Source organism: Notolabrus celidotus, chromosome 19, assembly GCF_009762535.1.
Source record: "Notolabrus celidotus isolate fNotCel1 chromosome 19, fNotCel1.pri, whole genome shotgun sequence".
Classification (NCBI taxonomy): Eukaryota; Metazoa; Chordata; class Actinopteri; order Labriformes; family Labridae; genus Notolabrus; species Notolabrus celidotus.
In genome coordinates, this window is record NC_048290.1 from 22,414,369 (window position 1) to 23,484,274 (window position 1,069,906).

Consider the following 1,069,906-nt stretch of genomic DNA (forward strand, 5'->3'; position numbering starts at 1 on the left):
GTCTCCATGCTATATCTTGTGCATTTCTAAGCAATAATTGTGTTTCCTTGCAACGCCTGTGTGCCCCCTTGCAACATTTTTGCAGTCTCTTGCAATTATTTTGTGTGCAATTGAAAGCACATTACAAAAGTGAATGTTAATTGAGCTAATTGATAGTTTGTACAAAACAAGCATTGTATCGTTATTATTACTTATATAACTATTATAATTATTAGTAGTAGTATAATCTGATCATCAGACAGTGCATGCTTTTCTGTTTTTTCTGCTACTTTGTTGCCATCTTGTGGACCACATGGGAATAACAAAAAGACATTACAACTGTCGTAAAGCTATTTGCATAGAGACCTTTCTCATGACCTTTTTTTTTTAAATGAAACAAAAAAAAATTCTTTTCCTTTTTCACTTTCGCAGAATACTGCATATTCAACAGGAGGTAACTACACCATGGAAAGACTAAAATGATGGATTATAACTTACTTGAATAAAAGATTATACAGTCCGACAAACTAATTTAATTAATTAATACTTCTTCATTTTATCTGCATTTATTAGACACAGCAAGCAGGACAATCCAATGAACAAATCTTAGGCTTATTCAAGTTAATATTTAACTTAAAGTTGTTATAACTCAAATAAAAGTTCTGCTTTCAAAATGTGACTACATTGAATACTTACTTCAATCTGAAGTTACAGAATGTGTAACGTTTTAGAAATAAAAGTCAAAAACTTTTCTCAAACTTTATGCAGGATGGAACCAGCCATCATTTTCTGAATACAGTATTTGGCTGATGCAATGTCACAGGCTGTTAAAAGCAGGGCCGGCCGTGGCATAGGCAAATGCTAAGGGCGCCAGCCATCCAAAATGGCACCACTTGCCCCCTAAATGGGTGAGGAAGAAAATTTGAAGATAATAGGAAAATTAATATTGTTTATCCAATATAATTTGGGGTTAAATTGTGGAGTGATGCCGGTATACATTTAAAAGCTTGTGATTCACTTTTAGTTTTAAAAATAATGGCTTGCACATCAGTTTTTGAAGTTTTTAAGTGTTCAAGATTTACTTGTATTATTTTTTTTACACTTATGGAGCTTAATTAGATAGAAAAAGTAGGCTAGGCTTAAATAAGCATTATGCTTCTCCCTTCAGTAATCACTTAATACATTACTGTTGCTTTGTTGAAAGTGTCTGTACTGTGACAATGATTGTATTATATAATGACTGAATTATATGAATAATTATACTACTACTACATTGTATATTTTAAAATTGTGTATTTTTGCCTGCTAAATATCAGTGTTATTACCTTTTTATTAATATTCTTTTGGAGGTCATTTTTATTTTAAATGAAGAAAACCTGTAAACACAAAACTTCTTGTCAAATGGATGGTAAATGCACTTGTACTTATACAGCGCTTTTCTAATCTTTTCGACCACTCAAAGCGCTTTTACACTACTTGTCACATTCACCCATTCATACCCATTCCCTCACTGATAATAGAGGCTGCTATTTAGTGATGGACCATCAGTATTAGCTGATCTCATTCGTTCACATTCACACACCTCTGAACAACAGAGGGAGCAATTCTGGGTTCAGTGTCTTGCTCAAGGACACTTCGGCATGTGACTGTCAGTTTTCTTTAAGTGTATATGTGATGTGATTGTTGGTGGAGTTGGATACAATACCAGGGGCACCATTTGAAATCTTGCTTAGGGCACCAAATTGGCTAGAGCCGGCTCTGGTTAAAAGCAATGCAAAGTTGGGCTGTTTTATGTGCAACACATAGGCTACAATTTATTTCTATATTGAGTATGCCAAACCAAAGATATATTTTTAAAGGTTATTATATGTCGATGAAAGAAGTTGGGTAATACAGTATGTATACAGCACTCCAAATGGGCCTTGTATTTACTGCTGCTCATTTAAAAAACATCAATGAAGTAGTAATAAACTCTCTGCTGTTTGGACAAAGAGTCAAAATAAGACGATATCCAGGATTATGCTTTTTTTTATTATTTTATTTTTTATTTTTGGGGGGAATCATTCAATGTGGTTTTCAAACAGTTGTTCGTCATTGGTACTTTTCCATTACACACCCCATGTAAACACAATAGCCGCTACATCAACAGCAGCCAACACAACAGTGTGCTCTGCAGAGCAGGAAAGACACAATTCTTCTAACATTTCATTATAATATTCACATAAAAGCACAACGTAGTGATAGTGCGTCAGATGTATCGCTGTGGTATTTGTGGTCATATGTCAGAGACAATTAATATTTGTATGTGAATGTCATGATTTCCTCTTGATTAGCATTAGCTTTGTAGCCGTGCGTGAAGCTAGATAGAAGCTGATTTAAAAGTAAGCTGCAACCTAGTCCTTCAAAATAAAATAGATTGTCTCTAGTAAGTGGAAATTGTATTAAAGGTACTCTTTATTTGTTTTGTAATTGTAATGAAATTAAACAACATTAATACTTCATGATACAATAAATTTACTTCATACTTAAAATGGAAGGCAGAAGAGATATTAAAAGCCTAATTTAGATCTGATGGTTTTATAAGTATTGCCGGAAATCTGTGTTTTATCAACTTGGGAGGTTTCCCTTCTCCAATTAAAACATTTATCTTATCAAGATATATGAGCTAGGTCTAGTATTGAATTCCCTCAATATGTTTTCATTTGAAGACATTTGAGCCACAAATTTGATTTGAGCCAGAAATGTGTTGAGGATGCTTTATTTAACAATGCTGGTTAATATGAAACCATCAAAACCAAACTTTTGTATTAACCAATAAGACATCAATATTTATGTTCAGTAAAAGCAGCTACATGTAACAGTTATGGAAACCCTAACCAGGCACGTATCCAGTCTATTTATTAGCTCAGTTTTAAATTCAAGCTTCACATTTAAGATGTTTTAATTACTCTTGTTATATTGGAAAAACAGTTATATTTGTAATTTATTGTAATATATTATATTATCATTTTAACAGGATCATTTTCTGGCAATCTAGAAAGCAAAACAATAGACTGGTTACTGTGATAAGTCGGAGCATGGCATGCCATGCTACTTTGTCAGCAGTAATAAGGTAAGTTAAGTCTACTTTTAAGATTGATTTGGGCTTGTGTTACTCATGGGATATGAGTTATGATCACCTCTGATTAAGTTGAAATCTCGAGATCTGAAATTAGTTGTTTCCATGTGAACCAGATGATGAAACCAATTTATCATTTTTTTCTGAATGGTGTAAATATTGTGTATGTTATTGTATTTTATTTTATTTCTTAAGGAGACTCAGATCCTTAGACATCTGCAGAAAGATGCTGCAGATGTTTTATAAGTCTGTGGTGGCAAGTGTGTTATTCTATGCTGCAGTCTGCTGGGGAAGCAGTATAAAACACAAGGATGCGAGGCGACTGGACAAACTAGTGAAAAGAGCTGGCACTGTGATTGGAACCAGGTTGGACTCACTGGGGGCTGAGGTGGAGAGATGCACACAGAAGAAGCTAGAGGCCATTCTAAATTACACAGATCATCCACTTCACAACTTCTTTGTGGAACAGAGAAACAGCAGCAGTGGACAGCTCATCACTATGCGCTGCAGGACTGAGAGATATAGAAAAGCATTCATCCCTGCAGCCATTAGGCTTCATAACTGTACTGAGACTGTACTTCCTCCTCCAGCTGAAGAAGTTCAATCTGCCACAGGAGCTGTTTGTGTTTAGGTTTATAGGCTATATTTATTGTCCTTACTGTCTTGTTGTGTCCTTACTGTCTTGTTATTAAGTACCAGTGTTCCATTCACCACGTCAAATTCCTTGTGTGTGCGAGCTCACTTGGCAATAAAGCTTTCTTGAATCTTGAATCTTGAATAACTCTCTAGCCAATGGGAGATGAGCTGAAAGACACCTGAATTACTTGTTTCATGTGATTTTTATAATTTCATCTGTCAGACACCTGAATTTTCCTTTGGGGATTAATTAAGTACATTTTAAAGTACTATTATATTCTATTCTATTAAATGTATATTGAATGGAATGTAGTTTGGTTTTTTTCCACAATTGTCAGAATAAAACGTTTAATTCATGACTTTTATTTTGAATCTTTGCTTAAACGGAAACGCTGAGCCCTGCATATGTGGAGCTTGATTCGCGTCTTTTTCACCAGCTCCTGGTCCCTCTATCGACCACTACCCAGCAGAGCATTGCAGAGAGCAGTCAGCCCGTCGTGTCTCTACCCGAGGCCGGATGGTAAAATCCAACCTCCAGCGGATCCTAAACAGTCATTGCTTTGCTCGCGAGAAAGAAGGAAAACAACAGTCTTATACTACCATGGCGGACTTGAGTATCTGTGACATGATCGGGAAGTAAGTAAAAAAAACACCGACATGCTAACCTGGTGTGGGGGAGGGGTGGCTAAGCTAATTTAGCAAGCAAACGCGGAAGTAAAACACATAACCCGTGTTTACAGACGTTATGCTGCGGACAGCCCAGTGTTAGTGAGTCATAAAGCTCCTGTATTTGAATTTAATGTAATTATGAGATGTGTCGTATTGAAAGTAACACGGACATTGACTTACTAGACAAACAAGTTTTTCAGCATAAGCTAGCGTTAGCTTTAAAACGACGTCGAACTTCGGTTACGTCAGTGTAGTGAAGTAAAAATGATGATGTGACCTCCGATCATTAATCCAAGGGCAATGCTGAACAATACATTACACTAAACACATTATTATGAAATATATCTACGGTATAAAACACCTGAGTATCTGGATGGTTTACTTCATATTCTCTTTCATGTCAGCCCGTTTAAAACCCCAGCCGACCCCCTCACCACGTCAACGTCGGAAGAAATGAATCTATAAATAAAAAAAATCAAGGAATTAAAAATCACTGTACAGTCAATCACGTGGTTGTGACATTTTTTTTCTTTCCTAAATATTCCTACGAAACACAAAAAAAGTCTCCCAAAATACATGAGACCACTAAGCTATAATTAACCATTTTATCGCGTTATTACGTTCAAAGGGAAACAAAAGTGACTTTGGGGTAAATATTTGTTTGTAAAATTCCTCAGTAAGCACATGTTTCTGGCCACGTTAGTTTTGTGAGCTGAGAATCAGTCACGTTGATGATTGCGTAACTCAGAGGATCCCAAAGTGTGGGTCGGGACCCCCTGGGGGGTCGTGAGATGTCCTCAAGAATGTTTTTTTTAAGTTATCTAAAAATACTAAATTTTACCCAATACAGTAAATAATAGCGACAAAAATACTAGCTAAACTTGAAACAAAACCTTGAAAATAGAAAATGTAATGAGTTTTCTGCCTTTCTTTTTGCTAGATGACTTCTATGTTTAGGGTTAGTGAAAAGTTAATTATCAAAACCATCAGGATAAATCCAAGCGGCAACCTCCGGTCTGAAAATATGAGTCCAATGCAAAAGTGCTAAAAACTGCAGGTCATCAGGATCCACTTGAGGCTGGCTCCTGAGGTACCGGAAACCACATACACACCAATTCAAAAAAGACGATCTCTACTGCAGAAATAAACATTTTCTAACGCGGCAATTTCAAAGATATTTAGATTAGAAGTTTTCCAATGAGAGGCACAGCTGACTTGATTGACAGGCAGGAACACTGTATCTGTTGGCTAAGAGGCTCAAAGCCCGCCTCTTTAGATCTCATTTGCTCGACAGCAGCAATATGGCTGCTGCCATCGTTTGGCTTCAAAACAGCGCTTCAGAAACAGATGGGTGACGGCACGGATACCACGTCCATATTTCATAGTCTATGGTGGCGAGACACAAATGGGGGATCTTGAGATGTCTTCCAGAATGTTTTTCTTTTAAGTTATCTAAAAAAATAGTACATTTTACCCATTACAATAAATTATATCGAAAAAAATAGAAGCTAAACTTGAAATGAAACTGTGAAAATAGAAAATGTAATGAGTTTTCTGCCTTTCTTTTTGCCAGATGATTCCTAAGTTTAGGGTTAGTGAACAGTTGATTATCAAAAGCATCAATAGCAGCAGGTTAATTGATAGAAACACAGCCACATGCTCATATAGGTAGACTTATTTTCTGCAGACCAGCTACATGAAGCCACATTAAATCACTTTGAGGAACAGTGGGGGTCACGAGTCTTTGGCACCTTTATTTTGGGGGTCGCGAGCTGAAAAGTTTGGGAACCCCTGGCATAACTGACAGTAAACGTAGAAGCAGGAGCCCGGTGACGGGAGGACGAGGTTAGAGTTACATTGTTAGTGAGTTTACAGAAAGCTTTGTAAATTAGGGGTAGGTATGTCGCATTACTATATAAGACAGGAGTCATTTAATGTATCTGTGTAAATGAGTCCTCAAGTAAGATATAGAACCCTGAAGTGACAGCTGTTAAAGAAGAGTGTTTTATTATTGTATATGAACCAGATCAAACGGATGCATCAATTATTCAACACAGTATTAAAAGTGCATTTCCATGAAGCTCAATCATCCTGTCATTATCTATTTTTATTTTTATTAACTTCGTATTGTTTTTTAAAACACATGTCAGTCATGTTATAAATCTGGTGAATTATGAATTATTCAGGAAAATACATGTATAATGGATGGGGAATAAAAATTCCATTAGTTGAAGCTGTCTAAGAACCCCACTGTGATCAGCTTACCTACCATATGATGTGTATGAAGACCTGGTACTGTTTTGGCTTTGTTTAGTCCCTGTGATAGGCCACAAGATCAGTTTTTCTCTCCCCAACAGTTCAGTAAACTGCAGCACAACAAAGAGTTCGTTTGTGGACTTTGGTAGATGTCAGGGTATGATAGCTGCTATACAAACACTTGATTTATTTATGAGCTTTAGCAGAACATAATTTCTATTGCTTGACTCCTATTGCATCCTGCTGCGTTAGTGCACTGCTCTTAGAAATGCAGCCAAGCAACACTATGACCACTGTACTGTTGTTTAGACGAATATGGATGGGAAGTGGTTTTACCAGTGTTGTGGATCTAATTATTCCCTCTGTTTTTTTGGTGAATTGAGTAATGAATGTGCATGCACTAATGTAGCTGCTGGAGTTGAATTAAAATAAATTTTATCCCAAACAAAGGCAGGTAGAGTCTACTTTAAATGAGCAAAACACCGATTTGATGTTTTTCAGTGCAAAGTCACACCATTTGAAAAGATAGGATAGAAGAACAAAAGCAAGATTATAATTTGGGATTGAATCCTTTTTGGATCAACATCCAAGACGGGAGTCTGTGAATTAGTTTTGGTACTTAAGTTTTTCACACGTTACCTAAAATAAATATTTCATTATATTCATTGGTAGGTATTTTGTGTGCATTGCTCTACACTATTTGAAACTAAGTTGTTGTTCTTCCTGGCACACATTGGTAAAGCATATATTTGTATGTTTTGTGCCTTCATGATTTTTAGACCATCTCGTATATGAATACAAGACATAAAATAGAAAATCTTTGTCATAAGTAGTGATTTGTGTGTGTTTTTTTATTTATAGTGTCCTAATTCTGTCCCTTCTCTGTCCTCCCCTCCAGCTTGTCCCTGCACTGTAGTAGTACCCGCGGCCCGGGGCCTCTGTGGTGCTCCTGATGCCCCTCTCCCACCCCTGAAGATCCCAGGTGGGCGAGGGAATGGCACGCGGGATCACACTCCTTCAGCTCGGCAACTCTACTCAGTAAGTCAAAGTGTAAAAACACTCATGATGAGGAAGTCAAAGCAGCTGTGTCACAACATATGTCTCTGACAGCAGCTCCTTGCTGAATCCATTTTCTGCTTGAGGTCTGTACTAACGCAGGAAGCTCAACATATCCTGGGTATTTTTTTGCTTACCTAGCTTAACTTACCCTAACATGAGTCCAGAACAAGCAGCCACACAAAGCTGGTTAATGAAAAGTCAACACAGAGTTACTGTGAGCGTGTTCACAGAGAGCATAATGTGATCAATCACTAACATGAACAAGTCTGATACATACTCTGGACTTAAAGATGAAATGATTGGTCAGTCGGCAACATTAATCTCATATCCTGGACATAACTTGCCCTGGAGCAAAAGTTGAGGCCTCAGGTGACTCCGTGTCAGTTTACACAGTACACAGAAGTTTTACTTCATTTAGCCATCCATGAAATGAACAAGCTTGTCTCTTGGCATTTCTTTTGGTCATTTTTATAGCCTTGTGATTTACTATTACAAAGACCAAAATACTTCTTGCCAGCCTCTGTTGTTTTCAGAACTTTAATGAACATTTGTGTTTCCAGGACCGGAAGCTGACGGTGATGGAGGAGCCAGCAGGGAACGGTCGCCCTGGAATACTCCACTTCCTAAGTCGTCCAACAGTCACCAAGACGATTCAGTGGGATGCTGTCCTGAGCAGCAGCGCACTTTACGTGGAGATACCTCTTGACCCGCTTCCTGAAGGCAGCAAGGAGAGGTGAGGCCAGATTGTTAAGAAAGATCACGAGAGTGAGATCGTTGTGATAGGCAGACTTGAGCCCGGTAACTGTAGAACAATATGTAAAAGAGAAGAATGGTGAAGTGGATTAGTCTACTCTAGACCCTCAAGCTTCATTCACCTCTTAACCTAGAACTTGAGATTGGTTCATTTTGAAACATCTGAGGGGGAGCCGGAGCAGATCGGTTTAAAATATTTTGAAATACACACTTGCTTGAGATTAGAAGTGTTGTTTTTGTCGCTGAATGTTAACCCGAGTCGCCTTCTGTTATCCCTGCAGTTTTGCAGCTCTCTTGGAGTATGCTGAGGAACATCTGAAAGTCGTTAGCGTGTTTGTCTGCTTTTACAAGAACAGAGATGACCGTGGTATGTGCTCAGTTTTATAATTCCTTGCACATTTTTTCCATTTTGACGACATGATTATTTTGGTTTCTGTGTTGTTGTTGTTGTTGTTGTTATTGCGTCTTAACACCTGTTATTCTACTTTGTCTTCTTCCAGCGAAACTGGTGCGTACATTCAGTTTCCTGGGCTTTGAGATTGTGAAACCGGGCCATACCCTCGTCCCACCTCGACCTGACGTTTTCTTCATGGCCTACAATTTTGACCGGGACTCCTCGGATGAGGAGTAGCCCACTGGATATCCCCAAACACCCCCACCCCCACAATTATTCCCATTTCACTTCCCCATTATATGTTTGCCTATCCCGTCCAAGCCTACTCACACACACACACACACACACACACACACAGAAACACGCACATACACACACATACACGCACAAAGACACACGCACAAAGATACACACACAAAGATACACACACAAAGATACACACACAAAGATACACACACACACACACACACACACACACACACACGCACACACACACACACACACGCACACACACACACCTACACACACACACACACACACACACCTACACACACACACACACACACACACACACCTCTGTCTGTGTTAGACACCTCCCTCTGTATTGTGAGTATTTATTTCCTCATGCATTCTGAAGGGAATATGTAAGTTGTGCATCTCCTGTTTCCACCACCTATATTTGTCTTTTATTATTCAGTTTCATTGAGGATTAATTAAAGGAGGGAAAGTTTTGGTTCTTTGAATTTGCAATCATTTTGCAGTTGTCATAGGTATAAGCTTAGTTCTGGTATCATTTCCATTTTCAAGTGTGTGTTTTTATTGATTATTGTTTTAAAGGCGGAGGATTTTTCATTTCTTGAATGTACAACAAAAAGGTCATCAGGTTTACACTCGGGTACTCCAGCTTTCTTTTGATTGGTACAGTAACGACTTGAAATTCGTCCCAAATTTTCTTTCTCTCTGAATTGATTAACGAATGCATTTCAGTGGGACCAGTTCTATTTTGTAGCACTAATACCCTCTTTAAAATATTAGGATTTTTTTCTTGGTTTGTCTTGAGCAACAGCCCCATTACTTGGTACTTAACAGCCGAATAGTTAATCCAGTTAGATTGAATTGATGAATGCTGTTGCATGTGTCAGTCTCAGTTAAAGATCCTACGATGAGTGAATTGGTACAAGGTGAGAGGAAAGTGAATTATCCAAAGTGCTTATGCTTTTTATTTTGCCATGTTTATCTGACAATATTGTAGTAGTTTGATTTGGAGGATGAAAAAATGCTGTGATATGATTGGATTCTGTTCTTTTTTTTGTTGGATTAGCATTCCTTTTAACTTTTATTGATAGTATTACGTTGTTCACCTTCGTAGTGGTACTTGTTGTGCTTCTGTGATAATAAAACAAACAAAAAATCATTCAGCATTTTTCTGTTTTCGTCATTGAATTCTGACAAACCCTCTGACTATGAATTTGTTTTATCATATGTTAGCTTTTCCTTTCGTTTTTGCACATGGTCATTTAATCAGTGGTTATGGTTTTGGTATCTTATGCAACTACAGCAATTTGCTGCTAAAGAGGTAGATTCTAAAGTCTTGTATCATTGTGTAATCATGTCGTATAAGATTAATAGTGCGCATTCTTATTTTAATTTTGTTCAATACACAAGCACATTTGTTCCATCCAACAATGTATTCCTTTCAGATTTTTCCCAAGTGCTGGTGCAGTATATAAAAGCATTCCCTGATGCATGTTTTTTCTTAATTTAAAGGCCATGGTCCCACAGTATCTACTATTCAACTCAAAGTCATCTGCGATGCTCTTAATATTTGAAGTTAATCAGGTCAGTTACAAAAGAGCAGCACGGCAGCGATGCAGAGCATGTCCTGTACCATCTTACCACCAGGAGGCTCTACTGAACAATGCACGACAATTCATCGGCTGATTTTCAAGATGCATCTCTGGTAAAAAAAATTCTGAAGTATGACAGTCTGACCTGAAATTTAAATTTTCTTAATTCAGCATTACTGTTGTCACTCAACACCCTAAGTTTATAGCTGCCATTTTGACCTGTCACTAAAGGTAAAGCACTGGTGTTACTAATCACAAACAATGGCTCTGTTGATTTACGAGTCCTCACAGTAAGCAATGATGGAGTAAAAATGTACCTTAATACACAACACAATTCAGATCCTGGATTTTGAGGAAACTAAATAAACTTCAGCAATCTTTTATTTTACTACTTTCAGCTACTTCATCTACTTTGACATGTCACAAGCCCGTCGCTGAAAAAGGGCCATTTCTGTTCATTTGATTATAAGTATAAGTTTTTAACTACATGGCGCAGAAATTAAGGCCTTTGTCCACTTACAGCGTTTTGCACTGGCAGCTCCTATTTTCTGTACAAAAACCAAAACATATCAGCTTTTTCAGCACTCAGAGTCCTTAGTACAAAAAGGCCTTATATATTTCCACCACTGACCAGACAGAATCAATAAGGGGCTGGACTTCTGATATCAACTTTCAACAATTGGAATAAATTGTTTTTACATTTCTTTATAAAAATTCAATGAAATAAAAGCAAGTGTAAAGCATACAGAGCATTTTAAAAAGGGCCTGACCTTCATTACCAAGGAAGGTGGAGGTGTTTGGGGACAACTTTTGCTACCACAGAGCACAAAAAAAATCTTGGCTTGCAAAAAACATTCCACAAGTGGAGATAGGCCCTTAATCTAAAGTTTGAATCTTCCACTGAAAATTTAGAAGTGTTCAGCATCATGAAATCTTTCAAATACAAAAAACAAAAGGCAGTATGTATTTTCTGGAATCCAAATATTTAATAGGTACATATCAAGTATTATTATGACATGTATAAAATTTCAGATCACAACATGAAGCAATGAAACTCCTCAGACTGCCATATGCTGCAAATGTTTGAGGTCGCCACATACAAATGACTAATGATTAAAATAGAAGTAACTAAAATGGTAAAAAAAAATGGCGTACAGACATAGATAGTAGTAAGCATTCTAGAAAAATTAAATGCAACTTTTCAAACTTTTTTCTTCAATAGAGTGCAATAAAAGTTAAAAAAAACAAAAAAGAAAAACAACAAAAAAAAAACAAACAACAACACAGCACTGAAGCCAAGCGTCCACAAGACGTCTAAAAAGTGTTAGTACTGTAGGTTCACGGAAGGGCGGGGGACAGCGAAGAGAGAGAGAGAGAGAGAGAGGGAGAGAGAGGGAGAGAGAGAGAGAGAGAGAGAGAGAGAGAGAGAGAGAGAGAGAGAGAGAGAGAGAGAGAGAGAGAGAGAGAGAGAGAGAGAGAGGGTCACAGTAGAGAAAGAAACCAGAGCTATTAGCTTTGCCAGTCAATGCAGGAAGAAAATAACCTTGGAACAAGGCTGAGCAACAGTGGAAGAAATGCACATCACAGTTAGCGTTAAAGACCATAGTAGAATTTGTACTTGCATGTTGTTGAGTGAAAAAAAACCTGAATGATTGAACAGAAACAAGGACATCACCACAAACAAACAGCCGGCCAATGAGAGAGGAGGAGGAGGCGGTAACACTGAATGTCAACAGAGCAGTAAGAAACTGATGTGTACTGCAGCGTGTTACCTCCGCTCAGCTATGTTCTACACATGGCTACACCTTGAAGGCTGTCACAGATGAATTCAATAATGCTAATAAATGAAAGAAGGGGCTACATTTCCCTTAAACCACCTCAAGAGTCAGACATAAACCATCCAAACTTCAGAAATCCAGGGCCCAGTTGTTCAAAAGTAATCTGATCGGATTAAAGCAATCTGATTGGATCCAAACTTGAAAACCGGTTATTAAAAAGGATTATGGGGGCGCTGTTGGCCTAGAGTTTCAAGCATGCGCCCCATATATAGATGCCATAGTCATCGTAGTAGTGGTCCCGGGTTTGACTCCCGGCCTCGACCATTTGTTGCATGTCTTCCCCTACTCTCTACCCCCCACATTTCCTGTCTCTCTTCAGCTGTCCTATCAATAAAAGCAAAAATGCCCAAAACTATCATTTAAAAAAAAAAAACAGATCATGGAATGTGATTCAGATCAGACAATCCAATCCAAGTTTTTGTTTGTATAAAACTTCCAGTTTATGTTGTGACAAATAAAAGATTCTGTCAGCAGAATCAGTTTACTTCACCAAATACCTGTTAAGATCAAACTTGAAATTAAAAGGAGCTCTGCGGAACTTTCAGTTTATATAAATTTTGGCGCCCCCTATGGACAAAGTTTGTTGTAGCATTTTCAAACCCGAACATTACTTATTGAGATTAAATATTTTGAACGACTGGACCCAGGTGAACAGATCAGGTTTGCTTGAGTAATTGTTAGACCTGCCAACCCTGCACATTTTGTAGTACCATAGCAGTCCTAGAAAAGATGCTACGCAAGATAGAAAAAATAAAAACACTCTCGGAAAATGAATGGCTATGGCTGTATAATATATGTGAATATGCATCAGATCTCACTTATAAATAACAACAATGCCATACATCTATCGGCCTGGTCTTCCAAAAACTGTACCACTGGGCAGCAGCTAGAAATAAGAAAAAAAGGTTTAGAATAATCAAACTCTTCTGATGTACAACAAAGGTTTTATGAACAAACACAAATAAGGAAAAAAGAAATAAAACATGACGTACTGTCATGTTCTTTTAGACTATGATTGTCACTGGTTTTCATTGTTGTTGAAGTACTCTTATTATAGGGATCAAAAAGAGGTTTGATACTAGCAAACACAACTAGCATACAAAATAGACAAGGTCTTGTCCTAGAAAATCAAAGTTGTTTTTTTGGTTACAGCTGCCCATGCTCAGTTTTTAGTTCCATTTAAAATATACTAAACTATGTAGTATATTCAGTAAATGGTCTTTTATTTCTCGCCTCTCATTTGCCTGTCTTATTGTTATATCCATGTGGAGAATTTTAAAACTTGGATTCTGAAAAGTTTTCTTCATATAAAGGTTTTTATGATCATCTTAACTTTGCATCTGTGTTTTATGTAAGTGCTGACTATGGGGTGCAAACTAATATATATACATTTTCCTAAATATAGCCAACTCATCTAATGTAATGCTGTATGATAGTGTATTTAAACATTTCATACTCTATCAATACAAGTACTGAAATGTGTTATGCCTGCATGCACCAATCTCCCCCCCCCCCCCCCCCAATGTGTTGACGTTTGTTAATGTTAAACATTATAGAAACAGAAGTTTAACAAAAGAACTTTGTTATAACAAAACTGTCTAAATCAGGTTTTAAAATCTATTCCTGATTTAAAAGGAACGAGTGAACAACTTTGGTTAAAACGGCAGGCATTTAATGCCAACTTTTGTAAGTGTTTTTCACAGTCAGTTTAACAAGGCACTCTAAAACTCTACAAACCTGTTTGTGTTGTCCTATGGATCTGAAACAAATCATGACATCATCAGACTGGTCATACAGTGGGTTTTCTATCTGGTTTGTAATCTGTATACAGACAGGAGTGCTGCACGTCTTTCTGATTCTCTCATCCTCTGACGGTGTGAATCCACAACAATCAGAATAATCAGAAAGCTCCTTTACAAGAGACAGAACTCAGCCTGGACCGTGACTAACTGAGACAGATGTGTCTCCATTTTCTGACTCACATCATCCTGTCAATGCAATCCCTCCCCTGAATATTTCTCTAAAATGAAACAGAAGCAGATCATGCTGCTCTTCACTTTCAACTACACTAAATTCAGCTGAAAGAACAGAAAGCAGATGAATGTCTGCTGAGCACTATAAACGCTACGCATCTTTGTGTGAAGTCCTGCTTGGTTGTGGTTGCTTGGAAACACCAGGGACAACCACTGTGTGCCACCCTTATGAAAATAACACACCTCACACTTCAACCTTTTCAGGGCGCTGCACTGAAATCTTTGATTTCCATCACACTAATAAGGTATTCCTCTGGATGACAAATGAACAGGATCTGAAGTACATGATAGTCTATGCCCTCTAATTGAAGATGCAGAAGATTTTATGATTTGTATTTTGTTTTTCTTTATTTTTAGCTGCCCTGGCAAATAAGATTGATAATTGGGTAAAGTCCTGTTTGTTACCAAACAAGCAGATGTTTATTTTTACTTTTAGACATGATACCTCCTAGAATCCTTCTTTAAGCAGATTAAGTTAGAGACAATAAAACTCTCGGATTTACTCTACGGCATCTTTACTTTAGTGTGTTTACTTATGAGGTAAATACTTCCTAAATATTAGGGGGAGCTTGTGTATTATCATCATGTTTACTAATCATGTAATGTTGCTTTTTGATTGGACCTAGAAATGTCCTGAAACCATGCAAACAGGACACACCTTCCAATTCCTCTTGACATCTGCTGTGCTGAATCACTCAGGGCATTAAAACGTGTTATACGCAGCTAGCAGGATGTTAGCATGTGCTCTTACAAAATACTCTGCTTGTCATCTATAAAGTGCTCAAAGGATGAAGCATTAACTGCTTAATTTACACATATGAATAGGTTAATTATCAGCTTTCCAGATTTCGTCTGCCATAAAAGACCACCTGCACGGGCAGCTCCTAGTCACCTGCCCTACTTCTTCATACTGAATGTTGAACATGCGGTGTTCTCTGCCCTGTGTGTCTTCAGTAACCTGGTGAAACTGCTAGTCCTGCTGTGCCTAATGACCTCATCAGACTAGCTCTGTTAGTTGCCGGCTGAATTAAAAACTCTACATGGTACACAAAATGTGTAAAGGTTGGCAGGAGTCTAACGATTTGAATGTCGATTCATAACCACTGAGTTATAGAAGAAAGGGGGAGTGGGTAAACGTGGGCTCCTTTTGTGCGTTTGTGGGTCAGGAGAATAAAAAATGTCCTTTGTAATTTCAGGCTGGTGATGTTAATGGAGACAGTCCAAGTTCAACAAGATGAGGTCAGTCCCTACTGAGGTGGTTTGTGTATGAATGATTGTATACATATAAATGGCTGTATATGCAATATACATTTCCCGTGGGTAAGTACAGTATGTGTGCGTGATGCGTTTTAAAGTGGAGCTTTAGGTACTTGCCGGTATACGTGGGTGCACAGAATGACTGCTTATGTGTGAGTCTGTACGTGTTCTACTTATAAACGTGTGTTTTGTCCTCATCGGCCCTTAGTGTAGCCGGGAAAGAACTGGTCGAGCAGCATCTGAAGCGTCACGTTTTGGGTCATGGCGTAGTCTTTTCCCAAGTCGTGACGGCAGGCTGGGCAGGTGTACACCTGCGCTCGGAACGACCGCTGGAGACAACTCTGAGGAGAGAGGACGGCAAGAAACAGTCACACACATATGAGAGGGAGGGGAGTTTTTCAGCAGGCTCAGGGGTTGGAAAAACATCAGAAAGGTTGTCTTTTTTCCCTTCAGAATATCTTTCAAGAAATAAATATTGAAACCTGAGAATGTTTACCCTAAAAGGCCAAACATTAACTTTGTGAATGAAACTTTATTTCACTTTTCCCTCCCCCTTCTCTTAACAATGTGTAGCATCTAAGGTGAATATAGCACATGTTCATTTTTAAATAATCAAAGCCATTGCTACTCAAAGAGCCAGACAGTAAAATGATAAATCAATTGTTCTGCATTTCTTATTTTTATTTATTAAATATGTTAAAAACAAACTATTAGTCATACATACTGGGTGCAGGGCTGAATGTAAAGTGCTCTTGCTAAAAAAAGAAACACATCCTCCTGATACCTTGCAAACATTGTGTGAGCAGGCGGTGGTGATGGGTTGGAAGGCAAGCTCCTGACAGCACACACACATGAAGATCTGCTCCATCTTGCGCAGGAAGTTCTTTATGTGTATGCAGACAAAAAAAAGAAAAGAACATTATGTCAGGTAGGAGGAGGAAGAAATGAAGACAAAAGACAGGAAAATATGTCTATAAAATGCTGTTTCTCCACTCCAGCCAGCTGACACGACAAGGATTATATTCTCTTTTTATATACACATACATTCCACTTTTGTTATTTTAGATACCAGATGTATAACTTAATACGATTTTGGTTCCTTTTTAGATCTCAGGATATTACTGTTGAGAAGGGTGAGATGTGTTGCAGTGTCAGAGATGGAAATATATTCTTACCGGGCCCTCTTTCAGGTTTCCCATGGCTTCATCCCAGAGTTTCTTGTTGGCGGTGTCCTCCTGGATCAGCTGCTTCTGCTGCTCTGACAGCTGGAACGCCTCTTCTATCTTCACCCGCTTAGAGGGCGGCTCTGCTGCTGGTGACAGATCTGTTAAAGACACACAAATAAGACTCAAAGAAAGAGAAGAAAATGACACTGGTGGAGTTTAAAGTGATAGAGTGTTACATATTTTAGCTATTTTCCTGTAGTTTCTCTGTTTACTCTGTCCTCACCTGTCCTCTTCTCACAACCCCTTGTCTGACCTGCTCTGAGCTCCATCTGTTAAAGCACCCACCACTATCTCTGCTCGTCTTCTCCTCTCCATTACTCTGGGGCTCGTCATCATCCATAGGAGCCATCAGCTGCTCATCCTCCTCGTCCGCGTCATTCTCTTCCTTCACTTTGATCTTGCGTTGTCTCCTCTGCCTTCCTCTCCCAGAGAAGTGCTTACTCCGGCCTCCACGACCCGGTCTGGCACAGGCCTCCTTTTTTGTTTTGGTAGCCATGGCGGCTAAGTAACCCGGTGGATACTGTACAGACACAAAGAGAGACCTGAGCATCAAGTGGACTGTTCATTTTGAAGAGGAAAAGTATTTTGCTAATGGGATTCAAACTTCTCAGTAAGACGTTGCATGATCATAGCATAGACTTCAGAAAATATCTGTTGTGTGTTCATAGTGAAAAGTTACAGTTCTAACCTGAATAGCAAGGCTTAGTTTGTTGATCCTCTCCAGTCCTTCAGGTGTCCACGGCGCTGGTTCTAAATCATCTCGTCTCAGCAGATACCGCCACACAAGGTAACCACATTTTCCAATCTCTGGCCAGTACTTTACCACCTGAAATTCACAAACAAAACCAATAAACATTAACTTTATAAGATCAGAGCTGTTTCTAGGCACTGCAGTCCCAGCGGTGTTATAAACAATCCTGCACAAAATCAAATGCTAAAGCAACAAGTATCGACAATATAGTTAATGGTTGTTACGTTGTGTTGCTTGATGCATGTGACAAACTTAAGTCCTAAAGGCTGGAGCTGATAGGGACATGGATTTAATATGAAGCCCATGATATGTCACTGCCACTCAGCCTGCTTCCAGTATTGCTCTAAGGCCACTCATGATATTGCAGTAGGGATTTCCCCTGGAAACCCAAAAGCATTTTCCCAAAGTACCAATACCATAAAAGAGATGTCCGCAAAACATCATGAACTGCAAACAAGGTCTGCTATGGTTCTTTCTATTATATAACTTGAACTATTGGAGGTTAGATATTTGGGAAAGATTCATTAACGCTGGATGATATATACAGGTTTGAGCTTCATATGCTGCCATCCAGACTTTTAGGGAAGACTTTTGCAAATTTCAGCAAGACAAGTAGCAGAGGAGTCCAGGTGCTTATCTGGCCTGCCTGCAGTCCTACCTTGACACTCATTGAAAACATTTGGAGAATCATGACACAAAAATTATGATTAAGGAGACCATGGAGTATAGAGCAGCTGAAATCACTTTCAGGGGTCAGCTGTGCGGAGTCCTTAATGCAGCAGCTGCTGGTTTGACTACTGGCCACAATCCTTATTCTTGTTCACATTTTACACAGCGTCCCAACCTTCTTGGATTTGTGTTGTAAATGGGAATCATCAATGATTACAGTATCCAGATCTTCATAATCCATCTATAGACAGGGATTAAGTTCTTTGCATTTGGCACCCCTGTAATAAAGGCTTCAATCCAGACTCTCTAGCCACCAGGCTTTTCTACATTTCTGACAGGCTGACGTAACATTATGTACTGGTCCATATTGTGTTTTTGTATTCTAAGCTCCTACATTTAAAGTTAGAGCTCCTGTTTGAGACTGTAACAATTAAAAGCATCTGACTGTACCTTGTAAATACCATCGTAGCGGTTTCCCTCTTCGGGAGCATATTTGCTGATCCGTCGACCTTTGGAGCTGCGCACCACTCTCACCGGCTTTCCTGCCCGCCAGTTCCTTGACTCGGCGCCGTCTTTGTCGTTCAGAGGTGCATCACAGTTTAAAGCCAATGCCCTGAAAGATCAGGATAAATTAGTTATGCACAAAACAGGACGTTATTCATATGTCAAATTAAGAAAAAATTATGATAATGATACATTAGTAATTGATTGCCGTTAAGAAGTAAATAACTTAAGTTATCTTAACCTTAAAACAGTCAGTAAACATTTGATCTTTCCTTTATTTATTCAGTATGCAAGCTTGACCATCTGACATGAACTTAACCGACAGAAAAGAAACAAGTGATTCAAGCTTGACTGTGACACTGGCTCCATCTGCTCCAACTTTTTAAATTGAACTGAGGGATCAAGCCTGGTGGGTCTTCTTAAAGTACAAACCTGTTCATATGTGTCAGGGTCTGGTCAAAACAGTGCTCTCCAATCCGTTTGTTTCCTGAGAGGTCCCGACCACCGCTGCCTGTGTACGTGAACTCATCTCCCCGATCCTACATGATGCAATAACTGTTAATAAGTGATTTCCATACAAATAGGAACTCAAAGATGACTCAGTAAACTATCCGTCAAAATAACATTCTATGCACTGATGATGAATAAAGACCTAGTTAAAAAAAACAGAGAACCCACCACTTCATCCTCAAAGCCCCCAGCCAACACCAGCGAATAGGAGCCATCATTACTGCGTCCATGAATACCCCCAACATGCGGCCGATGAACACCTGCCTCACTCACCTGAAATGGAAAAAAAAAATGTGGAGAAGGAAGTAAAACATAACATGAGGAGTTAGATACTAGATTATAAATAACACAGATACAACCATGGAGCGCATATCAAAACATTTTGACAATATGTGAAGTATAGAGTGAATCAATAGAGACTTAACACACTTGTATGGTATGCCTTATTTTCAATGATGCATGCTGAAAAAAAAAAAAAAAAAAAAGCTAACCTGAACTCTGAATTTCCAGGTGGTTCCAACAGGGACACCAGGTATGGGTCCATAGTGGTTTGAAGGAACAATTGTGCACTCCTTGGTACGCCCCACACAGGCCATACCCTGAAATTACAACAAGAAACACAGCATAGAGATGAAGCTGTTAACACAGAAATCCCATTAAATAATAACAGGAGGTCAAATGCTTAAAAACGTATGCTAGAAACCTTGGCACAATCATTCAGAAATAATCAGCTAACAGACAGAACACTAACAAAAATATTTTAAGTGCTTTAAAATTGCAAGTATAAATGCAGAATGACTCACAGCACTTAAATTTGCCCAAACACACAAGCAAAACTGTTTCCAATTAGTCCGGAGAAAGGGAGCATGCTGGTAAAGAAATAAGTTATTTTTCCGTTGGCCGTTCCAGGAAAGTGGCGAAGTCATGCTTAATGGGATTGTTCACATTACACTACGGAGCAGAGTGTCAGACTCACGGCCAGGGCAAGCAGACACTATCTCAATGTGTTGCCATGGAGGAGATTTAAGGAAAGTATTTCCCAGCATGCTCAAAACAGATGCTTTTAGAGGAAATTATTTTAAATGTATGTCAGCTGTCGTATTCTCTGCCTCTGCAGCTGGCATGAGATTATTTTCACTTTTCACTGAGAAAATGATAAAGAAAAATGTGATTTTGACCTTGCAAGAAAAAAATATGCTAATAGGTCAAATCAGGAATAATACAAATGGATCAAAGTTAAAAATATATTAATTATTGTTCACTGGATCAAAATCGTTTTATTTAACTGTTGATATGAGCTAAAAAAGGCTGTTTGTCTGAGCCTTGTGCACTTGCGTTTGCAATCTATAAAAATGAAGGTTGAAGATACAAACTTTTTCTAAGCCTTCACCCTTCCACTGGTTTATTAGTGAAGTTTTCCTGCAGCTTCCAGTCTGCTTTGTCTGTGTACCTGTGGGTGCCTCCGGCTCTCACCTTTCCCCAGTCCCGCTGACTCTCAGTTGTTGCTGAGGGCATCTTTGCTTTCTTCTTGCTGGCTTTGAGCTTCTCTCCAGCCTTTACCACCTCGCTGGTGTCGTTCTTACAGGTTGGACAGTACCTGGCAGGAGGAGAGGAAAACGTTTTTTTGTAGATGTGAGAGTCTGTTGAGAGATGGAACAGAGCTCTGCATAAAAAGATGTACCGGCCGTATTTTGGCACGGTGAAATGAGGAGAAATGTTGACTGAAGATAGCCAGAAGGCAAGCATGATGATTTTTTCAATTAGAAGAGAAATGATGCACAAACTGAACATCAAGAGAGATATTTGAATTTAATATGATCCATATAATTCCTCTAGAATTTGGTTTGGTGAATGTGGTTGGTCAATTCCATATTTCCTCTTCCCTAAGACACTCAAAGCCTCTTCTTTAGAAAGCCTTACACCTATCACTCATTCTTTAAGTCAACATAGACTTTAACATAATCACCACTTAATTATTGCTAAGGTTAACTTTAGCAAAAACCAAACACCATTTAACGACCTTGTTAAATTGTTTGTGAAGAGCAGGATGTTGTTGCTGAGCGGCACTATGCCTCACCAGTCTTCGTCGTCTGGAATGGTGGACAGTGGCGGGTTGAGGCAGTAGATGTGGAACGCCATGTTGCACTCGTCACACAGCAGCTGCATGTGAGCGTCCTGCTTCCCCCCGCACACACAGCAGGAGCAGAAACGGCACTCCGCCTCAGGGTCGGCCTTGCAGTGCTTACACTCTGGCCCACTCTTACCTGGAACCAAAAGAGCAAGTACTTTAGGATGATGTCATGGTACAGGTGTTCTAAAATAAAGCAACAGGGACTGGTCTATCTAATATTTTCTACTATTTATGAAAGAGTGTTAGCTTACGTTTAAATTGTCCCTCTGCAGCTGACAGTGCACGAGCTCCTGGCTTCTCCACCTGGTATATTTCATCCAAAAACTGAACTTTACAATCTCCAATTATATCCCCAGGGCCCCTGGAGGGAGGAAGAGAGAGAGTGAAGAGAGTACAAAGGAAAAAAAATGGGGGAAAACTGAACATGAGAATCAAAAGATCCATTATAATGTGAGTAAGACAAAAGGATTTAGTTCTGTCTTGCATCTTTGTAAGCCAAAAAAAAGGAAAGAAAAAGAAAGAGAGAGAAAAGTTGGCTTGGAGGATATTCTAAGAGCAAAAATAAAACAGCGACCATTCCACTGCAGGAAACATCCAGAAAGGATTGGAGATCCTCACCCAAGAAGGATCTTGACTCGGAGCTCCTTGTTTGTACGGGAGGCTTGGTTTAAAATCTGAATCTCGGCGTCGAACCAGAAACCCCGCTCGTCTGGCGTCTCTATATTGTAGTTAACCAGCACATGCATGCCCACCTGGAGCTGGTCCCACCTCAGCAGGGTTCTGGCACGCGGCCGCACATGACACGGTTGCATTTCCACCACACCATTCTCTGGATAACTGAGAGAAAGAAAAAAGAAAAAGGTTAAGACATGTGCAATCTTTACAGCTGCTATCTTGACACTGCTGTCAGACTATTAAAATCTATTAGTCTTTTGGACTGCAATTATTAACTTAAGAGATCAATGCATTAAATCCCATAATGCTAAATTTATTAACAATATAATCTCTGCATAGAAGGTAAAGCACTCTTATACAAGGGGATTTTGCACTGAAAGCCAAATGCTGATTGTTAGAAACTCCTGCTCTGAGTTTGGCACAGAGTTTCTGAAGTCAGTTGAAATGCTGCCCAGAACCACAACAGATGATGGTGAAAATGACCTGCAGATCTGTATCAGTTTATTCATATATGAATTCACCTCTGAACTGCCCTCTGTCCTGTTCTGAATACTGTGCAGAGAAAATATCAAATATGGTGTTCTTTTCATCCACAAAGTCATGTGGCTACAAGGTTCAAGAACAGGTCAACTAAGAGAAGAGCTGCAAGGCAAAACCAATACATTTGTAGATTTGAATTCAGAGCAGGCTAGTATTATACATAATGTTGACAGGAAATATTCCACAAGAAGACAATGTGACTTTTTTAAACCATCTGTCAAAACCAGTTTAGCGCACAGAAATCTATAGTGGTTAGAAAATATTGGTAAAAACAACATAAATGACCGCTCCTTCTCCAGCAGCTTTTTGGAGTGAAGGGTTAAGCAGGATTCACTACTATGGCCCCCCTCCACCTTCCCGTTAATCACTACAGAGAGTTATGTAACACATCCACCTTACTGCCATTGGAAGAACACTACAAGTTGAGTAACAGTTTAACCACTCCTTTCATAGTCATTCTGTATGTAGAGACTAGGCATGGGCCAGTATGACAGTCTGATGGTATGATAACCTTAAGCAAAAATATTAAGGTTTCACCAAATTGGGCATACCCATAGACTGTATAAATATGGACGTAGTATCCCTGACGTCACCCATATGTTTCTGAAGCTCTGTTTTGAGGCCAATCGCTGAGGCAGCCATATTGCTGCTGTCGAGCAATTGTGAGGTAAAGAGGCGGGCTTTGAGCCTCCTAGCCAACAGCTACAGTGTTCCCGCCTGTCAATCAAGTCAGCTGTGCCTCTCATTGGAAGACTTGTAATCTCAATATCTTCAAAATTAAAAAATTCACCCCATGTACAATGTGTGCCGATCAAGAAATGAGCTATGCAGACTACACTCGTTTTTTGTACCAGGCTGTAAACATGTTTATTTCTTCTGTAAAGATCGTCTTTTTTGAATTGGTGTGTATGTGGTTTCCGGTACTTCTGGAGCCAGCCTCAAGTGGATCCTTGATGGACTGCAGTTTTCTGCACTTCCGCATTGGACTCATAATTTTAGACCGGAGGTTGCCGCTTGGGCATACCTGACAACACTTGAGATTTTACGGGTTTGTCCCGTATTTCAAGGCCATCTACCACCCACCTCCCATATTGCTGTTTCTTGACCTTATTATAAAAAAATCCATATCACCTACATGGATACATGCAGTTTGTATTTTTGATCCCACCTACCAAAGTTGCCAGGTCGTCTTGGGGTTAAACTTAATGTGTTCATTTTAAACTTCCTTCTTTAAAAAGGCTAGTAGGCAGATTTTGTTACATTTGGACAGAGCCAAACTAACAGCATTTCCCCTGATTGAGACTTAATGAAAATTCAAGACGTATCCATCTTCTTATATCACCCGTGGCAAAAAACAAACATATTTGCAACCAGATTAATGTGCACATTTTTTTGTTTTCTGACGGTGGAAAATGTCTTTTGTTTTTTATATGTTCAACATCTAAGTGTCGAACCAAAAGCACATTCTGTGGCATTTAAAAATGTCCTCCTTTTGCCAAAAGAAAGTCTGAACAAGTGTGAAATCTCTTTATGTCTACCAAACTCTGGAGGTATTGAGGTTAACTGTGCAGGTTTCCTTCCTGCCAATCATCATTAACTGTGAGGATCAGCCTGACTCAGAGGGAAAATGACAGCCTGCCTGTCTGCCTGCTTGTCTGCCTGCCAACGGATGGAATTATGCTTACAGACGAACAATGTGTTAGCACTGGAGTTTAACTGCACAACAGCCTGCACACTCAGGTCCGCTCACACAGTGGGAGGTGAAGGGGGAAGTAGAGAATTGTGTGCATGAGCGAGCAGTGTATGTGTGTGTTTTTGAGGGAAAGCTGATCCTAAGCTGGGAACTTTCTCAGACAGTCTGCGCTGACAGAACCAACAATGGCCCGTTCAGCTCAAGCAATTACCAACTTTTAAAGATTTTATTCAGTCAGAATTTGCACTAATTATGCTTTACTTTCCAAGTGGAGCGTATGCTGCATATTCAACTCTGACTGGAGAGGCCTACTGCAGCAGAGAGCAAGAGGTGTAGCACACAACTAGCATACTCCCAGGAAGAGGAGGCCAGGGCACCGAGCAGGGATTTCCTTTTTTAGGCCCAAGGGATTATTGTGGTTTTGGGTATGGTGGGGGTGGGGTTGATGAGAATACAAGTACAACACAAACACTAACAGACATGCACATGCACACACACACTCACAGGAGAGGAATATCAACTTTGGGGCACAATGGGACTCAGCATGGACAGAAGGGGAACACGGAGCAACACAAAGAGAGCAGAAGTACCAAAGTTTAAGACCACACAAGCTTACACAGTGAACTGTTACATAAAGGTCATGCTTGCACCTAGCATCCACGTATGGAGACACCAGAACAATTCTCATAGTATGAAATAATTATACTGCAGGCTCAAGAACCTCATTTAGCCTGATGGGAGAAATAGAATAGACAAGGACTCTGACGTCTAATGACTAGGGATGGACAATTCAAGCAAAGACACCACTCAATAAGCATTTGGCACTATTTGACAATTATTAGTATAGACCCCCTGCCCCCTTCTGCTGGGTCCCATGCTCTCTATGCATAATTGTTGTAGACTTATGATATCCTAGTTTTACCTGGCACTTCACCTTCATTTTGTTTAGTCTTTGCAGTTTTATCCTGTTACTAATCTCACATCTAGGAACACGTTTGCAGCTTTGTACAAAACACAATTTTGTTCAAAGTTTTCATTAGTTTTGAAAACATTAAAGCTAGGGTTTGTAGTCTAGGAAAACTAGCATGAATTTGAATGCAGCATGTCCTCAGAGCTTCGTCTAACCCCTCCCCCCCTCCCCTCGGAGCTCCTCCAAAACAACACCCCCGCTCACATGCACAAGCGCTGGTGCTACGCGACGAAATGATCGTGACTGATTCAAAGTCGGTCCTCAGCACATCGTTTGTGTTTTGCATTACTTCAACGCATGTCTCACTCAGCGGTACGAAAACACCAAACATTATCATATTGAAAGTTAAAAACCCAAACAAACATGAAATGTACGCACAGGAGGCGGGCAGAATGGCAGGACAGGATTTGATTGGTTTTATATTTTTGGCTCCTGATGGCAGGGATTGGTTGGTTTTTATCGGTTTACTGTGGCTGTAGGTGGCGGCTTTTTACTTGCTCTTTTTTTAGAACACATTATGTATTGATTGCCATCGGGACATAAAGATAATTTCAACCAGTATAACAAAAAGTGTATCTAAATCTGACTACCAACCTCAGCTTTAAGGTTATGCGTTACCCTGTAGCTGTTTGCGAGGAGACCAAAGACCTGCCTTAACCCCGCCTCTTTGCATCATGCTGGATTAACTGAAAGTTAGGTCAAGTCAACATTTCCACTATGGCGCCATCGTTTGGCTTCAAAACTCCTCAACAAATGGGTGACGTCAGTCTATTCACTACAGCCCCAATCTAGTAGTTGTACTACAATGTTACTATGCTCCAGTAAAAAAACTGGTCCGCCCCAGAATCACTTGACTGTTAAACGAACAATTAATATTTTTTTATCATTGTTGGCCTGAAATGCCAGTCAGATGTTGTGTCTAAGCTCACCCACCACTTGCCAATGCAGCACAGATGACAGATGGCATCTTGTAGCATGGCGCAGCTTGGCAATATTTTGATCTAGGAAATGCAAATAAAGTTGTATGTAGGCCGCATCAGGTTGAACTGGAATATAACCATTCAATCAGAACAATGCATAACCAGCACATGCATGTGGACAATACCCTGCTGGGAGGACCAAAAGCTGGTGGTGCTAGCTCTGCTATCCCCAGCCACGCTCTGCCAACCAATTTAATATCAATAACCCACATTCTGTGATCCTATGTTCAGCTGTGTCGAATAAATTGTGTTCAATTTTGACTGTTTTTTTTCTTACTTTTTGACTGGTCACTTAGCCGATATTTGAGTTTCAATTCAAAGACAAGGAAGTAATTTGCTTCTGAACAACCCTAGTGTAGGCTGTTTGATTTTTTTTATAAATTAATGACCGTTTAAATATTCAAAAATCCTGACTCATCCCTAATACTGACTGCAACAGAGGAAAATGATCTCTTTGCTTTCGTACACATGGAGAGAGAATCATCATAATAAGGAAACATGACTGGATGCCTTGGATCAACAAAATGAAAGATGACTGTTACTGCAATGTGATGAATACATTAGACAGCCTACCTAGTTTTACATCTGTTATATTGTCTGTATCAAAGAGCTTAATGATCAAATAGTATTATGCTACACTTTCATTACTTGGGGCTCTGTATATTCTCCCACCTAGCTGCAGATGGACAATTGAAACCAAATACATTGTATACAAACTAACAGCATTTGCAACAATGGCTTTCTTCTGAGAGAGCAATACACAACAGCTCCCGCCACTAACAGCCAGACACAGAGGTCGAGAACCTTTCATGGAACATTACCCTACCTTTCGGATACAAAGCAGACAGACTAGAGTAAGTCAATGCAGAGAGATTTCCCAGACTGGCAAAGCTGGCACACCAGTATCTCTGCATACCAGCAATATCAGTGCCGTCTGAGCGTGTTTTCTGTCGCCTGACTGATCATGACCCGGTTGCGCTCCAGACTGACACCCAACCGTGTTGAATAGCTTATTTTTTCCAACAAGAACATATAGGCAGAAAACTAGACAGAGTGATTTTTCTTTTTTTGAGTTCAGTTCTCTCAGTGCAGCGAATCCACATTCAGTAGTTTGAGCCTCATTGTAAATGACGATAAGTCGGTGGAGATCCTTTTTTTTGGCCTGCTCCTCATGTTGATGTTTAGCATGTTAAACAATTTGTAGGCCTCTTTACGTTCCATAGCCATGCAACACTGTCATATCTGTCACTGTCATATATACGTTATATTTCTGTGGAAAATAAATCAATATGATAAAGGGAAAAAATGGCATTTGGTGATGTTTTTGTCACAGGAAAAATCTAGGTTTTCTTTTTTTCTTGGTGAGTAATTGATAAATGATGGCTTACTTTTCCAAAAATCGATTCATGAAATTACTTAATATCCCTGATTCTTAACCAACACAGAACATCCTTACGTTATTAAATACAATGTGTGGTTTTAGGGTTACAACGTTACAATGTCCAGTAGACCAGTAGCTTATCACTTTTGATGATGCTACACTCCAGACTTAAAGCTCCAGTGAGGTACTTTTGATTTGTGTCAATTTTGGTGCCCCCTGTGGACAAACAGGTACCTTTCACCACTTTACTGATTTATGTCCTGGACATAAGTAAGTTGTTTTGCCAGAACGTTTCTCATCACTTCATCTGAAACCTACCCTGTAGAAGCAGTTTCAGACATCAAAAACAACCAAATAGAAACAACATATCCTGTCTTGAAGTACATTTTCTATCCTTTGTTTCTTCTGCAGACCTACTGCTCTCCCAAAACATGTCCTGCTTCCCTAGGAAATATGATCAAAGTCTAAAATTGGGAGCATCAGTTTTAAATCTCGGTGCAGCTTTAACCTGACTACCTGCACTCACACGTTTTAGCTGCTCGACACAAAGCAAGGGATTAAAGGTGAAGTATTACTTTCAGAGGTAAAGCACAAGAAAGTAAAATCTCTCCAAGTAATTAAAAGTATACCCAGACAAAATGTAGCAATATATTTAATCAGCTGTCAAACTGAGGAATGGCTTATCATCAGAGGAGCTCTTAACAGTCTCCTCTGTTATGAAACCATCATTAGCGCTTTGTGTGCTTAGCTGAAGTCCCCGTAAAGAGAAGGAAACACAACAGAGAAAATGAGAAATCCTCAATTTACTGATAAGTAGCCGAGTTAGAACTTACTCTGACACCAAACAAGCTGAAAATAATTGCTTCACAGTAGTGAGGGAGAGTGACTGCAGTCTCTCTTAACCTCTGCTTTGTTAGTAATTGGGGCCAAAATGTGAAGCTGCAGCTTTTTAAAAACTTTGTATCTAAATTACTTTTATCTTAAGATGAGAAATGTTAAAGTTCATGTGGCATACACCTTGAGGTACAAAGGGAGCCACTATGACGAATTTGAACCTGAGTTCTATAATTGTAAAGTGACGGCCGAGCTCTCTCAAAAATATAATGCAATCACATACAACAAGCATAACTCCTAGGTAATACTGACTGCCCTAGAGCTGATAAATCAACACTATTGTTGGTATCAACACTGGAATACTAGGACCCATAGTCAATCTTTTAATGATTTTTGGTCATGTTTTCAGGCATTCGGGTGTAGCCAACAGTCTGTGATAAACAACACACAGTCAAAGCTTCCTTTTCCCTTTGTTCACAGTCCAGTTAGGAACTTGAGAAGTGGCTTTGGGTTCGGAATAAGGTGAATTGTAATTTGCCCCTTCAGATATATCTCCAAAATAAACGCTGTCATTTCTCGGTTCATTTCATCCCCAAGAGTCCGGTCTGTTCATCTTTCTGTGGTGAGTCTCAGTTTCACTGTATATAGTAAGTTACACCAAGGCTTCAGTCTGGCCTACTTCAGCGGTTTAAACAAGAAAATAAACAAAACCTCTTGTAAATTACTTGAATGAATTGATCTTGGGTTCAACAAAAAAACATCATTATGATAAAGATTTGTAAAAAAAACTAAATGCTGGCTTGGTAAGATCTGTCCTACAGAGTGATGGAGAACAACTTCAAGGAAGTTAGGAAACATAAACTGATTAGATTTCTGACCATAGCATCAAGCAGAAACCTTTGATCTAAAACAGATGGTGAGCTTCACAGGCATTAATGTCTCTTCATACAGATTCAACAAATCATTGTGGGATGTGGGCTGCCATTACAGCAGATTTTGTTCCCCTGCTTCTTCTCTCCATACAGGATGTTTTTCTGGTAAATGCTTTAGCCTTCTGATATATGATTGGTCAATACTACAGAGAGAGCAGAAACCAATGGTTTTGGTGGTTTTGGCGTTTTGATACTAGTACTCAATGATCAAACAATGAGAGAGAAGGAGATAGAGTGGCCTGGCGAGAAACCTATTGGACACAGAAATTAGACTTTATCTCATGCTCATTTCATTGTCTCTTTCTAAATTAGTTACCGCCCAAAATGAAACTCTCTCAGCGGCACCCACGTAGCAGCCGCACTCACATAACAGCAAAGAAACTGCTTCTATAGCTTTAGATACTGCAGCTAAGATATCTTCCACTTCATATGTTGATCCTTCTTAATTAGAAGGCAGAGCTGATTTATGAAGCATAATGCCTTTACTTTAAACATAAAAAATCCAATATAATACTTTTAATAGCTAAATATTGCATAGACAAAAAACAGTAGAGATTCAATAAATGAGGTACAGAGCTATGGATAGGCAGGAACTGGCTTTGTCTAAGTGACATTCTGACTGTTAATTGTAAGAATTAGTTACATAGTTGTTACTGAATATGCTAATAATGGCTCCATTAGATCCAAGTGTCCTAGTGAAAATAACAGTGAGGCAATGTCTTAAAGCCAGCTTTCACTCTCACGACCCTGAAACTGAAGCACCTAAATGAACTGAAACACAGTCAGTTTTTTAAACTTCCCACCTGTGCTTTAACATATTTCATCACACGGCTCTCATACTGATCTTCCGTCTGTGTAAGATGCTTGATTCTAATTGGTCAAAACCCCTTGACAAGGGTTATTAGCTTTCACTAACAGAAGCAACGTCAGAGGCAAAAGATCGCACGTCATGTCATGGGGTCTTGTCTCACCCTCTCTGGATTCTATTTCCCATAACTACCTGCTAAACGTTTATTATCCCTTACGTGATGTGCAACCAAGTCTTGCTGACACACAGTGTAACAGCTTTATTCTACCTTGGACAGTCCCTGTTGTATAGTGTTTATTAAAGACTGACTCTGCAGTTTTTGCTTAATACTCTAGAAGAAACAATATTTTTCTAACTAAGCAGTTTGTATATTATATTTTAAATCCGCTTGTGCAAATGACACCGTAATGAGGCAGCATCAAATATACAAGATGCCAAACCCTATTTGCATACAGCAAATGTAACAGTCTACTTCAAAGCTGTATGAACATAAATTGTATTTGTTCTTCTAACGTCTTTATTTGTGACTCCCTCTCGAGAGAATCTCGAATATACGGTTAGCTCAGCCGAGTTAAACCATAACACCATATCTGAAGCTTGTTATGGAGCAAGATACAAATACATTACATAAACATACAAACGCAAATGCAAACACGCCACCTTTGTTCCCTTGGAGCAGCAGAGAGAAGACACATGCCACGCATTGCTTTTGATTTTGTGGCTTATTACGTTCTGTAGAAATGCTGCCCGGCACAAAAATATTCAAAAACAAAGTAGTTCATCATAGTGGGCTGGTTTTCTTTCTCCGACAATGCAGGCAGGTGTTAAAGGGGGGGAGTATACTTGTGTGTATTTCTCGCGTGTGTGTATCCACGCGTAGGAAGATGGAGCTCTCTAACCCACCCTCTAATTTGCTCCTGCAAACAAAATGATGGAAGAAACCTGGGATGGTGTTTTGGTGTAGAATGCGCAGGGGAGCAGCTCAGCGATGCTGCCGCTAAAACAAAAAGCTGACATTTTTGATCACTTTCATTTTCAGTCAAGTCATTTGAATAGCACACAAAATAGAATACTTGACTCAAATGGTAAAGACTGTAATCACATATCACAGTTTACTTGTGGCAAGGCACCTTTGTCACCATTCGAGGCTTCCATCTATCAAATGCCAGAAATAAGGGGAAACAATAATCTGATAAACACGGAGATAAATCACTAAATATGTTCAATCTTCATGAAAAGGAAGACACAAATTCGTGTGTATTTCTGGATTGTCCCTGCAGGTACACTCATTACCCCGCTGCCAATGACAAAACATGGATTTGAAAGATTGCAGACTGTCGAATGGGAGCGATCTCTGCCTCAAACAAAACACACATTTGCTGCTCAACAGCCCTCGGTGCCGTTTCCTGCAGCACAACATCCCATGACAGAGGCACGCACTGGCACACGCACACTATGATGAGCTACAGCGAGGAAGCTGTGTCTCACTGGTGGCATGTTCACAGCAATTACAGACAAAGCTGAGAGAGGAAAGCAAAGAAGTAATGCTCCTGAGAACTCATAAGTTACCATGGAAACGTGGGCTTCTGAATGAATTTGCTGGAAAAAAAGGAGAGCGCGAGAGATAGAGTCCAAATTGTAGCATCAACTACCCCCCACCCTCCCCCTGCATCCCCCAGACTGCCAGGAGAAAGAGGAGGCTGCAATTCCCAATGCACTGGAACACTGATACTGATGCTCGCAGCCACTTCGACCACGCAAACATACACACCATATATTTATCTTGAAGGTACCTAAAACACTTCACAACAGCAGTATGCAGAGAGATACCATAGGTATGAACAACAGCCCCGAAACAAACCTACTTTCTGCTGTGCCGTGACGCAGCAAATGCAAAGAGGAAGGCATATATTGGTACTACGGTGTTAGAGACACAGCACTGCGGATTCCGATCCCATACAGCTTTGTTTACCAGATGAAAACATTTCTGCACTGACTCGATGAAGTTTGCTGCTTAAATGCCAAATGAGATTTCTACTTGGCACTTTTAATGAAAACCTGTAATAATGCTTCCCTGAAACCAAATTCAGTTCAGCTGCAGCAAAAATATTCTTCCATCATAGCGCTGTCACTTACTCGTCATATTTAATGTGGTAAATGACATCCTCTTGTTTCTCCGTGGTCTCTGTAGCTGCTGTAGAGTCTGTCTGAGAGGTGGAGGCTCCATTACTCTCAGTGCTAATAACAACATTATTCCTGTTACTGTCTGTGGTTTGGCCCTGGCTATGGGCCTGTCCCAATTCGGCCTCCAGCTTTCCATTAGTCCTTTTTGGGGGCCGTCCCACCTTGCCCTTAGTGGGTGTAATCTGTCCTTTGGGCGCTCGTGTCACATTTTCGATGCAGGCCTCAAACCAGGCTCCGATGCTAACGTCTCTGCAGTCCACCAACTCGTTAATCTGAGAAGACAAGAGACAAGAAATATAACACCTGGTGTCTCTTAACCAAGCTTAATGTTTATTTCAGCCCACTTGCTACACATCATATACTCTCAATTAAAACAGTGCAAGGTTTAAAATAATTTTCTTGCTCTTGAAAGCCAATTATTTTAATTGTTTATGCATGGTTCAGCTGATTAAAGCAAGCTGTGTGTAGATTTATACTGTAACATTTCACAGAAAACACTAACAGTCAAGAGTGCATCACTAACTACATTAAAATACTAACATGCAAATTAGAAGTCTATGCAGATTGATTCATTATACTACTCACATGAACAATTACCAACAGCATCAAAGACTTATTAAGACCTCACTGGGTAGATCAGAGGTTGAAATTACATAAATTATTGGCAGTTTAGTTATTTGGTTAGGACCATAGACTGTATAAAATATGGACGTAGTATCCGTGACGTCAACCCTCTGTTTTTGAAGCGCTGTTTTGAGGCCAATCGTCGGCGGCAGCCATATTTCTGCTGTCAAGCAATTATGACGTAAAGAGGCGGGCTTAGAGCCTCCTAGCCAACAGCTACAGTGTTCCCACCTGTCAATCAAGGCAGCTGTGCCTCTCATTAGAAGACTCGTAATATCAATATCTTCGAATTTGCCGCGTTAGAAAAAAATTCACCCCATGTACAGTGTGTGCCAATCGAGAAATGAGCTATCCAGACTACACTCGCCTTTTGTACCAGGCTGTAAACATGTTTATTTCTGCTGTAAAGATTGGCTTTTTGAAATTGGTGTGTATGTGGTTTCCGGTACTTCTGGAGCCAGCCTCAAGCGGATCCTCGATGAACTGCAGTTTTTAACACTTCTGCATTAGACTCATATTTTAGACTGGAGGTTTCCGCTTGGTTAGGACATGCAAAAACATTGATTTATACTTTAATTACTTCATTACCTCTTCTTTTAAATGTTCAAATGATTGGCAACTGAAAAACTGAAGGGCGATATTAAACCATGTTTTGAATAAATTTACCCCAAAATACAAAAAACAAAACGCTAATGTTCACCAGAAGCTAATGCTAGCATCCAAACAGCTCCTAGTTAATATAATATCTGTTTGTGTTACAAGGTAGAATAATAAATGTAAAATTTCAACCCTTTGGTGTTAGCTTGCTAATGATGATGTTAGCTTAAAATTAGCTAAATGCCTCAACTAGTTTCGTGACTTAGGTGTTGTAATGAGTTTACAAATGTTGTTGTTTTGACACTAATTAGCTACAAAAATCTATATCACAACAACAAAGCTAAGCTTAAACTTATTTATTGATAATGCCATTGTTAATAAGCTAACAAGGTAATTAGCTACAGCTTCTAAAGGCCTTTTCTACTTCACTGTGAAACACTGTTAAATGATCATGTTAGCAAAGAATTTGATGCTAACGTTAGCAGTACTGCTATTGTCCAACATTAACTGGCAGGTTTCCAAATGTTGTTTTTACTGGATATGTCTAGTATTCTTAACTTCCAGGGTCTTTTGTTGCACTTTAAACAATAAGCAGAGACATTCTCAAGAATTTTCAGGTTCCTGCATTTCCAGCATTTCAGCTTCCTATGCAGGAGTTAACAAAAACAGATGAAAATGGCTGCCATGTAGGTATGGTAAATGACATTGCCTTGGCATTGACTCTCTTTTATGAAAACCACAAAAGATATGCACTAGGCCTGCAGTGAATACTTATAAGCTTGTAAAGGTATAAGACCTTGAAAATCGGAGTAGTACAATTTAAACTCCCCTTCCAAGCTACATGATTGATCTATCCTGTAGGCTGTTTGGGACTTTTGGCATAAAAAAAGGTCAGTTCAGTCCCACGCATGTAATTCTCAGACAAGTCGGTCAGCCAGTCCAGCCAGCAAAGCCCGGTAGAACACAGTGCAAAGTAGATTCACCGATATGTGGGCTGTAGTCTATGACTAGACCTGTTTCTCCGATGTGGTTTGGAATGTGCCTGGTGAGCCTCGTGTGTGTAGGACATTAGTCCTAATAAATTAAAAGGATACTGGACGTAAAGATTTGTCATCTAATAAAAATATATTTATTTGCATGCAGTTTGTGAAATTGAGGCTGCTTTATGGTCTGTGGAGCTACAGCAAACGACAGTGGGTGAAAAGGAATCTCCACCTGCACACTGGAAAGTAAAAATTCTTGTCATATTGTCCTTAGACTCCTAATTGTGTCAATGTCAAATCTAGTCTGCAAAAGTATGACAACCTCTTATTCTGTGAGCTAAATTACGCCAAAGACAAATGATTTTTTCTACGTCTTGCATGGCTCATATTAACAGGGAGGTTTGTAGTATTTAACAGCTGTAGGACAAAGATACATTTGGTCCATAATTTTATATAACGTGAATAAATGCGAGGGCCCTTTTCAGACATGTGACGGTGACTATCTCAAAAAGCTCCAGAACATTGACGCTCTCATCCTCACCTTGTACACACCAATTCCTGGGTCAACTAGTGTGTTTTTGCTGGATGTGTGTGGCTGGCTGTCCCGTGTTGGACTGGGGGACTTGAACCCATTTTTGGTACTGGCTGAATTACTGGTAGCGCTGGTATCCCGCCTTGGTTTCATTAAGAGTGCTGGTATTTACGCTGCTGCTGCTGTCATTGTCTATTTTGGTGGAGGTTTCCATAGCAGCAGGGGAGGCAAGAGCTGAGGAGTTGTGGCTTTCTGATTTAAAGTCAGGAGAAGGGGCTGAAGTACAGGAAACACCAGAGGAGTCTTTGTTGGCAGGGCTGTCTGGAGCATCAGACTGTGAACGAATCAGCAGCTGGACGATGTCATTAAGTCCTACGTTGTAGTCGAACAGTGTCTGGCCATCTTCCATCTGAAAATATGAAAAAAGCAAAACTGTATGAACAAGCACAACCAACAAGAAGAAAAGCAATTTTGACTTAATGAGTTGTGGCAGCAAAATTTGCATCTTTTCAATCCGAGGATCCTATTGGCGGTCATTTGTTGATATATGCCTCCGACAATGGTGGCCAACAATTCAAACACTCTGGTGTAGCCAGCTGTTGGCGATGGATGACTTCCAGCCAAAGCTTCCTTTTCCATTCTGTACAATTGTGTTACAACCCAATTAAACTCAAGGGCAAAACACTGCTCACAATTTGTTTTCTAAATGAACACCAGCATTTCTTGTTTCATTACATCCCTCAGAGGAGCACCCATTCATCTGGTGAGTCTCAGCTTCACTGTAAATAGTAGGCTACACAGCGGCTTCACTCAGGCTTATTTCACTGATATGAACCAAAAAAAAACGAAATATTTGTCTTCTGATTCAGTTGCAATTAGCAGATGTTCAGTTTGCAGAAATAACATCATGATGTAGATTTGTAAAAACTTGCTAGCTTTGACCAGTCTGTCCTCAGGAGGATATAAACTTTTAAAAGGCTTGTTTGTTTACCAGAGATCGGTTTCATCATTTTTGTGCTTTCCAGGAAGTCTTAGCAGTCTAAACAATGATTTGCAAATCTGTGATCCGGCAAATCTGTAACAAAAAGTTGAAATGTATGATCTGAGGCGGACTGTTGGCTGCACTCACTGATGTCTGTTCCTGGAGATAAATAATACAACATCAGATAACTGCCAATGGGAGACAGGATGTCAAAGAAGCAAATTGAGTTCTACCTGCTTTAGCTCTCTATTCAAACTGTTCTTGGTGCATATGCCAAAGCCTGCTGATATTTGATTGGTCATTCTACTTAGACTACAAACAGAAAACAGAACACTTCCCAAACTAAAATCAAAATCCTAAAAATATCTTAAATTCTTATGTGCAATTTGCAAACAAAGATCAGCAGCTTAACTGCAGAGCATGAAATTGATCAAAGAAGATGTGTTTGAACCGTTATTCAATTTTGTCCTAAATGTTTTTCCTAACAGGCATCCATCCAATGTGACACCAAATGCAAACTACTGCACCACACAGTGCCCTCAGTCAATCACATTCAGCTGCTTTTCAAGGACAAAACCAAGATGCACAAGTCCATCATTACTGAGCATGTTCTGTATAACTTCTATTTCCAATCCAATTGCAACAGATACTAAGCATCTCTAATCACATTTATGCTGCAGCAGTTTTCAACAAGAAATATATATTTAAAATAAAGAAAATAACAGAAAGAAAAAATTGATGCATGAGTTGAAGTGATAGGAAGTGTAGCTGGGGGAGAGAAGAAATGACTGGGTTGCTATGGCAACCAAAAGAGAGCACCCCCCCCACCCCTACATTCCAGCCCACCCCCATGAACCTGAATCATGTACACCATCTCTTTCGAGACAAACCCACCACTGCCACCATCATCGTGTTCGTTGCGACTCTGTCAGGCAGCGCGGCTTGTGGGCTCCAGAAAATTACACTCACAACAAAAACAAGCTGTTGGAAAAAACAATGAGGGCCCATTACATTACAAACCCATATGTGCTCCTCTACCGCCTGCCATCTACTATTATTAGGTGTTCTGTGGTACAGCTACTACCTTCGAAACAGAGCTTATGGCAGACACACAAACTCATTACAGACATCCGCTTTGATTTTAAGCCCTCAACCCTACAAGCCCATTGTACTGGAGAGACGAGCATGGCCGCCACTCTGGCTCGCGCTCTCCTCCTCGTCTTCGTTATTTGACAGCAAGGAGGGGAGCAGTCGGAGGCGTAGCAGGAGATTGTAGAAGGGAGCGCAATTTCCCCATCCCTCCCTGTTTTTAATAGTCTCATGAAATTTAGATCAGAGGAGCAGCGGTGCAAACACAGCCGTACAGTGGTTGCAATACTCACCTGTCTTCCTGTATTTTTCTGTTGTAGTCTATCTCAGCATTTCTTTGTCTGTTTTCCTGCCTGAACTCGGTCTTCGATTTAGTCACAGTAATTGCCTATCCTCCTCTGCCTTGTGCTACTTGATACTGCATTAAGAAAAAAAAGGCAAACAAACACAGTGAAGGAAAACAGACTATTGCCAGTAGGACCTGCAGCAAACATTCTCACTGCTGTAAAGGTCAGATGGACGGACAATAAGGAAGAATCCACAACATACTGTCAAAACAACATATGGTAGAATTTCATGCACTGCATCAACCCTTATAAATGGCTGTACATGCTTTGCCCCAGCTTTCAATGCGAGGTGTTGCAGCTCTGACATCAGTAAGGTAATAACCGTCTGAAAACACTAAAAGCAGAACACTACCCTCTGAACAGGCAGTGACAGAAAAAACGCTTCACACATTCATGGAGGTCAAGATCACTTTGACAGAAAAACGGCCATGATGACTGTCCTGAGCATGAAGGACGAATAACATCATCAAAGATGTGGCATTTTCTCCTTCATCATAAATAATGCTGGCAAACAAAAAAAGAAAACAGACACTGCTTCTCGTACCTTCACTAGATGACTGTAACAAGAAAGGTTGAGCACTGCTCCAAAGGGAGATTTCAGTACCAAGCACATCACAACAAAGCTTTACCACAAAACCAGAGGCACTTGACAAAGATTTCTCAAAAGGTTTTAAGAAATCAGAGTCAAAAAACCTTGGCACTGTAATTGTGTGTGTGTGCGTGTGTGTTGGAATAAAATTAACACCTCTCATCCGGGCTAATTCCTCTGTTGCATATCCACAGGCATTCTCTCAAAGACTCATTTCTTACTGTAAGAGGAAACAAAGTACAAGGTCAGACAGAATATCAAAGAAAGACGTGTTGCTGCAGAGATACTGTAAAATCAGAGTGAACATGTAGACACATATATCACACTGCCAACTCTGTATCAGCTTATAGCGGTGAATATTTCAATAAATCCTGAGTCAATAATGTTGGTTGTGAAGCAGAAGCGGAAAATGGGGAGAGATTTGTCCATTGAGTTTCATTTTTTAACCCTCATGCTTTCACGCTGTATCTTTTTACAACGCTCTAAAGGCTTTTGTGCGGGAATCTTTGTATCCACGCCCGTATAACAACACAGATCCATGCCTGCAAGCCATTAAGAAAAGGACTTAGGAACCACTGTGGTCTACCGTCTATGTAATAACATTGAGTTGTGAGAAAAAGACATTTTAAAAGGTTTTTGTAGCAGAGCAAAAATTAGCCTCTTTTGCTCCAGCAGCCATTTCAAACCCTTACTCATACCCGGTCTTCTTCATTTGTGTCCCCGCCCACAGGCCGTCAAAGCAAAGAACTGAGCAAATAGGTCACATTTCCAAAAAACAATAACACGGGGCGGGTCTGCCGTTCACCAAATTTCCATCTCATGTATTTTCTTCCTCGTTCTGCTAACAGTCATGTCTTTTGCAGAAAATGATCCACTACTAATTTGCAAAAATGATCTTGAGACATAAACAATGGCCGTGCAGAGTTTTGATAGTTTTTTACCTTGCCAATTTGTTTTTATCTTGAAACCAGCTGCTTTGGGCAAAATACATTTTCTCCTTGTTCCTTATCGCTTTAAGCAGCATTTTTTTTTAAATGCATCCAAGAGTCTCTTAGAGCTGGTCCTGAACTCAAGTATTAAATAGAGGTTTCTTTACACATTTAGAACACAGTTCCCAGTATGACCATTCATAGAGATACACTGGGAAAGTGTGTTTGCTGTGCACTGTGAGCAGGCATTCTCAATCTTCATGTTAATGTGACCCCGATTCCATTACTGAATAATGATTATGATCCTAGTACACACATAATTATATACCTAAATGTATAAACATTACTGTTAAGACCAATGTCCTTTTCTTGATTCAATTCAAAGTCGTGCTCTGAAAACTTTGATAACATGCTGTAGGGTTCACAGTGTGGCTTTATGCTTTAGTAATAAAATCACTCCGTATACAAATTACAGATTCTGCTCTAATTCTTCAAATGTTTATTACTTTCAAACATATACTTTTGTTGACACGAGAAACCTACAGTCAGAAGAACACGAGATAATTGGAAGCATAATAACCTCAGCAGTCCTTTAGTATCTGAGCACAAAAAAAACAGCCCTATAATTCACAGTGCCGATAGAAGATCGGGTAAGCTGAGGCTATTTGAGTAGGAGCAGTAAAACTATCAAAACATGTGGGAGTGTTAGAAAGCCCGCGGTTGTAGTAGTCTAGGTTTCATGCCTCTTTTGTCTTTGCTCTTTGTCCGGCATATCTGTCGAAGAAGGGTGTGACTGTGTGTACGCATGACTGCAGCCAACTCTACTTTCCCTGAAATTCTTAATGAAATATACAGCTTAGCTGATCAATCGAGGAGCCACAACATCAGAATATGCATAATCAATTGTAGTGATATCTAGGTCACAGCAACAGTCTGCGTGAAAGAGGGCAAGCCAATAAAGCTTTCCTACCGGCCAACAACCGGCAACAGTTCAGAGTGGACGGCAGCAGAACTATGTGAAAATGAACATGTTGGTGCCTCTGTAGAGGAGAATTTAGAGCCTTATTTTGCAGCACACATGCAAATCAAACCAAGCTCTTAACAACTTAATAAGAGGCCAATGTTTTTAAATAGGGAATGAGATCTCTACTGCTAAAGTGAATGTTGGCGTTGAATTGAGAGGCTGCATGAAAGCGTGAAAGGTGTGTGGCAAGTCTGCTTGTGAGTGTATGTGACATAACATGTTGTCAAAGTGAAACAGAAGCACAACGAGTGCAAAGGCAAATTGGAAAAAAAACCCATAAAAAAAAAAAACACTGAGGCAAAGTTGTATGGCTTGAGACCCTTCGACTGAAGGGCAAGCATGACTTTGAATGGGTGAGGCAGCGTGCGCAGTGAGCTGGGGGGGGAAAAACAAGACGCCATTTTGGAGTGGAATTAGACTGAGTTATTCTGCTACAAGTCAAATGTTAACAGAGCGCAGACACCCCCTCCAAGCATGTAAGGGCACTAGCTAGTGTGCGCTACATGTCACTGGCTCATTCCTTGCATTGCTTAACACGTGGAAATCCCCTAATCAACCCTCCCCACTTATTTTCCAGTGAAATGAAGGAAGCACAGGATTCAGTACACGGGGGCCGAGCCTTTGCCACCACATCTGACACGCAGCTCCATGACATCTCCAGCAAACAGCTTATGAATTGTTAACTAAACAAATGTTAATAAACCAGTTTTCCTCCTAGATTTAATGTAATTCTTGAAAATGAGGCTACGGTTGCTTCCTGTTGACTTAAGAAAAGCCTCGACCAGTGAAATCAAGTCATCGGTAGGAGAATGAAAAATGCATCTAAAGGCTTGTGCCTAATGTGTAACACAACACCTCACATTTCCCTTCAAACAATGGCATATTAGGTTGCCAAGTGAGCTATTGTTTTTGTCAGATATATTATATGCCCACCATCTTGACTTAAATACAGCTCCCAAAGAGGAGAAATCCAACCCATTTTGACCTGCAAGATTCATAACGGAAGACTTCATTATCATTCATTACACAACATAGGGTGTGCAGACAACTAGAGGACAAAGACACTAGTGATAAAAGCATTTCTTGCCGTGCTGTGGAAGTCCTAAGGGGACAGGACTCAAAACAGTTTGTTTACTCCATTTCCTGTGAAAACATGTTTCTCCATCTTTTCAGATCTGCACTTATTTATCTCATTATCGCACAAACAACACTGGTTTTACGTGTCTCGTAAAATTCAGTAGTGTGCTCGAGATCTCAACGCATTTTTTCTTGCTACCTTAGGAAAACAAAGCTGGTTTTCCCAATATGACGATTGAATGTGTCTCCCCTTGACATAACAAAGAGTGTCTTCTTGTGATTGGGGATTTGCATGTTTAGTCAACTGATTTATTCTGCATCATCACCCTCCCTAGTCAAAAGCACAATTACTAGTCAGTTAATCCAGTTATCAATATTTGTATTATTATAGGCCTGAAATGCCGGTCATATGTTGTGTCTAAGTTGCAGCATAGCCCACCTGCCACATGCAGGGGTTGTAGCTCTGGTTAATGGCTACTGCAATAATGCTTTAATGCTCTACAACCCAGATGTAGACAGGCTCAGATGACCGATAGCATCTCGTTGCGTGTCTGTATTTTGATCTAGAAAAAAGATACAGTTGTATGTAGGCTGTTTCTAGTTACACTTGCAGAAAACCACTTGACCAAAACATTGCGTAACTAACACAGGTTTGTGTACATTAACCTACTAGGAGGACTGAAGTCTGGTGATGCTAGCTCTGCAACCGTTAGCCACAGTCGGCAAACCAATCTGACATTGTTATCCTGCAGACTCTGTGATCCATGTTTAGTCGTTTTAAATGACGTGTGCTTGTAATTTCAATTTATGTTATTTATTTTCTTTTTTTAATTTTACATTATATTTTGGGGCATTTTTGCCTTAGAGAGGAAATATGGGGAGCAGTGAGTGGGGGAAGACATGGTTTGCAAATGGTCGAGGCCAGGAGACGAATCAGAGACCACTGCGACGAAGACTATAGCCTCTGTACATGCGTAGAGCGCAGGCCAACTGCGCCCAATTTCTGTTATTTCTGACCAGATAATTAGTATTTTCAGGACATCCCTACTCTTGGTAACTGGATAATTATCTGGCCATATCCAAACTAAAACAACAGGCTGGTCACTATGATAGGCCAGCCATCAGGGTCCGGGTAGGTAAGCCTATGTCTGTTTGTTATCTGCATTAAAGCTCAGGAGATGTAGATACAATATAACCACATGATGTTACGCCAAGATCTCTAAAAACAAGTGACGTCAACTCATTAACTAGAAAAATAAAAAGTATGGCTGTGTGTCCACTTAGGGCTTCCGTAGCCTTCAATGACCCATCTCAAATGAATGAATAGGACAAAGTGTAACTAAATGCAAACAATGTGAGATTTACACATCATATGTGATGCTTCTTCTTGCCAGCTTATCCGCCTGGCCGAGTCACACTATGTTATTATTATCTTTGTTATGTTGTGCTGAAACACTAAATAATCATGACACCCGTGTTCTGCGTGCATTTCTGCCTATTACTGATCGAAACGAGGGCTTGTAGGGTCTCACTAATGTTCAGAAATCATCTTGGGAAAGTCTGGCGAGTTACATCTAAGGGCCAATAAAAAGGAAACACTATTTTAAACAGTTCATTTACGAGGAGAGGTTGTAAAAATGTAAGAAACTGTTATATTTTTGTGTACTACGGCTCTAAAACAACACAATCTGGGTGTTTGTTTTTTTCCATTACATAGTATATAGTACAAGTACCAAAGCTTATGAAATAGACAGATATATTGTCATATTTTCAACTCAAATCTGCTTTGAGCGGAAAAAGAGAGCAATGGGGGTCAAGTTACATTGAGATACAGTGAAGAGAAGTGAGCGCCACAGATGAAAACAAAGTAATGAATCCTGAAAATAAGACGTCATTTATCAGTTTGTCAAAAGTCAATCTCTGTTCTTTCTAATTCTGAACCAGCAATGTTTGTAGTGCAGTAATACAAATGCATTTTAACTGTTGTCTCAATGTTTGAAATATGGTATTGTGAAACCCCTATTTGGCACATCTTTAATAGAATATCAGTGTGTTAATGGAATAGACCACAGGCTTAGTGCACACTGAAGACTAACATCCAGGACAGCTTACACTTACCATGCTATTGTCTTCCCTGACTGCAGGCTTTTAATGATAGTATATTTGTGCTTGCTTACATCTGTTCCCAGTAACCAATTCAATCCTTAATAAAATGTCAAATGTCAAACCCACCAGGTCGTGACTGAAAGAATTCAAGTCAACTTGTAGCTTCTCGTTCAGACAAAAGTTGTATCAGTGAGTGCTTTTGAAAGCTGAGTTTGAGTTTTGAAGTTTCCTTGCAAAGAAAATGTAAATTTAGTGCCTGAAATATACTGTAGTTTGTATTACAGACTCCCTGAATCAACTTGTGAGCTGAAGAATGATGCTGATGTAGAAATACTACCAAAAAATATACCTTTAAAAAACATTAATGTGCATATTAAATCTGATTGAAACATATATATGCATTGGCAAAGTGATCAAGTACTTCAAAAGTTTGGTGCAGGCAATGTGAACAAAAGAGGCCTACTGCAGTTAAATTATTAGAGCAAAACAATACTTCCAATATTTTTACATAATAATGTATACCTTTTCGAAAACAATACGCCCAATAGAAAAGGGTTACATCTGACTGAGACATATTTTATTATACTATTACACAAAGATACATCCATATGAATTTGGGTATAAACCCTTGAGCATTTTTACTGGTTATTTAGATAAAGGCTTGTAATTTAGACAGAACAGTGTGTAGTTCAACCAATCTGCATGTCTAAGAATACTGATAAGATTAAAATAAAGGAGACACCTAAAGCTGTTGTCATTTAGGGAGAGTTTCTAGGTGAAATATAAATAAAAAATAATTTCTTTATTTTGCAGCATTTGCAGATATTCCCTTGCTATGAAGGTTGACTTATAACCTCTGAATACTTGTGGATTAAACCTCTGTGTGTTTGTAATGTGTCCTGCACAGCCATATCCGTCCTCACTGTACAGTGTTTACTGTAGTGACGCCATTATGTAAACACAACAACACTGTAAGATGTCAGGGCACGTGGAGCCAGGAGTCCCCTCCTCCATCAAATGATCATTAACATCATCATAATCACACCTCGTGAACAGGTCTGATAGGTCACTGAAGGCTCCCTGAGGCTGCTGCTGCTGCCACATGTGAGAAACACAAATCATACTCCCATGCACTTTGATGAATCTGAAAGGGAAGTTGATGGTGTGCAGATTAAAATGACGTTAATAAAGTCTGTGGGGATGCATATTGTTTGTGTTTGCACTACTTCCAGTCTACATGTGGAAACAGAGGGCGATGTTCTCCTTTTCTCTCTCGCTGCAATGTAAACAAACATGTCTACGGCGGTGAGACATTTGTTGCATGCGGATCTCCTAATAGCAACCTAAACAATGTGACGTGGTTTCATAACAGAACCTAACTTCCATGTAGTATCACCGTTACTCTCAGGGGCTGGCACACCGCGTACCCGGGGCTCTTGCGCAAGAACTATTGGCGAATTCCTATCAAAACAGGAAGCTCGCATGGGTCCGAAACGGCTACAACACCAGAGGACCACTCCACACTCCACCAGATGACCAAACCCTGCCAAAGCTGCAAAGAACGAGGGTTTGCACACTGAGACGACACAAAAATAATGTTTACCTGCTTTCCTCGGTAGAATAAGCGCTGTTGTTGGGGGCTTACATTGAAGATGTCCTGTATTTTCAACCGTAAAGACTCAATTTTGGTCAATCTAGAAAGATCCTCAACGCTGCGAGTCTCCTTCCCGTCTATAGTACGAACCTGGATCCACATTGTTGCACCGCCCTGTTACGTCTCTCAAAAACCGTGAATAAAGCAGGGTTTGGATGCCAATTTTCTTTACGAGATAGAAATAAAAGCAATTCAGGGCTCCATTGCGTTTTCCTCTGCAGAGGTAACGTCGGACTGGCTCGCGCAGGAGGTGTCTCACATGAGGTCGCGGCGCCAAGCAAATCTCGCGAAATAACGTTTGAGCGAACACAGAGCTCTTAAAGGCACAGCGCACTCAGAACAGGAAACATAACCAGCAATCTCAAGTACAGTAAAAAAAAACTACTGTTATTATGAATCCATCAGGTCGTTTTGTTTCTGTGGGAACAACGGACATGGAGATGTAGTTTGTATATATCTTGTGCTGTTTTGGTCTGATTTATTTAAGGGCTGTCAGCAGTGGTGGACAAGTACACAGCTTCATTACTTAAGTCAAAGTATAGATACTTCAGGTCAAATATCACTCCAATACAAGTGAAAGCTTCTCTCTCAAATTATTACTTGAGTTAAAGCACGGAGTACTACAGTAATTATACTTCTCAGAGTACTGTAAGTGAAGCACACAGAGAAAGTGCAAATATACAATAAATTCACCAAACACTACAGAAGACCAATGCTGCAGACTGATGGAAATATTAGTTATTTCTCTCTATATACCCAAATCAGTCAACGTGTCAACATGGAGAATCACAACACAATATGTCCCAGTTTTCATGCTACTATGGTAGTGTGCATAACACTGTAAGCTCAGCAAATATCAGACAAACGTGAAATACTGTATCCAGCTGCAGGTGAACTCACCTGCTGCATTTTTATAATGCTTAAACCTGATTGGTGTGTCTACAATTAAGCAATCATGTGTTTGCGCACCTAATGGCTGTGTTTAACCAATTGGCTCATAGATGTGGTAATGTGACAGTCAGTGCTTTGGAATTGAAGGAAGTGACATCATGATATACTTCTGTATCGTGTGATTAGTGTTTTGCAAATCACTTTGTGTATTGTTTTGCAAGAAGTGTAAGGCTGACATTGTGCTTATAGTGGTGCAGATCTGGGCCGATGTTTCGCTCCTTGAGTGTAAGGTTTTGATAATTGTGTAGTACTTTAATTTAAGTTTTTATTCAGTCGTAAAAAACTGTAATATCCTTTCACTTCGTCGTGATATTATGAACCTCATATGCTCTGGCCCACAGTAGTTTTACAATAGTGACTAGCGACATCTAGTGGTTAAATGAAGCAATGTATATTTCTAAACTTTAGGCCTATAACATGCTCTGACAGTACCCACATTGACTGTAAATATACCGGTAATTTAAAGACACATGACCGCCCACGTTATGAATGTGAATACACTGTTTAGTACTGTTAATTCGTCGTTGTGCATTGCCTTGTCGATAATGTGCTATTTTTCTTAATTTCCGAAGATAGTCATTAGAAGTTACTCCTATGGGTGACAGAAACATTTGAGGTTAATAGAAACCCGTAGAGTCAAAATGTCTTAAAAACAGCTCCCGATTAACAGTGGTGGACAAAGTACACGACTTCATGAAGTCAAAAGGACGGATCCTACTGGTCAAATATGACTCCAATACAAGTGAAAGTTGCTCTGTCAGATTATTACTTGAGTTAAAGTACTGAAGTAGGCTACTTGCTTTTAAAAAAACGTAAGTATTCAAAGTACTTCTTAAAACATCTCAAAACGTTGTATTTTCACAAAGCATAAATGCAGTCAAGAATTATAATAGTTGTACATTCAGTTACATCATGTTATTTAGAAAACATTACTTCAAATCTCTAAAAACTATGCCATGGAATAAAAACAGAACTAAGTTACTCAAGCACAGACAACTCAGTTTGAAATGTTCATCTGGAGTAAAACAAATGTTACGTAGCTCAACACACTTTTTCTGGTTGGACAGTGAATGTTTTTATGTTTGGACAGATTGGGAAACAAGGTGAACATTTCAAATGATACGTATTATTCTTCATTTCAAAAACCTCTAACACGGGCTGAAGATATTGCCAGGGTGCTAAGGTGGAGAATTATAGCCATCATTACCACCTCTACATGAACTGCCTGATCTGTGTGAAATTTGCTCCACATTCAACCGTGGAGACGCACTATAGACAGGTACGACTAAACCACCAGTGGCGTTTCCAGAGGGGTGGCCAAGGGTGGCACTGGCACCCCTTAAAATCAAATTGGCCACCCCAGGGTCCACCCCAATATCCTAAACTATGATTGGCTGTTGCCTTGTCAGAGGGGGGTTTCTGTTACAATCTATAATTTGGGATGAGTTAAAAGTCTGACAGTAGATTTCTTTATTAGTGCCATCAAATGTGACTTTGAAAAAACACATTTTGTAAGTCCTTAAAGAATTATGCGTAGAAGATTTATGCCACTTTGTCATGCTTTTTTTTTTTTTTTTAAGTCAAAGGGAATAAATATAACAACTGTTTAATATTTGAATAAATATAGGTTGTGAAGACAGAAAGGATAAATGTTATATATTTGTAATGCACTGGCCTCCACTGCCTACACTGCAGACTTCACCCACAACACAGCGAGCTGCTACCTGCAAAAGTATCTGATGACTCCGCCATTGTTGGCCTCATCACCAACGGGGATGACAGGGAGTACAGAGAACTGACGCAGGATTTTGCAGTCTGCCAGAGAAACCACCTCCAGCTCAACGCAGGAAAGACCAAAGAGCTGGTGGTGGATTTCAGAAGACGCAAGACCCCTCCTCCCACACCAGTGAACATCCAGGGAACGGACATTGAGATTGTGAAATCTTACAAGTACCTGGGTGTTCACCTGAACAATAAACTGGACTGGTCAGACAACTGCAATGCACTGTACAAGAAGGGACAAAGCAGACTCTTTTTGCCCAGGAGACTCAGGTCTTTTGGTGTGGAGGGGGACTCTTCTGAAGTCCATCTTGACTCTGTGGTGGCATCAGCCATCTTCTTTGGAGTAGTCTGCTGGGGAAGCAGCATCTCTGCTGCTGACAGGAAGAAGCTGAACAGACTGGTGAAGAAGGCCAGCTCTGTCCTGGGCTGTCTCTGATGGACAACACGTCACACCCCCTCCAGGAGACCATAACAACACTAGGTAGCTTGTTCAGTGACAGACTTCTTCACCTGTGGTGTCTCCCGGAGAGATACCGCAGGTCTTTTCTTCCTGCATTGGTCAGACTCTATAACCAATAATATATATATATATATATATATATATATATATATATATATATATATATATATATATATATATATATATAACTAGAGCATTGATAGAAATGTAGTGGAGTAAAAAGTACAATAATTGTTTTCTGAATGTAGTGGAGATTAGTAATCAGTATCCTCAAAAATAATACTCAAGTGAAGAACAGATACTTAAAAAATGTACTTAAGCAGAGTACTCAAGTACTCTGTTGCTGTCCACCACTGCCGATTAGTAATAATTCAACCAGACACGCGACCCGTCAGCTACGTCAGGCTGCGCACATTTGCATTAGGCGCATGCGCAGGGTGGAAGTAGAGTGGACAGAAGTCTTCAAGCGAGCTACACGGAATACCCGGACAACATTACTTACCCCTTTACAAATACCTACAACGTTAAAAAAAAACTCTAAGACTGACACACACGGGTCTCTTCAGTAAACTGGATTATTTTTGAGTCTTATAAAGTAGCTGTCAACTTGCATACCTAGCTTGTTAGCTGGATGGCTAGTGAGAATGAACTGTTATGCATTGTCGGACAATCAGCTAGTGTACTCCGGCTAACGCTCCCCTAGCCATCTTGCTGTCACTGACGTGACTCCGTGAGCTGACGACATGATATGTCTGCATAACTTTTTATCTGCTGGATGTTTAATTTCCACAAAGAAAACACAATGGACAGCGAACGCAGCAACTGCAGGCCCCGGATTGGAGACAATAGCAAGCTAACCTAGCTAGCAGACTGTAGTGGCTGCTCAGCTTGTCTGGTGCGTGTCTGGAGCCCCTCTGACAACATCTAGGTACGTGGTTTAACACACCGAGATCAGCCTGTGGGCAATTTGGTTTGGGTCCTATTTTTTCACGTGATCATGAGACTCTACGAGGTTATGCTGTGCACTGTAGATCCTCAACACGAAAGAAGAAGAAAGTTGTGTTTACTTATTGTTGTTTCAACTCCCGTTAGCTTGTTCGCTAGAAGCTAACTTTAAGTTAGTTAGCCGTTGATCTAAGGACAAGGCAAGGCAAGTTTATTTATAAAGCACCATTCATACAAGGGCAATTCAAGGTGCTTTACAGTGTTAAGAAGAAAACCAGAAAAGTAACAATCACAAAAACACACAGCAAACACTTCAAACGTTAACAATTATATATATGCAGCCAGTTAGTTTGATCTACTCTCTCTTCTCAATATAGTAAACAGTGTTGGGTCTTATTATTTATTTAAATCAGGAGGGATTATTAAAAATAATCAGCCACTTTCACTGCTCTGAAGTCCGTAACTTGCAGTCTTAGAAGGACAGAGGAAAGTTACCAAAATCAAGTAGATGGATATATAAAACCAGTATACACCATCTACAAACAATCACTGAAAACATTGGATAAAAAAACAAGAACTACCACCACTGTATCATCATTACGAATATAACATAATGACAGTGGTGGACAGTAACAAAGTAATTTGCTTGAGTATTATTTTTTGGGGGAACTTATTACTTTTACTCCACTACATTTAGAAGACAATTATTGTCCTTTTGACTCCACTACATTTCTATCAATGCTCTAGTTACTCACTTCTTTGCTTTGAAGTCAGCTCATGAATTTGTGGAGTAAACACAGAGCAAATTTCACTCAGATCAGGCAGTTAATTAGAGGTGGTAATGATGGCTATAATTCTCCACCTGAGAACCACCATGGTCATATCTTCAGCCCGTGTTTGAGGTTTTTAAAATGAAGAATGATAATATCGTTGGAAATGTTCTCCCTGTTTCCACTCTGTCCAAACATACAAACATTCACTGTCCAATCTGAGAAAGCGTGTTGAGCTACAGAACATTTGTTTCATTCCAGACGAACATTTCAAACTAAGTTGTCTGTGCTTGAGTAACTTAGTGTCTGTTTTATTACATGGTATAGATTGAGAGATTTCAAGTAATGGTTTTCAAAATAAAATGATATAACAGAATGGTACTCCTATGTATTCTTGACTGCACATCGGGTATTTTGAAAATACAATGTTTTGAGATGTTTTAAGAAGTACTTTGAATACTTAAGTATTTTTAAAAGGAATTACTTCAGTACTTAAACTCAAGTAATATCCGACAGAGCAACTTTCACTTGTATGGAGTAATATTTGACCAGGAGGATCTATACTTTGACTTAAGTAATCAAGTCGTGTACTTTGTCCACCACTGCTCAATGACCTTTGACAGTTTTCTTTGTTATGCAGATAATTGTCTGATGTTCAAACTTAATTAATGATCAGGCCCCTCCACCACTTAAACAATGTGTGTTACTATGCAGGAACAATCTGAGGGAGACTAGAGCATCAGCAAGAGGAGACTGTTCAGCTAAACTTAGGAAAACTACATTTGGACAGTCTGCATTTTCAGTCAGAGCAGCAGAAAAAATGAAACTCAATTCCTACTCACAATTAGAGACTGTACAAGCCTCAGTGATTTTAAAAGTAAACTGAAATTATGGCTCAAGGAAAAACAGTCATGTGAACACTGTATTTAATCCTCTGAATGAATCAAACTAGAGACATGAAGTGTGATTTTAAATTATTAGTGATGGACTATTGTTGAGAATTTACTGTTCTAAACAGTAGTATGTTAATATATTTTGTATTATACATTCTTTTACATCCTCCTGCCCAGGGATCTCTCTGATTGACAGTTTTGTTTTGCATGGCCCCTGTCAAATAAACTAATAAATCAAATAAAATCAAGTTAACTTCTATAATTTGGACACATTCCCATGAGATTAACATTGCTGTATTACATCACGTGCGTGTAATAAAGTAAGCCTCAGACATTCTTGAATACAAGAGTAAATTTAGCTAAGGGATCTTCAACATGTAATGTATGAACACCTCATCTCAATGCTGTCCATCTATTTGTCAACAGTACAAATGCGTAGTAAGCACTGTTTTTCTCTTTTTCTAGATTTGTCTGCCATCAGAACTATGTTTGGAGTGTTCACAACATCAACGCTCACCATAAGGGAGACCTGTTACCCATTTGAGGTGCCTAGACCAGGTATCGGAAGGATATGTCAGAACCAAATACGGCAACATGTAGCCTACCTTTGTTTCATAACCAACACCAAACGGTTGCATACCAAGACCCAGCATCTCAGCAGCCAAGCTCTGACATCATGTCTTCACAATCCAAATGGATGAACAACAACATTGAAGATACTGGTCTTGTCATATCTGAGGAAGGGCTCAGTAATGGCACTGTGAAGTTGAGACAATGGTAGTATTACGCTGTCATGATGATAGTGGGGATGTTACCGGTTGAGGCTGACCCTGCACTTAGCAATGATGGCATGTCAGAGTTTTCCAATAGTGACCTCTCTCTGCCAGAAGTTGCATTTCTACCAACAGCAATAGTTTTGAAGACGACATGAACTACGAGGTCCAGCAAGGCATATAGAATATTCACTGGCTTTCTCTTGGACAAGCACAAAAGCATCACCACCCCATTTCTCCATCCCATTGGCCACCAGGAGGCCCAGCATGGCATTGGAGGGGTAGGGCTGGGGTCAGGCCCAGCTCAAGCAGTCAATGTGCTTGCGGAGGATGAGGAGAAGTTTATAAACCAAGAGTATGACACCATAACAGAGTTTGTTGCAGACTTCAGGCTATGTTGGAAAACTGTTATCGCTACCATGGGGTGGACCACTGGATCTCCAAACAGGCTCAGAAGCTGGAAATCATGCTGAGCAGAAGCTTACGTTGCTCTCCAGGTAAATATAAAGCAGTTAAGAAGCTGACCAAATTACCCGGCAGATGTTCAAAATAATTACTCCTCTCTTTCATGTGCATCATGAGTTAGTGTGGCAGGGGGACACTGTTTTTTTTTTGGCATTCATGCTCTTAAGAGATTTAGTGTTACCTTCCTGGATTTCTACACAGCACACACTAACTGCTCACAAATTACTAATATTATTATTTCATCCTACAAGCATGACCTCGAAATCATCCTGTTATTTATCATAAATGTCCTAGCTGCAATGTTTGTGCTACTTTTATTGAGCATGTGTTATGGAGCAACTGTTTGGTTGCTCAATTACATGAGTAGTGAAAGAAACTGTTGATTCACGTTCAAAAAAACTAAAAATAAGCCTCAAGTAACTTCTATTAGTCATTGTTGAGAATCATTCTATTTATCCCTCTGTCTTTCAAACCTAGGACGCTGCGAGAGAAGACCACCTTGGCAGTGACTTCCAAGGAGCGTTTTGGGGGCAGAAGAAGAAAAGAAGATCAGGAGGGACTATCCACAAGAAGGAGACTGCCCCTCGTAGTCTGGCTACTATTACTGTAGGTGGGCATGAGTCTCTCATGGTCCAGGCGCTCAAGGCTAGAAGAGCAACACAGAGTCAAAGGAGGATGAATAGGTGAGTGAATTTTAAATAAAGCTGGAAGTTGCGGATAAGATATTTTTTATAATTTGATGTAAAGTAAACTTTTCCATTGAATCTAGATGTATTTTCTGACTTTTTAGGCAACGTGAACTTGAGAAGAAAGAAGCAGAGGAAATGTCAGCCAAAGAAGTGAGGAGTGGGAGCAGAATTTACTGTCACAAGCGTCTCTCCCACTGTGGAACACACTTTGGGAATCCCTGCTACGGGCACTTCCTCTGCTTGCTCAGACTGCCTTAACCTCCAGAGATTGTATTTTCGAGCTTGAGCGTTGTTTGTTGATGCCTCGTTGCAGCCTCCTCCTGTCCAAAATCATGTCTTCCCTACTGTCTCCAACCCAGCGAAGGTGACCCTGCACCGACGGCCTGCTCTGCCTTACCGTCGCTGGGAATCAGAGCTCAGGGCAGCGGGTGATGGGCTGGTATCGAGCTGTCGGTGCCGCTCGGTATCAGACAGGTCGGACAGAGCAGCTGGGTCTCTGCCACCAGTTTTTCAGGCTCTAGGGAAGTGAATCCTTTAACAGAGAAACCCTTTCACTTGCTGCCCTTCTACCAGCGAGTATGGCTTCTGAAGGGGCTGTGTGATCATGTGTATGAACACAGAAGGATGTGCAGGATGCTCTGTTATCCCAGCCCATTCATGAATGTAGGGAGTCTATTTTGGGCTATGACAGTAGGGAGAATGCCTATATACATTTTCCACATTTCTGTGGAGCAGACCTGAGGATCTACCGCCAAAGCCCCAGCACACCCCCGGCATTCCCTTTCACTTCTTCATGGGTCAGAAGAGTTGAAATGGAGCCAGTGACAGAGGGTGAAGAGTCAGATAGCATGAAAGATGAAGAGCTTACAAATGAGAAGGGGTGTTATGTGGATAAAATGGACACTGGAGAGTATGGTGGTTTTGGAAATGGGAAAGCAGAATCACAAATGAGTTTCTCAGGGGAAAATGGGGAAGATGAGGAAGATGAAAAACGGTTTAAATCTTGGTCACCAAAGGAGGAGGTTTCTGAATCAGTGTCCTCTGATGAAGACTCATGTGAAGATCCTAAGTTGGATTTAAACACTAACTCCTTATCCCTTTCGCATGCAAGTCCCATTGGAGGAAGTGGTTTGAAAATGAATTTAAAAGAAGAGACTGTAGAGATGGAGCATCAATCCAAGAGACTCAAATTACGACATGAGCAGTGCTTCACATTGGGCTCAATGCGCACCATTAAAGCAGAGACAAAAGAGCCCTGTCTGAGTGTTGGTGAGCACTGTTACATGGGCAGATCACCTGCTCGATCAGTGAATGTGGCCTTTACTAACAAACCAGCAGGGCTCAAAGTGGAGGAAGAAGTCTCACTCAGGGACACCAAAGATCTTCCTGTTTGGGATATTGTAGACGTGAAACAAGTGATCTCAATTCGGAGGATTATGACTGCTCTTGTGGCACATCAAGTCTAGCAACACAGTTGTCATCTGAGAGTGCTCAAGACTCAAGTGAAGAGAAGTTGAATGACAAAATCTGGAATAAGAAAAAAAAGCGGAAGAAAAAGCGAGGAAGGGAACAGCTGCCGAGGGTGAAAGGAGAGCACAAGCAGCTGCAGCACGTGGACAGGATGAGGCTGCCCCCAGTTGAGACTGCCAAGTCTGCACTGCGGCGTGTTGCAACAACGATCAAAAGAAAGGAGAAGAAGAAGAAACATAAAACAGGTAAGAAAAAAAGATCACAGTTTATGTAAATTCACTGATTTTCTTTTGGCATTGCGTTAAGCTCACCAGTGAGTGTGCATTTATAGTTAAGTTCCATGTGGTGTATTTTCTGAATTCTCTCTTAAGTTTCTTTTTAAAAAAGGTAACTAATGGGTTCAATGACTGTTATCTTGTTGATAGGGAGGAAGAAAACTGAAGATGAACCTTCAGCTGAACCATCATTTAAGGTAATTAAACTCATGCACAGGTATAAACCCTCTTTGGGAATTTATGTGTATTGCTGTGTTATGTATTCCCTTTTCATTGTACAACCCAATTCAAGAAAATTGTTGTTTAATGAAAAAAAATGTTTGTTTGAAACTTGATGCCACTAAAACATATCTAAAAAGTTGGGACAGAGACAACAAATTATGAAAAATGTTGTGAAATTCGAAAGAAAACACATATATACGTTTTGTTATATACCATTTCCTAACTGATTAGGTTAATTTGCAATAGGTTAGAAACATGACTTGGTATAAGGGGAGCACTTCAGAGAGACTGAGTCTCTCAGGGGTAAGATGAGAACAAAAAAATCTGACATTGTTTCAGGAAATCATGGATGTTGTGTCCTTTGTGCTGTCAAATTGTGCTTGTTATCAGCACACAATTTAAAAGCCAGCTTGATGGTATAGAGATGCATAAGTACCTATAGCATGGGTAGGTTACACATCTGGGAAGGCACCATTAAGCTTAACAAACCCATGAAGTGGGTAGTAAACCGGCCTGCCTGCAGTTGCGACTTAACATCTGTGCATTGGGCATTTTTGCCTCCAATGAGAGATAGATTGATAAAGAAATTATTCGATCTCTTAATTTTCTCTCCACAGCTGGTATGCACTAGTCTTGAGGAGTTGCGAGACTTAATCAGTAAGACAGAAGATGAGCTTGATGACCTTGGAGCACCAAAAAGAGACTGGTAGGACAAATTCATAGTTCTGTGACGACGTGTGCAAGATTCTACTAACGTGTGCAAGATTCTACTGTATAAGTTGTTTTGGAATACAACAAGCTGACACAATTCAGTTAATTTTAATGTTGACTGGATGTCTTTTGTTTGCATGTTTCAACTGACAGGGTCGGTGGTATTATAGGAGAGAGGCAGTGAAAGACCTCCACAGCACTCTAATCAGACTGCTAAATGAACTATCTCCCTGGGAACCCAAACTTGTGAAGGCCCACCAAAGGAACAGGTAGAGTTTACTTGACACCGAAGTGATGAATCCAATTGTGGATTTTTTTTATCAAAGTAATTGCTAGTCTCGTCCAGCTGTTTGAAACTGTATACACAGTCCTTGCTGAATCAGAGACAAATCATTGCTTTCCATTTCTGTTTTTGCTTCTACATAAGGCTTCGTTTAAAGAAGGAATTTGATGACTTCAAGAATCACCCAGAGTACAACAACTTGTGCGTGAGGATGTATTTCTACATCATCATCATCTGATGATGACGATGACAGGAGTTATGGGAAGGAGACGTGTTTACTCTCAGATCACTATAGAAGATCAGAAGAGGAAGACCTGGAGCATGTGGTGCCTAGAGGTCTTTGGAGTGGAGGTAAAGTATCTTTAATCAACTCAAACATTTTAACTTTAATAAGAATGATGTTATGAAGATAATTTGCTGGTCTTAAAGGCTGGATTGTATTGAAATAATTTTGAGGTTATCTTTTGTCTCTGATGAACTAATATGATTAAGTAAAAATCAATACTTAGCTATTTAGCCCATATCAATGAGCCTTATTGAAAATACATTTGTCATGTCTTCCCAAGCACCAGGGAGTTTTTGGCTCAGTCTTCCGAAGAAAGAACAGTGACCCACCTGCACTCCAAATCATCTGAAACACCCTCTGGACACAACTGAGAAAGGCATCAATCTGCTGCCAAGAGTTCGGACTGGCATTATTAACAGCACATCTACCCATGACACTGGGCCAACATTTAGATCTGAACTTCCCCCATCAAATCAATCAGGGGATTCAAACTCATCACGGGAAGCAAGGCTGCCAACCCAGGCCTCACTGTCTCCCAGACCCCCATCCTCCATCCCACCGCTGGACTACCTAAGGGCTACACGCCCATCCCCACCCTGCTGGCTAAGAGTGTGGGAAACAAAGTGACCTTAATGAAACGGCCTGCTGATTGTACAGGGTCAACAACATGGACAGACAGAGAAAAGAGTTATTGATGTCCCTGCCTACCTCTACGGTTACAACCACAACATTTACAAAAGCACAAAGCTCTCCGGCCAGTTCTCCACAGAACCCAAAACAAACGCAGGCACCAAGACCACAGCAGACAGAAGTAGTAAGACCACAGGGATCACCATTTTGACGGCAGCTCTTCCTAAATCATCCCAGGCCAAAACAACCCAAACTGTACCAAAAATTCCATCCCAAGTGATTTACAAGGTACCTGAGAGGCTAGGTCACATTGTACAGAAAGACAGCAGCAGCCCAGTCAAGATCTCTGTTCATCCCGTCATGGACCAGAACACTGGGGAAAAGATCATGCAGCAAGTGGTGATTCTACCTTCTAACCTTCTCATTAGAAACACAGAAGAAGTGTCTTCTTTAGATCAACAACAGTGTAAGGGCATTCAGATCCCAGTTTCTAAAGTGGCCGGTCCCCTATGTATGTCCACAAACGTGCCTGGGTTCACCATTCCTGAAAACAAAGTCCCTATTCAGCAAGTGGCTCCCCTAAGAGGTGCCAAGACATTGAGGACACCATCTCCTTCTGCTTGCCCTCATCTGCTACAAGGGGCCACAAATACAGCTGGGTCCAAGCTCACACAAGTCTGCAGTTCTCGTGGTAGCACAACACAAGATATCCCGCCAAAGCCCTCAACCAACATAACTCCTTCTAGTGCAGGTTCCACTGAGCCTATTAAATCGACAGTACCTAAACAGGAGCTGAGGACTGTGTGTATCCGTGACTCTCAGTCCATTTTGGTAACAACTAGAGGAGGTAACACAGGCATTGTCAAAGTCCAGACATCCTCGGACAAGAATGCACTTGGTTCTTCCCCCTCCACTCCAGTCATCACCATCTCTCCTCAGTTTAAAGCCTTTCTTGTATCCAAGACATCACAGACTCCTCCTCTCAGACTCCCTCTTGCACCATCCCAGCAGTAACAGGTATCTCTTTGGGGCAGCCTCAGACGCAAGTTCCTTCAGTATTAAAGTCCCCTTGCAGTGTCACAACTCCCATGCTCACTGCCATAACTGGTAGCCTTCCTGTCACAGCTACAAAATGCCAGTCTTCAGGCACTACTGTTGCTCCAATTCAAGGCTCCATCACCTCAGTTGGATCTACAGTTGCAACAAAGATTAGCCAGCAGGTGGCTGCTGCTGATTCTCATTTTCAAGCCTCATTAGTAAAAAACACTGTTGTTGTCCCATCACTGAGTAGTTCTGGTATCCCCAGCAAGACTGCTGTAAAACAGCAAAGTATGGATGACAGATCCCAAGTTACTAAGTTCATCTTGGTTAGTCCCTCTTGTTCTTCTGCATCAAATGTGGCATCATCTAAAAGTACACTCTCTTCTGCAAAACCAGTTCCTAATTCAAGAGTCATGTTCATCAGCCAGCCCAGTAACATCTCCCATTGCCTCTGTGGGAAGTGACCAAAAGCAAACAAGCAGTAGGGGCTAGTGGACACTTGCTGACCAATTCTTTATCAGGTCATACTTTAAAAGTGGGATTAAGTCCTGGACAGCCTGTTGGTGGGGCCAAGAACATCACTCTGCCTTCAGGTGGGTTTGTTGGTGTGATATTTCATTAATTCTCTTGTTTGCTGTATCTTGATGATCATCTATACATTTTTCAAAAAATGCAACATTATTTATTTGTCATTGAATTATCCACTTGAGCTCTAAAATAAAACAATTTTTTTGGCCTCCCCAGGGGTTCAAATTCAGTTGACAGGGAAGACAACAACCATTGGACAGACAATTGGTGCACTGTCACGGTCACCCTCAAAGAGCATACCAGTGTCTGCCTCAATTCCAAGCTGTTCAACAACCACTACAGCTGGACTTGTTCCCTTCATAACTTCAAACACCCTCCCAAGCTGTTCTGCCCAGCTTGCTTCTTACACTTCTCTGACCACCAGCTCAAAACTCCAGGGTATTCCATCCTTCTCTGGTATATCCCAGTCAAGCTCTTCCACATCGTCATCAACTGCTGCAACACCGCCTGCAGGAAATGTATTCAAGAAAGACATTGGTTTGCATCCAAGTGTACTGTCCAGCAACACTCCTGCTCAGGTAAGCACTACTGTGCAGAGCAGCCCAGCCCAAACCTCCAGTGTCATCTGTCAGCCCTTTAAAGCAACAGGTGGTATTGGTAAGGAATCACTCTCATCTTCCTGTGAACACGCTCTCAATAAAATCCAAGGTACCAATGCCTTGGCAACATCCAATACACCAGTCCCCACCTCTGCTACCGGCACAATCCAGCAGAGAATAGTCATCAACACGTCTACACCCCTTGCTGCAGGAACACAGATCCTCCTCAACAATGCACGGTTTGTAGTCCCTCCCCAGGGTTTGGGTCCAGGCAGCCACGTCCTCATCATCTCTAGCCCATCACCGCAACAAGTGCCTACTGGTAGTGCTACCAGCACTGCTTCACCAGTACCTCCCCAAGGGGTGAACCATGTCACTCTTGCCCCTCAAATGCCAGTTTTACCACAATCCCCAGCTAGGCAACCAGGTGTGCCAGCTGTAAGTTCTCCGTTTGTAGCATCCACACCTGCTGGTGGTTCATCAGTGCCAGCAAAAGCTCCCAATGTCATCCCCGTCCGACCAAAAGGCCTTGGCTCAGCATTACCCAGTAACACAAATGTAGTGTCTGCTTTGCCGAGGTTCCCAGGTAGCTTTGCACCCGTTTCCAGGAAGTCCACCTACTCTGGTCTCATCCCACCCAAGGTTAGTTGGTGTACCAGCACTTGTTTCTCCCAGTGCTCCTGTTCTTGGCTCTGCACTGGCAACGATCAGGTTAGCTGCTGGAACATCAGTGCAAGCTGAATGTTCACCAACCATTGCGCCTACAGTAGCACCCACCTTGTCCAGATTGTCAGCACCTCTATCATCCTTCCCTCTTTTACCCAGCCCTTCAGCTGTTCCCCTGCCTAGCCCACTCATAACAGTACCTGCAACCCTCTCGTCAGCTGCAGGTACACCAGCTTTGCACACTTCTGTTCCTGCCCAGCAGATGGTTTCAGTGTCCAGCCCAGGCATACAGCCCTGCCACAGGGCAGTTGGAATATCAGCACACTCCACTGCTCTGACGCAGGCTTTGGTGCATACAGGGCTGGGAAACACACCTACCAGAAAAACGGTTCCTGCAGGAATGCAACCAGTGCTCGCTGGCGTTCGAACACAAGTTTTGCCAACAGTGACTGTCCCACCCATTGTAAGTGCAGTGTCAAGGATGCAGACACTGCCCATTGCTACAGTTCCACCAACTGGAAGCACTGCCAACACCTGTGAGACCTACCTGTTGTGACCTCACCTTTACCAAGCAGCACTGTAATAATCAGTCCAGCTCAAACAACCTCTACACTGAAGACAAACAACAGCATCCACCCACCTGTAGGACTGACCAATCAAGCACTTGGAAAGGACTGTCTGCTGACCTCATCCTTAGGTATGCGAACTAGTGTTTCATCAAAGCTACTTATTAGTCCTGATGGCGCTGTTTGGAGCGCAGTTCAGGGGCAGGTCAATACAGCAGAGCTGACCACCTGCCCAAAACCACTGAATGCACCGATGGTTTCACCCAACAGTTCAACTGGAGCAGTACACACACATGATTCCTCTTCACAAGCTACACAGGCAGACAGAAAGTGTACCAATTAACTAAGACTGTGCCAGGTATGTGAAGACTTGGACACCTCTTTTCCACTGTTTAGTCTTGGCAGGCATAACCATTGCTTGTAGCAATCCTTGGGGTATTTTAAGAACTGCCTTCCTGCTGTAGTTTGATTTGTAACTTGCATTTAGAATAAAGTTGGTCATCCCCTGGTTATATCATCAGTTAGGTAAACTGTTTGCTCAATCAGACATACTCTGATGTTTTTTCCCAGTAAAAACTGTTGAGGTTGCTCTCGAATGAATGTTACACTCTTGACTTTCCTTTTTATACTTAATGGCCAGTAATGACAGCTGTCGTAAAAATCAGTAGAACAGGATTAGTGATATAACACTTTAAATTCAAGCTTTTGTAATACTTTTCAATACCAGTAGATACTGCTTCAAGAAATAAAATTTGGATACTTTACATCAGTATAACTCGCTTTGCTTTATCCGTCAGTTTGAACAACTGTCTGTATTCAAAGTCTGTCACATGGTCCTTTGTTCAACCAGTAACTGTTTGAAAACTACAATTTACTTTTTGGAAGTATAAATAAACCGATAGAGGAATTTGTACTACATGTTTGAGCCCATATAAGATGTTTTGAAGTCACATTTATTTATTTTTACCATATAGATTTTTCAAAAGTATTTACTAGGTACATTTTCTTGGAACAAATGTGGACATAACTGCATGGAAATAAACAATGCGACTGTCCTCAACAATTGTGTTTGAGCTGCTTCCTTATACACAGACTCTTGTGAGATCAATCTTTATTGCTTAATGAAACATCCTACTGTATATACATTGTGCTCATTCATTTGCATAATTTTGCATAATTCAAAAAGTGAGGGATACAATACTTTCTCTTATTGGTATATTTAGCATAGAATATGCAGAACATAAGAAACCATAATGAAAGTGGCATCAGATTATACACCATCAGACAATAGATAAAATTCAGAGTTTGTTCTCCAGTATCTTTTCCATCTTCAGACATTTGTCTGTCTTCTGCTGAAGTCCTTCAGGGGTATAGGGGGGAGGCAGTGGTACTGAAGAAACCTTTTCATAGGCTGGAGGAGCATTAGCAATCTGTAGAGGAGTCAACAAATAAAAACTAATTAGAAAATTGAAAATCTGAAAGAAATGTGCCTACTCAAGTAATCATTTATATTCACAGAACCTCTTTTAAGTCTCTACATTGTGATGACTGATTATGTATAACTTTTTAACAGCACACAATACAGCACTGTCTTGGAACTTCAGTCACTGGGTTTAAACAAACACATTCTTTGTATTAACAAACCCATCTGTTCATTCAATGGTTGAGTGCTGTTATCTGGATTAGAACTCAGGTCTACTCGAAATCTGCAACTTCCTCTCATATGAGAGGGTGCTGATCTGGTTCATCTCCCTTGACTTTTCCCGCAGACTTAGATACAAATGCCTCCCTTGGGAATGAAACATTTTTAATACCCACCGCTAGTCTGGTGACACAATCTCTTCTTCAGGCATCCATTACATCAGCTTCACGTGCTCCACAATGTGTTCAGAGCTGTGAGGCTTTGTACAAAGTACCCCCCTTTAATGGATTTGAGGTTGCACAGACTTAGTCTGACCTCTACTTAACTGTTGATTGGGGGTGTATAAAACACAGTACATATAGAAATACTTTGAAACAATATCCCTCCAGTGTCCTGCTGTTTGATGTGTTACTAATCTTTTTTCTAACATTGCACAATAATTTCAGTGGAGGATTCAGTGGAAGGCAACTGGGTCCCTCACCGGAGGTTGGAAGCTGCCAAAGTTTGCTAAAGCCATCTTGTTATCTGCAGAAGGTCCTGCCTCTGAGAATTGGCCTCCTGTGAATCCTGGTGACCCTGATCTAGGGTCTTTGATGAAGAGAAGGATGGAGAGTCATGTAAAAGCAGAGTTACAGTATCAAAAATTACTTTTTAGAATGTAAGGAATGTCATTAAAACAGTCATACCTCCATTATAAGACTACAAAATCAGTCACTGTGAGTAAAGTATGGAAAAGGTAACAAATAATGTATGATTGTCTCACCCTGATTATTTTGTATCCACTTCTCTTCTTGAAGTACCAGCAGCCCAGGATGAGGAGAGCTGCTATAATGACCACCAGCAGAACTATGCCCACCGCCCTGTGATGGACAGCACAATTGACACAGAGACATAAAGAAAGGTTGAGTTATCAGCTTTATCATAGCCATACATATTTATTTAATATGAGAGACTAATGGTTACAAGGTAATAACAAAAGAAAAAAACATTATCTCCTTGGCGTTGATCCCTGATTTTAAAACAGAGGAGATTAACATACTCCTCAGCTCTGACGTGTTCTCCTCGCCTGCTGCTGGCAAAATAAATGTTGAAGTCTCCACGAGGCATCCCGTGTGTGTGGTTACACCGCATGAAGCTGAAAGTCAACAGAAAATCACTTAATCGCTTAATCGCACTTGCAGTATAAACTAAACAATGTTGTAACACAATGACTTTCTAAAACTCTTTAATATAATTCCTAATCCTTTTCACAATGTAGCTGAATTTTGAGAATAGCCAATTTATTCATAATACATAACTGAAACCTGCTGCTGTTTTAAACATTAAGGAGGCCTCTATCCAGAACAAGACTCAGCATTGACACCACAGCTGCAGGCCTATGGTCATGAGCAACCAAATGCTGAAGATAATCAAGCTGGACACACTTAACCAACATGAAGTTCTGCTCCATTAAGTATATTTGTTATCCTTTGGAAATCATTTTCATTTGTTTATTTTGCAGATTGCCCAGGGTCATGCCTAATTTAATAGTTGCATACCAAGCATTAAGTCATGTACAGAAACTTGCAGATGCACACAAATGAAAGTTAAAAATGCTTCTTTTTTTGTCAAAATAAAATGATATTGATATATCAATGATAACGATAAATTCTATATACCTCACTGATCACTACCCTGGTGCTTTTCAGTTCCATTCTTTTGGTATGCTTTAAAGAGGGCTGATCAATGTTTACAACTGTTGAAGTTTAACATTTTTAACCACTTTACAGGCTGCAAAAAAATGCACCACCTGTACACAATGAGTAAGATTTGGAATCATCAGGGAGTACAGAGTAATCAATTGGAATATTACCCTATCGCTTTCATAACGTTGATCAGCTCTTCATGATTGCAATGTCGATGCTTTGTTAATGCAAGTGAAAAGCATCGCCAGTTGCAAAGTTTTTACTTGATGTCATGCAAAGCTTTGCAGCATCAGGTTATAACAAACAATTTCAAACATAGTCTGTAGAATTTTACATTTAAAGTGATAGGATTGACTTTTGCACAATGTTAAGTATTCTGGAGTAGACGTGGGTTATAAGAAGGCTGCAAGTCAATGAACAGGACAAACAAACAAAGCATCATCTTACCAAATGAGATAATTAGATTGAAGAATACAGTTCCTCTGTCTGGGATGCCTTCTCACATAGACTGGGTCCTTAGAGCTCTGTGTTACCACAATCCTCAGATATCTTTCCTCAGTTTGCCAACGAGCAGAGAGGGGCAGAAAACCCTCATGACCGTCACGGGTTAGAGGCTCATGGTCTAAACCCATTGAAGCAGAGTAATTACCGTGAAACCCCGCGGTCCTAAACGCAACATTATTAGCCACTCGTGAACGTACAGGCGTCAGCTGGTATGCGAGTGTGTGTGGTGTGTGTGTGTGTGTGGGTGTGTGTGTGTGGTATTGTGTTCACAAATATCCTAATCATATGCTAATCAAACGCCAAACTAAAGCTACATTTCCTAGTTATACCTTCGACCTCACTGAAAGCTAAATAATATCATTGCAAAGAAGCTACCTGTGCTGATAATCATGTGGTCACATTAAAGTATAGAAAACCACTAAACGTAGTCTACCTTTGGGTCATACTCACTCCTTATTGAGCCCTGCAAAGCCTCTGGACATTAAAATGGCGAGCTCTCTGTGTTTTTAAAACTTAAGACATACCTTTTTAATCTAGATTTTAATTTGGAGTAATTTATTTTTAGCCCTGGACTGCATTATTATTTTTTATTATTTTAATTATTATCATTTTAATCATTGCTTTAACTTATTTACTTATTTATTATCTATTTATTTCTTGTATTTATCCGATTTTGTTAACGCTACCTATTTTTAACTTTTCTTTCCACTATGACTTATTTTATTAATTTTACTGTATTGATTTTATTTTATTTTTAAGTATTTTATTTATAACCATGCCTTTTATCTTTTTACCATTGCTGTTGTTTTCTGTCTCTGTCATTCTGTGAAGCACTTTGGGCTGCATGTTTATATGTATGAAAGGTGCTATAAATGAAGTTGAGTTGACAGTTGAGTTGAGTTAATAACCTTTAAAATATAATAAGTTAATCTCTTCATAAAGATAGAGACTTAGATACTGAATTTCATATTTTGTTTTGAAAAACAAAAAAGCCAAATACTTTCAAATCAGTTGGAAAAACTGTAAACAAAAACAATTAGTGTGTTAGTGTGAAACTTATTTGATTATTTACATTACACCAATTTTAAAGTCTCTGCATTGGCTTCCAGTATCTTTTAGAAGAGATTTTAAGATTATTTTATTGTTTTTTAAATCTTTTAATGGTCTTGCTCCTTCTTATTTATCTGATTTTCTTCATATGAGCCTGAGAGCCCTCAGGTCTTCGGGTAGTGGACTTTTAATGGTACCAAAAGTCAGAACAAAGACCCACGGTGAGGCAGCCTTTTACCAACATGTCCCAAGCCTGGAACACCCTAACTGAAGACCTGAGGGCTGCACGAGCATACACATTTTTAAAAGCAAACGCAAGGCCTACCTTTTATCATTTCTTTCAACTGAGTTTTATTCTTGTAACAGTTTTATTTATTTATTTATTTTTGTTATTATTATCAGATTTTAGTCACTTTTGTAAGTATAGCATCTTAGTTTCTTTTACTGGTTAATATTTTAGTGTTTAATCATCTTATTAATTCATTTTATTTTGGTGAGTTTAATTTCCTGTGTTGAGTCATCTTATTCTACCTCCAGTGTTTCCTCATTATTATATCCTGAAAGCGTTTCCTCAGTTCATTCAGCAAATTCTTTTTTATTTTTCATTTATTTTATTATCATTATTTTTATTTGTGTGTGTGTGTGTGTGTGTGTGTGTGGTGTGTGTGTGTGTGTGTGCATATATTATGTTCTTAACCTTAAGATTATGTGATGGGTTTGGAGTCGGGGCTGGGGATGGGATTAGAATGGGAGGGTCTTTTTATTTATTCATATTTTATCTTTCTAATTCATTCTATTTTAAGTTGTTTTATGTACAGCACCTGATAAGCGCTTTATAAATAATGTCTTATTGATTGATTGATTGATTGATTGATTGATTGATTGATTGATTGATTGATTGATTGATTGATTGATTGATTGATTGATTTGTTTCCATGCAAATGAATGATCCTTAAATAATTTATATCATAAATTTGTGCTTATACCTATCCTATTTACTGCCTTGTTCTTTACTGCCAACTGGCTGCAGTCTACTGGAGTATTGTAGATTAGTTAACAAAGCTTCTTTTACTGTTGTGTCTGCAGAACAATAAAAAAAAACTAGAAGAAAACATACAAAATTAAATGTTTTGTTTGAGCACATATAGAAAAGTTCATCCTAAAATATGGAATACCTTGTCTTGTGCCTGTGGTCATTAAACTTATCAGTGCAATCATATGGAGCAGTTGAGTAGCATTTAACTTCACAAAAAAGTAAAGTCAAATTTTAAGGAAGCCTGAAACCCATGTCAGGTTAATGAAAGAAAATGTGTTTCTTAATTGTGTTAACTGCTGAAAAATGAAGTCTTGCACTTTTTTTCAGTGGATAGAAGGACACCATGAAAACTTTTCATTTGTACACTGTTTGAATAGAGTAAGTACTGAAGGCATCTCTTCTAGTCTCCCATATTGTTCACAGTGCACTGTGGTGCTTTTGAATAAACTCTTCCTGAATCATAAGACGCATCATTTGACTTTAAACAAATCAGCCTATTATTACTTCAGGACAATCCATTCATGTGAAACAGTAAGAAATTAACATTTAAGAGTATTTCTTTACAGATGCTCATTCTTGTTTTCCACATTCAGCTATGCACCTACCCTGAACTGTTTTTTGCTCAGATATTTTCCTCAGAAGATCAAAATGCAGGCCAATATCACACTCTTCAGAGGGTTAAAATAATTAGACAACCCGACTCAGGCCTGATACAGCAAAAAGTTTGCCTTTGTCTGCAGCATGTTTCAATTTTGTCCACAAGAGGGCGAGCAATCCCTGTGTTTGAAATAAAGTCTGCTTTGGTCTCTCAGTGCTTAAAATAGCCAACTCAGTATGGATTTGTGGTTTATTTCAATTGACCAACATGTTTTGAAAGGTCTGCATTTCCGAACATTTTGTCGCATTTGAGAAAATAAATAGGGGGGAACTTTTGCTTTAGGCTTAAAGTGATGCCAAGTCAGATGTCCTGTGGGGAGCAATCAGCTGGTTGGCTGTTTCTTACAAGTCTACGTACATTCCCTCTTAATATAAGACCACTCTGAGTGACAACTAAGCAGGGGTATGTTCAGAGGGGCAGCCAAATCTTATTTGAAATCTCATTGCCCCCCCCCCCCTTAAATCTTGAGCAATGATTGACTATTGGGTGTGTCAGGGGCATGCTAAAATCAACTACTAAAGATGTGTTGCAACCTTTTATTTACAGTCTATGGTTGCAACACACTGTTATCTTTCTTTGCATTTCAGTTAAACAAGTATGCTTGCATTGTTCTTACAATTCTAATTTTTGACATACATCTTTTCATTCATCAAGGAATTAGGCTTAGGAGACTTTGGGTAATTATGATATTGAATCATGTTATTTATTTGGTTGTGGCTGCCATCTTTTGGATTTGTATCTACTTCTAAGTAAACCATGGACTCCACTGAAGTCTGCAAGAAATTTTACAAATGTGTCTTTTGCTGGTATTCATATCTACCTTGTCCACAGTCCTTCTCCTTATACTGTGGAGTCCCTCATGATAATTATCGTGTACCTAGGCTTACTGCTACTTTAATTCAGGAAAGGTCACTGAACCTGAAGTTTATCATGTGGCCAGGTAAGTAATCGGCATTTCCTTACTACGTTACCAACTTGCTAGGGGGTTCAAACCAATGGTTATTATAAGGGATGTAGCAAAGTAATGTATTTCTTCACTGTTCAAATGGAAATTTTAAATTACGACCAGCCAACAAGTCTAAAGTTAAAAAAAAGTCAGAAAAAAAAGTCAGTAAAAGTGAGCACATTTATTAAACACAGTTAAACACAGGATCACGAGTCTGCAGGTAAACAATGTAAAATGTGTTTGCTGAGTGTGCTAACGTCCTGCTCCACCTCCTCCAGTCCTCCAGACAGGTTAACATCCTCATGCATGTGTTACACATCGCTTTGGTTAAGTAAATTAGACACAACCTACATACAACTTTCTCTCAAACTTCTAAATGAAATGACTGCCAAACTGGGGGCTGTAGGCCTAGCTGTGTGCATAAATACTCTGCATTGGCTTCCAGTATCTTTTAGAAGATATTTTAAGATTATTTTAATGGTTTTTAAATCTTTTAATGGTCTTGCTCCTTCTTATTTATCTGATTTTCTTCTATCATATGAGCCTGTGAGAGCCCTCAGGTCTTAGGCCTAGCTGTGTGCATAAATACTTCATGCCACCCCTGCATAAGTCAGTGACCCAATTTGGCCTCTCTTTAACAAAGTCTGGACACGCCCCTGCAACTATCAGACAAACTAATGTGCTGTGGTCAGTATTATTGAAAGTAATTACTTTGATCCAGTGTTTGTGCAGCATAATAGGTCTATCAGAAAAATGTGTGTTTTATTTTTCTGGTTATAGCTCCAAATGTCATTTAGTTACTCTATTATATAATCATTCCAGAGCCTGAATTTAAGATTAATCATGGGGGGGGGGGGGGGGGGGGGGGGGATCGTATGTAAAACTGTGGTTACAGATGACAGAGGGTCTTCTGATAGGTTTCAGTTTAATTCTGAGTCTCTTAACATCCACTGAGTAAATGCATTGAACAAATCATTGACTGGACGAGACAGAATTTTCTTCTGTTAAACAAAGAAAAAACTGAAATGATTGTGTTGGAGCCAAGGAAGAAAGGTTGAAGGTTACTGCTCAGCTCCAATCTGCAAAGATGAAATGTTCAAACCAAGCCAGAAACCTTGGTGTAGTCATAGACTCAGACCTTAATTTCAGCAGCCACATTAAGACATTACAAAGTCATCCCTCTATCACCTTAAGAACATATCAAGGATTAAAGGACTTATGTCTCAGCATTTATCTTGAGCAGAATAGAGTACTGTAGCGGTGTTTTCTGACACTAAGACATTAACCATTGGGTTAGGGTTGAACTTTTTTTCTGATTTGTAGTTGTATTTTGATGTTGTGTTTTCTGATTTGCCGTTGTGTTTTCTGATTTGCTGTAGTGTTTTCTGATTTGCCGTTGTGTTTTCTGATTTGATGTTTTCTGATTTGATGTTTTCTGATTTGATGTTTTCTGATTTGATGTTTTCTGATTTGATGTTTTCTGATTTGATTTGGTGTTTTCTGATTTGATTTGGTGGTTTCTGATTTGCCGTTGTGTTTTCTTGATTTGCGTTGTGTTTTCTGATTATCAATTGTGTTTTCTGATTTCTGAATTGTCGTGTTTTCTGAATTGCAGTTGTAATTTCTGAATTGCTGTTGTGATTTCTGATTTAACGTTGTGATTACTGATTTGATGTCGTGTTTCCTATTTGCAGTTGTGTTTCTGATGTGATGTTTTTCTGATTTGATTTGATGTTTTCTGATTTGATGTTGTGTTTTCTGATTTGATGTTTTCTGATTTGATGTTTTCTGATTTGATGTTTTCCTGATTTGATGTTTTCTGATTTGATGTTTTCTGATTTGATGTTGGTTTTCTGATTTGCCGTGGTGTTTTCTGATTTGATGTTTCCTGATTTGATTTGGTGTTGTCTGATTTGATGTTGTGTTTTCTGATTTGATGTGTGTTTTCTGATTTGCCGTAGTGTTTCTGATTTGATGTTGTGTTTTCTGATTTGCCGTTGTGTTTTCTGATTTGATGTTTCTGATTTGATGTTGTGTTTTCTGATTTGATGTCTGTTTCCTATTTGCAGTTGTGTTTTCTGATTTGATGTTTTCTGATTTGATTTGATGTTTTCTGATTTGATGTTGGTTTTCTGATTTGGTGTTTTCTGATTTGATGTTTTCTGATTTGATGTTTTCTGATTGATGTTGTGTTTTCTGAATTGCAGTTGTGATTCTGATTTGCTGTAGTGTTTTCTGATTTGATGTTGTGTTTTCTGATTTGCTGTGGTGTTTTCTGATTTGCTGTTTCTGATTTGATTTGGTGTGTCTGATTGATGTTTTCTGATTTGATGTTGTTTTTCTGATTTGCCATAGTGTTTTCTGATTTGCAGTTGTGTTTTCTAATGTTATGTTTTCTGATTTGATGTTGTGGTTTCTGAATTGCAGTTGTGATTTCTGATTTGCCATGGTGTTTTCTGATTTGCAGTTGTGTTTTCTAATGTTATGTTTTCTGATTTGATGTTGTGTTTTATGATTTGCAGGTGTGTTTCTGAATTCTGATTTGCCGTTGTAATTTCTGAATTGACGTTGTGTTTTGCACTTCGGGCCACCGTATTACTGTGACGTCCATAACCGTAAGTGAGCTCCCCACCGGTTGAGGGAGTTATTGCTTATATCGGTTCTTCCGGTCGGCATTTTGAAAGAGAGAGAGAGAGAGAGAGAGAGAGAGAGCGAGGAGAGAGCGAGGGGCAGAGGGAAGATACCGTGGAGTGGACCCCCTTTCTCTGTTCCTTTGGTGCTTTTAAACCAGTATCCGTGAACACACCATCCAGCGTCTGATAACCCCGTCATCAGATAGGTCCGGTATGTTTCGGGGATGCTCTTTCCCTCCCTGCAGATATGCTCTCCGTGAGAAAGAAGAAAATCCCCACCGGGAATCACTGCCGTTGTGTTAGCTATTATTACTCCGAGGAGCTGTTTGAACAGTGGGACGGAGAGGGAGCTAGAGACTCTTCTCTCCAGCTCCAGCTGCCATCTACTCCTCCTGCTCCTCCCCTCTCCTCCTCCTCCTCCTTCACCAGAACCACTTCTCTTTCTCATCACATCAAGAGGTAAATAAGCCAGATTCATCAATAACAACCTATTTCCAGACATATAGTTCACCTCCCCGGGTGTTTCCGCGGTGTCAGACACATTGGGAACAGCTTACAGGATTAAGCCAAGGGGATAATTCTGATTTGTGATGGGGTCTTTTTTTGCTTTGTACCCCCCTTTGCCTCCCTGGCGTCGGGTCGGGGGTTACGCTTCTTTAGGCAAGTCCGAGGTCACTTTGTGAGCTAAAGATGCGTCGATGAAGGCCATAGGAAGGTGTGAGTTGAGAATATGAACCTAAACACGACCTGTTCGGTGGAGAAATAGCACACCAGAGTAGGAAGCTAACTGTGTTTGATGCACTCCCGGTGATGCTAGCTTAGGCAAGTTACACATCTACCTTAGCATACGTTAGCTAACATCTCCAGTTGTTTGCTAGCCGGCTAACCCTGACTTGATTTTAAGCACTTTTATATTCGGCGTTGTGTCCTTCGTACTCTTTCCTAAGTGTCTACCGTTCCTACAATGTAATAACTGAGTCATAATAGAATCACATTTGATGTTAAGAATGGCTAATATCGCTGTTATGATACAGGACAGCCCGGAAACCTTAAATGACACAGTAACAAAAGAAAGAATATGAGCTGCAACTAGCTTACAAATGTCCTGTTACGCCTTCGTGTTTGTTATTGTCTGCTCGGGAATGAATGTAATATAACTGGAATGAGACGACATTTAAAGGTGGAGGTTAAAATAGACACCTAAATAGACAGATACCTTTATCATGAGTCCTCTGTACATTGCCACAGAGCCTAGCAAACACAGCCTGCTCACTAACTAAAAACAAATTCCCGTTTGAATCCTGTAATTACATGTTTACAGAACATTCGATTTTACACCTTCAAAAAAGTAATTTAAATATGTTTTAATGTTTAACTTATATACAACCTTTAGAGGCTTAACTGTTTTTTTCTCCAATAATTATTTATAACACTAATTGCCATAAACAGTTGCAGTCTTAACCTTGGTTTTGGGGAACCCTCCTGTTTTATGAGTAGATTTGTTGTCACCGTGCAAGTCTGCTAGCAATGCACGATATCAAGAATGAAGAATCAAGAAATCTTTATTGCCAAGTGAGCTCGCACACACAAGGAATTTGACGTGGTGAATGTGGTACTTAACAAGACAGTAAGGACCATAGACTGTATTAAATAAGGACACAACAAGACAGTAAGGACATAAATATAGAAACCTAAAAGCTAACCTCAAAATTCTAAATAAGAATATAAATAATATATGTACAAAGAAAGGTATATAAGTACTTTTAAGATATAAATAAATGAATTAGTCTAAGCCAGAGTGCAAATTTTAGTGGATGAATATAATAATGAAATATGTTATAGAATAATTTACAATATTGCACATGGTTGTTCAGATATTGCACTGGAAATCAAGGATTGCACATGTGTGTGATGTATCACAGGATTCTTTAGTGGTTTATTGTTGATTGTTTATGATATACTGCGAGTCCGGTAGTAGCAGAGCTGAAATTGTCGTTTTCGTATGATTCTGAATCCACTTGCATATTAAACTTTAACCATGTTGAATTATGTATTACGCTACTCAATGAAGGTGCCTGTTTGCAGAGTCAAAGAGGAGCAGTGAATGAGATGGTTTGGACACAAGAAGCTGTCAACAATCAATAACTTATAGAAGACATGCCCAGGCTTGCTATAGGGGCTGGTGTAACGTTGTCTACGTCAGAAGGGTAGTTATTTATGCAGTGTAATAATGCACACTCATGAGTAGACACATTTCTGAAGCCCCAACTCAGAAGAAGCACTCTGTTCAAATAACAGAGGAATCATTTGGCCACCAAGTAATACCTTGTCGACAGTGGACATTCTATAAGAGTGTCTGTCTCTGTTGCCACTTATTTCTTTGTGTTTTCGCAGCATTTCGGAGATGTGAGGAATAGGAAGAGATTGGTGATATTGAGCAGCCTGTGCATTGACACGACCTCTTCACCTCATCTTCAGCATGAATGGTGATATGCCTCATGTTCCCATCACTACTCTTGCTGGAATTGCTAGCCTGACAGATTGTAAGTGAAACAGCATGTCTCTAACAGTCTAAACACTAACATTTAAATCAAGGCTTGCTAACACCTGAATGCTTAAGCAGACCCAAAATGGACCCTCTGTGTAGTGATACCAGATTTTAAACACAGATTGTTGTGATTTGCCTCACTCATGGCAATTTCAAAGCAGTCATAGGGAAGTGGCATAGGATGGGCAGTTGTAGGTCCCCTATGAGAAATAAGAACTCTGTAAAAAGGAACAATATGTATTTCACAAAGTTAAGATTTATATTATAACTCTTGTTCTGGATTGCATTAGAAGAGAGTGCCTAATAATTTGTAACTTGAAGAACGCAGACATATTTGCTGCCATATTTTAAGGCCTTTTAACAAAAAGATACACAATATTGTTTTGGCATCAGTTATGCATGTACCCTAATGCCTTTTGATATATGTATAGAGATTAGAAATGTAGTAAAATGAAATATTTATTCAATTGTAACCTCATGCCAGTGGTCAGTTATATATATAAACACTGGTCATTATTACCACTTAGTGCCCCATTTGCATGCTTTTCAATTTTAATTCTTGCATTCACAAATATTTCAACTACTAACCCACCCTTGATACTGTTAATTACGTGATTTCCCCCCCAGTTCTCCTTCTTTATTCCACACCAAAAATACCTTGTCTTTCCATCACCCCCCTCAGTGTTGAACCAGCTGCCTTTGCCCTCTCCTCTCCCTGCCACCACTGCTAAGAGCCTGCTCTACAATGGAAGGATCTCAGATGAGGTCAGCAGCCTCCTGGTGTGTCGGGACGAGAATTTGGTGACTCAGCTGGCGCAAAGCCTCAACCAGGTCTCCACAGAACACATGTAAGTATCATTCACTCATATGTCACATCTCATGGAGAGTTTACGCAGAGGAGGATTATGATTTAAGGTAAGGACGAGTTGTCAGAAGCTAAAGGTGTTTTTCGACCGCAGGAACTTTACCCCAGAACTAGGGACTTTACCCCTGAACTACATTCGTTTCAACTGGAGGAACCAGGGTCTAAATATAGTTCAGGGATAGATAATTTCCCCCCTGAAAAGCCCCTGCTTGGGGGTAGTACTTTTCAAAGGTCCTGAGACTTTCGGCTGAAACGTACAGTGTTTGTGGAGTTTACACAGTTGTTGAAAGACAGATGGAGTTCCTGGAAATGCATCCTAGTTTAAGATTTCAAATATTATTTAATATACATATATTTTCCATACGTTACTGGCCTGATTTGGACAATCCAGCCTGTGGTCGAAACGCAGACAACAATGGGGGCACAGAACCTTTTAGTTCCGGGGAAAGTAGTTCTGGGGGCTAAAAGACCTCGGAACTCTGGTTGAAATGCACCTTAACAGTAGCTTTATAACGGTGTACTAACTCTGTAAGTTATCAGTATTGTATGTGTTAGAATATGTTGTTTCACTGTTTGTATAAAAGAGACGAGATCAGGTGTAGCTTTTCATTATTACATAGTAACTACCTCAGTAGATACCGTAGCTGATGTTGTAGGTTGCACCCATGAAACACCATTGATGATCAGCAGGTATTCCCCCCAATGTGACTGTGGACCCTTTATTTCTTTGCTTTTCAGAGAGTTAAAGGACAACTTGGGGAATGATGAACCCGAGGGTGAAATGCCAATGCTTCTTCAAACTCTACTGTCCAGGGACCCCAAAATCTTCAGGGACAAAAGTATGTTACCACAGTGCCAGGTTTGGGGTTGTTAGGTGGAGGTCAGCTAAGCGTAGTGCATGCTCTCTCACTGGGTGCATTCCTGGTCCCTACTGCAACTTTACTATTCACCTGAGCTTTTTGGACATGAGTTGGCCATAACAGAGGGTGTAGGGGAGGCGCTGCAGGATGAAAAATGTTGAGTTTGCATCACATTCATAACTAGAACTCCACCAACCTAAATTTCAGTACATCCAGCATTTTTTTCCTCAGTTTGTTTGTCTTCCAAAAGGGGGGATTGAAGAAACAGTTTGGGTTATATTACCAGTGGTTATCTTGACTCTCTGACATTAGTCAGACGGTTTTCTTACCTATCAGCATTTCTTATCTCTGACTGTAAATGTAGCCTGTATTGGCTTTTTGCGTTTATTTTTCAGAGTCAAGGATCAATATTACTACAAGAGCTAAAGAGTAATACAAACACAAAATGCAGATAATGAAGGGTCTGAATATATTTACCTTAGCTCAGAGATAGCTAACTTGTGCAACATTTAGCTGTGTTAAAACAAAAAAAATATAGCCCTCAGAAAGACCACAGATCCATACCAGTTAGCACATGTACTTATTACTTTCATCAACAAGTAAGTCCATTGACTGTTATTTTATAACCGCCTGTCTTTAAACTATGGTGTCAGGTGCACTGCTACCAACCAACAAAACCAGGTGACAGTCTGAGCTGAGAGATAACAGGAAATGAAGGTCCCCAGACATCTTAGACCTCTGTTGATGTTGTTTTTTCAACGACACTGTTCTTTTGCACAACACTGAATTTCCTTCACCTCTATTCTGTAGAAGTGAGCAGAGACTTTTTGCTAAAAGATATCTTAAAACTACATCTAGAGTTTTCGTCGTTTTAGGCTTATTATTATTATTATTATTATTATTTGGTGTTGTTGTTTTTTGTCCTCATATTGATCCGACCCTTTAACCTGCACAGATTAACTCTCATTTAATCTCTTGGTCTGTTTTAAAGCACAATAGGTTGGAATAAAGCTCTGTGTACATTGCCACAGTGTCTAGCAAACACAGCCTGCTCACTACTTTAAATAACTTCCTTTTGATCCATAATTAAATGTTTGCTTTCAGCCATTCACAGAACATTCGATTTTCCACCTTCAAAAAAGTAATTAAAAATATGTTTTAATGTTTAACTTATAGAACCTTTAGAGGCTTTACCTGGGTTGTTTTCCATTCATTATTTATAACACTAATTGCCATAAACAGTTGCATATTCATCTCTTAACCTTGGTTCTGGGAAACCCTCCTGTTTTATGAGCAGCTGCACTAGCCTGCATTACCCATAATTATAAGTATATAGTATGCATGCACACTTCACACTGAGTCAGTGTAGTGCTGAAGATGGCAAAAGAGAGAAAAGATTCATGCACAGTGGATACCGCGGTGCTAGATCAAAGTAAGTCAGAGAGAATAAAGGGGAGACATTTGTGGGAGTGACCATGAGTCATCAGATAGAAATGTAAAATTAAGACGCTCTTTAGGTATGCATACGCTTGTAGAGTGCTGGGTGAAACGTGTCGCAGCACATTTCTAAATAGCTAGCAGTGTTGCAACTTAGTGCTTATGATACAATTAAATGCCACCTCCAAAACTTGTCCCTGGATAGTGTACTCCTGTGACCTGTTACCTTGATAGACCCTTACCATTGCCACTAAATATTCCTCCTTCATCACTCTGGACTTATGGTTGGTACCCGTATAAAAGCTTATTGTCATCATGATAAGCATCATTGCTCAAACTACTGTCTTTCAAATGTATCTACTATATAAGAATATATAATGAAAATGTTATTACTTTACACAATGCAGTAGTTTCTTAGAAAAGCTTCATTTGTGAAGTGGTCAGTTTTTGTTGGCACTTGTCGTCTTTGGCATTGATTTTAATTTTGGAATAAGTAGCTGTAGTATTGTTTTAGAAAGCATTATATTGGCAGTTGCTGTATTTAATAAAAAAATACTCTAAATTCAACACAATAACAACACAAAAGGAAGCCTTTGAATGGGTAATAGAGTTAAAGAACACCTCTCGTGCACACTGTTAATGAGAAATTAGAAGGTAGGGTAAAAGAGATGCTTCTGCTAAGTGATGCTTTTTGAAGTATCCAGAATTGCTTTAGGCAGATGGTGCGTATGGAAAGCTAGAGATTGTAGATACACTTGTGATGTTACTCAAACTCACTTTCACTTTGCAATATTTTGTGTAACTCAAGAACAAGCAGAATCATATTGCATCAATAGCTCCGTGTTTGAGTTGTCTTTCATCTCCACCTTTAGGTGTACTGCAGCAGCCGTTGATACAACAGTATAAGGTGCCTCAGAATCAGGTGCATGGGAGTCCAGGATCCAACTATCAGCAAACCACTGTCGCTCAAAGTCCCTCTGGGTAAGCCAGTGCCAGTATTGTGTCAAGCTACGAAGAAGCAGAAGTGTCTCTTTTTCTACAGTATAAAGACCTCTTCATTCTCTTTCACAGATGCTTTACATCCCAGCAGTCTGGATCAGGTCCTAGGTTCATACCCCAGCAGAACAGCCCTATACCCAGTCCTTACACCCCTCAGAGTCCTGCAGACTTTATGCAGTACAACCCACCGAGTATTCTCAACACCAACAGACTCAGCAAGGTGAGAAGGAAAGGAAGTCGATGAAATATGCTTTTCAGATTCAGATATAATTACTATATTAAGATATCACAAGCAAAAAAGAATGATTTATATATTGTAGCGGGTTAAAATCCAATTTTGATGAACTTTATGACACAAGATACAATACTTATTTCAAAAAATGTATCAAGAATATTTTGCTATCTGCTTTGGTGGCTATTTTACCCATTACAATAAATTAGTATTAATTGTACTGTAAATGTACTAATAATTATGATTTTTTTTGGCTTGTAATATCTTAATGCTCCTCTGAAGAACGTACAGCACCTAAACAATACCTCTTATTTTGTTGCTGATTTTCTCTAAAATGCCAAATGTACATACAGATGTGTCAATGATCAAAGATCTTTGCTGTTAAAGTTAAAAAGGCGGGTTCAGCAGCATGTTGTAAATAACCTCATACCTACCTGTATAAGCAGTTTCCTGGCATTAAAAATACCTATACAAGTAGTGTATGTCTCCTTGTATTAGTTTGTCCACCTGTTATTGACATAATGCGCAAACGTAGATATTTGAATGGTTCGAACCTATGGCATAGAATAGGCTGGTGATCTGGTTTGCTTTAATGGATCATTGATACACATCATTACACATTTCAGCGAGCTGAAAAACTTTTAAGAGAAGCTGTAAAATCAGATTTATATCTGGACTGGTCAGGTCAATGTGGCTTATACTGAGTGTAACAAGATATTTTGCGTAGTCATTAGACAAACACACTCAGTAAGATGTGAGTTTTAGAAAAAGTAACAGAATTCCAAGACCTCATTTTTGTGTTGGCTTAAATCAGTCAAGTAGGATTTTTTTCTAAAAGAAAGCTACATCTAATCAATGTTTTTCTGTGCTTTTCACTTCTATTCAAAGAGGCCTTTCACAAGAGATAGCAAATGTTAAGATGTGCTCTTAGAGGATGTTCCTCACTGAACAGCAGTTACACTCTAACCTTGAACTATTGAATATCTTCAATTTCCTCCCCCTCATTTTGAGAAAACAATAACCCTTTTCAAACGACTCCACGTTTTACGTAAACGAAGCTGCCCACAAGAAAATTCCTCACAAACTTTTAAGCACCCTGATACGGCAAAGAAGAGGTGTTATAATCTGACACCTGCATCCTTTAAAATCATAAACTGCAGCTGTGTCGTGACATTGAAAGTGAGTTAACTGAACATTAATTTTTTTCTCTCTGTTTTAGTTGCCAGTGTTGTGAGGAATTCCCATGACAACAAGGTCTCTGGACAGCTGTCAAGTAATTCATCTCATCATAATGCGAGGACTAGGCTCAGATGAAGACTACATGAACATGGCTCACAGACTGGGACATGAGGTAATGCAGAGAATCAAATAATCCTGAACTCTACCTCAGCAGATGCTGACTCTTCAAGCTGATGATGAATGTTCTCTGCTCTAACAGGAGAATGACCCCTCCATGAGGGCCTCCAAGTTTCCGGTTAAATCACCACAGCCTGTGTGCTCCCTGCTGGGAGTGAGGAGGCCGTGAAAAGTATGTTGTCTCAGCAATCAATCAATTTCGGTCGATGAGTACTTAAAAATATTGCACTGCTGTAGATTACATTCTTTTTGCTAAGACTTTCACTTTCCTGAACTCTCTTTGTGGTTACATAGAGTCCCGGCGTTCTCTCATCATGCAGTCACCTCCACCTGATATGCCACCAGATGCAGCTCCTGACCTGCTCCTCACCTCCCCTGACCGCAAGAGGAAGCAGAAAGAAAGGAGGTAAGAAGAAAACAAGCAGATGGATAACAGTGCTTTTTATGGCATTGTTAGTTCTCCGATAAAAGACTCACCCCGGCTGACTCTGAAACTGACAAGAGTGAAGAGTCCGGACGTGGATCCGTCAATATCAGCTCGCATGAAACCGATTTGGTGAACAACACTGATCAGTTATCTAGAACTGCCCAGGATTTGTCACACAAGTTCGGTGCTGAGAGCAGGCAGAATCTCAGCATGCTCCAGGGCGGCAAATACCAAGGAAGCCGGAGTCATTGCCGTGTTTGATGATGCTGAGATCGACACACTCGTGGAGATTGGAGGAGAATAGAGCGCGAGTCAGCAAATGAGAGGGAACGGTGTTCTAAAGAAGTCCAGGATAAGGTATCGTGTTTCTGCCTTTGCTGGGCTTTCTAACTTTTGTGTTTGTTTGAGGAGCTAAGCTACATTCTTTTTTATGCAGATAAACCACTTAAAAAACGAAAGCAAGACTCATATCCTCAGGAATCTGGAGCTGAGCAAGTGACGGGCCTACTGCACATGGGGGCAACACGGACAGCAAGCTGACACCCAAGAAGACGGAATGCCGCAAGTAATGGTTTCCAGTCGGCCAGCTTTGATGGTCAGTATTGATCTGCAACAAGCTGGCAGACTGATAAGACAGCCTGTAGTGGTCCTGGAGCCCCAGCAGTTGTGTGAGGACCACCTAAGGCGGATAAAGTCAAAGGGTGATGGAAAGGTGGATAAAGTTGTTGAAAGCAGACCTGAGATCATCAAACAGCATTCAGACAAGCCAGGAAGTCGGGCTCAGACGGGCAACTGGAAAACCCCAAACAGAAGCAGGACAGTCGACGCGAATCCAAACACAGGCATGACGGTAGAACTGACAGCAGTAAGGGACACTTGGAGGATGGACGGCCAGACACACCTCGGCAGAGACACGAGAAGCATTCAGACTCAGGCCACAAAGAAGAAAAGAACCATGACGGACACAGAGCCAATGTTGGACAACACAAGACTCCAAAAAGCACGAGAGAGGCGGAGTGTAACTCTAGAAATGGAGAAGAGAGAGCACGTGATAAAGATAAAGATAGAGAGAGGGACAAAGATAAAGAAAGGGATAAGGATAGGGAAAGAGATAAGGACAAAGAAAGAGATAAGGATAAAGAAAAAGATAAGGAGAGAGAAAAGATAAGGAGAGAGAAAAAGATAAGGAGAGAGAAAAAGATAAGGAGAGAGAAAAGGATAAGGAGAGAGAAAAGGATAAAGACAGAGAAAAGGATAAAGAGAGAGACAAAGATAAGGAGAGAGAAAAGGATAAGGAGAAAGAAAAAGATAAGGACAGAGAAAAGATAAGGACAGAGATAGGACTAAGAATGGAGATAGGACTAAGAATGGAGAGAGAGATAAAGATAGGGTCAAAGTTAAGGATAAGGAAAGAGATAAGGAGAAAGACAGGAAAGGGAAAGAGACAAAGACAAAAACCAAGACAAGGAAAAGGAAAAGGAAAAGGAAAAGACCAGAGATAAAGACAGAGATAGAGACAGGGAAAGAAAAAACAAAACATTATCCAGTGAAAACTCCAACAGACACCTCCCTGACCAGAATAATAAACCTGAAAGCGCTAGAATTAAGCAAGATGGAAGCAGAAAATCCAGTGACCTCAATGGCCGACAGAGGACAGACAGTTCCAGCCATCAAAATGCTCAACATAGAGACGAGACAAAAAGTGGGGACCGTGAAGCGAGCGTCCAAGCGTCAAAAAAGCAGGAGACAAAATCCAGCGAGTTTCCCTCATACCTGCTGGGTGAAAAGAAAGGAAGTCTGAAGAACTTTGTGATTCCTAAATTGAGCGGGATGGGAAAGACAAAGATCCTCCGCTTCCAAGCCAGCTGAAAGATGTCTGGGCAGAACCCAGAGTCAGGCTGGAGAGGGTGTCACTGATAGAGAATCTAAACAAAGGAGCTAAGCCTGTGGTGGTGGTTCAGAAACTCAGCCTCGATGAGGTAAAGAGCATCATTAAGGAAAGCAGGAATCCACACAAACCCCACTTTGACAAATCAGGGAGAGGTAGGATTAACTTTACTTATATTTATACTCCAAATTATCTGTGATGGATGTGTTTATTTGTTTGAACTGCTGCCTCTGGAGCTGTTGATGTTACAGCCTTTAATCTAAATATAAAGTGGATAATTTTTCCTCCCCCTGCTGAAATCTCACTCACCTCTTGTGCTTGCAGAAATGCCCTTTAATGAGAAGTCAAACAAGCGAAGGCACAGCATGATCAGTAAGAAATCTAAGTATGCTGAAGTGGACACAGATGAAGAGGAAGAGGAAGGCTCTGGCAATGAGTGTTAGTATTAGAACCGTAGAAATGTACAATGTTTGAACTCATATTTACACAAACACAAGTCCTACAAAATATGTATCCACCTGAAAATGTGCTGCTTACCTGCAAATATTGATTGATTTTGTTTTGTCTCTGTTACAGCTGCAAAAAAAAAGCACAAGAGAGACCATGACAAGACTTGGAAACACGAAGAGAAGAGAGGTTCAGGAGAGCACCGTCGAAGTGGAGTGTTCATAACTCTCGCAAGGGGGGGAGCAGCCGTCACCGTGAATGGAACTCAGATAATTCAGATGACGAATGTCCTACACCAAGCCTTGGTGATGGTGAGTCTTTTTACTTATGCTTCCTAGTGACGGGGGCAAAAAAGCATAACGTGCAAAGAGTACTTTTATTTGTTAAGTTTCAAATAGAGTAGAAGTTTCAGTTTGACAGAATTGGTTTATTTTTCCTTTATCCATAGCAAAATCTCATCGCATATGATTCATGTGACTGTTTAAAGCTCCTGTGAGGAACTTTTATTTTGTGTTCATATTGGTGCTCCCTGTTGACAAAGCAGTACCTCTTATTGCTTTGTTGATTTATTCTGTACTCATGCAAGTAGCGTTCGATGAAAAAACTCATTCAGCTTTCGTTTGATATTGAATTGTGTCACTTATTGCAAATTTTGAAAATGTAATATAGACTCTGTTTCAACTGGTGTTCTATTGATAACATCTTCTGACACCTACACAGCTACAGTGATTCCAGGCATCTAAAATGAACATGTAGAACTTAGCAGTCTTGTAGCTGATGATCTACTTTGCTTTTGTAGGTCAGTATTCATATCAGTCTGTTTCATAACGAAAACGAAACAGGAGCTTTAAAGGAGAATTTGTATCAAAAACACGACTTTAACATAAAAGATAAGATCCATAGTAAGTGACATGTTTTGACCACAGGGGGCGCCCAGATCAAACAAACCAGGAAGTTAAACTCATCAACAAGACAACAATGATCTCTCTTTGTACTAGGGTTGGGCATTTCAACCAAATACTATTCAATAATCATTGGCATCTTTTCAACGATTATTCGAATAATTTCCCCACACACACACACATGCACACACTGTCCCGTCAACGGCCTGTTTCTGTGGCAGCTGTGTTAACCATAAGCAGGACGAGGTGCTGCTAGTAGCGGCCACTTACAGTGTCTGTCTCGATCACCGCGTGGCAGTTGTGTTTACATTTTATAGCTATGCTCGGTCTCTGGAAAAACGTGTGTAGTGGTGTGAGATTCAGAAACAGAGAACATCGCCGCCACTGTCGCAAATGTTTTCCTTCTTCTTTTGTTTTTTAATGCAGTAAGTGTTCTTCTTCTGTTTCTTAATGAGTTAGCAAACAGATGTAAGACGCTCTATAGCCACTGTCTGGTTGGATACCGTATTACAGCCAGGCACTGTTAAAAAACAATAAAAATTTTGACTTTTAAAATGAGAAATCTTCGCAGTAACTCGATTTTTGCTAAGTAAACTAATATCCAAATAGTTCGAAAATCTTGTCCATCCCTAATTTGTACTGCATAACAGTTTCTTATGTCTGATCGATAGAAAACTATCTTTCAGAACAAAACAACGGGAAAAGGCGGAGCAACGCTGTCCATTTTTTTTACAGTCTATGGTCATGACGTTATATCCTTTTTGAGCAGAAATATGATGACAGAAACATGTTTGGGGAACTAATTTTATTTGACAGTTTAACCATCTGTGGACATCGAGGAGGCGGTCTTTATGACTTATGCTGTAGCCAGTCAGTAGGGGGCGCACCAAATGCTTTGGCTTTACCTTTGGGGAGCTGCCATGTCCCCCATCGTTCTATACAGTCCATGGTTGTGTCCTTTTGTTGTATATGACTCATCTCTTTGTTGTTGTCTTTTTGTTTAGTTGCCAAAAAACTGAAGAAACAGAAGCAGAAAACAGGAAAGCTACAACTCTAAGCTGACACACGAAGGTATTGTTTTGCCACTTCGAGTCTTTAATGCTTTTAATGAATCAACACTTTTGATTAATTAATTTTTTACATTCATGTAACAGAAATAATGGATTCCTCCACGTACAAGAGATTCATAGCCAGTGTTGACAACATCCTTGAGAGCCTTGAGGACGTGGACCTCACTGCTGAAGGTGAACATGAAGCGCTGTACAGTTCAAGTTGTTCTCGATATTCAAAAAGTGCTGAGTTGACAAAAGTACTCATTCTTACTCATTCTAACCCTGTGCTCTCAAACAGATGACGATGATGAGATACCCGAAGAGCTTCTGCTTGGAAAGCACCAGTTGAGGCGAGCTAGGCAGTGATTCTGAGAAACTCAAAGCCATGGGTGCCTTAACAAGGTAAGAGGAGCATCTCATCATGATTCACGAGGACCATCAATTTACTGCAGCATCACTTATGAATATCAATCTTTGGTCCACAGTTTCCCTCTGGAAAACTGGTGAAAATCATGAATATCCTGGAGAAGAACATTCAGGACAGCGTCAAACTTTCCACCTTAATGAATCATGTAAGTGGTCAGCCCGATCGTACGTGTCTCCCAAAGAGAGTGATGATGATTACAATCATTTTCACTGAACTTTAAGAGCTTCTCTGCAGGATTTCTTAACATACTTTAACTTGAATGATGGTTTTTGTCTTTCTTAGGGTAACGATTCAATGGATGAGGAGCGTCTGTGGCGTGACCTTATCATGGAGCGGGTGTCCAAGTCTGCTGATGCCTGTCTGACTGCACTTAACATTATGACATCTCCACACATGCCCAAGGCTGTTTACATAGAGGACGTGATCGAGCGGGTGCTGCAGTTCACAAAGTTCCACCTGCAGAACTCTTTGTACCCTCAGTATGACCCGCTCTACAGGCTGGACCCACATGGAGGTCAGTACCTTTCCTCTGGTTGTCCCAGTGTTGAGTTAACCTATAGCAAGCTGGTAGAAACATGTTGTGCAGGGAGTACTGCTTTACTGCAGTGGCATTTCCATCAGAGATTACTATAACTGATTATCAGCTTAAGTTAACTTTCTTGAGTAAAAGTTCTCCATAGGTTGCCATTTTCCTCTTTACCTAGCACTTTGCACATTGACAAACTGTTTTATGAAGGAAAACTTAATCTCCTGCAACGTTATTGGTTTACCTATCTCTTTTAAATCTTTCATTTACTCAGTCCTCTTCTGATGATCAAGTGAGATGAACTATAGATACAATACCAGTCAAAAGTTTGGTAACACCTTCTCATTCAAGGGTTTGTATTTATTTTAATTATTTGAAACACTGTAGATCAATACTGAAGACATCAAAACTATGAAAGAACATATATGGAATTATTTAATTCACAAAAAAGTGTTAAACAAAGCAGAATATGTTTTATATTTTAGATTCTGTAAAGTAGCCCCCTTTTTCCTTCCTGACAGCTTTGCACACTCTGGTATTCTCTCAGTCTGCTTCATGAAGTGGTCTCCTGGAATGGTTTCTAATTAACATGAGCCTTGTCAAGAGTTTATTTGTAGAATGACTTGTCTTAAGTATTAATCTACAATGTCTAAAATAATTAAAAATAAAAACCATTGAATGAGAAGGTGTGTCCAAACTTTTGACTGGTAGTGTATGTTTTTGGGGGCTTTTACACCTTTTATTCATAGAGGAGAGAAAAATGGGTAGTGTAAGAAACTGGGAGAGAGTGGGGGTATGACATGTGGGAAAGGAGCCACAGTCTGGAATGGATACTGGGCTGCCCACTATATGCGCATGCAACTCAACCATTAGGCTAAGTCGGCAACCGAGATGAACTATATTGAAGAAAACATGGTGGGAGCAATTCCAGTTCAGCCACATTAAAGAGACTTGTTAAAAACCTGATGGATATAGGTAGTGTGTTGATTAATCTGTCTCAGAAAAAAAGGTCAAATGTTATCTTCAAGAGTGGCTTGTTTGAGGGACTCATTCTGACATTGTGATCTCATGACTTTGACTTGACCACAAAAAATTGGATGCTATATGTGAAAGGTGGGCTAAACAGAGCCTTCCCTCTTGCTGTGCTTCCTTTAACAAAGGTACATTAAGCAGTCTTCAGGCACTGAAGTAATAGTGAACGTTAAATTATAGTGCGTTTGTTATTTAGTCAAAAGTGTTTGAGCACAACCTGTTGAATGTTTTCATAAGTGCATTTAGGGCGTGCTCTTGGCTTAAAATAATTGTATGTAAGGTTATGGAGAAGAAAATACAAGAGAACTACCAAAAGGAAATTACTATTGACAAGAGTTACTTGGTATTACTAATTACTAAGTATTTCTGAGGAAGGCTGGAAAACTATTGTGAATTTAAGTGGAATCTAACACGCCTAACCTCAGGCAGATTATTGGTTGGATGAGTCTGTTGAATATATTATTCACCATCAAGAATCTCACCATTCAGGTTTTTCCAGCTGTGTGAGAAACTGTGGCTCCCAGAAACTGAATCATACTCATTGTTTTATTTGTGCAGTAATAAGTAAACACCTTTCGATGTAGGATACACAATGAAATGAGGGAAGTAATGTTAGCTTTAACTTTAATATTGGTCCAGATATTAGTTATCGGGAACAACTTTTTGTGAGAACTTTCACACTATGATTAAAGAAACACGGAATACTGAGCATAGCTACCAGGAAGGCAGTAACAAAATAATAGCTAAAGCCTGCTTCCCTTCCATAGAAGACTGCTATAAGGTTATTTATGAAGTCTTTGTAATAGACACCCAAGTATGAGGCACTATGTGAGAAGTGCAAACCTTGTACTAGTACTTCCCCAAAACTGCCCTTTTGGTTGTTGATATGTATCTGTCATCTAAAAAAAACCCTTTTGTGTACGCAAATGTGCATCTTCTTTTTTTAAGGAACAGAAAGTTACACCATGTTATTGTATTTTTTTATTTGTCTTACTTTTAGTTTTGTTTTATAATTTATTTGTAAAATCACTGAGGATTGTATCACATTGGAAGTTATGTAACAAGTGATGATTTTTAAAATCAGCTGTGAGTTTGTGATTCTAAATAAAATGTGATTTTTTTTTTCAATTTAGTTTACTACGGTCTTCTTTTTAGTGGCTCGCACGGTTCAAAGTCCAGGAGAGCAAAATCGTCCTCCACAAAACAGAAAGGTGGTCGTCACACTTACACAAAGTGTGTGATATGTCAGCAACATTGCCGAGCTCCTGGAGATCCAGCTGCTACACAGACACAACCATCCTCCAGGTGAGACTCTCCTGACTAATTCGAAGTTCAAAACACCCGACATTTGAGCTGCTGAAGTTCAAACACTCCTGATTTCTCTTTTGTATGATTTTTAGGTGTCCACTCTGGGGTATCACTCCATTTTTCGTGGAGAATGTCAATGAGCTGCAGCTCTGTGCCATCACACTTGTGACAGCTGTAAGTCTGCGACATTAAAATTTGCTTTTACTTCAGCTGCTGATTATGCTCGTGGTCCAAGTATTTTTTTTTCCTGCACACGTCTGATTTGCTTCTCACTCTTGGACAGGTGTTCTCACGATACGACAAACACAGGCAGCTCATCCTTGAGGAGATCTTCACTTCCCTGGCTAGACTGCCTACAAATAAACGCAGCCTCAGGAACTTCAGGTAATTGAGTCACAAATGAATATCTTGAAATGTTGAAATGACAATTTGATCAATCATTGCCTCTGCATACTTCTTGAAAGTAAGAAACTGTATGTCTCATTTTTCCCCAGGCTGAACAGCAGTGATTCAGAAGGAGATCGTTTGTACATCCAAATGGTGACAGCTCTGGTTTTACAGCTCATCCAGTGTGTGGTAAACCTCCCAACAGAGGACAGATTCAGGGATGAACCTAAAAAGAAGGTAAGTGAAAAGTAAACCAACTTTTAAACCACATTGTCAGTAATTTATGGATAATAACTGTTCTATGCATTGTTTTTTCCCCTGAAGGTGGATATAAAGACGTTTTTATCACAAACTCTTATGAGATGGCCATGAGGACAGCTCAGAACTTCCTCTCAGTGTTTCTCAAGAAGTAAGTCTACGTTTCTGTTATTCCTAAACACACAAATTGTATGCTTGATCTCTCTCACTTATTTTTTTTCCCAGATGAGACCTTAATCTAAAGCCCTAGCTGTCTGTAGACTGAGCACTAGATCCTTTTTTTACATATATGTGGATTTGCTAAATAAAGGATTCAGAGACATTCCAGAACATGAGAGTTGCTGTGGACTGCGGTCCTCAATCTGCTGATTTGTCCGGCTGCTTTTGAGCTGTCTGTGGTTAAAAAATGATCAAACACTTGCACAAAAAGCTCCATCTCTGTAAGAATCGTCCTTACCAGTAGGCCACGCTGTGTGATATCTACATGTACAATAAAAGATGATTCTCTGTCTGTTTCAGGTGTGGCAGTAAGCAGGGTGAGGAGGACTACATGCCTCTGTTTGAGAACTTTGTTCAGACCTGCTGTCTACCATCAACAAGCCTGAGTGGCCTGCAGCTGAACTGCTGCTCAGTCTACTGGGCCGGCTGCTGGTAAGTTGCATCACTCACTTTAAGGTGTCGTTACTCATCTTCTGTCCTGTAGGAACAGCTGCTGATTGTTCCCCTCCACTTCCGTGGTTCTAGGTGCACCAGTTCAGCAACAAGCAGACAGAGATGGCACTCAGGGTGGCTTCACTGGACTACCTCGGCACTGTCGCGACAAGCCTGCGTAAAGATGCTGTCCTAGCAAGATGGACCAAAAGTCTATTGACCGCATCCTCAGAGAGGTAGGCTTTATTTTTATGAAGTTGTTAATAAAGAAAAACATGACATTGAACTGCTTTTGAGATACTATCGATCTCCTTATAGACTAAGGCAACGATGGAGACCCAACAACTTCAACGGCCTTGCTAGGCTACCTGGATGAGAACATTGAGACGGATCCAGCCCTACTAGTGAGTGTTTCATTTTCATATACCAAACTGTACATTTGCAAAAGTCACATTATTGATCACCAAAGGTTTGGACATGTTTGCATGCAGCAGTTAGTGCCACTACTAATTTTATATAAAGCTTTCATTGGTTTAAAATGAGGATGTCATGGTGTTCAAGGACGCACTCCCATCTGCCGTTAGAATAATTGTCCCCCTTCCAAGTCTCATGCGGCCTCCACTCACATCGCTTTCAGGCCCAAACACAATAAGACCAACCTCTTGTACATATGAGAGAGAGAGACAGACAGACAGAGAGAGAGAGAGAGAGAGAGAGAGAGAGGAGAGAGAGAAGAGAGCAGAGGAGAGGAGGAGAGACAGAGATAGAGAGAGAGGAAGGAGACAGGAGAGACAGACGAGGAGAGAGACAGAGCGAGGACAGACAGACAGGACAGACAGACAGACAGACAGAAGACAGACAGACAGACAGAGAGAGAGAGAGAGAGAGAGAGAGAGAGAGAGAGAGAGCTGAGAGAGAGAGAGAGAGAGAGAGAGAGAGAGAGAGAGGATAATCTTTCCAGTGTTTGCAGACATGTAGAGTTATGAATGGTAAATGTCTCCACACTTCATCCTGATTAATGCCGATGGATGCCGTGCTCGCGCGCTGTGGATTCACTCACGCATATTACGCTCAGGCTGACCGTTAAATCCTCCTCTGTCCACTTTTTTTACCATCTTTCTCTGACAGAGCTTTAAGTTCAACTATGTTTCCTCTCATCTTTTTCAACAGCTGTTTTTGTTGAGCAAACTTGACAGCCTGACAGCATTCATGTCCTTCTGTTTTCTCTGTGCCGATGTGACGTGTGGCGCTTTGGTGAAAGTAAAAAAACAAGCATGTGCTTCACTGCACCGTGGTGAACGTATGCTGGCATGAAAAATGATGATGACACTTTTACACAAAGAGGCAAAAGATTAGTTTTATTCAGAGCTATATGGTTGTTATTCATTACTTCTATTCTTATTCCGCAAAGCTGCAGTAGGAGCGTTGCATCGTTATACATCATGTCCATGTTGTCTACTTGTGCTCATACATGTGCAACTGTGCCAAAGCCCAGCTCATTGAACATCGCAAGGCTAAAGGAAATGGACCCTGCCTTAGCATGTTACGGAGCACTCACACTTGTCAAACAGGCTGGACTTAAGGGTTGAAACACGCTCAGGCACTGTACGGTTTGCCTAGTGTGCGTGCGCCCTATGACTAAAGTTCACCGGGGATCCTTGTTGTTGATCACTTGTTTTATTTTCCATCATATGCCTCAAAATATTCTGCAATTTTTGTCTCATATGTGTGCTTTTGTTTTTTGTAGTTTGCCAAGAAGTTTTACATTGCCCAGTGGTACAGGGACACAACCAGTGAGGCTGAGAAGGCAATAAAGTCTCAAAATGACAACGATGAGGACGGCAGAGGTCGACATTACTCTCAAGATGTTGACTCAACGCAGAGATCATGCAGAGGGCTGAGTCAAGAAAGAAATTCCTCCGCAAGATCATCAGGATACCACCATCACAATTAAGCGCTCTAAGGTGAGCTCATCTTCACTGTATCCCTTTATTTGATCTGATGTCTGACTTGTTCACCAACACTTTGCTTCTTTTTGTCCTCCAGATTAAACTCTGACACTGTGGATTACGAGGACTCCTGTCTGATTGTCAGATATCTGGCCTCTATGAGGCCGTTCGCACAGAGCTTTGATATTTATCTATCACAGGTAAGATGATTGTTTTTAAATAAATGTGAGTCAGGGATTGAGTTGTGTTGGCTGCCACTAATCATTTCTCCTATCTTCTATCTTGCATAGATTCTGAGAGTGCTGGGTGAGAGTGCCATTGCTGTCAGAACTAAAGCCATGAAGTGTCTGTCTGAAGTAGTCGCTGTCGATCCAAGCATTCTAGCACGGGTATGTCATCCTGTATTGGTTGCAACACACCTCTAAGTCTGTTTGATTGCTTGCTGTAAACTTAATGTACAGGAAAACATATCTTATATATATCACACAGGAGACTCGCTTGTTGCGATTACACTGGTTATTATAACAGTTGTCTATACTTGACTAACTTCCCCCTCTTTGTTTTTCAGTTGGATATGCAGCGTGGCGTTCACTGTCGCCTCATGGACAACTCCACCAGTGTGCGAGAGGCTGCCGTGGAGCTCCTCGGCCGTTTTGTGCTCAGTCGACCAGAGCTCATTGAACAGTACTATGACATGCTCATAGAAAGGATTTTGGTAATTTCTCAACCCTCCATTAACGTTGTGATGTGTTTTAGACAAATGGTCAAATTTAAAAGGATTTATTATAAAGTGTCCTCTTGGTGAAGCAAAACTTTGTCCCAAACTTTAGCTAACCCTGACCTAAGAGTTCATTCAAAGTGTAAAGGTCAGCTGAGGTAAACTATCGTCTACCCACACTGCCACCTAAAGGTCAGACTAAGAACTGCGACCACTTGGAAGGTGAAATTAAAGTTCAAATTCACATGATTGTGAATTGAAGGAAATAAATTATAATCTGATTTTTTTTGTAGTATTTATCAGGTACTTCAATATGTTAATAAACAAATCAAATAATCAGACAAAAGATAGAGAAATAATAAGCAGTGATGAGAGCCTCGTGTAATGATTGAATGATACTTTCAAATGTAGCTTACTCTCGCTAATTTTTCTGAAGTTGCCTCGCCAAGCTTAAAGTAAAAAGAGAAGAACCCCATGTTTTTGTTGTATGTTAAGTTTTCCGTCCAATTTGATTCTGACAAAAAAGGCACTTATGTACAGTTAATATTGAGTCATCCTCATGTCATTTTTTTCTTTACACAGGACACAGGCATCAGTGTTCGAAAGAGGGTCATTAAGATCTTGAGGGACATTTGCCTGGAGCAGCCAGACTTTCACAAGATCACTGAGATGTGCGTCAGAATGATCCGGAGGGTCAATGACGAAGAGGGGATCAAGGTTTGTTCTCGCTTTTTAACTGAATGGCGCTAGCCTTTCTTTTTTCCCAGGGCAGTCTAAAAATCATGTTTTCCCCCACAGAAACTGGTGAATGAGACATTCCAAAAACTGTGGTTCACCCCCACACCCAGCCATGACCAAGATGCCATGACCCGGAAGATCCTAAACATCACAGACGTGGTGCGTAATATATCAGAGCGATTGTGTAATATTCAAGATTGAAGCATTTTTTTCATAATCTGACACTTGACATTTTTCTATTTTTACCCCAGGTGTTAGCGTGTAAAGATTCCGGCTATGACTGGTTTGAGCAGCTTCTCCAAAATGTGAGTTGTTAATCTGCTGTTTTTTTAACAGCTGCTACAATATCTATCTGAAAGCTTCCTGGTTTCTAATCTGATCTCTCTTTGTTTTCATGTGTACGCTGTTTAGCTGCTGAAATCAGAAGAGCAAGCATCATACAAACCTGCCAAGAAGGCCTGTATTCAGCTGGTGGACAATCTAGTGGAACACATACTGAAATACGAGGAGTCTATTGCAGGTAAAATAAGAACTTTAATACAATTTTTGTGTGAAAAAACAAAGAAATGGTTAACATTGCGTGCTGTAACAAAAGATACTGTTTGTATTGCAGACTGTGAGGACAAAGGGGTCAACTCAGGTCGTCTGGTAGCATGCATCACCACTCTGTACCTGTTCAGCAAGATCAGAGCACAGTTGATGGTGAAGCATGCCATGACTATGCAGCCCTACTTGACCACCAAGTGCAACGTAAGTACATCATGCTCAGGATAATTAACCTGCTTCAAAGAATGAGACATCACCTGCTTAGGCTGATGCCCACATGATACTGAATTAACCAAGTTTTATGTTGTCATGTAGCACCATCTAGTGGCAGACAGTTGAAAATGCAATTTAATTTAGACCATCTGATGGAGGCATAAAGCACACCTCTGGGAACTGAGAGAAGAGTACAGTTAATAAAGTAGTGTTGTTTTCACAGCTCATCTTTGCACTGTCTTTGTTTTCACATTTCAGACTCAAAACGACTTCATGGTGATTTGTAACGTGGCAAAGATCCTGGAGCTGGTTGTGCCTCTGATAGAGCATCCGAGTGAGACTTTCCTCACTACCTTAGAGGAAGACTTGATGAAGCTCATCATCAAATACGGCATGACGGTAAGCCTACAGCTTTTGATTCCTACATCTGAACAAAAAAACACAACATGAATATGAAACTGTTGGCTTGATCATTCATATTTGACTCGAGCGTGATATGTTTTGTGTCTTCTGATCAGGTTGTGCAGCACTGTGTGAGCTGTCTTGGTGCTGTCGTGAACAAGGTCACACACAACTACAAGTTTGTCTGGGCTTGTTTCAATCGGTACTACGGTACGTCTCATTTACTGAAACACAGACTCTGATTTATGCGAGACTTGAAATGGAAAAGTCTGTTATTTTAATATTTTATGCCTACATCATTGTCTCATTTCACGTCCATTTTACAGGGGCTCTTGCAAAACTGAAGACACAGCACCAAGAAGACTCCAGCAGCGCCACTCTGGCTACTAACAAACCTACTCTCCTGCGCTCACTGTTCACCGTGGGGGCTCTCTGTCGACACTTTGATTTTGACATGGAGGAGTTCAAGGGGACCAGCAAGGTGAACACCATCAATCACCCAAACCACTGACATGTGCATACCAGCTGCTGATCACGTCTTGATGACTGACCTGCTCTCTCCTCCTCTGGTGTCTTTTTTTAGATCGTCATCAAGGACAAAGTGTTGGAGCTTCTCATGTACTTTACAACTCATGAAGATGAGGAGGTCCAGATTAAGGCCTTGATAGGTCTAGGTATGTTGAAAATCATGACATCACTGTATAAACACTGCAGTCTATTGGTGTTTGCGGATTTGATCTTATATTTGCCTGTGCCTTAGCTGACTTGTCTGATCTGTGTGTCAATCATTTCTCTTTTCTCAAGGCTTCCAGTTCATCATGCACCCGGAGCTCATGTTTGTGCAGGATCTGAAGGTTCTGTATAACAACACACTGTCAGATGAGAGCAGTTTGGTCAATCTGAAGATCCAGGTGTTAAAAAACCTGCAGACTTACCTGCAAGAGGAGGACTCCCGAATGCAGGAGGCTGATCGCGAATGTAAGTCTAACCAATCATGATATTTTGAGGTTACTTTATTAGATAAGACAGCTGAAGAGGGAAAGGAAATGTGGGGAGTGGAAAGCGAGAGGGGGACATGCAGCAAAGGGTCATGGCTGGGAGTCAAATCTGTGACCTCTGCGATGAGGACTATAGCCTCTGTACATGGGGCACACTTAAACAAATAAGCCAACTGGCACCCCAATCAATTTATTTTAATGCAGATTATTTGTTATGTATTTATTTATTAGGATCCCCATTAGCTTCCACATTGTGGTTGCTAGTCTTTATGGGGTCCACACAAAAAAACTAAAAGAAGAAAAAAAATTATTTAAAATCACACATTATCCATAAAACAAAGATGCAATTGCAGCCAATTTAAAAAAATCAAGAATGAAAATGAAAAATAAACTAAGTATCTAAGATGTATGAGTTTATACCTGATAGTCCTTTATTGTTCATTTCTATTGACCTTGCTTCAAAGGAATAAAGCTGATGTTTCTTTTTCAAACAGGGAAGAATCAATCCAAGCAGGAGGATCTGAAAGAACTGGGAGACATTGCATCTGGCATGAGCAGCTCCATTATGCAGATCTACCTGAAGCAGGTGCTGGAGTCCTTCTTCCACTCACAGTCCACTGTCCGACACTTTGCCCTGAGTGTGATCACTCTGACTCTCAGCCAGGGCCTCATCCATCCTGTACAGGTGCGTTCAGGCAAGACTTAACTTACAGTACCTAACTGCACAGCTGTTGACAGATTCATAACAGTTGTTTATTTGTGTTTAGTGCGTGCCCTACTTGATCGCCATGGGAACAGACCCTGAGCCAACCATGAAGAACAAGGCCGATCAACAGCTGGTGGAGATTGACAAGAAGTATACAGGCTTCATCCATGTGAGTTGCTTATTACACTGATCACTGAATGCTACATTGATGAAACACACACACACACACACACAGATAAAATGTGTTTCTGTATTATCATGTTGTTTAAAACTTAGAGATGTTTATCTCTGTGTCTCCACAGATGAAGGCTGTAGCAGGATTGAAGATGTCCTTCCAGGTACAGCAGGCTATAAATGGATCTAAAGTCTCAGTGGTCAGAGGTTTTCGCCACGAGGACTCAGACGCTGCACTCTGCTCTCATCTGTATTCAATGGTCCGTGGGAACCGACAGCACAGACGGGCTTTCCTCATCTCCCTGCTCAACCTGTTTGATGACAGCTCTGTAAGTTCACTGTTGATTTGTGTTAATATATATATTTTAAACACTTCTCTTGAACAGAAATGGAAGCAGTAATGTTTCACTTGTTTTCCTCAACAGAAAACCGAGGTGAACAGGCTTCTGTTCATAGCAGACAACCTGGCCTGCTTCCCCTACCAGACCCAGGAGGAGCCTCTTTTCATAATGCACCACGTAGATATAACTCTCTCCGTCTCTGGCAGCAACCTGCTCCAGTCTTTCAAAGAGGTGAGGAGCTTCGTTTGTTTATTACTTTGAACTCTTAGATGTTTAGTTTACTTTAAGATCGTCTTGTACGTCCACCGTATTTGTTCTTGAGTGCTTTTGCTCTCCGTGCAGTGTTTGCGGAAAGGTCCCGTGCAGCAAGTGAAGAAAACGATGAAGGCCAAGAAGAAGAAGAAAAAGAAGAAGAAGAAGAAGAAGAAGAAGCAGTCTAGGAAGAGGAAACACAGCTCTGATGAGGAGGAGGAGGCGAGCAGTTGCAGTTCCTCCAGCAGCAGCAGCAGCAGCAGCAGCAGCAGTAGTAGTAGTAGCAGTGAAGAGGAAGTGGAAGAAAAGAAGAAAAAACCCACGGCGTGTGATTCAGACTCTGACTTAGAGGACGAGGATGCAGTGATGGCCCGTCTACCTGAGAACCCGGTCCCTCTGCTGGACTTTGCCAGTGCTTCACAGGGAATTCTCCTGCTGCTGGTGCTCAAACAGCATCTGAAGAACCTGTACGGCTTCTCAGACACGTAAGAGACTGCTCGGTAACAAACCCTTCAATGACTCTTTGTAGTTGTTTGGATGACTGAAGCGATGTTTGTTTGTTTTTTACAGCAAAATCCAGAAATACTCACCAACAGAGTCCGCCAAAGTGTACGACAAAGCAGTGAACAGGAAGTCTAAGGTGCACTTCAACCCTCGCCAGACAGTGGACTACCTGAAGAGTGATGTGTCCAACATGGATCTCAGCGACGACACCAAGAGGAATATTGTGAAACAGTATTTGGACGTAAGCATCCGATGTTATTTTGTACCTTATTTGTTCCTCACCTCTCAGTCTTAGATATGTGTGATAGACAGATCTGAGCCAGTAGAAATCAATATTTAATTCATGTGTTAGCTTGTTGTTGAACGTCCATCTTAAAGAAACTCAGGTTTGTGTTTTAATAAAGAATGTGTGCAAGGCTCTTATTAGCCGCTGTGGTAAGTAAGCACTTAGCTACATTATCATGCACTCACTGTTTGTTTGTGATTTTAGAAGTTAAGCAGAGACATTACTAAGTTGGTTGAAAATATTCACATCCAGGAATTCTCACACTGCCTGTTTTTATCTCATAGTTCAAGGTTCTTATGGAGCACTTGGATCGTGACGAAGAAGACGAGGAGGGAGAAGCAAGTGCCAATGCCAGAAACAAAGCCATCACTTCGCTGCTGAAGGGCCCGAAGCCCGTAAACCACCACCACAATAATCACAAAGCCCCGGTGGAGTCAGACGATGAGGACAGTGAGGATGAAGACCCTCCTGTGGTAAGAATTTTAAACTCCCAGCAGGAGGATTTTCCTTAAGTACATTAAGAAAGTTGATGAGAAAGAGAGGAAACACAAAGGTTATTGTTGCTTCTATGGATTTTAAATCTTCACTTTTTTTTGAGAAGACAAGATTTGTTGATTTCTGTTGATTTTTCTTTTCTTGATGGACACACTCTGCTTCCTCTACCCACAGCGGAAATCAAAAAAAGGCGGGGACTCTGCAGAAGATTCAGGTCATATGAACGAGAAAGTGGAGGCCATGGACGTCATTGCCATCTGCCGTCCCAAATACAAAGACAGACCACAGATTGCCAGGGTCGTCCAGAAGACCAAGAATGGCTACAGCATACACTGGATGACTGGAACGTACTCTGGGCCCTGGACCGTGGCAAAGAAACGGGATGGTCGCAAAAAGGTGCCTTGGGTCGACACAATCAAGGAGTCAGACATTATTTACAAGAAAATCTCCTTGACCAATGGGCAAAAGCTGTCGAACAAAGTGGCACAGACGTTACGGGCAATATATGCTGCTAAGGAGGGGAGTAAGAGTTAATCGACTGGAATGACTCACGCAGGAACCCCTCACAGCCCCAATCCACATTGATCCGATATGTTCCAGAGAGAAGATGAAGCTTCTTAAGATTTCAGGACCTGGTGGAGAAGAAGTATTAAGAAGACCGGTCTGTTTCAATACGGGCATGTTTCAGTTAGACCCAAGACAAAAGAAGGAGATGTTTGTGAAAAAACATTGTGTGGGAGTTCCTTCGCTGTTGTGCAGCAACTTTGTTGTTTGATTTTTACTCCCACTGTATCATAGTTTAACTAAACACATGTTTATATCTGAACATAATTCTGTAAAAATTAAACTGAATGTTGGAAATTAGTGTATCGATGATGTTCTTAATAAAGTGTTTTTGGAGTTTAAACTAGCATCAGTTGGATTTATTCACTTGACCTGAGCTCTGACAACTTTTAATCCTCTTTGTTTCTTGTTCGAGACACTTTAGTTGTCCACCAACACTGTGTAATGGAGTATCTTTGATATAATTTATTTATGTTAAGAGCAGTGCAGTATGTGTGCCTATATGAGGGGGCGATATGTCGTTTTTAATATAGGTTTTGATGTAGTAGAACACCGAACAAGAACAAAATTGATCCCCACGCTCTTCTGGATGAACAAATACTGCAATAAATTTCTTATGTCTTTGTTACCTGGTTGTGCTTTTTTCATCCCGCATCAGAAAGTATATTGTATTATATTCATCTTTTTCGTGTTTATTGCCATCAGCAGCTGAGAAGTAACTAAAACATATAGAACGCACTGCTGAAGGCTGATTTCTCTGTGAAATAATGATGTGATGTGCTTTAATAAACCAATAGTGGAATGAATGGGTGAAGAGGGATTTCAAATTCATAGAACATATAGCTACCATTAAACTATTTATTGAAAAATTAATATGTATTGTTTTGGGGCCATACCGTATTAAGTTAAGTTCCCAGGGGGTCAAAGCGATAGTTTTTTGAGGGCTACTATTGCTTCACAATGTTTCTCATTCTTAATCCATACAGTTGTCCAAACAATAGTACGTTGACGTGGATTCACCTTCACTAGTTACATCCTCATTCCTAATGAGCAATCAAACAATAAGCATACCTAATACTCATTTCAATTCTGTTTTTAACAGTTTTGTTTATTACATTTTTGTACACAAAGAGGTAACAGGTTCACAGTATTTATGAGTGACAGTGTTGAAAGATTTACATCAACAAACAAAAACAGACAACATTATAGAACAGAGTGGTCAATCTGGTTGTACCATGGATCCTGGCTGTTGGTATGCATAGTAATCTCAGTCCTTAAAGCAGAGTAGGAGAGGGAAGACAAAATAAGATATACTAAAGAGGTACATGCATCAATAGAATAATTACAATACTTAAATGACAAACAGAGGCCAGCAGCAGGACAGAGCATAATCTTATTTAAGAACAAGAGGGAAAATGATCCTTTTAATGTATGTCGAATTCTTTCAAATTTTAAGTTATTAAAAATCTATTTTACCCAGAGGGTGTGGGAAGGGAGTCTTAATGCTCATTTTAAAGTAAAACTCATTGAGATGATCCATACCAGTGCGTTGAGCTATGAGAGGCACACAATATATAACACAATATATATCATCCTCAATGGGAGCTGGACAAAAAGATAATAATGCGAGGTAATGTTAAAGTGCTGAAGGAGAATAATAAAGTATTGTGAAGGAAATGCAAAAAGATACTTAACAAAATTCCCGTCGTGACCCCTTGGGGTCCCCATAGAGCAGATCGCCTCAGAAAGTCTGCAGAAAATTACTCAGACGAAGAAGAAGGCGTTAACCCGGAAGTAAACCGTTCACCCTGTCGCGGTGCATGCTGGGTGCATGAGGTTGGCGGGCTGCTAATTTTGTACGTAAAAGTTGTTTTTTTCAAAAATTTCTCCAAAACTGCTGAAGGAATTAAAGAAAAGAAACGCTTTAGCATCACGCCGACTTTTCCAGAAGGGTAAAACAACACGTTCATTTATAAAGACTTTATTTCACTCCTGGTTTCATTTGTAGTTAGCTTGTTGCTAAATAATAAGGTTACAATGTTAGCTGCCAGCTAACTCACCGGCGTTAGCTCGCAGTTGCGTGCTCTGGATTGTGTCCACATATAAGATATTGTGTGATTGTCAGTACATTTTTCTATTATTCACGTGTAACACCTCTCTTAAGGTTTGCTGACTCTGTTCTCGTTGCTGGTCGGTTTGATCTATAGATAAGTTAGAGGTGGTAGCCTCACCATGCCGTCCGGCGCTGGATCCAGCAGTCCCGCAGCTGCTCTCGCTGAAGCGCTGGAAAACTCTTCCCGGCTTATTGACAGACACCTGCAGGATGATCGGCTTTTCCCCGACCTGTCGGAGCTGCTCAGCGTCCCCTCGCACAGTAAGCAGAAGAAAGACACACTACTGGATATTATCTTAAGGTGTTTCTGTTAACACTAGGGCTGCCCTGCCAAACTACTAATGGGGTGACACTGCAGGATGTTGGCTTGTGTTAATATACATATCATCAGAGGTGGATACACAATCTATGAATCAAATAAAGGTAGCCACTGTTGCTTTGTCAAATGTTGACGACTAATATAAACACAATATGAGTAAGATGTGACTACTTGCTCTGATAAAGAAGAAGCATCTACAGTCTGTTTAGAGATCTGTTGTACCATGTAGTTCAAAATCTCATACCAAAAGAAAGCTATTAGACCAAACACCTCCACATTTATTCACAGAATTTAGACACCTTCTCTTTACAAATGTGTCATGCTAAGGCATTTTATGACATTTGATCATCACAACTTTCTCTTACCCTTGTTGGTCTATGGAAAACTGCTTTTTATGAATAATCCTGATGAGTTTTTAAAGAAATGAGATACTGTATATCACTGTGCTTTGTGTTTTATTACTGGTTGCAGCTATCATGTACATCCCTGTTCCTTATAAGCTGTCGCACACTGTCCATCTTTGTCTGGTCGTAGACTCTCTCACTGGCACATTTTTATTTATAAATCTATTCTTGGACTTCTCCCTACATACTTGTGTTTACACATGTGTAGAAACCTCAGCAGATATGGCCTGCACTCTCAGGACATCATACAGTTGCAGGTCCCAAGAGTCAGAACTGAACTGGGCCAAAAGGCTTTTACATTTTCAGCCCTGTTTACCTGGAATGATGTGCAGAAGGACTTGAAACTGACACATCTTGTAACTCTGGGGGAATTCAAGTCACTCATAGAAGATAGAGAAACCTGCTCAATTGGATCTTGTGATTGCACTGTGTAATCATGTAACCATGTTAAACTGTGACCGTATTTTATCTGTGTTTTTTTGTGCTTGTTGTGTGTTGTAACCTGTTTTGTGCAGCTTTCTTGGCCAGGTCACTCTTGAAGAAGAGGTTTTAAATCTCAATGAGTCTTTTACCTGGTTAAATAAAGAAGAAAAAAAGACATGTAAAAAAAACCAAGATCCATTGTTCGTACCAGTTTGCAGTATCAAGATGAAATAGTTGGACAGTGTTGTTGACATACATAACATCCTTTCCTTTATGTGGTTTAAAAGTGTGTATACATGAGAAATCCATGATAAATGGGATACTTCATTTTCTTTTGGAGTAGTGCACAACCCGTCATGTTCATTGTTGACTGTGTTGACAGATATGCCATCCCTCTCTGGCGTGTCGGACATGGACTACCCGCTCCAGGGACCTGGTTTGCTCAGCGTGCCAAACCTTCCAGAGCTCAGCGCGGTCCGCCGCGTGCCCCTGCCGCCCGAGCTGGTGGAGCAGTTCAGCCGTATCCTTTTTACTCATTCAGGAACATAGAACTAAAGGCTTGCACAAGGACCAGGATGTTACCACGTGGCTAAAATCAGAATATTTTTTCCTGTGATTTCAACTTAACCACTTTACAGATATGCAATTTAACTGCATGATGGGGGTTTTCCCGGAGATCTGCAGAGCGTGGCTTACTATTGATAATGACATCTTCATGTGGAATTATGAAGACGGGTATGTATAACAGGCTTATTTGATGTGACTGTGATAATGTTCGACTTCCGTAAAGAGTTCATTATTTCATTTCTGCTTTTTTCTTTTCAGAGGAGATGTTGCCTATTTTGACGGCCTTATTGAAACCATTCTGGCTGTGGGCCTTGTTAAACCAAAACAAGGTATGTGTACACCTTTAAACTGCACAGGGATTTCAAAATCATTCTTTACTTGGGTAAAAGTTAATGGTTGTGTTTTTATTCTCAGGGATTTTACAGCCACACATTCACTACCTCTTGGTTCTGGCCACCTCTGTGGACGTAGTGATCCTTGGTCTGAGTTTCCCCAAGAACACAGCCGGTGAGTTCTGCTTTAAACCGTCACACAATAACACTGCTTCTGAGTTTTAGTGATGTGTGATCAAGTAGACACTGGCAAGAAAATTTTATACTTGTATGTCTGTTTTCCAGTTGATGACATAATAGCCTTGAGGATAGGGATGGGGATTGAAACAGGGTTCTATTAGAGACCCCACCCTGCAGTCAATAAGGTTTGATGCTATCGATACTGCTGTCAAGTCTTGAGGGTCCTATGACGTGGCATTAAATCTGGAGTCGAGTCACATCAAGTTAAATCAATTCACTGCTCCACAAAAACATACATCAGTTATAATTAGGTTTCTGAATTACCAGCCAGCAGCTATTTCAATACAACACAAATAATTCTAGTGGTCAGCTGCTCCAAGGATGGCTGACGGTGCAAAGACGTCCAAAGTTCGTTTTTCCAAAGTCAAAGACAATGCTATCTATGTTCCAAAATAATGTCCTGCAAGGGGGTAACGCAACCTCTGTGCACAAACACATCAGCATTGTGCATCAAATTAAACCAACATGCAGCTCCTTCAATTGTCTTCAGGTTGAATAAAGCTGCTGCAGGGAATCAGTCATTGTCCTCCTCCACCAAAGCCAAAAGTGTTAAATGCATCCAAACTTTGTAGCAAGTTCCATTAGATAAAACCAGTAATCCAAAGTTGAAGTCCATTTGAAATCTGCAGGATAAAAGCTAGTTAGCTAACTGAAGAAGGTAACATTATGATGTGTTCAAGGCCAGGTCAGTAAAATGACTACTAGGCACAGCTAAACAAAGTGTCATCATGATGTGTTCAAGTGAAACGTTAAGAAAAGGGAAGCTTGGACTACGTTGAGAATCTTGAACAAACATCTGTTTGGAGGACAGATTGGTTTGTTTTCCCAGCAACATAAAAAAAATAACAGATGGCTTTACAGACTGTTAAACTTCCCAGCACATGCACTAATGGGGTTATAATACATCATAGGACATAATAAAATTAAAATACAATAATTTATGTCCTCATCACTAAAAAAATGACTGAAAATGAGTTTTTTAATCATGCATTTCATTTTTATTTACCTGTGTGAGTTAATCTGTCTTGTCTTTGTGTCTCTTCTTTCTGTGATAGGCTTGAATGACAGCATGTCAGGCGGGATGCAGCTGCTCCCAGACCCCCTCTTCTCGATCCCCACCGACAACACCTACATCCTATCCATCACCTCCACCGACCTTGGACGCATTTTTATGGCAGGAAAGGACGGCTGCCTCTACGAGATAGCTTACCAGGCTGAGGCGGGGTGGCTGAGCCAGCGCTGCAGGAAAATCAACCACTCCAAAAGCTCCCTGTCCTTCCTTGTCCCCTCCGTGCTCCAGTTCTCCTTCTCTGAGGATGGTAAGGAGAGAGAGAGAGGTGTGGAGCAGTAGAAGTTCTTGATCCAAAACATTACCTTAACTTTTGTTTTCCTTTGTGATCCACAGACCCCATTGTGCAGATTGCTATTGACAACTCCCGTAACATCCTGTACACACACTCTGAGAAAGATGTCCTGCAGGTACGATGATTGGTAGTTTTTCATGTGTGTGTTACTGTTTTTGACGAGCTGAGAAACTTACATCTGTCATGTCTATTAGTGTTCTAAAATAGATAAGTGTTTCTGTTTTATTTTGGCTTTAGGTGTACGACCTTGGCGCTGATGGGCAGGGTATGAGCCGCGTTGCCACCATGTCACAGAGCACAATTGTCGCTGCTGCTGGAAACATAGCCAGGTATGTTTGGATTTGTTAAACATGAAACATGTGTCTTTGATGTCAACTGTTGAATCCTGAAAGAGATGTTACAAAGTCTTCCCTCTCTCTAAAACCTTTCTTTGCAGAACAATCGATCGTTCTGTCTTCAAGCCGATTGTCCAGATTTCTGTGATCGACAGATCAGAGTCCTCAGACTGTCACCTGCTCGCTGTCACTCATGCAGGTAAACTTAATCAGACAGTTGTTGGGATTATTTAAAACAGTTGTGTTTTGTGGATGTCTTCACATCTTCTGTTTCTGCAGGTGTGCGCCTCTACTTCAGCACCACGCCGTTTGCCCCTCCTCACCAGAAGTATGTGGCAGTTCGACCCAGCTTGCTAGCTTTGGTCCACGTCCGCCTACCACCTGGGTTTTCTGCATCCTCTACCTTGCAGAAACCATCAAAGATCCACAAGGCACTACACAGCAAAGGTGAATCTATTTGTCTGAAATCTTCAGCTTTACCAACATCACCCATTGCTGTTACTTTTCAAATTCACTAGGTTTTGGATGTTTCCTTTAATACATCTTTTCCTTTTCTTTGTTTAAATCTCTGCAGGTGTTCTTTTAATGGCTGCTTCAGAGATGGAGGACAGTGACATGCTGTGGTGCATCAACCATGACTCCTTCCCCTTCAAGAAACCCTTGATGGAGACTCAGGTTGGCACACAAGAAACATGAAATAGTGTTTTGCTACCATCACTTTTCATTATTGTGCAGCCTGTTTGTGACTAACTTATTTCTATATTCATTTGCAGATGATCTCCAATGTAGATGGGCACACTTGGGCTATCTGTGCCCTGAATGAGGAGAAGCCGAGCAAGATTTACACTCCTCTCAACAAGGATTTGATCCCCATCACTGATTCCCCTGTGGTGGTCCAGCAGCACAACATCCCCTCGCAGAAGTTTGTGCTTCTCTCTGCAAAGGTTAAAACTGCTGTCATCATTCAGCAAACATTATACAGTCCAAAATGTGTGACAGTAAAATTCCATGGCTGAGTTTACTAAGTGTTGACTCCTTTTTGTCTTCTCAGGGGAGCCATATCTTCCAAAAACTGCGGCCGGTCGACCAGCTGCGCCACCTGCTGGTGAGCTGCGTAGGAGGAGAGAGTGAAGATGTGGAACGCTTCTTCAAGCTGCACAGGGTACAGAGCATGTTAATCACTGTTTCGGATATAGCACAATCCTCCTATCACGGCCCTTTAAGTGAACAAAACAGATTAAAGTTGAGCTTTTTATCTGTAGGAGGAGCAGTCGTGTGCCACAGCACTGATACTGGCCTGTTCCAACGCTGCATGTGACAGAGAGGTTTCACAGTGGGCCACGAGAGCCTTCTTCAGGTCAGATGACTTTGTTTATAAAGGCACAGATTTAAACTCACTTCTTCTGAGTACAAATTGAAAGCAGTTCCTGTGTTTTTGTCGTGATCAGGTATGGGGGAGAAGCACAGATGAGGTTCCCTGCAGCCATGACATCCCCGAGCACTGTTGGACCGGTGATGAGCTCCCCAGCACCAGGTAGATAAGGAAACACTGATCACCCGGCCTGGAGTTACACGAATAACCCAACACATTTGAACATTTTAGAGTCTTTTAAACTAGCTTCAAAATGTTGTAAAAAAAAAAGTGAACATTGTCTTCTTTTTACTCTTCCATTAAGGTGTTATCCCCCCAGCGTTGGCTACGCCTTTTACCCCCATGCACGCTGGCTCTACCCCCATCGCCCCCATGTCAGCAGGCCCAGAGGTGATCTTCTCCGGGAAGCACAATGGCATCTGTATTTACTTCGCTCGCATCCTCGGGTAAGTAACTCCTGTCACTGTTTGTCTCATTAACACATTTTCAATCTGTAAGATGTGTCACTTCAGTCAGACGTGTTAATGCTGCTGTTTTCTCTAAACAACACATCTTCCTGTGTTGCTCTCTGCCAACCTCACTCTCACAGAAATATCTGGGATGGCAGCCTCGCTGTGGAGAAAATCATGAGCAAAGGAAACCAGACTGTCAGTATTGTGAGTATTCAAACAGTTAATGCTGATTTTGGGGGGGGGGATTATAAGATGCTAGTAGTGGTAAGTTAACGCTTTTTCTCATCTGTTGTCTTCACAGCTGGAAAGCAGCGTTGCTTTATTCGAGCTGGAGTCCGTACTTCTGGAGCTCTTCGGCTTACGGGAGTTTGTTGATAAAAACTCTCAGTTCAGTCCGTCCTCTCTTGGTACTGCAAGGTGAGAGCTGTTCCTCTGCTCGCATGGCACTTATCAATGTGTCTTAATTAACTTGTTTTCAAACACATCAACAAATAAGATTCCAGATCAGAAAATCAAGAGTTTAATTAACAACCGTATTCTCACCTTGTTATATTTGTTGGAAGGCTTAAACAATTAAATGCAGCCAACATTACAAATTGCTATCCATTGCACATGTGTGTAATTCTGTCATTCTCAAGCTGTGAGCATGTGTTCAGAATGATCAAAGGAGAAAGTCTACAGAATAAACCCTGGAATAGTCCCTGTCAGCCTTTTCCTGCTGAGTCTCAGTTTCACTGTTAATAGTAAGCCTAACTACACCAACGCCTGGTGGTACATGATTGGTCAATGCTACTTGGACTACAAAAATTAAAGATGGAAACCTATTTGATTCTTCTTTCATTTTTTTGTAACTCGGGAAAATACCTGAAGGCCTCAGAAAGAGAGACACGTATCTTCTGAAGATTTTCATGGCTGCAAGTAAGAAAGCAATAACACGAGGCTGACTTCAGAAGAACCCTCCCACCATTAAACTACTTAAAAACATTATTGACTCTGTTTGCAGTATAGAAAAACTGACTTTTGCTCTTTACCCCCTCAACTAAAGTCTAAATTTTTATGTTGAAACTGCAACCAGACATCACTATTGTGATGACTTTCTACATGAAAGTGGAACTAACAACAGTATCCATATCTACAAAAAACTCTGATGTTACAGACTTTTATTTCCCAAATCCCCCTGAATAACATCTGTTCTGCTCCCTGTTAGTTTCAGCTCCCCTGCCAACTTGCAGCAAAGGCTGCTGGGATTTATGCGCCCTGATGGAGCCAACTCTCAGCAGGTCCAACAGGAGCTCCAGAGGAAATATCACAGTGAGTTATGAGTGCAGGTTTCCACATTTTACTGCTCACAAGAGATTAATAGTCCAAATGTTAGTGACAATGCAACTCTGATCCACCATGAAACGGTGCTTTGGAGCTTTGATCAAGCAAAGTTTTGAGACATGTCTCAGTCTATATTTCTTGTCTCTTTGTGTCTCTGTATTCAGCCAAGGCTCAGGTGTATGAGAAAGTGTCCCTGCAGGGCATCCAGCAGTTAGTGCATCGCTCCTATCAGACTCTGGCCCTCTGGAAGCTTGTCTGCGATCATCAGTTCAGCCTCATTATGTCTGAGCTGCCAAAGGTACGAGTGCACACACACACACCCACACAATTTTATTTTATGTGATAAACGTAATACCTTTTTGTTTCCAGCCAAATAGCTTGTTGTACAGCACCATCACTCACTTGTCACTTTGCCACTTTTGTCTTGGTTCGTAGGAGTTTCAAGATCAGATGAAAGGAGCAAGTTTTAAGGACGTTGTAATCCGGGGCAAGGAGCTGTCTGGAGCCCTGATCACAGCTCTCATTAACGTCTACATCAAAGATAATGCCTCTGTGGATGCTATCAGTAATCACCTGCGAGACATCTGTCCCCTGCTGTACAGCAGCGACGATAACATTTGCTCCAAGGTACAAAAATATGATACTTTCTGAGACCTTGAAAGTATTGGGCTTAAAGACATGAAGAACTGCAGATGCAGCTGAATGTGTCAGTCTTTATTACAGCCTCAGGCGTCTGCCATTTTTCCTTTTTATTGATGTCTTAGTGCTTTCACATTTCCTGCAGTCTTTAGGGCAATTTTGCATTAAGATCATTAAGAGGCATCGATTCACCTGCATTGATTTATGTCTCCTTATAGAATTTGTTGCTTTTGTCTCCCACTTAGGCTAATGAGTTGCTGCAAAGCTCAAAGCAGATTCAGAATAAAGCAGATAAAGAGAGGAAACTGAGGGAGTCTCTGCAGCTCTATCAGCAGATCAGCCAGCACACAGACCTGCCACTGGTCTGCTCGCAGTACAGACAAGGTACGGATGCACAAGGCCCTGATCCACTCTTTATTCATTTACTTAATACCTTCATTAGGCACTTTTTTTATCACGAAAGCTTGTGTTGTTGAATTGTTTTAGTGCGTTTCTACGAGGGAGCCCTTGAGTTGTGCCTCACAGCAGCAGACAAGAAGGACCCACAGAGACTCGGGCCCCATTTCTACAAGAACGGAGAACCTGAGGACGACAGAGTGGGACAGCAGGCCTTCCAGGAGAGGTAACACAAGAAAGAAGGACGCACATCAGAATTGTTGATAGCTATTGAAGCTGATCATCACCATCCATCCTCTCTTTGCTCCAGACTTTCCTGTTATAAGTGCATCACAGACACCATGCAGGAGCTGGTGAACCAGAGCAAAGCTGCCCCTCAGTCCCCCAGCGTCCCTAAGCAGCCCGGGCCTCCCGTCATGACCTCTGACCCCAACATGCTCAGCAACGAGGAAGCTACAGCTCATGTAAGGAAGAAAGAAGAGGGCAGCTGGTGCTTGTGTTGTGACAGCAGTGAACATGATTTGCATTATTAATGAGAATATGTTGCTCCCTCTGCAGTTCGAGCAGATCCTTGGTCTGGCTCAGAGGTCTCAGGACGAGCTCTTTCACATCGCTCTCTACAACTGGCTGATTCAGGCCGACCTGACTGATAAGCTGCTGGAGGTAGCGTGTCTGTTAATCAATGTTTTGCTGTTATTTTCTTCTAGCTCGCGTCTTAATAGGGTTCTTGTTTTGCTTATGGAAGTGCCAACGAGTTCACCAGTTTTGACTGTTATTTATTCATATTTTGGGGCCCTGTGCACACACTGGTGTGTTTGATCTTTTTATAAATGAGGAGACATAACAGATGTTTCCAGTTAATATGGAAATATGGAAAGAATTGCACTCTAACCTCTCAAACTATAAAAGACAAAAACAGATGGTAATGGATTTTATCAGATTGTTCAGTTTCTGTGTTTATCTGAAGTAAGCATGTGATTGTGAAAGTCTTGGTTAGATTACATCCTTCCTCCCTTGATAGCTGTCCTTTATTTGCTCATGCTGTCCAGGTGAATTCTCCATACCTGGAGGAACATCTGATGCACTTGATCAAGCAGGACCAGAGTAAGGTGCACAACATGGACCTGCTGTGGCGTTACTACGAGAAGAACCGTAACTTTGGCAAGGCAGCTCACGTACTGGCGCGCCTCGCTGACATGCACAGGTACGGGCACTCAAGACAACTAAATAAGAGTCATTGTGGTAGATAAATTTTTACTCTGTTATTATTTCCCACACATAGATGATACCTGGATGTGCCACCAAAGTATTCACCGACCTTTTTCCCTTTTTAAAAAATGCATATTAGCATAAGCATTTAAATGCACAGCATAGCAGATGTTCAGAGAGAGAGAGAGAGAGAGAGAGAGAGAGAGAGGTCCTTCAGTATGTCTCTCCTGTTAATGAATTGATTGAGATGCGACGTCTCATTTGAAATATGTGCAGCCGGTTGATGCCATTGTTATTCTGCAGCATCTTGGTTTTGGAACACTACGTTGTTAACAAGTCTCATCCACATGTGGATCACCTGTCATGATAATAGAACATCAAAGTTATTATATGGATATCTTAACTTAACATGTTGCTGATAAATAATGTCAAAAGCTCAGACAAAAAGCAAAGATGGAAGGAGGTGGGTGGGTTCTAGGATGTCAACATTTAATCGAGTATCGATTAATTGATTGTGAAGAACGTACTCGAACACATTTATTGTTTCGATTTTCTATCGCGTGGATCAAACATCATGTGCTCTCATATTTCGTTCAGCTATCAGGGAGGTGTTAAGTTTTAAGCATGTTTCGATGTGAATCAACTGACTGAGGGGGCTGCGGCTGAGTCTCCACGAGTGCTTTTTTCTCTGCCGCCGGACTGATTATGACCCGGTTGCACTCCTGGCTGACACCTGACCACGTTCATATGCTTATTATTCTCAATCAGAACGAGTAGACAGAAAACTGGACATTGTGCGTCTGAAATCTGTTTCTGTTCAGTTCTCTTGTTGAAGTCTGAGCCTTCACCTTTATGACTGTATGTTTGCAGAGATAATGAACCTCAATACGATCCGTAGATATTCAATACTGTCAGTTATGTACATTGTGAGGTGAAGGAAAATCTGATTCAGGTGAGAAAACGCATTTGGCATTGTTTTTTAAAATTATTAATCGATGATTGATCGTTCACTTTTCGAAAGAACGATCACGGAAAATACTTGAAATTTACACCCCTAGTGGGTGCCACTCTCTGCATGAAGAGGAAAGCTATCAGTGTGTGTGTATTTGGGGTGGGTAAGGGTAACAGTACACTAAAGAAAACAAAGTGAGCAAAAGCACATTTAATAAATAAACAAACTTATAACAGAATGAATTGATGGCTTGACAAATAAAAAAGGGTAATGTATTTACATGCTTTTAATAGACTCCCCTCGTCACTTCCCCCATCATTGACACATTGTCTCTTTCTGGGAAAAATTATTATATATTTGAAAATTGTATCTACCTGGTAACAACAAATACATCAAGTAATCTGATATGTTTGTTTGGTTTAAGCTAAGACATGATTTCAAAAAGAACTGTTGGTTCTCCAACCCTGCAGCACTGAGATCTCACTGAAGCAGCGTTTGGAGTACATCGCCCGAGCCATCCTGTCCGCTAAGAGCTCTTCCTGCATCTCAGCTCAGGCATCAGACGGAGAGTTTCTTCACGAGCTGGAAGAAAAAATGGAGGTGCGGAAATCTTAACGTGATGCATTAATGAAATTTGTAGCTGAAACTTGGCCTGCACATTATGAGAACAATATCTGATGTGACTTTATTGTTTAGTATAACTCAGTTTCTCTGTACATCTTCTGTTCTTTATATTAGACACAACACCTGTGTTTGAACATGTTCCTCCTGAATCCAACATAAACACAAAGAATATTCTTATTTCATCCTCTGAATTGGCAACACTTCATCTGAGGGTGGCTGATAGCTAGCTAGAGCTTCATCTGACTGCATTTAAATGGTGTGAAAGCATGGCCATTATACGCAGGCCTCCATCCAAATGTTAATTTTAAATGTACGCATGCTGAGTGGAAAAACATTGCTGGATTTTATATAACAACTTCTCTTTTGGACCGTGTTAAATCCATGTGTTCATTGCTGATGCTCATGATGTGACAATGATGAAATTGTGATTTATCATGTAGCTCTCTTTGTAACCACTCAGTCTCTTCCTCTCGTCCTATCTCCAGCTGGTGCGCATCCAAGTGCAGATTCAGGAGACCCTGTTCAGACAGTACTCCCATCATCCCTCAGTGAAAAATGCCATCTCTCAGTTGGACTCTGAGCTCATGGACATCACCAAGGTAACACTAACAGAAGTTTCAAACCCAGAGCAGGAGATTAAAAACAACTTTCCTCGCAGTTAAGAAATGTCTTCTAACATAGAATAATGTCCTTCTTTGTAGCTCTACGGGGAGTTCGCTGACCATTTCAAACTGTCCGAGTGTAAGCTGGCCATCATCCACTGCGCAGGACACTCTGACCCCATCCTGGTGCACTCGCTGTGGCAGGAGATCATGGAGAAAGGCAAGTGAAATGTTATCACCTTACAAAAGTTGAGCTGCAGCCAAACCCTTTCATCAGTTTCCTTCCCTTGCCGTATGTGATGATTGTTTTGTCTTGGGCAGAACTCGGAGACTCTGTGGCCATGAGCCCGGTGGACAGGATGAGGTCGCTTAGTTTGAAACTGGTCTCTCTGGGAAAGATTTATGCTGGAACGCCGAGATATTTCCCTCTGGGTGAGCGTTTAAACCTTCCTGTAATTATGATCTGTTTTCCTCTCGTTATAAATTTCCACCTCGCTGTTTTCTATTTAAATAACTGTTGTATAATTAGAGTTCCCCTTTGATTCATTTGACACACATGTATGTCTCTGGTGTTCTCACACCAGCATGTACAAACTTGTACTCTCTCTGGAGACAATCATTCATCTCATTTACATTCTGTCCACACAGATGTAAAAAAGTAATGAATAAATTGAAGAGTAAAGAAATGTTAACAGGTGCAGATGTGTCTTTTGATTGCAGAGTTCCTCGTGAAGTTTCTGGAACAGGAGGTTTGTCGGCTGAACTGGGATGTGGGCTTCGTCACCTGCACCATGCAGGAGATCGGAGTACAGCTGCCCCGTCTACTTGAGGTCTATGACCAACTCTTCAAAACTCGGGTACATGAAAAACCTCCTTTAATGAATCTTTTTTAGTTTTAGTAAATAGGATTGATTACAAGCATGAGCAGTAAATGGTCTCTTTTCTAATCCATGAATGTGTTCCCTCTCACCTGTAGGACCCCTGTTGGCAGCGTCTGAAGAAACCTCTGCACCTGGTGGAGTGTATCCATGTGCTGCTGTCAGGTTACGTGGACGATCCCAGCAGAGTACCGACCTATGACAGGTTAGAGCGGTCTGAGGCGGTGCTGTAGTGTTGCCTTTGTTTCACAGAGCATATTGTTGTTTCCTGTTAAAGTGTCAGTGAGCACAGCCAAAACCTCCTCCTATTTCCTCACTGTAATGTAAGCTGCTATAGACAAAATCCTAAACTGGGATTGTGTTGTTAGATTAGTCCTTCCAATTTCCTCAGAGGAGGAGACAACTTTAAACATCATGGTGATGATGATGAAACAGAATGTTATTAATAACAGTATTTCCTGTGGGAACAGCAGACTTTATTCCATGGGATTAAGATCTGATCTCGATCACACTGGGGCATTTTTTTATTCATTTCTGATATAACCCAGGAAAGTGTTGTCTGTCAGTCATAGCAGTTTCATTTAGGCAGTAAAAATATACACTGCCAGTCAAAAGTTTGGACACACCTTCTCATTCAATGGTTTTTATTTATTTTAATTATTTTCAACATTGTAGATTAATACTGAAGACATCAAAACTATGAAATAATCTGGTTTTACCATAATCTGGATTACAACAGCAGTCAAATAGATCCATTGTGTTCTAACCCTACCTCTGAACAACACAACTGATGGTCTCAAACACATTAAGAAGGCAAGTCATTCTACAAATGAACTCTTGACAAGGCTCATGTTAATTAAAAACCAGTCTAGGAGACCACTTCATGAAGCAGACTGAGAGAATACCAAGAGTGTGCAAAGCTGTCATGAAGGAAAAAGGGGGCTACTTTACAGAATCTAAAATATAAAACATATTCTGGTTTGTTTAATACTTTTTTGAGAATTAAATAATTCCATATATGTTCTTTCATAGTTTTGATGTCTTTGGTATTAATCTACAGTGTTTCAAATAACTGAAAAATATATATGGACACGATGCACACCAAGGTTTGTCCATGCTTGATGTCTTGGTCAGGTGGATTTGCATTGCAGCTGCTTCTCACAAGTGGTTTTCGTTTAAAGGATAGTTTCACTTTTATGTATATATAATTTTATCTATACTAAAGCAACAGTGAGTTTTGCATATATATAATTACAGGCTTCGAAAAAGTGTTTTCCCATAACTGGTGAAATTAAATCAAACATAGTCTCTGTGACATCACCAATTGGTTTCTGAAGAGATGTTATGAAGCCCCTAACTATGGCAGGCACCATGTTTGAAATACTAACTTAACCTAACTTTTTAATACAGAAACAGTGAAAGAGGTGGAGCTGAGGTGGGCGTTAAGCCTCCTGGCAAACAGCTGTAACACATCCACCGTCGGTTATTTGACCCAAGCCTTTAATTTGGCAAATGTATCCATACCTCTTTGCTTCAAAAAAAAAAAAAAAGAAAAAAGTTGCCATAAAGAAAAACGAATCCCCTGTACAGTGTGTACACATGAATAACTATTGATTCTCTGATGATATGTTTATTTCTGCTGTGTGGTTTGACATTTTAATATGGGCTGTAATTGGGATTCCTTGGCTTTTGAGGTAAGCCCCAAGTGGACACTTTAGGAACTGCAGTTTTGGCACCTATGCATTGGCTTCATGTTTCAACACAGGATGTTTCCGCTTGATAGCAGCTCTCAACAATACAAATAGAATTGATTTAGATGGTTAGAGTATTCTTAAATATTGTATATAGTTAGATGGCTTTGCAGCATTTCTCACTGATGAATGACCCAATTTGTTGGTCCGTAAATTGAGCTGCTGAGATATTCAAATGTTCAGCTCTTGTGTGATCTCATGACCCATTTCCTGAGTTCACTAAAGGTCTAGGTTTGACATATTGCACCCATCAAGACCTCTCAAATATATTTCTTCCTGTGTGTTACTGAGACAGTCAACACTGTCGACACATTTTGAACATTTCCTCTGCATTTTAATCCCTTGGACTGCTAAAGCCCCGGATTAGCTTCAGAAAGGTGCCTCTCAAAACTTGCAGTAAACCCGCAGTAGACCTGATTTAACAGCTTGTTTTCCCTGCATTTCAGACGCCGATTCACTAACGTGTGCCTCGACAACATCTGCGGATACCTGGTGGAGCTGCAGTCTCTGAGCCCGAACTCTGCTCTTCAACACACCATCGGCAACTTCAAGTCGCTGCAGGCCAAGCTGGAAAAACTTCACTGACATTGTTCATGGTGTTCTATACAGGACAAGGGACAGGTGACCGCCTGGATGTTGCCCTGTGGGCCTTAATGAAACCGCTGATTGTATTTGTGTTGACATGATAACATCAAACACATCTCTATTTAACAGTAGAGTTTGACACCTTATACCTTCAGCCTGATTGGTTGTCTTAGGTGTGCTTATTGATGCACAGTGAGAGATAAGAAGACAGAAGAGACAAGTTTTATAACTTATTTAATACATTTTGTTGTAAGTCGAAACACAATGCTGGAATACAACTTTGAATAGAAAGACACTATCGGTTATTTGCATTGTGTCAGATATCTAAAAATTACAACATAGGGAAGTGTTTTTAAAGCTCTGAAATGCCTCTGAAACTTTTGAGGTTGATTTTCATATTTTGAAAATGCACTTATCACTTATGGATTGAAAATATTTTCTTAATCTTGATATTGAAGAACCTACCTGGTTAAGTACCGTTTGATCACAAGGGAATAACTTTGATTGTTCCATTTTTTGCCTCCAAACAAACAGTTCAGTGTTGGATGTTGTAATTATGTACATAACGTGACCATAATGTCAGATTGTTTGCCAAAGGTGATGATACAACTTAACCTTTTTTCTCATGTATTATTTACAGTTAACATTTTGTGTACCTGGCTCAAGAATATGACTGTGCCCCTCATGTAGGAGTGTGTTTTGTTCATTTGGATACGGTGAAGTTCACAGTACTTCCTCAAAATTTTGACATGCGTTGGTGCAAAACTAAAAATCATAAAACACTTTTATAAAAAATAAAATTTGTCATTGCATTTGTGTTTGAGAATGTGTTGCAAGTACTTGGATATTACAGAGAGTATCTGGGGTAGAGATAAGGGTTCTGTTTTACCAACAATAACCAGCACAAAGGGGGATTAAATTGCTTTGGGTTAATTAGTGTGACTGCAGAGGGAGTCCAATAATGTACTAGTTGTCATCCCTGTTTGTGTTTACATAATTAACTTTAATTAAAATGGCACTCAGGGTTTCATACAGTCGTCAGAAACAGATCAGTAAACGCTGAAGGTCTTTTTCTCCAATTAGCTGTGCACACAAGAACACAATTATGTTTAATTTTTGGCCTCATTAATTCTTTTTTTTTTACTTGACGCTGGGTTTGATGTCACTGTTAACGACTCTGACATACTAATGAAAATAAAGTACACACAACATTTACCAGGTGAGCGCCACCAAATATTGCACTAACCCTCCTATTCCATCAAGCATAACGCTGCTGCTTAATATGCTCATCCAAATACACTCACACTTATCTCAATTATACATACAGTACATTCAAATTAAATAATGACTCAATTAAAGCTGTGGAAGGATCTTTGTTCAAATGGTTTGGCTAGATAAGATTTGTGCTTTTAGATTCTGCTCTGGACTCCTGCTTATAGCATGTTTGCTTCAGAAAGAAAGTTACCTTCATTTTAGCAAGCTGAATATTATGGGACTTACCCAACACTCAGATTCAAAGTCAAGAATTTCTGAAGCCACGCCAAGTGTTCCGTGCTTAACTGTATAGCTTTTGAGAAATCAGTTGCAGCCCCATGCTGCTCATCCTGTTCACTTTGCTACTTCTGGTAACAGAAGCTCCTGTGAGGAGTTTTTAGCTTGTAGTCTAAGGGCCTGAAATAATGATTCCTCTTTGTGACCTACAGAAGCATAAAATATCATCGGCATAAAGACTGATTATGTCTATTTGGTGATTTTTAATGCCCATAAATGCTGCCGCTGGGTAGGTGGTTGACTCAAAAATGCCTATGTTTCCAACAGTTAGATGAGAATTTGTGAGAAAACACAGCTGATTGATGAACAGAGCATAAGCCGCAAAGAGGATCCACTTCGTCCACAGGGGGCGCTAAAATTGACAGGAACCAAAGTTCCTCACAGACAAGTTCCTTTAAGATGAATGCATTATAAACAATATCCACACCATCTAAACAAAGACATTTAGTGACAGATGATGGTAAGTGATGCCAAGTGGAGTCATTACCACTGATGAATCTGCACAGGTTAATAACTTGTACGCACAAGATTATTTTATTGTGTGCACAAAATAAAAACCATTCAGTGCCCCATACAAAAAAAAAATCAGTTACCAATTCATTATGCTTTGATCAACTAACCTATAATACAACTTACTAGTTCAGCTCTGAAGAAGTACCAAAGAAAAATGAACTAACTTTATGGACAGGAGTTTTGGATTAAGCCGTTTGTGCAGTTTATGCAGAAGTAACTTTTGTAAGCTTTTACGTACACACGGGCCATATTTGACAATTAAACAGGTAGAGGAGGAACTTGGGATGAAGAATGAAGAGCAGACAACAGAGAGACAAAAAGTAAAGGAAAACAGTACAATGTGGTTCACAACCACAAGGTCTGTCTTTGAGCAGATATGGAGTCCAAGAGTAAAAGCATGTGTTTTACATAACTCTACCGTTTGCATGAGCAAGACAGCTTTTTCACTCCGTGCAGGAATATATATGGAATAATGCAGGTGTAGGAGGCTGCAACATAACTGGCCACCTCCACCACTAATGACGAGGTGTGGATGTTGTTGGTGATGCGCAGAAGTATATGAGTCAGCCAGCAGACCAAGAACACGCTGGCTACCGCCACCACACTCTTGGCTGCCCTCACCTGAGAGGTTGAGCTTGAACTGGGTTTAGCCGGCATCTGGCTTGGCTTTGAAAGAGCTGGTGGAGCTTCAGCTATGCTGCCAACGATTGGTGCCCTGCTGAGGGGGGAGCTCTTGGAGCTTTGTCCTGTATAGATGCTGGTCAGAGATGCGGATTCTTTAGGGTCTTTTGAGGTGCTTGGACCAGAAGCAGTGCCAACTGATAGGTCAATATTCTTATGATCAGGGCTCTTCTTCTCCTCCTTATCCATCTCCTTGGCAGCGTCAGAGTTGTGACTCTTAATGCGTCGCTGGTTTCGAAGCAGAGTTATGACAATCTGGATACTGACAAACACAATCCCAGCCATAGGAAGAGCATTCGCCAGTGTCAGATAAAAGATATCATAAATCTGACTGGCGATGGCATTTGGGTAGAGGTCTACACAGTCTTCATGGCTGTCATTTGTTGCCTTGACGGTAACAAAGAAGAAGTGTGGAATGCCAAAGACCACAGCCACAGTCCAGCTCCCAGCCAGGAGACATCCAATCAAGCGAAGGCTGTCCAGCTGTACTGGAGCACCGCCTCGTTTTAGGGATCTGACAAGCTTCTGGTGCCAGAAAATGCTGATGAAGAATGTTGTGTAGATGCTGCTGGTTTCTGAGAGGTCAGCGCAAAAACGAAACACGCCACAGAACGTTTCCCCAAGAATCCAGCGTCCAGCAAAGTCTGCAATGGTGTCAGGCAGGTCCACCAGGTAGTTGGTGATGAGGTTTGAGGCAGCCAGGTTGATGAAGAGGACCTCGTTGGTGCGGATGCCAGATTTCTGCCCAGGTAGGGAGCTTATTGCCAGCCAGTTGTTTCCAAGGACTCCTGCCAGAAACATGAAGGCTCTGATGATGGATTCAATCAACTCTTCTGCGTCCATCTTCACAGAGTGAGTCCCTGAAGCTTGTGATGTTGGATGCTTTGTTCTTTGGAGGTTTATCAAGGAGGGAACGAAGCCCAACCCAATTACACTGTAGAGTCCACGCAACCCATCAAGGAGCCATTCTCATGTAATCCCTCTGAGATTCAGTGTGTTTTTCTCATGACAGGCCCTCCCAGGGAGCCCTCTGACTGAATGAGACTGAATGATGTAACTGAGGAAAGAATAAACAGCAGACTCTGATCGTCTACAAAGCAGCTGTGGAAATCTCAGGAGCCACTCATCAACAAATAATAGAAACATTATGACTCAGTAGTCTCTCTACCGCATGATCCATACCCATTTTATCACCCACCATCAGATCTTTTCGTCCCTGCATCATTGTGTCAGATCAAAACTATTGTGTGCAAGAAGTCATTTTATCTCCTCTCATCTGAGCAACGTGAGCACAGCTTCTTTTCACAATGTAGCGGCAGGTGATTTTACAACACACTATCAAGTCATATTTTTAATCTTTCACTTTTTTTCAGTTTGTTATGTTCAAGCATCAACTGAATTTTAGCACAGGGCATGTGTGCCCGCTCTGACAACAAACGTAGATGTGTCTGTCCAGTGACAATGGACCTTTAATCTATTTCCCATCATAGAGGGTGATAAAGTAGTGGCTAGCAAAACCTAAATGATCCATAGAGACTGATCAATATGTTGGTTAGCCAATATCATTGGACAAATACATGTCTGTAGAGCTGTGTCCGTCATTTTATTTATTGCACAAAAGTGCAGAAAATAATGCATTTGGAGAAATTGTTAAAATAATCAGCATTCCGAGTTCCCCGACAAGATCAGTGAGTTTGATCTAAATGTTATTAAACCAGTATAGATCTCTAGAAAATGGGCTGCAGTCAAAAGGTCGTTTACTGTTGTTTTATACATTCTGGCATTACCAAGAAATGTCTGAGAGCCACCAGGACGGCAATAAATCTTTACAATAAATGTCCTGCAGCCAATAGCCTTAGTCTAGTATAGCCTTTTTTTGTAATGTTGGATTCTTGCCAGAGGCAAAACCAACTCAGGGGCCAAGAAAGTGTTTATTCATTATTTATTTATTCAAGTCATTATTCTCTTGGCTACTTTTGCAGCTCGTAAAGAGACAACAGTATTTATTTCAGTATGTTTCATAACTGCTGTAAAGCTCCTCACAGGAGCTTTAAAGAAACATGCCTGATAGCACAGTTAATAGTACATTTAGTAAGTTTCGTCCAAGCAGCAACCTCCGGTCTAAAAATATGAGTCCAATGCGAAAGTGCTAAAAACTGCAGTTCATCAGGATCCGCTTGAGGCTGGCTCCGGAAGTACCGGAAACCACATACACACTAATTCAAAGAAGACGATCTTTACAGCCGAAATAAACATGTTTACAGCCTGGTACAAAAGACGAGTGTAGTCTGGATAGCTCATTTCTCGATCGTGGCAATTTCGAAGATATTGAGATTACAAGTCTTCCAATGAGAGGCACAGCTGACTTGATTGACAGGCGGGAGCACTGTAGCTGTTGGCTAGGAGACTCAAAGCCCGCCTCTTTACAGCAGCAATATGGCTGCCGCCGCCGATTAGCCTCAAAACAGCGCTTCAGAAACAGATGGGTGACGTCAAGATTACTATGTCCATATTTTCACCTCATGATAACGATCTTGGTACAAGATAATGAGTGAGTTTCCTCAACCTGCCATCTAACTTATTATATGATTCTTTAAAGCTCTGAGTTTGAATCATATTTGCGCCCCCTGTGGGCATAGATACCTCTAAGCTCTGTGCTGATCTTGCTTGAAATGTTTTCTGATGAAAAATATCATCCAGCTGTTTGTGATGGAACCACAGTATTAATTTTAGTCTATTTCATTACAAGCTAAAACCTCCCAACAGGAGCTTTAAATATTGATAAAGCCGGTTACTATTAACCTTAGCCTACATAGAGTAAGCTCGTGCCTGGAGACATTTTTCAAAGAATAGGCGGTCTGATACTTTTAGAGAATATTGGCTCAGAAATGAGGTTGCAGGAAATAATAGAGCAAGATATTTTGATCATTTACTAAGAGACAAACCAGCTGTTCATCAGATCACAGTGGGGGTTTCAGTGGTGTGTAGCAGTGTCTCACGTCATTCGTGAGTAAAAGCTCCACCTTTGGGATAAACCAGAGGCGGCATCTGTGCGCCGCTGCCTGCCGGCACAGTCAGGACGGGACGCAGGAGCGGGCAGAGCCGCTGAAGGCTTTAACATTTCCTCTGGTCTTTTTCGACGATGAGTTTTTGTTTCCAGCACTTCAATCTTGACGAAGGGCTTCGTCCGGAAAGAAACGCGAACAACCAGGTACTAGTTGCACGGTGGTGCGTTTACGGTCGCTTCCGTTAGTAGGATGAGACTCTGATGTGTGCGCAGAGGACAGGATGCCCGCCAGCGGCACCGACTCGCTGAAACCCAGCGCCTTCATCCCGGTGTGCACGGCCGCCTGCCTCCTGGTCGGCTCAACCTCCCTCTTCTTCGTCTTTACGTGAGTAAAGTTAGTGAAAGGCACTGTTTGTTTGTTCCACAGGAAATGCATCCATTCCTGAATACATCCTTTGCTCTTAAATCGCCTTGCATCCCTTCATCATCTTCATTTCTGCTTGCAGAATTGAGTTTTTACACCACACATTATTTTAAAAATGTCACTATTTGCTCCCTTCTTACCATTAAACAAAAATATAAAATACAGACTTTAACTGTAAAAAGCTGCTTCAAACCATAATTATATAAGAAATGCATTAAGACCACCGTTTCTTCCTCTTCATCACTCACTTCACTCTGCTGGCAGCCCCAGCAGGGACGGCCAACATCTGACCTGGTTGGCTCACAGTGTGGGCTAGTCTGGGTGCCTGCCCGGTGCACCCTAAGGACTCACAGTAAGCACAGTTTTAGGAAGATAAGCCACTCACAATCAACATCATGGAAACAATAAGTCTTTATGGGCCACATGTGGCAGATGATATCAAATATGTGTTCTACAAAAACCTTAAACCCACTTGGTTTGGGTTATGTCAGGATCAGATATGAGAATACTGATTGAAACCTGAGTTTTGATGTAACATTTGGTGTTGGAATAGTTAATTTTAGCCTCCTGGTTTTGACCTATTTGCGAGGTAAGGCAGAGCAAGTGGGAGGTTGAAAAGACTCAGCTCAAGCCAACGCTGCTGGCATTGCAGAGAAAAAACTGAATACAATATCCCATAATACCCTTGAATCCAATTTAGCTGAGAACTATAGGTTAGTCCGATTTATCCTATATATTTCAAAGCCTCGTGTAACTTAAGAACCAAGAAGAAGAAAAACAAGCAGACTAGTGTCAGATATTAAAGCACTTTTAATATAAACCCCCTCTGATATCCACTGATATACTGAATGCTCCCACTTCATCAGCTCTATGCCACTCTGGTAACCTTTGACCTCTGTAGCTACATCTGTCCTAGATTCCCCTGTATTCTCCAGCCGTGCAACATTTCCACTGGAATCTGACACCAGATTGGGAGTATAGGATTAGGATCCTGTCGCCAATGCCATGTGATCCCCCATCTGGGAAAAATGTCTGGGATCTTTGAATGTACGGTCAGACAGTGGATGTTTACTGTTCTCAATCTGGAGTGACTTCTACTGTAAAATGAATGATTTTAGTGGTTCAGTTACTTTGGCTATGCTCTATTTTCATACAGGTAATACAATATTATGTAACACACATTTGTGGTTCATATTCAATACATTTAAGGTATTCACTTCTCAGACTTTCTCCACCGTGATGCTGAATAATGTAATTACAATGTTATTACTATAGTCGTCACCTGACTTCACAAATTGGTTTAATTCTATTTTAGTTGTAACGATTGACTGTATAAGAAGGTGGATGGCACACCAGCTTCTAAAAGTGAGGCCAAAACACTTAAAGCTCCCCCTGGTGGCAGGTTATGATATAGGTCTGAAAGTCGGCCTGCTCCATCATAACAGATAGAACATAGGTCAAACTAGAGCATTAAAATAAGCATACATTTTTCCTCAAAATTGGTTTCTGTCATGAGATTTAGTTATTATCATGCTGATTTATTATATCAACCTTTATTTATACTTAACAGAGTCATTAAGATGCAATTGTCATTTAATAATAATAATAATAATAATAATAGTTAATTTTATTTATAGGCGCCTTTCTGGACACCCAAGGTCACCTTACAACATAGCAATAATAAAAGCAACACTCAACATTAAATAAATACATACATTAGAATAAAGAATACAATACTAAGAAAATGAAAGGGGGAGGAGAAGTCATTCCAGTGAGAGAGACAGATTAGAGTGCGTATGCTTGGCGGAAAAGGTGAGTTTTTAGGCGGGTGGGTATTTTTGTATGGAGGAGTTCAATGAGGTACTGAGGAGCTAAGTTGTTGATGGCCTTGTAGGTGAGGAACAGAATCTTGAAGATGATGCGGTTTTTAATGGGAAGCCAGCGGAGTTGCTGCAGGACAGGTGTGATGTGGCTGCTGGAGGAGGTTCTGGTGATGATATCGAGTCATTTACAGAAGCAATTAAAAGTCACATTGACACATATTGTGTGGAGACAAAAATAGATCACCAGCAAAATATGTCAGCATCCATCACAGCAGTATTTTGGCTTTACTTTGTTTTATAATGGGAGGAGATAGAGGCACGTTGTCCATGTTTATATACAGTCATGCTTGTATTTATCAATTTGACTCAGCAGCTGTCTTACAACATAAGTTCAAGGACTTGTTCCAAGAAGGAACAGACTCCTTGGCAAGGATAGGTCCAGAAAAACCCTGATGAACTTGAGCTACATTCTGTACAAGAGTTTAAAATAAATCAATGAGCTGCTGGTGTGATAGATTGAAAAGAGACTTCTTAATTGGCACCACATTGCTAAACCAGCAAAACCAGGACACTGCAATTGATTGAGCAATGAATCTGCCTCTTTTGGGATGAGGGTTACAATGGAGCTGAAATGACCTTATAACCTAAAACTGCTTCAAATTATACAACTCAGATTAGAGCTTATCATTTTCTGACGTCATGGCTCAAAACGACCCCAAAGTGAGTTTCTGTACCCTTACGTAACTTGAAAACCCGTACTTGTGAGTGTCTTGAAAACTCTTCTAGCTTTTTGTTTGCCGGTAAGATTTGGAAATTTTACCATAGACTCAAAGGCTATTAATATCAGCGCTCAGCAGGAAGTTAGACACATTTTCTTTTAGGAGGAATTGGCAGAAAGTCAGTATCTTGTCGGCTGCCAGTTAGGCTCACACTTTTCTGTGAGCCATAACTGGTTTCATACCCTGTGTATCTGCCAAGTCAGCAGCTGCAGCTGGACTGACTCACTTCCTCCAAAGGTGGAGATAGACAGGTGCCATGGTCTCTTCTGCCTGGTCTCAAAAACACTGATTCAGAAGGACGTGTCTTGTCATCTACCATAGCATCATCCTGCCCTTTGCCCTGTGACTGTGAATCATGGGAACATTTGTGAATGTCATCCAGTCAGGCCTTTTGTACTTTTGTTTTTCACTTTTGCAGAGCTAGAAGCTTTTATCCCTGAATTTTAATTCTAAACCCCGCAGCCATATAATATACTGTTTAAGTTACAGTCCTTTCATCTGTTTTATTCATGCAATTATAATGACTGTGTACATTTGAAGCATTCATTTCTCAGCTGCAGGTTTGGTAGAGATAGAAAACCACCCTTAAAATGGTTGAGGCTCTTTTGTCTTCCTCTCTGATAAAATTCATTAGTTGCCGGTTTCCTGCTTTTGTTCATCCGACCATGACCTTTTGTTTGGGCTGGTGCTAAAGGTTTTGTGCATTGTTTAACTAAGGTAGGTCGGCTACACCCAACAAAGACCACACTGATAAGAAAGACAAAAAGTGAAAGCCTTTTTAAATTAAGATACCAACTTCTCTGCCCAGACAAACCATTTGATCTACATAGTGAACTTTGATTTCAGAATACAGTAGAAACGGAAAAGGGAACATTATTTGAGGTAAAGTGGGCTCACTTAGGCTGAAACCTAAAGAGAAACCATACCAGAAGGATTATAGTCATAAAATGTAAATTGTTCATGTGTGAAATATTCCATGTTAACTAATATCAAGCATTTTTTTGCTGAATGTTGGCCTCTGTGGTCAGGGGTGTGTCCAGACTTTTTTGACTGGGTAGGCCAACCTGGGGCACCGACATAGGCAGGGGTGGCTAAAGTATTTGAGCGCACATGCACACAAATTAATAGCAATTACCTTTTCTGTTTTCACTATCTACTTTAGCAGCTATTAGAATATCACACAGTCGTTATATTCTTGTGTATAATATTCTGACCTTAAGAGGAAACAAAACAGAGTGGAAACACATCAATCTTCTTAGCTTAATTTTCTTAAATTAAAAAAGCTTCAGTCCTCAAAAAAGGATGTTTTCATTAAGTCACAACTGAAGGTACTAACAAAATAAAATTTGGAACACTTTGCAACACTAATAAAAAAGAAAACTACTGACAGCCTGTTAAAACACACCCCAAATGGTCAATTTAAACACATGTCTGACCAGACAAATAGTCAATCATAGCTTAGGATTTTGTGGTGGCACCTAGGGTGACCAATGGTAACTGCATTTATGTTAAATCCTGAGCATGGTGTCTTTAGCTAACATTAGCCAGTACTAGCTTACATTAAGGTTCCACGTGCTAGCTACTTTACATACTAAGGAGCTGAGAGCCAAACCCAAGGGTTTAACATTGAGCAAATATTACGTTTTATTATTTCTGAGTTTAACTAAAAGAAGTGTTCATTTTTATTTTTCATAAGTAGCATAGTCTCTCTTTCAGGAGTTATAACCTCAGTAAATGTTATGATAATCTCAGATAACAAACGATATCCTGTAACTGTATAAAATATGGACATAGTATCCATGACGTCACCCATCTGTTTCTGAAGCGCTGTTCTGAGGCCAGCCATATTGCTGCTGTTGAGCGATTGTGATGTAAAGAGGCGGGCTTAGAGCCTCCTAGCCAACAGCTACAGTGTTCCCGCCTGCTAATCAAGTCAGCCTCTCATTGGAAGGCTTGTAAACTCAATAGCTTCGAAATTGCTGCATTAGAAAAAAAATCACCCCCCCGTACAGTGTGTGCCTTTGGATTACATTAGCTAGTGCTACCTTATACTAAGTTTTCATTTGCTAGCTACTAGGGATGACCACAATTAATCGATTATCGATTAATTGATTGTTAAGAAATTACTCGAAACACACATTTTTGTTATCAATTTTCCGTCACGTGGAACAAACATCATGTGGTCTCATATTACACTCAGCTATCAGGGAGGTGTTTTAAGTTTAAAGCATGTTTCAATGTGAATCAGCTGTTAAAGATGTTGTGCACAGCGGAGACGCTCAGCTGGCGGCTGCGGCTATGCGTCAGGTTTCCACGTGCGCTTTTTAAAAGAGGATCAATACAAAACTGCTGCCAACAACAACACGGACACAAAGGTTGACAGCTTTAAACAGGATATTTCCCACTTTGGATACAAAGGCAACAGACAGGTGGGAAATTCTGGTACGCTACGTTTACAGACCAGCAACATCAGAGCCGTCTGAGCTTTTCTCCAGCGGGACTGATTATGACCCGGTTGCGCTCCTGGCTGACACCTGACCGAATACACATGTTTATTTTTCTCAATAAGAACGAGTAGACAGAAAACTGGACACTGTGAGTCTGAAGTACTTTTCTGTTAGTATTATGAGCCTTCACTTTATAAGATTATGTCCGCAGAGAATATTTTAATGAGCCTGATCGTTGATATTCTGCGTGTCAAACGTGTGCCCGTATTCAATACAGTCAGTTATATGCATTTTGTTGCTGTAGAAAATAAAATTTAGGGAGCAAACAACTTATTTGGCATTGTTTTTGACGTAAGAATAATAACGTTTTTTTTAATCAATTAATCGATAATTGATCGTTAACATTTCCAAAAATCGATCACGGAAAATACTTAAAATGTACATCCCTACTAGCTACTTTACATACCAGACCAAGGCTGAGACCTAAACCTGAGGGTTTAAAACTAAGAAAATGTAACTTTTATTACCCCTGAATTGAAATTTGCATCTGCTTGAAGTAATTTTATTCAGTGTTAGTGTCTCTCTTAGTTGAAGTCTCTCTTAAATTATCAGCCTTGAACTAAGATGCACAAACTGTGTTTTGAACAGGCTTACTGAAGTGACTTCAAATTGAAACACATACTTCAAACATTTTGTATATCCTTGATTATTTAAAGCTGAAATGCGTCACTTGAAAGTTTAAAAAAAAAGTCCTGTTGTCAAAATCAATCACATTCACAGGCTTCACACAGCAGTGATTCTAAATTGCCTCCATCTGTATTGGGTGGTGCACAGTGAGAGGAGGAATGATGAAATGTGGATGACAGTCACAGATCACATGAAACCACCATACTGTGACCACATGCTATTTGGAGATTTATTGTCCAGTCTGTGAGAATTTATTCACCCCCAGTTGTTTCCTGTGCTGATGGTGGTGTCTACAAATCTGACAGATTACATGGCAGTGATGTCATTTTTCAAACTGTGACAATATTTCACTGAAGGAGCCCGCTCTGCCAGCAGTAGTGAACTTACCGCACGACCAACAGTGTTGCGGGCGTCTGCTGATCCACTGACCCACTGTGGGGATGAGGGCAGTGTGCAGATTGCAGAGCAGCTTACCATTCTGTGTGATTTAATACAGCTCTGCCCGGCTGTTTCATTAGGTGGGGTTTGTCTTTGCCATGCTGCGTTGTAATGAACTGTCTCTTCCTGCGGTCCAGATGGCCTCAGGCCGATGAGGATGGAGGCTTGACGGCTATGCAGAGGCATCCGCAATGTAATCTGTTTTACAAGAAATCGGTCAGATGAACTCTTGCAGGGTTCAGAGTTTCATTTGCAGATGTGGAGCAGGCTGAATTTCAATCAACTAATCAATTTTTTTTTATCAAGCACTAAATTATAATAAAATATAAATCAAAAGCAGGTCTAGACAGTAATATATAGGGACACTACATTATTCCACCATCAGCGAGCATGACGTAAAAGGTGCAACTTCCTTGTAACAGACAGAAACCTTGAGCAGGACCAGACACTTGTTGACAGCCATCTGCTGCAGTCCAATGGTAAATGTTAAGAAATAGATCAAGACAGAATCTACCTTTTAGAAAAGAAAAAGAGAAATGAAACCCTTGTTTCAAAGACTTGGAGCAACAGTTCAAGAGTAAAACAGATTGTTTAACAAATGGTAGGATTTGATATAGTGCCGTATTAATGTGCTCCCCTTCAGAGGCTGTTTTTGTAACTAACCAGCTCGAGTTACACAGCTTATTGTAAGTGATCAGCTGTGACAGTTTAAGCACATGTCAAACATGACCACATTTAGCCAGAAGAACTTGAATACAAATCCTGAATAGCAGCCGAAAGGGGGAGGGGGGATCATATTATACTTCTTAATCTTTTTGTCACATATTCACTGCTTCTCCTTGTAATTTAATTATGTTAAATGTATTCAAATCCACAAAGAAATTCATGCCTAATTTGCAATGTTAATTTGTCTTGTGCTGTAAAAGAGGTACCAGTCAGATTTATCTCACAGTGTACAGTAGCGTGCTTTTTCATATGTGGAGAGCATTGACCACATGCACGCCATGTTTGTAATGAATGTGGGGAAAGCACAATGAACTGAACTGGCAGGAATGGTCTGTAATCCAGAGTTCATAATCCAGGGATTACTGGGTTTGCAGCTGGCATGGCATCAGCAGGCGTTCCTCTTGGGGGGGAAAAAAAAGAACCCCTCCCCCACGGCCTAAAACCAGCCGAGGGGTTTGGGGATTGGAGCTGCTGCTGGGATGAGTGTTTTCACGTTTATAGGATTTAATGTTAAACATCACATATGTGAAGACATATCTGAATCAATCTAAAGAAATTGAAATTTTTTCATGACCATACTGTCGCCACTGTTTTCATTCAACAGGCCTAAAAGTTAGACATTTGGAAATTATCTCCACACCAAAAACTGTAACTTCAAGTTATTGAAGGATACAAATTTGTATGCATTATTTACAGTATATGTAAGGGTAAACATGCAATGTCCGATCAAACACTGTAAATATAATCCAGTGAATCTTTCCCTCTCTATCACTGTAACCTGATTACACTGCCCCTCTCTTTAATCTCACAGCCGAGACATAATCATACTCCCATTCACTACCATACAACACGTACACACACACACACACACACACACACACACACACACACACACAGGCACACACTGAATCTCTCTAAGATTTTTATGGCACACAAACACAGAGAGATACTGGTTCAAATCCAGACAGAATACTCAGCCCAATACTGTTATGCAAAAATAATAATCTAGAAGCAATAACCTTCAACAGAATGGAGCAATTTCTCTCCAATTTATATGATGGAAAATCTTAATTTAAATATGAACATTCCACCAATGTGGATTTATTAACTTTAATAAGTCTTGTTGCTGATACGTTCAGTCAAAATTTGCTTTAATGCTCCTGTGAGGAACTTTTGTTTGGTGCTGTATTTGGCGCCCCCTGTGGACAAAGCTGTACCTGTTATCTCTTGGCTGATTTTTTTTACTGTACATGCATACGTTTTGTAATTATTTTTTAAAATCTCACCATGCTTTATTGTAACAGACAAATGCATGACTTGTGGAAATCTTTGCTTGAGAAACAGGCTGGTTTGGCTGAATGCAGCTAATAACTACTACTGGTACATTCCCCCTGCCAGCAGTTACAGACAGTAATAATGACTCAACAGAAATAGTCAATCTCGATGCTGATGATGTGCTGGTTTACTTTATAGTGCTTATAGAGGCATCAGTATTCATTTATTTCTTCAGATGCATCATCATCACTATAATAACAATTTAATCAAGTCAATTATTTGCATTGTGCACAATCTTCTGTTTTTCATATCTGATAAATCTGCAGATGACTTCCTCAGTCTAAATCACTTGGTTGTCTTTTTGAACAAAAAGCCCATCAGGAAAGAGTTTATCAGATTTTAGGATATAGTCGTGGACGTTTTTTTCATCCAAACCCGTCAGTATGAACCCAAAACTGTTCAGGTTATGATGTTATAAAACAGAAAAAAAGCAGCAAATCCTTCTAGCTTTTTAAAATCCTCAAATCTCAAATCATAAAGCCCCTGGTCCCACCAGTCTCTGCAGACTCTCGTCATTTCAACAAAACTAAGGGTTTATGTGGGGAATTGTTTTTTTCTTATTATCATACATGAGGTTTGAAATGAATTGGTGCCACACTGAAGCATTAAATATTTTCTTACGCTGTTTATCTTGGAAAATATAAAGATATTTTGTTGTTTGAAGGTTCAAAAATGAGTATATGTCATTTCGCTGTTAAATAAAGTGGCTTGGACAGTTTCTGAGACGACACAATGATTTGTCAATATGACATTTGGATGAAGAAACTCACGAAAGCTGTGTTTCTCTTTTTCTGAAGTTCTAAAAACAACATGAGAAATGAAAAAGGCAAAAATCAACAATATTAAAGCATAATGACGATCCTTACATCTCATTAAAAGTCTTGTCCTACTTTATGGTGTAAAACAGAAACAGTAAGTGTCTTTTCTGTCCTGCAGGGTACCCCATCATTTAATCCCTTGTTCCGGGCCCTGGCGAACATGCACTAATACACGCTTATCTTTCGCTGTAAACAATTACTTTTCGAATCTGCTGCTCCCCTCGGAATAAATGTGATGAAGATTATCTCTTACAATCTTTGTTGTGGCCCTGATTTGTGTTAACCTCAACCTCCAAAGGATGGATACGCAGCAGGTTTAGAAACACTCTGGAACCCTTGAATGCAGCTTTGAATGATCACTCTGTTACGAGCACCGGAAACAGCTTCTCTTTTATTTTCTGTTTGGATATTCAGATGTCCCTGGCTGGCTGTGACCATCTGCCCAGCTGTACCACCATGTTGTGCCATCCTCTTCCTTTTTGTGCTGGCCAACTTCACCATGGCAACCTTTATGGATGCTGGTGTGCTCCCAATGGGTGAGTAATCAAACTGATGTTTCTCTCACAGAAAAGAAGCATCCCTCTTTAAAAAAAAAATCATCTGTGGAAGTGTTATCGTAGCAAATCTCTTGTTTTGTTTTCCAGCAAACGAGGACGAGGATAAAGATGATGAGTTCCGTGCTCCACTGTACAAGAACGTAGATGTGAAGGGCGTCCAAGTGCGGATGAAGTGGTGTGCATCGTGTCATTTCTACAGACCCCCACGCTGCTCCCACTGCAGCGTCTGTGATCACTGTGTGGAGGTGAGAGCATGGATTTAAAGAAAAACAAGTCAGCTTTTAGATAGAAGAACTGCATACATAAGAGAGAGAGAGAAATTAAATATGTTGGGGAATTAAAAATTGCAGCAGTGTGTATAGTCAAAGTCAAAAAAGAGGGATTTCTGCAGAGCAAATGATGGACAGAGTGTGGTGGAGGGAGAGAATCTCATTAATCAGGTTAATCCTTTTTCCCAGATCTCTTGTAGTCTCAGTAGAAATCCAATTTGAAAAATGGTTCAGTCCACCGGCATTAAAGAAAACAAAGTGGATATTTAAGTTTGAATGCTTTGATACTCACTGTCTGTTTTCTTTAACACTTTCCCCTCTCAGGACTTTGACCACCACTGTCCCTGGGTCAACAACTGCATCGGGAGGCGAAACTACCGTTACTTCTTCCTGTTTCTGTTGTCTCTGACAGTCCATATGATCTGTGTTTTCACCTTTGGCCTCCTGTATGTCCTAAACCACAAGGATGACCTGTGGAAGCTGCACTGCACTGTCACGTATCCTTCTGTGAGGGTAAATCTGAGCTTTTCTTTGTGTAAATGTATTTGATCTCTGTGTAACCGAGACCAGGTTTCCTTGACTGCGCATACAGTTTGGTTGTGATTAGTATATCAGGGCTGTTTCTGATCCCGGTCCTGGGTCTGGCTGGATTCCATCTGTACCTGGTCTCCAGAGGACGCACCACCAATGAGCAGGTAAGTTTGAATTTCCAAATAATTAACTACTGTCAAGAGCAGAGAAAATGCCATCATACATACATCATATACTAAAAGTTTATCCTTCACATGGAGCACTGACTGGGATTTCAACCTTGATTTTTGGGTTAAAAGAAACCAATGGGCTCCAATGATGTTAATCCCAAACACCTCCCAAAACAGAATATTGCTATTTTGCTTATTTCAGCATCGAAAGGGCATCGAACATTTATGGTTGTAGTGAAATATATATAATCATTTGGCAGTGGAAGATGATATCCAGTCTACTAAAATTTCAACGCATTTTATTTTTCTCGTAAAATTTCAAATAAGGCTCTATGAGAGCTGTGTGATGTGGAAAAGATTTAGAGACATCGTATAAAGAAGCTATTGCATTGAAGATAAAGAAGACTTTGCATGTGCAGGTACTTAGACTGTTCAGCTCTGAAGGTAGACAGACCCCTGAATGCCGATGTAGTTGATTGATGCCTGATAGAAAGACGAGTTTGGAGATAACTTGGTGCCTTATGGGGATGACTGCTGGACATGAAAGCTGTTTATTTTTACTCTATTGGGTCCAAATCTAGCCTCACTTATGCTTGCAAATACTCTGTTTTCATACATAACATTTTTTTGTTTTTGATGACTGTGATGCACCACTCACTTGTACAATTGTTTTCCTATATATGAGATAGCTGGAAGATGGCTGTTTATGTCAAAGATAAAAAGATCCAACCTTTTTAGATACCTTGAGGGTACGGATACGGACACCTAGGCTTCGGTTAAAATAGAATATGCTACCAGTCAAGAATATCCTGGACCAGTAGTCTGGTCACTGGTGTGTGATCTACTTGTGTTTTTAGTCACACTGCACTGTGTGACGTGTAACTCATTTCCAACCAGTTTACAGTTAGACTTCAGAGTGACGGTGGGCAAACGTCTGAGCTCCAGAAATCTGTAGTGAAGCACATCACTGTAACATCTTTTAACTCTGTTGATAAGTGTTTGCAGTGTTTTGCAAGTTGTAGCCAGAGTTGTTAGCAAAAAGAGCAAGTAGTAACACAAAAATGCTGAGTCTCTGTAGCTAGCTCCCTCCATGCTACATTAGCTCTTCAGCTGGCAAAATACACAGACCTACTAATGTTTAATACACATCCTAAAACAACTGGTGCAAATAAAAAAAAAAAAAAAATTCTAGTCCACAGAAAAATATGAATTAGGTCCAGACCATAGACTGGCAAACCTGTAGCCTCCTGGCTAACAGCTACAGTGTGCCCACAATTAGCCGTGCCCCTAATTATACCTAATTTTATTTTTATTTTTATTCAACCTTTATTTAACCAGATGAGACCCATTGAGATCAAGACCTCATTTACAAGGGCGATCTGGCCAAGAGGTCAGCAGCACACGTCAAAATAAATAGCACAACTCAACTGCATGGAGCATATATACAGACAGTGTGTAGAAACAATCAATAATTTAAAAGGGCAACTCATTTGCAAATAAAGTGCAATTTTTGATCACAAAAACAGCATTTAAAAACACAGGCACCTTTCTGGGGTCTGTCCTTCATTTAAGATTGGATTATGCTTAGACATGAAAAATTTTACTCTGCACCATTTATTTTATACTTCCTTTTTACTCATGATATTTTTGTAATGGGCAGGAAGTTCTTTCAGCGTCCTTTCATAATAAAAGCCAGTATATTCAAAATCAGAAAAAATAAACCCCTAAAAGCTTGTGGCAGGGAAACTGCAAAATAAAAGCATACCAATTGCATTTTTTTAATCAACCATACCTCTCTTTTAACAGGCAGAAACCTCAAGCAGCACCAGAATTATAGGTGTACAGCCATCTGTTGGAACCAGCTGATTTTGTATCCCTTGATCTTAACTTATATTGTTGTCTTTTTGTGATCCTAAAGGTAACAGGGAAGTTTCAAGGAGGAGTAAATCCTTTCACACGAGGTTGCTGCAACAATCTGGAGTATCTCGTCTGCAGTCCCATCTCCCCAAAGTAAGAACCATTTCTTCAACTGTATCTCAAACTTTTTAAGAGTTCTTTTCTGACTCACTGGTTTTTCATGTGACACCAGGTACACAGCCAGGCCCAACAAGAAAACAGTGATTCATATTCAGCCTCCGTTCCTGAGACCAGAGATTGACAGACAGATGTCAGTAAAAGTCCGCGACAATGGCGTACAGAGTCAGGATCATCAAGCTAAAGTATGCATAAGCAAAGTACACGCAAAATTCAAAACACACAGTTCTCCCAGTTATAATCTACGGATTGTAACCTCACTTGTCAGATGGATTAGTCTCTCGTGTTTTCTGTTTTTTTTTTCCTACTAGCAAACGTCAGCAGGAGCTGTCGAGCTGTCAGACATCAAACAGATGAAAACTCCACCACCACTGCCACCGAAACCAGAGCACGGCCTGCTGAAGAGCCACTCCACTGCCACAGATGGTACTGTAGTGCAATAATATATACTGTTGTAACCAATCATAGCTTTGAAGCAGTATTTTGAAAGCTAAAGCACTTGTGCTGTTACAAAAACACCAGAACAAATCAAGGAAGCAATTAAGTGCAACTGCAGAGAAAATAAAAGGCTGTGATTGTTCAAAATAACCGAAACCAGCACACTGATCCAACATACACTACCACTCATAAAGCCCGTTTTAGCTTATTTCTCTGCACTATTGTTATAAAAAATACTGTATCAAGTCTTCAGTGAGCTAACACTGCTGCACTTGGCAACAATTTACTTCTATTATCATGAGCAGGAGTTTATTTTCAGCCCATCATCCCACATACAGCCTCCTGATTGCATAATTACATACCGGCCAGTTCAAGCTCAAGTTCTTTATTTCTATATGTTAAACACTTAAAGTGTAGCATTTGCAATAATGTTCTCAAGCTCCCTCTAACAATGCTCAGGCTAGTGTGCATGTAGGAAACAATGTGTATCTAAGACGTAGACATAAAAAGTCTTGTTTGAGTATTTGAACTATTAAACCTTCTTCAAAATGTTAGACAATAACGACCTATTTCTCATGACCAACAACAAGAGGATAACCAATAATTTCACATTGTTTAAAGCTGTGGTTCTCATCGGGTGAGTCAGGACCAAAAAGTGGGTCACGGAGCCATTTTCAGTGGGCGGTGGAACAAAGTTGTGTTGTAGCCTAAAGTTTTTTCTGCACCTTTTTTTTGAAGGACGTGTGTTTGCTATGATGCAGAGTTCCTGCAGTAATAGATTAGTTCACGTTGCAAAAAGTCAAAACTGAGCAAGTGTTTTGTGTTATTTTCAGGAGAGTTATTTCATTATACTCAATAATTTCCAACCCCAACTTCATCAAGGCAGATGGCTGTCTAACATGAGTCTGGTTCTGCTGGAGGTTTCTGCCTGTTAAAGGAAATTTGTCCATGCCACTGTTACTTGCTAAAAGCTGCAAAGTGCTCTGCTCATGGTGGATTAAGATGAGATCAGACTGAGTCCTGTCTGTAAGATGGGACTGGATCTTATCCTGTCTTAATGTTGGGTCTTTGTAAATAATATAACAGAGTACGGTCTAGACCTGCTCTGTTTGTAAAGCGTCTTGAGATACCATTTGTTGTGATTTGGCGCTGTATAAATAAAGAGTGATTGATTGAATAGAAACCACTTTCATGTCTAGATAAACATCATATTTTAAGACATTAAGAGAAAAGATAAGAGCAGAGTGTAATGAGTAAAGAAATCTGCCAATGGAGTAAGTCAAGTTTACTTATAAAGATAATAAAGATAATAGATAAAATATACTAAATCGTTTAATTAATAAATTATAGATAACAGAAAACCATGTGTGCAAATAAGATGTGATAGGCCAACATATTGTGTTATTAATAGGCGCCGTATCCAGTATCGTATCTAGTATTGTATCCAGTATCGTATCATATGGTATGGTATGGTATGGTATGGTATGGTATGGCATCACATCACATTGCATCTAAATGTATCGCATCGTATCTTATCGTGACTTACTCCGTGATTCCCACCTCAAGCTTATCCTTTAAAAACTGTTATCCTAGTGTACTGCATTGTATTGTATCTTATCGTATCATATCATACTATTATGAGTTACACCGTGATTCCCACCTGAAAGCTTATTCTTTCAAACCATTAATCCAGTCATTGCTGAGCTATTTAGTGAATTTCTGTGTCATATGATTGAATGTTTTCTCTTCCAGAAGTGGGACACCACACAAAATCCATCGTCCCTGCATCCATTCCCACTGTGCCACAGTTACGTCCCGTCCTGGAGGCTATATCCAGAGGATCATCACCTATCCCTCCAGAGCAGGTACTTCTCAGTCTGATGTTAATTTGTTACATAAGAGTGTCATCTTCTATACCAGGTCCTGGTTTTATCTTTGGCCCTGACACACTCTGTTGTCTGTTTTGTGCTGTGTTGTTTAGCTGCTGAGGACATCTGAGCATCAGGGGAACAACAGGAGTCCTGACCTCCGCTCTGAGTCTAAAGACAGCCCTCTGAGAGGCAGCCAGAAGGCCGGCTCGCACATCCAGACCAACAGCATCTCCGGTTCGCTGCAGCTCAACTCTCTGACCCTCAACTCCCGCTCTCTCACCCTCAAACACAGCAATCGCCATGGCAACAAACCCCAGATTCACGGCATCCACAGTGACAGTCTGGGTTCCAACGCTGCGCCGGGTATCATCACTCCATCCAGCCTGCTGGCCAATCACAGCAGCAGCAGCTTGTCCTACGACAACCTCATGAACCCTGCGGACTCTCAGTTCCTGCCTCAAAGAGGGGCTCCTCCAGTTGGCTACCATCCCCACTATATGTCTGTGGGTGCAGATGGTACTGTGGTGCAGAGGGCCCCTCCTCACGCCTACAGCCCTGTGTTTATGGGCGTCACCAGACAGTCTCCTCAGCCTCGAGACACCTCACCCTCCCTGCAGGGCCTCACCTCTAGAGATCCCTCCCCTTCGCTCCAAGGATTCATCCAAAGAGACCCTTCCCCATCTTTCCAAGGCCTGATGCAAAGAGACCTTGCCACCCAAAGTGTTACAACACGAGATATCCCCCCTCCAAGTTTGGCATCTCAAAGCCTTCGAGACAGCCTCAGGGATCTGCAGAGTTTGACGCCTCCAAAGTCTGCCGCTGCTCGCTATGACAACTTCTCAAAGAGTATCATGGCATCCCTTCACGAGAGACGGGAAATGGAGGAGAGGGACAGGATGCTTCGTCTCCATGCCAGATCACAGGCTCTGTATGGCCCAGATGTTGGAATCTACGACATCCCCAGCAGGAGGAGCTTACCACCTGACAACATCCACCGGCCTGTGGGCTCCCGTGGACCAACTCCTCCTGCATACGGCTCCAGGGAGTTCCTCATGAGCACCGGCATCCTTGGTTATGGGATGAGGACGTCGCCACTCTCCAGCTCGTCCACATCGTCTCTGACTCGAGGGCCCAAAACGTCCAGCTCTCCTCTGCAGAGCAGCAGCAGCAGCAGCCTGCAGAGCAAAGGAAGGTCTTCCTCTCCTGCTTACTGCCCTGACAGACAGACTCAACCCCTCCCTTCCTCCACTTCCACACTGCCCCGTTTACCCTCCACCTCCGCTTCCTCTGCTCCCTCTTACGCCTCCTACGCCACAGCAAAGAGATCCTCGCTTACGTACTCCTCTGAGGGGAAGGACTCGGTCACCCTGGGAGCCCTGAAATAAAACGAAAAAAAAAGAAGGAAAAAAATACTCCATGTCTCTGGTGTGAATGAATCATCTATGCAGTGTTAGTCTCAGTCTTCACAGCTCTGAAATACTTTGTAAATAAGAGGCCATTTGGGACTTTTCCTGTGTGGGAGGGTGTGTGAGAAACAAACACACAGTGAAGGATAAACTTAGAAAAATATTCTCCCTAAAGTCTTGTCCAAACTTTAAAAACAAACTGTAAATCTCAGGATAGTTGTGCCTCCTCTTACAAACAGAGCGAGCTCTTTAAACTCAGTGGAAGCAGAAGGGCTATGTGAGGAATACAGATGGACTTTCTATCTGCTTTTATGTGTTTTGATATTGCTTTTGTGAAACAATGTAATACCATGCTATCTAAATTGTCTCCTGCTGCAAATGACCCAGTTTAATAAAATTTTGTAGTTGTTTATATGAATAAACATATTTTGTAATTTTTATTTCTCTTTCTACATTATTTCTTTGTGGCTTTTAATTTCAAGACCTGCATAGGTAAAACAATTTTTTAACAAACCTGAGTGAGAATTCACATATTGTTATTGGCTGTGTTAAATACTTGATTCTGATTGGTCAAACCCACAACAGTGAATGATTCTCAATGGAAAAGCAACACAAGGGTCAATTTGATCACAAAGGTTGTATAAAATCAATCCGCAGAAATAGGTCTGGCACATTTCTCCTATTGTCTGTTGACACTGTGGCAAAAATGGTAGTCTCTGTATAAGGAAACTTGAGAGACCAGAAATAATCAGTTTGCGGACACAGATGTGAGAAAAGCCTGAGGACTAGCTACTAGGCCTCAATCATCTCTGATAGGGACAATTGGAACAAGATCCTGTCCTGCATCCAGGCAACGTTTCAGGATCCTGGTCACTTCGTCAGGATTCAAATTTGCATAACCTCCTGTTGACTATACAATATCCCTTAGAAAGCACATACCATTCTCATTCACTAAAAAAAAAACTTAAAAAAATACATTATTTGTGGGATTTTTGTTACCATTATTTGATAGGACAGTTGAAAAGAGACAGAACATGGTGGGAGAAGAGATGAGGGTTGATTTGCATTAAATGGTCGAGGTCAGGTTTGATCCTGCAACATTACATGGAGGACTGTAGCCTCTGCCTCTTTTCCAATGACTGAGCTTAACCTGAAAAATGCATTGCTCTCTGTTTCAAATACAGTGGGGCAAAAAAGTATTTAGTCAGCCACTGATTTTGCAAGTTCTCCCACTTAGAAAGATGAGAGAGGTCTGTAATTTTCATCAGAGGTACACTTCAACTATGCGAGACAAAATGAGAAAAAAAAATCCAGGAAATCACATTGTAGGATTTTTTAAGAATTTATTTGTAAATTAAGATTTCTGGCTCTCTCAGACCTGTAACTTCTTCTTTAAGAAGCTCTTCTGTCCTCCACTCGTTACCTGTATTAATGGCACCTGTTTGAACTCGTTATCTGTATAAAAGACACCTGTCCACAGCCTCAAACAGTCAGACTCCAAACTCAACCATGGCCAAGACCAAAGAGCTGTCGAAGGACACCAGGAAGAAAATTGTGGACCTGCACCAGGCTGGGAAGAGTGAATCTACAATAGGCAAGCAGGTTGGTGTGAATAAATCAACTGTGGGAGCAATTGTAAGAAAATGGAAGACATACAAGACCATTGATAATCTCCCTCGATCTTGGGCCCCACGCAAGATCTCATCCTGTGGGGTCAAAATGATCATGAGAACGGTGAGCAAAAATCCCAGAATTACACGGAGGGACCTGATGAATGACCTGCAGAGAGCTGGGACCAGGCGCCAGGCGTGTCCCCCTGCTTAAGCCAGTACATGTCCAGGCCCGTCTGAAGTTTGCCAGAGAGCATATGGATGATCCAGAAGAGGATTGGGAGAATATCATGTGGTCAGATGAAACCAAAATAGAACGTTTTGGTAAAAACTCAACTCGTCGTGTTTGGAGGAAGAAGAATGCAGAGTTGCATCCTAAGAACACCATACCTACTGTGAAGCATGGGGGTGGAAACCTCATGGTTTGGGGCTGTTTTCTGCAAAGGGGACAGGACGACTGATCCGTGTTAAGGGAAGAATGAACGGACCATGTATCGTGAGATTTTAAGCCAAAACCTCCTTCCATCAGTGAGATCATTGAAGATGGAGCGTGGCTGGGTCTTCCAGCATGACAATGATCCCAAACACACTGCTCGGGCAATGAAGGAGTGGCTCCGTAAAAAGCATTTCAAGGTCCTGGTGTGGCCTAGCCAGTCTCCAGACCTCAACCCCATAGAAAATTTGTGGAGGGAGTTGAAAGTCTGTGTTGCCCAGCGACAGCCCCAAAACATCACTGCTCTAGAGGAGATCTGCATGGAGGACTGGGACAAAATACCAGCTACAGTGTGTGCAAACCTGGTGAAGACTTACAGGAAACATTTGACCTCTGTCATTGCCAACAAAGGTTATGTTACAAAGTATTGAGTTGAACTTTTGTTATTGACCAAATACTTATTTTCTACCATAATTTACAAATAAATTCTTTAAAAATCCTACAATGTGATTTTCCTGGATTTTTTTTCTCATTTTGTCTCTCATAGTTGAAGTGTACCTCTGATGAAAATTACAGACCTCTCTCATCTTTCTAAGTGGAAGAACTTGCAAAATCAGTGGCTGACTAAATACTTTTTTGCCCCACTGTATATACTTGTGTAAGAATACATCTTTTTTAAAGCTCATAATACAACTGATGACATGCAAAATGCTCCTGAATCAATGTTATTTCAAAGCTGCAACAATTCTTAAATGCATATATTTACATGATAAGTTCACTCATGTTGTTAAACTGCTACAATAAATTAACTGTACTGCTGATAGCAGTGCTATAAAATTAAATACAGACTTGTAATTGTAAGGTCTGTGCATTTAACCTAGTGTGGTAGCTCACTTGCTCTGCAAAGACAGCTTCTGTTTTGAATTTGTGAATGTCGCCCTCTGGTGGACGGTTTCAGAATGTGACATGTTTCAAGCCTAGCATTCAGTTCCAGCAGATGATGCTATTGAGTGTGAAATGCTGGAAAACAACATGTCAAGTCATGGAAAGGCCAAGAGAGCTCTGAAATGTGACCTATATTTTCAAAGGTCAATTTTTTACACAACAGCTTTTTATTACAAAGGTAGAAAAAAACATCAAGAGTTAAATATGTTATATGTGTATATAAGCCTGTTTAAAATGAATTGGAAAATAACATCCTTTCCAGTTTTTGAATGTTTAAAAGGGATAAAAATGTCAAACAGCTTCGACAGTCTGCTCCCCTGGCTGGCCGTGGATGAGTTTATATGTCATTCACAGTCTTTGTGGCAGACACTCTAAAATAAATGAACTTTTTTATTACTGTGACCTTTTAAACAACAATATTACATTTGTGTGGAGGCAATAAATGACAAGAGCTGCCACTTTGAGGATGGGACTTTTCATGTGAGTTATTGTTGCACTTGACCTTAGAGCAGGTGGGAGTGTGGATATGATAGCATGACAGCTTGAAAGGCCCAGACTGATTTAAACTGTTGGCAGGAATTTACAAGACAGCCAAATAACTGACAGATCTCTCGACAGACCGGTAAACTCAGTGAGGCTTAGTTAAAGACCTGACAACAACAAAAGACGTGGAGCACGAGCAAAAGAAACAACAAAGCCTCTCAGTTAGAGTGCCAGGGAGCAACAAGTGATGTGTAAACAACATTGTTCAGTAGTAATTGGGGGAGTTGTTCTTGCCAGAAATTTCTAACAAGATTGCAGAATGTGTTACACAGTCTTTGCACTCAAGAGATTGTGAAAAAAACAGAAGAGAGGAAATCAGAGGAGAGAGATGAAGACATTAGGGCCTTTAAAGCATCATTAGAGACCAAGACGGAAATGAACAAAATTCACATCCTCTCCTCAAGAATCACCAAGAGCTTAGCAAACAGGAAAATGTTATTTTATTTTTATTTTTAACCTCTCCGTCAAGAATAAGAATTTATTTTTCCTACTGTTTAAAAGTAGCTTTTCCAAAACGGTTTCCAAGGGAATAAATCTTGAAGCACTTCTTTCTTTGCCAGCTGAAATGAAAATCTTTGTCTCTTTGTTTCTGCTTTGAAAAATGTTGTCTTAATGGAAAATGGAACTTTTCCAAAAAGGCTGTGAAAGAGGAGAAATGTTAAAATTCTGGCTTAGTGTTTCAGTCTTTGACGGATGGTTCGCCCAGAAGTTATAAATAACTTTCTGAGAAACTTAAACCTTTTATATGATTGATCATTTACAAGTTTACTTTAAAGCTGCTGTGAGGAACTTTAGTTTTGAACAGTTTCTGGCGTCCTCAGGGAAAAAATGTAGATGCCAGATGAGGCAAAATAAACAAGTCAGAGTAGAAAAAAATCCCAGTTAGGGGCCAGGACAAAGGTAAAGGGAAAGCTACTTATCTCCTTTCATCCTTTCTCTCTTCTTTCATTTAAATAGGGGAGTAAGGGGAGGTGGAGTGTGCAGCCTAAACAGACAGGGGTGAAATCTAACCCGAACGGACTTCTTGCGATGGCTTTGCTTACCCTGTCCTCTTTCTAACACCTTTCTACAGACTACTCTCTCTACTCTCCTTTTTTATTCCCCCCCTCTGAATGTGAGGATGTATGAGAGCTAGGATGGAGCATGATGGTTGTGGGATGCCCCAAGCTAACTGTTGGGCCTCCTCGAGATGTAACTCGACCAACACGGCGAAGGGACGTGCCCACATGATTGCCCTGGTGATGTACTCTCTCGTACTGCCCATCTTTCCCCTCTCTCCTTCTGTGAGGGTTGTGGTGAACATTAGGGACCATGTGGCAGGTTATGTAACTTACCAGTGAAGCATAAATATTTGGATGATGACATGTGATGGGGTGGGTTTCTTCACTGAGCACTTATCCTTTTCATTAGAGCAGAGTGCTTTGTGTATATTTAAAATAAATGACACCTACCTGGGAGCAGTAGTTACAAACATTACGTACAGTACAGTCCCAATTCTAATATAGTTGGGCTAAAATGTAAAATGTTGATAAATGCTGCCTTGCGTTTTTTTTGCTGAGGAACATTATTCTGACAATGTTAAACTATTGGTGAACATCTTCCCATCTTTACCTTTAAGAGACTCAGCCTCTCTGGAATACACTTTTTATACCCAGTCATGTTACAAAGCTGTTAAATATCAACTTAATTAAGTCAGAAGATGTTCCTCGAGGTGTTTTATTTTTTAGCATACACAACGTCTTTAGTATTTTCTTTCTCTAGTTATCTCTTTTAAAACGTTTTGCTCGTGTCAAACTTAAATGAGCACATATTTTTCAGAACACAATTAAATGTGATGTTTTCTTTGCTCTACTTTCAATTCAATAGAGGGTTTCAATGATTTGCAAAAAATCTAATTTTGTTTTTATCAATAATTTAAATAGCATCGCAACAAGTCAGGAAATCATCAGTTTTGTCCCCAATGGTCTTGTTTACTTTTGTCAGCCATGAAGAAGAATTAGTATAAAATTCTTTCAGTTTCATTACCAGCTAAAAACTTTTCAACTGGGATTCAAACAACTCACAGCACTGCTTTTATCAATAACCTGCATTCATGTTGAAAACTGTTGACATGGTGACAGGATCCTTTTTAAAGATTTAAAGATTTAGTCAGTCGGGTTGTGGTGGTTGTAGTGTACAGTTGTATTGCCCTCCGAAAGGAAGACAAGAAGGAAGAGATAAAGCTTAAATTCATGTGTGTGTCCACGTGTGTGTGTGTGTGTGTATTTGTGTGTGTGTGTGTGTGTGTGTGTGTGTGTGTGTGTGTGTGTGTGTGTGTGTGTGTGTGTGTGTGTGTGTTACAGAGTGGGTAGGGGTCTATGTGAGGATTAGGTTGAATGGCTAGTGTGTACGCACGTTGGTTTCACATCAACAAAGCATTTTAAAATAAGATTTTGTGATACAGACGTCAGAGGCTTCTAAGATCATAGTCAGAGAAGAAAAATAAATCACTGTAGTCATGGCTCCTGCTCCACTTTGGAAAAGCTCTGATGGTCTTCCTTTTGGTCCAAATTTGAGTAAAAACAGACTAAACCACATGCATTTTGACAGAAACTGATTCAAAAGAAAAGTAGACATTAGATTATGTTTACTTTGTATTCATATGTCTGTTTCATGTATAGGCAAAAGTTGTCATATACCACATTCTTGTGACTCTTCTAGTCATGTGTTCTCTATTGGAGTATAGTGTTGTATTACAAGTCTCTGTTAGAGATTCTGTATAACTTGCTATATTGTGGTGTTATTGAAATGACTGTTTTCCTCCAACAGCTGCAAACCTTTTAGTATACAGTGCTCACGTCTACATTCTGACCTCTCCTTGACTTTTCCCTGTTTGCACCCATTCCTTAAATATAAAATACTTTATATCAGGATAAACATTTGGATGGTCCTGTGCTTTTCTGTCTCTCTCTCTCTCTCTCTCTCTCTCTCTCTCTCTCTCTCTCTCTCTCTCTCTCTCTGTGTTGTTTACTTCCTCTCTCCCACCCATTTGCCAGAGGTAAAACGATAATGACGGTAATGACAAGGCTGCTGTGCAAAGAGGGATTTGAAGTCGTTGACGGAGAGTGGATCAAAAGTGCTCTATGAAGACTGTTCTGGTGTCTGAAAAGCCCCACCGTCTTACATCATGCTATTTTTATTATGCATATCCATATCAAACAAGTCTGAGAAGACATAAGTGTCCTCACACTGACACTACATTTGTCCAAAAATATATGTCTCCTGCTGCAAGAGAACTGTGCTTTAAACTTAAGCTCAATAAACTCCTTTGATTTCAGTTGGACTTTGAAGAGTCTGTTGGCTCAAATAACAAAGGGCCACAGCAAACAGTCTTTTCATTTCTCCCATTCTAAGTAAACCTCCTGGACATTCTTCAACATAAATACATTTTCATATTCAGCTCCACGTATATGAGGTTTGATCACTTTCATTTAGACAAAGCAGAGTGCAAAATTCTCTGTTTTTCTTACCCTGGCTCATGTTTGATCAAAGTGTGTCAGCTGTGTTGTAGCAATTAAACAATAAAGTATCCTATCCTTTGTGTCCTAAAATATCACTGGTATTGTATCATATATTTTATACTGCATTGTATTTTTCTGAACTGTATTGTTTTGTACTGTATTGTATCATATCAAATCCAATCATATCACTTGGTATCATATCCTATCCTATTATACTGTATAAAATCACATCATATAATATTGTACCATATCCAGTCGTGCCGCGTCGTACCGTGTTGTACCGCGTTGTATCATATTCTATCATTTTGTGTTGTGCCATGTGTCGTGATTTGTCATGTCATGTCATGTCAGCGGAAGCGCTAAAAACTGCAGTTCATCGAGGATCCATTGAGGCTGGCTCCAGAAGTACCGGAAACCACATACACACCAATTTAAAGAAGCTGATCTTTACAGTAGAAATAAACATGTTTACAGCCTGGTACAAAAGACGAGTGTAGTCTGGATAGCTCATTTCTTGATCGGCACACACTGTGAGGGGGGTGAATTTTTTTCTAACGCGGCAATTTCGAAGATATTGAGATTACAAGTCTTCCAATGAGAGGCATAGCTGACTTGATTGACAGGCGGGAACACTGTAGCTGTTGGCTAGGAGGCTCAAAGCCCGCCTCTTTAAATCAAAATCGCTCGACAGCAGCAATATGGCTCCTGCCAACGATTGGCCTCAAAACAGCGCTTCAGAAACAGATGGGTGACGTCAAGGATACTACGTCCATATTTGATACAGTCTATGGTCGTGTCTTGACGTATCATGTCGTATTGCATCGCATGACATATCATACTGTACTGTGTATCATATCATATCATATCATTTTCCTATCCTATCCTATCCTATCCTATCCTGTCGTGTCGTACCGTGTCGTGTCGTGTTCTATCATGTTGGATTGCATCACATCGTATCCTATCATATTCTATCATGTTGTGTCGTGTCGTATTGTGTCGTATCGTGCTGTGCAGGGTCGTGTCCTTTCAGGTAGTATTACATCACATCGTATCGTATTGGCCTATAAATTCAGTCTTATGTACTATCCTCCTTGTATAGTATTGTTGTATTATACTGTATAGTATCTAGTGTACTGTCTTTTATCAATATGCAACATATTGCATTGTATTGTATTGTGTCATCTTGCACAGTAATCAGTGTAGTGTACATTGTACATCACATTGTAATGTACCGTTATACTTGTATACTTTTTAAATGTTCCTGTTCACACTGTAGCAAAGCTTAGCATGTTCTGGCAGTGTGCTTATTATGTTGCACTATGTCAAACCCTGTTGTAGCATGCTGTATTACATTACTTTGGAAAGTTGTGTATGGTGTCATACTGTAATGTATTATATAAAATCATACTGTGTAATATAATGTTGGAATGTACCATATTATTCTGCTCTGTATTGTATCTTAGTGTAGCATGTCTTTGGAACAATTGTATTGTATCATATTGTATACCCTGATTTAGAGCTCCGGGTTTTCTCTGTCAGCTCTAATCCTGGGCCAGAAAACCAAACCCTATCAGCATGGCTAGATTCCACGAGAAGAGTTTAAAACTCGGGTTGACTGACTCTTCTGACCTACCTTAAATATTAAACAGTGAGGAGAACTTCCCACACAACTTGATCTCTTTTTTAACTTTTTAAAAATGTCTCTTTTTATCAATCAATAAGTGATGATAACATTTTGATGTCAAGAAGAGATGTTACCTCACAGATCAAACCTGATTCTAATTATGATATCATAAATATCATCTGTGCCATGTTCAAGATTCACTACTTTTTTCATTCCTTAGGGTAACAGAGCGGTCTGTGTTCTTGGTTCTTCTTGCATACACATGAATGACATATCAATATACAATGTAAAAAAAGACTAAATCATTCCTAGGAATATGTTCTCATGTTAACCTCTTGACATAAGTTTATTTAAATCACATCAATCTCCCAAATATTTTCAGATTCTTCTAGAGATGCTGCAGACTGACCTACATTTCTGCTGCTGCCTCTCTCCATGGCAGCAGGTCTCTCTCTCTCTTTCTCTCTCTCCCTCTCCCTCTCAGTCTCTTTCTCTGAGCTCATTGATATGCCTGATCATCAGAGGCATCGCTGAACTGGCTGATTGTCATTTTCAGCTGCAGTGGCACTGATGCATTTCATTTCCTCTCGGGGCTCTCTGTCACTGTGATTAAGCACTTGCTGCAGCGACAAAGAGGAGTTAGATTGATAACACACACTGGATGTTTCCCCCCTCGGAGGGGTGAGATATTTTGCAATATTTATGTTATTTGTCAAATCACCATGAAGGGATGCATTGTAGTGCTGGTTTTCTATATGTGTGATGCTGAATCGCAGCTATCAGCGTTCCTGTAGCTCACCCCGGGGATGCATCAGTAAGTCTAAGTGACAGTCAGAACGTCAGGTGTTGCTTCGTCATTTATAGTCTGAGGGCAAACTCTCAAAATGACTGGATCCTTGCAGAAAACATCAGAATTTACACAGATTTCAGCTTCACTTCTTGCAAATAAAACATCACTTAACTTACGAATCTAGACCCTCTTTCAATCTCAGCATATGAAAACAAAGTTGACCTTTCTCCTCTGATGCCAAACCAGTGACCTTTTCTGGTATTTTCCAGTTATATTATGAATTCTATGTGACAGCGCCATCTGACATACAAGGAGCATTCAACACGCTGCTGGCAATGGTTTTGTATTTTCTGTTAACTCTTCATAGATGCTTTGTTTCTGCGATAAATTGAATTAACCTCTGCTGCCTATGCCAGGCTAAACAGAGCAGAGGTGGGCAGTGCGGGGGTTTAATTAGGACAACAATCTGCACTAACTGTGCCTCTGTGTGGCCGAGCACACAGGAAAAGGATGTGAAATGCCCCGCTGAGCAGCAACGGCTGTGCGGGCATTTCACTGCAATTAATACAGCACCATACACACTGAAATGTAATATGTCTTTTTGTATGTGGGTGTTTGTCAACAGATTCTACTCACATTGTAGCCCCCCCCCCCATCTGTGTGCATATAATAGGCAGCAATAATTACATTCATCTCTGTCACACATAGAGGCAATTTACTATCCAGTTACTGTGACTGACAAAGACTTTCGTCATCTGTTCAGGTGCCATGAATAAGCATTTATGGAGCTTAGATGTGTGTTTGCAGAAAAGCTTGCCTGTTTTGCACATTTGAATTTGTCAAAACAATCGAGTAGAACAGACTAATTCTTCTAGTTTACATGCAGAAAATTGTTTCCTGTGTGTGTCCATGTGTGTGTGTGCATAGAATAATACACACACAGCATGCAGAGAAGCTTTTGCAGGTATAATTGGTGTCAAGGTAGACTGTAGAAGAAGATGAAAAACATTGTTAGAGGTAAAACATTTTTTATCAAAACCCTGAAAGTCCTTGGTGGCATTAACTGAGTTTTCAGCGATGCTACTGCTGCTGTGGATTCCCTTGAGGCTTTTTGGCTGTTGTTTTATTGAAAACAGATAGTAAAAACTAAACAGTGCAAAGAAATATGAAAGAAAGAGAGAGAGAGAGGGAAAGAGAGAGAATGATAACATTCAAAAATGCTCCCCAGCCAAGGATTATTGCAGCCCAATGAATACCAAATACACACTGTATCCCAGCTTGCTGATATTACAAAGAAAATCTCACAATTCATCTGTTTGTGCAGAATTAAGCAGATGAATACTTGTTTTTTACTTCCATGAATTCACTGCACTGTTTACCCTCTTATTCCGCACTATGATTGGACAGAGAAATAAATCTTTGGCCTTGAAATCCCTGCATGGTTTTAACTCTTTCAGGCTTTTTATGTCTCCAACAAAAGGACATTTCTGTTCATTTAGACCTCACCCTGTAAAATTGTGATGCCATATTCAGCTGCATTTTTCTGTCAGCAACTACAAATGCCATCAGTGTAAATTAGTATCAAAGAAACACATTAACATTTTGTATTTGGTTGCTTTAAAGCCCTTGTCTATTTGTTCTTCTGAATGCACAGATCTTCATTGTGGATGGAGGAACGTAAAGTGACATGCAATGCCATGATTTCTGCAGTCATGACCGTGTGAGTCAAAGAAAACATAAATTGTCTTCTGCAAGGTGGAAAAATCTCACGGTCATGTGAGTCATACTTCACATCTCCAGCAAAGCAAAAGGTACATTTGATGTGTAACAGACATCAAGCCTTTCACATGTTTAGTTGTATTTCTTCAGTGAAGGACATTTCTTTTCTACATTGTTGCACGGAGTGACAAACAAGACAGTTATCTACAACACTGGGCAGGTTTTATAGAAAACAAGACAGAGAGAGAGAGAGAGAGAGAGAGAGAGAGAGAGAGAGAGAGAGAGAGAGAGAGAGAGAGAGAGAGAGAGAGAGAGAGAGAGACAAACACAGCAAGGCCACAGAAGGATACATGTGGTTATTTTTAAAAACAAAATTAATAGTTGGCTGGCTGACCCTCCTCCAACCACAACTTTCATTAAATATAGAGGAGTTATTAATCCAATGTGCTGATCCTGTCTTCTTTATTTCCTCTACGCGACACATATACATACAGAATAAAACATCTACAGATCCTTGGGGTTCTGAATGCCGTGTTATGATGTTATTTGCTCCTAGTTTAAGACTCTAAGAGTGAATGATAACAGGGCATATGCAGTCATGTTGAATTATATGGGGCGCTTAAATGTGCCACAAGGTGATCATTTCTATCATGTGCAAACAAGTTTCTACCTTGTTCCCAGAAGTATTTATCTTGTGCACAAAACATGATATTAAGGTATGAAAATAATCGATTAAGTAGATTTATTTGTAGGGCAGCCAGCGTTAACAGCAATGCATTTAAAGTGTTATATTTTTCAAATCCTGTGTTATTTGGTCCCTTGTAGCACACTGTAGTTAGGCCACTGCAGTATTTTCCTGCTCCCTGCTGCTGGGCTGGAAAACAATGACACCACTGTGCTTTGCTCATTTAATTTTAAAAAACAATCAGACATCTTAGTTGACAAGTCAAAAGTGATGTGCACTTTGTGTCAGATAGAATTAAAATATCACTGAATTTGAGCTACCAGCTGTAAGCCAAGCATTCTGGTGCAGCTTATTAGACTGATGTTGGCAAGCGACGGCATCACAAAAGCTGGCATGGCCCTATTTTTGAGTGTGTGGATAGCCACTGATCGATGGATGAAACTAAATGGTAGAAGTTGACACAGCACTTGCTAAATGAGAGGTAACTTACTGCAGGTCAGTTAACACCAAGTAACACTCTGGTTTAAGAGATGTCCTCAGCCTGGCATTTTGTAACCAGTCACATGTTTTGTCACTGCAGGAAAAAACAGTTTCACGCATAGAACCTGTTTGACACAGAGACAGCAACTAAACTGGAACTTCTGAAAAGTGCTGTCGTATTAACCAGGGATCACTTGGCTTCAGAGGGTGATCAAAATGATCTACATGGTAAGAATTGCTTTATATTAATATGGACTTAAAAACTATGAGTCATTTGTTTATTTATTTATCTGGAAAGGGACCATTTACAATATTAAATATAAAATTTACCCTTCCAATTTACATCTGCTGTCCCTTGGAAGGTCACAAAACATCATATTGTCATAACACATCATAAACACAGAGCGGTACATTACACACACACACACACACACAGACATGCACGCACAAACACACACAAGCAATAAGAATATGTTTTTCAAGTTAAAGCAGTATCATTAAATCAGTGGTAAGATTGTTGAGTATCTTTTAGCCGATGTTTTAGTTTGATATTAAAGCTGCTGATTGAACTGTAGTTCTTAATGTCATCTGAGTTGAGGCTTTCATAGAGAGAGCTGGTTGCCCAGAGGCAGTGAGAAAATCTCCTAATAAAGACATTTTCAAAGATTTTTTGGAGTCCTCAAAGCGGAAAGCACAATGTTTTGAGGAGCAAAATAACAGAATTTTAATCATGCCTTTAAAATTGAGATTATTGAGATTTAAAAATGGATCATATGAAAGATCTATCTAGTTGTAGTTCAAACATTGCAAAATGTATCTGGCTGCAAAATGCTTTGATTTTCAAAGTACAATGAATGAGAGGGGAATGCCACTTTAAATAGTGCAAGGGGGACGCTAGAAATGCCGAATACATTTCAATTTAAGCCAGTCAATGGACACAGCATAAAATCCCGTGGACTTGAACATATTTTTATCTGATTTATTGATGGAAGGGTGCTTGAGCAGGCCAATGAATTAGCAGCACTTTGAAAAATATGTAAGTACAAGTACATCATGGAACTGCACATAAATCTAAAGCTCAATGGTCTGTCAAGAAAGAGATCAGGGTTCAGCCCAAAATTACGCTGAAAAGCTTAAAACCAAGTAAAGTGAGTAATGTTCAAAATGCACACATTGTGGGTTTAAAACAAGAGATCCCAAACAGAGGAGCAAGACCTGCACTGGTAAGCTTTAATATCAGGAAGACTCTGGGGTACCCCATATAAAGTTCAATAACAGTTTTCTAAAAATAGTTTGTAACACTTTACGATACAGTGCACAAACATGTGAGCTGTATTCATGGGATAAAAGAGGAATGAATCAGGATCAAGCTCATTTTAAATGAACACTAGGAGCAGGTTCTGAATAACTCTGAATAAAGGACTACGAGTGGATGATGATTAGTCACAGGAGAACAGACTGAAATCACTCTATTAATGAATCATTAGGCAATCATTAGTTCATACGTTACTGTCACTCAGAATAAAACCCTCTTACTTTTTTCTGAAAATATGAATCAGCATCTGAAATTATTGAGTTATTCATTCCTAAATACTATTACTCTTTTTAAGCACCCATAGGAAACGTGACACACTATAGTCTATTGATACTATACTTAAATTTGACAGTTAATTCAGTAGTATGGTGACTGATAAAGAGGCAGAGAGCAGTGAGATGTTGTATATCTGACAACATGTTGTCATAAAAGGAGCTGACTGAAGTGGAATTACATCTATCATATTTGGGGTTTAATTCCAGCTGGGCCTCTTAACGAGATGGACCGAGTAATGAGTTCATTGTGTGGGAGGAGATACCATAGCCTCATGCTAATGCCTGAAAGTTAAAAGCAACTAAAGCAGTCGTCTTTAAAGCCTGTAGAGAGGAATCGGGAGGAAGTCCTGGTGGTTTAGACTCATTTAAAAATGAATGAAACGTTCATTTTGGCTCACAGATCCATACGCCTGACATTTTCAAGCATTAAGAGTAATTTCCAAAAATGTGCTCCCTGAGAAAATGTCAATAAATCCAGCACAATTCATTTTGGGTATAAAAAGGTCTCATCCATCATGGGTGACATTTTCAGCTTTCACACAGAGGTGTCATTGGCTGCTATCTCACACTGACTCAGAATCACCTGTGTGGGTGTCTGTTTAATTTCTAACTACACTTATTTTGATGGACCAGTGCCAGAGTGGTGGGAAGAGAAAGTTCAACTAATATATTTGATGATGACTTCAAAAAAAAAAGCAAAATTTAGACAGATCAACCATTTTCACACATTCACTCTTCATAGTTCTGAGTAGTTTTTTTTACTGAGGGCGCATCAGCAGTACAAAAACTGAAGCCAATGTGGAAGTGCTTCAAACCTGCATTTTTTTCTAATAGCCAGCAGGGGGGCAGACTTCAATGGGTCCAAAAAGAATCGACTATTTGAGACTGGGTGTGAAAATTCACAGATATCTAGGTGATGTATTACCACTGTAAACACTTGCAATGACTTTATGTTATTAAAAAAATTCCTCCACCCTTCTTTAAAATAGGATGTTGTTCACTTCATAAACTTGAGTCCTTATTCAGAATAACTTACTGAAAAGCATAGTTGGCCATGAAAAAGTTGCAAACTTGATCACCTGTAAACGAGAATAGAGCTGTGGCACTGGGAATCCAAACTGTTCTCCAAATATGACCACTTTGGCTCTGAACACAAGACAGAGTGACACAAAATGATCCAATGTCCAAAAAAAAAACATTTGCTGACATCATGTTGGCAATGTCCATTTCTTCATTGCAGCCTTTGAACCAGAGTGAAACATCCCAACAACTACTGTATGGACTGCAATGAGATTTTGTGCTGCATTTTATGGTCTCCCGAAGATCAACCCTGATGACTTTGCTGAACATCTAAATGTTCATCCAGCAACCCTCCAAGGTTGAAATGATCTAGTTGTTAATGACACATCTTTACAACTAATGAATGGACTGTCATGAAATTTGGTTATGATGTTCATGGTTCCCAGAGGATGAACTAAAAATACCATCATTTGGCTTACTAATAAATTATATCTTATGTTTAACCTCTTTGCTAGCAGTGCTCACTCTCCTTGTTTTATCTCTATGTAAGGCTCATCTCTCTCTCTCTCTCTCTCTCTCTCTCTCTCTCTCTCTCTCTCTCTCTCTCTCTCTTGTCTCTTTGGTACCTGTCCATTCTATCTAATGCAAAAGTAATACAGACAGTATTATTTTAAAGCATGTTGTATTGAAGAGTATCAAAAAAATCAACAACTTTACTCATAGTACGAATGTTTTCTTGTATCTCTACTTCTTATTCTAAATAGATATGGTGTTTTTAAATGAGGCAAAAGTCCTCCAAAAAAAACCAAACAGCTGTGATGAAGCAGCTCGGAATCTGTCAGTGACCCAAAGCCATTAAGACACTTAATGCTGGTATTTTCCATTTGATGGGACTTGTATTTTTCAAGTGAGGAGATAAAACAGTGGGAGAGCAGTGAACAGCAGTAATCATTTCAGAAACAAAATTGTCCAGTTTTTTGCACATCAGTATGCTGTTCAGATTTAGCTTTCAGTGAAGTTGGAAGGGATAAAGATTGTTTTTAATTAAAGCAGATTTCTCATTTGTGAGGGTTTTAACTGATATACTGATGAAATGTATCCGTGTCTTTTGATGTCTACTACAAACAATTTAAGGTTAAGTGTTGCTTCACTGGTTTTCTGCTGCACTGATGTATACGATCTGAGTTATGTAAACAGTAGGTATCATAAAGAGAGAGATATCAACAGGGGATTATAGAAAATGAAAATGCGAAAAGGCTGAATGGGCTTATCAGTTTAATGAAATAAACCTTAAAAATGCTTACTTGTTAGCTTAAAAAAGTGACATATTGCAGTCTATCAGCAAAGTTTACACAAACCAAGAGGCTGGTGAGGTTTTCTCTAAACCCTCAAAGATCGATGACATTGAAGAATGCTCTTAAATCAATAAGACTGACAGCTGATAGAGAGCACGGGCCTGCAGATGAAAGCAGATCATTTTTTACTTGAATATTGCTGCCTCAGTGCAAGAGGTCTGGTGGCAAATTGGACTAAGACGGCAAGTAAGACATGCACTTTCATCATAATTCAGTATTTCTTAAGTCAAGTGGAGCAGTGGATTTTGTCTTGGTTCATCGGCTGTGATTATTTGCGACCACTTCAGATGATCTTTGTGAAATTGAGTTATACCTGCTACATCTGAAAAGAGCCAGGAGCAAGGGACAGACATCTACAATATCCAGAGAGGACAGAAATGTAGATGGTGAAAAGTATTTTTATAACAAAAAGAGAAAAATTAGCTCAAGTTTAGGTTCATGAGGAGCAGGAGATAATTAAACATCTTAAGAAAAAAAAACTCTGACAAGGTCCGCAAAAACAAGTCAAAATCACTAGAACTATGAAGAAGACATCCATACTAGAAACAAGGTTTGAAGACGAGACAAAAGGCACACAAACAGGGTAAGACATGATAAAAACACAGGGGATGTAAAGTAGTAAGGGTAAACTTATGTCAACTTAGGAGGTGACTATACGGTTGAGGTAAAACAATCACACTGGCAGGAAAACACATGAAGGAATGAGGTAGAGCTATGAACACAAGAAAAGGGTGAGATACACAATAAAGCGATAAATAACAACATGACACTATAACTAATCAAACACATAACTTAACAACTAAAAGAACTCTGATATCAATATCATTATGGATACCAAAATAAATACCAATACTATTACCAACACCAATACTAATGCTCATACCAATATCGATGCTAATACTGAGATGGATAACAATAACAATATGGATACCAATAGTGTTAACGATACCAATACTGATGACAACAACGATACACATGCCAATAACGTAATAGATACCATTGTCGATACCAGTATTGTTATCTAACCCAGTACTGATGCAAAAACTAATGTGGATACCAATACTGGTACAGATACCAGTGCAGTTATGATATGGATAATGATACCAATACAGATCCCAAATACTGATTCCAATGCCAATACCGATTCCAATGGCCATACCAATACCAATACTGTAACCAATGCAAAAAGCGATAAAGATAGCAATCCTGATACTAATACCTACACTGACACCAACACAGATATAGATACCAATTGTGATGCGGATACCAATACTGATACCAATATTGATGCCAACCTGAGAATCTATAGGAGCTGTAAATACTGCACAAAAGTTATAGCAAATACTGATGAGTATAGTCAATACCACTCATCTTGTACCACACATCATAACATCCTCCCTTCCCTTAAAAGCAAAACAAATCAACATGTTTTAGAAAGTTATCATGTGCTATCAGCACTCAGTGGTTTTCCACCAATGATTAGCATTTCTCTATCCGTCTGGCCAGTCCTCAGTATTCTACCAAAGGGAAACTTAGAACTGGCCAATACTCAAATCAAGGTTTCACAGCATCAAGGTATTAGAACATTTCCCTTGACAACAAGGAAATTACATGGCATCCACCCAGTATCTGAACTGGGTTGCATGGGTGGCTGGGGTTGATCCAAACTATCAGTGAGGTGGGGTACACCCTGGGCAGGCTTCCAGTCAATCACAGGGCAGAATCATAGAGACCGACACTCATTCACACATGTATGAACACATCTACAAGCCAATTAGAGTCACCACTAAACCTCCAGGGCTTGTCTTTTGGCTGTGGGCGAAAGCTGAAGTACTCACAGAGAACCCGTGTAAGCGGGGGGCAAACATGCATACTCCATACAGAGAGGCCTCAGCTGGCAAGAGGATTCAAACCAGGTACCTCCTTGCTGCCAGGCGAGAGAGCTAACCAGTTGCTGCTTTAATGTATGACACAGAGTCAGTAATTCAAAGTTTTATGGTGAGGACATCTAAAGAAACGGTTGGAGCACTTATCCATCCTGCTTTCAGGATATTTAATGCCTTTTTTTATTCATTGTCAATGTGTCTTCACTATTGCAATGAATTGAGCAGTTGCTGGGTGAGGATTCTTAGGCAGTGATGGCTGATGAAATTTGTTTGATTTTCTTTGGCACAGTTTCCTGAGTAAAAAGCTGTTGGCTCAGAATGTAGTGTGTCATCCTGCTTTGTGCTGCATACAGTTTTTCATGCACATTCCCATCCCTCCACCCCCCACCCCTCGTCCTTTATTATGGCGCACATGGGTGGACATAGGACCCAACTAGTGCTGCTCCAGCTGCATCTGCCTGTGCACCCACAGGGAATGATCTCTGTGTGTTTGTGTGTCTGTTTGTGAGTGTATATGCGTGTGTTACTGTGTGTGCATATGTGTGCACTAAGGCTGCCAGAAAATATGGGCAAAGCAGAGGGGATTGCAGGGGCTCTGCACTCACCTAAGCCATTCACAGGCTTCAGCATCACACAGTTGATTCAGCACCTTGCTAATAGCGCACACATTAAACTGCAGCACACATCAGAGGAGGAGTGCAGTAATGAGAGAGAGGGAGCCCGCCGTTTATTGCTTCTCAGTGTGTGTGTGTGTTTGAGCGTGTGAGGGAACGTCTGTGTTGAGCAAATGTGTGCATGGTGCGTCTTGTGTGTGTTTGGGAGAGAAAGAGAGTGAGAGAGTGAAAGAGGGAGAGAGAGAGGGAAAGAGAGAGAGAGAGAGAGAGAGAGAGAGAGAGAGAGAGAGAGAGAGAGAGAGGCAGAGAGAGAGCGCGGACGTGTGTTAGTGAGCGCTGGGAGGAAGGATGGCTGCTCATGTTTGAACTGCCTCACATGCTCAAAGGAGGAAGAGTCAAGGCTAAAATCCAGAGAAGAAGGGGACATCTCGCAGAGAAAAGCATCTTGCTCATCATTCGTGGGGAACGGAAAAGGTTTGGCAATGCCTGCTGAAGTGAAAGAGGTAAGTGAGTGTGCTGGAATGGCTCTATTTGCAATGTACCCTCCCTCTTTTTTTTGCCTATCAGGTTTTTTTTTCTGCAGAGAACTGTACACCCTGCACAGCTTTTGCATTCTGCCTCTGTCATGATGAATGAAGGAGGGATCAATCGCTTCACCTCCTTGCCTCTCAATGCTGCTGTTCGGTGCAGTCTCCTTGTGTGCAGGGGGGACACGATGCTAACATCTTCATCAAGTGTGTGTGCGTGTGCACGGGCATGAAAGTGCATGTGTGCAAATGCATAGGCAAGCATATAAAGCAGGGATAATCTTTGATTGTATTATAAGGAGAGGTTGTCCCTCCAGGGGGAAAATGCTGCACACACTGGCAAGTGTATTGCCATGATGTATCAGAGAGACATTAAATCTGACCATGCAGCATTTAACTATTTGAGGATCAGAGGAGTGCAGAAAAAAAGGAGGCTCCTATCAGAAACTTTGCAAGGGAAAACCCATCCTTCCTTTTGTTTTGGGCTGTCATGTTCAATCACTGTGTTCTCTAAATAAACCAGCCTGGTTGAATTATGCTGAACAAGATGTGTTGCATAATGGACGATTGTCTCTCTGCAGGAAACAAGTCTTAAATAAGAATGAAGGATAACAATGCTTAGTGACACATTCTGTGAATTTACACTGACCAGCCTGAGCATGAGTGATTCAACAGATAGTGTAGGGCAGATGAGTTGTGACAAAGTTGTTACTGATGTTTCCTGACATCAGTGGGCTGATGTCATGTTTTATTATCCAGCGGGCACACTACTCTCTCAACCCACATTTTGATAGAGACAAACTGCCAGTTAAAGCTAGACTTCCCTCTAGTTTGATCACTGCAGAGATGACTTCTCCTGGCTGATTTAATTGTAATTGAAAGCCCTCATTTTTCAGATTGTCTTACCTGTCTTTGAAATGGATTTCAGACAAGTTTGAGTCATGACTTGTGCCTGTCATGCCCTTGAGCTGGTCACTGAAAAATCTGAAATCACTCAGCACTAGATCAAACTCTGTGCCTCCCAAAATAATACCCTGGCTGAAGCTGGCCTCGATACTGCAAGTGGAGGGGAACAAGATGCTAATCATGTCATTCTGTCTCCTGCATGGCTGCACCTAACATCTATATCCCGTACCTCCTTTTTTTAAAAGCAAAGTCAGATTCAGAATCATCATCCCGACCTATTTGGCTCTGCGAGCACGCTTACTTAGTGATGGTGCAGTGAGTTATTTAAATGAGCCTTGACTCACAGAGGCCTGGCCTTCCCTGGAGCGCGAATCAGACGTGGGGACAGCGCGCAGGCCGCTCTGTCCAGCCTATTATCATCCTCCAAGTCCTTAATCAAGCTGTCTGTGGAGGACAGTAGGACCCCGTCTGTCTTTTTTTTTCTCGAAAGGCGTTCATTTAAAAAGCCGCCTAACAATATATGCAATCAACCTCCCCCAGAGGTGTTCGAGCCAGGATCGTCTCCTGCTGCCAGTTGCTCCCATGTGACCCCTTTCATCTTCTCGTCCCTCTAACACATTTTGAACAATGAATATGAGGGGCTCTCGTGTTTGGTGAGGTGTTTGAAAGGCGAATCAAGCTCTCTCTCCACATTCACTGCAGCCTGGTTTAATGCAGGGGAGTTAGGCTCTCAGCACTTGTTCGGTTTAATGCCGCAGCCGCAGAAAAAAAGGAGAGTTTAGGGAGATTTAAAAGCTTATTTGTTTTCTTTTTTTCATCTCAGTGCATATTGTGCCCATGTTATTGAGAGATGCATATCAGATGAGACGCATTAGTGTCATATTTCTTTAAAGGAAAATCAATTTGGAGAGTGCATAAGGAATTTATGTAGTAAAATTTGTCGTAAAAGATGCAGCAAAACTGATTAAAATATTTAATTATACTCGCTTATGTTTGGATGAGTTCTTGGTGTTATTGTGTCCAAGATTTTCGACAAATTTAGATGCTGCCATCAGGAGGCCCTCAAGATGTAAAAAGTTGTAACAGATAAAGCAGATAGTGATTAAGATTATTAGAGCAGCAGAGCAGATTGTAGTAGACAGTGAGAATTTTGTAGGAAAATCAGCAGAAGATGTGTTTACAGTTAAATTCTGCCTCCAGTTCTTTCTCAGACCAAGAAGCTGAATAATTAATCCCCTCTGGTTAATGAAAAACATTTTGTTAGGGAGACAAAGATAATTTAAGTTCCACTTGAAAAAACAAGGATAAATGAGAGAAATGTCCACATGTTGTAGAAAAATAACAGCTGGGGTATGGATTAAAGCAGCTGTGGTGGTTAATCAGGACTTGTCACATCACTACATAACTTAAATGACAATAAGCGACAGCTCATGTCTCATAATAATGTTTCTGGGCTTTGTCAAAGGAGCTTTTAATACAGCCTATACTTCAGATCAACAAAAAATTACAGATACAACCTTTTAAAACTATATACTCCTGTAAAAAGACATAGCAAATGTAGCAGAGCATTCATTTATACCAACAGGGATTTACTTAGTCTTCTTTCTTTCACACAGCAGTCTGATCTGTTAAATCCTCCAGGAAGATGTTGTCCGTCAAGTGACATACATCTCTTCCCATAAATAATCAAAAAGTTTAACAATTGCACGGGAAGTTGGACGACAACTTCATCCATCAAAAAAAAGGCTGGAAGCAAAATTTAGACAGGAATTCAGCCTGAAAATTCAGAAATGGCGTGCTATGGTTCAAATAAATGACAGACCACTCCAGTGCACATTATCAAACCATGCATGAATGCATGCATCCATTAAATCTGATGTATCAGGGAAAAAAAAATCTTATTATGAATATCACCACAAATGAAAGTGCAGTCTGGTCTGTGCACAAGGATGTATAACACTTGAGAAACCCAACAGCATCTTTATTAAATGAGAGTTAAATTTCATCTCTGTTATTTTATCATATCTCTTTGTATTCCTTCTTTTCCTGCCTACATAAGATCTCTGGCATAAGTGCTTTGCGCCTGAGGATTGTTTTTCAATAGACAGATTGCCCAATAAGATTACAGCTAACCAAAAAGATTAAACACAGAGAAAGTGCCTCTCATTTTTCATGAGGATATTTGTCTTGTGTGGGTATGTTGGCATTTCTCAGCTTGAACTCAACAGTTTGTGTTTCAAGTTATAAATTATGGGGTTGAAATGAGTCTAGCACTTGACACACAGCTTGTTTTTAAGTATTAAGGGCTGCTCTCTTATCATGTGAGGACAGCCTTGATTACATGGTGGGCTGCTGTATAATGAACATTTTGTACTTAAAGCTCCTGTGACGACTTTTTAGCTGGTTATGAAACACACTGAAATTAATACTGTTGCCTCCGTGTGACCTACAAAAACTAAAGACACCATGAGTGAGAGGATTAGTTCTTTCATACTGTTATTTCTAATTCTTGTAACCGCTGCCAGCAGGGTTGGTGTCAAACGAGGCGATTAACAGCACACAGCAGAAACTGACTTTGTTTACATTTTCCATGGCAGACTTACAGTGTAGTAAGTTTAAGCTTTTGCATGATCATGACTACTTTTTAATATCAGAAAACACTACTTATGCTTGAACGGAGATCAGCAAAGACACAATGCCTCACTTTGACTGTAGGAGTTGGAAAGATCAAGACTAAAGTCCCTCACAGTAGCTTTAACACACATAACTGTTGCTGGAAAGATGACTGTCTGTGACTCTAACTTACTTTTGTGTTTTAGGAGCAGAGTTCAGAGGGTCCTCCTCCTCCTCTGTTTTTGTCCCAGGAGGCTAAAGAAGCGACCTTTGATAACCCGTCCACCAACGAAGAACTGGACACGCCCACCTCAATCGCCTCAGTCATGACCTCCACCAATGAGAGCTCCACAGAGACAGACACCCCGCAGCAGACTGACACTGAGGTTCATGACATTAACTTTTGTCACTATCACCACCTACTTATTTCCTCAAGTTTATGATAGAGTTTTCAGTGTATTGGTGAAAAGTATGGGCACAGTCTTAAGGCCCCTTCAAGAAACTCTTGAGGTCACTTTCTTTCCTTTTTTTTCTTCTAAATGACAATCAACAGATTTTAACTTGTGAACATAACATAATTTGGCATCAAGTTATCTGTGATGTGACTGAAAGTGTCCTGAATATATAATAGATAAGGGACTTAATGAATTAAAACAGCTGATTAGAAGCAGACAGGATTTTTTTTTGTTTAAATCTGAATTAATGCAAAAGAAAAGCTTTAAATCATTTTGTTAGAGTAATTTATACTAACGGATTTATCTGTACATAACCCTGTCATTTCTTTATTAAAGCACCCATGAGGAACTTTTGGGTTCCCCCTGTGGTGCCCCTTGTGGACAGTCTTATCATGTCCATGTGTTGTTATTGTTTCTTGACAAAGAACATCATCCTGCTCTCTTTTAACAGTCAGATTTATCGCTTTGCCATGGAAAGAAGGCTGTATTAGCAGCATACAATCAATCGCTCTGTCCTCCACATACCCCCTGCAATTGATTTCAAACATTTAAAATAACTTAAAAGGAATAATAACACTTCTTGTTGATAGTCTAATTTATTTTCTTAGGTCAACAAGAGACATTGATATTAATTTCAGTCTGTTTCACAACAAGCTAAAAAGTCCTCATTGGTGCTTTAAATAAAGCTGTCTTTGTACACTAGGCTGTAGTTGCATAATTGTCAGACTGTAAGAGACATTTGTCCCTTCTGTTAACAGACAACTTTTTCTTTCCTTTTGTCTATCGTCAAAAATGTTAAAAAATTTGCAACAAATCCCCTCCTCACCTGAGGTACCATCTATGAGTCTCTCCATCACAGACCTTGTAAAACTGTCTTCAGTTTTACAGTTCACTGAGGCCATATCAAAGAGTCTGGAACTATGGAACCATGAAATTCTTAATGTAACTTCTTTTTCACTCTGTTATAAGATTGGCAAACTTTTTAGTCCTTCAATACTTTTCAACATCACATGCTCTAAAACCAAACAATCTGCATTATTTTTATATTACATAGTATCAAACAGTTCCCAAGCTAATGAAAAAGTCAGATCCCCAGTCTTATTTCAGCCTGTAGCAGTTGAGAGCAAAAGAGAGCAGCAGTTGTCAAATTACATAGAGATTAAGTAAAGAGAGTGAGCACCTCTTATGAAAACCAAGAGCTGAAACAGGAAATAAAACTTATTCATCAGTATGTAAAATGTCGGTCTTGGTCCGGTGACTTTTTCTGAACCGGCACAGTTTGCAGCATTGCAACAAAAGAACAATAGATACCCAATTATGGATGCCCAGGAGTTTTAAGTTTGTTGCTGTTGTATTGATTCAGGTATAGACATTATCACATTTTTCCTACTATGGTATCAAAGTTTAGGAATTTGGTATTGTGACAACCCCACTCTACTGCTACATATTTATGTATTTATATGCATAAAATTACAGGTTCTGCTCACGACCTGGAGAGTTGAAATCAAAATCAATTTACTTACCCAGATAATTAAATTTACTCTGCTTCTAAACAGTGGCTGGACCTCAAGTTGTTTCATCAGAGTCCAATCTAAACTCATTTTGAGCGAGGAGAATTCATTATTTTTTGGCAGGAGAGAAGAATTCATTATTTATTTTTTGGCTCAGATGGCCAGAAAAGAGCAGAATTGATGATGATTGATCATCACTATGAGGAATTAGCAGGGGTTGGTCATACACTCTTGATGAGAGATAAACACACACTGTGGGGAACAGTAACACTTTGGTCTATTCCAAGTAAATTAAGACAAAATTGTTCCTGCTCTGACTGAAAACACACCAATTTGGTGGCATTTAATCGAACAGGGGAACCTGAGACCTTTCAGAGAAATGGGATTTTAAAGTCAAAGACTAATTAGGCTTTTGGAGATATAATAGTTGTTGTGCATCAATCTTTGTAGGAGTCCAAGGCTGTGGAACAAGAAGGTGTTGAACAAGAGGCTCCCAGTGAGACCCAGGAATCCCTAGAGACCCAGCAGGAGAACATCCAGACACCAGACACACCTGAGCTCACAACCACTCCAGAGGTTCAGGAAATCACTCCCACTGAGCAGCCTGCTCTTGAAGCAAAAACGGAACCCTCCAAGACTGAAACACTGACAACTACGACCAGCATCGCTACAACCCCGCACCCTGAGGTGGTACAGCAGCCTGGGGAGCCACAGCTGGTGAACCCAGACAGGCAGAGCAGAGTTTACACCCTCCCCGACAGCTACAGAGGCATCAGCGGTGATTTATGTGCTGGGTATGGAAGCCTGTCACGCACCACCCTCCACAGCTACTGGCCCGCCAAGAACTACCAGCCCGGGGCTCACTACACCTTACCTTTCCTGAGGGACAGCTATGCTCCCGCAGGACTCAGCAGCCAATCAGAGGAGGATGTCATCGGAGACAGGGGAGACAATCCGCTGGACATGAAGACTGACCACCCTGCTGCCAGTTACCCAACACTTGGGGGAATCCACCAGTTCAGACCAATTACAACCATGGAGCTCCTCAGGGAGCCCTCGAGAACCAGGTAAGAGGATGCTACATTGGATCATACTTTATTTATAGCACCACAGAGACTGTGTAAATTGATTTCAATGACTCTTGTGGTTTCTATATGATACCCAGATGTGGGTTCAAACACAGATCAGCCCCTTATAGTCTTTCAAAGGGCCAAGGCAAGGTAAACTGGAAAAATGAATGTGCTCTCAAACACATCCTCCAAGGTATGGTTAGGCTAAGATAACCTTGTCCTTTCTAGCAGGTTTGGGATAAAGTCTGTTTATTTGAAATCAATTGTTTTATCCCATTAAACTTTTAGCTTGGTCGAAAGCAGACAGGGAAGATAAAGGGTACTCAATCTGTGTCACTGAAATATCAATATGGTCCCTGATAATGAGCTCATCTTTAGCAAAGGTTAGTAAAGAGACACTAGAAAGCCAATACACACTTGGATTTAATAGCAAGAATAAAACAACAGTCCATGCAGCAGTTTAGTTTTTGTGATGGAGAACAGGAACTAAATGTGTTAAAATTATCTGGAAGGTAGAAATGACCAACTGCAGGAAAATGAAGCTAAGTTAACTCTAAAGTGTACCAGATTTTCTAGCCAATCAGCCAGAATTCAAACCAGAGATGTTTGTGTTTAGTCAACTGAATGTTTAAAGGTGACCCTGACTAATCTGCACCAAAATAAATAAATAATCATTACTTTTTATATTGTAGACCCAAAAGGCTGGTCATATTTTGTGTCTCCAGCTGTAGCTCTGGTTGATGTCTATTACCATAAAACTATAATGCTGTACTACCCGGAAGTAAACATCACAATTGACTGATTGTATCTTGTATAAAATGGAGATAAAGTTCCATGTAGGCTGTGTTAAGCTGTCATATACAATCTGTTTTACAAAGTGTTTTCTCACTTTTAGACCGGTCGGTAAGTCAGAGTTTAAATTTCCATTTAAATTGAAAGCTGATTAGTCCCTTAAGAGTATTCTTAATTTTATTCCAACATTTTTCCACACTATATACAGTTTTAAATGCAGTGAAGTGAGATGTTTTAAAGGCTCAAATGAAATAATGTAAATCTATAAAAAAAAAATCTGTCATATTTCATTCATGTTTGCCAAATAATTTAACTTGAATTACGCATCTGAGATGGGAACAGAGAATTAGGAGCACAGCACCAGGCTTTGAACTACTGATAGGTCTATGGAAAGTACAAATTTGTAGGTCTTCAATGATGCTGCCATAAACTTCTAAACTGTACTAATCTTGCTACAGAGGACCTGCAGTTATAATAATATTTATTAGAGAGGGTAGCCATACAGCTACCAAATAGCCCCCATTCTGTTACCGGGAATCAGCCCGGACAATAGAAAGACAGATGGACAGCAGTTAAGTAGCAGCTGGTATCAATCAGGAAAGGCAGCCTGCTGCAAAGTCAATAAATAAGGAGGTTTCACCTGTTATTGCCTGCCAGAAGCTTTTCCTTTACCCATATAAAGTGACAGAGCTGTTTAGAAAAGCTACAAGCTACGCACTTACGCTGTTAAACTCAGTGAAGCCCAGTCTATTAGACTCACAAAAGTCCTGTAACTGGTTTCATTCAACCTGTGGATATTAAAATGAATAGTTTTACAAATTGGGAAGAAACGTCTCCCAATTTCTTGGGGATCATTAGCTGAGGAGATCACTACTCACATTTGTCTGTTCAATTTAAGAAAACATTGATGTAATGGTTATTGCATTCAGAGTGTTTGTATTGGGAAACAGAAAGAAGACAGTTGGCTTAGCTTAAACACTGGGAGTGCAGGGACAACTTAAGAGACAGTCAAATTAGCATCAATGACTTCAACTATGGGGGATCAGCTATGAGCTGGTTTGCTTGGCATAAATGCTGGAGGTAAAATGAAACAGGTAGGACACAGCTAGCAGAGGGAAGACGGTTAGCTTAGCATGAAGACTAGACGACTACACGACTAGACGACTAGACGACGAGGAATATGAGGAAGAAAGTTAGCCTAGCTTCAATACTGACAGTACAGGGAAACCCTAGGAGACAGTCCAATCAGTATTAAGACTGGAAGCATGGGGAAACAGCAATGAGCTGGTTAGCTTAGCATTAAGACTGGAAGTAAGGTGAAGCAGCTATGAGAAAGTCAGCTTGCGATTATGGCCAGATGTAATAGGAAACTGCTTGGAGACAGGTAGCAAAGATTGAAGACTTTAAGTAGAGAGACAGATTGCTTAGCTTTTTTTTTTTCTCAAAGGTTTCAAAACCTGCATTGAGTCTTTTTGTCCTTGTCAGTACGTAATTGTCCCGCAAGCAACTCATTTGTCCAATAATTGGGCAAAAGAGCCCAGATGTTAAAATTAACCTTGCTGCCCTGCTGTGTGGTTAAGCACATCTTTCAATTCTCATTTGTTCAGTGGTAGTGTGTATTTGTTCAGATACTGTGGCACAGGTGGGCTGCCAGGTTGATCTATGGAGAGCCAGACATTCAAGGTGGATTGGGTTTATGGTGCAGTGTTTCAGGGGGTCTTCAGTCCTATTGATGCTACCTATGTCCATCAGCAGACTGTTTTGCATCCCCGACTTGTCAGTGGAGGGTTTGTGGGGGTAACATCCTCAAGCAGATACTGTGCATTACTTAGTGTGGATGATTTTCTGCCACTACCTCCACAATGCAAATAAAACCTTTGAAGAAGTCAGATTAGATAGGTTGACCTCGTAAAGCCCAACAGCAAGAGAAAATCAATGTATTTCTCATTTTTAATACTGATTAAAAAGACTCTCTCTGTCTCCTCAGAGGTGGCTATGATGATGCCTTCATGGCCCAGCTGGAGGGCAACCTGAATCCTTTCTTCCAAGCAATGTGTCGCGCTCAGACCCTGCAGTTCCCTCACAAACGCAGCAGCATGGTCAGCCTGGACAGCATCCGCAGAGACCCACGCTGGAGAGATCCCAACCTGCATGAGGTGATCTCGATGCTTACCCACCCAATGGACCCAGTCAAGTCCAACGCTGCAGCCTATTTACAACACCTGTGTTATGAGAACGACCGCATCAAGCAGGAGGTGCGCCAGCTGAATGGAGTGCCGATCTTGGTGGAATTACTGGATCACCCTAAAGCTGAGGTCCACCGTAAGGCCTGTGGAGCTCTGCGCAACATATCCTATGGCAAAGACCACAATAACAAAATGGCCATCAAGAACTGTGATGGCATCCAAGCTTTAGTCAGGCTACTGAGGAAGTCTAGCAGCATGGAAGTCAAGGAATTAGTCACAGGTATGGCTTGATTCAGGACTCTACCTCTGCTATAATATGCCACCCGTCGTTTACTACGGCTTTTGTATTCTTTACCCTGCAGGCACTCTGTGGAACCTCTCCTCACACGAGCCACTGAAGCTGCTGGTCATTAACAACGGGCTTCAAACACTGACTGATGAGATCATCATCCCACACTCTGGGTGGAGAAGAGACTCAACCGACCCTTGCAAATTGCTGAGTGCTGAGTGGTCCACAGTCTTCAAAAACACCTCTGGATGTCTGAGGTAACCCAGAAATTTGTAATAAAGCTGTAATCAGCTGGGTCCTCGCAGTTTTGCTGACAAAGTTGTTTTGGCAGGAATGTCAGCTCAGACGGGGCAGAGGCTCGCCAGAGGTTGAGGGAGTGTGAGGGGCTGGTGGACGCACTCCTTCATGCTCTTCAGTCAGCTGTTGTCAGCAAAGACACTGACAATAAGGTCAGTGAAGTCATCACACAACATTGTACATTTTTTAAACATCTCTGACTGAACTCTTGTCATTGTCCTAGTCGGTGGAGAACTGCGTCTGCATCCTGCGAAACCTGTCCTATCACGTCCACAAAGAGATACCTGGAACAGAACGATTTCAGGAGCCTCATTCCCATAATCTGATGAGGTCAGTGGGGCACCAGAAGAAGAAGACTGAACCAGACTGTTTTGGAGGGAAGAGACCCAAAGGTTAGCTGGCCATCATGCATGATGACTTTACAGTCACCACTTTTGGTTGTAGTTTTCCGTTGGTCTGCTTTTTGGCTTCCTCTCTTCGATAGAAACCGTTTCCTTTGTTTGAACTTCTGAACAGTTGTAAATCTCTATAAAACAACTATTTTCCTTGTTAGAAATTTTCATTTACTTTTAGTGTCCTGGCTTGCAAGCAACTGTTTCATTTCTTGGCCCCGTTTAATAGCATTAGCCTGAATATTTCATAATTGTACACATGCAGGAGCTGATGATTTATTTTGCTCGGCAGAGGAGCACCATGCTCCAAATTTCAAAAGCTGGCTTTTACTGATGTAACAAGAAAGAACGGTGTAAAACATTCGGTCATGACGTGAAGTATAACCCATATAGCTGCTGTGTCCATTTCAGGTGTAATCTTGACTCAATGTGTCTTTTCTTCTTTTCTCTACAAACCGTACCCATCAGAGGAGTGGTTCAATCAAGGTCAGTCTGCTGGTTGCTTTTCTCTTTGGCAGTATTATTGTGATTTGATTCAATGTTGAATTTGCTAACATTATGTGCCTGTGTACTGTTGTATTGAAAACTGGTGTTTGTGTTTGTGTGCATGTTTGTATCTGTGATGTACAGGTTGGAAAAATGGATTTATGGACAGAAAATACGGTACATTGGATTTACCAAAACGTACCGAGCAAAATAAAGGTACACTTAAATAAGTAATATCCTCTTCACATAAAATGTAGCATTCAAGAGTTAAATGCTTTTTGAGTGATATTAGGACACAAGCAGCTAGGATACATTAAGCTTATTACAGGGGTAGATAAATAATGAAGACTATACATCATTCATCATTATTACAGTCCAGCATCAGTGGCTGCTTTCTGTTATTTGCTTTGTATGCATGACGTTGGCATGGCCTGAGAGAGAAATCATTGAAATTCAAAGCCACACATCAGCACCTGCACCACTTGAGGAGAGTTTCATTACTAAAACAAAATGACCCACCAACAGAAATACTGATAACATTTTATCAGGCAAAATCTAGAGGGGGAACATTTCCTCTGGCAGGCACTGGAAATTGCTCGAGATAGAGCAGGCGCCATGTCATGGTCCCTGATATTTTTTCATTTTTTCCTGCTAAACTTTTACTCATTGTGCCATCTTATTGCTTTTGATAGGGGTGAAACCATTATTTTAATAGAAGCTTAAAGGATACTGTATACCATATTAGTACTGTACAGCAGAGTAATGTGTATGTGGATGTGGCTGCTGTTGAATTGTAGCTCAGATTTAAGCTTGTGCCTCCCACACTCCAGCTGGTGAATGCAAATCAGAGGGACAAGCATGTTATGGTCCAGGGTCAGCTTTATACTACTCAAAGCTATCCAGCAGCCTCCACTGGCTCAATACAAAATATCTCAGGAGTCTGACAGAGTTGTAATTTTCAGGCATCTATTATTTATTAAGTATTTCTTTTTTGAATATCCTACCTACCTAGTGACCTTAACTTATCTAGATGGAGGAAATTGTTAAACACAGTTAGCATATTTGCATTCACACAAGACAAACCATTTTCTTTAACTTCTTATCACTGGTTCACTCTCGTCACTGACTTTCTCTCCCTCCCTATTTAAGGCTTGGAGCTGCTCTACCAGCCAGAGGTTGTGAGGCTTTACCTGTCTCTTCTAACCTGCAGCCACAACCATAACACCTTGGAAGCTGCAGCTGGAGCCCTGCAGAACCTCGCTGCAGGACAATGGGCTGTGAGTGGATGATGAGTTGTTACTTCCCATTGTCTTTACTTTTTGTGGAGATTTGGAACTGGAGAAGTAAAGGGTTAAATGGTTGTTTCTATCAGACACTTTGTTGGCATAAAATATTGGAGGCTGATTGTTTTCCTAGATGCTTCGACAGAGCACTAAAAGTGAATTGTATTTTAATGTGGAGTAAGTAAGGTTGCCATGGTAGCTGTAATCACGTCCTAGTCTCCTAATGCATCATCTAAGGAGCAGATTGAGGATTTGTCTTCAGATGACAATCCGTATCTCTGCTTTTTGGTTCAAAGCAAGTAAAACCCAAAGCCGAAGCATTTTAACCTTACAATTAAGGGTTTTACTTTAAATGAGGGAATTGAGTGTCGGCTATTCATGGTCTATTTTCATCTGCAGTTGCTGTGCCTCAGTGGAGGGAGTTTAGGTTTGTAATAATATGACTCTAGCAGCTAGAGATTAATGGAATGCTAATCACTTGCGCTGTACCATTAGCTAGACTCTAGCTAATGGTACAGCGCAAGTGATTAGCATTCCATTAATTGTTTGAAAAGGAATAGAGACATCTAAGCCGACTTTGGTTATGTATGCTAACTAGTCATTTCTGAGTCATTTTAAGCATTTGGTGATGTACCATATGGAAACTAGCTGACATGGGTAACTGGATTGAGCTGCTTTTCTGTTGCACCATTACTGAGTACAGAGGAGAGACGAAGAGATATGAATCAAAAAAAGGACTGCCATGCCTACTTTGTCCTGTGAAGCGGCCTAAGCATCTACATTTTAGAACCATCTACTTTCCATGTATGCATTGACGGATATATGGACATGGAAGGCCTCCCATCTCCTCCCACTGTAATAAAATACCATCTCTGTGGGTGCTTACATATTGGGCTTGTGATTTAACTGAAGCCAAGGCATGTAAAGCGATCTGGCTGGTATAGCTGCAGGGTTGATGTCACACCCCTTCCGCTATCCAAAACACATATTTAACTTGCTGATAAAAAAGCCAAGTTCCTTTAAGTTGGCGCAGTGTACAGCAGAACAGATTCTTGTGCTGGTTTGAATCAGACACTCACAGCTATGGAAAGTTCAATGAATCTTGTGTCATGATTTGTTACATTTCTCATTAACCATTCCTCCTCTACTTAGTTAATCAAGTAAAGAACGCTACAGTAGCCTGAGCTGTCATTCATGATGTCAGATCTTCTCTTTAAAAAATCAAATGATTAATGCAAAATTATGTGAACAAGACGTTTTCTCCCTTTACTTCATCATTAGGTCATTAGTCACATGTTTAAAGAGAATGGTGATATACGATGAAGCACATCTTTTATTTAACGCATCTTGTGGAGTGATGGTTTGATAGAAAGTATTTCTAAATTCAGGACAAGTGATCAGCAGAGGTGGGTGGTGTGAGTCTATTGGCGGATTGGTCACAGGCAGTTGGTATGCTCGTACCTCACAGCTATCAACACTACCATGGCTGAGCTCAACCACTGTAATGGTAGCTATTAGTATGGCGTTAACAGGTGGCACGAGAAAGAGCTGCACATCTACATAGAAAGTGCACATTGCTGAATGTGTTGGAAGTCTTCATGCAGGAACAGAGTTTAAACTTTACATCCCTGAGTGAGACCCCCAAGAGTGAAACACTGACACAAGCCCAGGTCCAAACATATTGGTTTCTTTAAAATGCTGTTAATTAATTCAAAAGTTATAAACTTTATTGCAAGATGTTGTGCCTACAGCCTCCCAAAACAGACTACGTTTTATAAACAAGTATAACTTATATTCCAGATTTGAGGGTATTTATAGCTAAACTTCTCTGAAAAATAAACATTTGCACATTAGTCAGCATAATAAGAGCTAACTGCTACGACAGAACTATGTTTGAGAAAAATGTATTAGACCTGTACTTTAGTTTTCCAGTTTCCCCAATGCTCCATATGTTATTATGGAAAAAAGTAGGCTTTCAGACCCATATTGCCAGTCACCAGAGGGAGCTCTAAAAGTTTTGGCTTCACTTTGGGGGATCTGTTGTGCTGTCCATTTTTTAATAGTCTATGTTTTGCTATTTCAAGCCCAATTTCCAGGGGCCTAAATGGAACTTTCTATTTAATTTTGGGTCAGGTTATCCCTCTAAGACAGTCTGCATGGTTCAAGATTAGACAACAGAACCCACTCATGCCTTTACATGAGGGCCTCCATGACCTATGCTCTTTTCCTAACTGGTTGTGTTGTCATGCTGAGGCTGCATCAATGAGTGGAGTGTGCAAAGAGCGATTTGGCATTTGATCATCTTAATCCAACTGGACAGTACAGTTTGACTTTGTCACCAGTCTGCATGATCAAAAATTACTTTACTGCTATGTCCCCATAGAGCTGTCAAATGATGTGCTTTGCCAAGATATACTGGGCCATGAATGTCGGTTTAATTTAAAATCAGTGCTGTGGCTGATCTTGGATTAAAAGAGTTTCAAATTCCTTTGATTTTGAAATCAAGTTGCATTATACATCAGGGAGCAGCTGAGATGAGAGTTTGATTCTCATGGTATATCTGATTATTTTTTGTGTACTTGTGGTAATATGAGTGGTTTTGTAATGATGGACAAATTAGTGGGAGAAAATATGTAGAGAAATCTCACATAACATCGGTCCAGTGTTGTTCATTATGTTTGTTCTTGTAGTGGTCAAGCTACATCCGTGCCACTGTGAGGAAAGAGAAAGGCCTTCCTATCCTGGTGGAGCTGCTGCGCTCAGACGTGGACAAAGTAGTTCGAGCCGTGGCTATTGCTCTACGCAACCTGGCGATGGACAGAAGGAATAAAGACCTAATAGGTACAGTCTGTAACTCTCCTCTACATGGCTCTACACCTGCAAACTAGCTTCAAATTGCATGCTAAGTTTTCAACATGTCATTATAGGAAGCTATGCCTTGAGGGACCTGGTCGGTAATCTGCCATGTGGGCAGCAGCACCCAGCAAAGAACCTCGAGGGAGATACAGTGGTGTCTATTCTGAACACCATCCATGAGATCATCACAGATAGCCCAGAGAATGCCCGAGCGCTCATACAGGGTCATGCTGTGCAGAAACTAGTGGCTATCAACAAGTCAAGGTTCTTAATGTCTTTCAGCTAAATTTTGACATGGAATTTCTAGGTATGTGCACACCAAAGTTAATAATAGAAAACAAAAGCATATAGTGACACAGCTTTCTGAGGAGTCAAGCTATTAATTGGAATCCACAGCTTAAGTCTTCCTGCAGTATCTCTTGCTGCAACTGCTTTTTTGTATCTCTAACACAGCCTTGAAGCAAAAGCTCTTGATATTATAAACGTCACATCCAACGGCAATCAGAAATTGATTTTAATCACCAAGACAGCATTGTCTCCAAGCTGTTCTCGGTTTTCACAACAATGTCTTGTGATTTTTTGTCAGCCAATCAGCACGGGAGATCAAGGCAGCTTCTCATGTGCTTCAGACAATCTGGGCATACAAGGACCTGAGAAACACTCTGAACAAGGCAGGCTGGACCAAGAGCCACTTTAAGGTACTTGATTATAATAGGTTTTTCAACATATCTTTAATTTGTTGTTGCATGAGGATAGAAACCCTGCTTTACCTGATCTGACTCATAATTCATTGCAGGTTATTGAATTTCATGGAGTCTGTGTTTTGCCAAAAAAAAAAACAGTAGGTGAAGTGAAAATTTGGCATTATTTGAACCAAGAAGTTTGTGTGTATATCATTCCGAGACAAAGAAGTACTGATACACATAATGCCCGTTTGTGAAGTGTAAAGTGGAATAATATATTTAAGTTTATAGTGTCCTGTTCCCTCCAAAACATGAAGACATTTAAATGATGTGCTAATTTCCAAGCCTCAGCACAAGTCATCCTCATGTAAAACAGATATTAAGTTTCCTATTAAAGCAAGAAGTACAGGAAAGCTTAAATTCACCCAGTAACAAAATCATTTTTGTCTTTCAAAGCCAACAACCACAGGAGTGACTAAAAAATCCAAGAGCGGAAAGCAAGGCGGCGATGACATCACCTTGCCGCTCATGGACAAAAATCAAGGTCAGCAAATCATTGCACGCATACCTTCTGTCAGCAAAATGATATTAAACCATCATCCAAATGAGAGGAGTGTCCTCTAGCTCAGAGAACAAACACTGCTTATGAACTGATAGGGCTCCTTGTCATGTCAGGGATGGAGAGATGGCCATTTTTAAATCCCAGACCATATTCTTCCGAACATAGCCGCAAACCAATGATGTGCTGCCAAGGTTATCAGTGCACAGACTTGGCTTATTAGCCCATACTGTGTTTTCCCAGAGGCAGGGCAAGCTCACGCATCACCAGTCACATTTCATTTAAACGCTATTCCAAAGGGCACTGACTCCTTCACGTCAACAGCGACCTCTAGCTTACCACTAAAACAACAAACTTCTCTGAGGGCTTCCTTATGAATTATGAGAAAAACTTAAAACGCCCTTTGAAATGAGAATTCAGGGAGACAGGTAGACATTACTTCTAATGAATTATTGACAGTTTTTGGAAATGTGTTTCACTTAAAAGGGCAAAAGGTGCAGATCATGTTTGTGCATTAGGTCAGGTCTGCAGTAGAAAACTCTCAAACAATCAACCAATCTTTATTTACGTTTCTCAAAATCACAATAAATGTTATCTCAAGACACTTTATCAACAGAGCAGGTCTAGACCATATAATTAACAAAGACCCAACATGAAGACAGGAAAAGATCCAGTCCAGTGTTACAGACAGGTCTCTGTCTTATTTCATCTTAATCCACCATGAGCAGAGCACTTTGCAGCATTTAGCAAGTTACAGCGGCAAGGACAAACTTTGAAACCTTGAGCAGAACCAGACTCATGTGCTCCACAAGAAAATTAGAGTTAATCAACCCACCCCTAAAAAGTTAAATACATTACCAAAAAATACTGTAAATATAATTCATGTGGTCCAGCTTCTGTCATTGTTTTGAAGTAAATTGAATCATAAGTGGGTATTGTTAATGAGGTGGTTCAGTATGCTCCCACACTGACCGTACAGGACTAGAATAGAAGAGTTCCTCTTTCTTTCCAAAGGTTTATGTAGCTATCGATCCATGTCTTGGTTTACCATTAAAGCTGCTGTTGGTAGTCGTGATATAAACATCAGTTTCGGAAAGAGATTTCCCCTCCCCCTCCCCTCTCTGCTCCCGTAACCCCGCCCACAAAGATTGTTGTGTGTGTTTCATGAGGAAGTAGTGGCTTCCAAGCTAATCAAGGTGACATAGTGGGGCCAAAACTCAACCAATCAGGACGGAGGATTGGATATTACCTATGATTGGTCCGTCGTAAAGGGAACGAAGGGAATAATAACATTGCTTCATACAAAGGCCTTGGAAAACTGAAATTTCACAATAGTGTCAAATTACTTCACTTACAGATGAGTACTGATGGGTATTATGACCTTTTCTCCAAACCCAGCAGAAAAGAAGTACAGTTTTTGACACCATTCCTACCAACAGCAGCTTTGATACATTTACAACTTGAATTGATGTGGTAATGGAGGGGTTTAGCCAAATACACTAAATGTTAATAATTCTGAGTTACATATATAGGTCTAACTGCAGTTGAGTAGGAAATACCCAACACAGATTTTTTCAGATATGATTGATGTTGGCTAGCTAGCATCGTTCTTAGCCATGCTACTTTCTCTAGAAAAATATATCTGAAAGAAGGTATTACAGTGGAGCTACTTCATGGTGAAACAAACATGATACACAGCTTGGTTACCAATTCAATTTATTTTGAATGTACATTAATGGAGATCTTTACATTTTAGTCCAACAGTTAGTTTTAGTGTGTAACAAAGCTAACTATTTGGGGAGCTAGCATTTTCAACTGAAATATAGCTGAATGCAAGGCTATTACGAGTAAACTTTTTTGTTTAAATGAATCAAATATATTTGGCAAGTGTGCACTGTTATTATTCATTAAGGACTGATCTCACAATGAAAAACATGCTTGTTATTACAGATGACCAGTCAACAAAGCATCCTATCTGAAGTCTTTAAATCCATTCTTTAATGTTTACTACATCTTTTTCCCATATTGTTCACTGCTAATAGAGTATGATTGTTATCTTCCTTGCAGATGTTTATTCCACCTTAGAGCCAAATGATAGAGTTGGGGATGGAAAAGCGCCTGTTGTGGAAAGAGATGCTCTCCAGGTAATCTACAATTTGAATTTACAGACTGACTCGTATGAAAAAACATGACAACAAATGCAGTCTGACTCATTTAGGCCTGGGTGAACTTGATTTCTTATGTTTGGCATGAGAGTGAAGCAAATGGTGTGACAGTTTTGTTTTACGTGATTTTGTTTACTTTCTTGGGATCTGTTTCTGTCGTGTTTGTTGTGTTTCATGGAAATTCACTGACACCAGCTGTTTGCATGTTTCCCAACCTAGGCGATAAGTGAGAGAAAACACTTCATCAGAGCTGGCAGGCCTGCTGTGGGCCTCATGGATAACAAACCTCCACCACTGGACTCATGGGTGTAAACACAACAGCACGGCCAGTCAAGCCTGTTTAATCCTGTAAAGACACTTCCCATTGGTGAAATACAGATTTGTGCCATTTGATCATTCTTGTACAGACAGAGAAAGTTAACCAATTTAAAGAATTTCCTTTATTTACAGGATATAATGTGCCAAACATTTGCATCTATTTATTATGGAGGTTATTTGGAAATAGATTTTATGGATTTTGTCATTTAGGATGATGTTGAGTCTGTCTGAAGAACATGATGGATTAATTACACATGAAATAGCCTAAATATGCAAACTATGGTTAACCATGACTCCAAAGAATAAATTATCCATCTAAGATTAAAATTTTACTGTTAGACAGGTATGAGATCATTTATAATACTTATAGTTTGTCAAATTATTAAGCCTTAAATGACATATGACATCTGTTGATGTATCCCGAGGAGAGATGATGATGTGAAATAATTTTAGAACTATTTTTGGTGAGGGTGTGAGATTATAAAAACATCCAGGTTATTTGGAAATCAGAGAAACCTGCCATCAGATTAGACTGTATGGTCATCAGCAAATCCTCTCTGTTCCATTTGTTTCATGATAGGGCAAAGGGAGTTGTAAATGTGTAACAAAGGACTGTTAATAATCTAAATGAAGGTATTTATATTGTAATATTTATTGTAATACCCATGTTATTAATTCAAGGTTATGGATGTGTATTAGCTAATACCAGTAAGTGATCCTACATTAAATACAACTCTGCTTTGCAGTGGTCCTTTTTGCATTGCGATGTTGAATGACAAATGAAAATAAACGATGCGCATAATTTCTCATTTTCAATTGTATTCTCTTTTTGTGTTACAGGCTAACTTTTATTACCACCTCCATTCTATCACTGAGTGTTACATTAAAGGAGGGTCAGTTAAACAATCTCTTCTTTGAAAAGCTTTATTTAAATGAACAACAGTTATATTTGTGGACCGTTGGTCTTGCTCCTTTAAATGTTTTCCACGTCCTGTTCAAACTGAAAATGTTCAGCATTTGTGTTATGTCATGTGTTCACAACTGAGACTTATTTCCACTACACTACACAGGGTACAAAATGATAAACGTCCCCTGTAGACTTGAACTTTAAAGTGGCTTAATCACAGATACAAACACAACCACAACGCTGAGTCATGTTAGGCTGAATGCCAGTAAGCATTTTTCAGCTGTGATGGAAGTCTTTCAATGGCATGCGATACGTGCAATTTTTTAACCACTTCCCTAACAGATCTCCAAAGAGGTCCAGTCTGTACCAAAGCTCAGACAGCATAAAGCAAACAAACAGTATAACTTAAGGGAAATTGTCTGGAAAATAGACTCAGCTCTCACAGGAGAGAAGTCAAAACTCACAAACAGCAACATGTTTCTGTGATAAATAGAGCCTCTATACGGGTATAAAATTCAGCAGATGTGCAGTCTATGACATGCAATCAACATAATCTTAACATTAGTGGAAGAGCACAGAAGCAACTTTGAAAGAAAATATTTCAAATATTTCTTCGAGAGTTCCTCAAATAACTTTGTCCTGCCTCAGTAACCAGTCCCAGGCAGAAATTACAACATTTCACTTTTCAATGAACTTCTATTAAACTGTGTGCAGAAAACAAATAGTTCAATAAAATACTAAAAAGGCATCTTCACTATCTCATTGGATATTTCATAAATCACAACCAGAAGACACAAGATATAAAAATACACTGCAAAACCTCAAAATCTTACCAAGTGAAATTGTATAATTTTTTGTCAAAATGTCTACTCACTTGATTTAAGATAAATTTACTTAACAAGTAACATTTGATCAAGATGGAGGGACTTGTTTTAAGACAATGCATCTTAAATATCTTGTTAAGTCAAACAATCTTGAAATGATCTTGTTTTGAGTTGTAATTTAGAAGAAACAAGGTTTACTTTTCATTTCATACATTTTTCAAGCTGAGATCTTATTTGTAGAAGACGGATAATCTTGATATAAGACAAACACTTTACTTGATTTAAGTAAATGCATTTTATTGGAGAATCTATCAGAAAGCAGCTCCATTGATAAAAGAAAGAAAGAAAGAAAGACAGAAAGAAAGAAAGAAAGAAAGAATGCTCAAATTAAACTTTGTAATCTTATTTCAAGTACAAGATGGTCTTAAACCTAGAGAAGTGCCGCTATAATACAACTCAAATAAAGGTGAATATATCTCAAATGAAGAAGTTGACATGACACGTATTAGTGCAAAAAAATTTTTTTGAGTGAAAAAATACTATTTGTTAGCATTCCTGGCTTATTCTGAGACACTAAGCTTTAAAATACTGTTAAAATATTGCTTAAAATAAGTTTTCCCTGCTTATTTTAAGTGCACAATTTTCTAAATGTTACGTCTTGTTGTAAGAAATCTTACCAAGCAAATTTTCACTTGTTCTATAGGCAGATTTTTTTTGCTTATTTCAAGATAAAAGTACCTTGACATAAGTTTTTATTCTTGTTTTTAGAGGGGCATTTTTTCAAGTGTACTATTTGATTTAAGTTGTCAATGCCATAAAAGTCTTAAGAATATATTGAATATATTAATGAAATGGTGATTCACTAATGCCTTGTGTGAACCACAGACTGTATAAAACATAGACATAGTCTAAGTGACATAACCCACTGCTTACTGAAGAGGTGTTGTGAAGTAATACAATGGTGGTCACCATATTGGAAATGTTTGCTCAACCTATCCTTTGGTCAACCAAGACACAGAAAAAGAAATTACGTTGAGGAAGGCCTTTGACATGACGCTACAATGCGCCGACCTGTCAGTCAACTCAACCACACCCCTAATTATGCAAATATATTTGTAACACTTGGCCATAATACCGTCAGAACAGATGATTTGTGTAAATAATTCATCCTACGCACAGTGTGTACTACTAAAAAAATGAGTCATTCAAGTGAAAACCAATTTTTGCACCAGGCTGTAAACATGGTTAATGTTGCTATAAAAATAAGCATTTTTAACATGGGGCTTCACAGGCAGCCTCAGGTGGATACTCCTCATTGGCTTTATTTTCCAAACAAATTTTCCACTAGAGGTTGCAACTTGGTTTGAATTCTCAGTTTTCTCCCTTAGCAGTCATTTGATGTTGATTCAAGACAATGTAGATATGTTTTCTGCATTTCCTCTCTTCCTTCAGACTCTTAATTTGCTCCTCATCTCATATATTCAGTAGCAATGGGGAGTGATTATGTACTTTTGAACTTGCATGTCACACACGGCCTCTGAGAGGACTGAAATGTGTTGGCAGTGGTCCTGTTCCCTACTGCAGGCTGCAGAGCTCACTTAAGTGGTTGTGTTTTAGATACAGGCATGTGCTGTGTGTTTATATAATTTATATAATTTATTTATAGAGTGACCTTGATTCATAACATGGTAACAGGTATGTCTCATGGACGTTATCGAAAGGATTTGTATAAAATATCTTTGCATTTTTCTCAATCACTTCCTGTCTCATTTTTGTTTCAGTGGGTGTTTGTTGATATGACGGCAATAATTGCATACGTGAGCTGCCAAACAACCATGATTAGAAACAAAGGCAGTAATTAGCTAAAAGCAAATGCAAATGAGATCAAACCAACCCTTCAAAACATAATGAATAGACATAATTCAATTTAAGACAAGGAGGCAGAACAGATTTAGGTCTACACTGGCCTCTTGTGGAGATTGTAACGCACTAATTAATGATACTATTAGGCGCTTTATTTCATGCATTAGGCACAGAAGTTGCACACACATTCATTTCCAGTTTGATTTGTTGCACATATTTGCATGAATTAATTTCATTTCTGCTTATCTTAATCTAAATGTATTAGTGTTCTTTGAATCACAGTGCATCATAAGACAGTTCTTATTGCTCTCATAATCTGAAGCCTCTGTAAGGAGGGATGACAGTAGTTCATCAATAAAACAATGAATCAAAATTAGACAGTATATCAGAGGAATCACTGAGACTGATAAGGTCCAGGCTGAGAGAGAGAGAGAGAGAGGAGGGCCTAGCAGGGCCTTAGTGACATCTCCAAACATGTCAGCACAGCACATTGGACAGCATGGCCCTGCCCTCACAACCAGACCACAAGATCAACAAGGGCAAACCTGTTGTCCTCTCACCAAGGACAGTGCTTCCATGAAAGGTCCAAACTTTTCCCAAAGGATCCATCACATCCTCTCATCTAATCCTTAAACTTTGGATACAACACTTTCCTCCACTCAAACATGACTCGCTCAGTCTTCTCCAACCTCGGGTTTATCGGCTCTCTGGGGGTCCTGCTTCTGACGATGGCCAGTTTGAGTTTGAGCAGTCCCATCAGGTCTCTGAAGAACCATCATAGAGCATCAGTCAGGAGGGATGTGGTTGATAACCAGCTGCTTGAGGCGCAGGACTTTCTGAGCCAGTTCCTGTCAACAATAAACCTGACAGAGCTGAGGCCCCCACCCGGGCCCCGTGCTGCCCGTAAGGAGCCACCAGACTACATGCTGGAGCTGTACAACCGCTTTGCCAACGACCGCACTGCTGTGCCTTCAGCCAACATTGTGCGTAGTTTCAAGAATGAAGGTACAAATCACTTTTTGACAGTAAAAATATCAAATTATATAGTGAACAAGAAATTTAAATATGTCACTTTCCTTTAAAAGGATAGCCTTTCAGGTCATTTAGATCATGTTTGAAATCATAATTCAATTATTTATTTATTTATACTTATTATTTATAAGTATAAATAACAATGCAGTGTTTCAGTTTTATTCTTTAATTGAAACAATTTAAGTTAAATTAAGATGATCATTTTTGTGTGTCATTAAAAACATAACCAAGAAGCCTATTGTATTGACTCAGCATTGGATAGGACATGTATTGTAAATTGAAACAGTTTAACTTGAGCTTTGAACACTAAAAAGTCAAAATTTCCTTCACAAATATTTCATATTTTTTATTTCAGATCCCTCTCCCTATAGAATAACACCTAGGGGTGTCAGGATATATTCCCTGCTTTTTAACATCTCAATGCACCACCATGAGCACATAATGTTGGCAGAGCTTCGACTATTCACCCTGATCCAGACGGCACAAATACCATATGCTGGCATTGACTGCAAGGTGACCATCTACAAAATCCATGAGGACCTAGTTTGGACAAAAAAGGTGTCAAGAGAAGGGAGAAGGAGGGATAAAGAGGAGGTGGTGGAGATGGATGATTTGGAGGAACTGGTGACAAAGCATATCCATGCCAGAGATAACAGCTGGGTGTCGTTTGACCTAACTCACGTGGTTACACTCTGGAGGAAGTCAGGGTGTGCAAATCCCAGACTGGAGGTTCATGTAACAGGTCTAGGGTCAGAGGTTGTCCAGGAGGGTGGGAGCTCAGTTGAGATTGACATTGAAAGGAGTTTGGATGGGAAACACAACGCAGTGATGATTGTATTCTCAGATGATCAGAGCAGAGACCACAAACAGGATGAACAAGAGCTGAATCAGATGATCGAACATGAGAATGACCCTCCTGAAAATGAGGGCAGGGGCCGACACGCTTTCTGGAATAATCCCAACACCGACCACCCTAACCAGGATGAGCTGGACAAGGAGTCTCTCTTGAAACTGCAGTCCAACCTTATCTACGACACGCCTCCCCGAATCCGTCGCAATGTTAAGAGCGAGCCATGCAAAAGGACCCCGCTCTTTGTGGATTTTAAAGACATTGGCTGGAATTCATGGATCATCCAGCCTCTTGGATATGAGGCATATGCGTGCAACGGCGTGTGCACCCCGACCCTGACCTCCGAGGTCTCGCCCACCAAACATGCCATAGTACAGACACTGCTGAGTGTTAAGAGTCCGGAGAGAGCATCGCGTGCCTGCTGTGTACCCACTAAGCTGGAGCCCATCTCACTCCTTTATCATGATAATGGAGTGATCACTTTCAACCATAAGTACGAGGGCATGGTGGTGGCAGAGTGTGGCTGTAGATAGTCCTAAAAGTGTTGCTATTTATCATATTCACATAGTTGCCATTTTCCTCTGACACAAATCTAGGGGTGGAAAGCTAAAGGCTGTCATAATGTTGTAACGCTTTGTTGCTGTGAAACAGTAAACACTGATATTCTGACTTATTTCTAATCCTTCACCCGTCCCAATTGATCAGCAACTGAAAAGACAGAGTGACTTTAAAATTTAAAAGACACTGAACAATACTGAAAGTTAAAATTAATAAAATAAGGGAAACTGAAGAGTCTGTGTAACAACAGCTAATGTTAGCATTAACCTCTTCCCAAGCCAACATTATAATTTCATATTGGTAAAGGGTACAATGGGAAAGTCAGAAAATATTTGCTAATGGGAATGCTATCCAGCTAACCCTAATTTTAGCCAGGAAACAGTATATTAGCTGAATGGTAGTTACAGTTAGCAAACAATATGTTAGCTAGCCGACAGTAACATCAGCCAGCAAACCGTATGTCAGCTAGCTGAACACGTCATGTAGCTAAATGTAAGGTTAGCTAGCTGAACTCGCCACACATCATGTAGCTAAATGTAAGGTTAGCTAGCTGAACTCGCCACACATCATGTAGCTAAATGTAAGGTTAGCTAGCAAACAGATATAAGTTGTAAAGCAATATGTTAGCAGGCTAGGTTAGTTTCTAATTTGTTGAGGTCTGATATTAAGCTAGAGAGGGGATTAAGGATACATTTTTATAGATTTATAGATTTTTGTTAAGTTTGGATTCCACAAAATTTTATGTTCAACCAGAAAAAAATGCTGGATACTGGCCAGAGAAGAAAATGGCAGGGATGTGGCTACGATGAATTTCACAGTCTGTTAATTGATGAAACTGAGGAATCTATCAATCTATCTATCTATCTATCTATCTATCTATCTATCTATCTATCTATCTATCTATCTATCTATCTATCTATCTATCTATCTATCTATCTATCTATCAATCAATCAATCAATCAATCAATCAATCAATCAATCAATCAATCTATCTATCTATCTATCTATCTATCTATCTATCTATCTATCTATCTATCTATCTATCTATCTATCTATCTATCTATCTATCTATCTATCTATCTAATACAGCCGTGTGTAAAAACACAAGTCTAGACTTAGCTGTAATTTAGAAATGCGCACAAAACTGTAAATCTGTGCTACTTGATGTACATTTGTATAAAGGGAATTGTTGTTATATTAGAAGGGAATTTTTGGAGCATTTAAAATAAGGCTGCACATATTACTAAACAGAGGGATAACGCACAGTTATTAACATGCTTTTATTTTACAATGTTTCAGGGTATGCCCTAAGAGTTAAATATTGACATTCACAGTAACAGGCTGAATAAATAGGCTACAATTACAGTATAATATTAGTCCCATCAGACACAGCAGATAGATAAAAGAGTAAAGCCTTTAAGTTAGATAAATGTTTGAGTATACTTATATGGTAAGAGATCCCTATGTCATAAGGGAGAGTGAAAAGGTTACATTACAATAACAACCCTCTAATTACTTTAAAGCGTTTCTAGGTACAAAATATGAAGCTTGTGCTCGAGGTTCATTTAGAGCTGCTGTTGAAATAGAATGTACATAACAGACTGAACTTTCCACACATCAATTGCATCATCTGAATGTAATGTTGCTGCCTTTTTAATGTGTTCCCTCCTCAAAACACTCTTTCATTCTGGCAAACATTTCTCCTAAGGCATTGGTTTTAAAGCTCAAATGTTATTCTGTTATTACAACAGAAATACAACAAGCTAACAGATCACGCCGATTTGCACTACTGATGCTGTATGTTTTTTTTTAATACAACAAAGTCTCTTAAATTTAATTGTAATTCAATCCTAATTTTGCATTAAAAAAAACCTTAAAAAAGCTTTATAAGTAGAATTACATGCTGCAGATTTGTAAATGGTAATTTGTTTCAGTGGCCTACAGCATGCTGGAGCTGCTAAAATGATTTATATAATGTGACATATTTCCTCTTATTTGCTTGGCAAACTCGCACAAAACGTATTTTTGATGGCTTTTCACCAGAAGAGGATTTTCACAGCATCTTGGAGCTCTTCAGGGCTGTTTCTCTGAAAAATGAACAATTTCTTTTACCTATGAGTGGTGTTAAACTGCTGTGAAATCTTTTCCTTGTAAGCCAGCCATTCATATCCTGCTTTTGGTTCTCAAAGCAACGATAATGTTATAATGGTTGTTAGAATAAAATATTTTCAAAGATAATCATAATTTGGCAACCTTTTGTGATCTCTTGTTTATTGTAAGGTAATCACAGCGCTCCCAAACTAACAACCTCAATCCCTTCAGCGTCACATGCCTGGCGGGCCTCTCTCTGCGCGCTTCCATGCCATAGCGATAACGAGGTGACAGAGCCTGGAGTCTTGTAAACCGTCACTCAGGATGAGACGCCACTCCAAGTGGGCAGCATTTGTGAAAAGGTGGTGTCAGATTCCTGGTCTACAATGCCAACATGCTCCATTGACAACCCTTCTGTTAGGTTGCTCGGTTGCCCTCTGAACCCTCCCACTTCCTTTTTCTAACACAGGCATGCTGATGCCCTTATCAAGGCCACAGCAACAGCACAAATGGAAAAAAAACATGTCACATCATCACCTAGCTTACGCCGTTAACAGTCGGATGCAGATAACAATAATGGAATAACACTGTGGAACTTTCTAGCTCAATGGGATCCTCTCTCAGCACAGATGTACAAAGGCCAAGTGTGCAGGGCAGAGATATCGACTGGGAGAGAACAATTGATTTCTCTGGGTTGAACTTCTATTAAACTACAGTAAAGATTCATGATGTAGAAACTATTCCTAAAACAGCAACATGCAATGACTTTTTTTCACATATTTTTTTTATTTTATTTGGGGACAGAAAAAAAGTTATTATGGTGAGGAAGGGTTTCTGAGTGTTACTAACACCTTTCAATCCAAAGAAGAAAATGAAAAAAAGGCAAAGGACATTTGAACAGGGGCCTGTTTTATTGCTGCAATTTCACCCTCAATTTTGTCCACAAGGGGGAGACTTTATATAAGAGTAAAAGTCATCATGCTACAGAAAAAAAAGGGTTACAGAGCAGCTTTATGACCACTAATGATGTGTTTTGCAAACATCTTCTGGATGTACAATGTTTGATAGATGTCTAGAAACACCAGTCATAAGCAGCCATATCATGATGTGTCGCATGTTTGGGTGAATGAGAAGGTTCTTTTTCCACTCACAATAATTCTTACCCATTCGGTATACATTTAGTAGATCTGCAGGTAAATAATGTAGAAAATGTGACCAAATCTTTACAAAAACCTCATCTCTTTGTTAAAAATCTCTCTGTGCTAAAGTGTAACGATGTGCAAGACACACTTTTGAGGAATCAAAATGAGCTTTTCAAGAAGTTTGTAAAATTATGCAGGTAGGTGAAACTATCTGGAGGGAAGTCCTAGGAGAAGACACCAGTGTGTTCTTCTTTAATTTTAACATTCAATATCCAACTAACTTCTTTGGAAACAAAACTCCCAAATCAGTCAAAGTATGTCCCCGTTTCAAGACATGGCACTTATTGCACTGAGGAGAAGGAGAGGGATTTGTTTTGTGCAAGGTTACAGAGGTAATATGCAGCCTGTGTGGAATCTTATATTGAGTCTCTCTCAGCCTATTACAAATGAATGTGGATCCGGCCAAGTCTACGGTTGTCTGTCAATCATCTTCAATATATTCAGAGCCTAAGTCTTTTTTTCATTTATGAGAAATATTTGGCAGTTCATATGTGATGGAGGCACCAAGAAGAGAATGAAATGGTGATATGAAGTGTTTTGCATTTTGATGCTGTCAGATAAGCGACTCGAGGAAGGTTAAAAGGAAGTGACCTGAGAAGATATGAAATGCCTAATATGCAGATACCCAAAGAAATGTTGGGAATGTACAACGTCTCCTGTAACTGCTGGAGGGATGTTAAAACATGAATCTCTTTGTCCTGCCAAGAAAAATCAGAGACAAGCTGATGCCTGCAGGGAAATCAGCATTTTTGCCGATTGGAGAAAGCAAAGATATCAATTTTTTAATTCCGAGATATTTAGATATGCTGAGCCACTGTGAATAACAGAGTTATGCTTCATATCTGAATTTATCTTATTGGTATCGCAGATGACCAGACTCCATGGCTGGGAGCAAGCCAAAGAATCAATACAGGTCTCTCTTTTTAAGATCAACATTTAATCATAGCCAAAAAGTGACATACCCAGTTGTAAACTATCAAATAAGCCCATGAAAGACCGTCCATATCCAAAGGCAGTTGTAACATCTTCAGCCTCTGTGTGGGTGCTTTTAGCCCTGCCAGATTCATTTATAAAAGGTCTTACCTAAGTCCCAGTAAATTGTTCTAAGTACAAGAAGCATGTGCAAGGGATATAAAACTCAAGGACATTCATCTTGATGAGATTGATTCAGCCAATCTGGGAGAGCGGCTAGTTATGCCAGCATGACATATGATATGCAAACTGGGAACAAAATGTAAGTTTCTACAGATCTTTAAAGGCGCGGGTATTTTTGTTCTTAGAAATTCAAAACCAGCGATTGAACATCTAAAAGGAATACTGTCAAAAATTACTTTAGTTAAAAATCCTAGGCTTCGAATGGCTTTACATTTAATAAATTCATTGAAATCACAAGGTGATTATTTGCTCTGTATTGCCTATCTTTATTCCCCTAACACCTGTATGTAGCTGAATATTTTCAGCTAATGGTTTTACTACTAAGGCATAGAGGATTGTTCTGAGGGGGTGGACACCTCTTGCCACAGGAAAAGGTTAAGAACCCCGTCCATTAGTTATAATAATAGCAGTAGAATGGTATATGGTTGGGGTCTATTTAAGGAAGTCCTCCATAGCCAAAATCTCCCCAATACGCTGAACAGGTAGCTCCACTTAACCCTATTGAAGGCCTTGTCAGTGTCTACAGAGATAGTCTGTAACTTCTGTTTCTGATGAGTAAACTGCACAATATTCAAAAGCCTTCTCTCATTTCTGGTTGAGTGGTTCCCATGAACAAAGCATGTCTGGTCAGAATTAATAAGAGCAAGGAGTAGTTTTTCCAGCCGTCTGGCAAGAAGTTTTGACAGTCATTTGCTATCAATCACTAACTTTTTCTCAACTGCCCTCAGGTGACAAGAAGAGACTTATATGACACATATTGGAAAGAGTATCTGTAAATGTCCTGAAATAGCAACTTAATATGTGATGTGACTTTTAGGAGGAATTACGTTTCCAAGGTTATTGATAAAGTTTTACTTCTCCTTTGACTCTCAGTGTAATCGCTTTGTATCACTATCTCCAATTCACTGTTACTTTATTATCATCATCTATTAAAGTAAACAGAATTTAAAAGTTAAATCTGTAGAGGATGGTAAGACTCATCAATATATAACTGAACTCTATTAGCTGACTTGTTTGTTTCCCATTCAAATAAACCATGACAGTGTTTTCACATTTCTAGAAATACACTAAGATTCACTTACCTCATTGTGTTGCACATCTTTGAAGATGTAGGACCTGGAAACGGAACAAACACGTGGTTAACTGTGGTAAAATTAACTCAAGATAGCCTACTTCCTCTCCTATTGATCTAACCCCTTGACTGGAGTATGTGCACCCTTACATCTTTAAGTAAGCACAGTTCATAAAGCAGAATCACTTTGTGTTGTATAGGCCCAGAACCAAACGTATCATGAAATACAAAGCCACAAGAATCAATGTTTTTTTTTTTATACAATAGTGCCTTAAGATGAAGTAAGAGTATGAGCAGCATTGTGGCCCAGATTACTTCAGATAATAATTTGCTTTTATGGTGCATACTTCAAGCTGGGTAATCAGGAGCACCACAGCAGACCTGTTTGGTCTTTTTGTATTTTTTGAGGAATTTATTCATTTAGAAAATTGCATCAACTTCACTGTCTACACACCCCTGTTAAAATGCCAGGTTTTGTGATGTACAAAAATGAGACCAAGATAAATCATGTCAGAACTTTTCCAAGTTTAATGTGACCTATAACATGCACAATTCAATCCTCAAGGCCTCTGTTAGAAAGCTGAAGATGAAGAGGAATTTCACCTTTCAAAATGACAACAAACTAAAGCATACATCCAAATCCACAAAAGCATGGCTTCAACAGAAGAAGATTAACGTTTTGGAATAGCCCAGCCAGTGCCAAGACCTGAATCCAATTGAACATCTGTGGGGTGGTCTGAAGAGGGCTGTGCACAGGAGATGCCCTCACTATCTGATGGATTTTGAACTTTTTTGTAAAGAAGAATGGGCAAATATTGCCACGTCAAGATGTGCCACGCTAATGAAGTCCTACAAAAATAAATAAAAAGTAACAAAATCAAAAGTTGCTTCAAAATATTATTAGTTAAAGGGTGTGTACACTTATGCAACCACATTATTATTATTATTATTATTATTATTATTATTATTATTATTATTATTATTCTATTTTTCCACCTAAAAAATTTCAATTTTTTCCCAATTGTATTGTGCACGTTATAGGTCACATTAAAGGTGGGAAAAGTTCTGACATGGTTTATCTTGGTCTCATTTCTTTACATGATAAAACCTGCCATTTTAACGGGTGTGTAGACTTTTGCTATCCACTGTACCTGTCAGCAGTAGGCTATTGGAACATCTGTTACATAGCTCCCGCTTTACTGGTGCAACAGTAGCCTAGAATATAAAGGAAATAAACAGTTATTTCATTAAGTTTAAGGAGTATAACTCACTAATTCAAATTTCTGATCTCCATACGTTGTGTTTGATTATTTCAACACACAGCAGCGCCACGCCTGTCATTATTCATGGTGCATGCTCAGTCCTGTGGTGGGTGGAGATCATTTTTTGTTTATTTTCAGGGCAAGCTAGCCAGCGTAGCTGTTAGCTTACAACATTCGTTGTTACACATTTAGTATACAAGTTTTATACCCAAACGAGAGTCCTTTACGCTAGTTTGATAGTGTAACATTTCACGAGGTAACATACCATCACAGGAGAAGGTTAGAGAGATATCGTGAAGCTGGTAAAGGTATTTTAGATATTAGCGTATGTGTTTGCTAGCTAGCATAAACAACACTAAGGCGAGCTAGTGAACGCCAGGTGGAACACAATAAAGCTTGAAAAAGCCCTCACATATCATTTTGTGATACCTTGCCCAACGTTGCAGCGGGTAAATCACAGTAAGTTAACAAATCAGTGCATGTTTGATAAGCAGATGATAGGAAAGTAATGCATTTCAGATTCGCTTTGGCTAACTAATGGTAACGTCATTAACTCAACGCTTCTTGGGCAATAATAGTAACTTAATGCTTCAAACAATAATACTATAACTTAACATGTCTATTAATTTTGATAGGTAGTATTTATAGCCGAACAGCGTGGTTTGGGTCAGCTTGGGGTGCTTATAACGGAGTTATTGTGAGAAAGGAGAGGGGCTAACAGACCTGTTTTTATTAGCTAGCTCTGGTGCACATCAGGGCGAACATCAGCTGTGGAAACAGTCTCTGAAAACGTAACGTTGCCTTAATATTCACATAAAAATCCCATCAAATGTAAAGCAAGGTTTTTTTGTATTACAAGAAGGTTTTGTTTTATATTACATTAGAGTTATTCTAGCAATATGTATAGATAATGACGAGTAAAGCTGCAGGGGCGTCGTAGTCGGGGTGAAAGTGGGACTGACTACCTAGGGCCAAAGTGGGGAGGGGGGCCCTTCATGGGCCTGGAATAAAATGTGTTTTATACAACCCCTTTCTTTTGTTTTGTTATAAGTGCAATAAGATAACTAAAATTGTCTGAATAATTAAACAAAAATTCAGGATTCCTTTCTGAAAAAAAGGGGAGTCTCTGTTTCTGTCAGCAGCAGACACATCCTGGGGTGCTGAGTGGACAGCAGCTGTGAAACAGGCCGTGAGCCTTGATCAATCAATGTGGATGCACGATTAATAAGTTAAAAACGCATATACATTGGGCTATTAGTGTGGCTTAAATAGCTGTCTATGCATACAAAAGCTTGTCATTGTCATATTTTCATAGCATCAAGTGTGGCTGAATCTGATTGAAAGTAAACTGTAGTTTTTAAAGTTTTATTTTACTTCATGAGGTTAGGTTAAACCAAATAATGCACCCTTGTTGTTAATCAACAAGTCACTTGGATTCAAATAATCTTGTTTAAAGAGATGGACGGTCTGAAGTTCAATATTGTGCATACACAATTGTAAAAAGAAAAATAATATTGATATGTTGCTTAGATTTGACTCAGTTAACCAGGATAGTTTTAAGCATATATTTTTGTTTAATGCAAATAAACCAGTATTATAGCAGCAATGTTATATTTTGTAGGGTTGGCTGTGGTGATGGGGCCCACTGAAATATCTTTCCAGGGGGCCCAGAATTCCTGGTGACGCCAATGTTAGAAAAAAGCAATAGTCCCTGTTATTGCCACATTTTCTACATTAGGTTTAATTTATTTATATCTATATGTTGATTCACCGTAATGATCCACAAGTGAATAGCTCCTTGCATCAGGTCAGGTTGAAACAGGTTTTATCTGTGAAGAGTTTGTTTTTCATACATTTTCAAAATCATATTTCTTTGTAATATAGATTTTTTAATAAAGTTACATATTTAAGATACCTCTTTTTAGTAATGACATTTTGACTGAGTAAAAGCCACCCAACTTCATTTAATTGATAATACCTAAAGCTAGTAATAGAAAGAATACGTTTTCTGAAACATTTCTTTAACTTTTTAAAAGTGAGTTATCTGTTTTTGCAAATTAACTCTTCATATTTAGAGCCACTTCTTGTGCTTGAGCAAATATTGGTGAGCCGACTGATCTGCACTCTGTCATAAGACACTGCTCTGTCTGTTTTAGGTTGGCAACCTTGGCCAGCATCTCATCAGCAATACTTAAACTGTGACACTCCCAAGTGCTAAAAGGCATAGCAAACACACCCGGAAAGCCTCCCCAAGGTTGAAACCTAAGGAGCAAGATGTCGATCACAAACACTCCCACCAGTAATGATGCCTGCCTGAGCATTGTGCACAGTCTGATGTGCCACCGACAGGGAGGAGAGAGTGAAAGCTTTGCAAAGCGAGCCATTGAGAGCCTTGTCAAGAAGCTGAAGGAGAAGAAAGATGAGCTGGATTCCCTGATCACAGCCATCACTACAAATGGAGCTCATCCAAGCAAGTGTGTAACCATACAGCGAACCTTGGATGGACGTTTACAGGTATAGGGGCAGATGTGTGCTGCCGAGCTGGTGTAGTGTGACATAATGAGACTAACCTGAGAAGGTTTACTTAACTCATGAGATCTTCCTCCCTGTGTTTTAGGTGGCTGGACGTAAAGGTTTTCCTCACGTTGTCTATGCACGACTATGGCGATGGCCTGATCTACACAAAAATGAATTGAAACATGTGAAATATTGCCAGTATGCCTTTGACCTGAAATGTGACAATGTTTGTGTCAATCCATATCACTATGAGAGGGTAGTGTCTCCAGGTATTGGTAAGTCGAATCACATATTTTTAACATTTGACTGTAAAGTTTAGTGTTGTATTTAGTGTAAATAACATCATATGATGCAGTATTCTGGTTAAATAACATGCATCACATTTTCTTATCCTTCAAAGCACAGACGTACTTGATAATGTGATACATTTGTTCTTTTTCATGTCTCTGCAGATTTATCAGGACTGACCCTCACAGGCTCAGGTAAGTCGTTGTCAGAGATTTCCTGTTTGCTCATATTTGATCATGTAAAATGTCCATTGATTGATTCATATATGTTTTATTGTTCCCATAAACCTTAGTTCCATTCATTGTAAAGGATGAGTATGACTATGACAACCAGCAATCTCACTCAAGCTCTGAGAGTCACCTGCAGACCATACAGCATCCTCCATCAAGGCCTGGTCCACAGGAAACCTTCAGTAGCCCAGCACTACTTTCTCCCTCGGAGGTCAACAGCTCAGCTTCAACCTCTGCGTTTTCCACTATCAGCGCTGGACCCTCAAGTGAGACACGACAAAGACACTACATGTACATTACAGGAGAAGGAGTATATACAATATGTGTTTTTGTCAGTCAGGAGCAAAATAGAAAGTTTATCTGAATGCTGTTTTTAATTTAATGAGACCTTATATTTGGAGAGCTGATGTACAACACATACATACAAGTTTGGCATCTCATTTTCAGTTTTTATTTTATTATTATTATTTTTTCATTCTCAGATGCTGCCCCTAGCTGGAGCAGAAACAGCAGCTTTACTCCTGCAGTGCCTCAACATCAAAATGGGCATCTCCAGCACCATCCCCCCATGCCTCACACAGGACATTACTGTAAGTAGTAGGATGAGTCCCTTAAAACCTTTAATAAATAATGCACATCCTGTCAGAAAACTCACTTATGAAAACATAATTTATGAATAAATCCCCCCTTTTAATCTCGTGGAGATTATGTGCTGTGACAAAAATGAGCTCTGACTTTTTGTTATGAAGCTAAACAATCGTAGCTGTGCCTTGGGGACATTACTAACCACACATTTTGTTCATTTACTGTGGATAGCAGCAGAGACTGAGTGAAGAAATTGTTGATCTGTAATTCATTAAAACTGCAAAAAACACAGAAAAGTGAAGCTGACTAAAATGGATCAAACCTTTTAAGAAGACAAACAAATTAAGCAAGGCTTTAATGTTCAAATGGGAAAAGATGGATACACGAATCACACTCCAAGACAAGACTATAAAGCTAGGATGAAGAATAGATGGATGAATAAATAAATAGATTAAGAGCTCAATTATGAGCCAGATTAAAAGTCATAGTGAAATAAATAGAAGGACTTTATGGCACATTTATCAAAACCTGGTCATTTTCATTGCCCTCCCTCCATGATCTTTGTTTGTCACTGACAAATCTTCCATCTTGTAAGAGCTGCTGTGATTTTAAAATTTCTTTGCACAAAAGTGAATATTGACCTGTTCTAGCAGGGCCGGTCACCAATGAAATTGCGTTCCAGCCCCCCATATCCAATCACCCCGGTGAGTATCGAGCTGTAGATGGAAGAAGATCCACACGTCTAAGATGATCAGTGGGATCTATTTGAACTGAAGTTGCTCATGTGTTTGCTCAAGCTCCAGAGTACTGGTGTTCCATAGCGTACTTTGAGATGGATGTCCAGGTCGGTGAGACGTTCAAGGTCCCATCTACATGTCCAATTGTGACCGTGGATGGATACGTGGATCCATCAGGAGGAGATCGCTTCTGCTTGGGCCAGCTGAGCAACGTCCACAGGACAGAGAACATCGAGAGAGCCAGGTACTCTGCTATTGTCTTGGGAATATATCATACACTGCATGTTAAATGTATGCTTTGTAATGCAAAGTGTCTGTAATGTTTTACTTATACTGTGTTAACCAGCATTCTCTTTCACATTTTATCTGCAGGCTTCACATCGGCAAAGGCGTGCAGCTGGAATGCAAAGGTGAAGGAGACGTCTGGGTGCGCTGTTTGAGTGATCATGCGGTTTTCGTGCAGAGCTATTACCTAGATCGAGAGGCTGGTCGGGCCCCTGGAGACGCCGTTCACAAGATCTATCCCAGTGCTTACATCAAGGTGAGATTGCAACACAAGTACAACACAATGAAATACAGAAAAGAAACATACAGCTTTCTATTGTTGTTTGCATCAGTTGCCGCTTTATACCTATACCCCAGTTACTATGATACATGCTAGAATATGAGTCAGGTTGTTCTGTTATGTAAACATATTCTTGTGTTGTTTTGAGACTAAAGGCAATGTTTATCTTTGCCTTGCATTTTTCAATTATGTCAGGAAGGACAACCAAAACACTGTCAGGGCTCATCATAGCATCACCTGGAGGAATACATTACTCATTGAATTTCACCTTCGTCTCCTGGGATCATGCAGAGATCTTGTCTGCCTGGTCCCTGAAGTCAAAAGTTTACAGTCACTAGAAAGTCACACATTGCATCCAGCTTGATATAGTGATTCTAACACAACATAAACAGATTTTTTTTTTCTGATTTAATAACAAGGGGTTGAAGCGATGTCACAAAAACTTCAGATTTGACAAGACAAAAAGAAAACAACATAAAATGCTCTTTTTAAATTTCTACATTTCTGGAGGAATCCTAGGGCTTCATATCTTTGCATTGGATCTTCATGTGATTGGGTTAGGCTTGAATGTGCCTTACTTTGCATCTGAAGAAATCATAACGGTAAAACATTCTCAGAGTCATCACAATTATGTGGACACATGCAGAGCTTCACATTTTAGTTGCATTTTGAAAGAAAAATACAAACATGTATTTGTAACTCTGAACCCATATAAGCAGACATCAAACCTCTCAGTATTTGGTGACAGTCTAATGTTTGTCTTGTCCCCCGGGAGGTGTTTGACCTGCGTCAGTGCCACAGACAGATGCAGCAGCAGGCAGCCACCGCTCAAGCGGCAGCTGCAGCTCAGGCAGCGGCGGTGGCCGGGAACATCCCCGGACCCGGCTCTGTGGGAGGCATCGCTCCAGCCATCAGTGAGTGTTCTTACTGCTACACCTACCCTTCAGCGAGTGTGTTCTGATGATTGCTCTCCGTTGTTGTCTCTCTTGAGGCAAGAGAAAAGCTGGCGATAAATACAACAGGCTGAGTTTTGTTTATGGAAAGCTGTGAAGCTAAAGTATCTGAATGTCACTGGATATGCCGTGCTTTAGGCAAAGTGCATCTGGTGCACTTTGCTGTGACAGAAACTGTAAATACTGGGTTAGGATGTGGTATCAACATACTATATGTTGAATAATGACTCAGTGTAGTTTAAAAAACAGACTGAGACCTGAATGCATTAAGTATAAATTGGCCATATTACTGAACTTCTTCATATTTTAGAAACTTTATGTACACCTGGCTCCGCTTCATGTTCTCATCGTACTACAAACTGTCTCCCAAACTTCAGCGTTGGTCTAATGCTTGGCCCTGACAATTTTCAATCAATCAATCAATCAATCAGACTTAATTTATAAAGCGCTTTTCATACAATGACATTGTAACACAAAGTGCTGTACATAAGAACAACTTAAATTAAAAATATTTAAAGAAATAAAAAGAGCCCCCCATCCTGATCCCAACCCAGGCCCCGACCCCAAACCCACCCAACAAGCATGAGGTTAAGAACACAATATATGCAAAAATAGTAATTATAATAATAAAAATTAAATAAATAAATAAATAAAGGAAAAATAAAATAAAAATTGCTGAAAGAACTGTTTCTAAAGTTGTAAACCATAAATGTCCAGACATCATTTCAGGATAATAAAGTGAATAGTTTCTATGAGCTTAGGCTCACACACAGCGTATATATGTAGCCTCAGCAGAGTGGGAGATGGGTATACGCCAGAAGTACTTTTCCTACTTTGTCTATCGAATATATACTCCAACTTTTACTGCAAGAGGAACTTCGCCAACCTCATCTCTGCAACGTTTGGCCTATTGTCCCACATTGATCTAAAAGTTGCTGCCTGTACTTCCCCTGCAGGTTTGTCTGCCGCTGCAGGCATTGGGGTTGACGACCTGCGCAGGCTGTGCATCCTGCGGATGAGTTTCGTGAAGGGCTGGGGGCCCGACTACCCACGACAGAGCATCAAAGAGACACCCTGCTGGATTGAGATCCACTTACATCGAGCTCTGCAGCTACTGGATGAAGTTCTGCACACGATGCCCATTGCTGACCCGCAACCTCTTGACTGAAGTGAAAGACATTAACTGCACAAAAACCAGAATATCAGACTGTACTTTTAACAGACCACTTCACCTATAGATCGGGTAAGTTGAAAGATTGCAACAAACATTGATACTGAGTAGGTCAGTATACGCCGGCAGTATACCCCAAACACACTGTAAACTGGAGCGAGACAGCTCTGTGAGTTTGCTGACTTCTACAAAACAGCTGCAAGAACAAGTGAGTCACTCGGGGAGGAGACGTTGTACACAGGCTACCAGGAGGATATGCATGAAACATGAAGACGGTATTCTGATATTGTTCCACAGATGTTCCACAGGAAGTGGACAAGGCAGCTTCTCAAATCTCAAGTTGATACAAAAGTACTTGAAACAAGAGCGTGTCCACTCCAAGATGCAAAGATGTATTAACTAAATCTTAACTGATACACAAAACAGATGCATTGCCACAAGAGACATGATTCATTCATACTTGGCCTTCAGTATTTTTCCAGCATAAACATTTCAATATGTAACGTTTATTGAGCCACAATGACTGACAATGAAAAACTCATGGCTCAAAAAAGTTGATCTTAGCACAATGAGGCGCCTTGTTTGGATGCTAACCATGAATGTGTTTCCAGTTTGGGTATACTGCCGGTCTGTTCCTCCCTGGTGACTCTTTGGCTTCATGTACATGGAGCCCCCCCTCGCCCCCTCCTTGCACTCCCCCTCACAGATCAGGACATTTATGTAAAGTCATGTTATTCATTACTCATGTTTTTGTAAGATGTAATCTTGAATATTTTTCGATGCTGACTGTACTTGTTTTTTTTCATTTATATATTCTCATGTTGGATAGTTGTTTTTAATCGCATACAGAGCCTCTGAGAAGCTCATTTTATCTGAACATGCTTCTCACTCGGCGCCGTAAAGCATTGTAGTTTCATTATTCTTCAACCAGTCAGGGCTGTTGGGAGAGGCGGTGTTTTCTACTGGAGTTTTTAAAGCCTCAAATTAGATTGAACTTCTAAAAGAAAATCAAAAGAATGTTTATTGTAACACATATACGTAATATAATTATAATGTTTATGATTAGATGCCCACATAGTGTCCATTTGCACTTTATTATTAATTTGTCTAAATATTATGTCTTGTTTCATAGTCCCATGTGTGGTTACTTGTTGTATCCATTTGGTCTTTTAGCGTAGTTGTAAAAATGTTCTTGCCAACCGCATTTTTGAGAATCATGAAAATGCGTTTTTAAGTATCAGTTTCATCCCACAGCAGGTTGAAAGGTGTGTTTAGCTCAATCATGACCCGTACGAACATGTGGAAGTGTTGTTTCTCTAATCTGAAACTTCAAACATTCGCCTTTCAAACCTACAGGGGGATACTTTGATACTCTGAAGTTACGTTTTGTGTGGAGAAGTATTTAAATATGATACACGGCCACTCTTTTAAATTGGAGGATGATTTGGATGATTCAAGGTTATGTTTTCAAGACGACAGCCGAGTAAAGGAAGCGAGGACTGAACTGTGAGAGGTGTGAAAGTGTAAGCCATATCGATGCCAATATACATCTATGAAGAAGTGAGAAGATTGTCAGCCTGAAGTCGCGTCAGTGTTAAGTTGCTTGGTTTTAACCTTTTGAAAAAGATTTTCGCTCAGCACTATTATTGAAGTATTTTGGTATCTGGAGCTTTGTTTACCTACAGCTGTTGCAGTATTTTGTACTCTTTTGCTACCTTTACAGCTCGAAACCACTCCGGTTGTTTTTGAAAATGTCAAAGAAAAACAAAAAACGCTGTACAATTTTCAGGAAATGCAACTTCATACTCATCTCTATCTTTATGTCATACATACTGAGTTTGAATGATGTTGGTGTTTACATTTATGATTATGGTTGAATAAAATTTAATAACAACATTACACTGAAGTCGTGAAATCTTGCTTTAGGTTAAATTACGAGAAAAAACACGCAACTTTCAACAAGAAAACGTTTATTACTGCAAAGACAAGTCACAAATTTTAAGAAAACAACACTAAAGCTAGCCTGAGCTGAGATCTGAAATATTCAGAAAACCAAACTACATGTGTCTTTAATAGTTTCTATAATCATCAATACGACACACTAAATGATAACGTCTTTATAAATATAAAAGTCCCCAAATTGTCCTCGTTTTTGATGTAAAATACACAATACAAATCACCCTACACGCATTGGTTCGCTCGCCAAATTTAAGAAGAAAACTTCATGGCACACAAAAGAAAGTCACATGAAATCTGTGTGGATATATATTATATCAGATACTATACATTATCCAAAAAAAAGGAGGAAAAATAAATCACAAAAGCACTTAAGCCAAACATATCTGATAAAGTGTTCACCAAAAAGAACAAATCAAATAATTAGGACACAATAAATATACTTTTTTTCAGTTTTTGATATATACATATTTTTGTCCAGGGTGAATCAAAATAAAAAAAAGAAACAGACTCCCCAAATGCCACTGCCAAATGCTTGTGCTTGCATTAGAGCGTGCTACAGCTGGCCACGACTCACTACACTGTCAAATGGCACTTGAAAAAACATCCAAATACAAATCTCAAACAGGTCACAGCATTCAGAAAATATCATTTGACAAAAGAAATCACGATCATGAGAAAACCAGATCAGAAAGGAGCATTTTTTACTTACAGTACTCCCCTTGTTCAGTAACCACTTCTGTACAATAGAAAGCCGTTTGCAGCGTGTGTAAACCACTGAGTATGTGTGTTTGTGTTGTCACATCCAGTAAATAATAAATAGTCCAGTTTTGAGAACAGGTCAAAATGCTTCCTTGGTGGCAGCACCTGTGAATGAAACGTCTGCTCTGATCGCCTCTATCTGTCGCCCATCAGAGACCCAATAGTCACCCAGGCTGTCTGCTCTGGCCAGGGCGAAGTTAAAGGCACTGGAGTCTGCTATGGGTCAGTGAAGCTGCCATTACGTCCAGCTGGAGAGGCATCTTTAAGCTGTTTTTTCACTCCTATGACAAGTAAAGGATTAGCTTTTGATTCTTCTAACGTCTTCAGGTTGGAAACGGGCTCATTTGCAAACAGCTGTTACATAAACAATCTTACTTTTCGATTTCAAAGACACAGAATAAAGTACAATTGTGTTGGCAGCATTAACGTCAGTCCAGTGTTCACCAGGCAGGCTCGGAGATGCAGAGATTCCAGAAAAGCTGGCTGGCACATTAAGTCTATGTAAAATTTTAAAAAGGGTGAAAAAAAATTGAAGAAACATAAGAAAGAAAATAAAAATCAAGATAGTTTCTAGCAGCACATGGGAGGCGTGCAAGTCCAGAAAGCACTTATGATTCTAAAGCACACATTTAAAGGAAACATTTCATTTTCACTTCAGGCACAAAATTATACAAGTTTACATCTACAATGTTGTAGTTACTTAATATGACAACGGTGCTGAGATTCATATTCATAAAAAAAAGCATTCAGTAAGAAAAAACATAAGGCGAGACCTTCATTTCTTACCCGTACACACTATACAGATTTAAGCATAATTTAAAACACAACAGGACCTCATCACTTTTTACAACTAAAGTCTCAAAAACGCAGCCAGTGATGGGGTAAGGTAATTGAGCTTTTCAGGATGTACTACATCATTTCTTGTAAGTATACGAACATAGTTTTATGTGCAGCTCTGGAGAAAATTTAAAGGAGTATCTAGGGCTTGTGATTTTGTATGAATTCTTTTTTCTTTTAAATCACAGTTTCTTTTCTTGTATTCAACAGTTTAATAAACAGAGTCAGGGAGCTTATCATGGCACAGACTCTTGTAACAAAATGCCTCAGTACTTCAACTTCCAGCTACTTAAAGTTCATTGACCTTTTCTTGCAAACTTTCCAACTGTCCTTAAGTGAAACCATAAGAAAGCCAGATTTGTGCACTTGATCTGGAAATAGACATTACAAGCCTGGAGGATGAGAGAACAGCTACAGTGTGGGATATGTACCATATGTTTATTTGAGGAGGAATGGGTCTTTGGGTCTTTTAACGAAATATCTATGACACATAAAACCCAATTTCCCTAAAATTGGGATGCTGGGTAAAATGTTAAATAAAACTGAGTTTGATGGTTTGCAAATCATTTAAAACCTTTATGGAATTGAAAATAGTGCAAACAACATATCAAATGTTGAAACTGAAAAAAGTTACTGTTTTATGAAAAATATGCTAATTTAAAATTCATTGTCAGCGACACATTTCAAAAAGTTGTGACAGGAGCATGTTTACCATTGTGTTGAATCACCTGAAAACACTGTAAACGCTTAGGATCGGAGGAGATTCATTTCTAGAGTTTTGAAAATGAAATATATTGTCCCATTCTCACCTGACACAGGGTTTCAGCAGCTCAACAGACCAGGGTTTCCTTTGTCATATGTTTTGTTCTGTGTTTCGCTAAATGATTTCAGTGTGTGACATGTTGTAATACAAACAGGCAGTTTAGCACCTGGACTCTCCTACTACAGAGCCATGATGTTGTAATAACTGTGGAATGTGGTAGAAATATGAAATAGGCCTTGTCTGGATGGCAGCACATGTTTCTCAAAACTTTAATATATTGTTCAGCATTAACAGTGCCTTCCCAGTTGTGTAAGCTACCCATGCTTTGGACACTTATACATCCCCATACCACCACGGATGCTGGCTTTTATACTATGTGCTGATAGCAAGCCAGGTGGTCCCCCTCCTCTTTGGAGCAAAGGACGCAGTGTCCATCATTTCCAAAAAGAATGTAAAGTTTTGATTTATTACACCACAGGACAGTCCTCCACTTCGCCTCAGTCCATCTTAAATGGGTTCTGGTCTAGAGAAGTGGCCGGCATTTCTTGATCATGTTAATACACAGTACAGTTTCCTCTTTACAGTGGTATAGTTTTAACCTGTGTTTGTGGATGCAGTGCAGAACTGTGTTCACAGACAATTAAGGGATTTTGAGCCCATGCAGTGACTTCCAGTACAGAGTCATGTCTGTTTTAATGCAGTGCCGCCTGAGGGCTTTCTCCAGATTATCTGAAACTTTTAATAATATTAGATTATTGTAGATGATGAAATACCTGAATTTGTTGCAGTTTTACGCTGGAACCTTAATCTGAATTTGTTGAACCATTTGCTCACGCAGTCTCTCACATACTGGTGAATATCTTCCCATCTTTACTTTGAGATACTCTGTGGAATGCCCTTTTTATACCCAATCATATTACTAATATGTTGCAAGTTCACCTACTTAGTTGGGAGATGTTATTCCAGGTATTTTGTTTTTTACCATTACACAGTTTTCTCAGTGTTTTATTGCCCTGTCCAGACAGACTTTTTTAAACTTGTTGCTGGCATTCAATTTAAAATGAACACATATTTTCCTTAAACAATAACATTTTCAGTTTTAGCATTTGAGTTGTTGTCTTTGCACTTTCTATTAAATTTAGGGTTTCAATAAATTACAAACCATCAAAATTAATATGTACTCTTCCTAGACTTCTTTTCTGCGCAGACACAGCCAGAAAAAATAGCAAAGAGCCTGTATCCTTTTAAGTATCTGAGGGGATTAACTGATTAGTAATAGACCCTAAGTACAGGGAATACAGTGTCAACCCCTTTTTAATAAGCCCAACTGACTTACAATGAAAAAAACAAACAAACAAAAAAAAACATCCAGTCCTCCTGTACAGTAGTTCTGCTGTTATCAGTGGTATACCTCACAATTCATAATCAGTACCCACAGTCTTAAAATGGGCAGACATCTAAACCGAGAACACAATAAATATCAATAAATAAACATTTCCTCACACAAGCCGTTGGATCGTTTCAACAAGCATGAGATAAAGAACAACATAAATGATTTTAGTCACAAATGTTCCCGTTTAGAGGATTAATCTCAGTTTTCTCCATGATACAGAGGGCTAGCACAGTTCAAGTATAGATGAGTCGAACGAATCAGAAGTTAGTTCCCATGCCTTTCCCATTTCACAGTCTAAAATGAACCAATTACAGAGGAGCTACAAAAAAAAACAACAAAGAATCACAAAGAAACCATCAGATCAACCACATAAAAGCAACAAATATATGTAGTGTGTCATCATTATATATACTATACATATATATTTATATATATCTATATCTCTTTGAATATCACAAAATATCTACTTTTGGTCCGCTGTACAAAGATGATCTTCAAACAGGGAACTAAAAGGATGAAAGCATTTGATGGGCTAAAATCTGAAGTGAAAATGTTTCAGAGGTGAGAGAAAAGCGATGCAGATTTTCTCCGTCGTGTTTAGATTTGTGCAGTACAGTGGTGTGTGTGTGTCTGTGAGTGTGTGTGAGTGTGTGTGTGTGTGTGTGTGTGTGTGTGTGTGCAATAAGGTTTGGTGACTGTGCTGCACGCGTCAAAAGGGCTGGCACCACTGGTTTGAGGTAGGGTGACTAATGGATGTGTTTCAACACAAACACGCAAGCACGCCGACACAGACAAACACACAGGCTTATATACACATGTACATCAAAAAGAGACAGTGCAGACCAATGCAATCATACACATACACACACTCACACACACACACACACACACACACACACACACACACACACCCACACACACACACACACCACACACACACACACACAAGGCTAATGCGAGAACAGACCTCAGAAGGGCAGAGTGAGGGCAGGAGCAAGGCTAAAAAACCATGATTCACATACGTAATAAGCTTAGTAGAGCTGATCCAGAGGAAACAACAGGTGAGTCTGTGCCTGTATCCCTTGGTCTCGACACTGATGAGCCTACCCAAATCCAGCCACGAGTCACCAGACAGCCAAAATGTGTGGCTGGGACGATGCAGAGGGGGGCTATGGGCTCTCTGCAGCACACAGTCGGGACTACAAGGACAGCTGCATTTTAAGGATAAGGCACTATGATAAAGCCGAGGTACATAAAATCCCTGACATTCCTTCTGCTCTGCAACATGGCACTGTGGGACAGCAAAGAGCTTGAGGGTGGCCTCAATGGCTCACACTCAGCTTCCTCTAGGTGGTTTGTTTTTGGTCCTTCTTGAACTTAAGAAATTTCATCAAGACAGAAACTGAAGAAAGAAAAAGGAAAACACGTCTACAAAGTTGTTTTAAGGTGACAGCTTGGTCGTGGTAAACTGCACAACTGAACATCGGAAATGAAAAAAGGCAAGCGATATGCACAGAGTGCATAGAAAGCTAGCATTGAGAAAGTGGTTTTGTACAGCCGGACTTCTCAATCTCATTTCGATTTACACACGAGTAGCAGCACAGACATTTTAGGGTTTACTTCTTCTGTGGCTAAAATCTAAAAGTAGGTCGCTATCCAAATAATATGGAACAGAAAAGACAGAACTTCTCCAGGATCTTTTTACAAACATAGAAAGTTGTCCCTTTGTTTCTTTTAGCTACATACCATACTCAAAGTTTTCTGTTCAGCCAAATCAAAAGTTGGAATGCATGTGGTCAAAAAATGAACGTAAAAAAAGAGAAAAGGGTGGAAATCGAAACAACACAATGATAGCACCATGAGTTTTAGGAAATACTAATTAAGTAACGCAAAAGTATTTACAATAAGCAAAGATCTCGATGACTTTGCCCTGCTGGGGACTAGTGACATGGATTTGAGCTCTGAGACATCAGTAGTTTAAAGGAGTTTACCCTTTAAAATAAAATCTATCTTCACAGACAGGATAGAGGCATTAAGTCGGGCCTAGGCAGGAAACATTTACCGGGTTGAATTAGTCCTTCTCCTCCAGCTGCTGCATCGTAAGAGTGAGCAGACTAAAGGGATGACAACAGATCCAGAGTCTGAGCAGTCAGACCCTGACAGCACATCATGGCCAGAGTATCATCATTCCAGCACTCCCCTCACTGACTGAGCATAGAGTTAGAGGAGAGTGTGTCCACACAAGTGCAGAAAGACACAATGCATGATAAAGACGGAAACATCTAGACTTACAGATAGAGAGATATGTGGAGAGGGAGATAGCACGAACAGGTCAGAGCCTCGTGTTAGCCTCTGACCCTCAAACTGAGGCGTAGGTGTTCCCTGTGGCGCTGCAGTGGCGGATGGGGGAGTACCAGCAGACGGAGTGAGGATGTGCTCACTGTGGTCCTGTGGGGGCTGCGGCAGCGAGTGGAGGACGCTCGGCTGGACAACCCCGACCACGGGGTGAGACCCGTCCTCTAATGCCCCGACCTGGATCACCTGTATGACTTCATGTTCTGACTTCTCCCGCTTGGCGAGGGGCTCCCGGACTCCTCTAGATCATCCTCCAAGTCACTGTCCAACCCACTTGTTTCATCTAGACCGGAGAAAGAAACCGATGAGTTAAACTTTACTTATACTTGTGAACAATGATCATTATATTGAAATGAAGTAAAGCTATTGAACATTCATCATTTTTTCCTATATTTCCTTTTTGCATAATAAGTTTATGCATTCACCGATTTTTTGTTACAAAAATAACTGCATTCTCACATTTCACTTTCATTAACTAAACTTCATCAAACATGTTTTACTACAGGAAGGATATTTCCAACCTTAAAACTACCAAATAAATCAACTGAAAATATTTGAATGCATCGTTTGCCAGATTGTTCTTTCCCCATTGTAAAACAATCAGGCCAAGAATGTCAGTCTTTGTGCAGCATGTTTTATTAGTCTTAGCTCATTAAGCACATATTCAACCTTCAGTCACTGACCTAAAAGGCCATTTAAATTTACTGACTAAGGGGCACCAATGGCTGAGCAGTTTAGGCACATGCCCGATCTACAGAGGCAATAGTCTCATGGCAGGGGTCGCTGCTTCAACTCTCTTTGCAGAAATTCTACCCCCACTTTCTCTTCCGCTGTCCTTTCAATAAAGGCATAAATGCCCCTAAACATAACTTTAAAACAGTATAAAATAATTGATATTGGTTGATCTTCTGAGTTGTAAAAATTCATTTTTACTTCAGAGTCACACATGTCAACAACGATCAGATCTCTTTTCTAGACACCGTTTGAATCCTCAGACTCTTGTGCTTCATATATTTGTCACCTACCTTTATCAATGTTAGAGAGCGACAAGGTGTTGAGGCTGTCAAACTGAAACAGATAAGCATTTTCATTAGTCAGGCTTCTGGTCGTTTAAACTGTTTGAATATTGTTGTTTTTAAATCAAGAGATACAACATGACATGCAGTGTATCCATAAATAGAAATAACTTATAACACTATAAAGATAAAGATAAAGATATGATGTTGGAGTTATACCTCTCCCATGACAGCGATGGGAGTTTCTCCAGTGGCCTGAGCCACACGGTGCTCCACCAGGTAGAACATGTACTCGTCATACAGGAGGCGGATCAGGTGGAAGGAGCCGAAGCTGGCTGCACTGCGCAGGGTCAGGTCCCTGATCACCATGGAACGGCCGAGACATGAACAATTAGTATTATTTTTCCCCAAAACAGCGTGAAACTCAAAGATAGTCTCAGTATAACTGTTTGAATTCAGACCTGTAGAAGGACCACTTGAGCAGAACTGTCGGGCCGCCCGGGGAAGCTGGGCCTGTGCTACGTAAGGCTTGAGCACCTGAGTGACCACATTTTCCAGCCAAGCTGCCCACTGCTCTAGAGAGCTCTGCTGCTGCAGTGTGGCCTTGAAGTCCTGCTCCAAGTGCTGAACCACGCCCTCCTCACACTGGCATACCCATGATGCCTGCTCCTGTGCAGCAACAGAGACAAAGCACTTCAAGTTAACATTTGTAGAGTCAAAGTCAAAACAAACATATACTACTACTATCTGTCTCACCACTATCCTCTCTCTCTCTCTCTCTTGTCTCTCTCTCTCCATCTCCCTCTATCCCTCTTTCCTACCCAACCTGGTCGAGGCAGAGGGCTAACATGAGTCAGTTCTGCTCGAGGTTTCTGCCTGTCAAAAGGAAGTTTGTCCTTGCCACTGTAACTTACTAAATGCTGCAAAGTGCTCTGCTCATGGTGGATTAAGATGAGATCAGACTGAGTCCTGTCTGTAAGATGGGACTGGATCTTATCCTGTCTCCAGATTATGGTCTAGACCTGCTGTTTTTAGAACAGAAAAGTAACAAAATCCTCACTGCTTAACATCCAAAGAGCTCTTCTTACCTGAACGTTGGCAAAGTCAACACGGTTGAGATCACTCAGCATCTGGTTGATCTGTGACGTGTTTGCAACACAGCACGTGCCGCCTGAGCCAGGTGGTTCAGAGATGTGTATCTGCGCAGTGTTGCGCAAAGGCACTAACAGCGGCAATCTGTGACAAGAGTGCACACAAAGCCCAGCTGTTACCTACTATAGTTATACATAACTGGTTTAAGATACAAAACAGGGAGCATACATGTGTAAAATCTTCATAAATGTAAACTCTGCATGAAGTCTGCATTCTACCTTGGTCTGGATCATTCTCTGTGAATGGCATTCATGGCATTATTGAGCCAACCTTCCAGGCTTTTGGCAAAGTTGCGAATGGCTTGAGTCAAGGCACCTGCAAAGAAACATAAAAATGTTTAACAACAGGTCATTATTGTGATATTACAAGTTAACAAGTAAATATTAGTGGTGTGTGGACTGTTTCTCACTGGGAATGGGTCTCAGGACATCAGGAATGAGGATCTCCACAAGGGCCTGGTAATCAGATGGTCGCAGGTGCTCATCCATTTGAGCACAGCCTCATTTCTGCATAGAACCATCAGCTGTGCACAAGGGAGCCGGGCTTCAATCTCACTTAAACTGCTGAGAAGTGAACAAACAAGTTTTAGAAAGCTGCCTTCAGATTTCCACATCATCAGAGATGTGATAACATTCAAATTCAACAGGTTAGAATTCAACCTGGATGGTAATACTCACCTGTTCTCTGTTACAGTGTCTCCCCTCTACAGATTCAGGGGGGGAATAACGCCAGAATGTCTGCCACAGCTTCTCAATCAGACCGAACTGGAGGTTGACAACAACATCCAGGATAGCCTGAAACAAAAGCAGAGAGTTAATAAATCATAATCGGTGATGAGTGAGGATTCAGTCAATCGTCAATGTGTGGCATGTGAGGAGGTTTATTTATCACTTCTGAGACTTTAATTAGAAGAAGAAGGCAATAAGTTATGGGTCAGGGCCTGTGGGAGACCTGATCTCTAGTTTGTTAGACATTAGTGGAGCTGTGATTGAAGACTTCACAAGATGAAGAGAAAAATCTGTTCCAAAATACCAGCAGCTGGCATTTACAAATCTCTGTCACAATATGCACACATGACCTTTCCCAGAGTTTCCCCGCTCTCATTCCTGCCGAACTTTTAATAAGCATCGTTTTCTAAAGCTGCAAAACTTTAGCTCCATATTATTAGTCTTACTGACCTTTTCTCATTAGAGAAAGATTAAATAAGATTTAACTGTTAAGTTGTCCTAATAAAAGCTTGGGGATTGAATTGTATATATGAAAGGGGGGGGAAATCTTGGATTGATTCTTGAAAAGCATAAAATTCTACATAAAAAATATGGATTGTGAAGATGGAAATGCTGGCCCTTGCAGATCAATACATGAATATACAGCTACAACACCAGCACAGCCGCAGTGATGGTCTCATATCAATAACTGCTACATATTTAAAGGGATTACTTTGCTTACTGTAGCTCTGAAGAGGGCTCCCTGTCCCCCCTGTGAATACAACTAAATGTATGCACTCCTCTCTCACCTCACAGTGCTCTCTGTAAAGGGACTGTAGAGCTTTCACATCCTCTGAGCTGATGTTTTCTGTATTGCTCTGTCCCAGGTCCAGCTCCATAAAGTCAGGGAGTGCCCGCGATGCATCTGTTGGTTGGGGAAAATATGAAACTCACTGCTTAGGAATGCTCTAAAAAAAAATCACATTTCTGATTTAGTTGGCAGATAAATAGAACGCAGCTGACCCAGGTACTGCTGGTGGTGTTGGCTCTGTGCGATCACCGTCTGCTCTGCTGCACCAGGATGGGGTTGACCTCCACCTGAGTAATTCTCCCCAGAGCAGCTGTCGAACTTCTGCACCGGCTTGAACCTGAAAGCACACACATAGCTCACTTCAGTATCTTTGAAAAAACAGCTTGTGTTACAGCAAGTGGTGCACAGCTTTGATGCATGGGCACCTTTGTTTCTGCTGAACAGGCTGCTGTCTGAGGGCCATGTACTGCATGTCTTCTTGGAGTCTGTTGAGCGGGGAGTCTGGTTTCACTCGTATACCATAGTAATGATATTTGGAGTTCCCTCTGTGGGACAAAAACATGAGTGAACACGTATACAGGCAGTCATGCATACATCCATTGATCAAACTACAGCCTCTGAAATGACACCTTTTCCTTATTTAAGAGAGAGAAATCTGAAAATGAAAATAACCTTGTCCCGAGGCGTCTTGTACGGAGTCCCATGAAGATGGAGCGGATGAGTTTGCCAAAAGAGGCTGCATTTACAGGGTCCAGTTTCTGCTCCTGGCAGTGGCGCAGATAATGATTGTAGAGGGTGGATCGTGGTAGACTTACGCCCTCTGCTGTCTCATAGTTGTCCAACAGCCACTGGAGCTACAAGAGAAAACATGTTCTTTACTCAGGGGATTCACACTGCTCCGCACAAACTGTCTGCCAAGACCTCCAACTGACAGTCTAACTCTTGATGCTGCAGCATCACACCTCTGCACCACTTTTCTATAGCAGCAAGTGAATTAAAAGAAACACTTTAAATAGAGCAAAAGTAAAAACAGCAGGCATTATAACAAACTCAAATCAAGGAATTGAGGGAGGCAGAGTGTTGCACAAGTCGAGCTAAAGCAAGGGCAAGCATTCGTAAAAAAGCAACTTACATGGCTGTTGAGCAGCGAGCTTCTCTGACTGGATAAACCTTCAGATTTTTGGAGCGTCTCAATCGCCATTTCAATCTGATAAACCATGAAGCACAGGACAACAAAATGTAAGAGCGGGAAACTAAAACAAAAGCAGGGAAAATAAAGAGTTTATGAGGATACATTAGTAGCCGCTAGCAAAAAGATAAAAGAGAGTCTAGAAAGGATCCTAAAGCAAGCACCACTAAACCCAAGCAGAGCAGGACTACCTGGTTGAAAAATGAGGACTGGACTAAATAAATCAGTTTTAGATGGATGGCAGAGACACAAGTCTTTAGGATTCCAGCAGCACAGATTCACTTAAAACTACCAGACTTTGTTCAAGTGAGAACATACAAGAGCAGTGTGCAAAGATGATGTTGTTACACCTGGAGCTCAACCTCAGGAGATCACGAAAAGCTGCTTTATTCCTTCGGGGGGGAAGACCGATTCCATTTTTCTATTTATGATGTAATGTTTGCATGTGAATTCTTTAGTGAGGCTACTCACAGTTATCCCTTAGTAGTACATCTTGCACCAGTTTGTCTCATTAAGTACATCACTTGTGTGAGACAAGGATCAACTTTGCACTTATTGATGACACACACAAAAAGCATTCCTCTTTTGCATCGTCATTACTGGATGTTTGAGGCTCCCCATCATTGCTCCTGCAGAAGCATATTCCCAAATCTTTCCTTCCACAGCAATGATTGAGAATTACAGACAGTTTAGGCCAGGGCTGGAAACAAAGCCCTGTATTAGCTGAACATTAAATATTAATGCTTACAATGAGAACAATGCTGGCAGTAGTTAGATCACTACAGAGGCTGCCTACATAGTGCACTGCATACATTTGCAAAGGATTATCGTGACAGAGAGATAAAATGAACCACACACCATCGTGGAGGTGCAGAGAAAGTTGCATCTTTAAAATGTGTCTCAGGAAGGTTTTGGTACATATTGAGGGTTAGCTATGAGAGACACAGATGATTTATTCTAACAGGGAGAGTTTAGCAAAGGCAGGTGAAAGGTCAGTCACTTACAGTAGCCGGGGAAGCTCTTGCAGTCTGAGTGGCCTGGTGGGCTCCGGTGTTGTCCATGATGTAAGCCCCAGGACTGCTGCTGATTACCTGGCCCCCCGCCAGGTTCATGTTCATCCCCCCGCTGCCCCCCTCCTCCGTTGTTGGTCATGCCATGAGATGTCACCACGGTGGACACTTGAGATGAGCTGCCCTGCGTGTCAAAGTAGCTCCCCCCACTGTTCTGGCTATACAGCTGCGGCTCTGAGTACGAGTAGGTTCTTCTGTTTGAAGGGAAGTTAACAGTTAGTCACTGAAACTCAGGAGAGATTAGGACAGTTAAAGAGGACTACTCATGTTGTGTTGATTGTGGTGACCCCTTTTTGGATTAAATCAGTTTTGCTTTACCCTTAAACAGTAATCATGTAAAGGCATCAGTGTGTAAGTATAAGTGACACTATTTCAACATCAGTTAAAAAACCCTCACAGTGGATGCCAAAGTGCCAAGGGGCCGAACAAAAGTCGTTAACATTACATTTTGTCAGATCTGTAATGTTGGGTTGAATATTTAATCCAGGAGGAAAGGCAGGTTTTGTTTTAATACACACAATACTGCAGCTGCAGCAACACATTTCCATTCTACTTGACTCCCTTTAATCTCCAAGACTTAAACAGACTGGGCTTCAACCTTCAAATTCTAAAATGTGCATTTCTTTGCTAAACAACATACATAACTACAGAATGAGCTGAATAGCTTTATGATTCAAAAATGATCTTCTAATGATCCAAAAATGCACTGCAATGCACAGATTGGCTTTTGCTGCATCAACAGGATGCAGGTAAAGCCTCTCATTGAAAGAAACCATATAATATGACTTTTTCCATGTTTATAATCCTTTAATAACTGATTAAAGAGACGCACTGAGGTCGATAAGGGGCCTGATTGAGTCAGCAATCAAAGAAACTTTTAAAGTAACTTTACCACTATGAGTTTTCATGAAATAAAATACTCTAAAGCAAGTTTGGTGTCTTAATAATGCTACATAATGAGCTTATATGCTAAGAATACATTGTGTTCGTTATTGTGTGTAGGCAGTTAAAGGCATCAAATATTGACATATTGGAGAAAATGACATTTTTGTGTAATTATAACAGCCCTTTATGTAGTGTGTATCTTTCAGATTGAGCCCATTATACAGCTCATAATAATAATAATGATAACATTTAAAACAACAATAATAATAAAAAGAATTAAATAATAATAAAAATAACAAAAATAATAATAATAACTAATGAAATAATAGTAACAATAATTAATAATAATGCATTTATTTATACGAGTTTTTTAAAGCACTCAACATCCCCTTATAAAGCAAAGTTTAAAAAAAGAAAAACAATATACTAATTAAATTATGAGTCCTGCTCTTTCATGTATGTAAGATTTTCTCTCATGACTCCAGCTGAGGTTTGTGTCCGCGCATGTGCATGTGTGTATGTGTGTGTTCTCGCATTGGGAAAATAAATCAGTTTGGGCTTTTTAGAGGTATGTGTCGTGACCCTGTTTCTGAGACCCAAAAGGCACAGCGTCAGCACTTGAGACAAGCCCACTTTTGGACATGTTCAGGTGACTGAGCACAATCAAACATTCAACTGTTTTACCCAAACAGCACACAAAAAAACTGGACACACTTCCCCCAGCATCATGTGCTTGTGACATGAATGATGGTGTGAAGAGACTCAAGAGGAGACAAGCAGACTGCAGGGACGCAGCACTAATATTTGTGAAGTGGTGCAAGAGCAGAGCCGGGTGACAGACTGACTGACTCACATGTTGCCGTTGGTGTAGACGCCACTGTTTTCCTCCACATACTGCACCTGTGCTGGGTAAACATGCTGAACCTGTTGAACAGTCTGGGCCTGGCAAGAGTTACAAATAAATGACATTGATTAAAGTCACATGTTGTGATGATCTCACAGAGTAACACACATGTGTTGCCTGCACACACACACTCAAACACACAGAGAAGCTGGGTGTACCTGTTGCTGGACAGGCACCTGCTGGGTGGAGCCAGTAGGCTGCACAGGCACGGTGGTCTGAAGAGGGACAGTGGAGGTGGAGTCAGCGCCTGCTTCAGGAGTCTGCATGGCGCCTGAATGGGACAGAAAACAGTGTCTCACTGATGGACAACAGAAACAAGCACAGGACACAACAAGCCAGGTCTAACTGGAGAGGCAAGAACTCCATAACAACATGATTTAAAAGCATGAAGCTAACAACTGATTGATAAGCCACTTAAACAGAAAGAACATGCACTAATGCAGGTCGGTCTCATCAGAACTTATAATGAAAAATGCATCAAATATAGATCAGATTTTATAACAACATGTGAAACAGTCATAAAATCAGTGACATCAACTTCTGGAAGCGACTGTGTGCACCTACTCCTTACATGTGGCCTTTAAAAACAAATCTATCATATTACATGAGTTCAGATTTGCATAGAGGAAAATAAATCTAATAGTTTCCTCCATGATTTGGTTAGCCAGGGACATAAAATATGCCTTAATGAGAAACTAATCTTCACATAATAGAAGACATGAGGTTTTACCCACAGACCCTTTTCTGTTTGAACCCAAATCAAAGCCTCCAAAGCTGCTTAAGAGTAACTCTACCCGAGCACTCGTCTCTGCCTTGTGGTACTCAATGTACTGAGAGCCTCATGCATCAGCGACACATGGTCTTGTCACCATGTTCACAGCCATAAAACAAGTTAATATTTAACTAACTCCAAATAGATGCTGCTTCTGGCCGCTCCACCAGGCCCCACTTTCACAGGTTTAATGCTACTTGAGATTTAAGGTCCTGGATGAGAACAGGGGGAAGAAACGGAATCACTAAAAGAGCTAGATCTAAGCTGTGCATGCATGCTAACAAGGCTAAAGTTAGCTATTTTTAAAGATAAGGATAGGAGTGTGTAAGGACACAACTCAATTATTGAACCTGTGTTTGTGAGTTAATAATAGTACAGGCATCACCCATACCTTCCAGGGAAGGCCACCCCCCTTCCCATCACAGTTTCCATAAACAAGCCTCTCTTGGTTAATTAAGCTGGGTCTCCTAACAGCTTCAGATCTCTCAAGGGAAGGCCTGCCCCTTCCCTTTATCTTTAATATCACACCGGCCTGTTTCTTGGGATGAAGGCTGTCACTGGATTTGTTTTTATAGAAGATGAATTTCAAACGCGCTGTAGAAAGTTGAGTCAGTCTCTCCTGGTGCGCTGAGACTTTGAGAAATAGTCAAGCAGCAGGAAGCACTGAGATTCATTGACACAAAGCCCTCTGCTTCAGTATGACGATTTCCAACCCTTCAGGGAGGGGATATGTGTATGAACTAACACTGTCAGACATGTCGGTGGGGTTTTGCTAGAGAAGCTTGTGGAAAAAAAAAACTACAGTCCAGTTCAAATATTTACATTCTGAGATACAAGCAAGACAATCGCTACTTCACAAAAGAAACCAACAACCCAGGCTACCAAACTGATAAAAAAAAAGTCATAGCGCACAGTCAAACTGTGGCCTACAGCTCGCTATACCTCACAACCAAAAACAGGAGTCATGAGAAGCAGAGAATTCAGACTTATATTCCACTGAGCAGTTTGAAAGCTGAAGTACGTGACCCTCACTGAGCCCACCTAATCGAGGTAAAGAAGAAACACCCTGCATCACAACACACTCTTGTTGCCTCACCCCAACCCCCTCCACAAACACACACACACACGAACACACCTCCTGCCTCACCATTCAGGCACTCCCTTGTGGCCCACTTAAATACTGTGCTCCACTGAGCAAGTGCAAGCCCCTACAAAGACACAGAGGAACAAAAGCCACCAAGGAGGGCAACATTTTGCCCCTGCGTTTTGCTCCCCTCGATTCCTTTTGCTAGAATTCGGGCAACGAATAGTGGAGGGGTTCACAGATGCAGCGACTGAAAAATAAACAGAGGAAGGATTTGGCTGCCTATTGATCAGGCATAGTAAAGGTGAAGTCTGATGCAAGTTTAAAAAAGAGCTTGTTTGTCAGAGTAGATGTACACAAGCAATGCATGTAAAGCGAAGCAAGACAGGAGCAGAATAAAGAGCTACGACATCAGGGGAACAGGTGGAGGGAGGTGTAACGGGGGCTGAAGGGGGGAAGGTATGTAAAGTGTTTGTTGAAGTTAGGTTTTCAGAATGTAAAGAAAAGTGGGGGATATTTTCAAAAGAGTCCAGGCTGCATCAATGTCTGAGATATTGTTTATTGATCCAGATAAACATTTGCAGGGTTAAAAAAACAATCCTGATTGGAATCCTGAAAAATGAAACATCAGAAGTGCAGAATGTTCTCGAAGCATCCTGACATTTGTTTGCAAACAACTCTGAATGCACCCTCTGCATCTGTTGCAGATAAGGATTTCAGAAGTAAAAAACAAGGACAGTTAGGGTCTCCTCTTTCATCAACAATATACATTATTTCTGTCCGGCTGGGGCAAATAACAAACCAAACATTCTGCATTCTGCTAAGCCATGAAAATGGATGACTGAATAATTGAATTAATCAGCCCCTCTTTAAGTGATTGGAAAGGTAACAGGATCCAGGCAGCAGGTGGCATGGTACTATTTCTGCTCTGCTGGACTACAGGTAAGTGGTAACATGATCTGATAACTAGCAGTTCCCAACATCCTGTTTTGTGTGTTTGCATGTGCAGAGGGGTGTCTGCATATGGCTTTTTTAGGATGTATACGTCAACAAATCAATACATCTGCACTGTTTCAGGCTTCACCTACAGTTTACTCTTGACCTGTCACTTATGCATCAATTGTTTCCTTCAAACACCAAACTTAACATAAAAAGTTATTCATTGTGCACACCTGACATGCAACTTAAATGAAAAACAAATCCAAACATAAAGACGGAGAATCTGATTTTATTTACTGCCATTTTCATCGCCATGGTGGCCACATGTTGAGTCTCATCACTGCTAGTGGTGCACCTGTCCTCCACTCACCTCTTTGTATACACACCTGTTTGCTCCCCGAGCAATAAATCAAGGGTCACAGCTGCACAGAAAACCCAGTGGATCGAAGAATAATTGTGATGCAACATCAAGAAACCAAGTTTGTTCTAATACAAACAACTTTAAGATTAAAGAGTGCCGAAATACAATGTTGCTATTCTAAACCTAGGAAAGGGATTTTGGCATGCAGCATTTTAATACAGCATCTTAACTCAGAAATCTTGAAGTTATATTCGATCAGTCCATGTATTTTGATCACCACATAAAACAGCTGTCCCGGTCATGTTTCTTCCTTTTACGAAACATTGCTAAACTTAGGTCTGTTGTGTCACATCCTGAACTGGAAATGATCATTCATGCTTCTGTTTCATCCCGACTGGACTATTGTAATTCACTTTTCACCTGCCTCAGTAAGTCGTCCCTCCATCGTCTTCACGCTGCTGCAAGGCTTTTGACTAAGTCCAGCCGGACACCTCGCATCACTCCGATTCTATCTTCCCTAAATTGGCTTCCAGTTAAATTTAGGATTCATTTTAAGGTTCTTGTTTTTGTGTGTAGAGCTTTGCATGGTCAGGCTCCTGAATATATCACCAACCTGCTCCACCCCTACCTCACCAGTAGTTCACTCAGGTCTTCTGACCAGGGCTTGCTGGTTGTCCCTTGAGCTCGTCTAAGGACAAATGTTGACCGTGCGTTTGAAGTGGTGGCACAAACATTGTGGAACGTTCTTCCTGTAAATATTCGTTCAGCTGTCTCTGTTGTCACTTATAAAACATTCTTAAAGACACATTTATTTAAACAGGCCTTCGACTCACCTTGTACAGACCAATGTTTTAATTATGCTATTGTCTGTTTCTTTTACTGTTTTATGGTTTCATTTTAATGTTTTATGATTTCATTTTAATTTCAATATTTTTCCTGTGAAGGACTTTGTGATTTTATTCTATGAAAGGTGATATACTAATTAAAATGTACTTACTTACAGTGGCCACCCTGAAATTCTTAAACATGATTGGCTGTTTGCCATGTCAGAGGCATTACTTGTTTTCAAATCAGCTATTGTTTCAGCAAGCGGCAGAGACAGTAGTTTCTGTGGATTTGAATATTGTTTTTGTTGATGCTTTGACTTTAGACAATCATCTTCATTTTGAGTTCTTAAAGATTTCAGTTCAGCAGATTTAAATGTTGACACTCTGTCGACTTACATTTTCAATGTTAACTTTAGAAATCTACAAAAATTTTAACATTTGTTGAATTATTTTATAAAAAGAGGTTAAAGTAGATGTGATTATTGGAAGTAACCCTCCTAGGTTTTGGGTAGCCCCTAATGTTTTCCACACCTGGCCAACCCTTCAACAGTCAGTGCCCCAGTTTGGTCACCCAAGTCAAAACTGTTTACTTACTTACATAGCATCATCCAATTTAAGTGTGCAAAATAATCAATCTGATAAAAATCTGATATTTTTTCAGCACAGTGACAGGCAAGATCCAATGCACTCCTTATTCTTCCTTTCCTGTGCTACCATTGATTTACACATGCACATACAAAAATACAGATATTATCTTTTAACTGCTTATGAATAAGTGTTGTATTAACATGTCTGTCTTGCATTGAAGGGTGGATAAATCTTAATGTTTGTTAGCCCTGTTACAGAATCTGCAGGGCACAATAACCAAACGATTCCTGTAAAAAATGGTGGTAACATTCACATTTTTAAATAAAAAACGTGAAGTGTCATATCTCTCAAAGCTGATCACAGGAACACTTCGTCTTGTCTTATCAGATTGCTTATCAAAGTCATCCGAAGCCACAAAGAGGGCAGATGGAAAGCTAGCAAGGCTATCTTGCTCCCTAAGACAAAAGGGAAAGTAATGGCTTAGCTATTGTCAATAGCAGTTTGTCTGTGAAAACCTAGCGCATTGCACTTTCCCTTCTTTGAGTGCTTTCACTTATTTTGTACCACCGACATGATTTAAACGTCTCGTACCACAAACGTGCAACATTAGCTCCAAAAAGAGGGATCCCAACAGGCATTGTGAGAAGGCTGGCGTTAGCAACAACAGACACCTGCTCCTACTCCAGCTGACCAGCTAGCATCAGGGACTAGCCAAGACCGATGCTGCTACACAAGCATGGTGAGTTCAGACAAATAAGTTGCACAGAAAAACACACGGATCCTGCTACAGTCACCATGTTTAGGTGAGTGTTAGCCATAAGCGAGGACACAGCTAGCTTCAGGACCTCTCTCAGCTGTGTGTATCTACAGGCAACGTTAGCAATCAGGCTACCACGTCACAAAGAAACACCCTCAGCTAGCAAACTACCCTCAGCTCCTCACCGAGGCTTCATCCAGCAGCACAGAGGCATAAACCACAGCTTTAATATCCTCTCTGTGCAAGGATCCCTCAAAGAGAGAGAAGAGTTCAATCAAGGCTTTAAAAAAACAGTATAAGATGTTTCCAAACCTGAGCCGTGGACTGGTGGATGAGATGAGGATGGTGGAGGAGGTGGAGGAGGTGGTAATGATGGAGCGAGAGGTTGTTGTTGGTGGGTTACAGTCGCCAGGACTACGGTGACTATGGCGCTGCCTCACTGGGCAACAGTTGCTATAAAACTCAACGGGAGCGCGCGCAACCTGAGCAGGCAGGTGGGAGGAGATTAAAGCGCACTTATTACACTTCACGGAAATAAGATCAATACCCAAAATTCACGAGACACATGCAAGTATATTGGAGATGTATTAAAAAGCTGATCATGTCATTGAATTCTGACTTATATTGGGACTTTAAATGGACCAATATCCAGTGGTGTACAGTAACAGAGTAAATTTACTTGAGTACAGTACTTCAGAACATTTTTTGAGTAGCTGTCCTTTACTTGATTATTATTTTTTGGGGAAACGTATTACTTTTACTCCACTACATTCAGAAGACAATTATTGTACTTTGTACTACATTTCTATGAATGCTCTAATTACTCACTACCTTTGCTTTGAAGTCAGCTCATTAATTTCCTTCTCTTTTCTGAAATCTGATTCCAGGGGTGTCAAACTCATTTCAGTTCAGGGGCCACATACAGCCCAAGTTAATCTGAAGTAAAATCACAACATAATAGCCTATAAATAACGACAACTCTAAATTTTTCCCTTTGTTTCAGTGCAAAAAAGAACAAGTGCATTCTGTGAATGTTCACATTTAATGAACTATCTTTGAACAAAAACAGCTGTGGTGTTTTTTGCATTGATGATTCTCATAGTGTGCAGAATATTTTACCCTTAAAGCCCTGAAACCTGCTGCGAACACACCAAACACAGGTTACCCATTCACCTGACACAGAGTGTAATGTTAACAGCAAAAGAACAGAGATTATAATAATGAACAAGGTACAGTTGATTATTCTGGACCCCTCAGCTCCAGCATGAACAGTTTGCTTGCTGGACAGTGTTGTATGCAGGGGTGTAGTGCTAGTGTTAGTAGTTAGTGGATCATCTTAAAGTGCTCTAAAAAGTCTTTATAAGTGGTCTCAACCGGAATATGCAAACAGAAAGTAATCTATTTTCTTTGAGAAAAAAGTCCCCGAGCACCGGAGGACACATTTGAAATATTAGTTACTTTTATTGAAAAATTGCAGTTACTGTCTTCTCTGTAATCCTTTCACTTTGCCAAGTCGATCCGTGGGTCAGATTGGAACCACTGGCGGGCCGGATTTGCACGTTTGACATCCTTGCCTTAGACAGTAAAATGTGTTTGTCTAGTTCTGTTTGTCTCAGTGGTTTAGTCGTACCTGTATATCATGCGTCTCTATGGTTGAATGTGGAGCAAACACAGAGGAAATTTCACTCAGATCAGTCAGTTCATCTAGAGGTGGTAATGATGGCTATAATTCTCCACCTGCGCAGCCATGTCCATATCTTCAGCCCGTGTTAGAGGTTTTTGAAATGAAAAATGATAAGTATCGTTTGAAATGTTCTCCCTGTTTCCCACTCTGCCCAAACATACAAAAATTCACAGTCCACCCTGAGAAAGCGTGTTGAGCTACATAACATTTGTTTCATTCCAGATGAACATTTCAAACTAAGTTGTCTGTGCTTGGAGTAACTTAGTTTCTGTTTTTATTGCATTGTATAGTTTTTAGAGATTTCAAGTAATGGTTTAAACATAATTTAACAGAATGTACTCCTATGTATTCTTGACTGCACTTGTGTATTTTGAAAATACAAAGTTTTAGAGATTTTTTAAAAAGTACTTTGAATACTTAAGTATTTTTAAAACCAAGTACTTCAGTACTTTAACTCAAGTAATAATCTGACAGAGCAACTTTCACTTGTATTGGAGTAATATTTGACCAGGTGGATCTATACTTTGACTTAAGTAATGAAGCTGTGTACTTGTCCACCACTGCCAATATCATGTTAAAACTAGAAAAGGCCAAGGGGGTCATTTTGACTGTTTTGACATTTATATCTCATGTAACTTTGTTTAATTAAAGATTACAGAGCTGACGGTTCCTGACTTTTCCTAAAGTTGTATGTTTACGTATTTAAAATGTAATTTATACAAATTGCACAAAAAGCATCAATTATATGATTATTTTTTACCTACTTCGGCCACAGGCAGTCATAATGACTCATGCATTAGATTGATACATTTTCACGCATTTGCCTCTTGGTTGGTTGGCAACTACCATTGAAGTGTACAAAGCAATTTGACAGGTTTTGAATTGAAACTGAAAAAAGTCAACTTTATTTTGGCATTTATGGCAAAGAGAAGCACAAAGAGAGAGATGACTGCTGAGGAAGCCTGACAGTTCCAGGAATTGGTCAGCACAGATCAGGGATCTATCTGAATAAGAAGCAGATAAAAGGGACTCGCTGAGGAAAGTTTCATATAAATATATGTATATTTTCATAAATATATAGTATATCCTTAAACAATAAACACATCATTCTCTTTATTGGGTATTTATCATAACATATAATACAATTTGGAATCTGACAGTCAAAGTGACCTCTCGTGGCCTTCCTAGTAGAGATGGAATTCTGGCCCTTGTATTGTTAAAGGATATTAAAACAAAGTATGACATTTATTGTCATTATGGTCCTCATAGTGTATAAAGATTATGCCTGTAGATCTGTTTCCTGAACAATATGATATCTAAAGGTGCTGTAGGCTTTTTCTTCCTTTCCCCATGCTGATGCTTTTAAGTTTTATTACCCATAGCCCTAATCCAGGACCTTCATAATGTAGAAATAACTTTTGTATTACTTTATGTATACAGCAATAATTATGATTAGGTCTACACAGAGGATGATTAATGGCTAAGCTTGTGATTCTTCTTCAGGTGATTACATTCTCTGCTTCAGTAATGGGCTATAAACTTACATGGAGGATGACAGGTATATTTATAGCACCATCTGGGTGTTGCCCTTTCTTTTGTCTCTCTCTAATGAACTGTTTTTTTGTGACAGTTTTTTGCCAGCTTTATTTCATGAAATCAAGGCCATTAAAAAAACAAAACTTTATTCACTGCTTTAAATAAAGAGAAAGGATGTTATCCATTTGCGTTCATTCAGACATGTTCTGCTTGAACATTAGTATTTATATTAAGAGGACTTATGTAGAAGATGTTACAGCTGTGATGATTTTGAGATTTCATCTTTGTGTCCCCTCCTTTAAAGGAAGAATTAAAGCATCATATGGAAGAAGAATTCGGCACAGATGATCCCATCACACTTACAAACAAATACAGACTGTGTTTCACTAACCTCTTCTACATCGCAGTGTTGGTGTGAATTTGTAACCATAAGTGTGCACAGGCAGTGCCCAGTATTCACCACACCAGATGGCAGGATAGGCCAAGGGTGACTGACTTTCTGCTGTTCTGTGGTGTTATTGACCAACACCAACATGTCCTTCTCTGATAATAGAAAATGAAACCCTCCACATTGCTGTACCTGAAAAATCAAATGTTATTTCAAAGGTTGCTTGACTGTTTGCAACTGTTTTACTGCATTTACACACAAAAAATTGCTGATATGATCTTGTCGTTCTGTCATTGTTCTTTGCCTATGCTGGAAAATAAAAGCTTTAAATATTGTTCATTTTTCTAAGTTGGAAATTAGGATTGGAAAATAAAAATACTAATAACAATAACAATATTATTATTATTATTATTATTATTATTATTATTATTATTATTATTATTATTATTATTATTATTATTAATAATAATAATAATAATTATGATAATGACGATTATAACAAATATAATAATAATAGTAATTATGATGATGATAATAATAAAGATAATAATACTAATAATAATAGTAATAATAACAACAACAATAATAATAATGATAATAATAATAACAACAACAACAATAATAATAATAATAATAATAATAACAATAATAATAATAGTAATAATAATAATAATAATAATAATAATAATAATAATAATAATAGTAATATTTTCTTTTAGGAAACTATAATAAAGGGGTGCTGGTGGCCTAGTGGGCTAAGGGCCCCACATACAGAAGCTACAGTCCTCGTCCCAGGGGTCGCCGGCTCGATTCCTGGCCGTGATCATTCCCTGCATGTCTTTTCCTGCCCTCTACTCCCCGTCTCTTCAGCTGTCTTATCGAATGAAAGGCAAAAAGGCCCAAAAATATCACTTTAAGGATAGTATAATACAAAGTTTAACATTTCAAAGTAGAGCCGAAACAACAACAACAACAACAACAACAACAACAACAACTTTCCAACAGTTAAGGTGAACAAACAAAGCCAGCATTGTTAAGAGACTTCCTACTGTACACAAAGCTTAACCAACCACCTGTGTCCACTGCACAGCACTTTTTTTTTTTTTTGGTTAGCTGAACTAAACAGATGCCTTTTGGAAAAGCTGTAGTTGTTGCTAGGCAACTACTGAAACCCCCATCTGAAGCATGGCACTCTTTTGCTAAAAGAATTATTTTCAAGTAATACAGTTTGTCCTTTCAATTTCAAACAAGAAAAATAGACTGCTGTGAAGTCTGGTGCCTGCTGCTTTTACATACCTCTCAGGTACACAGCAGTGGTTGCTAATTATTTCTGTGGTTTACAGAACGTTAGCTCATGCCCCTGGAATTTCACTCCGTTATTTATACCGCCTAGACAAGGTAGCTGCTTTGTTGGGCCTTTTAAGTTTGTCTCGCTTTCTCAATACTAATAGGGATAATGACTATACACAGATACTGACTGAAGTAATTAAATAGGCATATTGTCACAGTGTGCAAGGTTGCTGCAAACAACGACACATATATAGAAATCCACTCCAACTATTTGTTTAAGCATTTCCACAGCAACAAAAAATATGTTACTGGTGTTGTTCTTTAGACAAAAAACAACAGGCTGTTTAAAAGGCATAAACAACTTTTCTTGCCTCTTTTTGTAAAGCTTGGAGTATAGTTTGTGTAACTGATAGCTGTTGAGTGTCATTGATGAGTACAGGTGCATGCATTTTTACAATTATTGGTGCTGAGACCTTAAATGATCCATGTGGTGAGCCCTACAAATAAGCACCCATAAAGCTGCTACAACTACTGTCCGTCTCGTCACTATCATCTCTCTCTTCACCTCCCTCTCTTCCTCTTTCCAATGCCAACTTGGTCAAGGCAGATGTCTAACACAAGTCTGGTTCTGCTCGAAGTTTCTGCCTGTTAAAGGAAGTTTGTCCTTGGCGCTGTAACTTACTAAATGCTGCAAAGTGCTCTGCTCATGGTGGATTAACATGAGATCAGACTGAGTCCTGTCTGTAAGAGGGGACTAGATTGTATCCTGTCTCCAGAGTATGGTCAAGACCTGCTCTGTTTTTAGAGCGTCTTGAGATAACATTTGATGGGATTTAGCGCTATAGAAATAAAGATTGATTTATAAGCTTTCCCAAAAGTGTTTGATGAAACTTTGTACATCTGAGTAAGATAGCATTTAAATAAGAACAATTATGAGTCAACATTTTTCAAAAATTTTACTTGATGCATTCAAAATACATGGAAGAGTTTAAGGCACTGTTTTTTTATCCCACCATTACTACCAACCATGTTCTTTACGAAGCTCATTATTTTGTACATACAGGTGTGTTATGGTTATGCAGATGAGATCGCAAACTGCTGTTGGAAATAAAAGTCCACCATGCTGCGTTGTTTTTACAAAAGGTCACTTGCAACGTGAAGTGTGGGTAATTTACAGTAGATAAACTAAATCGCTGGCATGTTCAGAGACACAAATCTGCCTCATGATCAAGGACCAGGAGCCCCAATAGCACATTTCTATATTCAACATGTTATGACTATGAGCATTACATTGAAAAGGTAAGGATGTCTTGTTACTATAGTTACAAAAGGTCTAAGAAAAACCTTAATGAATGATTTCTTGCATACTCCACTTTGATTGCAGTATTGGGTACTGAACAAAACCTCACAAGAAACTACTTGAAGTACATAGCTACATGATATTGACAACAGAATGAAAACTGAGAGAGTAAACAGTAAAATCCTTTAGGCTCAGGCATCGCCCTGTATTAGTTATCGAGGCCGAAGACAGTGTTGAGCTCGATACAAGATTTAGAGAGATTGAGTTGACCAGAGACGGAGAAATCAAATTAAGACATAGAACCAAAGTGTTGATTCCCTCAATTATATTTCAACTTGGGTTGCAGCATCTAAAGCTTTGTTTCCACCGCAGGAACTTTCCCCAGGAACTGTGGAGTGTTACTCTGTCCATATCCACAGCAGGAGCTTTACCCAGGAATTTGGAAATGTGGAGGTCTATTTCCACTGCAGGAACCAGAATCTATATAATAATAATAATACTGGGGACTCCATGTAACCTAAAAGGTTCCTATTTTGGGGTAGTGCTTTCTGTCAGAACAAGAATATTGTGGGTAGGCTTTGTACTGCTGATTGATTGAGTTCCTGACACTTGCACTGTCGAGTAGTCAATAACAGGTGAGACAATGACCTTAAGCTTTGTTTCGGGGTTCATCTCACCCTGTTGATGTCCCAAATCTTCTTTAACAACAGCTTCAGTGCATTATCCCGCTTTCTACAAGCCTACTTTAAAAAAAAAAGGCTTTGACCTAGACATTTTTATTTGCTTGAAAACTGAAAATATTTCTTCAACTAAAATATGATCCCCAGACTATCCAGGGCTCAGTTAAATCTAAAGCCCTCTTAAATCTGACAACAGTGCTTAGCTGTTATGACCCCATTTGAAAATTTCCACTAATGATGAAGAGAAAAATGCAAACATTTCAGCAAGAAGCACCACAACAGGTTTTTTGCCTCATCACTTTCAGAGTCTGTTGACATCCTTGTTCTCTCAGGAGTTTTTAAATATTATATGTCTGTTTGGTGTTTACTTCATGTGCTTTCTTTAATTAGTGGTTTAACTGTTTTACTCTCCAGCCTTTTGTATCTCTTAAGCTTTCTTAACTTTTTAAATATTTTTTCTTTTTCCCCCTGGCTTATTTAGTTTTTTATCACACGCCAGCAGAAACATTTTCCTGATCTTCCCTGGTCTTTGAACTTCTGGGAAAACACAGGGAAAAAAACTTAGCTGGATGAAACTTTCAGTCTCTTGACACAGGTCTTTGGACTAAAAGTTCCTGGTACTTCTGGTGGAAAGTGTTTTTAGCCTAAGACTTTTGCTAGATCGGCTATGGAACTACCTGCTGGCTTAAGTAGGATACAAAGGGTTATTTCTATTCATCATTTAACTCTAACCTTTAACAGAACAGAGAAACACAATCATCCCTCAGAATAGATGCAGGAGTCCTGACTTGTGCTGTGGTCCACCACACTGAAGAAATCTTCTCCATGCACCTCTTCATCTGCTTTGTTGTGGACTTGAAATCCTGCAGGTGAACCCACACACACATACAGACACAAAAACATGCAGAGAAATATATAGTTGCTTGTATGCACAGCAGGAGTTGAGAAATCCAATGGCAATAAAATTGCTCATCCTAGAGCAATTGCGGTCAAAGCAGATTTTCATTACCTGAGTTACAGGAAAGAGCTGTTGGTAAAGCAGTCACCCCATTGGGATTATTGACTGCTGGAGCGAGCCTGTCACCAAAGGCATCATCTTGCATCAGGTGACTCGAGCTTGACTGTGCTGTGATCCCAGCATATTGTGGAGTAGAATATAGCATCTTCATCTGCTCTGAAAGCTCTGCCGGATGAATGAGAGAGCTTCTCTTTTTTATCCTTGTTATAAAAAGTCAATCAAGAGTCCATACCCTTTCTCCTCAGATCATACAGCTCAGTTAAAAGGAACATTAGGTCATATGCAGGAAATAATTGTGCTAAAAACCTTGTCTTTAGCTCAGCAGTTAAAGCTCAATAGTGCGTTTCTGAAGACTTTCAACATCAATGTGGCCGTCGACTCTGAGGGTAAAAGAGGTGACATCTATTTAAAGTTACATCAAGTGGAGCTGTGCGATTCTGTCAAACTAGAAAATCACCAGCCACCTACCGCACACTTCTAAGATATTTTGCAGGATTAACGTGCAAAAATATGTTTGAACAGGTTTTTAAACCTCAGAGATATTTGCCTCTATTGGATTTAAATCTTCAGCTAAAAACTGTAAACCATAGCACTGTATTTACATCTGTTTGAAAACACAGAGGAATGCACTCATGATAACTCCATAAGTACCTTGATTGTGATCTGCCAGATCAGGAGGCTGCCTGGGGTGCTTTAGAATGCAGTTGTTCTGCAGGGATGTCCCAATGGGAGGGTGGGGGAGGCAGGTGGAAGAGCAAGGCCCACACTGGTCCCTGGAGAAAAGCTGGTGAGGGGAAGGATCAACACACCTGAAATATTTCAGACTGAATTCAATATTTTGCTTTTGGAATTAAGAAAAGTAACAATATGAGTATCATAAAAAACAAAACTATTTTTATTCTAGGGATGGTAAATATATTTTAAATATAAATATGTATATATAAATATAAATATTAACTCTGTTGCCATATATCATGGCAATATCCTGCATGCCTCACAGAGATACTGTTATTGAAGGGATACTGAGGTGAAATACATCCCACAGGTGCACTGTACATCAGAATCAGACATAATGTAATACAGCTTGTCTTGTCTGTCTGCATATGTGCAAAAAAACTCTAAAAAGCTATCCTCCTTTTTTAAGCACCTCACTGTGGTTGTCAAATAGTTAAGAAACATAAAAGATATCCAAGAAAACGGGCATCATCCTCTTAACTGCCTAAGATAAGAAGTTTATAAAAAAGTCAAGAAACAAGCTCATCCAAAACTAGGAGGACAAGTGCGGAGTTGAGTCAGAGTGTCACTGAACTAAACAAAGAAAAGCACTGCTTGCTCACTGCAGGGCTCCAATGTTCCAGACAATTTAAATCACCAAGTTGGTGATGTTTCGGTTTCGAGCAGACATGCCTTTCATCAGACTGATGAAGAATTGTACATAATTGTCTCAAGGGAAGTGCACAGAGCTCTTGAAGTTTAACAAAGCTGATCATTTTTATCTTGTGTGTTTGTGAAGCAGTTGTGTATGCTGTCTCATGGTATTCAACTATATTCATTTCATTCACATCTGGCTCCAAAACAAGTTTTATTCTGATAACAACATAAACATTTAGGTCTCTCACAGCCGTCTTTGTAGTAGTGATCGCATATAAACAAAGAGAATGTACAATCTCAAGTGTTTTAGTTGTGTATACCATCAATTTACTTCGTCAAACAGTTGGCATAAATTACTAATGAGGCACTCTGGAGGCATTTTATGATGCACTCATTTATTATTGTTATTATTTGTTTTAATCATGCAAACAAAGAGTGAAGACAGCTTCATTTTTTAGAGTCATAAGCTAAAATTAGAAACTTCTTTTACTGAAATGAATATCATTTTTCTCAAAGTCTTCCAGGCATACCAAGACACCATACAGTGAGTCTAAACCTTATCTTTTCATCATTAGATATGTTACTCTCAAATGTATTTAACTAATTGTAAAATATGAAAGGGTTAAACTTGTATATTTAAACATTGTCTCAGCAATCATGGCAGCTCACACCCCTGCTGTTAGGTTTGGCCAAGCAACACGTTTGCAAGGATTATAAACGTAGCCAATGTTTGCTGCAAATGAATGGGAACCCAAAGGAATCCCACTGAAGTGTACAGAAAATGGCAACAAGGATTTCACAATCGATTTAACATCTAAAAAAAGTAATTACAGCGTCTCTCTACTCCCACTGGACTTTAAATGGTATTTTTTAGATTTTATGATTCACTTATTGAATTCCTCAGCTGCTCTTGTCGGTGGCTATAGTATCCATTTATATAAGCAGTCCAGACCAATGAGGCAAAGCAAGGTCTGCTTTCAGAGGCCAATTGTCTATCCAGAATCCCACAGTGAAAGCTTTGGCCTACCGCTGATTCAAGAACAATCAAAGCCAGTGAGGAGCCATGAGCATCTGGCTGCTCAGAACGACAGAAATACTCCATCACATGCTTTGAAGTGTATAGATGAAGGGAAGTTTTTCTATGGGTTGACCAAGGAAATGTGTCGCTGGCCATCCCCAACCTGTAAAGTCTCATGCAACCAATAGCACCAACCCAAATGAACGGGAAAATAAATTCAAAAAAAATCTCCTGAGCAGGGTACAAAGTAGCACTTTCTTCTACACTAATAATTCTAATTATGAGCTTATAGACCTGAAGCCATGGCAACCAATGTTTAAGTAGGTTGGTTCAAGTCATTAAAAGGGAGAAAAAGATTTGTGAATAATTTAAAACAGTCTCTGTAGGACTTCTTAATGTGCAAATGGGAACACAAAATCAAAAGACACAAACAGTTTGCTTGCTGAGAAAAGCTAACCGCTCCAACTTTTGACTCTTATTCCCAAAATTCACACAGCAGTCAATTTAACAAGACTTCACGTTCAGAATGTGAATGTCAAATTCTGTTTTAATGTTGTACGAATGCATTTAAGGTTGTAAATCATATAAATGTTGACAAATTATCCCAACAAATCTTATACAATCTACTGCTTCCTGATAAAGCAATAGGTAAATACAAATTATAATAAAACTCTGGAGTAACATCGGGCCACATTTTAAAACAACACCTACTGTTAGCATTACCCAAGCTGATATTAAACAAGAATTTATGGCTTTCCTTGTGCTGTGTAACACTACTTAAAAAATTAATGAGCTATCTGCCGCTCTATAGCTAACTGTGATGTTAGCTAGTGAGTGGCTGGATGCTAACTTAAGCTGCTGTTTGAGTGTACCTAATGGTTATCAGAAGTGCTGTATTAACTTGGAATTGACCGGATTCAATTTCTTTTAAGTAACCCAACATATTTGGTCTGCTAGCCTCTGTAAAACAACAGCTATTGTTGGCATTCAGCTGATTTCTAGCGTATATATTGTAGGCCAATAATGTTAGGGTTTTCTATTGTTTCATGTTACATACAGTCCTGGCTAACAATAGTATTATCATTTTAGTTCAACACTAAAATACGCTGTAGCTAACAGACTTTCAGATATGCTGTCTGAACCAAGCGCCAACCTCCGGTCTAAAAATGTGAGTCCAATGCGGAAGTGCTAAAAAATGCTGGCTCCAGAAGTACCTGAAACCACATACACACCAATTAAAAAAAGCCGATCTTTACAGCAGAAATAAACATGTTTACAGCCTGGTACAAAGGACGAGTGTAGTATGGATAGCTCATTTCTCGATCAGCACACACTATACGGGGGTGAATGTTTTAGTTTAGAAGACATTAAGATTACGAGTTGTCCATCATGAGATCTGACTTGATTGACAGGCGGGAACTCTGTAGCTGTTGGAGAGGAGGCTCAAAGCCTGCCTCTTTACCTCACAATCTCTCGACAGCAGCAATATGGCTGCCGCCGCCAACTGGCCTCAAAACAGCTCTTCAGAAACAGATGGGTGACATCACGGATACTACGTACATATTTTATACAGTCTATGGTCTGAACTTGAAATTCACATCCAAATAATGCAGTTTATTTCCCCTGTTAGTTACTGTCAGCTTAGCAATATTTGGCACTCAGTTAACATTTTTTAGCCAGGAAATTACAGCCTTCCTGTCATATTTTTACATTTCCTTTCACCCACTGCCTGATTAATAAGTGGCTGAATGCTAACATTTGCTGTTGTTTGTCTAACAGCCTAGCTAAAAGGCAATCAAATCAGTTACTTTAAATTATAGTATCAACAGATTTTCACAGTTTATGTGAGGCAGGCGGGTTTCAATCAGGCAGCTGTGAAATTATAGTAATTTGTAGGATACCTTACTTATAACCTGGAACACAGCAGTAAGACATTATATAATAACAATTCAGCTCTTCACCTTGAGCATGTGGTCAGAGGAAATGGCAGCTGTGTCAGTATGATCAGTTAGTGCACACTGTTGTACTTCTTAGTGTTTCAAATTCTATTTATTTTATACATTAACAGTTAATAAAATAGGTTTTCATTACTTACAAGAGTCACCATTTTTCATATCATGTCATATAGAACTGTGCAACACAATACAAAAACACAAAGACTCTCAGTACCTGTAATTATCTTGTAAGGAGCACAACAGAGCCAGGTGAGGATTACTGGAGGAGTCTTGTCCCTGTGGAGTAGCTGAGGAACAGGGATGACAGACACTTCAGGGCAGTCCACCACAGCCTATAACTAATGAATAAGCCTTAACCTGTTTTGTGAATATTTGTTAAAGCAGGAAATATTTGAATCTACTTAATTTTCATAAGACATTTTTAGTGCAGAGAGCCAGGGCTTTAACATACCACAGAAAGACTCGTGGGATGCACCAGGGGAAGAGTTCAAGTTGCTGTCTATCCTTGCCAGAGGAGAAAGACTTGGCTGTAGCGGGTGGATGGTTAAACAGTCTGTCAGCGTGTCCTGGGTCACACCAGCAGTGGATTTCATCTGGAGAAATGTAGCATGAACATAAACAGCAGGGAACATTCAATAACCAAGAAAAAGTCTTTTGTGTTTTGGATTTTTTGATGTAATGGTGATTTTTTTTTATTTGTGTTTTTTTCATACCTTTAATATAATGATAAAAAAACAACTTAGATTCATTGTTTTTTGATGTGAAAATGGCTTCATTGTTAGAGCTGATCATACATTATATGAGTCTTTTTTTCTATTAACTTAGGCAAATTATTTTCGCATATTTAGCATGTCTTAGATGGGAATATGGGAATCTGAACAGTAACTTTGGTTACATAGCTTTGTCGCTTTCTTTCCACATCTTATTGACGATCTACAGTCTCATTGAACCATCCTGATAAGTTAAACTGTCCTCTTTTAAAATGACATTAATTCAATACTAGGGGCAGGAATCAGCCTTTGAGATAACACTGTTCTTCATAAAGAGCTACAGCCATACCCCTCTTAATCCAATAACCTTTTTTTATTTCAAATGCCCATAGTCAGCTGTTCCAGCTTCCACATTTTTTAACTACAATAGCTATATGTTCCAATCTTGTCTTCATTATTTAGTTAAACCCATCATGTGTTTACTGAATCCCTTCTGCAGGTGTATGTCATTTGTATCAATCATAAGAATCTGCCTTCAACAAACCATTAGAGAGATAATAAAGTGTAACTTAATTGAACATGACTATACCAGAATATATTAAGTTATAGATAATATTAAACACTGAGCTTGACGGTTAAAGAACTAGCAACTGGATGCATGTGTAGGTGGGTGTTATAGAGTACACAAGCTGGGATTCTGCAGAGGTCTTGATAAGAAGCAAAAATACCATGCACTGCATCTGGAAATTAAATTATATTTATTTAGAGTTAGATGAAATATGTTATTCATGTGGGAGACTGTAGAATGTCACTTTTTTTGTAACTTCTCACATTCTTTGTCTGTATCTATGGTGACACCATCCTCAGCAAAACCTACAGATCATACATCTCACACACATGCAACAATCTTAATGACAATGCAGCACCACACGGTGAAAATCTGACATGTTGTAGCTCTGAATGTATAATTAAAGAGGTTAAAACAGGGCAGACATGACAAACAGTGTAATTATATGTATGCTAGTGTAACCTAACTCTGTCTGACAAGACCACTTGTTGGATATTTATATCTGACTGCATGCATGTAAAACACTGAAAGCTAAAGTGTGGTCATTTTTCTTTCAACAGCCACATTGCAATATGTAACCCAGCAGAATGGTACATCCTCATTATATACAGGACAGTCAGATACTGTGTACAAGTTAAATACATTCATTGACACTTTAGAAATGAGGGCATAGATTGCCTTTGTATTTTAAGGAAGTGATGGTGTCAAAAGTGTACCTGGGGAAAGGTGTTCATGACTGCAAAATCTCAGTGATGCATGAGTCTTTTAAAATCAGATTAATTTACAAGCAGAAATATTCAGCTGAAAAAGTGTGTGTTAGTTTTGTTGCACACCTCTCAAGGTTTTTTTCCCTGCAAGGAGAAAAAGTAAAAATGATCGATTGTGTTGCAGATAAACTCAATGTACCTTCTTCCGTAACTGTCGTTCTTTAGTCGAGTGGGATTTCACGTGTTTCCTCAAGGAGCTGGGGTCAGTGTAACGCTTTGCACAGCCCGGCACCTGGCATGTATACGGCTTCTGTAAAACCACACACAAGACTTATTCTCATACTTTAAAACGCCAAGCATGAATGTATGTGTCACAGTGTAAGGCTGCCACTCACTGTTTCCAGGTGTGTTCGCTGGTGTTTGGCTCTATCACTGGAGTTGCTGAAGGCCTTGTGACATCCTGGGTGCTGACACAGGTAGGGCTTCTCCCCTGTGTGGCTGCGCAGGTGGATCTTCAGGTTTTCTAGCCGAGAGAAAGCTTTCTTGCAGCTCTCGAACTGTGATCACAAAAAAAAAAAAAAAAAACAGGTAAAGTTGTAATCCATGCATCAGGTTGCCTTGGGGTCATTACTTTTGAGTTATCTTTTGGATGTTGGTGTATCCAGTACATTCAACTATACAAGCCCAACGTGCGTCTCTAACCTGATGTGGCACCTGAGGCTATGAGCTTGTGGGCTGTCACTGCAGATAAAGGCATGCTGACCTCAGCGTGTGGGTGGGACTGAACAAGAAAATTATATGAAAACCTTTTAAATGGAAAATGTACGGTCATATGGTTTAAACTGTCGCATAGATGAGTTGTCTCGCAGCTCTCACAGCTGTAGTAGTTTCAAGGTTATGGGCAAGAACTTTTATTTGATGGCAAGTTAAACCTAAAGAATTATGAAAGCAAAATGATATGGAGAGGTCCCGCTTATTTTCTTATTTCTTTGAGTGTTTTATGTACTATTAGGAATCGTTTTTTCCCAAAACAATGAGAAAGGCTTCACTGTTAAGGATTGCTGAGGTTTTTTTTTTTAACCTACTCTTTTGAACTCTGTTTAAAACCTTAAAAGAACATACCTGAACATAAATATGGATTTTTTTTTTTCAGGTGACACATTTCTGATGATTGTGTTTGTAACCAGCAGGGGTCAGTGTTTGGACACACATCATTTTGTTGTGATATGTGTTTTCAACCTTGCTTTTTGGATCACCTTGACAGCAGTTTTCACAAAAAAAGACATTACCACTGTTAGAGGAAGTCATTTTAAACAATTCCAGCAAACCTAATGCTAAAAATAAATGATTATTCATACCTGTAAAAGTATCACAACCAAGCCTTGCACTTAATACTGATGCCAATAAACCAGCTACTAATCCGGGAAGGCAAACCAGCAGCAGCTTTTTTTTTTGCAGTATCATGCGACCACAGTGACTTCACCCCTAAAATATGTGACCCTTTAACACTTTTCTTCTGTAGTGACGGGAATCTACTCTCCCCCTTCCTGTTTGCAGGGGGTTTGGAATGTCCTTACTCAGCCTGATGGAGAAAACACTCAAACCACGTCCAGTTATGTTATTTTTTCTATCAAGACAAGATTCCTCACATACCATTACCTCTCAGTAATCACTCAGAAAGCCAAAATTAAAATGTTTTTTTTCTTCTTCCCATTAATAGTTCACTTATAACATTCCTCTGACATTCCATATGGACATGCTTTCCTGTGTTTCTCAACAGCTTTTCTCTGGTATCAATTTATCATAAACTACAATTAGCCTGTGGAAAAAATCTACTCTTTAAAATAACTTTTAGTAACCTCTCCTCTGCAGTAAAGCTGTTTTTAAAATGTTTGTTTAACACCTTTTTTCTGCTTACATCAAGCATGACCAGCACTGAATGTGGCAAAAAGAGTAAACTGGAAACCAGTTAAGTTGAGATAAATGAGAAATAAGCCTCAGTAGGTAACTCTTTAATACTCTCAACCTAAATATAGTTTGTAAAAAAAATAACAACAGACTACTGAGTTATAGTACCACAAGAAAACAGGCCAGACAGAGATAAATAGTCCCTCAGAACCAAAGTGAACAGACAAGCAAGAAGCGGTATAAAGCTGCTGCCAAGCCTGGAGAACCAGCCAGAGCTGTGTAACTGTGTAACTCTCTCTCTGTCTGTCTCATGAAGCTCTCATAAAGCACTGAGGGCTTTTTACTATGTCGCGAGGGACGTTTGGTCTGTGAAAAGAAAGCAGCACGGCTCCTCAGTGTAGATCAGTGTTACAGCCAGCTCCTGACAGGTCCTGGCAGGTACTCATGCCCTGGCTGAACAATGACAGCTGTGGCCTGTGCCAGCAGCGTCTGTGCTGTGCCCAGTCCTACTCCGAGGTCAGCTCACTCTGGACTCCACTAGTGATATTTCTACCCCCTTTGCTCTTTTTCTTTCACCTGTTCCCTCGCACTGAATATTTTTAGCTTCTTAGTCCCTGTCTGACTTATAAATTCCTGCAAGTATATCATATGAGAAATACTCAGAATGTGGGGTAAGTGCCAACGTTTTTATGGAAAACGAAATAACACAAATACATCTTCAATTAATTGAAAAGTATAAGCTGCTGGTTAGAAGCTTGACTCCTACATTTTTAAAGTTTTTTAAATACGTAGATTTCTGGCACAAACAATGCTACGCTATGCTGTAATAATAGTATGAATATTACAGGTACTGATCAAGCAGCAACTTCCGGCTGTGAGAGTTGAAGCCAATGCAGAAGTGTTATTAACTGCAGTCTCTCGAATATCCGCTTGAGGCTGGCTCCGGAAGTACCAGAAACCCCATACACACAAATTCAAAAGATGATCTTTACAGCAGAAATAAACATGTTTACAGCCTGGTACTAAAGAGGTGTGTTGCCTGGATAGCTCATTTCTCGGCACACACTGTACAGGGGATTCATTTTTTCATAACACGGCAGTTTCGAAGATATTAAGATTACAAGTTTTCCATTATGAGAGGCACAGCTGACTTGACAGGCGGGAACACTGTAGCTGTTGGCTAGGAAGCTCAAAGCCCGCCTCTTTACCTCGATAGAAGTTAGGTTGACTTCAGCATATTCAATATGGTTCCTGCCGACAATTGGCTTCAAAACAGCGCTTCAGAAACAGAGAAATGACTTCACGGGTACTACGTCCATTATTTATACAGTCTATGGTGCTGATGCATAATTTCCAGTACCACAAAAAAAAGTAAGTTCCCAACAAACAATTGTTAAGATGACACCTGAAACGTTATCAAACTTGATGACTTAGCAATATCACTAGCAAGGCTTGGATGACAAGCTGCTGATGTTGATTTTTTTTTCTTTTACACAATATAAACTGTACATTGTTTGTTTTATGTGATTTTTATAATTTGATCTGCCAGACACCTGAATTTAATAAAGTACATTCTATTCTATTCTATTCTATTTCATGTTCATGTAGAACAACATAAGCTAAAACACATTTTACTCAGTTATAAATCTTAAATTAATTACATTTTAGCTGTAGACTATCAGTAATGGTTTGTTGGTGTGTTGGTGGAAGAAGAAGCTAGCCACTATATACAAGCTAACAATTGCAATAAGCAAGCAATGTCCTTGTTTGTCTCTTGTTTGAGTTTTGAGCACGTGCTTTATTAAACCTCACCTATATATCTCAAAGTGACAGATGCAAACACACTTGAGGGTCAAGGATATGCTAGCAAACACTTAAATCATCATTAAACAGATTGCGAGATGGCAGGTACAAGCCCAGGCATGCCCTACGTGTTCTCAGTGTAACACTAGAGCTACTGCATTGTTCTGCTGCCCGCTCGCACTGAATTTATCACGCTTCCGTTTATTCACCTGCCAATCATTTCTGAAGAAACACCCAACACCTCGGAGCGTGGTGTTATCTGAAAGATTGGCTCCAGTATATTGAGGTAGCTTCCCATTATTTATGTACTTTACCTATCATAATCTTTCTGTGGCATTCAGACTTTTCAACTCTGGTAATCTTTTTGTTTCAGCATTACATCAAAATCTCAGAGGAAGTTAGAGTAACCACACTGACTCATGCTGAGATCTAAGGAAATGTTCGCCTAAGAGAGAAACATTTCAATTCCAACGAGATTGTCCCCTTTTTGTCATTAAAATGATCTTGTACTTTAAATAGGCTGTTAACAGGCTAAGTGCCACTTTGAATCCTCTTATGTTTTTGACATTACTTTGTGAACACTTTCTATAGTATATTATTTTCTATTATAAAAAAAGGATGAACTGGAACACAGACCTATCCAGCATTTTCAGCCCCATGGCAACAGAGCAGACTTCAACTAATAAGTGAGTATTTTAGTACAAAAGGTCGACTGCAGGTATGCACGCGGTTAATAATTGACTTGTTGAAAGCAGCGGCATGAAGAACGTTTGGCCTGTGGTTTGTCAATTCCTCATCTGAGTCTCAAGTATTTTCACCCTGGGAGTGACATGGTGGGGAGTTAAGGGTTGTGTGCAATCCATATATAATTTTGTGCCCTGCTAATGGATAAACTGATGAACATGCTAGTCTGTCAGTTGTTTGGTCCACTACTGGTCCTCACTCAATATGTCTCAACCACCATTACACTGATGCATTGAAAGTGTGTACACTGAAGTAATGTTCCCTTTGAATCCTTTTAATTTCTGGCTTTACTTCTTGTGCCATCAGCCAGTTGAGTTTTCTTGCTTTTAGTTGAATATTTGACCAACTACATGATACATTGGCATGGGATTTGGCAGAGGCAGTGCCTATGCTCTATTCAAAACCATAAACTGTATAAAATATGGACATGATATCACCCATCTGTATCTGAAGCGCTGTTTTGAGGCCAACAGCTACAGTGTTCCCGCCTGTCAATCAAGTCAGATGTGCCTCTCGTTGGAAGACTCGTAATCTCAATATCTTCGAAATTGCCGCGTTAGAAAAAAAAACCCTGTACAGTGTTTGCCGATCGAGACATCCAGACTACACTCGTCTTTTGTACCAGGTTGTAAACATGTTTATTTCTGCTGTAAAGATCGTCTTCTTTGAATTGGTGTGTAAGTGGTTTCCGGTACTTCCGGAGCCAGCCTCAAGCGGATCCTCGATGTACTACACTTCCGCATTGGCCTCATAGTTTTAGACCGGAGGTTGCCGCTTGTTCAAAACCATAGCAGTTTAGGATCTTCAGAGCTTGGTGTCCTTTGCGCAAAAACGCAAGCAGTGTCAAGTGTTTTTGTTGTTGCGCTCACATGGCTCTAAGCTAAAAATAGTTCAAATCTTCAACCACGCTTACTTCTCCATCACTGCCCAATCAAAATCAAGAAGGGGCGGGACCTCTGGTAACAACTTTGTCAACAGCAGTTACAAAAATCTGTTCAGAAGAGAAGCTAACCACACTTGTTTTTTTAGGTTGAATTTCAAGGTTAAGAGCTACTGCTAATGCTATGCAATCTATTCTATCAACGTTTTTACGCCTTCTTTGTAAATGTCATTGAATAAAAGCAAATATAAATCATACAAAACATTTAAAAGAGACTTAACGGTCACTAAGGGAAGCTAAATTGCAGCGGAACAACTTTTATACCCCGACAGTACGTGTTGGTGAGAGGCGCTCTCACGAGCTTGTGAGTGCTGCCAGCCCAAAACAGTGTTGAAGGACAGAAGCTTACAAAATATAGCTTAATCGCCTTGTCTTATTACAGACTCACGCAACACCAAAATCAAATAACCAAACTTTAGAGGCATTATTGAATGCAACACATCTAAATGAACTACATCATCAATCCAGGACAAACTATTAGTTCATCAATAATCAGGCTTGTGGACAAATGCCAACTCTTTGGTCTCAGATGCAGACCTGCAGAGGGCCAGACTACGGGGCATCACCTTCCCAGAACGACAGCCAAGTTTGTCAGACAGTGGCCTGGCAAAACCTCCTCCTGCTGACAGGCTCAGTAGCTACTGGAGAGCCATGGTGCCAGGCCAGATCTGAAGTGCTAGGCATCCATTGTGCTGATTTAATAACTACATAATTGAGTTAACTCCCATGTCAATTATCAAAGAGCTTTGCTAATTACCCCACAACTAACGGTAAGAGGAGAGAGAGGCTATATTTTTGATCCAAACCTTGGCGGTAAACACAGAGCACATGAAGGTATTTGTCCTGAAAGGGACTTTTTTTCCAGCAGCCTGAGGCTCGAAGCTTTCAAATAGATACTGTGGCTTTGAATGCAACACTGAGAATTGAACTCAGTGGGACCCTGACATTCATCATTTTCCTGCTTTGACTGCATCAATTCAGCATTCTCATAAATGGGTAAAAGTGTATCATTAGAAGAGGACAATCTCCTGTCTAAGAAGAATATATATACAGTATGAATATAAAGTAAAGCTTTTTGTAGCACAAGAAAAGACAAGGCTGTGTTGTACGTGGTGTACCGTGCACTTGTTGGGTTTCTCTCCTGAATGGACCCTCATGTGGATAAGAAGCTTGTATCGGGCATTAAATGGCTTGAAGTTGCGTGGACAGCCCACCCAGTAGCACGTGAAGTCCTCTGCCTTCCTCTGGTCCACATGTAGTTTCTCTATGTGCTTTACCAGCTCCTCCTTTTGCTCGAACACTGCACTGCAGTTCAACCAGCTGCAGCAGTGGGCTCCATAGTCCTCCAGCTCTCCTTCTTCCTCCTCCAGCATTGGGACCTGTGGTAAAAAGCTTAAGCCATACCTGGGAGGAACCATGGGGGCGTGCGTGAGAGGGTCTTGAGAAGGCAGCTTTAATTTACAGTGACGTCTAGTGAGGTTGATGTGCTGGTGTGAGTGGTAGGGTGGTGGAGGCCCCTGTGGAGTTGAAGCTTCTTGGATAGTAGTCAACATGGCTGGCTGTAGCTCCAGAGCTGACAGCAGATTGTTGGTCGTTTGGCTGAAGCTTTGTAAAGTGTTCTCCAGTGCCCCTCCTTCCTCTGGGAGGCACTGCTGCTCCACCACCATGTTTGCCATCTGGCTCTCTAGACCCCCTCCATCTTCGAGCAACTGCATACGACCACCTTCTCCGTGCGGGGCCAGAGCCTGCGATGAGTCTGGCACGCTGTAAGGGTGAGTGTGGGGGATGCAGCTGCCTCTCACACCCAGGAAGTGACCATAACTATCAGACAGGACAGGTGAGAGAGTAGGGTAGGACGCTGGAGAGCTGCGGGGACCATTGATATATGCCACAAGGGAGGTAGGTGAGGTGCGTATGATGGAGTTGAAATCAATGCCCATGACATCTGACAATGGGGACATGGAGAGAGCTCTCTTCTTAGCGCGGGACTGCCTCGGGCTTCCGGCGTCACATGCAAAGAGGTACGAGGGCAGTGAGGCAGAGGTGCTCGTGCCACCAGAGGCGGTGGTGCCTGACATGGCTGTACCAGGGGAGAAAGTGATCTGCTCTCCTCCCTCGCTGGCAGGTGCTAGACTCACTGGAGGGAGCGCACGGTAGCCATACGGCCAGTCATGTCTGCCACTAAACACTGACTGTGTATCAAACAGACTGAGGGTGGTGGATGCCAGAGACTCTCTGGATAGCAACAACCTGAAACACATTGTTGTTATCCTCTTTAGCATCACTTAAGATTAAGTTAGCAAATCATCACATGTTTATACAGATTTTTTCTACCTGGCTTCAGTGTGGGGAATCTGCACACCATGTGGATGTGAGGGAGGATGTGGCACTGCAGGCCCTGCTGTATACCGCTGCACTGGGGCAACTGTCATGGGGCTGCTGGTCACTGTCAGGTTGGGAGCAGCTGGCTGACCAAATACCTCCATTGCAGGGTGGGAAACAGAGCAACCTGCAGGAACAACAAGGAAACAAGCCCAAAGAATCCATAAGAGCAACAACTTTTATCCACCATCAATATATCACCACAGATCAGATGCTTGTGTTAATGTCTTAGTATCACTGAATTGGATGGCTGTCATATCCAGACATTGTTTATTCCAATTGTAGCTAACTCTTTATCTGGATCACTGATATTACACAATGCATGAGTCTTTACTGGTTATTTCTGTGTATCTGAAATGCTGTAACATTTTGGACAGTTCTGGTACAAAACAACAAAATCAAGCACGTTCTGGAAGCGTCTTTTTCAAACAGAGGTGCACTTTCCACCCATATAAGACTGTGTATGATTGGGTACTTTCCAAACACAGATAGTGTCACAGGTTTTCCTTCTAAATATGTCCTACAAGGAGGACTAGAGAGCCAAACATTACCTCTTTCCTTGTTGAGTCTTAATTGCTACAGTCACCTCTTTTGGCTGTAAACCATGTACCAAACAACACAGGACTTCCTCATTGCCTTACCTTGTCTTAGCGTAGACATTGTTCATGTTTTGCCCTAATATGCTTGAGTACCCCTCAGTGCTATCTCATTGCATCTTTATATCACACAAGCATCTTTAAAAGATTTTTAAAAGACCCTCATGAAATTCCGATTCATCATGTTTAGTCTGCTTGAACTAAAGTTTACTCTGTTCATTGTGGACTTTCACTGTCTAACCTGAGCGGGCCAGACTCACTTTCTGCTCTGTTAATCACTAATGAGCATTTCACCTCCTCCCACTTTTTCTCTGCAGAAAAGTTTTATGCTCGGTTAATTCTCAATAAATAAGGTAAGACGTGTGGCATGAGACAGCAAGGTTATGAAGACTGAATCAGTGGTAAAGTGGATAAGCATACAACATCAGTCTGATAGACTTATTGTTGTATGGGATATGTGCTTGTACAATCTGCTCGTTATTCCAAACTCTTCTGGACAGTAAAGTTACAAATTCAAACATCTATTTTAAACATAGATGCCTATTTATGAAATGCTACAAGCTTACCAAAAATAGTTGTGCAAATTGTTGGAGCATCCAACCTTAATAACATCAAGATAAGTGAAATGTGAATACAGTTTTACCCATTTATTGCTTGATCACCATTTCCTTAACTCTGGCTTTTAGATAACAAGAACAAGAGAATTGTCCCATATGTGGAGTCAAAAGAGGTTGTCTTTTCTCATCCACTAAATTTGTATTTTGCTGCCAAATCATGGGCTGATTCAACTATTCCAGCCTTTTTTTTTTTTTTTACCTTTGAAGCTGTTTCTAGAGGAACAGAGTCCCGTCTGTATGTTAGTGGTCCCGGCTGTGGTTGGAGGATGAATAGCAGGCACTTGGTGGTGTGAAGATGCAGTCTGCACATTTGGATTTTTCCCATTGGTCAACACCTGTCTGCGCAGGCACAAGGCAGGAAGGAGGACATGGCCTCCACCTTGTTTCTCAGAAGTGTAGGGGTGGAGGGCCCCTTTTTTCACCTTCTCCATGCCTGAGGAGGGACTGAGACTGGCCTGCTGTGGGGAAGTCATGGGCATCCTGATGGACTGGGGCTGGTATCCTCTAATCATGTTCAATGATGGGGACACCAGGAGCTGACAGCCCTGTCCACTCATGTTGAAAGCAGATTGATCAGATTGATCGGCGGCTCTGAGCTCATGAGGAAGTGGATACAAGTTGTTGCAGTTTGTTAGGTGAGCTTTAAACAGGAGTACGGAGGTTCACTTGTTATACCTAAAAATGATTTAAAAAAAAAAACACAAATACAGGGGTAAAACAACAGATACCTTTTTTAATGTCATCATATAGTGTTATAATGCAATTTCATGATTTATAATTACACTCTGAGTCCTGTCTGTCTTGCAGCAAAGATTAGGTTTTATCTGCATGTCTATACATTACATCAAACATAACACAAACACTGAAATGTTATATTATAACTTAATATATATAATAAATATACACACAGTGATTACTTTTGACACTTCATGAGCTATGAGTCCTTATTACAGCTGATAGTTGAGGTGCCTAAAGGTATTAATAATGCATTAAAAGCTCCAACAGCCAAGTTCAATAGTGGCATCCACAAACACTTCAGCTTCACAGTAACATCTATGATCTATGATGATTTTATGTCTGTTGGTGTAGTGCACAAGAAACACATTATAAGCTTGCATGAGTAAGGCATTATGAATGCATGGGCATCACAGAAAGTGTTACCAAATTTAATATTAGACCAACAACACACAGCCTGTACTTTGGACCTAAAACTTGTTGAAGCACTCTCAACCAGTACCAACTGTGCACCATAGTTTAAGATTATAGGCTAATTTTAAGTAATGATTAAAAAAATCAGGTTTACAAACATATACATGCAAAAAAATGTAGGAAGGTCATAAGGCAGTACACTTATTTTATGTTCTGGTGTCTCAATATTAGAATTTAGGCAATAGTCTACAAATCAGGTTTCTTTGTAGTAGACATCAGTATTCTCACTTGAGTCCTTATACGTCTGCTTTAATCTGTTTTGAATATCTAAACACTGTCCTTAAGAGACCACACGAAGTAAAAGTTCACTCACCTACTTTTGCCGTCACCAACACCACTCCTAAACTGTCAATGGCTCATTCTGTCCACCGATCCGTAAATACAGTCTGGATCAGACCGGGAGATCTTCTGCCCTGTTGGTTTCTCTCGGGGAGTTAGTGATGGGTGCACAGCTGAGCAGAGGAGTCAAGAGGAATCTCTCACTTTGAACGACAGCGTCCAGCCTCACTCCTGTTTCCAGGAACTTCTTTTCTTTCACCCATTAGTCTGCCCCTCCTGCCCTTGAGACGGCTGTTCAGTGAACTACGTCATTTCAAACTAAGTGGACCTGGACTGTGAATAATTCAAGATTCTGCTTTAGAAGTTTAGGTACCTTTGCATCAGCGTGTGCGCACGCATGCTTCAGACTGTATTCGAGGGAGCTCGTGACCGATCACGTCACCTTTGAAAACCTCCGACTTCATATTTGATATCATTTTTATTTTGATAAGAGTTGTGAAACTTTAAACCACTACCCATGCTATGTAGGAAAGTTTACACCAAGGTATATTTTAAATTTTTTTAATCTCCTTTTTCTCGTAGCTATTTTATCCGTTCTTTTTCTGAAAACAGCTTACTTGAAGCATTTAGGTTCATGTTTTTAGGTTTGATAAAAGGTAAAACATTAAAAAATAGCCTACTCTGGTGCCCTCTCAGTGGAAAATGCATGAAAAAGTATCATCTAGATGCCTCTTGCATGTATAAAACACAAAAAAGTGCCCTCTAGGTGCCCCTTAAACGTATAAAACGCAAAAAAGTGCCTTCTCTTGTGCCCTTTCAGTGGAAAATGAATGAAAAAGTAACCTCTAGATGCCCCATCTATGTAAAAAGCGTTAAAAAAAAAGTGTCCTCTAGTCTAGATGCCCCTAAAATGGGGAAAACGTAAAGTGCCCTCTGCTTGGCCCTCAAATTTATTAACTGTAAAGTGCCCTCTCGATGCCCCTAAAATGTAAAATACATTTAAAAAAGTTCTGTCTGGATGCCTCTCAAATGTGTAAATTGTAAAAAAATAAAAGTGCCCTCTTGAGGCCCCTTAAATGAAAAAAACCCCCGCAAAAACAGTGCCTTCTCTGGTGCCCTTTCAGTGGAAATTCACAAAGAAGTACCATCTAGATGCCTCTCTCATGTAAAAAACGCAAAAAGTGCCCTGTTTATGCCATTAAATGTATTAAACGCAAAAATAGTGCCTTCTCTGTTGCCCTTTCAATGGACAATGCATGAAAAAGTACCCTCTAGATACCCCACCGATGTAAACATTTTTTTTTTAAATGGCCCTCTGGATGCCTCTCAAATGTATAAAAAGTAAAAACAAAAGAAGTGCCTTCTGGATGCCTCTCAAATGTAAAAAAAAATGTAGCAAAATTGCCCTCTGGAGGCCCCTCACATGTATTAAACATAAAGAAGTACACTCTGGATACCCATGTAGTTCATTATGTCATGTTATGTTAATTATGTAATACAGTCAATAATAGAAATCTATAGTGTTGTGTTTTCCTTTTTCATAATTCAATTTCCAACACAATTGGCCACAAAAATATTCACCAGAATGCAGGAATTCAGTATTAGCTGCTCATATTTTAAAAGGAGATGCCCTTTTCTCTTTGTTTTCCCCCCTGCCCCTCAAAATAGCCTGAGTACACCACTGTTCATTCGTAAAAGTGAAAATGTTGTGTTTTTCTTAATAGAAATATAAATCATTATGATAATCTTTGAAATGCACCCATCCCATCGCATAACAACTTGAGAGAAAATCAAAATTGCGGGCATTCTTACAAGACATCATAAACCCCCTGATAATTAAAAAGAATGATAATCTGAACCCTAGCTGCAAACTGCTACCTGCTCTGCTCCCCTCATCTCACACCTCGTTGTTCAACACTTTCCTCCTTCCTGCTGCAGTGTTTGCTCTGTAGATCTCTTCTCCGGGTTACCATGGAAACCAGAATGTTTACAGAAAAGGATGGGATGGAGGTTGTTCATGGGGATCATACAGGAGACGGGGATCTATTCTTCTGTCTATAAGAATTATGAATGGTGACTGACAGCATCCACAAAATTGCATTATATGCGTAGAGTATGCTGACAGCTTGGTTTTGGACTATGGATGAAACTCAAGGTCTACAGTCAGTATGAATGATGAGCTGAGTATTTGCATTGATCAGAACTGCTGGGTTTGAGCTATATTAGGTTTGTGTATTTCTATTGATTGTTGCTGTTTTACCTGAACTCAATTAGAGTGATTTGTCTGTCATTTTTCTTTCTTTGTTTGTTTGTTTTACAAAGAACCTGTCTTCATTTTTCAATGAACATTTGATGATTCGGAGTGATCTCTTGAGATTAGATAAAAGAAGTTATGCTTTTGAAAATAAAGTAGTGGTGACCTCTGGTGGGGTAACATTTAATTACTACACCCACAGTCTCTGAGGGCAAGTTTGTGGCCTAATTTTCCACAGATTTTCATCTTAATTTGATCATAATATTACTTTTAACCCTCGTTATCCTAATCAGATGTCTTTAAAACATTTTATGATCATTCTTTAAAAACAGCGATGTACTGCACAGGAGAACACTCTTATCCCCATCTGGTCTTGTGTGAAGTGTTCCCTCTTTTGCCAGCAGGGGATACTATTAGCACATCAGTGGGGCGGTTACCATCTGGTTGATAACACCACAAATTTTCAGATACAGCAAAAAAGAAATAGAGAGGAAAAAAAGAAGACATGTAAAGATGCAAGAAAGGCCAAATTTAATGTCTGTGAAGGTCACAAAGATAAGTCTGCTTCTTGTTTACATGATTATATAAAATACTCTCTATCTTTCAGGGATCTTCCTTGCTTGGAGCACTGATCTACCAGTCCCGCTGCGATTTGGCCTCTTCTTCCCTCGACTGAGTGAGTCACGGCAGGTTTCCAAATGTCAGAGTGTAACAGGGCAGTAAAGCGTCTGAGCTCGAGGCAGAGCACAGATGTAGCCACTTGCTCTTCTTCTCTGCCACAAACACTGACACTTGGAGCACTGCTTTCATGTATGTGCTCACACTGGTTAACATTTACAGTCTACAGGCCTCTCAGTCAAAGTGAAACAACGTGACTTTTATTTTGTAGTCCAAGGCCTCCCTTGAAGCTTCCAAATAAAGTATGCTTAAAGAGAATAACTTGAGGAAAGAAGAGCAAAGGTGCAGCAGAGCAGGGGTGTGTCTAATGAGTAACCTGAGGAGGAATACCCCTCCACGGAAATATAACTGGCTTAAGTTCAAACCATGGACTGTATCAAACATAGACGCAGATTAAATAACATTAATCACTGGTTTATGAAGAGGTGTTATGATGCTCACAATGGCTGCTGCCAGTTTGGAAGTAATGTGTCCAACTAGCTTCTCGCTCATCCAGAAACTGGCAAAGATTTCGGGTCAAGGCCTCAGCTTGGCCACCTTGCAAATAACTAATATGTCCACCTGTGAGGTAAAGTCAGGTAAATTTTATTTATATAGCACATTGAAAAAACAGCCAATGCTGACCAAAGTGCTTTACAAGGTAAAAAGTAAAACCAGTCTGTCAGTTAAATCAGGCACACCTCTTATTATAATTACGAGGGATTGATTACACACCTCCTCTAAATAGTTGTTATAAATAAAGAAATTAGATAGAGAAGCTTTTTTGTGTACCTGTTTAATTCAGCTTTAAAACAGCATTTTAACATGGGCTAATTTGAGGTTCCTACGCTTCTATAGCCTGCCTCTAGTTGACGATTGATGGACTGCAGTTTTTTGCACTCCCACTGTGACTTTATTTTTGTTTATTATTGAGTTTGCTGCTTGGTTTAAACTAACTTATCGGCCTGTGTAGCAACAGACTGCTACTGGCTTATGTGGTATTTTTCTGGTACTTTATAGTAAGTGTTTGATAGACTAATCTTCTCTGAGTCATGAGGAAATTAACCATGGAAGACATATATGGTGCCACACTACTTTTAAAGCTATTGTAAGTAAGTTATGTTTTGTGTTTAAGATCATCTTGTCTCTTTGCTAGTATTTTTGAGAATTGTTACCATGGGAAATTTGGAAAACAGGCTGTTTTAGCTGTGTACAGTAAATGACTGCGACAGCATTTTAAGGTATTCAAAATAACTAGATCCACATCAGTTTTATTCCTGACAGTCTTGATTGCTTTTAGAGCTCATGAAAAGGCATCAATAATCATTTGAAGTCTCTCTAATAACCAGTTAAAAAACTTCACAGAAGTTTTTTTTTTTTTTTAAATGTAAGTTATATTTTTTGGCCTTTTTGCCTTTATTTTTTATAGGACAGTTGAAGAGAGACAGGAAATATGGGGAAAGACATGCAGGAAATGGTTAACCGGCCAGGAATCGAACCGGCGACCCCTGTGACGAGGACTGTAGACTGTGCATGTGGGGCACTGAGACCGCTAGGCCACTAGTGCCCCCACAGGAGCTTTTAATTCATATATAACCAATCACCTTCCACAATAAGAGACCTCCTTTAATTCAATCTCTGCCTTCTCTTGGCCATAAAACTCAGGTTTTGTTTACTTCTTCTCCTATTTCTTGTTTTTTGTTTGTTCTCTGTTTTTTTAATCCTTTTTTGTTTGTTTGTTGTTTGATTTCTGCTCTGATAAGGTCTGACTTTTTTTTTTTTTTTGAGTTATGGTTTGGGGCATGTCCGCCTTTATTGGATAGGAAAGCTGGAGAGAGACAGGAAATGTGGGAGGTAAACAAATGGTAGAAGCCGGGAGTTGAACCTGCAACCACGGCAACAGGAACTATAGCCTCTTTTTATTAGGGCATGTTTGGACTCCTTAGGCCCTGTTTTTGAGCATTATTGCCTTTATTGATAGGACAATTGAAGAGTGACAGGAAATGTAGAGAGTAGAGAGTGGGGGAAGACATCAAGCAAGTGGTAGAGGCCCGGAGTCAAACCTGCGACTGCTGCGACAAGAACTATAGCCTCTGTATATGGGGTGAGCGTTTAGACTCCTGCCAACAGTGTCCCAATGTCTGACTTTATTTTAACACCATTTTTTGTACTGTCAAGGGCTTGAATTGCCTTCACAATTTACACATCAAATTAACAACTTTCACACAGAAATGAAGCCTTTGTGTCAGGATTTGAGTAAATAATAGAGACAGATCTGACACATTAAGTCTATGTGTCCACATGTGTCTTTGAAAACCCTCTTAATGCCACCCCTGCAAAAGTCAATGCCTCATATGGGCCACCTCAGTCAAACCGTCTAAGCATGACCCTGCTGCCAAGCAGCAAAAAGAATAGTAGACGGTGAAAGTGTTGACCACTTGCGAAGAGCTCCATTTGTAGCAGAATGAATGCTCTAATAGACTCCCAGCCACTTATAGAATCCATTTCCACCTTCTTGATGACAGCATTGGCACTCTTGAAAGTAGCAAAACATTCATTCTGGTGTCACAAGGAGAAAGCTGTGGGTGATTTCTCTCCAAGTTATATTACAATAGTCACTTAAGGTAATGCACACCCCCGTGAACCTGTCATTAATTAATCTGCTTTTGATTTGCTAATGACAGTTCAAGTCAAATACAAGGTTAGTGAAGGCTGAGTCAATCCTTTTAACTGCAGCTAAAGAGCAGACTTGTGGAGAGTGTTGGAGATATCAATTTATTGGTATCATCCCTCATTATAACGGTTCCTTTTAGCCCATGGCACCTCACACACTTACTCACAGTGTATTAACAGACAAATACAGAGTTACAGACAAGATTACATTAAAAGTTCCCTATAAACATCCGAATCATTCTTGTTTTTTATTAGGCCAATAGTTTTAGGTGTGAGGACATCAAAACTCAAAGAGGACTATAAATAGTGTTCTCTTACAGATTTGGCACTACATGAAGTACAGTAGGGAGAAAAGACCCATCCATCCGTCTCCTCCTCTGCTCCTGTGCTGTCAGTAGCGATGCTCAGATGAAGATGAGTGTGAGAGAGATGGGCTTCTGAGCGTCTTCCATCTCCATCCGTCAATCCGAGTTGACTTCTCTAATAACCTTTACAGAGAAGTGATGTCTGAGGGAAAAAAGAAAGGGCAGTGGGGAACATCGGTGCCTTCTCTTCGCAGGGTCTGTCTTTTTTTCGAACGCGATGACTCTAATAAAAGATTGCTGACAAAACAGCCCATGAGGCCAAGGGCTTGTTTTTAATTTGGAGCGCAGGTTCAGGGTAAAGCCTTGGGATGTGGGTGCTGTAAGCTTCCTCTTTCCTTTTTTGGATACTATAACAGTGGAGCTCTGGATTCAGGATGATGAGGAGGTTAGTTAACAATAAGACAATGTGACTTCATGGCAAAGTGTAAGGCATTAACAATAACCAATCATAATTAAACTTGTGTAGCTTTCATCTAAGTGATTAACACTTAGACCACATAAGACCTGACCAAAATGGTGATCTCAAATTCAGAAAGACAGAAAGTACAATATGTCTCAATGTGAGACCCCTCTGTAGATATTTTGCATTGTATATAAAAAAAAGCTGCAAGTACATCAGTTATTCTGTTTGAAGATGAAATGCGGAAATGGAACTCTAATGGAATGGAACTAATATAGTAACTGCAATCTAAGCCAAAGTCTGGATTGATACTTGATAATGATTGGCCTCAAGATGTCAGGTAAGAGATAATGAATAGTGAGCAGGAAGTAACAAGGATTAGAATTCTGACAATGTGAGCAAGAGCCTGGCGTAGCTACCAACAAAGCACATTAACAAGCTGATAAAAAGTATCGATCTAAAATGTATTTAAATTGACTTTAATTTGTAAATGATTTATTTTTATGACTAAAAAAAATAGTCCCGATTCCACAAATTAGGGTTAGTTTAAAAAAAAAAAAAAGGAATATGGACTTATGGCTTGCAGAAAAACTTCAGATTTTGATTTAAACAAAAAGCAAAAAAAAAATATGGTGGCTTTTATTTCTTGAGCAGGTGATCATGGCATACACGGAATGATCTCCTTTGATATGTGTCTATTATGAGAAATTTATGGATTCCATGTCGACCATTCAAATCTGGTAATAGACCCCTCCTTAGGTATTGTCAGCTACTTGTTTAAAACATTTTCAACATGACCTTAGGTGAACCATATTTATAAAGAGCTTAGAGTGAATACCTTCAATACCTGCAGCCACCAAAGTAAAGTGGAACATGACTTTTAGGAGTGTGTGAGTGCTGTGAAAGCAACAGTACAGCTCCAGGAGGCCTGTTGGCTTTTCTCGTTGCCAGTGTGTTAGTGAGGACTGACAGGGCACGTAAGGCAACCAAGATGGTCTAGACATAGTAGGCTGTGTCGTTAGACCCCTGCCTTCAGCCCCCCTGGTCAGATCCTCTCAGCATCCATCTTCATTAAAAAGGTTGCTCTCTGAGCAGATGGTCATTAAGAGCACCCCCCCCCCCCCCTCTTTAGCATCCTCTCTGCACTAGGACACTACCTAGAGGACACCCATCGTCCCTCAGGAATCCCAAAAAATAACCTCACCAGAGAAGAAGAAGAAGTGGTGCACTGACAAGGCCACCTGGTAATGATCACTCTGGGGTCTTCATAAATCTCTTTCTGAAATCTTTCAAAATAACAGCGTGAAGTATGGAGATGGTTGTAATAATCAATATGTCACACCCTGTGGCACAAGGTAGAGGTGGTCAGAGTGACACTAGCGATACAAATGGCCCCCAAAAGTGAGTAATATCCTCAGTGTTTTTGTCCCTGTGTTTCATGTGACTGGCATACCAATGCTGTTTGTGGCTACACTGTTGTTGAGGGGTTGTGGTGCTGAGGGGGACATAGTCAGACTTTTGGGGACAGTTGGGGTTGGTAAACACAGTCTGTCAAAGTCACTTTGGTCCTGTTGCTTTGTTGTTGTCAACCTTTTCTGATTGCAAGATTTTATGAGTTGGGAGCCTTTGAAATATGATGTTTTATGATTCTGACCCCAACATTTCTTAACCTGGTCACTAGCAGTGTTTATGGACAGTTTTGACTGGGGTAGTCCTGCTAAGGTAGGGACTTGTGCAAAAGGGGCATGAAGTATATGTTCCAACCAAGCGACAACCTCTGGTAAAAAAAAAAAAATGAAGCCAATGCATAAGTGCAATAAACTACAGTTCCTTAAGTGTCCACTTGGGTCTGGCTCCAAAAGCCAAAGGTGCCCCATTAGAGCCCATACTGATACTCATACTCATTTAACAGCAGAACTAAACATGTTGACAGCCTAATATAAAAACGTTTTTTCTAAGCCCCACCTCTAAATCGGCATCCTCTCATGGATTACAAATTTTGGGTGGCCAGTCCTTTTTCAGGGCCCAGGCCCCCAAGTGCTGCCCCCTGTTCACGCTCCTGTTCGTGTTTCCAAACATAGCACCCCATGACTACTCCCTAATCGCTAAAACGTTACACCAATGAAAATGTACAGTGATACTCTCTGGGTCACAGGTTATCAGTGGTGATTAGTGAAGTTATAACTCTCGGGTCCAACATGAGTAATGTAAATGTTATCTACATTTTACCCGAGATGGCCTCATCATCAGCATCTCCAGCGGCAGCCACCACGGATCCCAATTACCGCAGTAATCACTCCCTAGCTGAGCGCACGGTTTCAGACAGTGCAAAGTGTTATCCATCTTCATCATATTCATTATCAGGCAGCAGACGCAGGTGTCCCGGCCTCCCACTGCTCCACACCATTAGCGACTGACAGACAGTGGGACTGAAGCGCCTTTGCTCCTCAGCACACGCCCACACACCAATTTTTATTTTTTTAAAAAGAAAACTCTTAATTTAAATAAGTTGTTGAAATATGCAGTGGCTTTCCTGATAGCACCTGATCGACTCTTCATCCGTACAGTGATTGTCAGAGACATCATGTGAATAGGCTACAGTGAGAGAGGTCAAAGGTCACGTTGCAGGGGGCTTACAGCACGTCATTTGTTCTCTCCTTATTATCCTCTGCTGTCACTCTAACAAGGAGGGTCAGTATGACAGACATATAGGTTTTCTGTTTCAGGCTGTAAGAGGACAAGAAGGTGACATAGAGCAGTGTCGGATGGTGGTGGCAGGCTTGTCACCCATCAATCCACTTCATACCGACACAGGTGAAAAGGGCAGTCTGCACCCTGTTATCGCCACCCCATGTGGAGAAATGTGCATTTTGTAAGACCAGTGTCTTACTTTCTGCATAACTCAACAAATCACCTCATTAGCCTGATCTTGAATGGGTTATTGTAGCACCAGGCTAACATCGTGTTCACGTGAAAGCTCAGGAGATTTAGAAATTGTAAAAATGATTTTGGGCGGGATCGTTTTCCTATCCTCTGGCACCTGGTCGAGGTCATTCTATTAGGTAGATTGATTTACATATAAATTGAACACGCACCTCCTTAAACTCATCTGTTTCACTACTGTATCCCATTATCTGTCTCGCATACTCCAACAAGCATTTAATTTCAGCTTTCATATTGTCTTATGTTTCATTATGTTTCAGTGTTATTTATTAAAATTCATTTAGCTAACAACGCCCACACGCACTGCCCCCTTTCTTTTTTCCCGTAATGCACCTATTCTAATGTGATCTGAGCTGCTGTGTCCTGAGGTAAAATGGGAAATGTTGAAAATTCACTGGAATATGAAAAGCAATCATATTTTCTGTATCAGTAAGCAGGTCTGCGGTAGCTGGGGGTCATTCTTGCGCTCTGCTGTTGCTTGGGGAGGCATTTTGTGAGAGCCCCCAAGGCTCACCTAGTTAATTAAGTTTTTCTGCCATTAAAACGCTGTAACTGTGCTCCACAAAGCTAATTCTCTACTTCCACCGAGGGTGTGATAGACATTTTTTTCTCCTCTGTATGATACCTCATTTGTATGGATATGTAATGTCTTTCTGACATAATGTATCAAATAGGTTTTTGATATGACTCAAACTTTTTCAGATGTATGCTCTTATAATTAACAGGTCTGTTGTTACTGTATTTTTGTCTTGTTGTTACTAATCTATCTCACTTTCAATCCCCATTTATCCCACTTTTTAGGCCCATCCAGCCTCGGCAGGTGGCTGTTTACCAATCAGTCTGGTTCTGCTTGAGGTTTCTGCCTGTAAATCAAGTCTTTCCGCTGTTGTCAGTTGTTGCTAGATGCTTGCTCATGGTGGATTAAGAGGAGATCAGACTGAGTCCTGTCTGTAAGATGGGACTGGATCTTATCCTGTCTTGATGTTGGGTCTTTGTTAATAATATAATACAGAGTACAGTCTAGACCTGCTCTGTTTAGAAAGAGTCTTCAGATTTTGTTGTGATTTGGCGCCATATGAATAAAGATTGATTGATGATTGATTGACACGGAGTACAGTCCAGGATTGCTCATTTCATAACGTGACCTGAAATAACCTTTGTAATGATATGGCACTGTATAAATAAAGACTATTTGGTCTCTCGACTTTAAGTATAGTTGTAAAAGTGAAGAAAAAGTGTCTGAAGAAAGTGAAAGAAAAATCTTGACTGAGCTGTAGAGTTGTCTTGGTGATGAAGAGGTGGAAAGGAGATCCAGTTATAGAAACACGTGGGTGTATGTCTGTGACTTTATCCACTGTAAAAATAAAAAAAAAGAAGGAAATTAAGCAATAACATTGCCTTAGTGAGGCACTTATGAAAAGAGAAGAAAAAAATTGTGTCAAACCCATGTGGACCATTTTAGCTGAATGGTTTTTTGCAGCAGCAGTGCCAATGCAGCACTATTTTAAGCAGCATCATGTGCTGCACAATATGTGTCTCTAAAACGGAAATAAAAACTAACACATCAGATGCCCAAATTAAAAACTACACAAAAACAATTGATGCCATAACATTTTTAATTATTATCAGGACAATGATAATATTCTTGAGACATCTTTCCGAATCAAGAAATTAGATACTTCTATTTCATTCAAAGCCACGATGCATTTTGCACCAATCAATTTTTTAGAGGGGCTTTATGTTGATATGGTTTCAGGCTTTTCGTGGAGTGTAAAACTGTGGCAGCAGCAGTTTCAGATGTAAGTGTGTAATCAAAACATGATGTGACTGGCATGCTGTAATTAAGCAATGACGAGAGATGATGTAAATAAATGTGCATGGTCTGAATCTAAATGCTGCTTGTTCATACAGTGGATATTCTTTGCAGTTGAGTCTTATTTAAATCTAGAAAACAAACATCTACATGACATTTTTCACTTTTGTGTTTTTATTGCTTGGTGTTCAATTTGTTTGCGATGCCATGTTGTACATGGGTTCCCTGAAGAACAGATCTTGTATCTCAGCAGAGCCTTCCTCGTCAAATCAACGATGGATGAATTTAATAAATAGAAGTATGATTACATAAACTGGCATGATATATAAGGAAGAACATTTTTGCCTGCTTATTTTCCCAAAACCGTGAATGCATAAAATGATTAACGGTCTTTAATGTGTATAATTTGATGTGGAATTGCATGCAGGATTGCCTGATTTACCTGATTCCCCCACATTAAGAATCCCCCCCAAATATGTGCCGTCCTTTCACTGTGGAAAAACAATTATGAGGTGTTTTCAATTTCTTGTAGGACACAAAGGCTTTTTAAGGAGAATGAGATGATTGATTTTTTGACCTCCGTAGGTTACTCACAAATCATATAGAGTAGTTGCTCATTGTCTCACACGCCGTCTCAGATGACAAGTAACTGCGTAAAAGGCTTTCTTTTCAAAAATATTATTATTGAGTATTATAATAGTGTATCATTCCTGCAGATGATCACTTCATTACAGTCATAGCCCCACCTACTGTTCACAAGCAGTACTACCATGTACACTGTGCTTATAACTGCAGAAGTATGCTCACAGTTTCTGCCTAGGCCTCAGTGCAGCACAGCAACGGCTGCTGCACATCAGGCGGTGGCTGCACATCAGGCGGTTGCTGCACATCAGGTGTTTGCTGCACATCAGGCGGTCGCGACAGGCGGTCTTTTTTACATACTCCCTCATACACGCCTACACTACTGATTACAGACCATGATCTTGTTCCCATTATTTTTCTTATCTATTTGGTAACAAATTCCGAGTTACTTTTGCACATCCTCAGAGCCGGGTTGTAACACAAGTCTTACCATGGATATATGGACTTCTGATTTCAGTCCTTTCACAGTGCTCAGTTTGAGGGCCCTATGCCTGGTGGAAGACATTAACATAAAAAAGTCTTCAATGCATGTGCAGGAGTGCTCTGGTTTGCAAAAACATAACTGACATTTTAAAAGCTAGAACTGTTCTTTTTTTGGAAAGTCATCAAAAAAGTGACCATGTGAAAACTGTTCTTTTTTGGTGAGTTAACAAGGGTAAGTCGGTTACAGTTGGAAGATATAGTTATTGATAGTTATATTGAAGCATCTTTGCTCATTAAATCTTAGCTGTCTTGCCATCAAGTAGTTCTGTGCATAAAATACACATAATACTATTTATTTATTGTGGAGTCTGCATCTGCAAATCTGCAGAGTTGCTAAGTGCAGGTGGGTGCAAAGTGTAACAGCTCCAGACTAAGGGCGACCTTACTGTAGTGATTATAATCTGTTCTGTCCCAGTGAAGATGTCACTTCAGAGAAATAAGATGCAGTCTTCCCTTTGCCTTTTAGTTTTACAGAGGGAAAAAAAACCCTCAGTGCTTGAATTCTGGACAACAGACACACCAGCCTGTAATAAATACTGAGCAGGGACCTCAGACCTCCAGTTACAAAGGAAGCTGAGCCTTATACACATACACAATGCAGTCTGCTACATAATATTGCCCCTTTGATGTTAGTGCTGCACACCCAATCCTTGAACTGTGAATGATAATGCAGGCTGTGTTAAATGTCAAAGGTGTTGACATACTCCTCCACAGAAGGACATCTCTCATCATCTCTCCTCAGCAGAGGAAAGCTCCACAAAGCGCTGTCAGCAGAATAATGGGGAGCCACGACTACAAGGTAGTTTCCTCCCCCTGCAGCAAAGCAGATTTAAACACCTCCGCAGCCCGTCTCTAATGTTCGGATCGAATGGGAGATGCAAGCTGAGGGTGTATGAAAAGTGTCTGAAAACAAATATGATGATAGACTTCTCATATCACTATCGTGTTTTTCTGCAAAAGCTAATAATGTGGAGAGATATCAGGTTTCAGGAGGAGAGAACTCCCCCTTGCTTTATGAGATTCACACATCAGACAAAGGCCACCTAATCCCTTTGTTAACTCAGTGAAATTAATAAAGAAGAAAACACACAATCCCACCTTGATATCCTTGAGAAAAAAAAACCACACAGTCATGGATATTTCTGGACAATGGTTGCATGGTTTGTTAATCTATAGCCCACTCATCAGGCTAGACTTGTTTGCATGCAAAGCTCTAGGTGCAACCACGCTCACATTTATAGTGTTAGAGAGGTGGCAGGTAGAGCTGTTGATCAGTACCATGGATGAGAGTAATAGATCCGTTTAGCGTTAATCAATGTCGTTCACAGGCTCATTGAGCAGTGCACTCAGCATCCTGCTTTTGTGTCAGAGAGCCTTTTAATCTAATTGGACATTAAACTCCTGTCATTATTCCTCATGCGCTGAGACTTATTTATGGCTCTCCTGCTTGCTTGTCTTTACCTTTTCATTACAGCATGCCAGTCTACATCAGCAAACTCATTAAAGGGAATGAATCAAAGGAGAAAGCTGATGTGTGGCTGAAAAGTGTAATTTAATAAATGTGTGTTAGGCAGCACTGCTCAGCACATCATTCATGTTGTTTACGGGCTGCAGTGTATAAGCAGGTGAGGGCACTTTAATAATAAAGGCCTTTCACAAAGGCAAACATCAGTGCTGCATTTCAGTACATGGACCAGTGAAGAGTGACAGTATTATCAATAGTATAAGCAGTCAGAAGGACTACTGGGGTGAATCTGATTCAAAATTAGGAACTACTCTTTGATTTCATATTGCTTAGTCTCACTCAGCTTACACTGAAGGCCAAGCACAATTAATCAAAGGGACAGGGTGGAAGTTGTGCAGATTTTAAAAACAAATCACCTTAAAATGAACATGAACAGTAAAACTTGAAATACAAATCATCACCTTTTTCCCTACCACTGACTACAGAAGGCCGTTCAAATATTTTGGGGAATTTTCTGCCTCAGTTTGCACTGATATTTGAAAACTTTTGACGAAATGATAAGGTAAAGGTTTACAAATCAACATATGCATATTTTTGTAATTCAAATTTTGAGAAAACTATCATAACATAAAAAAACAAAAACAAATGTATTTGCAAAATCTGACAGTAAAATGTATTGTTCTGTTAATCACAATAGTTGTATCTTCCTAATTATTCTTGCCAATGTAATATCCAACCCATTTAAATGGATAATAAATTAACAATTAATTAATCACAAGTTAGCAATGGACAATCATGCTATTACTTAAAATTAATCATGCATTTTGTATTCACTGAAAAAGTAACTTAAAAGGATATTTTCCAAGTAGTACTCTTAACAACATGGGAGTAGACAAATGTATCACTGTATTCAAATGTCAGGGGTCAGTAGCATTATAGGGAATTTGTATTTAGTATTAAAATGTGTTAACTTGGACAACCCTAATTAATTAACTCGTTACACTGTTTTTAATATGCGTACATTACTCAATCTGGACAACTGGACTAAAGTATGGGTTTTTTGGAAAACCTTCAAAGCACCAGAATATACAAAAAAAATCTAAGAAATTAATGAAAGACTTGAAATATTGACTAGAGGTGGGCAGCAATTCGCTGTTGACGCGTCTAGCCTGTCATAACCAAAGAAGAAGAAGAAGAAGAAGAAGAAGAAGAAGAAGAAGAAGAAGAAGAAGAAGAAGTCACTGGGGAAGTGTTAAAAACTGCAGTTCATCGGAAACCACATACACAGCCCATTCAAAAAAGGCGATCTTTAAAGCAGAAATAAACATGCTTACAGCCGGGTACAAAAAATGAGTGTAGTCTGGATAGCTCATATCTAGATCGGCACACACCGTACACAGGGTTAATTTTTCATAACGAGGTAATTTCTAAGATGTTAAGATTCCAAGTTTTCCATTATGAGAGGTACAGCTGAGTTGATTGACAGGTGGGGACACTGTAGCTGTTGGCTAGGAGGCTCAAAGCCAACCTCTTTACCTCACACTAGCCTGACAGCAGTTAGATTGAGTTCAGCACCCCTAATATGGCTCCAGCCGACGATTGGCTTCAAAACAGGGCTTCAGAAACAGATGGGTGACGTCACGGATACTACGTCCATTATTTATACAGCCTATGCGAAAATCCCCTATATAACTGCAGTACCGAAAAGCGCCACAAGGTGGCGCTTCCTTTCTATGTTATTTATGGGAGACGCCAATGTCTTCTGCTCTGACCATTGACTGTGGCTCTGACCGAGAGAGGACTGTAGTTGGTCACAAGTTGGAGGAGTTTATACCTAGTATGTTCTTTTCCTCATGTAGGACTAGTAAATATAGTGCCGTGGAGACCTGGCATGGTATGGTCGATGTTAAGTTCTGTATGATAGACTGCCGTGTGGAAATCCCTCACCTGTTGTGATGCTAACCTGCGACCCGGGGGCTAACCGCTAACAGTTGTAGATGGTTAGCAGAAACAAACCTCCTTGAGAAGAAATGGATAAAGAAACGAATTTTGGATAACAAGTTCAGCTTCAGAGCCCTGTGAAATGGCTGTACGAGACAAAAGTTATTGGTGTTTACTGTGGATATAAACGGAGAGTCCACCTGTGTACATGGCTAACACCACCTGCTAGCCGAGCTCACAGCTGACTCAATAGTGCCCCTCCATCTCGCCAAAGCTGTCCAGGAGTCTCTGGTGGAAACTATCCTGCGTGGCTTTAACTTCCCCATGTGAGGTGAGATACAATTACACTGTGTAAGATTATTTGCTTTAAATGTTTTGCATCCAAAGAATGATTATTTTGTGATAGAGACTAATGCACAACAACAACAACAACAATAAAATATGTGTAATTAAAATAAGTAAAAGTATCAAATTAACATTGAGAATATTAATAGTTCAAATAAATAAAAAAATAAGGTAAAGATAAGAGTTGAAGATAAAATGAAGGCTAAAAATATCAATACAAATGAGTAGATCAATAAAAAAGAAATAGCTCAAATTAAAAAAATAAGAAAATATTCAAATTAATTAGCGATGCACCCAAAATTCGGCCATCGCAAATTTTCGGCCGAAAATGGTGCATTTTCGGTTTTTCGCCCAAAAAACTTTTATCACTGAAACAACACGGCCGAAACAGAATGTTGTGATGACGCAAGAAAAAACCTGGAAAACCTGAAAAAGATTTGACCAGTTTTCCAGTACTGGAAAACACCTGTAAAATGGGAGAAAAAGTTAAATGTCCTGGAAAATCACATATAGTCCTGGAAAATTATTCCAACATGACTGCGTGCGACCTTACTCGATTAACAAAACAAATCCCCATTCATTGAAAGTTGAGTGCACGCTGTGCTGGAAAAGACAGCGACACTGCACAACTTTTTTCACATCTTTTCTCCTTCACTTCATAATCATGCATTCACAGAAAACATATTGTTTATGTTTTATGGTACATTTAGCTCAATTACCGTACTCTAGCTCAGTTGTTCTCAAAGTGGGTTCCTGGGACCCCTGGGGGTCCGCGAACCATAGCGTGGGGGTCTGTGAAATAATTTGAATACATTTTTAATACATTATAAAATTGTGCTGTGTCATTAAAAACAGCATATACACCATTGTTATGATACCATTTGGTGGCTCGAAGGGATATGTGAGTCTTGTTACTGTTAATTTTCTGAAAGCGTTGAAGATCAATTACTTGAAAAGTATAAATGCTGTCATGTTGAGTCCACAGGGAATGAAATGACCCTCTGTTTTAAAGTATACAAGTGGTATTTACTTGATTCAAATTGAAGTGTTATCTGTTTATCACTATGGTACAGGTCTGAAGGATTTACATTGATACGTTTTACAATACAAATAGTTCCAAGGGCAACTAAGAGTGCAAATGGTAGTAAGCATGTGCTTTAGTGATGGGACGTTCGGCTCTCTTTTGACTCGGCTCCCAAAGAAGAGCCGGCTCTTTCGACTCCCGAACGGCTCTTAATTTAGGCTCTTATGTAGCCGTATATTTTACCTTAAATTTGCATAAACTAATGGTTTGTGTTGAAAACCCTTTTACGTACAGTGCTTGTATGAAAAGCCTTATAATTGCCCAATTTTGTGCATTTATTCTTTTACAAAACCATTCTCACCCTGATATTAGGGTTAGGGTTAGGGTTGTGATAAGGGTTAGGGTTGTGATAAGGGTTAGGGTTGTGCTTAGGGTTAGGGTTAAGTTAGGATTAGGATTAGGGTTAAATTAGGATTAGGGTTAGGGTTAATGTTATGATTAGGGTTAGGGTAAAGGTAGGATTAGGGTTAGGGTTGTGATTAGGGTTAGGGTAAGGGTTGTGATTAGGGTTAGGATTAGCGTTAAGGTTATGGTTAGGATTAGGGTTATGATTAGGGTTAGGGTTAAGATTAGGGTTAGCATTAGGGTTGTGCTTAGGGTTAGGGTTAAATTAGGGTAAGGGTTATGGTTAGGGTAAGTGTTATGATTAGGGTTGGGGTTATGACTAGGATTAGGGTTAAGATAAGGGTTAGGATTAGGGTCAGGGTTAGGATTAGGATTAGGGTTAGGATTAGGGTTAGGGTTAGGATTAGGGATAGGGTTAGGATTAGGGTTAGGATTAGGGTTATGATTAGGGTTAGGATTATGGTTAGGGTTAGGGTTAGGATTAGGGTTAGGGTTAGGATTAGGGTTAGGGTTAGGATTAGGGTTAGGGTTAAGATTAGGGTTAGGGTTAGGATTAGGGTTAGGATTAGGGTTAGGGTTAGGATTAGGGTTAGGGTTAGGGTTAGGATTATTGTTAGGGTTAGGATTAGGGTTAGGGTTAAGATTAGGATTAGGATTAGGGTTAGGATTAGGGTTAGGGTTAGGGTTAGGATTAGGGTTAAGATTAGGGTTAGGATTAGGATTAGGGTTAGGGTTAGGATTAGGGTTAGGATTAGGGTTAGGGTTAGGGTTATGATTATTGTTAGGGTTAGGGATAGGATTGGGGTTAGGGTTAGAACCAGAACTAAACTTAAGCAAACAGAACCAGAACCAAACTCATGCACACAGAACCAGAACCAAACTCAAACAGAACCAGAACCAAACCCAAGCAAACCCAACCAGAACCGATCCAGACAAGAACCAGAACCGAACCAGAACCATACCAGAACCGTACCAGAACCATAACAGAACCGAACCAAAACCATACCAGAACCGTACCAGAACCGAACCAGAACCATATCAGAACCGTACCAGTTCCGAACCAGAACCGAACCAGAACTGTACCAGAACCGTACCAGAACCGAACCAAACCGTAACCAAACTCAAGCTAACAGAACCAGGAACAGAACCAGAACAGAACAGAACCGAACCAGAACCATACAAGAACCGTACCAGAACCGAACCAGAACCGTATCAGAACCGTTCAAGTTCCGAACCAGAACCGAACCAGAACCGTATCAGAACCGAACCAGAACAGAACCAGAACCGAACCAGAACCAGAACCATATCAGAACCGTACCAGTACCGAACCAGAACAGAACCGAACCAGAACAGAACCGAACCAGAACTGAACCAGAACCGAACCAGAACAGAACCGAACCAGAACAGAACCGAACCAGAACTGAACCAGAACAGAACCATAACCGAACCAGAACAGAACCAAACCATAACCGAACTCAAGCAAACAGAACCTGAACCATAACCAAACTCAAGCAAACAGAACCAGAACCAAACTCAAGCAAACAGAACCAACTCAAGTACACAGAAACAGAACCAACTCAAGCAAACAGAACCAGAAATCAAGCAAACAGAACCAGAACCAGAACTAAACTGGTGCAAACATTATTATTGTCCTTGGTATTGAGAACAATCTGATGCCTCAGCTTGGATGGGCTGATAGGGTTAGGGTTATGATTAGGGTTAGGGTTAGGATTAGGGTTGGTGTTATGATTAGGGTTAGGGTTAGGATTAGGATTAGGGTTAGGGTTCGGGTTATGGTTAGGGTTAGGGTTAGGGTTAGGATTAGGGTTAGGGTTAGGATTAGGATTAGGGTTAGGGTTAGGATTAGGGTTATGGTTAGGGTTAGGGTTAGGGTTAGGATTAGGGTTAGGGTTAGGTTAGGTTTAGGGTTAGGATTAGGGTTAGGGTTAGGGTTAGGATTAGGATTAGGGTTAGGGTTATGATTATTGTTAGGGATAGGATTGGGGTTAGGGTTAGAACCAGAACTGAACTTAAGCAAACAGAACCAGAACCAATCAGTTTGGTATTGAGAAAAATCTGATGCCTCAGCTTGGATGGGCTGATCCGATTTCTCCTCTCAGTGAGTATTTACCCAGTCTTCAAGAAGACTCTCTCTGATGTAGCCACGATACAAAGCCTTCCCTCCATCACCTATATCCTATATCCTCACATGTGATTGGCCACATGGCCGCCATGCTGGGGCTGAGCACTGTGAGAGCTAAGCAGCGAAAGGAAAAAACTGGGAGCCGGCTCTCTCTCGATGTGAGCTGGCTGTTCTGGCAGCCGATGCTTTTGATCATGACACATCACTAATGTGCTTAATCTGTGTTACAATTATGAGGGGGCCATGGACAATTTTCTCACCTGTAAGGGGTCCCTGGCTCCAAAAAGTTTGAGTCCAAACTCCCGATAGTGAAAACAAACGGAACAAAAAGGAGCGACACGGATGCACAGAAACTCCACGTTGTAGACATCCCTGATCATAATAGACATCGCTATGCAGGAAGACAGTTTACATTTTTTTAAATCTCTGAGAGATCTTCAAATACAGAGTGCGTCTTTACACCGGTGCGATTTTTTCAGAGTTTACGGTACTCAAATAAAAAAATGTGACATTTGCTTTGTTTTATATGGACCACTTAGCAGGATGAATATCATGATTAAGCAGGTATATTTTGAGTCTGAGTTGAGTTGAGAAACATTTGTGGCCATTTTTGTCATTCAGTTCTATTTAGGTCATTAATGCACTGATCCTCTGATCATTATTATTATTTAATTATTTCAGCAACACAGCTTCCTGATTCCTTCCATCATCGTTACTTGGTTGCACTAATAAAGTGAAGTGCTGTACATCTGTGGTTGCATTATTCTATTATCAATTTGCCATCATTTTTAAGTATGTAAGAAATGATTTCATTGATAGCCATAGACTACATGTCTTTCAATGTAGACTTCCACTGAGAGGAACATATTAGACTATTTAGGAACTAAATTAGGTACTAAATTTCGACTGTCATACCAGCTTGATCATCAATGAAGATGTCCTGAAAATGTCCTGGAATATGATCTCTGTAAAAGAGTGGGAACCCTGATAGCTGTTGGCTAAGAGGCTCAAACTCTGCCCCTTTATGTCACACTCTGCCTGGTTGTGTACCGCATTTCCAATATGGCTGCCGCCGTTGATTGGCTTCCAAACAGCTCTCAGGAACAGATGGGTGACGCCACGGACACTACGTCCATATTTTATACAGTCTATGGTCTGCATCCATTCTTCCTTTAACTGCAGCACTAGAGCGTCTTCTAAGCAAAGAGGTTGAGACGGACCATGGAGTGAAAACAATGAAAAGTACACTCAGCACACATTTCACTGAGATCTATTCGGATCCTCTGCACTTCATCGTGACTGTACTTGATCCGTGTTATGAAGATCATTACTTGGATGTGGGAATAAAGCAGCATGCACAAGAAATGATCCAGGCCGCGATGGATGTGGAGAACCCGCTTGAAGACGGAGAAGCGCACAGCGGAGGATGGAGAACAGAGCGTAGAAAAAAGAACTCGTCTCTCTCTGAACCAGATGAGGTGCATGCACCCGCCTTGTCTGATATGTTCAATGAGATCCTTGATTTTAGTGAGGTTAGTACACAGTCATAGACATAAATGCAATGGTACTAATAATTGGCATAATAATTTCTTTCTGTGTTTCGGTTTTCTGTCTTAGTTAGACGGAGTCCTGAGGACATGCTACATGATGATTTACCAATATTCGTTCACTTTGCAAAAATTAAAGAGTTCCTTTTGATTATTTTCTCATTTTAAAAGTGCAACTTTTCAGCGTTTTACCGGTGCCTGGTTGTAATACGGTATCCCTGCCAGATGGTGGCTATAAAGCGTCTTGAAGCCGTTTGCTAACCCTCTTAGCAAACATTAAAAGAAGAATGCTAACTACATTAAATAGCAAAAGAAGAAGAAAACAATCGCAGCAAGTTTCTCCGTTTCTGAATCTCACACTATTACACACGTATTTCCAGAGAGGCAGCATGGATGTAAAATATAAACATACTAGGGCTGTCAACGAATATTCTAAACTCGAATATATATTCGAATATAAAAAAAAAAAGGAGATTCGATTGTGAAAATTTATATTCCACTGTGGAAAAAAAACACATCAGCGGCTGCTTTGCGAGTGGGTGCCCTGCATGGCGGGTCAGGGACAGGTCACAGGAGTCAAACATGCACAGCATGAAGCAGACGGCAGAAAGAAATCTTTCCATCCCCGGATCCTCAGTGCGCTCTGAACGCGTCTTTTCCTCCGCTGGGAACATAGTGAATAAAAAGAGATCGGCACTGGCCTCTTCACATGTGGACTGTCTTGTGTTTTTGGCAGATAACCTGTCAGGCCTAAGACCCTACATTGACAGTGGACTAAAAGAGCCAGACAATCAGCGACACTGGGATAATGCTTTTTTTTTATACTAGCGCCAAGAATGTAAGTGGACTACTTTTTCGTTTTTAACTTTAACTTCAATTAAAGTCAATAATATTTGCTTCAATCACTGAATGAAGCCTGCCTATATTAGGGACAAGAATCGGGACATTTAATTGCTCGCACAAGTCTTGTTCAGCACTCACTCAGCGCATTGTGTACAGAGAGGGGAGGGGAGGGGGGCGGGCGAGCGAGAGGTCTACGCTCTTAAAAGTGTTACAGTATAGGCCATTAGATCATTTACTTGTTTTGTAATGTGTAGGTATGTTTTAGGCATGTTATATCTGAAATAAAAATACATATAAAAGTAGTTATGTCTCCTTGTATTAGTTTGTCCACCTGTTATTAACATAATGTGCAAATATAGATATTCGAATGGTTCGAACCTATGGCTTTTTTTTTAGAGCGAATATTCAAAAGTCATTTTGGAGCAATTTTGACAGCCCTAAAACATACGCCATGCCGCGTCACAGAAACACCGACGTAAAGATCGAGACAGACGCTGACAGTGCCAATGATTATTGAGTAGCATTTTGGCTTGAAATGCCCATCCCTAGTTTAGTTTGCAGCATGCACTACTTTAGAGAGTGTTCAGGTGCCTGAAAGTGGCTTTTAAATAAAATAAAACTGTTTCCATTGATAGTAGAACCATTACTCTGATGTCAGTAGTTTTTGTTACCCTAGCAGGAGTCAGCAGTCTTGGTTCCTTTGGCCCATTCATCTCTGTGTCCTCTGGTAGAGGGTGCAGCGTGTCAACCAAAGTGTGGTTGTAATTTTTGCTCTTATAGTAACTTTGAGATGATATCTGGGGGGCATCTGTTCCTTAGTTGTTTGTTGGATACATCAATATTGTGCAAAGCTGAGGTGGATGAGGCGATGCGTTGAGGAAGAGAGCCACGACTCCACAGCTTGAGGGACTTAGGAGACTCCCCGGTCATTATTGTGTGCATACAGCAGCCGGAGAACACCTCTTCATGGGTGTTTAAGCAAGCACTTTAAATGGAAATGTACTTGACACTTTAAGTGATGTAATCATTTGGTATTTGAGTTTGACTCAGTTCTCCCCTAAATGTCTCTGTGTAACTCCATCCTCTCCCAATCTTGCCATTCTCTGATGCGTTCCTACCTTTCTTTTCCTTTTTTTCACTTTATCTCTCTTTTATTTCACTCCTCTCCCACACATCCTCGTTTTGAATTACTCGTGTTCTTTGCCGCATCCTTGCTTTTTATGATCTGTTAGTGTAGTTCTTGATCTCTGTTCGTTCTTGAACTGTGGAGTTGTCAGACTGTGAGGGCAGCGTCTTTTATAGTTGGACGATTGAGGTTATTTATTGGAAATAAATACGAGCTCCTGCTTGCTAAAAGCTGCTGTTTGTCTGTTTTATGAATAGAAATATGGAGCGTTTGTGTTCAAGGAAAGATTTTTTCTACCTTTCATAAAATTCTTTGGGCATGTTTTGAAATGAAGGATGAAAAGAAAATAGATAAACAAGTAAAACATTTTTAAATCAATACTTTTTTAGTCCTTTCTTTAGCAAAACTCTTCCTGAAATCTGCCGATAATGAGCTGTAGTTAAAGGTTGTATGTGTACATTTTTACCTTAGATCACTGCTATCCGCTATGCTGTTCATCCGGTCCCTGGAGGCCTCAAATCTCTCTTGTCCTTCTACACAATCTGTCCACTCATTACAACAGTTACAGCCTGTGAACATTTCATTAACCTAATATGTCTTGGCTGGGACGTGCAGCATTATTGTGCTGAGCCTACTGTTTTCATCACACTCTCATTGCACTAATCCCTCCCCTTCTGCTAACCTCAACCCTCGCTGTCAAACTGAAAAACAACAGAATTAATCGAGTCTTTGTCCTGTGCTTTCTTCACAAATTAACTTTGGAGACTTTCATTGTACGGCCATTAAAGATGGCATTGATTTAGATGCTTTCTTATGCACAGAGTAAGTGCTCTCAAAGTTTGAAACATATGCATTTCCCTTTTAATGGGCATCATGGGACTAAAGGGATTTTTTTTATTTTGAAGTGGGGTTGAATGAGGCAGTAGTAAGTGTATTGGCTACAGGGGATCCTGGCCCTTTGTTAAGAAACCAGCCTGAGAACCAGAACAAAGGCTAGGCCATCAACAGCTGCAGAGGTACCTCCATGAAAGAGTTAATCCTGGTTTATACGTCTGCGTTGACCCTACGCATCAGTGTCCGACATCACATACTTGTGCGTCAATGTGTTCGTGTAGCTCTGCAGTACTTTGTCTGAACTAGGGATTTTAAAAATGAATTGCTACTCGATTATTTGCATGTTAAGAACTTACTCAAACACGTTTTATTTTTTCCTGATTTTCTATCACTTGGAACAAACATCATGTGGTCTCATATTTCATTCTGCTATCAGGGAGGTGTTTTTAGTTTAAAGCATGTTTCGATGTGAATCAGCTGACTAAAGGTGTTGCGCACAGCAGAGACGCTTAGCTGGGGGCTGCAGCTTTTTTTCTCTGGCCTGGACTGATAATGGCCCGGTTGCACTCCCGACTTACACCTGTCCATGTACACATGCTTATTTTTCTCAAAAAGAACGAATAGACAGAGAACTGGACACTGTGATTCTGAAATATGTTTCTGCTCAGTTCTCTTCTTGCAGTAAATCCACATGTTGTAGCCTGAGCCTTTCCTTTATGATTATATGTCCACAGAGATTATGAGCCTGCTCCACACGTTGATGTTCAGCGTGTTGAACATTTTGTACGCCTCAATGTGATCCGTCACTATTCAATAATGCCAGTTATATATATTGTGTCGCTTAGGAAAATTGATTTAGAGGCAGAAATGTCTTTGGCATTGTTTTTGACATTGAACACGTTACATTTTTTAAAATGATTAATAGATAATTGATGGTTAACATTTCCAAAGATCGATCATTGGAGAATACTTAAACTTGACATCCCTAGTTGAAATGCTCTCGGCAGTGTTGTCTCTCTGATGGTCCCCTGATTACAGTTATGCTACATTTCTGCTAGCTTTTTCACAGCGATTCTGGGCGTATTATGTTAATTTAGAGCTGATACATTTTGCTGTTTATCATACAGCAATGATTACAGGGGAGTATAGAGAGGAGACGTCAGAGGAGATGAAAGGTATGGCCGATGTACGGCACTTTCAGAAGTGCTGTAAATGCAGGAAATACAATGCTGTCATTTTTTTACATTTTGGTGGAGGTGCACTTCAGGCTATGTGTGTAGCCTTCTGCTTCTAAAAAAGGCTGTGCAGACCTATTTTTCTCTGATATGTGATATGTTTAAAAAACACAGTGTTATCTGTTAAAGGGGAAGACTGAGCTGAATTAACCAAGTCTACATACATTACTGTGTCTGCTAGATAACAAAAACAGATAATGTTCAGCATTTGTTGTTTACAATTATGTGATACTGAGATAAGAAATTGTCAAAATTCTCAATATATATCAGTGACTCGTACATCATGGACCTGATTAGCTGATCAGTGCACTACAGGCGGAGGACTACGTGTGTCCATAGACTTTATAGAATATTGACATAGGATCCATGACGTCACCCATCTGTTTCTGAAGCGCTGTTTTGAAGTCAATTGTCGGCGGGAGCCATGTTGCTGCTGTCGAGCAATTGTGACGTAAAGAGGCGGGCTTTGAGCCTCCTAGCCAACAGCTACAGTGTTCCCGCCTGTCAATCAGGTCAGCTGTGCCTCTCATTGGAAGACTCCTAATCTCAATATCTTAGAAATTGCAGCGTTAGAAAAAAATTAACTCCCCCTACAGTGAGCCGATTGAGAAATGAGCTATCCAGACTACACTCGTCTTTCGTACCAGGCTGTAAACATGTTTATTTCTGCTGTAAAGATCGGCTTTTTTGAATTGGTGTGTATGTGGTTTCTGGTACTTCCGGAGCCAGCCTCAGGCGGATCCTCAATGAACTGCAGTTTTTAGCATTGGACTCATATTTTTAGACCGGAGGTTGCCTCTTGTGTATGTCCTGCGTCAGAAAATAGTGTCAAAACAAAGTGGCCTACTGACCCCAAAGTAAGGCACTGAAACATGTTTAAATATAGTGTACATATAGTTAGCTAGTGTTTCCTAAAGTTAGCTAAATTACGTGGTAGAGTTAGGTCTGTCTGCAGCGCTTAAAAGCTTAGCTTCCAAGCCATCTGGTTTCTAAAACAAAGAGCCGAGCTGAGTAGTGTCTCCTGTGGGTGATACACTCACTGTCGACAAGTACCTCATACAACCCCACTTCAAAGAGGTTGAACACAGAGGACCTGTTATAGGACAAGTGGTGAGGGTTCAAAAGTCAGGAAACAAAGCTTTACGAAGAGTCTCGAAAACGGAGAGCAAAATCAGACAAACTTTCTCGTGTGCATGAGAAGTAAGCCGTCAGAGCTAGACTCGTTCTTCCTTTTATTCCCCGCCTTCATGAAACATAGCCATGCAGCCATGAATGGTGGTCTTGTGAGAGCTGCTCCTTTGTTCTCCCAGTCATGGCCTGTCATTTGGACTACGTTTGTCAGGAACAGTCTGTTCTGCATTAACTGCTTGAGAGGTCAAACCAGCTTGATCATTAGCCTTCACAAGGAGCTCTGTCTCCCACCCCCACATCTTTGAGATGTACTTTACAGGCTATTTTAAAATCAGTTCTTTGCTTTCCCTCTGAATTGAAACCTCCTTTTTCATTTTTCTTCTCCAAGTTCATAATTTTGGTTCTGTATGATATCTTGATCTTTATAAGGCAGGTGATATCTTCACCATCGTCATCTGAAAGTGAATATTTTATCCATAAAACCTGCCTTTCAGTCAAGTAACAGAAAATTAAACTTTCAAGTCAATCTAAATGAGCGTATATAATATACATTGTAATTAAAATGATGAATCATCTTGAGGAATGCTATTATCATTATATCTATCAGTAATTCATAAATTGAACAATATGGCTAACGGCCTGCTATTTTCTCCTCCTCTCTGCAAATGGTTCTCGCTCTCTCTCTGCTCCCTGTGCATGGTCAATCATATACACTTTGCATGGGAAATTAATTCCATTATTAAACATGCCGCACTTCAGAAATTTCAATTACCCACGGCAGCGTGAGGAGGAGAAAAAAAGTAATGCATGCCTACTCTAATGCATGAATATTGTATTAGGCCAAGAGAGTAATCAGGGCGGATAGCTGCAGAAGTCAAGTGTCTCCAGGTCCATTTATATACATGACTTCTGGCCAGATGGCTACCACAGACAACAGGTTCATTTCTGAGGTCTACTTATGCAGCCATCAGGAATTGAAATGTGTTAAAAGTGGTCTGGATAGCGATGACTGAGAGCTCTAAAACAAAATGGCCACTCCACTCAAGAGGTGTGCTGCTAAATGCTACATGAGCATGCGGCTCAGTCGCACCTGAATTAACACTGCTGACCTGTCTTCTTATTAGAGCAAGATTTTTTGATACAGAGCAACATTTTGGGTCCACAGTCTGTTATCAAAAGAAAATTAAATTCTCTCTCCGTGCACAAAGTGTTGAAAAAAACGCTCAAGGTTTTTTCCAGACGTCTGTTGGGAAATCGGCAAAGCGTAAACACAAGGGAACAAAGCGATGTGTTTTTGACCCCTTGGAGGACAAACACTTACCAACGTTAATTTCCTCACTTGCCATTTCCTCATGTTTTTTTGCGGACTTGAGCACTCTTTCCAGTTGGGTAAAATGTCCCTTGTTGCCATCGAGCCATGAGTCTGAGAGGAAAAAAAGGTCAAAGCAATTTATATGTGACACATAGAGTTTGATCGCTTTGTCATCGCCTCGGGGGCCGAACCTGCCGCTCTCGAAAGTATGCGCCACACACACAGACATGCAGGCATATGAGCACACACACAGAATTGCACACCCAGAGCCCCAGATGTGTGCATTTGCAACACTCACACAACAACTGCCATCTGCATGGGAATGTCAGTAAATGATTTTGGTTCAGCCTGGTTGCGTGCCTTTTGTGTGTCTTTGTGTGTTGTGCATGAAACCAAGCGAAAGCACCATGGTGTAAAAATTGAATAAGAATAAGAGACTGATTTCCTTTTCTTCAAATGGTCAGTGCTGTAAAATATCTCATTGTGTGATTACTGATATAGCCATTTTACGTGATATAAAAGTTGAAACATCATCACACATTGAGGTCACACTCTGGGTCTCATCATGGAGACAATGCCAGCTTTCTCAGGGGCAGACAGAGAACAATGAAAATATTTTTCAGCAAAGGTGTTTTAAAAATTTAAGCTCAAGCAGTCTCCATTATAGTGTGTAGTAGATCTCCAATAAACTAGGTAGCAGATGGTAGTGGTTTTTGGACTATTTTGACATTTTGAGCAATTAAACTTTTAGTGGAGAGACAGATGAAAAGAAAGTTATCACTTTCAAGTCGTACTTATAAAATGAATATCACTAGTTCTATGTAAGTCATAAAAAAAAGAATCACTGAGAGTGCAGAGGGTCAAATTGAAATCTTGAAATGTTCTGTGAGGCCTCACCAAACCTTCAGTTGCACAACTAAGTTGAAGTATTTCTCACTGTGTGTCACTAAGATCCATCACAACAAAACACTTAGGCATTAGGCTGTGGTCTTCGTCAAACAAGACACGATGCACAGCAGTCAACACATCTGAAGGGAAAAACCTGACCTTTCATGTAATGTCTATCCCAGGGGTAGACAGCAAGGGAAGATTGTCTATTGGTTTCTCGATCATTGATGAGGACCTTGTACATAGATATAGAAAAAATATATGTGTATGTATATACATACAGTGGGGCAAAAAAGTATTTAGTCAGCCACTGATTTTGCAAGTTCTCATACTTAGAAAGATGAGAGAGGTCTGTAATTTTCATCAGAGGTACACTTCAACTATGAGAGACAAAATGAGAAAAGAAATCCAGGAAATCACATTGTAGGATTTTTAAAGAATTTATTTGTAAATTATGGTAGAAAATAAGTATTTGGTCACCCACAAACAAGCAAGATTTCTGGCTCTCTCAGACCTGTAACTTCTTCTTCAAGAAGCTCTTCTGTCCTCCACTCGTTACCTGTATTAATGGCACCTGTTTGAACTCGTTATCTGTATAAAAGACACCTGTCCACAGCCTCAAACAGTCAGACTCTAAACTCAACCATGGCCAAGACCAAAGAGCTGTCGAAGGACACCAGGAAGAAAATTCCTGCACCAGGCCGGGGAGAGTGAATCTACAATAGGCAAGCAGGTTGGTGTGAATAAATCGACTGTGGGAGCAATTGTAAGAAAATGGAAGACATACAAGACCATTGATAATGGACCATTGCTTAAGCCAGTACATGTCCAGGCCCGTCTGAAGTTTGCCAGAGAGCATATGGATGATCCAGAAGACGATTGGGAGAATATCATGTGGTCAGATGAAACCAAAATAGAACTTTTTGGTAAAAATTCAACTCGTCATGTTTGGAGGAAGAAGAATGCTGAGTTGCATCCCAAGAACACCGTACCTACTGTGAAGCATGGGGGTGGAAACCTCATGCTTTGGGGCTGTTTTTCTGCAAAGGGACAGAATGTCTGATCCGTGTTAAGGGAAGAATGAACGGGGCCATGTATCGTGAGATTTTAAGCCAAACCCTCCTTCCATCAGTGAGAGCATTGAAGATGGAACATGACTGGGTCTTCCAGCATGACAATGATCCCAAACACACCGCTCGGGCAATGAAGGAGTGGCTCAGTAAAAAGCATTTCAAGGTCCTGGAGTGGCCTAGCCAGTCTCCAGACCTCAACCCCATAGAAAATTTGTGGAGGGAGTTGAAAGTCCGTGTTGCCCAGCGACAGCCCCAAAACATCACTGCTCTAGAGGAGATCTGCATGGAGGAATGGGCCAAAATACCAGCTACAGTGTGTGCAAACCTGGTGAAGACTTACAGGAAACATTTGACCTCTGTCATTGTATGTGTATATATGTGTATGTGTATACTTGTGTATGTATGTGTATATATGTATGTGAATACATATGTTTGTGTATACATGTGTATTTGTATATGTGTATATACATATATACAAATTTATACACATACATATATTTATAAATATATATGTATATATATTTATGTGTATATAGGTGTGTGTTTATATATGTGTTTATATAAATATGTATATATGATAGAAGCTAAAATGGGTCATCAAATATACACAGGTCATTGTATGTGTATTTTAATAGCATGGTTTGACCCATGTTTCATAAGGCAGGTTGAGCTAAGACCTATACTACAGCCAGTCAATAGGGGGAGCTCTAAATCCCCCACAGTCAGTGAACACATATGGAGTCAATTTTAATATACAGTATGGATAAAACATGGATGTAGTCTCAGTGATGTCACCATTTGGCTTTTGAAGAAGTGAAATATAGCTCAAAGATAGTAGATCAGAAATACTGTCGCCAAGTAACTCATGTAGAATCTTGGAACTGGCGATGAGGCGAGCCTGTGGCGTCCTGGCAAACAGCTACAACTCTTGCCTGTCACTCAAATCAGCCACACCCCTAATTATGCCGAATTGTGCTTAACACTTAGTCTCAATTTAATCAAAATGGATGAGATATAAAACAATCTACTCCTGTTTTCAAGAATGAAGTACCCAGTAGAGCTTTAGAGAGCTATGGAGGCTAATTTAAGATAGTTCTTGTTTAAATCTTTCCAAAGCAACACTGCATTTCTTCAGATGTAGACTGTTTTAACTTAACACACTGAAATGTCAAGATACCAGAAGGCAGAATAAAAATGAAGTCCTCAGTTAGCTCGGTGTCTCCTGCAAGTGCTCTGTAATAGATGAAATTGTCCAGATGTGTCATTATTTATCGTACACATCTGCTTGGGTTACAGGCAACGTGGGGAAGATGGGTGAGTGGGAAAGACCGGGAGGCAGTCGTTGCCTCCATGAATACCCATCATGCCAATTCTGCAGTGATTTATGGAGACTCTTGCCAAAGCAGGGGACAAATGACCTTCACACACAGTTATCAGAGGAAGATATCAGTGGACAGGGATTTTTGTATCACATCCCTCATTGCCCCAGGACCCCCTGTCCAAGCAGTGTGTATGTGTGTGTGTCTGTGTGCAGGCGTGTATGTGTGTGTTGCTGAGTTAAACTGACATTGAGCAGCTCCTCGGGGTGTAGGAGCACTGCTGGTTGCATCCCCTGTGTGTGTGGCAGTGTGTCTTTGTGGGAGTGCCAGACCAAGTGTACATGTCGTGACAATTATAGTCAAGAATCTCTGCACAGCCAGAACGATATGGAAATTGACTGACTTCACAAAATGGACACAATTCACCAGCAGCGAGAAAGATTTTGGTTATTATCAGATAATCTGCTCTTTGTGTGGATGTTTGTACTCCATCACTGTGCTGTGTTTTGACACAGATCTTATCTGTGGCTTTTCAGAGATGACACACTCAAAAATAACTCCTTTTTTGGCATTATCATATTTATTGAAATCTCTGTTTACCTATATGATAAACACTTTTATCCATGTATGTCCTTGAGGTGTTCAGCCATGTTTTGATCTGCTAAAATTTTAAGTTATCAAGGAATTTGTACTGCTGATCTTGTGGTGTGTTCAGAACAAAGGCAGAAAAATGATCTGCCTCTGGCTAGGGTGAGTTTGAACATGGGATAAATCATGTGGGTTCAGATCAGAGCAACAGATATGACCATTATGTGTAATGACATAACATTCCCTGGAGTAGATTTTTCTGGGTGGTTTCTTTTTCAGTGAGGAACACTCGTTAATCTGTTTCACAAGTCTCAGTTTCACTGTAAATGGTTAATAACTCAGAGGCTGCACTTTTGTTTTTCTACAGCAGTATGAACCAGATAAACCAGGTATTCTTTTGACTTAGAGTACAACAATACTTCTCTGGATTGGTTTTTGCACCTGTTCATCTCTTTCCAGTGGGTCTCAGTTTCACTGTAAATAGTAATTCACATAGCAGCTGCACTTTTGGTTTCTATAGCAGTATGAAACTAATAAACTAGATTTTGTTTTGACTTTGTTGCCATTAGTTGATCAAAACCTTGACAGATTAACAAATTCATGATGCAGATTTGTAAAAAGCCATGCTTTTTCAGGTCCCTCTTGAAAAAACAAAACAAAAAGAACTCTTGAAATACCATGAAATTCATTGATGAGCTGTGTCGTATATTCAGTCCCTCCAGGATTTTGCGGGATTTTTTTGTGATTGTTGCGGCCCAAAAAGCCTGAATTTGCAACAGCTTTTTGAAAAAATTGCTTTTGTCCCCCAATAACATCTCAGGGACAAGTAAATACGCTAAATTACAGTTGTTTTTAGAAAACATTCTTGATGTGGCCACTGACTGTATTTTGATTCTCTTGATTCACAGAAAAATGCCATGAAAGGACTATATTGCACATTTACGACGGTCCCTGAATGCACCTCGCAGCAACTGATGCACAGTCAGTTCACGGCACTCTTGTAATGAATCTGCATCTTTGATGACAAGGAGTTGATCAAAACTTACTGAATGTGTCTGATGTATCACCAAACTGGATTAAATCAAGCTGTACGCAGAGCTTTTTACGGTAACCACGGCAACAACGTCAAACATCAAATAGTAAACAGATGTCCCCCGGTTGTGTCTTTGGGGGTAAAAATCCTCAATGAAGATGAGACAGATGCATGGAGGTGAGGAGAGCTGGTTCATAAAGCACACCTGCTGCAGGTAGAGACCAAGCTAACACTGAGCCCCTCAATCTATAAATAACAACGTTGTCATAGTCACTTGTCCTGCCTGCCGTCCCCTCTTTTCACCCGTTCTCTGTGCGTGTTTTGTTGCTGAAAAGTGCCGATCAAGGGAGGACTTATGTTTATGTTCCAAGGAAGTCAAATCGATGACAAAACCGATGACGTGCAGGGGCTGAGATTGAGGTAATTGGTCAAATTTGCGGGGAAGTTGCACTGATTGTAAAAAATTGCAGGGCCGCAAAAAAATCGCGCTGATTGGTTGAATTTGCGTTGATCGTTGCGATCGCGAAATCGCAAATTCCTGGAGGGACTGCATATTGGCTGCACCATTGTATAGAAGTATAAAATGTGGAGAGAGGTATTATATCATGTATCTGATTTTACCCAGAAGATAGTGCTCCAGGAAGAAAGGGTCCGCTTTAGTCTTAATGAACAGACTTTTCAAATTAAGAAAACAATTGACAAGTAGAGATGGGTGGCATGAGTCTTGGAGAATTGGTTGTGGGTAGTTGGTATGTTTGCACCTCACGATCATCAATCTGTACTGGTAGCTGGCAGGAATGCAAAAAAAACAATGTCGTTAAATAGAGCTACACCGCTGCATAGAAGCTGCAAGTTGCTGAAGTCCTCACAGGAAGAGAGTTGAACCTTTTTTCCTATGGGAGCCATACTTTGACTTTATTTACATTATTTGTTTTTCGAATGGAGGTTAAATGGATCATTTCTGGTGCATCCCAGGAGGTCAGGGAAATGTAAGCACTAGTAAGCTTTTGTGGCACAGCGTCAAGCTAATTCCCTGGAGCTAACATTCATAAACTCTTCCAAACACGCAAACAATTTCATGTCTTTGCATCATGTCTATTATGTTATTGAGAACATATCACAAATTCCCATCCTGTATCATTGTGGACGCTCAGTTCATGTTTGGTCTGGGCACACCTTCACACAATAGGGGTGACTGGGATGTTTTGTCAAACTGCTCATACTGTTTCTTGAGGCACCATGTGTAACGAATGCTAAAGAACTTTACCCTTCATCTGATATTTGCCCTTTTTTGCACACTCAGCTGTATTAAACATGTGCAGAATGCTGGTGTCTTCAAGGGCAGTAACTCTGGTTTGTGTGTCATTGTGTCGCTTGGTGATCCTGCTGGTTCTGTGCGTAGGAGTTCATGCTGTTTCCTTCACGACTCCAGATGTTGTCTGTCATTATGCCTCTGATTGTTCTCCTGCTGGTCGGTCCAGGCTCTTGGAATCTCTCAGAAATGTTTTTAATCCTTTTTATTCAGAGCGCTATCATCCAAATCAACACGACGAACAATCTTTTCTTGTGAAAGAGAGACACTAGGCAAAGCTAAGAAGTTGTTTTTTAACATTGTATACATCTGCGATATATTATGAATGTTACCTTAAACACTTTTAGCTATAAGATCAACATTGTGTGAAATGTCACGCTGGTGACATCATTTTATCTAATAGTAATTCCTCTGTTCCTCAAATTCTAGAGGCTAATGTTTTACCTGCTGCTACCTAAATCTAAAACACAGGTGTGACAATTAAGACAGGTGAAACTAATCAAGGCAGGGCTCAACCACAGAGGCGGGAAAATAAACACAGACAGGAAGTCAAACTAAACTGGACACACTGGAGCAAGAAATACAAAATAAAACAGGACACGCTAAACAAACAAGGAGAACAGGAACACACGGGTAATGAATGACAATATTTCACAAGTAAAGGATCACCAACAAACAATACAAGGAAGACAGAAATACAACTCGTAACTAATACAGAAAGGAAGGAAACAAGAAAACACAAAACAGCTTGAACTTACAGAATGTAACATGATATGACATTGGAATACAAACTGGGAAAATACAAAACTAAACATTTATTCCCTAGAGAAAAACACTTTGAATCTTTAATTCTTCACATTAATGTTTCAGGCTAGGTACACACTGTGTGAATTGAAGCAGATTCTGACCAGTTTTTTGTGTCAACCAACTGATTTTGAAGTCGGGCCAAATTTCAGCTTGAGCCTGCATCGTTTGCTGTGCAGGGTACAGGGGGGACATGAGGGCCGACCACAGCACGATCAGATGCTTCCAACCGGTTGGATGAAATTCTGGCATGTTAGAAGTTTTGGTTGGCTGATGGCATATTCTCACAAAGTGAAAACAGTGCTGCAGAATCATTATGAAAAAATTTGCCCCACGCACAGTGTGTGCCGATAGAGAAATTAGCTATTTAGACCAAAGCCGTTTATTGAATCAGACTGTAAACATGTTTATTTATGCTACAAATATTGTCTATTTTGAATTGGTGTGTATGTGGTTTCCGTTGTTTCTGCAGCCAGCCTCAAGCGGACACTCAATGAACTGCAGTTTCTAACGCTTCCGCATTGGCTTCATATTTTGAGACCAGAGTTTCCCGCTTGGTTTTAATCGACACATCAGAAGGTTATAATTCAATTTCATATTTATTGTTGTATTCTCTTAATTCAACTTCCGCCTGTAAATTTTCAAATAAACTTTCTTAACAGTTGTTAATGCTTGGTACAGATTTAATAGGTATGATGTTAGCACTCATGTTGTTCTTCACCACCAGACTGTACAGTGTGTGCACATAACTTGTGAGCTTTGGTTGTGCAACGTAAAAGCAGCAACCTCCAGCCACGGGAATTGAAGCCAATTCGGAAGTGTTTTAAACTGCAGTTTTGTTGAGTGTCCACTAGAGGCTAGCTCCAGAAGCACTGGAAACCACATACACACCCATTCAAAGAAACCGATCTTTACAGCAGAAATAAACACGTTTACAGCCTGGTACAAAAAAAGGAGTGTTGCCTGGATAGCTCATTCCTCGATTGGTGCACACTGTACGGAGGGTGAATTGTTTTCATAACGCAGCAATTTGGAAGCTATTAAGATAACGAGTTTTCCATTATGAGAGGACCAGCTCACTTGATTGACAGGCAGGAACACTGTAGCTGTTCGCTAGGAGGCTCAAAGCCTCTTTACCTCACACTAGCTCAACAGCAGTTAGGTTGAGTTCAGCATATCAATATGGCTCCCACCGATGATTGGCTTCAAACAGTGCTTCAGAAACAGATGGGTGACGTCACTGATACTATGTCTATTATATATACAGTCTATGGTTGCTACCTGTCTTTGTTGGTGCTACATACTTGCTGCATTACCACCACCTGTATATGTGTGAATAGTGTGAAACAACTAGTGAGAATGTGAGTCACATTGCTAGTTTACTTTGAACAAAATGTCATGAGGCTCAGCTTTGCTGCACTTTAAATCAGTAGATGTTGTGCAAAGTCCACAAAAATTCTAGTTTATTTGTAATGATTATTTTTTGTGCTATTTTTTCCTCATTGAGAGGAAAGGACAGTGGATAAAATCAGTAACAAGGAGGTTGAGAAGGAATGAGGCAAAAAAGACAAGGGTAAGAGTCCAACACAGGCAGCTATTTAAAGAAGAAGGATCTAGCTTTGGAACAACTTCATATACATAACTACTGTTTCCAAACCTGCACATTTCTCAAAGCTGAGCAGAGCACAGCCAGCAAATGTAAAAACCTTGTTACAGAACTCCTTCTGAATCACATGATTACCTGCCATCACAAGTCTTACCTGCATTGCAGCTCTCTGAAGAAGATCAATAGTAACTTGTTTTAATTAGAACACAAACACTTTAACAGCCCATATGTTCACCAAAATACACGTTGCACTACCTCACAGAAAGAAAAATAATGATTACGTTTTCATGCAATCTCTGAAAATTGTCTGCAGCACAACATGTAATCACTTTTCTGTGTTGTTTACTTTAAAAGATGGAAAGAGTAAGGACAGCAAAGTTTCAGAGTGAGTGATAAATTCAGCAGCCTCTGTAGGTCGTGTCAGATTTTTCCCATTCGGGTTACACAAAGCCACACTCTCACTCCATCTGCAGATGTCTATAATAATTTCTCAGTCTTTATAACTGTATTAAACTGAGCTGGAAACCTGTGCGTCCCATTTGTCAGCTCTCTTTTACTGGAGGCTCCTGACTCTCCAGTCCACAGATCATGAACCCAATTAAAGCAGGCAATTTGTGTTAAATTTATTATGCCAAGACTGCGCTGCTATTGGCTCAGAGCTCATTGGGCCTCACCTTTAACAGAGTTAGAAAGGCGACCCGGCCCCTGAGAGGTCTCTGGTCTTTTTTGTTATTGTTCCTGTGATTTATTTCCTTCCATTGCAGAGAAAGTGACCAGAGACTTCCCACTGAGAGTAAAATAAACTACTGCCTCATTATGAGCGCTCTTATCCTGTGATGACAGTGTTATGAAGGAGGGAGATATACGCACTCATCCAACTGTGGAAACCTGCTCATCTGATAGCAAAATTTATCAATAAAAAAGCTGGTGGAAGAGGACGCACAATATACGGTAAATTTTTACATCAGGTGCTATAAACTATAATCTTCTGTCGTTAATAATACTGTCGTTAAATATTTATGACGCTATAACTTTAGCGTGTATTTTCAAAAAGTAACCATTCATCACAATGCATGTGTCTGTATTTATCCTGTCATAACTTCATGTAATAGACCTAAGATTTGGACCCACATTAGCAGGGATTTTTCACATTCTCTTTGATTACCGCGGGGTAGCTTAAGAGTCAGTGCTTTGCAGCAATCTCATGAATACAAGAGTTATTTAACAAATAGGAAACCAGTCTGCAGCCCAGGAGGGGAGGAGACTATGGTATTGTTCCATTTCAAGCCTGTCAGTCTGACTGATGACTCCTGGGCCCCACATCATCCCTCTCTTTCTTCTCATTGTATTTATGATTTGAAGTAGAGGAATTACAACAGGGAGGGTCTGCAGAGTCGTGTGCATTTATTCTAAACCCTCCTTTAGCTGTCTGCAGCAGGTAGATCCTTTTCTCACAGTAGGATATATGCATTATGACAATGTGAAACATTATCTCTATCCAAGTGCTTCAGTGTTTTGATTCATTTTTGTATTTGGGAAAGCATTATACAACTTTGAAACATTTTTTTAAGCATATCAAAAGGTTCTGTATCATTTTCGTACGCCTCAGGCAGTCAGTCAGGCCTTTTATGCAATCTTGTTTGGAAATCAAAGACCCGAATCTTGCTAAATCCACCACAATAAAGTAATTTTGTGTTACGTCAAGCTTAAACCTTAATCTCAAAGTTTAATTTTCTGATATGAGACATATTGCACATTTACAATTCTGCAAAGCAACACTCAAGAGATACGATGACCCAAAATGACAACAACTACTTTGTGGGGTGTCTTTAAAGAGGATGTAAAGGTGTGATGTAAATAGCATGACTATTTAACACTGACCACAGCAATCACATCTGTATGTCTGAGTACAGTGTCTACTATGATGGATGGGTAAACTCAAACAGACTTCAGTGAGTTAATGTCCACAGATTAGATATTAACTGTTGCCAGAGGCTACCTGAAAGATTAGCAAATACATTAATCTATAAAAAAACACTTTGGTATGACATGAGAATTTGCATATTGCTTGTGTAATTTATCAAAAACATAATACACCAAGCTAAGGTCCTTTTAATTCCTTCTTAAAGATATGTTCTACACTCACTCATCTTGTTCTCTCCCTTCAAACGGCATACTAAAACTTAATGTATGCATTTAGCCTTTGTCCTATCATCTGTCACACCTCCAGTCTCCCCAAAGTCAGTCCGTCCCGGGACAGAAACATGGCACATTTTGCTGCTCGCTTTTAATGTCTCCCCAGACAACATTAATGGGATGTGATGGTCCATCAGGTTTTTGTCCTTCTAATTGTCACCTCTATGGTCCCTCCTTCTTCAAGTCAAACTGTCTCACATTTGTCTGAGCCTCAAGGAGTCCACTCAGAAGTGATTAATTGGTTCAAGGCAAAGTCTTTATGCTATTGTATGCTAGACTGATTCAGATCTAATGGTGGAAAAACAAAACACAAAAAGATATGTTCTGATACAGTTTACTCTTTCCCTATACAGATGATTATACCTTGAGTATTAGCTGACAACTCTGAGTTATAATGCATATTATGAAATCTGTCAAAAAACACTGATTATAATTGATTTTTTGTGCGTATTTGGTTATGGCATTGGATCAATACATTGATTTTTAGGGGTTTGGACAGAAATATCAATATGGCATTGTACCATTGTCCTGACCTATATGATATGATTATCGTATCAATGGAGCATATTATAGGTTTATTTATTAAAAGATAAAAGTGTTGAGACCGCCTTTTTTCCCAGTTTGAATAACCGTGTCACTACTTCATTACACCTGATGGTGGGTCACATTATTAGAATTGTATTATTGTGATATTATCTTTATGCCGGGACATGTTTTATGTATTGTATCTAAACATAGCTTAGCGTAGTGAACGTAATGTAAAGTAACGTAACGTAACATAGTATACCATAGTGTACCATAACGTAGTGTAGTGCAACGTAACGTAATATCTTGTACCATATTGTATTGTGTCATATCATATGGTTTTGGGTCGTATCATAACGATTGATATTAGGGGTGACCCCAAATAATCGAATATTCGCCGAGTCAATATTTGCATATGAAACGTGGATCATTCCATTCAAACCATGGGGGTGCTCAATGTCTAATTTTCATCACCTCTTTGTTTTTGCAATATAGATTTAAAAAATCTATATTGCAAAAACAACCAAATCTAAGTTTTATTGAAAAGGGTTATGTGTAATATTGTAATGTGGTCACCATCATGCAGACTTTGGGTCAGTAAGGAAAAACAACAAACATTCGACTATTCGTCGACTATGGGCAAAATCTGATGAATCAGATTCGACTAAGCAAATCCTTAGTCGGGCTCACCCCTAATTAATATTGTATTGTACTGTATCGTATTATAGTACAATATTGTATCATATAAGAAACCATGTAACCACATCATATCATAACATAGCATATCCTATCTAATTCTGTGGTATTGTACTGCATAGTATGGTATGGTATGGTATGGTATGGAATCGCATCGTATCGTATTGTATTCCACCCCAATTACATAGTGAGAGCTGATTCTGCATTAATGGTGGCCAATATCGGTGCTGGCATTGGTAAAAACTATTCCCAATACTCCTGCAAGTCACAGTGTTCACCATACAGGGATTTTTCTTCAAAGCAAGGTAGGTTTTTAAGTTTGCCACCACAGAAATGTATTCACAAAGCAAATCAGAGCAATCCCCAAAGTCACAGGGGGAGACATGTTTTCTATACACAGCTGTCAAATGAATGATCACACATGAGCACACACATTTACTTTGAAATTGGCAAAATAAATAGAAGATGTTAAGTCATTTTACATACACGAACTCACACACACACGTGCGTGCATTTGTGTGTGTGTGCACCCACCCATTCACACACACGCACACAAACACACACGTGCAAACCAAGGCGTTGCATTAAGGGAGAGACCCATCTGGTAGCTTGTGCAAGTGTAGCACTCAGCGGACCCTGATTTCATTATCTCAGCGTGTTCTCCGTGACCCGGAGAAAAGTGACATCTGATTTACCTCAAGATCAATTTGTATGTAAATCAGTAAGAAACTGGAGGGCAATGGAGGGGTGGCATAACAAAAGCTGTTTTTGAGTGTGTGAGCAGGTTTGTGGGTTTCAGTCGAAGCGGTGGTCCCCACAGAGACACTAATAGAGCTCATTTAAGTAATAGGACCCTTTGGTCTGCAGGGCAGAGTCTCTTAAGAGAACCCACACTGTCACATTACATCCAAACTAGCATGTTAGCGTGAAATTCATGTTATTTGCCATTAAATACTCACAAAACAGATCTGTGTCTATTAATAAAAGCCACTGCAGAGCATCTCAAAGTGCAGATTCCAACAATATTGTGACCTTCTTGTAAAATTTAATGTCATCCCTCAGAGGTCACATGCTAATCACACTAGCGTCCTGCCAACTGCTTGTTGCAGCTGTGCCACTGCTAACCTGACTTTGTCGACACTAAAGCCCCTCAGTGTGGCTGTAAAATATTACAGCCATATGGAGAGAACACGTTTTATCTGCAGATGATGAATGCTTCTGCCTCACAGACATTTTGGCCAATTTCCTCCTCTTTGATTTGAGGCTCTCCTGAACTTTAATGGATCATATAAGAAGTGTCAGTCAGTGTCGCCTGAAGGCTTTGACTTCTGTCTGACAGAAGCAGACACAGACACTGCATTAGCTTATATTTTCATTCTGTTTCATATTAATGTGACACTGTGCCAAGGCAATATCATTCTTTTGTATGATAATGTAACACTTAAGCGGGACATCTGTGGTAGATATTACACTTGACTTCTGTAAGGTACAGTGTTTGTTTGATCATTTAATTATTTCTTTTCTTTTCCTTATTTATTTCTTTAAGATTAAAAAAATAAAATAAAAATATTAAAGGCACAGTAAATTTACATTGATGCATACATACAATAAATAAACAAGTTTTTTTTTGTTTTTTTTTTAAATATAATTTATTTGTACAGTTAAAAATTGTGTACCCACTTTAATGGTCAGTAATGCATTTTAACAGATTCTTACCAACCACTTCTGGATGAACCAACGTTACACTGAACATTTTAATTAATGGTACAATCAAAAAATTACCTGACTTAGTTATTATAAATTATATCCAATTAAACATTTCCACTTAAGGCGACGTTAGACAAGGTGAACGGGACTTCTGCAGGATATCTATGTTGCCAGGTTTGACCTCATTCAGCTTTCCTTCTTAGAGCTTTGCAGCTGACACATCTTGGAACATAAATGATACAAATTGTCGCTATTATCACCACCACTTATGGTTTAATTTACCTTTTAGCGATCAACAACTTAGAGATGCACTCACTGGCTCTGCTGCCATTACCTAGATTGCAGAACAAGATGTTGCCTCATTTCTCCGTATCAAAGATGGTTGTGGTTCAGTAGCTCCTAAAGCTGCTCTTCTATCTGTGTTAGGTAACTGTCATTATTTCTCCACTCTCAAGACCAACCCAAAACAGAAACTACTGCTTTTGCCACAGTGTCAACAGGCAGAGGTGAAATGTGACGGACAATTGAGAATGAGTTAATGTTATGGGGTTTTAACCAATTAGAATCAAGTAGTTAATGAAGCTAGGGATCATCATCATCAAATCTCATTACATTTGAACAGCCTTTCCTTAAGTTCAACCCTTTGACTGATGATTAACTGTTCTTTCAGTTTGTCTCTGCCATTCTTTATTTATTAAAAAAATATCTTTATCTTAGGTTCAAATGAACTCTCTCTCCATAAAAACAACTTCTGAACAGTGGACTCACAAGTCCAGGGTCACAAGTATGTGTGGGAAAATGAATAATGAATTTTATAAAGGTCCTCTGTTGGCTGACACTGAGGAGACCAATAGGGGAGACCCCCTGCAGAAAAGAGACTAGTTTCATACATAATTCTTCTGGTTAAGCTTAAGATCACATGCTATGATCTCTGGTAGCATCATAATTATCTTTCCAGGAAAGGTCATGCAAGGTTCGTGTTGCTCAGTATGAAACAGACTTCTTAGAAATCATATAAATTACAAGTTGCTCAAGCTATAATTCTGTATTTATTCTGTGGTCACTTGTACGCACACACACATACATACACACACACACACCCACCTTCAAAAATTGTCATATCAAATATGAGCGTGGGACTGTCCTGCAAAATTGCATCCATAAATTATGTTGAAGGTAGTTTCATTTTATCTGCAAAGAGAAATGGTCGTGCCGGCCAATCAAAGTCTGCCAATCCCAGGGACACAGTCATATAAAAGCTCTTTCTATTATTAAATGAGTATATCATCTCTGGCTGACACTGACAGTTCAGATGACAATGGCTGCATTACTCACAAAACACCTTTAATTTCTTATGAAGAAGAGATGACTCACTGTCAGGTACAGTTTTCTGATGGACCTTTGGTGATTTCATAACCGAGTTTTTCCTGTGCTTTAAATGAATCCTCTAAAGATTCTCTTTGTTCTCTGAGAACTGATTATTATTTGACATTAGCAACATCATCACACTGTTACTGAATGCTAAGGTATGTGGTCAAGTCATGGCAGCTGTGAACGTTCTTAATACATTTCACAGCTGAGTGGAATACTCGTTTCTGATTGGTCAGTTGGGGCATTCTAAGGCCTGTTAGATCCCTGTAGCGCACCACTGCTATTAATAACAAACCTTTGCCAGGATAAGCAATTAGTGAAGAAACACATCCAATCATCCCCTCATACCAATATTCTCTGTTGATAAGTTATGTAGCCCACCACATGGCTCCAACGTCCCCCACAAGAGGTAGATGAGGACAGATGGGCAGTGAGAGCCAGTACATCAATGAGGTTATAAAGAGGGTACCTCCCTTCACTGGAGTTTCACTAAGTTAGGCCCACGACACCTCAGGGACGCTTAGCAGTTAGCTATGGCATCACAGAGCCACCCCTCTTCAGGTCAGCAGAAGAAAGAGAGAGAGCAAGGAGAAGTCCTCTCTGAAGAAAGAAATAAGATGTAGTGCTGGGTTCACAGGGGGTGCCAAAATCTACACAAAAGTTATTCACAGGAGCTTTAAAGTAAACACTAAACAGAACAGGGTATGGGACAGGACAGTGTTTCAAGACTGGTGAATGATATTTCAATTGTAACAGCTCAGATAGTGAAGAGATGTTAAACCTCAGTTAGGTGTTGTGGTTTATTTTAGAGTTCATGGTTATCCTTAAAGCAATTCATGTACAGACAAAGGAAGTGTTATTTTAGTGGATGAAAGACAACAGTTATTTTAAATACATAGAATTTATTTCATTGTGACATTTCTGTCTTTCTTGCATAATCTGTTGGAGTACATAACAAAATAGCAAATAGATTTTTTTTTTCAAACAAACCAGAGCACTCCTATGCATAAGTTATTGTCTGTACAGTTACTGAGCTGTCAAACTAAGCATACTCACTCGACTAACATCTGAAGTCCATATGTTCAAAGTAAAACCTATGTCACTGAAGTTGTTGGGGATCAGACATTGAATGTGTATAGAGATCACTTTATAGAGGGCAGGTAGGGACTCAGGATACTGATCTCAATTTTCCATTAGCTTGCAAATCCTTTTTGAAAAAGGAGGATCATCAACTTGTGTAAATTCAGTGTTTTTGTCATGCATTGCTTTAACTTTAGGTCGTCTCTTGTAAACTTCCTGTAGTTCTCAAACTGTCATCACGGCACTTTCAGATTTATTGGTGCTGATGCTAGCTGTGGCTACTGCTGCTGCATGATTTTTCAAAAGATCTTTGTTTCGATGATGACTTTTCAGGTGATTTTCTATTCAAATATTCGTTCACTTAGAAAATACGGAAGAGTTACTGCGAATATTTCCTCATTTTAAAAATACAATTTTTCATCGTCTTTACCACTGCCTGGTTGTAATACTGTTTTCCCGCCAGATGGTGGCTGTAGAGCGTCTGAAAGCTGTTTTCTAACCACATTAGCAAACAGAAGAAGAAGAATGCTAACTGCATTAATTAGCAAAAAAAAGAAGAAAACATTAGTGACAGTCGCAGCCATTTTCTCCGTTTCTGAATCTTACACCACTACACATGTATTTCCAGAGACTGAACATGGCTGCAAAATGTAAACATAAACGCCACGCTGCGTCACAGAAACAATGACATAAAGATTGAGACGTACCCTATCAGTGCTCGTTACTCGCAGCACCTCGTCCTGCTGCTGGTTAACGTGACTGCCACACAAACGGCTGTTACACACCGGTTTGTGTTTGTGGGGGGGGAGATGATTATTCGAATAATCGTCGAATAGATGCCAATGATTATCGAATAGTATTTTGGCTCAACATGCCCATGGGGGGGACATCGTTTTATACTCATTAGCTTGTTGCGGCTGCACTTGTTCTCCTTCCTTGTTGGTAATTGCCAATCGCATGCCGCCCCCTACTGTGTCCGAATGTGTTTACTAGTTCATAAGTGAATCAAAGATACTTTCATTGGTTGTTTTTATCAGATAAAGTTGTATCATTGGAATGATAAATAATGATAAAATCAACCCTCATCATCCCTATTGTGCATACATGGTTAATTGTGTTTCCATGCACATCTTGATGCTCGTGTAGGGGACTGTGGTGTTAATGTGTTATGTGATCTGCACCGGTTTGATAGTTATGTTATGAAATATTGAGTGCAGAGTCATTTTAGGTCAAAATTTGTGTCTTGCATAATTCTGTCAGGATTCTTTTCTGCTATCCCAACATGCTCACCTTACATTATGTAAAATAGGATGAAGAGGCAATAATGGTAGGAATAAAGTGAAGGTTGGCAGACTCTTTTCAACATCTCATTTTGTTCATCTTAAAGCTGTCGATGCAGATCTGCATCATTTGAATCTCTGCTACACCTCATACTTTATATATTGTCGTACTCCTCGATACCAGAGTGAAGACTGACTACACACATTTCCAGATCATAAATGCAGCACACCCTCTCTTCTCCTATCCCATTGTGTTAGGCTGTTCTCCAGAGCTTTTCACAGTATAGGCATGGTGGACCGTGTCCTCCTCAGGCCATTTAACTCCTCAGGTACCACTCAGTCTGCACGGCCCAGGGGGATGTAACACTGCTCCACGGCTGCCCTCAGCAGAAACAAGCATATTGCAGCACACATACACACACACAGGCAGGAACAATAAAAGGGCTGAAAGCTGATGATAACCTGTTTCACTTTATATCTTCCATAAATTACTCCATTAATATGTCCATAACAGAAACAGTAAAGGCAGAGAATTGGACGTCTACTTCTCAGGACTGACAGAGCGCAGAGGTTTTGGACCATCGCACAAGAATGTCTAACTGTACCTGGTGAAGACTCTCTCTCCGTGGTTTATTATGTGCTCAGAGAGGCTCAGAGAATGGACTCCGAGAATGAGCAGAAGAGAGGAATGAAACGGTTCACTATCTGAAATGGATGCATTATTAACACAAAGCAAACAGAGTTCAAAAGAAAGGGATTTTTGTTTGCACTGTAAAAAGTCAAACAGTGAACGGAGGCTGAAGTAATTTATTAAGAGGAAGGTTTGTGCTGAGAAAGGTTTAGAGAAGAGAGAATATTTGATGATCTATATCAAAATAAAAGACAAAGAGTTTAGAGAGGCTGCTGTGTCGAGAAAATGTTCGAAAATCCTATTATGGGATTTATTTGACTCAGATAGATTGATGAAAAAACATAAGCACACTTTCAGAAAACATTTTCAGATGAGTCACAGAGAGAAGAATTAGCATTTCCACCACATCTCAGTCTCTTTGATCGTCATAATAAAATAAGGCACTTCAGTCCTCATCATTAATTGTTTTTTCAGGCGTAAACAAAAGGTATTTAGTCAGCTTCCCCCTAATGGTTATGCTTTTTATTCCTTGTGTATACAAATGTTGTTTTTCTCCATGAGATTTCTGTAACGTGGGTTTGATTTAGGTGAAAAATGCAGAACAAAGAACAAAGGAGAGAACAAAAATAGAGCATGTCTATACATTTTCTCCTCCACTCTGCAGAATTAATCTCTCAAACTGTTTTGACAAGTGACCCTGTGGGGGGCTGCTAATGTTATGGCAAGGGACCCTATTTAAAAAGCCCACATCTCTGCTTTTTTTCCCCTCCAAACTGAGTGATCTAATTATTGCATGTTAAATGGGCATCTGGTAAATGGTGCATATAATGATGCGCTTCCACAGAATTAAGTGCCTGCCTGCCCTGCTGCTGGGGCTAGCACACAAATTGGCCTTCTTCTGTTCTCCCCTCCCTTTTTTTCTCCTCCTTCTCCTCCCATCCCTCATTTGAGTTCTGGGGGTAACCTCTCACAGAGACATGCCTCAGGTTCTCCCTGGATTAATGACAGCAGACGGAGGTGAGTTTTGGTCTGCAACCCCTGTCAGTGCGAGTCGGGTGGAGGAGGGAAAATGCAACAAAGCATGAAAGATGAGTGAATTACATAGAGTTCAAAGGAGCATTTTGATTTAACATCTATTTACAGTAAGTTTGTAGGAAATCCAGTAAATACTGTATCGCAATAGGTTTCACAATTCTATTTTTCCTCACTGCTACCAATTTGGATTCATCTACACTTCACTATTTGTCCCTACCAGGTAGCCTTCTAATTCGTGTACCAAATAACTATTTACGGTATTTGATCAATAACACTGTTTGCTTACATTTTGCTAGCTTTGGCTAACATCACAAAGTATGTTAGCACTACGTAATCATTTTTTTGGTATGCATGAAATTCACTGACACCACTAATTTTTTCTGGGTGGCTAAATATAGTATTATGTTACTGCATTTTAGGACATAGTCTAGGATACTTGATGACCACTACCCAGTTCCTGATATCTAGTACCTTTATACCTGATACCCATTACAGCATTAGGCAGTGTTAGTATGAGAACAACTCAAGTAAAGAATGCAGACTTGTTTGAAATTGTAGAGTATCTTTTATGATTGTTTTACCTGGTATCAAACTCTGGACAATAGTTACCATAAAAACAGATACCTGATAACCCGTGATGCATACCCAATACAGCCTTTTAGGCAGTATCCACATTAAAAAACTCCAGTAAAACATTAACATTTAAGGATAGCATGAAGATTTTTCTTGGTATTAAACTCCATTGCTGGACCATGAGAATAGACAGACAAATTATACCCTTTACTCAATGTTCAACACAGCATTTTAGGCAGTATGGGAGTCCGAACAACACTGACATTTTGAGGTTTTTGTTATTGTGCAGATTTCCAAAGAAACGATTGCTGCCACTAACTACACCAAGAATTGTGCATCACTTTCTCCAGCTTTCTGCTCTATCTCAAGGTTAAATCTACAAAGCTTCTGACATTCAAGCACAAAAACACCCTCAGAGTTCTTTGCAGTTTGCTCTTGTTTTGTATTTTATTGTGACTGAGATGAGCTGTAAGCATCTCTTAAGCTGCGCTATGCACTCTTATCCTTATGGCTCTATATTCCACATAGCCAATGTGATGAGCTGGAAGGAGAGGGAAGGTTAATACTATTTTATTGTGGAGTCGATTCATGACTGATGTGACACTAATTTCATCCAACTTACTTCTTCGAGTGAGCCAACAGAAAGCATTTTGTTTAGTTAAAAAAAGAAAAAAAAAACTCTTTCACGTGTAATGGAATCTCTTGTATGTTTGGGGTTAAGCCACAGACGGGGGAATTGTTATTCTAAATACAAGAAGCTCTCAGGAGATGGTAAAACTTTCACTCTAACTAGCTGTTAGTGCCTGTCAGTGAATTAGGTGTGTTTTTGGAATGAGGCTTGTTTGCATAAAGAGAATACTTTGCTCCATGTTTATGCAAACCTGCTCATTTAAAGAGGTGGTATTGTGCTTTTTTCCAGACTTCATACTGTCCCTCTGGAACCTTTGTTGTAACGTTTAGAGGGAAAAAAATATTCTCTATTTTCCCACACTGGTATTTTGGCAAACTTCTATTTCAGCTTCTGTCTGAAACGCTTTGTTTTATCTGCTGTCTCTTTAAGGCTCCCCGTTCCACAAACCCCCTTTCCTCTGATTGGCTCGCCCTGTTGAGGCCTGTCGGGGGCGGAGCTATGGGTGGACCGTTTCCGACGTGCTTTTCTGCTATGCTAGCAGCACAGATGAACCAGTTACGAGATCCTTATGTGATGACCTCATCATTTCAGCAAGTCTCGTGAAGATCTCACAGTATTTTAAGAACAAACCATCATGAGCAGTTTGCACACAAATTCAGGGGTTACTACAACATATGCTCAACGAGCGATTTGAAAAATTGCACACCTTTAGTAAGGACTCCCAACATTGTTAATTCATATTGATGTTTGAAATATGAGAAAGTATATTACCCCCTCTTTAAATTTATGCAAACAACACTGATGCACTAATGACACTATTTGTGCAGCAGAGCAGTTTGTGGAACATTTTACCCTTTGCACATGCTCTGTGAACTGGACGATGTCTTTGTGGTTTGCGCAGGGCACACAGTCAGGCCCCTCAGTTCTTTGTGGTATCAAACTTTAACACCGAACAAGAACTACCATGAAACCGATTGTTGTCAGCGGGCCATGTCTCCCCCCTCATCCGCCATACTTGCCTCTGCTGTGTAAATATCAGCAGTGAGCATCATGTCTGCTGTTTCAGTAAAGCCTCTGCAATGTCTCTGACATTTATCTATATCTGCTGCCAGAGAATAACCTTTCTGAGTTATGAGAGGCTGTCCAGGCCTGCCTGTTTAAATGTCGTAACACGTAAGTTCATTAGCAGAACTCTGGGGACCAGGCTTAAGAGCCTAATCTGTGATCGCAATGTAAATAAAAGGGTATAGCCCCCACCACTAACACAGATTGATGAAAACAATTTTTATTTTGTTGTCGCTACTCAAAATAAAATGAAGGACATATTTTCCAGTCACCGTTAGGGGTTATTTTGGCACCAAATGGATGGGTATACAGCTGGTTGAGCTCATAATACTCATTGGGAGAATGCACTGTGATGTGACTTTGTATGGAGACACGCTTTGTCTTCTTGATTTAGATTCATTATTCATATTTGTGCCTTCAGGGGGAGCTATTTTATCCATTCCCTGTCAAGAAATACTCAAAACTCTGCCCCACAATCCCCTCCTCTTTACAGTACAAAACAAGATGAAAGACCAAACAATCTCATAACTCTGTAAATATGAGAAAAACTATTCCTCACCATAGAAACTATCTGTACATAAACTCACATTTAGTTCCATCATTAACTTATTGTTTTGTAAATTAGCAGTGTTTTTCTACCCTTCCTGCCCTCTCTTGGCTCTCCAGTGTTTCAGAATACAACCCCATCACATAACCTTGGTCTTCGTGATTGATGACAGACACAGAGGGGAAATTGTGTATGCTCATTGTCTCATTAATGGACACGAACATTAGTCATACGTCACACACTCAAATTAGACATCATTAGCCATGACAAGATTGGAGGATAAAGAGGCTTTTGTATTGAGAGCTTTCATTAGCATGCATAAAACACATCCTGTATGTGTTTTTGTCAGCTTGCCTGCTTGAGGAGGAGATTATATGATTATTAATGCATATTTATTTTTGAAAATAACTGATCTTCATGTTGATTAAAGACAAAAGTGGAGCAAATATTTTAAAAGGATGAACTGAACATTTAATAATGTTTAAGTAGCAGTTTCATGCATATCAGTAAATTCAAGCACTTAGAACTGTGCCAATGGCAGATGGGCTATAAAAGCTCCCATAAAACAGGAAGCGTACTATAAATGCTTCACAGTTGTGTTTCTTAACCTTAAGTATGTGTAGTTCATAACTTGTTGGTCTTGTTACAAACTGACCGCTTTATAGGAAAATTTGTGTCTCAACCCAACCCTATTAACTATCTATATGATGTTTTTATTGATTTGTTGTGAAGTAAGTTTTACCGTTCAAATACCCAATAAAAGGAAAATCAGTCATTAAGAAAAACATAATTTTTGAGTACAAATAAGAACAGGTGTAGTTTTTGAACAAACTCAATATGGGGGTGACCAAGCCTGACTCATGTGGTGCTCGTCCTCTGTCTTGTGCCATGTCTAGCCTGGTTGGCGGGCGCCAGCAGCGACTGGGAAACAAGCGAGGGCCGATGAGCGGCAGACTGGAGCTGTACACTCCAGTGCGTCTGCATGCTGAGGGCAGCTGACACGCTGGGATTAAGACAGACACATCAACGGTCCAAAGTTACAAAGAGGTGAGGCTGCTCCAAAAACCTGCCTGTTCCCTTGCTCCCCGTCTCACCTGTCTCCTGCACTCGCAAGCCAAGTCTGCTGGCAACAGGGGACACATGAACATGTGCACGAAAATAAAGGATATACAGCCTCAAATACACACACACACACACAAGGTCATATAGAAAAACAGGCAGAGAGGTAGAAGAAAAAGAGGCACACATACACACCAAACAGCCGATCTCACAGTCTGTTAGTCATGGTCCAAAAGCACTGTTGTCCATACCACATGTTCTGACAACATGTATTGACCATATCTGTTGACCTGAAGAGCTGCTAGCATGGGGTTCAGCGACTGTGCTGCCACACTGGAATGGATTAGCGGACAGCAGGCCTAACAGCTTGGTTTGGTGCTGTCCTGCATGGCTGCCATCCTGCCTTGAGCACTGCAGATGCCACCTCACTAGTGGGTGCTGGGAATGTGTTAAGAAAGGTGATGATACTGCACTGCAAGCAAAAAATAATGGCGTAAAACTATATTTTTATTTTGTCACAACACCCCTTTATTTGGACGGTTTACCATTAATCATACAACGCTTAATGATGCGGTGGCAGTCAAGTACAAACGCTAAATTTGAACCCTTAAACTCCTTGAATGGTCTTTTTCCTTTTCTCTCTTAGAGAACACACAGGCACATCACTGCCATTCTTACGTGCTGTAAACCATACTTATTGTATTCTGGTTCATCTTTATCTCTGATTTTTTTAAGACAAGGTAGGTTGCTAGTTTTCACAGAAGAGCAACTTTCTCAAATATCAGTTTCACTCATAGCAGCTGCCCACTTCTGATTGACTACTGTAGTGTGGGCTATTTTTTCTCATTAAAAATGAAAAGAACACATTGATTTTGATATGCAGTGATTAATAACAATAATAGGACATACTGCATATAAATGTTATGTCACAGTTATTATTACAGTATTGACCCGGATATGAGACAGGTTGTTTTCGTCAAAACACATCTGAAAAGGCAAAATTGACCTATATTTGGGGTTTAGTAATTAAATGCCAATATTCACTGCTGTTACAGTTGCAGGGGGATAAAAGATGGAGAGACATGGTGGCCGGAGAAAAGTGGCACAAAAGTAGGACAATTATCCAACAGCTTAGGCAGAGTTATCATGCGTTTTTTAAGAACACTGTTGCAAATCCAGTAGAGACATTAAACAACTTTCAAACAACTTCAAAATACCAAAAGACGATTTCACCCAGCAGTGTGTCTGAAGATGGCAGGCACAAAGGTAATCTTAAAATGTGCAAATAACTGAAAAACTGAACGAACGTATGACCAATACCAGGCCTGTCATCCTTTTGATAAACTGCAGTTTATTTGAATTATTGCACTATCTAATTTCCAATAACAGAAGTACTTCATTCAGACACTTGACCATATTTAACTTTATTTAAATGTGAGAATTCAATTTGAAAATACATTGAAAACATTGTTTTATTTTTAAAGAATGTTAAAAACTTTATTCAATAAAGTTTGTGTTTCCAGTAAAGGTTAAAATTGTTATCTTTAAAAAAATTATTTGTTTTTTTCTATGATTCTAACTAGTCTTATAAGAACCTTTCCTTCCAAGCTTAGATGACCCCCTGGTGACTTCCCAGGAGGACAGGACTCCCACTTTGAATAACGCTGTTCTAGAGGAGAGTAAACTTTCAGTAATATATCGTTAAATGGCATCAGTTGGTTATTTTGTATCATGAATATATATATTTTTTTATTTGCTGATATCAGAAAGATACTCTGCGTCAAAAAATACTAAAAACTCACCTTGGGATCAGGATTGGGAAGAAACAAATTATACTGTAATCCTTTAGTTCTAGCAACATATCAGTGTTGTTCAAAACTTTTGATTAGCAGACGTCCGGTTTAGGGTCGGGATACAGGAACAAAAAAGGGATTACATTTTTGGGTTAATCTGTATCTGACAAAACTTGATTTTCGCAATGACAATGACCCAGATAAAATGTTTCATTTTCTGTTTTCAGATTGCTTGGTTGTTACTTTGACATGGATGAAAAAGACTGCAAGGTTGTGAAAAAAAATGTTTCAAATAGCTCGTTTTATGAAATAGTTTGTGTGAATTTTGGCACCCCTGTGGACAAAGTATGTAGTGCAGTCTAGGGATGTACATTTTAATTATTTCCCGTGATCGATTTTTGGAAATGTTAACGATCAATTATCGATTAATTGATAAAAAAAACAAAACATTATTATTCTTACGTCAAAAACAATGCCAAATAGATTATTTTCCCCCTAAATTTTATTTTCTACAGCAACAAAATGCAAATAACTGACGGGATTGAATACGGGCACACGTTTGACACGCAGAATATCAACGATCAGGCTCATTAAAATATTCTCCGCGGACATAATCTTATAAAGTGAAGGCTCATAATACTAACAGAAAAGTACTTCAGACTCACAGTGTCCAGTTTTCTGTCTACTCGTTCTTATTGAGAAAAATAAACATGTGTATTCGGTCAGGTGTCAGCCAGGAGCGCAACCGGGTCATAATCAGTCCCGCTGGAGAAAAGCTCAGACGGATGTGATGTTGCTGGTCTGTAAACGTAGCGTACCAGAATTTCCCACCTGTCTGTTGCCTTCCTATCCAAAGGTGGGAAATATCCTGTTTAAAGCTGTCAAACTTTGTGTCCGTGTTGTTGTTGGCAGCAGTTTTGTATTGATCCTCTTTGGAAAAGCGCACGTGGAGACCTGACGCACAGCCGCAGCCGCCAGCTGAGCGTCTCCGCTGTGCGCAACACCTTTAACAGCTGATTCACATCCAAACATGCTTTAAACTTAAAACACCTCCCTGATAGCTGAGTGTAATATGAGACCACATGATGTTTGTTCCACGTGACGGAAAATTGATAACAAAAATGTGTGTTTCGAGTAATTTCTTAACAATCAATTAATCGATAATCGATTAATTGTGGTAATCCCTAGTGCAGTCCCATTAAGAGCACTGGTAATCCTGATTTGGTAATCTTTTAGAGTTTGTATCTGGGTATGATTGATCCAATCCATTTACCTTGAAACATCAGGACAAAAGAGAGGTACATTACCTGGGCTGGGATAGCAAGAAAGTGGATTTCAAAATCGGGCCCAGGATTTCTCAGGCCTCCAGAAAACCCCTCAAACTACCAGGATTATTAGAAAAGGTTGTGATCAAAATGATCCATTGTTCATTATGAAAACATTACAAGATCATATTTAACGTCATATTGCCCAGCTCTATGTCACAGTTCAAATATGTGTGCATAAAAGCCTGTGAACATCGTGTTCACTGCCCTCATAGATATAACACGGCATTAAAAACCCACCAGGGAGCATCTTATAAAGGAATTCACAGCTCAAGGTCGCTCAGGTTTACAGCATACTCAACAATAACCCACGACAAACAAACAAGTCTGACACGGGAACCAATGCTCCACTCTCGCTCCTTTGATACTTCCTCATGGGAGTCTGTATGTTTGCACGCAAGACCGGTAAAGATGCCTTCGCTGTAGAGGTCACCTTCAGCGGCCTCCCTTGTTTTTTTTGTTTTTTTTACCTGCACTCCACCGGTGAACATGAAATCCATCACCTGGCACCACCATGGTAATAGACTCATTTTTTTCTACTGGTTGGTTGTCGGGGGAGATTCACGAGGGACACAGGTGTAGTTCCCGTGCAGTGAATAATTGACCTGATGCCAGAGGGAGGACATGGAGGTCATCGTGGGCAATGACAAAGAGGACGCCCTAAAGTCTGGACCAGCGATGTGTTTTTAACGGGATGAAGAGACGGGAGGGCACAGGGCAATGAGACTGAGGTAGACCGACTGATCATTAAGCCCGTTAGGAGGGAGAACCAGAGAAATGTGTGAGAAGTGATGATAATTCAGGTGGAAACAATAATGCAAATGGACAGATTTCATAAAAAAAGCCTGTATGTCCAGAAGTGAAAAAGATGAAGCGTTGGCATTTATCTTTGTCGCCATCATTTTTTATTTCCTCAGTATTAAAGTCCCAAGACTGTTAAATTTTGTGGTTATTTTGAGGAGTTTAATGTGTGATGCCAGCAGGCTAAAGACAGAAGGCAGAATCACTTGCCAAGCAGCATTACTTCATCATAACTGCCACCACTGAAAAAACTTCATCCATCATTTATCTTTATTAACACATTACACAAAATTGCAAAAGTTATGTCTTTAGTTAGATCCTGTGAGATGAAACTTTAATTATTTAAAACTTGGATTACTCTTTTCAACTCCACAATAATTAATCATCAGCATAGAATCTAATCATCATTTTGTGCTGGTTAAACAAGCATGTAACAATTAACGCCAAACTCCCACTGTACAGAGTAAAGAAGGAACACAGGAAATGGAGAGTCAACAGTATTATTTTCCCAGCAGACCTGGGAGCAGATTTTTCTCTGTGTGTGGAGGATATTAACGTGCAGTCTGGTCGTACGGTTTATTTACCCACAGTGCACAGGGGCCATGCATCTACACATGTCGTGTGAGTTCCAGACCAGACACATTTGTGTGGAAGCAGAGCTGGCACGCCGTCTGATGTATGATGTCAGAGCCATGGTGCTGTCTGACTGTTCACAAATCAGGAAGCAATACTCTTTCTTTCTTTCTTGTCCTTTCTCTCTCTCTCTCTCTCTCTCTCTCTCTCTCTCTCTCTCTCTCTCTCTCTCTCTCTCTCTCTCTCTCTCTCTCTCTCTGTTTTTCTTTATCTTAGAATAATTTTTTCAGAAACCATCTGGAACTTTCCTCAAGAAGGAGCAACACAATTGGTTAACAAAACGTTCATAAATAATCTTCATTTTAAAAACTTTTTGAAACATTTTTTTCTTTATTTCACAATTTCTTTTAAATTTTATTGGAAATTTTAGGTTTTGATATTTCAAAATTGTAAAGAAACTTTCAGATATTTTCCTTTGGTCATTTTTTCTAAACATCCAGAATCAGTCGTTTGAAAACTTTTTAAATTAAATTTTTTTAATTCTATGTGCAACTTTTGGAAAGTTTTAGCTAGGAATGCAAAATCATTTTTTGAAAACGTTACCTTGATTAGAATAACTCTGAAGTTTCTAACACTTTCGGAAACTTTGGGAAATTCTTTGTGAACATTTTCCGGCTTTTAAAAATGTTAATTGGTAAAAAATAAAAAAATTCCATTTGACAACATAGAAACTTTTTCTATGAAACTTTCATAAACTTGTTCCTTCCTTCCTTCCTTCCTTCCTTCCTTCCTTCCTTCCTTCCTTCCTTCCTTCCTTCCTTCCTTCCTTCCTTCCTTCCTTCCTTCCTTCCTTCCTTCCTTCCTTCCTTCCTTCCTTCCTTCCTTCCTTCCTCTTTTTCTTTAGAGAGTTTTTTAAGTGAAAAATTTATGTTCAAGGTGATGTGTTGCATATTTTATACTAAGTCTGTAACAATACAACTCTTTCAACAGTTATTAAAGAACAAAGAGTAATGTATGGAGTTAGATTTATGTCATAACGGGCAAGCTCGTAAAAACATATACACTAGCAGATAAGAATATTTCACACATGCAGATATGAAGTCCTCTTGAGGAAATTCAACAACCGAGAGGTATTTAGGCAGCTGCGAGTGGCATAGAAACATAGGGACAGAGGTAGGAAATGACACTGCTTGTGATCAACAATTCGTGAGAGCACAAAACAGCACTGTGCGGAAACATTTTCTGACCGAGAAAGTGTAGCGAGGCACACTTCATAGCGAGGACTTCATATCTGCATGTGTGAAATATTATTATCTGCTTGTGTATATGTTTTTACGAGCCCACCCGTTATGACATAAATCTAACACCATAGTAATGAATGATGATAACAGTTTCAACGATTTATTGAACTTTGAAATCTGTTGTTTTTGAAGCAACCCTTCTCCAATGTCAGAGCAGGCACCTTCTTCCTTTCTCTTTAATAACATGACATCAGAAGCTTTAAGAACATGCATGCTATCTGCAGAAGAACATAGAGGAAACTTTTAAATTGATGTTGACTTACAGGATAGACATTTACAACCACAGTACTGTAAGTATTCTGTTTTTACTCAGCTGATGAGACAAATAAATACCCCCCCCCTTATTGATCTACACACCCTTTGCTGCTGCTCCTAAAGGTGTTTTAAGCTAATAAGCTAATGTCTTGTCTCGTATCGACATAATCCTATATGCCATTGCTGAAGGTTGTTCTTTATTAAGGTTTCTCTTATTATTTAGATATCAGATAAATCTCTGCATCAGCTTATTTTTTTCACAGTCTTATACAACAAGTTTCCCCTGGTAACCGTAGCATCCTCGCCACATAATTGCATTTGATAAGGAACTTGTCTGAGGTCAGGTGTTGGACATGATAATGAAGGCTTGTTGGAGAACCACCGCTGAGTCTCAGAGGGAGGCCGTGTTTCTCATCCTGATATGAGTCTTTTGCAGCAATTTGTGAGTCACTTGTTAGTCCTTCATGTGTCTGAATGATCAGTTGGCTACATTTCTCTCTTTATATCACACTAAGCTGTGTTTATGGTGCTTTTCCTTAGCTGTAGCGAGGCCTTTCTGTGCAGGGACTTCATTATCAAATGCTCAAGGAGGGTAGCTTTGCTTGGCCTGCTTGTCTACTTCATTTATTACATTGGTACAGTACTTTATGGGGTCAAAACTTAGGGATGAAATTACCTGTGCTGTAATGCTTCATATCTTTAGATTGTCAAATATCAACAGGTCAACACTTGCAGCAGCTCTCAGATCTAGTACACCTTTTGTTTTGTATGCACTGATATCTAAAGAACTCAGACGGTCGCAACTCAGACACTTGCAATTTTAAGTCCTCAGTGTGAATATTACTTTGGATGTGATCATTCTGTCCTGATTTCTGTATCAGAGTAAATCCTCTGAAAATCATTCCTGCATTCTATCTTTTGTCAATTGTTAATTTTTCTTTATTAAAAAACATTTTGCCATTTAGCCTTAACTATTACACAATGGCCAATACATTTGCACACTCGCCACCAGCATTGGCATCTACCAATTAATGCTAGAATTCCCATTGTGAATCTGTGAAGGCAACTAATTTTTCTAGCTCCCCACCAGAAAGATTACAATACAAGGAGTTTCAATTCTCCACATTAATTCACTGGGAAATTATATAATCCGTGACTGAGTTCCATTACATTGTCATGCATAACTGAGATGTGTGGTATATAGGGTGTAAAGCTATACATGCCAACCCGAGGAAGTTCCTTAGACTAGAATCTTTCACAATGTTGATTGGCCACCCTGTGCTTTTACCTTCTTCCATTCAGATTAATCTGCCTGCTTTTGTGATACAGTTTCCTGCTTACATCCGTCTGATTAGCTGCTCCTGTATGCCTAGTTTGTAGGTGGTGGTTCAAACTCAAGTACTCCCGTAAAATTATAACTCTGTTCGACACAAAGTGTGTATTACTTTTGACTTGAGCTGTCTGGGAGTCTTTTGAAGCAAAGTAGTGTCAATATTTTCAATCACAGCAGCAGCAGGAAGCATGAAGACACTGCAGCAGCCCAACTATGGTAGGCCTAAAGGGACAAAATAAGATATATAGAACATTAAAATAAACATATAGATAAGAAAATAAAATGAATTGCAGACTTTCATCGTGATTACTGCGTTAACATTGACAGCCCTAACAGTATACAGTATCTCACAAAAGTGAGTACACCCCTCACATTTCTGCACATATTTAATCATATCTTTTCATGGAACAACACTGCAGAAATGACACTTTGATATAATGTAAAGTAGTCAGTGTACAGCTTGTATAACAGTGTAAATTTACTGCCCACTCAAAATAACCCGACACACAGCCATTAATGTCTAAACAACCGGCAACAAAAGTGAGTACACCCCTAAGTGAAAATGTCCAAATTGGGCCCAAAGTGTCAATATTTTGTGTGGCCACCACTATTTTCCAGCCCTGCCTTAACCCTCTTGGGCAAGGAGTTCACCAGAGCTTCACAGGTTGCCACTGGAATCCTCTTCCACTCCTCCATGACGACATCAAGGAGGTGGTGGATGTTAGAGACCTTGCACTCCTCCACCTTCTGTTTGAGGATGCCCCACAGATGCTCAATAGGGTTTAGGTCTGGAGACATGCTTGGTCACTCCATCACCTTTACCTTCAGCTTCTTTAGCAAGGCAGTGGCCGTCTTGGAGGTGTGTTTGTGGTCGTTATCATGTTGGAATACTGCCCTGCCGCCCAGTTTCTGAAGGGAGGGGATCATGCTCTGCTTCAGTATGTCACAGTACATGTTGGCATTCATGGTTCCCTCAATGAACTGTAGCTCCCCAGTGCCGGCAGCACTCATGCAGACCCAGACCATGACACTCCCACCACCATGCTTAACTGTAGGCAACACACTTGTCTTTGTACTCCTCACCTGGGCGCCACCACACACGCTTGACACCATCTGAACCAAATACGTTTATCTTGGTCTCATTAGACCACAAAACATGGTTTCAGTAATCCATGTCCTTAGTCTGCTTGTCTTTAGCAAATTTGTTTGCAGGCTTTATTGTGCATCATCTTAGAAGAAATGTGAGGGGTGTACTCACTTTTGTGAGATACTGTACATTACTTGATTAGGCCTAAGCAGCCCCAGTAAGCTTCAAGTCAAGTCTCAAAGTTAAGTTCTGTAGTCAGGCTCAAGTTCAAGTTGCAGGACTAATGTCTACAGATCTATCAGTGCAACATTAAAAACCAGCATCTCAGAGAAGTCTATGGGAAACAATTAGCCTTATTTTGTAGATTTGCTATTCCTGCAATATATATTGAAAAGTGTCTCTTAGAGTTTCCTATGAATGTGCTCTTACAGGGGTTAAAGGAAAGCCAGTTGTTCAAAGACTTTTACATGTGCAAAGTAGACCTTAGTAGATGTTAAACACTGTGTCATGTCCTCCACTGTTAATAAAAGGACCAGAATGTGTTGAAACACACACATTACTTTCTTCCTCTGCTGTAGGAGCGACCCCACACTGAGACAGCGCACTAAGAGCACCAGCTTCCCTCTCCTCTTCCACTGAGCCACCAGCTGTAGAAATGAGAGAGGAAGAGCTCTTCACAATGGGGTTATTCCACCAGATTCTGCCAATCCGGGCTTGATAGTAATGAAATCTTTTTAGAGAGGAGGCTGCTGAGCTGCTGCTCTGTGGATATGCAGCTCACACGGGACGGACAGAGCTGGCACGCTGTAAATTGGCCTGATACTGGCTGCAGCTTTATCACGTTCGGCCACAAAAGCCGATTAGTGGATTTCACCCCAGTCTGGCAGAGCAGGGACAGCCGGGCTGTCTTAGCCCTGTTCCCCAAAGAATCTTTCAGAAGAATCCAAAGACCCTGCTCTGTGTGAAGGAATGGGAACATGTGTGGAGTATCAGGGAGGGACGAAGAGGGAGGGAAATGAATCATTCTGACCAAATGGATGAAAGTGGTAGTCCTTCAAAGAGTTCGCACTGAATTTCATTCAATAAAATTCATAAGTGTCAGAATGTCTATGAAAGTACGGGATGACTTCTGAGCAGAGTTCCTATTTTAGAGTAAATGAATAACTGATAACATCACAGCATTTTTCAAAATACATGTCACGTAAAGTATATGTTAGTACCTAATAATGATGGGTTACATCATGCAAAAACAGGGTCAGCCCTTTGAGATGCTGATCCCCATCCTTCTCATTAGCATGTAGACCACACATGTACACTGGCGCCTCAGCACTTGCTTAAACCCATATTTAATGGCAAGTAAATTATATAATTCATTAGTAAACTGTGAAATAGAGGTCATAAAACACTATTGATTTGCATCTTAATGGTATGATAACAGCATTGGTCTATTTTTAACCAAATATACAGGCCTTTATAGCCACTCCCTGGCACCATCTCAGACTGTTAAGTAATGCTGTGTTTGCATGTAGCTTTGGCCTTGCATTGTAATTCCGCCTTAAAATGGAATTGCGGGTTGTTTATTACTGATTATATCCGTGCATTAATGGTCCTTTCTTGCTCTAAATTTTAATGGCACTGTCTGAGGGAGTCTTTGAGCTGTCCCTGTAATGGAGCAGCCACTCATGCTCATTCGTCACTCTACAGATCAGAGTGTAAAAAACAAAATACTAATCTATGGCCATGATGCAAAACAAAGAGAATATTGTGGGGCGTTTTTCATATACTTGTGTCTCATAAATAGTGCCAATAATCAATAAAATAATCAAACCATATACCGTACATGATTAGGCTTCTTATTTTGGGTGGTTTTGTATCTTGCGTACATCCCTGGACCAGTCTGCCCTACAGATTTGACTAATAATCAAACAGATTATTTTTTGGCATTACACAGCTGTATTCCCATCTGCTCATGCTCCCTTAAGAGGAGCTTTAATTGATAAATGCAACAACACATTAGCTATTCTGACAGCAGTGTCTCATCTGCATAAGGGAACACTGTTAGTTTATTTTACCTTAAAACAGATCAAAGGAAATCTATTTTCTTTCACAGTCCTGTCATTTTTTAGCTCAAGGTCAAACTGACCGCAACATTTTTTAAAAATTGTCTTCTGTTTTTCCTTTTCAATCATTTTTTCGTTATTCTCTGACTCTTCTTCGACTCTCACGGCTTGAAACTTACAGTTTAATCTCACACTATTACAGGGTCTTATTCTTCTTTATTTTAAAAGCACATTCACTATATTATTCATTACACTCTATTATATAGGCTTGTTTATGTCAGCTATGTTGGCAGATCTCTACTTCACCCTGAGGCACTTCCTGTACTCAAGCAATAGACTTTGAATGGATCATATCAGTGTCAGTTGTTGTTTTACTATCAACTGCTTTTCATTTTGCTTCTAAATTAAGTTAAAATTCATTGTCTGATTTCTTCTCACTTTATGAAAATCAGGCTATGGAAATTGTGCTGCAACAGAGTGGAACATCCAAACTGTTGTTTTAAAAAATAAGATTTACTATTAAAGCAATCACATCATTATGGATGTGAAAAAATGTAACTTGGATATTGTAGGATACAGCCTGGGGGTAAAGATACGTTTTTGCCAATGTATCCAGAATAGTAAGATAATCTTCAGGTCCATTTGCTATTATTTGTACAGCTCCACCATGCTTAAACATGTTAAAACATTCTTAAAACTACAGAAGCATATTGGGCCTCTCACAGCCACCTTTGCAGTCGTAATAAGCAAAAGAAAACACTTGAACCCATAATCCAGCTAACAGTGGGACAGTGTTGCTACCAAATGGGGGTTAAAGTTCAAGCAAAATATCACATGGTAAGCATTCTTGACAGCTAACCCATATCCTTACATACGTTTTGGATATTATATTTACTGTTTTTTTTGTCATTCTCTCAGTTGTTTTGAACTATGTTGCTGGTATCAAATTTAAAATGAGCATTCAGTTTTTCTTTTAAGAAAATTAACATTTAAGGTTTTCAGTATTTCATATGTTTTCAATTTTTATTTTTTTCCAATTAAATTGGGTAAGACTTAAATGATATAGTAATACAGTGTTCTAACTTTTTCTGAATTGGGGTTGTAAATACTTCAGCTTCAAATATCCAATATGGCTCCCACCGACGATCGGCTTCAGAAACATATATGGGTACTATGTTGATCATTTATACAGTTTTTATACATTTATACAACCTCCAGCCACGAGAATTGAAGCCAAGGCGGAAGTGTTATAAACTGCAGTTTCTTGAGTGTCCACTTGAGGCTGGCTCTGGAAATATCAGAAACCACATACACACCAATTTTAAAAAAGCCGATCTTTACAGCAGAAATAAACATGTTTACAGCCTGGTACAAAAAAACGAGTGTAGTCTGGATAGCTCATTTCTCGATTGGCACACACCGTATGGGCGTTTGAATTTTTTCATAACGCGTCAATTTTAAAGGTATTAAGATTTGAGTTTTCCATTATGAGAGGCACAGCTGACTTGATTGACAGGCAGGAACACTGTATCTGTTGGCTAGGAGGCTCAAAGCCCGCCTCTTTACCTCGACAGAAGTTAGGTTGACTTCAGCATTTTCAATATCAGCTTCAAAACAGCGCTTCAGAAACAGATGGGTGACCTCACGGACACTACATCCGTTATTTATACAGTCTATGATTACGCCATAGATAATGCACTCTAATGACTCAGTCTTATTAATGTCATTACCTTTTTGTTACCACAACATCTGAATTATTTGAATTCATTGTACGTCACACCAAGTGACTTTTCTTGGCTCAACAACACCACTTCAAAGAAAATATACAGAAGCTGTTTTTTTTTGTAAGAAATGTTCAAACTGATCTCTGCTGTGAAAGAGAACAGACCCAGTCTAAGACTTATGTTGGTCTTAAGTGCTCTGTTTGGTTGCAACAGCAGCACATCATTTTTTACAACTGAAGAAACACACGCAGCATTTTATTACCAATTTATCTTCCGTAAAGTTACAAACAGACTTGGGGCTTTTAAAGCTTTTATCTCTTAATGAATTACATTTAATTTCAGTAAAAAAGAGCTATGGACTTTGAAAACATTGTGTGTTGGTATGTGTGTGGCAGGATGAAAGGCACTTACTATTTGTATGTGTTGCTGTATTGATTTTTTCCTACTTTTTCATCTATTAGAGATATTTAGTGAGCAGTGAATGCTTTTATGGAGGCTTAGAGGGCAGCCCATTACAATGCTTCATATAAAGACTTTGTCATTAGCTGGAAATAAACAGTAACACTTTCTCAAACTTGTACAGTTAGAGTGGATTACTCACAGGACTAATGTGGGGTGGATCTCAGAGGTGGATGAGTATTTCAACATTGGCATGTGCTTACATTGTGCAGAGTGTTGTGCAGTGTTACATAATTATTTCCATTCACTTTCAGTGTCAAAGCCAAACCAGTTCAAGCTTTTTCAGATCACAGATAAGATCCCTACACTGAATATAGAGCTCATTGTGGTCTTGGCAGCAGGATCAGGAACGTGATACTGAAGAAATTGCCATTTTTAGGGCACGGACAAAATCACAAGACATCCCTGCTCAGAAGTCAATCCTAAATTTAGACATTCCAACTCTAATGTAATGATACATTGTTCGTTGTACTCAGCAATCAATTCCATGTAAAATGATTCAATATGGATGAATTAAAATGTGTGGTTTGACGTCTTGATAGCTTATTATATGACGTGTGTGTGTGCCAGTGTGCATTGTACGTGCACACATTTGAGATTCTTGACACTGATTGGAATATAAGAAAAAAAATCCATCTTATCACCTTTATTTTTGCCTAACAGACAATTTCCAGAGGATATTTCCATCCAACTTCCTCCATCTCTGCTGCCATTCAGATATATGCGCCACTAATTGATTCTCTCTTGCTTGCTGGTTCTTGTATCAGGCTGACTGTCAGCCTGGGAGACGGTGAGCATTGAGAGGTGCGCTGCTGCTTCAGCAGATCATATGGATAGCAATAAATGTAAAATCTTCCCTCCATGCAGACGTGAAGGAGAGGAAAGTATCCGTGTCATGGAACTTTTTCTCACATTGTGCAGCATTATGTATTAATCTTATTGACGCAGCTCAAGTGTTGGGTGTGTGACTTTCTTGGTAAAATAATCAAAAGTAAATCAGCATCAAGGAAGTTACAGGTTAAGATTTTGATTAACTTACTTAAGTTGTTTATTGATTTTCAGCTTTTCTTTTTTTTAAACCAAGTTTGTAATTAAGCATAATATGCACTTGTACAATAATAGATAGGTATGCAGTTTATGGAACACTTTAAACAGTCACACACCACTGACTCACACTTAAATGATAGATTTGTATCAATTTTGTCATGTATGCATTTTTTGCCAGATTATTAATGCTGACTTTTATGGCAACATTTACAAATCTCCTTAAGATTTGGTATGTTGAGAGCCAATTCAACTAATTGAATGACATTTGGTCTATTCTAAGTTTTGTTTTCTTCAATTTTGCTTATTCTAGTTTTCAGTCCCAGGTTATGAAGTATTTATTGCCTTTTATTACCTGGTTTTCTTACTGATCTTCCAGCTGTGAAAGATTATTGGTTCTGATTGGTCAACACCCATGTGACACCTCCTTGATGATGGTTATTAACTTAACTTTACACTAATATGAGCAACACTAGAGGCAAACTGATCCGTCATGTCAAATCAATCCGTGTAAAAGAGCTCCAGCATATTTGGGTTCTGCTTGTTGACACCATAGACCAAGGGTTCCCAAAGTGTTGGTCGGCAACCCCTGGGGGGTTGCAAGACACAAATGGGGGGTCATGAGATGTCGTCCAGAAGGGTTATTTTTTCTAAAAATAGTACATTTTACCGATTGTAGTAAAAAGTATCGACAAAAAATAGCTAAACATGAAATAAACCTTGAAAGTAGAAAATGTAATGAGTTTCTGCCTGTTTTTTGGCCAGATGATTCCTAAGTTTAGGGTTAGTGAACAGTGAATTATCAAAAGCATCAGTAGCAGCAGGTTAATTCATAACAGCACAGGAAACACAGACACATGCTCATATAGGTAGGTTAATTTTCAGACCAGCTAAATGAACCCACATTAAATTGCTTTGATGGACAGTGGGGGTCGCGAGTCTTCGGCACCTATATTTTGGGGGTTGTGGGCTGAAAGGTTTGGGACCCCTGCTATAGACTGCAAGGTGAGGTAAAACCATTAGTTTCACATAGTATACTAAATCGGCAGGCTGCGAACATTTTCATATCGGACCCTGTCCAGCAGTATTAGTAACAGCAGCGGGCTGGTGACTGAAACTTTAAGTTACTGTTCGCTACAAAGAAACTTAAACCATGAGCGGTCTTGTTTTACACTTTCAGGTTTATTTTTTCCATAACTACCTGCTAACCATACATTATCCCTTACTTGATGTATTTTGGTATATCCTTATGTCTATGTAATCATTCTGTGTATTCCTGTGGTCTAGAGTTAGTTTTCACTGTTTCCCTTTTTAGTTTGTTGTATTCCCCCCCACCCGCTGTGATTGTGTGCCACACCCTGATTAGTTCCACCTGTGTCACACCTGAGCCTGATTACCCTTTGTGTATTTAGTCTCTGTGTTTCCTCCCCTCTATGTTGGATCATTATACGTATGTAGTGATTCCCTCGTGTTTTCAGTTAGACCTTTTTGGATTTAGCTTTCCTGGACTTTAGAAGTAAATTTTTGTTTAAACTTTTACTTTTGTTATTTTGAGAGTAAACCTTCTGGTCTGCACGTGGGTCCTCCCTCCTTTGTTTCTACCCACCGTGACATTGAATTGTGTAAAAACATTATGAAATGTAGAAAAGGACTTCCATTATTCTGAAATGGTGTACTGTTTTCCTCTCAGTGGTAACACCTGAATAAAAAGGTTTTAGGAACGATAGGAAAGATGCTCTGACAGTTAGTTTCCCCCTTTGAAAAGCACACTCCTTTATCTCATGTTATCTGATGTAGTCTGCTTTATGGTGCTGGAATAGATACAAAACAATCAGAAAAAAAACAGTGATAGTGCACGGGGACATTTGCACAATCACAGAGACAGAGTTGTGGGACTCATTCTCCAATCTGAAGTTACTGTCATTGTCCCAAACTTCCCCTGCAGCTTCACTCTGCTATGGAAACTATGCAGATATAACTATAGCAGAAAACAATACAGTTAAAGTAGTGAACCGAATGAATTCCCATACTTTCTCTGAGCTATGGAGCAATAAGCATCTTCAGAGACTTTACTGTACAGCCCTGGTGGCAGTACATAAATTAGCAGGAGAATGCAGTGTTCACTTTAGGACATTATGCAGAGGAAGGCGTCATGGGCTGTCTCTATCGCCACTGCAGCGACATTACTGTGATTAATGTCGCATTTCACCCATCCCAAAGAAGAGAAAGTCCTGAAACTGCCTCTTGTCCTTCTGCTAATGCACCAGCCAGTTTGACCTAATTGTGGCTCATCTCAAACCAGTGAGCTGCTCACTGAGACTGTTATTAACTATCCCATTCCCCTGTCATGAAATCGCAATTGCATCCGAGCATTTAATCTTTAATACTTCTATAAATTTGGCAGCACGCAGTCCTATTAGGTTGAGGCTGAACTTCCATCCTCTGTAACTGTGACATACAGCCAGCCCCTTACCCATCAACCCTCACTCTGTCTGCTACAGAGGAAGGTGCACTATATCTGGGATTCTGTCTGTTCATGGCTAGAACCGTAACGAGGTAAGTCGCAGAGTTATTAAAGTTACACAAGTTACAGGATACTCAAAAAGTTGTGGTATTTAAAGCATCCAGATATAAGGCTTTAAGGAGGAAAAATTAATTAAATATTATATAAAGCAGGTAGTCTGATTAAGCATCCACTAAAATCAGTCTATTTTGGCACCCCCGTGGACAAAACAGTAACTCTTATCTCTAGAATAGTTTTATCCTGTACTACTGTATGTTGTGAGTTTTAAGATAAGATATTCCTTTATTCGTCGCACAACGGGGAAATGTAAAGTGTTACAGCAGTGAAAGACAGTGCTAAACAGTATACAGTAAACAAGAGCATATAAAATAGTAATTATCAAAAAAAATATTAGCAATTATTAAAAAAGTAAATTAGCATATCTTAAGAAAAGTATGTACAGAACTAAATAATTAAATTTACAAATAAAATCAGAGATACATTAAGAAATGTGTACAGAAGTACCATAGTTGGAGAAAAAACAAGGTATAGAACTCTTAGTTCTATAGCTTAGTAAAAAAACGTATTGCACATGTTAGGAGTGAGATGAAGTAATAATTGCACATTAATAAATAAACAATGGATGAAAAACTTACTCTTGCTGTCTTTTAATAGTGAAAATTACAACTCATCAAGAATGTTTGCTGTAGAAAATGTAAACAGGGACTGTTTCGGTAGTGTGTAATTATTAGTGATTGAATCCGTTACCTACCCCGCAGCAGCAGTTTTCAGGGATTAAAATAACAAAAAGGAAACGATGTGTCTTGTCAGTTATGGTCTCATTTAATTATGAAGCTGATAAAGAAATAACAGTATTAATTCCAGCCCTTTTTAAACTAATCAAAAAAGTGCACATAGGAGCTTTAAAATGTAATTTAATGAAAGAGTTTAACAGCTTAAAAAGTCAAATCAATTGATGGTCTGAATGACTTTGACACCAATGATAGAACTAAAAACAGATTCATAAGAACTGATAAAAACTGAACAATTTAAAAAACTAAATTAATGATATTAAAATGCTAGTAAGGGTCATAAATAACAGAGTTAAACTCGTTCTTCAATCTTCCAAGTGAGAGAGGTTACATTCTTCCTCCATACTTGAGTCAGACTAAAACATTTTGGCTGTAATAACTTCCTTTTAATTCAAAGAGTGTAAAGAGTGTTAGGTGGCCTCTTTGTGTGAGTTAGCTGAAGTAGTGTGTGTACTTTTTTTCATCTTCCTTTTGTATGTTGATGCGTAAAATATTATGCGTTTGTGAAATTTAAAGAAATGAAACTGCAGATGTTGCTCGGGAAAGATTACACTTACTTTCATATGATTATTGATCCCCAATTTACACAAAGTTACAGTTATTTGAAGTGTTTTCTGGATGATAAGGTGGTCATGTTGTGGCTCAAGGGCCATGAAAAATATGGGAAGGACACTAGCAATCTTGGCGCCATTGGTAAGCGCGCCCGTGTACAGAGGCTATAGTCCTCGTCACAGTTGTCCCAGGTTCGACTACCGGCCTCTACCATTTGCTGCATGTCTTCCTCCAGTCTCTACTCCCCACATTTCCATTCTGTCTCCAGCTGTCCTATCAATGAAGGTAACAATTCCCCAAAACATTATTATTAAAAATAATAAGAATAAAGAAAGATGTGGATGTATGATCAAGCTGAGTCTTGTCAGGCAAATAAAGACACAAATGTGTAGGTGATGGCTGGGATGAGTCTTGAGAGAGAGAGAGAGAGAGAAAGAGTGAGAGAGAGACCAAAACTTTTTAAGATGCTTACTATGATTTACATAAGAATATACATGACATTAATTGAGGATTACTGAGGAATTAGGATTCCAGTAGCTTCAGGGTTCACTAGTTAATCCTCCCTTCACTGTCTTCTAGTATATGTAACTCTGCTCCATATGTTTATAACTGTCATATTGTAAACAAATGTACTCCATAACTGCAGAAATACATCTGTAAACCTCAAGGTGGCAGCCCATCCACTGCCTTACTCCCCACTGAGAACATCTCATAAACAGTCAAATCTGCAAACAGACGCTGAATCACTGCTCTTGACTAAACACTCAGATAGAAAGCATTTCTGCTTCATATCGTGACCTTGTCTGTTTCTGCTCTCTGGTTTTGGAGCAACATCAGTGTGTCCTTACCCATGAACCACACGAGCTAATGCAGTCTGTGATGCTCTGCACTGGGAATCAAGTTAAGTGGCAAGTGTTTTATTTTTGGACACTTCCTGTGCCACATCCGAGTTCTCTTCAACGCCGCACACACTCCCAGCCAAACACATGGCTCATCCCAATCTGTGCCCAAATGCAGTCCAGCTGCCCGTTGTCTCCTTCACTGTGGTAAGAGGTTAATGAAAGGCTCCAGGATGCATGAGAGAGAGGCACAACCTGAGCTGAAATCCACATTTAGGAAGTTAAAAAACCTTGATGGGGCTGCTGTGTAATGATGATCCACCGCAGTGATACATCTGGTCTGCTCTCCAAAGAGCTGGATACTGTTGCTTTAAGTGCGAAAATGTAATTGAAATGTCTGATTTGACATTTCATTTTTCAAGAAGGATGAACCCTCGAGGTCTCGTTTTCAAGATGGTTTAATTTTGCATTAATGTTTGTGTTCACGCAGAACAAAGAGAGTTTGACCTGGATTGATAAAAAGCCTGAAAGCACACACAACATGTATCATTTAAATACGCTTATGTAACCATCAAACGGTCTCTTTCCAGTGACTCACTGAATGTTGTCCCCAGTTTTTTTCTCACTGACAACACCAAACCACAGCTCGACAATGCTAACAATATGATGTCTGCACATCTAATACAGAGGGTGACAGATACGCAATACACTCACTCCAAGAAATTTTCAATTTTTTTGTTTTTTTCACAGGAAATCCAAGCTGGTGTCTCATCTCAATATTCAGCAGGGTCAGACTGCCAAAAGAAAGACGAACACACAATGTGCCATCTGGAAAATCACAGGCGTCTCATCAGATCTGTCCAATCTGGAGTCTCTCAAAGAATATCATCAATACACGTCTTTGACCGGAGGGTAAGATCTCACACAGTGTAAAACAAATATGAAAGCTAACAGAATGTTATGATATTATTTGAATATTGTAATAAATTCCTTTCATTTCTGGCAAATTTACAATGAAAATAAATTGGAGTCCTCTCATAACCTCAATATTTGTGTCAATATGTTAGTATGACTAGTGGTTTAGATCTTCTAACAAAACTCTACTTAGGTGTCAGATTTCAGTTTTGACTTTATTTTGATTATGTGTCCTCTAGTTATAGTTTTTGATAGGCTCAGGACCAGCATCTTTGAAATAAACCTGTAGTATATTGCAGAGCAGAAGACCCACCCCTAGAAGTAATAACAATCACTAATCAGTTAGACAAGTGACCTTTAATTGACCCTGGCAAAAAAAAGGATATTGAGAAATGGTTTGATATAATTTGAAATGATTTATATATATATTGTTGTTTATTTTAGTTTTGATCTTATGTCTGGTAAGTCCAAGCAGCAACCTCCAGTCTTAAAATATGAAGCCCATGCGGAAGTGTTAAAAACTTCAGTTCATCAAGCCTCTGCTTCAGGATGGCTACAGAAACACCAGAAACCACATACACACCCATTCAAAAAAGCTGATCTTTACAGCAATAATAAACATGTTCAAAAAACGGTTTGGGTCTGAATAGCAAATTTCTCTATCTGCACACAAGGTAGGGGGGGGGTGAGTTTTTTTATAACTGATCATTTTTTTAGGTATTGAACTCAAAAGTGTTGCCTAAATAAGGGCACAGCTGACTTGATTGACAGGCGGGTACCCTGTGGCTGTTAGCAAAGAGGCTAAAGAGCCCACCTCAACTCCATGCCAATGCGTCATACTAGACTTAAGTTAGAATGAGTCAGCATTGCAATAAGACAATCTCTGATAATAGGCTTCCAAACAGCGCTTCAGGAACAGATGGATGACGCCTCAGAGACTACATCCATTTATTATGCAGTCTACAGTGCTACTACTTGGCTACTTTGACCACAGAGGCACATTACAGTGATATTAGATTAGAGTAATACTCTGTTTTTTGTCAGCTGGATTTGAAGGAGTCTTGGACAATGGGACAGACTTTGACACATCTGCTGTGATGCCATGGGTTTTTTTGTGCCCGTTGAAGTATGCAGCTTAGAAATTTGCAAAGGCACTGAATTGAATCTTTAAAATATAGTAACACAGAATTGATTTTATTATTTTTTTTATGACAATTGTAACATTTTATCTTGTTTTTTTTAATTTTGTGGTATTTTTCAGTATAAATACATCTAGTCCCACTTCTGTGCTACTTCATAATAATAATAATCTTTATTTATATAGCACTTTATAGAATAAAAATGATAAAAAACAATTACCTGCAGAGCGGAGACAGCAAAACTAAATAACAGAAAGGAAGATAAGAAAGGTTGAGACCTTGAGGATCTTTTTAAAGTGATATACATTAATTATACATTAATTAACAAAAAGAACACATTATAAATTCTATGTTTTTCTAAAGTACAAGACAATGACTATTAAAAAATTACTATATTAAAATATTTGACGAAATCTGTCATACCGGATGACAGATTGTTATGCAGTATAAACAGTGTTCTGTGATGTGTGCCTTCTTTCAATGCTCAGATATCAAAACTGCATCTGTGCCTGTCGATCTCTCTACATCAGCTCCCCACTGTTCTGGATCCCTCAGTACCTGGATTGGGAGACCATAATTGAACCCCAGTGACTGAGCAGGAGGGGGTCTCCTCGGTTCAGCTGCAGCCATGAGGTGGAAGAAGTGTGAGCACAGCCGATGAAGCTGATTTACATTTAGAGCTGGTAATTGCAGACCTTTCAGTCCTATTACTGGAGTTTTGTACCTGTTTAGGTTGCCAGCCTTGTATGTTCTGCTAGGATCTGAAATTTATGTGCCGTCCATATCGTCAATCATACTGACAGCTCGAGTGAGAGCTCCAGCTGCCATGGCGGCAGAATGCTTTATATTTATCAGTCTAAACACAACTTAAATTATAATTAATAGTTAGCTGATAAAAAAGTTTAGCATGCTAGAAAAATCTGAAAATAAGAGAATACAGAGATACTTTGTGAATATACGTGTTGCAAAGTTTTTTTGCATCATCCCCACTGTATAAGACTCCTTGAAAAAGATCAAGCAAACACACACACACACACACACACACACACACACACACACACACACACACACACACACACACATATTCAGAAAATATGCTCACCTGATTCCAAACCTTTGTGTCTATGCCACTGAGTCTTATCTCCCCTGTCTCCTTAATCCTTGCTCCCTTTCATGTCCCCCGACCTTAAATCTTAACTGATGCTCTTCACATGCTCTGACATGAAATATACAGCATTCACAGATCATAATAAGCTGTCCTCATGCTTCCCCAATGCACAGATGCCCTCTAACTCTATATGTTTCAAGCCACGGTGATCAGAGTCTAAAGGGCTGAGATGCTGCATCAGTGGCCTTCCTTCCTCTCTGCAGTGAAGTGTGACAGAGGATTAAACAGGTAACATGTATTTACAAGATAAGAGAAGTCTGCTGTGTTGTGTATTAGTCCCAGCTTTATTTGAAGCACTCAGTCTGTAATGAAAGCAGAAGACAATAATTAACCCTGTGTGACGTTTAGTAACTTTCACACACATTTTGTGATTCTGATCAAAGCCCAAAATATACAACATGAACTCTAGTAACACAGAGGAACTGCAAAAGCACACACTTGAAGGTGCTGACTTGGAAGGCAGTACAGAAGAGTGTTATCTTTGTAGTCTGCTCCTCATCCTCGCTTAAAGCCTGTGGAAATCTGGCTTGAAATAGTGAAAAATGCATATATGGCATCAAAGCTGAGAGTCTCATTAGGGCATCCACAAAAATCTGAGAGAGTATAAACGTTCATAACCACGGGAAAAGTTTTTCAAAAGCAGCTCATATTGCTATGTAGACCGTGTTTCAGAACCGAGGAAGTGTGACGAAGCATATTTGATTGACATCTGTGTGACTCATCTACTCAGCAATGATGCAAGTGAAAATCATCGTAGTGCAGACCCAAACAGGATGTTTGAGTCGACTGAGTCATGAGGAAGGAAGTGGAACACCTGTCATTTAAAATGTATTACAATTGACCAATGAGTGATGTGTTACTGCTCTGCTCATTATATCATAGGTAGGAGTTGTTCTGTTTGTTTCCTATTGTTGACCTCTGAATGCAAGGATACAGAAAAAAGCTCTAAAGCCTTAACTTGTGCTTTATTACCACAAACACCTGTAAACAAAGCAAACAGTACCACAACCTAATCAACGTTTGCTGTCAGCACTTAATACACGGTCCTAATGATACCTCTTATCGCTGTGCTGATGTTATCCTGCTCATGGGTAATTCAAACATCTCATCCTGCTCTCTTTTAGCAGTGAAATGTTTCACCCACTTTGAATCTTTAATGTGGAAAATACACATGAAGGCTGTTTAAGGCTTCCCTCCGGGCAGCTGTGGATCAGTGGGTAGAGTCGGTCGTCTTTCAATCGGTGGTTCGATTCCAGCTCCTGAAGCCACATGCTGAAGTCTGGGCAAGACACTGAACCCCAAATTGGTCCTGCTCCCAGTGAGAATGGGTGAATGTGACTATAGTGCAAAAGCGCTTTGAGTGGTCAGAAAGACTATATAAGTACAAGTTTTTTTTATATAATATTTACATTTTACATTAAACACATACACACCATAACAAACAAACAAACAAACTAACTAACTAACTAACTAACTAACTAACAAAGAAAAGAGAAACAGACCAATAAAAAAAAAAAACAGATCAACGAACAAAACATGAAAGTCTTTAAAAGAGCGAAGCTTACGATTAGAATACAAGCGCTGGTTGGCTTTTTTACAAACTTTTTTGGGGTTGGATAACTGTACCATTATTTGTGTTGTGCACTGTTTTGTATTAGAAATAGAAATATAATGCATTTATTTTCATTTTACACGGTACAACAAGATTTTAATATAAGTGCTACATCTGAAAAGAGTGCCAAACATAAACACAAATATAAGACACTCAAGCAAAAACATAAACCCAATGAATACCAATAAATAAATAACAGTTGGATTAGTGCACTTAATCTTGTTGAGAGGATCCAGACATAAGGATGTGATCTTGAGATTAGCTAGATTAGATTTAAACGGTAGTTTACAGCAACATGTCCAGGCATGTGTTCAGACTGAGAATTGCAGAGAACCTCTGCTTCTTTTTCTGGCCTTAAACAAACCAGAAAAGACGCTTTTTCCCCAAAGTTTAGGTCAAAGTACTGACTGCTCTTACTACATGACGGATGTCTCTAAAGGCAGGCAGAGAACAGCATGAAGGGCTCTGTGACTTTGGAGGTGGTTGTACGCGTTGAATGACATACAGCAGATGAAGGGAAAATGTGACTGAGCAGCATTTCCCCCAGGACTTCACATCAAAGCCTCACCAACAGGAAACATAGTTAATCTCCCTCGTCTTCCTCCCCCCGGTGTGGTACTCAAAGCACAATGAGGAAAAATGGGCCAAGTGTGCGAGGCCTATAGAAAGATAAACACATATGTGCACAAACAGAAACACCAAAGCGTGGTCTTTATATGTGGATTGTGTTTACAGTGAATACAGCTACAGACCGAGCCGCTCTTATCGTTGCGTACTTTTTCCCATCAAATTTGAACTTCAGAATGCTTGTCTCAATCAACGGGATTGTAGATCTCTGACCAACTCTTGTTGATTGTTTACTGGCACAGTTAAGAAGGAGGAGAATACATTTCACCTTTCCATATATCAGAGCTGAATCCAGCCATGACAGAGTGCTCCACGCTGCACTGAGAGGGGAAAGAATTAAGGACCCAGCCCCTCTAAATGGCCTTCCTCCCCTGAAAGGAAGCTATAATTAAAGTTAAGTGAGCAGATGCTGAAAGAAAAGCTTTTTTGTGATAATAAATGTGGTTTTGAATTTAACACCTCAGGGGTAGAGGAACCCTATCTAAATGACCCTGAGGCCCCCTCCTGCCACTTACACTACAGTATGCCATAATGCTGTAAAGTGCGGTGACACCACCCTCCTCCACTTCCACTCAGACCTCCTCCCCTCCCAGCCCGCCGGCTGAGGTTGAAACCTTCTGTTGCAGCAGGGGATTAGGTTACTGCACTTAAGTGTGGCAACAATGTCCATGAAATTGAGACCAGTAGTGTTTGCATTGTACCTACAAGATAGATAACCCCAACAGGAGAAAAAGGTGTGGGAAGAAGAAGAGGAATAAAACAGCACGTTGGTCTTTGTAGCTCGATAGAACTTTGTTTTTTTGCAGGAAAGTCTCTATGTGGCATACTCTCAGAATGCAAATTATTTATTTGAAATACTTGCAAGCAAGGACACATTTGCATTTTAAACATTTTTCAGAGAGAAAATGGCGTGTATTGAGAATTTGTGCTTTCAAATGGAAATAAAAAAAACCCTCTATTTGCAGTTAAAATGTGGCCGGGAGATTATTTCCACTCTTTTTATCACAGCGCTGCTTTTGATGCACAAAGGATGTGAAGATACAATGAAGCAGGGTTTGTGTTGTTTGACATTAAACATAATTCGATCTGTAGTATAGTTATATTTTATTTAAGTTGTATGCAGACATTATTATCATATTACCTTAAGAAATTAAGCATACATAGATCAGATTCTCGTTTCGTTTTAAGATCAGGATGCTGAGGATGCAGGATGCTCTCAGCAGTGTCGTAGTATTTATGTCCAGGACTCAGACTTAAGTCTGATTCAAGTCCCGGTTTGCAGGACTTCTGTTGGACTTGGACTCGAGTAATGATGCCTTGGACTTGGTTTCAAGCATTGACTGCATTGGGACTTGGAGGATGGAGGGGAGGACTCAGACTTATTTATCAAGGGCTCAAGAGCTGGCACATGTTTACCTGCATGTTTCTTCACATACAGTCTTACTCCGCAACATTTACTGTAAGTCTGCCTTAAGAGGTGCCACGAGTTGTTTTGCTCTCAGAGATTTTAAGGGAATAGCAAGCAGGAAAAGCAGTTCAACATGTTCTAAAGAGAAGACATGGTGATCCTCAAACTTGTTTTTTTTTCCAAGTTAAATTTTGGGGTATTTTTGCCTTTATTGGATAGGACAGCTGAAGAGAGACAGTAAATGTGGGGAGCAGAGAGTGGGGGAAGACATGCAGGAAATGGTCAAGGCTGGAATCGAACCTGCGATCGCTGCGATGAGGACTTTAGTCTCTGTATATGGGACGTGCGCTTCGACCGCTAGGCTGATGGCGCCCCGATCCTCGGACTGACATCTGTCCAGGATGCACCCAGAAAAGTAAGTCTGATGCTAAAGTTAGCCTTTGTGGACATTTGATTAAGTTACTATTAGCAAGCTAAGTGTCTCAACCACTGTGTGCAAGATGCTTGGTTGGTTAAATTTCTGATTAAAAGTGGGAGCGTTGTGGATACTTCAGAGTTTATTAGACACCTGTAGTGATCCCACCGCAGTGGAAAAATTCTCTCCATTATCATCTTATTACCATTATATATGTTGTGTCTGCAGGTTCATTGATATATAGCCTACACATGATACCTCTAGTGTCCAACCCAAGGAATTGCATTTCTTTCTTTGTGGATAAATCCTGATAGATACTACATGCAGCGATGGAGGAGAGGCTAGTTTTGTCTCTCTTTGGCCAGCCGGTAGTTTGGAAATTTGCTAGCTGTATATGATGCATATTATTTTTAACAGAATAGCAATACTGAGTTACATAATGTATTAAAACTAGACAAAGAAGCTCTCTTTAATCATATAAGCTCACTTGACTTTCAACATTAGGCAACTTAATTGAAGGAAATAGCCAGTTAGCTAGTTAGCAGCCTGCTAGCTAAGCTAGCAAACTGTCATGTGGTTTCTCCAAAATACACCTCAAAATGTTATAAACTGAATTTAAGGTTTACTTATATCCTGGGCACTGGTTTTATCTTTACTCTTCTTTCCAAGTCTGCTTGATAAAGTGACATTTTCAGTGTGTTGATTTCAATCATCTTTAATTGAGGTTCATCCAGAGGCTACACAGAGCCCTCGGGGACTGGCAGAAGAGCACCCCCTGCTACAGTCAATGTAACCTGGAGCAGATACAGAGCAGGGGTCCTGGGATATTAGCCCCCCTCCCTGCCCAAAAGGGACTTTTGTCTGTCAGATCCCCTCTCTCCTGTCTTGAGCCTGAAGTGAAGTCTGCCTGTGAGCCCCAGACTCTCCCACCACAGCCCGGCTCAGCAGGGGTTCGGTGGGAAGATCTCCGGGCCCCAATCTGGTGCAGAGAATCGACACAGGAAATGGCATTTGAAGCCGTCTTTTGTTTTCTCATCAACGCCTCCTCGCTGTCTGGCTGCTGCTCCGATCAATAATACGATCCTCTGTGGCAGCTGATTATCTTAATTCTGCTGGTTTGTAGTTCAAAAAACAAAGCGAGAAATGTGGGTACGATTTGTCTGCAGCTTTTCTTGACGTGCTGTCTACAACAGATCATTGTTTCCTCAAAAAAGATATAGAAGCATTTGTGTTGCCTTTTATTGTCTCTTTTTGCTCATTTCCCAGTAAGCACACAAGTGTTTACTTACTGCTATGCATTAAAGCAAAGTACGATTAAGTAAGATTTGTGCAAATAAACACTGCATCTGCAAGGTAGAAAATAAATCTCCACCTAATATAGAACGTTTTTCATTACCACTTACCTGCTGGAACATAAATGGAGCTAGGAACAATTTACACGCCAAAGAAAGATGATTAAGTGAGCCCTGTTTCTCTGTTGGTTGCATATGTTTATTTACAAATTAAAAAACCCTCACCTATCAGGACTGTAAGTGCTTTATGAGCTGAATAATTCAATGCTCTGTGTTTGTGTGTGTGTTTTACGTGCGTGTGTGCATGACCATGGAGCGGGAGGGTGGCAGGGTGGTGGGGTTGAAAATATTTTGATTTACATTTTTCCTGCTTGGTTTGCATATTGTTCCCCTCCGGCAGCAACCTATTAATGAGACAAGCAGGTCATTCCCAGCAAGGGATGCTTACCATACGACTACACACACACACACACACACACACACACACACACACACACACACACACACACACACACACACACACACACACACACACACACACATGCTTCTTATCCTCTTTTGTGTTACATGCACACACGCTTGACTGTACAAAGGCACATACTTTTACTGCACAGCCTGAGACGCACTAGAAACTTTCTCTGCATGCCTCTCTTTCCTCTGGAGAGTAAATCCACCGATCTTCGATTGATCTGACCTTGTTCTGACAGTTTGCAGCAGTAAGGAGCAGTAATCGCCTCACTTTATGCAACAAGGACGTAAAAATCCGCTCCCCATGTCCTCCTGTTTCTCTCTGCCTTCTTTCTCTTGTGTTTACATGATACCCTCCACCTCCTACGCCCGTTTTTCCTCTGCAGCTGTGCAGATCAGATGGCTGATACATTAATGGGACCTGTGCTGAGTAATGGGGCAGGATTGGAGTTTGACACACTGACCCCACCCATCACGGCTGCTCACCACCAGGAACCCCACAGGATGCTCTCTGGGAAATGTCTCTACTGTTTATTGGAATTTCTTTGATGAGTCTGAGTCTCAGGTAACAGAGGAACCTGATCCGTTGTCTAGCAACTGATTTGAGGTGGATCTGTTGGTTTGACCATGATACATGTACATCTTGATGAAGATTTAACCATGAAACTTTGCCTTGAGGCATACAACTGTTTAAATATTAAAACTCAAAACATACCAATTTCTTTTGTTTGTGTTACCTGATACTGATTCTAATACCATACTAAAAGATTGAAATATCTAGCTTTATAAAAAAAATCTGTAAATACAGAAGTGTTTGAGAGACACGGATTAACACAAAGCTTCATTTTTCAGTGATTTTACCTGGTAAAATTGAACAAAGCTAAAAAGGCTAACCATAATAGCTCCTTAACAGATTCAGATCTTCATTTGGAGAAACGTGCTGTAAATACAGAAACAATGCAAATTCACAAACCTGGCACGCACATGCTAAAGATAAATGCTGCAAATCCAAATATGACAATGGAAATGATCCGGCCTCAAGGGGCACACAGCAGAACAAAAGTGACATTAACTGTTTTCCTCATGTGTAGCCCTATTTAAACTCAATGGCATGTGCTGTTTAGATGAGACGATGGTGTTGTTTGACTGGGAGTAACATCGTATACAGAAGCTGAAGGGCTCATTTAAATGTGTACAATTGCAAACTTTGTTTTTAGAGCCTGACAACAGGCAGAGTAAGTTAACAGTTCTACTAGCTGTGTGGCTACATAAGAGTCATAGCTAATTTAAGCTACACTTTCCTGCATTTATAGCCCTTCCAGATTCGCATCGGCCGCACAGAGCCGGCCGTAACCGACTTGGTGCCCTAGGCAAGATTTCAACTGGTGCCCCTTGTATTGTCAAACACATCACATATACACTTAAAGAAAACTGATATCCAGCGTTATATGTTTTAAAATTAGATTGACCTCGAAAAGATAATTAATTAAATGTTAACAATTCTGATATTTAGAAGGAAAAAATAATACAATTTCAAAATACATAATGTAATAGTAGTAGAATTTATTCAGTCATTATATAACACAATCGTTTTCCCAGTACAGACACTTCTAACAAAGCAACAGTATTAAGTGATGACTGAAAGGGAAAAATGCTTATTTAAGCCTAGCCTATAAATTGTGTCTATTTAAGCTAACAGCTTCCAAAGTGTAAAGAAAAAAACAAAACAAGTAAATCATGAACACTTATAGACTTCAAAAACTGATTTGCAAACCATTTTTTAAAAAAAAGGAAAGTGAATCCCAAGCTTTTAAATTTATACTGTCATCACTCTGCAATTTTACCCGAAATTATATTAAATAAAACAATAATAAAATATCCTTCTTTTACCATTTATCTTCAAATTTAGTTCCTCACATACTTAGGGTGCAAGTGGCGCCCCCCATAGACGGCCAGCGTCCCTGTCGTTTGCATTTACTGCCTATGTCACGGGCCGTATATTTCATCTACTCCTATGTCTCCTCTCAAGTCTTCCTTATAATAATAGCTGTATGATCAAAGACAACATGTATTAGCTCTAAATTTACATAATACTCTCTCAATGCTGTGAAATAAAGTAGAAAATGTAGCGAGACCAGACTATCATAGAGACCTCACTGCCCACAAGTGCTTCGACGGAGTATTGCAGAGTGGCTCAAAATAGTCTGGACTTTTTCCTCTCAGCGTCCCTACATACCTGAAGCACCTCTGATGTATCAATTTTCTCAGTTTTTTTTTTGCACGTGCTTTGTCTGTGTATTTCTAGATTTGCATCGCTGATAAATTGCAGCACATTTCTCCTCATGAAGATATCACAGTTGGTACAGTTGCAGTTTGGTAGTCTCATTGTGTACCATAGAAATTGTTGTTTCTACAAACTAAGCTACTAGTAGCACTACCAAGTTTGTACCTCTCCTGCACTGCTGTGTCTGTTGCGGTGTCGGGGTAGTGAGATTTTTAACACTGCTTTATTCAGTGCAGCTCTGACTCATATTCTCTGTCACTGCTACACTGGTGTGGCTTGCTAACCTCGCGTAACAACTCATATATGTCAGCTTTTCCTTGCTGCTCTTACAAACAAGTTACCACTAGCAGCCAAAGCACCTCCAGCACGGCAACAAAAACAAGTTAGCTTTTAGATCTTATAATAATCATAACGAATTGATGCATAGTGTGACTTACACATGGATATCGGATGCTGTATTTTAGGCAGTATTTGTATAATTTCCAATACAGGTACAGGAACAACAGTTTTCTTAATCATCCAAATAATCATGCTCCTGGATTTCCTCTCTTAGCTTTAGGCAGCTCGCATGTGTAGTCAGTATTTCTGTAAGATGTTTAAATAAAGTGTATTATCCCTTTGTTGCCCTGAAATGAGACAGTGTCTCATGCAATATCATAAGAATGTGAAGGGGTGTAATAGATTCCTGTGTGAGCCTTCATTAGGTGTGTTTACAGTAGTTTTCTCAGTCCGTCTGCATTACCGCGACCTGACGCTGCTCCCCCCTCAAGCGTTCATAAATCATTGTTAACAGACAGACCTGACACTCTGCTCATACATCACCACGCCGGCCCTTTACTCGTCCGTAATTCAAACGCTGGATGTACAAACATCCCAGGCTGTGTCATGTCAGTTCAAAACACAGCTGAAACTCACACCCGAACAAGGAACAACAGGCCGAGACGTTCAGACGAGCGAGATGAAAGCAGCTTAAAGAAAGTGGAGAGCTCTCATGCCTCAGAACATTATGCTGCCCTTTCTTCTCTCATCCAACAGGAATTTGGATTTGTGCATGATCCTGCCAAAGTGAGAATGCCAAAAGAGAGTGATTCAGACAACTGTGAAACTATTAATTAGACGGCTGTTGAAAAGAACGGGGAAGGAAATAATTATGATAGAAAACATCCAATAACTTCCCTTTGTGAAAATTATCATGGATTTAATTCTAATTTATGTGGTTTTGAATGATATTAACATACACAGAAATAATAAATACTTATTCTGCTGCATCCTACTACAAGAGAGGCAGATTTTACAGTGACCCAACTGATAAACCATAAAAAAGGTTTTATTTTATAAGCTTCGATATCTTTGAACAAGTTTAACAATGTTCAACTATGACACATCAGTTCAGTAATAAAGCCATTAAAATGAAAACATCTACTCTCATTTTATATGAATTTGTTTTTTCACACACTTGGACACAGTAAGGGAATTTCCAGGCATGCATGGGTTTTATAATAACTTTACTCCAACTCTTTCTCTTTAAATACAGAAACACAAGCACATGAGCTTAGCATGGCTGCATACTGCAGTGCATTCTGGTCTACTGAATGACGCTTGTGCACCAATGCATCCTAAAGACCCCTAACACGGGACTTCCCCCAGATCCGTGTCCGGTCCATCTCCAATCCGCTGCAACCTGGCTCTGTGCTCTCTTATCAGTCAACACCCACCAGTTCTGTTTTCAGAACGCAGCACGGAGCAGGACTGCCAGACTGCTGAAGTCATGTGACCGAGGTGTTCCTGCAGTAATTACTGAATCAATGATTAACTGACTCCTCTCCTCATCCATGATGTCTTGATCGTCCTCTGAAAACCTCCGACCTCATGACTCCAGGCCTGGCTCTGTTCATCATGACGGTATGTTGTTGTAGTTAAGTAAAAAACGATCTAGCAACAACAGTGTTTTATTCTGAAAATTAACCAGATTTTTTAATTTTGTTTTGGTGCCTGACTTCCTGTCCCGCTCCATCTGCTGTGTGCAGCTTGATGTGTCGTGCTCCAGCATCCAACAAAAATAGAAGTCTTTCATATGCATCTTGATTCAGAGGGCTCCTGCGTGCTGGATCAGAGAAGCAGCCGGAACGCAATAGAGCGGATCCAGTGGGAGTTAACATGGAATAGAATAGAAACCTGTCAGATCCGGTGCAGTGACGGATCGGAGACGGACCGGACACGGATCTGGTGGAATTTGAAATATTCAAGATGCTCATTCTTACCGGTCCCACAATGTTCACCTGGGGCGTCTTTAATGCGTAAGCCTAAGAACATATAAAAAGCAGAAAACACAAGATGTTTTGAAATTGATGGAATCTTTTGATTTTAAAGCTCCTGTGAGGAATTTTAGGACTGCCGTGTTCTACGATTCTATGAAGATATAACTCTTTGCTGATTTTGTCTTGTATTTGTTTTCTGACAAAGAGTCTCATCTTTCCTTGTTATGACAATTCAACATGCAACTAAGAATCAATCCTTGGCATGTAAAGAATATAAAAAGGTTGTTACAGTAGTGTGCTGCTAATCTCCTCGTCTGACACCTAGCCCACGGCATGCGTAACAGGCATTTTCAGTAACTAATAGCAATAATCTGTCTTCCACCTCATGGTCTTGCTTGCTTTTTTAGGTCAAATAGAGGCATCAGTATTCATTTTAGTCTGTTTCATTATCAGCTAAAAACTCCTCACAGGAGCTTTAAAGACATGAAAGATAAATTGAAGTATGAAATCTGCTTTTCCCTTCCTTTCCACTTACATCCAAACATTACTTGGCAGCCATCTGGCTGACTGGAAGCAGAGTGTTGTTGCTCCGTTGCCAGGACTCCAGTTGTTGCCCAACTGTCACTTCAACCAAAGCAAAGTGCCCTTAATGCTGCTTACTTCCACTGTGATTTTAAGGCAATAAATATTAGTGTGAAATGTGATCTGATGAAATATGATACTCAGAATTTAATCTACTTTTAGAAACACAAGGGAAGCATTTTCTAATGAAATACATGCAACAACTCTCACTGAGGACATTTTTGTGTGTTTGTGTAAGACAGCACATTTGAATACTGTCCACCAAACGGCCCTCATGACGAATCAGACAAAGAAGTCTCCTCATTGATCACTTACTAGCTGCTTTTAAACCATCAATACCCCTTAAAGCACCACTTAAGATGAGGAACATATGTCTCCCTGCTGTCTGGCTGAGTGCTGTGCTGTAACGAGCTGAACACCAGCTGAAGCTGTAATGGCTGTAAGACATGTAATAGAGCAATTACAACTACCAAAGTTTAACAAACAAAAGACAATACATCATGTAAAGGTGGGTTAATGTTTTTTTAAAGTCTGTTGTACAATAACACATGCACATGGTTAGATTTACAAGTGTTGTTTTTAAATACATATTAAAAAGAGCTCTTCTGTTTAATCTGTCCACTAATCAAAAAGCTGATCAACGGATTAGGATGCAAATAAAATCTCTGAAGCATGCCAGCTGGACAGCTTAGACATAACTGTATTTACATATGTCACATGTTTCAGGTCAGGGAACCAGAGCCTATAGGAAACCTTTAACTAGCACACACTTTACAATAACTGTCAGTTCATTTGGTCGATAACTGCTGATTTATGTATTCACTCACTGACCAATATACCCTGTATAGCTACTGATTGATTCTCCACATCATTACTACTGCTTATCTATCCTTCTGTAAATAACTTTTAATATTCATCCATTGTCAATTACTTAATATTCATTCATAGCACAATAATTGTAATTTAGTTGTAAATGGGGACAAATGTACAAATATTTAAATACATATATAAGCATATCCTATCCTATCCTATCCTATGACAAAGTACGACACAGTATTAGGGTCATATAATATAAGAAAAGAAAAATGGAGATTTCAAGAATAAAGTCATACATTTATGAGAAAAAGCCATCATTTTGGGTTATGGTTAGCCTGTAGCCTATGTTATTTCGAAGGTGAAGATTGTAAAAGAACTCTGGCGTGCACTCAGCTGCCTGCTTACATTGAGAAATGTGGAGAAGTGTTACTTTGGTATAGGTTTCATAAATATCTGAATTCTCATTTTTTTAGCACAAGCATCACCAAATTGTGGACCCTGGTCCAGATCCAGACCAAGATGCTGTCCTAACCAAACTAGCATCTGGTGTTAAATTTTAATAAGCTTGCCTAATCTAACCGGAGTAGCATCCCATGCCTTCACAGTAGTTCAATTTAAATGGCGCAGCTCTTTGTGCCTTTATGGTACCAACATAAACGCTACCATAGTCACGATGTATAAATCCTCACATGTGAAGCTGATTGGCCAATCAAGTCTATGACCAGCATCGGTGTAGTGTGCTACGTAGAGATACGCACATGTAGGATCCGGCGGAGAGGATTGACAGTAGGAGGAAAAAAGTGAGTCTGATAAAAGTAGACCCAGCGTCCTCTAACATGAAGAAGGTTCACAGCTAAATCAGAGCTCAAGAATTCAATGACGTATTATTCTAACGAACAGTTCCCCAAAAAAGTCCCAGATTTAAAATTTCACCGGGCTCACTGCTCTCACTTAAGAAGAGAAAATGTAAAGATTGGTAATAAACAGAGAGGCAGGTTTAAAAACTGTTTCAATATTTATGTGTGAGGATTGTTAAATAGATTTTGATGGATTTTTTGATCAAACTGGTTGTGAAATGTAGGACTAGAGCATATGCCTGATTGTTATTTTACTCTTTAGCTGCTTTGAAATACATAGTTTATGAATCCTCAAGTAAATTAGGCATGATGGTGTTCTGCACCTTTGCTTGAAGACATTTTCTCTCACTTGTCCTCTTGGAATTTTAAATGCAGATGCCTGTTTTAGCACATCAGCGCCACATTGTCTTAAGTATCAGGACTTTGAATCCGCAGTGCCAGAAACTGAGTCTATTCTGAGGAGGGGCAGACTTACTGGCAGACTGTGCACCTTTTTCAATCACTGTTTGTCCTCAGGTGCTGAATTCAACTCCACAAGATGCTCAACGTTCCTCATTTTAGTGCAGGCAGCTGGCTGCTCCTCGGTTATCCCCCAATAAGTTATTTAACACATAGATAAACCATAGCCTGTAAATCTAACTTTTTGTCATAAATATTCTTGTTGGTCTTGTTAATTAATAACTTTATCCTCCTGAATTTATGTTTTTGTCTCTGGAATTTAAGCCTTTTACCTGTAAATGTTAAATCTCCACCATACATAAGAACACTGATCCATGGATATACGTAATGTATTCGGGATTCACAAAGTAAGCTTCATTATACTGGTTATACTCTATGTACACTTTTTGTTTTGCCTTGGTAATGTCAAAGAGCAGCTTAAAGCGTCACCAAAGTTATGGATTATGATATATAAGCATAACTTCATACTGAAAAATCATTGCAACCCATTTGTATTCATCTGGACCACAGTGGTGGACAGACTGCTGGCCATCATTACCATTCATAGAGCTACAGCTCTGGTAAAGCTTAAAGTCAAAACAAAATCTGAATAAGGGAAAAAGGGACAAAATAGCATCAAAACATGTATGTTTATTGGTTTTTGGACATCGTGTGATCAGGGAGAGAATCAAATGGTTTGAAAGAGTCACTCAAGCTGAGGGCAGGATCGATCAAATTTAGGAACAAAACATACTCTGTCCCGGTTTATGAAGCAGTCCTTACTTTCCATTATTCAAATCATCTTCCACTGAATTCTCTTTGAACTTTGGCAAAGATTGAAAGACAGAAAATTGCCCGGGTATTTTGCACCACATGAAAACTAGGATCACTGAAAATCAACTGCTATCATCTAATGTGATGCATTTTTTCTCTGGATTTCCTATCATTTTGCTTGAAGTTCTGCTGATAAAAGTCTATTTGCTGCCAGCAAAAATGCCTCCCTTTGACCTGCATGAATAATTTTCAAAAGCTGTTTTTGGCAAACACAAGGGATTCCGATTTAGAAGCAGATAATGCATAACAATGGTCTGTGGTCATTGAGTGGCATCTTTATGCCATTTCATAAATATAATATGAGAGTTTTTATATCATAAAGCATGCTGGCACCAGAACTAAAGGAAGCCTCTAATGGTAATTTTTGACATTTATTAAGGGTAAATTATCAATTAATCAATTATTAAAAGTACAACTTAGAAGACTGCATCATAACTTTAGGGTACTTCAGATATTTTCTCCATCATAAGGCCCCTAGAGCTGCAATACAACACATTTTCTCCACTAGAAGGGTAATCCTGGGGGTCGTTTATCATGTTATCTTTGCCTGAAGGGTCACTTTCTCATGTGTTCTTGGGGGAACTTTGTGATGTTTTTAACCACTTTATGGCCACCCTACAGGGCTCTTCTCCAGTTTTCTCCACCATAAGGCACCTAGAGGTACACTTGAATACGTTTTCTCCACTGGGTGGGCAAACTGGAGAGTGTTCACAATTTTTTCAAGTTTTGTCAAACAGCAGGCACCTCAAGGTGAATTCAATCACATTTTCTCCACTGGAAGGGCAGACTTGAGAAGATTTTACCAGCAGTCATCTAGAGGTATGCTTAAATACATTTTCCCAACTGGAAGAACAACTGTCATCCAGGGTACTTTATCATGTTACTTTTTCTGATAGAGCATTCAAAAGGGTACTTTATCAACTTTACTCCACCAAAGGCCCAGAAGTGAGATTTGCCACATTCCTCCACTGGAAAGGTGAACAGGAGAGTGATATTTTTTTCTCCAAGTCTTGTCAAATTGCAAGCACCTAGAGGTGAATTTACTGGAAGAGTATTTTACAATTTTTTCTCCAATGTTTTCTCTGCTGTAAGGGTAATCTTGAGGGTAATGTATCACATTTTCTCCACGTTTTATCAAACAACAGGCACCTAGAGGTGAACCTAATCACATTTCATCTGCCGGAAGGGTCAACTTGAGAGTATCTTATCACTTTCTCTCCAATGTTTTCTCCAACAGGGTCCTTGAACTTTATTCATTTTCTCCACACCAGGGGCAAACTTGACTGTATTGTATTACTTTTACTCCAACGTTTTCTCCAACAGCAGACCTCTAGAGGTGAACTTAGTAACATTTACTCTTCTATTCGGAAAAGTCTGAAGGCATTTTTGACCATTTCTTGGAGACTGGGCCAGATGTAGGACTTTCGTTATCTGTTATTTACCTGGTACATTTTCCATGGGTGGTTAAAATCCAAACACACTTATTTTAAGTAAAAGTGTCTTTGTTTAAGTGTTTGTATAACAGTTAAAGTTCAACCCAACCAGAAGCCAATTTCAGTTTTTGTCAGTTTAAAATATCAACATTTATAATATTTATAAGCACTACAAAAAGACACATCTAATCGGGCCACTCAAGAAGAACAAGTCATTATGATTCAAATGGCAATTGTAATTGCCATTCATGGTTCATAAACTGTGTTAGATTGTGTTATTCATCCATCTTAGAACTAATGATGATCAGAGACCATCAAAAACTAACAAATCATAAATATCTGTTGTCATTTAGCTGAAAGGGGTCACTCTTTTTTTAAAGCCATATCCATGACCATTTTGTTAAAAGTCACTTCTGAGTTAAATATCAGAGATTTCAAATGTCAGAGAAGACAAAATAGTACTGCACCCACATCTTAATTTTGTAGGCAGAAGTGGTACACAGTGCTCAGTGGATCTTTTTCTGACATTTACCAGTGAAAGTGTGTAATTTTTTTTCACTCCCTCTCATATTCATGACAGATCACTCATTATTTATGCCTATCCACATGTGCGAACGCCTTGTACTCTCGTGAAAAGGAGAAAAATAGAAACTAAAGATGAAACAAAGGCTCTTCTTGCTCCGGTTTACAGAGTGGTTTACCCAGACCCAAAGTCCCACCTCCTCCTTCCACTGTCCTTGACACACTTACCCAAGGTGGACATGCTGACCCCATCAGCTGGTGCTGTAGACTTCCCATAGGGGGCCATAACACCCCGCACCCCTACAGCATCTATCTCCTGGTCCCATGTGCCTCTGTGTGGCCCCCTTCAAATGCCTTGGGCTGTCCCCTGGACACTTCCCTCTCAAGGAGTGATTAATGCCTGTTTACTTCAGAAAGGCCAAACCATTTCCCCGGATGGGAGGCGGGGACTGTGGAGAAGGAAAAAGAAGGAGTGGGAAAGAGGAAACGAAGGGGGATGAAACAGATGTGTGGATTTCAGACTGTGTGATGCTGCAGTGCTGTATACGCCATGACAATCTGTCCTCTGTGCTGAGGTGAGCTAAGATAATCAGAAGCTTTTATACAGCTCGCAAAGGTTGTAACGTTAGCTGGTGTAGGTGGAGAGAGCTAGCCGCTCCGGATAGCCACTTAGCTCACAGACTCGACAGATAAGAATTGAGGTTTCCCACGGCAGTTTATTAAACAGAGAGATAGACAGTCGACCTTACGAAGCCAGGTCTCCACGGCCCTATAGTTGTTCAGCACACATGTCAAACAGAACGATAGGTACAGCTTACACCAGCTCGTCACTAGATGAGTAGACTGAGAGCGCGTCTCTGTCTCACTCCTCTACAAAACTTCCCGGGCTCAGGAGGAGCAACTCCTCTGTATACCATCGGCCTACTCAGAAAGGTGGCGCCACCTTGTGGCGCTACCAGGTATAACCCAATTATATTCTGACTGTTACATATTCCCCCCTGGTGATAATAAGGCTGTCCCCAGCCGTACACAGCCAAAGAAGCAACCAACCTGCACTTAACATTTTGCTATACATAGACCAAATGAAACGTTAGCAGTTACGCACAGGGTAAAAACATGACATTTTAGCATACCGACACACATCAGCTGTCAGCATAAAATGAGACAAAAATATCAACACTCTTAAAAGGCCAGGTAGAAAAACACATTAGAGAACCTCTCTGTGTCCTGTCTTTTCGCACATCAAACAATTATTCAACAAACGAAGGATACAAAGGTAGCCTTTGAACTCTGTAAGCCAACCCAAACAGTGGCAAAACTAGCTTTGCTAAGAATATCAATGTTAACATACTACCCGGAAAACTTTCAGGAATGCAAAGAGATCCGCACCAAATAACAATTTCAGGGAACATACATGAAATGTCAAACAAAAACAGCCTATTTCAGGTCAAGTCTGTCAGTGTGGAAAGAGTTTGTCCATCTACTGCCTGACCAACCAGAGGTGATCCGGGGGCAGCGTCTCGGTCTTAGGTCATAACTGCCAGATTGGTCTGTGCCTATGTCTGGGTCAGGCACAGCCAAAGTCAAGTCGTTTCCAGAGTCAGAGTTCATTTCCGGAGCAAACACAGTGTCATCAGGTGCTTCATAGTCCATGTCTGCGGCAGGGGTGTGTTCTTGTCTGTCGACCTGGGTGATGGGCACATCCAAGGCGTCAGGGTCGTCCTGCCCTGCAGTCACAGGGACAGCCTGCCTGCAGGAGGAAAGGGAGTCCCAAGTGTGGAAAGGCTGTAAATTGACGACATGAAAAACTCCAGCATCCCCACCACTGTCCAGCTTCGTGAGTCTGTAGTTGACCTCACCTAGTTTCTGACTGACACGAAGCGGACCCGTGAACAAGGGTGCCAGTTTAGCTGTGAAGTTAGCCTGTGCATCAGATCTAGGGTGGGTCTTCACCCTAACAAGGTCACCAACAGCAAAGTTTGCCTCACGGCGTCTCAAGTCATAGTAGCGTTTCTGTCTGTTGTGACTGTGGTCAAGTGCCGCTCGGGCATGGTCATGGGCTTCCTGGAGGGTGGCCCTAAGAGTCTCTGGGTATGGCACGCCGGGGTCATCCACGCCTTGACAGGAAGGTTGAGTTATGAGGTCGAGTGGGGTGTCCAACTCACGGCCATACAACATCATGGACGGGCTGAGTCCTGTACTCTCATGGGGGGCAGTACGCAGTGCAAAACAGATCTGGGAGAGGAACTTGTCCCATGATGTGTGTTTGTCCCCAATGTAGGCACGTATGGCAGTTTTAAGAGTCCGGTTTACTCGTTCCGTTGCATTCGTTTGGGGGTGGTAGGCAGTGGTGAGCCTGTGCACAGACCCAAGGGTCGAAATTACATGCTCAAACAACTCACTCACAAAGGGGGAACCTCTGTCTGAGATAAGGTAGGTTGGTGCCCCATGTCTGGCGAAAATTTCACTGACAAACTTTCCCGCCGCCACCTGTGCATTCGCTTCCCTGACAGCACACACTTCAATCCACTTCGAAAAATAGTCGACGAAGACCAACAGGTAGACATTACCAGATGACGTTCGGGGCAGTGGTCCTACAAAATCCACTCCAGCGTATTCCCAGGGTTTCTGAGGTAAGATCGGCACCATAAGACCTGCAGGTGTCCTCTGGATCGGTTTGGTGAGTTGACAGACTGAACATGAGGTGACATACCGCTTAATGTCTGCAGCCATTTTGGGCCAAAAGAACCTGAGCCGCAGCCTTGCCAGTGTCTTAGAAAAACCGAGGTGACCTGCAGTGGGGTGGTCATGGTAGTACTCTAACAAGGTGCGCCGGAGTGCAGTGGGGGCATAGAGTTTGAGGTGTTTCAATGGATGCAAACCGCACCTGGTTTTAGTGTCCTTGTAGTACAGCAGGCTGTCGTAAACAACATACAGCGGGGTGTTGTCAGTGTCTGCCTGTGGGCTCAGCTCAAGGTCCCTGAGGAGCCGACCTGTGACTGGGTCATCCAATTGCATATGTCTCATTTGTGTTCGATCTCCCAACAGCACTGGGGGCAGAGCGCGGAGATCCAAGCTGCCGATGACAGCGTGCTCTGGCAGCAGATCCGTGGGTGTATCACAAGATGTCAGTAGGGGGTTTCGGGATAGGGCATCAGGCACACTGTTGCGTATACCAGGCTTGTGTATGATGGTGAAGTCAAAATCCTGAAGTCTGAGAGACCAACGGGCCAGTCGGCCGGAGGGGTTCGGGCGGGACATAAGCCACTTAAGGCTGCTGTGGTCAGTGAAGATGGTCACATGGAGGCCCTCAACATAAGGTCTGAAATGTTCCAGAGCCCAGATCACAGCTAAACACTCCTTCTCAGGGGTCGAGTATGGGCGCTCAGCTTTGTGGAGGGAGCGACTCGCATATGCAATGACCACTTCTCTGCCCTCATTGTCTCTCTGCATTAAGGCAGCTCCCAGGCCAAGGTCACAGGCATCGGCATGAACGAAAAAGGGGTTTGCAAAGTCAGGAAATCTCAAGACAGGTGCAGAAGTGACAAAACTTTTCAGCTTTTCCATGGATTCCTGACATTTGTCATCCCAGTGGAAAACGGCATCCTTCCTGGTGAGTGCATGGAGGGGTTCAGCATGTCGCGCATAGTCCTGGACAAAACGGCGATAATATCCCGTCAGTCCGACAAACTGTCTCACCTGTTTCACATTGGAGGGGGTTTTGAACTCAATGACAGCTCTGATGTTATCTGGATCTGGCTTCATACCTGTGGGCGTGATGCGATAGCCAAGAAAGGTGAACTCGCTCAAGCAAAACTGACACTTTTTGAGCTTCAGTGAGAGACCAGCATCCTTGAGTCTCCTCAACACTTCCTCCAGATCAACCAGGTGTTGCTCAAAGGTGGGGGAAGCGACAACAATGTCATCCAGATACACTGCACACGTTTTGTAGACGAGACCAGCAAGGACAGTGTTCATGAGTCTCTGAAACGTCGCTGGTGCGTTGGAGAGCCCAAAGGGGAGCACTCGGAACTGGAAGAGACCGCAATGTGAGACGAAAGCTGTTTTCGGTCTGGATTCCTCTGCAACCGCCACCTGCCAGTATCCATGAGCTAGGTCCAGCGTTGTAATGAACCGCCCTCTTGCCAGGAAGTCGAGAGACTCATCAATGCGTGGCAGCGGGTAAGAGTCCTTAACAGTGGTCTGATTCAAGCCTCTATAGTCCACACAGAACCTTGGATCAGTGTTCGGCCGGTTTATGATCACAACAGGGGCAGCCCACGGGCTGGTGGATGGCTCAATGATGCCATCGCGCAGCATCTGCTCTACCTGCTCTTCGATGACTTGTTTTTTCGCAGGAGAAGAGCGATAAGGCGGAAGATGGATAGGCTTTGCATCACCCGTGTTGATCACATGTTCAGACAGCGAAGTGTGTCCAAGATGACCGTCGAAACTGTCATCATACTGAGTAAGGAGATTGAACATGGCTGCTCTCTGTCCAACATCCAGGTTTGCCTCAGCAACTTTTGCCATGAGAGAAGAATGCAGGGTGTCGAGGGACATGATGCTCTCTTCCTTGACAAAACGTTCAACATCACATTCCTCTTCATCATCCCCCAAAAGGTATGGGACTTCATCCATGAACACAGTTCTGGAGGGGATGTGAATGGTTATCGAGGCTCTGGACATAAAATCCATTCCCAGGATGAAGGGGGACGACAAATCGTGGATTATGGCAAAGCGTTGGTAGAATTGCTTGTCCATGAAGCCGATTGACAGCCAAGTGACACCATCAGGGACACAGGGGGCGCTGTCCGCGAGGTTTACAGGTGGGCCGTCCCACTGATGCGTCTTGGGAGGATATGCACCATTCACCTGGACCAGGTCCGCTCGCACAGCTGAAAGCGAAGCACCTGTGTCAAGAGTGGCATTCACAGAAGAAGCATTAAACTTTACTTTGGTTTTCAGTGGTGCGTTCCATGAAGCCTGAGAATAAGTGTCCTCAACATGGCCTAAAACACATTCGTCTTGTAAGGGAGTGTCCGTTTGGGTATTGACTTTGGGGTGAGGCTCAACTAGCGTCTGGAGGGAGGATTGCCTCTGTGAAATGTCCTCCCTCCCCTGAAGTTTTCCGCCTGCCTCTGGGGTGGTGCGGTGCCTGATGGTGGACAGTTGGTTTCAGCCCTTGGTCCACCTATGTCTGGATGCCCAGTCTCTGGTGGGGTGGGGTCAGGTCTCATTGATGTTTGGCGAGGGGGTGACAAGACATGTGATGGCGCATTGCAGCTTGGGCAGGTGCGAGACGTGAACCCTGGCCGAGAACATTTGAAGCAGTGAGGCTCAGTGGTCTGGTTTCCCCTGAGATGCACAGGAGGAGGTTGGTGGCTACTTGGACCCAGGACCGCATGGACCTCGTGAGCTCGGAGCAACAAGTCCATCACTGAGCAGACAGGCACGCCGTACAATGCAACTCTGTATTTTTCCATAGAATGTTTGCATATCAGCTCAACTTGCTCTTGTTCTGGGGGGGGGCTCTTCAATTTGTTAAATTCACTCAGCATATGGGCCACAAATGTAGGAAGGGGCTCACTTGGGGCTTGTACACGGTCAAGTATGCCCCTCAGGACACGCTCTTGGTTGTCAGAAGGCAGAAAGACGGTTCTGAAGAGCTGGCAGAATTGTGCCCATGTGACAACATGAGAACTAAGCGCTTTAAACCATTTGCTTGGCTCTCTTGCAAGGAAATGTGGCAGTTCATTTAGTATCTGAACATCGGTCAAGTTCATGGAAGATCTGTAGGTGTTGACAGCATGTAGCCATTCTTCAGGATGTATTTTAGCATCACCAGCAAACACAGGGGGCTCCATCCTAGAATGATGTAGTGCAGCTGCAATCATCCTAGATGTGTTGGTAAGATCGTGTGTATGTGGCTGCATATAAAAGTCTGAGTGGCCTGCCCGAGTTTCAGAGTAGGGTTTTGTATCTTGAAACGTGGCTTTAAACTGAGTCTCAGCAGGTGCATATGGAGTCGAAGCAGCCATGGGGATCGGACATCTGTGTAGATCTCCAGGACTGTCAGGGTCTCTTTTATCAATCCGATCCCAGTGTTTGAGCAAGTCCTTTTGCAGGTCTAGTGACTCTCGCAGGCATTTGCGTAGGTCGTCCACCTCTGCTTGTAAGTCCTTAACTTGTAGCTCAAGGTCTGGTGTCCTACGTTTAGGAGTATTTAGTCCTAAGAGAGACTCAATGTCTATGTCAGAGTCGGGGTCAGTCTCAGCTGTCTGTAAGTCTAGAGGAGATGCCATTATATTATGAGAATATCAGAGCTGCACCTTCAAATTCACACTACAGCATTGTTTAAGAGCAAAAGTAACTGAACTAACACAGTGTAGTACAGTAGTAATGTTTCTCATAAACTATAAATCCCGTAGCACAGACAATATCCTTTAAGAGTAAAAACAATTTCAGCCAAACCTATAGTTAAATGCAGAACAAATGTGCAGAAAGTATTGCAAATCAACTCAATACATCATTTGTAATTACTCCGTGAATGTCCTTTTTACTTATTACAGCATCTCATACTCACTCAGACCAGACACTTGTAATAAAGTTCAAAACCGTCCGGAAAAAGGGCATAAAAAAAAATCTCCAGACAGTCAGAAGCGAGCTAAAAACGTAATCCAAAGGCAAAATCCAACAGAGAAAAATTCCGCGAATGGTCCTTTAATCCCAATAGTCCGTGTTATTCCTACTGGTGTCCCTCGCGACAGTTATCTTCAGTAAGAAGGCGATGGAAAAGCAAACACAACTCACACAGCGAACAAGCAGCGGCTCCAACACTCCTTATTTGACGGTAAGCAGAAGGGCAAGGCGAAACGTAAATCCAACGTCGCAAACAGTGGTGCTCCGGGAAAGCAAACGTGCACAGTCACAGTCAATGTAGCTCCAGAAGCTAATACCTTCAGATGTAGCACAATCTCGGGTGAGGAAAACGGCCAAAAATCCACTCACACGGACTCACACGGTGGAGAAATGCAGAAGCCGTCCGGTCCGGTCCGTCCGCGATGTTAGGGTGTTTAATGAAGGTCCAGAGAAAGATGTTCGGGCGCCATTTGTAACGTTAGCTGGTGTAGGTGGAGAGAGCTAGCCGCTCCGGATAGCCACTTAGCTCACAGACTCGACAGATAAGAATTGAGGTTTCCCACGGCAGTTTATTAAACAGAGAGATAGACAGTCGACCTTACGAAGCCAGGTCTCCACGGCCCTATAGTTGTTCAGCACACATGTCAAACAGAACGATAGGTACAGCTTACACCAGCTCGTCACTAGATGAGTAGACTGAGAGCGCGTCTCTGTCTCACTCCTCTACAAAACTTCCCGGGCTCAGGAGGAGCAACTCCTCTGTATACCATCGGCCTACTCAGAAAGGTGGCGCCACCTTGTGGCGCTACCAGGTATAACCCAATTATATTCTGACTGTTACAAGGTCATGCAGAACTCTCTTTGGGTTTTGAGTCACAGCATGCCATGGAAAGAGAGTAAATACTGACTTTAAGGATGTACTTGATGTTTATTAAACAATGAATCACAGGCATCCTGCAAAAGCCACTAGATATTGTTGTATTCTCCGCTTAGCTGAAATACCAACAGTCAAGGATGCTCTTCATGGAGTGAAAAATGAATGAACCCTGCAGCATATAAACAAGTAGTACCAGAGAAGACAGTTGAGCAGATGACAACCTATTGCGTAATGACATGCGTTTACTTTGGAGAAAACAGTTACGCAGCTGACAAACAAGTTTATTTTTATATTCATGGACCAAGCTTAACACAAGTGTTTTTGCTAGCTGCCGCCTAGAGTCTGTAAATCAGCTGTGCATATGTATGAGCGGTTGGTTTATATGTGACCTGCTTATGTTTGCCACTGCGTCTTACATTGCTTTTGATGTTTCCGCGATAAAGAGATATACCCAAGAGGGTATAATGAAGTCCTACTACTACTATGACTCGGCTTACTGCTGCTGTATGAGCAGCTATAGGTCTTTTAGCGAGATTTCTGTTCAAATGTTGATTCCTCCCTGGCTCAGATCTGATCTAAAGGTTTGGATGGATACCAAACAAGGTGGAGTTTGCAGCTTTGATCTGTGGAGGCCAACTACAGCCAAATCTGAGCAGTGGAGAATATAGACGATATGTTGAGGAAGGAGGGTGTCTGGTTGGTGGCACAGCAGGACTCTCAACTTGCTCCAGGGTGAGTGTTCGGATGAGGAGTCTGAACTATCAGTGGTTTGTGCAAGGGGTCAATATCTGGCTTGCGTCAGCAGCCATGCTGGAGCATCACTGGTGGTCTGAAGAGCTGCAGCATGCTAATATAATCAAAGCCAATACACTTAGCTCTGTATATGAGGTACGCACAAACAGCTCTAATGAGCCTTGTTCAGACTCCTCATGGAAGCTCAATAGAAATTTAATTTTAAGTAAAACTGTTTTACATTCAGGTGTGCTGGTGTATTGTGTTTGAATTCCATTTTTTTTCCTTTTGCCCCGAACCATTCTCTCAGCAAGATATGCCCCATGTGAAATATTAAAAACCCTGTGCCTTACTCCGAACATTATCTGGAACAGAAAATAATAAATAAATGAAGCATTCCCCATGCTGACATGTTCACCGGCTGTGTAAAGTTCATTAATTTTAAAAGGCCAGCAAATTATTTCTGAGTTTCTTAACCAAAGAAATTTCAGCAGTGTGACCATGACCTTCACAGTTACTTCCAGATAATAAAAATAGTATAAACTAAACTCAAAATGGGATGCTTTTTTTTACAAAACAATATCATACAATGTGTTTATTATTTTTGCCAAGAGAACTTCCCATCCTCCAAAAGAGCTTGCACACTTCTTTCGTAACCATCACACTGAAACACAACTCTGATGGCAGCAGTGTCTTTGGAGTTGTGTGCTTTACAGGGTGACTCACACCAGTGATGGACAGGGGAATCGATATTTTGACTTTGGCCACTGGTTTTGCTCTTACAGGAGGAGCAGCGGTAATGGAAGAGGACTGTAAATAAGTGGAAGGTTCTTGACAAATGAATCCATTAACATTTGCCTGTGTCGCCTGGCGAGCAGATTTGCTGTTTTATGGAGCAGGAAAAAAGAGCTAGTAAATCTGAGGGCGCTGTAAGGGTGAGGAGCTGAGAGCAGGCCGGGGAACACATCTCCCATGATGCAGCACTTTATCTCCCTCCCAAATGGCATCTTTATCTGCCTAAATTAAGTTTTGATTCCTTGCCACATACGGTGCTGCAAATCACTTTTAATACTGATATCAAGAGCAGCAGTAAAGTGTGCCCAAAGCGATGGAAAGCAGCTTTATTGTGTGGCACACACTGCCATCGTCACCATTCATTGTGTCTCTGTGGCTCACTGTTGTAAAAAAAAAAAAAAATTCCTGCCCCAAACCGCTGCTTTGTGTGCAAATCATATTTTGCCATTTGTCATCATTCATACTCTTCTCTATACTACAGAGTAACTTCAGCTACCTGGGACTGTGGATGAGGGGGAAGGATACGCTTAAAGGTGATATTATTTAAAGCTGTGATTAATTTCCAATCCTATTTTCACTCTGTGATGTTTATCTTTAAAATTAGAAGGATACTGAGGCCTATTTGCGTGTGTGTGTGTGTGTGTGTGTGTGCGCGTGTGCGTGTGTGTGTGTGCGTGTGTGGTGGCAGCAAAGGGGGAAGTGGGGAGAACAGGTTCCAAATAGAAACTGCATTACACTGCTTCTGCATTATCATCAGTCTGCATGCATATCTCTCTGTTTGTTTGTCTGCCTATCAATCTGTCTGACTCTCTGTCGCTCTTTCTAATTGATCAACAGTCTGGCAGGAGAGACAGAGGTCCTGTGAGCGCTCAGCAGGAATACGAGATGTCTGACATGTGCAGTGCCGAGAAACATATCCCTCCAAAGGATGAAGTTTATATTTGGTAACAAGAATAAGAATCTACATCTATACTTGAGGCTCTCTGAGGCTGCACTAGGGTATTGAGTTAAAGCAGAATGCCATTTTTTAACAGGGCTTATGCTTACTACCTTACTTTAAGTTGTCAACATGTTACTACTTTTTTAATAGCACTCATCAGAAGCATTTTCTTGAGTTTCATGAATGCCTGTGTCTAATTTCAGTGCAAGCCAGCCAATAGTTTTTGGGATATTCCACTAAAACAACCTATTATAATTACAAGAAGAAGTTTGGGGATCATAAAACATCATAGTATTCATCATCTGGGAACCACGAATGTGTGGACAAAATGTGGTAACAATCTTTCAAATGTTAGCACAGTATTTCACTATATATGTCTGAGTTGGCGTCCTGTAGATGAATTTCATGGGTCACCAAAGTTAGTAGGGTTTATCCTCTGGGGAGCATTAATGCCTGTACAAATACCATTGCAGTCCAGTGAGTTGTTGCTCAGAGATTTTTGCTTAAAAAACAGGAATTTCAACCTGCCAGTGGCATTACTAGAAAAGTCAGAGGGTTTTAAAATGTCCTTGATTCATCATCTGGGACCATGAATGCTCATACAAACTGTACTCAATCACAAAGCAGTTATTTCACAGTAAAAGTGAGATTTAGCAAAAGAACAGGAATGTCAACCTGTTGATTGCATTACAGGAAAAGTGAGGAGGTCATAAAATATCTTTGATTCATTTGGGACCATGACTATTCGAACAAAATGGCACCACGTGATTATATAGTTGAGTTATGACATTGGTAAAGTGGAGAGTTGTGGCCATACATTAAAGTATATGGTGCTCAAATGTCTTCAGGTTTATCCTCTGGGGAGCATACATTATGTCTGTGGCCTTCTGGTTTGTGCCAGTAAGAATAGAAAGGCATAATCAGAAGAAAAGCTTTTATACCAATCCCTCTCACTTGACCAATTCAAATGACTGTCAGTAAAGGTGACTAAGTATTTGAACCCCATAAGAGGACGTGTGTTATCCTTTTAGCCTTTGAGGAGGACAGAGTACAGTCACATCCTTGTACATTTCTTGGTTGGACACTGAAACATAGCTTCCCATCTCTTTTAAATTAATCTGACAACCCTCGCCTCCTCTTACAAACAACACGGAATGTTGTTCTTTTCTCTGATAATTTAATTTAGATACATAGTTATCTATTTCTGGGGCAATAAAGATGAAATAGAGAGACTTGGTATCTCAGAGGTTCCTTCCAATTTAAGCAGCCAAGTGAGTCAGACAGTGAGTCAGGCGTAAATAAAAGCATAGTTATAAAACATGCAGATAAAGTTCAGGGGTTCAGCTGCTCTTAAACTGAAAGCTAAATTGGGCAAGACGTTTGATTCAAGCGACTCCTCACTTGCTGTGGTTGCCCGCTCCAGACACTCCACTTTGAGCATCCCAGACATGGTTGCCCTCCTGGGGTTGTCATGCACTATACAGAGTCAAGTTTCCTGCAAGACTAAAACATCCATCTAGCAGTAGTCCTCTGGGCAAAAATGCTCCTTTATTTTCTGAGAGGGCCATGTTAACAATCTGCAGGGCATTTACGCCTCAGTTTTTCTGTGATATTCAGGCTTTTCTCTCCTGAAAAACACGCCATATTCTTACTCAGAAGCTTACACAGGTCAACGGTGAGTGTTTAAGGTTGCATGAGTGTTTTCCTCTTATCCATAAAAACTGAGGACAGTTTCCTTCTTTCTCTTGTTCAGAAAAAAAATATCACTCCTTTAGTGTAAAAAAAGAAACTACAAAATATCATGCTGCTCAGCTGCAATGGAGGGCAGTCAAAGGAACACAAATATCTTGACATAATTAGCCACTGTGTCTGGTTCAAGTGTGAGCTGATAGTGTATGTATGTTTTTTGAATATCGTTTTGCAATTTAACTCTTTCAATGTCTCTTTGCGTGTCTTTTTAGGACTTAAAAGAGCACATACTAATGCCAGTAACTAACCCTGACAGTAGTCTGAATTAATACTCACACTGTTTCTTCTCTAAACTGAACAGCTCACGTCTGAACATGACAGATACCATAAAAGAGAAGTGATGCTATTAGAAGACTGAGACCTCAAGATGTGACTTGCTGCCTCTAGAATCAGCACATCAGTGGCTGGGGTGCCAAGTCAAAGGAGAAAGGCAAAACTTGTCCCACTTAATAGGCCACAAATAAATGACAGCTCAGTACAACAGCAGTGCGCAGAAGGACACATCAGAAAGCACACATCATTTAACCTTGAATTGGATGGGCCACAGCAGCAACGGACTATGCCACTTTCCACTCCAGTCGGCAAGGAACAAGAAAATGAGGCTATGTGTGCCATCAACAGAACTGTAGGACTGAGAGGTGGAAAAAATGAAGCTCAATCTGACATGCTGGTGTCAGGGTCAGCGTGTGGCCTTCATGATGTACATGTTTTTATTCAAATGGAGACATGCAACAAGAAATGTGCCATGCCACTTGGCACACATTGCTTCAAGATTTTTTGCAGCATGACAGTGACCCCAGTTTTCCTTCCACAGCTCCTGCACCCCTCATATCTCAAGCAAACAGAGCCTCTTTGGAATGTGTTGATAGCACAGTGAATGCATCACTATGGAGTCAGCATGGACAAACCCTCCCTGGGGAATGTTTACAGCACCTTGTTGAATCCATGCATCTGCTAAATGGCAAAAGGAGCTCATTAAATACATTATGTAGGCTAAACAATTATTTCGGAGACCCAAACCACAGCTTTCAATCCCAACCTGGAAGACTTTGAGTCAAGAATAAAAGCAATTTCCTGCAAATCCTACCTGAAATTGAATTGCCAGCACCATGACAGCTGCCCAGTGAAATCATTATACATAAAAAAAAATGGTGATTGAGGGGAGGAGAATATCATGCTTTTAAATTGGATTCATATTTTAAAAGTTATCACATTTCATTTTCAGTGCAGAGATAGTGTCAAGCTCATATTTCACATTAATCACCGAGTATCAGGGGCATTGCTTTGACATCTGTCATGCATATGTAATTACTCCTCAGCCTTTTATCGGAATCACTGAAACAAGTTCCCCTCAGAAAATGCTAAAATCTTGTGTGTGTGTTTGTGTTTGTGTTTGTGTTTGTGTGTGTGTGTGTGTGTGTGTGTGTGTGTGTGTGTGTGTGTGTGTGTGTGTTCAGTGGTATGTCTTTTAGGCTGAGATCATTATTGATCAGGTTTTGTGACATGCTATTATGACTTCTAAATAACAGTTAGAGTGGCAGAAACAAGGGCGAGTGCAGGGCATAGTCAGATAAATTATGCCTTCCTGTTGCAGTGCCTGCAGTAAATTAATGAGGATTTATGCTCTCAAAATACACAGAGTGACCAGAAACCGAAGCAGCTGTTTGCAATCAAAAGTGGTGTATGTTAACTTCTGTACTGTACTCCAGTTTAGCAGTTGTGTATTTGTATTTGTATTTTGTTTCAGTATTTCCATCAAACTATACTTTATTCCTTCACTTCCTTACATTGTCAAATTTTTAACCCAACTACATTGGTTCCTTTGTCTTGTGACTTCAAATGAAAGCATGTGTCTACTTGTGGCTCCTTGTCCGATATCAGATGTCATTATGTTTATAGCTGGTCCACAAAAGAGACATGACTAAGTAAAAGTTCCCAAAAGACTTCATTTGAATAACCGCTAAAGACCAAGAGAGAACACATCATCCAGTGTTTCATATTGGAACGTTTAAAGAGAGCACCCCTGGAGCATGGTCTGTATAAGAAGAGACTGTAGCCTCTTGTTTCAAAATGTAAAACCAACGTGGGAGTGCTTCAAACCTTCATTCTTTAGAGGGTGTATAGTCTGACTAATGCGCCAGACTGTGAAATTGACCTTACTTATTTGTTAATTTAGTGTCCCATTACACATTTTATTTTGTATATAACTTTCCTGTTAATACTCTGAATTCTTGGTCTTATTTGGTACAGCTTGAGGTACACTCATAGACTGTATAGATAATGGACGTAGTATCTGTGATATCACCCATTTGCTCCTGAGTGCTGTTTTGATAACTAGTCATTGGCAGGAGCCATATTGGCAATGCGGATCTCAACCCGTCAAATTGTGACATAAAGAGGCGGGCTTTGAGCCTCCTAACCAACAGCTACAGTGTTCCAGCCTGTCCGTCAAATCAGGCGTGTCCTTAAATTGGCAAAACTTGTAATCTTAATATTCTCTAGAAAAAAATTCACCCCTCGCACAGTGTGTGCTGATAGAGAAATTAACTACTTAGACCAAAGCAGTTTTTTGCAAGGATTGTCTTTTTCAAAATTGGTGTCTATGTGGTTTCTGGTGTTTCTTCAGCCAGCCTCAGGCGAATGCTCGATGAATTGCAGTTTATAACACTTCCACAGGGGCTTTATACTTTGATGCCGAAGGTTGCAGCTTGAGTTCATTATGTAAATTCAGGTCTAATATTGACTAAAATCAACAATAAATTATGGATACCTTAGGGCTACTGGATATTTACAAAATGCTAACACTGATGCCTGACTATCATGTCAGAAACATGGCAATTCATATCCACCTTGTGGTCCATATATGGTCATATGAGAAAATAACATTACCCTGGCCAAAATGTGGAGCCTAACTCAATACAGGTGTTTGCAATCAACTACCAAGTTGATTACAAACACCTGTCTCGAGTTACACTCCACATTTTGGCCAGGGTAATGTTGTTGGTCAGTAGGCTAAACTAGCTAACTTTTGCCTGGTTAGCTTAAAATGCTATGTAGGTTACTATTCCATACATATTCACAATTTCATTCTTTATGTAGCCTACAATTTATCTGTTACAGGATAATTTTTATGCAGAAATAGTGTATTTTTTAAACATTTTTGTTTACGTCCTTTACTTCTGCCACCAGTGGGACCACAATGAATCATACACTTCTTTTATATTTAATATAGCACATAAATGATGCCATAAGCGTGTTTTTCAGTGGTATGATTACAGAAGAGGATAAAGGTCACTTTAAAAAAAAAAAGAAAAATGAAGGTCAATTTTAAAAATATATATTATTAACCTGAGAAAGAGATCAAAATTCTGAATAAAAAGTCAGAATTCTGACATTAATCTCAGAATTCTGACTTTAATCTCAGAATTCTGACTTTAATCTCAGCATTCTGACATTAAGATCAGAATTCTGACTTTAAGATCAGAATTCTGACTTTAAGATCAGAATTCTGACTTCTGACTTTAATCTCAGAATTCTGACTTTAATCTCAGAACTCTAACTTTAATCTCAGAATTCTGATTTCCGACTTTAATCTCAGCATTCTGACTTTAATCTCAGAATTCTGGCTTTTTCCTCAGAATTCTGACTTTAATCTCAGAATTCTGACTTTAATCTCAGCATTCTGACTTTAATCTCAGAATTCTGACTTTAATCTCAGAATTCTGACTTTAATCTCAGCATTCTGACTTTAATCTCAGAATTCTGACTTTAATCTCAGAGTTCTGACTTTAATCTCAGAATTCTGACTTTAATCTCAGAATTCTGGCTTTTTCCTCAGAATTCTGACTTTAATCTCAGAATTCTGACTTTAATCTCAGCATTCTGACTTTAATCTCAGCATTCTGACTTTAATCTCAGAATTCTGACTTTTTTTCTCAAAATAATAATTATAAAAAATTATAACCTTATTTTTTTTTAAGTGGCCCTAATCCTCTTCCGTAAATGATATAGAGGCAAACTGATGAATTCATTCTTGAACGGTTGCTAATTTAATTTAGAAAGACTTCCTTGGAGCTCTAGCCTTTCCTGACTTCAATGCACGGGCATGTTGTCTGAACCCAGGCTTCCATCCATTCATCTTGAATTTGACAGACGCCATCCATTCCTCGCTGTCGTCCGGGCCAGGTTTTGATGCAGCGCCGCCACTTGCAGGAGCACTTGGATTGGCTGAAGAAGCAAGGTAGCCCGCAGAGACGGCTCCTTCCTTCCCCACGGTTCAGTCCCGTCAGTGGAGCGCGAGGCGCGGCGAACGCACACACAGCTCACACACACTCGCCTACACGCGTGAAAAGGTGCAGAGAGACTGAGAGGGACTCACCGGAGGACTTTGATTTTTGGTGTGTGGGACTAACCGGAGCATGAATTTTCCATCAAGACATCGATCAACACCTCAAGACAAACCAAGTGAAGCTTGGAGGGGGAAAGCAAACGGACGCAGATTTTAATGCAACATCCATTCAGACGGAAGGCGATGCACTCGCCTCTTGTTTCATAAACTCACAATTTGTTTGACTGCAAAACACAGCGTTGGATATATTTGCTGTAAAGCCAGATTAATCCTGCTCTCTTTTTTTTTTTTTACTTACGGGGTAACATTTTACCTGCTGCGGACAACAACGAGGGACGAATAGTGCGTGTTTGAGCGCATTTTTCTCAGAGACTCGGACTTGCCTCAGAGCGGAGTTTGACTCCTCATCATGGGGTACGGTGCACAAACTGATGGAGACAGAGGAAGAGTGCGGAGATCTTCTCCTGAGATGCTGACCGTCTCCTGGGTTTTGATTTGTCTCCTGGTGCACACCGGAGTGGCTCAAGGTAAAGTGGAAAGTGTCATTCTGGTCTGTGAACTTGGCTTTGCTCTGGATAAAAGTTCTGTAAAGTCCTGCTGGCTGAAGCAGGGGTGAAGTAGGCAGAAAGAACCACGTTAACCTTTCTTACTTGCACTGTTAATTTAAACGAATGCAGCTAAACTGGCGTGTGTCACTGAGGTGTTCGAGAGATAAGGCATACATGTAGCTCGTATCTAAGCAAGGAGGCCAAAAAGAACAAATAACAAACCCTCAACGCCTCCATGGAAGGAAATTGGACAAAATGATCACACTTCAATTCAAGTGGCCGAAGGTTGCTTATTTCACTTGTGAAAACCACAACTGGGAGTTGTAAACACCAACACTCCCACTATCACATCTGTCAGCTCAACAGAGCTCCCAGATACCATCCAAATACAAATGAGCACACATTCAGGCTGTTGTTTAACATCTCCCTAAATTAAATCCTGTAAGATTGTCAAACAAGAGCAGATGTACTGAAATAGAAATGACAAAAACAACATGAAAAACCTTATTTAACCTATTCTGAATCAGAACATCCCCCAAAATTGATCCTTTAAGATTGTCATGCACTGGTACTAAAATAGAAATGACTTAAACAACAACAACAAAAAGGCAGAAAACCTGTGTTTAACCTATTCTGAATCATCAAATAGTAGATCAAATACAAGACCCATATCCCCTGTTATTATTAAAAAGCAAATTAAATATAAAATCTGACTCATGCTTAGTTTCTACTGCTGTTAATTTCGTTCCATCCGGACATAAGCACACTGTTAAAACCCTCCAGATGAAGGGCTTAATGTTTCATTCATTCTCTTTTACTGGGCTGCTTGCCTTGAAAATAATTCTCCAAATGATTAATTCTTTGGTAATCTTGTTATGACATATACGAGTAGTTGAATTAAAAAAAAAAGTATATCCTCCTTTGATGATTGGTTTTAAAGTGTAGTGAAGCTATTACAGCTCTTAAATAGTCTTGACCTTTGTAAAGAGGTCTGTTATTTATGAGAACTTAATCATCTGATTTACAAAGTGTGGAAGGTTGGAGATGATTTTTCTTTTAGATGAAGCACTGTATATCTTTTTAATCCTTTAAATATCATCCTTTTAATGTCTCCCTGTATTTAGTTCAACCACTGAGCACATTTTTTAATCTCCAGTTTTTCCTCAGCCTCCTCCTTTAGTGCACAGCCGTCCGTTGAAAGATGTTTTCTGTAAACCAGAGTAGCTGTCAGTTGTGGAAAAGCATTGAGATAATGCCACAACACCTGAAGCCATTTACTTAATCTGCTCTCTCCTGAGTGGGATTGTCTGTCAAACAAAGAGGAGCCCATCTGTGTGAGGGTGGATGTGCAGTATGTGTTTGTGCATGTGTGTCAGATTCCATGAAGTGCCTCTGGAATTACGGTAGGTGGTCCGTCTATGTGAGGACATGAGGGGGAAGTGAGCTGGTTTGGAGGTTTTTTAATGACCTTCCATTTGTACTTTTTTTTTAAATTTAAGGCTTTGCTGCTCATGCAAAAGCAACACAAGCTTACATTTAAGGTCCGAGCACATATTCGAGACAGGGCCGAGGGTCTGTGAGCAGCCTTATCTAGCTGCTCCAGACCTTCAGCGCACTCCTACATAGTTAATGAGCAGAAGAGGAGGAGAGGGAAGAATAAAAAAAAGAAAAACATGCACAGGGCAGGTCTGGTTTCTGAAGGGCAGGGTGAGATGACATAATACCCGTTCCAAAACCCCCCGGAGAGAAGCCGTGTCATTGACTGGATGGGAATACGAACAAGGTCCTTCTCTGTCCATTAAGCAGTCGATACGGCGGGAGAACATTGTTTGAGACTAATTAATGGGCCTCGCTATTTTTGGGCCACTGATGAGCTCTACACATTTCCAAACCGCTGGAGAGTCACTTCTTCTGTGTAAAACTACTGGTGATTAAAGTGGCTCACTTACTACTAACACCATGCTTTCTTGCATACATTTCCCAGCCTTTTCTTTTTACACATATTTTACTGCATTTCTCCTTGCGATTGCAGTTTACTTTTTGCTTTTCCAGTTCGAGGACTTACTCTCCTGTATCTACAGGCAGCAAGGAGTGAGCACTGGGAAATGAGAGTGCTCATTAACCTGCTGAACTCTTGACAAAGGAGACAGGTTGAGACAGATATAAGCTGGGAGCTGCCAGAGAGGTAGCTGCTGAGCGCTCTGTGACAGTAGCCTGATTGGAAACCCTCGGTGCAAGAACAGATGGACTTCTGGTATTTCCAGCACAGCGGCGGAGCTGTACAGTATGTGCAGAGTCTGTGTCTGCATGCATGTTGTTTGAAAAGCTGATGGAGGATGTCAAGTGGTTGTAGGAGTATATGGACTACTTGGTTGTGGTAATATGTGAAGAAGAAAAAAACTAGGAGAGAGGTTTGAAAGAGTGTTTTTCCCTTGGGAAAAGTACATGTGCTACGTTATTTTTGGTTCTTATGAAGAATCTGAAATACATTTTTTACTGGGAACAGACTTACCATTGTTTCTTTGAGAAGACCATTGATTTAATATATGAAATCAGCACCATGGGGCAGTTATTAAAGGATAAGGATAAAGAAGCATTGTTAAAGTCAGCGTATTGAGACATGGATTACATATCAGAGACACATTTTAGATGATAAAAAAAGAAGACTGTTGAAAACATGATGACATATAGAAAATAATTACAATCAAAGCAGATTTTCTTGATTATTTTTGAAGTAAAAGACTTTTAATTAATCATTACATTGTCAGTTATGTATTGTGTCCTTGTGTTAGGCCTGCTTGCACATACTCACTTTTTCCACCATGCTCCTCTTATGTCCCTCTCCTACACTCAGTCCATGCCTCTGCCACCTCACCACTCTCTGATGATGTGTCCACTGAGGACTGTTTTTGGAAGGAAAAGTTAAGAAGGACCTTTGTTTTTCATTCATAAAAAAATATTGTGACGTCGCTAACTTATTGTTCATTGAACTCTGTCTCAGATCTATCTGAGCACTGCTTTGAGAACGCAGGTACCAGTGAATGTTATTTCTATCATTATGATTCAAACTGGCTTCCCTGTGGCCTGACAACGTTCTCTCTCAGGGGTCTGCTAACATTACAACCACTGCGGTCATTCTATAAACAGGGCCTGTGTGCACAATGAGGACATTGTGCGAAAGCAGCAGTTGTTTTGAATCACCTCTTATGATAGCCCTTTTTCCTAAGCATCCATTAGCTTGTATTATGACACACTTACTGTCAAGCTTTTTTTTCTTTATTGAATTAAATTTAGATTCAGCCACACTCTGTGTGCAGGGGAGGAAATAACACGGAGCAAACAGAGTGTACAGTACACTGTGACAGTGCTGAGTAGGGTCAGAGGTGTACACTGGTTGCTAGCCGAGCCACAGAAGGAGCGTGGTTGTGAGTGATAATTACTGTGAAAAGTGGCTGCTGAGTTTGCTTCCCTGCTCCACTTGATGTCATATAGTATTGTTGTGATGGCAAAAATATACAGGGAGCTATTTTAAGGGCAGGAAACAGTTTGCAGTCATCTGCTGGATGTTGTACCGGCAGAGGTGAAGACTGTTTATGTCATTTTTTGCAGGATTTTATTAGAAATACTGACGTCATGAGTGCAAGGTGCCCTGCTGTGTAACTCCAGAAATAGAGGTGCGTTTAGTCAAGCAAACAATCAAATTTTGTCACTTTATCTTGTCAGCACCAGAGTTATTAGTCTATTAAATGAATTATTAATAGTTTTATTATTGAAGACCCGAAATGCCAATCAGATCTTGTCTAAGCTGTAAGACACCCCACCACTAGATGGGGCTGTGGTTTCAGTAAATGGTTGCTGCCATAATACTCCAATGATCTAATATCCAAATGTAAACAAACAGAGATGAAAGACGGCACCTCAAATGGCAGATAGAGGTTCATGTATACTGTGTGTTTTAATATAACATCTGTAGGACAGCAATGCGTACCCAGCACAGGCGTGTGGACTTAAACTTGCAAGGAAGACAAAACGCCGGCTGTGCTAGCACTGCTAACGTTAGCCACACTTGGAAGACCTATTAACACTGTTTACCAACAGACTCTGGAATCCTGTTTAGATGTGTTGAATGTGTTGTTGTGCTCAATTTTGAACTAATCCTAATACAGTCAGAATCATTTTCGCTACTGAAAGTAAAATATTCAATTCAGGACATCTCTTCTCCAAAATGCCTGAAAAGTCATATAAAAGCATTTACATGATGTGACTACTTTAGATTTTTACTTAAAGCTCCTGTGAGGAACTTTTGGTTTGAATTGATTTGGCGCTCCTTGTGGGCAAAGCAGTTTGTCTCTCTTTGTCCAACTTCTCCTGTGTGTAAGAAGTGTTTTATTTAACATAAAAAATCTGCCTTTAAAATGATAATGTGTCACCCACAGTGGGTCTCTGTCATGGAAAAGTGTTTTTTAAAAGCCTGTTTTAGCATGATGCTTTCCATTGTTTTGTCTGACACCTACCCTCCAACATGCATTAGAAATAACAGTAAAGAAATGACCAATCTTGGGATGCCATTTGCCTAGTGGTCCAAGCGCGAGCACCATATACAGAGGCTATAGCCCTCGTCGCAGAGGTCAGCCTCGGCCATTTGCTGCATGTCCTTCCCCCACTCTCTACTCCCCACATTTCCCGTCTCTCTTCAGCTGCCCTGTCCATTAAAGGTGAAATTCCCAAAACATAACTTAAAAAAAATAAAGAAAGAAATGACCTTTTTGCTGATAATCTCTCTTGCTTTTTTAGGTCACGCAGAAACATCAGTATTAATTTCAGTCTGTTTCATAACCAGCTAAAAACTCCTCACAGGAGCTTTAACTAAATAATTGACCTTATCTTAAGCAAAAATCTGTTCATTTTTGTCTCCTTAGTAAGATTTTCCTTTTCACTGTCAGGATAATACTCTGGTGGAAGAAATGCTAAATCCCTGTGTAGTATTTGAGTCTAATTAAATAGAATTAGCCCTTAAATCCTTCAAATTTACAGATAACTGCTCTAATCTCACCCTTTAAAGCCCACTCTGCCCACGGTGCGTATTGAATTTAATATGAACTCTTCCTCAGATTATAAAAACAACAATCTCCTACAAACAACACAGAAAACATAACCATGCGACCTCAATGCATGTGATGTTTAGGTTTCTGATGCTGCTCAACAGATGAGTAGTTAAACCTTGTAATGTAAGTGTTTATGCTGCCTCTTCTTTGTCCTCCAGTAAAGTAAACTTAAAAGCTTTCTTCCCAATGAGGTTTTTGTAGGAGGATGTCTTTCCTTTTTTTATTTGTTTCCCTCATATTCCAGGCAATGTGAAGCCATTTGAAACCAGAGCTTTCAAATAAACTTGACTGCCAGGGAGTGTAATATTGATTTTAGATTCCTGTGTCATCACTATCACGTCCCCTCCTTCTAGAGAAACAGACAGGAAAAGAAGTGAAATGTTGAGAGTAAGAAGAGGGTGATCACAAGGACACAAATGAAGCAAACGGGACAGAAAGATTAGGGGAGAGGAGAAAAAAGAGCTGGAGGTAAAACTGAGGAGAGAGAGAGAAGAGTGAGAGCAAGATATTGAGGGAGCGAGGACAGGGACGGACAGGGGAGGAGAGGAGAGTGTCATAATCACCCGGTGTGACACTCTCAACTACGGGGGGAGCTTCACAGTGCAACATTCACTTCTATTAGCAGTCCATTAGCAGAGCCCGGCACAAGTAGCAGCACTTGACGGGCAGGCCTGTGCCAGAACGGCTGACCTGTGTGTCGACACAATGGATAATGCTCCACCTAGATAGTGCGTGTGTGTGTTAGGAGGACTTTTTCGTGCATGGAGGGTGAGTCAAAGTGCACTGCAGGGCCTGAATTACTCTGAAATACTGAGGCAAGTTTGAGCTTTTTAGGCTGTGGACAGAAAATGAAATAATTGTGTAAAAGGTTGTACTGTCAATTACACTTCTGGATGAGATATAGGGCTGTAATGATTGTACAAATGATGATGGTGGTGGCTGTAGTGGTAGTGGTGCTGCTGACCTGATTTCCCACCTGTGATGCCCCCCTCTGCCAGAAATGGGCTCTTCAAAGTTGAGATGCATTAGAGGTACAGTCATTTCTCATTCAAAGGCTTGTTGGCCTCCGAGAGCACCGTGATTACAGGATCTCAGCCAAAGGGGGGGAAGGAGTGGGTGGGGGGGGGGGGGGGGGGGGGTGGACTACTGCCCCTGCTCTTGATCTACAGTTCATTTATGATTACAGATCAGAGCAGAAAGTCAGGAGTTGGGGTTGGAGGGGGGTTGTGTGTATATGTGTGCGAGTGTGTGCATGTGTGGGGTTAGTCTAGAGGAGGACAGAGCCATAGGGGTACAGAGAGAGAAGTGATTACCAGTTAAGTGGCCCTTCTCATGCCATTATAAGCAGCAGGGCCGACAGAGCACATCATGAGTGAGTGTAAGTACACACTCCACTCCTGCCCTTTAATTTGGCACCATGCCACCCCCCCTTCCCCTTTTGGTGCTCCACCACTAATGTCTCTTTGCATTTTTGTGGTTCTAACCAGAAATAAGTCAAGGATCTGTCATTTCAAACGCAGGTAGAAGTATGAGTAACCTAAATGTGTTCGTTGCAAGAACCTTTAATCTTGCTAATTTTTGCTTCAAATGTATGGTATGTATGGTAGTGCACATTTTCTCATACTACATACATTGCATGACACATTCCATTACTATTATCGGCTTGTCTCCATGTGGTTATGTAGTTGGGTGATAATCGTCAGCATTAACCCGTCATTTAGTTGATGTAATCGTCTGTGGACACAGCTAATAAGTCCTGTACTGTTGCCATACCTAGCAAAGAGGATTAGGCTGCAGAAAAGACAGAGTTGGGGAAAGGGGGGTGGGAGAGGAGAGGAATGCTGCTACTCTTATGTATGCACACAGACACTATAAAAGCTCAAAGTGCTGATGAGCAGTAAAAGGTCGAGTCAGTGGGAACTCTGTTATTTCCCAAATGTCCTCTAACTGTGTTTGTTCCCCGGCCCAGCATGGAGCGTGGAACAGCCTTGGTAACTAACTACTTCATAGCATGCACAGCCCAAAAGCATAGCAAAGCAAGAGGAGAGAACTTCTATGGTGAAAATTTAGGCCAAACATGCCCTGCATGCAGGTGTGTGATAATCCTAGCATGGCACAGTTGTAGCATGGGGCCAAGAGGCAGCACTGGTCTAAGCTTTCTCCAGATATTGAGTGCTTATATACTTTTCTAGCTGAAAGTTAGGTCAAAAGGTTGGCAGAACTCTCACGTGAGTAGCGTAAATATGAAGGTAAGCCCAGCAGTGGTTAGCTTAGCTTAAGGACTTTGAAACAGAGATAGTCGGTAGCTCTGCTCAGTTCAAAGGGACCACATTATGTTCAGTTAATGAGTGTAATGTGTGCTGATACGCAAATTTTGTGCTTCTGGAGAATAAGCAATTTTTTTAGGACTTTTATTGTGAACATTCAAAGTAAGAGAGAACGTGTAACGTGTGTCTGAGAGACATGAAGTGTTTGAGTTTAACTGAGCTAATCTGTTATATTTTCAGGAGCAAGAGTTATATAACTGTTGGCAGATTAAGATATTGGACCTCGATAAATACTGATATATAACCTTTTACTACAGAAAATAATTTAACGGGTCATTTCGAATGTGTGTCATAGTGTAGCTTGTATCCTAGAAAGAAAGCAGTTTTCTGAGTACTTAGGCAAAGTCATAGCTCATATCATCATCGTAGAAAGTGATATCAGTATCACTCCCAAAATTTGATAACTGTCAAGCTCTCCTGCCGACCAACAAATAAAATACAGAAACACACAATTTGTTTTTATGTTGCAGAAATTCTTCACAAAGCAGAGAACAATTCTTTTCATTAAGACATTGTTGAAGATGAGATCATTGAAATAGTTCTCAGATCAGTCCCGAGCATTAAATCATCATCTCAAGGTGCTTTTTTCACTCCTCTGCTCCATCGCTGTCTGGGCACCTTTGATGTTAAAGCCAGGCTATGTTCAGGTCTGACGAACGAGGCTAACGTACCACTGAGGCGGTAATGAGGAAGATGATATCAATGGTGACTCACAACACCTGAGTCACATGCAGCATGAGGAGGCTTTTGGCAATCACCTGAATTTTCATGTCTCTATGGAAATCCAACCCTACTCTCCAGAATGAGAATACAGCTGCTATCTCTCCTTCTGTTCTGACTGTGATTGACAAAGCTAAACCCTTAATCCTGGCTTTGCCCCGTCTTGTGCGCAGAGCCGGAGCCTCACGAGTGGAATGGGACTAGAGCAAATATATAAAAGCCCTCCTGAAGAATAGTATTTATCTGTAATAAGTCATTTGCAGAGCTGGTGTATATATTTTGTCCAACCCTCGAGTGGATTCATCCATATACACGTTTCATGTACCTGCAGATTGGAGCATTTGCTTCATTTTGTTGTTGAACGTGTCACATCTCAGCATGGTGAGGAGGGCTGGTGGTTTCCAGACGCTGCACTAATGTCTGGTTGGGGAGGGTTGTGGTCTATGTATGTCAGCAGAACAGAGACGGGGGTTTTAAGAAGTGGAGGGGGGGCAGGCATGGGACCACTGGTCCCGGCTGAAACATGAGAGTAGCAGACCCACGCTCCCCATTCCTGTCTCCACTTTATCAGCATCTTGCTCTCTGTTATTTCTCCGCTCTTAAAGCATCCGATGAAAGCCTTGCCACAGATAAATGTTTGTGCCTTCTTGTTTTTTACGGGCCTCAAATGAGGGACTTTATCCGGCCCGGCCCCCCCTCCTTCGTACCCCTCTTCTTTTTTGCTCCATTCCTGGTCTGCTTTGAGATGCCACAAGAGAAGTTACAGCCTCTGGTTTACATTACAGTTCCTAGAGATGGGCCTGGGACGCCTTAAAGGGACAATGCTTGTTCTTGTTCTTCTAAAGGAATATATTTTTACAAGGCATTAGAGAAAGGCATGAGCATAGGCGGATTTTTCAGCAGCACCACGTTTTTCTTACTTTGTTAGATATAATTATTTCCATCTATGCATTCATTGAGTTAGATCTGGAATGAAAGGTGATATTCTTCGGCAAAGAAACTCACATTGTGTCCTTAGCAGTCTGCACTCTTTCACCTCTTATCACCTCATACAAATTTTCTCTCCCGCCTCACATAATCCAGTCTGCTTCTGTTTTCTTGAGCATGCATGAGCATATTGTTGTGAATATATGTGTCTTTGTGTGTGCACGTCCTTGTTTGTCTGCATATGGTGGCAAAGTGTGTGTCTATGTGCGCGCATGTGTTTATTCAATAATAACAGAGTCCGACAAAGTCTGTTTCAGATAAATCTGTGTGAATACCAGACCATTCATCCCCAGGAAATCAATCTTTCTCATAATTCCCCTCATTTTTCTTCCATCTGTTATCTACAGGGCTGCCAAACAGACTTTTAAACAGAGCAGACCATTACCAGAGGGCAGAATTAAACGTGTGTCAGAATGCCAGCCTGTAAAGTTGTTGTTTTTACTGAGTTAAATGAGGTGCTAAATTAAAGCCTCACAATCGGTATGCACTGTAAGATTAATCCCTTTTACCTCCCAACCCCCCATAGCCGTCATGTACTCCCGTTGGAAAGGGCAGAGAAGAGTGAAAATGTGCTAAAAACCAAGGACGTTTTCTGAAATGGTGCTATTGAGATAATTCTTGACTTCTGAATGCAAGTGATAAATATTTTTTTCCTCGTTTTTTTCTTTAATTACTCATTTCAAGTCTTAGCAAACATTGTGGCATTCATCACTTATCAGATCTTATACTAATAATTAGTCAGCTAGAGAGGTGCTAATAGCAGTTTAAAGGTTTGTGACTGATATTTGTCAAATTAGTAACTATAAAATATATATATATATATATATATTTTTTAAGATTTTTGAAAAATAAAAAATATCCACTACAGTGTGAGAGAAAATGCTCAGAGGTACAGATTGATATTACCTGATATAAGCTTGATACATGTATCTATACCAGTGTGTGTTTATTTCAACATATGTGTTGAGCTTTGTCTATGAAAAATACTATGTAACAAAATATCCTTTAAAGTCAGACCGATATATCTTTCAGCTGATACAGGCAGATATGTACTGATATTAGCCTATATTGGTTCAATCGAAATATTAATACCAATTATGTATTTTAAATATGTATTGAGCTCTTCTACAGAAAATCTAACAAAATATCTACTAGAGTGTTAGCGAGATATCTGTCAGCCAATAAAGGGAGATATTAGCCAATATCGGCCCAATAGGTACATTTATATCAGTATTTTTCAATATGTGTTTCCCTTTTTTCTACAAAATGTGCAATACAACAAAATATCCACTAGGGTGTGACCAATATATGCCCTGCCAATATTAGGTGGTTTAACTGATATTGGCCTAATAGATATCATATCAGTGGTTTTCATTGTGTGTTGAGCATTTTTTTTTTTAAATTGTATGTAGAAAACACAGTATCACAGTATAGCGACATATAGTTTGTACAGCACAGTTTTAGAGCAACTGAACCACACCTCATAACCACCACCAAATACCCTCCAAACTACCTACTACATGACCTCTTTTTTCTTCATTTTGGGCTTTGTTACTGTGACTCCAGTAATGGTTTGCAACTCGAGATTGCAGTTGGGTGTCAGGCACTTTCCTGTGTTTGTACAAGCGTGTGTTTGTGAGCCTGTGTGTGTGTGTGTGTGTGTGGCCATATCTCCATGATCAGTCCCCGGTGACCTAAGTTACAGGCAGACAGTGTTTAACTGGGGCAAGCCTCAATGGGTCTCATTTAAATGGGGCCCAGACAAGAAGCCCCACGGTGAAGGGTTACTTTATGACTCCTTACATGTAAAGCATGCTGTCGAAGCTACAACAATTTGTGTGCGTTGCCAGAGAAGGCAAACTGTACTTTCTTCTTTTTCTCCTTTAGGAATCTGTCAGGGAACCAAAAGTAAAAAAATCTGCCAAATTAGGGGGTTCCATGTGGAGAATAAGAGGCTGTGCTGTCTTTGATTTTTATGTATTCTTCGGTTAATGAATACTAGGGAGAAGAGGATGATGATGACAGTCTGTGCCGCTCTGAAAGTTCACTGCTGTAAATGTCAGAATTATTAATGAGCTCAAAGTGTCACTCCCAGCTTGTCCGACATGATGTTCCAACATGAAAGGATTAAGCAAAGTCTGGTTTAGCTGCCCTGGCATTCACAATATTTCTGTAGTACATGAATGCATCTCATCTAAAAGGGTGCACACTTTAATACTTTAGGAATTATGCACTGTACACAAATGCAAATTTGTGAGTTGGGTAAGGGATTGGCAGTGGAGGAGCACTTCCACCTGTGCATTTGCCCCTTTCAAGGAGCAAAGCAAACAGTAGGCAGAAGGTGAATAATGGATGTTGTTGTGTCGATCGCTCAGAATTGCAGAGTGAGGGGGAAAAAAGGACGCAGGAGTTTTTCCTAAACCAGGTCAAATGTCTGAATTGGCCCTATTTTGTATACAGATGAGCACTCTCGCTTGAAATTCCCAAAGTAAACACAACTCATGTTTGCTGTTTAACGTTCACAGGCTTCCAAATGCATTCAGGCATAGAAACCAAAGTATTGATGCAGACATTCATTGTTTCATGGATGAAACCTGGAGATTCGACTGGGCCCTCAGTATCGTGAAAACATAATGGTTCAATTTCTTTTTTTTCTTCTTCCGAACCAAACATTACATTCTTAATGGCTTGTCTTAAGTTTTAATATGAGATCATAATTAAAAATTATTAATGGTGCAAATATTTTATTTTGAAACCAATTGTTAGTTTTTCCCACGACCTATACTGATACTGATACCAATACCAATACTGATACCAATACTGATACCAATACCAATACTGATACCAATACTGATACCAATACTGATACCAATACCAATACTGATACCAATAATGATACAGGAATTGGCCTCTGACACATATCATAAAATGCCTAGTACCAGGTTGTAAGCCACTAAAACTACCATTCAAGTACTATACCAATCAGCTCGCCATTAAAATCGACCAATATCGGGTAGATTAGCATTAGCAGATCACAAACAACAACAATTTGTTGATAGCAGACAGAGTGAAATTGTTTGTCAGCTGTCAAATTGTCAGAAATGGTTTTTTTTTAAATCAACAATATGAACATTTTTTAAATGTAATCAGCATCAAAGTAGTATTTGGTGTTGGCATAACACCAGTAGTCACAGTATCCATATCGGTGTCAGTATCGGTATTATTATTGGGATGTTATCAGTATGTTAAGTGTTCTTATCGGTATCATTATCAGTGTCTTTGTCGGTATCGTTATTGTTATCGGTATGTTGATATTTTCAATTTTCTGCATTCACCCTTTGTAACCATTAAAAAGATGTTAATGGTCTGTTCTGCATTTCAAAAGGAGTCCTTGTAAATCGTTAGGGATCGTCTATTATTTCATTTGGCTATTCTTTTTCAGATCATGGTGACTTACCCATTTGTAATGTGGGAACAGAACATTTAGTGTTATTCTGCTTTCCCTCAAGTCAAGCTGATGGAGAAACGAGATCTCCATTTGGAAAAAATGACCGGGCTTAGTAAGATGACAGGCTTGTTTCTCTAATTCCAGCCCTCTATAAACTATGACCCCGTACAGTACACCAGCTGCACTGGAGTCAGCACACTAACTGTAAACTGATACACCATAATGGCCTGCTGCAGATATGCTGGAGCATGTGCAGCGGAAACCGATAATTCAGTGGTGACACACCATGCATAGGGGTTCCCATGGTTTGTAAGGGCTGACGTGAGGTAAGCTGATCCGTCAGGTAAAACCAGAGGGGGAGTTACTCTTCAGGGGGAGGGGGCGACGCAGACTAACCTCTGTTGTTTAAAGGAAGGAGGTAAATCATACCTCCCGATGAGTTTCCTTCGGTAGCTGCTTATTTAAATCCTACTGCAAAGATGCCTTCACATTTAGAAAGCTGCACATTACTAAATCATGCTATTTTTGTTTTTACAAGTCTGCAAAGTCTCACTAGCTCTCTGCTAACGACATTTTTTGTTGTTGCTGTTCTTCCATGCAAAATGTTTTATTTAGCCCGACCGCTAAAGCAATAATGATAGCAGCCAAAGAAAAGGAGGAGGAGAAGAGGAGGTTGAGACAAGGAATTGAAAGAGACTGAGATAATGTTTCTACTTCTGAGCTGCGTGACTTTTACCCACTGGATGAACAAGCTGAGAGCATCCAGTATTTAGGCACATTACCCACAGCTATTCTGGGCTGCAGTTGTGTGGCTTTGTGCGGCTTTGTGTTGACGAAAAAGAGGCAAAAATCTGGTAACAACAATTGTGAAACGGGGTGCAAGGATTGGGCATTACCAACTCACACGTATGATATTCTCATCCTGGTGCGATTTTGTCGTGGTAATCTCAGCCTTATTGTGTTGTATTTGTGTGGAAACACCAGATACCAGCACAACCTGGATTTGGTTTGGTGCCTCTCTTCTGGTTGGCAGTTGTTACTATGATGATTGAACTTGACGGTGAAGGCATGAGAAACTGAAGCTGAACATTTACATTGTAGCTTCTATTTTAGTTTGAGTTTGTTTTAATAAGAACTTGACAGACTGCAGTTACCATCACAGAATTTCAACAGGGCATGTCAAATCCAAGGAGTGTCAGCGGTCACTCTGCTAACACGCGTTTCTGTGTGAAGTAAGCGGCCATGGAGTCAAACGGTTCAGTCAAAGCAGTTCTGACACACACGGGAAAGTAACGATGCTCAACGAGTGGGAGGACAAAAGTGATCGGGCCTTTGATGATGTGTCACATTGAGGGGATGTAGCTGTCTCATATCTATCAGTTGCTAAAGGTTTTCTCTGCTCCGCCTGTCACATCCAACTTTATTCTTCATTTTGCATTCGTCTTTCCCTTGGCTCTCTCTGTTAGAAGATGCTGGGTGTCAGATTGAAAAAAAAACAAAACACTGTCAAATCCTATAAAGCGAGTTTTTGTAAAGGCTTACAGAAGTATTTGTTGCTGAGTGCCCCCTGTTACATGCAGACAAACAACGTCCTTTGAATCTGGGTGGTCTCTCGGGGAGTGAAGCAGACGTTTTAATTCAATCAGCTGCAAACAGCAATAATGCTCTCCTGCTCCTAAAACTCACTCATCTCACTTCACTGATGCGATTACGAGCTGAGCCGCGCTGGCCATCTTGTTGTGATTTTATGTGTTTACATGGGAGGGAGGTGTTTACTGTGGAAATTGCGGCCCCCCTCCTGCTTCCCATTAAGCTACTGGAGGAAAAAGAGCTGCTGTGAGATTTAATTTATTTACCATCTCTGGAAGAGAGTTATAATGATTCTCTAACTAGAGTTATGACTGTTTCTTCCTTTGAGTCCTGTTCTCGAGAGATTAGTGGCTCCAGCTTGAGCAGAAAACGTCCATAATGTCTCCAGACAGAGAGACTAGTTTGCGTAAGAGGAAATCTATAGGGTTTAAGCAATATCAATAATTAAAGTAGCTGGAGTACACTAGGAAACCTCTTGTTGATCTACAGTACGTTGAGATTTCAAACTTGTCAAAGTTAACTCATCCTCTATCAAATTCAAAGCTGCGCCATTCTGAATTATGGATCTATTCTGTAAGATATTTTTACAATAAGTTTAGTAATAAATATAAAGTCTTATCCACAAATATGACAAGTTTGAGGTGGTTAAAAATATAACATTATCATTCTAACATACTGAAAAGAAAGAACTTCCAGAAATCCTCTTGTTTTAGTAATACAAATGTCACTTTATGAATCCCATCACGATTATTTATGTGTTGAATATGATATGCACTTGTACCGTAAGTTTGGTAATAGATGAAAAGAGTAATCACAGAAAATGACTTTCTGAATTTCTCAAAATTATGACAAAATATCCCCCACATATTAAAAAGTGAGGTGCTATCACATGCTAATTTTTGAGAGTAGAGTAGTGTGTGAAACAAGTAGGCCTCCTAATAACAAACCACAATGCAAATGTGTATTTCATACACTTTTGTTATAGGTTTAGTAAGATAATCTCAAAGAGGACTTTCTGAATTTTGTATTACAAAATTAGAAATTACAAAATATCTCTAACATCTAAAATTATTATGCTATCATTAAGCACAATGCTGTCATTTATGTAGCATGAGTGCCGCCTCTTCACACAGTATGCACAGTGCTCAGGGTCTCATTATCTACAGGTGGGGAGTCTCATGTTTGCACTGGTGGTGGCAGGAAGCTACATGCTCATTAGGCTGGTGTCTGCAATATGATTAACATCACTAAGGTAGTGACATCAAGTGTGTGTGTCACTCCCAGGTACACTCAGAAAGCCTAATTATGTTGTATATTGTGAACCATCTTACCTTAAATTATATGCATTTATATGAAAACATGTGCTCTGCTCCTCCTGCCCCTGTCCACTGTGACGGACACACTCTGTGCTGACTCTGCATCCCTCCTGGAAATGGTCAGTGTTTTTGAACCCTCTGTTGAATATCAACATAAACCACTTTTCCGTAATTGCTGGATCTATTGTTGAAATAGCTTTTGAAATGTGTTAATTTGTGACTGGTTTGTGACTCAGACTTCTTTGTTTCAAATTGATTTATCTCAGGCAGAGTATCAAAGTTGCTTCAACTCTTAAACTTTGATCTAAATGAAGATTGTTTGTGATGCACTGAATTTGCGGTGGCGCTGTAGATTTAGTGTCTGTTTAGTCAGCATGTGCTTATAACAAACTTTGTACAGGGGCAGCTCTGTGAAGCATGTACTTTTGTTACAAGTTTAGTAAAGGATAAAGCCTAACTCACAAAAGACGGCTGTCTGAGTTTTGAAAGATGTAACATAAGAACTGCAGCATATTTAAAAGCCTACCAGAGGCAGACTGTTCTTTCATAAACTAAAAATGAATTCCAGCTTCTTTGTGATGTTGCACAAAGTCGTCCATAAAGAGTAAAAAGGAGTAAGTAGTTTTCGAGTGATTGCATCCACAATCAGTCTCTTAAATTGCACAAGACTTTTCAAGAGAGCAAATCCAATCATTTGTTTGCCATTTCATATTTTAAGTACTCATCCACCACTGGCCTTGTACGGTCCCATCACTGCAGCATTCAAGTGATAACATCGCCTCACTAATCTTACTGATGGTCACATTTGCCTTTTCAGGCCCCAGCACTCTGTTTTATTGGTGCAGCATTAAGCGCAGTGTTTCCACCATTGTTTACTCCACAACATGCCACTTGTTATCTTCTGCAGCAAATGGCTGTGTCTTTACCAATCACGTCTGGCTTTTGTCTACTTCCCTGTTTTTCTATTGGATGAGTAGCCATTTAGTGCAAGGGTCAGGGTTGTAATTGACAGCCACTGCTAAACAAATCTGCCCAGCTCGGCGGTAGACCTCCCCGCTGCCCCCCCCTCCCGCTCCTCTAATCTAACTAATGCACCCTGTGTGCGCTGGAAAGTGAATTAAGCATAGAAACTCAATACCTGATCCATATGACAGAGCTGCCTGCGTGCACATTAGCAGTTTCTCTGCAGCCTCTGTAATTGTATTACACAAGTTGGCCGCTCTAACAATCAGGCCTTACACACACTTATACACACTTATACACACTCTCCCTGTTGTCGTTAATCGCCGCCTTCGCTGGCCCCCAGAGGGGGCGTGCAGCAGGGCCAAGAACAGAGCGATCGGGAACGGGAGGATGATGAGGGGAGTAGATCGGCCTCGCTCTCCCTCAAGGCTGACATGAAATGAAATCATAGTCCTTGTGTGTGTATGTGTGTGTGTGTGTGTGTGTTATTCTTCGTGCTCTGAAACTATTATATTTCGCTACATCTTCTTTTGTTTTTCCAGCTCTGATGTGGGACTCTCTGTTTCTGCCTCTTTGCCTTCTAATCAGGACTTTCTGGGCACTCATGCTGTTTCCCTGCTTTTTGAATACCCCTAGTACTGCCCCCTTTGCAAGATACCCAGTGTGATGAGACGAGCTTACACTCTCCTCCTCTACTCCCTAATAATCTCCCTTGACCTCTGCTCACCTATGCAAGGTTAGACAACTATATCCCTGTGAAGTATTTGCAAATTATGCAGTGGATCAGGAGATGCAGATGTACTGCTCAAGATATTTGATCACATGATATCGTAAAACGTACCTGTGACTTTACTAGACTCTATCAGAGCCCCAGAGAGAGAGGAGGAGGAAGATAGGGAGAAGAACAAAGGACCAAGAGGATGATTAAAGGTCTTGTTGTGTTGATTTGCTGTGTGTTGCCATGCAAGCAACCATTCGCTCTGGCCTCACTAATGGAGACTTCAGTTTGAATCCCAGGCAGAAGCTCTTTAAAATTTATTCCCCTCTAACAGGCTGATTTATAATGATGAGCCCCAGACTCTTTCCACCGCAGCAGGACATCATCACAAAGGATCCTGGGAAGCGGGGGAGAACTATATATAGCGAGACCATGAAGGGGACTTGCTACAGGCATGGGAGAATCCAGGAGATAGATGGTGAAAGATGACCTCCCCGTGTAGCTCCGCTCAAGGCTGAGGATGTATAGCTGCAGTGTGTTGTCCGAGAGACCTCTGTGACCTCTGTAACCACTGTGGTCACCCCCCCACCATATTCCCAGCACCCTGGGTCCAGTGACATCCTACCTGCCAGATGACACCCCATGATCGTCCGTGTGAGAAGAGGTCTACTTTATGTTAAAAAAAAAAATCCCTCAGGGAGGACATGTCAGGGAGCAGGTCATCAGATATGCCTGTGTGTGTTCACCGCTGTGAGCGCGCACGTTCACTTTTGTCCGTGTGTGTCAGTGTGTGCGCACACTACAGAATAGAGATGGGATGGGCAACTCCATCATGCTTATCAGAAAGGTCACTCTGTCATTGTCGGACTGCACTTTACAAAACCTCCCTGTGGTCACAAGCTGATCCTGGAGAGACAAAGCGAGGGGACGAGATTAAGTTAGCCTTGAAATGTTGCACCACATGTCTGAAAAAATCAGTTCGATTAAGAGGAGATGCAAATAAAGTGTGTATGCAACAACTACTCTGATAGAAACCAGATTGCATTTTTTAAAAGCTTCTTAATAATCTATCTTGGTTTTCTTCTTGTAAGGCACTTTATGAAACACTGTGGACTTAATTACTGTTTGCTCTCCATGTATTTTGCTGTTCATGCATTTTCAATTATTTTTTTTACATTTCATTTAAAATGCCGGAATGTAAAGGTAGGCAGAAGAAAAATACTGCGTGATCCAGATTTAGTAATAATTTAATTTCAACTTCCTTCAGACTTTGTGGACTCCATTCAAAAATGGGTCTTAGATGGGGTAGAGCACGTTTAGTCAAACATTTATTAACTGTACAAATAGTAAGCTATGAAGGGGTTAATAAGATTTGGAAGCACAATTATCGTTGGAGTGTAAAAGGTGTGGAGCCAGGCACTCGTCCTCCTGTGTCTCCTGTTCACAAGCCAAATCTGTGAGCGACACTAATCCTACTGGTTCTGCTGGTTATCCCTCCTCCTCCCATCCGTCCCTCCGCAGGTATCCCTCCCCTGCCAAAGGTCCCTCTCCTCCATCCATTCCCTCTTTTTTTTCCACTCTTCCCACCTCATCCCTTCTCGCCTGCCTCTCCTCTGTTTGTTTTCGCGGTTGTGTCTCAGTGACATTAGCCGCAGTAATCCAATTGAAAGCTGCTCAGACCCTGAGCCGGGTTCTGTGGGGTTGAGGCGTTTCCATGGGGATCGCATGGATTCCTAATTAAGCTTATTAAAGCTTATTATTAAAGCTCGTTAAATCTCATGCTGACACCGTGGTGCAGCTTCTGGTGTCTAACTTTAATAACTTGTATACTGATATAATACCCTATACACATATACTCAAACCAAGAAACATGCACCAGCACAATAGAAGTCACTTATATACTACAGTTTGTTTGGGGTAATTAAAACTCTCAATACCCGCCTTCATTTTTAAACAAGTATTTAACTGGAGATCTTCAGATACCATTTTATTTCGTCCTGATTTTATTTACGTATATCGGCATATAAGCTGATAGCACAGAGGATTAAAGAAAAACACGCTGTTGATAAGAAAATGTTGATTGCTCACATTACACTCCTTCAGCATCCTCCAGTTGATGTTTGTTAATGTTTTTACATCATAAATGACCTAAGGTAACAATTTTAAGTGCATGTGTGTGTGTGTGTGTGTGTGTGTGTGTGTGTGTGTGTGTGTGTGTGTCTCTCTGTGTGTGTGTGTGTGTGTGTCTGTGTTGGGGAGGGGTGGGGGAATATGTAATATATCAGACACCAATATACGTAAAAGTGTCAGCACTGGTTTCAGTAATGGTATTGGTAGTGGTTAGGGATGACCACAATTAATCGATTATCGATTAATTGATTGCTAAGAAATTACTCGAAACACATATTTTTGTTATCAATTTCCGTCACGTGGAACAAACATCATGTGGTCTCATATTACACTCAGCTATCAGGGAGGTGTTTTAAGTTTAAAGCATGTTTCGATGTGAATCAGCTGTTAAAGGTGTTGCGCACAGCGGAGACGCTCAGCTGGCGGCTGCGGCTGTGCGTCAGGTCTCCACGTGCGCTTTTTAAAAGAGGATCAATACAAAACTGCTGCCAACAACAACACGGACACAAAGGTTGACAGCTTTAAACAGGATATTTCCCACCTTTGGATACAAAGACAACAGACAGGTGGGAAATTCTGGTACGCTACGTTTACAGACCAGCAACATCAGAGCCGTCTGGGCTTTTCTCCAGCGGGACTGATTATGACCCGGTTGCGCTCCTGGCTGACACCTGACCGAATACACATGTTTATTTTTCTCAATAAGAACGAGTAGACAGAAAACTGGACACTGTGAGTCTGAAGTCCTTTTCTGTTAGTATTATGAGCCTTCACTTTATAAGATTATGTCCGCGGAGAATATTTTAATGAGCCTGATCGTTGATATTCTGCGTGTCAAACGTGTGCCCGTATTCAATACAGTCAGTTATATGCATTTTGTTGCTGTAGAAAATAAAATTTAGGGGGAAAACAACCTATTTGGCATTGTTTTTGACGTAAGAATAATAATGTTTTTTTTAATCAATTAATCGATAATTGATCGTTAACATTTCCAAAAATCGATCACGGAAAACACTTAAAATGTACATCCCTAGTAGTGGTATAAGTACAGGTATCTGGAGTGTTGTCAGTACTGGTACCCATAGTGGTATCAGTGCTCATATTGGTCTTGGTAGTGATACTAGTATCCATGCTTGTTAGGTACTGATATAAGTGCTGTTATTGGTCCTGGCATCTGTAGTGGTACAAGTGCTGGAATCTGTAGTGCTATAAGAACTGATATTGTTAGTGGTCTCAGTAGTGATATCGGTAATGGTAATGGTATTGGTAGTAGTATCAGTAAAGGTATGAGCCCTGGCATTGGTCTTAGTTTAAGTACTAGTATCTGTCTTGGTACTGGTATTGGTACTGGTATTGGTGCTGTTATCTGTACTGTTATTGTTAGTCATGGTATTGGTGGTGCTATTTGTCGTAGTATTTGTAATGGTATCAGTATGGGTATCTATAATGGTTTTTGGAGGTGGACCAGTATTGGTATTGGTAATTGTATCAGTATCTGTGTCTACACCAGTATTAGTTTTGGTATTGGTAAATGCCATGGTACTGGTTTAGGTACTGGAACAACTCTAACCATTTCCATTTCCATACACATTCACTTTTTTCCTGTGCACCAGAACAGTTCCCTCACACACTATCATTCATGAATGAAACGTTGGAGCCACTGAACAGGTTTCCGTCAAGTTAAAGTCAAGGGAATAAAGAAAATATCTCACTTTTCATCTCACTCTTACACACACTGAACCGTGGTGCTGCGCGCCCCCTTGACCTCACTCTGAGTTTACACGTCGATTCCAAATATTGTTCTTCGGCTATGAGCAGGAACAGCAAGCCGTGATGTTTTTGGGGGTCTTCAGGGGGCTGAGCGGAAGAGTGTGTGTGTGTCTGCGAGAGAGAAAGAAAGAAAGAGAAAGAAAGAGAAAGAAAGAGAGACTCCACTCACAACCTGAATCAGCCCTTTGATGCTGACTGGCCTTGACATCAACAATGTGGCCTTTCACAGCCCTCAACCCACCTCTGAGGAGCTCACAGGGAACACACACATGTACAGTCTTTCACTCCCTGTCACTCTCTTTTTCAGTGTTTGTGTTTTTGTAGCTTTTTGTTTCTATTCACAAAGAAATGGCACTTTGACTGAAAAATAAACAGCGTAAAAGGAAGAGGATGAAGTTGTTTAGGGAACTGATTCAAGACAGGGAGCATCAGATTCAGGGTAAGACGAGCAGGCTGCATATGCTCTGAAGAACCAATAAAGGCTCACAGATACTAAGTCTCCTGCAGAAATTACGCTGTAAACACCAGAGGAGGGAAAGGATAATGAACCAAGCCTTTAGGAGTGGATTGGTCAAGCCCAAAAGGAGACATAAAACAGTGAATTTCTTAAGTACCCCCTTGTCCTTTTGTGTTTTCATTCATTCCCATAAAAATTGTGCTTTTTCTTCTGCCCCTCTTGTCATTCTTTGAACATAAAAGAGATCTCAACCCTTAGAGTCTTTTTTAAATGCATCCTGTGTCACAAAGACTGTGGTTTAACAGTCAGTCTTTAAATGAAGTCCATTCCACATGAACGTTTGAAAGGAGGCTCTGAAGTATATGGCCTGCCGGTGGGGACATCCATCATTGACATCATTGCTAATTTTGGTGACATACCCGGCAAAACATGACCAGCTGTGTGTGAAAGAAATACATGAACTCAGTGTTTCCATGTAATTTTTTCCTCCTCACTTTTCAACACTATACAAAGGCAGGAGGTTATATCAAACATGTGTTTCTCTAACGCGCAGAAAAGACGTGTGAAAAGAATCGAATCTGATTGCGCTTGACAAATCATGTTTCCAGATGTGTTTGAGGCAGTGGGACAAAACTTCTACGGACTTAATCTGTGTTTACTCAGGGCTGAGAGTGATGGACCTGTTAGCATTAATTTGCATTAACGTTGTAATACTGCAGCCACATCATGCTGCTCTGTGGGCAGAGAGACATTTATAGAGGTTGACACAACTTGACAAGAGGTGGAGATCTGTCCCCAGGGCTGTGGCCTTCTACTTGCTATAATGAGATAATATGAGAGTGCAATGATGACACTGACCCGGGGTTTTGTGCTTCTAAATCACACACCAGTTAACTTAATGGAGATACTTACAAAGATGTAAATTTATGGAACAAAATCATGTACGAAAAGACAGAGGTTTTCGTTTCCACTGACTTCTAGCGGTTAGGACATTTAATCGTCTCCTCCGACGCTCTCAAGTTAAACACTCCTTACAGAGCATGCTATTTCCTGAAGATGAATAGTACTCTGTGATGAGTGGAGCTAAATACATCCAGTCATTTCCCCCTGGAGCACGAGGCTGTGTTTAGGTGATGGGTCGAGCTAAGAATGTGGGCACATGCAGTATGGATGCTTTGGTGCATTGCTGCCTGCTTCCTCAGTAGCTCTGCCACGTGGATGCTAGGCCTTTAAAGCAGTCTGGCTGTTTTTCTTATGTGAATGACTTGTGAGGTCAAATGTTAGCCAAGTAATCTGAAGCTGAGTGGAGACAGATGAAAAGTTTTACCTGTTTGAATTGGAGAATTATCGCTCTATGTCCCTCAGCACACGTCTTTTGATAGTAATGATATACCACCACAGCTGCCTTTCGTGATATGATTTACTTGCCAATTGCCTCGTTGCTTTCGACATATGGATGGAAATGTGGTGTATCTAAAATAGAAACTTAAGATGAAGGGGGGACTTAAACCTTTATTACCTCTAGGTATGGTTGGAGACTTCATTGAGAGTGTTTTGTAATGTTCGCGCATTTTACAGTATAAACAAGTGAATTTAGACAAGCTTTGGTCGTTCATTTACTTTTTCTATTCAATCTTTCCCACTTTCTTGGCCCATTAGGTTGCAGCAGATGGATTTCTACCATTTCTTCTAATAAGCCTTGATTTGCTCAAAGTCTCTACCTGTTAAAGATACGTTTTTCCTTATCAGTTGTAAATTGCCGTAATGTTTTTTAGCATTTTTATTCCATCTGTTCCCCTGTCTTTACATATCCTGTTTGACAGATTGATGTCGCCCAATGAGTCTGGTCTTGCTCAAGGTTTCTGCCTATTGAAGGAAAGTTTTCTTTTCCATTCGTAGATGGTCTGGAATTTTGTTAAATCATTTTGATACATCCTAGCTTTCTCGGCCTGTCTGATCACGAAGGATGGCTGTCAACCAATATGTTTGGTCTTGCTCAAGGTTTCCTCCTTACATGTAAATCATCATCTAGATTCATTTTTTTGTTTTAAGGCCTTTTCTTGCATTTTCTATTTCATCTATTCCCCTCTCTCCAACAATCTCGTTGTGGAAAATAGTTGTTGACCAATAAGTCTGGATTTGCTTGAGGTTTCTGTCTGTTGAAAGTAGTTTTTTCTTACCATGTGTAAATTATCCTGACTTTTTTTTTGTCTACAGGCATCATCACAATATATGCATCTCTCTTTCTGTCTCTTCTCTTTACCACTTTCTTGGTCCATCCAGTTACAACAGATGACTGTCTACCAATGACTTTGGGTTTGCTTCATATTTCTGCCTTTAAAAGGATGTTTTCTTCACCAAGTAATGTTACAAAGAGTTTGGTCTACATCTGCTCTTTGTGTAGAGTAAATGAGACAACTTCTGTTGTAATTTCAAGGCTGTATAAACTAAAACTGATTGATGGAAAGAAAATCACAACCTGATATTTCCATGTATGGTTAATTAGCCGGGGCGATTATTAAGAAGGATAACTGCAGTCAGTGCAACAGTGGATGCGCAATCTTGTCGGCACTGATGATATCGGCAATCTTGTTTTCTCAGCCTGTAAGCTCTGGGTCAAGTCAGCTGCTGTCAAGAAGCCCAGCTGCAGTCTGCCTGCCTGCCTGCATCACCAGCTCCAGTGGTCAGAGCCTCATATTCCAATCTTTCAGACCATGGTGGTTTGCTTTGATAGTCAGGCCTGTTTACCACTCCATGTCCTGGGGGCTAACTGGGCTCAGATCACCCTCAAATGAACTGACGAGTGAGGGAAATATTCAACACAGCTGTGCTTACTCTGAGGGCCGAGGCCAGGGAGAGACATGCTGCTGCTGCTGCTGCTGCTGATACGCTCTCAGGTACCAGGGCAGGTCCTCGCCTCTGAAGCTGCCTTCAGAGAGCCTGTTTGCATTTATAAAAATGTTTGCTTGGATACGAAAATAAGATTTCCCTGGTGATGAGGGGATGGGAACGTAAAGACAGAAAGTGAGCTGGAGGAGATGAAAGATGTATTTTAACAGGTAGAGAAGCAGCTAACCAGCGGCTGCTTGGGAATAGAACAGCAGCTCCGCAGCAAATCAAAGGTAGCGGTAGTCTGAAGACTCTAGCGGGCAAAATATCCTTGAGTAAATCTTAGCCAGTCTCTCCCTTGAAGCTCAGATTAAGAAAAACGCTGTTTGAATGTAGATACTGTACTTTTTATCCTGCCTCAGCCATATGTCTTCTGCAGGCGATCCATGTGGAATAACATTCCCTAATCCTGGTTGTCTTCCTCATTCACTTTAAGATTCATGCGTGACAAGGGAACGTACAGCTTCTGCTCTTTTTCCCACTCTGTCAAGATACCTCTCAGCCTGCTTTGTTGCTTTGACCAATTTACCATCTTTGTGTGTCGGCACGGCAGACTCAAGGCTGGCAACAGCTATACGAGTGGCACATGGAGACTGCCGTGTAATGAATAGCGGGCATGGCTAGCTATTTGGCAGGAGTGGATGGGAGGGGAACGCATATGCTTGAATTCAGGCAAAGTCAAGAAGTATGACAGGTAGTATGGAAACGGCTCCGGTCAGCCAGTAATCAAAGATCATCATGTTTTCTTAACACTTCTGGTTTTGTGTGAAAGAGCCAGCAGCGGAGCAGTAGTCGTTTTGCATGTGCTCATATGTTGGTGCTATTAGACCATGCGTAACAGGCAACATTGATCAACCTAGTTTGACTAAATGAGTGTGGCATTGGACTTAAATGAATATGCAAGTATGCCTAGTGTTCGTTGCACCAAGGATTCATGATTCCCCTCTTTTTTTTTAATGCACATCATCTACTCTTCCCCTTTTGTCCCCGGTTCTGTCTTATGCAACATACACAAACCTAAAAATGCAAAAATATACCATGCACAATGTAATTTATGCACCTAAAATACTAAATTCGTACAATATAGACCACAATGATACATTTACAAGCTTTACATTTTGTCTAATTAATGCAAAACATGGTGCAAAAATGCTAATATTTTCAATTACGTTTTCTGAGCCTTTCAAATGTAAGCAAGGAATAAACCTCCTCGTAAAATATGCAGCAACTGTTGTTAAGAGACACGGAAAGTCAAGAGCCAGCAGTGTGCAAAAACATGTTGTGTATCCACACTGCCCACTGTGTAGCTGGCGCCCAGGCTGGCCCCCTGTTTGCGTGTGCATCCTGCACCCCTCTGCTTCTCCGGGCCCACCCCATGTTTCTCCATATTTCCACAATTTCTTTTCTGTCCAAGCTTTGCCTTAGTGTGAGTCCTGGCATGCTGGCCCTGCCCCTGCCTCTCTCCGCTCTGCTCCACTTCCTCCCCCCGGCTCAGTGGCCTGGCTGCCCGGCGGGTGCAGCCTGCTCACCTCCGGGGCAGCTGGCATTGCCTGATGGTGCCATTCATCAGACCTGAGGGCGAGGGGTTGGGGGGGCGATGGAGAAAAAGAGGGGGGTTGCATGTTTGGTTGACTTTATTGGGATAGTTATTAAATAAGCTATGATGACAGAGGAGGCAGAGGAATGCTTTCAACTCTCTCTGCAGGAGATGTCCTACACAAACTCTCGGACGGGATGGATGTCGGCAAAGGAAAGGAAGGAGGAAGGCAAACAGTAATTTTCTGAGCCTAAACACAGGAGGGGGAGACAAACAGGCAGAAAGATATATTTACTGAGACAGTGACTCTCAAAAAAAAAAGGGATTTATTTGGGATATAGGCAGAGTCTTTGGATGCAGGGAAAGTTTGCTTTTAAAGACAGATGACTTGCCTTGGGCAAGAAGCTGGCGGCCCGCAATGTTGAAGCTGGTGGCTGAATGGCTGATGACTGAATAACAGAACCCCTCCTGAGATTGGCCATTAACACACACTGCACACACACATACACAGGGTCCATTGAGTGTCCCAGCAGGGGGAGAGGACACAGCCTCTGGGCGAGGGGCCAGGGGCCAGGGGAGGGATCCAAAGGGCAGTGGAGGTCTCCCTGCAGCCAGCAGTTAACTATCGGCATGGGAAAATCCAGCCCTGCGAGTCCACACCCTCAGCTGCATTCAAGCCTAACAGTAGCACGTCCTCCTGTGTGCATGTGTGTGCGATTCCCTTGACCCTCACTCTGCTCCACAGCTGTTGAACAAGGGAGGAAGAAAGAAAGAGAGGGACACAGAGAGAATGGACGCCAGAGATGAGAAAGCTTGAATGTAGTCCCAGGGGGTGAAATGAATGACTCACTGACATCCTCTTGGCGAGACTCAGAAGTCTGGTTGTTCGGAACAAAGCTTCAGAAAAAAGTTTCATTTCACTACATTTATTGCCACATTTATCATTCAGCTCTTTGCTCTAGACTTTTATGCTAATGCTCTCAGGCCTGTCTTGTGTACAACATTACCTGAGCTTTACGGTAATAACTCAGGGTATTTTTAGGGAGCATTGAGTGTGTTTTTTTGCAAATGATAGCACCACTTATCTTTGAAATGCAGAGCAGGGCCACAGACTCTTTAAAGACTCCAGCAGCCATAAAAATAATGTTGAAGTTTGTGACGTAAGGTTGACTAAAAGACAGAATCTTATCCCAAGTGTTGCCATGGTAAAATATTCAATGAAGCTCGGCCTGCCATCACCATCCCTGTTATTTACTTGTCAACTTTGAGGAGACTTGTCAGCCAATCACAGAGCCTATAATTGTCAATCCTCAGAATGTAATTCACCGCAATTAAATGAAAAGATGCTGAGATGAGACAAGCTGTCACATGCCAGAAATGTAAAGAAATTAAAGCGATGTACGAGCACTATTGAAGGTTTGATGCAATATTATAGTGCTTATGATAAATGTTAAGAATGAGGAAACTTACAGTCATCACTAAAATTATAGCTGCAATACTGATTTTCTTACAAAAAGGTACTTGACAGCTGTGTTGCAATTATATGCGACAATTTTAAGGGATCTGAAGAAGCTCCTGACAAACAGCCCTTTACCAAAAATATACATTTATTGCATCCCAATCCTCCCACTTGATCCCAACCAACTATTTTGAGTGCTCTTGCCAATGGTAGGGTGTGGAGCATGGTAAGAAGCCAAAATCTTTGCAAAGAAAACCATGCAAACATTTAAAAGTAGTTGAAATATTGTTGTTTTTTTCGTTGATGCTAAGGAAAACATTTTGGATAATAACAACAAGCATTTCAGAAAAATGCATGTTCTCTATGTAAATGAGTGACCGTGCAGGTCTTCCCAAGCTGCATGCAGAACGTTTGAAAAAAAATGGCTCACCAATTGGTGTCCCATTCCAAAGGTAAAGATTAAAACCAATAGGAAGAGAGAAGACTGCAGTTCCCTGAGTGTCTAAGAGAGGCTGGCTGCTAATGCCAAGGAATCCCATTTGGCCCCATGTTAAATATCATTTTTTGTGTTTTCTGCATCATAAAAATATTATGATTTCTACACCTCATAAATGACTTGATTATATAAGGCTAAGAGTTTAGCACAACTAGGGGTGTGGTGAATTTGACCAGAGGCAAAAGTGCAGCCAGCAACCGAGATCAACCTGTCTGCGTCAGCTCCACCTCTTTGCCTGATTCTGGACTAGTCTCACATTAGTTGGAGTCAGCATTTCAAACATGGCAGCAGCCGTCTTTGGCTTCATCACACATCTTCAGAAACCATTGACATCACTGAGTCTACATCCATGCTGAAAGCAATCAATGATTGTAACACCTGCCTGTGTTGAGCCTGTTAATAAGGTCTCTTTCCCAGCGTAAGCTACTCAAAACCTACAGAAAAGGCCAATGGGAATGGACTTGGATTTGGGATTATATCAAGTCCAAAACACTGAGAAGCTTTCACAGCGCACTTTTTATCATCAGACCTGACCCCATGGACAGACTGTGTTGGCTGTTTCAAGCTGGTTCATAATGATGAAATATTTTCATTGCAAAATAAACAAGACATGACACATCTGCATGATTCAACAAAATCTATTTACTATTTATTTTGTACCATTACTTGTCTTGATTAAACCTCTTTCTTGTGGCATTGGCTAAGTGCGCTTACTCACAGCTGTAGATTTGTTTCTGCTCTCGTCATCTTCGTCGTTGGTTATGTTCTCACAATGTTTCTGTGAAACAATTTGGCTAGCTGGGCTGCCGTGTTAGAGGTTTCTGGCTTGTTTGTGAAGGAAAATACAAAAAGTAGCTTTGTGGGAGCCAAGTTTCCCGTGGAAAAAAAATTACCCATGTAGCTGCTCATTACAAATAAACAAATACAGCTGCAGGCATAATGAATTGCACTTCAAACCATGTGCACATGTTCAAGAACCCATGTACCCTCCTGTCTAAAAATGTACTTACCGGCGTGTAAGCACCCCTACATCCTTCGCCTCATTCTTGTAATTATCTTGTCAATTAACCTGAAGGTGGAAGGATAAATGACACACTTGTCTCCGTCACCATTTTTCCTGATGCCTCCCGTTTTTTTTCTGTCTGGTCTCAAATCAATGCACAGCGCAGCGGAAAGAGAGACGTCTGATGTCTGTTTTGAAAATCAGGAGGTATTTAAATTTGACTTAGCTGATAATTTCAAGGTAGTGCTTCTCCTTAGAGATTCAGCTTCTTTAAGGATTTTTTTTGTGTTGCTCTTTTTGCGTCATTTCAAACGTCAAATTGTTGTGAGAAATGAGTCTAGGCAAGCGTTATTTTGGAAGCTTTTTTCCAATTGAATCATGCTGATAGATCTTTTTTCAATGTTACATAACAGCAGCTTTTTCAAGAGTACGTTATTATTATGTGGTGAAGTTTTCATCTCCAACAAATTCTCCTTTCCTGGACTACTTTTGTCATCACATATTTCACACCTTAATGAAAGCAGACACCAAAATGCTTGTTTCATCCAGTTCAGTGAATCAGCCAAATGAATGTAGACTTTTTCACCCTCATTTACTGTAACTTCTGTATGCTTTGTGCTCGATCTGGAGCAGCCTGTGTCACATCTGCACGGGCTGAGCAGTGTAGACAGAGTAAATGAGTCGGGCTGTGCGTCATTGTATTTTGGGAGAATAGGGACAGTCACATCTGAGCAAAGAAAGCCACAGTGATTGTTGGACTCAACTCTCTGTGTAGTTTTTACTCTGCAGAATCCCTGACCTCAGCAACAATGACAATCTCCTTATTGAAACCTGAAAGTAATGTGACAGGAGATGAATAACTGAACAATCTTATTCATTTTTTAACAACACATGTGAAAAGAAATGGCGTTTGGTTATAGGGAATTGGGAAAAAAGGAAGCTCGGATAGAGTTTTGAATGATGAATGCCACATTTTACTCGCCTGTCCAACACGTCGAGAAAATTCAGAGTTTGAAATCTGCTGCTGGTACCCCAAGGACATCCTGAATACCCCATACCTCAAACCTGAAATTGAATAATTCAGGTGTGGGTGAGTTTTATTTGCTCTTGTACTTCATAGCTCACAAACACATTTTTAAAAAAAATATTCTGCTGAGCTTTTCTTGTGTTTCCTGCTTGTTTAAAATAAAACTTTGAATCGTGATGGACGAAAGCATTTGTTCGGTCAGCAGAGGCAGGTAGTCGATAAAAGAAGATGGGCTCAGCAGCTTGTTTCCCCCCCTTCTGCTAAATGACTCATTATTCTGTATCAACTCATTGGATCTCTGCTGTCAAAACATGTTTGTTTACTGACAGGCCGTCACTGACAAATCTGAGAAGCGTTTAATAAGCTAGAGAGTAGTTGAAGGTATTCCATCAAAGATAAAGCAAGATGCACAATGAAATATTTAACATACTATGTGTATTTAAACTTAAAATGAAAAAGCCTGTGGTGCACCGCAATAACAAGGTGAATTAAGGACAAGGATTGGGTGATACCTGCAGTTTTAGATAGGCTCCTTAGGAAACCCAGATAATTGTAATCCAGAAGATCCAGAAGATCAAATCAAATATGCACTCAGCATCTCTGTTGCTGTTGCCCAGATTGCAGGACAGAATGTTGCTCCACTTTTCCCTATCAGATATCATTTTCTTCCTGTAGCTCCTCAGGCTGCTCTCACATCTGTGCCAGGTAACTGTCAATATGTCCCGACTCCCAAGACCAGCCTGAGCGAGGAGACGTACAGCTGTGCTCCTCAAGCTGTGGTTAATGAATCTCCTTAAAGGAGGTTACATTTTTTGCCACAGTATGAACAGGCAGAGGTGAGATGGGCCGGACTCCTAGTACGGATTGATTTGGTATGATGTGTGTGATCAGGTCATCCCTGGCGTTGCTTTTGCTGTTGAGTTAACCCCCCTTGTTATGGGGTTTTGACCAATCAGAATCAAGTATGTAACACAGCTAGGTAGTCGAACAATGTAGTGTTATTACTGCATGATGAGTTTGTAGTAATAAGGTGAAAATATTTTGAAGTAATGTGAAAAAACAACATCTTGTATGAACAACAGAGTTTTCCCATTATACTGTGATACTGATCAGTTTTACTGGTTGGCAGCTAACACCTCCATACAAAAGAAATGGCATTCAGATAGAGGTTTATTTTGGTAGGGGATGAGACCCCCCACCTCATAAAGCAGCCTCCAGCCTTGGCTCTGACAGTGATGCGCACTAAGCCTCTCAGTAATTGGCATTCTAACACTTCGGAGATGAAGCACCGACACCTTGCCCTCCTGACCTCGCATAACAACACTTAAAGTAAACCTCACACTTCACTGAGCAGCCTCCACCACCGCTGGACGTGTGTGAATCTCAGATGGAGACGATGACGGAGGAGAGAAAAAGAAAGAAAAACAGAGAGAAAGAGATATGATCTGCCCATCAGCAGTGTTGGATCTGCCCTGTTCCTGCTCACCTCCACTGAGCACTCAATCACTGGGAATGGTTTCTGTGAATTTTTGTCTGACTTTGAGCGAGTGGAAAGGGTGCATGCGTTCATGTGTGTGTAGCAGGGTCACCCAAGTGGAAGCTGATCAACACACAGTGCATTAACACCAGTGTTGTGTGCGTCTGCATACACCGCACACTCTTTTCACAAATCCTCCAGGTCATGCCACTTGTGCTCAGAGTGAAGCTTTCGTGAGCTCGGGCTTTTAATTTTTCAGAAGCTGCGATGCCTGTTAACTTAACCTCAGAGTGACCTCGCTGTTGTCAGTCTACCATGGCTGCCAGGCTCCGCCCCCCATTTTTTTTCATCTGCCTCTTCTCAACCAACCCACAAAGTGTCTCTGCGATGGATCCAGAGATAGGAATGGCGCTTAATTACAGAAGCAGAATGAAAAGCTGCACCACAGTTGGGCAGATGAATGTGATAGGGATGGGTTAGATAATGCATTGTGCTGTGTTTGCTGTATTTGTCTCCAAGGGCTCCCATTAGCATGTTAACAAGCTTGTAAATACCTTTTTATCTAGAAATATACAGAAAACAAAAGGTGAAAGTCATTAGACTCAGGTTTGTTAAAATACTTAAAGGTCTCAGTCGAATGCATGACTGTCCTGGCTTTCTTCTTCCTGCTTTCCTTTGTTGGAGAATGCAGCTACATCACTGGATGGGAAAGAGGCCGCAAACAGCATTAGCAGCTAATGTAAATGCAGATTACAAAGGATCATATATTTCTCTTAACAGGGAACACATGCTGGTGATGTGACTTTGCATATTGTCTCAGTGGAGGCCCAGCTATACCCACACCTACCCCGCACTCCTCATGTCATACTGGATCAGAATAAAAAGGAAGGAAGGAAGGAGGAGTGGAGAGATTGCATTTGACATTCAGCCCCCCCCCCCCCCAACCTCCCTTCTCTTTCCCCCTCAGTCATCCATTTAACCCTGCCACCGCGGCTGGTGCAATATTAATGCCCTTAAACGTAGATGAGGTGAAAATGTGTCTGAGGGAGCGGATCCCTGTAGGGAGGGCAGCTGCATGCATGCACGGGGTTATGCACACACACACACTCACACACAGATACCACACATGTAGAACCCTGGATTTTCTAACACACTCTCCACACACGCTTGTTAAACTATTCATATAGAAACATTAAGATTCAGTTGTTTTTCAGCCAGATGTGTAGAGTCTGTCTGCTATACATGATCTATGCAGCAGCCGGCCCGCCTGCCTAAGTGTTTGAGCAGCCTCTTTTCCTGCTGTTTGAAACTGAAACAGGCTTAACGGAGATTTAGGGATCAAGGTGTGTTTATGTGAAATCCTAAACCAGCTCAAATGTGGGCTATTCCTCCAGATACCCCTGAATACTTGCTCGTGTGGCCAGGGCCTTTGCACTCTGAGGGGAATGTTGATCTGAGCGGAGGAAGAGAAGTCAGGTGAGAGGTAAGGGGTGAGGGCAGGAAATCGATTTATAGTCCCGTGTAAACTGAATAATGAATAAGGCTCTGTGTCCACAGATTGAAGGCCTAACACTGGACTGTGTAGAAAGAGAGTAGTAGAAATGTGTCTTGGGACTATGCAGCACTGGTCCGATTCTGAGAAATGTTCCTGAATCGGTACGACATCTGGGTAGTTTTGGCATACTGCAGATTTTGCTCTAGTTCACATACTACATACGGAATTTTGGCCAAATCAGTACACGCTACTAGTATAGTAGGCAATTTCGAAAACAGCCATAGAGTAGTCTCAGTGATGTCACCCATTGGTTTCTGAAGTTGAGTTTTAAAAGTCTATAGATAGTAGTCGCAAAACACATCCAGCAGTCAGAGCATCATCAAAAACATTCATCATCTGGGGACAATAATGTGATTATAAAATGGTATTTATCTAATAGTTTTAAAGATATTTTAGTCTCTGAATATAGTATATAACTAGACTCTTAAGAGCCATGGATCTATATATGGCTGAGGTAAAATAGTGAAATAAATAGTGTATTAAAAAGTACCTGTGTTTGTTTCTGTGCTGTAGACAAAGCATTCATAGTTGTTCTACTCCAGCAGAAAGCCTTTGTTGTCAAAGAAATAAAAGAATGCATCTTTGTTCCAAAAGCTCAAACCAATCTGTAAATTTGAAGACTTCTTTTTATTCATATAAAGGTGCTGAATAGGAACACCAATTTTTTTTAACATTTCTTTAGCTGAAATGTCAGATATTGTTGGTTTGGACACATATTGCTCGACGCATAACCATAATCAGGATTACATGACCTCTCTAGCACCGTGCCTCAGGGACCTGCATAGCACAGTACTTCTGTTAAAGTGGGTCACACCTTTTAGCCACCAGCCAATCCCCCCACAACCGTCACCTCATTCCACCCCGAGCAGACTGACTCAGTCCCACATTTCTCTCGAATCTGGACAAATGGGCCACAAACTGCCCGCTGGATGAACCTCCTGTGTTCTCCAAACACTGCTTCAGTAACAGCAAGTGCTCCCAGCGTTTTTGATATGCTGTTTTATTTTGTGAAGAAGCATGCATGAGGCGTCCAAGGAGGGTTGATGGTGATGTTGGTAGAAAAGGGGGAAGTGCCAAACAAGAGAGGAGGGCTTTAGGGAGAGTGAGCTCAAAACTTTTCTGTAACGCTCTGCAACTTCACTGTTGCTGCAGAAAGAACAAGAAGTTATTCTGCTGTACCCCCCAAATACTTTCCAGTGAGTCCCTGTGGGGCCGTTCTGCTGTCACCACCACCCTCAAACAGCTTTTAGGGATTGTTTTGCTTGGGTGTTTTATTGACACGTGCGCTTAGAAAAAGCAGCACATTCAGTCGTGACTTCTGACACTTCATGGAGTGTGAAAACAGAATGTGGAAAGACTTTCCGATTGGGTGGGGTCATGCCACTGTACTGGATGAGGTCAGCTCCTTGGGCCTTGAGCTGAAACCACACAGTACAAATATTTACTTTCAACCCCAAATTCCCAAGAAATCACACACGAAAAGAAAAGACTGAGCGCCTTTTTAAGCAATGCCCTGTGAGTAACCTTTCCCTTTTCACAACCACTGTTCCCGCATGACACGAAAACACATGCACGCACACACACATGCGCTCTCTTGAGGATGTTCCCCGGCCTCTAGTACCTATGGTCTGACAAAGACTAAGGGCTAATATTGGCTCTTAATATTTGATGTGCAGAAAGGAGCTTAGTGTGTGTTTTTCATCTAGATCCCTTTCTCTCTCTCTCTTCCTCTTGCTCTCCCTCTCTCCCTGTGTGTCTCAGGTCAGAGATTGTAAAGAGACTTTAAAGAAATAGACGCTACCGTGTAATCTACTTATATCATTGATTTATCTTTTTATCCAATCCCTTTCGTAACCCTACCCCAGACTATATCTCTTCATAGAACGAAGAGGAAGCCTCTGAAATGTTTATCGACACAGTCTCTGCGTATTAAATTAACAGTCAGGAACAGGTATAACACTGAAATGTATCGCTTGCTGTGTTTGAATTTGCAACAAAGAAGCCCCCCTTTTCATGGAGACTTGTCAAAAAATTCAAAGATTGTTTTTTTTCTTCTTATTTTACTCTTCAAAGATCCCAGAAGACACTTGTCATTGTTTGTAGCAGGGAAAGGAAAGCACTGTGCGCTGTAGCCCAAATAATTGGTGGAGGATTCTCAGCAGGGGAAGGTAAACTGAAAGTGACACCAGGGTGGAAAGCTCGGCATGATGCCTCCTTCCTTTCAGCACTTCAGCTTAAAAAACTACAGACCCCTCTACAGTTCCACAAGTGAGAGCTTCACTTCTGAAAGAAGCACAGACTCCAAACGCTGATGTTACCCCCCTCGCTTCCCATTAATCTTTCATATCCAGGGCTAAATATGAGTCGAGTTGATGTGACGCTGTGTCTGTCGGGGCAGACTGGGTAAAGCAGGGGGGGCCTGCTGAGGTTAAGTGCTCTGGTGTCTGAGACTCGGGGGACGCGATGAAGAGATGAAAAAAAGAAGGGGGGGTAGGAGATGAGGAGACGGAGGACATGTGAAAGATCATCCCAAGAGAGGAGACCTCAAATCTGGGGTAAGGTTTTATGAGATTGGCCTCTGTGCCAAAGCTGTGCATGCTCACACAGATACATGTACGGTGGCTCAAAAGGACAAATGTGTTGCTGGAGCCAAAAGAATGTGAGTAGGAGAAAAAGGCAGAAAAGCTAAGTAGGTTTAACATACAAGAAATGTGTCTGTCTGGTTTATTGCTGAAACTGTACTTCAGAATCAGCTTCAGTAACAAAGAAATTCTTTCACTTGTAGCTCAGAGACAGTGTTAATATTAGGACTCAGTAGAGATTGTGCCAAACTCTGCGGCTGCTCAGAGGGGAATCCACGGCAGCTTTTCGGAGGTGGCTGCGTTCCTGCAAACTGAAATAGCGAGTATTGGACAATTTAAAGGATATTGATGGTATTACCTGCGTGCAATTCAGAGGGGAAATGTTGTATCACACGAGAAAATATGTCAACTTGATTCTGAAGGTGTGGAGATTTGACAGGCGGGGTGTCTGAGATGCAAGTGTTACTGCAACAAAGGCCTGAATACACTGTCGCTCATGGGTTGGTATGAGAAGCTGAAGTCATACGGCTTTGAAAAAAATCCTCCTCCTTTTCTCTTTTTTTCTCTCATCTCTGGCCCTAATATGCTCTTTTGGGACAAGATTCTAAAACAGCAGATATATAGTCAATACAAAGAAGGAAAACAAAACCTAAATCACAGTGACCCCTACAGGCCTGGAGGACTTCTGTTCTCATGACTGGAAAAATTACAAGCAACCCATAATCTTAAGATATCTCAGTTTCTTATCTCAGGATTCTTTTACTATTGAACATCACCTCTTTAGTGTCTAGATCAAACAGTGTGATGTTATACCTGAATCTTGTCATGAGTTTCTTTTGTTTAGTTTTTGTATTTTCATAGTGTTGTATCCGGCTTTGATTTCCTATTTTATTTTGTAGCTTGTTACATGTCTTGTTTCGTTTCCTCCCTGTCTGTATTCTGTAATAGTTATGATTTGTCCTTTTATCTTCCGTGTGTTGTTTATTAGTGATCCATCTCTCTCTCTCTCTCTCTCTCTCCTCTCTCTCTCTCTCTCTCTCTCTCTCTCTCTCTCTCTCTCTCTCTCTCTCTCTGTGTATTTGCACTTGTGTTTCTGAGTTATGTTTATTTTTATATCCTGTTTTATTTTGTAATTCTTGCTCCCTGTGCATCAGGTTTGGTTTTACTTCCTGCCCTTGTGTGTTTCCGTCCACTTTGATTACCCTCATTAGTTTCACCTGTGTCCACACCTGTTGCTCGTTACCTAGTGTGTTTAGTCTCTGTGTTTACTCCCTTGTGTCGTCGGATCATTGAGTCTTTCTTGTGAATCTGTCCCTGCATCTTCTGCTTGTCATTCCTCATGCATCCCAAGGGTGAATTATATGTTTACGTTCAGACCTTTTTGGATTTTGTTGTAGCTGTTGGCGAGGAGGCTCAAAGCCCGCCTCTTTACCTCTCACTAGCTCGACAGCAGTTCCAATATGGCCCCCGACAACGATTGGCTTCAAAACACAGTTCAGAAACAGATGGGTGACGTCACGGAAACTACGTACAATGATTTATACAGTCTATGGTTTACACCAAGAATAAATTTTAATTGCTAGGCTTTTCTTTTGCATCCTTTTTTTGGTTATTGTCTTCCTTACTATTCATTGTCTCATTATATACAGTTGTTATGCAGCTCTTCATGTTGTTGTTTTTAATTCAGATTTTTTTTGCACATTTTAATATGCACAGTTTCTGAATTTATGCTGTCTTTTTAAATGGAAATCTGCTTAAAATTGCAACACGTTTGCCTTTCTAGGCTACCATATTCATGCACAGGTCTATACATACACAGGTGGTAAGCCTCAAATAAAAGCCCTCCTAATCCAGACAGTTCTCATGTTTCTGTCTTCAAAGATCCCTGGGCTCCTCTCAGATAGACGCACAGGAATATTATCCCGGTTATTGTACTCAAGTGAAGTTTGTACATTTTTAAAATTCTCACAGCAGTGGTTTGGATTTCCTGGCTCTAGCAGAGCTTCATGGGGAGCTCCTACCTCTGCCGTTTTTTTTCGTTTCTCCAAAGCTCTGTAGGATTCTATTGTTGGGGAGATTTTTGAAAGGAGTGCTAGGGATGCAGTGGAGCGTACAGTAATTCTCGCTGTCTCTTACTTTGTCTCCCGCTCTGCACCTCTGTGCACACACAGAGAAAACGCGCAACACACATACACACATGGCAAATGTTCCTGCTGTGATTCTGGATTATATGTTCCTGGATGCAGATTGAAGCCTATGTCTATGTCTTCCCCCTGTGTGCACATGAAACGCTGCAGAACACACCCTGATCATCATATCAAAACAATAATGAAAAAGAAAAAGTCAACATTGTTCTCTGCCACGCTCCATTAGCAACAGCAGAATCCATAATAGTATTCATTTTCAAGCTGCTTTATTAAATAAAGTGGAACAGGCTTGGAACCTCCATTACCATAATGCTACTTAACATTAATCCTGGTCATTAAAGCAGACTGACACAATCCCCAGGCATCCGAGTCGAAGGAATTAGGGATGACCTAAGGGAGGAGGACTGTAATAATGTGTTTGCCCTGTTTCCTTCAAGAAAAATCCAAAGATCCTTAATGTATCTGGAAGTATCGACGCTTCCAACCATGACTCTGAAGGTGAGGTTTTGATCTGCTTCTGTGGGTGTAAACAACTCATTAGGAGGAGATCAGATGTGTGCTGACTGGCAGGGACAGCAGGGGTGCCTGGGATAGCTGGGAACACGCTAACTATCTCACCGTTCCCTTTCTCCTCTACTACACTTTTCATCGTTCATCAGCCACCGGAGGCTTACTGAGGAGATGTGGGGGTATAATTGTGTCTTACCCACAATACCCACTCCTCATTTCCCCCCCCCCCCCCTCAGCTGTTTCTCAGCATTTCCTCTTCCCTTCACTCCTTCTTTGAAGAGGATGTCTGTCAGTTCCTCGTGCTGAGACATTTTCATTCAGGTCCATCCCCCTAGAGACGTGACCTCCCTACGGTCTCCCCCCACTCTTCATCTATGGTATCTCTTCATCATGCTTGTTCCTTCAATTCTCATTAGACCACGTCTCTGCCTCTTAATACAGCTTAAGAAAAAAAGAAATTGCATGGTCATCCAGTTCTCTTGTCTCAGCCAGGGATCAGTAAATAACTATTATTTGAGGACTTTGATTGCTTTAAGGAGGGAGATATGAATTTTGCATGTGCTCTAGCGCAGCATACCATACATAAGATCCTAAGCGGGGACGAAATTAATGTATTTAACCGTAAGCTAGAGGAAATTGTTCTCCTTCTAGTCAATTCTTGCAGTTCTCACAGTTTAATGGAGCAAAAGATGACATTGAGAAACAGCGATTCACTTGAGAAAAGACGGAAGCTTTTTTCATAAAGCTTCACATGATGCTAGGATGACATACAAAACCAAGGAGGAATGAAAAACCAAGTGAAATCAATACACATTGGTTGAGAGATGAAATTGAGATGAAATTCAATTAAATATAAATAAAGAAAGTAGCTATTCAACACGGACACAGCTACATTGATGTTGAAATGCAGTAACAAGCTTTTGAGTCATTTATAAACTGGAGCTCTTTAGAATCTGTTCCATAAGTAACCTGAGGCTACTGTTAAGATTTTAAACAGGAGGGATGAACTCTGTTCTCATGGTTCCCATCAGGATCGGTGGCAGCATTTTAAATAAGCTGATTTGAAAACAGTATGCGACCATTACATCTGTTCCTTTGGAAAGAAGACATGATTAGAGCTACTATAAATCTTGTTTGGACGCAAGACCAGTTTGTTTGAGAGGATAAAATGCTGATTTAGTTATTGCCTCGTTTTAGCTGCTCAAGTAAATATCTATATCTACTCAAATACAAACATCTCTGTACTTAATATTTACTCTTTGGGGCTTCGGAAACAATTTGGGGAATAACATAAACTTTTCCACCTCCTTGCCAAATATAATTATTTCTACCTTATCTTCATTTAATTAAAGGTAGCTTTATTGCACCCAGCTTTTCATTTGCTCCAAGCCTCAGAAGGGTGGGTCGAAGGAGCCACAGTCATTGGGAGAGTGCTAAGTAAATATTGGTATTGTCTGCATATGGTGTGATAAGAACGTAGAAGTGAAATAATAGAGGCCCAAGAATTGAACCATGTTGGATGTCCAGTGGCAAAAACATAAAGCCTGTGAGGACTGTGCCAGTTTATACAACCCAGCACCAATCATTTTTTTTAGTACACAGCATCAGAGGCGTAACAAAGATCAGTCACAATATGGAGTTTTACCTGAACTGTATTCTAAAGAAGGTTATTTTACACCTTTCCTCAGGCACCAGTTTGGCTTAGCGATTATATTGTGTACCCCATGTACAGGGGCTAGTTTTTGAAGCAGGCAGCCTGGGTTCGATTGCAACCAACAGCCCTTTCCCCACTCTCCCTCCCCAGTTTCCTCCACTGCAGTCCTGTCTCTAAAAAAAAGACGTGAAAGCCCCAAAATAAACTAAAAATCAAATTTTTTAATCACGAGATTAAAGGGTAAAATAAGAGATGGGTCTGCAAATATTTAATCTTGAGGAAACCCTTTCGTTGGGTTCAATGGCAATTTACATGCTAATGAGTCATCTGATCCATAAAGAGGAGCTTTAAAATGTGAGTTTCACTATATTTTTGTCAATACTGGGCTATCTGAGGACAACACAATGTGGACTAAAAAACTGATCGATTCTCAAGAAGGATGTTTCCTGACTTTTATCTTTCCTCTTTGATAATTCTTGCCTTCAAGTGTAAATTGGACCGGGTTAACACTGACTCTTACTGTCCTGTCTTTCGCTTTGATGTATTTTTTTCCGTCCAAGAGATCTTCTTTCCATCGCACAGCATGTTTAGTTAAGTTGTCTACTGTCTTCTCCACTTTCCAGACCGGTCAGTTAAAGCGGGATTAGTCTCTCTTTGTCCCCCTGACTGGCAGCGCAGACTCTGTGACAGACCTGAGAGGCACCCGAGTCCCATCAGATCCACCACACTAATTAACTTGTTTAAACAAGCTGGGAGCGAGAGTCAGGAGGAAAGCTTTCAGTCCCTCCTCAAAAAAGCCATTAAAAGGAAATGGGGAGGGGGAACTAAGTGACACAGGAGGGGTGGTGTGCGCTTTTATCTTTGGCTTGGAACCCAAGTCTTTGTGTATGTATGTGTGTGTTTATGTGGCAGAGAGGGAAGATTATGTGGCTCTGTGTTTACGACACAGGTCGCTCAGGAATGGGGAGCTTTTTGAAGAATCCCAGACGTGAGCAACTTAACCTTCGACCCCTGTGTACTGCGCTTAATCAGAGATGGCAAACACAGATACTAAAAAAAGGGGAAGGATAAGAATACAGGGAGGATCAAGGGAAAGTCCTGAACCACAGCTCCATTGTTAACTCGTTTTAACTGGGCGACTGACCCTCATTCATACTCCATGAGTCAGCTGTTTTTGTTTCTGTTCCCTAACCACTGAATTACTTCACTTCCTGATGTCTCTCACACAGTAATACAACCAGATTGTCACATAGCAAGCTATTTCTAAAGCAGTGACTGGTTTTGTTGCAGTGATTAGTCCTGACTTACTGATTGAGCTTTTTTTTAAGTGTCATCCACATTGTCACAGCCAGCACTAATGAGCTCAGCTTACCAGAAAAAGCTTGCACATGAACAACTCTTCACATATTTGTGTGTCACCTTCTCCTTCTTCCGTTTTCTCTGTGGAGTGCACGTGTGTGTCTGTGAGTGTGTGTGTGTGTGTGTGTGTGTGTGTGTGTGTGTGTGTGTGTGTGTGTGTGTGTGTGTATGTATGTATGTGTGTGTGATTGCTTGCGTTGTAATTAGACGAAGGGCTATTACCCAGTAAAGATGTTTTCCCTCGCAGACCAGCGGAACACTCGCCTTGAGGATTTTTGTGGTGCTGAGAGTTAATAATAGAAACGTTCAGGTTGAGTAGAGGCAGCTTTTCCACAGGGTTTAGTTTAGTAATAAAAAGCCCCCCCCCCCCCCGTCAGTGTGTAGTGGACATTTAAACACACATACACATAAGGAACATTACACACCCTGTCAGAAAACTGCAGAGCTGTATCTTGGGCTTTGACATTTCCTCCTACAAAGACTCACATCTCCACATAAAATATTTTCTTAAATATCTGCATTTCTTAGCAAAATTCCTCCAACAAAAAGTTATAATATGCATCATATACTACAAATGGCTGGCCATATGGTATCATTACTGCACAGCACATACACATGAAGATGCACAGCCGAGACAAAGCCATGTTAGAGTCGCAGGGTTGCCTCCATGTGATGTATGATCTTCATTCCCCTCCTCTCCATGGGCTGTCTCCAGCTCAGCATCAGCCAAGAGACAGACAGAGGAAATGAACACGGGGGGATTTATCTCCCATGCTGGCATTGTTTCTGCCTGGTGAGCTCTGAATTAACACATTTATTAAAGTGCTGGGTTGAGACCTCTCACTTGTAACAGGGCAGAGATGCAGAGCAGGGGTTGTGTGTTTTTTGTGTTTTGTGAAAAGGGCAAATTGAAATGAAAGCCACAGATTAGCGGATTTAAGATTGGGAAATTAAATGGAGGCTGTAATCAGCAGATTAACCTGAGTATTTACACTGGGACTGGGGAGACCTCCAAAGTGCTCACAGATAGAAGCATTAGGTGTGTATTTGTGCATAGGCCTATATGTCAGCCCTTGATACAGTGCAACAATCGTGCAGCAGTTGTGAAATACAGATAGATTCAAATTATTCACCTTTGAAATTTTTACTTGAACATAAAGTTGCTGCTGCTAACAACTGTCATTTCAAAAGGCAGTGACACTTAGACACAGGGGGTTAGTTTTCTGGCTATGTGGAGGTTTAGTCAATAAACGGGTCTAGTTTGGAGTGTTTTGTGTTTGTATGGGATCATTTCATGGCAGCTTAGTGTGTATTCGTCATAGATGAATGCTGCTGATAATTCACTAGCTACAGTTAGCACTGCCATTAGACAACAGCTAAGGTGAGCATTCTGCCACTTACTCACTTACATTTTTAAAAGAAAGTAAGTGGCTAAAAATTACTTTGGCTTGGACTAAATGTTATAGGATAAGTCAATGCTAACTCCTGGCAATCAAACATGGTTTTCCTTTCCGCGTGTCACAAAAATTATTCACTATCAAATGTCGTTCCTAGTTGTTCGTGAATCAGGACGTAGTGTGTTTGATTCCACCGTTTAAAGAACTTCAAACTCATAATACAATACTACAACATGAGCCTCCACACCCTGAGCTTAATGTCAGAGGAAAATGGCCGCTGTTTGATGGTCAATGAATAGGGAACATGTCTGAACACATGGGCTCAGGTTTGAACCCTCAGGCCCCCCAGCCAATCACAATCACTCTCTCACACAGGCAACTAATTTAGGACCCCTGACAGGACATTAAGTGAGAGCGGTCCGCTTTACAAACATTCAGTCTCTAACCACATCGGAGAATCCCTCAACAGCTCCCAACCAAACAAACGCAGACATCCAGTCAGAGTTCAGAGACGGAGCAGAAAGGAAATATCCCTGATTAATGATTGGACCGGCTCATAAACTCAGCCTGCAGATTTGAATACCAACTGCTCGATTCCTGATCAGAGTCAGATGTTCAGACTGTGACTCTGTATAGGTCCAGTGGTTTGAAACCCCTTCTCTCATTTCCTGTGTTTCCTGGCTTTTTCCTTGGGCTGCTTCTGTCCATCTTGAGGCTAGAAGGTGGAGCAGCAGCTTTGATTTGATGCCTGAGCAGCAGTCTTTAACTTCACCCCCCAGCCTTTCTTTTTTCTCTCTCCTCTTGCTGTGGACTGATGTCTCAGGGGCACCTCATCTCCTGTCTCTCTCACTCCTTCATCCACCTCTTACCCTGCAGCAGCTGGGCTAATGGAGCCACTTACTGCCCCTTTAAATCTTAACGGTGCTGGTTAACCCTTTATTGATGTACCCGGACCCCTTCAGCTGCCTGCAGGCTGACCAGACTGTAAATCTACTACCTGGGCTTGATCAGCTGCTTGCAGGGAGGCTTTGACTGAAGGCAGGCGCGGTCATTAGACAAAAAAAAAAAAACGTAACTGTAACCATTTGTCAAAAAAAAGAGCAGTATTTTTTTTCTTTTCTTAGACTCTTTGTTCTTTGAGGTCTTCTGGTTCCTGCAGCCACCATGGATGGGACATACTGAGCAATTTGTGGTCTCCCAATTTGAACGGTGCTTCGAAAGTTAAAAGGGATCATAAAAGTGTTGTATCTGTATCTAATTTGTATAAGCTTGAGGCTTTTTTCTGTTTATTTTCTCAGAAAATGCTTAGCATGACAAGCTAGCAGTGACTCGTTCCGGCTGAATTCAACTCTTGTGTCTCCTACATCAAATGGATCCCCCTTGGTGGCTGATGGGAAATCTGATCACCAAGCTAAGATGTACACACATTAGCTGCAATCTTATGAGTCCCATTCAATGCAATCTGAGCGAGGGTTAAATGGGGAAAAGAATGAGAAAAGTGTGTTGTGGGAGAACAATGACAGCCATGTAGATCATACTTCTCGGATCATTTCCCATTCCATATTGGAGTTTATGGTTTGTAGATTCTACTGCAGTAAAGAAAGTATTTTCCGAAGCAGATGTTAGGTTTTGATTGATTTCGTCTCTGCCATGGAATATCTCACAGATGCTAACAGATGCTCGCTCTGTGTTCTTTCACTGTTTGGGATGCAGAGATGGACTTGAGCCTTAAAAACCATCAGCAGATCTCCCCTGGGGCATGTAGAGCCTTATGTAGTCCGGAGCGCTTGTCCAAATATCTAATAACCCGTCTTTAGTCTCAGGGTTACATCCCATCTTGATCCTGCTCATCCCTGCTTCCCCCCCGAGGTTTGAAATGAAAGGAAATGTGTTTACCTAAGGAATATGTCTAGAGTCACATGCAATATCGCAGCTCCATTGGTATTCAAGCACCCATGCGGGTATATCCACACGACAGGTGGCTTCAACTGTGTCCCAATTAACTTCACAAGACCGCTTCTATTCCTTATTGCTCCTGCTTCCACTGCCCCCTCCTTCTATTTCCCTTTTCCAAAAGGCCAGCCGGATCCTTTTACCTTCAGGCGTAGTTGGTCCGATGGTCTGGGACATGTTAGCCAGCTGCCAAATGAAAGGGGATAAATCACGCAAATGAAAACAAATAGAGCCAGGTCTGCTTTGCTCTAATTAAAGCCGGTTCTCGTTCTCTCTGTAAACTGGACTGTGTTCTACATGCCTGACGGTGCACCCGGAAACATGTGTTCCTCCTGAATTCCTGCATCCCTGAAACAGAGCCATGTGTGGCTGCACAAGGGGGGGGGGGGTCTGACTCCAGGGGCAACTGCTCTTTTTTTTTTCTTTCATTATTTGATCTGCTCTGTTCATGTTCTGGAGGAAAAATCTATCAAGTGTACAACCAACAAACCGCTCTGTTTTTTGTACCTGTATTTGAACGTACCGCAGTGTATTTATATGAAATCAAAAAACGTGTTTGGGTGCTAATGTCTGTTCTTTTTCTCTCTCTCTCTTTTTCTTTGCAACATGATGTAACCTTTCCTGCACTTCTCCTCCTTCAGGTAAGCATTTTTGAATATATACATAATTTTGGATGATTTTAATCCTTTAAAGCACTTCAAAAAGTAGAATTCTACATGCATGCACTAAAGGACCCTGTAATTGTGGTGTAACTTGAAAGAGAAAAAAGTAAGTTAATGAGTGCTGATTAAGGGGAAACCTCTCGTGGTAAAAAATGAAGCCAATGTGGAGGAGCAAAAACCTGCAGTTCCTGAAGTGTCCACTTGAGGCTGGCTGCCAAAGGGAAAGAGTGCTGATAAGGTCCCATGTTGTAATGCACAACTCTACAGCAGTAAAAATGATACTGATACTGATTAGAAGTAGTTCATGAGACCGATACCCATTTTTTGATACCAATATGCATCAACAGAAACACTTCCTAAATTTAAAAAATTGGAATATTACAAACTCCCACATAAGACTTTGTTTTAATGCCTTTTGCAAATGTTTAATCGAAACTGAAGCTTTCAACATCATGTCCAGGAGTTAACAATTAACCAGTTACAGTACACTTACATCACAAAGTCTGATGACATGTAGCCAATCAGATCATGTTGTGGGCAGTACATTAGGTGAGACAGGGGGACAGCTGAGCTAATGTAGCGCAATTATTTTTTTAAGAGCTATATTTTGGGGCGTTTTTGCCTTTATTGATTAGGAAAGTTAAAGAGAGACAGGGAATGAGGTGAACAGAGATTGGGGGAAGACATGCAGCACATGGTCAAGGCTGGGAGATGAACCAATGACCACTGTGATAAGTACTACAGCGGCTGTATATATGGGCCCCCCCCCCCCTAAACCCAAGGCCAACGGCACCTCAGGTAGCGCAATTTATTGATCAATTAAAAAATTCCCAATAAATTGGTAAAATAAAACGCCAATAATGTAATGTTGAAAATCCCTGATGAGTATTGACCCTTGCTTAATGAAGTGAAGAAATTGAACAAACCAAACCTGCACTGTGTGAGAGATTTGTCAGAAGTGAAATGCCACATTTGGAGGTATTTTTGTTACACATTAGTGAAGCCTGATAATGTGGCGATATAAGAATGATATGCCATAAAAATAATATAAAACAACTCCAGCATGTTGATGTGTATTCACCAGAACACCCTTATTCGTAGCCCACTGGTTAGCAAAAGAAGACGTCTGCAGCTTTCCCCTGCTGTTTACTGAAAGCCTAGAGCATCTCAGTCGTCATACAGCATGAGGCAGAAGTTCCCTCCAGCAATGACGATATCTGTCTGCCAGAAAGTATCTGCACACTCCTGCTCAGGGAAAACAGGAAGGCTCACTGACCCATGGACTAGTTCAATTAGCATTCGCCAACGACACCTGCTCTCACCAGCAATACACAGTTATAGTATGCGTGCATTTGTGTGTGTGTGAGAGTGTGTCTTGCTGGTATTACTGCACGTCGCCATTAAATATTAAAACATAAGGCTTGGAGTGCACTGGTGGAGACCTCTTGTTCCCCTCTCTCATCAAAAATAAAAGGACAGCAACTGTAAAGTATTTGGAAAGTGGAGAAAGGAGAGGGGAGGTTAGAAAAAAGATTTTACAATAGCTGGAGGGAATATGAGCAAAACCCTTGCAAAACAAGTAAAATATTTAAACAAGATTAAAGTATTTATTAAACCAAAATTCTAGTAGAGAACTCAGAAAATTAGGCTTTGTTTAAGCACAGAGCTGGAGACTATACAGCACCTGCTGCCGAGCCAGGTTGCTTCAACTTGAAGTGCTGAGCGGAAAAGACAGATAGAGTGTAGTGAAGTAAGGGTCAAAGGTCAGGAAGTGGAGCCACCCAGCTCGTAATGGCTTTAACCTTTGACTCTCAGCCGTGTCCTGAGTCGTCTCCTAATGCGGTGTGACTGACAGCTCGGCGGCGCTTCACATTCTTACCTCTATCTGTAGCAGCCAAAGAAAAGACTCCACTCACACTCAACTCATCTTTATCAACATATATTCTAATACTGGAAATGCATTTCCACCATGATGCAAAATGCTGTAAGTTCTTTTCCAGGAAGCACCCTACTGTAACAGCGCATTGTGCTTCCTTCTAGCCAGCAGTCCCAGCTTTCTCTCCTAATGCAGCAGATGACTTCAAACGTGACTAATTGTGATCTGTTTGTTTGTTAATGTGCCTCTTGTTTGGTGCTGTTGGGAACAGATGTGCCTGATGAGCTTTGTGAAGTGGCAGAGATATGCTGTGGGATGAGCCTAATCAGGAGCACAATTAGAAGTTGTGGAGTGTGTCATCTGCACGAGTCGAGGATGGAAAATAAAGTTGTTGTTGTTTTTGATTTGCTGTACATGCTGCATCTCGAGCGTGTACTTCTCTTTCAGAGATCTGACAAGTTTTTAAAAGGAGAAGACATGCACGATGTGACCGCTTCACCCCAGGAAACATTAGGAATAACTGGCGTGGGTGTGTTAGAGAACATCTGGCCTGTAGCCTGACCTGCCTGTAAGAGACTGACAGCAGAGGAGGAAAGAGAAGGAGTGAGATGTGATTGAAATGAGGATGAATCTGTTGCTGAAGGATGAAGGCAGGTGACATACTCCCTGACCTCTTATCCGACCCTGTGTGGTGATGCATGAAGACTGTGAAAGCCGCGACCTCAGAGCTCAGTGTGATAGATGCCTCAGGACGTAGCAGGATGATCTGTGTACGAAGTTTGTCAATGTAGTGTAATTGAGATTATTCTTATTAAAGGCAGACTTCCTTAATGACATTGAAATGAGGGAAATCTCAGTGATGAGGCTTAAAAGTAAAGGTTTAATTGAGTGCATTAAGGTTAAGATATAAAACCGTTTAGAATTTAATAATCTATTCCAAATGTTAGACCACCTGTTGGGTTTGAGGTTTGGCTCCACAGTCCAGCTTTTTTGTAGGGCTTGACATGATACATGTCTGCCAAATGTCATAAATCTAGGTTAAACATACTGCAGGGGCTGATTATAAAAGGTTTGTTGAGGTCGTTGTCGAGCCATTTATTTCAAATTAGTTATTTATTCATGATTTTAAAATGACATTTCAAATAATATATCCTTTGGATTAAAATAGTGTCCCTGCACACTTTAGTTTAGCAAGATGTGATAGAACTTTTTTAATCTATTGCCATCTGTTTCATCTGGTGTAGTGCCAGATTTCTACAACATGACAGGACAGAAGAGAGTGAACACATCAGAGCATCAAATATAATTGAAATATAAAGTGGTACATTCAAAGAAATAATGCTACACAACCGATCATTAGAGGTGCAATAAGTTGAGCGCAACACAACTAAATGTTAAACATTGCAATGGAAATTACATCTACATTAATAGTATTGGCGCAGGCGGTAACCTTTAATTGGATACAACACGAAACGAAACGACACAACTAGATATGATATGTTTCAATACGATATGACACAATAAGATGAAATAAATATGCTACAATAGGATACTCAATGATATGATATATTAAATGATACAATATGATCTAGTACAGTACAATACAACAGGCTTTGAAATGACAGGATGGTATTCGATACAGTATGATCCGACACGAAACGTCACAAAACTACACGTCATGACACAACAAGATACAATATGTTTTGATGTGCTATGATACAATTATATATGATTAGATATGCTACAATAAGATGCTTTATGATATATGACACGATTCAATATTGTATAGAACAGTACTATACAATAGGCTTTGAAATGACAGGATGGGATGTGATACGATACGACAAGACACAACACAACACAACACAAATGGACACAACGTGACACGATATATGATACAGTCCGATACATTGCCGGCAATAATGATAATATCACAACACAGTGATTCTGTGATCATTTATAAATTACAAGATATCTGATCAACAGGAGACAACAAAATGCCCATTAAAGGTAAAGGATTGATGTCATCAGGCCCTCTAGGAGGAGTCATGAGGTAGTGACATGCTGAATCATATTGGAAGGGAAATCTGTTCAGAGAGCTGTATTGATTTTAAATTGTAATATGGATGTTTGATGCCAGTGATACGATAATTATACCACTTAAGTTAGGATGAAGATATATTGCTTTATTAATAGTCTTATCCCTAGTATTGGCAGTGATAATAAGAGGTAATGACTGTATAATGCACCAGATAATCACTGTAAAGATGAGGCATGTATTTGTGCATTAACAATACATACAGCATACAAGTCTTACATTTTTTCTCGTGTGACCTCACATTAGCCTTGTAGCTCATTATTTTTTCTACATTTTGTTTTAAATAAAAACAGTCTTCTTTATAAAAAAAACTCTTTTTTATATGTCCACAGCAGACTGTCATGTGACGGTGCTCAGGGGAAGCAGTTTGTTCGTGTGTGTGACTTCATTCTTCCGTCCAGCAGATCACACTGTTTTTTTTTTTTCCCTCTTCATGCGGCCGTTGGCACATTGCGACCTGGCATCAGACTCAGTGTGGCGCCTGAAATGCACAGGGTCTCGAGGTTATGTTAGAGCGGCACACAGCTTGGCAGCGGAGGACATGACCTCCTCTGTCACTGCTGCAGCACAGAAACATACTTAACTGTGCAGTCTCTGATAGGAAACATCAGGCTCTATATTACTCAGATCAGATTATCACAATCTACAGTATTTGTCACATGAACTCCCCCTGAAGCATAACTGCACTGAGATATGTGGGTGGAGTTGTTATTAACATAATATGAGATGCATGTTCTTTGCAAAACTCTGTCCCTTGTGACTTGTCTCTTCCTTAAAATGCATACCATGTAACACTTCAGTCCCAAATGTATTTCACTCAGGAAAAACAGGCGGGATTTATGTGGATTTTTTTGCTTCGGTCTTTCCTGAAAACCCCATTTTTATGCCCTCCATTCTTACTTCCTCATCTTCTATTAACCTCTGAGAAGGAGACAGTCTTAACAGCTTGTAAAAAGGTGATTTACACCATTATGTTGATCTGTACCTTCACCATAGGTGTCTGCAGTGTGTGCTTCTATTAAATTAGACCCAGGGCCTTAACATGCTGTAAAAACTTTAATTACTCTGCCTGGTCTTCATTATATTTCCTAACAATATGGAGGAGGTCATATTTTTTCCCTTTCAGGGTTTTCTGGCTTTGCTTGACTCAGAAAAGTCATTTCCAGTGCAAACTTTCTCCTCTCAGCTATTGAATCAGTCTGTATGTAAAGTGAAAGTAAGTGCTTTCACTTGGGCTAACTCTGAATAAATTCATAACACTTCCATTTAGTTTCTAAGTTGGAATTGTGGCTATGAAAGATGTACGGTTATGAGGCTTTCTATATGTTAGGAGAAGGAACATGAAGTTCTTCCCCTTGCTTTGATTTAATGTAGAAGAAAACCAAAACTGAACGAAAGCAGAGAAAAAAAAGAAAAAAACGGTTCCTTCAATCAAACACAAATCTCAGCAGGCTGGCTGGAAGGCCACACAATAAAAATCCACTTTTACCATCACAAATGTGAGTTTGACTTTCGTTTTGTGCTCTGCATAAAGACAGAAACCCACCTTATTCTGCATGCACGGAAGCCTGTAAGTATTTGTCCCTCTGTAGATGTGTTTACATGGAGTGCATGTTTTTTTTTCTTTGTGTGAAAAGCTCTCTTTGTGGAGTGTGTCCCCAGCAGAGTGTAGGAGATAATGGCGGCACACAGAGGCTAATGTACAGTCCTATAAACAGTAATGGATCCTGTGGGGATACACAGCTGATATGAAACTTGTTGGGGCCACTCTCATGGTATATTGCCTTTAATATGGCACTGTTGACACACTGCACAGCACTTGATAGGCACTGGTGTTTAGAGGAACAGCAGGAATATGACATGACTATATTAAAAAGACATTATGAGAAGACAGGGGAGGCTCAGTGCTGAGCTGCAGTCCCTCTACGTGGAGATGAGTCTTGGGATTTAATAGATCATTCCAGTGTGGAGATGATGGGATGAGATATGATACTGATTTTATCAAGCTTCCTGCAGAAATGTGTCTTTAATTTGCATCTTTTATTCAATTCTTTTATTAACAGACAAACAGATAAAGCGCATATGTTTTCTGTTCCTTGGACTGGGATCTTTACATGCTCTGTGATCGCAGCAAAAGAAAAAAAAGTTATGATAATGTTTAGTGTAGTAAGGGACAGAGTTTCCTGCATGACCAGATACACCATTAATCATTCTGTCAGGGCCGGGCTGGAGATGGGGGAGGGTTCTGAGAGGGGGGTCGACGTTGGGGGCAGTGACAGTTTGGCAAGGTGATATGAGCTGAACCACTAGCCTGTGGAGAAGTCCATCCCCCCACATATCCCTCGATATCACACCATCTTCCCCTCTGCAGCTACCTCTCTCTTCCCCTCTGTCACCTTCTCTTCTCTCCTACCGGTTGTGTTTTTATCGCCTTTATTTAGGCACTGTGTTTACCCCCCGGTGTGTAACTCCTGGGCCCTGACTGCCACTCACTCTGCTGAGTGTTGGACCGCACATGTCATGTGGAGAAAGGATATATTGAATTTTGAGACGTGTGTGTTGGAGGATTTGGGAATAAATCGTTGCACACTGTATACTTTGTAGATACAATATGTTTGAGAAGGAAAATTATCACAATTAATCAAAGCACAGGCAATTATTTTTGTTAAGTAACACTTGAGAAGCTCATCTGCAGGAAGAATAGAGGTCTGAAAGCCTTGAAAATATGAGTGTTTTGATTTATGATGGTTTTGATGGTGGACTCATAAATCAATGGTTTATTTTTCTGTTTGCTAATGCTAATTAAGTCCTAACAATTAATTCCTGTTTTAAAGAGATTAACAGTAAAACTATTCCGGAGGAAACCTCTTTGTTTGAGTTATTCCTAAAGAGTGTAGAATCCTCTAAGACTGAGCATCATGGGATATGAACTATTTTGTTCATAAAAGGTAAGAAAGAATCTGGTCCAGTCACAAACTGCTGACAGATTAGCCTATTATGAAGGGTTCTCACACCTGAATCTAAACATTAACCAAGTCCAATAATAGTCCATAAACTTAATATGCAGCATATTAGCCAACAGCTGAATATATTTGCATTGTTGTACTTTTATGATAACATTTTTAAAATGACAGAAAGTGTACAACCTCATGTTGGTAGATCTGGGGACTGCACTTAGGCTTTGTTGCAGGGGCATGTCTAGACTTTTTGACTGGAGTAGGCCAACTTATTCATACAAGAGTAGCATGAAGTATGTGCTTATATATAAGAATATATAATTTATTACCCTCTCTGACTCCACAAATCATATGTACATTAACTACTAACTAGAGATGTGCATACAATTGCAGGAGATACAGACATTTGGTGTAAGCAAATCACGAAAGTTGGAAATTATGATAATTCATCATGGTTACATCTTTGCTGTTAAATGGGGACCTAGGTGTAATTGCTGTAATTTCATGCAGCTTGAGGTAACTGTCTACTACTGTCAGAGTAACCAGTTCTTCAACTATTCAGAAGAAACATGTTGCAAAAGCAGGTTTAAACCACTGAGAACAGCTGATAGATTAGAGAATGAGTAATGGCTCTTTGTGTTGTAATTTCAATACTGGACAATGTTATTGCACATTGCACATTTTCCTCTTATCATGCAGGCCTACTAAATTCATCAAAGTATCATACAGATGTTATATTCCTGTGTTTCATTTTTTAGCTTGTAAAAGTAAAACAAGACTGGGACCATATAGATTTCCTATGCATAATTCATTAAAGACTCCAAGACAAAAATTGCTACATTGAAATGCAAAAAAGGATACAGGAGCCTGATGCAACACAGTCCAAACCGTTTTTTATTTTTTTTATAGATATATTTTAGGACATTTTTGCCTTTAATGGATAGGACAGCTGGAGAGAGACAGGCAATGGGGGGAGTAGAGAGTGGGGGAGGACATGGAGTAAATGGTAGAGGCTGGAATCGAACCTGCAGCCTCTGCGATGAGGATTATAGCCTCTGTATATGGAGTGCGGGCTTAGACTACTAGGCCAACGGTGCCTCCAAATAGTTGATTTTAAAAAAATTTCCATCTCTGAGAAAACAAATAGCCAATAATTGTTTAGGATGTTGAGGTGGCACCAGGGTGGCCAGTCAGTTTTCCATGTGGCTCATACCACCCTTGGGCGGCCCTCTGGACCTGCCCCTGCAATGTTGTGCCTTAAGCTAAATACATAAATCATCTTGTTAGTTTACTTATAGCATTTTTTTTATCTGAAGGAAAAGTAGGACAATAACTTCAGTTATAAAAAAATCCCCCTTCTGTAATCATGAGCTTTTGTACAAGATGCTACAACCTAATAGCAGCACGAGTTAAAGTCAGTTGATCCACTTCCTCCAAGGACTCATCTCTGAGGACAATGACTGACTTTATAGATTTTATGACCATGCACTCAGTAGTTGTTAAGCTATTCCAGTCTGGACCAATCAGCATATTAACATTGCCGTTCTATAGAGTCACGAGTTGGCTTAGAACAACTTTTGCATCATACAAACTTCGGAGGAGAATCTGTGTTTTCATCCAAATGTCAAGTTGTTTCATCCAGAATTATACATGTCTGTCTGTGTCTCTGCGCTCTAACTTCACTGTGAAGTCTGACTCTGTGCTTTTTTTTGTAGCACTGACTAATACGATGTGACAGTGAATGTCACTGTTGCAGTCGTGGCTGTCGAGTGAAAAGCTTTCATGTTTTAAATTCAGTTTAAGGATTACATGGTATTTAATGAGATGAGAAAAAAGCACATGCCATTGATTCATGAAGCCATTACAAAACCAATTAGATTTATCCCAAAATACACAGGCATCGAACTGAAAATAACAAAAACTAGATTGTCAAGTACGACTCGTGCCTGAAGACAGCTTGTGATGTAATTACATCCAGGTTCTGACAGCTGAATATATGATAGACTGCATTTAAATGGTTACTGTCTTTGGTAAATCTGCTTTGAATGTCAAGTGCGTTTAGCTTATGTCGACCTGCAAGAAAAAAAAAGTATGATCTGTGGAATTCTGATATGAACTGCAAACAGCAGTGGTCATTCCTTAACACCACTGCAGAGATAATTGGGTTTTAAGGAAAACATCCTTTGGTAGATTTTCAAACGTTGTGAAAGGTTCATCCCTGTGTGTGTGCTCTTTGATCTGTCAGCTTGATTTCCCTGTGAAGTTTCTCAGTGTACGTTGTGTATCAGCACTAGTGTGAGATACTGAATACATGCTCCTGGGTGGGCAGGCAGTGCGTTGTGTGCATGTGTGTATTATTTCATGACTGAAGGCCATGTGTGTAGGACTGTATAACGGGGACATCAAGGGCGCAGCATAGACAGGATCCCCAGGGAGTTGCATCAGCATTGCAGCCAGACATGCCACTTTCAGATAAGGTTGTCAAGTGTAATTTAACCTTTGTGCCTCGTCTGACTGAGGAATTAAAGAAAGAAAGTGCCCAACAAAAAGTAAGATAGCTGTATCTGAAAAAATAAACTCTGTTGTCCTTTTCTGTCTTAATTTCTCCCGCTTTCTGTCTTTTCCTTGCTCTTCTTTACTAGTGAGGCTTCAGTGTCAGTTGTGCATTAAACACCTGCTTTGAGAACAGAGATCAGTCGTGTGGAAAAGCCCAACAGAAGCCTTCAAGGGCTGCAGATCACAGGCAAAGTCAAATATTTGGGTATGGAGCGGTGGGGAGGTGCACAGAAGAAAATCTTTTCATCCCTCCTCCCCAGTCGAGGATTTCTGCAGCTGTCAGAATGCATCTCAGGGTTTTGGGGAATGAGTCTCAGCAGGTGACAGGGTGGGATACATACTGCAAAAGAGCTGATTACAATATCCCTCTGCAAGGCCAAGCGGCTCACCATTGTTGTTATAAAGTTAGATATCACTGAATTTAAGCCTCATCTAAGGCATCCCTTCTGTTTTCAGAAAGTAAGGATGATGAGTTTGAATTAGCAAACTCACTTCTCCTTCCTGTTAGTGCTTGATGAACCGTGTATAACTCCAGCCGACTCTACAGTACAGCAGGTACCAAAGCAGAACGTATTGGAAGCTAGAGGGAGTCCAGATTCTCAAAGCCTTGTTCTGAGTTGATCAAACTCTGATGCCAAAATCTATTGGTTCCACCACAGTCCAGTCTGGATCTGCTTCGAAAAATGCATTGTTTTTTTTTTACCTTGGTCCATGCTACACATTCCTTCGTGTTGAATGGAAATTGCGGCCTTTGTGTTTCACGTAATATTCCTGACAGACCAACAGGACCAGAGATTTAACCTCAGAGGCAAAGGTTATAATTTGCTGGTACAGGGCATATACATTTTGGAACTAGGAAGGAACTCAAAGAGCACAGACCTCTACCAAGGTTAAGTAAGTCAGTCTAAATCCACCCTAAATATGTGTTGGTTTCTCCATGGACCATGCCACACCCTACCACCAACTCTCATCAAACTGGAGTCTGTTGTTTTTCTGTAACCCTGAAGACAAAGACAAACGCTGGTAACCACAAACATAACCTCCTTGGCTTCTGTTTTGTGTGGGTCAATCTTGATTCAGTATAAAAGTTCCACTCCAATAAGAGGCTCTTCCTTGGTTGGTGCTACACCCTTCCACCAAGTTTAACTTTACTGACTGACTTACACAATGGACCAAAGACTTAACCTCTGCTCGATTTGGATCCAGTCCAATAATTTATTGGTTCTTCCTTGGTCTATGCTGCACCTTTGCACCAACTTTAATGAAATTCAAGCTTGTAGATTTTCTATAATCCTTAGACAAAGAGATAACAATGTGAACCGATAACATCACATCCTTAAAGAGGGATTATCTACTGGTTAGGATTACGTACAATTTGGCAGAAAATGAAGACCTTCACCACATCCTTGTTTGTAAGTCAGTGTGGATCCAGTCCAAGAGTCTATGGATTCATCTTGACCAGTACTGTACCTTTTCACTAAGCTTCTTGAAAATTGTACTGTTAGTTTTTCTTAATCAAGCAGACGAATTGGCAGACCAATTTTAGAGTGCACTCTCCCTTTGGAGGAAATAAATTGCTAATTAGAGGATGCATGATCTGGAACTAGGTGTGCAGTCAGAAAGCACAGACCTCCCCCCAAGGCCTTGCATGAGAGTACATCTCGATCTGATTCGATGATGTATGGATTTTTGTTTGGTCCTTGCTTTATTCTTCCATTCTTTTAAGAGTGTTGGTTGGAAGCTTTCCCCTCTTACAAACACGCTTGCACCAACTGTGGCCGATAGTTACAAACAGAGAAGTAAACACAAACTCCTTGACAGTAGTAAAAATCTGGGGTCACATACAGTACCAAGAGAGTATTCCAGTTGCTTGCCATACGCTGCTTAAGGTTTTTTTGTCTACATCAATTTTACATCCAAGACAATACTAGAACATTTGGAGCTTCAGACCACTTTCATTTTTAAACCTTTGTGAAACCACAAACCTGTCACAGTAAAGTGAGTTCACTCAAAGGACTACTGTAGTCCTTCTACTAAAACTGAGAAAGTGAAGAAGAAAGTTTCCCTAAGGGCTCGGCAGATTAGTTTTTCAGGGAGTAGGAGCACTCCAATTTTCATTATGACACTGTGGTGCAATTGCCTTTAATGTAGACAATTTAAAGGCAGCACAGATGGCAGATACAATAACTGGAAGCTGGATTTCACACTGTAGAGGAATAACATGGATATCCTCAGTTAAAGGCGCCACTTTTACTACACTTACGCCCAAGTGCTGGTGCCTGAAGTAGAGGAGTTCTGGAAATTTGAAGTCTTACTCATTGGTAACAGAGAAATTGGTGCGTTGGGAGCAATAATGAGGCAACTGTATCAAATTGTTGTGGTGGAGAGGGAGCTAAGCTTTACAAATGGTCATGAGTTTAAGGTAGCAATTCAAAAAGTTGCTTACTGAGGTCCTGGGAACAGAATTTGGCTTGGAAAAATCTGGAAACAATGAAGGCTTTTGTAACCAATAAAATCACATTAGTAAGACGCTGAAAACTAATCACTGGTTTCATTTCCAAGTGTACGCCCAATTGAATGGACTGCATCAGGATTTACAAGATCACTTTATCTCTGTTTTTAAGACCTCCCTGAACCTGAGAAGTTGGTGCTTTTGCCAAAAGAGCACTTTATGGATCTTTCAGGAAGAGCTGCATAGAAATGCTGGGAAAAGGACTTGAGGGCAGCTTGGAAAAAGGCTGGCTGAATGCATTTTAGCTCTCATTAACATAGTATATGGTGAATGCTGACAAATTGCAGGTATGAAAAGGAACAATCTGCAATGTATTTGTGTGTAGGAACCTAATTTTGGCCGCTTGTATCTGCAGTGAGATTCAAAATGAAACCAGGATAATTGGCTGAGTTTCTTTATGTCTTTTTGCCTGCTGTCATCTCTCTGCTCTAGTATTTCAGATATCTTCCACTGGGGAATGTCAAAGAGATGAATGCGTTGGAGATGAGAGGGGGGCAGCCTCCACTTTTTTTCTTTTTTTTGACTGTGGAGCTATCGCTATCTGTGACTATTTATCTGCATTTCCCTCTGGGTGACAGGGAATGTGGCTGAGCTCGGCTCCGGCTGAGCTCCGTCCTTGGAAGTGGGCGAGCGGCGGACAGGCAGGGAGTCAGACAGATGCCCTCAGCTTACCACAGATCATTAATGCATGAGGAAGATGGAGATGGGCAGTATCCTGTTCCACTGGAGAAAAGGTCACAGCAAGTAGAGACTGCAGAGGAGAGACAACATGAGTTGAAATTGCAGGAAGATGCGAAGGATAGAAGTAAGACAAGTAGAAGAGAGGGCAGATAAAAACAATACTGGGTTATGAAGAAGAACTGTGTGGATTTTATGTCTTTGCAGGCAGATATATTTGATACATTCTACGTTTTTCGACTTGGGTATAGAAGACAGCAGGATAACTTCCCTACTTTTTCATTCAATATTGACATAAACATGGACTGCAGTGACCAACCTATTGACTTTATCCTCAACACACAGTTCTGCAGTAAATCTGTCGACATGGGTTGTTAAAAATTTCCATTTACATGCGATGCAACACAGCAAAATCAATTGCAGCAGATGGTCCTCTCTCTTACACTCAAAGCCTGTATTTCTGGTTTGTTGTTGCTTTATTTATGATGAATGAAACTTTATGCAAAGGCACAGCTTTTTAAGTGATTCTCTTTAAGAGTACACATGAGAGTAGATTCGTAGTGAGCATCACAGAAGGTGATTCCTCTGGGAAAACGCCATGAGCTACAGCACGAGTTTCTATTTCAGAGTGTTCGCATAAGACAAAACACATGAAGAGACACATAAATTGCCTATCTTAGCGAGACGGGGCAGGCGGTGGTTGGTTGTCAATGCAGAAAGCCTGAAGATCTCAGGTAATGATTCGTGAATGAGAAAGGTGTGAAGTGAACATGTCTTAAATGTCTTTTAAATGATAAAAAAGAATGGAATATTTTTCCATGAGCTTATTTTGAAAACGTCAATGGAATTATAACAATGACTATTGCTAAATCACATGTTCATCATTGCTAGTAGTTGGGATTGTAACAAGCTAACAATACCTTGGAGTTGCCATGGGTTGTTTTGTTACACTTGACAGAGGGCTTTACTATACAGTGTTGATTGTATCTATGAAAGCGTTGACAAGTACTCATAGACGTCCCTTTTTTTGGACTTCATTAAGTCGACAACTTCAATGGCAAACATTGACAACAAAAAATATGGCGAAATCTCCTTTCATCAAGTCATGACAAATAAAGACGAGGTACTCTTTTCAGGCAAACAGTCAAAGTTAGAACACTTATCTGCATCTACATATTCTCACTAGGCATTTTTGTCACTGACACGAATCATGAAATAAATCATCAATGACACTGAGAAAGCCAAAACCAGATACCTCCATGTTAAAGCTTTGATTTATCCTAATTCGGGGTCCAGGTATATTAGATATATATTTAGTAAGACAGAGATATGTTTTGTAAGACATTTCACAGTTTTGATCAACTCTTAATCACCAAAGATGGCGGTGCAGTTTAGAGCACAATGAACTAAATGTCTGTCCAGTACACCTCTCACCACAGGCACAGTTGTGAACCATTGTAAAAGTGCAATACAACCTTTTTCGTTCTTGCACCAGCAGACCAAATCAAGTCAGGCTTGTTTGTCTATCAATCATTGCTGTTATGAGAGATTGTTTTATTGCACTTTACTTTAGGTACTTGTTAATATTAGGTCCATCACCCTCAGAGCATCCCGGGTTGCTCGGCACCTTTGTTAAGAAATCCAAACAGAGAACCAGCACTTGAGCTAGACTATCAGCTGCTTAGGCAGAGGAATGCATGTGTCTAGTGAAAGTGCTGGAAAAATTCTAAATATAGTGTATACTTACACCAACATTAATGTTTCGGTCAGAGTTCCTAAAAATGTGCCAAATTACTCGGAAAATCTGACCCTGTTAGCAGCAATTGATAGCATAGCTTCCGTGGTTCTCCGTGTGGTTTTTCACTGATTCCAAACACTGATTCCAAAGTTTTTGCATCACCAGAATGTCTCTGTCCCTTAGCTGGCCTCAACCTCCCTCCTCTTCTGTCTCCTCCTCCTAAATAGAGTGACATTGATGAACCTTTTCATGATTGCAAACAGTTCCACACAATACACACAATATCCATTATTAAATGTTTCCAATTTCCCCCTTCTCGTTTAATTTTCAGAGATAAGCATTTTGAACGGTTGGTGCAGATTTGTCTATCGAGTGTGCGCGTTCCGTATGAGCTGCTGGAATCCGCTCTGCTCATGCGTGGCTCAGTAAATGGCTGTTGTGGCTGGGAGATTGGGATGTTGTGGCTGGATGTGCCTGTCTCTCCGCAGCCAGCCTCCTTGTGTCCATGGGGGGCCGGAGCTGGCTTTCTGTTGCTGGACGTTGGAGGTAAAAGGTGGGGGGGAGCTGAAGGGATAGGGCGGGGTGAGGTGCATACTTGCTCCTCATTGCCCCTCCATTATACGTGGTTGACCTATTTCAGGAGAGAGCAGCAGAGGAGAGGACAGAGCTGGGAGGGGTAACAGGGCAAAATCACAGGCTGACAGAGGCTCCCTGGTGAGTGGAGCAGGGTGTGTGATTCCCTAATGCGGTCACCTCCCCACACCATCCTTACTGACACACGAACACACATGCACACAAAACACCCTCCATCCAACCAAGTGTTATTTCCTCTTAACACATCCATTAACAGGTGTGAGATGTTGTGCACTTGTGTATATCTCCACCTGTTTGTGCAAGGTGTGTTGTGTATCTCTGTGTATCAAGTTGCAAGGATTCAATACATCAATACTGTGCACATGCTGTAAATGTACGTTTTATAAAAGAAGTCTAGTGACACATTAGCACCAGGTTCAGAGTATTTTCTCAGCCGCCATTGTAAAGTATATGTAAAGTGCTCTTGTGTATCCAAATGAGTGACAATGTGAGGTGTTGAGTGAGGCTTCAGGTCCTCACAAACCGCCCAAGAGGTGTTATTGGGCCTTTCTCAAACCGCCTCCAGCACCTTTTCCCCACACTGCCACTCCCTTTGTGTGCTTGTGTGGAGTGTCTGCCACATTGAGTGCTGTCCAAATCCACTGAGTGTGGAGTGGAGTGGGTCGTTAGGCCCTCCAACAGGGAGCCTGCACCGATGTTGACTTACAAACTATGTGTTGCGCTGTTTGTTGATCTACATGGAGGATGATTAAAGTTCAACTCATGTGGTGATTTTTGTGAGTCTGCTCAACGGTTGTTTATGTCAACTACTTATTATTTGTATAACATGTAACCACAGTTACATGAAGTTCCTGTTCTTGGGGGAGGGAAGGGAGTTTTTCCCAAAGCTTCCAGCTGTTTCTGATCTCTCCACCTTGATGAAGAGTGCTTCATTCCGCTGTGGACGTGGCTTCAAACTGAGACAACCCCTTAGCGGAGTGGACATGGGGAGGTACTGGTTTGAGAATGATCTACCATCATGGCCCTGCTGGAAGAAGAGCACCATTTTTCCCTTGTGAGGGTGGTGGGAACGAATGTTACCGTCTACATGCCTGCGCTGGTTACACATTGCTCCAGTTGAGTGGTTATATTTCAATTCAATTGGACAGCCCACAAAAGACTTGTTCTCCATTTAATGAAAATACTCCCAAATGGCACCACGTTACAAGATGCAATCTGTCATGCGAGTTTATTTACATTCGAGTTGTAGAGCATTACAGCATTATGGCAGTAGCTATCAACCAGAGCTACAGCCCGAGCTACTGAGGTGTTCCTGTGCCACAGCTCAGACACAACATGTGACTGTAATATTGGGTGTACAATAATAGAAATGCTAATAATTTGTATAACCGACTATTCTGGAGCTGACAAGTGAAGGGGACAACTTTGAATCATTTAGTGGATTTATTGGGCACGTCACTGGTCGCTTCAACAGCAACTTGTCAACCAGGGTAGAGATACAACTATGCTTCTCATGCCCTTTGTTCTAAATTTGGTCACCAAGAATGGTGGCGGCCAAAGTTCCAGATTTGCAGTGGTTGTTCAGCATCTAATTGTTAGCACAACTGTGGCTACGTCCACTTTCTTTAGGTAGTCAGCGGGTGGAATCGGTTGCATTTGTTAAGTATTTCTACTCATTACCTATCATTCATCATCCCTTTCTTTGACACTTCTCTGTGTACTCGTATGAGTTTGTGAGTCTGTTGCCTGAGTCACACAGGGGCATCTCTAAATATAAATATTAATGAACCCAACCCAGTGCAATGAGAACATGTCAGGATCACATCACTCAGGCCACATGCTGACGTGGTTTGGGATGGATGGGACCACATATGAAGACCAGCCTCATCTCTGCTGCATTCTCATGACAAAGACAAATCTCCCAAAAACAAAAACAAAAGCCTTACCGGAGGCACATTTCCATCTTGTTTCCAATTTCTTCTACTTTCTGTTGCTCTGATCTTTTTCAGATCTTCTTTAGTTCAAATTATTTTTTGGTGTTGAGTGCTTCTCTGGGTTAGTTCAAACCGGCATACAACCCCCATTAGGAGAATAAAGATGTGAACAGGGCGGTAGAATCTAAGTGGTCGCTCAAGATATATTTGAGATGCTCCCTTGCTCCAGTCTTGCACTGCAATCTATCTCAACCGGATATAGAAAAATACCGGATATTTCTGATGCTCTGATATCATGGTTTGACAGGGTCACAGAGACAACATCTGTGTCTATGTGGGTGTCGACAGACCTTCATATATCCACTTTTTCAGGGCTTATTATATCATAAAAAAGCAGCACAATTACTCATCAGTACAGCTCTTTTCTTTTCTGGATGCCTCTTTCCCATCCATATAACCACGAATGGGAGCTGAATTGAGGGGAGAGAGTGATATCAGTGAGAAACGGGTATTTGGCTTAGCAAGGATGCAATCGATCATCTGAGCTGGATATGGTGTTGTGCACTGTGTAAGAGCCAATGTGAATATGATACCCCATCCAATGTGTAATAGAAGCTATGTTGTCATTTTTCTGCAGGCCAATATTACAAGGGAGAGGAAATGGGCTGAGACAACAGCTTTTTTTGTTGCTCCCTGTAGAAGCCAGTACAGCAAGCCCAATGTGTTGACTTGCCAAATCCAGCAAACATACTGTTCTTTGAGGGACAGGGATCGAGATTTTGTTGAAAGGTGATTATTCTACAATGTGGAAAAAAAGGCTCAGAGTGTAAGTACACCAAGCACATTAAAGCTCCTCCTCAAGTCCTAAGTTTGAGCTGTGTTACACCCCAAACAGACAAAGAAGTACCCTGCTGCAATTGAACATGTACCAACTGTACCCTATGTCTAGCAACAAGCATGTTGCAATTCCCTTGAATGCTTACAAAGCCCTTTTCACAGGCATAAGCACATTAAGCAACCTGGTATCCTTGAATAAACATGCAGGAGGAAATAGCAGTGGTATTGAAATACAAGGGAAAAATTCGACACCACAAAACTATTGTGAGGCAGCCAAACATGTTGCAATTCTAGCAAAATTCCTGTTCAGCTTTTCCCATTTCTGTGAGCACAACAAATACAAGACCAGAGTGTCCAAATAGGGGATATAGTCCTTAATACAGGTTGTGTGTTGCAGTTACAAGGATGCAACCCCAATGAGAGGTTTATTTGTAAATGTGAACGTGAGTGGAATATCAAGTGTTCTCAGAAATGCAGATGCAGAATGAGGAGCTGCATTGATGATTATTTTAATTTACTGGAAAATGTGTCTGCGGATAATCATACTGTATTAGCCTACTGCACGTGTGAGGACTCTTCTTCTAGACTGAGCTGTAAGCCAGCATCTTGAAAGCATTATGTGTTACAGTGGCAACATCAACAGGAAGTCAGACAGATAAAATGCAAATGAAGGCATCTGTTACAAAAGATGTAAATAAATGTATGTAGATAGCTTTGTCGTAATGTAACAGTAGAAATTCAGATAAAGACAAACAGTCAGGTCAGTAGGAGTTCAATTAAAACACCCAAACAATAAATTAGCATGAGCATCTACTGCAGAAGACCATCTGATTTATAATGGCAGCTGTCAGAGTTTTCAGAGAAAGCCTGTTGAGAAAATCTGCTGTCTTTTCAGCTGGTGAGGTTGCTTTAGACAAGAGGCTAGCTAGAATCTATGCTAACACTAGCTAGCTTCATCTGTGTATCTGCCACTTGAGTAGAGTTTTGCAGTATATGTTTTGTATGATGTCAGCAGGTTTTGATAGCGACAACTGACAGTCTGTTGGTAAAAATTAAAGTTAAGAACATTTGACTTCTGGTGAGGATTCTATTAATACAAGCTGTCTAAAGAGTTTGAGCTAACTCGAGCAACATATATGAACTCAAATGATCTATTTGTTGGCCAACCAGAAGAAAGAATCCCCCTACCTCTCTTTCAAGATTCAATTTTGAGATTTGAGCGCCACCAAAAGTTAGCTAGATGTATCATTTAAGAAAAGTCTTCTAAAGGAAGACCATTCCTATGATTTTAAAAGCTTTAACTGAATCTAGAAAAAAAATTAGCTAACAGAGTCCCCTGACATCACCTCTATTCCCACTTTGGCTTCCAACTTGTCCTTCATAGCCATGATGTTTGTCTGACAACCTCTGTAGTCTGATTTATGTAGCCATGTTAGCACCTGCCTTTGTAGGACACTGAAATGCTTCAAAATTCATGACTGGGATATTTCCTGATGTATTTACTGTTGTAGAACACAACATGAAAATCCTTTTAGCTTAGGATAACCAAAGACCCTAGCTTATTTCAGGCGTGAAACCAAAAACCCATTCAAAAAACCAGCAGATGTCAAGACGAGGTGAAGATGATCATAGATGCTAACTCGTTTTCAGATTTTAAGCACTCATTTGGCAACCGCAGCTAAATTTCTGTCATGCATATTTTTAGAATCCCACCCAATGCCCTTAACACTGTAAGCTCAGAATTAGCACGTTGTAAAAGAGGGAGATTGTGTAACAGCTTTAATATTTAACAGCATTAGAGACATAGCTAACACTAAAGCTGTTGGGCTAAAAGCTGCATAATAAATATCTGGAAAAAGGGATCAAGTTTGTGTGTATTTGTGAATTTGGTTGGGCTGCCATCCCTCTGCGCGTGTGTTTATGCCAGTGTGTCGTAACCCTCAGGGCAAGATATAGAGTCATGTCTATTAGCCGGCTATTGAGGCCGGGTTCTTGTTTTTATTATCAGCATCATAACGATGGTGTGTATGTGGCCTTTAATATATCACCTCCTGCTCACCCTCTACTGATCCCGGGGCTAAGATTTATGGTTCTGCATTACATCTGCCTTGTCACATTAATTCATCCATCACACACAGACACATGTACACACACGCTAACACATGCCCCAGCCCCCACACACCGCCACTGTTCCACCATCAAAGCTTGTATCAGGGCATAGACCCATGTTTGGTGTATTATGGCATACAGTAAATCCTGATCTTCTCATTTCCCATCCCATCTGAGGTGTTTAGGAGATGGCTGTAGGTGCCTCAGAGACAGTGTGGGGGGGCGCAGGAGGGGGTGCATTTCTAGAAAAGTACATTTAGAGCAGAAGGGGGACTCTGCATGCCGTCTTATGGGGCCTCGACCTGCTCTTTGATTGACAAGATGGTGAAAATGTGATTTATGAGGATGATGCCTGTTAGTGTGTGTGTGTGTGTCTCAGGGGAAAAAGCAGGGGACCAGATTCAACGGCACACGTGGAGAATAGACAGTGCTCTTGGGATTGTGTCTCACACATTCAAAAACACTTCCAGTCTTTAGTGTCCTTCACATAAAGTGCTGCAGGGGATTTTGTGTGTATGTATTTGTGTGTGAGTAGGGTTGGACGTTTTAGTGCTTTAGGATACATATGTGTGAGGAATGCATGTGTGAAGTGGGTGGCTTGGCGTACATATTTGGGGGATGGTCCTCTTCTTGCTCTTATATTAAGAGCATAATGTGAAGAAATGACTGAATAATTGTCTTTGAGAGATGTAAAAAATGATAAACACTTGGAAGAACAAATGATTAAAGAAAGAGTTTTACTAGAATTTTACTTTACTGCTCTATTAGAAGATTGTCAATCCAGCACTTCAACGCAGAAACCCCACAAGTTGTCTTTGATATTTAACTCTCTAACAGTTCTCTGGAAGTGTCTGCAGTTCTGATGGATAGCATGATGACTGGTGAGAATTTCCCCAATTTGAAGTACTTTTAGTCTCTATTGCTTTTTGTTCAAATATGACACTAGCCACACACTAGTGTGCTTACCTGGGTTCACGTAGCGATTTTCCCCCCAGGAGATTTGATTTTGAATAAGATCGGATGAATGCTTTCTCAGGCCGACCTCTGTTAAAGTTAAAACTGAATTTCCCTGTCAAATATAAATGCATTAGTTTCAAATTATTTTGCAGAGTTGCTTTATATTCACAATTCATTTACTGGAGTGTATTCTTGTCATTTAGTAATAATGTATTGTAGTGGGGTCTTAGTTTTTTGATGAGATGACAAGATGTCGGCCAACTGTCACTTTGTCTGTTTGTGTGTTTTGCATTTGACTCTTTGGCCTTTCACTGGTGGCAGATTGGAGCTGCCCGCTGCTCTGGGCCAATTAGCCCGAAGTAAAGGCATCGCATCGAGCTATTGGGCACAGCGAGGGGTCAGAGAGTGCGACACGTCTCCTCTGACAGGATCCGCTCCACTCTGCAGCCCACTGGTCGGTACTGGGGTGATGGCCCTGTCTGGCTTTGGGCACCCAGGGGTGTGACATGTGACAAGTGAATGGGCATGTGCAAAAAGGACCGGTCGTTATGGGTGCAAGTGAAGTCAAGCAGGAGGCTTCTGTATGCAATGGCTGTTTTAAAAGTGTATTAAAGTGTTTGTGCATGAGTGGATATGTGTTTTGCAGGCAGTGGGTGGGCCTGAAGGCTCAGCAGTGTGACACATATTCATATTGACACCTGTCATTGAGGCCTTGGAGCATAAAGACAGCAAACACAAAACCGGCATGAAGTTAATTGGGGTTTCCTTTTGGGAGTGTGTGTGTTTTAAGGCTTGTTCTACCTCTTTGGAGGTGTTAGTTTGGACCCCCTGCTCCTCCCTTATCCCCCCTCTCTCTCCCTTGTCTCTGCCGTGGACTCTACTCAGAGAGCGATGTCTGCTCCGTACCTTACCGCACTGTAAATTAGTCCCGGGTGGTGACATGGTGCTTGCTGGGTAATTTGGACAATGGGGCGTTTGACAGCTCACCCATCACAGCTACAGCGCCCCAGGGAGCCACAACTCTTCCCAAGCTTTTCTCTCTCCCTCTCTCTCCTTGCGCTCCCTTTTTTTGCTCCCTCGGTGCTGATGGAGTGACTCTCTAAGTATCAGCATCATTCTCCAATCAAGCACCAAAATGGCTTTTCATCCAAGAGGGAGCGAATGGGGGGAGAGGAGGACAGAGGGTGGAAGAATACAGTGCAGAAAGAGTGTTGTAAAAACATAACTGATGTGAGCAAGAAAATATTTCAAAAAGTGTCAGGAAACAGATACTGTGAGACTAAGGTGCTAAAATAACAAGATCCACCAAATGAATAAAATATTTTTCTTTGCCATGCATTGTTAAACTTTCAATTTATAGCAACTTTAACCAACTGTACAACAACACCCTCAGTTTAAAAGAATGAATGCTAATTACTTTATAGTAACTCAGAGTAATGTGACCTTTGCCTGTTTGAGAAAAGAGACCTACATTGATCATCTTCCTTTTGAACATTGTTACCAGTTACACACAGTGTTGATCTCAATCTTTAGCCCTTAAGTGCATTTTGCAGACATCAAGTATGAAACTTGCATGCATCTCAACCCATTTATTAGTAAATAATATCAGCTGAGGAATTAATTCAATACGCCTATTTTTTATTTACAAGGCTCCAAATCCCAACCAAAGTAATGTCACCATACTTTACATAAAGACCAGACTGTTTTCGAAACCGCATACTATACAAGCAGTGTGTACTGATTTGGCCAAAATTCAGTATGTAATATGTAGTATGTGAACAAGAGCAAAATCTGCAGTATGCTAAAACTATCCGGATGTCTACTGATTTGGGAAAATTTCTCAGTATACATTGGACCAGTCTCCCTCGGGTACTGTTCCCCAAAATGCACAGCACTAACCCTACGTTCCTTCTTTTATATTCTTTTTTAACCGGGCACTCAGTTTTTCTGGTACTGTAAAAATCATTAAATTCCATACAAAACACATCTTCACTTTTTAAATTATAAGTGATGCTAAAGACGCAGTTTCACTATCAGCTTGGCCGTTGTTTACTTCTGCTTTCAGTGTATTTATGTCACACAAAGCACAGGAACCTATACATAGTGTCATCTATTTTTAACATACCGAAGTATTTTGGAGGTGAAAATTGGTAAGTTAAAAAAAGAAAGAAAATGTCAAGCCTTAATTATCATGACACTTTGACCTTGCTTTTCCTGGCGCTGTGATGTGACTGGACAGACAGCGGCCAGGGCCTAGCATGACCCTGGCAACCACCAGCTGCCTCCTGCCAGAGAGCGGCCAGAGCAGACCAAATGAAGGTCAGGTATAAAGCACCAGAGAGAACATGTAAACACCCCCAATGTGAAAGACATGACCGTCTGTACACAGACAGGAAGAGAGAAATGGTAGAAAGCTCTGAAAATGGATACTGGACTAAGGTCACTGTGTGTGGAGACTGAAAAAGCTCTAAAAAAAAGGCCATTCCTTCGATTTTAGATTCTTGTCTCCAGGCTCACTTCTCTGTTTCTCATTTGTGTCTTTGGAATTAGAGATCAATTAATTTGTGCACACTTACTTTTCTAATTACATCACATACTCTCATCAACATAAGACAAATGAGCCACTTTGTATGATCTTGATTGAATATTTAATTTGCTTTCTTTGGCAGCTGTAGTGTGAATGGGCAGCCTGCAATGACCATTTTCACACAGCAGCCATTGGACATTAATGTCATGTTCAGGACCAGTAGCTCATATGATATTATGTCATTGCTTTTCAGGCTGTGAGTAGTATAAATGTAGGGTATGGAAACAGTCATTATCATTTCACAGCCTCTCCACTGATTAGCAACAAAGAAGACAAACTGAATATAAAACTCAAACTGAATACAAAAACATTTAACCATCAGATAAAACTCCTACCTGCAGTCAGATATCATCAAATATCAGTTGGTCGATTACTAGTTCATATTTCTGTTAGCTTGGAAGTGACTGAGGTTAATATTACTGTTTTGTTGTGATACACAAAACAATAGAAAAATACTAGCATTAGCTGCTGTCCCAATATAGCTTACTCTTTACAACATATGCTGTTCTAACTTGACTCATGGTTCAAATTCTTTCTGGATGTTTCCATATGATTGTCTTTTAGATTGCTTAAACAATATGTGGGGGACTCGTAACCACTACCCTTTCATAGCAAAGGTGATTAGCTTGGCCATATTTCAATTGAATACAGCCTGTTTCATAACTAAAAAGCTACACTTGAACATCTGCTAATGACAGTTTTCAATGTTTCTAATCACAATTAGCTAGATATGGATAGTAGCAACCATTCCGTCTCTTTGAGGTCTGAAGGGAAACTTGGTCAAAGTTTTAGTTAAAACAGCACATGTAGTAACCTATTAGCTAAGTTAGACAGAAGCTAATGTTTGTATTATCTCCTATTGTGAAACAACCAAACAGAAGTATTAGCATTTAGCCTCTCACTAGCTTCTGTTCAACCAGGAAGTTTAATAAAGATTCATCTGACACCCTACATTTAGCCTTCACAATTTAAACCAGGAACACGTCAGTAAACCATTATTACAGCTTCCAACCCTGAACTTGACGTAAGAGGAAAATGACCACTATGTTATTATGGTTTATTGAAGGACCGTGAGCTGTGAACTGATTTTGGAGGTTAATGTTTAAGCCACCTGACTTTTAACTTTGAGGAATGTTTGCTTTTTTGTCTTGACAACTCCTCCCCTGCTGGGTTTTGTGACAGCAGGATTCCCTGGAGATGAAATATCAGCGTGCTTAGCAAGCCCCTGCAGAGAGGCTCAGATAAGACAGGACTAAGGGAGGGGTCACTGCCCCTCTAACAGTAATCAATAAATACCTGCTGCAGCCAAGCGTTAGATGGGGCCCCGCGGACAATGTGTGTAGACACATTAGTGTATATAAAGCACTTGGCTGGAAAGAGACATTAGAGTGGAAGGAAGCGTGCACTCAGTTAGTTTCTCATGGAGCTTCTAAAGGATTTCTGCTTTAAAAAACAGCCACAGATATTGATTTATACCTCTGGGATGTATAGGTCCAATACTAACAGGTATTGACTAAAGGAAGTCGTTACCATTGATTAATGTTCACTCAATATAATGGGTAGGTGTACTCAAAGCACATTTATAGGTAGATCTGATTGACAGTCTATTTATCCTGCTTCAATTGACATGACAGCTGAGTGGTTTATTATTCCGCTTGACCACTCAGCTGTGAACCACCTCTTGTCCTTCCCCACTGCAGAAGAGCAAAAACATCGCCTAGTAAAACTCCCTGTTGTGTGCCTATCTAAGCCAACCGCTTACCAATCTTTTTCTCTATCTAAAGCAGGAATGTATGTGTATTCATGATGAGAAAGATAAGTGGAGGGAAAGCGAGAAGGAGAAGGTAAAACAGGAATGAAGAGGGAAAAGATTTATGCTGGCGTTCATCATTGTTCAGCTTGACTCTCGCCTGATTGAAGGGAAACATTGGCTCCACTGATACAGAGCTTTCCCTGGGACGATAAATTTGCGTGAGTGCAGATAGAATGGAGAGAGCTTATCTTGCACAGAGGTGTCAGAGTCCAGCGTTCAAAAGCTGTTATCGCAGACACTCACATACAAAATATGATAAAAAGAATACACTCTTACCAATATTCAGCATAGGCATGCAGTAGGCCTATAGCAAGATGGGTGATTCCCTTAGCGGTATATATAGTTTATACAGCAGAGTGCATGGAACATAATCTGTATGTATTTGTAGGAATCATTTTTTTATATGTCACAATCTTACATCTGTCTTTTTGGGCTCCATTTCAAGGTACTTAAAAAAAACAACAATTCTACTTTTTAGATACTAAAGGCTTAAACTCTGTACAATGTAGCCGCAGTCAGGGATAACCCTAACTAAAGGTGGGATACATCCATTACACACTTTGAATTGTTTCAGCATCTTTTTACAAAACAAAACAAAAGACACATCTCCTGCCTGTGTGCTGCCTGTTTAAAAAAAAAAGCTCATTAAACAAGCTAAGTCTAGAATAAATGAGTTTTATTTAGGTATTAATGACTTTTATCATGTAGAAAAGTGGTCCCTAGAGACTAAGGATACTATAGGTTGAGCATTAAAGCAATATACCAGTAGGCTATAACCAGAACTACAACCCTGACTAACATTAGGTTCTAAAATTCTAAAAATATTAAGAAATAATTTAACTAACTTGTAAATAGTGCCAACTATCAAGGGTAATGTTGTTTAATCATGTAGTTGGCTAAACGCACAAACATTAACTTGCAGTGTATTTCTTTTGCTCTTCCATTCACTCTTGGGAAACAATATTTCTTTTTATCAACTAAACCATGATTAATGTTCTTACTTTCAAAGAGCCATCTTCTAGTACTGTCACTTAAGTACAGATTTAGAAATGCCTTTAATAGTTTACAGTGTGAAAAGTTGCAGAAAAGGCTCAGTTAACAGGAAGTACTGCTTTGTATTAAAAAAATAATTTGTCCACCCCCCTGTGATTTGGATGGTGGACTCTGTCTCCAGTGTATCACAGATGGACTCACACTGTTGATGACTAAGTACATAATAGTCTTGTGTGTGCTCTGCTTTGAAAGGCTATTTTTGCTCACTCCAGAGAAATCACTCCACAGAAATCTCTCTAGGTCCTGAGTTGGCAAGTTTCCAGAGCGTCTTTCATAGCAAATCGACTCTGGCTTCTCTTTACACATGACGTCAACGTGTAAAATCTAATGAACATTTATTTTTTGAAGTGCATATTGAAAAAGCAATAGATGAGGACAAAATCATCATCACATGATATACTCACACTCAATATCTGATGCTTTGTGTACATCCTGTCATCAGTTTTCACTGTTCTCAGCACAATAGACCCCATTAATGAGACTCAGGTATTGACTGTTAAGTAACAGTAGTTTACTGAATGCAGAGAGGAGGAGTATTATCCCTTTAGCTGAGTTTCAGGTTCACTTGAACTGCATTTGCTGGATGATTCTTCATTAAGCCACAACATTCTCATTTTGAATGGAAACTATTGATGCCATAATGCCCCTGTTGTGCTTAAAATCCAGTGAGATGGTGGTCACCCAGACTGTGTTTAAAGAAAATAATGTAAACACAAACTTGTATGAGAACTAAGGGGCATTTCAAGCTTGGACTTTGGTTAATTGGATGGATCATCTGGGTCCTGGTGGGCTGTTTACCACCTTCAGAGAAGACGAAACTGCTACAGGCTCAACGCTCTGACCCCAAATTTTTCATGTGAATTTCTGTTTGTTTGTGTCTGGTGTGGGTGTTGTGCACTGCTCCATATAACAGTTTATGTATTTATGTAACAAAGATACTCTATTTTTAGCTCAAGATGAGCCTGTATGTGTGCATTTCTTTCATAACTTGTTTTACGTCTTATGTCAGAGGCTGTGCTTGAATTTGTAGCCATGCCAGTTATATGGTGCGACTTCAATTTGTCCAAAATGTAATCACCTCTTAATATTGCTGCACTCCCACATCTACTGGAGTCGGCTCAAGCCAGAGAGGCGCTGACTGCCAAGACCCTCTCATACCTCTCTTCACTCCTACTTGCTAGGATTCATGTGATTCATTCTTTTCCATCTTAAAGTTGCTTTTCACAAACTGTTTTACCCTCTGAACTGATGGGTCCATTGAGCGTGCAAAATGTTATAAATTAATTAACTTTATTTTGAAGTTGATTTGCAGCTCATTCTATTTTCAAAACACTTTGTTGTTGGGATGTGAAACTGCTGAAAAATTAAACTAATATTCAATTTGAGTCTTAAAATATTCACTAATAAGGCCCACAATGTGAATAAGGAAAACTGAGCCAATTAGAGAGCAAAATACAATTTGAATAAAAGCGCTGCAAGGAAATATTTCATTAAATTTTAACTGCTCAATATGCAGGCAATTTGGAAATTTTCTGATTAAAATCCGGCCTCAAAACTACAAATGCTTGGAAAAGTCAATATTGCATATTAAATAGTGGAGCCATGCAGTATTAATGTTTCTGTTAACAAATGGATACAAAAATGGGAGCAAGTATTTCAAAATGCATATTTGATTTGCACATATATGTATGGTAATTTGTTCTTCACTTGTTGATTATTAAGCTTGTGATAATACTTTGTGTGTATCCATAAAAATTGCATCATCTTCAAAATGCTGAAACCTTCCAACTGTTTAATCATGAACAGTCTCCTCCTTGCATATGAATGGAGGCAGTTGGAGTTGGAAGCAGAAAAAACAGTAATGTTTCTCTTTGAGCTTCTTGCTCTCAGTTTTCTGTTCACCAGGGAGGAGGGAGGAGGAAGGGAGGCGGGAGGTGCTGTGATGCCGGGTGGTGGGATTTTTTGGGGGGAGTAGCTTGATTGGTAAGAGTCAGCCTCTTTCATTTTGTCATGTGGTGTCTTTTTTCATTTCTGGGCTGATTTTTCACCGGAGGGCTAGTTCCATTCACTTGAATTTATTATTTCTCGCACTGAGGAAGTTGATGAATTCGAATATCTGTGAGCGAGTTTGTGTGTGTGCCTCTGTACGCATTAATGCTTGCACAGCTGTGTGTGTGCGTGTGGAAAGCAGCAACGCTTTCATGTCCTTTTCAGATCTCTCTACCTTATAGTTCCACACAGCAAGGGAACCAGGAGGGAGGGAAAAAGAGAGAGAGATGGAGAGATAATGGGAATAGAGGGTGAAAGAAGGCTAACACAATCTTTAATGAGTTTCTTTGGCTCTCTTTTGCCTGTTTCTGGGTCACGGTCCCCTGGCTCAGGATGTGGGTGGACTGAGGACTGTGGAGCAGCAAAAGAAGCGACAGAGCCAAGGTCTGTTGATAAAGACTTTTACATTAAAGAGTGATCGCCTAACTAAAGACATAGAGGAAGAGAAGCTCTGCCATGTTTCAGAGTTTTTTCTGTTTGAAGCAGCAACAGAGTGGAAAAATGTAAATCAGAACGCGGAGTGATCTTGTTCCAGTTTTTCAGTCCCAACATAAACTATGTAAGACAGCAGTTACTCTGAAAGGTCAAGGGTCAAAAGACGTTATTACCTCCTGTCCATTAGCAGCAGATTTGGAGCCAAGGAAAGTGAAGTCAGTTGGAACTTTACTTTTGCTGATTAAAAAGAGAGCTGGTCAAATATCATATTTTCCTCACCTATGCTGATACCAATGCTGATACTGATACTGATACTGATAGCAGTATCAATAGTTATTCCAATACTGATACTGATACTGATTCCTTCGTCTAAGTTCAGGCCCATACCCTTACAATACCAATTGAAAAAAGTTTTAACTAGGAATGCAGATTTCAAGAATTTTCCGTGATCCATCTTTGGAAAGGTTAACGATCAATTATTGATTAATCATTAAAGAAACGTAAACGTTCCATGTCAAAAACAATGCCAAATGTGTTTTTCCCCTGGGTCAAATTTTCCTTCACGACACAGTGTACATAACTGACAGTATTGAATAGCTACGTATCATATTAAGGTGTTCAAAACATTAAACTCGCTGAGTATCAGTTTGTGGAGCAGGCTCATAATCTCTGTGGACACACAGTCACATAAAAGTGAAGGCTCAGACTTCAACAAGGGAACTGAATAGAAACATATTTCAGACTCACTGCGTCCAGTTTTCTGTCTACTCGTTCTTATTGAGAAAAATAAGCATATGAACACGGTCGGGTGGTAGAGAAAAAAAGCACTTCTGGAGACCTGTCACTCAGCTGCAGCATGTCCGCTGTGCACAAAACCTTTAGTCAGCTGATTCACATTGAAACATGCTTTAAACTTAAAACACCTCCCTGATAGCTGAACCAAATATGAGACCACATGATGTTTGTTCCATGTGATATAAAATCTAAACAAAAAAATGTGTTTGAGTACGTTCTTAACAATCAATTAATCGAGTATTGATTAATAATCTCTAGTTTGAACATAACAGCGGTTCAAACACTAATTGCTGACATTTTTCTAGCTTTGCCTAACTTTGTACTTTCTGCGAGCACAACAAAGTTGTTGTTTGTTATTGTCGCAAAGTATTTTACCTCAAATAGTTGATTTGGAGCCTAATTGGTAATGGTTTCATACAGCTGCATTGACAACCATAACAATACCCCTTGTAATATTTAGGCAGTGTGAGATGCCAATTCCAGTATTGGTATCAGTATCAGTTTATGTGATATTTATTTCAATGAAATTATTCATTTCAGTACTGAGATTGGTGACTGCATCTGTATCATATCAGTATCAGTTCTGTAAACATGTTAGTATCACTATCAGTATCTGTACCAGTATCAGTACAGTACTTATTCATTCCTGTATCAGTATTTCTCTCTGTATGTGTATTCAGGCTCGTTGTCGTTCTCGTATCGATATCTGTATCATTATCGCCATCAGTACCAGAATCTGTATTGGTATCTACATCAATACCGATATACATTTTGTATCTGTTTCTGTTTGTATCTGTATCATATAGGTTTATGAGACCATTTCTATACCCTTATCTGTATTTGTTTCTATAGTGTATCGGTATTAGTATCGGATAAACTCTATCAAAAAAGCAGACACACTCACTTTTAAGACTTTCATAACAGCCCACAGACAAACCGCCTCCACTGCCCCTACAGCGAGGATGACTTTGGACATTTTCTGATTGGCTCCCCTCCGCCCTTTCATTTCCTGGCAATCAACTTCAATCTGTGGCAGGTATGAAAGCAGAGATAACATTAGAGAGCGAGACACGTGGGGAGATATCTGCTTGGCCGAGACATTATTTAGTGCTCCCAAAGCATCCAGGAGGCAACCTCTGTCAGACAACAAGGCTCCGGCGTGTCCGCACAGGACGGGGGAGTGAGGGAGGCGTCTAGATGGAAGGAAGGACATGGAAGAATTACTGATGGGCTGATAAACTCTGTTGTTATCCAGCAGTCTGCCTTACTGCGTCTGTCCTCCTGCTGTGCTATATGTTTTCTGTCTGTCGGCCCAACTTCCATTCCGATGTCTCAATCTAGGTCTGTCTGGCTGAGTTACTGTTCTCCCTCGCTCTCTATCTCACCTTTCTGTTTCCCACTGTATCTTGCTCTCTGGTACTCTGCCTTCTTTCTTTCACACTTGTGAATAATTGATGTCTACCGGTTCGATGGTAAGAATAGAACAGTTCTGGAGGTGACAAATGGGGGGTGGCGAATAGCTATGCTCTCTTCAAAGAGCTAGAAAGTTAGCCGTGCTCGCTCGTGGCTGTGTGTGTGTGTGTGTGTGTGTGTGTGTGTGTGTGTGAGCCCATATATTTGTGTGCTTGTGATGTTTTGTGAGCATGTTTGTGTGTGAGCTAGTGAAGTTGTGTATGTGATTTAAGACAGGGAGATGAAAGGGAGTTGTAATTACAGGGAAGCGTATCTGTCTACTGCAGAAGTATCCGAGGAATGGCACAAAACTGGGCCAAAAGCCTGAGGTCATTAGATGTGCTGCATGTGTGTGTGCATGCGTCTGTAAGCTAGTGGTGTGAGAGAGGGAGAGACAAAAGCAAAGAGAAGAGAGAGGGGTGATGGTGGGAGGGGGGGATCAGCTATAACTTCAGTTCCTCAGAGTCAACCTCTGAACTCTGCTTCTCATTATTTGGCTCTGCATCTCTCTGGTTTCTCAGCAGTAGCCGGTTGTGGTTAGGCCAACTAGGCCCAGTTTCTGTAAATCCAAGCAGCCTTATTGCCCGAGAGGAATCCCAGAATTTCCTGCGCTCTAAAATACACTTGTGTAAACATTCAGAAATATCAAATGATAGGGATTTCACTGTGTGCTGTGCAAACGGATAATCCCATGCAAAGACTGTGGTTATAATACACTGTCCCTCTGTCTCTTGTCTGCTTTCCTTTCCCTCCCAACCCATCTGTTCCCTCTTTTTCTGGGGCTTCTTCTCCCTCCCTTCATCTTTCCTTTCATCTCCTCTGTCCCTCCATCTTCTCTTCCACAGTGGACGATGATTTCATCGGTCTCGGTGATCTGCCGGAAACCTTCCCCTCGGATCCCCCAGAGCCGCTGCCTGTGTTCCTGATGGAGCCAGAGGAGGCCTACATCGTGAAGAACAAACCTGTCAACCTGTACTGCAAGGCCACTCCGGCCACCCAGATTTACTTCAAGTGTAACAGCGAGTGGGTTCATCAGAAGGAGCACACTGTGGAGGAGCGGGTGGACGAGAACTCTGGTCAGTATTCACTTTCGGGCCTGACAGTCCTGTTTCTGCTCCATATGTAACAAATGTACATCAGCAAACACACAGAGGTGAAAATTCACTGCAGAGGTTTTTGGTTCCATGTCTTGAACATAACCTGAAACTGTCTTTTGCTAAATCAAATCAGCTTTATTCTTGTAATCTTAACATTTATCTCATAGTGCATGATGAAATCTTCCTTCCCTCTAGTTTTTTCTGATCCTGGCCCTAACACTCTTCCGCAGTCTTTGAGAGGAGAAGATCTTTGTGGATAATTCAGCGACAAGTAAAATCACTGAAGTGTCTGAGGGTAACACTTGTTGGAGGAATTGTTGTTTCTGCTCTTGAATAAGCAGAATGAATAAGAAAGCTCTTTCTTAGTCAATTGCTTTAGCTGGCAACACTTCACACACCTTATGATGTAAGATGCAAAACCTTGGGCTCTGTATGCTCAAATATTCCACCCTGTCATTTCTGTATCTTATTAACAGATCACTCCTCCAGCACTGAGCATTACCAGACATGTAGACATCTATGTAGAAGATTGTGCATACCCGATGCGTAGAAATGTTGTCTATGTATCAGTCCCTCAAACTTGTTTCATATTATCAAATACATCTGCTCCGTAGTTCTACAGGAAACACTTGACGAGGAGGACATCTTTCCTCTCTTTTGACATTCCAGCACCATTTCTGTGCTGTGTGTGCTTTAGAGTGTGTAGGTGTGTGTTTATGTACATGTTTAGAGGAAGTAAAGGCAGGAAAGCTCCAGCAGGGTTGTTTTTCGACAGAATTCGGCCCCCAAAGGCACTAGAGCCATTACACACAAACAGCCCAGCACTGATTGGCTGCATTCAGCCGCTGTATTGGAAATTGAGTTCTTTCTGTCGCCCACAGGTACCAATCACATCACATTTACCCTTTTTCATCCCACTGTTATGCCTCACACATGTCTGCATGCTCGTGCACAGACACCCAGGCTGCAGCTCCTCCACTTTAATACAAATGTTGGGGATTGCTGCATTTTGTATTTGATAGAAAAAAGCCTCTCAAGTGCTGTTTCACCTTAAAAACAGAGTAGTTGCAGAAAAAGTACAAAAGCAGATACATAGATACAAAACAGTGTTGCAGCCAGCACAGAAATAAAAGAAATATTGAAAAACCAACCTGGATCCTGACCTGAACTCCTTTCTCTTTGACCTTATGTACTTTAGGAAGAATACACACATCTGAGGATCTGTTTCATAGTTCTGATTATGACAAAAAGGAGGGCGGAGGTAGCACTGGCTCTTAGCCTCTGTGTCAGAAGGTTTTGTGCTGAAAGCATCAACACAGAAAACAACCCACACATCACACACGCACCCACTCACAGCAGCCGTATCCACGGGCTATTTACTGCACAGATATTCATTCATTTATGCTCTTGTGCCCCACACACATCTTCACCAGAGCTCAGGATGTGGATGTGTGTGTGTAGCCTCGATCAACCCACTCCATTGCTCTCTGATTTCCCCAGATTGACAGAAAAGGAGCACAGATAGAAACTGGCTGGCCTGGTCAATACCTCTGATAGTGTAGCTTGGAGAAATTGGATCGCTCCTTCTCTGCCCACCTCTCTTGAAACCCCCGTGTCTCTTTCTCTCTCTCTCTGTCTCTGTTTCAATCTCATGTAAGAACAGTTTTTCTTAATGATCATATGACATAATGAGATTAAAGGAGTGCAACAGACAGAGAGAGAGAGAGGGAGTGAGGAAATACACTGCTATTGTTGGTGTTCTTATAGGCTGCAGAATGCTTCCATTAAACCATTGTGTGACAATTCTAATTCAAAGAAACAACTTCCTGGAATTTGTGTTTGTAATGTCTACTTTTCAATCTCTTACAGACGCAAATAAACAAGGCAAAGAAAAAGTATTCTGCCCCAATAAGAAGTAATAAAGCTTGTTAAATACCTGATTTTGATTGGTCAAAACCTTATAACAAGGGGGAATTTCTTCTGTTGATACTTGAAATTGTAGGAAAAAAATACTTTGCATATCACAGGAGATATATCAGTCCGTCAAATATTGCAAGCTCCTGCAAACTGCCTCAATGTTCATGTACCATTGCAAAGTTTGCATGCAATATTTTTGAGTACTTTAAATTGTTACTTTGGTTAAGCAAGCATGGAAGATTCGAACGTTGCCACTCTGTTGTGTTACTTTTACTCTTTAAAGTTAAAAACTATACACTGAAATATAACCCCTATTTTATATTATTCAATGTTAGTATACTATATGCCAACCCAGCATGAGTCAGTGCACCAACGCCCCCCCCCCTGGTCAAAATAGTCTAGACACAACCCTGTTACCAGGCACAGATGTGAGAGCAGCCTGAGGAGCTACTGTACCCCAATCATCTCTGACAGAGAAAAGTGGAGCAACATCTTGTCCTGCAGGAGAGCCAAATGAGAAATATCAACATAAATATTCCTGCAGACGTCCTGTTCCCCTTTACTTTCTTACCTTTGATCAAAATATTCAGTAAAATGTTAATTCATCCTGCAAGAAGGGCTGATACAAATCCGCTGCAATGAAAGTGTAACCAAAAATGTGTCTTTAGCTGTTCAAATAACCCCCTCACTATACACCATCCCTCATTATTTTTAAAGCTTTAATTCAAAGAAGATTCAATTTAGCTTATATAAAATGTATAAAGATAAAAGACCCTTCAGTGTGTAAGATAAATCAGATCCTAAGTGATCCGCTTGAATGCATAGTTACTTTTATTGAGTTACTTTTTTTGCAAAACTCTCCACAGCTAAGAGAGAAACCAGGGTGTATGAAGAATCTAATAAATACTGCATAATTTGAAGACCAGCTCGGAGAGAGTGATTTTTTATTCAAACAAAAGTTTTTTATTTTATGCTCTTAATTAATTTTTATCACTTTGTAGTGTTCTGTTTTACTTTTTTTAAAGTGTCTTTAAATCCCCACTGATTCTGCTTTCACTCAGTGTTGAATCACATTAAAAGATAACACTCTCAAAGCTGATTATTTTCATAGGCACAGTGTGGCACAAAAATCAGTCATCTATTAAGACATTTTGCGTCATGAAAACAACAATGGTCTTCTGTTGGCACAGTTTGTGCGTCATCTTAGCTGCAATATTCTCAGCATTAGAGAGCTTGAATCACTGATTGCCTCTCCCTGTACAATATTCTTCACAGCATGAAACTGCTTATCTACAGTCTCCATTGTGACTTAACCTGTGGAGACCTCATGCAAGTATATGTTTTGTCCAAAAAGCTTATAATCCAGCGGATGTCAAACACAGTGGGGCCACATGGAGAGCATACTGTAGTTTACAGAAACAATGTGCACAAAACCTCAGTAAAAGAACAGCAGTACAGACAAGTTCGTGATTACATATAAAAAAGAAGAATAATTGGGTATTGTAGTTCTCTAAAGAGCAGGTTATTACATGTAGAAAATGAAAGAACAGTTGATTGCAAGCTATTATCCAAAGAGTAGCTGCCAGTTAGCACAATAAAACAGGAGAAAAACGTGTGCTTATCTGAAAAGGAATAACAAAAAGTTAGACAGTCGTTATAGTTACAGTGTTTAGAAGAATAGAATAGGTTTTCTGTGTATGTTTTTAGCCAGACTGCAGTAGGGCAGGCAACTGTATTTGTGTTAACATTTCACCATGAGCTGCAATGATTCAAACAAGAAAAAGTTTGGCATTAAATGTATGAACACATATAAAGAAGCCAAAGTTTGAAAGAATGCGAATCTAATGATACTTAGCAGGAGGCAAGAATAGAGTGAAGGTGATTTTTGCAAAATGCACGGTGATGATTTAACTCCATCACTCCTCCTGCTGTCCTCTGTCGCATTCACCTCTCACAACTGAGGGGTAATAGCCCGTTGTGAGCAAAAGGAGCATTGATCTGAACAAACGAGCATCAAATTAATTATAAGTAGACATAGCTAGGTAGTGTAATATACACCAGAGACAGCTTTTCACTCTCCCTAAAGTCTGAGGAAGAGGATCACACAGGAGTGCTCTTCATCTGGCTGGATAACAGAGCACTTGCCCTCTACCCTCCTCCTTCAGATCCCCTTCAATGACCAATGCCTCCTCCTCTGCCTGACTGGACTGATCGATACTGTTAGCCAGTGTTACCGCTAAGGAGCTAGGCTAGCTGGGTTTAATGACCACATTAATAATGAATCATCTCCAATGAGGAGCCATGCTTCAGCCGGCTATTAATGGGACCTATTGTGGAAGCATTTTTCTTCCGGCTAATGGCCACATTGATGGGTGTGAAGTAGCCCCTCAATGCTGCTCCTGACATGGGACACACTTTCTTTGCACCTCTTTATTGCAACTTGAGTGGAATTCTATGTCTGTTTTGTTGTTAGCTTTGTAATGGTATATACTACGCTAAGAACTGCTTGCTGAGCAAACATATGAGGTCAGTGGATGAGGTCAGCAGGCTCAGATCAGAGCCCTGATCTTCTGCTAGAGTGATCCCTCTGATGTGTTCAAGTGCAGCACGTAAGAAAGATTTTAATCCTGCTTCAGTAAGCCCATGAAGTCATGAATGACTCTTAAAGAGACTTACAGGGTGTCGTCATCATCACTTTAGGCTGTCTTACAGTTCAGCGTACGTCAGACATAAAATTCATCACTCTGGAATCTTCTTCACAGACAGTCTGGAGCACAAACAGAAAAAATTAAGTGATCTGGCGCATGTTTTACACCCTCGGAGAATTCATATCTACTTATTGTTTCCAGTATTGATTTTTCTTCTGCTAGTCTGTATGTGATGTTCCCACATCAATCTTTGACATTCTCAAACTTACAGCACACATCACCTCAGAAAAACGCATTGGCATGCAGTACAGACGACCACAGACACACACAAATGCATTTGATAACACACATAGACACACACTCACACATAAGCGGAAGCAAATACGCACACAATAGAGGTGGCTGTTCGTCTGCCTGTCGGCACACTGTGTAAATTTTACATGAGAGCTAAGCTTCTGTGTGGGATGTCACTGTGCTGTGTGTGTGTGCCAGAACAAGGAGGCAGTAAGAATGCACTGAACCTGAAGTAAAATGGCATGTTCGTTTTTTTACACCACCCAGACACTGCATTTTTTATTCAGCCAGAAATTCAGACACCCTTTGTATAAACCACCTTGAACTGCAGAATAGATCCTGAACCTTTGTACAAACTGTGACAATCAGCAGGGCATTAATGAAATTACCATGACATACATGTAAGCAGAGTAAGACTAACATATAAAGTGCTGACAAATGGCTGTGATTTGGGCAGAAATTGGTATATCAGAAATTTGACAATAGATTAGAGCATTTTTTACAAGATTTTTTAAGATCATTTTATATTTCATTCTGAAAGGTTTCACAATGTGTTTAAAATAATTGTATTGTATCTGTAGGCGAGCAGGAAGTGAATCACTCTATAATGAATTAGATTTGAAGCACAGATTAGCTTACTGATTGACTGAACGTTGGCACAGATGAGTCATTTATTTGTGACACAATCTCAATGTACTGCAAAATGATGTCACATCAACAACACAATAACTATGAAGTAAGCTCAGTTAAGTAGATAAATAAATAAGCCAGAGTTATCTGTTAAACGTACTGTTATACATGTATCTCTAACAATGGCTAATCAGCTTAGCAAGGGCGATTCAACAGAAGTGTTTGCGGCACAGTGAGCAGACGGGAGGCACAGCTGTTAGACAATAACGAGGAAGTTTGATTAAGGTAAGCTTTAGCATTAGTTAGTATAACTGTCAAACTTAGTAAAAACGTAAACTTTGGGAAACATGTTAGCTAGCTCATAATTAACCCTCAAACATGAAGCCTCAATGATCTTGCTAACTGTGGTTATTATGAAGTTGTCTACAGCTTATCTCTTTTTAAAAAAGAGGGGAAAACAGCTGCTAGCTACAGCCGGATTAAACATGAGAAAACACCAACCAATCCCTGCCATCAGGAGCCAAATTATGAAGCCAATCAAATCCCGTCCTGCCGTTCTGCACGCCTCCTGCGCGTACATTTCATGTTTGTTTGTGTTTTTAACTTTCACTATGATAATGTTTTGGTGTTTTCTTACCGCTGAGTGAGACATGAGTTGATGATGTGCAAAACACAAACAATGTGCTGAGGCCCGGTTTTGAATCAGTCACGATCATATGTTCGCAAATCAGCAGCACTCGTGCATGTGAGTGGGGGCGTCGTTTTGGAGGAGCTCCGAGGGGAGGTTTAAACAAACAGCTAAAGAAAGGCTGGCTGACAAACTGTGAATACCAGTTAAGCTAGATTAATGTTTTAGTTAGCTGTTTTGCTCAAACTTTAAACCAACCTGTGGTAACCTCAAACCTTTGTAGTTTTTCAAAGACTGTAGAAAACATGGATGAAGTCTCAGTTATGTCACCCATTGTTTTCTGGAGAGGTGATGTGAGGCCAAAAGATGGCGGCCATCATATTGGAAATGCTGAGTAACTTTAGGCTAAACTAGAAACAGGCAACGAGATGGAGTTGAGCCTCGCTACATAGCAAGTAGCCAGATAAGCCACATCCCTATTTATGCCTTACTCTTAGACTTGATATAATGAAAATGGATGATATATAAAATAAATTCATCCATTTATTGTTGTTATGAATATAAAAGTGACAGATAGAGACGAAGACTGTTTTTGAACAAGGTTGTTAACATGTTAAACTATACTTTAAAAAAGAGCATTGTAATATGGGTTCTATAACTGTCCTGTTTTTTTGAGTCAGCCTCAAGTAGACAATGGAGAAACTGCTGTTTTCTGCTCTCAAGTGGCTTAGTATTGTAACAGTGGAGGTTGCTACTTGGTTTTTGGCCTTTTAAAGCCGTTGCCACATTGTCAATTTCCCAGCTGTCCCCTGTTTGAATTTGTATGCTTGCAATAAATGCCTTTTAAGTTGTGTCTGGTAAAGAGACATTAGCCTCACCCTTCTTTTTGAATAGCAGAAAATAATGTGAACTTGAAAAAAGAGTGCTGGGGATTTGGAAAATGTGATGAAAGCTTAATGTGATTCAAATAAAACCACAATTACAAAGTCAACTAATTTGATTCAGAGGTTTTTGACGCATCTGGACAGTCTTGTGGAAAGAAGTGTTTAAAGTTGCAACATTTGGTGGATATTACTATCAGCCTAAATATTGATATATGTAACTGTCAGCAACAATAATAACATGCATACCTCCACAAACTTTGAATTGGATAAATTACGAATAAAAATGTGGATTCCCAGTTTCTGTCATTCTGTCAGCCAACAATGAAACACAGCTACAGAACAAGCCATCACCAAAACAAAACTGGAAAATAAAAGAGTGGAGGAAAAATCTGCCAGGCCTGACACAAAGTGGTTTGTAATGTCAACGACAGGATCTGAACTTGGTAGACGAACAACATAAACTGTGATGCTTTCTTCATGGTGGTGGTGCTACCGGCTGGAGAATGGTTTGGGAAATGTTTCCTAGGCTTGCATAAAGCCATTTAATAGCAACAGGACAATTTGAATGTTACAGTCCACATTCACATTATTGCTGCGCAGGTACATGAACATGACAGTTTCAGGAAATGACAGTGGGCTGCATAACCGCCATGAATGAACGTAATAGTGCAGAACTTAAGGGATAAAGAGGTAGGGATGTTCTGAGAAAAAAGCAGAAATGTTGCAGAAAGATTATGTTGACATGTTCTCTTTTAAATGTTAGTATATACAAATTCAGCTTGGTTTTTGGTTCTTATTGAGCGGTAAATGAACATATTTATTCCCTTAAATGTATGATTTATGCAAATATTGTGTATGGTTTCAACTTTTCCTTTCATCTTATCAAAAAAAATGATGAACTGAACCAGACGCAAGCATAAAATTACATGGTGAGCATCTGTAGCTTCAGTGGGTGCTCCTGCACCCCATAATCCATACATATATGCATGCACAGGATTCATAGCCTCTCATACATACACATACACGGGGCGTGCACACACTGTAGTGGCAGTGTAATCTGCTCTAGAGGGGCAGCTGTGGGTAGAGGCATTTGTTTTGGGGACGATTTGTTTGTTTGTTTGGGTCCTGGCACCCAGATGAGCAGTAATCAGAGGAGTTAGCAAACAGGATTGTGTTAGCCATGACGCCGAGAATCCTCCCCCACAGGGCCCGGACCCAAACAGCTCAACGCTTTGGATGTACAATCAGTGCCAGACTCACACATACACACACAAAAATACACAATGCTGGAGTGTGAATGTGGCTGAAGTGTAGATCTCTCCCAGGTGAGACAATGCTCTAATATTGTCTGTCATTTTTCTTTCTCTCTTTCCCTTGCTTCCCTTCCTCCATTTCTCCCCTCTTTTTCACCTCTCCTATATTTCTATCCCCCTCACTCCCTTTCTTTCTTCTTTTTTTTGTCTTTTCTGTCATTCCTCCCAGGTCTGGTAGTGCGAGAGGCCAGCATCGAGATTACTCGGCAGCAGGTGGAGGAGCTGTTCGGCCCTGAGGACTTCTGGTGTCAGTGTGTGGCCTGGAGCTCTGCGGGGACCACCAAGAGCCGCAAAGCTCACGTCCGCATCGCTTGTGAGTATCCTCTCCTCTCTAAATCATCCCATCACTCTCTCAGTCTTTATCTCCTCTCTCATCTTTGTACTCCTCTGTAAACAAAATCTCCCTGCTGCCGAGGAACCGTGTCTCGAGGACCAACTTGTTTGTCATGACAGATTTACAGATTTCAAGATAGAAGCTGCAAAGAAAAAGGTTTAGCTAACGTGGGACTCAAGTGTCCCTTTGAACTTGAGTTGGTAAAAAGCCCGCAGAATGAGGATAAACCTGGAGAGGCATTACAGAGAGATGCAGAAGTTTATACACACTAGAGAGGCTACAGCACATGTTTATGCCAGCAGTCCCTCGTTTTTTTTCCTGTAGGTGGTCCTCATTTGTTCGCTGCTTGTGTGTTTGTCCGCCTACTGAGAAACACAACACACTTGTTTGGATGTAATGAGAAACATTCTGCTGCGTCTAAAGTTTGGGCTCATTTTTTAAACTGTTCCCAAACGTATACGCCAATCAAAACTGTAAAAAATAATGAAACCCCAGAGGAAATAATGAGAAGAGTAAGAGTATAGTTGTGACATTAAGACTCCTGTGACACATTACGTAATGTGATTGCTTACACTTGTTGTCAAAATTCCACCTGAAGGGACTTCTTTTATAGTAACATCATACTTTCAACTCCTGACAGAGTCATTTTAAAGCAGTGTGAGTGACATTTTCTGCCAAGCTTTACTATTTCTGTTTTGACTTGTGACAAACAGACAAAAGAATGAAGAAAGAAAGAAACACCCACTTGGTGGAAAAGGGATCTTACTTTCGCTTCATGTTTGCAATTCAGCGCCGCTGTCAGAATGAATTCATCTCCACTATACAGTACAGTACAAGGGCGATTTCCACCCAAACTAGTCCATTTAAAGACACTTAGCGATCATATACCTGTCCCTCTCAATTTCTGTCTCACCGCATTCTCATTTTCTGTCTCCGCATCTGTCTACGCATCTCTCTCTCTGACTGCTCCCCCTGTTTTCTGTCCTGATTCTCTTTGATTCCTGTAGATTTCAAACACCACTAGCTCCTCTCATTACTGCCTCTCTTACACCAGCCTGGTGAATCAGAATCATGCCTCTCAGTCCCCCGCCGGGCCCCCAATCCCGCTGCTCCACCTCCCATAATCGCCCATGATGAGCAGCCTTCCAGCGCTAACCCATCCCTCAAATCACAATGGACCCCCTCTTCCCCCTTCCCATTAGCTTCTGCTGAATGAATTAGCCCCTCTGCAGGGCTTTCTCTTTCCCTCTCCAGGCAGGAGCCAGACTCTATATCCCGTTAGGCTAATGGAAACTGGGCTTGTTTTTCCTCTCCTCCTCTCCTCTTCTCCCCCATCAGCTCAACACACACAGTTTAATCAGAGGTTGAGTCGAAGCCAGCGCTGGTGAGTTAAGAGGGTTGAAAGAAGTGGCTTAGGATTCGCTAAAGCAGGCTAAAAGTATTGTCAGAGTTGTGTTGATACATGCAAACAATTCTAACCCTTACCCTGTGATTATCTCTTCCTGTGACCATAACAAAACCGTTTTGATTGGCTTTTATTTTGAAGGAGCAGCGATGGCTTGCCAAAGAGAGGCAGTAAAAGTTTGAACACAGAAGCATATTAAATGATTGCATCAGAATCAGCTGACTTGCCTTTTTAAAAGATTGTCTGGGGATGATATTTCTTGTGAAAGCTTGAAATTGATTTCCTTGTTTGTTTGTGGACTTGTAATTATCCCAAAAAATTGAATGATAAAAAACAAAACATATTGTTCATGACTTTACAAACGAATAAAACTCAAACTTCATCCACCATAGCTACTCTAAAGGAATGTTGTATTTTTCCTCCAGCACCTAATGATTTACTCAGTGAGGAAGAAAATGTTCCTGAAGTGTAACGCTGGCGTAATTTGGCATGACATGTAGCCAAACATACCCACTTGAGTTAATGGCAGTCATGTGTGTATCTTTCTGAGGGCAAGCGAGGCTGGCAGTGTTTGTCCGCAGAGGAGGGAATGGTGTGACTCCCACAGGAATGTCGACTCAGCTGCTCCCACACCCTTCAGCGTCCCGCGGTATAACGTTCAGGGTTACGAGAAGTGAGGAGCGAGGAAAGGAGAGACTCCAGAGGGGAAGCATAATTTAAACCCACAGCCAATAAAATATACAGCGCAAAATAATCACTTGCATGCTACTTACTGCGTGTCATCGAGAGTTATGCAGAAGGTTTGCAAATCATTACGAAGAAAAAACAATAGAGGCAGTGGGTGTTTAATTTTAGTTTAACAAGCTGGAGCTGGGTTGGTACAGCAAGTATGAGCAATAAAGGAATAAATATCTCAAAAGGACTCACAAACACTGGCATTATTCACGAATACTCATTCTGTGACTCTATGTTCTGTAATACCTTTACATAGTTGTTGCACTGGTTTAATACTGAAAGAATAAAGAGGATAAATATTGGAAGATTCATGGCAAAACAACTTAAATGTAATGATAATAAAAACATCAATTATTTATATTTTTGTGATTCTCTGCACGTAAAAATATCTTTAGCCTACTGCTCGTGTTTAAGGGGGTTATGTGCCCTTAAAGTTAAACGTGTTATAAAACAACCAGAACCGTCTGTGGACTATATCATGAGCACTGCCACCAGTAAGTGGCTGCAAGGAATTATGGTCTCCTCTAAACCACAAAATTGCATGCCGAGAAAGTACATGTTTAGCAGCCAGGACAGTACGCAGTGAAGACTCAAGTGGCCTTATTATTCAAATGTCTCCCACTAATTCTGAAAACTTACAGTAGCTTCAGTCTTTCAACCCAGGAATACACTGTGCATGTTATTCCCCAAATCTTCTCTGCCTTTATCAAAGTAGTGCATTTAATGTTGTAGCTCCTTCATCTCAGTATTATTCGTAGATTCTTTCACTTCATACCAGATGATTGATATGCATGAATAGGGGCAACCTTCGGGGGAGAAAAGTCAGGACGAGTCCAAGGTCCCAAGCCCAAACCATATTAGAACATATGCAGTACAGACTAATGAGACCCAGTGTCATCTTTTTTCATTGGGCAGTGCCCCTGTGCATAAAAGATGATTAACACAGGCATGATAGTGATAGTTTGAGTTTTACAGTAAGGAGCATAATAGCTATCAGCAGGGCCACTATCACTTTATTGAGAAGCCAACAAGAGCAGGTAACACGTAGCCTAGCCACTAAAAAAGAGCTCCATCAAACAAAACCAAAATCATTATATATGTAAGCTTTGTTCTTAAATATGAATATTGACTGTATAAAGCGTGAAAACGTCACTTCATTTCCACCCATTGGGAGCTTTGAAGCTGAAAGACTGCCTCCACAGGAGCTGACATGTTGTGCCGGTGCAGCCACGTCATGCCATGACGCTTCCAGCCAGGTTGCCAAAACACACAATAAACTTACTGATTCAAAAAAAGCTCCATCAGGTGACTACAGTCCACATCAGAACAGATTCTTTAGTTGATATGAAGCAGAGACTTATGAATATGGAAACTACCCTTGTTGTAGTGTTTACTAAGTTTTCTCTCACAGCTATTCCTCTACCCTGCTAATCTGCTACAGAACACTGCAGGAGCCTATGTTTGTCAGCAAAGCTATCAATCATGATGTCACATTCACTGTTTTAAAAGTCAAATAACTAACTGAAACTAAAATGAGCACTTGTACATAAAGTAGCTTTATAAGAACTAACTACAATGACAGAATGTAATTTTATAGCTTGACTTCTTTTCCCTCTGTTTACATTATGTAGGCAGGGTTTATGACCTATACTGCAGCCTGTCAGCAGAGGGAGCTCTAAAGCTTTTGGCCTCAAAGCAAATAAGCTCATATGGCGTCAGTTTTGATATACAGTCTATGATACCTCAACATATGGAGAGCTACTGCTAAAGAAATAAACAAAACTACTCATCCAAAAACAAAAGTTTTCATCTGTCTCTTTGTCTGCCAATTTCATCTATAGAAGTTATTCCTCTGTGTTCTGGGGTTCATAAAATGATCATCTTCTCTCCATCCTGAACAGCATGTTGTCATTCGTCAAGGTTTTATTTTTATCATTTGTTGTCTCTTCTGTAAATGGCTTACACAAACAGCTGATCTGACACTGTGTACTGCATACATGAGAGTACAGGCCTGTCGTGGTGTAAAAGAGTGGTCCCAAAAAAGGGTTGTGCGAGATCAAAGGAGAAGCAATGAAAATAGTAAGAACTGAAAAGTTGTTCATTAATAAGTACAGAATATTCCTGATAAATTAAAGGTTGAATACATCTGTATGAATTAGGTTTAATTTATTGTATATGACTGCAGTAGATGTGAAGTATTTTACATCTTGAAGTGTGTCATGGTGTAGGAGAAGGAGTGTCAGATTCTCTTCCTCACCTGTCACACTGTTTCACATCTTTCATCTCTGGAAGCAATCTGAACTAAGATGTAAACTTAACGTGTAGGTCTGACATCACATCAACAGCAGAATGACTTACATCTTCAAATAACAGTTTTGAGACTCGGAGATGTGCGTTGCTACCTTTATTCCTCTCCGTTTTAAGAAAAACTGTTTGTCCTTGGATCAGACTCCACAAAGCTTCCTACCAGAATATCCCCCTCCAGTCATTCCCACTTTTAATTTCATAGCAGACATTTACGGAAATTGCTTTCAATTCAACTCTCAACCATTCAGCTTTTTATAACACAGAGAAATCTGTGGAGTTATGGCAGATCCTTCCCTGAAGACACACACACACACACACGCTCAGGTTGAATTGGGACACAGGCTCTTAGTGAATTTGTCATTTTAAGGTTCATTTTTCCACTTAAAGAATGAACCTTAAAATGACTATAGGTTTTCTTTAGGGCTTGTGGGTGTAGCCTCATCATGTATTCTGTAATAGGAACATGATCAAGCTCTCCTGAAGGGGTTGAGCTGTTAGCTTAGAGTCTATTTTAGTATTACATCTTGTATGATTGCTACTAAACAGAATAAAGTAAACCTGTAAATTGAACTCATATCTTATTCAAGTTTTAGGGGTGAATCTTTTTTTTTATTGCTGCAGTTAATGCCAATTCACACATGCGCTATGGTCGACCCAGGCATTGAAGAAATGTTATCTTGATATTGTTGTGTGATTGTTTGCCCTGACTACAAACTCTGCCATATGATCCGTCACAGCACATTTGCTGTAGCTTCCCATTGATTGTATATAAAGATGGACGACAGCTCTCCACCCCTTTGTACAAAGTAGAGCCAAACTTTCACACGACAGGCTTTCATATTTGGGGCCAAAAATCCTTTGACTTTCCTTTTAAAGAAAATCGTAGGGTTCAAGTTCAATTTGTGCAAACACAAGAGAAGGAAAGAAAAGACACAAAGGCAAACAACACAAAACAACCACATGTTAAACTTACTGATAAACGCTCAAGATCTCTCAGGTCAGAACAGGTTCTCAAGTCAGTTTGAAGCAGACATCTGGGGTTGTGGAAAGTTCAGTACCCCTCACATTAGCGTTTGATGTGTCTTCTGCCACTGTTCTGTTTCTACTCTACTAACCTTGTGCACACGGCACCAAAGAAGTCACATAGAGCTGCCAATCATAGCATTACACCACATTTGTATAGCATCAAAAAAATTATTTAAACTAAACTTCTCAAAAAATAGAGCACTTGGAAATAAGGTTATTAAAAATGTCAATACTTTCAATACCATGTGCATGAAAACGATACATTCTCTGATATTGTTACGCTCGATTGCATCAAAAGGACCAAAATTTATAAAAAGAAACAATCCGGCTCTTCTTCTTTCAACCTGAAGCTGCCATGAACAAATGAAGGAGAGAGCGAGCACCAGCAAACAGAAGGCTTTATGACTCACACTGGAGCCAGTCAGTATGGGGGCTTTGCTTTTGGGGAGCTTTCACGCCGTTTATCATTTTGCTTCCAGTTTCCAACATAATGTCATGTTAAACTTGTAGTCAAAGCCAATGTGTTATTGTTGACCGATCTCATATGAAAATACTCTCTCATTCTTTCGCACACAATGTCCCTAATAGTCTATATATATATATTCTCAGTATTCTGTGTGGAAGAAATGCCATATTCCTTCACATTACTGCGGTCATTACTTTGTGTGTTTCCATGGATACGGTTAGGTGTAGGCAGGAAAGAAACAGATGAAACGTGGTGGTATCAGAAGTTTTAGATAAGAAGTAAATCAGAGACAGACTACAAACATTTATCCTGCAAGTCCACCAGCCTGTAGCTTTTTTAGACATGACCGATTGAATGTAATCATGTTTACAGTTTTATGACATGTCCATTCATTGCTTAGGTCAGTATGTCATCGCTGGTATAATTAAAACTTAAGTTTTCAGTCTTTCCCTCTGTAAGCAGTGCTGGCTTGGTTTAGTGTTGGAAAAGTCTCAAACCCTCAGTATTCTCTATTTTCAGATAACAGACTGCAGTAAAGAGCTTGTGTTTGTGCACGTGTCTTAAAACACCATATTACTTATTGTAACATATGAAAAATAAACTAAAATTACTGTAGAATTGTTGTATGGGAACAACATGTTATTTTAGAACATGCTGTGGTGATTGTGGTTACTGTCTTAGATTAGATGCGTCAGCAAAAAGGCAAGAGCATGCTTGGCAGGAATTTTGCAAAGAGTACGGAAACATTTTGAGCAAAGTTTGGAGGTTTGATTGTGGATTAGTTGCTTCAGTTACTTCAAAGTCTCCAAGTTGTACACTTCACTCCACTTTAAGTCCTCTTCTGTCTTCTCCTCTCTTCTCATGTTGTGGTTGTTTCCCCCCACTCCTGTAAGTCTGTGCAGCAGGTGATGATATATGTCTAATGGGCTTTGGGGTTCCAGTGTAGCATGACACCCTCAGTAATCCTGCCCTGTCAGCTCCACTATTCCTGCCCCGCACCGCTACATCAGGGCTCCCACCACAAAAATATTGGTTTTTCACTGAAGGGCGAGTGATCCCCATCTCCCCTATCATCCTTCCATCTACTTCACACTAGTTTATCTGCGAGCTGACACTATAGGGAGATAAACAGAGAGTATAAATCTCAGAAGCTATTTGTTTTTCACAGAGGTAATTACTATTGATGAGTAACCCTGCTTTTTCTTCTGATGATGTTAACAGCCCTCTCATCTATCTGTTAAATAAGGAATGGGCAGATATTGATAAAAGTGTGCTTCTGTCTGTTTATTGTAGACCTAAGAAAGACATTTGACCAGGAACCTCTTGGAAAGGAAGTGTCCCTGGAACAGGAAGTGTTGCTGCAATGTCGCCCACCTGAAGGCATCCCAGCAGCTGAGGTATGTTCCAAAATTGCATTTTCCCGAGCCAAATGTTTGTATAATAGGCACATTAATTTGAAAACACAAGGTTCAATATCCATTTTCAACATTTTCTGAAGGAATACAGACAATCAAGATCAGAGATATTGAGTTGTGCCAGAAGTTCTTGCTTCAAATTTAGCAGAGGTTGATTTCCATAGAGCCTCTGATGTCTAGTAGGGGGTAACTCTCATCTTCTGGGTAACTATCTTGTGCACACAAGATACCAGTTCAATAATAGGAATAAATAACAAACAGTGTTCATAGAATTGAAAGCAAATTACTGGCAAATAATGTCAAGAGAAGGACAGGAGTTGCAATTGAACTCATTTGAAATCATTAACACGGCTACATGCTATTTCTAATCAAGATAACGACTTGTTAGCACAAGACAATTATCTTGTTCCCACAAAATAACTTGTGTTTACAAGCTAGTAACTAGACCACAGAGGATTATTTCTTATCAATGAGATCATTAATTTTTTCGCACAAGATAATAACTTGTTCCCACAGAATTATTATCTTGTTCTCACAAGATTATAATTCGTTCAAACAAAATACATTATATGACCTTATGGTACTTCAGGATCTTTGTATGTTTCTGCTCAAAAACCATCATCATTTAGGTGTGTTTTTCTTTTCCAAGTTACTTGGATTGGCCTTTTTTTGGTGGACAGTGTAGTCATAGAACAGAAAGAACAAATAAACAGTCACATCAGCAAAAATGCATTTACATAAAACAAATGAATAAAACTTCTCTGTGTGTTTTAGGTTACAAATAGAGAAACTTAATGTTATAAATTAATTTGACTTGTCTCATTTAGAGTTCTGGTCAGCTGGGTGTGGAGCTGAGCTAACTTTTTGGTTTGATTTCTGACAGAGTAAATAATTGGTGACTAAAATATCTCTGTCCTGCATGATTGTCTGTTCAGCATTTGTTTTCATTAGCATGTTTTTTTGGTTTTGGTTTGTTCCTTTATACCAAAAAGGTTCAAACTGTGTTTACAGCAGGCTGTGCCACAGTTTTTGAACTCTTCTCCTTTCAGAAGTTGCAATGCAACAACATAATAAATCTGACACAGTCCAGCAAACAGATAAGGACATTTTTCCCTACACTGCCTGTGCTATTAAAGCAGATTTGGTTTTCCCTGAACATCAGCCAGTCATTGCAATTTGGTCAGAGGGGAGAAAAACTGCAATTATCTCCAGGAGGGAAAAAGAATAAAACCAGTTGTGTCCCTGTGTTACCTTGGCTCAGCCAGTATCTCCTCCCTGCTCCACTTCCTCCCTGCCCTGCAGTAGGACGCTGCGTTTGAAAAGGCTCAGTTGAGATTGCAGGAACATAAATAGAGGATGAAAGAGTGGTTTGGCAGTAGGGGGGGCTTTGGTGTTTTTTTTTTTTCGTTTGGGGTGTAGGGACTGAACTGTGTAAAGGCTTGTGATTGACCTGGAAAAGCTGAGTTAAGTGAGTGGAACTGCACAGCATTTATCCCGCTGAAAGTGCTGACAGGCTAAATGGACGAAAGTTTGGGACTGGCTCTCGAAAGACTCTCCGTATACAATCCAGGCTTCAGTGTAACAGCTGTACAATGTTTGAGATTCTGCCGCCTGTGCGAGATCTCTCGGTCAGTCCTTGATAGGCTCAGTGCAGCGATTAAAGTCTCTGCTGGAGCCCAGAACGATACATCTATACTCTGTGGGATATTAAGTTACCATGGCAACCCAGATATACGGTGAAGAGTAATAGACTTTTTGATATTAATATGGTCTGAAGGCAGTCAGTGTATGCATTTGTGTTTGATCAGAGTGAATCAGTGCTGTTAAATGTAGTTACCCATTCACTAGACTGACAGGGCAGAAATCCCCTACGTCATGCTGAGAGTTGGAAACCTAATATTACAATGTTGGCCTGTGTTGTTCCAGGTTTTCCAATAGTAACAAATCAACGGAGTCTTACACATCTTTATCAATTCACTGATTCTAGATTAATAAGGGACCTAAAAGGTAGTGGCTGCTAAAAATCTTGAGGGATGTTTGTTTCAGCCATGTTTCTACAGTGAGACAAAGGCTAACATGAGCACTTCAACACTTTTTAGCTGCTACTACCACTAGCTAGAGAAGTTGCTGAATGATAACATCACTGTTTGATAGACGGCAAAGACCCAGGAAGAAAGAAAAATGTACGCTAACAGCCATGTTAGCTAACAGTAATGTTAGCTTAGGATGGTTAAATGCAAGGTGTAAAATTAACTTTTTATCTCATCTGCCATTGGCTAGTGAACGCCAAAAATGTACCGGCCAAAAATATTTTTCACCCGCCAAATAAAAAACGAATGGGTTTTGCTTTTGTTTATCCTTCTTGTGTTTGCGGCAAAGGCTGCAGCTCATGGTGTGGTTTGTTGGGTCGTAAGTCAGCCAGGACCAAGGTTGGCCAGCCTCGTCAATTTTCCAGTTTTCTTTGAAACGTCGTACAGTGACATTACTCCGTTTAGCTGTCTGTTCCTCTTCTTGATCGTCTCCTGCCTCTTCGTTTACCCTTTTTGTTTGTGGTGGCTTCACACCGGGAATGTGTCGCCACATCTTCCTCAAAACGCTCTTCCCACCGTGCTTCTTCAAGCAAAGGGATTGAATAGAACTCCAAACTAATTTTATACCCGCCATTGGCACTTGGCGTACGTGGTATTAATTTTACGCCCTGGTTAAATGCTAACATTAGCTATTGTCAAATACCAGCTAATGGGTTATTGTATGTTGCTTCCTTCCTTTGAATATAAGCTGATGTCCCTCCAGATCTTCTCTGTACGTTTTTCCTCCAGTTACTGATCAACCCGGACACAGTGAAATGAGCAGAATTAGTAAGATGTCCAACATTTGTACGAATTGAAATCTTGAATGCAGAAATGGAACACAACACAGTATGTGTGCTTCCCATCTTGATAGTCTAATGGTGTATTGATAAATCATCCCTCGTTTTTAGTGAATAAGAAAATAAAATGTTTGAGTTAAAGATCCTGTGAGGAACTTTCTGTTTGTGTCACTTATGGCGCCCCCTGTTGACAAAGCGGTACCTCTTGTTGCTTTGCTAATTTTGTGCTGTACATGAGGAAGTAGTGTTTTCTGAAAGAACTGCTTTCTAACAGCTTAATGTATCCCTCATTACGAATCTGTGTTGTGAAAAATTAAAACATGCTGCTTCAGCGTGCTGTCCAACATTTATCCCCTGGCAAAGGTTTCAAACATTGAAAATGGAAAAATAGAAAAAGTCAATCATAATGCTAATTGTTTTATTCACTTTAAAGATTGTTTATTTAGATCTATTTAACAACCAAATGAAACCTCTGTCTGAGGCTTTAAATTTACAATGAAAATGAAGTCGAGCAGTAATAATTTAGGATTTCGGTATGATGTGTAGCATTTGAGCAGCAATCAAGACTGTTTAAAAGAACTTGATGTTGCAACTTTGACGTCACCAACTAGCACTTCTTGTTTGGGCTGTCACTATCTTGTCTCTGTTTTGGAAGCAGAGGTGAATGTATTTGGGTGAAGAGGTGGATACACATCTCTACAAATCTATCCAATGTGACAGGTTGCTCCACTTGTCAACCACCTCCTAAAGAGTGCTTCATTCTATGGATAGTATCGACGTATTTGGGTCCTTTCTTCACAAAATGAACATAATGCTGTGCTAAAGTAGTTTTAAAACTAGCAACTGAGTACATGCATGTATGAGTAAGGTATTAACTGAGAAATTGTGTCCATTTTCTTTTGTGTTTCCAGACTATTGGGCTCTTTTGGAGATGCCCCTTTACAAGATGAAATTGCAGGTTTATGTACTGCTGCATCTAAAACCAGATATCATGTCTACTGTTTCATCATTTTTTCACATTATCTATGATACTAAATCACCTCCTCTTTCCACCCTTGTCCCAGCATGCATCATTTTCTGTAGTCTAAGTACAGTGATGGTTTTGTCTGTTTACTTTTCCTTCTAAGATTAGAAGAATGTGTGTTGACCGAGGCTGTTTTTCAGCGCCTTTAATTACGCACACTTACCTCATGGCCCCCAAAAAACAACAGTTCCATTCCACAAGTGTTTTTTCCTTTTTTTTTTTACAAACTCAAACACAGCTGCCTCAGTGGGAAAAGAGACAAAACTGAATACTGCTTTTTCATCTGTGTTTGTCAGGCCTTTTCTCACACAAGCCCGCCAGAGAAAAAGCCTCGGAAAAAGCAGATGGGCTAAGTCTGTGGTTACATATGAAATATGTAACAGCCGTTATGAAGGAGAGATCTGTCATATATCACCCGCTCTTAGACAGGAAAAAAAAAGAGTAGAGAGAGGATGAGAGAGGCTGAGAGCTAAGGGAGAAGAGCTGTTGAGGTTTTTCGGGGCTGAATCCAGTGGGTTGCAGTCAGGCCTCCAGTGGGCTGTCAGTTCGCTCTGTGGTTGCTTTACAGGCTTTTGCCTGGCGAGGGAGAGGCTGGCAGGATGGTGGCAGGCTGTGGCTGAGCCATAAAGTCCGTACACGTACAGCACTTTTGTTAAATGAGGACTGTATGTGATGGATGCTGTGTGGCAGGGGTCCAAAGCTGTTCTTTCATGTAGAAGACAAGACAACTTATTGTGCTATGCATGAGTGTATCCCTGCATTCACACATGCATGATTATATGTCAGAGGAACAGCAAGGACATTAACTCATTTGCATGCATGACAAACATGATAACATGCTGCCAACCAGTCAACAAAGAAAGTCTGAGGTCTGTTTACTCATTTCATAGAGCAAACAATTCACCACTGATTACTTTACTTTTATAAGAGAGTTGGGTTCATGAAACTAGTCAACCAAAAAATGAAGGGAGATGATTATAACTCCTCACACTTTGTTTCATGGTACTAAATGATCCTTTAACCCATAAGGACAGCTTCCCACCTGAATTACTAGTCTGTTAAACAAATTATTGATGCTTTTTCCTGTATCCAAGCTGTAACCAGCAAAAGCCAGGGCTGTAGCTCTCGTTAATAGCTCCTGCCATAATGCTATAATGGCTCTACTAACTTGATGTAAACAAGCACAGATAACAGATGGCATCTTGTGGCATGGTTTAGGAGTATTATGATATAGAAAATAGAAGTTAAGGCCTAGTCCACACATTGATGCATATTTTATAAAATCAAAGTTTTCCTCCCCTGTTTTCAAAAATAATCCCATCCACATACGCTGAGTTCTCAAAAACATCTTCGTCCACATGAAAACGCAGAAACATGCCAGGCCAGTAGGATGAAATAATGTGTAATCAGACTATAACTTATAACCAGAAAAGTGTGACTGCATATTCAGCAACATCTTGAGCAAGAGTGAGAGGCAACTTTTAACATTGTAAGGAGTGACAAATTAAAACTATTGATATTATGACATGTTATATATGCCCTCTATGCTAGGGTAAAATGATAAGAAACGTAATTCTTCAGAACACCATAAACATGTCGGGCAGAATTCATCATGTCAAATAAAAAACGTTTGGAAGAAAAAAAAAGCTTGATATCCTTGCATTAGCAAGCACACAAATACAGGCACACAGCAGTTCATTGGAAAGAAACAAAAAAACGGTGCAAGAATCAAATATATAACATCTCTAAAAATGACTAATTAGAGAGACAAATTGCAAGCACTAGACTGCTACCCAAATAATCGTTTTATTTACCACAACACGTTCCGAGGCTTTCTGATGTTTTTTTTTACTTCAGTTTGAAGTGTTTTGTTGAGATCAGCTGTAACGTCAACTTTTGCAGCTGTTTTTTGAAAATGAGTTCTCAAAGTAACCCCCCCCTACACACACACAAACGTACATTATCAGAGCTACTAAACCCACGTTCTGAAGAATCAAAGCGAGTCTGTCATAATTAGCTCCGATCTCAGATTACAAAGTGGAACTTCACTATTTGATGTTATTCAGTATCTGTCTTGTCCTCCCTCTTTGTCTTCCCATATTTCAGACAATCAACATTATAGGTTTTCATGATGGTTAACCACACTAATGACATTCTGTGAATGTATTTAAGTGGTTTTGAGCCTTTGTTGACTTTCTACGGGGGTTGTTACCATGAAAATGGACAATTATGCTGAGTAATCATGATTGCTTGTGTGATGATGCAGCAGCTTTTTATCAAAGAATACAGAGCAGCTCCAATCAGACACGTCTGAGGGTTTTCTCACTTGGAGTTGAGTCAGAGGTATCTGTTTTTATTTTTCAGAGGTTATCCAGACTTGAGAAATTGATTTTCTGGTGTACAGATAGCCATTGGCTCTCACACAAAGAAAACAAGCAACAGGCATTTATTTTGGCCGTCGTTGCTACATTTTCCAGTGGAACTTTGGTCCTGGAGAGCTGAAATACTGAGTGAGGTTTCTGAAATAGCACAAAGATTCAGTCATCTGAACATCTCATATGGTCTGAATACATTAGAAACTCACCAGGCTCCTTAAAAGTCATTGTTATACGTCTCCATAGCCATGAATATTTGATACATACTTAATCAAGAGCAAAAGGAAAATGTAGCTGTTGAGACTATTTCAGGGCAGCATGGAAGGAATAAAGAGTTAGTCAGGAGAAGCCCTGTTTCTGTGTTATGTCGGTTTATGTTGTGTTTATTTGCTTGTTAATGTTTAGTGATATGCCTTGTGTAGGGGTGTTTATAGAAGCATTGTCACACTGGAGGCTGTGCTGTTATATTGAATATCAGCACAGCAGTGAATATCTTTCTACAAATTGATCATTTATACTTTGCATCATTGCAGAGAGGCTCTGTTTTTGGTTGTATTGGTTTCTGTGATGCTGTGTTGCTGTATTCTAATATGCCACTTTGAGAAGTGTTGTATAAAAGAAATATCACAATAATGGCTGCGCTGCTATATCTCATATAGGCATGGCTGTGCTTATTTTTCCATGCATTAAAGGTAAAAGTATAGAGCACTTTCTGTCAACTCAATACAGATTCTTCTCTTTGAATACCTCCATGAAACTCTTTCATCAACCTCCTTACAGCCTCTACAGATGTAACAGTGGCCTCTTTTCATACCGCGGGCTCATAAAGTGGACTTAAATCCCCTTTGTGAAAGAACGCAGCTTTATTGTCCCTCAATCTTTTTTTCCAGCATGCCTTCCATCTCCATCTCCACTTGTCACAGCCCTAAAGAGAAAGACATGAGTTCAGAGGTGATGAAGCACTGTGGGCTGCGGAGCCTGTTTCCATGGAAGCAGGGTTTTAATTCAGGCGCCTCCTCAGTCAGGCCGGGGTCCTGCCGTGTTATCATGGGTAACGAGTCATTGATGCTCAACAGGGAAGAGGCCCTGCTGCTATGATTAAGTCCATTGGCTTTACAGAGAAGAAAGCTAGGAAACACAAAGATCTTTAATTCTCACTCCCTCATCCAGAGAAAATAATTTAGATGAGTTTGGACAGCTGGGACGGCAGCCAGAGACAAACTTGAGGGTTTCACTAGGAGTGATTTCAATCCAGAGGGACAGAGTTTGTGTTGTTTAGCTTAAATTAGGACATTTTCTCTCCCGTACTCTGGCTACCACTAATGACTCTTTAGCATTGATTATTATGTCTGAAAATGTAGTCTAGCTCAAATATCTTGGCTGTGGCACTTTACAGATCCAGTATCAACCTTTCCAAACCCATCAAACGATGAAAATGTCAGTGATTGGTGTTGATTTTAGGCCCAGTTCCACTTAATAAGCAAGCAAAATGGCATAGCACAACAGCGGCTCGTGGGGTCACCTTGTCAGGAGACAGCCGAGTGCTTCCTCACCGTCAAAATGGTGCATAAAGTGATGTTATGAGGGAGGCTGGGAATGTCAGGAGTAACAGCACTTCACTGCCCACTGAAACAGGAAGTGTATTTTCATTAAGGTTACCCATGGGAGAGAAAGTGTCAGGAGGCCAGGCCAAATCCCTGTGGCAACCAACCAAAGATTACCCCACAGGCACTCACCTGTCAATCATTATCGTTTTTACCGTGCAAAGGCTGTGATTTACTCTAATGGCCCAACATTTGCAGGCTCTGCTGTCCTCTGTAAGTCACTAACCTTCCTACTGTTACCTCAGACAGGTCAGGACTTAAAAACATTTACATGTAAAATGTTGGACCGCAGGGGTTTTCAGGGCATATATTCCACCAGACCACCTTTGAGGCTACAAAGAAAATATTGTTCATTGTAGGACAGAGAAGAAAACTTCTGGTGGCTCTAAAGCGATGCAAAGATATTAACTGATACTACAAAAAAGAAACAAGAAACTGCTATATTTATTCAGAGACAGGAAGTAACAACATTTTATTTCTTTCTGTGCTCAAGCTCAGTTCTCCTGTGTTTGTACTTGGTGTCAAAAAACGATATATTTTGTACTTTTACCCTCTCAATTTTCACAGAAAGTTATCTTCATGTATATGGCTCACATTTCTAGGACAGGTTATTGGTCTAGCTAAATTCCCATAATGGGGTAGATTTGACTAATGGTTAAGTTGCACGCCTTAATAGCAGGTAGCCTTGGTTTGATTCCAGCCTGTGGCCCCTTCCCTGTATGTTTCTCCCCAGCTCTCTCTTGTTTTCCTGCTTTATCCACTGTCCCCTCCTCTCAACAATAAAGGTGTAAAAGCCCCAAAAATATAACTTAAAAAAAAATTATAATAATAATTCAATCTTTTTTTTTTAAATCTCTGGACAGGAAAGGAGTTCCAACACCTCTGCCTGTTGACCCCGTGGCATAGAGGATATTCTAATGTTAAATTCCAGATTTTAAGTATTTATCTGTTTTTCTACTTGAGCAAAGTGTGGTTCTGTGTGGTTTTGCCACCTCTGCATGAATTGCATTCACTCCAAGGGTGTTATAGATATTTGAAACCCCTCGCTATTCTTGTTTTGAATCACTGGTTGAAAGTCACAGCTTTCTTCATCGCCCTGAAGGACACACTGATTATTTGTAAACACCTCCAAAAAGGGAATAAAGTACCAGAAATCACCTTCTTTTGCACAACCTGGATTTGTATTGAAGCTGGATGAGAGCTGGTATTTGAGTTTTATGGGGCTTTTAAGTTTAGGTTTCTACAGGACTGAGTTGTGATTCCTGCATCTGAATATATATAAAAGACCGGAAAAAGACTTGATGTCAGATATCAAAATGGTATTTCAAATTTTGTGATTTTGCCTTTTCCAAAAGGAAAAAAAACATATTTGTGCTTTGAACTTGTGATTCAATTCCAACATTTTGATCCTCTCTCCTGAAGGCTGTGGTGTATACGGAGAGAGATCTGACCTCTATCAGTGCACAGAAACCCTTCTCCCTTGGTAGAGTTAAGCTTTTCTAAAAGGCCAAGGCCTGCATATACAGACTGTATCGCACAGTTCTCCGACTTGCAAAGCTGCAGACTCTGTATGGTTTGTACCAGTATGTCATTTGATATTTCACATAACAAGCATGTATGCTTCTCCTCTCTGCAGCCGGCTTGTGCTTCTCCACCCACACGTGAATGTATGTGACTTAAAAAACAAACTGTACAGTAAAATGGCAGATTTCCCACAGTCACACCAAGGATGATATTTACACCTCATTTTAAAGATTGACTTTTTTTATCCCTCCCTATAAATGAGAGAAAAAAATGAGCACGACTGTCAGTTTTTTGGAGTGGCTTCTTGGAATCATATTTTAAGAGGCATACGATCAATGCAAGAGCAAACAGAGAGAGTTCTGTGTTGCAGCAGTGGAGTGTCTTTCTGTCCTTGAAGCTACTTTAGGAAATGGTCATTTTCCTTGAGAAGACTTTGGAGAGCTTTTGGGGACTGAGCTGGAGGAGGTCATTACTCCTGGCTCGGGTCTAAGTGATCCGTCTTGTGTACAGACATGTGTAGTAGCAACCACCCAAACAACTCCACCTCTGTTACCCGACCTCACCCTCTCTCCTCCGCCCAACACCCTCCCATTCCTGCTCACACAAACAAACATTTTTCCCATCTCATCTCAACATATCACACCTTAGCGCATTCCGGCTTGTTAATATTTATACAACCCCACATTTCCATACTTGTCATGCAGGCAGATGCAGAGCATATGGCTCGTTGTCTCATAGTGAATGATTGAATAATCAGTTTGTAACCTTTTGTGGCTCGTTCTCCAGGTGTGTCATTCAAGGGAGCGGATATACGCTGCGGAAAAGACGGGGAAATGAATAAATTACATGGGATAGATAGTTAGACTTCACATGGAGAAGCATGAGAGCTCATAATGACTTCTCTGTGGAGGAGTCTCGCACATTTCTGCGGAACATTTTCTCCCTCCCCGTCCCTCCTTTTCACACCCCCTCTCCACCCCCACACTCTGCTGTACCTTCTATTTCTGACACAACAGCTATGAGTAATGAATGGTTTTGCCCTGCACTGGTTCCTAACAAGTGAGTGGATTGTATACAGTGTGTTCTGTATATTGGGCTAATTAGTATTGTGCTGGCACACCCTGGCAGAGTGCAGAAACATCCCACACAGTGGTTACTCCTACATTACTGCTGCAGGCAAGTCTGCAGCCACTCGTGTTTGCTAGAGGGAGAAGAAGTGACAGAAAAAGACGGTAAAGCTTATTCAGGAGGATGTAGGCCAGCATGGCGGGTCACTTGAAGACCTGAAGGCTAAACGGGTGATGTAAAGCAACTTCCCTGTTTGTTTAACACAAGTTAGTTGCCTTGAACTGTGTTTAAGGCTTGATATTGTAGACAAATGTTGGACAACTGAGAAACAGTTTGGATGATTTCAGTTTATTTTATTTACACAAGAATATGAAAAGACAACACATGAGGAAAAGCACATTTGCATGCATGATAAACACAATATCTAAAAGGCAATCACAAGACTTTAAAATAGTACCAAACAATCAAAACATGAGTGCTCAAAATTGCAAACCATCTATCTAAAATTACAGCTTGAGGTGGCTGTACTTGAGCTTGATTTCAGTTTTGTTGAACTTTTATGTTTTGGTTCCCTGACTGAAAAGTTTCAGGAAAAATCTACTTCAACTAAGCAGTAACTACTGCAATGTTTTGGTGCACACTTCCTCACTCTGTAATGCTCTGCTCTACAATCTCACTTCAGTGTGACTTAAATGATGCCAAGGAATCAATGATGCTGTTTCAAGAGATGCTAATTGAGTAAACACATCCATGACAGCTACAATTTCTGCAGAACTAAAGGCTGAAAGTAGAGTGTCAGTCTGGATTCTCTTATTTAGAAGATTGTTAAGATTGTTTATGGTGTAGTTTATGCGCTAGGTGGATAAAGCTTGGTTACATGATATTTATTGACTTGAAAAATTCACGAGGGTTATCTTACAATGCATGCAACTTTTCACATGTCGCTCTGCTGTTAAATTGCACCCCATATACAGAGATCTCCTATTAGGCGATTGGTTGATTAGATCAGTAACGCACCAATCAAAGCAGGTTCCCACAACATGGCGTCCCCTTTATGCGTAACTGCTCTTCTACCACATCCACTACAACAATGCTTCATACACAATGCTACTGCTGCTGTTAAAGCTGTGCCTCTACAACCTCAGCCTCCTCCTTTGTAGTCTGAAGCCTTTGGTCACTCGATATGCAAGAGGGAAAGGGGTTAGCATTGTGCTGCCTTGTAACCTGTTGCATAATGCTCGGCTAACCCAGGGAGCATCCTAATAGTGGAGCCATTAGTGCCAAACAATAGCTACATCTATGATGAGAGAGTTCCTGGATGGGCGATAGTAGTCAGTAGTAATAGACAGTAGTTCTTAAGCTCTAAATGGATAAGGCCATCGTGATTGTCACTCATTAGATTGGAAGATCCCCTCTCTTTAAGTTTACGTTAAGTTTGACACTGTGGTCATCACCACATTGGACTTTTGGAACCAGGAGCGGCCATATTTGGATACTGCTTGTGTCACCTGGGCAACAGGTAATTGCTTTATTAACTTGTGAATCACAAGCAACACACTATGTAAGGTGGTTACCCTGCTGTCACATACACTGCCAGCCAAAAGTTTGGACACACTTTCTCATTCAAGGGTTTGCATTTATATTAATTATTGTAAACACTGTAGATTAATACCGAAGACATCAAATCTATGAAAGAACATATATGGAATTATTTAATTAACAAACAAACAAACCAGAATATGTTTTTTTATTTTAGATTCTTTAAAGTAGCCCCTTTCTCCTTCATGACAGCTTTGCACACTCTTGGTGACCCTATTAACAAAACACATCCCCATTCATTGAAAGTTGAGTGCACGCTGTGCTGGAAAAGACAGCAACACTGCACAACTTTTTTCACATCTTTTCTCCTTCACTGTTTAATCATGCATTCACAGAAAACGGGGGTATATTGTTTATGTTTTATGGTACACTTGGCTCAATTACCGTACTCTAGCTCAGTTGTTCTCAAAGTGGGGTCCTGGGACCCCTGGGGCTCTGCGAACTATAGCGTAGGGGTCCGTGAAATAATTTGAATACATTTCTAGTAAATCATAAAATTGCGCTGTGTCCTTACAAAACAGCATACACCATTGTTATGATACCATTTGGTGGCTTAAAGGGATAAGTGAGTCTTGTTACTGTTAATTTTCTGAAAGCGTTTAAGATCAATTACTTCAAAAGTATAAATGCTGTCATGTTGAGTCCACAAGGAATGAAATGACCCTCTGTTTTAAAGTATACAAGTGGTATTTACTTGATTCAAATTGAAGTGTTATCACTATGGTACAGGTCTGAAGGATTTACATTGATATGTTTTAAAATACAAATGGTTCCAAGGGCAACTAAGAGTGCAAATGGTAGTAAGCATGTGCTTTAGTGATGGGAAGTTCAGCTCTTTTCAGAGAGCTGGCTCTTTCGACTCCCGAACGGCTCTTAATTTAGGATCTTTTGCAACCGTATATTTTACCTTAACTTTGCATAAACTAATGGTTTGTGTTGAAAACCCTTTTACGTACAGTGTTTTTATGAGAATGAGAATTAGGGTTAGGGATAGGGCTAAGATTAGGATTAGGTTTAAGGTTATGATAAGGGTTAGGGGCTGTGATTAGGGATAGGGTTACGGTTAGGATAAGGATTAGGGTTAGGGTTAGGATTAGGGTTAGGGTTAGGATTAGGGTTAGGGTTAGGATTAGGGTTAGGGTTAGGATTAGGGTTAGGGTTAGGGTTAGGGTTAGGGTTAGGATTAGGATTAGGGTTAGGGTTAGGGTTAGGATTAGGGTTAGGATTAGGATTAGGGTTAGGATTAGGGTTAGGATTAGGATTAGGGTTAGGATTAGGGTTAGGGTTAGGGTTAGGGTTAGGATTAGGGTTAGGGTTAGGATTAGGGTTAGGGTTAGGATTAGGATTAGGGTTAGGATTAGGGTTAGGACTAGGATTAGGGTTAGGTTAAGATTAGGATTAGGGTTAGGGTTAGGGTTAGGATTAGGGTTAGGGTTAGGATTAGGGTTAGGTTTAGGGTTAGGGTTAGGGTTAGGATTAGGGTTAGGGTTAGGGTTAGGATTAGGGTTAGGGTTAGGATTAGGTTTAGGATTAGGGTTAGGTTTAGGATTAGGGTTAGGACTAGGATTAGGGTTAGGGTTAGGTTTAGGATTAGGGTTAGGACTAGGATTAGGGTTAGGGTAAGGATTGGGGTTAGGTTTAGAACCAGAACCTAATTTAAGCATACAGAACCAGAACCAAACGCATGCAAAGCGAACCAGAATCAAACTCAACCAAAACCAAACCAGAACTTAACCAGAACCCTACCAGAACTGTACCAGAACTGAACCAGAACCAGACCCGAACCAGAACCGAACCAGAACCGTACCAGAACTGAACCAGTACCGAACCGGAACCGGAACCGAACCAGAACCGAACCGAACCAACCCAGAACCGAACCAACCCAGAACCGAACCAACCCAGAACCGAACCGAACCAACCCAGAGCCGAACCAACCCAGAACCAAACCAGAACCGTACCAGAACCGAACCAGACTTGAACCAGAACCGAACCAGAACCATACCAGAACTGAACCAGAACCGAACAAGAACAATACCAGAAACGAACCAGAACGGAACCAGAACCGTACCAGAACCGAACCAGAACCGTACCAGAAGTGAACCAGAACCGAACCAGAACCGAACCAGAACCGTACCAGAACTGAACAAGAACCGAACAAGAACCAAACCAGAACCGAACCAGAACCGTATCAGAACCGTACCATAACTGAACCAGAACCGGAACCGAACCAGAACCATACAGAAATGAACCAGAATTGAACCAGAACCAGAACTGAACCAGAACCGAACCAGAACCATACCAGAAACGAACCAGAAACGAACCAGAACCAAACCAGTACCGTACCAGAACTGTACCAGAACCGAACCAGAAGCGAACCAGACTTGAACCAGAATCGAACCAGCACAGAACAGAACCAGAACCATATCAGAACACAACCAGAGACGAAACAGAACCGAACTCAAGCAAACTGAACCAAAACCAGAACCAAAGTCAAGCAAACAGAACCAGAACCAACTTCGGTAAACAGAAACAGAACCAACTTAAGCAAACAGAACCAGAACCAAACTCAAGCAAACATTATTAATGTCCTCAGGTTGGCATTGAGAAAAATCAGATGCCTCAGTTTGGATGGGCTGATCTGATTTCTCCTCTCAGTGAGTATTTGCCCGGTCTTTAAGAAGACTCTCTCTGAAGGAACAGATGAAGCCACGAAACACAGCCTCCCCTCCATCACCTGTATCCTATATCCTCACATATGATTGGCCGCATGGCCGCCATGCTGACCAATCAAAACAAAGTTCTGCAGTGAGCAGAGCTGGGGCTGAGCACTGAGAGAGCTAAGCAGGGAAAGGAAAAAACTGGGAGCCTCCTCTCCCTACCACCTGACACCAAGCACCGAACCTTGGGGGACAGAGCTTTCTCTGTCGCCGCCCCCACCCTCTGGAACGCCTTACCACTTAACATTCGAAACTGCCCCAACCTGTCCACCTTCAAATCACTCACCAAAACCCACCTGTTTAGAATTGCTTTTAACGTATGATTGCTTTTAAATGTATTTTATTCATGTTTTTATTATTCTGTTGTTTTATATGATGTTTTTATCCTTTGTGCAGTGTCTTTGAGTTTTTAGAAAAGCGCTTTATAAATAAAATGTATTATTATTATTATTATTATTTAGGAACTAAATTAGGAACTAAATTTAGACGGTCATACCAGCTTGATCATCAATGAAAATGTCCTGGAAATGTCCTGGAAAATGATCTCTGGAAAAGAGTGGGAACCCTGTGAATGACTTGCCTTCTTAATGTGTTTGAGACCATCAGTTGTGTTGTTCATAGGTAGGGTTGGAACACAATGGATAGCTCTATTTGACTACTGTTGTAATCCATATTATGGAAAAATATATTATTTCATAGTTTTGATGTCTTCAGTATTAATCTAAAATGTTGAAAATAATTAAAATAAATAAAAACCATTGAATGAGAAGGTGTGTCCAAACTTTTGACTGGTAGTGTTCATTGTACTTCAAATGGAACCATAACTCACAAAATTAGCCTCATACTGTTTTGAGGAAGTCTTAGATTTATCAACTGAGACCATAAGCTCATTGGATGTTTGAGGCTATTAATCAACTGAGAAGAAGATAGTCTCTTTGCAGCCAGTAGAGTCGCCCCCTGCTGGCTTTTAAGAATAATGCAGAGTTTACTTGTTAAACCAGAAGCTATGTCGACTTCTATTTCAGTGTAAGGGACGTGTTTCCAACCTTTCCCGTCTGCTTGACAACTTTTATGAATCGGCTGTGCACAAATTCTTTATATTTCTCTACTGTAGGCACATACGCTGGTACTATCCTCCAACACTACACAAGTATGTCCCTGATTCATCTGTGTGAACATTGATTTCCTGCTCCCACGCTATACACCACCTCTTTGACAGCTCACTTTTCAAACTTGTCTTTATTACTTTCCTTCAGTACCATCCTACATATCCTTCACTTATTGTGGATTTTCCAGAACTGAAGAGATGAACCAGCCGTTTCTTCTTCTCTGGAGTATCTCTTTCTTCCCTGTTTACTTCTTTTACTTAATCTTCTCACTTGTTTGTAACCTTTTTCCCTCAATTCTTGTCTTCATTCTGTCCTGTTCATTCTTGCCGCTCAGAGATGATGTATCATTTATATTTCAACACTGTCCTCCTTCATGCACCTGCTCCTCACTCATCCATCTCCTCCTCGCCGTCTCGCACCTCCCTGTCTGTCTCCTTCTCTTCATCTCGAGGTTTAAGTTTTCGTTCCCCCCCCTCTCTCTCTCTCTCTCTCTCTCTCTCTCTCTCTCTCTCTCTCTCTCTCTCTCTCTCTCTCTCTTTCTCTTTCTGTCACTTTGCTGCCTCGGATTAGACAGGAAGACTCTCTCTCTTTATGACGCCTGACATGTGGCAATTTCCCTTCGTTAATGACAAGAAATGTGCCAATTACCTCTCCGGATGTTTCACTGCCAATCAGACGCTAACAAGCTGCAAGCGTGTGTGTGTGTGCATGTGTGTGTATGTGTGCATGTGTGTTTCTGCTGGCATGGGAGAAAGTTAAACAAGTCTTCAGCTGAATTTTAATCATTTAAATTTTTTCATAAGCACGGTGTAAGATCGGCTTACCTTTTTTTATCTCTGGTTTTATTAATGAGTCCCAATTATAGCACGTACAGAGTAAATGATGTGTGAACTGTTGCTCACTTTTCCTTTCTCACACACACACACACACTCTCTCACACACACACACACACACACACACACACACACACACACACACACACACACACACACACACACACACACACACATACATACATACATTCCCAATTCTGACATGAGTTTCTATCACTTTCTATCCCTCATCCCCCCGTCTCCCTCCCACTGCTCCATCTGCACTGAAAAGCTCTTTTGTTCAATTTTTAATTACCTTCTCGTATTAAAAGTGCTCTTGACATCTGAATACAGCACGTTTCAGAAAAGCTGTCTCTGTGGTTGGTGCAAAATGGATAACCAGCTCTTTGTATCTACTGTCAATCTCTATTTGAAGAACGGAGCTGATGCCCTGTGTCAGCACAAAAAAATGAAATCAACAAAATACATTGTTTCTCTTTTTTGCATCATCTATTTTTGTTTTGTTGGATTTTTGTTCCTCACTTTGCATCATAACAGAGATAACACGATGGCAGTGTAAAATCTTCATTGTCTAAATATGGAGACTTTCCTTTATGGTCATGTTTGACATGTTTCTAAGTTTGAGTCAGTAAAATATTCATAGTGATATTTCATCACATAAACACAGATATATGCACATATCCTTTATTTACAGACAGCTACACAGATGCTTTTACTATAATCACAGTAGTCTCCTAATCTGTAATCAAGTAGCAGTGATAGCATATCATTACTTTCATTGCAGGGATTACAATTTTTAAGTTAAGACGAGTTATTTACATTCTTTACATGCATTTAATGATGTAGACTTACTTTATGTCATATATTAAGTGCTTTTAAATGACTTTAGAAGCCACATGCTAGTGCTCCAGTTGGAAAAAAGTCATTACAAATATCATCAGATGTCAAAGCAGAGTCTTTGCAATCATATACTGCATACAAAGATGGATAACGTGTCCCTTTTCCCTGAACAAAAGTGAAGCCAAAAGTACCTCAGCAACGAGATCTGTTATTTTGTGCATTGTGGAGCTAGAGTTGGCTGTATTGACATCCTGCCCCTTCAACCAAAACATTTAACATTTAATACTCAATGATAACGCAGGATGGTCCCTCAAGTCGGTACAGTCTACAGTGTCGGAATTTCATGTATTAGTTTGAAGCAGACACCCACTATAGAAAGATAAGTAACTCTTCTTCTGCTCCGCTCATCTAGTGCTCACAGTGTCAAAGGCCAATAACAGGGTTTGCAGACTGCGGCATTCGAGTCAACATAGAAATATAAACTAGGCTTTATGAAAAATTCATAGCATAAAATAACTAATTGAAACCAATTTATTGGACAATGCGTATTTGGACATAATTTAGCATTATAAGAACTAACAATAAAAAAAGAAACCATGTTAGAAGTTGTTTTTTTTTTTACATGTAATTTGGTTTCAAAGTTTGACCCATGACCCATCTGTTAACATGGAGGGGGCAGAAAGGCAGAGTTTATGACTTAAGGCTGATTTATACTTCTGCGTTGAATCAACGGCGTACCCGGGGGTCCGTATAGCTACCGTACCTACGCCGAGTCCTACGCATGTAGCTGACGTGCACCTCCTCCAAAATGTAACTCCCGTAGAACCGATGTGGACCGCAAGCTCTGTGATTGGTCCGCTCAGCGGCTTTGTCTTTCCCGCATTCACAGCACTTTTGGGATCCTGGACATCGGCCGCACATCGGCCATGTATTTCATGTCTTCCTCTCTCCTCTTCATATAATCATATCTGTATAATAAACAGCAACATGTATCAGCTGTAGATCAACATAACACGCTCTGAATCGCTGTGGAAAAGTAGACAGAGATCGTAGCGGGGCCGAAAGCAGGCGACCGGCTATCAGAGAGACCACACTGCCCTTATGTGTTTCGGCGGAGTATTGCTGCGCGACACGGACACACCGACGCACAAGTATGTGGGGCTCATGTCTGCGTCAGCCCCTGCTGCGTAGGGGTGACGCAGAAGTATAAATCAGCCTTTATACTGCTGCTGGTCAGTAGTGGGAGCTCTAACTAATTTGGTTTCACTTATGGGGAGCTGTTATGTCGTCAATTGTTTTATACAGTAAATGGCTGCAATGCAATTTAAAGACAGCTAACCTGCTGTGGATTCTTTGTGTTTGTTTTTGTGCCCTGCATGTTGTAAACCGTGATTTTTAAAAGGTGCTATATAAATAAAGGTATTATTATCGAACAATGCTAAATTTGTTAGCATGCTTTGCATTTAATTATTAGTGTTAGCATGAAAACAATACATGTTTTTCTACTAAGTTTAAAGCAGAGTTTGCACTTAAATGTTTAAAACTTTTAAAAACTTTTTTTATTTCTATTTCAACCATTACTTTGCTCTTTGACCGAGCAGAAGCCATAGTTGTAAAGATTCTCCATCCAAAAAATTCTTCAACCACCAATTAAAGTTGTTCTGCTTATCCTGCTCCAGTATCAGCCATGAGTACACAACATTACAGAAAAAGAAAATTACCCACAGAAAAAAAACATTCTTGCTTCCTAATTTACTTCTTACTGCCAAACTGTACTTGGAAAATCTGACCCAAATTCAGTTAAGAGAAATAACCAATCTTGTTGCTGATAATCTCATTTTACTATGTAGGTCATGAAGAGACATCAGCATAAGTGTGAGACTATTTCAAAATCAGTTAAAAACTCCTCTCGGTGCCTTTAATGGAAATAGACAGTGAAAATATGAGTAAAACCTGCGCTCATCATTACAAAAAAGGAGGGATAGTTAGGGATGGAGATATTTTGTGTCTCACATCCCCTCGGTGCAGTTCTCATTAACTTATGTAATAATAAAGCTGCTTTTATCAAGCATGGAGTTCTAAATGAAATGAAACCATCACCAGCTTGAATGCAAGCATGCTGTCCTTTTTATGATGCCACAGAGCCATTCATAATTCTGTTTATAATCGTGTTATGGAATAAAGATGAAGTCTAAAAATAGGCAGTGAGTGATTGACAGATGAATTGCATCTCCTATATATTGCCATGTATGTCATAATGCCTTTTATTGCTTTGTGCACGTGTAGAAGTGAGAGAGAGGGGTTTAATTTCAGCTGGTAGACGGCTTCTGAGAGAATCCAATCCTCCCTGGCTCCTTGAGATTGATTTAGCTAATACATTTTTATGGAGGAAAACACTCATAAGCATGGAATCAGTGAATAATATACATCATATTTACTGGGGTTTACTGTGCTGCTGATATTAAGTTAAAATCCTGCGTTTGTTCAGGGTAAGTGTTTCACGAGCTGCAAGTGTAGGGTGCGCAGATTTCCTCGGCGGCTCAGGTTGGAAGAGGTTAAGTGTGAAATAATTGTGAAGCGAAGTATTCAAAAACATTTTCCTCCCAGCCTCTCCGGAGTGTTCCCGCAGGATAAGAGAGACTTACCGAGGTGTGACGCTGATGGCTTCTTTGATATCTGTCATCTTGAGCTTACACAGACACGAGTAAAGCTGCTGGAGCATGTCACAATCAGCACATCTTAGCTTTTCAGAAACTTCTACAGCCATTGTGTCGCTCATGTTTTCCCACTTCTGTGTTGTTTCTTATGAAATCTGGCAACAAAAGTGAGCCCACGCTGTTTTGTCTTGGCAGGCTTTACATCAGGTTATTGCCCCTCTTTTTTTTGTTGCAGATACTTTATCTCTCATGTGAAAGACCCTTTATAAACACCCTGCTTATCTTTCCTGTGCTGCTCCTCTGCCTCTTATCTTATCAGGCCCCGCTCCTCATGGGATACCAACAAAACACAGGAAGTTAGCTATTTGCCAGGCCTCCTCTCTGCTGGACATCACCTTTTGAAGAAAACCAGACAAGCAGGAAATATTTTGAATCAAAGTGTCTGCAGAGTGTGAGGCGGCACGTGTGATTCTCCTTTTTGAAGAGAAAAAGGATATCTGTGATTTACAGCCAAATAAAGGCTCTAAATGGTCCCCTGTTCTGTGAGAGTGCCAGGAGCTCAATATCAGCATCATTTGGAGAAATGAAACTCATAAGGAAAGGTCAGAGAGACGCTCAGCTTCAGAAAATACTGGGGAGTTTTCTTTTCTACGGTCTGACTACGCTGCTTTTACTGTAGCGCTTTGTTCTAGGGGGAGAATAAAAAGAGCATGATAGATATTGACTTTTTGTTGCAGGACCTCAGGGACGTAAACAATTGCGCTCTAATCCTGGCATTCGCTTCTGTTTGAGAGGCAGATACAAGGAAAAATATCGCTCTTTAAACGCCTTCTTGTGATTTTCCTGCATTTTAATGAGAGCAGCCTTCTGTTTCATATACTTTTCTGTCATCTAATAGCTGTCAATCTTTTCTTATTCTTCTCTCTATCTTCTTAGGTGGAGTGGTTAAAGAACGAGGAGGTCATTGATCCTGCAGACGACAGAAACTTCTACATCACCATCGACAACAACCTGATCATCAAACAGGCCCGCCTCTCTGACACCGCCAACTATACCTGTGTGGCCAAGAACATCGTGGCTAAGAGACGCAGCACCACCGCAACAATCATTGTCTATGGTAACAGCATTTATTTAACAACCCAGTCAGTGGTGTGACGCGATCAACACAGAGTGAGACATCAGGGCAGAGAAACAGAGCTGACAGCCTCTACGAAGTCACCTCAAAATAAAACAAATTTCAAAGTCACTTTGCATAAAGTCAATCCCCTCTTCTTTCCTGCGGCGCGTCACATTCGCTCATTTTGTTTCCGCTGGAAGGAAGGTGTGCGAAGAATGAGAGATTTGTGATTTTCCAAACAGTGAGCGGGGTTGCTGACGTGGCTGATCCGTACTTAAAGAGAACCCCCGCTGTGGTTTCACACAGACTCACCCACTGTCTCTCTCTCTAACATCCACTAACTCGACTGTTACTGCACAGCACGGCTGCAAAGTCGAACTTCCAACGCCTGCCGGAGGCGGTGCAAGCTGGATGAAGAGGTTTTGCGTGTATGTGGATGGATAAACACACAAGAAAAAAAGTGAAAAGATGCTTGGAAGTGACAGTTTCATATAATTTCTGCATCACTTTCTCACCATCTTTCTTTAGCAATGATTGGAGATGGGTTTGTTTCAGCATTCCAGTCCTTTTCTTAACTCACAGCTGAGACAAAATTATGAAAAATGGGTAAAATAGAGAGGATGAATATAGAAACGCCAACACTAAATCCAAGAGAGCAGTTTTTCGGGTGAAGGGTTGCTGTATCTTCAAGGCTTTCCTGTCAATAACACATTCTAAAGAGGGGTGGAAAACTGCTTTGATGTCAGCTCATCCTTGAGAAAAAAGTACAAGGAGCCACTGCGTCTGTTGATGCTGTCCTTGTTTCTTTATCCAAACTGGGATTCTGCACATTTTTCTGAAAATGAAAGTGCACATAAAGCAGCAAGAGAAACCCAGAGGACAGGAGAGCCTTGTGTCAGATGCGAGTGATGAAGAAATAAGGACAAACAGTGTGTTTTTTAGCCACCCTTGCTATAAGGACACAGGAAAAAAAGGAGTGCAAGATGGGGACAAAATGAAGGAAAATGGGAAGAGAGAGAGAGAGTCAGAGAAAAAGAGGGTGAGATAAGATAGATCCATAACCCATGGAGGAAAGAAATCAGCCAGTGAATAAATGTGGGTTTTCGACTGTCTCTTCCCCTAGAGTCCAATATTTTTGGGCTTCACTCATAAGCATGTCACATTTGAAAGTCGGAGGCTCCGAGGGGGCCACGAGCTCCACCATCTCAAATGCCACAGACTTGTTCGCAGCCACAAGCTCTGGTGTCACTCTGCACTGGATTTAGTCTCTGACAGAGATGGATGAGAGCGGGAAGAGAGGCATTAGGGGGAATCAGTGAGTGGAAAATGCAGCAATCGCACCAGAATTTACTGTCTGCATGCGTGGTGAAGAATCGACCCTGGAGTTCAGGGTCAAAAGACGAACACTGGATGTGTTTTAAGACCAGCAAATAAGGGTTGAAATGTGTGAGGCTCAGAGGATCTCCGATAATGATGCAGTGACTGATTTATTTAAGGAAAATCCCTGATCAAATGCAAAATGTTTTTACTCTTCTGCCCTTTTCTTTTAGTTTTCATTTCAATTTCATCCGTGTGTACATTTATTTTTTTACGTACATTAGTGTCACTTCAAGATTCTGCTGCTTGAGGTGCAGGTTAGCTCAGTTGGTAAAGCCAGCTATGAGAAAATCAGACCTAAACATTTTATAGCAGGCTGTAAACATGCCTGTTTTTAACATTGTTTCATACTTGGGTGATTATACACTAATTTAAACATACTGAATATTATGTTCCATTTCTATTCAGCTAAATGCAGCTAACTACTACAAATTGGACCTTTATTTGACATGTGTTGATGTAGAAAAGGTCTGACTTTTTGAATATGTTTTGTTTATTCCAGTGAATGGTGGCTGGTCAACTTGGACAGAGTGGTCCGTGTGCAACAGCCGCTGCGGCCGCGGCTTCCAGAAGCGCACACGCAGCTGCACCAACCCAGCCCCGCTCAATGGTGGCTCCATCTGCGAAGGCCAGGGCATCCAGAAGCTGGCGTGCAATCCTCTCTGCCCAGGTACGGCTTATGATACTGAAACACACTGAACTAGTGAGAGGAGAGGGTGCAGGTTCACAAAAACAAATACATCAAATATGATACAAATCTGTGTTGGCATATTTCGCTCTGTTTGTGCGCTCACCTTTACAAGTGTGTGTCTCTACAACATATCTCCACTCATGCACTTGTTTGTCATCATCTTCTCATTCGTCATCTCATTCACTCTACCCTGCTCTGTCCTGTCTGTTGTGGTGCAGTGGATGGCCTGTGGACAGAGTGGAGTAAGTGGTCCACCTGTGGGACAGAGTGCACCCACTGGAGGAGGCGAGAATGCGGCGCCCCAGCACCCAAAAACGGGGGGAAGGACTGTGAGGGCCCGGTGCTCCAGTCCAAGAACTGCACCGATGGGCTGTGCATGCAGAGTGAGTACCCGACTAATCCTCTGCTACTCTCTCTGACCGGCCCACCAGGAAGAAAGCTCTCCACCCTTTGACCATGAGCCCCGCTCTTTCATCAGCGCACTGTGTTTCACATCGCCACATAACACTATCACCCCCGTCTTTCCTTCACTCTGTTCCACTTCAATCATACATAAAATATGCGACATGCTAAAATGTGTTTCTCTGTATTTGCACGAGCATAAAACGCAAAAGCTCTTAGATACAAGTGTCACAACAGTGGAGACTCCTGCACATCTTTCCCTGCTGCGAACACAAGCACATGTTAAATAAAGACCTCGCCACATGGGGAAGATGTCTGAGTAATTATGCTTGTCACAGGCTTAGAATTTGGTAGTTATACTTAAAATAATAATAAGTAATTATATTGTAATTACATAAACTTCCAGGCTGCTTTGATTACCACCTTAATTTTAAAAATACTGCAGGTTCTTTTGGTGCCCTGAGAGGAAACACAAGGCCACAGTGCCGCCAATTATATCATACAAAGCTTTTAAGACTCCAGCATGCACCAAAATTTTGTCCTCATAAATTCTTCTTTTGCTCCGACTGTTTTGTTGCTAACACATTCAAAAAGAAGCCAGTTTTTGGTGCAGCCAGATCTTTCCTCTGCAGGCATGTGTGAATTGTTTTCTGCTCCTCTTTTCTTCCAGCAAGTTAAAAACAGCCTGGCGCTTAAGTTCAGCCAAAAAATCCTGCCCCCTCAGCCTTATAATACATTCACAGATTTGAATCCTGCTCTTGTGCACCCGTGCTTGTGTGTGCTGAAAAGCTACGGGGTAAAGTATTTGCCACCTTTAACTTCATCTTCCAAAACAGACTTCTGTGCACAAAAGACAAAGTGAAAGAGGGGGAGGAGAAGGAGGAAGAAGAAGCTAGTATGACTGCACAGTAACTGAGTTAACTCCAGCGTCTCTTTTGATAGAAATCCTCTCCAATAAACATCTTTGAAGGTGTTAGTCCCACACGCTGTCACAGATGCTTCCATTGTGTGTGTAACCCACTACAGATGGTGATTGTGACACTAATAATATAATCGTGGCCGGGCTGCTGGATGTGTAGAATATGATACAGCTGGCTGTCACTGTGTGCAGCTGATGTGAGATTTGGCTGCACTCTGGGGTTGTAAACCGCTACCTGCTGTATGTCGATGACACCATGTTGTATAGGTTAAGTTTGACATCACTCTGGCGGTCAGCGTGCGTTTTTTAAACCACAGCTGGAACTAGCCAAAGTAAAAACATACTGCTCTGTAGGTCCATCTGTGCTGAGCAATGACAGGAAACTATGACTTCAGTGCTTCGGTGATTCAATTTCGCATTAGCTGATTTCATAGCCGAGGTCGTATATCTGCGATGTATAGAAACATCAGGAAGCAATCCACGAGAAGACCTACTCTTATTTGTCTTATTCATCCTATTTTATTCCCCTCTGCGGAACAACATACATCCACCCTCATTCCCTCCCACCCCCTCTGCGACTCAGCCGATCTCAGAAGCATTAGTTCTCTGCAGATTGATGGCTAGTTTGCAGAGAATATAAAGGCATAATGATATAGATTTAGGATCATTCCAGGGATTGATTTTTTTGCAGAAGCTAAGAGGGTGAAGCCACTTATGTCAATGCTAATGACCATTTCCACCAGCGTTCAGAGAGAACGGCCCATTATCTAAAAGCTCACATTATGGCAAATATGATTGGGAATGGAAGTTGTGTGCAATCCGAACTCACCTCGGTCCACTGATCTGCTCCCTCTAGTGCAGGGTGGGGATCCGAGCAAACACGTGTCTGTGGATTCCGTTGCAGCTTTATCTTATTTTCTGTTGTTTGAATTTATTTAAATCATTTCAATCGCAGGAATTTGGCAAAGGAATTTGATCCGAGCAGGGCTGGAAATAGAACGTGGGAGACTCAGCCTCTGTAAAAACACAACTGACCCGAGTCAAAAAGGAAAGAGTTGTGTTATAATTTACTTTCTAGCTTGTTTATCACATTTAGACTGTCGGGGAGTTTGGGGGGGTTGGATTTAACGAAGTTAAACGTCTGCAGATTGATCTAGAGAGCTTGCACTCTGCCAGCTCAGAGGAAACTTCCCAACTTACACAAGAGTACAGTTTCCACACCGAGGCTGGCCTGTCTAAACCTCTGTTTTCGGTGCGCTCCCTCTGTGGTCCGTCCTCCACGATTCTGATGTTGTTTTCCAGGCCTTTGGTAACCCTGCTCTCAGACATGACATTTTCTTGACATATTGATTTAGTGAGAGGGGAGCGCACACTCCAGCAAGGGCAAATCCTTTATTGCTATCAAAGAGCAGAGAGTGGAGAAACATGATTTAGAGGCTCATCTCAGCCTCAGAACAACATGAGGTTTGGCTCCAAAGTTTTGATTACAAATAATTAAGAATATAACCAACCTCTTCCATGACTTTTTGTAAAAGGCTGGAATCGAAAATAGTTGAAGTGCCAAGGGGCGGCACATTTTACATTAACATTTCCTTTGTTAGACTTGTAAAACTGTGAACTGAAATGTGTTAGAAATGCATTTTTATTCCCAGAAGAAACGTAGGTTGTGTTTTAATAAACAGGAAGTTAGTTTGACTCTCCTAAATCTCCTTTGCAAAGCACACAGATGTAATTAAAAGTTAGACTCATGACTGGGAAAAAAGTTAGGCCTATAAGTGATATCCTTTGGACTTCTTCATATCAACATTTTTTCACAAATTGAATTGACCTGAGTGACGTCTTTAAAAGGTCTCATTTAGCCCACATGCCACCAGTTGGGGTCTGGCATATAATCTTCAGATTCATGCCAAGAATATGCAAAAAAAAAAGCCTTTAGCTTTTCTAATGATGACATCAGCTTTGCTCGAGGACAGAATCCTTCTCTGAAGTTGGAAATCTGCCATATTTAAAGAAGTAATGACTCAAACATGGACAAGGATTTCCTGTACTTTAAGTCCCCCTTCCTTTTCAGCTCTGTGCTGTCATGAAAGAATAATCATCATCTGTCTGGAGCTCCGAGCTCTCCTTCCAAGCCCACCCACTGAAGCGTGAGTTTACACTGGCTATGCCATAGATGCTGGGGTGAATAGAAACTCTATAGGATGGGTTCAAACGGGCCATCAGTTAGACTGACCCTGACAGTCACCTCCCCCTGCTCCGGCCCGCTCTCCCTGTTGCCTGATTACATGTACACACCAAACCCCATCTATCAAGACATTGATTTTTCTGTCGCTCTACTTGTCTGCCCGTGGCTCCCGCTCTCTCCAATAAGGACTTCATTGTTTGTATAGTTGTTTATGGATGTTCCACAAGGACTGAATATTATGTGTACTAGTGTGCTGTACTGCTGCGCTGCCTTGCCAGCCTGCTTTATATGGTGGCCTACAAGGGCAAATATTCCACTGAAGGCTAAAAGATTCTCATTACTAGCAGAAGCTCACAAATTCATACATAATGCAAATTGAAAATATGTAAAATTAAATGAGCACGTCTAAGGAAATGTCTTACAGATTATGACAGAGCTGCTACAAAAGAGAAAGCATGTCAATTCAAAGACTCATACAAAAAAATAAAGATTTATAATTCCTTTCTTTTTCATCTTGATTTATTTTAAATATTTCCTTTTTTCCTCAAGCAAAAATAATTCCTCACTAGTTTTGAATTTTGTTAAAAATAAAAAAAATATTCTCAGCAAGTTTATTTTTTAATTCCATATCTCAGACCTTTAAGTGTTCTTTTTTTTAATTGCAGCTTATTTCTTTGAATACCTTTCTTCACCACTGTTCTTCAATATACATGCTTGCCACACCAATGCAAACTTTAAGCCAGAAAAACACTCTGTGGTCTTCGTTTCAGACTCTTCAGTTGCAAAGAAAAAAAGAAAAAACTTAAAGCTGATTTCTTTTTAAAAGTTATATTTTGGAGCTTTTACACCTTTATTCAGAGAGGGGAGGGAAGTGGATGGAGCAAAAAACTGGGAGAGAGTGGGGAGTGACGGGAAGGGGGCCACAGGCCGGACTTCAGCCTGGGCCGCCTGCTAAATGGGCATGCAATTTAACCATTAGGCTAAAACTGCGCCTGTAGCTCATTTCATTTATTGGAAAAGCTTTTGACTTATGCAGCACATTTGCTCTCCTTGGCCACCTTACATTACTGAGTAACACTGCCATAACAGAGCAAGCTTGATGCCAGTCAGCGCCAAGAAACACTGATGAGGACGTTTTTGTTTTAGGCATTTTAATGTGTTCTAAATAGCAGCTCATGTCTCTCAATGGAAAAGCTTACAGCCAATGCAGCACATTTCCCCTTGCAGGCCACCAGGTGTTTATGTCCAACCTGGCCCTAACAAAAAGAACCTCAAACAGTGATGTGAAAGATTTCCCCAAATCTCTGTCCTTGAATCTGTTTCCATATCCTGCTTTCCAATCATAATGGTCCTTTTTATCCCATGCACCACCCTCTCCATCCACCCTGCCGCGACAGATGCAAGGCTGTAGCTTCTATTGACTCTGTTGGAGCCTCGCTTTATCAGCCCCTCCAACTCCCTCACCTGCCAGCATCAGCCCCGCTGCTGCTACTGCTGCCGAGGCACTAAGCCAAGTTGATGGATAACGCCACTCCCCTTTCAGAACCCCCTACCCCACCCAAAGTCCCCTCATCCATCTCTATACTCTATACACAGATCAGGAGAGGACGGGTGCAATCAAGAAGGATGGCCTCCCCTCGTCATCACTCCTACTCATGAGTTTGTTGCTGTCTCATTTGTTGAGTTTGTTTTTCTGTTGGCTTAAATTTGATTTTCATCGTCCTTCTCACGTCACCCCTTCCCCTCCTATCCCTCTTTACCCCCCTATTCTTTCTACCTCACCCACAATCCCTTGCTCTTTTCAAGGTTCCATACATCAGAAGTTCTCTGAGGCTAGCGACAAGAATGATGTGGGAAATTCATGTGAGTTATTGGTTTATTTTTAATTTTTTGTCACATTTTATACATTTATTTTTGTCTGTCTCTGTCTCCAAGACAAATTCATTTTTAAACTTTTAAACCATCATGTTCACCTTTTGTTCTTCCATGTTCATCTGTTAAAGGTGTATTGTAATGATCTGTGTTCCATGTCTCTAGGTGGCTCACAAGCCGAGATCCCTGTTTGACTGATTTAACCAATTTTCATCCGCATACCAACAGCTCCCCTACTGGCTTTTTGTTGGTATCATTATTGATCGGTAGAATATGTTTGTATCATAGTTTTAACAACTTTTCATAAGTGTTAAACTGTGTGCATAACACTTCATGTACTCAATTAATGTTTTGTTGTAAGAGTAATGATAATTATGTAATCAATAAGTTTTACCAAAATCAGTATTTTCTTTTGTTTAATCCAGCCATTACTCCGTTAAAGGATATTGAAATGAGGTTATAGCTTATCTGTTCTCTCATCCATCAGCTCTGATTTCAGTTTCTAATGTTATTGTTAAATTGTAATATGCAGAAGGTTTCTGTACAAGTAAGGTTTTTGTTAGATTGCTGATTAATTCAAGATGTGTTGTTAGCATAATCAAATGCATCGTATCCCCCAGGTGTTCAGTACCTAATGTGTCTTAAATGTAAACTTACAACTTACACATTTAATCATAGTGAGTGAGTATTAAATCTGTTTCGACTATAACAAAATTAGAATTAAATTCATTTTTGTGCAATCTTGGCAAATTGAGCAAGTTCTGAAAGAGCCATTCCTCTTGTTCCCGCCAACTGAGCAGTCAGAGTTAAAACCTGTGGAAACCGGACAGTCCTTTGATATGAGAAAAATAATCTAAGAGAAGAGGACACTCTTGCTCGTTTCCAGCATGTTTTGTCTTGTCTTTTGTTTAAGTGTTTGAGTTTCGTTCTTGTCTAGTTTTGATCTACACAGTCCTTCAAGTTAATAGTTTTTGTAGTGCATCCTGAAACCAGCTGCAAGAGTTCTCTGAGAGGTTCTACGAAGGAAGATCATTCATAAGTATCCAATAGAAACTCAGTTGAGCATCCCATCCACAGTTCGGCTGGCTTTAGAAATTTTCACCTAGCCAAACCTTGCAGGGCGACTGGTAGTCTGGACTTTTGCCAACCTTGCTCCCAAACCATCGTTGAGAGTCAACCTCCCAGAAGCATGACAAATGGTCCTGCCTCTAAAGATGGTGGATGCTGTCTTGTGTGTGATCCTTTCTCACAATTAATAACTTGATTCATTTTTAGATTGTCTCAATTTGCTTCCAAATTCTCTTTGCGTCACGTTGATATCAATATGTATATATATATTCAATGTATATATTCACTCACTATCATTAACTCACAGGCTATCAGAACATGTTATTCACCTTCTCAGTTCTGTTAATCATTTATCATCTATTATTGTATTCATTGTTTATCATCTATCCTTTATTCAGTATTTATCCTTCACTGCATTTCTGTTATCATCTCATTTAATCTGTAATAAATCAAGCACAAAATGTAGCTTCTTGTCTGATAATGTTTTCTTAAAGTCAGCGTAAAGAGTTCCGACTTGTGGTATGATATTGGTTTATTGATTTTAATGATTTTGCTAATGTTAAAATGATAGTTTTCTCACTTTACTGTGAGTGTTGCCCCAAATTCTATACAAGTTAAAATATGAAATGCTGTTTTCATATTTGGTAACTTTGAATGGCTACAATGTCCATCTATGTTTCATTAATGATATTCCATTTTCACAGCTAACCACCTCAGGGAATTTTTCTTTTTTGAGTCCCGCTCTGTCCTTTCCCATAATGCCTTTTTACCAGCCAGCTGCCTCTTTACAGCCGTGTTACTCCCCTCTAACTTCAAGCTGACTCTGCCCTTTATCCTGTTGCTCCTCTTGAACTTCAGCCTGACACTTTCCCTCTTCATCAGCTTCAAGCACTGACTCTGCTAAAGAATCTAACTCACTTTCTTATTCTCAGTGTATATATCTCTCTCTCTCTCTCTCTCTCTCTCTCTCTCTCTCTCTCTCTCTCTCTCTCCCTCTCTCCCTCTCTCTCTTCCTCACCCTCTCTCTGTAAATCTCTGCGTCCTCACCCAGAATGAAGTGCTCAATAATCCCTTTCATTTCCATTTCTTGTGTTCCCCCCCCCATTTTTTCTCCCCGACAATGGCTCGTGTTCAAAGGGATGTATTAATCTAAGTGATACATTTTAATGCGTACACTTAGCAGGTTGCTGCCTTTATCACCAAAGCGAGGCCGGGAAGATTGTTCGTCTGAGGGGGGATATATGTTAAATAACTGCAGGGAAGCTCGGCAGAGGAAGCAAGCACACTTAAATTACATTTTTAGACTTTCATCGTTGCCCTCCCTTCGCTCTGTTTTCAGTTCCTGTCTGTGCAGGAGGGAAGGATTAGAGGCCTCACGTATATATGAGGATATATCTGCACACTCCTCTTTAATGTGATGTCTCTGTTTAAGGCCGTACAGAGAGGGCCAGGCCTCACTTGTCCTTCCCAGGGACTAAAGTCTTTGAAATAACTACAGTGTCAGATCCCCCGTGCTTCCTTAATTGCGACCGATCAGTACATCTAAAGAAACCATCAGTTTTTTTCTAATAGCTGTGGCCTGCTGAAGGTCGAACACAATTTGATTTCAACACTGATTCATGAATGAAAGCGTGAAATAGAATGGATTTTAAATTGACTACATGTTTAATGCTGAACTTGTTTAATGCGATTCAAAACATACAATTCAACTGTATAAATTGGCATCAGGAGGAAAAACGAAAGAGTCGTGATAAAAACACAACTTACTGTCAGATTTCCATTTTTCACAAAAGCAATCCCATCTCTTGCTTCTCTCCAACTACACCTTCCTCTTCCTTTGTGAAAGAGAACACAAGAGACACAGATTGAGTGCCATCTGTATCCCTAAGACGCATGAGGCTAATTTACACAAATGCTCGGCCATCATGCATGCCCTGAAATTGCAAAGGATCTGTGGCTGATGCTGCCATCTACTGGAGCAGATTCTGCTACATTTGCATACTCAAATTGTGTCAAAAAAAATTCCCTCTCTTAGAAATAAGATGCATTTATACTCTTTGGTCTTTTACGTTCTGAAGAGTCCCCCTGACACATGCAGAAGTGTGTACTCATACATGCTCGCACATGCCCTCTGGCATTTCACTTCCTCTAAAGAAGAGTTTCTCTCCATTTTTCAACTCTGTGACAGCAAAGGACATTCTTCAGCGAACACCACAGAGAGCTGGGACTGTCAGTAGGCATCCATTAAAAGGTCTGATCTGTACTGGGGCCGCTCTGCGTCTGCGTGTCGAACAGCCCACTATATCCACGCCAGGCGTGCTAATCACAGAGGTTACTCCAGCTGGAAAGTGGACAGAGAGACTGTGGGAGGGAGGCTGAGATGAAAGACAGTTTTTTGAGAAATGCAAGCTATGTCTAGATCTTATCTCGCAGTGTGTAAGAACAAAGACAGAGACAGGCTCTGAACTCCATCACAGAGCACGGTAATTTGAAGATAAAACGTCTATATCTCGGTCCTCAGAACTTCAGATCTGGCTTCTGAGGCTGCTTGTTAGGACAGTGTGTCATTGGGTTGCACTGGAGCTATTAACAGCGTTGGATAATATCATCATTATCTTTATTTCCCAGTTTTTATTATCATAATGAGGCACGGCTTCATGCAAGAACTGTTCTTTATCAGTGCAACACTACTGGTTGTTATGTACATGAACATAGACATGGATTTTTTTTTTTGCATGTGTGCAGCAGATTTCTTTGATAGTGAGAGATATTTTGTTGCCTTTTTCTTCAAACCATCGTAATCACGATTAAATATTGAAGATCAAATGTTAGATATCAAAGTTTAAAGTTGAAAAAGACCAAATACTCTGTGCATAATAATCCTGATTCATTGTGTCAGGATGATCTATCAACACCCAGATTATGTGCTACAGATATGCAGCATTAACCACGATAGAAATACAGACATACCATACACAGTTAGTCCCCTGCAGATGTTTATTAATATCCGGCTCAATCCCAAACCAGGATATTAGTCTGCTGATAATGGCTTCATCACAACTCCTGCATGTTGAGAAACAGAGCTTCATGCAACTGATGTGGATTTATGAGGTCTTAAAAGACTATTTCTCTCCCTCCTCTCTTCTTCCCTCCAGTGGCCCCCAGCACTGACGACGTGGCTCTGTACGTAGGCATCGTCATAGCGGTGATCATGTGCCTGGTCATCTCTGTCGCCGTGGCGCTCTTCATCTACAGGAAGAACCATCGCGACTTCGACTCCGACATCATTGACTCCTCGGCTCTCAACGGAGGTTTCCAACCAGTCAGCATCAAGACTGCACGCAAAGGTGGGACACGGGGTAGATATGTGTGGTTGTTTGCCTCTGAAAAAGTCAGGCTTTTTCGTGATAAAGCCCTAAAGAGAAGTTTTAACTGATTTCAAACCAGACTAAAATTAAATATGATGCCTTTTTACGAACTAAAAAAGCAACCAGCATCATCAGGAATGGAGTTGCAGGGAAGGTGTCAGACCAGCTGATTGACAGACGCCTTTTTTAACTGTTTCCACAGCAAAGATTCACAGTGAGTGATACAGGATGGCCATTATGACTGTTCAAACAAAGCAGGAGAAGATTTTTTTTTTTGTCAGAAAACACTTTTACACATTCATACACAGAAGAAGAACACCAAAGAGAAAAGATGTATCGCTTTGTTCACAAGGGTCTCCAAAATCAACACGAACAGGAAGTTCCTCACAAGAGTTTTAGAGCAAGGTGAAAAAATGTTGTGTGTTAGGTCAAAGAAATCCCTACGTACTGAAGTAATGGTCTTATAAACCAGGCTTAAATGTGAACCTTGTTTTTAGTTCTGTAAAGTTTTCAGTTTTTCACATAAAGATACATTTTAATTAGGAGCAAACGAGCACTAAGCTCTTCGTCACCCTGCCTCATTGTAGATGTCGCTCCTGTGTGGCTCGTCGTTGGGTAGCTCCTGCATTAGCCACACGAGCATCAACCTGGTGAGCTGTGCTTGACTCAGCTGCTCTCTGAGAGCGTGTGTGATAGTTATGATGTGAATGTAAATGTGCCCTTCAGATCACAGATGAGCAGGCTGCCTGAGAGGGGGAATACAGACAGCAGACAGTATGTTTGTGGGAGCGAGGTGATGAAACTATTAAAATGCTTGTCGCTGTGATGGGAGGCCAAACTGTGCCCCTTCATTAAAGCATAATAAGGCCAGTCTGTATGTCGCATATTAAACTGTAATTAGATTTGGGCCTGTGACGCAGGACTTGAAAGTAGGACCGCAGGGATGCAGACAGGTGGCAGTGAGCTGGACAAAAAGACAGCAGGGAAACAGACAGATCAGAGTAATTGTGTTGCCTAAAAATTTGGCAACAAGATAAAGGATTACTGGAAAAAGGGAAAATAAAAAGAGACTGACAGAGAGGGAGACATGGAAGTAAGATCTTAAATACAGTACAAGACATTCAGTACAAGATTAAACCAGTCTATGAAAGAATACTTCTAAGCAACTTCAGATTACTTATGACAGAGAAAGTAAGAATTCGTACTTATTCAGTTCAATTCAAACCTTCAATAATTGTCAAGGCTAATTTGGCTTGGCGGTTCAATCAGGCACCACTGATTCCAACCCACAGCCCTTTTGTTGCATGTCATTCTCGCTCTCTTTTCCCTTTTTTCTACTTTATCCACTGCTCTGTTCTCTAGATAAGGACATAAAAGCCCCCAAATAAGCTTGATTGTTATTTCTAAACCTAATGAACACGTGCTGACAGCCGAGCGAATGTCAGATACGATTACAAGTAGCTAACTTGATAAAATTAGCAAATGTTTCCGAGCAAGTTTCACAATAAGTCCAAGCATACATCAGTCAACTGCGTCCGCTATTTTGTTCGCAATCCTCACACCACTCCATGTTCATTGTTATGTACTTTATTCTGGTTTATATTTTCACAACTTGTGAAAAATGTTTTTTGTGTCATTGTGCTTATTTAGTATGAAACTTCAACGCACAGAAACTGAAGACTGAGATAAGAAACATAACTGTGTAAATTCATCATGCTTCATCAACAGTCCTTCTAAAATGGGTCTGTTTTTTTAACCACAGACTGTTTAAAAGAGGTGCATGCATTGACTGTGACATCAACTAATGGTTTGTTATTGCCTGTTCTGAAACCTTGGATTGAACAGTGTGGCTGCTGCTTGCTTGTTTAGTTTAATCTAATTGCTGTGCTTCTGTCCTGGTTGACTCGACCCTGTGGAGGCAACTTGTCAATCACAGCGAGCCATGCCCTCAGCCTCACAACCTTTATGGCTTGTTTTGTCCCAAAAGAGACCAAAGTCTACAAAGTGCATGTTATACTATATCAAAGGGAATTTAAAACTAGCTACTAAGGCCATGAACTCACAAAGAACATGGTTAAAGAGGTAATCAATAGACATTTTTTCATCTTATCTTTTCATCTGATTTTAAGCAATCATTCTTGAGGTTTTTTTTACTAGTGGTGTCGCCCCCTGCCGGGCAATAGAAGTAATGTAGGTTCAAGGCATTTTCCCATCTGAAACCAGAGACTTTGTCCAATTCATGTGTTAGATTGCATGTTCTCCCATCTCTAGAGGTACAACATTATTGAAACCAGTTTCCAAAACTGATTGATCTTTACGTAGTATAATCAATCATAAAAGTAAGCTATACCACTAGTTATACCACCACACTTACTAAACTACAACTAAATAAATCATTTTACTGATTTCTGTCTTATTTGAACATTTTTATGACTTGCATTAACCCCTGTATCACTGAAAGGTTCTGTGTTATTATAGCATACAGAGAGGGGGTGTAGGTATTAGAGGATCTGCCGCTTGCTCCAACCACTCACCTCAGCTATTGAACATTCATTCTTGTACCTCGCGGTTAAAACGAGTTTTAGTGAAGCCATCTGTTACCCATGAATCACAGCTGCACCCTGAACTCCTCAGCCTGAGTAATGCTTCTTGGTGGTGAAGTGGACTTCCCAAATGAGTGAAAAAACAAATGAGTAAAGCCAGGCAGCCGTCTCGCTTATTGCTGCCAGCACTTCATTTCCTCATGGTTATTTTGGTTTCAAGTTACCAGTTCTCCACAACTCACAGTTGGAAAATGTAAATGATGACTGAAATGCTTCTCGTAAGACATTTACTCGGCTTGACTGATGTCATTTTCCTTTCTTTTCCAGCTGATCTCCTGACAGCACCCCCTGACCTGACATCTGCGGCCGCCATGTACCGTGGCCCCGTCTACGCCCTCCATGATGTGGCGGACAAAATCCCCATGACCAACTCTCCCCTGCTCGACCCTCTCCCCAACCTGAAAATTAAGGTGTACAACTCCTCAGGCTTAGTGACCCCACAGGATGACCTGGGAGGGGAATTTTCTTCTAAACTGTCACCCAAGTTACCACACTGCCTCCTGGACAACAGTGACAGCACCATGGGCCGGCGCACTCAGACCCAGACGCTGCTCAGAACCCGGGATCCATCCTGCACTGCACTGGGCTCCTTCAGCTCCCAGGGAGGACATCTCATCGTTCCCAACTCAGGTATTGTACTGTGTGTTTGGATACAGCGCATAGTGATGTTTTTAATCTGTTGGGTATGTAGAATTATGCAACATCAACATGGTGTGACAAAGGAATGAAGAAGCTGTAATTCATCAGGAGAGGGAAATCTTAAAATTCAAGCAAATTATGTCATGAGTCATCTTAAAACACTGGAGCAGTCTGTGCCTGTATTCAAAGGAACTGTATGTTCTCATTTAGTTAAGGGTTCTCCTTGAGCTCAACATTTATGTGCATCTGTGTGAGACAATGTCACTCTGTGTTTTTGAATCTTTAAAGTCAAACTGGAGATCATCCATCAGCTCTTCCCAAATGCTCCAAAGTGACCACTCGTCACTCATTCCTAACATGCAGATAAGAAAGTTCTCAGTCCCGAATGTAACCCTTAAAGATCCATGGAGACTCAGACTTTTGCTTGGTACATGAGCTTCCTGGTTTCTCTTCTGGTTGCCTGGCTACCTCACAGTGGGCTAACTGTGGCTCAGTGGTGGAGTGGATCATCTTACAATCAGAATGTTGACAGTTCGATCCCCGGCTTCTGTCAAACTGTCCCTTGGCAAGACACTGAGCCCCAAATTACTCAAAGACACCAATGAGACAGCCAGTGTGTGAATGCATGTGAATGGGTTAAGTTAACACTGATGGGTGTTTTACACACAATGATAACAACTTGGTCCCATATAAAAGTTGTTGATATATAGACAACCTCTGCAGCTGCAAACATGACAGAAAGACAGTTTTGTAAGAATCTTGTGCTGCTGCAGAGACCACTGCTTCACGATTGGCCATACTTCCTACCAAAATCTAAATATGATGTAGCTAAGCTAACACAGTTTAAAAACGGAATGAATTCAGGGCTCTCAAGTCTCACGCATTGGGTGTGAGACACACGCATTTCAACCTGTTCCCACGCTTACACGCCACACTTTGTATTTCTCACGTAGAGTAGTTGCGCTGTTTTTCCTTAAACTGTGGAACAGGTATGAATCAAGTGGGTTTCCCGTAGAGTTCAGAATGAGCTTGCCACACACCAGCTAATCAAAAAGAAAGAAAGAAATACCCAACAGCCAATCAGAAAATAGCATCACTGTATCCAGGTAAAACAACGCAACAACGTTATGTTCCAAAGAAAAGCATGCACATGCATAATGCAGGCTGACCGCAGACTAGAAGACGCGGTCTGTTTTGACCTGAATGTATATGATGCTGGTAAAGGTTACCTGAACCGCCTCTTTACCTCTAGTTTAGTCAGTTAGGCTGAGTCAGCATTTTCAAAATGGCGACGGCCATTGTTTGTCTTCAGAACTTTCCTTCAGAAACGTGTCGGTGACATCACTGAGGCTAGGTCTATGACTAATCAACTTTGATAATAATAAGATAAGACACTCCTTTATTCATCCCGCAATAGACCCTAGCATAAACGTAATAATAACAACAACTGATGAATAACATATCTCCAGAAGTACTGTGTAAGCCATTCCTCCCAACCATAAGTTATAGATAAGTCAGAATTTAAAACTACTTCTTCTGGACGGATTGATCACATTAGCTTTTGTTGATTACAGCGCTAAAGAAGAGCGGGTAGTTGGAATTTTCCTCAATCTTTAAACCGAGCTACGCTAGCTGGTTTCAGACTATTTTCACTCTCCATGCTAAGCTAAGCTAACAGGGGGACAGATTAAAGAGTAGCAACTATCTTCTCATTCATTGTAATAAAAAAAATCATCTTTGGACTGATCCCTAAATGATCGGTTTCAAGGAATGTGGATCATTTATGTCTCAATGATATTTTTTCAGAGGGACTTTAGAGATAAAATCCACCTCTCTCAAAGAGCGTGCTCAGTACAAACACTGACATGACTTTGAAATAATATGCTTAGGCCATGTGTAACCTATCAGTGTGACTGCACACACTATGACAGGGGTTGACGGATACCTACAGTGCAGCAAGAGGACTGATGTGAAGGTGTACAGTTTCAGGCAGCTTACATTAGCCGCGCTGTCTTCACTTCAAACACATGTGGGCTGTTTGTAACATGCCACAGATGCATGTTGACAGGCTTAGACAAACTAGAAGAGACATTAAAGGATACACCGTCTCCTCAAGTTTCTGAAGTTTTTTCTTTTTCCGTTTAAATTCTTGTAAAAATGTTCTCAGCTGCTGCTTAAGCTTAGCCACCTCATCATGTTACATAGGCAGAGGGAGAGGACAGGGCACATTTGATATCTGATCTGTTTGTGTGTCTGGTTAATGAAATATTATGTGGCACCGTCAGTGTGGCTGTTTGGTATTTTTGCATCTTAAAATGTGTTTCCTGTCTCTTTGAAGCTTTTGCTTTGAGGGAAAAACACAGTGTGTGAGACGTCCCTGTGGCAGAGCTGTGATGGTATTGCTAGCTAGCATGAGAAGCTGTCTGTCACCTTTAGAAAAAGTTCACCACAAGGACATAGGAAATCAATGAGATATCTGAGAAACACCCTCCAGAGAGAGAAATACTTAGTGTGTGTGTGTGTGTGTGTGTGTGTGTGTGTGTGTGTGTGTGTGTGTGTGTGTGTGTGTGTGTGTGTGTGTGTGTGTGTGAGTGTGCGTTTGCGTGTGTGTTTGCTTGTTTGTGTGTTCATGACAGAATGTAGGGGGGGGGTTGAGTCCCCAAAAATTGGACAGGACATCTTATCAAATCAATCTGAGATGGAAAAATGTAAATCACGCCGGCTGCAGCAATATGAGAATGTTATGAAGAGGAGAGAGATCATTGATTTTAGAAATGAAATGTCACATCATTTCCTGATGCCATAGGAGAAAGCACCAAAGTGCCATAGTTTTTGTATGCAGGGCTGGGAGGGAAAGCTATTATTACTGTACCTCCCCGAGAAAAATAATTATCACTTTCCACTGGGGATTGAACTGCTCTTTACAGCTACTGTAATGGCAGCAATGCATTAAGATGTATCTATTACAAGTAAAACTTTACAGTTTCATGTAAAAGGAGGAGCTCTGAGGGCTCACTGTGCCTTCTCCTTTATTTATCTGCTGCACACAGCGCTGCAGGAGCTGCATCAGTCAACAGAGCTGCCAATAATAGCGTTATACCCCATTTTTATGATATCAAATAACCAATTAAAACTTATCTCCCTTGAAAAAAAATCACACTTGAACATAAATCATCATGATGCTAAAACATTACAATGACAGAAACTGTTTCAGATTTATTCGATGTATATAGATTTAAAGTCTGACCCTTGTCCCATCTGTCAACATGGAGGGGGTAGGATCTATATGCTAAAGACAGTCAATAGGGGGAGATCTGAATCTTTTGGCTTCTCTTTTGGGAACTTTCATGTTATCCATCTTTTTATACAGTCTATAATCTGAATGCGATGCGATATGAATAATTCTAAGGTTTGATGATGTTCTGATGTTTCTGTTTATGGATTCACTGACTTCAAACATAACAAAATGTACAAAAAAACACACATGAAAGGAATGTTCTCCCTCTTTTCGCACAACTCTCATATCTGTCTGTGTGTCTGTCTGTATTTGTGCTCTCCAGGGGTGAGTCTGCTCATTCCAGCGGGGGCTATTCCTCAGGGCAGAGTGTATGAGATGTATGTGACGGTTCAGAGGAAGGACAACATGAGGTACGCACTACCGCCTTCTACATGAACACCCCAGAGTGGTGTTTACCCCTGTCAGCTCTGCCATGTAACCCTCACACAGACTGCTGTCACTGTCGCCACTAAACAGCATGTGTGTGTGTGTGTGTGTGTGTGTATGTGTGTGTGTGTGTGTGTGTGTGTGTGTGTGTGTGTGTGTGTGTGTGTGTGTGTGTGTGTGTGTGTGTGTGTGTGTTTTCTTTTACGTGTGCGTCTGTGTTTGTGTACCTTCAGGCCGTCAGTGGATGATGGCCAAACCGTGCTGGGCCCTGTGGTGAGCTGTGGGCCTCCTGGGGCCTTGTTGACTCGGCCCGTCATCATCACTATGCACCACTGTGCCGTGTGTGACGGCCAACAGGACTGGCTGATCCAGCTCAAGAGCCACTCGCAGCAGAACCAGTGGGAGGTGAGAAACTGGGTGAAAACTGTGTGATTGTGTACTCTGATGTCTGTCGCCATGGTCAGGTCTGAAAATGTGCTTTGGATAGCCATGTGAAGGTTGAAAATATATGTTATAATAATATTTACATGTATAACCTATGCATTTGATTAACACTTGCTTTGCTTGGTTGGAGATCCTTCTCACACACAGCAATGTGTCTAGAATTATTTTTTTTCCAGAATGGCCCAAATGGGACATCTACTCAAGCAGGGGTTTTACCTCTGTGTACAGATTTTGTCGATGCTTAATGATTGAAGGACTCACAAAGAAGATGTCGCTCAGAATTAAAGTCAAAATTACAGAAAAATAGTTGCTTGAAGCCCTACAAGAAGCCAAAAGGCCTGTTTGACGTTAAGTCCCGCCTCTGACTGTTCAGATAGCCAACCGTAAGTTTTGGTGAAGCTAATTCAATTTGAGGTGGGCCCATACCACCTCAGGCAGCCCCCTTACAAACACCCCTGTTCAAAAAGACTTTAGCAGAAAGACACTGAAAGAAACAAAATGTTAAAACAACATGGCTCTGAAGATAAAGCATGAAAGAGGTGAAGGGGATCAACCTCTCTGCTGTGTTTGTGCAGCTCAGCACTCTGAGCAAACCCCTGCTGCAACCAGGTGCTGAAATAACAAACCTCTGATAGCAGGGATCCAGCTGGGACTGTTTTTTTCCCCAGACTGTTTTCTCCTGCCTTTATGAATGTCTATTTCTGTGTCTTCCATTGTGAATGTCTAGATGTGGGCATGTGTGCTGTGCTTGCGTATTTGGAAGACCTGTGGCTGCAAGCTCCATTAGTAACAGCACAGATGATGATACATTAGGTTTCTGCAGGGAAAGAGTCTCAAGGTTTTCTACCTGTCTCCTCTACACTTCCCTTTCCCTGTTTTTAGACTGTCTTGTCACACACACACTCTCTTCCACATGCACAAAAACAGTCCAATTACCAATCCAATTTACAAAAACAATGCTCTTATCCTCCTTAAAAGCCTGCTTTTACATTTGTCAAGAATGGTCCAGTTGTCATCTCTACTCCTAATCTCTTCCAGTAGCAAACTGCAGATCACAACAACATGACAAACCCTTATGAAGGCAGTAATTAGCAATTTTCTCCTTACATGTCAAGACAGCTTTTATAAGTACGTTTTCTTTCCATTTCATTTTTAATGACATATTATATGCAAGAGTGTGCCAAGGAGGAGTAGGAGAATAAACTGGTTATACAGACCCCAATAATACTTCTTATTTTGAAAATGCAGATTTTAGTTCAGATTTGGAGAAAGTTGAAGCTCTAGCTTGAGTCTCTGCAGAAATACTGCTCATCAAGCCACATATTGAAAATCCATCTCCCTAGCATCATCCTGCATAATCCAATATATGGCCCTTTGTCAGCTCATCATGGAGTACTGAGTGGAATAACATCTTTTTCAGGTAGGCTTTGCACAACTTCCACTGCTGATGTGATGATAAGACTTATGGAGCAGAAAAATAACTGCCTCTGCGCCGGCCCCACATGCCTTTGTGACATTGATGAATTACTCGGGGGCAGCCAATAAAGCTCAGTGTAAACTGAGTAATAAAACTCAGTGTAAACCAAGTATAACTATTGATCAATGGTAAATCTTCAGCCGGACCATGAGGACTGAAACTGAAATCATTCCAGCCTGTTACAGTTCAAAAACTCTTCAGATGTGTTCAGTTGCTGATCTGCTGAAAAATTTCACCCTGAAGATGCACCAGGAGGTCAGTGCATCAAAAAATCCTATAGGGAGTGGAGTCAGTTTACTTGAGGGAAACAAGCAGTTTTTACATCAGCTTTTGCAGGATCTGATGACATCTCTGGTTATTGCAAATATTGTTCAAGATGAATTCCAATATTTCATATATTGAAGTGGACGTGGTCTCCCGTGGGGACTACGTGCCTGCTATTGATTACATCTTTGACCTGTCAGAAATGCAGATGGTAATATCCAAGGTGACGGCAGCTTCCTCAATATGAGCTCCTCTTCCCGCTGAGGCCAACTCCATGCTGCATGCGTGAATTATTGCTTTATATGACACGCTCTGTCAAGATGTGTATTCATCACTGCAGCAGAAACAGCAGAGATGAGCCCCTCTGAAGAAGCAATTCACGGATAGTTTTATATATATAGTCATCACCAGCCAGGGAAAGAACTCAGTTTCATTGGTGGAAGTGCACACACACACACACACACACACACACACACACACACACACACACACACACACACACACACACACACACACACACACACAAGCACATACACACACACACACACACACACACACACTGAGTGTCATTGGAAGCATGGTGTAGTGATGATGGTGATGATGATGATGATGAAGACAGCAGGTCATATAATGAGGAACATGTGGGCCTTTCTGCTTCAGTAATTCTCCAACAAACAATCCTCCCACAGCTCCAAAAAAAACAACCTCTATGCAGATGATGTCCAAGAGTTTGTGAATAAATTATGATGTTTGATTCTGTGTGCGTGCTTTCATGTTTGATTGTTTGTACCCTTACACACATGTATGAAGCAAAACCCTTCTTTTTCTTCCACTGTGGGTTCTAATTATCCCCCAATAAGAAACCCCAGCCCCTCCCTCCTCTTTCCTCCCCTCCCTCCCCTCAGGAGCAGTTAAAGAGTCTAATGATCAGCCATAATACTGCTGTTAAACGGCCTAGCTCACAATAAAATACTGTAATTCCTCTTCTGTCTCTCATAATAGGCTGAATTAATGCCAATGTGCTGCTCACAGGAGTGTTTGGATTACTGAGAGAAAGACAGCGAGAGGGAGGGAGAGGGAGAGGGAGAGAGAAAGAGAGAGAGTGAACGCAAGTGTCTTCAGAGCAGACAAGCTTAATGAAAGGGTAAAATGTCCTGGCGTTAGTGCCATTACAGAGGTCAACTTCAAATGGACTGGATACTCACTCTTCCATTACCTCAGATGCACAGAGGCAGAGTGTCAGATATTACTAGCCCTTGTTGGAAAATGTAATATGTGAGAAGGACATGACCCCTGCTTGTTCTTTAACCCTGAAAATGACGTTCACAATCTGTTCACACTCAGTTAAACACTATATAAATGTTCTTTGGAAAACAATTTCAATTAATATAATACTCTAATACACAAACCCGTTCTGCACATCACTAATTCCAATAGACTATATTCTCATGGCAGCCATGTTTATGTGATGTTAAGCTCAGGAAGTGAAACTCAAATGTTAACATTCCTCACTTTTTGGTCCAGGTTATGAGTCATACTCTTGGTTTATATGGAATCTGGCGCCCCCTGTGGACAAAGCAGTACATCTTATCTCTTTGATGATTTTGTCCTATACAAGTGAAAGTTGTGTTTGTAACTAAAAAATCTCATCCTGCTTTCTTTGAACAGTCAGAGGTATCACTTATGGAGAACCTTTGCTGTCAAGAATTTAAACTAAAGCTGTTTCTCAACACAACAACTGTTTCTGACACCTACCCTGCAGCCGTGGTGTCAGACATTAAACATGACTTTATAGAATTGTCCATCTTTGTGCTGATTAACTCATCTGCTTTTTGTGGGGCATTTAAAGGCATCAGGGTTAGTTTGGGTCTGAATCATAACGAGTGAAAAACTCCTCACAGGAGCTTTAATAATGTGGCATATAAGGTTAAAACACACAGTTGTTACCATCACAAGTATGCACACTCAGTCTGTCTGAGACAAAAACTTACATTATGCTTTGTTTCAAGACACCAAAATGAGGAAACAAGCTGTGAATGTTTTGATGCTTTTAATGTAATGACAGCACATGTTGTTACACAGCACAGAAATGTAGATGATCATTCAAATTGCTGAGTTTGTTTAGAGTAAGATAACAGATTGAGCTCATTTTGCTGTCTAATCATGTCAGTGAAATGCATTTTGAAGCACTTTACATTAAAATGTCCCGTTTCTATAAATGAAAACATTAAATCAGATGAAGAAAAACAGGACTTTAATGTTCTAGGGAGGCTTAACTGAAACCATTCAGCAGTGACAGTATATATGGTTGTTATCGTGGCTTTTCTTTCTTCTCATCTTTTTTCTCTGTCATTGTATTTTTATAATAGCACGCACCGTGAAAAAGTTACAAAACACTTTTCTCTATTTTAGTTTGTGTTATTTTTGCCTATTGTCTCCCACACTTATGTCACCTCTTCTTCTTCTTCTTCCTTCCTCTCCAAACCGTAGGATGTGGTGGTGGTAGGAGAAGAAAACTTCACCACGCCGTGCTACATCCAAATGGATGACGAAGCCTGCCACATCCTGACAGAGACTCTGGGCACCTACTGCCTTGTGGGCCAGTCCCTCAGCGCTTCAACCACCAAGCGCCTCAAGCTTGCCATCTTTGGCCCCGTTACATGTCCCGCTATGGAGTATCACATCAGAGTGTATTGCCTGGATGATACACAAGATGCACTCAAGGTAAACATGGAAGAAATGAATCAGATTCTTAGCATTAATGATAACTTAATTGTAAATGTGTGAGTGGAGCCAACAGATGAGATGTGGGAGGAAGGAAGGGAAATCTTTGTGTTTATTTGTCACAGTAAGAGTCGTCAGGCTTCTGTCTCCAAAAAAGATGTAGCTGCTGCCACAATGCAAAATAAGCCACATTTATCCCCCTCCTTTTCCGTTTAATACCTCCGTCTACCTACACGGAGGCAAGATAAGGACGGATTATTATACCAAGCTGGGATATTAAACAGGGTTATTAAGTTCGGGAATGGGTAATGAGAAGTGATAGTGATCCTGCTGCAAGGACACTGAAGTTGCTCTCAGATGGCAGGGCCAGATTCAGGCTCATAAAGCCCGGTGAGAGTGATGAAAATTTGTCATTTGTCATTGGAGCATTCAGAGGAAACTGATGCATCAGGCAGGACACAACAAACAAAGACAATTGTATGAAAACACATTTATTTGAGGTAGTTTGAATGATTTCATGCTGGAAATGTTTGTGTTTGTGTATCCAGGAAGTGCTTCAGATGGAGAAGCAAATGGGTGGGAAGTTGTTGGACGAACCAAAGACTCTAAACTTTAAAGACAGCACTCACAACCTGAGACTCTCCATCCACGATGTCCCGCACACATTGTGGAAGAGCAAACTACTAGCCAAGTACCAGGTAAACTGGACATACAGCCTTTCAGAGAAAGTGCTTTCACATGCTTTCTGACAGCTGAGTAAATCTTCCTCCCTCTCCGCCTTTCTGCAGGAACTGTCCTTTCAACAAGTGTGGTGCGGTTCGCAGAGAAACCTCCACTGTTGCTTCACCCTGGAGCGATTCTCTGCCAGCACGGTGGACCTGGCCTGTAAGATATGTGTGCGCCAAGTGGAAGGAGAGGGACAGATTTTTCAACTGGACACTACACTCTCAGAGGTACGGTGGATAACTTCCCTGAGTGTAACAGCTTAAAGAGTCTTCAGGGCTAAACATCATTGCAACTTTTTGGTCTTTACATCTGGCATCCATACTTATATCTGGTATCAGTATTGGCAAAGTATTGGTATTGGTACAGCATTGATACTGTATACACTACAAGTATTGGTACATCTAGACTTTCTCCTAACTATATAGCTGACCTTTTGTACCTTACGAGCCGACGTCTGTATCGAGATCTTCTGGCAGACGTTTATTTTGCATTCCAAATCCAAAAAGGAAAATTAAAGGGGACAGAGCATTCATAGTGAGGGGTCCGAAACTCTGGAATGATCTGCCAGAGGAGATCAGGTCTGCTGGGTCAGTGATTTCTTTTGAGTCTCTTCTGAAAACATACATTTATCGTAGAGCCTTTCCTGATTTTAGTTGAATTTTATTGTATAATTGTATATATATTTTAAAATAGTATACTTTTAAAATATGTTTTATTTATTTATCTTGACTTCTGTGATTTTATGAACTGCCTGCTCTATTTTGCTGCCCTTGTAAAGCACTTTGTAACTTGTTTTTTGAAAAATTCTCATTTATTATTGTTGTTGTTATTATTATTATTATTATTACCATTATCATTATCATTATTATTATTATTAGTAGTAGTAGTAGTAGTATAGTAAAATACAGATACTGATACTGATACTAGTGTCAGTATCAGCCCCCCGCAGCGCTAAAAATATGGTATCAAGTTTCAACGAGTGCCCCAGTCAAAACACCAATCCTCAATCCTAAATGAACAGGTTTAAAGTAAATAATCAGAGGCCAAATAAAAAAAACACAATTTAATGTACAGACAAAGAGATTGGTGTTAATCAAATGTAGCAAAACTGCTGCAACCAGTTTTTCTCTAATAATAAAATGGACATTTTCTCAATCTGGTATCGACAATAGTATCTGGTATTGATACTAATATCAGCACTAAAACATGTATTGGTATTGATACCAGTATCCGTACTGTCCAGTCCAGAGCTAGCAGAGAATGTAATGTAATGTTATAAACCAGCAAAGTTTCAGCATTGTTTTCACTAATGATATGGATATTTTTAAATCTGGTATTGTAGGGGTGTTCAGTGTTGGTCACACAAGGTAGAAAAATAAATAAATTGAAATATAGTTTTCTTGCTACCTGAATCTTGCATCAAAGGAAATGCATTCCCTGCAACAATAGCTTGTTGTTTCTTTCTGACAAGACATACTGGAAAGATCTTGCCCTCCATCTTTTTGCAACATTCACGAAGAGTGGCAGGGTGGAAGACAGGGTCTCTTGAACCTGCAGCCTTCATACCATACCCTCTTTTGACAGGACAAGAGCAGAGGGGGAAATATCACCCTGTAGTCAGGCTGCACTCGCTCCACAAAGGCCATCTGGCCAGGAGAATAGAGCATGAGGGATGGAGGAGCACACAGGCTTTGTGCTCAGTAATGAGATGAATTACAGAACATGCAGTGCAGCGCTGTGTCCCTGCCTGGCCTCGCCTCATTTGTCTCTGGGTCCTGCTCTGGTTTTGTAACCAGACCTCCTGCACTTAATCCTCCGCATGCAATATATTTGAAAATCACTCAGCTTACATCAAAGAATGAATGGCAATAACATGAACACTTTCTACTTTTTATGAGAGCTAAATTTGCTCTGTTACAAATCCATTTCACCTGATAATGTTTCATTTGAATTCTAAATTATGCACAGGCAGCCAGCCACTACTACAGTCCCTCTCTCTCTCCTTGTATACAGGATTCTCAGAGCATTGACACATCTCTGCTGGACCCAGCCAGTAACATCACGACGCTGGTGGGTCCAAACGCCTTCCGCATCCCCGTATCCATCCGACAGAAGTTGTGCGGAAGCCTAGATGCGCCGCAGACCAGGGGAAATGACTGGAGGATGTTGGCCCACAAACTTAACCTTGACAGGTGAGTAGAGGGACAGTGATGGAGGACAGAGACTCAGAATACGGCTTCTAGGGGTCACAGAATAGAGGAGATGATACTGTGAGGAAACATGTTGCAAAATTGACAAAAACACAGGATGCAAAAAGTGCTTTAAAGGTAAATTATTTTTTTCATTGTGATATATTACACAGGGAAACCTAAAATAAAACATAACATTCTGGATAAAACATCTCATTTTATTTGACTCTGATTCTGCTTTTGGAATGTGACACTTTCTTCAAAACAGCATCTGTTGAATTGAGATTAATAGAGCCAGACAGACAGAGAGACCGAGACAAAGATAGAACGGCAATGCTTTTTTCCAAAACGTTACCCATGAGCCTTTGATAGTCATGTGTGTGATTGAGGTACAGTGTGTGTCCATTTATAAGGTCCCGGCTTAGCGGGGGGGCCTTATCACAGGCAGCAGTTGCAGATTGACGAGACCACTCACTGAGTGTGGCGTGAAGGAGGAGAGACGTGAAACAGCCTCTTACTCACCACCCACAGTGATGATACACACACAGCAGAAGTGTAAACATAGTTTTCATTTTTAAAAAATAAAATCCAGGATTTCATGTGGGTTTATTTTAAATATCAAAAACTGAGTGACAAATGGATTTCAAATTGAAAATTTTGGTTTTAAAAATAGCCTTTTCATTACAAATGCATTATTTCATTACAAATAATACACACAAGAATTAGAAGAAGCAAGCAATGGTAAACAAAGTCAAGTGATTTACCTTTTTTAAAATCTTTGAATTTTAAGGGAAAAACTTAGCTGAAGAAAGGTAAGAAATCTGGGGAATAGAGTGGCAGGGGTTTGAGTCTGTGTACGCTGTGAAGAGGCTATCACCTCTGTACATGGGGCACACTTAAACCATTATGGCAATAATTTCTATATTCATTTTTAATGGTTTACCCCAAACACTGGTCAGATAAATTAAATTAGAACGTGCTGCAAATATAGCCTTTGTTTATGTTTTCTTCAGCAGAGTTAGTGATGTTTGACTTTTAAACGTAAGCAGGATGAGATTATTTTAAAAAATAAACACCACTTACACATGTACAGGACAAGATGTGGAAAGAGATGTGAAGTACGTCTTTCTTCCACAGGGTGGTGCAAAAAAATAACACAAACCAAAAGTTACCAACAGGAGCTTTAATGTGGTTACATCTACTTTTTATGCACAATCTGTGGGGGACCACTTTTGGGATCATAGGTTACTATTATGCATCTTTGCATTGCAAATATATAAAGGCATATAGTGCAATGTTCATTAAGATACAGTTTTCTGTCATGCCTATGTTACCTCTTTAAAAAGAAGAAAGGTTAATGATTAAATACAGAGATGGAAAAGATGAAACATGCTAGTGTGTGTGACTACCTATGGATATGTTGAAAAATATTTTCAGATTATCTGTTATAACAAGTCAAAGACAGCAATGTCCTCTCATCTAATTCAAGGAAACCCAGCCCTCTCTTTTATCACTGTACCTCCTTATTCTAAACAGAGAAAGGCCACAAGCAGCTGTTATATTTGTTTAGTTCTTTTTGAGAAATTAGCTGGTTTAATTGGCTGTTTGTGTGTCTGTGAAAAACTCATTATTAACTTTACAAAATGAATTTAATCAAGATACAGAACTGTTGTTAATATACAGTTTCATTATCCACAAAATTCAGTTTTTTGCAATAAAGAAGTGGCTTGAGTTGTCTGTCAAGCTCTTTATATGAATCATTTTTATATGCACTTGAGTTTAAAAAATAATTGTTGCTATTACAAGCTTTGATGAAAGTTAGACATTTTTTTTATTAATTTAGAAGAAGTTATAATTGGTTTATGGAGAGTATCTCACAATAAGAAACAATCAGGCCCTCTTCAAACGATCTTTTCAATGTGGCGCCAAATCACAACAAATGTTTTCTCAAGAAGTTTTTCAAACAGAGCAGGTCTAGACCATACTCTATGTTATATCATTAACCAAGACCCAACATCAAGGCAGGGTAAGATCCAGTCCCATCTTACAGACAGGATTCAGTCTGATCTCATCTTAATCCACCATGAGCAGAGCACTTTGCAGGATTTAGCAAGTTACAGCAGCAAGGACAAACTTCCTTTTACAGGCAGAAACCTTGAGCAGAACCAGACTCATGTTAGACACACATCTGCCTCAACCTCAATTATTGATGATATTACCGTGGCTGTCTTTTTTTTAATCAAAGTTCCCCATTCTAATCCATCCCTCTTTGTCTCCATCATCCATCCAGGTATCTCAACTACTTTGCCACCAAGTCCAGTCCGACGGGTGTGATCCTGGACTTGTGGGAGGCTCAGCATTTTCCTGACGGCAACCTGAGTCGCCTGGCACAGGTGCTGGAGGAGATGGGACGCCACGACAGCCTTTTTCCTTTTGCCACTGAACACTGACATCTGCCCACATTCCAGGGGAGGAAGAAGACGTAAAAAAAGAGAAAATTAAGAATCGAAGGGACGCCTTTCTCAAAAACAAATGCACACACACTCATCAAATATAACTTGTGTGTTCTCGTGCAGAAGAAACAGCTAGGTCTTCTCAGCCCATGACCCAGTTAAACGCTGGCAACAAAGGGTGTAAAAAACTTGGAGGGTAAACAAGAATCTCTGCCAGTCATTTCTCTCTGGCTGCCCCCCTCTCTCTCTCTCTCTCTCTCTCTCTCTCTCTCTCTCTCTCTCTCTCTCTCTCTCTCTCTCTCTCTGGTACATCGTCTTGATATTTTTGGCTCTAGTTTCCTTGGAAACAGCTGTCCGGTTATTGGGATGGACTGTGCGGATATGTGGATGATGCCCTCGCCATAAACAACAGTCTACACTTTCAGAGGTCATGAGGATCAAAGAAGCACTGCTCAGATCACAGGACACATCTCCCACTCTCAAGAACTCATCTCCATAGCAACACCGTGGATGAATATGTGCTCTGTGACAACCTAATATTTAATAAATTGCTTATTTATATGCATTTTTTATTTGGTATTTTATGGAATACTTTGCAGTGTCCTCACATTTCTGTTTCCTCTTTCATTCTGTTGGACTGTGTTATAGCGCCTCCTGGTGGACGCTCACAGTAGTGACTCCTGCTGTCATCCTCATTTACATGTACAAAAGGGAATCAATGATGTAATCACTCTTACAGTTTTAGTGTTGCTGTCTTAACTACTTTAATTATGTTTATTCATGTTGTGTATTATTATTGGTTATAAATATGTGCGCTTGAGTTTTTTAAGTCTTAAATATTTTTGATGCGTTGCATTGGTTTGATTGTTTTTACTTTTTTAATATTTTGCATGTGTTTGCAGGTACATTGGCTAATTTCATCAGTCTACTACCCTTTGATGGAGGGTCGTTCAGACAATTGGCCCAGACTTAATAAAGTTATGACTGATGCCGATGGTTTAATGTTCTTCAAGAAGACGTTATCTCCATAGAAGTGACCAGGCAGAGAGCAGAGGTACATACTGTAGAAAAGGGAATCAAAGAAGTATATTTTTATAGGACCAATGCAACTGAATACGACTGCTTTTTACCAAATAATTGACACACAGTGTAAAATTAAATTTATTACAGAAGGTGATCATCTCAATATCAAATGTCATTTAAAAAGTCTCTTTTTTCTGTTCAGAATTGAATCCACTCAGACTTCTGTGTCCGTACATTAATGACAGAAGCCATGACTCGACTCGCTGTGCATAGAAATTAACGATAGTTATGAATGCAACATTCCTTTGATGCAGAAGCACTTGTGACTGTCCAGGTGTTCTTGTCTGGGTCGGTCTTTGATTTCTTTTTTTTTTAATGCAAGTTGTCCCATTATTTTTTTTCGCAAAGCCGTCTATGCAAACCCTGCATCTTTCTGAAACAATCTCTACATTCTCGGCAGGCTAGCCTTTGCTTTCCCTTGTCGTTCTTCGGCTTCATGATTATTATTATTATTACTGTGTATAGTGAGAATGTAGCCTGTCTGTTTTCTGGCACTCATGATGTGTCCTGGCAAACTGCTTGCATTTCATCTGTCAAGTTCTTGTACAAAGTGTAAGAAAGAATTTTTAAGACTAATAATAAATTATATTTATATGCAACATTGAACACTGAGCATCAGGACGTTATTTATTAGGATTTGTTTCCGTTATAACTTATTTCTCCTTCTGTTTGACATTGATAGACATGTTTTCAGACACGTTGTTCTTTTATTGGGGAATGTTATCCACATCCACTTGCACACTCACGTCTGTCACATATATACAGGTTAAATAAGGCAAACGCAAAAGTGTTGGAGTGGACGGGACATATTCTGTACACACATCAATCATCAAAAACACATGTTCATCATCCAGCAAGGCAATAATTATCAATAGATTTCAGTTTACGTTACACTTTTGCATTCTGAATGGCAGGTCAAGGCCTCAGTCCAACCAAAGTCATAAATCTACAATAACATGACATTTCTTTAATATTAGAGTCCATAGAACTATTATAGATTAATCTGTTTAATCTGTGACTTTGTTCTACAAAAATATTCAAATCATTATCATGTTATTTGGAATGAGGTCACTCAGCAAGAATTAGACATTACTTTGGGTGCATGTCTGTCAGTATGGATGGATTTGACATAAAATAAAACATGTAGGCAGCTGATACAGTACAAAAGACTGCACATAGAATACTGCTGTATGGCTTTAGCGAAGCAGAGCAGGAGTTTCTTCTGTTTTAGACCTGATGAGAAGGATTACAGCCCTCCTCTCCTGCTACGAAGGGTCCCTGTCCGCCCACACACAGGGACAGTCTGGACTCGACTAACACTCAGCTTTCACAGAAAGCACAACCTGAACTCACGGCTCAGACAACAGGAGGACAGACCTCTCCTGACATAATAAATCTTTTCTTTTCTGGCGCCCAACGACCATTATCTCTATCAGTCATCCTCGCTGTCAGTATTCTTTGTCCAGCATTTCACAGTCTCTTTTTTTCCCTTTCTTCTATTAGCCAGTGTCAGCGGCGCTGGGCCAGTGGCAGTGACACCTCTGTGGTGAGAGCATCTCTCTTGACTTTCTGTCACAGTTTGATGTCTTGGGACTCTAACATCTTGGCCAGGGTCTTCTTCACCCTCAGGGCTGTGAGGCGAGAGGCCGGGTTGGGAGCCCAGCACTCCGACATCAGTTTCCCCATCTGCCGTAAACACTGGAGACAAACACGGACAGAACCATTAGAATACAACAATTATATCTTACACAGTCCTGGTCGGCAAGTTGTGATACTTTTGATGTAAAATGTAAAAATCACACTGTTTTGACACTGTTAGGCACAAAACACACAGAATGCTGATGACTGAGTGGCTCTAAAAAAAAAAAAAAGTTAATAAACACTGGGTCAAAATAAACTAGAGTGTCAGGTCTATTCTCTGATCCAGTGGTGATCCAATGGGTATTGGGTAGAATCCACTCTGTACTTTCATGAGGGGTAAAAATAACCACCCTTTCTGATTAAACTGTCAACCCAAATAAGCATTTTAATAAGGTTACACTGTGTCAATGAACCAAGCCTATTTGGTTTGAATTTTAGCATAATAAATTTCCATCCACCTATTCACTATTTATTCTGGCTCTCATTGGGTCGTTGAGCTGATCCCAGCTGTGACTGGGCAGGAGGCAGGGCACACCCTGGACAGATTGCCAGTCAATCACGGGGCTCCAAATAAAAACGTTAAATTACATTCGCATTGCATCGAAATGAACATACAATGGAAGAGTTACCCAATAAATATAATACATACAACACTAAAACTGTGTTAGAATAAAACCATGTTGGATTTGTGTACAGACCTATTCGTGTTTATACCTATACTTACTGGGAAAGAATGTATATCATGACTCGAAGGTTTGTGCCAATAATGGGCTAAAATTGACATACCAATTTTCAAACCCATTCTTATCATTTGGTATAACATGTCTATTTATCCAGCTCTTTGATCTATCAGCTCATCAACCCAACATGGAATTAAAAAGTATGTAACAATTGTTTATCAATGCAGACCTGACTGCTTCAAATAACCAGTTGTTTTGAATGTGGTGGAGAGTTACTGCGACCAGAAATATTGTTTTCCCAAACTGGCAACCTCAGTAGTTGTTTTTGAAGACACTGCTGCTCTTTAGATCACTGATTTAGAATATATTGGGTTTTTTTAGGTATAGATTACCTCATCACTGCTCCAGCGATTGGCAAATGAAGGTCTTTGTTTCTTTATGCAGACCACTTCCCTCATGTCCTCGTAGGAGGGGTCTGTGGGCACCAGGTCGTGATAGGGCAGTTGATATTCCTCCACGATGCCTTTAAGAGAGAACATATTTATAATAAAGTAGTAACATAAAAAAATCATCCACATATGTAGAAGAGTCTTTATAACTACAAACATCTTTTTTTTATTACCTCCAGATATGCAACGTCTGGCCATCTCCCAAACAATGAGGCCAAAACTGTACATGTCAGCCATGATGAAGGACTGGAAGTAGCTCCTGTTCAGGGTTTCTTCCAACACTTCAGGAGGCATGTAGCGCTTCGTACCAACTCTTAGGTTTGGAGGAATATCCACTTCATTTGTATCACTGAGACAGAGATGACATAGATTAAATATTAAAGATAACTTCAAACTGTGCTTACATCAAAGTCAGAGTCTGAGATTGAAGTGTTACCTATTAAACTTGACAGCGAGTCCAAGGTCTGCGATACAGCAGAACCCGTTCTTCTTGACCAGGATGTTTTTACTCTTCAGGTCTCTGTGTGCGATGGCTGGTTTGCCCTGCGTGCCGTAGATCTCAGTGTGAAGGTGACACAGGCCGGAGATGGACGAGTAGGCCAGTTTCAACAGAGCCTTGACATCTAACGTGTTGGACTTGAGGTAGTCGTATAAAGACCCGTTCTCATGGTAATCTGTTATCAGGTAGAGCTGAGTCCACGAGCCAGTGCCTTTAATATCTGCTGCTATAAACCCTGGGAGTTTGAAAGAAGGCATGACAAGACTCAGAAATTTCATTTTCAGTAGAAAATACACCAGAGATCAATCATTTTTGTAAATGGAGCCAAAGTTTGATTTATTGTGTCACACTCCATTTCTATCACCTTACCCAGTATATTGTCATGCCTCATCAGGAAGGTCTGATAGATCTCTGTTTCTCTGAACCAGCTCTCTTCCTCTGTGGTGAAAAACACTTTAACAGCCACTCTTTCTCCTCTCCACTTGCCCATCCACACCTCTCCATATCGCCCTTTTCCGATCTGCTTCACCATCTGAATCTGCTTCGCAATGGTTCGCTGAACCTGGAGACAAATTAATGAGAAAGAAAAGGATTGACTTGGCTGTTTCATTTCATACATTTTTTTTAAACAGTCAAATAGCAATGTAAATATAATGTAATACCAACAAACATGTATTAACTGTTTAGTTTTGTTCTGCTGTATTTGGCTCTAATAGTGGAACATTGCATTATATTTTTTGTTGTGTAGGCCTTCTGAGCAAACCTAGAGATGAGTTATTCTTTAGTATGATCATCCAGTAGCTTTCATAATGACTGTATTTCAATGATATGATCATTGTCTTTGCTTTTTAAATTCCTAACACAGTGATTCAGAATAATTCAAGATAAAATGTGATTACAGCTTTATTTAGTTACTAACGTGCAAATATGTTTAATATAATACAGTCAAATAAATACTATTATGAAAATTAGAAATACATGTAATAATAATAATAATAACAAGAAGAAAAAGAAGACATATAATAATGATAATAATAACATTAATAATAATCATATCAAGAATGATAATAGCAATAGCAATGGGATAAATATAATAATAATAATAATAATAATGTTTTGTTATCATTATTATTATTATTATTATTATTATTATTATTATTATGGTGCTGATTAGGATTATGGTAGTGGTAATAATAATGATAATGAAAATAATGGTATTGCAGAATGGAATAATTAATATTGCTATCTCCTTCTATCTTTATTTTATTTTTCTTTCCCAACTTTACTTAATGTATATTGTTTTTTTTCTTTTATTGATGTGAAGTGATTTGTGACTCCAGTCTGTCAAAAGTGCTGTATAAATAAAGTTTATTATTATCATTTTTTTATAAGTAGTAGTTGTATAAAACAGGAAGAATTTGCTGCACACAAAGTTAACAGGATTATCCTTGAATTGTTATTATTATGTTTTGTATAATCTTAAATATTTACATCTTATAGGAAATCCTTTCAGATAGCATGAACAGATACATCCATATCACCAACAAGGATGAAGCCATGGAGTCTTCTATGACTGATCTAAGAGGCCTCAGCTTGAGGTGCTGGGACAGATGTGCACATTTTTTTTCCTACCAGTAGAGGGAGTCCTGAGCCAGAGCCAGAGCCCACGCTGCGGGAGTGCTCGATCAGGTCCTTCAGGGACTCCCCCGGGGGGATGTAGGTCTCCTCCTGCTCCAGATCGATACTGTAGCGTGGCTGTGACACCTGCCGCTTATATCTGCCACAGGAAAAAGTGATGTCATATTACTGACTGCACATAAATATGCATGAATGTCTTTAAACATGCATAAAACATCTTGGACATTCTTACCTGAAGTAGCAGAAGATAAGAATGAGACCAAGAATGATGCTGCAGACTGTGATTGAGATGAAGAGAGCCATGTACTGGATACTGCTGTCGACATAATCTGAAACCACAGGAAGATTAATCAGTGTTATTTTATATTGATTTAATGTGTCTTTGTTGTTACTTTACTGTTTCCAGATGTGATCACATTCTAAGAAGGATTTAAAGTCTGTAAAACTAGAACTGATGAATATCTGACAGCGGTGTCATTCCTTCCATGTTATCTCCACAAACATCTCTCTAATTTTCATTGGCAGGGATAAGCTCCTTCTCCCCTCCTCCCTCCAACCATCCCCTGACTCCTCTCCTCCCCTCGCAGTGTGTGATCGATCACATCCCCTTCCTGAATCCAACAGATCAGCTGTCACTCTGACATCGCTACAGAAACCCCAGAGGCCTGAAGACGCTCAGGGAATCTAGCCTTTCTGCTGAGCTCCTGCCCATCACACACACACACGGACCCACGAACCCAGGGATACTCTGAAGTGACTGCAGAACCTCAAAAACACTGCAGGATCAGTAAAGACTGCAGAAAGAGCAAAGTGGCCAATTAATCCACTGAATGGCTTTCATGATGGCATCAGCTGTCTACAACCTTTTCAGGACAAATTGAAGTGTTCTGTTAAACTTCACCAAAACTCGCTCCTATAAAAACCTCCACACTTATATAATTAATGAATATTGATAGTATCCTTGATTCATACCATCCATTCTCAAACTGCAAAGATGTATCATCAAACCTTTTTAAGGTGAACTCCTAAACTCCAAATCCTAAAACAGCTGAAACTGAACACCTCACATCATATAAGTATTATTGTTCAAACTTATTATTCAAATTCCACATTTTATATCTTCTTCAGAGCTCAAACAGAGCATCAAATCAAGCTTTTTAATTTCAAAATTAATCGTTTTAGTCACTTTTTTAAAAAAAATCTCTGCCGAGGTGTTTGCTATTTAACATATATTTGCTTTTCTTGTGTATACTTTTCATTTGCAAAGGGGATGAATTAATGATTACTTGAGTTTCATACATTCTGATCACCTGACAGCTTCATTCTTACACCTCTGTCTGACTCTTTTGTAGCATTGGTATTAGGGATGTTCCAAAGGGACTAATCTCTTAGTTGTTAAAATAGAAATTTAAACGCTACCACACAGTCTGTGCGTGTGAATTTATTTATGAAGAACTGTCTAAACTAGATTATTTGCACTTAATATCTAAGGCAGCTTTGCTGTTACCATAGGACCATACTGGTCTTTGAGAAAGAAAACAGTCAGAATTGAATTATTTAACAGGGCTAAATCCCTGTGACCCCTAACGGGATAAGCGGTCAAGATAATGGATGGATGGATGGATGGAACAGGGCTAAATCCCAGTCTGCGATGTAAGATGGGTTTGCCAAGTGTGACTAACATTAGCAGAGCTAGCACAACTATTTCTCCTTACAGGTAAACGTTCACATGCCTGTGATGGTTACACATTGTTCCTGAAAAGCAGTATTATATGCCATTGAAACAAGACACAGCCTACATACAACTTCCTTCTCTAGATCAAAATACTGACAAACTTCGCCAGTCAATGAGATGCCATCTATCATCTGTGCTTGTTTTCATCTGGTTAGTGGAGCATTATGACAGTAGCTATTAACCTGAGATAATGATGGATGGCTGAGTTTGGGCCTATGATTCCACAGAACATCACTTATATATTTAACTGACTTTAAACCTTGTGCTGCATTTAATCGTTTAGTAAATGTGCACATCCTTTATTGATATCACATATCATTTCTCAGAGCTCTTTTTGTTGAATACAATGTTATAAAAGCAGATATAAATAATTGCTGAAATCATGAAAGTCAGCAACAAAATAAAAAAATAAAAAAATAATAATATATTAATCTTTATTTGACTCAAAAAAACAGATTTTATTGTTTGCTTGAAGGTCAGAAAAAGTGTAAGAGCTTAGTCGTGTACTTTTGCAACAGAGACAGGGAGTGACAGAGAGAGACAGTGAGAGAGAGAAGGAAAGAATCTGTGTGTGTGTGAGTGTGTGTCGGTGTGTTGCGGGGTAACAGATGGACAGATACCTCACATCCGTCCCGAGGCAAGAAACTCAAGCAGGCCCCGGGGAGAGGCTGTCCTTTTCATTAGAGGGTGAGAGAACAAGCCGAGGCTGCAGGCTCTGTTTCACCTGCTTCTCTCTCTCTCTCTCTCTCTCTCTCTCTCTCTCTCTCTCTCTCTCTCTCTCTCTCTCTCTCTCTCTCTCTCTCTCCCTCCCTCTCTCTCTCCCTCCCTCCCTCTCTCTCTCTGCCTCTCTGCATCAGCATGTGCCACTTCACTCCAGCACCACACTGTGGTTTGTAACAGTTTAAACTGTCACTACCCATCACCACCCAGCAAGGCCTGAACGAGCCCGCTCTAAAAGCCACTCAGGCTCTAAAGTGGAGCTGGATTTCAGTGTGTGAAAAGCTGAGTGAACAAGTGTCTATGTTGTGTGTGTGTGTCTATGTGTGTGTGTCTGTACGTGTGTGTTTTACCTGATGTCACGAGTGGAGGAAGAGTTGGATGCAGATCTCTGTTGCAGTAGTCCTGATCTGTGCAGCACTCGAGGGCTCTCCTGGAGCGTGCATTCCACGTGTCCTAGCATACAGAAAAGTAAAGTACTTAACATAAAACTGAAAAAGAAACCACACTTACTCCTAAAGAGAATATTTAATGATGTTCAAAAGTTTATTTCCACTGTGTGTAAAAATAGCAGAGCTCAACAGGTCAGATGTAGAGAGGTTCAATTAGGAGCAGCAGTTGAAGCTCCTAAAGAATTCACAACAAGCTAATAAAGACAGACTCACACAGTGAAGTGTCAGAATGTGAGCTGTAAGAAAAACACACACATGTAAAGAAACAGCTGACTTACCCTGCACTGGAACTCAGAGCCAGCAAGACCCAAACAACCTGTGGTGACCACTGCCAGACCGCCCTCCTCCTCCTCCACCATGGTGAAGCAGTAACCGTCAGTCCTGTCAAAATGAGAGTCTCTTATTATTATCTTTATTATCATGGGTGGTAATGTTCATTGGAGTCTAAAAAATTTAGAAATCATTTTTAAATCTTGGCATCAGTCTTGTACAGTGTTTTAAAACTTGTGTGAAATTTGATGCGACAGGAGCAGAGATTCTTTTTTCAACTCAAACACTTTTTTCCTGCTTTCCTCGATCTCCAGACATGTAACATTACTTGAACCGATTTAATTCAGGTGTTACGCTAGTAGCAGCATCTGTAGCTAAAAGGTTGTTAGCATCAAGAAGAGATGAAAGTGAAGCTCTAGAGATTTAGTAAGCTCTTCTTTATTAAAATCCACACTTCTATTTATCTATTTATGTGTTTTCTTAAAGTCTCATCATAAAGTTTTTCGGCCCAACCTTACACTCACTTCAGTGAAAATACCAATTGTTAAATCTTTACATGTCTCTCACTGGAACAGTTTAAGTTATATAAAGTATATATATGGAATTATCTTTTTTAACTTGTTTCTTGGAATAACTCTGTGCTCCTGTCTTTAAAAACACTTTACAAATATAGCATAACCTTTATTGTCATCGTTTGTACACTGCAGTGAACTCAGCTCTCATTAATGTTTCCTGAAAAAGTCAATGTCAAGCTGCATTAAACCATTACGTGAGAGACAAACAATTATAAGATGAGTTTTAAATGGTGGTCAAATAAATCAAGTAGTGTTCAATTATTGGATAATGTCTCAAGCGATTTTTAACTTTTCTCAGTCTTTTTTTTTAATATGTTTTAGATCAGGGGTTCCCAAACTTTTTAGTCTGTGACCCCCAAGATAACAGTGCCAGAGACTGGAAAACCCCCCTTGTCCTAAGGTCATTAAATGTAGCAGCTGCATGCATGCAAGAACTTGTAGGGATTCTTTTGTAGTTTAAAAAAAGTCAAGAAGCAGTATCATTTTTTCAGGGGTAAAGAAGAAATGATACTGCTTCTTGTGTCAACGTTATATCTGAAATGTACCTACAAGTTTTGTATATATCTTTCAACCACGGATAAAATATGCAATTTTTAATACTTCTATTTTGATTATTTTTTGCAAGGGATCTCGGGACCCAGTGTCTTCCGACCCCCACTTTGGGATCCACTGTTGTAGACATTAACTAACCCTTCAGAAAACATACAGGTAAAAACGTATATCTTTATTATAACAAGAATAAAAGGCAGTAGATGTAGCTTAAAGCATGCAACCCAATTCATCTGAAAATGACTTTATCATTATAAGACAACATCATGAGTTCATTATAAGCACCTGTACTCCTGGAAACAACAACACATTTACCTGAGTATAAATATCTCTACGGTCGTGGGTCGACTAATGAGAGAGTTAACAACTGAGCCTCAAGAGGCTGAAGAATCTCATTAAAGGATGCGTGCTGAAGTAAACATTTCACATGAGTTAATTAGAGGTCTAATTACTTTGGATAATTATTTGTGTTGTCTTTTAATAGCCCAGAGAAAAAGAGTCATAATCACTTTCTGTGTGTGTAAGGATGTTTTTGTGTGTGCTTCACCGTACATGCAGGTGTTGTTGACGGAGTCTTCTGGGCAGTGATGGTAGCAGTGACACCACAGCATGTTCTGAGGTGAAACTGTGGCTGTGCCGCTGCTGCTGCTCTCCTCTGCCCTCCTCTCTGATCCCCCCTTCCAGCCGTTCTTTAGCAGCATGGTCTCCAACATGTTAGCTGGACGAGGAGAAAGAGAGAGAGAGTGGGCTGAGCACCACCGCAGACCAAAACATCTGGGCACACCTCGAGCTCCAGCAGAGCCAGAGGAGTAAAACTTAAGTACACATACCTCAGGAAAATTAAAGATGGAATAAATCAAAAGATCCAAACATCATTTATATGCTCTTTTTAAATGGCTCTTTTGACTTATGTATAAATGAAAAAAAAAGCATCAGCGTTCTGCCTGCACTGGCAATGTTACCATGGCAATGTAATCCACAGAAAGTATGAGTCTGCGCTGCTGAAAGCTTCCCTGCTGCTCTGGACTGGACTCAATGTACCTGCATGAAGTCTGGACCCAGAATAACATCACTCAGCAGAAAGAAGTCTTTGTGCCGTGTGTGTGTGTGCACGCTCGTCGGCCTGCCTCAAGTGTCTGTATACTTAGTGTGAGTGTGCAGAGAGTGCGTAATGCTTTTTAAGTGTGTGTGAGGCTACGGTACATTACTGCAATAATCAAGAGAATCTAGAACCCTTATTTGGCTCAAGTATAGAACTTCCAGGATTGTATTATTGTTAATACAACATAATTCAAATGCTCCAAACCAACCGCAGAATTACAAGTTAACAACACTTTGACCTTGATTATCAACACAAAACCTGTTGAAGGTTGTAACTGAAATTAATGCATAACAATCTGTGGAACAGTCTGAACATGGACGCCTTTGAGAAGTGGAAATAAAACTCAATATGAGAAAAGATTGGTCATAATTGTCAAAAAGTATGAGTAAACTTTTCATTTGAGCATGTACTATTTAATTCCTGTTGAATAAAGCAATTAATATTGCTGTCTGGGTTTACTTTTTAGATTTTTAATCTTTTCTTGTTTAGTTATTTATCTACTTTTATCCTATAAACATGTCTAAAATAAAGATAATGGTGAATTAATCAAAATCCTTTTTACAATTTCTAAATTTTATCGATCAGTACATATACTTTTACACGAAAGTTTAAAGTTTATTCAATGAACTCAACGTACAAAGCAGGTCTATATCAAACACTCTGGTATATTATTTAGAGCTACCCAACATTAATCCAACGTAAGCATTCAAGCACCTCGCCACATTGTCAGAAACCTTGAGCACAACCAGACTGGTAAACAGTCTGTTGCCTGCAAATAAATGTTAGGTATTTTGGCATCACTTTTCTATAGAGGAGTTGATGGAGACACGTTGTCCATCTTTATATACAGCCAAATATTTCAGTAACTTACTTATAAAGGGAATTGAGGTTCGGTCTTTCACTTTAAAAATGTATTGTTATGATAATAAACAAGAAAACCCACATTTGATTATTTCATCATGGGATAAGTCCACGGTAGCACATTACATAATAATCATAGCAGCCCCTTCTGCTGCACGGTTAGATTCATTATTTTGAATGGCGTCACACATTGTGAGACCTTTCTTCATCCTCAGTATCAGATGACTGAAGTTACTCCTAGTCATCAGTGGAGAATAAAACCGGTTCCGACAGCAGCTCGTCCCTGAAGGCCTCTGTGGTCAGACGGCTGAAAAGAGATGGATATCTTCTTCTCACTTCTCTCTCTTCCCTGTACTCCCTCTTCATGGTCATGTTTGTAAAATAAAAATGTATCCATGAGTTGTTTGGTTTTATATTACCTTGTTTTGTGAGTTTCTTGGTCATATCCTCTTTTATTTAGTTGATCATGCCTTGTGTTCTTGTATTCCTTGTGTATGTCTCTTCACTTGTTTCTTAGTTCAGTCTCATTCTTCCTGTTTTATTTTGTAGTTCTTGCTCCCTGTGTCTTGTTTAGTTTTACTTCCTGCCCTTGTGAGTTTCCCCTCCTGCTTGATTACACTAACCAGTTTCACCTGTGTCATTTGTCACACCTGTGTTGATTACCCTGTGTCTTTAATTTCCCTGTGTTCACCTCTCTTTGTTGGTTCATTGCGTCTTGTGTTTGTGATCTTCAGTTAGACTTTTTTGTATTTATTTCATGGACGTTTTGGTTAGACCTTCTTTACCTTTGAACTTAAGTTGTGAAATAGTGTTTTTGTTAGTCTGCAATTCATCACTTTTTTGTTTTTCCTCATGCATGACAATTTTGATTTCTTCAAATTTTCACATCAAGTTTTAAAGTTGTTAATTGCTGAAAAAGCTGGGTTAATGTTTATCTTAAACAAAGTTAACAAGCAACAATAATCTAAGACAGCTGAAGCATCACAGGCATACATCCCTCCATCTGACACATCCATAAATCCAAGACCAGCCGCCTCACTGTGCTTCATTTACAGGGTGATATAAACATACTGACTGTCCTTAAAGAGGTACCGCCTGTCCTTCCAATCTTATCTGTGTTGTTGTTTCTGTCATTTCTGGGAAGTTGAGGGAGTTTTCCTGATCCTCCGTCACAGTGGCCTTGGTAAGTTCATCACGTTTGAATTGCAAGTGTGCACAAACTAAGAACTTATCCTGGATTTGACACACATTCTGTCTGCATCAGCTCTGTTGCATTTAAACTGCTACAAAGGGAGTTGGAGGGCAGAGAGAAGTGTTACAGAGAAGCTGACGTAAGTGACGGAGGATTCTGCTTTGGAGTGAAAAAATAACCGCAGCATGAAAAACTTCAGCCTTGAGGAGACATTACAACTTTGATGATCAAAAGCTGACCTGTCAGGCTGCAGTCAGTCAGAGAGCTGACACAGATGTTGCAGCTGCTTCTCATTGCGTTCTGTTATAGAATAAGATGGGATGCAGCAGCAGTAACTTTATTTACCTGACTGTTTTCTCATGTGTTTATTTTGTTCAAACCATGTGATGCATATTTAACACAAGTAGTATATACGTAATCGACTTTATGACATTTACACCTTGCCCTCACACAGATATTACATTCTTGAACATTTCCAACAGATGTGGCACAGACTGCAGCTTGACACAATACACTATTTTAAAAGCATTTAAAGCTCACACGCCTCAATCACTAAGAAATTAAATCTGTTCTCCAAGCAAATCTTACTCTTTGTATCATCTGCATGGAATTCAAGGGAACATAAGATTTATTTATCCTCAGGTTTACTACAGAGCAACTGTGTGTTTAACAGACTATTAAAAGGCTTGTCAAAGGTAAAGCCTACAGGAGTCAAAAGGCAGAGGCCATCTTTGTAAGACGGAGAGCCTTCTGCTAATCTCACAAGCTACATTACAGAAAAAATAACTTTAAAATTTCGAAATTTTTAATACCAAGAATGTGTCACTCCAAGAAAACTGGCTCAAAACATAACCTACAGGCCAACACTAATCGACTGTTTCTCACGTTTATTGACGTGATTGTGCACTATCATTTTCTCTTTGTCTCACACACACACACACACACACACACACACACACACACACACACACACACACACACACACACACACACACACACACACACACACACACACACATACACACAAAGTCACACACACACACATTCAGTCTCGCTGTGTCAGCTACAGGGCACACTCAAGGTCACCCTGAAATCTGATCTGCATCCCCCGCACATTCCACAGGCTGTTCATCAAACTACACACACACACAAACGTTACAAATTGGTGTGATACACACAAACACACAGCAATTAAAAGTTACACTGTGAGTGAGTCCAGCTGGAGCACCTTCACCCACAGCTCATCATCATCAGTGTCAGCATCTCTGGGCGTTTCCGCATCAGCTCCTGCGTTTCCTAATATCCCTGTGTTAGTGACCAAAGATCACCTGCTGTGTCTGTGACAGTGTTGATCATCTCTTTCTCTTCCTGTTTGAGGGCTGTGACAGAAAACGAGCAGCCTGGTCAGTGAGCAACTGTTATCTGAGTGTCATTCACATATTGAAAAAAAAACCACATGGGAACTAAACTTGGGATGTCACTCACCCTGTGGATTCAACTCTTACACTGTTGTGCTGAATTTTCTTATATTTAGTCCTTTGCCTGTTCACACAACGCTTCACTTTATAATGGAAGGATCCCTCTCTGAATGGCTAGTTTTCCATCCAAGGTGTGGTCTGTCAGTTTTCCTTCAGTACATTCAAACTCTAAATTCTAACTCTGAGTGACGGATGAACAAAATTAAGCTGTCATGAATTACCAAGAGGTTTTACTTATACTTTAATATGCGACTGATAAATCAACGTTAGGCGAACAGCACAGTTCGGTTGAACACCGGTTCTTTCAGTAAACTACTGAATTAATCTTCATTCACTTCAGGAAAAAGAGGAGAAATAACTAGCAACATTTAAATCCATAACACACCTGATGTACAACCACCTTGCTGACATTACTGATGCAAAAAAATACAACAAATCTTTAGGCCATTGTTTCTGAATTGTGTTCCGTTTTATCATCTTACTATGCATGCTCATGGCTTATCTGTACATTACATTGACAGGGTCAAAAAGGTACATTTGACATTATTATATTTCTTCAGTTCCAATGAAATGTTCATCAGCACACCAGTGTTGAAGTCCTTGAGTCCAGAACTCAAACTTAAAACCGACTCAAGACCTGGTTTTCAGGACTTTTGACTTGACTTGAACTGATGACTCAGACTCCAACAATGACTGAATTCTGACAGAGGTTGGAGAAGATAACGCTGACCTAATTATTGATACAGACTGTTCAATTATTGTTTGTTTTTTGTTTTTTTGATTTAGTTTAAGACTCTGATATCTCAACCAGCAGCTCTCAATGAAGGCTATAAGTCAATTGACTGAAGAGGTATTGACACATTGTCGTGTTTTAATCTAATATTAAAAAACATTATTTGAAGCTGTACACAACATACTGTACAAGAATACGGACAGCACAACCTCTCCCAAGAAGTGAAGCCAAAACATTTAGAGCTCCACCTTGTGGCTGGCTGGAGTACTGGTCAAAGTAGAAAATGTAAATGCATGTGAAATACATTCTTCTCTCAGATGCTCTCTGTTCTAAACCACAGCATGGCAGTGCTCATTGCAGGGGTAATTTGGCTTTATTTTATGTTCAGTGGGAGGAGATGGAGGTGCTTTGTACATATTTATATAAAGTCAATGCTGTAAACCAGCCAGACACTAGAGATCAATAAATATACTGTGATAATATTGGGTTTGTTTTCCATTAAGAGACAAAAATCAATGAAAACAGAATTGCAGCTATTAACAGGGATAGAAGGGTTGACAGGGGAGTTTGACGTCCAGGAAAGAGACATAAAAAAAAAAGAACAAAAAATGTTCCAATTAACCCGGTGTGTTTCACAAGATCAGACTTCACAGACATACAGCCATTAAATCTGTGAGCCGAGACCTTCACCCACACGCTCCTCATCACAGCAGAGAAGAGCACATAAGAGAGGACGGAGATAAGTTACTCCAGGTGGCTGTGATAAATCACCTCCTCAGAAGGAGACATCTTCCCGAGAGTCTCCAAGGTGCACTTTGACCCTGAGGGGGTCACAACCAACCTGTAGAGGGGCCATTCATCCTCCTCCACCCAACCACTGCACCCTCATCCCTCTTAACCCCCTACAGGCTTCAAAGGCCTCTGCCACACGAGACTCTCGCACATGTGAGCACATTGAACACGCACACACACCAGGACGTGTCTGAGGAGCACATTCCACACGCACTCTCCTTCTTCTCTGCATCAGGTTGACTATTTTGAACATTCAGCTTCCTGCAACCTGTTCCGTGTTTACCGGCCGTGACTGGACTGCCGTGGTGGAGGAATGCGATGGTCACTTTGAGGATCACACCACCCGCAGCAGCAGCAGATTTATGGAGAAGAGGAGCTGTCTGTCTGCTATAGACTCCACACCACCGCGCACTGTAGCCCTACTCCACCTTGAGAAAAAGTAGTCCCACTGTCAAGGATTTACACTGAGTGCACAGAGAAAACTTTCCACAGTGGTGTGAATCCAGCAGGGAGATGCTAAATCCACAACAAAATACTTCCACAGAGAAAAACAAATACACAGCAGACACAGAGACTGACTGACTTTTGATATATTACCAGAAATGTCAAGAATGTCAATATTCCTACTGGAGCTATTTTCCTCTGTTGAACCTCTGTGTTCCAGATTTAAAATCACATAAATGTAGCCTATGATCAATCATTAACATTCCACAGCCTCATTGACTTTTTAAAATTCATCACAACATTCTTCAAGTTAAAACAGAGGATTTAATAACTTGCTAGGTCTCAACAGTTTCTTAGTCCAAGCCATCACCGGTTATTATATTTCCAATATAACATACTGCTGTGCTCCTTGCTATTTAATCAGTCTAAAAGACCTTTGTTTGTATTTTTTACTGATATGAATGTGATGAGAAAGAGAGGAAGAGATGGCTAAAGTTGACCATTTTAGTTACATTCAATAAGCAACTGAATAGAAAAATTATCTGACGTTCCCTGAAGTTAGCATATAGCAATGGAACTGCGAAACACATGCTAGTTACTGATGTATCACACACTGATATGAGCAACATTTAGAGTCATAAACACTAAAAATAAACCAGACATTTTAAACATAAATAACAGATAGCCACAGTTGGCCAGTTTATCTTTCTCTCCTGATGTGATTCATTCAGTGCACGTTATCTGTTGCCAAAGGGAGGATTGGCTGGTTTAGCTTAGCTAGCTGCTAAGTTTGCAAAGGTGTGCAACATTTTAGCACAGTTGGGAAAAAAAGCCAAAAAGAAAGACTAAACAACGGCAAATTTAGTTCAGCTTTTTGGTGAAGGAGCGGTATGAGCTCATAGATGGTGTAGCCAAGCTAGCGCCTTGTGCTAGTTTTCTACATGCCTATCATGTGCTATGATAATATGTTGGCTTTTCATTTATAAGTACAATGAAAAGAAAGACCAGGATAGAGCAAGTGTTCGATAGCAAGTAAAGGAGGATTTAGGAAGTATATTACATGTCACTTGTGTCATTAGACTTGAGCAGATTAGCAACTCATACTACTTCATCCTCTGCTCTGAGGAGGAGAGGGATCACCCAGCTTGTTATCAGCTCACAGTTCAAAAGCTATCATCTCTTTTGGTATGGGCACTCATTATTGCCCATGGCATGGGTAGCTTATACATCCAGGAATGCACCATTAATACTGAACAATATATACAGGTTTTGGCGGAACATATGCTGCCAACTAGATGATGCCTTTTTAGGGGAGACCTTGCATATTTAAGCAAGACAATGCCAAACCACATTCTGCATGTATTACAACAGCATGGCTCTGTAGTAGAAGAGTCCAGGTGCTAAACTGGTCTGCCTGCAGTCCTGACTTGCCACCCATTGAGAACATTTGGTGAGTCATGACTAACACACCAAAGGAGACCCCAAACTGTTGAGCAGCTGTTATCCTATATCAGGCAAGAATGGGACAACATTTCACTCTTTAAAGAAACTGGTCTCCTTGGTTCCCAAATGCTTAACGAGTGTTTTTAAAAGAAGAGGTGATGTGACAAAATAGTTAAAATGCCCCAGGAGCAACTTTTTTAAAAATGTGTTGATGGCATGAAATTCAAAATGAGAAGATGTTTTTCATGGGACAACAACATTTCTACATTGTTTTGCAGTATTTTGAACCAGGCATAGGGTTTACATGATTTGTAAACCATCAAAATGTGTTTTTATCATCATATAATGCATCAACCCAACTCTTTTGGATTAGAGGTTGTATTTTTAGAGTGCATGCATATTTGCAGCGTTCATCCCATCACACTCTCTCAATCTTATTTACGCCCACACTCTCAAGTTTTAGAGTTTTTTTTCACTGTCTACCCACAATGCCCATCAGCTCACCTCAATGCTCGTCTATCTGTCCGTGTGGTCTGTACTTACTGGAAAAAGCCACGAGACACAGACTAATGCTGGGCTCCATTACAGACACGCTGTGAGACTGAGGCCATAGAGCCACCACAATATGTCATTTTACCCCCACGATATCAGCCCGGCCGAAAAAATGATGAAGCCTCTGTTTTTATTCAAGGATGTTCAAGGTCTCTATATGACTCCACACTAGATATGCTTTAAATTAGTTTACCAAATAACTGAAATGTTACATTTAACAGAAATGACTTGGTGCTGGTGTGTTATGAGTATTCATCATTCAGAAGATGCAATTTTTTAATTTTAGCACGGGAAGACGTCCCATGACAATGCTCTGAATATACCAAAAGGATTCCCAAGCTTCCAAATCCCCCAAGGCAGATATGCTCTCATAACGCACATGAGCAACTTTTTTACACACACACACACACACACACACACACACACACACACACACACACACACACACACACACACACACACACACACATACATACACTCACACACACACTATATGCCCCCATGCCTGACCGCTGGAGCAGCACATCTGCCTGGGGATCAGATTCTGTGTGGGGGAACTGAATCCACATCCTGACAGGAAGCAGCACACAGAAGGCTGGAGGAGCCCAGACCTGCTGAGGGCCAACTGCTGCTGTTTTGTACTTCTGGACCTCTGCAGCATACTGCACTCTGACCTTATTCCACAACACTCCGCTCTACAGACACACAGATGCCTCTCAAAGAGTGTAATGTATAGTGTTTGCTATGTAACACTTTCTGCATACTGTAACCTTTGTGTGTGTGCTGAATGGAGTTTATACCCTGTGCAGAAACCACACAGCTCAGTCTGGAGAAATGTAGCTGTGACTCCTTCTAATGAAAGTAACTAAAGCGAAAGCAAATGGTGATTGTAAAGAAAAAACTACACTCCTACAGAGACAAGCTGACAGTCATTTAAAGATCGCTATGAATGAAAACATCGCAAAGACAGCACATGGGAAACATCTCAGATAGTCCTGTAGAATATGTGTCTGTCTGGAGAACCAGACTAAGTTAATGTTATAATGTTGGAGAATTAAAAAAAATTGTATTTGTGAAAAGCTTAAATCAGTTTTGTTTTTTTTTTCTCACATGAATGTATTTTCAAAGATTCTACCTGAAAGTATAAAATCAGTACTCATGGGGCCTTGAGCTACTACTGTTTGTAGTCTGGGTAGAACTGACCAATCATGCCTCAGCAGTCTTTGGTGTATGCAAAGAAAACAGAACATATGGAGAGCAAAAGTAGGCAGAAATCAATCTGCCGTAACAATATTCAATCTCCCATAGTCAATAATTTGATGACAGGTAGGCATTAGAATTCCATTAAACCAATAGGCACTTTAAAAGTATTTTTTTTTCAACTCTTGATCCCTGTTCCTTCAAAAGCTGCATTAATCACCATTCAGGAATATGATTCTTTTTTAACTCAGATTTTGTCAATTGCAAGTAAATAACAAGACAATTGTTTTCTTTTCTTGGTTCACAGCACTGGAGTAAGACAAAGTGAAATCTCTGTATTACTCAGTATTTACAGTGAAGCTAAGACTCACCAGATGAACGGATAAACAAGCCTACTGCCCGAAAAAAAGCGACTATTGTTCCCTGAGGCTTATAACATCTTGAGACAAAAATGAGTTCCAAAATTGTTGGTACATAAGATCTCAACCTCTCAATACAAAGAATAAAAAAGTTGGAAATCAGTCTAAAAAAAAGATGCATCCATTGTTTACGGTCACAAACCCGTCTGTGTTACGAACATGGGATAGTGTGAGTAAAATAAATGATGAAACGTTTATCTGATTTTTTAAATATTACCATCACAAAGAGGTGTTATTGTCATATTTCTGCACATAAATCTGGGTATTTCCACTGTAATGCCACCGGAAGTAACAGACCAGGGCTCAATGACTCTCTGTGACCCTCACCAGCCTGTAGAAACAGGTGGCAAATTGACCATGCTGCTTAGATTTATGAGGAACCTCCCACATGTTTTACTCATTTGGGGTCCTTCATAAGATCAGATCACAAAGGAAGTAGAAAAAACAACTGGTGGCTCAAACTTTGTTGAAAGAAAGTAAACACATGGAGGAAAACTCTAAACATTGAATGAGAAAGATCATAGCTGTTCTTTTTATTTGTTACTTAGTCTAAATGTCACCCGTCTTTACACTTCCGCTGCATCTAATCTGCTGCTGACTCTGACACTGACTGGACTAATACTGGACAAGACTTGAAACACTGAAGCTCAGTCTGCTAGATAAGACTAAAGTAAATTCTCAGAAGAAACGTTCATCAGCTGCTGAGGTATTTGGTGACTAACTGTGAAAGTAACAGCAAGCTCTGAACTCCTCAGTCAGTTTGGGGTTTGTTCATTTTTGACTGACTTCAGTGAAGCTTTTCTTTGTAGAAGGATTAAAATCAGAATCCATTTTGTTTCATTTATAGAAGATTATACTACATATTTACCCCTTGCTTACATATATAAATCACCTTTCTATATTTTGTAACAGGGGATATTTTAAAAACTTTCTAAACATATCAAGATAATTCCAAATCCACTGGTGATAATTCTGTTAATTGACTTGAACAACTTGTTTTTTTAAAAACACTTTATGTTATAATAAGTAGCAAATATTCATATATCTCTATACTTAACGCCTAGTACTAACATAAAGTCAATGTATGAAACTAAAACATGTGTACCAGAGGCTAAAGGAAGAATCAGGATAGAACAAATAAGATCTAACTTTCCCTGCAGAGAGATACATTTACAGCTAGAGTCATTGGGTGACATTTTCCAGATCATTTCTGAATAGCACTATTTACAAACACTGCTGATGTGTGTCTGTGTATGGATGTGCGTGTACAACCAGACACGGGGTTTACAGCCTGACACCCAAATGTTTTCTTACTGAGAATTAGATAGCAGGGTGTTTCTGCAAAGGTTAAGATTGTCAACAAAAATCAATGATGGTAGTGCTGCAAAGATTTTTTCCCAGCCTAATTTATCACTTTATTGGTTGTATTTTGTTTAATTAACTTTTCGGTCTATAAAATATTACGTAATTGTGAAAAAATATCTTCAGGATGCTGTAAGTGGGCCTTCTTTGGGTTGCTTGTTTTTCAAGCTGAGGTCAGACAAAAAAAAGTTTTCAATTTACCTGGATATAAGAGACAGAATTTGATTAAATTATGCAAATGTTCTGCCACACGACTTAGCAACGATTGGCTTCAGCTGTAATAAAACCTGGAAACTTAAACTTAAACAATGCAGACTCCCTCTTCTTTGAACACAACAAATGCACAAGAGTCATCTCCTCAGTGCTGGGAGCTCGTTGACCCTCCCCGCCTGTCACAACCTTACGGGGCACCGCGGCACTGTTGGCATTCATCGCAAAAAAGACAACTGGCTGTCCATCTTCAAACAATTCAAAACACGAACAGGAGGGGGGGTTGGGTTTTTGGAAGGGAGAGGGGACAGGGCAGATAAATGCACACCCGTTCTCATGGTAACCCCCTGTGGAGATCATGATAGCTTTTGCTCATCATAAATACCACAGTAAAAAATAGATGGTTAACCTCACAGCTAGCACGGTCAACCTGCGGCCTGCATGAGTTTGACTTCAAGCTGTGTGAACTTTTTTCTAGTTTCCCAAAAATAAAGAGCTTTAAATGTTTCTACATCTCAGAGCACAGAAATAAATACCTAAGAAGAAGAGAGGCAATGAAAGAAAAACACTGTAAACTAGTTTCTTATGGTTATGAATTACAGTTGAATAAACAAGTATCAAATCTGTCTCAAATAAAAGCCTCCATCTAAAGCATGACAAACAGGTGTCCAGTGCAGTACTCACCATGAGACCCCCGACTCAGTGATGCCACTCCGGTCACCAGCAGAACAGCCTGCCAGGCCCACACCACCACCATCCCGCCAGCACCAACCCCGGTAGCCTGCCTCCTTCAAATCCCAGAGGTGCAGCCACAACGTCCACGCCCGTGCAAGGAGGTGAAGGTGTGAGACTCCGTTTTAAATCCTTCTGTGAAAGAGCGCCAATCCGGTTTATCTGTACAAGTGTGTGTCTCTCTGAGTGACTCCCAGGAACTTCCCACAGCACCCAGACACCCTGCAGCCTCCAGCTCTACTCCACACTGACAGCCTGGGAGACACAGAAAGTGAGAGAGAGAGAGAGAGAGAGAGAGAGAGAGAGAGAGAGAGAGAGAGAGAGAGAGAGAGAGAGAGGAGGGGGAGAGAAGGAGGGTGTTACTTAGTTGCACCCTTGCTGTGCTATTTGTCCAGCCCTTTCTGTGACCGGCTCACTACAGAGGGAACAGCTGAGTGTATCTGAATCCATGCACTGCTTCTCTCTCTCTTTCCCACACACAAACACACACACACACACACACACACACACACACACACACACACACACACACACACACACACACACACAAATATTTACATATTCTCACATCAGTCATACACAGAAAGGAGAGCAGAATAGAAAGGGGCAACAGGGTGTGAAGCAGGGCCGTGGATGTGAGCTGGAGCTGAATGAGGTGTGAAAGGCAGCAGTGAAAGCATTATGACCTATTGCCACATGTATAGACAGACACAGCATGCCAAGAAGAAGTGGACACAGCATAGAGTTTGTAGAACTTTCTCATATCACAATATTCAAGATGGACCTCAGCATTGTTTCAAACACCAAAGCAAGAAGCCAGAATAGAACTCAAATTTGTGCTTATGACTGAGTCAACATACATCCTGCAGTAACACTGCTAATAAAATAAGTTTCTTGAGGTCCCACACAGCTGTACAAAAGACACTACAGCTGCAGTCCCTTCTAATATCAATGAAGGATGTACCTTTTAATTGCAATGATATATCCAATGTATTGGTTGCATTATTTTAAAAAAAGTTACTTAAACTTCTATCAGATGTTTTGTGCAGACCAGCTTTTCTGCACAAAATGCAAAAGCTACACACACAGAACACTATTTAAATTCACCAAATAGCTCTTAAATTGCAACATCAATCATATACTAAATAAAACAAATTAAACAATGTTTAAAAAGTATAAGAGGACCACCAATAAAAACCATGACCAAAATATAATGTGGGTTCAAGTGATGTTTAATGGGATTTTGAAAATTGTCCTAGATAAAAACAGATTTTTTTTACAGATACTTTTTGGCATTTACAATAGCCAGTAATCCCCAAAGCAAAAACAATCAATCAAAAACAGTCTAATGCATCATGGGAAAGGGAAATGAAATATGAGATTGCATTATATTGACTATATTTATAAATCAGCCATTTTATTAATCATCTTGTTCAAGGCAGGAAGCTAAAGAGTTGTTATAGTGTCATATGTGTTTCAGATTATAAGTGAATAAATTCAGGAAATCTGACAAACTGTTAACATTTCACCCCTCCCAGATAGATAAGAAACTGGAAAGACAAGACTGAAGGGAAATTGTGTCATTTTTAAAGCTTAAACAGCATTACCTCATTAGCTGCCCAATGACAATACTAATTATAGCAATAAGGCACTTCTTGGCTAGCTGGGGTAATTTCAACCATAGCTGGGATGTGGTTAAGAAGTAACTTGAGTATTTGAGGTTGTTACCAAGCGGCAACCTCTGGTCTCAAACTATGAAGCCCATGCGGAAGTGTTATAAACTGCAATTTATCGAGAATCCGCTTGAGGCTGGCTGCAGAAACACCAGAAACCACATACACACCAATTAAAAAGAGACGATCTTTGCAGCATTAATAAACATGTTTACAGCCTGGTTCAAAAAACGGCTTGGCCCTAAGTAGCTAATTTCTCTCTCGGGCACACACTGTGCGGGGGGTGAATTTTTTTAGAACGTGACGGTTCAGAAGATATTAAGATAACGAGTTTTTGCCCAAATAAGGACATGACCGACTTGACTCGGGAACACATAGCTGTTGGCTAGGAGGCTTCAACCCCGCCTCCTTACGTCACACTCTGCCTGGTTGAGTTCAGCATTTCCAATATGGCTGCCGCCGTCAATTGGCTTCAAAACAGCGCTCAGGAACAGATTGGTGACGTCAAGGTTACTACGTTCATTATTTCTACAGTCTATGGTTGTTACACAACACAATATGAAATGTTTCAAATCCTAGCTTTTTACGGCGTTAGCTAAGAAGTGTTTAGATGCTAAGAGCAACTGTTGTTCTGGCTGTAGCTAAAGGGCTGTCATAATGTTGTTCAAGCTCTAAAAAGACCCGATGTCCTGCATTTTTTTTTTTGCTATTTTATAGGTATTTTCAGCTCTTGATCAATTTTAAACATGCAAAAATATTTTTCTTAAAAAGTCAGACTTCCAAAGCATTCCAACGATAAAACAGCAATTTGCACTGAGCAAGACAACAAAGACAACATTGGTGTGTGAAAATGGAGAATTCGGAAAAAAAATTGTACACACCTCCCAAGGTAGAGGCAGTCTGCAATTTTTAATTATGTTTACTAAGACAAGCCATAATAAAATATCTTGAAGAATAACTTCACAACCCTCTTTTGTCAGTGTTGATTAATACAGTGGCATAGGAGGAATCCACAACAAGACATATTTGAACAAAAACTTGGCACGACTGATGCAGACACAGGTGTTGTGTGAAAGGAAATGATAGAGCATTAATCTGTAACCAAGAGTCTGGTATTAAAGAACAAGACGTGGGCAGAATCGCGTCAAGTTCCTCATGTGAGCCGGTGTGTGAAAGGGGTGAAAACACAAACACTTGTGGAGCAGCAGGGATCAGGCCATCACACGTCAGGTGATTAGAGGTGATTAGAGCTCACACCTCCAGGCACCACCACAACTTTGTAACTTCACCCTAATCTAATACTCTGGGACACACATGGTAACATGCAATACCAGGAAAAACATGACAACAATAAGGGGACACATTCCTGTGGTGAAAGATTTATGTGTGTTACAAGTTAAGAGGATTAAGGAGACTATTAGAAGGATTACATCAAGTCTACCAAGGCAGCTACACAAATCATAAACAGGCTGGAGATGGTCAAATGTCCTGAGCCTTGTAAGTTTGTTTATCCGCTCCAAATGGTTGTAAGGAGGCAAAAGCAGGTGTAAAAGTAGCAGTGGAGGAGGTCAAACAACATCAACACCAAATGGGCTTCTCCACCCCACACCTGTCTCCTCTTAAAGTCTGACTGGGTGGGAACAGCAGCTCCCAGAAGCCACCTCTCCTCCTCCACAGCTCCAGCGGCCCTATAGCTGTCACTCCTGATTTGTGCATTTCTGAGTATTACATGTGATAAGTCAGCCTATTCTGGAGCACGAGTGCATGGGGAGCAATGAGGAAGGGGTCAGTGCACCTCACACACCCTTCCTCGCTCCATCAAACGCCCAGCGTGGAGCCTCCCTCAGCCCACTCAGACCCCACAGGGATGGGAGGTCTGGAGGGGAGCGAGTGGCTCTGTAGGTGGGGGTCATTCCACCACAAAAAGGGGTTGAAAGTGGGGCAGACTGGCTGGAAGATTTGCTTTCAGAGGAATTAACTCTTCACTTCCCCTCTTTCTGGTTCCCTCCCTTCTCTTAGTTAGAGCTTTAACAGCGGTACTCGTCTGTCAACACACACATAGTTACAGCGTGATTAATATTGCCGGAGAAATCCTTCTGTCAGCACCTTGATCACTCTGCAAAACCACAAAGTTTGTTGCAACTGGAATCATAACTAGTCCAATCAGACATGCAAGCACCAATCTAAAAGCTTTATTAAAGGGGAACTCCGCTAAATTCACAAATTTCAGTTTAGTTTACTCCCCATGAGGAGTGTTGTGTGACTCAGGGTAATGAGGTTTTACATATTTTGTGTTTTTTGAGATTTTTAAATTGTCTTGGTCTTAAGGAATACACATTGTCAACCAGTGTTGGAATCCAGTTTAAAGGTTGAGGGAATTTGGCAGGCAGGGTAAGTCTAGCAATGCTGTCATACTTTATATTGAGAAATGTAGGATATTATATTTCTATTTAGTTATTTTTTAACTTTGTATTATGCTAGAGACCACAAGAGCATTTCCAAGACTAAATAACCTGAGTCTAAATAAAGGTTGATTGATTGATTGAGTCCACCATTAATCTAAAGCCACAAGCAACAACCATGTGACAATTATCTATTAGCAACAGTCACGTGCAAATTAAAAAAAAGCCACATCAAAAACGCTGTGAAATTACTGAACCATAATACACAACAGTCAAAAAAATATAAAGTCTTTACCAACCAAACTTATAAAACGTTTTTCAGGACACCTATTTGTGCCAACATTTAGCATTGAGTAACCAAGATAGCTTAGCTACAGAGGGACACATGCTCAATGGGCAGGTTCATTAAAACTCACAGGAAAAGCCAATCAGCGTTTCTATTTCCTGACTTCCTGGTATGCATCTGAAATGACCAATCCAACCCTGAACAAGCATTTTACAAGTTATCTCCTCCTCCTCTGGACAGACCTGACAAAGCATGCATTTTAACTTTTTGCAAATGCCCATCATGATGTTGATATTTCTGCAAATTGTAGATCAGTTCGTAGCAAGTAATGACAAGATAATATGTTTGTTTTTTCAAGTTCATAAAACTGAAGTAAGCCAGTTTGAAGCCTTTGTGTAATTTAATATATACAGTGAAACTGAGACGTAGTAGAAACCGATAAATGGGCATTCGTTTGTGGACATGGTTTGTTTTTGCAAATGTGCAAGCAAGTTCAGAGGATTAAGGTAAGTGGGGATGAAACTGGAACATGATATCAAGTAAGGTTAGCCATGTATTAATGTTTATCACACATTCATGAGTCATAAAATATTTTTTAAAATGTTGACATGTTTGAGAATCTAACCAATAGCCTCTTATTTTGTATCCCTAACTTGACTGATTTATGGAGAAAGTCTTGCTGTAAGTTACAGGTTCACTGTGGCCTCTTAGCCCTTTATATGCAGCACTCCCTCAGAGTGGTACCTATGGTCATAATTTGAAGCTTAAGCCACAGAACCAGCTGCATTTGATGAGTTGGAAATGAGAAAGAGCTGCCTCAAGAGCTGTACACATGCAGAGACCATCTTTTACTACAAAAGGTGTACACATCAGAGAAAGTATTGCCCCTTTTGCTTGGCAAATCTGCAGAATATATTTATTTATTTCAACCTACGTACACTGTAAGAAATGACTGCCAACGATGAACTTCAATGCATGGAGTGCCCTGCAGTGGGGCTTTAGTTTTCATTTGGGACAGGCTGGGAGGGAGCATAGGGAGCAGTTTAGCTGTGTGATTATTTTCAATTTGTTTTGCAGACTCTGTATGGCCCCCATTCTGCCCTCCAGCACTCACAGATCAATTAATGTAGCTTGGTTGTTTGTAATAACGTGTCTCTATTTCATAAGGCAAACATTTTCTTATGAAATAGAGACCTTACAATAATACTGGCATTAGTGTTCCAAGGCACCATGAAAATGAGCCACGTTTTTTATTTCAGACAATGACTTTCAAGCAGCGAACGCACCTTTCATCACACAGCGATGGATGACTGTGAAAAATCACCACTAACCTGTGAAACAAAAAGCCGTGGCAGAACACAGATGATGAAATTACTCCAGGGCAGAGATGGAATGCGTATCATGAGCGACGTTCCATCTGGGCCCAAACTGACCCTGGGCTCTGTGAAATTAGGAGGATTTTCAGCAGCTCAGCGATAAAACTGCTGTCATAGAATCCTGGAAAGCGGTTTATTACCGTGGCAACACAGCTGTCTGAACCAGATGGGACAATCTGGGGGCAAGAGTCAAGAAAGCGTGACTCCATCTTCATCACCCAGCTAGATAAAGAGTCGCTCCTTTTGTTAAGTTATGTTAAAACAAGTGTTGTTTTATGACACTTCTAATTGTGACCTGCCTGAGGGACTGTGGAGGAAAATAAGTTCTGAGTTTACTCTGGTATAATGTATGAAATGGTAACATATATGTTTGGAACCTTTATGGATAAAATAAATCAATCAATATATAAAAGCACCATGGCGTCCTGAACATAGACTGTATAAAATATGGACGTAGTATCCGTGACGTCACCCGTCTGTTTCTGAAGCGCTGTTTTGAGGCCAATCGTCGGCAGCAGCCATATTACTGCTGTCGAGCGATTGTGACGTAAAGAGGCGGGCTTTGAGCCTCCTAGCCAACAGCTACAGTGTTCCCGCAGGCAGCTGTGCCTCTCATTGGAAGACTCGTAATTTCATTATCTTCGAAATTGCCTCATTAGAAAAAAATTCACCCCCCTCACAGTGTGTGCCGATCAAAAAATGTGCTATTTAGACTACCCTTGTCTTTTGCACCAGGCTGCTGTAAAGATCGTCTTTTTTGAATTGGTGTGTATGTGGTTTCCGGTACTTCCAGAGCCAGCCTCAAGTGGATCCTCGATGAACTGCAGTTTTAAGCACTTCCGCATTGGACTAAAATATTTAGACCGGAGGTTGCCACTTGATCCTGAAGCAGAACCAGAGACTGCACAAAAAGATGGACCACGACAGCCCCCAAGAGTGAAGCCAAAACATTTGGAGCCTAATGACCGGCTGCACTAGTTATTCTTCCTCCATGTTAACAGATAGGACAAAGGTTGTATAGTTTAACTATTACATCTAGTTCTCATTATGATGATTTGTGTCCAGGTAGTCATATTTCTAAGAGATTTGGTTTTATTAAGTTATTTGATGCTTAAAATGAAGTATAACACCATGATGAGAGTACTTTTGATAAATGTGCTGCACTGAGCAGAGAGGAAGAACAGTAAGCAAAAACACACACTAAAACAAGAGTCAATACTGACCTGAGGATCTTCACTGTGTTGGTCAGTTAAATCTATTCATTTATTTATTTTCGGAGGAGGCGGGAAATCAATTTGGTGACTCCACCATGCCACCTCTACTGCAAAGACTACTCTACTGCCAAACTGAGAGATACTATCTGTCATCTGTGCTTGTCTTCATCTGGGTAGTAGAGCATTAAAGCATTATGGCAGTAGCCAACAACCTGGAAAACAGCCCAGGCAAGTGGTGTGTGGGTATTCTATAACTTTTACACAACACTGACTTTCATTTTGGGCCTTCAATAATGAAAAAATTAATAATGAATTAACAAACTAGTAATTCTAGTGAGGGTGACGAGATGTGTGTTAAGCCTACCAAACACACACAACCATAGTTTTGGCCTCATTTTTGTCCAAAGGAGGTGTTAGTGAGTCGTTCATCTTTGTTTACAGTCAATGAGAACGACTAGATTGTAACATTAATGTATTTATTAACATTTTTTGAGTAATGGATTCATCATTTAGACCTAACACATGCTAGAAAACTGTGAGAACTGCTTGATGCCTGAGGTTACACCTTCAGATTTTTAATTTCTGTGTAGCAAATAGACTTATCAAGTATTTCACCAACTGTCCAGCAACTTGTCAAAATAAGCCTTCTATCGTCACCAAGCTATTACCTGTATAGTTTTAAAATAATTTAACCTTTTGTGATGCAGATAATTTTAACATCAATGGCACAAAGGAAATTTTGTGATGGGAAAACTAACTTAATTACTTCCTGGAGAAAATGTACACATCTAAAATGTTCCCACAAGATTTCACACAATATCCATATCTACCACTGCTCTTTAAATAATGTTAATATAACGTGAGATCCCTGCAGAGTGTCAGCCCTCAGGGCAAAGAAAGACCCTGATGAATATTCAAGATTCTCACAATAGTCGGGCCAAATCACTCTGCTGAGATTGAGGCTTTGAAGTCTCAAAGAATGCTGAGGGGGAAGAAAAACGTCATTCATAAGGAGTGAAAAGCCTGTCACAGCAAGATTCCCCCTCCCTCTGTCATTCATGCTGTCTTATTCTCTCACTCCGTCCGTCTCACTGTCTTTCTCTCTCGCTCATGAGCTGAAGACATCGAGGGTTTTTGAAAACACTGGAGCATGGTCACTTGAGTTTGTTGAATCATGTTTTTCAGCAGTCGTTGATGTGAGACAAAGAAACTGCAAGACAGATGAAGTGCTATCAGAGTATTTTCTTATCATTGCAAGTTACTCAGAGGGGATTCAAAACTCATAATCTTCAGCTTTAGAAAATTAAGCGCCCTTATAAAATGCTTAATGTCTCACTATATAATTCAACCAGACCTGTAAGGTGAAAGAAAGCAATGCTTGTCGAAACTCCATGTTCCAGACAACAAGTTGAGAACATGATGTATCCTCATACTTGGATTTCAGACGTGCATACAGATGCACAGTGTGCAGGTAATAATTAAATTTTCTTACAGCCACACAGTTTTCTGTGAGCTGATTGTCTGTGTCGGGTCATAAATGTCAAAACTTTAGTGATTCTCGTAAACTTGTCACTTAACGCTGCTTCTAGCCAGACAAGTAAACTGAACCCAGAGATGGCATGTAAAGCAGAAATGTGATGCTTTTTATGGAGAAACTCAAAATGACAAAATGATAGGCCTGTTTTTTTAATTAGTCCAGTGTATTCTGGACTAATCCTGTTCATCTATCGTAACCTTAGAGCAGCCTGGCTAACTGATTATCCACAACCTGAGATATAGAACAGCTTCACTTGATTTGCCATTAACACATTTAAAACGAATAAACAGATGGAAATGTACACGGACATTAAATCTTCAACACATCAGTAACACTAGAAATGCCACACAGACAGAGAAGCTGGAGCTGCAGCTGCAATGTCACGTGATGTAATGAGTAATGTACAGTGAGCGGGTTGTTAAAGGAAATTTAAAACATGACAGGCAGGGACGTTTACCACCATCATGCTATTCATGATGTGTGTGTAAAAACATATTTCTTGCCCCCCCCTCCACGTAAGTCAGGCCCACCAGGTCAAAAAAAGTCTGGACACGTCCCTGCTATATAGCTAATGTGAGCATGAGTTCAGTACGCTACCTGAGCTAACCATTTTTTAAAGCTTCTTTGAGCTTCCAGCTCTACATTTACAATAACGACTATCTGGCTGTTAAATGTTTGAACTGGCACTTTTTTAAAAGAACAAGTATGAATTTAGGATTAACTCTACACAACTCTGCATTTTTTAATTGTCAAAAGAAGCTTTGGTTGGCTCGGAAAATAACATTTCTCAACATTTTTACAACACAGACCTCGTTTTTATTTACTTGCCCAGAAAAAACTTCTGCTGCTTCATTTTCACTTTCAAGAAAAGCTCATTGCCTTGTAAATCACTAAAACAACAGCTTCAGTTTGGCTGCCATTTGTTTTTGATTCTTCAACTTCAAATGCAGTAAGGTTTTACAACTGAACCACTGACACAAATAATCGTTATTAAGTTGTTTGTTTTTCCTATTAGCCACTAGAATCGTTCTGGGAACCTTATCAAAATCGACCAGAGGAGCAAAATTGCAACCTCTTCACATCTGATTACTTTCACTGAAGCTACATAGAAGTCTATATTACAACAAAGCACAAGGCCTTTTTCTGTTGACCAGCTAGCGGCTGCACCAGAAACACCTGCGGCTTGTATTTCACTCATGGGCACAGTGGTTACAAAACAGCCACACAAGCTAACAGGTGGATACCGTGTACAGACGTGTCTGTCTGGCTCTGAAGGTGGCATTAAGAGAAGTGTTCAGTGATTTTCCATGGCTGGGGCAACAACACGCACCAGCCAAGAACAGCAGAACGAAATCCTTCCTCTCTCGCTCTAATCCTGGACTCCAGGTAATTCCCTTTCAGCTCTGTTCTCATTCATCTCATGGCTTCTGATCACTCTGACATCTTTTACTACAGTGATGTTAAACTTAGACGGCAAAGACTACATTGGGGAGCAGAAAATACGGTGGCTGAATAGGGAAAAAGAACTGCAAGGCCCAATAGATTTCCCTTGTGGTTAATGGGCTGCAAATTTCGGAAATCTTGCACAATCAAAAACAAATGCACTATTTCAAAACAAATATAAAATGGAAATATGCCATTAGTTAAACACAGTGTTGCAAAAATACAAGACAAAACAGCAACAGCCCTAAATAGTTTCCATTTTGATATCTGGATTTGCAGGGTGCGTTTTTGACATGACATTGTAATGTTTTTTTTCAGCAGGGCTGATGTTAATGTCTTGTTTAGCCTTCTCAGCCACCGTATGTGAGACATGTAAGCAAGTTTAAGAGATATATTATAGTCCAATAAAAGAACAGGAACATTTTTAATAGAATGAGGTAAGAACTAACTGTTGCAACTTCTTTGATTAGAATATTTTACTGAATCTGAGTGGAATAAGGGAAAAAACGAACCAGCACTAACGATTCAAAGGGAAAAATTAGAGGAGATTTTCTTAACATGGCCTTTGTGCAGCAGGAATTGAGAAATAGAGGTTCTTCTTGCCAAGTCAACCAGGAGCATTTAATGAAGGGCTTGTTGCTGAGTGTCTGCTGGGCCGCGTCGGGCACACACTGCAAACCAAAGGCTCTAATTAAGGGGTTCCTCTGACGGTCAGACAAAGCAGACAGCAGGGGTCAAGACGCTGGCCTACAAACTGGCTGTGACCCTCACACCTGCCTGGTTACATTATACTGCAACATGTCCGTGCACAGCGGACACGCACACACACCAATACGGCTTTACTGGACTGGTGACTTACCCCACACACTGACGCAGACATTAGAAACAGAGGAATGAGTGGACCTATAGACAGGCGACCATGTCTGGATGGGACATATCACTAATGCTATTCATTACACCTTGTTTGACAAAGTTGGATGTTCCTCTGTTTGAAAGAGACATAATCTTTGGTATCTTTTCATATATAAAGTCCTTAGGTAAGAAATAATGTAAAGGGAGCGAGTGGTTCTGCAGATTAGAATCTCTAAGCCGCAAAACCACCTGCTCTCTAAACCTTGTCTTGTCTTACCCGGTCACTAACCAAAGTGATAAACAAGTTGGCACAAAATATTGATTTAGCAAGGAGTTCATTGATTTAAATGGGCGTATTAAAACAGCTAAAGAAAAAGTCCCTCAGATTCCACTATTGGTAACGCTTCAATGGAAACCTTCTTATTGGCCTCTTCGTGGGATGAGTTAGCATTAAACTGACAACTTCCAATCATGGTACGCTCAAAACATTCGACTGCTTTTTCTGTTTAAAATCACAATAAACTTAACATTATTAGAAGTCAAAACATAAACAAAACAGTTCAAATCATCAAAACATTTTAGAAGTAACGGCACATTTCTAACTTTTTTAATTTGATAATGAAAACTATTGTTTTTGCCACAATGTCAACAGGCAGAATTATTGTGCTATTCCGTGCCGGAATTCCTTTCCACAAATTGATTTGACATGAGATGTGTCATCAAGTTGTCTTTGACTTCACTGCTGCTGTGGTGTTTCTAACAATCAGAATCAAGTATTCAACATATCCAGGTAATGGAAATGATCGTCTTATCATCTTTGTAATGGGCCTGGCCTTTGGAACTAGATACTGCACTGCCTTGAAGTACAAAGCCTTGTCATGTTACAGATACTCTTTTCGAAACCTCAAGACTTCTATTTGTAAAATGTTCATGTCAATTAGTTTTCATTTTAGTCACTTATTGAATGTGCTGCATTATTTTAGTCCATTTCAGGGTTTTTTCCTGAACATACCTGTATTTTTTCCTTTAAATCGTCTGACATGTTTTGTTCTCAGTGTTTTGCTTGGTAACTGACTTGACATGATTGTAACACAGTTGTTTCTTCAATAGAGGGTTGATAGACTATTTGAAAAGTTGAATGGTATTGTTTTTAAAGTGTGTTTCAACACAGAAAAAGGGGTCAATCTGAATAGTTTAGATAACAGTAGGTTGCCCTTTAACAGTAAGCACTAAAATTTCAAAAGTACTAAAATTTCAAAGCTTATTGGATTTTGTCTTAGTAAGCGGTGCTACACAGAGCTCCTCGACCCAAACCAAAGTAAGTAAATCCCTGCAGGCAGCTAAGGGGCCCCATATGAGAGTGTGTCAAAAGTTCATGCCCTCCTTCCACTGTTCACACTGCAAAAACAAAAAGATCACCCAGTGTGAGCTCCAGCCCTGCCACTAACAAGACTGATTGTTACAGAGCGGCTCCACCTGTCTCCTGCTCCAATTAGTCCTGCTGGCCGCTGAAGTGCTAAATAACCAGCAGAGAGGGAAGCGATGGCAAGAGAGAGGTCAAAGAAATGAAAAAAAAAAACTGCATGGAAAGCATGAAAAGCGATTAGCAAAGACAACAGATCAGTTAAAAAGACGGATTCCTTTGGAAGAGAGGAGGAAGTTTAATGTTTTGGGTGAAGATGTTCAAGGTTAAGTCTTGTAGGAAGTCACCCAGAGCACTCTCTTCCTCTGAGGTTCACAGAAAAACACTATAATTATAGGGAAACGGTCATGTATTTACCATATCACATGCTCTTAAACAAGCTCTAATTGTGTGTGCGTGTGTATGTACATCCACTGAGCGCGTGCAGGACTGTCGTACCACAGCTGCAGGAACTGTTTAACGGAGAGCTTCTTGGACAACATGGTTTGTGTCAAATCTGTCAAAGATGTTATAAACTGGAGAGAGTGAATCTGAGGTGACTGGAACTGGCTAAGACACACAGAACAGAACAACAGAAGGGGGCGGCCACTATCCTATCACTTTAATGAACCTAAATAACACAAGTCTCAACCTCTGGCCATCATCAGAGCAAAATAACAACAACAACACGAGGTAATCCTCTAAGTTCTCCACACAGCCCAAAACACAACGTTGAGCTTTCTGACCTCTGACTGAGCTTTTCCAACTTCACTGTGGTCACAGTTATTTAGTTGGTGTGTGGACACAACATGTCAACACAACATGAGGGCAAAAAAAGATGATGTGTTGTGTGTTATTGCTCAGGAAGTGGTTACAACCATATCCCATATGAAAAACTATATGTAAGTGGAGGAATCCTGTAGAAGTTTGTGACACACTTTCTTTTCTTGGCTAGGTTTCTGCACTATGTGACAAAGTTTTTCAGCAAGCTGTGTACCAAAATGAGTTTTTGCTCTGACTTTAAAGTGAATTGTCCTTCTTCATGAATACATGGAAAGACCACATTGACACAAAGTTCAGACTTTGCTTTTTCAGGCCATAGCCCCATCAAATTTCACTAAAATAGCATAGATGAGACAAAATGTACAAGAATCACTTAGAGCATTTAGCTCTACGTACCCACAGTGTATCTAGAGGAATAAATAAGCCTGTATTCATTTATTGGGGCCTTTTGCACCCTGGATCCTTGTTAACATTCCCAGTTCCTGGCTGTATTAAAGCGTGAAGGAATGGATACAACCCAGCCCTTGGAACAAGCTAATGGACTAAATTCATTCTGGACTGGTTGACACAGACAGGTGGGGTTTAAATGGCAAATTAAGTGCCCGTAGATACCCCCAGAAAGAATCTGTTCATTAAAACAGACGCTCCCAGCCTTTGTGATTAATGGTGTTTGGATAAATTTAGTTTTACTGCATTTTAATTTGGAGGGCATTAATGGAAGGGGCTGCTCCACTGCCTCTGGTCAAACTACCTGCTCTGTGTCACTGGACTGCGATAGAGAGGGAGCAGGAGGGGGGGAGAAGTCCTCTGTGCATATTTTCCATGAACACCCACACCCCTCCCTTGGTCGGGTGCAGCTGAAAGCTCTTTTGTGCGTTTGTAAGTGGTGTTACAGCTACAGCGATACAGCATACACCTCAGTTCTTTGACTGAATGGTTTCTGGTGACATTTAAATCACAAATTTATGCTCTTCCGATAGCTTCTTAATTTGTCTGTTGGAGGATCTGGCAAAGATGCCAGCTTTGAAATAATGTGCTATTCTAAAAAAACATCAGCCTTAGTTAATGATGGGTTTTAAAGGTTTTGAGCACAGCTTTAGTCTGTCCAACGTTTTTTTTTAATAACAAAAAATGTCAGCCTTGTTTTCTGTTATAAAAGCACATGATGATAAACATCAACCTCATGGAGGTGAAGATGCACTCTATAGCTAAGCACTCACTCAAACAACCACTGAACACAATACAACAAGGAGACAGACGAAGGATACAATTACCATAATTGCCCCCTTAGCACATGACTGGCACTTATTACATTAAGTAAATGGCTGAATGAGTAAATAAAATGAAGTGTTAGTATAGCTGTAATGTGGTCCTATTTCCATGCTGGAGAAAATCAAGCACAGCGACCTTTTGCTGAAGTGGATTGCTTTTCCATCTGTGAGTGCTAATGCCAGATTGAGTGTAAAGCACACTGGAGGTACAAATTGGATGTCACACAGAAACTTTGGAATAATGAAATATGTTTGATGATATTTTGTACATTTGCAGGGACACAGTGGAGCTCGAAATTACTTTAGCAAATCAAATTTTCCCTTCTTTCTAACTGAACACTACAAACCAAAAGGTTTTGATTATGTGTGGCTATACCCCTTCAGCAACATTTAATTGGAACCCTCGGAGGGAGGTGCTAAGTTTTAGGTGTTTTAGGTGTCCTAATTTTAAGGTGTCTGTAAATTGCAGAATAATTTACTTGATAAAAACAATATTACACTTCCTCATGAAGATGCGTTTAATGTTGCTCATAGATACAGCTCAGTTTATCTTTACGTATCGTATGAAACTGTACCGTGAATACGGTATGGTATGGTATCGCACCATATCCTATCTCATCTCGAACCTTGTAGTATCACGTTGCATCATAACGCAGCATATTGTAACTGAGCGTATCGTATCGTATCGTATTGAACTGTATCGTATTGTATGGTACCTTATCGTATCTTATCTTTCAACATATTTTAACACATCGCATCCCATTGTATTTCATCGAAGCGTTTCTTATGTTATCATATTGTATCACATTGCCTTGCAACATATCACATCGTATTGTATCGTTTCACATCGCATAGTATCATGTCGTATCATATTGAACCATATCAACACTGTTTTGCAAGTTCACAAAAAAGCAATAGTTCAAAGTTCATACTTTTTGTTTTTTTATCTACATTCATGGACCAAAAATGAAATATTTTACATTTATTTATTTATTTATTATTTTTTAAGTGCACCTATTTTTCAGTACAGCCTCTTATGCCTTAGCCCCCCACTCTCAATCACGGAAATGTCCTAAACTACATGAATTACTTTATTCTACTGAAGAATCATAGACAGGTATTTAGTTTAAAAGACAATTAAGCAAATAGGAAAAAGTCGACAGCTTTTAAAATTAAGTAACACATGTAACCATAATCTGTTGGTTGAATATTAGGCTAGAGCCTCAAATCTTAACTGGATATTCTAAATTGCTGTTAACGTGTCTTTAAAAGTAAAACAAATAAAAAACAACAAAAACTTAAAATCTGTGCTTATGAAGTTGTATTATGAAGTTGAATAGAAATATAAGTGAGTGTTATCTTTTTTGTGTGATATGTCCTGTCTTAGGTTTCAGCTACTGTATATGTTAATAGCAACTTTATAACATTGTGAAGATATTTTTTATAAATAAAAAAAAAAAAAAAATGTATTTTTAAGATAAACAGCAGGACTCACTGAAAATGTCAAGCTAAACATGATGTTGAAAAACTACAAAATGGGTTCTAACAGTGTGAATTTCCACAGAGTGAGATTTTATTTTGTGTGGTAGCTGACCAGCCTGCATTGGTTGGTCTTGTCCACACAGATCCCTACACGCAAATCCATCACAACTCTACAACTCGGCCTTTTGTCTTCCAAGATTCCCCGGTCTCAGGGTGGATCTGGTCCTGTGGAGATGGATTTGTAGATGTCCACATCCAGCTGTTACTCGGCTCGTCTTTAGACTGACTCACACTGTGGATGATAATCATCACAAACACAGATCTGTCTGTTGTACATGCATGTCTTGTTGTCAATAGGTTTAGATAGGCACGAGCAGATGTGGGTGTTTGGATGCTCTGCAGTCTAACTGTTATGAATGAGGGTGAAGGACCAACATGAAGCATTAACACTGTTTCTATTATATCCAGTGATCCTTATTTTCTAAAGAATGACCCCCATTTCAAATATTTTTTTAATTATTACGGAAATAAGCAGGGGTGCTGTTGGCCCAGTGGTTTGAGCGTGCACCCCATGTACGGAGGCTGTAATCCTCGTCAAGCAGTTGGGGGTTCAACTCCTGGCCTTGGCCAATTGCTGCATGTCTTCCCCTTCCCCACATATTGAGTCTCTCTTCAGCTGTACTATCGAATAATGGAAAAAATGCCCCAAAATTGAACTTTTAAAAAATAATAGAAAGAGTGTCTGTCAAATCATAAAGTGCATTTTGATTTTCGAGTCTGACTGATGTTGCATTAGAGGGAGAAGCTTTTAAAACCTACACCACAGCCACTCTCCAGGAGGAGCTATAAACGTTTTGGCTCCACTCATCTAGGTGTTGTGCTATCCATGGTTTTATACGGTCTACATTATTTGCACCACAATATATGTATTTTTCAATTTAATAGATTTTACAGCTTCACTAAGACCCAACTGATTACATGCTGCTCCTCTTTTGTTTACGGAAACATAAATCTAATGTCCAGATGTCTCACTGTTATACATACTAGCCTTTCTGAGAAACAGAGGCCTTCAGTTGTACATAGTTTGAAACTGATAACAAACAGTCATCAGGACCTTTGTATGACATTATTATGTGGTCAGGTGTGAAGCTTAAGTGAAGTTAAAAAATCAAACCCACTAAAGTTATCTTGTTGGTTTTAAAACCACATTTGTAACAAAAGCAGAGGACACATCCTTGTTATGAGTGAGTCTAAAACCATCTGCTACCATGGCTGATGGGAAACCCAGGGGCCTTGCAGTCTTGGCAGGGAAACCCCATCTGTGGCTGGCTGGCTGACCCAGAGCTCATTTGTCAATCAGGCACGTTTTCCCTTAATTACAAGAAACGGTCCAACAGCTCATGATGATCCTCAGCAGAACCAAGAAATACTCTCCTCTGCTGTCTGTGTTTCATTTATCCAGCCTCGCACACCTGTTTTGTGGCTTTAGGCTTAAATCTAAAACAAATGTTAAAAAAGACTCTTTAATTGTGTATTGCATGTGTACACTGAAAACTTAAGCCTCTTTGAAGTCCTATTTGTCAGATGAAAATAAATGTGCCTGCGGTAGAATATTTATAATTATAAGCACCACATTTGTTTTTGAGGTTAAATAATGTGGTTCCAAAAATTATCCCCTAACATGAGGCGCATAATTTGATACATTCATCTCCTTAGTGTAAGTAATAACAAAAGACATGATTAATGATTGTAATGGATTGTTTGTGAGCGAGCAGATATACAAACGTTTGTGTAAATGGTTCACATCTGTGTGAAATTATGGAGTTCTTTGGATTCAATTCATGTGAAGCAGTGTGGAAATGACAAGAACAATCATGGAGAAAAGGCACATGCTCTTCTGTGGAGGCATTGGAAAGATGCTTCTCCTTTTATCAGCTTAAACCAGTGCTATAAGTGGGCCAGAGCACTGGGACTTTTTCAGCATACTGGGACTTCTCACAAGGTGCCAGTGCTAAATAGCACCTAAAAAACATTAACCATGGAGCCAAGTGACACTTGCATACTTTTGTGGGTGTTATCTAACACTCACTTGTCTGTTTTAGCCAGAGGGTAACGTCAAGTTGATGGACAGCAATGTTGACCGGGCTCAAAAATGTGTGTGATTTTCTCTTTGAAGTTATCATCACATTCATCTCTTTTGAGATTTTTTATTTCTGTATTTATTTTACTATTATTACGCTCTTGCCTATCTTGATTATTATTATTATTATTATTATTGTTATTATTATTATATTTTTTATTATTTTTATGTTTACCTTTTTATAATCCATTAAATTGAATAATGTCTCCTCACCTTACATTAAATACCATTATTACCTCACACTAAATATATAATCCCAGCATGATGAAAGAGCACCCTGTAGTTTAGTTCCTATAATCACTGTAATAACTGACCCCAGTCTCCCCTACATGCAACTTTGATTACTGCAGCTATAAATGCCTTACCTAACATGTACAGCCAAAGCACAACCACACATCTATATGCCCTGGGGTTACACACACACAAACACACACATACACACACACCTCTAATGTAGGAGTGACAAAGGTGTAATGTCATAGGTTGATTCAGAAAGAACATGTGATCCAAAGTTGTCAGGGGGAAAGCCTCTCCTACAAAATTTCTGTTGGTAAGATGTGAACCTAGACAGCCTAATAATATGTTCTGATTCAAGACTGCATTATTGGGATAGCTCTGCTGAGTAACACCCTGCACCGCTGCTTTTATGTCTTGGGTTTCCTGGTTGTACTCTGCTTCTTTTCAGGGAAATGGACCTGTATGTTCCACACAAAATGTCTATTTTTACTTGAAAAGTCAAACCTTGAGTCAATAAAAACAAAGCATTAGGCTTTTAAGAATTCCCTGGACATAACAATCCTCAGATATAAATCATAAATGTCATATAAATGGGGCTTGTTCTTGGCCAGAGATGGGGAGCAACACAGTCCTAATCAGTAACAGCTCATTCAGTTAAATCAGGAAAAACATTGTTAGTAATTCTATGTAAATCCCAGTCTCTGGAGATGTGAGCACATTAGATACGGGGCTATCAGCAGCCCTTTCCCCCTGACGTTGTTGTTTGCTCTCTTCCAATGATAGCACGATGAAAACACAGGAAGCAGCCCAGAGAGTGATGGGGCTGCAATCGATGCCTCTGTGTCCGACTATAAGCTAGGTGATGTTTTAACGTCTGCCCTCCGACAGGCCGTCAAGTCTCCCTCCACCGCTAATGTATCTGACTGCAGTGTCATCCAGGGCCGCCGCGCTGCAGTCGATAAATACTGGAAATGCTATCCATCTCTGAAACATCACTCCTTCACTTACTGTAAGTGCGAATCACTGCGGGCACCATCCGCACACTGCTGACAGGGAGGAAGAGAACACCAGACAGCCGGGGCTATGACCGAGAATCATCAGACCCAACCACAGACAGAGTGTTCACTGCTAAAGCTGCAGAGGACAGACTGCCGGTCTGATTTGGGTCTCATTTGTAAAATATGAGCTGCTATTTTAAATCAATACAGGAGGAGGACTAATCTAAAAAGCAGGCCTTATGAATGAAGAATGATACGCAGCTTTCTTCTCTTATCCTCTAAAATGAAACATCTCTTGGCTTCATCGTAGGTATTATTACTTCTGAGCAACATTAATCCACCAGATGTTTGTTGACAAGATGACCACGTTAGTCAGCCAAGTTTAAATACAAGTCCTGCTGAAGAACATGGAAAAGCTGCAAGTCAGGAGGAATCTGAGTTTTGAATTTGTTCAGTAGGCTAACACATGATATAATATATACAAATTAAATTTACAGACAATAGCAACATACATTTTTAAACTTAAAACAGAAATACTTTATGAGTGAGTGCTTTACAACTGATCTCAGATGAAGGATGGAGATGACCAAGAAGCCTCAGACATTTCGAGTAGAGCAAGACTGATGAATAACCCTTACATGCTGCATGTAGAGCTAGATATTAGCTTACTGTTTATATTAAATACATTTGCAGTTCTGTTGAGCTGCTGGTTTGCCTTATCTCTGTCTGTCCCTCTTCACCCTACCCCACATCTTTCCCTTTAAGCTGCTTCCCCCACCAAACACTCACTCACCGCAAGAAGTCCTGTATGCAGCAACAACACAGAGTCAAATAAAGATGGGACAATGCAGATGAGACGAAACAATTTGGGTGTCAAACGAGCGGCAGAATTATATATTATGTAGAAAATGCTGAAAACTAGTAGCAACAAAAACAGCACCACAAAGTGCAAAATAAAAAAGAGTGTTAAACTGTGAAGCCTTCCCAGCCTTCTGCATCAACCAATCCATGTTACAAGCTTTATGCTGTGCCTAAAGAAAGTGGCAGTGGCCTACCATACTGCTCAAGATATGCATCTGTGAAACAGGACAGCTGTATACAGCTGCTAACAAACATTGACCCAAGGTACCAGTTGCCCAATCACATTTACTTTGCAAGAGAAGTCCTGCCAAAAACGTGCACTGAAGTCAGCCTCGCGCAGCATGCCAAAGTGTCTTACTTCACGTTGACCATCGAGCAGGAGCTGAGAGCCATGAGAGTGTCACTGCACATTTCATGGAGGACTGGGAGATGAAAAATGTCTGTCTCCAAACCAGATATTTTCCCCAAGATCACACTTGGACGCCCTCATAAGCTGGAAAGCTCAGCCCAACGGGACTGGGTGCTATAACAACCGACAGTAGGAGTAATGTTTTCAGAGGGGTCCAACTCAACAAGCACAAGATAATCTCTTTGAAACATTAAAGGTGAAATAGGGAATTTCTCTTCAGTGTATCGCCATTCAGCTAAAAAGCACTTAAAAATGTGTTTTCTCCTTACCATGGGTCTTTAACTTGGCCCTGAACATTCTATGGTTCCACTTTAGTGACTTTCCAAGGGAAAGAGAGCATCAGACCCATTCATTCAGAGTTTATTGCTTCACTTATAGACTTTATTTAGAGGCTGAGCAACATATTTTTCAGGAAATCCATGGTGGAATTAAAATTAAAACATTTGCCCTGTCAAACTTGCGTGACTCATAATATTTCTCAGTCTAAAATAAAATAAGGGGGTTTGGTAGAATCTATGATTCACACAACATGACTCACCAGTTGAGTAGTCTGGTTTAAACTCCTGTTTAGAGCCCAATAATGAGCCTGATGTACCTCTTATCTGTTCTCTAATCCTAAGGGGAAAATGCTTTTTCCATTAACATGTGATCAACACTGTAGACCACTAGGAGAGGATGTAGAAAACTTGTTGGCAGGAGCGTCTCATTAGACTGTTTCCCCCTTCGAAGCCTTCTACTCTCTCCAAAGTTTTTCTCAACATTATGAGACATCTGTGCACTTTTTAATGTACAACAGCAGCAATAAAAAGTCTTTGTTATTTTCATCATTAGTGCATGATTCAAGTTGGTTCTGTGTTATCGTGCAGGTTGCTATTCTTCTCACAAAAAGGTTAATGCAACATCACTGGGAGAGAGCTAAAACCAGTGGAAAAAGAGTGTGATGAAAATGTAAAAGCTAAGTCAACCATATTGGGGCTGCACTGAGAACATATTATTGTTGGTGTGAATTGAGTTTATAGTGCCCCGTGTTACTTCGGAGCAGAAATAATAAAACTCCACCCAATGTCCACTCAGTGTGTAAAAATACTGCGGTATGTTGAGAAAACAATTCAAGCTCCAAGCTCAACACTTAGGGACTTTCTTAAGCTCATTTAATCCTAAAAATATATGGAAGGGATAAAAGGTGGCCCTTTGGAAGTCAAACTTTTTATTGTGTTTTTGTTAATGTGATCCTGTAGAAATCTCATTTAGCAGGCAGCACACAGGTATATTAACCATGCAGTAAATTAAGTTCTGTACAGAATGTCAAAACTCAAAGTGCTATTTTTGTCAGTATGTTCTTAATTAGTAATTTGCACAATTTAATGGCACTAAGTCACAGCTGGATGCACTGTACAGAAATTTAGTTAGATTTTTCCTTTAATTTCTATCATTTTTTGAAGGGACCTCATTCTTAAAAAATTCAAGAAATATTATAAATCTGTTATTTTTGGCTATTTTCCCATATTCTTATCCTATCTGACCCAAATGAAAGGCACAATAAATTGGGGCCTTTCCTATAATTTTTTGAGTTTGCTGTATAGCCCCATACAGTCAGTGTCAGTAATGGCGCCAAGAGTCCTGGGAGAACGGGACCAGCTGCATGTTATGTCTTGTCACCCGTCCCCCTCCGTTTGACACCTTCGGCCGCTTCCCTCTCTTCCGATGCCAAGATCACTGGTTGAGTAGTCCCATGTCTAAGGGCTCTTTGTGCCCACCCTCAGAGAACAAACAGTATTGAGACTCAACAACGTGCCCCTGTGCCCATCCCCAGAGTGCAGCCAGTGCCAGCGTCTGTAACTGGAGACCAGAGAGCAAAAACAGCTGCTCCCAGTCTATCCTGCATCTGCCACAACTGTGATCTCATGGAACAAAGCGGGAATGCAACCCACACGTTTTTCACTGGCTGTTCAGTCACACTCCAGCTATTGTCCTCCCGTTCTCTCCCTCTCTTTAATTTTCTTCCTCTTTCTCTCTGCCATCCTGATTCTCATTAACATGCACTGTGTGGATATTTATCATTCATTTCTTTAATTTACTATTTTTTCCATACACACTTTGTTCCTGTACATCTAACTTCAATACACTGTCAGACCTGTAATCCCTCACGCCCCCCTTTATCCCATTAAGCTGTGAAGCAGTGGTGCACCCCAGTTGGTCACCCAAGGCCACTGGTTGAGTTCTCCCATCTGATTGATGGGGAGTCTTGGGTAACTGCTGTCCTTCAGACAGGTGCTTAATACAAGCAGGGAGCATCTTTTATACTGTCACCACATGCTTTTATCTAAGTTCACTTTTATGTTACGGCACTTTTGAAAGGCGTACTTCTACATTTTGATGTCAGGGACTTTCAATACCAATGTTGTAAGTGCTGAGACCTAAGGGCAAAAATAAAGGTTATATAGTTCACCCATAAAACAAATTAAAGATTGGTTTATATGATGTATGACAATACAGATACACAGATGTATGACAATACAGATACACAGATTCTAACATGGCAGTGTTTTAATTTAAAACCCAACGACTGAAATTAATTCTACTGTCATTGGGTTGCTAAACTCCTTTTTAGTATCTAGACTCCTTTTTAGTATCCCAATGACCCAATGTCATTTATTTCAGACTGTTGGACAACCAACAGTAATTTTGATTTAAGATACTCGACCACACTGCTGGATATCTTCAGAATAGAATCATTAAAAATGCTATCGGGTAATTCAATTTATCTGACGTATTAAGTGTCTGCTTTAACTTTGCTTACTTCTCCCTTGAGGGCAGTTTACCTTGAACAGTATGTTAGAAACAGTGTGTTAGATGTCCTCGACAGACTGGCTTTATATACAACAAGCTCATAATGCATGGACCACTGGGACCAACATTTAAACTACACCACAAATGAGCAATTCTGTCACTCTGGACACAAATTACGACACCATTATGACCCATTAAATGTGCCTCAAGTTGGTCTCTGCCTGTATTTGCTACTATAGTTAGAAACGGTAAGGCATTCAACAAGCATGGCCTGTAGGTATGGCAGTGTGTTAGCCCACCAGACAGCCTGTCTAGGTAGGATCAATACAGGATTATGGACAAATCCCTCTTTTAAGACCTTGTTTTTAAGTGTGTCCAATCCTCAAGTGTTCAAAGTTTTTCGTCACCGAGCCAAAACTTTCTAGCTTTGCTGTCAGAGAGGCGATCACAAATCAACCATCACTGATTCACATAAAACTTTGTGACAGACACATGGATGTTTGAAATGTTTGAAAGTCAGCACTCTCTTGAAGATGCCTTAGTTTTGGAGATGCATATATGTATGTTTTCTGAGATCCAGCTGCCGCAAGCCATCGCCAGGTGTGTCCATGCAGGGACTGGAAAAATAAAACTGAGTAACAGAGGAAAAGCTGGCCCACGTTGCTTATTTGACATCTCAGTGGAAGAGGTTGACTTTGCAGGCTCCAGTGACTTAAAAATAACCATAACAGATGATTGACAGAATGACTGACACTTACTGAGGAGAACTGAGAAGGCATGCTCTGCACTGGCTGGGAACATTTTCAAAATACCAACACACCAGTAGGAAGTGGGCAAAGAATTCCTACCACACTGAATCAAAAACAATTGTCAGCATTGTTCTTGATTTTTTATATTCATCCTCAGTCCTCTTGTTCTGCAAAGATAATGGCATTAAAAAAAAAGAAGCTGACTTTAGTTGCTGCATTTTCTTTACAAAACCACAGAGCAGCAACTTTTGGTGTTAAAAAATGGGCCATTGCAAAAGTGTAAAAAAGGCAGTTCCTTGAATTAAAGTTGGCTGCAAAAGCCAAAGAATCCCCATCAGGTCTCATGATAAGATGACTGTTTTTACAGCAAAAAATAAACATGCTTATAGCCTGTTTCAAAAATCAGTTGGGCGTATGTGGCCCATTTGTTAATTCATAAAAACAATCTGAAATGTTTAACTTTCATAATTCATCTGTTAAGATAATAAGATAGCATAGGTGCGGTTGGCCTAGCAGTCTTAGCGCGCCCCATATATAGAAGCTATAGAACTTGTTGCAGCGGCCTCAGGTTCGACTCACGGCCTCTACCATTTTCTGCATGTCTTCCTCCAGTCTCTACTCCCTACATTTACTGTCCCCCTTAAGCTGCACTATCAATAATGGAAAAAAATGCCCCAAATTCTTACTTAAAAGAAAAGATAATATGACAGCTAAGTGTATATATATATATATATATATATATATATATATATATATATATATATATATATATATATATCTACAGAGACTACGTCAATGTTTTACACAGTCCATAAAAATCACACAAAAAGATAAACACATATTTAAAAAAACATAAAGCACTCACTGTATCTACATGGCAGATGTTCATCTCTAACATTATGCCTTGGATCAAAAGTTGAAAGAGTGTTATCGTACTTAAACTACTGTATTCAGGTTTTTAAGCTTTATTTACCCAGAGAAAGGGACAATGAATATTATTTCACCACTTTCCGATTTATCAGCGTCTAATAACACAGTTTTGTATTTTGAAACCTTGAAGGTTTCAGGCTATATTTTAAGCTTACTTAAAGCTGTTAGCTTGGAATTTATGTCTTTCATATTTTTTATATCCTGTTACAAGCTGCCATGGCTAAGTGTAATCAAATCTGGCCTGGTATCCTGCAATTATCCATTTTCTTTTATCTGCCTTTTAATAAGGAGGCTGTTAAATAGTAACACTTTATTAAATCTATATATTTATACAATTTAAAACTTGAATATTATTTGTATAAAATGATTGTAGCAATTTAGCTTCCAATCCTCAGAATGACATCAGAGGAACATGGCTGCCCTGTGGATACAGTCAATTGCATCTGTCTTCTGGGAGGAAGTTAGCCCCCTCTCCTGATAATGAAGAGAATCTAACAATGTGAGTACACCCACACCCCACACACACATTTTGAAGAAAAACATAGACACAACAGTATTCCCTAATTGTCATCACAAGCTTCAAGCCGTGAAAACATTGAAACAGATGGCCATCCAGCTAAATGATTGTCTTTACTCAGCCAATTCCACAGCTTTTATATTTTTAAAACAACACAGACAAACTTAGTACAACACACATCTGCCTCATCCATCAACACATCATAACTGAGCCAATAACAAACTCTGGGCTCAGAGAGAGGTGGCAGAGAGGTCAGTCCGCTGAGTGTGTTTAAGTGTGTGTGGTTGTGTGTGTGTGTGTGTGTGTGTGTGTGTGTGTGTGTGTGTGTGTGTGTGTGTGTGTGTGTGTGTGTGTGTGAGGGGGATGAGAGAGTGTCTATTCACTTCATGGATCGGCTCTCCAGGCCCACACTCAGACTCCCCCCAACCCCCCTGAGAAGCGAAGCCACAGTGGGCAACCTGAAACCCATGATGTCATCCTCAGAGATCACGGACTACCGGCAGCCAGTGAGAAAGTGTACAAAACCCAAAGTCAACATCACACAATTAGGGGGGTTAATTGTATTTACAGTAAGACAGCTGTGGTGGATTACTGGGCTCGCTGATAAAGTCGAGTACATGTGTAAGGGGAGGAAAAGAGAAGTCACTGGAGAGGTTTGTTGAAGAGAGGTTCCCTCGAGGAGGATTTTATATTAGACTTACAGTGTCACAGTAAAACCTTTGGGTGAGATGCTTCTGTTTTGAGTGAGAAAGTAAAACATGTGTTCATTCCAATGATAAAGTTTCTCTTGTTTTCCTTCTTTTCTGCCTCTTCCTTGAACCCCATGGCAGACTGATGTCCACCAAAGCAGTCTGGTTCTGCATGAGGTTTCTGCCTGTTAAAAACAACGTTACTCCTCACCATATTTTCTATGTGCTTGCACATGGTATGAATGCTCGGTCTCTTAAATTAATACAACAAAGAATAGGATTTCAACCTGCTCTATGTAAAAGCTCAAAGATTACTTTTGCTGTGATTTGGCGCCATGTCAAAAAAAACTGAATTACACTGAATGTAATTTGTAATGCATACTGCTTATCTCATATATCTTTGATGTTGTTAAGATACATAATTTACTCCTCTTTATATAAGTGGTTATTGCCTTGTAGGTGTCATACTCTAATGTATGTGTGCAGAGCCAGTGGAAAACTTAAGACATTCACTGATGCTTCTAAAAAGTAAAAGATGAGACATTTGTTTTTATGAAACCCTATTCGGAAAAAAACAAATACTTATTTTTCCAGATGTTTTTGAACAACTGCTTTCCATGTTCATCTGTATTTTACCACTTGTCAGAGCTCTATCATTACACTATGTTACTAAGATGTATAAAATATAATAGCTTATTTTCCCAATTTGGAGAATCATCAGGTAACACAGGTGAAACATATTTTTTCCACTTCATGTTTGCACATAAGGTGATAAATGGACCTATATGAGGAAACAATGGGACCTGAAGTAAAGCACTCTCATAGCAAAGTCAATTTTAGATGAGATCCCTTGCATGTCTCGCTTATGTCTCCTATAAACTGAACACTTATCAAGACCAAAAGGAGATTTGGTCCACTTTTTTGACTTCTGAGGAATAAACATGTTTCAGTCTCACAGTGAGCTCCATGTGAGCCAAGTGCAAGTTATCTAATATATTTTACTGATGTCTCATTCTGAGATCCCAGCTGAAAGAAAATGAGACATGTTTCATGTATCAATTTGTCTCAATATGACAGGTTAGTCTCTTCAAGTTGTCTTACTGATGCTCATTCTAAGATCTAAGATAATGAGAGATATGAGGGAAGTTCAAACTCTCAAATTTGCTTTCAAAATGACCTGAACAACAGAAAACAACAAAGTAATGTCTCACAAAGTCTTCTACCATGAAAATCTCAGCACCACAATCTCATTCATTCTCCATAAATAGAGTAATAATGTTAATTCATGAGATGTACAAGATGTGTTTTAGATACATGAGTCTGTGCGACCCACAGAACCATTAACTTCACTCACATTTCATTCAACAAACATCCTTGTTGAGCTAAAACAGTCAACTGGACCACTTGAAAGATTATAAGGCAATGGCAAGTGTCTTTTCTTTTAATTTAATAATTGTTTGATTCATTTCATAAGCAGAAATGTCAACAAAATTATGGATCTAGCTCCCAATCATTGAGCATTCACCACTTTTTCTGTTGTACACTGTAAAATAAGTATTTTTGACGGTTGAGTAAATCATCTTGTGGGTTTATTTTGGCTCTGAAGAAAGACTGATGGAAACTTTAAACCTTTAAGCAGTATCCCCCCCTTTAAGTCTATTTATGGCAATTTATTGACTTAAAGTCAGCTTGGGATCCTGCAGCGTGGTGGCACTGCTGCCTCATAAACAGAAGATCTCAGGTTCAAATTCTGGTTGGAACAGAAAGAGCACCAGAGACAAGAATCTTGAATCAATCAATCTTTATGTCCATATGTTATCTCAAGACTCTTTACAAGCAGAGCAGGTCTAGACTGTACTCTGTGTTAAATTAATAACAAAGACCCAACATCAAGACAGGATAAGATCCAGTCCCATCTTAAAGACAGGGCTCTGTCTCATCTCATCTTAATCCACCATGAGCAGAGCACTTTGCAGTGTTTAGAAAGTTATAGTGGCAAGGAATATTTCTGTAACAGGCAGAAACCTAGAGCAGAAGCAGACTCATGTTAGACAGCCATCTGCCTTGACTGATATGATATGGGATAAAAAATTAGGAGATCTCCAGTAGATGACTGAAAGTGAAACATAAACAAGATAAACATGAAAGCTCTAAATGATTGCCTCTATCCTTTATCAATTCAATCTTATCTCATAGAAGTCTCATCTCCCTTTTTTTCCACATCTATTACTTATAAGAGTCCTTTAGGAGCAATAAAGCATGATTTCTGCATCTCACACGATCAAAATAAATACGAAGAAGCAAATTATTTTTTGCTATGGGCTGGCAGCCTGACAACCAGCATTTTGTATGTGCCTTAGAGAGGGAAGGAGAGAGAGAGAGAGAGAGAGGGAGAGAGAGAGAGAGGGGGAGAGAGAGAGAGAGAGAGAGAGAGAGAGAGAGAGAGAGAGAGAGAGAGAGAGAGAGAGAGAGAGAGAGAAAAAGAGAGAGAGAGAGAGAGAGAGAGGACACAGGGTCACTCATGTCATCATGTTATTCATGATGGATGGCCATTTTCCTGGTCTCTCCAGGATTTCTGTTTCTCTTCAGCTTTACCTTGGTCCTGGTGTCCAAGGCTGATACAAGAGCTCAGATTACAAATATAAATACAGATGTGTGAGGTGTGGCTCTTAAAGCATGTGCTGTATAATGCTATCAGCTCCTAGTTATAACCCCTTGAGAAACCATCATCTGACCACAATCCCAAATGATGTTTCTTGCCGTGCTGCAACCGTCTGCTTTGAAAAAATGTTTTTATGCTTTTAACTTTGATCCATTCCAGTTGTGTCCTAGATATATTTGGCAACTGCTCTTTTTCCGAGACAAGTCCCAAGCGGCATTCAAGACTTTGAGCTTTCATTTCTACACACTTTTATATCTTAAATGCAAAAATAATTCAACACACTTGGGTTATAGATCATTTAATTTGCAGTGAAGTCACTGTGGGGTGATCTACCTGGTTATTGGTTTCCTTGAATACATTATTTCTTCAACTGTTTCATCCAACTAACTATAACTTCAAAAACAGTGAGACATCATAACTACAAGGATGTCAAAACAGACTAATTCTGATAGAACCATATCACAAAAAAACAGCTTCAAACTATAACCACATGACCTTGCATACCCTCTCCATATGTTCTTCATTAATGCTAGGATGATGCATAGTGGATGTTTCATATTGACTTATTTTAAGCAGAATGAGAACTGGGCTAAGTGTCACTGAATGTCAGGATGATTTTCTACAGTATGTGTGTCATCTTTAAGCGGATGCTAATCAGCAGTTTTGACTTTCCTGTGATCTGTTGAGCTGCTATCTGAAGGCTCTGTGTGAAGGAATGTAAACAGACATGGCAGGCAATTATAGTCTCATTATGGCCCCTGTTTGTTTATGACAGTCATCTGTGGCTCTTGGCCTTCATGTTGAAGTCATGGGTGCTAACTTATTCTTTGTGTTTCCTCGAAAGAAAGTGTGTCCTTGCATCTAAATGACATTTAACTACTGGCAGCATTTTTTGCAGTTGTCAAAGCATATTTACAAGCTGCGCTCTAGGTAATAAATTGAGTGTGTTCGGTCACACTAGACTCCTTATTTGGCACAAGATCAGAATGCCATGTTTTCCCTTTTGCACAGCACATTAACCCTGCACCCTCACTGGTCATCCTTAGTGATCAAAGCCCTGCCACATTTTTTGTTGATGATAGCCCTTTTAGGCCCAATGTCAAGATCAGAGAGTGGAGCTGGGAGATAGCAGACTCAGTCAAACAAGCCACATCACATTAATTTGTTATGGTAGATCTATCTCGAAGCCGAATACGCATCCCGGAGCAGCACACAAAGACGAAGACCAGGCGCAGCTGTCTTGCCTCTCTGTGTCTAATAAAGACAGACAGTGGGTGAAGAAACGATTGGACGCAGTGAGACATCCACTCAACTCACAGGGGGGTTTAGAACACTATGAGGATGATGAACTCTGTTTGTACTGTATCCACAGTATTAACTTGTCTCTGTGGACAAGAGATATACAGCCTGCTTCGGTTTCTTTACTATCAGCTGGAACAAGAGAAACTTCAAGAACTGTGTCTTCTTAGTCTTCAATAGGTCTGATTTATGATTTTTAGGAAACATGTTTCTCACCACGGACTCAAACCATAATGTAATCTAAAAACTATTGAAACAGTTAGGAGATTTTGGATAATAAACATGCATTCTGTCATTCTTAAAACAAGAGTATCAGTTCCATGTCCGTGTCTGAATGCTAAATATGAAGCTTAAGTAAGAGATGTAGCCCATGGCTAGCCTAGCATAAAGACTGGACACAGTGGGGAAACAGCTATGCTAGCTTTGTTTACAGAAAGCCTAATAACACAAAATATCATGTTAGTAACTTTGAGAGTAGAAGCAGGCAGATATTTTAACATTGGGTTGTCCAGGCTAGCTGTTTCTGCTTCAAGTATTTAAGCTAGGCTAAAATAATGGTTCCATGGGTCTAGCTTAAATAGCAGTGAAAGTGTTATCAATCCTCTTGTTTATCTCCAGACATAAAAGATATGAATGTATTTTTCAGATATCAAACTATTATTTCCTTTGAAATAAAATGACAGCAACCCACCCGGGTACTTTTCCCTTAACTTACTGCCTCGCCCCCTTATGAATGAAATTAGCCTCTCATCTAACTGGTAGTAAATGAAAACCCTGGGGTCTTTGATAAATGAATGGCTTAGAATAAGAAAATGGTATTAGCTAATGTCTATTATAAGCTCAAACAAGCAGACATACAAATCATGACTACCCCGTATAGTACATATACATTTTAAAAGGGATGACCCAACTCTAATGCAGTTCAAACACTCACAAAAGCTATGTTATGTCAATTTATGACACCTCTGATCACAAGATGTTTGCCTGACTGGCTGTAATATTTGGGCTCTCAAAAGCCATTAAATAATACAGTTTTCTTATTTTAGGCTATTAAATTGCCAAAGACCTCAACATTACCATTAACCTCCAGTCATTTTAGATGGACTGCTTTCCCCCAAAAAGGGGCGTGGCCATTTTAACAAGCAGGAAGTGATGTTTGACTGCTCTCATCTATAACTACTTAATTCAAAAAAGACTGAGCCCTTGTTACCGCCATACTTAATATGATCTGGTTAAGCCAAAGTAACAATTTTAAGCTAAAAACCTCATAGATGACAACATCAGCCATAATACCCTGCAGCATTAAGCAAGATTATCCAAACAAGCTACTCTTCTGAGAATCTTAATCTCCTTTATCAGACTTGTTTTTATAAAAGGAGCAACAAAGGAGTCGATTAGTTACATCTCAAAAGAAAGGCAGCTGTAGAAGAAATCTGAAAATAGTTCAAAAACTTGAGGTCTTTACCAGCAGGTTAAGAACCGTCACATGAAACAAGATGAACAGCCGTCTTCTATCACAAACGCTCCTTCTGCTTCACTTTTCCAGATCCATATACCGGCATAGTTTTACATGTAGTAAAACTGACCCACACACACACATGTACATGTCATTCCAGACATGTTTACCCAGACAAAGTTAGATCTCAGAGCAGAACCCCTTAGGGCTTTGTCTTTGAGAAGGAGTCCCTCTTACCCCCTGTTTCTATCCCAACATCCCTGGATCCCTTCTTGTCCTTCTGAACTCTGCTGAAGGTTCAATTTTAGGGACTAAACTCCAGCTTGGCCCCTCAGGACTGTCTGTCTCCCCTCTGCTATGTTTTGCTTGGTTTAGGCCAATTTAATGCCTCCAGTTATACTGTAACCAGTAGACTGTTGAGCCATGGTGAGAATATTCCCACAACACACTCATAGGGATGGTTTTCATGATCCACAGCTTAGACCGACATTAAAACCTAATAAAACAACACTGCGGAGCACATTAAGAACACCGCCTAAAGCCTTATTGACAAGTGAAGAGCATTAGCTTTCTCCGATATTGATGCCTGTTTGAAGTGATGCCTCATCATCAGTCAGTCTTGACCGCCCTGGATGAGTCCCAACTAAACATCACTCAAAAAATCTGCAGTCAAGTCTGGAAACAAACCCGCCACCAGCCCAAAAATCTCTGCCTCCAATCTGTCGGAGCCTGTCAGCGAGACAGAGGGCCGCCCGTCTGTGATTGATGACCGGGTTTCTGCATATTTCTGAAGCTAACACGTGTTGGCTGTGTCGGCTGGGAGTCGTCTCTGCTTTATTTAGTTTACATTATTCTTATTATTTCTCAGACCAACCCAGCTGTTCGGTGCGTGTATCTGTGTGTCTGTGTGTGGACATGTGTGCATGCAGGGAGGGGTTTTTCCATGCCCTCAGTTGTCCAGGTATGTGTAATGAAATCTTAGGGCTCTGTTTTGAAAACCCTTGGAGTTCCAGTCATTTTCAAATTTGAGGTTTTTCTCTTCCAGCTCCCTTCTTTGCCCCTTCTCGCTTTTTGCCCACAAACATGGAACAGTCTACCCAAGGTTACCAACTGCTTAATTTGCTGCACTTTCAGAAAGTAAAATAAACACAGGTTCTAAAAGGTGGAGAACACCCACCATCTTGACCACTTTGTGTCCAGACGCTGAAAACAGCACTTGATTGTTGAAAAACTGCCTGTGTGTTTCACACAAGCTGCTCAGACTTTAATCAGGAAACCAATAAAGCCACAAGATGTCGGTACTCGAGACAAAAGTCGCTTATCTTCCACATCGGGTGCTCACAACCTGTGCGATCTTTAATTAAACTCAACTTTTACGAGAAATACAAAAGAACTACTGTTGTTTCGTTCAAAGCCACATTACACAGGTGGAGGCAAGGAGGAACAGCTGTTCACTAACACAGATGTGGACACACAGGCACACACACCTCATAAATTGTAAAGGGAGTGTGCTCTAAAACAGAGACATGCTTGTGATAAGGGGCTTTTTTTGTCGTGGCTGATTTGAGATGCAGATGAAGTGATTTGAAGAACTACTTCAAATATAGTAACTCAACCCATCAGCAACACATTTAGCTTTATTTCCTCCAATTTGAATGTCTGACAGGGGATGCTGGTTATCCTTATGCTGGAGTGTTGCCAAGGAAAGGAGAATATAACAGGAGACAACATTTTGACAAAGCAGAATTTAATGCATCATGCCATATTTCCTCTTTCATATGTGACTTGTGTCCATAAATCTGTTAATATATGAATGATGCCTCTAGTGTCAAACTCAAGGAAGTACATTTCTTTACGGATGAATAAAATCTTTCTGTAGCCATGGGGCTGCGGCTAATTTTGACCTGATAAATGTTGCATGGTAACAAATAAGAGATGTTGGCCTACCAGATACATGGCATGTTTTGTGAAATATTTCATTAAAAAGACGTTTGAAAGGCTGAACTGATCATATGCATGCGCTCCTGCATTATATTTTAGCTAACCAGAATATCAGTATTCAAACTCACAATGTGTGAAATCTAGATGAGCAAGTTCTTTTCAATCAAACAAGCCACTTGGCAACCAGCATTAGGCGATTGTATAGACGGAAATAGCCTGTTAGCTAAGCTAGCACACTATCATAAAGAAATCCAGCATAAAGGAGTTACATTTTTGAACATACTCGAGGCAGATTCTGGACTAAAATATTACAGTGGGGAGGAGTTTTGAAGGCACATAGGATGTCACAGAGATAGCCATAAGAATCCAGTCACCTCTGTACACACGCGTAAGTGCAAATGAGATGTCAGTCTTAAATGTTAATTTCCATTTGTATAGATAAAATGATAATCAGACAAAGATGTGTATTTAAAGTGTACTCATCTAGGATTTACATGGGCTACATAAATACAACGTTTCATTGGTTGCATTGTAAATGTTTAAGAAAAAGAGCTGAGAATAAATGTGGGTCCCACATTTGAAATCAATATACGCTGATGACGACCACTATCATCCTGCAGTCACTCAAACAGCACAGAAAAAGCTCATTTTCTATATTACACACTTTTAATCTCTCTAAATATATATTGCACACTGTACTGGCTGAATAAAACCCACTGGGCTTTCTTTAAACATACTTGTAACAAAAAAGCCAAGCAAACACAACATTCAACCAAAGAATTCTGTAACAGAGAGAAATCATTTAATCCCCTACAACTATCTCCTGATCCTTAAATCCTAATCTGTTTGTTCTGGCATGCCAACATGCACTTGTGCAAGGCCATTCATGAGTGACTGAACTGCAGCTCCACGTGTGTTGCTGCATCGTGGTAATTAACAGCTGTGACTGCTCTGGAACACCTGCAAAAACAATCCAGGCAGCAGCAGGTTAGCTAGCTGCTACTCCCCTCCTGCTTTCTTTTCAATGTAATCTGAGCAAGCCTTGTCCTCTACATCGAGCTCCCAGAGCCACAGAGCCACAGAGGAGGGCCAGACTTGGAAAGACAGGGAGAGAAGCCGATGTCTTCTCACACCGGACAAGACTGTGACTAAAGATGAAGGAACAATGAGTGATTGGGGAAGCTAACCTGTTTTCCACCTTTAAAGTTGATTTGAAAAGCAGAAAAATGCTCCACGTGTCTATGTAGGCAACAGTATGAGCTGTAATGTCACTTGTCTTGTTGAAGAGCACCAACAGGGCTGGGTCATATGGTTAAAATCAACCTCTTAATTGTTAACCGCTTTTATTTCATCTCAAATTTGAAAAAATAAAGTGGCGTAGTGCTGATCAGGCTTTCACACATTCCATTTAGCTGTTCAAAGTTTTATTTTTCTACATGGTCACTTGAGGCCAGACCCCACACAACCTTTACTAATTTATTCGAGGAAATTATGTAACCTAGTTCTCTGTGTAAGCCCCTGTACAACAAACAAAGCAAACAAATCTAGTAACTTTATCACAATTATAAACATCGCCACATAGGTGGGTCGTTTTTGGCCCAATGCCTCTAAATGTGGCTGCATTTATTCATAGCCATGAAGCAGGTTTTAGAATCTGCAGTTTTATATTTTTGAAGTAACAGGAGACACATATTAGAGCTCCAAAGATGACAAATTATATCTGTCCAAACTGCAGGAGAGCCGGACAAAAATAAACAGAACAAATATTCAAAATGTCACAGAGAAAAGTCTGGAAATCATGACAACGAGAGCCAAACAGTTTCGACAAAGAACAGCAGCTGTCACAAGCTGAAGCCAGGAACATGACAGACAGACATATAAACAGCAAATACGACTACTGCAAACTGACATGCACCCTGCGTTAACATGACGCACCTTTTGTTTGCTGGAGTAATTCAGTTAATCCCATGTTTAAGTCCTCTTCATGAAGTGTTGACATGAGTTTGTCACCTGTCACCTGTTTTGGCTGGCTGACTAATCCTGCAACTAATGCCAGAACCTGACAGGGATCACAATGTGATGGAGTATTGTAGCTGACAGAGTGTGTGCGTGTGTGTGTGTCTTGTTTCCAGTTAAAGCATTGTGCCCTCGGGAGACAAACATTACAGTAGAAGCTGAAAATACACTCACTTGAATGTACTGAATATGTTGGCACCATTGTTTTACTCATTTTTGACTATTTCACGGTTTCTAAAGCCTCAGGAAAAAGCAAATATGCCTTTAAATGGAAAAAAAGCACATTTGCAATTCCACAAAACTATCCAGGCTTGGTCTATCACACTTTGTTTGACATCTCCCTTATAACGTTGATATCTCCAGTGCTAGCTTCTCTACACTGGCTCCCAATAAAATGTAGAATAGAATTTAAAATCCTTCTTTTAACCTACAAAGCCCTTAAAAATCAGGCACCCTTGTATCTTAAAGAGCTCATAGTGCCCTATTACCCCTCTAGAACTCTACGCTTCCAACATGCAGGCTTGCTAGTTGTACCTAAAATCTCTAAAAGTAGTGTGGGAGGTAGAACCTTCAGTTATCAGGCCCCTCTCCTTTGGAATCATCTACCAGTCAGGGTCCGGGAGGCAGACACCCTCTCCACTTTTAAGAGTAGGCTTAAAACTTTCCTTTTTGATAAAGCTTATAGTTAGAGCTGGATCAGGCTTGGACCAGCTTTTGTCATGCTGCTATAGGCCTAGACTGCCGGGGGAACTGGCACACTGACACACTGGGATCCTAGCTCACCCCCTTTCCCCCAACCCCCTCATCACTTACTTTAACTCTGCCTGTCCTATTAAAGTTACTAACCATAGACCTTTCTGGAGTCCCTGAGCTCCATTGTCTCGTAGATTCCTCTGAGCTGCTGTAGACGTCCTCCTGCTGTGGACGATCTGGACTCCAGCTGATCCAGACATGCTGGACTCCAGCGGCAACAGCTTCTACGACTCGTCTCATCACTATCACTTCTCTCTCTTACTCCCCTCTATCTGTCTTTCCAGACCCAACTCGGTCGAGGCATGATGGCTGTCTAACATGAGTCTGGTTCTGCCTGAGGTTTCTGCCTGTTAAAAGGAAGTTTTTCCTCACCACTGTAACTAGCTAAATACTGCGATGTGCAATGCTCATGATGGATTAAGGTGGGGTCAGACTGAGTCTTACCCTGTCTTGAGGTTGGGTCTCTGTTCATAATTTGACATAGAGTGGTCTTGACCTCCTATGTTTGTAAAAGTGTCTTAGATAACGTTTGTTGTGATTTGGCGCTATACAAATAAAGATTGATTGATTGATTGATTGATCTCCCACATCTAGCAGCTGCGCATAAATGTCTGTAGCCCAAAACGCAATGTTTGAGCCTCCTGAGTTTGAGTCACACAAAGAGGTCTTACTCTCTGAAATTCATATTTTATTTGGTCCTTGAATGGCAAGCAAAAAATGCTTTTCAAGCCATGATATAGTTAGCCATTATCGTAAACGGTCAATGTTTTGAATTTAATGATCAATGAAACTGTGCAGCTCTGCAGCGTAAACAAGCACAACATTATTACACACTAAACTCCTTCTCACAACAGTCAACACCAGCCAATAAAAACACACACTTGATACACACTAAACTCCTGGAAGCATAGACAACGTGGGTTAGAAGTACATCACTAAAAGATTACGCTTTTGCTGGATGTGAATAGCAGAAAAGCTACCTAGTTACTGTTCTAATCTATTTTACACAAGTGTACACCAAGTTCAAACACAATATTAGGAAAGTTAACAGTTTGTGAGAGTTAATTTTTTAGAAAATTCAAACACCCTTTAGCCTCTGATTATCAATGTAGTATTGGTGATTTGGGGTTTTAAGTTGCTATCAATATTAAACTTAGCCATTGATATAAACATGGGTTGTTAGCCAAAATTCCCCAAATTTGCTCGTAAAGCAATCAATGTAGTGCTGTGATGGTTCTGTTACGTTAGCTAGTGATATAATGTTTAAGAACTAAAATGCTTTCACCAACACTCAAACCCAGACACAGATAGACAAAAAAAAGTCTGCATTTAACTCCAGCAGTCAAATATAGAAAATTGTAGCCCTCACTTGACAATCCTGGCCATTCACTTTAACACAGTGGCCTTGTTTTTTGTAGCTAGCACTAAAGTGTTTGCTAGGAATTTACAACTTTCAAAACCCAACTTCTAACACTATGAACATGAATATTAGCTTAAAAAGTGGTTGAATGCTAATGCTGATGATAGCTTAGCATCAAATATTTTGTCTTTATTTCAAACATGACAGTTGCTGATCAATTCAAGAGGAGTGACAAGATGAAAAGTTGTCGGACCCCCATTATTTGTAGGATTTGCCAAGCTTATACACATGAGTACAACACGATAGCAGCTTTTGTCTCCCTACCCTGAGAGTGACATCAGAGGAAAAATTAGCAGCCGTGTGGAGAAGTTAATAACATGCAATCGAGATGTGTATAGCAGAAAACTGGCCATGTTATGATTTAAAACTGTATTTTACTATGGTTTTCTGGTTGAATTATCCAAGTATTCTAGTAAGAAATAACTGAGCATAACCACACCCAGATCAAATCCAAGTTCAGGAGAATTTAAGGTAAGTGAAACTACAATATCTTCAAGGTTCCAATACTTATATCCCTTTACTATTGAGCTTGTAAGACCTTTCATTACTCAGAGGGCTATTTTCACTTTCAAGTGGCTTTGACACTCCATAATAGTCCAGGTTTTTCCAGGATGTGAGTGCGTCATGAGTTACCCGATTAGCATTGAACTGATAAAAGATGACACTGCGACTCACCTGATACGATCTATGCAAACACAGCTTCGTCTGTTTGGTCACTGAAGCATCGTCCTCATCTTTTTGCTCCCTCCCGTTTAAAATACAAAGCTCTGATGTCAGCACATTTCCCTGCAGACGGCCTCACAGGTATAACTCCACATGACCTCTGCCCTCTCTGAAATCTATGGAGGAGAAGAAAGAAGAAGGCACACATGAAACCCATTTTACAATCTGTCATCAGAATCACAGAGCCGGGCGACGGGAAAATAACACGAACAAGACAGAAATTGATTTCATCTGTTTCTCCATCTCCGCTCACAGTCTGAGTGGCACTCCCTGTCACTTGCTATTTTGAAGACAAGTGTGAGGCTCAATTGCAGAATCAGATACGGTGCAGAGAGAGGTCTACAGTTGAGCAGACGTGCAAAATTTCAGAACAAAGCTTTGTAGATTAGTCTGTTGAAAGATTCAACTCTCCGGGGACTTCATACTGATGGGTCCTGAGGGTGGTGAAACACAAAACCCCTCCTTCACACAGATGTAACGACTTTTGAACTTTCAAAATCTCGGAAAAGAAAGCAAGTATCGTGAAACGTATTCCAGTAAAATTGAACCAAGATGATTTCAGCCAAATAACACGCTGAGTCACAGCTGGGTATGTTGTTGAACTAACATGGAGAAGAAGAGTGTTGGATCTCGGGTTTCCCACTTTTCAGCTGGAACAGGTGATGATTGTGAGGTTCTGGGTGGTCTTGCTGACCTGTCTTTTCTTAATTAACCACTAAGTTGGGGAACGAACTTACATGCTGTCTGATTCTTGCTAGAGTTGGGCGTTTGATCAAATTTCAATTGCGCTTGTACCCCTGCCCCAAACTGCTCTCACTTTGACCTGAGAGAGAGAGAGCCACAGTCAGAGGTGGACAGGCAATCTGGCAAAATGGGCCGACGCACCTAGGGGCCGATAGGTTATAATACACCTTCAGCAGGAGCTCAGATCGATGCACAACAAAGTTTGGAAGAATGAAGAAGCTGCAGATGCTGTTTAATGTGTTTAGTGGGGATCAATGTGTTGTGTAACAGCAGTAAAAGCAGCCACAGGTGGAGAGGAGTGCTGTGTAATACTGCCAGAGAGAGGGCCAGGAGTGCAGGTGTGTGTTAGTTGGGCAGAGGGATAGAGTGAGCACGAGGAGAGACAAGCGAACAAGTGTTTGCATGCTCATGACTGCCAGGCTTAACAGTAAGTGACATCAATATCAATCAAATTTAAGGCTAAATAATAATTAAGATCAATACAATTATTTAGTTTAAGGCACCCAGATTTTGTTTTTTTTGCGATATTAAAACGGGAAGTGATATGTTTAGATTTTTGTGTCTGATCAAAGTTTAAAATGCTGGTGCTGTATCAGTGATAGAAACTTCAAAGTGAATATATTTGGGTTTTCTGTGTACCTTCTTTTTTCTTACTCAAAGACACACACAGTAAGTCACACACAGCTGTCTTTCATTGCCCGGATCCAGCTACAGATTGCGATACAGTGTGACTTTAACACATAGATTTTTGACATTCTTCACTGGTGTGAGGGTGTGAGTCACTCTTCAACTTGAAGCAGCGTTTGGCTACAGTCTTCTTTTTCTTTCCTGTGACAGACGGACTCCATTTAAAGTCATGACCGAGGCTCTTATTGTCTTTCCCCGGTATCGCCTCCCCTGTTCTGTCTCTGTTTCAGCTCCCTGCATGTGGCCGGCTCCCGACTGTACACCCAGCCACTGCTTTTGAGCTGTGTCAGCTTATTCTGTTGTTTATGATTGGTCCTGTAGTGGCAAGTTCATTGCTCAATGTAAAAGGAATGCTTATTAAACGAACGCAGCAAGCCTGCTCACTGTTGAAATAAAGGGAGGGAAATATACGAGTATCTTCAAACATGCAGGGCCTTACAATGATTCTTTGTGCTGCAGTGCATGGGCTAATATTTCAACATGATACCAGGTTATTTTACACAACACCAAAAAAGTTGCAAAAAAAATTGTCCAAAGCTGTGGCATTCATCAAAACTATGATATATTAAAATTATTTGTCACACATATGGAAAATCCCTGCACTGCTGTTTTAAATCTCCTGGGTGGTGAAATTAAAGCTTCTTAGAGTTACTGAAATTTACTACACTCTACTGGGTGTTGATCTCATTCATTTCCAGTGCTCCATGTGGTAGACTGAGCCTCTGTCTGGCCCGATACTCAATGGAGAAAACAGGATTCTATTATAGTCACTGTGGCTTATTTTACATAGACATCCCCATGCTCAGCAGAAAGTCAATTAGCTGCCACTTTGGAGGCAAATTGCTGCCCAGACGGCATTACGATATCAAAACACACAAACACACAAAATCAGCACTGTCAAATACTATCTCAACTGCAGGAAAATCATACGTGATCAATACAGCTTTTAGCTTTTGGTATCACTTTCTTCAGGATATTATTGATCTGGAACATCAAGGGAAACAACTTGCAGTTTCATGTTTGAGTTTGGGATTTTACATTGAACATTTATCAATATGTGCATATGTTATGATCGACATTTTCAACGTTTTGTTTGAATTGTAATAAAATTGAGAAGTCAAACATCTAACATCTAAAAGCCTCACCACTCACCATCAAACACAGGGCATCAGAGAGAATCCTGTCACTTTACCCAGCCAGAGCTCCAGCCATGGTCCCAATCTGGAAGAAAAAAGTACAGTTATTAGAAGAAGCTCATATGTCCCACATCTCAAACTGAAAGGTCTGAGACCAAATTTCAAGCTCAGTTCATTTCCCCCTACTTTGACTTTCACCCAATCAGGCAAAGTACCCCTTATCCTCTTCTCTTCTTCGATCTTCAATCATCCCCCCACTCATCCTGTACCTCTTGCTGCATATTTTTTTCCTTTCCCTCCAGGCAAAGAGCAGAGGAGCTTGCAGCTTTAAGTGATTCCTGTTGCCTGGGTTTGTGTCTCATCATGACGGACTTAAGATGAAACACTGACCAAGGGCATTTATACTCAGGTCTTGTCGCTGTAGTAATTGTTAAAGCTCCAGTGGAGCCTGCAGGTAAGAAGATGATTATTCCTAAGTGGAACAAGATTGGCTGCATTATGCTCATACTCTCTGGATGATGGGAGCGAGAAGAGGTACAGCATAGTGCTCTTACATATTATTATCGCAGTTCATCCCAACACTGGAATTCAAACTTGACCTAGATTCCTATAACTTGTGGTTTGGGGGCCATAAAGTGGTCATCTAATATACTGCATGTACCTGCCTTCTAACTCTCCTGCCTACCAAACCTACCTTCCTGCTTTCTAACAAAACTACCATTTTTGCAGTGCACCCCATGTTTGTAATCTAAAATCTTCCAATCACACCTCACTGCTAACTACTAATCCTGATCACTAGTAGTCTACTTTCCAACGTTACTTACCTTGCACATTTGCTTATTTTTCTCAATAAGAACGAGCATGCAGAAAACTGGACACTGAGTCTAAAATATGTTTCTGTTCACTTATCTGCACAGTAAATCCACATGCTGCTTTACAAACCTACCAGCCTGGCAACCTGTCCAGGTATTTTCAGTATGTCTATGAGAGATACACAGAGATTGACTGAGAAGAACAATTGGCAGAGATCAGTAAGTGAATGACTGATGGAAAAACCATACCTGTGGGAAGTCTTGGTATGATATCCTCCTCTTTCAGCATGTGTGTGTATGTGTATGTGTGTGCATGTTTTAATGTGAGGGTATGTGTGCAGAGGAAGAAACCTAAGGAAACCCTGAAAAATCTAATAACCTGGCAGCTGGAAAATGCATTGAATAAAGCCTTTCTTAGACTGAATCAGTGACAGTTTGTCCTGATAAACTGTCATCCCACCTTTCACTCTGTCTGCAGTCACGGTGCTCATATTACCTCACTGACTGCTTAAAGCTTGAGTGTGAGGTGATATAGTCAAAACGTTACCTTCCTTTTCCTCTTGAAACCTCTCCCCCAGCTCCCTCATACTTGGTCATTACCTGTCTGGTCCTCAAATACTGCCCCCATTCAGCTTGTTAATATGCACTAAATATCTCTGTTCTGATTGGCCAGGCTCATTTCCTGTAATTATAAGGGAGGAAACTGGGGTGAGGGGTTGCAGTTTGCTAAGTTTGGGTGTGTGGATAAAGCAAGGGTCCTCATAGATCGGCTCTTGAGTTACTGCTGAGTGTATATGTAGGTTCTAGGAGGTCTTCATTTTTTAATAACTTGTATTTTGTAGTGGAAACAATTGCAGGTATGCCCTTAAAAAGTGGCGCACGCAACTTTTACAAAAAAGGAAACTTTGTTTTGAGGTCAAGGAACCAAGACACTTTAAACCCTTATAATCCAAAACAATTATATGGCTAGTTTTCTTTTAGCCAACTTTTTATTTTATGTCTCATCATCCTTTTCTTTTTATGGTGGTTTCAATCAACCATGCACAGTTCATTAACTAGCAAACCAGTGCACACACAAATCACCTCTCACATGCAGACACTCTAAGTGCTGGCCAGATTTAGACTTTTCTGTATTACGATGAGCAAACATCAGACTCCATACAGAGCTCTTTGAGGACTCGATCATCTCAGATGTATTTTTAACAAACAGGTCAGCCTTTATGCAGTCTCACAACTACACTGAACAGGGTGGATTTTGGTACATTTTACAGAAACACACCCTTTGTGTCAGCCATCAGTGCCAGAGTCCAACAAGCAGAAACACTTGAAGCTTGAGTCTGTGGTAGACCACAAAGTGCTGCCTCGCCATACACCCAAACATACCATGCCATCCTCATCATTTTGGATTAATGAGGGGCGGGTCCTGCCAGGGGCAAGACCTGGGTGGTTGATAGATGTTCGATCACTCTCTCTGTTTAATACTACTCAGCGCTGCTTCAATAAAGAGTGTTGATTGTGCATTCAAAGCAAAAGTCACAAACACACAACATAAGGTGCAGCCTGCTGTGCACAGCTCCCTCTGGCCTCTGGGATGCTGATGTAAACATCAGAAGCACAGCAATGTCACACACATCAGCTCTGCTTCACATCGCTCAGTGATCAGGCACAGGGTACAGAGAGGTTTTGTGTCAGGCAGTCAACAGTTGAATATTGTGATTGACCCCATTCCACTATACACCCACTGGTGATTGAGTCTTTAGCTCAAAGCCAGACATTTACATACAGGGTGGGTGTGATATTGATCTCAAAATAGAAGAATATCTCACTTGAAAAAGGTACAAACAGAAGCCCTGGGTGGACATGCAGTCATACATTCTATGAACTACTACACTATTTTATGTGCCTCCAAATAGGCTTAACTTACCTTATAAGTAAGGATGATAGCAGCAAGTTGTTTTTTGTTTTAGATTGCCAGAAAAATGTTTTATTATACAAGAAACAAGCTTTGTACGGAGCCCCTGAAGTCCCAAAAAGATTTTTTTTTTTCCTTGTGCGCACAAGATAATTATAACCTCTCCAACTAGTTCAGATGTGTATCGTCAACATAAAGCCAAATGGAGGACACTGACTTAATCAAGTTTTACTTGATATTATAGCTGCTCCTGTAGACATGATACTGTTATCAGCAGAAATCAACTGCTTCGCTTACTGAAAGACAACAGGCTAACAGACACGCCCCTTCATCGAACATCACTCACTGATTGGACGCCACAGCGTCTCGGACTTCCCTGAAATTTCACATCCCCTGGGTTTAATAACAGTGAAAAGACCTTTAAGCAGTCCCTAAGATCATAAACACATGTCAGTTTCTAAACAGTCGGTATGTGATGAGCTGAGACTAATAAGTGTTTCATGTGAGTTTTAAACACAAAATACTGAACATGAAAGCCAAGTTTTATAGGCCTATCTGTTTGTTTATTTCAGATTGACTGTATTTAAAGAAACAAAGTCATAAGGCCTAATATTATAGGTAGCATAGAAATATTCAAGCAATATAATCATCTGGTGGGCACAAGATAAAAAAATATGTATTTGGGGGACTTCAGGGGCTCCGTACGTGGCTTTGTGTTCTTGAACTACAGAGAAAAGGAAATCTGTTGTGATGGGAAAACCAAAGTTTGTTATCCAGAAATTCTGAGAAAAATATCTAAACATCTTAATAAACACAAACCAAAAAGGAAAAAATATAAATGCTACTTTTCTCTATGGCTGCATAAACATTAAACAGAAGTGGCAGAGTGGACAAAGGAGAAACCAGACAGAGTGATGAAGCAGCAGAGGAACTTATAGCGAGTTGAAAAAGTGTGAATATGTTGATACCATTTCCCTGTAATACATGCAATGAAAGTATCTAGACCGGTTACCTGTTTACTGAGATACACTGACAGGAAAAAAAAAATGCATACAATTTCTGCAGGGCCACTTTGAGCTTCCGTACATTTATCAAATGATCTTTATCAGCAGTATTGAAATGGAAATCACAATTCAACTTTTAAACACAGATGTAAAGCAAGTCTTAAGGAGTAAGTAAGGAACAGGAACACTGATATTTGAGCATCTACAAGTCAAAATATGATGTTTGATCAATAATTATTTAAGCTCATGTCATCGTTTCACGTTCTTCAAAAGACAAATAGGGCTCATAAAGTAGATTTGCAAACATATATAAGCTGCTTTTTACCATAACGTAGTAAAGAGGCGAGATTCTCCCTCAGATCAGAAGTTAAGATGCAATTAAACCTCGATCACGGCACCAATTACGATAAGCATCCTCATCTTCATCACTCTCATCATCATCACACACTCCGCAGATAACAACACTGTCGGGGCTCCCGCTGATCGCCTGCGGCTGCTGTCAGCATCAAACACACCACAGGCAGCAAACTTAAAGCACTTCTTTTCAATTTGACTTGCAGAGAAGCCGCAAAGACAAACTACAGAAGCTTCTGGAATCGCCGAAGAAAGCTCGATTATTAAAACACAGCAATACTACTGCTGCTGCGGCTCAAACTGCGCTCCGACGCACACACACACGCACCTATCATGGTTCTTACTGAGGAAAGGTGTCCTTACCCTCCTTCTCGGTTGTAAACAGCAGCTCCTCAACATCCAAGTTAGTGTTGACTTGAACTCTTCTGTGGAGTATGTAATTCACATGTGTTCCTGTCTGGTGGATACTCTTTCCCAAGTGTCCCATGCGTTATTTTCAGGCTTATTAAATGTGGCGTCAGCCTGAAAACAGCTCCCCCATACGACCTCTTGGGGAAGTGCAACTCATCTGAAACTCCAGAGAAACCTCCAAATAACACCCACATTCAAGTTCACTACACATCAAGTGATCTGTGTACTGCTGTGAGCACTTCCCTTTCACTTAAAGATTTTTTTGTAGTACAAAACAGGAGGCACCGCGTGATTACCTGACCTGTCAATGGGTGTCGTTTCCTCCTCTTTCTATGGAGTTGTGTACTTTTCCCCTCTCACCACTGGTAAAATGTGTGAGTTAGCTCATGCTGGTGCCTGTCTGCCTGCCTGCGGAATAATTACTGTCACAACTACAGATTTATAACGCACATTACACGCATCAGTTCTATGCTGCAATGCTTTCTACGTATCGACAAACACATAAAAAGTACATTTGAATGGAACACAAACAAGGCATTTAAAAGAGGAAGAGTTATGATTTCTTGTGTCAGTCGCACATAATGGGAGGAGATGGTGTTGAAAAGATATGGAACACACTCAGGAGTTTTCAATGTTGAACTCTTTTATTGAAAGGAGAGTGAAGAGATTGGTGCTTTTTTTGGTGAGTGTCCAATGAGAAATCCATTGCATAAGTATGAACATACATGCACCTTTAACTCAATTTAAAGAAACTGCAAGACAAAAGAAAACTGAAATATATATTAACATCATTTTTGTTAATTTTATGAAACATGATAAAAATAACAATGTGTGAGAACGGATACAACATGATGCATCCTGATGGGTAGAAAAGGGCTAAGTGGAGGGAAGGTAATACATCAGCATGGCATTTTTTCATAATGGAATTCAAATAATATTTATTTAAAATACTGGAATTAGTAAAATGGAGTAGATTCATGTCTCCTCATGAACCCTTTTGCCCCTGAACTGCACTTATAACAAAATATACAAATAAACAACAGGATCTTCTACCATGTAACTGTATTTTTGCATAGAACCGTTATGCAATAAAAGTAAAAATTGATATGTGCAGTGTCTAATTTCCACGCTGCTGTACAAATGTTTGTGCTTTGATTTACTGGGCAGTTCCAACTTTGTCTAAACAAAATGGTTATAAAAACAAAAAACAATAACAGTATTAAAATTTCCCATTTTTAACCCACATTGAGCAATCTTCACTTTAAATAAATATGTTTCCCCCCAATGTTAAATAATCTAAATTTCTAAATATTTGTCTTACACTGCTTGTGTAATAGAATATCTCTACACGTCAATTTTTTCATCCTAATACTGAAAGTGACCCTTGTGGGGCTCAGTAGGTCATTGCAGAGAACTATCTTGTTCTGTGTGACGCCATAAAGAGCTTGAACCTCCAAAGCCTCAACACAAACACATGAATGAAACCTTTGCACAGATAATAAAAAAGCAGGATGCTCCTGCATGTTCTTAAATTTATGAAGCTGACATAAACTTACACAATTAGAGCTAAAATGAAGCTTACAGTGGCACCTCTGACCCAATGTTATTCTACCAGAATACACAGTTTTAATTGCCAAAATATCTTACTGCACTATGAATAGCTGTAAACTGACACTGACGCCCTTTCCCCTTCAGATTCATGGAGGCAGGTCAGACGTTGACGGTGTGGGCATGTTTCTTGCACAGAGCCTTGTCTTTTTTCGAGAAGAACGCCTGACCTTCCAGGCTAGTAGAGCACACCTGAGGGGAGAGATGAAGATAAATAAAGCATTGTTGTTTCGGTCATGCTTTATTTCTTGATTTTTAAATCCAGCCTGTGGTTTGGGTCATGTGTCTCCAGGAACCTACCGCACAAACAAAGCAGGTGTCATGCCAGGTGAATCCCATAGCCTCCAGGAACTTATCCCCAGCCTCGATGGGGAAGTCACAACCATGGCAGTTTGTCCCAAACAGGCTGTAGTAGTCTACGGACACAAAATAAATCACAAAAAATGTTATTCCTGTGGTTGACTGTAACTCTTTTTGACTTATTTACTGCGGTGAGTTGCTATCTGTACCTTGTTCACAGTATGGCTGTCCATCCTCCATGTGGAACATGTTGCCTTTGATTGGCTGATAGCAGGCGGCACAGGTGAAACAGGACACATGCCAAGTCTGTTTCAGGGCATTCATGACCTCCTGCAGAGAAAATAAGTTAAATGAATGCATGAGAAACAGCTTGTTGAAGTTATTATTTCTAAATTGTCCTGATAAAGCTAATAAGGAATCTGGTTTAAATGTTCTTTAGACTTAAGTACACGTTAGCCAAGAAAGAACACAGAACAATGTATTTTCACGTCCATAAACTGACCCCCAGGATCTTCTGGTTGCAGCGTGCACAGGTGGGAGCGAAGAACTGCTCATAGCAGTTTGGACAGTACACCTGCCCTTTCTCCTCCACAAAGCCATGTTCTGCCAGGGAGGAGTGGCAGTGAGCACAGTTGAACTCCTCAGGGTGCCAGGACATGCCCATGGCCACAAGAAAAGGACCCCTGTTGAGATTAAAAGGGGGACAGACAGTATAAGGAAAACTATACAAACTCAGTGCACTGACTACAAATTGTCAATAATGTAAATAGAATTTTACGGCCCTAAATAGTGTTTCTCTGAAGTGCATTACCTGATCACACTGTTGCATTTGTTACACATTGGGGTGCGAGTGCCAGCTGGGATGTGCTCCGCCTGCTGCACCAGAGAGTTGAGGTCCTGTGGGTGTGGCCGTGGGGTGGGGCGGTCTGGACCTTTTGGTGCAGGGGTGGTAACTTTGCCAAATGAAGGAGCTGCTCCACCCTTAGGAAAACCTTAAACAGCAGGGAAAAAAATGGTCAAAATTGAGACAGAATCCTCTTGCCCAGTGCAACGTAATTAGATCAAGTTTAAGACAAGCTGTATGAGAAAAAATAAATTGAGCAAAGCAGAAACACATTCATCTGGTCCCCTGCTTAGTATTTCTTTTGGTGTATGTTCTCAGGTAATAAATAGCAACGATTCAATGACCTCTAACCCCCATGCTTGAAGCATGAGACAACTGGGTGGGACAAGTCCACCCCACCCAGCACAGACAAGGGATCAATTTTTCCCACCAAGGCAAAAAAACACATTCCTAGAGTCAGAGGAGACACCTGGAAAAATAATCCCCCTCCTCTCATCCCCAAACACATGGAGAGGATGCACAGTGTCTCTTTCTGTTTCTCAGAGCTAAGGCACATCCAGGACAGAGGTCAGCTGCTATCCGCCCTAAGAGGGAGCGCTTCAGGGTAACGGCAGAGGGGACAGAGACACTATTGATAGAGAGCACCGTTATCAAAGACTCTGGGAGGTCAGAGGACAAGTGTTCCCCAAATTTCCTTGAAAACAGAATTAACGGACTGAGTAAACAGAACAGGGAACTAGCAAAGATGTGAGAAGACTGTGGAGGTAGGTTTATGAGGAAGAAAGCTAATAAAGAGTACATGTGATGTGGAGACATACAATCTCATTCTTTCATGATTCATTCCGAGGGCAGCTCTTCTTAAAAAAACTTTTAGCTATTTTTAGTGACACTTTCAAATAAAGATGTTCCTGTAGTGGCCTACAGTGCTTGAAAATAATAATAGCTAGCTTTAAGGACACTGATTTCAAAGCAACTGTTCACTATGGAGAAATAACAGATTGTTGCTAAGGAGTGCTGACCAATCAGAAGCAAGTATTTAACTGGGCTGTGTAAAAATGTCTACGTGTGTGTGTGTCCTACGCAAGAACTTTTAGTGTTGACAGAGTAAACATCTTACAGAGAGTGTTCTCACCTTCCTGTCGGGAAATCAATTCTAATGAACCAGTTAATTGAAAATAGAAATAATTGCTTTATTTAGAGGAGAAAATGAAATGAAATATCAATCCACACATCAAAAAGATATCTTGTTGAATTAAAAGAATATATCATAAGTTAGCCTCTGCTGTATTTAGGACTGTTGGATTAAGCCTATTTGTCCACATTAAAATAATGTCACACTGATGCAGAGAATCCCACTGGAGTCATAATGTTTCTCACTATATGAGCTTATCTGGTTGAAAGCTGGCACAGCGAGCTGGATGCTGACAAGCTGTCACTTTAAAATGAATCCTTTTGGCAAGAGCAAAGATTGGGGGCTGAGCCACATTAAATAGGACAGAGAGTGAACAGACATTGTCGCTGCTGTCTCGCTGTATGAGGAAGATAAGGAGAAAGAAGTCCGCTTGAGAAGACATCCAAACTGAATCACAGCAGGGCTGCAAATCTCTGTTCTGTCTCTTCTGTTGCTCTAAATAGAGACGCAGACGTCTGGAAAGCAATGCAACTGAGTCAATGTGACAAACTTGATTAAAAGACCCTATTTATAAAAGAGAAAATATGACTAACATCTTTTAAACTAACTTCTAACAACATGAACAGCCTCAATTTTCCAATTTTCTTTATTTGAGATGACTTCTACTTCAAGTGCTTAAATTATTAATTCATTCAAGTGAATTATTTGACTCATTGCACATTCCACACCATGAGATACGTACTTGTTTACTTGAAGTGAAGTATGTGTTAATCTGATAAATAACAGAGCACACAGAGGGCTAACTGTGGCCTCTCCCGCTCTCACCCTGTGGTACCTTTCAGCAGGCCGTTCTTTAAGGGCCTTCTGGGAAATCTGCTGGGCACATAGTGCATCTGTTCATGTATGAGTGCATACTTGTGTCTAAGTATTGCTAATAATGACCCCTGACTGATGCCTTTCAGCAAATATTTACCCTGACCACCTCCAGGTCCCATGGCAGGGATCGCTGTATTGAAAAAGCAGCTTTCACACAAAATAAAATACATAATTCTCATTTTCACAATCTATTTAACTGAGGGGATCTTGGGAAAAGCCAATAATCTGAGCTCATTAACAGAATACCTCTGTTTTTTTATAGAGCTCATAATCTTAAATGGCTTAGTGTCAGGCTTTAAAGCGGCAATAAATGTCAAAGCTGAGCAGGAGTGATTTAAAGACACAAGGCTGCCCTCTGTGGGCGACAAGAAGCAACTACACTGAATGAATTGTGGGGGCAGTAAATCAGAGAAGTAATGGAGGGTTTAAGAGTGTGCTTCTTTACCTGGTAGACCTCCAGGCGGGAAGGGAGACTTGTTTTGGGCCGCCGGGCTCTTAAACGAGGATGCAGGGACGACATTGCCGTTTCTGGGTGCTGCTGCAGATTTGGAAAATGTTTTTGCTGCAGGCGAGGTGTGCACAGCTGGAGTGGCAGTATCAACAGCCTCACTGGGAAACAGAAATGCATACTTTGTTTAAAGGAATGACTCACTAGAAAAATACAAACATGTTTTTAAGTACTACTACAATATTTAAGTATCTCCTACTCAGGGAAAACAGTCCCTTTTTCTGTTTGTGTAAACACCCACAGGTCTTACCTCCTTTCTGATGTGCTATTTTTGTGCTGTTTTTTTGCAGTTGGAACAAATTCAGGGACAAACTGAGGCAAATAATGAATAAAAAAGACATCTAAGACTGAGCCACCAGTCAGATTGTGCTGTAATGTTTTTGCAGGTTCTCCCATCACTGGTTCATGTTTACATTTACTTGGTTGAAATCTCAGTGGCACATGCAAACAATCACGAACAATTATGGGGCACCCTCAAATAAGAACATGCACTGCTGCCCACTGTCCGTAAGGTTTTCAATTACTGACATAAGGAAACAATTAAAGAGGTGATGACGTACATGTATCTGCCGTACAAGAGGCCCAGGCTACAAACATTTTCTGAGATGTTCTGTATGGTGCTGTAAATTAATATGTTATGTTATCTTTTCAGTATGTTCAGAGCATTTTGCATATTTTGTATCTTGAGCTTACGTGTCGTTTTTATATGGGGAAAATGGATGAAAGATGTATGATCCCCTTCATACAGATGAAGACGGGATCGTTCAGAAATCATAATACAAGCCCTGTTGGTGCTCAGACAGACCAGTTCAGCAAGGTATTTGCTCCAACAGGTCCTCAATGTGTGACCCTGAAGCGGTTTTGTTTTTTAGCTACAGTACACGTCGTGTTACCAACAACAGAGCAGCTGATTTATGGCTTTCTTTTGTCTCATACATGGAGCTTCTGTGCAACATGAACAGAACATTCAAGGAAAATTACTGAGAGCATTTGCCAGCACTTATGAACAGTTTTATAGTTGTGATGTTTCTGACCCATATAAAAAAATAAGGAGAAACCTGAGATCTTGAATATGGAAATTCAGTGATTAAACTTGTACACTAAGCATTTGTTTACTGCTTTGGATAATGTGGGAAAAGATCAAGTATAGCACCACTTTATATTACACAACTACTCACTTCATTTGAGATGTAATAGAAATGGAAGCATGTTTTTCTCTTTCACGCTCTTCTTTCGCACTCTTCGAAAACTTTAAGATGTTGGGAGAAGTGTATCTTGACCTACTAATATCCCCTGTCATTTAAGGGCCTGTGTCCACTAACAACTTTTTTTGTGCTAGCAGCATCTATTTTCTATATCGAACCAATGCAGCTCAGTATTTTCAGCAATCAACACCCTTAGCACAGTAAGTGCCCCCAGTGTCAGATGTTTTTTGTCATCAGGTCCAAATAGTTCAACTTTTGGACCATAGTAACACACATCACTCTCACTTCTCCGTTGCTGACCAATCAAAATCAAGATGGAGAAGAACTTCTACTTTCAACTTTGTCAATAACAATGACGGAGGTCAGTACAAAAGAGAAACTAACCACACTTGTTTTTCCAGGGTAAAATATCCAGGTCTAGAGCTGATGCTAACACTATGACACAGTTCTAGTTCATTGTCTTTAGTTTTGAATGTAAAATTATTTTGAATAAAATCAGATATAAAGCATACAGAGCATTTTAAAAGGAAGGGGGGCAGAGGTACCAAGGACAACTTCGGTAAGCTAGTTAGAAGCGCTCTGAAATTCAGGCCTAATGCACCAACAGTGCAAAAAATTTCCACTAGTGGACATAGGTCTTTATGTTTTAAAGTCACTTAGTAGCTCATCTCACTAGGTAGCATTATTGAACAGAACACTGGAATAGCATTTCAGACGATGGGTTTCATCTCTTTTGTTCTACACGCCCATGATTTTCTGTATTCAGTCAATGACCACTGTAATTAAAGTAGACAATATTTCTCATGCTAAGAATAGAAATCAGAATCCTGTACTGTGCCAACAGATTCTGCATTTTTGTTTAAAATCTGTAAATAAAAAATACACTAAACATAACTGATTCATGTCAGATTGAACAAGTTTTGTGTCATTGCTGGAAAGAAAGCACACTGCAGGAATTTCTTGGCCCTCCTCTCTGCCTGCACAACTAATTATCATCATAGACCTTCACGGTCTGGATAATATTAAAAAAGACAATTTAACTTTTTTATGCCGAGCAAGAAGAATAGAAAGAACAGGATTAAGAAATAAGAAACAGCAGAAAGGAAAGGAAACAGTTTATTGAAGTAAAACAATCCAAAGCTGGCAAATCAGATTACTTTGAGTTAGTAAGAAAATAGAGGGAAACAATGCAGACATGCTCAGAAAAATAAAGTAACAGAGAAGGGAAGTATTCCGGGGAAAATAAGACCCTGTTATAAACACTAAACTAATAAAGCACACAAGTATTTCCAAACATAAATCCATATTTACTTGCATGCGTTTACATTTTAAAATATAATAACATATATCCATGTATCAATATGTTCTATGAGACATTTTATACAACAGAGGGTGTGTACTGGGGTACTTCACTGTTTTAAGTTTGCATTAATTATGTTTGATAAATGTTTTTATGGCGTCTAAAATGATGAGTTATTTTAAGTCTTACATTGGTCGAAATAAAATAAATTAGACATGAAACAGACAAAAGAAACCATGACGTCTACACATTCAGCAGCCGTGCTGAAACATCATGATGCCAATCTCTCAGCTTGATGTACTGTTGTCCTATCACCTCTGGGTCCAGCTTGTTCGCTCTGATTTTCCCCATAAATCAGGATTAAATAAGAAAATGAAGAAAAGGGGAGAAGAAGAAGAGAAAGGAGAAAAGTTGTAAGGTTAAGATTGCAGAAGAAAAGTAAAACACAAGTGGAAGCACATGAATAGTTCAGAAGAAATGAAGAAATAGCAGCATTGGGGTTTAAAACAACTCAGACTTTCTCTTCACAGATGTGGATTGAATTATAATCTGACACAGCTGGTTAATATCTCTCCCCTCTTTGGGAAGAGTACACAGAAACAAAATCTCACTAACATGAGGAGAGCAGGAATCCCCTTCTGGCTGGGCTGCCATTACCCACAATACCACTTAATTACCCACAGTTTCCAGTGAGTGACATGCTGATTGGTGGGAGCTGTGGTGCGGAGCAGAGCAGGCTGTGTTTACTGCAGATTAAACCGATTTAAGACTGAGTGCAGTCGTAGAAATCACAGCCTATGTGAGGTCTACGACGGTCTTCCTTCAACCATATAAGTTTGAAGCACTCTCCATGTGGTTTCTTCGAATTAAGCCTTTAATTAAGCGTGATACTGTGGGAGCACAAGATCAGGAAATCATGGTTTAACCCTGGATTAGAGGCTCCCTGACATGAATATATGACGGCTTTGAAGGCCAATTCTGTAACTGATTAAGAAATTACAGTTACAATGAAAACACTACTGCTTTAACACATGTAGTTGTTCCTGCAAAAGTACTCACACAAGAAAAATCCAGAGAGGGAGACAGAATGTAAACTCATAAACACATACCAGATTTGATTATATCAAAAACCACCAACCACTTACTTCTTTCCACTGTTTTCTGCAGCTTGCTCTGAAGGAGAAAACAGACAGAAAGGGAAATAAAATGTTAAAATCAATACTTCTTTTACTCGTCTTTTAGCAGATTCATCCTGTCAAAGAAAGTCTACATAAACGAGGGACTGCCATCCCCTCAAGCTAGACCCTGATGGGACTTCCTGGACTTATCCCCCCCGATTGTTTCCAGCTGCAGAAACATCAGATTCATATCAAATGTTAAAATCTCATCAAATATTTTCCACACCAGTCTGGTAACATTGTTGGGTAAAGAGAAAGGTGGATGAAAGACCAATGTCTCATCTTACTTCATTTTAATAAGTGAATAACTGTAAATGTCATTTTATATCAGTTAAAAAGATCCTCACGCACACACAGTTAGAGAAATCCCTTCTAATGGAAGGAGGCCTAAAGCCGCAGCCTGCTCATATAACCATCAGTGTCACTTAAAGTCAAAACAGTCGTATAAAAATACATTCAAGCAAACAAGAAGGATTTCTTCAAACTCCACTGACAACTGAGACTTTTATGACTGTAATCCTTCAGTGTGGTAAAAAGTTATTATAAATTATGCTAATTAAAGTTTGTGTCCTTTGAGGTCGAAACTGGAAAAATCTCATGTGCTTCAACATAAAGGGTATTATAGATCTTAAAAAACCTGATGTTGATTCTAACAAAGATTTACAACAATCAAATAACCCTCAAAGTTTTGACTAGTTTGAATGCTTATTAAATTAGGTTTTTTTCAGAGTTTCAAGTCTTTATAAGGATAACTAGAAGTTGACACGCACCATTTTCAGTGCCGGTGAGCTGGGCCAGGATCCGGAAGGAGCGGGACTGGGAGGTGCCGGTTCTCGGCTGCCAGTCCTCTGTGTCCTCCATCAGACGTTTCTTACTGGCATCGCCAAGCGGGGACGCGTAATTCTCCGGGTCATCAATCAGTTTCCTGAAGACAGATCGAGGGAATAAAGATGAGGTTACTGACATGGAGAGCATCTATGCTTTAAAGTATTCAATTTGAATCACTACTGGTACAAACAACTCCAATGATCATCACATAGTTAGACATTAAAGTTAAATACAACAAAACCTCAACCACAAGTCATAAAAGTTCTGGTTTATATACAAACAGATTCATTCTAATTGTCACAACCAACACACAACACACATACAGCAGTGTCGTCGTACTTGAGTCCAGACTGACTTAAATCTGTCCTGATTTTCAGGACTCGTGACACAGAATTGGACTTGAGCTTTTATTGCATTTGCATTTTAATGGTTTTTGGTATTTTTTATGTAAGGCTCTAATTATTCATTCAGTTTTGAGCACAGGCTGGTATGTGTGTTCTCCCGCATGCTCACTAACATGCTGTCTTGTTCAGCAACCGTTCCTGCAAAGATGCCTTGAGGCATCCACTAATCATGCAAAGTATTTTGCATGTGTAATTATTTTGCAACTGTGTCCCACAAAGCAAATAAGCTCCTGTGGAAATGGGAACCTCTGAGTCATAGACCTTTTAATTTGTATGGCATCTTTAAGTATGTGCTGCAGTAGAAAACTGAAGCCCATATTAGAACTCAGATCTCAGACTCAACCTTGAAGGTTTAGACTCAGACCCAGGTGATAAGGACTTGGACTCAAACGATGAGGGCTCGAGGCTCAACCCTGACTTATGATTTGGTGACTCAACTACAACACTTACAACAAGTGCTGTATGTTTGAACAAAGTGGATTGTAGAAGCATGTTTTTCAGTTAAACCTAGCTGCTTATGTATTTCACAGTTACCTCCGAGGTGAAGCTGGAGGTGGAGTTCTGCAGGCAAACCATCAGAGGAAAGAAAAAGAAGACGCAGAAAGGCAAACACAGCCACATATTCAAAAGTTATATAAAGTTCTGACTAAACAGAATGATACTGCACTGTTTGTATAGGAAAACAACAATACTGCCCTGACCTATACTTACTTTGGACTGCTCTGAGGCTCACTATTAAAAGAGAAACCACAGTAGATGTCAGTGAGATCATCAAACTTAAAGTGATGTCTTTTAAAACAATCTCAATTCTTAATGGAGTCGATTAATGATGGTAAAAAAAGTGAAGAGGGATTTTATATACTTAAGCGGTGAAATGAAACACACAGACTGTGTTAACAACAGTGAGTGTTTGGGAGATTGAAGTGACAGTTTCCTCAAATCACCACAAGGTGGGAGTAGTGAGCTTTTCAAATAGAGGGTCTGCTTTTTCTTGAATAATTTGATGGCACTCCAGAATGTAATAATATTTATGTGAAGTGTTTACATGCTCAGTTTAGTTTAAAGGCTGTTCCAAACCGTGACTCAGTTTCATGTCAAAAACCTAAGTGTGTGCAATTATTCTTTGTTTGTTTGTGTCTTTGCACGTGTCTGTGTGCCTGTGTGCCTGTGTGTGTGTCTGTGTGTCTGTGTGTGTGTGTCTGTGTGTGTGTGTCTGTGTGCGTGTCTGTCAGGTGAGTGGAGATGAAGGATTAAAGGCAGCACAAGTCAGGCTATTCTTAGCCGACGCAGAATAAACTCAGCAGTGATTTTTCTTGCTTTGGGTAAACATACCGACAACAGCAGCAGGTGGAGCAGAACAGATGCAGAGCAGAGGCCACTTTAGCAGCTCTGTGCGCTGACAGGCCTGCCTGCACTACATGTAAATACAGTAAATGCGAACACAGAGCCCTGATGCCACTGAGAAAACGAATGAGCTCTGTGATCTGACCCCCAGTGGGTGTCCTGCGGTGCCTCAGAGATGGGATTATTTACGGGTGTTTGCAAAGCCTTGAAATGAGCATGTACAGTGAGCGGATGAGCACGATTGTGAGGTTTGTGAGTGGTTAGCTCAAAGAGGTGCACGCATGCCTTTGGTAATCATAAACCAGAGAGATGTGAAGGCTGTAATCACATTCCACATAGTTAGAAAGCTACTGCAGCACATATATTATCATTCACAGCACTAACTTGGTGTCTGTCTCTCCTTCCTCCTGTGGGCAAAGAAAAGGAGTGAATGGAAAGGGTTGAAGCCAAGGAGGAGCATGAATAGACCGGTTTAAGATACAGAAAGTAGTCCCAAACACATGTCGTTGAAGTGAAAGGCCCTTCTGAGAGAATGTACACTGAGGAAAGCACTGAAGGCTCAAACACACCATGCATGTCAGGATAAAGAACACACACATGCTGCAACAAATACACTTTACCTCCAAGCTGGCAGTCCAAGATTTGTGACGATAGAAAGTTTGAAAAGATAGCAGAGTGATGCACTAAACTTTAAACAAAAGAAAATATACTAAAGGAGTTTTAAGAAGCTAGAAGTGTGAAGTTGCGTGCTCACATAAAGCCACCAAAAGCAGACCTCTGTGACCTATTTTTTCAGGTGAACTCGACTAAAATATGAATGTCAAATCACTTAAACCTGTCTCAGTGCTCTGTAACCCAACCTGTGAGCCAAATCCCTGCCGATGAAGCCCAGTCGAGCCAAAGCTAGCTCTGTCTTCGGTCCCTGAAAGCGCAGATCTGCCAGGATTCTGCCTAATTAGAAACAAGTGCTACACCAGTGGTGCTTGTTGGGCAGACTGTGCGTTTGGCAGAGCTGCAAAGCCCACTGCTCGATTACAGATAGGCAGTAGCATCATTTACCGTGTTGTCTAGACTCTGTTCCCTTTCCAGTTGCCCCTGTAGAAGATTTGAACAAGATGTGCAGCATGCCTGGGATTTTCTTTGAGTGCAGCTGTGTGAAAACATGGGTGATGGGCTGTTTCAATGTTGGCTTTTCAAATTAGACACATATTCTGGGCTGAAATGGGGCATGAGGAGATACAGGAAGAACATGAGGGGATATTTAGTTTACTGTGGAACATTACACCAGGTGAACCACAACCCCTTCTGAACCTGCAGACTGACCAGTGTGTGTATGATATATCAGACACAGCTCGTTCGGACTGAGTAATCTGATTGGACAAGAGGTAATCCATCAATGCTGATATAGTGTATAGCAGCACTGTTACTTTAAACTGTGTAACACTACAACTTAGATCCTCTGATTAACGCTGGTTAACAGTTTAGCAAAGTTGTTGTTTTTTTGGACTTGGATGATGGATGGAAGCAGAGAAGAATGTACTTAACAGGACATAGCTGGTCGGACTAAACATGTGGAAGTACACAAAGAAGGAGGAGTGCAGGAAACTGTTTGTTTGTCTTGGCAAGAGTCCACAATGAATCAAGTTGTGGTACGTGTTGTGTTTAAAACATTTTAGAAAGTATCCGTCTTACTTGTGACTTTTCCCACAGTATGCTGCTTGTAGACACATTGTACAAAAGCAATATCACACTCCAGGTTGCACTGTTATACTGAATATCAGCACGACTGTGATCACATCAGCACTGATTCAGTCGTGCTGATATTCAGAGATATAGCACTCCCTCTCATGTCATAGTACACGAATACAAGCATTGATGGTGAAGTTGATCCACACACTGCAGGTTTTGGGAAGCCATGTAAGAGAAAACATCTGATACCTGAGTTTTATAAGTAGTACCTGGTTTTGATAGCTGGTACCTACCCATTGAAGTTCTCTGTCAGCCCCTGGCTCTCAAAAAGACCTCGTCTCTGTCCCAAAGCCACCTCACAAGCATTGGAAGAGGAGTACAGGTTGATGGGCGTGTTATAGACGGAGGACTGTGGGACATTAGAGTTGGGAGGGGGGGCTGTCACTCTCGCTGGTGAGGAGGAGTTAGACGAGGAGGAAGAGGAGTAAGGGGAAGCGAAGGGGGAGCGACCAGAGCTGGGCTTTGGGACTGAGCTGGCTAGAGTTGAGTCCGGGGGAGCTGGGCTCGACTTCAGCGGAAACGGAGGCTGTGGTTGAGAAGGGGCAGCTGGCGTGAAAGCGGAGGATGCAGAGGGAATAGTTGCTACTTTGGGGGCGTCCGGGGTGGAGGAAGCTGTGATCACACCGCCACCAGCACCGAAAGGCCGGGCGGTTTTGTTGTAAAGAGGGTTGGGCTGACTGGATGGCTTGGTGTATGTGGTGCTCGAGGCAGGGTGAGTGATGGGGACAGGCTTTATGATTTCCTGAGGTTCATCCTGCATTAAAGGTGGAGACACGACATGCACACACAACAAATCCAAAATCAAACTCATGCATGTAAACAAGCATTACCAAAGGCACTGCACAGCAACTGCATCAAAATCAAACTGAATAAAAAGTCATGCCTGTGTCATACATGATGTTCTATAAGATGTGACCACTCAGATCAGGTATGCATGCTAAGCCAATGTGGGTTCTGACATAATCTCAGAGGGGCGCAATAACCATGCTCACTCTTAATGAACTGGTGTAATAGTTTAAACATATTATATTCAATTTTGAGCTAATTCTTATTTGTCTTTTGAATATTTTTCTTCTTACCTTAGGCACTCCATTCTTGGGGGCGCTCGACGGTCTGTAAGACAGAAAGAAAAGTTTGAAAGTGTGAATTTAATCCTCAGTGTCAGAGCGTTCATAAAATGTCAAACAAGGGGACATTTCTTCACTGAAATGCATTACTGTCTTATAATAACATAAAACAGCGTAATTTACCATAAATAAAGAAATATTATGACAGTGCTGGATTACATCTATTTAGCAAAGTTCAAACTTTGGAACTTGGCATTTGTTGACCGGACTGACTGGAAAGAAATGGCACTCTGAAAAGCAGGAAATGTTCAAAGCTGTGTGTTTTGGAAAAAGGTTAAAAATAATTCTGTCATTTCTCATCATGGTGCTAAAACATGCAAAACCACCACTCTGTGTGAACGCTCTCTACTTCTTCTGCTTCTCCCCGTGAAGGCCGCCGTTGAAGTGTGGCATATTTCTGATTTACACTTATGATGGAAGCAGCTGCCTCACTTTTATCACCGTTGGGAGAGGAGGGTGGTCTGTTTGTCTGTTCTTTTGAGAAGTCCTGGAGAGAAACTAGAATAAACCTCTCAAATGTATCTCTTGATTTAACATGAGATGCATGCTTGCCAGGTAATTAAGATCTTAAAGCTATCCCATTAGTTAAGTGCTAACACCCAAATCAAGACAGGTTCCATTGTTCACAGTGTGTCCTATATTTGGTCTAGACATGCACACAATGCGCCCCTGATCCCTCATTAGAAAACATAACAACAACAAAAAGACCAGACAGTGAGTCAGCAAGGCCGGTTCTGGATCAGGACCTCTGGTATGTCCTGCTGGGGTCTCTTTCTTCTGCCATATTAGGAAAACAATCAACAAACATATTTCCTCTCTGTCTGAGCCTGGCACCGAGTTAATAAGAAGCCACACCCTCCGACCAGATGTTGATCTGTGCCCATACTTCCATCAACAGTTTTCCACTTAGCAGCTAATATAGACTATGCTTATTTTCCAGTATGCTTGTAATATTGGACATGCTTATGGAGAAGCAGCATGCTGTGCCAGGGAAAACAGTAAAAGGTCCAAAGATCAAACAGCACATTCCGTCACAAACAGGGCTCAGTCTGAATGAAACTGTGTGCGTCTGACATGAGCGGCCCAGTGCGGGCGGATTCACTCTCTATCTGTCTTTTCCCAGATCAGACTGAACAAACATTTTCTGGGGTGGTCCCGCTAACATCTGCTCGGCTCAGCCCCTCTGTGCTGTCCTACTCCCTGCCGGGCTGGACCTACTTTTAATCTGCTGTGACAATGAGACAAACACTGGGTGAGCGAGGAGTGAGTGTGTGGGCCCAAAATTACACTTTGGACTCAAAGTGTGAATGCACAAGGGTAAACTCAATTTAGCTGGAGAACATCATAAAACTGACAAATCTGACATGCTGGACGCGTTTATTTGAGGATTTTGAATACTGATAACTGCATCAGTTATATTTAAACCTTTAGACCAATATGTAAAGTCAAAAAGCATTTCTAGATTAAAAAACTGTGAAACAAAAATGTGTTTGTTTCATTGTCCTCTGGGACGTCTGTAATAGTTTTGGATTCTACAGAAAAACGTATAACCTGTAGGCGGGGGGCTGGATTGGAGTTTGGCTTGAGTTGAGTTGAGTGAGTTGAGTTGAGTTGAGTTGAGTTGAGTTGAGTTGGCTAGCATACAGGTTTATATTTGTAGGACATTTGTAGTCTAAGTAGTATTGACCAATCATGTATTAGCAGGCTTTGGTGTGTGCAGGACCAGAGGGAGGCAATTGAAGGAAAAATGCAATCCGCTTTGGACATTACCCTGGTTATCTGACTATGATTTATACAGCTCTATCAACAGATATCTGCATGCAAGTCAAGCTAACAAACTGTTCTAGATCAAACATTTCAACTTGGCCAGCAAATCTGCGTGAAAGCCAATCATAATTTGGATTTCCTCAATTCCTGGAATGCATCAGAAATTATTCTTCTAACTTCTGTTGTTTTTTCTCCTCTTGGAAACATACCTGATAAAGCTTTTTACTTTTCAAACGCCTTGTTCGTGTTTTAATTGGATATCTTGCTGCTGCTTTTAAATCACTCTTAAAAACTTACTTTTATAGAAAGGCATTTTTAGAATAAATTTGCTGATTTTAATTTTTGTTTTGTTTATAATTTGTTTTATTCTGAATCTAGTTTTACTGTTTTATTGGCTCAATTGTTTGATTAACTGTGATTTCAGCACAACCTCACTGTATTTTTCATGCACTTTTAACAGTTCAGGTCCTACCACTAATGTTTTTCCTTGCTTTTAATGCTATTTTAATCTCCCTGTCTATTTGTTGTGAAGCACTTTGTAACTGTGTTTTGAAGGGTGCTATATACATAAATGTATATCTTTGGACTCATTAAATGCAAAGAAATTAAAAGAAAATATTTCTTTTGCAGGGCTTGTACCACAGAAGAAAGCCAGGGTTGACACGCCTGTGTATCAGTTTGTAGTGTTAACAGTGAAGCTGAGACTCACCCGAAACAGAAACCTCCAGCGATGTGAAAAGGCCAAAGTGACTGCGTAAGTTTTTAGCTGGAGGGGTGTATTTGCTTTTGATCTGAACTGCTTCTCAAGTTGCTAACTGGGCTGTAAAAAATGCAGGCCATAATAAAGGTAGTCTTGGCTGGAAATCTTCTATAAGTAACCACTAGTGACAATATTGCTGTCAGACAGTGCTCAGTGTTTTAAAGGCTGTCTTTTTATTAAAAAGTCTGCTCATTGAGGAAAGCCATGACTGCATAGGGAATAGGTTATGATGCAATTTTTGGCAAACAATTAATACCATATTTGCAAACATGTACTGCGTTTGTACTACGAACACATTCAGTAGCAGAGAGAAATCTTGCCCCTGTTAAAGATACAGTTCTGGCTTTTCTCAGAACAGAACGCACTTCAGCTGGTTCCTCCTAATCTAATCAGGATGCCTTGTTTTATTACATTACAGATGCTGATATCAGCAACATCTATTTATGGACCACATTGGAAGACTATAAATCTATCTGAAAAGATAAACAGTATGTGCGGGATATAAGGAAAGAAATAATCTTGACAGCTATAGTGAGTGAGTAGGTAAAGGAAAGTGGCTGAGTGTTTTATATCATCATGGACTTGTATGTGCACCCATTCTGTCACACACAGAAAATTAGAGAAAGAGGAGGTTAACCAGAGCAATAAGCCTGAGGGAAAAGCACACTGACGCATTTCCACCCTGTCTCTTAAAGAGCCAAGAGAAACAGTGCGGCGTATGGCATTTGACTGCATGATGGAGAGGCTGAAAGACACAGCTTTTTCACCACACACACGTCTCACCAGCTTACAGACTTACATATGCATTTTTCAACACGGTGGGAAAGCTGCAAAAATAAATGCAGCCTTCGATTTTCACAGAATGTTTTCTTCGCTCCACTTTTACAACACAAGGAGACCTATTTCTGTCTTTAAAAAAAGAAAGATGAAAAGTTAACCTTGATGAAAATAAAGTTATCATGTTACATCATAGTTATGAGTTTAAAGTCTTGGGTTAAAGTTAATATAAGATTAAAGTCAATGAAATGAGGTAAAGAGTCAAGATTATGGGAAATTATTATTAGAAAAAGGTCACAATTTTAAGAAGAAAGTAATTCATGATGAAGATAAAAAGGCAAAACTAAGCTATTAAAAGTCAGAGTTATATAAAAAACAAAGTAAGACGTGAAAAAGTCACAATTTTGAGGATAAAAAGACAATACAAAGTTTTAAGAATGAGATAAAAAAGTAGTTACAATGAAAGAGTTAAAAGGTAGGGGTAAAAAGACAAGATACATAGCACAATCATTAGAGAAATGTCTTAATTATAAGAGAAAGCCAAATTTAGGACAATCTAAAGTCAAAACTACACAATAAAAAAGTCATAGTTGTGTAAGAAGTCTAAATGAGAAGAGAAAACAGTTCTAAATATGAGATACAAAGGAATTAAACCAAAATAGATCAAGAGCTAAATTTGGGGGGAATAAAAGTGGCAATTAAATAAATGTAATCATTCTCAGAAAGAAGTCATGACAATTAGATAAAAAGAACATTAGGATAAAAGAACTATGTGATTTTAAAGTCAAAGTGATTATATAAAGGCGTAAATAAAAGAGAAAAACTCAAAAGTATTAGATTAAGATAAGATTAGATAAGATAAGAAATACTTTATTAATCCCCCATTGGGAAAATTACTTTGTCCAAGCCGCTTACAACACGGGACAGGGGAAAACAACAATTGTACTTACATAGTTAAAAATATAAGACGAAGACGAAGACGAAGACTAAGACTAAGACTAAGACTAAGACTAAGACTAAGACTAAGACTAAGACGAAGACGAAGACGAAGACGAAGACGAAGACGAAGACGAAGACGAAGAAGAAGAAGAAGAAGAAGAAGAAGAAGAAGAAGAAGAAGAAGAAGAAGAGGAAGAAGAGGAAGAAGAAGAAGAAGAAGAAGAAGAAGATTTATGATAAAATTAAATAAAATAGAATTAAATTAAATTAAGCAAATATTATAGATTAAAGGTTGAAGTTTAAGATACAAGTCATAATTATGGAATAAAAATTCAAAGTTATGAAATTCAAATGATGAGATTGAAAGCCCTAATAAGGATAAATATAAGAACTTTTCGTTTCACAATTATGACCTTTTATCTCTTAACTGTCACTTTTATTCCAAAACATAACAGTTTATCTCATTATTATGACTATCTTATAATCATAGTGTTTTAAGTTAGAATTTTGTTAATATATTATATTTTATACTTTAATGATTTTGACTTTTACCCCTTTTTAATGAGATGTTGGTGTAAGGTTTTATTTCTAGGCCATTCATCAAATGTTCCATAAAGACCTCATTAATGCTCTTCTGAAATACTCTTTCCCAGTCTGTCACTGTTTTATTCTACACATTTAATGTTGACTTCCATCACGTTGGAGCAGACTTCGGCTCAGTTGTTAATACAGGTCATAAAAAGTATGTCAAAGATTGGAATAAGCCTGAAACCTTGTTGGAGATCTGACATCTCGTATTGAACTCTATTGATATATGACAAAACTCTGTTGGGGATCGGGAAAACACTAAATGTTTTTACAGATTTACCACCTCGTGAAATTTGTAACCAAAGCATTGCAAAGAAAAAAAACATTGGAAAGCAAAACAAAAACTTCCAACAGAGAGATTTGGAAAGAGCCGGTGGAAAACAACCTCGCTCTGTGTTTTCTGAGCAGCCAGCCTATCCGCTCAGTGGCAAAACTCACAGCTTGCATTTGGCCCATTACCTCTTATATTTCCCATGTTCCCTTCTCTTTAACTGCTCCCTCATATTTCACTTAAAATGAGCATTTTGGCAGGACAGATTTTGAACTTTTAAGAAGAGCTCACATGGATGTTACTTAAAAGAACAGAGGTGGAGATTTAAAACAGTGACAGCGCTAACAATAACAGTACCATGGCTGCTATTTCCAGACTAAAAGCTTATTAACATTTAACTGGACAGCCTGTTGCTGCTGTCAGTTGCCTGGATACTTCACTAACACGGCTATAGCGCGTGCCTTATGTGTGTGTCCACGTGTCAAGTGAGAACTCTGTGCTCTTGTCCATATCAGCGGTCACATGCAGCGATAACTGGGGGCATTCATACCATTTGTTTCAATGTGTCCTGTCATGCCCCTCTACAGAAACTCCCTGGTCATGTGTGTTCTTGTTGGCAAGCAAATAGTGGAATAAAGGTTAACCACAAGACTAGACAATAAGAAATTCAGTAAGGGGTTATAAGAGTTTTACTGCAGATCAGATCTCTGGACACAGAAACCACTCAGAATAAACTGCAGCTCTAGTTCAATTGTCTTTTCAATGCAGGTCCAAGTTGCTAAAACAAACTTCTATCCCTGATTTTTTCATTTGACCACTACGCCACATCTGGTTAAGGCAGCCAGGAGTCAAACAGACTGTGGGAGATATTGCATTGTCCTCTGCTTCATCCTGGTACATACCATGAGAACTCCTGGGTGTACAATGTCCATGTAGGAGAGTATCTGTAGATTTAACCCCCAGCTGCCTAGCTCAGTTGTGTAAAGCTACGATATTAAGCCTGGGGGTACAAGACAAAAGTAACATCTGCCTCATGTACTGTGGAGCTTCAGTGGGACGGTCCAACAGGTATCTTTTAACAAGAGAGAAAAAGAAAATGAGGTTTTAATGGCTAAAAGGAACTTCGAAAGGAGTGTAAAATTTTGGATTATCCTTTCTATCACACAGCAATGCATTCCACACAATAGAGTGATTTTGCATGACCCAAAAGCCTAACAAGGCCCTCAGTAACATATTTTCAAGGCATAAACACACACGCTGATAGCTGATACTAATTATTTTATAGAAAAGAGATGTGGTTTAAATGGCAGAGCCAGCAGTGTTGATTGTCATTGAGGTTTTGGAACCAGGTGCAGCCACCAGCCGCACACTTTGGGGAGTGGAGTTTCATTGCTCCACGCTGCATATTTCATTGACAATAAATAAACATCAATTATCATACTTTCCTAAGGAGGCTTCCCACGGCCGGCTGGTGCAGCTGACTCTTGGCTGCTCGGCCCATTTCCATCCGGTAATAGTAGAACAAAAAGTACCCGTAAAATTCACTCATTACTGCAGGTCATTCAGAACGACTGCACAAACACATTAACAACGGATGATCAAAAGCATGAGCTGTTAAAATCACGAACAGACTGTTACCAACTCTTAAACTGTAGAGCAAAACAACCTGTTCTGTTTATAATACCAGAAGTATTGGCATCAGTTAGCGGTTTATGGAAGAGGGGTTTTCAGGGAATGGCCTCCAGTGTGCATGAACTCCCCACCACCCCCAAAAACTCTCAGTGGCAGGTGTGGGGGGTTACAAAGGTGTTGGATAAACAGGTTGTAAGGTTAAACTGCTTCAAACAGGGACAGTTTCAGAGACATCACTTATTGGTTTCTGAAGGAGCTTTAAAGTGCACCAATGGCAGCTCATCATATTGGCAAAGCTGACTCAACCTAACTTTCACTAGAGCTAAGGCAAGCTTTTGGCCTCCTGACACAGCTACAATCGCAGCTGTCTGTCACAACAGTCACACCCCTAAATATGCAAATATATGCATAACTCTTAGTGTACATATAATCTTAACAGTTACAGAAACATTCATCTCCATTGGGTGTGTTTCAGTCAAGAAATAATCTAATCAGATCAAAGCAGGTTTTGTACCAGTCAGTAAATTCTGCTGTAAAGGTTGCCACTTCTGTAAGCAGCTTTTTGGACATTTGAATGCAGAAAATTTTCTTGTAACTTTTTGGATAACTTTTAAGCATAGACTGTATAAATAACGGACGTAGTATCCATCTGTTTCTGAAGTGCTGTTTTGAAGCTAATATTAGATATGCTGAACTGCTGTCGAGCTAGTGTGAGGTAAAGAGGCGGGCTTTGAGCTTCCCAGCCAACAGCTACAGTGTTCCCGTCTGTCTGTCAAGTCAGCTGTGCCTCTCATAATGAAAAACTTAATATCTTTGAAATTGTCACGTTAGAAAAAAAATCACCCCCCCTACAGTGTGTACCTATCGTGTAATGAGCTATCCAGACTACACTCGTTTTTTGTACCAGGCTGTAAACATGTTTATTTCTGCTGTAAAGATCGGCTTTTTTAAAATTGGTGCGTATGTGGTTCCGGTACTTTCAGAGCCAGCCCCAAGTGGACACTTGGGGAACTGCAGTTTATAACACTTCCGCATTGGCTTCAGTTTTTGCGTCCGGAGGCTGCCGCTTACTTTTAACCTACATCTTTCTTGTTCATTTATTTGTCTTTATAGACAGAGGAATTTACTTCACCCATGTACTTCATGTCAGTCCTACATTTCGCAGTGCCCCCAGTGGCCACATGGTTAAAAATAAACCCTTGATGTGCCTCTAACCACCACACACTGCTTTAATATCTTTCCCTGAGAACACACTCCTGGAAGAGGAAAGCCTGGTTTCTCAGTCTGTCACGAAACACACAACACCTCTTCACTCATTCAGACTCATCTGGACAGTACATTCATGCTTTACTGCGTAGCAGAGCTACAGGATGGGGAGAGTACTTTGAGAAAGCCCATTTCCTCCCTTATGAGAACATGTTGTCCCATTGCTTAGCAACAGGGAAATAACTCAAACATAACCGCATCAATGACTGCATCTCCTTCTTTTGCTGAGACAATATACGGAAGCCCTGAAAATGACACGTCAGTGTTTTTGATTGCAAACTTCATTGTAGATTACCACATCACTAGCCGTTGGAGTTATGTCACAGTCGTTTTATAGCCTCTTCTTTTTGACACACTACACTACTTAATGAACAACTGCAGTGTTATCTCCTTCAGACTTTGTGCTATAAAATCAAACCTAACTTAAAGACAGACTTCATTGTTTCTCCTCCAACAGAGAAATCAGAGCACATCTGTGTAAGAGCTCGTGTGAATATTTCACTTAGGAACAGTTTTTAATGAATAACTTATAATGTAAATACATTTAAGATTGTAGTGTAACTTCTCACTCTGATGAAGTCATTTTACACACCTGCACCATGCAGCACAAAGTGTCTATTCAAGGAATGAAGAATGCAGACTATGACCATGTGACATAATAGTACGAAACTGTAGTCACATTCATCACGTCTTGGCACTCTGGGAATGTTTTCTATGACGGAAATAGTAAGTTTCAGTCAGTAACAGTGACCACCTAACACATAAATCAAACGTCATCTCACTGCCTACGAGTATTAATGCATCTGTTGTTGTATTTGGTGTAATTTGTTAACCTTTGTGGAATTTGTTAACCTTTGTGGAAGGTGTAGGTATTTCTTTGTTTGAACACTGACAGCATCAAAAAGCTGTAAATAAATTCTTTGTTTGCACACACCTGGCTAATAAAACAGACTCTGAACTGGAAACATGGGTGGAGAAAGCTTTGCTTTGCAGAGATCATTATCAAAGTATTCTTGAGTTATGTATAGGGGTAGAAGAGATCAGTGTGGATGTGAACTGTTTGAGCGCACTTTTTTAAGCCTTCTTTGCACTTTAACCATAGACCTAAATCCTGAATCCAAAATAAAAAGAATCTAAAGAATGTACTCTTTAACACTGTAAAATGTCTCTCAAACTCTTTACATCACTAAATAAAGACATAAAATGTTAATTTAATACAAAGTACCTCCTAAAAATGCAACCAGACATGGATCAAACACCACTCATGTTGTATTTGTGAGTAGGGAGCGTTTGTTGTTCAGTGGTGGTGGATTTCTCGTTACAGTTACTCGTACTTTGAGATGAGAATCTTTGATGTTTCATTGTGCATCCATTCCCCGCTGTAGATTACATGCAGCTGGGCTACAGAGCTATTTTCGGACCATTTTCCCACGATTAAAGCACAGAGGCTCCTTTCTGCTTTGATGTGGTGATGGAATGACACGACATGCAACCAGGCTTTTTTTTTTGTCAGTCAACATGTTTTACAGCTAGCGTGCTTTGCCTTCATTTGTATGGGTTTGACACTGAGGCCGCTTTCTTACATACCAAGGCTGCAGAAAAATGCACTGTGTTTGTCTTGATTGCTTGTTGTCAGGATCACTCTTTTTTGATTTAGCCTTCTTCAAGTTAAAATAAATAAAGTGTACTATGTGGTACTTTCTGAGCTTGGTGAAGAGATTTTAGACATTAAGTAGTTTTCTTTGGACTGTAACCTTCCCTGGTGGACTTCTGCTGAATCCTTGTTTTCTTTCCTTTGAAGCAAGTCCTCAGGAACAAAGCGCCCCCATTTAAAGTGCTCCTGATGCTAGCACTAAAGCTTTAGTAGACACAGGAGCACAGAAAAGGATGTCCTTTCTTTCATAATGGAAGAAGCAGAGAAGCAGACTTTGAAGACTTTTAGACTCTTCAAAGAACTCTCCTGTAATTTCACACAGTTTACATGGTTTCTTATAACACTTTTTGTCTAATCTTTGGATTTAAACTCAAGTTCCATAGATTTGTAACAAATATGTTATAAACTGTGATACTACACTTTGAAGTTCTTCCATTGTTTCATAAAATCTTAATTTGCAGAACACAAAAGGAACCTCTTTAAATGTATAGTTATCTAATAAAAAAATCAAATAATTATACATGCAAATCAAAAATCAATCCTTACACAGAACAAAACATTTCAAAACATCATGTAGGATGTTGAGGATGAAGCTGTTTAAAAAACACTGTTCTGTTTTGTTTGCACAACCAGAGTTTGTGTTTATGTGTTAAACTGTTACCTCTGTAGAGTGAGGCTCAGGGAGCCTGTGCAGGCCTTGATCTTGTTCTGGGCCTCCAGGTGATTCATGCTCTCTGTGGAAACGCCGTCAATGGACAGGATGATGTCTCCAATGCTAATCTTGGCTTTGGCTGCCTTCCCTCCATCAGTGAGCTGCAATGACAAACAAAACATTTTTCAGTGTTTTAGTATATTCAAGAAATCACTCAGTTAACATTTCTAACTTTGGAGTTTGTGAAATTTAAAGCATAAGAAGAAGGTTTTAAAACAAAAATGTTATGAATGCATAATCGGTTCATTTACTTCCTGTAATCACCAAGCATTGTGTTCTCTTTTCCGTTTCCTGCCTTATGTAACATTTGTCAGATAAGATAGGCAATTTACTCTCTTCAAACATCATAACATCCATGGGATCCAGGATCTGTGTCCATAAAAACAACCTGCCCTTTAAAAAAACTGACCAAAGGTTTTCATTGAACCAACAAGACTAGGTTACTCTCAAAATGTAAGTATTTTGTCAAAAATCCAATCAGTAATCCTTACTTGTATTTAAATGCTAAGAATCACAGCATCAAGTTGTTAATTGTGCCTTGACCATTTGCACAACTATATTTAAGAAATTTGACTCTTCAGACATTTCACCAAATTCACGCAGCGGCTATTTTATCCATCACACTTGGGGTTCAAAGTTCAAATGCTGTCAAGATGTTGTGCCGCTGTATGCCATGATTGCTAATTATGTCATCAGAGGATATCCTGTACAAGAGCTTTGTGTCCATTATGTTTTCTGATTTTCTTCATGAGCCAAGCTTTAGTATGTTGAATACTTGCTGTGGAAAAACAGCTTCTTCAAGCTCAATGTATTATAAGCTAAAAATTAAATTTTTGGAAGGGATAATAGCTTGTATACATAAACCCTGGTTTTTGTCAGTGGACTATATCCCTAATCCTTACCTTTGGGCCATTTTGCAATATATCCCCTTGCCCGACCCTAACCCTAACCACTCGGGTTTAATGCCTAACCCTAACCCTTGGTATTGGTCAGAGGTCTTGGTCCCTAACACTAACCTTTGGGACTAATAGTAGGAGATAGCTCAATACTTTTAACATGGAAAATGTAAAAAAGTCAACCCATTTCCAGAGAAACGTTTTTTAAATACTTTCTATCTTTGAAGCCAAGCATGGCAGCAAGGGCTTTAACCTTAAGGCTCCACCACTGTGTCTAGCAATGAAGGGAGGTAGGGTAGGGCTGAGATTTTTCTGGTCCTCCGTCACACTGCATCACGCTTTTTTACACACAGGAAAAAGCGTGATAAAAGCGTGAAAAAAACGGGACGGTGTGATGACTCTACCAGGTGTGGTAATCAAGCAGTGATTACGCAAGGCTGTGCACACCTCATTCGTCTCTCAGCGCACTCTTAAAGTACCCACAAGTACAGTCATGCAGGGCAAGACCATGGGAACAAAAACACACTCTGTTTACGTATTATTTTATGTTGGCTGTCATTTCATCATATCTTTCAGCAATGTGAGGAAACAACTCCAAACTGCTTAAATCCTTACACATTAAAAAAACAGAACCATGGCAAGCACATACATGGATGTGCAGAAGCAGCTCAGGTGAGGCCTTTGATTGTGTTCAGAGACTGAGAATTATAATGAAGAGGACATGTGCTTTATGTCAAACTAAATGAAAGTGTATGGCTTCCACATTGACACAAAGAAATTCTCTGCAAGTTTCTATGAACCAATCAAATTTAAATACATGCAAAGGAAACCTTTACATAATCGACCAGATTGTTCTTTAAAACCCTGGAAAGCAAAACTGGTCTGCAGAGCCTTTTAAGCATATCACAGGGTTCCCACTCTTTTCCAGGACATTTCCAGGACATTTCCAGGACATTTTCGGTGATGATCAAGCTGGTATGACCGTCTAAATTTAGTTCCTAATTTAGTTCCTAAATAGTCTAATATGTTCCTCTCAGTGGAAGTCTACATTGAAAGACATGTAGTCTATGGCTATCAATGAAATAATTTCTTACATACTTAAAAATTATGGCAAATTGATAATAGAATAATGCAACCACAGATGTACAGCACTTCACTTTATTAGTGCAACCAAGTAACAATGATGGGCAACATCTCAGCTTTCTCTTTTCTCAAAAAGAGACCAGCAAAGGAATCAGGAAGCTGCGTTACTGAAATAATTAAATAATAATAATGATCAGAGGATCAGTGCATTAATGACCTAAATAGAACTGAATGACAAAAATGGCCACAAATGTTTCTCAACTCAACTCAAACTCAAAATATACCTGCTTAATCATGATATTCATCCTGCTAAGTGGTCCATATAAAACAAAGCAAATGTCACGTTTTTTTATTTGAGTCACCGTAAACTCTGATAAAATCACACCGGTGTAAAGACACACTCTGTATTTGAAGATCTCTCAGAGGTTTAAAAAAATGTAAACGGTCTTCCTGCATGGCGATGTCTATTATGATCAGCGATGTCTACAACGTGGAGTTTCTGTGCAGCTGTGTCGCTCTTTTTGTTCCGTTTGTTTTCACTATCGGGAGTTTGCACTCCTACTAGCTAGAGCAGGGGTTCTGAAACATTTTGGAGCCAGGGACCCCTTACAGGTGAGAAAATAGTCCATGGCCCCCTCATAATTGTAACACAGATTAAGCACATTAGTGATGTGTCATGATCAAAAGCATCGGCTCTGAGAGTCGATACTTTATAGTGAATCAGAAGAGCCGGCTCGCATCAAGAGAGAGCCGGCTCCCAGTTTTTTCCTTTCACTTCTTAGCTCTCACAGTGCTCAGCCCCAGCTCTGCTCACAGCAGAACTTTGTTTTGATTGGTCAGCATGGCGGCCATGCGGCCAATCATATGTGAGGATATAGGATACAGGTGATGGAGGGGAGGCTGTGTATCCTGGCTTCATCTGTTCCTTCAGAGAGAGTCTTCTTAAAGACCGGGCAAATACTCACTGAGAGGAGAAATCGGATCAGCCCATCCAAGCTGAGGCATCAGATTTTTCTCAATGCCAACCTGAGGACATTAATAATGTTTGCTTAAGTTGGTTCTGTTTCTGTTTACCTGAGTTGGTTCTGGTTCAGTTTGCTTGAGTTTGGTTCTGGTTCTGTTCTGGTTCTGTTCTGGTATGGTTCTGGTTCGGCTCTGGTTCGGTTCTGTTCTGGTTCTGTTCTGGTTCGATTCTGGTTCACACCTGGTTCGGTTCTGGTTCGGTTCTGGTATGGTTCTGGTACGGTTCTGATTCGGTTCTGGTTCTATTCTGTTCTGGTATGGTTCTGGTTCGGTTCCAGTTCGGTTCTGGTTCAGTTCTGGTACGGTTCTGGTTCAGTTCTGGTTCGGTTCTGGTTCGGTTCTGGTTTGGTTCTGGTTTGGTTCTGGTTCAAGTCTGGTTTGGTGCTGGTACGGCTCTGGTTCGGTTCGGTTCTGGTTCGGTTCCGGTTCGGTTCTGGTATGGTTCTGGTTTGGTTCTGGTTTGGTTCTGGTTTGGTTCTGGTTCGGTTCTGGTTCGGTTTGATTCTGGTTCGGTTCTGGTTCGGTTCTGGTTCGGTTCTGGTTCGGTTCTGGTTGAGTTTGATTCTGGTTCTGTTTGCATGAGTTTGGTTCTGGTTCTGTAGGCTTAAGTTTAGTTCTGGTTCTAAACCTAACCCTAATCCTAACCCTAACCCTAACCCTAACCCTAATCCTAACCCTAACCCTAACCCTAACCCTAATCCTAACCCTAACCCTAATCACAACCCTAATCACAACCCTAACCCTAACCGTAACCTTAACCCTAACCCTAACCCTAATCACAGCGCTTACCCTAACCCTAACCGTAACCTTAACCCTCATCACAACCCTAAGCCTAATCGCAACCCTAACCCTAATCACAACCCTAACCCTAATCACAACCCTAACCCTAACCCTAATCAAAACCCTAACCCTAATCACAACCCTAATCACAACCCTAACCCTAACCACAACCCTAACCCTAATCACAACCCTAACCCTAATCACAACCCTAACCCTAATCACAACCCTAACCCTAACCCTAACCTTAACCCTAATCACAACCCTAACCCTAATCACAACCCTAACCCTAATCGCAACCCTTACCCTAATCACAAACCTAAGCCTAACCCTAATCACAACCCTAACCCTAATCACGACCCTAACCCTAACCCTAATCACAACCCTAACCCTAACCTTAACCCTAATCACAACCCTAAGCCTAACCCTAACCTTAACCCTAATCACAACCCTAACCCTAATCACAACCCTAACCCTAATCGCAACCCTTACCCTAATCACAACCCTAAGCCTAACCCTAATCACAACCCTAACCCTAATCACAACCCTAACCCTAATCACGACCCTAACCCTAACCCTAATCACAACCCTAACCCTAACCTTAACCCTAATCACAACCCTAAGCCTAATCGCAACCCTAACCCTAACCCTAACCCTAATCGCAACCCTTACCCTAATCACAACCCTAAGCCTAACCCTAATCACAACCCTAACCCTAATTACCATCCTAACCCTAACCCTAACCCTAACCCTAATCAAAACCCTAACCCTAATCACAACCCTAATCACAACCCTAACCCTAACCCTAATCACAACCCTAACCCTAATCACAACCCTAACCCTAACCACAACCCTAACCCTAACCCTAATCACAACCCTAACCACAACCCTAACCCTAACCCTAATCACAACCCTAACCCTAACCCTAACCTTAACCCTAACCCTAACCCTAACCTTAACCCTAATCACAACCCTAAGCCTAATCGCAACCCTAACCCTAACCCTAATCGCAACCCTTACCCTAATCACAACCCTAACCCTAACCCCAACCCTAACCCTAACCCTAATCACAACCCTAACCCTAACCCCAACCCTAACCCTAACCCTAATCACAACCCTAACCCTAATCAAAACCCTAACCCTAATCATAACCACATTTTTAGGAATAAAAAGTGTTGCTCTGTCAACATAAACTAAGTTGTACTGACTTGACTTAACTTTTAATGTCCAAACACTTCTGGTTCTGTTCTGGTATGGTTCTGGTTCGGCTCTGGTTCGGTTCTGTTCTGGTTCTGTTCTGGTTCGATTCTGGTTCACACCTGGTTCGGTTCTGGTTCGGTTCTGGTATGGTTCTGGTACGGTTCTGATTCGGTTCTGGTTCTATTCTGTTCTGGTATGGTTCTGGTTCGGTTCCAGTTCGGTTCTGGTTCAGTTCTGGTACGGTTCTGGTTCGGTTCTGGTTCGGTTCTGGTTCGGTTCTGGTTCGGTTCTTGTTTGGTTCTGGTTCAAGTCTGGTTTGGTGCTGGTACGGCTCTGGTTCGGTTCGGTTCTGGTTCGGTTCCGGTTCGGTTCTGGTATGGTTCTGGTTTGGTTCTGGTTTGGTTCTGGTTTGGTTCTGGTTCGGTTCTGGTTCGGTTTGATTCTGGTTCGGTTCTGGTTTGGTTCTGGTTCGGTTCTGGTTCGGTTCTGGTTGAGTTTGATTCTGGTTCTGTTTGCATGAGTTTGGTTCTGGTTCTGTAGGCTTAAGTTTAGTTCTGGTTCTAAACCTAACCCTAATCCTAACCCTAACCCTAACCCTAACCCTAATCCTAACCCTAACCCTAACCCTAACCCTAATCCTAACCCTAACCCTAATCACAACCCTAATCCTAACCCTAACCCTAACCCTAACCCTAATCCTAACCCTAACCCTAACCCTAACCCTAATCCTAACCCTAACCCTAATCACAACCCTAATCACAACCCTAACCCTAACCGTAACCTTAACCCTAACCCTAACCCTAATCACAGCGCTTACCCTAACCCTAACTGTAACCTTAACCCTCATCACAACCCTAAGCCTAATCGCAACCCTAACCCTAATCACAACCCTAACCCTAACCCTAATCAAAACCCTAACCCTAATCACAACCCTAATCACAACCCTAACCCTAACCACAACCCTAACCCTAATCACAACCCTAACCCTAATCACAACCCTAACCCTAATCACAACCCTAACCCTAACCCTAACCTTAACCCTAATCACAACCCTAACCCTAATCACAACCCTAACCCTAATCGCAACCCTTACCCTAATCACAAACCTAAGCCTAACCCTAATCACAACCCTAACCCTAATCACGACCCTAACCCTAACCACAACCCTAACCCTAACCTTAACCCTAATCACAACCCTAAGCCTAACCCTAACCTTAACCCTAATCACAACCCTAACCCTAATCACAACCCTAACCCTAATCGCAACCCTTACCCTAATCACAACCCTAAGCCTAACCCTAATCACAACCCTAACCCTAATCACAACCCTAACCCTAATCACGACCCTAACCCTAACCCTAATCACAACCCTAACCCAAACCTTAACCCTAATCACAACCCTAAGACTAATCGCAACCCTAACCCTAACCCTAACCCTAATCGCAACCCTTACCCTAATCACAACCCTAAGCCTAACCCTAATCACAACCCTAACCCTAATTACCATCCTAACCCTAACCCTAACCCTAACCCTAATCAAAACCCTAACCCTAATCACAACCCTAATCACAACCCTAACCCTAACCCTAATCACAACCCTAACCCTAATCACAACCCTAACCCTAACCACAACCCTAACCCTAACCCTAATCACAACCCTAACCACAACCCTAACCCTAATCACAACCCTAACCCTAACCCTAACCCTAACCTTAACCCTAACCCTAACCCTAACCTTAACCCTAATCACAACCCTAAGCCTAATCGCAACCCTAACCCTAACCCTAATCGCAACCCTAACCCTAATCACAACCCTAACCCTAACCCCAACCCTAACCCTAACCCTAATCACAACCCTAACCCTAACCCCAACCCTAACCCTAACCCTAATCACAACCCTAACCCTAATCAAAACCCTAACCCTAATCATAACCACATTTTTAGGAATAAAAAGTGTTGCTCTGTCAACATAAACTAAGTTGTACTGACTTGACTTAACTTTTAATGTCCAAACACTTGAGCGTTTTTTTTTTCTTGACAAAACAGCTTTAATTTAGACAAAGAAACATACACTCTCCACACTGCTAGACCATGCATTCTGCTTAGTCGGCTATAAGACTCGTCTGTAGTTAAAAGGCAGCACATGGGACATAGAGAGTGTGCCATTGTGTTAAGCCTCATTATAAAGTAGGGGAAATAGAGGGAGGGAGGGAAAGAATGAGGAAGTGACAGTGCTGGTGGCAGTGACCGCAGGCTCATTTTCTCTGGAGTAGTGTTTTCCTTGTGTCATTATCAAGTAAATCAGTGTCGGGAAGTGCAGAATGCATAGTGGAGGCTGATGTATGCATACCAATGTCCTGGAAACCTATAGTGCAGCAACATGCTAAGTGTTGCTCACAAAGGGCAGGCCAGAACACCGCTTCAACTGACTCACTTGCTCAGTCAGTGACCGACAGACTCATACACACTCACACCTGTCAGCATTTAGCAACTCTGTCCTGACTCATTCACTTTCAATAAAATAAGTCATTGCTCCTCAATGTAGAGGCCAATAAAGAGCGTGTAAGCACTCTTCAGAGATCACTGGCATCTGCTGGCTCTGTTGTACTCTTTCAGGCGGCTCCAGAGGTTAATGGCAGGAAGAGAGCTGCTCAGGGATCGCTGAATGGACACGGATTCCTCTCTCTTAATCTCCCCGTGTCTCCGTCTCAGTGTGCCTGTGAGTGGTTGTGTTTGTCCGAGATGAAGAGAGAGTGAAAAGAGATCTCTCCTTGTAGGGATGCGAGAAAAGACAATGCTTTACAGCTCTATATATGGTAGTTCCTCAAACATGTGATCTTAAAAACATAAAGTCTCAAATAAAATATGTGTTTTTGTATGTGGTCAACGACGTTTAATGCTTCAGTCTGCGGTGAACAGAGAGCACTTTATAAATCCAAACCTTCTCCACTCAAACGCTGTCTTTCTCACATGGATACAAAACAAATAGATGTCACAGTAAGAATCTGTGGCATCCGCAGCCTATAAATATAAATCAAGAGAGGTTGGAGTCAGTAGTGGAGAGCAGATAAATAATGAGCAGGAACTTTGGCCGTGCTACTCTTACTCTCTCAAGAATAAGGATGTTATAGCAACGTAGTATCAACCAAAGCTTTTGTGCATTCAGGGACAAAAGCTGAAGTCTTCCCAGGTTAAAAAAAATCATCCAAGCTGGAGGCAAAAAAAAAAAGGTTTAATCCAAAGAGTGAATGGCTATTATCCAGAGTGAGCAAGGGACACTTCCAAATGAATTAAGTGTCTTTCCAACTGTGATTACATGAATGGGATTCCAGCCACATAATGGTGTTACCGCTGTGCTGCTGTGCTCTTCTCCACACCGCTGATTCTACCGCTGTGCACTTACTGGTAATGACCACTCACTTCACACAACAAATGTAAATGTCCCTGCTTCTCCAAATATAGCTTTAATACAGTTTATTGCCCGACACTTGGCGGCAAATCCGATAGTACACTTGAGATTAGGAGATTAATGGCAAGAAAGCCATTTCATTTTTGTCTGAAATCCCTTTGCAGAAGAAAGCATTGTAGAGCGATGAAAGGAAATACAAAGGGATTTTGTGCGAGACTGACGAAAAGCAGAGCAGAAGCCGAGAAAAATTAACAGTCCACTGCTTCCATGTGTTTTCCATCCATACAGACATAATAAAAATAATTTTAAAAAACCCTGTTCTGTCAGACTAATGATCCTAAATAGAGCTATAAATAGATGGAGGAAAATAAAGAGGTCAATAGGTTTCATCATTGGAGAAAATAGGGTACAGAGACTCGGAGAGAAAACAGATTTGTTAAGCTGTTCATACAGCTAGATTTCTATCATGCACTGCGTCCGCTGAGATCCCAGGCAGCTGCCAAAACTCCCGATTTAGTGGTGATGATCAGTCACAGATTATTTCCTAATTTCATGAACCACTGATCACAGTTTGAGTGTTACATCAAACATCTTAGATTCCATGCAAAACTCCCGAAAGGGGAAACATAAAACGGGACATATTTAATTATGGACATATTTAAGCCCTGATGGGATGCTAATCACCTCCCATGCTGGTGTGTAACTTCCTGCCTTCAGTGAAATTCTTATGGAGTAAGGAAAGGGCTGTGGTCTTTTCACATTTCAGAAGTCATGTTACAGGAAGTGTCTTGTGGCGAGGGCTGAAGTCTGTGAGATGCATGTCATGTCTGTGTAGGGCAGAGGCGTAGACAGAGGACCTTATATGGAGAAGACTTTGGGCCTAATATGTCATCACACAAAACTTACGCAGATTGGCTTACTCAGGAAAGCTGAATAACTTGCTTACAAACTTTATTAGTAACAGTTGGAGTTTTATGAGACAGGGGTTTTGTTTGTTGGTTTTGATGTAATGAATTCAACGTGCCTAAAAATATGACTGAGGACTTGAAAATGTTGTCTCTTAATTTCAAAGCACATCAGACAGTTAGTAGTTTTCCTTTCAGGAAGTGGGGCTGTGGTTCCTGTGCTCCACCTGTAAAGCTCATTAAAAGGAATGGTTTACGCTGCAGAATCTCTGGAATTAATTTGTCCGGAGAACACAAGCAGAATTTAAAGAAAACAGATTACAGTCAGGAGAATTCTGCTCTTGTGCACCTGCAACACATCCCAAAAACGTGTTAAAGGATTAAGAGGAGTAGAGTAGAAGAGTGATGCACCCAACAGCTGCTGGGAGGAGACAAAACAGCAAGGGCTCTTTTCCTCTGAGCCAAACATCGCAATTAAAGCCACTTGAGTAGAGGTAGACCCGTGGTTGTCATGGTTTAACCCCAGTCTCTTTCTGCTTCAATAAGGCTGCTGGAAAACAGGAGATTCCAGGCGGACCTACATACGAAGCTCTTAGTCAAATTGCCATGACAACGTAAACAAAACAGCACAAAGCGGTACCAACGCTGCACTGAATAGTGAATGCTCTTTAGTCAGGTCAGAAACAAACCAGCGCTGACTGGCACTGCTGACGCAGATGATATGAAAAGGCTGGTAGCCATGGCAGGGTTTTGAGTCAAGTGCAACTGCTGGTTTCTGTCTCCATTCATCATTCTTTTGACCCTCCTGTGGATTTTTGGATTATGCATAATGTTCTGGATGGTTTACATATTAATGGGTGCACTGGAAGAGGTCTGAACTGTCAAACAAAGGTGATAAAGCTTTGTTCCAACTTTGGAAAGACCTGACTGAGGAGATCAGGGCTGCAAACTCTGAGTCTACTTAAAAATTGCCTTGACTTATGTTCCACATTTTGTTTACACCGTGTGTTCTGGCGCCAAAAGCAAAGGTACCAAATTAACCTGTTTTGGTGTTTTGGAGTCATTTCTGTGTTTGTGATAACTCCCTGGTGGAGGAGAGTGTTGGGACTGATGGTTCGATTTTATCAAGGCTAAGAATGAGAAAAAAAGGCCATTAAAAAGTCCTCTATATATAACAGAACCATAAGCTGTATAAATAATGGATGTAGTATCTGTGACGTCACCCATATGTATCTGAAGCGCTGTTTTGAAGCCAATCGTCAGCGGAAGCCATATTGGATATGCTGAACTCAATCTAACTGCTGCCGTGTGAGGTAATGAGGTGGGCTTTGAGCCTCCTAACCAACAGCTACAGTGTTCCCCCCTGTCAGTGAAGTCAGTCATGTCCTTAAATGGGCAAAACTCGTTATCTTAATATTTTCTGCACCATTGCGTAAAAAAAAAAATAACCCCCCCCCGTACAGTGTGTGCCGATAGAGAAATTAGCTCTTCAGACTGAAGCCGTTTTCCAGGCTGTAAACATGTTTATTTATGCTACAAAGATCGTCTTTTTTTAACTGATGTGTACGTGGTTTCTGGTGTTTCTGCAGCCAGCCTCAAGAGAATGCAGGATGAACTGCAGTTTATAACACTTTTGCATGGGTTTCGTATTTTGAGACCGGAGGTTGCTGCTTGAACAGAACATAGTTTTTCTAGTTTCTAACATCATAACTTAGAAAGCCACTGGGATAGTAAACAGTTATTTCTTTGGTTTGTTTTTTAGGCTTTGATGCCTTTATTTAGAGGACAGGAGTCAGAACAGTGGATAGAGAGGAAAACAAGGGAGAGTGAGGGGGGAATCACATGTGGTAACGGGCCGCAGGTTGGAGTCAAACCAGGGCCTCCTGCTTTGAGGACTATAACGTCTGTATATGGGGTGCACTTAACCACTAACCCAAACCGGCTCCCCAAGCCACTGGAACAAAACAAGAAATGTAATGACATTTATACTGCCCTATAACCCAGAAACTTACACTTTACAGTACTTTACAGCATGGAGACACTGTCAACAAGCCAAAAGGATAGTTAATGGTGGTGAAATCTTTAATCAAACTGACCTTATGTCATCTTTAAAAATCTTTAATTTCCATTACTTATAGTTGATATTGCTATTATTATTGTTTTTGTCATATGCCTTGCCATAGTACCACTTTTAGCAGTATTAGCACTATAACGCTGTATTTTCTGTTTTGTTTTTTATTGAGTGAATTTCCTTTCTCTCTGTTTGTCTGTCCTTGTCCTTCTCTCTCTTTCTGTCACTCACTTTCTAACTCCAACTCTTTCTACGCCCATCCAGTCAAAACGTCTGCCTCGACTAGATGGGATTATTGTTGATATGCATTAGGCTGAGAGAGCACTGACAATCACTGAGAATATCATGTCATGTCTGTTGAGGTGGTCTTATTGCAGTAATGAAAGTAGCTACTTCAGGTTCTTTAGATCATTCTTGTTGTATGTGTCTGATGTACTTTTCATGTTTTTAAGTTGTGCTGTACCACAAATTGTCTCTTTGAGGACATTAACATTTTCTAAACTAAACTTTTGGTTTCCTGCTCAATGTTTCCTCCAGTTAAAGTGAGTGTTTTCTCATTGGTGGATCAATGTTAGGTGTCTCTAAATAATATTAGACAACCTCTTTATGTATCCTCTTCATTTGGTGCTGTATATAAAAAAGTTTTCTTGATTGATGCGACAAAGCTATAAATTCAGGAAGTAATGCAACCTGCAATAATTACCACAAGTACAGTGGGTCTATTGTGTTTGGGTCACGTGGATTGTTCCTGTAAATTACTTTTATCAAAAGGGGAAAAAAAGAAGTTGATCTAAATCAAACAGTGACAGCTCTGTTATTCTTTATAGTGCTGCCATACAGCATTAGGAAGATTGAAAGCAGATGCCTTCAATATAATGTCAGACAGACACCAGGGAGATCAAACTGGGATCAAACACATACTGCAGATATCTACTGAGACCATATGTAACCTGAACACATCTTCAGGACCCTGCATCAAATCCCAGATTACTAAGTATGCCGTGTGAAGTGTAAAAACCTGAAGCAGTGAAAAATTGGACAGATCTCAGTGGTTTTATTAAATTTTAGTTTCCGTGTATGAATGCTCGAGAGATTGGAAGACAAGAGACAGATAAAAGAATTACACACAATCTGTTTGGCAGCAAAGCAGCCCAGACCACAAACTATCCGTCTTAAAGGTTTCCTGAAATGCCAGGGGAATTTTTCACTGCTTGAGTTTATTTTTTCTGGACGTGAGCAGAACTAAAAGTTACGGCTCAATGTCAGTCGGAGCAAGACAGATTATTCTTTATCCAATGAGCTCCACGAGATATAAACTACTTTCTGTATTAAGCGTAAATCAATGGCAAAATACAAGAGACAGGTTTCCACAAACTGCAGGGATTCTTTTAGTTGAACTCCAGCGTTTTATATCACATAATGTTTTTATCTGATACTCAACTTTGATTCTTTCCTGACCTGAGTGAGAAGCCAATACTCATTTAATTAGATCTACCATTATCTTTGGTGTGATATTATTTTGATTCTATTTTAATTTAAGTTTTCTTTAACTGTTTGTGAGGATCTCTCCATTTGGGTTGATTTACAAGCCCCCTGTGGACTAAGTGGTACCTCTTCACCGTTTGCAGAATATTACCTGTACGAATTTCAAAAGACTTCTTAAAGACGAACGTCTGACACCCTTTCACATCTGAAGACAACATGTCAGAGAGTCAAAGAGTATTCAATCACAGACTAAAGATTTCACAAAGAGAGGGTCATTAACTGCAAGAACAACTAGATTCATAGCCCCATTTGGAACAGTTGTTAGCTAGCTAGCTGTAGCCCTGGGGGTTTCGAGGGCTGCAGCAATTTCTCTTTTTGGGAGTTCACTTCAAAGAGGCATTCTTGCTCTCTCCACAGCTCCTCCACTTTCTCTTCCTTTTTCCCAGCCCAAGACAACCACTTTCGCCTCCCTGTCCTGTTTGTTTTGCTAGTTTGCAGCTTCCTGTTTGAGACAATTAGTGTAAGACATGAATCAAGAACTGTGACAATATTAAACATGTTTAATTTCATCATAAAACCAAGATGAGAAAAATACTTCCTTAAAGCAGTCCAGACTGAGTTTTATGACAAACTCATACCAAACAGCTGAGATTTCATGATTTGATTTTGGATATTGAAATGTATAACTTGAAATGCTGTTCGGTGAAAAGCCATCATTGCAGGAAGTCATTACCGTTACAATTATGAAGAAAAACACTTTGTTTGCACTGTAAATTATTCATCTGATACTAACTGGGTCTCTGTATACAGGGAATCAAAAAATGAAACGATGATGATGGTCTGGTTTTCTTTGGTTTAAAAAGGCATCAGTATAATTTGAAATCAAAACTCCTCACAGTAGGTTTTTTAGTAGCTGGATACCACTGAAGGTTATCCGTTTGTTCAACATATCAAGCCTGAAAGCACTTTTCAAACTAGTGTTTAGAGAAGAAATTGAACTTTTGGTCAACCTTTCAAATTTAGCATATGCTCAATCTTAAACGTCATAACATTTACAGACAAAGGGGGAGTAACTACTGGGTATAAGATATGTTTACAGGGACATCAAAGAGCACATTTAAGGGTGTTTCAAACTAAATTTAATTCACAAAAGTTGAAAAATCAACTCCAGCTGTTTTGGTTGCTCGAAGAAATCTGCTCAGTGTGGCTCAGTTTGCTTTTGGTCTGAGATATAATGAATCATTCCAAATGCAATGTTGGCAATCATAATACTCATTTAATTTTTATTGCCTCACTTATAATTGATACATCTCTACATCATCAACACTTAATACACTACGGAACAACACATACTTTATGCAGTTATAACATTGGACTGTCTCGCTCTTCTCTTAAAAAGAAAGCACCATGAATGCCTCTCACTCCTCATGTTGATGTGGGTTGCCCAGATACTCCACATCATCACATTCCTCTTTCTTTGAGAGTGAGAGTAGCTTCACCATATTAACACATAATGGAGGTGCTTGAAGTAGAACAAATCCCCAAGCTCAAAGCCAACTGCAAACACAGAGCTAAATTTAGTTTGTTCAAAGTTTACTCAGAGTATCACATGCTGCTAAAACAACAACCAGAGAGACGCCAGAGACAAGGGGGGAAAGAGGGGAGGGGTCAATGGGAAAAGAGGGGGTAATTGACCCCAAACTGACCTACAGTAACCAGACATTTAGAGGAGGGTGAGTTAAAGTTACTCCTGTGAGTGAGCATTACATAATATTTACTTTAGAATAACACTGAAGTGAATTTATGTCCAAACTGTTCACCTCAATTCACTGCCCCTAAATTGATCATTTACGCAAGTGTTATGTTTTTTCTTTTGAGTAGATATTTTCCATTGCTTCATAAGCAACGCAAAAAAAAGATGAGTGATGGTCCTTTTCATGTAAAGCTCGTCAAGAAATGCCTAAAAAGGAGCTTGAATAACCCCAGACGATGAGGAGGGAAAGAGTCTGGGGGAACAGGAACACATTAACCCCCCCACGTTACGTACATAACTGGGCCTTTCCTCCATATGTCACCCTTAAAGTATTGGGTGGTCTCACTTAGCAGCAATCCAGCTGCATTCTTCAAAGTGTAATCATGTTAAATACATGAACACAGGTTAAGTCGTTTGTCTCTGCAGCCTTTTTTAATCATATACTCCTGTAGTATATAATACATGTTATCTTTGTAACCCTGAAACTACGACTATGGTTATCCTTAATGCTTTAAAAGATGAGGAAACTATTTGCTCATTGATTCTGTAAGCGTTTCACATTGTGACACACTAGATATTACGCAGTGTTCACTGTACGACTTATGTTATGTTCTCCATCTCATACTTTAATTGCATTATTACAAGGCCAAAGTCAATTACATCTTGAAAAAAAAAGTCATAGGAGACCAGGCTGTGGTCGTCTTGTAAGCAACCAGCCTCATATACTGTACTGTACAGCATGTAATCTTAGGATCAGTTACATATGGGGAATATAAGTAGAGTCATTACATCATTATTCTATGGTAATTGCAACCATCTAACCAAAATATATAGATATACTGTAAAGGGAAAGCAACAAACGCATTTCATTCTCTGCAAATTGAGTGGATTTATCATTGTTGGTGTTAAATGAGCCTTAAAACAGGTCTATGTTAAACATTACTGCACTCTATTCCTCAAATGAAGAAGCCCAAGTAATGGTTGAAGTGTTTGTATATAAGCTACTTCTGCTTACTTCTTCCTTTTATAATATATTTGCTCCTTTAACTTAAAAAAACAAAGACAGAAATGATTAGCGATTGCTTAGACCAGTAATTCCCAAACTGGGAGGGCATGACCCCTGCAGGGGGAGAGCAGAGTTATGACAGGGGGGCGCTGTAAAGCCTAATGAAAACAACACACACAGCTCTGCACTGCTGTTAAATCATGGACTGTCAGGTAAACATAAAGCAAACAATCAATCTACAAAAAATAATGCAACTACTAAAATAAAGAAAGAAAGTTATAAAAAGTCATACCTTGGTCAAACTTGACCTCTGCCAACAGTTCAGTTGGGCTGCACACACATTAAAAACTTGGATGTGGCATGTTGCAGTGTAGCTCTCAGCTACAACCGTTGTAAAAGGGACTTCATTTTCCAGTTAGATGTCAAACACTGAAGGTGTAATTCTGCATGTTTGCAGGCAATGATGCCATAACCATATTGATACAGGACATGTCTCAGTGTGATTTAGTGTGTATGAATGCATGTTTGTGTCCATGTGTATTATAAGGGGAAGCAGGAGCATGAAAATAATGGCATCTACTAAAGGGGGACATTGCAGGAAGAGTTTGGGAACCACTGGCTTACGGCCAAATTCCACCTGATCACTGTTTCTGTTTCTGATCCGTCACTGCACCGGATGGATGAGAGAGCACAGCGCCGGACCGCAGTGGATTGGAGACAGACTGAACACGGATCTGGTGGAAGTCCAGGGTTAGACTGAGTTGATGCATAAACTTTTTAGCATAATTTAACCTTAAACATCTCGACCATGTTAGCTGTACCTTATTTGAAAGAAGGATTGGAAGAAAAAAGTGCTTGAACAATGAAAAAAGAACCTGTGCCATATGGTGTTATTGACTGGGATGCACTGGGATGAAAATATGTTGCAGGAATGACACTAACCAACAAATGTGCTGGAATGAGAATCTGTGAGTTTCATGTTGCCTGGCTCAGCAGTACTGTGGCACGCACAAGACCACCGATGACTCAACGCAGGACACAAGGGATAGTCAAAACATTGAGGGTTCATAGCTTTCTGCCCTGAAGAATGAAGAAATTATCAAAGCTACCACATTATAAGCTTGGGAATTTAACAGACTCAAGGTTTCCGTGTAGCTTTTTGACCCCTTTTTAACCCACCTGTCTTGATTCTCTCTTACAATCAGAACATGACACAATGCAGACAGCACAATCAAAGCTCAGGTGCCCATCTGTTCTCTTTCTCCCCTTCAAGTTTTACTGAGCCCAGTGAGCGCACAGCAGCATGTCACGTGACAAATCATGGTCACCAGTTTGTATGTTATAGCTCTTTTGAAGTAAAAGTCTAAATAGGAGCAATTCAATGGAATATAGTGAGGGCACCCTCACTCAAGAGTTCTAAGTGAAATGGCTGAACTGTTGAAAATAGAGAGGTATTCTAAGCAGATGTTGGCCGTGTGTGTTTTCTTAATAGCTGATGCCAAACGTTAAAGGGCAACAGAGGCAAACAGCCAGTTTGATGCTGAGCTTATTTTCCTTTTCCTCTGTGAAAAGTTTTTCTACTTTCAGATAAGGTGATCCAACATCTAATCTAGTGAAAAGTGTCTGTGCTCCATTCATATGCTGTGTTTGAGATACGATGCAAACATGTCTGCTGACAGCTACATGCCACAGTGACAACATAATGTCCTGCGTTCCATTGTTATCATAGCGGCACGGCATAAAAATAGTCAGGACAGCTATTCTGGCCTTTTGTACTCGTACAGCATATCATATTTCCACTTGAGAAAAGTCACTCTTCCTCTCCACACGTAGCTTTCACAGTTCTATAACTGATCCTGCCCACAACAAATAAACAGTCACTGACCTTAGCTGTGACATTAAGATTGCAATTACATAACAGGAAGCGGCAGGAAGTGAAGAACATGGCACATTCTGACGCCGCTAGTGTTGTTGTCAAAGCACAGGCTTTACTAGTTGAGGAGAAACGTCCTATTTTTAATCCTGTTTGACAAGAAGAAATGTTTGTTTAATTAGGACACTTCAGACTTCCTGGTGCTGAGAAAGACTCAACACTCAGGGGTCCAGCAGAAAAATGTGCAGGATCCTAATAATTGGATTACTATTATTACCTCTTTGTCTAAAAACATTCAACTCACACATTTTCTCTACTTTCGATGTGTTTAAAACAGAATAATTTAAATGTTTTTTGAACATGCTTTTGAAAAAGTTGCCCTATAGCAACCCCATATTTCAATATTTCCAAAAATTTAAAAATGTGGGGCTGTAAGCACCTGTTTATGGCTGGAGGTGCTAGCTCTGCTAATGTTAACCAATCTAGGCAAACCAACTAGGCATAGTTTACCTGCAGACTGTGATCCTGTGTTTGTGTTGAATAAATCGTGCTCCATTTTGACTGTGCTCTGAGTGCTTTTGACCTTTAGACAAGTAAGTTAGTCTTAATCAATCAATAAGACTTCATTTGTAAAGCGCTTCTCATACAATAACATTGTAACACAAAGTGCTGTACATAAAAACAAATTAAAATAGAATAAATTAAAAATATAATAAAATAAAAAGACCCCCCCATCCTAATCCCAACCCCAGCCTGACCCCAAACCCACCCCACAATCCTACGGTTAAGAACATGATATATGTCCAAATAATAATAATAATAATAATGGTAAAATAAGATAAATAAATAAATAAAAAATAAAAAAGGAGTTTCAGAACGAACTGAGGAAACGCTGCCATGACATCTTAATGAGGGGACACTGGAGGTAAAATAAGATGTTAAACCTCAACACAGGAAATTAAACTCACCAAAATAAAATCAATTAATGAGGTAATAAAACGCTAAAATATTAAACCAGTAAAAAAGAGTAAGATGCTACACCTAAAAAAGTGACTCAAATTGGAACTAGATAGTAAATAAATAACCATCGTGTCTGCTCCAAACCAATTAAAAACCCCTGGTACTGATCTGAAAAGATCTTTACCTTCTCTCAGTAAGTTAGTTTGGTTAGTGGAGGGGGTCAGATGTCAACACTGTGGCCCCGTCTGCCAATACCTACTGTGCAGACTGGCTCCAAAAACATTACCAGCACAATCTGTCATCAGTATGACCTGTCAAAGGGGATATTACTTCACAACAGGAGGATAACGCTGTCCCTCTCTATATATAGTCCATCTTCTAGCCAACAAATAGAAAGCCATACGCTCATATTTTAGCATTTTGGCTTATTTTTACAATTGACTGGGTCCATACTTGAATAAAGTCTCTCCTAGGCCCTTCGTCCAACACTTTGACACTTGCTCATTATGGAATCCTCATAATTGTCATAGTTCAGACTTCACTAGAAGAGGACATTTTTTGATCAAATCTGACGAACAAATATTTTGGCATCCTTTAGGTTGAAAAACGACTGCCACTTCACAGACTAATAACAGACTGTACACAATATTTTTGTTTATTGGACGACAATAACAGGGTTTTGCACTGAAGTGCCTTACACCATGAACATAAACACTGTAACTATGTTTAGGCTGAGGCTGGATCCATCTCATAAACAAGTTGTTTTTCAAACAGTAGTTTCCCCGTCAGTCCTTCTCTCATCTAAGGACGCAGCAGAACTTGATCTTAGCCTGAGCAAAAGTCAAGTTTTATGTGGCCCAAAGTCACAAATAGTTATTACAGACCTCTGGCTTTCTGGAGTTTCAGCTAGACAGACATTCTAAGGACGTTTTCCTATGGTTCCACAGGAGACCAAGAGTATAAGTCTCCTGGGCCCCGCATATGGACTGACGCCAGGGAAAAAGGTCAGGACACTTTGCACTATCCCTCATCAAACGACAGCAGCCGTTAACAGGTCTCAAACTAATCCCCAAAACACATCTCCAAAGGCCTTCGGAGAAATTCAACAGAGTTTTTTTTATTTGATGGACGTTTGGTTATGGTTCAGTTATGTAACATTGTTTTGACAATAGTCATAGCCTTGACAGGAGGGAGGTCAAGACCACTGTGGAGGCCATGAGCTGTTACACACGAGGTGTCTAAATACAGCAATGAGAGTGACACAGGAGATGAATGGCACACGCACTTTCACCACTGACTGGGCAAGAGGCATAGTGGACATAAACGGCATTCCTCAGAGGTGACTCCCGTGGAGGGAAGGGTACGTAAGTGATGTGTGTTTGTTTGTGTGTGTGTGTGTACAACTCACCCGTGAGATGGTGAGGGGCAGGCAGAAGTCCTTCCCTCCCTGAAGTCTGAAGCCCCAGGGGGCGGGGCCAGCCAGGGTGACGCTGTAGCTGCTGCTCATGATTCACCTGAGGACAGAAGAACACATGTGATTAAGCAAAAGACAATATCAACACTGATATTTAACCAAACAAGAGACAGGTTTCGTACTTAGATCACAGAGTAGAGGGAGAGAGTGAAAAGAGGAGGAGGAGAATAACAGGAAAAAGAGGATGTAAACAACCTGCAGGTCTTCCGGTACAGTAATACACAAAAAGTGTGCAGGCAAAACTGGCATTTAGAAAAGATTACAATTATCAAGGTAAAGAGATGTTAACCGTAAGTTCCACCAAACCCAAACAGAAGAGTTTCTCTGTTAAGTCTACATGAAAGCTATGACAAACAAAGAAGCAACGGATAAGCTGTAGAGTACTTTGAAGATTTGTTTGCAGTAGAAATTCAAGATTATCAAAATCCTCAGAATGGATAACCCCAGTTTGCATGATCGTTTCAAAGAAATGAAAAAATAAGATTGAGGGTAAGCACGTTAGCAGGATTTGGGGTAAAAAAAAAAAAAGCATTAAATCCACTGTAAAGTGTTCTTTGGAGGTGTAGATTTCAGGCCAGGCCTATTGATAAAAACCTGTTTACCATTTTGAGTTGTGTTTGTTAAAAAGTCATGACGAGGCGCTGGTTGCTTCCTGAATACAGGAGTGGATTAATTTAGTAAATGATGTCTATGTTATGGAAAGGTTTCTGTTTACGACTTCAGAAGGATGCATTTATTAAACTCTGGACCAAATGGACTAACTATGTGAAACCCCTACAGACAGATTTAGCGGATTATACCATTCAAGGGCCCGGTGATGCTGTCTTGTCTGAGCAAATTGCATGTTTGTGGGTTTTTTTTTATTTTTTTTTATCAATTTTCTGTCACTTATCTCACCTTGAAATGCTTCTGGCTCACTCTAACATATATTGTCTCCCTCAGGTTGTATTTAGTTCTAATAATCTCTTACATGTCAATGCTCTGTGTAACAAACTGCTGTCCAATTACAAAAATAAAGAATTTCAAACAAAAAAAAATCCATAGTAAAGTACTGAGAACACAAATCTTAGATCAGTGACTCTGAAGCTGAGCTTTGGACCCATCATCACCATGTCCTTTCACTCAACCCGTGGGGTGTGAAAGTTGTGTTATGACAACAGTATCCAGACAGACACAAACCACCAACTCTCGTCAAAAAAAAAAAAAACTTAGATACTACCATACCCTGAAACATAAGCAACACTTTTGCAAGAGTCATCCAAACTATAATCCCATGGTCTTAAAACACACAGGGGGAATGAACAAAGAAACCAGATGCCAGAAAAATTAGGCATTGAAAGACATCGGCATCATCTGTCTTTTTTCCAAAGACTTCGAACCACTTAGCAAAGATTATTTGGTGCGGTGAAATATTTCATGCCTTATTGAGTTTCACTGGTTTAAGCCCCGTCTGTCATGCATTCCTTCTCGTGAAAAAATTGAAGCTGCAGGCTTATTATTAGATGAGACTGGGGTTAAGTGCAGTCATATGTTACATTTTAAGAGCATTATTGAATTTATTAGGTTTTTTTAAAGGAAATTGGTATACCATACTGGTAGAACGTGGCTCTTTCCAGAGTCTGGTATAAGTATTTAGCTAACAGGCTGTAGTGGATCTGTCAGTGTGTGTCTGTGTGTGTGTGAGCCCCAAATGTCAGAAATAAAACTCATCATGTGGAAACATGTCACCTTTGCCCTGTCTAACAGGAAGGGGGCATGTTGACATGAAAACATGACATCACAGACTGATCCACCAGCTTTATATGTCATGTACAGATAATTATAATTGAACAGAAAAGGGGGGGGTGTAGAAGCAAAACCAAGCAGCAACCTCCAGCCGCAAGAATTGAAGTTTATGTGGAAGTGTTAAAAACTCCAGTTCCTCAAGTGTCCACTTGAGGCTGGCTCCAGAAGAACTGGAAACCACATACACGCAAATTTAAAAAAGCCGATCTTTAAAGCAGAAATAAACATGTTGGGGTGCTGGTGGCCTAGCGGTCTAAGCGCCCCACCTATCGAGGCTATAGTCCTTGTCGCAGAGGTCGATGGTTCGACTCCAAGCTGGTCGACCATTCGCTGCATGTCTTCCCCCCCTCTCTATTCCCCCCGTTTCATGTCTCTCTTCAGCTGTCCTGTAAATAAAGGCGAAAAAGACCAAAAATATTAAAAAACAAAAAATTAAATTAAAAAAAAACATGTTCACAGCCTGTAATCTGGATAGCTCATATCTCAATTGGCACACACTGTATGGGGGGTTCATTTTTCATAACTGGGCAGTTTTAAAGATATTACCAGTTTTCCATCATGAGAGGCACAGCTGACACTACTTTACACTTTTACACTGTAGCTGTTAGCTAGGAGGCTCAAAGCCTGCCTCTTTACGTCACACTAGCTCAACAGCAGTCAGGTTGAGTGCTGCATATCCAATATGGCTGCCGCTGACGATTGGCATCAAGACAGCACTTCAAAAACATCACGGATACTACGTCCATTATTTATACAGTCTATGAGCAAACCGACCCTAACTTTTGTCAGACAGGTGTTAAATGTTGTCTGGTGTTTCTGTGGAGCAACTTGGATAAGACAGTAAAGAAAATGGGCGTGAAAAAAATAAAGAAGTATTCACAGGTTTGTGCGTCTGGGCAGTGCAGAGGGAAATACTTCTCTGATGAGTATCTCATGAATAATAATGCCTTGTGCTCCCCAAGGCATGTCATTTTGAGGTTGTAAGTCATGCTGCCATCACAGCACCACCTGCTCTGACTCGTCACCTGGTCAGCGCTGTGAGACATGCATCAAACCAGAGGGTTGGCCCACACGTACGCTGTCTCAGCATCATGCCCGCAGGGGAACAGGCTCTTACAAAGATCTGGCGAAGAAGCCGCAAAAAGGACGTGAGGAGAAGGAACAAAATCTTGTGTGAAAGTGATAAGGAGGAGGTGAACACTTGGAGAGCACACTTTTGTAATCAATCAAATACGCCTGAACACAAATACGCATGCACACATGTGGAATATGCAGGTCTATAATAAGAGAGCAATAAAGACAGCTGTCTCCTTCAAGGTGAGCCAAGATGTGAGTAGAGACGTTCTTAAACCATTCTGACCTTCACTAAACCAACATACAGACTTAAGTATTGGCCATGACCAAGTACCCATCAAACACCAACGCAGTGAAAAACAGATATCATTATGTCTTGACAGCTGTATATTACTAACTCTGTGTGGATGTCAGGGAAACCTTGTTTTTTTAAACCAAACTGCTTTACTTTATAATTTTACAAGGGGTGGGGCAAACGATCAATGAGGCCATATATTGTTATCCTTAAAGTTAAATGTATTGAGGCATGTTTTCCTGTAACGGATAGGAAAGCTGAAGAGAAACAGCAAATGAGGGGACTGGAGAGTGGGGGAAGACATGCAGTAAATGGTTGATGCTGGAATCAAACCTGCGACCTCTGCAACAAGGGGTATAGCCTCTGTATGAGGGGCGCGTGCTTAGACCGCTAGGCCAACAGCACCCCATATATGTTATCGTAACTTGTGATCCAATTATTGTATTACAGCAAAATACCTTTAAGTTAATTTTAAGAATAGTTTGTCTCTAAAAAGATTTCCCTTCTGCTTTGACTCATCACGTCACTACCTTATGACTCCTGGCGGTGGCACTAATGACAGTTATCCTACTTTTAAGGGGTATCTTGTAGTCCTCAGGTAATCAGATATCATGGAGTATCATCATAAGATTGTCATTGACTGCAAATTGTCAATTATTATAGAATCCCTAAATTGTGATGTTGTCATTATCATTAGCCATGTATCGGGCATTTTGTATTGGTTACATTGCGGTAGGGTAGTGTATCGTATGGCATCAAATCATATTGTGTAGTGTCTTTTTGTATCATGAATTGCCCTGCAAGTCCAACCCCCAATCTTATAATGAAGTTTTATAATGTTTAATAAAAATGTTATGTAAAAAAAAAGCCTTACAATAAAAAAAAACCTCTTTCCTCTGAAATGTATCTAGCTTTGGCCAGCGTGACACTCCCAGCTAGCGCCAAACTGTTGTTTGCTTTTGTTTTATGATAATTAACCTACAGCCTTTGTTCTTTCCTGTTCTAAAACAAGAGACACTAGCTGCAGCCATAGTATATAATAGCTTTGTGTGTGCTATAGTTTTGGAAATGAAATAAAAAATAGGGATGCACCGAAAATTTGGCCACAGAAAATGGCCCAAAAGTGCATTTTCGGTTTCTGAGAAAAAAAAGCGAACATGGAGACCTGTCACTCAGCCGCAGACCCCAGCTAAGTGTCTCCACTGTGCGCAACACCTTCAGCTGATTCACATAGAAACATGATCTAAACGTAAAACAATAGAACACCTCCCTGATAGGAATGAAATATAAGACCACATGAATTTTGTTCCATGTGATATGAAATCGAAACAAAAAAATGTGTTTGAGTAAGTTCTTAACAAGAATATTATATTAATCAATAGTCGATTCATTGTTGACATCCCTAGTACACAATTATAGCCATAAATGCAATGGTACTAATAATTGGCATAATCATTTATTTCAGTGTTTCGGTTTCCTCATTTTCGGTTATCAACTTTTGTACTTGCTTAGGCTAGTTACCCCATTAAAGCTTATATCAGAGGCATTTCTAATAGGGGCAACACTCAATTCCAAGGGAAATTGTGTACATTCATTGCTTAATATTTAGCACATTCTATTAAACCAATAATAACACTATTCTTAGGCTGTTTCAAATCAACATCTTTGCCATAACCTGTCATATGGACAGCTTACCTCAGTATCAGTGCTACCAAAACAAAATGAAAGCAGCTGATGTGCTAACCTCAGAAAAAGGAACTCAGCAACAACTTACACACCGCTGCAAGGTTTGTTTGCCAATTCACTGAAGCTGACAGCTCTGAGCTGGGAAGCCTGACAAACACTTAATCTTGTTGGCTGCAAGACACAATGGACATGAATACTTCAGGTTTTATGCAGAGATCTTTGAACCGAGGGTCATAGCTTGAGGACACGCTCCTATTGTTATATATATAAAAAAGAAAACAGCCCTGCAGAAAAACACACCATTGGATAGCTCTTTAACAAATGTGTCATTTGTTGACAAGAGATTTTCTCAGTCTAAGATTTCAAGACCAACAGGGACATCCCAATACCAGGCACATAAAAAATTGATTCTTAACAGACTAGTCATGCTTGTCCCTCGTATCAGCATTTCTCTTCCTAATATGGAGTGAACAAACCTTAGGCTCATGTCATGTCTCTGCTTGTTGTGTAATCTCTAATGATATCATGCACAGACGTGAGGAGACACACCTTTAATGTTCCCAAACAAGAGGGAAACTGTCGAGCTCTGCACAAGCAGTTTACAAGCAGCAGTACCCACATCAAAAGATCACTGAGCTGGTAGCAGCATTCACTCTGGTTATTCTCCACACGGGTCTTATCTTTCAGGTTCCTGTCATATAAAGGCAATCTAACACACAGAATATTTCAGCGCTCTCACACCATAGAGGAGATTAAAGCTCTGTTCTTTCAGCACAGCACAAAAGGGACCTGCTGGCCAACTTATCTATGATCTCACTCATTCATGTCATGTAATCACAGCCAGAGTCGCTTGTTAATCTTATTAATAGGAGGACTATCTTACACTACATCTGGATGTTCTTGAATTTTCAGTTATTAAAAGTACTTTGTTGTACTTGAGTTTGGAATTGAGGAACCTTCATGGTCATGGTTGTCTGAGAAACATCCTTAAAAGTTAAAAGTTATCTCACAGCACAAAAGCTTTCCTCATCATAAATCAAACACGGGTCAGCGGATTTCAATGGAAGTCCCATTCACTTCTCTGACCTCAATGACCCTCTTTAGTGTGTGTGTGTGTGTGTGTGTGTGTGTGTGTGTGTGTGTGTGTGTGTGTGTGTGTGTGTGTGTGTGTGTGTGTGTGTGTGTGTGTGTGTGTGTGTGTCCAACTCCAACTCCAACTCCAGCTGTGTACAGTCATGTTTCCTGTATTCTGTAAGTATCAGGCAGGAAATGTCCAAGTTCTGTTGAACATAAAGTCTATTATTTAATTATTTGGAGTTTCAGACGTCACGCTGCTTTCACAATGCTTTGGGACAATGTTGCCCGGTGACATCATTGCAGGATATGTTGACTCAAAGATCGTTCACAATGTACTGTAGGCCTACCTTGCAATGGTGCATATCAAAACAACATTTACAATAATAAATAACAAGGATTTAACATGTTTTTGTTTTATAAAGCAGTGTGTGACAGTCAAATGTTATCACTGCTTATAGTTTACTAAGTGTCAAGGACAACTCTTAATGCACACAGCCTTCATCACTTTTGCAAGGTACCCCTTCTGCCCTCAAAACATGACAGACTCAGTATATTTTTAACTAGCCAGAAGCCTTTCTTCAAATGAAAAGACTGTCTTACACCACAGTGTAGACTATTCAATATCATAAAACAACCAGTGGTGGTAACAAAGTAAATTTACTTGAGTACTGTACTTAAGTACATTTTTTGAGTATCTGTACTTTACTTGAGTATTATTTTTGGGGGGTACTTATTACTTTTACTCTAATACATTCAGAAAACAATTATTGTACTTTTTACTCCACTACATTTCTATCAATGCTCTATTTACTCACTCCTTTTGCTTTGAAGTCAGCTGATTAATTTTCTTTTCTGAAATCGGATCCCAAAGATTGTAAACTGTTTATGTACTTTGTCTAAATTGTGTAGCCGTACCTCGGTTGAGAGTAGAGCAAACAGAGCAAACATTATTCAGATCAGTTCGTTCATTTAGTCTTGGCAATGATGGCTATGGCTGAGAAGGATGATGATTCTCTACCTGAGCACCACGGCCATATTTTAAACCCATGTTTGAGGTTTTTGAAATAAAAAATGATTCGTACTGTTGTCCATTTTAAACCTGTCTGTTCTTGTAGTAACTTAGTAGCCATTTATATTTCATGTTAAACTTTTTAGATATTAAATAATGTTTTCTAAACATAATGTAGCTGCATGTACACCTATGCATTCTGGACTGCTCTCATGCTTTGTGAAAATACATTGAGATATTTTAAAAAGTACTTTGAACACTTAAGTATTTTTAAAGGAAAGTACTCCAGTACTCTAACTCAAGTAATAATCTGACTGAACTTTCGCTTGTATTGGAGTAATATTTGACATGGAGTATCTATACTTTGACTTCAGTAATGAAGGTGTGTGCTTTGTCCACCACTGAACACAGCTGAGGGTTTAGTTCCAGGTGTAGCGATAGGACATGCTGCACAGGTCGTGCTAACTCGAGTGTCTCCCTGAAGTAGAGGTTCTCTCCAGGAACCTTACTTTGTCAGTGGGTGTGACATAAATCATAAGTCTAACACTTAAAGTCCATTTCTTCGGTTCAAGCTATCAGTTGATGCTTCAAAGTCACTTATATAAAATGAAAGTTGTTGTGAGAGAGTATGAGAGACAGGTTGTACATTTTGAAGTATGGACTCAGTATGGATTTCAATACGAAAATGCTCTTTTAAACACAACTATGTAACGGTCACATACAACAGCAGAAACAAAAGTTAGAGAAGAAGTTTGCTGACTCAATTTTAACTCATAGTATTGTGCTCACCTTGCCTTGTGAAGCCGGGTCTGCTGCTCAGGAGAAACGTGACTGTAGTCCGTGTGCTCTCAGTTTCGAAGTGAACTGGACTGAGTGAGGAGCGGAACTCAAACTTCCGCGTATGATCCAGCCCCATCTGTCTGCCGGTAGGAGGGTTCACAGCACAGTGTGTGAAGTCGTTGACTGGAGGAAATACAGAGGCAGGCATGGGCTTGCTACGAGATGAGACAGAGACAGGTGAGTCATAGTGGTATATACTCTAAAGTGCTTTTTTTTTTTAGCTAAGTTACCTCTGGAGCACTTATTGGGCTAAAGTTCCAAATGTAAGCTAGCTCTGTTGAGGCTAATGATAAAAAGTGGTTAAGTCATGACGTCATATTTAACAAGCGTAGTGATCGCTGTCAGTCATGAACACAGTTAATTTGACGTCTCCTTTGTAAGCATGTATTGGGATTGATAATAAACTAAGATGTTTTTTCATAACTTTTATATACGCACTAGATTGATACATATTTCTCACTCTTTTACATTTGTTTTTAAATTAAAGATGCATTAACCAGGAAGATTCTTTCTGAAGCCACAAGTAAAAATGACTGTGTTATGAGGAGGCTAAAAAAAGATGTCAGTAGGAAATAAAATCTTAACACTTAGATGAGGAAAAAAGCCCCCTTTATTGTGAGTGAAAAAGTAAGTACACATTCATTTTATAATTTACATAAGTTAAAAATATTACCTGAATTTGATTGATTAAACTTTAGACTTTAGACTTTTTGGACACCACAGAATCAATATTTTCTCTGGAAATGACTCAACTCTTGGTTTTATGTGTGTCACTTATGTAGCAGCTGTATTTAATCCCAGTGAAGCTGTTCTGACTTTTGAATAGAGCCTTTTTACAATTTACAGCCTTTTTGGAACCTCTTAAAACGCCATACTTGTGCCAGCTGTCAGTGGAAACAATTGTGTGTGACTTGTTCTCATGTCTGTCTTCAACGTCTCTTCATTTGTCCTCATTAAAAAGTTTGGATTTCAGTGTGATACTTCTGCTAAAATCAATGAGTTCAAATTGTTGAATCTGTTTTTGTGAAATCGGTGCTGTGGCTGAAGGGAAGCCTGAGGTAGATATATTTTCATGATCCTACAAAATAAATATTTTTCAGTGTGACAAGGCATCAATTTACCTGGTTGCGTCAGTGAACCGTGATGTCATTTTTTCCACTAAGAGCCTCCAGAATAATGACAGAGTAAACTGCCATGCTACAGTACTCTGAAGGACCAGCTATTCTTGAAACGAACTAGTGTAAAATATATACTGAACAAACAGGGATATGGAAAATAACATTAAAACATTTAATTTATCATGAAACAGTTCAGTTTGTGCTAACTTGTCTCTTTGTCACCAGTTACCTGTGAATTGACAGTGTCATAGCAGATTTAATGACACAAGGGTTTAAATTCAGATGGTGACAATCCCTGTGAAGTTAAGTTGTGAGTTTATTGTCCTTTTAATTTTATTTTAGTGGCTTTTAGTTAAAGTACAGCTTGTCACACATTCATAGCAGACTTTCATTTAAATGAAACTTTTAAAAAGACTTCAGTTAATAATTTCACTTTGCTCTCCCCTACATATCAGTGAAGATTCAGATTCAACCCTGGTTTGGTGGCACAGTGTTTGCATGCCCTCTAGTGTTCAGCAAAGAAAGTACATGCTTTACAGTCCATGTAGGTAATCTGCATTTACCATTTCGCAATTTGTGGCCTCTGGATATGAAGTATGGTTAATCCTGTGGGCAGGCTCATACAATGAAAATGTATCACTCACCTTGTTTACATGTTTTTTTTAAAGTTGAAAAAAAATACAGGGTTAAAAGTCACAACTCATTTTCCTTCAGGGATTGGTAATTAGCACATGGGACTGAAAACTGACAGGATTTTAAAAAGTAAGATTCCATTGCAGTTCTAAATGAATACATTATTAAACTGTCCTATCTAATAAAGACATTTTTGCTTTTATTAGATAGTACAGCTGAAGAGAGTGAGGAAATGTTGGGAGTAGAGAGTGGGGGTAGATATGCAGCAAAGGGTCATGGCCACTGTGACAAGGACTAATGCCTCTGTATATGACGCACGCTTAAAACACTTAGCCAACCAACGTCTCAACCACTTCAATTTGAAAACATTTTTCAAGGATTCAAGGTTTTTTATTGTCACACCAACACAAGCCGTCGCATGAGCAGGAAGAAAATTTTGTTTCTCCGGTCCTGTTTTAAAGCCACAATAAGAAAACTCACAATTAAAAAAAGAATACTGCAATTTTAGGATTGATGCTGCATTGTTGTTTTCTCTTACCGACACAAGGCCAATATTATCAGTTGGTGCATATTTATATAAACCACACAAAGGCAGAATAGCATTATAATTACTGAGCTCATTTATGTTGACCAGTATGCAGAACAGAGAACTAACTTGTCGATGGATTTGTCAAGAGAAAAATAGGAATCGAGTAACCGTGGACTGTGTGATGGTCATTAACATAATTCCCTAACATTGTTTAATAATGAAGACTGTTATGGTCTGTTTGTTATTTTAGTAATTAAAACAAAACTGGCATTGCAATTGATGAAATAACAGTTAGTACTGTACTTCTGGGGGGAACATCCATATGAATATCAGTCTGTTTATTTTCCTCTGTAGACTGATTTAGATACACTTGGTTTTTTTTTGCACATATGGTAGGTCAATTAACAATCAAACTTGGGGATTTTGTCTGCCCCATGTAAAATCATGTAATACACTTCAGAACATAAAGCACAAAGTATGTAATGTCTGGTATTAGATATATGAAATAAGATGAAGACAGTGTTTAATAGGATGGAAAATTCTGCATATTATCTATAAGGCAGTTAATACAATTCATTTTTGAGTTGGACTGACATAAACCTTATTTTGTATCAATAGAGCTAAGCAAATATTCTCTAAAGACTGCTTTTTAAACCAGCACCATGTTTAAAGATATTTGCCTATATGTTTACATTGTCAGTGTATTCAAATGCAGACAGCTGTAGCAGAACTACATGATGACACTGTTTTCTGCATCAACCTCCAGTATTGTTTGGGACGAGAGTTAATCCTCAGTTATTGTGGTGGCTGACCTGAAACTTTTACCTGCGACAGCCAACATTTACCCAATATTGGACAGGTGGTGTGTGTGTTTTTTATACCCTGCCCTTAATCTCTCAGTTTAAAATAGGTCAGGAATGTGTCACTACTATATCAGCTTTTATTTTTCATTAAAGTGCTGTATCACACTATTTTAGTGGTGTAGTCAATCAACGCTTTGTCTGTGTATTAATAAAGATTACAATGTAACAAATATTAATCTGATTATCACAGTATGATCTATTCCAGCTCCCCGTTGTGTTATTTTGTTTCAATAAACATGTATTTATGCTGAAAAACAGGACCTGTTGGGTAGACTACCAATGACTAACTACAGGCAGAGAGATAGATACCAGTAGTTGCCTCTCCATAGGTTTTCTTTAATCCACATGTGTGCCATGGCAATATATGGTTATAAACTGATGGGAAACCCAAAGGCAAATCCCCCTTTTTATGCTATTGAGCCGCTGAAGTGTACAAGTCCTTTATGTAAGTCTGCAGTAAACACCCTCAGATCATCTTTACATAACTGGATAAGAAAAGCTCTTATCCTGGAATTAAGGTTCAAAGAAAGATCAGACGGAGGGATTCTGGAATTTAGAATTTGAGGTAAGAAGACGCTTCAGAGTGTCACTTTAGATTAATGTAAGCACATGAGAATAAAATGATACAGGATGCATGAAGAAGAACAGAAACCTCCCTGCAGTGCCTATAGTTATGCATTCAGCAGATCCATATTATTAATGGAGCTTGGTCATCATCGTGGCTCAGTTGTTTCGAGCACATGTATTGTGTGTCCTGGTTTTAAATCCAGAGTGGGACATCTGTTAGCCCACATTTCTTTCCCTTTCTCTTCTTTCTCTCCACTCTTTATTCCCATTCACTCTGTTTTAATATGAGCCAGAATGAATGTGACCTGTGGGATAAAACAAGTGGAAAAAATATCAGCCTCCATCTGCTTTTCAACAAGAGCTGCAGTCATTCTTTTGGAAGGCTGTGTAGACAGTGCAGGTGCTTTAATGCATGAAACGTTATACATGGACTCCATTAGAATCTTTATATTTATGCCTCACAGCTTATATCACAGGTTTATTATGAGTTTGTGTGTGTTGTTGTTGTTGTTGTTGTTGTTGTTGTTGTTGTTGTTGTTGTTGTTGTTGTTGTTGTTGTTGATGAAAATGCTTCTTGTTGAAACTGGCAAACTGACCACAAGGAATCAAAGAAGACTAGGATTTCAAAGCTACAGCAAGTTATAAAAACACATTACTCTGAAGAAGTGAAACAGAAATATAAAAAGCTGAATTCAATTTTACAACAAAGACATGCAAAATGAACTATTCTAGATTTTTAAAAACATAGCACTAAGGCATAAATCATACTTATGTTTGCAGGATGTATTATAAAGTCAATAAATGTACAAATACTTAGAGTTTCAAGCGTCTTCATAACTTGCTTAGTCTGGTTGCTGAAATACACAGCAGCTTTCATGCTCTCTGGTTGGGAAAATGTTTCATGACAAAGATGTTAAACCATGTAAAAAGTGCAGTGAATGAAAGTCTTGGTTTATACTTCAAAGGACTGAATTAACTGAACTTATGATACAGAACATGATGTCAACTTTGTAATCAATGTCGTACATGACCCCACGGTGCTAATTAGATGAGTAAGGCAGAAAGCCTTAGTTACAAGGTAAACACAAAATCAACAAGAAACATAAAAAAGACTATCTTTGGTGTCTTTACAGCGAGTTGATGATAGATCTGGCTGGTCTTCGATTCATTGTTCTTGATTCTTGTATTTTTTTTGTTTGTTATTTATTTATTTTCTACAAAAGTGCATACTCTTTAAGAAGTTTAGCCACTGTGTTCTATGGAAGCCTCAAACAGACATGCATCCACACATTTTATGTTCTCTGTTTTCCTGTGATAACCAAGCAGCAACCTCCAGGTCTGAAAAATTGAGCAAATTTGGTATTGCATGAAAAGCAGTTCCAAGAGTGTTTGCTCCGGCATCATGCTAAATGCCTATTTTCAATCATAAATTATACATGCTTATAGCCTGCTTGGTTTTGGGTCTGTAGCTCACTGTACCGTAGCTCACTGTACAATTAAGCATTCTGCTTAATTGGAATCAACATAGAACTCCAACATTTCATTTGTTTAAACAAATCATGTATACTGATACATGATACTTTAGGACTGGAGCAGAGCACTTATATCTTAAAGAATAAAGTAGACATTTTTCTTTAAAACATGAAAACCATTTATGGACTCCTGACCAAGCGGCAACCTCTGGTCTCAAACGATGAAGCCCATGCGGAAGTGTTATAAACTGCAATACATTGAGAATCCGCTTGAGGCTGGCTGCAGAAACACCGGACACCACATAGACATGAATGGGAAAAAGACGATCTTTGCAGCATTAATAAACGTGTTTACAGCCTGGTACAAAAAACGTCTTGGCCCTACGAAGCTAATTTCTCTATCGGCACACACTGTACGGGGGGTGAATTTTTTTCTAATGTGACGGTTTAGAAGATATTAAGATTGCAAGTTTTTGCCCAAATAAGGACATGACTGATGTGACTCCCGGTCGGGAACACATAGCTGTTGGCTTAGAGGCTCACACTACGTCACACTTTGCCTGGTTGAGATCTGCGTTTCCAATATGGCTGCTGCCGTCGATTGGCTTCAAAACAGCTCTCAGGAACAGATGGGTGACGTCACGGATACTACGTCCATATTTTATACAGTCTATGGTCCTGACCAAGAGGCAACCTCCGGTCTCATAACATGAAGCCCATGTAGAAGTGTTATAAACTGCTGCTCATCAAGTGTCCGCTTAAGGCTGGCTGTGGAAACACTGGAAACCACATACACACCAATTAAAAAAAAGGCGATCTTTACAGCAGAAATAAACATGTTTACAACATTTCTCTATCGGCACACATTGTATAGCGGATGAATTATTTTCCAATGCAACAGTTCAGAAGATATTAAGATTACAAGTTTTACACATTTGAGGACTTGACTGACAGGTGGGAACACTGTAGCTGTTGGCTAGGAGGCTCAAAGCCCGCCTCTTTACCTCACACTAGCTCAACAGACGTTAGGTTGAGTTCAGAATTTCCAATATGGCCGCTGACAATTGGCTTCAAAACAGCGCTTAAGAACACATGGGTAACGTCACGGATACTACGTCCATTATTTATACTGTCTATGCTTCTGACCAATCACTCGGCAAAGCCTGGTATACTCTGACCTTGTTTTTTTTTATTATTAAGTTTTAATTTTCTTTAGCTTATTTGGTTTGGTCAGGATTATTAATATTTATTATTTATTTTAATTGATACTTCTCCTTTTATTGAGTCTGTATTTTTAGATCATGTTACTCTTTCTTTTAGGGATACTAGGTCTGCAGAAAGTTCAAAAATGCAAAAAAGTTAATCAATAAAATAATGGAAAAAATAAATCATGAAGGACAAGTGTTAGATGCAAATCTGCATTATTAGGGGCATGGCAAAATTGATAGACAGGTGAGGCAAGATTGCCAGGAAGCCAAAGCCTGGCTCAGCTCCACTTCTTTGCCTTTTGACAAGTTAATTGAAAGGTAGGTTTAGTCAGCATTTCAATGTAGCAAAATTTGGCCCCATAACATCTCTTCTAAAACCAATAGGTGACTTTAATTAGACTGCATCCATGTTTTATAAATCCATGGTGATTATGAGTTATTTTTATCTCAATATCTTGAGGCATTCTACAAAACAAATCAATAAACAGCACTTTGATTGGCCAGATCACAACATGCCATGTTGCCATTGCCCGCACTAATGAGGTATGTTATTTCTACATTTGTTTTGAGCTTTTGCAATGCTGGGGATATGACTTTCTGATGATGCACTCGCAGTCACAGAAAAACAGAGTAATTAAAATGTGTGAATATACGTCCACTTAAGGCTTCTGTAGTTTTCTTGTCGTAATATGATAAATAATGATGTGACAGTACAAGGAACTTACATTTAACACAAATAACAGTAGCATGATTTTGTATGATAACAGCAATATCAGAATCAAAGAGTTGTGAATGTGTGTGAGGATTGTTGATAGAAAAAACAGTGTGTACACCTGCACAAAAATCTAAATGAATGTTTCTGGTTTCAGTAGATGGCAAAACAGTTCAAATACATTTTTAACAGCTTCATAAAAACATCATCTCAACATTCTTGGACGGAAAAACAAACTTCACTCATCTGTGTCACAGTAACACGTAGCCACATGGATAAATAATATGTATTAAACATTTAGCTTCTTGGTGTAGGGGAGAGAAATCTTTGCACGGACTCAAATAATTGAGCAGGACAGTCAAGAGGCTGTAAATCAAGCAACAGCTCTTTCTTTCTGTTGTGCTTTTCCTCACCATAGCCATTTTCCAGACAGCCTTTCTTTGTGTTGGGTCTGATTATAGCATGGGAGTGCACACATGTACTGTCCAGAGAGTCTGGCCTTATGAGGATGTCTGTGTCCCTCTCATCTCTCACCTCTTGCGCCTGCTTTATCTCTCTTTGGTCATATTCATCTCTCCCTTGCTGGTCATGAAAGTCGTCTTTCATCTCTTTATTCCAGCTTTCAGGATCCTTCTCCTTTCTTATCCTCCATGTTGAGGGCATCACTGTGTTCACAGTCTCAGGTGATAGGATGTGGTCCCCTGTATTCACCGAGCCTCGCTCTGAGATGGGATTCTTAAATAGAAAATAAAAAAAGTTCCTTCAGACACAACACAGGTCTTTTCTATGGTGACATGTAAGGCCAGCACAACCCTCAACTTTAACATTATTTGAATATAAAAATCAATGAATAAATCAGTGGGCACCTACCTTACCTGTTCCGTGCTTTGGCTTCCCTTTTCATTGGTTTGCTTTGCCAATGGGTTGTACTCTTTGTCCCTCAGAGCTCCAAGGGAATAGCTGGACCTCAGACAGTGGCCAATAGGATCCAGCTCTACATCACTCCAAATCTGCTATGAGGCATACATGCACATAGAAGTCACATGTGAGTCAGTATGTACTCTCAAGGCCCTAAATCTGCCCTAGTGATGTCCTTGCTCCCACAGTAATCTATAAAAATTAAAGATAGATAGATAGATTTAACTGTTAATGTTTATATATCCACTGTGTTTCTAATTTGTTTCTTTTATTGTGTCTCTTATTGTGTGCTATTTGTGAAGTGTCTTTGAGTTCTGTGAAAAGCGCTATATAAATAAAATGTGTTATTATTATTATTATTATTATTATTATAGATATCAAAATATCTGTATGTAAGTGCTGCAAAGAATTTAACTCGAGCAACAAATCTGCTTGACAGTGTGTTGCATATAAACTGATAAACATTTCACAATTTCCTAGGATGCAACAGAAATTGTCAATCTAACTTCTGTTTAAAAAGTAGCATTTTGCAAGTTGTTTTCTTCGCCTTCTGATGATAAACTTGGCATGCTTGTATTATTCGTTTTTTTTACTAATCTTCATGATGTTATTTTTGCAAACATAAGACAAGTTAATTGCAAAAAAATCAAAAGAAAATCAGATCTATTTTGGGCTCATACAGCTGAAGTGTTAGCCCCAATGAAGCCTCCGTGTGTCTTACTATTTACAGTGAAACTGAGACTCACTAGACACAGATGAATGGGTTCTATTCACAAGGAAATTTTGGCTTTTAAGTTTACATCTGAGGCTGCTAATTGGAAGAAATTGGAAATGGAAGTATTGGCTGAATGTTGTTAAACACGAACCTCTGGCTGCACGTTTTTTTTTGTGTTCTACTCAGAAACAACATGATAAAAGCCGGTTTAAAACAGGATAAGTGATGAAATATTTGATAATTTGATAGATTGTGATACCATGCGCTTCAAAACAAAAAAAATATCCAACATTTTTTCATTTGATAGTATCAAAAGTAAAGATGCTTTAAAATCCCTTACAGATTTGCAGTAATATTTTTAAAAGACAATAGACTGTCATGGTCGAGCGAGCACAGCTAATGAATACAAAGCAGATTACATTCTCTGGTTGCTTCACCGTGGTTAAGCTCTAAAAAACAAACTAACAGGCCAACACTTCAGCTCTGACCTCTATTTAAATGCAGCCATGCTTCATCTGTGAGCTGTGCGTGTCTCTCTGCTCAGCCCTTTGTCACACCTTGCAGCCCTTTTACAGCCACAACAACACTTACACTTCTCATCCACAGGTTGGCAAATATTGGCTTTTGTAAAGTCATTTTAGTGTCTCCTAAAGATGTACTGATATTAGAAAGCAGTATGTGGAACCATCCAGTGATTGTTTCTTGTTGCTGTGGTACTACAACATACATTGACATTGTTTCAATTCAATTGTATTGTGTTAAAGTTTAAAATTCTGGTATCCTGACAAGCCTTATTTATAAATCTTCCTTTTAAAAAGACTGAGTCAGACACACATCTAGCAAACACTGCACTGCAAATCTGTTCAAGGAGAATAATTTGTATTACACATTTGGGTCACTGCCTTTGCAAAACAAAGTACTATCTGAGTTGTTATGCGACAGCTCTGAATAGGATTTATGATATGTTAAAATTTCTCTTTAGCCAGAAATATGAACTTATGCTCTCACACTGAAGCTGAAAAATAGTCACAAATGGATGCTTCCATCTTCTTTAATAGTAAATCAAGGACTTTCAGGTTTGGTTACAAGCTATTCAATAAAAGTATTGATTAAAGATTGATACTTTAAGGAAATGCAACAGCAAATGAGAATTAAGAAACAAAACTAATCTCTTGAATTGATATGTCCTTGCACTGGATTTCTGTAACGTAATGCAAAAGTTTAACTCACTGTCTCTGTCGTGGACATGGAGGAAACTCTGTGAAACTTGGTTTTGGAGACTGATGACTGTCTGCTCAACATCAAGTCTCTGAAGGAAGACTCGCTTTGTGACACTGATATACAGTCTCTCTTTGGGGCCTGGGCCAGGAAGTAGAGACAGGGAACTTTCTCTGCCAGAGTGTCCCTGTGGGAAGAAGGAAATCAAAGTAAACCCCCTTTTCAAGATTTAGACTCCTGAAATTTTGTAAGGACTGTGCTCACCTGTATTTCGAATGAATGATGGCATAGATGAAGGGGTTATAGATGGCTGATGCTTTGGCTATAACGGCAGGAACAGCTTTGGAATAAGGGTTGAGGATGCTTCCATATCTGAAAGGTGTAAAACATTTGTAAGGAGATAAACTCCACATCACCTGTGACAGAAGCTGTGTTATTTTATTAGTCATTGACCTTTTTCCATTGCAATCCATCATGCAATATTTCATATTACTCAAGAGATACAAGTGGTGGAATGTGGTTCATGGTTAATGGCTGAAATGAGTTCAGCAGGGCAGGCAAGCATCATTTATGTTTTATGCTTTCATGCCAGGTATCACCAAGTAATCTCATCATAAAAATGCAGTCGGAGTGTCAGAATAAATCATGGCATCAAAGAGCCCTTGTCACTCTGTATATTTACCCAGCCCAGGCGATGAGGGTGACACATGCATAGGGCGACCAGGAAAGCACAAACACTATGATGACCACAAAGGCAATCTTGGCCAGCTTCCATTCAGTCTTGATGGACTGCTGCTGGATCAGGGCTGACTTCCTCACCTGTGATCCCAACTTCTCCACATCTCTGTCAGGAAGGAGACAATGAATTCTGTAGTCAATATATGTCTGTTAGGTAGTTCAATGGATGAGAAATTAAAACAAATCAGAATAAAAACTCTGCAACATTTTCAGAAAGACAGTACAGGACAAAGAAAGCAAGGGATGTGTTTATGTTTGACAGCTGTCACTCAGTCACTAATGGTTATTGTGAAAATGTGTGTCTTGCTTGTATGAAGGTGAATGTGTCAACAAAAATGTGTGCTTTGTTTGGACACAGGATGTCATCCTCCTCTCAGTGGTACATTGTTATCTCTGACAGTCACTGCAACAAGACTGTGGACCCAAATGCTGTCATGTAGTTCTCATGATGCAGCAATAGCCAAGCAAAGCTAAAAAGCTAACAAATGAGGGCAGACATCAAGGCAGAGTCAATCTAATTATTGTATTCCCTAACTGTCACCCTTCTCTCAGTGGTACATTGTTATCTCTGACAGTCACTGCTACAGGACTGTGGACCCAAATGCAGACATGGTGAGACACATGCAGCTTGGCAAGACATAGCTGAAAAGGCTAAAACCAACAGGCAGTCATGAAGGCAGAGTACATCTAGTAGTTCTTTGTCCCTTATTTGAATATTCAAGTATTATTGTCTGTCTTTCCTTCCTACCCTGAGGCAGAATTAATATGATTGGAACACTAAAAATAGCAAATACAATCAATTTCCACTGCAGAGCATAAGATGAAGTACGACATGAGAGAAATGTGATAAACCATATTCAGAAAGGGCAGGCAAGTAGTGACAGAGGGCTTGCATGCTAAGCACTAAGTGGCTGTATTGGAGGACATAGCCTACAGGGTTGTAGTTTGCAGTGACTGATGTTACTGATATTTCACAGAGAAACTCTGTGAAATGTTCATCATAGTGTCCAAAGATAGCAATGCCTTTGCTGAAACTGATGGAGCATTATATTTTAATGAACAAGTGAAGCTGCCCTTAAGGTGAATACTAAGAGTTATCGACTAGAGAGGCTATCTTGTCTGCAGTATATCTGCTTACTGCTGTAGCACATTTAGAAAGAATCCAAAAGACAGAAAGAAAATATCAACATGCCCAGCAAGAGAAAGTGGAAAACAGAAGCACTCGAGGGAATAAGTGTGAAATATGACAGAGTGTGTGCATTATATTATGGTTTGGTGCTGTTTTTACAGTCCACTGGATATTTCCAGCATTTCTATCTATTTTGAAGGCTTTTCTGCTTGTAAATGCTGCATATTCACCCATGAAAAATCATTCACCTGCTTGCACGGCGGATTGCCAGGAACATGCACAGATAACAGTAGGATATTATGCCCAGAGGGATGAAGAAAACAAAACAGCACAGCATCAAAGTGTAACTCTTATTGGCAGGAGTTGATGTCACATAGTCCCATGTGCATGAGGTCATCAGGCCCTCTGGGATGTATGAACCTTGAGAAGAAAGAGACAAAGAGAGATAAGAGGGGATGCTCGGGTCCAAAAAACATAAAAAGAATATTTCAATAACAGAGTAAGATGAGAGAATAAGTCACTTACTCCAACCAAGGAGCGGTGCAAGGCTCCAGGCAAGTGAGTACAGCCAGACCAGTCCAATGATGATCCAGGTGCGTCTCTTGGAGGTCCACTGTATGGCCTGCAGAGGCTTGGTGATGACAATGTAGCGGTCTATGGAGATCGCCAGAAGGTTTATCATAGAGGTGATTCCAAATAAAGCTCCACAAAATGCATATATTTTACAGCCTGTAAAGAACAGGAAAGGAGAATGTTATTGGTTTAGTCATTAGAATAACGGGAATTTCATTGGTATGTACTCTAAAATGAAGTTTTCACTCTTTTAACAAAGCCGAGTGTGGCGGCTTGATTTCAGAAGTCAGACTAGTTTAAGTCTGCAGGTTCTGATAAGAGATCAAAAACACCTACTTTCATATTGTCGCTATTATTAGATACAGTTATCATGTCAAAAAGTATGAACAGGGACCATAGCTTGTAATACAACACACATTTTCAGGATTCTGAAAACACAGTCTATAAACAAATGCATACATACAACATATATTCATCAGTGATGTTACGATTTGTATATTACAATTAAAGTACCTGTTTCACCAAAAATCCACCCTTTGTAAAGGGAATTAACAAAGAAGATGGGAGACTGTGTGATTGCCATGAGGAAGTCGCTTACTGCCAGGTTCATGATGAAAAGGTTTGGGGGCGTCCGTAGCTTCTTGTTGCTGGAACACAAAATGATAAAAATGTTGTAAAAATTAAATTACTATAAGGCCACAAACTGATGTTTTGAAGATTTACAGTGCAAGCATGTCCTGATGCAGTCACAATCTTTGTGTTGTGTTCAGGTAAAGTGCTGAGCTGTGAAAATGAAAGAGAGGGAAACAAGTGCACATTCAACACCAACTGATTTTTGTTGAGTTATTGTGGCTGCTAACAGCTATAATGTAGAAGAGCCTGTTAAATTTGACTTTCCATCACTAGAGGTCAGACATCCAATTATGTCTGAACTTTTAAATTGAGATGCATTGTTGGAAAGATGACAAAGGATCACTATAAGTCAACTGAGGATGTCCAAAAACATCCATGCACTATTTATGATGTTCATCTAAGATCTGGAGAGCATAAACCCCTTAAACCACACAGCATCTCTACTGTCAGTCATTGGAGAAACCTTGTGAACACGTTCAGGATTAGTTAAATTTAGAAAATACAGTTTTAACCTTTAGGCTTTGTCTCTGGTAGAATTTTCTCTTAACTGTCCCTTGAAAAAGGAAAACAGTTCAGTACATGTAGCGTTGTTCTTCTCAATTATCCAGGAGAGAAATCAAACCGATGCAACCTGCAGAGGAAACAGGCAAACACATAAAATCCATTACCCACCCATCCATCCTGGGAATTTAGCTGAACACTGCAACAGCTGAGGAGAATGTTTCCAGTATGTCTTCGGTTAGAACTTGGTTGACAACCGAGGGGAATGAAGTCTGACCTCATTTCAACCATTTTTCTATTGGCTAAAATACAGTGATGACATCAAAATACCAGAAGAAATGTTGAAAAAAAAGTTGGTTTCATTTAAAAATGTTGACAATTGTTCATTTCAGGGTCAAGTAGAACGTAAATTACCATTATAACTGCATTTATGCAAAGTCACATTACAGAGTTAAGGCTAGCCCACTCTAAAAGGTTTTAAAAACCTTAACAGATGTTGAAAATGTGGGCCACAAGATGATAGTGTATAAAAATTGGTTCTTTTAATGTGTGAAGAGCATCAGCACAGAACAGAACACAATAAAAGAATCCCCCACCCTTGAAAGTGAATGTTGCTAAACTCTAGGCGACCTGGAACATCCAGCTTGCAAAGAAGCTAGCAGCAGCAATTTCTGTCAAACTCCTCTCCTTGTCAGTTTTGATTGGGGTATAAACACTTGGATAAATGAGATATGTTGCACAAACAGTCCTGATGCCCCAAATCATCAAGTTGGTCCTCCATTTCACACATTCATTTTACTTCACTGTTTGTTGCCATTTGGCTGCCATTTGTTGTGGCTTTCCAGCCAGCCATTATTTTGTTCCAAGTAAAAAGTATTCAAGCCAAAACAGGCCCAATTATTTTGTAGTGTGCACCCCGCTTTAGTTGAAATCCTGTCTATAAAAAGGCGGAATTTCAACAAATTTGATTTTTATAAGAAAACATGAATACAGCACTTTATGGGCTGATTGATGTTATCAAGAAGGTTCAGAGACTTCGTAAAGAGAACAGCTTCAAACATCACCCACAGAGGAAGAAAAAAGGAAAGGAAAAACAGTTTTCACACTTTTCAGCCTTGTTTATGACAGTCATTCATTGATATCTGTGATATGTGATTGAGAAGACCTCAATGACTAACAGCGGAGAGTGCTGTTTGCAATCTAAATGCAGCAAGATCCACTCCAGCTCCACTAATGTAATTTCTTTATTGGTGACTGGGATGCAATGCTATACATTTACCTTAGCCACACAATAGGTATGATAATTGACTTGAAAACAGCCATTAATAAGTCTGTGAACATGTTATGAATATTGTGAAAGAAGCAGATTTTGGGGCAAACTCTAGTTTAAACAAAATCTTCAAATAGGTGCTGAAACTTTCACTTTTGAGCCAGTCTTGAATGTTTTTTTTGGTGGTGCGTCCATTCAACAGAAAAAATGCTCACTTGGTAACCTTTTGTAACCCTCTTACACATATTAATCTCTCAGTTTAATTTTTTTGTTGAAACAACCTTTCAAAACAACAATGGAAAATGTGAAAGACGTTTTAAACAAGTTCAAAGGTGAAATTTTTTCCCGACCATCTGAAGTTGCTGATAAAACGTTTATGTTCAGACCAAAGTTCATATGACATCAGCTTAACAATACTCTCTGAACTCACACACACATACTGGCGTTGATTTTCAAGTTGCATCTCGTATGTTGTGTTACTGAGGAGTTGGTCACAGTCACCAACAAAAAAATGCATAAGTGCAGACGGATCTGACATCACGAGTGCCAGTGTGCAAGCTTGTTGCCTACCACCAGATTACTTGTGTCACCCTTTCAACGATTCAATGAACAAATAATAACAGTTATAAAACAATCTGTTTTTTTCACACACTTTGATGTTAAAACCTTCTTTTTAGCTGGTTGAAAAATAGTTGACAGGAGGTCTTGGACATTCAGACCTGATTTCACCCTGTTTCCAACCAAGCGTTGAAATCCCTGTTAGTGCTCACTGGGATGGACATGAAAAGTTTATTGTTAATATTAAGTGTGGAACTTTAGTCCATGTGGAGCCCACAGCAGATGTTGACTTTTTCTTAACGCCATGAGGGGCACAGATGTTCATTTTTGAATTTGAGCGATGGTGTGTTGAAATACTTGAGTTGGCATGCCATAGCTCACTGCACACTCTAACATCACCTCAGATTGCTTCTCAGCAGCTGTTTGCAAATCTTAGGAAATGCATTTTTTACAATGGAACAAGCATCCACAAACAGTGGTGAGATGTTTGAAGTGCAAATTATATGTGCGTGTTTTCTTTTTATGCCAAACTAGTTCACTTCAGACATCAGCTAAATCTTGTTTTACAGTTTTTAAATGATTGCTTCAGAAGCACTGTTTAACTCATCAAAGGAAGCCTTTGATGCCTTAATGATGCTGTCCACCTATGTCTCTGTCAGTGTTATCCATGTCAGTGGGCATTTTACTCTCATTTTTAGTACATCAAACATGTTAACTACAACCAAAAAAAGCTATGAAGGTATTTATTTTTCTCAGTTCCAATCATCAGTCTCTGGGTCTTGTCCTACTTTTCTGCACGCTGACGGTAAAAAAGTCTAGAAAGACCCACATTGCACCAACGGTTTAGTTGGAGTGTATTTGTGTGTTTACATGCAGGTGAGTGGGTGTGCACTGACCAAGTGTGACTGGAAGAGAGATCGAGTGATGCGACCTCTGAGATAGCTATGTATCACTGGAGGCTGGACCTTAATGCAGAAAACATGTCAGGCCCAGGATTTTACCTCACACTTGGTCTTACTATACACCAAGGAGAAGCCATCGTGTATACTGTATTCTGAATGTTACATACAAACCAGTTTGTATGCGTACTTCAAGGGCAATCGGCATAATTTCAAGGTATCTTTTTGTGTATATTTCTTCAAGTGAAAAATAAACACAAGTAATTTTTGATCCTCAATTTGTGTTCAATAAACACAGTGTATTTACTGTTATCACATTAAGCATCATAAAACTGGTGTATAAGATGCACTTATACCTTCTTTGTCACCTGAATAGTGGGCTGTGTTCTACACATCGGTGCGACTAATCAATGATTACACAATGCAAGTAGAGGTATTTATTATGTTGCAATAGTTTACACAGAAAATGGCAATTGAAGTAGTTAGCAGTCGCTTCACTGTACTGCAAAGCATGCTGGGTACAAAGCACATCAGACCAGGGTAGCAGTGCCACTTTGTAACAGCCTTGCTCCCTATCATGCATTTAAACTGTGGTATGCTATTAAGTAAGCAAACCTTGATGACTCGTTTGATTGAAGGCTTCCACATTTGAGACAGCAAGTGACCAGCAGAGCGGGAATGATGTGAGTCTCTGTGAATTGGTTGTGGGCAGTGGATCCATCCATATAGAAGCTTAGTCTAGTACTAAAGCTGCCGATGTGTTTTTTTACTCCCGGGAGTGACTTGGCTGACGCGCTGTCCTGTCCTATGTAAGTCAATATGATACAGTTTGCTGTAGGTTTTCAACAACAATTCTGCAGGCGTGTCTTTGATTTGCAGCACAATACAATCCATTTATTGCAGCACCATGCAAAGTGATAACAGCATCCATAAGTTTCCATTCATTGAACATAGAAAAAGAACAAACAAACGATACAGCCGCGGTTTTCTACATGCCGCCTGCCGCCACAGCGGTCAAAACCATATGACCTTCCGGGTCAAAACACACATCCGATACCTTGGCAATGACGTACCTGTATACCTGTGCCCTAAGCAATAAGACAGCGACACCAAGTGGCACAGCAATGAATGTGGTTCACAGCTTGACCCAAAAACATGAATATGGCTCTTACAATCCATATCTCACAACCACTGATGCAACCATAGGCTGAGCTCAACTTTTGTACTGGTAGCAAGCAGGATGGGAAAAAATACACATGGTACTAAGAGGGCTCCACAGCTGCATAGAAACTGCTCATTGCTGAATGCAATGAAGTCTTCACACAGGAAGACAGGTAAAGCTTTTTCCTGCAGGAAGCCCCCCCAAACCTACTGCATCCTATACACCAGTGCAACTCGTATTTCAGATTTTATAGTAATTAAAGGGTAAAATAGATAAATACTGCAAGTTTACATTAAGTTGATGAAATTGGATGATTTAAGACACATTAAGCTTTGTCAATCATCTATATAAAATATTTTTCATTGGATATGCCTTTTGGGTTTTGCTAGACGACAAATATTCTAACCAAGCATCAACCTCCAGTGTTAAAACAATTAATCCAAAGCAGAAGTGCAAAACACTGGAAACCCTCAAGTGTCCACTTGAGGCTGACTTCAAAAGCTGAGGATTCCTCACTGACACTCATGATAAAATGCCCCCTATTTAACAGCATAATTACACATTAAAGCTGGATGCAGAAAATGTTTTGGTCTTAATAGCTTATTTCTGCTTTTGAACTCAATGCATGAGTAGTGAGATTTGTACAACTCATCTGTCTTGATTATACTAAAGCTAAGAGTTACGCATAATAAAGCATTATTAGTAGCATGGCTGATTTGACTGACAGGTGGTTACATGCAGCTGTTTACCATGAGACTTAGGGTCCACCTCAACTTCACCTGATACTAAAGTTAACTGTAAGTTAGATGAGTAAGTGTGGTCCAATATGTTGACCACCATGGTTTGGCCGTTAACGCAACTTTAGATATCAGAGTGTGACATCGCTGAGACTATTTCCATGTTTTGTACAGTCTGTGACTAACAACTGCTCTGAGCCTGGTGTCTATTATCTCATCATTAAGACATGACTTCCAAAGAGTTGCTTCCAGCAATGTCAAATACAAATCAGACACCTCATCATCACCCCAAAAATGAGGCAGCTTTTTTTTTCCTCAGGCTGTAACACCACAGATAAAAGACTGTAGCTTTTGGCTGTAAAATAATAGAGCAGGGATGATTGGTCATTGGTCGTGTTCTGATGCATGTCTATGAAAGTAAAACAAAAATAATTGTAGAATTTTGGAGGGACTTGAAGCTCAGAGAATTTGTATTCCTTACCCACAGACAATAATTAGTCAATCTGGTTGTATTGTATGACGTTAATGTAAGTGCAGCACATAGGTGTTGCTCAGGTTATCCTTTAGCATTTGGTTTTGCTGGTAGCCAAGAGTTGTTTCACTCAATTAAAATAAGTTGCTATTGAGTGTATGCATTGATTCAGCCAGTGCAGTTAGATAATCACTGAGCTGTTTCCTGGTATTGACTTCCTGCAGGCTGCTGTGAAGACCTCTTGGCCTGCGCTTGTGTCATCTGTGCTTCCCAATGCAAGAACAGATGGTTAACAATAATTAAAACCAAACAGTTTGACTAAACCAAAATCTCTGAGACAACCAAACATCTCAGTGTGCTGTGAAGAGTTCAAAGTTCAGCACATGAGACAAAGGCCCTGGTATTAAACATTCTCTTAGTGTTCCTAATTATATATAATGATATATTATAAATTCAAAAATCTTAAAAATTCTTGCTGATATAACAATATGCAATGATTAAAAGTAACTGAGTAGTTTTGAGCTACCTTACTGAGGTATTTTTGGCACTTTTTGCTTGAATTCCTGTCCATTTTTAAGTTGGAAAATGAATGACACCAACATGCTCTCAATTATATCAAAATAAAACTCTAAAAAGCGTTATACTGACTTACAAATACTTTCAGGACTTTAAGAAGATACTTTTGTTGATGTTATGTATTGGTAAAACTTCCAAGTAAGAATTCTGTAGGGTTACTTTACAGTTAGATATTACTTATTTTAAGCTCTGAAGACTTCCTGCTCATTTAAAGTGTCCAAGCAGATATTTATTGCTCTTTTGAAATTGCTCTGTATTATTTTTTCTACTTTTACTCTAGTTTGCTTTTAGATTGTGTCTCCGTCTGCAAGTTTAGTTCCCATTATGGCTCATAAAATGCTCTGGAAATGTGAACATGATTCCAAAGGGACTATTTACTGTGGAATGTTGTCTGATTAAAACAACAATCCTCGGGGAAACAGCTTCTTTGAGCTCGCTATGTTTTGGAGCTGCAGGAGAACTGGAACAGTAGAGCACTCTGCTCCCACAGTGAGCCGTGCCTTTCTTATTTACTTCCCAGAATTGGACCGGTTCACATGCAAAAATGTGATGCTAACTGAGGCTTTTAAAATAAAGCACATCAAACAGCAGCACTATCATTCATCTGTCTGACACCATGCTGCTAATGGGAATTTTCCGCCCTTTTGTTTATAGATTTTGTCACTAGCTTTTATATAATTTTTCTCACGAACATCTTTATTTTACATCACTATTTAGTGATGTTCAGCATTAGAGGTAAGCTCTGAAGAATAATGTGTCACATTTATAACACAATAATGGGTCAGTTAAACAAGGACCCATCTATGAGTCAAACAATCCTTGCTGCATGTGTTTGCTGGTCATATTTTCTAGGGCTGTCAACATCAACATGTTATCTCATGCTTAAGTTGGGATATTTGACAACTTCTGATTAAATTTGCAAAAAGTAAAAATGTAGTCATCTGAGTGGTCCTGTCTTTACACCCTCCCCAGTAGTCCGTAACCTCTGCATCATCCTCGACCCCACTCTCTCCTTCAAACCACATATCAGAAACCTCACCAAAACATCATTCTTCTACCTCCGTAACATTGCATGCCTCAGATCCTCTCTCTTCTCCTCTGCTACAGAAACTCTCATACATGCCTTCATAACATCCCGACTCGACTACTGCAACATCATCCTTTACGGCCTTCCCTCCACTGACCTCAAAAAACTCCAATATGTCCAGAACTCAGCTGCCCGGTTACTCACACACTCCCACTCCAGAGCTCACATCACACCCATCCTTCAGCATCTGCACTGGCTCCCCATACAGCACCGAATCCACTTCAAGATCCTGCACATCAACTACAAAGCCCTCAATAACCTCACCCCCTCATACCTGACCGACCTCCTCAAACACCACTCCCCGTCTCACCCCCTCAGATCATCAGATGCCAATCTCCTGTCCCCTATCACCAAGACCAAGCACCGCACCTTGGGGGACAGAGCATTTGCCATCGCTGCCCCAACCCTCTGGAACTCTGACTCACTCCAATCATTTAAAAACCACCTCAAGACCTTCCTGTTCAAAAAAGCATACAACACAACCTCTACTTCTGTTCTGTCCTTGTTACGTTTTATTCATCTGCTTTATTTTTTATTTATTTCTATTATTATTTTCCTGTTTAGCGAATTTGAGCACCAAGAAAAGCGCTATACAAAACCTATCAATTATTATTATTAGTTATCCATTAAGCTGAGTATAGGCACCATGGTGTGCACGATAAGCTGAATGGGCCATGGTAATTTTGAAGGGCAGCAGGGGTGGATCCAGGGGGGGCAGTGGTGGCCTAGGACCAACTTAGAATCTGATTGGCCACCCCAGAATCCTAAATAAACTATTGGGCAGTTTTGTGCCAGGCTGCCCAAGGCTGCATTTACATTTTAATAAGGCACATTTTGAGTGTTTTAAAATTGGGATTAATCCAGATTCATCACAGCAAGTACTGTGTTTAATTCCAATTACATTTGTTGATTGATTGACAACACTTATATTTACATAGGAATTTTGGGCTTCCATGTGGATAAATGTTTATTCTCTGTGACATTGGTTTGTTTTGTTTTTTCACTTTCTGTAAATCTCTTGTGGCAAACTTTGCATGGAGTAACACCACAGTTGTCAAGGAGCTGAATCTTTTGGGCTTTTTAGGCATGTGTAATCTTGTCAGCCAACGTGTCTCTTTTTTTCAACTCATAGCAACCCAACTCAAGCATTGTAGACATAGTTAACTATGGCATTGTGTGTGTGGCATGAAATGAAAAGACCTGTGCAGAGGTTTGGCTCTTAATATGGGTAGTTACTCACAATTGGCTGAATAATACAGTTCTGATTGACAGTGGTGGAATAGCACATTCTCTTACCTGAAAAAAGCATACATGACCAAGGCGTTCCCAGTCACACCCACTGTCCCAATCACCAGGACAAAGAAGGCAACAATGTAGTGAGCGTGGTCATGGACATCCACCTGCCGATAAAATCCGTGATCCCTGTCCATTTCTGTGACAACACACACACAAGCACAGATGTCAGGATTGCAAGGTCTATCTACTTATACAGCATTTTTCAGGGACTTTTATACAAACTTAATCATCCTATCTGTGATTATGACCCTCTAACTGGACAAGCATTGTGTAAGAGATTAGCAAGAAAAATGTTTAGAGGCATAAGTAGAAAACGTAAAGGCAAACACAGCTTGCATCTGCACGAGGACCTGGTTTCCACGTTGTTTTTCATTACAATTTCTGTCCAATTTTTCACTGTCTTTTTAGAGTAATCCCACATATTTTATGTCTGGCTTGGCTGCCTTTCAAGCACCCTTTGGGCCACCCCAGTCAAAAAGTCTTGTCACACAGGTTGGCCAGTTGACCACTTTAGTCCTGAATGAATTGATCATTAAAACAGTTAAATCAGAAAGTCAGATTGAATGACAACAGTGGGAAAAATCCCACAAACGTTGTAGTCCTAGCTTACTTCCTTTCACCATGAGGGTAAAGTTTATGATTTTGAGTGATGCAGCTTCACATCCCAGCCAACACAGCCAAGAGGGGTAGCATGAGTCCTTATCTGTGTCAGGGGGGCTTCAACTTGGCACCCAAATTAAAATGTGTTAGGACCCACTCAGGACACCCTGCAGAATATACATGGGCTTGAAATGGCAATTTAGACAACCATCATGGGCATTGGATGAATCACAAGTGACCTACATTCTACCCACATTGGAACTGCACAGGGCCAATCATAGGCTCTTCATCAACCCATCAGGGCTTACCTTTGCCTCAATGGAAATTTAAGGAAAACTGGGCTCCATATGAGTCTGCTGTATGAAAGCTATTGGAGTTATTGTGAACATATTTTTATGTACATATTTTCTTTAGGATAAAATTGATGGTGCACATTTATTGACTGAATTGCCCCCAATACGTTTTTAGTTCATCTGATACAGTGACTTCATCAGACAGATAAGAGGGATTTCTTGTAATATCTATTAAGTTATAGAAGGATTTAGATAGTCAATGCCTTTTAACATCAATAATTAACTGTTCCAAAAGTTGAATGGCTCATTGTTGATCATAATATAATGTATGTATGTAATGAGAGAATGGAATCTGCCCTGGGCTTTCTGGTCTAAGAGGAGCTCCTCACTCAGTGCTAGTTAAATGCACTTGGACTGAGGCTATCTGAGGTCACTGTGGAAAAATGAAAAAAATACACTCCATTCCAAAATGGGATGCTGTGTTAAAAGGTTAATAAAAACATCATTTTATTGTTTTGTGAAAAATATGTATTCATTATAAATGTGATGCTACCAATACATTCAAGACATTTCATATAAGTTTGGGCATGGACAACAAAACACTGAAAAAGTTAAGTGATGCTAAAAAGGAGGAGAAGATAAAAAGAACCTGGAGGAGCATCTCCCCACTAACGAGGTTAATCTTCAACAGGTTATCAACATGACAATCAAATAAAAAGATATCCCAGAGAGGTTGAGTCTCTCAGAAGTACAGATGGGAAAAGGTTTCTACTATTCTGTGGGAGACTGCATGAGCAAAAAACAGCAATTTCAGAATAATGTTCATCGGTATCCCTACAGTACATAATATCATTAAAGACTCAGAAAATCTGGAGAAATCTCTGTTCAAAGGGGACAAGACCAGAGACCAACACTAGATGGCTACGATCTTCAGGCCCTCAAGCGGCACTGCATTAAAACAGTCACCACTCTGTAGTGGAAATCTCTGCATGGGCTCAAAGTCACTTCAGTCACTGCATCCACAAATGCAGGTTACTATACCATGCAAAGTAAAGAGACCTTGGAAATCATGATCAAGAAATGCTGTCGACCTCTCTGTTCAAGAGAACATTTTAATGGACTAAGGCAATGTGGAGAACTATCCTCTAGTCTGACGATTCAAATTTGAAATTATTTTTGGAAATCATGGGTGCCACCTCATCCACTGGAAAGAGGAGAGGGACCACCTGGCTTGTTCAGCACAGAGTTCAAAGTCCAGCAATGATGATGGTATGGGGGTACATGGATGCACATGCCATGGGTAGCTTACACATCGGGAAAGGCACTGTTAATGCTGAACAACATATACAAGTTTTGGAGCAACACATGCTGCCCTCCTGCATTGCATTTTTCAGGGAAGACTTTGTTTATTTCAGCAAAAAAATGCTAGATCACATTCTGCACATATTTCAACAGCATGCCTCTGTAGTAGAAGAGCCTGGGGGCAACAGTCTGGACTTGTCACCCATGAAAACATTTGCTGTATCATGAAACAAAAAGTTAGACAAAGGAGACCCTGGATTGTTGAGCAGCTGAAATCCTATATCAGGTAAGAATATGCGCCAAAACTGTGGAACTCTATGATTCATCAAAATGGGACGCTCTCTGGTTGTTTTTAAAAGCAAACTTAAGACCAACTTTTTTTAATCTGGCTTTTAATTTGGAGTAATTTATTTTTAGACCTGTTACAGTTGTTACCATTGTTTTCACATTTTTTTTAATCGTGTATAAGTATTTTATTTTACCATCTTCTATCTTGTTTTAGTCTTATATCATCCAACAGGGTAGTTTTATTTTATGTCTCTCAGTTCTTGTGAAGCACTTTAGGCTGCATGCTTGTATGCATGAAAGGGATATAAATAAAGTTGAGTTGAGTTGATGCATCAGAATGGTAAACATGATCCTCTCCAATTTCTTTTGGAATTTTTACATAAATCAATAGCATTTTTCAGTTTCTGTCACGATAGGGGTAAACTGAAAGGAGGACCCAAGTGCAGATTTTAAAATAAAAATGATAAAAACTGAGATAGACCAACTCAAACTAACTTCAACAAATCCACAGAATAAACAAGAGGACTAAAAAAACAGGAACACAGAACACAAGAAGAACAAAGAAAAGACAAACACAGGGAAGATGAACAATGATCCAACAAGGGATAGGGGAAACAGAGGAATTAAATACACAGAGTAATCAACATAGATGTGGAACACAGGACACAGGTGAGACTAACGAGGGTAATCAAAAAGGAGGGAAACACACAAGGGCGTGACGTAAAACTAAACTAGAGACACAAGGATTCATAACTTCAAATTACAACAGTAAACACAAGACTAGACCAAGAAAACCCCAAAAGAGACATGGAACACTAAACACAAAAGAGAAACAAAGGATGACTAATACAGAATAAACAAAGGGAGGAACCAAGGCTTGAAACACAACTAATCAAACCATCACAGTTTCAAAATTCCATGTACTGTCTTTGCAAGCTCTTCATTGAAATATATAGTTTTAATGATTTTCACACCATTAAATTATGTTTTTATTAGCATTTTACACATGTCCTATTTTTCTTGAATTGAGGTACATTTTTAGATGTAAGAGCAAAGAAAGGAAAATATTTACTCTTAACCGAGGGGAGACACATTTAAAAAATATGGTCAATTTTATAAAAGTGTAAGTATTCTAATATGTCACAGATACATTTTTGCAGAAGAGGTGATTAAGTGAAGTCATTTTTGTAATGAAAATGGATGTTTGGACCTCCACATGCTGTTACATGCGGCCATTGCTCAGCTGCCCCAATGATTATAAGAGGATTTAAATTTTTTGCTAATGTAATGGAATCAGGAGAGCAGAATGAGTCACGCAATATTAACAGCATTTATCGCACATGTAAAGCACTTCCTGTCTGTCTCTAATCTGCATTATAGAAAAAGGAGTTAGCCACAGTTGCAGCACAATGCTTTCTGCCACATCCATTTCCACAGATGCTGTAAAACATCTGTCATGTATCACATTAATAATTTGTTTGAGAACAAGAACACGTTTCAAATTGTGTCCGCGGTTGACTCACAGACAGACAAGGCATAATCTAGAGTTAAGCTGAGGGTTGGTTCTGTACTTAATCCATCAAAGCAGCAGTGAATCATGCATATTATATGTGCATAAGAAATATGTCAGCTTGCTGTTTTGCCAAAATATTGTTCCTTTTGAGTGTTTTTGCATTAAGTAGCTCTAATAAAAAACATGTACTATTAAAACATCCCATAAAACCAGGAATGGACATGTAACCATCCCTGTAATGGTGCAAACATAAATACATAATCATGGACATCTATTAAACAGTACAGTGGCTGAAGTACACACGGACATACAATGTGTCAGGTCCAAACAGAGAGCTCTTGCTGTGCTCAGTGAAGCCTCATGCGTCAGAGAAACTCTCAATCACCTCTTGTTTCCCCTCGTTAAGCATCACAGCATTGTCTTATGAAAGGCTCAAGTCACCCAACAATATAATCTGATTTATCATGCCTTTGTTCTCACAGAAAAGTGAAATGTTTATTAACATTTAAATACCAAGAGGTGTTTGTGTTCAACCAAAAGCTCATGTTTATGTTCATGGAAAGCAAATGGATCGATTTGGATCAATAAGCTTTGATAGGAAAGAGACTGCCTTGCCTGCTCTGTGGACCGTTCAAGTCGATCGTTTTAGACCTTTGTGGTCATTAAAATATTATCTAGAGCTGTCTAACCATTTTTTTAATCACAATTACTTACTGAATTTGGAATGGATAATCGCAAATAAGCACATTTTTAATCACATTTACATTGCCATTGTTTTGTATTTCAAAACAGTTTTCAAGCCCACAGTGACAATTTAGCAATTCTTCCCAGAGTCTCGATTTCAATTGGAATCAAATGAGTGCAACTAAATGAAATGATAAGTACTTAATGATCTTGACTTTGAGATGTATTATTCAATCAATGCTGCACTGCTACATCAGTGTGGTCTCAAACCAGTGTTTGTTTTCACTATTTCTGAAGATAACACTATTACACATTAAGAAATATTCTTACTTATGCAGAAAAATGCATATCATCAACAGGTCTGAGGCGATTCATGCTATATGCTATTCGGAAGTGTGATGGTGTCCTTATTTTACATCACGCCTGCAGCAGAAAGGAGGACACTGCTGCAGCTTAACTACGGTGTGAAGGAAGGGACAAAATAGCACGTGATTAAAAGATAATATGTTAATGTTGGACCTTAATTTCATTGCCATTAACACATCAACACAGACATATATTATCACTACATTGTATGACCGTGCAAAAAATGACCACAGATAGAACTGCAGTACTTATTACAGAGGGTATAGTTAGAATCAATGATATCAACAAGTGTGTCACTTTAAGATTTTCTGTTTCAAGCATAGTCCATTTATAATGGAATTACTCCATTATAGCTAATGATAACTAAATAATCATGATGGGAAGAAATGACCTATGTTTGTGAAGGAATGGGTAAAGCATAGGTATGGGTAATCAGGGCCCCCCTCTGTCAACATCAGGTATAGGGTACAGGGTACAGATAGATATAAACATAAGCTACTGACAACAGTGCTGCATAAATTTATACAGGGTTAGTCAGTCATGTTTAATCAAGAGTTGATGCAAATAAGGATCCAAATATTAACTAACTATGAGCGACAGTATAAAAGGAAGAAGAGTCCCTCCTTTATAAGACACAACAAGCAGGCTAAAAGAAAACAAAACTACAATTAAAGGATACAAATATAATTAAAGTTCATTCTTGGAAACCTCTTGGCTTTTGCGTAAAGTTTTCTACAAACTTTTGACTTTCAAAAGATTAATTTATACTGATTTACATACTAGTGTACAGCAGATAAAAGTCAAGAAAAAGGTTCCTATCAGGTCAACTTAATGAATACAGTGTAACAAAGTATGGTACTTTACCTTCTCCAGAGTGTGAAGCCCCTCTCCTCAGGGCACCTCTGTGTTTGGAGTAGACTGGCAGAGAGGATCAGAGCCCCTGAAGCTATGTGGCATGTAAATGTGTCGGTGAAAAATCCACCACGCTTAAAGTCTAAATCGATGGGGTGGATGACTTCTTCTCTAATCCCCAAGTAAGACTGAGATTGTCTGATACAGAGCAGCAATAAATAAGCTGCTGCTGTGAGTGCTTGAGAGAATATGAGAGTACACAGGAAGACTGATAGAAAACGAGCAGCAGCACATTGACCCATCCCCCTGCTGGCTACCCATCACACACAGCTCTCATATAGCACAGAGCATCGATCAAGCCAGTGTGTGGTGAGTATTTGTGGGTGAGGTCGGCACGTGTTACTGTTGGTTAGTTTATATGTTCAAATAGACTAATCTGACCCTTTTTAAGACATTTAGGCGACATCTGTGAACTCTTTCAGCAGGATGTGCTTAAATTGAAACATTATTAAAACACTAGCTGCCTGCTGCGTCATTAAATAAATCAAGGCAAGTTATGTGTTCCATAAAGTACTTTTCAACAGTATTGATTTTCCTGTATTTACTGCAACACCAATTGCTAGTGGCACAATTGCATGGGAGCACCAGATGCTGCAACAGATGACATGAGAGATGAGAAAGTGACCCAACCAGGTTTGCCGCTGGTTCCAATTTGGCGCTTTGAGAATTCCTACTGTTTTGTCAAAAGCACCCAACCTTTTACATGGTATCAGACCTGTTCACTGCTCACCCTTGTGTGAGCAGAATCCCGAGAAAAAGCACTCAGATAAAAGCTTCTCAGTGTTTATCATCTCATGCACAACTGAGCAGACAGCTGCGGCGCCTTCTCCTGCCCCTAATATTTATCTTTTGAACAGTGAAATCTGCCCTACTTTGTTTGACCGTCATAACACCTGGCCGTGGGTTTGTGTGGGTTCAGAACAGGTCAGAAGTTGCAGCGACTTATGAAATGGGCTTTTTCTGTGAAGATTCAGTCTTGATGCTCTCTAGCAAGAGGGGGGGATAAGCCTTTACACTTCTGGGTCACTGCACTTAAAGGGAATCAGACCTATCAACATGCACTAGTTTCCAACCAGTTAGCTTCAGTACAATGAATTCTGACAGAGCAACACAGGAAGGTTGATAATCGTTATTTTTCCTTTCATTTTTTATGACTTTTTTAAAAAGAATCTTTCCTTTATCCTTTTGTAGGTCAAACTGCATGATTTTGGTGACCAGCTGATTCACCGGGAGGGCATTTAGTATCACGGGTACAATGCTCAACTTTGTTCTGTATGTAGGTTAAACAAAAGAAGCGTTCACTTATTCTGTATACATGATCACAGAAGAAGATCTGAAATATTTCCACAGGAAGCATGCACAGGAGGTGAACGAAATATCACAACATTTAATGCGATACACAACAATAGCTCTAGATACTCTATACACGGAAGTCAATTTCATTCAGTAGTTCTTTCAAAGTTCTGTACTCTACTCGGGAACATTCAGAGCTAATTTTGTAATTTCAGTGTGTTGCATTGTGTGCATTGTTATGCTTTATGCATAATATATTATGAATTCCATTACAGAGTATATTATTAGAGCTGCTGAAAGGGACAGTGCTCGTCATGAGTATGATGAGATGTTGTTTTCATAGGGAACAAATTAGGAGGAAACCCTGTTAAATATCTGATTCTGATTGGTCAGAACCCCATGAGAAGTGTGCTTTATTCCACGACCGCAAAGTGTTGCTGATCCCACAGGTCAAATCAAGTCAAGTAGCAGAAGAGAGTCTGGCACATGTCATCTCACCCTGTTGACACTGTGTTAGGATTCTAAACCAGTGAATTATACTGAGGATATTTTTAATACTGTATGACTTTTGATTTGTTAGGAAGGGGGGAAATATATTCCTTATTAATGGCTGATCAGCCACCAGCAAAGAAAAGAATAAGGGAGGAGGAAAACATCACAAAAACAAGGAGTGATGCAAAAAAAAAAATCATTGACCAAATTGAAAAAGCCAGACACATAGCAAACACAAAACTAGATTTTAGCAGTATGAAAGGACTGATTGAGTGAAAAGAAAATGCTAACAGACTCTTTGAATTTCAGAAGAGGGCTTTAGCAAGGTGCTGTGGTCTTATGCATCAGTTCAAAATGCTGATGGAAAATAATGCCAATGTTTTGACTTCCATCCATGTAGTCTGATTAAAATGTACTGTTGCCATAAAAATGTTCCCAATATCAGAATCTGAGGGGCTTCTTCTTTTGTTGTCTGTATTAATAATAATTCTCAACTCATCATTAAATGAAGATTTTTTGTGTCAAAAGGTTTATTCCCTCCTCCATTTAATAAGGAAAGTCATGTATCACATGCATCACCATCTCTGTCCAGCCTTTCTCTAGCCTTGAGGGAAAAAAATAAAGAGGGAAGATTTTAGAATCCAACACTGAGTCTCATCTTCTAACAACCTATATCTTTATAGTTTTTTGATGTTATAAGAAAACATGTATTCCCAAGAGAAACCACATTAAATACCCTTAAAATAGTGTTGTTGTGAATAAGTGCTCTTTGTAACGTATATTCAAAAATGTGTCACTGAACTGCATATATTGTGTTCAGACATTACTACTACTATTTCAGTTTAGACAAAATACAGCTTGATTGAAAATAAAGTTTGTATTTTTTTGTGTTGTTATGAATCCACTGGAGCAAAATGAAGGGAAACACAGTCATCAGTTGTACCGCACTGGCATATCAGCACACAAAAGCAGCAGTATGCTCTGAGTGTTGAATTTGTTTTTCTAGTTTTGACCTAGTTTTAGTTTTTAAGCCAAATAGCCCATTTCACCTAAGTAAGATCATAATACTTGTTGCCCCTCAAGGCCACCAATCAGTGGCCAAACACTGGTGTACACTGATGTTAGTCCTCGTATCCAGGCTACGAGACTGGGTAAGAGTGCTATTTGGTTGCTTCTTTTTCCTGAGGTGACTCCATAACAACAATCAACTGTCCAATTACTGTCAAAACGGTCTGCCACCTCCATCATTCCCTCAGAGGTGTGAAAAGGACAAATGCAAGCTGCAAAATCTGTTTTAATAAAAAAAGCTTGTACTGAGAATTATTCAGCCCTTAGGGTGCTTTTCAGGACAGGCAGTGATCTTTAAAACACGATGCAAGGGAATCTTATTATGCAGGATAACTCATATGAAAACCTTTTAAAGAAAGGAGTGTTTAAAGACAAGCAATTAATAAGTAACTGTCCCCGACAAAATGTTTCTAAGTCCACAACGGAGAGAAGTAAACAAACATAACAGTTTTTCACACCGACGAGGGTCACATAAGGATGTTTGTCATGACGTCAACAGACAAAGGAAATGAAATCATCCTTGGTGAAAATTAGAGCCCGTCTCTCAGAGATGTTTAGCAGCATTGTGTAGTAATAATGACTCTAATAGATCATTATGTGTGGTTGTAAAATACTGAAATGCAGCAGTAAATGAGGTGCCAATAACACAAATAAACGATTTCACAACACGCTCAACAGAATTAAACAGCAGGCCTTTGTTAATATTATGAACAAATACAATGAAAGAAATCATACTCTTTCAGTAAATTGATGAATGGATTAAAAGAGGAACAAAGTTTAGGCATCTTGCACAAGGTCTTTCTTCATTTAACTATTTGGTTATCATATCTGTGTTCCCTTGTCTAATGGATCCTGGGGACTGGCATTATTTTCACTATTCATCATTAGTATGCTTTTTCTTTCTTGTACATCTTTTGTGCAATGATGGTTACAAACTTTCTCTTCATCAGAGTTCAGAGTATTTTAACAAAGTAAACATTACCAGAAAAGTTGAAGACTCATTCGATTGAATATCATGATAATATTGTTATCATGAAAGTCCTAACAGCGATTAATGGCAAAGTTTCGTTTAGTTAATTCGCAATTAATCATAATTTTATGGCACATTTTTAAATATCTTCTAGATGTACCTTAAAGGGATATTTTTTCAAGTTTTTAAAACCCTTATAAAGATAGGTGTCGGAAAAAAATGCTAGCTTTATGCAAATGTCTATTACTATTGCAGCTATCAACAATAATGAGGGGTTTTTCCATTCCATCAAGATAATGTAAAGGGTAAGAGTTATACATAATTTAGCATAATTAGGATCAAACAGTTAGGTTAAATCAGCTTCCAATGTAAATATGCCGCCCACCTTTATTTGGGTCCAAAGCGTCACTCCAGAAACAAAAGGATGACATCACAGAGACTACATACATGTGTTGTGTAAGGGATAATGTATGGTTGGCAGGTTGTTATGGGAAAAAGAATCCCTCCGCTTTGCGTCAGGGTCTTGTCTCACCCTGTAGGGGTTCTCACCTGCTCCGCTGCCGTTGCTAATATAGCTGGACAGGATCCCATATGTAAACGTCCGTAGCCTGCAGATTTAGCATACTAAGTTAACGGTTGCCCCTCACCTTACGGTCTGTGGTGTCAACAAGCAGAAGCTAAATGTGCTGGAACTCTTTTCAGCGGATTGATTTGACATGACGTGTGATCAGTTTGCCTCTGGCGTTGCTCATGTTAGTGAATGTTAATAACCGCTGTCAAGGGGTTTTGACGAATCAGAATGAAGCTTCTTACACAAACCTGAAGATCAGTAAGAAAGCCAGGTAATAAAATCAATCAATTGATAGATCTTTATTTATATAGCCCCATCATCTTAAGACACTTTTACAAACATAACAGGTCTAGATTATGTCTGATAAAGCTACATCCTGGAATTATATCACATCATTGGTCTTTGGTTGTGGTAGCGTAATGGTATCTCTTCTAACTTGCCTTTTTTAAAGCAAAAACTTTTAATTTAAAAAAAAGGTGGCTGGCAAATTTGCATATATTTAAAAGAAGAATAAACCAAATGTCACCTATCAGCAATGATCAGCTACCTATTTAATAATGAATAATGACTAATATTTGCTTTAATAATTTTTAGGAAAAGATTACTAATATTTGCAGTGAAGCTTTTACAGTTTTTGATCTTTTCTTTTCAATCTTTTTTTTTCTGCACTTTTCCAGATTAGTGAGCACTTATCCAGATTAGACAATACTATAACCAGGATAATCTAAAAGTGCGACCCAAAATGTTACACTTTTTTTTACTGGCCTTGAACCATTGCTCATGATGTCTGACCCCTGAAAGTTAAGCCTAAACTACTTCCTCCATAGAGGTGCCCTGTAACTGAAAGTCATTCATCTCTCCTTAGCGCATTGCTTGCAAAAAAATCCAAATATCTTTAAATCATATTTTCTTGTAATTTCTGTATGCCAGTTAAATCAACTGGTATTTTGTGTATACACAGTGATATTAAGTGCAAACTACCATGGCAACTCCCCTGGGTGGCGACTTACTGTTCTGTTCCACATTTAAGGCTATGGAAAAGTTTTCACACAGGAACTTTGTAGAACCATTAGCAGCAAGTACCATCTAGGTTTTTCAAGGTTTATTAGGTCAGAGTCATAATTCGTGCAAGACAGCACAAACAATTCTCTGTCTGTTACTCTACCAGGATCAGACATGCTTGAATTAAAACTGCACGGAATATTGCTGGAAGAAATAATCTGCCTCCAGTGAGTTAGAAAAGGGAGGATGCTTATAAGGCGGCTTTTTGTACCTCTGAATGTTTTTGTTTTTGTGAATGGAACTGATTTTTAAGCCTTGTAGGATGCATGTGACACACATTTTCTTTAAACTTTGACAGATGTAACATTTATGCTTCATTTTCACGATTCAAAACGTGCTCTATGGCACTCCAGCTTGAAGTTGTGAAATTGCTTTGAAATGCTCTCAGTTCATCTGTAGATGATCTAGCCTTCTGGAGGTAGTTAACTCAATGCACAGGAGATTTAGAGAGAGATTAACTCCAAGCGTCCTCCCCAGGCGACAAAATAGTTAATGAGTGACTAGTCACCTTCACGGTATGTTCCTGTTCATTGTTAATGTCCTTGTATTGATTGTTTTTCTGCGTTATGTAAGTGTCTCAGCATCAGCAGCAGGCAGCAGTGGATGGTTGGAACGACTCTGAATCACGTCCGTCATTAGGAGGGAAGTATTATCTAATGGCACAGAGGATCAACTACTCTTTTATATGAAGGCCTCCTGTAGACCTGTCTGTATGGATTACTACAGATTTAGTTATAGCCAGCAGTACAGAACTCTCACAGGAATGGGGGGATTATCAATAAAAGCTGACCTCAGTGACACATTGGACTGTGTCAGAGCTTTACCGAGACATTAATGGGTTCTGGTCCTTTACTCTATGACATAAATCATTGTATGGCTCATGTGTACTCCATCATATCTTGTGCAGTAGAGCGGCACAATAAATCCCAATGTCATTGTTATGTGCACAATAAGAGCATTTACAAAAACACATTCCAAACGTACAAATTCATTTAAAAAAAAAGTGTTTTTGTGTGTTTGTTTTTTGTACACAAACAATGCCTTCACCCTGCATGTGCACACTTTACTTACGAGATGGCGCCCCGGGTTTAATGGCCCTGCTTTCACACCATTTTGATGCGGTCACATGAAACTTAAGCTAGCTATGCAGCTACCATTAAAGTAATTGGTGTTAAATTGGTGGTTATGAAATAATGCTTTTTGGATTAAGGAGGGACGTGTTGCAAACAAAGGTGCAGTGTACAACATGAAGAAGCATATCGACGTAGAAACTGTGAGTTAAAGCTAGCATGCACTCTGCAATACGTTGATTTATCACCCTTCATGTTGTTGGTGTGATATTGAACAATGTTGTAGCGATATTGGACAGCATCACCGCAAATTCCATAATTTTCTCAAATCCTGCAGGCTGAGTTTGCAGCTAATTAACTAGAACTGCAATACAGCAATACTAAAGATATGTGTGAGGTAGAGAAACAGTGCAGTCGAGTCATTGATTAGTTTGTGGGAAAAGTGGTTTCAATCTCAAATTGTCATGAGTTGATGTTTTGTTTATTTTTTTGCTTGTGTTTCATGCCTTGGTTTTTCCCATGTTTATTCTGTATTAGTTATCCTTTGTCTCCCTTGTTGGTTTAGTGATAGTTTCAACTGTGTTGGATCGTTGTAAGTCTTCCTTGTGTTTAGCGTGTAACTCTTTCTTGTATTCCCTTATCTCATTGTTTCTAGTGTTTTTTTTTAATTCAGTTTATTGGACATTTTAGTAAGTTTGTTTTTACCTTTTTTCCCCAGAAAATAAAGATGTAATAAAGATGTAATAATAAAAGAAAAATGTACAAACAAACAAACACACTGAAATGTCCAATAAACTGAATAAAAAAACCCACTAGAAACACTGAGATAAGGGAACACACGAAAGACTTACACGGGACCAACACAGGACAGGGGAAACAGAGGAACTAAATACACAGAGTAATAAACACAGGTGTGGAACACAAGAAAGTACAACAAGAGACATGGATCATTAAACACACAAGGGCGACAAAAGATAACTAATACAGAATAAACACTGGAAAACCCAAGGCATGACACATGAGGAAAAAACTAAACTAAACATTGACTTATGACACAAATGACCTTTTGATTAAGGTTTAAACAATACAAAGATTGTTTTTGTCTCTTTAGTGGATCTCTGAATCGATTACAGTCATCCTTTACGTCTCCCCCCTCTAATAACTCTACATTCCTGCCATCATGACGTTGACTGTTCTGCTTCTTGGATGCATTAAGCACGATTGACTACGAACATTTGATAACATCTGTTCTATGTAATGCAATCCAATGCAACAGCTTGCAATCAGGACTTCGATCAGCTCCAGAGAATCTAAGCAATGCCCAGCTTTATTGAAACCTGGCCAGAGGACACTCAGACCAGCAAGTGGGTCATGCTGCATTCTTGTATAGTTAATTTCTTATATTGGAGTGATAACATGATAAAAAGTAAGAAAGAGAAAAGCTAGACAGGCAATACATCAGTAAAATAGTTTTAAACTCAGTTAACAACTCAGACCCAGTGAAAGCACACAAAAAATGTTTTTTAAAGATATTTTAGATGAAATAAGGAACTTGTTAGTTTGATCTCCAGGGCAGATTGTTCCAGAGATTGGCCTGACTGAAAAGGCCTGGTCCCTGTTTGCTCTCAGCCTGAATTTTAGAACAGTAAGCAGACAAGAAAGTGTTTTTAAAGTTATCATTACAATTTTAAAAATGATTCCAAAATTAACTTGGAGCCAGTGAAGGGAGGCTAAAACAGGGGTGATATGCTCTACCTTTCTTGTTTTGGTGAGGAGTCCGGCTTTTGCGTTGTGGATCAGATGTTATTTATGTAATAATAATAATAATAATAATAATTATTATTGTTGTTGTTGTTGTTGTTGTTGTTGTTGTTGTTGTTGTTGTTGTTGTTGTTGTTGTTGTTGTTGTTGTTGTTGTTGTTGTTGTTATTATTATTATTATTATTATTATTATATTTGGAGAGCACTTTTCAAAACTGAGTTACAAAGTGCTTCACATGGGCAGCAAAATAAAACAGACAGTTAATAAAAACACACATGATGGTTAAAATTAGATTAAACTAAATTAAAATTCAGATAAAATCTGGGAAGGCTCTGCGATAAAAGTATGTTTCAAAAAGGGATTTAAAAGAGCTCACTGACTCAGCAGACCTGATCTCCTCTTTGGCTATGTTGTGACAGGCAAGAATATAAAGAGTTACAGAAGACCAGACAAGAAGAAATGGAGGCACGTATTATTCTCTCTAGGTGTTTCTGGGAAGCATTTAACTGATTATGGTTAATTCTCCTGAGCTGATAAAAAAATGACTGCACCACTGAACCAGCATGCTTGTCCATATGCAAACTACATGCAGTTTGGGACAAATAACAAAGGACAGGTAAACAAGTTAGAAAAATATCAAACTGAGAAGTCAAGCAATGGTTTGGGACTGTTTAAGTGAGAGTTGGCGATAGTGTTACTACAAAAAACAAAACTTTTTATTTCAATATTTACACTCGCTCAGTTTGAAAAGAAGAATACACTCTACAGTTAATGGATAAGAGGAGAAGAAAGCTAAAGCTCAGGGTTGACTTCAGACTCAGAAGATGGAGAGGGCTAATATTTATTTATCATTAAAGACAGTTTTATCGTTTTGTCATTTTAGTTGAGCAAGGGCTGGTCTGTATGTTCACCTGATTACAGATGTATGTGGTATCTCAATTGGCAGAGTGGCAGAGTCTGAGTGCGTCTCCCCATTTACAGATGCTTGGCATAAACAATACAAAGCACTGTGAAATAAAGAAATTTCACCTCCTTATAAATCCTCTGGTAACGGGGATTCCACTTGGACTCGTACTTAAGTAATAGAGACTTGGCTTGAGACTCGGCTGAGACCAAAGGTTTGGTGACTGAACTACAACACTGTTTGAAGAGTATCTTTAATACTGTAGGTGCATCAGGAAACTAAACTTGCTGTCAGATATAATGTGTTGAAGATCTGAATCATGAACCGAAACTTTTGATAACATAACTGGTCCAATAAAGGCACCAAACAAAATGCTTCTTTCTCCCCACACTCTTAAAGTTCATAAGGTTTCTTTCACGGGTATCAAAGTGTTCTTCTGACACACCTCACTGCTTCCTCTTTGTAATACATTTGCCCCATGTCCTCTTCCTCTTCCTGTTCTCAATTACTGGGGTATTGTTTCATGCAGATTTGTTTGAACTGAGACCAGTGACCCTGCTGCACTTGCACAGTATCCTTGCTTGAGTGCCAGACATCATATGTTACATAACATGCTCTTTACCTCTAATGAAACTCTCTCCATAACCCCAAAATCCTGAGTCAGAGATTCTTGGTGTCATCTCCATACGTATTTGAAGGCTGTTTAAATGCTAAATGTATCTGACCTGGTCATAATAAAAGCAGTGTGTGGGTCACATCAGGCTCTCCTCTATTGCTGTAGTAAAACCATATTGAAATTCATTTATTGCTTCCTATTTCATGAGGAATCATATGGAGGACATTTTTATTTCCAAGGAACATTATACATTATAATAAACAGTAATTTCATGTTTCAGCTCAGGCTGTTACTTCAGCGATTGTTTTCAACCACTAGATGTCAACATGATACATTCCAGCTGTAGAAGATGAGCTAAGTGCTCATACATATCAACCCCTCAGCTGCAGAGGACCACTTTACTAAAATTGCTTCTGAGGTGGTTATCTTCCTCTGCAGTGAGCACACAGTTCACGTTAGAGCAAATTGTTTCATGTTAAATTGGTTGCTTATTATGTAGACTTCTGATGTGACCGCAGTGTCATACAGGGTTTTACTTGACAATTTGTTTTTGTTGTTGTTGTTTTCAAAAAAAGAAGAAGATAGAAAAATAATGATTGATCAGATTGACAGCTAAGGGTAAAGTGTCAAAGACGTAAATGCTTGCATTAGAAGCAAATCTCTGTATTTTATGGTCCCACAGAATAAATGTTCAAATCAACTGTCTGGGCTGTGTTGTATCAGGCTGTTTGTAGCTTTCTTTGCATGTTTATGCAGCACAGTTTTTTTTTATTGTAATATGACTTAAGATAAATACTACACACTTCTATTTCCCATGACAGGGGCACAGGAGACTTATCAGTCTGTCAAAAATATTATGTGAAATCCTGCACACTGTCAAAAATATATTCGTAGTAACACCTCTGCACTGAAAAAAAATTGCTAAGTTGCTCTACGGTACTAAAATTGTGATTTAGGAAGATTTTTTTAAAAAGTTTTTAAAGAACTAAGCTAAGATGATTTAAAGTTGCCACTTTGACAAGTTGTGTGTTTTGTTATTTTGTGTTCAAAAAATGTATGACATAACAAACATTATTTATTACTCTTAAAAATATATATTTATTACTGCAAGTCATGCGTACTGTCAACTTAAATAACTATTGCATTTAGATTTTTTGACTTTTGAAAAAAACAGTCTACTTCAACAAAATTGAAAGGCAGCAAATTAAACACCACATTGCAAAGAGGAGGTACTACTCTAGATCCTAAGTGTTGTACTGTAATGTTTTAATATATATCATATATAAACATGGAAAAAAAATTTATACTTACACTTCATCTTCACAACAACCTGTAAAGAGAGAATGAGAGATTGTGTTAGCTTAACAACCTTAAATCTGCTCCATGCAGAACAGTAACAGACCTTAGCCATTGACTGTTCATATATTAATTTGTCCAATCAAAACTTCCCTAATTTACAGTCAGGGATATTACACGGACAAGAAGGACTTTCTTGCTACTATACATATAATGGAAAGACATAAGATAGCTTTAGCTTAAGCACATGGTAACACATGCTAATGTGAACTGTGAACTGACTGAGCTAACGTTTGCATTAAGCTAGCTGGTTTTCAGTGTACCTGTCTTTTTGGTATTTTACCAGGTGATATCTACAAGTTATTTTATACACTCACCATGACATACTGCTCTGAATAACCCACAGTTTTCACAGCAGCCAGCTGAGTGGACTTTTCAAGGCCGGGACGAATTATGTTGGAATTCCAAAAATGTTCTTTATTCATTTATATTATTCAAAGTTTTTATTTATTTAATCCCCTGTGCCAAAACTCAGTGCAGATTTTCATTTAACTCAATCAAATGACTTAACTTAACTTAATCAGCCATACGTCATAGCTCTTCTGTGACTATTGATACATGAAATAGATGTGTCTTTGAGAGTGCATGTAACAGACAGTTGCCTGCATCACTGATAAATCACGGCACGACTTTTCACCAAACTTGGAATCAGACAGCTTGGGCGAGAGTAATTATGTATCAAATCTGGATACAGATCAGCGATCGGAGGATATTCATGGCACCGCAATGTGACACGAGGCTCTCGTATTGCGTATAGAGTTTTCTTTTTCTATTTTAAATATTTGAATAATAAATTTAGTAAGTGCACATCATTGCTCAAGACAAGTCGTTCACATTCCAATACTGTTAGTCACACTGAGACCTTGAACCAGAGCCCAAAGGTTATGGACCAGCTTCAGTTTAAGGACATAGTTATGCACACACATGCACGTCCACTTATGCATTTGAAGCCGTGATCAACCACACTTGCATGGTTATGCTTCTTGTCATCTTTTCTTAGTATTGGTTATACAGCACAAGATCAGAGTTCAGATATATTACAGGAATACTATCTCTTGATGGATGATAAGAGCTGATCATGTCAGGATGTCATGTTAGAAGATGCTGTTTATTGAGCTTTACTGCCACCTAGTGGACTCTGAAGTGCAGCACCTCCTGCAGATGATGTACAGTACTGTAGAGGAAGAACAGTTGTAGGTGGTCTGAGGTGGGCCTCTCCAGTTGTAAATAGTGCTCTGACACGTGTGTGACCACTCTGGCGTCTGTGACCTCTCACCTCTGAAAGCTCAGCTTTACCACCTGGGGGTGGACTGTTCTTGATCTTGCAGCACCTTGAGCAGGCTGGCAAACAGCTCTCTCTCTCTGTCTCCCTGTAAAGAACCCTAAGGTCCACTTTATCGAGCACACACACGTACATGAGCATGTGTGTGTATGTGTGCGTGCATGGTCTTTTTTAAAAAACAGCTCCATTACAAAGGTATTTGACGAGGAGGTCTTTGGGACTGTGTAAGTCATTCCTGAGCTCCGGGTGGCTCGTGTTTCTGAGTGTTACTTTTATATCCTTGCTTGTAACAGAGTTTGTTTATGTTATGAGGACCTCAGTGAAAATAGGGTCACGTTCAAAGTTGAAGCATGTGCACCTCAATGTAAATTCAGCGTATTATTAGTTTAAGTTGTTTGAATTCGGTGTATCTGGTCAGCTGTCTTTTGTTTCGCTACCTTTGTTTTAATCTTTTTAATTCCAAGTTTGCACATTTTCTGCAGAGTGCAAGTGAAGGCTTGTCTTGGGTCTGTGTAAATAGAACTCAACACAGTAAAACTGGCTTTATCTATTGCTTATTCTGGGCTTAAGCACATCTGGGGTGTGTTATGACTAAGGCACTCTCTTCTCTCACAAACTCTCTCTTTCTCTGTCGGTGTGCGGAAGGAAGGATAACAAAAGTCATTGTTGAAGATACAAAATGTATGAGATTTCATGTGTAGCTACTTTGAATGAGGCAGATGGCGACCAACTTGAATAATATCACAAAAAAGTACAGGTGTGGTTTTCATTGAGTCCTCCTCAGGTGTGTCTTTTCAGGATCTGCACTGTGTAGTGTGATATCAGTGTTGATACATTTATTTATCTGCTGCATCATTTTTCTCCTTCTCCATGGCACATCAGACCCCATGTTTCACTCACTCTCACTGCTTTCCTTAATACTGATCTTTGACACCCACCAGAGCAATCACACAGAGCCCTTTGATCAGCTATATCCCTCACTTTAGTAGTGTTAAAAAAAGATACAGCAGCAACAATAGGCCCAAATGTGGCTCACTCCCACTGCTAGCCTACTCTCTTTTTCATTATCCATTCTCTTTTATTCCCTTGTCCACATGCAGCATCGAACAATGCAGTGCAGGCGGACAGGGTGGAGGCTCATGACAGCACTGGTAACATGATGATACACCAAAGGCCAGGTGAGTAAAATCCCCCTCCACAGCGGGACATGTGTCACAGTCCAGCCGCGTCTCTAGCCTTTTTTGTGGTCTCCCATCTCTGGCTCTCGTTCTCCCTGCGGCCATGGCGATAAAGCTCCCATCTGCTGTTGGGACGCCGTTGTCCCCCTCTCCCTCTCCCTCTGAACTGATCCCCCACAGCAGTTTGCCCCTTTGTCAGATATGGCGATCACATTTCACTTTTGACACCTCTCTGTTTTACACTCGCGACAGGTACGAAGGTTCTTCTGTTCTCAGAAGAAATGTATTAGAAATATGATAGTGGACTCTTTCCAAAGCGTTGCCCTCTGCGCCCCTTGTGCCCCTGGTGAAAACAGTATTTTTTAAAAGAGCAGAAAAACAGTTCTTAAGGAATGCATGAGTGTGTTGATCCTCACTAAGAGTTGGATAATTGACCCTTAGGCTGACTTAAAACTCACAACAAAAGGTGAAAAACTGAACTTGCCAAACAGAAACTTGTGATTTGCCACCTTTGACATTTACTATAGTCTGTTGCTTTTTACTGCACTAAGAAAGATGGCATCCACATTTATTTACTTACTTATTTAAAGCTATCCTTCATTTCAGCAGGGAGGACCCACAGGGAGGAAACAGCTCTCTTTCCCAGTGGAGTCCTGCAGCTTTACAATGAAAAAAGAGCAAAACAAACACACAACAAAGTAAAATTAGTTACAGACACACTCATTAACACACATTAATAGTTGCAAATCCATGCCGTTTCAATATTTTCATATTTTAAAACAAGTTTCTTTCCATTATGAGTTCAGACACTAGCTGTGTGCAGTTGAAAGGGTGCTTTGTAAGACCAAGCAACCCAGCAGTGTCTCAATGGCAGTCCAGTTTTGAGGGATCCCTCAAATGTGGCCTACTAAATGTGTCCCAGGCAAAGAATACATGCGGTGTATAAAACATGGATGTAATTTCAGAGATAACACCGATTGGTTTCTAATGAAACGAAATGATGGCTGCCATTGTAGAAATGCTGACTCGTACGCCATTAGCCTAGCAGTTAAAGTGCGCCCCGTGTACAGAGGTTATAGTCCTCGTCACAGCGGTAGCAGGTTTGACTCCTGGCCTAGACCATTTACTGTATGTCTTCCTCCAATCTGCTCCCCACCTTTCCTGTCTCACTTCAGACGTCCTATCTAACAAGATAAAAATTGCCATAAGATATAATGGAGAAAAAAAAGATGGGATGAAGAGATGGGGTTACGGTGGGCCTCCTGGCACAAATCTAATCTTGCCCCCTTCTCATTCAACTCAGCAACATCCCAAATTCTGCAAATGTATGCACAAGTCTCCCCTGTACTACCTTCAAATCGAATGAGGTAAAAGTTAATTAATGCCTCTGTACAGTGTGTAGGAATAACACATTTTTTTGCTCTTCTGCGTTGGCTCGGTTGCATCCTTCGTAGCCTAAGATACCCTAAGATACAATGCAGACCAGTTCAAATGAGATAGTGGAATCTTAAGCTTCTGAGTACACTCATAAATATACGTTACTGGTTTCAACTCAATCAGACATCAAAGGATGCAAATATTAAAAAACATGAGGGGCCTTGAAACCTCAAACTGTGTTGTTGTATAAAAATAGTTTCGTTACCTACTTCGGGTGCAACTTTGGAGGGTGTTGGCGACAGGAGTGGTGAATAATAACGAGAGGGTGAAGAGAACAAGAAATCTTCCGTAGACCAGACTGATTCTTTTCACCTCAACCTGAGGCAGGCTGCTAAGATGGGGTCCTTTGTGGACTGGGTCCTTTGGAGGATGCTGCCCCTGAATTGGGACCCAGCTAGTAGATCTAAAAAAAAAACAAAAACAACAGATAAGATAGTTTAGCTGTCATTTCAAAATAACTTGGATTTGGCCATAAAAGCAGTATTTCCAAAATTTACTCCTGAACTTTGGTATTTTTAAAGTCAATCGTTTTTGTGATCTAGTTGTGTTGCTCTGAATATTTGTGGACAAAGTAGTCAAATAAGTAGAGAGTGTACCAATGAGAATACAGTGTAGTGTTCTTCATTGGTCCAACCAGAGCCAGCCTGCTGAGCGAAACAATGGTGAGTTAGAAAACTGTGACCTGTGATGGAGTCAAGTGCGCTGTGATACAGTACATCCAACAGCTTCAGTACAGAATCAGCTGCCTGTGTTATTTAATATCTATGAGCATGTTTATTATGACCTATAATTCAAAGGTTTAAAGCAGAACTTGCCTTATAGAAATGTAATATTCTAGTAATCTTCCACCTTTGACATTTACTGTATTCTGTTACATTTCCCTGTTATACGCTCTGCAGCAGATCATCCACTTTATTATACATAAGCATGTTTATATGCATCTGTCTGGCTATCCTTACCGCTATATATCTATCAATATGTCACATCCATTTGAGAGCTTGTCGCTCATCCACAGTGTTCTCAGCTGCTTCATGGCGTCAACAGTGTTGCCGCTGATTCTACACACAAACTCACACATGCCAATTGGTGGTAACATGAACCGAGTCAGCATCCTAACCTGCAGTGAGATCGCCTGTCACAGGTCAAAAAGACAGCTGGAGTGTTTTCAGACTTCAACTGATAAAGCGTCTTGGAATGGGAGCAATGCGTGATACGAGGACGGATTATCTCTGTACAGTCGTGATAAAGTTCATAAGTTGTCTTCCAGGAGGACTGATCTGTGATCACTTCCCTTAGATTAGATTTGCGTATGAGATTGTAGGGTTGGGGGTAAAATTACAGAATAATTTAAAGGAACAGTTCACAACTTTTTCAAAATAAGTACATTTAGATTATTGAACTTTCTTTTCATATAAAGCTCAATTTTTTTCCTCTCATATGCTTTTCAAAAGTTTGCCAGGAGCATTTCACCATCTGACACGTGAACCTTGACCTGTGAACTGAGCTTTACATGTCTCCATATACTTTAGACTCAAAACAACTAATTAAAAGAAGAGTTTCTCAACACCTCTGATGACTCAGCGCTGTTGTGTACGAGTCATTCCTGACCTTGGAGGTATTGGATAAGTGATTACCAAATAAACCTGACCTCCATATTCAGATAATGATGATAACACTCATGATTATCCCAGCATCCTTTTCCCCGAGTGTTGTATCTTTATCAACAGTTCACACTCCTAGTGGTTGTCAGTATTCCTCGAAGTTACAGCACACCTCCAGGTTCACCACTGTGTCTCTGTATTGTATGTATGTATATGTATTTTGATAATTCTCTAAAGTGCTGTATTTCTTGATCTAGGTATTAAAAAGAGTTTATCTCAGGGTCAAGCATCATGTTTATTCTTTTTTCAGTATCCACCATGATTAAAAACATTCTAATAATGAAGGATCCACTTACATAACCAGTAGCTAACTTTAATTTGTTAGGCCTTGGAGGTAAGCTAACACTGCAAGTCAACTTTCCCACAACCTCTCCTCCCGAGTGCACTGATTAGATTATCATGGCTTTACATCCAATTGTCTCTTTTGAAGCCTCGTTCTCTGAGTTATTGTAAATGCGCTATTCATGAAACAAAGTTCAAGGTTGACGCCATTTGACTCACCTTTCTTTTCATTACAAGAGCAACTTAAGCGGTGTTGTCCCCATTGGTATGACTGAAAAACAATACACGCTAATGCTACTTGCACTTGGGTCTGTACAGTGTCAGAGTGGCAACAAAAAGAAGAGCCACATCCTGTGTAGCATAATCATGAGTCATATTTCTCAGGGCTGGAAAAGTTCACTTCCTTTCAGTCCACATCTGTCCTTAATGGACTTGGACAGCCTGGCAGTACCAGGGGTTTATACTTCTAAACATGGGTGGCCCCAGTTAAAATGTGAACTTCTAACTTTAGCTGTGTGAGAGCCATGTTGGAGGTGTGCTTGTGTGTTGTCAGCTTGTAGTTTTGGGAGTAAGTGAAAAGTACATTACAAGATCACAATGAACCTTGAATTAAACGATTGCTCCTTTTAATGGAATAAGTGTGCCCTATGGCAGGACCAGATTTAATCCAGGATGGGTTTGAGATACAAAAATGAGTTATGTATGATATGAATTTTTTTGAGCGGATACCAATAAGTGATAATAACCTGCTGCAGATGGGCATTGATATACAAGATTGCTGATTTTTCAACTTAGTAGTTTTTGCACAACTCTTCAGATGAGGTAAAGGATTTGTTATGCTAAAACTTGAGGACTTTTTCTTTTCTTTCAAAATACTTGCGGCATGTTTTGCAAGTTGCAGTTGTGTTATCCTCCATTGACACATTGACCAACATCCACACTGGCGACACCATTTTTAGTCTTTTCTCAACTTGTTGCTGTTACACTTGTTTTTCTTCTCTGCATGTAATGGTGAATCACATACCATAACCTACTGGGCCTGAATGTGTACACTTGTTAATGTATAAATAACAGCAAATTTTACTAACTTTTTTAGAAGATAAAATTGTATTATCGTCATGATTGGCCAATCGCATATGAAACTAGAATAAATTTAGCATCCCTAATGAAAATACAGACCTGCCTATTTACAAAAAATAAATCTTTAACACATGTTTTTTTTAATGCTGACAACGATGAGGACTCAAGTTGAAACAAACTGACTCACATGATTTCACAAACTGTTCTAAATACATTGAGACATAAACAACTTTGGAAAAACACTTGTATATTTTAGTGTATCTACCAATTTCAAGTGGCAATGACAAAGAAAGTTTTGCAATCTTATCTTTTATAAGCCACATTAATGATATAATGTTTAAATAAGCGCTCCTTATTGTAACCTGCAGAACATTTGAGCCATATTAAAGTTACAAACTAGTCAAAATATGGGAAAAGACAAAAATAATACACAAAAGAAAAGCTCTGTTTTGTCCTCAGGTGTTAGAAACTGTATATACCTCACTGATATTTACAATTCAAGTTATTTTCAAGGTGACTGCACTTCGTGATTCACATCAAAGTGACCATGTGGTCATGCTGCTCTGATCAACTGTCCAGTCTGCTGAGAGAGACATAATATCCTCTGGGTATTACTGACAGGGAGTGTGATATGTGTGTGACTGTGTGTCCGTGTGTTCGTGTGTGTCACTGTGCCTGTGTAAGCGTGCATTTACACAGCAGCCCACGTGTATGAGTGTGAATGTGTATGTGTGTCACAGTGTATTTATGTAAGCGGTTGACATAAATACATCAAGGGGAACACACAGCTGTCCAGTGCCATGTTTCTCAGAGGTTAGGACCTGAGATGGACTTATGGGCCGTTTCTGATGGGTCGCTTCATTTTCAGTTACTTTCAGTGAACTTGATTTCCCAAAGCCGGCCCATGCCAGACTGCCGTCTAGCGCTTTCTATTACCAATTTACAGCAGCAGAGGAAATACAGACTTTGCAAGTCCCCCTGCACAGCCGCCGGATGGCTGCAGTGAAAGGGACCTGCTCTGATCCCGACACATACCAGGCTGGATTAGAACGGGGAACCAGAGCAGAAACAAGATCTGAGCCTCTCTGCTATCACTCTCTAACCCTACCGCTCCTTCCCAAAGACATCCTCCTCACTTCCTTCTCCAATTAGTGTGACCTTGTTATGTTTGGGACAAGCTTTGTGAAAGTCAAGACCCAGCTTCATGCACCACACTGCGCTTTAGGAGAGCTGTGCAGCGAGCAGGCTTGAAGGCTAGAGGTTATAATCAAAATAGCTCCGTTCAAATGTGTAAGCTGATACAGATACATTAAAACATAGAGACAACAAGTGACGCATTGGTGTCCCTTCTCCAGGGGGGAGCTTTTCATCTTTGCTTGCTGGTAGTGATCAGCTCCTAGGGGGCCTGTTTGTTTAGTAACACAGTAGGAGGAGGCCCCAGCGGACGCTCTTTGAATGCTAAAAACCGTAAAGCCAGCACAGAGTCTGACACAGTGCCACCTCAGTGAGGAGGGCTAGTTTCCCACATGTCCCCACTTTGATAAGGGGCGCCAGGGACAGCTGCTGGGAATCAGGGGTCAAAGTCACGGCAGGTAGATATCCGCGAAAAAGATTACATGCTGTCCAGAGAAGACAGAGAGGGATGATAGAGGGCCGGGATGAAAAGAATTGAGCAGCTCGGCCACTTAAAACTACAGATCCTTATTTTATAGGCACTTGTGTATGTTTAGGTGTAAACCTCACCATATAATACTTACATCTATAGCTGTAGAATTTTGTCAGTTGAATCTGGTTTGCTGCATTAGAAGCTTTGAACCAACTCCTGTACCAACCTGTGTTACTCTCGTGTTTAACCATTGGGATGCAGAGAAATCAGTACTGCATGCACCCTGGCTGTCGGCTGCCATCAAACATTTTAAGCTAAAACTTTCTGTATGATTCAGATCAGGTCACCATCATTTTGGCTACATTTTTGAAACTGATTGTGTATTTTAGTTATTTGAAGCCTGAGCAGAGAGACAAACTGAGCTTAAGTTTGTGGCAGCTCAGCTCACAGTCTCTGAATTCTAATCAAGGAGTGTCAGCAAGACAGGATTGGTAACAGGAAAGTGCTTCATTATTAGTTTTTTACTGTGATAGTTAATCACCTGTTCTGTTTGTTTGGAGCTGAAACTAACTCTTAAAAAATGTATGAAGGACAAACGTTGAATGGATCCAAAAGCTAGCAGCAGCTCAGCTCACAGCCCTCACTGACATCCTGTATCTACTGAGAAGCATCGAAAGTAATATGCAGTGTTTGTGATGATTCTTATCACAGGGTCAGTTTGTTTTGGGAGGTGTAAACCTCTGTGGATAATTCAGTTTCGAGGAAAAACCTCAGGAACAACAAATACAAAAGGGTGCTTTAAGGCAAGGCTCTCTGGGTACAATGACACAGCCAAAAAACAACGAAGTGATGGAATTAAACAGACTGAAAGCAGGTTGTCTCAGTCTTCTCAACTGGTGATTCAAATCCATCCCTTTTTCATAGCTCACACCTGCTTTCCCTCTAAATTCCTTTCTTCAATTATTTTTTGAAACACTGTCTCAAGTGTATCTCAAGTGCTCCATCTCTGTGTTCCACCTGTCTTCCCTTTGCATTCAGGGAAAAATATTCCCTCAATCCTTCATCAGATTTTGTGAGTGCTTAAAAAAACGTGTGAATGCATTCACATCAATCATTTCCAAGAACTCTCGCACATTGAGAAAAAAAACTTGAATTTATTGTTTCTGTCATGTCCCAATGAAGTCACTGGTCCGTGGGAGAGAGCTAACTGGATTCCCATTTGATTACAGAGGTGATAATTCACCCTTGGCCAATAATAAGTTGTTCACACAGCCTGCAGCTGTAGCAGTCTATGGCGGGTGATGACTGGTTAAACCCTCATGTAGCACTGACCCTAATAAAGCAACCTTTTCAGCTAAGCACTAAGGATGAAGTATGGACCAGCAGCTTTGAGCTCTCTTGGTTTTATGTTTTTGAGCGTCTTATCGGTTTTTCTCTTTCAGTTTGGCACTGTTTTCAGAAGCAGCACTTTTTAATTTTGTTGCTCTGTGTACAATGACAATAAGGCATTCTATTCTATTCTATTCTTAATATACATAATATGAATAATCTTAATAATGAAGTGGGTCCTAAAAAACATGTGGGTTTTTAAATGGCACCCCTCTACACATTTAGTAACTGTGTCTCAGAGATTTAACCTTCCTTACTTCCTCCCTTCTATTTATAACAGTGTCATAGTCCTGCCTGCACTTTGATAGTACCAAGTGATCTCATTTACACACACTGGCACACGCACACAGTAACACACACACATATATTTCTGCCGGCATACAATCTATGTGCAAATGATGCCAACAAATACTCATAAATGCTTGAGCACTGAGTGAAACAGATGGAAATACTGCACTGAATGCCACAATGGCTGGGCATCTGGCAGCAGGCCATATCTGAATTGTAGCATGTCCTAATGGATCAGCTGAAAGCAGCGCACCCTCACTACCTGCTCTCTGTCCCTTAGTCTCTGTGCCAAAGGGTGATCCGCGGCTCTGTGCTCGCTGACAGCTGAGCTCACTCTGGCAGCACTTCTGCACACAGCTACATGTAGAATACAGAATGAGAGGCCACTGTCAGGACTAGTGATAAATCCAAAAGCACTGTGGTGAGGGATTTGAGCTGCTGTGTCTAGGGTGATCACAATGACAGGAATGAAGTCCAAGAGTCATGTAATACATTAAGACCATGGTTTAAAATTTTGTTGTGTGCATTTCAGAAGTTTTTTGGTTTGATATTTTTGCAATGTAAAGTAATCCACGACAGCTCTTACTCATCTATTATGAATTTATGTATTGTTGTGTATGGTTTGGCTAGACATATAGTTAAACTTTTTTAATTTAAAGAACGTTTAAAGGTTATTAGTTTTAACACAGTAAATACATATGAGGGTCTCACTGAAATCGGCAGGTTCAAGGTTTGATCCCTTCCGGTAGTGAACATGTTTAAGTGTTTTTTGACAAGATATCCGGCACAAAATTGCTCCATAAGGCAGAGAAGGGTGACTGCAACATGTCGTGTAAAGTGCTAAGTGTGGTTGGAGGAATACAATGGGGCTATGTAAGTGCTGTCCATTTACCATACACTTTTTTCTAGGAATTAGAATGAGCTGTGACATTGCCATGATTTGGGGTTTTACAAAAATGTAAGCACAACAGAAAGTTTTCCCAGCTAGTATGCAAACTGACCACTGAAGCCCTTTTTTACTTCATTGAATACCAGAGGTGACTTTTTCCCCCTGTTGGTTAGTTTGCCTTTTTAGTAACAAATAACAGACAACTTAAAAAGAACATCTACCGGTACATTTAACATAGAAAGGGCTATCATAACAGTATAATATTGTCTTTTTGCCTTTTAATCTAAAAGATTTCAGATGCTTCACATGTTTTCTGTTGGTCATGGTCTAATTTAACAACAACAGTAAAGAGGTCCTGCTGCCTTGTTCAAGATAACTGCAGAAGTTGGACACGAGTACTGTGCTTGACAGTGTATTATTCTGGTGACAATATCAATCACAATCTAAATCTGCCATGGGTTAGGCCTCAAGGAATCCGACTGGTCTGCAGCCAAACTATGTATCGTATTTAAATGTTGCTCCCCTGGTAGTTATTGGCCTGAGGGTTAAAGAAGATGTCCTATACCGGAACCAACAACCTGTGCTGTGCATGCCGACCCAGTTATCGACATGCCACAACAGAGGGTGTCGGCACAGTCTCCTGTCATTGTCCATCTATTCTTTGTGTTGATTGTCTAAATGGTTATTATGTTATTTAGTTCAGAAAAATATGAAAACAACACAATGCAATGTTTTTTTTAAACCAAATTATTAAAGCTGCAGTAAGGAACTTATTATTTGTGTGGACTTTGGTGCCCCCTGTGGACAAAGTGGTCGTTGTTGATTATGTCTGCACATGTGTATTTAGTGTTGCTTTCCCTGCTTCCCTGATATTAAGCAAAATATGAATTTGTTGCAATAAACATCACATTTCACAATTCTGCCCCTGTGGTGGATCTGCAGCCTCTCAGTTTCTAACTTTATATCTAACTTCATCATCCATGCAGTGATATAAGTGGGTATGGATGCTTTGATAATGCTTTGCTAATTGGTTGCAACCTATTGTCTGAGGGGGGGAGGGTGCAGACTGCTGCAGACTGGTGCAGACAGATGCAGAGGTGGAAAAACTCCAAAACAAACATGGTGAGCCCTCCAGAAGAGTCTGTACCACACATATGATGCTGAATCTGACCCCGGACAGGAGGAGGCAACTGTTGAGGTGGTGCTGCTGCGGTTACAACAGCATGTCTCTGAATGTTGCAATAAGACTTGACTGTTTTTCTATTTTCTTGCTTTTTTGTGCGTAACTTCATGTAGTCTGCCCTTGATGTTGAAGGAGTCTGAGGTGAAGGGGTTAGCACCAACACCAATCAGCACCAGCTAAGAGGAGCAAATTCAGATCGCCTAAGAAGTGGGCTACATAAACAATGCAGAGGCTTTTTCATTTTACATGTCTAAATGTGTAGGCAAGGACAATCCTGTTTTCATTATGTGACCTTTAAGCTACACCTTTGTTTGACAACCTGAACATTTTAAAAGGATATTAGATGTAACGTACGAGTAAAACGGTCTTCTGATGAAGCTGTTTTCATCTAACCCTTAACGTCTTTTAAGATATAATGAGTGCAAACTGTTCCTCAATCAAACCACAACACTGCTGGACATGAAAATGTCACTTATTGGTGTCGTTTTTTTCCATTGAGTTATATTTATTAAATAGTCTTCCTGAGGGAGTCATGCAATGTGTGTCGCGATCTCTGAACCATCAAAGAAAACTTTTTGAAGTTTGAATGAAACATGTCAAACAAGTCCACAGACGCCTACAGTTTATTGCACATTACATGCAACAATGATTCATAGACAGGTTAACTATTGTTTGTCGATTAACTGTGACCTGAAACGCATTGATTTAAGACAAACGTCTCATTATCAAGGGATAACATTCGCTCAAAAAGACAGAGGAAAAATAATTAGCCATGTGGGACATTTGTTTCATATTAACTTTTACAATTCTGCATTAAACTGAACCAGCTGCAGTGATGTGGATTGTTTGTGGTTATATCTTCATATAAACTCTGTGTGGAGTCGTATTTTTTTACATCTGAGGGCCTGTCAGCTCTCTGTGGAGGCTCAACATCAAAAATTGAGGTGCTCGTCCCATCAGGGCAACAAATAATGAAAGAGCGCTCTTCTGTGTGAGTGACGCGTCTCTTCCTCACACCCCATGTGGTGCTGATTCGTTCAGCTTACTCATGTTTCTCCTCCAAACAAATTAATATTTATTATAGTCACTCAGGCATTCGGCTCAGGAGACTTATGACCTCCCCTCTCTCTCCCTCAGTCGGACCGTGCGGCGCTCACATAAAGGAAGTCTGTGAGATGGGTCTATTTTGGGTGACCATTATCTTCTCCGCTCTGCCTGTATGAGACAGAGGAGGGTCACAGAGGAATCCTGCGGTGACACTGCTGCACATATCAATAAACAATACGGCCTCTGTGTGTCATGGCTTTGAGTGGGCTGTGTCCCTGTCTGAGATGTCATATGTGGTGACGTGTAAAATTATGGCCTGTATGTCATCTGCAACAATTATCCGGTCATTAAAAAATGTAGTATATAGCCCATAAATAATAGTAAGAAATTCTGAAAGTAACATGGATTCTGTCATTTGTGTTTCCAAAGGAGGAAGTTTGCTCTTCAGCTACTGTTTATTTTAAAGCTCCTGTGAGGAACTTTCATTTGTGTCAATTGTGGTGCCCCCTGTGGACAAAGCAATACCTTTAATTATTTGCTTATCTTGTTACGTACATCACAAATGTGTGTTTTCTGACAAAGAAATGTAAACAACTGCATACATATCAAATGTATCACTCACTGTAAATCATAAAAAGGCTGTTCATCAAGAAATGCTTAGAGGAGTTAAAAACAAGTATATACGCAAAATCTGCCGACTTGCTGATAGCCTCTTTTGGTATTTTAGGTAAAAAAAAAAGGCAGTAATATTATTTTTTTTCTGTTTCATAATGAGCTAATAAATACTCACAGGAGCTCTGATTGAATCTACTGACAAGGAGAAAGCTTCAACAAGTTACCTGTATCGTAGTCAGGGCTTTAGCTATAATTGCTTTCAAAGGTCAGAAAGTGTAAACAGTGCTAGAGGTAAGTGTCCATAACTCTATCTTCATCTTCTAGATCAAAATTCAGCCAAGCCACGCAGCACTTAGAGATTCAATCTGTCATCTGTGCTTCTTTACATCAGGGTAGTAGAGTATTTTAGCACTTTAGTTGCTGTTAACTGAAGCTGCAGTCCGAGCTAATGGTAGGTGGCTGTGCAACACCTTAGACGCAACATATGACCCACATTTTGTACTACAATAATAAAAATATGAATCATTTGTTTTACAAACTAGTAATTCTGGTTTCGACTACTGAGGGGGCAATATTAAATCATTAAGTCAACTGCATGCATCCATCACAAACAGTAGCTGAAATGTTCACTAAATGGTTCATAAGGCAAATCATATTGTTATTGCAATGTTAGGCACTTCACACTGCAGATTGTTCCTGTTTCAGTCATTCATTCCAACTCAACAGGTAAGTCGAGTCCATCAGTTTTAGATTTCTCAGCACCGTCTTCTCTGAAATTGTGAACTTTAAATAACCTGAAAGAAGCGCAGAGAGCTCCGACAACACTGACTCTGCCTTCACATGACTCAGTCTTTCTATTAAGATGGAATGTATGACAGTTCACATTACATTCATGCATTTGAGCGTGTTTACATAAGTGTGGTTTCCTTTCATTCATTCTCTTTACCTGCTTGTTCCTGTTCTGAGAAAATGGGAGTCTGGAGGCTTTCTGCAGGGGAACTTTGCAGACTGCCAGTTTTAAACAGTTAAATAGTCCTGTGAAACCACGCAAACTTAAGTGTTTTTTTTTTCTTAGCTGTAGAAACAAATCAACTGATTACAGTATGTGTGAGTTGGCTACGTTTCACTTAATTTAGCGTTCTCTGAACTCGGTGGTACTTCGGTGACTAAGACGGCGGAAAGAATTATGAGTGCTGATGTGAAGGATTGCTGTAACACCTAAATCTAAGCTCACTCTGTTATGACAGAACAGCTCATTCACTGCACAACCAGATCATGTGTCAATATCAGAAGTGGAAGATGTTTTTAGTTTGTCTGGAGGTTATTTTTTTTATTTCACCATTGGATTAAAGGTTTCTCACGTCAAACACGTCAATTGCTGTCAGTTTAATGCAAAGAGACCATGTGAGAACATGACTGAAAGGAATCTATACAATGAAGACTTGGCTCAGTACCATTATACTTAAAAGTCTGGGTAGGGCGCACATAAATACTTGGAAGAAAAACATGTATTGACAAGAAGTTTCAGCCCATGAGCAAACAAACATCAGCCTTAATCCCACTGAATAACAGATAAGTCAGAGTGGATTTAACGTGTCAGTGCCGGGATTTCACTTCTTTTATTGTACAGCCATCTTTAGCAGAATTTAAACGTGTCAAATTAAAACCAGAAAGCTGCTTGGAAAGGCAAGTGTTTGGTTGTTGGAAAGAGTCGGTCTCTTCTGGCACAAGAACACAAAATGACTTTAATTGTAAAAGGACTGGTTTACTTGTGGAATTTTTTTTTTGAAGGAGATGAAAGGCGGGTGTAAATCATGAGGGCTGATGGGAAGGCTTTCTCAGGTGCCATAGTTTAGCTCTAGTTGCTTCTTTTGTGGTGTGAGTTTGTGGTGATGCCCCGGGCTCACCTTGACAAGAAAATGCTTATTGAGTGACCAGATGCTCCAAGGTGTGTATGAGTTACAAATTTATGTTGTCAGTTTGGAGAGGAATAAATCACACGTGCCTACATGACATATCAAAGTGTCCACTGTGCTCTAAATGCTCCCCTTAGATATTTACAAATATGTTCTAGTAAATAGCAAGTGAAGTGGGACTCTTAAATTTGAGATGTGTGTAGCCAACAGACGGAACTTGACACCGTTGCGCATGAGCACGCAGATCAGGTTAGAAACATGCATCGCAACAGAACATCTCCAAATCGCATTCCGCATACTGAAATCTAATCCGAGGACATCAGGATGTGTGACATAACCCCCAAGACATCTGAAAACTGCGCTCCTCCAAACGGGGGGCTCCAGGGGTTGGTTCGGAGAGATATGCGGACCCTCTGTTACTCACTGTTTGCTCCTGCAGGGGTATATAAAAGAGGGGCGGACACCAACTGGCCAAAACGTCAGAGCGCACTGAACTATAAATCTCTCCAAACTGTCCTCTGCGCCCGCTGCGGTGTTATGCGCAGACATCTGTCCGGATTCAGTCCCAGTATGAGGACAGCGCGTGAGGCAACTCTCCGAGCAACATAGCAGCTATCTGACCTGGAGAACATGGAGAATAAACACCTTCATGTGTGTTCTACACTCTGTCGAGATATTGTCAGATGTTGGCGGTTATGAGCATTTGACGCATTTCTGGATTTAGCAACGTTTTGAGTGTTTCAGCAAGAGAGGAAGAGAGAGCTCCTCGCACTCTGGAGGAGATATTGTGCACCCTAAGCGCCTCGGAGACGCTGATGTCTTCATTGGACTCCTTTCAGTCGGAGATGGTGGAACTTTCTCGGATTTCCAACGTGGAAACGTAGCATCCAATTAATCAGCGACTGCAACTGTACCCCGTGAGGCGCAGTGGCACTCGGTCCGCTTCTCTTCAACACCTACCTTTGGACTCCAAAGTGTGGAGAGACGCATGGTTGGTGCGCCGGATCGGAGTATGAAAGACACATCTGGTGCGATATTTCAGCATTTTTCAATCCGGACACAGACCACATTTCAGTGCATTTAAGGATTTTTTTTCGGACTGTGGCGTTCCATGCAGCTTTGGACTCTCAATGAGTCGCGTCTTCTGTTTGGATTTTAACACCAACAGCCAAGCGAGTTTCAGGTCTGCATGGGCCATATTTGAGGTGAGTAAACATCCTTATTTCATCATTTAAAAGCGAAAGTACAAATATTTACCCTCAGATTATTTGTGTATGGAGCACACAAGCCTTACATAAAAAAATCTCGTTTGATATCCAACCGAAAAATATAACTTGTGCATGTTTAAATATACTTGTCAGGACTTTTGCACAGCATGTTTAAGAGCAGTAGTTTATCCACGCGTATCTGTTTAGGTTTAGTGCAGACTCAACATGCCATTAGACAGAGTCACGTAAGCTTTGGGGATCGCCATCTGGCCAACTCACCATTATTTAGGCTGAGGTTGCCAACACGCTTTGGTGCGTGCTTTAAGCGCCGCTTTATTTGTGAGAGGCGCACCCTCCGTGCCTCATTACGAGCAGCTCGCCAGATAACACAACACCATGAATATATGATTTTATAATCCTGACGGGTTTGGACGTCACTACAGAGCACACAGATACCAGATTTAGAGATAATGTAATTTTGAAGCACTTTTACGCACGAATTTTACGCACATTTGTAGTTGCGTCTCCCCTATTTCGTGGTTGATTTACGTTATAGATTGTACAGTGTTTTATTTTCACTGCGGCTGATATATTAAGAATATAAGTAGTTTTACTATGATGTTTATATCAAAGGTAATCCAACTATGAGACAGAGACAAAGTGAGGATCAAATAAGCCTCTTGAGATGATGACACAAAGTTATTAATACAGAATGAGTCAGGGGTGTCCAAACTGTTTCAAACACTTTGCTGACTGCAATATAAACAAGAGCTGGCCTACATTATGTTTGAAATGTGTGAGACTATTTTCAACTATATGTACATATATATATATATATATATATATATATATATATATATATATATATATATATATATGTTTTTGTTTTTTTTAATTATTTAGCTTTTGATCACTATTCAAATATATTTTTTTACTCCGTGTTTTACAAAAAAAAAATCTCCCTCACTTTTGCAGCTTTCCTTATCGGAACTGAGTCTAAGATGAAGTTATGGGATGTTTTGGCCACGTGTTTGTTGCTCCTGAGCTCTGTCGCTACACGGCCTCTCTACCGAAACACTTACCCAGCCAAGAGGACTTATTTTCCAAGCAGCTACAGTGATCCTGTTCCCCTGTCTGCGGAGGAGGAAGAGCCCACGTTCCACCGTGAAGACCACAACCTGCAGGACATCTCCATGGAGGATCAATGTAAGAACACAGCGTGTTTTAACCAAACTGTTCTCTATTTGCAGTCACAGTGATGCGCAGTGGATAATTACCCCTCATGGGACTCATATTGAAGTTGTGTGCTGCTTGTGCAAACCTCTATTACACAAACAATGCAACTTACCATTAACAGTATCACAAAAAGTGGATCTTACATATTTTTATGTCATCTTCATTCACTGCTGTGTGTTCTTTTATTTTTAAAGAATGGTGTTTGCCCATGTAATATCCCTGTTGTCAGCAGGGTGTTTAAGTCTAGCCTTTCCTGACTTAACACACTTGAGAAACAGCACAAGTTGATAGCGGGTGGGTTGAGCCAACATTGACGAGGCCTACATTGATAAGCGTCTCAGACAAGCAGGTTATCAGGCAGAGGATCTTCATTTGTGTTTTATGGCTGCTGTGGGTTACATCATGCTCATGTCAAAACAAGCTAGCAGTGGGAAGAAGAGCACTGACAGCTCTATACCCCCCCCCCCCTTCTCTTGTTTATGTTCACCTCTACCTCTCTGTGACACAATGACCCATGACCTCTGCCCGTCTGCCACAAGTCAGAAATCATGTTGTGTCTTAGAGAAAACTGTGTGAACAAGGTTGCAAATATTTCCAGGGGGCAGACAGAGGCTGGTGAGCATCCGGAAAGTTTGAAGCGTAGAGCAAGAGTTCTGTGTTTATGTTCGTTTTAGCAGCGACAGTGGGCAGGAATTTATTTTGTTTGGATCAACGTGACACTGTATCATCTTCACGCCGAAGGAAACCCAGCCAAGAACTGGATAAGGAATGGAACATTTGGACGAATGTTTGTGCTGCCACCTCATATTCTGTTTGGACCAGGGTGACATCACTGATCTGCTTTGTAACCTAAGACCATTAACAATGCATTAATAGTGTAAGCAACACTGTAGTGCCATGAAAGGATGGTTCTGTGGCTTTGCGCATTTCTTTTAATCTTTAAACCTAAATGGTCGGGGAACAGTGGAGCTAGCAGACTGATATTTCAGATCAAAACATCTTCAAGAAAACCAATAGTGTTTGCCGCTTTTAGTGATTTTGAAGCGTGGCTGTCTGTAAATATGGACAATCCACTGTTCCATTGTCAAAAAACACGAAGAAAATACAAGTTCAAAGACTCTTGTCAAAATGTTCTTTACGTTTTCTCTGTGCTCCTCATCTACTCTGCTAATCCGACAAAGAATGCCATATGTGCCTTAATTTGTCAACAGAGCTGTCAATCGTTACATCACATCCCATCTTTTAACATCAAATAATGAAGTAAAATTAACTCTACTAAAAAAATGAACACTTTCACATAAAACAGCATCATAAGAAGTAACTGCTCATGTCCCATCTGTTATAATGGATGTGGAAGGCTTTGTGACCCCAACTGCAGGAACCTCTTCCTTGGTCGTGTAATTGCTCTTTGCCTACTGTATCGATACCATAGTCTGTATACCGTACTTTAATATCACCCATTGGTATCTGAAGAGGTGTTATGATGCGCAAAGATGACGGTCTCCATGTTGGAAACGCTGACTAAACCTTACTTTTGATCAAACCAAAAAATTGGAAAAAAGGTGGAACTGAGGCCGCCAGGTAAACAGTTTCCATGTGCTCACATTTTCGGTCAAATCAACTACAACCCGAGATATAAAAATGTATGCTTGTAATTCTTGGTCTTAATACTGCGTCTTTACTGCATGCAACACAAGTGAGCGTCAATGGCATTACAACATTTTCTATTAGCATCCTTTCTAGATGTAGTGCTTTGACCCCGTTTCTATTTCCATTCTTGTCACTTGTGTCAACATGGATGAGGAGTGGTTCCTTTATGAGGTTCAGATGATAAGTCACCTATCTGATACCTCCTCATTTCACTGGAGGGAGGTCACCAAGGTGCTGGGAGTGTTCAGTAAGAAAATGTTTGTTGACTTTAGAGTTGGTTAGCTCGTTTTATAAAATGTGAATAATGATGCACTAATAATATCCATACCTGGGATTGAAGTGCTGTGTCTTGTTTGTCCTTGGCTTTTGGAGACAGCCTTAAGTCGACACTCAAGGAACCATAGTTCTTCACTTCTGCATACGCTTCGTCTCCACACAGGAGGCTACAGCCTGATCAATACATGTGATTGCTGTATGAAAACAAAGCAGGTTAAACAAAAATGTTCAGGCTTCAGCTGCACAAGGAGACTGATATTTTATTGAACAAACATCCGTGCTGTGTGTTGCATGCAGTAATGTTTCTTAGTCAGTGTAATGGTGACTACTTTCAAGAAAAACATGTCTCTTTAGAACTCTGGAACAATTTGTACACGAATCCTACTTTGTGCCACTGGCCCAGTCTGTCAGCAGGTGTACACTGTAGCCACCCTACCTGTCAGCAGACACACAATAGAAGGTGTCCAAATCAAAGGGCAGGTGTGTCTAAACAGATTGGCCCAGGCTCACCTGATACATGAGCAGCAGCCCAATCAGCTGTGGAGCGCTGGCAGATCAGATAGCCTGAACACTACCAGAGGAACAGGTAAAAGAGGACGGAGATAGGTGACACTGCAATAGAGAGGCTGCGTTAACCACAAGGCCACCTGCCAGACATCACACCTTACCACAGTGACACATACACACACATCCATACGCTCTCGTGCACAGAAGTGAACAGGTAATGCGATTAGAGTTACGCTAATTGATTCATTTCAGAACATTATGTCTTCATGATTCAGTTCGGTGCAGCCAGACCTGCCTGTGTTAGAAGTAGGATGGAGGTTACTCTCTAATAGAATCAACATGTAACTCAGGAGGGTCCAAAGACTTTCCGTCAGTCCTCGTTGCTCCTCGCAGCAGATGGTGCAGGGCTGTGCTGGTGCATGTTTCCAGTTTCGGGCAGACTTCAATCTGCTTCGTCTAAATGACTCACAGCATACGATTTCCTTCTATTTGGCCTTTGAAGTCTTGGCGTTCTGAAATTACATCCATGAAAAGTTTAAATGACTGAAAAACAACCTCTCCATTAGTGGTGTAATTGCTCTCTGCCTACTGTATCAGTACAGGTGTGTGAAAGCAAAGCAGGTTAATGAAGTCATACAGCTGAGCAACCTTTAAAGGTTCAGGTTCCCAGGAGATTGGAACCTCATGGAGGCAGCATGCTTTGAATGCAGCATCAAGACATTACAGATGAACACATTTTGCCTCTTCTCTGACCGCGACAATACTCAAAATGGGATTGACAACACCCTCTGACCTTCAGCCTCAAACTCATCCCCCTGCAGCCATATTGGAAGGAGTTAGCAGGGCACCTGCATGTCCATATGAGCAACTCTGGCCTGTTTTCTGCATTCCTCCACCCGAGACTAATCTATAAATCAGCATGCACCGTTTCTCATCTGCACATTTCTCAGTATTTATGGACATTGTCTGCGTTTGTGTCAGCTCGAGAGCATATGCTGGCTGACTATAAATGTGTACGTCAACAACAATGTAGGCTGCTCTCCCCTGAGCAAACAGTGCCTCATGCCTGGCTTCTTCATGAAAATGTTTTTTAGTTGTGCACATACAGTATATTCCTTTATGGTATGTACATATCTGAATCTGTACATTCAAAAGGTTAAGTTGGGGATTTTGGGGAAGGAGCTTTTCTTGTATTTAGTTTAGAATTAAATAAAGTGAAAGGATGATTACAACGCGCTACTTTGTTGAATATATGTTGACAGCTTGCAGTCTGTTAGAATAGCTTTGAAGCATAGCATGGAAATGTGCAGAACATGTTTGAGTGACTTTTTTTTGTAAAGATAAAACAATTAAGATACCAGAGATCCTACATTTAAACAATTTATAGATCTTAAGTGGGAGTAGAAGGAAAGTGATGTTGCCATTGGACTGAGCCAAATGTTTTTCTCTGCTTGTCTGTGTTTGTGCCAAGCTAACTGCATCCTAGCTAAAGCTTCAAGATCAAAAATACCAAATAGGATCTTTAGGGGTGGTGGAGGACAATTCTGACATGATAAGATTACCAGGCTACCTGTTACCCCCACTTACCTGTCTTTGTGCTCCTGTGTTAGCTTAGCTAACTGCATACTAGCTAAAGTTGACAGATCCAAAATACAAAAATTCTCTAGGGCTGGTACTAGAAAATTATGTTATCATTGGACAGAGCCAAGCTAGCTGTTTCCCCTATTTATCTTTGTGTTAAGCTAAGCTATGCAAACTGCGTACTGATTAAAGCTTAAAGATCAGAAATACAAACATTTGAGATCCAAAAGGTTGTTAAAAAAACTGTTTAAAAAAAAAAAGTCCTTTCATATACAGTATGTGTGGTGGGACAATAACACCTTCCCCACACATTTCTATCTTTGGGGTCCCTCCCCCAGAGATCCCTATTCCAAAGGTACAAGCAAAGGCTATAGCTTTTGCCTCATTAATAGCCCAGAGATTCATTCTTCTGCAGTGGAAATCTGATAAACCTCCTTCATTCAACAGCTGGATTGGAGAAATGCTCTCCATGCTGCAACTAGAAAAACTAAGATTCAGTCGAGCCAACTGTCCTGAAAAATATAATGCCATTAGGTCACCTTTCATTGAATATGTAAAGAACCTGAGTCCATCATGAAACTCTTTTTGTTTTGTTAATGTAATCCTTCATGTTTCATTGTCATGTCTATGAATGTAAAGGAGAATTTGTTATTTTATGTATTCATTTATTTTTTGTTTACAATGTTTATTATGTAAGTATTTGCTTGATAGCAAATTATTGCTATTATTGTTACTGCATTTACCTTTTTTATTATTATTGTTTTATTTTTGTGTTGTTTATTTATTTATTTTTTAATTCTTGTCACTCTTGTCTCTATGTTTAGTGTAGGTGAATAATGTGGGTGTCAAGTTACGCCAACTAGCCATGCAGTGGCTGTAACTTCATGATCACAATTATATAACTGTTGGACTGCTAGGCTAGCTTTAGCCCCACATTGTGATTCTTTGTGTTATGCTAAGCTTTTTCTGTTATTTGAAGTTTTACATTGGTACATTTTTTGTTTATTTGCTTACTCACTGAAAATTAGCACTATATCATGAAGATAGTAAATTACTTTGATGCTTTCATGTGTTTTTTTTGTTAAAATGTTGGTTGTGTAACGTTTTCATAACAATTGTGAAGTTTTGTAATGATTATTTTTCTACAGGGATACATTTGTTTTGTGTCTTCTGCTTCGACATGATTTGAAAATGTTGAAACTGATCCGTCACATCTGTATCTTTCAGATGACACAGCAGGTCCCTATCCGGAGCAGTTCGATGATGTCATGGATTTTATCGAAGCTACCATTGGCAGACTCCGAAGATCATCAGATCCCAGAGGGGGCTCCAGGGGACGGAGGGAGCAAAGACAGAGGGGAGCAGCAAACACAGAAGGCACCAGGGGAGAGGGGCGAGGACATGGAGACAGGAGGCGGGGTCGTGGGCGGGGGGGAAACCGAGGCGGCAAAGGAGGGCGAGAGCGTGAGAGGGGGAGAGAGCGGATATCGGTGCAGACTCGAGGCTGCTTGCTAAAGGAAGTCCACCTCAATGTGACAGATTTGGGGTTGGGCTACCAGACTAAAGAGGAGCTGATCTTCCGTTACTGCAGCGGCCCCTGCGCTGAGGCAGAGACAAACTATGACAAGATCCTCAACAACCTCACGCACAACAAAAAGCTGAACAAGGACACGCCCTCTCGCACCTGCTGTCGACCAATCGCTTTTGATGATGACTTATCTTTCTTGGACGACAATGTTGTGTATCACACGTTGAAGAAGCATTCTGCCAGGAAGTGTGGCTGTGTCTGAGGAGTCATGGATGTAACAAAATGCAGTCTAGACTTCTACTAGTGAACTAAGGATCAGCTTCACAATCTGATACTGTAAAGGCTGGAATCCCAGTCTGCAATGGGCATCAAACAGGGCGTGGATTGTCTCTATTTATTTTTGTTGCAGGTCAGTCTCTAAAGGCATCCTCTGAGACAGAAAAGATGCGACAAAAGAATCTTATACATCTACCTTTGACAGTCCAGGCTCAGTGTTTGACTCTGCATTCAGACACATGCAGAAAAGTATGAGGTATCCACTGTTTGGCAGATAAAAAGATGCTGTTACCCTTCCAAATCTGCTAATAGTGCTGTCCAAAAAAGGTGTTAGTGAAGATAACAAATGACAAAGTTGGATTGTTTTTCAAGAAGAGATAATTTTCCCTGGCACGTCAGTTTTTCCAAAGTTTGCTCTTAAGACTCCAAACCAACGCGGAGATTTGAGGAGTATTTTCAGCTGCCATCTAAATCACTCCAACTTCAGCGTCTGGATGTGGACATAAACATCCAGAGCCAAGGGATGACACAAAAAAAAACACACCGGAGTTAGCAAAGACTTTTGGGTGCAACGCATCTAAATAAAACCCAATCATATATGTATACGAAACTATATATATATATATATATATACATACACGTGTGTATAAGAGGTATATTTATTAAGATGGAATTAACTTATTGTTATTTATTTTGATCCATTTTATGAAAGAAATTGTTGTTTTTCTTATTTATTGAAAAGCTTTGTCTGTCCTGGATGGTGCCAAAGTGGAGCATTTTCTCAAGCAAAGTCAAAAAAGGTGATCCAGTACTGCGAAAAATTCAACCACGCATCCTGTTAAGGCTAAATTGCTTCACTGAGATTCCAGGATTTCTCAGCAAACAAGTTCAACAATCGTCATTAGCTAGAAAGTTAAAGGAGTGGTGTAAGGACACACAGAGGAGGGGACCAATAGAAGATCTTTGATTGAAGGGATCTGTTGTTTTTGAGCATTTTGAGGGACGGCAGGGTTGGTTTTATTTTTCATATTAAATGAAATATTTCCACTCCTTTAACAAAGTGTGACCACGACAAGACAAGGCACCTGGATTTAGACTCCCTGTCAAACATCACCATACTGTATGTTTACAAAAACACTATTTGCTGCTGTTCATTTTCAAGGCAACTGTAATGTAACTCCAAACAAGAGCCATCATGTTTTTTAATTAAAATTCCCAATCAACATGAGGGTGGTGGTGGTCTCCCGAGGACCTGTAGGTGCCTTTGAGGATCCATCCCTCGAGTCACAGAGTACAGAAGCTGCTAGAATGCCCAGCAATGCTGATCAGCATTACGTTACCCGAAACCTCACTCTGGCCTCGCACCAAGTCTGAGCAAAGGCTTTGCAGCGTTTGCTGTCCCAATAGGCTTTAAAGTTCACGGGACTGCCTGTGTTTTCTGTCTCGACTGTGACAGACAGGTCTTACTCCCTCAAAGGGGATTTGAAAGTGATCCTCTAACATGAGTCTTAACCAAATATCCCCTTTGGCAACTTGCATTTCGGCGAGGCAGTTTAAGTAAGATCTAGCTACTGTAGCTGCTGTCATCGCCAACCGATGTAAATATCTAAAGACGAGGCTTACGACAAAAGGTAATGTTTTGGAACAACAGATAATGGGTAGGCTCAACATGCTTTTCTTGTGTAATAACATGTTCTGCCAAGAAAATTCCAAATTTGTACGATAATGTGCAGGAAAACAGGTGGCTCTTAGGAAGCTAGCAAGACCCGGCGAGGGGGATCTTTTTAAGTGGAACAAAGAGAGCCCTCGGGTAGGTCTTGATGTTAGCACGGATTAGGGACCAAGGTATCTGTGCCCACCCAGCAGCAAGCAAGCCAGCTTTACTGTGTAATCCCCCCTGCACACAGTACAAATCCACTGAATCAAGCTGAATTTAGGCCAAACACTACACAGAGAGGAAAAAAAATTCTCCTTTATCACAGCATACCTCATCAATTGGATCATCTTCCCCTTTAACAACTGATTCGTGCGTAATCCTTTCCAGATGAGAATGTGCCGTTAGGAGACTTCCCAGAAGCCTTGGAGCGCCACACCACTCTTAGATACCATGCATTAATGTGTGTAAACTATGACCACCAGCCCTCTCATCTCTGCCACTGTTTGCTCTTGTTCCTGTTTGTTCCCTGGTGATCAGTACTCTGGTTTTCATGCAGAGGTAATCAACACATGCGAAGGAATCCTCGGTGTTACTAATAGAAGATTGTTTTCACTCCTCATTGTGTTCACACCTCTGAAGAAAAACCCTGTCATTTCGTCTCACTTGTTTCATGTTACAGAACCAAAGCTCTCGGCAAACTTTATTTTTGTACAATATTCATTTTATAACTTTTTACAGAATTAAACTTGTTTCTATCAAACGAGCATGTCTCCTGGTGTTCTGCCATGTACAACAATGCACCAGTGCCAGACGGTGCTAATTTGCCTGCGTTATGTTTACACAAGCATCATGTAGAATTAGGGATGAGAATTTGGGTTAAATGGAGAATTGTTGGGACGGTTTATGGTCTATAGTGTGGCGTCCCCCTCCTGTTCTGCATTCCTGCACACTCGCCCAGGGTAGTACAGTAAACAAAAGCTAACCATAAAGAGCCACTGAGCTATAAATCAAAGCGCTCGAGAAAGTTTCCACTGTGCAAAGAAGATATGTAAATGCTGCTGAGAACATGGCAGCAGACAATGACTCATTAAGCAGGGGCTTAAGGTGTGTTTACAATGTATAGCTGATGAACTACAAGAGCAGCTTTCAAGTGTTTGGAGGTAAGTCCTAGTTACATTTTAATGTCTTCTAGAAGGTTGTTTTGGTTTCTCTTCCACTGATTTTGATTTTGATTTTGTTTCATTCTTCACCTCATCATAGCTCTATAATAGAGTCAGCTTTATTCAGCTCTACATTTCATTGCCCAGCACCAAAAATGCAATCAGTCAGCCAACATCAATTAAAATAAAAACAATCAGATGCTAAAGAGATTTTCTTCAGGTGTTGGTGGAGACCAAAAACAAAGATTAAAAGGAGTAAATAATGGACCCGATGGTCACAAGGTGGACAGACAACATTTCTATATGAAGGTTATTGTTGCTACTAACTGCTGAATATGTAGATAATATGTTTGATAAAGGCCTGTGTCCACTGGCAGCATCCACAACCATAGTTTTAGTGTTTCTCACCAGTGTTCCTTAGTGCTAGGTTATGAGAACTGTCTCAGCACTTCCACTTCCACGACCAATTAAAGCTGCTGTTGGTAGGAATGGTGTAAAAAACGTTAATTTTTTTTAGCTGGGTTTGGAGAAAAGGTAAGACCCATCGGTACTCATCTGGAAGTGAAGTGATTTGAGACTATCGCAAAATCTCTGTGTTTTCCAATGCCTATGTATAAAGCAATGTTATTATTCTCCTTGTTCCCGTTGTGACGAACCAATCAGAACTACTCCCCAACCCTTGGTCCTGATTGGTTGAGTGGCGGCCTCACTACATTTCCCTGATTGGCTGGGAAGCCACTACCTCCTCATAGAACGTGCACAACAATCCTTTGTGGGCGGGGTTATGGGAGCTGAGAGGGGAGGGATCGTGTGGACATTCGAAACCTCTCTCCGAACTGATGTTTATATCACGACTACCAACAGCAGCTTTAAGTCCGTTTTGAATTGATCTGAATGGTCAATATTTGCTTGTATACACTTTTTTTTTTTGAAGAAAACATGAGAAAAATGGAAGTGACCCGTGCTGGCATTAGCAGCTCAGACCTGTCATTTGTACCCTTTAAAATACGTGGCTGGTTAGTTTCTCCTCCGCCATTGTTGTTGACAAAGATGATATTGAAAGTCCAGCTCCTTCTAGATTCCATAGTACTTGTGATTGCATGATGGAAAATGATATTTCATTCATTTGATGGTGGTAAAAATATGGAATGTTACTAAATGTAAGTTCAAATCCGGATCCTTCTTGTTTAATTTGTCAAATGTAATGCTCTCTCCATGTAGCTCAGGCCTAAAAAAAGCACTTTAATCTGGGCTCTCTCAGGGTTATGGATGTTTTGATCAACACACATCAAGTTTAAAATATTCTAAACTCGGACAGTATATCTTTAACAAAACCTTGTATGAGAATGTTTAAACATTTGACACATGAGCAGCATGGGATCTAATGTTGACCTTCTCGTACAGGAGAAATAGATAAATGCCACTACAGGAACAGTAAGACAATTTTTCACACAGCTTCTGCTGTCCACGTGCCAGCTGGTTGATTAAATTGTGTTGGAGTGACAGTTAAACCAAACAGCAGTCACTCCTCACGTCCTGCTGCTGGCTGAGAACTCTTCTTCTCCAGCAGAGCTTGACGTCAGCCTCTCCAACATGAAGCCAGCATCCTCTTAAAAACATCACTCATTGATTTAATCCCTCGATTTTTCTTGTCCTGGTACTTTTTTGTCTCATATTTATGGCCACAGGATTTCTGCCAGGACACAGAGACATTCAATTGTCTGCTTGTTACTGTGGTTGGCTTGGAATTTAAGATTTCTCTGCAGTCACTCACTGTAATTCACTGAACAAAACACCAGCTAAAAGACAGATATTAGGACTTTGCATGTCTTAATAAAACGTGGGCGAGCGCTCTGAGAAAAAAACACAGCAGCTGTGTTATCAAAATGAGCATGTGACGAATCATTAAAAAATGTTAAATCTATACAACACAATGAATATTTTTAGTCGTATTTCTGCTGTTTTAAACTTTATGCACCTATAAGGAAAAAAATGAGCTTTTTGATGTAGACACAGATTACATAATGTGGTGTGTAAAGAACATTAACGTGTTTCTTATGATGTCTATGTTCTGGTTTTTTCTCTGTCAGCTAAAATACTTTTATATTAACACAGACATATAACAAATAATAATAAACTTCCAAAAATGTCCTGCATGTGTGAACACAAACAGATGAAACTTTCACCCAGATTTACCCAGAATTTTTCCATCCAGCCCCAAATTAAAACTTGTGTGTGACGTCAGTGATGTGAGAATGCAGCAGGATATATCTGAAAGAAATGTTCGGAAAAGTCACCACAGATGGTTATTTTCGGAAGCAGAGCTTCTAAGGGCATGTGTTAAAGCAGCTTAAGACACTACAGATCATTCAATAGGGTAAATGGCTTTAGTGTGCTTAGAAGTACAATTTCCAAACTACAGTTTTTTTCCACAGAAAATGCAACAAGGACAGAGCTACATATTAAACTAATCTTAATGTAGGCATTAAAAAAGTTCCAGCCTCTAGAAATGGGATCTACTTCAGTGCTTGGGACTGTGTGTAGAAGCTTCTTGTTCCCCTTTAGAATAGTAATGAGGAAAATTAGGCTGAATCATGGTCGATACCCTTTTATTATTAGGATGAGTCTGAATCTAAATAACTGGAAGTCAAATTTAATAACTTTTATTTCATTTTGCATATACACTACCAGTCAAAAGTCTGGACACACCTTCTCATTCAAGGGTTTGTAAATATTTAAATTATTGTAAACACTGTAGATTAATACTGAAGACATCACAACTATGAAAGAACATATCCGGAATTATTTAATTCACAAAAAAGTGTTAAACAAACCAGAACATGTTTTATATTTTAGATTCTGTAAAGTAGCCCCCTTTTTCCTTCATGACAGCTTTGCACACTCTTGGTATTCTCTCAGTCGGCTTCATGAAGTGGTCTCCTTGAATGGTTTCTAATTAACATGAGCCTTGTCAAGAGTTCATTTGTAGAATGACTTGCCTTCTTAATGTGTTTGAGACCATCAGTTGTGTTGTTCAGAAGTAGGGTTAGAACACAATGGATAGCCATATTTGACTACTGTTGTAATCCAGATTATGGCAAAACCAGATTGTTTCATAGTTTTGATGTCTTCAGTAATAATCTACAATGCTGAAAATAACTGAAATAAATTAAAACCATTGAATGAGAAGGTGTGTCCAAACTTTTGACTGGTAGTGTACATGTTTGAAACTTCTGTGTTTAAGACACATTTCGTGTAGGTAGAACTAAGCTGCTTGCAAAAACTTTATAGACAGCGTGAGCTTTGGCAGGGACTGAGTGTATTTGCAGGGTTGAGCCAAAGCCTCACAGAAAAAAAGGAATCTGACAGAGGAATTCATTTAATTAGCTGGTAAAATCTCTAACATTGGATAAAATATCACCATTTTACAAGACAATACAAATTCCTTTATTGAGGTTCTTGAGGTGAAAGACAGAATGGAGGAGGGAAAAATCTAAATTAGCACTTGGCTGAATGAAGTTCTGTTTATCACCTCCAACAGATTGCTGATTTGAAAGCTGATACCACCCTCCTTTTTGTATGTTTTTAGAATCTACTTCATACGATGTAGTACACTGTTCTCCACAGCAGATGAACAGAACCAGACCGCAAAATCTGGAGCTGATTTATGAGGAATTAGCAAACTCAAGGGCTGTGGGAGGAGAGGACAATAGAAATGATGAAAATAAAGAATGCATAATCCAAACAGACATAAAAGGCCAAGGTCTTCCTGTGGTTGATAGATCACAACGAAAGAACATAAACCTGTATAAAATTATATAATGCCCACTTCGTAAAAATGCCTCTGCTCGCTACAAAACACAGAGTCCTGCACATAAAAACGTAAGCTTAAAAAAAAGAACAAAACACGAAGAAGGGAGGACAGGTTGTACAATTTAGGAATTTCATTGATGCTCGTCTGCACAGTCTGACAGTAGCTCAGTGTTCTGGGATTGATGGTAAGAACTTTTGGTTATGGGGCTCTTAATTCAACCACAAGGACACCCTGTCAGCTATTCTATATGTATAACAAGAAAAAAAAATGCTGTTGAAGCACCTCAGATCTTGCGTTTCTTCCACTCGGGTTCTTTCTCAGCCTCCTCGTCCTCCTCCGATTCCTCTGCAAACACAGGCTCTGGCTGGGTGCTGAAAGAAGTCACAGCAAAGAGGTTAGAATTTGACAGTTTTTCCAGGCAAAGTCAGAGTGAAGACACAACCTGCAAATTAAAGATCAAACCCAGAGGACAGCTGTGAAGACGAGTATGCGCTCAGAAGCTGAATGTTGTAGTTTTAGTGCTCAGGAGGAATTGTTCCTTGTAAAATGCTGACTCTTTTTGGATGCTACAGTTACGTGGTGCAGAAAACTCAAACAAGATGTAGGTTTGTATTTGAGGGGTAGAAATAAATTGATATTTAATTTAACTTCCATCCAAGCAAAGAAAGCTGTAATGGCTCTGCAACCAGGCTGAAAATGTTCAATTTATAACAATGAGTATCAATAGTATCTCACACTCAGAAATAGTCTTTCTTCTTGCGTAACGAGGAGCAGACTGTTTGATTTGGCACGCAGCGCTGACAGAGCTGTCTGAGTCTGATAGCGATCTAAAGCTGTCCATTACTCACTCTGCTTCCTGCAGTCTGTAGTGTGTAAAACTGCACAACACTTTAAACATTCATGTGTCACACCAGGAGGAAGAAACCCAAGTACCGACACAATACCCTGATTAGCACTCCCAGTGCTCGTCTTACACCGTCCGCTAATGAGAGGAGAGATACGAGCGAGCGGGGAATAACTGTTAGATGAACAGGGAAGGTGTGAATGATTCATGCTTTCACAAATGGAGATGTGAGGTTTTCTTACTGTGTGTAAGCAGGGGCGACCCAGTAAGGGTTCTCGGAAGCGTCCTTGGCGTGACGTAGGATGGCGTCTCGTGGGTTACTGTCATCTGTTTTATCCAAGGCGATGTTCTTCACGATGAATGACGACAGGGTGCCTCCATGAGATGCTACTCTTCCTCCACGACCTGTCAGGACACATTAGATTAAATTAAAGACAATAAAGAGTTTTAGAATTAAAGGTGTACATTTGAGAACCATGTTTATGACTATATTATTACACTTTGTAATATTTCACTAGCTTCCACAGACCAATTTGAATACACAAGTGTAGAATTTTAGGTTGTAGTTTTTTTAACATTTGAAGAAAACAAGTGTTGACAGACTCAGAAAGTAGTGCCAAAATATCAAATAACAACTGACAAAAGAAAATTCAGAAGTCAACCAAATCTGTAAAAAAATAATCTACTATAGGCTTTGTCTTTGTATCTGGTAATATTATCTGCTATTCACTAAGATTGATCAATGCCACTGAAACAATATATATATATACTCACTTCAAAGCATTTTCAAAATGAATGCATTCATTTCTTTTAGGCATTTTAAATCAGTAGTTTAAAACCTTTTAACCTCTGATTGAAACTGTTTCGCCTGACTTTATGTCAACATTACTTTTCAATGGTTTTAACATTACTTTTTAATTGTTGTCTGTTTTTAATTGATCCTCATTACTTTAAGGATTTATCTTTTATTTGCTTGTCATGCATTTTCATGTTTCTTTTATATGCTCGACGTCATTGTAAATGAGGGCTGTGCTCTCAATGACTTTTGAGTTTAAATAAAGAGAACTATAATTGATATATTTGTGAGTTTAAGCAAGTTAAAAAAAGAAGTCTGACATAACATAAATCTGAGATCAAAGCCAGAATTCTGACATATTTTCAATAATCTGACTTTAATCTCAGAACGCTAAAAAAAAAAGTCGAAATTCTGTGAAAAAGATGGAATTCTTGGATTAAAGTCAGAATTCCCCTTTTTTTTCTTAATATTCTGACTTTAATCTCAGAATTAAGAGAAAAAATTCAAACTGGCCTTACAGACAAAACCAAACAAACGTCAGTGGTCCTTATCCTCTTCTGTTACTTTGGGTCTGTGGACCCCCGAAACAGAAACTGATTTACATTTCAATATGTCTGTGGTTTATGTCAGTAATCTAGCTGAGCCCTGTACCTTATGTATCAGTGAACTTCAGCAATCGTTGATTTACTGTTAGTAGTTGATGTTATTATTATATTTCTATTTTTATTTTTATTTGTAGGCCTTATTCTAATGCCTTTGTACAAAGAGAGCACAGTTTACCAAGTCAAATTCCTTGTGTGCTCAAGCATACCTGGCCAATAAAGCTGATTCTGATTCCAACTGTTGCTGCCTGTTGCTGATGCTCGCTGAGTCCCCACAGACACAACATAAAGTCATATTTCTATTGAATTGCTCCCACTTACATTGTTTAAGTCAATCTGAACATGATTTGAATGTTTGCTTAAAGCTCCTGTGAGAAACTTTCTGTTTGTGTTGATTTTGGCGCCCCCTGTGGACAAAGTAATACCTGTTTACTCTTTACTGATCTTGTCCTGTTCATGTGAAAGAAGTGTTTCTGATGAATTATCGTATCAGTCTCTCATTTAATGGTTTATGGCTCACTTTGAATATTTGCTTTGGAAAAAAAATAAAAAAGGCGTTTCTGTTAAAAACTCTTCACTGGGGCTTTAAGGAGGCAAGATAACCTCGGGACACAGTGACTGAAGGTCTTGACATCAACACACATGCCAGAGTACAGGACCAATACATTTAATGTTTTCTAGTAAGGAAATAATCTTTGAAACCACAAGTAGCTAACTTAGCATTGTGTTATTGGGTTGTTTGTGTACAGATTCACTAAAACAGATAAAGCACATTATTTGGCGAGTCTTAAAAGGTTTTAGAAGATTAGTCAAACATCTTTGTCATAAATAATACAATAAAGGCAGTATGATCAGCTGATATTCTTTGTTACATTGCATCAACAAAGAGAATATTTTTAGACAATCCTACTATTTCCCTTTAACATACTGGAATGGGCTTTTTTTTAAACAAGGTGTATTTACTAAAACTATGAGCAAAACAACAAAGAGGAGCTTTGTGTAGCTACATAAAGGTTACACTGGTCTGTGCTGTGGTTCCAGTACCTTTTGTTGGCTGTATTTGACTACACTTAATGGAGCTTTTGGACAAAAAAAACATCTAGCTCTCCAAAAAGAACATTATTACGCCTGTCTTAAAAGATCAAGGAATAAGACGTATGCATACATGTGCACACACATAAATATGCATTTCTAAACACAGAGGGATTTCCTGCTGCAGTCGTGAGTTTGGAGGTTGTTTAGGCGATTGTGAGGCACCTTGTTTCCATTGCTTGTAAGCATGGAGCCAACCACCAAACATTACCTTGCACTTATGCAAAGGCATTCTGCTCAGAGGATAAACAATATAAAGACAGCCTGTCATCTGAAAACCACTGAGCTGCTGTCAAGTAGTCAAACTTATTTTTATGAAATAGAGCTTCAAGTTTACTTGCAGACTATTGTCTGTCTCTTCCCATAGCTCTGACACACTACATGTTTTTATGCTTATATACAAAACCAAGCTGCTGTAATGAATCCTAACTGATGTCATAAAGCGGAGTGGTGTTTGTATCTGTAAGGTCTCTATTATGTAAGGAGAGTTTTACTTACAGAATTTAAAAAGTAATATAAACATAGAAACACTAATATGATAAATGGACGACTGTGACAGATATTAAACCAAAGTGAATCCCAGTTGTGTGCAATGTTATTGTGGGTGAAATATAAAGGAACACACTACCCCCCAAACAGGGGCTTTTCAAGGGGAGATTAACTACACCAGAACTAAATTTAGATCCAATAGTTCCTGCTGTTGAAATGTGCATAGTTCCTCAAAAGGTCCCTAGTTCCTGGGGAAAGTTCCTGTGATAGAAAATGAACCAATAGTATGAAGCATTCGATTTACCTCAGAGGTCTGGTGTGCCTTTCATTCGGAAGTTGTGTTATAAATAGGACATGATCAGACTTTTTTGACTCCCTTATTCAACGTTGGGACTTCTTGTAGGTCTAAGCTCATTGAAAGAGTCTTTCTTCTTAGAGTAAAAAATAAAAACATTTCAACTGTCTTAAGGAAAAGTGAGAGAACATTAAAATGAGTGACAAGAAATTCTGAAACAAAGCAGTGATAAGTGTTGTCTTATTGGAATAAAGTTTTACCCGATCCATGATCATGCACGTTTGGCATCAAGGCATAGGTAAATATACCGACAAGAACGAGGGGCTCCAAAGAAAGTTAAAAATGCATCATTATGTCTCAACAGTTAAGAAATGCGAAGCTGCGATGAGTCTTTGAGTCGATGAGAGGCCGAGTTGGAGCAGTGCTGTTTTAGCACATAACTTCAGCTTGATTGTGCAACACCAAACACATCAACAACTGTGGAATTCTGCATCTGTCTCAAACAGGATCAGTGAAGAACACGACAGAGCCACATTCAAATATCAGCAGAACTGAGCATGTTTGTTGTTGTTCACTAGGTCATTTTAAACTCTGTCTTATCTCACAGGGACATGTTAGTATTTGGGGTATTATTAGAGACCCCCTGATTGGTTAAGGGTGCTGTTTGGGGCTTTTAGAAGCAAACAGAGAGGTAAGGATAAAGGCATTTTACCTGGTCCAGACACAGGAGGCTCTGGTTTGTGGGATTTCTTTGGGTCCAGTCGGTCCTTCTCCAGCTGTTTTCGTGTACTCCGCTGCCGGGCCTCTCTGAACATGGGCAAAGCATGGGCTGGAGACACAAAGGGCAAACAAGGATAATCGAGTTGCTTTGGTAACTCAAACTGCATGATCACAAAACACAGACACACAAATAAGCATGCTGGGCACCTGGCAATATGTTTGTGTTTTTAGCATTGGTACAGTACTCCTGCTCTGCTGCGTGACGACGGCTGACAGGAAGCAGTGTTTTCGTACAGGATACAGTACTACTACAGCGTGCTGCAGTCACACGAAAACACACGCACCTGTTAACCTCAGGTTGCATCCCTCTGTTTGTTTACTTTTTCTAGCATATTGCACTTTAACATATTCATTGTGCAGCACATGTTTACATTCAGACTATCTTTCTGCTACTCTTCACACTTTTGTGAACTCTATCACAATAAAGGCTCGCTGCACTTAAATCCAGGAGTGTGAGTGAGATCATGCGCATGAATGAGTGCCCTCAAAGGTGTGTGAAGGAGAGAGTGTGTGTGTGCTCTGCTCTTATCCTCAGGGGTTACAAAGAGACACTTTAGTAAAGGGTTTGATGAAGTGATTTTCCATTCAGGAGCCCTGTCGCTGCTCACTGGTAATTCTCCTCCCTCCACGCCACATTAAGCAAAAAGGTTACTGTTAACAGATTCCCTCGCTTTTCTCAATGGGCCGTCACTCACTTCCTGTCCCCTCTAATTTTCCAGCGCCGGAGTATCAAATGCGTCACTTGCAGCTTGTGGCAGTCCAATGCCTGCCTACTTCACACCTTGTTGGCGTGACAGTGAAATCACGTGACACAATAAATCAAGTTTGAATTGGGTCCTTGCAGCCAATCGGAGGCGAGGTATCGGCAGCTGCTCCGTTCATCTGGGTTCATGACTTCAGTCTAGGGGCAAGGGTGCGAGGAGCACGCACAGAAGAGATGACACCCTCGTGTGTTGGAGGTGTCACGGCGTGGACCAACAGGAGGAGATCACGCAAGCAGGGGTGGGAGAGCTGGCTGTCCCTTGCGTGATCCAGCGTGACAGGGAGCCACATGGCCGCCGCATGGCTAAGCACTCTGAGGTCGCTGATCTACACATCCACACCCCACTCCATCAGCTAATGGACCTGTGAAAGCTCTGAGTAACTCTGTGACTGCTGGCAAAGTCCCCAGTATGGAATAGAGTGTGTGTTTGAATGTTTCTTTGTGTAAGACTCAAGTAAGAGGCAGCATGTAAACAGGGAGCCAAGGTGGATTACTGTGCTGGCTGGGTTTGAGAAGAGTCGTTCATTTGAATAGCTCTTGAAACTGTTTAATGATTAAAAGCTGGTTCGTGAAACTGCCCATCACGTAGCTCAAGGCAAGAGAGCAGAGAGTTAGAAAATTCATTTTGAGGTAAATTCTGTTATTCCTAGAAGACACAGACGTATTTTGTGAGTGTATTTGTGTCCAAGCGTTCAGGCACAGAACTTACGTGTGATGATGTAATCTTGTGTCAGCGTCTCTGCTTGTTTCTCTTTCCTCTGGCTCTTCACTACACACAGCTTCGCCCCTCTGAAAGAAAGAGTCAGTTGGTTACAAAAGTTCAAGGCTGAGGTATTCCTACCTTTAAATGTAGTCAAATAACTTAAACCTGGGATAGACTAAACGCAATAACAAGTATCTGCAGCAACCAACACTATCATGGCTCTGTTGCTGTTCAGATGTTATTAAAAGTACAACCACTATTCCATAAAAGTTGGGATGCTGTCTAGAAAAACTGAATTTTTAGCAACAAGACTCTCCTACTACTGAGCCATACTGTTGTAACATGTTCAGGGTTTTGTTTGACATTGCCTTACTGAAATATCTAGGGTCTTCCCTTAAAAAATCATTATCTGTATGGCAGCATATGTTGCTCCAAAATCTTTCTATATTGTTCAGCATTTAAGTTGCCTTCCAGGGCATTGTTGGCCTAGTGGTCTAAGTGTGTGCCCAATATACAGAGGCTATTGCCCTCGCCGCAGAGGTCGTAGGTTGGATTCCAGCCTAGCTCATTCACCGCATGTCTTCCCCCGCTCTCTACTCCCAATGATTATTGTCTATCTTCAGCTGTCCTATCCATTAAAGGCAAAAGTGTCCCCAAAAAACTTTAAAAAATAATAAAGTTGTCTTACAAGATGTATAAGTTATGTTTCTAGATCATGTTTATATATGATTTCCTTATTGCAACGTTACATTTGAGCCTGCATTTTAGGATGCAGCAATAAAATATCCACCGACATTGGTTTTTAGAGATTATTTTGAGCTCATGCAGTGATATCCACTACAGAGTCAAGTCTGTTTTTAATGCAGTGCTGCCTGGGAGACAAAAGATCATGGCCATCCAGTATAAGCTTGTGCCTTTTGTACAAAGATGTCTCCAGAGTTCTTTGCAATTCTACTCTGAGGAACAGGATTCTGGATTTTTAAACTGTATTATCATGTATTCTCTCACAGAATGGTGAACCTCTTCCCTTTAAATGACTTTTTCTCTGTCTTCTGATGTTCTGTTTCTCCCGTCTGTCCTATTGTTACTGTTTTTCTCGGCTCTTTTTTATTTAACTGCATTTTTTTTTTGAAGCACTTTGTGACTTTGTTAAGAAAGGTGCAATATAAATAAAGTGTATTATTAATGTTATTATAATTTATAAGTATGCAGACATGTTACTAACATGTTGAAAATCAATGTTATTTGTTTTTGGTTTTTGTATTTTTTTTAAGAATTACACAACTCTTTCTGTGTTTTCTGAAAAAATCATTTCTATTCTTCATTGAAGAATAGATTTTTCAGTGTCCACATCTGATATGTTGTCTGGATTTTTCGTTTTCATGTTGGGTGTAATTGATTTAGAAACAATCAAAATCTTTTTTTTATCAACATTTCCCACAGCCTCTGAACTTTTTGCTGGAATTGGGGTTGTATAACTTGAACACTAAAATAGTTTCATACAGTAATTGTTAGGATACATTCCCTGTTGGTGATAGCTCTTCTGGTTAATTGTTGTCAGTATTCTTTCCTTGAAAAAATAACCATACATACCTGTGACTTTTAACAGGGTCATAGTACACCTTGGCCAGTCCATTCCCAGTCCCCACCATTATCTGGTTTAGTTTTGGATGCCACAAGCAGCGGACAACACTCTAAAAAAACAAACACAGACAAAACAAAATACAGTTAAATGCTTTGTGTAGTGATCGAAGGTGATGCATGAGAGGGAATGAGGTCATATTTTAAAAACAGCAGCCCACAGCACACTGTGAACACCTTACAAAGATGTCTCCTGTTGTCATATTTTATTGTTGAAAGTATTGTGAGTGTGTATCTTAGGTTGGTTGTAGTACAGTGGGGATCAGTCCCAGCGTGCTCTGCTGCTCTAGTTGACTATATTTGGTTGTTGGGATGAGGGCCGGATCCCTCAGTCTCTGTGTGACAGATGGCCCTGCGCCAACAGGCGAATGTGACCACATTTATCCAGAGGTGTGTGTGTGTGTTTGTGAGTACGTGAGTACGTGTGTGTGTGTGTGTGTGTGTGTGTGTGTGTGTGTGTGTGTGTGTGTGTGTGTGTGTGTGTGTGTGTGTGTGTGTGAGAGAGATGGAGACAGAGCAAAAGAGGGGCCGAGGGAGAAATACACACACAGTTGTTGGACAGCGATGAAGGTCCTGTTTTTATTCTGATATGTGAACTACAGTCACACAGCCAGAGTCCCTGCAGGAGTGCTGTCTTCTCTTCATACATTATTAGAGCATCACAAGCTTCTTGGATAACTTGAGTTTCATTGTTAACAAACATCTGAATGTATTTTTAAGCTGTGTATGTTCTGCACTACTATGTATATTTTTCATACAGAAATCGGTTGGCACTTTTTAATGTGGAGCAGAGTGGGCACACTGGGGGGGCATGGGGTGTAGGGCAGGGGCATAGGATGGGGGGTGGGTAGGACAGCGACTGGGACGTCCAGATTCTGTGACGGTGAAAGCTGCTTAGCGTCCAGCTGTTCGGCTTCCCACCAGGATACCAGAGGAAGGAGTCTCAATCACACACACGCAGTGACACACACACGCACACCAGAGGACAGACATATATGAAGAGGAGAAGCCATGCATTCATGTCTGCAAATAACAAATCAGAGCTAGTTGATGATTTTAGATTCAAATATCACAACAAAAACTATGAAGTACAACGTACAGTGATGGTAAAAAGACACAGGCTCAAGGCAGTTTTCAATTAACAATACAATTCAGACACAATTTAAATAAAATCACACAATTTTAGATCAATAGAGTCTAAAATTGTTCAAAATTGTGTTTAAATTCTCCTCAAATCTCATGCATACATATCTCCACTATGAGGCCAGCAGCTGAGTGGTGTAGCTCACAGGACAGATGAGGGTTAATCTGCTCAACCAGATCATGAGCCAGCTGTAACTGATAGAAGGATCTGGAAAATGCTTTTAAGTGGATGTGCTGAGCACGAGCCTCACATATTCCATTCATACATTGAAACAAAGATGATAATGCGTATATATTCATTATTGATTCAGGCAAACATGAATATGTTTACATCGCACGAATGAAATCCCTTTAAAAGCTCTTCTATGGAGGATGCTACTCTCATATACTCCAAAGCTCTTACATGTATCAACATGCACGTGTCAGGAGCAACTACAGTCTACAGATTGTGGATGTGCTTCAGTGTAAACGTGTAATGCGTTATAAATTGCAGTGTCAGAGTTGTCAAAGCAACCCAGACTGTCTTTGCATGCTAGTGAAAGCAGAGGTGACAGTTAGGAATTTGGTTACACTCCACAGGTTCATTCAAAGCGCAAGTAATTCACCCAATACACAGCACAACTACGAAGCATACAGCGACCCAAATCAGGCAGGGAAACCAAAATAAAAGCGACAGCACAGCCAGGTGACTGCGGCCAAGCAAGGTTCGGAAAACAACCTCTTCGGGCCCAAACAAATCATCCTGTCAGCAGTGCAACAAGTCAAACAGAAACGAGCAGAAAGCAGCCCAAAACAGACCGGTTCAGAGGGGCCCCCCTCACCAGCTGGATCCACTGAGAACCCTGAGCCAAGCACAGCTCAGTCCAGTTCCAACAGTAAGGCTGCTTTCCAGATCTTCAGAGCAGCGTGTTTACACTCTAGAAACCCCTGTTTAGGCTTCGTGTCCACACAATTACATCACATCATGGAGAGGGAAACTTTAATCAGGCAGCTCTTCAGTAGCAGCTTCCTATTTCCCATCAGATTAAAATACCAACAACTGATTAGCATAAATAAGACAACAACTAAACAGCCAAAATGTATGCTTGTGATGAAAAATTGTAATGCAGCTCTAATGGGACTCAAGAGTTACAGCTGTGGTCTTTGTTTGGCTGCTGGTGAGTGGATCCAAATGTGTGCTGCTTCTGACAAACTTGGCCACAACGGCAAAATAAAAGCAGAAGGAGAACGGAGAGCTCCTGACTTAGCACCTTTAGCTTACACACTGCTCAGAGTGGGCAATGGTCCGAGACATCTGTAATTAGTATAAACTGCATTTCTGCAACTTTTGGCTTTCAAGTCCTGCAAATTTGCTTGGTATGATACACGAGAAAGAACAAAGTTAAGGCCTCCCGTATAGTTTTGAAGCTTGGCTGTTCTTACAGACGATGAAAGGCGGAACATTTTATCAGAGGCCTCCCTGAGGAGCACTGGAACAGTGAGCAGTTCACTGTATGAGAGCAGTGAAGCACAAAACTGAAGGTGTAACAAAGGCAAATAGAGACCTGTGAAAGGTGAGCCAAACATAGCTTGATGTTGACAAAAACCCTACTATATGCAGGGAAGATAAAATAAATGTACACTACGGCTTATCAATGACTCCTGACATGTACCCTTTAAATACATGACAAACAGAGTGTTGTAGTAAACTGGTGCAGGTTTACTTTCTCCTACGTGTTTGCTACTTTTCTGCATACACACTAGCAGAAAGTGCACAAGAACTGCAGGTTAAAGTTGAATTCCAGCCAACAGTGTATTGTGTTGACAATCAGTTAGCTGTCACCTAGTTTTGATGCACCAAAAGAATCTCAGGTACAAACCAAATTGGCCTAAAACAGCCTTCACTCCCAGGCACACTCCAGAATTCAGCTCTGAGGTTGTGTAGACACTTTAGTCAGAGATGATTGGTGGACCTCCCTTTCAACGTCTGCCTGCTACGCCACTTTGTAAAGACTGCACTTAGATTCTGGGGCCATCCAAGGAGCAGACGGCTGATGTAAACACAGTAAATAGCACATTCATCAGGTTCAGCGAGTGCACGCCAGCTAGAAATAACTGATCTGCTGTGACAGTGAAATCCACTGTAACAAAATTCATCTTTATAAAACAGAGCATAAGGATGTCTTTGCAATGTGGCGTGGGAATTCTGATAATACTCAGGTATCTCAAGGATTGTTGGCTGAAAAACAGAAAGAGGGGCTTTATCCAGGGAGTTTTTAAGAAAACTATCAAATATGATAAAATACTATGAACGGCTCATTTCAAAATGGTGGACAGCCTTGTCATAATCCAAGGGTTCAATCATTTCCAGCAAAAACACAATTTAATAGTCACCAGGAACTGATTAACTGATTAACCCTAACCCAGCTGTTTTAAATACTTGATTCTGATTGGTCAAAACTCCATAACAATGTAATTGATTCTCAACAGCAAAAACAACACCATGGACCACCTGATCATTCACGTAATATCGAACCAATTCACGGAGAGGAGTCTGGCACAATTCACCTCTGCCTGTTGACACTGTGGCAAAAACATCAGCGTCCATTTGCATTGAAAATTGGTCAATATGGTGACAAAAATGTTGGTCTCTCAGGTCGGCCTTGAGAGTCGGACTGAGCCCCAAACATCTCGGAAGCCATCTCTGACCCCAGTTCTCCTCACTCTGTCTGGAAATTGCATAATCAAGTGCTCACTATCTATTATTACTTATTTGATGGCAACTACCATCAAGGGCAGATTGCTGCACAAATTCAAAAGACAGCACGTAATTTCCCTTTGTTTCTTTGCCGACCTAGCAAAACACGCTAACGCACAACGTCTGTGTAAATTAGCTTTAATGATAGCTAGAAACTTGTCTATTTGATGGCTTTAGAGTACAATTGAATTGGCCCTGATTAAAGAACTCCTTCATTGCCTTATAAAATTTGAGAGCTTAATAGTACCAAAAGAAATCATACCAGTTCCAGGGCGATTGGCAGCCTGTACCAGTCTCTAGACTTGCATTGTTTTCCGTGGCACCAGGTTTGATTTTGAAGGAAATCTGCTGGATTTCTGTAAAGTACTGAAAGAGGGCAGACAGGAAGAGGTCTTGCCTCCCTTCCAGTAAAAGTGAGCCGAAGCTTTCAGAGTTTCTCCCGATGGTAGATGATGGAATCAGTGAAAGGCCAATGGAAAAATCACTTCCAAATGTTTACCCTCTTCAGTAAAGTAAAAGAGAAGGAGGAGGTTTTATTAAGTTGTTTACAGACTCTTTGACCCGTAGTGTCTGAGGTCTGTCTTTGATGCTGCCAATGGCGATATCGTCACCAGATTGAAGTGGTTGATTCAAAGAATATTGAAACTCTGCAGGATGCCCTGATATGTGGCGTATGATCATGTCCATGGTTTGGCTTGCAATAATTTTATGAGGATTACCTTTCTCTAAAATTATAACACCTTTTTCAATCTTTAAGAGGCACAATTATCCTGGAAATTCAAAAGTAAAGAGTGTTTTCATCACCGTCCAACAGCAATCTGACATGAGCCCTGGCTATAGAGAGAATAGAAGGCAAGAACAGTGGCAGCATCATTTACACAGCAGGGAGTGTAGAAAATGTGGTTTTAATTTTGAGAAACACTTGCACAAACAATGACAGAGTTTGTTTGTTGTTCCTCCTGAATGAAAGAAGACGGTACACCAAGGCACTGATGATGAAAAATGGTATTCTTAGTTCTTTTAGTCTTCAAAGTATCCAACACAGGAGTCAGTCAATTCAGTTTTAAGGCTGTATCATTCTGTATTCTGAATGGAGATGACTGAGCTGATGGGATTATTTAGATCTCACTGTAAATATCGTGTGAGGAGTCAAAAGCTCGCACTTATTTTAAAAAGTTTGAACTTTAATGACTTAAAAAGTCTCGTTGATGAAGAAATGAATGAATAAATAATGAATAGGCTACACTTTTTTGATTACTATAAGTTGGAATCTCTGTTAAAATAGGTCAGCCTAAAACACAAACCACCCTCCCCTCCCCTCAGTTAGTGCAACTGTGCAGCCGGGTGTGCACTTAGCTCGCAAACCTTGGCACAGCATCGACACTAACAGCAGCTGGCTGGCAGGACAGGGGGGATGCGTAGACACACAAACACAGCTTTTGTCCCTTTCCCCCCTCTTTCCGACATGTCCACTCACAGTGGCTCATGTGAGAGTGTCATGCCTCGGCCAGAGAGACAAAGTTAGAAGCCATTAGCCTCTGTCGGACCTCACTGTTATGACTGTAGATACACAGTGATAAATCTGTTGAAAAGGAGAGGACACAGGAGGAGCAGGAAGACAAAAAAAGCTGTTTTTCTACCACAGACAGCACCTCAGCTCTTTATTTCAGCACCTTATGGCTGCTTGCCCTCACTAAATGGATTTTGGAGAAGGCGAGGATTACTATAATGTACAGTTTTCTAACGTGTTTGACAGTGAGGTGCCTACATGTGAATGGAACATCCTGCTAATTTAATTTCAATGTAAGTCAAAGGCAAAACATATAAAAGCATCAGTAGCTAACATGCCAAAGCTTTGTGGGAAGTACTTGCAGAAAGGAAAGGTCAAATTACTCCACTTTCTCTTCCACTGAAAACACTGCTACTGTCAGTTTTTGAAGCGCACTGCAGGCGGAAGAGCACGTCTGTGTTGCATCTGCAAATAGTGCAAAAACAAACAGGCTTTCTGGGGGCAAAGTGAAGTGCTCAAAAAATCCCAAGTAGAGTGTACACCTAAACGGAGCTGAGTGTGTGGACCTGAGTCTTTCAAAATTGGCTAAATTATGTGGCAGAACTGACCCCCTTCTGCAGAAAACTGTAGCCTAGCTTGTGTGCTGTTTCTCCCTGGAGTTTCTCATGAAAGAGGCCGAGCTGAGTTGCATACGTTGTGGAAAGTAGAATTAGTAGTGACATAAAACTCAAACAACCCCACTTAAAAAAAGCTGAAAAATCCCTTTAATATTCATTGTTAGAATTTAAAGACACAGTGGGCAAATTATTTTGGATGTTTTTGTTATCTTTGTTGAAATTCCATTCAATCAATAGGTCAAATCCTTAAAAGGAAAAGCAAATCATGTCGCTGTTAAGTCATTCTGATCAAACCAAATGGCCTACCTACCATACCAAGTGTACTCTGATATGAGGACCCTACTCCTTAGCAAGCAAGGGAGCTCCACAAGAATGGCTGAAAGGTAGCTTTCTCCCCGGCACTGTTTCAGAAGAGTGACTTCAAGTTGGATCCTTTCTAGCAAAGACTTCAAAGTTCATCAGATACCAGCTACACTGAAGATGTTATCCATCCAAAAGATCCTTTGTAGGGTTAAGTGAGGATCTAGATGAATCTCTGCGCAGCTGTCATGACGAGGCTTTGAACTGCTGCTGTTTCAAACCAACACAAACATTTAAAGGCTGCTGTTGTGTTGGTGGCCAATCAACTTAGAGCATGGAGGACATGCACCTTGTTTTCATTATGTTTTTATTGTTTCATGGTGGAACCTCTTTTGTTTCTTTTCCACTGTGGATCATTTTTGGTTTGTAAGTATCATACCATATCACCCAGCTGAAAAACATCTGGCAAAAAGAGTTGTTGTGGTTGTGGAGATTGTGGCAGAACTTACTGCGTCGGTGACTTCTATTTCATAGACCCTCTGAAAGGAAGCTCGGTCAAAGAAAACCAACTTTCCGCTTCCCTCTTCTTTCTTCACTGACGTCCCCGTTACTATGAGCTTGTCATCTGGGCTGAAGCAGCAATCAGTCCTAACAGGGGAAATTACACACATATAATGTTCCACAAATAATACATGATACTCAAGCAGATCATAACTGAAATGACTGTTTTTGTCTTACATTGAAAAGTAGTTGGTGAGGCCGGTAGCTACATTCACAGGCTTCCTGAAGTTACGAATATCCCACAGCTTCAAGGTGTCATCACCTGTGGACAACAGATAAATCGTTCACTGTTTTATTTACTTTACAGAAAGTCATCACAGTGTAACTGTTATTTACTTTTCGAAGAGTGCTATGTTTTCACGACATCAAAACAATGCTGTAAGAGTTATTTCTCATTTATGTTACAGAAGGACGTCAAGTGAGGCTCTCAGAGAGATTTATTCTTGTTTGTCACCGTGTAAGAAATCTCCTGCCCATCACACCAAACAGAGACTCAAGTTATTTGGAATATAAATCTATTTTATTTAATATTATTTTGGTTGCAGCTCTTGATATCTCTTCTTTAAATCTCCCTTTGAATGAAGGGAGACTTAGATCTAAAAGCAGGGGGTTCTAAGCAGGGCTGTGGATGAATCTGGAGATGGGACTGAGGTGTTTTTCCTTACCTCCACGTGAGGCGAGTGTCATGCCATCGTAGGAAAAGGAGAGGCAGGAGGTTTCTGATCCTGGGATGTGAGCTTGCTTGCAGTGAAACTTTGTGTGCACCTAAGAAGTAAAAGAGAAACAATATATTGGCCAAAAGACTCTGACAGGACACACAGGGTTAAAGCCTATATAAAAAAACAGGTATTAACATGTGACTTACAGACATAATGTGGCTGTGTGAAAATGAAAATGTAAAAAGCATTAAGAGAAAATTGACAAAATGTTGCAAAATCATGTAGTAATCAACATTTAAAAACAAGTTATTAAGTACAGTATGATCCTGACAATTCCAGGTGTTCTCAGCAGCAACAAAAAGACCTTTTCATTCTGCGTCTTCAAAACAACACACGGTTTCCATTTTCTCCTTGAACACCATCAAATATATTCCACTTTAAAGCCCACCACAACTTATGAAATGTCACCAGCTTGTACCCACTTCACTCTTCAGCACGACTCCAGACCACAAAGATTTACCTTGGCAAGCCGAGCCGCCGTGTGGCAGATAGTATTTTGATTTTTCCCTTGCCCCTACCTTGAGCAGCGTTATAATATTCCTACTGGGGACAGCTTACAATCCACTAACCGACATCAGAAATTTTTTTCCCCCTCAGCCTCAGGCTAACATCGTCCTGTTGATTTCTTTTTATCAACCCCACTTAAACAATACTTCTGCCACAACTTTGTCAGCCAGTAGCAAAAATTACAATGTCACATAAAATCTAAATGAAAAGCTGAATAAGGAAATTCTGCTTCTTACAGCACATGTGCAGAACAACAGGAGGCAGCAGTAGTTTAAAGGTGTTGTGAAGAAGCGTTCAAATTAAGTGTTATCCTAGAAGTATTGGTTTAGCAGTGAAAACCATAGTCTCTACTTGAATGGAGGGATAAGAAAGTATTTTTACATGGCAAAGTCAAGTTAATGGTAGGCTGGTCAAAGTAAGGCAAATCCCTTTAAACAACTCTATTTTTTAAGAGTGATGTACACCCAGGTTGTGCTTATGACCCTCATCCAATCTCATGGAAATCATGAAACAAACCTCCCTGAGCGGAAATTGATTAAGAAAAAAGGCCCTTTAGATCAGGGGTCCCCAAACTTTTTAGTCCAATACCCCCAAATTAACAGTGCAAGAGAATGGAGACGGTGAGATATTTCACAGCTGCGTGCAAGAACTAATCGGCCAATCCAAAAAAACTGCATATTAATTTGTATTTAATAAAGCTAGAACTAGAAGCAGCATCATTTCACAAGGGGTCAAATGGCAACAAAGTTAAGATGAAAATCACTGACTTTTTTTAAGCATGGTTTAATCTAAAATGTATTTAAAATTTTTGTACACATTTTACAAAAAAATAATAAATGAAATTTGAAATTATTCTATCCCCCCCCTTTTAAATTTTTTTTGGAATGCATCTTGTGACCCCTCATCAGTGTCTTGCGACGCCCCAGGGACAACACCACTTTGGGAACCACTGCTTTAGATGACAAGTTCAGCTTCAAAGCCCTGCCAGATGGTTTTCTCTACAAGACCAAAGTTATAGTTAGGTACCATTTCCTGTTGATGTGAATTGAGTTACCACTGGGAGAATGTCCATTCAAAGGTACCACCTGCTGGCATGATACAGATATAACTCCTCCTCACCAAAGGCAGGCCAAGCTGGATAGTTTACAATTAAGATGCCTGGAAAACTCTACAAGCAACAAACTTTCACTGCCGATGGCTAAATGGATGGCTCCAGCTTACAGTTAGATTAACGTTGTCGAGGACGAGGGTCTGTTTGAAATTAATTTGCATCTCATTCAATGACTGCCCATATACAGGGCCTTCTAGAGCCACCACTGTAACCAAGATTTGATCAGACCATATCAAGACACTGGCGAGAACCATTTCACATTGTTGATATAGACTTAATAAAAACTGTTTTGAAAAAAAAGGGGGGAAAAAAGGGAAACTTGCGAGTTATCGTGATTCAGGGTTCCCACTCTTTTCCAGAGATCATTTTCCAGGACATTTCCAGGACATTTTCAGTGATGATCAAGCTGGTATGACAGTCTAAATTTAGTTCCTAATTTAGTTCCTAATTTAGTTCCTAATTTAGTTCCTAAATAGTCTAATATGTTCCTCTCAGTGGAAGTCTACATTGAAAGACATGTAGTCTATGGCTACCAATGAAATCATCTCTTACATACTTAAAAATGATGGCAAATTGATAATAGAATAATGCAACCACAGATGTACAGCACTTCACTTTATTAGTGCAACCAAGTAGCAATGATGGGCAACATCTCAGCTTTCTCTTTTCTCAAAAAATATAAAATGAGCTAAGAAAAAAACAAAAGAGCCTGCAAAGGAATCAGGATGCTGCCTTACTGAAATAATTTAATAATAATAATGATCAGAGGATCAGTGCATTAATGACCTAAATAGATCTGAATGACAAAAATGGCCACAAATGTTTCTCAACTCAACTCTGTTTAGTGATGTGTCATGATCAAAAGCTGCGGCTCTGAGAGTCGATGCTTTATAATGAATCAGAAGAGCCGGCTCGCATCAAGAGAGAGCCGGCTCCCAGTTTTTTCCTTTCACTGCTTAGCTCTCATAGAGCTCAGCCCCAGCTCTGCTCACAGCAGAACTTTGTTTTGATTGGTCAGCATGGTGGCCATGTGGCCAATCATATGTGAGGATATAGGATACAGGTGATGGATGGGAGGCTGTGTATCCTGGCTTCATCTGTTCCTTCAGAGAGAGTCTTCTTAAAGACCGGGCAAATACTCACAGAGAGGAGAAATCAGATCAGCCCATCCAAGCTGAGGCATCTGATTTTTCTCAATGCCAACCTGAGGACATTAATAATGTTTGCTTGAGTTTGGTTCTGGTTCTGTTTGCTTGAGTTGGTTCTGGTTCTGTTTCTGTTTGCTCGAGTTTGGTTCTGGTTCTGTTTGCTTGAGTTTGGTTGTGGTTCTGTTTCTGTTTGCTCGAGTTTGGTTCTGGTTATGTTTGCTTGAGTTGGTTCTGGTTCTGTTTCTGTTTACCTGAGTTGGTTCTGGTTCTGTTTGCTTGAGTTCGGTTCTGGTTCTGGTTCTGTTCTGTTTCTGTTCTGGTATGGTTCTGGTTCGGTTCTGTTCTGGTTCGATTCTGGTTCACTTCTCGTTCGGTTCTGGTTCAAGTCTGGTTCGGTTCTGGTACGGTTCTGGTTCTGGTTCGGTTCTGGTACGGTTCTGGTACGGTTCTGTTTTGGTTCTGGTTAGGTTCTGGTTCGGTTCTGATTCGGTTCTGGTATGGTTCTGGTTCGGTTCTGGTTCAGTTCTGCTACGGTTCTGGTTTGGTTCTGGTTCGGTTCTGGTTCGGGTCTGGTTCAGTTCTGGTTTGGTTCTGGTACGGTTCTGGTTCGGTTCAGTTCTGGTTTCGGTTCTGGTTCTAGTTCAGTTCTGGTACGGTTCTGGTTCGGTTCTGGTTCGGGTCTGGTTCGGTTCTGGTTCAGTTCTGGTTCGGTTCTGGTTCAGTTCTGGTAGGGTTCTGGTTGGGTTCTGGTTCGGTTCTGGTTGGGTTCTGGTTGGGTTCTGGTTGGGTTCTGGTTGGGTTCTGGTTCTATTCTGGTTGGGTTCTGGTTGAGTTTGATTCTGGTTATATTTGCATGAGTTTGGTTCTGGTTGTGTTCTGGTTCGGTTCTGGTTTTGTTCTGGTTCTGTTCTGGTTCTGTTCTGGTTGAGTTTGATTCTGGTTCTGTTTGCATAAGTTTGGTTCTGGTTCTGTATGCTTAAGTTTAGTTCTGGTTCTAAACCTAACCCTAATCCTAACCCTAACCCCAACCCTAACCCTAATCACAACCCTAACCCTAATCACAACCCTAACCCTAATCACAACCCTAACCCTAATCCTAACCCTAACCCTAATCACAACCCTAACCCTAATCACAACCCTAACCCTAATCACAACCCTAACCCTAATCCTAACCCTAACCCTAATCACAACCCTAACCCTAATCACAACCCTAACCCTAATCACAACCCCAACCCTAATCATAACCCTAACCCTAACCCCAACCCCAACCCTAACCCTAATCACAACCCTAACCCTAATCACAACCCTAACCCTAATCACAACCCTAACCCTAATCACAACCCTAACCCTAATCACAACCCTAACCCTAATCACAACCCTAACCCTAATCCTAATCACAACCCTAACCCTAACCCTAATCACAACCCTAACCCTAACCCTAATCAGAACCCTAACCCTAACCCTAATCACAACCCTAACCCTAATCACAACCCTAACCCTAACCCTAATCAGAACCCTAACCCTAACCCTAATCACAACCCTAACCCTAATCATAACCCTAACCCTAACCCCAACCCCAACCCTAATCACAACCCTAACCCTAATCACAACCCTAACCCTAATCACAACCCTAACCCTAATCACAACCCTAACCCTAATCACAACCCTAACCCTAATCCTAATCACAACCCTAACCCTAACCCTAATCACAACCCTAACCCCAACCCTAATCACAACCCTAACCCTAACCCCAACCCTAACCCTAATCACAACCCTAACCCAAACCCTAATCACAACCCTAACCCTAACCCCAACCCTAACCCTAATCACAACTCTAACCCTAATCACAACCCTAACCCTAATGATAACCCTAATCACAACCCTAACCCTAACCCTAATCACAACCCCAACCCTAATCCTAACCCTAATCACAACCCTAACCCTTATCACAACCCTAACCCTAATCACAACCCTAACCCTAATCCTAACCCTAATCACAACCCTAACCCTAATCACAACCCTAACCCTAATCACAACCCTAATCATAACCCTAACCCTAACCCCAACCCTAACCCTAATCAAAACCCTAACCCTAATCACAACCCTAACCCTAATCACAACCCTAACCCTAATCCTAATCACAACCCCAACCCTAACCCTAATCACAAACCTAACCCTAATCCTAATCACAACCCTAACCCTAACCCTAATCACAACCCTAACCCTAATCACAACCCTAACCCTAACCCTAATCCCAACCCTAACCCTAATCACAACCCTAACCCTAACCCTAATCACAACCCTAACCCTAACCCCAACCCTAACCCTAATCACAACCCTAACCCTAACCCTAATCACAACCCTAACCCTAACCCCAACCCTAACCCTAATCACAACTCTAACCCTAATCACAACCCTAACCCTAATGATAACCCTAATCACAACCCTAACCCTAACCCTAACCCTAATCACAACCCTAACCCTAATCACAACTCTAACCCTAATCAAAACCCTAACCCTAATGATAACCCTAGAAATTTAGGTAAAATATATGGATACAAAAGATCCTAAATTAAGAGCCGTTCGGGAGTTGAAAGAGCCGGCTCTTCTTTGGGGGCCGAGTCAAAAGAGCCGGCTCTTTGAAAAGAGCCCAACTTCCCATCACTAAAGCACATGCTTACTACCATTTGCACTCTTCGTTGCCCTTGGAACTATTTGTATTGTAAAACGTATCAATGTAAATACTTCAGACCTGTACCATAGTGATAAACAGATAACACTTCGATTTGAATCAAGTAAATACCACTTGTATACTTTAAAACAGAGGGTCATTTCATTACTTGTGGACTCAACATGACAGCATTTATACTTTTCAAGTAATTGATCTTCAACACTTTCAGAAAATTAACAGCAGCAAGACTCACATATCCCTTCGAGCCACCAAATGGTATCATAACAATGGTGTATGCTGTTTTGTAATGACACAGCACAGTTTTATGATTTACTAGAAATGTATTCAAATTATTTCACTGACCCCCACGCTATGGTTCGCAGACCCCCAGGGGTCCCAGGACCCCACTTTGAGAACAACTGAGCTAGAGTACGGTCATTGAGCCAAGTGTACCATAAAACATAAACAATATACCCCCGTTTTCTGTGAATGCATGATTATGAAGTGAAGGAGAAAAGATGTGAAAAAAGTTGCGCAGTGTTGCTGTCTTTTCCAGCACAGCGTGCACTCAACTTTCAATGAATGGGGATGTGTTTTGTTAATAGGGTCAGGTCAAACGCAGCCATGTTGGAATAATTTTCCAGAACTATCTGTGATTTTCCAGGATATTTTACTTTTTTTCTCCCATTTTCCAGGTGTTTTCAAGTACTGGAAAACTGGTCAACTGTTTTCCAGGTTTTCCAGGACGTGTGGGAACCCTGGTGATTAACTATTGAAATTTTGAGAATTATCGCAATCTGATAAGTAAATTGTTTCACAGTTCAAATTCACTCTGGCTCAGTGGTAGAATCGGTCGTCTCTCAATCGAAAGGTTGTGGATTCGAACCCCAGTCCTGCTGTCCACATGCTGAAGTGTCCTTGGGTAACACACTTAACCCCAAACTGCCCCTGGTGCTGTGCCATCTGTATACGAATGGGATTATTTCATTCTGATGGGCTCTATTCAAAGCAGCCTCTGCCATCAGTAAATGGTGTGAATGGATGAAAGTGACATGTTATGTAAAAGCACTTTGAGTGGTCAGAAGACTAGAGAAAGTGCTATATAAACACATTCCATTTACTCTTTATCCTCATGGTGGGTTTCACTTAGCCTGTTTCAGTTGTATGCTGTCTTCTGTGGGTTGAAAAGAGTCTCAACAAGCCTGAGATAGTTAAGTTCTCTATCAATAACTATGATGATAAGCAGGTCTAATAAAAAAATCCTGGATTCAATAATCATTCATGTAAAACTGAAAGAAAATGCATCCTTAACTTCTGTAGCAGTTTGTGATTATCTCATCATGGCTGCAACGCTTCACCAACCAGTCCACTACCCTTAAAAGCAAACAACAGCATACAGCGACAGTCCTTATGAAAATACACCGTACACTAATATCAAGACTTCAAACCCACCCTGGTTCTATTTTCTTCAGTGGTGTTGCTTGTCGTCGTCTCTTTTGGTTATAGTAACAATAAAAGTCTGATGGACCTTTCTGAAAGTTAAAGTCAAGGTCTTCTCCTCCTAATCATGTGGATAATTCTGCCCTCTGAACTATTTCTCTGGCATGTTGGTGTATATGAGAATGTGACCTTACTTAGCGTGGCTGTGATGATCGACATGTTCCACTGAAAACCAAGAAGGCTAAGTGACATTTCTGTGGAGGGTCATTGTATGGAGGTGAGAACAGAGCAAGCTAAAGGGAATGGAATTTCATCTTTGTGTTGTTCATAGAGTAAAACATTGGTTTAAACTGTCACAGGAGAAACAAAAACACTGGTGGCTTTTGGGGGGTATTCTGAAAACCAAGAAAAACAACCACAAAATGCATCCAAAGTACTCATTATCAATTCCTGCTCCTGCAGCTATATCCTTACCCTGCATACAGAAGCATTGAAGCTTCTCTTTTAAACAGCTGTTTCCAAGATGGCCTGCCATTCGATGTACTTTCTCTTTGCTCACTCAGAGCAAGTGGTGTACTACTGTTGTACGGAGAGTGTGTGCCAAGGTCTGCAGCTCTAGGCTGGAAATAACCCAGCTCCACGACTCCCCCCCCACCCTATATCTTTCTCACACGTACACACAAAGAAACCATGGGAAGAAAAGCTCTCTGAAAGAACACTAAAAAATACAGACTGAAAGGTGGAGAAAGGGATAACCTGTAAACCAACACAATAACTTTCGATTCATGCTTTTCTAACCAACAATACCTTTATATTCAAATTGGAAATGTTGAAAATGCAACGTGTTACTGATCATTTGTATATATTTTTTTATTGCCAGCTTGTTGCCTCATATACATTTCATGTGCATTCCTGACCAGTTGTTCTAATTTTTCCTTTGCATGTCAGATATTATCTGTATTGTCTTCTATTTAATCTGGATATCAAGACTGCAGGCAATCTGTCCATTTTTGTCCGCTTTTCTTGGTTACATTTCAGTGCTAGCGGGCTGAGAAAGTCAACCAGGCCATCCCCCGCCCCAGAAATGTTTTCTAGCCTTTCAGGGGGATTTTTAGGCGTTCCCAGGTCTAGCGTCTTCTCACGGTTGGAAGCACCCAAGGAAAAAGTATGTTATATCATCCCAACTAGCACCCTGAACCATCTCAACGGGCTTCGTTTGGATGTCCAGGCTCCCCATCTCTTAGGCCGAGCCTAGCAACCTTTTGGGGAGACTCATTTTCGCCACTTATTTCTGCAATCCCATTCTTTCAGTCTTGATGAGCTCATGACAACAGGTGAGGGTTGCAATGTAGATCAGCTGGTAAATCAAGAGCTCTACCTTCAGCTCCCTCTTCACTACAACAGTCTGGAACGTTGTCTGCATTACTGCTAACACTGCAACAACTCGCTTGTCCATCTCACAATCCGTTTCACCCTCACTTATGAACAAGATCCCGTAATAGTTTACCACCTTCACTTGGTGCAAACACTCGCTCCCTAACCTGAGGGAGCAATCCACCACAGCAAACCATCGCTTTCAACTTAGAGGTACAGGCCATCACCACAAACGCTCCACACTGGGCTGCAAACTCTATACAAATGCCTTCTTGAGGCCTGCTACCTACTACCTACTAATGTAGTAGGTAGTAGGTAGCAGGCCGTTTCAAAAACAGCCAGTCTGCAAAAAGCAGAGATGAAATTCTGAGACCTCCAGACTGAGGCCTTGTAACAATCTATGTGATTGAATTTAATGATGATTCACCTAAATGTTTGTGTTCAGTTCAGTAAATCTATTAATGTCCATTACAATTTCACTTAGCCCATATGATGTCAATTTCTTTCTTAGCGCAAGTCAATCCAAAATTCTAAAACATTTCATCGAGTGCCACATGCTCATATTTGAGAATTAAACAGATTATCAGTCGTTGATTGATTTTCCATCTATGACCAAATTGACTAATTGTTTCAGCACTTAATGCAATACCTTGTGGGCCCTGTGCACTCTCTGCTTCCTCCACAGAAACTTCCCAGTGCCTTAGTTTAGCGTATGCAGCCGGGTTACCTGGATCGATCATTAAAAGAAAACAGTGAAGCAACAGCCTGAGAAGTTGCATGCTAACACTCAAACAAACATAACCTCGGTTTATACGGCTGCATTTTCATTAATTCGCAACGGAATGCAAATAAATCAGTGAAAAGAGAATTGCAGCAATAGTGCCAGAGAGGTGGATAAGGAATTTGAAGTGAGCACAGAGAGTGGAGGACAGATAAGATAGAGAAAAGCTGGCGAAAAAAGAAAAAAAAAGAAAAGGCAGGATTGGAGAGAGCAGAGCGTGAAGTGAATGACTGATGTGTCCTTATGCTACAAGAAGGAAACGAGGCCATTCTTCACTTCCATAGTAAATGAGGGGAAGTTATTAACTTGGATGAGACAGATAACACTGTTACCTTGAACAGTAGATAACATAGATTCCACCTTTTCAGCTCTTGGCCGTTTAGCCCCTTTAGTCTCTGTGGGGATAATTTTCTGCTTTCCATCATCATTTACCCCGAACACTACCTTTGACTTGAATCCATTCTCCCCGTTTCTTATCTTTATTTTATCTGCCTGTTCTTTTATGCGCTGCTTTTAAATTGACTTGAGAAATAAAAAAGTCAAGAGGTCGATTTAATATAAAAACTACATTTTCTAAGCTTAGAGATTGGTCACAGGTTATCTGGACAGCACTTACAGCATTATGTGTAATGCTTAAACCCAGTCTGACACACAGCTTAAGGGTGACTGAGCTTTGAGAATTGACTATTTAAACAAAACAAAACCAAGGAAAATCGGGGGCCCCCATATCAATCATGCTATTGCAATGACTAATGCACAGCTGTGTTGTGTGCTCAGACAAAAGGAGCGTTTAAAATGTGACCGTACGTAACTTTCATTTGCATCTATGCATTGTAGGCACAATAAGTATGCGTTGGGTCAACTGGAAGGTCTGTTTGTGAACTTTTTCTCGCAATTATCTTGTCTTATGAACTGTTAAATGCCACACATCAGTGGCACATCATAAAAATCTCAAGGAGGTCTATCCTGAGGATGGTTCTGGCCGGTTTCTACTCTTTGTGGGGGAATAATGCTGCTGCCATGAGACATGCAGAGTTGCAGAGAAGAACATATTGCCCCTTAAAAAAGTGAAATCACACCATTAATATATCCGGGAGAGGAGGGTGATGAAATCTACTTTATGTAACTTCCGAGAAGATTGCAGAGATGAGTTTATGCTCTCTCTAAGTCATGACCTCCAAATGAATGTTTCTCACTTGGCCGCAGGTTTTCTCAGGTCAACTTGTAAGAAAAGTTATGAGCTCTTGTTCGGCTTGTGATGAATCATTCCACATGTGACGTCTTTCTTTCTAAAATTAACACCATCTGCTGTTGGCACATGCTGCGTTTTAACCCCTTTGTGTTGTGTTGTTTTTGTTGTACTGGCTTTGTTGGTACTGAAGAGAAATGTTTCTCCATGCTATGTTTACATTTTAAAGACATCTCATTTTTAACAGGTGTGAAGAGGGAAGACAACCCTTGTCCAGCTCTGGGGGAAATTATGGAAGGGAAAACAGAGACGAGGACAATAAATGGGTCAGGTAAAAATACTGTAGCCTAATAATTACGAAGCAGGAAACGATTAATCTCACTCAAACATGAGTAATTATCTCTAACAGTCAGAAAAGTAGTTCCTTTTATAGGTAGCTGCTGGTTATTTTAGCTGCGTATTGCAAACATACACCCATGCCAGCTATTTCTAGATCATTTACTGCGGTTGAGAGAGCTTGAGTGTTTATTTACTATCCTGATGTTGGCTGGCATTAGTAGATGCCACGGTGTTTGCTTCCTGTGATAATCTACACAGCCGGTTTGTGAAACCGGATTCTCACATGTTGCTTGTAACTTCACTCGAGCCTTGTGACATCCTCTGTAATCTGTGCCCTTCTCCGAGCAGGCGTCAGGCTAAACTGTAACTGTCTTATTCAGCAACTTTTGAGGGTATTTTGTACAAAGACAAAAACGTATACTTGCTTCTGTAGAGTTTAGTACACATGAAAGCATTTGCACACATCCATATGCACACTCGTACATCCATTAAGCAGCAGGAGTTGATAAATAGCTGAAGGAACACAGGATTGGGTTTCATCCTCAGCAGACTATGACAACAATCTACCACAGCGCCAACTGTTCCTAACCACGCTATCTGACTATCATTGTATAAATACTGCCAGGCTCTGCTTTTCCCTCAGCCTCCATACTTTTACAACCACACACCTGAAAGACTTACTGATGCCTCTATGCAGCCTGATGTAACATCTCACTCTGACCTCGGCTACTTTCTGAGGATCGAGTGGCCAAACCGCAGTCCTTAACAGCTGCTCTGATCTTTCATGGAAATCAACAAGTGGTGATGGTGAAGCCGCATGCGTGTGTGTGAGAGGAGCACACTGAAGCCAGTCTGCAGTGTGTTCCTTTAAAGTGCCGTCTCTATTCCACACAGCTACAAACTGGGCAAAAAAGTAGAAGTCTGCCCGTCTTTTCAAAGTCTGTGTTCCTTCTGATGTTAGTTTAGCATTCACTTGATAAAAAAGAAGGACTGAACGTGACTTAATTTTTTTCAGTCATATCAGATTTGGCTCTTTAACGCAAACTTCAAATATTTATTCCTTTTTTTTTTTTTTTTTTTAGATTAAGCCTTAAAACAAACTCCTACATCAGCCTTCAGGAGTCTCCTGTTTTAGGCCATTGGCCTAGCGGTTTAGACACACGCCCCATACACAGACGCTATAGTCCTCAACGCAGCAGTCGTTGGTTCAACTCCCAGCCTCGAGCATTTGGAACATGTCTTCCCTCACTCCCTACTCCCACATTTCCTGTCTGTCCTCAGCTGTCCAATCCAATAAAAGCAAAATTCCCCAAGATATAACAAAAACAATAAGATGCAAAGAACTACATCCCCCATAGGAACCAAAACATTTTGTAATTCCACTGACAACTTTTTGATTGTCACGTTTGTTTTCAAGGACTTTATAAAATAAGTTGAATTAAAAAACAATTTAGTCATTGACTCTAAGTTTGTGTAGAGCGGCCTATTCTTCAATTGTATTTAATCAATTTTGTATTATTGGTGTATATTTTGACATGTATGTCCATGTATGTACCCGTGTAGATGTATATACTGTATATGTATGCTTCTGTATTTCTATGGGTATTTGTATGTATGCACTTATGCAGGCATGTCTATGCTTATACATGTCCGTGCTGCAGGCAGACCTATGTGGGTATAGATAATAAACTACTTATTTCTAGATGAGGTTTTGGTCAGCTATGCATTTTTTTTCTTTTCTCTTCAATGGTTGTGATAGGATGGTACTGTTGTTTCTGATTTCAGTGATATATCATGAACCCTGACTTTACATCCTGATGAGGGTGGGGGGTGTCCAATTATTCCGAGTCCACTCAATTGAGTATATGTAACTCAGAATGTGAGAAAAACACAAATAAAGTTTATACAAAAATCATTTAGTCATCTGAAACATAGAATAGACCTGCTTATGCTCAAAGTTTTTACTGGTTTTCAACACAAAGTCTGTTTTTGGAGCTCTAGGGGGAGACCTCAATGATGTAGCCAAACTAAAGACCAGAGATTCGAAAGATCAAATGCCAATTTTGGGTCTCATCTGATCTTTTAAATCATCAACTTTTAGGAGTCTGCCCTTGTAAAAAACACCTCTTGAAGGTTGAGTGAATGCAGACCCAACACATAGAAAGAGGGAGAGATCAAGCAATGTAAAAAAAAAAAACAACATGTAGGATTGAGTTTTCAGGTAGTCTGAATGTGAACCATTTTGATGACATTTCAAACACTTTCATGGAAACTCGAGAGGGCTGAGTAATAATTCTAAGGAGTAATGATTAAATAGTAGCAGGCTTAGTAAACATTTTTATTGGACTTTAAGAAGCACTTCTGAGGTTTTCTGTCCTTAACTTCCACAGCACCATCTTTTACGACCCACAAAGTAAGCACTTTACAGTGACACTGTGCAGAGTCACATTACTGTGTTACAGGTCCTCTTGGTCCTGTATGAATCCTCTGATATCTTTTTGAGAACAAGATGGGTTGAAGGCTAAAACCAAAAAGGTTCAAAGATGAAGAAAAGACTCTGTCTGCTCCGAGTAGCATTACTAGCAGATGCAGAAAGCAAAGAGAAAGTTTGCCAGTTTTGTCATCTTGTGATAACACAAGTGAGTAGTTCATCAAAACCACCTCTTTTGGGGTCCCACTTTGATGTCTGGAACCATCTACGTCTACCAATGACATCATAACATTCCCCAGGTGTCTGTGGTAATGTTTTTGAGCAAAGGCCTGCACTCCTCAGCACACTACCTGGCAGCTATTTAAAAGGAGCCTTGCTACTCTGGCACCGACCCCTCTGGTCAGAGAAGGAGCATGCAATCACTCTCTATGACAGTCCACTGAAAGAGACCTCCTTGACTCCCAGCGAAGGATCAATCAGCTGGTGTCAGGGTTCAAGAGCACTATGTGTCAACTTCAATAGCTTCTCTTCGGGCTGAGTCCCAGATCAAGGTCATGTACATGATTGATCGTGATTGATCTGCCTGCATATTCTGGCCATGAGTAATAGAGGCAATACAGAAGATGCAGGACTCCTTTAAGCAGGGAAGAGAGCAGCAATAAAAGCATCAAGAGGTCGACTCCTTTTTAGGCTTGTGGCTGGATTTGAGTCAGCAGCGCAGGTTGATGATTAGGGCAGAGGGCACCGACAAGATTTTTGAGCCATTCAGACAGGATAGGCTCCAGTGGTCAGGCAACAGACATGACTATTGTGAGCTGTTATGTGATGCAGGGTAAATATTTAGTTTGGTGAAAGAGGGGTAATAAATTTTGAGAGCTTTAACCCAATCACTCCAAGTCTGCTGCTGTGAGCGCTGCAGGGTTGGGGTCATGGTCGATTGGAGCAGAGATGGGAGTGAGTACAAAAGCTCTGACAATAGAAAAGGAGAAAGAGAGAAACAAACGCTCCATCTACTGTACATTTTTTGTGTACAATCACAAAGTTGACTGTTTGTAGTAATTATCATGTAGCCTACTTCCCATTTGACTAATCTGGATAAGCCCCTTAGTCCAATCAAGCTGTTCTAACTCACCAACTACAGCTTTGTTGTCACTGCCACTACTCTCAAATGAAATAACAGAAGCATTCAACCTTGTCCGCTCATGGACTGCACGGATGAAAAGATATAGAGTGGAACAAAAGAATTAGAGTAAAAATACTCCAGAACATTGAGGGCAGAAAAACAACATGGATGTCATAAACTGGATATTATATGTGCTCACTCCCCGCATAGTTTTATTACCGGTCTTAAAATGTTGGTTTACAGTGTTTTAGGACTCCCAAATGTGTGACCATAACATATTTCTCACACCTTGGAGAAGAAGCTTTTGAAGGTGGGCTTGCAAAAGAGTTTGCCATAAAGTAAGACAAAACCCAACTGGAATGATGCCTGACAAAAAGTCCTCTTTGCATTAAATGAATTATGGGTGTAGCATGTCTCAAAAGCCCACTCTTCAATGGAACTGCACCTCTCACTTTTCCTTCTTCCTCTTCTCATCTGTTTCATGATGTGTGTGAGTGAACAAGTGCAGAGAAAGCTGCCAGACTTGCATTGTTGCCAGAACGCAAGAAAAGTCCTGTCATATTGTGACAGCAAAGAGGAAAGACTCATGGGTAGAAAGACAGGTACGGGTTAGCTCACTGGATAAAAGGTTGGAGGCGCATTCACCGACACTGACTGGAAGTCATTTTGATCAACAGCAACAATTTGTCAAATACCTCAAGCGAAAACAGAGAGTAAGTAAAGCAATGCTACCGAGCGGCCAAGATCAACTCTTACCTCAGCTTTGAGAATCTTCAAGAATGGAAGGAACTCTTTCATCACCTAATTACATAATTAACTAATAGTGGAAAATGAAAGGAGGGTAATTGGGATTTGGCCCCCCAGAAAGTTGCATTTAACAGTTCTAAATCATCACACGCCATTTAATTCATAATGTTACATAATGAGCTATTTTGAGCCATGATAGGGGGAAGACTGAGGACTGCATGGTCTTTCTGAAGACCAGACCATTACTGTGTATATTCATTGGTTTACAAAAAATCAATCAATCAATGTGAATATTATCTCATCTTAAAAATACATTTTCCACAGTTTTTTCTGATGCCTGGGTGTAATGAGATCCTCCCACTGAATGGTGGCTGTAACGCATCTGTAAGATGTTTTCTAACCGCAAAACAGAACAAAAGAAGAAGAATGCTAACTGCATTAAACAGCAGAAGAAGAAGAAATCATTGGCAAAAGTTGATGGAAAAATGGTGTAGCATTATGAGATTCAGAACCAGAGAATATATGAGACGATAAATGACTGTAAAATGTAAAACAACAGAGACACAGAAACATGCCAGTGACTATGGAAGAGTATTCTGGCTTGAAAGGTCCATTCCTAGTCCACAGTGTGTTATTTCAACTACTTTCTAATGGCCCTTTGACTTTTAATGTAGCACCAGTACGAAATCAAAGTGTACCGCCAAATACATGAAAAGTCTATGTAGCCTCTTAGTTTCAAAAGATAAGCCCATTTGGAGTGCCCTAAACCTGCATCAATCCTAATGGCCAGTAGGGGCAACTCAATTTGTTGAATGAAGAATTCTGACAACATGGAATGAGGAAAGAAGATTGCCCTGTATCTCACATGATGCTTTACTTCTCTCTAATTTGAAGTCTTCTCAAACATGCACCATATTCCCATTTAGAGTAACATGGACACTAGAGCAATGCCTGCTTCAGGTCCATGCTAACTATGATAGATGCGTTTCTCACACAGCGGTTTGTTAACTAGGATAGAATTATAACAATGTGTATTTAAAATGAGTCTTGATGCTGTTGGGCAATATTTTAGCATCAGCTTCACAGTGTTCCTATCACTTCTATATTGTGTATTATGCAGATCTTATGCACAATGAATGATATGCTCTTTGTCTCATGTGGTTATCAAATGTATGTGCTTCTTGAATTTTGTTTTTAATGTTTTTTCTGAACTATTTGCTCTATTTTAGGGGGACCTGAATTTACACTGCACCTGAGTCCGAGACAAATGTTCCTAAGGATGTATTGCATCATATTTGATTTATTTGTTGTCCAAATATGGTCTCCTCTGGCTCCAAAACATGGCAACAGCTAATGTTAAACACAAGCTTGAAGATGATACACCACAAACCAATAGGTTACTGCATGGTTGCTGCATCCACTTCTGATAAACAGTCTATGTCGTGAACAGAGTAAATATGATGGCTGCTTGGCATCAGTGTGCTAGCATTGTTATTGTTATTGTTAGGACCCTGATGTTCGCATGTAGCTCAAAGAACTGCTGTGTCTAAGTAAAGCCTTCAGAGCCCATAAAAACAGTTTTTTTCTGCAGAACTCAAATAAAACTGTGGTCTAAGCTCACTGCCATGCACCCCATAAATGTGATCACAGGGTCAACACCAGACAGGAAATTTCATAACATCCTCGACTGCTCCCAGTTTAGACAAATGCATTTTAAAGGCAGGAATTTGGATTCTGATCAGTGTTAGTGAGTTGCTGAACTTTGACCTCTCTATCCTGTGACCAGATGACCCCAGGCTCATGACTCTGCGCCCCAGGGCCACAACAGAGCAGTTATCCCATGTTTACAACCCGGTGCATACTTGTTATGGATGGTATGTGCGTGTTTGAGGACTTACACTGAGGTTCCTGTCCCAGATCTGGATAGTGCCATCCTGGCAGCCGGCTGCTACGAGCTTGCCGTCACGGCTGTAGCTGCAGCATGTGGGGATGACCTTCTTCCCCTGGAAGGAACGCGGCTTGAAGACAGACTTGTGTTTCTTCTCAGACTGCAGGTCCCATGTGCGCACAGTGCTGTGGATGGAGACGGGGATGGAATTAATCATCACCTAACCGTCATGACTCAGTCACAAAATATCTATTCCTGAAAACACATTCAGTCACCAACACAGTAATAAATGAGTTATTAGGCGATTAGACACATGTAGAAAATGATGAAAAAGAGGACAAACTGAGCGTGCCCTTTGGACCATCACACCTCCACATTTATTTACTGAACTTCCCTTCTACACACAAACATGTTTAGCGAACCTCTCACACACCCACACAGACACTAATGCCAGACAGAGTGTGTCTAAATGTGTCTGTGACCCGCTGCCTGCTTCAGTGAGTATCTCGACCTGTGGGTCACAAGGTCGGCGGAGGAGTATAAACATGAAGTCAGAGCTGCTACTCAGAGCCAGGGAAAGATTCCTCCTTGGCCGGCTACAAAGTCACAGACAGACACATTCAACTGTGTTTGGATAAGTTGAACAATGTGATACAAATGCCTGCTGAAGACATATGGTTTGAGTGAGGACTTGCAAGGGTCAAATAAAACTCTGCTTGATGCATGGCTGCGTTTAAATCCACATAAACCAAAGCTGTTAATAAATCAAACATCTCTTGCTGGAAAGAAGATGAATAAAGAGGTTGCCCGAGCATACCCTGAAGAGCTACTGCTTTATTAATGAAGTGTTTATATGAGGAGATGTGTGTGTGTGTTTGTGTGACAGTGAATGAGAAGAAAGGATAGTCACAGACTTGATGATAAAGTGGTTCACCTGCTGCCATGCACAGACATCTCTATTGTGTTTACAGAAGACGGTGGGCGTCTGTCAAGCCAATAAAGACAACATAACCTTTCGCGTAGCACACAAGACCAGGAATGCTATTTATCGTGACTGTCTTTCCAAAACATGGCAGCACTGGCTATAAGAGGGCTAGAGCAGAGAGGCTGGAGCCCACCGGTGTCGAGCCAACCGTGAGCACAGGGCGACGACTGCACACCCTCACCTGTCAGGGGCGAGACACAGAGCAGGGGAGAGAGAGGGGAAAGCACTCAAGAGCTTTTAATTAAAGTGTGAAAAACCTCCCAAAGATCAAACGAAGTAATACAAGAAATTAATTCTCTATTCCAGCTGGACACATTCGGGGACTGTCCCAGACTTTACTCTCTCAGAGGAGGTGCTTGTTTAAGGAAAGTTATATCAATGAGAGCGTATAAGATGTCAAAATATTCACATCCAGACGGACGAAAGTTCTGAAAACATCACCTCCTGTCCCCTCTCCTGCATCTCTGTTTTTACTTCAATCAGCAGCCTCCTTTCTCCTGCACGAACGCCTCACAGACTAAGAGGTGAATGCAATAAATGAGACCCATACATCCTTAGTCATGCGTGTTGCACTTTACAAGGTAACACAGTTGTTCACACTTCAACTGAGGAGTGACAACTCACTGGGCCCCAGATTTTATCTATGCAGCGGGTTATGGACCTGTTGGGGGCGATGGCTGCTCGGATCACTTTTCCAAGATGAGGAGATAAAAGAGAGGACAGATTAGAAAGGTGCACGTCCACTACAGGGTTGCTTATTGGTTAAATTCTAGTGGTGAGGACAGGTTTTCATGCCCTAAAGCCTGTTGAAGGAATAAGTGGGGCCTCTGTTGATAAAGTGAGGGAATAAAGGAGGGATTTAGTAGGAGGCGGAGATACTCAGCCATTCCACTTCATCTTAACCAAACAGTGGTTACAGAGTCAGTGACATCTTTTAAATCTCATTAAAACTCACTTTGATAACGTGCTTTTATGTGACTTCCACCTTTTAACTGCTTTTTATTTTAATTTTTTTAATTAACTAAGTAATTTGAATTTATTCATATATTTGACTATTTATTTTATTATTTATTATTCTAATGTTCTTAATCTATCCTTTTCCATTTTCTCTTATGCAATGTCGTCTTTTTCTTAAAACCTTTTTTATTGTCCTTTAATGCCTTTATTTATTTATTTATATTTAAAAAAACCTCTATAACAATGATTAATTGGTTTACCGATTCATCACTTTATTCGGCTTAATTTGCGCTTATTCTTTTAAACCTTTTGCATTGTATTTTGTTTTTAGCATTGTTACAATTTCTTCACTCCTCTCTGTCTGTTAAAGGTTGATTTTGTCATCTGAATCCTGCCATGCTTTGCTTGTCAAAGCACTTTGTAAACATTTGTTTTTAAAGGTGCTATATGAATTAAGTTATTATTACAGTTATTAGTATAGAAATTTGTGAGAGTGAGGAAACCTGTCTGATTCTGTTCTTCTGAGTGAGATGCAACTTCCTGAAAATTCCGGGGCCTGGAAGTCCTGAATTGTTTAAAAAATGTCAGGTGGTTATGTAAGAAATAGAGCTGAGGTACTGTTTTAAGTAGAATGAAGATATTTGTGTGAAAATCCGCCTTAAAGGCGTCAACAGAGCAGGTGAGACCACACAATACAGACACAAAATGCTTCATTCAAGCTAAAAGAAGTCAGTCCTAATCAGGAAATCTGTTTGATAAGCTGGCTCCACGTCAGGAAGTGAGCTCATGTTTGGTTCAGAAAGAAAAGAAACAGACTTTAGTTAAACAGTGAAGGAACAGAAGCCTCTGAATGTCACAAAGTCAGCCATGACTGTAAACTGAACAAGAAGCGTAGACGCACTCTCTCTGTAGAGGAATGGTATGTTCTTTCTAAGGCAGGACATGGAACAGTTGCAGTGTAAGGCAGAGAGGAGTTAGAGACAAGCTGGACTGTGGATGAACCTGATGTGTTCACACACAAGATGTCTGTCTGAGTCTTCACCTCGGCCCTGTTATTCAGTCAGGTCATGCTGAAAAACCAAGAACAGGCTTTTTCTTCTTGAACAACATCCAGGGTACGCTATCGACAAGCTTTACAAAACAGATGACCTACTTTTATGGCAAATAAAAGATCAGTTAGGACACACAGGAACAAAACTTGATATAAATATCCACTCATAAAGAGCAGACTTTGAGGAGAGTTGTTGCCTATTACAGTTAAATATAAAAGTAATGAATACAAGGGTTTATCAAAGCTGTGGATCATGGATTTAGTTTGTGTGTCTCTTTCTATTTTTGTGGACCTTCTCTGATATAACAATAAAGACAAAATGTTTATTCTTCAGCAGTAAAAAAAAACCTGCCATGTTGTCCTCAGGGTCTCTCTCCTTACAGCCACACATCCAAATCCAGCTGCAGCCCTGACATCAGGCCAGCACAAAGGGAATCCCTGGCATCCAAACCTCCTGGAAGCATTCCTCTATTTGTGTGTGTGTGTGTTTGTGTGTGTGTGTGTGTCCCACGACTCAACACAAGTAACATGTGGTCTTGATTAGAAAGTCGCCATTTGTCCTATCCTCTGCTCCGCTGGCTGAAATTTCAGTAACAAAAAGAGCATAACATGAATTTTTTATCGGTCTCCAGGGGGAAAATAAAACGACATAAAGTAAAAGCAGAGAATCCGCGATGTCATGCCCTTGAAGCTGCTTTAACAAAAAGCTTTCCATGATGTTATACTTCAACAACTCCACTCTATAGTTTGTTTACTCCCCACAAGACTTATTCAAGAGTTTTGAGAAACTACTGTTTAATATTTGGTGTTTAAGAAAAGCCTGCAGCTCCAGAAAGTCCCAGCCATATTTTTAGATTATTCCAACTTCAATCCTGCCAAAATTCATCCACCGGGAGTAGACCCTTCACAACTTGCCTTTACTTTCCAAGGAATAAATCTGTGCTTTCAAACAGGTGTTCAGTCTTTCAGCAGAGACTTAGTTTAAGCGGCTCAGAGCTTAATACAGATACAGCTCTTTTTTGAACTGAATATGAATAATGTTGCAAAACAGTTTTTACAAACAGATGAACCTTGAACAGAATGACTGAAGAATGTGAAACGTTGACACTTTCGCACCCGTCTGAGGGGAAATGCTTTTCACAGACAGACTTGAGTCACACAATTCTGCTCCACGGCCCATTCAACCACCAGTGTGCAAGGACAATCACTACCGCCCCGCTGCTGCGTTATTGTGCCTCATCAGTACTTCCCCTCGCATCCGCTTCCTCCTGGGGTTTTAAAAAAAAAAAACGCAGGTAAATGAAATCATTCAAGAAGCAGGGAGGCGGTTCTTATGAATGAGATCCCACACAACTAAAGAGAGGACCTTAAATGGAGGAGCTGGGCGGTCCAGTGATCTTACTTAATAAGCTATTCAAATAAACTCAACAAAGAGTCGCTAACTAGGCCGTGACAGGAAGAAAGGAAGACGCTAGCTGAAGAAGAAGCAGCGAGCAGAGGACACCCGTTGCTGCTGTCGGACAACTGCTGGTGCAAGAGGCCCCGTGACTACAATCAGACTCCTAAAGTTGTTCAAAGAACGGCGCAGAAGTGGAGCTGCGTGAATAACTGGAGCGCTGCATATGGAGACATCGACCGCACATCAAAAAGTTCCAACTGAGATTCACTTTGTAATAAATTTAATGAGCATTTTAGCCAATTAAAAGAGGCTGTTGTTCATGCAGGAGATTAAAGTTTCAGATGGATTGCAAAAGGCCTCGTAAATGGTTGAGGGCTCTGTTTCAAAGTGGGTGCTATATTTGTAGAGGAAAACTGAGAATCTCTTCGTATCTTGATGCATCAGCAAAATAAAACCTGGTTACCTGTCATTCAGCCATTAAAGCTGATATGTGCGACATTTATCATGGCTGAAGAAAGAAGAAGAGTCTGCCGAAGCACTGAAATGCTTCATTCTATAGAAGAGTACGTATCAGAGTACAGGAACAAAGCCTGACAGTGTGTGAACTCGATGTTTGGCACCTGTTTAAACCCTGGAGGTTACATCCTGCTGCCCAAAGGGAAAGATTCTCAAAGAAGTGTGAAGTTTAAGAAGTAGTGATTCCAGCAAGGAAGCCCTTGTGGCCCATGAACTGCACTGCAAACAACACGTGGTGAAAAAGTTAAAGTGCAATATGCGAAATCTGACACTGGGCTGGACGTACAAAATCTTTCCAGCTCCAGGTAGTCCCTCCCCCCTTTCCCGTTCTGTGTAACGTCCTTTTTCATCCCCTCAAGTTGCTCTCCTGCCCTCCTCCGCTACCGTGAACCCTCCTCACATGCAGCTGCTCAGCCTGTGAATGGTTCCCTGTGCGATCCTCTCCTCCGCTGTTCTCCTGTGAGCCGGCCAGGGGCAACACCCAGTGCTAACGTGCCAGGGGAGGATTTCCAGAGCCTCAGTAAGGGCTAAATAAACCGGCCCCCACATCTGGGAGAGCAGGAACACTGGTAAACACTGGGCTGCGGCCTGCCCACAGTGCGAGGCCCTTGTTTCCACTTAATGATGATAGCTCAGGATTTCTGCGCTGCTGCCTGTCACACTCACTTAGACTCATCACCGTGGTCTTGCTCAGTCACACATTTTCACTCGCAAGTGTGCACTTACAAATATTCACTCACAGAGGGCAGAGGGTTACAGTTTCTGCAACAATGCAGGAGGAGGGTTGAAGCCTTTCTCTCTAAATGTTTGTTTGTGGGTGACGTGTTTTTTATCTCCAGCAGTGCTGCTCCGGGCCAAATCACTGCATGCAAATAGAGGGCTGTCTTTGGACTGCATCCCATACGAAATGTGCCATGTGTCAATGCAAAGCTGAGTGGACGAGCTTCTCTACCTAGAGGCAAAATATGGACAAGAGGACTCCCTGCTGGTGGCAGCGGTCATGAAAGTAAAGAAGTCTCAGACATGACAAACTCAAGTTAAGTCTCTCCAATAAATAATGAACAAACAGTTGCTATGATTCAGAGGTTTGTCCATGAAGGTTTTCTTTGAATATGTTGAAGAAGAACAATAAGGTTGTTTGTGTATGGGAGACTTAATCCCATGCAATCATAGAACAAATAGAGCAACTTCACAATGTCAAACAACAGCAGGTTCTAGTACACCATGTCCTTTCCACAGGATGTGTTTCCCTTGTAGACGTGGTAAATATTAATATGTAATATCAACAGCTTCTAATTCTAATAGATTAACACATTTTCAATATCCCTGTGCATGCAGATGCTGTTTTGGTAAATGTTCCATCTTCTATTAGTGTAATGGATAATACCTGAATCTTTGAGCTTAAAACTACTGTAAGGGGTTTCTAGCTGAGTATCAAAACTGACTGAAATAAATACTGTTGTCTCCCTATGACCTATAACAGCAAACAAGACCACAAGCAACCAGATCGATTACTCTTATGTGGTTGTTTTTAATGCCTATTACTAGTGTTGTAGTACTCAAGACCAGTCTTGGTGTCGAGTACTACAACACTAGTCTTGGTCTCGAGGCAGCTTATTTCAGGTCTCGGTCTCGGACTGGGGGGACTCCGTATTTTATATCAAGACCGGTCGAGACCACCACTGATGCACTCTGTGTCCCTGTCATTACTGTGATAACAGAAAAAAAAGAAACTTAAGGAGTCAATAGAAAGGCAACAAAGACAAACCATGCCTTGTTTGTTGCTGCCAATAGTATTCAAAGCAAGCTTAAATAAAATAAACAGAAGTCTTTTATTTTGTTTACTCTCATAATGATTTTTCATTGATATATATGGTCTTAGTCTTGTCTCGGTCTTGCCCTGCCTTGGTCTTGGTCTGGACTCGGTCTCGATCCCTAAATGTCTTGGACTTGTCTTGGTCTCGGTGCACTCTGGTCTCGGACATGTCTTGGTCTTGGTTAATGTGGTCTTGACTACAACACTACCTATTACTCACAATATTCATATTCACAACAAGTGATACATTTGACTGTTAAAAAACAAAACAGGATGCCCTTTTTCATCAGAAAACACTCCTTACTAACGTAAAGAGAAAGATCAGCAAAGAGATCAGAGGTCAACTCAGAGCTCACAACTGTTATTTCAAACGTACCCGTCGTTGGAGCAGGTCATGAACTCTTCCTTAATCTTGGGATGCCAGCAGCCGCTGTTCAGCATGGCTGTGTGGCCCTGAAGAGAGAGCAAAGAGCAACATTCAACACACTGCTCATTTTTAACAGGCACTCAATTATTACTCAGCAGATCTTGTGGCTAGTTTCCAGGCACTTTGAGGATCCATGTGGTTTCCTGTAAACACAGCTGGCAACATGGACTTTAGGAAAATAAAAGAAATGAAACGAAAATGAGTTACTATGGGATGTTACAACATGATCAGATAGAATAAGATACGATTGGATACAATAAGATACCATACAATATAATGCAATGTGATAAAATATCAGATCATATCATATTGTAGGACAGAATATGAAATGAAACAAAACAACACATAACGGTGCAATATGAAATAATCAGATACGATAAATACGATAAAATAGGATTAGATATGAAACAAAATTCAACAAAACAGTTTGATTCAATACTGTGCAATACCATCCATTACCTCGCCATGCAATACACTTTACTGCCTCTGCAGGGACATTTGTATAGGTTTCCACTGCTGCGCAACATCTACTGTCTTATCCAAGTGGCAACCTCCAGTCTAAAAATATGAAGCTTATGCAGAAGTGTTATAAACCGCAGTTAATCGAGCATCTGCTTGAGGCTGGCTGCAGAAACAACGGAATCCACATACACACCAATTCAAAAAAATAATCTTTGCAGCAGAAATAAACATGTTTACAGCCTGGTGCAAAAAACGGCTTCAGCATATACTGTACATGGGGTGGGATTTTTTCCAACGTGACGGTTCAGAAGATATTAAGATTGCAGGTTTTGTACATTTAGGACATGACTGATTTGATTGACAGGTGGGAACACTGTAGCTGTTGGCTAGGAGGCTGAAAGCCCGCCTCTTTACATCACACTGGCTCGACAGTAGTAAGGTTGTGTTCAGCAATTTCAATATGGCTCCCGCCAACAACTGGCTTCAAAACAGCGATCAGGAACCGATGGGTGGACATCACGGATACTACGTCCATTATTTATACGGTCTATGGTCTTAACTGATACTTTCCCTGAAACTGTTTTTTTAAGAAATACACATGAAGATACCAGTCAGTAAGGCCTGTTGAAAACAAGATGGCAAAAAACAGAGATGCTGGTGAATTCATGAGGATTTGTTTGCAATCTTACTGAGAAAAAATGATGTGCAAAGACAGCTTCTGTCCTTTGTGGTTAAATCTTTAGCCAAACTAAAGTGCAAAGATCACCAGTGAATTATTTAAATGGTTCAATTACATTAATGTGTAGTGTCAGTGTTGTGCTATTTGAAGTATACGGCCTGTATCAACATAGACTCAGTCATATACTGGGCAAAGAACAGTTCCCAGGAGGGAGTAATTATGTTGCACTTTCAAGGGAGGCTTCCTCAAGGAAAGGACCTTTAAGGACCTTTAATTTGCTCTCTTTGTAACCTTGACTTCTAGCCTTCTAAGACCCGGGCGTTAACTGAGCCGGTGAACTCTGAAACAGTGCAGCAAGCTGTGACACAGCTTCAAACAGCCCACTCCAAACAGTGAGAGTAACTTTTAGACATTTCCTCTGCTGGGATAGTCCTGTGGAGAGTTACTCATAAAAAAATGACTTCAAAGTGGAACATCCCAGAGAGAGGCCTCCTCTGCTGCCAGGTCAGAGAGGAACACTTCTCTGTGCGGCAAAGAGGTTTCAAACATGACGTACCTCTATTTGACAGGATGCTCTGAGCCTTGCGTAAGCAGAAGTTGACCAAAGGACATCGGTATGTGTGCATCAGAAAGGAGGTTCGCCTGTTCGCTGTCAGATACTTTAAGCTCACCACTTTAAAAATCAATAAAAGGGAACTTCTCAGGTCGTGCTGTTTAACGACTAATAAGGTCTGGTAACAAACTGCTATGTTGTTAAACTTGATGGTTAAATACACACCCACTTTAAAGCACGGTAAGAGTGGAGCTCAAATGGGCTGTGAATGACTGCTTCCCTGCTCCAAATAAACACAAGCATCCATCACAAGAGCTTCACGATGAGGGAGATGAGCTGTTGCCTTCCTAAACAAATCTGACTCCTATTCCTCGACGGTTTGATGCAACGAATTGTGACTAAACAGAAACCGACTGATAAGCAAACCAACTTTACACTCAATTAAGGACAACTGCACCAGAAATAGAAGCAGAGAAAATACTGGCATGCTCAGATCTGGATTTAGCAGGTTATTTGGGGTTCTATGGTTTTGAGGATGGAGTTAAATCAATACAGCTTCAACTTTTAAGCAATTCTTGAATCAAATTGTTAAATATTTTCTGTTGAAAGCTTCTCGGAAGTGAGGATTCGCTCCTTTTCTCTGTTTTCCCCTCTCTTGGATTGGGGGCTATGAAAGGATAAAACAACCAATTTTAATATTTGGGGATATTGAAAACAGAGCAGAGTGTTTTTTATATCCAGGATTTAACAGAACAACTATTATTCCAAAAAATCAGATATCATGCCATCCAATTGAGTGCAGATTTAGACCTCTCTGTGGAGAATCTGTGCACACACAGTAGGAGGCAAGTTACTGTCTGTCATCCGAGTAGCGGGGCAGGGACTGCATTATCATATGAAACACAGCTAATCGACTAGGACGTTGTCAGCAGGCCAAAGCGCAGTTTCATTGAACCAAGCTCTCCCATCAGCTCCAGATGGGACCGAGCAGGACAAGAATGTAGGACATCCAGGAAAACACTATGCGCAATCAATGGGCCTTCACTTGTTCGAGTAACTCATATGGATGGTATAAACCATGTCGAAATGCAGCACAGCTGGCACAGATGGTTAGTGACCACCAATACAGCTTTGTTTAGCACAGTAAAACCCAAACATGGGCGCTTAATTAGGATCCTCCTTTGTAGATGCAGGTACAAGCAAGAGATGAAGCACGACTGTCCTGAGAGCATGTGGCGTTCCTCTCCCCCCTGAGACTGCCTCTGGCTGGTCACACAGCACACGTTATCCTCACATCCAAAAACAGACAAGCTCGTGGACGCACCTTGCTACCATCAAGTGTTGGCAGGATCTACCCACAGAGCAGACGAGGAGCCAGCCTGTGTTTACATTAAGCAGGCTGCTGTCATTAAAGAAGCACACAAACATCTTCAAAATGGCTATGATCAATATTTTTAAACACAGTCTAAAAAAAGATGAACTTATCACCGGAATCTGTAGGGATTTTAAATGAGCTCCTTATGTGAAGAGCTGTATTTGACAAACAGCTCTACATTCACACTGTAACTGTCTGCTGAAACCTTAAGAACAGACAAACACGATTTTCTACTAGCTGCTGAACACAGCTGAGCACGGCTCCACAGTGAGATACTTCTCTCAGGAGGTGGTTGAGACTAAAAACTGAGCAAAAATAAGCTACAACTGGCCTCTACTTTGTCATGACTCCAAAATTAGAACTCAGAATCATATACACTACCAGTCACAAGTTTGGACACACCTTCTCATTCAATGGTTTGTATTTATTTTAATTACTTTCAACATTGTAGATTAATACTGAAGACATCAAAACTATGAAATAATCTGGTTTTGCCATAATCTGGATTACAACAGTAGTCAAATAGGGCTATCCATTGTGTACTAACTCTACCTCTGAACAACACAACTGATGGTCTCAAACACATTAAGAAGGCAAGTCATTCTACAAATGAACTCTTGACAAGGCTCATGTTAATTAGAAACCATTCCAGGAGACCACTTCATGAAGCAGACTGAGGGAATACCAAGAGTGTGCAAAGCTGTCATGAAGGAAAAAGGGGGCTACTTTACAGAATCTAAAATATAAAACATATTCTGCTTTGTTTAACACTTTTTTGTTCATTAAATAATTCAATATATGTTCTTTCATAGTTTTGATGTCTTCAGTATTAATCTACAGTGTTTTAAATAATCAAAATAAATACAAAACATTGAATGAGAAGGTGTTTCAAACTTTTGACTGGTAGTGTAAATTTTGCTCTGTAACAGCTGGTTGTGTAAATGAGCCACTTGCTGTGATAAGTTCCTTATATCTGCACAGAAGGCAGTGTTTCATCAATGTCCTGTTCACAAGTTTCTGCCCTCAAAGAGGCCAAAAATAAGTAATTGCTGGTCTACGATTCATCACTGTGCATTTGAATTTTGGTCTTATTTAAAGAATTCTGACAACTATTTATTTACCTGTACTGAAAATACTGTACTCATTAAGGTAGTAGATGGAATTTGGGAATACGGGAAAAAAATGTAGAAAGTCACGCTAGGCAATAAACACAAGCTTCTCAATGATCAGGCAGGTTTTGACAAACCCTCAGGTTTGTAAAATGTACTTAGAAGAGGAACAGACTCACTTTTGTATTCAACCCACCGTTTTTCTCTGCACTGTGGTATTATTTCTAACATTTCTGGTGCTCACACTTATCCTTTTTCTTCAAATATTGTAATCCAAGATCTGGCTAAATTGTTAGTTTATCTACAACTTGTCTGAGGTGTTTATTTCCCTGTCAGACTTTAATCTGTTGTAGCCAAATCCCATGCATTACTGAGGTGGGTGCACTGTAATCACAACCAAAGGAAATGATACCCACTACCCACACATACAAATACAACCCAAGTATATGTAAGAGGTATTTCACCTTGGTGTTTGCCATATCCACGATGTACTGGTCTCCTTTCACGCACTCCATGACATTGAAGCCATCGCGGTCCAAGACCTTTGCCTGGGCATTCCCAGAAACCACTAGGATGACATCACCAGTGACGCTGTACTGCAGGGTCTTTATCTGGTGGCTTAAGAAACACAGAACACCAGACATCACACATGAGGATGATGATCTGAGTCAAAAGGAAAATATTGTTAAGTTGCATATCTGTGTAGCTAACGAGTTCTGATAAGTGTTTTAGTGCCTGTTTGCAGGCCATCTGCGAGCTGTGATGATTGTACAAGACATCTGCAGCAAGGCATAGTTACACAAGTAGCGTATAATCCTTCAAAGGGTTCAGGGACAAAACAACAAACAGGAGATACATGTAGCTATAGGAACAAAACAAGACAACATCTGACGTACATCTGACGGTCGGTCTCTTTGATCTGAGACATGCAACAGACACGCAGAGAGCATAATAGGATTAGGAAGCTAAGAAATGGAAAATGTGACACATTTATATTATGAGACTCACAGCACATAATAAACAAACTGAAGGAAAGGACACATAAATATGTCTCACTTTGTTATTGTTTCCTATACTTTTTTTTTGTTGTTGTTTTCCTTGTTTTTTTTTGAATAAATATTTGTGCCATTTCTTAGTTTAATTAAGTGTGTTTTAATTAATGTTCTATGGTGTTATATTTTCAACATATTTGACTTTGTAAAATTAAAAAACTATAAATATATATAATGTGTGTATGTGTGTGTGTGCGTGTGTGTGTGTGTGTGTGTGTGTACCACAAAAACCTAAAGTTGTATCCGTAGTGAGTATCAAAACCAAGGAACATATTTAATGTTTTCTTGAGAGGACAACTGAAAAGTATTTATTTAGTTTTGGTGGAATGAAACCGAATCTATCAGAAGTGTTATTTGTACTGCAACTAGGGGCCTTTGGCATCTTCCAGGACTCATTACATACCACCAAATGTTCATTTCCGTTATTGTTTTGGTCTGACTGCGCTCATACATTTCTATTTAAGGTGAGGAGACAGAAACATTGGAACTCTGCAGTACAACCTTTTACAAAGTCCAGCTTGTTAGTGAGCCAAACAGGCTACTAGAGCACATTTTAATCAAATTAAATGTAGCGTGAAATTCTCTTAATAAGGGGAAGCCTGCTCCGGCGCAGCCCACTAAGTTTCCAAAAACCCAAGAAGAATTTGATCTTTGATGACTGACTCAGTGAAACGTAGAATAAACACACACACGGACACACAAACACACACATATCTCCACCATCTGCTTCTGGAAGGCTCATTGTGAATGAAACGGGAGGATGTCGCAAAGTTAACATGACGCTCAATGATGCTCAGCGTGTGTGTGTGTGTGTGTGTGTGTGTGTGTGTGTGTTTGTTTGTGTGTGTGTGTGTGAGTGATGTGTATGTGTGTGTGTGTTTGTGTGTGTGTGTGTGAGTGAGTATCTGTGTACACTTTGGCTCAAGGAAAAGTCCACTGCTGTCTTGCGTGAAGCCAATTAGCCACATGTTGAGCAACTGTGCTGATGTTCCGTGTTATGTTCTCAGAAGTGGACTCACCACTCACAGGGCTGCAGGGATCTGAAGGCCTGCAGAGCCTGATCCATCCCGGCAAAATCCCAGAAACGAACATCATAATCATAACCGCCGGTCACCAGACGAGCTCCAGAGGGGTCTAAGCCCAGAGCTGAAACCTGAGGAGACAAATGTATTATTAAAATGAAACAAATACATCGAACTAACTAATGCTAAACATATTTGAGAGTGTGGGGCATTGGTTTGGCTTGGCAACTACATTATGCACCCCATGTACAGAGGTTATATACCTCAAAGCTGTCAGCCTGGGTTCAAAACCAGTCTGGAGCCCTTTGCTGCAAGTCATGGCCCACTCTCTATAACCAGTTTCCTATTCTGTCGTCTGCCCCATCCTTTCAGTAAAAGCATGAAAAAAAAAAGCTCAAATATTCTAAAGAATTTAAATATACATATTTCAAAGTGTAGTCGCACTGCCTCCTGTACTGGCACTAAAAATATAAAGAAACCAAATAAGTACATACTTTTTTTCTGTAAGCATCCTAATTGGTTCAAACCTGATGTTTTTACAAAAGCAATCAGCTCTGGCTCTAGATTCCATATTGACTCTCTACAATGAAGACAAAGAGCCCAAAACAACACTCATCCCTTTCTGGCTGCTATTAGACATATAGTACAGAACTCCTGCTGCTCTTACTGATGAACTTCAGCACAAAAATCTGTAACATTGAATGAAAGTTCAACACCTGCTGCTGATCTCTTTGTTTGTACTGTAAACAAAATATGGTGATGATTAAAAGTCACCTATAAAGACTATGATCCTTCCTCTCTCTAACAAAATCCTCACCGACTGCTCTTCCACGGAGCCACATGAGTCATTTAAGTAGAAGTCCTTACTGTCTTGGTGCCATGCTGCAGAGTGATTTCATGAGTGTCTGGAATCTTCTTGACTGGGTTCTAGGGCGGAAAGTTGAGTTGAGCATGAGGAAACAGTGAAAGGCAAGAGAAGGCTGAATTAGCTGTGTAGAATTTCATTCAAAAATTCACTTACATATGACATTTAGATTAGATATTCTGAAGTTAAGTAAGCAGTATGAATACAAAGTCTGGAACTGAAGCCATCAGCTGCTGAATGGAAACACTAAAACTGCTGGATGTAAAAGGTTAGGATTTAAGAAAAGCCTGAGACAGCCTGAGATTTTTATGAAGGCTTTGGAATTTGGTTTGAGATAGTCATGGGAAAAAGAAATAACTCTTAAGGAACTAATAAGAACACAATCAGAGGTGTCTCATCCTGTCGAGCAAAAGAACCACTTCACTGAATGTATGCCATCTTCTGCTGCCATCTAGTGGTGGAAACTTTAACTTGCACCACAAAACAGAGAGGGCTTCCTTTATTTATATGCTACAGTAGGAAGCCCCAGGTATTAAATACAGCTTTGATAGCTGAACTGCATTTTGCATGGGATGATGTGATACATGTGTAAAACAGGGCTAATGTTTATCTCATGAAAAATAATGGCTCTTCGCCTGATGTGAAGATTTTTGCTTTTAAAGGGGAGGGTTTTTTTTGTTTTTTTGCAAGATTACACATTTTGGGACCTTTCAGACTTACATTGTCATCTTCATCTTCTTGGCCCTCATCATCATCATTGTCATCATCATCACTGTGAGCTGTGCTGCTAGCTGGACCTGACCGTCTCACCAGTTCTTCTTCACCCTGAGCTGTGTATTGACCAGGCAGCGGAGGCCCAATAAGCTCAGAGTCAGAGTCAGAGTCAGCGTCCGAGTCTGAACCGCTGTCACTACTGCTTTCCTGTTTTCTAAAAGGAGGAAACATCATTATAAGTCAAAGTAAAACATATTGTGTTTCTAATCTCAGAGGCAGAGGCAGCCTGTCTAAACTGTGACAAAGAATAATCTTGACATCAAACAAAAAACATCCACTCTTACCTTGAAGAAGCAGCTGCAGACTTTACTTTCTGAGTGGGGACTGATGCCTTAGTTGATTTGGAGCTCTCTCCTTCCTCCTCCATGTGACGCTCCTCTAAAGAAGCAACAATTACAGCTCAATTACACACACCCTGCCCTGGTGAAATAAATAGTTTAGAGCTCAACATATTCATCAATCTACCTAATGCACGCTGACTCCTCTCGATGGCTGTTCGACGGGTCTGTTCAAAAATGGCATCCAGGTCAAACGTGCGAGCCTTCTTGCCTGGAGGGAACAAAAACAGCTAAGATGAACAAAAACATCTCGTGTTGCCAGTTTAACATATTATCATTGAAATGTGCATGTGACATTCTTCATTATTCTATATATGGCACTACATACCAAACCCAGAGAAACCCATCACTGATGCCATGTCTCCATCACCACTAGTCCTGTCTGATGCAGACAAAAGAGAAAGAAATAGTTAATCACAGCATGGAGTATTACGAATCATAACATGATGGAAGCACTTTATTCATGATATTAAAGGCTCGTCACACAAAACACGACAAAGACGGACAGGACAAGAATAAGTGACTGTGTACACACATCCACACTAGGGTTGCCAACTGTGCCGTATTAGCCGGGACATCCCGTATATTGGGTGAAATTGGTTTGTTTCATACGGGACCTCAATTGTCCCGTATATTGACTATTAACTCTTGTAAATACAGCAGACTGCATTCTACAGATCATAGATCAGATAAAACGGCAGTTGCAGATCATGTGCCAATTACATCGCCTGTCATCCAATCACAGTCCCCCTCACACGCATCAGTTGTATAAAGCGCAAATGTGCCAAGTCCTCCAAAAAAGTGTGAAGAGGATTTTCTCTCTGATGGCCATTGAATAGTCAGATTCAAGAATCAGAAGGAAATCAGATCAGAAATGAACTTCAAATATCTGTAAACTGTGACTTGTCATGTAAGGACTTCTCTCTGGCTGTGCAAAAGGACAAAAGACTGCTTGAGTCAGTCAAAAGCAGCAAAAAGTATCCATGGTAAAAGTACATTTGGTGAGTCATACTCCTCTTTTGCATTTAATGTTTCATTTGCATGTTTTTTGATGTAAAGAGCCAAATTGTGGTTTCTTTGAGGTTCATTCATATGAGGTTACACAATAATACAGTAAGGATTAAAGGGAATATACACACTTTCTGCATTTCCAGTTGAATATACTGATATGAATGTAAGCTGAATTCACACATCATGCTCACACCACCATGGCACCGTGCACCTGTCCCTTATCTAGTTGTGAGAAAGTTGGCAACCCTACTGTGTATACACATCCACACACACATTTATAATGTCACAAATCTGACACCGTGAAATAAAATTAGCTTGACTATCGTGAAAAATACTCTCTTCACAAACAAACTGTCATGAGCTCCTACAGGTGATAGAAAGTTGTCGAGTTTACACAGATATTAGCTAGTATTAGATTTTGTCTGCTATCAATAAAATTTCAGAATAATGAAAAAAAAAATAAGATTTTAAATAATTGGTAACAAGTATTTAACGTTTGAAGAATGACGACTTGACTGGAAACAAATACATTGATTTTACAGCATCACAGAGAGAAGGTTAGCTAACAAACAGGCTAACGAAAATAGCTACGACGCCGGTTTCTGGCTCAATTAGTGAGTTATTGAATGTCAAAGAGACAAGAAATGCAGCCCATTACTGGAATACATAAAAACAGGTTGCGTGAGATGAATATACAAAGCTAAAAGAGTTGCAAAAAGTTGCTACCTTCTCCCACTTTGTTGGGATCCATGTTTTCAAATACGAAGACTACCTTTGACCTCCGGAAGTACTTCCTTTCTTCTTCTGTGGTGTTTATTACGGCAGCGTTAAGTCAGGATGCCTCCAGTGTTTAGTTTACAGTAGTGCATGTCTATAGAGTCGTTTCAGGTTCATTTCTTGAAAGGAAATGGTAGACTGCAAGCGACCAAAAAAGAACATTTATCATGTTTTTCATGTTTTTAGTGCTCAGTTCATTAGAATAGAACAGAATAGAATAGAACAGAATAGAATAGAATAGAATAGAATATAGAAAATAGAAAAGAGAATGTACTGTATTAATCCCCGAAGGAAGAAATTCAGGTGTCTGGCAGATAAAATTATAAAAATCACATAAAACAAGTAATTCAGGTGTCTGTCAGCTCATCTCCCATTGGCTAGAGCAGGGGTTCTCAAACTTTCAGCCCATGACCCCCAAAATATAGATGCCAAAGACTCACGACCCCCTCTGTCCCTCAAAGTGATTTAATGTGGCTTCATTTAGCTGGTCTGCAGAAAATAAGCCTACCTATATGAGCATGTGGCTATGTTTCCTGTGCTGTAATTAACATGCTGCGACTGATGCTTTTGATAATTAACTGTTCACTAACCCTAAACTTAGGATTCATCTGGCAACAAAGAAAGGCAGAAAACTCATTACATTTTCTATTTTCAAGGTTTTGTTTCAAGTTTAGCTAGTATTTTTGTCAATTTTTTTTACTATAATGGGCAAAATGTGATATTTTTAGATAACTTTAAAAAGATATATTCTGGAAAACATCTCACGACCCCCCCAGGGGGTCCCAACCCACACTTTGAGAACCCCTGGGCTAAAGAGTAGTGAAGCCTAATGGCTGCAGGGATGAATGATTTTCTGTATCTCTCAGTCCTGCAGCGCAGAGAGATGAGCCGCTGTTTCTCTGGTCCACAAAGAAGTTGTGAAGTGGATGATCTGTGTAATTTAGAATGACCTCTAGCTTCTTCTGTGTACAAATCTCCACCACAGCCCCCATTGAGTCCAACCTGGTTCCAATCACAGTGCCAGCTCTTTTCACTAGTTTGTCCAGTCGCCTTGCATCCTTGTGTTTTATACTGCTTCCCCAGCAGGCTGCAGCATAGAATAACACACTTGCCACCACAGACTGATAAATCATCTGCAGCATCTTTCTGCAGATGTCTAAGGATCTGAGCCTCCTTATGTAAAAAACGGTGCTCTGCCCCTTCCTGCATGCTTTTTTATCACTTACTTTAAAAATACCTTTCTGTGGTCCATGTTTTTATGATTATAAGACTAGTGTACCTGCCAAAACTGTTCTGTCAGAGATAAAGAACTTTCAAGAAGTCACAAACATAGCAATTTAAATGCTAAAAGACAGAACAATGCACCATCATAAGATCTCTAAAGAACAAAGAACTGGAATTCCAGGAGTCTCTGCAGTTAACTAAATAACATAAGGCTGGCCCAATGAGAGCTGGGATAGGCTCCAGCCCCTCTAACACCAATGGAGAAAAAGTGGTATAAATGATGGATGGATGGATGGTCAAGTGTTTGTAGATTTGCAGCAAAATCCAATAAGTAGGAAATAAATTTACTCAAGAGTCTATTAGTTGTTTTTTAAAGATGTAATGCTTAAGTCTGTAGACTACATGCATAACTACAACAGTATTTCAAATGTCAAACTGACAGTACAAACGTCTTTTACGCTAAATGGACAAGAATGATAACAATGAAAATGAGAGGAAACAGCTTAAAATATTAAAAAACAGACATTTAATGGTAGGGACAGTCAAGTCCATACAAAAATAAATGATAAATATGGAAAACTTTACGAAAAATGGCACAAAGCTACAATTTCTATGAGGAATTTAAGTGCAACACACATTCTGCTGAAATATATATGAGATCAAAATGAATGTATCGTGTATAAACTGTAGTGCAACTATTTCACTTATTTAAATAAGAAAAATCCATCACGGTTAAGATAATAATGAATTTCCAACTGTGATTATCATGGTTCAAGTTCAATTTATCTTTAGGTATTTCTAAGGCACATAAAATACACCTCCAATTAAGCAAAATTATTAGAGATATTCTGATACCACATAATGAAGTTTCCTTTAGGTGTTATTTTTCCCTTTTTAATCATGACACATAAGTCTAAGCGTCCTCTGCAGCCACCATCCTCTCTATAGCAGCCCAGTCTATTTTGCTGATGTTGCTGCCGGTCTCCGAAAGGTTGTCGAGCCAGTCCATGTCCAACACTCCGGCTCTGGCTGCGTCATCCTGCTCATCCAACAGTTCAGCCCCAACCTGAAAAGTAAACAACATATTAACAAAACTAGAAGTCGATGTAAAAGTGACAATGTAACAGGTTGTGCTCCTCTAAGAAGTTTGCTATTATATGATTCTTACCCTGTTACTCTCCTCTGGGCCCAACAGTCTGTTTAAGCCAGTAGTGCCATCCCAAGTGTTTGACTCTGCTGTTTCTTCCATCCTCATATCCCTAAGGATTCCTCTCCCTACAGCTGTCCCCCTTGGAGGGCTTTTGCTCAGGCCTGTTTTTCTCCAGTGTCCAACATGTTGTTCCACACTCTGGCCTGATGTTTGCTGTTTCGATTTGCTCTTTGCATGAGTGAGCATGCCCCGTCTGGTCACTTGAGACAGACGATCCTTTGGCAGAGAGGTCACTGACACATACAAATACAAAGTGTGAAAAGGTTTTCTGGATTTGGTCATATTTTATGACGCCAAAGTAGATGATTATCTTTACAATACCTGGTCTATGTAGTCCTAATCTCCAGCGGTGATCCTCTGATGGCCACCTCTGTGTTTCTGCAGTCCATGGTCGAGGGTTGGGTAGAGCTTGTACTGACTTTAAACTAATTTTATCATCTGCAACCCTAAAGGAGAGAATACTTTTATTATGAGAGAGGAGATAAGGGTGAAGTCCTGGTCAGATGACTTCTAGAAGACTTAGAGATACCTGAAAGTGCTGCCAGGTGGTGGAGCAGAGTTGGATCGCGTGGCTGAGGGAACCGGTGAAACTCCGGTCCTTGAAGAGGAGCGTATGGTTGGTGGAGCGGCAGGAAAGTCATTCGCCAATGAAAAAGCTTCACGTGTCCTCTGGTTGAACTGCTCCAGAAGCATGAACCTATAAGTCAATGGAGGAAGAGGTTAAACACAAGCAGGTCTCTTGTGCACAGACAATGAGAAAGATACATACTTCTCTTTGTCCTCTCTGTTTCTCATAGTAATTGTTCTATTGTTGCTAGTTGACTTCTGCAGGGGAAAAAATAAGGTGAGAGACAATTCAAATATAGTAAAGAAAAAAATATACAACACCACATCAGGTAAAGATGACTCACTCCTGATCCTGAGGTAGAAAAAGGTTTGTGCTCCCTCTCCCTCAGGCTTGCTCTTTGTTTCTGATAAACAGCCAGCTGTTCCCTCTGTTTTCTCCTCATCCAGATCCTCAGCTCCCTCCTCTCATCTTCCGGACGGGCCCGTTTCTGCAACACGAAGCCTCTTTGCTGCTGCTCCCTGCTGCATGGGATCACATTGCTTCTCTGCTCAGTGATAATCTCAGGGTCAGCGGTTATATAGACTACACTTAATTTAAGTCAGTACATTACCTGGTAGGATGTGCAGGCTGCGGATGAGACCAATCCAGGTCAGACAGAGAGAGATAACCTTCCTTCACCAACTCGTCTAAGATTTCTGCTGTATCGGATAACTCGCTCTGACCCAGATTCTCATCTGCAAATCTAAAGATGGACAGGAGGAAAGCAAGGAAATGGTAAATACACAAAAAATAACACTGATGTAACTTATAATGAAACTGACAGGTAACTTTTACTTACCCAGGAGATGTTCCAGTCAGCTGATCTTTTATCCCTGAGTGAGAAAATTAAAAATGAAAACTATTGTTATAAGGCTATATTATATTCATAATCATGGGCAATAATTACTATTCATATTATGTGTTTGATTACTCTTCCATTTTGCATCTTTTTTGTTTTACCTTATTATATTATCATGCTACATTATGTTTACTACCATGCACAATCTAACTTTTAAATACAAGAGACATGATCAGTACGGACCCGTCCACTTTGGTATAAACACCATGGACAGTATCACCTTTTATCATCATGTGCAATCACGTTTAGTAACATGCTATTTCTATATATGATTCAATATACGTTTTGACTACTTCTTAATATTACTGCCAATCCTACAGAAAAATAGTGCCATTACTTTTTTTTAACTGAATTTGCTTAGCTACTTAACTTATCATGCAACTGCATTATATATTACCGTACACTACATGTTCTTTGTATTTCATGCATATTTAATGATCTTTTGTGTTTCCCAAGCTTTGTTTTCCTCCAGGATGAATTAAGTTCTCATCTTATTTCATATTCTGACTCTAGTGATGAACTATTAATGTAGTTGTCTTAGTGGTTATACATGCTGCTTAACATATACAAATTAAATGCTACTAAAAGGGTAGGAAGGGTAAGCCTTAGCTTCAGCCTTCACCTTTTTTGGTCAGCATGTGATTAACTAAAATACATGTGGACTTGTATGCATGTTTATATGTATGAATGAATATACTTGTGTATGTATGGATGTATATATCAATACGTGTATATGTATATGAATATGTCTATATATACATTTTCCTGGTTAATGAATCACTCAGTGATTGTTTTGTTTTTGTTTTTGTTTATGATTTTTGCATTGCTCCTATGTTGTGGAGGGAAGTGTTGCTTGTTGATGCAGACCTAAATAAACCTAACCTGACCTAAAATATTGAAGTATACAATATGATTACTTGGTTGGGTGTGAAGTTGTGAAGGACCAGCGTTTCGATCGTGAGAAGCTGAATAACGGAAAAATGGCGTCCTGTCAGGAGTAAGGGAGTCATCATAAACCACTTCATCATCTTCTTGCAGATCTTCTTCCTCTTCTTCTAAGATACTTGGTTCATTTGAAGGGTTGACTTGTGCTGTCCATGCTGTGAAGAAAATGAAGTTGAAAAGTTGTTCTTTAAAAAAATATTGTGTTACTTATTACTCAATTAAACCTATTTTTTTTCTTCTTTAGGTTGCACAGACTTAGAATTTTAATTTAAATAAAATGCTGATTTGGCTCATGAAAAGGTCAGGTCATACCTTCATGTGGGACAGAGAGCCTGACTGTTTTCTTCACTGCTGTGACAGTCTTCGCATCAGGAGACAAAACCGGTGTAAGCTTTTCAATCGTGTTCACCAGCTACACAGAGACAATGTAAAGATAGATTAAACTCCAAAGATCATTTGTAAAGATGCTTTAAATTGAGCACTGTACATGTAAGAAAATTGTTCTTCTATACCATCCTGGTGTTGGAGAAGTCCACCTCTATGAAGTCTGCAATGTTCTGCAGAGCAGCCAGCTGAGCATCCAGCTCAGACAGTCTGGAGGAGAACCAGACTGTAGGTGGTGTGGATGAGGAGCTTGGAGGTTTGATGCTCTGTCTCTTTATGGCCTGACAGATTTCAGAGTCAGACGGATCTTCTATGTCTCCAAGAGTGATTCTCTCTGGCTCTCTCCTGAGCTCAATGTGGCTGCATGAAGGTGACTCCTCTGCAATATCTAAAACCCACAGGACAACAGATATTTGAGACAGATTCCTCCAAAAGTAGTGTGATTGTATTTAGAATAAAGCCATTACAGCATTGACCATCACTATAAAGACATCTGAAGACCTGTGAGAGTTGTGGCATTCAGGAAATCCTCTTGAGTTGTAACAGGGGGTTGTGGATCAGCAGCACTTCTTATAACAGAAGTAGCAAGAGCATGAAGCTGAGCAGACGTAGAAGTAAAAGGGTAGTTGGAGGAAATATCTCGTGCTCCTGGGCTGAGACAGGGGGGCAAATCCTGATGCAGGGATTTGTCTTCTAGATCCAAGACACTCAGGAACTGACGGCTGCCCCGATCCTGAGAGACAAGGGTAGAAAAACATGTATTTGCCTAAATGAGGGTTTCATTCTATACAACAGAATTTAACAGCAGTTCCTCACCTTGCTGAGAAAGTTCCAGGATTTTATAGCCGATATATATAAATGCAAACCCCTTTGAAGTTCCCTTTTAAGTATTCTGCACAAACTTTCTCTGCAGGATGATTAGTTTTGTGTACCCCATGTGGTTTTCAGTACATAACAGAAATAATGGCACGAAGGAGCTTTTTAGAGTCTAAAAAAAAGACATTCAAAGCCGCTTCTAAATAAACTCTCCACATGTGGCCTCTTACCAGGTTCTCTTCCAATCCCAGTGAAGCCTCTTCTGTGTCTTGAGCAAGGCGCTGGCTGAAAAACTGCAGAGGCCCTGAACTTTGGGCTGGAGGAAAGAAACACACATTTAACTCTTCGATAGACCCACAACAAACAGCAGTGTGTCATTGTTAAACCTGAAGGTTGAAATCAACTTACATTTAGGGCTTTGAGCCGTAACAGAGGCAGACACAGCTTTATCTACCAGTGGCAGTGGAGAGGCTAGAGGAAAAATAGAGGTTTTAGAAAATGCACAACACAATGTATACAAAATAATTGTATACAAATAATCGTGATAATTGAAAGATAAACAAAAATAAATACATTTTTATTTTTTTATGGACAAAATTTTTTTTAATTCATGAACATTTCAAATTAGGTTTGTTTCAATTTTATAAATGAAACAGTTGTGATACAACATCAAATGTGGTCAAAATATTCAATATTAAAGGTGTAACAATCCCAACTACATTTCTGCCTCACCTGGCTCTGTGTTTGTAAAAGCATCATGGCACTCTGGAGGTCTCTTACATGTGGAAGCAAAGGCATGGAGCTCAGCTGCAGTGGACATAGCTCTATCCAGTAATCTCTGACCGGTCAGCAACGAATCATCAGACCCTGGGAGTTGTAAAGCATTCAAATGAAACCACATTTAAAAAAATAGAAATATAGCTTATTTCCAGTAGACAGATTACTGTGAAAAGTGAGTCAGGAGTTATGCGCTTTTATTCTGAAGCTGTTTCAAAAGAAAACAACAACGAGAAAACTTGTTTTGATTGCAAATCATCAGAATGTGGACAGTAAAAAAAATAATTTAAAAAACTGTTCATATTAATTGACATGAATAAAAAAATTTCCCTTTCTGTCAGATACATTGATGTAAGTTTCTCGTGCTTTTTGACATGTGACAAAACAATACAAACTGAGTCAATACTTTTGCTGATTTGTTTGCAATTCTTCCTTCAGGGTAAAGCCTTTATTTAGCATTAGCTCCAGCTATGTTTGTTCTTTGAGAGCATAATCCAGTCCAGCCTCTGGTATAATTTTGGCTAGCAAGTTACTTTGATGTAGTTAGTTACATTTTCAGGAGACTGCAATCAGTTTTTAGACTGGGACAATACAGCAAAGAAGAGTTAAGTTGCCTTTCACACTAACCCGATTTATCAGACGGTCCTGTGAGGATCTCTTCTGCAGCTTTAGGCTCTTTCTTTTCATGTTCATCCAACGGCTGGAGATTAAAACAGATTAATTAAAGTGAAATTGCACTCAAACATTCATCATAGCTTAAAATACTTAGAATGAATATCAATTTACCTCTTGAGTCACAACAGTAACTTGTGGTGACTCGTTTGGTTTGAATGTGACTTCTGTCTTTCGTGCCTTCTCTCTCCTCTTCTGCCTGTAAGCATCACAAAGTGAGCACACTACTGGGGGAAAAGTCAGAGTAACTCAACCATATGAAAAGTAATAAGTGATCACCTCTTGATGGAGTCAGAGCTCAGAGTAGTGGCAGCGCTTCTCGTGCTTTCAGGAGGTAGACTGATTTTGAGCAGGCGCAGTTGAGCCTCTTCAGCATTCTGCCTCGCCATCACTGATTTTGTCAGCTCTTCCATGGACATGAGACGAGTCATCTGGGCTGAAGAAACCGCCTGAGGAATCATCTGTGGCAGAAAGAGCGGTATCTGTACATTAACTACAAAGAAAGATTTGAAGATACCTAATTTAAAAATCTTGAAATGATGGAAGAACAGCTTGCCATTTTTGGTCCAGGATCTAAATGAAGAAGCTTGATTGGTGCTTCAGCCCTTGGAGCTGCGATGACAGAAGCCGACCTGAAGGAAGACTGTACGGGTATTTTTGGGAATGCAACACTATTTTGCGGATGAGGCTCAAAGTGCAGCAGACGAAGGCCTTGCATTGGTGCAGGTGTGTGAGCTGGAAAAGCTGGAGGAAGTATCAAGAACTCATGCTCTCTGCTTCTCTCAGATATCTGAACGTTGTGTTGAGGGATCACAGGAGTTGGACTATGGGAACGATTGAAAACTTGTCTTTTTTCTTTAGCCTTTGATGGATTTGAATTGTGCAGAGTTTGAGGATTGAGTGGGGCAGCCTGGGGACAATGGTGGAGGCGAAGCAATTTCAAGCCTGGGAACTGAGGTGGAGGATCATTTTGTATGTTTTCATGAGAAGGTGGTAACAGGTGAGAACTATGAATGGCCTGACTTGTGGCCAGAAGCCCCTGTGAGGGTGGGATTAACCTCCTGCTCTCCCTGAATTGGATTTCTGGAGACATCGCTTGCACAGAAAGTGGCTGCATTTCCTGTAGAGAGAAAAAAAAAAACGTTTACTTTACATTTTACTGGTTTCATTTTGATTCTAGCCTTATTTACACATAAAAACAAAAATAAATACTTGATATTCTATATCGGAGGCTGGATTCCTGGTGATGTGATGCTGCCCGTTTGGTGGATGGATGGCAGGCTGGTCTGCAAACATATGCACAGGGGCCTGACTAAACTGATGGTTCTTGGGTACTGAATTTTGAACACATGCTTGTGTCTGAGGTGTCACAGAAACAGTGGTTTGAACTGGGAAGGCATTCTGTTGCGGGATGAAATTGCCAGCGTAAGATGATGGCACTTGAGGGTGTGAGGAGTTCATGTTAGACTGGGCCAAAGAGGAGCTCTGCTGGGCAATTTGTAGGTTATTAAAGGAGGCTCCTAAAACCTCCATCAGACTCATGTAGTTAATATTCTGTTGAATGAAACAAAAACACATGAGATCAGAAACACTTTAAAGTATCAGTTCAGTTCAACTTTTTTTGTGTCAGTCTTTTCTTACCTGAACCAGTCTGTACAAGTCTTCCCCGAGACGTTGCCTCATTTGTGGATCCTCAGTGGGTATTGGTGGATTGGGAGCAGCAGAGGCCTCAGTGGGTCCACCTGTTGTGAAGCTTTGCGGCTGGAGGCTTGGAGGATCCACTGGTGAATCAGAAAGCAGCACTTCAGGTGTAACAGAAAGCTCTGCATGGACCTCCGCATCAGGTTGGGCGGTAGGAGGAGCTTGTGGTTCTGGGTCTGGTGGGGCTTGTAGGCTTCCAGCCTGACTGGGACTTAAACAAAAATACAGAATATTTCAACACACAATGTCAGTATTTTTGGGTTAACAACCAAATCTAATGTAGAAATAACTGAGAAGTTTGTTTGGATATATTCATTTTTATTTTATTTTATAGGGTTTGAATTTAAAGAGTTCACTTTAGATATCAAAATAAGACCTCACACAGACTTCAGATAAAAACTACAAGTAAATTAATTTATTAATTAACAATACCTACTATACAAATATTTGCACGAAATATATAAATAAAATCTGTAAATAAATATAAATAATAAAAAAAATTTAATACTTAAAAAAAAAAAATAAGAATAAGAATAAGAATAAATATAAAAATGAAAATAAAAATAAATTAATAACAATAACAATAATAATGATAATAAGAAGAAGAAGAAGAAGAAGAAGAAGAAGAAGAAGAAGAAGAAGAAGAAGAAGAAGAAGAAGAAGAAGAAGAAGAAGAAGAAGAAGAAGAAGAAGAAGAAGAAGAAGAAGAAGAAGAAGAAGAAGAAGAAGAAGAAGAAGAAGAAGAAGAAGAAGAAGAAGAAGAAGAAGGAGAAGAAGGAGAAGAAGAAGACTAAAATATAATTATAAATTAAATTTATGATAAAATGCATTAAAAACTCACAGAGTGGTGGAACTGGACGTGTCTCCAGCCTTGTCTGACAAATCCAAGTCTGCAAGCTTTAAACTCTACAAAGAGAAACAACAGCTGTTTGTGTGTTTGACAAGACTCATGATACACAAGAACACTGTATGAGTTATATTTACCGTATCAAGGGTGTTTCCCAAAAGTGTGTTTCCCAAAATTTTCCCATTGGAAATAGAGGAGGACACCTCCAAGCCCTCGCTTTCACTGCTTTTGCCTGTAAATATCAATAAATAAATTAATATTCTCTGTTATAGGAGGCGGCTTTATATTAACTATTAAGGATACAGTGTATCTTAGTCTCATGCCTTCTTTTTCTGGTGTAATGTCCAAATCATCAAGACACAGTTGTTGGGAAGTGGATGGTCTCTGCTGAGCATCAAATGTCAGTTCCTCCTGGTCATTAGGAAGGGAGGTGCTGCTGAATGCAAGTTCCTCTGGTTCATCTGCACAAGAGCCACTGCAGGGAAATAAAGAATGTGCAACATGTAAACTGTAGATTAACATATCTGTCTCAATTTAGTAAATAATTAAACCATTGTTAATAAAAACCCTGTGCACTCACACAGATAGTTCTCCCGGTTGTAAATTGTGGTCTAGGCCGGTGATGGGAGTATTTGCAGATCCAGGGTATCCTGTATCGACACTGCTCTCTCGTTCCAGCTGCCTCTCCTCCTCAGGTTGCAGCACAGGAGCAACCGTCCATTGCATTTCTGGAATTTGGATGTGTGCAGTGTGTCTGTCAGTGCCCAGTAGAGCCGTAAACCTCTGCTGCAGCAAGCTGAGAGACGTGAGGACGGCAGGGGCAGAGGTTTTGACACGGATCACCACTCCTTCATCCGTTGTTCCTCGCGTCAATCCTCCACTGTCTCTCTTCTTTTTGCCATGATGTCCAAGTAGCACTCTCTTATCAGCCCAGCGTACCATCCACTCGAGGAGCCTGCCCAGCTCTGGAAACTGAGCCTCCAGTTTAGGGTCCAGGCCTCGCTGCAGGTCAGTCACTGCTTCCACGGATGTCGAGGAGCCGAATGTGAAGCTCTCTGGTGGCTGCCTCGTGGAAAAGGCACTTTGATCAGGGCTAGCTTCATGACCAAGGAGTCTTACCTTCATTCTTTGGTCTATAGCCTTACTGCCCTGCTGTCGGAGGCCAAACAAACCCTCTTTCCTGCCAGCTCTCAGCCCAGGAAGTGAGCTGACAGAAGTTCTTGAGATGGATGCTTCCCCCAATACAGATGAAGTCTGCTTCTCTGGTGTTGCTCCTTGTTTCACTGGCTTGTAGCAGCAACCGGCTCTGAACACTGGCGGATCATTGCCCGAGTGTTTCCTTGCTGTATGGTGCGAATCTCTTTGACGGCGTCGAGCAGTTGTGAGCACATCAAAGGTGAGAGAATGCAGCTCTTGCTCCCTCAGCTGGGAGGAAAAGCCCTTCAATAGAGGCAGATCTCCACCTGATTCCCCTTCATTAGCGCTATCCTTCCCCAACACATAGCTGAGGAAGAGCTCCAGGAAGCTGAGAAACTCTTCATCTTCCAGCTCAAACTCCCAGGTTCCAACAACCGGTGGCTGGGGCTGCTCGATTTCCTTGTCCTCACCTGGGTGACTCTCCTCCTGAATGACGCTGTCGATCTTAACAGCAGCTTTTTTTGCATGTTTTTTCCCTTGTACCTTTTTGGCTCTCTTGCCCCTGTAAAAGAAAACGCAGCACAAAAATGAGTCACAACACAGATGCGTAAAACCTCAGTGTCCCGACTGGGGTGTCATTTCACTCACCTGATTTTTGCCGTGTCATTTATTTCTGAAGAAATAGCCTCCGATGTATCTGCTGTGTCTCCATCACTGCCAACTGGCGGAAAGCCACAGTCCGTTAAGGTGCTGGTGCTAAGAGTGGTACCAAGAGAGAGCTGCCTCAGCATGGCTATCCCGTGTTTGCTTCCCCTGTCCTCCTCTTCCTCCTCTTTCTCCCACAGATGGAGCTCAGGTGGAGCCAGGTGCCTCTTCAAACGCTTGAGGTGTTTCCCTCTTTGTCTGCGTTTGTCCTGGATCACCATAATCATCAAGTCGCTCACGTCTTCTTCTTCCCCCTCTGGAAATACACCACGTATGAAAAGAAAACAAAAGAAAAGGGTTAAATGAATCCCTGTTTGGCCTGACAGTGTTATGAAAGAATGGAAAGACAAAGCATTCATACCCTGTACATTGCATTGTCTCAGTCTCTGCAGTGCTGAGTTATACTTTTCTCTCAGGGCGACTCTGACGGACTCTTCCTCCTCTGGAAACGCTCGAACCAAAGTGTCTGCCACCTTCAAAAGAGTAAAAAATGAAAAAGTTGGCCTCCTCCAGTTCGCTCTATTTGACTTTGATAAACATTGTATGTGTAAGAAAAGGCAGGAAAAAAATATGTATCACCAGCGAGAGAGGAGGAAGTTCAGACACAAGGCTGAGCAGTATGTCCTGCAGGATCTCCTCAGCATTGAGGAAGTAGGAGAAAGGCAGCAAACGACGGGCCCACTGGAGAGCATCAGTACAGGTGGATCTGACCTCTGAGTCATTGAGGACCTGAGGAAAGAAATACATTTTAACATCAGGATTGGCTAAAAATGTTAAGTATAAACATACGAGATTCTGGAATATAAAAGAAATACCTGCTCTTCTCTGGCACCCTGTCTGGCAGCCTGATACTTCCTGCAGCAAATAGAGAGCTGGTCCCTGACATGGAGCATCCAGCATAAAGCACACAGCTCCCTGAAACAGACTGTTAGGAAAAATATAGTTCAGAAGTACAACTTGAAAGCTGATCATCGATTATGCTGCATGGTTGGCGACTTACCGATAGCTTGAATCGTGTCAGTGTCCAGGCGGCCATCTTTCTGAGGTCCCCTTCTGAAGAAGCCTCTGCGGGAGATGAACTTCAACAGGGTCTCTGGTAAGGCTTTTTCTTCTAAAGCAGCTGAAGGATTGGAGTACGTCTTCTTGATCTGAAAAACATGAGTTTGAAACAAATACCTTATGAACCAATAAACGGTTTAAAACGGACAAGATTTAGAATTGTTTCAATCGAAAGTAATAGTTGTTGTTGACAACATTTCCCAGAAATCTTTGTGTTAGTGAAGTGTGAAAGTTTTACAACAACAAAAAAAAGTCATCCACACTTGGACACACCATTAAACCTCTGAAAGTTTCTCAGTCCTAGAAAAGTACCTTGTGCAGTATATGTCTGGCACGTCGCAGACTGCTGATGTACCACTCAGCAGCAGGACGACAGCAACGTGCAGATCTTAGAAGCATCAGCAATCTCTGAAGTACTCCAGACACTTTGTGACGGGATGCAACTTCTGCAAAATGCCCCATCGTCCCAACTGAGTCCTAACATGAGACAGACAAATATTAAACCATGTGTATGTAAATGTATGTGTATGTTAAAGTTGGTTTTCCTTGTTATATACCTGTGTGTTGGGTGAAGGCTGAGGGCAATAAAGTGGTGGAGAAGGCAAATACAGTCCACTTGGCACCAAGGCTGGAAGGCAAGAACACATTTCTTTGGCTGCGTCCAGCAAAGAAGTTAAAGGTGAAGACAGAACATTCACTCCAGCCATGACAGAAGCCTTCAGAATCTCCTGAATGGAAACTTGTAACAAGTTCCAGTCTTCTCCTTCCAGTGGGTCTAGTGAAAGGAGTTGAGACAAGACAAATATTAAAGACTTTGAGGTGCTTTGTGTTTCTCTTTCTCTTTGTTTGGAGTTGACAGGTCTCACATACCAGTAAAACTCTTGTCATCATCTGTATCTCTTTGCTCCTGAAAGTCAGACTTGTTGCTGAGAAGACACTCCAACTCCACTTGAAAAATGCTTTCTGGTTCTAGATCTGTTGGGAGGTGGAGTTCTCTCCTCCTGAACCTGTAGAGAATGCCGCTGACATGTCAGATGTAGAAGTTTCACATTTTCTGGAGCAAAAGAAACAATTTTGAACCACACACTCATTCCCTCCTTGATCACTCTGTATGCTTTCAAACTGACCGGGTGAAGTCAAAGTGCTCAGTGCAGTAGCTTGTATAAGCCAGGCTCATTGACACCGCTGTTTTCCAGTCCCCTAGATGGTAAGCCAGCCAAACTGTCTCAGGAAAGAGACCTCCAAGCAGGAGCAGGTCCTGGGCGTAGTCTACCGTCCATACTTCTGACAGCTGCTGTTGTCGCACTGCTTTAGCCACCTCCTCCTGACACAACGGCACCAAGCGCCCAACACTAGGAGCTGAGAAAGTATATGTTATCAAACAGCAAAATAAATAAGGAAATTAGCTTTATAAGTGAGCAAGAATAAAAAGAAACCAACCATGAGGCAGATGAAGTGGAGGTAAGACAGCAACATGGTGAGGTGGCAGGATGTAGAGAGGTTGGTTTGCGAAATATGAAGCCATGAATCTCCCCAGAGTCTGAACTACAGCACGAGCTGCTTCACTGTGAAGGTCCACTGGCAGCCATGGGCAGGGAAGAGAGTTAGCTGTATGGTGAAGAGGAAGAGTTTATGACTAACACGAAGACCTACTGTGAGGAGTTATATACAGACTTTAAAAAATGATGGACGCCATGACTGCAAGTAAAGCCAAAGTATATGTAGCTTCCTGGAAGCTGCAGTATAGGTAATAAACTCCACCTCCTCCATGTAAACAGATGGGACATGGGTCAAACTTTAAAATTAAAGTACATGATAAAGAGAGTTTTCTCAAACATGATTTCTGTCATTACAGTCAGTTCTCATCATGTTGATTTACATCCAAGTAATAAATAATCCAAGAAGTTTAGTTTCAATGTGATGCTAAAATTGGGGAATAACACCCTAATTGATAGCTCTGTTGACAAATGCATTTCGTGCAGTGCAATGTAAACTGGATTAGCAGAGTGGAGGGAGAGATTACAAGATAAAATGCAACAAACGTGAATCAAAGAGTCACTGAACTTTCCATACCCATGAGCATTCACCTGAGGGATCATTGCTTTTTGATTGGTCAGTTAAATGTATGATATAATTAGCGACAGAAGTGTGGGGCTACAACACAACAGCTCCACAAGGTGATCAAGAGTCTGCAACTGTGCAGAGTCCAGCTCAAAATATATGCAATATATCAGCACCCACTGCAGGGCTTCACTTTTGTACAGTAGGAGGAGGAGAGTCATCCACCTTTATTCACAGTCAATGGACCTATGCCAAACATACTGGTTAGCAATTTATCGATATTTCATCTCAATGCTGATATAAATTAATTAAAGTAGGAAGCATTTCATCAAGGGTTTTTCTGTAACTTGATTCCATTTATGGGCTAACATATGCGACCCCTTTAACAAAGCAGGGGAATTAATGTCAATGGCTGACCGGCTGCACTTGTACAGTTGTCCATCTGATCTCCAGCCCTGTGCAGGATCAGGCCGGCCATGTGGTCACCCAACTCCTGGGCTTCTCTCAGACGATACTCTGATAACAGGCTATACAGGAGCGCGAGGCAGAGCCGGGTCTCCTTGAAGACACTACGATCGCAGCCTAGCAGGGAGATGAATGATTAAGATTTCAGGCTGAATGTGACAAGGTGGGTTTGATTCAATGGAAAAATAGCAAAATGGGTCTTACTTTTGTGACTCTCCTCACATATTTGCGACCGCCATGAATCTGCACTTTTTTTGTACGCGCCAAACAGGAAGAGATGTTCACCTGAGGATAAAAGAGGAATATACTTACAATCAACAATCCTTTTTGAGACTTATTTAAACATAACTCTGAGGCTGTTTGTTCATAAATTAGATTTTCTTTGACTTAAACTCAATTAATCCTTAATCTCCAATTTATTTCCTCCAGCTAGCACATTTAGCATTGCTTTATAAATGATCTGACCTGGGTAACTCAGCAGAGCAGGACCATCTTCAAGCCTCTCTCCTGTGGCCTGCACAGCTGTTTGGATCTGTGACATTATGACAGACACCTTGTGTAGCTCCTCATCCAGGCCATCAAATCCTTGGAAGGCTTTTAGATCCTCCACATATTGCTGGGTCATCTTGTAGACCCACTGCCACACTCCCAACAACCTGACCCCAAAAAGAAGTCAGAAATCTTTCATACTCTTAAGTTAGAGCCAAAGCGTGACATTCAAGGACTAAAACTGACACCAAAACACCAAAATGAGACATTAAAGATCAGAAAAATAGTCTGTACCTGCTTGATGGTCTCTGAGGAGCAGGTCCTGGCTGATCCATAAGGCTGGGTTCCTCCATCTTCCCTTCCTGTAACATTGGCACATGGTGAGCATCTGAAGGCCAGCGCTGTAGAGGCTTGGATTCCCTCTCTTCAGAGGACCAGAAAGTTCTCTGCTGCAGGCTGTATGTTTGGTCCAGAGAATCAGAGACCAGCTGCAAGATGAGCAGGACTGACGACAGATTATGGGATGATAACTGACAGAGATCAGTCTGGTGGGAGTCAGGGTGAGGGGTGAGCATGAGGCGAATCAACCATTTACTAAGCTCAACCATCAGTCCCAGGCAGAGCTGTCCATCTGAGTGAGCGCCATCCCAGGGAAGGAAGCATAGAAGGTTTTTAAGGAGGTTCAGGGGGCAAGATGGATCAGAGAAGTTCTTCTTCCCTTTGTGGGCCAATCGGAGTAAAGCAGCAAATCGCACAACACAGTGGAGGCTATACTTCAGCAGACGATGTCTGTTTTCTACAGCATTTCCCAAAGACATACCAAAAGCCCACGCTGTTAAGAGCTTACTCTGGATTTTGCCAAGCTCATGATGCAGAGGAGTCCTTCTTTCTGATTCAGAAAAGTCATGCTCAGAATCAGGGCTAGTGATGAGTCCAGTGTTGGTCTGTGTGTCCAGAGCATGGAGTGTGTCAAACATTGAGGCGAACTCTAGATGGCCACGATCCTCGGTATGCGGACCAGCAGGAGGTCCATCCAAGTCAGAATCATCCTCAAAGAAAGTCTTTGAAATCACACAAAAGTGCAACAGATTAAAGACAGCTTAAAGAAGGGAATCAAAAAAATGATGCGTAATCACTCAGGATGATCTATGTTTCCAGTGTATACTACTCGCCAACCTGCATTTTCTGAAGAAGTTCCTTGGTGCCACCTAAAGTCCCCTGATCCTGCAGAAAAAGTGGTACAGTGGATCCATCTGTGGCCACTGAAATGACAGAGTCTGCCATGATGGGCCAATGTGTGACATTGGGGCTGAACACCTCAGAGTTGTTGTCAACATTCAGACAAGATACAGACTCCAGCCATGCCCTCACATGAATCTGAAAATAAGAAATCAACTGTCATTCTTGAAATGTCCTTGCAGAAAACAAGCTGAGTAAAGAGTGTCTGTTTTACCACCTGTGATTTATCCAGAACCTGGGAGGCCTTCTCGAGGTCTCTGCTTGTGTCCCTCAGGAGGGTTTTCAGCAACAGTGCGGGAGAAGGTTTATCCAGAACCCTCATGACGGTGGCCATGTAGCCATCAGACACGATGAGATACAACAGCCGAGGGTGCCAGGTGACAGAATAGCGCTGCCGAAGGACATCCCGCACAGACAAGCTGGAGCTGGACAGAGAAGCCTCCTTGTTACATGCTGATGCTGGCGGCCTACAGAGGAAAAGAAAGCAATGAAAATGATCAACCATCTGTATTTCTGGTCCAATAATGGTCATTTTTCTTTAGGTTCTGCTTCTCAGAGCATGAAGATTACTGCATCTCCCACTTTTAGTTTATTCTGAGCCTCATACTGTTGAGTTTAAACTGTTGTGCTGATAGAACAGTGCATTTAAAAGCAAAATTTTAGGCTTCATAATAATACTAAACAGGCAGATTATGGATATCTTAGAGGCAACATTAAAAATGACTTCATATTTACTATACAGAAATGCAGGTTCTACCCTGGATCTTATTTTCAACAGTCAGGAAAATTTGATAAACTGACTCTAAAGCGATCAAAAGTAATCAATACACAAACGTGACTACAGGTTTTTTGTTTTAAAGAGAAAATAATAAAGAAGAACAATCCACACAAATTAAAAACTTGAAACAAGAGCTTGTAAGTGATGAGTGAAAAATAGATACCGGTATGTGACGAGTGGATGCAGGGGAAGGAAGTGTGCCGGCCCGAAATCAACACTGCAACCAGAGCTTGACAAAGTAAGAAGTCCTCCTAGGCGGGAAAGCATAAGAAGGGAGCCTCTCTTCAAGACACAGGCCAGGAAAAGACCACCAGGGGACCAGCTCACACTGCCCACCCAGTAGGACCTAGAAGACAAGTTGTAAAGTTTACTTCTAAATAAATACACATTAAAGATATTCTTTCAGACTGCCCTTTTATATTTGTACAATTTTTTTTTCCCCTTTTGTAAAAGTGCTAATAATGTATCATTCCCCTCTGGTTATCATTTAGATTGAGGCAGTTAGACCTATGCTAAAAAAAAATGTATAGTCAGTCTGATTGGACTGACAGTGACCCCCAGATTAAGCATCTGACCAAATCAAAGCAGGCGTTCCCATGAGTTCCAGGAAAAAGCAAACAGCAAGTACCTTATGTATTTAGAGGGAATATCCAATTTTTTGCTCCCACATCCTCCCAGGCTGCTTGATATTGAGACAAAATTCTGTGTGCTCACAAAGAGTACCTGTGTAGCCTGCATTAAAAGAAAGAAATACAAAAAGAGTCTTACTTGCGAAGACAGAAAAACATCAAATATAACTTGAGAGGCCAGATGCTCACCTTGGGCTGTCTCTGATTTAGGACAATGGCTAACAGACATCCATCTGGGGAAAAGGCTGGCACCAAGGCCCCTCTGGACTTCACTGGTTGGCAAGGTGGAGTGAGATGAAACAGGGGGTATGTCTTGGTGGCCCAATGTATGCTGTATCCTACAGAACTACAAAAAGACATTCATTTGTTCAAGTTCTGACCACCATAATAAAAACCATGTCTGTGACTGCTAACTCACCCCACTCTCACACGGCTCTCTTCCCACTGAAGTTTTAGGCAGGTGATGATTAGCTTCTTAGCAGATGTGAAAACAAACGCTGACAAGCAGGCATCACCCATCACCTGAGAGAGTTTGGAGAAAGACAGCATGTAAAAATACACAGGTAATGAAACGTTTGAATGGAGTGCAAGTTCATACATTTATGCAATGTATAATCTAGTTGTAGAGAGACCTCAGTCCTGATGAAGAGAGCGTGTAGGGATGCGTCTTTGTCTTGTGAGGAGGGCAGAATTGAGTCTTCAAGGGGCTGGATGTGTGCCCACTGTCCTTTGACTGTGCCGTCTCGTACCCCCGTCAAATCCTTGACATCTATGCACTCCCACAGGAACACTTGCCCTGTGACTGCTACAAGGAGCACACGCATCCCGTCCCCTGAAACCTGGAGTGACAGTCTTGTGGCATTCCCTGTGAAAAAATACACAAATAGATCCACATATAGAAGATCTGAATGTTTATTAATTACAAGTTAACAATGAGAACGAGGAGACTCAAAGTGCTGTTTTTAATTTAAAGTCATCATCACCTAACAAAGACATATACATAATCTGCTTTTATTTTCATACTTAGGAAAAAATGTACAGCAAATAGGTATTTCAGTCAACCCTGGTCCCAAAGTAGAGGTAACGTGTGCATGGAAACGTGCAATAACTTTTGAGTAATGATAGACAACACTTTAAATTATCCAATGTTAAACTAGCAGACCTGATAACACAACAGGTTAACATAAAGAAGAATGCTGGACACACCTTTACTGCACGTACCTTGGGTGTCAGTAATCATTTGAACAACTTCAGGTACTGCTGCCGCAGTCTTCAACAAGTCTTTGTCCCTGTTCCACAGGAACAGTTCTCCTGACATCATAAGTCCACACAGCCACATACCTGTAAATATAAGACACGTGACGTGCATTCTCAAAATGTACAACTGGCAAGTATTGAACTTTTCCTTAAGAAATCAAACTTACCATTGTGAGATGACGTCATTGTCACAACATTATTTAGCAGAGGATGAAGTTTAGGAGTCTTCTTCTTGGTTCGACCAGACACCATGTTAATCTCACTGATACGTTTGTCATCCAACAGGAACACAGACTCCTTCTCCTACAGGGTGACACAATACACGCTGCTGCAGTACAGGTCATAAACTCCACCTCCTCCATATTAACAGATGGGACAGGGGTCAAACTTTTAAATCAATATACATGACAAAGAACATTTTCTCAAACCTGATTTCTGTCATTATAGTTAGTTCTCATCATGTGGTTATAAATCCAAGTAATAATTTTCAGAGAAGTTGAGTTTCAATTTGATTCTAAAAATGGGGAATAACACCAAGATTGACAGCTTTGTTGAAAGCTCCAGCAGTGCAATGCACACTGGATTAGTAGAGTGGAGGGAGAGATGATAAGAAAAAAAGCAACAAATGTGATTCAATACATGTTCTTCAGACAAGGATGGCACTTTTTAGGAGCTGCTAGCTGATAAGGAACACCGTCTCACCTTCCCGAGCCAACAGAATCTCGGCCATGGTTTCTTCCGTTTGATGCTGGATGATAACACGACCTCCAGCTTTAGCTCCATGTTCAGTTGACAGCATTAAGGCTTTGTCTTTCATCAAGACTGCATACAAGATGACAAAACATGATAGGTTAGTGCAGGGGCTCCCAAAGTGGGGGTCGGGGAAATGTATCTAAACATATATATTATTATTATTTTATTTTTACCTTTGTTTGAACTGTTAATAATTATTATTACTTTATTATTATTATTATTATTATTATTATTATTATTATTAATAATAATATTTACTTTTCTCTTCTCTTGGTTGGTTTTGTATTACTTAGATAGAATTTGTTAACTTGTGGGGGACTAAGAAATACCAAAAAAAATACAATAAAAAATGCTATCAAAAAATAGTACATTTTACCCATTATAGTAAAATATATCTACAAAAAAAGTGGCTAAACTTGAAATAAAACTTTTAAAATAGAAAATGTAATGAGTTTTCTGCCTTTCTTTTTGCCAGATGACTCCTGAGTTAGTGAACAGTTATTTATCAAAAGCATCAGTAGCAGTAGGTTAATTCATAACGGCACAGGAATCACAGACACATGCTCATATAGGTAAGCTTGTTTTCTGCAGACCAGCTAAATGAAGCCACATTAAATCACTTTAAGGGACAGTGGGGGTCGCAAGTCTTTGGCACCTATATTTTGGGGGTCACAGGCTGAGAAGTTTGGGAACCCTTGGTTAGCGGACAAGCTACCAGTGTATTTGATTTTATACAGTCTATGTTTTGAAGCAAAGTTAACAATCTCTTATGCTACATAGTCGCTTATATGTCATTGTTAAATATATAATGAAATCGTTTAAGGCGTACAGCTAACCGAGGCGTATTATGAAAGTTTCAAATCAGTGGTTCACAAGCTAATGTTAAAACAACAAAAACAACCACCAGGATAAACATACCGTTAACTAGCATTAGCTCCCCGTGGTTAGCTGTCTCCTCTTCCTTTGCGGTGCAGTAGTCCCGAAATACAGCCAGATCAAAGTACCACCGCCACATTCACTGAAGACGTTGTATCATATCGCCATAGAGCCGCAAAAACAGTATCAAATCTATCGTATAACACGTTTTATTGCAGCTTAAGATGTAACATTTCGAATGTCCCTCCGATACAGGTTCCCTATTTTCTTCCCATGATCCTCTTGGACTAAGCTTCAGAGCGTTGCCGTAGCAACAGAGAATACGGTGGCCCTGAAGGACAAAACAGATTTACAAAAGATGAAACTCTTTTACAAAGTTGGAGACAAATTTACATTTTGGAAAACATTTTTAGATTTATAAAACAAAATTACATCAGCAAAACACTTTTACCAAGGCCAAAACAAATTTACATTTAAGGAAACAAATTTACAAAAGATGAATCTCTTTTACAAAGTTGGAGACAAATTTACATTTTGGAAAACATTTTTACATTTTATAAAACAAAATTACATCAGCAAAACACTTTTAAAAACAAATTTACATTTAAGGAAACAAATTTATAAAAGATGAAACACTTTTAAAAACAAAGAAACACTTTTACCGTTAAGTCTGACTCCGTTTAGCCTGACTCCGTTTAGCCTGACTCCGTTTAGCCTGAGGCTATGTGGTCTGAGGCCGTCATTCTGACACATGATGAAGGTTTTGCGGAGACATGATACTTTTTAATCTGAGGTCTGACACCTATCTCTGAGACCCGAGGATGTCCTAATATGTAAACCATGTCCATCTCCATTTGGTTTCTCTCCATCAAAACAAACTAAATGATCCTTCACTTCCGGATCACTTCTGGTATTTGGTACATTCCCTTTCCGTAAAAATAAAATGTTAATTTGTTTCAGAAATGCTAAAAGTGTTTCATCATTTGTAAATTTGTTTTGGCCTTGTTAAAAATGTTTTGCTGATGGAATTTTGTTTTATAAAATGTAAAATGTCTTCCAAAATCTAAATTTGTCTTCAACTTTGTAAAAGTGTTTCATCTTTTGTAAAATTGTTTTGTCCTTCACAGCTACCATAGTGATCAATCCAAGCATCACCCTCTCATTTTTCCAATTTAAACTAAAACGAGAACACAAAATAGTAATAATAATAATAATAATAATAATAATAATAATAATAATAATACAAATGATAATAATGATAATAGTGTTATTTCGTTGTATAAAGCTGTTCCTTATTTTCCCAGCACCCTAAATTTCAAGTTAATTTACATTCTGCCTTTAATTGTATCAACTGGTGAGTACACATGCACAATTTCAGGGGGAACTGTAAACATATGTACCTGCAAGTGATGACCAATTAATTACAATGAATTAAAGGCAATTGAAAGTTGGTTGCTTTTGATCAAACTATAGTTTCAACTATTTATTCAGATATGGGCTCGTATGTTGTTAGCCCAAGCATATGCATACTTTTGCCAGCAGATGGCAATGCAACAAAAAAATCTTGCTAGTCTGTTCACCCATCATAGCAAAGAGGGTTTGAGTTCACATAAGAGCCAGGTCGGACAAGAAGAGATCAACATGGAAGATAAACTGGGGCAGGAGAGGCTGTAGTTATTACTGATATTTCCCCTCCAGGTACATCTTCTATCAGAACCATGCAGTCTATTTACAATCTGAATACTTGTATGTAGTAATTGGTCTTCTTCTAAATAAACATGCTTTGCTTTGTGTTAATTGTTAAGCATTAAGTACACTTGGCTTGTTACTTAGAATTATTAGATTTGTTCCCCGGACCCTGCTAGTATTTGATTACCCTTGTGCTCTCTCCTTTCATTGTGATGGAGATGACAGCAGCCATTGCCAATAGGTGAAAGAGGGGACTTCACTGGACCTTAAATGGTTCATTTGCCTCTGCCTGCCAGGCGCAGATGGAGCTCTTTATTACTGTCACTGCCAGCTTCATTCTGCTCTGATGAGGACGGTCTGAAGAGGGAGCCCTTGACATCATATAAGGACATGATGGCATGGTCAAAAGAATGATAAGCAGATGGAAGAGAGTAGTTCAAGAAACAGAGATATGAAGACCTCATTTATTCAGAATTTATTGTACTGTATTCTTCTGTCACCAATTTGTTGTCTTTGCAACATAACTAGGCTGCCATCAATTGATTTTTATGCTTAAGAGCATGTTGTAAAATTGGCTCCGGGGGTTGGGATGTATTTGCATCCATTGGATCATTCTTCAACAAATGATTTTGAATACTGGTAGCTGTGTGTTTGGATTTTGCTGTGTGGTCTGTGTGCATTTTTACATTTGTTTGCATATGGACGCATGTTCTTTTTATCTGTATCAGATCATTGTTGAGTTATTTTGGTCCCTCTGCATGACTTTGTTTAGGCTATGCATGAATATTTGAGTCTTGACTTTTAACATAACTCACTGTAATAGGCCAGCCAAGTAAAGCATGGCTGTGGAATAAATGACTTGGAAAAACATTGTAAAACATTAGAACACAAAATGTTGTATGTGTTTTTATGTGAGTGAGTGTAAAAAAACACAACTTATCAAGCAAGCTAATGCTCACATCCTGCCAAAACTTCTTTTCTTTAGATTTGAGGACATTTTCTTATCACCTAATCATGTTACTTAGTGGAACTAATTAGCATTTCCCTGTAAAATCTGTATGTTCCCTCACATTGCACATAGTCTACTCTCCGAAGATGACATGCTTGCTTAAAACATGTTCCTGGATCTCAAACTAGAAAATTATTATGAACTTATTCTAGAGAGTTGAACTTATGTTTGACCACCAAATATAGGTATGGGTGCATAATGATTCTCAAGCACAAGTGGACGCCTTTACTTTTATCTAGCCCGTACAGAACAACATCTAACTAGAAAATGTGCACCCCTAACAGCAAACGTGTTGAAATGCTGAAGCTGAAAGCTGAAATCAGCTAAACACTGCTGAAAATGTAGATACTGTCATGTTGGGGGAAAGACTTGAGAACCCAAGTGCAGATATTAAAATAGAAAGGTTTTAATCAACAAAAGGTCCAAAAAAAAACATATTTAAATATCCAAAAACTAAATCCAAAAGGAAACACTGGGGAAACACAGGGACACAGAACACAGGAGAGACAGACACAGAGAAGACAACAATGAACAAGGGACAGGGGAAACAGAGGAACTAAATACACAGAGTAATTAACACAGTTGTGGACAGGACACAGGTGAAACTAATGAGGGTAATCAAAAAAGAAGGAAAACACACAACTGCATGACGTAAAACTAAACTGGAGACACAAGAATCAGATCTACAAAATACAACAGTAAACATAAGACTAGACTAAGAAAACACAAAAAGAGACATGGAACACTAAACACACAAGAGAGACAAAGGATAACTAATACAGAATAAACACGGGGAGGAACCAAGGCATGAAACACAAGGAAAAAACTAAACTAATCAAACCATGACAGATCCATGAAATACAAACTGCTGAAAGCTGCTGAAATATTTGTCTGCCCTGCTGAAAACTACTCGATCTATTACTACTACTACTACTACTACTACTATGGCTACTATGGCTACTATGGCTACTATAGCTAATAAAATTGCAACTTTTCAGTAGTTTTTCCTCATATTTATACTTTTTTTCAGCAGAGTTTTGCAATTCATTGTCATATTTCATGCATATCTGCTTTTAAAATATGAGCTTCAAAAGATTTAAGGTTTTTCAGAATTTCTCAGTGTCAGTCATTCCACTTTTCACTTCCTTCCAAATTTTCTTTAATATTTCTTCATTATACAGCTCTATTAACACCTTTAAAGCCCTGCTACTAATTCTGCTCTTGTATTTTAGGCTCTTAACAAGTTTACCAGTTTTTCACAGATTTCAGCTTTTTTTCCCCCTGGTGTACAACTACATCTTCAGTCTAGGGACATTAGTTAGCATGGCAACCTCATTTACAGTCTTCCTTCTTCAAACATTCTGAGAAATGATGCTGAGGAGGCTGTAAAGACACAACTCAATATTCTTCCAGACACTGAGACGACAGAGTGTGTCTGCTGTAAGACACTTACTAGTCTGCACCTATTTTATACAGTCTATGGTCTGCACTCAGGTTTCTTAACGAGAAAATGATAAACACTGCTCTCAAAGGGGTTGGATTAAAGGTGATGGTTGATTTCTATCTCTGTAGGCAATGTTTGTGTTTGAGATGTAATAAAACAGAGTGTGGAATTGTGTTTCATTTACACATGGGAGTTAAAAACCTTTTCAGTAGTTTAGAATGAAAGCCACTGTGAATAAAAAGAGTTATGTTATTAAAGAAGATATGTTGGGATTCTACTTTGATAGCTCAGGATATTTACCATGTAAGCGGTCAGACCATATGGTCAGACGCTACATTTGTCTGTGGTTGTTGACTTTATGTTTAGACCACATATAAAAGTTTTGCATTTTATTTGGGACAGATTTCGCTTTCTTGTCAAATAACTTCTTTACTCATACCTGTTTATTTATAAAGCACTTGTTGAGATGCTACCATCATATTTATCTTTGATGCTAGTTTGGTCCTCTGGAGCACAATACACAAGGTCAACTAAATGGCTTACTCTCCAGGTTACCAGTGTTAATTCAGAGCTGGGAAAATCTGCTTTGGGCTTTTTGCACCATCTACATGGAACTCACTTCAAAGCACTTTACAAATGCATTCATTTGTTTCTTTTAGTCATTTTAAATCATTAGTTTGAAACTTTTTAACCTTTGATTGCGCCTGTTCCAACTAACTTTGTGTTAACATTACTTTTCAATGGTTTTAAAATTACTTTTAGTTGTTGTCTGTTTTAATTGATCGTCATTATTTTAGGTTTCATCTTTTATTTGCTTGTCATGCATTTTAGTGTTTCTTTTATATGCTCGACGTCATTGTAAATGAGGGCTTTGCACTCAATGATTTTCAAGTTTAATTGAAGATAAGTAAGTAAGTAAGTAAGTAAGTAAGTAAGTAAGTAAGTAAGTAAGTAAGTAAGTAAGTAAGATTTATTTATAGAGCACCTCAAGGTGCTTTACAACAACAACAATAAAAAAAACATTAAAAGGCAAAACAGCGATTGCAAATACACAAAAACATTACATCAAAACAGACAGATTAAACAAAGGCAAACAGATAGGTCTTCAACTTCTTTTTAGACCTGTCAACAGTGTCCACAGTTCTCAGTTCCACATGGAGACTGTTCCAGAGTTTAGGACCAACAACCTGGAAAGCACAGTCTCCTTTAGTTTTTAACCTGGTACGAGGCATAATAATAAATCCTGATCAGAGGACCTCAGAGTCCTGCTGGAGTTATAAGGCTTCAGCAGCTCCCTGATATAGACTGGAGCCTGACCATTGAGCGCTCTGTACACAGCAACGAGAATTATAAACTGGATCCTACATTTAACTGGAAGCCAGTGCAAAGACATGAGGATCGGTGTAACTTGAGATCTTCTAGATGATTTGGTAGTGACTCTGTGGAATCAAGACATCTCACATTGCTTTTGCTTTTTGGAAAGAGTTAGGCTTTAAGAATAATTCCACTTGGGAAACACTGTTTCATTAATTTGATTTTAACAGATGTCTTTTTCCATCATTATTCCCAATTCAGTTGACATTGTGGGGCTCCTGTAATGCCCAAGTAATGCAGCTTTTACTTCCAGCCTTTCTACTGCACGTCTGCCCAGTTAAGAGTTAATCCAAGCATCTGTTTGGTTTAATGTTTGGCTGAGCTTTGAACATGTATTTAACGTTTAAAACACGCAGGAGTCAGATTTATCAGAAACTTAAGACTCTTCTCCTTTAAAATTTTCCGCGAAACAGCAACGTGCTTACTTTGACGGGTTTGGCATCCCTGCAGCGGCCGCCTTCTCTGTCACACGATTGGCCAAGCCGTGGGAATATTCAAATCCGGTCGTGATTGATTGGCCTAGAGCCGGTTTCAGCAGCGCAGAGGACTCATTTCCATTCCGACATCACTCTCTGTAGCTCACACGGCTTGGTCTGTAGCCGAGATGACATACGAGTGGCTGCTAGGAAAATACAGTCGGTGAAATTATCTTCTTCACGAGTGATGAATATGACGAGGAAGTACTGTTAATGGAGCCAGCTTCATCAATGGATGTAACAACGGAGGTTTCCAGTGCGCAATCCGAAATCAGAGGCGAGATTGCTTTTGCAGAGGAAATACGCCTTCCGAGCAGGAGAACAACCAATCAGCCGTGGCGAACCAAAGATAAACAAGCCTTATGATAAGACAAAACTCTGTAAGACATTCACTTTATTTCTCATTTTCATCTCTATGTTTATGGGACAGTGTATGGGTTCTGGGAAATGTTGTAGTGCAGAAAAATGTTTGTTGCTTGTTCAATTGATTCTAAATGGTAGATAGTACTTGCATGACAATAACAGTAGAAATATTTAAAATTTAAGGGTAAAAAGGAAGTATTATGTCGGGATTTTCCCCATTTATTTAAGGCTAACAGCGCTAAAGTGGTGAAAGATTCCCAGTGCGCACTAATGGATTTGGATCCTCTGGCCCTAACTTGACAGCTTATGAGTGTCCTCTTGTTATAATGTGTATTTTTTTCCAGCCGAATCCAACTATAAGGATTAACATTTAATTTCAACACATGAAATAATGCATTTGAAGTCCTGTTATTCCTTGGATTTTTAAAATAGTTTAATACAGTCAGTTGCAGGCCTAATTTGGGAGAACTGAGTTAAAGACATTTGCATATCAAACATCTGTTCTCTCTCCAGACTGGTCCAATCTTTTTCATCCCCAAGTGACATCTCTGTGATGGTTAATGGCTTTGAACGTCGCTTTATATCTCAGTGAATACACAGGAAGTGTTTTGAAGTATATTATCGGTCATTCAGGACTGCCTCTGAAGGTTTCCATTTCCATTGTCTAGAAGCCGGAGGTGGGATCATCGCACCTCACTGCACCGGTGGCAGCAGAGGTTGAAGGTTATAGTCGCAGCAGAGGGGCCTATAGATTATTGGTCAGGTGTGAAATTCTACCCTGCGTGCTTTTTCCTGCCTGTGCTAGATCCTTTATTACCCAGAGAGATGGGATGTCACAGCTTCCCACCAGAGGCAGAGGAGGAAAGCCTGCAGTTTGGGGTTTTATTGTCTGTCTTGTTTTTCGTTTTCTGCTTTTTTGACGAGAATAGAAAGAAAAACCTCCTTTGTCTTGATTTAAAGTGACACCAAGGTTAGTGACTGGACTGCAACAAACAGTTGTCATCGATATTGATTAATCTATCAACTCTTTTCAAGATAAATCAAGTACTCAGTCAGTCTACCAGATGCCAGAAAGTTGTGAACAACACTTATCAGGAATTTCCAGACCCTAAATTGATGTCTTCAGATTGGCTATTTGGTCAAACCAACTGTTCAAAACCCAGAGACTTTCTATTTACTACATTTCCTTAGATTTAGAGAAGCTTAATCAGCAACATTTGAAACTAATCAATCATTAGAATATATCGCAGTAAACCTATGAAATCATCGCTTTTGATTTACATCAAATAAATATTTAGTGCCTCATGCCCCTTTCATCATAAAATATGTTGGATTGCTTGATTCACTCCAAAATCTATACTTATTTTCACAGTCTAAGCTTTTACTTAATGAGAAAACGTTTAGTGCAGGATATAATATAGATATTGGGACATACTGTGCTCTTCAATATAGACTGTTTAACTTTACTTACCTTAATGACATTTTCAAATGGGATTGTTTTTGTTTTTCGAATGTCACCGGCCTGAACTCGTCTGTCCGGCCTGTAAAGTGTGTCCCACTATGAGCCAGTCAGTGTTCAGGTATCCCATGGGGGTTTCCCTCTGATCTCCCATCACACCCCCAGCAGTAATTCCAGCTCTGTGAAGAGAAGGGATTTGTCATTTTGGCTGCCTGCTTCCCTTTGCCTTCTCAGGAGCAAAGCTAAGCTCTGATTTATTGTGAAGTTTCCCCCGGCTCACTCAATCTCCATGCCTACCGAGTTACTGAAAGCAGGAAATGGCTCGACCACAAGAGTGACCTTTTCTAGGATGCCTGTTACCAGGGCCACAATCAGGGCTGATTAAGGTCATATCTTTTGCTGCCATGTCACCTGTAGCTTTACATTTAGGTCCTTATTTGAGCTCTCTTAACAGAGGTTGCACACAAATTCTGTAACAATAGGTACTGGCTGGGATTTGAAAGTTCTGTTTTTTGTCTTTCTTGATCTGTTTTCAGTCCAAAATGTCCCCTTGTCTTTCTGTGTGCTTTGTCTGCAGGGGACTTGGTCCATGTGATGAGCAAAAGGGGGACCCTAATTTGCTATATGGCAGTCCTGGAACTATTCTGTTGTAATGTAATGAGGTTTGGCTCATAGACTTTGTAGCACCCCTTTTACATTGTATGTTCAAGAAGGGATTGTTCTGTGTTATGTCTCGTCTGCAATGCAAATGCACAGAGGCATAATGACGAAGGAAAGTCATTTTCCCACTTAGCCAGCTTTGGAGGTAGTAACAGAGTCATAATGGTGTCTGGAAGTGACTGATTTCCTGGTCATTTAAAAGAAAATTCCAATTCTGACTTACTGACTGGTCTAGAGGTAAGAAAAAACTCAGGAAACTGTCATAATGTTACACAATTTATTTCAAACAACTAAGCATGGTACCACAGAGTCTGTAGGTAAACCAATGTCAGGTTAGTTTGCCAATTGTTGCTAACATTAGCAGAGCTGGCACCACCAGCCTTTGCTCCGCCTTTCAGGTAAACTTCCACACATGTTGTTTATGCAATGCTCTGGTTGCATGGTTTTATTCCAGTTTAATCAGACACACTTTACCTCCATGTTCTAGATCAAATTACTGTGCTACAATATGCCGTCTGTCATCTGTGCTTTTTTACATCCGGGTAGTAAAGCATTACCGCATTGGCAGTAATGCAGTAGCCAATAACCAAAGGCCAGGCAGCTGCACTAAGCTTAGACGCAACATATGACCGACATTACAGGCCTACAATAATGAAAATATTAATAATTCATTCACTAATGAGATTGATGACGGTGAATTGTTGAGTCAACTGCATGTGCACATCCCTAGCCACACTGGGACACCAATAGTTTGCCTTTACAGGGTTTTGTATAAAACTCCAACTCATCACAGAGTTGGAGTTGAATCTGGATGTAATTGAAATGGCAATGGAAATTCATCCTTTCTTAAGATAATTGTTTGGCTTTTGCCTTTACTTGAGAAGACGGCTGAAGAAAGACAAAAAAATGTGAATACAGAGGTAAAAGGATATATGCACCAAATATAACAGTTTTCAAATCTCCAACAGTGCGATGAGGACGGTAGCTTATGTACGTAGGGCGCCTGCTCTACCGACTGAGCCAAACCAGCGCCCCTTGGTCTGAAGTTTTTCACTAACCACTTCACCAGAAACTCTGAAAAGTTGTTCATTGTCTGAGAGGCCTACACCATTTTCACATGATGGCCGATGTGTTCTGAGACTTTTTAAATGTCGAGCCAGTTTTCTGCTAAATGATCCAGATTGATTCTGAAAATATAAATATCAAACCTCAATGGCTTGGTTGCTTAGTGATTTCTGTCATGCACCCTCTGTGATCAGTGTTTTATCTACTACGAGACATCATGTGTAATTACAGGCAGCATGCTATCTTTTGAAATCTGTCTAATTGGTCTTTTCATTCTAATAGGATGAAGGGGTAGAGAGATGGGGGGTTAAGGGTGGAAGGTTAAGAACTGCGCCTCTGAGGTCAGTGGGGAGGGGACTGCCGCGAGCTCCAGTAAGCTTTATTTTGTCTACATGATGGCCCTCAGTCAGTCATTACTTCAAATTAATGATTACGGCTGCCAAATTACAATTGATGCATCATCATTTGCCCCAAATGGAAAACGCAGTGAGATGATGAAATTTTTTAGTTGGTCCAGAGATCAAAGAGCTTTTTTTCCTGGAACATTTTGATGTTTCATGGTAGAGAGCGTATCATTAGGTTATCTCCTACATTAGAGGCAGAATGTTCTCCATGGTTTCTAATGAGTTTTATGTTTGCTTGAGGATTTTAATGACTAGAAGGAATCAGTGACCCTTAACAGTGCAACAGTGGAGTAAATATCCAGAGGACAGGGCTGTGGAAAGGGAGGTTGGGAGGGTGGAGATTTTTGATAAAAAGTTTTTTTTCTGTATTTTTTGCCTCTAAAGTTTTAAAAAGGCTTTGTGAGAAGGGGGACACTCCTGGGTTTGTTACCTTGAGTTTGATTCTTTTACAAAATAACTTATCTTACGGTAAAACCTTCAGCTCCCTCTTTCACCATCTGTTATCTTTGAAGTCAAGGTTTTCTAAAGGCTGGACAGCACACCCACAGCTCTCTGACAGAGTGTCAGTGTGCATATACTGGGATAAGGATGAGATAAGTCTCTGTTTACCTTCTAACTCTACCTTGGCATTGGCAAGGTTTTACCCCATGCAGTGTGTTTCTTTTACTTTGGCACCATCTGTGGGCAAGGGCAGATTTGGGTCAGACCATGGCTTTTTATACTCCCTACCAAAGGCTGTGCACAAAGATAAGGCACAATTGTGCAGCTTTGGAATTATGTTATAATTTTTTCTCAGCACCTTAAAATAAATCAAGTCTGAACATTTTACTAGAAACAGTGCAATGTCTTGTCCCTTACGTCCCTAAAGTTCCTAGAGTTGTGCAGCTAATTTGTACAAATTACATCTTCTTAAACTCCTTCCTCTTGCTATTACAGATCTATTTGTAAAAAAGGAAGAAGACAAACATGTGCAACAGCAATGATGTCAGATATTCAATAAATTAAAAATCCCTTAGTTATTATTCTGTATCGGTAAAATAATGAACCACCGATTGTCTTACCATTTCAGTTTGTTGTCAGACTTGATCAAAGAAATCGCCAAGTTGAAAGTAAATGATCATGTGTTTGTCAAAACCCCTCATAGACAAATACTTAAATCTGTGGCAGCTGAATGGATGGTGCACGCAATGGACTTCTTAAAAAAATGGATGATATGGCAGAATCCCAAGAGTGAAGATAAAAGATTTAGAGCTCTCTTTATTGACTAGCTGCAGGATATGTCATGAAGCCTGCCTCCTCCATTATAACAAATGGGACATTGGTCAAACTTATGCTTAAAATGATTTTACTCTGACATGGTGTCATTAATAATAGTTACTTCTTTTTATGCTGAGCAATGTTTAATTTTTGCATGTTTCTGGGAAGTTTAGTTTTAATTGGGTAGTCAGCAAAAAATTGATTGACAGCTCTGTTGACGAAGGTGGCTCCTGAATCACTTTGTACAGGACAAGAGGAGGAACAGTGAGGCAACGTAACAAACACAAACACAAGAGTATATGTATTTCTCAGAACAGTGAGTGTCTTCCTCAAACTGACAAGATCATGTTCTTCTCTGATTTGGACTGTACTGACATAAGGGAGCTTGCTTTTTAATGTTAGATATGTATTTTGATTAGCTGAAGGGACAAGACTCTGGCTCCAAATTGTTCAGATGTCCGCACCTGTGGGAGGAAGTGTTTTAGTTTAACTTTTGTACAATGGAAGAAGGTGGAGCTGCATTATCCATCTTTATGTTCAGTCAATGGTTGAAGCTCTAATCTCAAGAAATTTGACTGTCATATTAAATCATTGTCTTTCAAATTGTTTGTTACCTGCAATGTAAGATTCCTCTTGAATCCTGTTGGTATAATAAAGTATGAGGGTGATGCACATTAACGTCAGAACGTTTTACTGTGACTCTCGTTCCTTATTTCTACTTCTGATTAGTTACGGGTTTAAAGGAAGTCAAATATTACAACATTAGTATAGGAGTTAAAAGTGAGAAACTTTTGGTTTGTGTTGATTCTGGTGCCCCCTGTGGACAAATCACTTTGTGATCACTTTTCTGATCTTGTCCTGTACATCTCAAGGCATTTTTTTCTGACAAAAACAAATCTCATCCTGCCTTCTTTAACAGTCCAGTGTGTCACTCATTGTGATGTTAGCTGTTTAAAATGTAAAAAAAAAAAGTCTGTTTTTGCAGCGTACTGTCAATCTTCTGTTCTGACACCTACCCCCTCACGGTGATTTCATACACAAAAAAATGACAATACAGAAATTGCCAGTCATGTTGCTGGTGGTCTTGTCTGCTTTTGTGGGCCATAAAGAGGCATCAGGATCAATTTCAGTCTGTTTCACAACGAATTAAAAGTCCTCACGAGGGTTTTTATTAAGTTCCATTCATAAGCCTTTTCCCAATTACATGTCTGTGCAGTACTGAGGAAAGATGTGAGAGGTAGTTGAGTGTTACAGTTTTCTCTTGTGAAAACTTAGCAGATTGATTTAGTTCATTGTGATTTTTAACGTTTTCAGACATCGTTGATTAGAGCTGTATTGTACTCCTGTCTCATCCTGAGCACTTCATGACACAAACCTTAACATTCAACTGTTTTCGCCCAGACACCTAGTCATCAACACTGTATGATTCCCATCCATCTACATTTTGTGGACATCTGTCTGAATATTACCCAGAGTTGGTATTTACATAAAATCTGTGCTTGCGCATGAATTGTATAGGAAATGCGTCTTAACACTGTTGTAATACCTTTTACAGGAGCTAATCTCGATGGAAATGAGGCTCATTGTTATCAGCCGCAGGCCTCAAGTGTTCTTGCAGCATGGAGCGGAGTGGCTCCGGGTTGTTTGGTTATCCTGTATGTGAACCTTTGTGTCCTCTTTTTCTTTCTCTACAGAGAAGGAGAAGAAGGAAATCTGGGTCTCTCTTATACGTCGCTCTGATACCAATTATGCAAACTATTATAGAATTTAACCAGGCCAGCTCTTATCGGCTAATCCAGAAGTAATAGATTCTATTAAAAATGTATGAGGGGGTTGGGGGATCAGTGTGTGTGTGTGTGCGTGCGTGTGTGTGTGTGTCTGTGTGGATGGTTATATAGAGATGAATACAGCAGCTGCAGAAGCTCTGCTGTCTTATTCAGTCCTACGCCAGCCTACTTGTCTGGTCTCCATTACCTAGACAGGATCCTGCCGTGCATGCCTTCAAGATAATATAAAAGCCATACATAATATACAATTAATTACACAGCGAGTGGATTGTTATACAGAGAGCATGTCATTTAAAGGGAAACGCTGCCTTTCCTCTTCCATAACACCAATTGCTCTCAGTTAATCATTTATTTCTTCCTAAATTAACCTTTTTGCTTTTGTGCCTTTTCCCTTCTCCTCGTCTGAAGGTTCTGAGGGGAAAGAAAAAAAAACATTAGCATAGCACTCACATGCTAATCCACCCTGAGAGTGAAAAGGGTGCTCGTCTTAAACCTTTTTCATTATCATCTAATTATTAACTGAGGATTCAGAGAGCTGCTAACAAGAGCTGAGATGGCTTGCGAAGGGAGGGGTGTGTGTGAATGTGGCAGAGTGTGTGTGAAGCAGTGTGTTTCTTTTTTTCTGTGCCTTTCATGTTTGTTGAGGGGGAGGCTCTTTTCTTTTTTTGCAGTTTGCTCTTATCTTTGCTCTGACCCTTGATGCTGCACGGAGTCATGAAAGACTCCAGAAGGTCAGACAGATGCTTGTGTCTGAGTCCCTGTATAATTCAGTGCCTTTTCCTGCTTTGATGGATGTTCTCTTGCTGCTACTTTTTATAGACGAACTGGTAATATGAAAAACCAAACCTTTCACATTTTTTTATACAAAGCAACATCTTTTCTTTTTGGTTGTCATGCTTTATTATCTCAAGAAATGTGATCCACACAGCCATAAATGAGTTCAAAACCAACCAAAAGTCTCTCCATCACTGCCCTTAAGCCTCTTAAACCAACCTTATCTCCTCCTCTCAAAACTCTTTCTCCTGATCCGAGGACAGACAACACATGAGGAAATGTGCCATTTTGCATTCCGTCAATGACAAAGAACTGGCCTGAAAAATAGATTTATTTTCCAAGACATCCTTATCAGGAAACCATTGGGGACAGTTAGATGGACAGCAAAGCACAAGGTCTTTATCTCCCTGGCAGCCCCCTCAGTGGACCGAATCCCGCTGCTTATCAGCTGCATGGATGTCGCCTGAGAGTGGCGAGGATTAGACGTCCTTGCGGCTTAAACTTTGTGCCCTTTTTCTCATTATGCACGTCGGAGAAGTCCTTGACTGCATGAACTCGTCAGAGATGGGAAAGGCCAAAGCTTTGGAGAATACATGGGGAGAAAGTTTGAAACTCCCTTTTGTATGCAAAATAACTTGAGAGAGTTGACCACTGTTCCCTAGGCTAGGTGAAACTACACTGCAATACCACTTTTTAGATGTTGGGCCATTGCTTTGCAGCTATCTAGTTTCTGTAAATTTTCCACCTATCACTAGTACAGAGTGATGTACCATGAACTCTTTAGAAATCTGTCTGTGAACATTGTAAGAAAGTTCAGGACAATATTTTTTGTCAAGCAAAGCATTATATAGAGGACTGGAGATGCAGATATTGCTTGAGAATGTAGCCCTGATGAATTCATGCATTCTGGGATCCTTTGATCTTGTATCTCTCTTCCCCTTTTTTTTTCTTGCTACTCCACTCATGAGCGAGAAGGCAATTTTAAGCTTAAGTTTTCATAAAATCTCTTTAAATTTAAAATTCACATACTGGGATGAAAGGAACCATCATTACTGGCACTTTCTGCATCATTTCTAGCTCCCCTTTCTGCCTTCAGAGAAACTTTCTTTTCTCTAACCACTGCTGGCCTCTCTTTGAATTATAATATCTTCTAGTCCTAGATGTATTTTATTCCAGCTGCAAATTATGGGAGTAATGGAAGGTATTCCAATTTATGTCTCATTTTCTGCTGGTGAAGGGATTTCCCTTGAGATGCCTTTCCTCCCTTGAGCTCTCCCCTGCGTTTTCCTCACCTTCCTCTCAACACAAAATGTGTTGTAATGGAAGGCTTGTTGTGAAATTGCCATTATTTTCAAAATGGAATCTGAACATACCGAGGCTTTTAGCTCCTCATGTGTGTGTGCTCAGATGAGACAGGTTGCACTGAGCAGTTTGAAGTGGGCTTGTCACCAAGGGACAGATGTTGAGCGGAGGAGGGGAGCAGGCGCACAAGGAAAAGGGAGAGTGAGGGAATTTTTTTTTCTCTTCTGGCACCTGAGTAAAATGAAAGCCACTCTGTCTTTCTTCCATTTTTGAGGAGAGGGTAATCAGGCTTCTGCAGCTCGTCACTGAGCACTCTGTTCTGTGGTTGAACCGCTTTGGCCGCCCTCTGAACCCTGAGGGAGAAATGAAAGCAAAAATTCAAAAGAACCTTAAGACCGAGCAAGAAAAAGAGGCAATCTGACAGCTGTATGCAGAAGGCTTAAATTACTCTTGTTAGGGACAACTGGGCACTAGTAAAAGTAAAGTTCCTTTCAATTTTATATTGAATTTTGACAATATGTAACTCATAGTTTTGTTTTGCTCTTACTACATTCACTTAACCACCATTCTTCTTGACAACAATACAGGAGGAAAAAAATAAGAGGTGACTAAATGCAAACATTAGCTGTTGTCTTACTGAAGCTAATGGTTATGAATATATTTGTCCTACCTTGAAAAACTGATTCAAGCACTAAACAATGAAAGAAGAGATATTTTTCAGATTCCCTACTCTTAAACATGCCTGGAACTCAGCAGTATGATTTTCTCACCAGAAGAGTGATGTCAGAAGAAAATGGCTTCTGTATGAATACAGGCTCTCAGTCACAGTTTCTTTCTGAATGTACCTCTCTCAAATACAGTGAAAAGTATATTGCAGCAAGCACACATTTTGTTTTAGTTTTGCAGTGCTAGCATTCAGATCTGGTGACTCTTCAGACGATCAAAGTGAATGTCAAATGCGATTATCGCTGATATATCCCCCATGCTTTGTCTGCAGAATGATTGCTTCAGTCGGCAGCTGTTGAGAGGCGCCTTCTTATTCAGATGCTGCCTTTCATTTCCTCTGACAATACTTAACTCTGCAAACAGCACACCATATTTAAGGGAGCGATCTGCTTTTGGCCTTCTCTGCTGATCAATACAGCCATAAATTTATTGAACAATAAAACCCAGGTTGCAGGGATGATAACAAATTGAAACACACAGCCTGAGGCTACAGGAGGCCTTGTTAATGATCTGTGCAATTGTAACCGACAGAACATGGCTGATAACAGCAAAGAGCCATCAAAACAACTCGGGCGGAGATGGAGTTGTCCTTAAGTGATATTACTTTTTTGAATGCTCAGTCTCAGCAGCTTAAAGAGGGGCTGTTGAAGTTTTTGAGTTTGAGATATGAAAGCTGCTGCAGTAATGTGAAAAAGATGTCTCTGAAAGAGTTATCTCCTATGTGGATTTCAGTGTTCTCTTATAGCCAGCTTGCAGTTTTCCTTACACATCAAACTGGTGTTGATGCAAGATTTTGAATGTGTCGCTTGTATTTGCTGTTTTTCCAACTCTTTTTCCAGTCATCCTCAAAACTATGTGACCTTACAGTCACAAAACATTTAAATTGACACTTTGAAGTTTAAGTAAAAGTAAGAACAGAGTTAGTGAAGTTAATCTGTTGTGAGGGTAAATTAATTCAATCGACTTTAGCTACACTGCTTCATGAATAACAACCGGTCTTTCGTTATTTTACCATTAACAAAATATTTCGAATCTTCTATTGGACTAATTGCTTTGACATTTGGTATTGATAGTCTTCGTGTTTAGAGGATACAGTATACCCTTCCTGCTGCCCCCCTGACCTTACCTCTAATGCCAGCACAAAGTTTATCTTTGTGTTTTATTTTAGCATCTTAAATACTTGAACTGATAAGGCCAGCTTCTGGAGTTTTGAAAACCTGTATACTGCTCAGCAGTAATGGTGCTTTTCCAGATGTGTGATATATCCATGCCTGGGGAGCATTCCTTTACCAACATGGATGCTGGCTTTTGAACTGTGCGCTGATAACAAGCCAGGTGGTCCCTCTCCTCTATAGAGCAGAGAACATTTTTCCATTAAGAATGTCAAATTTTGGTTTATCAGACCACAGAGCAATTTTTATCGCACCTCCCTTTTACAGTCTCACAGAGTGGTTAGTATTTTTAAAGACTCTTGTTTAATCAGTCTTTAAATGACTTTAAAGCTATTTGCTATTAAGTAACAACATTTTCTTTGTCTTTTCTAGCAGGTTAATCCAGGCTGCTCTCAGCCCTTGTGAACTATCATGCTGGCCTGTGTCCAGAGACGGCAGAATCTCTCGTCGCAGCACCTTGGCTGCAAACCCAAAAGTCTGGATGTCCCAGCAACGCCATTACTGCTGTCAGTGCCACCGCTGCAGCCGTGCACACGCAAAGGTGAGTTTATATCTCATAGGGGAAGACACTCAGCAAGTTCTACATGTGTAGTCTGACATAGAAAACACAGGTAACTTGAAAGGTATTGGTCAGGTCCTTAGTTACTTTCAATCCATCATGTTTAGCTTGACCTTGTAGCCTCTAGGTGCACATAAAAATCGCACGTGGTTTTAGCGGTGTGCTGAGCCGCTCTGAAGCCTCTGAAATTAAAATAATGGGCAGCCTGATGATGATGATGCCTTTTAATTGGGCAACTAATCAGTGTGCTCCTGCAGTGCAAATGTGCGCAGGTCAAAGTGGACTCTGAAATTACACAGTTAATCAGCTCTCTTGTACAGGGTTTCTAATGAAGTTCACATTTTGAGGAGAAAGTGCTCCTTGTCAGTGTTGTTTGACCTTCATCTTGACTGATTACACTGCAGTCATTGAAAGGTTGAGTGGGTGTCTTTGGGACTAACCCACATTGACATTTGTGATTAGATTTCATTCAATTAATTGATTAAATGTGACATGATAGCTGGATTAGATCTGGGTCTGATACGGCTTTTCCTTATCCATCCATTCCTGCATCCATATTATTTGTGCAGTGCTCCCAAATTGCATAGTCTTTTTCATTCCTAGACAGTCATCGTCCACATAATGAGATCATAGAGCCACAAATGAAGTTATTCTGCTGTGGCTTCCTTTTCTAGATTGCTTTAAAAAAAATAGCTGATGCCCCATTTTTCATAGCTGGGTCTTTTTTGAAGCTACATTGCAGATCTATAACTGCTTACAGTTTAATGGTTCAGCTGGATGTGTATTGCAGTTTTATGAATGGTCTTACATCATTTGATCCTTTAAAGATCGCTTGTTCTATTTGGCTGAGGTGTTGCAATTTGTTTTACTGTTATTTCTCTGTGCCGGTGCTTTTCTGTATTTAATGCCTTTTATTTGGAGACATGGATGGAAAGCTAACAGAGATCGTTGTAAATGAAATGAAAGAGCACAGCTTAGACTGTGACCTCTTAGAACACTGAGAAATGTTGTTTGTAGAGTCATGCAGTGGTCAGGATTAACGTATCTGTCTGATCATGCTGTATGTTCATTTGTATGAGTTTATGCACTTTCATAAAACATCTTTGTTAAACCATCACAAACAATACAACACTGTATGTTATCTGTCATTGAGTTTGAATTACATATGTGACATTGGTAGTGTTGGAAAATAGACTGTTATCAGATCTAATCAAGCAACAGTTATAACATTGCAGTGACACCTGCAGTGCAGGAAAACAGGTGTTTTCACTTGTCTCTAATTAGAAGGGTTGCAGATATAGGTGGAAACCATGCTTGTAGTTACAAACAGTCGGCATACATAAAAGAGCTGTTAAAGTTTCTTTGATCTCACGGGTTCAAAAAGACTAATAGGATTTCATCAAATAAAACCAAAATTTAGTACCTTCAGCTGAGTTTAAAAAGCTCTGGTTGCTGCTGCTGCAGCTGCTGCTGCAGCTGCTGTGGGACAATATGCAGGAAAAAATCTAGTAAGCTAAAAGGGTACACAAGGTTACATTATGATGTGTTCAGGCATAGACTAAAAGGTCAGGTCAGTGTAATGTCTAAAGGGCAAAGGTAAATATAACATATTCAATGAAAGCATCACCAGTTCAGTTAAAGACATATTGTCGTCTTGTTTATCCATCACTTAGTAGAAAAGAATCAAAGACAGAGTAGATAAAGAAGGCTCTACAAAGGTATTAATATCAATACAGTCAACAGTCTCTATCTCTAATAGTGTGTTTTGACAAAAAGCTTGTTTTGCATTATTACTTTTCTCATTTGTTCTTGCAGGAAAACACTTTATAATGCAGTATAATCCTATTTTTAGAGTCTCATTTCCTCCTCCTTTTCTGTCTTCCATCTTTCTTTCCAGGTTAAATTTGTTCTTTGTCTTTTTTGCTATTAAATATTAATTGGGAATCAATGGAGCACTTGTCTGCTAAACGCTGGAACAGAAGGGCCTACTTTGCCTCAGGCAGAACCAGCGCTGCGTTTCTCATCCTGTTTACCTGCAGGGCTTTTTTCCCCCTTCTTGAGTTTTATGTACTGCGACTGTGTGTAGTGCAGCACCCTCCAGCTCTGGTCTGACATTTCAAGCACCACCACGGGGAATAGACCGCTGATGGGGGAGCTCAGTCTGTGTGGCCTTGGCTTCTTCATTAAATGACTCGTTGTTGGACTGAGTTAAATAGGGACAGTCTCTGGTCACTGCTGCGCTTTTGAAAGCCGCTTCCATTTTGAGCTATCAATAAATGGAAGGCGCAGGACATGAAAGCTCTCAGCGGCACAAACCCATGTGAAAGATTTCTGAGAAACCAGCCTTAGGATTTATTTGACGAGAGTGAATGAGAGCCGTTCTCTCCTCTGCTATCTCAGCTTCAAAGCCGGGGCTGGAAATGGTTTTTCCCACGCTGCTGGCCTGCGCCCGGGTCGGCTTTGAGTGGGGAAACTTTGCCCAAGCTGGGCCAAGCGGCACAGAAACAAATGAGGAGTGACACTGGTGCAAAGGAGTGTTCGCCAGAGCCTCCCTGAGCACACATAACTAAGTGTTCAGCCCTGAGGTTACTCCGCTCTGTTAGCACCCTTCAAGTAGAGATCACTGACACTGAGATAGGGAGGCATGTGAAAATGGAGTCTTTATGGCTTCTTTTTTTTGTCTTTTGAAAGAAGGTTGTGAATAACAAGGTAACATTGAGTGAAATATAAAAACATATGTTCTGCTGCCTTTTTCAATCTACTTTCTCTTGAGTTGTTAAATTGAGTAAAGGCTTTAATTTGCAACGTTTTAAACTCTCTGAGTCTGAAGAAGAGAAAAGGTGCTGATGCTGTATTTTACTAGTTACAACAGTTATTCAACTGTATTAATCAATCATCACTTTTGATTTGCAATGAGTTGCTGACTCTGGTGCCAATGGGTTTGGGTAGCAACAAACCGAGAGCCTTCACTCATTTATTTATCATCCACAGTGCATTTATTTATTAATTTTTTTGGCACATTTACCATATTGTTCATGTTACCAGCCACATCAACTCTTTCCTTCAACAAACAACACTTTTAAAACCACTCTTTGCCAACTGTACAGCTCCAAACAACAAAAACAAGCACTTAGCAAACATAAGGCTACTAGCTAAATTTCAGAACTTTACCAAGCTAGCATGCTAGCAAACAAACCAAGATATTTCTTTAAGAAGTTGATTAGGTTTAGACAATTTCAGCTTATTTCATGAGAAAGTGTGCTTTCCTGTCAGATTTTCAGAACAAAAAAAACCCTACACAACGCTTTAGCATTAGCAGCTTTTGCTAAACAGACAAGACAAAAGTGCTAACTTGAGTTGTAGCATTTAGGGGGGCTTTATTGTTATTGCAACCAATCCAGATATTAGTTACCAAATGTATGTGTTGACTTATTATTTATTTCGACTTGACTGGACTACTGCAATGCACTTTATGTAGGCATTAACCATGCCTCCCTGGCACACCTTCAGCTAGTTCAAAATGCTGCTGCTTGGCTTATAACTGGCACCCGAAAGCGAGAGCACATAACCCCCATCCTTGCCTCCCTCCACTGGCTCCCTGTTCATTTTAGGATTAATATTAAGATTGTATTGTTTGTTTTTAAATCTTTAAATGGAGTAGCTCCACAGTACATCACCGACCTCCTGCAAAGCTACACTCCCGCAAGGTCTTTGAGGTTTACAGGACAGCAGCTTCTTGTGGTCCCTAAGACCAGGCTGAAGACCAGGGGTGGCCGTGCCTTCTCGGCAGTGGCCCCCACACTGTGGAACAAGCTGCCCCCCCATGTTAGACTGTCGCCAACATTACTGACTTTTAAATCCAGTCTTTAAACATATTTTTACTCCTTGGCTTTTAACCCAGGTCTCTGTCTCTGTCTGTCTCTGTCTGTCTCTGTCTAAGTATCCCCTGTAGCCAAAAGTTGATTACATCAGCTGTGTCTGTATTTTGTCTGACTGTTTGAAATGTTATTGACAGTTGAACATAAATGGTTACTGAAGTTATCCATCTTATCCATTCATCCATTATCTTGACCGCTTATCCCGTTAGGGGTCACGGGGGGCTGGAGTCTATCCCAGCTGGCTTCGGGCGGAAGGCAGGGTACACCCTGGACAGGTCGCCAACCCATCACAGGGCTAACGCAGAGAGACAGACAACCATTCACGCACACACTCACACCTACGGGCAATTTAGAGTGATCAATCAACCTGGTGAGCATGTTTTTGAACTGTGGGAGGAAGCCGGAGTACCCGGAGAGAACCCACGCATGCATGGGGAGAACATGCAAACTCCACACAGAAAGGCACCTGCCCGGCCGGGGATTCGAACCAGGAACCTTCTGTTATCCATCTTAGCATCATGTAATCTTTATGTAATATGATATAATACTTAATGTCATATCATTATATAAATGATGCTTATTAGACTAACATTATACTTCTGTTTTCGATTTGTGCCACGAATTAAAAGAGGCAGAACCGAGCAGCTGATGTTCTGGCGTTGCAGCGTTTTCTAACCAGCAGATAGTCGATTGCAGCAGCTTGTCTCACAGAGATGAATGAGGTCAGGGCCAATTAATTACATGGTCCTAATGACTGAGCTTATTGGGCCAACTGGGTGCATTGAAGGGGTTGTCATGGCGACGGAGACATAGGTTTTTTTTAAATGCACTGTGAGTGTGCTGAGCTTGGCCCTCGCTCATTAACGTAGTCCAGAGTGTTTTAAATATCAGGATTATTGGTGCAGTAAACAAGTATTTATGCCTGCTGAGAAGCCCTGTGCTGCCATTAACTTTGGGTTCTCAGCGTCGTGTTCCTGCTGAGGATTTGACACTCATAAACATGTTATCTCACAAAAGTGTTCCTGATAAGTCTCCAGCTTTACATCAAAGGCCTGCGGGATATTTGGCTGTCAGTTCAGCCGACATGTATGCATATTAACAAGGAATTATTTATGATCTGTTTTTTTTTCAGGCCTATATCCTGTGGGAATTATTCATAGTGGTCATACTAATGGTTTCCTTATGTTGGCCCGCAGGGTATGAACAGTTGGAAGCCTTGGTTTTGGAAACACAATAACACCGTTTTCAGCCCTGCCTCTGGGGCTTGTTTTGCCCATAAATTAGTGATTAACTCAAACTGCACTAAAACAATGAGGTCTCTGCTCTAATCTGAGGGTTAATGGCTGCAAGTGTGACCACGGGGAAAAGATTAGCCAGTTTAAAGTAGCAGGAAGCATTGAGCAGGATTGTATGGGGGTGGAAACAAGGTTGTGAAAGACCATATATATATACACACCACTGAATGGTAAATACCCAATGTTATATCCCTTTAGAACATTTTCATGCTATTATTTATAAAATCCCTTCCTTTTAGTCACACAGAGCATGCACAAACATAACAATTTAGGCCTTGTGGTGATTGAGAGTCTATAATTGGCCTCCCACCCCCTGCTGTTTCTCTCTATGCAGGAAAGAGGAAATCAGGATTAGGTGTTTCCTGTGAAAGTGTGCCAGTTTCACTCAGCATGGGGCCACAACAGTTGAGCAGCATGTTTAATGCGTGGAGCCCATTCCAACTGAAAAACATAGGAAACCTGACAAGCGGGACCATTAAATCTATCAATCCGGCACTGTAGATGCATCACAAATTAGTGTCATTATACTGAATTTTGAGGAAAAGGAAAAACTACAAAAAAAAGCTTTTCAGTCTTACATAAGCTACTTCAATCAGCCCTGTTGAAGCAATCGGAGAAAAGATGTTAAGGGTCAAAGAATTCAAATTTGTAAGCACTGCATGATGCCCTCAATGAAGGTTGCTATTTGATGTTATTTTTTTGTGCTGTTTTTGTCTGTCTCCACTCTTGTGCTTTCTGTCAGGGCTGCAGAGTGAAGCAGCATGCAGTCTGCAGGTTCAGGGTGATTAAGTGCTTAAGGTCAGGCTGCTAATTATCTCTCTGCCATTCCTTACCTGACAGCACACAGCTGCCATTTTCCCCTCAGTTGTCATGTGAACAGCCGCATATTTGTTTTTGTTCCTTATCTTTATTTTCCACTGCTGAATTTTTGCTGTGTGACTACATTGCCACTTGATAAAGACAGACAGGGAACCGTAATATTCCCTCCTTACAGTGTTTTATTCATTAGACCTGAAGAGGCAAAATGAGAACAAAGAAAAACAACCTCATATAGAGAATAATTAAAGTTTTGTCTTACTTTTCCTTTTTGGTTAATTATCTTGTAACCTTGGGGAGAGGGGGGTAATGTGATTTGTTGGTCTCTAGTGTATGAAGATCATTTTCGCCTGCGTGCTTGTTATGCACTAAACATTAAGCCTTCATTAACACAAACATACTTGAAAAATAACATCAAATATCTCCTGAAGGCATTGTGGACTTATTAGAGAAGTCCTTCATCTGAGATTAAGTATTCAGACATTTCTATCCTTGTGTTAAAATGATTTACTGACTTACTGTATTTACTACATTTTTTTGTGCAGCAGTGAAAATATCTCAGATTTTAAAGAACCCAAATATCTGACTGAATGCTAAAATTGGAGCGTGGTTATCAGTTAGATGGTTTTAAAAAGCTAGCTTTTTTTGTACCACTTAACTTCTTTGTTTACATGTTTCTAGAATGAGCTGCAAGTGACAAAAGTATATTTACTGATACCTTTCAGACGGTATAAAACATGGACCTAGTTTCAGTGATGTCATACATTGTTTTCTGAAGAGGGATTGTGTAACTGAACGATGGCAGTCGCCATGTTAGCAAATAATTTTTATACCTAGAAAAGGGCAAAGAGGTGGAGTTAGCCTTCTGGCTAACAGCCACAATGTACCTGCCTGTCAGTCAAGTCAGCCACAATCCCAATTATGCAAAATTTGTAGTCTTAATAATCTAAAAAATATGAGTTATAAATTCAGTCCATTGGGTACAAACAGAGGAATAGGGGTATTCAGACCAAAACTGTTTTTTGTACTAGGCTATAAATGTGTATTTCTGTATACTGTACATTTTATAATTGTTGTAAATGGGGTCTCCTGGGTTTTTGGAGCCAGCTGCATATGAACGTCTAGAAACTTCAGTTTTTAGCACTTCCACTTTAGCTTAATTTTTGCAGCCCCAGAGTTTGCCACTTGGCTGATGCATACCAGTTGTTAAAAAATGGCTGCTAACGCTTACTTATTGGAGCTTAATCTGGTTTTAACTTCAGAGGCTATACATGTTGTCTTTATCAGTTTCACTTGTATAGGCCCTCATGTTGATATTTATCTTTCACAGTAGGATCTAGGCTAGTAGAGGAGAGGATTAGTGCCTGAGTTTGGTGCAAGAAGCAAACATTTTTGCCTCTTTTGACTCCAGTATTTCGTAAGGAAGTCTGCAAATACTGTGAGGAATGACTTCAGGGTATGCTTTATGATTTCTACCAACACATGCTTTGGGAAAGCCACTAAACATGACATGCTGGGCTAGGTTTACTGCCATTTAACACCGCTGATTGGTATTAAAGTCCTCAAGATTGACACACAAGCCTGCGGATGCAACTGAGAGTATTTTTAAAGCTACACATGGTGTTTTTGATCTCAGGTTTTAACTTCAAATGATCAAGCAGTTGGTCTTTCTGTCGCAGTCAGCTAAATTAGCCCTTTTTTAATGCACATGTCACACAGTGGTAGCCCTCAGAAGATAAATACGTGAATGCAGAGTGTAGATAGCCTATTTGCTAATGAGGTTTCCATAGTGCCACATTAAGGCAGCCGCAGTGGGAAGTGCAGCTGTGTTGTGTCTCCATGGCTCTGACAGGGCTGTAATCTCTGGACTAACAATATCAGACACCCTGTGAAGACGTGTTAGCATCCAAAGTGTTTGAAGTGTTTGTGGAGCACAGAGCCAATCGCAGCATGCAGGAGCTTGACACTGACATTTAACTGGGCAAGAAATGGATGAAAAATTGCCCTTTTTTTGTTATCCATCTTTGTTGATCATGGAATTTAATCCAGGGCAGGAAGATACAAGTGTTGTTTAGATGCAAGCGTTTTGTTAATGTGCCTTTGTACCATCTAAAGCTCTTTTCAGGTTCATATGAAGCTGGTCTACTTACCATAATGGTCATAAATACTCAGTTTTCAGCTGCTCAGAATCAATATTTCAGCTGATATTTCTTCATGAGTAGAAAACCAGAGGAAGGAGAGCTCCCATCTTGATGTTGGATATAGTTTAAACACCTCTCTAATGTCACAGATGTTATGGTTTCCTGTAGCAGTACTACACTGTGCTACATAATAAGCAGTGTTTTGCTTTGTTGTATTTCTCTGAAGAATTCATTCATGCTCCTGGCACCACTGCGCCGTTCCTTCTGCTCCGTTGGGAGATTGCTGGATGGATTGAACACTCCACCTTCCCTCTTTTTTTCTCCCTCCATTTTAAACACCCAATTTATTTCTTTCATGAGATGGATCTTGTAGATTGAATCATTTTCACAGTCGGGATGCTCACTGTAGGCCCTGAAATGAAATGAACTCCCAAATCAATTTCAAATGGGAACAACAAGTGAGCTCTCTCCCTCCCTGCATAGCTGGAATTGGTTTTGTTATTGAAAATGAAATGAAGTGTTTTCTTTTTATTTTGCGCCTCTTTTATTGCATATTACGGCCTTGTTCTTTTACCTTTTATGATTCCCAGCGACTTAAAGCCTGATCTGGTTTAATTTCAGTGCCTTTATCTTCTAATGTCAGGAATTCTATAAAAGTGCCACTCTAAAAGGTGCCTGTAATTTCTACAAGGTGATTTATTGTTTTTTAAATGGACCGCCTTTTCCCACCTTTTCCTTTGTCGCAGGGAGTTAAGCAGCCATGAAATTGCTTGAATAATAGTGTTTAAATCCAATCTTGGTTTGTCCCGTCAGCTTTCCCGCACACAGTTCAATCCGCAGTGCTTTTTGGTGATTGCTTTTTTTTTTTCCATCTGGCTCAACTTTTCCTTCACAGTTACAGGTTCCAAGCTTTTACAGTGGAATCAGTTCGGATTTATGGAAGCATAACTGGAACACAATTTCAGAGGCAAAAAGTGGTGATGATTGAATGAACACAGGCTTTTTCAGAAACAACCCCAAATGAGCTTTGGATCTGAGGTATTGTAGCATTCAGGATAACTGCTTGGATAATCATCTGTCATCCTAACTTTGCGTATGTCTGGTCTATTATTTGTTTTTTATGTTTAGAAGTCACAAGAATAGAAGTCTAAAACTACTAAAGCCTCAAGCCGACTTGAATTCATACAAGGGCTGTCAAATGATGAATCTTCTTCATCATAATCAATCACAGAATTGTAATAGCTTATTGCTATTAATGACATGTTTAACCACAAGTTTAGGATTCCAATATTTTGCATTATAAAATGTTTTATGTCGATATTATATAAAGCATTTTTTACCAGTGTCATGATTTGGGAACCAATTGAATGCAATGAAATGTACTGTATGATCCTTTAGACAAATTATTCAAATAAATGCTGCACTGCTACACCAGTGTGGTATACAACCATGACTTAGAGATAGGAGACAGCTTCAGAGTGTTTCATGCACACATCTGTGGCGATTCACACACTCCGGAATATTGCCGTTTGCTTTTGTGTTGCAGCTGCCTGCTGACATCAGTCTGATTAGCTGCACCTGTATGCTTAGCTCTTAGGTGGCAGCTTCAACTTGAAGTACTACATAGGTGGTATTTGACTTCTGTTTGACACAAAGTGCATATTACTTCTGACATCAGCAGTGTTGTAATTTCCCATCAAGGTAGTAGTGGGAGCAACAGCTTAACTATGATGTGCAGAATGGCAAAAAGAGGCACGCAATTGGAAAAAATAACATGTTGATTTCAGACGCTGACAGCTTTTATTCATACAGTTCATTTGAGAAGTTTTATAGTGATAACTTGATTTCAATTTCTTTCTTGAAATCGCAACTTAACTTCAGATGATCACTACCTGATCCCTAGAGCTACAAAAGAGCAAAACAAACATCAAAATAAGCTTAACTTACCTCACTAGCATTTACAATGGCAGCAGGGCGTGTTGTGGTCTGGCCTGTTTCAGTGACCAGCCTTCTGTCTCCAAAAATACTATCCCGTTGTCACGAGAAAACAAGCTTTGTTATTGTTGAGATAATGAGATTATCTAATCTGTCATAATGTGAAAACCAGCATTATCTTGAGATAAGATAAATTAATCTGCTTTGTTACCCGAGATGATGAGAAAAATGAGATCTCGAGAGAACAGCTGAAATTAACTCCTAATGAAATGAAAATTAAGGCGAAAAATGTATGCATGTCTGCCTGAAGATTTGTTTCCCTTGATAACAATCAGCTCTTGCTAGGTTCTTCCTGCTGTTATTTAACTGCTAAATGTCATCCATTCAGTCTTATATGATCCATTACGGTGGAATTAGATCCTCTCTCTGCTTCTGTTGCCTCTTTGATTTCACAAGATAAACTAATTTTGGGTCAAACCAAGTCTGAATGAATTTCATTTAAGGCTGAACAGTGCTCGGGGTGTTTCTCTCCTTAGAATGAGTTTAAACATGTTCATGTCTGCCAGTATCACCTAAAACAAGGTTTAGATGGTGAGGAAAATAAAAAATCACAAGGTACAATGTTTCTGCTGTTTGTCGGCTAATTGCTGATTTCTGTCTGCTTCCCTCTCAGGCGAGCCGGCCTCCATGATCTCTCGGTACCCTTCTCCCGCAGAGTTGGATGCTTTTGCTCAGAAGACTGCCAACAGCCCCCTGTCCATCAAAATCTTCCCGTCTGACGTCCGGGTGCCACAGCACAAACAGCTGAATAAAACAGTCAATGGATTGGACACCACAGGACAGCGCTGTAGCCCTTACTCACACCCATACTCAGGAGGGTACCAGGGTTTGTTGGCCGTCATCAAAGCTTCTGTGGTGGTCAAAGGTGTGCTGAAAAACTCAGAGGGCAGGAGGACTAAACATGCAAACAGTCAGACTCCTGCGGCACCGTATAATAATCCCCTGAATAACAGCTACACAGTCAGACACGGGCACAAGGCCTATCATATAAGCTCATGTAAGCCCCCTGATGTTCCCATTGAGACGGTTTGTTCTAGCACAGGGATGGCCTCTGGAGATCAGAGCCTGGCCCCCCAGTCTGAGCTGGCAGAGGTTCAAAGCATGATGATGAGGCAGATGAGCAGAGTTCCCCACAGCCAGGCCCTGCAGTTGGGGGGGGAGGCTCGTTCCAGCCCCTCTCAGCAGGCCGTTGCTGCGGTGGCAAATTCAGACTCTGACTTTGTTCTGGGAGTGCCACCCCAGAGCAGTCTGGCATTTACAGGGGCAGTGATACCTACGCACGGTGCAGAGAGAGGTAAAGCTGGGTACGCAGAGAAGTGTGAGTACACAATGTGGCAGCAGAAACATCAAATCCAGCAGCAGCAGTATCAGCAGGGAGCAGGGAGGATGTACAGTGTGAGGAACAGCGCTCAGGGGCTTAGGGCAGCAGATGCTAGCCAGCATCCTGAAACCTGCCTCCCTTTGGCGTCCTATAGGCTTCATCCTGGCAGTGTGAGTGCTAGGCCGAAGCAGTCCATCAGCTCCTCTTTGATTTGCCCCTCCATGCAGGTGGAGCCCCCTGTTGGACAGTTCTTCACTCCTCTCTGGGATGGTGCTCTAGCTACTCCTAATAGTGACTGTTACACTTCTCAGGTGCTGGCAACGGGTACATGTGCAGCCAGGCCTAGAAACCCACAGCTCTCCCATCCGCATCTCCACCCAAACCGCCATCAACACCACCACCACCACCATCAGCCGCAGCTCCACCCTCCTCCTTTTCCTCTTCCTCCTCATTCCCAGGCCTACAGCACAGACCAAAACCTCTGTTGTGGGCTGCCGAGTACTAGCCTGTGCCATGCTGCTTTGCTCAGCAGCAGTCTGCAGTCTCTGGAGTGCCTCATCAGTGAGATCCACCCGCCCTGCATCAAAGAGCGCATGCTGGGCCGTGGGTACGAAGCTGTGGGGATGCCTCAGCTCCTGGAGCACCACCAGCAAACCCACATGCAGCTCCACAGCTACATATAAAGAGGCAGACACAGAAGAGACAAACCTTTTAAAGACGATGGAAGTGGGGCGGTTAAGACGTCTATGAAACTGAGACATGCCGTTTTTTAGTTTGTGCATGTACTGTATTTGTAGAAGGCTTTGTGTTAAAGCCTAAAATGGTAATTGATAATCATGGCCTAAGATACAGGTTCATCTTATGGACATTTTGTGTTTAATTTATATCTTCAATGGCCATCAAGTATGCCTGCTGTTCCTTGTTTAATACTGATGCTGAGCACCTAATCAGAACATCCCATTACATTTTATCATGACTCATGTTGTTTGCAGATGATTCCTTTGTTTTATCCTTACAAAAATGGAAAGTAACTAAACTAATGTAATTGGTCATTATAAGAAACTTGAATCTTGGAAGGATTTTCCTTTACGTGGGAACATTCTTACATTTTAAACTGGAATCAAGGTTCTGCTGCTTCTGCCGTGGGTTTAGTTTTTTCACTTTTCCGTAACATAAACAGTTGCTTAGTTTCTGTGATACTAATTTCCTGACCAGTGCGCAAGGAAATAATTTGGTTGCAATATGAATATGAATGTTGTCAAAGTTGCTATTTGACAACATATGGAACTTTTTTTTGTCATGCTCAGCAAACTGTATCAGGGCTTTTGCATATCCAAATCAACACTGTGGCAATTCAGGCCTAGCAGGATGTGCCCTTTGGTTAAATATTTCTTAGCATTTTTAAATTTTGTGGATGTTTTGCTTGGATGAAATCACATTGTGACATTTTACCAACATATGGGTATAAAAGAGTGCCACTCTCGCAAACAGGCCATTTGAATCTCTTGAAGGATGTTTTGTGTGGCTACACTCTCTGATGGCAGAATATGTATGACTGATAATATCTTTGTGTGTCTGCACTGGTTCTGTGATTCTATTTATTTATGTTGGCCAGTTCAGTTAAATGGCAAACTGTCTCTATAATTATAAAGTGCAATTATTATATATGAACATGTGAGCGCTCCCCATGATGTATGTTGTTGAGATAACTACATTTTGCAATGTATGACCCTAATCTCTCACCCTTTTTTGCCTCTTCTTAATAAGGATTGTCAAGTAAATGAAATTTTCTAAACCCTGCAAATATTTTGTCATCATTTTTTATTACCTGTCAGACATGCAGCCGAGGAGACAGTTTTATTATACTTATGAATGATAAACTATTTAAGGAAATATGAGACTTTTTTCTGGTTTATTGCAAAGGGATTCCAGGCTTAACCACAAGGCAATTTTTTCCCCCACTCATTTTATTAAGATCTATCTGTTCACTGGAGGATTGCGAAGCTTTATAATATGATGCAAATCAATCCTTAGCTGAAATATATTGGATGGGTTCCTCTATAAATGATGCAAGTTGAAAGTGCTAATTTTGTTATCATAGTGAATTATATTAGTCTGGATGGTTGGCCAACGCTCAAAGGCAGAAGGCGTTGAATAATTTGAAATACATATATGTAAATAAAAATGTAGGGCTTTTCTCATATTACATTTGTGCATAGCAAAACACATTCTTTCATGAATAGTACTGTTCACACATGTAGAAATGGGCTTGCTATTATCCAGCTATTGAATTGCTAATCTGAGATGCCTTGCAGCATGCATGCCTGCCTGCACCTCTTATTTTGCTTCATTTATCCTCCTAAATTGGATGCTATAGCAGTAATGTGGTTTAGGTCACCATAGACATAAAATGCACACCCATTTGGAGAAGTCTATTACAGAACAAATAACCTAGATGGCGTGAATAACGACATTATACGCACTGTTGGGAACAGAACTGCAATTTTCAATTGATTACCTCATTGCAGATAACAAATATTTTAGAGTTAAAGGTCAGTGGCTCTGTCATTGAGGCATTGTTGTCAGTGATTTTCTGTCTTTAGCCTATTGTGTTCCAGCTTCCCTTGGAGCTTTTCCATCCTATCTATCAGTCAGGCCAGGCCAGGCCACTGTGCTGATAAACCTACAGGATTACAGACATGCTCCCCTCGCTCTCGGGCAGAGACGATTAGCTCGGGCTGGTCTCCTGCGGGAGAGGAACCAGAGCCACTCCAACCTCTGGGACACACTTCAGATAAGAGAGACTGGGCAGAGGAAGAGACTGGTTGATCTGGGGGATTAGGAGACATAAAGAGGCAGGGGGCTTTTCCTTCTTAATTTACTGCTGATGTCTGAAAAAGCAAGCAGCATGAAAAATATGTATGGTGGGAGCAAATTAAATTATGGTCTGCACTAGAACATACCATGCTATTTCAAAATTACAACAACATAAATCAAAACTGTTTATTTGTGTCATTTAAGAGCTCAACTGCCACAGACAGGAGCATGGATTGAAATATTCCTTAAGGAAGCAGCAACCCAAATGTGATTAAAACAAAAAGACAAAAATAAAATAAAATAAAGTAAATATCGCCATCTGGAGGAGAAATCATGAACTACAATAGTCAGTATACAACTCATGTGAAACACGTTTTTTATTTTTAATCATTTAAAATAAATATCTTGTGATATTCTCAAAGTTGTTACAGCAGATTATTGAGAGACAAACAGCAAAACTAATAAAAAATCATTCATTGTGGATCAATGATCTAATGAAAAAGTAATTGATAAATGCATGCATAGAATGTTTGACATAGTTAAGTGCATTTAAAAGTTGTTGGGTCAGTTGAAAAATGAAAATGAACCACATAGAACAAATAACAAAACAAACAACACAACACAAGTTAAACAGACCACACCCTCTTACCAACCAGACACACCACACACTCCACACACCTAAAGCCCTTAGGGGAAGAAGTCTGTGCTGGGTGTGGACTTTTGCTTAGTAAGTTAAATAGAATGTGAAAATGAATGAATGCTGTGTTTAAAAGGAAAACCTTGTGTATTTGTCAGTGACATCAAGGCACACAGTAGTTTCAAACTAGTACTACACAACCTAAATGTGTTGTAAATATTCCAAAAACAGAACTGAGACTGCTGCTCCTTAGTAAACAGCTGAGGTAACTCCATGAATTGTTTCCTGTAACAACAATGTTACAGTTTCCCTTGATGAAACCAGCATTAGTCACCTATCAATGTCATAAGCAAGAAACTCTCACAACAACAATAATCATTCTGCAAGAATTAGAGCAGCATCGTCCCTGTTACAATCCTGCTATTACCTCCAATTTGGTGAAGAGCAAATGCTAAGCATCTAATGCTTGGTTTTAATTAAGGCATAATTTCAAGACCCACTAGTATCAAATATTCAAAAAGGCATGATTAAAACAATAAATAGTACACTCTGAGGAAAAATTACAACAATCCTTTAAAAACCAACTCGAAAATTTGACTTTTTCTGTCAGTACAATGCAGCGGTGTAATGGAGCTGCAATTCCAGTCCACTAATGTCCAAAGGACATCAAACAGTGTAGTCCAGCTCTGCGTTCATATTTGTGTACATCTCATAGATGGCATCTATAGTGGTGGTGTAATTTACCAAGAACTGACGCACATTTGCCAAACAGTCCTCCTCTTTCACTTCCTCTCCTTTGGACAGAGACTTCAGGAAGTTTGATCTGTAGGGAGCTGCAACTAATGCCGCCTGTGGAGGTAGAAAAAAAGGAAGATTTTCCATTATAAGAATAGGTTGACACAAGTATAACATGTGCCATTAAAGGGATAGTTTGTTTTTGAAGTTGGGTTGTATGAGGTACTCATCAATTTTTGGTGTATTACCCACAGGGAATTTGGTCAGCTTGGCCTATGTCAAGAAAGGAGTACCTATGCTATCAACTGCTATTGCTGGGGTCCTCTTTACCATGTTATTTAGCTAATTTTGATAAATATCAAGTATTAACTTCTAAAAATTGAAGAAAGTCGGTTAAACAAGTTCCACTCGTGACAGCAGTAGATCTCTTGGTTCGTGGGCATGGCTTAGACACCTGCACAACCAGGTAACTTGGAATCCCTCCTGCCCTCCAGTCAGAACCTTCTGTTCTGACTGGAGGGCAAACTATCCCTTTAAATACTATTAAAAATAGATATATGGTGTTTCTAGTAGACAAAATAATTCAGTTCCATTTATGCCAGAACTATGTCAAAAGCACTATCTGTTTGTTGGCTGAACATGTGACAAGACACTTGTCTTTATCTGTTCAGGGTTATTACTGAATTTAATTGAATTTAATTGAACTCTTATCTTATCTTATTAGGGACAAAACTACCTTGAAAATCAGATTATCCAAGTCTATCACTCAACTTTTAAAACCTGTAATTATAGTTTAGAGTTGCTTTTCTGTCAATGCAACTGTAAAATATAATTTGTGTCAACTTGTTGTGGTCTTCCTGATGTATTATCAGACTGGGTTAGAATGAAATTGGTTGGAGTTGAAAATAAATTAAGCAAACTTATTTGGCAAGTCTAAATCTAATTGTAAAAGAGATAGCCTGACATGTTTATGACCTGGTTTAGAAGTATTGATGACAAATGATGAGAGGGAAATATGACTTAGTCAGAAGCATGAACAATTGCACACAATAACAAATTTGTAACAACACAGTCAGTCAATAGATCAGGATGACATGCAAGCAGAAGATTTTAAATGAGTGTGTGCAACAAGATTTAAAAAAAGAGTAGTTCAAAGTTAATTGACACCGATAAATGTTTTGACAGTTGGTCAGTTTGCACTGACAATCAGAAGATCAACAGTGTTGACAAAGTGAGTCAGCTTCAAGTTCAACAGCTTAATGTTTTGTTAAGTAAGTAGACAAAAATGATCCATTTAACATAATAAAGGCACTAATTCAAATAACATAAACACAATAAAGGCATACATTCAAGTAAAACAAGACATATAAAAATAAATAATCAACTGGGGACTCGACATAATCCTTACACTGAAAATTTTCTGAACCATCCACCCGTGATATTTCTTCAGCGCCTGCTCATAAGCTTTGGTGACATTCACCCGCATAAGGTTGGGGTTGTTTTCATCCTTTTCCCCATCTGCCAAACTCTGCAGCAGGATCTGTATGAAGCGGAGACCCCTACAGGAGAGACCAAGCACAGAGAAAAAAAGTATCTGTCAGCTTTAACTCGGCAGCTTAAAGTTCAACTTACTGTATGACATAACATAAAGTTCAGAGAGTGTTCACCTTTTAAGCCACATCAGTGCTAATGTAGCTCCAACTTTAGGCCATTCTGCTGGGTTGGCCTCTCGTTCTGCCTCAAGTATGCTCTGCAGGGTCACATACTTTTCAGGATCCTTCAGATATACTCCTCTGATTTTCTGAAAAAATTTGAATTTGGGTTGTGTGAAGGAGCAGCACTATTAAGCTTCCACTTCATGTTTAAAAAATATGACAAGCAGCATGAAAAGACATCAAAGCACTGAAGGAGGCATACAAATAAGCAGACACATCTGTTTCTCACCGTTATATTTCCATTTATGTCTGATTTGATGGGTAAAAATACTTTTGATCCCAGGCAGTCTGAGAGAGAAAGAGACATTTGAGAACATAAAAAATGAATGACTTCATCACATGTCCCTGACTGAAAGGGGGTGGTGAATACAGATCAGCATTTAGGTGTAAACAGAAAGGAAAAAATGCAGTGAATGCATAGTAAGTTAAAGGCACAATGAGGTCAATGTATTCAGTTCTATGAGTAAACAAAGAGTGTCTCTATGCAGGCTGCAGCTGGTCCGGAACGACCAATGGTGCTTCTCATCTGCTGTGTATGTGTGAAATAACCACGAGCTGGTATCAGACAAGTGACAAGTCATTTAGAGTAACATGTGAGGAAGAAGTCAGCCAATATCTACTGTAACCAGATAGAGCACGAACGCCTCAGACACTATCGAGTGTTTCATCGAGTTTAGATAGTTACACTTACCGAAAAATAATGGGAGATGAGAGACAGTCTCCAGAAACAACTTAGTGTCTATAGACTTGTCTGGAGGTAGTTCTCTAAATTGGTTATCCAGTAAAAGAGACATGTTCCGTCCGTATGAACAGGCAGATGTCGAGAGCGGCTTTCGGCTGTTGAGAACCCGGAACTCTTTTCTTGTCAGATGGGTGGGGAAGCGCCACCAGCCCCTATCACTTTCGTCTTCCTCCAACAGGTGGGACAATACAAACGGGCATGTTCAAACCCACACAAAACACGACACAAAAAGCGAGTTGAGGTATGGATAATACTTTATTATACCTAAGGCAGGGATTGTTTCAACCACAGAGGCAGCTTAAAGTTACAAGGGATTAAATTTCAGTGTTAAACCAGGGGTGGAGAGGAACTACTCACTGACTTCTCATTGAAACGGTGCTAATACTCTTTGAACCTGTTTGTACTTTATTTTGTTATAGTTTTCAAAGTTTTTTATGTGTTAAGTTTGAGTCAATGCTTATTCGGCTCTGTGAAATAAAAATTTAAAGCCAGGCTAAGTAACTTTTGAAGCAATAACACATTACCACCTTGAAAAACAAAATTGACCAATCAGGTAATACATGACATCATTGCTTTCTTAATTTACACCCAAGCGGCAACCTCTGGTCTAAGAATATGAGTTCAATGCGGAAGTGCTAAAAACCGCAGTTCATCGAGGATCCACTTGAGGCTGGCTCCGGAAGTACCAGAAACCACATACACACCAATTCAAAAAAGACGATCTTTTTTTAAATAAACATGTTTACAGCCTGGTACAAAAGACGAGTGTAGTCTGGATATCTCATTTCTTGATTGGCACACACTGTATGGGGGCGTGAATTTATTTCTAACGTGGCAAATTCAAAGATATTGAGATTAAGAGTCTTCCAATGAGAGGCACAGCTGACTTGATTGACAGGCAGGAACACTGCAGCTGTTGGCTAGGAGGCTCAAAGCCCGCCTCTTTACGTCACAATCGCTCGACAGCAGCAATATGGCTGCTGTCGACAATTGGCCTCAAAACAGCGCTTCAGAAACAGATGGGTGACATCACGGATACAACGTCCATATTTTATACAGCCTATGATTACACCTAGCCTATGGGGTTTCCCAAAATACCTCTACTTGGTCTAACTTATCAAAGATAATGGTTATACTAGCTTCTGTTAAGCTAGTGATCATACCGTTTTTTTCTTAAAATAAAAGCAAAAACCATACAAAATAAGACAAACAAAATATTTTAACAAAATTTAATTAAAAAACATGAAGAACAAATGAATATGAAATGTATCTGTAGGACCACCAAAATACTGGTAGGTGAACCTTGGTTTAAAAAAAATCAAGCATGTTTAAAAACAGAACACATAAATAGTGGATTAATTGGCACTGAAGATGATTTGAGGATATTCTAAAACTCATCCATGGAAACCTGTGCTAACACTTGCTTTGCATCTCTTCTCCCTCTTAAACCACCATCATAGACTTTCCTTAGATTAAAAATACTTTCCCACCTTTAAAATGACTTACAGACTTTACTCTTGCAGGATGAGGCTAAAATATTCACATTGAAATGGTCACAGCTGCATTCTTTCAGGTTGATCAGAGGTAACAATTTATCACCATATTCAAAAGAAATACTTTGTATTTGTAGTTGAATACAGTCTACTGTTGTGATGTTGAATCAAAAGTTGTCAACATGTGCAAGATTTGCTTGTTGTCTTTCCACCCCTGGTTTAAACTTTTCTGGCTCACATTGAGTGACACATATGACCCAAATTTACAACAGGTACTCTAACTCCTAGAGGATACTGACTTTATCAATGATTGTAAACCATAGCTGTACGTATGTGACCACATATAGCATCTAAAACACTGGAGTTACAGTACCACACCAAATAACCAGAGATCACAAGTTGCCTTTAACTTACTGCCAGCTGAGAAGTCCCAAACCTCAGAACACAAAGTTAGTCTGTGAGGAGCAACATGTTAAAGAAAAGCTTATGAAAATAAACAGATATTTTTTAGAGGTATGACATACAAGTTTATAAATAGAATAGCATTTGGGTTATTCTGATAAAGAATTACATGGATACATACAGTACATTTTATATATTTGCATAATGCTATTAGAATTGATTCAAAATGGGTGTCACAGGGTCTTGAACCCACCTCTGACAGTATAGCTCACACACGCACACTTGCAAGCACACCTGGACGCACACACATCAGAAGTATGGCTGTAACATTAGAACTCCAAAACTACTGAAACTTAACCTATAAACACATCTCAAAACAGAGCGGAGGGACTGAAATGTGAAATCACCTGCTGGATGGAATAAAAGTTTGCACACTCTGGGATCTGCTGGCCTGACACGGTGCTCAATGCTCTGTAGCATTTTTTTTTTCAATCACAGTTTGCTTACTAAACAAACATCTGAACTCTAAGCAAGTGGTATCACAATGAGTTAAGATTAAAATACTGTCATTTCATGATAAAAACAATGAGAATGGCTAAAGGGAAACAACTAATGTCACTGGTGTAGAGTAAGGTTCATCTACTGTATACTGATCTGACTTCTTCTGGGTAAAGTACAGGTTCAACTGCTTATTCTATTGGTTTTTGAACACACACAACATTGCACTTGTGGAAATTTTGTGGATTAAAGTGTTTTCTCTCAGCGAGGTAAAGTATAGTAAAAGATTCGATACTACACGTTTAAAGGTGTTTTACTACCTATTAGTTTGATACAAAAAACAAAATAAATACATGTTTAGATTGATCCCTTACTTTGCACGGTGCATCTAACTTTAAAGTATTATTTCAACTCTAGGAATGTATGTGAATGCTTTAAGTGGTTAATAAAAGGGAAAAATGGTGTTAACACTGATTACGTTGAAATTAGCAACATCATCAATAAACTGTATTTTGGGTGTTTCAAGAAATGTCTTTGGGTTTTAGTTAGTTGTTGTTTTCTTTGGTTGTCACAGTGACAAGTTGCTTGGCAGCTTTGGCAATGTCATAGGCGCACTGGATGACCTGCTGAGTGACCAGCTGGATGTCCGCAGGGCAGGGGCTGTGATCCGCCGCCTTCTGGCACTCTCCGTGAAGCCGGCTGGCGCTCGACGTGAGCAGACACAGAGATCCTCGCACCGTCTCGGAGGACGGCCTCTGTGAGAGACCAGAGGGATGACGAAGACTTGATCAAGAGTTGAACTGACAACCTCCATAAATAAACCCACATTTTGGTCGGTAGGCTCTGTGTGCATTTGAGGCAACATAAAACAAAGTAATACAATAGTGTAAAGACACAACAAAGCAGTGTAATGGACAGGTCTTTCCCAATCCAAACAGGTCTGGTTAGATCCCCTCTGGCTGTTTTCGAGCAAACAACACACCCTGTAATTGCTGGGGGGAGGGAGATCAAGATGTTGGAGTCATCTTACCTTGGGAAACAGAGCAGCCATCTCAGTCACAGCCACACAGATCTTTTCTGAACAAGGAAGGAAGCTGTGGGAGAGACACAATGGGTAATGGTGGTCAACCACTCCTGTGCCATATGTGTACACAAACACAAATAAAAGGAGCTACCACAAACATTCCCAATCATGAAGATCAATGAAGAGCAGTAGATGTCATATTTGCTTCCTACCATTTATAATAGCAGGACACTTCATTCAAATATGAAATGTTTAATACAGCTGCTTTACTTCACATCTAACCGTCACAGACAAGACACTTCCTTTATTTACCTCACCTTATTCCATGTCATGAAACTGGTTAATAAAAAAACCTACAAGTATTGCAGCTTTTTAATTAACTTCACTACTTTAAAGAAAACTATTTCAGGTTTTGAATATTTGTATAGGATGGCAGTCATGGAAATTTCTGGGAAAGCAAGAGTTACAGGAATGCAAAAAAAAGATCATAAACAACACTTGGTTAACATATGTATTTGTTGAGGCTAATTCAAGTGACGTCAAACGTCAACATCAAGACTTATAGTTCAATGTAAAACAATGGACATTGACTAATGTCCTAACACAAGAAATCATGATCACAGATGTGAGAGTGTGCTTAATTTAATATTAATACTTAAATATTAGAGCATCAGTCAGACCAACAAACATGGTAAGCATCATCACCTGCAAAACGTATTACAAAATAAAAGATCTTAATAAGTATATAGTAGGTTTTAAGGCTGATATCTCTCATCATGATGCGAAAATTAAGTATGATTGTAAAACAAAAAAGAACAACAGGATATTAGAGCATGGCTGACTGCAGGAAACCTCACAGACATAACTAACTCTGTGGATTTAAAGGTCACAGGGGAATATTTCGTCATGTGGTGCTTGTTTCCTGTCAGCTGCACTTAAAGACACAAGGCCTCCCCCCAGCAGACAAACAGTTTTTACGACACATGGGTGGAGGTTGGTCTATAACGCTCAAAATCAGGGCTTCTCAATGCTGGTCCTTGGGACCAGGGTGCTTCTGGTTTGCTATATTACCGCAGCTCTGGTATAAATCACTCAGTTAGCTGGTTAGAAAGATTAAAACCAGCAGGCTCCAGGTCCCTGGGGACAACTATTGAAAACCACTGACCTAGAACCAGCTGTTATGAAGGATGAAACACCGTCTACTTCTCTAAAGGACAAGCAGAATGTCAGAAATACAGTCATGGTTCATATGCAGCCTGACAGACTCGAAGCTGTGATTTCCAGGGCAAAGCACTGAAAAATGTTCCCTTTAAGATTAAAAGAATGACCTGTTATGTATGATATGATATCATTTTTCTTCAACTATGTCACTCGTGAACTACCTTTCATGCTTGGTCTCCTGGGCGGCTCTCAGGAGCTCTTGTATGTTCTTGGTGATCTGCTCCGTCTTGCAGATGACATCCTCCGTGCATGGCAGGGTGGGATCTTCCTCACACTCCTCGACTGGCTCTCCTGTGTCAGACGCCGGCAGAGGGCTACTGAACATAAGAAAATACATATAATAATTATTCATCCCAGTGTAATGCTATGAGCTTTAGCAAAGACAAAGATTTAAATACCCTAGGTTGACTTTTGAGCATAAGTGAGTGAAACTGTTTTTTAATTTCAGATACAGATGAGTTTCTTTTCTGGTTTCTAGAAAACTGATTAGCCTGGCCGTTAATTGCTGCAGTGTTTCCTGTGGAGTCTGATGGAGCATGTGTGATTCGATTCTCTGTGCACCGGAGTCCAAAACAAATTTGAATACATTGAAGTTCAATGTATCTCATTTCAAATAATAACACTGCAGCTGAGTTTAAACACTTAGACTCCATCCAACCAAAAAAAAAAAAAAAAAAAGAAGTAATACTAATTGTGTAATTGCTTAGTAGCTGACAGAAATGGGCCATTAGTGCACTGTATAAAGCTGTAGCCGTTAATTTTCATCCAACTATCAAACAGGCTAAATACTACTTTGATAAGCACCATATTTGAATAAATATGGTCAATCTGTTGGTTTTTCTGCATCTGGTAGCATTACTCTGAGAGGTGCATGTCTTAATATGTCCCAACTGTCCCAAACATCCATCGAAAGCAATATAAGTGAAGCCTCATCCTCTATTTTTATGTGACTGAGTATTAATATTTGTTTCAGTTCATTTCTAGACATCTTTTAACCTCATGTCAAACAAATAAAGAATGTTTTGTTATATCAGTAGAAAGATGTACACATTTGTACAAAATTCCAAAACTCTCTAAAAAGGTAAACAATGAGTAAATCCTCTTGTGTACAAAGTTTACACAAATGTTCTTACCCAGCCTCCTCCACTTCAGAGTGGTTGGGCGTAGTGTCATAATCGTTCTCCAGCATAAGATTCTGTCCCTCCAGACTACAGCCCTATAGAGACATCAGTCAATTAGCATCAATCAGCAACAGTATATACATCAGGATGAACATGTTATAAAAGCAACAGTAGGCACAGATACATCAGAATCATGCATTTCTGAATTAAAACCTGAGACCACAGAATCAGACATTCAGTTTTGAAGCAGATAAAAAGAAGAAGACAGGAAATATACATCTGTGTCATTGTGGTGTAACACAGTGCACACTGCAGTGGATGCGATTAGTAAATGCAGAGAAATCCTGAAAAAGGCTGTGGATGAATGGCTATGACTTATATTAGTATTAGCCATTTTCAACCTCGCTGTCTGACCATTCAAACAGCTTTCTGTGGTGCAACATTTCCTCCTCACTCCTGAGAGGCTCTGGTTGAGTTTCTGTGTGGATAAGCAGCTGCAGTTGTTCAGACGACTGAACTGAAGCAGAGGCACTGTGGTGCATGCAGGCAGGCAGGCGATAACTGACAAGAGGCAGTTTAAAGACACAGGTCAGGATAGAGAAGACTGTGGGGTCAAGCAGCAGGACGGTTTTTCACCGCCTTCAGTACATCAGTACTTAACCCTTCGAGATCTCTCATCCCACGACCAGGACAGGGAAGAGGGGAAGGTAGGGAGGGAGGAAGCAGCCGTCCCCAAAGGACCCCTCCCAATCTAGAAAGGGGTCAAACCAAGTTGAGCATACTCTCATACTTGAGATGCAATGAACGTTGATTGATTGAATGAATGAATGAATGAATGAATGAAAAACCAACACCAGCCCCAAGCCAGGCATCATGATTTCATCTTGAGGCGACTAACCAGCATGAGCACTGGTGCTTCTGTGCTTACATTAGTCGGGAAAGGTTGTAAAATGACTCCGTCCTCGTGCCGGGCTGTTTCCACTCTGTGGGGGTACTGCCTCGGAGTAGAGCCCGTCTCATACATAGACATAGCGCGACCTCCGCGGGGTGGGTGTCGACCACATGGCCCCTGGGAGTGTTGCTGTCCGCTGGGGGCCTGCCATCGCAGTGTTGTGTTTTCAGTCTGCAGGGAGCTCAGCTGAAAAGAACAAAAACATCTTTCAGTACAACTGAAGCTGGGGTGTGATCTCCTTACAAAGGCTCTGCCAGATATCAATAATAGAGTGGAGTACAGATTAGTCTGCTGGAGAAAAGCAAAACCTCAATGTCGAGTTTCCTCTCTTGTGTTTTTGCGTCCCTTCAAAGTTTTTCTCACAACAGAAGGTTTGTTTCTTTGGCAAATGAAATGCTGACAGTGAATGTTGACAGCAACTCCTGAGGAATGACCCCCTGGGAAACTGCTGCTTAGGTGGTTGCCCGTATTTACATGCAGAGCAGTTGGAAACTTGAGAACAAATGGGACACTAAAAACAAGATAAAGACACCACATAACAAAGAGGAAGTGCCACAAGCGCAGAGACACTGAGGGCATTGAGAGGTCTTTACCACCGAGATAAAGCAGAAAAAAAAATATTTTCTATATTTAGTGTCTGCCTTTCAAAATACATCACAATAATCATTAAAGAGGAACAGTGCACAGTCAACTTACAGTGCATCTGGAAAGTATTCATACCGCCTCACCTCTTCTACATCTTACAGCCTTACAGCCTTATTTTTTAACTCAAAATTCTACACACTATACCTCATAATGACAAAGTGAAAAATGTTTTGTAGAAAATGTTGCAAACTTATTATATATAAAACCCTCACAATATCACATGTACCTATGTATTCACACACTTTACTCAATACTTTGTTGAAGCACCTTGGCAGCGATTACAGCCTCCAGTCTTCTTGGGTATGATGCTACAAGCTTGGCACGCCTGGATTTGGAGAGTTTCTATCATTCTTAATTTTTTATAGACCATAAATGAGCAAAAATGTCTACAAAATATTTTTCACTTTATTATGGGGTATTGTGTGTAGAATTTTGAGAAAAAAAAATTGAATCCATTTTGGAATAAAGCTGTAACATAAAATGAAGGAAAAGTAAAGCAGTATGAATACTTTACAGATGCACTGTAAATGTATGGAACATTTTGGAGAAAGTAGTCCAGACATTTTAGGCCCAAGCAGAGGGGGAAAGTCAGTGGACTGGGACTGTCTCTATTGCCATAAAAACAAATAAACCAGCAGGTGGAGGCAGAACATTGTGTTGTCAACACCGTCTCTCACCCAAATCAAGAGGAACACAGTGGGCTGTGGAGAATTCTGAAGCATATGAGGAAACATAAGTAAGTGCTTCCAACTCCTAAAACCATCTTGTCTATTCTATAACAAAACATAATCAAAGCATTCAGGACGGACAAATAGAGATGAATTTGTCAGATTGGTGAAAGACTGTTGTATTTGCTTTTTGAACTAGTTTTGTTTGGATAGGATGGCTATTTGCTCATGGAAGTTTTATATAAAAATGTTCAAGAATCATTAAGGAAATATTTAAATCGAAATGACAAATGCTGAACAGGTGATATCTATAAGTGTGTCTCTCTCATAAAGAGGCAGTGAGTGGAAGTATGTTTTGTGCTGCTGAAGTGGCAGCAGAGATGTACACAGGACATGAGGACAGTTTCCTCACAGCAGCTAGTAAAACTGCACAAAAACAAAACCCGTCTAAGTACCACTGGAGGCTAAGCGGGCTTTACACGTTTGTACTTCTCAGAAAGAGGGAAGTGAGTATATTAATACACAGCATGCATACACCGTGTGCTGTGAAACTCAGGTCTATGTCATATGAAGGTGTTAGTGATGTAATTCACACAAAAAACTCATACAACCATGGCGTGGTGGCCTAGTGGTAAGTGTGCCACAGATACAGAGATATAGTGGTTGTAGCAGCGGACGCTTGTTCGACTCCTGGCCTCAATATTTGCGGCATGTCTTCCCCACTCTCTGCTCCCCACATTTCCTGTCTCTCTTCAGCCCATATTTTGGGTGTTTTTTGACTGTAGGCAGTTTGATGATCCTCTCAATTTGCAATGATGCATCATGAACTCATCTTTGTCTACTGTTTGTTGATAAGTATGTCGCTCTTTGGGCATCTGTGTTCTACAACACAGAAAGGATTCAAAGTCCTATATCAAAGAAATGGAACACCTGATCTGTTTTTCCCTGATCAGCATACCAGAGGAAGTCTGGCGATTTTTAATTATTACCACAATAATTTGATCCTATCCAGAAATACAGCAGCTGTTCTCTATGTAGCTAAAAGTGGAATTAATTGAAATTACTTTGAGTAATGTACTCTTCCGTTTACATGTCGCAGTGGGGCCTTGGTGGAATCAAAATACTCAGTGTGTCTTACACACTCAATTAGAAATTTAACATCTGGTCGTGTTTAAGAGGCAAGAGGAAAGAAAGACTTCCAACATGTCAATTAAATAAATCAAGTACAAAGTGACCTCTAATCTTAAAAACGCTCCTTTGTGATACCACACAATTAAAGTGCAACAAATCAAACTATAAGGGTTTTTAAAATTTAACACACTGAAAAAAAGTTTGTATATTCTGCTGTTTTAATCCCACTGAGTTTATAAATCTCAGGTTTATTACTGACCTTGCCCTGCATCATCCGCAGCTCTTCACTCAGATGACAGTTGACTTTCAGAAGTTGTTGTATTTTGGCTTCTGACGCAGTGAGGGCAGTCTTTACCTCCATGAATTCCTGCACAGTGATTGGTCCATCAGAGAGGTCAGATGACTCTGAGCTCTGGGATGGATAATGTTACACACGTTAGGATTAATTTGATCAGTTTAAAGAGTAAAAGTAAGATGTATATAGAAGTACTGATGGTAGCATCCACCTTGGTCCTTCTATCATTGCAGCTGTCCCCACATGTGGCCTCCTGCACTGGATCCTCATCTGATGCCACACTGTCATAATCTGGCTGGTCATTGTCCTGGCTCTCGCTGTTATGGCGGCTGTTTATTCCCTGAAGGATCAGCTCCACATTATCTAAAGAGAGACAAGCAGATCAAAGCTTCAGAGAAACACCAGGACTTGCTCGTCTTCGTTAGCGTTAACAAGCTTTCTTGAGTTTGCTTTAGAGAGACAACTGGCGCTGATGTGATTTGCTGTGATTTACAGGAGGCAGTGGTTTTCATTATTAAAGCCCCAATCCACAATCTGTGTTAGCAATGTTTCTGCCCATAGAACTAAGCCAACATGGTAAATATTCATGTATTGAAATGTCAGTTTTCTTACTGAAAAATTCTCTGTCTTCAGGGTCTTAACTTACAAATACATTAACAGCAGAATAAACATAAATAAACCCAGAAAGAAAATAACATAAATAGAGAAATTTGATGACAGACGTATAATACCTTTGGGGCTTTCACAGGAATTACCCCACTGCCGTCGCTTTGCATCAGTTAGAATATCAATAACAAGGGTGGCAAATTCATGAGCACTAAACCGTGCCAATTTCTGACGACCCTGAAAGTACAAACAGACAATAATCAGCACTGACTCATCAAATGAGCATTTTACAGGAGAAACAGGTGCAGCCACTTACCTGGTTTCTAGTGGACGAGTACTCTGGATTGACCGGCAGGAAAGGCACAACTGTGGTGTCTGTAACAAGTGTGCTGTGGTTCTGAGTGGCCAACCACACTGGAAAAAAAATCACAATAAAAAAGGTACATGTTACATAGAAATTGGATTTTAAAAGGTAAAGGATAAGATGCATCACATCTTAACATTTCTTAAAAATTCACCTGCATCTGTTTCTCTTCTGTCCACTTCATCATAAACATCCATAGCAAGCTCTTCAAACTGGTGGTTACTTAGCTGGAATAAAAGACAGTCTAGTTAACTTCAAAAACAACACAAAAGCAGTAGAAAAAGAAAATATGTGTTAGAAACATCACGTTTTTAAAATGTCTCACCGACTGGAGCTTCTTCTTTGCGGCTTTGGCAAACTCTGACAAATCCAGGCTGCTGTAGACAAAATAGTTAAAATAGTGAATTTTATGCAAACTAAATTCTCCACAAAACAAGAAACCCTAAACAGAACAGAGAACAAATATACTTACTTATTTCTAATCCAACAAAAGAATGCAGCATGGGAAAAACACCACAACAAAAGTAAACCATGCAGCTGATATAATCTTTTTTGGGGCATTGCAAGACCTTTAACAAATATTCTGAAATGATTTAAAACCTTGGTATTACCTGTCTGCCATCTGTGGAATGATGAAGTGTTGACCATTTCTGTGATCTAAAAAAGCAACAATTACATTATAGGGAGTAAATACCACATTGGAGAAAGCTCTAAAATGTCATGCATGAAGAAACAATGCCTGATGTCCCTACTGCTCACCTGGTCTCCTGCCACAGAGGTAAAATGTTAACCGGTCAGTGAGTTCATACTGAATCTCCACCAGCCTCTCTGCCAGCTCCTGGTGCCCAGCTTGTCTGCACAGATAAAGACTAAAAGGTCATGCTGCAGAAATATACTAAATTACTGTGAATAAAAAGTATGTCACAGGATGAGATTTAATCTAATGATATCCAGAGGGCAGCAATTTTGTGTTTTTTGGGTTTGATTCAAACAAAGCGATGATTCTTTGTCTCTTTCTGTGCAATGCAGATTTCTTTGATCATTTTACAGAAAATGTCAAATCATTGCCTTCTATTTTCTAAATCTTTGACTTTGGTCCAAGTTTTCTCTTCCCCTCTTGCCCAAGTTACTCATTCTCTAATGTCATTAGTCAGGCCAACATAATGCCACAGTGTCTGTTCCTAATGTTCATTGTCGTTAAGGCATGTTAAATATTTCACCCATTTCTGCCTGAGACTGTTTCCTCTAAGCTAATAGCTCTGCTTTCTTACCAGTTTACATTCGTTTTCCGTCTGTCACTTTCCTTCTAAATTTACAACATTTCCTAGTAAAAGAAGTCGGATATAAATAGCACAGTTAATGCACACCAGAGTCAGTTCCTGAGAACAGGCTAAATTCACCAAAGGATGTGATTGATTTCCTGTAGCATTGCAGACAGAAGGCTGGGCTGTTTGTGGTGCTCGCAGCCAACAGTTTGAAATCATAAATCACCAGGTTGACACCATTGGAATAAAGTGTCACTATCATAAGTGAGGGTGTCACTATCATAAGTGAAGGTGTAATGAGATTCAAACAAAAGACCCACAGTGTTAAATCACAAACACTGTTTTCATACCTTGCATAATCAATAGGGGTCTTCCCGCTGGAGTCCAGAGCCCCAGGATCTGCTCCATAAACTGCCAACAGCTCTGCTTGTAAAACTTGTCCTGCTTTTGCTGCTATGTGAAGTGGAGTGTTTCCTTTCTCCTATTGTTAAAAAAAAACACAGCACAATAAAGAAGCATTAGTATCTTGCCACATTATTCTCACAGTAACATATAATTTTGTGTATTCCCTGCACTCACTGGATGGAAGAAGTTGGCCTGGGCTCCCAGAGATAAGAGCCGGAGGCAGGTCTCTAGGTTTCCAGTCCGAACGCTGGAATGAAGTTGCTGAAAGAAAATGGACAAGTAGCTTGTTTAATTAGATTTTAAGAGCTGACACAGTGTGGGCTTCACTGAATATCTGCCCAGAACTGATTAACATGATGCATTAGTCAGATCACGTTGTAGATTATTGCATATAAAAAGGGTTTTCATCCCCTTCATGCACTTTTATCTTTCCAAATAACACTCGGCTATTCATCAAACAGCAATGATTATTTAAATACCCTATTTATATGCAAAGAATCCAGTTTGTAGTTCATATTTTGTGGGAAATGATATTAGATTCACAGTGAAAATCAAACAGAAGCAAGAAGCAGATGCAGCATCTGAAAGAGCTGAAGCCAGACAGCCCCTACTATTTTATATTCACAGTCATAGCGTGACCAGTACAGGAAATATGAGCGGCAGTATGTTGGAGCAGTGCTGAATACAAAATCTCAGTCTATAAATAGGTTCAACCATTTCTGAAATTGGTAGGAAGTGCAGATACAGAAGTTAAAGAAATAAAAATACACTTGGCTGTGCTTCAGCCATGGAAGTTAGTGCAGCATGATGCAATTAGAAGATGAGAATTTGGCTTCGATTTATCTCAAAGGAGCGTATTCACTCAACAGAACGTGTACCGATTTCTCACCTTGCTGAGGTCTTTTGCGGTTACACTGTCATCCTCCCGACAAGGCATCCGATGGACGTACGCCAACATCTGGTATTTGGCCTTGATGAACTCTGTCTTGTTGGGACTGGAAACAACAAAGGATGTTTGCATCTTAACCAAGAAAGAAAAAAAATCTAGACCACCAGTGAAACTTTGAGTGGCATTCACAACTACACATGCAACATTCAAAATACAATTAGCTTGGATTGGCCGGATCTAGGATACTGACACAAAATCTGTGAAGTTCAGGGACGTCATTCCAGTAAGAACTCTAAAAATACTATCCTCCCTCGCTGTCATATGAACAACTTTATCTCTGGTGATCTGCATACAGATGGAGGAGTAGTGAACAGTCATCTACATTAGAGGGGATACTGCAACAAAGCCTAATTTTGTCCCCTTGTCTTCTGTCAATACTTGCACACTTCCTTGTTTTGTGAATAGAGGAAGTTGACACAGCTGCAGTCAACAGTAGGACAGCCTGAAAACTCAAGTCGGATAATATCCACTCCACTCAAAGACAATCTTTTTTTTTAATACCTGGAACTATACGACAGGAACTGAATTCAGCTGTAGTTCTTCAAGGAACAAAGCAGGTGGAAACACCTTATAAGGTGGCATTTATGTTGACTCTTGGAATCAAGAGAGCTGATTCCTTTTTGGTTCAATGCCCAGTCTCTCCGTCTGTTTCTGTTGGTTGTCTGATGATTAAAAGCATTCGCTCAAAGTGTGAGCATGGCTGTTTATACGAGGCCTACTGTTTATCATTACTCCACCAGTTAGACACAAGACCGACGCAGTGTTTATACCTGGCAGTGGATGGGGATGACATCATAGCTCTTATAAATATTTCATCATATTTTTGTTTAAAGTTAAAATACATTCTGCTTATTTATTTTAAAACTTTATAATAAAATGAAAAACAGCATAACTCATTTCAAGTTTTCTCTCTTGCAAAGCTAATAAACAACATTTACAAAGTGATTCAATCAGGCTTACATCTTTGGGTTATTGCAGTCAACGGTGAACTTATTTTGTCGTATATTTTTATCATCTACTCTACATGATCAAGCCACCCACTTTCTAAATGTCATTTGAGAACACCATGCTGTGAGTTATGTCCACGGTTCAGGGGCCCAAATATGCATGTTCACTGACCTTAACGATGAAAATCAATGTTGCCAATAGAGCTTTATCACAAAGTGCAAGCAAGCATACCAAATTCAGCATTGACACATGAAAATCCTTAAGAGCACTTACTGGACTCTGTCCTGAGGGTTGGCTTTGCGCTTCCCAGTAGTTGAGGATGAAGGATCAAGAAGGCTGTGCTCCCATATGGAATTAGCTCCATTGCCATACAATGTCTGGACCATCTGAAATGTACCACAACACTTTATGTGCATGTTTATCATCAGGATGTCCTCTTGTCAATGACTATGCAACCCCTGTCTTCTCTGTGATAGACAGATTAGACCTGGATGATTTAGGTGTGTGTTTAATCTTTCCTGTCGTCTCACCTGAAGCTGAGAGGATGGCCATGAAGAATGAGTCAAATGTCGGACTTGAGAGCTGTGGCGCCCCAGACCTCGATGGATGCTGCAGCACTCATCACAGATCAAAACACCCCTGTTAACAGAGGCCCACCGTGGTTCTGGAGTGAGATGAAAATATTGGTTAATATAACCAGTAGGGATGTAACGATAAATCGCAAATCGGTAAAAAATCGATACAAATAAGGGTGGATTGAAATCGATTCAACATAATTTGTATCGGGATATTATTTTTAAACAGTAGAAGGTGTTATCTGCATTATACTCTGCTTGTTCAACATCATTAAGTCTCTGGCGCTGCTCTCTCGTCACTCGCTCAGTGGAGGTGTTTTAAGTTTAAAGCATGTTTCAGAATCAGCTGACTGCACACAGCGGAGACACTCAGCTGGGGGCTGCGGCTGAGTGACAGGTCTCCAGAGCGCTTTTTTTCTCAGCCGCCGGACTGACCCGGTTTCGCTCCCGGCTGACACATGATCACATTTAAATGCTTCTCAATAAGAACGAGTAGACAGAAAACTGGACACTGTGAGTCTGAAATATGATCCTGTTCAGTTGTCCTGTTGCAGTAAATCCATATGTTGAAGTCTGAGTGATCCACAGCTGTTTAATACCGTCAGTAATATACACTGTGTCATGAAGGAAAATTTGATTTAGGGGGAAAAAACGCATTTGGCATTATTTTTGACATGGAAAACTTTCACGTTTTTTTAATGATTAAACGATAATTAATTGTTAACATTTCCAAAGATCGCTCAAGGAGAATACTTGAAATTGACATCCTTAATTTAAAGAGATGTACCTTATTTGTTTTAATATTTAATTCTTTAATTTGGGAATCGTTCACTTTCCATTTCTCTATAAATACAATTTTTTTTGCTGAAATTTTCCAGGAAGGTATTTTTGTGCGGCCATTTTTTGTTTTTTTTGCAAGGTACTGAAAAAAAGTGTGCAGTGGTTATTTGAGTAACAACACACCTTAAACATGTAAAATGATTACTTTGTTTACAAAGTAATATCAGAGAAAAAAATATATATATATTGCAACTGTCCATATCTAAGAATTGAAATAAAATCATAGTTATTTAAATTTTGAGTTCAATCCAGTTTTCTTGAAAATCGTTAGAGAATCATATCGTGAACAAAAATCGGGATTCAAATCGAATCGTTGGTTGAGTGAATCGTTACATCCTTAATAACCATCTTCAAAATAAGTTCCCTTGTGATAACTTAATACAACCTAAGACTTAAACACTTGCGGTTCGACCAGCACACTGCCTGATTTGTGTGAACGCCACCACAAGGTAAGATGCGCGTCCTAAGGTCTTCCATGCATACAAAATCACCAGCACAGACGCAACAAGGCGTGGGTCTGTTGTGTGACAACATCACATACCTGTTATCTGTAGTCTTAGTGAGTTAACTAGTTTAACATTTCTGTACTGATTAAGTAAACTAGGAACGCTTGACAATTCAAGCGAAGAGTTAAGAAATAAGACACATTATTGTCAATAACACAGAGAAGACATAGAAGATATATTAGGACGTTCCCACAAGGCAATTATTCAGAACCATAACAGCCAGTCACATATATATCTACTAGTTAGTTACCGTTAGTTATCGTTGTATGCTAAGGTTAACCAGGTTAGCTAAACTAGACGTTAGATGTAGTAAGAGCTAGCTGTTAGCTTGGCAGCTAAAGCTAGCCTGTTTGACATCATACCCGGAGAGCTGCAATCAGCGCAGACCTCTCTGCTTCGGACTCGCTTTGACATCCCTCGATGGAGTCCAGCAAGGAAAACAAATGTAAATACACCTTACAACACAGACAGGCAGAGATAAGACAGGGTACTCCGCTCTTGGTGGTTGTATTTTTATGATTCGAGCAGCCAAAGAAGCTGTGCTCGTCTACCCTCCCCTACTGTTGAACAAAGCGGGGCTGATTCCAACACTTCCTCACAGACTCCTCGGTCCCTCCCCTGTGTTTCCTCGTCTGCTTCCTTCCTTGTTCCCTTCGATGTCTAACTTGATTATCCTCAAATTCACAGCTGGTAAAGAGGTTTGGGATATACTCAGTGGTGGACAAAGTGCAAAGCTTCATTGTTTAAGTCAAAGTAGTCCTTATACTCCAGGTCAAATATTACTCCAATTCAAGTGAATGTTGTTCTTTCAAATTATTACTTGAGTTAAAGTGCTGAAGTACTTGCTTTTAAAAATACTTCTCAAAACGTTGTATTTTCAAAATACATAAGTGCAGTCAAGAATACATAGGAGTACATTTTGTTACATTATGTTTATTTAGAAACCATTATTTGAAATCTCTAAAAACTATACCATGGCCTATGAACAGAAACTAAGTTACTACAAACACAGACAACTTAGTTTGTAATGTTCATCTGGAATTTAACTCAACAAGCTTTCTCAGGTTGGACAGTGAATGTTTGTATGTTTGGGCAGAGTGAGAAACAGGGAGAACACTTCAAACAATACTTATCATTCTTCATTTTAAAAACCTCTAACACGGGCTGAAGATATGACCATGGGTGCTCAGGTGGATAATTATAGCCATCATTACGACCTCTAAATGAACTGCCTGATCTGAGTGAAATTTGCTCTGTTTGCTCCACTTTTAACCGTAGGATCAGATTTCAGAAAAGAGAAGGAAATTCATGAGCTTACGTCAAAGTAAAAGTAGTGAGTAACTAGAGTATTGATGGAAATGTGGTGGAGTAAAAGTAAAAAGTTCTTCCCAAAAAATAATACTCAAGCAAAGTACAGATACTCTTTGTTTTTCAATCTGTGGCTTGTAAACCAAAAGTGGTGTCAAAAAGTAAGACAAACAAGGATATAAATCTGGTATTGGTATTTGATCCACTTACTTCCCTGTCAGCATTAGTTTGCCCCTATCTCCTTGTTAAATAGGCTACTGGAGTTGGCTTGCAATTCTGTCAGTGATACTTCTCTTAAGCATTTCCACATTATACAACTATATTCAACTAAACCTGCCATTGTTGTACCTTAAGTGTAAACAAATCTTCTTTGCAGACTTAGATTTGATGTAAAACTTTCTTGAACTGCTCAACAATATACAGTATGCCCAACAAAATAGAGCTGCTTATTCTGTCGGTAAGGTAATGTCTGTTCCCAAATGACTTGGTACAATATCAAAATGCTGCACACACATTTAGGAATGTGTAATACGTAGTTATATAATTAGAATGTAACACTGAACAACGGACCATTCTGCATAATAAGTAGAGCCTCCGTTTTCTTTAGACCTAAGTGCATTTTGCAAATAATACAGACTGTGTAAATGTATGTACCTGTTCCATTAGTTTTTTTGCTTTTCTAAAAGAAAAAACTCATCAGATTCAAATTGATTAATTAAACTTTACCAATTAAGAAATATTCTATTTAATATTTTATTAAATTGGATAGGTTTCAAGCCCAATTCATTCTTCATCTTCTCTACTTTGGTTCCACCTGCTTGTATAAAACACACAGCTTCCTTTAAGATAACTTGAATACATTAGATTGCACCATAATATTGACATAGATCATCACTCTGTCAAATATTGACATGTTATCTCCCAATCCAGGCTGTATTTATCCAGCAGATATAAAGAAAGACAAGAGACTGTTCTTTCTTTATTGTGTTATTGAACCACAGCTAGAGTGTATCAAGCCCAACACCAGACTGAAAACGGTTCATTCACAGAGGGCTTATCATTTCCTAGCTGATCAGGAATTTAGATAATGCCTCAGGTGGCCTTATTGATGTTGGAGTTCATATGAGTGGAATGAGGAAATGAGCTGCCATTATGCAGTTTAGAAATGTGGCTCAATACAGTATCATAAATATTCATTGCATTTTATCTTATCCAGTTGCTTTATGACCTTTGGCTTTGGTGACCCAGTGCAACCTGCACAAACAAAGACAATGATGGAAACCATAGTCAACTGTATCACTCATTGTGAAGATTTGCTACGGAAAAAGTAAAAAGAAAAAAACCTGTAAACCTAAAACAACTGTACATTAAAATGAGCGCCATAAGTGTTCACTGACTGTGAAGCCAAAAGATTTAAAGCTCCCCCTACTGACTGGCTGCAGTATAGGTCATAAATACTGCCTTTGTCATGTTAACAGATAGAACTTGGGTCAAAACATAACATTTAAATACAAATAGGGTTTCTGTCACTGCAGTTTTGATCATGCTGGTTGATTACCAAGTATTATTTTTTATGAGAAGTATGGTTTTCATTTTTTATCAGATAAAGAAATGAAAGACTCACTAGCAGCTCTGTTGTCAAATGTGGGCTCCTACAGCATTCTGAACCCAATTAGCACAATAGAGGAGGAACAATGTGGGAAAACACTAATGCAAGAGTCCCTGAACTTCCCATAGCCATGTGTGTTTACTTCATAAATGAAGCTTTTCTGCTGTGCACTGTACCAGTTTGAGGAATCTTTAATGTTTTATCTGTAAGTTGAAGCCACGTTGTCCATTCTATACAGTCAATGGTCTGACACCTACCCTGTGGCAGTAGTAACAGGCATTCAAAATAATCAGAATCAGAATCAGAATCAGAATCAGCTTTATTCGCCAAGTATGCTTGAACACACAAGGAATTTGACTTTGGTAAACTGTGCTCTCTTTGTACAAGGCATAAGAATAGGAATAAGAATAAGAACTACAATAAAAAATAAAATGAAAATATAATAACAATAACCTTAGCTATAAATACAAAGAAACAACAAATAGGCATGACTAATATGTACAGGCTAAAATAATATGATAAAGTGCAGTGGTGAGTTGCAGAGGTAGTTTTACATTATAAAATAGAAGTTAAATAATACAAAAAATAGAAATATGGAATTCTGCTTGAGAATTGTTGCATTGTATATCTACATGTGTATTTACAGAGAGTATTTATCTGACAGGTATGACACTGTTATGGTTTAGTGTTCATCAGAGTGACAGCCTGGGGGAAGAAACTGTTCTTATGGCGGGTTGTTTTGGCGCACAGTGATCTGTAGCGCCTGCCGGAGGGGAGGAGTTTGAAGAATTTGTGTCCAGGGTGTGAGGGGTCAGCGGTAATGCTCCCTGCCCGTTTCCTGGCCCGGGACCGGTACAAGTCCTGGATGGGGGGCAGGTCGACACCGATGATTTTCTCTGCAGTCCTTATAGTCCGCTGCAGTCTGTGTTTGTCTAGTTTGGTTGCAGAGCCAAACCAGACAGTGATGTAAAAATACATAAACACTCAATCCCGTCCCTGGTGGTTTTACTTGCTCTAATGTGACATATAAAAACATCAGTAAAGATTTCTCTGGCTTTAGGCGTTTTTTGACCGCAGGAACTTTACCCCGGAACTAAGGACTTTACCCCTGAACTACATGCGTTTTGACTGGAGGAAACGGTCTAAATTTAGTTCAGGGGTAGTTAATCTCCCCTCTGAAAATCCCCTGCTTGGGGGGGGTGGTATTTTTCAAAGGTCCTGGGACTTTCGGCTGAACATAACGGTGTTTGTTTACACAGTTGTTGAAACACAGGGTAACACATCCTAGATTAGTTTTTTATTAAGATTTCAAAATATTATTTAATCTAAAAAAAATTCCATACATCACTGGCCTGATTTGAACAATCCACCCGGGACTTCAGCCCACAGTCGAAACGCAGACAACAATTGGGGCACAGGAACCTTCCCTAGTTCCGGGGAAAGTAGTTCTGGGAGCTAAAAGACCCCAGAACTCTTGGTCGAAATGTACCTATAAATGGTTATAAAAACTCACAGTAGCTTTAATGTTGAACATAGGGTGGCTGTATAGGCTGGAAAACTCAATTAAATTAATGTGTCCAGTTTAACCCGAATCACCATATAACTTTTACCTATGGAAAACAAAACAAAAAAACTCTTACATTAAAGTAATCAAAATATAACTCGTTGTCTTTTGTACATATGTTGTATACAAGTGTGTAGGTCGTGGCGTTGTACGGCTCAATGTAAAGGCTACTGTGGCTTTAAAGGGGTGTTGGTTGGTTGAGAGGTAACAGATAGGTTTAATTTCGTCGCTAAGAACCAAGAACACATCGTGTATCTCGGAGCATCTTCCTCGCCTTTTTCTCCCCCTCTGTTGTCCATATTGCCTTCAAGAAATCCTCCACGAAGCTGTGCGTGGCAGCAGCACCACCCCACACCCGGAGCGATGGGAGGTACAGCCGCTGTTATCATCCTTTTTTTGTCGTGAGCTTCAGCATCATTTATTTCCGACACAGCATCTGTTTGACATATTTCGGCATGTTTTCTCTCGTGACAGAGGCCGAGACGCGCCAGAAATTACTGCGCAATGTGAAGAAAGAGGTGCGTGTGTGTTTTTTTTTAAATGTTTCTACATTGGACACAGATAACTGTTTATGTTTACTGTCGTTTTAGGCTTAGACAGTGTGTGTATGTGTGTTTGTGTGTTTGTGGTGTCTTCTGTTTGAGCCACGACTACGCCACAAGCCTGTTTACATCATGAAACTGACCATATTTAACACACCTAAGAGTATGCAATAAGGTTGGCACTGGAGATGTATTCTGCTGTTTTTCATGCTGTTGTTACACTGGCGTAATATGATGATGACGATGGAAGTGATGATGATGATGATGATGATGATGATGACGATTGTGATACAGATGATAGTGGGGATGGTGATGGTTTCATAGCCTTTAGTCCAGAAGGGAAAAATTACACAAATAACAAGCAATTTCTTTTTAATGCTAAACTCTGCATTTTCATCCTAGTCGTCTTTTTTATTGATCGAATCTAATCATGTAATAAATCTTGATTCATTTAACACTCCTGATAACACCATCTTATTATCCAAAACTCAAGCTGTGACCTTGGCATCTGTTTGGTGTGTGCTGATCAATCAGTGATTGGGGGAAAAAAGAGTCCAAGCCAATCAGGGTGATTTATTACTGAATTCTGAGCCATTTTATTTTCATCTAAGTAAAAATCTGACCAGGCCTTTCACCGCACAGACCCATCCAAACTGCTCAGTGACTCCCTGGGGAGAGAGGAGACGGTATGTTTTATTCATTGCTGAGAAAGCCGGGTACTTCCAGGCTTATCGCATCCGTGCTCCCCCTCACCTGTGACTCATTGCCTCTCAAACATCCATGACTGTGTTGCCAGATCCTGCAGCAAGGAGGGGCTTAACTGTGATTTATAGATTTATAACGCAGTATAATGGATCTTTAGCAATTTGCATTTTCACTTTAAGTTGATAAAGACATCTGTTTATTGCAAACTGTTTTTCTTTACAGGCTGTTTACTCATCTATAGAGACAGGGGGCACAAACGCTTTTGTGTTCATCAGACATCTCGTCTGCAAATTAAGGATTCTAGATGTGTTTACCTGCAATAGAAGTCAGATAAAATCCTGAAAAGGGCAAAAGATTTTCATCTCAGTTTGACAGAAAGCAGTACACTAATGTGTCATTCTGTAGACTCACAAGGAAAGACATGAGATTAAAATCAGTAAGTTTAAGCTGCATTGTTTGTCAAAAACAAAATACATTTTTAGAATGTGATATTTAAAAAAAATAGAAGGGTTAATGAGTGCATTAGCGGAAGGAAAAACTTTAAAGCAAGCAGTTCTTCTTTCAGCAAAATGTCAGACTCTCTAAAGTATGGATTTATTGATGAGGATGAGGGGAAATCTGGTGTTCTTAGCATGGTATAGATTTCTACAGAGCCTCTGGAGTCATGTTTAAGGGAATCATTTTTATCCTGCACACAAGTTAGTATCTTGTGGACAGGATAGGAATCTTTTGCGCAGTAGATTACATTTTATGCATAAAGAAATACACATCAGATAACTTGATAAGATGAAATATAAGACAGATCACTCTATAGGACTTTAGGGGCTCAGGAGTAACGTGTATTTGTCAGACAAGGAGGATCTCACTGTCAGACACTTTGAGTTGCATTGTGGGAAGTGTAGGATGCAGGGCCCAGGACAGAAAGTCACAATAATAACTTTAATAAATCTGTTTCTTCCCTGTTCTTCAACTTCATAGCCGTACAATACTATTGCCAGATGAACGTAATTATATCAATTCAAGACAGAGCATGCCTTTGTATTATAGCGTCGAAATTCCATGATGATCAGTCATAGCTGTCAAGAACCAAATTCCTTGAGAAAAACTGCAAAAAACATGCAAGAAAAAGTTGAGAGAAAACGTCAAGTTTTTGCATTTATCTATTTATTTATTCTTAAAATGAAATTACAAAGATGAAGAGTAAATTACAGACTTGAAAGACAGGAGAATGACTGCGTTATTGTTCCAAAGTAGATTAGTGTGATATTGTCATATTTTGGTCATGGATGTAGTATGGAGATTTAGTGCTTCTTTACTGATCACCATCACTATCATCTGTGAACATAATCCTCCATTTTTCTCTCACATGACTCTTTTTTTTGTCTCCTTATGTAACCGTGTCAGATGGGTGTCATCTTGTCTCACTGTGCACCTTCTGTCTCTTAGGTGAAACAAATTATGGAGGAGGCTGTAACGAGGAAATTTGTGCATGCAGACAGCAGCCACATCATATCCTTCTGTGGTAAATGCTTTTTCACATTTCAACCAAGGCATCCAAAGAGCTCAAGGCCTTTTCCAATAACTTCAATATTTAAAGGATCATGTTTATGAATCTTTGGGAAAATGTGTCTTTTTGCCTTAAAAAGTTAATTTCCAGGACATGTGTTAGTCACAGCGCTGGTTACATCAACATTTACATTTACTGCACAGACTGATGGTTGACATCAGTTTGTGTCAAGCTGCCACCTCCTACGAGTTCATCCTCTCAGTGCAAAGTGATCCTCTACAGTCTGCTCAAGCAATGTAAATCCTAATGATTTATTCTCATAATGCGATTAGTCATGTCTATTTATATGAAAACAAGGAGTGTGGATGTATCTGTATTAAAGTAGACAACCCCCCCTTTAAAGGTGTTGATGCTAACCCAAGGTGAGGAGTGTGTGATTCACATCCCTTATATCCTAGCAACGGTCGACCGTGTTCAGCAGATAGGAGTCTATTTCTACTTTCACCACCTGTGTTCCAGTTCACCTGTGAGAAGTATTCAGGCTGTGCTTTCTCGAAGGGGAGATGTCATTGTGGATCATGAAATGAAAACAAAACTCAGATAAGGCAGATGTAAAGACACCAGCTGATTGAAATAAACATGTGATTTTTTTTTATAAGTCTCTTTTTATTGTTTTTAAGATACAGGAGAAAAAAAACAGAAGAAAAATAAGATTTAGAGAAAATAATCCAAATAATACAGAAACAATATATATAGTCACATACAAAGAAGTAATGAAAGATAGACAAATATAATACAAAATAAAAAGTAATAAAAATGATAATTTTGCACAAGGAAAAATTACTCACATACCCTTAAGTCTATCAATCAGTCTTTATTCGTATATCGCCAAATCACAACAAACGTTATCTCAAGACGCTTTTGCAAACATAGGAGGTCTAGACTGTACTCTATGTCAAATTATGAACAGAGGCCCAACTTCAAGACAGGGTATGACTCAGTCTTACTCCACCTTAATCCACCATGAGCATTGCACCTCAAAATATACCATTATAACAGTTGTATACATGGAAAATGTAATTCTTATTCCCTGTCACCACAAAGAACATGTTAGAAATATCCAGTGCAAGTGATTTGAAAAAAATATATTAAACTGGATCTGAAAAAAGTGACACTGACTTACCTTCTGTGTCTTTGTGTGTGTAGCTGTAGTGGAAGCCTGCGTGCTCCATGGACTGAAGCGGCGTATAGCAGGCCTGCTGTGCAGTAACAAGGTCGCGGCGCTCTTTATGAAGGCGGCAAAGAGCTGTTCGCCTGCTGAGGAGTTGTGCCACAAGGTCCAGGAGCTGGAGCAGCTGATTGAAAACAGGTTGAGTGTTATCTTCTCTCTGCGAGTGGACAATGATGGAGAATCTTTACATGTTTTCTCTCCTTTCCGGTGCTACAGCGCATCAAAATGCCTTGCTATGCCTCACATGTCTTTATTTTACAAACAACCTGCAAAGACGTCTGATCTGTCACTTTTTCTTTTGGGTTTTCAGCAAGCAGAATAATTCACTGAGTATTGAGCGCAGTCGACAGTCGAAGTTGGCCAACCTGCCTCCTCAGGCACTCAGACACCTGTGGATCCGGACAGCACTGATGGAGAAACTTCTGGACAAGATTGTCTTGTACTTGGTGGAGAACAGCAGGTTCTTAGCTGTAGTGGAATAACTCTGCTATTCAATACCAACATTTGAATGTAAGTAGTCTGCATTGCTGATCTTTCTGTTACTCTGCAGTGCCTTCTATGAGAGAGAAGCCATGCTGATGGATCCTGTGGATGGCCCGATTCTTGCTTCTCTGTTAGGTATTGAAACTGTTAAACTTCTAAAATTAGCCGTCAGTATTTTTCACATTTTGAAGACGTGGAAATGTAAGAACTACTTGAAAGATCAACCTTGTTTTTACAGTTGGCCCTTGTGCTTTGGAGTACACCAAAGTTAAGACTGCAGACCATTTCTGGACCGACCCGTCTGCTGACGAGCTCGTACAGCGACATCGTATCCACAGCGGCCACTGTCGACAGGATTCCCCCTCCAGACGGCCTGCACTGGTACGTTTGTGTGAAGACCACTGCATTTAACATCAACGTGAGATCAAAAGTCTAATACTTTAGTTCTTCACCTCTCTCAGATCCAGAAGAGACAGTCCAGTGGTAGCATGGATGATCGCCCGCTCATGTGGGTGAGGGATTACGTTGAATCCCTCCACCAAAACTCCAGAGCCACACTCCTGTTTGGAAAGAACAACGTCCTGGTGCAGCCGGTACAAAGCCTTCCATTTTCTTGTTAAAAGACGAATTGAAGGAATTTGAAAAAGAATCAAATTACTTTCTTTTTTACTAGCTTTGTGCATCTTTTAATCGATTTAAAGCCAGCTCATTACAATCAGAGATGTTTAATCTGGAGGCTCTTACCTGTGTGTGCAGAGAGACGACATGGAGGCCATCCCAGGCTACCTCTCTCTGCATCAAACTGCAGAGCTCATGACACTGAAGTGGACGCCCAATCAGCTGATGAACGGCAACATGGGGGAGCTCGAATCTGAGAAAAGGTGAGAACACTATTCATTCTGAATACATACTTGTTTCTATACTTTTGACTCATTATTCACGTTTTATTCTCTCCCTTTCAGCGTGTATTGGGATTATGCCATGACGATTCGTTTAGAGGAGATTGTGTATCTCCACTGTCATCAGCAAGGTAGGGCAATACCTAATAGTTCAGTCCTACGATTGTATTAATGATACTATTAGTTGTGTTCTCTTGCAGGAACTGCAAACATGCACCATTAAGTGAAGATGTGGTTTATTTTTAGACACCAGATACCAACTACTGACACATGATTGATGTTTGTTTTATCACTTGGTGATGAGTTTAGGGGTGTTACTCTTTTGTTTTGAAAGCGTAGCGGAACCAAGACACTGGACCCAAATGCAAAACTCAATAGCTCCAAAGTTCAAATCTGCTTATTCAGGCCAAGGGTTGGTACACAAGAGATCAAAAACAGTACAGGCAAAGCTATCTAAACCACAAAGCAAAGGGGAAGTCAAACTGGTCAAAACTGTTGGGCAAACACAAGGGGTAAAAGCAAGGCTGGATTGCTGACACACGGTACAAGATGAACTGGCACAGAAGGGAGGGAAGACTGAGCTTGAATTCACACAGGGAGTAGTGATAAAAAGACAAAGGTGCAACACATTGAGGTAATCAAGGGAGCCGGAAGTCTAAAACAAGAGAAAAGGGTGAGTGTCAAAATAAAACAGGAAACACAAGACAAGAAACATGAGGGAATGAAATAACACAACTTAACTAAACTGGAGCTGTGACAGTAACATTAACCAGGGAGGGATGATTTATCTTTCTCAGCCTCTGATTGTTCACTCAGGAAGCAAATACCAAGGAAAACGTTGGATTGCATATTAAATATAAAAATTCCAAACATTTCGAAATTGTTACTAAAGGATTTGAAATGCAGTTTGTCACATATGAAGTATGACTACGTTTTTATTTTCCATGACAAAACTTGCAATTGCCAACTTTGTTTGTTTACAAGTTGAGCTGTTTGTTTGCATTGAGTAGAAAATGGCAAATTGAAGTGACCATTTCAGTGAAGTGTAACATCCTGTAGCTCCGGTGGGTTTACTTCTGGTTTATTGTGATCATCTCTCAGTGAACAGCGGTGGTACAGTAGTGTTGGTGAGCCAGGATGGGATCCAGAGACCTCCTCTACATTTCCCCAAAGGAGGCCACCTCCTGCAGTTCCTCACCTGCCTAGAGACTGGCCTCCTGCCTCACGGACAGCTGGACCCTCCTCTGTGGAACCAGAGAGGAAAGGTCTGCATGAGACATGGAAAATGCATGTTGCTTTGAGCATCCTATTTTGAATAATGCTATATCTAAATCATGTTGTAACAGTTAGTGAAGATGTGTGAATTGTCTTTCTGTTTGCAGGGAAAGGTTTTCCCCAAGCTGCGAAAAAGGAGTCCACACGGCTCCTGTGATTCTGTATCAGATAAGGAGGATGAGGAAGCGACCGATTATGTGTTTCGGATCCTCTTTCCCGGCAATCAGATGGAGTTCAGTAAGTGTCTTTAATCCTGCTGTAATTCCTCCCTGAGCTGATCTAATAAAGCATCATTACAGATTACATCTGTGATTATGCTATTCTCTTAATACTGATTTAAAGATAAGTCTTTTTTTTATTCTATATCCTTCTAATTAATTAGAATTCCTTTCTTATATTGAACTGCTACATCTCTTTCTAGCCTTCATGATGCCTGTCAGCACTATGTTTCTTTTTTCAGACATGCATCCTTATGAACAAATCTGTTATATTTCCCATAGTTTTACTTGCTTATGAAGATGATTTTTGCAGAGGCATTGATTAAAACATAATTCCTTACAGTGGCTCTGGAGCTGATGGATCAGGGTGTGACCCTGTGGCAGCCAACACCCAGAAAGTCTTCGTGCTCCTCGTGCTCACAGAACGGCTCCTCTGATGGCTCCCTGCCTAACGGCTGTAACCAGGAAAGGTGAGTATGTCCACGAGACTTGCTCAAATATAAACACAGATGAATCAAAGTGACTAAATTTGACATTTTCTTCTCTTCCAGAGCTCCCTTAAAGCTTCTGTGTGACACTATGAAGTACCAGATTATCTCCCGTGCTTTCTATGGATGTGAGTACAAAAAAATGTGGGTTAAAAATTTGGGAATTGTTTCTTTTCTGGTGAATATGTAAGCTTTGATCTGTCTTCTGCAGGGCTTGCATACTGCCGTCACCTGTCCACAGTTCGTATCCACCTTTCTGCGCTGGTGAACACCACTATAGTCGACCCTGACGTGGCACGCACTGCCCGAGACGGCCTCTCTGTGGAGGTCTGGTCCAGATTCCTCAAAGACAGCTCTGTAAGATCCACACCAGGCCAATGCAGTTATTTCATTACAGTTTCGAATGGCTTCTTTTAAGTGCTGTGTAGTTGAAATAACTTGACTTGATCTGATTCAGGCCTATGAGGAAAAGGAGATTCACCGGCTTGTGTATTTCGGTGGTGTGGCTCCTTCACTCCGTAAAGAGGTCTGGCCCTTCCTGTTGGGGCACTATCAGTTCACCATGACTGAGAAATCCAGGCTGGAGGTACTTCTTATGACCTGTCTGACTGTGTTTTGTAAGATTGTAGGATATGCATTTACACTGTACTTTCTTGTGCCTCAGATCGATGAGCGTATGCAGACTATGTACGAGCAGAAGATGAAGGAGTGGAAAGGTTGTGAGGCCATCGTCCGCCAGAGGGAGAGAGAGAAACATGCTGAGGCTCTCGCCAGATGTTCGTCTGGAGCCAGCGTGGAGCGAGGACCAGTGCAGCGGGATTCCACCATCAGTACAGATGCAAGTTTGTTTTCTTTAGCATGCAATGTGGTGCGTTATATAACTTTTATCACAACAGAAAAAAAAATAAGGGAAACTGTTTATTATTCCAGGAGGCAGGCTGGTTAACAGTTCTGTTTTTGTGTCCTGTGTGATGGTTTTCTCATCTGCAGTCGTCTCTAAGCAGCAGCTCAGACCCACAGAACGTCAACTCACAGAGTGAATCCAGCAGCAGTGCACAGGTAGAGGAATAGACCTGTTTGTTTTCATGTTTGGACTATGAGCCTAAAATTTGAAGCATACAAAATTGAAAAGAAAGACAGTTTTGACATTTAATCACAATACACAATTTGACACAATTCTTTGAAAATGTGACATCTTCGAAGTCAGATTTTCTCACTTTATTAAAATCTTGGACTGTGTTTTCAAATATATTATTGATAACAAAATGATATTACTTCATTATATTATCTACACTTCATCTCACTTTTAAACATATGCAATGAATCTTTACCCATCATAGTAAACCTATGTCACTAGTCATTGCACATTTCTTACATTGGTTCTGTAAATATACTGTACATTTAGTTATTAGTTCTGTACACATTTTTCTTAAGATGCATTTATTTACTTTTTAATTACTAATAACTTTAATTATTACTATTTTTATATGCTCTTTTTTGTAATGGTTGCACCATCCACTTTGCTGCTGTAACATTGTACAATTCCCCCATGTGGGACGATTAAAGAATGATCTCATCTTATCTTAAAAGATTCAACAGAAAAATATATTTCTTCCATTAACAAAATTTACATTCTTAATTTATTCCACTAGTTCTTAGTGAACCTGTGCTGCCATTACTATGCAGATGTTTCCTCATGACTAAACAATTTAACAAATTAGAGTTTTTAATCTAATTACATTAAAATCCATTAAAGTTACCAAATCATTTTCCAAATACCATAACACATCAACCTCACGATGAAGAAAAAGGTCTGGGGTCATCCTTAGGTTATGCCATTTGCAACTGGTCCATGCAATAGCTGTTAAGATGTTTATTCCCTGCAGATGGCACTAGAGGAAAGGTCACAAGTTTAATTTTCTACATAAACATCTTTCAGCCTAAACAAATGAATTAGACATAAAGATATATTTTAAAACCGAATAATGTGTCTAAAAACCACAACACACTCGTTTCCTTCTTCAGCTACATATCAGAAACATTGAATGCTCTTTGATGAGCTTTGTTTCATCTGGCAAGTGAAGTGAACACCATTGATTATCTCTGTATGATGGCGTCTGTCATGGTGTTGGGTGGGATATATTTGGCAACAAGTGAACATTTTGTCCTTGAAGTTGAAATGTTAGAAACAGGAAAAATAGGCAAGTGTGATCATATGAGCTACTTTAACACAGGCCACATTGTGTTGGCTAGCTCTGTGGTATCTGGTCAGGCTCACTGATGCATGTTGGGAGTAGAGGCCTGTGTGATCTGATCTGACAGAAGAGCTGCTGGAGCTCAACTTCCTGAAACAGTTAATGCTGGTTGTGTTAAAAAGCTGTCAGAGCACACAGTGTATCTCATCACAGTGTTTGTTGGGTGTGCGGCTGCAGATCAGTCAGGGTGCCGCTGCTGATCTGCAGCCTAAAGGGCTTCCACTGGACACATAATCATTAGGACTGGACTCACAACTAACAGGTCTTAAAGGATCTGCTGCTAGTGTCTTGTGGCTAGCTATCACAGCACACTTTCAGTGATCTATTGGAATCCATAGCCCTGACCTGAGGAGAGGAGGTCAGCACAGTATTGGACAGATGGTCATTATGTTATGGCTGATCAGTTTTTTCTTGCACGCTATCCAATTTTTGAGATATTTCTGCCCCTCACAGAGCAATCCATTGAGGTAAAAATGTTCCTTTTTGCAGCCACTTCTCAAAAAATGTCGGATGATTTATTATTGATTGCAGTTAGAGGTGGCAAAAAACCCGCTCCAATTTCGAGACCTCAGAGAGAATTTCAAAGAGTAATAAATTATGAGAACCAAGGATGTATTTTTGATCTGAAATCACAAACTTGCAGGGAATTTCTTGGCAGCATTGGTATATTTATAAAATATTCTGATTTGTGCAGAACAGCTATCACTCAGCATCTGACAATTTTATAATGTGACACTGTTTTTTTTTTGTGTGGCCAGGTCTTTGGATCAGTCGAGGCTGTAGATCAGATTGAGACTGAACCCAAATCTGAGGGAGGAGAAGATCAGCACAGTAGTCCAGTGAAAGAAGGAACAAGTGGAACTACAGACAACCCACAATTGCCCTCCTGCAACCCTTCCTCCCCTGGTCCATCAGATCAGCATCCAGCTTCAGAAAACAAACCTGTCGTAACGGAGTCAGCTGTTGCATCTGAATCAACTCTGCAGCCAGAGGAAGCATCAGAAGTCCTAAATGAGAAAACAACAACAGCGTCAGAGCCATCAGGAGAGGATGTGAAGGAGCCAGTAGAAAAGGACAAAGTTTTAGAGACAACAGTGGAGGCAGTTTCAGAAAGCGACATGGTAAAGGACTCACTAGAGGCTTCCGAATCAAAGGAAAAACCTGAATCAGAGAAAGATGCAAGTGAAACAAAGGAGCAATCTGAGGATGTAAAAACAGTGGACACTAATATGAATTTAAGATCTGCTCCAGAGACCACAAACGTCCTAACGCTAGAAACAGAGATTCATAATGAGTATTTTCAGGCACCTCCTCTGGGACAGACTTTGACTTTACAAGCACAAAACAGGAAAGATCTAGATGTGGAGCCAGAATGTTCGACTACAACAGCAGACGATAAAAGTCCAGGAAGCAAAATAGAGGCAGAGATTCCTGAAAAACCTGAGACAACTTCTGAAAAATCACAAATTTTAAAAGCCACTTCTGTAGAGTCAGAGAGGAAGGATGCTGAGGAACTATTATGTGATGTTTTTGAAACAAAAAGAGCTTCAGAAATCCCATTTGATAAACTTGGTTCAAATTCTCCTGTCAGACAAGTACTGAATGTCCTTCAGTCAGCGTCTCTTTCACTATCGTCTCACTCCCGGCAGTCTCCGGACACGGCCGATTCGGATGACTCACCCTCAGCCCTGGAAATGGAGGACATTCCTTCAGGGATAACATGTGTGAACTCTGAGGATCTGAAACCCAGGCTTTTGACGGGACTTGCTGCCCCTCCTGTCTCCCTGGCACAGAGAGAGAAAATGGCATCAGTGGATTTTGTTCTGGATCACCAACTGGACACCAGTCCTGAGGGCACCGACCTGGGTCTGTCTGAGGAGGAGCCGGAGATGGAAAATGTGCTCGCTGAGGCTGAGGCTGAGGCTGAGGCTGAAAGTGAGGCTGAGGCTGAAGCTGAGGCTGAGGCCGAGGCTGAGGCTGAGGCTGAGGCTGAGGCTAAGGCTAAGGCTGAGTCTACAGAGGCGGGAGGAGAGACAAAACACAATGAATCCTCAGAAGAGCAGACTTATTCTGTAAGTATTTCTCAAGACAAACATGTAAACTGCATATTTTACTCTAAAGCTAATGCTACATAAACACTTTTATTTTTATAGCAAGAAACACTGGACATGTACCTGATTAATTTACACCGCATTGACAAAGATGTCAGACGCTGTGACAGAGCATACTGGTACTTCACCACTGAAAACCTGGATAAGCTGCGGAACATCATGTGCAGGTAAATGTGATAACAAGCTAATATGGTTTAAGTGTTTCTCATAAAGACTGTGCGAAATAACTCAGCATCTTGGCTTGTTGAAGCCAGCAGTGACTGTATTCGACCAGTGGAGTGGACATACTTAACTGCTGCTCTATCCAAATGGATTGGTCGCAGCGGTAATGACATGTCAATCACCAGATATTCAAACCCTGAAACAAACCCTGCTTTGTTGTCTTTTTAATTCCAAATTGGATCATTACGTACAAAATTAACATCGTGTTGAATAGAAGAAAACTTGACACTGAAAATTGAGACCCTAAAATGAGAATGGTACAGATGTTATAAATTAAACGGAAAATATGCTGTTTTTCTTTTAAACTTATCCAAAATGTAATGTTTTGTGCAATCCAAGCAGCTTCCCAGGGTATCTGCTTGAGGCTAGCTAGCTCCAAAAGCACAGGAGACCCCATTCACACCCTCTGTATGGGTTTAGTCAACTAAACAATTAAACGTCATCACCCTCACTAGTTGGCATCAGAGTTACTAGTTGGTTATTTACTATTTATTAAGGATGTTATTATTGTAGGACTGAAACACCTTTAAAGCACTGTGTCGAAGCTTCAGCTTAGCCACCCACAACTAGTTGAGGTTGTAGTTTTTGGTAAATGGCTACTATCATAATGCTATAATGCTCTACTACCGGGATGTAAACAAGCACAGATGACAGATGGCATCTTGTTACAGGCTAGGTTAGCTTAAGTCAGCCTATCCAATACTGCGACCACCATCATTGAGCTTTAAAATTTAGCCTGAAGTACCAATGTGTGATGTCACCAAGACAACATCAATTTTTTATGCAGTCTGTAGTGTGACCGAGCTTCATGTTTTAGATTTTTACGTTTTTGTTATAACTTAATCAAATAACATGAAAAACCTGGTTGTCTCTGTAGTTATGTGTGGCAGCATCTGGATACAGGGTACGTCCAGGGCATGTGTGACATTCTCGCTCCCTTGCTGGTTATTCTGGACGATGGTCAGTGAAAGTTAAATACTCAATATATTTTCTCAAAGCTGAAAAATAAGGAAAGGGTTGAGTTTTTAACTTTGTGTATTGTGTGCTTCTCAGAGGTCATGGCTTTTAGCTGCTTCACGGAGCTGATGAAGAGGATGAACCAGAACTTTCCTCATGGAGGTGCCATGGACTCTCACTTTGCAAACATGCGTTCTCTCATCCAGGTTTGTACTTACAGTTTAGTTTATGTACTACTAAGACACATGCAAGCTACATTTGAATGATGCTATTTTCTTCTCTCTGAATAGATCCTGGACTCTGAGCTGTTTGAACTGATGCAACAGAACGGAGACTACACTCACTTCTACTTCTGCTATCGCTGGTTTCTACTGGACTTTAAAAGAGGTGAAAGGGAATGCAGGCACCATTATATGATCATTAATTGAGAATATATAATGCAGCAATTGATACAACATTGCACTGAATGTATTCTCATATCCTCCTGGGGCTTTTTCTCTGCACAGAAATGGTGTATGATGATGTCTTCTCTGTGTGGGAAACAATCTGGGCAGCCAAGTACACGTCCTCAGAGCACTTTGTGCTTTTTATCGCTCTGGCACTTGTGGAGATGTATAGAGACATCATCCTGGAAAACAACATGGACTTCACGGACATTATCAAGTTCTTCAATGGTAAGATGAAAGAATAGACTCGTAGATGCTAGAATACAAACAAAAAAGTGTTTCCAAGCAAACGAGTAAAGCTGTCGGTTAAGATGATTTCAGGTTTTTGGTAGGGTGCCTTAAGGGTTAAGAATTCTATTTCGGTGTGTAACTGACTTTTCTCATCAAGTCTGAAGAGAAGGAAAAAACAGTAAGTTGCATTGTTTTTGCTCTCTCCTCAGAAATGGCCGAGCGACACAACGTCCCACAGATGCTGCTGATGGCTCGAGAGTTGGTCCACAAAGTGCAGACGCTCATAGAAAACAAGTGATGCAGGAGGCTGCTCTTCTGTTGCTCCCACATTTCTTCCTGCTAATTTGTTTCGAGCTACTGACACAAACACATACTGTAATGGTCACAGAAGAAACAAATTAGCAGTAGAGAAATGCAGAGGGTTAAGTACGGCGACGAAAAATGGTGATTAAAGCTGCTCGTTCTTCTAAGTAGGTGTATAACAACCTTTTCTAATTGCCCCTGTCAGTATGCAGGAGATGCAACTATTGCCAGTGAATTTATTTTGAAAGTGTTGTTGTTCACCCAGTGAATGTACCCTTGTTGAAACTGCTTAAGGATGTGGTTTTATTTTGCCTTAAATTTAGCTATTTTTCAGGGATATTGCAACCAAATTTCTCCCTGTATTGTTACATACTTTTTATCACAAGTTCAATTTGAGTCAGTTTTACCCATCATACATCTTGTGGAACACTTGAATATATTTTCAGTATTGTGTTTATTTTGCTGAAATTGTAGCTACAATGATAAAACATCTTGTGATGCAACTGAGTATATTTTTGGTGATGATATCTGGCATTGTTGGATAATTTGGTCTTGCAAATATCAGAGGTTCGTTTAGAAATCAGCCCTGGGCCTGTGAAGTCAAAGTAGCATGTGTGGTTTGCTTCCATAGCTATTTTGGGGGATTTGATGGTCTTCTCCCTGTGTTTGCCTCTGATGCACACAAGCTTGCAGGATATCCTGATTGATCATGTGACCTTTCTGTACAAACTGAGTGCATGATTGCACATAGTTTGCATATACAGTGTTGCCTTTTCCTCTGGTACTCATTCTGTGTGCTCCTTCTATCTCTGATCTTCACTATGCATTGTTTTATGTGCGATTCAACCAGCGTGTTTTCAACCCTTGACCCGTGGTCTGGCCTTTCTTTCTGTTCCTCTCTGGAATCAGCAAAGGGTTAATGTTGACACTAAGTAAATTCTTCTTACCTTGAATAACAAGCTGTAGAATTCAGCTTCTGCACACTATGCAGAGCTGCTACATTCATGTCTCTTGCAGAATTGTGAAAGCTGCTGCAAGGGTTCATGTAAACAAAGTGATGACAGTAAAAGCAGCAAACTTTTAGAGTCTACTCCTTTTGTCATCTCCAAGAGGTCAGTCCCCAAGGTCGTTCTTTTTTGCCTTGTTTGTGATGTTAGTTATGCACAAACTTCTCCTTTATGTGACGGTGCATTTCTCTTCATTATTACCTCAAGATCTCTTTTTTCACACCTGATTAAATGGAGCTATGCTTGGGTACCACTTAACCCTTTTTCTGAGGCTTAAGCCAGTAACATACTCATGAAACCACTATCACAGTCCTCTAAATACCAGATGGTCAAGTTTTACATTTAAGGTGGATTCTGTGGTAGCTCGTCAGTGATGTGCAGCCATGCAGATGCTTCAGTTTCATGTGTGGTTTTACCAAATACAGTGGAGAATAGTTGAACTTCATTAGTTCTCTAAAAACAGACACTTAGAAGAATATGTCTTTAGCGATTGCGAGTCTTTGAGTCTGTTATTTAAAAATGAGATACTTTGGTGTTAAATGTCCAATGTGATCCACAAAAAAGTCTGTGCATCTGATCTGTTAGAAATAAATATCAGATTTAAATCCTTAATCCTCAGCAGGAATATTCAAATGATCTCCCTGGGTATATACCAGCATCCGTACATCTGAAAGTATCTATCATGTGCAGACTCTTGGTTTAAGAAAATCCCAAATCCTCCCATGTTTGCTTCACTGTGGCTTCAAATCCAGTGTTTTGATCTCACCGCTGCTGTCTTCATATGACCTTCAGAACATGCCTGAGTATTGCTGTTTGTGAATTACTGTATTTGTTGTCAGAAGATTTTCTGTAAACAATGTGTCAAAAAGAAATTGACTTACTGTATAGCTAAGCTGGTACATATTTATTATTAAATGCAATACAATGTCTGTATATGGGCTTGATCTGATTATAATGAAGAGAGTTAAGAATATATATGTATATGCCATTGAAAATAAATATATTTTTAATTTTTTTTTCTGTCTTCTCAAAATGTCACTTGGTATAATTTATTTATTGCGTATTAAAAATATTATATTTTGCATCTCATGTGCCTTGTGTTTGCTTCTAGACCTGATACTCACTCGTTACGAAAACGTGCAATTAGACACAACTATTGAACGCAAAAGTTCAGGGTTTGAGTGGAGAGATGAGACACCCACAGACTAAACAAATAAAACTAACACACAGTTTGTCTTTTACATCACTTCTTAGAAGGAATATAGTTTTCTGTATTAATATTTTTGCCACATTCCCTTGAAAAAAGACTAAACTTTTTTTGTCTGTTCCTAGCTCCTTCTTTTTGTAATGATTATACAGTTACGTCTTCCTAATGTCATTGTAGTGGACCAGATGGAGGATGAACAATTCTCATTTTTTTCTAAAATTCAAACCTTAGATCGACTGAATCTGATCTTATTTCAAAACTGAGCTCTTAAACCTAAGTCTTGACATTAACTTGGCCACTTAATAGCAGCTTACGAGCCAGAGCGAGAAGCCTTTTTGCATTAGAGCTTAGGGTCAGGCTGCATGCTCTACATCCCTCTAATCCCCCAGCTATTGGATGTAAGTAGGTAAAGATATGGCTATAAAACATGGCTTTGTTAAATGTAATGGGAAATACCAAGCAGAGTAGTGTGGTACATTCAGCGTCAGTTCAATGTTCACCCCTATTATCTGGCATGTGAAAAATCTTAATTTAAATGAATATGGTCATGACCTTAGTGTAAAAAAAAAAAAAAAAAAAGTCACAATAAAATGTTGTGTTTTATTGGAAAAGAAAAAAACCAATAAGCAATGCATAAAAATAATCAACCAACAGGCCACCTTGATCAATGTTACACAATGACAAAAATCATCCGGCCGGTGCGGCTCACAGTTAAGTGTCACTACTCTAAAGGGCTGGCTAATTCTACACATGTTGAATCACAGGAGGATATTGATAAGCTTCACAGGTTCTTACATTGGCAGAGATCTTCATACTTTAAGCTATAGAAATGCGACACAAAAAAAGACAACAAATTAAAGATGCAGACCCTCTGCTTGATCACTGCAGAAAGTCATTTGTTTTCGACACGTCCCATGTGTTTACTGGTTCCTGACAAGGTTTAATATCAAAACCCAGGTGTTCTTTATAAAAGAAACCTCCAATATGTTACACAATGACAGAATACGTTAACTTTGCTAAAGGAAATCAAAAAAGAAAATAGCGACAGCTCTCAGGTAACACGTAATTTAAGAACAGAAAAACATTTAAGGCTGTGGAGAGGAGCAGAGTGTTCAGGTGATCCTGACCATGGAATGTATGTAGAGAAAAACACAATCGCACGAGGAGGCCCGGGATTAAAAAATAAAACAAAGTAAAAAGATGAATTACAAATTGTTTTCTCGTTTCCTTTTAAATCAACTTGCTTCTCTATCGGTAATGACGGGGTGGCGGGCTGTGGTGCTGTGGAGGGTGCCTCCTGGGCGGTGGGCTATGGCGTGACATAGCATGGCGTGGCGGTGACTGGTAGCGGGGAGGGGGTGAGCCTCTGTTATGGTATGGAGGTGAGTAGCGGCCTCTCGATCTGGACCGGGAACGTGAGCGGGTCCAGGTCGGGTTACCTCTCTCCTCAAAGACGTGGATGTAAGCGGTCTCACCCTACAAAAGGAAAAAAGTTAGACATGTGTTCCTCAAGATACTCTAAAAATGACAACTAATTCTTGGTAAAACTGGATCTCACTTGGTGTGAGTGGAACTCTGTCCGATCCAGTCTGCGTAATGCGTAGTCCATGTCCTCCCTACGGAGAAACTCCACTACGCCCTCTCCATCTCGCAGCACATCTGCAAAACAAACATCTCCTGCTTCACGCATGTGATCCTTCAGATCCTGCCAACTCCCAGTCGGTGGTAACCCTGTGGAGAAAAATGTAGAGTCAGAACATAATATCTTTAACATATTCAATTTAACAATCACAACAGGGACAGGTTATATTTTGCTGGAATGGAAAACAAGTTATTATTTAGCTTTTAGACATTTTATGAAGTCTGGATTAAAATGTAACACTTATTTTAATTACATCAAAAATCCCTCACTTTTCAGAAATACAGCCCTGCACTATATTATTTTGACAATAAGAAAAACTTTACATTTTGTCCATTCTTATTCTTTGTATTGAATATTTACCTTCTTGTGAAAGTTCTAGACACACAATGTTATTGGCTGTGTCTTTTTACACTGATCTTTGAAACTTGTAGTTTACTAACATCTCTAATCATTGACCCTTTCCTGTCATAAAGTTACTCATCCTCATGCTGGAGAATCAGGTTAAGTCAGGTAACTATATGAAACGTATACTTCAAGGGTTGGCCTTAGATAAGCGGTCCAATTCTAGGAGCTTGTACAATCATGCTTGTGTGACCATGAGATAAACGTAGTACATGACATATAAGGAATGACAAACAACAACGAAAGTTCACCTACCAGTTGTTAAGACTTGATGTATGGGATTATGTAGCCAACAAGAGCTTTCACTTTACTGTTTTGTTTTAATTGTCCTGTTTCAGAGCTGACTTGACCTCATCCATTTAGTTCCCTTGTCCTCCACTCAGTCATGAGAGATAACAACATATTTGCATACGTCCCCTTGTCCTCCAGTCCACTGTGAGATACATATCTGCCTTTGAGTTACGCGGTCTTCTACTAGTCCTCTTGTCTTCCAAATGTATCTATGCCTGCCTACGACACAGGACGTCTTTGACTACGGTTTTTGTTGTCCAGTTGGGCTTGACAGAGAAATAAACATCTGCTTTATCTACCGTCTCCACTGTGGCTAACAATTGAGAGGTCCACCAATCCAACAGATCCAAAGGTCATGAGTGTTTTAACGCATGTGATACCTACATCTACTCCTGTGTCTTTATATTAAGACACATTAAGAGTACTGTAAAGTGGAGTCAGATTCCTGGTATGTGCATGTATACCTGGGCGATTATGATACTGATACAAATGAAGTCCAGTCCGCCATGAGAAAGAAAATGTATTTGCCTATGATTCATGACTGCTTCTATTAGCCTTTTCTCCAGTCTGGGTTGGGGGGGGTGTATCTACCCACGACTCACGGCGTACTTTAAAGGTCCTCTTCTCCGCCATAAGTGAGAGAAACATAACTGCCTATGACTCTCGAGACCTTCCGATATCTGCATATGACATGTGACTTCCTCTGCTAGTCTCCTTGTCCTCCTTTCCATGTTTAGAAGGAAATTTATCGGCCATTTACTAGTCCCACATGACATCCAGTCCGCCTTGCTGTTAATGGTTCAAAACATCTTCCACTAGTCCCTCAGTCCTTGTCCTCCAGTCCACCTTGAGAAGTATACATGCTTTCAACATGTGGTCTTCTACTTCTCCCCACGTCCTCCAGTCAGCCATTAGAGAGAAATGTGCCTGCCTATGACCTATGACATCTTTAACTAATCCGCCATGAGAGAAAGAGAAATTAATTTTCCTGACTTTTGACATAATCTTCTAGTCCTCTTGTCCTCATGGCAGCAATGAAAAAGAGAGATTTCTGCCTACAACTCTTGACTCGCTTACTAGTGTTTTTGTCCTCCAGTCTGGATTGAGAGATAAATATATCTGCCTGTGACCCGTGACATCCAATACTACTCCCCTTGACCTCCAGTCCCTCCAGTGAAACATATCTGCCTTCCACTCATATGGTCTTTGTTCAGTCCTTCTACTTGTTCTCCAGTCCGCCATCGTGAAAAGAAGATACCTGCCTAATACTAGTATGTCCTCACTAGTCGTCTTGTCCTCCTGTCGTCCACTCATGTGGTTATCTACTTGTTCTCCAGTCCGCCGTGAAAGAGAGAGAAAGAGACATGTGCCTTGTACCTGTGAGTCCTTTGATCAGCCATGACAGATAGAGAATTGATTTGCCTACTAACAATGATGTCCATCCCTAGTTCCATTGATCTCCAATCTGCCTTCAGAGAGAGACACATATCTGCCTAGGACCCTTGCATCCACCATCCTACATATCCTCTTGACCTCCAGGATGCTTTTAGAAAGAGAACATTTTTAACTTGCTATGATTCATGGCGTCGACCTACCAGTCACCATGACCCGGAATTCGGATCTCCGGGTCGGGGGTCCAAACTTTCCCCTGGGTCCTCCTCCACCTCCTCCTCCTCCTTCTCCTCCTCCTCCTCCTCCTCCACCACCACCACCTCCTCTTCCTCCTCCTCCCATAGCACCAAATTTAGCCCCAGAGGATCGAGGATACTCTACACGCAGCTTGGAGTCTCCATATCCATATCCATTCCTTCCATAGACAGCGTCATCTGCATCCCTAAGAGAAGAGAGCAAAGAACTCCTTACCAATGTACGCCTCTTTCGGCAGTGGACATAGACCTGGGAGGGCCGTCTCCATCCATCCCCTGCTGCCAACTTTAGGTTTCCGACATGGGGAATGTGTTTCGACCTGCCATCTCTATAACTCACCGTGGGTCTTCAAACCGGACAAAAGCAAAAGGGATAGTGCCTCTATTGTTCTTCAATTCAATATCACGGATTTTTCCATATTTGTAGAAGAGATCCTCGATGTCCCTCTCTTGGACATCCATGGGAAGATTTCCCACATAGATCCGACCATCGGACATGGTGGTGGAGTGAGTGGCACCGTTGACTCAGAATTGGGGGGCTCCTGCTGACTGTAAGGTGGCCTCTTGCTTTCTCAAATAGTGGTGGATGTGGTCCTTGTCCTAATCCCAGTTCCAATCCAAAACCGAGGACTTTGGATCAAAGTCTGAAAGCTTAAAAGCAAAGGGTAATGTCCAACAACTGTAGTATCTGTAACAAAATTAAATGGTTTTACATTAACAGTATAGTGTTGAAGAGTATTTTTCAATATAAACAGTTCCACCTGTTCAAACAATAGTAGATTTTTCCATTGTGTGTAATACATATCATAATGCACAGATGACGAGGCTGTTGAGCTGAATCGCAAAATGTACAATGCATAGCAACATCAGGCAATTTTACTATACATTTTGAATCAATGCAACTTTTCTGAGGATTAAAAACCGTCTGTTAAGCTTATTAAAAATTAAGAATTCCTTTTTACTGCATATATGTGTACAGCGGTGATTCCTATATGTATCTACTATGGATGTAACGATAAATCGCAAATCGTTGAAAAATCGATACAAATAAGGGTGGATTAAAATCGATTCAACATAATTTATATCGGGATATTATTTTTAAACAGTAGAAGGTGTTATCTGCATTATACTCCGCTTGTTCAACATCATTAAGTCTCTTGCGCTGCTCTCTCGTCACTCGCTGAGTCGAGGTGTTTTAAGTTTAAAGCATGTTTCGATGTGAATCAGCTGAATGCACACAGCGGAGACGCTCAGCTGGGGGCTGCGGCTGAGTGACAGGTCTCCACGAGCGCTTTTTTTCTCCGCTGCTGGACTGATTCTGACCCGGTTGCGCTCCCAGCTGACACCTGACCGCGTTCACATGCTTATTTTTCTCAATAAGAATGAGTAGACAGAAAACTGGACACTGTCAGTTGTCCTGTTGCAGTAAATCCACATGTTGAAGTCTGAGTCTTCACTCTATCACCATGCGTCCGCAGAGATTATTTATAAGCCTGGTCCTCATGTTGATAATCAGCGTGTTTAACATTTTGAACACCTCAATATGATCCGTAGCTGTTTAACACCGTCAGTAATATGAATTGTGTAATAAAGGAGAATTTGATTAAGGGGGAAATAACGCATCGGGCATTCTTTTCGACATGGAAAGCGTTCACCTTTTTTAATGATTAAACAATAATTAATTGTTAACATTTTCAAAGATCGCTCAAGGAGAATACTTGAAATGTACATCCTTAATTTAAAGAGATGTACCTTATTTGTTTTAATATTTAATACTTTCATTTGGGAATCGTTCACTTTCCATTTCTCTATAATTGTTCTGAAATTTTCCAACAAGGTATTTTTGTGCAGTCATCTTTTGTTTTTTTTTGCAAGGTACTGAAAAAAAGTGTGCAGTGGTTATTTGAGTTATAACACCTTGAAAATGAAAAATGATTGCTTTGTTTACAAAGTAATAAGATAAAACATATATATTGCAGCTGTTCATATCTGACAATTGAAATAAAATAATAGTTATTTCAATTTTAATTTCAATCCAGTTTGCTCGAAAATCGTTAGAGAATCGTGAGTGAGTCCTTAGTATCTACATTATTCATTCAAACGCAGCACATGCAGGCATTCCGGTTTTTCTGGACTTACTGCACAAATTACTACCGCACAGGTGGCCAATTATAAATAACGTCTACCATAGTGTGCACTTTATCCGACCATTATTCAATAGTACAAGACCATACTCGTCAATTTAACATTTATGTTCTACATACAATGTTTCCTGGAACTTGATATAGTATTTAGTGAACGAGAAAACTAGTAAATGTCTGCACTTCGACCGAAAATAGTTATGTGACGAAACTATTTTATGATCTGTTGCGTTCCCTTTTAATGCAAGCGTTTTTAGTGACAACTATTAATGACTTTATTGGTCACATCTCATTTAAATGGTAGAGTTCAAAGGTGGTAGAAGCGTCGGCTAACTACTCTGCACCAACCCAGCTAACGTTAACTAGCGAGGGTTTCAGTGACATTCAATAATTACACGTCCTTCAATCAGTGTCCACGACTAATAACAATTTAATGAGTCACATCAGATAATAACACAAACATTTACATTTGAAAATTATGCCTTGAAAGCAAAAACACAGGAAACGACCAGATGCTGTCTTTTTGTTAATAACGTTAAGGTGAGCTAGTCAAGCTAACGAACAACCAATTTGTACCACAATAAATCAGAACCTGAAGAGAGTCACTAAACACACATTTAATAACGCCAGCGCTATCAAAAGTATTCAGTGATTACCTTCCCAGAAAGTAGATGTGCTTGATAGATAGAATGCTAAGCAGGTCGCACACTCTGGTGCTTCCGTATCACTTTGCTACATTAGCAAGTAGCTTTGTCTTCTTCTACGTTCTATTTCCGGCAGACCCGACGTCAGAAATGCCACGTTGTTGCCCCCTACCGGAAGAAAATGAATCATTTTCCAATTTACCAGAACCTGACTGACTGACAATAGTGCTTAAAACACGTTATTTGGACTGCTAGCTTAGCTATACTCAACATAGTTGTTGAATAGACAGGACACAGGAGACTAAAGATTGTTCTGCATGCTGTACCTCACTCCCTTCCCCAAAACACAAGAGCAGCCACTGACAGCTCATTTACATGTGGCCTCACAATAGAATGTACTTATTAATCCCCCAAGGGGGAAATTCAGGTGTCTGGCAGTTAAAATTATAAAAATCACATAAAACAAGTAAATCAGGTGTCTGTCAGCTCATCTCCCATTCGCTAGAGAGTTATGAAGCCTAATGGCTGCAGGGATGAATGATTTTCTATATCTCTCAGTCCTGCAGCGCAGAGAGATGAGCTGTCCACTGCTGCTGTTTCTCTGGCCCACAAAGGAGTTGTGAAGTGGATGATCTGTGTAATTTAGAATGGCCTCTAGCTTCTTCTGTATGCATCTCTCCACCGCAGCCTCCAGTGAATCCAACCTGGTTCCAATCACAGTGCCAGCTCTTTTCACTAGTTTGTCCAGTCGCCTCACATCCTTGTGTTTTATACTGCTTCCCCAGCAGACTGCAGCATAGAATAACACACTTGCCACCACAGACTGATAAATCATCTGCAGCATCTTTCTGCAGATGTCTGCAGGATCTGAGTCTCCTTAAGAAAAAGAGGCGGCTCTGCCCCTTCCTGTAGAGTGCATCTGTGTTAAGGGACCAGTCCTACTTGTTGTCCAGGTGTACACCTAGATATTTGTAGTCTATGGTTGGCACCTAATTGATCTCCCCCCCCTTGATTGTTAACTAGCTGATGGTAGAGCCTGGATCTTCAGAAATCTATAATCTATAATCTCTCTCTCTCTCTCTCTCTCTCTCTCTCTCTCTCTCTCTCTCTCTCTCTCTCTCTCTCTGTCTATATATATATATATATATATATATATATAGTGTTCATTTAGGAAATAAAAACAACAAAACCAAATTGACTAAGTGCATCTAGAGAGGCAGTGTGTTTATCAGTTAGTGTAGCTTGGCAGCAGTCAGAAGTCCATTTGACTGCTGATGCTTGCTCTCCACTTTGAATTATAGGAATGCTTTTTCTTTCATTCCTTTCTGCACATGTTCACATTTCACTCAAAAACCCTTTTTCCTTTTAGTTTACCTCTGTGGCCCCATTGTGTAGATGGTTCTCTATGGGGGTTTTGAGGATGAGGTCTCTGGGATGTTACACAACCTATTATATAATACTTTCTCTAAGCCATTGATACTCTGCGGCAATTAGATGTGCTCTGAAAAAAGAAACAAATGGGAATCAGCTCATTTTGAATAACACAATTCACAAAGTCAGTCATCATCAGATTACCATATTGATATTAAATGATGTAATACAGTAAGCTAAATTGATTTTTTTTAAATCAGCATTACAGAGGACAGCCAATGCTGCCAATCATATAAGAGTAGCTGTTTTGTGCAGGGTAGTTTCACTTCTCTGAGAAACACACATGGTCAAATATTCTGATTGTGAAAAAACACAGAGACAAAGAGAAGACTGAGTTTACCTGAGGATAAGATGATAGACGTATGACCACAGTGGTGTGACATTTGCATGCACCAGGGGGCAACAAACTCATGCTGTTACCTTATTGTAATATGAGTAAGTCTCCAAATGTTTCTGGCTAAATTGGTGAAATGAGTAATGGGCCAGTGACTTTAACAGAGGTGGAATGAAGTTTAAGTGTGCACACATTATTTTTTATCCTTTTCTATTCAAATTAATCACAACTTTGAACAATTACATCAAAGTGCCCAGTTGATGCTATTTCTCAGTGTATTTTGTTTTCTTTAATTAGTAACACAAAGATTGGTAATATTCAAAATTATTGCCTTATATTTTTAATTACTTTTATTAGTGTCCAAAATAAAATGTAATGTACTGAAATAAGAGAATAAGTTAAAACATAGTGCAGCCTGCTGCAACCATTGACTGTATAAAACACGAATGCAGTCTCAGTGACATCACCTCTTGGTTACTGAAGCAGAGATTTGAAGTCTATCAATAGGGGTCACTACATCAGAAATGCTGTCTTAACTTTCAATCGACCCAGCATAAGGCAAGTAGGCGGAGTTGCGGCAGACCTTTAGCATCTTTGCTAACAGCTGCTGTGAACCGACCTGTCAGTCAAGTCAGCCGTGCCCTTAGTTATGCAAAACATGTAACCCTGATATTCTTAAAACAAACAAACAAATAAAGGTAACCCCCAGTACAGTTTGTGCAGATAGAAAGATATGCTACTAAGACCAAGATTGTCTTTGAACCAGGTTGTAAACATTTTATTTTTGCTGCAAAAATATGCTCTGAAGGATCAGTGTGTATCTGACAGCCAGCCTATGTTAAACACCTGAGGAACTGCATCTTTTAGCACCTGTGCGTTGTCTCCCAATTTTTTTTTCATTGTTTAGGATTTTGGGGAGGCCAATCAGATTTCATAGGGGGCCATGGACACCTCGACCACCCCCTGGATCCACTCTTGACTGCATGATTTGGCAGCAGTGAACTGTTTATGTCTAATTCATACAATAGTAAGACAAGACAATAGTAGACTATGTGTAGATACAAGAATGACATCAAAGTAAAAATATTGAAGGATCAACAATTTTTAACTGTTTTCATGTATCCATCTTCATTCAATGTTATATTTCAATATGGTGTCTGACTATTTTTAGGTAGTTTGTCATTTCTGTTGGTCATATTTAGATCAGTGAATTTAGAATTAAATATATAGAGACCAGATAAACTTTTGTAATCAAAGTCTTTATTAGCTATAGAGAAGGGGTGTCAAACATATGGCCCACGGGCCAAAACTGGCCCGCCAGAGGTTCCAATCCGGCCCACGAGAGGACTTTGCAAAGTGAGAAAATTACAGAGAAGTCCTACAATCAAAAAAACTGACTGAGTGCACCTGGTGGCGTGCCGGGACTTTTTTTTCTCAAAGTGAGGAAAACGAATATTTGCACTTTGCATAACCCACTGGAAATTCATAAACTTTTTGGACCCCTGTGTACAACACTGTCCAACAAGCAGACTGTTCATGCTGGAGCTGGTGGGGGGGCGGGGGGGTCCATAATAGTCAACTTTACCCTCTCCATTATTATAATCTATCTGTTGTTTTGCTGTAGACATAACACTGTGTTAAAATTTGGGCTTGTCCCACTTTTTTTTAAAGTTATATTTTTTGGGGGCATTTCTGCCTTTAATGGACAGGACAGCTGAAGAGAGACAGGAAATATGGGGAGCAGAGAGCAGGAGAGGACATGCAGTAAATGGTCGAGGCTGGAATCGAACCTGTGACCTCTGCGACGAGGACTATGGCCTCTGTAAGTAAGTAAGTAAGTAAAAAAGTATTTATATAGCACTTTTAAAACGCTCGGGTACAGAGTGCTTCATAGGCACAAAACAATAAAAAAAACAAGAAACAAAATGCATATGCAGAAATAATCAGACAAATAAAGCAATAGACCATAGACTGTAAATAAAAATGGACAGCGTTGCTCCGCCTCTTCCCGTTGTACAGTTCTGAAGCCAAAAAATCCCTCTCCTGGGCGCAGCCATTGTGCAGCTAGAGCCTGTGAAGCCTTTGTAATAAGCTCCGCCCTACAGCGTAACGTCACAAGACGCTGTGTGCCCTTTGAAGTTTCGTTCTACGACGGCTGTGAATCAAAGGAAACCAGGAAGTAAAACCCCGTTTCTTAAACTCTAATAACTAATGAAAAAGAAACTTTTCAGAAAAAAGAGGCATTGGACACAAAACAGTCAAATAATAACTACATATAACCACAGCATACGGATGTGAGAAACATTCGTACGACGTGTATTTATTTTTTAAAGTTTGACTGCGGGGAGACGGATTTTTTGACCTATACTGCAGCCAGCCACCAGGGGGCAGTCACACTGCTGAAAGCCTCACCACCAGGGCCGTACCCGGCACGCTTGCTATAGACAGACAACAGTAGAGGTTACATGGGAGGTTCTTTGAAGGCATGAATATACAAATGTGGTTTGAGTATTTTTTTTAAGTTATCAACAGACTCAGCAGACCTGATGGCTTGAGGGAGCAAATTCCAGAGGGAGGGGGCATAGATAGAAAAAACATGGTCACCTTTTGTTTTATAGTTAGAGCGGGGATGGAAAGAAGGCCGGGATTAGATGATCTGAGTGGACAAGGGGTGGAATAAGAGATGAGGAGTTCGGAGATGTAAATGGGGGCGAGACTATGAAGAGCTTTGTATGTGATTAGAAGGATCTTGAAATTAATTCGGAATTTAACGGGAAGCCAGTGGAGTGATGCAAGGACAGGGGTGATATGGGACTGAAACTGTACATGGGGTGCACGCTTAGACCACTTGCAGTGGTGGTTCTAGGCCAATTTTACTGGGTGTGCAAGGCTGGGGCCAAGGGTCTTGTCAGAGGGACACATTCAACCCTGACAAAAGAAACTACGAAGGGCGAGGATCGGCTGAGAGCAAACTGGCAAAACATCAGCGCATCCCTATATACTAGACATATAGACTACTGCGTACTATATCAAAATGCAGACTGACAGCAGCTGTTTGGCTGTTTACACTCAACATGAGTCCCTTAGCGCTCTAAGGGACTGGAACAAAGTGCCACATGCATGTGTTCCGCCTGTAACATCGGTGTGATACCGAAGCTTTTCCTATTGTATAATATTTGTTTGGAGGGGGGGCCACAGGGGTGTCCAGGTTCAGTTTTACAGGGGCACAGGCCGCCACTGACCACTAGGCCAACGGTACCCCCAGTTCCGGCCCACTTGAGATCAAAATGGGCTGTATGTGGCCACTGAACTGAAATGAGTTTGACACCCCTGCTTTAGAGGAACGTTTTCATTTTAAATAAGTAATGTCACCTTCTTGAAGACATGACAATCCCTGAAGTCAAAAACACCTTTAGTTTTAAAGTAATTTTGTCTCCGTATCATGAAAGCACAAGGTAAACAGGATACATTTAATGTACATCCCAATTTCATAGCTCTTTTGTTTTGTTTCTGACTCTTTCTTGGGTACACGAGGGTAAGCGCGTGATGCCCAGTGGGAAACGTGATGTCACGAGGCCCCGCCTCCTGCTCGAGATGACTTTAAATAGACTGACAGGCGCGCGCTCAGCGGGCAGCATCACAGAAACGGGAAATAGTCGAGATCATATCGTGGTTCGCGCTGACTGTCGGCTGAGCTCAGAAAGGAAAGGAAACCAAAGGACAGCATGTCGTACACCAAGTTTGTTTCAGCTCTCACCAGGGCAAACTCGGGCACTGTGAAGACTCTCCGCGTCGCACCGGGAAGATGTCGTTCAACCGTCGCATCCACCAAGAGCCAGGAGGAGAAGGAGCAGCAGATTGATGGGTGCACCGTGGTGAAGGCTGTGCCAGTGGAACTCATCAGCCAGACCAAAGATTTTACAAAAACGCGGTTAAATAAAATCCACATTGACTTCGACAACACACAGGAAGCTTACAGAAGCAAGGGAAACATTGAGCTGCTCAGAAGTCTGCTGGTGTTCAAACTTTGTACAATTGACATCCTCGTTGAAAAGAACAAAGAGGTGAGTTTATTTAGGTAGCTGAAAAGTTGGCCTGTTTGCTTATTCCAATAAGAAACCATGTACTTTTCTTTTTGAAATTTTTCAAATTGAAAATGTATAACTACGTAATAACTGCATTATTGATCATGGCAAAACTATTATCTTGATACTAAATAATAAAGTACTGATCTAGACTTACCTCCTGTCCTTGTTTTGTGTTTCAGCTGATGGAGCTGAGCAAGAAGGTGTTTGGTCAGTGGATGTTTGAGAACATGATGAAGATGACTTTCTACGGTCAGTTTGTGGCTGGAGAAGACCACAACTCCATCAAACCTTTGATCCAGAAGAACCTGGCCTTTGGTGTGGGGGCAGTTTTGGACTACAGTGTTGAAGAGGACTTGACACAAGAGGAGGCAGAGAAGAAGGAAATGGAGTAAGTATTAATACATGATTGAGAAATATATACATATACATATACAAACTCTGACACATCTCGATCTGAAAGACCAATCAAAGTTAATCAGTATCAACAATAACATGTGTCATATGTGCACCTCATGAGGGGTGATTTATGAGTTACACAACAAACCAATCTTGAAAATCCCTCCTGAGTGCATTTGTTCTCCCCAGTATCACATGCTCCATTGCAGTATTGTTTCCTGATCCAACCTTGCTCTCTCAGGGGCAAGAGGCACTTGAAAAAGATCTGGAAAAACTTGAAGTAACTTAAGGAGGCCATTTAAAAAGCGACGACTACTTGATATGCGTGGTTGTGTAAGAGGAGCTGCACAAGGGCAGTTAGAGGAATAAAAGACAGTTGTTTCAAAGAGTAGATTTCTAATTCTAACGCCTTACTGCACTAGTGTTATGTAAACTCCATCAGAATTCTGCTAATCTGTATTCAGCCTTGCTCTTGATGGAGCTCTATTACAGTGAGTTATTTGATTATGAAATAACTACATGACTTGAGCTGAGTCATTGCCTTTACATCTAAGTATTAAGGGTGTTGTGTAACATTGTGTACATCTCTCTGCCTATACCTGTTAAGTACGTACTGCAGTATAGGGCCCCATTTCTCCCTTAGGGGTTTTAACTGTTCAAAACATATGACAGGTTTACTTAAGACTGGTTAAACCACTTTGGTTCCCTGTCTATGAACTTGAAATCCTTTTTTCTTGCATGGTGTGTCCCTCTGCACACCTTTATTTACATTGAGGGCACTGTGTTGGAACCACTATGACTGAGTTATAGTTTCTTATCAGCTTATCTTGTGACCTCGCTTCCGTTACACTCGTTATCAAATCAACACTGTCACAAGCAGTTCACAGTAATATTCCTCCTCATAAACTGACTGCAATGAAAACCAAACTGGTTTTGTTTTTCATTTCATGCAGCAAAACAGCTCCCATCCCCCTATTGGTCAGCTAGGACAGACCCCTCTTCCCTGATTGGCTGAGCTGGTCACTCAGTAAGGGGGTTGTGCCTTCTAAGAGGGCTGCCATCCTTTTACAGTAATGTCCTGGCACCCTCTGTTTGGCACACATGGAGGTGTTATGCAATGACCTGTGCTGCAAATAAGCTTATTTTTACACTCAGGATTATCTCACTAAGCACAAACATACACACACTGGACTGAATTCAACACTTGCCTCTCTGTAATGAGACGATTACCTTATTAGAGGCGACTTTGACAAAAAGAAAGCGATATTTGCATGAAGAAGTCCATGCAGTATTTTTCCATGGGTTTATTTCCTAACGTTGTCATGTCACAACACGTCTTGAAAAGGGGTCATAGTCAAAACTGCACAAATAGTTATTTTTACTCATCTCAAGCCGGAGGCAGCAAAACTGGTTATAATGATATGTGACAACATTTATCTTTCGTCAACACACACTAAGTGTCTGCTGTGTTTTCTCATACTTTAAAAAATGTTTTTCTCATTACGTACACCCTCCATGTTCATTCTGTGTTGACAGTAAACTGATTTGAAATAACATAACTAATCAGAGACAACATGAGATACAGCCACTTTTATCTTTTATCATTTGCTGATTAGATAATGAAGGTTTCTGTATTATGTTTACATTTAAATGCTTCTCTGTACTAATACCAACCCCTCTTTCTTTTACAGCTCATGTGTTTCTGAAGCAGAGAAAGAAAGCCCAGGTACGTAAATCATTTGGAAATCTCTTACATATAATGTTTCCGCTTGTTTTGTTTTCCAAATGATCAGCTGCTGCATGCTTCATTGACCGCAGAGCTGCCGCAGGCAAGCCAGGGACCTGCTAGTCTGACCAACTGGCTTTCTCTGAAATTTAGTCGTCAGCCTGACGTGATTGCGACACAAGTGTCAGGTCTGGTATGTTCAGTCATGTGGTGATGGTGGTGCTGGTGCTGGTTATATCTGGATTGAGTGGGGTTGGTGCAGTCCAGTGGAGACACTGAGAAGTGACTTGGGTCGTGTTACAGACAGCATGTGCATCACAGGGTTGATGTTCACTCTCAAGTGTATCATTCACGTGGCAGTGATCTCTTTGGCTTCAAACTGTAACCTCTTAATACATTACTTTTAGAATCCTAGTAGCAGTAATATTAGTGGTAGGGCTTTGAAATGGTTTAAGGATGTTTATTCAGCTGCATAGACGGAAAATAATTCATATGCATTAAAAGTTCCCACCAACTATTTTTGCCTATTTTCACTGTATTGTGACATAAGTGAATAAATATGAGAAATTCAAAGCAAAAGATTTTAGGATTGAAGAGAACATTTTTACCTTCTTGAAAATGTTACTAACATTAATATTTTCTTTGCATGGGTTCTAACTTTGCTCTAAAGATCTTGTTGATAAGTGGGTCTGACTCCCTATGAGACTCCGTCCAGCAGCAGTTCCAGATGCAGTTATTTCAAGTGAAGAAGCTAACGATACCATGTGTTCATTCAAGGCGCCGATCACCGTGAGAAAAAGTACAAGGCCCACCGTCAGTTCGGGGACAGACGTGGAGGAGTCATTAGTGCTCGTACCTACTTCTACGCAGATGAGTCCAAATGTGACAACCAGATGGAGACTTTCATAAACTGCATTAAAGCCTCTGGTGAGTAGAGTTACACCTCATTGTAATAAAAGTACAAGTTGCTTGTTGTAATTGCTACAGACATTAAAACCATTGTAAAAATGTCTGAACATATTTAGGTGGAGCCTCTGCAGATGGATTTTCTGCTATCAAAATGACTGCGCTTGGACGCCCTCAGTTCCTTGTAAGTCCATGTTGTAAGTTCAGATTGATTAGTATGATCAGAGTCACATTACATTTACAAATTCTAGCACTTCACTGTGAGATCTAACATTTTACATTTCTAGTAGCACCCATGCTTGACATTGCTTCAAAGTGTCAGGAAAGTGAAACAGAAAGTTTGTCAGTTGTAGGGAAAGTCACACATTCTGTGTCAAAGTTGCAATCACACCTCAGTGTCACACTGTCATAACTTCTCAGATAGAAATAAAACTTAACACAAACTGGCAGACGTGGGATTTTCTGAGTATAACATCAGGATGTGTTCAAAATAAATAAAACTATCTTTTTTGTGTTTCAACAGCTCCAGTTCTCAGAGGTCCTGGTTAAATGGAGACGGTTCTTTAGCCTCCTCGCAGCACAACAAGGAATCTCTGATATGACGGTTCTGGAACAGAAACTGGAGCTGGAGCAACTCAAGGTTCATCTCGCGTTCAGCAAATCTAAAATTAAGCTTGCTCATAGCAGGTGTCATCAACCTTTACAAGCTGTTTCCAAGATAGTTTAATAGTTGGGTTCCAGCCAGTCATGTGTGAATAAAAAAAACAGATGCACTTTCTGATTTCATAACTGAAATGTTTCTCTGCAGGAGAGTCTGACTAAGATGGGTGTGGGAGCCAAGGATGACATCGAAAACTGGTTTACTGGAGAGAAGCTGGGTTTGTCAGGGTGAGATAGACACACAAAAAATACTAACTGTTATATTTTTGAAATATATAAATCAGTACTTTAGAGCCTGTGGCCTTAAAGACTGAATTCCTGTCAAATCAATAGTGCATAGTAGTTATCTAAACGAGAGTGTGTGGTTCAGCTCTACAGGCTCGTAACAGTAAATCATCTGCAAACTGATTTGATAGAAAGTTGATTTCACTCTGCTGTAACATGCTTTAATCAATATTTTGTAACATCTTCAGGACGATAGATCTGCTGGACTGGAACAGTTTGATCAATGATACTACAAAAATGTCCAATCTGCTGATGGTGCCAAACCTCGAGGTGAGTCTTATATAATGGTGGGAGAGGAACTGGAGTTGATGTTTGTGGTAGTTCAATTAGTGAAGTAAAATAATACAGGAAACAGTCTTATAAACTAAAACATTGTAAATTACAAAGCAGCAGTTTAATGTAGGATAGACAAGCGTCTCCTCCTTCAGATGTTGAACTTATCTCATTGTGGGAAGACGTTGATAAAAGTCTTGTTATACAAGAAATAGATTTTCTTCTCAGAAGATAGAAACCTGCTGGCCCAACATGATATCTTGTCTTTCCACAAGTAAACATTGTTTCCTGATTGTGTAAAAACATAAAATCATTTGACTTCACTGACAGTGCTCTCTACATCTCTATAGTGTACTTGTTTGTGTAAGAAGAAGTATGTAGGGTAGAAGAGATACTATTATCAGTTAACAAAGCGACACTGGACAAATTGACTGAGTGCACTCATGCTGTTCTCACCCCCACCCAACCCCTGCCCTGTCTGTTGAGTACTGATAAAAGGCTGTATCCTGATCTTTAAGATTGACTGGAAAGAAAATTCCAAATAATTCAATTCTTGTGTGTGTTTGTTTTGCAGACAGGCCAGCTGGAACCTCTGCTGAACACGTTCACAGATGAGGAGGAGAAGCAGATGAAGAGGATGCTTCAGAGAGTGGATCTTTTAGCTAAGGTGAGGAAAAAATGTTAAGTTAGTTCATACTTGTGAATAGCATTGTTATAGAGCTGTATGAACTAAATACTGTGTTTGTGCACCGTAGCACGCCATGGAGAATGGAGTGAGGCTAATGGTGGATGCTGAGCAGACATACTTCCAGCCAGCTATCAGTCGACTGGCGCTGGAGATGCAGAGGAAGTTTAACAGAGACAAGCCGATCATTTTCAACACTTACCAGTGTTACCTTAAGGTAAAGCAAAACATCCAGATCCTGTACCCTTTAAGGAAGTTTGAATACAGTCTGATCCTTGTCTTCTTTTAATTCTAGGAGGCTTATGATAATGTAACTGTAGACGTTGAACTGTCACGGCGGGAGGGCTGGTACTTTGGTGCCAAACTGGTGCGCGGAGCCTACATGTACCAAGAGAGAGACAGGGCCAAAGAGATCGGCTATGAAGACCCAATTAACCCAGACTATGAGGCCACTAACAGGATGTATCACAAGTACGTTTTGAGTTCATGTGACGGCTTTCGTTAAAGCTAGAAATTGTCCAAATCCTGACCGTCTGCCTCGTTGTTTGTCCAGGTGCTTGGAGTTCGTGCTGGAGGAGATCGAACAGAGCAGGAAATCAAATATCATGGTTGCAACTCATAACGAGGACACAGTGAAATATACGCTTGAAAAGTACGTTCTTCAAAGAACATGTATTATACTGTTGCCTAAAATCTGTCTTTCATAAAGGACTTTTCCTAATGCTTTGAATTATTTCTGTAAATTATGCATTCTCATTTATAGGATTTACAGAATCGTATTGCCTCATGTATGGTCTAACATCACACCCCAGCTTTTATTACTTAACAGCCCTTTAACTTGTGTGATTCTTTGTTCTATTTTTCAGGATGAATGATATGGGCCTTTCACCCACTGAGAACAAGGTTTACTTTGGACAGCTGCTCGGCATGTGTGACCAGATCAGCTTCCCGCTAGGTATGTTGTGCTCAGCTGGAGTACTAAATGCAAACATTGAGTTATGGAATCACGCAGAGACTTACATCACAGAGCCATGTGATCAGATACTTTCCACTGAAAAGTACTCCCTCAACACGTCAGCTTTCTAACTCTCACGCAGCCAGGACAGGTGTTGTAACAGTATATATTTTGAGTACATAGACTCAAAAATAGACATATTCAAAACTACACCTTGCTGTCTATTATTCTGCAGCGTCAGTATTTCAATCCTTCTGTTGTCCAAATATAACATGTACATTACAACAGATATAAAACCATGATACAAACCCTGATCATGGAATGTACACAGCAGTGTGTCTGGAGATTGATGAAAACATGTTTTCTTGCTCTCTGTTGCAAACAGGTCAAGCCGGCTTCCCCGTCTACAAGTACGTCCCATACGGTCCGGTCAACGAGGTCATTCCATATCTGTCTCGCCGAGCTCAGGAGAACCGTGGCTTCATGAAGGGGTCGCAGAGAGAGCGCAGCCTGCTGTGGAAGGAGCTGAAACGCAGAGTGCTGGGGGGTGAAATTTTCTACACGCCTGTGTACTAAGTCACAGGACCTCCACTTGCAAACTGCAATATAAGCATTCCACCATGTTGACCGTACAACTACCTGCTGACTGCTCATTAGTAGAGGAAGATTAATGTCCTTCCTCAGCCAGTTCATTTTGAATTACACTGACAGGTGGTTTTAAGTATGGTATGGGTTGTGATTGAGATTTACTTTGATTTTTGGCAGTATATTTAACAAGGACATTTTTAAAACACCACCATAATAATACATTGTGAAGTTACATGCGCTGCTTCATTCAGAAGTGATTGATATTTGTTTCTGTATAGTGTTATCATAATACAGCATTGGTTTATTCAGTAGAGACTTTGTTGTATATGTCTGGTTACCAAAGTGTCCTAACCTGTGTATAAAAGCTCACCTGTTCTTTGTTTTTAGGGTAGAGTTTTTATTGGCCGGCTGTCACTTAAAAAGTGCCTTATGTTTGTTTTCTCAATATTAACTTGAAGCAATTAACTACTGTACAACTTCTGCACACTCCTCCAAGGGGATTGTACTTTTTTTTTTGCATGTTTTTTGTTGGTACTGTGTGTCTTTATTTGGATCTACTGGAATAATTACTTTGCTTGCTTTTACATAGCTTAGGCATCTGATTACAGTAAACACTGTGAAGATCTACTGTAGATTTATGTTTTGGGATGTATAATCTGTTGCCCATCAAAAGCACAAACAGAACATGCAGCATCACAAACCATATGATCCTTTTATGTTATCTTTCATGACATTATATCCTAAAGGCCAAGACAAGATAAAGTAACAAACAACCAATGGTCCTGTTTCTGGTTGTTACATGACCTGACTTCATATTTCTGTTCTTTAAATATAGACAGGGACAGGAGCAGATGTTCAGAGCACAAAAGCAGAAACATTTGTGCCATGTGTTCCAAAATGTTCCACAAACACTTAAAGGTTACTGCTGTGATTTTCATGGAAGACTGCTCTCTAGTACTCTGAGAACACCTGCTCTGTTGTGTAATATGCAAGGGGGGATGGAGTGCCTGTGAGTTCACTGTTAATGTAGCTGAGACTTTAAAAGAATCAGTCGGTGTCTGTGTCTGGTCTTAATGCTGTTCATAGATTCTGTATACTTTGTAGGTTTAAGGGTCTTTGGGACTGAAATTGAACAGACAACTTTGAACAAAACTGAATCCCTTTTGCAGAATTTATGAAAAGTACTATATTCAGAATTTGTCAAGTCATTTTGATCTGCAATTTGGTTCCTGTTTTTAAAAGTGCTACTGTCACAGCATGTTGATGCCTTTTTCTAAGTCACAAGTATTTGATGGTGTCCTAAAAAACTCGATTATGTGTGTTCACCCTTTTCACAGTCTCACTGTCATGATTTTAAGACAATACCAGCAACACACAACCTGCCTCTGCTCATTTGTGGGTTGGAAAAAAAAGCCATTAGTTATTTTTTTCAATTCTTGTTAGTAACATTAGCAAATTTAGAATGACAAAGTAGTACACTTTGTTTTATGTTTCCCATTCTTCTGTGTTTAGGTTCTTATTAATTTATCACTGTATACTATGTTTTGTACAGTTGTGAAATATGTGTAATTAATGATCAGTACAATAAAATGCAGTAACTATTCAAATAAAACAGAACTGTGTTGACTCATATTGCAGCTGTGAATGTTGGATGTGGACATACGAGTAAATAACACTGAACTGCAAATGTGTAATGGTTCTTATTTGTAAGGGAGAATGCTAGGAGTTTGGAAAAACAGTTTTACATTAAGACAGTCATAATATTTTAAAGGTCTCACATAATGGAAAACATGCTTTTTCTTGCCTCTACACATATTCTTGTCTCATTCCAGCGAAGCAACAAGAATGTGGAAGCGGAAAAGCCTCTGCATAGTTTCTGTGGCACACTTACTGGGAAAACAACTTCAAGGTGATTTTAATTTGCTCCTGTGGTGACATAACAGGAGTGAAATGCATTGCATGCAGAACCACTCCCTCTCCTCGAGTGAGTCCTCTTCCTCCTGCTATTGTGGTTTTGCTTCAGTGTTGCAGGGTGAAGATGCTCAATTTTATAGCCAGACTCAACAGCTACTCTGTTCAATATAAATGTAAATTCCCAGAACCAGAGATCCAAAGAGAACAGTGGTTGCTTTTTATTTTCAACTACATCATTGCTGCAGTTGATGCTAATTTGTCTGTTATGCCGAGACACATAAAGTTACACACAAAAGTAAGAATAACTCTCAAATTTTAATGTTCCACCCATGGACATGCTTTTTGTAACCAGAGCTGCAACACTTTAACAGTTGTCTCCTCCTTCCCCCCTAAATGCACCACAGAACACCACAGGAAGTCATTCCTGCCTGCGGCTATCAGACTGTACAACTCCTCCCTTTGATCACTGAACAATAACCTGTACTCTGTGCAATATCCATATCACTTGAAAATCCTTGTATATATAATGTTAATTCCCAGAGCTTTTGTACTTAGCTAATTCCAACTATTCTACACTTCTGTACATACTTTATTATTATTCTAATGTATTTTATTTTTATTATATTCATATTTATATCTTATTTTATTCCTTCTTTCTATTAATATTTTTGCTTTCTTACATACTGTATTTATTTGTCACCCCGGGACAAATTAAGTATTTCTGATTCTGATTCTTTTCAGGGTCAGATTCTTGATCATACGTTGACTGGCAATGGTTCTTCTGTTTGTTCTGATGATTGAGTTTGTTTTGGTGTTTTTCCGCCTCTACCCACGTCTGCACTGGTCTGTACCCACCTCCTGAGACGTCATTCAGGCAGCAAATCAGGGAAGCCCTTCATTTTCATAGCATTCCCACTCACTTAGATCACTGCATGGATAACAACAATGGTAGCCTATGTTGTGAATGGCTGAAGACACCATTACCTGGGAGTCTGTTGCTGCCTTTAAGTTATAAACTTCAGCTTTTGCCATTCTAGTTAGCCGTTACTTTAGAAGCCCATACCGATGCAAATCCTGATCTTATCTCGTAGTGACATGGATCTTATCTTCCCTGACGTACTCCGATGTCAATGACATAAACTACTTTGCAACATGAAAGATAGTGGGTCACTTGTGCCAAATCGATGTGACCTACTGAATTCACAGCCAAAGTCAACAGTAGCGTAGGGAGCCTCTGCATCCAGGTATGCTGGGATCAAAGAAAACAGTCAGCCACCACAACAGAAGACAGCTGGGCTGAGACTATCCATATGTGTATATATTTATATACAGTATATATATATGTAAAACACATATATTTAAATATATATATTCTAACTTGAAAAAAAATGATTAAAAAGTGAAAATTCTGCTTCTGAAGTGAAAAAATGTAGGCTACACCATAGGGGTTTTAGGCTATATTATATGTTTATCCTTTTTCAAAATATTCCTTTATTATTCCTGTCTCCTCTTCCATTCCTTCAGACTTAGTTTAATATGTGTTCAGGAACTCGGCTGAGTAGTAGTTATAGAAACAGGAAATTATGTTGAGCTGTCAGGCTCTGTCCAATCAGAAACAAGAAGTGTTGTCCCACCCTTTAAGCTATGTGAAATGTTGTGTTTTGTGAAATGTTATGTTTTGTGAAATATTGTTGTGTTTTGTGAAATATTGTTGTTATTTGCCCTTCAGGGCCGCAGCAGTGACACATCGCAGTGTGTACAAATGGGGTGCTGGTTTAGATTAGTTGGTAGAGAAGGTGCCCAATAAACAAAGGCAAGGTCCTTCACGCACAGCTCATAGGACATGACGATAAGGACACATGAGGGGGGGAGGGCGGGTTTGCAATGTGGGGACATTGCAACTATTTGTTGTATTTTAGCCTACTCCCTCCACCTCACATGTCCTGTGTCCTCAGTTATCCTGTCCAACAAAAAAAAAAACAAAAAACTAAAATAATAATTATGTATGGGCTTGAGGATGAATCAATTCAACTTTTGCCAGCCAAGGTCACAGTGATGTCCTCACAGTCCACATGGCAGTCTCATTCTCATGCATGTAAAGGCATGGCAAGGAGTTTTATTGCTTGTGGTTCATGATTATTTCTATATCTATCTGAGAGAAAGACACCCTCAGTGATCAAGGAAAATCTGCCCTTGCTCTGCTCTCCAAGCAGCTGTTCATCCTTTTGTTTCTAGAGGTTTCCACTGACAATCACATGCTCTCTGAAAAGAAACACAGAGAGAGGGAGAGAGAGATGGCCCTGGTACCATGTCTTTGAATGATGTAGTGCGACCTCTCCTGGTTATTCCATGCCTAATCATGATGTGTTTTGTTTTTTGGCCTCTTCCATTTTTTGCCCTCTTCACCAAATAGTAGTGGTAGTATTCATACTTGATTATCTGGATGTGTTAAATACTTGATTTTTATTGATAAAGAAATGAAATCTATATATTTTTAGTCAACTAGTTTTTTGGTTGATAGGGAGGTTATGAAATGGAAAATGTGTAGTGAGCTGGTGGTTATGCATAATAGCTTTACATAGGGGTCTTGCTCACCCTGTAGGGATTCCAATTTGCATTAACCACCCGCTCACATTACATTATCTCTTGCATTATTGTTTCATATTGTTTTGGGTTTTTCCACTTCCCCCTCAAGTGAATATCACATCTGACAGGCTCTAGTCTGTGCAATTATGATGGATACATGTCTCCACATGTCTTCACACTGGGTGTTGGAGGGTGTTGTTTCTATTTCAAAACATAATACCTACATACAGGAAACCATCTTACTGTTTAAGAACTACCAGTATGTAACATGAGAACATGTTATTATAGGGTTTTTGTTATGGCTGGACCAACAAGTTCTCATAAACATTTAATGAAGTTTTTTTTCTTTAGCTTATGTCTCTATGTGATTTGAGGTATACTGCTGAGATTAAAATAGTCAAATGTATCAAAACAAGACCACTCTGTGAGGTTTGGGAGTATTATCATTATTATCAACTGATACTTTTGTCTTTAGCTTCCATACTAAAACATTTATTTTAAAATAGTGTGCTGAATTTCACAAATGTTAAGCAATTTTCTGAATACATATAAATAAATATTCCAATGTGTGAGACCAGTTCTGTAGAGGTGTGTCACCCAACAGTGGCCTATTGTACACAAACAATCTGGTCACTGTGGGAAGAGGATTTACTTCAGACCTCTCACTCCTCACAGCTAATAAGGAGTGTCTTCGGGGAGTGTGTACAACATGCTGAACGGCAGAGCGGTTTTCTTATGCCTTGAAGAAAATCTTTAGCCTGATACTGCTAATGCTGTCACCTGCAGGTATTTAAGCTTTTCTTTTTATTCCTTCCACACAACAACCCATATTACTGGTTTACTGATATTTTCTATTCAATGTGGCTGTTCTAATAGACAAGTGTTTATAAGGGTTAGGTTAAAGGGTCTATAATAATATATATATCTTAATCTAAGCTATTTTGTGTATAAGTGGGTTTAATCAAATCCCTGTAATATGCTATAGCCATGAGCTGTACTATAATTAAAGGATGTATTTTTTATGAAAGCATCTATTACTAAACAGAAATCTAAGTTGAAATAATGTTACAATGTTACAATGTCATTTAGCAGACGCTTTTATCCAAAGCGACGTACATACGAGAACAAGAACAACACAAGCAAAGATCTAGACAAGAGGAAACAAGATCAGTACGGGTAACAAAGTTCTTCAAGTCCATTTGGGTGCAGGTACTGCCAAGCAGTGTAAAGGCAATGCACAGAAATAAATAAGGATTTTCTTTTTTTTTAAATAAGGAACATCTACAGTGAGGCAACCAAACCATTTAAGATCTTCCATTATCATCATCAACAATTAACATCACCACAATAATGACCAAAGTACCAAGTGCTGGGTCACTCAAGAGCTGAACACAGATTCCCAGAGTAGAGCAGGACAGTGCGAGTCAATTGTAGCTGGACGACATGGTCTGCCACTGGGGATAACAGTGGAGAACAGTCTAGCTAAGTGCATAGTGCTTCCTAAAGAGTTGGGTCTTTAGCTGTCTTTTGAAAGTAGAGAGGGACTCTGCAGATCGAATGGAGTTGGCCAATTCATTCCACCATTTAGGGGCAACAGAAGAGAAGAGTCGAGCTAGTGATTTTGATGCCTTATGTGCTGGAAGCACTAGGCGCTTTTCAGAGGCTGAGCGTAGTGGGCGAGAAGGGCAGTAGACCTGGATGAGGGGTTCCAGGTAAACTGGAGCGATTTTGGTTACTGCTTTGTAAGTCATGAAATAATGAATGATTCTTTTAGCAAGAAAAAACAGATAAATGTCACGCCAAAAACATCTTGATTAATTATTTTAACTCTGAAATTAAAACTTATTTTTGCTGTAAGAAAACACTTAATAGTAAGTTTTAAAATAAGTAGCCGTTGTCTCTGTCCACTTCTGCTGTGTCTCAGAGGAAATATGTGGGGGTGTGTGAAATTTAAGCACTATAAACATGTTTATGGTGTAAACATGTGGGTCCCTGTGTTTCATTTGACATAAATAATGATGCTGCACTTTTCTTGCTTATCCACTGCATCTCCTCTGTGTGTTATATTTTCTTAATTAATAGTTTATAATAATGATCTTGTTGACCCTCCTCTACTTACGAATACATACCCGGTTGAAACTAGTTTCAGTGGATCAGGCTGGGCATTTCAGATACTGATAATTACTCCTCTGGATTGAAATATGTGATTAGGTTAGGGGGAAGTAGTTGGCCTGTGTTAACTGTCACATGGCATTACTGGAGTTTAAAAGCTTTGCATGGCAGCTCATAGGTTGTACAAGAAGAGCAAATTAAGGAAGCAACATCCGGCAATATGGGTATCAAATCGTCTTAGCTTACCAACCTTTTACCTGTAATACTTTCCTCTATTTACCATTTGCAATGTGCCCAGTGTCCTCTGCTGTCACACTCTGGGTGAGAGCTTTAACAATGCATGTCATACTGATATGTCATTTGTTGTCACTTCACCCTTTACACATTGTTAAAACACTGGAAATGAACCAATCATATTTTACATTAGCTTTTACCTATTTATAAATGACATGTGCTAAAGGAAAAGTACTTACATAGCAGTGCTCTAGTCTTATGACCCCTCAAAGTGCATTACGCTATGCTGCTCTGCCCTCATTCACCCATTCACACATACACAGTCATACACTGATGGCAGAGGGTGCTGTGCTAACAGTCCATCAGTATCATGTGATCCCATTCACAGGCATTCACAGACGCCTGGCTATACCACTGGAAATAATTTGGGGTTCAGTGTCTTTCTGAAAAACATTTCAGCATGTGGACTGCAGAAGTTAGGATAGAACGCCAACTCTCCAATTGAGCAACTTTACCACAGAAACTACCACCCTAAAGGGGCTTGTATTTTCAAGGTAACAGTAGGAGTGGTTGAATGCTAGTGTTAGCTATTGTTTTTTGTACAAGTGGTTTATAGATTATCAATTATGTTTTCAAGATATTCCTTTAAGTGTCACTTTTCCTTTAGTGTTTTATTTAAGCTTTTGGTAATGTCCTGGCAAACAGAAATATCAGCTACTTTGTGACGTAGGTAATAGGTTATCAAATATGTTTGTTTTCGTGCGTTCATTTTGTAAAGGACCCCATTGTCTGTCTTGATTTTCATTCTTCTTTGTTTTTCAGTTGAGGAACAATTTGTAAGCAGCAAAATTGAAACATTTTGTCAAATTCTTAACTTTTACTCGACTTACTTGAAAACAGCACTGCAATGTTTGAACATCTTAGTAGCTTACCTCCTTCACCATTACAGCCAAAGAAAGTGGCCACTGTATAAGTGTGGTCAATAAATGTGAGCTCTCTGAATTCCTTTTCAGCCTCCTAATGTGGTACAAAATGATGTCCGACATCAGAGGAAAGAAGTGCACACCTTTGACACGACGACTGATTCTTTGGCTTTTACTGATCAACATCATGCTGGTGCTGTACAGCTTGACGAACCCAACAGACCTGAACAGAAGGTACAGAATATGAGAAGAATGCACAGTTTTATTGAACTAAGTGGTTTGATCATTTTGCTAATTCTTATGCTTTCTTATAGGGACTCTGAAGAAGACACGTGCCCCCTCCGAATGGGAAAGTTGTCAAAGAGGAATGTGACTTCCAAAAGCATGCAATCCCAATCAGAAAGGTGCTCCCCCAAAGTGAACATCATGTTCATGAAGACACATAAAACTGCTAGCAGCACCGTGCTCAACATCCTCTTCAGATTTGGAGACAAGCACAGGCTTAAATTCGCCTTCCCTGACGGACGCAATGACTTCTTCTACCCTTCACCTTTCCTGTGCTCCCAGGTGAAGGACTACAGGCCTGGTGACTGTTTCAACATCGTTTGTAACCACATGCGCTTCAATCACCAGGAAGTAGCCAAGCTCCTGCCTCCAGATGCTGTGTACATCACTATCCTAAGAGACCCCGTAGATCTCTTTGAGTCGTCCTTCCATTATTACCACAGGGCGGTTCCTCTCACATGGAGGATCAACGGAGATAACAAACTGGCAGAATTTCTGAACAACCCTCGAACCTACTACAGCCCAGATGCTTTCAATGCGTTCTATCTTAGAAATCTGCTCTTTTTTGACTTTGGTTTTGAAAACAACCTGGATGCGGATGATCCTCGTGTGATAAGGGATATTCATCACTTATCAAGACATTTGGATTTGGTTCTTATAGCAGAATACTTTGAAGAGTCACTTATTCTGCTTAAGGACAAACTATGTTGGACAATGGAGGACATCATGTATTTTAAACTCAACGCTCGTAAGAGCTCATCTGTATCTAAGCTGAGCACTGAGTTGAGAGCCAAAGCTTTAAGTTGGAATGGGGCAGACTGGAAACTCTACCAGCACTTCAACACCACCTTCTGGGCCAAAGTGGAAGTGTTTGGGAAAGAAAGAATGAGACAGGAAGTAAAGGAGCTCAGGAGGAGGAATGCTGAAATGAAGGCAATCTGTATCGAGGATGGAGGTGCAGTTGAAGCCCAAAAGATTCAGGACAGGCGGTTCCTTCCGTGGCAGCCGGTTGGAGAGTCGTCCATTCTGGGATACAACATGAAGAAACATATGGATCTCAAATTCAGGACGATCTGTGAGAAAATGCTCACACCTGAAATACAATACCTATCAGATCTGGGTGTTAGCTTGTGGCTTACTCGACTGTGGGGCTGGCTCAAAGATTCTGTTTTCTACAGTGTTACTTGGATAAGGACATTACAACTTAATTAATCCTTTTAATAAACGTATGTACATAATGCTTACTTGAAACTAATGTTTTACACTTGATTAAGTTGTCTTGATGCATCAATATTATTAATTTAATTTAATTTATGTCACCTGGTTGCTAATTCCCCCATTTGCTGCATGGAGGATGTTGCATCCAGAAGATGAAACTTCTGCAAAATATGCCGTCAGGTAGATAAGAGGTCTCTTTAACAATCAACTGCAGCTATTTATAAAATATCTTCAATGCATGACTGATATACAGTAAAGCCTCTGGAACTTTATTCTTTAAAGGACTTGTTTAAGCCACTTGAGTAGGACCTTACTCTTTGTTGAAAGCATTTGATTTCTATTTTTTTATTCAGTCTAACATTGTATTTCCATCTTGTGCAGAAACCGTTTTACAGTTTTAATAACTTGAAATTGTATTAAAAATGTGTTTAAATCTTGTATAATAAAGGGTTTATAAAACACGCAAAAGCATTTGGGGCTCAGGCTTTGGAGACTTTACACCACTAATTCTATGTTGTTGTATTTCAATTGGTAAAGTTCTGCAGATGACACTTGCGTTACAGTGCCCTTACAGTGGACACATCGATATGACATAAGTTTTAAGTATGTTTCAGGGGACACAACATGACATAGTTGGGGTTGGGCCTTGAGCCAACAACCACTTTTATGTAAGCAATCAGTTATAGCTATAAAGTTGATTGAAGTACAGTTCTTGTTTCTCAGTAGGGCAAACAATGTATGTGTGCCCCCTGGAGGTCCCAGGTACAGGTGCAGTTGTGCAAGATGTATTTTCATGGTTGTGGCCTTACCTGACCCTGTCAAACACACCCGTCCTCATAGGGTGTATAATTCATTGACAGCATATCAGCAGAAGCTTTCTAATTTCAGTTTAGATATAAGCGACTTAATTATCATGGCTATTGCATAAGGGTAGCATCTGATGTGTCCCTTTAACCAGTCCCCTTGGTATTTTGGTATATTTAAAAAGAGAAATATTTGAAAATATTAAAAGAGTATATTTAAAAAGAAAAAATAACCACTTACTGATCTGATTAAGTATTTTGTCATGTCTGCTGATATATGCATATGCGTCACTGATAAACCAATCAAACCTCCAAACAGATAAGATTGTGTTCAAGTCTGTTCAATCTAGAGTATGTGTGACCAGCAAGGCATGCCTGAATAGCCCACCTAAATTGATGATGCTCTTGTCAATGAACAGTTAAAAAAAATCAGTCACCCTTGGGCTAAATATGAAAATGAGTAGTGTGAGCTGAAGCTCATAATGCAGCAGACACAGTTGTCAAAAGCTGAGATCTAATTCACAGTAGCAGGGGATGAGTAATTTACCTAAACTAGGTAACATCAATGTAGACATCTGCTAACCTGGTAGTGCTGCTCTTTAAATGTAGATTCTCTTTTCACCTGTATTCAAAATATGCTATTTAAAAGTAGATTATAACTACACTTTTAAAATCAATTGAGGACAGATCAGAGACTTGCAGAAAAATATATAGAGATGTGCTTAGTATAATATATAACCCGATGTAATAAATGAAAACATTGTCACATACTGTAAGACATTAACACATGTTTAATTTAACCATTTACAATCTGTGAGGCATTACAAACAACAGGAAGGGGGGGACGAGGTGACAGGAACCATTGCTCCATCTTGATGGTCGTCTGGACAGTGAATCAGCTCCCACAGGTCCTCTAGTAGCCGCTGCCAACCCTGGGCAAGACTTGGGGAGTATTGTCCATGTTGACTGATGCTTGATTCCGGTGTGAAGTCCAGGGAGAATGGGTAAAGGAAGTGTGACAACAGATGCACTTCAGCCTTGGATAACCCCGGAGTCGCTTCCTATTCCTCATCGTTGCTCTCGTAATTGTGCTGGATGTGTTTCCAGAGTTTCTACAATAAATCATAAGGATATGTTACGTTACAAAATAAAAGACAGCTTAGCTAAACTAAACTGTTCGGTTTATGGGGCAAGCTAGCTGTTAGCATAGCTAGCCTTAGAGCCGCTTCGCCCTCTGCCTACAAGGTCAGAATCCAACCCGCAGTAAAACACCAAAGAACACACTCACCCCTCGATTCATCTGTTCAAAGATCGTGTCTCCGGCCTGGTCGAATACTCGCTCAAAGAAGACTGCTCCAACCATGATGGTTATAGCGAAAGTTGAAGTCCTCCTGAAGAGCAGGTTGTAGACAGACTTTGCCAGCGCCATGTTGAATGGATAATGCGACTGCGCACAAGCGGGTGATGACGTACGATACTGTCGATTTGAATATTGACCCTGCAAAGATTCCGTATTTAGGCGAAGAGCAGCAGCATCAGTAAGATTCAGAATTTGTTTTGGCTTTTTTTCTTAAGCCAATTGTGCGTCCGTATCTTCCACAACCACAGACGAGGACGCCGTTACATCATCAATGGTTTGTAATCATTTTGTGTTCTAGTCCAACGTACACAGGTAAGGGAAAGCATTTTTTATTAATGTCAGTGAAATCATGCAATTAGCATGTTAGCTAACTTCAGTGTTTACTGCTGAGGACACATCTTGTAATGTTGCTTGCTATGCTAAGGCTAGGGAAGTATTTGTTTTACGTATATCTGCAAGCTAATATGGTCGTTATATTGTCTATCGGCTTTGTTCCTTCAGACTTCCTGATGAGTGTATTCCCAGTATTAGAAAAGAAGCCCGACTAATGCATCATCAAAAAGATGACCTGATGTAAACGAGGTACCTCCACTGTTCATACAGTAGATGGCAGCAAAAGAAAGCTACTAAAACCCTCGCCTTTACGATGGCAGTACTGGCTTGTTATTAGATACTACATAGTTACTACTCTTTGCTATCATGTCATAATTTAAAGAAGCTTTATTGTATCATACACGCATCACTTAAACATGATTTCTAAAGTTAACTTTTGCAGCAGACCAGTTGTTTGTAAAACTGTAAAAAAAAAAAAAAAATGGAGCTTGCAAATTGTTGCATTCTTTCCTATATTAAGCCAGATCAATATCAGGACAATGATCAGGAGCAAATCAGGTCTGCTTTAAAACTGTGTAATTTTTCATCGTGGGAAAATACAAGCTATCAGTAAATAAAAGCTCCTGTGAGGACTCTTTCGCTGGTTATGAAAAAGACTGAAATGTGCCTTTATATGAGTTACAAAGACAATCAGTGACAAAACTGACTGGTCCTTTATTATTCTAAGTAGACTGAAACCACTTCCTTAGGATAGGTACCAAAACCAAGTGATTAACTCCATGCTGCTGAACAGTGAGTTTACATTCCCCATAGCAAAGATTCAGAAAGAGTGATACTTCTGACTGTCAAAAGAAAGCAGGGTGAGATTGTTTTAAAAAGATTAAACCTACACATGTAGAGGACGAAATCAGCAAAGTGTCTGGAAATGCCAGTTTGTCCACAGGAGCTGCAGAAACTGCACCATGCAAACCAAACAGTCTTCACAGGCGCTTTGCTGGATATTGAATCATGATAAAAACATTTTTTGAATTGTTTTGAGCTTAACTGCAACCTTGCGTAACTATGACAGGCTTCTCCCATTTATTTCAATTAATACAATGTGAGTAGCTTATACAAACTCAGCAGCCAATGTTGGATTTTGATGCTGCTTTATCAGCTTTCTGTCACTATGTGTCATCAGAGCGCTGCTCTAAAACAGTTTTGTTTCGTTTTTCTTTTTTTTACCACCTCTCAGAGGTTTAAAAGGTGACACCCTGCTGGTTTAAGCGCATAACCTTCACCATGGGGAGGAGATACTACTGCGACTACTGCGACCGCTCCTTTCAGGACAACATGCACAACAGGAAGAAGCATCTGAATGGTGTTCAGCATCACAGATCAAAAAAGGCCTGGTATGACCATTTCAGAGGTGAGACTTTAAATTTGTGGTCAGACCTCTGCGAGTAAAATTTAACAGCATGCTTTCTTTTTTAATGCCATGCAGAGTTTTAGTGTAAATGCATTTTTCTTGGAACTAGTGAGTGATCTCATGCATAAGAATTCACTTTTAGAACGGTAAGTCTTAAAAGTATTTTTATGAGATCTTTATTGGCGAATTAAAAAGGGTGATATTTCATTGTGCCATCTTGGCTGTCTACCTGTTTATTTTATGATCAAAGATAACATAAACAATCTTTTTTCTTTTTACAGACTCCTCAGCCATTCTGTGTGACGAGCAAGCAAAGAAAGCCTGCAGGAAGTTTCTCCAGAAAGGTAACGGAACAGTTTAACCGCTCAATTATCGCATAACCAGTAAACAGATTAAAATGCCTCATAGTGTTTTTCCTGTTTTTTTCTTAGGAATCTGTGATTTTGGTCCTAACTGCAGGTTTTCTCACATGTCAGAAGAAGATATGGATCACTTAAAAAGACAAGTGGAGGGTGAGTTATTACAAAAGAAGAATGCTGACTTGAAATTGATTACAAGTGATTGAAAATAGATATACTTCTAGACCACAAACACTTTATATAAAGCAAGGAGCACACATAACAATAATATTATAATTACTTTTTATTTGCATACTATTAAAACAACAACAATATACAGTAATGTAATCTTAAACATAGTCCAGGGGAGGTTCGAAGCCCCAAAGAGGCTTATGAAGATGTCTCCCCTCTTGGTAAACAAAAGTTGTAAAATGCAGCAAAACATGTAAGTTAAAAAGTAGTTACATAGTTGTGCATTTACAAGACATCATGTACACAATAAGATCAGAGAAGTAATTTGAGATTTGTTAAATTAATTTCAGGTGCTTTTTTGAAGTATGATAATGTAGATGCTGATTGAAGATATGTAGGCAGATTGTTCCAAAGAGATGGTCCTCTCTAGAGGATTATTGATGTATTATATGCATTATATGCATTATTGGGCGGCAGTAGCTCAGTCAATAGGAACTTGGCTTGGGAACTGGAGGGTCATTGGTTCAAGGAATTAAGTTTGGTAATTGGACTGGTAGCTGGAGAGGTGCTAGTTCATTTCCTCGGCACTGCTAAACCTCTACTGCTCGGGTGGCGGTGGTCCAATGGCAGCCTGCTCACTCTGACATCCATCCATTAGTACATGACCATTAGGCTCCTGTTTGTGCATGAGTTTGTATATAGATATACATAGACTGTATAAAATATGGACCTAGTATCTGTGATGTCACCCATCTGTTTCTGAAGCGCTGTTTTGAGGCCAATCGTCGTCTGCAGACATATTGCTGCTGTCGAGCGATTGTAACATAAAGAGGCGGGCTTTGAGCCTCCTAGCCAACAGCTACAGTGTTCCCGCCTGTCAATCAAGTCAGCTGTGCCTCTCATTGGAGGACTCGTAATCTTAATATCTTCGAAATTGCAGCATTAGAAGAAAATTCACCCCTGTACAGTGTGTGCCGATCGAGAAATGAGCTGTCCAGACTACATTCGTTTTTTGTACCAGGCTGTAAACATGTTTATTTCTGCTGTAAAGATCAGCTTTTTTGAATTGGTGTGTATGTGGTTTCTGGTACTTCCGGAGCCAGCATCAAGCGGTTCCTTGATGAACTGCAGTTTTTAGTACTTCCGCATTGGACTCATATTTTTAGACCGGAGGTTGCTGCTTGGTGTGTATATGTGTTTGTAGCATGATCTAACACCAGAGTGAAAATAATTATGTAGTAAAGTACATCTTCTTCTTCTTCTTCTTCTTCTTCTTCTGCTATGAACAATTATTGTAGTAAGGATTACTCTCCAACATTACACTCACAGGTACTGGACAAAATCAACACAGTCTCAAACCTATATCTCTCAAACCCGATGTTTTTTGATCTGGTTTCCTCATGTAAGCCCTAAATAAAACATATTAGAACCAGGAGCTGATTGTGTACGCACTTGGAACCAGGAGCTGATTGTGTACGCACTTGGAAGTACATTCTATCGAGATAACTGTGTAAATTGTCTAAATATTTCAGAGGAGTAAGATTTTTTTTCTGTTTTTTTAGATGAACGGCAACTCAGAGAGGGCCCTGATAGTTTCCTGCCCGGGCGAAGTATAGGCGACTGGCTCTCTAGAAGGGAGAAGAAGAAAACTGCCCTCGGCGTCAAAGGGTATGACGTCGTTCATTTCATGGTCAGCATGGCTAATGGTCATTCTCGATGATTTAGAATTCAGATCTTTAATTATTTATTTCTGCAGAGATCTAAAAAATAAGGAAGACGGCGAAGACGGAGAAGCAGAGAGTGACGCACCTCCACAGCTCCTCTCCATCCCTGACCTACCGCCCTCCCTCCTGCCTCCTCCCCTGGGCGGTTGGAAAGTCAAAGTGAACACAGATTGGGGCTGAGAGATATTCACTTTGTTGTTCAAATCACTGTTAAGTGGATGTTTGACATTCAGAGTAGGAGGAATGGTTTGGAATACATATATGATTAAGCAGTGGTGTCCTTTTTAAATTTAAAGTAACCAGGTGTCTCAGTTTGGAACATTGTCCTCAACTGAGACGAAAGAGCAGTTTGTAGCCATTTCTCATGTTAAAATAGAAACAAAATACTTCATATTTTCTGGTTATTATAAAGAAGAGCTGCTCATGTTTTACATTTTGCTCATTTTACTAATAGATTCTAGTTTACGGTCTAAAAATGATATGAATAAGGTTTTAGATAAACAAAAACACCCACCTTTAGAACAGCAAGGTACACTTAATCTCAGATTAGCTAATTCCATGCAAAAATAAGCCTCATAATTGACATTTTGGCAGTGCGTTGTTGTCAGTAAGACTCCCTGAAAGAGTGTAATTTGATGCTGCATTGTCTCAGAAGAAATGGAGGATTGCTGAGCAGATGGAAATACATTTTTGTCTTAATTTGATCCTGTGCTGTGCCACTGGGGGAACACTTGATCTGACTAAATTTAATTTCTTCCAAACCACTGGAAAGCACAATTTTCCTTCCTAATTGTAAAGTTGGCGAAGTCATGATCTGGATGACATTAAATAAAGATACTTTCTATGCTCAGAAAGTTGAACTTTTTTCCCCCACTAAGCCTCCTGCAGATCCCATGGATTTGTGACTGTATATTTATATTTGTCTCTGGCCCTTAAAACTCTCAATCATGTAATTCCTTTCAACTGGGATCTTGCTAAGATGTTTATTCTTTAAACTGTTGTTGTGTACCTGGTGCAGTGTTTGCAGCAGAAGGCTCATTAAATGGTGTTTTTTTCAAACTTCTCTGTCAGGCTTCTTGCTTGTTTAACCTAAGTAGGACTTAACCTGCCTTTTTACTTAAAGGCACCACATAGTGAAGTGAAGGAGACTGATGGAAAGCAAACACGAACGTAAACAATGCATGACTTGAATTATAATGAAGAAGGAACTGCATGCAGGGGCAACTCACTTTTTGCACCGGGGTGGCCCTGAACTAAAAGCATTTATTCACCCTTGACATCTCCACCAATCATTTTTACTTAAAACTTCTAGTTTATAAAGTATCTGAAAGTTTTCCAATGTGGCAACAAGGGCTCAATGCAGGGATGTTTGTTTGGAGTCTTGATTTAGAGTACAAACTAATGAAACTGTGCCACATTGAAATGCAGAGAAAGCTACTTGCTTCCTGTGACAACATAGATCATATACTCGCTTTTAATATAATTCATGATTCTCACAAGCCAAATATCCAATTATAGGATTAGGATTCTTGGGTGGCCAGGCAGATTTGGGGCTTATGCCACCCCTTGCGATCCCCCTGGATCTGCCCCTGAACACAGGAAACAGATCTCTAGATTTAAGGTAAGTCACTTTTTAACAAGCACAGTCCATGAGGAACGTTTAAGTAGTATATACTGAATAATACATCAGTCATGTGGTTTTATGTACAGTTGGATGCTCCTTGTTGTGACCCTGTTTTCACTGCATGCTGTGTTGCATACACTTCACTGCAGCAGCCATTTCTTTTCAGTAAATGTTAATGTATAACAGGCACTCTGCAGTCCACCTGTTTTTAATTCATCTTTCTTTTTCTTCATGCACTCTGGAGCTCGTTCAGATACCAAATGGCACCTTGATGAACTTGACATATACACAGTAACGTCTAGGATACAAGGAGTTATATACTGGGCAACTACACCTCTCACATCTCATCCAAACTACTTCAGGTCTCTTGCTGTTGTGCTCACTAACTGGTCTTTGCAGCTGAAGAACTACAATAACTAAGTATGAATGTTAATTATTGCTCTTGATTCCGAAGCCAGTGTTAGCGTCCATGCAGCTACACATAGCACCCTTCTTTATTGAAATACAGCTATAGTCTGTCCTTTGCAGGCTGTGTGCTCTGCTGGGTTTTACTAATGCAGGCTTTACATACCTGATGCTGACTGTTCTCTCTAAGCTTAAAGTTGAATGAAGGATTTTACCTATTTTCCCTGTTGAGCTCACAGTATTTTAATATCCTCTCTGTGCTGTGCAACTGTACGTGCAAATGTTCCTTTCCAAAGATTTGTCATTTGTAGACAGAAACACGAACAGCTGGCTCATTTAGAATTGCTTTTGTTTTTATTGGACTACATGCATCTAGACAACACTTACAATGGTGTATAACAGATGCAGTAACTTCTACATGTGCAGCAGCAGTTACAGAAATCAAACAGTGCTGGTTATTCTTAATCTAGACACTAGAGGAACACAGCAGGATGGTACAACAAAATGTAACCTCTAAGGTTAGACTTTGAGAATGGAAAAGATAAGACTTAATATCTTATTTGCAGTCATTTCAACTCAAGAATACATTAGCATCACATATAGTTTTGTTCAAAAGTGATGATTCTGTAAAATCTGCGGTCTTTCTAACAATGCTTTAGGGCACAAGAGTGCATGTTTTACCACAAAAGAAGGCACACAACAAGAAAAACCTACAATTTAACTCAATTTAAAACAACATTCAAGACAATAAGTCAACAAAATGTACATAAATCTTCTCATTGAAACACTAACATTCAGAATATTACATAATATTTGCTTATATGTATTAAGACAAGATTTGACACCATAAATATAATTTACATTCACACCAAACCCAGACCTGACATGATATGTTCACATGACGAGGTAATGAGATGTCATAGAAGTAGTTCATACACAAACAGCTACTATTTATACTATTATTGCCAGAATAATCCCCACAGTTTTATACGTTCCCTCCTCTGATATAGCTCTGATAAACTTTGAGATAAAAAGAGCAAGAAAAAATATATAGAATTTGATAAAACTTGTCATTTTTGACAAACATTTGTTAATGAAAACACTCTAAAAAATAAACTTCAACAGATCAGGAAAGTTAATGCAGTGTATGGTAATAATACACACACAAGAACTTGTATCTGAATGTCCAGTCAAGCTGGTAATGATACATCAGGAACCTGATTTTTTTTGTAGTGTTTTCGTTTTATACAAATCATCATGCTTACATTCATAATAAAATCATATAGATTTAATGTCACTTTCAAGTAAGAAAATATAACCATGTTATATTTTAAATAATATGTTGTTTGGAGGTCCATGTAAAAGCCAGAAAACAACATTCATCATGATATGTTGAATTATTGATCACAGTTTACTGCAAAGTCTTAAGTATTTTGTTTTTGTCTGCACACCCACACAAAAATCACATTTACATAAAAATGTCAAATACTGAGATTTAGTTTTTGCAATGATCACTTTACAAATTGCATAATCATTTAATTATTCAAAATTGGATCTCAAACATAGAACACACATTTATTTCTAGTTCTATGTACATGCAAGCATGAGTGTTGTGATTATCTCTCATTCTCTTTTACAAGAAATATTATATTTCATAGCCAGTTTTGATGACAACTTTAAAACCATCAAGGTCAAAATGTTTCACTGCTGAAAGGTTAGCTCATACAGCAACTATGTTATACTTCTTTGTGACTCATAAGGACCTGTTTTGGTACTTTTATGAAGGCAAAGGTTTAAAATTTCCTGGCTTGAAACACATGTTTTTTAGTCTAATTGTTTAGAGATAATTTTTCTCCAAGTCGCAGCTTTTAACATACTCCTGAAATATGTTGTTTTTAAACTTTAACAGTTCACTTTAGTTTTTTTCTTAAACACAGTCTATTAAAATTGATGACACGACAGCACCCTTGATGTGAGGCCAAAATCTTTAGAGCTACCCCTGGTGATGGGCCATGGGCAAAACTATAAAAATAAAATACACGTCAAATACATTTCTCTAAAACACACTTTCTGTCATCGTTTTCAGTTCTTATGTTGATTGATGAGTAAGTTAATTTTTGGTAGAAGTTGACTATAGCCAGTTATTTGATGTCCACAAGAGGCATCGTGGCTTGATGATTGACAGCTCTTTTGAGAACTTCAGGCTGCTGTTATGTTCTTTACCAGAGTAGCAATGTAGAGCAAGAACAGTGAGGAAAATTGCAACTAACACCAACACAAAAGTCATTGAACTTTCCATAACCATGAGCGTCCCCCTCCAATTGACACGAGAATCTGTTCTGCTCTAAGCCTGTTCTGACCTGGGATCCCTGCTGTTTTATCGCTAAGATAAATATGTGCTTTGGTTAACAGAAGAGGCAAGACGTCTTTATCACAGCTCCACCAGCCAGATCGCTTCTGCGCATCCAGAATATTTCAGCACCCATCACTGCAGTGCTGTGTGGCTTCATTTTTTATTATGGGAGGGGTTGTAGTCGTGTCACCCATCTTTATAAAGTCAATGTTCAAAAATCTATAATTGTTGATATTTTTAATCAGGAAAAACAGTGTGTTGTTTCCAAATCGATAGCAAACTGCTCAACCAAGAAGGCTTCATAGTAAACCTATTAATCTTTGTGAAACAGACATCTTCAGAAATAAATTGTGGGATTTCTCTGCAGGCCGGCTGACTGGAGTAGATGGCAAGTGGTTAAGGGTCACAGCCATGTGTCCACACATGTTCTATAACCACTCTTTTCAGCTTCTTCTTTGGGTTCTTTGTACTCACAGTTGTCATGGTGAAAATATTGAGGAATATATTTCTGTAGTTTTTGTAGAGTAAATGCTTTCACTTCTTTAAACAAAGCAGAGCCTGGTCTTGCTAAATATGAACATGATGCGCTACAAAAGTCACAAAGGCTAATTTTTAGCAGCACCTTAAAACCTAATAAAAAGGTAAGCAAACAGAGCACCTGATAGATTTGAACTATTTCATAAAACAATTAGCATGTTGTCCTAAAGCTATACGTTTGCTTTTAGATGTTTTAACAAGAGCAAAAGTCTACAGCCATGCCAGCTCTCTGAGGCCTTATCTGTAAAAAGCAGTAGTTCAGCTGAATACTAATGCTAGCTTGGCAAAATGCTCTGGCAATGCTGACATGCTGAATTGATCAAGGTTAATGTTGTTCCTGTTTTCTATCTAAATTTAGTCATGCTAACATCATCACTTAAAGGTACAGTGTGTAGAAATGGGAATAATTAGCGATATGTAGAAGTCAGATTCTGGAACTAAACTCTCCCTCCTTACCCCTCTTGTTGGTGATGGTGGCCTTCAGGGACAAGAAGTTCCTGTGATGCACAGTAAGTATGATCCTCCATTTGTCAAGTTTTTACCATCAAAAATGCCAATCAATACAAGTTTGTTTGTGTACAACAACTTTCTTCTTCTCAGTCTTCCCATCAATGCATTTTGCGCAGCCATTCATTGAATAGAAAAGGCATATGCCGCTCGTTTATCTGTTCTGTACTAAAGATTATAGATAGCTGTGCAATGCTCGGTGTCTTAGTGGAAGGGCAGCTGGTATGATATAAAAAGCTAATTCTGGGGCGCTGGTGGCCAGGCTGTCAAAGCGCCCCACATACAGAGGCCATAGTCCTTATCGCAGAGGTCGTAGGTTTGATTCCAGGCTCGACCATTTACTGCATGTCCTCCCCCACCCTCTGCTCCCCACATTTCCTGTCTCTCTTCAGCTGTCCTGTCCATAAGCCCCCCCCCCCCCAAAAAAAGCTAAAAAGCTAATTCTAAATTACAAAAACAAAAGGATTTTTAGATTCAGTTGATTATACACTAATAGTAACATACTAACGAATAGTTGATTCAATTTCTACCTATTCTGTTCTGCTAAATGCTGCTAATTATCACACACTGCACCTTTATCTTTAAGTACTGATGAGGGTAATTTGAATTTTAAAGTTTTAAGATTATTCATCAAATCAACCCAAAATATCAAAGAATCATTGGGCTCTGACAAATAACTGTGCCAAATTTGTTCTAACCTAGATATGTTAAGATACAGGATTTTTTTTAAATCTCAGCTCATATCTTGTTGCATCAGTATTCAGGGGATCTGAGGTCAGTAAGATTATTTCTTCAGAAACCATGGAAATGTATCTTTTGACAAAAAATTTGAACTTGATTTAAAATCGTGAACTAAACTGATATTGCTAATGACTAAAACAATGCTTCAACTTTTCAATTCAAAAGGTTCTTACTTGTAGAAAAGAAGAAATATTTTGTTTGTAACTTGTTTGTTTTGTGAAGATTCACATCATGTTATCTGGTTTAAAAATATGTATTAAATATATATTTACCTGGATGTGTGTTGGACTTAAAGAGATCCATTCTGAAGTACTTAGTCAATTAACTTTATATTTTAGTGAGTGATTGAAAACAACCAAACATAAAGCATGTTAACACTTTTGTATTGCTTAATCATCAGTACTACCATAATTGGAGCACACTCCAAATAGAGGAGCTCTCTTCCACAACATTAGTAGTTTGGATATATTGGACACAGCACAGCTATAACTACATCACACACTGTACACCGAAACAGGGACATCTTCTACTGTCCGCTTTTCTAGCTTACGATTTTTTAGAAAACTTCAGAAATTTGACTCAATGTGACACAACTGTTTTAGATTACGAATCAGCCCTTGATATTTCTTTCTCTCTGTCTTTTATTCTTTCTTTTCTTTTCCATGGTGTGCCGCGAACAGTGACCATACAAAATGTTGCATGACATCATTTCTTCCATTAGTTTGAGAAGCTGTGTATGCACGTAAGCATGGGTGTTGAAAACATTTAACAAAACTAAAGGACAATCAGAACACAGTTTTTTGGTTAATGTTTGCTTTTCATTGCCCGTCCTTTCATATAAAGGCAGAGATCTTCACTTCATTCCTCTGCGTAGCATTTGATTTGCTGCAATGAGCATTACGCTGATGATGAATGCAATAGCGAAGGCACAAATCAGGCTTTTACGCACACACGTGTGTTTCTCCTGTTGTGTTGGGCTCGCTGTGAAGAGATTATAACAACATTAGGCACAACTGAGTGGGTAAACAGAAATGTCTCACAGTGTGCTAAATCAGATCAATAAATAACTTACTGTCAATGTCTACGTGACACTCTGGGCTGTTCAGGTGGCTCTCCTCTGTCATGATGATGTTCTCGATGTCTTTCATGGTGAGGTGGTCTCGGAAAGTATCGTAAAGCAGTCTCTTAAGCTCATCTACAGTCAGCTTCTGCATGTCGCACTGAGAAGACAGATAAAGTACATCCTTAATGTCCCTCAGTGGTCAAATAAGCTACAGGTCAGCAATAAAAGAGGAAGTGTGAGGGTAGCTCCTGGCTCAAAATGCACATTTTAGTATGCTATTGCTTTAAATGAGCATACATTTTTATGAACTAATCAATGTGATGATACAATTTAATGCAAAGAATGAGGATACTGCTGATGTACTGTAATTACCAGAGCAGCGTGAGGGACATTTTAAAATGAACCCTCTTCTGTTTTTTGTTGTTTTTTTTCCACAAAAAATAGACCAAAAATGTAGGAGTGTTTTTAATCAAGGCTTCATCTCAGATTATCTATTTATCTGCAGAAATGGGCTTTCATAATCATATTATAAAAATGCTAGAAATTGAATTAAAAAAGGTGTAGTGTCATATACAGTATATTCACGCAGATTGCTTTTTAATACTCACAACAGATTAAAGGTAAGAGAATGGAATAATGACCATAGATAAAGGAGGTGAATTAAAAGAAGTAACTGGTGACAACATTTACCTTCCAAAACACTGAATCAAAGTCCGCTCCATGAAACTTGTCAGGCATCCCAGCAGAGGAGAGTTTAGGACCGAGCAACGTGACAAATTCATCAAAGCCAACTTGACCATCACCTGAAGAAACAAACAGATATGCAGAAATTGTTTGGTGTTGCTTCTTTTTGCATGAAATGTTGAGGAAGAGGTCCAGAGAAACATACCATCGATGTCCAGTCTTTGGATGATCACCTCCAGCTCCACTTCGTTGGGCATGTAGCCCAGTGAGCGCATGGCCATCCCCAATTCCTGCTTTGAGATGAAGCCATTACCATCTCGGTCAAACACTTTGAACGCCTCGCGGATCTCTGGTGGAAGAAGGAAGATCGACACATTTCTGTTAAGTGTAAAGTTAAGAGGACAGTGGCATACTATAACGTGTTTACTTAATTTTTTTCTTATAATTCTCATTGTGTTTAACAGCTGGCTTGCTCAGTTGAACTTGTTGGTTTAAATTAAGTCTCTGTAGCCTATATGAGTGTAGAGTTAGAGTGGTTGAATATAGTTTGATTCTGTTTTTTTAACAATGAATTCACACTGGCTCATAGCTTCAGTGGTATACTCTCTTTTTCTCAGATTTTAAAGCTTGAAGAAAACGAGGTATCTCTAATTTATCATTGTTTGGAGAATCATAATTGCAATAGTGATGGCGATTCATTATTTGTTACAGATAGTTCCCTGAACAAACAGGTTCTCATCAATAACCCTGAAAGATCATTAAAAGATCAGCCCAATGATATTTCATACCTCAGTCAATATTCTCCATGAAAACACCCACACTAACGATCATCTTACTTACAAGTACTGCCGTGTAGGAGAAGAAATATGTAATCCCCTCTACAATGGAGTCCCCTTATAGCCCCTAAACAAAGCCCCCCATTAGCCTAAATAAAGTGAACTTAAATAAAGTAAAAGTTGTTGCTTATTTTGAGCAAATCCCCATGCTTCTACAGATCTGCAAATCAGTTTAATGCATCTGCTCTATAGATAGAGCTGTAGAGGTAGTTAAGTTTCATACTGTAGCACCGCGGATGGAAAAAAAGAAAGACTATAGTTTAATTCTCCAGCACCATGGAGAGACAGTGGATGTATTGTAATGATTTAGCACTATGGAAACAGTCAAGTCTGTCTGTAGTTGAGTGTTTGAGAACTATGGTGAGAGACAGAAGCTGTAGTTTACAGCTTCAGCACCATGGAGAGAGAAAGAGGCTGTAGTTAACTGCTTCAGCGCGATAGGCAGAGACAGAGGCTGTAGATCACTGCTTCAGCACCATGGAAAGAGATATAAGCTGTAGTTTACTGCTTCAGCACCATGGAAAGAGATATAAGCTGTAGTTTACTGCTTCAGCACCATAGAGAGAGATATAAGCTGTAGTTTACTGCTTCAGCACCATAGAGAGAGATATAAGCTGTAGTTTACTGCTTCAGCACCATGGAGAGAGATAGAGGCTGTAGTTAACTGTGTCAGCACCAACGAGAGAGACACAGGCTGTAGTTAACTGCTTTGGCACCATTGAAAGAGACAGAAGCTGCAGTTTACTGCTTCAGCACCATGGAGAGAGATAGAGGCTTTAGTTTACTGCTTTAGCACCATGGAGAGAGATAGAGGCTGTAGTTAACTGCGTTAGCACCAACAAGAGAGACACAGGCTGTAGTTAATTGCTTTAACACCATTGAAAGAAACAGAAGCTTTAGTTTACTGCTTCAGCACCATGGAGAGAGATAGAGGTTTTAGTTTACGGCTTCAGCAACATGGAGAGAGATAGAGGTTTTAGTTTATTGCTTCAGCACCATGGGGAGAGATCTAGGTTGTAGTTCACTGTTTCAGCACCATAGAGAGATAGAGGTTGTAGTTTATTGCTTCAGCACCATGGAGAGAGACAGAGGCTGTAGTTGAAGGCTTTATCATCATGGAAAGACCTTCTCGCTGTATGCAAACCATTGGAGCGGTAACTGAGATTTTTTGTACTAGAGAGTTACAGACTGTCTTAATTTCTGTGCTTGAACATCACAAAGAAAGACATATGTATAATTTTTACCTATACTGAAGTAATTAAGTTAAGTTTTCTAAAACTTAACTTAATAAAAAATAAATCCTATTTTACAATATTTACAACTGAAATATTAATATGGGAAAACACCACAAAATAAATAGAAGAAGAGGAAAGGGCAGTTATGATTAAAAATAAAATACAGAGCACAAGCTATTTAGAGGTGAAATTAAAAATAAAATTAGACATTACTTACTTTGATACAACATGTTATGCAATGCGTTGTACAGTTATCTGTTCCATTCATATTTTCATGGTTAAATCAAAAGTTTTTAGCCTTTCACTCCTGAGAAGCCTATAAATTGAACAGCACGAGAGAAAGGGTAGATTTGAATGTTGAAGCACTTTGGAGATTAATGGCGATCATTTCAGAACAACAGAAAGAGACAGGGACACCCTTATTTATTGCTTCAGCACCATGGGAAAGGACTGCGGTAATTTATGCATTTATTTGTGTGAACATAAAACAGAGATAAATAAAATTAATGGGCTGCATTAGGTTAATAGAATGAATAAATTAAGTGTCCCCAAGTGTAAATACAGATTTCTATTTCTCAGTTCCAGCTTAAAGGTTTTATAGCTTTTTAATGATAAAATAGTCGTGAAGTGGTCGGGTCTGTCCCTTTAAGACTCCTCGTTTGTTGTAGATATAAATTAACAGACACCTTCAGGGCTAACACCTGTAACAGCCATTATACAAACTGCTGCGACAGAAGGCAGCGAGCAAGTTCATATGTTCATAATGAACAACAACTTTTTGTAAATAATCCATAAACATTGCCATTTGGCTCCTGTCCTCCTCCTGCATCACAGTATTCTGTTTGAAGTGCTAAAAAGAGCAGTTGCACATCAAAGGCACAGATGCACAGTGGTTTCTTTTTGATGTAGATCCTTGAATTTATACAAGAGTCCTCAATGGTTGCTCAGTAGTCATGTATGGTTAGAACAAGACTGGTAATTAAAACAACTGTAACCTGTAGGACATGAACGCAGACACAAACAAAGCTAGGCTTAAATTGAAGAGTTAGAAAAAACATGTTGGTTAGAAAAACAACTCTGTGTCAACATATTCCCACCTTTACTTTATCATTACTGCCAAATTAAGAGTCGGTAAGGAACATTATTTCAACTTCATCAAGCGTGTAATTATACTGAGTGCCTCCACAAATGACTCATAAACAAATTTAAATGCAAGAATGTGATTGAGAAAGCATCACCTGTAATTTGCATGCAGGCACAGGAGTGGACAAACCCTGACCATCCATCTTGTGCACATGAATGACTGACAGTTTACAAGTCAGGGCCCACAGAGGCAGTTTACAGCCTTGTGAGAAACAAGAGAAAATGCAGCAGAGAGGCTGTGATACGGCACATTTATCCTGGTCCTCCTAAACCGAGCGAGTGACACAGTCTGCTCCGAGCCTTGACATGTGAGACACAACATATTTGTCTAAATTACAGCAAGCAGTGCTGCTCCAGTTTTGTTATCTTCCTTCAGCTCCACCCTTGATTCAATGTCATGACCCACAGTGCCGGCGACAAATAATGAATTCACTGAGAGAGCCGGGAAGTGGCTGGACTACTGATTGTTTCACACTGTGAGGAGTGAATATTTAAGAAATGTACACATGCAACCCCGAGGGACACAACTTTGTTTCACCTCTCTGAACGACGTAGAATTCAGTAGGTGAATCTTCTGCTTCTTTGAGTTAAAGTTAGAATAAATTACTTTCTTGACGTACATGTTTGCTATTTGTTTGTGCACCATCATAATTCTTCACCATACTTTTAGAGTTGATCAATTATTTTTAAAAAGGACTTCTATTTACCCACATCTTGGGTAAGAAATTTTGACATTTTCATTTCCTATGGGCCCCTTAAGAAGTTAGTTTATACCTGCATATAGAATGCATAAAGGAGGAACATAATCTGCAGACCATGTGGTGCATTGCAGTGCAAAAACAGTGTTAGATATCTGTCCTTCATACAGTCTCAACAATACAAAAAATCCAAGCTTTAAACAAATGCTTTAAGACAAACATTTGCAAACATGACAACAGACCTGCCACCATTTTTTTTTAATGCTGCAGAAATGATTCAGCAGACTCAACTTTTGTTCCGGTGTGATTCCTTGATCAGAAAATCTACGGAACCTCGCACCGCCCCGGGGGTTCACCAGCTCGTTTATCTGAAGCCAGAACCAGGCCAAGGAACTCCCTGCACTGTACGCACACCATCTTTTTAATTAATCCAACAATTTCCCCTACAGCAGCAAAATAATCAAGGTCTGTGACTGAACTTTTTAGAGTTCATCCTGCTGACAGGGGAAATTCAGGCCATTTACAAATACCAACTCATTTAGCAGTATTTAGCAACTCATTAAAGGGGACATATCACGCTTTTTTCATCAATATATATTGGTCTAAGAGGTCCCCAAAACATGTCTTTAAAGTTTATGCTCAAAAAAACACTTTGAAATCAGATTTTGGCATGCCTGAAAAGTCCTCTTCTTCATTCCTCATCAGAACACTCTGTTTTCCCTCTGACCACGCCCCCTCCGGAAGTGGATGTGCCTCGGCTCTCCAGCACGTTGATCTAATGTTTACATGTTGGCTGAATATACACGGCTGCTCAGAGATTGCGTTACTTCAACCCTCTGAATCTGATCCTGACGGAGAGGCGCCTGTAGCAGGACCTTTCTGAACCATTGGTCATAGATTTAGTGTTTCTTTTTGTTTTATTTATCAGTATGTAGACGTGTGTCTTGGTACACAGCTACGAACATCTAGATATGTGGCTATGCTAACTAGCGCTAGCACTTATCCATGATAAATACAAATCATCCACTAGATCTTCAAATCTGCAGACGTGGGGAGTAAAACCGACCTCTGCCAGAAAGGCAGCAGGACCTTTTATGAAGGATTGGTCACAGATTTAGTGTTTCTTGTTGTTTTATTTGTCAGTATGTCGACGTGTGTCTTGGTACACAGCTACAGCTACAGCTACAGCTACAGCTACAGCTACAGCTACAGCTACAGCTACAGCTACAGCTACAGCTACAGCTACAGCTACAGCTATGAACATATAGCTATGTGGCTATGCTAATTAGCGCTAGCACTTATCCATGACAAATAAAAATCATCCACTATATCTTCAAATCTGCAGACGTGGGGAGTAAAACCGACCTTTGTGTTTATTAAGACAGCCTACAACTAGCATGCCTCCCTCCTAAGCTCCTTGTTAGCACACATTTGTGCAGGTAATGAAAAACGGGGGAGGGATTCAGTATTATTTTATACAGTCTATGGGCTGAACAAACTCCGAGCTCTGACTCCGTGACAGACCGGATATTGTTGTTACGTAACAAAAACACGGAAGTCTGAAACGGCTCGTTTCAAACACATTTACAGAAAGGTGTAGAAATCAAAAAAGGGGCAGAATTGATTTTTTTCATTCTCGGGGGGTTTGTAGACATGCCAGGGACACATATTTCAGGTAAAGAACCATTAAAAAGTCAATTTTGCATGATATGTCACCTTTAATATTGGTGTTAGGTATCTTAGTGCTGGATCTGGTGTCAGTGACTGAGACGCAGTGGTCATAAAAGACGTCAGAGTGCATGTAGTCTTTGAGGTAATGGCATTGATGGTAATAGTGAGTCAAACACAATACGTCATCAGTGTTCACAGTCAAACCAAGGGTAATGAACAAACATGGTCACATGGGCGTGTCCACAATGACAAATCTGCTGTACATGATTGTTGGAGATGGATTGTCTTTGTGTATCTGTTAGAGCAATCACTGACATGGATATTCAATCATAAACTTATTATTATTATTATTATTATTATTATTATTATTATTATTATTATTATTATTATTATTATTATTATTATTATTATTATTGTGTGAATACAATGGGTATGGCCTGTAAGAGAATTTAAGCTTCTGTTGTTTAGTGAGAGTTTATATTTATTTGCAACATACTGTACTATCACCTAATTCAACTTAAAACAAACTTTTGAGAAAACCTGGTTAACAAAGCCCAGACTTTTGTAAATGTAGTATTGCTAAAACAACTTTTATTGTGTATTATTGCAGAAATTAAGTTGATTTGAATATAAAAGCAATATTCCGTCTGGTAAATTACATTGTAACATTGTAACATTGTAACATTTCATGAGCCACCTCATTACAATGCAAAAGAACAAGACATAAACATCAGAAACAAATTCAGTTTAGACAGAGGACACAAATTACTTGAAATCCAGTCTATAGTGTAAACAATAAACCTTTAACATGAGAAAAATATGTGATGTCAAGATTACATTAATAATTGTTATGATAACATATGGAGTATGATAATGTGAAGTTTTTCTCTTTGTAGAGATATACAAACAGACATAATCGTTACGTTGAGTTATGAAATATCCAAAGGCCCTAAGTAGATTTGCACATTTGGAACAAGAACAAAAAGCAAACATTCAGCAGTTACTGCAAGTTAATCAGATCCTCTCTTTCATGCTTGATTCTAGCTAACATTTGTTAAAGTAAGACTAAAGTAAAGCATGGATATTAAGGCCTGTGTCCACTAAAGGCATTTTTAGTGGCAGTACGCGCTTCTCACTGCATACTGTTGTTAGGTTATGTTAATTGTTCAACAGCATTTCCCCTTCCCAAGTGACTGTTCAGTCTTGCTCTGTATGTTTAATATTTGTTTTCAATGGGAAACAAACAAACAAATAAGACACAAAAATTGATGGAATTGTGTCACAACATCAGCTGCAGCTCTAGACTTGGACATCAATCCTGTTTTTAGAGCGCCCCCACTCATTGATCTTTCCTTGACCGTGAGTGTCTGCATCGAATCCACACTGTGTTCGGCTCTGCACTGGACCGAACTGAATAATCTTTGATTTTTTACTAATTTTGTTAAATGTATGTTGTCAATCCTTCCGCTCCACCTGCCAGATCACTTCTGCGCATACTTTGGTTCCACCAACAACGTTTCTATGTGTAGTCAACGATTTTAACTGAGAGCACTGTGAATGCAGCATCAAAGAAACAGCTTACACAGAGTGCTGATTGCTAAAAAACACTGAGATACGTTGGTTTTGTACAGAAAATAGAAACTGCAAGGACAAAACAAAGCTGTTAGTGGACACAGGCCCTTATACCAAGGACCACAACTGAAAGGTAAAATGTGCTTACTGTGTGAGAAAGCACTGCTTGTTTAAATAAATAAATAAATAATTCTTATTAATTGTGATAAATTCAGACGTATGGCTTATATTGAAATAACAATTAAAGTATGGTGTATGGTGCAGCTGTTACAATATATCAATCAATAATGCAGAACAAAGCAAATTGTGTAACCAGACAAGGTAATCAGTCTGTATTAGTTAACACAAGAAAGTTCCAGTGAAGAAAATGTTTCATGTACAGAACTGAACAACTCTGATATAAATCTTAAGGTACACTTGTTTATTGATGGTACAGACAAATGTGCATAGAGAGGTGAATGTTTATCTCCCTTTGTCTACATCAGTGAATAATGTTTTTTCATCTGTAAAAATATGCATTTTTACACACAGGTGACAGGCGCTACATCATGCTGAAAGGTATCTACTGAAGAAATATCTGTTTTTGTTGTTCTTTTTTATATAACAGCTCAAGATATTTTCGATATCAGTGTATCCTGCATTACATGTGTCATAGTGTCATGTCGCTTGAAGCAAAAAAGAGAGGGAAAGGAAATTACAACACAATGATGTTACATGAGTGAACATTTTGAGTTTGGTGAAACATGAGTGATATGACAAATTCATCAAATTCTGCCATGAAAGAAGAAAATGAAATATTGACTGACAATTTCACGGCAGGTTAGACCAACAGCTGCCAACAGAATCACGACACTGATTGTTTCCTGGAGAGCATACAGGCCGGTTGATGTTCATTTTCTCTGCAACTTTGGGCAGTTCGTTTGAGCTTATTTCACACATCACCTTCGTAAAACTGATGTTGATAGATGATAGAGATGTACTTTTAAGAGCCTGTTCTAGATGTGTCCCCCACATCAAAGAGACACAAAGATCTAAACCCTGGACTTAAAAGTACGCTGACCTTCCAAGTGAACAGAACATAAAGACAAACAGATCCTCCTGACCTTTATGACCGACCAACACACTGATTCATGCTGGTCAGTGCAGCTAAAAACGTCCATGAAAATGGTCCATGAAGGCTGATGCCAAGAAGCTCAGTGCTGCACGTTGGCAGAGTGTCAGTGCCACTGGCAGGGCTAAAAAGGCCATTCAGGCTCTCTGAACTGAATAATTGGGGAAATCCCAAATAATGGCTTGAAGCCGAGTGAAGAGACAAACACAGCACCCCAAGAAAGAAAACAGTGTTGTGCATCATCTTAACGTCCTAAAAATGCCCAAACTGAGCTCAAAAGACATTCTTAATAGAAGTGAGAATCAATTTCAGAGGAGATAATGGGCTTTATTCTACTTAGAAATAAAAAGGAAAAGTTTTACCATCTGAAATCTGTAACTGTGACTAAACTGAACTACATTGTATTCAGTGGTGCATGTAAGAGGATTGTGTCGAGATCCTCCCAAAACTCTTATTCATTGAGTCATAAAATTAATAGTTCATTACTGTCAGGAAAAGTGTTTGATGACACATTTGGAGTCCATTTCATGGGCTTTGGTGCTGAGACAGCGTCAAGTGACGTTATTCAATCCCCTTTCCACAGCCTCTAAAAAGTGAATGACTAAACAAATAACACCTTTAATGCCTCTTGGAGAACTTGCTTTGAACCAAGAGCATAAAAAACAGATATAAAAGCAGGCATAAACAACTATATACAATAGCACATAGTTTATATGTAACAGAGTAACCAGACACACTGACAATGATGTGATTACAGTCCAAATTTATATCACATAAAGCCCTGAAAATTTCATAATGAGCAGAGGTCAACCTTTGTCAGTTTCAGGTCCCTCTTTCTCAGCTGTAGCATGGAGGTGGCCACTATTAGCTTGCTGTTAGTCACCAATCTACCATAATGTTTGTGTGGCACATTTGAACATCTACATTTTAATTACAAAGTTGCAATACATATCTTCAGATTTGTAAAAACATTGAAAGTATTTGAAACAAGATTTTTGGTTAATCATGTTTTAGCCAAACTAAAGGCTTCTCTGGACTGCTACACTATGCTAGTTCTGCAAGTCTGCCAATCTGAAGCCAAAGTCCCCCTGAATCCCCCTCATTTGATATCGGGTTAGGTGTACATTTTAGAATGAAAATGTACAGAGCATTTGAAATAGTTGCTAATATTCCAGCAAGCTAACTCATGCCTATGTAGTCTCACTTGTTTTTTGAACATCAAGTGGTTGTGCTGGAAGATCAGAACCAGGTCCAGAGGGATGGCCAGGTGTGGCATAATCCCCTTGTCAACTGTTTGTGCTGTATTGCAACAAACAGCCAGCAGCTTTCTTTGTATTTCAGTGTGGCCCATCTCCTTTTATTGATACTTGAAATTGTGATACTGGACATATATCTTCTTTTTGGGTCTTAAAAGAATAACGATTGAAAATCTTTAAATCGTCACTCTGTCACATTTTTAAGTAAACAAACGTATACACCATAATATTACCTCCTTATTATAATTGTTGATTGTTAGCTAAAGGAGATGTCATTAGTGGATACAGGAAGATAAAATAATGCTCCTCATTCATGCCTCCCAAGCATAACTTAATGTCCCAGGTGAGCCACCCCAGTCAAAAATGTCTGCCCCAAATAACTGCTAATAAGGGGAACTTTAACTTGAAGTTCTGGGAAAACAGTGGCTTCCTTTTGAAAAAAGAAAACAAAGAAATCCACCATTATGCTAACTCTGAGAGAGACATTCAGAGATTGACCAGTTTACTGCAAAAATCCGTCTTCACCTTCAGTAATGATCCTGACTTTGCAGAGGAAACTGTAATAGAGTTAATACAGCAGGAGGTAGATGAAGAGGACTCATCACACCACAGGAACTGGAGAACAGCAGGCAGACTTCAATCTACAAGGACTATTGTTCCTGATACTATTAATCAATAATCTCATAACGAACACTGCATTATAAAAGCCCATATGTCAAAATCCAGTTATTCTTTATTTGCATCTGTTGTGATACTTCCTTCTGCCAATCATTTGTCCGACGGTTCAGTCAAATTAAGAAAATGAGGACCAATGTACAAAAGGGGGAGACCAAGGTCTCAGATCTCTAAATTCTCTTAGTAGGTCTGCACCAAACAGGATCTTTTGTCTCCGTTTAACATTCAGCCAGTTTCTGAGATAAAAGGGATGTAAATGAAGCAGTCACACTTTTTCATCTGTCCTAAATGAGCTACAGTCTTACGGCAATGCAGTATGACTTCAGTTAAAAAAGTCCCCAAATTTGAAATTCTTTACTTAAAAAAGGTGCTGCATGATGATCAAATGACAACTTGAGTTTTCATATCTAAGGGCTGGTTATTAATGCAGTGATTGAAAATTGGTGAGAGGATAAAAGTACTCATGGGAGATAAATTAGGCTCTTTTCATTTAATAACAGCCCCTCCCAGTTGGTTTCATCAATAACTGAATGATGTATGATAACACAGACAACATCATTCTTTCAGATAATTACAGGGGGTGCATCCTGTTAATTACATCCACATATTACAGAAAATGAAAAATGACTATGTACTGGGCTTGATTAAGGCATTTTCAACAAAGTTTTTTCAACACAAAATTTAAAAACTGACAAATGCACAGGTGAAATTAAAAAAGGAGGATGTGGAAACACATCTTTGTTAGTGAGCGACTGTTTGGACCACTGTTATCTTGACCCATAATACAACATATATTTGTATCTGATTATAAAAAACTAATCCAGTCATCCATTGGTTTATAAGCTAAATGATTGCATTCACCATATTGGAATAGATGCATCAAGTGAACTCTCAGTCTAGGTATAATAAGACAAAGAGGTTGAGTTCAAGTGGGCTTTTCGCTTCCCGGCAAACAAGTACATCCCGGTGTCCAGTTAGTCAAATTAGCCACACCCCTAATGATGTAAATGTATGTATAACTCTTCATTTACCCCTATTGCACCTATTCGGATCAAAATGGGTTTTTGTACCAGGGGGGTGACTGTCCAACAATGAGTCTAGTTTGGCTCAAGGTTTCCACTTGCTGAGGGGAGGATTTTCCTCGTCACTGTTGCCATGCTCCTGCTCCTGTTGCCAAAAAGTAGTCTCTCTTTAAATAGTTTCACAATGAGTACCATCTAGATCTCCCCTTTGAATAAAGGGCTGAGATAACTTTTATAATTGATTTGGGGCTATGTGAATACAGATTTAATTACTTTCTTTGATTTGCTGTGTATATGTCACGTACAATTTATACAACATCTGCAATGTCATCAGATCATCAACCTTCTTTTTTTGTAACTGTTTGTAACTGCATCATTTCCTGTCTCCAGCCTGTCTTAAACTATGCAAATATGCACGCTGATGCAACATCACCTGATACAGAACACAGTTTTCTCCTTGAGAACAGCCATATAACATTATGCAAACATTAAATATAAATCATCCTTCTTTACAGGTCATACACATTTATTTACTCTTTACCTCCCTTTGCCTCCACAAATTTACAGCATCTCCATATTATTACATTTACATAAACAAACACAAACACACACACATAGTCACCAGAGAGGGAGCAGAGATGTGGTGCACAGGCCCTGCAGCTAAAGAAACTCCTGCTGTCAAGAAGTACTTAGAAATACTCCCACATTACCTGGAGCTATTGGCAGGTGGTTTAAATTATGGGACGTTAATGTTTTGGGGGAAATCGTGACAAAATATAATAAAATAAGCGCTTGATTTTGCAGTTGTGGTTCTACATGACCAAATTAGATGAGTTAAAAGAAAGGAGATATTTGACAACAGCTGTTCTCTTTGGTTTTGATATGTTATTCCTTCTGTTTGTTTTTATCTGATGAGGCCTCATTTCCTGATTTCATGTTTCTATGTTAAAAATTCAAACCAGCAAACAGGCTTATTAATACCCTATTTTTGGCTGCAGAAGCATCTTTCAACTGATGTTTCTATGGTTTTGGATTATGTCCATCTGTCCTACAATGACAAAGAGGCATCCCTGAGTCTGGTTCAGCCAAAAACATTGCTGCGAACCCTTCAATTCACTGGGCTGAAATTGAATCTTTGGGTCACTGACCTGCAGCTTTTGTCACCTCCCAGTGAAGGGTAAATGCAGGACGGATGTAATGTTTTTGTCCAAAGACATTTCAGATTTCATCAGTTAATATTTACTTTGCGTCTGAGTGTTTCCCAGCTCAGTGCGATGATGAAAATGATATATGGCTGTTGTGGACCATCAGACAAGGGGAGAGTAAGGACGCTGTCTCATAATTAACGTCTCGTAACAGCATGAGCGGATGGTGTTAGAAACTATGATTGTCTGGAAGGTTTTAACAGAACTGGCCGGGCATTTGTCTTTGAGCGTGGAGAAAAAACACATTTAAACAACAGACAATGAGATGGAGCTTTAAGAGCCATGTTTGTAGTTCATCTTTTTTGTCTTTTTGTTGTCCTTTAGAAAAAAAGCACACCAAAAGAAAATCAAAAAGAGCATCTCCAGCTCCACCCTGACAATAATTACTCTTTAAGTGTAAATCGTATAGATCTAATGCGGCTCTGGTACAGTATTAGGCACTAATATACAATGTTGCAGCAAAAAACCCCACTCTGTTTGAGGGCACAAAAGACGTCAGCTTTGCATACAAAGTGGAAGACGCTCCTCACTCCACTACAATACCCGACGTCTGGGGGATTCTCCTGCTGGCTGTGATCTATAAATACTGTTCACATCCTCTGTCAGCGAGGCACTGAGGAGTGATACGAGCTCCAAGAGACCTCCAAGAGTGTAACTGCCGGGGAGTCACAACTGCTCAGCCATAAAACGAGCCGTGTCTTATCTGGGTTCGACACATGTGTGCTTAAAGTGTGTGACACTTTACTGCAAGGTATGGTGTGTTCTAGTGCCGTCTCATATAAGACATCAGCCAAAGTAAACACATTGTCTTTAAGTATTCAAGTATTGTCCAAACATATCTCAACACTGAACCAATTTAAAGAACAGTCTGTAAATATGCATTATTAATGACTGTACATTACTTTATTTAAATTTAAGACAGTAATTATCTCCAATGATGGACATTTTGTATGCATGTAAGTCACAGTGTCATCAGCGTATCAAGTTTTCCGAGCCCTATATGTAAAACAGGCTGAACTTGGCTCTGGACCTTGGTTTTTATATTATGCTCATTAAAACTGGGAAAGAGTTGGCACAGCATAATATCAGCATCCACTTTCACAAAATTATGCATAATGAGCGTTACTCTTTCACACTGGGTAAATACACACATAAATGCTAAATGGATGAGTTGAATACAAATAATATGGTGATTGCGGTTATTTCACTGAAGTAAATGGCCTAAAAAGCTTGTGTAGATATAATTTTAGATTTAAATATTGTTTTTTTCCCCTCCATTAAGAGATATAACAGATAGAAGATTGTATAATTATATGTCAAAGTAATCAGGTTTAGGATAAGGATGAAAATCTCACTAATACAGTGTATGCTGTTTTAGAAGCAGGTATGGTCTAGAAACACATCAGGGTTTAAGACAACTGCCTGACACAAGGGCAAAGAAAAGGGCAGGAAGCCTCGGCACTGACCCTGCACACCTCGACAACCATCTGTTCGAAAAACACTCCCCGGAAACTGCAGATCCATTAAAAGCTGTGAGCACTTCATCAGCCTCCTAAAGCTCAGCCAACACACTCATCTCACTATTCAGGGCAAGTGTCTGTAATCCTGACTATTGACGCTACTACTTATTTATTTGCTTAAAGTGATGTAGTAGCCAATGTCTGATTACTTATGGTGAATATAATTAAATAGCAGATATGATTTGGACCAGATTAATGTCAGATCAAAGCTCACAGAGGTGTGGAGTTGGCAGGATTTGAAAGATTTGCAGATAATCTCTGTACAGAGGCTGGGACACATTATTTAGGTAATTATGCAGTCTTAATAGGTTGATGAATAAATGCATTTAAAATAAAATCTGCATAGTTATTTATCATCATAATGGTTAAATCGGTGAGATCTCTACAAGTAATTTGTCAAATAAAAATGTATTCAAATCAATCAATTGGTGTTTAATTGTGCAGCATGAGTCCTTTTTTAAAATTATAATTATGGAGAAGTGTTTCCTCATTATTCTGTATCCTACAGTCAATTTGTCTTACTTAATCTCTTGAATGATGCTATAAGTTTCTACATTTTGGATAAAAAACATTTGAGGATATTAACTCAACCTTAGAGGCGACAGTGTCTTAACTTCTGTTTAGTTAGATGAATACTGCTAAAGTAGTGTCAAACTAAAGTGCAAGGTTTTTTTTATCCATACTGTTTTTGCATAGACTATTGTATTGAACTCATAGACTGTATAAAACATGGACATAGTCTCAGTAATATCACCCACGGTTCTAAAGAGTTTTGAAGCCCGTCGTTGGTAGTTGCTTGGGAATGCTGACTTAACCCACAATCTCGCAAGGAGGTGGAGCTGAGGCAGGCTTTAAGCATCCCGGCAAACTGCTTACATGAGCTTACCTGTCAGTCAACTCAGCTGTGTCACTAATTATACACATTTATGTATAACACCTAGGGTTTATATATGTTTAATGGATGGGATATACAAAAATCATTCCTGTTCAGTTTGCACCAATTAAGAAATGACCAAAAACATTTTTTTGGACTGGCCTGATAACTGTTTTTTTTATTTTTGCTGCTAAATCTGACATTTGAACATAAGACTTATTGGGGATTACTTGGCTTTTGCAGCCAGCCTCAAGTGAACACTTGAGGAACTGCAGTTGTTTGTTCTTATTGCTTTTCATTTGCAAACACTTGAGGTTCCAGCTCTGTTTAACTGAGGTCTTTGCTTGAACTTAAAAGTGCCTGATGATTTTGTTGACTGCGTCAGAAAACTTTTTTAAAGTTCCCTTTAAATTGTCTTCTCTGGTTTTAAAATTTGAGGTCAGGATTTTCAAATGAAGCTCTATCAAAAGTAAACTCAGAAAGACTATCTTCTCAGTCCTAGTTCAATTGTTCATAAAGTCTGCACACACTCTCCTCACTCATACTCACTCATATCTTCCTGAAATCATCAGCTGTTCTCTTCACCAGGTCACATCAATCCAACAGCACTGCATCACACTCTCACTGTTAGCAGTTGTCATGTTGCTGCTGTTTTTCAGCAATGTTTATTTCCCATTACCAACAAGTCAACTCTGAGTTACTTACAGATTCATCATCAGCCGACACCTCTACCACAACTGTCTGGACTCCATGGGGGGATATATCCTGCTGCTGCTCAGAACCGACGCCCTTCAATCTCCGAATCTCCCCATAGAGTCCAGGCTCCAGAGACTTTCTGGCAACTCTTAATTACCACATCTTTTTCTATGAGTACAACATATTTCTATTTACCTCAGATACTTGTGTGTCCTAGCTGCAATGGGAATTTAATGTCCTCTCTAATTTAACTCACTGTAATTATAACCAGCTTTATATTCAAGTCTCAAGTTTTAGATTCAGTATGCAACACCTCTGACTCTTAAAGGTATCAAGAGCATTACACTTAGTGTAACTTTCTGCTGGTTGATCAGAACAATAATCATCCTTCATAATCTCACATAAAGCTAAAAACCAAACTTTTATCTGTTTATTGAGGGCAGTGTGTGTCGTGCACTGTGCCTCTGCACAGGATGCAAGGTCTTCTTGTCCTTGTGTGTTGTGTTTATCAGTGGGCACTCTGTTTGTCAGCATGTGTCTGTAACAATGTCATCAAGAAAATCTCCTTTTGATCACAGGTTCAGTGACATTAATACTAACTTTTTCTGTAGTGTGAAGGTCTCTTACCAAAATAAAGAAAAATGTCTCAATTGTATCTTTCTTTGGGGAAATATGTTTGAAAAGCATGGCAACAAATAAACTAAAACTAGAGCAACCAGAAGAAGTGTACTTCTGGGTATGGCTGAGAATTATTCTCTCAAACCCGGTTAGAACTTTGAGTATCAAATTTATCCAGATAATGAAATGAATGAAATGTATCTTTTTCTTCAATTCATAAAGGATTGTACCAGCCTGACCCAGACACACACTTTAAAGATTACCAAATTGGGATTACCAATGCCGAAATGAGACTACATTTGAAATACTTTGTCCACAGGGAACGCCCAAATTCACACAAACCTTGAGCCCCTCATCATCCGTATTGGTGCCAATTGTTGAATTATTTTACGAGGACAATCCTTGTTTTTTTTAACGTTATAGTCCACTTAAAACAATTGAAATAGATTTTAGGGATATGTTGTTTGATGTACTTTAACATTTTATGACATTTTGTTCCTGAAATCCAACCTGAATCCAGCTCTCTGCTGGGACCAGGATTATCCTGATTTTTCACATTGAAGTTATTCCAATCCTACTCAAAACTTTTGAACAACACAAACTTGAGGTTCCATCTGGATAAAAACCAAGACTGGATTATCTACACTAATTTCCTAGTTCGTCTTTTCCTCAGAATGATCCGTTCACAAAATTTGAGTCAATCCAGTTGCTTTAATTCCATTTGATGTCTTTTGAAGAACTACCCCCTTGATTTAAAATCTAATGGCTGTGATGGATATTCATGTACTTCAGTGGTGACTGAATAAACAACATTAAAATGACAGAATTCTGCACAAGCATTTTCTCACCATGGCTTATTTTAGGAGGTTTTATAAGTCAAACAAAGACATGCTATCAAATTTCTTCACAGTGTTAGTCATAAAGTAATCTCCCAGTTTAAAACATATCTCAGGATGTTTCAGAGTTAAACGAAGAAGTATACATTTTCCTAGCTGAATAGAGATGAAGCCTGGTATATTTAGTACTCTTGATGTGTTTGTCATCTGTTTCTAAAATGATGTCAGATGAACCTGGGTGCAAATAAACAAACAATGCCAGGAAAAAAACTAATTCCAGAACTTTGATTAGGGAGAGTAATTATATGAGTTGAGCAATTAGAGAACTTCTGCCCTTCAGTAATTAAAGATTTCTGGGTATGACAAAATATTTATAGACTGATTTCATCCCTCTGTGGAAAATAGAGCAGTTTTCTTTCATTCAGTCTTTCACAGACCTAAAATACCCCACAATGTGTGCAGAGCTGCAGCCCTTTAAAGGGTTTCCTGATTCAAACCTTCAGCCAGGCTGATGTTAATCTGAAACTCTCTCATCTCCTCAAACAGCAGGTGCTCACTGACGCTCTTTATCTGCTGGAGGAGTTGCTCAGTGACAAAAGGTAGGCTTCTGTTTACCGTGAGCACTGCTAAGGTGTGAGTCCGTGTAAATGCAGCGGTGAATTATGTGCTGGCTGAGTCTCCCTGGGTAAATACATTCACGCTTGAATGCTCTGTCTTGCAATGTTCTGAATATTTAATAGGCCTCAATTAGAAAGCTGCACTTTGGAAAGACCTCTTCAGCACCTCAACAACATTTTTACTTGTATTCTGATTCTTTCAGCAAACATTTAAATTGGAGTTATGTCTTCATTTGGTTGATAGTAGATTTTCAATGTCAAATGCTTGACTCAAAGCCAAGGCAGGCAGCCACTTGTGTGCCCGGACGCCCTCCGCACAGGAGAAAGGGGAAATGGAATTCCCTTCACATAAAAGACTTCCTGGTATCAAATCTGATCAGTTATCTCTTTATTGTAGTCTGCCTGGCCTCGCTCCAAATCACTGCCAGCTGTGCTCTCTCATTCTGGCGACCATTTGAACCAAACAAAGCCTCACTTATGTGCGGTTACTGTAGCTGAAACATGCTCAAATTAATTTTTTTTCTTTTCAACAGCACAGGTACAGGCCCAATTTTAGTGATTAAAAAATGAATTCAACTGCAAGAGAAAGAGATTAGAGTGTAATGCACGACTCAGAAATGAATCAATCTCACATCTTATTAATGGATTTTACCTGAGATAGATTTTCTAGATATGATATTGTAATCTGCATTCTAATTGGTATAAATCTGCCATTTATTACAGTCTTTTCTCCATTTCAGACTCAACTCATCTCAATGACTCTTTGACTCAAGCATAAAATTATAGTTGTTGGAATCAATTAAGAATCACAGGTGACATGGATGGACTCACAAGTTAATGTGTTTTTTAAGGGGAGAACTAAGGATATTCTATGTGCAAAATGAGGTTAAAACCCATGAAAATACTAACGTGTGGTGTTCAATTTTAAATTTAAGCACAAAAGGTAACAGAGAATTGTCTTAATTTATGTATTTGTGCCAAAATCCTGAAGCAAAACCCTGCAAGGTGACAACAAATAAGGAAGGAGAAACAGGCCAGCATACCAATTTTTAGTGTGTCTCAGATTTCAAGAAGCACCTGAAACCTAACCATAAAACCTCTTCTTGTGAACCTTTTTTTTTACAGGCAGACACAGCTCAGTGCAGAGATAGATATGAAGATGAGGTTAAGAAGCCCATCCAGACTAGAGCTCTCCAGGGTCCTGGACTAGTTTACCAAGTGAACGTTCATTTACATGTCACAGCTCTTAACCTCACAGTAAGTAATTCAATCCAAAAATAAAAGATGTGAGACTCACCCTCCACCTCATCTTCAGGCAGGTTAACAGGGGTCCGGTAGGAGAGGACATCTGGAATAGTGCAAAGTCCCTTGTACATGAACCTGGTGGTCACAGCACGCACTGGCATTTCTGCGAGGGAAGACCAACAACTGTGTCGCGATCTTCATATAGCCTGGCTCTCCGGAGTTTTTGAGACAGACCCTTTGCTAAACTGCCTTTGAAATTTTAACCTCAAAGAAAAAGAAAAGGGAAGAAAAAACCCCACCGCGAAGTTTATGTCTCGTTGAGATATTTTCGAAATTTTGAGTAAAATCAGCAAGACAGGGGAAAAGATACAGCGTGGGAATCTCCTTTCTGGTAGCAGCTTACAGGTAGGAAGGTACGAAGCACATAGAAAATGCCATTTCACTTAAACTACCTATCAAACTTTTTCCTGCATAGCCTGACAGACAAAGCTCTGGGCTAACTGGAATGATCCATAATAACGAAAATAATCACTGAAATACCGATCAGCTCATTTAAACCTCCAAACAATGAGAGAGATCAACATGCATCCTTTTGTCAAACTACAGCTCCTGTGATTCGGCAAATTAATCAAATAAATACAAAGGTGGTAAATTCAAAAAAACGCACTCAATCGCGAATTTCGCAGCTGATTTTAAGCTTCTTGTTCCTCCAAACTGTCTATTCCCAGCATTGCCTCACTTTTCTTCCTCGTTTCGGCATCCTCTTTAGAAAGAAAACACGATCGATGATAGTACAGGATTGAACAGCAGCAGTGACGAGCTGGTCCTGTCCAGTAAACCGAGTACAAACAAAATCTTGTAACATTTCTTTTTGTTCCTGGAGAGCAGCTTCAAGGGATTCCTGGGTGACCCCCTCCTCCTCCTCTGATACAGACACGCTGTATGAGCAGTGATCCTCTCTCTCCAGCTGTCTGCTCTGCTCTCATTTGGGCAGCACACACACGCGCGCGCGCACACACACACACACACACACACGCGCGCGCGCGCGCGCGCGCGCGTAGATGTACACTTACACACATACAATGCTGCCTCTTCCTAGTCCATTGAACGTTTCCAAACTGTCCGCCTGTAATGGGATTAGCTGCATTTTCAGCACTCAACCAAGCCGATTGGTAAATGTCACCACAACACCAGTCAAACTGAATTCAGGCTTACATGTTCAGAAAAAGTTAGCATTATGGCAACAGGTGCCCAGTTGGCAATGTTCTGTTCTAAAAACATTATGTTAATGTTACAGAGAATGTTACTGACATGTTTTCAGCGGGAAGTTTGCTTTGTGTTCAGAGAATGTTTAGTCACATTCTCTAAAAACATGAATACAATGTTTGGTAAACATTCAGAAAATGTTAAGTGACAACAGTCCCCTAATGTTCTGGAAACATTCTCAGCGGGAAGTTTTCTTTCTGTTCACAATTTTTTCTCAGATAACATACTCAAAAAAAAACTTCAATAATCTGTGACCCAAAGAATGTTATCAAAACATCCTTTGAATTTTAAGGAAAAACATTCTGTCTTTGTTCTAATTAAATATCACCAGAATGCTTAAATAAAACATTTTGTGATTAGAGGCATCAGAAACGTCCTGAAAACATTCTGTACATGTTGCTTTGAGAATTGTGCTTCTTTGTTATTAAGTAACATTATGGGAACATTTTACAGAAAACATTCAATAATCTGTTATCTAAAGAATATTATCAAAACATCATCTGAATGTTAAAGACAAACTTTTCTTCTTTTATTCATTGTTAACAAAAAAGGAACATTATTTAAATCAATTACCACCCTTTAGATGTTCTTTGAATAAAACATCATCTGAATGTTAAAGACAAACTTTTCTTCTTTCATTGATAGTTAACCAAAATAAGGAACATTATTTAAACCGATAAACATACTTAAGATGTTCTTTGAATATTACAGTCAAAACCTTGTCTGTTACCTAAAGAATATTATCAAAACATCATCTGAATGACGAAGACAAACTTTTCATCTTTCATAAATCGTTAACAAAAAAGAAACATTATTTACTAAATAAACATACTTAAGGTGTTCTTTGAATATTTCACTTACAACCTTGTCTTGAAACATAATCAGAACTTATAGGGAATGTTAGCCAATGTAGTGAGAACTTTCCCTGCTAGCTGGGTGATTCCTATTTATTTACAATGTAGCTGCTTCATGTTCCAGGTCAGATAGTTTGCCGAAGCAGACTGCAGGCTAAATGGAAACTGAAACTAAAAGATTAAATTACGCCTCACTTTTTTTGCAGCATATTTTGTGTTCAATAAACAAGTCATAATTAAATAAACCGTGTGTGAATGTGAGCAAGAGGACAACATTCATTATACTATCAAAAGATGACAAAATTAATACTCTGAAGCTAAATCTAGCAAGAGCTTAGTGTAGCCTAGCATGCACTGAATGCACAGGTATTCAACCAGCTAACAAGGTCCAGCTCTTCATAGGTGACAAAACATGCCAATCAACATCAGATCTCACTTATTCACCATTTACATACACAATATAAAGCTCTAGCTGGCAAGATGTTGACAGAGCAAATAATTGACAGGTGAGGGAAACTAGCTAGCGAGGGTCTGTTCAACGGTAACAACACTCACAGACCATCACCTCCACAGCTCACATATTTACCATATTCACACAGTGGCCATTTTCCTATAATGTTATGCTCAGGATGGGAATCTCTGATAATGTCACTATGTTATACTGCTGTTTGGGAATACCTATATGAATGTATGGAAATCTGACAAATGTTTGTTTTTATGCAGGCTAACAAACAGGCCAAGACTCCAGGTCTTCACTGTTCACAGCACAGCACTCCATAAATCACCAATGTATCATTTCTTAACTCAGGTTGTGGTAAGAATGAAGCAAATTAGATAAAATAGGTTGAGGTGAGCTTAACAGGACCATCTAGAGGATTCTGTTATCTTTGGACCACAGGCTAAGCTGTTTCTCTCTCTCTCTCTCTCTCTCTCTCTCTCTCTCTCTCTCTCTCTCTCTCTCTCTCTCTCTCTCTCTCTCTCTCTCTTTTTTTGTGTTTTTTGCTTAGCTATGCTAATGGCTGCTGACAGTATAATTGTATTTGTATACCAACATGAGAATGTTTTTTTTCTTTTCTGTACTGTAAAATTTGGTGTATAAGACACAACTTTAGTACATTTTTCTTATCTAAAAAGTGAGCAGTGTCGTTCACACCAGTGTAACCAATATACCAGAATGCTACAAAATGTGTTTCAGTAATTTATCCAGAAGATGATGCTCAGAGAATCAAGCAGCCACTTTGCTGCACAAAGTTTGCTGATACATTACAAGGCCAACCAGTCTAGTGGTACCACTTGCTAACGCTTTCCTTGATCATCAGGTTTAAAAGGCATTTCAAGAAAACTGTGGTTTATACTTGAGTAAATAAATCTTGTGGACTGCTGGTTTGATTGAAAAGACTCTTCAATTTAAGACTACAAGTGACCAGTGGAGCAAGCTGGCGCAAGTATCAGGGAATTGGTTAGGGGCAGTGAATTTGCCCATACCTCACAACTATCAACGCCAGAGTAGGCCGTGTTCGACTACCATTAGGGTAGCTGGCAGGGTGGTAATAACAGATGTTGCTAAAAAGAGATACACATCTGCATAGAAACTACTCATTTTGATCCTGATGGAAGTCTTCCAGCAGGAACACAGTTTAAACCCTTTTCTCTCCAGAAACCACCCAAAAACAGGCAGTCTTTTATTGGTGTGGCTTTTATTCCAGGTTGTGTGTAATTCACAGAAAGCAATATGCTTTTTAAATAGTCTGAGCTGGAGCTTATCAGTCTCTAAAATGATTTTTCTTAACAAGAATTTGGCAGCACCATAAACAACATTTAAATTGTATCCCATTCATTTACATTCTGCTCCAGGCCTTCTAGCAAGTGCTTTCAAATGTGTAGATATGAGTCAAACACAACAATAAATATACATGTATGTGATTTTAAGGCAAGTCACCCTGATACTCAAGGTAACAAGAAACTCAAACACTGAGAGAATATTTCCAATTTTCCAGGTAAAGCACCCTTTGTAAGGAATCTTTGAAAGCCATTGAAGCACCTTTATCTCATTATAATGACAAAGGGAAATTGTGGGAATAAAATCCTGCTCCTGTTAATGAGCCAGCTCGATATGAGGGTTACAGACAGGAAAGTTATTTAACCAAACATTAAACAAATAAACACACCCCCACATTCTTTGTTTGGAAGCAGCTACACATATCACTGAAATTTGATTAATGTTGTGTGCGATGCATCCAAATCAACCACATAGAAACCCCCTGTTGAAAAAACACAAACAAACGTCGCCCATTGAGAACGTCTGCCTCTTGCATGATGCTGCTCTTTGTTTGCATCTTTCCACACTGGTTCACTGCAGATAAGTGTGGCGTGTGCTGAGAGAGCTGCATGTGGTTCCACTGGTTGGTTCTTCAAGGGGTTTCTACAGCACTGACAGGTCTATTCCCCCTCTAAATATGAAGGGATTGTCTCTCTCTGCTGCACCTGAGCCTCCTGCCGGCTCTATACTGAGACGAACAGACTTCTGAAAACATGAACAACAGGCTTTGTTCTCTCCCGGATCTGCCACAACTTGATGGATATGTGATGGCTGGGATTCGAAGACTTTAATCATTTTCACACAGTTGCAACAATTTTGGAACCACACTGTGAATATTTGCTTTTGTTTGCTTAAGATTGAATAAAACGTACTAATGCAGCTTGTTGCATGTCAAGCTTGTGTTTGCAGTAAATACCATAACACTTTTAGGTATCCAACATAGGCACAGCATTCTTTCAAATATAACACAATAACTGTTTACATGAGCACAACGAACATATTCCAGTGCTGTCATTAAATGTCTCATCACTCATAAGTCAATAAGTCAATAAGTAGGCATAAAAATACAGTTATTCAATACCAATGTTTAGGTAACATTGGTTGTCTTTAATGACACAATTCAGATCACATTCTGAAACTAAAGTGTATTATTATACCTCTAACAATGCATCCCAAAAAATTCTAAGCAACATAATTTGTGAAAACAACAGAAACTGAAGTATTCATTTCATGTAAATAACAGAAAGTGAGCCAGTTTAAAAAACAGCTCAACACTCTCAAACTCCTCTTATCAAGCCTGTCATTATTCAGAGAACAAAGAGTGTGTGTTGATTGGAATTTATGACCACTCAAGGTTAATCTGCATCCCAGGAGATAAAGCAGCAATGCTGGACATCCAGTAGGGAAATGATTTGCCCAACCTGAAGCCTGCCATGATGGTGAGCACCTCAGCCAGACATCCATCCTATCATCACCAAATTAAGCCTCTCGGGAGATCTGAGAGTTGTCTACAGGGGCAGAAGACCTGAAAGCAGCGAGGTGAGAGACATCAAAACCACAGTAGCGGACAACCAGGGGAGTCAAGATGGAAATATTCAGCAAAAGATGGAGGAAAACTCCTCGACATTCAATGACTTACTGTTTCAGTCGGTCCAGAGGGCCCATCCAGACAGAACAGTAAGAAATAGGATCACATAACACCACAGGACGACTGAGGCTGCACAGGTACAGTAAGAAGTCTGAGTTATAGGAACACATTATATAAGTCTTCACTTTCACTGAAAAATGTGAATTAGATATGGAGAAAAGAAAATATCTGCCTGAGGTTTCTGCCTGTTAAAAGGAAGTTTTTCCTTGCCACTGTACCTTGCTAAATATTGCAAGGTGCAATGCTCATGGTGGATTAAGGTGGGGTAAGACAGAGTCCTACCCTGTCTTGAAGTTGGGTCTCTGTTCATTAATTGACATAGAATCGTCTAGGCCTCCTATGTTTGTAAAAGCGTCTTAAGATAACGTTTGTTGTTGGCGCTATACAAATAAAGATTGATTAATTGATTGAAATAATAGATCCACGGTTGAGAGTCTGTTATCTGACATAAGTTTTCACTAGGGATGTGCAGGTTAAGTCAATAAATTGATTATAGTTAGTTACAGTCCAAAACAAGGTATCATTTGCTGTACTTTATAGGCTTACAAAACTGTCAGCATATCTCAAAGCTAGCAGAGAGCCAGGTTTCCACAGTAAGCTTCTGTGATACCTGCAGGCCAGTCATGAAAAATGACCCAAAAAAAACGCAAAACAATGTTGAAAAGTTTTGAGAAGAGATAAATCAAAAGTTATCTGAGACCACAGAGACCTGGTGGAGATCTGCAGCAGTGAAGACAGTCTGTCAGTCCGTTTTCTTCTTGTTTACATGAGGAAACTACCTGGAGTCTGACAAACAAATTAAAGGAAATACTGAGTCCTGTTATGGTTAAAAGCAATAGCAGGTCTGCTCTGCACTGACATTCTTACTGCGTCTCTTTATTGCTGCACTTTTCACTGAAATATTCCGGTGAAACCTTTTATCACTGTTGAGCTTTTCTTCAGGGAATACATTTACCATTGAATAAAACAGCACTAAGTGGAGAGTCATGAGTTATAGTTTGAAAAAAACACCTATTTACCCAGACATCAAGTTACTATAGATATAGTAACAGCCTCTATAAGACCAAGACATCTTTGTGTAAAACCATACAGGCAGCACAGCACTGTTTACAGCTTTTATACTTTGTAACTTGATTTTCATATATGGTCTCATGTCCCCATTTTCCCCTCATCTTGCGAGCGTTGAAAAGATATCTATCTACTTGTAATGTGAATCATGTTTATCTCAGGGTAACACAGGTAATTCTTAAGATAAACAAAGTGGAACAGCATTTTCTCTGCATGGCAAATGCAATCTATAAAACTAACAGTGCAGAAAGAAGTTACAGAAATCTCATCAATGGCCCCTACACCACGACAGCTTAGCGTCAAACATTCATTTGGGATTATTGATTGCTTTTGTAATTGACTAAAGAAGCTAGTCCTTTCAGAAACTATGAGGTCGCACTACAGACGGCTTTTATGTGATCAGAATTGAAACAGCTACACAGAGACAAGTGTTAGGCATGTCAATATCATCTATTTATACTTGCTTCAGACAAAGACCACCTTATCATGATTGGGTTCAGTGGAGAATAAAGTTTGGTAAAATCAGAATTTTGTTCACAATTAACAAAAAATGTAAAAGAAAGATCAACAGAGGAGTGATACGTCTTCCATGACAGAGACACATACCAACTCAATTAACGTGTCTTTAGTAGGGCTGTTACACCCTGGGTGTAATTAATTAAGGGCATTTATAATCACTTCTATAAAATCCCATTAGTTTGCATTTAAACAGTTTTAAATCCATATATTAACAATGTTAAGCAAGTTTTATTAATGTTGTGATTCAGGAATCAAATGAATAGAGAGAAATTTGCTTTGTTATTTTGACTTTTACAAGTAGATTTAGGATCAAATGAATGCTGCACTGCTACACCAGTGTGGTCTGAACCCTTTTTAAGTTGATATTAATAATGTCAAGCAATTCTTACTAGTGTCTTGAGGTGATACCATCAACTGATCTGCGACAGATGGACACTCTGCCGGCTTTTGTGAACGATTGCCTGCTGAGATCAGTCAGATCAGCTGCACCTGTATGCTTAACTCGCAGACAGTAGCTCAAACTCAAAGTACCGTTTGGCTCATTGTGCATTTTACTCTTGAATGGTCAGCTGAGACGTCTCAAAGTTTTTAAATTGAAATGTGGCATTCAAAAGTGCAGGGGAATCTTAATTTTCTATCATGGTGGCAGCTGGACGAAATTGCAAGTACAGTGTGCCAAAAGGGAAATAAAATAACATGAGGTTAAAAATACTAATTTGGCCTTTGTTACATCACAATTAATGTTTTCACACTGACAGCAGTGATGGTGATTTTTTAAAATGGGTTGGGAATATTTGACTTATTTAAAGCTACCACTACAAATGTTCTGTTTGTGTTGACTTTGGTGCCCCCTGTGGACAAAACAATACATCCCCTCTCTATGTTATCTCATTCTTTACATAAATAAGTTGTTTTCTTGCAAAAACTCTCATCCTTCATTCTTTCAACACTATCATTTTTTACTCACTGCTTAATTGTCAAGCAAAACAAAAAAAGGCATTCCAGGTCCATGTGCCATTAATGGCATCATCTGACACCTATGATGGCAGCAGAACAATCATTACAAATAACTCTATAATCAGTCTTATAACCTGCATTGCTTTTATAGCTGATATAAAGGCATCAGCATGACTTTGACTGTGCTTCATAACTGGCTTAAAACTTCAGAGAGAAGCTTTGATTGGCGTTTATTTTTCAGAAGAGTTGATACATTTCCACTCATCAAAGATTAAAACTTGTATTTGCTGATCTAAAAGATTAATTGTTTATAGAAAAGTCTTGAAAAACTCATGAGAAGTTGAAACACTTGATATATTTATGTTAAATAAGCTTCAATTTTGCATTTCACAAGAGATTTCACCCCAAATGACACTTTGTGTGTGATAGGAGTGAAATATTGTAATTCATATAGACGGTATGTGATCAAGAAGCCATCTTAATAATCCCCAGACTCCTTACATAATGATTTATAATGTTAATTTATAATACTTTAAATTCCTCACAGAGGAAGAAGGAACTAAAGAGAAGTTTTTGTGTAGAGAAAAATTGGATACACAATAGGGATGTGCTAAAAGCAAAATATGTGTTTGTTTTTTATTGTTTTGTTTTTACCGTTACAAAGAAGGCTCTTAAGATGTCAGCACAGATGACACATCTCTATATCTCCGCTAATGATGTTTTTTCTGGATGGATGTGATGCTCTCTGTTAAATTTATCATGAGGTCACTTTGTCTTTTAACAAGGAGGTCCTTTAACTGTCCTTCAAACAACACCATTATTAGGTTGTTTGTTATTCTTATGGATTTAGATGGGAAGGATTTTTAAAAAATGACCTCGGGCATGAATTTCAGCTCTTCCTGTCACACTGCTGGACTCTTCCCCATCGCTGCAGGTGTAATTGGCAATTAGACACTTGCGTACAACATGAGCTGCAATGCACGATGATTCATGAATATTTGATAATAAAATGCATTACCGCAATTCACATTCACCAGGGCACCTGCTCTGTCTCAGTCAACTTCACTGACACTAATTTGTCCTTGGTCTGCTCAGACTGTACAATGCTCCTTTTTATAAGTAGACCAGGGGTTTAATGCAGCCTGTTTGAAGAGGGTTATGATGTCATCAAGCTGTAAAACCTCCTCAATTAAAACGTGATAAAAAGATGCTTGTCTTGAATGTATTAGTCATTGCTTGAAGCATTTATATTACTCAGTTGCAAAGTTAATGCTTGTTTTTGGAAAACAGACAAGCAGACATGTGGGTATTGTCTGCAGTCTGTTTGCAGTGTCTCTGCATCATTCTCTGTTCAAGTGTCTGACAACAGATTATGATGGATTCCTTAAATTACCTGCGACTGTGGCAGAAGGTACGCATTGTCATTAACAGCAATAGTTAGAAATCCCTGGCATCCTGAGGAAATATTCATCATGAATCTTCGTGACCAGTAGCAATGTAATTCATTTCTGCTCACAAGCTGTGAGGCCACAAGAGCAGCAAAAAGTGCTTATTGAATCTTTACATCATCATGTATTCAAGTGATGTATTAAAATCTAATGAGGGCATCAACTGCTGTACCACTCGGAATCTATCATTGCCTGAGGGTATGTGTGGGGACTGACGAGGCATGCTGGTGCGACCCTTAAATCCTGAGCTGTGATTGGCTGATGGCCACGACAGAGGCAGAAAACATGCCTTCAAACAGGAGTGCAAGGAGTGGAAAACAACTCGTTATCTCCCTGAAAAAAGAAATGTAAGTTGGGATACAAATGGTCACATACTTTTTATAACAGAACTTTGTATCTTGTTAATTAACAGTCTATTAAAGGAAATCTATAAAAATACCATCAGCAATTAAATGTATTGCAATAAAAGACTGACAGCTGACACATTGCCTTTTCAGGTGAAATAGAAAACTAGCAACTCTCTTTTGGCTCTAAATATATTTGGCCAGAAGTTGTTAATCGCTAATTGCTGGCTAATACAGAGACATTGGCCATCGTAGCCAGAGGCATATATCTTTGGATAATAGCTGATAGGTATTGAGATTGAAAAGACTTCAACACAGTCTGTAGCCCAAAGAGGAGTTGTGGCATCAGGTGATAATAATCCAGTAGCTCATGACTGAGGAACTCCTCTTAAATCACACAAGATCATTTTATAAATTTTTCATAATAAATATTGATTGTGGCAGCCGTAAGAATCACGCTTATATTTCATCTTTGTTTGTGTTCGACTTTGATGGCTTGTTGGTGCGTTACTGTGACGGGAGTAGATAAATACTGACTTCAACTGATTATGTTAGACTTCTAACAACTATTTTTCCACATTGCTCTACATGCCTCTCCCATCCCTGGATAAACTTTATAGCCCATGGTGTCTCAAGAAATTGAGAAACATCCTCAGGAACCAAACACACCCGGGACATCACCTGTTTGAACTTCTGCCCTTGGGTGGGAGATACAGGACATTTAAGACAAGGACAAATAGGCTGAAAAACAGTTTTTATCCCAGAGCAATAAGTGCACTAAATGCCAAGTAATGCAATTTAAAATGGGACTGTGCAATCTTCCTGTTCACTGAATGCCTGCCTGTTGAATGCTGGATGGGTCTCATGTTTTTATTTGTTTTTATTTATCTATATTTGTCCACTGTTTTTATGGTTATATGATTTTTTTCTTTTTCTTTTACTACTGTTCTTTGATGCATCTTTTGCACTGAAAGGTGTTGCACCTCAATTTCATTGTACAATGTACAATGACAATAAAGATATATTCTGTTCTATTCTATTCTATTCTGTTCTATTCTATGTCCCTAAAAACCATACATGTCAAGCCTAGTGTATATAACTTGTAATATTTTCTTGTTGCAGTACGTCAGTTTGGTGGCTTATAAATAAACAAGACACCAGACGTTGTTATATAAAACCTATATTGAAAACATCCACTTGTCTGACAGAGTGTTGATGCCATCTGAAGCCTGCTATCCTTACCACCTCCATTTAATCCCACAATCAGAAAAACATGGCTGCTTCCCCCGCGGCCGACACAAAAACATCTCGACAGGTGGAAAACAGCTTCGAGGGTACCTTCGTGTTCAATATTGAGGTCTCGATGGAGGACAGGTCTCTTGGGAAGGATCCGTGGAGAATACCTGAGAAAAAAAAAGAAGCTCTGCCTTCAATACCAATATGAACTTTTTTCTAATGAAACTGGTGACGCTGTTCAGCTTATTTTCAACTTTCTGAATATGTTAAGATGAATTAACTACTTTGCTGTACACTCAAATCTTTTTTCCCCCTTTCCTTTTTAATTCCACTGTCATGTAAGGGCTTCTCCCTTGAATCCCTTCGACAGATAATGGGCTTACCCACCGAGGATTTAAGTTTCTAGCTCATTTTACAGAAGACAGATCTCTCTGTTATTTTCTGGTCAAGCTTTCAGCCGCCTTTCCACTTGTGTAGCGTAGCAATGAGGGTGAAACATTACTTTTGTGTGAAAACTCAGTCTCCTTGCTGCTGAAAAATAACATCTTTCTCCCACAAAAACACACAAACAGTGAATAACAGCACAGATTATTCCATCGATATACATTTTACCACCAGGACACATTATTGGACTTTGAGTGGCTGCATTTGGAGTCTGTCTTCTAAGCTGCTGTATCTAAAGATAAATATAACATCAGTGATAAATAAACTTCACTGAGACTGAGCATTAAGTGCACATTTATCAAATACTCAATACACACAAGAAGCTCTATGGCTGTCACTTAACATGAATGAATAAAAACACGAGTTCTCCTCTCCTAAATTTATTCTTTTTCAAACTTATTTCCAGATAAAATACAGGGAGACACTTAACTCTTCAAAAGTGTTACTAGAACTATCCCAAATTCACGTTGCAGCTAGTGGATATGTTCTATGCACATGTAGATGAATACCATTTGCATAATGTAATGTTCCTCGGATAATCATATTGAATTCTTCAAAGCCACTGGAAACCGAAATCCAGAGTAGACTTCTAACCACGTAATTTAAGGTTTAATGTTATAACACTCTATCTGCCTATTCTGTCCAACAGTTACATTCTCTCTTCAAAAAGTCTTCTACCATTCTCCACCTCCCCACCTTATACCTGTCCTTCCCTTCCTCAACAATACACTTGTCCAGCCAGCCATGCAATCAGATTCTCCACTCACCTGTATCAATTTCTTTAATTGTTCCCACACCTAACATACTGTACTCCTTCCATGGTTCAGTTGTCGGTTCACTGTCTTTGCTTCTTCTTGTTACACCGCTTGCGTTTTTCTTTATATTTTTCAACTCTTGTATCCTGGACCTACTTGCCAATCCTCACCCTGGGTTTGGGTCCTACCTTCCTTTCCCGCACTACCAACATTAAAATACTTACAGTTAAGCATTTTAAAGTATCAGAAAATATTTGAAATGGTCCTACCTGCCTACCTTAATTGCACCAGTCAGGCTATGAGCATCTGTGCTTGGGTCCTACCTTCCTGCCGGTGCGTCCAACTCTAACATGTATAGACGTAAGCATTAAGAGTTTTAGAAAGCATTTTAAAATGGTATTTAACTTCTGACAGTTGTTTTATCTAGCCCTTGATCCAATCATTAGAAATGTCATACAGCAGCTATATTTCTGTATACACTTTATTCCAACACAATTTGTGGGTCTAGTTTTGATGGCTGCGGGTGATAGCTAACGTGTGGGTGTTGAGTTTTGATTGCTGTGGTCTTCTGTATAAGACTGTGGCAGGAGTAGTAGGCAGTAACAAAGCACATTTACTTGAATACTTTACATTTTGTGAGAATCTGTACTTTACTTGTGTGTTTTTTTTTTTGGTTGTTCCCATTATTGTTTCTATTATTTTGAAGCTGCAAATGCACTGCACTGATACCATGCAATCAAACAACAATGCTTTGAGATTTTTTTTAAAGAGTAGATTACTTAAAAGGTAAGTATTCTGGTACTTTTACTCTAAGAAATAATTTGACTAAGCAACTTTCACTTTTATTGAAGTAAAATGGACTAGGAGTGAAAGGATGGCCTAGTTGATTTGGCTCAAAATGAGGCAAAAGTCAAAGCCGCAATCCAAGTGTATTTATTTTCAGTGGAGAAATAAACCCATGTGCTGCTGTGTGTAATGCATACCTAGGGGATAAGGAAAAAAAATACTTAAAGGAAAAAAAACTCTTCAACAACCAATGTGACTTCAACTTCAACCAGCAACTCCCCCAAGGACATCCAGACACCTGATATATATCAGCTGGCTCATACCAAGAGTGAGGGCTAAATTATTTGTAATCAATTAACTCATCTGAAACTCCTACCTGTTCTGCAAATGATCCAAACACATGCAGTGGGGTTACAGAATCATTATCCGAAAACATTTACATAAAGTTCATTCTCAAATTGCATTTCAAAGAGCATTTGTCATTTCATCTGTCAAAACACCCCTCCACCTCATTCAGACATGGTGCCTTCCACTTGGCACACCTCCACATAAGCCAATGGCAGGCTGCAGTTCTGTTTGGCAGTTCCTGGTTTTGGATGTGGGATTCAAGCATTGCAATGTAGGAAAGGTGACAAACAAAAGATACATTTAAGATGTTTAACAATGAATACAATGTTTTATGTACAGAAACAAACAGTGTGTGCTTTGTTTACTTGAAGATGTTTTTTTCTACATTCATTGTCAAAGGCCTTCACACACTGAGGCAGCATGCCATGCTAACTTTAACACAGGCCTCTCAGCCAGCTGGTTGTTTAAATTAGAGTGGCCGTGTAACCTAAGGGCATGCAAGTGTGCATTTTACAGGGCACAAGGTAACAATGAAGTTGTGTACCCTGTCCACCAGGGTATGAAAGTTTTTATTTGGCATCTATATTCTGTGATGTTGAATGTCTGCAGTGGGAGTTCAGCGCCACAATAACACTGCACTAGCTAATGCTAAAGAGCTATCATTTAGGAGCTTGTTCACTGCTTTGTGAGAATATAGGGGCCTCAAGCTAATGCTGCTGGTGTATACTAACTGCTAACTGATTTGGATAGCTCAACATCAGCTCTTAATTTATTCAGTAAGCAGTTGAAAAAGCTTTGAGCCAGGCAGATGTCAATCATCAATATTTAAAACAACTTTTTCTACTAGTTTGGGGAATTTATTTTCACTCTGGATCCTTTATTGGCTAAATGAATTTCTTTATTTGAAGCCAAATTTCCATTAACTTGAATTGTCTGTTTGCATATTAATAATCATTTATATTCTTTGATTAAGTTCATGGGGCATTGGTTTTGTTTGCTGGCACAGACTTGTTGCTTACTCTTGCTCTCTGTTCAGCCATGGCAGCCTTCTGGTGGGTCATTACACACGGATAGTGACACATTGGTGGGACGACTTGCTCTTCAATATACACCCAGGAGGGACCATCAATCAGGGTGAGAGGCACAGCGCACTGACACATTCTTGATGGGTGATGACACTAAATATGCTGTCATTTAGCCAGAGACTGAAGCCAGACTCAGTCAGCGGGCCTCGTTAAATGTCAGACCTGCTTCCACTGGCACAGTTCCTGATCATATGGCAGGAAGATGTATGCATGCATGTGTTTATTCTGCTTTCTCATAGACGGATCATCTAGAAAAGTCTCTCAGCTGGCCTGTAAAGGTTGATTGAACTCCTGGGAATAAAAAAAACTATCGTGGAGAAGCTTTTGAATTATCTTGGGGAGGTCAGGATTCCATTAAATTGCATCCTTAGTTGTCTGAGATGTAGCGAGCCACTCTTTTTAATACACACTCCTGCTAGCAAGGTCAAGGATAATGGATCTTTTTGTGTATTTTACTCCTTTGTCCACCTTGACACAAACCTTCTCATACTTCCGTCTAGACCCAAAAATGTAACCTTGGGGCTAAACTGTTAGCCCTTGGGTACCTTGTCTTGCACTAAAGTCAATTATGTTGCGGTAATGCATTATGTTAGGAAGCATTCCCCGGACAATCACTCATTGTCTGCTCAAGATGGTCGCACAGGCTCATCCTCCTCATCTCCCATTCCATTACAGTGCAGGCTGGATCTGTGTGAGGACCTGTTCCCCGTTTCTCACAAGGTCACCCTGCACCGTTCACAGGCAGACCCGTGTACTGTATGTTTACAATTGCATGACTCAGGATCGATTACAGAAACCTAAATCTTTGAGGATGGTTATCTTTCACTGTAAACTGTTCAGATTGAGGATTTTATCAATATTTCTATGTAAGATAAATATATGTAAATAAATACATATTATATATATTATAATTATATGTAAATATTTATGTAATTTAAACTCCATTTAAAAAAAAACACATTTTCCACCGATGCAGTTTGAAGACAACTTTAGCAAATTACCACGCAGTTAAGAAATCATTACCTCCTGTCTCACACTTTGCATAAAAAAACATCAAATGTATTTTTGTAGGGTAAGGAGAAACACAGAGCAGAAAAGGGAGCTTTTATAAAAGCAGCATTAAAAGTCAAGTCACAAAAGCGCTTTGAAAAGGTGGATCGATACCATTCCTGTGACCAATTTTACAGTTCTCCGGGTCGGTTGCCTCTGGAGTAATAAAGCTGTTTTCTTCACACATCCTTCAGTCTTTTTTTCAGACACTGGTGGCAGTATTAAGGCAATATGTTGGAAAAGCCTCAAAGATTCTGGTGTGCAGTTGATCGAGACGACGACATATGGGGAGAAAATAAAGTAAATTGGATTGCAAATTAATTTTTGGTTCACAGATTCTTGATTTTTGACTGATGCTTTTCCTGATCCTGTGTTTCACACTGCTTAAAAAGAAAATTCACATACCCCTCCATTGTATCTGCATGAATAAGCTCCATCATGAAGGAAGGCTTTTGAACAGATGGTGAGTTTGTGCAGGGTCCTTCCAGTCCCCACCTTTGCCCTCCATGTCAAGCCATTCTCAACTGATGTCGTCTGTTGACAGCCAATCACCGGCATCTGTGAATTTTTCCTTGGAAAAAAAGACAAGGTGAACCAAACTGTCATCCAAGACGTAGACATACTTTTGATTGTGTTAGGGTGCATGGACACTCTTGGAATCTAGCCATTATCATTAGAGCATACAAAATGTCAAAAATTCAGCCCCTGAAGTATACTCAGCCGAGAATTGTGATATTTGGTGGGCTTATGGATCATGTCTATACCTGCAAAAAGCTGCTTGGATATTTATCATTAATCCATCAGGAACTCTGCAGCATACAATTACAACCACAGTGTTTTTGACCTTAGGCATACTTAAACAAGTTATCCCATGGGCTTAAATGCTTCCATTACAGAGGCGACTAGACTCAACGCTTTACATCGAGTCTGAGAGGCCTCTACAGTTCTAAACAGACTGGCAGATAGACCTAAAAACGTAAACCTGTGTGGTTCATAATAATCGCAGCAGTAGAATAGTAGTTATCTCATGGAGTCACCTGTTGTTAGTGATTCGTTAGGATTGTTGTTACCACAGCTGTAGACCTACTTCTTCCCAGAGTCGTCAACACCCTCTGTCATGAGTAAGTCATTAGGATTACTGTTACCAGGGTTGTAGACCAAGTTTCTCCTGGAGTCGTCAACAACCACTGTTTTAAATTATTTGTTAGGGTTGTTCTTACCAGGGTTGTAGACCAGGTTTATCCTAGAGTCGAAAATACCTGCTGTTAGTGTTTTGTGAGGACAATTGTTACCAGAGTTATAGACCAACTTTCTCCTGGAGTCTTCAACACCTACTGTTGTTATTTGTTTGCATTGTTATTACCAGGGATGGAGACTACTTCTTACTGAAGTAATCAACACCCACTGTCATAAGCGAGTCATTAGGGTTGTTGTTGTAGAGCAAGTTTCTCCTGGAGTCGCCAACACCATCTGATTTAAGTGACTTTTTGGGGTCACTTGATTCAGGGTGTAAATGGGGCTATGGTTGTTTTGACAGAGAATTCAAGACTGCATTATAAGTGGTGTCTTAGGCCACTCAAGCTTGGAATCCCCTTAATCTGGATGACTAAGAACTTTCACAGACATCCCCTGAGGGCCTATTCAGTTCCATTTAAAACTTGGTCAGGGTAAAGCAAAGGTAGAAAGGATGAGAGTGTATATCAACATCACACACTGCATGACCATGGCAACTTGCCAGATTCACTGTAACTGAAAGCTGCTGACTCCAAAGTGACTCAAACTTTACATATTTGTTGAAAGTCCCTTCCTGAACCCACCTACTTACCAGAATTACACTTCTATCATAGCTCCGTCTAGTGGTAAGACAGAGTTGGGTGACATTATTCAGTTGGTTAACAGAGCATAAACCCTGTTTGCTCTCACTTCATGTTTTGACCATAATTCATGACAATTCAAAGCCATCATAGCTGATAGACACATCATCAACAACTCATTCTGCAGCTGTGCTACAACCTGACAAGATCAAGGGTGAGAGGATCCTTCAATGCTCCTTGCAGCTGTAATTTTCAATTGACTCAGGATGGTTTTAACATTTCTTGACCAATATTTGTGCCGTGGACCAACAATGTAAAGCACACTTCTAAAAATAGGATAAGGGGACCAAAGGGGTGATATAAAATGTTCAGCTGATGGTGCTTTTAAGTTGTAAAAAGGAAGAAGTGCAAAACTTAAAGATAAGAAGATAAAAAAGGGTTTACATAATGTGTTTATTGACGACACAGATTGTCAACTTAACTGTCTTTGTTTACAATAAAAACTCACCACAGGGTGGCTTTAAGTCTGTTGCTTCTTAATTTTCGGATAGCGAACATCCTCTGGCTGATTTTCTTAATGAAGCAGCAGATGCTCGCATTGAACTTGAAGGATTGCCAGAACCCAGGAAGCCGCAATAACTGTCTTCCTCCTGTCAGGATGTCAAATAAAAAAACAGACAATTGGGAGGTGTCATTCAGAGTTTACCAAGATTTCAAGTTTGAATGTAAAACATACAATTACACTCATTATAGACCGGCAAAGGACAATTATAGAGCTCTTGCACATTTCAGGCAGTGTCAAAATAAACATCACAGAAAGGATGTAGACTCATTTAAGGCAGAAATATTTCACAAACGTGGCACAAAAAGACCAGTTCTTACCCCAAAAGTATTATGCAATAATGTGGCATAAAAGTCATCTTTACCACACTCTAATATAAACATAAAATTGGAATTGGAAGTGATTTTTTGAGGTATGTAAGCATTTTGGAAGCTTCCTTCCTGCCACCCACATCCACAAACAGGATGATCTTATGATGTAATCCTAATGACTCCAGCAGTTTTGCAACTTTTCGTTCCCCTTTTCAGTTTTCGATGAAATCAAAATATATTAGGTAATGTCGTGTTTCTTAGGAAATAAAAACATGTGGGGCTGCATTATAGCAAATTATGCACTTTTATGCCCTGTTTGTTTTAAAGTCAAACTCTCTATATATAATGAAAAGTAAACATACAAAAATCTGTGGTTAATTATTAACGAAGATTCTTCTCCTAGGTTGGTCAGTGTGTCCTCTGTACACTGCTTTGTTTTTATAATTAAAATCTTTTTAATGTTTGGCCCAGAATCAGTCTGAGGAAACAAGGTGTGGATTCAAAGAACGATACTGAAAAACTTACTGTAGCCAGAGCATTTTGGGTTGATATAAGGGAGAAGCAGATTAATATGTTTTAAGGGCTCAAAGCCAGCAGATCACATTCCAACAGGCTGGCAGGCATCAAAATGAAGGATGACAAATATGACTGGAACACTTTTGCAAGAAAGTACAAAAGACAATTCAATCTACTCCTGGGACTAAAGGATAGGTAGTGGACTTACACACGTTAACTAAAGATTTGATGTGCACAGATGGGTTTGGCTTACAGGTTAGAGAAGATTGCCCAGAACACATGGACAATGCCAAACAAGCATAGCAGGGAGGAAAGGCTTATTTGCTAGTAGGCTGCAACAGAAAAATTGCCTCGAACATGGTGATTAAAAAAAAAGAGTTCACAAAAAGTTTAAAATGATGAATTCTTAAGCTCATCCTGAGGTTTCTTATGCGACATGATTTAGAGATGAGCTTCCAGATAAACAGACAGTGTCCAACCTCACCAGTACTGGCTCACTCATCACTGCGGCTTCAGTGGACTGGCTCTGGATACATTCAACATCACCTCTCATAAAGAGGAGATGTGTAGAAAGTGAGCTATATAAAGTAGTTGGGCTCATTTCTACACAATATTTACAAAGCTGGAGGTGAGGAACTGAACTCAAAGACAGGACAGCTGTTGGAAGAACATGATGGATGCATATGTTTTACAAACTTTAATAGCAAACTAAAGACTCGTTACTTTTTTATTTTCCCAGCTTTAAGCAGAGATCACCCATTCCTTCAAAATCACACTCAAACATTGAGAGTTTTTATATTCATTTCTGTAGCAGAGGAAGCACACCCATCACTCTTGGTAGATGTATTTTACGTGGAGAAATTTGAGTAGTGATGACATAATATCGTAAACACCTCAGCCGCAGCCTGCAGGTGGATGCTGGGGTGGTGGTGGGGCTGAAAACATGAGAGCAGTAGTGGTGCAGAGCAGCAGTAGCAATGACAGAGCAGAGGGAGAGACTGGAAATCTTGCAGTTTGAATAAAACACCAAATTTGGAGGACACATTTCTGCAAGCAAGGACCACATCATCAACAGGATGACAAGTATTTATTGATTACATTGGAATAATGATTCAGAATTTGACATTGAGCTTCTTGTTGCTGTCGATCTGGGGAAGTTTTGGGAAGTTTGGGGATGCTTAGGGGATCCACTGTAGCTCACAGGCATGACATATAGTAGGAGGCCAGAAAGAGTGAAGAGGGTGGGAGGGAGGGGTGCGTAATGTGAGAACAAAAAGGGAGGAGAGGGATAGGCTTGAATTTCTGAGAATGCTTGAAGAGAAGCGCATTTGAGGTGTGGTCCTATACTCCTACAACTTCTCGATATACTATCATGTGATTGTGAGAATAACACACATCAAGTGCTAAATCAGTGCCGCTTGAGTTGCCTGCCAGACCTAGGTCACAGTCGTCGCTATATGTCAGAGTAAATGATGGCTCAGTTTTAAATGTGTCCCTGTAGTCAGCAGTGTGACAGCATGCACAATACCGGGACCCTGAAAATAAAGAAACTAATACGAATTCAGACGAAGAGACTTCTATCATTTTCTCCTATGCTTGTCTGAGTGTTGAGCATCATAACGTTTTTTGCTGGAACTCTCTTCCCTATTTCAACACTACGTTGTACATACTAATTTTAAGAAAGCTCTTACTGTGTGCTGGTTACAGCTGCAAAATATAATAATATACCTGGGATGGGGGATAAGACAACTCTCTGACACATAGTATTCAAAAAATGTATTAGAATTTGTATGATGTATTGCTGCATTTCCTGCAAGTACAGAAGGGTATGGATGTATCCCCAAAGCTGCAAACATAATATAAGAAAACTATAAGTATGTGTGGAGTTGATTTACAGCATATATTTGAATGACGCCTTCCTGACGCTGGGACGTTTTGGATGATTTATGGCTTTTAATATTTAAAGTAAACAAAGTCTGGAGCTCCCCCGGTCTCCTATCCTGAGACATTTTAGCCAAAACACCAGAGGTTGAGAATACCTTACATTGAAAAACGGTTATTGCTTTTTTTGTGTGAGAAAGGAAACCCATATTTTATAACTTCTAGCTCTGTGTTGACTTCAAGCTAAAGCGCTTCTTACTCAGCACGTTCCATCTCTTCCCCTTCTTGTTTTGAACAACTAAAAACAAAGATGGCTGTAGGATACGTTCCATTAAATGGCTTTTAAATCTTCATTTTTGAGTTATAGCTTTTAAATGATCGTCTGGAAAAGATCGTCCTCTTATAAATGAGCCATAAAACATGAAATTGCCTTTCACATTGCAAGAGGACCCCTCTGGCTATTAGCAGCACAATTTGCGTAGCTGTTTGGCCAGACAAGGACATTCTCCATATTTAATTCTGCCTCTTATCATAAGCAGTAATCACGTCCTCTTGATGTAGATCTCAACAAAGACAAAAGATTGAAAACTCTCTTTGAAGGACGGTGACTTCACAGTTTTGCCCATGTGGTGCAAAAGATATGATCAAAGAATACAGGCTGTGAAGATTAATATAAAGAAGGCTCGATGTGAGAAGGAAGAAAATACAGCCAAGACCATCACACACACATCTCTAGGTTTGGATTTAGCTTCATCTACAAGCCCTGTTTCTCTTTATTTGTCCTTAAAATCTCTGACTGGTACAAACAAAAACACCTGTGTCTTCTCTGTCCTCAGGCTTATTTCAAACACTTTCAAAATATGTCTGAGAAAGAGAAAGTCTAGAGTGAGAGAGAGAGCATTGTCTTGGCTTTGGACTTACTCATGACCTTATAAAAGTTTCCATTAATTTTCTTTAACTAGCCATGTAATTGCAGACTTTGCGGACTTTCTTTCATCATTCTTCTCTAAAGCTGTCTTTCTTTTCAGCACTCTGTCTTTGTCTGAGAGATTTAATTGGAAAATGAAACACTGTTTAGATTCAAACACTGGATTCTTCACAAAGACGTTATTGTGTATAACCATTTCATTAACCTCTCCTTTATGTTTTAGCGGAGCTCGCTCTCCTTCTCAGCATTGTTTTCTATCTCTTTCCACCATCTCCGGTACTCTCACACCATTCAAGGAAAACCATTTATTGTTTCTGTCCTGTTCACTCATCTCTCTTTTCATCACTGATTCTGTTCCCTTTATCTGTCTCTAAACGTTTTTTTTTCTCCAACCAACTGTGCCCCTCTCTTTTATGAGCTTGAACAAGCTAACCGAGAAACAGCTAAGAGCTTGAAATAACTACTGGATCTTAAAAGAGCACTTTGACAATTTCAAAATACACGGTTGCTTTCTTGTTTTTATGGAAGATTCAAGTCCTGAAATGACTAAACATAGACTAAACATAGCTACAACCAGCAGTTCTTACCTTAGCATGAAGGCTGTTAGCAAGACAAAGCAAGCTAGGCTCTTTATAAAGTTAAAGGTTTGCTTCTTGGTGCTTCTAGAGGCCAAAAAGAAAAATACAAATTAGCCCTTCATATGACTTTCTGTATGTCTAAGAGTAAACTAAATCTAAATAACAAATGATAAGCTTGCAACTGTTCAGCTCATTTTAAATATAGGGGTTAGGGAGCAGCAAAGATGCTTCAGCTAAATTTAGACCACAAATATGCTGCAAATTTTTCTTTTGGAACATGAACTAGGGTTCAGCACCAAACACTATCCCAAGTGCTTATTTCTTAACATCAATCTTTACTTTATACATGGGCCCACTAGCTAGCATTAGCCAGCCAGGGACACAACAAACAAATTGAAATCCAAACTCTGCTCTGTTAATTAGACCTTTACTTTACCAGGTAAAAACCAGGTAAAGAACCAGTTCTCATTTACAAACATGACCTGACCAAGACGCGAATGAACTTGAATCTTAATCCCATAGCTTCACCTTTCTTATGTCCACAGATGATCTAACCTGAACAAACTACAAATAACCTGAACAGGGATTTCATGATGATCCAACTTACATTCATGTTGCAGTTTAAAAGTATTTTCTATTCCAACAGTATTACATTTAGACACTTTTTAAAGAGAATCTTGGACTAAAAAATAGACACCTCTCATAGCTTAGGCAAGAACCTAGTAATTGTGATGGATCAAAGTCAGACATAAAAAAAACAAAGACAATTGAGCAATTTAAACTTTGTATACCAACACTTTAAAAATCAAAGAACACATCTTGGACAAAAAAAAAAAAGTTAAAATCCTTGACGATACCAGTCCAAGAATTTTGTGCAAAACAGTATATTTCAGCAGAAATAGAGTTTATGTATTATTCCCCATACTTTTTCCCACCGTCCAGCCCATCGTTACGACTCACTCATAAGCGGCATATTGACCTACATTTATTAATCTGTGATGTGGCACTGAGTTGCCTGTTTGGAGAATTAGGTCACAAATTAATTGTGTCTTGCCAAGGAAAGATCAGAGGAGGAGCCATCTGAGCAGAATATGAAGTTACATAATTCTGTCTGTGATCCCAGGGAAACAAAGTTAAAAGGCAATATCATGCTGCGGTATTAAACATTTCAGCTGTTATTAAAAGTTAAAGCTAACCACTGAGGGCACTTGCAAATTAGATGTACCAAAATGTCAAATTGGGAAAGGTATGATAAGAAAATTTAAATTTTATTAAACAAATCCTAACCACATAAAACAGGAACGTTGTCCTTTATGATTAGTAAAGAAACATATTTGTGTTATAATGTTACCTAATAAAATAAAAGGGACCATTGTGTACAAATATTTATTTGTATTTTTTTTTATTAATGATGTGCCATTTGTGCCTTTTTTTGATAGGATGGCAGAAGAGAGAGAGGAAATGTGGGGAGGAGAGACTGCAGCAAAGGGTCGGGTTGGAATTTAACCAAATGATTCTGCAATGAAGTCTGTAGCCTCTGTGCATGGGGCGCAGGCATCATCTGCTGAGATAAACCATGCCCCTTCAATATGTATTTGTTTGACAGGAAATTGATTATGAGGAATTAAAAGGTAATGGGAGGTCAAGGTGTTAAGAAAATCTCATGAGAGGAAGTTAAGACATGGATAATCTGCATGCTTATTTCCCATGTGTGATGTCCTCGAGTCAGAATCCTATTGGACTGATCGGTGTACACTATGTGTTGAAGTCACCCGCTAATAGACACCCAATTTCATGGAAATTAAAAGGATTGCTTCTTTTTAAAATGTAAATTGGGTATGTAGATTTGGGATGAATCAAAATCTGCCTCCCTGGTTGACACAGATGGAAATAAGCTTTTTATGAACCATTACATCTGAGCCGGTCGTCGACTCCAGACTCATTAAAGACCGGACACAACTATCAGAGAGGAAACAGCATCACAGTCAGTGCTTACCAAAACAAGTCACAGCCTTCCAACTATTAATCTTTGGTTACAGCTGACAGTTCCTGTCCAGAAAGTAATAATTTACTCATAACCTTGTATTGACAGAAGATATAAATTCAAATGTTCCTCTTAATAAATTCTACAGTAAAATCATACCGTTTTCTAAGCTTGCATGGAGCTGAAGGTTTCTGTCGTAAAAACAGATCTCTCCCCACAAAATATTCCATAATGTCATAAACTGTGCCACTTTCCTCAAATTAATCACAAATTATTGAAACAACAAACATTTTATACAACATTTCTGTCTCTCCATGATGAGTAATGCGGCTCCGCTTCAATTAAGGTTGGAAAAATAAGAGTCTCATTACAGCAGTAATTTGATTCTGTTGTGACAGGTGCTCGTGCTTGAGATAAAATCATAGCTGAGTGAGTAAGTTATATGATGTTTGAGATGGTGTTTAAGATTGTTCAAACATACGAGTTATTCATGCATCTATTACTGCAGCAGCACACAAAACAAACACAATGTCATAGCAAAGGTCGTCTGTGCAGGTAAAAAGTAATCTGAGCTCATGCGGGAATACAAATGTAAATGCAAATGTATGCATCTACTTGGGGTAGCATGCATGTGTATGATGGTGTTTGTGCATGCATGTGTATGTATGTATGAGTGGGAAGGTTTGATAACACTGCACCAGACCCATCATGCAAAACTCACCTGACATGCATTGAAACACAATACAGATGACTCCCCCATTATATACCATTCTCACTGATTTCTTTTCCTTCTATTTGTCTTGCATTAGTTAATCATTTTCTTGAAGCTACTCTATTTATTTTAAACATTAATCAATTTCTTATGCTGCCTCATCACTTATAAATGTCTTCTATTTTATGTATAACCTGTACTCTATATGCGTTAGCATGTCCATGTTATCTATCTGTTACTCAGGCCAACAAGGCTAACTTTGCAACCTTCATTAAGAGAGCGTGCAACACATTTGGAGTCCAGAAAAAAATGCAACCATGGATATGAGCTGCAAAACCAAAAATCATGTAAACACAGAAAAACATGCAGATATAAAATAGCGCAAATTGAGACGTGCCACTGAAAGTGCTCCAGGCCTCTAGGGGCGTCAAAGTTGGACAGTTTTTTCCAGGACTGAACGCCATTTGAACCCTACAAGTTTTGTCATTTAGATGAGATAGTGACATAGTATAATAACTGGCAATGACATTACAATTGCAGCAGCTGTAAGGCTAATTCAGCTCTGTTGTTAACTTGCACACTAACGCTACCACTGCATGGCTAACTAAGAGGTGTAGCTAACTTAAGCCACAAGAAGCTGTAATATTAGCATAGCTAGCTTTTCTTCAGAAACAAGTCTGGATAAAAGTCATGTGGGATTTTTGTATGTTATAAAGTTTTGGGTTTTGCACGGTAGCCAGTAAAGACAGCACATACACTTGACAGATAGCTCTGGCAGTGTTTACTGTTGCTTTGACTTCCTCACTGTCTACCACTAGTAATAAAATGTTTTTAACAGTTGGAATGAGCGCCCCCTTCAGGCCTGGAGCACTTCTGTTGTCACGCAATTAATTGCGTAGTCTTTTGCATATGTTTACTGTTTTGTATTTCTGGGTTAGCATTGTTTGTGAATTTGTAGCGTGTTTGCCATGAACGCAGTTCTTTCGTCTTTTTGTGTACCATTTTTTTTTCTTCTTGTAAACCACATTTCTGATGTTGTGTTTGTTTTGGACTTTTGTTTGGGTTTATCGATTTGCATTGTTTCTGTATTCATGTCACGTATCTTCCAGTGAAGACTGTTTGTTTCTTTGCAGATTGCCTCATACTCCACATGTTTAGATGGGTGAATGACAGGGAACAAAGACTTGATTTTTCTACATCAATATGTTCCTAATGAATAACATGTTATCAATATACTAGAGTATGTTGTATATCTGTCATTAACAGTGTTTTCCATCTGTGTGACACTTGATATTCCACTCGTGCCTGCCTGCTTCCTTCCAGTGAGCGGACAGTGGGCTGTCTGCAAAGTGATTTCCAAACTAGACTGCTCTGTGTAATTAATCCATCAGCAGGGAGATCTGTTAAAGATCCACATCTGTTTGTCGCAGCACAACTGGAGCGCTGAAGCTCTGAGTACTCAAGCAGTATCCTCAGAAGATGTTTTAGTGAAATAAACATCAAAAACAGTCTCATGAATTAATCACATTAGGGAGATTTGGGTGAAGAAGCGATAGCATTAGAGAAATGTTGAAGATTGATCACCAGACGCTCTGACCGGGGGTTACAGACTCCTAGAGGTCTGGAAATGACCCAGAGATGCTCTCCATGGATTCACACACCGCGGCAATAAATTAATCACCCTTTCTCTTCATGTCAAAACAAGAGATGGGACGTCAAAAAAAAGCTCTGTGCTGCACTTGAGGTACTCTGAAAATGGGTCAAAATTTCTCTCTTTGCTAATGAAGTCCCTGTGCACTGGGCCTCACACCTGTGCGGTTTCAATTACTCCTGTGAAAGAGGACGGGAAACCCCGACAGCGCTGCTCCATTCAGCATACACACAGGCGGGGCAGATGCAACCGTTGTTAGTCTACATTAGGAACAGGATTGAAACGTATCAAGCTGGAATGAGCTGAGTGCTCGGGCTGAACACTTATTTATAAGAAGATGACTTTAGGATGTTTTCAATTTAATTCATCGCATAAAATGTATGTATTTATGCATGGTTTATTTATTGTTTGTTTTGCTGCAGTCAGGCCCACTTTGGATTGAAAATTCTACTCTTGCATTTAATTTTTGAGTGCATGTGCATTCCTGTGCTGCATTTTATTAGCTTAACTGCTTTCTAAACAGGTTTCTTTTTACCTTGTTTATGCTTTGCTGCAAATTAGAAAAGCTATAAGACTTTTTTGCATCAGTTAATTTAATCGCAGGCTCTTACGAGTGGAAGTTCAAAGCAGTACTGCAGATGCACAGGACATCACAGGGTAAGGTGTTTATCAAGAAGTGGATTGATTACACTGGTTAAGGTGACTCATAGCTTCATACCTCTGTAAGTAGAAAAAGCTCTAATACTAACTTTGTCACAAGAATTCAGTCCAGTGTTCATTCAGCTCCTCGCAGACCCTTCATCTGCTTATTGTCAGGGCTCTCCTGCGGGTCTGTTATCTCTGGAACACGCCTCCGGACGAGGACTGCTCCTGATAGGACACCAGCCATTGGTACCCACGGCGGGGACTGAGGGGGATAAGATGCTTTGCCAGAACTCATGGTCAGAGAAGATTATCTGGTTGTGTTTGAGCTTTACACACACACTCTTGTAACTCTGTCTGACTCAGACACTGATCCGCCCTTTCCAAAGAAGCAAAATCATGGTTAGCTGAGACTGAGATCGACTCCTGGGAGGCAGGTTTCTGGTGTTTGTGGTGTAATATTAACCGCAAGTCTTGCTGCTATGACCTTTTCATAATACTTTTCAGCCATCAATGCATTTCTTTTAATGTGCACATGGCTAAAGCCTCTGTGGACTGTGCTTGTGGCTGAAGGCTCAGTGGTTGCAGCATTGATAAAATATAATGAGCTGATAGGATTATAGAATCATTAAAGATTCTTCATTTCATTCTCATGGGGTTTTTGTAAGAGCCTTTATGGTTCAGCGGGCGATTATAGAAGTGGTTTTATTTAAATGTGGATAGAGAGAAGAAGGATATTCATGGCTGGGCTGAAGTGAAACCCTCAAGGCTTAGCCTGGTTGTGAATCTGGTCCAGGTTTTCCTACTGTTTCCAGCCTGTCAGTCACTACAGCAAGTTGTGATGTTGCAATCAAGCACATTCTTGCAGTTCACCCCCAATCCTCAAACCTTTTGTGACCTTACATTCCTGGTCAATCACAGCAACTTTTGACTGATCATCCTATATCTCCCACAGTCATCAACATATACATCACCAAATTTTCTTCTGTAATTCTGAAAATATGAGAATTATCCCCTCATCAAGTTGTCAACTTCAGTGTCTTTATGAAGACTAATCATAATCCATCAAAATAAATCTGATAACATAAATCTTCTGTGGTCACTAATCCCTGTTTCCATGATAAAAACTGTTAGCCGTCCATTACGTGTAGATTGTCCTTTGCCCTTTTGGATAGCAGAGACATAAGCATGTAATTGGTACTGATTGGTACTCTATACAGCACCTTCTGTTGACAATGTACAAATGTAGGTGAATGTTACATGAAGTTTAAAAAAAGGCACTCTGAGTGGTCTTAAGACTACAGAAGAGCTTTATAAGTACACTTCATTTACCAGGTGTAGCCCAAGGTTAACATTTCATGACAAATGACTCATCATTTAAAACTGACTGTAAACTGTGGAGACGAAAACGTTGCTCAGCCTTGTTAGAGGGTCTGTCTTGTTTGCTCAAGGTGTAAGTGCACTGTGTAACACAAAAAGTATCCTACCAAGCAGCAACCTCTGTGGGGTGAAAGATTCAAGGCCAATACAGAAGTGCAGGAAACTACAATTCCTTAAGTGTCTACTTGAGGCTCCAGTAGTCAGGGAAACATCATTAGAGCCCACATCAACAGAATTAAACATGTTGCCTGGTGAATAAAACATCAGCTTTGGCCTTGTTTGTTAATTAGGTAGAACTGTACAGAGGTTTTATTTTTACAACTCATCTGTTTTGGCTGTATAGAAGTTAACAGTTATGCATAATTAGGCATAAGTGGGGGCATGGATGATTTTACTTACAGCAGGGGCGTGGTAGCGGTTTGCTATGCAACTAAGCTAAGGCCTCAACTCCACCTCTTTGTTGGTTTCCAGTTTCGCCTGAAGTTAGCTGAAGTCAGCGTTTCTACAACGGCCACTGTCATCTAAGTCATTATCATCAGGCCTCTTCAGAAACCTGAGGATGATGTCATTGAGAGCACCTCTATGTTTTTTACAGTATATGATTGCAACTTGTGTCATACCCAGCAAAGCCTGTAAAATCCTGAAGGGACTAGTCTCTAATTTTATTCCTCAAACATAAGCAAACACTTCAAATGAAGTGAACAGAAAGCAAAATATAAGGATCTATAGAGCATGTTCATGAAGTGAAATGCCGTACTCACTTTGGATGTAAGGTTTGTTCCCTGTCTAAAGATGTCTCTATACCAGCCTGTTACTTGCCAGGCTGTGCCAATGCTGTTTTTTCTCTTCTCATCTCTTTGCCCCGTCATTGAATTAAGTGCCAATTTCAGGCCATGAGAGTGTTCTGTGGCTGAGAAAACCTCTCCTAATCCAAGCATGCAATTCTATGAATAACAATGGTGAAACTCCATTCTGGATAAGCCATTACATCTGTCTCTCTGTCTCTAATTCTCTACTTAGTTTCCTTTTCAGTCTTCATGCTTTTTCCTCCCATCTGCTCCCATACGTTTCCCTGTCTTATCTCCATATTTATCCTATCTAGAACTTAAAAATGTAAATCCCTAAAATGTTCTCTCAGTCACACCTCTTGTCTGCCTCTCAGGAATGCAAACAATGGGTGTTTTTTTTTCTTTTTTTTTTACTATGCAACATTCAGGTGATTTCATTCTCAACCATACCGCCTCACCAATTAAGACGAGGCATTGTTCCACAGAAGCAGGAAGATTTATGTGCAGACAGCAGCTGTCTGATTTAGATATATCAGGGCTATTAAAACACTTCTCATGAACAGTCTGGTCTTTCAACGCTTTTGCCATATTAATCTCCTCTGTGCACATGGGCTCATCACGCAGAGAGATCAATTTCCAGGAGTGGATGTGCTTTTAATCTCGCAGATTGTGTGTCGCAATCATGTAGATGGTATGTGTATGGAGGGATCCAATTGAGAACTTTTTATTAGGATATGCAGATATTGCTTCTTGAGGTCAGCTTTTTCCATTTCTGAAAGTGATGTGAAACAAAGACACTGAAGCATCAAAAATATAATTTGACTGTCTTTTTTTGACGCAATGTCAAAAAAGAGTCAGTTTGGTTCAGCTCATTTTGAGCCCCAGATAACTATCTTTCCACCCAATGTCAAGAGCTTTAGACTTATAAACGATAAGACCATCTATAATAAAGTAATTTAAAATAGGAATGATGAAATAAAGTCATCAACATATGAAATGCAGTCATACAAACACAAGTTCTTTTTCAATGCTTTATTTCATTTTACTAAGGGCCCTAAAAGAAGGAGAGACATCTTTCATCTTTTCAGATTTCACTTCACTGAGACAGGAAGTTTAAAACCAACCCAATTTTTTCTGAAGTACATGGACCAAAGTCTATAGAGATAGGGAAGTCTCAAAGTGACTAATTTCTTAGTCTCTCAAGCATAAATTTAAATTATGGCTTGCTGAATTGTCTAAAGGTAGGAAAATACTCAGAAACTGTCACAACTGAGCCCAATTTGATACAGCTAAACCCACAATCACAGAGTCTGTAGGTAAATGTTATAATGTTTTTCTAATTGTGGCTGACAATGGCAGAGCTACCACCACCAGCTAATGGTCCTCCTTGCAGGTTAACGTACACATGCCTGTGCTGGTCATGTATTGGTCCTGTCAAGTGATTATATGCCACTTTGAACAGACATAGCCTAAAAAAACGGTGTGTATTGAACTGTGGGCTAACTGAATTTTGACTGCACTACTTCTCAGATGCAACATATGACCAGTGTTTCAGGCTGACAAGAATGAAAATATTATTAATATTACTTTTTTCACTCCAGTCGCAACTTGGGAATCACAGGTAGCCACACCCTATAGAATACCCATCCAGTTATACTCTACATGAAAATATATGGAGTTCAGATGATTTCCATATGGCTTGTATGTCAATGTAATGGAAGTAAACTAGCCAGAGAGGGGTATTCCATAATAATCAAGTGTGTAAATACGCTGTGGTGGCAGCAAATCAACTGTACATGTCAGCATGACAGATGGGCTGAGAGGGGAGGCAGTGATGCCCTTGCTTGTTTGATGGGAAATAACACTGATGTGTCAGAACACAGAAAATCAGACAAAGGGAATTCTGATTAGATTCACAGGTTGAGGAGAAGTGAAGAAACACTGACTGGTTTTGCTCATCCTGTAATGAGATCAATGAGCAGATAAATGCAATGAAATAAATAAATCTTACATCACAAACAATGAGATGTTCAAACTCTTGTTGTACTTAAGCGCCAGTGTTAAAAGGTTGACAAGTAGGTTAACACCCTTGTTAGAAGAGAGGAGTCTTATTTGGATGTGATAGTTTCTGTCAGGCTTCAGTTGTTCCCCAGCTTCAGGGTTAAGCAAGTATTCACACTCATATTTTAACATTCCCTGTTCTTACACATAAAATCACACTTTTCGTGGTTATTTTCTGACAGTCTGTGGATTAAACTCAGAAGGCCCTGTGACGGAATCAGATTTTGATTGATGCATGTGATCCCATCAAGTTTCTGTTGCATTTTGGAAAATATTGACTTATGCCAAGGATGTAGCAAGATGAAGCAGCAAGATCAGCCCACACGTCAACAACTCATGTCTCTTTGACTTGATTTGTTTGTGTTATTCCCAAGCCAAGGTAGAACTGAGAAAAGTATGCTGTATCTAAAAGTGTGCTGATACAAAGTTTTCTTATAGCTAGAAATATATAGATTTTTTTTTAAAAAGCTACCTAAACTGAACAAAACTACCTGGCACAATAAGCTGAAATTATCACCTGCTGTTGAGAATTTGACTAACAGGATGTATTCTTTCATTTTATCTTCCTAAAGACATGCCGACAAGTGTTGCAGACAGGGTGTTATGTTCAAAGCAGAGGCTACTTTCTCACTGTTTGCCCTTTTAACAAACAGATTTGTAAAAGTCATAATGTGCTGTATTCATGTTTCTATTGACAATGAGATACAATCTAAGGCTATCACTGGGTCAGACTAACCACAAACAATCACATCTCTCGTTCAGCCCCTTGTCTCTCTTGTTAGAATCAAACAGAACTCCTTTCAAGAATCGCTAACCTGACATACAACCCACCACTCTTTTCTGTGGGGAGTTACAGTAAAGGTTAAGTTTGGCTAACATTAGCTTTTACTCAGTTACCTTGGTGTGTGTATGCTAGTGTAAGAATGCTAGTGTTACCTTGCACCATTCCGCATATTCATGAAGGCAAACACGCTAAATGTTTTGCGAGTGCTATTTTGCTCAATTGACAGACGCAATCCTTGGTGCTCCCGGTTAGTACATCAGCTTTGCGTGTGCTATCAAGTTTGCACGTAATTTTTTTATACAGACAAACCTTTAGTAGATCAGGCCCTAAGAACACTAGGAACACTCAGGTAAGTTTCACATAAAACATCTCAATGAACTGACACAGAAGGGACGAAACACAGAGACTATATACACACACTGGGTAACAAGTAATGAGACACAGGTGAGACCAACAAGGCACATGTGTAGATAATCATAAATAAGGGAAAACACAGGAAGTTAAACTAGACTTAACACCCACAGGAAGAATATGCTACAAAGTAAAACACTGAAAACCAACTCAACAACAAGACCACAGGAAAGCACACAGGGGAGTAAACACACAAGTACACAAAAAGGTAACAAATAAATCACAGGACATAAGTCACTAAAACACAACACCTGGAAGACAGAAGGATAACTCTATAAAATAAAACTGGAAATCAAAAACAGGATACAACAAAGAAAATACAAAACAAAAGCAACTCATGACAGTTTAGCCATTCATTTTGTATCTGCGCATAAAATAGGTAACAGTGATCACAGTTGCTTCCCTTATCTGCTGTACACAATCAAGCAAATGTTTGCTGTGTGTCATACAGTGACTTTGTTATCATTCTAGTATATTTGTGAGGGGTTTTCCTCAATATTCTGACATGGTATGATGGATCGCCTCAGTACTATCTGTCAAAGTGACTGACAGCCTTCAGATTTTTCTGTTACTGTTAAAAATTTTAACAGGGCCTATGGCTCCAAGCCTGTTCATTTCCTTTTTACAAATTGAACTTGGAAAACAGACTGTGACCTTGTTTTGGCATCAGCTGGGGATCGTTTATTTCATTAACCAACAGGAAGGAGGCTAACAGGGAGGTAATGTGTGCAGTGACTGAGTTAACAGCTTTTCTCTCAGGGTTTTGAAGTATCTGATATGAAACAATATAAAGGTTCCAAGAATATAAACCATAAGATACAGTCTTTGCTGCTTAGAGTGGTCACAGAAAGTGCAGATAGAGGCCCCTTGCCTATTCTGTAAAATATGGTGACAATTGCCCCCCCCTATGTCTTCAGAAGTTGGGGTCCAGTACTAATGTAAACCAGATGTTAAGAGAAGAAACCTATATAAAGAACGTGTCTAACAGCCTTCGAGGAGAGAGACACGATCTGGCCGAGTCGTCCTTCCCAAGCAGTCTGGAATACTTTTTGTATTTTGTAATAAACATATTACTCTAAAAGCAAGCCAGTGTCACGAAGGTCAGTTTCTACCTGAGAGAAAAATGAAAAACCAAAATCTAAAACCTTTAAGTAGGTCTTGTTCATATTGACTGTCAATGCGTATCATCCATTGGGTATTTAAATGCAGAAGGCAAACAGTGAAATTGCTGATCCTTTATTGATGCTGTATAGCCCAGGAGTGAAAACTACATCCCCTTAATTGATTTCATGATACTCACAGAAAGTCTATAAGATTATCTTAGATTTCCCAACAATGCATTTGTATTCTGATGACAAAGGAGTTTTTTATTTTTCTACCTCAGAGCTTATTTCTCTCTCTGTGGGTTTATCTCCAACGGACAGAAATTCTCTCCTTGACAAAAAAATTTAAAATTATTCATGACTCACATTAATTATGCCAAAAAGAGACCCATCTTATTCAGCAGCCGGTGCTAATCCAGATTGAAACATGACGTATAGAACAACCTGCTGTGACTCAGCCTACAAACACATGCATTGAGGGTTTTGTGGCTCACACCTTAAAAAGCACTCCCTCGGCTTTTCTTGAAATCTGAGCAACACGGTTTGGAGAACCTGCCTGTCTGTACAGAGGAAATCCTTCTCTGTCACCTGTGTGACTGAGCAGTAAACACAGCAGAACAACATGTCTACTCGATGAGCGCCCAGCCGTGATTTCCCTTTATTCACTTCCCTTTGATGGAAGTATCACTGCTGCTTGACTATCACACAGTTCAGACCGACAGTTAATGCTGTGGATTGTTTGATCTTTTACTGCTGAATGTCACACAAATTGTCCTTCAATACCCCTTAATGGAATGACCTAACATTGAATAATACCATCAAATGATGTAGATACTTAATAAAAGTGAGAGTAGAGATACATTTCATGATAAATATTCCTGCTTGGGTACAAAAACAGAGAGCTAAATGCATCTGAACACACAGAACATCAAGTTCTATTATTATTATTATCAACACACTGTTGCCGTCATGTAAATCTAATAACTGCTTCGTCCATCTCTAACCTGGCCAGAGGTCTAATCAGAAAGAATTATTGAAGACACTTGTGTGGGTGTGAAGGACCTAAATGTATGCAGGTGAAAACGTGGCTAGATTGCTAAATAGTCAACTCTCTCATGCGGATTGAAAAGTGAAAAGGGAAAATGTTATGTCATGATGGATTCAAAAAAAGTCCAAGCATAGTTTGGTATTAAATAGGGGACAGGTCATTACTTTTTTATTTTTTAGTAGTAAATACTTTATTCTTATTTACTATTTCTTAAAGTTGGATGAATTCTAAACTATTTTAGAAGAAAGTCTCTTTAAGTAATGTGCATTTTATTTTATTTTTTTTGTTTTGTTCTGTTTAAATTTTCTTTCTGTTTCTTCACAATGAAGGATTGTGCTATGTGCTCTGACCCTGGACTGCGTGAACTCATTGTGTCTTGTCTTGTAAGCCCAATCGGGCAGGGCATATGATTATATGTATGACACAATAATAAATAAAAACCCTAAACTATTGTTCTAATCTTGAACGTTTGTCTTTTCCATTGTTTGCACCTGTGCGTGGTTGTAAAGTAGTACAATAACCACTAATAGGCTTTAATGCATCCAAAAGCAGTTTGCCAACCGCATTGAAATGACCAAGAGTAAATGTCTCTCTCTCCATATGTCTATGCGTCATTGATGTAATTTTATTCCTATAAAAGTTTGCTTGCTGCAGAGACATCTTTGGTACAGTTTCTAACTCTCAGACCTTCTTGGAAGTGCTCTTTTGGGAAAATGTGCTCAAGAGCTGCTCTCTGAATCAGCTTGATGTTCTTAAACTGATCAGCCAGATGTACACCACTGCATGAGAGAGGGAGATCACTGAAAGTTTCTCCTTGAAGCTTCTCAAAACTAATTTGGAGGATCTTCAAAGCAGCAGAGAGCTTCGTATATGGCTTTCTTGTTTTTTAGATGTCATGTGTTAAGCGTTTCTGCCCGACTCACTGTGATTGATTACCCTACTTCTACCCTATTATGGATCTAATGTGGGCGTCACAGACTGTGACTGAATGATAATGACCATGATAAACAATTAAAATCTGTATTTGCTGCAAGAACACAATAAATGTCAGGCAGCAATGACAGCGAAGGTTATCCAGGGTCTATCAACAAAGGTGAAACTCTCTAAAAGGACTCATTATGACCCTCGTCTTTATGTCTGTGCCTAGCTGATTGTATGTAGACAGTGCCAGCGCCAGGCAGCTGTAACTGGGTGACCTACAAGGCTGGATTATTTATGGCAGGTGAAGTCTCAATAAAACTGTACTATTAATGCAGAAAACATGATTCACCTTTGTTCCAGCAAAGCTTAGAAATGCACGTTCTAAATATGCAATTCAAGCACATATCACACTGGAAAACATGTAGGAGTATAATTAAACAATCCACAGACGTCAAACATCCACACAAATCCAAATCAAAGCCTCCACAGAACCCTTTGGCTGTGGGCAAAAACCACTGTAACACTGACAAAACCTGGATATGTACATCCATCTAAAGTTACAACAAAAATGCTTAAGTAGATGCTAGCAAGCAACTGCCTGCCACCTGTAGCTTACATTAGCCAAAAGCATGCCACACATGGCAGAGATTCTGCGGTCACTTGCTAATGATAATAACCAAAAAAGTCACACAGTTAGGGTCAACAGTCCTTGTCTTCATCCCCATTATCAGTCATGTGACATCATAAAAGCCTTGTCCCAATTCAGGCGTGGCATCCTTCAAACGACCTAGCCTGCATAGACTGCTCAGGCTGAACTGAGATGAGACAGCCTGGTCTGCGGAAGATTTCCTGTTCACATCCGCAGCTATTACTTCCTTCCTTTTTTGTTAATAAACACTGCTCCTGTCATGCTAGCAACCTGAACAGCTGAATCAGAACCAGCAAAAAAACGAACATCAAATACCCAAACGTATAAGTTACTTTGAAGTATCAAGACCTGTTTTATTTTTCAACATTACTAGCTATTCAGTTGAGTAGGATCATATGACTTACACTCAAAAGTGTGTTAGTCAGCTTCTCGAGAATCCACCATCTCATTTGAATCGGTACATAATGGAGCGCCAGTTTAGCTCAGCTGGTAGAATAGGCGCCCCATTTACATGTACAATCCTCGTGACATGAGTCATGGGAACCCCAACTATTGCAATACGATGTAGTGCACGTCATCCTCCTTTCTCTCCATACATTTCACGCCTCTCTCAAGCTTTCCTATCAAAATAAAATCTAGAAGCACATCAAAAATTAAAATTAAAATTAAAATGGCACGCAATGAATCTCGGGGTAAGAAGGACACATTTGTAAGACCCTTTTAATGACCCATTGAAATAGGACAGTCTTTGGCATGCTGCTATGACGCAATCAGTCTTCAAATGCGTCCTTGAAATGATGCAGGCCCTTAATTAGGAAACGGCTAATATCTCTGCCACATCAGCCAATAGCTCTCTCAACATTAGAATTAAGAGCCCTTATCATTTTTCCCTTATTCCCTATTGATGAAAAAAGTTATGTGGTTAATAGACTGCTGTTCCGAACACACTTATTGTTTATTCCATGTTGATTCAACATTTCTTCTAACTTTAAAACCCTGCTAGCCTCTCCTCCTGCTGCTGCTGTGTGTACAGTATACATGCACAACCAGCCACATGTCAGCTCAGCAGATAGCTGTTGTGGATTCAGGTTTATCATGTCTAACCTTTTAAACTCAGAAATCCTTTCTCAACAGTGCTAGATGGGCTTCTATGGTAAATCCGTAATGGCACACATCCCTGTCAAGAAGACTCATGGGAACTGATCATCTCTGTAGCAACACACGCTCCCTGTCATGCCTGATTGACTGTCACCCTGTTGGAGAATCACCACTAAATCCCCATCTGTCTTCGTCTGTAGTTCCAAAAGGTAGCAGGCGGGATAACAGACACACTCTAATATATATGTGTAAGTGTGTGCGTTTTTAATAAACATTTAACAGCACCTCACCTCACACAGGTCTCAGGTGAGGAAACTGGGCCACAGCCACAATCCTCTGACCTTGACTGCAATGCAGCAGGTAAACACTACAGCTGATCACAGCGTGACACAGGCCGGTATCTCAACACAACAGGTCTTTTCTGAGCATTAAGTAGGAACCTGGAGAGAGACTGAGGCTTGGAAAAAAAACATAATGTAGCTGCTCGAGAGCCTGTCTTGGCTGAAACACTGCTTGTCAAGCCTTTCACACAATGTAGGAAAGTAAATAGAAGGAAAAAGGAGGAGACAAAGGTCATAAACAATCAAGTTTTGATGTAGAGGTAGCACAGGAGGGAGGCAGGATTCTTCTCAACTTTAAAACGAGAGTCAGCATCTTTCAGGTGAACCAATCCCCAAGTAGTCTTGAGGTTTGTTCAAGGTGAGTGTACAAAAAACAGCATTTGTTCTGTTTGGCACTTGCAGTAACTTGGCACCTATCCAACGTTGCTGTTTTATCTTTTAGGCACCAGGAATTAGCTAGAGAAAAGACCCATTTTTCTCTCTTTACTACAAAAAGAACAATGCCCTTTTGCTATACTTGGTGTAGCTTTTGTAGTAAACTCATTCACTACACACAGAAAAATACTTGATCCTCTGATTATTTTTTCTTTAATTTGAATATCACCCTGTGTACTTTCACGCTACTAAGCCTCTCTCTCTCTCTGGAGTGATTCCTGTCCCTCATGAAACAAAAACAACAGAGAAAAAGAGCAACAGGAAGACAAGGATGAAACCGGTTGAAACTCCCCTGACAGCCAAAACTCTTTTGAAGCTCCACCCTGACTGACATCAGGGAGCTGCATGAGCAGGAATAGTTCAGGATGAAGACAGAGTTTATCATACTAGATCACATCCGCTTTTACCAGTGCTATAAATAACAAAGATGATTTATTACCACCCATAAAAACTTGTTTTATATTTGCTTGGTTACAAAAAGGTGTGGGATTTGTTTGATGGGATAATCCAGTTAAACAAATAACGCATTGACTTTTAATTTCTTGGCGATTCAACGTTTTATTCGGTTCTTGCAAATGATCTTTTTGTTGTCTAAACAATTATTTTCTATTCTGTATCTCTGTAAACATACAGGTAATTTAGTTTATATTTACAGACCTGTGTGACTGAGGATCTGTGTGAGCACAGCACTGACCTTGGCACATGACAGCGCATCTTTATGTAAGCTTACCAGATTGTGTTGTTTACGTTATGGGGTCAAAAAAAGAACCATGCTGCATGTTTAAGAAAAGCTTTTTCAGGTATGATATTAAACATTTATTAATCATGTCTGTAATGCACTTTGTGCATAATATTTGTGAGCATGTTAAAAATGTAAATACATTGAAAAGGAGTTTAAAACAACAGATATTCCAATACAATCGTTTTCCTCACAGATGCTAATTCCTATCCAGGGTTCCCTGGCATCCTGGAAAACCTTGAAACAATTGACACATTTTCCAGTCATTGAAAATACCTTGAATATAGGATATAAAAATAAAAAAGCAAAATGTCAAGAAAAAATCTTTTGCTATCCTGGAAAATTCTTCTTTGAAGGGGTTAAAGTATGTTAATAATCATATCAAATAGTTGCATTAGTTTATGGATCATACTGTTAAGAATAGGTTACCCTCTGTAAACACCCCAAGTCACATCACATAGTAATACCTGCAGGCTGGATGACAACGAGGTAACATTACAACTGTCACGGTTGAAATTCAGATAATGCAATGGTTGGGCATTGTAAGGAAAGTTTGATGTTGAATGGGCTACCATAAAACTACGAGCCAAGCTGTAAGCAAGTAAAACTCTGGCTTAATACTGGCCAAGGGTACTATTTTTTCTTTACTAGAAATGTCTCCTTAAATGCAGTGCTGCACTGTTCTGGTCATATGGACCTTACAAAGTGGTGGTGTTATAGATCACAGCTGATCAATCATCTGTTCGGGTCACCCCTAACACTTCAGAGGTATCATGTATCATGTAATACCTTACCAATGTATATTCTTGACACACACCTTTTGACACTATACTGTCAAAGTGACAATAAATAATGACCTGACAGCCACATGTTTGCATTGCAAGACATTTCCATACTTTGAGGATGTTCTGCACATTCAACTTGGATGAATAAGAGGTATTTGACCAGGTGCCAGAGAAGGGTTAGGAGGTCACCAATATCATTAGATTTCATCTGCTGGGGTACAGCAGCATATGTCCTAGAAAACAGTGATTAGATTCCTGTTACATCTTGTAACCAACAATCATCTCCTGTGTTTTTTTCACCTTGGTGTAACTGCCAACAGCAGCTCTCATTCCTGATCCCAGGACCCCTGGGGCTCCTGTTTGTTTCCACTCCAGCTAAGAGTGCCAGCGCTGGACTCAGTGGTGCACTAAGATCTGAATAATGCAGGAAGGAGTCAACAACACAGACAACTTTTACTTATTTAACCATGACCCAAAGTTGTTTTTTGTGTTCGAGTCGTGCCAAATTATGTCTCAAGTGAGATCTGAAGTCCTTAAGAACAAGAAAAAATAAGAAAAACATTTTATGCTGGTTCGCTAGTCAGTCAGTCACCTCTGAAATTACAAATAAATTAACTTCTGCTACATTTTGTTAAAAAGAAACATGATTGCCAAGGGTGTATACTGCTAAGTAGAAGGTTACATGTTTAATTTATTGTGGGAAATATTAAATGGATGGGGACAAAAAAAGTTCATAGACATTCTCTGTTTAAAGCTCCTTGGAGCAACTTTAATTTTCCCTTTTGTGTCAACAAAGCAGTACCCCCTTTCCCTTTGCCATTTTTTCTGTGCATGTGTAAGAAATGTTTTTTTTTTTATTAACATAAATGTCCTGCTGTCCTTTAACAGTCAATTCTATCACTTAATGAGAATTGTTGCCCAGGAAAATATCAACAAAGGCAGCATGCAGTTGATCACTTTATTTGACACCTACCCTGTAGCAGTGATTTTAGGCAATAAAAATGACAATACAGAAATAACGAGTCTTGTTGCTGATGGTCCTGTTTAATTTTGTGGGGCATAAAGACATCTCAATATTAATTTCAGTCTGTTTCATGATCAGATAAAAAGACCTCACAGGAACTTTAAGGATAATGGATCGTAACTACTTTGGTGATCCTCCGACTTTCCTCAAGCATCAATGTGAGGAACATGTTTTTTTGTTTTGTGTAAAATATCAGTCTGTTAATGGAGTATCTTAAAATTTGGTACAATCATATTTCAGCTATTAAACGTGTCAATGATGTTACCAGAATCCAATGCTACTTCAGTATCTCTTCCAGTGAAGGGTGTCTTGTCACACAGGTGTAAATGGGAATGAAAGGGTAAGCTACACACACATATACACAGAAGGTGCTTGATGGAACTTGAGGAAGCCATGCAGCAAGTGTGTCCCCTGGGTGCCTCTGGTGTTGCATATTAATGGAAAATTTTCAGAGATCTTGATGGATACTGGTTGGAGAAATTACCAATGATTCATTTTGACCCTTTGACCCCTCCAAATTGGCTTGGGGTCCACATCCAACCATAAAAAGGCCAAAGTATATTAGACATTAAAAAAAACTTCCAATGGTCTCATTTAAAGTCAGTAATCAAATCGGGGCACAGGAGGCTGAACCTGGTCCAGATGGGTCGATGTAAATCATAATCACAGGTTCCTGTGCTCCCTCCAATCATCACATATTCATCTGCAGTACACAGATTACCACCTCTGTGACGCCCCACATCTACTCAATATTCTCTCTCTTATGGTTGGAACAGCTGTCCTTGCTTTTGATATCAAAATATATGCGTATCACGTACTTAATACACTGAGAGAATACTGAAATCTGAGGTTCAAACATATTTGCTGTACTTAACTGAAATGGAAATTTCTTACTAATACATGTTCATTTTTCCCTGTTACTTGAAGTCTGCATTATATGGATCTTTGGGATCAATACACCTGCATAAAGTTCATGCTTTGAATTTCTGATTATGAAAGCACTTAAGGGCCTTTGAGTTTAAAGCATCAATAAGTATTAACCTTTCAGAAAACCAGTAAATATATTGGCATTCGGGTCCTGGAGTTCATATACAGTTCTTTTATTAATGTTGATTACATGTAAGGTCAGAGCAATGGACATGAATATTTCAAATCTTCTACTGTAAGCTTCTTAATGGAAAATGCTTGATGCAATTATTAGTATTTCAACACATGACCTTTACTCATTACTGTTTTTTCTGGATGACATTACTGGAAGTGCTTCATTCTGCATCTTAACATTAAAGTATATATAATAATACATTAGCTATTTTATTCAGATTCTGTTGGTCAGGACAGGTGGGTAGGTGGATGGGAATACATGTTACTGAGACTAAGTTGAGAAGTATCCTTACTTAAGTGGGTGTGATTAAACTGAAATTGAATGCCAGTTTGATGTGAGGCAGTTTATAATTTCTGCCTTTTTGCATATGATGTACTCCTTTTAGCTTCAATGAATCGTGACCTTCAGTGTTCATCAGAGAGGTATGAAGCTGAACCAAATGCAGAAAAAAGGTGGAGGGGCTGCTTCTATTTAAAGAGGGAGAAGCTGCCACAAGCAGAGCAGTTTAGTTGGGGTAAAGTAGAGTGATGGTACAAAGGATTGTGAGATTGATAGTCTATAGGGCCACCTCTGTCGGGCTTCATAAGGGCAAGCTGCTCTTAAGTGAGAGCTGAACTATAAAGTAAAAGTCTGATTTATCAGACTGTCCTCTTTCAAATCGTCACCCCTGGTCTCACACGTTGAAAGAAAAAGTGAGATTGCAAAATACCAGGCACTGTAATGAGATTTCTACGTGGGGTTGCTGGCCTCCCTCCAAGTTAAAGACGGCTCAGTGATTCTTAAAAAACTTGAGCGTTAAACCACTGCTTTGAATTGAGAGGAGGCAGCTGAATCTGTGGTGGTGCAGGAATCTGATAAAAAATGCCAGGCTCTGTTTGCAGGTGTCCTGAGGCATGACTCTTGAGAACAGACCCAGGACACACTTGAGGGATTACATCTCCTATCTGTCCTGAGAGAGATGAGGGATCCCCCCCACTGAGGAAGTGGAGTTGGAGTTGTTGTTGTTGGAAAGATCTTTTGTGTTACTCAGCTTCTTTTGCTATCACTTAAACTCTGAAGCTTCTTCAGGATTTAGAAAATGTATCCGAGTTGTATTTCTAAAACTTTTCAACAAAATTTGCCACCTTTTGACAACCTCACTGTCTCATACTGTTCCTTAGTTTTGTCTTTTCCTGTCTCTGAGATGCTTGTACTCTGAAATTGATTTCTTTCTGTCTGGAGATCAGAGCATGCCCTGTCCACGCCTCTGCAGTCCCGTCTCTTTTTCTATATTGACAAACCAAAGGCAAACCCCAAAAAAAGGCTCATCTTCCTGTCCTTTTATGTGCAATCTATCTGAAAGCAAACTCCCAAAAAAGTCTTCTTGATTTATTGCACTAGAATGTGTAATAAGATTAAGTCGACAATGTGTGCATTGTCATTCCTACTCACAGGTGCAAACAAACTCTTGGGCTGTGAAACCTGACTCTCAGATAAACTTGATATCCTCATTGATCCATTCAGACAGGTGGTTTAGGTGTTTAGGTGTCAAAGGTGTTTTATCAGTCTCTTATGAACACAGTAATTATTCTCACTTCTGTTCCCAGCACCTGGCCCGAATGTTTAGATTGTAAGAATTAAAGTAATGGGAAGTACACAAACAATTAGTTAGTGAATCTCATTTCGGATGCATTTCTATTAATGTACAGCATGCTTTTAAATGTGAAATGACCATTCATAAATTTGTCATGCATTCATTTGACGACATGACAGTACATCAAAAGAGAAGCCAAAATATCTGACTAGCTGCAGTATAGGTCATAAAGCCCGCCTCTTTCATGTTAACAGATGGCAAATGGGGTAAACTTGGAAAACAAAAAACAGGATGAATAAATGTTTCTCAAACATGGCTTTTGTTGTCATAGTAATTTGCCATCACTCTTATTTATGTCAATTTTCTTTGAGTTTCAGTTTTAATTTGTTATTCAATGTTATGAAAAGTTTTACAGGACAATGGTTGACAGAAAACCAGTCACAAATGACACAAATGACACCACCTGCGCAATATGTCAGCTACACGATGTGGCAAAAATGGTAGATGGACTGTACTTACATACCCCTCTTGGACCGAGGCAGTCTCAGGGCCAGTTTGGAGCCGGCGCTCAATTGAAAACTGTTTTTCATGTTTCGACTGCGAGTAAACTAGTTCCCGGCAGGGAAAACCGGTTCCAGAGCGGCTCCAACTCTTTGCTGGTCTAGAACCACGAACCGCTTACATTAGGGGCAAGGGGTCGGGGGTGGTTGGCGGGGTTGTCGTGATCAAAAACACAAACCAAAATTGTTTCCGCCATTGTCCTGCCGCGAAAAAATAAAAGAGACTAATGGATTCCAAAGCAAAGTAGTGGTCGGCCGAGGAGACAAGCTGCTGTTGTCGCCATCGTTGTTGTTGTGAGGAAAAGTTGTTCGTACTAGCGCTGCTGGGAAAAGCAGTCATGTAAATCTGACGTCATGACCTGCCTCTTCCACGGGTGCTGCGTTGGTTCGCGAAATCAACCAGCTCCGAACCAGCGCAAGCACCAGCCCAGAAATTCAACCCGGTTTGCGTTGGTCGAAAAGAGTTAACATAGAGCTTATCTAGTCTTTTCAACCACTCAGCCCTTTTCCATAACATGCCACATTTACTCATTCACACCTTAATGGAAGAGGATGCTGTACAGAGTGGCCATCAGTACATAGTTATCCCATTCCCAAACTGCTGGCTTTGCCACCACAAGCACTTTGGGGTTCAGTGTCTTGCCCAAGGACACTTTGACATGTGGACATCAGGATCTGGGCTCAAATCGCCAACCTTCAAAATGAGAGATCTCCGACTCAACTGAGCTACAGCTACCCCTGTAAATGAACATCATGTTCTTTTTCTGCCAAATATTCCATTTAATGTATACTCTTCATTAACCCGCTTTCTTAATTACTGTTAGCATTAACGGTAATACGGTAATAAAAGCAACAATGTTACTCGTTGTGATTATTTATTTTTCAAGGTGTGTCATCTGCAAAGTTTTGAGAAGGAGAGCTGAATGAGGACAAAGTCAACATTTATAGTCTCGCTGAAGACCAATTCCCCTTGTCCAAGGTAACCTTCACTGGAAATGTTCATTCAAATGATTTTTATATCAGCATGTTAATGTTTTAACTTGACCATGGACCAAAATGTTTATTTCAATGTTTGTTTGTGCTCCAAGAAGGAGGATCAGAGCCAGTAGCCATGCTAGAACTACCAACAGTCAAATCAGAGTGACTTTTTTATCACTCCACATATTCATTTTAAATCAATAAAATCTTCTGTAAATCAATATTAACTGTTATTGTGTTAATTTATATCTTCTATTGCTGGATAATGAGCTAGATTTGTGTTAGGGTGTAATCTCACCCTGTCAAATTTACATAACAACCCATTCACCATGCATAACCCCCTTTACTTTTACACTGGTCCTCCAAGGCAGCCTCATGTTGTCCTTTTTTCTGCAATGCACAAACATTGTATTGATGTTTTACTACATGGCAGTTTTATATAAATGGCTCTGATTGGTTAATTACAGCATTCTAATTTCGGATGTTTCTCAACAGCAAGAATTTGCGGGGGGAACCCCTACAGGGTGAGCAGGACCCCTACACAGAGAATGGTGTCAGTGATTACAATCCTCCAGAGACGAGGATTAGAGCCGCACACCTAGCAGCGGCTCGGTCTTCATTGCAGCAGTCTTTTTTTTACAGCAGCAAAGGTCTGCTATAGAAAAACAGCAGACCTCTGAATGCCATAATTATTCAATCGGAAAGAGGCATTTGACACAGGCGTATAATAATCCACTATAACAACCTGCTCAGATATTCCTGTTTACATCTACTCTGTATTGTGATAACCTTTAACTATTTATTCTAACAGTCTCTATGAAACCTCATCATAGTGACTTCTCTAATAATACGTTTGTGATAGGAAGAAGTTTCATTAATCTGAGCTATCACATCAAACAGTCGTACATCGTTATTGTGAGGTATTAAAGCACTGTCATTAAAGTTGTGGTGACAATGACAGAATATTGCTGTGTGCGGTGCCTGCATAAGAACAAGGAACAAGAGCTCTCACACACAAACGTCATTAGTAACCAAATTAATCCAATGCAAATAAGAGTGAGTTTTGAAGTTAATACAAAGGCTTGTCTACTTGAATTTCTGTCATCAGGAGCTTGGAAAACAGAGGAAGAATAATAATTTGTATCCGTTGAGTTGCTGGTGATTTTTCTTCATGAACACCTCTCCAAGTCAGCAGTACAAACAACAGATCCCATCAAAAATTCAGCTTTACCTGGCTCATTTGGAGTGTTTTCTGAGCAAGGAATGCCTGCCAATTTTTTTCATGAATTTCAAAACCCCACATGCCTTGATGTGTGTGTGTTTCAGTGAGAAAGACAGTTGTGTGTGAATGAAGGGAGGGCGGCAGATTTCACATGTGTCTAGCGTATGTCTGCTCGCTGAAAGGAAAAGGCAGACAGGTGAAAAGAGAGATGGAGAAAGAGCGAGACATGTCGCAGCACCCTCAGGACGTCTCCTCTTTCTGAGCAGCTGTTGTCTGAGAGCCGGAGGCAGCACTGCGGCGCCCTGTCAACTCCTTCTCCCACAGAAGCCCCCGTGCATGCAAAACAGGCTCGGGCTGCCCTCTCTCCTTGGCCATGCTTTTCCGCCCCTTTTTGTCTTCGTATATAACAGACACCTCCTCATTTTCTACCCTCCTGCTCTCTCTCTCTCCGAAGCAGAGTCTTTATTCAAATCAATTTCAAGCCTTCGAACGTTGTGCGCTCAGTGATAGTTACACACAAACACAACAGGCAGCAAGTGAGACAATTTTATGGGGAAGAGCATTTCAAGGGCAGAAGCTGATAAAGAAAATAAAATGTAGTGTGTGTTTTTTGGGGGGGCCTAGATTGATTATGTTCGACTCTGTGCATCAATTCCTCCAAACAGGGAAAATAATGTTCTGTGTGCCCTGATGTCAGAGACCAATGGCTGCCATACACTTAAACCATTAAAACTGTTTAAGCTGCTTTACTTCTCATTAAGAGAACAGTCTGATAGGATGTTTAAGGCTTTCCTTGCATACTGTTAACCAAACGGACCAAAAGCACATCTATGCAACACATGACATGCTCATTTAAGATGAGCTGGGACTAAAGAGAATGCAATCTTAACCTTGTGGAATCCTCGGTTATTGACCTCTAATCAAATAACATACAGGATATTTAGCCCAACGATGGCAGTCATCGTTGACTCAACCCAACTTTCAGTCAACCAAGACATAGGCAAAGCGATGGAGCTAACAGGCCTTAAGCCTCCTGGCAAACCTTTACAATGCTCCTGTATGTCAGGCAGCTTGGTTTTGCCCCTATTCGCGCAAATGTTTATATAACTCCAACCCTTAAGTCATATAACGGATGTGTTAATAAAAACTGAACCCCTTACAGTGTAAAAGCATACAGAAACTGTATTTGTTTATTTCTGCTGTAAAGCTGGGCATTCTAAAACAGGTCCTGGAGTTTACCTGGCTTTTTGAGACAGCCCCAAGTGGACACTTGAGGAACTGCAGGTTTTTTGGGTTTCTCTTATTGGTGCAATTGTTCAACACCAGAGGGTGCTGTTTGAGTCAACTGCGTTTTTGGAAACCTTAAATGAAGCCGAGTTGGTTTTGTGGTCTTGAAGCCCCCATTATTTTTCTTAAATACTGTCAGCAACTGTAAATATGAGGGTTAATAGGCTGTTGCAGGGAGGACCAATAGAGTTGAACTTTTGGTGTAGACAGTCTAATGTAAACGATTTTAAGGGCTGTTAAAATAATGTGTTCATTTTGATTAATTAAACACATGTCAACTTTGCGATTTCCCTGTGAACAAAAGGGGTACCTGTTATTATCCTGTACATGTGTATACAGTAGAGTACGTTAATAGTATATCGAATGCCTACCTCCTCATAGTGGTTACAGGCATTACAAACTACAAAATACAATTGGTTAATCTTGTCGCTGATGGTCTTGTTTATTTTTGTAGGTCATAAATTTAGATCTATTTCATAAACAGTCAAAAATTACTCACCCAGGCTTTAACAGCAACCTTCCTCTGTGAGTCAATCACATTGAAGTAGTCTGGTTTGGGAGTTGAAACTTAATGAGGTAAAGGGTAGAGTATGGTTACAATGTGGAAGTCAGTAATCAACAAACAAGGTTAAGTGGTGTGTTAACCAGTGATGCTATCTGTGTCACCTCATTGATACATATAATTAATGAGGTTAATTAATCAGAACGCCTGTGATTAATTAGGTCACTGTTTTTTTTTTACCCCTTGTCAGCACTCAATTTACCACGAGGCAGCAACATAAAATGTAGAAAATAACTCATGGGTATGAAAACTTACTGAATGCCCTACATTCTACATTATGGTTTTTTTTTGTTAATTAAGACAATTACAATTTTAACAATAATTTTGTTTCAATAGGCGGGGCTGGATTAACAACTTGGCAAAGCAGGAAATACCCCAGAGTCCCAGACACCCTTTCTGCCCTACAGGTCATATTAGTCGTACGCACATTTTTTCAAATCTGTGTAGAAAATTTGCTGACAATCTGAGACCAGCCCTGCAAAACTTCAGTAAAGACTTCCTCTGGCTACATTTAGTTTGGGGACTTTATTTTAGTTTAAGTCTTAAGTTAATTGACGTCATTGTGCCCATATGTTGCGTATCCCGTATCCGGTACACACAAAAAATGCATGGGGCCAAATGGTGTCCCAGGGGGAGGGAGGACACCAGAGGCTCTTAAACAAATGTCTGCCACAGTTTTTTAGGCCTCAGTGCAAACCCTAAAATCTTGACACAGTTTGCGTTTTAAGCGTCCAGCAATAAAAGCACCTTCAATAAAATCTCTCAAGCAGATGACTATATCTTAAGGGATGAGTATAATTAACCAAGTCTTATAAAGAGAGTTGTAGTAACTATTTCTGCACTTTACCTCAGAGATTAGTGTCCCGTTTGGGCTTTCATCTTCTCTGATAGACTGTTGATACAGAGAGAGAGGTGAAAAATCCCGGCTTTTCACTTTGAAAAGTGACAATCTTCAACAGTACTTGGTTGTAAAAGAAAATGTGCAAAAAAATGTATACATACAGACATGGGCCTTTCAGGAAAAAATAACTTCAATGTGTCTTGAAGTTTGAGGAGGGGATCATTATTTCCTAGCACTGTCAGTTAACATCAAGATAAACAAGCAGAATGGGAACATTGATTTCAAGCAGTTGAAAGGTGTTGTTATCCTCCTCACATTGCCTGTTGATTCTCTATTAGCAGTGACAGCCATTGTTCATGTCTAGAGGATACAACAGTGGCAGACGGCTGGGCTCGAAAGCTTTGGAAACAGCTGCGAGACAAGACAGGGTGAGATTAACTTGTTGCAGTTTAATAAAGATGCACTCAATACACATACACATTATAGGGGAGGAGAAGTGGTGGCATATAATTTGTTGATACAATGCTAAATGAGTGCTCTGTGATTAATAATATATTTAACCAAACTCTTGGGGGGAAAGGATGACAAAAATTCAACTCTTGAAGTGACTTAAGAGCTAATGCTGTTTGATACACACTAACACACATGCACCCACACACAAACTAACTATTCTTTTCCCTCTGCTCTGATGTCAAAAGACGGCAGGGTTTGAGGACATTTCTCTACAAACACTGGTGTTATATTACATAGTTGGTGACATGCTGCCACCATGTGGTGCGTGTTAGTAATAGATAGTTGTAATAAAATACATACTTGGCATACACCTTGTCACTTTTGTTTGGTCCTAGAGGAAAAGCTTTCTGGAAAAAGTAATAAAATAGTAGACCTTTTTTAATGAGTTTCTTGAAGAGGATTTTCATCTTAGCATCTGAAATATTGCATATCATTTTATTTATATATTAATAAGAGTTATATGTTCCATTCATGTTTTTGTTTTTTTTCTCCTTGTATCTTGTATTTATTGGGATATTTGGAATTGTTTTGAGCACATGTCTGTAGTGTTTGTCATTGTATTATTTATAAATGTTTAAAAAAAAACTTTGTTGTCACTTTTGTTACTTCAGTGTCAGTACTGTGTGGCAGTGCATAAAACAAGTAAAAGCTCAAAACATCAGAGTAAGGACTGAAACCATAACTCAGCTGGTAATTAGAAGCTCAGACAGTGTTATCTGAAACATTTTCAAGTAAAATGTTTGCTCTGGCTGAGGCAAAACTGTAAATGTGGACATATTGGAAAACAATTGCATGTATGATGGGATTTTTTTTGATTGATTCACACATGAGACAGCTTTAAAAAACAGACTACACATTTTCAAACCACAAGGATGACAGCCATTGACTGTATATAGAATGGACAAAGTGTCTTCATTTCTGCCCTTTGTGAGATGTGAAGCCAAAAGGCCGCCTCCCTGGGTGCTGACATGTGCTGCTGCTGCAGCAAAGGCATATACTGAAGGGATGTCACCCTCTTTCCCTCTTTTAAAACGTTAAATAACCCTCAGGTCAGTACAGTCAACAGCAGGTAAGATTCTCGTGTTGGTTTGAGGCAGGCATGCATGGCTATGGAAAGATCAAAGACCCATTGCTTAATGTTTATTACGTTTTCTCTGGCAGTTTCTCCTCTACTCTGCTAATCCGGTACAGACCAGTGCAGGAGCTCTGGTATACCCTGGACAAGTTGCCAGTGTATCACAGGGCCATCATTTAGAGATAGACAGCCATTCATGCACACACTCACACTTACGGGCAATTTAGAGTAACCAATCAACCTGGTGAGCATGTTTTAGGACTGTATGAGGAAGCTTGAGCAACCGGAGAGAACATGCAGACCCCTCACATAGAGGCACCTGCCCCACCAAACCAGGAACCTTCTAGCCATGACAATAGGGCAACAGCATTCACCACTTCACCACTGCACCACTGTGCAAATAACTCATAAAAACTAAGCTTCTAAGAAAAGTACATTTTTGGATCAGCATGATAAGAACCAACCACAAAAAAAAAATACACAGAAACCATGTTTGAAAACAAAATCATTGTTGCATATTTTAATTTTATAGTTTGACCTGTGTTCCATCTGTTAACATGTTGGAGGCAGGGTTTATGACCTACACTTCAGGTAGATAGTTGGGGAGCTTTTAATCTTTTGGCTTCAGTCAGTGAACACTTACTGTGTCCATTTGATTATACAGTCTATGATGACAATACTTGGTTGTTGTTTTTTGACAGCAGTAATTTGAAAACTAGTTGACCTTATTTCAGTTCCTTGTACCCAGCATGAGAAACCTGACATGGCCTGCATGTTTTGATTATTTCAAAGACAGGTTTTAGATGTTTAGACTCACATCTTTACAGAGAACTGACTTCTTAGGAGAAACATTCTACGCATTGAGCTTCACCGAGCCAAATAACTGATGCGTGAATAACAGGTGTCATCACTTTGCATAAACAGTGAAGAATGGCCTAGAGATGACACTCCTGTTGCTCTGAAGCAATGCAGCTGTTATCTCCTGCCTAAGGCTTTAATTCTTTAATAATTACAGACATATGTCATTCTGTCTTGAAGCTTTTGTCTATCAAAGTGGGTAATTAGCGTTACTGGAGGATGCACATTGTCATCTTTACATCTGGAAGTTTTTGCAACAAGCACACTAATGAGTCAGAATCGGAGATCAGATGTTCAAACTTCCCTCTTGATACGATGTATCATAAATATTTTAACTCCAATGAAGTCATATCATGTTCAGCTACCATCACACTATTCAAAACTAATGCAGCAGCAAACAGCTGTTGAAAAGACACTCTAACGCCAAGGTCCATTAAGTGGCTACCAATGAGCAAACTGTACAACTAACGAGAAAAAGAAATGCACACAAAAACTACACACAACCACAATTACAATCATGATTCAAATCAAATTCACCACAAACAAGTACCTGTGGATTTTCACAAAAGGCTACTTTAGCTGTGAAAAAACTACTTCAGCATGGCTACAGTTGAAGGGCGAAGCAGGTTCAGTATACATAACTATGAAAGCAACTTTCCACTTGTGATAGAGAGCAGCTGCCGAACAGTCTTAACTTTCATGAGCCTTAGGAGCAGTGGACAGAAGTAGCTTACTTGCAGCTCAAGTCGATGACTTGTCATTGAAACTCATTAATGTTATCCACCTCTTCAGCATCCTCTTCAGCATCCTCATTATTTTAGATGTGACACACAAAAAGCAATTAGAATCCTACTGGAATTGGCAGTCTGTGTTAGTTGAGCCCAACATCTCCCCTCCCTTCTTTCTTTACTGTTGCGAAAAGCAAGGTGGTTAACGATGAGGTGAACACCACCAACTTGGTGTTGTAACTCAACACATGTATTTAAGAAGTTTAGCCACACTTTGACAATTAGGCTAGCCGTCAGACTAACGTCTTTATGTTTTCCCACACTTGAAATCACGCTTGCCAGTAGTGTTCCCAGGGTGGTGGTGTCATCATGTCCGAAAGAAAACTCGCTAAAGTGCTCTCTTGGATTCCACTGTAGAAGATACAACATTAAACACTGCCTTCTCTGGTGCCCTTTCAGAGGAAAATGCATGAATATGTGCCCTCTGGATAGTCTACCTATGTAGAAAACATTTAAAATGCCATCTGGATGCCCCTAAAATGTAGAAGATGAAAAGAGTGCCCTCTCGAAGCCCCTCAAGGATTCAAGGATTCAAGGTTTTTTATTGTCATACCAATACAAGCTGTCGCATGATATGGAACGAAATTTATTTTCTCAGGTCTAGTATAAAGCCAAAAAAGAACATACAATTAAAGGAAGACATTAGTAAAAGCTGCAAAAATATAAATACAAATATAAATATTGTGCATAGTGCAATTGAATGTGCAAATGTACAGTGTGCAAGTTTTGAGGTAGTCTGTTTTATTGTACTGTTCATGTCAGAGTCTGTATGGCTGGGAGCGGCCGAGACTACAGAGCACCACCAGAGTTCGGCAGTCTTACGGCCTCAGGAAAGAAGCTGTTCCTCATTCTGGTGGTTCTCCTCTTGCTCTCAAATGTATAAAACATAAAAAAGTGCCCTCTTGATGCCACTAAATGCATCATTATGTTATGTTATGTTAATTATGTACTATAACCAATAATATAGAAATACATAAATAGTTTTGTGTTTTCTTTTTTCATAATTCATTATCCAGCATACACGGTCACATAAATCATTTCCCAAAAAGCAACACAGGTCATAAGTCATTTTTAAGTGCATCATTGAATGTCACAACATAGTTAAAAATGTGATAGTCTTGATTTCTTTACTTTGTTTGCTCATGCACAATGGATATGGTATTTACCCAGTAATAAAATAATATTAATAATATCTGAAACTGAAATAGCATCCATGTATGTTGCTTTGGTATACTTATGAACAGTGGTGGACAAAGTGCACAGATTCATTACTTAAGTCAAAGTATAGATCTTCCTGGTCAAATATTACTCCAATACAAGTGAAAGTTGCTCTGTCAGATTATTACTTGAGTTAAAGTACTGAAGTACTTGCTTTTAAAAATACTTAAGTATTCAAAGTTCAACCGTGGAGATGCACAATATACTGGTACGACTAAACCACTGAGACAAACAGAAATACACAAACACATTTTACTGTCGTAGGGATCAGATTTCAGAAAAGAGGAGGAAATTCATGAGCTGACCTCAAAGCAAAAGTAGTGAGTAACTAGCATTGATAGAAATGTGGTGGAGTAAAAAGTACAATACTTGTCTTCTGAATGTAGAGGAGTAAAAGTAATAACTTCCCCCCAAAAAATAATACTCAAGTAAAGTAAAGATACTCAAAAAATGCACTTAAATAAATTTACTCTGTTACTGTCCACCACTGCACATACTTTTGTTGCTACTTTTTCGCTCTTTACCCTCCCTGTCCGCACAGTATAAACAAACAGGTCACAAATGGTCGAGGCTTCTGAATAAATAAAAAACTCATTGTTAATAATTCAAACTGCAGCCTGTTGTTCCTAAAAGTGAGTGTCGTCATCGCGACAGTAGTTGCGGAAGTGGCCTACGCTGTCTGCAGAGGATGAAACCTGCCTGACGACTCAGCGCGCAGGAGGAAGAAGAGAGCAGAAGGTGTGAGCCGGGGTCTGTCAACAACACACAGGTGGAGATGGATAACTGTCAGATATGGACATGAAACTCTTAACATACAAAGAGCTTCGTTTCACTTACTGACTTCTTTTGGACCGATCGGGGAGGCGCATTATTTAGGTATGGGCGCACTGCAATCTTTACCTGGCCAACCGGAATATGTTGATCTGGCGGAAAAGACCGGCTGTGAGTATTTATGCGTATGACTTACTTTTTTTAAGCACAGCAGTCAGACGTGGGATGTGTGAAAACATGATCTAACTCTGCCAGGAATAAGATTTTAATTTTAGTCTCTTTTATTTAAATCTTAAAGGGGAAATCCGAGCACGTACTAGGCTATACCACGTGTTTAGTAGATGATCAATATTTGCTTTTAGAGTATAGCACTCATGTCATCCATCTCTGTGTCAACGAGAAACCAGTCTGTGTGGTGCAGTAGTGATCAATAATTCAAACTGAGAGTGAAACTTTATCCTGTTTACAGAGAGGTACAGTAAATAATAGATAACACACACTGTATTGACAGAACAGTTAATAGATGATAACATATTGCTACTTTGAAATGCATCAATAGTAACTTGAATTCACTAATAGACTCAAGAAAGTGTGTGTCTGCAGCAGCTGACAGAGAACAGCAAGTGTTTTACATAAAAATATGCATATCCAAATCTGCTGCCCAAAAAGCCTCCAGTAAAACTTAGAAAACCTGTTGCAGTCATTGTCAACCAAAAACATATTAATGCAAGATGTGTTGGTTTGGAGAGGTCATTCACTAATTTGTATAAGTCTCCTTTTGAGGACGCTATATACACGTTAAAAAAACTAACTTTAGTCTGATTTATTTTTCTGTTTTCAGTTTCATTCGAACAGATAGGTGTCCTCCATAAAAGATTCAAGCAGTTGACCCACAATGAAGAAACTCTGCGGTAAGTTAACAATAGGTACGGACTGGTGTGCTGATTTGTTTTTTCATCCTTTTCGTTTTATTAAACAAATAGGCTTCACCCTCTTTCTTTCGAACTGGAAACCTGCCTAACAGGCTTCAAGTCGCCTCATGACCATAATTATTTTACACTGTAGTAACACATGCCACTCCTGTTACTCCCCTTTTATGCCCATAGGAGGGATCATCTCAATGGAATTCCAGATCTGGCGTGCAATCCAATCCGTTCTCAGATCATAGAGGCCTTCTTTGACAGAAGGTAAATATGCTTTGTATTTTTCTGTGGTTAATTCTTTGTTTACTTTGGCTGCAAAAGCACAAGTTGAAAGGTTAAAATTTGCTCTGTATGTTATCAGGTTTGCATGATCTTGCTCTAATTCTTTAGAAACCTTCGTCAGAATGGCGAGGGTGTGGTTGAGGAGATTGGTTTTGAGGACTTCCTGGTGGTCATGTCCCATTTTAAGCCCCCAAAGCTGCACATCACAGAGGAGCAGCGTGAGAGCGTCAGGAAGGAGAAACTGAGATGTGCGACTTAACACAAACAACATACTCACATACTTAACATCATCTGTGGCTGTCGTTAATCCATGTTTTTCTCTGCAGTTATATTTAACATGCATGACACAGACAATGACGGGACAATCACCCTGGAGGAATACAGACATGTAAGACCCTGCTTACTTCTCTAGGCAGCTATGCTGTTCAACACCTTTTTAACTGAAGTCTTCAGATTACCCGTGAAGATTACCACAACCTCTTTTCAAAGTCTTGGGAAACGTCTTGAGTTTACCTTTTTGTTATTAGCATTTATAACTCGATCAGAAAAATGTTAAAGGTAATTGAAGATGCAGATTCCATGTAGAAGTTAAGCTGTCTTTCTTCAATGAATAATTATTCATAGTTAATAAAAACAGAAATAATATTTATATTATTAGTATCAGAGTGAAAAAATAAGTAGGGAAGCATAAGTAAAACCAACAGCATGGTAAAACAAAGGAAAACCAGGGAGGATCATGTGATTGAATTAACTGCTTGATAAAATAGGTGGGTCTGTAAATGTGATGTAGAACCATAAATAGATGCTAGAACTGGACTTGGTGTGAATAGGAAACTATTCACATGAAGTTACAAGACAGTGGTCCAGTGAATGGATGATGTTGGGTTAAATGATTGGATTAAATTGTATCATTGACACCGACCGTATAAATAATCGATATATACTAACTGTGACATCACCCATTGTTTCTTGTCTGTGTAAATTAAGCCTCAAGCTTGGCTTTTGGTCGCCATGTTGGTTTTCTTGAGCCAATAGTTACCACACTTGGAAAAGAGGGTGGAGCTGGTGAGAGTTGACAAATGCTAAGCTATCAAAATTAGTCACCTAACCCAAGTGGTTAATTCAGAGGCTACTATGATGATGGGAAAAATACAGACATGATAGTATGGCATTCCTGTGTGTATTAGAAGTTAGTAACATACACACAGACCTTCTGTGATTTATATATTGTTATCTGTTTGTATAGCTGAGGGGGAAAACAGGGAGTGAGAGGTCGTAAAAAGCTCTCTGGTTTTTAACAATGATCTCATCGTTAAACAAACCCAAGAGCTGTGAGACAAACCAGAGAGCTGACGATAAATACCATGCTGAATATTCACTCTTGGTTAGTTGTGCAGACCTTGTCTCGCTTGTCAGATTACTCTGCCAGCTGACCGCTTTGCAAAGCTCACTGAAGGCCTAAATAAAGCTCAGAAAGGCATATCATCTTTGTTTGAGTGTTTCATTTTCAGATTTCCGCCACAATAATGAGCTAGATTTCCACAGAGTGGGATTGTATTTGTGTTGGTGGCTGACGACTGCTGTATCTGTATCAGACGAGATGAGACGAGAGCCATACCTTGTAATTGTAGTAGGAATATGTCTAGCTTGCCTTTTTTCTTTAGTGAGAGAGTGGCACACCAAGGATACTATCTGTTCTAAAATGATAGAGGCCCTAAAGTTGAGCCTTGTGGGATGCCACATTTAAAGGGATCTGGTCATATTTGTTACAAGTTTTACTTCTCCTTTTGTCTGTGCAGGTGGTGGAGGAGCTCCTGTCTCTCAGTGAGACGCTGGAGATAGACACAGCCAAAAGCATTGCAGATGCTGCCATGTTGGAGGTGGCCAGTATTTCTATGGGTCACATGGTATGTAAGCTGTAGTATCTTAAGAAACAACAAGTGATCTCTACTTTTTGTTTGTACAATTCAGTAACTGTACTTTCCTGCTTACAGGAACCTGATGAGTTTTATGAGGGAATCACATTTGAGCATTTCCTGAAGGTACGTACTCAGAGTATATTGATGTTTGCTAAAGTACTTTCTTATTCTATGAACATGCTGTATCTTGTTTATATTACTTTTGAATTATGTTAATTGATATTGTTGGATTTTTTTAAAATATTGCAACCTTGAAAAGTCAACCAAAAAAATATGATCAGTCATATACATTTTTAAATATTTTCAAATTCTCTGTTTTAGTTGCTGAATGGCTTTGAAATTGAAACAAGAATGAATATTCGCTTCTTATACATGGACACGATGAACTTCTGTAATGGAGGTCAGTGAACTGAACTGTTCAGTGACTGTGAGATAACTCTGAGAATGCAAAGTCATGGTTTCACTATCTGTTTCTATCACCAGTTGGTTGCTTGCATTGAATATATGCCTTACTTAGATGTGAATAACTATGCAATATCAAGAATACATGTACCAGCTGTATTAGGAATACTGTTTTTGATTTTAAGCAATAATACAATCAGTCAGATAACAGTCAAGCTGATATAACTTTGACAAAGCAATAATCAATTATGCATGTCTGAAGAAGCAGACAGTTTGACTCTATGCATGGAAACATGGATGATTGAGGAACATGTATGAATGTTAATGCCATAAATCTATAAGTCTCAATAATCAGGGATATGGAGATGTGTCTTTATTAATACTGTACTTATGGGTGTATTTAATAACAATGCAATAATTTGAAATACTTCTAGTAATGTTTAAAATATGACACTTGGTGCATGCTCTGCTATATTTGCACAATAAAAGACCTCATGTACCAGATCTGACTCCAGTTCATGATGTGACTTTCTGATAAAAAGGAAATGGGAGTGCTGTCACAATGCACTGATGCAGTATCTCAACAGTCAAGGGGTAGTATATATTTATGTAGTGTGTCATTATATAAAAGAATGTACATGTAATTTCCATTCTGATATACCTCAGAAACATCAGTATAACATTTTAAAAACAAAAACAGTAGTCACACAGACATTTTATACATTTAAGCTAACATGAACCTTGGAAACAGAAGTTACACCAGGATTTCCCAGAAAAAAGTCCAATCTACTTAAAGAATCAATGACTCATGGAAACATTTTCCTTCACCCGGTGATCTGTGATATTTCTCCTTACGATATTTAATGTTGTGGAAACTCCCTTTAACTGTACCTCTTGGCCTTTATTAATACACGATAAAAACGTCAAAGAATATTTTGCTTGATGAGAAATATTTCATTTTTTCTGACCTTAAATTATGAAGACCTTTTCTTTTCTTAAATTTAATACAATATGCAAACAAATGTTACAAAATCTGACGAGTTGACTGAACATGAGACGTTAAAATCTGTGCTAAAGCAGCAAACGTTTGTTTTAAGAGCAGAGTATCAGCCCTTCTGTTCCAGTCTGCTGCTTGGACTTAGGTGGTATATTTATAATTATTAAGTATCAATCAACAGCATTAAGATCAGTTATCTCATGTAAACAACAATATCAATGAAGACAAAATCCCTGGTTTTGTTCTGTTTGGGGACCTGACAATCATTAAAGAAGGCCAAAATTATCAAGAAGAAAATGACTTGCTTCCTTTGCTATGTGTTTATCACACACCAAATTCATAGTGTCTAAGAACTGTATGTTGTTTGTGGTAAGGCGCACTACGCCTACATTTTTCCATATTTTCTTTAAATGATGTCATAGTAGGTACCCATCAGCACTGCGGTTCAGGCGTGAGTCTTTACTGCCCCCTACAGGTCAAAACATGTACAATGATGAATGTGGACCTGATTTTGAGTTTGCAGTGGTTTATGAAGTTTAAAAAAGTATGGCATATAATATAAAATCGGATTGGATCGTTTCTTTGCCTATCAACCCAAAGTTAATAGATTCATTTTTTTTAAACTTATCTCATCATATTATTCCAATTTTACCTGACAAGTTGTCAATAATTCACTATAACAGTACTATGAATATGTTTTCTATTGACTTTCTAAACATGTATTAGAGGTAGTTTCATGTAATACAGTACACACATTGTACTAACTTTTCTGAACCCTTGATAGCACTGTCATCAGGTTGCAATATCAGATTATTTTTGTATTTGAATAAATATCCACCAAACTAAGTGCAATTACATCAGCCTGAGTTCTGTGGCTTTTACCATCTAGCTTAACTATGAAGAACTTTGCGAGCATTTTGCCCACATTAGAGTCTTAAAAATAACTGTAGAAGCCATAATATGTTTTTACAGCTGTGTTGATTACAATTCACTTCTTTTTAGAGTTTACTTTCATCTTCAGTCATTCACACATTAGCATGGTTTCATTTTGTTTATCTGTTCAGCTGTGTGACTGGATTTCTAAAAAGAGGGTATGTATGGGTAGGATACTTTCTATTGACTGGGGTCGTTTTTTTAAGAACCCTTGTGTTAATCTGTAATTAACTCTTGAAACTTAACTTCACTATGTTTTGTGCATGACTAAAAGTAACAAACCCATGGCGACTTCTTTCCGTCATGTTGACTGTCTGCTGTATAGGTCTTAAATTCTGTCTCCATTATAACAGATGAGAAATGGGTAGAACAAAAAAATCAAAATACAATAATGCAGTTAGTTCTTATCATGTTGATTTATATGCAGAAGCAAAGCCTCATAGAGTTGCTAGCATGGCTGTAGTCACTTTTATTTTAAATCTGTTGTTAAAACTGAATTAATAGAATTATAGGTGCTGCTTGCAACAGTTGTCTGCCAATATGACACAATAAAAAAACAGTATAGTTGGTGAGAGAGGTTTTTGTTGGCAACATGAACAGTACTTCTACAAAGTACATTCAGCAGCTAAAATTGCACTCATGCAGAGCTTAGTTATGTTTCATGATGTGCTGTAGATTGGTGGTTGGTGGAACTATAGTCACAGCATCTACAGACCGTATCAAAATTGAGTCCAGCGTTGTTTGTGTTTGTGTTTTGTTGCCTGTGTTGATGTTGTAAGGTTAATGGTAAACATGTTTCCTCCTACAGACAGAAAGGATGTGAGTCATGTCAGGGTCACACATAGTATGGCTGTGAAAGCTTCTCTAGACTGAGTTCTTGTAAACAGTTAAGGACTGGCAATGATTAAAAATGCAGACTTAAGGCTGACTGCTGCCCTGAGGTTACCTTCGTGTTTGAGCTTAAAATAAAACTAACTTTTAACAGGGAACTTGATTCATGACCTAAAGTGAATCCCCCATCTACTTCCAGTTTCCCGAGAGCTTGTGATCAGAGGAAAAGTTAAGTTAAGCATTACTTCATTCTAACACAACCATTTGGTGTATGTGGCATTTCATTGTTTGTATTTATAGATGACATGTTTGCATGCACTGTCTGTTGTGCATCTATTTAAAAACGTCTCAGAACTTCAACTTCTCTTTCCACACCCACCCTTCACACACTCGCATCTCTATCTGTAAGAGGATACAAGTGTACAAAACACACATACAGTTATCTGACCCACTCACACCCACACCTTGTGACTGGCCAGACAGCGCGCCAGTTTCATGAAATCTTTCCTATCTGATGCAGCCTTGTGTCGAACACATGCGTCACTCTGAGCTGATATCACACAGTCAGCGTCTCAGCAGCTTCCTGATTTTCTTTTAAGCCCTGTTGATCGACTAAGTCTGTGCAAAACACAGCACATGATGCCTCGAGAATGAAATACACTATTTTTGTCTTGCTCTACACTTATCAAAACCAGTGAAACCTATAGTTTATATATTGTTACAAATGAAACCCGGCTTTTAGAAGACCTAGCAATGCCTGAAAATGTCAGATTGAACACTCTCATGTTGCTTAAATTGCACATTATTAAACTAAATACATGAATGAGAATCCAAAATAAGTAAAGCTGTACATGATCTTTTAATAGTTTTTTACAGCCAATAAATTTGTGTCAACAAATAGGAACAAATATATATGAGACAACTTGAGCACATTTCCCTTTACATTCTTGACCTTTGATGAACAACATTCTTTTTATGAGAACCATGAAAAATAAATATTAAATACCATAAATAGACGTCATTACTCTGATGTACCAGCCACCTTCATACTCACTTTTATATTTAAGTCTTTATCAAACATATGAGTATGAGTTTTGATGATATTGATCGTCTAAGGCCAGCCTTAGGTCATCCTCAGAAGTAGAGCGTGTTTGTTTATATCCTCTTGCACTTGTTGTTTTTCAGAGTCCTCAGCTCTTTGGAAACATTTGCTAAGAGCTCTTTGTATGTTTTCAGCACCACACATCCATAGACCTTCTGCTGGAACACGTTCTGAGGTGGAGGTAGTGCTGTCGGCCCCCCTGCCGGCTCCTGTATGGGAACATTCGGGAAGAGACTCTGATAGAAGATGTTTATGAGAGCAGCCAGGTTTCTGCTGTGAGCGCTGACACGGGTCAGCCCGTCCAGCACCGGGCTGGTGGGCAACTGTAAGTCCGTCTGCTGCTCGTACACGCGTTTCAAATGTGGGAGGAAGGCCTGGAGGTGTGTGTAGATGCTCACTATTTTCTCTGAGGTATCCATGCCGGAGATTTTGGGGTCAGGGACGATGGGGACAGACACCTTGCAGAGAAGCTCTGACATTTCTCCTTGAGAGGCTTTCTGCAGATGAAAAAAGCATAAAACATATTAAATCCAGACGTTTTAGGGAGGAACATGTACAGTCAGCATATAAAAAGGTAAAAAGGTCAACACTGCAAACCAAGATGCAGCAGATTTGTCTGCACTCACATATGTTTTGATTAAGTCAACAGATTCCTTCTGTATGAGTCTTGTAAGCTTAAGAGTCTGTTGCAGAGAATTCCCACACTGCTGGTTTCTGCTCGCCGCCACAATCCGTGTTGAATCAACAGCCATAAGCAGCAGCAGAGAGAGTAATGCTGAGGAGAAAGGAAACTGGTTAGTTTAGGTTATCCTACATCCCCTTGGTGAGGGGAACTTCATTGAAAAACCACAAGAGCAGGGCAGGAGGGATAAAAATAGATTCTTCATTTACTCAGAGCATGAGAAGAAACCAGGCAGCAGATATTCTATAAATTGAAATTATTTTTACATCAAAGTACTGTTGATGTATGTTTAGAAGCTGAGCAACACTGACTTCTCATTGGTTGAAAAAATATCAATCACTAAGAATTAAAAATTGTTTAAAATTGTTAAAATAAATAAAAGGTTCAGTAGTATAACTGGGTCTGATATCTAAGTCAGATTTCAGGCATATCACACAAAAAGTGACAAAAAATGCATGCACAACTTCAAAAGTATATGAAGTTGTGTCTATTTACTTTAAAACAGATTAGTATTTGTAATGAAACTTACTTGTTACTGGTTCCATAAACTGTCCAAAATGCATACTCTTTACATGACCATTCATTCTCCTCTCGGTATCACAGGCAAATTGCGAGGACTTGTCATAATCACACTCCTTTTAAAACTTTTTGAAAGACAGAAACCACACACATTTGTCATAGGAGGAAATGACGTGCACTTTGTGAGGCAACCAAATTTCCCAGAATTTCCTCCTTTTTTTTCACATGTGCATTTTTTCTTCCCCCTGTATTAAAACAAATGGGCAACGTCCCTACATGTCTGGACTATGTGCAGGCATGTTGGGATGATATCTTTTTGATATCATGTGTGACCATACTGTTAAGCATATATAATAGCACTTCCTTTTTATGTAAATGTAGGAGTATATACACACAAATCTGTTTTTAAATACCTCAAGGGACATTTTCTGTTGAATTTAGTCAGATGTGAGACATGCCTGGAAATAATTGCAGGACTTGAGGTCATGCCACCTTTTGACACAGTTAACTCACATGCCTCTATAGCGCCCTCTAGGGACTGTAGGGGAGAAGGTGAGAACTGTTCTTTTTTCCTTTCAACATATGGAGAGAAATTGCACCTAAGCATGTGAAAAGCTTTTGAAAATGTCAAATAAAAGCATTATTATGTCCTTTAAAATAAACATATTTTTGTAATCTGTGAGAATGGGTGTTACTTGGATGTTTAAAAAAAAGCTTTATTTATTGGGTCCCTGTTCATAATTTGACATAGAGGGGTCTAGACCTCCTATGTTTGTAAAAGCGTCTTGAGATAACGTTTGTTGTGATTTGGCGCTATACAAACAAAGATAGATTGATTGATTGATGCATGATTGTTGCCCAGAGGTTAAAACCAACAAAGTTGGTATTAAAATAATAAGAGAATAGAAGGGCAGTCTTAAGGGTACATCCCTGAAAACTCGTTCTTTTCAGCCAGAAAAGTGTGTTTTTGAGTTAGGCCGAGGATCTGAAATGCCTTTTAAGCAACTTCAGACAGGTAGTTTTTTTACCTTTCTTTTTAGTTCTTCCTTTTTTTTGTTAACAGACCAACTGGATTTTGTCACTTTAACTGCCACCACTGCTCTGGCCACGAGTACTTCTTTTTGCAATGTTATTTTCCATGCAGGCATTCGTGCAGGAAGCAGGCAGGGTCACAGGAAATGCATTTCTCAATCAGAAACTTTTACAAGTGCGTGAATAGGAGGCTTTTGCTTAGCTAATGTAGGCTATGTGTCAGCGAGATGATGCCACAAGTTTATGCCTCTGACCTGCTCACGATATCAGAGGGGTGACTTCATGATGACATATATGATGATGGGGTAGCATCCTAAAGTGACATGTTTTGGTGGTGAGTGAGGAAGATTATGTAAACATGAAAAAAAAAGAAGTGTGTTTCTCAAGTGTTGTCTAATCAGTATACACTCATCTTTAGAAATGATGACACTTTAAAGCAAGCTTTGTGCATCAGTTAGTGGTTAGTTTGACTCATTTACACAGCAGCCATTATCCTTTGATGTTGCACTCAGGGCAGACACCTCAAATACTGATGTTCTTAGGCTAATATATTCCACTTTGAATGTAAGCTAATTTGACAATATTTATTATTTCACCTCTTCTGAATTATTGCAAAATAAAAAGACAAGGGGTAGCTAAAGTCAGGAGGGACTCTGGGCCATCTTTCAAAGGGAAATGACAGACTTCAACTTATTAGCTACTAGTTTTACATCAGCTAGGAACTTAGGCCTTTCTATTGTAGTGTGTAACCCTAACAAATGGTTTAAGGGGCTTTCAGTTACTTTCTATATGACAGTGTGGCTAGCTGGGGAACAGTAAGATTAGCTAATGAGTGGATGAATGCTAACATTAGTTGTTGCCTTACAGTTGTTAATAGATCATGAAATGTGTTTAATGTGTTAAATATAGGCTAATACCCCTCCAAATTTTGTACAGTTGCTGATCAACAGAGATGCACTAAAATTATAATAAGATGGATACCATATGTTTAAAGGACCAACAACAATATTAGACCAGCATTTGAGCTTCCCACCCAGTCTGATGTTAGAGGAAAATAGCTGCCATGTGAACATGGTCAGTGAAAGATTAGATGACTGGATCTTCATAGTAAAAGAACTGACATTATTTCCAACATTTTTAAAGATGACCTGTGTTTTAAGCTGGTTTCAACCATCCACAGTGTGCCACATTGCTGTTAAACCACCAACTACTTCTGAAATGGCTGGGGGAACTCAACACACCACATCCCCCCATCAGCACTACTACAGGTACTTCAGGCTAACCGCTCCTCCGCCACCCTCGGGGCTTTCCAGTTGCCCCAGGGGATAATAAAAGGGGTTGTGGTCGGTAGGGCAACTGCTGCAGATGTTGGCAATTCAAGGAAACATCAGTGAGATTCCTGCCAGCAGTCACAATACAGGCATGCAAAGAAAAACAGCCTCAAAATCAACACTCAAATCAAAACCTGAAATGTTATAGGAAACTGAGAAAACACTGCATGCTGTTGAATGCAACTTCCTTCTCACCTCTTGTTCCTCTTTTATGTTCCAATTTTCACAATTTATCTTTGACCTGCATGTTTGTATGTGGATTTACAGTAAATCATCATAAGCAGCACAATATAGGTCACAGCAGCCATTTTAAACCAAATAAAAGCAAAAGTGAGAACTCCTAGACCACACAAGAGGGTGTTACAAGGAAACCAGACCACATGCAATATGAAATGCATTGTCATTTGATGCAGGATGTCGATCGAGCCTCCTTTTTTCAACAGAATCTCTTTTTATTTTGTCTTTGAACTGCACAGGAAATGGTGAATAAGGTTGTTTAGGAAAGTCCCCTTTTATTCTAACTAAATACATCTCTGTAGTAACGTAAAATTCACACAAATTGTAAGGTTCATAACTGTTCTGAAGCTCTCAGGCAAACCTCATTCAAGCACCCCAATAGCACTTTTATTTATGGAACCATTTGTCCGCAAAGGCTTCAGTTATATGTGACCAGACAAAAGGCCGTACTGCATATGAGAAACGTTTTCATCAAATTTTCAGAAAGTTTGTGAAAATGTAAAAGGCTGGAAAATCTAGAGGAGCCATTCAAAGTTCAGAACACACTCTGGTCAAACATAACAAATTCAGAATTTAGGTTTCTACGTGTAAAACAAGAGCATATATTGCCATCAGAAATTCAACGTCATTGTAATTCCTCCGTTTAAAATACTTTAATTCAGGGGACGTCTTCCACCTTGCAGCCCTGTGAGGAAAATGATCAAACATTAATACAAGTTGTGGCTTTAAAATGTAAAATAAAAACAGGTACAGATCCTGCCAAACATAACAGGGTTGCATTCAAGACCACCACATTAAACAATGTTTCAAAAAACTGACCCGTGATAAAATAGTATTTATTTTTTCATACATATACTTCATTTTAGAGGGTTTCACTGCATGGGGTACCCTAAATACGTCATGAGTGTTTGAAAAACTTATCAGTATTTTGACTCAAAGGGGGTCTAAGAATGTTTACATTTTGTAAAAATCAATCGTCTCTCCAAGACAGAAAACTACAAGGCTAAAGGTGGTATTAGAAATTAAGCACCAAACAATTATCTTTCCATTCAGTAGGAATGGAAACATTGTGCAACCTGTTCAATGACCATAATGAACATGGCAAAAAATATGTAAATCTGATCATTAGACACTAATTACTCAAATGCAATCTGGACCCACATGTTGTTGTGTTTGCTTATAAGAAGATATCATAAGAAGTCTGTGGTTCCATTCACCAGCATTTATACAATCTGAGAGTCTAGTGATTCGACTTAGCAATATATTGAGCTATCGTATGACCATATCTCTATATTATAAAACAAAAATGAAGCAAGGTCTTTATCGTTAAGCTCTGTTATCAGTAATAGACCAACGTCTCTGTATGTTCTAGCTATATTCTCATGTACAAATATTCATATCAAAAGTTATACAGCACAATTCTCACCATTTTTCCTTTACAAGAACTTTGATTAGTGAACATTAAATGATTCACAAGTTTAGATGAAACCAAAAGAAAATGGTGCCGGCCTCAGTAAGTAAACAAATAAATCAAATATAGATAGAACAAACACGTAACTTAAATCTGCTTCAGGCACAACTTAAAGAAAGGCATTTGTGAAATTATCATATCAAATATGGCGCTTATGTCCAGTATCCATAGGCTTAAACGAAACAAAAAAAAATGCTTTTATTTACAAACAGCTAAAATCTCTGACAGATTCATGCTTCACTTCACAACCTGAATTTGTCCTTAAAGTGCATGCAATTATAAGCAGTTTTTACCAAGTGGGATCTTGAGTTGTGAGAAGATAAATGGGTTGATCAAGCTAACGCCAATTGATCCTACATATCAAATGAAAGAAAAGGTAAGAACGGTTGCCTATGAAAGTGAGGGACCACAGTATACTGTATGCATAAGCACAATATGGAAGTATGACCGAAAAGAAAAACAGATAAAGTCTGACTTTTTCCAGTGACCCCATACAGTAATATTCACATTCAGAGCATTAAATAATTAGAAGAAACTAAAATCAAATTAATTTAAAAAAGACAAAGCAGCTTAACACCACGGGGGAGTCCGCAGCTCACATTCCACAATGTCCCTCCATGTAGCACACACATTTAGCATCATACGAACATGATGGGTTCTACTTAAACATATCAAAGTGCCAATTTTACTAAAATTTCCTGATTTATTCATACCAAAAAGGAGGAAATGGCATGGAGGAAAGAGTCTGTTATTTTGAAACACATAAGTTTGGAGTTACATTGACTAGGTTTGAGTTTTATTGACATGTTGTTGTCTTTTGTTTGACTTTCCCCCTTCAAGTTTCAAAAAAGAAGTTCTCATTGCACGTTAACACCTAGAGTCAAAGATGCGATATCTAAGAGAGAAGAAAAAGCAATAGAGAGAATAGAGTTATCCAGCTTTGTCACTGTGGATGTGACAAACGGTCGAGTGGACGTGAGAAGCGGCACGGATATGTTGTCCTCTAGAGATAAATCCACTTTCATCTGTTGTCTTCTTTGGGGAAGTCCAGAGACCCCAGGCTGCCGAAGCCCAGGCTTCTACTTTCACTGTCAAAAGTGTTCATTTCTCTGTCCTGACGCTCCAACAAGTGCTTTATCTTTTCAGTACGCTCCTTCTGAAGGGCCGCCAGTTCCTCTTCAATCTGGAATTGAAAAATTACACAAGAGTTATTTCTACGTGGACACTAATTAAGCATAAAGTCACCCTGTAACTATACCTAGATGTAAAAGTCCATTAAAAATCTTTGAAAAATTAGACACTGCAGCCTGCAGCCAGCATGTTCAAAATCCAACCAGCATATTACCATGATATTTAGCAATGCTTTGTTTGATAGCAAAGTTTCAGGAACAGTGCCTCTAATGGCATGAATCCGAACCTAACCTTCTCCTCCTCTTTCACTCTTGCCTCCTGCACCCCTGCCTCCCACCCTTTCCTCTCTCTCTCCTTGTATTTTAAGCTTTGTCCTCCTGTTCAGAGGGCCCTGAGGGAGTTAATGGAGCAGAGGTTCTACAACGGATCTCAAAGCGGCTTCCCAAAAACAATGGCAATAAGTTCAACAATAGAAGTCCAGCTAAGAAATTAATAAAGACAAAAAAATCATCATCCTGTTGACGGTTTGGTCCTTGCTAGTGAACTATGAACTATACTGAACCATGCTAGCCAAAACTCCCTTGTTGATGAACTCTTTCCAATTTAGAACACTCCAGTAGCTCTCCTGTGTCATTCAGTTCACATTTAAGATTTAATTTAAAGAAAAAATACATTTCTAAGTCTCTTAATTTGCTCTTCAACAAACAAACAAACAAACAAACAAACAAACAAACAAACAAACAAACAAACATTGTGTTTGTGTTCATGCATTACCCCGTTATGGAGGAAACACTTCTTCTCTTCAAGTTACACCAATGCTAACTTCTGTTTTCTAAGTTCATCATATGTGCACGCCAAACCCAGTATGAGTGAAGGGTAAGTACTTACATTTTAGAAGCATTGGCTTTTAATAAAGTCAGAGGAAAACAATAAAAGCAATGCCAGAGGTCATTTGAGGCAATACATTTAAGCTAAATGCTAGCATGCTAACAATCTCAGAGGTACACAGGTAACCTTTACCACCTCAGAGTTTAGCCTGTTAAAATGCTAACATTTGTTAACTGGTACTTAGAGTTTAGCTGATAGTAATGTAATTAGTTATGAAGGTATTCGGAAAGATATTGGAGTATTGGAGACATTTTGACCCAATAAAAGCCCCTGACCCTGAGTATGTCGAGCTAGATTTATAGACATCCATCCGTTATTGAACATTTCCCCCACAACAGCACAAATCAACCTCGTGGCACTAGAGTCATAAGAGTCATTAAATTAATCAAACATTTGTTTCACTGTTCCTGCATGGACAAAGATATGTATAACTCTACTTTATAGCTAGATATTGGACATGCTAGTTTCCTAGCATGAGCCAGCACGAGCCTCTGGCAGGGACCCCCCTCTTGCAAAATTTCTTAAATTCCTTCTATTCTTAGATTATGATTGCAAATATAAAAATTTAACAAACTTAATTTACTTGTTTTTATCAGAAGTTTATTTTGTAATTCATTCTTTTAATTCGATGTGTTTTGTAAACAAGCACACACATTTTTCTCTCTTGTTATTCATTCATTACTTTCAACTTGTCTTTCTACTGTTATAAACCAGAGCGCGAGAAATCTTTCAATTTTTAAATGACTTCAAAGTCTCAAATGGATTTGACTGCTTTCGTTGTGTATGTGTTTTTAGATCGAGGAGTGCATATAAAGTGGGGTCACAGCTTTGATACAGCAGAAAGCCCAGCTTAGTCATGTTCAGTCTGATCCCCTGTCGGTGTTTAAATTATTAAAAATGTTTGTATTTTAAGAGGAGCTAGGTAGCTAGTTTTAAGATACACAGAAATGTTTGATATGTTAGTGGATAAGAGTAGTCAAACATCACTTTGCAAAAGTGACCACACCCCCATATGGCTGAAAACAAGCACTATAAAATAGGATAACATCAGATGCAGCATAAGTGAATGCTGTTGTGCAGCATTTAGTACTTTAAACTATAAATATTTTTTTTTTTACAAAACTGTATCCCTCCACAAAGGGCAAAGGTGGTAAAAAAAAAAAGAGCCCTGTGGGTTTGAGACGATAAATGTGATAAACTTCTGGTACCAGTGTTGTGTCACGTGCACATTGCTCTTCAACAGCAGGAGCTGTAGACTGCCTCTGTCACTGGATTCTTCGCAAAGTCTCTAACATAGGCTGCTCATGACAATTTCCTACTCACCTCTCATTTATGTTTCTCATTTCTGACTTTCAGTGAGCACTAAATCATAAGCACTCCCTTGAAAAAAAATTGCTAGCTTGAGTTGAGCTAAATGAACAGAACAGCTTCTCCTCCTCATGTCAGAGCTCTCATGTCTCGTTATTTCCAAGCATGTATTAATAAATAGTGTACTGAGAGCAAACTGGTTACTTTTCTTTTAATCATTACATAAAAGAACTGGAACCCCAAGCTTATGTCAAACACTTTCCATGTTTTTTTTCAACATTAATATCCACCATCACATTACAGTCCCGTAGAATTCTAGAAATGATAGCCAATAAATGCAATGCAAAAAGATGACGCAGCTCAGGTAAAAGTTAAAATACAGTCAAAAGTTAAGTGATGTCAGTTTATGGCACCTCCAGTCACAAGATGGGGTTGTTCTTCCAGTTTGATGGAGGCAGGCTGAGAGAACACTGAAGCTAACCCTTCAACTGTGATGGCACATAATAAATCTTACTGTCATAAATAATGTTGATTTTTATCATTTTTAAGTTTACCCTATCATGGGGTCCTATTTTTTAGACGGAGTATGACATGATGCTGCAGTTATGTAAAATATTTTAGAATGGCTTCAACGCGCGTGTCTATATTTCATTTTTTTGCTTTGATCTTAAACCTACCTTCTGTTCAAGGTGCGCTCTGCGTATGGAGATCTTCTGCTCGAGTTTCTGCTGCTCTCGCTCGTGTTGGGTCTCCATCTGTGACTGGGTTTTTTTCTGGTAGGCATCCAGGAGCTCCATCTCCTGCTTCAGCTGCTGCTTCAGAGCCAGGCACTCTGTTTCCTGCTCAGCATCTAATCGCATCTACAGACCCAGAGACACAGCGAAGTTACAAACACATTAGCAGCGAGCACAGGTTAGGCTTTAGTTTTACAACTGCAGGCCAACAACTTTTGCAAAAGATTTGGAAAACAAACTGTGGCATTAGAGGATCTCTTTACCGCTTGTGAGGCCATCATCTCGTTGATGCTCTGCTCGTACTGCTCCGCCAAGATAGCCAGCTTGCGCGTCTGCTCCTCTTTGAGGCTCCTCAGGATATTCTTGTGGTCGCCTTTGGGAGAGACCTCGAGCTGATGGTTCCTCAGAGCCTTGTACTGTTTGTTCTGTACCTTACAGGTGTCCTGGAATTGTTTCTTTATTTGCATCTCCAGAGCCTACAGCAGGTTAAAAGACACATGAATGTTATTGTTCTGTTCTTTTATGTTCAATACGTTTTGCATTGCTTCATTTTGACTAAAAAACTGATGCAAATTAGTTTTACAAAACAGAAAATCAAATTTTACAGGAACTCCCTGACATTGTTTCTCTTAAATTGACCTGGCTGCCAAGAAACAATCCATATGCATTGGTAGATCATTCATTCATTGAGGTATTGGCATTTAATGTCCTAGAACATTAAGTTATCATACAGAAAGTGAGCTTTAAACTTCTCTCCTCTGTAGTCAAAACAATTAGAAAAAGATTGATCAAAAATAGAGGAGGAACAATTAAATTTGTAAAAGATATCACAAAAATGTTTCAGACAAAGCTATTCATCTAGCAGCATTATAGATGTCTTTCTGAACAGACTTCTGATTGGCTGTTTGGAGTAAGAATACAAGTTAAGCATGTGTTGTACTCTCATAAAACATGGCACAAAGGTAACTGGATATCATGATGTGTGCACCTTAAGGTTTCTGGGCTCTGCCGCTGCTCCAGAGTGTGTTTCCTGTGTAGCTCTCTCTGCCCGCGGCTGTTGTAACTCCTCCTGGTTCTCCAGCTCTGTCTGGTGCTGCAGCCGCATGAGCTCAATCCGCAGCTTCTGCGCATTTGCAGCTGCCTGTGCTCCATGTCCTGCGTGGACTCGTCCTGTCGGATCATTAGTGCGTGCTCCATCTCTTTTTGGGTCCTCTTCTTGTTCAGTTCCTGTTACAAAGAAACCATTAAGAGTCTGTTTTAAACGACTGATTTGAACTGCAAGTTTAACACAAGACATCATGACTGGTGTTCCTCAGAGCTCTGTGTCCGGTCTTCTTCTGTTGTACTTCCCATAAACTTTTTACCTCAATCTGAAAGGACGGCTGAAGAGAGGCAAGAGACGGGAAGAGAGAGTGGAGGATGACATGCAGCAGAGGGCTGAGGCTGGATCAAGGCTCGAGGACTGTAACCTCTGTATGTGGAGCACACACTTTAGCCGCTAAGCTAAACTAGCAGCCTTCTTTTTATGCTAACTTATTTCAGAAATGCAGTGTTTACTTAAACACTTATGGGGATGACATTTATTATCAACAGTTTGTGAGAATAATAGGTTTCAAATAAAATTGTTAGCCCATGATGCTAAGCTCAAACTAGGATATAAAGGCCTAAAATTGAGTTGCTAAATGTGATAAATTTAGCCTATGAATTTTGCTTCTCAATGCTTTCTAATGTTTGTAGATAGGAAAATATAAAGTATTTCTTTTATGGGGGAATGTGCTGTTTTTAAAGACCATTATCAGCTTTGAGAGTGTAGATTTAAAGTCATAAAAAATCCAAAAATGTTGTTGGTTCCAGGTTCCCAGTTTGGGGATTTAATTTTTTTTAGGTGTTAGATGGTTAAATTGTCATATATTTGGAAAGTTGGTCAAGGTAGCAGTGTAAAGAAATTTTAGGCTGCAAGAGTTATCAATGAATTTAACAAAAAAAAATTGACAGAAGATTCATAGGAGTACCAATAAGTCAAAACCGTGTTGCCTGACTTTTAAATCAATCTTATTCCGTGTTATCTGCTCTTAATTTTAAGATATTCATTGTGCAAGATGCTGTTGTGCTCGAACATCTACTTCAGCAGTAGTCCGACAACCCAAAAGTAATTTGGAGTTCAGAGACTTGCCCAGGTCACTCCACGTGTCTGCAGGAGCTGGGATTGAACCAACCAACCTCCTGATTGAGATATGTTTGACCCGACCACTGAACCACTGTTGCCCTGAGATGACCTTACCTCTCTTAGTTGCTCCTGTTCAAACTCGTGCCTCCTGATCAGACTCCGGCGTTTGAGGGCCCTGCAGCTCCGGTCATACACCAGCCTCTGCTGGGCCAGCAGGTGAGCCTCCTCCTCCGCCTGAGAGCGCTGCATTGTTTCTTTGTGCCTGGACAGACGCTCCTGTTTTTCCTCCTTAGGTGTACAAGGCTCTTCACCCATCTCCTTTATCAAACACACAGGTAACAATACGAAGGGATGTGTACGAAATGAAGAAAATCATGTTAAACTGGTTTTATTCTCAACAAATCAAAATGTATGAGTCCATAAACGTTAATTCTTCACGACACTGACCTCCTTGATCTTATCTCTGCAAAGCCTGTACTCCTTTTTCTGAGTCTCCAAGAAAGAAGTCAGCTCTTTCTTTTGCTGAGCAACAATCTGTTGCTGGATCCTCCTCTCTTCTGCTGCTGATGACTTCATCTGTGAAGAAACATTCAAGAATTCAAAGTAACACCCTTCACTGATCTTTTAACAGCCAAGTTTGGCTTGGAGTGCGTGCCCCCCCCCCCCCCCCCCCCCCCCTTCTGCTGTCCAGACCGTACCTCTTTGTCAACTTGAGCAGCGTGTCGTTTGGCCAGTCGTTCCAGCTCAATGTAAGTGTTGTTCGCATGTGTCTCTAATTCCTTCTGCAGCCGGAGCCTGTGCTCATCCATCTCAGCCTTTAGCCTGTTCTCCAGGGCGATCAGCTGCTTCTGGTGCTGCCGCCGCATGCGCTTATACCCAGACATCTGCTCCCGCAGCTCAAAGTCCTGCTCATGCTCCTGGATCTACCTGATGACCTGGGCAGGGGAACACAGGGAGCAGGATGTAAAAGGTAGGGAACTGACAGAGAGAAACTACTGCCTCGGTGGACATGGAAAGAAAGGACTGCATGCTGTACGGTGCAAACACTACTGAGTAGTCAGTTTGTAGATTTGTACACATCCATAATCACCTCACAACTTAATATGGGATGATTCAGATGTCTGACAATCCTTCAGGGGTGACTGTAGCTATGGTTTCAAAGGTTAATGTCACACAAAATGTAAAGTTAATCAATCATTTTTATTCTTAATAAGAGTACAATCTTAATTTTAAAACAGGCATTGCAATTTAATCATTCTCTTTGCTGCCATGTCTAGTAGATGAGACCAATTTTAGCCAATATCCAGGCCAATCTGTGAAATAGACTGCATGTACAATTTTCATGAGAAAGGATGGAGAAATGCAGCATTCACAACCTGACAAAATCAAAACCGGTTGTAGACATCAGGCTGAGATTTATATGGAAAGGATATAAATGCAACGCACACACATAAAAAGCAGAGGCAGAGAGGGAAGCTGAGGATGGAAAAAATGACATCCATTAACAGGATCTGGTTGCCATGACTACAGATGTACAGCTGAGAACACAGACACCCCTTCCCCTCCTCTCCTCACCCCCCGCCGCCAGCACGCGCACATACACTCACAAGCACACGCGCGCAAACACACACTAACACACACAGACGCAGACGCGCGCGTTTTAATGCACACGGAGGGAAGAGGAGGGAGCTGCGTACCAAAGATGCTGATTTGATGGTGGCAATGTGTTCACAGGTCTTGCAGTCGAGAGACCGGCTCTTATGAGAAGTAGGCCGCAGCTCTGGCCTGGTGTCCCTGTGCACAGCCTCATCCCTCACGCAAGCATGGTCCTGCAGGGGGGGAGGAAAAGGAGGAGATAGTGGGGCTGGGTGCTTCCCAGGCCCTCCGCACTTGCCGATTCTGCTAGAGCTGCTGTTATTGCCGAATCTCCCTGAATGCAGCACACATCCAGCTTTAAATGCATCCTTGATCCCCTGCTACTGGCTGCAAGTTCTTCCTACGAGAGAAAAGGACATAGCCAAACAATTGCAGGCACCACCGAGAAGGCAGCTTCTGGATGTAGACGTTTTTTTTCCGGCGTCCCCCCTTTTCCCAGAGAGGAGGAACCAAACGGCTCCGGTAGAAAGAGGGTGAATTATGCAATGCCTACCATTGATAATCGGAGAAAGATAGCACAGGGATGTATTTTACTGCCACTCTCCTTCTCCGTTTCAGAATGCAAGAAATGGTGGGGAGGAAAAACACTTTCCCTGTGTTCCAATGATCGCATGTGGTAGCATATTTAAAAAGATCAGATTCAGATAAGGCACATCCAAACATGGTTTTCCCTCGCTTGATATGTCGCTTGATGATCCGTTTGTATTCCACTCGAATTTCTGTCCTACATTTACAGCGCACTTGGTCATGGTAGGTGGTTCTGGTGCCTTCTATTCATCTCTTTCCTCTGTCCCTCTTCTACACTCCCCCTTCCTTTAAAGAGACACCGCAATACTACAGGCACATCTCATGCTATCTTCCCCTTTTATTCTTCATATTTTATCATCACTTTGGTGTGTTTGCTTGTAATGTATCATCCCAGTTTATAGTAGAAATTACAGCTGAGTGTCATACTTAGGAGAAGTATTCAGGATCAGTTTTACATGTTTGAGTCATGTGTCTGTGATTTAGTTATTTCATGAGATAAGTTATAATTGCTTAAGTAATAAAGTCTATGGGGATAGTGTTCAGGAGGTTAAAATCAATTGATACAAGGGCTTAAGTGCTCATAGACTGCTATGGACAGGTGCACCATCTGGTAATGCTAAACACATTAAAGCATGATACCAATAGTGCCAACATGAGATGAGTAAATACATTTTGTACGTTCTTGTGCACACAGGATAACTTTCTTGTTAGGAGATAGAATGATCTCCTTATGGGGCTTTCAGGGCTCAGTCCTTTACAGTAGGTAACAGCATATCAGTTTTTGCACACCTAGTTTCTGGCATGATTTCAAATCAACTCCCAAATATGCAACTATAACTTAACCTACTTTCACCATGTTGGATTACACATTTTTAGCTTCATCTTGCCTGCACTATGCACAATGAGTACATACCAAGTTAAAATAAGCGCAGGTTAAACTTGAGTTTATACCTATAAGGTGTTATGTACTGTAATTGTTTGGCGGGATAGACAGTCTTATGAATAGAAAGGATTCAGCTGTGAATTGGATGGTAAAAAAAAATTTGGAAAGTTCTACATACAATCACATTGCCCAAGCATGTCATTTTTCATAGCAATTTCCCGAAAAGACTTGCCAGGGTAGGAAAAGATGACCACCACCAAAGTGATTATTCTTATATTCAGTGTTACCATTCACAGCTATCCGGCTGAACAGAACACAATCAGGTCCATACAGAGACCAGGAATATTTGTGTGAATGGTCTAGAACAACATCAGCGTGTTTCATGTTTGCATTGTTTTGATAAGTAAAGTTTGTTTTAAGTTCAGCTTGCCATGTCACTTTCTGACCCAAGCAGCTGATCTATGGCATGACATAGTGCGTGGCTGACTGATGACAAAGTGAAGCGGCTAAACAACACTTTGCTGCCAGCTGTTCACATCGGAGGATGGCTTGTATACGCAGTTAGTTGGCTGGCTCCTTTAAACCAGGGCCTTCTGTCTGGCATCTACTGAAGGTAATATGCTCAATATTAACTGGTACGTAACACAACCAGACACAACAGTCACTTGTTCATGTGTTCATTACTTATATCATTTTTAACTGTATAGTAGATGTCGAAGTTGATCCAAAGTTCACATATTTGATGATTGTCCTGTCCTAACTACTTCAACATATAATGTATCACTTTCTGGTTAAAGGCAGCAGTGACTCTAATTTATAATGTTACATTTGGTCCAGATTTCACATGTTTGCTGACTCGCTCAGTTCAAACGGATCTACATACATCTTTAGGTCATAAAGACAGCACCACCCACCAGTACACAGTGGCAACTACAGCACAGTCCCACTGCTGAGTGGAAGTGGAAAGAACCTCTGAACGCTGCTTGCAGCTTCAATAATATTATTATGAGACATGAGACATATTTCTTCAATTACTATTGCTATAACTTGGGCATTTGAATATTGAGCTCTGTGGGGATTCCCTCACTTTTAGAGCCTGCCTCAAGTGGCCAGTTTTGGAACTGCAGTTTTCTTGCATTTAGTTCTTATTCATAGAGCAAGAGGAGGCAAACAAGCCAACAAGAGGCTGTAAGCTCTTTGCTGTTGTGTAAAAAGAGACAGAGGCTAGATTATTGCTGTGCTATGAGCTGCAGAAAGGATGGGGGAGCTGGACCACATGCCTGTCTAGCCTGCCTACCTCCCTGGTCTGGCAAAGGGTCCTCCTCCAAGTCAGGGAGGCACCACTGAAGACTTGAATGTAATGTATCTTCTGGTATGGTGAGGGTTAAATGATTCCCAGGATGCAACTCTGCGTCTACACCAGTGTGGGGATGTATTGCATGTTCTAATTTTCCCAAAAAATCAATTTATGGTGTGCTTGCCTTTTTGTTCCTTTCAATATGTGTCAAGTGTATCATAGTTTCAGGAGGCATGGTAGTCTATTTTGAAAGTTCTGTTTACACATAACTCTTATGCTGATACTAGTCCCATATCCCAATTTTTTGAAGTTTGAGTTTTGAGGTTTGAAGATTTCACTACCACTGGATTCAGGGTAAAATAATGAATCCAAAAGTCAGCTTCTAACCTCAAGGTCCTGGTTTGATGATCAACAAATCAACAAACACATTGTTGTTTCATTGTTTTATTAATATATGTGTTTCAAACACATATAATATTATATCTAAATAATGTAAATATTACTTGTATGAATTATGAACAGAAAGTTGGTTACCTTCAAATGTAATACTCAGCTGAAGCACTAGATGTCACTGTTGACTTTCAAGTGGCGTTCATGAGATCAGCTCAGTATCTGACTGTTACTTTGTCAGCCTATCTGACTCTGCCAGATCTAAAGCTGATATGATATTACCATGTAGTCTCCACATTCCACAATACCTTCATTTCACTGAGATAGACACTGACATAAAAGCCCGAAAGAAAACTTTATTCAGCACAGTGAGTTTTAAAACAGATTGTTTTGGTGCATTATGTTTACAGGTTTCTAAAAATGCACTTGTGGGAAATCTTTTAAGAAGCTTGTTGATTTTATTATTGTAACTAAAATACAAGCTTACTTGTAAGATTTGAAAAGGATACAATTAACTCAAACAAAGATGTCACTAAAATAAGAAACAAAGCAGCCTCAAAATATGAAACCAAACAGGACTGCAGTGCTCTCTAGTGGATCATATGACCAACGTTTTGGATTTAAAAAAGAGCAATGTTTTAACGACTAATGCTGAATAATCTGGTTCCTCTTCATATCTGCAAGACATCAGTATTTTGTTAAGTTGTGAAACGCAGTAATGAAAAATTAATCTTTATTTATAAGTCAGAAGCTGTTGAAAACACTCTTTGAAGATGAACAACTTCATTAGACTTTTTATTTAATGCAGCAGTGTGCAACCTTCAGTTCAAACAAACAAAAATTTATGATTTTTAGATACACAAAAAACTCAATCATAGTAATTCATTTTCTACCACATTGCTATGTTACACACAAACAATATTATTCTTAATACACATTACTTTTTTTACTCCAGGTAAGAATATGTTAAGATATAAATACTCTGATTATTATCTAGAACATTTAAAACTGTAGTGCTATTCAATGTCCACTCATGGCCAGTATTGTTAACTGTTACAGTCCACTAGTTCATGCAAGGTCACACTTAATCTGCTTTTGTTGTTGTTGATTTTTTCAGACATTAACAGTACATGGGAAAAAATGTGTGATATATTGTTAGAAAAAGAAAGTCATGCCAATCAATCGATCAGTGATGGTATGGTAAAATGACACTCAGTTATAAAGTGTGTTATATCGATCAGTATTTTGTCAGCATTAGACGGTACCTCTTGGCATGAAATCTTGCTTGTTCTTACGATTGACTGTATATAAAGACGGACAACGCATTCCCCCTCATCCTGTTGCACAAAAGTGAAGTCAAAATAATCCCAATGACAGGCGACTACTAGTGATCATTTAAAGCCAGAGTGGGGGCAGGAGTATTGGCTAGTGGAACTAAGGTTTTGACACCGCCCCTTGCGCTAACCAAAACACACATTTAACTGACATTTGAAACAACAAGATCCCTCAGATGAGTTCAGTCCACAGCTGAGGAGATTCTTATGTCAGGGTGAAATACACACTCATAGTTATGGAAAGAACAATGACTCGTGTGGTAGCTTTAATCATGTTTCATTTTTCTCTTCTCTGGTTCCCACCCAGTGCCAGGAGCTGCATTTGTCAACAGAGCTGTCAATCATGAGATTAAACCCCATTTTTTACCATCTACCAATAATTTAAAAACACCCCACTTAAAAAGAAATTACACTTGGACGTAAGTCAGCGTGATAAGAACTAGCTATAACGACAGAACCATACATGATAAAACTTTACTTTAAGTGTGTTTAGATGTTATAGTTAGACCTGTGTCCTCTCTGTTAGCATAAAGGAAGCAGACTCTGCTGCAGCCAGTCAGCTGGAGGAGCTCCAAATGTTTTGGTATCACTTTTAGGGAGCTGTCATTTCATCCATCTTTTTATACAATGTGGTTCTTGCAATAAATCTCCTTCACTGTACTACAACAAATGATTACCTTTAAACCAAAGCTTACAAACCAATGAGCTTCACGCAATGTTGTTTACATGGGATCGTAGATTCGAATCCAGCCTGCTGGTGTCACTTTTCACCCTCCTGCGTCTGTCTGGTCTGAACTGGTATGACAAGCTCATTGGTTGTGTCGCTGACGGATGTTCCAGGGGTGGGGGCCTCTACGGACAGAACTCCTTCACTGGATAGAGAAGAACTGATGTGCTGCAGGTCGACTCCTTGTGGCAGCCTTGGAGAAATGAAGAGGAAGTCTATTATCGTCTAGCACACCAAGTCAAATCAACAAGTGAACGTGTTGGATCACTTAGTGTTTAACCATATGTTTGTCCTTAAGACTTTTCACTCTATACAAAGCGATAATATTTAATCACACAGAGATCTGAGATGATAGACGTTTGGCACAAAAATCCTTCATTCTCGAGGCTACTTACTTGTATTTCCGAGTGAAGCACCTTGCAACTGATCCATGCTCATCCTGCCTTTCCTCATGGTTCCCTAAAAGAAAACTACAAGCTCATGTGTGTATAAAGTTTATTTTCATTTGATTAAAATTCCCTTACCTTAAATATTTTAGTTTGACCTTTTAGAAATACCTTGTAGAAAATCAGACCAGCATGTGCAGCATACCTGATATTTGCAGATAACCATCCTTGGTTGTGATAGTAATTTCCTCTGGTGAGAAGTGATTAACATCCAGGTTAATCCTCCAGCTGTCTTGCCCTGTTCGGATCTCTGACACTCCACCTGTCAGCTGTCTCACACCCTTTGGATTCACTGCTGCAGGGTTCTGACTGCTTAACGGAGGCAGAAGAGGAGTCTGTGCGTACCCAGGCCAGGAGAAAGCCGCCAGCCTCCTCTTCGCGAAGTCTAACCAGTCCAGATCAGAGGAGTCCAGGAAGGGAGGCAGGCCAAAATCCTGTGCGAAGATGCGGCTGGTTGGTTGAGTCCAGTTTGGGAAAGGGTCCCATCTTACATCCCGGCGGAAAATAGGACGGGATAATATTTTATTTTGGTCGCCCATATCCAAAAAAAAACGTTCAAAATGAGGGCGAAGGATGCTGAAATTGTTAGCCTGAAGCTCCACCCGCACAAATAAGGCTGAATTTATGACCTGGACACAAAACAAAAGGCAGAAACAGAAAGTGAGCCGAAGGACAGATGAGGCTTCTTTTGAATCTGTAATGCTCCACTCCAGCACTTTATATACCCAGCTGATTCATTTTACTTGTCCTGTATTAGGTGTGATCTAAGGGGTGAGAATGAGCTGTGGTGTTGCTCCTCGGTTGCCCCGGGGCTTGGAGAGGATAATGTTAATTATTTGTATTTATATCTCTAGAGAGTCTGTGGCAAGTTGTTGGTGAGTGACTCTGGGGGTAACAGACGGGCACTTTATTCAGCTCTGGCCTCTGCAGTCTTGTCACATACTAGAGCCCTTTGTGCACAGAAATCACAGCCTTGTGTTATGTGAGGGAACAGCCAGGACAGGACATTCAGTAACACAGTAAACAACATTGTTACTTCCAGTTTCTAAAAGCAAGGTTGAAGGAAAACACTAAGGCCAAACAACATGGTCATGTGATGAGTGTGCAGGGTGAAATAAAACATTTAAGAAGTGTTTACATCAAGGAAAAAGAACTGGAGTGAAAGACTGATGAAGTTAAGGGTTGGTGAGGAATTTTACGTGGATCTATGACCTCATGTGTGATGTATTATACAAGTGATGACCCCAGCTTTGGAGGCATAAATCAAGACATTCTCCATCAAATAGGAATGGTATTTATGAACAAGATATTCCATCTGCGTCCTTTAGGGGCAAAAATAAAGTTCATGTAACTCTAGAGCTTAACATCTCAAAAAGACTGAAAATTAGATGAATTAAAGCCACTGTCAGGAGTTCTAAGCGGTTATGAACCAGACTAAAATGAACAGAGATACTTCTTTGTGACTACGAAAAGTAAATGAGACTATCAGGCACTCTATTTAAAATTTCATATTGTAATCTATAATACCTGTAACTGCTGTGAGGGGGGAGGAGTCAGATGATTGAAAGCACACTGAAGAAACAACCCCTTCCGCAATAGTCTATTTGAAAAACTTTATTATCCAAAAAGAGTGCAACTGTAGAACAATACATACAAGCTTTTCACGACATAATGGAAATACATTTTCAGTGCTCAGTTCAATTTAATTATTTATTTTAATCTGGAAAACAAAAGGAGTTATCTGAAGTACAGCCAAAATATTTTCTTCTGTATATTTAATAATGTCAGAAACAATAATGGAGTGTTTGGACACTTACAGGTTGCTTTACGTTTTTACCTTTGACAGGAGTGATATTAGTTTCAGCTTATTGAACAGACTCAGAGTTATTGATTTATGCGTCTCATTTTGACGTAATCATCCAGCTCAATTTATAACTGTAAGGTGGATGATTTAACAGAGCCCTCTAAATGGAGTGAGTTGATGTATCAGAGTCTGAATCTGGCCTTGATTTACGAGGTTTGTTTTTGTGCATTCACCCAAGCATGTATTCAGTTTAAAGTGTTAAGTGGAGTGTTTCAGCAAACTAAGATAGGTAGTTAGAAGGCCTCAATTTTCTCAGCTTCCTCTGAACGAGCTGCTTTTCTGAAATAAAATGAATAAATGAACAGTTAGAACCTTTTCAAATACAAATATAAGTACATTTATTAAAATTACATCGACTGAAATGACCCACCTTTTCTGCTTTTTGGAGTGTAGTATGATTGATGTTATGATCAGAATCAAGGCGAGAGCTCCAATAACTGAGCCGGCAACAATTCCTGCGATACCTGAAAAATGACAACAAGGCTTCTTACAAAAAGCACAAGATATGAATTATTTTATTTATTCATAGAATTTATTTGTATTCTATGTTTGCATTTGTTCACTGCCTTGATTGACTGAAAGAAGCAGAACATGCTACAAATGCAGGCGGGGTTTTGCACTTACTTGTCTGGCTGGACTATTTTTGATTGCCCTACCATATCCTGGGGCCTCTCCTAAGAAACTGTTATCTTTAGTTACAACGGAGACTTGGGTTCTGATAAGACATTGTCTGTCAGGCTGCCTGTTATGTTATCACAAAGGATTTTACCAATTGTTGGGAGAACTGACATAAAATAGGGTAAACTCCTGTGGTGCCCTGGGAATGTATGGAACTGGAAATGGTGATCCACTGAGTTTTTATGCTGTAGTAACCACAGTTAGTTTTAAATGATCCTGAGGTAATCATATATGCTTGATAAATAGGGGCGGCTGCAGCTCAGTGGGTAGAGTCGGTCGTTTATCAATATGAAGGTTGGCGGTTCGATCCCAGTTCCGGCAACCACATGCCGAAGTGTCCTTGAGCAAGGCACTGAACCCCAAATTGCTCCAGCTGTTGTTCAGCGGTGTGTTAATCTGAACGAATGAGATTAGCTATAACTGATGGTCCCTCACTATGTAGCAGCCAGTTGAGTGGTCAGAAAGACTAGAAAAGCGCTATATAAGTACAAGTCCATTTACCAAATTACCATATTACTGCAAATTAATTTAGTTCCAAACATTTATGTTCCCAGATGATACAATTTAGACTGTTCAACCCTAATAAATAGAAAACTCCTGGATCAGCTGACCTGAATTGATTCACATTTAACTTCTCTGCACCCTGGCCTCTTAAAGCTAGGGTCGGTGGTCATTGAAAGCTAGCACGAATTTGAATTTAGCATGTCCTCAGAACTCCGTCTATACCTTCCCCCCCTCCCCTCGGAACTCCTCCAAAATGACGCCCCCCTGCTCACATGCACGAGCGCCGCTGCTTCGCAACCATATGATGGTGACTGATTCAAAACCGGTCCTCAGCACATCGTTTGTGTTTTGCACTACGTCAACTCATGTCTCACTCAGCGGTAAGAAAACACCGAAACATTATCATAGTGAAAGTTAAAAACACAAACAAACATGAAATGTACCTGCAGGAGGCGGGCAGAGAGGCAGGATGGGATTTGATTGGCTTCATAATTTGGCTCCTGATGGCAGGGATTGGTTAGGGTTTTCCCAGGTTTACTCCGGCTGTAGATAGCAGCTTTTTTTTACTCTTTTTTAAGAACACATTATGTATTGATTGCCATCGGGACATAAAGTTAATTTTAACCAGTATAAAAAAAAGTGTATCTAAATCTGACTACCAACCCCAGCTTTAATGACCACATTACCCAGCTGTCTCTGGAAAGAGGGGAACACAGACATGAACGTCTGCTTAAATAAAAATGGTTTTACGAAAGTTATGTTGGTAGGGCAAAAACAAAGGGCCCTGTGTTCTGCTGTTGCTTTTCATACTTTCACTTTCATGGTGTGCACAACACTAACAGAAATCATCCTGCAAGAGATCTCTCTTGGTGTAAATACTTCAGTGATGGTGAGAGATTTCATTTATCTTGATTTCACAACTTAAAGCTGATTCCATGAATCAAATCATGCATTCAAAAGGTCATACGCACATATACATGCTCTCATACACTCACACACAAACTTGATTAAAATCACAGGTCAGAGTAGTTGCATCATTTTTTCGTACGAGAATTCCCGCAGGTGGTCTCTTCTCCAGACCACTGGCCGTGTTCAGCACCCCGCTCTGGTGATCCTGTCAGAGTGTCTAGCCCTCATTGCAGGAGAGCTGCACCAGGCTCCTTGTAAATACCTGGTCCATTTTTCATCCCGTTTTCGGAGGTGCCAGCCATCCACAGGATATCACTGCACAATATAACACTAACTGACATTGTGAACCCAAGAAAAAAGATGTACATGACCATTGCAGGAAGTGTTATACGATGTTTCTCCGTGACCTCACCTGCTTTAAGTCCTGTACAAGAGAAACGTGACTTTGGAAAGACACTCTGGTTGCATTTCTCCCATTTGGGGACTACGACCCTACCAGGATATCATACCTACAGATAAAGTACAGGATAGAAGTCACTACCAACACCCATTCCTACATTTCCCATGATGCAACTCAATATTTATGTGAGATTTTTTTCAGCCACACCACGGTTTTTCATATGCCAGTTAACCCTTACTTCCATTATAGATTGTTACTTTAGACTCCTGAGTATACCCTGATGATATCACTATGACGGTTTCTTTTTTTTTTCTTAAACTCTTGAATCTCCATTAAGAGCAACAAAGGAGATAAACACACAGAGCTGAACTTTATGTGTCCTCAAACCTGCAGAATTCTGAGCCCTCTTCCAGTGCAGATCTCTGATGTCTGATCGGCTAATGGATCATCTGGACTCTCAGGGATGAAAACACTGGAAGAAAACTGTGGTCATGTTTGGGACCAGAGAAATACTGCTCCAGAAGATAGGGTGAGTCATATGTGAACAAGCTGATTCATTCAAGACAGCCCCTGTGAGACACAAACAAAAACATACCACTTATCATCAAACCAGCTTAACGTCAAGTAAAAATGTGGCAAGTCTATGCAACATGTCTACAATATATCCTTTGAATTAAAATAAAAAATAAAGAGCCAAATAAGAAGAGAGAGTATGTTTCCTATTAACGTGAAAGGGTAACATAAAGGTAACAAGGCTTCTAACATTTGTGACTAAAGGAATATGGTTCCCAGCTCAGTAAATCAAAGGATCTCCCTCTATTCAGAACAACAAATTGGAGAGTCAGAGAAGATTTTGGGACATGAATTCCAGAATTAACAGACTTGACGTCATATTAAGCATAAACTCTGAGAACTTTAGTACATTTTTGTTCATGGTAAAAACTTTTTTCTTCTATAAATGTATGGAATAAAGATTTGAAATGCAATGAAATGCAACAAATCTTTTTTTTTCTAGCTTGCATGTGGTTTCCATATTACGACTTTGTGTTGATTTTGGCGCCCCCTGTGGAGCCAGTTAATATTTTTCCTCAGTACATTTATATGCAGTGTTTTCGAACAAAAAGCAACAATATCCCGCCTTCTTTAATAGTAACAAAAAAATTGTAGTCTGTGGTACCTGCCAGGACTTGACATACCTATAGATGGACTAGTGGGGGTGGGTTAGTTTGAGCATTTAGGGCACTGGATACCTTAAGCATGATGTATACTTCTGCGTCGAATCGATGTCGTAGCCTACGTGCATTGGTCTGTGTAGCTCCTGTACCAACACAGATCTACGCACAAAGCTGATGCACACCTCCTCTAAAATGTAACTACTAAAATGTAAATTAGCCTTTACCTGTAGATGGACCTGGGGGGTTTAGTATGACCATTTACGGCACTGAAAACATTACTGGGATACTGTATAAAACAGTTTCTGTTGAGGTCTTTGTGCGACTTGTCTGTTTGTGCCTTTTGATTTTCTTGATATCCAAGATTTTGATGTGCAGCTTTGTTTAGTAGGAAATCTGTTCTAATCGCAGTATACGCTCTTTAAAAATTAACACAATCAAGTCTGTGGGTTTTGTGCGGGAATGGCGGACGGGTCTCCTTTCTTTTCTCTCAGTTAATGTAAATTCATTTTAAATACATTTGTTGCCACAGTCACAAATACACAGTGATTTTTGACTGTATTTAAAAGATGAAAAGCAAACCTGTATAATTTTTGCATTACCCTTTTTCCATGAGCTAAAAACTCCTCACAGAGGCTGTAAGAGCTTGTGAACACACCATCAGAAGTATGGCATCCAAGTTTGGGAAGTGAGACCATTTAAGGAGCACAATGCTGAACTGGTCTTTGGTGACCTTGGATAATGCTGTGAGTAAGAAAGACATTCATAATGGGAGTTTACATACATTTCTTCACTAACCTAACATCAGTTAAACTGACTAATTTATGCATAATTTAGTTCTTCATGTGGGGTATATGTTGTGTTTTGTTCAAAGATTATAATCCTGTTCAAATGTTTGTCCACAACTGTGGTATTCATCCCCAACCTCACACCTATTTCACTACATGTAGTGATGTTTTGTTGAGTTATTAACATACACAGCTCATACTATTATAATAAAAACAAATAGATTATACATAAGTCATTTCTTACATCCTGCTCCAAAGGTGAACACCTCCTCAGGATTGCTGCTGTTCTGCACAAGCATCCAATTGCTAAGTGTGAGGTCATCAGCAGGGTCACCATTCATCCGTCCCAACAGCCCTAGAGTAGAGTCTTTGAACTCTTCAGGCAGCAGCACAGTGGTCATCATGGTCCCCTCTCTCAGTCGCACCTCCACCCCAGCTCCGGAGCAGGAAACATCTCACGGTCACGTTTGTAGACGTAGGAGAAACACAACACACCTGAAAGAGAGAAAGAAGACAGATTGTTATAGTCTCTGAATGTTTTCAGGAAATGAAGAGATACTCGAACTTTTTGGCACCACTCTAATCACACAGTTCCCCAGTCCCGTATTTGGTTTGGTCAATACAGTGGCCCTGAGAGCTCACAGCACTGCACTTAGAAAACACATGCCAAAAGACAAACACAAGCAAATGAAAAAAAGATCTTCATCAATTTGACAACACTGTGAATGCATTTAGAAAACGCGCTGCAAAGACCACAACCAACACATTAGAAAAACGTGCTGCAAAAACCACAACACAACGAAGTGTTTCCAGAGGACACTTAAAAGTGATGCACACGTCTGGACTGTAGTATAGGCTGAATCACAATGTTAAAATAAATCATTAAAAACACTTACTTTTTATCTCATTTTCCAACACCACTGACGGTAAGAATACCTTAATAGCGCTTGACTAAAAATCTTCTTCTACAACAAACGTGTCCGGACATGTGCATCACTTCTAAGTGTCCTCTGGAAACACTTCCATTGTGTATGCGGTCTATTTGCATCCGGTTTTTCTAATGTGTGTGCTGTGGTCTTTGCAGCGCCTTTTCTAAATGCTGCTCATGTGTTGTCAAATTGAGTGAAGATGTTTCTCATTTGCTTGTGTTTGTCTTTTTGCATGTGTTTTCTAAGTGCAGTGCTGTGAGCTCTCAGGGCGACCAAAGTCAAAGGGTAGTCTGAATAGAAAATCATTAAGTCATAAATTTGGACTTTGACGTCTTATTATTCTATCTAACTTTTTTAGAAAATCTATAAAGGACTACAACATTCTAAAATCTTGTTGTACGCAGCGAACTGATCAGGTTCTCACCATGCAGGTCCATCCAGCTCTGCTCAGTAAATGAGAGGGCTTGTGATTCTGAAGAACTTGGAGGCCACTGTGACCATCGACCAGCCGCACCTCAACAACATCAGAGTCTGATTCTTGCATGGCGACATACGACAGCTTGGTTGCCTTTATAGAGGTTCCTGAGAGTGAGAAGAAACAAAGCAATGTTAAAAGGAAACATCTACAACAGATGCTAGTCAGAGAATGAGATTACAGGGTAGCATCTGGGATGGCCAACAGTTTTTAGTGTGGGCCCATGCCACCCCAGGAGATTCCTGGTGGAAGCACTGATCAAAAGTGGATATTAAAAGCCCAGTGTGTTCAGTATCTCACCGTTCACAGGTTCTGTTCTTCCTTGGATCGTCAGATTTTCTTTTCTGAGAAAACCAAAGTGTACTCTCCTTTTCCATTGAAGGAGTAGCTGACGCCATCAAATGTTATGAAGTGGGGATCTCCAAACACCACGGCTGCCATTACAAACAAAAACTTAGGTCATCAATCTAGAAATGATCTGATAAAAACACATAAACCCTTGATTGGACGATTCTCTCACCTGGGCTGGGTGACTGGTAGCGCCTGCAGTCGCTGGACGGCCGGTGTTTGAAGTAGTAGTTACAGTTGTCGGACCAGAGGCAGCAGTAGTAGAAGCTGAGGACATCGTACACCCAGTGGGACTCTCCAGGAACTCGAGGAGGTTTGTTGAATGGAGGAGAGCCCCAGTCGTGTGCTCGGTCTGGAGTACTGCCCCCAATCGAGTCAGCTGTGAGGATCTGAGCACCGGTGCTGTCATAGCAACACTGCTGTCCTGCTCCGTACATGGGGCTGTTTATACATTTACAAAAAACTATTAGACTGAACTCTCCTACAGCAAAAACATCCTCTGGGTAATGGATTCTAAAAGTTACATATTTTTTGTTGTCACTCAAATTACTGTTTGAACTTAAGCTTTAATGACAGACACCATGTTTGAGTAAAATGCCTTTGATGTGTTTACTTATTTTATAGTTTGGACCCATGTCCCATCTATTAACATGGAGGAGGAGGGCTTTATGACCTACATTTCAGCTAGTCAGTCAGTAGAGGGAGCTCCATATGTATTGGCTTCACTTGAGCTGTTATGTCGTTCAACTTTTACACAATCTTAGTCTCAACAAAAAAACACAAAGTAGATTATATAACAGGAGTAAGTTTATAACCTGGAAAACATCTTTTGAGAACAATAAAATTAACGCTATGACTAAGGATGTTCTTAAGCCATTAGAAATTAAAATTCTGAACAACCACTAGTTAGTCTGAAGATGTGAAATCACTCAGAAAACTGTCATAATCGAGCACAATTTATTCAATGCTGGTTATGCATTGCTGGCAGACAAGTGCTTATATGCCAGTTTAACTAAACAAAGTATATAAACAACTTTTTCAATAATTTCCAGATCAAAATACTGACAAACTGTGCCGCGCTATGAGTGGCTATGAGTTGCCATCTGTCATCTGTGGTTGTTTACATGAGGGGTAGTAGAGCATTATAGCGTTGCAGCACTAGCCATTAATCGGAGCTGCAGCCCCTAGTGGCTGCGCTACTGCTTGGACACAACATATCATATCCACTAGTAATTCTGGTGTCGACCAGCAAGGATGACAACAATTAATTTAGTCTACTCAACGTGTACATCCCTTATTATGACAACAGTGTTACACTACTGCAGAATGAAATGTATTAACATAAAAGAACGTCAACATCAGAACAAAGAGGATAAAGTTTAGAGTGCTGACGCCTGATTGTTTACAGCTGTACACAGGTCTTATCTGGAGCAGGACAGTAAAACAGACGTGACTGCTCTGCCCCTACTCACTGACGGGGGGAGGTCAATGCGGTCATAGATAAGAGTATAGATAAAAGTACTGTAAACGAATATAAGCTTAAAGATAGTCAGTATGAATATTTCTCCTTGCAAGTATTTTTCAGGAATATTCACTGTTTGAAAAGTGACTGATACATTATACTTCTATAGGAACACAGAGAGAAATCTTATAGTATAAACAATTTGGTGACAATTTACAAGCAAATACTTTTTAAAGATGCTTAAAAAAGTTAGTTGAGCCCAAGAATAAATCACATTTAGAAGGTTCAGAGTATCAGCTGCTACAAGTAAAGTAAAAATTGAACTATATCAGTGTTTAATATGCAAAACATGTATTATTCTAGTACTATGAAAATGTGATGAGTTGTGATGTTTTCACCATACACAGTATAAAACATGGATTTAGTCATGGTTTCTGAAAAGGCATTATAAAGCCCAAAATGGGCAGTCACTGCATTAAAAAGCAGACACCTGACTCATTTAGAAGCCAGCAAAGTAGTAGGCATTTTAATATTGGCTCTGATGGGGTTTCCTGGATTTTGCAGCCAGCCCCAAGTAGACAGTCAAGGAACTGCAGGTTTTTTTTCTCCTCTGCCCAACTTTTTGAAACCCTGAGGTCAAGTGGGTCAAGGACTCACCTTGCTTGTATGGCCCGTACACAGTGAACACTCCCCGGATGATAAGTGCACACACTTCCTTTCTCGATATCACAGCCATAGTCAGTCTGGGAAGAGAAACAGCAGGCTGCTCAATGTATATTCCACTATCTTCATTGCTTAAAGGTAACAGATTTGAAACTAGCCAGCACTGTCTTGGCATGACACAAACTTTTTAATGGTGTTACTACTGGCACAGATTTTTAGTCCAGAGGTTGAATTATAACTCCAAAGAGATAACTACTCTTTTCAAGTCTGTATGTGTAGAATTAAAAAAGCATCTAATATGAAAATACTTCCAACTGTGTCCCTGAAAAACACACATTTAGTAGCTGTGAGCATTAGGTTTTGATTGTATCTTTTACTTAATGGCTCTGCCTAACACTGGCCGTCAATTCATCAGATAAAAGGCAATACTATCAATACTGGAATGTGCTCCAGAGAAAGCCTGTTCTTATAAATGCTACAGTAATGGGAGCCCACCCGTGACTCTGAACTGATAAGCAGGGAGCATCAGTGTAAGGCTGCAGCTACTGACAACCACCATAAACAAACAGGTCATTGTCTCGGTTTATCCAGCACATTAGATTTAACTCCCATAAACATATGACATCTGTGGCCAGATTGTTTTAGAGTTATTGCTTTTTAAGGTTTGAAATTTGGTTGTGTAATTACTTTGAGCGTGTGTCTGTGGTTGGCTACATGACAGTTATTTATTACTTTATGCCTATTTGCTGTTAAGTGCTTGAGATAACTCACAATTTTGCATCACTTTTTAAACGATTAAACCTTTACTGCACCAGTGCTTCATTTACATGCTTTAAAACCTAACTGTGCTCCTCCCAACACTTACATGAAACCTCCCTGTGTCAGCTCGAGCCTGAGCCAGAGTGCAGGGGCAGTCGATGATCTCGCTGAGGAAGTTGGGCAGCTGAGTTTCCAGTTTGTCCCACGCCAAACATTTTCCAGGGCCCAGACTTCTGAGCCAAGCCTGAATTTCTCCTCCAGATGCCAGGCCAGAGCGTGATCCTCAGTCCATGCAGAGTGTACGTTCCTAGAAGAAACACAGGACAATTAACTACTTTTAAAACATATTAAAATTGTGCATTTTTTTTAATCTTAAATTGGACTCAAATTATCGTTACTGTTGTAAACATAATAGTTTTCTAAAGATTTTTTTTATATCAAAAGTCGCTGATAATGGAAGTGTATGTACACACCATATGCCATCGGTATGGTTGCTGGAGCTGACACGTAAAGCTCCTAGCTCCCAAGTTGAAAAATCCTTTTCTGCTGGTTTGGGCACAAAGCTAAAAGAGCCACTGTTGGGATAATCCTTCGCAAGTGAGTACAGATAGACCCATTCACCCTGCCAAGTGTCTGTATAGGGCTCTCCTGCAGAAAAATATTTCACATGAGTCAGTCTTCTGACTTAATCAAAAGTCGTGTGACCTACATAGTATAAAAGCAGCTTGCTCACCTGTCTCCCTGTAACCCCACAGCTCTATGTTGACATTCTCAGCATCGACCAGAGAGGTAGTCCACGTCATCCCCAGAGAGCCTCCGAAACCAGGTGTACCATAGTACTGCCACTTCGTTGAGTTCACCAGTATGGCCTTAAACTTAGAATCTAACTTGCCAGTGTGAACTGTAGCAACAAAGTAGAATCAGTAAAATTCAACATTTACCTCATTTCAAAAAACAAATTTAAAAAAATTGTGTTGTATGACTTGTTAGATGATAGAATCTTCTGACATCATTGTACCTGAGAGCCAGGATCCAACTCTGCTAAATGTTGCGCCGTTATCGGAGGAGACTTGCAAAGGAACCCATCCTGTTTCATACAACAGTGGGGAGATACAATGGCCTCTTCCATTTTCATCCACGTACCCCAAAGTATTGGTGTTATAGTTGAACCTGCCGTTATAAAAGAGGATCAGCTTTTTTCACACTTTGATTATCACTTTAATATTCATACTAGCTTGGCTGCTATTTCAACAGCATCTAATCATTCATTGTGGGTGTCTTCTTCACTGACAGCTCAGAGGACCTGAAGAGGACCATGAGATGTAACTAAAAGCCTTGGATAAGGCTACATTTCAGTCTTTTCAAGTGACCAATCAATGTCTAGTCATTGTATATATCTAAATTATAAATTGACTTGGTAAAAAGCATAAAACTGAGGTGTAAAAAGAGGTCTCACCTGCATACAATGGCCGAACTCTTATCAAAACTTGCTTCAAGAAGCATAAAGTCTGTCCCACCCAGAATCGTCCCAGAGTATGGCACGGTATCCACACAGTACTCTTTGTAGTCCGCACAGCAGGTGTCCAGAGATACGCACGTTGGGTAGCATGAGCATGAGGCAAAATTTTCCCCACAGTTATCTTGACATGACTGTCCTGTCCGTAAAACAGACAAAGAGGGCATCAGTGTGGAGTCTGATGTGTGCGAGTGAAACATGATAAAGATTAGTAATGATAGTGGATTTTTATTGTTTACCTCTTCAGGATTGGAGTTGCACGATATTATACCTACAGTATATTATGTTGCTTAACCTATTTGCATGTCTACCACAATTAAATCTTATCCAACTTTAACACATTATCTCATTAATGACAAATCTAAAATAACCACAGTCTGCAACACAAAAAATAAAAGGTTCTCAAGCTGTTTTTTTAGTTCAGCTGTTGACCTCTGACCCTTCATACACATGTGCTGCAACTGTTTTTTGTGTGTGTTTTTGAATAGCCTTACCTCTATAACTGCATCAAGTCTCTACATAGAAGTTCTATTGATTTACTCATCTAACTCAACGTTTTTCAGGTTTTAATAGTTTATGAGTACTTACCAAATGTGCCACAGCTACATGAACCAGAAGGACAAATAAGACTATTGTCAGTCTTTCCATCTTGCCAGGTTGTCTCGTACTGACTTTACAATTTCTCCTAGCTATATACTCAGCATTTAAACCTTGATCCTTCAATCACTGCCAAGCCTCTGTTTAATAATTAACCACAGGTCATTTAATAAATGTTAACCTGGAGGCGTAACTACACCCACGTGGCTACCTCTGATAACCCAACTTTGAAGCGTATCAGTTTTTTTTAGACAGTTAAGTAATTAATACAGTAGATTTTCACAATTAAACCCATTATCATATACTAATAAAAAACAAATGAATAAAATAAAATACACATACAAAGATATGGTAGACATACATGACTTCAGACCATAAACTGTATGTTAAAATTACAAATACCATGTCAATGCTTCAGACCAAAATGGGCCTACTACTAAAGTTAAACCTTTTAGCAATTTAGCATAGCAAGTATCTACATTCAACAATATTTGCTTAATCAAATAAAGATTTTAAAGATTTTTGGTTCGGTATCAGCTCCTTATTCTAAAGACTATATTAGTGGGTGAAAAAGTAAAGATTAATGTCAGTTAGAGTAAGAAGACATTTTAATTAGGATTGAGCAAGTGAGGATCTGTTGAGATACTTATGTTAGCATGCTAACATGGTAATGGAGTCTATAGGTAAAATGTTAGCAACTGAGGATCGTCTTGGACTGAAAAAGCTTTCCTTTCCCATGGCTAAAATATTACATTTAATAAATACATTGAAAAAAATGTTTATATTTTACTCTGGAAATAGCTAACCATCACAATAAACTGTGCAGATTATTTTATCTGCTCATAGAACATATTCTCAAAAGCATATATTATACAGTAAAGGCACTTTCCTTGGTCAAATGTATGCAAATTCATTCCTCTTTGTTCTAAACATTTCACATCTCCCTTTCTTTCAATAAAAAGTACTGATTGCTATGTAATTTCATGATTGCTGATTTATTTCTATGACCCTATTTTTGGTTATACACCCAAGACACCAATACAGGTATTTATGTGACTTAATTTTCTTATCCTGAGCTCAAGCTGAAGACTTTCCTCTTTGGGATTTGTTCTGCCCAGCAGAGTGCGCTGCAAATAAACTTTTTGACAATCAGCATTCCTTAGCACTGCCTCCCTAAGAATACACAGAGATGACCTTGTAGGTTTAGAGGTCAAAACTAAAGGCATTATCCAGAATAACAAAATTCAACTTAGATGCATACTATCTTTTACGGTTTTCTGTAAACCAAAGCAGAACAAGAACCTGATGTTACGACTCAGGGAAATAGTGATTTAATCCAGTATTTGGTAAAACTGGAAAATGGGTCAGACCAGTAGGGCGCTGCAAATACTGATGCTTCACATGCAGTCTGGTTTAACATATTTTAATGAGACGGTACAACATGGGTAAAGTATTATAAACACTGTTACACTCATGGCTGCACACATACAACATACACATGTATCTACTGCATCATCTAGAGATGATTTCAGGTAAGTTTATTACAAAAAGAAGATTACAAGTGCTTCTATTGATATTATGGATGGTTCTGTACTGGAACCAGTTTCCATATTAGGAACAAGCAGACACTGAAATTCTGGTTTGGCTGCTATGAGCTTGTCTGCTAACTAGAGCTGAGATATTGGCAGTGCTTCTGTATGATTACAAATACACTATTGAATAATATTGATGCAAAAGTAAAAATCAGCTGATGTAAAACACTAATTGGCAAAAGCCATGCAGCAGGATAGCAGAACAAACACGGCTGTTACTAAAATCTGCAGCATCACCAACACACCACCAGCTGCATCACCTGGACTTGGCTTTTGTAGATTCCTAAAGGAGAAAGTAAAAAGCTCGGTAATTTGATTAAACAAAAAGCTATTTTACTTTGTAGTAATTTGATCCTTTCATTTGCAAAACTCTCACCACCATCAGGTGGCCATTCTTTGCCCTGTAGATCATGGACTCCTGACCACTCTTGAAGTCTACAAACCCCTCTCTGCCGGGCTGGATGTCAAAACGCACACTACAATTGATACATATAAAACATTACATGCAACATTACAACCATCAGTTCTCCAAATTCACGCTATTCAGGAAATGTAGGTAGTGTACCTGCCCTGGACCCACTTTGATGCAGTTCTGCTTGTTGGCAAAAATAGTCAGCTTCGTCAGGGCCTCAAACAGGTACTCACACTGCAGAACAAGATCCCCCTGAAAACACGAGGTGTAGTCCTTTAATCAATGTAAGACATGATAATCATTGATTATCAATGCTGCATATTGGCATTAAAAAAGTTACCATCTAAAATTGAAATACAAATTGGGCCACAAAATTACAGGTTCACATCTTGCAAAAGTCCTTTTGATGAATAATGTTCTCAATTTTGAGTAAAGTCTGTTCATACCTTTTGCTTGATGTCATCAAATGTGACATGTAGGATCAGGAAGTTGTCACTCAGGTTGCTCACAGACACACCTATTTAAAAAAAGAACCAACTTAAACAACAAGTAGCTTTGAGCCCAAGTACTGCTCTCCCTGCAAGTATTTGGTCTTGCTTGTTACCTTTCAGAGATCTGTAATCTATCCGCTGCTTGATCTTGGCCTCCTCTACCAGGTAAGCAGCTTCCTGTGAGAAGATGAGCTGCCGGGGGCGAGGCCTGAACCCGTTTCTGTCATACTTCACCACTGGCACGCTGTACTGTGGAAAGAAAACACACCCACACAAGGTCAGAGTGGACAAACAGAACCCAAAGATGTAAAATAAAGAAATGTCAAGGTCAGTTTACCTTGATGTGCTCATGTCGAATCATCTGAAGGACTTTGATGCTTATGTCATCTGCACCTGGACAGAGCAAGGACATTTTGCAAATCCATGACAGAGAATTTCACACACAGGTAAATCAAAAAGCAAAAAACTGAAACATGAAATGAACGTGAAACAGTAACTCCTCAGATTAACTCTGTAGTCTTACCTATCCTGGTGTCCACAAACGGTCTGCACACACTGAAGGGGTAGTTCTCCTTCTTTCCTTTGAACATGGAGCTTGTCAGATCTTTTAAGAGTAGCTGAATAACAAAAATATTGTTTGGTATGGTATGCTTATTTTGTCTGGGACTGAAGAGTTTCCAAGAGACTTACTTACATATTTAAGTTCTTTGAAATGCAGAATGGTGTTGTGTAAGTTAACATTTAAAGGTATACTCTTGTGTATCTAATGCAGTACCTGTGCTTTCCTCGGTGCAGTGATTCCTCTGACATACTTCCTCACCATTTGGCGAATGTAGAGCTTCTTCAACATCTGGGAGGCCTAGAAAAAATGTATTTAAAGGCTTACCGAAGTGGCCCGTGAAATTTGTTTGGCTGCTCCAAAATCCTAAAATATGGTTGGCTATGACTGACTCATTTCGTTTCCTGTGTACAAGAGATATATGACCTTGTAACTAGACTCATGCTTAGAAATAGTTAGTGTCATAAACATGTCACCCACCTCCTTCATTATCGGCGGAGGGGTGAGCCACATGTCTCTCTCCAAGACCGTTTTCGGGAGGTTATCTTTCAGGCGTGTGAGGTAGTTCTGCCTCACATACGCCAGGTACTCACTGTTGTCAGTGCAGGCAGGCTGATTTCTAGTCATGAAGCCTTTAATGAACCTGAAATAAATCAACAGACAGGAATAGACTTCTTTGGACAGGGTGGCCACCAGTCTTATCTCCAAAGAGATTTTGTAATGTTTACTTACTTCTTGATGACTTTTACAGCCCATGCCCTCTTTTCCTCGTTCTTTTCTGGCCATCATACCTCTCCAGCAGTTCTCAATCTTTGTGGCTATTTAGATAAGACACAGTCAACAAAAGTAATGTCTATAAATACTTGAAATTTGTGCAATTTACTCACTTTAATCAAACTATGTGGGACAACTCACCTGCCTCTCTCTGTTTCATGAAGTCTCCTTTCACTCTGTAGCCTTTGTACTTGGCCTGAATCCTTGTTGCTTCACCAATCACAGTTACAATTTCATTTTAAGGACAGTTGTGAATATGAATTTAGCATATAAACTAAATCAGTTAATCATCTTACCAAGCTTATGTTTGCACACCTGAAAGGCGTCTTCCGTTGCAAACAGGGTTCTTGGATGCCGTATGAAAATTTTGGTCCTCAAATGAAAGAGACAAACTATCATGAGTTGTTAAGTTTTGTTTCTTTTTTTATTTGTATCTTGATTGTTATTTAGTGTACTCTTTGTTTGTGTATTTTCATCCATGTTTCATAGTTAAGTGTTTCCTGTTTTATTTTGTAGTTCTTGTGTCTACCTCATACGTTTCACCACCTGTGTCTTGTGTCACACCTGTGTCTGATTACCTTGTGTGTATTTAGTCTCTGTGTTTCTTTCCTTCTGTGTCTGTTTGTTGAGTCTTACCAGTGCTTTCTCCTGTGTCTTCCCTCCTTGAGCTCTACTGTTTCTTTTGTGGATTTTGTCAATGACTTCTGTGTTATTTTCTACAGTTGGACTCTACTTTTGTTTTAGCATAATACGTGACACAAACAGTGATAGGTTCTTTGTGTGTTCCAGGTTAGACAGTTCCCATGAACTTCATGTTATCATCTGCATACCTGCCCATCTTGTACTCATCAGATCTGTAGCCCAGGTGTTTAATCAAGCACCGCACACCTTCTGCTGCCGTACCTTTCCAGTTTGGCCAGGTGTCTGGACATAAAGGCTTATACCTGAGCAAAGAAGACCACACAAGCTATAAAAAAAACCAGCAGGAATATATTTTGATGAAAATGACAACCTGTAAGATAAATAGTGTGTTTTTTGAATGAGTAGTGGAAGTCTGCTTAGGTACCTCTGGAGAAAGATTTCATATTTACGTCGGTATGCAAATCCAGCACGCCTGACTCTGAGGTGCTCCATCAGTCCCAGATACTTCACCTGGTGTCTTACCAACACATCATCAAAACGTCCTGCAAAAGATTCAACAAGATAATTCAGGGGTCAAAACTGGTTGTCTAACTCACATGTGCTGGTTAAAAGAAAGCTTGTTATACAGTAAAAGTATCGTATAGTATAGTATTTCTGATTAGTTTGGGGAAATAAGTCTGATCATTACAGGCATGCCAATTGTGCGGTGTTAGCACGGATAATCTTCAACAAAAATAATTCTTGGTTCACATCCTGGACTGAGGCCATCCATATGAGGAACATTTTTTTCACACTGTCTAACATGTGCTTTTCAAGTATCCCAATAAAATGTTAAAATGAAAACACTTGAATCTCAGTTAGATAAACACTGCCAGGCAGGCCTTCAGAGAGGTGGTTGATACTGCATGCTTTCAGTGATATAGTTAAGGGTTCAAATCCTGGACAGAGACTTATTTGGTGGTTAACATGAAATGTTTTCATCACAAAGGAGACGACCTGAGCTTTTGAAGTACAATTGAGATACAAATGACAAGACCTAGAGAGACAAGCTGCATTTTTGAATTGTTGTGTTTTCTGCAATGTTGTTATGTTCTCTGTAATGTTGTCGTGTTTTCTGAAACGTTATTGTGTTTTCGGAAATTTTGTGTTGTGTTTTGCCCTTCAGGGCCACCATAAATGCCTCACCTGGCTGCTTAGCTTCATTGGGTTTGATGCAGCGGACGTACCAAGGCTCTTTGGACATTAAGATCTCAGTCAAGCCCACCAGGCTGCTCTTAAACTGAGTCACCACCTCAGGAGTCAGAGAAAAACGATATACCAGTATTGAGGTGTGTTAATGAAATCAGTTGGTCACTAAGCATCATCATACGAATCATGTCTCACAGTTTCAGGCCTCCTCTTGCTATCTGGTTCTGTTGGAGGGAAACAGTGTTTGATGATGGTGTTCTTGGACTGACGCATGACCTGAAGGAGAGCAGGAAAACAGATCTGAAATACATGTTTCACTGAAACATGAATGTAATCTCAGAGTTTTGCTCCTTTCCTTTATTATCCATTTTCATGAGCAGTGAAGAATATTAGAAGTCCTACAAAGTATTCAGAGGAAATGTTGTGTTTATATAATATAATAAATACATAATTAATATACATTGCATTCGTTTTCAGAAGTCACTAAGTACACCTGGACAGGAAGAAATAAAGTTACCTCTTTCCCATTTCTATACAAGAGGTCATTGTTTTTGTCCAAGAAACCTGAAATTTTGAAAAGAAAAAAAGTTAATAATTGTGATACTAGCCTTAAAAAAAATACATCTACTTCTCTGAATATGAAAGCCTATGTTAAAAGGCACTCAACTGAGTCAGTGCACTTAAGGATGCAATATAATCAGAATTTCTCCATTATTGAGTATACATTATGCATTTCATAAAACAGATTTCCTTTATACATATGATTAAGCCATTCTGAATTTTAATTTTTGGTTTTGATATGTGACCTTTAATGCAGTTAGCATAGCCTCCAGTTAACCAAAGAGACCCAGCTGAGATGCTGTTAGTCCATAGGAGAGCAGGTCTTAGGAAAGCATTGGATAAAAGCACTTAAAACAAGTGTGAGTCTTACTTTCGAAGAATCACAAACCTAGTCTGATGATGTTTTGTACATTTGTTTGCACTAGAAAATTCTTTTTTGCTAGTATTTACTCTTTTGTTTCATGCTAGCTTAATGATGTCAAGCTAGGCTAATGATGTTAACAGTCAGGAGGTTTCAGATAAGGTTTGCTGCTTATAATTCAGGTATGTGGCTTTGCTTCTTATTTCACAAAGAAATAATGCCACAACAGATGATATTGTTGTTAAGGTCTTAACATTCAATGTTAGCAAAAAGGGCTATAAGTAGAAACAGTGACATGATTGAGGCATTTTGTAGTCATGCATTTTATTAATGAACAGTACAAAACTTTAAAAAGTTCTAGACTTTATTTTAAATAATTTGAACCTCTGTTTATGTGAGGTGAGGCATGTTGTGTGGCAAGAAAAATAACCTGTCAGAGATACCGGCTACATTTGGTAATGCTAGCAAACAATATGAAAATGAAGTGTAATTTCTTAGTCTGTCTGGTTCAGTCTGCTCTCCTCTGCTTGCTCTACTTTCATACTTCATTTCAGCAGCAGTGTAACTTTGGCCCATTTAATGACATAGTAAATGTGAAAGACATTCTTTTACACAATGAAATGACATCTCTTACCAACAACACAGTATGTCACCTCTCCAGCGTAGTGCAGGAGGCGGAAGTCTCCTCTCTCCAGTGTTTTTCTCGTCTTTTGGTCTGCAAGTTTATGTCTATAGGACAGAGAGAGTTATGGTGCATTAAAATTAAGTTCAATATGTAATATGTCAGTCAAGTTAATGGATCATGTTCCTTTGTGCTCTTTCTGTTAAGCAAAAGAAATTGCAAAACTCACGTTACAAAATGAGGGTGACCACCAATCTTTTCCTCCATCTTCTCCAGGAGGGTGAGGTCTGTGGCCTCTCCAGGACGTAAACATTCCTCATCCTGTATGAGGGTAAACCATCAGTATTTTATCTCTAGTCTAGTTTAATCTGTCAATATATTATTTGTGTTTTTGTAGGACAACCCAGCTATCTCTTTACCAACAAAGCGATGATTCCTCTGTGTTTCTCCTCCACAAGATCACAGATGATCTTGTTGTTGAAGTATGGCACTGGTTCCCACTGTGTGTAAAAACAGGACATTAGAAAACATTAGTACCACTGTGAGCCATAAAGACAAAATAAATTATTAGCGATAACTTCATTACCTCAATTCCTTCCATCTCGTACTCCTCCTGCTCTGACTTGAGGGTCAGCTCGATGAAGAGTTGCTGAAGCTTCTCGTTGCAGTAGTTTATGCAAAACTGCTCAAAGCTGCAATACAAAAAGAAACTGTCAGTTGTCAAATTCTTAAATTCACGCTTCTGCTGTTGAAGAATCGGCTCAAGTGTACATAATCTCACCTGTTCACATTGAAAACTTCAAAACCATAGATGTCCAGCAAACCAATCACTGTTTTCCTGGAGGAATCCTAAAGATAGGTTAGACAGAAAGAAATAATGTTTGGTTTTTAACTGTCTGGAAATGTTGACCTTGTAATGTCAGACCAATCTGGCAAAATTCTACCCCACATTAGTGTTTAATGAAACCAAAAATACACCATGTGGACAGAAAATCAACCCAAAATGCTTGTATTTCCCAAACTTAGATCTTACAGGCTCAAAAAAAGTCAAATAGTACGATCACAAAAGTTGAAGGAAAGATTTTGGGTATTGAGTAGATTTCTGCTCACCTTGTTAGCCAAAGATTCATTGATCTTGTTGACCAGCCAGTTGAAAGTGCGTCCATAGATGGCTTTGGCAAGAGCATCCCTGGCATAAACTGCATGGTCCACAGAGAATGGACTGAGCACCTTTAACATCAGTATAATGAAAATAATGAAAAACAAACCCTTTAAACACACCTTATACTTAATAATGAAACAAAGAGGTCAAGTCACCTCCTCTGATTTGGCCTCAATCTTCCTGTGGGTTAAACCCTGTTGTAGCACCTGAGCAGGAATCCCCAACAACTGCATCGCAAAAGCAAAACATAAAAAGCAAAGTGTGAAACCAATCTTGCGGGTTTAAACTATGTGCAGGTTGTTTTGGGCTCACCTTTGACACCCAGTGCATCTCCTGGTTGTTGTTGAGAGAGGCATATCCCAGAGCATCCGCTTCATACTTGATATTGCCCAGATGGAGCACACTTGCAATGATTCCAAACAGGTTCTGTGATTACACCAAGAAAGAAAAACACAGGAAAAATGATATATTTAGTGTAGTTTTAGTTTCAGTGTGTAGAGATTAGGACTATGGCCTCACCTCTACGTCACTCTCACTGAAGTCTATGACAGAGAGGGCTTTCCGCACCGTCCTCCAGTCACTTTTGTCGTTAATAGAGCTAACTTTGGCACAATCACCCTGAAAAAACAAAGATCAGAGTCAGATTTGTGTCCCAATAAACAAGGGACGCATTGCTTCTGTTTTTTTCCCCAGACCTGCACCAGATAATTGTAGTTCTTGCAGTTCCTCTCCAGGCCCAGCCAGCGGAGCAGATCTTCCTCTCCCCCCTCTACCAGCTGATAGAAGATGTGGAAGTTTCTCTCTCCGTGATTCTGGTGCACCACGCGGGACTTTTCCAACAGATAGCTCAGAATGTGACCGCCTACTGCACCGCCCTGAGGGAGAAAGGTAATCCATAACCAGTTCTTTAAGTATGATATCATATTGTCATTATAATTTCCACTGTATTTTAATAAGATAAAGATATTACACTCCACCTGGTGGTCAAACTGGATGTCCATATATTTCCCAAAGCGGCTTGAGTTGTCGTTCTTCAGGGTTTTGGCATTTCCGAAAGCCTGGAAGACATAAACATGTGTGAAATATTTTCTATCAAAGATGGTCAAACACAGCAATAAAATTCTGCCACACACATCACTGTCACTGACCTCAAGCACCGGGTTGGAAAGCAGCAGTCTGTCCCGGACGTTGTTCAGGAGTCTGGTGCTTGGACAGCTGACAGCGTAGAATTGCAGGATTTTCTTGGAGGCCTCCGTCTTGCCGGACCCGCTCTCGCCTGATATCAGGATGAAGTGGTTGTTGAATTCAGACTGCATGGTGCGGAAGACGTTGTCTGCCAGTGCATAACTGAAAGTAAAATGATAAAGCGAAGTCAGTCCCTTTTGGAAATGTGGGCATTTTTACCATCAGAAAATTAGAATGTGTTGGTTATGCCTTATTTGACAATGATGAGGTCAAAGTAAATGATGGGAAAACTAGAAAGCATGATCGAATACAAGTGTTGCAGGTCATGGTTGGCACTGTAACCTCTGTATCACCAGCCCTGCATTTACCCTTTATAAACTTTTGCGTCTTCTTGTTTTTCTTTTCATTAAGGACAACTATATTAGAGTATTTATAACGTTCACATCTAAAACAAAAGTAAGAATGTCAGTCATTACCTGAAAGCTATAACATGCATGGCTATGCTAGTATGCTAGTATGAGTTTTCCAAGGAAATGTTCTCATGTTCATCAATTACAGCTATCTTTTACCACAAAGTACATTAAAAACTGATCAGAAAAGTGTCATCATTAACCCAGTAAGGTTTTATGAACCATGTACAAATTTAGATTCCAAAGTCAGGGCATGACGAAAAACATTAAGAGTCATCCTCAGGGGAGCATGAATGTGTGCTATAGATTCTACAGAAATCCAGTTGTGGTCGAGATATTTTATACGGAGACAACTAAAACTGTTACCCTCATGGTGGTGCTAGGAAGAAGAAAAGTCAGAGGATCAACAAAGTCATGAGGGTCCACCCTCTGGGAACCATGAACATCTGTTCAAAATGTAAGAGGTCCCTCTAACAGTAGTTAAGATATCTGATTATGTCTATTTATCTTGCATAGTATTAATGGTACTTCACTCTAAATGAATACAAAATAAAGAACATCTTACATGTGAGGTGGGAGCTCAAAGAAGTTGACACCCATGTAGGTATCCATCTGTTTCTTGCTGTAGATATCCAAGTCTTTGTACGGGTTGACGGATACCAAAAGAGTCCCAATGTAAGTCTGCAGAGAAAGACAAGGACAGGAAGTCATGTTCTGCAGCTCTTGCACATTTGATGATCCAGGAGATTGTTTGTCTCAAACATTACTTCACATTAAAGTAATGCTCCCAGCGCTGCAGGTTTCATGTACCACTTTGCTGATCAGTAATTTTGTTCCTCTTATCAAAAGCAATAAGTTAGATGATATCTTTGTAAGACCTTACGGACAGTGGTAACCTTTAAATTGCTCACACTGCAATTTAGAAGAACAGGAGCTGCTGTTTCAGCAACACGAGGTGCCAGATTCAGCAGAAGGCAACACAACCATAGGACCTTTAAGGGTCAAAGGTGGAGGACTTGAGGTTTAATTAGAGGGAGACGGAGAGATAGTATGTCAAACATTTTGTCACAGAGGAAGGCTCACGTAAATGAGGTTCTCATGGAAGCGTTTCCTCAGGTTGTCCAGGAAGGCACTCTCACTCGTGTGGGGGTCGAGGAGAACAAAATCCTGGATGCCCACGCGATCCCGGGCCGTCAGGGAGGCCTCCATGTTCCTCAGGATTTTGTCACAGCGCTCATCCAGGCTCTGGGACCAAACAGAAAGACATAGCAACAGAACAACCCTTGTTTATGCACTGAAAAAAAAACCTCTCTTAACCAAACCTACAGATATTATGCTATTTTTGACCTGCTTTTCATCCCTTGCCGTGTCCTGTTTTCTTCAAAAGTTATCAGTTTTTCTGGAGGATGCCACTTCTCAGAAAAACAATAATAGATATTGTGACAATCATTGACAACCATAGGATATATATTTCCTAGCGGGGGGAACCCACTTCCGGCATGTTTGTCTATATCTGTAACCCTCAGTCAGAGGCAGAAATGGCCTTGGCTACATCCTCAATTCTCATAACAAATCTAAATCCAGCTGCAGCTATCTAATCTGCTTCTGTGTCCTCTAAAGAGCCATCAGTCTTGTTCATGGCAAGGCCAGCATAAGACTCCACCTGCGCTGGAAGCTTTAAAAATCCTTATGTAATCAAAGATTTAAAAAAAAAAGTCTGGATTTTAATCAAAGATTAAATGGCAGATGAGATAACATTGATTTTGATATGTATAAACACAGGACATGCCCTGCTGCTATAATTGAATAACTGCCAGGTAAATAATCAGCAAACTCAATGCACTTTAATTATGGGGCTATGAAAGAGCCAACCAGCACTGTGCTTCAGTAGTTTGGCTCTCATCACTGCCAAGTTGACCCGTCAGTCACCACATCGCAGTAACCGACACTCAAAGATCATTCTCCGGGAAAACAAGCTGCTGCTCTACTGACCCAGCTGGCGTTTACGGCAAAATGTCACTACAAACCATCAACAGAAATAACACAAAATGTTGAAGTTCTGCTGGAAAAATTAAAGAGTTACCTACCCTGAAGGTGCCTGATGTGTGCGTATCTGTGTAACTTTTCTGGACTGAACATCTGGTTTTATTGAAGGGGAAAGGAGAGCAGTATGACAGGAAACACTGATAGATTACAGTGTCTACTTCCTTCAATAGGAAACCATCAATAATAAAGTGAGCGTACAGCAGAGGAAGCAAATTTGCGTCTACTAAATATGTATTTTGTGTGGGGGTGTGGGGTTACTTTGTCCATAGATGGATAAGTTACTGTTGTGTTCTGGCTGCACCCAACATACTCACATGAGCATGTTGACTGTTTTTTACTTTGCCCCTTGGAAATTACAAATAACAAATTGTTCTACAGTACATAGCATGATCATTTGGAGCACCCGAAGCACTCTCGGTGATATTTGTATCCATTGCTCACAAGTTTATCATCTTACGCCCCCCATGTAGTCTTATTAGTGTTGGAGGGCGGCCACATGTTCCGTTTAAATGTGATGAGCTCTGCTTAAACACATTCAATTTGGTAAGTTTTTCTAGGTGAACGTGTTTTGGTTTTTCATATATTTTATTTGTAACTTTTTTTTCAACGACATACAGTAGGTCAAAAAAGTATTTAGTCAGCCACTGATTTTGCAATTTCTCCCACTTAGAAAGATGAGAGAGGTCTGTAATTTTCATCAGAGGTACACTTCAACTATGAGAGACAAAATGAGAAAAAAAATCCAGGAAATCACATTGTAGGATTTTTAAAGAATTTATTTGTAAATTATGGTAGAAAATAAGTATTTGGTCAATAACAAAAGTTCAACTCAATACATTGTAACATATCTTTTGTTGGCAATGACAGAGGTCAAACGTTTCCTGTAAGTCTTCACCAGGTTTGCACACACTGTAGCTGGTATTTTGGCCCATTCCTCCATGCAGATCTCCTCTACAGCAGTGATGTTTTGGGGCTGTCGCTGGGCAACATGGACTTTCAACTCCCTCCACAAATTTTCTATGGGGTTGAGGTCTGGAGACTGGCTAGGCCACTCTAGGACCTTGAAATGCTTTTTACGGAGCCACTCCTTCGTTGCCCGAGCGGTGTGTTTGGGATCATTGTCATGCTGGAAGACCCAGCCACATTCCATCTTCAATGCTCTCACTGATGGAAGGAGGTTTTGGCTTAAAATCTCACAATACATGGCCCCGTTCATTCTTCCCTTAACACGGATCAGTCGTCCTGTCCACTTTGCAGAAAAACAGCCCCAAACCATGAGGTTTCCACCCCCATGCTTCACAGTAGGTATGGTGTTCTTGGGATGCAACTCAGCATTCTTCTTCCTCCAAACACGACGAGTTACATTTTTACCAAAAAGTTCTATTTTGGTCTCATCTGACCACATGATATTCTCCCAATCCTCTTCTGGATCATCCATATGCTCTCTGGCAAACTTCAGACGGGCCTGGACATGTACTGGCTTAAGCAGGGGGACACGCCTGGTCTTAAAGACCAACAGATAGTTCTAAGTTGCCATCAACAGCCATACCTTCAAAAAGGAAGGCTGCCCCTCCTTCCAAAAGATTCTGTGATTTTGGTTAAAGTGTTTTTAAAATATGTGGTAAGTACATGAGAACCTCTAAATTTAATATCAGACACCTGAAATAATAATCTTGTACGCACAAGATAAAAATGATCACCTTTGTGGGACTTCAGTGGCAATGTACTATAAAGCTAATTGGAACAGCGTAAATGTAGTAGTGCTTAAACCTTGGCTCAAACACTAAAGACTACAGGTTAGCCTGTTTGACCAAGGGAGCCTTTCATCAGAATTTCACTCAACAAAAGAAGAACACAGACTGAACAAGGTTGATAGTATGATTACGCTAAAAGCCTTTTCAGAACTTGCTTTCAACAGCAACATGAACCCTACATACTGAAGGTGGTTTCCTTGGTCAATTCAAATGAAAAAGTAACAAAAAGGTTGAGCTGAGAGCAGCGAGGTCTTTCTCAGACTCTCTGCCCTGTTGAGTAGGAACTCTGTGGTTATCCATTGAGCAGACATGTGGCTTGACACTGGGCATATGGTAGAGATTGTCTGTCATTTAAAAGAAACAAAACCTCTGCTGAACACCTGGCTAATGCTAAAACTACACCGTGATCTAAAAGAGCTTAAAAAGGAAGGACAACAAAAAGAGGGTAACTTTTCCTGGAAATATTGTCATCTCAAGGGAAAATGAACAATGGTGATGACATTTGAGGATGACGTTTAAGGTTTTAAGACAAAAGGATGAACATAGATAAATAATAGTGACATAAATTTAAGGCAACACTCGAGAACCCATTATAATCAAGTTCTATAAGAGTCAAATTTTGATGTCAGGCTACAGCCGGAACAGGAAAGTCTATCTGACCCAGAGACCATCACCTGAGAGGGCGCTCCATTGTCCCTGTCTATCCAGTGCAGTGCAGGATCCTGTTACGCAGCCACAAAGTGGCAGTTAGGCTCCTGAAAGAGATAGCACTCCTCATGGGCCATTGACTGACACCACACATCACCCAGGGCAACACACATTTAGGGGGCTGCAGGTGTCCAGAAACCTGACCATCACAGGCCTCCAACACACCTGTACAGTACAGTGCCTCCTCTGTCGCTAATGTTACACACAAGCATACAGTAAGATGCTGCATTGTTGCATGGTATACGTTTGCTTTGTACAATGGTAAAGAAAATGCTGGATAACTTTCTTATAAACAGGACCAAAAAAGAGACAAGAATGTTTCTGTTATCTAAAGCTCCAGTTACTTTTTCAACTTGAATTCAGTGAAATAAGGAAAATACACAAATTTACATGATGTCTGTGAAGGTTCTCAGTCATCCAGGTCATGGTAATCCAAAGCTTGATCAGTAAGGCGACTGGACTGGTAGAAATTCTTGAAGACGTTTCACCTCTCCTCCGAAAGACTTCTTTAAATTTACATGATGTTACTTTAAGAAAGCCATTATCATAAACCTTTTAACAAGAATTGGCACAAATTTGAGTCTTTTTTTTTGCCAAGCAAAGAACCTAATCTTAATATAAACTCTATTTAAAGAACTTTGGTGTCATCCAGCCTTGGAGGGAAATACTAAGCGGTTAAATGCTCAATGGTGTTTACAAGCTAGTCGCTAATTTCGACTGTCTGCTGTTTAGCGCTGAGAAAGTTCGGCTGATTCCTGCAGAGGTTTTCCACTCACACCAAAATATACTACAGCTTCAAAAATAAATGCAGTGAGACAAAATTTTAACAGCATAATTCCAGGCACTCAAACCAAAACAGTGCACTGAAAGATACTAAAATGGTCCGTAAGTTAAGGCTAACTGAAGATAGTATGATCAGCCTTTGACTATGTGTCAATATTGGGGACCCCACTAATATTACACATCATTTATGTAATTGAGGGTATAAAGACATTGATTTTGACAACTTTAAAGAAACAACTTTATGCACTTTATCACACAGTTTATATATTTGAGCATATCTGACCTTTACGCCTAGGGCCAGCTAATTCCAGGAAAGATCCTACGATAAACAGCAACTTATACCGATACTCCTATTTCTTCATCAATTACAATATTGTTCCTGAAAGCATCTGAGATCTAATGTTACTTTGTCCAACAGTGGGTTTAAATATAAAAACTCAATAGCCATCAAACACAAATGCCATGTTATGTAGTTACCTCCTTTACTTCCAAAGTCGGGTGCATCATGGTTGAATCAGTCATGTCTTATGACCCAGATAAATCCAAAATAGTTTGAATTTCAGCCCTCTGGTTTTCTAGTCCAACAGAAACAGTCTGATGGCAGTTTTAGAAGCTGATCAGATCGTCCATGGTGAAGCCTTTTTAAACATCACAGATAATCTACTTTCACTGTCTCCTCTGCTGCTCAGGTTCTCATCGGTCCCTGATTCAAACACTGGCTCTGACCAGGCCCGGTACCACAGTCTGGGACGGAGAGGCTAAGGAGGAGGAGGAGGAGGAGGAGGAGGAGAAGTGAGGCCCTGCTGCTTCCTGCTGGGCCTGTGTCCCTGTATTGTAGGTAATGAGGCAGTAATGAGCTACCTGGCTCAGGAAGCACAAGGCTGCTTAAACATTCATAAGGGTCCAGGCAGCAAACGATCATTCAGCGCTTCACCTGAGTGTCGAACAGCATCAGTATGTGTTTAAGGAAGAGTGTGTACATGTGTGTGTGTGTGTGTGTGTGTGTGTGTGTGTGTGTGTGTGTGTGTGTGTGTGTGTGTGTGTGTGTGTGTGTGTGTGTGTGTGTGTGTGTGAGTGAGTGTGCAGGTATGTAATACAAGGATGAAGTAACTAAATCCTCCCATAGACCCGTCCTAACCCTCCTCCCCTCAAAATTACAGCACAAGTATTCGATTACTGATCTTTGATTAGACAGATACATTTCAAACTAATTACTGACTGCTCAGTGGAGCCACATGACACATTAAATTGAATTAAAATGATTTGCATTATCATTCAAAAGGTCTTATCCCGTTTTAATCAAATCAACCTCCCTTCCAGAAAATCTTTCCAAACCTTTTACTTGTTTAAAATGTTAGACCTAAGTGTAAAGATGTGTACAGAGGAAGTTAGAGACGGCAATCCTCAGATACTCTCTCTATTTCAAATATATTAGCATTAGATTGTCATCATACTAAAACAATATCATGCCCTGTTTTTCCTTCATCTTATCTTTTCTTGTGGTTCAGCAGACTCATTTGTAAGAGGTCTACAGGCAATGTAACTTTGTCCTTTCATTCCGTCGCTTTAAAGTTTAATATTGTGCTTCCTGTAAGCATCAGCAAAGACGTCTTACGTTACTGCCTGAAGATCGGCCAAAACAAGCTATGACATGAGAGAGCATGCCGGAAAAGTTAACATAATGTAATCCATTATGCAAACACATAGGGGTTTCTCGCATCACATTATCTTAACCCCATACGTTCCTAATAAAGGTGAAGTAAAACACACACACAAATACTTTGAACACTCATACTACATGAACAATCACAGACTTATAAGACAAGCTATACTGTGAATTGGATTAGTAGATGATGGTGATTCTTTTTTATTAAATCTGCACAACTTTGGTTTAATCTTTAAGAGGTACAGTGGTAACATTTCTACTTGACTGAGTGAAATCTTGTGTTGGTCATCCAAGTGAAAACTGAAAGTATCTATGACTAAAAGTAGGACTTTACTAAGTCACCTGTCCTTTTAAAGATCCAGTGAAGAACTTTCAGTTTGAGTTGATTTTGGCAGCCCCTTTGGTCAAAGTGGTCTTTGCTGATTGTATCCTGTACATGTGTAATTAGTACTTCTTGACAATAATCTCATTCTACTTTCTTCTGACAGTCACATGTATCACTCATCAAGCTCATCAATAAAATTTCCAGCCGTGTACAGTTCATCTTTAAGTCTGACACCTGCTCCCCTGTCAGTGGTTTCAGACATTAAAAATAAATACATAGATATGATTAATCTTATTTTTGATGGTCTTGTTTGCTTCTATAACTCATAAAGAGGTTTCATTATTAAATTGAGTCGGTTTCATAGCCAGTGAAAAACTCCTTATAGGAGCTTTAAAGTAATCGTCTCAAAAAGGAAGGCAAACATTTTAAGAATTATAAACTTTTCTGAAGCACTGTTACACTCAGATTGTAGGATGTACTTTAAAAGTGCTCTTATATTGATTGCTTTATGATATTTGAGCTAGAAATACAAAATGCTATTAACAGTTCTTCTATATTGTGAGCATATGTATGCAGACCGTTGGACAGCATGTGGAACGAGTGTGTCCGTCTAACTATAAAATATGTCTAACAGTATTTATCTAATAAGATAAATTAAGTAGTTTTTAAAGAGTAGATAAACTGAGCACCTGGGATTATGTGTATTAACTGTCACCATAGTATCATCAATATTTAGAAGTCCATTACAATTAAGTCCAAAATGAATACATTTTGAGATATGATCCTCAGCCCTGATTATGTAAACACAAAAGAACAATATTTTAAGTATCTCCCGCACTTTTATATTCATTCCATGGATAGCCTGTTTCCATAACCAAAGCATGTTGTTCTACTAAATAGATAAATAAATAAACTTGCCTTGCCTACTAACCCCCACTAAGAGTAACACCTCCAAAACACAATAACACACATTTGAATCTTAACATCTACTCACAGGTAAATAAAATATCCTATTACGATCTTACGTCCAGCTGATAGGTTGAACCTCAACATATTCTTGATTAATGACTTCTCCACATAAATATTCACAGGCTCAATGAACCCCAAACCACCAAACTTTCAACTAATTCCTTATTTATGTGAGAAAACAGATTGCATTGCCAGGTCACTGCTCTGAAGGCCAAAACATGCTGAGGTTACATGTTTCAGAAGTGAGCTGTCCAGTGAACACACCACACATTAATGAAAGTACAGTATCTTAAAGCAAGCGTTTCCTGCATACAAACGTGATTTTATCAGATATCTGGAGAACGATATTTCATTCAAATGCAAAAAATACAAAAATCAACTTGTAAAAATATGAGTAGCTTTAACTTTTAAGTTTGTACATATGATATCTTACCTCTGAGTTCATGTTGTAGAAGCTCTGCTGATGTTCTGTGTTGTTCCTGCAGATGTGGCCAGTGATGTGGGGACAGAGTAGCATTTATTCCACCTGTATTTATGGCCGTCCCATCATGCAGCAGGCTCAGCATGTCCTCACAGCGTCTCTACTTTTATTTTCAGGTTGTCCTTATTCATCAGCGGGGGTGCAGAGGACAGTGAGTTCTTTCTCCTCTGATTTAAGACAAAACACTTTTAATTGGGAAATTGAACTGTTCCTTATTATTTCTATTAATGGAAAAGTAAGTTTTAACAGGGGAAAGTCAGTGCAGCATTTACTTAAGTGCAGTACTTGAGTACATTTTCAATGTGCATGCATTCTACTGGAGTATCACATATCACTGCTTTCGAGCTGAAACCTCATATCTCCAAAACTACAGCTTTTCAGGAAATTAAAAAAGATGTGTATTTTAGATTAAAAAACACTGAACAGGGTTCAGTCACAAGCTTTTTTGAAGTTGTATTTTTTGGCTTTCACACCTTTATTCAGAGAGGAGAGGACGGTGGATAGAGCAGGAAACTGGGAGAGAGTGGGGAGATGATATGCAGGAAGGGGGCTGCAGGCTTGAATCAAACCTTGGCCTCCCACTTTATGGGCCCCACAATTTAACTATTAGGCTTAATCTACCCCCTTTCATGCTTTTAATTAACTGATAGTTTTTAATGTCCACTGACAGCCTCTAAGAGTGACCAAAATGATTAATATCTGAAAAAATAAATAATAATCAAATATTGCGATACAAGATTTCTGGCTTAGAGTGCCTTAAATTTCAAACGCATTATATTTCAGCACTCACCACCTCACTTTATTTTACAACTCACCTCACTGTATTTATCAGTCAGTTGAAATTGATATCATTTAAGAAACACAAAAACATAACAGGACATTAGTATAAAAAACATCATTATTTATATTTAAAAATGATAGGGGGGGATTAATAGATAGGAGAAAAGTTTAAATGGGAGGAATACAAATGTATCCACCAGGTCATATGTCACTGACCTACCTAAATTTATAAAGGAACTAAAACAAAGGCAAGAGTCAAAACACAAGTATTGTTTGTAAAGATATAAAGTAATGTGGAGGTCAGTGTCAGGGATAAGATAGGTGTTGGACTGTATAATCACAACTATAATATCTGTGTATGTGAATATGAAATAATAGAAAAAGGACTGACTCATGATAGAGCCCTCTGGTCAAATGACCAACCATCACCAACAATACAATACAAGAAGGCCTACAGCACAACCTGCTGTTAGCTACAGGCTATAACTGCTACTCTGCTGTTCAAACACATCAGCGCTGTAGCTTTAAGATGCGCCTGACGTCAGCCTCCAGTCAGTGAATCATTTCAAATGTGTGCTCATTTCACACCAGTTCTAAATTTCAGCTCTTTTTCCTTCTACTTTTGTGACATGCAAAGTGTACAGGCTCTGATACACACCTTCTCTGGGTCTGCTTCTCTACTTTGTGATCAATCAATTAAGCTTAAGCTCAGCCTACTGTTGCCTCAGTGGATAAGAACATAAGCTGAGAGCCTTGACTAAGTGGATGATGTAAGATTAATAAGGATTGGTTGATCTCCACTCAGCGAGATTCAAGTTTGTAATTTAAGAGAAGTCAATAATGTAAACAACATTTGGAAAAAAAAGTGCTTTCTTTGTTCTGTTTGCTGTGAGCTTTCTTTTTTTACTTTCATTTTTGCATCTGAGGAAATATTAAGTGATAGAGTTAAAGTATGCAAAGATTATGCATCATTTTCAGTTTTATCTTTTCTACTTTTTATCTCAACAAACTATCTTAAGGTAACTTTCAGGTAAACCTGGCTGGCACATTTTGCTAAAGCTCAGGTTCTAACCTTTTCTGTCCATTCACTCCTGAATTAACAGCTTGGTTTCCTGGTGTAGCCCCTCCCTTCTTTTCCTCAGGTATTGTTCTCTGATTGGGTGTTGCACAGAAACCTGAGGTGACTGCTCCAGCAGGTTTCACCACAACACCGGTGATCTAAGAATGAACAGGGTTACTGCTCTCTAACTCTTCCACGCAGAAAAATGGATAAGTGGGGCAGACCACAAACGATCACGTACAAGAAGTGGAAAAACCCTGAGGAGAGGTAAAACAACAAAAAGACTTGAAATGTTTTATTTTCTCTTTTGTCTGTGACGCTACATGGGAAGACACTGTCTAAAAAAAGAACATGTATCGCTGTGTTTACATACCTGAGTGTCACCTGGAGGTTCATATCCTTACTGTATGTCTGCTTTCTGTGTGCTGACATGTAGTGGTGAGGCCAATTTTGCAGGTCAAAGCGATGAGGTTCAGGGCACAGACAATGAGATCTGCACGATAGCCTCAGCAGTGGACACTGGGATAAGGAAGTCTGTATCCAGTTCTGGATCTGATCAAACACAAGGTTAGTATGGAACTGTTTCACTTTTCTGCCATGTTTTGAAATCAAGAAATACACATCATTGAGTTAAACTCTCAGGGGAAATGTGGCCTGTTTTGCCCTCTGAAAAACTCAATTCATTTTCTTTAATTGTAATAAAGACAAGAAGCTTGTGCCCCTATGAAAAGAAGACCCATTTGAACCCTCAAGCTAATGTTTTGGCCCTACTGATCAGTTACACAGCCTACCAAACGACCCTTAGGCCACTGCAACCCAAACAGCATGCCACCTTCAATAGACTCCTTCTCCAGGTATTGACAATGCTGATACTACCTACATCACCATCTGGCTCCTCACACTAAAACTGTGGAACTGGATGGGCATCAAGAGCTAACATATCAACAGGGGCATCAAGTGGGCAGCTTCCTTCACCATTGTTTTGTCAAGTTAGATCCTTGCACAGCTTTTGAGGCTAAACAGTTAGCTCTATCAGCCTGTAACCACCTCCCTCCATGCTAGCTGTCACGCCCCATCATACCCATGCGTAAAGGAAGAGAGTAAACAGAGGAAAGAGTCTGTACTGAGATGTTAAAAGGAGGCCAGGAAAGGTTGAGCTAGGGCTAGGAGGCTGTTTGGTTCACCCTGCTGGGTTAGGCTGTATGCCCTACCTCCCTACTCCCTCATAGGGACAAACAGAGGAACAGAATCTGTGGAGGGTTGTGCTAGAAAGACAAAAGGAAAGGCATAACCTCTCCATATTCATGAGGGAAGAAAGCAGAGAAGAGAAAGAAAAAAAAAGAGAGAAGCATCTGTTGAAAAATGTGTTTTTTTAAAAAGAGGTCAGGGAAGGCCAAGCCAAGGCAAGAGGTCTGTTTGGTACATAGCTCAGCAGGCTTACCTGCATGCTCTATCTCCCCTACTTCCCCATTTCCAAAAGGACAGACAGGAGAGAAGAGAGAGAAACGAAGGGAAGAATCTGTAGAGAGGAGTTAAAAGAAGACAGTGAGGACATTTGGGAGTCAGGTCCTTTCTTTCTGAAGATTATCTGGAAACACTTATTGCAAAAAAGGCTGTGAACTTGTTGTGACTTGTTCCTTCCACAGAAACTTTTACAGTACAAGATGCATTAGAGGCCCTCGGCTATGGAAATTTCCAGTGGAGAATCTGTCTGCTCACTGGACTATCATGGGTAAGAATATTTTTAAAATGTGCAGAAGGATCCTCCGTCGGATTTCAAGATGTCTCTCTCACAGCCTCTTCTTCTGTGAATGCAGATAGGAGACGCCATGGAGATGATGATCCTTTGTATTTTAGGCCCTGAGCTGCACTGTGAATGGAGGTTGCCCAGCTACAAGGTGGCTCTCATAACATCGGTAAGGTCCTTGCATGGAGAAGAGGATATTACGATCATTTATTTAAAGATGTTAAAATACTTGCTTTTTCGCATCAGGTGGTGTTCATTGGGACAGGGTTCGGCTCATTTGTGTGGGGAAATATGTCTGACAAGTATGGCAGAAGAGTTGTGAGTGTCAGAGCTGTGTTTCCACATATAACTGAAATATTTTTGTGCATTTTTTTATTTGGAACTCATGTCTTCTGTTTGTTTCTTCTCAGGGTCTGATCATGTGTATGTGCTGGACTCTGTTCTACGGCCTGCTGAGTGCCTTTGCTCCAGTGTACAGCTGGCTTTTGGTCCTGAGGGGTCTTGTGGGCTTTGGAATCGGGGGAGCTCCTCAGGCGTAAGGTTTTCTGTTTATGTAACAAGATTAACATTTTACAAATTGCACATATAAACTACAAACCCTCTGTCTCTTTTCTTTAGGGTGACAATGTATTCAGAATTTCTTCCAGCAAAGGCCAGAGGCATCTCCATCATGATGATTGCGGTAATTTTCTACATTTTTTAAGTCATAAGTCTCTCATTAGGATCTCTTTTGCAGTTAATTAATTGTTCTTTTGTGTACACAAGGCATTTTGGGCGATTGGTGCTGTGTTTGAGGTCCTCCTGGCGTTTTGGATAATGCCCACTCTCAGCTGGAGGTGGTTACTTGGCTTGTCCACAATACCAGTGCTTCTTTTTCTTTGCCTCAGCTATGTAAGTATCTTAGAGTTATAATATATAGAGAGAGAGTATAAGCATTCCACACCGTAAACCGCCTTGATCAACCTAACAACTAAACCCTTCGTGTTTCACAGTGGCTTCCTGAAAGTCCTCGTTTTGACATGCTGACAGGAAAAAGGGACAGGGCCTATGCAACTTTAAAAGACATTGCCAAAACGAATGGAAAAGCCTTGCCCAAAGGGAAACTGACCACCGTCAAACAGGTGAGACTTCAGGTTTAAAGATCAGGGTTTCTGTTCAGGAAATAGACACTTGTTTTCAATGCAGTTCATGACTCTTAAAATGTATTACAAGGGACTGTATTTTCTTTTTTCACAGTGTGACCGTGGGAGTATTAAAGAACTGTTTGCTCCTCAGTACTTAAGGACTTCTCTTCTTCTGTGGTTTATTTGGTAAGATAGAGTTATACCTTCCTTTTTGTGCTTTTGATTAACTTTATTTAATAATATTTCTAATTAGGAGTTATTTTTTAATCAAGGCCTGATTGATTAAGTGTGTGCTTGGTAAGGAAAATCAGGGTAAATTAAAATGAAAATTTAAAACAATTCAACTAAAGCCGATTCTGATGTTTTGTTTTGATTTTTAATTGATCATTGTTGCTCATTTTATTTATGTTGTCATTATTCCACCCATCTGGCCTAAACCCTATTCATTTACCTAAAGTTTATCTATGCTTTTAATGTTATTTTTATCTGCTGGTGTGCTTTTGTACCCTTGGTGTAAAGCACCTTGTAACTGTGTTTTAAAAGGTGCTATACAAATAAAATGTACTATTATTATTATTATTAGTATTATTTATTTTCATTATAAAACATTAGGCAACATTGGCAAAATAGCTCAAAGATTAATCTAACCTTCTTTTACATAAAACGATTGTTTTTGTTTTTTTAAATAGCTTCAAACATCTTTTTAGCAGCTTAACAATCACAAACAAGTACTCATTTTTAGTACTCACAATCCAACAAAAACAACTCTTTTTAAAACATAAGCTTTCCAAAGCTACAAGGAAATTAAAATTAAATATAATAGTTTATAATAAAAGACATTACCGAGCAATCATTTTACTTTTGTGTTTGTTTCCACTCATACATTTGTTTGTTTCCAAAAGGAGCCCACGGGCAGATTTTAGTATTAAGACTTCTGTAACTTCAGCTAGTGTGCTTAAAAAGTATATAATCCTTAGTCATTGTTTGCACGGATAAATCACTCAGTGGCATTAAACACATGGCAAACATTGAGATGCATAATATCGCGTCAAAGTAAGTATCTAGGTCACAAGGCAAAATACTGCTAGCTTAATTTGTATAGTCTTATGTATGCACTGTTTATGTTAATGTATGGATAGCACATGTTGGCTATACACAGTGTACTGAGTGGGAGAAATAGGGGCCACTATTGCAACTATACAACTTTGTTTGTCTTTATCCAGGTTTGTTCATGCCTTCTCCTATTACGGCATAGTCCTGTTAACAACTGAGCTGTTCCAGGCTGGAGATTCATGCGGGGGTAAGTGGCATCTGCTCCACAAGAAAACTCTTTCAGAAATGGTCTTTTTTGTGCCTTTAAACCTGAGCACAGAAACAAATATTCATTCTTTTTAGCGGCCCAGGGAGCGAAAATTGAACCGAGCTGTAGCCTGGAATGCAAATATTTGACATCAGCTGACTACAAGGACCTCTTATGGACAACTTTAGCTGAATTCCCAGGTAAAATGCTAAATAATGGTGTTTAATTTAAGATGTGCTGCTTTTTTATCAAGACCTACACTATGCCATTGTCAAAAAAGGTTAAGCAAAGGATTTCCTCTTGAGTCCATCATCCATTTAGAATAAAAAAAACAACATGGAAACAATTCTGTTAGATTCTGTTTCTTTATCCAAACAGGTTTCAAGTCTTTCCAGCTTGTCAATGTACGCTTTCTTTGCCAGGCCTGTTGTTTCAGTAATTCAAGCTACACAGTGTGTTCTTTAAGGGAGTGGCTTGGGCGGTATTATTGTGATGTCTTTTTCAAGAGTCTTAAAGAAGGTTTGTTTCTCTGTTGTCTCTCATGTGTGTTTCAGGTTTATTAGTCATCCTCCTTGTTATAGACCGTATTGGCAGGAAGAAGAGCATGGCGCTGTGTTTCTTCATGTTTTCTTTGTGCCTTCTTCCATTGTATGCTTGTATTGGGAGGTGAGTTTGTATCTGTGTGTACATTTTTTCATATTGATATAACTACAACAGTATATTAAAACAAGCGACTGACTCCCTTTTTGTGCCCATACAGGATCGCTCTTACAATCTTCATCTTTATCGCCAGGGCGTTCATCTCTGGAGGATACCAAGTTGCTTTTGTCTATACACCAGAGGTAGTTTCACTTAACATCAAGGAATCTTTGTTTTGGATAGTCTGATCCGGTCAAAAAAACGCCCCCTCTCTCTTATTAGGTGTACCCTACGGAAAACAGAGCCCTGGCAATGGGGACTTGCAGTGCAATGGCAAGAATGGGTGCCCTGATTACCCCCTTCGTGGCACAGGTATTAAGAAATGATCATCTGTGTTGAACAGGTTGTATGTTTTTCTGCCAGGTTCCACATTGTTTTTTGTTTTTTTTCCAGGTGTTGCTCAGGAAGTCAGTGTATTTGACCCTATCAATGTACTGTGGCTTATGTCTGCTGGCTGGCATAGCAGCCCTGATCCTGCCCATTGAAACACTGGGAAGGAGTCTTCAGGAGTCCAACACCGACCAGGAAGCAAGACATACGAATGCCACAACCAGCCAATCAAATGGTGCCGCACACTCCTAAAAACAGATCAGAGAACGGGGGGAAACATGCCTCAGGAGCTACAGCTACCTGATGTGGATTGAGTCTCCTTGTGGGAGAAGAACAACAATGGATCATCTCAATGATACTTGAAGAAAGGCCTGGTTCCAGTGTCTATGGAGAGTGGAAGTGCACCTGTGCTTGTGCTGGTTTGTGTGCCAGTAATCAAGGAAAGAGGGACATTTTGGAGAATATTGATCCAGTGCCAAAGCTCTGTTTGGGGCTACATGTTTCAAGAATACACAGAAGAAGACTTTTATAAATATTTTATTAAAATGACTTCAACTATATATAAATATATATTTATAAAAGAAGATATTGTTTATTGTAAATAAAATGGTTGAATCTACTTTTTAGGTGAAATCCAGTTTTTAAATTGTAGATATATTTGTTTAATACGTAGTAGTCTAAGTATGGAAGCCTGGAGCGTCCATGCTTTGATACTCTGAATATTCATACAGTTTTAAGTTAATTTTGGTTGTTTTCTCAAGCTCTGTATAAAAAGTGTCTTTACACCAAGTTTGCCTTATGGGTTAAAAAGTTAGGAAGATTCTTGGGGCCCATGGCTGACAAGAAGTGTAAACATTTTAGAATATTATTTAAAGCTGCTGTTGGTATGAATGGTGTAAAAAAAAAAAAAAAATCTTTTTTCTGCTGGGTTTGGAGAGAAGGTCATAATGCCCATTGGTACCCATCGGTAAGTGGAGAAATGTGAGACTATTGCGAAATCTCTGCATTTTACAATGCCTTTGTATCAAGCAATGTTATTATTCCCCTTGTTCCCGTTATGACCGACCAATCATAGCTAATCTCCATCCTCTGTCCTGATTGGTTATGAGTCCGGCACTATCATGACTGCACACGCCGATCTATGATGGGGGGCTAAGAGGAAATCTGGTTGGTAGGGATAGTGTTGGCATTCGAAGTCCCTCTCTCTGAACAGATGTTTACTCTGTGACTACCAACAGCAGCTTTAATACTATTTCTCAGTAGTAAATTATTCTTGTTTTTTCATGAGGCCCTAAATCTCTGTGGTTTATGTTCCATCAACTTTACTGGATGATCTTCTTTTTGGTTTTTAACAACCAATTTGGTGACATCATCCAGGGTTTCATGTATTTTTACAGTGCATTGATAACTGTTTTGTGCCATGAGGCCACAAAGACCAAACACATTATGAGCAGTTAAATCGATAATGAGTATAATTGATGCCTTTAGTCAACATTATGTCTTCCTCGCCTCGTTTCAAAGCACGAGCAGAGAATTATTTCATCATTTGTATTTGGGAGTTCCTAGTCTGGCCAGTCACCTTGACAACATTGGCCCAATGACAGCGCGCACGCGAACTAGGCCAGCCAATCACAGGCGCCCGGCGAGGCTGCATGTCATTTCTGCCCCGCTTGCAACCTGCACCGTGTTTTGTTTGTCTGTCTGCGCACCAGGGATGAATCCGTGGGGTCTGCCGTCTATGCTGGCTCGCTACAAACGCAGGAAATGTCACCGCTCATGAGGACTCTGGTAACCGCAGAGGGCAAATGGTTTAGGACCGCAAGGAAGCCTCGTGGACCGGTGGACTGTGGAGTCAGTTGCTGCTGCTGGATGAGAGTCTGACTAGGCATTTTCTCCCCGGTGACAGAGACAACCTCAGCCGCGCATCTTCCCTCATCCTCATCCTCCCCTCCCCTCCCTTCTCCTCTCCTCCTCCTCCTCCTCCTCATCCTCCTCTGCCGCCCTCCAAAGCTGCAGCACAGCGACCATGGCCCTGGTGACTCTGCAGCGTTCCCCCACCCCGAGTGCAGCATCCTCGGCGAGCACGACCAACAGCAGCGCGGGGGAGGTAGGTGGGAAAGTCGGGGAGGTGTCTTTGTGTGCGCGGTATGAGGAAACGCTCTGGATCTCGTATCAGTTTGACTTCAAATATTAAGAGTTAACCTTACTTTCTTGATTTCTGTGTGGGTTTACAACTTAATTTATGGTCGTATTGTTCCCAGCAGAGAGTTGTTTGTGGCTGCGGATTTGTAAACAAAATCCTGCCCGGGGGGAGGGGGAGGCTGCTGGGTTTAGCTGTTAGAACAAAGTGCTCATTTTGCTGCTGCACAAACATTTACTGCGTTGAACTCAGGTTGTCCTCCCTCCTTGTTATTGGGCTTTAAATTGCAGTAATGCAGCCTCAGTATATGGGAGGAGGCTTTAAAGGAAAATTCCCTCATTTTTTGTTTTGTTTTGCTGAGTGTGTGCCCCAGGAAAGTACAGTCAAGTGTTCATGAACTTGTAGTAATGTGAGAAAAAAACACTCCCTGAGTGATGTCACTGAGGTTAACAATCATGTGCTATGGGATAATGTTGTGTCATCTTGTGAGAAATGCAACAAGGTTCCCCCAAAAATGTACCACAGCAAAAAATCCTATCAGACAGCATACATAAAATAAAGTAGTCACATATTGTACATCAAAATGTAAACAAAAGTATGTTTGAGAGTTTTGTAGCTTTAAAGAAAAGCAGTTGCGTTTCAGCTACTGACATAAGAAGCGATTTGCTGAGCTTTGAGGCAGCAAAGTAGACGTTAAGTCCCATTTGCAAATCTTAGCAGCAAATAAAGTCAAACATTCAAATGTGGAGCTGTGCCCAGTGAAATCATAACATCAGGGTTAGTGCTCTACTTTCTAGTTTTAGGAGAGTGGATTACGCGCTCTGAGAGGCTGACTGAGCTCTGGCACAAAAATAAACAGCGACATTCCTCCTCTGATGAGAAGTTGGGTCTTTAATATCACTTTGGGTGTTACAGCAGAAATGAAAAGTCTGAGGGGTGTGAGGTTTTAATGTATCAAGATCGAGAAAGTGCTGAATGTGTTCTGCTCATGAGGCTGTGTAGCCCTCATAAATACACACTCAGATGTTTTTGCCCAGTAATGATGTATCATCATCACAATGATTCTTAGCCTCTAAATGACCTACAGTGGAGATGTCTGTATGTTTACCCAATCCAAACAAAAACACTTCCTTTAAGTTGGACTGCAGTTGATTCCTAAAGAGGAAACTTTAAAACTCTCTAATAAACCAATTTCTCTTACCTTACTTTGACACTAAGGAACCATCACTGCTGATACAAACAGTTCTGTCGCAGTGTTTAAAACCTCTGCTTTGTTTTTCCTCTTTCAGGATTTTGGGAGCGACGATGACCGCAAAAACAACCAGAGGTAAGAGCTTTTTGTTTAAGATGCAGATGTTAAGTTTTTCTAACTGGATGGAATGTATATTTGTGGTCAGTGGGCTTTCTGGCCCTGAAGCAGCTCACTCTTGTTGTAGCAACAAGGGGGAAATCCAGTGGACACATTTTCTGTGTCAGTATTACTGCAAGGATGACCGAAAAACAATGCTGCAGCATTGTTACCAAACTGAGCCGCAGTACCATCTAAATAACACGGTTCAGTTTCCAAGTGGAAAGTTTAAACTGAAACTCCCCTGAAGTTATATAACATACTACATGTGTACATATACTTGGTTGTCTGTTGTATATTTTTCCTAAAATAACGTGGAAATCTTCAAGTTCGATGAAAGGTGTTTTAAGTAGAGTGCGCACCTTCGCCAGATGTGTTTTCATGGCATGTTGGCAGGGTAATGGAGTGCAGTGTCTGAGTGACAGAAGCTGGAAAACGGTTAGATATAAGCAGGTTACAAGGTGAACACAGAGTGGTTTCTTTAAACTAGAGCTATTTACACACAACAAGCTCTGATCTTTAAAAGTTAGCTCATGATACCAGGGGAAAGCATCTCTGTTTGGTGGCTGGTGTTGTGTCAAAGTTGGACTCGTTATGGTGCGTGAGTTAAAGCCTTCCAAACACTCATTTCTCTACATCAAATGTTGTCCTCAGCTGTCGCAATATTGTCCATAGAACTTTTAAACTGAAGCAGATGTTGCTGACAGCCCCTCTAGTGGCCGGTTAGATAATGAGCCGTCAGCAGTCAATAAAGGTGTATAACAATATTTAGAATTGGTATATACAAATTGTGACACTGCAGCTATAATAGGTTTTTCCGCATCAGTTCAAAACTAGTATCGAGACTTAAGTCATGTCTACAATTGTACAAAAATACGCCTTATGTAGGCTTTATGTTAAAGCTAAGTGTGAGAGGGAGGCAAAAATCACCCTGATGGATATAGAGTGGTTAAACATCTGTAAAATACAGTCCAACACTTCCAGTAATGGAGGCCAATGGAGAGACTTTTGATGGAAGAATATGGTCACATTTTAAAAAAAAAAAAGGTTACTCAGTTCCAGCAGCGTACAAAATAGATAACTAGCTAAAAGCAGACCCTATAAATGAATAAATAAATACACAACCTAAAACCCTTTTATGAATAAATAAAAAACATACTTTTCTATAACAGTGTAGCAACATGATGGCTGATTGTATATTAATATATTTTGGAGTTGTCCCGCAAGTCAATCCGATTGACTGGACATAACAGCAAACAGTAAGTCAGTGCTGTGTTTTGACATTGATGGTAGCTGTGTCTCTATACATCAAGGGAATATACCAACCTAGTTTAATGCCCAGGATAATATCATGGTCAGCAAATCATTTAGTGATTCGCTGACCATGATATTCTTTGCTTGATCGGCCAGCCATCTCACCTGACCTGAAACCCATAGAGAGTGTGTTTAGTATTTGTCAAGAGGAAGATGAGAAACACCCCACCCAAAAATGCAGTCCAGCTGAAGACTTCTGTCAGAGTCACCTGGGCTTCAGTAACACCTCAGCAGTACCTCAGGCTGATCACCTCCCTGCCACGATGCAGTCATTTGAAGTAACCCCAACAAAGTAATGAGTGTACAGATGAACTTCAGAAGTTGGACATTTTTGTATTTATAATACTTATTCTCCTCTATCCCTCTTTCCAACAACAATTCGGTCGAGGCAGATGTCTGTCTAACATGAGTCTGGTCCTGCTGGAGGTTTCTGCCTGTTAAAAGGAAGTTTTTCCTTGCTGCTGTAACTAGCTAAATACTGCGAGGTGCAATGCTCATGGTGGATTAAGATAAGATAAAACTGAGTCTTATCCTGTGTTGGAGCCAATATCTGGATTCTGTGTTGTCACTGGGAGGCACTGTGGGCAGCCTCAGAGCACATTGAAGGGCAACACTAAGTGGAACAGGTGTTGCGCAAACAGAGGCAAAAGGTTTTTGACCGTGACAAAAGGACAGATTGTGTGTTTGTTTGTCTTGTATTGTTTATGTTGAATAAACAGATTTTGAAATCCAACGCAAGTTTTTGGACAAATGAAGTTTATTTTATGTACAAGAGGACACGATTGGAGCTTACCATCTAAAGCCACGCGTTACATTGCCACACAGAAGTGTGCGTATACATCCTGTCTTGGTGTTGGGTCTTTGTTAATAATTTAACAGAGTACGGTCTAGACCTGCTATGTATGTAAAAGCATCTTGAGATAACGTCTGTTGTGATTTGGAGCTATACAAATAAAGATTGATTGATTGATCTCAGAAAATATATTAATAATTTGAGGTACTGGATTTCTGATTTTCATGAGCCATAATCATCAAAATTAAACAATAGAGGCTAGAAATATTTCACTGTACATGTAATGAATGTAGCACTTAGAAAGCTTACCTTTTTTAATGAAATTACAAAAAATAAACTTTTTCACTATATACAAATTTGTTCAGATGCATCTTGTAATTGTCCCTGAGGATGAGACTGAAATAACTTGAGGTTATCCCATATCCCATACTGTATAATAAATGGATGTATCCTTGAGAGATTGTGAGGTAAAGAGGTGGGCTTTGATCCTCCTAGCCAACAGCTACAGTGTACCAGCCTGTCAGTCAGGTCAGCTGTGTCTCTTATAATACAAAACTTGTAATCTTAAAATCTTCGAAACTGCTGTGTTATGAAAAAAATAACTCCCCGTACAGTGTGTGGCGATAGAGAAATGAGCTATTCAGACTAAAATAATTTTTTGTACCAGACTGTAAACATGTTTATTTTTGCTCTAAAAATCCGCTTTTTTGAATTGATGTGTATGTGGTTTCCATTACCTCAAGTGGACACTCAAGGAACTGCAGTTTTTAACACTTCCGCATTGGCTTCAATTCTCGCGACCGAAGGTTGCCGCTTGGGTTATCCCCACTTGATATTGTGGAGGGCTTTTGTTCCCTACTGCTCTTGACTACTTTCATTTATATACAGTGAAACTATCTGGTGATGAGGTGCTTGTCTTGTCTTAAATAATAATTTGTAGATACTTCGTTAGAAAGAAAGATTTAAAAACACATATGAAGAATTATTTGACCTGTGAATGCAAATGTCTGGTTGTTGGATGTTGCTGATTTATTGTTGGACATGGTCGATGCTTGTTACAGTCGGTTAGTTCTTCTATTTAAAAAAACATCATGCTGCTGTCTTGGCCAGGACTCCCTAAAGAAAAACTTTTTTCTCAATGGGAATATATATAATAAATTAAAGGTAAAAAAAAACAGTCAGGCACTGTAGGTTCTCAAGTTTCTCACTGTTGTCAAGAAACACCTGTAGGAAATACATTTGATTTAATGCGCCATGATTTTTAAATGTTTTCCTTACTCAGTTACATAACAGGGAGTTAACTGTTGTTTCTGCAAACTAACAAAGCTTTTCTTTGATCCACCGACGTCACAGAAGTCATGATTTATGTCAGCAAAGCTTTGGCATAGACTCTGTCTTTGTTCTCACCCCATGTGTCTGAGAGTGTGTATTTATGTGTGTGTGGGGGGTCACACGAAGTCGAAACAGTTATGTCATGCCCAGAGTGTCTGAATGAGAAACATGTTTCTGTAGCTTCGTAATTCATCAGTGTGGAGTCTTAATTTAGGATTCCACTTGTCAGACTTGAGATTGACGCCAAGTAGCATTTTCTACGCCCCCCCAGCACTTGCATGAATGATGCTATTGTGGCTGAGTGTTGCATAGGGAGAGCTGATTGCAGAAGAAGGCGCTGTGAAACGAAGATAGGGAGCGGAGACCGAGAGGACAGGGCAGCGAGGACGAGGAGATTCCAGGGCGGAGACAAGAGGGAAGCTGCTAGACGAAAGACTTGCCAGACCAGGACCATGAGGGGAGAAATCAAACTTAAATTTGCTTCCAGGAAAGGCTCCAGTACCCTGACTATGGATATGAATTTGTGGGTGTAGAAGATTGGTAGAAGGATGTTCATAAGAGGAGACTGAGTTGAAGAGTTTTTGTTTCAAAGTACAGTGAAGGAACTAATAGAACGATGTATTTGGTTGTGAAACCTTCACATAAATCTGTGTTCACCGTGCTGCCTCACTTTGTCCATCAGAGGGAGATCTGTCGCATGTAAGTTAAAAAGTTTATAGATGACTGATTTTTATTATTAATGATGATGTCATAGTGTGAACCTTACATTCTTTTTAGAGATGTCTAAATACCATTTTTACCCCGCCTGACTATCAGCTGAGACAGAGTACCCCTCTGACTCCAGTGCAATTGAAAATGCACACTATACATTGAAACAAGCTAGCATTTTGATAATTTTGACTTATTTTACTCTCTCTGCTAGAAACACACTGTTGTCTAAGTAAGATTTTACTGTGGCACAAACAACAGTTGAAAATGTTATAATGTAATGTATTATGTTGATGTCACTGTGTTAGTAAGGAGAATGTATAGTGAGCAAGTAGAAATCAGGGTAAGGAGGGACAGAGTGAGCAGGACCCGGACATATGTCTCAGCCTGAAGGGATTCTAGTAAACACCTGCTCACCATACATTATCCCACCTATTATTTAGTTACCAACAAATACATTAACAATTTGTTACAAAATATTGCCACAAGGTTCACCAATTTAAAATGGTAACTGAAACTTGCAGTTTTGCCACAATGTCAACAGGCAGAGGTGAAATTACTCTTCTACTTGGATGGATCTGACATTATGTGTGTGAACAATGTGATGAGCATTGTGTTAGTTCAGGCGGGCCTCGAAGTCAAGCTCAGCCCACAGTACATCAGCTGCTCTCAACACCAGCCCCTATCAGCTGATAACATCTACGCAGCCAATCGGTAAAAAGCAAAATGGGCATTCTATTTTAACCGCTCCAGTCTGCCTACTCTTGCTGCTTCCCCTGCAAATCGCTTTGCAACCAAGCGGCAACCTCAAGTCTAAAAAAGAGTCCAATGCAGAAGTGCTAAAAAGTGCAGTTCATTGAGGATCCGCTTGAGGCTGGCTCCGGAAGTACCGGAAACCACATACACACCAATTCAAAAAAGACGATCTTTACAGCAGAAATAAACATGTTTACAGCCTGGTACAAAAGACGAGTGTAGTCTGGATAGCTCATTTCTCGACCGGCACACACTGTAAGGGGGGTGAATTTTTTTCTAACGCGGCAATTTCGAAGATATTGAGATTACGAGTCTTCCAATGAGAGGCACAGCTGACTTGATTGACAGGCAGGAATACTGTAGCTGTTGGCTAGGAGGCTCAAAGCCCACCTCTTTACCTCACAATCGCTTGACAGCAGCAATATGGCTGCTGCTGACGATTGGCCTCAAAACAGCGCTTCAGAGACAGATGGGTCATGTCACTGATACTAGGTCCATATTTTATACAGTCTATGTTTGCAACCCCCATCCACCCCAGCATCTCCTTTCATGCTGTCTGATTTCACCAGTGTCATATGTGTTGTCACTGATCCCTGCTTTCTGTACCCCGGGGTTCTTTGCCGCTGTGGATCTCCCTGCCTTGGCTTTTCATGTGTGCACATGAAAGAGAAGGAAGTCGTGCTTTCGCCACCTCAGGCTTTGGCATTCCACTTAGGCAGGTGGAAGGGCAGGGAGCTCCCAGAACAGAGCCATACCGCTAAATATAACATACTGCATGCAAATTCTAATTCTATTTCTACGAGACTTGTCCTGACTGAATTACCTTTGATTTGTGGTTTTGACCAATCAGAATCAAGTTCTTCACCCAGAAAGGTTAAAACACATTTCATTGTCCAGAAACCTTATCTTTTCAGCCAATTCCAAAGCTTTAGTTCTTAGAATGATTTTTTTGTAGTTAAGAGTTGGACAGATATGAACTTCTTCTTTCAGAAACTTAGATTTAGTATTAGCCAATACCAAGTTTCCTCTCTGCACAAGTGTGACAAAAAAAATGCACATAATAATCCAGGCGAAAAACAGACTACAGACTCTCCGCTAGCTTTGTTTAACATTACTCTCAATCTGCTGTTGTGGGATCCTGAAACCCTTAGGGGATCATCTCAGATATCTTAATGGGAGTGCAGCTAACAATCTGCTTTCAGATATCGTTTCTCAACACAGATACCTTCTCACTTAATTAGTCGGACTGTAAATACTGGCAGTGCACGAACAACCAAGTGTTGGCTGGAGGTCCATTATTTCTAACTGCTGGCTACGCTGGTAGCCCTGAAAAGTTGGCCATCATTTGTCATCTGGTGGTGCATTCTCTGCTAGCAATGTTTGTTCTTGTAACATGACAACTTACCTGAAACTGTTGGTTTTGGGGGCTTACTGGTTATGGTATCAGATTGGTGAATCTGGCATACCTAATAATAGCTGATACTGTATTTAATGCAGTATCAAACTGATACTTTTGAGTTTTTTCCCATTTTAAATCTTAGAGACTTTTTTTAGTTCTAGAAAAAGTGATACTTGTCCAAGCTTTCTCAGACTCTTTTGTATTTTATGTGACTTTGTAAAGAAACAATGATATCACATGGCAGTGGAGCTGTAACAAAAGGCCTTGTGGTGGTCCCACTCAGTCATACCAGGCTTTGTGAATGTTGGTTGAGCAGGGAGTGAGAGTGTGGTGGTCTGAAACAAAGCCGCACTCTGTCCTGTGTGAGAAAAGACGCAAAAGCTGTCCTGTTGCTAACTGCAGCCTTCACAACAAAGTCATGACCAAAAAGTGCTGAGTCTGACACAGAAGGGACAGGAGGGAGGGGTTCAAAGGATGAGAATGTATGGATGGTGGAGGTGTGTAGCAGCTGAGTCACCAGAGGTCAAGTAGCAGAAGTTAATCATGGTACAAAAACAAGTCAGTGTATCAGGACTCTGCTTTCTCTCAGGCTCTGATGAGTCCTCTGTGGTTCTCAATCGGGACTCACTAGGCATGCAGCATGTATGTACAGTATATCATCCTGCCTACAGCTTTTTCATGTCCCTGTTGCAACCATGTTCATTCCTTTTTTTAAAGTTATTTTTTAAGCATTTTCACTTTTTTATTCAATCAATCAATCAGTCTTTATTTATAGAGCGCCAAATCACAACAAACATTATCTCAAGATGCTATTACAAACAGAGCAGGTCTAGACTGTACTCTTTGTAACATCATTAACAAAGAGCCAACATCAAGAAGGGATAAAATCCAGACCCATTTTACAGACAGGACTCAGTCTGATCTCATCTTAATCCAACATGAGCAGAGCACTTTGCAGCATTTGGCAAGTTACAGTGACGAGGAAAAACATCCTTTTAACAGACAGAAACCTTGAGCAGGACCAGACTCATGTTCGACAGAAATCTGCCTCAATTGAGTTTGGGTTGGAAAGAGGGAGAGAGGGAGGTGAAGAGAGACAGGAAATGTGGGGAGTAGAGAGCGGGGAAAGACATGAAGCAAATGGCTGTGGCTGTGAGTCAAATCAGCGGCCTCTGCGATGAGGACTATAGCCTCTGTATATGGGTATCTGTAAATCGCTTGGCCAATGGCGCCCGGTTCATGTCTGTTTTTGAACATACAACTGATTTTGCTTCTTTAACTTGTAACTTTGCAACATCACAGAGACTCTGTGCTCATCTTTATAAGAAAAACAAAAACAAACAAACAAACAAAAAATGTATATCATTGCAGCAAGCAGCATCTATGGAGCTGAGAAGTTAAAGCTGCTGTTGGTAGGAATGGTGTAAAAACGTTGCAGATGCTTACTCTCTGACTACCAACAGCAGCTTTGAGATAATAGTGAAGTGCAGAAAACTGCAGTTCCTCAAGTGTCCACTTAAGGCTAGTTCTAAAGGCTGAGGAAACCCCCATTAGAGCATATATTAAGGATTTAGAATGTCAACAGTCTAGTACAGAAAACATTTTTGGTCTCTTTATTTCTCTCTTTTAATTTGGGACAACTGTACAGGGTTGAATTTTGATATAACTCATCCATTTTGATCATGTTAAGGCTGAGAGATGTGCACAAATACACATGATGAGGAGGTGTGGCTGATTGACTGACAGGCGGGGGCATTGTGGATGTTTGCCAGGTGACTGCTTGGTTACGGGAGGGGAGTTTAAGGCTTGTATGGAGAAGTGGACCTTTGGTGAGGGTTGTGTGAGGTAAACCTAAAGGCTTGTGGAGACGAGGAAGATGAGGTTCAGTCTGCTCAGCAGGAGAATAGCAGGAGGCCACAGTAGTGTTGTCAAGTCAGTCCCCTGTCTCTCCTCACTCCAACCTGTTACAAAACATTCCTCTAGAAACTAAACAATCATCGACATGATGAGTCTTCGTTGGCAGTTGTAAGTCCTTAATGTTTTTTTTTTAAAACTCTGCTTTCAGCCTCAGCGAGAGTTTCTTCATGGTCAAAGGAGCCGCCCTCTTCCTCCAACAGGGCGTCAGCACACAAGGACCAAAGACCCCGACCCACCACAAACACGCAGGTAGGAACTGACACACAGAAGAAGCTTTGTGTCGAAAATCTGTGTACTCTCTGCAACAAACAAGCTCCAGACAAAAGGAAGTGTTGCTGGGGTTGCTTTTCTCTGTGGGCTCATCTTATTGTTGTCAGGCTCCGTTAGCTGGTTTGGATCTGACCTGAGGTGGCCTGCAGCTGAACTCAGTGGATGCTCACAAATTATTTCAATAAGGATCTAGGATCTAGTCTAAAGCAGTATGCTTAAAGACTTTTCAAGGAATGTGTTCTCTAGATATCTAAATATGTTTTTATATCAAGTAATTAGTTGTAAACACAGAAACAAGGATCAGAATATTTTTAGTCTTATTACTGTAACTCAAAAATAGGAGAGGCAAATATTTCAGTAAAAGGTCTGATCAGTTTTTAATTTCAGAAACAATAAACAAGATCATCAGAAGAACACACCATGCATTCATATTTATCCTGATTTCCCTCCTTCCTAAAACTACTCTGAGCTTTTCATCTCTTTTTCAGCAAGTGTTAAAGCCTCTTTTGACGAAAGTACTACATATTTTTTGGGATCTTTCTTCCTATTGGCTCCTGCAGATTTAGTAGACTGTTACTACACACTGCCACACTTCAAAGTGACGTTCAAACGTGGCATAATTGTGCACAATCTAAAAATAAAAATGTGTTAGCGTTTAAGCTTTTAAGCATCAAAGAGGTTCTTTTTTGGATACTCGCTGCTTACAAGTTTCTAATCTGCCGTCCGTGTTGAGTGTGAAGTCATTTGAGGACAAACTCAGAGTGAGGAGTCCGTTTCTACAAGAGGTGTTGTTCACTGCTGGAAAGTCACAGGATTTAGATTTGTCTTTATCTTAATCTGCTAACATCATTTATCTCACTGGAGAAGAACCAGCACAGCAGGTACATTAGAGGAGTGGTTCAGCCTCTCATGGATTAAAGGGTGTTGTGTGTGGTTGAATCCAAACTTTGTCGTATTTTGCAGATTATTAAAGGCAGTTTTTGATCAGTACTTCTCAGTCAGGATGTCTGTGAGCTGAACAATATGTGGGTGTGAAGGTTGTGGTGATGATCTCAAGTTAAATTATCCTAAATTAAGTCTACATTTTCTAGATTAGGCCTCTCATTAAATCGCAATGTTCTTGCTCAGTTCTCAAATCTTACTGTGTGTTTCACTCTCAGGTGATTTGCCTCAACACCTGCAGGTCATGTTCAAGATCCTCCGGTCTGAAGATCGCATCAAGCTGGTCAGTATAACTCTCTGAGACTACACTTACATGCTTCTAAAGTATCCTGATGCAGTCACAGGTTTCCACACAATAACTGCATGACATCACTAGTAATACTTTGACATCTTTTCTTCTACAGGCTGTTCGGGTAGAAAGCGGGTGGACAGAGCGGGTGCGTTACATGGTCGTTATTTACACCAGCGGCCATCAAGACACAGAGGAAAACATCGTCCTGGGAATGGACTTCATGGACAAAGACAGGTAATCAAGCTTTCTGTCGCCATGCATTTTATTATTTGTGTTAATTATTTCAGTTTAATGTATTATTCTTCTATTTATTTATTTTTGATTAATATTATGACTTTAAAAAAAATAATAATATCATATTTAATATATATATATATATATATTTTCTCAGTTTAATCTAATTATTAGGGCCCGAGCACCGACAATGTCGGCGAAGGCCCTCTTGTAACCCTAAGGATTGTTTCGTCTGACTTTTCAAACCCAAATGTGCTTGCCTTAACGCGGTGCAAAAGTCCCCAACCGTTGCACATGCACCAGGCCTGGTGAAAATTTCGACATTTTTGTGGTCCCGAAAAAAAATTCCCCAAAATGGCTAAACGGCGCCCCCTTGAATTTGAAAATTTTGGGGGGCCAGCCCCTCACGACGGTTCAACATACATGCATGAAATTTTTTTTGGTAAGGTGTCATGCCAAGATCTACAAAAAAGCCTCTTAACGTCGTGGTGAAATCCCAACAGGAAGTCGGCCATTTTGATTTTTCTGTTTTTGACCCCATAATTTTGGGTATGTATTTGTGTAAACTCCTCCTACAATTTTGGTCCCACCAACTCCCAACCACGCACATTTTGGAGTGGACAGATTAACGATCAAACGCTATCAGACAGAATTTCTCTACGTCAATTTTTGTGGGCGTGGCACTTCGCTAAACTGGGAGGACATTTTTTCAACCGCTAAAGTATGTATTTATGTGAATAACTCCTACAATTTTGCTCCGATCAACTCCCAACCACGCACATTTTGAAGCAGACACATTGACGATCAAAAGTCATCAGACAGAATTTCTCTAAGTCAATCGGTGTGGGCGTGGCACCTCGCTACATCTGGAGGACATTTTGAAAAACTCTAAAAAGTTATATCTCTCATATGCAATAATGGATCAGGCTCAGACCGGTCATGCATGATAAGTGCCCCAGCCTGAACACCTCTATAGGCAAATATTCACCAATATCATATAGCGCCCCCTACTGGCAGCAGAAAATACCATGTCCTACAGTTTATGTCCAATCAACTCCTGCTTCGCACCCAATGTAGTTGTCACACTGGAGATGAACATTTGTCAAAGGACTCTTCCTAAGTCAATGGATGTGGGCGTGGCCACGCCTCAAACTCTGATGTCTCGCCATGAAACAGGAAGTACTTATAGCTCCTTCATACAGTGTTCAATCTGTTTGAAGTTACATACACATGATCAGGGTCCATCCCTCAACACACCTATGGACTCATTTATCTACTACAGCCATAGCGCCACCCACAGAAAATACATGGTACTGACATTTACATACAATCTCCAATCTCTTCCAAATTTGACATGTTTCATCATGGACCCAGCCTGAACTCATCTATATACACATGTTTGTCATATGAATAGCGCCACCTATTGGACACAATGAGTATTTACTCTCAGAACATGTTTTTAACATGCTTGTGATCCCAACTCTTTCTATAATGATCTGTGATGAACAATCCTTCAGAACATAATTAAACACACAGCAGCACCTACTGGTGACAGGCAGTACTGAAATGTACACTATGCTGATAACTGCACAGGTAAGCTCACAGTTTCAGCCTAGGCAGCACAGCAACACCTGCAGCACATCAGGCTGTGGCTTAAATCAGGCGGTGGTGCACATCTGGGACTCGCGCACATCAGGCGGTGCTTGAACGAGGGCCCGCACATCGCCGCTTGCGGCTTTAATTAAATTTGTTATCTTTAAATCTACAGTAAGGATTGCTCTATCGGGATGGTGCTGCCTCTGTGGAGTGACACCAACATACATTTAGATGGAGATGGGTATGTTCTTTTTTTCCTTCTTCTGCACAAATCATGTCATGATAATTTGGATTCAAATCAGCTGATTATTCAAAAAACTGTAAATGTATCTAAATGTTGTTTCTGAAGTATTCCCTCTGCTCAGACTCAGGCAGGCCTCCAGCTGTAGTTCTCTACCTTTTAGGCTTTGCTGCCCTCTTGTGTCAGAGAAGTGAATGACATGCTCTTTTCTGTGTGTGTGTGTGTGTGTGTGTGTGTGTGTGTGTGTGTGTGTGTGTGTGTGTGTGTGTGTGTGTGTGTGTGTGTGTGTGTGCGAGTGAGAGAGAGAGAGAGAGAGTGAGCGCTGTTCTTGCTGACCTGTTAACTCTGTCTCTGTGCGCTGGAGGAATGTTCCACCGGTCAAGCTCCTGAATAGTCCCATGAACGAGCCGTGTCCAGTCTGTGTTTACGTCCTCATTACCATTCCTCATCATCTCCATCCAGACTCTTAAACTGATCTCCTGTCTCCTCTTCCTCCTCCTCTTCCTCACCAGAGGCTTCAGTGTGAACACGGCAGGGCGGTCACATGTCTTCAAGCCTGTATCTGTGCAGGCCATGTGGTGAGTGAAACCCGTCGGTTTACCTGAGATACAAATGTTCCTCTGATCAATAAAACCAGATATGTTGGTTAAAGCATCTGTAGTAAACCTTATGGAGTAAATTTCAACAGTAGTTCTGCTGTTTCTAAATCTGAACCCTATTTTTACTAATTGTAGAGTCTAAATAATTTAGCTTGTTCTTTCACACGCTCAGATTTTCATACAAAGTGTTTACCAAAGTTACAAAAAGGTCTCCTGTAAATAGACCTTTTACTTCAGATGAAGTGCTTTGTTAACCCGAAATAGACATGACACCCATCTCCTCAGAGACACCAGATTTTGTAATAATATTTCACAAAACATAGAACTGCTTGTGTACAACTGCCTTAATCAGCCTCTTTTTTTGTAATGTAGTGGGACTCAAGTGTTTAGATGGAGAAACTTGGATCAACACAATCCATTTATACAAAAAAAAAAAAAACCACAGTGGACCAGTGGCTTCTGTTCTGTCTGTGCGAGTTAAAACTACTGTTTATATCACTGGTGGGTTTGTAGATGGGGAGGGCTTTTTTTCCTGCCTTCCTTTTTAAAGCTACAAGCTCAAGTAATCTACTGGAACAGTTCAATAACTTTTGAAATGTACTTTTTCTTATGTGTCTCTGCAGGTCTGCCCTGCAGGTCCTCCACAAGGCATGCGAGGTGTCGCGTCGCTTCAACTACTTCCCAGGGGGCATTGCTCTCACATGGATGGCCTTCTACGAGAGCTGCATCACCTCAGAGCAAAGCTGCATCAACGAGTGGAACGCGATGACCGACCTGGAGACAACGCGGCCGGACTCGCCTACCATGTTTGTCGACCGGTGAGGCGCTAAATGTATCACATCACAGTTTTGAAGAAGTTAAAGAGAAACCATAAAATGAATCATACTTTAAAATGGATAATAAGGACTGAATTTAAAGCAACCAAACTCGGTGTTGGTATCCCTTGTGAAGCGATTAAACAGAGCACTTTCTGCTGATCTCCAACACGCCCGGTGTGTGCACGTCCCGAGTCATGGAATAGATTTCAATGCTTTGGACACCAGCTGTTGTCCTTTTGTTGCTGTCCTTTGTTTTCAGCTGTAGAAACATGTCACACTGTGATGCTAATTTTCAGACAGCAGCACTCATGCACTGACTCATTATGTGCAGGCCGACCGAGCGGGAGAGAACAGAGTGTCTCATAAAAACCAAGCTTCGCACCATCATGACGTTTCAAGACCTGGAGAACATCACCTCTAAGGAGGTATGTGCCGAATCCTGCAACACTACAACAAAGGAGAAAGATACCACTTGTTTTCTGTTTTTACTCATTTAAAAAAAATGACTTAGATGCTTTGAATCCTGCACACATAGACCTCAGCTTTTATAACAAAATGCATTATGTAAATGTCTTGTTAAACACCTTTAAAAGCAAATGATTCTCATGTTTTCAGCAGAGTTATGCCACAAAAAAAATCCCTGAGTCAATCTGGAATTTTAGGAGTAAAAATTAAAGTAATTCTATTAGTGAAAAATCTTTATTAGTAGAATATACAATTTAAAGCTTATCTTGGCAGTGAAGATCTGGTGCATTTCAGTTCTTTGTTGTTTCAGAAAACTTCAGAGTTGTACGTCCTCTCTTTGTCCTCAGATCCGTAATGAGCTGGAGCAGCATATGAGCTGTAACCTCAAAGAGTACAAAGAGTTCATAGACAATGAGATGCTGCTGATCCTCGGTCAGATGGACAAGGCCACGCTGATCTTCGATCATGTGTACTTGGTAAGACTGTTCGTTGTCAACACTTTTTCTTCATACTACTGTTACTGATGTTTCTCTTTCCTTTGCACTGAACCCTCTTAGTTAAATACAAGGGACTTTGTAGTATGTCTAAACTTATTTTGATTTAGTTTCTGTGTTTGTGTCTGCAGGGCTCTGAGTGGAATGCCTCCAACCTAGAAGAGCTTCGAGACTGTGGGTGAGCTGATCTATACAAATCATATTTCCTGATTCAATCAAGAACATTTTATTCCAAGCGGATTAAATGAAAAGTACTTTATCTACATGTATTTTATTACTTTATTAAAAGTTGTAATTCAGTCAGAAACACTCTCGTCATAGATTTTTAACCAGTTATCGCCTAATGGAAATACAGTTGTGTTTGGTGCTATAGGCTCTGCTTTTTGAATCGTTAGCCAAGCAGCGTGGCTTTGGCTTTCCATGGAGTGTGTCGTAAAATCCCCTGCAAGGATAAAACAGACATTTAGACTAGATCGGAGGGGGCCAGGGTGGAGGAGAGCGTGGGCAGCATGGGTGTTGCAGGGATCAGTGAGAGGAAAGACGTGTTCAAATGGACCGCCTTGTCGTTAGAATGAGCTGTGATTGGTTGTGAGTGATTGGAAACAATGATTCAGTCAGCAGCCTAGCACCAGTTTGTCTTTGATCAATGCAGTTATGTATTTCAATTAAAACTTTATGAATGGGTACTGCACAGGAAAAATACTCAAAATAAAGTTATAGCATTAAACCTTGTGTTTCGTTGGCAGGGTGGGTTATATCCTCAACGTGACCAGAGAGATCGACAACTTCTTCCCTGCATTGTTCTCGTATCACAACGTCCGAGTGTACGATGAGGAAGCCACAGACCTGCTGGCTCACTGGAACGACACATACAACTTTATCGTCAAAGCCAAGTAAGACTATGACTGAGAGATAAACCAGTGAGCAGGTGCTTGAGACAGAAAGAGGGAAGGGGCTGTGAGAGCTGAGAGCCAGAAGAACTGTCCATTCTTCACTCACTCAAATTCAAGACAAAGCTGTGAGTTGTGCCAGTAACAGAGAGGGTGAGAGAGAGAGAGGGAGATAGAGAGAGGGAGAGAGAAAGAAAGTGAAAGATCAGAATCAGAATCAAGCTGGTTGCTATGCAACTGTCTAAGCATGCTAACCTTGGTTGAAATAAGGAGGGTTATTAAAATATCATGAAAAGGTGAAAGTTGAGACATACAGAGGAGCCCTGGGAGCTCCCTATCTAAATACTGAATATCTACGCGAGTATTTCTGCTGTTACTCTGACTTCAATCACACACACTGGATCCACACGATGGGATGTAAAATATTTTCTTTTCTCTCCAAAAGGAAGAACAATTCCAAGTGCCTGGTGCACTGTAAGATGGGGGTGAGCCGGTCCGCCTCCACAGTTATTGCCTATGCAATGAAGGAGTTCGGCTGGTCTCTGGAGAAAGCCTACAACTTTGTCAAGCAGAAACGGAGCATAGCTCAGCCGAACGCCGCCTTCATGAGGCAGCTGGCAGAATACGCAGGGATCCTGGACGCAAGGTAAGCAAGCAGGAGTACAGTTTCACTCAGGTTTGCAGTTTGCTAAGCTACCTGCAATCCTCTGGGTGTTTCTTATGTTAGATGAGGTGATACCTTTGGATCTTATTTCTATTCAGGTAAAAGGAAGATGGCTGTCCAGAAATGTGTCTGGTTTTGCTCAAGGTTTCTGCCTGTGAGAAAGGATGTTTTATTTGTGTGAAAAAAGTTGGTTGACTCTTTCCAACCCCAACTCAGACGAGGCAGATGGCTCTCTAACATGGATCAGGTTCTGCTCAAGGTTTCTGCCTGTTAAAAGATAGTTTGTCCTTGCCGCTTTAACTTGCTAAATGCTCTGCTCATAGTGGATTAAGATGAGATCAGATGGGACTGGATGCTGGGTCTTTGTTAATAGTATTACATTGAGTACGGTCTGACATATCTGGTAATTTGTGCAGAAACTCTGCTAGTATTGAATAGTGTAATGGTGCTTCATAAAGTTGTCAGTGTATTATTTCCTCATTTGCAAGTTCTTATATTTTGCCTTGACAGTAAACATCGCCACAACAAGCTGTGGAGGCCGGACACAGACGAGGAGGGGTCTGATGATTTACAAGCCTCCTCCTCTACTGGAGGAGAGGAGACACCTGTGCTCAGAGGGGAGGAGGCCTGGGGAGGCTGCGAGGCATCCCCCTGCAGGATGGGTCTGGAGATGGAGCCCCTCGACACTCTGAACTACAACTATTATTTCAGACGTCTGTCAGACTCTGCACTAGATAGTGAGCCCTCCACTCCAGTGCGGGGCCCTCCTCTCCTGGGCATGGAGAGAGTCTTCATCGAGATCGAAGACGTGGAGAGGGATGCCCTGCTGGAGGACGAGGGCTTCGCCATGGCTCATTTAGCTCTGCCAGGCGAGGGTACGGCGGCTCAGACATGTGGGCGACTGGATCCCATGGAGGACATGCGGCTGAGGCTCGAGTTCAGTACTCTGGAGGAAGAGGATGAAGAGGAGGCCAAGAAAGAGGAAGCTGAGATGGCGGCATTGGCTCAGACGCCTGGGAATACAGAAGGGAAGGAGGCAGAGAGGACGGAGGAAAGTCGGATAGGCCTAGCAAACCTGAACACCAACAACAGCAACCGCCTCGCTGCTAAACGAAGCTGCCCGGCAGCTTTTGATGTGAGTTTGAAAAACATATCATGTTAGCTCTAGCGTAGTCATGATTTGTGTTAAAAATCTCTTTTTAAACTGCTTCCATGTCACAAGGATAGTCATGTTGCTGTTTGTCACAACAAAGTAATTTGATTGGGCCTGAGCACTTATATAGAGGATAACAGCACTCTGACTTCAAACATATGTATTCCTCCCTTCAGGTGTTCTGAATTATAGCGTCACAGCAAATATGTCTACATTAATCAAACAAGCATGCCATAAAAGCAGACGCCTGATGAATTACATTGACTTAATTCAATAAAACTAAATGGCTTAATTCTTTTCACTTATATATGCTGCTGTATAAAAGTTTGATAAGAACAGTATCACATTGGAGGTAGTGCTGATGTAATGAATATCAGCATGCTATGCTTAACAGCTGTGCTAAAATTCTGTGAAACAGCACTCCTCTTTATCTGATGTTGATTTTGGAGTGTTATGAACCACATTATTTTTTTAAAATTTGCTATAATACTAACTTTTTTTATGGTATTCCCTTTTTGCCCCCTGCAGGACAGTGCAAGCACAGGAAACCCTTTAAAAGTGAAGCCTTCCTACCAGTCCTGCAAAGACTGCCTGCGTCTACCACAAGGACGTCGCTGTGATCGTCCAGCTGGAGGCCGTTCTCATCGCCTTAACCCCTCCCGCCACTGCACCATACCCTCCATATGCATAGACCCGCCCGGAACACACTTTGCCTCTACCCCGCTCCTGCATTCTCTACAAGCTACCGCGGTCATCCCCCCAAACTTTGTCCCGCCGTGTAGTCATGTGTACCGCTGCGTCACCTGCGTCCCAGTTGTCCCGCTAACCATCCGACCGAAAGTGGTCTCCCCCATGAGCTGTGAGGACACGCCTTTTGGCCACAGCTCAGCGGGAGAGACGGAGGACATGGAGGAACCACAGGCGCAGGACTTGGGAGCACAAGTATCGAGGGAGGGGACAGCAGGTGGTGCTGTAGAGCTCCAGCTGCAAATGCCGGGACTGGGGATGGGGTTTGGTCTGGAACTGATGCGACAGAGGGCGGAGCAGCTTGAGAAGCTTCCAAATTTGTCCATGGAGGGGCAGCTCTAGTAGGGCCTTTGCCTCAAAACAGCGTCCCAAGCATGGACAGAGACAGAGGAGGAGGTTTGACACTGCCTCCGATAGCTAAACTATGGTGGCTTTTAGACGACCGCTGCTGTGGTGCTGTACCAGAAACAAAGCTCTGCCTTGACCTGTGCTGTCATAGCTGCACTGTTATAAGCTGCAACAGCCTTCTCTGCATTTACAGAGAGCGTCCTGTCGTTATCTACCGGCATTAAGATCCAGATGAGGCTGGTTGTTTTGACCATGCAGGTGTAGACTGAAAACTCTCCTGTGTCCTCCACAGACAGGATCATCTCTCTTCCTAGCAGCCCTGTGAAGATGTTCATCTGCCATTTAACCCCCTAAAAGACCAGAAGTAAGAACAGCTGTGTTTTCTAAATTGTGAAAAAGCGATCGCTAGCGCTTCAATGTCGACGAAAAGAAAAAAAACCTGAAGTGACACGCTTCTCTTCGTTTGTTTTTCAACTCTTAAAACAGTATTCTGGAAGGAGCTCAGTGAATGTTTGCAGTTCAGTATTTCCTCATGTCACCACTGATAACTGAATCCTCAATAACCTTCACTGATAATCCCTGCTGCAGTTACTTTTGGGCATTTCATGTGATCACATTATCATGTTTTTTAAAAGGATGTGAGTCTACGTGAGCCTTTTTGATGCCTCTTTGTAAAGCGTTGTACCTCGGACCACAAGCATCTCAGACTGTTTTGGTCAAAGACTGTTTTGTTGTCTCTGCTCGGTGGCTGAGTTCACTCGACCTCCTCCATTCAAGTTAACGTAATCATGTAGTTACAGTGCTCACTTGAGCCCACGCATGACTTGCAGTATTACATAACATATCCTCAACATGCTTGGACTGAAAACATCAAAGTTGTCTTACCTTTTTTTTTTTTTTTTAATTGTGGAAAACTTTTGTTCAGAAAAGGAGCAATCATTAATTCCAGAAGATTCAGTCTGAGTGGGTGTAACGGCCGGCTTTCTCCTCAGAGAACGATACATGAAAGACACTCCAGAAATCAGCTGTTCAACACTTCAGTCATTCATTCAGAAACATCCAGAAGCTTAAACATAGTTCCATTTTCTGCTCTTGATCAGATCACACCTGATGTAACAAAGCCATATCACGTTGCCAAGCTCAGTTAGACACCTGAACACAGTTCCCTTCAATATATCTCACACTATCTTATTTTCTTACATCTGGCTCACACTCTAAACTCTTAATTTCTTGATCTCACACTTTAAAAACATCAAGCTGTTTCCCCTTAGCACACAAAATTGCAGAGGCACACCCGTCATTTATAGATAAAGCACTTGAACACAACTCTAGTATCCCCTCACACAGTGCACATACATATTTCAGCTGTGATTAATAATATAAGATGAAAACACTAAAGCAAAAAGTGTAAGTTTAGAAAGAGAGCATACTTTGCCTGCAGTGGAGGGCCCGTCCTTGTGAGTGTAGCTGTTGATAGTTTATGTGAAAATAATTTAAGAAATTAAAGCTCCAGTTCTTCTTATTCCGACTTTCAGGTTACCAAATTAGATATTTATATTTCCAGTATGAAAGATTATTTTGAGCACTATATTTACTTGACTAACTGTGAGTGTAAAGCTCAGCACTCGCAGGTTTTTTGTTTTTTTTTTCATTTTGGACTTTATAACTCGCATGTTTTGTTTCATTTGTGCCACCGGTTCCAAAGTTGCTGTGCCACAGGGTTTTCTTGTGTTCGGTTGATGTTGTGTTCTTACTGTTTTTTGGCACGCTGGGTGTGCTGAATGGTACTGAATGATGCCTGTTTGTGTGCAGGAAAAAGCACATGCTCATGTTGATACTGTGTTGAAAGATGTTGAGTGCTCCAGAAAACAATGAAAACTGTGCAAAGAATGAATGCAAGCTATTTAATCCTACTTAACCTTGGGAATATTGTGCATATTTGAGAGTTTTATTCTGTTTTGTTTTTTTTCAGCTATCAGTAGAAAAAATCAACAATGCATCCTCTCCATCTTCTCCTCGATTAAGTGAAAACCAGGGAGCTGCAGGTTTGCTCCAGTAGTTTGGTTTTAATAATTTGATTTTGCCTTTAACCTGCTCTTTCACCTCATGTTGTGGTTTGAGAATTATGTCACCATGGCACTTAACGTTGTTGGAATGGAAATATTACAAACTTAAGAATATAAAGTGAACTTTTTGAGAGAATTTGCAGCTTTAGAATTAAGAAATGTTACAAAATAGCAACTTGAAGGATTTTAACATCTTGTAAAATGTGCATTTGCTTTGTAGCCGAGCAGAAGGGGAAATCAGATGCTGTCTGCTTAGCTTAGCTGACTGGACAAAAGGAAACAGCTGGTCTGGCTTTATCGGAAGGCCAAAAACTAACACCTCCAGAGCTCAATATAACGTTAAGTCTACATTTGTTCATCTTGATTTGGCGCCAAAAATTGCAACAAGCATGAGAGGTGGTCAGGCAGCAGATTTTGTTTTACCTTCCGACAGGTTGTTAGTGTGTTTTTTTCAGTCAATATGCAGACAAAGCAACAAAATAAGCTAAAAGAAGCAGACTTTAAAATGATCAACTATTTCTTTAACATATAAATAATCTAATTCTAATTTAAGCCAGTTGTTCCCGTATGTTCGCTATCTCGGCAGGTTAGCCTGGTAGCTGAAGTGAAAGCACTCAAACCTCCTCTCGAGCTCCCAGACCGCAGCACTATGTTTGGTTGTTTACTTCACGTTTTGATCTTGTTTTTGTCTTTAAGTGCCTTAACCTTAGCCTTAGCTCCATCACAAAGCATCACAGGCTTTACCGAGTTTCTGTGAGTGTGTTGATGGTCTGGCTTTTTTTGTACATTTCTCACCCCTTCACTCCCTATAATAACCATGCTCCCTGCGATGTATAACTCAGCACATATTGTAATGTATGCAAACACAAACGAGCTCATGCACAGCAGCGTCCTACACCCTGATACATGCATACTTGATGGACTTCCATTTATCAATAGCCTATAATAATATGGTATTTGTTTGATATTGTGGTACACTGTATCGGTTCAATAGCTGGCTGAAGAACCTGACCTGCTGGAATGAGAACTATCATTTACATTAAAACAATAAGTCTTCAAAATTAACAAGCCTGTATATAGTTTTTCTCTACGATTTGCTATCGAGTACGTAAGCTTGCAGATGTGATCAATATTATGAAAAGCACTGATAAAGCTCCTGTGTACTGAAGACTCATGATTCAGTTCTCGTGTTTGTACCACAGCCAAAAAAATGGGGATCCCTAATTTGGGCTGTATTCAGTACGGTTATGATTGAATACTTTTTACTGCATTAAACCCAGACAGCCGGCATCAAACTGACAATCCTATTCAAGACTTTGTAAGGAAGAACATTAAACATACTGCAGTTTGAAGGGGGGGATTCAGGCGTTTAAAGAGTGTATTTAATGAGCACAAGTCTGCCCCTGAGCATGTGAGGTGGAGACGAATTGAAAATGTTGGACATAAAGTATCTACCTGGGAGTACGATTTTTGTTTGTTTTTTGTTACCTTTTGTGTACTGTACTGTACATTGCCAATGTTCATGTGTAATGCACTTTTTTTTTTACATTTTGTTAAAAATGATGTCCAGTCTAATGTTTATCATGGAAATAAACCATTTTCTCCGCATTGTAATACTCATTTTATCACTTCATGTATATTAGAAGTAGGTGGAATAGGTCACACGGACAGCCCTTCACTAAGTATTGTCTTTTTTTTTTACATACCTTTATCTTTGATCATGCAGTATGAATAGTCCGTCTGTCTCTGGCCTTCACTCGCTCTCTTGGTGAAATGGACTGCCCAGAGAGCACATTTATTGAATTAGTCAAATGAAGCCAGTCTGACATCATGTGCCGGGTGACTGCATGAGGAGAAGGTCTTCCAGAAAGACCAAAGTCTGACAGGAGGACGGGCAGACGGAGAATCAGGTTAACACAACAGTAAGTACATTTGATCTATTGCGATTGTCCGTATCAGAGTAAATAGTCAGTACAGGTCATTGTTGAATACACTATTAGATCGACAATCTAGGAGAAGAACTTGAATGTTAGAGTTAGAAGTTAACATTTTATCTCCCATATATAAGGTGGACAGAAGTTATGACAATGGTAATAATGTATGCTCCTGTAATTATGGATACTGAACCATGCTACTTGAGCCAAGGAAGCAGCTTACTATGAGCTGACACACTACATATATCCGTGTAGTGGTAAAGTAGCAACACAGTTATCTTTTTATGACACCAAGTCCTGTAGCATGCTATAAAAATTTTACATTCAAACTAGTTTGACTGTAGTCGTTCATACCAGCTATTAAAACTGTAACACATTAAAATGTTATACACTAACAGATGTTGAAGAACAGTATGATATTCCATTTCAGACAAACAACTTATTTTAAAGGCTGGGCCAATGGTTATGGAATCATGTCACAAGTTTTGTTTAGACTGTGTGCTTAATATTAGAACCATGAGAGGCACAAGATTGGAAGTGAGAGAGAAAGAATGATGAAATTAGTTACACAAGACATTCTCACAGATAGCTGTCACAGCTACCAAAACGGCCCCTCCATCCTGAAATAACACTTCAGGGTTTGCTAGAGTGGCTTCTGTCAAATCCTTGGATTTATTTGTGCAGTAATATAGATAAAAGAGTCCCTAAAAAGTCATCTGTACATCACTGTATCTTGTATGAGAAGGTGGGCTTGTCTTCCTTATACAACAGAAGAATGGAGCATTGGTATGTCTTTCTTTATAAGGCCATACTCCAGGAGCTGCCGTCCTATTTATGCTCCTTATTGACTCCTAAAGTTGTCAGTGGCTGTCATCTTCGGTCCCATGGACAATTCTTTTTGGCATTCCTCGGACTCGCTCTGTCTTTGATAAAAGTGCTTTTAATGTCTTTGCTCCGTCTTCTTGGTTTGAGCTTCAGGGTCGCCTGAAACTGGACTGTTTAATTCGATTGGAGGATTTCAAAACTAGGATAAAGGATGATCTGATCAGCTTGTGCACATGTTTTAAAGCTTAACACTGCTAATTTATAAATCAATGTAATAGTTACTTGCCACTGTATGTTATGTCCTGATCTATTTTTGAAACTTTTTATGCTGCTGTCTTGGCCAGGACTCCCTTGAAAAAGAGACTTTGTATCTCAATGGGACTATTCCTGGTAAAATAAAGGTTAAATAAAAAAAAAAAAAATCTCTGGATACACCTAAAAGTTATATATATTAGATACTACTTTAAAAATTCAACTAAACTAAATGTATTGTGTAGACCAACATCTTAACTAACTCCAACTAACTATTTCATCTGTTACCTAACTTTTGGCTATTTACTTATTAACATTTATTCAACCTGCTTGGCACTATATGATGAGCACTTACCCACTACCTTTAGTGAGCTACTTCACCTATTTCCTTCATTTTAGTCAAGCATTAACCACTTTTGGCTAGCATTTCTGCTTTTGGATACAACATACTACCACAATTTAAATCACAGTTTCTATATATCAAGATCTACTTTTTGCAAACCATCCATAACGCACCTATTCTTTGAATGCTAATTTGAACTACTTTGATTACTTAAGCTACATTTCAACCACTGTTAGCAAACGATTTATACCTGTCGTCTTAATTATGTCTTTAATTTTAAAGATATTTGAATTGTTTCAGTACTTGAAGACATGATCAAACTACTTCAGATGATATTCAACTACTTTAAGCTAACTGGCTATTAGCTTGTCTGTCCTCTCAATTACTACTTCAGATTTAATTCTAATTATTCCATCACTTTAATATGCTATTCAACTACTGTAAGCAAGCTAAATACTTGTTCGCTTACCTGTCCTTTCGCTAACTTTTTCATGCTAACTATTTGAACGCTTTCCATTTCTCTAATCTGTTATAACAACTGTCAGCTAACTATTCAGTTCCGTTTTGCCTGTCAGTATTAATGTTTAACATCTGAACAGTTTCTGTTATGTCTTACCATTATTCAACCCCTTTCGCTAGTTTTTGCTTTCTGCTTAAGTTTTGATGCTAACCACTTGAACTCTCTCAATTACTCTTAACTACATTTCAACCACTCAAGCTAACCATCTATTACCGAATCTGCCCTCTTGTTTGCTGCTTTAGTTTTCAATACTAACTATTTTAACTTTTGAATAATTGCTAAGCATTCATTTCTGTAATTTTGCTTACAACTACATTCAGTATTCCAGCTATTTTCATGACTCACCAAAACAGACCACTTTTAGCTAACCATAAATTAATCTAATGTTATTGTAGTTTCAATGCAAACTATTTTAAGTGTTTCCATTAATTTCAGCTATATAGTTCATATACTTTTAGCTAACCAATTATTTCTGTACAGGAACTTTTGCTGACTACAGTAGCTTTCATGGAGAAATGAAGTGTCACTCAACACTTCTCAGGCTTGAAATAGCATAAGCAGCGGAGCACATGATTGTGGATGCAGGGTGAAGAGGTCTGGTCGAGGCTTGTCAACTCCCTTTCTTCAATCACCTTTCAGCAAACAATCTCAAAGCACGTTAGCTTGGAACTTTGCATGATTTCATCAGAATTAACTTTAGAGGAATCTTTAAAAAAAATTGGCGTGACAATACTTGCACACATGGCCGGTTGTTGGTTACTAAAAATACTCATTCCCTCATGCCACTTTGAAATCTGTTGAGCTGTTTTCCCCCTACATTAATCTCTCCTCAACCATCCATCATGTCATGGGTTAGACTCAGCTATCATCAAGCCCCCGACAAACAATCCAGTTCAGAAGTCAAGGCACCCGTGACTTGAATCAAATATTCCAGGTGACCTTTCTGTACACCCTGTTACCAAAACAACCGTAAACAGTCAGTTTGAAGTAAACAGCACAAACACGCCTTGTCTCTGAACCAGTAATTGACAGTGCATGCTGTCTCATACTTGGAATGGTCCTGAATGAACATGTTTACAGAAGTAGTTTTTAGACTCATAGATTAAACAAAACAAGGCCCTGATATAATTAATCACTTTTTAATGAGTTTAAGAAATCATATTTAATAAATTATAATTATTATAATGCTTGAATGTTCTTGAATTGGCAGCATTCATGTCACGTTTTCTCTGAATGTTTGATTCAACCTTGGAACCAGACCTGGTTGACCTCTTATCTCACTTGTCTTGTTTCTTTTTTAGCCCCCTGACTCACTGACAGCAGTCAGACCTGCTTTAATTATAGCCACCATAGCATTCCTTTCCCAACAGAATAGGGAGCGATAGATGGAGAGTCCTTCAGAGGACAAGTGTGAGCAGTATAGAAGAATATACAAAAATAGAGAAAGATTCAAGAGAGTTAAAAATAAACAGCAATGTCTGTTGGGGGGGTTTCATTTGGATGGGAGGTAAGCCGTAGGCGTTTCGCCATTGTGACTCCTGTATAAAGTTGCTGCTGTATCTTGACAAATGTCTTTTTGTCCATTCTCTTCCAAGACAGAACAATAAATATGGGCCAGAAGCTGGAAAAGCTTTCTGAAAAGGATGAAGAATCTCTTGAAAATTCAGATCGGTCGGAGCAAACTGGGGAGACAGAAATGTTGGAGACAGCAGAACAAATTGAGATCCGACATCAGGACGATGGCAGTTTTGTGACCCCTGGGAGTATTGGTGAGATTAGTGGGATCAGTATCAGCGGCATGGCCTCAGGGCACGCAGGGGGGCTTACAGTCACTACTGCACGTACAGACCCCCAAACTGGGCAGCCAATCAGCCCTCTAGGTCAGCAGGAGCACCCTCCAAACACCAGGAGAGAGAGGGTGGGTGGAGACAGGGAGAGCAAGAGTGTCAATCCAAGTTCAGAGAAGTCAAGAACTGTCCTGAGCTCAAAGAAGGCGAGGCAAGCTTCAAACCAAAGGCAAGGCTTTGAGAGCAAGGCCGTAGTCTCTACTAGGACTGCAGCAATGGAGGAGCAAGAAAGTGAGAGAAAACCCAAACTTGGTCGCATCAAGTTGAGTCCTGATTCTCAAACAAGGAGTCCAACTGCCTCATGTGATCCCACTCTTGAGGACTTTGTGGTGCTGGAGAGTGATGAAACATGGACGTCTTCTGATGGGGAAAATAACATCATTTTTGGGGACCGGATAAAAACAAAGGATTCTCAATCAGCTACCAAAAGAATCGTCAAGGAAGACACTTCTGTTAGCTACAGTGAAGATAATCTTCCACTTCCATCTAGGCATGCCCCCCAAGAAAAAGACACTGAGAAGAGAAGTAGGAGAAAATCCAACACACGTTCAGCCACGACTGACAGTGCAGAAGCACATGCTAAGGGCTCAGCCACAGACAGTTTTCAGAGGGAAAGGGGTCACCATTTGGCTGAAGTGACAGGCAGCAGGTGTCGGCTAAAAGGAGTCAGTCATGTTGGAGCTACCCACGCTGAGGCAACTGGTGGAGAAAAAGCAGAGAGGGAACTTGACAGGAAAGACCGAAGTAAGCAAGCCACTACTAATACTAAAAAGGAGCACATATTGGTAAGGAAGAGCAATGGGGGTTTGGAACCATGCTTGGAAAAGGTGGATCCTTCTTTAAGGGAATCAGGAAAACAAGTGGAAGCTGATCTGTCCCATCAGAGCAGGTTTGCTGGAGCAGTCTCTAGAAGGGCTAAAGAAGGTATTCCTAGTTCCTGTACCAAGAAAGAGGATAACCAAGTGTTTAGAAAGTCAGCTAACTCTCACCTCTCAAAGGTCCCTAGCTTTGATTTACCACTTCTGCAAGACAATGTCTCATTTTCACTGGAACAAAGCCATGTGATCCCTTCTCTTCCTCCGCAAGGGAATGAGGGTAACGGTGAAAGGAAGCAGGTCGCCAGCCTAAAGAGGGAGAGTGAGCTTGTTTGTTTCTCTGCTGTCATCACTCCCCCACCTGCAACTCGTCTGTTGCCCAAGAGAGACACTTCAATGGAAGAGCAATCCAATACAGGAACTGCGAATTACCAGGTGGAGCCTGAAGCCACCCCAGTCTCATGTGAGTCTATAGATGAGTCCATGCCAAAAGAAAAGCCCAAAGCTAAAGGTCCACCTCCACCTGTTCCTAAGAAGCCCAAAAACCCATTTATAAAGCTCAAAACTGCACAGTTAATGTCAACTGATGTCCAACGACGAGGCAAAGATCATCTGCGTTCTGAGGAGCGGGTCAGGAGGAGACACACTATTGATTTCAACAAAATCCTTCCAAGCAATGCTCCAACTAATCAGGATATGTGCTTACTGTGGGACGAAAGGGGCACCTATACAATGCCAACCAACGTACGACGGCTGTCAGCTGACCTCAGCCAATGGAAACCCTCGCTTGGGCATATTGATGATCAGTATGGAGATATGATCGACTATGACTACTGTTCGCGTATGGCAAATCTGTCTCCAGAGGAAGACCTGCCAAACCTCGACATGTCGCAGAGAAGGGTGTTCCTAGAGAGACGATCCAGGTTCAAAAGCTCACCACCTACTGTTGCAACAAAGCCCCGAAATCATCATGCACCTGCAGAGACTTTATATGTACCAGAGGTCACAGCAGACAATGAAGTCCAAAGACCAAAATCTTTTTGTTTAGGGTCAGCAGAATACTATCATGAGCCCATATTTGACAGAGTCAGCACACAGGTAGGAAATGACATCTACTCTACCAATGGTGACTCTCAAGACATAACTGATTACAGAAGCAATCAGGATGCAGAAAGTGAGTTAGGGTCATACAAACCTGTGTCTGAAATTATCAAAGAAACAAATCAAATGCAGAGACGTCGGGGCCAAGCCAAACCTGAAGGAAACAAAGATCAGGTTCGGGTGGCTGAGCAGAGCGCAAGTGTGAAAGTATCCCAGATGAAGAACGCCTTCGATGTCCCAAAGAAATCCAGAGAGAAACCACCAGAAGTTCAGGCATCTCCAAAGAAAGGTAAGGATTGTTTGGACTGTTGGAAAGTCCAACTCTCTCTCACATACAGAAGAAAGCACATGTGATGTTTGAGACATGAGGGTACTTTCCAAACTGCACAGAACAAACTGTTTCTTGAAGAATGTTCATGATGGGATTGATGATGAAGGTTTACAGTTCATGAAAAAAGAATAGAAATGTCTGTGAAGATCTCTAGATTAGTTTTTGTTTACCTTTGGAAGCTATTAAATACTAAGTTAGCAAACTCCAAAAAGTAATGGTTGCAACAAAAGTAAGTGTCTTACTAAAATGTACACGTTTTGCATATATAAATTACGTTTTTGCCTAAACTATGAGCCAGTGATACTAAACACTGAGCTATAACTGACAAAGAAACCAAAGCGAATATTCTATTATTTGTATCATTGAAGAGGACACTTATTGTGATCAACTCAGAAAGTTGTCATGGAGCTTTTAAGCCTCTTTTAACCTAACGTTTTGATCTGCTGGCAACATTACAGTTTTGGCTCCCACACTTGGGTCTCAGAAATAATAGTGTGCAAAGCAGTTTAATCCACCCTGCATGAAGCAACAATCAGACAAAGTTATGTGGTAGCTATCAAAAACAATTAAGTATTTACAAACTTAATTGCAAGATAGTTATTTTAGGAGTTGGTAGAAAGCAAGAGAAACACAAATAAAAGACTGTTTGTGATCAGTTTTGGATGTCCTTGTAAAGAAACAACAACCCTGTGCTTTATTAAAAACAGCTGATGCACTCATGCTCTCCCAGGAGCCTAACAGCTGGTTCAAGTCTTGTTATGTAACATACATTTAAACATTTAACTCTAATTCGATCAAGAATCGTGTTTTTCCTGAATGATTTGAGCAGTAATTCAAAAGGAAACAAAGAGAGGTCTGCTCAAACTGCTTCTCACATGGTCTAGGATTCAGTAGCATTTACATAACACTGAGGGCATAACAGTCAGTCAGGTGGTCAAGTTCATCTTCCCTTAAGTAAACTTGGCTGGGTCCTTGTGTAATACAGTTTGGAACATCTTCGTATTTTGACCCCCTCCCACACCTCAAACACACACATCTCAGGGTAAACTTGAGACTCAGATTTATTTCTCGGTGAAAATAAGAGAACTACTGGGTTTTTCTACCTTGATTAATCCTATGAAAGTCTTGGAAACTCCCCCGTGGTGTTTCCCCGCCATCTGCTGATGCATACTGGGATAGGCTCCAAACCCAGTGACCTTTTGGAAGTAAGCAGAGACAAAGAGTATGATTCCATTTTTCAACCTCAACTTCTCCCATTAACTTATCCATAAATTAAACAAAGGTTGAATACATGATTTGACAACCATACTACATTTAAGGAATTTTCAAACAGATAAGGGCAATTACTCAGCAATTAAAGTTTAAATGTATTAATCAGAAAAGGAAACAAGAGCCTTAAAAATGGGGGGGTTGGATACAAAGATTAATTCTAACTCAAGGATGACTTACTTGACTTCTCTGGAGCTTCTAGCCTTATCAGAGGGTATTCTTAAGTCCCAGTTGTTGCGGAGGAAGATTTGTTGACAAGCAGACCCAGCAGCTGCAGATTACACCCTTAACACTTTCATCTGTGTTGGCTCATGAACTTAATACAAATGCTCGTTCTTAACCTTGCTTAAGACCAGAAAGCCCTGGAGAAATAATACAAACTTGATCTTGAGTTTAGATTATTTTTACAAACTATTTTAGCACCCAAGAACTGTTGATTCAAATTAGTTTTCAGCTTTTCTGGATTCTCCAGACATTGATTATGCAGATCAATAAACTTTTTGCAGTATGCAGGAAGAGCTTGGTAGCCAGATATTACTGCTGTAGTACATTGTTGAAACATTAGGCATCAACTTAAACAAAGTGAGACTGTAAAACAAACTCCAGTTGTTATAGAAAACTAACATTTTAACATATGCTCTGTGACAGTATATATACTGACCAGCAGTGGACAAAGTACACAGCTTCATTACTGAAGTCAAAGTATAGATACTCCGGGTCAAATATTACTCCAATACAAGTGAAAGTTGCTCTGTCAGATTATTACTTGAGTTAAGGTACTGAAGTACTTGCTTTTAAAATACTTAAGTATTCAAAGTACTTCTTAAAAAATCTTAATACGTTTTATTTTCACAAAGCATGATGGCAGTCAAGAATACATAGGAGTACATTCTGTTACATCATGTTTATCTAGAAAACATTACTTGAAATCTCTAAAAACTATACCATTGAATAAAAACAGAAACTAAGTTACTCCAAGCACAGACACCTTAGTTTGAAATGTTCATCTGGAGTAAAACAAATGTTACGTAGCTCAACAAGCTCTCAGGTTGGACAGTGAATGTTTGTATCTTTTGGGGAGAGTAGGAAACAAGGTGAACATTTCAAATGATACGTATCATTCTTCATTTCAAAAACCTCTAACATGGGCTGAAGATATGTACACGGGTGCTCAGGTGGAGAATTTTAGCCATCATTATCACCTCTAAATGAACTGCCTGATCTGAGTGAAATCTGCTCTGTGTTTGCTCCACGTTCAACAGTGGGATCAGATTTCAGAAAAGAGATGGAAATTCATGATCTGACTTCAAAGCAAAAGTAGTGAGTAACTAGAGCATTGATAGAAATGTAGTGGAGTAAAAAGTACAATAATTGTCTTCTGAATGTAGTGGAGTAAAAGTAATAAGTTCCCCCAAAAAATAATACTCATGTAAAGTACAGATACTCAAAAAATGTACTTGAGTACAGTACTCAAGTAATTTTACTTTGTTACTGTCCACCACTGCTGACTAGGCAAACAGAATAGATGATTAATAACTGATTCCTCTAAATCTGTGAAGTATGGCAGCATCGCAGACTAGGAGGGTGGGGGCTGGAGGAGGGGGGTTATTGTATTTGGAGAGCCCAGGCTGGGGTGGGGTGGGCTGGGATGGGACAGGGGGGAGGGGAGGAACTGTGATACAAAGGATGCTTAAGGTGATAATAATCCACATTTTTGCTTGGCTGAACGAAATTAAATGAATCAGCAGATCTATCCCCAAAGACAAGAGAAGGATGTTGCAAGAAGCACAGTTTTCCTGCAGACCCAATCCCATTCACAGCCCTGGGAAATGAAATCTGACTTTTCATTTGCGCATGTGCCGCAGCCGGTCGTCACAGAGTATTCTATTGAATTTAATAACGATGAGAGTAGACGAAAGCTAGTCTCCCGCAGGTGAGAAGAAGCGTACTGGAGATGCTTTACTTGTCAGCTGGCATCCTACAACACCACTAGATTTAAAAACACTGCTTCCCTGCCACACATTTGCTGTCAGAAGTGGGAATAAGAACATAGCGGCCGAGCTTTTTTTTGTGGAGACAAGGGATACTAGAGCAACGTCCTGCAGGATAAGGGCGCGCCTAAACTACCAGATTCATGTGTTGTGATTGATTACCCCCGTGCTTACGAAAATCTTGCATAGATTTAGGAGGTAAGAAAGCATTAAGAGTATCTTTGCATTGTGCATATTGCATGTGATCCGTCGGTCGGGGCTGTGCAGCATCCATTTAGCTCACTGCATGGGTTTGGGAATGGGAGCAGCCAAAAGCTTGGGTGGAAATATCTGCACTTGCGTCAGCTGGCAGCTAGGCTAGTCTGCTAGCTTAAGAGATGAGCAGATGGATGCATAAGACACGAAAGTAACACCTTTTACAACATGTCTGTGAATGTTCTCAGTCATCCAGGTCATGGTAATCCAAAGCTTGATCCGTAAGGCAGCTGGACTGGTAGAAATTCTTGAAGACGTTTCACCTCCGAAAGGCTTCTTCAGTTCTGACCAAACTGTTTGATGGAGCTAGAAAATATAAGCCTAATCTAATAGCCTTTACAACATGTGGACAGCTCATTGTGGAGAAAAGGCATCAGCATACCGGCTCCTTGTGTTATATTTGTGCTTAAATGTTAAAAGAAAGACACTCCCCTTCTGTTGCCTCCTCCTTGTTGGTGATATGTGTCAGCGGCTGGTGAGATGGGACCAGCCCCGGCACAGCTGCCGAACTCCCGGGGCAGTGCGGCGGAACACCGGTCTACTTTTACCATCGCAACCGCCACCCTTAACGTAGCCTGTCATACCCTTTTCTACAAATTTAAAGAAATCAAACCAGAACTTATTATTGATGTCGTTTTCAAGTGAAAGTCACATCTGGGCGTAACGTTACCCAACACATCACATTTTTCGTTCTCAATGTGCTCTCATGTTTCAGGAACGGCAAGCTAGCTAAGCTATCTCCAACAAAACCTTTACTGTAATCTTAATTAAATATATCAATAAACTGATAGGGTGGTTAAAATCACAGCCGAACCCCATTATCATATTAATACATTGGTGTGTAGCTAGCTAATTGTTATAATAGGGAGGAGGGAGCATGAGCTTCAATGTACTATAAGCTAGCACTAGCCACCAACCATTGTTTAACGTTAGCACAGTGCAGTTGTTTCCTTCTGACAACATTACATTGAATCTTGGAAAATGCAATATGCCAGTAGGGTGTAATGAGTAATGATGCTACCAACATGTCTGAGGTTTGGGTACACACCCATTTAGTCGAGTTGTACATACAGTCAGTGTAATAACAACAAAGGGCTTCTCCAGTTCCACTAACTACATTAATAAAATCAGAGGAGCCATCACATCCTCCTCACTCTCTTGAAACAACAGCACGAGTCTGTGATTGTTGAAGGAGGCCTTAAACTGAGCGGCCACCATAATGATGCTCAGTACAATAGGTGGTAGAGATGGGATTTATGGCTCTTTGAAGGGAACCGGATCTTGAAGAGCCGTTCATAAGACTGACTCTTTGGCTCATTGTTATATGTATTTATTTTTAGAAGTCAACTAGGGGTAACTCGTTTTTTGTAGCAGTTATAAGATAAGATTTGGATCAGAATAATTCAAACTTACACATCCCACCAATATTCATACTCTATTGGTGGGAATTATTCTGAAATATTGATTATAATTTCATTTGGCATTGTAAACATTCCATAAGATGGGGCCATATCCCCATGCTTCGACTGTGAGATCACTATTTAAATTTTTCCCTCACCTAAAAAACTGTGTGGCACTATAAAAACTACGCAGACTACAGATAACTTCCATGCAAAACAACTTTACGGTAAAATTTTCCACACAAGAACTTTTTAACAATACAGAAAAAAATATAAAAATAATTATGAGAAATATATATGTAATAAAAAATCTAAATACAACTAGAATAAAAATTAGGACATTATAAAAATGTGAATGCAAAATTTTACAACCCCACCTGGTGTTTCTACACCTGAACTACTTTACAAACAGGAGCTCAGCCCCTTGACTCGAATCCACATCAAAACAATGTAAATAATAGCAAAGTGTGAGGCGACTTCTTCTCTAATATTTGTCCTGTCTTAGAGAATATTCTTTCGGATGGAACCGATGTTGCCACTAAACAGAGCTTCCTAAACATGACTTTGGTACAGCTGGGGTACACAAAGGCCTGGCTTTTTTACGCAGGTGACACGTGAAGGCAGCGTGGGCAATGTGCATATAAAAACTGCTCCCAATGAACGGCTCGCAACTGCGGATCAGTTCTCATCGTTCACTTAAAAGAGTCGTTCAAAAGACCGACTCGTTTGCGAACGTCACATCTCTAATAGGTGGTGGCGGTGGGGTGTGCAAGCAGAGAGGGGCATGTTGTAATGTATGACATTAACTAGCCAAAGCCTTCAGGGACTGAAGCAGCTCATTTTGTCAAATGCATATTTTGAATGGGGGTAGCTGCACTTGAATGGAGCACTGACAGAGACTAAGGGAACATGCTGTTCTGATGTGAACTGTAGTCCTGGGCTGTCCAGCCATTATGCAGCCTCACAGCATCATGAACACTATTTATGGCTCTTTGGGGATATCATTTATAAATCAACTGTAACCAGGGCGAGTATTCAGCAATAGGTTAACATGATACTTTTATATTTATTTTACATCTCAGTCTCAGATGGGAGCAATTGCGGTCTTAATAGATTGAAGTGCTTACTGAGGCTTCCTGCACAATACAGGTGTGCTGGGAAGAGAATCCTGTGATGAACTAAACTTAAATGAAGGTGGCATCCTGTCAGTGCAAACACAGTAATTCATATCTCATGTCCTCAAATTGAGCTGTATCCATACAATTTTCAGTTTAGTAATCAGGTGTCATATTTTTTCAGAATCTAGGTGCACATTTTGGGAAAAGAGCCCCATACTGTTGAGTACATACTTACAAAACTATGGTACATAGATGACACTTGTAATATGGAGTGTCAATCACAGTCTGTACCCACCCACACAATATAAGGTATTATAAGGATAGTAACCGAGAACAACTGTGTGGGTGAGTGATTGACATGTAGCTGGTGTAAGGTCTCTTCTTATATAGTTGTATTCAAAGTGTAGAGATTATTTTTGCGAGTTATATCCAATCCATTTTAAATGTGTTTATGATCATTTAAAATCAACTGAGGCTCAGTCTAATGCATACAAAAAAAGACACCATCATCACATTATATTCTGATTTAGATCGACAACCTTAAACCTCTGATAAAATGTATGATGCTGATCCAGCTTTTGTTCAATCAGAAGCACTCATTAGTAAAACTTGATAGAATATGTAAGAATAATAAGAAGTTAATTGCTGGAAAATTCCTTATTTGTGTATTAGATCATAATACATAATAGATCATAATTATTTAGAAAAGCCACCCTGAGTGTGAGAAAGCATGGGGTTCAGTGTGGTGAAAAATCTGTAAATAAGTGTACAAAAAATCCTTACGTTTGTTTAATAGCTGAAATTCCCCCCATGTACACACAAAATGCTCACGTTTAAGGAGAATTGCTGTCAGTTGTCCTGTTTTGGCCTCAAATCAGACTTCACTGTTGCCAAAGTTGTCAAAATGCCAACAGTTAAATATGCTGTAGGAAAAAAAAGGATAGTCTAATGGTTTCTAGAAGCTGGAAGCAGTTAAGAACGGAGACAGGAAGAGGTGAAAAAGCTTGAGGGGGCACTGAGCCACAATGTGATCATTAAATGTGGATCAACCATTTGAGATCACTTCCAGAGTCTCCGAGCAGCAACAGGCCATCTGTGGTGTGCTCGCAGGAGATGTCGTGCTAAAAATAAAAAAGTACTGCAGATATATTCATGAATGCATACCTTTAGCTACATCCTGGAGCACTGGGTGTTGTTACACTGAACACAGAAAAATATAGTCCTACTCTTGAAATGATACCTGAAGTAATGCTTTATTTCATTCACTAGAGCAGCTGCTAGATTGTGATTTTGTTCTTGAGAAGAAAGTGCAGATTGTTTGTTCTGCACTGACTGGTAGAAGTAGAAACATGTAGTATAAATATTAATGAACGCTAAAACTTGAATTGAGGCCTCAGATAGGCACATTGAATTTAGCACAAGGGCTCAGCTGTTGGACATTCATACACTGTAAAAATAAACAGTACATGAATGTTGTAGTTTATTTCTGGTGAAGCATGTCTACCTCTCTTCTGTTTGTTGGATGATAGGAAGAAATATCTACAATAACCACCCCTAAAAAGAATGATCTGTTGAAATAGAGCTTGACCAATTTTATTAGGCTGAAATGAGCCAAAATGGGTACAGATATGATGTGAAACCTTATGTTTTACTAAATATATAATACAGGAAACAATGATTTATGTGAACTTGAAGTGGTGTCATCATGTAGTTCGTCCAGCAGAGCATGCTCCAGTCTCAGAGTTGACAGTGCTACTAGCAGATCAGTGCAGTTGAGTAAATGCTGGTCCACACTTAAAATGGTTAACATTGCATAAAAACATTAAATCCAAGTCTTCCTGGTTTATATTTATCTGCTAGTGTTATTTTTTTAACTATATAGTCAAGGCTGGAATCAAACCTGTGACCTCTGCGACGAGGGCTGTAGCCTCTGTACACGGGGCACGCGCTTCGACCGCTAGGCCATTAAGTGGAGTTTTTACCTAACTCTACCTTTTTCTCTGAGTCTGAAACACGCCTCGAAACAACAGTGAGATTAGGAGGTTCAACACAGCTGGAGAAATAAAGTGTCTCCTGTTACCTTAGATATTTGCCAGTCGGTAATCACAGGAACAAACTCAGTCACACTTAATCAGCATAATCTGAGATCAGACAGTTTTCGGTAGAAAAACCAAGTGACCTCCCAGGTATCCTCTGCATGCTGAGTGATGACAAAGGACTGTCATTTTAATGTTTAATATCAGCGTCAGGTTGAAACCTTTGACATTTTGATGTACACAGCTTTGGAATGACTCACTGACATTTTAATTCACCCTTTATTCCCCCTGTGCAGATATGTTGCGGCGAGTTGTGCGACAGAGCAAGTTCCGTCATGTGTTCGGTCAGGCCGTGAGGAACGACGCGTGCTATGATGACATCCGCGTGTCCAGGGTCACCTGGGACAGCTCCTTCTGTGCCGTCAACCCCAAGTATGTTGCCATCATCATAGACGCCAGCGGGGGAGGAGCCTTCCTCGTCCTTCCTCTTCAAAAAGTGAGTGGAGTTCTGATCTCATTTATATCAAGGGTTGGAAGTAGAAATAAAGTGATGCCACACGTTCATCTCTATATTAAAAACCCAATTTAATTCAAACCATCATTAGCTGCTATTTTGCCATTTTTGGCTAACATGACTGTATGCCAGCACCACACTGCTGTAGTTTATTAGCATGTCTTCTTTTTGTATCTTATCAAAAATGCAAACTTTGAAGAGGATCTCTTGAAAGTCAAATACAGAAGAACTTTAAGGTCTGACTTTGTTTTAGAAAACTAAAGGACTTCAATACAAGAGGTCAATTAAGGTCCAGAGACTGCTTCCTTACTCTTTACTCAGCTGACATTTGCAGCATGATTTATATTCCCCACACAGAAGCTTTGGCTGTAAGCTGGGAATAAATAACTGTGTGACACCGGCAACTGAAGACCAAAGCTGGACACCGAGCGTGGAGCGCATACCAAGAGATACAAGGGTTGTATCAAATTATAGCATCCAGGGTGTGTAACAAATCAATCCTGTGGGCCTGTTCTGTGTCAGCAGAGCTTCTGCACTCTGCTGCTCCGCTGTGACCCTGTCCTGCCCCGTCCCCTGAGGCTCATATCTATAGTACAAACCAAACATAATCAATGTCCAAATCTGCCTGATAGTAAAGGCATCCAGTGTGTATCCTGTTGCAGGGGGCTAGTTGAACACATGATACTCACAGAGGGGACGGCTGCTGCTGTGTCATTATTTTAGGACGCTGGGTTAATTGATTTATAATCACTGTATGAAGTCACGCCTCTGGAGGAGCTGCTCTGACTCTGAGGTGTTCAAGGATGAATCCAAGACATCTGGATGCTTGAAATACAGGTTTGTTTCACAGAGTGGTCACAATGTCAGTTTCCTGTTTTTTAGCCTAACATGAGGACAGATTCAGTTTTAACATGATGGTCACAGAAGAGTCAATGATTATGTTATCATTCTGGACTTTATATTACCTCTACTGAACTCTAGATAGAACAGTCCGCAGTGTTTGCCCGTCATTTCCATATCTCTCTGACAGGTGTCCACTCGCACAGAGTTGTTTATTCCTCTTACAGCGTTAACCTCTTTGTTTCCTGTCTCACAGACTGGCCGTATAGACAAGGTCTACCCTACAGTTTGTGGCCACACAGGCCCTGTGTTGGACATTGACTGGTGTCCTCATAATGACCAAGTCATTGCTAGCGGCTCAGAAGACTGCACAGTCATGGTAAGGACACAGTTCATCTGGAAAAGAACCAATGAGCTTTGAGTTTGTATCCTAGTCTGACTATTTACACCTTATTCTATATCTTATGATCTTGCATCCTTAAGTCATTGTGTCTAATAGATGCTAATAATAGTATTACAATAAATTAAGTATTACAGTTGAAATAAATCTACATTAAAAGATATTTGTTAAAGATTTTTAACATTTTTAGTAACACAGTCCAAAGGCAGGCACTGTCAATCATTAACTCAAAGTTTTTTACAATACAGAACATTGTTTACAGATATAAAGAGTGAGGGTTAGCATTTAAAAGGGCATCAAAACAATTATTAAAACCTCATATGTTGAGATCTCATACCATTTTGAAGCTTTTCTCTTGTAGTTTTTCTAATGTGCATTGTCCTGGTCGAGGCAGATGTGTGTCTAACATGAGTCTGGTCCTGCTGGAGGTTTCTGCCTGTTAAGGGAAGTTTGTCCATGCCACTGTAACTTGCTGAATGCCGCAAAGTGCTCTGCTCATGGTGGATTAAAATGAGATCAGACAGAGTCCTGTCCGTAAGATGGGACTGGATCTTATCCTGTCTTGTCGTTGGGTCTTTGTTATTAATATGACATAGAGCATGATCTAGACCTGCTCTGTTTGTAAAGCGTCTCAGGATATAATTTGTTAAATAAAGATTGACTGTTATTCCTGTTCCTTAAAGCATCCATTGTAGTATTTCTTTTGTATGATATATATTTGTGTCCTCTTTTTCTGATTCAGGTTTGGCAAATCCCTGAGAACGGTCTTGAGACGGCCCTGTCAGAGCCTGTGGTCGTGTTAGAGGGTCACTCTAAGAGAGTCGGCATCGTGTCATGGCACCCCACCGCTCGCAATGTTCTCCTCAGTGCAGGTAACGTTTGACTGCAGCCTGTAGTGCCTCAAACTGAAACATCCGTTTAGCTCATTTTGTTTGTCCACTGTGCACAGCTGACCTCCAAATCTGACCAATCATCTTTCAGTCTCCCTCCTGTTGCGTTGACCATGTGTGATGTAAAATGCTTAAAATAAACATGGACAAACAAAGTGTGTGTGTGTAGTCAGGCTGTGCGTTGTGCATCCTTGTAGGGTGTGACAACCAGGTCGTCATCTGGAACGTGGGCACAGGACAGGCCATGATCAACCTAGAGGACATGCACCCTGATGTTATCTTTAGTGTCAGCTGGAGCCGCAACGGCAGCCTGCTGTGCACCGCCTGCAAGGACAAGAAGGTCCGCGTCATCGACCCGCGTAAAAAGAAGGTCATTGCGGTAAGTTGAATCAGGCAGGGATTTAAAGCAGAGATGCTTCTGGGTATAGAATAATCTTTCCCATAATCGCACAACTGTTTCTGTGAGGCCTGTAAATATGGCTGCCAAGTCTGACAAGTGTGTTTCGGTTTTCAGGAGAAGGACAAAGCCCACGAGGGAGCTCGGCCAATGAGAGCGATCTTTCTAGCGGATGGAAACATTTTCACCACTGGATTTAGCCGTATGAGCGAGCGCCAGCTAGCCCTGTGGAAAACTGTACGTCAGCAGAACCTCATTCCACCTTAAATACAGACAAAACACACTCACTGCAGACTGTATGAGAGTTTTAAGTGATGTCGAGCTTTGCTTTGTGCAGCATTCTGCTCAGGATATTTATTCAAACATTGTCACCTGTCACCATCAGTTTCAGGTGTGCTCAATATGACATGGATTCTTTTGTTCTTCATGTATTTTAATTTCATTACACCACAGCTCCAGCTGGGGGCGTCAAAATCCAAAAGATGCCATTACTTTTTCAGCTACAACTTCTTTTAAATGTTTTTATTTGTAAAGAGATGCATGATGGGTGAACATCTAAAGGGTTTCTTTAAAGAACAACAACTGTGTTTTGTCCAGGACAACTTGGATGAGCCAATTTGTGTACAGGAGATGGACTCCAGCAACGGCATCCTGCTGCCTTTCTATGACCCTGACACCAGCGTGGTCTACCTGTGTGGAAAGGTGAGCAGCTTTGTAGTGAATTCAGATATGTTTCTATTCTCTAAAAACTAGATTCACAAACTGACCCCGAGCTGTGACGGTGTGTCCTCAGGGCGACAGCAGCATCCGGTACTTTGAGATCACCGATGAGGCCCCGTTTGTCCACTACCTCAGCACCTTCTCCACCAAGGAGCCACAGAGAGGGATGGGATACATGCCCAAAAGAGGCCTGGACGTCAACAAATGTGAAATCGCAAGGTATTGATCGTACCAGAAGACCAGCTATTGTCCTTTGATGTCGTGCTCAAGGTGTGAAGCTCAATCGCTGTCATTATTTCATCCTGCTTATTCCAGATTTTTTGTTGGATAGATTTAAGATGTTAATCTGGTCCTATTTCAAGATTTAGGATAATCCATCTGCTGTGGTCAGAACCGCTAACGACCACCTACTAGATAATGCTACTGTTAGCAAGGCAGTCATTTAAGCTAATATTATTAATTGGTAGTTTTGTAAGAGAATGATTGCCTGGTACCTGACTTTTATTTGACTTGTAACCTGGAATACAGCAGCACGACAGCTTTGAAGATTCCCATTCCTGAGCATGTTTTACGTGTGAATGTGGTGAACTGCAGCAACTTTTTTTCATACTTATGTATAGCTAGATTTTAATACCATGGATGATGTATTTTCTGTGAGTGTAGGGCTTTTTTTTTATTACAAAGTATGTCTAGAAGTAAACCACTTCATACCCGGCTGACATTCTTTAAAGGGGTCAAAACCAGGGCAGCAAATAACTGTTTCCTTATCCATTAATCTACCTTTCTTTCCTGAAAGAAACAATTTGGCTGCAAATATGTAAGAGGAAGTCAAGCAGAGAAGTGTAATCACATTCATTCAAAGCCAAAGTAACATTTTTTAAATTCTAGTTTTGTTTGGTCTCCTATCTTGCCCCGTGTGTTTGTGGAAAACCCGGTGCCAGATGACTTGCAGATGACCTGATTCTGGGTCAGGGTTTCATACATAGCAGAGCAGCTCCCCTGCTGCGATCTATTGAAAGTCAGCCCCTTGATCCAGGTTTTTGTCAGCCACGGGCGGGTGCCCAACTGGCCCCCTCACTTCCAGGGGCACAGCAGCAGCCTCATCACCTCTTGATATTATAAAATGATTTAATAGAACAAGGGTTCCCAAACTTTTCAGCTCGCAACCATCAGAATAATGTTGCAAGAGACTGGGGACCCCCACTATCCCTCAGTGGTAGTTAAACGTTGTGCACAGCCACACACACACACACACACACACACACACACACACACACACACACCTATCCGAACATTGACATTAGAACAGCATAAAGAACACAACAGCCAAACAACCATAATATTATTTCATAGTAACTTGAGTAAAGCAAGAAGCAGAGTAAACGTTATCTCATGTTTAGACTGCAGCAGGGATAGGACATATAATGTTTCATAAGCAGACACACAGGTGATATCGGAGTGCATCTGATGTAGGCTTTATTTAACTGTAGTCTACCTGTGTGCACGTTGCTGTTCTTTCTGTGCTGCAGTAAATTGCAACTGATGCTGTCATCAGTCTGTCATGATCACCTCAGAGGTCATGTGAAAACAAAGGGAGAGCACTGATGACACATTTTGGTTAATAAGATGAACCAGTATTTCTGCCTATATCTTATTTGCAATAAGGGATAAAATGTGCAATCTTGAATAACTTAAAAGATTATTTGACGTTATTTGTTATTTGAAGTTATTTGAAGTTATTTGACGTTATTTGACGTAAGACACAGGAGGGTTCTTACCTGCACTTTGGGATAACTGAAAAAAAGAACTGCTTATTATTAAACAAATTGAAGATATAAGTTATTAGACTATGTAACCTTAGCAGTCTATTTTTCATAGATTTCTGTATATTTTAAATTTTTCTCTGATCTTCAAGTATTTTTGAACATTTTTAAATAAACATATAGAACAAAGTAAATTCTCGTGTTGAACTGACTGAATTGTTAATGTATTCCCTCCTTTTACTCCTTTTTCTTTGAAGGTTTTACAAGTTACACGAGAGGAAATGTGAACCAATCATCATGACAGTCCCTCGTAAGGTAAGCATATCTTTGTGTTGAATTTAATTGATTTTTTTTGTTTGAAATGGACGATGCAATTAAATATGATGCCAATACAAGGCTTGAAAATTATGCACACAGAGTTAAACGCTTTTGCCAAATATATGTACTAATGATGTTTATGTGTAAATAAAATGTTCTGCATCCTGTGTAATACAACTACATTAACACTACAGATATGAAAAAAACATTAAAAGCATGTCATAATAAATAATTCAATACACGAATATGGATGACATTTCAAATACAACAAACTGAAAATGCTATATATCAGGCTATATATAACATGATCTTTAAATCCTGCTGTGTAGAAGATGTCCTTTTCCCTCGGTCACACCGATCAATACCTTGACATTAGAAAACAGCATTCTGACATTTCCTGTGTCCTCTCCCCTCCTGTCCAGTCCGATCTGTTCCAGGACGATCTGTATCCCGACACAGCCGGCCCCGATCCCGCCCTGGAGGCAGAGGAGTGGTTCGCCGGAAAGAACGGAGGTCCCATCCTGATCTCACTCAAAGATGGCTACGTCTCCACAAAGAACCGGGACCTTAAAGTGGTCAAGACAAACGTCCTGGAGACCAAACCAGCCACCAAACCAGAACCCATCTCTACTGTTCAGAAGCACGCTTCTCCACAGCCCTCAGTAGTGAGTCTTTTAAGAACAAATAAAAACAGACTGAAGTGCACTGCTCAAATTATCCCTCTTATTTGACTACCTTCTTAGAATGGACTTACATTACTGTTGTCCCTAAGTCTTTGTTACTTGCACTCAGCATGTTTTTATGCTGACAGTTGCACTCTTCTGTTCATAGAAATTATTTTGGTTGGAACAATTCACTAAAGTAATGGATCAGCAAATACTTCAGTATCTGGGTTTCCATTCAAAGGAAAACAGCTGAAGGGCTTTATTCTCTCTGCGATCCCTGCTTGTTTTGCCAGGATTAACAGCAGAATTTATTTTGAAGGGGATATGAAACTGTTTTGAAAATCCTCAGCAGCACTCTAATGGTCAAACGAAGACATGATTGGAATGTGTTTGAACTTTATCGTGTTTCTGTTTCCCCTCCAGAAAATGGAAGATAAACTGGAAGAGGTACTCCGAGAGTTCAAGTCGCTCAGGGACCGCGTCATCCTCCAAGACCGCCGCATTGCCAGACTGGAGGAGCAGGTCGCCAAAGTCGCCATGTGAGAGTTTTTTGGGGTTTTTTTGTCCCTTTTGGAGAACCAAATGGACGGGGTCAGCCACGGCCAAATTCTCAAGATTCGGCTACATCGAGCTTGGCGTCGTCCCTGCGATGAGACCAAGCCTACATTCCAAGATGAACTTTTGATTTATTTTTTTCCTTGCCAACTTTCACACCTCCCTCTACACACACATATACCAACACACACACACACACACACACACACACACACACACACACACACACACACACTCATAAAGAAAGGAAACTCTTGCAGCTCATGTTCACATCTGAAAGAAAGACATTTTTGTTGAAGGAAAAGTCTTAACTTTTTTGTGGTAAAACATCCTCATGTGAAGTTTGTACTTACTACTCAGAAACTGTATGTAGCATCAGTATTTCCATTGTTACTTTTTGTGTTGCCAAATATGAATGGTGTGTGGTTTCATGCACTGCCTTTACGTTTCTTTTCCCTCTTGTCGTACATTCCAGTCACAACCTGGTAGAATAAGTTAGTTGAGCTGGATTCCTTTTTCTTTTTTTTTCAAACATTAGCTGTTGAACTTTTCTCCTGCCACCAGTTTGCTCATTGATTACCATCAGATTTATGAATGTGGAAGAATTCCTGAATTCTTCTTTTTGTTCCTGTTCTTCTGGGCTTGAAATTTCAACATTGAGTTTTATTTGGGGAGGGGTAGGGGAGGGTGGGAGGGGGGGTGTTGCATCTCTCTGGTGTAAATGTTGTGCAAATGTAGTGGTGCCTCTTGTCACAGTTAAGGGTCAACTGCAGTCGCCCTCTCCAGTGCAGACTCAGTGTTGGGAAGGGACCACTCACCCAGCTTGTGTTTCACTGAACCCCTGACAAACAGTTCTGTGCACATAATAAAGATTTTACACAGGAGATCATCTCTTCTTCTTTTATTTCCACGTGTATCACCAAACTGAAATCCATCTTTATTCTTGCAGGTCAGTGGCATTGGAAGCCCTTAGCGGGATTTGAACCCCAAACCATCAGACTGTAAGGCAGCAGTCGTATACACAACACCACAGAGCTGCTTAGCAGTGCATGCATTTTCTGTCTTTTTCACCAATTTGTTGTTGTTGTTTAAAAAAGGTAGCAGGCCTAACCTCAACACCACAGGGCTGCTTGGAAGAGCCCTTTTTTAAGGTCTTTTCAGTCCACGATTTGGATATTGTTTTTCTAAAGCACAGTTCAAAGTATAGTATGAAGAAAGTTTTTCCCTGGTAGAATTTGAACCCAGGACCCTTGAGCTGAAAGGCAGCAGGCCTTTCCACTCTGCCTCTGCTTGTCTCTCTTGTTTTTTTTAATTATATCTTATTTTCACCAAATAAGTCTCAGTCCAGGATTTGAACCTTAACTATATCACGCCTTACACCACCTTACACCACGTGGTACCAACCACCTCTCTGCAGGCCTGCCTGGCAGTGTTTATCTAACTGAGATGTAGGTGTTTTCATTTTAACATTTTATCGGGATACTTTAAAAGCACATGTAAGACAGTGTGAAAACAATTGTTCCTCACATGGAAAGCCTCAGTCCAGGATGTGAACCAAGAATTATTTTGATGAAACATGATGAAAAGTTACGTGGATATCGAAGGGTTCTGTACAGAAAATATTGAGGAGGCCTTTGTGAGATCATTTGTAGATAAAGGAGTGTGCGAGTCACTTTAACACTTGCATCATCATCAAAATTAATGACGCAGACAAAATCTTCTCCCAGTGAACAGGACATTTTTACATTTAAGATTTAACAAACTGGAAGCCATTCTGTTATTGTTTTTTTTAACCATGGTAACACTCAAAACAAAAACCACATACAGACCCTTATCTGCATGAAACTTTTCCAAACTTCAACAGTGTTTTCTAAACCCCATCTCAGTCTCAGTCTGAGTCATCAGTACAGGAAGTAGCAGAAGAACATTTCAATTTACTCACAGGGTACAAATGTGGGAGTCTAAGCTTTAAATGCAACAAGACAGCCACTTACTCATCCTTTAAATGCATGGGCTTTCTGTGTGATTACTTTGATTTTCAACACTTTTCATATATGCATGTATTACACCTGATGTACTATCCTAATGCAGCTCATGTTACATAACAGTGGTGTGCTCTCAGTGTTTTTTCGAGTTCCTTCACTGCCGCTTTTGCCCGCATGACACTTTGAATCTTACACAGAAGTGTGGTCAGAAGCTGACGTGCAAGAAACATCCCTTTACAGAGCTCAACTTCCTGCTTCTTCATCTAAAGTGGAAAACTGCTCAGAACATTAGGACATACTCTACGCACCTGCCCTGCAGCTCAACCTTCATCCTTGGGGTAAGACTGATCTGAACTTAAAAGAGATTTTTAACTATATCTCAGCTGATGTAAAGCTGTAAAAAAGAAGCTCATGATGATTTGACTTCCTTATTGATGCCTGTGAGTTTCTAGGGGAAGTGTCACTCTGTACATGACTTTTTCTAAATATGTTGTGTGTGTTTTTTTTTACAAAGAGTGTGATCATTCCTGTTTCGTTTATCAGCCAGTGTCCCAGTCAGAATGTCAGCGCTCTGAAGATGTGAGGCTGAAATGAACTGAACTCTGATTTCATTCTCAAGTCGTGCGTCTGTTCTACAAGCAGCAAGGTAAGACACTGACAGAGAGATGGCTCTACAGAGAAAAACAAAATCTGTGCTTAGTGACTTCTTCTGGTTTGGGGCTCCATTGTTTCCTTTGTTGTAATGGTGTCAGGTCAAGTTTGCTTTGTGCCTCCAAACAATTTAAAGTAACGGCTTGGCAAAGTTCTGGCAGAGTTGGTTGATGTATCTTGTTGTGTTTTAAACATTTCAAAAGTTGACTATAGTCAGATTATAATTATCTGAACTACTTAATAGAGGTTGAGTTTGACTTTAACAGGTGGCAAAGCTATGACAATGTAGCAACATGTGTGGTGACAGACTGATGACTCTTACATCATAAAACGTCACTGGGTTGCTTGTTTTTCCCCTTCTTTTTCCAACTGTTCTCATAGCGCTCTGCTGCATATCAAAATCCAAATACTGGAGGGAGTTTGCTTCTAAAGTGAGCATGAGGTACTTAAGTACAACCTGTGAATAGCGTAAATAGTATAATCTGCTTGTTGTCCACTGTCCAGTGTCAACCGTTCAGGTAACAGCTAGGTGGAAAAAGCTTTTATTAATATCTTTGAGTTAATTTAACATGTGAAAACAGTAAATGACTTCAGAGTTGAGTCATTTTGGACAATTAACACTGCTGACATGCATGTCTATAACTTCTTGGGTGTGAAGCAGGTAACAAAGACATGTCAACAACAACATCCACCTAAGCAGAAAGTATGGTTGAAAAAACGGAACAAATTCTAAAAGCTGAAAATATGAACAAACAAGAAAGACAGAGAGAGAGAGAAAAAGAGAGAGAGAGAGAGAGAGAGAGAGAGAGAAAGAGAGAGAGAGAGAGAGAGAGAGAGAGAGAGAGAGAGAGAGAGAGAGAGAGAGAAAGAGAGAGAGAGAGAGAGAGAGAGAGAGAGAGGAGAGAGAGATGAAAAGCCATAAAATTAAGCCATATTATTTAACATGAAAAACAAATTAAAGCAGAGAAGCACAACATACTTATGTACTTTATAGTTTATGAAAAAAGTAACAAAAAATGACATTCAAAATACCCAAACAAAAAACGAATAAATAGATAGATAAATACAATTTTATAGCTTAAAACATGAACAAGTTCACTGAAATAGGAAACTTAAAATATTTAAAAAGAAAAAAAATGGTATGTACAATAAAATAGGTTAAAAAGAACTGGATGCTAACATATTAACTTTGCAGTCGGGTATGTTACAAAAAATTGACCCTAAAAACAGTCTTGTTGGACCATCTTGACATATAAACTTCACCCCAGACGTGTAGTACATAGGCACTAACCATCCTCCCCACCACCCTCTGTTTATCTTTTTATTTCGTTGTTCCTTTTTTTCCCATGTATATGTTGTTGTTGTTGTGTCACTTCATTAGTTTTTTTTATTGACTACTTTAATTTAATTTAAAATAATCTCTGCAATGTCCTCTAAAGAAACAACCAGCTGGAATGATGGATTTGTGAATGCTAAATACAAAATTAGATACATCATTAAAAAAAAGGAAACTGTTTAGCACCTCTATTAACCGGTCTCTACGTTAATCTTTTTTGTCATTTCAGACTCTTTTAAAAAACGATGATGCAGCTCAGCATGAGGGTGTCTCTTGTTTTGCTGTGGGGGATACTTTGTTGGCTAACCCCGGAGTCCATGAGTGCTCCAACCCCAGAAAACAACACAATTTACCAGACAGCTGAACATAATGAATCACAGACTCCAACCATCAGTCCAACCCACAAACCAGCAGAAGGTGGTGCTGCTACAACGGGGGTGATGAACAAGGCAACCGTCCCTCACAGCAGCTCAGGGAATGGAACTACGCAGTTAGTTGTGACAGAGATGGCAACAACAACAACAACAAGCAGCTCAGGTGGAGGCTTGCTTCACACGTCTGCTGCAGTGCTCACAACTGAGGTAAAGCCTGTAAGCAGCACGACAATCACAGGAACAGCAAAACCCACAGGTGACAAGCTACGTCAGCAATCACCCACCCCTTCTACCAACACGACGGCCCCATCGGCAACCTTTGCAGCATCCTCAGCAACAAGTGCTACTGCAACCAAGCCTACATCCACCAGGATGCCTGAAGTGACATCCACCGTCTCTGAGGCCTTTTCTAATAAAACGTCAGTCTACACCAGAACCCAAAGCAGTCCTCAAGCTTCTACTGCACCCGCAACAACAGAGAACGCCACCTCTAGTGCAGCAACTGTGCTTCCCTCCACAATTCAAGAGAAATCCACCGCTAAAACTGGACCTCCAACCACGACCCAGCCTGTTTCTATAACAAGAACCCACAACTCATCCTCAGAGCTCACTACACCTTCCACTGGACTTCCAAACACGACCCAGCCTGTTTCTACAGCAAGAACCCACAACTCATCCTCAGAGCTCACTACACCTTCCACTGGACTTCCAAACACGACCCAGCCTGTTTCTACAGCAAGAACCCACAACTCATCCTCAGAGCTCACTGCACCTTCCACTGGACCTCCAAACACGACCCAGCCTGTTTCTACAGCAAGAACCCACAACTCATCCTCAGAGCTCACTACACCTTCAACTGGGCCTACAACCAACTCCTTCTCCACCAACACGACTGACAACTCCACCTCTCCTGCAATAATCGGAATCCCTCATGGATCCAATACATTACCAGCCACGACTAAATCAACAAAAACAGCCTCAAAGAGTCCACCCAGCACTGTTACCAAGCCCTGCTCCACCTTAGGCGTGGTGAAGCACTGCCTCATCGCCATTGCCTCCCTGGCTGGGTTGGCCACCATCTTCATGGTCACCACCATCGTCCTCTGCACCAAGCTGTCTGCGAGGAAGTACAAGATGAGGAGATCTCAACCAGCCACAGAGATGATGTGCATCTCCTCCCTGCTGCCTGAAAGGAACTATACCTACACCAGGCAACGCAACCCTGTGAGCAACGGGGTGCTGGTGATGCACACGAGTGAAGACAGTGATGAGGAAGAAGGAGGAGATAACGTCACTCTCAGCAGCTTTCTTCCAGATAATGATCGTTATGTGTAGATGGAAGTTTTAATTCACTGTCACATCAACAGTTGCTTTTTGATGACAATCATTCTTCCTGTATTTGTTGGCGGTTTGGCATCAGTGCAACGCCCTATTCCTGCAGAGGAAGAGACACAGAAACCACGAACACACACACACACACAAAGCCAACAGTGTGTGAGATCTGGTTGACAAATGTGGGTCTCAGGCAGGAGAAGAGACTTTTTTGCAAAACTTTACCTCCTGGGGAGACTCAGAAAGAGCACAGGGATCAAAGATTTTCTTTTTTTAACATCCTGAGCTGGACTCTGATGGTTTTTCACTCAGCGACAGGAGACAGGAAGGCTTGTTTAGTCAGGGGGATTACTGTTCTTCAAAGACTGCTCGTTTTACAAGAGCTGCTCTGGTAGCACAAAGGCTTAATATGTGTAAACGCTGTAATATCAACAATAATGTTATTTAATGTGAATGTGTTTCTATGTGAGATAAAGTTTCCGTTTTGTGATCATTTATTGCACCATAGTGTCTTTTTTATAGACCTGTTATGCTGTCGTTTCTCGTAACTTTTCTAGAAAGAACAGAGTACTTTTAACTTAGATTAGTTTGTTGGATTTAAGAGCCACAGAAACCCTAAGCTCAAATGCATCCATACATTTTATTTACGGTTCCCTGTTATGAAAAGTAATACTTTCTGGTTGTTTTCTCGAGGTCTCAACTTATCATCTCCTGATAACAAAGCTTGTTTTCTTGTGATGAAGAGATAACATTTGGTAACTGACAAAACAAAACAAAGGCTGGTCCCTGTGATAGGCCACACCACAACATGCCATTTTACCATTGCCCATACTAATGATGTAAGTTAAGTCTATCTCTGTTTGATTTGTGCTTGTGCTTCTCTGGGGATAGGATGTGATCATCTCATGTTAAGTTGAAATCTCCAGAAAACAACTGGAATTAGCTCGTTATCACAGGAAACTGTGCGAATACAGTGTATGGATACATGTCCGCTTAGGACCTCCATAATAAGCAGCTGTTGATTTTTATACAATTAGCTACAACAAACTAGAGCTACAGCAAATGTGCTGCAAATACATGAACAATACAAAGTCAAAAACAGAAGAACAGGAAATAACTGCAAAAAAAAACCTGCTGCACACACAATCATCACAATGGAAGTATTTTCAGCCTGTTGGGGCAAGAAATAAAACCGCTTAAGGGCCTGTGTCCACTCACAGTGTTTTGGGTTTTTTTGTGCTGGCAGCACCCAGGACCTCTCACCGGTGCATGCTGTTAAGTTACTAAAGTTTGGAGGACTGGTTTGTCCTATTGGTTAAATTGCCAGCCCCAAATCCAGAGGCCACATTCTTTAAAAGAACAGCCCAGGATTGATTCCTATCTGTTGCCCTTTATGACCACATGTCATTCCCCATTCTCTCCCTGTTTCCTGCTGTATCCACTGTCCTGTCTCTGAAATAAATGCATAAAAGCCCAACAATAAATATTTTTAAAAGTTACCACAGTTGTCCTGTTGAACTTCTGCTTCACATTTGCTTTATCCAATGAAATGATACACAGAAATTTTAAAAACAACTGATTGAAATCATGACATAGCATTGGCAGTAGCTCTAGACCTGGAAATTATTTTCCTGAATAAATGAGTGTTTGTTAGTTTGTTAGTTTCTCCTCTGTACCGACCTCTGCTAAATACTTGACAAAGTTGATATCAGAAGTGTGTGGGTGTTTTAAAAGTTAAATCATTCCTAATTGAGAACACTCCGAGCGCAGGCAGCCTGAGTGTTTTTGAGCTCAGGACACTGAAAACATAGAAAATAGGTGCTATCGGTGCAAAAAACGCTGTTAGTGGACACAGGCTCTTTTACTGTTCTTGTCTGTGTGTCTTTTAATTTGCTTAGTTTCTGAATTTGTTTCTGTATCTCCAAATGTTAATTGTTTGGACCACTGCAGGTCTCTTAACCTTGTCTGCCGCCGTAGTATGCAGGCAGGGAAAGCCAAGGCCATGAGAGCTGAGGACTTTACCTCTGGACATTTGGGCCCCTGCTTTACTGACTGAACCAAACAGGCACCCCACTGAACATATTTTATTGATTTTAAAAATGATTTGTGCCAAAATTATTAGAAATAGATCAGATTTATGGACCCATTATGAGAGGTTCTTAAACAGAAAATGCTAAAAAAAAATCTTTAAACCACACAAAACACAGCAGCTTTGTTCCTCACACGTCTCTGAATGTTCAATAGTCACAATAACACTGAGCTTACTGTGAACTAAAACACTTCCCTTATTTATGAAAGGCTTCATAAAAGGCTTTTCTTCCTCCCTGGACTGGATTTCATACTCACTTCCCCTCCTGTGAAAAGAAAACAGAGCCCTGAATGCTCATGAAGCCATGCTTTTTTTTTATTCTTCTCCTTTTTTTTTATCACGTTGACCAACTGAAACAGAAACAGACACTTGTGACTATCAACAGAGCCAACACCAATGTAAACCCTTGAGGATGCACGACCGCCTCTCATCCCACTTATGACCATATAAAGCTTGACTTGCCCTGATTGATCACACAGTTAACTTGCCAAAAATGCATTCATACGCAGTCACACTCTCTCCCTAAATTGGTCATACACACACACACACACACACACACACACACACACACACACACACACACACACACACACACACACACACACACACACAAACATGCAATAAGAATTGGATTGTCTGCAGAGTAGAAAAAACCCACACCGTTTCCTAGCATGTGCCCCTCTCCCTCCCCCTTTCCTCCTGGGTGTTATGGGTGTTTAGGCCACACAGGAAATAGTAACCTCTTCCTGCATTAGTGGGTCACTCTTACAAGCTGCTCTCTGACTCTTTTTGGTGCGGCAGGTCTGTGTTCAGAGTCAGAGGCTGAGGTTGAAGTTAGGGCCGGGCTGTCAATCCAAAGACTCCTTCTGCACAAAGATGGAGACATAAGAGCTGATGATGTTTGAGAGTTGCTTCACCATCTTTTAAAATAAATTCTGTCTGTGCACATCCAGTTAGCCACACAGGAGACTAGGGAAGAGGTCCCTGCCCCCACTGCACTTTATAAACTCCTACCTAACAAGAACAATCTGTGTGCAGGCCAGAGAGCGCAGACACTCTTGGGGGAAACTAAAGGGGGGGAGGAGAACAGAGGAGAGGCAGAAGGAGGGATTTGTCCTCCTGGTTAACGACATCTTTTTTTGCGGCTATCCAGACAAATCTGCAGCCTGAAATCTGAAACTGCACAAGTGGTGTGGCTTTCCCAGCTCTTGCCACTCTGTGCTCTCTCTCCCTCTCTGTTCACTTTTTCCACGTTGGTTGCAGCCATCCTCAGTCAGAGGCGACTCCAGTGGAGACACTTCTTCTGCCACAGTGGACGGTGAGTCAAATTTATCCCATTATAACTGACCTGCTAAATAAAAGTACATTTTGATATTGAGGGTTTCTTTAAATTGTTTGAGCTCATAAGTTCCAAGTGATTGAAGTAACAGCATCATAATGCCTTCAGAGCAGCATCCAGTCACAGGAAGTAAGGAGCATGAGTACCAATGTAAGAGACAGTTTGGTTTCAGCTTTAAAGTCAACCAAAGACAGAATCTAGGTCATGGTGCTTTTTACCATTTTTGAATTATTAAGAAATCTGCTGACTTCAGAATTCCTGCCATGTGTGTGTACGTCTGAGTCTGTGTGCATATGGCAGCCTTATGTGGATATGTTTATGTGTCTGATTGCACAGGCATGTGTGGCCATGTATATTTGGTCTGGGGGTGAGTGTGTGATTAATTTTGAAAAAAAAAGAAAAGGAAAGAAAAGAAAAGAAACACCTCCCACCCCCTCCTCTTTTTCCAGATGAGAGCAGAGTTTCATGTGGCCCAGCTTGCACACAGATGGAACAGAGTGAGGATAAGAGTGTGTGAGCTGCTGCCAGTTTACACACAGACTAAGCAGAGGGCTGATTGTGATCCTAGTAAATAATAATAGCAAAGTTTAAAAGGTCAGTTCACCAAATTTGGAAATCTATTTTCCCTTGCAGCCTCTATGATATCTAGTCCTATTTTGTTAGCACTTTTAGATGGTTGAGACGTTTATATGTATTTTCTTAAGACTTTGGCGAGGCGTTTTGGTTAGTGTTGATTTTGGTCCCCCCCTGTGGACAAAGCCGCACCTCTCGTGTACATGTGACAGGATTTTTTCAACAGCAAATGTGTCACTATGCGTGTGTTTAATCACTCCAACTGACACCTACCCTCACAGCAGCAGTTATAAAATATACCTCTATGGAAATAGTCTGCCTTCTTCCTGATAATCTTGTTTGCTCTGAATGAGGGATCAATGTTAGTTTAAATCTTTTTTGTAACCAGATAAAATCTCCTCTGAGAGATTTGACAGTTTTTAGCATTACCATTTGAGTTTCTACTTACAGGCATTTAAAGGCCAATGTATTAGACTATCTGGCAAATTAACAGAAGCTACTAACCCTATCTACACTATAATATTTTAAAAAAATGCTCATTGAACATGTACATTGCATTCATAGGCAGAAACTACATTGATATATGCTGCAGAATCCCTTTTAAACATGTGTCCCTAACAAGTGCTGGCCAGAGAGCTGTCTGTGTTTTATGCAAAACTGTGGAACTCTGCCTCTGGAGATTAAAACAGTGAGCTCTCTGGGTGTTTTGAAAAGTAAACTTAAGACTTACCTTTTTAATCTGGCTTTTAACTTGGAGTCATTTCCTTTTAGCCCTGGACTGCATTATTAGTTTAGTTTAAGCATAATTTGTATTTATTTTATTATTATTCTTCCATATTCTATCTTGTTCTTTTTAAATTATTTATTATTATTTTTCTGGTATTTATTTGAATTGGTTGGTTTTATTTTAATTGATTTTATTTAATTTTATTTTTTAAGTATTTCATATCACATTCCTCTATCTTGTTTTAGCCTTGTATCACTTAACCTGTTGCTGTTGTTTTCTGTCTCTGTTCTTTTGTGAAGCAGCTGCATGCTTGAATGTATTAAAGGTGTTATATAAATTAAAACGAGTTGAGTTGAGAATCATGAAGAGTATATGCAATACTCAAGTATTGCCTGTAACATGAATTACAGAGCTGTTATATTGATGACTGTAGAGGGTCCTTTAATAACACCCTCTGTTGTCCTAGGAATCTAAAAACAGTTGTCATCTATCCAACTGGATGGAAAATATTTTGTCTACAGCATATTGTTTTTTTAATGCTTCCAAGTTTCTAATATATTTTTAAAAGTACAATGCTTCATCGTTTAAAGGGATAGTTCAGTTTTTTGAAGTAGGGAGGAGGAACATGTATGTGGTGCATCTAAAATAATACTAAAACAAAGTGACTTTCTAAATGTTGTGTACACTTAGACCAACATTAAAGTTTGGGTGGTAGAGCTGACCCCATCTGCAGCAGCTGATGCCTTGCTTCTGTGTCCATGGGCCTAGCTGACAGCATCCCCAGTGGGTAAAACACTTACTGACAAATTAGCCAACCTCATACAACCCTACTTAAAAAAATAAAAAAAACATTCCTAAGACAGGTACAACTGATTATAAACCACTGATATTGTTTACATTGAATTTGATAAATAACAAGCAGCTTGTCATAGAAGTCTAATATATTTGATGGGAGAATATTCTTCATCTAGATCCAGAGTCTTTGGGGAGAAGATACAAAATAACCATCTGGGCAATACATAACATGCACAAATTAGTTTTACACATGACTCTGATGTTTGACTTTACTGTTTTTTACAGATCCTGAGGGGACACGATGCTCCCCATGGCCCTTCATCTGACCACTCTGTGGTTGGTGTTTTGCCTCGGCAGCAGCTCGGCCACACCTCTACCTTTTTACAATCTTCTAGAGGGAAGCACAGATGAGGAAGAGCTCACTAACTCCACTTCCTCTCCGCCCACCAGCAACAGTTCCTCAGAGTACCAAACCACCCCAGCTGGCCCCATGCATGTGGAAACTAAGTTTCTAAATCAGGTTATCGACTTTCTGGAGGAGAACATGCTCCTCATCCTTGTTGCATGCTCTTTCATCCTTCTCTTCTTCCTAATCATCTGCGGAGCCATTTTCATGAGTCGCAGGCGCAAAGTCAATGCCTACTACCCTTCATCCTTCCCCTCAAAAATGTACGTGGACCACAGGGACAAAATTGGAGGTGCTAAACTCTTTAATGAAGTGCCAGAAAAAGCTGCACCTGAGCAGGAAGGTGAGCCAGTCGACTCTCACAAGCAACTCCAGGCAGACATCATGAGGGCAGCAAAGAGCCTGCGCACACCAAATAAATCTACTGCTGCTGCAGAAGGAGGTGACCTCTGCCAAAGAGATGCAGACCAAAGTCCTGAGGACAGCTCAAAACCAGATGGTAGCATCCTGGACCAGCAGCTTGAAAGTCTCCCTGAGGGAACAGAGCCATGTGAGTTTCCAGAGAGTGAAAAAGCAGCAGCAGCAGGAAGCACAGATCTGATTCCTCCACAGGGGCAAGATGATGATTCGCAGGAGCCCCTGACTGGAAGGAGTCTGCGGCCCCCCTCTATGCATATTCACAATGACTCTGCCACTCTTCAGCTCATCGAAGGAGAAAAAACTGCCTTCTAACTGATCTAAACACACTCAGCTGGGTACATATTTGAAAACGCTTTGATTTCATGAATGAAAACTATCAATAAACATTTCAAAATGCGTCTCCAGTGGGAAATCTACAAAAGTGACCGAAATTCAGCCATACAGGTTTTTTGGTTTGTTGCATTATGTATGTATTCAGTGTAAGAGGATACATTCAGTAGCCTGTTGCCTAGCTATGACTTTATATATTATTAATGCTTTATTACAAACATGTGTCATGGAGTACTGTTATTTGATGTACGTCATAAAACATTTCTGTTCATGGTGGGATTTGTGTGTTATCCAAATATATCATGCTTTCTTTTTTTTGTTTTCTTGATAATTTATTATGGTATACCCCAAAGTGCTCTGTACATTACAGACCGTTATTTGAATGTTTTAGAATCATATACAACAATAAAATATAACACTTTCTTTTCTGAGCAGGCTCCGTACATTTTGATTGTTTGCTGAAATCCTCACTTATATATCTTTTTCATGGTATAGACATTTTGAGTTAAAGCAGTAAGTATATACACTACCAGTCAAAAGTTTGGACACCCCTTCTCATTCAAGGGTTTTTATTTATTTCAGTTATTTTCAGCATTGTAGATTAATACTGAAGACATCAAAACTATGAAATGATATGGTTTTGCAATAATCTGGATTACAACAGTAGTCAAATAGGGCTATCCATTGTGTACTAACCCTACCTCTGAACAACACAACTGATGGTCTCAAACACATTAAGAAGGCAAGTCATTCTACAAATGAAGTCTTGACAAGGCTCATGTTAATTAGAAACCATTCCAGGAGACCACTTCATGAAGCAGACTGAGAGAATACAGAGAGTGTGCAAAGCTGTCATGAAGGAAAAAGGGGGCTACTTTACAGAATCTAAAATATAAAACATTTTCTGCTTTGTTTAAAACTTTTTGCTCATTCAATAATTCCATATATGTTCTTTCATAGTTTTGATGTCTTCAGTATTAACCTACAGTGTTTTAAATAATTAAAATAATTACAAACCCTTGAATGAGAAGGCGTTTCCAAACTTTTGACTGGTAGTGTAGGGGTAATTATTGAAGCAATATCACACAAAAGGGTGCGCTGTTATACTGAATATCAGCACAGCTGATGCAATCATGGGCAAGAGGTTACAAGGCTGAGTTCTGAAGATAATCAGTGTGCTGATAATCAGTACATCGTCACACCTTGGAATTAATCACAAAGTGAAAAGTGTTGCATACTTCCTGGCGCAGATTGCAGAAATGACTGTCGTACTATAAGCAACACTGCACAAGACTTAGTGTTGTTGTCGTGACTATTGGCATGGTTGGGATTCAGCTTCAGTCATAGTCACAAGGCCACAGGCTGAGTGATCAATCTAGACAACCATCTGCTGTAACATTAATTGCATAATGATAATCTAAGATATCAAGAACACCTTGGGTGGAGTGATACAGAGTTAAAAGTCCCAGTGCTGCTATACTGTATATCAGCACTAATGGAATGCCTTTTATCCAATCAAATTACTTTGTTGGCTGACTGTTCTATAACAGCTTTAATACACACTGCATTTCTATTAAGTAAGACAAGTCTGCAATCACAAATGTGTGCATGAAGATAAGTGAAATGTGTGGTCTTTAATTGATCAGAGATATCATCAATAACATGTTACACCTTTGCTTCGTCTAACTTACACCTAATATTTGAATATTTGGGGGGCTCAAAGAAACTAGACTCAAAACAAAATATATTTTAAGTATACTTTATTTGTAGACAGTCAAGGAAGCATTACTACAAACTTATAAATTACACTTTAAACACATGGACCCTTTCATTGTTTCAAGCCAGTGTTATTAATTACGTATCAAAATGTCAGTGCAAGGGGTTCAGAGGAAGTGGGGGGAAACGGTAGGAATGCTGTTATTTTAAAGCATTAACTCCATCACACCATTAACACTCCTCCTCAGTCATAAAATCTTAAAATATTACACCATCTCAAAAAATAAGGCTCACTTTTGTACCAACAACCCAAACAGTGTTTACATTGTGCGTTTCCGTGACAGGCTAACAGTAAGAGTTTAGGTTAAAGGACCACAGACTAACACAGGAAGCCTGGTGCAACACTGCTATGGTGGGTTGACAGTGGTGTCTTCAATATGTTGGGTTTGTCTTGACGATACTGCAGGAAACTGAGGAGGTGATGCTGCACTACTGCTACTTCTTTCAGCAGCAGGAAGGAAGCAGTGACGACTCGCTCAGAGTGTGAGTGCTCGGTTTAATTGCTGGCTCTGGCTGCCTCCTGCTGGTCATCCCGTTGCTTGAGGCGATAGTCAGCTAGGGCAGCCTTGATGGCGTCCTCAGCAAGCACTGAGGGAACAAAAGTCAAAGTTAGATATATAAATGGAGGTTAAAAAAGATGAAAAGAAAAATGAAATTGGTGAAAACGCACTTGAGCAGTGAAGTTTGACTGGTGGAAGACTGAGCTCTTTGGCAATGTCAGTATTCCTTATCATCAAGGCTTCATCCACCTGGAAAGACAAACAGTTATGTGCGGATAGCAGATAAATCTCTTCTAGATGATAGTAAGGCATAAATAAGGAGAAATGAACGATATAAGGAGAAAATGAATGTCACGTGTGCAGTGTTTTTACTCACAGATTTGCCTTTCACCCACTCAGTGGCCAAAGAGCTGGAGGCAATAGCAGAACCACAGCCAAAAGTTTTGAACCGGGCATCCACAATCTTCCCCTGCTCATCAACCTCAATCTGCCAGATTAAGAGTTTTTCAGGATTAGCTGGGGAAAGGTTCTTACATAATATTACAGGTTTGTGATATTGCTACAAGTCTTGAAAACTCGAAAAAGAAGTGTTTCTGCAACTGTTCAAGAAGAAAAAGCAAGTTGTGTTTTCCCTAAGAACATAAAGGGGGAAATTCTTCACGGCCATAGAGTAAATAATTAAAGACTCAGCACCATCTACTCAATGAAGCAAGAATGTGATGTCAGAGCCTTGTGTGTGTTTTAATGAAATAAGGTCTCCAGGGCAGGGCTGGGCAATAATTTGTGATATTATTGTGATATAATTTTTCTCAATATAAATTGTTCGATAAAAATTTGATATATTTATCCCTGTAATTACACCCCCCACCCACCAGAAATGGAGGGGCACTAATGTGTCTTAAACGATAGTTGCTTCCCAACATTAGACAGAAGAAGAAGATGGCATTGAACAGCCAATCATGTCGCAGGGTTAGAGGTGGGCTAGTTTAAAGACGTTTGGAGCAGAATGTAAACAGCGTTAACTATTAACTTAATACACTTGATGAAATACACTTTCAGGATGTGGGTAAATAAATCAGATTATTCAAATTATCTCAACCTGCTAAAATTGCAGTAACTAAAATTTCACAAAAATCTTACACAAAAGACCTGCTTCCTGTTAGCACTGTCAAAAATGATTCAAGAAGCTTATCAGAAACTAAATCCAGATAAAAGCTAACAAACCGTCTTCAACTTTCACTCAGGAGCAAAAATCTGCCTTTAGATTTAAATGAAATAATGATTAGGTTTTTATTGTGATGATTATCGATATCGACTGATTTGAAAAAACATATCATGATAACCTATTTTTTAATATCGCCCAGCTCTACTCCAGGGTCTAATCCTTCCATACTTCGTGACAAACACACCTGCAGTTTCATCACGTCTCCACAGGCCGGAGCCCCCACCAAACCAGTCCCGACATTCTTGGAGGTTTTGTCCAATGATCCCACATTTCTTGGGTTTTCATAATGATCCACCACCTTGGAAGAAAAGACAGGAGGCATTGTGTTAGGAAACAAAAGCAGTGTGTCATAATGGCTTTCTGCAAGTTGTTGACAGGATTACACAATAGCAGAATAAATTTGATGAAGATAGTGACATCCTCTTACAACAAGAAACAGCATATCCAAGAAGTCTCAGTCATTCGGTCATCATGGTTATACAAGTTCAGATCATTACGTAAGAGACATCGAAATAAACAGATTAGCGGTGGATTTCATTGTCAACTGTACCGAGGCCTACATCCTGCCCCCCTTTCTCCTTCACTTCTGCTGAGTCACTCTGACCAGACAATGAGGGTAGCCTGTATATCCAAGCAAACCCCAAAAAAGACTACATTCAAAACACAAAATCATAACAGTTTGAGGTGATTTTAATATTTTGTTTGTTATTGTTCTTAAAATTGACTCATCCACTCATTATAACCTTTTGGCTTCGAAACTATCTTGAAGGTTACAGATGATGAGTTGAAATAAGTTTCTCTATGTATAAAAGGTTATAAAGAAACTCTTCAGTGTCAAGGAACAGCATACATATATAACTGTTACGCCCTACAGGATGTCAGGTTCACAGACAGCCCATGGTTGTTGTGCGTCACAACCAAAAAACCCAATTAAATAAGAGCATATTCAGCTAAAATGTATACAAAGGTAATGAATGTGACTCTGTAAACAGGCACAAACTTACATGAACGATTGAACCTGATTATGACACAACTTGGATTATGTTGCATCACACATTGAAACTCAAACTGAGCATCTGAATGTGTGTGTGATGTTGAAGGATGCTCTCTCTTAAGATGAGATACATTGATGCCACAGGTTTTAAAATGAGAGCTTTCTAACCCCTTTGTGTCCTTCACAGCACTGAACACCCTTAAAGCTTATTAATCGGATGTAATTCAAGTATTAAAGCTGTCACAGTGGCTTACTGTAGGGCAGATTATCTAATTTAGGCCAAATGTCTAGCATGAAAAAATTAGGTAATACTAATTTAGATAGTTTACTTTATTATTGTCACTTTGTGAAAGATATACAGGTAAACACATAACAAGCAGACTGATGTAAAGAAAATATTCAACCTCATGTCTCTGGGTTCAGTCTCTCCCTGAATACTTTAACCATAAAACCACAATTACCTAACTGTGTAGAGCTCTTTAATAACATGTCACCACTCAAGGCCATCACAAGTATTTGTAAACAACCAGCAGCTAGCTAGCAGTTTCATTACATAGCAGTCTTACCTTCTTGTGGTAGCAGCACTGAGTCATGAACTCAGGAGCAGAGAGAGTCCTGGTGAGGAAACCCAGAGGACTGAGACACTTCTTCGCCACTGTACTCGCCATGTTTACAGACAGAGGGGGAATGGCGCAGTTTAGAACAGGAGAGCAGCTTATGGTTAAAAACGGTCAAATACGTCACAGACAGGGGAGGGGCTAAAAATTATTACATCTGCGCATGTCCGTTTTACATCAGCCAGTGCAGTGAATCATGGTTTCATAAGTATCAAAAAAGCAACATACATGGATGATTTGGCTATTTAATTTTCAGACAGTGGTGGACAAAGTACACAGCTTCATTACTCAAGTCAAAGTATAGATACTCCAGGTCAAATATTACTCCAATACAAGTGAAAGTTGCTCTGTCGGATTATTACTTTATTAAAGTACTGGAGTACTTGCTTTTAAAAATACTTATGTATTCAAAGTACTTCTCAAAAAATCTTGAAACGTTTTATTTTCAAAATACATAAGTGCAGTCAGGAATACATAGGAGTACATTCTGTTACATCATGTGTATCTTGAAAACATTACTTGAAATCTCTAAAAACTATACCATGGAATAAAAACAGAAACTAAGTTACTCCAAGCACAGACAACTTAGTTTGAAATGTTCATCTGGAATGAAACAAATGTTCTGTAGCTCAGCACACTTTCTCAGGTTGGACATTGAATGTTTGTATGTTTGGGCAGAGTGGGAAACAGGGTGGACATTTCACATGATACATATCATTCTTCATTTCAAAAACCTCTAACATAGGCTGAAGATATGGACATGTGTGCTCAGGTGGAGAATTATAGCCATCATTACCACCTCTACATGAACTGCCTGATCTGAGTGAAATTTGCTCTGTGTTTGCTCCACATTCAACCGTGGGATCAGATTTCAGAAAAGAGAAGGAAATTCATGAGCTGACTTCAAAGCAAAAGTAGTGAGTAACTAGAGCATTGATAGAAATGTAGTGGAGTAAAAAGTACAATAATTGTCTTCTGAATGTAGTGGAGTAAAAGTAATAAGTTCCCCCAAAAAATAATACTTCCCATAGGAAAAGAAATTCAGAGAGGACATCTCAAAAGTGTTTCATTTATGTCTCCAAGACAACAATGAGATCTGTTTGAAAGCAAAATTAGACTATAGCTTATGTATCCTGTTTCTCATTCTTGACTCCAGAAAAATGTTGCAAAAAGTCTCAGCTTAGTCTCCCTTTCAGTTCAAAAGGAGATCTCGTCAAAATCTGAGATGATTCTCAGGTATTTCTCAAATTTTGTGACTCCTTTTGAGCTCAGGTGGAGAAATCAGGGAGCTCTCTCAATTGTCTCAATCTAACTTCAGCCATTTGTTTTTGTCAGACTCAGTTTTTGTGTCTCAAGTTGAGATCAGATGGAGCAAAGAAAGAGCCTGAGCTCATCTTTTCATGAACATGCAAAATTAAGATTTCAAAGTGATTGTCCACAAACTTACAATTCTCATTAAAACATTTGACCCACTTGCAAGATCAGCTATTTAGATGTCAAATGATCTCTTCTTTAACTTCACAATATGGTCATTCCTTTACAAGTCTGTTTGGAACTAATCAACTTCACAAAGATTTAGTGTATTTGAGAGAAATTGCAAAAGATAGAGATTTCATAAAAGGTATGACAGACGATTTATTTAGAATATAGGCCGAAAAAGGGCTGACCAGATTTAGCCAGATTATTACAATTAAAGGGGTGGATTATTTTGGGAGCTGGTGGCCTAGCAGTCTAAGCTCCCCACATACAGAGGCTACAGTCCTCGTTGCAGTGGTCGCTGGCTCGATTCCCGGCCGGTCAATCATCTCCTGCTCACTACTCCCCATATTTCCTGTCTCTCTTCAGCTGTCCTATCACATAAAGGCAAAAAGGCCAAAAATATATTTAAAAAAGAGAAGAAAATTAGCCATTAATGAGATCTCTCATTCAAGTCTCAAATAAGACTCATGTCATGGTCTCAACTATTTCTCCTAGTGAATTTTAGGAGAAACTAATGAGAAACGAATGAGAACAATTTGAAACTCAAATGAGGCTGAAGTGAGAATCTCAACTTTGGCTCCGGAGACTTAGAAGAGAAAGCCTTGAGCAGTAAAATTTTCCTCTGGGTCAAGTCAAGTACAGATACTCAAAATATGTACTTGAGTACAGTACTCAAGTAAATTTACTTTGTTACTGTTCACCACTGGTTTCAGATATTATTAATATTATTTTATCACATTGAGACTTTAGTTTCTTTTGAGCTCTATTATCAATGCTATGATAATAATAATAATGTGTTGTTATTATCATCATCCAGAAATAGCTGTAGTAGTATCACTACTATGATCATGGTCATCTCTCTCTCTCTCTCTCTCTCTCTCTCTCTCTCTCTCTCTCTCTCTCTCTCTCTCTCTCTCTCTCTCTCAATTCAATTCAATTCAATTCAATTCAATTCAAAGGGCTTTATTAGCTTGGAAAACATACGTAATCATTGCTAAAGCTTAAAAAGAAATAAAACACAAAATTACAAACAATTACAGAATAATAAGATTCAATGTTAAACTAACAGAGCTGTATAGAAGAAAGAAAATATATGAATAATAAAGATAATAATGATAATAAAAATAAAAATAACAATAATAATACTAACAACAACAAAAATAATAATTACAACAGTAATACTAATAACAACAACAATAATAATAATAATAATATTTTCATTTATCTTTTACAGATGACTACAGATTATTTACAGAAATGTAAAATTAAAATATAAAGATTTAAAGAGGAAAGATGTACAGCTCTGTGATGTGTGTGTGTACAGGTCTGTGATGTGTGTATGTACAGGTCTGTGATGTGTGTGTGTACAGGTCTGTGATGTGTGTATGTACAGGTCTGTGGTGTGTGTATGTACAGGTCTGTGATGTGTGTATGTAAAGCTCTGTGGTGTGTGTATGTACAGGTCTGTGATGTGTGTATGTACAGGTCTGTGATGTGTGTATGTACAGGTCTGTGGTGTGTGTATGTACAGGTCTGTGATGTGTGTATGTACAGGTCTGTGATGTGTGTATGTACAGGTCTGTGATGTGTGTATGTACAGGTCTGTGATGTGTGTATGTACAGGTCTGTGATGTGTGTATGTACAGGTCTGTGGTGTGTGTATGTACAGGTCTGTGGTGTGTGTATGTACAGGTCTGTGGTGTGTGTATGTACAGGTCTGTGGTGTGTGTATGTACAGGTCTGTGGTGTGTGTATGTACAGGTCTGTGGTGTGTGTATGTACAGGTCTGTGATGTGTGTATATACAGGTCTGTGGTGTGTCTATGTACAGCTCTGTGGTGTGTGTGTACAGGTCTAATTAGATGATGGTGCAGGGATGTTCACGGGGGTTTGGAGCTGTTGGACGCTCTCTTCCGCTCACAGCAGCTGATATAGCGTGCTGCAGTGTTTGCACATTGTGGTTCCTCACCCAGCAGGTACATCAGTTTTTTTTTGTTGTCAAGTGAGTGAAATTCTTTCTGTGTGTTTGTGATCAGTGCGAAGAATGTGTCCCTGATGTCCTGGTATAGAGGACAGGTGGTTAAAAAGTGGAGCTCTGTCTCCACTTCATGCTGGGTGCAGTGGGTGCAGATTCTGTCCTCTTTGGGGAGCCAGGTCTGTCGGTGGCGTCCTCTCTCAATGGCGAGGTCGTGTTCACTGAGTCTGTACATGGTCAAAGATTTCCTCAGCTTTGGATCT

General features: G+C 40.0%; 42 protein-coding genes and 8 long non-coding RNA genes across 88 annotated transcripts; 26 read left to right on the forward strand and 24 right to left on the reverse strand.

Annotated features, from left to right (window-relative positions):
- The first annotated feature begins 4,146 nt into the window (after positions 1–4,146).
- On the forward strand, positions 4,147–9,233 carry oaz1b (ornithine decarboxylase antizyme 1b). The gene is given in 6 exon segments (XM_034709664.1): positions 4,147–4,369; positions 7,557–7,608; positions 7,610–7,696; positions 8,278–8,450; positions 8,752–8,837; positions 8,971–9,233. Coding segments are annotated over 6 exon segments (648 nt in total). The 5' UTR covers positions 4,147–4,250; the 3' UTR covers positions 9,102–9,233.
- Positions 9,234–11,673: 2,440 nt separating this feature from the next.
- Positions 11,674–45,262, reverse strand: uhrf1 (ubiquitin-like with PHD and ring finger domains 1). Its single transcript, XM_034709085.1, is given in 17 exon segments — positions 11,674–16,180; positions 16,624–16,722; positions 17,015–17,163; positions 17,351–17,585; positions 17,754–17,891; positions 18,936–19,098; positions 19,422–19,528; positions 19,668–19,772; positions 19,991–20,098; positions 20,973–21,096; positions 21,577–21,763; positions 21,882–21,991; positions 22,249–22,467; positions 32,580–32,899; positions 35,373–35,501; positions 35,503–35,772; positions 45,110–45,262. Coding segments are annotated over 17 exon segments (2,763 nt in total). The 3' UTR covers positions 11,674–16,033.
- A 3,511-nt stretch (positions 45,263–48,773) lies between these two features.
- On the forward strand, positions 48,774–61,228 carry LOC117830808 (uncharacterized protein KIAA2026). The gene is given in 35 exon segments (XM_034709086.1): positions 48,774–49,281; positions 51,427–51,716; positions 51,719–51,777; positions 51,779–51,848; positions 51,851–51,909; positions 51,911–52,017; positions 52,019–52,062; positions 52,065–52,124; positions 52,127–52,201; positions 52,204–52,231; positions 52,677–52,731; positions 52,734–52,882; positions 52,990–53,036; positions 53,039–53,251; positions 53,254–53,309; positions 53,311–53,405; positions 53,407–53,498; positions 53,501–54,234; positions 54,237–54,603; positions 54,784–54,830; positions 55,473–55,539; positions 55,542–55,561; positions 55,720–55,835; positions 55,994–56,059; positions 56,061–56,200; positions 56,412–56,467; positions 56,469–56,670; positions 56,673–56,792; positions 56,795–56,953; positions 56,956–57,738; positions 57,741–58,247; positions 58,250–58,399; positions 58,551–59,519; positions 59,665–60,141; positions 60,144–61,228. Coding segments are annotated over 34 exon segments (6,738 nt in total). The 5' UTR covers positions 48,774–49,281; positions 51,427–51,532; the 3' UTR covers positions 60,509–61,228.
- mlana (melan-A) lies at positions 61,098–64,347 on the reverse strand. The gene is made up of 5 exons (XM_034709087.1): positions 63,940–64,347; positions 62,847–62,942; positions 62,549–62,667; positions 62,289–62,395; positions 61,098–61,595 (listed from the first exon to the last, which is right to left on the reverse strand). The coding sequence occupies exons 1-5, from the start codon at positions 64,122–64,124 to the stop codon at positions 61,464–61,466; spliced, it is 639 nt and encodes a 212-aa protein (XP_034564978.1). The 5' UTR covers positions 64,125–64,347; the 3' UTR covers positions 61,098–61,463.
- Positions 64,348–70,398: 6,051 nt separating this feature from the next.
- Positions 70,399–97,435, forward strand: LOC117831087 (nipped-B-like protein B). Its single transcript, XM_034709587.1, is given in 70 exon segments — positions 70,399–70,778; positions 72,714–72,862; positions 73,550–73,715; positions 74,471–74,571; positions 76,902–77,010; positions 77,101–77,216; positions 77,219–77,248; positions 78,480–78,559; positions 78,561–78,611; positions 78,699–78,756; positions 78,759–78,788; positions 78,911–79,156; positions 79,159–79,264; positions 79,266–79,335; positions 79,338–79,400; positions 79,455–79,533; positions 79,536–79,597; positions 79,599–79,616; positions 79,618–79,810; positions 79,813–80,198; positions 80,201–80,364; positions 80,537–80,865; positions 80,868–81,086; positions 81,256–81,369; positions 81,508–81,591; positions 81,594–81,689; positions 83,285–83,303; positions 83,305–83,351; positions 83,435–83,524; positions 83,631–83,680; positions 83,682–83,728; positions 83,811–83,904; positions 84,042–84,273; positions 86,472–86,524; positions 86,526–86,600; positions 86,602–86,622; positions 86,718–86,729; positions 86,731–86,799; positions 86,909–87,009; positions 87,120–87,253; positions 87,337–87,421; positions 87,790–87,842; positions 87,845–87,921; positions 88,015–88,111; positions 88,114–88,157; positions 88,240–88,267; positions 88,270–88,325; positions 89,669–89,798; positions 89,801–89,885; positions 89,968–90,070; positions 90,161–90,259; positions 90,439–90,585; positions 91,171–91,305; positions 91,387–91,485; positions 91,578–91,631; positions 91,738–91,846; positions 91,940–92,076; positions 92,344–92,484; positions 92,604–92,697; positions 92,814–92,968; positions 93,071–93,161; positions 93,292–93,465; positions 93,980–94,170; positions 94,253–94,360; positions 94,494–94,694; positions 94,791–94,937; positions 95,049–95,443; positions 95,529–95,703; positions 96,033–96,221; positions 96,418–97,435. Coding segments are annotated over 69 exon segments (8,037 nt in total). The 5' UTR covers positions 70,399–70,778; positions 72,714–72,798; the 3' UTR covers positions 96,778–97,435.
- Positions 97,436–97,884: 449 nt separating this feature from the next.
- On the reverse strand, positions 97,885–98,734 carry LOC117830955. Its single transcript, XR_004634872.1, has 2 exons — positions 98,503–98,734; positions 97,885–98,080 (listed from the first exon to the last, which is right to left on the reverse strand). It is a non-coding gene; the product is annotated as an uncharacterized LOC117830955 (long non-coding RNA).
- nup155 (nucleoporin 155) lies at positions 98,598–114,499 on the forward strand. The gene is made up of 34 exons (XM_034709328.1): positions 98,598–98,759; positions 99,015–99,181; positions 100,449–100,586; positions 100,705–100,801; positions 100,892–100,962; positions 101,048–101,140; positions 102,261–102,524; positions 102,611–102,684; positions 102,807–102,898; positions 103,006–103,103; positions 103,184–103,351; positions 103,479–103,579; positions 103,678–103,848; positions 103,956–104,066; positions 104,167–104,261; positions 104,353–104,438; positions 104,581–104,722; positions 104,866–104,932; positions 105,030–105,145; positions 105,936–106,039; positions 106,216–106,349; positions 106,487–106,678; positions 106,936–107,074; positions 107,177–107,312; positions 107,397–107,550; positions 107,645–107,749; positions 108,136–108,290; positions 109,718–109,847; positions 110,357–110,470; positions 110,573–110,693; positions 110,795–110,905; positions 111,194–111,330; positions 111,450–111,556; positions 113,549–114,499. The coding sequence occupies exons 2-34, from the start codon at positions 99,040–99,042 to the stop codon at positions 113,685–113,687; spliced, it is 4,104 nt and encodes a 1,367-aa protein (XP_034565219.1). The 5' UTR covers positions 98,598–98,759; positions 99,015–99,039; the 3' UTR covers positions 113,688–114,499.
- Positions 114,500–115,847: 1,348 nt separating this feature from the next.
- Positions 115,848–117,543, reverse strand: LOC117831380 (rhodopsin). The gene has a single exon (XM_034710044.1). It carries the CDS (start codon positions 117,273–117,275, stop codon positions 116,166–116,168), a length of 1,110 nt encoding a protein of 369 aa, XP_034565935.1. The 5' UTR covers positions 117,276–117,543; the 3' UTR covers positions 115,848–116,165.
- A 1,798-nt stretch (positions 117,544–119,341) lies between these two features.
- On the forward strand, positions 119,342–136,614 carry zdhhc8a (zinc finger DHHC-type palmitoyltransferase 8a). Its single transcript, XM_034710250.1, has 10 exons — positions 119,342–119,824; positions 129,331–129,452; positions 129,561–129,718; positions 130,067–130,239; positions 130,335–130,437; positions 132,362–132,453; positions 132,533–132,662; positions 132,789–132,903; positions 134,668–134,780; positions 134,897–136,614. The coding sequence occupies exons 1-10, from the start codon at positions 119,721–119,723 to the stop codon at positions 136,169–136,171; spliced, it is 2,385 nt and encodes a 794-aa protein (XP_034566141.1). The 5' UTR covers positions 119,342–119,720; the 3' UTR covers positions 136,172–136,614.
- Positions 135,437–188,065, reverse strand: LOC117831529. The gene is made up of 4 exons (XR_004635021.1): positions 187,914–188,065; positions 187,080–187,143; positions 185,939–185,972; positions 135,437–136,162 (listed from the first exon to the last, which is right to left on the reverse strand). It is a non-coding gene; the product is annotated as an uncharacterized LOC117831529 (long non-coding RNA).
- arvcfa (ARVCF delta catenin family member a) lies at positions 148,705–175,183 on the forward strand. The gene is made up of 17 exons (XM_034710243.1): positions 148,705–148,749; positions 155,373–155,489; positions 159,239–159,418; positions 161,449–162,065; positions 164,848–165,326; positions 165,409–165,592; positions 165,667–165,784; positions 165,856–166,024; positions 166,493–166,510; positions 166,655–166,726; positions 167,660–167,787; positions 170,484–170,634; positions 170,721–170,913; positions 171,236–171,347; positions 171,789–171,876; positions 173,959–174,035; positions 174,276–175,183. Exons 1-17 carry the CDS (start codon positions 148,738–148,740, stop codon positions 174,366–174,368), a joined length of 2,808 nt encoding a protein of 935 aa, XP_034566134.1. The 5' UTR covers positions 148,705–148,737; the 3' UTR covers positions 174,369–175,183.
- Positions 178,634–180,383, forward strand: LOC117831525 (bone morphogenetic protein 10-like). Its single transcript, XM_034710256.1, has 2 exons — positions 178,634–178,973; positions 179,356–180,383. Exons 1-2 carry the CDS (start codon positions 178,634–178,636, stop codon positions 180,381–180,383), a joined length of 1,368 nt encoding a protein of 455 aa, XP_034566147.1.
- On the forward strand, positions 187,308–196,132 carry smad4a (SMAD family member 4a). Of its 3 annotated transcripts, none has more exons than XM_034710253.1 (11): positions 187,308–187,649; positions 189,347–189,704; positions 189,808–189,982; positions 190,160–190,189; positions 190,288–190,491; positions 190,708–190,815; positions 191,461–191,514; positions 191,608–191,791; positions 191,920–192,088; positions 192,888–193,026; positions 194,022–196,132. In XM_034710253.1, the coding sequence occupies exons 2-11, from the start codon at positions 189,465–189,467 to the stop codon at positions 194,231–194,233; spliced, it is 1,515 nt and encodes a 504-aa protein (XP_034566144.1). In that variant the 5' UTR covers positions 187,308–187,649; positions 189,347–189,464; the 3' UTR covers positions 194,234–196,132. The 3 variants fall into 3 exon arrangements, with proteins under 3 accessions (XP_034566144.1, XP_034566145.1, XP_034566146.1); XM_034710254.1 differs by having other exon boundaries at positions 191,464–191,514; XM_034710255.1 differs by having other exon boundaries at positions 191,464–191,514; positions 191,614–191,791.
- A 57-nt stretch (positions 196,133–196,189) lies between these two features.
- Positions 196,190–215,849, reverse strand: rfx3 (regulatory factor X, 3 (influences HLA class II expression)). The gene is given in 26 exon segments (XM_034710252.1): positions 196,190–202,155; positions 202,240–202,535; positions 202,538–202,585; positions 203,328–203,370; positions 203,538–203,692; positions 203,781–203,801; positions 203,804–203,987; positions 204,407–204,471; positions 204,474–204,530; positions 204,533–204,554; positions 204,689–204,711; positions 204,714–204,785; positions 204,880–204,933; positions 204,936–205,033; positions 205,148–205,170; positions 205,172–205,264; positions 205,987–206,102; positions 206,201–206,325; positions 206,414–206,533; positions 206,661–206,842; positions 207,121–207,195; positions 208,182–208,310; positions 208,312–208,441; positions 209,986–210,074; positions 210,195–210,307; positions 215,677–215,849. Coding segments are annotated over 25 exon segments (2,352 nt in total). The 5' UTR covers positions 210,303–210,307; positions 215,677–215,849; the 3' UTR covers positions 196,190–202,131.
- LOC117831530 lies at positions 215,055–219,306 on the forward strand. The gene is made up of 2 exons (XR_004635022.1): positions 215,055–215,346; positions 218,889–219,306. It is a non-coding gene; the product is annotated as an uncharacterized LOC117831530 (long non-coding RNA).
- Positions 217,946–240,454, reverse strand: glis3 (GLIS family zinc finger 3). 7 transcript variants are annotated; one of them, XR_004635015.1, is made up of 13 exons: positions 240,102–240,454; positions 238,779–239,254; positions 237,319–237,493; positions 236,103–237,234; positions 229,985–230,146; positions 229,789–229,899; positions 228,056–228,197; positions 227,819–227,891; positions 223,912–224,069; positions 223,252–223,425; positions 222,975–223,105; positions 218,976–219,164; positions 217,946–218,052 (listed from the first exon to the last, which is right to left on the reverse strand). XR_004635015.1 is itself a non-coding variant. In XM_034710246.1 (12 exons), the coding sequence occupies exons 2-11, from the start codon at positions 239,134–239,136 to the stop codon at positions 222,999–223,001; spliced, it is 2,592 nt and encodes an 863-aa protein (XP_034566137.1). In that variant the 5' UTR covers positions 239,137–239,254; positions 240,102–240,454; the 3' UTR covers positions 218,714–219,164; positions 222,975–222,998. The 7 variants fall into 7 exon arrangements, 6 of the variants coding, with proteins under 6 accessions (XP_034566137.1, XP_034566136.1, XP_034566135.1 ...); XM_034710246.1 differs by lacking the exon at positions 217,946–218,052 and having other exon boundaries at positions 218,714–219,164; XM_034710245.1 differs by lacking the exons at positions 217,946–218,052; positions 218,976–219,164 and having other exon boundaries at positions 221,202–223,105; positions 240,106–240,454.
- A 5,285-nt stretch (positions 240,455–245,739) lies between these two features.
- Positions 245,740–255,983, reverse strand: LOC117831527. Its single transcript, XR_004635020.1, has 3 exons — positions 255,904–255,983; positions 255,710–255,781; positions 245,740–246,158 (listed from the first exon to the last, which is right to left on the reverse strand). It is a non-coding gene; the product is annotated as an uncharacterized LOC117831527 (long non-coding RNA).
- LOC117831526 lies at positions 255,472–341,740 on the forward strand. Of its 4 annotated transcripts, XR_004635017.1 has the most exons (6): positions 255,472–256,034; positions 309,879–310,040; positions 311,713–311,865; positions 337,724–337,775; positions 338,080–338,186; positions 340,233–341,740. It is a non-coding gene; the product is annotated as an uncharacterized LOC117831526 (long non-coding RNA). The 4 variants fall into 4 exon arrangements; XR_004635018.1 differs by lacking the exons at positions 337,724–337,775; positions 338,080–338,186; positions 340,233–341,740 and adding exons at positions 312,464–312,578; positions 318,559–318,869; XR_004635019.1 differs by lacking the exons at positions 337,724–337,775; positions 338,080–338,186; positions 340,233–341,740 and adding an exon at positions 318,559–318,869 and having other exon boundaries at positions 255,473–256,034.
- A 2,404-nt stretch (positions 341,741–344,144) lies between these two features.
- unc5c (unc-5 netrin receptor C) lies at positions 344,145–490,284 on the forward strand. The gene is made up of 17 exons (XM_034709462.1): positions 344,145–344,806; positions 421,941–422,171; positions 430,676–430,819; positions 438,073–438,176; positions 459,350–459,530; positions 461,410–461,577; positions 461,817–461,981; positions 466,911–466,967; positions 471,200–471,391; positions 474,283–474,645; positions 478,215–478,302; positions 478,552–478,723; positions 482,994–483,227; positions 483,776–483,925; positions 484,016–484,180; positions 485,967–486,145; positions 488,433–490,284. Exons 1-17 carry the CDS (start codon positions 344,689–344,691, stop codon positions 488,590–488,592), a joined length of 2,871 nt encoding a protein of 956 aa, XP_034565353.1. The 5' UTR covers positions 344,145–344,688; the 3' UTR covers positions 488,593–490,284.
- Positions 490,283–556,865, reverse strand: bmpr1bb (bone morphogenetic protein receptor, type IBb). Of its 3 annotated transcripts, XM_034709463.1 has the most exons (14): positions 556,727–556,865; positions 552,298–552,366; positions 549,667–549,830; positions 511,356–511,658; positions 499,436–499,601; positions 497,768–497,870; positions 497,391–497,493; positions 494,818–494,914; positions 494,580–494,724; positions 493,317–493,509; positions 492,885–493,182; positions 492,622–492,797; positions 492,392–492,522; positions 490,283–491,376 (listed from the first exon to the last, which is right to left on the reverse strand). In XM_034709463.1, exons 4-14 carry the CDS (start codon positions 511,426–511,428, stop codon positions 491,251–491,253), a joined length of 1,611 nt encoding a protein of 536 aa, XP_034565354.1. In that variant the 5' UTR covers positions 511,429–511,658; positions 549,667–549,830; positions 552,298–552,366; positions 556,727–556,865; the 3' UTR covers positions 490,283–491,250. The 3 variants fall into 3 exon arrangements, with proteins under 3 accessions (XP_034565354.1, XP_034565355.1, XP_034565357.1); XM_034709464.1 differs by lacking the exons at positions 549,667–549,830; positions 552,298–552,366; positions 556,727–556,865 and adding an exon at positions 517,096–517,192; XM_034709466.1 differs by lacking the exons at positions 511,356–511,658; positions 549,667–549,830; positions 552,298–552,366; positions 556,727–556,865 and adding an exon at positions 501,266–501,407.
- A 534-nt stretch (positions 556,866–557,399) lies between these two features.
- pdlim5b (PDZ and LIM domain 5b) lies at positions 557,400–609,525 on the reverse strand. Of its 2 annotated transcripts, none has more exons than XM_034710123.1 (13): positions 609,179–609,525; positions 601,393–601,498; positions 581,493–581,644; positions 571,130–571,163; positions 570,284–570,804; positions 566,496–566,650; positions 565,693–565,720; positions 561,980–562,143; positions 559,494–559,674; positions 559,185–559,365; positions 558,892–559,012; positions 558,683–558,798; positions 557,400–558,574 (listed from the first exon to the last, which is right to left on the reverse strand). In XM_034710123.1, exons 2-13 carry the CDS (start codon positions 601,489–601,491, stop codon positions 558,485–558,487), a joined length of 1,842 nt encoding a protein of 613 aa, XP_034566014.1. In that variant the 5' UTR covers positions 601,492–601,498; positions 609,179–609,525; the 3' UTR covers positions 557,400–558,484. The 2 variants fall into 2 exon arrangements, with proteins under 2 accessions (XP_034566014.1, XP_034566013.1); XM_034710122.1 differs by having other exon boundaries at positions 609,174–609,525.
- Positions 609,526–615,147: 5,622 nt separating this feature from the next.
- Positions 615,148–666,386, reverse strand: opn4xa (opsin 4xa). The gene is made up of 15 exons (XM_034710124.1): positions 666,340–666,386; positions 666,074–666,180; positions 652,033–652,230; positions 650,971–651,049; positions 647,886–647,904; positions 630,809–630,944; positions 622,131–622,264; positions 621,570–621,773; positions 621,293–621,464; positions 619,860–620,021; positions 619,442–619,549; positions 619,190–619,364; positions 617,202–617,339; positions 616,861–617,061; positions 615,148–615,185 (listed from the first exon to the last, which is right to left on the reverse strand). The coding sequence occupies exons 6-15, from the start codon at positions 630,940–630,942 to the stop codon at positions 615,165–615,167; spliced, it is 1,449 nt and encodes a 482-aa protein (XP_034566015.1). The 5' UTR covers positions 630,943–630,944; positions 647,886–647,904; positions 650,971–651,049; positions 652,033–652,230; positions 666,074–666,180; positions 666,340–666,386; the 3' UTR covers positions 615,148–615,164.
- Positions 664,347–674,457, forward strand: gdnfa (glial cell derived neurotrophic factor a). Its single transcript, XM_034710126.1, has 3 exons — positions 664,347–664,988; positions 665,967–666,197; positions 671,469–674,457. The coding sequence occupies exons 2-3, from the start codon at positions 665,993–665,995 to the stop codon at positions 672,029–672,031; spliced, it is 768 nt and encodes a 255-aa protein (XP_034566017.1). The 5' UTR covers positions 664,347–664,988; positions 665,967–665,992; the 3' UTR covers positions 672,032–674,457.
- Positions 674,458–677,454: 2,997 nt separating this feature from the next.
- Positions 677,455–728,248, reverse strand: LOC117831268 (WD repeat-containing protein 70). The gene is made up of 18 exons (XM_034709888.1): positions 728,135–728,248; positions 726,726–726,779; positions 726,525–726,608; positions 726,344–726,437; positions 726,006–726,213; positions 725,288–725,347; positions 724,418–724,551; positions 722,811–722,964; positions 718,118–718,194; positions 711,028–711,202; positions 694,215–694,314; positions 693,727–693,811; positions 693,498–693,636; positions 686,634–686,734; positions 685,047–685,126; positions 683,507–683,623; positions 679,763–679,925; positions 677,455–679,047 (listed from the first exon to the last, which is right to left on the reverse strand). The coding sequence occupies exons 1-18, from the start codon at positions 728,157–728,159 to the stop codon at positions 678,960–678,962; spliced, it is 1,938 nt and encodes a 645-aa protein (XP_034565779.1). The 5' UTR covers positions 728,160–728,248; the 3' UTR covers positions 677,455–678,959.
- Positions 728,249–729,912: 1,664 nt separating this feature from the next.
- Positions 729,913–750,006, reverse strand: cplane1 (ciliogenesis and planar polarity effector 1). Of its 3 annotated transcripts, none has more exons than XM_034709375.1 (50): positions 749,718–750,006; positions 748,749–748,868; positions 748,214–748,349; positions 748,011–748,130; positions 747,422–747,654; positions 747,208–747,311; positions 746,979–747,135; positions 746,789–746,892; positions 746,324–746,506; positions 745,600–745,849; positions 745,320–745,520; positions 744,438–745,204; positions 744,120–744,310; positions 743,859–743,939; positions 743,607–743,771; positions 742,569–742,736; positions 742,256–742,487; positions 741,999–742,135; positions 741,686–741,903; positions 741,441–741,605; positions 741,070–741,217; positions 740,885–740,994; positions 740,649–740,798; positions 740,431–740,542; positions 740,013–740,325; positions 738,808–739,926; positions 738,551–738,702; positions 738,365–738,459; positions 738,222–738,286; positions 737,321–737,591; positions 736,892–737,233; positions 736,236–736,799; positions 735,959–736,140; positions 735,794–735,878; positions 735,635–735,707; positions 734,963–735,097; positions 734,639–734,701; positions 734,461–734,546; positions 733,916–734,147; positions 733,543–733,802; positions 733,343–733,442; positions 733,003–733,185; positions 732,026–732,059; positions 731,798–731,929; positions 731,531–731,708; positions 731,389–731,444; positions 731,149–731,316; positions 730,941–731,065; positions 730,578–730,852; positions 729,913–730,475 (listed from the first exon to the last, which is right to left on the reverse strand). In XM_034709375.1, the coding sequence occupies exons 2-50, from the start codon at positions 748,827–748,829 to the stop codon at positions 730,323–730,325; spliced, it is 9,654 nt and encodes a 3,217-aa protein (XP_034565266.1). In that variant the 5' UTR covers positions 748,830–748,868; positions 749,718–750,006; the 3' UTR covers positions 729,913–730,322. The 3 variants fall into 3 exon arrangements, with proteins under 3 accessions (XP_034565266.1, XP_034565264.1, XP_034565265.1); XM_034709373.1 differs by having other exon boundaries at positions 747,996–748,130; positions 749,718–749,959; XM_034709374.1 differs by having other exon boundaries at positions 731,531–731,705; positions 747,996–748,130; positions 749,718–749,950.
- A 5,715-nt stretch (positions 750,007–755,721) lies between these two features.
- LOC117830987 (protein FAM222A-like) lies at positions 755,722–780,445 on the forward strand. The gene is made up of 3 exons (XM_034709376.1): positions 755,722–756,047; positions 767,009–767,177; positions 777,934–780,445. Exons 2-3 carry the CDS (start codon positions 767,048–767,050, stop codon positions 779,322–779,324), a joined length of 1,521 nt encoding a protein of 506 aa, XP_034565267.1. The 5' UTR covers positions 755,722–756,047; positions 767,009–767,047; the 3' UTR covers positions 779,325–780,445.
- Positions 780,446–781,817: 1,372 nt separating this feature from the next.
- On the reverse strand, positions 781,818–785,438 carry LOC117830655 (glycolipid transfer protein-like). The gene is made up of 5 exons (XM_034708857.1): positions 785,237–785,438; positions 784,775–784,833; positions 784,498–784,631; positions 784,239–784,389; positions 781,818–782,944 (listed from the first exon to the last, which is right to left on the reverse strand). Exons 1-5 carry the CDS (start codon positions 785,337–785,339, stop codon positions 782,762–782,764), a joined length of 630 nt encoding a protein of 209 aa, XP_034564748.1. The 5' UTR covers positions 785,340–785,438; the 3' UTR covers positions 781,818–782,761.
- An 85-nt stretch (positions 785,439–785,523) lies between these two features.
- Positions 785,524–801,971, reverse strand: git2b (G protein-coupled receptor kinase interacting ArfGAP 2b). Of its 7 annotated transcripts, none has more exons than XM_034708850.1 (20): positions 801,558–801,819; positions 799,805–799,938; positions 799,548–799,660; positions 798,267–798,372; positions 797,552–797,638; positions 797,323–797,453; positions 796,467–796,561; positions 796,319–796,364; positions 796,033–796,084; positions 795,862–795,934; positions 795,660–795,757; positions 795,469–795,580; positions 794,949–795,100; positions 794,702–794,854; positions 791,975–792,184; positions 791,708–791,797; positions 791,059–791,141; positions 790,087–790,242; positions 788,711–788,774; positions 785,524–788,435 (listed from the first exon to the last, which is right to left on the reverse strand). In XM_034708850.1, exons 1-20 carry the CDS (start codon positions 801,607–801,609, stop codon positions 788,226–788,228), a joined length of 2,217 nt encoding a protein of 738 aa, XP_034564741.1. In that variant the 5' UTR covers positions 801,610–801,819; the 3' UTR covers positions 785,524–788,225. The 7 variants fall into 7 exon arrangements, with proteins under 7 accessions (XP_034564741.1, XP_034564744.1, XP_034564746.1 ...); XM_034708852.1 differs by having other exon boundaries at positions 786,503–788,435; positions 794,702–794,809; positions 801,558–801,820; XM_034708851.1 differs by having other exon boundaries at positions 786,503–788,435; positions 790,087–790,239; positions 801,558–801,820.
- Positions 801,018–821,441, forward strand: sgsm1b (small G protein signaling modulator 1b). Of its 9 annotated transcripts, XM_034708842.1 has the most exons (26): positions 801,018–801,138; positions 805,988–806,046; positions 806,151–806,194; positions 808,370–808,445; positions 809,637–809,799; positions 809,972–810,121; positions 810,212–810,279; positions 810,383–810,525; positions 810,606–810,737; positions 810,901–811,025; positions 811,107–811,174; positions 812,145–812,308; positions 812,426–812,555; positions 812,880–813,006; positions 813,088–813,152; positions 813,236–813,381; positions 813,482–813,610; positions 813,689–813,892; positions 814,015–814,083; positions 816,038–817,351; positions 817,433–817,557; positions 818,490–818,572; positions 818,666–818,775; positions 818,860–818,956; positions 819,076–819,243; positions 819,456–821,441. In XM_034708842.1, exons 2-26 carry the CDS (start codon positions 806,040–806,042, stop codon positions 819,542–819,544), a joined length of 3,996 nt encoding a protein of 1,331 aa, XP_034564733.1. In that variant the 5' UTR covers positions 801,018–801,138; positions 805,988–806,039; the 3' UTR covers positions 819,545–821,441. The 9 variants fall into 9 exon arrangements, with proteins under 9 accessions (XP_034564733.1, XP_034564737.1, XP_034564738.1 ...); XM_034708846.1 differs by lacking the exon at positions 805,988–806,046; XM_034708848.1 differs by lacking the exon at positions 805,988–806,046 and having other exon boundaries at positions 801,077–801,138; positions 813,689–813,862.
- A 902-nt stretch (positions 821,442–822,343) lies between these two features.
- srsf9 (serine and arginine rich splicing factor 9) lies at positions 822,344–828,673 on the reverse strand. 2 transcript variants are annotated; one of them, XM_034709723.1, is made up of 5 exons: positions 828,542–828,673; positions 826,085–826,395; positions 825,694–825,932; positions 823,322–823,494; positions 822,344–823,239 (listed from the first exon to the last, which is right to left on the reverse strand). In XM_034709723.1, exons 2-5 carry the CDS (start codon positions 826,240–826,242, stop codon positions 823,012–823,014), a joined length of 798 nt encoding a protein of 265 aa, XP_034565614.1. In that variant the 5' UTR covers positions 826,243–826,395; positions 828,542–828,673; the 3' UTR covers positions 822,344–823,011. The 2 variants fall into 2 exon arrangements, with proteins under 2 accessions (XP_034565614.1, XP_034565615.1); XM_034709724.1 differs by having other exon boundaries at positions 826,085–826,432; positions 828,542–828,670.
- Positions 828,674–833,914: 5,241 nt separating this feature from the next.
- prodha (proline dehydrogenase (oxidase) 1a) lies at positions 833,915–842,486 on the forward strand. The gene is made up of 14 exons (XM_034710409.1): positions 833,915–834,358; positions 834,562–834,770; positions 836,470–836,504; positions 837,282–837,431; positions 837,530–837,594; positions 837,934–838,050; positions 838,219–838,298; positions 838,544–838,625; positions 839,203–839,295; positions 839,384–839,530; positions 839,609–839,784; positions 839,867–839,965; positions 840,180–840,268; positions 840,654–842,486. Exons 1-14 carry the CDS (start codon positions 834,020–834,022, stop codon positions 840,842–840,844), a joined length of 1,872 nt encoding a protein of 623 aa, XP_034566300.1. The 5' UTR covers positions 833,915–834,019; the 3' UTR covers positions 840,845–842,486.
- Positions 842,487–848,020: 5,534 nt separating this feature from the next.
- gal3st1b (galactose-3-O-sulfotransferase 1b) lies at positions 848,021–850,474 on the forward strand. Its single transcript, XM_034710135.1, has 3 exons — positions 848,021–848,256; positions 848,716–848,859; positions 848,940–850,474. Exons 2-3 carry the CDS (start codon positions 848,723–848,725, stop codon positions 850,120–850,122), a joined length of 1,320 nt encoding a protein of 439 aa, XP_034566026.1. The 5' UTR covers positions 848,021–848,256; positions 848,716–848,722; the 3' UTR covers positions 850,123–850,474.
- A 1,228-nt stretch (positions 850,475–851,702) lies between these two features.
- LOC117831166 (cytochrome b-c1 complex subunit 9) lies at positions 851,703–852,390 on the reverse strand. Its single transcript, XM_034709705.1, has 2 exons — positions 852,220–852,390; positions 851,703–852,043 (listed from the first exon to the last, which is right to left on the reverse strand). Exons 1-2 carry the CDS (start codon positions 852,358–852,360, stop codon positions 851,993–851,995), a joined length of 192 nt encoding a protein of 63 aa, XP_034565596.1. The 5' UTR covers positions 852,361–852,390; the 3' UTR covers positions 851,703–851,992.
- A 34-nt stretch (positions 852,391–852,424) lies between these two features.
- Positions 852,425–857,345, forward strand: zmat5 (zinc finger, matrin-type 5). Of its 2 annotated transcripts, XM_034709704.1 has the most exons (7): positions 852,425–852,565; positions 852,793–852,873; positions 853,859–854,032; positions 854,314–854,376; positions 854,464–854,544; positions 856,125–856,230; positions 856,319–857,345. In XM_034709704.1, exons 3-7 carry the CDS (start codon positions 853,906–853,908, stop codon positions 856,464–856,466), a joined length of 525 nt encoding a protein of 174 aa, XP_034565595.1. In that variant the 5' UTR covers positions 852,425–852,565; positions 852,793–852,873; positions 853,859–853,905; the 3' UTR covers positions 856,467–857,345. The 2 variants fall into 2 exon arrangements, with proteins under 2 accessions (XP_034565595.1, XP_034565594.1); XM_034709703.1 differs by lacking the exon at positions 852,793–852,873 and having other exon boundaries at positions 852,426–852,565.
- A 5,454-nt stretch (positions 857,346–862,799) lies between these two features.
- On the reverse strand, positions 862,800–884,021 carry cabp7b (calcium binding protein 7b). The gene is made up of 6 exons (XM_034709941.1): positions 883,770–884,021; positions 883,083–883,294; positions 864,406–864,549; positions 864,207–864,319; positions 863,526–863,673; positions 862,800–863,434 (listed from the first exon to the last, which is right to left on the reverse strand). The coding sequence occupies exons 2-6, from the start codon at positions 883,189–883,191 to the stop codon at positions 863,307–863,309; spliced, it is 642 nt and encodes a 213-aa protein (XP_034565832.1). The 5' UTR covers positions 883,192–883,294; positions 883,770–884,021; the 3' UTR covers positions 862,800–863,306.
- A 12,700-nt stretch (positions 884,022–896,721) lies between these two features.
- Positions 896,722–898,518, forward strand: LOC117830783. Its single transcript, XR_004634840.1, has 3 exons — positions 896,722–896,802; positions 897,559–897,656; positions 898,283–898,518. It is a non-coding gene; the product is annotated as an uncharacterized LOC117830783 (long non-coding RNA).
- A 29,001-nt stretch (positions 898,519–927,519) lies between these two features.
- On the forward strand, positions 927,520–928,207 carry LOC117830784. The gene is made up of 3 exons (XR_004634841.1): positions 927,520–927,778; positions 927,926–928,017; positions 928,127–928,207. It is a non-coding gene; the product is annotated as an uncharacterized LOC117830784 (long non-coding RNA).
- An 8,805-nt stretch (positions 928,208–937,012) lies between these two features.
- Positions 937,013–941,032, forward strand: tescb (tescalcin b). 2 transcript variants are annotated; one of them, XM_034709794.1, is made up of 9 exons: positions 937,013–937,149; positions 937,257–937,322; positions 937,993–938,062; positions 938,258–938,338; positions 938,465–938,604; positions 938,683–938,744; positions 940,156–940,263; positions 940,351–940,398; positions 940,597–941,032. In XM_034709794.1, exons 2-9 carry the CDS (start codon positions 937,259–937,261, stop codon positions 940,681–940,683), a joined length of 660 nt encoding a protein of 219 aa, XP_034565685.1. In that variant the 5' UTR covers positions 937,013–937,149; positions 937,257–937,258; the 3' UTR covers positions 940,684–941,032. The 2 variants fall into 2 exon arrangements, with proteins under 2 accessions (XP_034565685.1, XP_034565684.1); XM_034709793.1 differs by having other exon boundaries at positions 937,017–937,322.
- Positions 941,033–944,278: 3,246 nt separating this feature from the next.
- Positions 944,279–946,262, reverse strand: m17 (IL-6 subfamily cytokine M17). 2 transcript variants are annotated; one of them, XM_034709791.1, is made up of 4 exons: positions 946,155–946,262; positions 945,752–945,866; positions 945,167–945,315; positions 944,279–945,037 (listed from the first exon to the last, which is right to left on the reverse strand). In XM_034709791.1, exons 2-4 carry the CDS (start codon positions 945,804–945,806, stop codon positions 944,594–944,596), a joined length of 648 nt encoding a protein of 215 aa, XP_034565682.1. In that variant the 5' UTR covers positions 945,807–945,866; positions 946,155–946,262; the 3' UTR covers positions 944,279–944,593. The 2 variants fall into 2 exon arrangements, with proteins under 2 accessions (XP_034565682.1, XP_034565683.1); XM_034709792.1 differs by lacking the exon at positions 945,752–945,866 and having other exon boundaries at positions 946,155–946,249.
- Positions 946,263–948,535: 2,273 nt separating this feature from the next.
- taok3b (TAO kinase 3b) lies at positions 948,536–959,080 on the reverse strand. Its single transcript, XM_034710217.1, is given in 10 exon segments — positions 948,536–950,995; positions 953,817–953,999; positions 954,137–954,349; positions 954,862–955,004; positions 955,007–955,100; positions 956,155–956,358; positions 956,488–956,616; positions 956,739–956,975; positions 957,738–958,016; positions 959,072–959,080. Coding segments are annotated over 10 exon segments (1,653 nt in total). The 3' UTR covers positions 948,536–950,833.
- Positions 959,081–961,135: 2,055 nt separating this feature from the next.
- On the reverse strand, positions 961,136–964,145 carry LOC117831284 (heat shock protein beta-1-like). Its single transcript, XM_034709909.1, has 3 exons — positions 963,447–964,145; positions 963,251–963,314; positions 961,136–963,048 (listed from the first exon to the last, which is right to left on the reverse strand). The coding sequence occupies exons 1-3, from the start codon at positions 963,838–963,840 to the stop codon at positions 962,889–962,891; spliced, it is 618 nt and encodes a 205-aa protein (XP_034565800.1). The 5' UTR covers positions 963,841–964,145; the 3' UTR covers positions 961,136–962,888.
- Positions 964,146–964,900: 755 nt separating this feature from the next.
- LOC117830780 (sushi domain-containing protein 2-like) lies at positions 964,901–976,416 on the reverse strand. The gene is given in 25 exon segments (XM_034709053.1): positions 964,901–965,444; positions 965,536–965,629; positions 967,396–967,474; positions 967,477–967,590; positions 967,669–967,765; positions 968,044–968,063; positions 968,065–968,126; positions 968,129–968,206; positions 968,209–968,226; positions 969,861–970,059; positions 970,062–970,111; positions 970,970–971,008; positions 971,011–971,127; positions 971,321–971,356; positions 971,359–971,454; positions 971,541–971,809; positions 973,488–973,573; positions 974,359–974,471; positions 974,474–974,559; positions 974,726–974,900; positions 974,986–975,153; positions 975,271–975,422; positions 975,709–975,907; positions 976,357–976,380; positions 976,383–976,416. Coding segments are annotated over 25 exon segments (2,451 nt in total). The 3' UTR covers positions 964,901–965,398.
- A 1,356-nt stretch (positions 976,417–977,772) lies between these two features.
- Positions 977,773–987,533, reverse strand: myo1hb (myosin IHb). Its single transcript, XM_034710003.1, is given in 33 exon segments — positions 977,773–978,240; positions 978,334–978,433; positions 978,523–978,533; positions 978,535–978,621; positions 978,816–978,886; positions 978,974–979,109; positions 979,198–979,253; positions 979,384–979,477; positions 979,636–979,719; positions 979,900–980,062; positions 980,152–980,195; positions 980,197–980,237; positions 980,335–980,403; positions 980,490–980,566; positions 981,024–981,137; positions 981,260–981,377; positions 982,021–982,126; positions 982,219–982,299; positions 982,541–982,587; positions 983,580–983,674; positions 983,797–983,888; positions 983,987–984,067; positions 984,154–984,259; positions 984,349–984,416; positions 984,678–984,797; positions 984,885–984,956; positions 985,042–985,155; positions 985,249–985,347; positions 985,425–985,604; positions 985,707–985,787; positions 985,878–986,076; positions 986,890–987,005; positions 987,408–987,533. Coding segments are annotated over 33 exon segments (3,075 nt in total). The 3' UTR covers positions 977,773–978,213.
- LOC117831346 lies at positions 982,864–987,619 on the forward strand. 2 transcript variants are annotated; one of them, XR_004634978.1, is made up of 4 exons: positions 982,864–982,943; positions 985,453–985,617; positions 986,708–986,781; positions 986,929–987,619. It is a non-coding gene; the product is annotated as an uncharacterized LOC117831346 (long non-coding RNA). The 2 variants fall into 2 exon arrangements; XR_004634977.1 differs by having other exon boundaries at positions 986,953–987,619.
- A 9,342-nt stretch (positions 987,620–996,961) lies between these two features.
- Positions 996,962–1,002,662, forward strand: LOC117831345 (synaptic vesicle 2-related protein). The gene is made up of 16 exons (XM_034710004.1): positions 996,962–997,163; positions 997,333–997,463; positions 998,543–998,628; positions 998,714–998,812; positions 998,890–998,961; positions 999,054–999,178; positions 999,262–999,325; positions 999,409–999,534; positions 999,636–999,764; positions 999,880–999,953; positions 1,000,991–1,001,067; positions 1,001,163–1,001,267; positions 1,001,622–1,001,733; positions 1,001,828–1,001,909; positions 1,001,989–1,002,078; positions 1,002,160–1,002,662. The coding sequence occupies exons 1-16, from the start codon at positions 997,102–997,104 to the stop codon at positions 1,002,346–1,002,348; spliced, it is 1,623 nt and encodes a 540-aa protein (XP_034565895.1). The 5' UTR covers positions 996,962–997,101; the 3' UTR covers positions 1,002,349–1,002,662.
- Positions 1,002,663–1,003,286: 624 nt separating this feature from the next.
- Positions 1,003,287–1,027,230, forward strand: ssh1b (slingshot protein phosphatase 1b). Its single transcript, XM_034710265.1, has 15 exons — positions 1,003,287–1,004,203; positions 1,005,526–1,005,563; positions 1,013,952–1,014,052; positions 1,015,234–1,015,298; positions 1,015,420–1,015,541; positions 1,017,310–1,017,378; positions 1,017,891–1,017,956; positions 1,018,601–1,018,795; positions 1,019,127–1,019,220; positions 1,019,608–1,019,736; positions 1,019,886–1,019,932; positions 1,020,501–1,020,647; positions 1,021,090–1,021,290; positions 1,021,819–1,022,443; positions 1,022,990–1,027,230. Exons 1-15 carry the CDS (start codon positions 1,004,123–1,004,125, stop codon positions 1,023,548–1,023,550), a joined length of 2,541 nt encoding a protein of 846 aa, XP_034566156.1. The 5' UTR covers positions 1,003,287–1,004,122; the 3' UTR covers positions 1,023,551–1,027,230.
- A 3,751-nt stretch (positions 1,027,231–1,030,981) lies between these two features.
- On the forward strand, positions 1,030,982–1,049,606 carry coro1cb (coronin, actin binding protein, 1Cb). Of its 4 annotated transcripts, XM_034709707.1 has the most exons (12): positions 1,030,982–1,031,003; positions 1,031,092–1,033,548; positions 1,041,956–1,042,155; positions 1,043,270–1,043,392; positions 1,044,156–1,044,285; positions 1,044,501–1,044,682; positions 1,044,818–1,044,937; positions 1,045,298–1,045,402; positions 1,045,494–1,045,639; positions 1,047,441–1,047,498; positions 1,047,924–1,048,166; positions 1,048,590–1,049,605. In XM_034709707.1, the coding sequence occupies exons 1-12, from the start codon at positions 1,030,997–1,030,999 to the stop codon at positions 1,048,707–1,048,709; spliced, it is 3,891 nt and encodes a 1,296-aa protein (XP_034565598.1). In that variant the 5' UTR covers positions 1,030,982–1,030,996; the 3' UTR covers positions 1,048,710–1,049,605. The 4 variants fall into 4 exon arrangements, with proteins under 4 accessions (XP_034565598.1, XP_034565601.1, XP_034565599.1 ...); XM_034709710.1 differs by lacking the exons at positions 1,030,982–1,031,003; positions 1,031,092–1,033,548 and adding an exon at positions 1,036,712–1,036,792 and having other exon boundaries at positions 1,048,590–1,049,606; XM_034709708.1 differs by lacking the exons at positions 1,030,982–1,031,003; positions 1,031,092–1,033,548 and adding an exon at positions 1,036,737–1,037,048 and having other exon boundaries at positions 1,048,590–1,049,604.
- A 1,041-nt stretch (positions 1,049,607–1,050,647) lies between these two features.
- On the forward strand, positions 1,050,648–1,054,892 carry LOC117831169 (mucin-5AC-like). The gene is made up of 4 exons (XM_034709712.1): positions 1,050,648–1,050,666; positions 1,050,947–1,051,044; positions 1,051,250–1,051,352; positions 1,052,923–1,054,892. Exon 4 carries the CDS (start codon positions 1,052,939–1,052,941, stop codon positions 1,054,400–1,054,402), a length of 1,464 nt encoding a protein of 487 aa, XP_034565603.1. The 5' UTR covers positions 1,050,648–1,050,666; positions 1,050,947–1,051,044; positions 1,051,250–1,051,352; positions 1,052,923–1,052,938; the 3' UTR covers positions 1,054,403–1,054,892.
- Positions 1,054,893–1,057,465: 2,573 nt separating this feature from the next.
- Positions 1,057,466–1,061,506, forward strand: tmem119b (transmembrane protein 119b). Its single transcript, XM_034709927.1, has 2 exons — positions 1,057,466–1,057,806; positions 1,060,208–1,061,506. Exon 2 carries the CDS (start codon positions 1,060,224–1,060,226, stop codon positions 1,061,058–1,061,060), a length of 837 nt encoding a protein of 278 aa, XP_034565818.1. The 5' UTR covers positions 1,057,466–1,057,806; positions 1,060,208–1,060,223; the 3' UTR covers positions 1,061,061–1,061,506.
- Positions 1,061,507–1,062,821: 1,315 nt separating this feature from the next.
- iscub (iron-sulfur cluster assembly enzyme b) lies at positions 1,062,822–1,066,301 on the reverse strand. The gene is made up of 5 exons (XM_034710361.1): positions 1,066,140–1,066,301; positions 1,064,764–1,064,877; positions 1,063,731–1,063,841; positions 1,063,525–1,063,603; positions 1,062,822–1,063,442 (listed from the first exon to the last, which is right to left on the reverse strand). Exons 1-5 carry the CDS (start codon positions 1,066,239–1,066,241, stop codon positions 1,063,351–1,063,353), a joined length of 498 nt encoding a protein of 165 aa, XP_034566252.1. The 5' UTR covers positions 1,066,242–1,066,301; the 3' UTR covers positions 1,062,822–1,063,350.
- Positions 1,066,302–1,069,906: the final 3,605 nt, after the last annotated feature.

What these genes read in the sequence shown, in the direction of transcription:
- unc5c (XM_034709462.1), top strand. Translation starts at nt 344,689, where the DNA reads ATGGGGTACGGTGCACAAACTGATGGAGACAGAGGAAGAGTGCGGAGA. An exon ending in CGCAGCAGAACCAGTGGGAG is followed by an intron (nt 478,724 to 482,993) that starts GTGAGAAACTGG and finishes TCCAAACCGTAG; the next exon opens with GATGTGGTGGTGGTAGGAGA. An exon ending in AACTACTAGCCAAGTACCAG is followed by an intron (nt 483,926 to 484,015) that starts GTAAACTGGACA and finishes GCCTTTCTGCAG; the next exon opens with GAACTGTCCTTTCAACAAGT.
- gdnfa (XM_034710126.1), top strand. Translation starts at nt 665,993, where the DNA reads ATGAAGTTATGGGATGTTTTGGCCACGTGTTTGTTGCTCCTGAGCTCT. An exon ending in CATCTCCATGGAGGATCAAT is followed by an intron (nt 666,198 to 671,468) that starts GTAAGAACACAG and finishes TGTATCTTTCAG; the next exon opens with ATGACACAGCAGGTCCCTAT.
- coro1cb (XM_034709707.1), top strand. An exon ending in TCAGGCATCTCCAAAGAAAG is followed by an intron (nt 1,033,549 to 1,041,955) that starts GTAAGGATTGTT and finishes CCCCCTGTGCAG; the next exon opens with ATATGTTGCGGCGAGTTGTG. An exon ending in GTAAAAAGAAGGTCATTGCG is followed by an intron (nt 1,044,683 to 1,044,817) that starts GTAAGTTGAATC and finishes TTCGGTTTTCAG; the next exon opens with GAGAAGGACAAAGCCCACGA.
- mlana (XM_034709087.1), bottom strand. Translation starts at nt 64,124, where the DNA reads ATGGGTTTAGACCATGAGCCTCTAACCCGTGACGGTCATGAGGGTTTT. An exon ending in GAACACGTCAGAGCTGAGGA is followed by an intron (nt 62,668 to 62,846) that starts GTATGTTAATCT and finishes TGTCCATCACAG; the next exon opens with GGCGGTGGGCATAGTTCTGC. An exon ending in TTGGCAGCTTCCAACCTCCG is followed by an intron (nt 61,596 to 62,288) that starts GTGAGGGACCCA and finishes ACTCCTCTACAG; the next exon opens with ATTGCTAATGCTCCTCCAGC.
- LOC117831284 (XM_034709909.1), bottom strand. Translation starts at nt 963,840, where the DNA reads ATGGGCGACCAAAATAAAATATTATCCCGTCCTATTTTCCGCCGGGAT. An exon ending in TGGTTATCTGCAAATATCAG is followed by an intron (nt 963,315 to 963,446) that starts GTATGCTGCACA and finishes GTTTTCTTTTAG; the next exon opens with GGAACCATGAGGAAAGGCAG. An exon ending in TGCTTCACTCGGAAATACAA is followed by an intron (nt 963,049 to 963,250) that starts GTAAGTAGCCTC and finishes CATTTCTCCAAG; the next exon opens with GCTGCCACAAGGAGTCGACC.
- git2b (XM_034708850.1), bottom strand. Translation starts at nt 801,609, where the DNA reads ATGTCAAAGCGAGTCCGAAGCAGAGAGGTCTGCGCTGATTGCAGCTCT. An exon ending in AGGCCAACTTCTTCCATCCA is followed by an intron (nt 797,454 to 797,551) that starts GTGAGTGCAGGG and finishes TTTTAACAATAG; the next exon opens with GAGAAAGGAAACACTCCACT. An exon ending in GCAATGATAGAAGGACCAAG is followed by an intron (nt 794,855 to 794,948) that starts GTGGATGCTACC and finishes TATCCATCCCAG; the next exon opens with AGCTCAGAGTCATCTGACCT.
- LOC117831380 (XM_034710044.1), bottom strand. Translation starts at nt 117,275, where the DNA reads ATGGACGCAGAAGAGTTGATTGAATCCATCATCAGAGCCTTCATGTTT.
- iscub (XM_034710361.1), bottom strand. Translation starts at nt 1,066,241, where the DNA reads ATGGCGAGTACAGTGGCGAAGAAGTGTCTCAGTCCTCTGGGTTTCCTC. An exon ending in GAGACGTGATGAAACTGCAG is followed by an intron (nt 1,063,842 to 1,064,763) that starts GTGTGTTTGTCA and finishes TTAATCTGGCAG; the next exon opens with ATTGAGGTTGATGAGCAGGG. An exon ending in AGTCAAACTTCACTGCTCAA is followed by an intron (nt 1,063,443 to 1,063,524) that starts GTGCGTTTTCAC and finishes TTGTTCCCTCAG; the next exon opens with TGCTTGCTGAGGACGCCATC.
- glis3 (XM_034710246.1), bottom strand. Translation starts at nt 239,136, where the DNA reads ATGAGTGGACAGGGCTGTCAGCTCCTGGTGTCCCCATCATTGAACATG. An exon ending in AGCGAACACACCTGGAAACA is followed by an intron (nt 229,900 to 229,984) that starts GTGAGTGGCAGC and finishes GTGGTTTTACAG; the next exon opens with AAGCCGTATACATGCCAGGT. An exon ending in TCTGGCAGATCACAATCAAG is followed by an intron (nt 223,426 to 223,911) that starts GTACTTATGGAG and finishes TTCATCCGGCAG; the next exon opens with AGCTTTCAGAGCAGATGAAG.
- LOC117830987 (XM_034709376.1), top strand. Translation starts at nt 767,048, where the DNA reads ATGCTGGCCTGTGTCCAGAGACGGCAGAATCTCTCGTCGCAGCACCTT. An exon ending in GCAGCCGTGCACACGCAAAG is followed by an intron (nt 767,178 to 777,933) that starts GTGAGTTTATAT and finishes CTTCCCTCTCAG; the next exon opens with GCGAGCCGGCCTCCATGATC.
- opn4xa (XM_034710124.1), bottom strand. Translation starts at nt 630,942, where the DNA reads ATGGACAGGGATCACGGATTTTATCGGCAGGTGGATGTCCATGACCAC. An exon ending in CCATGTCCACGACAGAGACA is followed by an intron (nt 617,340 to 619,189) that starts GTGAGTTAAACT and finishes TATGCCTCATAG; the next exon opens with CAGATTTGGAGTGATGTAGA. An exon ending in GAAGCCAAAGCACGGAACAG is followed by an intron (nt 617,062 to 617,201) that starts GTAAGGTAGGTG and finishes TTTCTATTTAAG; the next exon opens with AATCCCATCTCAGAGCGAGG.
- LOC117831525 (XM_034710256.1), top strand. Translation starts at nt 178,634, where the DNA reads ATGACTCGCTCAGTCTTCTCCAACCTCGGGTTTATCGGCTCTCTGGGG. An exon ending in GCGTAGTTTCAAGAATGAAG is followed by an intron (nt 178,974 to 179,355) that starts GTACAAATCACT and finishes TTTTTATTTCAG; the next exon opens with ATCCCTCTCCCTATAGAATA.
- gal3st1b (XM_034710135.1), top strand. Translation starts at nt 848,723, where the DNA reads ATGTGGTACAAAATGATGTCCGACATCAGAGGAAAGAAGTGCACACCT. An exon ending in CCAACAGACCTGAACAGAAG is followed by an intron (nt 848,860 to 848,939) that starts GTACAGAATATG and finishes GCTTTCTTATAG; the next exon opens with GGACTCTGAAGAAGACACGT.
- ssh1b (XM_034710265.1), top strand. Translation starts at nt 1,004,123, where the DNA reads ATGGCCCTGGTGACTCTGCAGCGTTCCCCCACCCCGAGTGCAGCATCC. An exon ending in TCTTCGATCATGTGTACTTG is followed by an intron (nt 1,019,737 to 1,019,885) that starts GTAAGACTGTTC and finishes TTGTGTCTGCAG; the next exon opens with GGCTCTGAGTGGAATGCCTC. An exon ending in AACTTTATCGTCAAAGCCAA is followed by an intron (nt 1,020,648 to 1,021,089) that starts GTAAGACTATGA and finishes TCTCTCCAAAAG; the next exon opens with GAAGAACAATTCCAAGTGCC.
- m17 (XM_034709791.1), bottom strand. Translation starts at nt 945,806, where the DNA reads ATGAATGGTCATGTAAAGAGTATGCATTTTGGACAGTTTATGGAACCA. An exon ending in GTTTATGGAACCAGTAACAA is followed by an intron (nt 945,316 to 945,751) that starts GTAAGTTTCATT and finishes CTTTCTCCTCAG; the next exon opens with CATTACTCTCTCTGCTGCTG. An exon ending in TTGACTTAATCAAAACATAT is followed by an intron (nt 945,038 to 945,166) that starts GTGAGTGCAGAC and finishes TTTCATCTGCAG; the next exon opens with AAAGCCTCTCAAGGAGAAAT.
- LOC117831268 (XM_034709888.1), bottom strand. Translation starts at nt 728,159, where the DNA reads ATGGATCCCAACAAAGTGGGAGAAG. An exon ending in ATGACCTGCTCCAACGACGG is followed by an intron (nt 711,203 to 718,117) that starts GTACGTTTGAAA and finishes CTCCATCCACAG; the next exon opens with CACTGTGCGCACATGGGACC. An exon ending in AAATAGAAGTCACCGACGCA is followed by an intron (nt 686,735 to 693,497) that starts GTAAGTTCTGCC and finishes TTGTTTTTTTAG; the next exon opens with AGTGTTGTCCGCTGCTTGTG.
- zdhhc8a (XM_034710250.1), top strand. Translation starts at nt 119,721, where the DNA reads ATGCCCGCCAGCGGCACCGACTCGCTGAAACCCAGCGCCTTCATCCCG. An exon ending in GACGCACCACCAATGAGCAG is followed by an intron (nt 130,438 to 132,361) that starts GTAAGTTTGAAT and finishes GTGATCCTAAAG; the next exon opens with GTAACAGGGAAGTTTCAAGG. An exon ending in GTCAGGATCATCAAGCTAAA is followed by an intron (nt 132,663 to 132,788) that starts GTATGCATAAGC and finishes TTTTCCTACTAG; the next exon opens with CAAACGTCAGCAGGAGCTGT.
- tescb (XM_034709794.1), top strand. Translation starts at nt 937,259, where the DNA reads ATGGGCGCACTGCAATCTTTACCTGGCCAACCGGAATATGTTGATCTG. An exon ending in GAGGCCTTCTTTGACAGAAG is followed by an intron (nt 938,339 to 938,464) that starts GTAAATATGCTT and finishes CTAATTCTTTAG; the next exon opens with AAACCTTCGTCAGAATGGCG. An exon ending in CCCTGGAGGAATACAGACAT is followed by an intron (nt 938,745 to 940,155) that starts GTAAGACCCTGC and finishes TTGTCTGTGCAG; the next exon opens with GTGGTGGAGGAGCTCCTGTC.
- smad4a (XM_034710253.1), top strand. Translation starts at nt 189,465, where the DNA reads ATGTCGATCACAAACACTCCCACCAGTAATGATGCCTGCCTGAGCATT. An exon ending in GAGAACATCGAGAGAGCCAG is followed by an intron (nt 191,792 to 191,919) that starts GTACTCTGCTAT and finishes TTTTATCTGCAG; the next exon opens with GCTTCACATCGGCAAAGGCG. An exon ending in ATCCCAGTGCTTACATCAAG is followed by an intron (nt 192,089 to 192,887) that starts GTGAGATTGCAA and finishes GTCCCCCGGGAG; the next exon opens with GTGTTTGACCTGCGTCAGTG.
- prodha (XM_034710409.1), top strand. Translation starts at nt 834,020, where the DNA reads ATGTCGTACACCAAGTTTGTTTCAGCTCTCACCAGGGCAAACTCGGGC. An exon ending in AGCAGAGAAAGAAAGCCCAG is followed by an intron (nt 836,505 to 837,281) that starts GTACGTAAATCA and finishes TGTTCATTCAAG; the next exon opens with GCGCCGATCACCGTGAGAAA. An exon ending in AAACTGCATTAAAGCCTCTG is followed by an intron (nt 837,432 to 837,529) that starts GTGAGTAGAGTT and finishes GAACATATTTAG; the next exon opens with GTGGAGCCTCTGCAGATGGA.
- LOC117831169 (XM_034709712.1), top strand. Translation starts at nt 1,052,939, where the DNA reads ATGATGCAGCTCAGCATGAGGGTGTCTCTTGTTTTGCTGTGGGGGATA.
- arvcfa (XM_034710243.1), top strand. An exon ending in AACACCTCTGGATGTCTGAG is followed by an intron (nt 165,593 to 165,666) that starts GTAACCCAGAAA and finishes TTGTTTTGGCAG; the next exon opens with GAATGTCAGCTCAGACGGGG. An exon ending in TCGCTGCAGGACAATGGGCT is followed by an intron (nt 167,788 to 170,483) that starts GTGAGTGGATGA and finishes TTGTTCTTGTAG; the next exon opens with TGGTCAAGCTACATCCGTGC.
- cplane1 (XM_034709373.1), bottom strand. Translation starts at nt 748,829, where the DNA reads ATGGAGCTAAAGCTGGAGGTCGTGTTATCATCCAGCATCAAACGGAAG. An exon ending in AGCTCTGACTCCATCAAGAG is followed by an intron (nt 735,879 to 735,958) that starts GTGATCACTTAT and finishes TGATGCTTACAG; the next exon opens with GCAGAAGAGGAGAGAGAAGG. An exon ending in TACGGCTCAAAGCCCTAAAT is followed by an intron (nt 734,547 to 734,638) that starts GTAAGTTGATTT and finishes TCTTTCCTCCAG; the next exon opens with CCCAAAGTTCAGGGCCTCTG.
- sgsm1b (XM_034708840.1), top strand. Translation starts at nt 806,132, where the DNA reads ATGTTTTCTCTCGTGACAGAGGCCGAGACGCGCCAGAAATTACTGCGC. An exon ending in GATTCTTGCTTCTCTGTTAG is followed by an intron (nt 810,280 to 810,382) that starts GTATTGAAACTG and finishes TTGTTTTTACAG; the next exon opens with TTGGCCCTTGTGCTTTGGAG. An exon ending in AATCCAGCAGCAGTGCACAG is followed by an intron (nt 814,084 to 816,037) that starts GTAGAGGAATAG and finishes TTGTGTGGCCAG; the next exon opens with GTCTTTGGATCAGTCGAGGC.
- nup155 (XM_034709328.1), top strand. Translation starts at nt 99,040, where the DNA reads ATGCCGTCCGGCGCTGGATCCAGCAGTCCCGCAGCTGCTCTCGCTGAA. An exon ending in ACGAGGAAGCTACAGCTCAT is followed by an intron (nt 107,551 to 107,644) that starts GTAAGGAAGAAA and finishes CTCCCTCTGCAG; the next exon opens with TTCGAGCAGATCCTTGGTCT. An exon ending in AGCTGGAAGAAAAAATGGAG is followed by an intron (nt 109,848 to 110,356) that starts GTGCGGAAATCT and finishes TCCTATCTCCAG; the next exon opens with CTGGTGCGCATCCAAGTGCA.
- srsf9 (XM_034709723.1), bottom strand. Translation starts at nt 826,242, where the DNA reads ATGTCCGATGGTCGGATCTATGTGGGAAATCTTCCCATGGATGTCCAA. An exon ending in GTCCGGTTTGAAGACCCACG is followed by an intron (nt 825,933 to 826,084) that starts GTGAGTTATAGA and finishes CTCTTCTCTTAG; the next exon opens with GGATGCAGATGACGCTGTCT. An exon ending in CAGAGTTCCACTCACACCAA is followed by an intron (nt 823,240 to 823,321) that starts GTGAGATCCAGT and finishes TTCCTTTTGTAG; the next exon opens with GGTGAGACCGCTTACATCCA.
- tmem119b (XM_034709927.1), top strand. Translation starts at nt 1,060,224, where the DNA reads ATGCTCCCCATGGCCCTTCATCTGACCACTCTGTGGTTGGTGTTTTGC.
- zmat5 (XM_034709704.1), top strand. Translation starts at nt 853,906, where the DNA reads ATGGGGAGGAGATACTACTGCGACTACTGCGACCGCTCCTTTCAGGAC. An exon ending in CAGGAAGTTTCTCCAGAAAG is followed by an intron (nt 854,377 to 854,463) that starts GTAACGGAACAG and finishes TTTTTTTCTTAG; the next exon opens with GAATCTGTGATTTTGGTCCT. An exon ending in CTTAAAAAGACAAGTGGAGG is followed by an intron (nt 854,545 to 856,124) that starts GTGAGTTATTAC and finishes CTGTTTTTTTAG; the next exon opens with ATGAACGGCAACTCAGAGAG.
- pdlim5b (XM_034710123.1), bottom strand. Translation starts at nt 601,491, where the DNA reads ATGAGCAGCAGCTACAGCGTCACCCTGGCTGGCCCCGCCCCCTGGGGC. An exon ending in CTGAGCCTCACTCTACAGAG is followed by an intron (nt 571,164 to 581,492) that starts GTAACAGTTTAA and finishes TCTGTCTTACAG; the next exon opens with ACCGTCGAGCGCCCCCAAGA. An exon ending in GCAACCAGAAGATCCTGGGG is followed by an intron (nt 559,013 to 559,184) that starts GTCAGTTTATGG and finishes TTTTCTCTGCAG; the next exon opens with GAGGTCATGAATGCCCTGAA.
- LOC117830655 (XM_034708857.1), bottom strand. Translation starts at nt 785,339, where the DNA reads ATGTCTCTTTTACTGGATAACCAATTTAGAGAACTACCTCCAGACAAG. An exon ending in TCATCTCCCATTATTTTTCG is followed by an intron (nt 784,834 to 785,236) that starts GTAAGTGTAACT and finishes TTTCTCTCTCAG; the next exon opens with ACTGCCTGGGATCAAAAGTA. An exon ending in ACATAAATGGAAATATAACG is followed by an intron (nt 784,632 to 784,774) that starts GTGAGAAACAGA and finishes AAATTTTTTCAG; the next exon opens with AAAATCAGAGGAGTATATCT.
- cabp7b (XM_034709941.1), bottom strand. Translation starts at nt 883,191, where the DNA reads ATGCCAGTGCGTGCTGTGACCACCAGGTTCATGTACAAGGGACTTTGC. An exon ending in GCCTGAAGATGAGGTGGAGG is followed by an intron (nt 864,550 to 883,082) that starts GTGAGTCTCACA and finishes TTCTTCCACCAG; the next exon opens with AGATCCGCGAGGCGTTCAAA. An exon ending in CCAAAGACTGGACATCGATG is followed by an intron (nt 864,320 to 864,405) that starts GTATGTTTCTCT and finishes TTGTTTCTTCAG; the next exon opens with GTGATGGTCAAGTTGGCTTT.
- LOC117831166 (XM_034709705.1), bottom strand. Translation starts at nt 852,360, where the DNA reads ATGGCGCTGGCAAAGTCTGTCTACAACCTGCTCTTCAGGAGGACTTCA. An exon ending in TTGAACAGATGAATCGAGGG is followed by an intron (nt 852,044 to 852,219) that starts GTGAGTGTGTTC and finishes GATTTATTGTAG; the next exon opens with AAACTCTGGAAACACATCCA.
- LOC117831345 (XM_034710004.1), top strand. Translation starts at nt 997,102, where the DNA reads ATGGATAAGTGGGGCAGACCACAAACGATCACGTACAAGAAGTGGAAA. An exon ending in ATCGGGGGAGCTCCTCAGGC is followed by an intron (nt 999,179 to 999,261) that starts GTAAGGTTTTCT and finishes TCTTTTCTTTAG; the next exon opens with GGTGACAATGTATTCAGAAT. An exon ending in TTACCCCCTTCGTGGCACAG is followed by an intron (nt 1,002,079 to 1,002,159) that starts GTATTAAGAAAT and finishes TTTTTTTTCCAG; the next exon opens with GTGTTGCTCAGGAAGTCAGT.
- bmpr1bb (XM_034709463.1), bottom strand. Translation starts at nt 511,428, where the DNA reads ATGGTGGTGGTGTGGGCCTGGCAGGCTGTTCTGCTGGTGACCGGAGTG. An exon ending in CTTATCTTCTGCTACTTCAG is followed by an intron (nt 494,725 to 494,817) that starts GTAAGAATGTCC and finishes TTCCTGTGGCAG; the next exon opens with ATATAAGCGGCAGGTGTCAC. An exon ending in GAGGCATGACAATATACTGG is followed by an intron (nt 493,183 to 493,316) that starts GTAAGGTGATAG and finishes TCAAACTCCCAG; the next exon opens with GGTTTATAGCAGCAGATATT.